Source organism: Homo sapiens, chromosome 15 (genome assembly GCF_000001405.40).
Source record: "Homo sapiens chromosome 15, GRCh38.p14 Primary Assembly".
Classification (NCBI taxonomy): Eukaryota; Metazoa; Chordata; class Mammalia; order Primates; family Hominidae; genus Homo; species Homo sapiens.
In genome coordinates this window covers 38569142-39512147 of record NC_000015.10, presented here as the reverse complement: position 1 = coordinate 39512147, position 943006 = coordinate 38569142, and the positions used below count along the sequence as shown (strand labels likewise).

At 39.9% G+C, this 943006-nt stretch overlaps 13 long non-coding RNA genes and 1 pseudogene across 31 annotated transcripts, besides 23 other annotated features; 3 read left to right on the top strand and 11 right to left on the bottom strand.

Annotated features, from left to right (window-relative positions):
* Positions 1-19552: 19552 nt before the first annotated feature.
* Positions 19553-22698, bottom strand: LOC124903469 (uncharacterized). The gene is made up of 3 exons (XR_007064595.1): positions 22566-22698; positions 22300-22426; positions 19553-19632 (listed from the first exon to the last, which is right to left on the bottom strand). It is a non-coding gene; the product is annotated as an uncharacterized LOC124903469 (long non-coding RNA).
* A 7524-nt stretch (positions 22699-30222) lies between these two features.
* On the bottom strand, positions 30223-38929 carry LOC105370783 (uncharacterized). 5 transcript variants are annotated; one of them, NR_188225.1, is made up of 5 exons: positions 38460-38929; positions 34181-34391; positions 32649-32932; positions 31768-31816; positions 30223-31180 (listed from the first exon to the last, which is right to left on the bottom strand). It is a non-coding gene; the product is annotated as an uncharacterized LOC105370783 (long non-coding RNA). The 5 variants fall into 5 exon arrangements; NR_188226.1 differs by having other exon boundaries at positions 32796-32932; NR_188224.1 differs by lacking the exon at positions 31768-31816.
* Positions 42711-43828: an enhancer, noted in NCBI's record as "amplified fragment containing the chr15:39760520-39761638 (GRCh37) CAGE-defined region". NCBI's record gives its function as "transcribed enhancer in THP-1 monocytes {active_cell/tissue: THP-1}" and the evidence as "EXISTENCE:reporter gene assay evidence [ECO:0000049][PMID:24670763]".
* Positions 64066-64135: a silencer, noted in NCBI's record as "silent region_6309". NCBI's record gives its function as "represses an Ori minimal core promoter by ATAC-STARR-seq in GM12878 lymphoblastoid cells {active_cell/tissue: GM12878}" and the evidence as "EXISTENCE:reporter gene assay evidence [ECO:0000049][PMID:35858748]".
* Positions 64386-67007, bottom strand: LOC124903468 (uncharacterized). Of its 2 annotated transcripts, none has more exons than XR_007064593.1 (2): positions 66948-67007; positions 64386-64503 (listed from the first exon to the last, which is right to left on the bottom strand). It is a non-coding gene; the product is annotated as an uncharacterized LOC124903468 (long non-coding RNA). The 2 variants fall into 2 exon arrangements; XR_007064592.1 differs by lacking the exon at positions 66948-67007 and adding an exon at positions 65218-65363.
* A 24080-nt stretch (positions 67008-91087) lies between these two features.
* On the top strand, positions 91088-647342 carry LOC105370777 (uncharacterized). 5 transcript variants are annotated; one of them, XR_007064587.1, is made up of 5 exons: positions 382930-384170; positions 402350-402447; positions 440540-440645; positions 537913-537993; positions 603888-604522. It is a non-coding gene; the product is annotated as an uncharacterized LOC105370777 (long non-coding RNA). The 5 variants fall into 5 exon arrangements; XR_007064586.1 differs by lacking the exon at positions 603888-604522 and adding an exon at positions 569864-572053; XR_007064588.1 differs by lacking the exons at positions 382930-384170; positions 402350-402447 and adding an exon at positions 91088-91604 and having other exon boundaries at positions 603888-608164.
* Positions 117886-118180: an enhancer, noted in NCBI's record as "tiled region #6993; HepG2 Activating DNase unmatched - State 8:EnhW". NCBI's record gives its function as "activates a minimal TATA promoter and a strong SV40 promoter by Sharpr-MPRA in HepG2 cells {active_cell/tissue: HepG2}" and the evidence as "EXISTENCE:reporter gene assay evidence [ECO:0000049][PMID:27701403]".
* Positions 236281-236780: an enhancer, noted in NCBI's record as "H3K4me1 hESC enhancer chr15:39567569-39568068 (GRCh37/hg19 assembly coordinates)". NCBI's record gives its function as "activates a minimal SCP1, AML or CMV promoter by ChIP-STARR-seq in primed H9 embryonic stem cells {active_cell/tissue: H9 hESC(primed)}" and the evidence as "EXISTENCE:reporter gene assay evidence [ECO:0000049][PMID:30033119]".
* Positions 236781-237282: an enhancer, noted in NCBI's record as "H3K4me1 hESC enhancer chr15:39567067-39567568 (GRCh37/hg19 assembly coordinates)". NCBI's record gives its function as "activates a minimal SCP1, AML or CMV promoter by ChIP-STARR-seq in primed H9 embryonic stem cells {active_cell/tissue: H9 hESC(primed)}" and the evidence as "EXISTENCE:reporter gene assay evidence [ECO:0000049][PMID:30033119]".
* On the bottom strand, positions 257303-261479 carry LINC02915 (long intergenic non-protein coding RNA 2915). 2 transcript variants are annotated; one of them, NR_144507.1, is made up of 2 exons: positions 261285-261479; positions 257303-260200 (listed from the first exon to the last, which is right to left on the bottom strand). It is a non-coding gene; the product is annotated as a long intergenic non-protein coding RNA 2915 (long non-coding RNA). The 2 variants fall into 2 exon arrangements; NR_144508.1 differs by having other exon boundaries at positions 257303-260089.
* Positions 281569-301238, bottom strand: LOC124903467 (uncharacterized). The gene is made up of 3 exons (XR_007064589.1): positions 297968-301238; positions 297551-297666; positions 281569-281656 (listed from the first exon to the last, which is right to left on the bottom strand). It is a non-coding gene; the product is annotated as an uncharacterized LOC124903467 (long non-coding RNA).
* Positions 282819-282988: an enhancer, noted in NCBI's record as "experimental_39382 CRE fragment used in MPRA reporter constructs". NCBI's record gives its function as "activates a minimal promoter by MPRAs in K562 erythroleukemia cells, with activity observed for the non-introgressed 15:39521446 variant allele {active_cell/tissue: K562}" and the evidence as "EXISTENCE:reporter gene assay evidence [ECO:0000049][PMID:34662402]".
* Positions 297857-299056: an enhancer, noted in NCBI's record as "P300/CBP strongly-dependent group 1 enhancer chr15:39505293-39506492 (GRCh37/hg19 assembly coordinates)". NCBI's record gives its function as "activates an origin of replication core promoter dependent on BRD2, BRD4, P300/CBP, MED14 and CDK7 cofactors, with strong dependence on P300/CBP, by STARR-seq in HCT116 cells {active_cell/tissue: HCT116}" and the evidence as "EXISTENCE:reporter gene assay evidence [ECO:0000049][PMID:35650434]".
* Positions 297857-299393: a biological region, named in NCBI's record as "P300/CBP strongly-dependent group 1 enhancer GRCh37_chr15:39505293-39506492".
* Positions 298862-299393: an enhancer, noted in NCBI's record as "H3K27ac hESC enhancer chr15:39504956-39505487 (GRCh37/hg19 assembly coordinates)". NCBI's record gives its function as "activates a minimal SCP1, AML or CMV promoter by ChIP-STARR-seq in primed H9 embryonic stem cells {active_cell/tissue: H9 hESC(primed)}" and the evidence as "EXISTENCE:reporter gene assay evidence [ECO:0000049][PMID:30033119]".
* Positions 332119-338553, bottom strand: LOC105370780 (uncharacterized). 2 transcript variants are annotated; one of them, XR_007064591.1, is made up of 3 exons: positions 338469-338553; positions 335215-335395; positions 332119-332331 (listed from the first exon to the last, which is right to left on the bottom strand). It is a non-coding gene; the product is annotated as an uncharacterized LOC105370780 (long non-coding RNA). The 2 variants fall into 2 exon arrangements; XR_007064590.1 differs by lacking the exon at positions 332119-332331 and adding an exon at positions 333561-333765.
* Positions 338873-339828: an enhancer, noted in NCBI's record as "NANOG-H3K27ac hESC enhancer chr15:39464521-39465476 (GRCh37/hg19 assembly coordinates)". NCBI's record gives its function as "activates a minimal SCP1, AML or CMV promoter by ChIP-STARR-seq in primed H9 embryonic stem cells {active_cell/tissue: H9 hESC(primed)}" and the evidence as "EXISTENCE:reporter gene assay evidence [ECO:0000049][PMID:30033119]".
* Positions 338873-340784: a biological region, named in NCBI's record as "NANOG-H3K27ac hESC enhancers GRCh37_chr15:39463565-39464520 and GRCh37_chr15:39464521-39465476".
* Positions 339806-340100: a silencer, noted in NCBI's record as "tiled region #8206; HepG2 Repressive DNase unmatched - State 8:EnhW". NCBI's record gives its function as "represses a minimal TATA promoter and a strong SV40 promoter by Sharpr-MPRA in HepG2 cells {active_cell/tissue: HepG2}" and the evidence as "EXISTENCE:reporter gene assay evidence [ECO:0000049][PMID:27701403]".
* Positions 339829-340784: an enhancer, noted in NCBI's record as "NANOG-H3K27ac hESC enhancer chr15:39463565-39464520 (GRCh37/hg19 assembly coordinates)". NCBI's record gives its function as "activates a minimal SCP1, AML or CMV promoter by ChIP-STARR-seq in primed H9 embryonic stem cells {active_cell/tissue: H9 hESC(primed)}" and the evidence as "EXISTENCE:reporter gene assay evidence [ECO:0000049][PMID:30033119]".
* On the bottom strand, positions 341983-344546 carry LOC124900600 (uncharacterized). The gene is made up of 3 exons (XR_932142.3): positions 344316-344546; positions 343306-343412; positions 341983-342641 (listed from the first exon to the last, which is right to left on the bottom strand). It is a non-coding gene; the product is annotated as an uncharacterized LOC124900600 (long non-coding RNA).
* Positions 449682-450234: an enhancer, noted in NCBI's record as "OCT4-NANOG hESC enhancer chr15:39354115-39354667 (GRCh37/hg19 assembly coordinates)". NCBI's record gives its function as "activates a minimal SCP1, AML or CMV promoter by ChIP-STARR-seq in naive and primed H9 embryonic stem cells {active_cell/tissue: H9 hESC(naive and primed)}" and the evidence as "EXISTENCE:reporter gene assay evidence [ECO:0000049][PMID:30033119]".
* On the bottom strand, positions 485627-492912 carry LOC105370781 (uncharacterized). Its single transcript, NR_188221.1, has 3 exons — positions 492824-492912; positions 487789-487935; positions 485627-487505 (listed from the first exon to the last, which is right to left on the bottom strand). It is a non-coding gene; the product is annotated as an uncharacterized LOC105370781 (long non-coding RNA).
* LOC124903603 (uncharacterized) lies at positions 496247-496337 on the bottom strand (annotated as a pseudogene).
* Positions 500621-501820: an enhancer, noted in NCBI's record as "P300/CBP strongly-dependent group 1 enhancer chr15:39302529-39303728 (GRCh37/hg19 assembly coordinates)". NCBI's record gives its function as "activates an origin of replication core promoter dependent on BRD2, BRD4, P300/CBP, MED14 and CDK7 cofactors, with strong dependence on P300/CBP, by STARR-seq in HCT116 cells {active_cell/tissue: HCT116}" and the evidence as "EXISTENCE:reporter gene assay evidence [ECO:0000049][PMID:35650434]".
* Positions 617281-618480: an enhancer, noted in NCBI's record as "CDK7 strongly-dependent group 2 enhancer chr15:39185869-39187068 (GRCh37/hg19 assembly coordinates)". NCBI's record gives its function as "activates an origin of replication core promoter dependent on BRD2, BRD4, P300/CBP, MED14 and CDK7 cofactors, with strong dependence on CDK7, by STARR-seq in HCT116 cells {active_cell/tissue: HCT116}" and the evidence as "EXISTENCE:reporter gene assay evidence [ECO:0000049][PMID:35650434]".
* Positions 693893-694042: an enhancer, noted in NCBI's record as "active region_9215". NCBI's record gives its function as "activates an Ori minimal core promoter by ATAC-STARR-seq in GM12878 lymphoblastoid cells {active_cell/tissue: GM12878}" and the evidence as "EXISTENCE:reporter gene assay evidence [ECO:0000049][PMID:35858748]".
* Positions 754864-756934, top strand: LOC102724253 (uncharacterized). 8 transcript variants are annotated; one of them, XR_932124.3, is made up of 5 exons: positions 754867-754952; positions 755202-755254; positions 755384-755485; positions 755617-755737; positions 756801-756921. It is a non-coding gene; the product is annotated as an uncharacterized LOC102724253 (long non-coding RNA). The 8 variants fall into 8 exon arrangements; XR_007064585.1 differs by lacking the exon at positions 754867-754952 and adding an exon at positions 754953-755041 and having other exon boundaries at positions 756850-756934; XR_932122.3 differs by lacking the exon at positions 754867-754952 and adding an exon at positions 754953-755041.
* A 23077-nt stretch (positions 756935-780011) lies between these two features.
* LOC105370776 (uncharacterized) lies at positions 780012-781794 on the top strand. Its single transcript, XR_932121.3, has 3 exons — positions 780012-780141; positions 780656-780963; positions 781711-781794. It is a non-coding gene; the product is annotated as an uncharacterized LOC105370776 (long non-coding RNA).
* Positions 781795-812109: 30315 nt separating this feature from the next.
* Positions 812110-815550, bottom strand: LINC02694 (long intergenic non-protein coding RNA 2694). Its single transcript, NR_160786.1, has 2 exons — positions 815409-815550; positions 812110-814010 (listed from the first exon to the last, which is right to left on the bottom strand). It is a non-coding gene; the product is annotated as a long intergenic non-protein coding RNA 2694 (long non-coding RNA).
* Positions 815391-815440: an enhancer, noted in NCBI's record as "active region_9214". NCBI's record gives its function as "activates an Ori minimal core promoter by ATAC-STARR-seq in GM12878 lymphoblastoid cells {active_cell/tissue: GM12878}" and the evidence as "EXISTENCE:reporter gene assay evidence [ECO:0000049][PMID:35858748]".
* Positions 815551-822951: 7401 nt separating the features above from the next.
* On the bottom strand, positions 822952-840253 carry LOC105370775 (uncharacterized). The gene is made up of 2 exons (XR_007064584.1): positions 840208-840253; positions 822952-823254 (listed from the first exon to the last, which is right to left on the bottom strand). It is a non-coding gene; the product is annotated as an uncharacterized LOC105370775 (long non-coding RNA).
* Positions 837679-837738: an enhancer, noted in NCBI's record as "active region_9213". NCBI's record gives its function as "activates an Ori minimal core promoter by ATAC-STARR-seq in GM12878 lymphoblastoid cells {active_cell/tissue: GM12878}" and the evidence as "EXISTENCE:reporter gene assay evidence [ECO:0000049][PMID:35858748]".
* Positions 838667-838716: an enhancer, noted in NCBI's record as "active region_9212". NCBI's record gives its function as "activates an Ori minimal core promoter by ATAC-STARR-seq in GM12878 lymphoblastoid cells {active_cell/tissue: GM12878}" and the evidence as "EXISTENCE:reporter gene assay evidence [ECO:0000049][PMID:35858748]".
* Positions 840409-840528: an enhancer, noted in NCBI's record as "active region_9211". NCBI's record gives its function as "activates an Ori minimal core promoter by ATAC-STARR-seq in GM12878 lymphoblastoid cells {active_cell/tissue: GM12878}" and the evidence as "EXISTENCE:reporter gene assay evidence [ECO:0000049][PMID:35858748]".
* Positions 841662-841731: an enhancer, noted in NCBI's record as "active region_9210". NCBI's record gives its function as "activates an Ori minimal core promoter by ATAC-STARR-seq in GM12878 lymphoblastoid cells {active_cell/tissue: GM12878}" and the evidence as "EXISTENCE:reporter gene assay evidence [ECO:0000049][PMID:35858748]".
* Positions 917629-918828: an enhancer, noted in NCBI's record as "P300/CBP strongly-dependent group 1 enhancer chr15:38885521-38886720 (GRCh37/hg19 assembly coordinates)". NCBI's record gives its function as "activates an origin of replication core promoter dependent on BRD2, BRD4, P300/CBP, MED14 and CDK7 cofactors, with strong dependence on P300/CBP, by STARR-seq in HCT116 cells {active_cell/tissue: HCT116}" and the evidence as "EXISTENCE:reporter gene assay evidence [ECO:0000049][PMID:35650434]".

Here is a 943006-nt window from a genome sequence, read left to right as displayed (position 1 = left end):
GCAGCTGGATGAATTCCAGGAGAGGAGCTGTTTTGTTCAGCTTGGTAATGACAGAAGTGTGGGGAAAGCCTGGAGTCATCCCAAGAGAAGGCTATGGGGCTGAACTGCTTAGGGACAACTCATCGAGGATGAGCTGGTGGAGGGCTGTGATTGATGGGTGCTGAGAGGCAAAGGTGCTGTTGGCCCCAGTAGGCTGAGGATGTAGGATTCAGATTCTTGTCCCTGGACCTTCCCAGTTCTGCCAGGAGCCAGCTGTTGACAGCAGGTAGAGATGCCTCTTTTGTCGAAGTTGAAGCATTTTCCTCTGCCCTGCCAGAGGCATCTGTGTGCCATGAAAGGACTGTGTCTTTTACAGGCAGGAACCTTCACGACGAGGTCACTCTTTTCTGCAGTTTCCTGAAGGATGTGCTAAGCTCCAAGAGGAAAAATAAACTGGCTGGCATATTGTTTGGGGCTTCAGGATTCAAACCTTGGGTCCCCTTCATTTTTGTGGCTTGTTCATTAAATCCTAAAGAGAACGACCTTGGAGTGAACGAACTTCCTGAAGGGACGTTCCTGACCAGCAGCAGGAATGGTCTGAACACCCACGGCCAGCTCTCCAGGGCTCTCTCAGAGCAGCCTGCTTGCAGCGCAGCCCGTGACTCACAGCCCACTGGGACTGCAGGCTGAAGCCGCTGAGAGCTGCCTGAGTCGCCTCAGTCTTGAGGCTGGTTGAACCAGGATGAAGTTGGGGAAAGTGGGAACCCTTTTCAGAAGAACCAGGCTTCATTGTTTCTGTGGTTTATTTACAGAATCCAATGGGCTCCTCATTAGCTCAAGTTTTCTTCCCCCTTTTCCTCCTTCCTTCCATCTCTTCCTCCCTCCATGCTTCCCTTCCTTTCTTTTCCCTTTCCCCATACCATCTCTCCATTTCCTCTTTCCATTTGTCCTGCTTTCTCTCCCTCCTGTCTTCCTTGTCTCCTTTCCTTCCTTAAATAGCCACCTCAGTCAGCTTCCGGCATGAGATTAAATGCTGGAGTCAATGCTTGATGGGACTTCTTCCTTTTAAGGGTACATCTTTCTAAGGTAACCATGTGAGTGTCCCCGACACGTCATCTGTCAGGCAGATCAACAGTCACCTCCTGACACAGAAAGGCCTTGGGCTTCAAAGATTCCAATGAGGAAATTATAGGCAATTTAAATGTGGGTGTCAAACTGGAAACTTTTCTTTTGAGGGATTCAAAGAAACACACTATTTATATTCATGCCCATTTTCTATTTGCGATGAGAAAGCAGGGTATAGTAAGGCCAAGTGTATCAGCAATTGAACAACAACAAAAAATCTCATTTTTCATGGAATCAAAATACAGGGTAATTTTGAACTCTCTTTGCCACTTGGCTTTGGACAAAGCAAAGTCCGGAATCGGGAAGCCCAGGTTAGGTGTCAGGTTGTCCAACTTGTTGTGTGGGCTTCTCTTCCATTCTATTATAGCTCTGTTCACCTTTCCGAGAGCCAATCAGTTCTCTTTCAACTTTTCCACTCCATCCCCCTGTGTGACCAACCATGCAGGATTTTCCATGACCCAGAGAATAGCAGTTGATGATAGAAGTGAGAGCTTATTGCCAGGAATTTTATTTGTACAGAAACCTCTAGAGAAGCCCTTCTCCATCCCCACCCTACCCCAGTATCTATCCCATTATGATTGGCCCAACATTCATATAACACAGTCCAAGAAAATGGGCGAGTCAGTCCCCCAAAGGCTTATAACTAGAAGTGAGGGAAGGTCTAGAGCTGATGTCCCTCTCCCACGCTGCCATCTGGTGTGGACTGTGGGGTGTCCATGAATGGAGCACCTGCAGAGTGTCAGGATGCCAGGACACTCACCCTGACATCACCTGGCATGCATACAGAGCTGGGCCCCCCGCAGTTGTGAGCTCATTCTCCAGGGTGGAAAGAGGTGGATTATTTGTGTGTTTTCTGTCCAAAGATGGCTGCTCTGGGCCTGACCTTCTTGGCTTAGGGGGAGGTGATGTCACCCAGCGCTTCCTGCAGCTGCTGTAGCATGAGGAGTCACCCTCCACCCCCAGACCCCAGAGAGGCGCTGCAGTTTAGAGCCAGTGCATGTGGGTTTCATGACCAAAATGTCACTGACTTGCGGCTGCAGGAAGAAAGCGGTATTCATCATAGCAAGTGAGTTGCCAGTGGTGGCCTGATGGATAGAAAACCCGAGCGACCTGAAGTGTGGCCACGTCCAGATCCCCCGCCCTCTGGGGTGTGGTTCCCGGGAGGCCAAGTCTCAGTCTCTTTTGTGTCTGCATAGATCCACTGATTTGTTCTTAGAAAAGGTTAAAAGCTCTGAATACAACCATTGTGTCAATTTTGAAGGGTTTTTGTTGTTGTTGTTTTAAAAATTATTTTCTTATGAGCAGTGACTAATCAAGGATCCTATATTCCAGGGCGTAGTTCTCCCAATTGGTTAACTATAGAATCTCAGTCTGCAGAACAGTGAATGTGTACTAAATAAACAAACAAACCCAAACAGAAATGTAATCAAATACATTTAACAAGTGCTGAAAAATGTAAAATATAGTCACGTGGCACATAACTACATTTTCATCAATGATGGGCTGTATATGCAACAGTGGTCCCATAAGATTATGATATCTTATTTTTACTGTACTTTCTCTACTTTTAAATATGTTTAGATACACAAGTGCTTACCATTGTGCTACAGTTGCCTACAGTATTCAGTACAGTAACATGCAGAGCAGGTTTGTAATCTAGGAGCGATAGGCTACACCATCTAGCCTAGTTGTGTAGTAGGCTCTATCATCTAGGTTTGTGTAAGTGCACTCTGATGTTCACATAGGACAAAATCACCTAATGACACATTTCTCAGAAGGTATCCCTGTTATTAAGTGATACCTGATTTTATGTATATATTTTGAATATTTGAACTGTAGTAATGTATATTAGAGGATCAAAATGTCCCGCTTAATTATTTTTAAAATCTAGTATTTGGCAAGCATACTTGCCCATGCCACTGTCTAGCACACCTGTTCTATCTCGTGGAATCCACTCTAGCACATTCTATCTTAGGTGAGAAGACAAAGCTACGTATGGCTTCTCCTTTTAAAGTTTTTCTTTCTCTTTTTACCTTAACTTGTTATTCATGAAACAGACAGTAATTGAACCCACTTATTCATTCACTTACATGTTTATATATTATATTTAAAAATATATGAAATGCAGGATGCGTGAAGCTGAGTGAGGCGTGGTTCTCATCTTTGAGGACCTCACAATCCAGTGGCTAGGCCGAGGTGGCCACAGGGAAGGAAGCAGCTGTAGTTACACAGCCTGAGGTCAGGAGCAAGATCTTGCCTGGAGTCACGGATGGGGGTGGTGTGAGCAAAGGGTTGCGTGTGGGTGGAAGCTAAGGGTGGGGAGGAAAGCATGTAGGGTAGGAAGAAGACTGGGCCAGAGATGGAATTCCAAGAACCAAACACACTCATGGGCTGGACAAAGGGAGAAGAGTCTGTGAAAGAGACAGGAGACGTCAGAGGGCAGTAGGAAGCTTCCCACCGTTAGATTCAGCCTGGGCTCCCTGAGCAATGTGATGATGGCATTAATTGTCTCCCTGGGCAGGGAGAAAGAGTGAGGGTCAGTGGTGTGTAGTGGTGTGTGTGTGTGTGTGTGTGTGTGTGTGTGTGAGAGAGAATGAAGGGCAATTGGGGAGAAACTTGCTCATAAATTTTAACCAATGTGTAAACTGTTCACGAATATGACTCTGGAACTTGAATGGTCTTGTGTTTAAGAGCATGAACTGTAAAACCAGACAAATCTGGCCTTTGAATACTGGTACTGCTTCACGATGACAACAACCACAAAACTTTAAAAAAAACCATTTCTTTCTGTTTTTATTAACAAGTTTAACAGACACCTTCCTTGAATGAGGGGACATAATACAAATTATGGTGACCTATATATAAAACCTGACACCAAATTTGCACTTTTGAGAAAATGTGTATATAAAAATATGCCTTAAAATCGGCACCAAAACACAGTGCAGCAATTAACCCACAACCCCAACAGGAGTGGCCGCAAAGGCAGGTCTGGTTTGTGGACTCAGGGAGCTCTTGGTCCCACAGCCTCACAGGTGAGCCCTGTGTGAGAATGGCCTTCTCTGAAGAGGAGCCAGGAGAGCTTTTTCTTTGAAGGCAGGACCTCTGCGAGTTCCAAATGTCACAAGTGTGGCATCAAACAAAAATGGTGCTGAGAAGAAAGGCAGGAGGGAGAAGAGTTGTCTTTGCCTTAACAACAATTTTTAAGAAACCATATACCAAGGCCTCATACAATGACTGGCACATGGTAAATGCTGAATTAATGCTACATTATCATAATAATGGTGAGGAGATCACATATGAGCTATTCTTGAGATGCAGACATACTTTCCCAATGACACAGGTGGTAAGCAACTTCAAGTCACAAAAGCAAGGGTAATTTTTGAGTTTTCCCTGCTGTGGAGTATTCTCTGTCTCCTACCATTATAATTCCCTTTGACTTTATCCTATGTACAAATAAACTGTGTTAATAAAACTCCTTTTCCTGGTAGCCGTTCAAAACAAACAAACAAACAAACAAAAACAGCCACCACAACATTACCAAAGAGGAAAAAAAAACCCAGAAAAACTAGAACTTTAAATATCTCTAATGTCTCTGTCCATACCATCATAGTCCTATCTTTTTGCTCATGGGTAACTGTTTTGCCGTGATTTTAACCTCACAAATGTTCAAAGTGGCTTTAGATGGTATTGATGAAATGCTATCATTTTTTGTTCTTTTCTGGTCCTGGAGGGAAGTGCAGAATGGATGGTCACTAGAGGCTAGAGTGGCTAGTAAGGCTTTTGTAATCAGAGGGGGCTCAGTTGGTGTCTTCAGCTTCCTTCTGTGGGAGGTGGCTCAATATTGGAGCCTTAGACTGGTCTGGACTCTGCCTCTCTGGATCTTCTCTTGAGCAGAGGCTGATCTCACTGCAGCAGCAACAATACATTTGCTGTCCCATCAGAGCATCTGGTCAGCCACCCAGCTGGGTTAAACACCAGTCCTCACTATTCCCTGAACATTAGGGGGTCTCAGATGAAGCTTTCCAAGTTGCTTTGGGAAACTCCTTTCTGTAGGTTTGAGGTGATGAACAAACCTACAGAAAGGAAACCTCCCATGCTTTGTCTCTTGGAGTGGGGTAGGGTGCATAGCATACCAACAGCTGTCTCCAAAACACCTCATCTCCAATAACCCCTGACCTGTTTAGTGTCTCACGACGGGTGAAGAATTATAAAAAGGTTATGCAACTGGTTTAAGAATACCTCCTTTGATCACTTGCCTTATGTTTGGCATGTTCTATCTGTTGCTTTGGTATTTCATTCAAAACTTCCAGTAACAATAATGCTAATACTCTAACTTGACTGCTCATCTCTAGCCATTGCCCTATCTCCTCTCCATCATGACTGAAATCACCAGCCTGGAATTCTCTTGCTCCCCACTTTTCTTACTGGAATCCACTCACTTGTCATTCAGATCTCAGGCCAAGTGTCCCTATCTCCATGCCCCTGTGACTCCTCCATATTACAGACTCTTGTGTCAAGAATCTTTCTTTTGAGCCCTTGTCAGTTTCATTCTTACATTTATTTATATATTCATTAATGTTTGTCTATTCCTCATCGTATCCCTGGCATATAGTGACACTCAGTGAATACTTTTGAATGAATGAATGGATGTTTGTATCACCCACTAGACTGTGGTATCTGTTGAAATCCTTCCCTCCAGACTTCAAGACAAAAATATCATTGTAGTTGTTGCTGAATAATCCTTGTAGGTCTTAATCTGCTTTCAGTGGTTTTCAATAAGATAAGAACATTCTTTCCTAGCTTCATTTCAACAAGTATTTATGGAGTATCTACTACATCCTTGGCAATGTTTTAGGTATGTTCTGTACATTATTTCATTTGTCCTCAGAGAAACTCTATGTGGTTTGCATTAATACCTGTACTTTCTAGGTGAGGATGCTGAAGCTCAGGGATGCTGAATGACTTGTCCAAGGCATCTAGGTAATAACATGTGAATTCAAATTCGAACCCAGGTGTGTCTGACACAAAATCTGTTGTCTCTTTATTATATTGTTTTTCTGATATTTAATATCCCTATAGTTAGGTATAAAATAGTGTGGCTCTGAATAAATGGAAGAGCAATCAAAGAATGAGCTATGAATATTCATGTTAGAAATACAAAAGCCAAGAGATATATAGCAGAACCTTGTATTTCATGTTGGTGTGTGCATGCTGCTCATTTGTGTTCCCAACTCAGTAGCAAACTCCAAATTTTTCTGCTCTAGGCAGCTGAAGTTTGTTATTTGCAAATATATCAGAGTTTATTTTATTTTCCACATAAGCATTATATGCTGATTCTAAAAAGGTGGCCTGCACTAGCACAATTTGGCCAGTCTATCTATAGAAACCCAGTTTTTAATACATGTATTTTTTGGGGTCTGTTTACAAACCCCATGGGGAGATAGTGAAAATTGTATACCTTCTCTCCAGTAAAAGGCACACATTGATTTTGAGTATTATTTTAGAGTTTTAATACTTTGAACTGTATAGAACCCAACTTAATTACCTGTAGTCTGTTTGGAAAGTCTCAGAATTCATCAGTTTGATACTGACTGAGCACCAAGCATAGAGCAGGGTGTAGAAATGAGCACTGAAGATGTTTATAAGAAATCAATATGCTTTATTAAAGAATCATAGAATATTAAGGTGAAGGATCCTCAGCTCACATTTCATCTAACCACTGCAAACATTAGGGAGATATTTGCATTAGGGGATCTTTAGGACTTCTATGTAGCTGTTCCCAGTCCTAAAGCTCTGTGAAAATGCGAATACCTTTTTCTACTGTGAATGCACGTATGCATACAATATCAGTTCCTTGTGAACCCTTTTTCACCTCCATGGTATTTGGTCATTGTTTGGATTAGGATGAGACTTCTGTTGCTAATAAGAGGGCTCAGTCATCTTATACAATCCAGAACTCTTCAAATTTCTCTACAATTGTAGTGATACAAGCTGCTAATCTCCTTGGTTAAATTAATGACTGTACTTTCTGGTATTTTAAAGTAAATAATTCTGAGTTGAACAGAAGGTCTGGAAAATTAGGAAACTGGCTTTTACCATGGGATGCAGATGAATCAGACCTGCTAATGTGTGAATCGTCACAGCTTTGAAGCATCTCTGGATAACATGTGACTTCTTGGATGAACTATAATTGAAACTCACAGGTATGGAACAAACATCATGGTCAGGCAAAACTGCTCCCTCCTAGGCAAGGAATTCCGTGTAGATTTCATTTTTATCTCATTTAATCCTCATGACAATCTTAAAAGTGATTGCTAGTACTTTTTGACAAATGAGGACACAGTGACTCAAGAAGTGAAATAACTTACCAAAAATCATACACCACTGAGTGGTAGAATCAGGATCCAAGCTCAAGCTTTCTGGTCTAAAATTCCTGCTACATCACTAGTTTATGCTGCCAAAATCACAGACATCCCCCTTTGGAGCTACAGGGAAAGCCAGGCTATCAGGGCCCTTTGCACAGACTCAGCTCAATCCATAGCTCTGCCATGAACTAGCTGTGTGACCATCAGCATGTTACCTAGCCTTTGTGTGCCTGTTTCTTCCTCTGTAAAATGAGGCTGGTAGCAGTACCATTTTATACGGCAGCTGTGAAGATTAATGAGTTACTATGTAGAATACTGCTTAGAATAGTACCAGGCACATGGTAAACCCCCAGGAAATATTAGCAATTATTGATTACTTGAAGTTCTCTGCCCACTTCCCTGAGCTCGCAGTCTTCTATTGCACCAGGCCTACTTTTTTGAATTGAGAGCATGAGAGACATGTTTTGTTATTTAGTACAATCAACCTCTGGGAGGACCGTGGCCTAATTAATTACAGACTATTTTTTGAAGGCCAGATTTTTATAATGCTTTTGTGGCAAGTTTTCTTTCCCACTTACATTTAATTTTGGCAATAAAAAAGCAAAATTAGCTGATTTTTCTTCATTCTTGCCTGCTGTCAATAGGTTGATGTCTGCCAGCCAGACCGAGGGGCCAACCTTTTATGTATTTATTTTTAAACTTCCATTTTGACAAACCTAGTGGCACTTTTTCAGCTGTTAATGCAGATGATCTGCCTTTATTGCAGGCCCACCAAATGGTCAGTCATCTCTTCTGGTTTCTGGACTCTGACTTCCCTGAGGACAAGAACCACTGACATTTAACTTGTCTCTGTCACACCCCTGCCTAGACAGGGCCTGGCATGTAATGGGCAGTCAAGTGACGTCTGTAGAATGAACTAATGAATGAATGAATGAATGGGCCCACAATCAGAGCGTCCCAAACCTGGCTGTTTTGGGAAGCCACACTTGCTTGCCATTTGGGTTCCTCCCCAAAGCAAGAATATTAACAATGAGAGACAAATCCATAAGCCCCTATGCTCAGGGCTTTCTCAGCTCATTGCCAGTATGTTTGAAAGAAGTCGAGTAGGCCAGCCTGGGGAATATGCCGCATTTCTCTCTAATATGGTTTGGCTCTGTGTCCCCACTCAAATCTCATCTCGAATTATAATTCCCACCTGTTGAGGGAGGGAAGTGACTGGATCATGGGGGCGGTTTCCCCTGTGCTGTTCTCGTGATAATGAAGGAGCTCTCACGAGATCTCATGGTTTTATAAGTGTCCGGCATTTCACCTGCTTGTATTACTCGCTCCTGCTGCCTTGTGAAGAAAGTGTCTTGCTTCCCCTTCGCCTTCTACCATGATTGTAAGTATCCTGAGGACTCCCCAGCCATGTGGAACTGTGAGTCAGTTAAACCTTTTTGCCTTATACATTGCCTGGTCTCGGGCAGTTCTTTATAGCAGTGTGAGAATGGACTAATACACCCTCTTATCTGTGTGGATTTTTTTTTGCCAGGTAGGCTCCAGAGCTGTCTTTCCCCACCCCTCTGTCACCTATCTGGTGTCACTGCGTGACCCAAATGGCTGGCTGAATGACAGTCTATCTTGTTAAATCATCTTGACTCATTTTTTTTCTTGAAAAATTTTGCTTGCCTTAAACATGTGCTAACTGGATTGGACTTGCAAGGGCCCTGTACTAGATAAAGCTAATGCTGTTACTATCTTATTTATATTGCCTTCTCAAGGGTGGTTATTTAGCTTAGACTTTCTCCGAGGAAGGAATAGCTAAATTGCTTCAAAGGAACATTCTTTTTCCCAAATAGGAATTCCCTGGTCATAGCTTATCTCAGCAAGAACCATATACTTGCGACGACATGAGCCAGATTCTCCTACTGTGTGATTTTACTGGAATTCCCCACAATTCTGTAGTAACTTGATGCTGACCTTAAGTTTCTTTCAGCAATGATACTGTATAGTCTCCTTTTGAGTTTGGACACTGGCAAGAGAAACTTAAGCTGGCTGAACAACACAGGATGAAAGTTTGTAAGTGGGAGGAAAGTTTCACCCAGATCTGGAAAAACTCAATGTGTTTTTAGAAAAGAGTGGCAAATGTTTCCAAAGCATTATAAATCGAGTTCACCATTTGGATGGCATTGATTTATATTAAGAATTCTACTCAATAGTAGTTTGGAATGCAAGGCAAAGAAATCTGACCTCTAGCTGTATGAAATCAAAAGAGACATACACCATCTCCAAGGTGTTCTGTCTCTGTGCAGATGAGGCTCAAAGCCACATCACCAAGCCTATTCTCACACCACCTGCCATTGCTGACTAATCGTGCAAACCAATACCTGGAGAGCCACGTGTCCTGCCTCTCAAATGCCTCAGATGTATCTGCTGCCCTCATTAGCACTGCTGTAACCCCAGGCCAGAGCTCAAAGCCTCCACCTGGTAGCATCAGGTTGTTTTCTGGCTGTGGTGTGGTTTCTGATCAGCATCAATCAGCATCACCTGGGAACTTGTCAGAAACACAGATTCTCGGCCCTACCACAAATCTAATGAATCAGAAATTCGGAGGGTAGGGCTCAGCGATCTGTGCTCCAACCAGCCCCTGCACGTGATTCTAAGGCATGCTGAGATTTGAGAATCATGGCTCTAGGCTCACTCCCTCTAACTTAGAACTCGCAATCCTGATGCCTATTAGAGTCACCTGCAGTACTTAACACACCAGACCAATTAAACTGATTAAGTCTAGGCAGGAAATTAAAAACTCCCCAGGTGATTCTACAGCCAGGGTGGATAACTAACATTAACTGATCATCATAGCTTAAATGAAAGTATCAATTACACACTCCTGTTGCTCTTTTCAGAAACCATGATGGTTTCTGGCTTTCTACTGCTCAAGTTCAAAGTGAGCTTTCTAAAGAATCCTCAAATATAGATCAGGAGAAAACCTGACTACATCTGGGGACTGCTTTGTCTCAAGAGCCCATCCCCTCAGTTCTGTTCAGGATTAGGCTCTGCTTGGCTGGAGGAAGCCAAGCATGTCAGGAGCCCTCCTTTTTCATTAGTCATCTCCTCGCCCTCTTTCCCTTTCCCAGGACCCCGGTCCTCAGGGCTGTCCACACCAATTTGTGTGAGCAGCCAAGTCCAGTGCTGATCATGAGGCCTGAGGCCAGGTCCAAGCAGCAGCAAGAGAGAATGGGGCTGGAGGACGGGTGGGATTTGAGCACAGTGTGAATGGGGAAGACTTCTTCAGCCTGACTGAATACCACCAAAGCACAGCAGAGCAGCTACACCCAGGTCAAGCATTTGCAGAGTGGTGGGTGGGAGCAGAACTCTCCATTTCATCTTTCCTGAGTTGCCAGACCTGGGCTTAAATACCTAGATATGATTCTGTGGCCCCTGTGACTGGCAGGAAGACTAGCTCCTGGGGTGGGATAAGTTATATAAAGCATGGTGTCTGTGTCTCTGCCCAAACCATGGGCCCAAAGAAGACACTCCCTGGCCACAGTGGTGGCCCAGCAGCCCGAGGCCAAAAGGAGGTGGCTGCTGCTTGAGATGGAACTTCTCACACTCCCAATCACAAAACCCAACTTCAGTAACAGGGCTTTTTCTTTTTTTCTTTTTCCTTTCTTTTTTTTTTTTAGAGGATCTTAACTTAAAGGTTCTAGTTTTGGTTTTGTTTCAAAAATAAAATCTAAGTCTAAAAAGCCATTCTGGCAGAGGTTAAACTGGTACTTTTCTAGGAATTTTGACTGTTCAAGTTGTGAGTTTCAGATTTGGTCACAATCTAAACGTTTGAACAATAATGGTGATTAAAATAATTTTAGTATTGATTGGGGAATTTTGGGATAATCTTTATAAAAATCAAAGTTACAAAAACCCTAATCCTCACCGAAATGTAATTTTACCAATGAAGACACTGGAAGTCAGGGAAGGGGAGGGATTCACCATGTTAGAAAGTGCGAAACTGGGTTTGCAGCCTCAGATTGGGGGACAGGACAGCTCTTTTCAAGACTGTCTAATGCCCCTCTGCCAGCCAGCCACCATTTGCCTTGAATGCTTGTTAGAGGAAAGGTATGAATAAGGTAATACAGTGTTAATATATAGATTAAACATTTTTAGAATTGCACTATAGCCCACAGTTTTCAACGTGTTTTTATTTCATGTATCTTATTTGTTCTTCCCCGCTAAGCCACTATATCCCTATTTTAGAAGAAAGTTCCTATCTTATAGGGAGCTCTGGAGGTGACTTGCCTGAGGCCACACTGACAGCAAAGGGCAGAGAGTAGACTCAGATCTCACACCACACTGGGTCCCTCTTCTCTCTCTGTTATATCAGACTATCCTTCCCCGTGACAAGCATTATGGAGACAATGACAAAAATTGGTCTGCTCCAAAGTCTTCCCTCCCTATGTCCACAACCCTTGCAACATAACTTTGCTGCTCTCCTGTTAAGTGGTAGAGCCTCTCTCCCCACATTGATTCCAGCTGGCCTTGGGACTTGCTTTGTCCGATAGAATGTGTTGGAAGTGAGGTTCTGGGGCTTCCGTGCTCAGACCTTAAAGAGGCCTTGCATCTTCCACTTTCCCTCTTGGATCCCAACCATCATGTACAGAAGTCCAGGCAATTCTGCTGGAGGGGGAGGCCACATGGAGAGAGAGGCTCTCCAGCTAACAGCCAGCACCATGGCCCAGGCGTGCGAGTGAGACCTTCTTAGATTCTCCAGCCCCAGCTTAGCTGCCTTGGCCAACACCATGTGCAACACAGATGAGCTGTTCCTGTTGAGCATTGCCCAAATTCCTAACCTTCAAGACGTTTATGCAATAAAATGGTTGCATTTTAAGCACGTTGGGGGTAGTTTGTTACACAGTAATTGATAACAGATACACACTGGTTTTAGTACCATGATACTGTAGAGTAACCAAGCTATATACTCTTCCTTCTAAAACTGGTCAGTTTATGTCTCTGTTTGCTAATTTTGTTCATATTATTAATATCCAAGGACCTAGGACAGACCAGATGAAAATGGAAACTGAGATACATTTAGGGAGGATGCTACTTTATTTTTGGATTATTCTCTTAACTCCATCCTAGCCCAAACCCTAGCCCTTGCCCTAAATCTAGCCATAGCCCTGACCACTACTCCTGCTGTGTCCTATCCAACCAAAGTCATTTTTCATGACTGGTTGAACTCAGGACAGACAGGCAAAAAAAACCAAACAAGATTATCTGGACGCTCATCTCTGGATGCTTTAGGGTATCTGGAATATGGGGTTGGAGGAAGGCCCAGGGTGAGGTAAGGGAGAGAGAAATGTCAGATTCACTACTTACTGTTAGCTGACTGTGTGTTCTCAGACAAGTTCATTACCACATTGAGCCCTGGATGCCTCATTTGGAAAATAAGCCAGTTGGAGTGTTCATTTTCAAGTTCATTTTAAAGTACAAGGTACAAGCTCTGGGAGATCTACCCCACCTTGTTCTAGAGCCTTGTGATTCTGAAAAGCTCCACCAAAGTTTTCAGACAAGTTCTTCCAGGCTAGTGGGGTACTATGGGTCTTGACAACTCCCTTGTGGCATCACCTTGAGAAAGGAAAGCATGTTCTAAGTTGATGAGGGACAGTTTTCAGGCAGGATTATTTGGAAAATGTTTATTCAGAAGAAATTGGAAGCTCCTCAAAAATGTAGATGGAAAAACTGCAGCCCAGCCCAGCCCAGCCTGGAGCACATCTATACATACTGAGCTGAAATATGCTCTTTCTCCCCTGCCAATCACACAGCCAAGTAGGAGGCCCCTTGTTTTCTTCCTCAAAGAGAAATTCCTGGACACAAGAACTGCTGCGTTATTTCAGAATGTCATCATTTCTCAGTTGTTTTGTCCTGGACTGTTTATCCAGTAATGGTGGGTTATTGCTGTCTCCCGTGGGGCCTGAAACAGCTTCCCGCTAAGGACCCCTGGGGCTGTTGCGAGGGACTGTCCTTGGCACATGCTGGGAAGGGAAATGAGGCCCTCAAAGGTCTTCCCTCCACAGCCCCTCTTTCTGTTTTATCCCGAGTTATGGCACACATTGTTACCTCTGCATAGGAGCTGGCAGCAGGAAAGTACCTCAAGCAATTATCCCAGCCAAACCCCTACTCACAAGCTGGGTGAGGCTGGAGCCATCAGAAAGCATCTTCTTTTAAAAAGAAGGCTTTGCAGCTTTTTGCGGGTGTTACCAAACCCAGTATGATTCTCATGCAATTATGGACATTTTTCTTTAGGTCTGATTCAAATCCACCTAGTTGCAAGGTAAGTCAGTGTCTATTGCCTCATGTTCAGGAATGATGGTGCAAAGTTGCCTCTCCTCCTCTTCCTGTGTTATCTACAGTGGCTACAAGAGACTCTTGGGTAGGAAGATGGGGGTCAGAAGTAGATTTCATTCTAGCTGATTTTATTTTTTTTATGTTTATTTTTGCCAGTGCTGTCCCATGTCTATGATCAATGTTACTTACACAGCTCTGGATTTGGGTGGGTCCTTTGAAAGAACAACTGGTGACTCAAATGGTTGTGGAGGCTTTCCCTGAGTGTACAGCTTAGCAGAGAGAGAGAGAGAGCTTCACAGATCCTGGTGTGTAGAGCAGGAGGTCACAGCTTTCTAGTAGCACTCAATGCTGTTTCCCAAACCACGTGTGCCCATCTGCAAATTTGGAAGATAAGCCCAATTCAGAGTTGAGGTAGATAGCAGTTGCACTCACGCTGCACCCCTACTGCCCACATCCTCTGGCAATATGACTCTATAGGAGATGTATGATAATGAGGCCTCTTTGCCAGTTACCAGCTTATTACTGCTCAGCTCCAAATCCACTGCTCGTGGCCTTGCTTGTCATATTGGAACATTTCTCCACTGCCAGCTGGCAGAGCATTGGAGGGACCCTGGGGGACCTTCTCCCTGGTTCTGATGTTCTGCTTTCGGCCTGCTCCCGAGGCGTGTAGTGGCCAGCAGTGCATGGACACCCACTGGTGCTTATCCCAGCTTGCCAGTGCAGGTGTGTGGTTCTCTGATCGGTAGCATCTCAGCAGGAGGGGAGGTTTCCCTCTTGTGCTTTGCTGCTCTGCTGCCTGCTGCCCCGTTCTGGCCAACAGCTTCCCTGCCATCCATGTGCTGCAGTCATGCCCTCTCCAAGGAGGTCTGAATCCCAGCCTAGGGGGCAGGGTCTCCCCTTCCAAGTTTGTTTCTTAGGTTCTTTCTCTCAGATCTGGGGTATTCTTTAGAGCTCTTTTTAAATTCCCTTTTCTTAGCTAATTTCCCATTAATAGTTCTTTGTAATCAACCTTTTCAGTTCACATTGCTGTGTGCTTTCTGTCTCCACATGGGCCCCTGACTGCTACACCCTTTTACCAAGGTCGTCTCATTTAATCCTAACAATATCCTTATGAGGTAGGTATTATCAGTAGCTTTATTTTACAGGTGAGTAAACTGAAGCTTAGGTGGCAGTCCTGAGCTGCCCATCCAAGTTCCTGACTTCAGAGAAAATGATGTGGAGACCAATATAGGTTCTTTCCCAGTTTCCCAAAGAAATTTCCAAAAATCCCTAAGCTAGTCACCTTCTTATTGGCTTCAGTTTCTTTATTTACAAAATTGGCATTTTTGTCCCCAGATAACTCCAAGGACCTTTGAGAAACCTTGGAGGAGAGCTGCAGATGGTATTTCTAAATCTGTTCATGAGACTGAGTGAAAAAAAACATTCTAAGCTGAGATACGAGGTCTTGCCAGGCTTATTGTGTCTTTCTTTGCTTTGCCCATTCCCGAGGGGTCTGAGCCTTCTGACTCTTCTCTGATGACCACCACATGTACCCAAATAGACATCCATGCCTTTGAAAGGGACTCTGGAATAAAAGCCTCAGGCTGTAATTTTGGAATCCTGTGTTTCCTGTCTTCTCTCCATCCAGACTCAAGTGACGTTGTAGGAGCTGCCGGATTGTCCTTTAATTAGGTGAGAGTTCCCTGGCTGCACCTCTGCCAGGGCAGGGTCTGCTGGATGGAGCTATCTCCAGCCCAGCTGGGGGAGTAGTAGTGTTTAGGACACATTGATGGTGCCTTGGGGCGAGTATGTTCCATGGCTTTTGGTTGGGAGAGAGCCCAAGCAAAAGAAAACCTGAAAAAGGCAAAGAATATTGGTTAAATCCATTCTTTTGATGATAAGAGATTGATTCTTTTCTCCCAAAAGAAATGGAGCTTCTTTTGGAAGAAACAAGAACAAGAGGTTTATTTTCTCTTGAGGGAGGCATTTGGAATTTCAGCATCTATGTTTTCTGCAGAGGAAGGGAAGTCCTTGAAATACTGTAGGGCTAAAGTCATGAAAATATTTTCACCATGCAGTGTGGAATTTGAAAATGTGCCGGGTTTGTCTTCTGATTGCACCGGAAGGAGCAGGCTTTCTCTCTTGCTGTGTGGTCTCTGGCAGCTGGGCTCCTGGGTGAGAAATAGGAGGCTGGTGCCTTAGGAGCCTCTGTGTGCCACACAGAGGCTTTCAGGGTGTTGACCTGGAGCAGACAAGAGGCTCAGCCTCAAATTCTTGCCCTGTCACATACTAATTGTGTGATTCCAGGCAAGTTATTTCATGTCTTTGGGTGCTGGCTTCCTCATGTATAACACGTGGCAATAATACCTGCCTTCAAAAGTTGTGAACATTAAGAGAGGTGACAGCTCGTGGGGTGGCACTTCGTGGCTATTCCACCAGCAATAGCAAAGAGTAAATAGCTTAGCTGAGGTGTGTCTTGAAGAATGGGGTCCAGTGTAGTGATTTGCCAGCAATGTTTCCCAATTAATAAAGAATGAAGGGTGGATGACTAATGAAACCATGTTATTTTCATCAACTTGGATGGAACTGGAGGTCATTAAGTGGAATAAGCCAGGTGCAAAAAGACCAACATCACATATTCTCACTAAAAAATCTGGTCACATGGAGGTTGAGAGTGGAAAGATAGAGAACAGATACTAGGAAGGGTGGGTGTGAGGGTTGGGGGAGGATGAAGAAAAGTGAGTTAAAGGGTGCAAACATACAGCTAGATAGAAGGAACAAATTAGATGTTTAATAACAGAGTAGGGTGACTACTATAGTTAAACAAAAATGTGTTGTACTTGGGAGATGGACACCCTAAATACCCTGACTTGATCACTGCACATTATAAACATGTAACAAAATTTCACATGTATCCCATACATTTGTATCAAAAAACTCTCAAAGAATAAAAATTCTAAAAATTAAAAAAAGACATGAAATGTTAGATTTAGCCATCAGCATGAAATGAAAAGCACAAACTTTATTCATATCACATTCAGTTCATATTCTGGCCCTACCGCTCATAATTCCTTATTAGATAGTAGCTACTATTTCTCCAAAACAAAACAAAACAAAACTTTTTACCACTATAGAAACACTAATTGTAAGAGATAGGCCAGATAATACTTAGATTTTCCGCTGCTCCGTCTACTGGGTACTATGTTGAGTGCTTGTTCATTTAACAAATGCATAAATATCTGTTAAACCTTCGCTACATTAATGTCTTACATAATTATTTTAATAATGATACTTTGCCTTTTTTAAAAAAAGTGCCTTTGAATCCTTACTATATGCCAAGCACTGTGTTAAAATTTTACCCTAATTACTTTTATTGTCTAATAACAATAACTACCCTTTATTGAGGGCCTATAGTCTTCTGGGAGTAGTGTCTGATTTACAAATACTGGTTTAGACCTCCAAAGGTATACTTAATGGTAGCTGTTTATTCAACATAGATATGTGTGGCCACTATGTCAAACTGTTTTCATACATTATAGTGGCATTGGACCACACCCACCAAGCACTTTCCTCTGTTTTCCAGTATCATCTGGTCACACTGAAAGACTTTCCAATGCTTGGAGTGCACCATGCTCTTCTAACCTCAGAGACTTTGCACTTGCACTTCCATCTACCCATGTGTTTGCTTGGCTGCTTCCTTCACACCATGAAGACCTCAGCCCAAGCGTCACTTTTCTAGTAAGCTCTCCTCTGACCACATCGACTCAAGTAACTACCAACCCCACCACCAAGTCAATTCTCTTTCCTGTCACCCTGCATTTAAATGTTATTTTTAGCCTGGTTTTTTAAAAGCAGATTTAATTTACAAAAAGCAAAGATTTTCACAGAATTTATCTGCAGTCCTGTTCCCAACATGTAAAGCTGAGAATATTCTGAAAAAAGGTTTCTGCAAAAATGTGACAAGCTCCAATCAATTTCCAGGGAATACCTTAAAAGAATGTAGTTATAATTCACTTTCTGTTGGAGTTAAGGTGGCGTCAAACAAATATAATTGAATGGTTTTTTTAGAACACTAACTGGACAGCCCAAGACTGGGCTCTTTCCCAGATTTTGCCCATCGGTGTCGTTGGCAATTGATTGTCCTAGTGCCTCAGCTTCTTCATCTGCACAATGTGAAGGTTGGGTTGATTGATCACCACGGGCCCTTCCAGAACAATCTTCTAAATATGCATATAGCCACCATTTATTAAGGTTTGATTATGTGCCAGATGCTTTGTTAAGTGCTGTCCGTATATTATCTGATTTAATTCTCACAGTGCTTCTAAGAGGTAGCTGGTTTTAACCTCATTTTATAGATTAAAAAAGTGACACTCAGAGGAAATGGACCTTGCCCACCAAGGTCAGTCACACAATTAATAGGACTAAAGAACTGATGGATTTAAGCCCGTATCTGGCTCAAGTAGTAAGCTCTTACTGTGTTGGAACATTGCCTATCTCTGAGTTTCTGGGAGTTGAAGGTTTATCTTCTAAGTAGGAGGTTAAGTTAGTGTCAGAAGAGAGAGAGCTCTCTAAGTAGAAATCATGGAATTATTTATAGCTTTTATGAGAACTAGAAGCTGAGGCAAAGCAATCAAGCTGAAACTTATGTCTATTCCTCCAAAATCCCATAAGGCATTTCTTGTGAATTTGGGTCACACTGTCTCTGAAATTCAAATTTAGTATTTTCATAGCAACTTTGCAAAGTTCACATTAATTAGCTAATTAAGCTCTGCACTACTGTCACGAAATCTTCACTTTCAAATCCTTTTTCTGGCCGTATTTGCAGTGTTTTTTTTCTTGGTCTTTTTCAAATAGACTACACACCTCCCTATAAAATAAACTATGTAATGTTCAGCTCTGTGTATTGGGGAGGTAGAGCCCACATGTTTACAGGTTATATGGATTCAGTGATGTATAATGTAGACATAGTTCAAATGTTTTTTGAGTGCTAATCTCTAAAATTAGATCAACACACACGCACACAGATGCACACACACATATTTCAGCTTTGTTCCTCAATTTCTAAAGACTTTATTGATTGGCCTAGTCTAGTATATTCCAGAAAAAAGTTTTTTTTATTTTTTGAGGACAAGAAATAGGTCTTTGATTCTACGTCTGTGCACTTAAACTACTCCTATGTATAGAGGAATGATTAGTTTGTATTTGTTGACTTTGCAATTGAAAGGATCTCAGAATTCACTTCAATGAATTTGGCCCAAACTTGCCTGAATATAAGAATACAAACATCTTCTCAGGGCCCAAGTCAGAACTTTGGACTCAATCTACAGAGGAGGAGCTTGACAATCTATACTTTTTAACGCAGCAAGTTATTTCTATCATTGTGTAGATTTGGGAAACATCTCCATGCGTACAAAGGGGTAGAAGTTTCTTCTACAGCATCATAAGTTATGTTTTTTGGTTTTAGCTCTCAGGTTTGAAGACACAGAGACACACTCATTTTTGTCCATGGAAAGGTGGATTTATTATAAGGACATAAAGCATTCTTTGGGGAATCCAAGAGTAGGCAGTGGAGCACAGCCTGGCCCCATGGACTAGAACAGAGGGTCTGTGGTCTTTCGTTCATGACGTCCCTGCTTTTCCCTGTCCACCAAGTTCATATTCCTCTATCTACTGGTCAGGCTTCCCATGCCTTCAGCTTGTCCATAGTCCATAATAGCCCTCCGGCCCCGAGTCACCTCGCCCTCAGTTCCTTCTCCAGAGCCCACCGATTCAGAATTTCCATTGCCTGATTCAGTATTTCTGAGTGATCACTCATCAGCTCAGCCTTCTGAGCCAGATCACCAGAAACATCATTACTGGCAACCTGTGGATACATTTAGAAACAATAGTGCAGACATGACTGGGGAAAGAGCATAATAATTTTACTATTTAATTATAAGGATATTGGAACTATATCTCCAGGTTGTAGTTAACATTTGTTAAGCCCCAAGATTAACATTTTGGACTGTTGGTGAGGTGTTTGAAACTGTGTTTGCACTATGGCTTACTCAACAGTGGACAAACATGTTAGTTGTAACAGTAGAGGTATACAAATGACTAAACAGCAGCAATAAAATTTTTTTTTAAAGAGAAAACTTTGAATGACAACAAGGTGTTGCATAGTCAGAGTTCCCAGAATTTTCCATTCTATTTTGACTTTCGCTTAGAGAGTTTAAGTGGCCCTTCCAGGATGCACTTGGCAGCTTTGGGAAAGGATTAGAAACAGAGGCGATGGTCAAGGCGGGACCTGCTTTTTGTAATCTTCTGCTTCAGTTAGGGTGGATCATGTGGTTTTTCAGTTCCTAGAGACCACATTAGCAGTTAGGAACCAAGCCAGTTTATCTTTTTTGGTCCCTATTTTTGAATCTAGGTGAGCAGCTGACTCAAGGAAGAACAGAGTGTGACCTGACTCCATTTAAATTACGCAGCTTTTATTATGGGACTTGAACACACAGGATATGGCTTTCCCTGACTCTCTCATTGAGCGAAAGTTTAGATCAAAATAAAATTCCCTCTGTCTGATTTCAGATTAACTGTTGTTCTGGGAAATGTCACAGAAGCAGAGGCAATGTTATTTCACTAAAAATAGTTGTGTCAGAAACTAAGAGTCATATCAAAAACTTCTAGAGGTTTTAGGTCCAAAAGCCCACATGATGTCTGGTGACAAGTTTATTTGAGGCCCGCATGATAAAAATTTAGAGGTAGAAACAAATGGCTCTATAATCTAGTTCACATGTGAATTGCCCTTTGCTTTTCCACCCCGTTCTTTTTGCCTGTCATCCTCTTGGCTGTAGGCAGGAAAGGCTGACGAGAAGGCTCAACAGAGTCTGATTTTCTTCTAGTTGAAAATGTTGATGGATGTTGAAGTTCAAGCCTGCTATACTGGGTTTTTGGATTACTGAGGTTGAGTTTTAAATTATACAGGTCTGTTTTTATGTGTGAGCGTAATATCCACTGTGGCATATTTGTGAAGCTCGCTCGTTGCTTTATTATTGTCAGGGCTACACAACAAGCACAGAGCCAAGCTGTGTGTCTCTATTTAGAGCGTATGTGTCCACAGGGCAAAAGCGATCATACACAAAACAAAAGAGTATAACTAAGCACTGGACTAAGGACCATGGATATTTAAAGAAGGAAAATTCCGTAATGGGTGAATTTTAAAAATAATTTTGTTTTATAAAGCTTCCTGGGGGAGGCGGGTGATGACGCTATAAAGGAGTTTAACATTCTATTGTTTCTTTTCTATTACTTATTTTTGGAAATCCATTTCCAACCAGATTAGAAAATGTTTTAAATTTACATGCATATTTACATAAATATTCATTCAATTTACATACTTTACATTAAATTTAAATACATTACTTTAATTGCTTTTGCTTGTTAAGAAATGTTTTTCTTTTTTTAAAAGAAACTTTTTCTCTACCAAGGTTTTCAAAATATAAAGCATGAGGAAAGGATCAAAGTTTTTCTTGGGAGATGGGCTAATTGTTGCAGCACTAGATATAAGACTCTTGAGGGCAAGAAATGGGCCTGTCGTGCTCTCTGTTGTGTCCTGGTGTCCAGCATAGTGTATCTTGTCCATTGGATGCTTGCTGAATACTTGACTGAATGAATCATGTTCCTGGACAATGATTTGGTGAGGTGGAGGACAGTTTGAACAAAGGCATTGAGATGGTAACAGCCTGATTGGAATAGACTAGGATGATAGGGATTGGTTGAAATACCATTGTATAGCCAGAGAAAGGTTAGGCCATAGAGGGTTTTGAAAGGGTGTATGTTTGACAAGACAGAGAAAAGGGAGATCGATCAAGTTTCATAAACAGGAAAATAATGATGAATGCTTTTAGAAAAACATATCTTGCAAAGTTAGGAAAACATATCTTGCAAAATTAGTTGGAAGGGACAAAGATGCCAGTTTCTTCTTTTGTGAGTTAGTGAGGCATAGATCTAAGTTGAAATAGACCTAAAAATCGCTGATGGGACAGATGCTAAGACTTGGTGACAGGATAGAAATAAAAGGCTGAAGGAGAAGTAGGAGTAAAAAGTAGGAGACTAAAAGAGTGGAGCTGGTATGGCAGGGAAGGGAGCCACTTGGAAGGAAGCCCATTTGGATGGGTGGAAGTCTGACAAAGGAAGGTACCTGGCTTAGTTCATGCTTGAAGCAATGGGAAGACATCCACCTATAGGTGTTTGGATTTATGCAAATCCTCTTGGGAGAGGTGAGAGGTCATTGTCAGGTTTATAGATCCAAGGAAGCATTAACAAGGTGATGCCAGATCAAGTCATGTAAGGGTGGAGAAAGATGCACAGAAGGCAGGAATCCTTGGGGCCAAAATGAGGGCAGTAGTTGGTCACCTGGATGAACTTTACCTAATGAATCCCCTAAGATTAGAAGGCATTTCTTATTCATCTTTGCACTCCCAGCAGGAAGTACCATGACTATTTTACAGTAGGAATATTCAGGAAAATAATGTAATTTCTGCCTACCAACCTGAGGAACTCGAGGACAAATGTCTGCAGTTCTCCTTGGGATTGTGATATTAGAGCAGCGGACACAATTTTCCTTTTAGCTACCTTGATGTTTAATTTGACCTCTTTTTCCCTCTATGCCACTTTTTCTTGTTATATAAAAAAGAAAAAGCACGGTGTCAGCACATCTCTGATGTGTAGTGTGTTCTGGGTGTAAAAGAACAACTCAAACCCCAGCATTCTTTTTTCTTAAACAATAAAAAGAAACAAACTCAACAGCGAACTTACGTATTTGTGGTATGCTTGGTATTATGTGGGCCTCAGTCCTGTCCTAGACAGTGTATAATCAAAGTGACAATAGGTTCCATAAAAGCCAGCTCCGACTCTGTTCCACAGGCAGCATCATTCTCTCTGTGAGTTAGCATCCTTCTTCCATCATGGACAACAGTATTTCTTTAAACAAATCAGCCTTCTAATTCGTGGTTTTTAGGAGTGGTGATTTCATATATGCAGGTATAAGTAACAATAGCCAAAGACTCTACAATAGCATTCTCCAATAGACTAGATTACAGTGACCTTCAAAAATCAAGAGATAGTTTTAAACATTTTGGAATTTCTATAAACACTTACTTTATGAACTCTCTATACATCCTGTCAAATAGATGTTGGCAATGGCTTTGTTTGTGGAATTCCTAAAGTCTAGGAGCTGCCAGATATTTCCTTTGCTTTTTCCTTCTTCCTTCTTCCTTACTAGGCTTTGAGGGGAGCCTGTGAGTGTGTGTTTTGTACAACAGCCATCTCGGGTGGATGTGAAGTTTTAAATGGCCCCTTTCTTTGCAGGTAGGTTGGCAGACAGAATACTGCTGGCAAAATGGATGATTTCAGATTTAGCCTAGGGCAGAAAAGCCCACTTTGAATTGCTTATTCATTCTTCCTTCAAGGGCTAGTGTCTTAACACTCTACTCAGCACCCAGTGAGTTGGGAAGATTTTATTTGCTGCTTCCAGAAGAGACTTTTTTGTGAAAAGTAAAAATGAAGAAGTTTGTTTATTCTTTCTCTTTTATCTTCTACTTTTTTTTTTCTTTGACAGAGCATAATTCAGAGCTCAAAGCCCTTTGACTTTCTCAGGCTTGGCCTCTCTCCATAGGGCCTGCTCGTCCTATCTGTCTCTGTATTTATATTACTGTGGACACCCTGGCTTCTTTCTCCAAAACAACATGTGATGCTTTTAGTTTGGACTTGGCTGCTGGCTCCTGGAGGACTCAAAGACTTAGAGGCTGTATTAAGAGATGTGTTAGGGTGCTGAAAGGGAACTTCTCTCTCTTTTCTCCTTTATCCATGGCCAAATGAGCAAGATGAGTATCACTGGAGGACCTACATGATTACATGATGCATAGTTGTAGTATCCCTAAATTGGGGCCTGGTTACAGAATTTGTAGTACCTGATGAGTTGGATGCATCTGGGAAACCAAGCTGTCTTTACAAATTCCAGTTCGAAGAATAAACTCTGTGTGTGTGTGTGTGTGTGTGTGTGTGTGTGTGTGGTGGGGGGTGGGTGGGGATAGTAGAAGCTTCCTTCAGGTTGTTGTTCATTCATTCATCCACTGTAAGTTTACTGACTACCCACAATTGGCCTGCCAGTCGGGATTCAGAATTGACGCATGATTCCATTTGTAATATTGCACAGTAGGCAAGGGGTTAAGTAAAGACCTTAGAACTTGGAGTCAGAAGGCCAGGGTTTGAGTCTTGGCTCTGTCATCTGTTGAGCTGGGAAAATCAGAATAAGTGCAATAGGCAGAGTCACAGAGGAAGGACTGGTTAATTTGGCCTGGGATGGTCAGGGAAAGCATTAGAGGGGTGAGAACATTTTAGCTAGTTCTCAAAGAATGATTGGGAGTTTGTCAGGTGAGTGAGGTGAGATAGGGGATGTGATGTATTCTAGATAAATTGAATAGTAACAAAAATCATATATAATGAAAATGTACAACATCTTCAGGGGGTAGTGAGTTACCTGGGAAGGCCAGAGCTCCAGTGTATGGGAAAACTGTTCAGGATATTGTTGAAATCAGGTTGTGAAGGCCCTTGAATACTTTTTGAAGGGGTTTGGACTTCAATCTGCTGCCAGAGGTGCTCCAACTTCAGTTTTTAATCAGATGGGTCAAAAAGTCAGATTCATATTTTACATGCTGCTGGCAGCAGCTCTGAGATGACTTGGAGGGAGTGGGCCCAGAAGGGAGAGAGGAAGACAGAGGATTTTTTCCTAGTGCAGGTGTGAGATGAGACACTATTGTTTTTCCTGTCTATTTTAATAAAGAGTCATTCATACTTCTGCTGCAGGGCAAGTTTAGTGAGCATGCATGGACAGGTAGGAGTAAGAGACTGTCCTAGATGGTAGGTGACAACTGGCTGGTTATCTGGCTGTGTCATGGGTACCTGAGAAGTTCCAGGGGAGCAGGCTGGAGAGGCACCCCTGGGGGTTTCTGGTACAAGGTTTCAAAGGCCTCAGTGATGAGGGCCCAGACATCTTTCTAAGGCCGGGATGCCGGCCCCTTGGGGGAGTCCCTTGATCCAGATAGCATGACAGAGCACTCAGTTTTCTGTGTGTGTGGGCCTTTGAACCTCTTCAAAGTCAAGAGGATTTTCTCTCTGCCACAGACAGAATATTAGTCCTCATTTATGTGCTTTTGTCATTAGAATACACGAAGTATCTATTCTTGTAAAAACCTCAGTTGCACTTGGCTGGAAGCCACTGTTGTTACATTTGTTGGACACAGCTGGTACTCTATCAAGCCTGAAGAATAAAACTAGTGATAATCATGATTCCAATCAGAGTTAATTGATGGAGAAATAATATTATTCTATGTAACATTAAAGGAAAAGACCACTGGTCTGGCCATGTGATATGGTAGTGAAGTGGGTATTTGTTGTAGGGTTATGTAGAGGTTGAATGGTGTCACTAGGGAGAGTGAAAGGTCTCTTGTGGTAACTAGATGGGAAAAGGAACAAAGCCAATATGAACCCCCACAAATTTATGACTTTGTATTTACATGAGAACAAAAAAGACTAAGTAGAAGGAATACGGGGCCAACTGGAAATGCTCCTGTCCTACAGTTGTTATTGACTTGAGTGAGTCACCCAAGCTTTTGTGCTTGAGATATCACATCTGCCATTTAAGGGGAATAGTTTCTATTACTTCTCTACTGAAAAAAATACATGAAGTGTCATTCCAATGCTTTCAGTGGTAAGGATTAGAAATACTATCAAAAATAGGCATCCATGCCAATCCAGCCAGTGAGAGAGCACTGTTAACTTCTGTAAGTAAGAATAGTCTTGATCTGTGAAGTGGGATTAGTACTTACCTTTCTGGATTGTCATGAAGGTAAAGTGTGATGAGATTCGCAAAGTGACCAGCACACCTGGCATCTATCTATATCTGTAGCAGTATATCTAATGTGTGTGTGTACACACACAAGTATAATAGTTGGATGCTTTTATTCCCACTCCAATTACATGCTTTCTTCAGTGAGCCCAGTTCCAATTCATATGCGGGTACTTGCTGTTTTCATACCCACATGTTAACACTGACATTGACCTGTTCTCTTTGAATTGCAAGAACTGGAACCAGGTAGGAATGTCATGGGCTGAGTAGAAAGCTATACGAGTTACAATGGAAATTACTTTGAGCTTACACGTCCTATAATCCCAGATTAACCATATCTTCCAATTTGGAGAGTAATTCCAATATAAATCACTGTTATGGAGTGCTAGGTTGTGGATTACTACCCTTTTGGAATTAAACCTAAAGGCAGGAATTCTTTAGGTTATCTCTGGAAACTAACTTCCCATTATAAGGCCTAGACTCTCTACTCAGGGCTTGCCAGTCAATGGTTCCCCTTGCCTACAGGTTAAAGTCCAAAGTCCTTGGCATGACATATAAGGCTATACATGGCAAGATCCCAGCTTTCCTGCCACCCTCAGCTATCATTAATTTTATCTTCACATCCAGTACTGCAGCCATATCAGACCACTTACAATTTCTCAAACGTCTTAGGTAATTTTAATCTCTGCAGATGCTTGGAATGTTCTCCCACCCTCTACTGGCCTTACCTTCCTACCCAATCTACCTCATATGTTACCACATCAGAGCATGAGTCCACCTCATCTGAATGGTAACTCTCTCTCTTATGCCTCCAGTATAGCTTGTACATACGTCCTTCATAGCAGTTACCTCACTGATTTTAATCATTTGCATATTTATTTTTCTCTGAGTTATGAGCTCTTGGAGGACAGAGACCATATCTGTAGAAATTGGCTTCATATCACCTGATTATTCTTTTAGAATTAAGTGTCATGAAATAAAAGCTTTCTTTGTATCTTACTGTATTGCCCACCCCTTTCCTATTTTCTTGGCACCAGAAAACTCAGAACAAAATTTAACTGTAGCGTACAGGAATTGATGATACATATCTTGACATTGCAGTCTTTCTAGACCTTTTTTGTCTCAATTTTATATTATCTATGAATATTTCCAACTTTTATTGTATATATTCAGGTAGTCATCTTCAAGTCATTTGAAGAGTGACTTGTAGATTACACTAAAAATGTCATCTGATCTTTCAAGTTTCCTTGAACCTTTTCAAGGTACGGAGCATCTGGCACTCTGCCCTGGTTTCTTTGTGATTTTGATTTGCATTTCCCTGATAGCTATTGATATTGACATTTTTCACGTGCTTATTGGTTGGCCATTCATATGTCTTCTTTGGAGAAATTTCTATTTAAATCATTTGCTCATGGAAAAAAATGGGCTGTTTGTCTTTATTGAGTTGTAAGAGTTCTGTATATATTTTGGGTGTAAGTATCTTACTAAATATGCAATTTTCAAAATTTTTCTCTCAGTCTGTAGGGTTATCTTTTTACTTTCTTAAAAATATCCCTTGAAGCAGAAAAGTTTTTGATTTTGATGAAGTCCAACCTAGCCATCTTTTATCACCTGTGCTTTAGGTGTCTAATTTGAAGAGTCATTCCCTAATCCGAGATCATGAAGATTGAATTTTGTAGTTGTTTTGAAAAGAGTTTTGTAATTTAGCTCTTACATTTAGATCTATAATACACTTTGAGTTAATTTGTGTCTATTGTGAAGTCAGGGTGCAAATTCATTCTTTTGCATGTGATATTCAGTTGTCCAGCACTATTTGTTAAAGATTATTCTTTGCCCACTGAATTGTCTTGCCTATTTACTGAAAATCGATTGAACATAAATGTGAGGATTTACTGGACTCTTAATTCTATTCTGTTGATTAATATGTTTATCCCTATACCAGTACCACACCATTATGATTACTGTCGCTTTGTAGTATGTTCTGGAATTGGGAAGTGTGAATCCATCAACTTTGTTATTCTTTTTCAAGATTGTTATAGTGATTCTGGATCCCTTGCATTTTTATATACATGTTAGGGTCACCTTGTGAATTTCTGTAAAAACACCAGAAGAGTTTTGTTAAGAATTGCATTAAGTTTGTACATTAATATGGGAAGTATTGCCATCTTAACGATATTAAATCCTCCAATTCATAAGCATGGTGTATCTTTCCATTTATTTTAATCTTCAGTATCACTCAACAGTGTTTTGTAGTTTTTAGCATATACATTTTATACTTAAATTGTTAAATCTATTCCTAAAAATTTTATTCCTTTTGATGTTATTTATAAATAGAATTTTCTTAATTTTATTTTGGTTTTTCATTGTTAATATATAGAAATGCAATCGATTTTTCTATACTGATCTTGTATCCAGCAAACTTGCTGAACCCATTTATTAGTTCTAATAGCTTTTTTTTTTGTTTTTTGTCGATACCTTGGGATTTTCTACATAGGAGATTTTCACATCTGAGAGTGAAAGAAGACCATTTGATTCTTTACAATTTAGTATGATGTTAGCTGTAAGTTTCTGGTAGTTTGAGGAAGTTAATTTTTGTTCCTGGTTTAAGCGTTTTCTTCTTTTTTTGTTTAATCATGAGTGTTGGAGTTTATCCATTATTTTATGCATCTATTGAAGTAATTGTGATTTTTTTCTTTATTGTTGTGGCATATTATATAAATTGATTTTCAGATGTTAAACCAATCTTGAATTCTTGGAAGAAATCTTTCTTAGTTGTGGTACAATTTTTTATTTGTTTCAGGATTCATCTTGGAGTTTTGCATCTATATTCATAAAGGATAGGGATGCATAAAGGTGTGCAGTTCTCTTTTTCTCATGCCTTTGTCTGGCATTGGTATCAGGGTAATAGTGAACTCATAGAATGAGTTCCCCTTTCTTCTATTTTCTAAAAGAGTTTATAAACAATTGGTATTAATTCTTCTTTAAATATTTGGGAGAATTTACCAGTGGAAGCCATCTAGGCCTGAATCTTTCTTTGTGGGAAGTTTTTATTTACTAATTCAATCTTTTTACCTGTTATAGGTCTATTTAGATTTTCTATTTCTTGAGTTAGTTTCAATAATTTGTGTCTTTCTAGGGATTTGTCCATATCATATAGTTTATTTAATTTGTTAGCAATAGAGGTTTTTTTTTTTTACGTTTTATCCCCCTTGAATTCTTTTTATCTGTAAAGTTAGTAGTCAAGTTTCTTCTTTCTTGCCTGATGTGAGTAATTTGAGTCCTCCTTCTTTTTTGCTAAAGTTTCGCTAAAGATTTGTCAATTTTGTTCAAGAACCAACTGTTGCTTTATGTATTTTATTTTTTATTTCATTTATTTCTACTGAAATTTTATTATTTTCTCCTTTTTGCTTGCTTTCAGTTTCATTTGTTCTTTTATAGTTTCATAAATTGAAAGGTTAGATTATTAGAGATATTTTTTAAAGAAATAAGCATTTATTGCTATAAATTTAGCTCTAATGCTGCTTTAACTTCCTCCCATGGTTTTTTTTGTATGCTGTATTTTTATTTTCATTCATCTCAAGTATCTTCTAATTTTCCTTGTGATATTTTTTTCCCTTGACCTATTGGTTATTTATGAACGTGTTGCTTAATTTCCACATATTTGTGTATTCCCCACATTTCTTTTAGTTATTGATTTCTAAATCTGTGGGCATAGAGCCTAATTTACATGATTTCAGTCTTTTATTATCTATTGTGGCTTATTTTATGGCCTAGCACATCATATATTTCTGTGGAATGTTCCGTATGCACTTCAGAAGAATGTATTTTCTGCTGTTGTTGGGTGGAGTTTTCTATAGATGTGTGTTGATTCTACTTGGTTTACAATGTTTTTCAAGTCTCTGTATCCCAGTTGGTTTTCTGCCCAGTTTTTCTCTTTATTGTTGGAAGTGAGGTATTCCAGTCCTCAACTATTATTGTTGAATTGTCTATCTTTCCCTTCAATTTTGTCAGTTGTTGCTTTACGTATTTTGGGATTTTGTTATTAGGTACATACATACTTGTTATTCTTGTTACATCTTCCTTATTGAATAAATTGTCATCACTTAAAATGTCCCTCTTCATCTCTAATAAGTTTTTGTCTTACAGACTATTTTATCTAGTATTAGTATAGCTGCCCCAACTCTGTATGATTGCTGTTTTCATGGTATATCTTTTTCTATCCTTTTACTTTTCTTTTAAAATAATTTTAAAAATTAATTTACATACACTAAAATGCAGAGATTTTAAGTGCTCAGTTCAATGACTGTTGACAATTATACACAGCTATGTATCCACCCCCAAACAAGATATAAACCATATATAATATTTCATACAGTTTTCTCATGCCCCTTTCCAGTCAATCCCCATCTCCTTCCTGTAACAGGCAAGTGCTTTCTGATCATAATGATCTTTTTAAAATCATAGTATATTCATTTGTCTGTTCTAGGTTTTATGGTAATGAAACCAAACAGGAGGTATTCTTTTGTGTCTGGCTGCTTTCTTTCCATATTATGTTTTTAAGATTCATTTATATTGTTGCATTTACTTTTTATTGCTGAGTAATAGCAAATGAATATAACCTAGTGCAGTCCAAGGTCAGCCCTCTTCAGAAGGACTCTGCAAAGGTTCACTCCACTTTCCAGATGATAAAATTGAGAAACCTTCAGGAGCATTAATTCTTTTGTTACTGCCTCTGAATTAACATGTGAGAGAAGCTCTCAGAGCTTGGAGGAGGATGACTACATGATGAGTTTGGAGCCAAACCCTCTGCTCCTTACCTCACGTATCTTCCTAGTCATATACCTAATATCTGGTTTAGTGTAAAAAATGAAGAATTAAGAGGCAGAAAATACACTACCCTGTTCTACTTCCATCACTAGTTCAACATATGTCATCCACTTTCTGGATTTTTTTCTCCTTTGAGTAATGAAGAGCTTGATTTGGTCATCTCTAGGATGCCTTTCATCTCTGATATACTATTTAGTTGTTGGTCAATGACATCTAAGTATGAATTCGTTTATGAAACACAAAAGCAATTTTAACTATGCTTCTCTGCAATGGTAACCATTCTCCCAAGAGAAAGGCAACAAAAAGTGAAGTGATTCAGGAATCCTAATTTTGCCCACCCCACAGTTACACACAGCACTTGGCCTCACTTATTAAGGAAAACAGAAAACAAAAAACAAAAAGTCTCCCCATTAGCAGGGCAGGAAGGATACAGTCCCTTAGGAAACCAAGAAACCAAATGACCTGACAAATGAATTAAGATTGTCAATGTCTGCTGCACCTTTTAGGTTTGGAAGTTACAAAGTAAAGAGTTTAGACTAAACTAGAAGAGGATCAAATTTAAGGATACATGTATGTAAAAGTAGCATGGAAAGCACCAGATATGACTGGCTGTGATACAAGTTCTGGTCTGCACTTCCACGTACAAGATGTCCATGCTTGCCTTGATCTCTTATTCCCTTTTGAGCCATAGTTTCATCTGTGCAAAAAGAGAAGGGTTGCAGGATTTTGTACATTTTGCAATTCCTATATCCACCTTGTAACCACTATGCAATTTTTATTAACAGAAACATAGAATTGTTTAATAAGTATAAGGTCTATTTAAAATTTTGTAAGTACTTCCTCTATTTTTCTTATTTTTTAGAGTTATTATGTTAATGGAAGTAAAATACTGTATTCAAACAACTTAAATAATTAACTTGCCCAAATCTCTACCTCTAGAAATAAGGGAATAGGGTAATTCAGATGAACTAAGAAAACAAAGCAAAGCAAACCAAAGGAAAAAAATGAGAAGAAAAGCAAGGATGTCTTGAGGGGCATATTGGCTTAGGTTTTGAGGATGACAGTAGTTAGAATTGGCCAAATAACTGTGCATTAATCAATAGTATATATGTTACGCCAATAGTTTGGAAGCATACATTGCTCTCAAATTACATACTGATTCAGGTTCTGTTGTTCAGTAGCATTTTCATCAAATATCTTATACATGGTCTCTCTTTGAACAAACACTTCAACAAATATTTTTCATTTCTATCAAGCAAACAATGGCTTTTGGATTTCTATTACCTTTGAAAATATTTGGAAATGATTTATTCTTTCTTGGATAAAGTATAGACTGAAAAAGAAAAGAGAGGATTTGAACAAGGTGATGTGTAAGGTAGACCCTCTTTCAGTTCTAACATTTGGCTTTTATGATCATAATGTGCAAACCTGCCAGAATCTGCAAGGCGAACAAAGAGGTGCAGTGACCAATCCAAGAGCAGCCTCTAGAAAAGCAGCTGCAATGTCCAACAACACAGACCCAGTTGAAACCATCATGGGTGATTCATGCAATTGACTACGTAATAGGATGGCAAAGTGGTCATGACACATTGCTAACTGAAAAAGCAGACCACAAAACATCACAGTGTGGCCTAATTTTAACAATGTACATGCATGTGTTACATGCACACATGCATGCACACACACACAATTCTGAAATAATAGACACCAAAATCTCATGATGTCCAAATGGGGTGTTAGCAGCATATCTTCATTTTTTATGTATATATATATTAACATTAAATGTGCATATCTTAAGTGATAAGAAAAATAAAGATTATTTTTTAATACGAGAAGAAGCAGCAAGGAAAAGTTTTGGGTTAATGGCTTTAGTGTTCACATGGGCTTGAGTACCAAATTGGAACTGAGAGGTAAGAAAAGGTTTTAATATATTCAAAGTGCTTAGAGAGTGGAAGGGGTGTGGGAATGGACTGCCCGTGTGTGCCATCTGTTTTAAATAGCAGGCCTCGGCAAGAACCTGAGAGAAGGGCTTCTTCCCTCCAGCCTGGTGCAGAAATGGTCTCTGAGCTAAGGGCCATTGATTAAAGGGGATTCCAGGGCTCTTCATCTCCCTGCCTACTGGGCAATACTACACTGGCTCCATCATGGGGATCTCACTGTCTTACCAAGAAGGAAGAGCATTGCTTGAATGGAAGCATGTCCCAGACACTTTATCACTGGTGAAGAGCCGAGCTCATTGTCTAAACTTGGCTCCTCATTTTAAAAAGTAAAAAAACGAGTTATCAAAATGATTAGTTATTCTTGAGTCTCACAGCTAGTTAATGGCAGAGCTGAGATTAGAATCCAGGTCTCCTTATTCTCTGGGCAGTGACTTTCTTCCACATCCATCTTTCTTCCTTACTTTCACATCTGGTGCCTTACAGATCCTCAGCACAGCCAAGAACTATACCTGGGAGTGGAAACCAAAACTGAAAGTTAAGGCTGTGTTTTAGAAAGCTCCTAAGAACAAATATTTATATGACTATGTATAGTAGCAGAAATGATAAAAAATACACAGTGAACTTTCTCATTATAGAGTCTTATTATAAGTTTTTTTTTTTTTTAAACTCTTAATGGTTCCCTTACATAGACCATCGTGAGTAAACAGCCATCAACACACGGGGAGAGTTTGCTTGATAAGAATTCTTGTGAAAAATGGCCATTATCCCAACATCTGTTAGCCTTGCAAATAAGCTAGTAAACATTAATGTTTTCCTGGGCTATAGATATAGACCAAGTGGTATTGTCCTGATCATGAGAGAAAATGGCCCCATTGTACTCTGCACTGTAAGACCATATCCAGAATCATGTCCCCAGCCATAGGCATCACATAAGACAGATACTGAGAACTTAGCCTCCAGAGGGTGCAAACCAAGAGGCTAATGCATCACATATCTGTAGTCTCTACACTGAACAGTGGGAGTTTGGTGGGAATGCAGTGCGTGAGTTCAGGTAGTGGAAGCAAGAAGAGTAGAAAGGAAAAGAGAAGGCAGGATGATGGCAAATGGATGAAACTTTCAGAGAGGGAGATTTGACTCAACCTAAGGAGGGCGTTCCTGTTAACTGGTGGTGCTCAGCCATCTATCATAGAAGGACTTGGAAAGACTTAGATGACTTTGGTCAAAGATACTGAAGAGCGACTTCTGGTACTGGGAGGTGAGGACTTGAACTACATCACCTTTACTCTCCCTGCCAACCATGAGAGATTATAACTCTTAACTGAGGTTGTGGGCTGAGAAGGGATTTCTAAGACAAGGTCAGAAACACTGGACCTTAGGGCCAGGAGAAAGGAAAACACTGCAGTTTGGGTTAATGAGAATGGTGGGAGAACACCAAGAGGAAAGGGTCTCGACTTCTCAGTGACCTGGTTGCTTTGTGTGGATTTCTTCTCTTGTTCCTTGTTAACAAGTTAATTCCTGCATGCCTAGGTTATTTACCTTTTCACAAAAGAGGGAAAATACAATGCAGTCCAACAAACGAAGCACAATCTGAAAATATAACAGCTTATTGTAGCTGCCTGATAAACCACTATTTTGCCTGCTATATATATATATTCCACCTTTTAAACTCTAGGAGGATTTTTGATCAGTGCCTGGCTATTCTGTAATCCGTTATCAAGTACGTAATACATAACTGAGAAGACTTGGTCAATACAAACCCATTAGGATAGAAGTGGGAGGAGTAGATGGATTTGCAGGGGAGGGTTTTGCAGCATCCTCAAACTTCTCTCGGAGCTGGTAGGCTCCAAAGAGATTGAGACTTCGAGGACAGTTGGCCATTCTCAAATTAAACATAGTACCCACATTCATGTGTGGAAATGTTCAATATTTCTTAGGCTTTGAACTTGATAACGTAGTGGACTATCAGCCCTAGAGAATAGGGAAGAAAAGGAAGGTGTATCAAATCCTTATCAGATGTAAATTCCAACTTGTATATAAAAAATTGCCCCATTGGTTGAGTGGAAAAGTGAGTAGAAATATGATTTCCAAACCCTATTGCTGTTGGAATTCTCTAGGGTTGATTTAATCAGGAATATCTCTGTCCTCAGGGAGCTATGTCAGTTCTCAGTTTAGATGACTGTTATGCAAACATGTTTACCATCCTGAAGACAACCATACAGTTATCACAAAACTCAGTGAAACAGATATTTAAATCACATGGCAGAAATGGTGCTAGTGAAACAAAAATGTCTGCTCAGGAAAAAAAAAAAATCAACCCCCAAAGTTATCGGTAACAGAATAAGAGGACTCAGGGCTCAGGAAACCATGGGTACAGAGGCTTTGGATCTTTTAATATTGCCTGGGCCTCTGGATTTGACTGGGGTTTAAATAAAGCATGTAATGGGAAGAAGACAAAAATCATATGATGCAATAGAGCTAGTGGCATGTCTACAAGTCCTACTAGTTTATTTTTGGTGAACTGGTAGAAGTTTAGAATCTATTTATGGGACTTAGTTATTACCCAGGAGAAATGGACATTTTTGCAGCAGGAACAACATAAATATCTATGGGTTTAGTAAGTCACAAATTTTCTTGCTGAAGGCTGGTTTTAGAGCTTCCCCGCTGGGACCTCTGTCCAGGCTAGTTAACCATTACAGGGAAATATACAACTTCCTGAGGTCCCTAAAGGTCCCTTTTGTCACTCTCTTACCCTAACCACCAGTATTTTGGGATAGGAAAGGGAGTTATGATGATAATGATAATTATTGATGATTGCAATAATAAGAATAGCTTTCATTTTGAGGGCTTACTATGTGTCAAGGACTGTTTAAAAAATTTGTAAAATTAAGAGCACTCAGCAGTTATTTTTGAGTTCATATTTTATGATCGTGGAAGCTACTGGTGGCTCATCTTTCCATTACAAGCTTTAATCAGTTTGTTATTTTCACACATGTTGCTGACAGCTTCATAAGTTTCCATGTATAAGCCCAAGCAAGACTCCACTATTTGTTCTACCTGAACATTTCCTTGCCCGTTTATGCAGCGAATACCCTTTCAAGAAACAAGACCTGGCCAGTTTCTTCAAGGTCTTGGTCCCAGCGTACACTGCTCAGGAATTAAGGCCCCCAGGCAATGCCAGCCTCCTAAAGAGGAGAGGCAGAGGGTCTTTGCATTGCTTCAAAGGAAGCCCGTAGACATTGCTGGAGACCAGGCTGTCTTAGATGTAGGTGTGTGTTGTGGGTGGGAAAGGGGGGATAGAGCTTTTCTAGCACAGCTAGCTCTTTGTCGCCTGTTAAGTGGCTCCTCTGCACCCCAACGAGTAAATCGGAAAGGCCACAAAGGGTGCCAGCAAAAACAGAAGCCAGGTTTTCTCTTTGATTTTAGAAAGTGGGAAAATTCTGGAATCCACCGTGATGGCAAGGCATAATGGTTAACAACATGAGCTTCTGCTTGAGATCCAGTTGAATGTCTAAACTTTCTGATTTTCAAGTTCTTCATAATAGGAGGAAGATGCCTTCTGCTTCATGGATTTGTTGTGTCGATTAAAGGAGATTAAATGCACTGTTCACAGCTTTGACTATTACACAGCGAACTCCTCAATTCCTTTAGATCTCTGCTAGTATTTCTTCCTCAGAAGGGCTTTCCCTGCCTATTCTTCATAAAATAGACTCTCCCTGTCTGCCCATAACTTCCTAGCACCTTACTCTGCTGTTTTAGTTTTCTTTACAGTATATATCATTACCCAAAACATATATCTCTGTGTGCTTTTTTTTTCTTTCTGTTTTCTTCCCCAGTAGAATATAAACTTTCATAAGAACTAGGTTGTTTCAGCCTTGTTTGCTGCTCTATGTATAGCTCCTTGGGGACTGCTGGCATGTAGTAGAAGCTCAATAAATGAGTTGAATGAGTAAATGGATGAATGAAATGAATGAACGTAAAATGCTTTGCCCATGATGAATACCTGATGGATTAAAATTTATGTTATCAGTTATATGTAAATGGGGCACTTAGTGGAAAGTGAGTATCTCTGAGATTGTCTTTCTCTCTAGAAGAACTATCTCATTCTACTCCTAGTTGAGCCAGGCAGAATGTGCAAGGCTCAAGGACTAGTGGTCAATGCAGCAGCATCTGGAGAACTTTTTCAGGCCACTGGAAGTGTAGGATCCAGCCAACGGGATCTGGAGGAAATTCCTCAACTCTCACCACATATAGAAATCAAGCAGTGCTTGTAGGTCACAGGGGGATACTATGAATGGATGCCCATTGCATTTAGGAGATCACCATGGCTAAGACATTAGCCTGCTTCCAGGTATGTGTTATCTGCTCCCATTTTTCCTCCTGCTATGGGAGTAGGCCTTTCACTTGATGTTTCCTTTCTGGTCTAGACTTGTATAGTGGACACTCTCTCTATTTATATATACATATATATAAAATATATATATACACACACACATATACACAAACACACATATACACAAACACACACATATAAACATACATATAAAAATACATAAACACACACATATATATACTATATACACACACACACACATATATATGTATATCACAGATGCAATTAATCAACTTGAACTCCTCTACAGTGCTCTCTGGCTTCCATACTTATGATAATCTTAAGAAACCTTCAGGAGTACTAATTTATATCTAGGGAATAATCTGAGCCTCTTCCTCTTTGCCCCAGCAGACACAGTTCAACCATTCTGCCTTGTTAGGGTCCTCCAAAGCAGATATCAAGATACTAGTAAGTATTCCAGGAATTTATTAGGGGAAATGCCTATGTGAAATGACACAGCAAGGGAGGTGGAGAAGGCCGGGCTAGCAGTCAGATCACAGTGTTAGCCTGACCCTGAGTGAAGGGGAGACTGAGAGAAGACTGGGTGGAAACTTAGAATGCTAGACTGCCGCTCAGTGGAAGGAAGCTCCAGCAAAGCCACTGGGGAGTCCGTGTGCCAGAGTCAGCTAAAGAAGGAGCCCAGCTTCTCAGAGGAGGGGGTCCCCTCACAATACCACATCATTGGCCAGCAGCAGCCTTGGAAAGTGAGGTCAAGGTACAAACACAGCAACAGACTTAAAATACAGCAGTTGGGACCCTGGATTAATTCTACCTTCTATAGGAGGAAGTCTATGTGGCTTATTTTCATGGCTACCACACTCCATGAAGCTAGAAGATGCCATAAACATCCCTGAAGCTGGTTGCTTTACAATGCAATACCAGGCTGCCAAGTGGGAGAGCTGGTGTCAAGCCTCTTACTCAGGAAAATGCAAATTAAATGGGTTAACCCTTCATGGCAATGGAGGGAGGGGTAGCAGAGCACCTTTTCTCAGCAGCCCCCTAGCCACAGTAGTTCTTCCCTATTTCCTGACCCAAGAATGCAGCTTTCAAAAGTTGGCCTGTGTTGCATTTGGTTCCCCTATATCTCCCTTCTCTAGGGAGCAAACTTGTGTCCAGTAGGGCTGGGTCAGTACCAGTCCTGACAGTTTTGGCCTCAGAGAATCAGAACCACTTACTACTCATTCTCAGAGGTCCGTCTTGGTGTACAGGCCTGCCCTCTAGTCCAATCTCTTTCTACCTATGATATTATGGTTGTTATTGTTGTTGTTTTTAAAGAAGCCAGTAGTTCCTTCTTGGGCCTTGACTGGGGTCACCTAAATCTACCCTGATGACTTTCCATTAAACACTTGCCGTCCCTTTCCTCTTAGAAGGCCACTGGGACCTTTATAAAAGTTTCCTTACCTCTCCTAGCACCTTAAAAGTCATGCATCAGTAATTTACCTCTGGGAGAAAGTTCTGAACACATGCCTCACTACATCTTACTCTCCTCACTAGCTGAGAATGGAGCAGTTGAAATAAGAGCTCAGACAAATATTTTCCATAATCTGTAGAGAGTAATCAATACTTAGAAGGAACGTCACTTGGCAACAGTGTGAACATTCCATTTTCTAAAGCATTCTTGTATGTTCAACTTCACAGGCTCATACCTTTTTAATATTTCTTAATCACTGGTTAATGTGAATTCTCAGAACTGAGAGGTTCTTCTTGTGTAGCTGATTTCCGCTGAGTTCCTTCTTTTTTCTAATTTTGGTATGATGGCACTGTGTCTAATGAAGCAAGTCAAATAAACGGCAGATTCTGTTCCCCGAAGCCCTCTTCATCCTGGAACATTAACTGTCTAATTTGTTCATGGGAAGACCCAGCTGTTAGCAGGCAGCCTGCGGGCCCCAAAGCAAATGAGGAGAAGCCTTCCTGTGAACTTCAGAACACATGCTGGGGTGGGGGCTGTGGGGAGACATTTTGTTTATCACTCATTTAAAGTATGTTGCTCCCAAATAAATGGCTGTAAATGGAGATGAAGGGATAAGACTTGTGACTAATTTCTCTGGGGAGCCTAAGTATCTCCACTCCTGACCCCAGTGTGCTGCCTCCCCCATCTTCCCATTGTAAGACTCACAGCAGCTTTATGACAAGGTGGGTGTTTATGATCCAGTTCAGGATGGGGACTAACCCAGTCCTCCCTGGTGGAGGCATTCTTTCCATGACGGGGCTGACGCTCTGCCAATAGGATCCCAGTGAGCTCAGGGAACAGTGTCAGGTTGATTCAGCTGAGGAAGTCACGGCCTTGATTTAGCCTTAAAAGGCTGAGGTTCCGGTGGAAGCGAGTCTGTCTCAGCGTGAAAGCCCAAGGCTCTGAGCATTCCCAGATGACATCTGTGATTTTTCCAACACACATTTGGCCTCCTTGGTTCCTTGCAGTGCTTTGGTTGTGCAATCACCACTTGGCAGGTTCTTCGTCCAGTGAAATCTGTACATTTTCAGCTCTGACATCTCAAAAATAATCATTGGAGCATTTTTTTTATCAGAGTGGTTTATCGTAAAACAACCACTCCCACCGACATTTCTTGTAACCAGTGCTAGGAGAGTGACGACTTAGAAGGCCTTTTGAGGAAGGAGTAGTGGAAGAAGGGCTGGTTTCGGAATTGAACACACCAGGGTTCCAATTCTAGCTTCCTTTTATTACATGTTGCCGGACCTTAGGCCTTCAGGGGCTCAGTTTCATCTTCTATAAAGTAGAGAAAATAGTATATACCTTGCAATGTAGTTGTGAGGATTAGATATCAAATCTATCATTAGATTAGTTCATCAGATGGACTCAGTACACTTTGTATGAATATATGAGTGGGATGTGTGTGTGTTGTGTAGTGTTGGTCCTAGGTTAGAGGTGAGAGTGGTTATAAGTTTAGTGTATATAGAGGGAATATCAGCTCTCTTTTTAGCCCTCAATAAATCACAAACATGCACATACACACTGCACGTGTGCACACATTCTTGAAAACCTCAGCTTTTTTCTTTTTGATGTTGAGATAGCTAAAGATTCCTTTCTTTAGATTTTTTTTTATTTGTAGTCATGGATACATAATTGTTGTACATATTTATGGGGTACATGTGATATTTTGATATAAGCATACAACATGTAATGATCAAATCAAGGTAATTGGGATATCTCTCACATCAAACATTTATCATTCCTTTGTGTTGGAAACATTCTAATTCTTTCAGTTATTTTGAAATACACAGTAAATTATTGTTAACTATGGTCATCCTAATGTGCTTTACTTTGATAAATAATTTGCTTCTGAGGTTGGTCCAAGACCACATGCCTGTAAGCTAGTCCTCAAACCTCCATGCTTGCACGCTGCCTGGGAATGTCTGAACTGGATTCTCTGATGATATCCATAGGGACAGGCCTAAATCTTTTCCTTTTCAGCCATCAGCTGGCAGCATGCACAGTTAAGAGACATTGCTTCTTGTTCTCACTAATGTCTAAGATCTGAAGACAGAAATAATTCTGAATCTTAGTTTTAGAGGTCTGGGAGAGAAATACTTTTTCTCCAACTCTTGGAATATTTCCCTATTACTATAGTATTCATGTTGTTTCTGAATAGAGTTTATGACAGACCTTCTTTGGTATAGTGAGAAAATATGTTGTTGTTTTCCTTAAAAAGATCTATGACAAAATATTGGTCATCAGCTTTTTAGTAGTAAAAGGCTTGATGTCTGATAATCATAAAACGGAACCCAAGCAATATATTGAAAACAAAAACAAATCCCACCTGGCAGAAACTTTGTAAATTTGCCTTGTAACTTCTTTTAGCTATTGATGTGTTGAGCTTCTAGCACTGGGGAAGATATGAAAGATTCTTTTTTTTTAAGACAGGATCTTGCTCTGCCACTCAGGCTGGAAGGCAGTGTCATGATCATAGCTTACTGAAGCCTCAACCTCCTGGATTCAAGGGGTCCTCCTGTCTTGGCCTCTCAAAGCTAAGACTATAGGTGTGCACTGCCATGCCTGCCTAATTAATTTTTTTTCTGGTCAAGATGGGGTCTTGCTATGTTGCCTAGGCTTGTCTTGCACTCCTGGCCTCAAGCAATCATTCTATCTCAGCCTCTCGAAGTGCTGGGGTTACAGTTTTGAGCCATTGTCCTTGGCTATATATGAAGGGTTTAGAATGTGTTTATTTAGGGGAAGGTCAGCACTTCATTTCTGAAAGATTAATCTGGTGGCAATGTAGAGAACGGTTGGAGGGCCTTAAGTCTGGACACTGGGAAGAGATTTGGAGTTCATTGCCATAAATCAGTGGAGATGATGGTGGTCTCACTTTGCAAGGCGAATAGAAAGAAGTGATGGATCAAAAATATTATTTAGCAGATAGAATCAGTAGGACCTGGTAATTTATTGGCTAGATAGACTGAAGAACAGAAAGAAGACATGGATGGCGTCAATTTTTCTAATTTGAGCAACCAGTTATATGGTGGTGCCATTTACTGAGGAGCATAGAAGGACAGGGGGTACAAGGAGAGGAGCAGGCTTAGGGGAAAGAGTAAATTCACTCTGGACATGCTGAGCCTGAGATGTCTGTGAAACCAAGTGGAGATGTTGACTACATGGTTGGATATTCAGATTTGAAACTGCAGAAATACCGCCTGTAAATAGAGATTTGGAAGTTGTCAACATAGAGTTGGTAATTTACGTGATGTGATTCACCCACCAAGAGGTGAATAAGAAGTGGAACAAGATCTCTGAGGAATGCAGCACCTCAAAGCTGGGCAAGGGGAGAGAAACAGCTGGAGGAGACAGAAGGAGCAACCAGAGAAGGAGGGGAAGAATGGGGAGATGTGGAGTGCTGGATAACGGAGAAGACAGGGTTTCAAGGATGTGTGTAATGCAGGATAGAGATCCAGTAAGATACTGACTGAAGTCTCCTGTGGACTCTACATAAAGGGACCATGTGCATCCTGGCAATGGTGCTTTAGGTGAAGTAGTAGTGATAGAGGTCAGATGCCAGTGGGCTGATGAGTGAGTGGGAGGTGGACCAGTAGATGAGCATGTGAGGGTAAAAAGATAGGGCAGGAGCTAGAAGGCCACATGGGAGAGCAGATTTAGTTATTTCCTTCTTTTCCTTAATCTACTTATTTTCTAAGTTTAGGAGAAGCCAGAGGTATCCTCTTACCTCAACCTCTTGGGTCACTAGGATTGCAGGTGTGAGCCATCATGTTAGGTTTGACTTGTTCTTAAAAATATATTTTATTATTTGGAAGCCATTGAAATATAATTGACTTTTATACTCTTTTTTTTCATGGCTGAATTCATGTTTATTTCCTGGAAACCCTTCAGGATGAAGGGTTAATTCATTACCATGTTTCGCTACATTTAATGTTCCCTACCCCAGCCATATTCAACAGTGTGGTACTTGGAGAAAAGAAAAGGGGCTATCTCTGGGGAAACAATTTGGTTTCCATGTAAGTAGCCCCTGTGGAGAAGATGAAAACCAAGGAAATGTACTACTCCGAGGAGCCCAAACCTCATTTCAGTAGTATTTGATAGCATGTTGTTTAAAGATGAATTTAGAAATGGTTTCTTTGTAGGATCAACATTACTGAGGAAGTGGGAGCTAAGGAGGGACCTCATGTAAGTCCAAAATGTCTAGCATGGTGTGTTCTAATTCTATATTGACTAATTTTAGTATGCCCATGGAAATAAATCAAGTAACTCTGTAGTAACCCCCAGGTTTTAAGTGTTAGCATGGCTTGAAGTCTTAATATCTGTATGGGCTCTATAGGAAAGAACTTAGAGCCATTTCTATTACAATGTGAGCTAATTTTTTTACAGTGAAGTAAATAAAAGCAATGCACGTTTTCTTATTTCTCAATACTCAAGTACATTAACCTGGCGACAGTGTGACATCTGGAGAAGGTATCAGGGAGGACTGAAGGTCTGAGAAGTCTTCTTTGTGACTTGAACAGGTCTTGTGTTGAGCATTATACTTGAATATTCTCCCTTTGTCTTCATCCAGGCCCCATATTTCCTCAAGGCTCTTCACAGCTTTAATAAAATGGTGGTGAGAAGAAGCCTTAGTTTTTTTATAGGTAAGCCCTTCCAAACTGGTGGTTCCTCAGAAGAAAATCTTCATATTTGGAAAGCAAGAACTTTTCCTTGGTGGACAACTCTTTTTGTTGTTTTAAGTTCCAGATTGTTTATCTGGTCACAGAGTTATTTAGTTTCCTTTTCTTCTGTGGTATGCTTATGGTTGATTTTGTAATATTCTCAGTCTTGATCATTGAGGGCCACATTCACATTTAAAAAAGAAATGAGGTCATTTTACAGCTCTTCTAGTCTTGCCCTCTAGGAATTACATTAATCCATTTCTCAAGCATACGTTGAGAAAGAAGACATGGCGTCTCATTAGCTCCTCTACTGCACACAACTCCAGTGCCTTTGGGAGCCTTGGACTAAATGTGGTGAAGACCAGTGCTCCTGTGAACGTGATCAACTAAAAAATTCTTCCTGATGGAATGGAGATTGGGGTTTTGCACAGGAAGGGACTGCTCTCATTTTATGTATAATTCAACCTGCAATATCTCATGAACTGTCTCCTGGCGGCCATTCAGCATTAGGGCTTTCTGTAGAAGAAAACAGGGTCAGCACAAACATCTCCCAATTCATTGAGCTAGAAACCTTGGAAATATGAACTTATGGGACGTCTTTTAGGTTTCTCAGAGAAGGGGCCCAGAGGCTGGGGTACAAGGCAAGGTCTGAGTCACAGAGGAACTGTGGGACCAGGCAGCAATCCAGTTACAGGAAATCCATAATTCAAGGCAAAAACGGAACTTGCAACAAGATCAACTTGTGCTGCACTGATGAACTCTTGAACTTCTCTTCTTTCCTTTGGAACATGTTTAAGGCAGGTTTGACTCTACCAGTGGGGATTATGCGGCCCAATGGTGAAGGTCGGGAGATAAGTAAATCCATATATACCTGTAATTGAAAGGTTCTTAATCTTCTTTGTGCTGTGGACTCTCTGATGTTGGAGAGGTCTATAGTGGCCTACTTAGAAAGATTTTTAAAAACATTAAAATAATGTACATAGCATTACAAATAATAATTTTATTGAAATATAGTTGTTGAAATTAAAAAATGTAATATGTAATATAAGTACCTCTTCATTAATGCATGAAATAGCAAGATCTTTCAGTGGATCTTGTAACTATTCTAATTTCAAAATAATGATACAGAAACATGATATCTGGAAATTTCTGTGGCAACTGTAATGTAATGTGAAAATACCTATAATTTTTATTGGTGATAAAGTCACAAGGACTACTAATACTACTAAGGTGCACGCCTACGCTCATCATGGAAAGAGAAATGCTAAATTTCAGGTAGACATTAGTGGGGAAAAAAGTGTAATAGATATTATTATTTTGAGACAGAGTCTCACTTTGTTGCCTAGGCTGGAGTGCAGTGGTGTGATCTTGGCTAACTGCAACCTCCGCCTTCTAGCTTCAAGCGATTCTCCTGCCTCAGCCTCCTAGGTTCAAGTGATTTTCCTGCCTCTGTCTCCCAAGTAGCTGGGACTACAGGTACACACCACCACCCCTGGCTAATTTTTGTATTTTTAGTAGAGATGGGGTTTCACCATGTAGGCCAAGCTGGTGTCAAATTCCTGACCTCAGGTGATCTGCGCACCTCGGCCTCCCAAAGTGCTGGGATTACAGGCGTGAGCCATCGCACCTGGCCTAGATATTTTTTTTCATCCGGGTTTGTAGCCCTCCTCAGTTCCATCCATGGATCCCATGAGGTCTGGCACTCTATGTTAGAAATCCCTGCTCTAGTTTAGGCCTCTGGTTTGCTCCCTGATTGGGATGGCCAGCTGGCCTGCTGACTTGTGCCATGTGCATTTCTTAGGGACCAGGCTGGGGAGGGGGCTGTTGTGGGTCACATCCCCCAGCAGGGGGGCTCTGGGAGCAGGAACAGGAGGGTAGAGTTAGGAGTAAAGGTGGCTTTCTAAACCAAATGTCTGTCCTGACCCCTGTTTTGGTGCTGGAAATGCCATTGTTTGTCATTCAATCCTTCGGGTTATGAGGATCTTAGCTTTAGAGTCACCATTTGAACTCAGCGCTTCTGTGTAGGCCAGGCACTTTAGTCTTTCCAAAGAAGGTAGGAAAGAGCAGATGGGAAGCGAGGACCTGGGACCAGGACACACAGAGGCCCAGGCCCAGGCCCAGGGAAGGAGGCAAGAGAATCAGATGAGGGAGGAAAAGCAGCTGAATTTAGAATTTTGCCTGAGCAGCATCTTTTTCTGCTATGAAATAAACAACTTGAATAAGCCTAGGATTCGTAATATTTCTGGAATCATTTTCTAGCTTCATTTCCCCAGGATTAATGATTTGAGATTCTCCTCAGAGGACCTGTTTCTTCTTTCATTCGAGACTTATTTCTGCTGCTTCCCTAACAAAGCCCAATTTAAAATTCGGGCTTTACTCTGAAGACAGATTCTGGAGCAGAGAGAGCGAGTCTCCTGTGGCCCTAAAATTGAGCCAGGCCTAGAGGTGGCTCTGAAAGCTGCAGTCGCAGAGACATGGCCCATCCAGAGCATGACTGGGCCTGACCCTTCCAGCTGCCGCCTCAGAGCGTCTGTGAGGATGGAGGCCTGAGCAGTGGCCCAAGGTCAGGGCTTCTGAATGCAGTTGCAGAGATATGTGTGGGGCCACGGCCTCTTGGCCTGTGACGCAGGCTGTCTCATCCAATGGGTTGGGATGTATGTGTGCTGAAAATGTTTGACAGTTTCATGCCAAATGGCCACATTTCCCATTTGGTTTCCTAATCTGGGGAGGGATTTCTTTAGTTTATGGTTTAATTTTAACAAGACATTTGGAAAAGATTAAAAATTAGAAACTAAGCCCCTTGTCATTGGCAGTTAAGTGAAGATGATCTCTTCCCTTGAGAATGCTGGCTGCAGGGACACAATGCTGAGGGTTTGAGCTCCTCTGTTTGAAGGAACCCTGAGGGACAGAGTAGTTGAGCCTGATATTATTTGGCAAATAATTTCTCTAAACTCTGTTCACTGAAAACACGGGCAGGCATCAAAGAGGTGGGAAAAATAGCTCCAGCCTGCAGCATCTTTGGCCCATGGGGAGACAAAATTTGCACATGTCAGCCACAGGAAAGAGCAAGGCGAGGCTGTTTAACATTTACAAACAAGGATTTTTTTTTTTGTTTTTACTTGAGGCTCACATGACCTGAGTTGATTGGGATTTTGAAGAGAAAGAGATGAGTGGGAGGAGAAAGAGTTGGAGTAGGCCCTCCAAGCCACAGCTAGAAAGGAAGCGTGGGTGTAGCCAATGAGAGGAGGCCCAAACAAACTAGTTCACTGCCCTCTTAGAGCTACAGACCACAGGAGTCAGAGGGAAAAGCTTCTAGACCCTCCAAATCCAACCCTTCACCCTCCAGGAGAAAACCGAAGATCAGATAGGTGCAGTGCAGTCCCCAAGGTCACAGGCATAGAATTGGGTCTCCTGAACCAGTGCTAATTTCTATGGCAACATGGTTTTGCTGCTGTGTATATTGGGGTAATTGTGGGAAATAAGGTTAGATGGTGTGGTGATTTTTTAAAAAATCATGTCCACAAATTCTTCAATACTGCTCCTTTCAACAGGTGGAGCTTAGTTCCTCTCCCTTTAAATCAGGGCTGACATAATGACTTGCTTCCAGTGAATAAGATGGAAGTGAAGATATGATTCAGACACTAGGTCGTAAAAAGGCATTGTGTCTTTGGTCCCATTTGCTTTCTGTCTCTCTCTTGTTCTCTCTCCGCCTGTCTCTCTCTGCCTGTCTGTCTCCGCCTGTCTCTCTCTCTGTCTCATCACTTGCTCTAGAGAGGTGAGCTCCAGCTATCATGTTGTGAGGATACTCAAACAGCATATAAAGGGGGCCATGAGGGAAGGGATAGAGACCCCTTGCCAATAGCTGTTTGAATGAGTCATTTTGGAAGCAGATCCTCCAGCCTCAGTCAAGCTTTCAGATGACTGCAGCCCTGGCTGACCTCTTGATTGCAACCTCTTGACAGAGAACCAGAACCATCCAGCTAAGCTGCTCCCAGATTCCTGAATCTCAGAAAAACTGTGGGAGAAAATAAACGTTTATTTTTTATGCTGCCAGGTTTTGGGGATAATTTGTTATACAGCAATAGATGTCTGGTACAGATGGTGAAAGGGAAGGAAGGTAAGGTAGAAGCCTAAAAGCCAGCCTGCCCGGTTTAGATTTGATCTATAGGGAGACACTGGTTTTGAGTAAGACATTTGAGGAAGGTTAAGCAATTAGCAAGGTTACAAGTAGTTGGAAAGGAAAAAAATTGCACTGAAGAACTGTGTTTGAATCTCCTAGCGATGTTTTTTGAATCTGCATTGAATAGATAGCTTGGATGGTTGTTTAGTTCTTCACTTTTCCTTGTCAAGAAAGGCAGCAAAGAAGAGCCTATTGCTTAGGGAGAGGCAGTTTAGAGTACTGGATATGAAGATGAGCTCTTGCGGGCAGGGAGCTTGGGTCCTAATCCTGGCCCCCTTACTCTGTTTTGTCATCTTTAAAAGGGGGAAAATAAGAAATAGTGCCTAATTCATAGTTTTTAAAAAATGAAAATTAAAGGTTTGATTATTATAAAGCACCTAAGCAGAGTGCCTATACATTATAAGCACTGTCTGTGTTTATTAGACAGACTTTACACAACTTCTAGTTTAACTTTTCAAATTGACAAGTAAAAGTTGTGTGTTTATGGTGTACAACATGTTTTGATCTATGTACACATGGTAGAATGGCTAAATCAAGCTATTTTACATATGCCTCACCTTACATACTTACCCTTTTTCGTGGTGAGAGTACTGAAAATCTAAGCAATTTTCAAGTATACATGAAGTTGTTTACTGTTGTCAACGTTGATGTACAACAGATCTCTTGAACTTTCTACTGTCTAACAAAAATTTGGTATCTGTTGGCCAGCATCTTCTTAATTCCTCAAAACCCAGCCTGTGGTAACCACAACTTTTCTCTCCTTTTCTGTGAGTTTGACTTTTCTTTTTTTTTTTTTTTTAAGATTCCGCATTTAGGTGAGATCATGTGATATTTGTCTTTCTGTGCTTGACTTATTTCACTTAATGTTCTGCAGGTGAATCTATGATACGACAGGATTTCCTTCCTTTTTAAGGCTGAATAGTATTCCAGTGTGTATCTATTGCACATTTTCTTTATCCGTTCATCTGCTGATGGGCACTTGGGTTGATTCCATGTCTTGGCTATTGTGAATAGTGCTGCAGTGAACATGGAAGTATAGATACCTCTGACATACTAATTTCATTTCCTTTAGAAATACATTCAGTGGTGGGACTGTTAGAATTTCTGAAGTCTTAAGTTCTACAGCTTTAGTCTTCTAAGAAACTGCAAGAATCGATATTATGTGCTGACTTGTGCCTGCATCACATTCACTTGTTGAAGTCCAAAAAGTCTTAATCTCCAGTACCTCAGAATGTCACTCTATTTGGAGATGAGGGCTGGGAGAGGTAATTGGAGTAAAATGGGGTCATATGAGTAGGCCCTTATTCAACATGACTGATGTTCTTGTAGGAAGAGGAAATTAGGACACAGAGACACACAGAAGGGAGACAGTGTGTAGATACTGGAGGAAGATGGCATCTACAAGCCAAGGAGAGAGGCCTCAGACAAAACAAACTATAATACCTTCCTCTCGGACTTCTAGCCTCCGGAATTGTGAGAAAATGAATTTCTATTGTTTAAGCCACCTAGGCTGTGGTAATTTGTTAGGACAGTCTTAGCATACTGGTACAAGTATCTCCCTGGCCTCACTAGTAAGCAGTCCTCAGGTCCCTTTCCTCCCCATGAAAGAGCAAAATATTCACAGAAATGACTGCCTGCTTATTAGAGCCAGGGCTCCTTCTGGGTAGTAGTAGTGGTCTGTGGATGAATGTAACTTTTTCTTTGGTATATTATTTCTTCATTTTTTTTCTGATGAGAGAGTCCAGAGTTTCTTCAGGATTCTCAGAGGGGTTAATGACTTTTCCAAAAGTTTGGAGCTGCTGTTTTAGACTGTGTCTTATCATTCTAGGCCTTTCAACCTTGGCTCCAGCTGCACATAGAATATACCTTGGCACTAGGGACCATCCCTGCAGCTGAAATAGTCAGTTTGTGCATTTCCTGTATGTGGGGCTTTCCTCATGATCTGGAAAATATATGAAATCCAGGAGAACCAAGTGAAGGCATTCACTCAGCTGTAAGTTTAGACATGGCATTAGGTATAGGGAAATATAAGGATATATAAGGTAATATTCCTAACTTCATATTTTTAGAAAGTTTCAAACCTAGACATTTTCTTTCATGACTCATGGTGGGTCATGGCTCTTTTTGGCTGAGGCTAGACAGACAGCACTCATATTCCTGACCCTCTGATCTGCTATGAGCTTGCCAAGCCTACAGCCTTCCTGTGGGTCTGTGGAGCCCCACCCCTTCCACAGGAGTATCTTTGGATAAGCAGCTTCATGACTGTGCCTCTTCTCAGGGAAAGGCTAGAAGACAAAAGAGAAAAAAATTTCTGACAATACCAAAAAGTGGTGAGGATGTGGAGCATCCGGAACTCTCACGTATTGCTGGTAGAAATGCAAAATTATGCAGCCACTGTGAAAAAACAGTTTGGTGGTTTCTTATAAAATTAAATATACACCAACTATATGACCCATCAATCTCACTCTTAAGTGCTTGTCCAAAAGAAATAAAAATGGATTTACATTAAACTTGTATGCAAATGTCTACAGAAGCTTTTTTTATAATCACCCCCAGATGCAAAACCACCCAAATGTTCTATAACTTGAGAATGGATAAAGAAACTGTGGTACGTTCATACAGTAGCATACTACTCTGCAATAAAAAAGATGAACTAGTCATATGCAAAACAGCTTGGATGAATCTCTACTGCTTTGTGTCACATGAAAGCAGCCAGACTCAAACTTCATACTGTATAATTCCATGTACATGACATTCTAGAGCAGGCAAAATTGTAGAAACAGCGAACTGGTGGTTGGCAGGGCTTGAGAGTGAGGGGAGGGTTTGACTACAAGAGGGAATCATGAGGGAGCTTTCTAGGGGTGAAGGAAATGTTCTGTATCCTGGTGGTGGTGGTGGCTACCTGTCTCTAGGCATTTGCCAAAACACACAGCTGTACAGTAAAAAGAGCTAATTTTACTGTGTGTATATTTTAAAAATAAATTCTAAGGAAATCAAACAGGAAAGAAAAAAGTGGAGCAGAGTTTATTTCAGAGCCAAGACAAGGAGCTCAAGGTCACTAGGGATGTTCCACTGGCTACTGCATTTTCCACTGGCCTCAGCCCAACCCGTGGGAAGGCAGTGAGAAGAACAAGGTTCTCTTCAGGGTTAAGGAGCCCAAAGTTTTGACTCATGAAACTAGGAATAGGGATAAGTCTTGGGAAAGAGCTGTTGTGTTGAAGTTGACAAATTAGTCTTCAGAATGAAGTTGGGGACAAGCATTTTGGTGTTGCCTCTTTGAGAGAGAATTATGCAGACCAGGCTTCTTGGTATTTTGCCAAGAGATCTGAACAGCTGCTGGATGACTTCTGAAGCTTGGACTCTTCATGTCTTTCTTCTCTGCTAGCAATTCAGTAAGTAAAGGCTGTATCCGTCAAGGGAAGCCAACTCTTTGGAGCAACCAGGCTTTATAGCATCAGTCTTTATGTGTTTATGTAAGAGTTGATGAATTCTGCTTTTATCCTAAACATCAGGCAGGCAGGAAACATGGTGGAGAGAACAAAAGATTTAGCTTATCTGGATTACGATAGGCTGTGTAACCTTAATGGAGTCACTTACCTTCTCTATGCCTTCATTTCCTCCTCAGGGACATAGTTTTTGTGAGAATCAGAGATGAGGTAGAATGAACTGAGAATGAACGCATTCCTCTCCCCGACACCATGCAAACATCTGAGATGGCAGGGGAGTCATCCTCAGCCAGGGTGCATCGGGAACACATTGAGAGCAAAGCCACACTCAGAAGAGGAATAGCCTTTCCTTATATAGAGCCAACACAGGGGTGAGTGGTGTCTCCAGAAAATACAATGCCCACCATAGCGCAGTGGCATGCTTCTTAAGGTAACTAGTGTGAGATCACTGTAGCTCTTTCCAATGGAGTGTTGGACGGGAAAGAGATCCCCTGTTATCCCTTTATTCTTGGAGCTGGGTCTGCTCATTTGACCAAGCTTAAGGACTAGAGTCTGGAAATCCCTGTCTTGTATGGAGGGCTGGAGGCTCTCTGGGTACAGATGTAGGAATGAGGGAGTGAACTAGTGGTGATTTATGAGAGGAAGAGACAGGGTGTGTGTGTGTGTGCGCGCGTGCGTGCGTGTGTGTGTGTGTGTGAGAGAGAGAGAGCCTTTGTGGGGCAGAGTGTTTTTAACCTCCGCATCTGTCTTCAAGCTCTTTCCTTTGTGTGGTATAAGGGAACTAACAAGCTAGGAAAAAGGACACCTTCTGTTCCTTTTACAATGACTTGCTCAGCATAGTGGTATGAGTGATCCTTCATCTCCATTTGCACGCTTCCATCGCAGTTCCATGGTGTGCTGGGTCTGAGGAAGATTAATTAGGCGGAAGTATCTAATGACAGTGACCCGAACATTTATGTGCTCATCATGATCATCCTAGTAAAGGTTTACTGAACACTTACTACGTGCCAGGGCCTGTTTTAAGCTCTTTAATCATTTAAATTTGTATTTAATCCTCACATGAACCCCAGGTTGGTGCTTTTTAGAGATGGACAAAGGGGCTAAGTGACTTGGCTTTTGTCACATGGTGAAACCTAGGCCATTTGGACCTACAGCCCATGCTTGGATCACCATCCTATACACAGTGCACCCTCAGCCATCCCTTCCCCCACATGAGAAGCCACAAAATTCTCAGACAGGTGTTCATAGGTTATCAAGGGACCTCCTTTGGCTTTGAGGCCAATGAGATGGATGTAGCAATAACTTATGGCTTAGAAGCGTGCCCCACACATCGTCAGTGCTGTTAGGATCAGTATGGCCATTGTAGTCATCATTAGCTGTGTGCTTCAGAGGGGCAATGATGTGGCCTTTACTCCCTGTATTATTTTTGGGTTCTCTCCATGGCTACAGCAGAACAAATTGCATTTTGGTTAGTTTATGACAATAAAGATGAACTTTTCATTAAAATGAATTGAACAAAATGAGATCTTGTTTGATATTGGCAATTAGTGCTACGGACTGAAGGTTTACGTCCCTCCCCACACAAATTCATATGTTGAAGCCCTAATCCCCAGTGTGATGGTATTTGGAGATGGGGCCTTTAGGAGATGATTAGGTTGTGACAGCAGAGCCCTCATGAATGGGATTAGTAATCTTATAAAAGAGATCTTAGATCCCTCAGTCCTTTGGTCATGTGAGGACACAGTGAGCAGATGTCCCTATATGAATCAGAAAGTGAGTCCTTACTAGACACCTAATCTGCCAGTGTCTTGACCTTGGACCTCCCAGCTTTCAGACTGTAAGAAATAAATTTCTGTTGTTTATAAGCCATCCTGTCTGTGTTATTCTGTTATGACAACCTGAACAGACTAAAACAGATGATGTAATAATTCCACACTCAACTGTAATAATTAGTAATAGAATAAAATATCTAGGAATACAGCTAACCGGGGAGGTGAAAGATCTCTACAACAAGAATTATAAAACACTGCTCAAAGAAATCAGATGACAAAAACAAATGGAAAAACGTTCCATGCTCATGGATAGGAAGAATCAATATTGTTAAAATGGCCATACGGCTCTAAGCAGTTTATAGATTCAATACTCTTCCTATATCAAACTACCAGTGACATTCTTTACAGAATTACAAAAAACTATTTTAAAATTTGTATGGAACCAAAGGGACCTTGAATAGGCAACGCAGTCCTAAGCAAAAAGAACAATACTGGAAGCATCATGTTAAGGAAGTTTATACTATAATAAAAGACTATAGTAACCAAAACAGCATGGTACTTGTACAAAAACAGACACATGGATCAATGGAACAGGATTGAGATCCCAGAAATAATGCTGCACACCTGCAACTATTTGATCTTCTACAAAGTTGACAAAAACAAGCAACAGGGAAATAACACCCTATTCAATAAATGGTGCTGGGATAACTGGCTAGCCATGTGCAGAAGATTGAAACTGGACCATATACAAAAATCAACTGAATATGGATTAAAGGTTTAGATGTTAAACGTAAAAGTATAAAAATCCTGGAAGATAACCTAGGAAATACCATTCTGGATATAGGACCTGGCAAAAATTTCATAACAAGCCAAAAACAATTGCAGTAAAAACAAAAATGGTTAGATGCGACCTAATTAAACGAAAGAGTTTCTGCAGAGTGAAAGAACTATCAATAGAGTAAACAGACAACCTACAGAATGGGAGGTGTAATATCCAGAAGTATATAAGGAACTTAAGCCAAAAACAACCCCATTAAAAAGTGGGCAAAGGACATGAACAGATGCTTTTCAAAAGAAGACATACACATGGACAACAAGCACATGATAAAATGCTCAATATCACTAATCATTAGAGAAATTCAAAGCAAAACCACAAACAGGTACCATCTCACACTAGTTAGGTTCCCTATTATTAAAAAGTCAAAAAATAAAAGATGCTGGTGAGGTTGTGGGGAAAAAAAAACACTTATACACTGCTGGTGGAAATGTAAACTAGTTCAGCCACTGTGGAAAGCAGTTTGGTAATTTCTCAAAGAACTCAAAGCAGAACTACCACTGGGCCCAGCAATTCCATTATTGGGTATATACCCAAAGGAATAGAAATCATTCTACCATAAAGCCACATACATGTGTATGTTCATCACAGCACTATTCACAACAGCAAAAATGTGGAATCAATCTTGCTGCCCGTCAACAGTAGACTGAATAAAGAAAATGTGGCGCATACATACTGTGGAACACTATGCAGCCATAAAAAGGAATGAGAACATGTCCTTTGAACAAATGTGGATGGAGCTAGAGGCCTTAATCCTAAGCAAACTGACACTGGAACAGAAAACCAAATATCACGTGTTTTCACTTATAAGTGAGACCTAAACATTGAGTACACAAGGACACAAAGAAGGGAACAGCAGACACCAGGTCATACTTAAGGGTGCAGGAAGAATGAATAAACTACTTGTCATGTGCTATGCTGATTACCTGGGTGGCAAAATAATCTGTACACCAAACCCCTGTGACTTACAATTTACCTGTATAACAGACCTGAACACGTACCCCTGAACCTAAAAGTTAAAAAAAAGAAATTGTGGTGTATATATACATACACACAATACATACAATGAAATATTATTCAGCCTTAAAAAAATAAGGAGATTCTGTCATTTGGAACAACATGGGTGAACCTGGAGGACATTATGCCAAGTGAAATCGGCCCGAAACAGATATAAAAATACTGTGTGACTGCACTTACAAGTGCAGAGATCCAAAAAAAGCTGAATGTGTAGAAATAGAGTAGAATAGTGGTTACCATGGGCAGCAGGGAGGAGCGGATGGAGGGAGATGTAGGTTAAAGCGTATGAAGCTGCAGTTATGTAGGATAAAGAAGTCTAGAGAGCTAAAGTACAGCACGAGGGCTATAGTTAGTGTTGTGTTGTGCACTAAAAATTTGCTAAGAGAATAGATTTTAGGTATCTTATCACAAAAATAACTATGTGAGACAATAGACATGTTAATTCATTTCACAATAGTAATGATTTCACCATGTAGTTGTATATCAAAACATGTTGTAAAAAAAAATTCTGAGGTGCCTTGGGGACCCCCCATTCATAGAAAGACATCAGTTTGTTTCCTAAGGCACACTGAACATTACATTTCTTATATCTTATAAAGAAAAGATTCTTGGTGACTTTCCTTCTACTCACACACCCGCTTTGTGCCTGGTGTGTGCAGAGCAGTGAGCTTGTGGGGCACAGTCTATCCCTTCGGGAAGATGCTAGAGGCAAACTGTGAAGAGTGCAGCATGGATATGAGGCAGAATGTGATCAGGCTCTGGGCAAACAGGATGAAATGTAAACTGAGTGTCCGGTGGCCAAACCAAGGCCTCCTCTTCCCAGCTGAGCCTCAAGTCCCTGCGTGGACAGCTGGTCACCGCCACTCTCATATCTTCAGAGCTGTGAGGATGGAAGTCCTTGTGGTTTCTGGGAGTCTGTTGATGCAGCCCTTGCCTCTGTAGCTTAAAGTAGAGTCCGAGTGTGAGCCAATCTTCCTGATGGGTTAATACATAGATGCAAATCCTTTTTTCTGAACTTACGGACAAGTATTATCCACCAAGAACTCTGTCTTAGGGCTGCTTTACTAAGAATATATTAAGCCATTAAGGACTACTGATTTCTAATATTCAAAACATGATTAGGTAAGAATTCTTGTTGTCATACATTTGACATATTGCAAAGTTCTCACTGGGCCTGCCAGATCAGAACTATAGTCTCTGCCAGAAAAAAACAAAAAAAAAAACCACTCCCACCATGGCCACCGCCACTGCCAACAACAAAACTCGAAAGTGCATGCTTGCTCTATTGCTGCAGAACAGTGCTTCTTCAAATAAGAAGAAACGCCTTCATATAACTTCACTTTCAAAATCTGGAGATGTAGGTCCGATTGTCTATAGACTGTATTCTTGAGATGAAACATTTGAAACTCTTCACAATACTAGTTGACTTTGCCCAGATTTAAATTCTGCCACTCTCCCATCATGTCACTCTTTGGCTTGCTGACTATATCCGCCTCTCACACTCATCATGCACACACTACCTTCTTCATGCTTTGCTGAAGCCATAATCTCCATGTGGGAGTGTCTACCTGCTCTTACATCTTCATGCATGTGCTTGAATGTGTAGACACACATCCACATGCCTCCTGACTCTGTGGAGCTTGACTGTGTGGTGACAACATGTATAAAGATGTATTGCAGCCTCTTATGGTTCTCTTGTATAGCTTTTACATCTGTGTGAACTTTTGGGTTCAGGAAAGCTGGGTTTTTCTGAGTTCCATTGTGCAATTGGACAAACGCTTACTGCTTTGTTTTCTGTAAAATGACAATAATCCCTTTCATCAGGTGAAGTTTACTAAGTATTTGTAGGGATTTGCAGATAAAAGAATTAATTTAATGAAATGAGTGTTGTGTAACTTGCCCAATGAGCCAAATACTTTCTTGCTTTTGTTTCTGATTTTTGTGTGGTGCATGTGTGTAGTTTGTGAGAGAAAGACATAATGTGGAATGTATATTGTTTCATGCTTTCCCATGAGCTCGGTCAAATGGACTTTGTATGATATTTACATTTCATTCTGTGTAGTATAGAAAACACTGTTTGGTCAGTGACACATTTCCAACAAGTGACAGCTCTGGGAGAAACATGTTTTTAGGAATGTACAAGATTGCACAGGAGAGCTATAAAGTTTGATTAGTCCATACAGTACTGTGTACTTTGCAAACAGAGTGAGACAGACGTTTGGCTCAATTTCATTTAAAAGGTATTTTCCTCAGATCTATACACTGAACCATATGACTATGTTTTTTTCATAACTCTCTTCCCCCATGTGTTATCCATTATGGATTGAGAGGACTGCAAACACCGAAGCCAGCGTGAGTCAGCAAAATTTATATGCAGATCATACGCCCACTCAGTGGGGCTTTCCCCAGTCTGTCCTGACCATCACACCCAAGATGGCCCTCCAGTATTTGGAACTAGATTCTGGTACTCTTGGATGTAAATGCTAGGCCATCAAACTGTGTCTCTTGGCTACTATTCCTTTTGGGCCTTTTACTTACAATGTCATGCTGGGAAGCATCCAATTATTGACTAGAAAAATACACTTTTTAAAAAAGTTTGAGATAAATTATCATTACTCAAGAAATATTTGTGCATCTCATATGGGCTAGGCACTGTGCAGGGTACAAAGGACATAAAGGTGAACAAGAAGAATCTTTGTTCTTCAAGATGTGTGACTAACTGATGGGTGCAGGAAAGGCTCATTGAGAAGGTGACATTTGAGTTGGGTCTTGAAGGGCGAGGAGTGTTTCACTAGTTTCAACCTTACAGGTAGAAGCTAAAGATGATCTTGCTTCATTGCAGATAGAATAAATTGATGTTCCAAAATCTAACTTGTTTGGCAGAGGGTAAAACATAAGATTTATTGGATAGTTCCAAGGCAGTCAGTGATCAAATATAATCTACTCTGTGTTACAGTTATAAGCAAATATTGATAAGACACGATGTTTTCCTATCTAAGAATTTCCCAAAAATAGGGCAATAAAGAAGTCATAAGAGGTCTCAGGGCCCATTAAAAGGCTTCCAGCAGAATATTTCACAATACAGGCAGCTCTCACTTTGCAGAGTTCTGATATGTGTGGATTTCAGTTACCACGGTTTGCTTCAATAACACCAGTCCCTAACAGCATGGTTCAAATTTCAGTTACCCTGGTATATTAACCGTGAGTGATTGCATGAAGCACAGACTATGCTGCTGCCTCTGCAGAAGAAAAATTGCTACATCAGTGACAGATGCCCTTCATAATCTGTCACCAATCTGTGTCTCCTTGTCACTAGTAATAAATTCATGTGACATTTTATAAAAATGAATGTTAGAAAATGGGAATTGACCACTAAAGATAAAAATAAAGCAAAGAACAAAATTTGATAATGATGAATGTAAAATTTGAATCAAATGTCAATGGAATTAGAAGAAATAGCTGACTGTGGAATTGGTGACCTTGCTGCTGACACTCTAGATATGCAGCCAGGGAAACTTAGTAAAGATGGACTTATGCACGTAAAGGAGGAGAGTGGCTGTGACGAAAAAGATGAAAATGTCCCAGAGGAAGTGACGCTCAAAAGAAATCACTTCATGTTAAAGGAACTCTTGGAGATATTTCACAACATTGAAAGCACAAAGGATAAAATGTTGGAAACTAACCCAAATTTAGAAAGAAGCATTACACTTTGCCAAGGCATAGAAAAGATGCTCATTCCATAATTGTACCATGAGAAAAAGAAGGCAAGCCCTGTTCAAACTACTGTGGGTAACATTTTTTTTTTTTGCAAAGAAATAAAATATTTTAATTCTAATTATTTCTAATACTTAAATAATAGTGTACTAAATAAATATAATTTTATCTTTTCATTTACATATATATAACAAACAGGAGGTGTTTTTAATGCTTTGACAACATTTTTTAAAGGCTGTGGAATAATTATAATTTTCCTCATTGATTATTCAGATCACTTTACATGGTTTCATCTTGCACAGTCATTTCTATGGTCTGTGCTGTCGTGCAAAGCAGGGACTTCCTGTATTTTGATTAAGACCAAAGACACGAAGTACCAGTAAAAGCCCATAATGGGGAAATACACGAATCTGCTTCTGTTGACAATTTCATTCGTAAAATGAAGTCTGTTTACATAGGGTGCCTTGCCTTTTTTACATTTCAGAGCTCTTGCATTTCACAGGGCAGGAGACATGTCCCTGATGCAACACCAATTTTAACAAATTGTGTATAAATTTTGCTGAATAGACTGTTTTTATTTGGCCCCCTAAAGACTTTCCCAGTTGCTGTTTGGATCTGTTACCAGTGTTCACCTTCATGAAGGGCAGCCGTATGTTCTGTCCAGGATGGGATATGCTTTTCCAGTTGTAGGTCATGTACTTGTGGAGTCACTGTTGTAAGGGACACCTGTTCTTGCCTGTTCAGGGTCCATTTCCCGATATGCTGGTAATAGTCACCCACTTTGGGATATGCATTTCTCCATGGTTTACAGTATTGGTGGGATTCTGTCCAAGTGCCTCACGCTTCCTTAGCCTTTCTGTCTGGAATTCAAATACTGAATAGAGTGACCACTGTGGCTGTTTCCCAAGCAGGTGTACCCTGCAGTGCTATCCATGGCTTTTGTTCCCTAGATCCCCAGAAATACCTTAATTTCCTTTCCTTCGGAGTCCATTCTTCAATTTTCCCCTAAATTTTCTAGTCTATCTTGTGTTCTTCCAATAGATTTCTATTTTTTTTTCCCCGACTTGGGAGGCTGAGGCAGGAGAATTGCTGGAACCCAGGAGGTGGAGATTGCAGTGAGCCGATATTGTGCCATTGCACTCCAGCCCGGGCGACAACAGCGAGACTCCATCTCAAAAACAAACAAACAAAAAAAGTAAACTGTGTTTTGTTCTTAAACTGGGCCTAGTTAAAAAGTAAAGGCAAACCTTAAAACTTTTATGTAAAATAATAAGCATGAGATATGTTTCAAAATCTTAACAACTCAAAGGTTAAGAAAATATCTGAGACATCTGGCTCAGTTCAAGAGATTTCATCCTCTCCTCTTTCTCCAAATGGAGAGTTTTGCTGGGGCAATAACCCCAAACTCGCAAAAATGTAACTATATCTAAAAAATGTGAGCATACTGGAGATTCGGTCTTTTGTTCACTCAAGGTCCAAGTGACATTAGAAAGAAATATCTTGCCACAGATTTTACTTACTTATTAAATTATTTGTTAAACACTTGTATGGCAGGCACTGTTCAAAGCACTTGGGAAAATTCAGTCAAGAAACCAGGCAAAAATCCCTGCTCTGTGTTAGCTCCCATTATAGTGAGTGAAAACCTAAATGGAAATTTTCTTGGTCATCATTAATTAATTTGATCTAGAAACTATTGGGTATAGACCAAGTAAAATATAGATAAGATACAGGTCAAGTAAAATTTTATTTGAGATTTTGATTTCTACATCCAATAGAAACCAAACCCAAACAAATAGCTTTCAGAAGTGTCAAATTCTTTTCACATTTCTGGCTTTTCCACTGATTTTTCTCTTTTATCAATCATGGCCAAAATTGGAAGACAATCATGTCTAGCCTGGGTGAATTTAGAATCTCACTAAGAGATTCTACAGTGTCTGGTGCCTAGGGCTTGGCAAAAGACCCTTCACACTTTGTTGCTCAATCAACATTGGATGATGGACATTTCTGACCTGAAGATGGATTTCTCAATAGTAGATACTAGTAATCCTGCCCTGGGAGGAGAAAAGGGATTTTTCCTGCTCTTCCTTCCCCCGTTTATGGAATAAAAGGAAAATGACTATGGAAATTAATAACCGGAAGACATTTTACTGGCTCAGTTTCAAGATATTAAAAAAGGGATGGGTTCTTTGGCGTTCAGTATTAATTCTAACATCTCTGACTGCATTTGGACAGTTAGCTCGTGCTGTTAAGAGACAGTTGAATGTAAACAACTTAGTTTTTCTGAAGCTGCCAAACTCCATTACGAATACCTAAAGGTATATATCTTGAAAACAACCCATTGCCCTGCTTGTAGAATCGTGTTACTTACACGTTGTTCAGTAGAAACTGTGAAATCTGATGGAAAACACTGAAGATTGGAAGCTAGTGGGCACCTAAAATTTAGTTCTGGATTTGCCAGTAATTGGCTCTTTGACGTGGGGTGTGTCCTTTATATAATCTGTGTTTTAAAAACCTCCTCTGCCAAATGAATATTTAAAAAAATCTTACTCTCCTATCAATGTTCTTGTGATGATCCCATTAAGTAATAGATAATGCTTTGAGAAAGTGCCAATAAATGTAAGGCATTATTTTGCTGTAGCTTAATGTTGTCCTATTATGATAAAAAGAACTTTTTTATGGGAAGCAATATAAATCAACAGTACAGAATTATGTGAGGGCAGGGTGCCCAGGCAAAATGGCCTTTGCTATAAATGTGTCAGAATTCAATCTGGGTGGAGTTTGCTATAGACAGACACATTCAATGAAGCCTAGTTATCTTGGAATAGATGGAACCTTCTGGGATTTTAGCTCATGTGAAGGCTGCAGAAATGAAACCATTGAGGGGCAATTTTTCAGTTCATTCAGTGGAACTTTGGAAATCTGGTTCTCACGCTATAAAGTAATCAAATCCAGTGGAGTATTTACACTATTTCTCTTTGCTTGCTTTGCAATTCTTCCATCTGAGGTTCCTTTAGGAGTTTGGCCACTGTGAAAAGGATTATCTTGTGGATCTATTTAAACTAGATGGTTAGACTGTTGTCATCTTGGGCTAACTGTCTGCTTTCTAGGCACATTACTTTTCCACTTAGTTTTTCTTATTGATTTGTAGAAGTTCTTTAGTGCCTACTGATATTTATATTTTATCTGTTTCTCTGTGCTGCAAATACCTATGTTATCCACTTGATATTTTACTTTTGTGTGTATGTATGTCTCTTTTTCCAGGAAGAAGTTTCAGTCAAATCTGCCAAGCTTGCCTTCTTTATTCCCCCAAATGATTTCAGATTTTAGTTATACTTAGGAAAGCCTATTCTTCACAAGATTATCTATGAACATTTTTTTTTCCTACTTTTACGTGGCTGTTACTGTTTTTATGTTTGTATGTTGGATTCACCTGACGTTTGTTTCTGTGTAGAATGTGAGGCAGTGTACTGAATGTAGCTCCTGCGCCTCGTGCATTCTCTCAGCCTCACCAGTCTCTGGGACCCCAGCCACTCCCCCACCTCAGCTGTCATGGCCGTGTTCATGCCGTCTTCGAGGCTCGCATTTGGAGCCTGCATCTCTGGCTTCTCATTCACCCCAAGACTAGGAAAGGAGTACAACTGGTGTCCCCAGAAGTTGTAGCCTTGGCCCGGGGACAGAACCCAGAAGCATGGAGAGTTAACCCCCATGGGTAAGAGCAGAGAGGAAGAAGTCAGAGGACAAACTCTCCCTCCTTGTGTTCTTCCGATGGGCTGATCAGAAGCACTGTTTTTTATGTAGTGGGTTTGTGGATGTCCTGCCTAGCTGTGTGACCAGCTGTGTCTCTTCATAAAGCAGTGGCCTTCTCAGTATCCATTGCCTCATGTTGGCCTTCCAAGCTTCCTTATCTCACCTCTCTTCCCTTACCCTTACTCTCCTGGAGTTGCATCTTGTAACAAATACTAGCACCTAAGCCTTGCTTCAGGTACTGTTTGTAAAATACCCAAGCTAAGAGAGAAAGTGATCCAAATCTATTTCTTTCCACATGGATAGCCATTTGTCATCAAACTATTTATTGGATAACCCGTCCTTCCTCATACATAGACCTGGTACTGTTTCTGGGTTCTATTCTCTTCCATTGATTTATTTGGCATTTTCTGAATTGTTATCAACTTTTTAATTCTTATGGATTTAGTGTTTGATGTCTGGTAGGTTCTCAATAATTCTTAAATTCACTATCAGCTTCTTTCTTTCACTCATGCCCTTGCATTCAGCTCTGTTTGTTTTTCTGTTTCAGCTTGTTCTCTTTCTCAGCACACAGTCTGCCACCTGCTCCTCTGATCTACTGCTGGCCTTTCAGCCAGCCTCATCTCTTAATTCAAAATTCGCTGTGATTTGAAAATTTATGAGAATAGCTGGTCATGTGAAAGAGATTGCTGGAAATCCCCTAATATCTATTCTCTCCTTTTTCCATGGTGAGAGAGCCTCTGACTTTTGACTGGACCTGTAATCTCCAGAATGGTGATACCATTTCCTAGACTCTCTCATATCTAGGTCTGGCCAGGGAACAAAGTTTTGTTTACTGGGACTTTAAGCAGAAATGTCACATGAAAGGTCCTGGTGAAATTCTTAAGAGACAGCATGAGATGCCCTTTGTCTCTAACCTGTTGCCAGAAGTGTAACAGCCGCCATCTTGGATCATGAAGCCAAGGCCGTGGGGGCAATTAGCTTAAAGGGACCTAGAGCTCTAGGTTTGTGAAGAAACCAGGACAGTCTTGAACCTCTTACACTGAGACATAAGTCAACTTTTGTATTATTTTAGACACTGCTATTTTTGGTTTTCTACCATTCACAGACAAATGAAATCTGAGCTACTATGTTGGAGGAAAGCAATGAAGACTGAAGGGCAGAAGGAGGGTATTGGCTGGAGCTGTGAGTTCAAATTTCCTCTCCTAGTCTTGTTTAGAAATGTAGGCACACTGAAGAAACTTTTAGGTTTGGTCTAGTATGACCCCTTGTAGACTTTGAGAAAATAATTTGATGAAACAAATGATTAGAAGGCTTAGAGAGTCATCCAAACCTCACAATAGCCCAGAAGCTTAGAAATCTACACCTCTAACCCCCACACTGAATCGAGTTATTGTTTCACAGAAGTTAAACACCATTTTTACATGGATTCTCGACAAAGGTAAGTGAAACAAAAGTACATATTTTCTGGTTATATGATTAAAATATTCTAGAGAGCTCTGTGTGTTGGGAGACTGGCTGAGAATTGCTATTAGATACTTCTGTTGTTGAAGTTACTATACATGCACACTTGGCTGTTGAAAAATAAAAAGAAGATACATTAATGAGGATTATCTTATAAAATCAGTACTTTTTTCATCTTTGTAAGTTATCATCTCAAAGATGAGCATTCTCTTCAGCCATGATGCTTGGCTCGGTAGTGGGTCAGCACATGCTGGTGTAAGCCTCCCTCTGCAAGGTTCAGGAAACCTTTTAAGACAAGTGTGAGGGGTTTTGCCTAGCGAAGGGAAAAGAGTCCTGGCTCTAGGGTCAAGGAGAGGGAGGTTTAGTTCCTTTCTTTGGAGCATATGTTTATGTGGACTCACACAAAGGCCTTGATCTCCCACACACCTGCAGATCTGGTTACGCAGAAGATTCCAGGAAACCAGAGCTAAATATTTTCCTATTTACATAATGACCATCAGAGTGAAAGTACTGGATGCAGGAGAGAAAGAAGGGCCAAAGCTCCACAGCTCTGGACTCGCTAGAGAATTCATTCAAATATCAGAATTATTCAAGTTGTGGCTGGCATAGGAAAAATGACAAGGGCCAGGAGCATGGGATACGTAAGAGTACCAATTGAAACTAAAACCACCAAAAGTAAAATCAAACAACCGAATGCTTGCTTTGGTGATTATTTCGTTCACTTTCTCTTAAAAGGCTGCTGGGCATAAGAAGGAAGAAATCAAAATAATAGGACAGGGCTTTGCAGTCATAATGTGGAGGTTGGTGGGCCTCTGGGAAAGGCCATCCTTCCCTGGTCTAGCCTTGCACCATCTCCTGCATGGAGACTCATCCATGGGATCTTTAGGTTAAGTTGTTACTCTAGAGTACTCTGTTTAAAGGTAACGATGGAAGCTGAGAGGATTATTTCATCAGTTCACTCTCACAGCGAAAGAGGAACTGGCTAGTTTAGGAGTTTAGGGCCTGTGGGAGTTGAATCTAAGACAGGTACGTTTTGAAAGGTGTTTAGGGCCAGGCCATTGCTGGGTTAAGACAGGGAGGTCAGGGCAGTGCCCCTGCCAAAGGCAGGGTGAGTAGTAAGGCACAGTTTTGTATCAAGGCAGCTTTATATTCAACTCGCCCTTGAGAAACCATATCCTAAATCCCCAGCCCTTTATTTACTAATTTACACCTTTAAAATGATGGGCTTTGGGGATAGCGAATATCTGTTCTTTTCATTTATGGTGTGCATATTCAGAGTTTTAGAAATCAGATGGGAAGCAAAGGAGCTGGAAAAGTTTATTTGTATGTTTGTGCATGGGGAGGTCCCAGTTTGATCTTAAGCAGTGTTCATTTCTTGAAGACAGGTCAGGACTCCTGGTGAGACGGAGCCTGCAAAGAATGTATTTGCATGAATGCTTGATGAGGGCTGCTAGGAGACAACTCATCCTAAGGGGAGAGGAAATCAGATGTGCTTGGTCTAGTGAAAGAGCATGCATCTTTGGCTTTCGGAGGGGAGGAGAAGGCTTTTGAATAATTTACACTGTATAGTACTTGGCTTTTTTTCTTGCCCAGCCTTTCATGGAGTACTGCCTTAGTCCCAGGAGAATGAGACAGATGGTGAAAATGGAGTCTTTCATTCAACTCTCTGTAAGCCATCCTTACACAGCAGTATTGTGTTAGTCTTCAGCTGGGCAAGGATCGTCCACAAAAGAGATGTGGATCTCACGTCTGTGTGGAACACAGTGTGGCTTTTGTGGACTGAGGACACCAGAGGATACAGCTTTGGAAACCTGAGAATTTCAATATATTGGTCCCCGCATAGGAGGTCCTCCAAGCAGGTGGCTGCAATGTTCAATAGAAACCACAGAGGAGAAAGTGGATATTCAGGAACTGTGCAGGTAGGGGCTGGGTAGGAGAGAAGTGGAAGAAAAGTAGGAGATAGCACATGGCAGAAGATCTGACTTGTTTGTGATCAGAAAAAGTGGTAATCTGCCCTCTTTATATATAAAGACACAACATCTGTCAAGCAAACATTCAAAAACTTGTAGTCCCAAAAGTAAAATGAATTATCTGGTGTACTCATCCCCCAACACACATACTCACACATTTTCATTGAGCCCCTTGCTATGACAGCACCCATCTGTAAGAAGGTTACAGAGATTGGGCATGAGATCTTTTGAGACAGTTGCATCTTGTGAGCCTGGGACCCCTTGTTATTCTTGGGGAGAGGGCATCAAAGATGCTGGTGTGATGCAAAGGTCCATAGAGCCCTGAGTGTGTGCGTGTGTGTGTGTGTGTGTGTGTGTGTGTGCACGTGCATGTGTGCTAGAAAAAAGTAAGATGATTTTCTTGTTGGTTTTATTTAGATCAAGATAATTGATCATATTTTTCTACTGTAACATACTGTCATCAGTCACAGTTGCTCACCATGACAGTGATTGTCAATTGTTGCCCAGTGAAGAGTGATGGGAGAATTCCTCTTTAGGTGAGAGTGCAGCCAACTCTCTAGTGAGATGTATGTGGTCAGGAGAGTCCCTGCGATACTTCTATTAAACTTTCTGGTGTGTGTGTGTGTGTGTGTGTGTGTGTGTGTGTAATCTCTGTCATTGATAAAGTTGCTAATTGCTTTAAGTATCTGGGATCCTTCCTAAATCCGGATTTTCAGGGCGGCAAAGTCATAGAACCCATCTCCACAGTCACAGATTTCAGATAACTAGTGCTCATAATGTCTATTTGACTCCTGCCAGATGGCATGAGGTGCTAATGAGCCCAGGGTTATGGGTTCAATTCTTGTACAGGTTCATGAGATGCAACTACCTCCATAGATCTCATGCCCCACCTCTTTAACCTTCTTACAGATGGGTGGTGTCATAGCAAGGGGGCTCAATGAGAATGCGTGAGTGTGTTGTGATGTGGGTATGCCAGATGAATCATTCTATTTTTGGGACTACAAGTTTGTAAGTGTTTACTTGACAGGTGTTGTATCTTTATACATAAAGAGGTCACGTTACCAATAATAAAACCAGTGTGCAATTTATTGAGCACCTGTGTAAGTACTTCACACAGATTCTATTATTGCTCACAAAAACCATATTAGATAGGTACTAATATTATCTTCATTTTATAGATGAGGAAAGGGTAGTTTAAAGTGATTAAATAACTTGTTCCAAAATGCTCAGCTAGTCGTAGCAGAAACAGGTGTAATTGAACCCATACTTCTAAAGTGTGTTATGTTCTTAATCTTTGTGCTGTGCTACCTCATTTTTTAAAAAGAAAAATTTAATCTTTAATTTGTTATTACAGAATCTTAAGTTAATTTTTTAAAATTTTTATTTTTAATGCTACCTCATTTAAAGTAATTTTTAAAATTTTAAAATATTAAGAAAAACATCAAGTCTATAAATATGAAAATATGGACTAACAAAAGAAGAACAAGATTTAAAAAAATCTTCAGTTCTACCTTCCGCGTAAGTGTGTGTGTGTGTTCTAATGTGCTTTGGTGAGCTAGTTCATGATTCACTTTGGTTTATAGATGGATTAACCAAAGCCCAATGAGGACATGAAGGAACATCACTAAAGTCACCCTTGCAGGTGATGCCAGGACAGGATTTCTTGGTTGTTCAACTACTGAGGAAATTAGATAAGACAAATAAAATTCTGCCAGGAAGCTGAGTTTGGGGCCATTTCTACCACAGCTAAGACCAGAAAACAGCAGGAATTTGAATCACTCCCATCCCTCAGAGAGCCCCAGGGAGGCAGCATTTTTCCAATCTGCTGAAGAGTCTAAGGGACCGCAGCTTAGGGACTTTTCAGTACACGAAGAAGCTGATTACCGGCTCTCCCATCCCAGGTAATGCTACTTTTCCCTGGGTCCTGGCTTGTTGGAATCTACTTTTCTCCATCACCAATATGAATGTTTGTTCCTGGATCCTTTTTACCAGATCTTTTTCTTGTTCTCTTTTGGTAAGGACTTTGAAATTGGGAGCATTCCAAGCAGAAAGCACTCTGTACAGCTCTGTAATTCTTGAGAGAGAGTGTGAGAGAAACCAAACCTAAATGATGAAATGCACGTGCTCTGCCATTTCCCCCAGCAGCGGGCTCTGTCATAATAGAGTCTGACGCTCCCGTTGGAATGCGTGTCCGGAGCTGGAAACAGTGCCCTGTTTCCCAGTGTCCACTGGGAAAGCAGTAAACGTCCTCTCCACTGAGATGTGAAATGTCAACATAATGGGCAGATTGGGATTAAGCTGGGCTCCTGGTAGCAACGGAGCAAAATAACTTCACTAAATAAATGGAGATAAGAGGATGAAACTGGTGCCCTTTCCCTGGCTGTCACTGACGGCCTTGGGGAAAAGATCTCAAAGGTTGCTGGGTCTAACCTCTTCACCTCTTCTGAAAATTGGAATCTGGACTTCCTTAATAGGAATACTTTTGGATCAAGAGGTCTCCGAGGGCTTTTGGGGGCTGACCTGCCCAACTGTTGCCACTCCAGGCCATCAGAGAAGTATTTGTTTAGGTAGCAGCACTCGTAGGAGAGTTTCTCGGAAGGTAATCTCCAGACCACCTGGACATATGGCATTGTTTCTGTAAATGAATATTCCTGGAAGATAGAAGAAGAGTCTTGTATCAAATGAATCAGAGGGCTTGAGACCTGGGAATATGTATTTCATCAAGCTCTAGGTGATTCTTATGTCAATTAGAATTTGAAAACCATTGACATGTATTCATAACAGACACCAGATGCCAGGCGCTAAGATGTATCACGTGTATGATGTTATTTAATCATTGAAAATCATCGTATGCGCAAAGTATTCTCATTGTATAAATGAGAAACTGTGTACGGCAAGTTTAACTTATTCTGGATTGCCCACTAGCAAGTGGTGAAGGTAGAATTGGCACCCAGATGTTTCTTCATGCTCATGAACATAATATTGCATCATTAAAAGCCACATTGAAGAGCAGGCAGCGATGTGGGGCAGAGTCAGAGTGAGTCTAAATATGGGGGAGTGTGAAAAATGCACAGGCATAATGAGTGTCTGCCTTTTGAAGTGGCTTTAAAAAGCAGGAGGACATTACTCAGTCAGTTTCCTTCAGTTGTATTAATTGCCCTAAATATTGTCTTGGTTGCATCCCATCCATGGCTGGCCATGTGTAGAAGAATAAGAGATAATTTCAGGCCTTGGAGAGCACCAGGGAAGGGAGTGAGGGAAACTGGAGACTCTCACTAGGGTAGGTTGGGGTAACAGAGTCTTCACTGAGTTTGACTTATCTTACACTTCCCATGTTGATGAAATACATATTCCGAGGTCTCAAGCCCTCTGATTCATTTGATACAAGACTCTTCTCGTATCTTCCAGGAACCTTTTGTACCCTATACTTTTGAGCTTTAAAGTTATTATGGACATGCTATTGTCATGGTAGTATAGTTCTAGACTCCCAGCTATGAAGATTCAAGGGATAGTTGATGTTTTATTTTTTTCCAGATCCAGGTTAGCACCAACCACGTATCCTCATGGTGGGATTATTGATTACCACTCTCAGATGAGAGTCTGATCCTAGAGGACAGAATTTGCATCTAGATCTAGGATCACCTTGAGATTACTGTCCTCCTATCTTCTCTGGCCTTGTCTACTTGTTGTCATCAATATCTTTTTGGAAAATACTTAGTTCTCAAATGTTGCACATTAAGGGGAAAATGTCAAAAGAGGTAGACCGTTTTCCCCTTCCTGCTTACTGCATTCTTCCTTCTTTCCTCTCTCCATTCTTGTCTTTCTTCTTTCTTTTTTTCCTGCCCTTCCAAAATAATGATATTAGTTATGGTTTCCCTATAGTTAATGCTATAATGTGTGGTTTAGACGAGGGGAATGATGTCAAGTTTATCAGCAATGAAATAATTTTTAGGAAAATATTTCTGACTCATCTGATAGAAATTTAAGAGCAAGTGACAAGATACCATCTTCTCAATATTGTGAAATCTTCCTTAGGTCCTGCATAGTTAGTATGAAATCAAATACTGACTAGGATAGATTTTGGTGGTCACGACTCCTTTGTCATTTGTGGGTGTAGGTTGGAGGTGCAGGATAAGTGAGGCTTCTGGATTTCTGAAAGACTTCTTTTCTAATCTCATAAGGAATCTCAAAGGTACACAGAATTCACATTCACACACACACACACACACTCTTCAGTGACCCAGGCCTTTTGGGAAAGGGAAGAAAAAAGCAGATTTAGAGATTCATATCCATCTTGCCCATTCATGCTATGAAAATGGTCTTCAATCACTTTGAGGAATCCTGTTTTGTTCCTCCCGCTGCTTTGTAAATATGTGAATTCTGCTGAGTAGGATCTGCAGGTGTCCTCATGCTAACCTTCTCTGTGTTCTTCAGCATTTGTCCTCATAAACAGGGTTCACCCTTAATAATTCCTGAAGATTATTTTGCAGTGAGAGGTGGTCAGAAACTGTCCTAGCAGGTCAGCATGTAGTTGTTGCCGGCTGGGTCTGACATACCTTAGCCACAGCCTGCTAGCATTTAGAAATTCCATCTAGCAGAGTGAAGGACACTGAGTTGGGAGTTAGGAGACCCATGCTACAGGTGGGTCATGATGCCAACCTAGGCAGGTGTGTTCTCCTCTCTGGGGCTTAACTTCCTCCATTGTTCCAATAGTCCTTTTCCCCAGAATAGTTCTATGCAGCTGCCAGAGTAGCCTAAATCACATAAACTCTTTGCTTCAGAAGCTCCCCATAACCTAAACAGTGGCTTTCAACCCTGACTGTGAGCCTAAACCAACGGTGAAGCAAATCACAACTTCTGAACATGGCTCCTGGGCACCTAAATTTGCTCAGAAAGAAATCTTTTAGATCCCTGGATGCCTGCATTCCAAAGACATTCAAATCCCTCCCCAGTCTGGCAGCAGATTCCTATGCCAGCTTCCTAGACTGCAGGGTTCCCCAGTGGGTGCCAAACTCAACAGTCCCACAGCTCTCTCTTCAAAGCCACACGTCCTCAGACCCTCCCTAAGCTCGGATGAGCCCTGCCACCCTTCTCCCCCAGGGATCCCCACTCTGGCTCCATACGCCAGCTTACGCGTTCCACAGGCAGAGTGGGGAGCCCCTTCCTGCAACCCTACAGCACTTCGTATTCATATTTTTATTTAATATTATAACTAATATTGTACTTTATGAAGCTTTTTCATTTTTATGTCTATTTCCCTTAAAAGAATGAGACTTACTTGAGAATAAAAATAGCATCATAAACAGTTTTATATGCCTTATAGCCTGCAACAGCAACACATTGTTTTAACATTCCATTTATAGGTCATCACATGTGTAAGTCCTCCCTCATTACATGTCTTTTTCATGATTTTTATGGTTACTTCATATATATTTTTCAAGATGAATATCATATTCATGTTTTAAAATTCAGCAACAGCCGCAGCAAAGAACAATTAAAAACAACAGGTGGGCGCGATGGCTCATGCCTGTAATCCCAGCACTTTGGGAGGCCAAGGCGGGTAGATCACCTAAAGTCAGAAGTTTGAGACCAGCCTGTCCAACATGGTGAAGCCCCGTCTCTACTAAAAATACAAAAATTAGCCGGGCGTGGTGGCGGGTGCCTGTAATCCCAGGTACTAGGGAGGCTGAGGCAGGAGAATCTCTTGAACCCAGGAGGCGGAGGTTGCAGTGAGCTGAGATAGCACCATTGCATTCCAGCCTGGGCGACAAGAGCAAAACTCCATCTGAAAAAACCAAAATAAAACTAAAATAACAACAAAAACAACAGCTTGGTGGGGTTTGGATGGACTTGTGTAAAATTTATGGATCAGTTTATTAATGGCATGCTTTCGGTATTAAGTTTTTTCATCTTGAGTATTGAGTGTTTATGCATGGGTTCAATTCTCCTTTTATTTCCTTCAGTAATTTACAGTTTCTTTTTTAATAAAAAATAGGTATCTTACATTTCTTGTTGAGTTTATTCTTAGCTAGCTTCTCTTTATTACTTTTTAAATGGATTTTTCTGTTTTATTTTTAAATTTGTTATTGCAAGTATGTTGAGGAGGTATTTTTATTTTCTAACTGGCCTCTGTCAGGAAATCTTATTCATTCTAATGGTCTTTTAGTTGATTCTCATAAATTTTCCAAATGAATAATCCAATGTTTTGCTGAGAATGTTACTTTTATCTTCTTCTTTCCAATAGTAATACCTCACTTGACAATTTTTCTTGTCTACCAATATGTAATAGAGCTTCTGTAACAATGTATTGTAATAGTTGTGGTAGCAGGCATCGTTGTTTAATGTGACTTTGATGGGAGTGCCTCAACTATTCTAGCTTGTTGGCTTTCAATAGACAAACTCTTTATCATTTTAAGGAATGTCTTTTTCCAACTTCACTACAATTTTTTTTTTTTTTTTTTTTTTTTTTTTTTAAAGACAGAGTCTCACTCCATCACCCAGGCTGGAGTGCAGAGGCGTGATCTTGGCTCACTGCAACCTCCGCCTCCCGGGTTCAGGCAGTTCTCCTGCCTCAGCCTCCTGGGCAGCTGGGATTACAGGTGTATGCCACCACACCCAGAATTTTTTTTTGTATTTTTAGTAGAGACAGGGTTTTTCTCATGTTGGCCAGGCTGGTCTCGAACTCCTGACCTCAAGTGATCTGCCCACCTTGGCCTCCCAAAGTGCTGGGATTACAGGTGTGAGCCACCATGCCCAGGTTAACTTTTTAAAATGGAGAAATGAACGTTATGTTTTGTCAAATGTCCTTTAGGCATTTTTTGAGCTGGTCATCTGTTTTCCTTTGACCTACTAATAAATTATACAAATAGAATTCCTAACACTGAATGACCGTGTATCCTTGGAATAAAACTTAACCATTTTGAATGATTCTTTTAATATTTAGGTTGATCACATTGAAAGACATATTTATGATCTTTACATATTATACATTATATTAATGGTGTGTATAGTATGTGCCCTGTGTGTCCATGTTTGTGGTGTGATGTGTATGTGTGTTGACTTAGTCAAGTTTTGAATATCAGGCTTGTACTAACATTTTAAAATTAATGAAAACCTTGCCATCTTTCTGAATTCTCTGAAATAATCTCAAAAGCTTAGGAATTACATAGCATCTATGCCTGGTAATTATTTATTGTATTATTTTAAACTTTTTTCCCTCCAATTTCACTTAGCATATTAATGTTTCTATCTCAGTCAGTCATTTTGTCCATTTAAATGTTCTAGAAAATTTTCTAATACTTTAAAATGCATAGAATTATATGCATTATTGCCTTGTAATTTTTTTATAGTTATATATCTCTTTTCTCTTTCTCAAAGTTATTAATATTTTTCTTCTATTTTCTGCTCAGCTTATTATTTTCAGTTCTTTCTAGTTCAATGTTTAAGGTATGTATAAAACCACAATTTTTTTCTAAATAAACTTTGGTCGCAGACTATGCATTTTGATATATAGTTTTGTAAATGTCCCTTTTTTTCCCCTCTAAAAACTCTTAAACTGCAAATTTGATTTCCTCTTTGACTCAAGAGTTATTCAGGGAAGTGTTTTTATCAGCTTCTTTCTAACACAGACCATTTTCCTGCAGTAACATGAAAGGCACTGCACGCGCATTTTCATAGCGGGGGATGTTGAGGGAAGTCTAGACTCAGACAGTACTGATATGGGCTGCGTGGGTGAGGTGGTGGATAAGCAGTCTGGGATTCCTCAGAGAAGGATGCAAAACAGAGGGCAAAGGACACTGAAAGCAAACTTGAGACAATTAAAACTCCAAGATTTCATCAAGGGCTGGCCTTGGTTTTGGCTACTCCACAGGTGCTGGGTGACGGGTGCGGTTCTCCCCCTGGACCATCTCTCTGGGCTTAGCAGCTTGGAGTGCTGCGTGGGGTGTTGAGATTCACGCAGTCACATCCCTCCTTCTCAGAATGTGTAGCACCCACTCAGGAAGCCAGCATGACAGGGCCAGGTGCATTTGCCACCTGGGCAGAGGAGACCTTAACTGCACCTTCCTTCTTTCCCCACTTGAGGGATCTCCTCACAGGAAATATGAAAAGGGTCTCCCTGTCAGTGGCAAAATGTGGAAAAGCTGGATAACAAATTTCTTTCTCTCCCGTACTTGGATTGTACCAGCAGCACCTGTGCCTGCTGCTACACAGGATGGTGCAACTCCCTTTGGCAAAGATGGATTTCATTTTTGGGTCCTGTTTTTTCTTTTTTTTTCTTTTCTCTTTTTGGTAAGGCTGAAAAATTGACTATGTGCAGTTTGACAAGTAAAGCTTCAAAATGACAAGCAGTGGCTTGGAGGAAGCCTGAAATAAATGGAATGTGGGGTCAGCCTGTACCTTTTTCTTTGCCACAGGTGTCTGAATTCATTTTTCCTTTCTTTTTTGTTTCATCTGGCACAGGTTTGGTGGATCCTGGGTGTGGGGGGAGCAGGTCTGCCCACCTCTTTCCTGTTGTTTTTGATTTGCCGATTGGGTAGAGCTGTCCGAGCTTTGGCTGAGGCAGCACTGTGCTCTCACCCCATGTGAATGGCTTTGGAAGTGAGCTTCCTGGTTATTCTGCCTTGTGCTGGCACTTCTGTGTCGCAGACGCCAAGCAGGACATCACATGATGGCTGGCAGCCCACACCAGACACAGTCTGAATTTTAGTAGGAAGGTCATGCCCTTTGATCTGGAACCAGACTAGGGACTATATGAATCTTGAAACAAACAAACAAACAAACGAACAAACAAAAAACTCAAAACTGTATGGGGTAATGTTGGTCCCAGGAGAAGTTTGGGGAAGTCTATTACCAGGCTCATCCACCTCTTTTTTGGATATTTTCTCCAAATATGATGGTGCCTTCATTTTCCCTTTACAGAATTTGTTATTTTTTCTCCCAGTTCACGTCTTTTCTCAAGAAATGATATGTTAGACTCATTCATCCTGAGGCAATATTTCTCCATTGTAGTAGAGGATGCTAGTCGTCTCCTGGTACCAGTCCTTCAAGCACCAGGATGCTTGAATTTTTTCTGGGGCCACGGCTTCCTACAATAAAAGACGACATTTGTCAGCCTCTTCTGCAGCTCCTCATGCCCAATTGCCCAAGTGACTCAGTTCTGGTCTGTGCTGCCTCTTCCCTGCCCCACCCCTCCTGTCCCTCTGAACTGAGTGCAGACATGCTGGGGCCTTCTTGGGCCATGTGAAAGGACAACAAACTGAAGATGCCAGAACAATAAGATGGAAGGGGCCTGGGTCTTGACACGGAGAGGCTTCCATATCAGCCCTGTTTATGCTTAGTCTCTGGGGTTTGGGATCTGTTCTCGCCGTTCATCTTGATCCTGATGAGTGTCCATGAGATGTGACATATGAGTGGTGCAGCAGCTCCTGTTCTGCCAAAGGGAATCAGTGAAGGCAGTTGTCTAGCTTCACTCTACTGCTTCAGACACTTTGTCACCTCATCACACCTGTGTCCAGCGACCCCTTTTACAGTTTACATTGATAGACTTTCCATGTAAGTTTTCTACTTCTGAGCTCCCTCCAAGTCTTACCTAACATAGCATACGTTAGCAGGAGAAAGCTCACTCTCCTTTCTGAGCAAACATTTTGAGAAATATAGCTGTCCTTTAAAACTGTGTTCTGTATGCTTTTACACTGTTGGTGGGAGTGTAAATTAGTTCAACCATTGTGGAAGACAGTGTGGCGATTCCTCAAGGATCTAGAACCAGAAATACCATTTGACTCGCAGTACCAGAAATACCATTTGACCCAGCAATTTCATTACTGGGTATATACCCAAAGGACTATAAATCATTCTGCTATAAAGACACATGCACACATATGTTTACTGCAGCACTATTTACAATAGCAAATACTTAGAACCAACCCAAATGCTCAACAATAGACTGGATAAAGAAAATGTGGCACATATACACCATGGAATACTATGCAGCCATAAAAAAGGATGAGAACATGTCCTTTGCAGCGACGTGGATGAAGCTAGAAACCATCATTCTCAGCAAACTAACACAGGAACAGAAAACCAGACACCACATGTTCTCACTCATAAGTGGGAATTGAACAATGAGAACACATGGACAGAGGGAGGGGAACATCACACATTGGGGCCTGTCAGGGGGTGGGAGGCAAGGAGAGGGTGAGCATTAGGACAAATACCTAAAGCATACGGGGCTTAGAACCTAGATGACGGGTTGATAGATGCAGCAAACCACCATGGCACACATATACCTATGTAACAAAACTGCACGTTCTGCACATATATCCCGAACTTAAAGAAAAACTGTGTTCTGTGTGTTGATTTTAGAATTGGCAATAAACTCTTTTCCTTGAGTATGAAGATGAAGTGTTCTCTCTTGTTTCTATAAAGAGAAGTTGTAATTTTGGATACTTTCCTGGCATGAGATATATTAGGTAGAGATAAACAGTTAGAGACCACTTGTTTGAAAATAAGCGTGTGAAATAATTTAGGGCAGGGGTTGGGAAACTAAATAGCCAGCTAGTCAATGCGTTAGGCCTTGTGTGGGCAGTATAGTCTCTGTTGCAAACACTCAGCTCTGCCATTGTAGAGTGAAAGCCATCATAGACTATATTCTAGTGAAACTTTGCTTACAAAAACAGGTAGCAGACTGGATTTGGCCTGTGGACTGTAGTTTGCTGACCCCTGATTTAGGGCCCTTTTAAATTATTCACTTTTTAAGGAAGTTGTATACAAGGTCATTTAAAGGGTTTTAAAAAAAAATTCTGCTTGTCTTGAGTCAGAAATATTTTGACAATTGCATTAATAATAATCTTATTTAAAATATGTGAGCATTTTGTTTGGCTCTTTGCTTGGACAGCAACTATCTTACTATTTGCAAATTAGAAGAGCTGTCTCTGACAGCCCATCTCCTCACACTGACTGCATGATATAAACACTCGTTGATAAACCAGCAAGGGAAAGGCAGAAACTTGGGTCAGGAGTCTAGGCTCCTAGGTGTTTTGGAAATATTTTGGAGGAAAGTAGATTGACTCAAGACAACAAACCTGAATTTTCAGATCTGGATTCTTTTATCTTTAATATTACTTCCAAGAGTCAACCAGAAGATACTGGGGATGGAAAAGGGTTCAGTGATTTCTGTGTGTCTTCTTTGCTTTCAGAGTTAAAATTTTAGTATACGCCTTCCAAAGTGGGAAATCAAGGATTATGTCTTGGCCCTTTTCCCCACAAGGGAAGAACCAGAGATGATTGGGAATTTTTGTGCTTTCTTTTATATGTAGGAAATCCTGACAGGAAAGAGGCACACCCATGAAGAATTTAGCAAAACGGAGAACCATGTCATATACTGGAGGATTTATGTACGTGCTTCTAAGGTACTTTTGTAGTAAAGTGTCCCTGTGGTTTTGGAATAAGGAATGAGATGTTTGTTTTCCTCTTGGCAACTTGTGCCCATGCTTTGATTTTAATTCCTTTAAATTCAAGAAGTCTTCACTGAGTACTCTCTATGTGCTCATGCCATATAGGCTGGAGAGGAAAAAGAATGGGAAATCCAGGAGCTTCCTTAGAGAAAGGAGGCTCCCGTTTTTGTTTTGAAATCTTGTTTGCATAGATCAGCATCCCAATGCAGGACAACCCTGGTGGTTTCCTCTGCTGTTATTTATCAGTAGCTAAAAAGAACATACGCAACTGTGGTCCCTCATTCCATCCAAAATGGTTAAGACTTTTCCAGGTGTCCTCTTTCTTTCAGATGTGACCTGGAAGCACATGATTTTTTTTTTAAAAAATTAATTTTATCACAGGTGCCCTCAGAAAAGCATCTCTGTGGTAGTCAAAGGGATCCAGGCTCACTTCATCAAACTCCTGTTTCAGGCCCAGGGAAAACAAAGGGTGTGGACACAAGATAACCCCTCTGCAAACAGGGTGCCCTTTGAAAGTTAACAGCAAATATTCGAGGTGCTTTCCTTCCCGCCTTTCCTCTCTTAAGCCATATATGGTAGAGGGACCCAAAGGAATAGCCTTACTGCTTTAATAAAAGGAATTCTTTGATGTGGGAGACTGAACTGGGCTGTTTGCAGTCCGTGGTGGGAGGGAGTCAAGGAAAGGGGAATTAGAGTTCATGGAGGAAGCTGTAGTCTTAGGTCAAGCTGAAATATGACCTTTGGAGCTTGCCAAGTCCATGAGGGAACATAAGTTGCCTTTGGACAGCTTCTCAACGGCCCCTCTGTGGCTCTGAGTCCCAGGCCCTGGTAAGACGATGCTCTCTGATCTGATCTTGGGGGTCAGCCCACTCAGCAGGGACCCGCCCTATCGACACGGGAGGCTAACCAGTGGCATCTTTTCAGCAGAGTCACAAGACTCTTACTTCAAAACTCTAGCTACCTACCTCTGATAATTGGCTTTTTTGTTAACCAATAAAGAGGAATAATTTTTTTTAATGTTTCTGTTCCTACAGAATTAACTAGGGCAAGGTAAATGATCTTTTACTACTTCATTTGGAAGCTTCCAGTCCTTCCCGAGCTCTGTCAAAATATTTCAAAATGTGTCTTGCTGATCCCAAATCTCTGAAAATGACCACTGCTTTCTCTGACCCAAACTCTTGTTTGTTTAACCCTCTTAAAAGTTGGAAGTGTTGCCAAGCCATAGTTTTTGTTTGACTTTGTTTTTTATTCTCCCAGAGACACGAGCAACATCAATTTTAAAAGGGACCATGTTTATGGTTATTGTCTAGTTGGTTTGCCTTACTAGTTCTCAGGCACTGACCTAAGACTGTTGTGTTTGGGTTCCCAACACTACCAAGAATGTTGACATTTTAAAGTCCCTCTCAACTCTCTCTCTTGCTTTCATTCTCCCTCTCATACCCGCACAGGCATACGCACTCAATGCTAAAGGAAAAAAGACTTTACTTAAAATATGCACAGAAAAGAGATTTATTTTTATTTTGTCTTTGTGTCACTAGCATATTTTTAGGGCAATGTTTTCTTTTGGAATTTCAAATTAGTTTCTGGAGCCTCGAAGTTTGTGGTGACATGTTGGTGGCCAGTCAGAATGCCTCGGAGAAATTTTGAATCAACAACCATCATGCTCTTCCAATTTGGTTCTTTTCCAGGTCTCTTGAGTTTGGAAGCCAGGTTAGAAGTCTTCTGAGCCCTGGTATTATTTTCTCAGGAAATTTCATGGGAGAAAACAAAGACCTTGAAATCAGAAAGTCTTAGGCTAAAATCTTCCCTTACATTCTAGCTGTGTGAACTTAAAAACCTTATTTGATTTCTCTAAATCTCAGTCTCTTCATGTGCAAAACACCCTGCTTCTGATCCTTCTGAAGATTAAATGCATTCATATCTACAAAACGGCTACACCAGTGTCTGATGAAAGTGCACAAGTGATGTTTCCTGCTCTTCCCCAACTTCCTCCATGCCTGTCTATTGGCTTCTCTGCTTGTGTGGGATGCAGAACAAAGGCAAGCTAGCCTATTGCTCTATAGCAGCTCCCCTGAGGAAGGGAAGTTGAGACTCAGCATCTGAGGCTGCATGTCCAACTGAGGGAGGGCAGAGAGAGTGCCTGCTGGATGTACTGAAGGCAGGGAAGGCACACTCACGTTTGCTGTGACCTCTTATGCACCAGGCTCTTTAGGCCTTTCATCTGTACATTCATTCATCCTAGGAATCAGTTGGGAGACTGAGCTGTTGGAGAAACTGAGCATGTGGTCTGGTTTAGCTGGGTGGTGCCTGGCTGCTAGACACAGAACAAGAGTGAAGGACAGTACCTACTCCTGATAATGGGGTGATGCCTACAGAATGGACATTGAAGGTCAGCTATGTAAGAGCCACCTGTTCTCTTTTGACCTTACTTAGTTGTAGGGTGTGAGAAACGATACTACACACAACGTCCTCCAGAGGCAAGAGGCCAGGTTTTAGGAACTTTGCCAGTTCCCTTTGTACATTCAACGTGATCATACTTGAGGACAGACTCTTTGGGTGTTTTCCACAGTGCTGAACACATTGTTGGCACAAAAAAGATGAGTTGTGTTGAATAATGGAAAGACTAATCCCTCTTCCTAATGCTGCAATGCTGACAGCTCCTCTTACCATAGACTATTAACAGGGTGGCATGCTTTCTTTTCATCTTCATTCTCAGTCTTTCAGAGCACAGTGTTGTAGCTACCAAGTCATTGGCCGCTGTGTTGAGTGGCCGATGACCTGCTAGCTTAATTCACAAGAAGCCAGTTTTCAGAGGTAGGTGCACTTATGTTTGCTCAAAAAGGCAGCAATGGTACTCTGAGAGAACTTTATTCATTGTATCTGGTCCCTATTTGCCCAATTTTATGGATTTTCTTTAAAATTCCTTCCATAATTCTTGACCTTTGGACTATAACTTCAAATGATTATAGACACTGGCCTGTGCTGTCTCACCTTTCTTTTTATATATGAAAATGAACAGTACAAAGCACAGACCCAGGTCTTAAAATAAATAAGCTCATTCAAAAGAAATCAAGCTACAATTAAGTGAAGACATATTACAAATTTAAGAACATCACCATCGCACTAGCAGCACATTAAGGCCACCAGTGCTCAAGGATCTTGGCTATCCCATTGCTTTGACATTGATGTATAGGCTAAGAATGTTGACTAAATTAACAGACTTTTTAAAAAGTATCTTTTAATGTAGGATGCTATTAATACTTCCACTGAGCTTGTAAAAGATCCCTGGGGTGCTGATCCTGAGAATCTATTAATGGAAGTGCACACATGAAATGACTTGCTTCCTTTATGTAGATGCTTACTCAAGAAGATGTTGGACACTGGGGACGTTTTGTGACCAGGAAAATACAGTCATCTGAAAAGACTGGCAGAGAATACTGCCTGGAGGGGGATGTGCTCCTTGTCTGACTCCTTTGAAGATCAAAAAGATAGAGGGAGGATTGGGAGAGGGCTGAGCAGGAGAGAGCAGGAAGGAGACACACTGAGCTGGTACACATCATGGGATGAAGGCCAGGAGAAACCAGGCTGCAATAAGTTAGGAGTCTACAGAGAGGGAGATATGAGAGCCATTTTGTGAAACTTTCCCCTAAGAATGGAATCATGCTTTGTGAGGTAAACTAATGGGGGGATAACATAGGTTTAATGGGGGACCTTTCAAGGACCTCTTGACTTGGTGCACCTATTCATCTCATCAGTGATTATTCTGTGCCCAAGACACCATAGTGTCCTGGATTTACAAAAGATAGGCATGAGACTGTCTCTGCTTTTGTAGAATCAACAATACCTCTGAAGGACCAAACCTATGCAGAGACATGCTCAATTTCATTTATCTAGTGATGGAACTTCATGGAAAGATGGCTAATGCAACATAACATACACTACATGAAGGATGAATCAGACTTCCAAAACTATAGTCTAATTCACTCCTTGAAAATATTCTTTTTCTTTCTTTTTTTTTTTTTTTTCCTGTGGCCCAGGCTGGAGTGCAGTGGTGCAATCATACTTTTGTAGTAAAGTGTCCCTGTGGTTTTGGAATGAGAAATGAGACGTTTATTTTCCTCAACTCACTGCAGCCTCAACCTCCTGGGCTCAAGCTATCCTCAGGCATGTACCACCATGTCTGGATAATTTTCTTTTTCTTTTTCTTTTTTGTAGAAGTGGGGGTCTCACTATGTTGCCCAGGCTAGTGTTGAACCCCTGGTCTCAAATGTTCCTCATGCCTTGGCCTCCCAAAGTGCTGGAATTACAGGCATGAGCCACTGTGCCTGGCCAAAATATTTTTCTTAAACAATGAGTTCTTTTTCATATTACCATGAATTTAAAATTTCTCTGAAATGACCAAAGACCACTTTTTGTTTTCAAAAGATATACAGTACATCCAGGGAGCTGGCTTCCAAGTTTCTTTTTTCTTTGCTGTTAAAGGCAACAATGGAATAAGACTTCAGAAGGTCTCTGTGCTCAGGATGGTGAATGATGTAGGAAATAGCTCCGTACTAGGGACTCTGGGGCAACCAAAACATTGGTACATTGCTTGTCTAGCCTAAACCAGTGGGAACTATTCTCTGGATGCTTTTCCCCTTACGTTTTCCCCTTTATTGCCCTCATGGACAAACTCATACATTGATTTATTCAACATATATTTTGACCTCCACCTATGTGTTAGGCACAGTATCAGGCACTGGGCACCCCATTACATACAGGTCCAAGCAGTCCCTGCCCTCAAGGAGGTTAATATCTAGCCAGAGAGACAACATTATTAGTTTAATAATAATTATACACGTTTTTGTTGTGTAATATTACTGCTTAAAGATTACAATTAGCTCAATTATAAGATAATTTACAAAATGCCCAACGACTAATGAATATGGGTAGTCATTGTCCAAATAGCTGTGCACACATCATCATTTAATTATAGTACTGAAGACAGCTGCACTGGCAAAGTGCAGGGTGTGATGAGAGTGGGTAATGGGGCAACCTGCCCTAGCCGCAGGGGCTGGGGAAAGCTTTCCTGAGGAAGTGGCTGTTAGCAAAAGACTGGGAGAGGGAATAAAAGTTGGCCCGGGAAGAGGAAGTAGAGAGGAAGGACAGAAAATGGTCCAGGCAGAGGCAACAGGACAAGAAAAGGCCCTGGGGCCTTTGAAACCCAGTTCCACTCTTGATCTGCAAACCTTTTTAGGGATACTACAAACTAGTCCCCTTACACTTTTCAAACAAAGAGAGTTCACAGTGCTTTCAGTTGCCCACTTTTATATGCTATCAACAAATTCCTAGCTCCCCCCATTTTCTCCATTTCCTCTGTCCTCAGTCTTCCCCCCACAGTGTTCAGTTACACAAAAGGGCCTACGTGTTTACCAGCCTCTTTCATGACCCTGATCAACAAGCTTTGGTGGAAGACATCTGCGTCTAGACAAAAGATTGGTTAGTCTTTGTGAAAGTAAATGTTCCACGTCTGACTCAACCTGACCAAGAGCCAAGAAAAGGATGATAAGGCTGATGGAAAAGATTTTCTTAATGAATGGCAGTAAAAAACAGCCCAAAGGTGAAGGCAAGAAACAGCCTTGGTGTTTCCTGGGGCTCCTGGCCCCAGACAGGCTCTTGAAAGCACTCAAGGATAAGAGGTAGGAAGGTTATTTCATTTCCTCTCTGCCTCTTTCTATTTTAACACTTTCCTCCCTCTCACGCTAATCTCTATTCCCCACACCTCATGCTCAAAACAGTCACCCTTTAGGTTTTGGGGGGTAAGTATTACCCCTTTCAAGTGGGTTAAAATGTCTGGAATGGAGATTATTAAAGCTAACTTTCCTGGTTATACCTTTTTTTTTTTTTTTTTTAAACTCTTTCAACTTCAGTATCTTGGAAAGTTGAGCCTATCATATCACCAGGAGGATTGAGAGTTTAAACAACAATTACAAATTACGTGGAAAGTTGGAAAAAGAAGAGAGTTCCCTCTATTCTTCCCTGGCATCTCTGGGTGGCTGTTGTCCATGCTGGAGGAGTTGTCACCTTATGTGCCCTTGAGGGACCTCCCCTCAGGAATCAGCAGTGGGATAACCTTGCAGGTGTTTTTTGTTTTTTCCCAGAAATAAGAGACGTAAGCAAGGTTTAAATTCATAGCCAAGTAACATAATTTGCTGTCAAATTTAATGAGAAAAATTTAAAAATTAAAGCCACATCTAATTTTTAAAATACATGATTATGTACTGAGCTCTTTCAACACAGAATCTTACATAGGTCTTCTTTCCTTTTACAATGATCCTTGTAAGGTAAGTCACACAACTGTTTATTTTACAGAAAGGAATCTGAGGCTCAAAGAAATTAAGTCTCTGGCTCAAGATCATAACTAGTAAGTGGCAGAACCGGGATTTGACAGGTGTTTTGATTTTAGGTCCAATGATCTCTTTGTTACACTCACTTCCTCACCTGTGGGCTGTGAGGGACTTTGTTGCTTAAATAAGCTAGGGCTCCAAGAACCCAAGCTTCTAGGATAAATAATAACCCAACCAATGCAGGGTGTCCACTATGATTCACCGTGGCGTCCTTACGTATTTTGGAAGACAGCAGTATTTGAAGGATAAGATTTTTTTTTTTCCTCTAGGATCCTCTAGGAAGGCAACTCAGGTCCTATAAAGAAGCTGCTGATTTTCACCCAGTGGCTGGGAATTTGATGGGTCCCCCTAAGATCTGCAAAGGGATGAAACTGGAACTTATTCTCCAGTTCTATGTCTAGGGTGGGTGGAGATCGATATTTTGGGAGAAAAATGGGAGCATAATGTAGAGGAGAGCCCCTGAAGGTTTGGGTTCCTTGTGCTGAGACCTAACATCCTACAACATCTCCTTTGCAACTGGGAGTGCTTTGGAATGTTTAAAAACACGTGCTTGAGTTGAGCAGTGGAGGCTCAGAGGACACTCTTGCATGAGGTGGAAAGGCTCAAAGTCCTGGCCTTCCTTCTCCTTGTCTCTTGACCTTGCTTCAGGGGGAGAGATGGTGAAGTGGAATGATAATGGATCTTGGGCATCAGACCCAGGTTCAAATTTGTGTTCTACTATTTTTAGGCTGTGTAGTCTGGACTTCAGTTTTCCTATTTGTCAAGTGAAGCTTAATAGTACCTCCTAAGAGGATTTCCCTGGGGATTGCATGAGCGAATAAGGGTTCCACATACTCTATGTCAGAGCCAGTGCTCAAACGTTGGTCCTCACATCCTGCACAGAGGACCTCTTCATATGTGATTATTTGTTTTATTTTACTGTCATTTATTATTTGTTTATCGTGTGCTCCCCCATTAGAATGTAAGCCCTAGAAGGAGTTATATAATATTGTTTGTTGAATAAATGATATTACTTTGAATACATAATACTCTAAGAAGTTCCAGGCACTGTAACAGTTCCAGCAACAGTTCCAGGCACTGTTCCAGTGCCCAGAACATGGTAGATTTGAATAAATAATATTACTGCAATACATGCATATGTCAATGTTAAAGTGGAGAGATAGAAGCACTCAGGAAGCATAAAGAAAATTCAGCCTCTTAAAATCTGGGACACCTTGAAACCATGAGTGGCTCAGAAAGAGCCAGCAGTCTCTGGCTATTGCTGGCTTTGCTGGGCTGCCCCCCTAGAGGCGTGAGGTTAGGATATTGTGTAACGACAAATGACACAGAGGGGACTGTCTGTTCTGGCTTCTTATCTAGAAGCCCTGCACCTCTATAACCCCAGGGCTGTTCTTGGAGCTGTGGCTCAGAGAGTCAGGCTGACAGCACAAGGACAGGGAAAAAGGTCCTATTCTGACATTCAGAGGATCTGTCTTTTCTCTCCTGGGTCTCCAGGACCCTATCCTTCTGAGCTAGATGCACCTACGTTTTGAAAATGAAGATGGGTAGCTGTGCTGAAGCTCTTGTCAGCATGCAATTGAGATACTCTTTGGCCAAAGCAGAAATTGGTTGGAATTCTGGCATCCTTGGCTTAGAAAAGAGCCTGAGCAGGTAGATTTTTCTGCTTGTGTTAGCTTATGAGAAAGCCCAGAGTCTCTGCATGAGCTTCTAAAATGCCTAATACTTCTTACACAATTCAAGTTGGACGGCAAGTGTCAGTGATGCAGCACCTTCAGACAGCATTTCCCAGAAAGTATGCTACAGATACCATGTCTTTGTCAAAGGCGGCGGCACGTGTGCAGCTGTGATGACAAATGCAGCGGGTGTTGCTAGTTGCGGAAACACAGCTAGGGGTTTGGTTAACCACAGGAAAGCTGGGGTGAGGGGCAGTCCCTCCGTTCTTGTATTCTCTCCCTAGATGATTCAGGGTGGTCCCTAGTTCAGCCTCAGACACGAGACCCAGATCACTGCAGGCTGTCTGTTGCCAAGCGACGGGAACCATTTGGCACCAGCCGTAGAGAGCAACCAGAATGGGCAGAGCAGAGACTTAGAGCCCAGAGGACTGGAAGACGCTGCCACAGCCGCACGCACTCTAGCCTGATGCTACAGGTCTGTCACTGATGATACTAAAAGTTACGCGGTTGACAGATGCTATTTACAGCCAGAACTGAACAAACTCAAACACAATTCTATGTCGAACAGTCAGGGAAAATAAAGTTAAAACACCAGCAATTCCCATGCCATATCATTTATACATATCTTTGTGTTTGGAATTCACTTCTGAAATTCACTTCCTCTTGTGGGCTGGCTGGTGTAAGACATAAAAGTGAGCTCTGGGTCACTTTGGTCTTTTTTGATTCAATTTGAGCACCTTCCACCCCATGATTGTCCTAGGCATTGGAGAGAAGGTCTGTGCCCCTCTATCAGATGGTGAGTTCCCTGAGGACAAGAGCCTTATGAATTCATTGGCGATGTCTCCCCAGTCCATCCCATCCCACACACACAGTGCCTAGTGCACCACTTTGGGCATTTTGGCACTTGGTAAATATTTGCTGAACGGAAGAAAGAAACTCTTTTTTTCACTTCTCTTCTGCTGTCACTGCTAGGCATTACATGTCTTTTTTTTTTTTTTTTAAATTTAAGTTTTAGGGTTCATGTGCACATTGTGCAGGTTAGTTACATATGTATACATGTGCCATGCCGGTGCGCTGCACCCACCAACTCGTCATCTAGCATTAGGTATATCTCCCAATGCTATCCCTCCCCCCTCCCACCACCCCACCACAGTCCCCAGAGTGTGATATTCCCCTTCCTGTGTCCATGTGATCTCATTGTTCAATTCCCACCTATGAGTGAGAATATGCGGTGTTTGGTTTTTTGTTCTTGCGATAGTTTACTGAGAATGATGATTTCCAATTTCATCCATGTCCCTACAAAGGACATGAACTCATCATTTTTTATGGCTGCATAGTATTCCATGGTGTATATGTGCCACATTTTCTTAATCCAGTCTATCATTGTTGGACATTTGGGTTGGTTCCAAGTCTTTGCTATTGTGAATAATGCCGCAATAAACATATGTGTGCATGTGTCTTTATAGCAGCATGACTTATAGTCATTTGGGTATATACCCAGTAATGGGATGGCTGGGTCAAATGGTATTTCTAGTTCAAGATCCCTGAGGAATCACCACACTGACTTCCACAATGGTTGAACGAGTTTACAGTCCCACCAACAGTGTAAAAGTGTTCCTATTTCTCCACATCCTCTCCAGCACCTGTTGTTTCCTGACTTTTTAATGATTGCCATTCTAACTGGTGTGAGATGGTATCTCACTGTGGTTTTGATTTGCGTTTCTCTGATGGCTAGTGATGATGAGCATTTTTTCATGTGTTTTTTGGGTGCATAAATGTCTTCTTTTGAGAAGTGTCTGTTCATGTCCTTTGCCCACTTTTTGATGGGGTTGTTTGTTTTTTTCTTGTAAATTTGTTTGAGTTCATTGTCGATTCTGGATATTAGCCCTTTGTCAGATGAGTAGGTTGTGAAAATTTTCTCCCATTTTGTAGGTTGCCTGTTCACTCTGATGGTAGTTTCTTTTGCTGTGCAGAAGCTCTTTAGTTTAATTAGATCCCATTTGTCAATTTTGTCTTTTGTTGCCATTGCTTTTGGTGTTTTGGACATGAAGTCCTTGCCCATGCCTATGTCCTGAATGGTAATGCCTAGGTTTTCTTCTAAGGTTTTTATGGTTTTAGGTCTAACGTTTAAATCTTTAATCCATCTTGAATTGATTTTTGTATAAGGTGTAAGGAAGGGATCCAGTTTCAGCTTTCTACATATGGCTAGCCAGTTTTCCCAGCACCATTTATTACATAGGGAATCCTTTCCCCATTGCTTGTTTTTCTCAGGTTTGTCAAAGATCAGATAGTTGTAGGTATGTGGCGTTATTTCTGAGGGCTCTGTTCTGTTCCATTGATCTATATCTCTGTTTTGGTACCAGTACCATGCTGTTTTGGTTACTGTAGCCTTGTAGTATAGTTTGAAGTCAGGTAGCGTGATGCCTCCAGCTTTGTTCTTTTGGCTTAGGATTGACTTGGCGATGCAGGCTCTTTTTTGGTTCCATATGAACTTTAAAGTAGTTTTTTCCAATTCTGTGAAGAAAGTCATTGGTAGCTTGATGGGGATGGCATTGAATCTGTAAATTACCTTGGGCAGTATGGCCATTTTCACGATATTGATTCTTCCTACCCATGAGCATGGAATGTTCTTCCATTTGTTTGTATCCTCTTTTATTTCCTTGAGCAGTGGTTTGTAGTTCTCCTTGAAGAGGTCCTTCACATCCCTTGTAAGTTGGATTCCTAGGTATTTTATTCTCTTTGAAGCAATTGTGAATGGGAGTTCACTCATGATTTGGCTCTCTGTTTGTCTGTTGTTGGTGTATAAGAATGCTTGTGATTTTTATACATTGATTTTGTATCCTGAGACTTTGCTGAAGTTGCTTATCAGCTTAAGGAGATTTTGGGCTGAGACAATGGGGTTTTCTAGATATACAATCATGTCGTCTGCAAACAGGGACAATTTGACTTCCTCTTTTCGTAATTGAATACCCTTTATTTCCTTCTCCTGCCTAATTGCCCTGGCCAGAACTTCCAACACTCTGTTGAATAGGAGTGGTGAGAGAGGGCATCCCTGTCTTGTGCCAGTTTTCAAAGGGAATGCTTCCAGTTTTTGCCCATTCAGTATGATATTGGCTGTGGGTTTGTCATAGATAGCTCTTATTATTTTGAAATACGTCCCATCAATACCTAATTTATTGAGAGTTTTTAGCATGAAGGGTTGTTGAATTTTGTCAGAGGCTTTTTCTGCATCTATTGAGATAATCATGTGGTTTTTGTCTTTGGCTCTGTTTATATGCTGGATTACATTTATTGATTTGCGTATATTGAACCAGCCTTGCATCCCAGGGATGAAGCCCACTTGATCATGGTGGATAAGCTTTTTGATGTGCTGCTGGATTCGGTTTGCCAGTATTTTATTGAGGATTTTTGCATCAATGTTCATCAAGGATACTGGTCTAAAATTCTCTTTTTTGGTTGTGTCTCTGCCCAGCTTTGGTATCAGAATGATGCTGGCCTCATAAAATGAGTTAGGGAGGATTCCCTCTTTTTCTATTGATTGGAATAGTTTCAGAAGGAATGGTACCAGTTCCTCCTTGTACCTCTGGTAGAATTCGGCTGTGAATCCATCTGGTCCTGGACTCTTTTTGGTTGGTAAACTATTGATTATTGCCACAATTTCAGCTCCTGTTATTGGTCTATTCAGAGATTCAACTTCTTCCTGGTTTAGTCGTGGGAGAGTGTATGTGTCTAGGAATGTATCCATTTCTTCTAGATTTTCTAGTTTATTTGCGTAGAGGTGTTTGTAGTATTCTCTGATGGTAGTTTGTATTTCTGTGGCATCGGTGGTGATAGCCCCTTTATCATTTTTTATTGTGTCTATTTGATTCTTTTTTTTTCTTTATTAGTCTTGCTAGCAGTCTATCAAGTGTGTTGATCCTTTCAAAAAACCAGCTCCTGGATTCATTGATTTTTTGAAGGGTTTTTTGTGTCTCTATTTCCTTCAGTTCTGCTCTGATTTTAGTTATTTCTTGCCTTCTGCTAGCTTTTGAATGTGTTTGCTCTTGCTTTTCTAGTTCTTTTAATTGTGATGTTAGGGTGTCAATTTTGGATCTTTCCTGCTTTCTCTTGTGGGCATTTAGTGCTATAAATTTCCCTCTACACACTGCTTTGAATGCATCCCAGAGATTCTGGTATGTTGTGTCTTTGTTCTCATTGGTTTCAAAGAACATCTTTATTTCTGCCTTCATTTCGTTATGTACCCAGTAGTCATTCAGGAGCAGGTTGTTCAGTTTCCATGTAGTTGAGCGGCTTTGAGTGAGATTCTTAATCCTGAGTTCTAGTTTGATTGCACTGTGGTCTGAGAGATAGTTTGTTATAATTTCTGTTCTTTTACATTTGCTGAGGAGAGCTTTACTTCCAACTATGTGGTCAATTTTGGAATAGGTGTGGTGTGGTGCTGAAAAAAATGTATATTCTGTTGATTTGGGGTGGAGAGTTCTGTAGATGTCTATTAGGTCCACTTGGTGCAGAGCTGAGTTCAATTCCTGGGTATCCTTGTTGACTTTCTGTCTGGTTGATCTGTCTAATGTTGACAGTGGGGTGTTAAAGTCTCCCATTATTAATGTGTGGGAGTCTAAGTCTCTTTGTAGGTCACTCAGGACTTGCTTTATGAATCTTGGTGCTCCTGTATTGGGTGCATATATATTTAGGATAGTTAGCTCTTCTTGTTGAATTGATCCCTTTACCATTATGCAATGGCCTTCTTTGTCTCTTTTGATCTTTGTTGGTTTAAAGTCTGTTTTATCAGAGACTAGGATTGCAACCCCTGCCTTTTTTGTTTTCCATTTGCTTGGTAGATCTTCCTCCATCCTTTTATTTTGAGCCTATGTGTGTCTCTGCACATGAGATGGGTTTCCTGAATACAGCACACTGATGGGTCTTGACTCTTTATCCAATTTGCCAGTCTGTGTCTTTTAATTGGAGCATTTAGTCCATTTACATTTAAAGTTAATATTGTTATGTGTGAATTTGATCCTGTCATTATGATGTTAGCTGGTGATTTTGCTCGTTAGTTGATGCAGTTTCTTCCTAGTCTCGATGGTCTTTACATTTTGGCATGATTTTGCAGCGGCTGGTACTGGTTGTTCCTTTCCATGTTTAGTGCTTCCTTCAGGAGCTCTTTTAGGGCAGGCCTGGTGGTGACAAAATCTCTCAGCATTTGCTTGTCTGTAAAGTATTTTATTTCTCCTTCACTTATGCAGCTTAGTTTGGCTGGATATGAAATTCTGGGTTGAAAATTCTTTTCTTTAAGAATGTTGAATATTGGCCCCCACTCTCTTCTGGCTTGTAGGGTTTCTGCCGAGAGATCCGCTGTTAGTCTGATGGGCTTCCCTTTGAGGGTAACCCGACCTTTCTCTCTGGCTGCCCTTAACATTTTTTCCTTCATTTCAACTTTGGTGAATCTGACAATTATGTGTCTTGGAGTTGCTCTTCTCGAGGAGTATCTTTGTGGCGTTCTCTGTATTTCCTGAATCTGAACGTTGGCCTGCCTTGCTAGATTGGGGAAGTTCTACTGGATAATATCCTGCAGAGTGTTTTCCAACTTGGTTCCATTCTCCGCATCACTTTCAGGTACACCAATCAGACGTAGATTTGGTCTTTTCACATAGTCCCATATTTCTTGGAGGCTTTGCTCATTTCTTTTTATTCTTTTTTCTCTAAACTTCCCTTCTCACTTCATTTCATTCATTTCATCTTCCATTGCTGATACCCTTTCTTCCAGTTGATCGCATTGGCTCCTGAGGCTTCTGCATTCTTCCCGTAGTTCTCGAGCCTTGGTTTTCAGCTCCATCAGCTCCTTTAAGCACTTCTCTGTATTGGTTATTCTAGTTATACATTCTTCTAAATTTTTTTCAAAGTTTTCAACTTCTTTGCCTTTGGTTTGAATGTCCTCCCATAGCTCAGAGTAATTTGATTGTGTGAAGCCTTCTTCTCTCAGCTCATCAAAGTCATTCTCCATCCAGCTTTGTTCTGTTGCTGGTGAGGAACTGCGTTCCTTTGGAGGAGGAGAGGCACTCTGCGTTTTAGAGTTTCCAGTTTTTCTGCTCTGTTTTTTCCCCATCTTTGTGGTTTTATCTACTTTTGGTCTTTGATGATGGTGATGTACAGATGGGTTTTTGGTGTGGATGTCCTTTCTGTTTGTTAGTTTTCCTTCTAACAGACGGGACCCTCAGCTGCAGGTCTGTTGGAATACCCTGCCGTGTGAGGTGTCAGTGTGCCCCTGCTGGGGGGTGCCTCCCAGTTAGGCTGCTCGGGGGTCAGGGGTCAGGGACCCACTTGAGGAGGCAGTCTGCTGGTTCTCACATCTCCAGCTGCGTGCTAGGAGAACCACTGCTCTCTTCAAAGCTGTCAGACAGTGACATTTAAGTCTGCAGAGGTTACTCCTGTCTTTTTGTTTGTCTGTGCCCTGCCCCCAGAGGTGGAGCCTACAGAGGCAGGCAGGCCTCCTTGAGCTGTGGTGGGCTCCACCCAGTTGGAGCTTCCCGGCTGCTTTGTTTACCTAAGCAAGCCTGGGCAATGGCGGGCGCCCCTCCCCCAGCCTCGCTGTCGCCTTGCAGTTTGATCTCAGACTGCTGTGCTAGCAATCAGCGAGACTCCGTGGGCGTAGGACCCTCCGAGCCAGGTGCGGGATATAGTCTGGTGGTGCGCCGTTTTTTAAGTCGGTCTGAAAAGCGCAATATTCGGGTGGGAGTGACCCGATTTTCCAGGTGCGTCCGTCACCCCTTTCTTTGACTCGGAAAGGGAACTCCCTGACCCCTTGCGCTTCCCAGGTGAGGCAATGCCTCGCCCTGCTTCGGCTCGCACACAGTGCACACACCCACTGGCCTGCATCCACTGTCTGGCACTCCCTAGTGAGATGAACCCGGTACCTCAGATGGAAATGCAGAAATCACCCGTCTTCTGCGTCGCTCACGCTGGGAGCTGTAGACCGGAGCTGTTCCTATTCGGCCATCTTGGGTCTGGATTCGGCATTACATGTCTTAACGGGTAATTTTTTCTTCCCTTCTCCTGCTGTGTGTTGCCATAGTGCACTGAGCTGGCTTTTTGTCCAGGAAGCCCCTGAGTTTGGTATTAGAAAGTGATTTCCAAAGAAGAATTATTTGACTCTAGTCATGGAGAGAGATGAAAATAAGGACAGAGGGGCCCAGGGACTCTGTGATGTGGTCCTTAAAGCAGCCATTCCCACCACGTCTCCTGTCAGGGTCCATCAGCAGCTGTGGCAGGCCCATCAGTGGCAGGAATGGAAACAGCAGGACTGGGATTAGGACACCCAGGCCCTGGCAGGGGCCCTGCCACTGATGTTGGGCAGGTCCCATCATATCTTTGGGGTTCAATGTATTCATCTCTAAAAGGAAGGCTTGGGGTTGATGATCATGATGGTGTTTTTTAGCTGAGCTATTGAGTATGCCATCTCCCCACTCAATTCTCCACCTCCCCTCATATGAGTGTCTCCCTACACCTTTTGGCATGATGATTTCCTGTGAATAGCTGTGGTGACTTTTAGAATCGTCTAGCAAATGACTTTATTCTTTTCTGCTTGTATCTCATGGAGAAGGGCTAAGTTTATGAATGTAGGCCTAGTGTTGGGAGAGGATCTGTGGAGGAGGAACGGGGACTTGTACAGCATGATTTGCCCTTGCTGTCACCTAGCAAAAGAATTTTTGGAATTCTCAGGGCTGTCCCCTTTCAGCTGTAGAATTTGTATATGCAGCATCTGATTGGGCCTGTCGTGCCTGCATGAATCAGACTAACCTACCACAGCAAGGTAGGAACAGCAAGGCAGAGACTTTGAATCCACATGCCTGTTTTCTTTTGTTAAGCTTGGAGAAAAAAGTCTAATGGGATTTAAAATGACACAACCCATTTCTTACCTTATAGAAAAATCAACTCAAGATGGATTAAGGACTTAAACCTAAGACTTGAAACTATAAAAATTCTAGAAGATAACATTGGAAAAACCCTTCTAGACATTGACTTAGATAAGTATTTCATGACCAAGAACCCAAAAGCAAATGCAATAAAAACAAAGATAAATAACTAGGACCTAACTGAACTAAGAGCTTTTGTGCAGCAAAAAGAACAGTCAGCAGAGTAAACAGACAACCTACAGAGTGGGAGAAAATCTTCACAATCTATACATCTGACAAAGGACTAATATTCAGAATCCACAACAAACACAAATCAGTGAAAAAATCCTATCAAAAAGTGGGCTAAGGACATAAATAGACAATTCTCAAAAGAAGATATACAAACGTCCAATAAACATGCAAAAAATGCTCAACATCACTAATGATCAGGGAAATGCAAATCAAAACCACAATGTGATATCACTTTGCTCCTGCAAGAATGGCCATAATCAAAAAATTGAAAAACAGTAGATGTTGGCGTGGGTGTGGTGATAAGGGAACACTTCTACACTGCTGGTGGGAATGTAAACTAGTACAGCCACTGTGGAAAATGGTGTGGAGATTCCTTAAAGAATGAAAAGTAGAACTACCATTTGATCCAGCAATCCCGTTACTGGGTATCTACCCAGAGGAAAAGAAGTCATTATTCAAAAAAGATAACTTGCACACACATGTTTATAGCAGCGCAGTTCACGATTGCAAAATCGTGGAACCATCCAAATACCCATCAATCAATGAGTAAAGAAACTGTGGTGTGTATATATATATATATATATGATGGTATACTACATAGCCATAAAAAGGAATGAATCAACAGCATTTGCAGTGACCTGGATGAGACTGGAGACTATTATTCTAAGTGAAGTAACTCAGGAATGGAAAACCAAACATCGTATGTTCTCACTGATATATGGGAGCTAAGCTATGAGGACGCAAGGGCATAGGAATGATACAATGGACTTTGGGGATTTGGGGAAAGGGATAGGAGGGGGCAAGGGATAAAAGACTTCAACTAGGGTGCTGTGTATACTGCTCAGGTGATGGGTCCACCAAAATATTGCAAATCACCACTAAAGAACTTATGTAACCAAATATCACCTGTACCCCAATAACTTATGGAAAAATAAAAAGTATAAATAAAATAAAAAATAAAATAAATGCACACCCCAACCCCATGCCAAAAAGAAAGAAAGAATAAAAGATACAATCCTATAGACTTAGATTCTCTAGAATTCCGTGTGTGATCATGGTTCATAGCCTTCTGATATGTCCGTTTTAGTCCACCTGTGGTTGAGATTTCTCTAGGCGCGGACCCATCCACCGCATGTACCCCTCCTTCATGTCTGCTCTGCTTGCCTTCATCGGTCAGATGGAAACACAGGTGAGAGTGAAGACCCAGGGACAGGCAGCTTTGCTTCTCCCTGGTCCTCCCTCAATTCACCTGGGAGAGAAGTAAAGAAAATTTCTTCCCTCCAACACTTTTGTTATGAATAGTTTATACAAAACCTGCAAGGCAATTGGCTGCTATCTAGTTCTTTAATCTGCCTATTTAGACTACTAAGGACCATTGCCAAGAAGCGCCCATGATCTGAAATGTTTGAAATGTTTCAATGCCAATGCACAATAGCTCCTCAGAGAACATGTGGTCACGTGCGGATGGTTGGATCAGGTCCCCATGTGCAGAAAGGCTGAGTGCACATCCCACTGCTCCAACAGCATTCTGGCTCTCCACAAGATGGAAAATACATTGTTGCTGAATTGCCAAAGATAGGATGAGTGTGCAGTAGGGGTTCTGTCCAAAGTGGGGGTCATTCCGGGAAAACTCTGCTTTCCGAATTAAGTATTACAAAGCTTGGCATTTGATTCAACACTTCTCTTTGTTCTATTGTAACACCTGGCAGAGATATAGTGAATGATCATCTTTTTTGGAGTTTATTAATTCCATAAGCCTCTGTTTATAAATGGTTGCTTTAAATAAAGAGCAAATAGATAAAAGTGAGAGCTGACAGATGGAGCATCAATCCTTTGATGTCATCCTTGGATCAAACAGGCAAGTCCTCGTGAGTAACTTTCCAAATTAGCCCAGCCAGGCTTGGTGGAGCAGGGCATTTGGGCCTTTAGGAAGGATAGCTAGGCCTGTTTTGCAGGCCCACACCAAAGCCCAGTTCATACCCACTCTCTGGGGACCTGTTGAAAATACAGATTTAGCAACCTCTTGGACATAGTGTTGGAGGCTGTTTTAGACTCTTCTGGAAGTCAAGGTAGGTTTCTTGGTGGCTTATGAAATACTAACCTTTCACAGAGTTGAGAAGTTATACAAATTCATCAGATACACACACACACATACACACACATACAATCTAGAAGTTATATCTAGGTTGGCAGAGAAAACTTGCTGTGTCATCTTTGAGGTGTGGTCTGCCTAAACATCTGGAGGTTTTTATCTCTTGCAAAGAATTCTCTTCAGGTCTTTGGAAAAGCCATCTGCTCATTTGTCTTGAGCCTTGTCTTCCCATCTAGATGATAGCCTTCTTGAGGAACAGTGATCTTAGTCTACATTCTCCAATGAAGCAAGCATAGTGCTTTGCAAAGGTGCTAGGTGATATAACTGAGGCACAATAAACCTGCTGTTTCTTAGTATCCCCGATCAGTCCATGCAGATGCACCAAACAGATAACTCGGACATGTCTTTGACACTGTGTCAGCTGGATTCCCTGGGAAGAAAATGCTGAGATGGAGCTAGAGGTTTATGGAGTGGAGGGATAATGCCTATGAAAGGGGAAGAACACAGGATTGAGCAGGGGATGTCTTCAGAGACCCATGCGAATATCATACCTGTGGAAGGAAAAGGGGGAGGAAGTAGGACTAAGAATCGGGAGTCTCAAACTATAATGCAGATCTGACAAAGTCTAGGGAAACCCAAAAGGGGGCTCCAGAGAAAACGATTACAGGAGTCCTGCCTTAGGTAGAAAGGAATGGGCGCTAATATCCCTGCTGTGTGCGGTCATTGGCTAACAGCTGCCTGGGGAAAGTGTAGCTTGAGCACAAAAGCTGAAGCAAATCCTGAAGGTGCTAATGGCTGGAGCTTATCAGCTAACTGCACTTCCTGCAGCCAAATAGCAAGCTCTTTCTTGAAGGGACATCTGGTAGCATGCCTCCATGGACACACAGGCATCCTCCTGTATTTCCCCATCTTGCTCCATCATACCCATTCATATGAAATCCATGATTTGAAGTCATTTTAGCTCCCAAACATTTTTCAGGTTGGCTTATTTCTTCATATCTTAGACGCTAGACCAAGTTACTGTCCTTTCTGTCCTGGACCCATGACCAACGTGATAAGCATGTGACCAGTGCAGTCATACAGGGACCCTTACTCCAAAGGACCCTCAACTTGGGATTTTATGCTCTGCATGAGCTGTCTTGCACTGCTTAATGCCAATTTTATCTCTGAACTTACATTTTGTAAGAGGAGAGTGATGGGACCATGTGCCTTGGCTCATACACTGTTCCATCTCCTGCTGCCTCTCTGCTTCCCTTGAGGGTTCTTGGCTACCCACTCCCTGGTTCCTGGTGCCCCAGGCTACATCTGGTCTCCTCTTGCCCACCTCGATGGCTGCTGCCGCCTCCTGCCTCTAACAGGTACCTGGCCACAGGTGTGAGGAGGGTTGGGGTTGGGTGTGGGTTCTTGGGACTGAAAATGGTGATGACCATCCCTGCCAGGGACTGGCAATGCCATGGCACATTTAGCACATGACTCAGCAGGGGTGTGCTTCTTGCACATCCCAGATTTACTTCCTAATGTGGAGGTTACAATTCTTTGTGAGTTCCCCTCTCCTGTGGGTTGGGGTGGCAGGCCCATGGGAAGGGCAGACACCTGGCTCAACTTCCCCACTTCCAGCTGGGGCAGGGAATTTCAAGCTGGTGGCTGACCCTGGAGCAGTTGGGCTTTGTCACAGGGTGGTACTCCCTCCTGAGTGCCAGTGAGAATCTGCACTCACCCCAGGAGTATCCCTGTGCCCAAGAGAGCGTAATACTCAGTAGCAATTTAAAAACCACAGGACCCATTAGCACAGGAGAAAGGAATAAACTTAATGTTTTCCTACCTTTAAACGCACTTTTATCCTTCTTTGTGAGCAAGGGTCCTTTCATTTTGCTTTGCACTGGTCTTTACATGTTATGCAGCTGGTCCTGCCTCTGGTAACTTCTAGCTGCCTCTTGACATCCGCCCTTCCCTCCCTCCAATCTGCTGTCCACATTGCAATGTTCCAAACCTAAATCTGATCAGGATACAGCCTCGCCCCAGGTGAGGTTGCTGCATAGCTCCCCATCACTCTTAGGGTGGAGTTGCCTAAGTCCTGTAGCACAGGCTGACCATGCTCCAGCCTCACGACATGTGTGGCAGTTCCCCCACATGCAGAGAGCTCCTGCCCTGGCATGCTCTCTCCCAGGAGGCACACTGGGGTCTCCAGGAGCACCCCTGAGCCTGGGGCTTGGGGATGAGTGGCCCACCTTTCTTGTCCCTCAGTGAGACAACTCTGAAGTATGTTTTACATGGGATCTCAGAAGTCCTAGCGGGACTGAGGCCCAGTTGCTCAGGTGGAAATCCACTGTTGCTGTCCTCCTGTCTTTTCTCACTTTCCTCCTCCCTCACTGAGCTCTCTGAAATCATCTGCTAATTAAACTATACTTGAACCCAGTCCTTGTCTCAGAGTCTGTGTCTAGGGAACCCAACTCAATCTGGCCCCACCTGCCCTCATCCTGCACTCCCTCTCGAGGTCCCTCTGTGTTTGTTGACTGTGCCACACTCCTGCCTGCCGTGGCCTCTGCAGGTGCTGCTCATTCTTTCTGAGATGTTTCCCATCTTCTGTGCCTCTGAATTCTGCATTAATCATTAATTCCTAACCACTCCAAGCCTTTCCTAACTTCAAAGTTATAGCTAGGTTCTTCGATTACATATTTTCAGAGCCTCTGTTTCTTGTGCATCAAGAAACAGTTTGTACATTTAGGGTCATTATGAGAATTTGATTAACATCTACCTTGTCCAGTAGCTGTCAGCTTCCTGAGAGGAAAGACCACATGCCTTATTGCTTTCCACTTTCTCTCCAAAGCCATCACAAAGCCTGAGTCTTTACTGGTGCCCAATAAATAATTACTAGAAGCTTGATGAATTCAAAGACATTTAAAAACTGTCACAGAAGCCGCTCGCAGCATACAAAACCTCTGAGTCATTTAAGCTGTGTGACATGGGGCAAGTTCCTTAAATTTTCCAAGCCTCAATTTCCTAATGTGAACACGGAATAATAATCATACCTGTGTTTTAGGGCTCTCTTAAGAATTAAATGAGATAATGCATGTAACGGGCTTAGCAAGGTGAGTGCTAATTAAAATGCTGTTTGTTTCTCTATGTATGCAATTTGTGAAAATATTAGGAATTATATGGAAGGATGACTATAAAGCAGAAAACAACACCTATGATAAAAGATAAAAATGAAGGAATCAGTGTGTCTGGCAAAAAAGATGAGGGAGTATGAATTGCTATACAAAAATATATAGACTTATTCCCCAGAATTGGGGCTCTTCTCCATCTTCACTGAATACGGGCTACAAGAAAATTTTGACAAACTGCAGCACATTAGATAAAAATTAGCTGTAAAGTTGAATTTCCACTAGGGCCCCAAGTTTACTGTTGTCTCCCAGTCAATTCTCTCTATTCTTAAATATTGTCATTATAATTTGGTTATGTTTAGCCTGCACTTTGTGTTGCAACAGGTTTGTGATGTGTCACTAGAAGCTGAAGTCAGTGTTTCAGGGCAGTATATTAGTTTCTACTCAGGCACAACTAGCAACACATCCTGTCTTTGCGTGTTTTCTGTTTCATGTGCTCTCCAGATGAGCAATTAACATTTAAATGCTCATTTTGGTGTTCTTTTTAAAAATGAGGAACTGTCAGACATTGAAACATACTTGTGACATGATTCTTAGAAGTAATTGAAAATTGAGATGGGTGAACTGTTGCCTAGGACTTGAATTTCTACAGGCCAAGCCTTATTTGTGTATTTACTTAATATGTAATATATGTATTTTTGTATTTACATATTTACTTAATATTTCTATTATACTCTATGTGTATTCATTTAAATATTTAGACATATAAGCATTGTTCATTAAGCACCTTCTAGGAAGAAGTGATACATGATTCAGAGAAGAGCTAAAGATGTTTCCAGTTCCAGGGAACTTTGATAGGAGAGTTGTGAGTTTACATCACAGATAAATCCTCATTTGATCAACAAGTATTCGTTAGCACTTGCTATATTCCACTCTTCGAAGGTACTGGCCATATAACCTTGAACAAACAAGAGTTTTACTTTCTTAGAGCCTGTAGTACGTAATTCCAGATAATGGTGATAAATGTCATAAGAGAGGACTAGCAAAGCACTCAGTAAATTTAGAAAGCAAGGAGCACATCCATCCAGGAAGCTTTCAAGGAGAAGATGGGCCTTAAAGTAAAGGCAGGGGTCTGCCAGCTAAAGAAAGGGTCTAAGGCTTCCAGGTAGAAGAGGGGCAAGGATGATGTCCAAGGGTTTGAACTCATAAACAATGTCTAGGTATAGGGGATTGCAAATCATCTATTAAAGAGTCAATCGAAAAAACAAAACAAAACAAAACTACACAACCACAAAGGAGTGGAGCGAAGCCTGCAGAACAGGATTCCTTAGCCTCAGCAGTACTGAGACTGGTCAATTCTTTGTGGCAGGGGGCTGTCTCATGCATTGTAGGATATTTAGCAGCATCTCTGCTCTTTATTTATTAGATACTGCCAATACCACTAGCATACCTGGAGTCATGACAAAAATGTACCCTGGATGCAGGCACAATGCACCTCCCCTTCCTCTTAGGGACCACCACAATAGAGTGGGCCCAGACTGTGAGGATCCTTAACTATCACAGTGAGGAGTACTGATTATAACTGGATGTAAAGGGTCCACCAATATCAGCTGAAGGATTATACTGTTAGCTTTGTGCATCAGATTGGAGTTTGAAGATATTGAAAGGGCGAGGGGAGATATTTGATGGAGAACTATTAATAAGAGATTAACCAGGTAGTGAGAGAAAGGACAAAAAGAAATAAGATGGTAGAAATTATATTATTAATCTGCCTTTGCCACTTGTTTCCAGGTCTTTTGCATCTCTTGTTAGGTTGTTTTATTCTTCTGATTGTTGAAGTGCTCAAAGCCTAAACTTGCTCTTTGAGGGGCGTTATAAAACTTCAGATCATTTATTTGTCATAGATGAAATAGGTTCCTCAAAAGATAGTTCTCTCTGGGGGAAGTGAAGGATGTGAGAAAACTTGTAATAATCTGGGTTGACTTTGGATTGTGGAAAGTTGAAATGCAAGAGACTTAGCTCCTTTCAGTGCTCCCTCGAGATAGTTTCATGCTGGCAAGAACTGAAATGATATACTCAAAGATTAGAGAAATAGCTAAGCCTTCAGCAAGTTTATAGAGGAAAGAACACATTCATCCAGGAAATTTTCAAGGAAAAGATTTGATATTTATGCAATTTTATAGACAACTTGGGAAGGGCAACTTAATGAAGCCCACATTTATCAGTAGTATGTGGGGTGTGTGTGTGAGAGAGAGAATGAGAGAAAGTGTGAGTTTGTGTGTGTGATTCCTTCCTCCTACCTTACCATCAGTGCTTGAGCTTACTCTGCATGCCTCTTGAGGATTCTCACTCTTAGTGTGGTCATAGACAGGAAATGGAAACCTGGTGGTTTCCAAGCCCATCGCTTTTGCTGATACACTGTGGGATGTTGGGCAAACCATTTCACCTCCCTGTGCCTCTGCTTTAGGTCATTGAGAATGAGGAAGCAAGATTCCATCAAACATTTAACTTTCAAAATCAGCTGTGGTCCAAGAGGTTGAGTGTCCTGGCTAATTGGCTTCCTCTTAGTTAATCTCCCATTTCTATGTTATGATCAAACTTTGATTGTGGTAGAGTCAATGGCTGCTCTGTGTCTGTGGTTTTAACGCAAGTCTGATCTTGAGTCTGGGTATGTGCATAGGTCTAAATCTTAGCCTGTAATAAGCCCTCTCCAAATCCTTCCTGAGGCTCTGGGCTAAATATGTCCTGGAAGTGAGAAGCAAGGTACAAGATGCCAGGGCAAAAAGAAAACACCACCTGAATAATCTAGTAGGTAGAGCCAGCTTTTAAAGATAAGTTTGCCTCCCTGCTCAGACAATTGATCTCTGCACTCAAAAGCAAATAAGTCTGTCTTACCCATTGTTTTCTTTTTTTGTTTTAACTCGAAATATGTCAGTGAAGTACTTCCTAGGTCTGGGAAACTGGGCAGTTGCAGAAAACAAAGTTCCCCTTGCCAGGGAGGTTACATTCAAGTGTAACCTGGGAGGAGACAGAAAATAGAGAAATACGTTTTTTCAAGGGGTTAAAAATGATAAAAAATAAGATAGAGGAGTCAGGATGATAGTGAGATTTTAATCTTTTAGGTAGGGTGGCCAAGGGGAGCATTTCTGAAAAGGTGGTATTTAAGCAGCCATCTGAATGCAGTGCGGAAAGGAATGCCACAGCCGTTTTTTGGGGGAGCACCCCAGGCACAGGGGAGCAGCAAGTTAAAGGTCGTGAGGAGAAGTGAGCCTGGAGTGTCAGAGCACAGAAAGCCTTTGCTTGAGGTTTAAACTGTCCAGGAATAGGCTGAGGAAGACCCGGTGGTGCTGGGATACAAGAAGAGGCGTTCAATTATTCTGTTGTATCTTTCCGGTTTTATCACTTCCAACTCAGAAGTGTGCGACAATACTATTTGCCCTATAGTTTACTAGAAAAAGCTAGATTGTACTTCTGGATAAATCAACCATCTTGAAAGGAGAAATCTGCAGGGAAGAACTTGAATGAGGTAGCTTTGCACCTACTGGAATGGGAGCCAATACAAATGGATTGTGCGATTGGGGTCGGAGCACTGGGGCCTAAAAGATACTTGAGAATCGTAGTTACTATCTATGATAGCTCCAGGGCACTGTGAGGCTTTGGAGTGTCCTCTTAACCTAGGGACTCCAGAGAAGGTTAGCAATAATTAACACATGGCTCCAAATCCATGATATTTCATTTCCTTCCAGATGGGGTACTGTGTTTTCATTTATTGCCATTCCTCATTGCAGAGAGCACAGCAATAGGAAAATCATGTGCACGTAGTCAATATTTATTGAACATGTTGTAACTGAGTCATAGACCTAGGAATCTGGTGATACTGGGAAAATCTTGGAGGAGCTTCAGGTCCTGGCCCCTGCTGATGAAAGTATAAGTTTCTTCAAGACCAATATGGAAAACATCTTCTAAGCTCATATCAGGATGGACTTAGCAGTCATAAACCAATCACTTGCCATAAACCAGTCAGAGATATTATTCTGAAGAAAATTTGTTGCTAGAGTTGTTGTAGTCACAGGATTCTAGTGTCATATTAACAATGACTTTTTGATGACCATATCCATAAGACATCCATATACTTGCCAAAATTGAGAAACACATTAGAGAACATAGCTTGTGCCATTTGCGTAGGCTGTGAGATCTCACTAAAGTATTCTAGATAACATTCATTGGAGTTGAGTATCTCTATTTCACATTTACCTATCTTTTTTGGAAAAATCTCAAGGAGATTCCACAAAGTCACTTGCAGATGTTTAAGGAAATACTGGCTCTTCTTTATTTCCCTTAATTCCTCTTGCTATCATCATTGTTGTTATGATTCCTGCTACTATTATTTAGAGTTTTTATTGCTTGTAGTGACCTTTTCTGTATTTTCCTTCCAGATATGTTACTGAATATCCTACGCCATGGGATAGGTTAGTAGATTTCTAGTTTTGTTTCGAAGGAGAATTAATGATTCAAGTTTTATTTATAGGGATAATAGTCCATAGATACTTGATGATACTGTTATCCCACTGTCTTGCAAAAGTAACGATGCATTTATTTGCTATTGTTTGAAATATCTTACTTGCTTTGTGATTTGGGGCATATTTCTTAGCATCTTTAAACCTCATTTTCATCATATGTAAAATGAGGGAAAATTAATAGTAACCATGTTAAAGGTTGTTCTTAAAATTACCTGAGATTTTATGTATATTTATCATTTTATCTATCTGTCTATCTACTTATCCATCCATCCACCCACCCACCCATCCATCCATCCACCCACCCATCCATCCAACCACCCATCCATCCACCCACCCATCCATCCACCCACCCATCCATCCAACCACCCAGCTACCCACCCACCCACCCACCCATCCACCCATCCACCCACCCACCCACTCATCCACCCATCCACCTACCCATCCACCCATCCACCTACCCATCCACCTACCCACCTACCCATCCACCCATCCACCTACCCATCCATCCATCCATCCATCCATCCATCCATCCATCCATCCATCCATCCATCTTACCAAGCCCTGTGTCTGGCAGAAGTTGGGTTCAGTAAGAAAGAACTGGAATCATTAGCTATGATAATAAACAGAGCTGGGAAAAAATAGAAGGTAACTTTAAGATACAGCATGACTACATTAATAAGCTCACTACTTCGTATAAATTCAAAGAGCTCCTAGGTAGACTAAGTTCTTCAGAAATAGGACTCATTTCCATTTGTTTGGACCAGTGTAGATTCAGTGATTTAAACATTTTTTTCCTTCTAAACAGTCCTCACATCTGATATCCCAGTTACATATTTGTCCTTTTTTAGCATTATCATCCAAGGTATTTAATTTTTAAAAACTATACATAAGAAAAGATGATCTCTACAACCATGATTAGATGATCACTTGGATAATCTAAGGGCTGCCCAACTATGAGACTTTATAAGTCTCAACCCTTATGTAGTACCATTAGTTGGTATATTCAATCATAGCAATTATTATACCCATTTTATAGAAAAGCACACTGAGATGTAAAGAGGTAAAGTAATACCTCACAGTGCAAGTTTGAATATTTCTTAAGTGATATTCATACTGAAGTTTACCTGATAACAACATCATTTTCTTAAATACAATACTGCCCATGCCAGTGGAAATTATAAAACCCTCAAAAACTCTCAAACAGTTCAAAATAGCAATATAATCTTAAGTCACAAAATGATAGGGATTTAGAATAACATAACATATTTCATATAATACCTGGAGATAAGGATGTGGCGTTGCATAGAGGTAGACAAACCAAATAATATCAAGATTTTTCAATAATGTTGTCTTTTATTACTTTAGGAACAAATTGACAACCACAAATTACAGGCTAAGAAGAATAAGCAGTTCATTTTAGCATTGTCATTTAATAAAACTAACAATTTTGTCACATTAAAATATACGTTACTTCTGTTGTATTTGGCCATACATTGATGGGTGTATGGTTATATTTAGTATTGCAATGGTTACATTTAGTATTACTTTTATAGAAAAAAAATAGAACTTTTTTCCCCCATTGTTTAGTCCACTGGTACTAATAACTTGTCTCATCATGAATAATTTTCCCTGATGCTGCGTTCTTTTTCTTTGTTATCATCAACATGTATATGATCACACTCAGATTCTAGATCTTACTCCCAGTAAGGTTCTCTTGTCCTTGATCTTGGCTTTCTTTTCCTTGAGCAGGCCTGGGGCTTTTTGTACCCCATGCTAATGCTTCAAGCTGCCTGGTCTTCTACTGAGTTGGAGCATGCCCAATATTGTGATGCAGGCATAATTTCAAATATTCTTTCAGGTTTTTTTTAGATTATGGGTCAGCCCATGGATCTCGTGCAGAAAACTAGAGTCACCATATCAGATTGGTTTAGTCCTAGAGAACTAGATGATCAGGAACCTTAGAAGCTGAGCTTCCCTAAGGAATAATGTTGTAAGGAAAGCCCGTTACCCTTTTTGAGGGAATTGGGTTGCCCTATACTGGGATAGTGGCCTCAGGAAGGGTAAAGGGCTCAGTCAGAGGGAGCCCTGCACCCTGAGTCTGGCCATGCAGGAGCAGGAAGATAGAAACAGGCCAGGCAACTCCTTGTTCCTTTCACGTAAGCATTCTGTCACTTCTTGTTGCACTCCAACCCCTAGACCACAGGGCACTGGAAAAGTTTGTATAGGTAGTTTTGGTTTAAAACCAGTTTTAGGCGTAGTGCGGTGTTAAGGATATGAAGACCTCTCTGCCTCTCACTGAACTCTCCTGCCAGAAATCTCCCCATCTGTTTTCTATTGTCTGAAATTCCTTAAACATATGTCTTAAATTGCACAAGATTAAAGACTTAAACATGCAAATATGGTAAATGATGAGTCTTTTGTTGAATTTGGGAAGGAGACTGGAAAGAGAACTTTGGAGATATAGAAACAAATGCCTGACCTTTGCAATGTTCTTTGGGCTAGTACTACCTATTTTTATCTTGCTGAGAACCTCTGTGTAGCAACCAGGTTTTTTTTGTAGAATGTTTCTTCACTTTCTGAACCTCCAATGACAAGTCATCACCATCTATCATGATGCTCTTTTCCAACAGTGATTTCTGTTGTCATCAGTGAATATATCTGACACATTGTATTATTCATATGTTCTTTCTAAAGGTCCAGTTAGATGACTTGTATTATCTCTGATAGGTGACAATGGAACTTAAAGCACCAGCCAAGTAAATCTGGTGAGGGGGCAATTGGGGTATCATCTAGGAAGCTGAGACAAAAATGAGGGAAAAGAGGGACACTGTCTTACGTTATATGAATTAGCTGCATGTTTTGGGTTGAACTTAGCATTTTATTTATTTGAGCGTTAATACACTTAAAAATACCCATTTCAGTGCCTGTTATATTCTAGAAATTGTACTTGGTGCTAGATTTACAACAGAACAAGAAAGATGTGGTTCCTCTTTGCATAGAGCCATGGTCTAGTGGCTAGAAGTGTAGCCACAAGAGACCACGAGATCATCTAGTACAAACCACCTCATTTTACGTATTAGAAAATGGAAGCACTGAGATGGGAAGGAAATCGCCCTTTGTTACAGCTGATGAGTAGCAGAGCCAGAATTCTAACTTGGCTCTTAGGACTCACAGCCCAATTACCTGGTTAAATTAACAAAGTGAATTAATGCAGGTCTGCAGACATTACGGCTACAACCCCCTCAACAGTCTCCTGTCTGTGGCCTAAAAGTCTCTGCCCTTCCCCTAGCCTCACAGATACCAGATAGGGACATAAATATCAAGGTGAATTTTAGCTGTGATGTTAAATTAGATCATATTCCTGTGTGATGAAGAAGCAGAGTGATGGAGCATTGTTCCCTTTGGGTGAAAGTCGTCTTCTCCCTCTACCCCTCAGTGCATTTCTGGGCCTGCCTGGGCAGAGAATTTTGGCCAACTACTGGATTTTTGTTAAAAATGATAATTAAAGAGGGAGCAGGAAGGGAGTACGTTCCAATATGATCCAGAAGAGTCAGCACTTGCTCTGGATAATAAATTCTTTATGCTTCAGGTTATTACTTAACCTGTGTTTCAGGTTCCCTTCTGGAATCAATAAAGGGACATTCTCAATCTGTGGATTTAATGACTGACTTCTTGCTTATAGAGCTAATACGTTAGAACCACAGGAAGGTAGGTGGTGGTCTGGAATCATCCACAGTGTGTACGCTCCTGCTCTTTGTAGGACTCTTGCAGGCAACTTTTAACCTTCTTTCAAGATTGTCTTTAATAGAGATCCATATTTCTGGAATTTTCTAGAAAATAAGAGTTTTAAGAATGTAGTGGGAGTTTTTAGACTGGTTTTATATGACATTGGACATGCATTTTAATATGGAATGCTGGGGTTGTTCCTGTAGGCCTCCCAAAGTCACAAAAAGAAGCATCCTTCCTCAAGGCTCCCGACACATTTCATTGATGGTCTTAGCCTGTGTGTGGTGCCCACCCTATGGTGAACCCAGGGCTCCTGCAATGACTCGACTGCAGCTGCCATTCTCTTCCTTTCTCTCCCATTCAAGGAAGCATATGACCATGTTTCCCAAACTTGTTTTACCTGGAACCTTTTATTTTTTTTCAGGGATTCCCTATTAATAATTCGTGGCACTATTCTGTAGAATAAAACTTGGGAAACAGTGACATATAGACAGGAAAATGAGTGAATGCAATGATGTTGCAGGGCTAATCTCACCACAGTTCAATTTATTAAAGCAAAATGTGTAATTCCTCAAATTCTGTACTTTAATTTGTATTGATAATCCAGCGCTGGAGTTAACATAGATTTCAGGAGTGAACAGAATGCTGGTTCTATTCCCTTGGTTCTGGCTTGAGAAGGGGCTGAAGAAAATGGTGAGCCCACTCAACTGAGGGTAGTGTCTACTTCTGCCCCAGAGAATTTGTCCCAGGGAGGATGCAGCTCAGAACAGCAGGTTTTTCTTAAGTGTGTACTTTCATTGATGCCTCATTTCTGGTCAGCGTGAGGGGAAAAGCGGCAAAAAGATAGTCACTCAAGTTAGTCATGTTGGGAAACTTATCTGTTTTAGGCAGTGGTTCCTCTCAGCAAGGGGTGGAAGATATGTGGTCCAGCCTCAGGCTAAAGCCGTTTCCCAGTACTATCACTAATACTAGTCCTGTGCTATTTCCAGCTCCAGCTCGTCATTTGTCTATTGGCTTGCGAAACTACCATCTAAGAGGGCAAAAGCATTTCTACTGCCTTGGGCCATTTCCTTCTGACATTCTTTACTGATGACCTCTGAAGCAGCTATGATCACTTCTTGGCATGTCAGACCATCATCTATTGGCTCTTTGTCTCACCAGAAACAGGCCAGCCCCAGCTGGTCCAAGCAATATGAGTGTGGGTTAACTTCAGGGATACAGGGTCCTGGGCTGGTTCCCAGCTGGTCTGCATTTAACAAAGCAAAATTGGGAGTTGTGATGATCTGGAGGTGTTCTGAAGGGGTGAACTGGTGGAATTACAAATTACTTAGTTCATTCCCTGCCCTCTAGTAGAAATGAATCTAAACTAATCCAGACTGGTAAGAAGGATAGACACAGTATTAAAGGCCTATTGCAAAGAAGATGCTATAGCTACTTTCCTTCATTTTGGTGACCCCAAACTTTGATGTTTCTTGGTGATGGAAGAACCATGACTGTCCCTCTTCCATAGAATTTTCCTTAGGGTCCACTGAATTCATGTACACATGCACACGCACACACACACACTCACACAGTTTACTATTACCATTAGGGACTGTGGTGCATGTGGCTGTGTGCTGAGGGAAGAAAAAAAATGCATAATAGCCTGCCTCCAAAAAAATGTATCAGATATAAAACATATGCAAAGACACATATGATAAGAACCATGTGAGTATGGACCATGAGTTAGATTTATGAGTGTGGGGTATTGTGAAGGAGGTGCATCTGCAGCTGAGAATCACAATACAACAACAACAACAACTACTACTACTACTTTTTAACATTTATTAAACAGTTGCTAAATTCCTGGTATGGTTTTAAATACCTTGACACACTCTTCTAAGTGCTTCATATATGTGTTTAATCATCACATTCCTCGAAGGAAGACAGAGGAGGAAATTGAAGCATTTAAGTAACTTGCCCAAGGTCACACAGCTGCCTAAGGGTGGAACTAGATTTAAATCCAAAGCAGTCAGGTTGCACAGCCTTGCTCCTGTCTCCCAAGTATGCTGTCAATAATCGAGGAATTTCAATATGCACAGAGAAGAGCAAAGGCTTTCCTGCTGAGAACAGACTGGTCAGTAAAGGAGTAGGGGTAGTAACGTTTTAGATGGGAGCAGCCTGGCTTGTGGGTGCTTAGTGTAGTGATTGGCACAATGCCTGGAATGGAGTAAGTGCTTGTTTGTTGAATTATAGGAATTTGAGTTATTGACTGAATGGCTAGAGAGAGATAATGTTAGAGAAGTAGGCTGTTATCAAATTGTGTAGGGTTTTGAATTTCAGCTTAAGTGGTTTAAACTTAGTACTGTGGATGATATCTTCTCTACAATGCTGGATTTCTGAAGAGGCCAACACACTAGTCTATAAATGTGCTATTCTATACATTCTTCTTTGCATTTTCTCTTTTTCAGTGCTTTGTATACAATTGCTAGAAAAAAATGGAAACCATGCTAATCGAGCCTATTACCAAATGCTTGCTAAATTTTGCTATTTAACTATAGAAGTTATATGTTAGCTTTAACTTGACAAGTCAGTCTTTGCTTGTGATGCCCATAGCCCCTTCTAAATATATGCTAATGGACAAGTCTTTAGGTAACCCAGTTATATATGGTGTGACCCTACTCTCTCTGGCTTCTGTGGGCATCATGACATGACAATGCACTTGCTTTTTAAATATCAAGAATATGGAAGCATTAGCAGTGGATGTAGAAACTGGAAGATTATGCTGAAGAGAATAGTCAAAGAGGACACAAAGAACTACATGTATAGTGAAATTATGAGGGAGTAGAGGTAATACATAGGGAGAAATTATTTTATGTATCTTGAGCCCAGACGTTTTGATTTCAAATTCAGTTCTGGATGCTTCCTGAAATTTTCTATAAAGTTAAAAGTCCTCCCACCCCTTTTCAATATTCATTCTCCTTGACTTTTCTGCTGCATTTTACATAATTGCTTGTTCACTTTTTTTGGAAACCCTTTCTACTGAAATGCGATATTCTCCTGGGTCTTCCCCCTTCCGCTACTGCCCCTATTCTCTTCTTAAGCACCTTTCCTTCTATGCTCAAGCCTTTGATGAAACACATTTCTTTTCTGACTTTCCCTCTGCATAATGTTATCCATGGCCAGGCTTTAAACCCTCATCACTTTTCATATGTGCCCCAAAGTATGCAGACAACAGAGACATCTTTTCCAAGCTATCATGGGAGGGCTCCCATTTCTAGTTCTTTGCACAGTGCTTCCAACTGGATAACACTAAATCAAGAACGTTCCATGTAGTTCCGTGGATGCCCCCTTGGTTCAAGACTTTATTACCTTTTACCTGGCATCTTTATTCCCAAAGGATTTTATATGCTGCTGCCAGATGAATCCTTAAATCACAGCTGTGATTCTGTCACTGAAGATTTTGGGTCCTAAATCTTCAGTGACTCCTGATCTACCAGAAAAAATTTACATTCCTTAACATCATACTTCAGTGCATCTTCAATATGGTTCCACCAGACGATGCCAGAATATCTATGTGTTGATGCTTTTGCAAGTAGAATCCTTCCTATTCCTCCTGTAGCTTTTGAAATTCTATTGGTTTTCTCCAAATTTCCAGAGTGCTGCCTCTTTGATAAAGCATCAGCCATTCTAAGTGGAATTGATATATCTTTTTTCCAAATGTCATGAGGTTATTATTATTTTTTGTTGTTGTTTGTAATTCAGTTAAGGCAATATTATAAGCTTATTGAATATTTATTTTACTTTCCCTGTGATAGCACTAATTTGAATTTGGCTGTTATACAGTTGTCAAAGCTCCCTATGTATGGCCTGCTTGCTCTCAAACCCTGGCCTTTCCCTGCTCTGTTCTGTATCACAGGGGCCGACCTTAGGGCTAAGCTGCCCAGACTTTTGTGTCAACTGGTTTCGCACCGGGTGGTAACAATGGCAGGTGCTAGCATGAGAAACCAGGGTCTTCTCCCACTCCCTTCTGGCTTTTGGAAGCTGTGTCAATGGAGCTGTATCTCTTTTGAGACTCCACCTTGCAGCTGACAGTTCCAGCCTCTAATGGTGGTCCCTGCCCTTGGGTTCTGGGAGCACAGTCTCCTGTTTTCCTGCCTAGGGATGACAGTGGCACCTGCTCTTGTTTATTTCTGGGCTCCTTGTTCTTGCAACACATGTATAATCAATTCCCATATATTAAATTTCTTTTATTTTGAAATACAAATGGTTTCTGCTTTTCTAGGATAGGTGATGATGAATGCACTCCCCTTCTAATTTTCACACCAGATGCTGTCTTATTCTTACACATGTGCCATGGTGCCTGGTTCTGTGATTTGCATACTGTAGGTGCCAAAAAATATTCAATAAATTCATAAGTGGAGGAATATTGCTGTTTAAAAATAGCTGTTAATTTTTAGAGAAATTACTCAGAAAAACTTAGGAGGCACTAACTATATTAGTTGCCAAGGAGCAATACCAAAAAAACAAAAAATTGAAGACAACATCCCTGTCATCGAATATTTAAAAGGCTACTGGAAGATTTAAAAAGGACATTCAATTTTGCAATAGAAAATTTAGTGGACTGGAAAATATCTACTTAAAATATTTCTTTGTCATGTTTTCTTTTCCTGAGCATTGAGGAATGCTTGTGAAGTTACGGGGCTTGAATTGTTCTTAAAATTAGCTATCCAGTGTCTTTTTCTAATCCCAAATATCGGTATTCTCCACTTTGGCCCTAGGAGATTAGGAGGGTGTTAAAATGGTTACTGTGTTACATATTACATTGATTTTGAGTGTTTTATTTCTTGAGGTCCTTGAACCAACAAGAACTCATGTGTTCTCTGAGTCACTGTCATCGCCACTGCTCTGTAGGTTTCCCACTCCCAAGAGCTGCGATAACAGGGATGACTATACAGCAATGTGTGGGTTGCAGCTGGAGTAACAAGCCAGCACTTTCAGACCCATCCTCATGGCAAAGGAAGGTGGATTTGTGCTTTAAGTTATTAATGGAATTCCCTACTCTGCCTTTGGACTGACTCATGGCCTTGAACCTTCTCTCCCCGTTTTAATTTCCTCACTCTTAAGAAAGTACACGAGTGATGGAAAGAATTCTGTTAGAAAATGACTTGATAGAATACAGAATGAGCTCCGAGGGAGGGAGAATTTAACCACTGCCATAGATAGGTGCTGCCACACAAAGTTGTTGTGAGAAGTAATTAGTCTGGCGGATCTGGGGAAGAATGTTGATTTGTTGAATCAACAATTATTTATTGGGTACCTACTACATTACCAGTGACAAAGACTTTCCCTTGACCAAAACTTTAGTCAGGCTCCTCTGAGTCCTCTGATTGACCTTGAACTTCCCCCTGTGTCCTTATAGAATCCCATTTGAGCAACAATCCTCCTAAGTCAGGTTAGAAAAAATTCTCCACCCTTGGAATTCCTTGATATCTTATCACCCTGGCCTGCCTTCGGCCATAATCCTATCAAGTTGATTTAGCCAGAAAACCTTTATCCTTGATATTTCCTGTTAGTAATTTTCTATCCACTGCCCCCTGCCCACCTGCTCCTTGGTGATAAAACCTGTCATGTATTTGTTGGAGTCAGAGTTGAGCCAGCCTCTCTCCCCCACTGCAAGACCCCACTGTGGTGGTTTCTATACCTGTAGCCATGTCCCCTGCCCCTTGAATAAAGTTTGCATTACCATCTTTAACAAGTGTTAAATGTGTGGTAGGCCATTGATTGGACTGAGCTCCTGTACCAGGCTCCAAGAGACCAACCAAAATGGAGTCACTCAAGCTAAGGTTCCCTGTCACCGAACTGAAACCTAAGCTGTTTACTTGTAAGATCTGACCTTTGGAGAAATCAGGAGAGATTATAACCAAAACCCTAAGCAGGAAAGTTTTCTGAAAAAATAAGAGATTCACAGCAACCAATCAAAAGAAGCCCAGTCCACCTAAGCCAGCATGTAAAGCAGTCTCCACTGCTTTAACCCGTAAAGGAAAGTAACCTGTAGTAAAATAAAGGAAAGTAACCTGAGGTAACCTGATGTTAACCAATCCAGTTTTTGCATTAGGCTGTTGCCTTGTTCCCGCTCAAGCTACCTTACAAAAACTGACTGTTCTGCCATCTCCAATGGAGCTCCTGTCTATTTTGTAGACTGGATGCTGCCTGGTTCATGAATCACTAGTAAAAGCCAATTAGATCTTTAAAACTCAATTTGTTGAAATTGTGTTCTTTGACACAAGTGTCATGAGTAATTTTTTAATTTAACACCAGTACTGTGGTTGGTAGTAAGAATTCAAAAGAAGTTGCCAACAAGCTTCTGCTTTTATCATAAGAAAATATACTATTCCTGTTTTCCTATTGTTAATCTTTGAAGAAAAAAGATCAGAATGACCTTTTCTGTTTGTTCAGATTCTTGGAGTTGAAAGCAATGGGGAAAAGCACACATTTGGTCTATTGGAGTTAGTATCTCTTACTGCTTTGCATGCAGATGTGGTTATTCATGTAACAATGCATAGTGTCTAAAGTCTCCTTAAAATGTCTGCCTGCATTGACAGGGAACACAGACATTTAAAAATAAGTTAGTTTCCACTTGGGAGGAGGGTCCTGAGGGAGTGAAGTCAGAACCTCTAGCCTGGAAGGCTGGCCTGGTAACAATTTGTTCATTGCTGAGTGTGTCGGAAATCAGCTGGGACTTTAGTTTTAGTAGAACTTTTTTCTTTTTTCTCCCAAAGGAGAATGTGTCCATGACTATTCACCTTAAAGGCATACGGTTTTGATATTAGATATTTCAGAGAGTTTGCTATTCCCCACTGCAGAGAAACCTGAGCTGCCCTGATCATGAGAATAGTAGGCTTAGCTCAGCAGCCTGGGACCTCACGCCTTGCTTGGAGTCTCTGCTTTTTCCCAGGCAAATTTGGGAAGGGTATGATTCCCTATCTAGCACAAGGTACAGCTTGCATGTGCTCATGTAGAACTGTTCGATTAGAGGTTACTGGATCTTCACAGCAAACATAGCTCAAGGGAGGAGGCTGAGGGTCTCCAAGCACCTGGGCATGGCTTAGCTTTTCCTCTGCCAGATCACTCATTTATTTAAGGAACATCTCTTGAGTACCTATCATATGCCAGGCCATTGCTGCTGTTAAAAACAAATAAATGACAGGTGTTAGACTCAAAGAATTGTGGCTGTAAATATATACAGCTTTTAAATTCCAATCAGGTAATTTTATAATTTTTAACATGAGCTAGAAGATGATGGATTTTAAAACCACCTCTAAGAATACTCTTCATATGGTAAGGTCAACCTCATGGGGAGGTAACCCCATAATGGGGAGAGGATGGATGTCACTGATAAAAGATCCTATTCCCAAAAGTGACTCCCTTAGATTTCTCAAGTTCTCAGTATTTTTTCAATTTCTGTTTTGGGTAACAAAGATTTTAAATCTGCAGATACCTTTGAATGACCAATTCATGAAGCTTATTACAATGGCAGTTCAAGTTTAACTTGAAACTATTATAAGTTAAGTTTAATTTAACTATTAAAATGTCAGTTCATCAGTTTAACTTCCTCTTAATGCTCTAGAATTTTCCTTTCTGAGCCTGGAGAAGTTTTCTTTTTCTTCTTCCTGCCTTGTGGCTCTCCTTCTCCTAGGTGCCTACTTTCTGCTAGGCAAGGGAACAAAAAACTCTAGGCAGGGGTGGGAGCTCCCTGAATTTAAAGTGGAGGAGGAGAGAATTGAGATAGTACCCTGTGTGGATTTGGTCACAGTGTGGTGAGAATTGTGACCATCTGCTAGCAGTGAGTTAGCTGCTTAGTCAGGTGTTAAGACCAGGTTGGGGTGAAGGGGTTAGCAACATCAAGGGCCCAACTGTGGTTGCAGAAAATGGAATTTGTGGTTGAGTCAGTACAATCTGATCATTTCTGGTGCAAACAGATAGCTGGCTAATGCTTGTGTATGTGTGTGTCCAGGTTTCCGAGCACGCGCTTATTTGTGTGTGTGTGTGTGTGTGTGTGTGTGACAGAGATAGCTAGCTAGCTAGAGAACAGAAAAGGTGTAAGATGCCTGGCCATTACTTATCCAGCTGTGGGAGCCTCAAATAATGGAATGACTCAAATAATGGAACTTTCAAGTTAGAAAAGAGAGGAGGTTGTTGACTTGCCCGGCTGGTTAGAGGTGCTTTTGGAGCAGTTGTGACTTTATGGTGCCCTGAAAATACTGCTTGAAGCCCTCTGAGAGCTGGGGATACCTGAATGTTTTCTAGATTGAAAATGATGAGGATCATGTTGGACCATCTCAAAACCCTTGGGCCTAACCTAATGTAGGCCTTGAAGAGCTTGTCTGAGTCCAGTACGTTGGAGTCATACCAGCAGAGCTATGGTCGCCATATTGCAGGCCAATTGCATGGCACACCCCAGACTAAGGCTTGTACTTACATGATTTCATTGAATCCTGTCAATAAGCTCATGAAGTAAGTATTATTAACCTTGGTTTATGGGTGAAGAAGCTGAGGCTCAGAGTGATGAGATAACTGCTTAAGATCTAAAATCAGAGGGTTTTGATGTCTCTATTCTTCATTGACTTGTGATTTTGCTTTTGTGGCTAGATTTATGATAATGATTCCCTATTCTGTCCCATGAGAAAAGGTCACAGGGCCTCCAGGTCTCCGAGCTGAACACTCCAATATGACGCAAACCAACGGCCTGAACTTCCACATTGCTGGCTCTCCTTGCGTGTTAGCTTGCTATCGCTGGTTCTGTGACGCAATGTCCATCTTCTTACTCTGCTCATAACTTGGGTGATATCAAGGCAGGGGAGTGAAACATCTGCCCTTCAAAGACCACAAAGGAAGCTATCATGTTCTTGATGACAGCACAAGTGGCAGTGGAGAAAGTGAGGAGCTGCCCCAGCCTGTGGAATCACAATGTTAAGTATCAGAGGTTAAGAATACATTTCATTGCTTTTGGTATAGAAGTTGTTGGTTTTGTCAATTTTGGCTTCCCAGCTGACTTTTTATTCTATGTAAAGAATTTGTCTTTTGTACAGAGCTTGCATGCATTTTCAATTGCTGAATTTGCACACTTAGTTGATAACACTGAAAATGATCCATCTATGTAAAACAGCAAAAGTCAACCCATGTTCACATTCACAGCTGAAATTATACCTCTTCTCAAATTATGCCTATTGTCCCATCATTCATACACAATTATGTGCTACTCTTTATTCTGGTATGACAGATTTTATTTATCTTTGGGTTGCACCTCTTGAAAATTGTTTTTAATGTAACAATAGCTGCATTAGCAACAGTAACAATAAACTCTCTCTGGTTCCATTCTTTCACCCCTGTGTCCATCATCAATTCTTCCACCCCAATCTTGGAACTCACTCTCTACAAACACTCCTCTGGAGCCTCTCTTCTTCAGTCTTCCAGCATTGCTCCCTCCTAGGTTTTCTTATGATATTTTACATTGGGATAAATGAAATATTGATAGTTCTCCCCTTCCAATTGCACTTTAAGCTCTGTATTAATTAGGGGCCTGCCACAAATAGAATTCACTCACATGGTTGAACAGAAGAAATTTTAATGAAGGCTATACAGCATGCTTTAGTGCAGGTTTAAAGGAAGTTGAGGTAGACACTAGCAAAGTGAGCAGCTATTGGCACATGTGGGTCTGGAGGAGCAAGTGGGGAAAATGGTGTTACTGAATCACAGAGAGGTCTGGAGCCACAGAAAATGGGCTGCTGGGCAGAAGCTGTACCTGTGGAAAGAGGCTGTGATCATCATAGCCAGCCTCAGAGATGGAGGGCACTTGGGCTGCTGGAGAAGGGATGAGAATGGATCTGACCCGTGGGAACAGCAAGTGGAGAAGAACCAGGACAATATATCATTCATCTTTGAATCCCCAGTGTCTAGCATGGTGCCCAGCACTGAGTAGAAGGTTAGCAAATGCTTTTAAAACTGAACAGAACTGAAAGAGATCTCAGAGCTCAACAGGCTTAGCTCCCATATTTTATAGAGGAGAGCACTGGAATTAAGAGATATCAAGATGACTTACTGAAGGCCATGCTAGCAGCTAGTGGCTAAAGGAACATGGAGGAGTCTCTGGATTCCACATCCAGGGCTCCCTCTATGCCACCTGCTATGCCGTGGCCAGTGCTGGTCTCGATTATTTTCCTCATCTCATGCCTCTGCTCCTCATATATTCATCTCAGGCTTCTTCATTCTGTGGTCCTTCTTCTCACTCTCACACCTGGAACAGCTTTCCTTTCCTTCCTGTTCTCAATCACACACATTACTGAGCACCAGATCTGAGTGTATCAGGTAATGCACTCATTCCTAGACTCAGAACTGAGGAAGACCGTGCCAGCTGCCACATTCTGTTCCCATCTGTTCCTTTGTACCAGCCCTTCCCTGTGCTTGGAATGGATTTAATCTCTTTGACCCCCTGGTCAACTTCTGTCCACCACTCAAGGCTCGACTGTTGGTCCCCGCCTTCTGAGAAGTAGCCTTGACACCCTCCACCCTCTTCCCTGGCTTTGAACTCATTGCAAGCTATTCTGTATGCAAGTCTTGCTCCTTTACTTAAAGATGAGCTCTCAAACTCTAGCTTGATTTCTCTCACATAGTGAGTGACCGAATAGAAGCTGAATGAATGGGTCCATATAGGAGCTGCATTTGAGACCATTTCCTTCCTCTTTCTCCTTCCATTGTTACACTCTCAGAAGATCAACACATTCCATTTTTAGTGGCGTCTCTGCTGATTGTGGAGCACCTATGACAAAAGCTACTGTATTCCCCATTTGACAGGTGTAGACACTGCGCTGCAGAGTAAACCAGCTTGCCCAAGGTCTCGTGGCCCAGGGGTTTGTGCTGAAATTTGACTGTAAGACTGCCTGACTCTGAACATATTAACCATGCTGCATTGTTTCATATGCTTGATGTTTATAAGAATATATTATTTTATTACTTTAACATTGAAATAATTAAAATGATATATGAAGAGCCTTTTCTTCTCCAACTCACACTCATCTCTTCTGCTGTAAATGTAGGCAGCTGCCTTTCACTGCATTTTTTTTATGGCACCTAGATGCTTACCAAGCCCCTTGCTAAATTACTTTCAAACATTAAAGGAAATACCATGTTTTATATTTTCTTAAATTACATTTGGTACCTATATGTACACAGCAGATTTTATGATCTTGTGATATTGGCAAGAGATTGAAATCTCTGTTTTTGAAAGACAGCCAGATTGAGCTTGGTGCAATTAAGCAATCCACCCAAGGTCTCACAGTGAATAGTGGCATAATTTTGACTACAACTATGAGAAAAAATTGGAAGTAAACACAATTTGTTTCTTGATCTCCTTATCTCAGTATCAGACCTTTCCAGGTTTCAAGTAAACATTGAATGAAGCTGTGAGGTGTGGTCCCTCCTAGGACAAAATGCATTTTTTATGGGTATTTTTAAGACTGAAAAAACATTAAAACTCAAAAGTGTTAAACCACAATGGTGGAAACAGAACGACAGGTAATTCCATCAGTAATTTGGGCAGCAACCAGCTGCTAGTGTTGTGGAGTGATAACATAGGCTTTCCTAATAATAAGATCCAAGTTTCTCCAATTATCTGATTTCTTAGTAACCTCCGAGGGGATGATGATGATCCCAGTTTCCACTCTTGATTCTCTCTTCCTGCCTCTGTCTGGATGTACACAGGTGCTGAGGGGTGACCTCCAAAGTAAACTCAGGACTGCATATGGTCTAACCCAAGAGACCTAGCTTGACTTGGGCTTGGAGGAGACATGAAGCACAGTCCTGCAGGAGCAAACTGCAGTGTGGACAAAGTTTACTTCAATAGTTTGATCCTGACTGTGACTCATATTTTATGTGGAAGACAAACCCAGAGATAAGGTATTTGATAAGAACTTGCTTTGATATATTCCGAAACTGTAGTTGGTTATATAATTCCAGGAAAAGCAAAGGGACTCTTCAGGTTTTCTGATGTGTGTATCCTTAGATTGAGAGAGAGAGAGCAAGAGAGAAAAGTCAAGTCATTTTTGATCAGTACTCCTCTGGTCCTTTGAGGTATTATATTGCCATTTTGGTGGGTCTCTGACAGCTGTGTCAGACACCAAGTCAGCTGGTGCTATGCTAGGATGATGCATCTGTGAAAACTCACAGAGGGGGTTCCCAACCATACCTCTGGAGCCGTGGACACTCAGGATTGGTTGCTGTGTGGGGAGGACAAGGGAGTCTGACGTGGCTGGAGCAGGAAAGGGTTTATATGCAGGTGTGAGCTATCACTGACTTGCTGGCCTGTTTGTTCTCTGTGGCATGTGCATTTTGTCTTTCTTTCCCTTAATATTTTAAGTGATTTCTTGTGTATATTCTGTCCCTGAAACTGCCACAACACTAAGCTTATTTTTCCATATCTCACCTGTACTTCACATTACTAGGTATTAGAAAATAATAAAAATACAGGCACTGGTGTTTATTTACTCAGCTTGGTTACTGCCTTAATGCTTTTCGGGGCTTGTCCTTTATTTATTTGCATTTCCCTCCTGTCATTTTTTATGTCGTTGTTTTAGCATCTAGCAAACTATCCTGCACACTTGTAGGATATATACTAAGAAGAAAATGGTAAATATGCTCTTAATTGCTGTTTTCATATTTAAGTGCTATCCCTCCATCATTGCACTACAATGGTGTATCTGCAGACTATGGCTATGGTTATCACTAGTTACATGGACAGAGCAGAGATTTGTGGGCTAGAAGCCAATTTCCAACAATGTCCACACCTTCTCTGGGACTCCAGATTCCTGGAGTACAGACAGCAACTTTTGCTTCATTATATACAGCTTAAACCTCTCAGAGTGCTGTTTTATTTTGGTTTGGTTTTGATTTGGGAGGTTAGAGGAAGAGTCTAACTAAGATTATTATATTTTCTCAACCAACACGGTAAAATGCACTTTTTAAAAGTCAAAGACACATACTACTTTGTAAAAAGTGGGTTTCAATATTTGAAGTCATGAACTAAACTTTTAGGCATAAATGCAGGACTTTTTCATAGGCCTTGTTCAATTCTCAGATTATAATACAACATTTATTGAATGGCTCTTTTTATGCAAGGCAAGCAATTTATTTCTTATTATTTGATATCATTTCCTGAGGAGATGAGTTCTGTGCTTATAACCCAGATTGGGGGTTATCTTGCAGATGAGGTGCTGCAGATGCATGTAACCCAGATTGTAGGTTATCTCACAGACGAGATGTGAGTCATCTTGCAGATGAGATGCTGTGACACTAGGCAGGCATCTGATAGCAGACGGGAGTATCTACTCAGTGTAATGGGTCATTCTGTGCCTGGGAGTGAAAATTTGACATGTAGGGATAAGCTGTCAGTCCAGCAGGAAACCTGTTTTGAATTCTCTCTAGATTTTTAGAATTTTAAAATACGTTTTTCAGAGAAAGGTTAACCATGTTTATCCATTCTTATTTGCTCAACAAGTATTGACTGAACAATTTAATGTACAAAACAGGAATAGAGCAATGAATAAGATGGTCATTTTCTCCTGCTCTCATTGTTTACGTTCTAGTAGGAAAAACAGACATTCACAGAGATCTGAATACTTAATTATTGCATTCTAATTGCAATTGTCTTGAAGGTGAAACACTGAGTCGTATGAGAAAATATAATAGGAGACAGTGTATTCACAGAATTTCACAATTCTGAAAAAGTGACATTTAGACAGAAATAATGGTGAATGAAAAGAAATGAGCTAAGATGGTGGGGTGGGGATGGGGAGGAAGATTGTGATTCAGGCAAGGACATGACATGTGATAAGGTCCTGATGCATGCAGGTTTTAGGTTAAGGACCTAAAAGAAGGATAAAGTAGAGCTTAGTGGGTGCAAGGGAGAGTGGAATGAGATGAGGCTGATGAGGGCAGCTAGTCATGCGTTTTAACTTTTTTATTAGAACATCAGGAAACCAAAGACGTTTTTGAGCAGTGGCACAACACAATCAGATCTGTGTTTCAAGAAGAGGGGCTGGCTGCTGGTGGAAAGTGGGTTGAAAGGTGGTAAAGAATGAAGGGATAGCAGGAATGAAGCTACTTCAACAGTCTAAGCTAGAGATGAGGTGGTAGTTTCTTTGTGATTTAATGCTTTAAATGCCTACTGTATTTGGGGTGTTGGATCAGCACTAATTAGTACTAGCTAAGCTGTACATTTCCTGGCAGTTTCTCAGTGTTAAAGTGAGGGCACCCAGTCCTCCACACCAACTATGTATGTCTCAACTGGGTTTGTATTTAAGGATGGTATGTGTAATGCTATCTGTTTCCTTAGGGCTTAGAACCCTGTAAAATTGAAGGCAGCAGCTTCTATGAGCTCTGGCTTTTGTAAAAGGCAGTGAAAATTTGATTATTTAACAACCTTCTGGCTGCACCCATTCTTGCTCTTGTTATTTATTTATTTATTTTTGACAGTTAGCGTGCCATGCTTTGGAAATGCCATATCTGTTGTGCAATATCTGGGTGACTAATTGAGGCAGGGTTTCCCACACTAGGGGAAACACTCTCAGCTCATGGGGAACGTGCCAGCGTAAGGATCAAATGCATCCCAATCCTGTAGGTCAGGTGCCCTGTCTTCCTGATTGTGTGCCAGATGCTGCTGCTAATGATATGAGCTTCACAGTTCTGCTCCCAGAAGCTGCTGCTGAAGCGTCTGACTTGCGGCTCTCTAGATACGGAGGCCATCTCATAATGGGAAAGTCTTTTCACTTGGTCATTTATTACATTGCACCAGGTTTTCGCACCTTTTGGTAGTCTATAAGAAATGTTAAATAGTGGAAACTTTGGAGACAGACATATCTTGATTGTACTATGTGGAGCTCTGTAGCCTTGGGCATATTATTTAACCTCTGTGAACCTGATTTTCCTCACCTGTGAAAAGGAGATAATTATAACACTGGCCTTTTGAGATTCCCAAGGGAACTAAATGTGATGGTGTATATAAAGTGCCCTGCACACAATGTGGCTACCACACTGTAGGCATCTGATAACTATAAGTTTCCTTCCCTATATTAACCATGTAATAACTAGCTTGTCTGATGTCACACAAGGGGTCCAGAGTCTTTCTGCAGTATTGGGATAATCACCACATCTCCATATTTTGTAGCTGATTTGGTTGTTTCACTTGTCTATGCTGTTTCTCTTTTCTGAGGGCACAGATAACTAAATTTTCAGTAGAAGGATGAGGCAGGTAAGACTATAAGCTCTGAGTATACCTGACTATAACTTGTAGACAATTAGCAACATAATATATGCAGTCTGGTATTTGGTCTCGGACAAATGCATGAGATGATATGGTGTTGTTCTCAAATAGTTAAGAGAATGGATCCTTCATCTATGAATTTACTGAAACCTCATTTGAACCATTGATGATCACCTACTACATCTTTGGGTTAATAGGTCCATGAATGTCTTAACTACATTCAAAGAAGTGCTTTTCCATTGTGTTTCAACTTATCCTTTTGCTAACCTTAAATGGTGCTTCTCTGTTCTATTGTTTTTTTGAGTTGAGCAATAAATTGTTTTCACCTTAAACCCTTGTTTTCAGTTTAGGCAGCTGAGCCATAGTGAAAAAGCACTGGACCTGGGTTCAGAACATTGGTGCAGAGTCTCATTTCTGCCTCCTGCTTTTTGGATAGATGCCATTTCTTTGAGCCTCGGTTTTCTCATATGTGAAATGGTGATAATTCCACTCTGACCCCTTTCTGTTAGCTGTGAGGATCAAAGGGTATCATTGAAACTTTCATAACCTGTAAAGCACCATACAAAGGTTCTCCTCCAGTTCTACTGAATTAGAGTCTCTGGTGATGGGACCCAGACACCATTACTAAAAAAAAATTTAACAAAGTGATTCTTATGTGGAATAAAGTTTAAAATCCACTGCCCTATAAAAATACAGGATGACATCCCCATTGACAAATTACAGACATTATTTGTCTTAGATGGACTCAAATCATTTTGGTGATTTGATGAATCTGGTGTTCACTCCTGAATCTGGCTGTTCACTCGTTACCCCTTCAGTGATTACTTTCAGGCCTGCCATTGTCCTCGCCTGTATTATCTTTCCACAACCTGGTTCTCCAGCCACATCAGACTACCTGTAGTTGCCATTCACCGAAAGTCCCATTCACTTCCCTGCCTTTGTGATTCTGCTGAGTAATTTCTCGGGAGAATATTCTTACTGTAGTGCAGGGACCTGGCCTTCTTATAGCACTGATAGAGACATAGACATAGGCACATAGGAAGTGATCTTACGACCATTCAATTTATCTTCTGCTTTATAGAGGGAAACCTTGAGACCCAAAGAATGTCAGTGATTTTCCTGAGGTTACTCAGTTAACGGTAGAGTCAGTATTAGAATCCAGGTCTCCTGACTCTCAAGCCAGTGCTCTTTATACTATACATCCTTCTAAAAATACTAATTGAAGCCCGGCACGGTGGCTCACGCCTGTAATCCCAGCACTTTGGGAGGCCGAGGTAGGTGGATCACTTGAGGACAGGAGTTGGAGACCAGCTTGGCCAACATGGTGAAACCCCATCTCTACTAAAAATACGAAAATTAGCTGGGTGGGTGGTGCTCGCCTGTAATCCCAGCTACTTGGAGGCTGAGGCAGGAGAATTGCTTGAACCTGGGAGGTAGAGGTTGCAGTGAGCCGAGATCGGGCCACCACTCCAGCCCAGGTGACATAGCAAGACTCCGTCTCAAAAACATAAATAAAAAATAAAAATACTAATTGAGCACCTATTATACACTGGGCACTGTCGTGTAGTTGTGCTAATAAATAAATATGCAGGCAGTCTTATGTATCCCATGCAAAATTTAAGCAAGTGCTTGTAATTTAGCACTTGTAATTTTTAAAACGATCTTTTCTAGTATACTTAAACACATACTTAATCTTCAGATATTTTCAGGACAGTATACTTTCTCCTCTAGTGTGTCCTTCTACCACCCACAGCCCATGTGCATCTTCCTTGTACTCCACATCTTACCTGAGCTGCCTGAAGTCAGGGCTTCCCTCCAGAGATTGCGTTCACCCTCTTCCTCCAGTCTCAGAGCATGAGCAGGCTGCTTCGGGCCTATTTCCTTCATCTCAGTGCTCACGTTTGGCTGCCTCACTGTGGCTCCCTTTGGTCGCCACAGATAGTCTTTAGATGGATCCTTTAACTTCACATCTGATGTCCTGACATCTGTTCCTCAGGACCGTCATTTACCTGGGGTTTGTACTTGGTGTTTTACTTTGGGAGATATTTTTAAGTTGTGATCTGATACAAAGATTTTGTTAGAATTTACAAAGTATGTGCTTGGGCCAACATACCCAATCTAATCTTCAAAGTGTCCCTATTTACAGCTACAGAGCCATGCAGCAATCTGATTCTCAGCTAGCTCAAATTGCACCCAAAAACTCCTACTGAACATATAAAGTGTGCAGAGGGATAAGTGCAGAAAACTGCGATTCTCTTCTCTTCCTCTTTATTAAATTTGATTTAAGAGCAGAAATGCAGGGATTGGAAATGCTGATTACTAGAGAGTTCTTCCTGAAAATAAAAAGAGTGGCCCAAACTTCTCTATTTCACAACCCAGTATCTGAAGGACTACATGAAGCAAGATGAGCAAAGCTCATTGTCCTTTCAACATTTCCTCTGTTTCTCTGCATTTCTAAGGCCCCTTTATTTCCAGCCTATCAGCAACATCAGATTAGAATACAAACAATAGTGACGGATCAGTACTCTATGTCATAAGATCAAATATTAACTAAAGTCTATAGCAGCAAAGAAAAGTTAGCAAATCTATGATCTTCCTTGTTTCTAATGCCAGAGCCTATCATGTGTTGTTGAAAATAAAGTTCACTTTATGAAAATCACTAGAAATTGTAAGGAAATTATTATGTGTGAAATCTTTCAAGATCTGTATTTCCTTCTAGGGAATCAGAATTAGGCAAATATCGAATATTGATATAAACAAAGGATATACTATCTTAGGCTATTATTTACTTTTCCTTCTTGAAAGAACCATGCATTTAGTAGACATATATATTTTTGCTGTGGACATTAGTTACTGCTTGGTCTTTAGCTACTTCTTTCTTATGTGGCTAAAGACCTCGCCATCTCCCCTGCCTTTTAAGTCCAAAAAGCACGTATTGAGTATCTACAACATGCCAAGCGTGATTCTAGGTGCTGGGGATACCACAATGAACAAATGTGTTCCTGCTAGTGCAAGAGACAAAGACTGTACCTTTAAAAAGGTTTAATGAAATTGAAAAACTTTTGAAAGAAATGATGGAGAATAGAGGGAGTAAATGAAGTGAAAAGGAATTATGACCACACATTCTGCATTTATTAAAATATACTTTGTATACATATATACCATCAAATTAGAAAAAAACTAGATGAAATATATACACATAAATCTTTTTTTTTCTTTTTTTTCTTATACTTTAAGTTTTAGAGTACATGTGCACAACGTGCAGGTTCGTTACATATGTATACATGTGCCATGCTGGAGTGCTGCACCCATTAACTCGTCATTTAGCATTAGGTATATCTCCTAATGCTATCCCTCCCCCCTCCCTCCACCTCACAGCAGGCCCCGGTGTGTGATGTTCCCCTTCCTGTGTCCATGTGTTCTCATTGTTCAATTCCCACCTATGAGTGAGAACATGCAGTGTTTGGTTTTTTGTCCTTGCGATAGTTTGCTGAGAATGATGGTTTCCAGCTTCATCCATGTCCCTACAAAAGGACATGAACTCATCATTTTTTATGGCTGCATAGTATTCCATGGTGTGTATGTGCCACATTTTCTTAATCCAGTCTATCATTGTTGGACATTGGGTTGGTTCCAAGTCTTTGCTATTGTGAGTAGTGCCGCAGTAAACATATGTGTGCATGTGTCTTTATAGCAGCATGTATATATACACATAAATCTTTATAAAACTATACTAAAACTGACTAAACAGAGAAAAAGTCTGAATAATACTGTATTTTTTTTTTTTTTGAGATGGAGTCTTGCTCTCTCGCCCAGGCTGGAGTGCAGTGGTGTGATCTCGGCTCACTGCAAGCTCCGCCTCCTGGGTTCAAGCCATTCTCCTGCCTCAGCCTCCTGAGTAGCTGGAACTACAGGTGCTCGCCACCACGCCTGGCTAATTTTTTGTATTTTTAGTAGAGACAGGGTTTCACCATGTTAGCCAGGATGGTCTGGGTTTCCTGACCTCGTGATCCGCCCGCCTCGGCCTCCCAAAGTGCTGGAATTACAGGTGTGAGCCACTGCACCCAGCAATACTGTAACTTTTAAAGGAATTGAACTAATTACTTAAAGTCTTCCTACAATGAAAACATCATCGCCACTAGTCTTAGAGGTGAGCTCTACCAATCATTTAAGGAACAGGTAATTTCAAACTTTCAGGTAATAAAAAAGAGGAAATACTTCCACCTTATTTCATGATGTGGGTAAAAATTTGGTGTCAAAACCAGATTAGGACAGACAAAAAAAGGAAATTACATAGCAGTTTTGCTTATGAACAAATATAAAAGTGCTAAATGAAAATGTTAGCAAAATGAATCCACAGTATATTAACAAAATATAATAAATTATGATCAAGTTGGATATTTTCCAAAATGCAAGGGTGAGTTAATGTTAGAAAATATATTAATGTCATTCACTATCTTAAAGTGAACAAAAGTATGATTATCTTGATAAATACAGGAAAAGTACCTATAAAGTCGAACAACCATTCATGATAAAGATTTGTAGCTACCTAAGAATGCAAATTTCCTGAACCTGTTTGAGAGCAGCTAAAAAAGACCTTCAGCAAATATGATACTTAATGGCAAAGTGTTAAAAAATATTCTGTTTAGGATACAGAATAAGACAAAAATGTCAGGTATCACTGTCTTTATGCAAATTCTAAAGCAAGAAAAAATAAAAGGTATAAGGATTAGGAAAAAAGAACAAAAAGCCATTATTTGTGAATGATATAAATTTTTGCATAAAAATGAATAGAATCTACACAGTTTATGGTTGTATTTCAGGCATATTAAGGTCCTTGGATTCTCAAATGTACCCTGGTTGATGGAAAGGTTAAGGGTTAATATATGTTGAACCTTAACAGTCATCAGGTTCAGTGCTAGATTGCTTATTTAAAATAGTAATAACAATTGTTATTGCAGCTACCATTTATAGAACTCCAACTTCCCTGCTGAGAACTAGATACATTTTTACAGTGAATATCTCTAATCCTCACACATACTTCAAAGTACTATTCAAGGTACCATTATCCTTCTTTCACAGATGAGAAAACAGATTCAGAGAAGTAAGGTAACTTACGAAAGTTCACACAGCAAGAAAGTGGCTGAACTGGGATTTCAAAGAGGGACCGTTGGTCTCTGAGCCCATGTGCCTTACAGTACAGTTTTCCTAAGGTACAGAGCTCATGTTCTGCTGATGTCCTAGCTGCTCAATAAATATCTATGGACTGTTTCACCTGGAGGCAAGGTCAAACACCTGTCTCACAAAAGGATCAGGACTTCTTAAACATTAGAAGTCAGGGCCATTACAGCAGTTATTACTTTTCTTGTTCTACTGCTTTTCCTCCTGGGGCCAGAAGGGACTTTCTAGGGCGTTTATACTGCTCAGGCACTAGAAAGAAATGGAGCCATCTGCATTAGTTTGCTAGGGCTGCCACTACTAAATGCCACAGACTGAGTGGTTTAAACAACAGGAACTGATTTTCTCGCAGTTCTGGGGACTGGCAGTTCAAGATGAAGGTGTGGGCAGGCTTGGCTCTCCTGAGGACTCTCTCCTTGGCTTGCGGATTGCTGCCTTCTCGCCGTGTCTTCACAGGGTCATCCCTCTGTGTGTGCGCCTGTGTCCTAGTCCCTTCTTCTTATAAGGACACCAGTCATCGCTGATTAGGGACCACCTTAAGGCACCATTTTAACTCAACTACCTCCTTAGAGGCCCTGTCTCTAAATACAGTCACATTCTGAGGTACTGGGGTTTAAGACTTAAAAATGTGAATATTGGGAGAAACGATTCAGCTCATAACACCATCTCAGGAGAACAACAGGGTAGGTTTGCAGTCTCAGAGAGGTCGGGCACTTCAGAGTGTGTGTGGAGATGAGTCTGCACCCACAGCTGTCTGTGGACAGAGAACAGCAGCAGGCAGCGCTACCGGGCTCCACGAGCAGTTAACGTAGGGTGGTTACCACAAAGCTGCAGACTTCGAAGACCAGTCTTATGGGACTTCTTGTTGAAAAGGCAAATGCAAAGTCTGCTCTCCAGTGAGAAGCACAGGAGAAACCAACAGGATATCCCCTCATCCCCATTTTCCCTTCTTCTTTCAGGAACCTGCCAAGGCTTGCTGAGTGGGAGCTGTAAAACACCTACCCAGCTGGCCCTGCATTAGTCAATTCTGATAGGACAATAGAAACTTAGAAGCGGTCTCAAATTCCCAGATGGATTTGTACAATAATAAAACTTTGACATTTCATGAGAGTATTTTTAAGCCTGTGTTTTGGCATTGCAGGGGCCACAGAGAACAGAACATGGGACAAAAACCTGCATAATCGAGCTGTACTTATCTCTCCTACTGCCCTCCCCAATTCTTAGCCCCTCCCCATATTCCTTTCAGAAGAGAAACAGAGCTTTCTTTTTGGAAAATAAATCTAGAGGCAGCCTTGAATCCAATCCAAGGGCAATTTCCCAAAGAGCCAAGCCACCATTTAGTTCCTTCCCAACCCTTCAATTGAGTGAAAATGTTGCAAGCCACCTTTACCTGATACATTGAGACTGCAGGTCTCCAGGTTACTGCTGTGGTCATCACTTGAATTGCTATTGACTTTACATCTGGAATTGATGAACTTGTATATAGTTGCATTTTTTTAAACTGCCTTAGCATTGTACTCACAAAAAGGTTCACAAAGTGTGGGGGAATTGGGGCTGAGTAATAGAGTAAGGTCAGAATAATATCATTTTCGTATTATTTTCTAACCTCCCATCTCTGGAATACACCCACTTTTGTCATAATTCATTGTGTCTTTTGACTCAGGGCTAGATTCAGAATACAGCACGCCCCTGAATGTCACAATGATACTTAAAGCGTCACAATGATACTTAAATCATCACAATGATATTAGAAGGGAAATGGTTACACTTTCATTTGATGGAGAGGGCATGAAGGGCAGTTAACGTTTATCAAATATTTGCTGTATGCTTGGCACTATGCTACTAATTTTAAATTATTTTATATAAAATAACATGGTGTTGGCAACATGTATCACTAAGACATACCACCAACCCTGGTTCAAGGCTTGGAGCAAGTCACGTGAAATGCAGGGTCCATGATCCACTTACATTTTCATGTCTCCCCTTTTCCCACCTTACCCACTACAATGGACTGAATGTTAGTGTTGCCCCCCAAAAAATCCACATTTTGGAATTTTAATTCCAAATGTGAGGATATTAGGAAGTGGGGTCTCTTGGGAGGTAATTAGGTCATGAAGGTGAAACCCTCATGAATGGGATTAGTGCCTTGATGAAAGAGACTCCAGAGAGCTTTCTCACCCTCTTTCTACCATGTAAGGATACAAGAGAAGTCAACAGTCTGCAACCCAGGAGAGGACCCTCCAGAACATGATCATGCTGGCACCCTGATCTAGGATGTTTCATCTCTAGAACTGTGAAAAATACATTTCTTTTGTTGATAAGGCACACAGTCGATGGTGTTTTGTTAGAATAGCCTGAGCTAAGATACCCATGTTTCTCAAAGTTTTGCCTTTTGGTTGCAGAATATAATACCAAAAACTGTTATCTGCCTATTTAGTTCTGATTTACTGTTCACAATGAGGAAGCCGCTTGCTTAACCTGTTTTGTTCCCTCTAACACGAGCCTCTTGACCCCCCTTCTCCCCTTCCCCACTCACTCAGTCTTTCTTTACTGGGGATATCATGAGGATTGCGTGAACACTTTATTGACAGAACTTTAGTTCCTTGGAATTAAAGTTCTTTCAATATATAAGGAATAATAATTGTGTCTGTGAAATTTGTTCACTCAGAAATAACCTCTGAAAAGTCATTGGTTGGTATCTTTCTGTCTCTGCCAAACAGGTTACTTCTCCATGCCTCAGTTTTCCATATCTATAAACTGGGAATAATGATACTTATGACATAGGGTTAGAGAAGATTAAGAGAGGTCTCATATGTGAAGCAGTTAGAACAGTGCCTTGTGCATTTTAAGTGCTACATGTGAGTTTGATATAACATATTTTTACTGCTGCTGCCAGATGTGAGACATGCAATTTAATATCACATTGTTTGCCACAATACACAGTACCAGTGTAAATGTGTTATCTTGAATTAAAGCTTTGCAAGTAAAGATCAGATATTTTATTAGAAAAAATTTAACTCAGTGGGGACCTTTTTAGGACCACAGGCATGGTGGTCATACCTCAGTCACTCTTGAAAATAGTTCTTAAAATAGACACTCTTTATTATTTTTTTCTTTCCAATTTTTATTTTAGGTTCAAGGGGTACAGGTACAGATTTGTTACATGGATAAATTGTTCATTGTGGGAGTTTGGCGTACAGATTATTTCATCACCTAGGTAATCAGCATAATACCCGCTGGGTAGTTTTACAATCCTCACCCTCCTGCCACCCTCCACCCTCAAACAGGGCCCAGTGTCTATTGTTCTCTTTGTGTCCATGTATACTCAATGGGTAGCTCCCACTTCTAAGTGAGAATATGTGGTATTTGGTTTTCTGTTCCTGCATTAATTCGCTTAGGATAATGGCCTCCAGCGGCATCCATGTTGCTACAAAGGACATGATCTCATTTTTTATAGCTGCCTAGTATTCCATGGTGTATATGTACCACATTTTCTTGATCCAATCTACTGTTGGTGGGCATTTAGATTAATTCTATGACTTTTCTATTGTGAATAGTGCCAGGACAAACGTATGCATGCATGTGTCTTTGTGGTGGAACCATTTATATTCCTTCAGGTATATACCCAGTGATGGGGTTGCTAGGTCAAATGGTAGTTCTTGAAGTTGTTTGAGAAGTCTTCAGATGGTTTTCCACAGCAGCTGAACTAATTTACATTCCCACTAGCAGTGTGTATGTGTTCCCTTTTCTCTGCAACCTCACCGGCCTCTGTTATTTTTTGACTTTTGAGTAATAGCCATTCTGACTGATGTGAGATGGTATTTCATTGTGGTTTTGATTTGCATTTCCCTAATGATTACTGATGTTCAGCATTTCTTCATATGCTTGTCAGCTGTGTGTATGTCTTTTTTTGAGAAGTATGTTCATGTCCTTTGCCCCTTCTTTTTAAATGGGGTTTTTTTTTTTGCTTGTTGATTTGAGTTTCTTACAAATGCCAGATATTAGTCCTTTGTCAGAGGCATAGTTTGTAAATATATTCTCCCATTCTGTAGGTTGTCTGTTTACTCTGTTGATAGTTGCTTTTGCTGTGCAGAAGCTCTTTAGTTTAATTAGGTCCCACTAGTCAATTTTTGTTGCAATTGCTTTTGGAGTCTTTGTCATGAAGTCTTCGCCTGGGACAATGTCCAGAATGGTATTTCCCAGATTTTATTCTAGGATCTTTATAGTTTTAGGTTTTACATTTGAGCCTTTAATTCATCTTGTGTTGATTTTTGTATATGGTGAAAGGAAGGGGTACAGTTTCAGTCTTTTGCATATGTCTAGTCAGTTATTCCAGGAGCATTTATTGAATGGAGAGTCCTTTTCCCTTTGCTTGTTTCTGTCAGCTTTGTCAAAAATCAGATAGTTATAGTGCATAGCATAATTCCTGTGTTCTCTATTCTGTTCCATTGGTCTATGTGTCTGTTTTTGTACCAGTACCATGCTGTTTTAGTTACTGTAGCCTTGTAGTACAGTTTGGAGTCAGGTAATACTATGCCTCCAGCTTTGTTCTTTTTGCTTAGGATTGCTTTGGCTAGTTGGGCTCCTTTTTGCTTCCAAATAAATTTTATGTATTTTTTTCCCAATTCTGTAAAAAATTTTATTATTAGTTTGATGAGAATGGTATTGAATCTGTAAATAGCTTTGGGCAGTATGGCCATTTTTTACAATACTGATTCTTCCTATCCATGAGCATGGAGTATTTTCCCATTTGTTTGTGTCATCTCTGATTTCTCTTAGCAGTGTTTTATAATTCTCATTGTAGAGATCTTTCACCTGCCTAATTAGCTGTATTCTTAGATATTTTATTCTTTTTGTGGCTATTGTGAATAGGATCACATTCTTTTTTTTTTTTTTTTGAGATGGAGTCTTGCTCTGTTGCCCAGGCCGGATTGCAGTGGCACGATCTTGGCTCACTGCAAGCTCCGCCTCCTGGGTTCATGCCATTCTCCTGCCTCTGCCTCCTGAGTAGCTGGGACTACAGGCCCCCACCACCATGCCCGGCTAATTTTTTGTATTTTTAGTAGAGACGGGGTTTCACCGTGTTAGCCAGGATGGTCTCCATCTCCTGACCTCGTGATCCGCCCGCCTCGGCTTCCCAAAGTGCTGGGATTACAGGCGTGAGCCACCATGCCCAGCTGATCACATTCTTGATTTGGCCCTCAGCTTGGACCTTATTGGTGTATAGAAATGCTACTGATTTTTGTACATTGATTCTGTATCTTGAAACTTTGCTGCAGTTGTTTATCAGATCTTGGAACATTTGGGCAGACACGGGGGTTTTCTAGGTATAATGTTATATCATCTGTGAAGAGAGATAGTTTTCCTATTTGGATGCCTTTTATTTCTTTCTCTTGCCTGATTGCTCTGGCTAGGTCTTCCAGTACTATGTTGAATAAGAGTGGTGAGAGTGGACGTCCTTGTTTTTTTCTGGTTTTTAAGGGGAATGCTTCCAGGTTTTGTCCATTCAGTGTGATGTTGGCTGTGGGTTTGCCATAGACTGCTGTTATTATTTTGAGGTATGTACTTTTGATGCCTAGTTTGTTGAGGGTTTTTAAACATGAAAGGATGTTCAATTTTATCAGAAGCCTGTTCTGCATCTGTTGAGATGATCATGTGGTTTTTGTTTTTAGTTCTCTTAAGTGATGAATCATGTTTATTGATTTGTGTTGTTGAATCAATCTTGCATCTCAGAAATAAAGCCTGTTTGATCGTGGTGGATTAGCTTTTTGATGTGCTGCTGGATTCCGGTTGCTAGTATTTTGTTGAGGATTTTTGCATCTATGTTCATCAGAGATACTGGTCTGAAGTTTTCTTTATTGTGTCTTCGCCAGGTTTTGGCATCAGAATGATGATAACCTTTAAAAGGTGTTGTGAATTTGAAAACCACCTCTACTGATAGGCCTTCCTTGTCCACTCTCTCTAACGAAGCCAGCCAGTATCACTCTACCAAATCCTTCCATTTCATTATCTATGTAGTACTTTTCACAATCCTGTATTTTTCTTGTTTGTTACTATCTGGATCCACTTTTGGAATGCAGTCTACCTTGTTTTCTGCTGTGTCCACAGGGCCTCAAACAGTGATGAACACAGAGTAAGTTTTAATGGTTAGTTGTTACATGAATGTGTTTATAGAAAGGCAGACAAATGATAGTAACCCCACTAACAGCTGACTGGTTTGGATTAGATTGTGATATTTGAAAGAATCAAAGCTCTTGCTGATGGTGGCAGACATTTCAAGTTTTTCCCATGAATTCACAATGATATAAGACTGAACTTATTTCTGACTGCCATTGTAATGCACAGTGTATTATCAGCTCACTAAAATATGCTTTCATTTTCTTGTAATTAATATTGAGTAGGGCAGTAGCACCAGAAACAGTGCAAAGCACTGCAGAAGCGGGAGTAAACTGGTAAAAGGGCTAACATTTATGGAGCACTTATTATATGTCATGAATACTTGTGTAAATTTTTCTGCTTGGATATTACCCAATTTATTGATCTATTCTTCTTTTGATGAACATTTCCTGTTTATACTGATTAACATTTTAACTCATGTCTCCTCGTGCACACATGCAATCATTTCTCTTAGGGTATTGGTTCTTAATTTGTGGTCCTTGAACAAGAGCTTAACCTCCATTAGATTACTGAGTCAGAATCTCTGTGGATTGGACCCAGGATCTGGGTTTTAATAAGCTCTCCAGGTGATCATGATGCACATTAGAACCACCTGGAGAGCTTTTAACAAAACCTAGGGTTTGAGCCCTACCCAAGAACAATTACGTCATGATCTTGCAGGATGGGGCGCTGTGATTCTGTGGTGTTGCCAGAGTTGAGAGCTATGGCTATCAGTTACATAAGTAAAAGTTGGATTTTCAGGTCCTAGGGGATGGGGTTGTTAAATTTTACTAAGTGAATTCAAATTGCTTTTACCAAATGGTTGTTCTGATTTATGCTCCCACCAGCTCTTGATGAGTATTCTTGTTGGTCCACGTCTTTACCAAAACTTGTATTGACTTTTTAATTATCGGTGTTTTGATAGGTGTGAGATGGTAAAATTTTAATTTGTGTTTGTTTGATTAGTAATGAGATTGAGCATCTTTTTGTATGTTTAAAGGCCACCAATAATTTTTTATTCTGTGAAATGCCTGTTCATGGTCTTCTGCTATTTTTTCCTACTAAATTGTCTTCTTATTGATTTGTGGTAATTCTTTATTTGTCCTGGATACTAATTCTTTGTTCATTATGTACAGTGGAACTTTTCTATATTTTGGCTTTTTATTTTCAAGAGGAGGTACTTTTATTAACAGAAATTGTAAATTTTAAGTAACTGAATGGTTTTTTTGTCCTATTAGTGTTTGTGGCTTTCTTTCTTTTTTTTTTTTTTTTTGGTATCCTGTTTGAGAAGTCTTTCCATATCCAAAGTTCAAAAGAGATTCTTCTACACTTTCTTCTAAAAGTCAGACTTTTACCTTACACATTTAAGTACTTAATCCATTAGTGGTCTGAAGTAGGTCTCTGTTTTCGCTTATTTTTCTTATGGATTAACAACTATTAACTAATTGTTTACTAATTAACCTATCTTTTCCTTACCAAACTACCATGCCGACTTTGTTTACGTATTTGTTTTAGATAAATGCATGGGTCTGTTTCTAAACTATCTATTCTATTGGTCAATTTGTTTACCCAAGAGCTAGTACTTCATTATTTTACTTATTATAAATTATGGATTATAATCAGCCCTGACCCATGGTAGAGCAAATGCAACTACTTAGTTTTTCTCCAAGAACATCTTGCATTTCTTTTCTTTTTCTTTTTTCAGAGACTGGGTCTTGCTCTGTCACCTAGGCTGGGGTATAGTGGTATGATCATAGCTTACTGCAGCCTTGACTTTCTGGGCTCAAGTAATCCTCCTGTCTCAACCTCCCAAATAGCTGAGATTACAGGCATGCACCACCACATCTGGTTAATTTTTTAAATTTTTTGTGAAAACGAGGTTTTGCTTTGTTGAACAGGCTGGTCTTGAACTGGCCTCAAGTGATCCTCCCACCTCAGCCTCCCAAAATGGTGGGATTACAGGTATGAACCACCATGCCCAGTCACATCTTGCACTTCAGTGGCTTAACAATTAGCTTGTCAGGTACCATGAAAAGTATTGCTAGAATTCTGATGAAAAAATGCATTGAATCTTTAGTTCAATTTGTGAATGTAGATCAACTCTAATAATGTTGAACCTCCTATTTAATGAGGATAGTATGGCTCTGTTTAGGAGTTCTTTAATGTCTTTTCATACAGTCTTACATTTTTCTACATACAGTCCTTCCAAAATTTCTGTTGGATTTGTCTGAATTTCTTATATTTTTGTCGTTAGTATAAATAGTATCTTTACTTTTTAGCTGCAATTTCTAACTGCTGGCATCTGTATATGAAAATGAAATCGATTTCTGAATTAATCTTATGTGTGGCAACTAATATAAATTCTTTTATTAATTCCAATAATATTTTATAGATTATTTTGAATTTTCGATGCAAACAATTACATCATCTGTAAATAATTGTTTTCTTTCTAACCCTTATACTGTGTGTGTGTGTGTGTGTGTGTGTGTGTGTGCATGTTTTGCTTTACTACTTACTGGGACATTAAGTTGCATAAAAGTAGCATAAATGTAGTAATAGTGAACCTTTGCCTTGTTCCTGATTTTAAAGGCACTGATGTTTTCAACATTTTATCATTGAGAAATATATTTGTGGCAGGGTTTTTTGTTATTTTTTCTTCTGTTGTTCTCTGTTTTTAGCTAGTCTTGAGCAGTTTAAGAAAGTTCCCTGCCATTCCTAGTTAGCTAAGAAATTTATCTTCTGTGGTTGAATTTCATCAGTTATTACTTCTGCTTGTTTTGAGATAATTATTCAGGGTTTCTCCCCACCTTTAGTCCATTAATAGGTTGAATTACCTTAATACAATTTCTAATGTTGACTTAACTTTGCATTCTTAGAATACACCCCCACCTGGTCATGATTCATTTTCTCTTTTTACATTGAGCAATCAGTTTTTCTAATGTTTTTGTTGAGGATATTTTTACTTTATTTTCACCGGTCAGATCACCATGTAATTTTTCTTTCTTGTACTGTTCTGTGTCATGTTGGTATTAAGGCTTTACTCACCTCACAAAATATTTTAGGAGAGTAGACCATTTGCTACTCTCTGAAAAGCTGGTATAAGATGGTGCCTCATGCCTGTAATCCCAGCACTTTGGGAGGCCGAGGTGGGCGGATCATGAGGTCAGGAGATCAAGACCATCCTGGCTGGCACGGTGAAACCCCATCTCCACTAAAAATACAAAAAATTAGCCGGGCATGGTGGTGGGCACCTCTAGTCCCAGCTACTCAGGAGGCTGAGGCAGGAGAATGGCATGAACCCAGGAGGCGGAGCTTGCAGTGAGCCGAGATTGCGCCACTGCACTCTGCCTGGGCGACACAGCGAGACCCAGTCTCAAAAAAAAAAAAAAAAAAAAAAAAAGGAAATTATCTGCTTCTTAAGGTTTGCTAGGATTCTCCTCTAAAATAATGTGTCTTGATACTTTATTTTTGTAAAGATTTTGCTTTTGCTCATTTTACTGAAATATCACATATACCCAGAAAAGTTTAGCATTCAGTGAATTATTATAAATTGAGCACACCCCTTTAACTAGCACCCAGATCGAGAATCCAAACACTGCCAGCACCAGAGAATTGGGCTGCCATACCCTCTTACAGTCCTCCCTCAATCATAGTTTGAAGTAACCTGAGTTTTAACACCAGGTATTTTTAGTTTCGCCTGTTTTTAAACTTTACATTAATGAAATTATATAGTTTGCATAAGTCAAGATGTTTTGAGAACTCACAAATTTCTTTAATGCCTATGGAGCTATTCTGACTTTTTCTTCTTTATCTTCTCTTTGATAATGTATATTTTTGCTCACTAAGTTTTCAAATTTGTGTGTGTACAGCTGTTCAAAGTATTTTTTTAATCAATGCAGTATCAGTGGTTAAGTTTCCATTTTATTTCTTCCATTTATTTTAAAAGATCAGTTTTGTTAAAAGTTTGTCTATTTTTATTAGTCTTTTAAAAAGCCAGCTTTTGACTTTCTTTGCTGTATAGTTTCTATTACGTTAAATTCTGTTCGATATATTTTTCTCTCTACTTTCTTTAGGTTTATTCTATTGCCATTTTTGTCTCATTAATTTTAACTGTATTTTCTGCATAAAGATAATTCTAAAATGAGGTTTTCTAAGTACCATTTTAGCTGCATCCAAAGGGTTAAGGAGTAATTTTATTATAATTTAGTTCTGTGTTTCCCCTCCACCATTCTCATCTCATTAATTTTAACTGTGTCTTCTTTTTTACATATTTAAAGATACTTTTAAAATGAGCTTTTCTATATATCATTTTATCTGCATCCAAAGGGTTTTATTAAGGAGTATTTTTATTATAATTTAGTTTTATGCTTCCCCTCCCCCAAATTTCGTTATATGTTCTTTGACATATGATGTGTTAAGACTTTTTTTTTCCAAAATAGAATTATCTTTTGGATTTCTAATTTTATCATGAATATATGCAGGCTGTATAATACTGAAACTGCAAAATTTGGGGACTTGCTTTGAGACCTAGAATGTATTTAATTTTTTTTAAAATGGTTTATGTCTACGTATGTAGCATGTCTGTTTTCCGATTGTTGATTGCGGTGTCCTAAATACTATATTCACTAGATTTATCTTTTCAGTTGTGTCAGTTAATCTCTATCCTTACTGTAATCGTGAGAATGGGTTGGTTACGCAGCAGTAACAAACTCACAATTAAGTTTATTTTTGGCTCATGTTCCATATTATCTTTATTGAGGAACCAGCCTGACAGAGGATCCCATTCTTTGCTCTCAGCAGGGAAAAGACTTCTGCAATCTCACCCCAGTCACTAAATGCTTTTGTCTGGAAGCAGCACATATACTTTCTGCTCATATTTCACTGGCCAAAGCAAGTCATATAGCCACAAAAGCCCCATCTAACTTCAAGAGGGAGAAAAGTATTTTCCCGCCATGTACTATGAAGGAGTAATTTTTGTGAATAACACAAGTGACTGCCACGCTTTCTGATTTATTGGGTTCACTATGTCTATTGACTACTGAGAAAAGGGGTTTAAATCTCCATATCATGATGATAGAATCATGATATTCTTATATATTATTACATTTTTTCTTCATATAGTGTAAAACTATATTATTGAGTTGCTATAAGTTAAAATTCTACAACTTTCAGGGAGAATTGTATAGTGATCATCTTTGCTTTTCAAAATGTTCTTGCTTTAAATCCCATTTTGTTTGTTATTAATAGATACCTTTGCCATTTGGTGAGCTTCATAGCTGCCTGGCATATAGCTCCCGTCTTTCTGTTTTCAATGTTTTTATATCCTTTTGTTTTAAGTGTATATCTTGTTAAAAAGTAATTAAAAAAACTATTCTTGGATTGTTTTATTGTCCTAAAAATCTCTACCCTTCAAGAGAAAGTGTATTTCATGTACATTGACGGGTTTTGCTGGTATGTTTAGAATTTTTCTACCACCTAATTTTGTTTTCTATTCATCTAGCCATTCCTTCTTTTTTTCTTAATTCTATTCTCCCTCCCTCTTCCATCTTTCCCCCATTTTCCTGTTTGTTTTCTTTTCTTTTTCTCCTCCTTCCCTTCCTCCTTTCCTTTCTGACTACCTGTCTTCTTTGCTTTGTTTTGGATTGATTGAGATCTTTTTGTTTTTTTAAAATGTATTACGTTTTCTCCATTAGTTTGGGAGTACATAGTATTTTAATCTTTTAGTGTTTACTGTATTTATTTTAGCATGCATATATGCTAACAAAGTATGAATTTAACAATCTTGTAACCGTACTCTTGACTAATAAAAGGATCTCAATACCTTGATAGTCAAAGTTTGAGTCATTAACCAGCAGCCTGGATATATCTGGGAAGTTTATAGAGATAGACAATTTCCACCCTAGACCTACTGACTAAGAATCTACATTTTATCAAGATCCCCTAGTAACTTGTATGCATATTAGAATATGAGAATCTCTGCTTTAGAATATATTAACTCCAACTGTAGTCCTTCTAATTTAGATGCTTTTGGTGTCTAGACTTTATCTGGATCATTTTTCACTCTCAAATTAGACTTTATTATTTCCATTTTATGCAGTTAACATTTGTTTACCACAAGTTTGCCATTTTATTTGCTCAGTATTCCTTTTTGTCACATTAGATCTTCCTTCTCAGAGCCTTCCCTCCTTTCTAAGGCACATCTTTTAGTAATTCCTTTCATAAGTTGCTATTGGTATTGAACTCAGTTTCTGTTTATTGAAAATGTCTTTATTTTCTATTGTTTTAACAGTATCTCTTACTGGATAACATTTCAAGGCCAATAGTTATTTTTTATTTTTTTCTCAGCATTTTTAATATATTTTTATTTTCATTGGACTTTCTTTGTTGTTGTTGAGAAGTCAGCTGACAGTCTAATTGTACTTCCTTGGTAATTAATCTCTCTCTCCCACTTCCTGCCCTCTTTCTCTTTGCCTTCTTTGAAAACCTTTATATATACACATACATACATACATACATATACACACACACATATATACTTATATACACACACACACACATATATACATATATACACACACACAGATATACACACACACACGTGCACACACACAGACACACAATTTTCCAGATCTGATGAAAGATACCCATTCCAAGGTTTAAAAAACCTAATAAATTGTAAAGCTGAATATATATATATATCTGTTAGGTTTCCTGAACCTAAGCATAGGTATCTTTAATTGATTCTCGAAAGTTTCTAGTCATTGGTATGGTTTAGATCTGTGTCCCTACTCAAGTCCCATGTTCAACGGTAATCCCCAATGATGGAGGTGAGGCCTAGTGGGAGGTGATTGGATCATGAAGGTGGTTTCTAATAGTTTAGCACCATCCCCCTAGTGCTGTTCTCATGATAGAGTTCTCATGAGATCTGGTTGTTTAAAATTGTGTAGCACCTTCCCCGCTTCCTTTCCTGCTTTGGCCATGAAAGATGTGCCTACCTTCCACCATGATTGAGAGTTTCCTGAGGCCTCCCCAGGAGCTGAGCAGATGCCAGCATTATGCTTCCTAACAGCCTGCAGAACTGTGAGCCAATTAAACCTCTTTTCTTTATAAATTACCCAGTCTCAGGTATTTCTTTATAGCAGTGCAAGAATGGACTAATACAGATAATTGGTACTGAGGAGTGGGACATTTCTATAAAGATACTTGAAAATGTGGAAGCAATTTTGGAACTGGGTAATGGGCAGAGGTTAAAAGAGTATGGAGGGCTCAGAAGAAGACAGGAAGATGAGGGAAAATTTGGAGCTTCCTAAAGACTTGTTAAATTGTTGTGGCCAAATTGCTGATAGTGATATGGACAATGAAGTCTAGGCTGAGGAGGTCTCAAATGGAAATGAGGAACTTACTGGGAACTGGGGCAAAGCTCACTTTTATTATGTGCTAGCAAAGAGGTTGGCTGCTTTGTGCCCCGTTCTAGGAATCTGTGGAATTTTGAACTTGAGAGTGATTTAGTGTATCTGGCAGAATACATTTCTAAGCAGCAAAGCACTCAAGATATGGCCTGGCTGCTTCTAACATCCTACAATTTATATGTATGAGCAAAGAAATGATCTGAAATTGAAACGTATATTTAAAAGAGAAGTAGAGCCTAAAAGTTTGGGAAATTTGCAGTCTAGTCATGTGATAGAATAGAAAAACCATTTTCTGGGAATGAATTCAAGCTGGCTGTGGAAATTTGCGTAAGTAAAGAGGAGCCAAATCTTAATAGCCAAGACAATGGGGAAAAGGCCTCCAAACCACTTTAGAAATTTTCACAGCAGCCCCTCCCATCACAGGCCTAGAGACCCAGGAGGAAAGAATCGTTTCATGGGCCAGGGCCAGGGAGCTGCTGCCCCGCACAACCTCAGGACACTGTTGCCTGCATCCAAGCCACTCCAACTCCAATTGTGGCTCAAAGAGGCCCAGATACAGTTTGGGCCACTGCTTCAGAGAATGCAAGCCATAAGCTTTGGTGACTTTCACGTGGTGTTAAGCTTGTGGGTGTTGCGGGAAGTCAGGGACCCTGAATGGAAGGACTGGCTGAAGGCATGACAGAAGAACATGGATTGTGAAGATTTCATGGACATTTATTAGTTCCCCAAATTAATACTTTTATAATTTCTTATGCCTGTCTTTACTGCAATCTCTAAACATAAACTGTAAAGATTTCATGGACACTTATCACTTCCCCAGTCAATGCCCTTGTGATTTCCTATGCCTGTCTTTACTTTAATCTCTTAATCCTGTCATCTCATAAGCTGAGGAGGACGTGTGTCACCTCAGGGCCCTGTGATGATTGCGTTAACTGCATAAATTGTAGAGCATGTGTGTTTGAACAATATGAAATCTGGGCACCTTGAAAAAAGAACAGGATAACAGCAATGTTCAGGGAACAAGAGAGATAACCTTAAACTCTGACTGCTGGTGAGCCGGGCAGAACAGAGCCATATTTCTCTTCTTTCAAAAGCAAATGGGAGAAATATTGCTGAATTCTTTTTCTCAGCAAGGAACATCCCTGAGAAAGAGAACACGCCCCTGAGGGTAGGCCTCTAAAATGGCCCCCTTGGGTGTGGCCATCTTCTATGGTCGAAACTGGAGGGATGAAATAAGTCCCACTTTCCCATAGCGCTCCCAGGCTTATTAGGATGAGGAAATTCCTGCCTAATAAATTTTGGTCAGACCGGTTGCTCTCAAACCCTGTCTCCTGATAAGATGTTATCAATGACAATGTGTGCCTGAAACTTCATTAGCAATTTTAATTTCGCCCCGGTCCTGTGGTCCTGTGATCTCGCCCTGCCTCCATTTGCCTTGTGATATTCTATTACCTTGTGAAGCACATGATATCTGTGATCCACACCCTATTCATACACTCCCTCCCCTTTTGAAAATCACTAATAAAAACTTGCTGGTTTCACGGCTCGGGGGGCATCAAGGAACCTACCGACATGTGATGTCTCCCCTGGATGCCCAGCTTTAAAATTTCCCTCCTTTGTACTCTGTCCCTTTATTTCTCAAACTGGCTGACACTTAGGGAAAATAGAAAAGAACCTATGTGAAATATCGGGGGTGAATTTTGCCCAATACCTGGCTGAATTTCCCCTGATATGTGGGTGCACAGAGTGTAAGAGTTGAGGCTTGATAGCCTCTGCCTAGATTTCAGAGGATGTATGGAAAAGCCTGGATGTCCAGGCAGAACCCTGCTGCAGGGGCAGAGCCTTCATGGAGAACCTCTATAGGGCAGTGTGGAATGGAAATGTAGGGTTGGAGCCACCACACAGAGTCCCCACAGGGGCACTGCCTAGTGGAGCTGTGGGAAGATGGCCAACATTCTCCAGGTTCCGGAATGGTAGATCCACCAACAGCTTGTACCATGTGTCTGGAAAAGCTGCAGGCACTCAAAGCCAGCCTGTGAAAGCAGCTGTGGGTGCTGTGCCCTGCAAAGCTTCAGGGGCAGAGCTGCCCAAGGCTTCAGGAACCCACCCCTTGTACCAGTATGCCCTGGATGTGAGACATGAAATCAAAGGAGATCATTTTGGAACTTTAAGATTTAATGACTGCCCTGCTGGGTTTCTGACTTGTGTGGGACGTGTAACCCCTTTCTTTTGGCTGATATCTCCCTCTTGGAATGGGAGTATTTACCCAATGTCTATACCCCCACTGTATCTTGGAAGTAAATAACTTTTTTTTTTTTTATTTTACAGGCTCATAGGCAGAAGGGACTAGCCTTGTCTCAGATGAGACTTTGGGCTTTGGTCTTTTGAGCTAATACTGGAATAAGACTTTGGGGGACTGTTGGGAAGGCATGATTGTATTTTGCCATGTGAGAAGGACATGAGACTTGGAAAAGGGAAGGGGTAAAATGATACGATTTGGATCTGTCTTCCCACTCAAATCTCATGTTTAATTGTAATCCCCAGTGTTGGAGATGGGGCATGGTGGGAGGTGACTGGATCATGAAGGTGGTTTCTAATGGTTTAGCACCATTCCCCTAGTGCTGTTCTCATGGTAGAGTTCTGACAAAATTTGATTGTTTAAAAGCGTGTAGCACCTTCCCTGTCCCACTCTCCTGCTCCAGCCATGTAAGACGTGCCTGCTTCCCCCTTTGCCTTCTGCCATGATTGAAAGTTTCCTGAGGCCTTCCCAGGAGGTGAGCAGCTGCCAGCATCATGCTTCTAATAGCCTGTGGAACTGTGAGCCAATTAAACCTCTTTTCTTTATAAATTACCCAGTCTCAGGTATTTTTAGACCAGTGTGTGAACAGACTAATACAGTCATTATATCTTTGAATATTGTCTTTCCCCCATTGTTTCTCTTCTCTCCTTCTAAAATTCTCATTATGTGATTGTTGACTCTTCTACTTTAGTTGCCATGTCTCTTACTTGTATATCTTCCATCTCTTTGTGTGTAGCTTAGTTCTGGGTTATAGCTCATATTTGTCTTTCAGTTTACCAATTCTCTCTTCGCCCATCTCTTCTGAATAGAGCCTGTAGCCCCACTCAAATGTGCAGGTACTCTCAAAGAATATGTCAGCCCTAGCCTTGACTTATTCTATAATCTCAATTTCATGTCACTTTGGGGCAATATTTTCCCGTTATTTTATGTCCCAGTTAACCATGACTTTGAGAAATGTTTATTATATTTTATCCAGTATTTTTATATTCTATACTAAAATAGATTTTTCTACAAATCTTTTTCACCGTCTTTTTATAAATGAAAATTTAAATTTTGCTTGTCACTTATTCTATTATACTTAGTATATTAATTTGTATTTTGAGACAGGGTCTCACTCTGTTACCCAGGCTGGAGTGCAGTGGCATGATCACAATTCACTGCAGCCTTGACCTCCTGGGCTCAGGTGATTCACCCACTTCAGCTTCCCAAGTAGCTGGGACTACAGGTGCATGCCAGCATGTCTGGTTAATTTTTTGTATTTTTTTATAGAGACTGGGTTTTGCCATATTGTCCAGGCTGGTCTTGAGCTCCTGGGCTCAAATGATCCACCTGCCTTGGCCTCCCAAAGTGCTGGGATTATAGGCAGCAGCCACCATGCCCAGCCTATTAATTATTTTTATACTGTGATTTATTATTTTTGTTCAGTTTTATCTCCTTGTTGGCAAATTCCTATCTGATTCATTTTGAGGTTTCCAAGTTAATTTACTTAAACAATATTTGTTAAATGAATGATGGAAAGAGTTGATTGAATCTTGTTATATTATCTAAGACTTCATTGTGGGGAAGTATGCAAAAAGGTAGTCCCATAAATTTAACCATTAAGGACTCAAGCACACAGCCAGTATGGTAGGAGGAAATGCCGGTTCAAGTCCTAACTTTTTCATCTCCTGTTGGATATCTTCCTAGATTGCAGAAAATTAGAAAAACAAGATATTTTCTCTAGGTGCTTCCAGAATTGTGCAAAAATTGTTTTCCATGAATTTTTTGTCTTGAATTCTTTTTAAAGGACTATTAAAATTATGTTCAAGTTCCAGACCACAAAAATGCAACTGCAAATAAATAATGTGATCAAAGAAGACACTGAAGGATAGATGGCAAAACAGTCTTAGAAAATTATCCTCTCTCTTCTACCACTCTTATCACATAGCAGCTGTTGGTCATATAAATTTTAGTTGAATATGGGCTTTCCAATTTTTCCACATTTAATCAATTAAAGAGTAAAAACTAGACATCTACATAATATTTGAGCCAAATACGAAAATTTATTATAGTCAAGAAAGGACAACTTACTAACATTATCCAAAGATGACTAAGCCTCTCAGAAGACTAGGTGCATTTCTCTCCTCATTCCATGATTTAGAGGCTTAGATAAGTCTTAGTTCAAAGTGAGTGTCCACCCTCAATCTCCAAAGACTGCCACACTTGAAGGTCATTTCCATGCATGAAGAAACAATTTTCAAGGCTACAGTTATGGCAAAAATAAAAATTATATACATTCCTTAAGATTGGGAAGGGTTTTTACCCAGTTGAAGGATCAATCCTTGATGTAAGTGGAACACAAGGTGAAGCATTCATTAAGACTGAAAAGACATCAAAATAACATTGATGAGTCTGATAATAACGATATTTATGTTTCTACGTATTTCCTTCTGGCTAATTAGAATAGATTTTAGGAAGCTTTACAAAGTGAAGTTCAGCACTCCACTGACAATATTGAATCTTTGATCTCTCCTTCTATTCAATTTCTGCAGTATCTGACAATACTGGCGAAGACCAGCTCATCAAAGATGCTCGCTTTTTTCCTGGTTTCTATGTTGGTAAACTCCCCTGGATCTCCCCCAGTCTTTCTGTTTGCATCTTCCACCTCCCCACCCCTCTCTACACCCCACTCCCAGCCTTTAAATTTTGGGATAATAGGAAATTTTGAAGTTGGCCATGAATCATTTCATTGTGTATCACACTTGAATTAATTCCACATTTTTACCTCTATATATTATCTCTTTTATTTCTCTAGGTCCATGTTTCTAATAGTCTACTTAATACTTCTGGCGGGACATCCCCCAGATAACCTTAGTTCACTGCACAAAACAGAAACCATAATTTTCTCATTTCATACCTATTTGCCCAATCTAGAAATCTTAGCTTTCTTGATGTCTCACCTAATGTTCCTTACCATTCACATATAATTATGAACAAAATCTACTTAAATATGCAACCAACAGTTGTATTTCTCTGTTTTGCTTATGGTATTTCTTCCTTTTGATACCTTAATAAAAATCTAGCTCATTGTTCAAGAGTTAACCCCAAAACTGATAGTTCTTAATATCCCTCAATGGAATTAATCACTTCTTATTTTTAGTTTTCCTGTTTTTTTTTTTTAAACATATCCCTCTTATTAAGTAAAATATAATTGACACCCTTTACATATGCAAGCACATATAAATCCTTTTGGATAAATTGTAAGATTAAAGCCTGTCTTTTATTTGTTTGTGGTATGTAGTATTAGGCTTTCAATAAATATTTTTTAGGATGAAAAAGGTATGCATGGAGTTTTTTTTCTGTTTCAACCTCAACTAGAAAAATCTATCTCTAGTGAAAAAATAGAAGACAGCTCTCAATGGGAATTACTAAATGACTCTTGCTTTTAAAAATTCCTTTATTTTCTATGGGCTCTAAAGTTAAATAGAAAAAGCAAGTTTAATATGTATCAGCTTTTAAACAGTGATGAAGCAAAGCAGGTAGAAACCAAAATACCACCCGCCCCCTCCCCGCCCACACACTCTTAGTTTGGCCAATGCAAGACAGACCAGTATCAATTTCAGTTCAATGTAACATCTGCTTAGCATTTGTTATATACAAAGGCAGAAAGTACAGATGAGACACTTTTTGAAAGAGTTCTTCTTTTTGTACTCTTTTTGCTTTACCATTTTTTTTTTCTTTAACTCAGAATGACTCTTGTCCGTAACCAAGCAAATTTTAACGTTATATTATTGGCTACTGACAAGATTTTCATTGATAATGTTATTGGCTACTTGCAATGTAGTTGCATTTTCACAAAGACAAGCTTGAAGGTGCCATTGAAGCAGAACGTATAAGGACAGAAATCATATGGATAGTTCTGATAACCTTAGGAATGTTTCAAGATAATATAGAGTGATAAAGATTCATTTATTATTCATAAAGGTATCCCAAATATCAAACTTAATTGAACTTGAATACTTTTTAAGTAAGTTGTTCAAAAGAAGTAATCCACAAACTTTCTTTAATGATTCCTAAAGCATGGGCACAGTAATCATAAAGTTCTCATAAATTCTCAGAAAATTTTCATAAAATTCTAAGTTGTATGCAAAATCAGAAACAAAAATAATCCTTTTAAATTTACTGTTTGTATTTGCTACCTACTTTCAGGATCTAGTAACATAACACACTTTTATTGCCTCTGTGAACCACAATGCACATGCCGTACTGTCTACCGCCAACAGGAAAAAACTACTTCTTGACACATGCAATTTAACAATAATTGCAGGGACCATTCATGTCTGAGTCCTAGAACTGGAATTTCCTGCATTATGGATATTTCATGTTGGAAATGTTGCTGGTTTGGCAGAGTAAAAAATAGATGGCTTTGGCTCTGTTGGGAAATAACACCCTGAACTGGATCACTGTGACATTCTAGAGGTTTAACCTATAAATTTGGTTAGCTGGAGGATGAGAATCTTTGTTAGATATCTGTAGATGTGCTATAAAAGAGTTACAAATTGGCTGTACATTTTAAAATCCTTTTTAGGAAAAAATGAGGAAAAAGCATCTAAGCTGTTAATTTATGTAACAATTTATCTTACATGATGGTGGTATCAGTAGTTGTCCAAGAAGAGACAGCTATGTCACAGGTTATGCCCATCAATAACCAAATAATTCAGTCAAATGCTTGTGATACGATGGGCCTGTGCTAGGGATGAGAACACAGTGTCCAGTAAGACAAAGGGTAGTGCTCCAAGAGATGATACACCAGTGAGTTTAGCCTCAGCAAATCTTTCAGTAGTCATCAAGTTAGATATTGCTTGTGAAGGTGGGTTGTATTCTAAGTTAAAAGATAATTGAGCTCCTAAACTTGCATAATAGTGTGGCAACTTCTACTTGGGCAGATATTTAGAACTAGGGTGATCATATAAGTTATCACCGAAACTGGGGTAGTTTTGGATAGAAAGGAGGGGCTGCTCCTAATTATTCTGGGGCAGGAGGCATAAACCAGGGAAGTACCAACCTATATATGGTCACCCTATCTAAAACCAGAGATGTTTGTTTAATAATGTACACTACTCAATTTGAAACTTTCAACAGGTGGAGAAACAGCAATTTATCTGCTTTCCTTAGTGACTGGCCAACAGAAGTGACATTTAATAGAAGTATGATATTCATTCTTCCAGGTGTCTCAAGTTCATCATTTCCTGATGATCAGGAAAGATCAGAAATCCACATCAATGAATCACATTAGCTGTCTTCTTAGATGATACTTTCCTGCTTGGAGCCTGTATTAAATGTCAGTATGAGAGAGAGCTGTGCAACCATGTGACTTTGCCTCTCTGTTTGTGATAAAAATATTGTTGAAGATTTTTCCCATTGTGTCATTTAATGGCACTTAAAAGAGTCCACATGATTTCTCCTAGGATGTTTGTTCTCTTTTCAAGAATAAATGAGCTTCTTTCTGTCAGATAGTGATTTAGATAGGCTTCCCGTTTGTCCTTTAATGTCTGGCTCCCAGTGTTCAGTCATAAGAATCCATCGCTGAGGTGAAGCATTCATATTTTGCTAATTTTTGTGTTTGGCTCTATTTCTTTTTTTATGTGTCATTGTGTTTCTTCTGAATTAGTTACATTCCTGAAACTTGACCTTTAGTGTTTAATGTTGCTTCATCATCAAATAAAGTTTGAACTTTTGACCTGGTACTCATGGTCCCACGTGTCTGATCCCAAACTCCTGGTCATTCTTATTTGCTGCTACTGCTCCTCATGTGCCCTTTCTCCAACTGAACTATTTGCTCTCCCCAGTACATGCCTCCTATTTTCTTGCCTTCATGCCGATGTTCGTGCTGTTCCCACTATTTGGGGACCTGAGGAAAATTGAAAAGTGTATTAACAGCTATAGCGGGATATGGAGCAGAAAGTTTATAGGGGAAGAATAAGATTGTCCATCAGAACGTTTGGAACCCATTGGAAGAGAAAATGTGAAACACCCTGAGCCCTTCTTTACTGCACGTGCTCTGGCATGATGCCATTATCCTTTCCATATGGGAAGACTTGTCCTTGAAAGTTCACCTTTTGAATGTGCAGAGACTCATTTTTGTTCTTATTTGTCTGGGGTGTGGGAGAAAGGGGGCGGCACGGAGATGGTGTTGAGAGGGCAGGAGTCACACAGATCATGTGTTGGGCACAGGCGTGCTAAAGCCATCTGTTTCTCTTTGGATAGTCATCCAAAACCTTTTAGGCATTTGCCACCCCACACCCCACCTCCCAAAGCCAAAAGCTTGCGCATATGCCCCAAGGAATAGGATCCCAGGAATTTACCTCATGTTTATAATCCTATAATCTTCTTGGGTGGGGAGGAGAGAATGGGAAGCCATTGGAGTTATTCCTGAATATGACCAGGCATTTGGGGTCTGAATGTTTTTGAGAAGTCATGAGAGAAAAATGTGAAAAGAAAATACGTATGGGGCAATATTCACAAACTCTGATTTTTTCCATGACCCCTTCTTTATTTATTTCCTCCTTTTTTGTTTTTCTTGTGCATTTTGTAGGATAGAGTCTTGGCTCTATTTCAAGCACATTGCAGAGGAATGGTGGAAAGGGATTGCGGTTAGCTAGGTTATCCTGAAAAACAACAAAGAAATTGAATACTCAACTTGGCAGTGGCCCAGACGTCTTCCAGTGGATAGTGGTCTGCTATAAGCACAAAAGACCCACGCACAGGGGCTTGAAAATGTGGTTAGGCCTATTTACTTTTCAGCACAGAAGGAAATTAGAAACAGAGGTCTGGATTGCCACTGAGAGGCAATTTTGAGTTAATTAATGAAGCGAGGGAATCCAATGGCAGTAACAGAGTCAGTTTTCCACTTTGGGCCTGGAAGCAGGACCTCAAGTGATTCTAGTAATCTGAATCTTGTGTGGCTGCCCAGGGAGCTGTCTGCCATTTCAACACACCTGGCTGCAACATTGTAGAATGCAGACCTCCTTACCTGTTTTTGTATTGTGCTGTCACTAGTGGTTAGAAAATATTTTGCGAAGGTAGCTGTACAGTGACAATGGCACTGAGAAATATTTACATGTTAATTATGATGACAGCAGTTAGGGTAATGGTTAAATGTTAGAGAAAAGTCATAAAGACCAAGACTGTGAAATAAGATGACAATATTGATACTGACAGATAAATCTTAAAATAATCTTTCTGCTAGTTGGCAAGTTCACTATAGATAGAGGTCGTGTCTTGCCCAGCTTTGAGCCAACAGTGCCTAGCACACTGAAAGCGTCAATAAATGAATGAAACTCTTCTCATTTGTCTCCTGGCCCTTGAATTGTCCTCTTACAGATGTGAATCTAGTGGTTAAACTATCTTTTTTTTTTTGAGACGGAGTCTCACTCTGTCATCCAGGCTGGAGTGTAGTGGTGCTATCTTGGCTCACTGCAACCTCTGCCTCCCGGATTCAAGTGATTCTCCTGCCTCAGCCTCCCTAATAGCTGGGATTCCAGGTGTCTGCCACCACAACTGGCTAATTTTTTTTTTTTTATTTAGTGGAGACGGAGTTTTACTATGTTGGCCAGGCTGGTCTCAAACCCCTGACCTCGTGATCTGCCCGCCTCATCCTCCAAAGTGCTGGGATTACAGGCATGAGCCATCATGCCCGGCCTGGTTAAAATATCTTTAAAATGTCTTTGAGAGAATATTTTATAGCCAACTCAGTAACTTCTACTCCCGATGCTTATATTCTTAAAGCATTCATTTTGCATTTTAACCTACATCCTACCTGCCGTTATTCAAAACTTTTGTTTTGTTCCGTCCTTCATGAAACTAAATGTCTCCATCTTCCATATAAAGTGGTCTCCTAAGTTAAGTAAATGGTCCAAGTGAGCCACTGCTGTCCTCAAACAGTGAGAGGACCCAGCATACATGAGTCACAAAGCCACATGAATGACAGACACACACATACACACACACACGCATAATGTGTTCTAGAGAAGCAACAATGAAAAACATGTACATGACTATGTGGATGTTTCCTTGGCTAGTATGTTTTTCTGTTGATGCTTTGCTTCTAAATAATATTGAGCTCCTAATCTTGCATAATAGTGTAGCAACTTTTTAACTTTTAGGGGTTAGTTTTTAATTTTCTTGTACCTTTTTAATTTGAAAAATGTCAAACTTAAAAGAGGAAATTCCTATATACTCTTCCTCCCCCCAGGTTATCACCATTTCATTTGATTTTGTTCTCTTTCTCTGCATGTGTTTTTCAATCTTTTTTTTTCATTATTGTTCCCTCAAGGAGGCATTTTAGACCTTTTTTTCCCTAATTACCCCATGGAAGTTTAAGACCACAGACATATCGTGTATCTGTTTGTGTAGTGTGGCCTTTTGGGGAGCCACAAACCATTGTATCTAAGAAATTTCTATCCCCTAAGAGCCGATGTTTACCCTCTAATTTGTCTGTATCACTTGAGAGTAAGTTGGAGACATAGTGTACTTTCCCCTAAATATTTCAGTATTTATTTTCTAAGAACAAGGGCTGCTTCTTACATAACCAAAATACAAATATCAGAATCAAGAAATTGAACATGGGCATAGTATTGACATAGTATTATTATTTAACCCACAGTCCATATTCAAATTCTGTCAATTGTCCCAATAATGCTCTTTATAGCTACTTTTTCTCAGCCAGGTTTCAATCCAGGATACATAGGGCAGTTAGTTGTTGTGTCTCTTTAGTCTCTTTTATTGTAGAATATTTCCTCAGTCTTTCTTGATCTTGACATTTTAAAAGAGTACAGAGTATTCTGTAGAATGCTTCTCAATTTGGTTTTGTCTAGCATTTTGTCTGGATTAGATTCAGGTTATACATTTTTGGTGAAAATGCCATTAAAATGATGTTATGTCTTTCTTGGCACATCGGGACACACATGATGTCAGTGTGTCCCATTACTGGTGATGTTGACTTTGATCATGTGCTTTAGGTGGTGTCTGCCAGTTTTCTCCACTGCAAAGTTACTATCTTCCCCTGGTAATTAATAAGTAATTTGTGGGGGAAATACTTGGATGCTGTGTAAATATCCTGTTTCTCATAAAACGTTATCTGCTGGGTTTAGCATCTATGAATGATCTTTCAACCCTGCCATCCTTCTATAGTTTTTAGGTGGAATTCTGCTGTAGGAAAGAACTTTCTCTTTGCCCTGCTTATCTACTGGACTCCTGAATTCTAATTTTATTCATTAATTCATGATCTGGAACAGAAACCTATAGTAGTGAACAGAGGCTAAAGGCAATTAGCTCATAAGAAACACACAGAACATATCCACACACACATACTAAATGTGTATACACACACAGGACATATATATACACATATACTAAGCGTATACACACACACACACACACACACACACACACACACACACAGAGACACAAAAATATTGGAGACAGCTTCTAAGACCATTTGCTGATGAAGGCATTGCTTATTCCACAAAAGGCAGAACACGTGTGATGGACTTCTCAGAGAAAGCCGAAATCAGTATTCACAGCTTCTAACAGTAAATTGAACATGAAAAAACTCCACTAACTACTGATCATTGGACCTGATTGCTTGTGGTTCTGGGAGAGAGAAGAGACATCTGCACAGGAATTGGAGCCAGGCCCTGCCGCATGCAGCCATCAGCCTCAATGTGACACTATGAGCTTTGGCTGGGAATAAGACACTACATCTTGGCTTGGGGACACAAACCTGGAGTACTACCAGAGTAAGGCAACCAACCCAAAAGCTACTTGACAGGGAGAGGAGTCTACCAAAAAGAAACAAAACAAACAAATTCCCTCCCAAACAAGGTAAGCTTTCAAGAAAAATTACAAAGCACACAAGAATATTTTCTGGCATGAGGATAGTCAACAGACCCAAGAATCTGTGGAGTCCATGCATGAAGAACCAGACATAATGGTGCAATATTAAATGTTAAAATAAGGATTCTTGAATCATCAAATAAGTAAAAGAGGGAAGGGGAACAAAGAATTCTTAAGAATAGATAGGGATTAAAATATAGAAACCTTGGAAGTGAAAAGTGTAGTCATTGAAATAGAAATTGCAAGTGATAAGGTGAACTGTAGACTAGACATCTGGGCCAGTCTAGGGTGAGGCAAGGAAGGTATCCAGGGTGCAAAATGTAAGAAGGCACTCACTGTCGCTGCCAACCCTGAACTAGCGCATGCCCAAGAGTGAGTGACTTCTTACATTGTACACTCTGAGTACCTTGCTTGTCTTACCCTTGTCCCATCGCTGGTTGACACAGTGGAAGGGAAAATTATGAACTGAAGATAAAACTAAAGGAATGACTGGGATAGCAGATAAAGAGGTTTAAAAATGAAAAGAGCAGCTGAGAGATCTGGAAGAAAGCTCCAAATTATATTTTTTAAATCCCAGAGAAGAGAAAAATAAAGAGTAAAAAAAATATTGAGAGGTAACCTGAAAGTTTCTACAAGTAAAAATGTTAACCCTTTGATTGAAGAATTTCATCCTTATAAATGAAACTTTAAATGATTTATGATTCATTGCTGAAATATGAAGGGCCCAAATTCCTAATGATCCCCTGACCCTGGCCAGTTTAATTGGGTTGAGTAAATTCTATTTAACCTCAGGGCATTGGCTCATTAGAGAGAATTATGTATGGTACAAAGATTATATTCTCAGTTCTACTTGTCTGGTTGGTAAACAGTCTGTGACTGGTTTCTAGTACTCAGCCACTTCCTAGCAGCAGTGGCTCTATGGTGACTCGACTGTATCATCACTCACTGAGGGGAGGTAAAAGCCTTTTGTTGGCAGCTGTAGTTCGGAGTTAGGCTAGATGCGTGTTTGAAACCACCCACCTACAGGTCTTTCCTCCTTGCTACTGTGTGTGAAATGTTTTCAGCTCCCTGTGCCTCTGCTCTGGTAATAGGCCTCCACTGGCAAGGGAAATGTGTTTTGCTTATCAGACTGCAACACTAACAGCACAAATCATTCAGTAGAAAGTATGCTTTAGTCCTTGAAGCTGTTTGGTTTTCTTTGCTCCTTATCACAACTAACTATGTAGCTACAGGCAGGAAGCCTGACCATTTGGGCCAAGTCAGTGCACACTTAGCCAAAGAGATGGGTCATTGCTTATTTCTGGGCTCTCTTTAGTCCTCAGGCCAATTTGGGACTAGAAATGGATGCAAAGTTTACCTCCCCATTTTTATGGGCTTTTTATCACATGGGTGGTAAACAAAGGCTCGCTTCATGAAGAACTTTAGGGCAGGTGGAAATCCTTAGGTATAGGGGAGGGAAAATTTTGAAAGAACAATTTGAGTAACCCTTGTGAGGCTTCTTGTTTACTTCAAGATAATTAAAATGTCCTGGTTGAAGGAGAAAAATATGCTTTGAGAATTACTCATTTGGTGTTTTTGAATTAAGGGTTTGGCATCTCTTTCCACGAGTGAGTAATTTCTTTTGCCGTGAGTGTCTGTGTACAGATAACACACCAAAATAATACAGAGCCTGCAGCTGAAACGTACCTGGGAAGAAGTGCAGAGCGTCACATGTGAATTGTGGCTCAGCAGATGCTAAGTCAGAAATCTCACTGGAAGGTTTAGGACCTGAATTAAGACACTGAAGGATTGGATCAGGGTGTGTGTGTGTGTTTGCATAAGAGAAAGAGAAACAGTAAAAGGAACAGAGACTGAGAAACCGAGAGATAGGGAGGCCAAAAAAACAAGAGACAGGAATAAAAACAGATTACCCTTGAGAGTTCAGTTAAAAATTAGAAGACTGGACTAGGTGAGAGAAAAATTGCCTGGTCATCATCAAAGTACGAATATAAACCTAAAATAAAGATCATCCATGTGTCAGCTGTACTACAAATGTAGAAATTATACAAAGGGCTGTCCCCTGTTCTAAGCAAGTGGAATGGGGCGTGGAGAGAAGTAAGGTTTGTTGTGGTTGTGTAATACAGTAGCACAGGATTACAGGGAAATGACTTTTTCTAGTGAGATCCTGAGACCTTACTTATGAAGTCTCAGGTACCCATTTTGTGCGGCTTCACTGAGTATCATCTTGATGGAATGGTGTGGTCTGGAGAGCCTCAAAATTATTTAAATGTTGGCCTTCCTAACTTATCCCATCTCAAATAGAAAATGGATATATGCCAACTACACAATATATTCATTTGGACTCAATACAATAATCAGGATATTAGGATAAAGCTTTTACATTTCAAAAGTTGCTTTCACTTATGGTATCCTGTTACATTTTTAAAACAAGTCTGTGCTGGGGAGGTATTAACCTTTCTCAGACAAAGAAACTGAAGCACAGAGATGTAAAGTTACTTTTCTAAAGCCACAGAGCTAGAAAATGGCCAAGCAGGACTTGAATCTAAGTTCACTATTCTGCTGTGCCATGCCTCTGATTGCCTGCCATGTGAAATGCTATTTGTGGTTTTGCATTTTGTTCAATTTTCCATTACAACTATGTTAACAAAAGAATGTTAGCGTCCAGGTTTATAGAAAATTACCATATCCAAATTCTCTGCTAGAAGTTGAGGGAGATTCCTAATTAATTTTTCTTCTGCTACACTTGTGGCTGGGGGGCAAAGAGTATGCATTTGGGAGGAATTTTCTCAGTGTTCTAGGCTGAACGAGTAAATTCTAAGGTTTGGTGACCTTACATGTTGAAAATCATTGCTAGATCAATTATTTAAATTTAGTAGGTTTTAGGGGGCATCTTCTGAGATCCATTTAAGACAGTTTCTTGTCAGTTTTGTGAGAATTCATTTGACTTTCTGTTAAACTTCTTCCAACCGTGACAGAGTGGCCAGTTCCTGGCTAAGCAGAGTGGTCAGACTGGGTTTAGCTCATCTCTGGGTTATTGGTATAGTTGGAGGGAACACGGCTCAGAACAGAATGTGAGAAGAGAGCTCCACATGGTTCCACTTCGAGACGGTTTATTTGGGGATTAGAATGAGCCTCATTCCATGTTACCCTCCCTAGTTCCATAATCTCAAAGTCCATTTGAAACTCAGAAATAGACTCAGAAACAGATATTTTTGAGGATTAGAAGAGGCTTAATGGAGACATAATCATCTTCAATTTGGCCTAGATCACACATGTTAAAGATGGAAATAATAGATGAAAGAATGATTGGGTGATTAAAAACCAATGTTGGCCTATTGTGTGGCATTACAAACGAAATTCCCCCAAATACTTATTCCATGGGCTATGGTTTCATATCGATGGATACTGATGATGAATACAATTGGACAATTATTTTTCTTTTTGATCCAATAGCTGATTTTGGATAAATGGCTCTCACAGAAACAGGTAAGAAGCAATCTTTTTTCAAATTTCCTGTGTTTAAAGCTTTGGCAGAGTCGTCACTAACCCTGACATTCAAGTCCCCTAAAATCATTTTGCTTGCTATGGGGTACTTTTTAGAAGACAAGATTTCAGAAGGCTGACAAATTGGTTCCATATATCTGAGGAGTCTGCATTCATATTTTTAAGAGGGTTGTATGAATGTTAAGGCATCTCAGAGTTGTCCTGCCAGAAAGCTGGCAAGGTCGGGGGAGTAAGTTGATGCTTTTCAATTCAGTTAACAGTAATTCAGTATCAGTTATGTGTCTGGATCTCTGTTAGGTGATTTGACATTTCATTTTCTCATTTCTTGTTGGTATTTTGAATGATATCACTGCTTCCATTTCATAGAGTAAGAATGTATTAGGCCGTTCTTGTGTTGCTATAAAGAAAAACCTGAGACTGGGTAATTTATACAGAAAAGAGGTTTAATTAGTTCACAGTTCTGTAGGCTGTACAAGCATGGCACCAACATTGCTAGACTTTTGGGGAGGCCTCAGGGAACTTTTACTTGTGGCAAAAGGCAAAGCAGGAACAGGCATATCACATGGTGAAAGCAGGAGCAAGAGAGAGAGAGTTGGTGGGGAGGTGCCGTATACTTTTAAACAAGCAGATCTTCTGAGAACTCCCTCACTAATGTGAAGACGGCAGCAAGTCATGAGGGATCCACCCCCATGATTCAAGTACCTCCCACCAGGCCCCACATCTAGCACTGGGAATTACATTTCAACATGAGATTTGGGTGGGGACAAATAAACTATATCAAAGAACAAAGAGGCTCAGCGATGCGTCCTTCCTGGCATAGCTTATAAGTGGCAGAGGCAGGATTCAAATCCAGCCTTCGGACATGAAGCCATCTATACTCTCTGTTACACCCCTGTGGGCACACAAGTCAGGGGACTCTACAAGGTTTCAGGCCAAATGAGCTCTAAGTCACTAGAGAAACCTTATTTCTTCCAAAATTATTTTTCTAGGCTGAAGAATAAGCATCTTTAGAATTTCTGCATCATGGCATTCTTTTTCTATAAAACAGACTTCTGATGCAAGGCCTGGGAAACAGGTTTACAGGTCTTTACCTTTATAATCAGGGGAATTCAAGTCACTGCCAAGTATGATCTAAAATGCTCCCCAAGGGATGCTTGTAGAGAAAAAATAGAACCATTTGTTTATTTAATTTATCCAAGCAGAAAATGAAATTGGGAAGCATTTTACAAAGCAGTTTTAGGGTATAGGAAGACTTTGTATGTGATTCAAATAGCCAAATAAGGTGGGGGGAAAAAGAGTTAACTCTGGGAGGGGAAGTCTAAGAAACCAAAAAAGCAGTCATCATATGCTCCCTGGTTCAGCAATGGACTATGTTTACATGGTCATAATAATGATGATAAAACTCTATTAGGAAGATGTGTGTAGAAATGAAGGTGGGGAGGTGACATGTGGGTCCCTGAAGTGGCTGCTTTAATCCAAAGGACTTGGACTGTGAGTATGGTTTTTGGGTAAAATCTCACCCTCAAAGAGTCAACAGCCTAGTCTCTACCTGGCTCAGGAGAATTATTCTCCTTTATTTTTTAATACTCTTCAAGGCCATTTAATTCTTAGAAAAGGTTCTATAATTTTTAACTTACGCTCTGAAGCTAGAAAAATGCCTCTAATTTCCCTACAACTTCCATTTTCAAAAACTAACCAGAGATATTACTATAAAGTTTGTCATTTGTTTATAAAATAATACTAGATCTTTAATTATTAAAATGGGTACAAAGTCCAATTTTACAAATATGCTGGTTCTGATGAACTTTTCTGATGGAAATTTGAACCATGAAGTAGCCAGGACAGTGACGGGAGACATGGCCTCTGCACAGGCAGGTCACTTCCTCTTTCCTGGACTAATTTACTCATTGGAGGAGCAGAGGAGCTGAACTGAAAAACTTTACAGATCTTTCCAGCATCACAATTTACGGTGGTGGAAATGGAGACCCCCCTCCATGTTTCTGCAGGCCCAGTTCCCTGAGTGCCCGCTTAGTACACTTCTGTGGGGAGTACACTCTGGTCCTGGCAGCTCCCAGCCAGCAGGACAGGGATTCCTCCGAGGGCCTGTGAGGAGGAGGTATCCCATGAAAGTGGAGCTGGGTTCCTACCGCAGATGTGAAGGATGCTTGTTGTCCTAGCAGGCCAGCCTCTGGGGCAGCACTTTTCTGGAGAACAGTCTTCCTTGTTATCAGGAAAAAGAGGCTAATGATATCCTTATGTGTTCATACTTGGCTTCCACCTGGATAAGTGAGTGATCCAGCTTGCTGAGAGTGTTTACAGTCCACAGAGACAAAAGAGTTTTTGGAGCCTGAGGTGAACACAAAATGGCAAAAGGCAAAGGTTTTCAGAATTCCATGGTCAAATCTGGGGCTAACAGATGCAGCCAGGAATGCTTCCACCTACCAAGCTGAGGATCTCACGGTTTCTCAGCTCAATTCTTTCGACTGCTTGCATCCCAGCAAAGGCTCAAAGAAGCAATGTGGTCTATTGGTATCGAGGACTCTGGTGCTGTGCTGGCCCCAAGGCCCCCGAGCCTGCCATCATTTGAACTCTTTGGCTAATTTTGTTACTGCTTTCAAACTGTTTAACCCGAGGAGAGGGCTCCCTCTGGCGCTGTCTCCTGAGGCCTTGGAGAGCTGTGTCCCTCTCAGTTGTGGTGTTGATTTTCTACAAGTGATTGAGAGCTGGTGTTTTGGTTTGCAGGGTCATCCCTCAGCGGTAGGAGAAGACAGGTGAGAGCCGGGGAGGCCACTCCTACCTGCGGTTCTAGAACCAACCATCCTGACGAAGGACTCTATTTAACTTGCTTCTTATCTTTCACATCCACCATTTTCCTCTCCTTATCCTTCCCGTGCGAACTTCATTAAAACAGGACGACTTCCTGTCCCCAAATGCCCTCAGCATTTCCCACGTTAGAACCTTTGCTCAGGTAGCCTCTGTGCCTGGAATGCCTGGAATTTCGTCCTCTGATTTCAAAGTCTCTGATTCCCTCCAAATTTTAACTCTTTTTTTGTTTTGTTTTGAGACAGAGTCTTGCTCTGTCACCCAGGCTGGAGTGCAGTGGCGCGATCTTGGTTCAGTGCAACCTCTGCCTCCTGGGTTCAAGCGATTCTCCTGATTCAGTCTCCCAAGTAGCTCCAAATTACAGGCATGTGCCACCATGCCCAGCTAATTTTTGTATTTTTATTAGAGAGGGGTTTCACCATGCTGGCTAGGCTGGTCTCGAACTCCTTACCTCAGGTGATCTGCCCACCTTGGCCTCCCAAAGTGCTGGGATTACAGATGTGAGCCATTAACTCTTCATGGAGGTTTAGTGCTTCAGGCTATTGGAGCTTGTGTCAGGCAGCTGGCCTGATGTCTTGTGCCTCTCTGCTTGGGCCCTATGTTGGCTTCTAGCAGTCCCTCAAAAGAACCACATTAATTCCTACCTTTTGTGACAGGTCCTTTATTTTATACATGCCATTCTCCCTGCCTGAATGCCCTACCCTCACCATCCCCACCACACCCCTTTTGCCTGGGAAATGATGGCTTGTCCTTCACTTCTTAGTGTCAAGGTCACTTTCTCAGGGAAGTCTCCTCTGAAGCCCCATCCTCCAGCTCTGTGCTTTCATAGGACCCTGTACTTCCCTTCATTGCATTTATTAGTATTTTAATGAATTACTTAATTTTGTGCCTGTCTGCTTGATGACTATGTCCCAGACTAGATTAAGCTTCATAAAGACAGTAGTATATTTTTCATGGTCTTCCCTGAATTCTCAGTTCCCAGTGTTTAACGTGTAGTAGATGGTCAGTAATTTCTCCCTCAATTAATGGATGTTAAATTGTGTATCTCCTATTTGAGTCTGAGTTCCTTCACAGCAGGTGATGGCTTCTGCTGCCGGGGCCAGGTCTAGGGGCTCCGGCTGGGCTTGGGATATATATATGTATATGTTGTATTGTGATAATAAACATAACATAACATTTACCACTTAACCATTTTTTAAGTGTACAACTTAGTGGCATTAAGTCCAACCATGTTGTGCAGTCATCATCAGACCTGGATTCTGATAGCCAGACCTGTAAGAATCTGTATGGGAGAATAAGACCTATAAGACTCTGTATGGGAGAAGCTGGAGGCAAAGGGGAATCAGAGTGCAAAGTCAAAAGAGAGCTTTCGGAATTAAGGAAGAAGTGAACAATGCAAAACATTAAGTCGGCAAGATGGGCAGTGCATAAGAAAATCTAGATCTTGGGGCAGGCACCATGGTTCACGCCTATAATCCTAGGACCTTGGGAGGCCAAGGCTAGTGGATCATTTGAGGTCAGGAGTTCGAGACCAGCCTGGGCAGCATGGCGAAAATCCTGTCTCTACTAAAAATATAAAAATTGGCTGGGTGTGGTCATGCATGCCTGTAATCCCAGCTGCTCAGGAGGCTGGGGTGGGAGGAGGATCACCTGAGCCTGGGAGGCAAAGGTTGCAATGAGCCAAGATCACACCACTGAGCTCCAGCCTGGGTGACAGAACCACTGTCTTTAAAAAAAAAAAAAAGCTCTAGAACTCTACAGAAGTGGCTTGAAGTAAGGTCAGAGAGGCAAAGAAAGTGGGTTCTAGAGGGAGTTTATCCCCAGAGGGACAAACGTGGTGATGGGAAACCTTCTGTGGGCTTGTAACTGAGTTCGTGGGTGGATGTGCTGGGATGCCAGGGCTGCTGCGACACCAGAGGCCACTTCTTCTTCACCTCTCTATACTTAGAATCTCTTGCAGAGTTTGGTGCTTGAGACGGCATGTAACAAAATGTTTTAATTAAACTTATGCTTTATGGCAATTGCAAAGGATGTTTGGGATGTGGCTCCGGCCTCCTTAACCCACAGGTGAAGGGTATCTGAAATGATCAGTTGCCTCTAGCCTGTTGCATCCCTGAAAAGCTGTTCCAGCTTCTTAGCTTTCAGATGGTAATAATGCTGAGGGGATTGAAGAACCGTTGTTGACAAAATACAGGTTTGCCAAGTTCACAATTTTTACCCAAGAAGCAGGTTGGCTGGGGAATTAGGAAGCAAATGAATGCTAACCTCTGGTGTAGCAGAGTCTGTGAGCCTCCTTGCCCTTTTCCCCTCCTGCCCTGCTGAACTTGGGGGTTGTGGGGTGGTGCTGGACGAAGGACCTCTTTGTAGCCTCTGACAGGTTTTATTTTCTGCCCTTTGGCTCCCTTTGCATCGTTGACAGACTTGCATTCAGTTGCCAAAACCTTAGGAGGGAGAGAGCACGTCCTTGCTCTGACACTGTGGAAAGGGAGGGGGCAATGAACGCTTCTCTGAGAAGGCAGGAAGAGGGATGGCTGTCATTCTGCAACTGCCCTCTTTAGCTGGAAAACCTGCTGCAGCTGAGTGCAGAGTCAAGGCCCTCTGGAAGGGAGGGAAAAGGCAGGCATTTCAGGCAATAGGACAGTGGGGATAAGTTAGTGAAGATGGGAATTAGCATAGAGTGAATAAATAAGCCTGAGGAATACAGAGGGAGCAGGTGGTGAAGAAATGGGCAGTATGGGTAAATAGACAATCTGTGGCCACACGAGAACTAAGCAGAGATGTAGAGGTTTGATGCAACAAGTTACAGGGAGATATTGAACATTTTCAAGCATTAAATAAATTTTCTTGGAAGCTATTGTATTTCATATCCTGATATAGGCTCTGGGATATGATGGTAGGAGAGATTAATGTGGGCCTTCCCTTAAAGAGCATAGAGTTTAGAGACGGGGGCAGGTAAGCACCAGGGAATTACAATGCAGTGCCTACATGAAAATGTACCTTAAAATTAATGTAAAGAAATGAATGAATTAGAAGGTGTAGAAATCAGAATCATGGAGGCCTGATATGAAGCTTTTGCAATAATTGGATACATGTTATGAAGACCTTGAGTGTATAGTGGTGGGAATAAGCAGAAATGAACAGAAAGAAGGTACATTTCTAAGAGGGGACAGTATCTGAAATGAAGTTTTGTCTAACTTTGCATTCAGTGTAATATTTGAATGAATGAATGCTGAACTTTCTGACTCTGGGTTATTTTAAGAAGGTGGCAAAAGTATAGCTACATGATTTTGAAGTTGGGTGACAGAATGGAGATACCGGTAACAGAACAAAGAAGCTGGGGAGAGAGGAAGAGGGGTAGGAAAAAAGGAATATGCTGTGGTCTGAATGTGTCTGCCAAAATTCATATGCTGACACTTAACTGTCCACGTGATAATATTGAGGTAGAGCCTTTAGGAGGTGATTAACTTATGGGGGCAGAATCCTCACAGATGGGAATAGGACCTTATAAAAGAGGTCGAAGGGAGCACTCTTCTGCCCTTCCACCTCTTCTGCCATATGAGGACACCTAGATTGTACGATCTATGAGGGATGGGCCTTCGCTGGACACTGAATCTGCTGGACCTTGATCTTGGAATTCCCAGCCTCCAAAACTATGAGAAATTTCTGTTGTTTATAAATTACCAAGTTTAAGGCAGTTTGTTATAGCAGCAGACATAGACTAAGACAGAAGGGAAAGGAAGGTGTTGCATTTGGCTTAAGAAGACATGTTGAGTTTAAAATGATGGTGGAACATCCCAGAGGAAGTGTCTAGTTTGTAGTTAGAGAATAAAGCAAGCAAGCAAAGAAATAAACAAGTCTTGGAAAGGAGTGTAGGACATTGCTTGTTAGAACAGGCTGTGAGATATTCATTTGGAGTAATTAGTCGGGTAATAATAATGGAATACATCAGACTGAGTTCCATGAGAAAGAAAAATAAAACTATAAAAAAGAGCACAGAATTAAGGATCATGACTTAGAAATTACTCACACTTTTCTCCCAATGATTGGGTTCTGGATTTGGCCTTGCTGCTGGACTTCTTGGTCCCATATGTCTAGGGTGAGGTCTTCTCCTGGCTGCTCACCAAGTTCATCCTCACCTCCTACATCTTTCAATGTTGCTTACTCTATGCTGGGGATTCAGCCTCTACCCAGGTTAACACCCAAGTAGCTGAACCTCAGCTAGTGTTTTCTAGGCTTTTCTTCCCAACAGCTAGACCCTAGCCCAGGGTCACTTAGCTATAACTAGGATCCTAATTTAAATTAGATTAAAATCGTCTCCCCACAAATTCTCAGACTGTGCCAATTCCAGACACCTGTATTTCACCACGGCCTAGATATTTCTTCTGTCGTTCTTTTCACATCAGACCATATGGACTGGACACAAATGCTGGGACCCTGATCTGCCTGCCTAGTTGCACCCTGTCCCTTGCCCCATTGATGTTCATGTCCACATTTCAGACCTGCCCTGGTTTTTTCTCACCTCTTTTCCCACTGGCCCCAGTTAAACTGCTGTCTTACCTCCAAGGTAGAGGGCAAAATAGAGAATACGCGATCCTTGGCATGACCTTCCTCTGGTCCTAGAGAAATGAGTCCCCACTAGGATTCTGTGAATCTGTCTGGATTATTTTATTGTCTTCTTTTTTTTAAATTTGGTAGTCATCTCAGTAGCTTTGAGAAGAACCATCTTTTTATGATGTTCCCACACAGCCTGGAAACCTTTGCAAAATGTTGTGGCCTTTTTGACTCTCAATTATCATCTGAAAATTCCTCAGTGCTTGTCACAAATGAGATGACAATCTAATTAGGAAGCTTGATTCTTCCAAAGACGTCAGCTTTCCAGAAGAGAAACAACTGAAATCATCATGGAAACTAAAAACCATTATGTTTTAGATTTTCTGAAAAATAAGGTGTAATGTAATTTTTTAAATTAGTTGTGAATTTTTCTGAATGTTGCAGCCATTATCCATCAGGGAAGTAACCTAAAATTGTGATAGGAAATCTCATTTGTCAATTTTGCTTATAGAAAATAGTTTTTGAATTACGTGTTTATGAATCAAAATTCAAAATGAATAAAAGGGTATAAAATAAAATGTAAGTCTTATCACGTCCCATCCCCCAGTTTCCTAGTTCCCCGCCCCACCATTGTTACCACTTGTATAATTCTTTCAGAGATGGTCCTAATGTGCACGCACACACACAAAAACACAAACACATGTATCATCTTTTTTTTTTTCCTTTAAATAGTGTATTATGCAATATTCTGTTTTTTTTTTTTTTTTTTACTTTCCAGTATCTTAGGGGCTATCATTAGTAAGTTTACACAGTGCTGCTTTATTATTTTCAAAGCTATAATAGCATTCTGTTATTTGAATATATATAATTTATTTAACCGATTAATAAATAAGTGTATGTGTTAATGTATTGAAGAGCATTTATATCATTTACAATCCAGGCTATTAAAATAATATCGTAATTAATATTTTTATACTTACTAAGATGACCAAGGGAAAGTGAAAATAGTGTACCTATGCAAGTTTTATTATAGGATAAATTCCTCAAAGTGTAATGTTTGTTTACAGAAATGAGGACATTTTAAATTTTCAGGGATACTATTGTTACCCATTTATACTCCATCAATTCCTACTGATGTATGAAATCTGTCTCTTTGCACCACTGGACAAAGTTACAACACAAAGAAGCTTAACAACAAAGTTTCTATATGAAACTTTATCTTAGTAGAATAAGCATTAATATTGCGAAATAGCAGAATATTTCCATTAAAAAAAATGTTAGACATTTGGCCTAAGGCCATACAGCCCTTCCCAGGTAACTGTAGGGGACCCTTGTGGATACCAAAATTCATGGATTCTCATGTCCCTCACATAAAATGGCCATAGTGTTTGCATGTAACCTATATACATCCTTCTGTATATTTTAAATCATCTCTAGATTACTTATAATACCTAATACAATGTAAATGCAATGTAAATAGTTAAACCATAATATATTTTTAATTTGTATTATTTTATTTTTGCATTGTTATTTTTTAAAATTCATTTTCAATTTTTTTTTTTTTGAGATGGAGTTTCGCTCTTCGTATCCTGGCTGGAGTGCAATGGCACGATCTCGGCTCATTGCAACCTCTGCCTCCCGGGTTAAAGTGATTCTCCCGCCTGAGCCTCCCGAGTAGCTGGGATCATAGGTGTGCACCACCCTGCCTGGCTACTGCTGTATTTTTAGTAGAGATGGGTTTTTGCTGTGTTAGCTAGGCTGATCTGGAACTCCTGACCTCAGGTGATCCGTCTGCCTTCGCCTCCCAAAGTGCTGGGACTACAGGCATGAGCCACCACACCCAGCCATTTTCAAATATTTTTAATCCATGGCTGAATCCACAAATGCCAAACCTGCAAATATGAAGGGCCAACTCTAATTAGCTGCAGGCATGAAAAATGGAATAAATAGCTCTCTATAGTTTGATTTGAGGGGCTCAGAAGACATTGGTATTTTTTCCTTAATATCTTATTGGTGTTTTCTACCAATATTGTCTAATAAATATTTGATGATTTTCAATTAATAAAATCCACTTAACCTATTTTATGTCATATTTTCCTCACAAGAGTCCTTGGAAATAAACAGGGCCTTGTATTTCAACTCTTTTTGTCCAGATCAAGCACTTGAGCATTAAATGTTTATTTATTTGTTGAAGGTCAGCAGACCAAAGATTCAGGAATTCTTTCTTCTGTGTCTGTGCTCCATACCCTTTCCCTTTTGTGTTTGGAATTAGACTTGCCTGAAGCATGCAAAAGGAAAGAAAATATTATTTCCTAGTTATTTTCTTCTTCTTTCCCCTAAATTGTGACTTTAAAAGTTTATATTTTAAGGTATACTTTTCTTTTTTATTTTTGAGAAAGAGTCTCCCTCTGTCACCCAGGCTGGAATGTAATGGCGTGATTTTGGCTCACTGCAACCTCCGCCTCCCGGGTTCAAGCAATTCTCTTGCCTCAGCTTCCAGAGTAGCTGGGATTACAGATGCTCGCCACCACTCCCAGCTAATTTGTGTATTTTAATACAGATGGGGTTTCACCATGTTGGCCAGGCTGGTTTTGAACTCCTGACCTCAGGTGTTCCACCTGCCCCAGCCTCCCAAAGTACTGGGATTACCGTCATGAGCCACTGTGCCCGGCTTAAGGTATACTTTTCTTAATGCGCAAAGTGTGCTAAAAGTTTGAAAGTAAATGCAAATTTTATGAATTGAATAAAAAAGCTATCAGAGTTGCTCATTTTTCTAAACAAAGACTCTAGTAAATCTTTTTGGAAAGAAATATTTTCCAAAGAAAAAGAAAACTCCTATTTTACTTGTAATGAAAATCTGAATTATAATATGTATGTCACTTGAAATGTTTTTTCTTTGTGCATTTTTCTAATGTTCCCAAAATAGTCCTTAGAAAAAAAAGGGGACTTATTAAACATTATTGTCTGACTCCCTAGATTATTTTATGGTTAATTATTCTCTATTCTTTTGCTCTTACATATAATTAACTTTTGGGACTATGTAGTGCATTAAGAAAAATCCGTCTTTTAATTTAACATAATGATTAGATATCATCATATTGAAAGGCCAGAAAAACTCCACCATTTGCCACATAAGAGGGATTCATTAATTACTAAGTTTTGTTGACTAGCAGAAGACTAATCCAGTATCATTTGTGGTGCTATCTTTTTGTTTTTTTCGGAATAGATGCAGATTTTACCATTTGTTCATGACATGTTGATATTCTTTGTGTACCACGTCATGCAGTAAATATGAATAGCAGTATGAAAACAGCACATTTATGTGTTTAAAAAGTAAGTTTTGGTTTTCTCCAAATTACTTTATCCTTTGGTGTTATGAAACATACTGACACTAGAATTCTTTCTAACAAGAATTTCCTCCTTAATGGGGAGAAAGGATAATGGCAATTGAAAACAAATGTTGCTTAGGCATTTTACAACATTGTAGAATTTCCACTTAGGGGCACATTGGATTCTTGACCAATTCGGCTCAAGAGTTAGGGATTCTTTGTTTTGAGAACAAAGACATTACGAGAGATTTACGTGAGAGGCTCTTTGTTATGGCCTAAGCATCTGCTGAATTGTCACAATCCACTTGGCTAAATCACTGTTTTATGTGAGTTCAGTACTTTTCTGTTATTAAAAAAAAGGCAATGAAAGCACTGAAATTTAGGAAAAGATTTAACCAAAGCCTCTGGGAGAAGGGGAAAAAAATGGAGAGCACAAGGTGATTTAGAAAAGAGTGTCAGCTCTAGAGAGTTGAGCCCTCTCATTGTTACCTTTGACAATAGACTTTACCATGTTTCCTCATGAAACAAAACAAAACAGTTCTTTTTGTTACCTGATGCCCCTGGTATCATCCTGTTCCTTCAACAACAAACTCGAGGAGATTTCATTTGCATACTCAGTGTGGGTACCTTCTGGCTACTCTCTAGCTATTCATCAAACTTTGTGTTTTAGAGCAGGGGTTGGCACACTTCCTGTAAATGACTGGATAGCAAATATTTTTGTTTTGTGAGCCATATGGTCCCTGTTGCAACTCTTCAATTTTGAAAGCAGCAGACATTGAACTCCGAAAGAGATGATTTGTAAACAAATGAACGAGTCAATGCATATTTACTTACACAATTAGTGAGTGAGCTGGATTTGGCCTACAGGGTATGGTTTGCCAACTTTTGTGTTAGAGGATGGGTAACTTTCCATTTATTCATTGTTGATTTATTCATTAACTTAAGTGTTTATTGGGTACTTACTAATTGCCAAGTACTGTAAATAACTGTATTCTAAACTTCACTTTGCTTTAACAGAAGAGAACCAGCAAAGCAAACTTATCAAGCAAATTAACAATGGCAACACTATCTGAAATAATTAATTTTCATAAAAACGGAGTGTAAAAAATGGAGTATTAGCCTGCATTTTTATTGAAATGAGTTCTTTGGGTAAAAACATAAAATAATTCTCTATATAGTCAGAATACCATCAGTCTGTATTGAAGGTCTGCTTGAATACACTAGAGCAGGGTTAGATATTTTGTGCATATCTCACATAACTCAAGGGTAGGTATACTGGTCAATGGAGTTAATAGGTATGAAAATGCAAGGACATTTTGCAATAAAATACAGTGTTATATTTTAAGTCTATTCACACGTTACTATTAAGGACAAAGCATGCACGCACATACAATCACAGATTAAATAACATGCATGTGATGCTTATAATGCAAAGCTGGTGGATGTATTACTAAATTAAGTTTTTGCAAGTGTTCCAGGTCCGTGAAGTTGGTTTTATCTCAGCCACCTTATCCTCTCATAGATCAATGTATTTCCTCTGAAAAGTAAGGTGTGTATGAGAAAAGAAAAGGAAGGAACATCTCCATTTCTGTCTAAAATGGAGAGGGTTGAATCACAGTCTTTCCATAGTAAAAAAGGCAAAACTCTTGTCAACCTTTTTCATAAAAATGGATTATTAAAATGGATTACAGCAAACCTTGATACAAAAATTTTACAAATATGCTAAAAAAAGTCACAGGCTAACTTCTCTTATTCATAAAAATACCAAATAAAGTATTAGCAAAATGAATCCATGACATTTGAAAATGATTTTGTATCATGAACAACTTGAGTTTATCTTAGGAGTGCAAGGTTGGTTTGACATTTAAAAATTGATGTAATTTATTACATAAGCATGTATTACAAAGGAAAAGAACCATATGATCCTATTAGTGGATGCAGAAAATATTTGATAAAATTCAATACCCATTGAAATGGCTAAAACTTAAAAAAAAAAAAGTCTTAGCTTTTAAAAAATCTATGGGAAACATTAATTCTGGTTAATTGTGAAATAATAAAAGATATTCTACCTGAAATTGGGAATGAAATAATGACATAAATTGTCACTACATCGATTTAACATTGTACTAGAAGTCACCAGTGCAATAAGGCAAGAAAAATAAATGTAAACTATAAAGACTGAAAAGGGAAAGATAAACTGTTCCTATATGTGTATGCAGAGAATTTAAAGAATCTGTAGATAAACTATTAAAATGTCGAAGTGATTTTAACAAGGTCACTGAATACAAGGTGAATATACAACAGTTAGTGTCTATGTATCTACAACAAACAACTAGAATTTGAAACATAAAGTAATTAATACCATGCCAAAAACAGTAAATACCTAGGGACAAATGGAATAAAAGAAATGCAAAACCTCTAACCAGAATATTTAGAAGCTTACAGAGAAATGAGAGACCTAAGTGTGTGAGAGGAAATAATTTGTTCATGAATTGAAAGACTCAATCACTTATGTATTTCCCCAGTTATATATACCTTCTTTGAAGGTGAGAGGAAAAATAAGTTTTTTTTTAAAAGAGAAAAGGAAAGATGTTACATGCTTTATCTGTGCAATTTGAATATCCCCAGTTCAACTATCATATTTATAGGATGCTTACCAAGTTTTGGGCATTTGGAATTTAGGGATGAATAGGATATGGCCCATACCCTTGAGAACCTCAAGAAGTATGTATATGTGTATAAACTCAAATAATAGAATGAGATTGGTGAGACAAAGTGAGATGGAAGATTCCCACTTTGTTATGGGGTATTCATCCTTCTTTGCAAACTTTTCTACTCATAGGCTGCTTTTCAAATTGGAATATGTGTAAAAGTTATTCTAAAATGTGTTTAATGTGCATATTCCAAGGCCTTATCCCCAGAGATTCTGATTTGGTGGATCTGGAGGCTCAGCAAAATTAGACCTCAATGGCTGCTGAACAACATTTTGGAACTACCCTTGCAGGCGGTCTTCCAAGCTGGTATTTTAGAGATAACCCTAACAAGGGTGTGGAAGATGAACTGGAAGAGTGGAGGAAAAGGGGGTACAGCGGGGAATCTCACGCAAGAAGGAACATGAGGAGATGATTGCAGAAAGTCAAGAGAGAAATGACTTTAATGGATCACTTCTCCTAGAATTCCCTGTGTCTGTGTGAGTCGGGTGGCTCCCTTTGTGGTGAGCATCCTGAGTGTGGGAAGCTCACCCTTTTGGCATTTTGTAACTTTCAGTGCCCAGCATGGTATCCTGTGATTTCTCAGCTGGTGCTTATGAGTGAGTGAGAGATCTGGCCTACCCATGCAACCTTTTTGGGGCATGTGCATTTTGTTTCTGGGATGCTTCAGCTCCTCCTCATTTCTCTTTTGCCATCTTGGGTTCATTGATACCCCTTTCCATGCAACGATACCCTCAGGTGTCCCTGGCCCTTGCCAAGCTAAGTCTGGTTTGTCCTGGCCTATTGTGCCCTGGTAAGACGTCTTCTCTTCTCTTCTCTCCCACTCTCACTCTCACTTATGTATCCTCAGTATCTAGCTCCATGCCTGGCTCATAGGTGTTCAAGGAAGAGACAAAGAATTCATGATTAAAAATACGAATGAGTAAATGAATATGAGGGCAGGCAGGTGGGCAGGCCTTTGGGCATGTAGACTTTCCTCCTAGGAAACCAGCAAAAAGTCTGCTCTGAAGGCAGTGAGTGAGAGGATTAATTCTAGCAGCAAGGCTACCAGTGCCCCCAGCCCAACTGAGCTAAAATTACTCCCTCCTGCCAGCCAGTTAGATCCAAAACCAGAGAGGGGAGGGCATTCACTCCAGACTGCTCCCTGAACAGACACACGCGCCTGACTTTTGGAAATGACAATTGTCTATGAGGCAGGACATAATTTATGGAGATTTGTTGGGTTGGATGTTAGATATTTCCTAGGATTTTGGAGTCCAACATTTGTTCTTCGGATTTAAAGGAAAAATAATGACGTTATAATTCAGAACAAAGCTCTGCCTCTGGGAGAAAAATATATGCAAAAGATCCCTCGGTAAGTGCTGGAGAAGGCAGGGGCCGGCACGCTGACTCTTGGCAAAGCCAGCTTGGCCCCCATGCCGGGATGAGCAGCCAGGGAGACCTGTGCAGGATCTCAGACCCCAGCTCACACAGGAGAGGCTGAATATCCCTGGGCTCCTCTCTGCATTCTCTGTGGCAAATTCAGAAAAGGGATTAAGTAAGAGTTTTATCCTCTTCTTCCTGCTCCGCAATTTAGCCACTGATACGGTAAAACGATCATTTGAAATGAAAGCCCCTTAATGAATATTTAGCTTTCTCTGTTTTGCCACAGATTATTTTAACATTCCTTGGAGCCTCCACCTCCCTCCTTATTTTACGAACTTTCACATTTTAATGTCAAAACAACTCTAAGAAGTAGAAACAGCTTGCCCATACAGCCTGGCTCTGGGAAGCTAACGTATTTTGCAGTCACACTCCTGTGGTTTGGTGATTAGGGTCAGTTTTAATGCGTTGTGTCTTGCATCCACATGGGGTTTAATTTTCCATTTCAGAGCATGTCACCAGTTTCATATAGATTTAATGTTACTGAGCTTTCATATTACTTTGATTTTCTTTCTCGAGTAATTTGTCCTCTCTTGGTTCCTACTCGTAATCCTGTTTTTTTTAAATTATTTTATTTTATTTTTTTAAATTTTTTACCTACGTGAGCCTTAATTTCTCCATCTGTGGAATGTAGACAACATTGCCATTTTCCTAATTCGCTTTGAGGATTAAGCTAAATTGATGTATTTAAAGCACTTAACACAATACTTGGCACACATAAGCTACTCACCAACATTGGCTCTCAATTTTGTCCATTTCTACCTAATAGAGGCACTGAGCCAAATACCAACTAACTATAAATTTTTCATGGAGAAAAATATTATACCAAGTTTTATGGTGTGTCCTCAAAGCTCATGCCATGTTGTAATATACTTGTTTGCAAAAATGTGTGTGTGTGTGTGTATGTGTCTCTCTCTCTTTTTCATCAGACTGTCTTCCTTCTGGGCAAGATAGCATCTTACTAAGTCCCGAAGGCCCAGCAGGTATATAGAACCAGCACCATGTTCACATATAACAATTACTGTCTTACAAGCAGAAGTGCAGGAATCAGAAAGGCCTGGGCTTTAATCCTGGGCTGTGGATTCCTTGGCTAGTTAATTCTCTGAATGTTGATGTCCTTATCTGTAAACTGGAGATAGTAATGCCTGCCTTTCTAAGTTGTTCTGAATATTAAAGAGGCAATCAATGGGAATGTTTAGTTAGGCACTGGCTCTTAGGGTATGTGCTAAATAAATTATAGTTTATTAAGAAATAAGTCGATAGCATATAATTGTTTTTAAAACCACTATGCACTTTCCTCTCCACTTCATAACCACTTAATTTTCATTGATATGAGAACCTGTCAGAGTCCTGCCTAATGAAAGGGAATCCTTTCTTCCCTGAGTAACATGCTGCACATACAGGACCTCAGGGGTCCTTGGTGCTGACCAGTGAAGTGTCTGCCTCTAGCCTCTTCCTCCATGATGGGTCCTTCTCCATGTAGCAGTCAGTATGGCCTTTGTAAAATGTTGATCTGATGATGCCACCTCACTGCTTTAAATCTTGGAGTGACTGTCCATTCTTTTGAGACGAACAGAACTCCTCAAGGCTCCACATTGGCCCTCTACACCTTCCTTCTTCCTCTGAAGTTACTTTCTTTCTCTTGTCTCCTCTCTAGCCACACTTTTCTTCTTTCAGTTCTTGCTGACACAAGACATGTCTTTTTCCTTCTGTTCAGAGTGCTGTTATTCCCTCAGTGACTTGTTAACTCCCAGTCATCCTCAGCCTTGCTTAGCCTAACCTTGCTTCTTGGGAAGCCTGTCCTGAGCCATCTAATATGGTCAAATCTAATATCACATTCTCTCCTTGCAATGAATGCCTTTCTTTGTAATATTCTCTACAGCCACGGTTTTATATTTGGTAATCTTTATCCCCACTGAGACCTTACAAAAGCTCGTGTGATTATTCGATTAATATATATATCCTGTACTGTACTGTGGGGTCCAGGAGGTAAAGGACCTCCTTCCGTTTTGTGCATTATTGTACCAAAGACTCCTATTCAGTTGGTTTACACTGGTCTGGCCCTGCCAGTTACTAAACTTCTGACACAATTCCATGTGAGTAGGCAAATAACTGACTCCTATATACCCTGAGTGCCCCTTCTGCCACCCCAGCAGCCCACCTGAAAACTGTGCCCACCCCCTCCCCTCACACAATTCAAGAACAAAAGGTGCAATGCATGGCACAGCAGGGCTCTTCGAAATGACTGGCGCTGGTGCCATGCCCATGTCTTGCCGTTCTGAACTATTTTGAACATCACATGGCAAGTGTTTGATAATGTCACCTGATAAACATTTATTAGATGAAGAGGTTGAGAGGATGCTCACTGAAAGGAAACTCAGACGTGGCTTCAGACTGAGGCTCAGCTTGCCCTGCAGCCGTGGCCTGGGCTGCAGCCTTGATCCTTTATTCCCAAGTGCCCAGAGAGTTTCTTCACCAGAGGCCTTTCTTCTGACTGAGTGCACCATTCCTATGATGGTTGGGGTTTGAGGCCTGGGATCCAAACTAGAAAATGTGGCAATTGGAGAAAAACAACCCCCAAACAAGTTCATATTCTGTCCTCTGAACATTTGCTCCATGATGGATGGGTTGACAGAAGTAAGGAGAAATATGGTTGGCAAGAGTTCACAGAAGGATTTATTGTGTCTTCTATTTCCGCCTCAGGCCAGTCTTTTTCTTTTCCTGTGTAAAATAATTAAATGTTGAGACAAGAAATAAGTATTTTTTTCTTGTTTCGCGAAACAGGGTAAACTTAGAGCCCTTGCTACCCAGGGGGTATGGAAGACGGGAAGATGAAGGATGGTGCTGGGCCCATGTTGGGAAGGTGTCCTAATTGTGATGGCAGGGAAGGAATTTGATTGCTTCTCAAGGAATCTCTATTTCACAATTCCGAGAGGCAAAGTCCCTTTGGCTAAGCCCTGCTGGCCTGCCATGGCATTTGGAAATTGTGCAGTGGTAAGACACGTGTTAAGGTCAGTGAGGGCCCCCAGCTCTCAGGGCTTTGATTATGATTCACCAGCATGGGGTGAAGCAGATGGAAGACATAGGTCAAAATTAAACAATAGCACCTGTGCAAAGCAGTATGCCACCAGGTTAAACCTTACCAGAATGTTATTGATTCCTTCATTATTTTAAGCGGGGATAAAAACGTGAATGGCATACAATGTTTTCCCTTATTTTGGCTTTGAAGAGAAGATAAAAATGTGCAGAAATAACAGTAATATGCAGTAGAATAGAAAAGTGCTCAGGGAATTTAGAAAAAGATTATTTTCTACAGGGGCATACACTTTCATGGGGAAGATATAATTTGGGGTTTGAAGGGCATGTAGAACTTGAATATAAGAAGATAAAGAAGAAACCATTTGTCATAAGTGTTTAGCAGAGAATGGTCTAATCAGAGCTGTGACAGTGGTGTGCTGGGTGAGTTCAGGACGAGAGGTGAGGGAAATTGGGCCAAGGGGGTACAATTATATTGGTTGGGGCCATGGCAACTGAAGGCCTGGAAAGGTGGTGGTCAGCAAGAGAATTGTCTGTTCACAGCCTCTGGAACGTGAGTAGACTTGGAAGGCAGGCCGCGGAGAAGGGGCAGCGGAGGTGGGGATAACAGAGCCATTAGCATAGACCTGATATATCAAATAAAAAAGGATAGGTAAAGAGGGAACATCGGGTTTAGTTTAGTTTTTCTGAGCTTAAGAAGCCAACAGGATGGAGGATACAGATATGAGATGGACAGTTAGAAAGATTAGAGCTGAAGGTGAAGGTCACAACCAAGCTATAGATTTGGGGGTGAAATTTATGAAAGTGAAGGGAAGCCACAGGCCATGATGAGACTGTCTGCAGACAGACTTTAGAGAGAAACTGGGCAGTGAAGGGAGTACTGACAGCAATTCAAAGGAAACAGGCATAGTGATCTGGGAATTCCCTGGGTGCCAGCAGCTACTGACTTTGCATCCAGTGATGCAGTTGAGGTGAGTAGAGAGAGGGAGGCCTGTGGAAAAGGGTGAACACTGACTTTTAGAATCTGCCAGTCAGTGTCTAGGCAATGTCTAGTCCCAATTTGCTGAGGACTTTCCTGATTTTAGCATGGAAAGTCCCCATCTCAGGCAAACTGGTACAGTGGATTACCCTATATATCTCATATCTTCCTGCCTTTAACTTATTGCATACATAACTTTTTTTTGCTTTTTACCAGAGGATCAACTCTTTCCCGTTGAGGCATCTGTGCATGGGAAGAGCACTGTCGTCTGCAGGTTGCTCAGCAACCCTGCTGTGTGTCCAAAACACAGGGTTTTACTTGGATCAGACTGGCCAACTTTGCCCCCTAATGGGCCATGTTTATACTTAAAAGTAGCACAGTGAGCTCCAGTTTTGATGAAAAATGGACAAACCATTTTGGTCCGGAAGTTTGAAGCTATTAGCTCGATGAGGACGGGCTCTATCACTATTGGATGTTCTTCATTTGCTGTGCATGTTACCTTGGAATATGGGCTTTGGTCATGCGTGAGGACAAAAGAGACAGAGAAACATCAAGGAATGCCTAGTTTGATATATTATTCAAGGATTCATCTTGAAACTGGAAACAAGTGTCCTTGAGTCTAAGCAGACGTATGTAAACCAAGGCCCCAAATAAGTGAATGCAAATACACTATTGACTCCCCTCCATGGGCAGTGGCTCTTGGGAAAACTCATGTCAAATTATCCACCACGTTACACACTAGATATTTATGAAATATTCAGCTCTGAACTTGGCTGTGCAGGAGAGTCAAAAGAAAAAGGCATTATAGTTCTTATTTTAGGGGCATCAAAATTCAGTCATGAAATAAGAGGCAAATACACCTGAAAAAAACCTGAAAAAGCTTCACATTGTGAGGCATAAAAGTAGGTATTCTAGAAATTCAGAAGAGGGGATATGGGTGTGGGCAGGAGAAACCGAAGAGGGCTTCATGGAGGAGGGGGTGCTTCTGTGGGGGATTGAAGACTAGAGAGGAGACAGTGTCTTCACAGAATCACAGCCATTAGTGAAGGCTGAAAACTCAAGTCTGTTTCTCTGGGAGCCCAGTATCATCTCCATTACTTTACTCTTGCTTCTGTCACCAAAGGCTGTATTTAAAACATGGTAGGTGAGCAAGAGAACAGACGTTTCACCTTCTTTCCTCTCCCATAGTCACTTCTTGATTGCTGATGGCAACTCTAGTCGGTTTCTTGCTCAATTTCCAAATTCTCAATCCCCTCACAAGTTTCTGGGTCATTTCACTGGTGTCCTGAGTTATGGTATTATATTCAAGTTTACGGGCTAGGCGCAGTGGCTCACACCTGTAATCCTAGCAGTTTGGGAGGCTGAGGCAGGCGGATTGCCTGAGCTCAACAGTTCGAGACCAGCCAGGGCAACACAGTGAAACCCTGTCTCTACTAAAATACAAAAAAACTTACCCGGGCCTGGTGGTGTGCACCTGTAGTCCCAGCTACTCGGGAGCCTGAGGCAGGAGAATTGGTTGAACCTGGGAGGCATAGGTTGCAGTGAGCCGAGATCATGCCACTGTACTCCAGCCTGGGTGACAGAGCAAGACTCTGTCTCAAAACAAAAAAAAAAGATTATAAGGGCTGTCAGTGTTTATCTTTTCTTTTTACTCTTCTCATATGCTTGCCAAAGCAGAGGAGCTGAAATAATTTCTCTAAGAATTGTTAAATTTTCTGCTACAGTCAAATAAGATGTGATAGGCTTTACTCTTCATCCTGTCAGTGTGTGGTAATTTTATCAAATTCTACCAACAAAAAGCATGGGGTTCTGTTTGACCTGTTTGGCTAATGTTTCTAGGTGCCTTAACATTTAGGAAGGACCTCCTCAGGCTCCTCTTCTTGGACCTGGGTTGGACTCCTTAGGATTTTGGATTTAATAGCCTGAAGTGTAAAGGCCAAGAGCTCCAAGTGACTCACTCTGATTTCCTTATTGGGGGCCAGTTTGCAGCACTTTCCCGGTAAAGCAAACCTCTAAAGCATGTAGCAATTGCTGTGTACTTAACTTTTTGCAGAAAAGGGAAATGCAATTGGACGTGTAGCTTCTTGGAGGGAGGTTTTGGAAACAGAATGAATATATAAAGATGCCAGCAGGAGCCAGCTCGGGGGTAGATGAGGATGGCAGGTGGCGGCGAGGTGGGAGTGGTGAGGGGCCATGAGGAAGAGTGGTGGGAATGAGGCGGCAGCACCTCCATCCCAAGGAACTTTGCACATAGTGATGAAACAGTCTACCAGTGATGATATAGTCTACTGTTCTATGTCTTGTACTGAACTTGCAGTTGAACAGATGGTACAGTTCCTCCCTGTAGGCTGATGTCCCAACTTTTGTGTTAGTCTAGTGTGGCTGACGTGGGGAAATATTAAAAGTAAAGAACTGTGAGGAGTCTTGACTCCAGGGACCGCTCAAAAGCCACCCTGACCAATATCCCTGTTTCTGACATTGCAAATTCTGTCCTATTCATCCTCAGTGTCTGACACATAATGAATGTTTGTTGATCAAATAAGTGACCATGTGGGACTCACTGAAGAGCTGTTTTGTGAGAGAAAGGGAATACATAACAAGCTTTCCCTTGTCTTGGCAGGTCTTATGACAAATCTCAAACATAAAATTCAGGCTGGGCATGGTGGCTCATGCCTGTAATCCCAGCACTTTGGGAGGCTGAGGTGGATGGATCACCTGAGGTCAGGAGTTCGAGACCAGCTTGGCAAACATGGTGAAACCCTGTCTCTACTAAAAATACAAAAAATTAGCTGGACATAGTGGTGGGTGCCTGTAATCCCAGCTACTTGGGAGGCTGAGGCAGGAGAATCGCTTGAACCCAGGAGGCGGAGGTTGCAGTGAGCTGAGATCGCACCACTGCACTCCAGTCCGGGTGACCAAAAAAAAAGTCTCAAAAAAAAAAAAAATTCAATCTTGCATCCATTTTAGTGGCTCATCATTACCTTCCCCATCATCCCCTTCCCAGTCTCCAGAGTTAGGCATGCTTACTTAGTTAGGCAAGTGAGGATAACTTGCAATATCTCAAAATGTGACAAGTGGGTCTTTGATCTAAATATTTTCTTGAGCTAGAAGGCTATGGGCAGAGAGGATGGAACCCTGATTTCTCCATTGCTGCTTGCCACTGGGGAAAAGCGTTAGGAGTTCAGTGCCCTTTGTGTTCACTGCAGGAGTCGTCCTGCTGCCACATTATATTCCTGTCTAGAATTGCAGAGAAGAGACGTCAGGACTTGAAAAATTGCATATGCTGACATGTTCAGGGTTATGTTATCACTCTGTGGAAAGCCTTTCCACTGCTCTTAAAGTTCGTAAAAAATGATGTTTTCATCACCTCAGAGGGACTAAGCCAAACATTTGGTAAGTTTCTGCCTCAGTCTGTTTGTGGACTGTTATGGATGAAAGATGCCTACTTCAAAACCTCATCACTGCTGGGCCTGAGTGGTGAGGTGTTTTTCAGTTTCAGTATATACACACACACACACACACACACCCCAACACATACACATATATAGACACAGACACACATAGACACATACAGATACACACACAAAGGCATACAGACACACACACACACACACACACACACACACACACACAGAGACAGACAAACACATAGACACATATTGATAAATATACAGGTGGTGGAAATGGGGAGAATAATCTCTGACAGAGATATAGAAATTTTGTTGAAAGGTCTCCTGTTGCAGAAATAACTCGTACAAATAAATAAATATCAAACAAATCTGAACAGTTGGGGAGATACAGGCTTGATCAAAGTTCGTTCTGACCTAGCCAAGCAGACCTTCCACTGGATTCTGGCTAGATTTAACTCATATGCAAAATGACATGGGCTGGATATGTGTGTGCACCCTGGCTCATGTCATGAGCCTCTATTTCTGCAACAAAACCTAAATCAGGGAGAATGGAAAGCTCTGGGTCTAAGTTTAGTTACTCGGCTCAATCTGTACATGAATAACACTGAATTTATGTCCAAATTTTGCCAGAGAGAGTCAGTGCTTTTTAGCAAATGCCAAACTAAATAAGCTGTTGATTTAGAGTTTTTCAAGGTATCCCCCTAACCTCCTACCCTTTAGAAAGGCCTTCCTTAACATTTTTTCAAAGGGACCTGATCCTATTGGCCTGCAATTACCACATAGGTGACCCTTTGACATGCTATATTACCCTTAAACAAATTTATTTACTTCTAATAGAACAAAACTAAAATACATCCAGTGCCTGAGGGCATCTACGTAGGAGATAATCATAGCAATGAGAATGAATCTCTCCCTTCAGTCTCCTTGGACTGTAAAGGAAATGGCTCAGAACGATGCCTCTGAAGGTTGCCAGACCAAAAGGATGAACCTTGTCCATTGTTAAAAGCCTCCCGGTCTGGATGTCTGTTTATATTTTTCGTATGTGAACTTGTGACCCAATAATAAACTACCTGGCTCTCAAACCCATTTCCTACCCTAAACTTTTCAGCTGGGCCAGCCGTGGGCAGGTGTGCTTCTGCCAGTTGCCTACCCCTGCTGCTGATTCTAGCTGTGAGCATTTGTTCCACAGCGCAGCCAGCACCCTTTAAATTCCGTTTGAGCACCTTGTGACTGGCTGCTGTGTGAGGAACAAGACAAAAATCCTCCCAGCTGCCTCCAGCAGGGCTGGTTCTGACCCATGTTTCTCCTCTGGGCGTGAGAAGGATGCTTTGTGTGTTCATTTGAGCAGGCACAGTGGCTTTTCTATGTGAGGGTAAGCTGATCATGGGTTCTGGTTGGCTCTGTGCCATTCTGCCTTACCCAGAAACCCATGAAGGACCCTAACACCTGAGGGTTACATACATGCCTCAAATTAATTTTCTTTCCTTTTCTTCCAGTTCACTTTCAGGCCAGGCTGTGCAACCCTCAAGTGTGCACATCTGCTCTGGGGTCAGGCTCTTGGTGTTTTCTCCTGGTGGACTCCCAGACTCCTGAGGATTTCTCAGGCTGCTTCCCTGCCTGGAACAATCTTCCTAGCTGCTCTTCTGGCCAGATCCCTCTTTCCTTCAGGTCTTAGTGTTTTTCTAAAAGCCTTTAAGCTACCAGCATGGTTTGTAATTTTCTACACACACACCATACTCATTTTCTGCAAAACACTTATCACAATTAGTGAAGATATATGTGTACTTATTTACTATCTTTCTCCCAAAATAGAGAGTAAGCTCTATGAGAGTAAATACCACATCTTTATTATTACTTTACATCTAACACTTACATTGCTGTAGATTGCCAATAAATAGACCTTGATTGAATCAATGAGTGAAACTACTGTCAGATCCTGAAAATGACCAGGACTCTGCATTAGTTTTCCCAGAAAAGGTCAGAAAACAGCAACTTTGCCTCTCTTCCTTTTGGAAAACTAGGAGAGTCAAAAGGAGAGTTTTAGCATGACAGGGAATAGAAAGATACATCCAGCAAGACTTTCATTATTGTCCAAGAAAAATATCAGGAGGCTAAGCTAACATCTTTGTGCTGAGCCCAGACATGCCTGGTCCTACCAGCTACCTTGCCAGCATTTCCCGATCTGCCTGGTCTGGCAGCCCATGTCAGAGCCTCTGTCTCCCTGTATGGTTAACTATTAGAGTTCCCGTAGAATTGTTGGCACATCATTTATCCCGTGGCATCTTCTCAACAAGGATTAATCATCCCTGTGAGACTTGTTTATGTACTTGATTGATTTGGGTAATTCCTGGTGCCTTCTGAAGGGGCAAGCCCTTTGCATAGAGCTTATGGAGGGCCAGGATATCTGCTACCTAAGTTGCTCTCAGTAAAGTCAATTCAGTTCCTTTCAATTCCATTCTACCCAATCAAACTTTGCTTAACTACAATGTAGATAAGTAGTGGTTAATGAAACCATTCGCTAAGCCACTTAAGGAATTTCCTCCAATAGGTGGCATTGGTGTTTTCTGGTCTCTTTGGGAACCTCTAAGTGTTGCTGCACAGGTCTCTAGATCTTTGGAGGTTTTCGATGGGGTTGGGGAGGAGTGATGCTGGAATGGCTTATTCACCCACAGCTTCCAGAGTGACCATTTCAGGCAGGACACCGCTCAGGCAAGGTTACCTTTGCCAATGACCTCTTAAATCTTTTTTAGTAGTCCTTTTTGTCACCATTTATCTTTCATGTGTTGTCTCCCGTCCTCATGTTTTTCTTTCTCTCTCTGCTGTGTTGGTAAGCATGTACACTGACACACTCAGGGGTATCAGTTTCTACCTGGGCTCTGGATCTAGACAGTTGGTAGGATCTGATTCTAGTCAGGGGTGTTACTTCAGTACCTTTTGCAGTATTCTCTTGATTATCATTTCAAGTGATTCCTTTGGTTATAAACTTGCTGTAATGGCCTTAACTGAGCACCTACTATGGGCCAAGTACTCTGAGCCCTGCTTTCAAAATAATTCATAATTCATTACAGAAAACAGATGCTTGAGTAAACATAAAGCGACATCTCACGTTGCATACGTGTGTGAGTGTGTATCAGTGTTCTACAGGGATTGCTGTCATACCCTGATAATGACCAAGTCCCTGAATTCTTGCTATGTTTCTGATTGGTAAGAATTTATATATTTACATCAGGCGTTGCAAATTCAAATGTCTATGTGATTCAGGCAGAAAATATACATGAAATAAACTGTGGGACTATGATATATTTGAGAGAGCACACCTACTCTAAGGAGGCTAGAGGCTATGCAATATTTTCTGATTAATGCTATTCAAGAATGAGGAACCAATGTTGCCTACTCTTTTGATTATTCAAGAGAACATAAAAATTCGCATTGCTCATTTGACTTTTTCCAATGTTTAAATCATGCTATTGGCCAAAAAACATCCAACCTACTTTTGAATGCAGCTCGCAGCCACCAATTCATAAAACTGGTTTGCACCAGGAATGCAGACTTTTTGATGAATATCTTAGCTGAACTGAAATTGTTGGGCCTAATTTTAGGGGCTTTTAGCTACTGTGTTATCAGTTTATCTCCTGTGGTGCTGATGGCCTTAGCTACCACGGATCGCTGTGTACTCTCTGATGATCCATTATCCTCTGGAAGATTCACCTTATTTGTTGCTGTGCATGTGGTGAGAACTTCACACGATGCCTGCAAAAATCACTCGGAGTTCTGTCGCTTTGAACGCTGCTGGGTTGCCCTGGTTTCTGTTTCCTCTTTCATCCTCTCTGCCTTTATGTGAATTCTGCCTTCCCTAAATTCTGTTCTTTAGAATCTCCTTTTCTTTTTCACATCTCTTCTGTTCTCCTGACCCTCTGGTAGAGACTAGTTTAGTTTTTCATGAAAACTGTTTATTCTTCTTCCTAGGCATGTAACTGGATGAGACCCCCCAGCCTTCTCCTTGCAGCTAGGGAAGGCCATATGGCTTACCGGTGGAGTTTGCCTGGACTAACATCAACTCCCTCCTACATGCAGGCTTCCCAGCCCTGTAGTTCCTTACTCAGTAGCTTGATGCAGATAATCACTGCGATGTTAAAAGCCAAAACAAAATTAGCTGGGCATGGTGGTCTGTGCCTGTAGTCCCAGCTACTTGGGAGGCTGAGGTGGTAGGATCGTCTGAGGCTGGGAGGCGGAAGTTGCAGTGCTTCGTGAATGTACCACTGCATTCCAGTCTTGGTGACAAAGCGAGACCCTGTCTCAGATAACAAGAAGCAGCATGAGACCCTCACTAGATACAGCTGTCCAATCTTAGACATTTTAGCCAGCAGAACTGTGAGCCAAACAAACCTTTTTTTTTTAAATAAATTACTCAGCCTCAGATATTCTGTTGTAGCAACACAAAATGGACTAATACAGGGTATGTTAATGGACTATTAGATGTCTGCTAGACTGTAAGCCACATAAAATCAGAGAGAGAGTTTTCTAATTGTCTTTTCAAAGCTGTGTTCCAAGAACCAAGCATAGAAGCAAACACACCATAGGTGTTCAGAAAATGCTTCTGGAATAAATGAATGAAATAATTTCTTCATAGAACTTTGTTACGGACTTAGCCATTATACATCCATCATATACCTCAGTCTTCATAGCATAACAAATGAAGAAATGGAAGCTCACAGAGAGGAAGTGACTATCCAAGGCCAAATATCTAGTTAATCCCAGGACACAGATCAGCAAGCACAGAGTTTCAGTCTGTTGCCTTTTTTTCATCCCATCTTCCATCCACAGTAACCATATTTACATCCACAGATGCTAAGGAAAGAAAAGCAAGATTTTGTGCCTTTGCTTCTAACCTATTAATCTCGACTAGAATGAGTTGCATATTAATACAGTTTACATGTGAAATAAGTTCTGAATGGGCCATATGCTTTGCTGGGGATTCATGGGAAACCTGTTTTGGAAATCAAATGGCAGGAGAGACATGTAACTGTCATTTGATCTGTACCTTATGAAGTTAAGAAAGTCATCCTGCAAGAAGCAAACTTGAACTGGTTTTTTTTAGAATGGGATATATTTCGTTTGGAGAATAGGGTCTTGGAATACGATACTGGGTATAGCGAAGCTCACAGTCAGCAAAGGGTACAGTGTGTTACTGGGTGGTCATAGCCAGACTGAGGCACAGGTTGAGTAAAGCTGAAAGGGCTTTCGGGAGCTTGGGAACAACAGGGCAGGTGGATAAGCAAACCCAGAGATTATTTTTGATAGTTGGTGCTTATATTTCTTTTATTTGAATTAAAATATGATGCAGGTAAATATAAACTCCATTTTTAAAATGTTTCTGTAGAACAGCTTCCCACACACACACAGGTTTATCCCAGCCCAGTCAACGACAAACTCTTTTCCACACAGACCTTTCAAAACTCAGCGCCGTGATGGAATGACTGAAAAGGACTCTTCTGGGTGGCCATTGCTGTTTGTTTCTGGTTTTATAAATCTATGATTCTGTGCTATATGTCTTTTCACTGTCTTTCACAAGTAGGCATATCCCAAGAAGTCCTGGTTGTCACATTAACCGTCACGGTGGCATTCACTGTGCCTGGCATAGAACCTGTCTGGATGGGCAGGTTTAGGTGATGGAAGAAACACTCATACTATCCTTGAGTGAGGTTTGGATGAGTTGAGGTTTCATGGAATAAAAACTTTGCCAACTTCTTCTCCAAGAAAATAACATCAATCTAAGAATTCAATTGGAGGAGGGCAATTTATTTTTCAAAAGTTGCTTTGTGCTTGCAAGTTATTCTTTTGAAGATGGAGTGACTCTATTTTTGATAAGCAATGCTGGAGAATGAACGAATACAAGGAATAGGGATTCTGGGTCCTCAGAAAAGAAGGCTATATCTTCTCTACTCTTCTCACTTTCAAAGTCTTGTGGGCCAAGATTAGGTTGACCTCAACCAACTGGCACTGTAGCCCTATTGGAGGAATGCACAAGCCCTGTGTCACTTGTCACTGCTTGTCCTAAGTCAAGAGTCATGCTCCCAGGAAGCCGGAGTGCAGTCCGGCCTCCAGAAAGGCCTTCCCAAGACAGCACAGGTGAGGATGCCTGGGACTGGTGCCATCTGAGCTATCACACAGGCTTGCTTTAGTTCTAAGACTAACTCAAATGCTGAGTACAGCCCTGGACCCTGAGAGTCTGAGGGACTGAGTTAAGGGGACCGTATGCAGTCCCTTTCCTAGGAGGAACTACTCTTATAGTTTACCCTAAGAATAATAGGTGAAATAAATGCATAAAAAGGTAGCTTGCCAGATCCTCAAAACATGTAGGATTTTCCAAGGAGGAGCACTTGAAAAGAAGATATAGTTGAACTTTGGGAGAGAAGTATGAAAAGAGAAGCAGGTCTTTGCAATGCTGTGGAAATGTTTCCAGCAGCCAGAGTTGCTCTGTGCTTATGGGCATCATGTTATGTGTTCACAAGGGAAGTTACCTTTCCTGTGAATGTTGGTCTTGACTTGTCCTTTTGGACGAAGGGGTGGGTTCTGGAGGGGAGCAGAGGATGGAAGTAGAAGATCTTACCATATTTTAAAGGGAATTTTTAATATTTGATTTTAAACAAAATGCATAGAAAGTTAACCAACTGCACAGATGAAAAGGGGAAATCCCTATGTCCAAGTTTTGTCACTGTGGTATTGAGCAAAGTCAAATTTCTGCAATTTCAAGGGGGTATGTACAAAGCTCTTCTCTCTATGTATGGGACAAAAGCTGCTTCTGCCTAAACCGTTTTGAGTTGCTTCATAATTTTCACATATACCCCTCTCTCCCCATCAGATACAAGCTGCAGCACCACATGGTTGGGCAATGACCTTTTCACACTTTCGAGTCACGTTGGACATTTTGCAATTACAAATTTAATAGATAACATGTGCGTCAAAATCAGCTTTGAGCCTTCCTGTTTGACGGAGTTTTTGGACAAAGAGCTGTTCTTCTGAACTCGTAACATGCAAAGTATGCAGGTAGCATGTAAAGTTATTTTCACCTTATTTATTTTCAAAGACTGTATTTTTTTAAAAGAATCAAGTTAAAAAAATACATTCTGTCACTCTTACCTCATGCCAAAGCACTGCAGACTTTACAGTGTAATCTGCATTTGGGCACAGACAAAGCTTGAGAGGTTGAGCTCAAAGGGAAAAAAAGGTTTGTGAGAGTTATGAGCAGATGGAGGGAGGGCTTTATTTTTAATTAGGAGCTCATTTAGAATGGAAATCTGTATGTAATCTGAACTACTGTGTGTACGGTGGTGGACATTAACTGGGAGAACAATGAGAACTTCTGTTGAAGCTTTATCTGAACTGCAGCTCTGTTTTCCATACCTCAGTTGTCCAGGTAACGATATTGTCAAATCCAGTGACTTGATCATAAGGAGACTCTCAGATGGGGCATAGGAAAAACGTACACAATGCCTGATGATGGGGAAGTGAGGAGAGAGAGCCTGTGAGAAGGAATGAATCGCTGTTGCAAGCTGAGATGCTTTTCTTCCCCCTTTATTAGACACTTCTTTCCAAGTCTGGAGTAAGTTTCTAGAATTCTCTTTGTCTTTTCCCTCTGCGCTTTCCTAGTTCTTTGTCATCTTAACAGCTTTTGGAGGAACCAGTCAAATATTTAAACTGAGACATGGTTCTTCTTCCTTTCCCTTCCACAGGAACAAGTTGCATCTGGTAGCCATGTCATAAACCAGTGTAAACACATCTCCTTTTCTGTCTTAAAATTCACATAACTTTCTTGACCTACTTTACATACAATAACATTAGAGCCAAAAATGTACTTTGCCTCATCAGATAGGGGCTTTGCTTGCCTGGTCCTACCTCTTTTCTGTCTATCAGTATCTCTTGGCAGAGGTACTTCCATTACAACCCAGTGTCCTGGGGCTGGAGATAAAAACACCCAACATGTAGCAGTAATGGATGAGCTAAGTCTGACAGAGAGATTAGCTCATCAATTTGGGGGTTTGGGTGACGATGGTAAAAATATAGCTGTGCTTTCCTCAATCTCATTCTCTTGTGAGCACTTCTCTTCTCCTGAAACACTTGAGTTCTTTCTAAATAATGTGGCACGTGAGAAGAGAGCATGATACGACACCATTTGAGAGAAATCCATCAAGGTACAGGCAGACCTTGAGAAGAGTTCAAAAAGTATAATTTCTGGGTAGTGATTGTAAGTTTTTAAATAAATTTTTTTTTTTTCCAAAAGAGCTTCAAAGGAGATGGCAATATTTTTAACTGAATTTGATCTAATTCTTTCTTGAAGCTTACAGAAGAAATTCAGTGTGGAGTCCAGGAAAAGAGAGGTTTGCCCCTCTGTTGGGGAACGAGGTACATAGGACATAGGATGGCAGCCTTTGATGGAGCTTAAGAATGGCACCAATGAGATGCAAAGGGGAACGGGAGAGGCATGGAAATGTCAAAGAGAAAACCAAGACTATACATGCTTTTAAAAATTACTTATGGGCCGGGCGTGGTGGCTCACGCCTGTAATCCCAGCAATTTAGGGAGGCCATGGCAGGTAGATGACCTGAGGTCAGGAGTTCGAGACCAGCCTGGCCAACATGGTGAAACCTCATCTGTACTAAAAATACAAAAAAAAAAAAAAAATTAGCTGGGCATGGTGGTGGGTGTCTGTAATCCCGGCTATTTGGGAGGCTGAGGCAGGAGAATTACTTGAACCCGGGAGGCCAAGGTTGCATTGAGCCGAGATTGCACCACTGCACTCCAGCCTGGGGGACAAGAGCAAGACTCTGTCTCAACAAAACAAAACAAAACAAAAAAAAGTTTTTTAAAAAGCATTTTTTTCCCATTATAAAAATGTAATATAAAAAACATTTTTTGTATTATTGTCCATGGATTGGGGCCAATTAACTTATGATAGGTAGAATTAAGTGTAGTAAAGAAAGCGCCAGTGGAAAAAAAGAACCCTTGGGAAGGAGGGGAAGACTGAAAATACATTCATCCATTAATAAATCCTTCTGCTTATGAAATTTTAAAAAAAATTCACACATTATTACTCTCTTTGCACAACTCAGACATAGTTATTATTCCTTGTGGTATGTAAGAAAGGTGGGTCTGAAAAAGGTATTCCAGATGTGAAATTCAGATTGTGTTGGCTGATAATTCAGCTGAAGGCATTTACTCTCTGTAGTTTTCCAAGCCGTTCTCCTGGAAGGACACACCTGAGGGTGGGCAGATGCCAAGTGTGAGGTGAGAGGAATATGGAAACCCAGGCTGGTTCGTCGAGAGAAAAACAGTCTCCTTTAGAGTTCTGTTTGAGCATATTCATAAGGGCAGTCCTGCCCACCTTGGAGGAAATCTTGGGAAGATAAAGTGAGGAGTGAATACTGGGCATTTTTACATGGCAGTACACCCTCAGGGGCAAAGCAGATATGTCTTGTGGGATTTGGGATTATAACATCAGATATACTCAAATATCAAACAGAATTTCATGGATCAATGTCCCATTTGTGTGCATTAACAAAACAATTAAACATTATAAATAGTGAAGGCAGAAGCTAATATTTTCATGTATGAATTGGTCAGTCTACAATGTTTATTAATATAGTCATGTTTGGAGGCTGAGAAGCCAGTAGATTAGGGAATAATTTAGATTTCAGTTTTGAATACAACTTTTTGCTTTATTGTAATTAAGTCTTTCAAGGCTTCTATAAGTGTTTCCTTCATAATCTGGACACTTATTTGTATTGCCTGTTGCATTTATTATAATTACTAGTAACTGTTCACCTTAGTAAGATCTTGTGTTAGTCGAGAGAGATAGAAGAATGAAATCAACAATGAGATCCTTACCTACAGGCCAGACCCAGGTCAGCACCTGGACATCTTGTGATCAGTAAACTAAACCAAGTTTGGGACTGAAGGCTTTAGTTGGCTTTAAGAATAATTATGATATTAACTTGAGTATTTATTATGTGATAGGTGCTTAGTATATTACATGTACTATCTCTTTTAATCCTCCAAAGCCACGCCGGAGGCAGAAACATCATTCCTCCCATTTCACATACAGGAAAACTGAGTCCTAAAAGGCTTTAGCAACTTGTATGATGTTACACTGCTGGCAAGTGCAGGGTTGGGATTAGCATCCTGCTCTGTCTGATTTTAAAGTGTGAACTGGATTCCAGGGGGTGAAATCACTGTACTTCTAATTTTATGAAGATTGATGTAGAAGGCACCATCTGCCCGTAAAACACCTTTAGATAAATCCTCTAAGCACAGATTTTAGTTCTCTGCTAAAGTTCAGTTACTTTAGGTTATGGAATATTAATTACTGACATAGCTCTTCTTTTCCCTGTTCTTCTTGAGCAAAATCCAAAGGCAAGTGAGAGCCAAATAAAATCTAGGCACCAGAATGAGCCCCAGTTGAGTGCTACCCCTTTCTTTCTCCTGAGAATGTGCCCCAGCTTAATTTATTTCTACAAATATTAATTAAAAAATAAATACACCATCCAGTACTATGTTTAGTGCTGTTAAAGAAAATAAAATCAAAATACACTTGAGATAATTAGGTCAATATAAGAGACCACATTTATGTCAAAATAAATGATATAATTTATTAATATATTAAACATTTTTATAATTAATAATATATTAATATGAATATATTAATATAATTTGTGTCAAAATAAATGATATGATTCAGTGCTCTGCTGCCTACACAATTATTCTGTTGAAATATCATTTCCTTGATTTCTGGATGATTTGAGATATTTTTTCAAATATCTGATTTGAATATTCACTTTTACCACCACTGGACCAATAGCCACAGGGAACTAGCTGAACCATGCTTTGATCCTCTTATGTGGTGCTCAGTCATTATGAGCCCACTAAAGAACATCTCATCGGTCAAAATAAAGTTCATTCTGAAAAAGCAGAGACCCTTAGGAGAGACATCAAGGGTATTTTCTTTTCTTTCTGGAATGGTCAATATCTGAGTATACTCAGGTTGTACACATATCACTGTGATCAAAATAGGCTCCTCAAAGTAGCAAATATCAATTCCCTGCTACACATACAGGCAGTATGGAGTAGCCACTTTGCATATTCATAAGAAATATGCAGTTAATCTGTGGGTAGAAAGTGGGTGATCATTCTCCATTTCAGCGGATTATATCCCTCTCCAAAGACCAGGTCTGGCTGTAATAAGTTTTTATTACATTTTATAATTAAATATTTTTATATATATAATATTTTATAATTCAGGTAGTTGGTTCACTTTTAAAATCTTGTAGATGATTTCATCTTTCCCCCTCCACATGCCCCTTTGCTTGTAATTCAAGATTCCTTAAATAAGTTCTTCTATCAAATGTCCATTTGACATTTACAAAAATGTCTTCCTCCCAGGGCAAAGACAGGTACCCTTCTCATATCTTCTAAAACACTAAACAAGAGGAGAAATGGGAACACATCCCAGTGAGAGAAACATGGCAACTAGCTGGATTAGTGTTTTCCACATGGAAGGGCTTTGGGTCAGAGCTATGTAGCTATGAGGGCATATCCTTAAACTCTGCAGTGTGGCGGAGGGAGTGGGGGGCTTTGGGATCCTGTAGGAACCCCCTGGAGCTATATTAGGAGTGAATGAATCAGTAGGAACCCTGTTTCCAGTGTTAGAGATCCTGACTTGTCAGAAATTCTGTCACTGTGCAGGCACATTCCAAGGCATCTGTCTATGCCTGAGCCCTCAGTGGGCCGTTCCCTAAGTTCTTGTAACAAAAGCCAAAAATAAGCTGGGGAAGTATATCACAAACTATGTGAAAAATGCTCCAGATAATTTGCATTTTTAGATCTCTCATTCAAATGGAACCATATCTCTATGTTGACTTTGGACCCTAGATGAATTCCTGTGCTTCAGGGTTTGAGTATCTTTGGCATGATCTTTAGAGGGATAGATCATTAGAGGTTGTCGTAGCAATGAGGGGTTCTGCATTTGTTTACATTTTGTAGTCTTGTCAAAGCAGAGGACAAAAGTGTCTATATTTTGTATCTTATATCTTTTGTTTTTTTTTAGTGATCTGACATAATGTACATTCAAGAATGTTCTCCTTAGGCCGGGCGCCGTGGCTCACGCCTGTAATCCCAGCACTTTGGGAGGCCGAGGCGGGCGGATCACGAGGTCAGGAGATCGAGACCATCCTGGCTAACATGGTGAAACCCCGTCTCTACTAAAAATACAAAAAAATTAGCCAAAAATTAGCCGGGCGTGGTGGCAGGCGCCTGTGGTCCCAGCTACTGGGGAGGCTGAGGCAGGAGAATGGCGTGAACCTGGGAGGCGGAGCTTGCAGTAAGCAGAGATCTTGCCACTGCACTCCAGCCTGGGTGAAAGAGCGAGACTCTGTCTTAAAAAAAAAAAAAAAAAAAAATGTTCTCCTAGGGCTAGAGTTTAGTTGCAGCCATAATTGTTCATACTCAAAGTGACTGGGAAGAACTTCTCCTTACCCCGACTGTAGACCAATTGACCAGCAATAACTGGTGCTTCTCGCTGAAGAGTAAGATTCCACGAGGCACGAGTTGGCAATACCCAGATTGATTTTGGCTTTTCATTGTTTTGACATTGATTTTATTGACATATACTTAATAACTGATTTTGTTGAACCAATACATAAAGGTCCACAATTGTGGATCCCACTGGTATTTCTTCCCAAAACAATTATAGAAAATCAAATAAAAGGAACATTAGGTTCATTGCATTTAGGAAAAAAAAAATGGCCCAGCCTCTGTGCTGGGGTTGAGGATATAAAGATAAGTAGGTTGTGGCCCCACTTGCATAAAGATCATTATCCATGTGAGGAGGGATAGAGGGTTGAGACATATAAATAAACAATCTTATGATGAAGGAATAAGCCGCAAAGAAGTGTGGTTAACCAAAATGGATGTTGATTATGCTGCAATGAGGGAAACTATGGGAAGTCCAAAAAGTGACACAGAGGTTGAATTTTAAATATAACAAAGGCCCTGACAGATGTATAATGTGATGAAGACCATTCCAAGCAGAGGGAAAAACCAAGAACAAAGCTACATGTGACATTCCTAGAATCTTCAGAGGTGTACGAACATTGAGACATAGCCGAGAACATAAAATGTGTTGGGAACTAGATGGAGACAAGACTGAAAAAGTCAGGGAGGGTGAGATTTTCTATGCCTGTACTTAGAATTTTGAACTTCATTTTCTAGGCAGAGGGTGGTCATCACAGGGTTTTAAGTGGGAAAATTTTGTGACTACTGTTGTGCTTTCTATGGCTGACTTGCTATTACTGACATTTGTCTTAGACCAGTTAGTGTTACTATAACACAATACCTAAGGCTGGGTAATTTATAATGAAAAGAAGTTTATTTGGCTCATGATTCTGGTGGCTGCAAAGTCCAAGATTGGGCAGCTGCATCTGGTGAGGAATTCATGCTGCTTCCATTCACCATGGAAAGTGGAATGAGAGCAGGCATCTGCAAAAAGATCACATGCCAAGAAAGAAAAACCAAGGAAACCAGGCTCTTTTTAACAGTCTACAATTGTGGGAACAAGTCCACTCCCCCAAGAGAAAGAACTCCCTCACCCCCATGGGAAGGCAGTAGTCTTTTCATGAGGATCCACCTCTGTGGCCCAAACCTCTTCCATTAGGCCCCACCCCCTAACACTGCCACCTTGGTGATCAACTTTTAACATGAGTTCTGGCAAGGAAAAACCACATCTAAAGCATGGCACCTTCAACCTTTCATGCCATCTCAAATCTGAAGGAGATATGAAAACTTTATGAACTCAGTCATCACAATAAAATTAAAAAATAGCCTTTCTCATGTGATTCCATTCTTATTTTATTTTTCTTTTTTGTTTGCTTGTTTTTTTGAGACAGGATCTCACTCTGTCACCCAGGCTGGAGTGCAGTGGCACAATCATGGCTCAATGCAGCCTCCATCTCCCAGGATCATGTGATTCTCCTGCCTTAGCCTCCAGAGTAGCTGGGATTATAGGCATACACAACTCTGCTCAGCTAATTTTTTAATTCTTTGTGAAGTTGGGGTTTTGCTGTGTTGTTCAGGCTAGTCTTAAACTCCTGGGCTCAAGGGATCCTCCTACCTCCCAAAGTGCTGGGATTACAGGAATGCACCACTGCACCCGGCTTTATTTTTCTTTTTTAAGAAATGTAAACAAATTATTTTTATTTTGATAATATTGAGGCACTAATTAAAATTAATATTGACAGTAGTCGGGTACTATTGGCAATAGGGAACCTTTTCTTTTCTCTTTTTTTGTTCCTACCAACTCTTAAGATTGAATCATAGGAAGGTGAGAGGTCACTTGATGCCAGAGGTAAATCTACCATAGGCAGATTCAGAACAGAATGCCCAAAAGGGCTCAACATTTTGCCACCCAACAAAATAAAAGCAGAAACCAACCCTGAAGCCTTTTGCTTTGTATAGCTGCTACCAGGAGACCATCCTTGTCTTTTTGTAGGAGAAGTAGCATGAAACTAGGTGTCGAGGCTGGTATCCTAATCCTATTTCTTAGGTTGACTTGTTGTGTAAGGTTGGGCAAGTCTATTAATTTTTATGAATATATAATGTCTATATTTAAAATGGATAAAATACTAGCTGACCTTACCCACATGATAGTGTTGTTTTTAAGGGGCCAGAAAGATAATGTTATTTTTGGAAGTATAAGTTTTTCTGTAAATACAAATTATGTATGATGGTGATTGTCAGGGTCAAATGTCACTGACTGAGTCCTCCATCTGGTTTAATGGTCTATTCCCTTCACTGGCCTAGATAGCACATGTAAGTCTCTAGGATTAATCTTTTTCTTAAATGTAGAGCAACCCAGTTTTGATAATCCACTCTTGTGTGTGTTATCCATTATATTATTTTAAGGTTGATTATAAACATTTCTAGATTTTACCAATATCTTTCTTCTCTACTTGTGGACACATGGAGTACTTCACTTCTGAATCCCCTTGCATCTTCCCCCATTATTAAATCAAATATTCTTCTAAGGATGTAGAAAAGTCTGTGAGGAAAGTAGTGAGCCCAAGAGCCCTAGAGAAGACCATGCATTGGTAAGAGGTTAGAAGGGATTATGTATTAGTGTGTCTATAGCTTCAGAGGGTAGTCCATAACCACCACTTCTGGGGTCTCAAATGCAGGAGGAGAAGGCCGTCCATCAGCTCCTTGCATTTGGACATGGGTGAACTCAAATGCCCACTGTCTCTCTTTTACTAGCTCACTCTTGCTCACCTTCATATACCATCAAGAAGCCCCTGTTGTAGTCACATTTTGCTCGGGCAACCCTTCAGTCAGTAAGCAACTATTTAAAAACTGCCTTACTTTTTAGTTTCTCTTGCTACGTGTTATTTGTATTCATTGTCTAACTTTAGCATGTTGTTTAATAATTCCTTTATATCAGAGTACATGTTTGTTGCAGTGTAGAAGGAAGATGTAATAATATTTGAAAACTGTGTATTACTGTTGGTCTGGCATATAAACATATCCACTAAGGAGCACATTACGTAATAAATAATTAGACAATTGGTGAATTGTTAGTTAGATGTTGCAAAGTGTTTTAGTGATGCTTGGGGGAAATTGGTTGGAATTTTTAGAAGGGTTGGGAACACATTGCTGTTTTATTTCCACTTAAAATAATGAAACATACAGTCCCAATATATAAATTCACTAGCAGACTTTCTAAGATAGATTAAATCTGGATAACAAAGCATTCCTGCATTCAATATGAACTTAAAAATTGTAAGCAACACAAATCTGTTGCTAGTTTTGGCTTCTCCTAGCAATATGTTTAACTCAGTTATGTCACAAGGTCTAGGAGCAGAATGAAATCCATCAAATGTATTTGTTATTTTGCTTGTCTTGTGAAGAATATTTAAACCAAGATCTGTGGTTGGGGAAAGGTAAGGAGGAGGAGGAGGGAGGAGGATGGGGAAAGGGAGTGAATTCTGGTAATCATTCTCAAAATAACTGAGGACAGAGCTGACAGTATAAAGTTTCAAGGATATTAGTGGAGAATATATACAGTGGGTCCTTTCCAAAAACTCAAACATTCAACTTTATTTTATTTTTGAGATGGAATCTCGCTCTGTCACCCAGGCTGGAGTGCGATGGTGCGGTCTTGGCTTATTGCAACCTCTGCCTTCCGGGTTCAAGCAGTTCTCCTGCCTCAGCCTCCCAAGTAGCTTGGATTATGGGTGCCCACCACCATGCCTGGCTACTCTTTGTGTTTTCAGTAGAGACAAGGTTTCACCATATTGGCCAGACTGGTCTCAAACCCCTGACCTCAGGTAATCTGCCTACCTTGGCCTGCCAACATGCTGGGATTACAGGTGTGAGCCACTGTGCCCAGCCTCAACTTGATTTTAATATGAACTTTCTTTAGGGACACACACTGGTTTGGGAAGTATGTTCCGGCATCCTCTGTTTAAGGACTTCATGGAGTTTATACTATTAATAGTCTGTATGCTTATTTTATTTTATCCTTTTCTGTGTACATTCCCCAGTCAGTTTGTGGAAAACACTTATGGGAAGACATAATGTTTCTCACATGACTAATAAGTTAATATCCTATTTTGAGTGGTTGGGATTTTGAGTTTTGCCAAGGTTTTTAGCCCACAGTTACTTCTTCTCTTTCCAGCCTTGTTTGGCTTTAAGCAGGTGGCTACTTTGACATACATATTAAATCAAGAATATCAGCTTGTCAGCTTGTTAATGAATGAGAAGTTTTGTTGAATGTGTGAAGTCAGATTTTGTCTGTCTACATTGCCTCATTGTTTTTTTGACTTTTATATTCCACGTCAGCCTCATTTCTCCTCCAGCCTTCTACATTGCCCGGTGGCATGAACTCTGGGAAGGAAGTTTGGTATTACCTCAAGCAAATATCATAAAAGGTTGAGGCAAGATTTGTGGATAGGAAGCCTGGTTATGAGAAATCAGGTTTTAAAAGGTCAGATAATTGCTCAGAGAGGAATGAAGGAGTGACCAAATCAATGGCACTTAGGAAAGTGGCCTAAGAAAGGGTCCTTTTCCACAGGGAGATGGCTACCTCTCCTCCTGTTTATTACACCATGTGGCTGATGAGTCTTTATTTCCATTTGGAAACAGAAGTCAAATTCAGAGTCACAGGTGAGATAATAGTAAAACAGTGCATTATATTTATACTTGCCTTTTATTGTCGAAGATATTGCATATTTATTATACCTTTTTGAGCTAGTTTAATGAAGTGGAAAGAGCTAAATGATCTGATAAAATCAGCTAGTGCATCTCTCACTGGAGCATCTTGAGGATCGAATGAAATGATGTTACAGTTCTTACAGTTTTTATCAAGCTGAAAACTTTGCAAGGGTCCCTTAAATTCACTGAGCTTTGATAGCTTGGGGTTAGGTAGCAACTGGACAATCTCTACCTTTCTCACTCTAATGTTTGTTATTCTTATAAACTTTGGTTGGTAAGTAGAGTTGGATTTTTTAAAAAAATTATTTCACTAAAGAGGAACTGGAGCAAAGAAATAAAGTGAGTGGCCTCACCAACTGAGGAGGAAAATCTGAACAGTCCAATACTTTCCCCACAGCTGTGCTTCCCTCATAGGTGTTAGAAGCTGATGGGGCCAGCTGTGGCCCATGAGAAAGGCCCTGTGGCCCCAGACATGGACAATCATTCACTTCATACAAATTACTTTAGAGTAGAGAACAGTAAATTGAGACCCCAGATTCACCATACGGGAGCTCTGATCTCAAAGAGAAGTTACCAAAGCTGCTTCCCTGGGTGAAATGGAAATTCCTGGAGGTCTAAGCTGCTGGTATGTATGAAGAGCTGTATGGCACATGGGCAAGAAGGAAGAATGGCTTCCCAGAGAAGGCAAGACTTACCAGTCATGCAGGAAATGGTGCTCAGAGAAATTTAAGCTTTGTATTTTGATTCAATTTTATTTTCCTTTAAAACAAGTGATTCTTATTTCAAACTATAGATTGCTTTGATAATTTGATGAAGATGAATAGGGTCATTTTAGAAAAATGCACTTCGAACCATCAACCATCATGTATTTTTGCAAATAATTTCAGTGGATAAGAAAATCCCCTAAAGACCATATGTTGGCCTCTTAAGTCTTGGTCCAGAAGTTTTATCAACCACAATAATAGTGGGACTCCATTCTCAAAAATTCTGATTCATCAGATATTAGAGAGTTAGTCCCAGGATTCCAAATTTTTAATAAGCACTCAAGAGAATTCTGGTTTAAGTGAGCTGGACCAAACACTGAGAAGCATTGTCATAGGGATCTCTGGCTCCTAGTTAAAAGGCATTGCCTCAGACTGCCTTAGAGCTCCAATGTTTCTGTATATATTTTCAAAATTAATTATTATCTTTCTCAATTTCACTCTATAAAGAAAACTCAAGTTCCCCATCAAATGAATTAGCCATTTTGGAGCAAAAATCAAAAGAAAGGAAAGAAGATTTTTGTTTTGACTGAGCCAGTTTGGCTGGCTTCCTATCCTGGCATCATCAGTTGAGTATTAAATTTCCAAGTCACTGGGTGACAGTATGCCTGGCTTCATCCCAGTATGGGCATTCATCAGCTGCATTGTACAGTAAGTACAGTAAGAACTGTCTTGTAAGAACGGGCTAGACTTAGTGAGACAATCCTGGTTTGTTCTGAAGAGCATAATCAAATGAGTGATTGCAAATGGAAATTGAGATCAGAGCCAGAAAAGGGGTCTTGAGCAGCAGATTTGTGATCAAGGCAATGCTGCCCAAAGAGGGCAAATTGAGCTCTCAGGAGGACTAACATTCAGGAAAACGTTAGGTAATGGGGCTTGAGTTGGATGAAGGCAAGCAGTTCAGGATGGAGGCTGTGATAAAGATGTTAGTCTTATCAAATACTGGCCAGTTTAAACACATTAGACTTGACTGGACAAAAAATGTTCTACATGGACATTCACTGATGAACCCTTATTACATAGAAGTCCAAGAAATAAAAGTTCATGGATGGTAAAATATGTCCATCTTATTTCTGATGATCATTTTTTGACAGTGAATTTACATAGAAATGATGAATAGCTCTATGTAGTTTTCATTGGTAATATTCTTTATTAGGGTATTATCTAGTTCAGTGGTTGGAAAACTTTACATAGACAGGGTAGAAAATTTTAGACTTTGTGACCTATCATACTGTCTCCATTATAAATTCATTTTTAATAATCCTTTAATAATGTAAAAATTCTTAGCTTTCAGGAAGTACAAAAACAAGGCAAGAACTGGATTTGGCCCTAAAGCTATGGTTTGCTGACCCTCTTATAGATTATCTCAACAGTAGAGTTATTTTCTATTTACATAGTATTTGGTGTTCTCTGATAGGAAATATAGGTCAGTGGAAGAACAGCTATATTTATTTAAGTTTCTCATGGAGGATATATCCCCTTCCTTATTTACTGAAAGGAGGGCTTAATACCATAAGCATGAGAAGTGGTGTTTTCTAAGCCTGAGTCCTCCTGTAGCCATCTAATATTAAAACCTGTAAGGAAAGAGTTGGATTTCAACTTGGTTTCTTTTGATCTATAAATTCAGGTATGATGGTGGTCTGGCCCTTTTGGGCTCTAAATTTAGCAATTAGCTTACTTTTGTTTATGTTTAACTACAATAAGCACCTTCTGGATTATCTGGATCTGGATTATCGGGATCATTATTTTATTGCCTGTGTACTAAAATGAGATTTAAGTCCAAGTAGACATTTGAACATAAGATTATTTGGGTTCCAGTAGGACTGCTTTAACTGTTTCCACATAATGAGACTAAAACAAACATAAACTTCATAATGGCCAAATGATGCCAACAGACAGTTTGGAAGGACTTTATCAGAGAAAACATTGATTGGATATTGAGTCATTGCATAACACATGGTCTATATAGTACAAAACTAGATAGATCTTGTAACATAGCTGTCAGCTCCTTATCCTCCCTGGAGCAGAAGAGGTTCAATTTTAGTCAAACAGTATGTTGGTCACATTTGATTAATGCTTTTAATTTGAATTTCAGTGATGGCACATTTAATTTGTAAATATGCATAAAGCTTGTTCAGTTATGAATATATGTGTGTGTATGCAGTTTAAGTTACCTCTAGGAGTGTTAGGAGATGGTCATAGTGGTCAACGTATAAATAAGGGCCAAGAACAAGGTGGTTGCAGTTAAGGTGGTTAAAGCAGGTCTGTGGTGATCCACAGGAGGCCATTCAGTGTCGTAGAGAGACGCCCCTTCCTAAGGCAGGTGCAGCCTGGAGCCAGGGCTCAAGGCCTTGCCAGCAGTGATTGGCTGGGTTTTAGCCTTGTTCACCCCCTCAGCTGAGCACTGTTGTTCAGGGGTATGTTCCTGTCCTAAGTAAGAGGGGGTGTGATTTAAGAGATAATATAGGGTAATAATCTTTGGGACTTAGTCAATTAAGTCTGGAGATGAAGAATTATTTCCTAACTTCCTCATTGACTGTTTTAAAACAATCCTCACTAAGCCACGTGGCTTTGGTGATGATTGTTTTAAAACAATATCTGATTTACTGAATCTTTCAGAAAAATTGAAATAACTGATATGAATTTTTCACAAGCTTTGATACAGTTAAGAAAAACAAAATGTAAGAAAAGAATATTGAAAGGGCTAAGCAACAGCAGCAATAGACTTGGGCAGGAGGTATGCGCACTACAAACTCGAGACCTGTGGACTTAGGCACTTCCTCTTTGCCATAGGTGTGCTTATTGGGGGTGTCATGGGCATGAGTCCACAGTGCCCTCTACTGCCTCCCAGTAGGTCTGTTCTAACATGCAACAGCTTGGTGGTCTCTTGTCCCCAGAATGAAGCAACTTTTTAAAAAAATTTATAATTATTTTATTTTATACTTTAAGTTCTGGGGTGCATGTGCAGAACATGCAGGTTTGTTACATAGGTATACACGAGCCATGGAGGTTTGCTGCACCCATCAACCCATCATCTACATTAGGTATTTCTCCTAATGCTGTCCCTCCGCTAGCCCCTCACCCTGGTGTGTGATGTTCCCCTCCCTGTGTCCATATGTTCTCATTGTTCAACTCCTACTTATGAGTGAGAACATGCAGTTTCTGGTTTTCTGTTCTGTTAGTTTGCTGAGGATGATGGTTCCAGCTTCATCCATGTCCCTGCAAAGGACATGAACTCATCCTTTTTTTATGGCTGCTTAGTATTCCATGATATATATGTGCCATATTTTCTTTATCCAGTCTATCATCGATGGGCATTTGGGTTGGTTCCAAGTCTTTGCTATTGTGAATAGTGCCGCAGTAAACATACATGTGCATGTGTCTTTATAGTAGAATGATTTGTAATCCTTTGGGTATATATCCAGTAATGGGATTGCTGAGTCAAATAGTATTTCTGGTTCTAGATCCTTGAAGAATCGCCACACTGTCTTCCACAATGGTTAAACTAATTTACACTCCCACCAACAGTGTAAAAGCATTCCTATTTCTCCATATCCTCTTGGCTAAAATCAAGTGTAGTATCTGTTCTTATCAGTTTAATGGAGCAACTTTTAAAGGGAGTTTCCTTCTAGGTGGACCCGTCACTATGGTGCAGAGAAGCAGGGAATGACTGGGTGGAACTGCAGGGCTGCTTCAGTGGGCAGGGAGAGTGCATCAGGGGAACCATGCAGAATGCTGGGCTACTCATCTGCCTCTCCATTTCACAGGAGAAACAGAGAGCTGTTGGTTTGATTGACTTAAATGGATTTTTATTTATTTAATTTATAGTAAGTGCCGCGTATTGCTAGGCCTTGCAAAGTCAAGGGTATCAGGAATATAAGAGGACTGAAAGCAATATTCCTCGTGCTTCCAGAGCAGATGCCTAACCGGGGAGGCAGAGCTCAAGTGTGGTACACTGAGAACGCCTAGGATGCAAACACAGGTGGATTTGTTTATTACTAAAGCGGCACAGGGAAACTTCTCAGAGTGAGAACATATTTTGTCAGTAGGAGGAGCGCCACATAAGATGAAATCAGACTGCACACATGCATGAGGGTTTTCTGTTTAACTTGGGGGTGAAGATGAACTTTCAAAGGGGCCTTAGAGGCAGGTATATTACATCCATATTTTTGAGTATGAAGAAGAAGGGGCAAGCAATACTTAGTGGAAACAAGACAAAATTCAGAGATAAGAGTGCAAGTGGAGTTCAAACATAGTAAGAAGAGAGGTTAATGGTATCTATCTCCCAGCAGGCAGAACACCACCACACTCCTGGGAAATGTTTCCCCAGGCACCGGAGTATGGAGGTGTGCTCTCCCCATTAGTAGGGGGTTCTTAGTATTGAGCCAGGCTTTTGCTTGCTTGAGGCCTGATTACTGTAATACTTGGTCTAATTCTTTTCGACTTGGGCCACAGGCTTAGGCATTGCTGAGCAGCTGCTGTGTGTTTTTGTCCTCTAGCAATGGTGAGCACTTTAGCCTTGATATACTGGAGCCTAAAAACATATGGCAACAGCTCTCAATCAATGTCCTGGAGCTCTCAATCAAGTTGATGTTTTGTTTGGTTGTGTTAAAAATGGATTTGGCCGGCACTATGGTTCACACCTGTAATCCCAGCACTTTGGGAGGCCGAGGTGGGTGGGTCATGAGGTCAGGAGATCGAGCCCAGCCTGGCCAACATGGTAAAACCCCGTCTCTACTCAAAATACAAAAATTAGCTGGGTGTGGTGGCGGGCGCCTGTAATCCCAGCTACTTGGGAGGTTGAGGCAGGAGAATCATTTGAACCTGGGAGGTGGAGGTGGTTGTAGTGAGCCGAGATTGTGACATTGCACTCCGGCCTGGGCAACAGGGCGAGACTCCATCTCAAAACAAAATAAATAAAAAAGGATTTAAGGATAGTTTTCATGGCATCCTTTCCCCATAATTGCAGATATTAAATGCAGCCTAAGAACAAGTGTTAAAACATCCTCAGAGACAGTTTAGTAGTGAAACACCCAAGTCTTTCTGACATTAATAGGCTTTAGTGGGATTAGCTTAGTAATAGTTACATAATGTGTGATTCGTGGCAATGAAAATGCTAAAAGGGCCAATTATTGCATCATAATGGACACACCTTTAACATAAAGATACATTTGTCATTTTGTGGTGTTCATCTATATTTAAATGAAGGATACGAATCATCATTGTAATGGCAACTTTAGCTGTCAGGGATCCTGTTGCAGCTCTGCCTCAGCCAGTCTGTGCACAGAGCATGGAGCACCAGGGCCATGGAGCATGTGGGCTATGGAATCGGGTTGCCTATTTTCATCTTGACTCCATCACTTGCTGGGCAACCTTGAGTAAGTGGCTTAACCATTTTCTGAGCCTCAATTTCTTCACCTATAAAGTGGGGGTCATACTAGTGTGTCCCTGTAATTATGGGGATTAATGGAGATAACATGTGAATCACACATAGCAATGTTAGGCATAAAGTAAGTGCCTAAGGAGTATCGGTTTCTTTAGTGTTGGATTTGTTGCCATCTTGAGCTCCGTGTATCCAGAATTTAAAATGGAGATCATTCTTCCCAGCAATGTTTTAAAACTTGTAGAGCTGAGTTCTTCTAGGAAGACAGAGTAAAAGGACACCATTTCAGAAGAATTATTGTATCTCAGGAACCTAGGGCCTAAGCTGGTCATGGCCTCTATTTCTGCTGTCTAACACACATTCCAGTTGTGTCCAAGTTTTCTTCCTCCACCTCCAGGAACATCCACATATTAGGAGGCCTAAATTGAATTGTCATCATTATTTTGCCAAGGCTACCACTCCAACTCAAAATTCATTAGTACCAAGGGCCTTAGTCTGAAAATCTGACATGAATCTTTTTGGTAAAAGAGAATCTTTGAGATGTTTTCTTTGATGGCCTCAGGCTGGGGCAGTAACATGTGTCTGAGTCCTCCTCAGTTCGAGGTGGGCCAAATATAAGATACTTGTGGATGTCGGCCAGACTGAAGTGAGGATTATTCTGGGTAATCCTGATCATGGGGTCACATCCCATTCCTTTCACCGTTGGAGTTTAGCAGACATCTACATTTGGGTAGAGTTTTATTCTCACTACATAGTGGACAGCTCTTCTGTCTGCCCACAGGCAGACTTTGCTGGTTCTGAATGCTTGAAAGGTTTGACTTTGCAGTCTGCTTCTGCTGAGGATTTCCTACTCCTGAGCCCTAGAACACTCAGATGTTAAGATGCCAGAAAGATGAGGAAACAATAAAGAAAACTGAGAAGCAACCAGTCAAAGGAGGAAGATAAAACCCTAGGAGAGTGTAGGATCCAGGAGGCCAAGGGAAAAAAGCGTTTTGAGAATCAGAGAGGGGTCAAGGACATCAAATGCTGCTAATGGATAAAGTAAGAATGAAGACTAAACATCATTCGTTGTTGGCAATATTGATTATATTAGTTTGGTGCATTAGTTTTATTCTCCCTTTAATTATAAAATCTCCATGGCATTAATTATTATGCTTTTTTTTTTTTTTTTTTTTGCAAACCAAGAAGCTAAGATTCAAGATATATAAACTGTCCAGATTCACAAAGATGGGGAAAAGTCGCAGAATTGAGGTCTGCACTCAGGTTTTCTGACCATGATTTTCCTTATCTCTGATACCACATATTTATACTTTGGTTTAACTTTAAATCATAGATTTCCTTTTCCTAGGAAATAACATTTTAAGACTCATTATACATTGTGTATATAAGATTTTGTTCAACTTTTAAACTTATAAGTATCAGGAATCTGATGGGGATAGTATTTTTAGAAAACTCCTACCCTGGCTGGGAATCAAGCTAGGCCTGTGCATGACCACCTTCAACATTTGGCCCTTCTAAGAATCTCTGGATATTTTGTGGAAAGTAGAATGGGAAGAGAAAAACATGAAAAGTAGAGACCTGATACGTCCTCAAGCGTAGTCCTCTCCCAGATCATGTTTAGCTAGCTTCCCCTGAAGAGACTTCTGAGCAAGTCAACATGTATCGGCCAGGGTCATTCAGCATTCTGGGCAATGGCACAGGCATTAATTCTGGGACAGATTAACTCAAAGATTATTGAAGAAACAAGACCTAGGTATAGAATCAGATTCTGTTGTTTCTATTTTGCTGTAAGAAAGCACTTGTATGTAGACTATGTCAGGATTACCTCAATTCTATCCACTGCTCACTTAGTTTAAGATTATTTTAAGTATCTTTAAAGAGTAGTGTACATGTAAAGAGTTTAGGTGAGAATCTGTGTACCTCATTAAAGTACTGGAATTTGGACACTAGTATCAAGTGGTTCTTTTGTAGCTCAATGAATGACATCATAAAAATGGAACATTCAAATGAGAATGTCCAAGGACCTGCTGACTTCACTGATGAATTCTACCAAATATTTAAAGAAGAACTCATATTTTCCAAAAAACCAAAGAGGAAGGAATACTTCCAAACTCTTTTTACAAGGCAAGCATTACCCTGATAACAAAACTAGACAAGGACACTGCAAGAAGAGAAAATTATAGTCCAGTATGCTTCAAGAACATAAATGCAAAAATCTTCAACAAAGTACCAGCAAACCAAATTCAATAGCACATTAGAAAGACCATTCACCGTGATTACATGGGATTTAACCCTAGGGTGCAAGGATGGCTCAACATATGCAAATCAATAAATGTTATACACCATATTAACAGAAGGGATAAAAACCATATGATCATCTCAATAGTTTCAGAAAAAGCATTTGACAAAATGCAACATTTTTTCCTGATTAAAAACTCTCAACAGATTCGGTATAGAAGAAATGTACCTCAACACAATGAAGCCCATATACTGCAAACCCATAGCTAACATCCAACTCAGTGGTGAAAAGTTCAGAGATTTTTCCTCTAATATCAGGTTCAAGACCAGGATGCCCACTCTCATCACTTCTATTTAACATAGTACTGGAATTTCTAGCCAGAGCAATTAGACAAAGGAAGGAAGTAAAAGGTATCCAAATTAAAAAGGAAAAAGTTCATTGTCTCTGTTTGCAGACATGATCTTATATTTAGAAAATCTAAAGATTTCAGCAAATATCTATTAGAACTAATAAGTGAATTCAGTAAAGTTGCAGAATACAAAAATCAATACACGAAAATCAGTAGCATTTCTATATACTTACAAAAAAATTACCTAAAAAGGAAATCAAGAAAATGATCCCATACGTAATAGCTATAAAAATATTTAGGATTACATTTAAAGAGGTGAAAGATTTGTACACTGAAAACTATAAAACATTGATGAAAAAAGTTGAAGACACAAATAAATAGAAAGATATTCTGTGTTCATGGATCCGAAGAATTGATATTGTCAAAACGTCCATACTACCCAAAGTGATCTACAGATTGAATGCAATCCCTATGAAATTGTGAATAACATTTTTCACATAAGTAGAAAAAAATCCTAAAATTCATATAGAACCACAAAAGACCCTGAATAGCCAAAGCAATCTTGAGCAAAAAGAACAAAGCTGTAGACATCACACTATCTGACTTCAAAATCTACTACAAAGCTATAGTAACTAAAACAGCATGGTGCTGTCATAAAAGCAGACACATAGACCAATAGAACAGAATAGAGATCCCAGAAATAAATCATGCATTCATGGTCAATTGATTTTTGACAAAGATGCCAAGAACACACAATGGGGAGAGAAGACTTTGCTAAGTTGTGCTCAGAAAACTGGATATTCACATGCAGAAGAATAAAATTAGACCCCCGTCTTACGTCAGACAAAAATCTACTCAAAATGGATTAAAAACTTAAACATAAGGCCTGAAAATGTAAAACTACTGGAAAAAAACATAGGAGGAAACCTTCATGACATTGGTCTGGGCAATTATTTTTTAGATATGAATTCAAAGCATAGGCAGCAAAAGCAAAACTAGACACATGACATTTTATCAAACGAAAAAGCTTCTGCACAGGAAAGGAAACAACAGAGTGAAGGAACAATCTACAGAATGGGAGAAAATATTTGCAAAGTATACATCTAATGAGGGGTAATATCCAAAATATATAAGGACCTCAACTCAATAGCAAGAACACAAATAACTTGATTCACAAGTGGACAAAGGACCTGAGTAGACATTTCTCGAAAGAAGACATACAAATGGCCATCAGACATATGGAAAGGTGCTCAACATCATTAATCATCAGAGAAATGCAAATTAAAAGCACAATAAGATATCATCTCAGACCTATTAGAATGGTTATTATCAAAAAGACAAAAAATAACAACTATTGGTGAGGATGTAGGGAAAAAGGAACTCTTGCACACCGTTATTGGGAATGTAAATTAGTATAGCCATAATGGAAAATAGTACAGAATTTCCTCAAAAAATTAAAAATGGGATTACCATATGATCCAGCAATCCCACAACTGGGTATATATCCAAAGGAAATGAAATAAGTATGTTGAAGAGATATCTGCATGCTCACGTTTATTGCAGCATTAGTCCCAATAGCCAAGCTGTGAAATCAACCTAAATGTCTAAATGCATCAGTGGATTAATGGATAAAGAAAATGTGGTATATATACACAAAGAAATACTATTCAGCCTGAAAAAAATAAGAATATCCTGCCATTTACATCAGTACAGATGGACGTGGAGGACATTATGTTAAGTGAAATAAGCCAGACATGGAAAGACAAATACCATATGATCTCACTTATACGTGGAATCTAAAAACTTTGAACTCATGGAAGTAGAGAGTACAGGGATGGTTACCAAGGTCTAGAGGATGGGGGCAGAGAGAAGATACTCGTGAAAGGGTGCAACATTTCACTTATGAGAATAAATTCAAGAGATCTGTTGTACAACATACACTGGAAAATTACTAAGAGAGTAGACTTTAAGTATTCTCAGCCCCTAAAAATGATAAGCATGTGAGGCAATGCATGTGATAATTAGCTTGATGTAGCCATTCCACAATGTATACATATTTCAAAATATGTTGTATACCATAAATATATTCAACTTTTATTTTTTAATTAAAAAATTTTAAAAATTGAGAATGTACTCATGGCTTTGGAACCATGTGAATAAGGTTTCTTTGTTAAGGGACTAATGAATATTTTTGTTTATGGGCCCAGATGGTTAGGTGGACTGAGGAATGCCATGAAAACGAAATACTTGAGGAGAACTGAGAGCACAAGGGAGATTGATGTGGCTGACCCATTGTTGTCCTTTGCTTTAGTCCAACCTAGAGATTTTCATTATTTATTTTTCACACTGAGAAAGACAACCTACAGTGATATTAGAGATGTAGCGATGGTGCAAAATTGCTGGAGAAAATAACCTGAAGACAACTGGAATATTACTTGCTTCTCACAGATATCAAATTCACATTTACCCACCAAGTAATTTCAGATCAGATGTCTTTTTTCTGCATTTCCTTTGCTTTTCTACAAGCCACAAAAGACAGCTGTCATCATGAGCTTCATCAAACCTGAAACAAGTCACTAAAAATTTGGCATCATTGACATCAACAGTAACTGGTAGGCTACTCAAGATGGAAAATACTTTCTTAAAATTTAACTTTATTTTGAGACATAAGGTAGTGGAATTCTTGAATTGTAAAATGCTAACAAACAGAATTTATTAAAAACCCAAGGTTAATTAAAACAACCCTAGTCATGAGCCATTTCTAAGTTTTACAGGGCTGTTTTGAATAGTTTAAAAGTAGAGACTGGTGCTAACTCAAAGTACTCGGTCCATTTGGATCCCTATGAACGTCCAAGACAACCACAAAAATGCTGAGAAGAGTCCACAGCTTTGCATTCAGAGCCTCCATGACTGTGCCCATTGTTTGTGAATGTGGGTGGAAACTAGAGCCCAAACCTCAGAGAATAAAACCTGCCTGATACAAAAAGTACCATGAGTAGATTCTGGAATGGCCGTGACCCAAACAAATTGGAGAGGATTGAGGAGACTCCAGGATACATATAAAGTTCAGGGATGGATGTTAGGTAGCTTTATTCGTTAGGGCTTGATGAATTGGCATCGTGTGGGTGGGGCAGGATGTAAAGTCTTCAGTTCAAATGAAATGAGGAATTTATCTGTGATCCTGCCATCAAGTAACTGCACATCATCTTGGCTCACTCTGAATCTCTCTGTGGTTCTGTTTCCTTACGGGTAAAATGCGGGGAAAGGGATTGTCACTGCCTCTCCCAGAATTAATGAGGTGATATTCACAAAGAGCATTGTACTCTTAGGAAAGAATGCTCTGTGGCAGGATATTATAGGGCAGTAACATCAAGCTTGTTTAAAACGTGTGCCTGCTGTTACCACGTGGGTGCTATGGCTCAGCAGTCTTGTATATCAAATATAAACCAATGCATATGGAACTGTTTAAGGATAACAGATGATGAGCTGAATAAATGAAATAGTTTATTTTATACTAAAGGTAGTTCATGCTTAAAAAATGCCTTGTGGCTGCTATTTCATCTTCAATACAGTAAAGACATACTTGAGCAATCCCATTTAGATAATCACTGGCCATTGATGGCAGAAATTAGAAATGCAGAAAAAGATTGGGTCAGTGAGTCTGTTTCCTGGGAGACAGCAGGGAGGAAGCAATTTCAGCAACGATGCTGGGATACTCATGCTGTGTGTTAAGCCACCTTCACAAACTTGCCTCCGTGACTGTGGCTGTGATACATGCCCAGACAGAACTCGGGATTGGCTACCCCTGGACTCACTCTTCACAGCTGCCTAGAATCTTTTATACCAGGACCACGTCAGAAACCTCTGGGATCCATAAGTAAATAGCAAGGCTCTGCACTCAAGAGTGGCACCTGCAGATTTTCCACTTTGCTTTTGCAAGTTATTCAGACACAGCATTTCCATTCATCAGGAAAATAAGCCAACTGCCTCCTAAAGAGCATCTTTTCCTATATTTAGGGGTTCTGGGGTCCACTTGCTGAAATCAGATAACTTCACTACCTTAACTTAAATTCTCCAGTGGATTCCCATTACACTTAGGACAAAGATCTCATCTCTTTACCACAGCTCACTTCTAACCTCTTGGACTAGCGATGCCCCTTGTTTGCCATGCTCTAGGTGTAGTTTCAGACTCAGTTCTACCCCAAGCCTTGGCTCTTGCTGGTCTTGCTGGCTAAAGTGCTCTGCCCCAAATCTCCAAGTGCTGGTAACCTCATGTGCACCTCCAATGTCACTTACTCGAGTCCTTCCCTGATCATCTGATCTAAAGTCCTCTTCCCTACCTACTCTTCATATATCATCTTATTTTATTGTGTTTTTGCACTCACACTAACTGTAATTATCTTGCATATTTTTCCTTGGTTATTATTTCCTCCTCATGAAAGTGGAGAGCTTGACTGTCTTCATACTTTTGGGGCTCTTGTGTCTGGAAGAGCACCTGGAACATAGTAGATTCTAAGTATGATTTCAGTGGATGAACTAACGGATAATAATTCACAATTTGGACTTCCAAATTCTGTCTGGGATTTTTAATACTAGTAGCTGTGACTAATTCTACATAGTGATATGTTTGCTGGGAGGAAGTCTTTCATCTAATGTGCAGTAAAAGTAGTCTAGAATTATTCCATTCTTTATGACTTAGCTTTAAGGGCAAGTGAAATTCTAGAATTGCAAAATGCTAACAAACAGAATTTATTAAAAACCCAAGGTTGATTAATACAACCCTAGCCATGAGCCATTTCTAAGTTTTACAGGGATGTTTTGAATAGTTTAAAAGTAGAGACTGGTGCTAAGTCAAAGTACCCGGTCCATTTGGATCCTTATGAATGTCCAAGACAACCACAAAAATGCTGAGAAGAGTCCACAGCTTTGCATTCAGAGCCTCCGTGACTGTGCCCATTGTTTGTGAATGTGGGTGGAAACTAGAGCCCAAACCTCAGAGAATAAAACCTGCCTGATACAGAAGGTACCATGAGTAGATTCTGGAATGGCAGTGACCCAGACAAATTCTAGAGGATTGAGAAGACTCCAGTTTACATACAAAGTTCAAGGATGGATGTTAGGTAGCTTATTCTTTAGTGCTTGATTATGTTAATCATCATCAAACAAGATGATATATGTTGGTCATCATCAAAAGCTAACAAACAAGCTTCCTTATAATTGTCATCTTATTGTGTTGAATCACTCCAAAAATAGCTCTAATACACTAATTAGTGCAGACTATGGGATCCAGAGGAACAGCTATTTTTGGAGTGATTCGACACAGAAAGATTTCTTACTAAATTACTGTTCATTTTCTAGATATATAGAGGGTGGCACAAGAATCCAGAGATTCAATCTCTGTTCTCATCCTTATTAACAGAATGTTTGAAAGAAGATCAACCTTTCTGACTTTGTAGTGTCATATATTACCTGCCTGATCTATATCTAAATGATGTTATGAGGATCAGGTGAAATATGTGGCTGAAAAGTCTCTGAAGCCTTCAAAGTGCTATTTGGATGTAAAATATCAGTTTATACATGAACATCTAGAATGATATATCTGTTGATTCCCGTATTTCTTACCAGATGATATATTTTATTCCTTGTATCTGCAGTTCCCAGTGTAGTAGGTATTTAATGCATTATTGAATGAATGAATACTATTATGATTTCTTTCTTTCTCTTGGCCAACTTCTGTCTCCTCATTGTAAGCATTATTAGCTTTGTATTTATTTTTTCACTCTCTTTTATAAACTGTTGGCTATTAAAGAGAACAATTTCATAGAGTTCATTTCAGTGTGATTTTCTTTTATTTTGGTCACTGCATATGGTCTGGACATGGGTCTTCAGCATCGCAGGGCATGGGATGAGGGTGAGAGAGAGAGCGAGAGAGAGAATGCATCTGTTCAATAAATAGAGTGAAGGGTAAGGATCACACAGACTGTGGCCCATATCCTTCTGGGGTGTGGACTTGGGCATATTTGAGACTTTTTACTATTAATACTAATCACGACCGCAGCCCACTCTAATCCATGTGCCATGACCATTGGTGAAACTCTGAAGTCAAGACCTTAGTGAATCATGTCCTAGTCTGTTGGGCAATACCTTTATTTTTGGATTTGGGTTATTTGTAGATTGCCCTTTTTTGGTATAAATGAGCAGTACTGTTTATTTCCATTTTGCAATAAAAAGCTACTGGCTATTTAGCCAGAAAGCAAATATTTTCACTCTGAATTGCTTTCTGGACATTTTTTCCAACAGTGTTTGATTTGAAGCTGTGAAACACATTACTCCCCTTCCCTCCTCCCATCCCCTGCCCCTGCCATTTCCTCTTAGGTGGATCAAAACCAGTGCTTCAGAAAATAAAGCCAGTATTCTTTGATTGCTCCTTTACCATATGAAAGCATCAGAGAGGCTGAAATAAATGCCTGTTTGGTCCCAAAACACTGCCATCCAGGAAAATCTGCCAGCCAACCAGGTGTTCCAGAATATTTTGCCTGAGGGCCAGCCTGCCCAGGAACTGGCATTGAAATATGTCTGGGCTTTGGTATTTTCTGTGCAGCTTAAAGTGCTACCTTTGGGCACATTTATTGGGATGCATAAGAAATAGTGTACAATCTGCATAGTGATAAAGTTTTGTGTGTCTTAGACATGTTCTCCAGTTGTAGAATATTTCTCTTACAGACCTTTGGATCCCTCAGTTTCTTTTTTAAAGTTAATTTTGTATTTTTCCACCTGAATGTCTTCTCCACTCTCCATTTATTTAACTAAATTTTTAAATCTTGTTTGTTTCCTTATCCACTGAAAACTTTACCCCCAAACCTTTACCCTTTACACAGTAACATACCTATCCACTCACATACACGCACACCACCACTCACCCACCAACACACCAAAACAAATTGTAAAATCTTAAACTTAAAAGTTTAATTTCATTTCCAGCTGTGATTTACTATCAGTAGCCTGGTTGTCCTTTATTTTAGTCATTTCCAGCCCTGCCTGGCTAAACTCAAGTCGCTCAACTCCTGATTGACTCATAGTCTAGGTATTTGGTAGGAAGATTTTAATCTTTCTTTTTCATGTTGGTGACATTTCCTAGTTGTGCTCTGCCATTCTTTAGGTAGCTGATAATGGGGCTTTTTTCTTTTTAATAATAGCAAATAAGAACAGTATAATTAAAAAAAGAATGAAAGAAAAATAGTAATTTCAGAAAGAACCAGTATGAACATAGCAATGAATTGCAAATTTGTAAAAATAACTTGGGTATTAATATATCAGATTCCTGAAAAGTGAGTAAATGTTTTCTTCTCATTTTTTCCCAGTGTCTTCTAAGTAGAAGATGAAGGATGCTTTGCAGGTGACTAAAATGCACTGCCTTGTTATTACAGGGAGCGGACTCAAACCTTTCAAATATTTTGAGTGGTTGGAAAGAAGAAACACAAAACAATTCTATTTTCTGAGTTTTAAAAATGTCTGAACCCCTGGAAGACCCAGCCAGACCAAATCTGCTTTTTCTCCTGGATCCATAATGTACAGTGGTAAATTAAAGGCTTCGAGAAGCTCTGTAGTAAAGAACTCTGTTTAACTTGATGTTTTACACATTCATTAGACCATGAGATTCTCTTCTTGTAGAATAAGAATCAACATCTCATAGAAAATTTCCAGAGACCACAGTTAAAGAAGGGTTCTCTGAAGCCTTTTAAAAGCAGAGAGTAGGCAGCCTGAGGTACCAACTCTGCAGTGTGATCAGCAGAGGAAGACAGAATTGGGAGAAGCAGCAGAGGTCTATGGCTTCTAACTGGAACCTAAGGATAAAAGCACAAGAGATGCTGAGTGGTGAGCTTCTGCCCACAGAGGGGACAAGATTGAGGGAGAGGAAAGGGGCTGAGATGTCCCATGTGACCCGAGCAGGCATGCAATAAGCTCATCCCTCAGTTAAGCCAGGTTTTTCCAACTTTGTTGGATATTTGAATCATAGTTGTTTTGTTCTGCCATAAAGACAATTGACTGAGTTTTGATTTCCCAATGTACATGGGGGAAAAGTAACCTTCCTGATTCATTAATTCAGTAATTACTCAGTATATCTCTGGTGAGTATTCATAATCATATTGTTGTGAATAGGTTTGAATAATCTGTCTTGTTTTCAATGGAAGTTACATCAATTAGGTTTCCTACAAATTACACCCCCCACCCTCTGCTTCCCCAACTCACACACACATATTTGTTTCCCATTCTGTGGTGACACATAATGAAAGCTTATTGAGAACCTGGTCTGTGTAAGACAGCTGCCCTGCAGATGTTCCAGAATTGTATTAAATGCTCTACACATTAATGTTGACTTACAGGAGTCTGAAGTTTTCACCCCAATCTCAAGCACTTTAACTCTTCATTCCTCTTTGATTTACTTTCAAACTGAATGATTAAGGAACAATATGGAAACCACATGTAAAATGCCCAGTGAGTTTTCTTTTTTTTTTTTTTTTATGTATAAAAACAATGGAGAAAGCCAATGTAGAAATACCGAGGCCAACCAGTGGTTTACTTTGATGCTTACCAGGGAACACTAGGGAAATTTGCCAGTACATGGATCCTGTTTGGAAGAATCAGATCAAAGGAAGAAATATACAGTGTCAGACCCTGGCACCTCCCAGGTTTGTATGTTCAAAGTGCAGTGTCTAAAGCAATTTTCATTCCTTGTCCATGTTGCATTGTGTGTCACTCTTCTCTTTTAAAAAGTCCTCAAAATGAAAAGACATATGCTCATCATGAACAAAGATGCAACAGAAATGGAATTCTCAGGTAGCCTTGGATTTACATTTTATTTGGGGATTTATTGACCTTTGGAAAGGTTGAAATCCCAGATAGTAATGTATTTCATGTCCTTCACCCTTTCTAAGAATATCCTCAATTTCGTTTCATTTTTAATTATTATTTTGTGTTAATTTGCAAGAGCCCCTGAAGAAATAATTATTCATATAATTAGAGTCTATATAAATAGAGTTTATATATAAGCAGAGTCTATAACTCAGCTCTTCTCAGAGGCAATGAAAGAAAGGTTAAAAGGAACTCTGGAGAGACTATGAAAAACGGACTGATATACAAGTGGCCTAGACTTTGTAGCTGCTGAGATGTCATAGCTCGTGGGATGATACAGGGATTTATGAAAAGCCTGTGATCTTCTGAAGTTCCAGATGGAGGTGTGGAGTGCTCTTGGTGGCAACATTTCAGAGAGGGTGCTTGACATTTGTACTTAAACCTCTAAACTTGGCAAAGAGCTTGAGTATGATTACGACAGAGAAAAAGGTCTGTACCTTCATCATCTATGGTTTTCTGCCCTTATCACAGACCCTAAACTTATAAACGAGTAGAGCCACCTCATGTCACCTTCAGTTGCCTTCTGCTTCTGCTCCTAAAAGAATCTGGGAGGAACTTCTAAGTCTGGTAAAAAGGGTGGATGGTACATAAGCTTCTCACTTTGTGTCTTATAATAACATTCCTCAGGCTTTCTAAAAGGCCAACACCTTGAAAAAGTATGTCAAATTGCTTAGTGTTTTGAATGTTTTAAATGTTGGAGGCAGCTTTGCTTGGTTCTGATGGTACATTCAGCATTTAATTGGAAACCAATTTCCCTCCTTATTTTCTTGAAGGAGATTTGGTCCTAGACAACTGTACTGCAGAACTGGGGGGACTTCCAAAAAGGAAACATACTCCCAAGATTTTGTTTCTACTCAAATACCAGAGCAAAGCTCTGACCTCATACAAATCAGTTGAGAGAAGCCCATTTCTGGCTGTGTATTTGGATCCCAGAATATTATTTCCCCTTGCATTTCATGATTCCACCCCTCCAGATTTGGAGTCATTCACTGTATGATATTTGTGGTGACATCTTAGACTTCAGTTTCCGTAATGAATGCACCTGAGTTCCAGCACTAATTTTCTCTTCCCTGGGAAAAACAAAAAAACACAAAACCATTTGTATGGCCCCCTGAGTTGTCACTTCATCAATAAGTGAGGCTCTGTGCTTTGGGATAGTTCAACAAATAGTTTTGCCACTGACCACAGATTTGGATGAAATGATCCTTTACTGCAGACAGCACAGGAGTGATCCAAATCAGGACATATGGGGAATGGTTTCTCTTGCCATGTGGCTTTTGCATAGGATCATATAACCACCAGGCCAACAGACCCACTCATTAACCCCATCAACTGCAAATAGAGTAAGTCTCAGGAAAAAATAGCTAAATTCAAACTACACAAATGGCTTCTGTTTTCTCTTGTCATTACATCCTTGGATCTTAGGCATTACATTAAAATTGATTGGGTTTGTTTTTTTTGGTCAAAAACCTCCTCAGATCTTTTCGCTTTAAAATTTTCCAAAGCCTCCTTACATGTCTATGGTTTTTGTTTAAGAATTTAGAAAACAATGAACAAAAACCTTTCTCCCCACCCAGTTCAAACTTTTCATTTTGTTAAGCTTGTAAGTGTTATTACCTTTTTCATAAGGGTTCATTTAAATTAAGCCTCAATGATTTGGAGTGAAATTAATTAATAACTAATATAAATGTATTAAAGATCATGTCTATATATAAATCTATTTGACTGTTTTGACTACATGAAACCTACTTAGTAAATTGGAACTCACTGAATAACCAGTTATTTGGGTATGTATATCTTGTTGAGTGTTTGGGTGATATCTCTCCTTTTCTGTTGGGTGAAACCTCTACTTTTCTTTTAGGTTCCACAAATAAATGAACATAGGACTGAGAGGGAAATGCAACTGAGAATAGTTACATATTTTGTTCAATTACTAAGAAACATGTCATTGTGAGACTAGTGCTGTACTCAGGTGTCATTTGCATTTTCTTTTCTTCAGAAGGCCTAACACATTACTCTGGTGGATCTTCTACTCATTAATACTCCATTCCACTTGGTGTTTGAGTCCTTTGAGATTCAATTTCATTTTGTGACAATGCTGACTTACTGGGGCAGCCGACAGTATGAGAAGAATGAATTGTGTACATAATGTTTGATTTGTACCTTCATGTATTATAATATGTCAATGTATTGACAAGTGGTAAGAAACTAGAGCCAGTGGGGAAGATTAGTGGGAAGATGTTGCCTGCTGCTGCCTGTGTAAATTCTCACACAAGTGGCCCTTGTACCTAGCAATTTTAAGTGATGTTTCATTTGTGATTGTGGAAAACTAGAAGGAGCATAGCAAAAGCTTCTTTTTCACTTGCTCTTTCCTTGGGAAGTTCTAGAAGAAAGGGACAGGAGAGCATGCTGATTTTAAAGAGGGAAAGTTTTTAGTCTTTCAGCACCTCAAGAATCAACCTGTAGTCTGTCTTCTGTACCCTAAAATGTCTTAGCACCCATGTGCTTAATGATACTGAGTTACAAAGTTAAAGTCAGGCCTGGCGTAAATGTACATTCATCCTTTCTTGGATTGTAAGACTTTTGGGGACAGGATTTGTGTTTTATTTTTTCTGAATCCTGCAGAGTGTTTAATAGTAAAATAATGAAAATAATAGTAATACTGGCAGCTAACAATTGTTGAGTATTCACTATAAACCAAGCAATATATTAGGCACTTTATATACGTTATCTTGTTTAATCTTGATTATAATTCTAGTGTTGTTATTATTAATACCTTATAGATAAAGGAATTGAGGCTTAACGTTTGCATAACCTGCCCAAGGTCATGCAGCTGGTGTAGTGGGTTGAATAGATTCCCGTAAGATATGTGCAAGTCCTAATCCTTGGTACCCGTGAATGTGACCTCATTTGGAAATAGGGTCGTTGTTGATATAATTAAGAATCTTGAGATGAGATTATCTTGGATTTAGGGTGGGCCCTAAATCCGATGATTGGTCTCCTTTTGAAAGAAAAGAAGGGAGATTTGAGACACATGCAGAGAAGAACACCATGTGAAGATGAAGACAGATTAGAACGATGCATCTACCAGAGAAGGAATGCCAAAAATTGCTGACTACCACCCCAAACTGGGAGACAGGCATTGAACAAATTATCCCTCAGAGGCTTCAGAAGCAACCAGCCCTTCTAACACCTTGATTTCAGACTTCTGGCCTCCAAAACTGTGAGAAAGTTAACTTATTGTTTTTAAGCCACTTAGTTTGTAATAATTTGGTCCAATAGCTGTAGAAAACCAGTATAGCTAGGAAGTGATGGAATGTACACTCCATTATTGGAAACATGGCCCCACTGCCTATGTTTTCAACTCTAGTCTTTATATGCTGTCAGTATTGATTAGGCTGATGTTATGTTTATAATATTTAATAAATAGTGCTGGAATTTTTTTTTTTTTTTTTTTTGAGACGGAGTCTCGCTCTTGTTGCCCAGGCTTGAGTGCAGTGGCGTGATCTCAGCTCACTGCAACCTCCGCCTCCCATGTTCAAGGGATTCTCCTGCTTCAGCCTTTTGGGTAGCTGGGATTACAGGCACATGCCACCTTGCCTGGATAATTTTTTGTATTTTTAGTAGAGACAGGGTTTCTCCATGTTGGCCAGGCTGGTCTCGAACTCCTGACCTCAGGTGGTCCACCCGCCTTGACCTCCCAAAGTGCTGGGATTACAGGCGTGAGCCACTACACCCAGCCTAGTGCTGGATTTAAGTTTTTTGAAAGAATACAGATGAATAAATTTTGATTCTTCTCATTTCTTTGGAAAAATGTTAGTGCAAGAATGCATGTAAAGTAAGAATAGCTGTATTTTTTGGTGATAGCCATTTGGAACAACTACGGGCATGCTCCCAGAAAATTACCCCTTAGTTCACATATGTAGCAGACAATTATAATCCCCAATATTTAGTATTTTAGGTTCATTGATCAGGTGTTTGCTAAAAACCTCCTAAAATGATAAGGCCATCCTGAAGCCTACTAGCCCCAGTTAGTCCATTGGTGCAGTCTCTACCCAGGAAGCTCCCCAAAATATCTCTCTAGGAGCATCCCTCCCACAGAGAGCTTATTATTACTTTTTTTTTTTTTTTTTGGTGGAGATGATTATCTTAGTTTAGAAGCCCCTCATTTTAACTGGGCCTACAGTTTAGTCTGCAGAAATACAAAGGGGTGGAGTAAGTTAATGTTGAAGTGAATGTGGAGAGCGAGGACAGAGGAAGGAATCTTAGATATTTCCCACAACTGGAAGACAAGTGTGAGAGGAGAAATCATTGCCCAGAAAATCACTAAAAGAGAAATATAACATTCTTCTTGTGGTACATGTATAACTAAAATACTTGGCACTTTTCTGTAATCAATGATTACTCTAAAAAAAGTAGATTTTTTAAAAGGTAGTTCTTATTTTCTCTTAAGAGAACCAGTCCTGACAAATTCACAGCTAAATTCCCCTGGATGTACAAAGAAGAGTTGGTACCATCCCTACCAAAACTATTCAAAAAACAAATTGAGGAGGAGGGACTCCTCCCTAACTAATTCTATAAGGCCAGCATCATCCTGATACCAAACCTGGCAGAGACGCAGCGAAAAAAGAAAACTTCAGACCAATATCATTGATGAACATTGATGTAAAAATCCTCAATGAATACTGGCAAACTGAATCCAGCAGCACATCAAAAGCTAATCCACCATGATCAAGTAGGCTTTATCCCCAAGATGCAAGTTTGGTTCAACATATGCAAATCAATAAATGTGATTGTCACATAAACAGAACTAAAGACAAAAACCTCATGATTATTTTAATAGATGCAGAAAAGGCTTTCAATAAAATTCAACATCCCTTCATGTTAAAACCTCTCAATAAACTTGGTATCGAAGGAAAATACCTCAAAATAATGAGCCATCTGTGAGAAACCCATAGCTACCATCATACTGAATGGGCGAAAGCTGGAAGCATTCCCTTGAAAACTGGCACTATACCAGGATGACCTCTCTCACCACTCCTATTCAATGTAGTATTGGAAGTCCTGACCAGAACAATCAGGCAAGAGAAAGAAAGAAATCACAACCAAATAGGAAGACAGAAAGTCAAAGTATCCATGTTTGCAGGCAACATGATTCTATATCTAGAAAACTCCATAGTCTTGGCCCAACACCAACTTCAGCAAAGTTTCAGTATACAAAATCAATGTACAAAAATCACTAGCATTCCTATATACCAAAAACAGCCAAGCTGAGAGCCAAATCAGGGATGCTATCCCATTCACAATTGCTTCAAAAAGGAAAAAAAATATCTAGGGCTACAGCTAACCAGAGAGGTGAAAGAGCTCTACAATAAAAAGGAATGCTGAGGCAGGTGGATCACTTGAGTTCAGGAGTTCGAGACCAGCCTGGCCAACATGGTGAAACCCAGTTTCTACTAAAAATGAAAAAATTAGTTGGGCATGGTGGTGGGTGCCCATAATCCCAGCTACTTGGGAGACTGAGGCAGGAGAATCGCTTGAACCCAGGAGGAGGAGGTTGCGGTGAGCCGAGATTATACCACTGCTCTCCAGCCTGGGTGACAGAGTGCGACTCTGTCTCAAAAGAAAAAAAATAATTACAAAACACTATTTAAAGAAACCAGAGATAACACAAACAAGTGGAGAAACATTCCATGCTCATGGATAGGAAGAATTGATATCATTAAAAGGGCCATTCTGCCCAAAGTAATTTATAGATTTAATGCAATTCCTATCAATCTACCAATGACATTCTTCACAAAACTAGAAAAAAACTATTTTAAAATTCACATGGAACCAAAAAAGAGCCCAAATAACCAAGGCAATCTTAATAAAAAAGAACAAACTGGAAGTATCAACTTCAGTGTTGAATCATACCCAACTTCAAACTATACTACAGGGCTACAGTAACCAAAACAGCATGATAATGGTACAAAGACAGACACATAGACCAATGAAACAGAATAGAGAGCTCAGAAATTAGGCTGCACACTGACAACTATCTGATCTTTTACTAAGCTGACAAAAACAAGCAATGGAGAAAGGACTCCCTACAATAAATGGTGCTGGGGTAACTGGCTAGCTATATGCAGAAGACTTGAGACTGGACCCCTTCCCTACACCATATACAAAAATCAACTTAAGATGGATTAAAGATTTCAGTGTAAAACCCAAAACTATAAAAACCCTGGAAGACAACATAGGCAATACCATTCTGGATATAGGAATGGGCAAAGATCTTATGACAAAGATACCAAAAGCAATTGCAACTAAAGCAAAAATTGACAAATTGGCTCTAATTAAACTTAAGAACTTCTGCACAGCAAAAGAGACTATCAACAGAGTAAACAGAAAACCTACAGAATGGGAGAACATTTTTGCAAACTATCCATCTGGCGAAGATCTATTATCTAGCATCTGTAAAGAACTTAAATTTACAAGAAAAAAACAACCAAATTAAAAAATGGGCAAAGTACATGAACAGACATTTTTTGAAAGAACAACAAGTTCTTTTGCAGCCAACAAATATATGAAAAAAAGCTCAATGTCACTGGTCATTAGAGAAATGTAAATCGAAACCACAATACTACCTCACACCAGGCAGAATGGCTATTACTAAAAAGTCAAAAAATACGAGATGCTGGTGAGGTTGTGGAGGAAAGGGAGCATTTACACATTGTTTCTGGGAAGGTAAATTAGTTCAACCACTGTGGAAAGCAGTGTGGTGATTTCTCAAAGAGCTAAAAACAGAACTATCATTTGACTCAGTAATCCCATTACTGGGTATATTCTCAAAGGAATATAAATCATTCTACCATAAAGACACTTGCATGCTTATGTTAAGTGCAGCCCTATTTACACTAGCACATATATAGCATCAACCTAAATGCTCATCAATGACAGATTGGATAAAGAAATGTGGTACATAAACATATGGAATATTATGCAGTCATAAAAAAGAATGAGATCATGTTCTTTCCAGGGACATGGATGGAGTTGGAGGCCATTATCCTTAGCAAACTAATGCAGAAACAGAAGACCAAATACTTCATGTTCTTACATGTAAGTGGGAGCTAGATGATGAGACACATGGACACAAAGAGGGGAACAACAGACACTGGGGCCTACCAGTAGGAGGAGGGAGAGAGGATCAGGAAAAGTAACTTACGGGTGCTAGGCTTAACATCTGGGTGATGAAATAATCTGTAAAACACATCCATGACACACGTTTACCTAAGTAAAAAACCTGCCCATGTACCGCTGAGCCTAAAATAAAAAAAAGAACCATTCCTGAAAGGACTTAGAACAGAGGCATGGATCATCCTCCTCAATTTACATTAGATTTGGTTTTGGTAAGAAGCATTCTTGCCTTGTGCTTTTTGTCAACACCATCCAGTGGCTTGAAACATCAGGCAGAAAAGCCACCAGTAACTAACCCTTGGAGGAAGCTGATATTTTGTCTGAGTAAAAACTGTGAAATTTCATTCTGCTAAAACCAGTGACATTTTAAGGGTGGCATTATTGAAATGGTAGGACATTTGGATAATTTTCCCACTCCAGAGCCATTTCATATCCTTTTCTGTAAAGTGTATTCCTCTTTATAACTCCGTAAGTTTGGCATTACTATTTCTATTTTTCAGATGAGAAATTGAGGTGTGGGGAGGTTAAGTACCTGCCCCAGATCATATGGCTTTCAAAGAACTCCGATCTCTGGGGATATTTCCTAATACTTCCCTAAGTAGATGAGTAGTTGGGAGCTGAGAGCCTCTGCTTCACCCCCTTGGCCATGTGAAGCTAATCTAAGACTGGTGCCATTCCTGACCACTAGCTGCAGAAATGCTTTAAGGGTTGCATGCACTGGTAGACTAAAAGCACAGGGAAGGAAAATGGATTAAATATCCATTTCATTCCAGGACAGTTATATGTGTCTAGTTACAGAAAATGCCCTGGAGCCGCCAAGGGTTAGTTTTTATTCCTCATCTCCTTGGGGAGGATAAACTAGAAATTTTTTGAAAAAAATACTGTCGACATTGTTAAATTCTAAACCTCCCTCTGCTCATACCAGCAACTTTCCAATAGCTAAATATGAGCAATTTAGGCATAGGTTCATAAGACAAAGTGAATCCACTAATATACAGTTGTCCATTTTCCCAGCTGTTAAGGTGCAGATTTCCAGGAACTAAATTAAAATTGAAGATTGCCAGAAACTATTTCCAACCAACTGTGTCTTGGTGCTTGAGTTTAGCGAGGATGTGGCTGAAGAACTGTAAGAATATTTGTTATCCTAGTAGAGGAATGCCTCTTTAGAGACATAGATGAAATACTTTATTGCTTTTAATTACCTTACTTTTTATTATTTTAATAACATTTTATTCAATAAAAAATGGAGTTATTTTAGACCTACACAAAATGATCTGGCTTTTATAACACATAAAAGCCTAAGAAAGAGAATGAAAGTTACTTGTAATTCCACCATTCAAGGGTAACTACTGGTAGAATTCTCTGGTATATCCATCTAGTTATTAGTAAGTGAATGTGTGTGTGTGTGTGTGTGTGTATGTGTGTGAGTTTGTGAAATCAAGACCATACTATTTTTAAAAATGCCTGTTTTCACTCAGCCATATATTATGAACTATGAGCCATATATTTTGATTTTTCCTACATCACTGTTATTCTATGGCATTATTTTAAGTGGTTTCATAAATTTACTCAATTTATAAATGGTTTTACATTTTTTTGAAATATAAACAACATGCTATTAATATCTACATATATAGATATAAAAGAAAATGTATCTGATTAATTTTCTTGGAGGAGCTTCTGATTAAAGTACATTTTAAAGGCTTTAGATCCATATTCTCCCCTCCTAGAAGGTAGGAACCATTTTCACTTTTTACCCATAGCAAATTAAAGCCCCATTTCCTTGCATCCCGATCAGAACTTCTTGTTTCAGTCATTGCTAATTTGGTAAGCCAAACATGGTATTTCATTATTTAAATTTATCTATTATTAGGAAGGATAATAATTCATTTGTTATTCAGTCATTTCTTCATGAGTTGTCTGTTTATTATACTGAGCATATTTTTTGTCTTTATTTTTGTCGTGTCTGTTGCTGACTTCTAAGAGCTGTATAATTAAAGAACTTAACTCTCTTTCCATCATTAGTTTCTTTTTCATTATTCTTTTTGTGAATGCATGTGAAATTTTGTGAATGCATGTGAAAATTGTTTTAAATTTTATTGATGGCACTTCTAACTTTCAGAAGTTATGCTTTTTAGGTAGTCAGATTTAATAATTTTTATAAGTTAATTTTGTCTTTAAATGGTTGCTTACTCAGAATATCCTTCCTCCAAGATCATAAAAGTGTTCATAATATTTTCTACCAGTTTTAAAAAATGTGCTATTGTTATATTTAGTTCTTGAGTATGTCTGGAATTTGATTTGGTGTACATTATGAGGGAGGAAGTTAACATTCTCCCTTGTATTTAGCCTATCACCTAAATAATATACTAGTCTTCAAATGATTTTACATAAACCTATCACAAACCATATTTTACATGCACTTGCATTAGTTTAGAACTTTATATTTTGTTCTATTGATCTGTTTATTCTTAGACTTCTACTACAGTATTTCAATTGTTGTTGTTTTATAATATGGCTTAATGACTTTAATGAATTCCCTCTGCTTGTTATTACTTTTATCACTCTTATTATTTAAAACTTTTTTCTTGGATACTTTTATAGTTCATTCTCGCAGGAAAATTTCAGAATATTTTGTTAAACATTTTTGAAAAAATATCTCATTGGTATATTATAACTGCATTTAATATATTACATGAATCTTGGGTAATCTGAGTTCTTTTCAGTATTTAGTCTTCTTATTCAGATGTACTTTTTACTTGTGAAGTAGCTTTATTCTCTGCAGACATTTTCTGAGGTTATAATCGTTATGTCTTTTTTATTAAATTTTTTTATTTCCATAGGTTATTGGGGAACAGGTAGTGTTTGGTTACATGAGTAAGTTCCTTAGTGGTGATCTGTGAGATTTCGGTGCATATCACCTGAGCAGTATACACTGCACCCAAATTGTAGTCTTTTATACCTCACCCTCTTCCCACCCTTTCCCTCGAGTCCCTAAAGCCATTGTTTCATTCTTATGCCTTTGCATCCTCATAGCTTAGCTCCCACTTATGAGTAAGAAGATACGGTGTTTGGTTTTCCATTCCTGAATTACTTCGCTTAGATGCTCTCCAATTCCATCCAGGTTGCTGTGAATGCCATTAATTCGTTCCTCTTTATGGCTGAGTAGTATTCCCTTGTGTGTGTGTGTGTGTGTGTGTGTGTATTTATATATATATGTGTATATATATGTATATATGTGTATATAGATGTATATATATGTGTATATCTGTATACGTGTATACACATATGTATATCACAGTTTCTTTATCCACTCATTGATTGATGGGCATTTGGGTTGGTTCCACATTTTTTGCATTTGCGAATTGTGCTGCTATAAACATGCATGTGCAACTAATTCTCCACAGGGTGAAGATGTAAAATGTTCTATATTTATCAATGACTTTTTTACTATAGTAAATATATTTGTTGCTCTTACTGCCAATTAATCATGGACTCATCATCCAGTAAGATAAATGTTTAAAGGGTGCTTGGGAGTGGGGGTTGCATAAAGCATTAATAAAAGAAGTAATCTGTGGCTTCACTGATCTATGTTGATCTTCACTTTAGTTTTACTATGGCTATTATATACATGGATTTATACATAATATACTATGAGTATTTTCTAAATTAATTTCTGCCACAATAATTTTTATCTTGTGGTAAACTACTGTTTAGAAAATAGGTATTAATTTCTCCTGTTACTTGGTGGAAATTATAAATACAAGATTTCTCCCTTTAATCCATCCCTTTGCCATCTGAAACCTCACATTTCTGTAGCCCCTTGTTTTCTTCTTTCCTGGCACTGAATTGCCCTCTAAAGGGATATTCAGAACATAATGTTGTGTGCCCTGTACTGTCCATAAGTCATTCTCTCCTGAATGATTTGCTTGGATGAAAGGTGCAACTGTTATGTTACCACCTGGCTTCTTAAAGGGGAAGGGACCTTTATCCTTTCAATAATTGCAAATACTTCTAACAAAATAAACAGGTAACAAAGTGAAACTTGCTTTTCATGTATTCTCTAGGATTTCAGAAAAATATAACATTAACAAAGTTTAGAGGGTAACAGATTTCTCCCTGAACAAGAATCTGTTAAAAGTAGTACTGCATTTTCATGTCTCTCTAGCAGTGTCCCGACAGATGTTTAAGCCTGTGAAGGAGGGTGGAAATGGCAGAGAAGCCACAGGAAGTATAGTGAGTCATGCCACTCCAATTGTGAGCCCTCCATAGAATCCTAAATAAATATAGTTCGGATACTTTGCACACTAATCACCTTTAGTAGTGATATGACTCTTGGATATTTTTAGAACCCTTTTTCTAGGGCATGTTGCACCTGGGCACAGTAGAGCCAGCATTACCTGGCTATATGCCTTGTCCTGTTCGGAAGACAGCCTGTGCGGGCGGCTAACAAAAGAACCTATGTCTCTTGGCCTTTTCCATGGGTCCTTGCCCAGGGCTACCTGTTACTGGTATTTGAGTAATTTTGAACAGTGCACGATATCAGGACTTTTCCTGAATGGTCTCAAAAATTGACTTATTGCCTGCCTTTCTCAGTTATTCTGGAAAATTGGGATGGATGGGAAGATTTGGAAAATACAGTCCTTGTTTTCTGCCTAGAAATAGTCCTAAAACTGTCTTACTGTTATCAAATTAGCCACCCGGTCACTTTTATCTAGAGGACAGGATCACTGAAGGTGAAGAGTTGAGCTAAAACTGTATAAAAGTTGCTGGTATTTTTTCCATAGTGCTACAGTGATTATGAGAAAAATCATGTATTTTATCTTTAGGGGAGCCCACGTGAATTTGAGCATCTCAGATTTGATTTTCTGCTCTGATACTGTATTCTAGAGTCATTCCTTGCCCTTAAGAAGATGATTTCAAGGCCAGCAACCACACAGATAAGAATAACCAGTCTCATGAATCAATTCCATTAAAGTGTTTGTTTACATTCTTTGCTTCTAGAAATACAAACCAATTAGTTGTTTGAGAAAAGTTCTGAGAAAAACGAGAATCATGGGGACATGAGGGGAGAAGGATGTGGTGACAGATTGGTCTCTGCTCCTTTTTCTACTCTGTTTGGCATAGACTATACTTTTTGAAGTTCATGATATGATAAATCACTTAAATGTTTTTTGTGTGTTTATCCTCTGCACAGTGTTTCTGCTAGTTGGATTGGAGTCTGCTTTTGTGAAGAGCTGATTGTGGGGTAAGAGTCTGCTCAACATTTGTAGGATAAGTTCACTGGAGGAGATGCAGGGTGGAGGACACTTTTCTCCATCATAGCCAGGGAACCAGAATCGAATGAACACTTTTAGCTCACTGTCCTTCTGGGCTAGTGTCTTATCTTTGCCTTTTTGAGGTGTATAGAAGAATCATTGTTTGATTTTCTGAGCTATGACCAGCTCTCAAAAACAGGGATTTATATTTTTGGTCTCTGCAATGTCCTCATTACAGCATGAAAAAAGAAAAGGTCAGGAGACATGGAAAATGTGTTTCTCTGGGAAATTCTGGATATGAAATGAGAAGTCCTAGATCAGGAGTTTTTAAATCTTCTTGAACAAAACATAACTTAGATATCAGAGGCAAAATAATATGGTTCAAGCCCAGTCCTACTTCCATCTGTCCTGTGTATGTGGAGCATTCAGAAACTTTATGAATTTCTGCTGGAGAAAAGAAATCATAGATATGAAATTAACAATGGTAAAAAGGATAGATATGTGCAAAATAGACAAAAAAATGTTACAGAACATGCAGAAGCAGGATCCATTCATTCTAATTGTAGGGAGTAAGGAAGCACTCTAGAGAGGAGGTGGTATTTCAGTAAGATTCAAAATATTTCAACAGGTTGAGAATTTGAGGAGGGGAAGTATTTCAAATGGAGGCAATGCTTAAGCCCAAAAGCATGAAAGACCTTATTGCTGAGAATATTCACTTCCCAGAGGCATTAAATACAAGTGGAATAAGTCCAGAGTTTCTTTCTCAGACCTGACCTAACAGCAAAATATGTGATCTGCATCAAGTCAGTTTCCTCTGTGCAAAATCAGATGCAGATTGCTGTCTCAGGATGACACCTCAAAGTCCTCAGACATCACAAGACATATGCAGTGACCAAAAATGAACAGAGCCCTGGGAGGGAGAAAAGGCTTCTGTCAGATTTTGTCCTATTATATAGATAGATTTTTCAGATTACTTAGAATCTTGGAGTTACTTTTTTTTTTTATTCTGAGTATCATTTGTAGAGCTTGAAAACGTTTCTTAGAACCTATTCCGTATGGAAAGAAGCATCCTTTTGTGATTATTAGTGATCCTGATTAGTGATTATTGACTACTACTCTGAATTTTCAACAGTGGGTATACTAAACTTTCAGTACTTGTTAACATTTCAGTTAAAGCAGGCTAGGCAGAGACCTAGAGAGGACAGAGTTGCTCTGGAGTATAGATGGCTTTTTAAAAGCATCTCTTGCTTTATGCTTCCATAACAGAAAAACCAGGAGACAGTTTTTACCAGAAAATGAGATATCCGCCTTATGGTATCCAGATGTCATTCTTATTTTACGTGAAGTATGTGAGCAAGATTTTTGTTTCCCTCTGTTTTGTGTGTGTGTATATTCATCATCTGGCTGTTATCTTTGTAGAGGCACAGTCTCCTTAAAGGTTTTCCAAAAATAACACAAGAATCAAGGGAAGAGGAGGAGGATTAGAAAAGTTTTCTGGGTTAACCACTCAGCTATATCAACACTTGAATACTACATTCTGGATCAGGGAGAAATACTGAAAGCGTAAGCAAAGAAGCAAAATGGCACATGGAAAATGTGTGCCCACACACTTGTGAATGCAAAGAAGTGACTACCTGCCACAGGTGATAGTCAGTGGAGGAAAAAGTCCAGCTGAAAAGCCAGTAAAAATGCCTATCTATCTACCTGTTTGGATTCCTTTCTTCACTAGAGATGAGTGGCTCCAACGAAATCCTAGGGTTCTCATGCAGTAAGGGATCTTTGGGTTAACTAAGTTCCCATATCAAGTAATGACTAGTTCTGAAAGAGTTGAATACACCAAGTACATTTGTCACAATAACAAAAGTTGTTCCTCTTTTATCTTTATTTGGTGATTCAAAAGCAATTTAGTTGGATGATATTTTGTATTGCCATGGAGTCATCATTAGGAATATTAAGACAGTTTTTAAAAATGAATGCAAATTTTTATGCAAAGGAGGTTTAGTTTTATTGCCATAAAATGTCAGAACAACTTGAATTTGGTAAATGCCTGCTTTTTATAAAATTTAAATTTTACCAGTCCATCACTGCTTAGTGTCTTAGGGAAGAAGACGTATTATCTCACCAACTCAGGGGTGAAAATATTTAAAATGTCTCTTCAATTGGTGTGCAACAAAGCTAAATAAAAAGAAGGGAAGATTTGGGTTGTTTACATCTTGATTCAGAGAACTAACCACAAAAATGCATTGGCTTTGACAAAATCTGGCATTAAATTTGTGCATCCCCTTATAGAGTACAAAATGCTGTCATTCATGTTTATGATTTTGTATATCAACTGTCTGTGCTGCATTTCATATATATATAAGTCTTGAGGAGATTAATGATGGAGCCAAAACTAAGCAGCTATTAAATGGCCGTGATGTGACTTGAAACAGTTACTCTCACTGTAGGTACCATACTTTTTCTGCTAAACCTGATGCTTTAACTTCAAGTTTTCAGCAGAGATTTGCAAATTTTAAGAGGTTATCATCATGGCATCATCATATCTCATCATCAAGCTTAGCTTACACATGGGGCAGAGGTTGTGATGATGAGGGAGTAATCATTCCATGCCACCTCCTTTCTTCTTCATTTGAGTTAAATTTATCTAGTTATTATTGGTAAAGAAGAAGAAAAATATACCTCTTGTATTCTTTCTCTCTCTCTCTCAAAGAATCTTCTTTCTTTGGTTATTTACATTATCCTTTATATCTTCCCCACTTTATCAACTCTCCCCCAAATATCTAACCACAGAAATGCCATAGCAGCTGTTTTCTGGGACAAAATGATCCTCTGCCTTTCTGTTTGGGCACCACCCTTGCATACCAGAGATAGACAGGCTGTTCTGATCTCCCTTTGCCTAAGAATCCAGTTAACCACCTTCACAGGCTTCATTCCACAGGCCACACATCAGTCCATGGCTTCAGTAATATGGAAAGATGTAGTTGTTAAATTTCAGTGCAGAAGCAGAAACCAGTATATTTTGCCCATAATGGCAGTAAATCTAACCCTCTACCACCACACACACAAAATCACTCTCAGCTGTATCAACAAACAGAGCTTTAATTTAAAATCCAAACTCTGAGATCACAGTTTCTCAACTTTAGGAAGTCTTCTCCTAAACCGAGCAATATCAGGCTAGAAGGAGCAAGGTGGGTGGGGATTCTCTCTGGATATGGAAATATATTCTCCCACAGATATGGGATTGCCCTTCAGATCCATTCTAAACAGCACCAATGATCCATGTAAAAAGATAGACATGATAGACATAATTTAGGGAGTAGAAATTCAAATCTTCCAGAGAGTCACAGGCAAGCTGAAAATAGTAGCAAGAACAGAAACAAATGATAGTTTAGGTTAACTTTGGTATTAATGTACATCAGCTGCTGTGGCTATGTAGTCATTGGCCAGTCTCAAGGAGAGGTTCAGAATCTCTGAAACTGTGGCATGGAAGTGGTGGTGATCCACTCAAGTCCCATGTCAAGAAGGAGGTACTCATTCCTACATCTGTGGGAGTGTGGCAGTGGATGGCTCCCAGTTGATTCTCCTCCAAGAACTGGCCTCGGCCATCGGTGCTGCCTTGCCCAAGGTCATGTCCCATCCCCAAGGTCTTCCCACACGAAATGGCTGTCTTGCGTGCATCAAGGCAGCACAACTCTGGGGGCCACCACAGCCCCAGGGCTTCCTGTAGGATGGCTGGGGCCCCTGCTGTGCATGCATCATAGTCCAACCTCTCTTGGCCCAATCCTAAAAGCAGTTCTTCATAAAGCTTTTACATGCAATCTCAGAGCCTCAGAGTCTGTCCCCTGGGGATCCTGATTTACCACATATTCTTTCAAAACAGTTAAAGTGTCTGTTCATATTCTGCACCCACTCATTGATGGGGTTGTTTGTTTTTTTCTTGTAAATTTGTTTGAGTTCTTTTTAGATTCTGGATATTAGCCCTTTGTCAGATGAGTAGATTGCAAAATTTTTCTCCCATTCTGTAGGTTGCCTGCTCACTCTGATGGTAATTTATTTTGCCGTGCAGAAGCTCTTTAGTTTAATTAGATCCCATTTGTCAATTTTGGCTTCTGTTGCCATTGCTTTTGGTGTTTTAGACATGAAGTCCTTGCCCATGCCTATGTCCTGAATGGTATTGCGTAGGTTTTCTTCTAGGGTTTTTGTGGTTTTAGGTCTAACATTTAAGTCCTTAATCCATCTTGAATTAATTTTTGTATAAGGTGTAAGGAAGGGATCCAGTTTCAGCTTTCTACATATGGCTAGCCAGTTTTCCCACCCCCATTTGTTAAATAGGGAATCCTTTCCCCATTTCTTGTTTTTGTCAGGTTTGTCAGAGATCAGATAGTTGTAGATGTGTGGTATTATTTCTGAAGGCTCTGTTCTGTTCCATTGGTCTGAATCTCTGTTTTGGTACCTGTACCATGCTGTTTTGGTTACTGTAGCCTTGTAGTATAGTTTGAAGTCAGGTAGCATGATACCATCTCACACCAGTTAGAATGGTGATCGTTAAAAAGTCAGGAAACAACAGGTTCTGGAGAAGATGTGGAGAAATAGGAACACTTTTGCACTGTTGGTGGGACTGTAAACTAGTTCAACCATTGTGGAGGACAGTGTGGGGATTCCTCAGAGATCTAGAACTAGAAATACCATTTGACCCAGCCATCCCATTACTGGGTATATACCCAAAGGATTGTAAATCATAGTACTATAAAGACACATGCACACGTATGTTTATTGCAGCACTATTCACAATAGCAAAGACTTGGAACCAACCCAAATGTCCAACAATAATAGACTGGATTAAGAAAACGTGGCACATATACACCATGGAATACTATGGAGCCATAAAAAATGATGAGTTCATGTCCCTTGTAGGGACATGGATGAAGCTGGAAACCATCATTCTCAGCAAACTATTGCAAGGACAAAAAAACAAACACTGCATGTTCTCACGCATAGGTGGGAATTGAACAATGAGAACACTTGGACGCAGGAAGTGGAACATCACATACCGGGGCCTGTTGTGGGGTGAGGGGGGCTGGGAGGGATAGCATTAGGAAATATACCTAATGTAAATGACGAGTTAATGGGTGCAGCACACCAACATGGCACATGTATACATATGTAACAAACCTGCACGTTGTGCACATGTACCCTAGAACTTAAAGTATAATTAAAAAAAAAAAAGTTAAAGTATGTTAGAACATGCTGGAGAAAACAACCCCTGGATATCTGCCACAGCTATTCTCCATATTCCAGGGAATAAAACAAAACCACCTCACCAAGAATCCTTAGAATGCTCCTTGCTATGAAAGAAACGAATTTTATCTCTAAACAACCCACAGAGGTGAGATGTCAATGGCTCCACCAGCTACACCAGTAGTATGTGTCATTTCCCACTTATCATTACCAGTTCCTTTAAATGAAGAACATTTTGAGCAACAGGTTTTTTAAAGGAGTTGGAGAGTATTCTCACATTAATATCTATAGAATGATAATTAGAAAAGATAAAAGGATACTTTTATCATATGGATTAAGAATGATTTTCTTATCTAAATATGACTACAAATGTGTTCACATTTTTGTTCCATCTGTCCTGATCCCTGAGTCCTTAGCACATTGGCAACAATGATTGGCTCAATTCTTTCACAAAGTTTATTTTGACTAATTGGTTAAATTTTTAATAATTCGGATATAGTTTTTTTTTTTTTTTTTTTTTTTTTTTAAACAGAGTCTCGTTCTGTCACCCGGGCTGCAGTTGCGATGGCACGATCTCAGCTCACTGCAACCTCTGCCTCCTGGGTTCAAGTGACTCTTGTGCCTCAACCTTCCAAGTAGCTGAGATTACAGGCACACGCCACCACACCTGGCTAATTTTTGTATCTTTAGTAGAGACGGGTTTTACCATGTTGGTGAGGCTGGTCTCGAACTCCTGACCTCAGGTGATCCACCCGCCTCACCCTCCCAAAGTGTTGGGATTACAGGCGTGAGCCACTGTGCCTGGGCATATTTACAGTTTTAAAATCCCTTTTAGTCACTGTGCAGCCCCCATGATCCCATGTTCTATAGCTGACTAGAGGTTTATGAACTTTTTTAAACGTAAGTTAGGATGGCTATTAGTGGGTAAACCTTCTCTTCCAAACTCTGTGGGTGCTGCTCATAAACATGATACTTGTTCCTCAAATAAATGCTCAATTTGTTAATTTGCAATTTGGGATTTTCAAATTTATGGCTTCCAAGTTCTACATCAGATACTAAAATCAGGTTATCAGATAGGCAGGTAGTTTAGCAAAGTACATATGCTTATTTTCTTAGGTTCTAGAAAATCTGGTCTAAATCTAAACCTGGTCATTCTTTTATGCTTGGAAAATCCTCCTACTTCAGGAGTTGGGGGATGACCATAGTCAAGAACTGAAAAGAATGTTCAGAGTTGGGAGCTGAGCTGAACTTGTGGTAACGAATCTATGCCTCCCTTTCTTCAGTAGCTTTGAAGGGAAGTCACAGTCAATGAAATGAAGAAAAAAAAAGGAAGAATGTGGGGTTTGAGGCGTATTTTTATTGAAGTTTATTAAATTACATTACCTAAATGTAATTATAGTAAAATGCACATTTCTCAAATTTTGATGATCCCAGTTACACAGAACATTTACACAGAACTTTACATCACCCTAGAAAATTCCCTCGCGCTTTTTCCCAGTCAGTTCCCCACTCCCTCCCAAAAAAGTTAATCTCTGTTTCGATATCCTGACAAATTAGCTTTGCCTGTTTGCCTATTCTTTTTATTTACATATTGTTAACTTTTTAATTTCTAAAATTTTTGTGGGTACATAGTATGTATTTATGAGGGGCATGAGATGTTTTGATACAGTCTTTGCCTGTTCTTGAAATTGACATAAATGGACTCTTGTGTCTGGCTTCCCCATTGCACCTCTGCCCTCAACGTATTATCTTTGAGATTCATCCAAGTTATCACATGTATCGGTAGTTAATTCATTTTTTCTGCTTTGGTTGACTCATTTTGCATTGTATAAATATACCACAATTTGTTTATCCATTTTCCTTTTAATGGACATCATGTTGCTTTTAGTTTTTGGCTATTGTGAATAAAGCTGCAAAGAACAATCTTGTACAAGTTACTTGGTGGACATATGTTTTCATTTCTTTTGGGTGAACACCAAGGAGAGGAATTGCAAGATCGTAAGTAACATTTGGCATTTTTAGGCTTTTTAATTTTAACCATTCTAGTGGGTGTATAGTGGTATCTCATTGTAGCTTTAACTTTTATTTTCCTGATTACTCACATGTTGAGCATTCTTATATCTTCTTTTGTGAAATGTCTGTCCAAATCTTTTGCCCATTTTTATTGGGTTATTTGTTTTGTTTAAAAACTACTTAATTGCAAGAATTCTTTATATTGCCCAAATACATATCGTTTGTGAAACATATGTATTTTTAGTGTTCTATTTTTTTTTTTTGAGACGGAGTCTTGCTCTGTTGCCCAGGCTGGAGTGCAGTGGTGCGATCTTGGCTCACTGCAAGCTCCGCCTCCCGGGTTCATGCCATTCTCCTGCCTCAGCCTCCTGAGTAGCTGGGACTATAGGCGCCTGCCATCACGCCCGGCTACTTTTTTTTTTTTTGTATTTTTAGTAGAGACGGGGTTTCACCGTGTTAGCCAGGATGGTCCGGATCTCCTGACCTCGTGATCCTCGCGCCTCGGCCTAGTATTCTATTTTATATCGTTCCTTGACTTTTTATTTTTACCCTTTGCTTTATTCTTCAGTAGTTGATCCTAGGGATCCATCTATCTATCTATCTATCTATCTATCTATCTATCTATCTATCTATGTATCTATCCATCCATCCATCCATCCATCTGATATGGTTTGGCTGTGTCCTTACCGAAATGTCATCTTGAATTGTAATCCCCATAATCCCTATGTGTCTAGGGAGAGATCTGGTGGGGGTTGATTGGATCATGGGGGTAGTTTCCCCATGCTGTTCTCATGATAGTGAATGAGTTCTCACGAGATCTGATGGTTTTATAAAGGGCTCTTCCTTCTTCGCTCATCACTATTCTCTCTCCTGCCGCCCTGTGAAGAAGGTCCTTGCTTCTGCTTTGCCTTCTCACATGATCGTAAGTTTCCTGAGGTCTCTCCAGCCATGTGCAACTATGAGTTAATCAAACCTCTTTCCTTCGTATATTACCCAGTCTCAGGATATTTCTTTATAGCAGTGTGAAAACAGACTAATACACTATTTATCTGTATTAATTTGTTCTCACACTGCTATAAAGAAATACCTGAGCCTGGGTAATTTATAAAGAGGTTTAATTGGCCCCCAGTTCTGCAGGGTGTATAGGAAGCAAGGCAGTGTCTGCTTCTGGGGAGGCTTCAGGGAGCTTTGACTCATGGCAGAAGGCAAAGCAGGAGCAGGTGTATTACATGGCAGGAGAAGGACCAAGGTGGGGGGTGCCACACACTTGTAAACAACCAGATCTCACGAGAACTCACTATCATAAGAACATTGCCAAGGGGTATGGTGTTAAACTATTCATGAGAAACTGCCTCCATGATCCAATCATCTCCCACCAGGCCCTACCTCCAACATTGGGGATTACAATTCAACATGAGAATTGGGTAGGGACACAGATCCAAACTATATCACTGTCTATATATCTCTTAGTATAGTATGTCTTGAACTTTATGTGTAATGTAAGAGGCTTACAACAGTATAATACCATTTGCCTTCCCAGTCTTTTTTGCTATTACTGTCGTATAATTTGCTGCTATATAGATTACAAACCCCTAATTACAAGGCTTTTATTTTAACTTTAAATCTGTTTTTTCAAAGATATTAGGAAAAAATAGTATTACGTATTTATCTACTTCTTTACCATTTCAGGTACTTTTTAAGCTTTCCTGTAGAACTAAGTTATCAAGTTTCAGACTAGTATGATTTCAGCATGAAAACCTGTTTTTTTTTTTTTTTTTTTAGCATTTCTCACAACGTAGGTCTACTGGCAAAGGATTCTTCTCAGCTTTAGTTGATATGAATATGTCTTCATTTCATCTTTGCTTTGAAGGATATTATTACTAGATATATGTTCTTTTTCTGGATATAGAGAACTCTAGGTTGACAGACCTTGTGTGTGTGTGTTTTGAAATGAGGCTGCACTGTTTTCCTGAAAATCAGCCATTTTTTTTTATTATTGTACTTCTACATATTGTTTATTTGTCTGTTTTTAGGATATTCTTTCTTTTCAGAATGTGTTGTTATGTGCTTACAATGTGTGGCCGTTATTCCCACAGACTTTTGATTTTTTTTTCCTATCACTTTCTTCTGAGACCGAGTACAGAGTCCAATGACAGCTTGCTGTTTTCTCATAGGCCTCTAGTGCTCTGCTCAGTATTTTCTTCAGTCATTTTTTTTTTTGCTTCATTTTGGATTGTTTCTTCCTGTGCTAAATTCAACATTAGGGCCTGCTCCAAGACAGTTTCTGTTGACTGATATTTTTCCTGAATATAGGTCATACCATCTTATTTCTTTGCCTATCTCATGATATTTTGTTGAAAACCAGTCATTTTAGCAAATAGATGATGTCAAAATTCTGGATTCTTACTTTCCCCCCAAAGGTTGTTGTCATTTTGTTGTTGCTGCTGCTCTTGCTGTTTTAGTAAGTTGCCTAGACTTATTCTGCAGAACTTGTTTCCCCACTGATGTCAGGCAGCTATTTTTTTCTTTTTTTTTTTTAATTCTTATTTTCATTTTACTAGCCTGGGTTCCCACGGGATTCCCCTGCATCTTGTAGTTTAGTGGTCACCCAAAGACTGGTCAGATGTTGTGCTCAAACACCTCAAGCCAGCAGAGCTTCCACCTTCTGCTGATGTGGTAACAGGAGCATGTTCCAAGTTCAGACAGTTTTCAAGTCTTCCCTGGGTTTTACTTTCAACTGGGCCCTTCTGGGTGTCCCATGAGCATGTGTGTAGCATCCCATCCCCGTCTGCCTGGGGTCTTATCTAGGCTTTCTGCAGTGCTCTCATTTCTAGGATCTCTTTGCTAAATGTCTGGCTAGTCTGCCAGCCTGAAATGCCCCCGATCTGTGAGAGCAACCTCAGACTATGAGGCATGTGTGTTACTAGCCTTATTATTTTACTGACAGTCCCACTAGACACGAGTGAGCCCTGCTAGGAGTGAAGCTGCTGGTTTTCATGACCAGCCCTGCCCTGGTAGAACTACCAAGACCCTTGAGCTGGAGAGATGATGGGAGCAGCCCCAGGCAAGAATACCATGGAGGCCCAAAGTCTATCTGTCTTTTATTTAATGGGTAAATCCTTCTCAGTTGGTTTGTTTGCTTATTTTCTTGTCTTTGCTTAGTTTTCAAAGGCCTAAAATTGTTATTTTTGACAATGTTATCCAATTTTACAGTCATTTCTTGGGGAGATTTACTGATTATCATGGTGAGAAATCTTTCTCTGACAGATATATTTTGACAAAGGAGAGGCAGAAAAAGACAAAGGCTATGATAGCATGAGAAAGCTACTAGGAACAGTTTTCCCTGTGATTTGTAAACCTGTAACTAAACCTCCAGGCTTTTGGTTCAAGGAGCTGTAAGGATTAAACATCCCCGAATACAGTTATTTTAACCAAATGACTCGACGATGAAACAGGTTTAATAATATGCATAATTATTGTGTCATGGGAATTAAATACTAGGATAAAGAATTTACAGAAAATATATCATATTTTATACATATTTATATGTATCTTTTTGTAATACACATGATATATACTACAAAAATTATAATTACTACCATATCTAGCTCAGAAAATCTTTAGATTTTTTTAAAATTATGAGAATGATTAAGGATCCTAGAAGACTATCAATATCAGCATTTTTCCTTGATGCTTCACTTAATGGAAATTGGTGCCATCCTAAATTAAATGTTAAATAGTAAGTGTTGTATTCCTTGCTCTTTGTTTCTGTCAGATATTAGGGACAGAGACAAGTTATCAGCCCCTCCATCTCTGCTCCAACTCTCTGAAACCTTTATGAGGACCTCATGTTCCCTTAACTGGAGGCAAAGCCCTTTCCTTCCAGCAGCAGCGAGGAGAGGCGGTGAACACGCAGGGTGATGGCCTCTCAACCCCCTGCCATGTGGCTGGCTCACAGCCTTCTCAGCTTGCATGTGAAAAAGGAGTTTATGGGCCACCTGATGGCCCTGGCTCTGAAGAGATGGAAGAAACAAGGGGTCTTCTAAGCGTCAGGAAGCTGATGCTGTCTGTTGAGAGGCTTCTCTGACATCACTCCCTCACCTTCTACCACCCTGCTCACCTGCCTCCAGGCTCTAGCAACTGGGCTACTTGCCGCGGGCCTCTAGGCCAGCATGGAAATCCCCACAGCAGAGGGAAATCCCAGCAGAGGCCTAGGGTCCCCAAGGATAGCATGCAGGCCTGGAGGGGCTGGGGAGAGGGGCAGGAGGGCCAGCTGCTTCCCACTGCTGCCTCAGGAAAATGAGGCAGAACTAGACTATCCTAAAGACCTTACTGATTTTCACTGAACTTCTGTTCAGCTTTTGTTGGCCCTTATCTTCTGGTCTCCTGTAAGATTTTTTTCTGGGCATCAAGGATTGGACTAACCAAGCTTCACCTTTTGTTTTTGTTACTTGTGTGTTTCGTCTCTTTTCCTCAAATATCAGGTTAGGGTGTGTGGCGGTGACATTACTTCTTCAGCTATTTATCTTTCTATAATATTTCCATAGTCCTCTCCCTATTTCTCTGCAGTTTCAGCCTTTTTTGTTTGTTGTTTGTTTTTGAGACAGGGTCTCATTCTGTCACCCAAACTGGAGTACAGTGGCACGATCATAGCTCACTGCAACCTTTGCCTCTGGAGGTTCAAGCCATTCTCCCACCTTAGCCTCCTGAGTAGCTGGGACTACAGGTGCATATCACCATGCCTGGCTAATTTTTGTATTTTTAATAGAGATGAAGTTTCACCATGTAGCCTAGGCTGGTCTTGAACCCCTGGGTTCAAGCGATCTGCCTGACTCAGCCTCCCAACGTGGTAAGATTACAGGCATGAGCCACTGCATCTGGCCTCTGCAGGTTCAGCTTTTAATATTTTGCACGAGTTCATCAGGTCAAATTTTAGTTGTGTTCCAAATAGAATACAAAACATTCTGGTAATTGACGAGTACAGTGTTTCTCAATCATAGCTGCTTATTAGAATCACTAGGTGGACGAGGCTATTTGAAAATCCTGGTACCCAGGCTGTACACTCTGGTCCAGTGAGACCAGAATCTCTGGTTGTGCAATCCAGGTAGTCTGTACTAAGAAACAGTGCTCTCATGGCAAGTAATACCTTTATGTGGCACACTAATATTTGTCTTTGCTGTTTTATCTTAAACCAACATTTACCACATCCTCAAAGGATACATTAGAATATTAATTGGCAAAGAGTATAGCCATGCAGAAACTGAATTATATCATGGTCTCCATTGCAGTCTGTAAATACTTCTGAGGTCGTGTTGGCAGAATGCCTTTCAGTGTCCTTGTATTTGCTAGCTGCTTTGGTGGCTGACAGCCTAAAAGAGACTTGCCTCAGGAGAGCAAATAAGAAAAAACAAATAAAACTGTAGATATGGATGTCGTCACATTTCAAAGACTGCTGGCCCATTATGTAAAATGCAATGACACATTATTACAAATATTTACCTTAATTTTTCCCCCCTGTAGTCTTTGTTCTCATTTAAACACTGAATGGCCATTGACTTCTTTTGAAAAAGAAAAAGAAAAATGGTAAGTCTTTCACTACCTTTCTCTTCAGACTTGACTTAGATTTCCTAGTCCCGCTGTTTGAGATGACTTGATTGCCTCTGTTTCAAGCTCTGTGGTTCATTTCTTCAGCCTCTAAGCTGTTTCAGCTTCCTTTAGGCCATGGATAGAAAGCTGGTGAAAATCGGCAAATATTTTGCATAAATAGTTGTTGGACCCCAAACCTCCACAAACCAACTTTTGAGTTTTTTTCTTTTTAAGGAGAAATGGGTAGAGAAGTGAGAACCAGTTTTATGGATCTGGTGCCTAGCAAGGTGCCTGGCAGGCAGTCTGAGAGCCCCAGATATTTGTTGAGAACCTGAAACACAGTGCTCGATGGAGTTCTCCTCTATTTCTAATCGCGGATGGTATTCGGGGGTTAGCAAGCAGAAAGAATTTCCCGGCATGAGAGAGGTAAAAGGGAAGAATGTCTCATCCAGAATTTTGGCAATTCCATTTTAGAATTTTCTTTTAATTGGAGGGGCATATTGTTTGTTTGCTTTTTAAAGAAAAGAATCACAGTTATTTTAGGATGTGTGATCCTGGAAGATATTATATTCAGATCTATTTAAAAGAAAAACATTTAACTTTTTTCCAAGACTCAGTCCCTGCTCTAAGTTTTCTCATAGTGCGTAAGTTTGTCAGGCATGTTTCTATATTCATTGGAAAGAATAAATGACAGTTGGAAATAGAAGGATTGGGGCAGCTGCAAATGACAGGCAGGCTGCACACTGGAAATGCCATGGGGTAGAATTCCTGAGACTGCAGTACAAGCAGTATTCCCTAGACCTGTGAACTTCAGTGGTCCTGAGAAGGAGACTGGACCTTCTTCATGCCAGTAATGACAGTGAAGAATCACAGTTGTCATTTCCACCTCTGCTTACAATATTCGGTTGACTAGTGTTTAAGGGTATTCAGTAATTGTATTCTCAGATCTGGTCCATGCATTGCTACCTTAGTCCACTTTAGGGGTAATAGCATAGGCATAGGAAGAACATCTACTGACCTGGTAGAAAAGATGCTCTGATAACATATGCATCGTTTATTTGGACAATAATAACATTCCAAGGAGCAAAGGTCAGACTGTGCCTTTCATCATTTTCTCAGACAGTCTTCTTTTAGCCACAGCACCTCAGCTGGGGCAACCATGAAGTACAGCTAATTTTCCAGTAGAGGACAGAACTGTGGTTTGCTATGTAGAATAATCTCAGCCTGCTATAATTAATATTATTTTTCTCCCTGTTCTTCCTGTCATTCCCATCATGATATAATAGCTCACTACTACCCAAGAGTCACAGAAAACTAGATAACTAGATGGAATTGTTTGGCCTGGTCCTCTGGATAAACATCTCTTGCCATTGTCACACTGAGGGTCCCCTCTTAGCCCAGTCACCTGGTTTCTCCATATGATTCTGGAATCTGGTTGTCTGTTGGACTCTCATAGAAGTTCCTCTGGAGGAAAGACCGTCCACTCAGTCTACAGCCAAGCCAGGATAGGATAGGTATGAAGAGTGCTGGGTTTTCAGGAAGCAGGAGAAAGATCACCAGGCTGAGGGGCTTCCCCAGGTCCTTTCTGAAAACAGATTTGCTAGATCCTCATGACAGTTCAAACTGAGTGTTTAAGGACTTGTACTCATATACTGAATATTATGTCTCTATAATCAGGGGAGTGGACAAGGTATAGAACATAATGTCAGACATAAGTCTCCCCATTCTGGGAATTTATAGCCTGCTGAAAAAATTTCCATGAAATTATTAAACACCAGTGTCTTGGAGGATGTCCCCAGTGTATTTGGAATGACCAGGAAGATGCTGTGGAGGAAGCAGGATTTGAATTGGGCCTTGAAACCTGAACAGACTGTGCCTGGGTGGAGGGACGGGAAGAACTAACTGCATAGTAGTAGACTGCAATAGCTTGGACCAAACCTGAGGTTCAGAGCTCATGCTGGGAAAGTGGACCCACTATAGTGACTTGTACACATTTGTCCAGGGAGATAACGACTGTGCCTAGAGGACTGGCAAGGCTTTGGTCTTTCACTAGAATATGTCCTCGGACCCACTGTAAACCCATTCCAGCATGTTTTGCTAAGGGCAGGATGTCCTGGAGCATGTACAGCAACAGACAGAATGACAGAACAGGACATAGGGAGCTATCTATTACCACTCATACTAACAGCATCTTGCTTGCCATTTGGCTTGACTTAATTTCTTTTGAGCTCTGTGCCTATCTGTGGGTTGGAGACAATTTGTGTTGTTGCTCCTTTGTGGAGCTTCTCCTCCCCCCGAGGAAGAAAGCATCATTTATATCCAGGACAGCTCTCCAGATTATTCTGGAGACAGCTCAAAAAACCTGTCTCCTCAGGGAGAATGCCTGACAAGGTCCTCTTCAGGGAAGGGCTTCTCAAATTTTACCATGCATAGGACACACCTGGAGGTCTTGTTAAAAAGGTCTTAACTCATTAGGACTGAGATGTCACCCAACATCCTGCCTTTCTAATAGGCCCTCTGGTGATGCTGATGGTCCAAGGATGACACTTAGTAGTGAGGCTTGCGGCACTGTACAGATGCTTATGGCAACAGGGTGGCTCAGGAAGGTTGAGCGTGGGAAGGAGCAGGATAGAGCAGAAATACTTTTCATATGAGACTATAGCCGCCCAGGCTCCCACATAGACTTTACAATGAGTCATGGGCACTATCCACCCAGACTCACACTTCCCATTAGAAAGTGCTCCCCGAGGATGTGCCTACGCTGAAGTCTCAAGAAGATCATGCCTTTCCCATAAGAAGCCCGGGGAAGAAGCTTATGACTTTCCAGCAGGGAAAGGCAGCGGCAAGCTGAATGCTCAGGTGGTTTTGCCTTTTCTCCCCATCAATGGCAAGTTGGAAGGTGGAGCTGGTGGCTTGTTCCACTCTGTTCAGCTCAGCTGGTGTTTATTGCCTATCTGCTCTGGGCCCAACACTGCTAAGTATATGGATCTCTGGTGAAGGGTGAAAAGTGGTCTCTGCTGTCCAGGGGCTTACTGTATGATTGGGACAAATAAACTGAACACTTACAAGCAATGAAAGAAAAACATGAGAGAGTAGGGATATAATTATGTGCTAAATTGAATATAATCAAGTGCCAAACCCATGACAGAAGCAGTAAGTGCTGTGAAAAGTCAGGGAGGGTTTGAATGTTGGCTTAGCTCCCTGAATCCAGAGTTACAGTTTCTAAATTGAGGGTTCTATTGTTTGACTTGCATTGGGTTTTAAAGATCTTGTGGATAGAGAATTGGGAGCTACTGGGTGGGGTGGGGAGAAAAAGCAGAGTCCAGCACAGAAACACAAGCCACTTGTTTTAGGTACTAAGAGCCCCACAGTGAATGCAAATCATACCCCCACCCACCACCCCAGACCTCCCCATCTCTCCAGTGAATGAAACATTTCTTTAAATGAAACCACCACTAGATAATGATATCAATGCTACACTGTGCTGGGTTTGACTGGACACTCTCATAGCTTGTAGGGGATTCAGCCTAAAGTGAGTTCTTTCCATAGAAGGTGAATAATAATGAGGCTTAAAGGGAAAGGCCATCTCAGGATCTCAGGGCAGATACTTTTTAGTTTGTGGATGAGACAGACAAAAGAAGAAGGGGCTGGGAAGGGCCCTCGAAGGCAGAGAGGGAATTCTTATCTTTCATTTTGTCCATGAAAGCCCTGTGGAAGAACAATGCCATTCAGCACTTATACAGCACTGTAAACTCTTTCGTAAACATCAGGCGGCAAAGTCACATGCTCCTCCTGGACAATGAATGTACATTGGTCTCCTCCTGTTTCTGAGAATGATGATGGGCACACTAGCAGGAAACACTGGTGCATCCCTTGCCCTGCCCAACTGGGAGTACAGGCTAATCTCAGCATGGCCAAATCTATCAGGCAGCTCAGCTGTCTCATGTGTGAACCAAGCACCAGTCCTCCACAGCCCCCAGCGGAAGAAACATATATGAAATTTTCTAATGTTTCCCATGGGAAATCCCTCTCCCAACTAGGATTGAAGGAAAGGGTGGCACCTCACCTCCTTCCTGCTGGTGGGATCAGGATACTCACTCTCAGCTCCCTTCAAAGAGGTCCTCATATACCCTCTTCTTTTGCACCGTGACTGAATATCCTTTTCTGGACTAGTGGCCCTGAAATCATGGGACCCCTTGTTGAACAGCTCCTTTGTGGAGTATGTTTCATGCTCATGTTGGTATCTGAGACTGATTGTGGGGTTGCCTCAGGCTAGACAGAGGCAGGAGGAGTGCTCCTGAAGCATTGGCTCACACCAGCAGCTGTTTTCCATAGATGGAAAAACGCTGATAGGAAACTGCCAAAATCCACCTGCAGGCTGTGCTTGAAAGAAATCCTTTGCATTTGCTGATCTCACTTTTTCTATCAGTAGCATGTGGAGCCCCAGCAGTCCCCAGGTGGGATTCCTGGGCCAATTTTAGCCCACACAGGCATTTTCTTTAGCTGGCCTTGTGGCTTGTAAAAATCTGAATTACTTCTTCACATTTTTAAATGACTGTAGTTCCCTGTAAAAATCTGGGTTTCTGGTTTCTCTTGAAAAACTGTGAGGGATCTGGCAACCCAGGCCATGCTCCTGCTTGGGCCAGTTGATCTGAAACAGAGGTACCCCTGCACGCTGCTTGTTCCTGCACCCATGTGCTCTCCCAGCCCAGCCTCTGTGAGCATTTGGCTCTTTGACCTTGAAGAGTCACAAGAACAGCCTGCATTTACTTCATCTTGATTTGATGGATGATGTTCCTCAGGTAGGCAAGGAGTCAAGGTAGGGTGGGGCAGGGGTAATTTGGGAAAAGTAGAATCCTGATTTTAGGATAGCTTAGAAATGATCTAAAGGCAGATAAATAATGTATGTGCTTCTCAGATCATCTGTGGAGAAGGAGCAGTTTGTTAGTTGCTTTCCAATCCATCCCAGATCTGTGCTTTTGTAAAATGCAATATGCACTAATTCCTACAAAAAAGGGATAGAAGACATATGACATAGAAGGCAGATTTTATTATTAGATTTTATAGACACAAAATTCATTTTAACAAACATGATCAGAATAAGCATAGGAAAAAGAAAATATTTAAAAACATGGTGCATTTGATGTATACAAATATAATGTAACTATAGAGGATCACTTTCGTACTAATAGCCCTTTTTCTCTCTGCAATTATAAACTAAGGAAACTATGAGTAAAATAGGAATATATCATGTTAAATACCCATAGACATACTTTTAATGAACACAATGTATATCAATATTTAAGGTTCTTTTTTTAAAATTATACTTTAAGTTCTAGGGTACATGTGCACAATGTGCAGGTTTGTTACCTATGTATACATGTGCCATGTTGGTGTGCTGTACCCATTAACTCGTCATTGGCATTAGGTATATCTCCTAATGCTATCCCTCCCCCTTCCCCTCACCCAGTGACAGGCCCCGGTGTGTCATGTTCCCCTTCCTGTGTCCAGGTGTTCTCGTTGTTCATTTCCCACCTATGAGTGAGAACATGCGGCGTTTGGTTTTTTGTCCTTGCGATAGTTTGCTGAGAATGATGGTTTCCAGCTTCATCCATGTCCCTACAAAGCACGTGAACTCATCATTTTTTATGACTGCATAGTATTCCATGGTGTATATGTGCCACATTTTCTTAATCCAGTCTATCACTGATGGACATTTGGGTTGGTTCCAAGTCTTTGCTATTGTGAATAGTGGCGCAATAAACATACGTGTGCATGTGTCTTTATAGCAGTATGATTTATAATCCTTTGGGTATATACCCAGTAATGGGATGGTTGGGTCAAATGGTATTTCTAGTTCTAGATCTTCGAGGAATCGCCACACTGTCTACCACAATGGTTGAACCAATGCAATGTATAAGCATGCTTCTCGCTTGTCGGTTGTTGTAGCATAGCTGGAGTGGCAATGACACCACTCATTTCCTGTTTCTGTTTCGTTCAGTAACATTTAGAGTAGCTTGAGTACAGTCTCACAGAGTTACCTTGATATGAAAGAGAATAAATACCAAAGTAACTTCAGTAAACTCAGGATATTCATTTTTAACTTTTTGTAGAAATGAAGCAAGTGATTCAGTATTTGCAAAACTCACCTTTGATCCTTCACCAGTAGCATATTTGAACAATTTATCCTTTAAAGTTAAAATTAACTTTACTTTTAATGAAAGAAAGGGATTTTGGATTTATGAATTTCCTATTTGTAAAATATTCTTATGATGAAAAGTTAAATTTAAAACTTTCTACAAAATTTCTAAGGTATAGGGCAATATCCTGGCAGATGTAAAATATTCTTATGATGGAAAGTTGCATTTAAAACTTTCTACAGAATTTCTAAGATATAGGGCAATATCCTGGCAGATGTAAAATATTCTTATAATGGAAAGTTAAATTTAAAACTGTTTACAAAATTTCTAAGGTATAGGGAAATATCCTGGCAGGTATATAATTTCAAGATCATCACCTACTTCATTATTATTTATTATTAACTTACGGGACTTTCAGCACTCTTTAGAAACTCTGTTTGTCCAGGCTTCTAGCTTTTTGCACTTTAATCTTATCTGCCATTGAAAACATGTCACATTCTTTATTTGCATGGAAGTATTAAGATCTTTAAAAAAGATCAACGTTACCAAAGAAATAAGCATGACAGACTGTCTAATTCATATCTTTGGAATGTTGGGGCTTGTTTCTTATCTTGTCTGGAACACAATAGGGTTGTTGAATAGTTCATATATTACTGATAAAACCTTTCTCCTTGATAACTCATATCCCAGTAGTTGTGTATAAGCAGCTTCCATATCATTACAAATAAAAAGAGTAATATCAAATTTAGTGCATTAGCTTGTAGGTAATTTACAATTGCACTAAATACACCTTTTAGTCCTGCTAACATTTTTGTTTTGTAACAAGACTTTCTTGATAAGGAAGCAATTCATTGATTTATATTGTGGTGTAGCAATTCCAGAATGCTTTTCTGCTATTGTAGCTATGCCATCTGAACATAATCCCAAAATTTAAACTCTAGGTCACATTCGTTGATTATTCCATCATGGTTCTATGTAATTTAGACCTGGTTGTGTTGTTGGAAATGAAACTTAGAAAACAAATTCTTTATGTTACTGTCATGTTCAGTTTGCACATATGTTAAAGGGATTGACATTTTAGCAATACTTATGCACCTGTCTAGTTGCCATGAAAATTACATTGTTAGCTGTATTTTTAAAAACTATTTGCTTGTTATTATTGGCCTGCATAACATTGTGCTATGGTGTCACTGGAAAATGGCAGTTGTGCTACCTTGCCTCGTGAGATTCTTTTAGTGTTTCCAATCCAGCATCTTTGATTCAGTCCTTTATTAATATTTCAACAAATGTATGTGGGTCTTTAGATTTAGCAATTCAAAGTGTTCTTTTGTAGGAAGCCCACTAAGCACATTTGTTTCTGGTGGCGTTTTAATGCAATACTCTTTATTTTCTAAATGATTCTTTTGGTTTTGAATTACTTTTATAATTTGGAGGTCAACATGCCTTAGGTTTTAATGTTTTCATTGATTCATTAGTAAATGCATCTCTTCAAATAACACACTGTTATTTTAGCACGTAAGTACCAAATATGGCTACAAAACTGCATTCAGTGCATGAAAGATCATACTTCTTAGGTACTAAGAGCCCCACAATGAATGCAAATCATACCCCCACCCACCACCCCAGACCTCCCCATCCCTCCAGTGAATGAAACATTTCTTTAAATGGAAGCACCACTAGATAATGATAACATTGCTACGCTATGCTGGGATTGACTGGACACCCTTATAGCTTGAAGGGATTCAGCCTAGAGTGAGTTCTTTGTGGGGCTTTTAGTACCTAAGTAAAACTAGTACAGCTTCATAGTTTCCATTTTTTTAGAATCTTGTCTATTGTTATCGTTTAATTAACAAGAACAATCAGTATAGGCCGGTCTTTTCTTAACAAAATAGTTTAGTGAAGCTTGTTTTCTATCTGTAAGTTGGGATTACCATTAATAATATGAATTTCAGTTCTCTAATATAGCTAATGACAATAAAAGTAGATTTCAGACAGACTTGATTAAAATTAAAATTAGTGTAAGCAAAAAGTTACATATCTCATATACATTTATACTTTTTCTGATTTTTAAACACTTTTGGGTAACAGCTGACAAAAGTATCCTTAAAAGTCACACTTCATGCAATCCTATTGTACATGACTAGTAGGCAGCTTGCATTACATGTGACTCACTAGGAAAGGGTGACAACTCACGCTGTTTCAGCGATAAGTGTGAAATTGCTATAAAAGCATCTAAACGCTTACTGTCAAATTTCATAATTATCTTGTCACAGACCCACAACAAATAGCTTGTGGATTGTCACTGGTCCATGAATGACATTTTGCATAGCACTAAAATAAATTCCTCCCCAAAGGCCCTTATGAAACCATTATAAATTATCTAATATCTCCTGAGAGATGCTGGACTGATAAACTGCTCTCTCAGACGCTAAGATTACGGATTAGATTTGGCCATGATTGTCAAAATAAAGCAAAATAATGCCATTTACACAAGAGAGCAGTTCTTTTCTCACATGAAAGGAGTCTGAATTGGAGGTGGGAAAGGTAGTCAGTGATTCTTTGCATCAGGGATCCAGGGTTCTTCTGTCTTGTTGTTTCACTGGACATGGCTTTCTTACTCAAAGAACTTCATCATCCAAAATGGCTACAGGAACTCCAGCCATCAGATCCACATTCCAGCTAGCTGGAAGGAGGCAGGTGGGTTGGTAAAGCAACTCCTCTTTTTAAGGAACTTCTTGGAAGTTGCATTCACTGTTATGCGTACGTTTCATTGGCAGAAGCTTTAGTTGCTAAGCCATACCAAATTATAAGAGATGCATTCAGTTGTCTATTTGTCTATTGTTACCATTTAGTTAACAGATGCATTCAATTTAAAATATTATAATCAACTTGCTTTTTTTTTGCATAAGAACATACTTTTTATGTGAAGGTTTCCAGTCCAGGTGCTAGACTGGAAAGTTTTCCAGACAAAAGCATGAATAACTTTGGAAAATGGCTGTTAGGAACACTCATGACCTAGGCTGAAAACCTTCAAGGGGAGACTGCCTATGCGAGGTGCCAGGGATATGGCAGTGGACAAGGCAAGGGCTGTCATCGAAGAGGTTGCAGTCTAGTAGAGGGGTCACAGGCAAACAGGGAATGGCAACATGGTAGGAAATGGGCTTTGAAGGATACTGCTGGAGTGATTTCACAGGAAAATACAAGATTTCAAATTGGAATCAGATGCAGGCCATTCTTTTGAAAGTGATATGTCCTGCGGAAGTCCTGCTGATTAGCTAAAAATATATTTGAAGACAGACAGATTGACATTATATTTGTTAACATAAAACTGCCAGTTTGTTTCCCTAAATGCAGGTCAAGCCTAGGTAGGAACACCCATGATTAGAGAAATCCCAGGTCTTAGATATCCTAGAAAGAAGGCTCTCTGTAGCAGCACATTATTAACAGGAGTTTATATCCCTCCACATAAGAAAACATAAACTAGGAAAAGGGGCTTTTTGTTCTTTAATCATAGATGAATGTGGTTTTATCAGTAGAAGTTATTCACCTATTAAAAAATGTCCACTTGTTCAGATTAATAAATTAGAATCAAGGGACTTCTAAAATGCTTGCACGTTGGTAAATATGTGAGTATAGACATAGATATGTAGATATTTTGTCAATTATATATGTATATATATACACATACATATATGTATATATACACACACACATATGTATATATATACACACACATGTGTGTGTATGTGTGTGTGTGTATATATGTATATATGTATATATACATATATATATATACTTAAATTCTAGGGTACATGTGCACAACGTTCAGGTTTGTTACATAGGTATACATGTGCCATGTTGGTTTGCTGCACCCATCAACTTGTCATTTACATTAGGTATTTGTCCTGATGCTATCCCTCCCCAAGTCCCCCAACTCCCGACAGGTCCCAGTGTGTGATGTTCCCCGCCCTGTGTCCAAGTGTTCTCATTTTTTAAATTCCCACCAATGAGTGAGAACATGAGGTGTGTGGTTTTCTGTCCTTGTGATAGTTTGCCAAGAATGATGGTTTCCAGCTTCATCTATGTCCCTGCAAAGGACACCAACTCATCCTTTTTTATGGCTGCATAGTATTCCATGGTGTATATGTGCCACATTTTCTTAATCCATTCTGTCATTGATGGGTATTTGGGTTGGTTCCATTTCTTTGCTATTGTGAATACTGCTGCAGTAAACATACGTGTGCATGTGTCTTTATAGCAGCATGATTTAAAATCCTTTAGGTATATACCCAGTAATGGGATGGCTGGGTCAAATGGTATTTCTAGTTCTGGATCCTTGAGAAATCACCACACTGTCTTCCACAATGGTTGAACTGATTTACACTCCCACCAACAGTGTAAAAGCGTTCCTATTTCTCCACATCCTCTCCAGCATCTGTGGTTTCCTGACTAATGATCGCCATTCTAACTGGCACGAGATGGTATCTCATTGTGGTTTTGATTTGCATTTCTCTGATGACAGTGATGATGAGCATTTTTTCATGTGTCTGTTGGCTGCATAAATGTCTTCTTTTGAGAAATGTCTGTCATATCCTTTGCCCACTTTTTGATGGGGTTGTAAATCTGTTTAAGTTCTTTGTAGATTCTGGATATTAGCCCTTTGTCAGATGGGTAGTTTGCAAAAATGTTCTCCCATTCTGTAGGTTGCCTGTTCATTCTGATGATAGTTTCTTTTGCCGTGCAGAAGGTCTTTAGTTTAATTAGATCCCATTTGTCAATTTTGGCTTTTGTTGCATTGCTTTTGGTGTTTTAGACATGAAGTCCTTGCCCATGCCTATGTCCTGAATGGTATTGCCTAGGTTGTCTTCTAAGGTTTTTATGGTTTTAGGTCTAACATTTAAGTCTTTAATCCATCTTGAATTAATTTTTGTATAAGGTATAAGGAAGGGATGCAGTTTCAGCTTTCTACATATGGCTAGCCAGTTTTCCCAGCATCATTTATTAAATAGGGAATCCTTTCCCTATTGCTTGTTTTTGGGAGGTTTGTCAAAGATCACATGGTTGTAGTTGTGTGGTGTTATTTCTGAGGCCTCTGTTCTGTTCCATTGGTCTATATATCTGTTTTGGTACCAGTACCATGCTGTTTGTTTTGGTTACTGTATCCTTGTAGTATAGTTTGAAGTCAGGTAACATGAAGCCTCCAGCTTTGTTATTTTTGCTTAGGATTGTCTTGGCAATGCAGGCTGTTTATTGGTTCCATATGAACTTTAAAGTAGTTTCTTCTAATTCTGTGAAGAAAGTCATTGCTAGCTTGATGGGGATGGCACTGAATCTATGAATTACCTTGGGCAGTATGGCCATTTTCACAACATTGATTCTTTCTATCCAAGAGCATGGAATGTTCTTCCATTTGTTTGTGTCCTCTTTTATTTCGTTGAGCAGTGGTTTGTAGTTCTCCTTGAAGATGTCCTTCACATCCCTTGTAACTTGGATTCCTAGGTATTTTATTCTCTTTGTAGCAGTTGTGAGTGGGAGTTCACTCATGATTTGGCTCTCTGTCTGTTATTGGTGTATAAGAATGCTTGTGATTTTTGCACATTGATTTTGTATCCTGAGACTTTGCTGAAGTTGCTTATCAGCTTAAGGAGATTTTGGACTGAGACGATGGGGTTTTCCAAATGTATAATCATGTCATTTGCAAACAGGCACAATTTGACTTCCTCTTTTCCTAACTGAATACCCTTTATTTCTTTCTCTTGCCTGATTATCCTGGCCAGAACTTCCAACACTCTGTTGAATAGGAGTGGTGAGAGAGGGTATCCTTGTCTTGTGCTGGTTTTCCATGGGAATGCTTCCAGTTTTTGCCCATTCAGTGTGATATTCGCTGTGGGTTTGTCGTAAATAGCTCTTATTATTTTGAGATACATACTGTCAATTTTTGTTTAGACTTATTTCTTTGTGGATAAGACCTTGCTGCTGCGGTCTGTGAACCAGACATTTATAATAAATCAGAAAGCAGCTACCTTCACATATATCCAATTATTGAGTTCTCTCAAAGAGGGATTTTTTTCTAGTATTTTAAAGCTTTGTTTTTCATAGATCTTATCTTGTTTTCTTTCAGAGGTTTCATTCCATTCCCCTATTGTTAAATTCTTCCAGATTGCTATTTTTGAAATCTGCCTCAGAAGAAAGCTATTATGGAGTCTCATATTTGTGGGATTTTCTAATATTTCCTTTACATAGCCTTTCTCAATAATTTTAAATCAAATTCATTAGTTTTCCTTTGGCAGTCTCAGGGCAATTGTTTTTCACATCTCTCTTGGAACTCCTATCAGGTCAGGTGTTAAAGTTCTGCAAGGGCAGCATTGGTTTCCACTCCCCAACCCACCTCTAGATTGAAACATTTTTGAGAAAATCAGTGTCTCATTTATATTCTCTCCTTTATCATCTATTGTGAACTGGATTGTGCCCTCTCCCATTCATATTTGGGACCCTAACCCCCATTGTGACTGTATATACAGACAGCAGCTTTAAGAAGGTGATTAAGGTTAAATGAGGTTATAAGAGTAGGGCTTAATATGATAGGAATGATGTCTTTATAAGAAGAGGAAGGGGCACCAGTAAACTGTCTCTCTCTCTCTCCCCTCCCCCTTCTTCTCTCCTCTCCTTCTCTCTCTCTCTCTCTCTCTCTCTGTCTCTGCATACAAAGAGAAAAGTTCATGTGAGGACACAGAGAGGAGGCAGGTGTCTGTCAGCCTCAATATAGACACCAAATTTTCCAGTACCTTGATCTTGGACTTCTAGCATCCAGAACTGTGAAAAAATAAATTTAAGTTGTTTAAGCTACCCAGTGTGTGATATTTTATAACAATAGCCTTAGCAGCTGAATACATTATTCAGCATATAATTCCTAGTCAATAGGTATTTGCTTGTCTACTATTGACTATAACTCATTTATTATGGGGAAAAATTTGGTTTATAATTATCTTACATTCTTGTCACAAAAAGCATCTCTAAGAGCCAATTTAAATGCTTTTCCCCAACTGCTTCCCATAAACACACACACACACACAGGCACGCACACATGCACACACCAGGCATTAGCCATTTTGAGTTTAAAGAATGGCCAGTAAATTTCTTTTCATAATCATGGAAATTTCCTAATTGCACCCTTTGGATAGGAGAGACATGTTTCTCAAGAATCCTGTTCCTTGGAAGATATGTCATTCTTTTATGTTTGTTTTTGATGTCTGATTCCATAACTCTTTGCTCAGTTGTTTGTCATTGGAGGGATCCCTGCACCTGTCCACACAGGAAGGTGGAACAAAGGGGAAGGGTATATTTTAAGCAGCATGGATTCATTTATTCATTCATTTAATTATTCAGAACACTTTTATAATATCTACTCTTTTCCAATCACTGTTCTGGGAGCTATAACTACAAGGCTGAAAAGACAACATGTCCCTACTTTCAAGTTTACAATCTAGTGGTGGATGAGGCAGGCAATATACATATGAACAAACAGATAAACAAGGTAGGTGTAGATAGTGATAAGTTCTCCAGAATTCTAAGGACAGCTCTCCTCCACCTTCCAGAAACTAGTAGGGCCCACCAGGTTAGGAGCCATAGATCCTGAGGGGACCCAATAGTCTGTGAGTTGCCCCCAGGATCTTATATGTGGCTGACACATACAATTTTTCAGTTTTAATATTTTATCGTCTTGGTTAAATACCTATCTCATTTAAGTGACAAGTGCCTGGGGTGCTACTTTTAGCAAGTTTGTAAAGAGGAAATGTCAACTCATTCTATGTAGAGGAGAGATCTTTTTTTATTTTGTTTTATTTTATTTTATTTTATTTTATTTTATTTTATTTTATTTTATTTTATTATACTTTAAGTTTTAGGGTACATGTGCACAATGTGCAGGTTAGTTACATATGTATACATGTGCCATACTGGTGCGCTGCACCCACCAACTCGTCATCTAGCATTAGGTATATCTCCCAATGCTATCCCTCCCCCCTCCCACCACCCCACAACAGTCCCCAGAGTGTGATGTTCCCCTTCCTGTGTCCATGTGTTCTCATTGTTCAATTCCCACCTGTGAGTGAGAATATGCAGTGTTTGGTGTTTTGTTCTTGTGATAGTTTACTGAGAATGATGATTTCCAATTTCATCCATGTCTCTACAAAGGACATGAACTCATCATTTTTTATGGCTGCATAGTATTCCATGGTGTATATGTGCCACATTTTCTTAATCCAGTTTATCATTGTTGGACATTTCGGTTGGTTCCAAATCTTTGCTATTGTGAATAGTGCCGCAATAAACATACATGTGCATGTGTCTTTATAGCAGCATGATTTATAATCCTTTGGGTATACACCCGGTAATGGGATGGCTGGGTCAAATGGTATTTCTAGTTCTAGATCCCTGAGGAATCGCCACACTGACTTCCACAATGGTTGAACTAGTTTACAGTCCCACCAACAGTGTAAAAGTGTTCCTATTTCTCCACATCCTCTCCAACACCTGTTGTTTCCTGACTTTTTAATGATCGCCATTCTAACTGGTGTGAGATGGTATCTCATTGTGGTTTTGATTTGCATTTCTCTGATGGCCAGTGATGATGAGCATTTTTTCATGTGTTTTTTGGGTGAATAAATGTCTTCTTTTGAGAAGTGTCTGTTCATGTCCTTCACACACTTTTTGATGGGGTTGTTTGTTTTTTTCTTGTAAATTTGTTTGAGTTCATTGTCGATTCTGGATATTAGCCCTTTGTCAGATGAGTAGGTTGCGAAAATTTTCTCCCATTTTGTAGGTTGCCTATTCACTGTGATGGTAGTTTCTTTTGCTGTGCAGAAGCTCTTTAGTTTAATTAGATCCCATTTGTCAATTTTGGCTTTTGTTTGCCATTGCTTTTAGTGTTTTAGACATGAAGTCCTTGCCCATGCCTATGTCCTGAATGGTAATGCCTAGGTTTTCTTCTAGGGTTTTTATGGTTTGAGGTCTAACATTTAAGTCTTTAATCCATCTTGAATTAATTTTTGTATAAAGTGTAAGGAAGGGATCCAGTTTCAGCTTTCTACATATGGCTAGCCAGTTTTCCCAGCACCATTTATTTAAATAGGGAATCCTTTCCCCATTGCTTGTTTTTCTCAGGTTTATCAAAGATCAGATATTTGTAGATATGCGGCGTTATTTCTGAGGGCTCTGTTCTGTTCCATTGATCTATATATCTGTTTTGGTACCAGTACCAGGCTGTTTTGGTTACTGTAGCCTTGTAGTATAGTTTGAAGTCAGGTAGCGTGATGCCTCCAGCTTTGTTCTTTTGGCTTAGGATTGACTTGGCGATGCAGGCTCTTTTTTGGTTCCATAAGAACTTTAAAGTAGATTTTTCCAATTCTGTGAAGAAAGTCATTGGTAGCTTGATGGGGATGGCATTGAATCTATAAATTACGTTGGGCAGTATGGCCATTTTCACGATATTGATTCTTCCTACCCATGAGCATGGAATGTTCTTCCATTTGTTTGTATCCTCTTTTATTTCCTTGAGCAGTGGTTTGTAGTTCTCCTTGAAGAGGTCCTTTACGTCCCTTGTAAGTTGGATTCCTAGGTATTTTATTCTCTTTGAAGCAATTGTGAATGGGAGTTCACTCATGATTTTGCTCTGTGTTTGTCTGTTATTGGTGTATAAGAATGCTTGTGATTGTTGTACATTTATTTTGTATCCTGAGACTTTGCTGAAGTTGCTTATCAGCTTAAGGAGATTTTGGGCTGAGACAATGGGGTTTTCTAGATATACAATCATGTCATCTGCAAATAGGGACAATTTGACTTCCTCTTTTCCTAATTGAATACCCTTTATTTCCTTCTCCTGCCTGATTGCCCGGGCCAGAACTTCCAACACTATGCTGAATAGGAGTGGTGAGAGAGGGCATCCCTGTCGTGTGCCAGTTTTCAAAGGGAATGCTTCCAGTTTTTGCCCATTCAGTATGATATTGGCTGTGGGTTTGTCATAGATAGCTCTTATTATTTTGAGATACGTCCCATCAATACCTAATTTATCGAGAGTTTTTAGCATGAAGCGTTGTTGAATTTTGTCAAAGGCCTTTTCTGCATCTATTGAGATAATCATGTGGTTTTTGTCTTTGGTTCTGTTTATATGCTGGATTACATTTATTGATTTGCATATATTGAAGCAGCCTTGCATCCCAGGGATGAAGCCCACTTGATCATGATGGATAAGCTTTTTGATGTGCTGCTGGATTGGGTTTGCCAGTATTTTATTGAGGATTTTTGCATCAATGTTCATCAAGGATACTGGTCTAAAATTCTCTTTTTTGGTTGTGTCTCTGCTAGGCTTCGGTATCAGGATCTTCGAATAAGTTTTATTTATTTAGGAAAGGAGGTGCATGTTCTTGAACAGAAAATTCTCTGGGCAGCTAGATAGATGATTACACAATTACACAGATAATCCTCATCTTAGAACATTATTATAAATTATTTTAAAAATGAAAAATTGCTACATCTGTGGAAGGTGAGATTTTGGGGTCACATGATAGAGTAATAGATAAATTCATAGGTGGAATACCAGTGCAATAATTGGAAATATAACCTCAAGGCACCTTTTTTTTTTTTGCAGTAAGGGTATATATCTCTGTGTTTGTCATTACTTGTGAAAAATAATTAAAATTTGAACTGCTTTTAATTACACTTGGTAGACTGGTTCTCTTTTTATGCAATTTTATACTTAGAGGTAATTACATGGAGGTTTTCCTTTTAGGGTTACGTATGACTTTCCACCATTCTATGCTACTCTCTAGAAAAGAGTTCTGGACACGCAGAGTATTTTAAATTCAGGGTTTGTGGAAGATTATATTCTTATACACGACGATTGAAAGACAGACATCTCCAAATTTTCTCATTAACCACAGATCAGTTATATACCAGAAAAAAATGGTATGCCTTAAAGTTCAATTTTGTCAGTATTTTTCACTGGATTCATGAAAAAGTTAGATACTAAAAATTTTTGGTAGAATGCGTGGGGACAATAGGTTAAAGACAATCTAAGATTGTGAATTTAGTAGTTACATTTGAGTTCATTGTGTGTTTAATAATTCATTTTTAATAATTAAATGCTCAATAACTCAACTTATTGAATATAATAATAAGCTCATTGGCATCATATTGCCTTACCTTTCAAGCCTCAGCCTACTAATCGATTGTTCAGGAAGCATAATGCACATTATCCTGTCCTGATTCTATTACTCAAGAACCACACACAGAGGAGGGAAAGAGGGACAGCATTGGGATAAATAGCTAATGCATGCAGGGCTTGATACCTAGGTGAGAGGTTGATAGATGCGAAGCACCGTGGCACACGTTTACCCGTGTAACAAACTTGCACATCCTGCACATGTCCCTTGGAACTTATAAAAATAAAGAATTCAACAATTATTCACGGTTTAAGAAATATGCTTTCTTCAGTATTTGGTATTTTTTCTATTTCCCCACTCTCTGCCAAAAGTACATTCAGGCACCTCAGAAGCAACCAAGTCGCATCTTTTTTCTCTCTAAATTATCAAGGCAGAGGTCTCATTTCTCTACTTCCTTTGCCTGAGTAGAAAGGGTAACTCAGTGAAAGTGCTGTGTGTGACGTGTCTGGGAAAGCTACATGGGGGAAGCAAACACACCTGTTATGGAAACATCTGTGAGTTTTCCCAAGGAGAGCAAGAAGCACTTGTGTGTCCGCAACAGATGGTGCTCCTCCCGCTAACCGCAGAGTCATGCCCATCTGTCCATCTGTCCAATATAGTACAGTTGCACCGCCTGAATTTGCTCACTTTTGATTCCCTGATCCTGTTGGAATAGCAGGCTATGGCATTCCTGTGGGAAAATGTACTGTGTACCACAGTGGTTCGAATTATGTACTGGAATTTAGTAAGTAAAACCCTGGAATAACCAACTTTCCTCATCGTATGTCCTAATGACCCCTTTGAATCTCACATACTCTTCTTGTAAAATGGTCCAAATGGCATTCCTGGAGGGGGTCCATAGATTATATAGTGTATTAGTCTGCTGAAGTTGCCTTAACAAAATACTGAGTAGCTTAAATGACATAAATCTATTTCTCATTGTTCTGGAGGCTGGAAGTCCAACATCAGGATTCCAGCATGATCAGATTCTAGGGAGGGCCCTCTTACTGGCTCCCAGATTACTTCCTTTTACTGTGTCCTTACCTGACAGAGAGAGGCAGAGAGAGAGAGAGAATCAGTCCCTTCTTTTAATAAACCCACGAGTCCTATTGGATTAGGGTCTCACCCTAATGACAATGACCTCATTTAACCTTAATTAGGTTCAATGTTCCATCTCTAAATAAAAGCCCTATCTCCAAATACAGTTACATTGTGGGGAAGTGGTTAGGGCTTCAAATATGAATTTTGGGGAGCACAATTCAGTCCATAGCATATAGATATGTGAGGATTAAGTGATTAAAAGGTCAATTTTTTTTGAATGCCTATTTAAGAAAAGTCATTTAGGGGTTTCATTTTCTTTAACACAAATCACAAGTTTAAAATGTGACTTTAACCCAAGTCACATTTTCTTTAACTCAAAACTCTTTAAAAGTTCTTGGTCAAGTATTATCATTCATTGAATGATGTTTTCCTTGGTTTGAAAACTAGTGAAGGGTGATGGGAACTTGTGGCGAGTTAGGGAGGAGAAGGGGCGCAATCTTAGCGAGGAAGAGGGAGGAGCATAATGGGAAGAACATTTGGTGCAATATTCGCTGAGTTCTAGCTCAGATTTAATCTAAGTTTTATCAGTCAAATGGAGACCTTGATAATTACTTTTTAAAAAAAAGTTTTATTGTAATTGACAAATAATTTTGTATATTTATGGGGTACAATGTGACTTTTTGATACATGTATATACACTGTGGAATGAGCAAATCAGGCTAATTAGCATATTTATTTTCTGAAACAATTATTTCGTTGCGGTAAGAACATTAAAATTCTCTTTGTTTAGCTATTTTGAAATATATAATACATTACTATTAACTATAGACACTGTGCTGTGCAATAGAACACCAGAATTATTCCTCCTAACTGAAACTTTGTATCCGTAGAGCAATGTGGACATTTTCCCTGTCTAACTCCCCACAGCCAATTCCGGGTTTATACCCAAAGATATTTAAATCAGTATTTCAAAGGGATGTTTGAGCTCCTGTGTTCATTGCAGCATTATTCACAAGAGCCAAGATAAGGAATCAACCTAAGTGTCCGTCAGCTGATGAACAGATTTTTTAAAATGTGCTGAATATACAAAATAGGATACTATTTAGCCTTAAAAAAAAAAACAGGCAATTCTGCCATTTTCAAACAGGGATGAACCTAAGGACATTATGTTAAGTAAGATAAGTCAGGCACAGAGCGACAAATACCATATGATCTCACTTATATGTGGAATCTAAAAAGGTAGAAATTGTAGAATTAGAGAGTGGAATATTGATGACTACTTCTTAATGTGTATTTGGAGTTTGAATGACTAAATATACATAAAGCGCTTATATTTGAACATATAAGATGTTACAGATATTTTTTCTGTCCCTTGCCCCATCTTTCCTAGTATAATAAAGTTATGCTACAAGTTAGTCACTTACGAATTCCAATTTGAGGATTCAGTTTGTGACTTTTGCTGGTTCTGAGAAATCAAGAAATACTGAGCCATTGCATGAACAGTGTCACTAAGTATAAGAACCTGAGAAGTTCAACTTCAACAATTCTTAAAGTCTCCCTTGAGTAGAAGGTGAATGAACTGTCATAATTGGGCAAGAAGTGAGTTTATTCTGATTGCAACAGTAGGCAGCTATTAAGAGACGAGTGTAACTCTGGATAGAAGTTTCTATGGTTTCTGCCTTCAGCCTTGTCATGTTCAACATTCTAATCAAGACCTAGATCAAAGGAGAAGTTGATGAGCTTAGTATTCAGCTGAGAGAGATGGGCTATGTTGGCTAGAAATTAAGCAATGAGCTCAATCTAGAAGATACAAGTTCTGAAGTTGGACTCTTAGAAGCAACTGAGGCTCAAGCACTTCTGTAGGCACTACATTCTGGGTAATTTAAAAAATGTGTATACTTATTCTCACATCCTTTAAGCTCAGCTGAAATCTACTCTGCAAAGTCATGCTTGAACCCTTGCTTTGAGCTAAGTGTTCTGTCAATTCCAACATATACACCTGTAATAAAACTGCTGAAATAATGTTAAAGACTCTTTAAAGCCAGGATCTTTACCATATTAATTTTCGTACTCCCAATGTCTAGCGTAGTGCCCAGCACATAAGGAATTTCCAATAAATTATCGGCTGTTGCTAGAATAAAAATTCAAAAGTAGGCAGTGTTGAGTTGGCAACTTAATTTTCTAAAAAGTATTAATTGCCTGCCTATATGGACAATAGAAACAACAACAACAAGAATATCCTGCCAATAAATCAGGCTTTTTGGCTGGTGCCTTGTAGTGCCTTGTAAATATTAGTAAGCATGTTTCCTATTCTAAAGTAGGTTTAAAAAAAAAAAAACTTAAATTCAGTAACTTCGTTTCACCTTCTTGAAGAACCTGCATTTCCTTTACATTTATAACCATTAGAGTGAGGCATGTTAAATAATTCAAATGAGAAATCCTAGTTTCCACCTTTATGTATCTCTCGGGTTTTCCTTTGTTCACCCAGTCTCCTGCAAAAATCATCAAATGTTCAAATTTATAGTTTGTGACTTGGTCACCCTGAACCTCTTGGTGACCCGGAATGAACATGAGATGCTGTTATTTAGCACTTGGAGCTCAGTTAGATATTAGTTTTCCTATAGTGAAATACTCTGATGCCAGTGAGGAAGGAAATCAGAAACAGGAATCAGACGATTCTGGCCAATCCTCCCAATACGAGGAGAGTGTCACTGACGGAAATGGGTCTGGATACTGGGTTTCTCTCTCCTAAATCCTTTGATGCCAGTTATTAAAATGGGTTACTTCTTACAGCCATGACATTGAACACTTCAATGAAATGATGCAAGATTTGGACTCCAAAATGTCCCCTCTCTCCCCTGTCAGCAGCATGAGCCTGAGCACGGCAAGAGTCAGCCAATATAGTGCACACACGCTTTGTTGAACTCATGTTCTTCCACCCAGGAGACTGAGGTTTCTGTGCAAAGAGTAATGTCAATCCGCTGGAAATCACTGGGTTGTCTGTTTCTTTGTTTATGACTTCTCCATATAGTTGGTTCTGCTCCAACTTATTTGAAAGGGACATCTGTTGGATGATTTGATGTGATGTCTGTTCCCTGAAAGTCATTTCTGACAGGGCGATGTAAAGGAACCTGAGAGGGAGCTCCGTCATGTGATGAGTGGCTCTTAAGTGCAGGAACAGATTTGAGAGGATTATCCAAGACAGTAACTTCAAGATCAAACTAGGCCATGGAGTTAGCCATAAGGCTCTGCAAATTCTTTGCGGCTCAGCCCTCTGGGGTCTCCTGCCACCGTGCTTGCCAGTAATGAATTTCACTTCCATGTGGGATCTTTCAGGTCTTCTTGACACACTGAAGCCATATGTGTTTCAGCCACTTCAGACATCATCCTGCTCTTTAACTTGAAGAACAGTCTAAGTCAGTGAGGTTTGCCATGGCATCAAATCTCCTTTTAAACCCACACCGCTTGAATAATAACTATGATTCTGGATAGTTGACTCATGAATATTTCCTGCGAAGGAACAATGAGGGTATTCTGAGGAAATTAAATCCATACAAGTAATTCCCAAACTTTATTCATGTTTGAATACTTTCTAACTTCAAATGTTTTTACCAGACTGGTAACACATAGCAAAATCAACTGATAAGATTGTCCTTTTTTCTTTCTTCCTCTTCCTCTACCTAACACTTCTCTAGTGTGGTACTAACTGGAGAAGGCACAAAGAGTAAGTAGATAGAAAGGGAAATGAAAAGTCAAAGAGCCCTACACTTTTTTTTCCCCCCTCTCTCCTGGTAGTCCTACTTCAAAGGCAGTGTAGCTTTCTCAGAAAGGCCAACCCACACTCAGAGGGTGAAGTTGGAAAACCCCAGCAACCCTATGATACACAATAAACCCATGTAAGGAGGTGGTCCCTTACAAACAGTTGGCTATGAATATCTTCTTTCAAATAGTCTGACACTCGTGGCATAATTATTTTTGTAAGAGTCCTCAGGAAAGTCTGTTTTGAAATACTGCATAGCTTAAGACTACAATAGTACCTTGCATAGTTCAATGTAAACATATCCAGGTGGCTTGTGAAGAAGAGAGGAAGCCAGAGGTGATGCTTCTCTATAGGAAAATGACACTGCAGCCAGCCCCCCGAATCCTGAGAAGACCCTAAATACACCACTCCCCCTCCCCGACAACTACCCAAGTGATATCCTGTGAGTGACTGGATTCTAATCTATCGAATAGTTTCTGTACATGAAAAAAAAATCAATTTTGGAATAAGAGTTGCCAGCAGAAAGATTTCCATTTATTAGGCACCTACCAGGTGCCTGATTCTATTGGGTACATTAAAGATATTCTTTCATTTAGTTCTCACCTGGAAACTCTCAAGGCTTGTTCACATTTTACTGATGAGAGAAATAAGGCACAAGAAGATTAAACAAACAATCCAGGCCAACTCAAGTGGAGGGATGTGTGGTTGAGTTCAGGTCTGCCTGTAAATCGCTTGAGGCCAGAAACTTTTCTCTATTTTGTTCACTGATGTGTCCCAAGTGCCCAGAAGAATGCCTGGCAAATTGTAGCTGCTTAGTAAATATTGAATGATTACCTTAATGAGAGAATCCAGCACGTGTACTCCTAAGTATTATTCTCTACAGTTTCTCCTCAGTCTCCTCACTCCAGTCTGTTACCTGCCCCTTTCTCCCATCCCATTTCAAAGGGAAATGGAGCCCAGAGCTGCAGTGGATGCTGTAGAAAGTTATATCTCTGTGTACATCCTGCTGAAGGAATGGAGCGATTGTCAGGGAGCTGTGTCATTGAGTCTGAGGCCTTACTTCCTTGCTCTCCCCCTTCTATTTCCTGCTTCCTCCCACAAAGATTTTCTGAGTCCTTGCTGTGTGCTGAGCACTGGAGACTCACTATGAACAAAGTTGGTATGGTCCCTGTCCTTATGCAAATTATTGAATAAATTATAGGTACGGTGAGTGTTTTGACAGAGAGGTAAGAATGTTATAGAAACATATAACAAGAGGACTCAGACCTATTCTTTGAGGTCAGGAAAGACATCTTTGCAAATTTTAACTTTAAGACAAGATATTAAGGATAATTAAGAGTTCCTAATGTATACCTTGGGTTTCCTGGATGTCTCTGCCTAAGACACTTTTAGGGAGGAGTTAAGACTGTTTTCCTATAATACTAAGAAGTCATTTGCCTTTTCATTCTTATTGCATTACAAGTGTACAATGGAGTTTTACAGAAGCTGCATAACATAGATTTCACAACAGATTGAATGCAGAAGCAGACATGAGAATCCATTTATCCTTTAGTAAGCCAGATATTGGTAAGATTTGCAAAAAATGCATAACAGCACTACTAGTCTCACTCATGTATTTTTGGTTTTGGAAAACGTGGCTATGTTTTCATAAAATGTTATTTATGTTAAGGTATAATCAGTTTACTATGTTGTTTTAAAATGAATTAAATATTTAAAAAAGAATTGGTTCTAATTTGCAACATGATATAATGATATAATCTACCTTTTTTAAAATGAAAAGGTCTTTGGGGTTCTTCAGAAGATTTGAGAGCACAAAGGGGCCGAGCCCCAAAAGTTTGCGAATGGCTGAGCTAAGAGAAGAGGAGGAGGGAGTGTTCCACAGTGAATAAACAGCCTGTGTAAAAGCCCTTCCCTGGTATACGACTTGTAGTTTTGAGGATATTAAAGAAGTCCAATGTGGTTGGAACATAGAAAGTGATGGAGAGAGAATATAATATGCAGAACAATGGGTAAGCAGTGCCATATTTGAGAGCAATGACTTAATCTTAGGTCAGTGGGAAGTCACTGAAGGGTTTTAAGCAGGTTGGAATTGATGAGATACATGTTGAGAGAGGAAGGAAAAGGAAAGAAGAAAGGAAAAGAATGGGGGGACACAGAGAAGGGAGGTCAGGAGGCTTTTGGGGAAAACTTAGTAAGCTATGAGGGAGGGACAGTAGGGCTGGATAGAAGAGGATAGATGTAAATAATATTATGGAGAATCTAGAGGACTTGGGTTTGATTGTCAGTAGAGAGTGACTTGTTTTGTAAAAGAAGGAATGAATTTTCTCATGGTTTTTTAGTCATACCACTTGATTTTAAATTCTAGCGCTAATTCTGTGACTGTGAGCAAATTATTTAAACTCCATAAGCTACAATTTTCTCATCTGTAAAAAAAACAGGAACAAGAGCCACAATTTCATATGGTTGTTGAAGTTATTTTAAAATGCACACATATCTAATATAACTGGATTATCGTAATTATTTATTTGTTTCCCTTACCTTCTCTTTAACTCTCTTTCTTACCATTTTAAGATGGAGGGGGGAAGTTGGCAGTGTTCTTCAGGAAACATAAATTCTTGGGAAGGGAGTTTGGACACCATATGCAAAATCTCCTCCTGTGATTCCTCTACACACTGGAGGTGTGCTTTCCTCAAGCACTTGAAGCAAATGTGTTCTCTAGTCTCTTCTCTCTCTCTCTTTTTTTCCCTGAAGACTACTCTGTCATTTAAGTTCAGTTATTTTTGTCTTACCTGCTCACTTTGGACTTGAAACTTTGTCCCGTTCTTCTTGTTCCATAGTCTGATTCCTACTATTTTTTTCCTTCACCTTTCTCTTCCCAAAGTCTTAGGCTAGCCTTCTCTATTTCTCAGCTTTGTCATGCCCTTGACTTTGCAAGATTCTCTTTCCTGGCAACCACCATCTACAGACAAAATATTAATAACTTTGGAGGAGTTAGGACAGAGGCATTAAAATTATTGTAAATAAAGCCAGATAGTCCTTTTGACTGGGTCCTGAACTACCTTCTGTTATTCCTACAAGTATCTTTTGAAAGGCTGTTCTCAAATGCGTTGACTTGAGAATTTAGAGAAATATTCTTTCGGGCTGAAGGGAAAAGAGACAGAGAACTACAAGGTCACAGGACCATGACAATATGTTGCCTTTTGCCAAGTGGCCCTTATTAAACAGCCTAGGAGGTGAGTGGAGGAGAGCATGGGTCTGGCAGTCTGCCCTGGGACAAGGAGCTTTGTCTGCACGCAGGTTCCCAGCTCACAGACGGTCCATATTTGAATAGAGCCCATTGTTTACCACTTGGGTGGAAAACAGAGGAAATAGGCAATGAGTCAGGCACCCACTTGTTTCAAAAGGAATTTTTAAAAGAGTTTCAGGGAAATCTAAGAGAAAAATAGAAGTTTGAAGGAAGATGAAGGAGACAAGGACAAACTGAGGGCTGCTGGATGCTAATGACATGCTTTTCTTTGCTGATAGCCTATCATTCTGGGTCTGTGGGTTCCAACCCTGAACCTGAATCCAACAGGAAAGGTACTTCTGGAGAAGAGCTTCCACTCTGGGGAGGCATTCTGACTAAGATCTAATCTGAAGTAGTTTGGAGTAAATTGATCTGCCTCTTTTCTCCATTTAAAGGACATTTGCTAAAAATGCCTTCTTCTTCAAAGGGCCCGCAGAACAGAGAGAGGGGATTACAGTGTGTATAATTTTTGAAATATGGTAACTGATCAGCAAATGGCATAAACTTAGATCTTATACAGGTCCTGTTTTCTGTGACATGATTTCCTGATCTGCAGATGCCCTGACTGACATTCCGCTTTCCTATGGCTCAATGCTTGGTGTAGAAATGGTCTTTCCATTTTGTCATCTCATTTGGGAAAAAATGCATGATAGTGGAATGAATGCCACAGAAAGGAAGGAAATGAGTTGGTGTCTATGGCAAAGACTCAACTATGTTCTGCTGAAAGCTCTGGTTTGCAGTCCAAACTTGATATATTATCTATTTTTTTTAATTTTCAGAAACCTTATTTTTTTCCCCAAATTTGGAAAGAAAGGAATAAAATTCAGATATTACAGAAAAAAATCTCAAGGAAGCAAGTAAAAACAACCTGTAATCTGATCCCCAGAGATAACCAACATAGTATAATGCTGTATATCTTTTAATATATAAAATAGTAAAATATGTGTATATATGTATATATAATTAATGGAATATTTTATACATTCTTGTTAGTAACCTAAATTTTTCATCTATAATCTGTATCACAATTTTTATGTTATGATATATCTTATTCTTCCTCAACATAATTTTGGAGGCTGTTAAAACATTATTAAATCGTTCTCTAGTTTTAGACACTTAGATTAGTTTCACGGTTTTACTATTAAAATCCTTCCTACTAAAGTTTCCTAACAAATGTTCATTCATTATTCAGCAAGTATTTCTTGAGCACCTACTATGTTCTAGATATGAAATTAGGCAGTTTGTTGGGGGCAAAATGGTAAGACACAGATAGTCTCCTCTTTCAAGGGGTTTACTGAAAAGGAATAAATCTTGCCTAAATAATCGTGACTATTTAGGAGATGAATTTCCTTTTCCTATGGGTTTCATGTCCCTTTATATTCTCTATAAGTCTGGTTCATAAAGCTAACTTTTGTGGCTGGTTTGTTAAAGATTTTGTTAACTTATAAGCTAAATATGTAAGTTAGACAGCACTGACAATATTATCACAGTGATTATGATTGATATAATTTTATAAAAATAGGAAGTGCACAGAGAAATAGCTGAAATTGGACTCCATTATAATCAGAAAATCAGCTTAATAATATTGGGCTCAGAAATTCTAGTCTGCACAGTATAACTGAAGTTGTGCTTTGACAGCAGCGACTCAGATGGTGGTCACAACCTTACTTTATTGGGACAATGAAATATTTTAGTGGAGTCATTGGCATCTCACTCTGCTTCTGAAATCAGGGCCACCTCTATTATTACTTTCCCAGTAGAGATGACTGGTTTGCTCATTTGGTCAGCATACACTTTCCTCTGAAGTCAAGACTGTGGGATTGATTCCATTTGGTTCAGTGATTCTCTGACTACTTCAGGACCACTTCAGCTTGCATTTCTCAATTCTAAACATCCCTGGTAGAAAATCATATCCTTGTTATAGACAAAAAGATGAAGAATGCAGAAATATTTGATCAAAAGTGCCAGAGTCATGGTTGTAAAAGGCGTAATTTTAAGATGACTTCCAAGGCCCCTGAACTTGATATTATGCCCATATTAGGGTGAAAGGGAAATTGTCCAGGTAGGCAAAACTAATCATGCTTTTAAAAGCAGAGATTTTTCTCTGGCTGGCAGCAGACGAGGGAGTCAGAGAGATTTGAAGCATAAGAATAATTCAAACTACCATTGCTGGCTTGAAGATGGAGAACCCACATGGAAAGGGTAAGAAGAAAATGAATTCTGCCAACAACCAATGAGCTTGGAAGAAGTCCCCAAGACTCAGATGGGAATGGCAGCTGGCTGATATCTTGAGTGTGAGACTCTGAGTGAAGAATTAGCTAAGCTTACCTGGAATTGTGTGCAATAATAAGTGGCTATCGTTTCAAGTTTGCCTTGTTTGCATAATTTGTTATTCAACAGCAGAAATATAATACAGCGGTCAGAACAAACCAGATTTTATGCCTTACTGATACCAAGTTTGCAACCTCTTTACCTACCGTCAACCAAGGGCACATTTCTTGACAAATTTAAATAGGTAAGAATGAATTTTATGAATCTCTAAACCACCACATAATAGAAGAACATGGTATCATCAAAGGTATAAAGCCCATAATATATGCACATTTATCGATATTAATGAAAAGCTTCTTATAATTTATAAAAAACAAACTCATGGTAGTTTAACAAATGACATAATAGAAATACATGCAGGCTGCTGTTAGGGTATAGAGGAGGCTCACCTAACCCTACCTGGGTGGAGCAGGAAGAGTTTTTCCTAGAGGAAATGGTGATTGTCAAAGGAATGTAGGAGGCGACAACTTATGTTTACAGACCCTGTTCATGTGTGTAAAAAAATTGGGGGAGATAGAAGTCTACTATGATGAACCAAGAGGAGGGGTAGGAGGTGGATAAGGCAACTTGGGATTTCATTTCCTTTCCTACTCCAAGTCTTAGAGTGATCATCTCAGAGGAATGCTCTTATCAAGACCCTCACTTAAAAGCTTGCCCTGGTAGTAGAAGGTACTTCAATGACAGGCTAAAGGCAGCTTTTCACTACTCATCTAAAGTTGGAAAGGCTTTACATGTGAGTTAAGTTTAATGGAAGGTATCCCTACTGTGGGGGTATCTAAACCACAGGCATCTGAGAAAACCTTAGGTGAGGGCTGAATGCAAATAACGACAGTGCTGAGAATTTACAACCTAGAAAGGCTGAAAATATTGCAGTAATTATTATTACTGCTGCTTCTTAAATTCCTCATTTACAAAATCAAAGTAGGACCAATTCCTGTCTAATTAAGCCAACGTGGTGACAAAGAAAAAAGTTATTCTGAATGTTTTTATTTCTTTAACATTATCTCATTTCTTTGAACTATATTCACTGAATATGTTTTAATTTGATGACTCAAGTCAGTTGAAAATGAATAGAAACCATGTGTATTATTACATGCATGGTTGGGGACCAAGAAGAGCCATCAATGCTGCATCACCAGATGAACTGGCTTACCTCACTGGCTCATGTGTGAAAGTAAACATAGTTCCACAGGACTTTCATACTTTCTGTCAATCTGGCCATATAAATTGACAACCAGAGCTTAGCAAGTTCCTCAGAGATTAGGCAGATCCAATCAAGTTTGTAGGTGAAAGGGTCAAAATGAAGGTTAGAAGATAATTCCTCTGGTATCCTCATGTATTTTGAGAAAGAAAAGGGTCTAGTAAATTACAAAGATCCTCTTGTAGAAAGAACATTATATGAAAATGTACAAATGGAGTCATTTCTTGGGGGAGGTGTCTTGGTGTCCTGGGAGGCTACCTCACTTCTAAAGTCCTTAGATGTCTTCTGTGCTTGCAGTGAGTTCACCTGTTGAAACAGGTGGAACAGGTGGATGACTGTGGGGAAAGCCAAGGTGTCTTTTGGAGGATCCCACTTCTATTAACTTCATGATTGATACCTAGGAGTTATGGGAGAGACAGAGGATTTGTACTAATGCCAAACAAAAGACCAGTGCATTCACGTGGGCATGAAGGGAGGCAAATATAATCGAGCTACATGTCACTCACTCTCATTGTGCCATCACCCTACAAGTGATTGAGAAAGTAACCCCTCCCACAGTCAGATGGCCCTGTCCATCAGGAATCATATTAATGGCTGGTGCCAACCCAAATGTTTGCCTTTATCTTGTGCCACCATTGACTATTTTTCAGAAATCAGGATGTTGTTTCCCACTCTGAGATGTCTGGTTGAGCGGGTTTCGGTGTGATCAAGGAAATATGGCTGCCCTCACTCTAACTATTCCAGCTGCCTTGGCAGCCTCCTGGCACATCCCGAATGAGGTCATATATTTAGTAAGGCAATGTCTTACCTGAGAGATCTGAGACAAATAGAGACGTTTCTATATCTGACATTCAGAAAAGCTATAGGGATGAAGCTTTAGGGTATAATGGAATATAGAGAGGATTTCAAGGGAAACAGACCTGGGGTTACTGACTGTGTAATCTTGAGAAAGCTACTTTATTTCTCTGATTTGTCAATTCCTCTAATTTATCAACAAAATTGCCATGCATATTGCTTGGCATAATGCATGACAGAGTATTAGCTCAAATAAATGTCAGTTCTTTTCCCTTCCTTCTTCATCCAGCTTTGGGGAAATTTGACATTTGGTATAAGTGTTCAAAAGAATTACAAAATTCCTGTGTCCTTTGAGACAAGAAACTTTGCATAATTCTTTCACCCTTAGATCAGAATCCTCATCTCCTGCCTTTTCCTTTCGGAGCTAGCAGTCACAGGAATGACAACTGGCAAGGGGGTGCTGCTTAAGCCTAAGACAGTGAGATGGATAGCTTAACCAGTATGTCAGAATGGAAGCTTCAAGTTATTCATCTTGAAAATCTGCATACTGTCTGAAATCAAGTGACTATTGTTTAAACCATTTTTGGAATTTTTCACTTCAGAGCTTTTACATAAACCTTTGGAAAAAACTTCTGTGGGCCAGGGTTCTAGGTATGATACTCCCTCTCTGATCTGTCCACCAAATAATATTTAGATAAATACAGCTCTACTTTCAAATAGTACGCCACCTGTTGTGGATCAAATGTTTGTGTACCCCCAAATTTATATGGCAAAATCCTAACGCCCAAGGTGATGGCATCAGGAGGTAGGGACTCTTGGCAGGAAAGTGACGAAGCCATGAAGATAGAGCCCTCATGATTGGAATTAGTGCTCTTATAAAAGAGACCCCAGAGAGCTCCTTCACCTTTCCGCCAAGTGTGGACACAGTTAGAAGACAGCCATCTATGAAAGAGGAAATAGGCCTTCACTGGACATGGAGTCTGCCTGTGCCTTGATCTTGGACTTTCTAGCCTCCATAACTGTGAGAAATAAATGTTTGTTGTTGAAGCCACCCAGTTTATTGTATTTTTGTTATAACAGCCCAAGTAGTCTAAGACACCATGTAACTGCCTACAGCAAGAGGAAAGGATACATGATTTTGGAGCCCAAGTACAAATAAAGTACACACATAGAAATTCATCTCCAAGAAGAAAAATGAAAAATGCATGTCTATGTGTGAAAGCTTCAACTGAGCTTTTGTGTATTGTCCTTCAAAAGGACTTATCAGCATTTTTGTTTGTTGGCTGTGTTTTGCTTTTTTCTTCTATATTATGTAATTTCTATAAAGAAGCCAAGACGTTCCCTCATTGGTTTCCTGAACAATGTAATCAAGGACCCCCATGGTGCCCCTGGTCTTGAGGATCCCATGGAGGATCAGGGAATGTGGTGGTGTTCTCCCTGTTAGCTTCTTCTGACTAGCAAAGGCATTTTTCAGATGGAGGGAAGGGCCTTTCCAAGTCTGATCTCAGACCTGGCTGTGTCCAGATTGTGTCACAGGCTGTGTCCAGATTGTGGTTTTGGGCACTTGTAATTACCAGCTTGGTTTTGGCTGGAGAAAGAAAAATTCCTATCATGAATACACCCAATTACCTCATGATTCAAAGATGGAGGCAGACATGCACAATCAACTTCATTCTTACCTGATTCACCTGCCTCTACTCAGGAACTGGAAACATTTCATTGCAGCTCTTTCATTCTTTCAGGAAGTTTATTTTTTCTTGCATATTTATAGGTGTTTAATGGAACTTCCATGAGGCTGTTTAACTTTGTTCGTGATCATCTAATGTTGTCACCATGTCTTAGGAAAATTTCTAGGCTCAAAAGTCTACCAATTTATGTGGTGTTCCAAATGCACAGCTACATTTGACCATTAGGAAGCCAATGGTTTTCCTAAAAGAGTTTGCAAAATTCTGCAGTGTTATAGATATTCTTGCTTTAAAAAACTTGTGACTTTGTCCTTGCGATAGTTTGCTGAGAATGATGATTTCCAGTTTCATCCATGTCTCTACAAAGGACATGAACTCATCATTTTTTATGGCTGCATAGTATACTGCATGTTCTCACTCATAGGTGGGAATTGAACAATGAGAACACATGGACACAGGAAGGGGTACATCACATTCCGGAGACTGTTGTGGGGTGGGGGGAGGGGGAGGGATAGCAATAGGAGATACACCTAATGCTAAATGATGAGTTAATGGGTGCAGTACACCAACATGGCACATGTATACATATGTAACAAACCTGCACATTGTGCACATGTACCCTAAAACTTAAAGTATAATAATAATAAAATAAAATAAAAAACAAAAAACAAACAAAAAACTTGTGACAACTTCTAAGCTAATAATAACAATGTTAACAATAACCATAACAACATCAACAATAAATGCTGCCTCTTGATGAGCCCTTATGTATTTTTAAGTACTATGCTAATGATTAACACGAATTACTTAATTTAATCCTTAACAAAGGCCTAGTGAGGTAAGTAATTTATTTTCTCCATTTTTCAGGTGAAGAAACTGAGGCTAAGAAAGACTTATTGACATATTCAAGGTCAGAGAACAGATAAATGGTAAAGATATATTTTTATAGGAAGGAGAATACTCCTATTATTCAGCTCTATAAAGGAAAATTCTGACACATGCTACAACATGGATGAATGTTGAAGACATTATGCTAAGTGAAATAAGACAGACATAAAGGACAAATACTGTATGATTCTACATATGTGAGGTACATAGGGTAGTCCAGTTTTATAGGAACAGAAAGTAGAATAAATGTTGGCAGGGGCTGGGAGCAGAGGGAAATGTGAAGTTATTGTTTAGTAGGCACAGGGTTTCAATTTAGAAAGATGAAAAGTTCTGGACATAGATAGTGGTGATGTTTATACAACAATGTAAATGTACTTAATTCTTCTGGACTGCATACTTTTAAGTGGCAAAAATGTAATTGTAATGTTATGCAATTCTATCACAATAAAAAATTACTAGAAAAAGATGAAAAAATTTTAAACAGTGAATACTGACCAATTAGTGTGCCTTCAAATGAAGGATTCATTGTATATTTTAACTGAAATCAATAAACTCTAAGTGTGTAAATGATGAATAAAAATAGACTACCTTGTAGGAGAAGAATCCTTCTCTCTTTTCAGTGGAAGCATTGTTTGACTGCTTTCCTCAGGGCTTTGGTCCTGTTCTCCTTGGGTCTGACAGGAGAGAGACAAAAACAAGCATGGTGTCTTATGTCTTCACTATTAGTTTTGCTTCCTCATCATCTCCTTTCAGCAAAACCATCTGAAGGTCCACTATCCATTGACTTCCATGGGGTGACGGTGTTACAAGCTTTTAACTTTCACTGGTCTGAAGAAGGTGGAGTTTTATTTTTTCTCTTGTTTCTATCGATCCCTCCTCCAGCACCCATAGAATTGGCCCCAGTCTAGGTGCCAACATGGCACTTGGTTTGGTTTTCATTGGCCCTCTATTCAGTCCCCACCACCTCACCTCCCTCTCACTCCCTTGGAGAGCATCTCACAGCCTTGGGATCTGACAGTTGGCATGTCGTTAAGGACAACAGCAACAACAAAATGACCTAAACTCTTCTCTGGGGGTCCACACAACATAGGTTGTAGCCTTAGTCTTCTACATTTAAAACAATGTAGTTAGCTCTTGCCTTTAACAAACCTAATTAAAGGTAATGTTTGAATGGGAAAAGCTGAAATTGAGATGTTTTGGCTTTACCAATAGCTAGACAAAGCTTGTGCCAAGGCATTCTAACAGATCTGGTTTTGTTAGGTTGTGGCTCTCATGCTAGATCACGGCAAACCCTTTCCTAAATAAATGGAAATCTAGACTACTGGGCCACACTTCATGTCCTGCTTCTACCCAGTGCAATTTTTAAAGACTGTAATGAATATGTGCACATTTTAAATTTATTTTTATATACATATTTGCCCATTTTGAGTCAGAATGAATTTGGGAAATTTTAATCTCCGAGACTAGGCAATGTTATTCATTTACTTAGGTAAAACAATTATTCAGTTCCTTGGAAAACATAACAGTTGCAATATTATTTTGCTCTAAGTCTGTTACTACAATCTGTATATGGTGAATGTGCTTTACTGAGAAACATTTGGGGAAATTGTGGCACAGGTGATTCTATCTCATCAGAACTCAACATTGTTAGTGGCTTTATCAACCATGAAAAACCGATGACTAATGTAGTAATAGTACATGTGGCTTTTTAAGGAATGTAGATGCATTGAGGAAGTGATTTATTCATGTGTATATTATAAATAAGCAGATAACCACATAAAACCTGTTGTAAAAATGTCAGTAAGGATAAGTACAGGAAAAAAAAACCACCCATATTAGATTCTTTTTTTTTTTTTAAATAAAGGACAAACATAGTCCACTGTGGAAGACTGCAGTTTATCTCACAGTGGCCATCTCATCTAGACATTCTTTGGCCTAGGCATGAATGTGTTAGGCTTTCAGTTCTGTGTTCATGAAGACATTTTTGACCACTCCAATAATATATCTAGAGATGTGTCTCTTTCTCTCACAAGTTTAATGAAAAACAACCTGTGTACTATCTGTGCTTGTTAGAATGGAGTTGTTACTACAACCTTTCCTCCCATGTGAAGGATTACAGGATTATCTATCTTGCTTACTCTTGCTCTGCCTCTTGTATTCCATGTCTAACATTCCTGTTTCAGATCTACCTTCTCATGCTTGGCTTTGCCTTTATTCCCCAGTCACATCTTCTTCAAGTTCAATGGTAGAAAAATAATGGAAGAACCAGTTATTAAGTACATTCCTAGAAGATCTCTGGAAGACCCTACCAAGAGATCTTGGGAATGGAAGGCAGATATATGTACAGGGATTAGGTCTGTGTAGTTTAGTGCAAAAGGCATGGCTCTCTTACAAGCTCAATCACCTTATCTTCTCCAAGACGTTTATTTTTAATCTACTTAATTGAGGGGGATAAGACTTCCTTGGAGGGTGTTTCTGTTAATTAAATAGACTGAAGTATGTACAATTGATTAGCATGGTATACACATATATTAGATGCTCAATAGCTTGTTTCTCATCCCCTGTGGCAAGATCTTTTCATGAGAAAAGAAACTTTATACTGATTGAAAGCTCTAAACTGCTCCCAGAATATCCCAGAACTCTTGATATGACAAGAATGTTCTTTCTATTCAGGAACAGAAAGTTTTGGGCCAAAGGTAGAGGATGTCTATTTAGACATAGCTCAGCAGGTGGAAAAGAGGAGATGATGCTCAGGCATGAGCACCCGCAGGCTGCATTCTTCTCTGTAGCTTCAATCCAAGGAGGCAGAGTTACAGTGAGAGGAAAGCTTCAAGAAAATTTGATGTTTTCTTCTTTATCAAATGTCTCATCTTGCAAGGGTTTCATTTTTCACTGCATATTTCGAAGAGCCTGGGTTTCCTGATGCCATTTGGAGTCTTGGCTTTTAAGACCTTTCTCAGTCTTAATCTCAGAGGAACTTTCTTATCCTGCAATCAAGAAAAATGAAAAGAATTGGAGTCCGTTTTACATTTACGAGGGTGTTGACATTTGACGAGACGAAGAATCCAGATGTCATGGGCCTCAGTGGGGCTGCTTTCTCTGGCTCAGCCTTGGTGGGCAGTATAACCAGGGGATGCAGCTCCGGATCTCTCTGCCCTGTGCATAGGAGAGGGGAGAATGCCATTAAGAAGCAGACTGGAATGACATATTGCTTCTGCTGCTCTACTGACTTTCCCCCCATACCTATTTGGTTAGTTGTTTGCCATAATGACTTGGAAAATGATGCCAGTTTTAAGACAACTTCTTTTCATGGCATAAGAACTTATTAATCAAAAATTTACAAAATACACAATAAAATTAGTATTTCTAATTTTATTTTATTAGTATAACTATTATTTTTATTTTTAATTTATTAATAAAAATAATTATTTTATTAGTATAACTAATAAAATAAAATTAGTTAAGAAAGACACACTCAACACAGTAGTTTCTAATCAGAGAATATCACATGGAACAAATTTGAATTGCATACCACATAACCAAATGTTCTATGTTGCCTGTGTACACTAAGTGAGAAAGATGAAGAGGTAAACTCTTTTAAGATATTTTGATCTGTTGTTTACATGTACTGTTTCCACACATTTTGAAGTACTTTTGTATTTTTCTAATACTATAACTATTTTGAAGGCATTTTGGATACAACATGACTAAAAGCCCTTGCAAACATTGAAAAACTAGAGAAGAAAATGATACAGGAGAAAAAATATGCCTTCCACAAAAATGACTTTTCCTTCACCATCAAGTCTCTCTATCTCTCTCATTCTTTCTCTTCTTGCTCTCTCTGTATGTGTGTGTTATTTGGTGAGCATAATAAACCTACATGCTATTACATTTTATTCACAAACTTCTTTTATTTACTTCTAAATAATTGTTTATTAGTTATATAAATCTTCAAACATTCTTCAGTTGATCTATTTTTCTATCTGTGATACTTATTTGGAAATATTATGTTGAGATGGACCATATTATTTTTTCTGTCAAATAGAAGATTTTATTTAATGAATTTTTAATTAGTTACCAAGTTTTCAGTAATGAATTAAAGGTTTTAAGCAAGGAATAGAGGAATAGGTGTATTTATTACAGAACCCTGTCTGATTATCCTTTCTATGCTCAATATTATATTCCCAACTGTGCTTTTGGTTTAATAAGTGCTATAAATTCACTGATTAAATGAATGATTCTCAGTTTATATGAAGAAGAAAAGAAGTATAAGGTCAGATGTTTTCTGACCTAGACAGATAGTAAGCCGGGAAGTTGGATGGGACTTCGTACTAGTCTGTTTTCAAACTGCTATGAAGAACTGCCTGAGACTGGGTAATTTATAAAGGAAAGAGGTTTAATTGATTCACAGTTCAGCATGACTGGGGAGGCCTCAGGAAACTTACAGTCATGGAAGAGCCCCTTATAAAACCATCAGATCTTGTGAGAACTCAATCACTATCACAAGAACAGCATGGGGGAAACTGCCCCCATAATCCAACTGTCTCTACCTGGTCTCTCCCTTGACATGTAGGGATTATAGGGAATATAATTCAAGATGAGATTTGGGTGGGGACACAAAGCCTAACCATATCAGACTTCAAGAAGTTACAGAATTCATGTTTCTACATTCATTCAGGAATTAAAGTATATAACATAAAAACTATAATTTACTGAGTTGTGATTTAGGCTTTGTTCTAGGCACTTTATAGATGCATTTGAATTCACAAGAGTTCTGTAATATGTATATTATTTTGTTGATTTGGGGAAACTGAAGCTCAGAAATCTTACTCATTCATTTGTTTAATTTGTCTCTCCCTTTCCTCTACCACACTACAAAATAATTTAAACCAATGTTCAAAAAGAATGACTTCCCCAAGGTCACCCAACTAAAAGTGCTGAGTCAGTTTTCAATCAAGGTCTTTAGAACTCCAAACTCTATTTATACCCACCCCTCTCACTGATGTGTTACAGAGTTGAGGGGAATACTCTCCCAGTTCTTTAGGACTCTGAAAATTCTACTAGTACTTCAATGCAGTTTCTTATCAGCCAGGGAACAAATGGTAACTCAATGGCAGGATGACAGGCCTCCTGGGGTCCTATTGGGATAGTGCAGTCTCCCTTAACCCTGTAAGGAGCCTGAGGGATATGTAGAGCCCTGGAAATGGCTGAGTTGAGCTTTTCTGTCCTTGATATTCTTAAAAATGTTGGAGGCACTTCCTGAGCTAAATTAGACATTCCAGGAAAGCTAAGCCAACCTAAAGCTCAAAAACAATTTTTAAATAACTCTCTCCTCATGTGTGTCTCATTTTATTAAGGCAGCTAGAAAGACCCTTTTTTGTTAACTGTATTGGGACTATGAAGTAGATTAAAGCAGAGTCCATTTGTGGGGAGGAAGTAGTTCCTGAGTGCTGGCCTATTCTTGGGGGAGATACTACCACACCAGGTAAACCTCATGTGCAAGGGGCCTAGCCAATAATGACTTTGAGGGAGTGGCTTTGTGTCATTGCTGGAGAGCATTAGGAAGTGTCCTGGTCTGGGGTAAATTAGAAGTCATGCGTTCCATCTAGGGATGATGGGCTGCTACTTCCTTTTGTTGGATCTCCTGATTTTTTTTCAAAGTCATAAATCTAGATGTTTAAAATAAACATTTTAAATGTTTGTATTAGTCCATTCTCACACTGCTATAAAGAACTACCTGAGACTGGGTACTTTATGAAAAAAAGAGGTTTAATTGACTCACAGTTCCACAGGCTGTACAGGAAGCATGGCTGGGGAGTCCTCAGGAAACTTTTAGACATGGCAGAAGGCGAAGGGGAAGCAAGCACCTTCTTCACATAGTGGAGTGGCAGAGAGAGAGGGTAAAGGAAGTACTACACACTTTCAAGCAACCAAATTTCGTAAGAACTCACTCACTATCATGAGAACAGCAAGGGGGAAATCTGCTCCCATGATCTAGTCACCTCCCACAAGGCCCCTTCCTCAACGTTGGGAACTACAACTGGACATGAGATTTGGGTGGGGTCACAGAGCCAAACCATATCAATGTTGGATCTATTTTTTAAGAACTATATTGATCAAGACAGGCTTGGGCTGAATTGGGCTCTGAAGCGTAAAGAAACTTGTCAAATACATGATAAGTATCTCTTAGTCATCTTTGTAAAAGACAGTTCACTTTTACAAAGTGAACTGACCTGACTCTGTGTCTCAGAATGATTCAGTCCTTACACTGACCAGGAATGGATTAAAAAAAAAAAAAAAAAGAAGTTTCACTTTGAATTGTTTAGGAAAGCTAGAATGCATGTGTGAAAAGGCTGGATTTCAAGGGATGGAGTAGAAACCCAGCTTTTCCTTCCATAATCAAATTGCATAATGTCGTTAAATCATGTCTGCTTTAAGTTCTAAAATGTTCTCCTGTCTGTTGGGCAGAAAGGCCACAGAAGCAAATCCTCTTTTTCTTATTGTCCTTGAAGGACCTGGGGGGTTCTTTCTGCAGAGGAAGAGCATTGAGAATATTTAAAAAGAGCTTCCCAAGCAGCCCTCCTAATTGTCCAAGATCTTAGGATATAACAAGATATACATTTAAATATGTGTTTCAGCATTTTTTACATGTCCTGAAAGCCCTAAGGAATTCACAGTTATCAGACAACCTGACCACCATCAAAATACAATATTTAAACACCAGCAAAATATCTCTTATCCTAGGACTTGTAAGAGGCTCATATTAATGGTATGGATTCCAGTCATCAGAATCAAAGTTTTCTCCAAAGGTAGAATGCACATGCTGATTTAATGGTTCATTAATTTCTCTGCTATCATTGATGGAGGTTTTAGGCTGCCATTATTTATCAGTGATGCTGGGGACCACTGGTACAGCTCATATAAAAGTCATCTTTGAATTCAGTTTGCTTCACATAGTATAATTTCTCTCCATCCAATTGTCTTCTTAATTGCATTTCCACAAGCTGAATGGTAACATTAGTACTCATATTCTTAGCATATCAGTTGTGGGGTATGAGTCTCAGTCTACAGGATCAGGTGTGCAAAAGAATAACACACGTACTTATTTTCTAAAAATCAACCTAATTTCACATCTGATTCTTTTTGTCTGGCTAAATTGATGGGAATCTGGTAGTAGATTGAATCCTCTTTACCTCAGTCATGTTTGGTGTCACCTCTGTCAAAAGTAATAAAACCCAGGCACTAGTTGAAGCGGTAAGGACAGATTTTAATCAGTAATAACTATTAAAATAAGGAAGAGCGCCCAGTGTGAACTAAGCTCAACTTTGATTCTTGTAGAGGTGATTGGGTTTTTTTTTTTTTAGCTTCTAATTATTTTAATTTTTAATTTTTGTGGGTACACAGGTGTATATATTTATGGGATACATAAGCTATTTCGATATAGGAATACAATGCATAATAATCACATCAGGGTAAGTAAGGGTCTCCATCACCTTAAGCATTTATTCTTTCTTTGTGTTACAAACAATACTCTTTTAGTTTTTTTTATTTTTTATTTTTATTATGCTTTAAGTTATGGGGTACATGTGCAGAATGTGCAGGTTTGTTACATAGGTATACATGTGCCATGGTGGTTTGCTGCACGTATCAACCCATCATCTACATTAGGTATTTCTCCTAATGCTATCCCTCCCCTTGCCTCCCACCCCCTGACAGGCCCCAGTGTGTGATGTTCCGCTCCCTGTGCCCATATGTTCTCATTGTTCACCTCCACTTACGAGTGAGAACATGCGGTATTTGGTTTTCTGTTCCTGTGTTAGTTTGCTGAGAACAATGGTTTCCAGCTTCATCCATGTCCCTGCAAAGGACCTGAACTCATTCTTTTTTATGGCTGCATAGTATTCCATGGTGTGTATGTGCCACATTTTCTTTATCCAGTCTAACATTGATGGGCATTGGGGTGGTTCCAAGTCTTTGCTATTGTGAACAGTGCTGCAATAAACATACATGTGCATGTGTCTTTATAGTAGGATGATTTATAATCCTTTGGGTATATACCCAGTAATGGGATTGGGTGTGGTGTTCTTAAGGGGAGAATGAGAAAGTAGGACACGGGAACAGTGGGGACTTGAGTAGAATCAGGGAAGTGGAAATTCTCAAAAAGCAGGAAGGCAAATCTGTCAATGCTATTAGGTCATTTGGCTTTCTTAACTGGCACTTAGGGAAATTAGGCTCCTAACCTCCTACAGGGACTGGGAGATGGGGAGACAACACCAGCACATCTTCAGGTGTTGGAGAAGCAGTCAGTTCTTTTGGCAGCCTTGAGCTTTCCCAGGCAGGAATTTAAAGAAGGTAGAGCTGTCATTCTAGGGACATGAGCTTGAGTTGTTAGAAACTATGCTAGCCAGTGTCAGTGTGTGTGTGTGTGTGTGTGTGTGTGTGTGTGTGTGTGTGTGCGCGCACCAGGGGCTGTGGACAAAATCATTTATATGGAGAGTAGTTTTTGTAGTTTCTGTAGTTTTTATAGGCTGAAGTTGAGGTCTAGTGGAGAAGAGGGCTCAGAGGGGCCTGACTAGAGTTTGGTAAAGGAGAGAGTCTTTGTCACCACTCTGACGGATGGCATGCCAATGCTGCAGAATCGCCCATGGCCAAGCATCAGGCATCAGGGTGCTGGTTATGCTCTGTGCACTCTCCCGGCTACTCTGTTCTGTGGTCCCCATCAACATCACGTTTCAGGCCTGGGGATCTCCACTGCTCCTGCCACTCTCAACACACAGGAATGTTCTTGAAGGCAGGAACTCTCAGTGGCCATTGACTCATCCCCCAGAGACAGCTGGGGATCAATTCTGGGAATATGCCACACCAAGAAGAGGCCTGAGTCCTGCAACCCTGCCTCTGGCAGGAGATTCCTCTCTGTTAGTTGAAGGGCAAAACTCCTCTCTCTCATCTGCTTTTTTCAAACCTCCATGCTATTTTCTCCAAACTCTCTCTTCCTTAATGATCTTAGGCTTTTGAAGATATAATTCAGGAAGTTTTGCAGGCTACTTTTATTTCTGCTCAGTCACATCTCTCCCTGAGGCACTGAAACACAAAGCCTGCTGTTAGACTGATTAAGGGGGAAGGGGAAATTCAGAGAGAAAAATAAAAACTAATATCTTAGAATATTTTCCACTCACACGTACTTGTTGGCACAGAAAGATGAGAACCTAGATTTAGAAGTTCACCCTGCATAAACGGTAGCATATAAGAGGGGCTCAGTTTTGCATCACTGATAATTTGCTTAAGTGAATGTTGTAGGAAGCCCACTGGTCAGGGTTATAAGGTGGGTGTTCTGGTTTCTCTCTTGCCCACTGTCCCCTTACTGCCAGACCTTACCTGTAATCTCTCTTCCAACAATCACATTTTTAAACTTACAGCAGTAACTAATCCTCATGATACTAAATGTACAAGAAGGTACAAGTAGCATATATATTATTAGATTGATTGGCACCTAAGCAATGCTTTTAGGCTTTTATAGACAGAACTCAGGAAGTTCTGAGGCTACTTTTATTTCTGCCCAGTGCCATCTCTCACTGATTGTCACATATCTAAGGAGCTGTTTACCTGATGCCCAATACTGTCCTGCATGGTCATCTCAATCTCAGAAAAAGTCTGCCAAACCAGTTACTCATGTCAAAGGCTACCCTTTTCCAATTGAATTTTTGGCTGTTATTGCACAGTACAAATATTTCATTCTCCGACATAAATGGGACATCACCTTGCCTCTGGCAATTGTCATTTGCCCCCATAACTTCTCTCCCTTTTCTTCTGGAACCAATTTCCAGGATGACAATAATTTTCTTCTTTTAGAAGTATAATTTTTTAAAGCAAGACTGACCTACAATGTCTGTTAATATACTGACCTACTTTTTTTTTTCTTTTTTACAAAGTGGCCTGGCCAGTGCCTTGGAAAAAGATAATTAAGCAGGCATGGTGGCTCAGGCCTATAATCTCAGTGCTTTGGGAGGGCAAAGCAGGAAGATCACTTGAGGCCAGGAGTTTGAGATCAGCCTGCACAAGTTATCAAGGCTCCATCTCTACAGAATTTTTTTAAAAAACTAGTCTGGCATGGTGGCACACACCTGTAGTCCCAGCTACTCAGGAGGCTGAGACGGGATGATGTCTTGAGTCTAGAAGTTTGAGGCTGCAGTGAGCTGTGATTGTGCCACTGGACTCCACCCTGGGTATTGGAACAAAACCTTGTTTCTGTTAATAATAAAATTTAAAAACATATACCTAATCAATACAGTTTCCATTTTTAATGGAAACATTAAAATCCATCTTATAGGTAAAAAGACTTAAGCCCAAAGAAGTGCTTTGAAACACCATTTGAATATGCATTTGGAGGTCTGTTGGCAGGTCTCTCCCAATGTCTCCTCCCAGCATGGTTTCCTCCCTCTCTTTGTTATGTAACAAGAACAGTCTAAAATGTCTTCCATTGCAGTCAACATTTCATTCATTTTACATGCTTTTCCCTTTTTCTCACTTGGCACTTGGCTGTATTGCTTTCCCGAAGCTGTTGATCATGTAGAAGGTGAATGTGTTCCATGGGCCTATTCCTGTCTTTTCCCTCTGAGTTGCATGTGCTCAGTTGCATCTGATGTGATTTGTCATACGTGGATGGATGTCAGTGTCCCATGCTGCCTTCCTTCTCTCCTTTTCCTTCCCTCGTGGTTCCCTTGCCAGGAACAATGTATGTGTTTTGTGGAGTCTGTCTTACCCAAGGCCAGATGCCCTTGGCTGAACTCCAGGATGCATCCTGATCCTGTTTACAGGCGAGGAAGGACCAAGTCTGGGGCCCTGGAGAGATTGTGGGAGCATGAGAGTTAATCATCGCAGGCACATGTCACATCAAAACAAGCACATCCTTAGCCGGCTTCCTCTGGAGTTTGATGTCATGATCAGTGTGTTGTTTCCTGATGCTGAAGCCACGACAGATCTATATTATGCTGGTTTCCATCTTCTGAATTAAAATTGCCTCCTGCAAGGAAACAATGAATACTGAGAAGGCTGAACACGTTACTGGCCACATGTTCTTTCTCATCTCTGCATACTTCTAAAATGGAAACGGACCAATTTTTCTCCAGTGCTATTCTGTCTCCTGAACTACCTCTTTGTAAACATTTCCTAAGGGCTTTCATTTAATCAGGAGCCTATTTCCCAGGGATTTCAAGTGTGTACCTGACCTGGGTTTGTGAGCAAGGGAACCCAAACAGGATCAAAAATATTTTTTAAAAATGAATACATAAGAGCTTGGATTTGAGAGCCGCACTTTCTTTAAAACATAAATGATGATAAATGTGTTTTCATTTTATTTGAGAATTGGCTTTTCTCAAACTTAATAACAGTAAAATGGCTTTAGAATGAGAGAAAAATAGATACAGGGCTGAATCCTTCAGGTTTCAATCCTTCATTTATTCATTTATCATCTAATCAGAGAATATTGCTTGAATATTTGCTATGCGCCAGTCATTGTGCTAGATGCTGGGGAGGGTCAGTGCTGCCAAGCAATATATAGGCAACATAATTTGTTTAATTTGGCATTTCACAGCTCTTCACTGAGATTTTTAAAAAATACTTTAATAAAACGTAATAAACAGCTGTTGGGAAAAATAAAGATAGAAAATTATATGAAGTAAAAAGTAAAAGTGTCTCCTCCCCAATTTCCCTAGATTTAGATTTACTGGTAATTTGAATAACATTTTTTGTCTCCATATACTTTCTATATATTTACAATATTCCAGAATTTTTTTACACAAATGGATTAATATTATACAAAATTGCCTGGAAACATTTTTATTTACCAATGTTTTATGGGCTGTTTGTACTACCGGAGTGTGATTTTCTTTATTATTTTTAATGCTAGGAAATATGCCATTGGGTGAATGTACTGAAATTTATTAAACCTGTCCCCTATTGGAGACAACGTAGGTTTATTTTAACCCTGTTGCTGCTGTTCTTTTCTTTTTTTTTTGGTTTCTTTCAACTTGCAAACAATACCACAGTGAACTTCCTTGCACACTTATCTTTATATACATTCCTAAAATTGTGGAATTGTTGGGTCACACATGTTTTTTAAAGTTTGACAAAAACTGTCCTCCAAAAATTTGCATTGATATTATTGGTGTATGAAAATTCTTATTTTTCTGTAGGCTCTCCAATATAATTTTATATTGCTAATTAACAATTTGATATTTGCCAACTAATATGCAGTTTTAAAATCTTTGCCATTGTCTTAGTCCATTTCGCTACTATAATAGAGTATCTGAGATTGAGGAATTTATAAATAAAAGAAATTTATTTCTTGCAATTCTGGAGGCTAGGAAGTCCAAGATCTATGTACCAGCAGGTTTGGTGTCTGGTGAAGGCCCATCCCTCACAGATGGTGCTGTCCATATATCCTGGGATGGCAGAAGGGACTGGAGGGCAAAAGGGCTAGGTCATTTTTACCTCCCTGTACCTCTTTAGTTCATCTCCCTGAAAGCTATTCCATTTAAACATCATTGACACATCATTCTAAGAAAATAAGCACTTATCTCTATTTCTTGATTTATTCATTTTTAATATCCATTCTAGTTACAGAAGAGTAAGAATTTAAATCATTTATGTGCCCTTTTCCTCCCCACATTCCCATTGTTAATTTTTTAAAAATTAATTTATTAATTTAATCAAGTAATTCAATATTTTGTTAACTTTTATTTCTTAAGCTATTTATATTAGATACTATCTTTTAATTCCCAATATGTAGGAAGAAGTAATTAACACCCCTCTAAATTCATCAATCTAGCAACACTTTTATTCTCTCAAAGTCCTTTTTGTACCTAAGGGTTCTGTGCTTTCCCTTACATGGATCTTGAAAATTGAAAGCCAATAAATAGAAGTTGTAATGTTTTAATTTCAAACTATTGTTCAAAATGAGCTAATTAAACCTGCAGATTTGGGAATGTAATACCATGTTGTAAACCTATGCCACACAAATGAGAATGTTACAAGCCTCAACTTTTAAAAATTCTCTTTTTGTTCATTTTACTTGTGTAACCTTGAAGTGCAGCTTCTTTTTTTCTTCCTCCTAGAGTTTCTAATTGCCTTTCTTTTGTCTGATTAACTAATAGCTTATAATTATATTTTTCTTACCACCTTCTCCACTGTTCTCTTCCTGAAATTTATCAACGGAGAATTGTGGTATATTCAGGTTTTCTACATCTTCTATAGTCTTTCTTGATAAATTAAAATTTTTTTTTTTTTTTTTTTTTTTTTTTTTTTTTTTTTTTTGAGACGGAGTCTCGCTCTGTCGCCCAGGCCGGACTGCGGACTGCAGTGGCGCAATCTCGGCTCACTGCAAGCTCCGCTTCCCGGGTTCACGCCATTCTCCTGCCTCAGCCTCCCGAGTAGCTGGGACTACAGGCGCCCGCCACCGCGCCCGGCTAATTTTTTGTATTTTTAGTAGAGACGGGGTTTCACCTTGTTAGCCAGGATGGTCTCGATCTCCTGACCTCATGATCCACCCGCCTCGGCCTCCCAAAGTGCTGGGATTACAGGCGTGAGCCACCGCGCCCGGCCGATAAATTAAATTTTAAAAATTATTTCACCCGTATCTTCAATTTATGTGAGTAGAGTAATTCCTTATATATCCTCTGTGTCTTTGATTATGCTGTCTTTCACAATTTTACTTTTGTGTAATTATTTGATTTTTTTCTTGAGCAAACTCGTATTTATTATTCATGTCCTGAATTTATTTTTCCACTCTCCTTGTTCCTATTTTCTCATTCCTTAATTTCTGGTTTTGTCTTTATTGTCTCTTTCATTTTTCTTGAGATCTTACTGTTGTTACGTTTCTAACTTCTGGAGTTAATATGAAGTTTTCTACATATAATTAGTATCTGTGATATTGTGATATAATAAGAAATATATATTTGGTCTCTGCCCCTACTATCTGGCACAGTATTCTTAAAACTCTTATAATTTCCTGAGTGATAGGGGTGCTAGGTGCATCTTTGGTTCTAATATTTGATCTTTGACCCTGGTTCCTGACATAGAGCTCCTAATCCCTTGGAATTTCCTGGGTGATAGGAGTGTCTCTTGTTTCAGTGAGGCAATTTTTGGTGGTCTTTGGGGTGAGAGCTGGTCACCAGAAAGACCAAGCCATGACCAGAAGTTTCACCCCCACCCACCATCCTCCATGAAGGGGAGAGAGGCTGGAGGTTGAATTAATAATTGATCATGCCTACGTAATGAAGCTGCCACAGAAATCTCTGAACTACAGGGTTTGGCAAACTCCCAGGTTGCTGAACACAAGGAGGTGCTGGGCAAATGGTGTGTCCTGGAGCAGGCATGGAAGCTCCATGCCCCTTCCCCCATACCTTGCCCTGTGTATCTCTTCCATCTGACTGTTCATCTGTATCCTTTGCAATATCCTTTATAATAAAAGTAGAAATGTTTTTCCTTGAGTTCTGGTGAGCCACCCTAGCAAATTATAAAACCCAAGGAGTGGGTCGTGGGAACCCTGAATTATAGTTGGCTGGCCAGAAGCACAGGTCACAACCTGGGGCTGGCTGTTGGCCTCTGAGGTGGGAGCAGTTTTGTGAGACTTGTGGGACTGAGCCCACAAATCTGAGCCCACTTGTGGGACTGTGAGACTTGTGAGTCTGTTCTCATGCTGCTGATAAAGCCATACCTGAGACTGGGTAATTTATAAGTGAAAGAGGTTTCACTGACTCACAGTTCAGCATGGCTGGGGAAGCCTCAGGAAGGTTACAGTCATTGCAGAAGGGGAAGCAAACATGTCCTTCCTTACATGGAGGCAGCAAGGAGAAGTGCTGAGCAAAAGGGGAGAAAGCCCCTTATAAAACAGTCAGATCTCAGGAGAACTCACTCACTATCATGAGAACAGCAGCATGGGGGTAAACTATTTATTCCTATTTTCTCATTCCTACCCAGTGCCTCCCATGACACTTGGGGATTATGGGAACTACATTCAAGATGAGATTTGGGTGGGGACACAGCCAAACCATATCACCTGTGGAATCTAATGCCAGGTAAATAGCATCGGAGTTGAGTTAAATTGTAGGACACCCAGCTGGAGTCCAGCTGGAGAGTTGCTTGGTGTGTGGGGAAACTCCCTGCTCTCCTAGTATGACACCTGTTGTTAGAAGTGTTCTATGTTGAAAGGTGTGCTTTCTGATATTGGAAACGTGAGTGTGAGAGTGGGAAAAACAGTTTGGTTTTTCCTATCTCTTGGCAGTATCCAAGATTGATCTCCAGACCTATGAGAAAAAACAAAAATACCTAGGGAATCCTATGTAGCATGATAAATAGTTTATTTTTATAACATCAGTTTTTAAGTTTTTTGTTTTTTTTTTTTTTGAGACAGGATCTCACTCTGTCACCTGGGCTGAAATGCAGTGGCACCATCATAGTTCTCCATAACCTCGAATTCCTAGGCTCAAGCAATTCTCCCACATCAGCCTCCTGAATAGCTGAGACTGCAGGTGCATGCCACCATTCCCAGCTGATTTTTAATTTTTTCTTGTAGAGACAGGATCTCACTAAGTTGCCCAGGCTGGTTCAGCAGGAAACATTAATCATTTATGGGTACAACAAATACCAATGTCTTTTGCACCCCAAACACCTTTCGCATTGGAACAGGAGGGATATTGAGAGGATCACATTTGGGAACTCTCCCTCTGCAACATGCTGTCTTATACGCTAAGCCTGCCTTTCTCCTGCTCTCACCCTTCTGATTTGCTTCCTGTGATTTGAAAGTGGATTATTATAATTGTTTATTATTTTTCTTCATGAGAGCAACCCCAAAATATTATTTTGGAAATTATTCATGGCTTTGGATTAAGCCTTAATCTCTTATCAACTCTATCAATTAGGATTCTATCAAGAAACGTACAGGATAGTAAAAATAGGCAATACAAAGAGAATTTGATAAAGGGAGTTATTTACAAAGGTATGGGTAGCATGTCAAAAAATGACAAAGAATAGTTCAGAAGGTTAAGCAAATGGTAGTACTGCTACTATCTCCAGGCCGCAAGGGGTGAGGCAAGGCAAAGGTTACTAGGACCTGAGGCAGAGAGTACTGTGTGGAGAGGGCCAGCTGACAGGAATTGTGTTCTCAGATTCGAGGGATCAGCCAGCCAGGCTTGGCCCTGCAGGGAAGGAACCAGTGGAATAAATACTCTAATTTACTCTCCTCTTCAGACTTCTGTCACTACTTCCCATGGTCTGACACTGATGAAAAGCAAGAGGGCAATAGTGCTGTTGACATAACCTATGATTACATTTTATTATTTTTTGGGATGGAGTCTCGCCTTTTTGCCCAGGCTGGAGTTCAATGGTGCAATCTCGACTCACTGCAACCTCCACCTCCCGGGTTCAAACAATTCTCCTGCCTCAGCCTCTCAAGTAGCTGGGATTACAGGCACCTGCCACCATGCCCAGCTAATTTTTGTATTTTTAATAGAGATGGGGTTTCACCATGTTGGCCAGGCTGGTCTCGAACTCCTGACCTCATGATCTGCCCGCCTCGCCCTCCCAAAGTGATGAATAAAATCTTATGGGGCAGAGAACAAGTTGGAGAAAGAAAGGGCAAATGACAGATACTCAATACACTCACCTTGCCAGGGACCACTCATTTTAATCCTGCTCAGTTTCCAAAATTCATCCACTCAACTTGTCTGCAATAACCTTGTGGAGTTCTCTTACCATTTAAATTCTAATAATTACCTTCATTGTAAAAAAAATTTTGGTGACAAGTTCAATTTTTTTAATAGGTATACAGCTATTCAGATTTTCTATTTCTTCTTTTGTCTGCTTGGTTAAGTTGTTTTCAAGGAACTTATCGGTTTCATCTAAGTCATCCAACTTATTCCACAGGGTTGTTTATAACATCTATTTATTATACTTTTTATTATGTGCAGGATCTGCAGTGATACATTCTCTTTCATTTCTGATATTGGAAAGGCATGCTTTTTTCTTTCACCTTGATCAGTCTTGCTAGATGTTTGTCAATTTGATTAATAGCATTGAAGAACCAACTGTTGGTTTTAGTATTATTATTATTATTATATTTTAAGTTTTAGGGTACATGTGCACAATGTGCAGGTTAGTTACATATGTATACATGTGCCATGCTGGTGTGCTGCACCCATTAACTTGTCATTTAGCATTAGGTATATCTCCTAATGCTATCCCTCCCCACTCCCCACACCCCACAACAGTCCCCAGAGTGTGATGTTCCCCTTCCTGTGTCCATGTGTTCTCATTGTTCAATTCCCATCTATGAGTCAGAACGTGTGGTGTTTGGTTTTTTGTCCTTGCGATAGTTTACTGAGAATGATGATTTCCAATTTCATCCATGTCTCTACAAAGGACATGAACTCATCATTTTTTATGACTGCATAGTATTCCATGGTGTATATGTGCCACATTTTCTTAATCCAGTCTATCATTGTTAGACATTTGGGTTGGTTCTAAGTCTCTGCTATTGTGAATAGTGCCACAATAAACATACGTGTGCATGTGTCTTTATAGCAGCATGATTTATAGTCCTTTGGGTATATACCCGGTAATGGGATGGCTGGGTCAAATGGTATTTCTAGTTCTAGATCCCTGAGGAATCGCCACACTGACTTCCACAATGGTTGAACTAGTTTACAGTCCCACCAACAGTGTAAAAGTGTTCCTATTTCTCCACATCCTCTCCAGCACCTGTTGTTTCCTGACTTTTTAATGATTGCCATTCTAACTGGTGTGAGATGGTATCTCATTGTGGTTTTGATTTGCACTTCTCTGACGGCCAGTGATGATGAGCATTTTTTCATGTGTCTTTTGGCTGCATAAATGTCTTCTTTTGAGAAGTGTCTGTTCATATCCTTCGCCCACTTTTTGATGGGGTTGTTTGTTTTTTTCTTGTAAATTTGTTTGAGTTCATTGTCGATTCTGGATAGTAGACCTTTGTCAGATGAGCAGGTTGCGAAAATTTTCTCCCATTTTGTAGGTTGCCTGTTCACTCTGATGGTAGTTTCTTTTGCTGTGCAGAAGCTCTTTAGTTTAATTAGATCCCATTTGTCAATTTTGGCTTTTGTTGCCATTGCTTTTGGTGTTTTAGACATGAAGTCCTTGCCCATGCCTATGTCCTGAATGGTAATGTCTAGGTTTTCTTCTAGGGTATTTATGGTTCGAGGTCTAACGTTTAAGTCTTTAATCCATCTTGAATTAATTTTTGTATAAGGTGTAAAGAAGGGATCCAGTTTCAGCTTTCTACATATGGCTAGCCAGTTTTCCCAGCACCATTTATTAAATAGGGAATCCTTTCCCCATTGCTTGTTTTTCTCAGGTTTGTCAAAGATCAGATAGTTGTAGATATGCGGCATTATTTCTGAGGGCTCTGTTCTGTTCCATTGATCTATATCTCTGTTTTGGTACCAGTACCATGCTGTTTTGGTTACTGTAGCCTTGTAGTATAGTTTGAAGTCAGGCAGCGTGATGCCTCCAGCTTTGTTCTTTTGGCTTAGGATTGACTTGGCGATGCGAGCTCTTTTTTGGTTCCATATGAACTTTAAAGTAGTTTTTCCAAATCTGTGAAGAAAGTCATTGGTAGCTTGATGGGGATGGCATTGAATGTATAAATTACCTTGGGCAGTATGGCCATTTTCACGATATTGATTCTTCCTCATGAGCATGGAATGTTCTTCCATTTGTTTGTATCCTCTTTTATTTCCTTGAGCAGTGGTTTGTAGTTCTCCTTGAAGAGGTCCTTCATGTCCCTTGTAAGTTGGATTCCTAAGTATTTTATTCTCTTTGAAGCAATTGTGAATGGGAGTTCACTCATGATTTGGCTCTCTGTTTGTCTGTTATTGTTGCATAAGAATGCTTGTGATTTTTGCACATTGATTTTGTATCCTGAGACTTTTCTGAAGTTGCTTATCAGCTTAAGGAGATTTTGGGCTGAGACAATGGGGTTTTCTAGATATACAATCATGTCGTCTGCAAACAGGGACAATTTGACTTCCTCTTTTCCCAATTGAATACCCTTTATTTCCTTCTCCTGCCGGATTGCCCTGGCCAGAATTTCCAACACTATGTTGAATAGGAGTGGTGAGAGAGGGCATCCTTGTCGTGTGCCAGTTTTCAAAGGGAATGCTTCCAGTTTTTGCCCATTCAGTATGATATTGGCTGTGGGTTTGTCATAGATAGCTCTTATTATTTTGAGATACGTCCCATCAATACCTAATTTATCGAGAGTTTTTAGCATGAAGGGTTGTTGAATTTTGTCAAAGACCTTTTCTGCATCTATTGAGATAATCATATGGTTTTTGTCTTTTGGTTCTGTTTATATGCTGGATTAGATTTATTGATTTGCGTATATTGAACCAGCCTTGCATCCCAGGGATGAAGCCCACTTGTTCATGGTGGATAAGCTTTTTGATGTGCTGCTGGATTGGGTTTGCCAGTATTTTATTGAGGATTTTTGCATCAATGTTCATCAAGGATATTGGTCTAAAATTCTTTTTTGGTTGTGTCTCTGCCTGGCTTTGGTATCAGGATGATGCTGGCCTCATAAAATGAGTTAGGGAGGATTCCCTCTTTTTCTGTCGATTGGAATGGTTTCTGAAGGAATGGTACCAATTCCTCTTTGTACCTCTGGTAGAATTCGGCTGTGAATCCATCTGGTCCTGGACTCTTTTGGTTGGTAAGCTATTGATTATTGCCACAATTTCAGATCCTGTTATTGGTCTATTCAGAGATTCAACTTCTTCCTGGTTTAGTCTTGGGAGGGTGTATGTGTCTAGGAATTTATCCATTTCTTCTAGATTTTCTAGTTTATTTGCGTAGAGGTGTTTGTAGTATTCTCTGATGGTAGTTTGTATTTCTGTGGGATCGGTGGTGACATCCCCTTTATCATTTTTTGTTGCGTCTATTTGATTCTTGTCTCTTTTTTTCTTTATTAGTCTTGCTAGCAGTCTATCAATTTTGTTGATCCTTTCAAAAAACCAGCTCCTGGATTCATTAATTTTTGAAGGGTTTTTTGTGTCTGTATTTCCCTCAGTTCTGCTCTGATTTTAGTTATTTCTTGCCTTCTGCTAGCTTTTGAATGTGTTTGCTCTTGCTTTTCTAGTTCTTTTAATTGTGATGTTAGGGTGTCAATTTTGGATCTTTCCTGCTTTCTCTTGTGGGCATTTAGTGCTATAAATTTCCCGCTACACACTGCTTTGAATGTGTCCCAGAGATTCTGGTATGTTGTGTCTTTGTTCTCGTTGGTTTCAAAGAACATCTTTATTTCTGCCTTCATTTTGTTATGTACCCAGTAGTCATTCAGGAGCAGGTTGTTCAGTTTCCATGTAGTTGAGCGGTTTTGAGTGAATTTCTTAATCCTGAGTTCTAGTTTGATTGCACTGTGGTCTGAGAGACAGTTTGTTATAATTTCTGTTCTTTTACATTTGCTGAGGAGAGCTTTACTTCCAACTGTGTGGTCAGTTTTGGAATAGGTTGGTTTTATTGATTTTCTCTATCATTTGTTTTCTATTTCATCAATATCTTTACTATTTCCTTTTTTCTACTTAATGTGCTCTGCTTTATCTAGCTTCTAAATGTGGGAACTTAGATCATTACTTAAAAACCTTTCTTATTTTCTAATATAAACATTTAAAAGCTGTAAATTTCCCTCTAACCGTTGGCTGCATAACACACATTTTTATGTATTGTATTTTCACTGCCTTTTAGTTTGAAATATTTTCTAATTTGTCTTGTGATTTCTTTTTTGGCTTATGGGTTAGCTAGAAATGTATTGTTTGATTTCCAAATCTTTGGGGATTCAGTAGGAATCTAATTTATATTGATTTCTGATTTGATTTTCAAGATTTCAATTATTTGAAATTTATTGAACATTATATTTTAATGGGGCAGCATTTTTTATCTTGGTAAATGTTACATATATTCTTGAGAAGACTATTCTTCTCTGTTAAGTGTGATATTCTATACACATCAATTAGATAAAGGAGATTGATAGTATTGTTAACAACTTCTATATCTTTACTGATTTTTTTGTCAACTTGTCCTATAAATCATTAATGGGTGTCCTATAAATCAATAAGTGGGGGGTGAAAATGTCTAAATATAATTGTGGGTTTATCTAATTATTCCTTTAGTTGTGTTTGTTTTTACATTATTTCTTTTGAAGCTCTTTTATTAGGTACATGAACAATTAAGATTGTTGTTTTCTTGATTGACTCCATTATCATTATGTTTCCCTCTTCTTTATTGCAATACTAAGTACTGTAGCTACACTATCATTCTTATACTTATTGTTTGCATGTTATAACCTTCCTTCATCCTGCTACGTTCAAGCTATCTGTATCTTTATGTATGAAACTAAGCAGTTGTAGAGAGCCTATGTTGAGTCTCATTTTTTAAATCCAATCTAACAATCTCTACCTTTTAACTGAAGTGTGCTTCATTTTCATTTTATATGATTATTGACATGGTTGTGTTTAAGTCTAACAGCTTGCTATTTTTTTTATATTTTTCTCATGTTTTTGTTGTTCTGTTCTTCCTTTCATTTTTAGGGAGACTTTTAGGGCCTAACGAAATAGGTATTTTAGTATCCCATCCTATCTCCTCTGTTGACTTTTTAGCTAAAACTTCTTGCATTTGTTTATTTAGTGATTACACTAGGGTTTAAAATATGCATGCTTAACTTATTCCTTTCTACTTAGAGATACTGTTGTAATACTTCAAATAAACATGAGAAAGTTATATATAATTTAACTTTAGGATTGAAAGTTAATTTCATCCTTTAGTTAATGTTATCATGTATTTGCTTTTAAGTACATTGTAACTCTCCAATTAAAATGTTTCTTTTTTTTTGCTTTAAGGAATCAATTTTCTTTCAAAATAATCAAGAGAAAGAAGTATTTCATATTTATAATTTCTGGGTTTTTTTAACCTTTTTGTAAATTTGGATTTTTTAAAAAAAATTGTTTAAAATAATTTTTGTGGGTACATATTAGGTATATATATTTTTAGGGTACATGAGATACTTTGATAGAGATAAGCAATAAGTAATAATAGCATTGTGGAAAATGGGGTATCCATCCCCTCAAGCATTTATCCTTTGTGTTACAAACAATACAATTATACTCTTTTAGTTATTTTAAGATGGATGATTAAATTATTACTGACTGTAGTCACCCTGTTGTGCTATCAAATACTAGATCTTATTCATTCTTTCTAACCATATATTTTTTGGTACTGATTAACTATCTCCACTCCTCCCTCTTCCCCCAGCTACCCTTCCCAGCCTCTGGTAACCATCCTTCTACTGTCTATCTGCATGAGTTCAATTGTTTTGAGTTTTAGCAACCACAAATAAGTGAGAACATGTGAAGTTTGTCTTTCTGTGCTTGACTTATTTCACTTAACATAATGATCTCCAGTTCCATCCATATTATTGCAAATGACTGGATCTCATTCTTTATGGCTGAATAGTACTCCATTGTGTATATGTACCACATTTTCTTTATCCAGTCATCTGTTGGTGGACATTGAGATTGCTTGCAAATTTTGGCTATTCTGAACAGTGCTGCAACAAACTTGGGGGTGCAGATATCTCTTTGATATACCAATTTCCTTTCTTTTGGTTATATACCTAGCAGTGGGATTGCTGAATCATATTGGTAGCCCTATTTTTAGTTTTTTGAGGAAGCCCTAATCTGTTCTGTATAGTGGTTGTACTAATTTACATTCTCACCAACAGTGTGCAAGGGTTCTGTTTTCTCCATAACCTCGCTAGCATTTATTGCCTGTCTTTTGAATAAAAACCGTTTTAGTTGGGCTGAGATTGTGTGTCTTTGTAGTTTTTATTTGCTTTTCTCTGATAATCATCAGTGATGCCAAGCACCTTTTTATATCCCTGTTTGCCATTCGTGTGTCTTCTTTTGAGAAATGTCTATTCAAATCTTTTGCCCATGTTTAATTTGGATTATTAGATTTTTTCCTGTAAAGTTGTTGGAGCTCTTTATATATTCTCATTATTAATCTGTTGTCAGATGGGTAATTTGCAAATATTTTCTTCCATTCTGTGGGTTGTCTCTTCACTTTGTTGATTGTTTCCTTCACTGTGCACAAGCTTTTTAACTTGATATGATCCCACTTGTCCATTTTTGCTTTGGTTGCTTGTGCTTGTGGGATATTACTCAAGACATTTTTGCCCAGACCAACATTCTGGAAGGTATCCCTGACTTTTTCTTGTAGTAGTTTCGTAGTCTGAGGTCTTAGATTTAAGTCTTTAATCCATTTTGATTTGACTTTTGTATATAGTGAGAGATAGCCATCAAGTTTCATTCCTCTGAATTTGGATATCCAGTTTTCCCAGGATCATTTGTTGAAGAAGCCATCATTTCTCCAATGTATGTTGCTGGCACTTCTGTTGAAAATGAGTTCTGCATTACATTGTAGGTATATAGATTTGTTTCTGGGTTCTCTATTCTGTTCCTTTGGTCTGTATGTCTGTTCTTATGCCAGTACCATGCTTTGGTTAGTATAGCTCTGTAGTATAATTTGAAGTCAGGTAATGTGATTCTTCCAGTTTTGTTCTTTTTTCCCTCCGGATAGTTTTGGCGATCCTCATTTTTTTGTGGTTTCATATAAATTTCAAGATTGTTTTTTCTATTTCTGTGAAGAATGTCATGGGTATTTTGATAGGGAATGCATTGCATCTGTAGATTGCTTTGGGTAGTATGGACATTTTAACAACATTGATTCTTCCAATCCATGAACATGGAATATCTTTCCATTTTTTGGTATCCCCCTCAATTTCTTTCATCAGTGCTTCATGTTTTCAGTGTATAGACCTTTTACTTCCTTGGCTATGTTAATTCCTAGACATTTAGTTTTATTTATAGCTATTATAAATGAGATTATGTTTTTGAGTTGTTTTTCACATTGTTAACTGTTGGCATATAGAAATGCTGCTGATTTTCGTATGTTGATTTTATATCTGCAACTTTACTGAATTTGTTTCTCAGTTCTAATAGTTTTCTGGGGGAGTCTAAGTTTTTCCATATGTAAGATCGTGTCATCTGCAAACAAGGATAATTTGACTTCTTCCTTTCCAAAGTGGATGCCCTTTATACGTTTCTCTTGTCTGATTGCTCTAGCTAGGACTTCCAGAACTCTGTTGAATAGGATTGGTGAGATACTGCATCCTTATCTCATGCTGGTTTTCAAGGGGAATGCTTCCAGCTTTTGCCCATTCAGTATGATGTTGGACACGGGTTTTTCATAGATGGCTCTTATTATCTTGAAGTATGTCTCTACAATGCCTAGTTTGCTGAGAGTTTTCAACATGAAGTGATGTTGAATTTTATCAAGTCTTTTCTGTACTCATTGAGGTGATCATGTGGCTTTTGTTTTTAGTTCTGTTTAAGTAATGAGTCACATTTGTTGATTTGCATATATTGAATCAACCTTGCATCCCAGGGAGAAATCCTGTTTGGTTGTGGTGGATGAGCTTTTTGATGTGCTGCTGGATTCAGTTTGCTAGTATGTTACGAAGGATTTTTGCATCTATGTTCGTCAAGAATATTGGCCTGAATTTTCCTTTATTTTGCTGTGTCTAAACTGATTAATTAAAAATAAATGGATTAATAGCAGTGTTTTAAGACAAAACTGTAACCTATATGACTAAAATTTTATGTTTACTTAGTATTTCTCTTACATGTAGTTTAGATTTTTCATTTCTTAATAACGGAATTGCATGATTTTTCCCAAAAATCAGTTTTCATTTTGATTGATATCTATATTGTATATTTACTTTATTTACTTTGTATTATTTATGTCTTAAGGAACAGCAAATTTCTTAAAACTTAGATTATAAACTTCTGTGACCTCTTCTCCTTTTGTTCATTTCTTTACAGCACCATTTCTTTACAGCAAATATCTATGTAGTAAGGGAAGTGTGATAGTGCAGGACATCAACATTTTGGTGCTAAATTAAGATTGTCTGGATTTGGATCTCACTTCTGGCGCTCAACAACTGTGAAATCTTGATCAATTTTTCTATTTTCTTTAAGCCTCATCCATAAAATAAGGATAATCATTATGCTATCTCCTAGTAGATGTTTTAAAAGATGGTTTTAATCCATACAAAAGCACTCGACTTAATGTCTGGTATGTAGAATGTGTTAATAATATCCAGTCCTTAAAATACAATATTGATTTATTATGTAAAAAATGAAACATGAAGAGGCAGCATAGGAGAATGGAAAAGAGACAGAAAGTATCTGTTTTGCTTCTAACTCTGCCTCTTATTATTTGTGTGATCTCAGCTAAACCCTTTAAACTTTCCAGTATGCACTATCTTGTAAAATGAGCAGAAAAGGTCATCCTTGCCTGCTTCACAGTTTTGTGCAAGAATCAATCAGGCTAGCATTTTATAGCTTATATAACAATAATAAAAACAAAACTTTATGCAAAAAGGGAAATACAAACAATTTCATGAGACAGTGGGGCTGGGCATGGTGGCTCATGCCTGTAATCCCAGTACTTTGGGAGGCCAAGGCGGGTGGATCACCTGAGGTCGAAAGTTCGAGACCAGCCTGACCAACATAAAGAAACCCTGTCTCTACTAAAAATACAAAATTAGCCGGTCGTGGTGGCGCATACCTGTAATCCCAGCTACTCGGGAGGCTGAGGCAGGAGAATCGCTTGAACCCAGGAGGCAGAGATTGTGGTGAGCTGAGATTGCGCCATTGCACTCCAGCCTGGGAAACAAGAGGGAAACTCCATCTCAAAAATAATGATGATAATAATAAGACAATGATTTGATAAATTAAATGGGTCAATCCTAATATTTCTCTACCAGAATCACTCTACTATAAAAAAAAAAAAACATAAAAAAAAATAAAAAGTTTATTTCCTCAGCTTTGTCCTGGGATGATTCCCTTGTGAGCTGCCAGTTTCTTCTAGGTGAACCACTGCTTTGTGAGGAAAGATATGCTTAGTCTTATCTGAAATTTAATGAAGATTTACATATTTCATTAGAAAAATTATAAAAAAAGAATAAGTTGCACATTTCAAATATGGATACAACATGTATGCTTCATATGCACGTGGCACACGTGTGAGCATAAATGTGTGTTTCTGTTTAATGAAGAACATACTTGAAGAAGCAAACTGTAGTTATAAAGCCCAAATTGTGGAAATTTAAAGTAAGGGCTGGACTCCGATGACATTCTTAATTGCTCAAAAAGCTCTTTCGGGATATTGCCAGATGTTATGACCTCTTGCCAAAAGCATCTTGAGTTTTCCAGACATGTGTATATGATGTAGATATTTTATCCCATTTTCTAGGAAGAAGCGTTCTTGGGATAATAGTTCCAGAGGGAGGACTGGGGCACCTCTCAGTACCTGCTCTGCTGTGTGGAATCCAGTCAGGTGGTAGAACCCATACTAGTAATTTGAAGAAGGAAATTTAATATAAAGAGTTCTCAACTAGGTAAACAGTTGAGTTCAAAAAGGAATATAGAGATTTCTGTGGTTTAGTTGGGGTAGCAGCTATAGAAAGTAATCACTATCCTTAGGGTTTAGGGAAAAATAAACAAGGGAGGCAGAAAGGGTGGGTGAAATTTTAAAAGGGTAAACAGACTGCTGTTTTTAGCAGAGGAGTTTTTCTGTATGGCAATTGCTGTGAAATATGACATTCCTGAGGCCATTTTATGTCTGGGAGTTTCTGGAATACCACCTGAAATTACTACTTTAGGAGGAAAGAAGATATTTTCCCTCAAAATGTTTTGTTTTTTTTTTCTAAATCTAAGCAATGAAAACAATTGACAGAACCACAAACTGTGTGCCACAGAGTTTCACTTACCACATAATGAATTCATGGATTCCCCACTCCCCAATATTCACTGACTTGAATGTAGAAAGTTCTAGGCTTTGTCCTCTGGGAGATATAATGATGTGAATTCCTTTAACTTGGTATCTCTGAGGGGAAAGAAAAATACTTAAAAGTCACTGTAATACAAAGTAGAATGTGGTTAAGAGTTACATAAAGATAGTAGATACATGCAGAAGAAAAGTTATAATAAGAATTTCTATTTGTCTATGGGCTTTACCGTCTTCGTGGCACTTTTCGTACGGTTCATCTCATTGGGGTTATCAAAATAACTATGAATAGGCTAGATATTATTATCCCTATTTTACACATGAGGAATGCGAGGTTTAAAAGTGACCTCCTCCCAAATCTCACAAGTAATAATTGGCAGAGTAGGGATTTAAGCCATACCTCTTGAAACCCAATCACTTGGTCTTCCTAAAGCAACTCAATACTCTCAGAAAAGTGTTAAACTACTTATCATGAGTAGGACTCCATTTTGATATTGGAAGACGCAATCCATTTTCTCATTCAGAGGCCCCACACTTCAAAAGTTAAATGGGGTAGAGGAACATGTTAACTAATAGAGAACCTGCACAGAAAAGCAAGTAAAGTCCCCATCGAGGTGAAACAGTAGGAAACTTTTTGAACGGCTGAAAATGATCCCTGCAGAAGAAGTGAATAAAACTCTCAGGCTGAGGTGGGCACAGCTGGATCTCCCTTGCTAACTGCATGATTTCTGGCCTCCTTCCTAGAAACTCCCTGACATGTTTCTGGAAGCTCAGTCACAAAGTCAGGGGAAGGTTATCTGAGACAGAGCCGTTCTGATGTACTTGAAAAGATCTTCTCTTCCCCAGCCAATAGCCTGTCTCACAGCGGGCGTCACAAGTGCTGAGTCACTTGCTGAGCGAATAGCTCAAAGACAAGCTCCCATTGATCAGGCTGCCCAGAACAAAACCATTCCGGTCCCTCAAGAATTTAAGCCACTTGTAAGCTGCATTCTTTACATTCAGCTCATAACATAGCTCTGCATAGGTCCCCTTGCTCCACATAACACTTTAAATTTCTGGTCATGGGCATACACGACCTTCCGCATTCTTTTCCCTTGAATAGATGCTTTTACTCTGAAGAGTTTAAGCATGTTCTTATCTAGTTCATAGTGTTACCTGCATGCAGCCAAGTCTTGCTCCTTTTAGGGAGTGGTGTTTTTTCACCTTGAACAGTTAGCCTTTTCTTTTAGTGGCGCATCTCCCCAGAGCACAAGAAGAGCCCTCAAGGAGAGGGGCTTCGGGAAATCCATGGCTGTGCATTACCTCTTTTTTGTTCATCTCTCTCTCCTTCATCACATCTCACAGGTCATTTGTCCTGTTGGACCAAAACATCGCCATGGTAAGGAACCTTTCAGCCAGGGACATGTTGGCTAAAGACAGTTGTAAGTAACTGTTACTGGCCCATGTTTTATTTCAAAGCTGTTTGGGTCGGACTTATTTCACCCATCTCAAAAAGTTATTCCTTCTAATCCCATTAATGAATATGCTAGAGTAGAAGGCAAAATTCAGAGCAGGCAACAAAATGTAATGTAGTGGGCACAAATTAAATACTTATTCAACTGGGTTTAGATTCAATTAAGTTATCAATTTTGAAATAGAGATTTTCCACTAATATGGAAAATATTTTCAATTATAAATTCTTAATGAAGATATTCACTTTAACATTTCTTTTTTTTTTTTTTTTTGAGGCAGAGTCTCGCTCTGTTGCCCAGGCTGGAGTGCAGTGGTGCAATCTCGGCTCACTGCAATCTCCACCTCCCGGACTCAAGCGATTTCTCCTGCCTCAGCCTCCCAAGTAGCTGGGACTACAGGCACGCATCACCACACCTGGCTAATTTTTGTACTTTTAGTAGAGATGGGGTTTTGCCATGTTGCCCAGGCTGGTCTTGAATGCCTGAGGTCAAGTGATCCCCCTGCTTTGGCCTCCCTAAGTGCTGGGATTACAGGCATGAGCTACTGCGCCCAGACACTTTAACATTTTTTTAAATTGCATCATAGGGCTTAGAGATCTTTGCATATAGTAGATAATTACTATGTACCCATTATACATGAATGAATGGATGAACTAATGATGAATGTAAATTCCCACACTTGAATCTGAATAAACTTATAGACATAGGATAGAGAAATGCCTTGATAGGAGCATTTCTTTTATTTACTGTATTCTTAAAATACAATTTATATTTTAACTGAATACATTAAAAGTGCAGATATATTAGGTCAATACTTACAATACACAAATTCTTACTGTGTGTCTTACAATATGTAAAACATTGTAATAGGTTCTGTGGGGACCTCAAAGATTAAACAGACACTGAAATTACTGTAAAGGGACTTAGATACAAATCGCATAATGAAAAGGGAAGATGATCAATGATTTAAGGGGTCTGTGAAGCATCTCCTGCAGGAATTGGACATCTCTTCTGATCTCCCAAAGCTTTGGGATTCCTGTACCCATCACAGGCAATAGCGGCAAAGCAGTTCATTTCTTCCCTCTCCAATCACAGAAACGTCTGTTGTTAAGTAAGCTGTCATTCTCCTCAAAAAAAAACAACAACAACAACAAAAAAAACAAAACAAAACCAAAAAACCTCTTCCGCTGTGTCTATGAGAGAACTCACACTGCCCGGCCGTCTTCCTGAAAAGTTGTTCTTATTGCCTCATTAAATGATATGATATCCCCTTTTCTGTGTAAAGTTATTTGTCCTCTCAAGAGATGTATTTGTCTACTGTCTCCCAGTCCAGGATAATGAATTTATTTTGCACTTTCAGCTTCAATGCAGTGTAAGCAGATTAGGGTCCATCCTCACACCTAAACAGTATGATGTAAAGCAGAGCTTTCTGTTTTCTCTTCCACCACATATCACATGCTTTGTTAGCTCTTTGTCAATGTGATTAGGAAACCACACCGCTAATCTAGTGGGAGTGCAGGTGTTTTTTTTTGATGCAATGCCAATTGATTGATGGCTAAATATTACTAAATATCCCTGGGAAAACATTACCTCATACGAGGAACAAAGTTATAACCATTGCTGTATTTAACACACAAATTCCACAAGAAACCTCTTTGTTCTTCCTGACAGCTCTTGACTAATTTCATTTTCATTTTTTCAGAATAAAAACTGCATATCAGTGTTGGTTATGTTGGCTCACCACCTCCATGATATGGAAACATTCAGAACATTTATTTAAGAAAATAGGTTGTGTATTTTCACACTACCTACACACTATGGAACAGATATCTAAAACTGGTGCTGTCAGAATTCAAAAACTATGGCTGGTAGACCTGGTTGCTCAGTGTAATATGAGTAGGCACATGTATTAATTGTTCCCTAGAACAATTGTTAATGGAGTCTACAATTTATGTCACCTTATTCCTGCAATGGTTTTTAAATAAAAGGAATGAGCAGCAAGAGTATAAATATACTTGCATATTGTTTGCCAGAAAAGCTTTCATCCTTAGGTGATCTCCCATCTAGAGTCATTCTCAATGTCAGTGTTATTCTGCTTTCTCTTCTTTGATCCTTTTGTCTTTTCCTAATTGAGTCTTGTATGTCAGAAATATCCAGCAATCTGGGATATCAGAAAAAAAATTTTTAGACTACTATGACCCTTGGACCAAATTTTGAAAAAAAAAATTATTGTCATGTTAATCCCAAATATGCCAAAGCCTTCTCTTATATTTAAAGGGACCTTCCAACTTTCTATTAGATATTTTTCACTTTGAGTTTTTATTTTCTATTGCTATTATGTTAAAAAAAAAAGTCAAAGAATCAGTTTCTTTCCATAGGAAGTTATTCATATATTGTTTCAAATCCTGTTATGTGGTTTTTCGCAGCTAACATGATTTTTCATTGCTAGAGGTCAGAGGAATATACGCTAAAAATTATTACTTTGATTTAAAGTGACTCTAGAAAAATGGTCAATGGTTTATGGTGTTTCCCTGTGTGTGGAATGATGATAGGCCTGGGAATTGTATGAGAGAAGTTCAGGTAGGGGAATTGAGAGACTGAAAAGATGGAAGTTGCTAGAGGGACGGGGAGGGAGGTGAACTTCACTTTTATAATGGGGTGGAGCTGTCTATGTGCTGAATACAGTAATGCTATTACAATTCATGATTAGCATCTCCTGAGAAACTGGTTTGGATGGTCCTCTACACCCAACTGAACTGCAGAATTACAGATGCAGGAGCATATTTTCTATAAATTGTAGCCCAAGGTCTACTTAAGTGAACTTTGACATTCAATTCAAATTGGTTTTTTAGACTGACACCTCTGTCTCAAAGAGTACAATTCTGGTCTTGACACCTTCCATGTATATGTATACGTATACGTATATGTATATGTATATGTATGTGTATAGTGTGTGTCAAATCTTTGAATGCAGGGCCAAGAAGTTAGGTGAGTTTTTCTTACCAGGATTTTCTTCAAAGGCTTAAAAAATTATCAAACCCATAAATATGACTGAGCTGCCACATTTGTAGGAGAAATCATATAACCATGACTCAGTAACTTCAACTTTGATATTTATGATGCTCAGCCATGAAATCTCTTTGCCTCCTGATTCCTATGACATATGTTCTCTACTTCAACTATCATGAGCCGCATCTAAGAGCTCCTCATTTTATTGAGGCTCTAGACTCATTTAAGATCTGATAATAAGCTTCTTAACTATTTCATAGTCTCCCATTCCTAATGTAACTGTGTTTTCTGACCTCAAAATATATTGAGCACCTACTCTACACCAGGCCCTCTTCTAAGTACTGCGAGCATAGTGATGGACTTAGAACTAGTGTCCCTTTTATGACAGAGCTCAGAGTCCAGTGGGAGGAGCAGACAAGTCAGTATTTTATCTATAGTGTTACTTATATATAACCCACACACATATATGAAAATATATATGTGTATATATAAAGATGTATATAAGGATATATATGTATATATACACATATTTTTATATATGTGTGTTATTATATCCTTATATATACACACACACACACACACACACATATAAGGATATAAAGATAACACACATATATAAAAATATGTGTACTTATATGTGTATGTATATATCCTTTTATACATCCATATATACATATCCTATGTACATTTTTATATATATATGGATATATATCATATATGTGTGTGTATGTACATACGCACATATATTCACATACACATACATACATACATATATACATATCCCCCCTGGGTTTCCCTCTGTATATATTCTTAAGAGTTTCTGTAGGGAGGCCCAGGTAGTCAGAAGGAAACATATGAAGGGCTTGGTGGGGTGGTAAGAAAAGCAAGGCTCCCTAGAGGAGGCAATAACTAAGTCCCAGTCCAAGAGCAGGAGAAGTCCAATGTCCCAGCTCAAGCAGTCAGGCAGAGAGAACAAATTCTCCCTTCCTCCACTTTTTTGTTCTATCCAGACCCTCAAGGATTGAATTATTCCCAACCACATTGGGAGGACAATCTGCTTAACTCAGTCTACTGATTCAAAAGCTAAGACCTAGATGAGGAAGAGAAAGAATCACAGGTAGGGGGTTGGCAAGAAGTTGTTCTACGCAGAGGATTTTTCATTTCCTGATCCAGAGTCTGATACTTCACCAATCACCATGCACTCACAAGGCCCTGCAGTTTGCACTACAGGAATCTCATGGCACTGTAACAGAATAAAAATTGTAAATTCTGACACTCACAGGCTAGTGGGAAATCTTGCTTATCTGTTTCAACTACTGCTAAGATAGAGTTCAGAGACACGGTGGGATCTATTTGGAAAGTGATCCAGCTTGCAATATTAATTACAGACACTATTGTCTTAGTAGAGCCCTTCCTCTTCTGGGAGAATACTAATCACAGTGATGCTAACTCACACTTATTATTTATTGCTAAGGCTTTATATATGTATTTTTTTCTTTTAGCTTCAGAACAGGTCTGGATAGTAGATTTTATTGTTGTTACTATTTTACAAGTGAGAAAATCTGAAGCTTATGGAAGTTAAGTCAATAGCTAATAAATGGCTAATAAATACAAGAATTAATATTTACAACCAGTCACCCCACTGGCCTGCACTCTTACCTACTAGATTCTGCAGTAAGGAGTGGTTGGGTACATTTTATCACTTGAAGAGCTAAATAAAGATTTTTCACGTTCAAGGAGAATACATACTCAGGCTTCAGTGACCAACCCAAGTATTATCTTTTTAAATACCTTCCCTGCTGTGTCGAGTGAGAATTATTTTGTTTATCTTCTTAACATGGGGTGTGGCACACACTAAGGTAGAGTATTAGCTGAATGGGAAGTGAATAAATGTATTTCTATCACACTTAATATTAATTTATATCATAGTTGATCTTACATTGAATTATGAATATGGTAATGTTTATACATTTATTTGTATGTTAGACTATGAATTTCTTGAGGAAAAAGATCAATTTTAATCCTATTTTATGCCATCATCCTGCACAAATCTTGGCAGGTACATATTCAGTAAATGTATACTAAACAAGTGAGTGACTTGGAGAATAAATGAGTCAATGAATGGATGAATGAGAGGAAAGGATCTTAGAGATGAGTGCTAGCATGGTCAGAAATCCAAACAGTGTCAGTGTGTACACTAAACATCTCTGAGCACTTATCTCATTTTCTTGCATATAATAGCTCTGAGAGAGGCCTGTAGGACTTTTCAAAGATCCTTGTGATTCTTTTCAGGTTTTTTCGGGCTACATGACTAGTTCTGGCAGTAAATGAAGTGGAATACGCCACTTTCGGCTTAGGTAAAGAGGAGGCACTGGGCAGGGACATGCTGGCCTTTTGAATCTGAAGAGGCGAGCCCTACCACTGGGCCGGTGATGGGAGTGGCAGCCCAGATTACCTCTGAGTAGCCTTCACATCATTCTTCTCTTTTTTAAGGAATAGTACATATTTGCAGCCTTAAGTTTTTCTCTTGTATTTTACTATAAGCATTTAGGAAGAACCAAGCCACTCCTTCAACACTTTGCTTGGAAATCTCCTCACCTAAATATCCAATTTAATCACTCCAAGTTATATCTTCCACAAAACACTAAAACACAAATATAATTCAGTGAAGTTCTTTGCCACTTTATAATGAGAATTGCCTTTTCTCCATTATCCAGTCAAATGTTCCTTCTTTTCACCACAGACCTCATCAGAATTGTACCTGATGTCCATATTTCTACCAACATTCTGTACAATATTAATGTATTCTCTAAGAAAACAAAATCTTTCTCCTCTTTTCTTTGAGTCCTCACCAGAATCACATTTAACAACTCCTTCATAGCAATATTGGTTTTTCTAGCATGCGTCTCAAAAAAACTCTCCCAGCCTCTACCCCTTACCTAGTTCCGAAGCCTCTACTATATTTTCAGTATTTGTTATAGCAGCACTCTATTTCTTGGTACTAACTTCTGTAGTCAGAGTTCTCCAGAGAAACAGAACCAATAGGATGTGTGTGTGTATAATTCCTTATAATAAATTATATTATATAAATTAAAGTGTACACAATTTATTATAAGGAATTAATTTACATGTTTATGGAGGCTGAGATCCCAAGATTGGCTGTCTATAAAGATGGTGGCTCAGGAAAGCCAAGGGTGTGATTTCAGCCCAATTCCGAAGGCCTGACAACAAGATTGCTGATGGCCTAAGTCCCATTCCAAGAGCAAGAGAAGTCCAGTGTCCCAGCTCAAGCAGTCAGGCAGAGAGAACAAATTCTCTCTTCCTCTACTTTTTTTGTTCTATTCAGACCCTCGAGGATTGAATTATTCCCAACCACACTGGGAGGGCAAACTACTTTACTCAGTCTGATTCAAATGCTATTCTCACCTGAAACATCCTCACGGAACATCCAGAAATAATGTTTAGCTGAATATGTGGACACTCTGTGGTCCAGTCAAGTTGAAACGTCATATTAATAATCACAGACTAATGTAAGTATTCAATTACTGTTGAATGAAAGAATAGGTAACACCATTACCCATGGCATTAAGACTGACCTCACTGACATATGGATCATGGCACCAAATTTTGTTTCATACTCTATAGTTCAGAGTTGTGTGGCCTTTTGAAAACAATTATGTTGAAGCCCTAGTGTGTTAGGCAGTGTCTAGAAGTGTAAAGGTTCTTCTGCTTAGTCCTCTGACCTGAGTAACTGCAAAACATGCAAGTTGTACTATCTCCTGGTTAAACTATAAGAAGGTTATAAAAATAAAGCAAAGCAAAATCTCCCCGGGGGTTAAGTGTGGGTTGCATGTTAACACTGGCACATTAATTGTTTATGCCTTGCAAAGAGCTGTAGCAAACAATCTTGCCTAAAGTTTAGCCAGTCTGCAAACTGAGTGTTTGGCTCACACAATTACCTGTGGATCTGTGCCAGTTGTCATCAGCATGAAGTCATTCATTTGTTCATCATATATTTAGTGAGCACTTACTCAGGACTACTAAAATGGCTAACAAGCAAGATTAATTACAATTTTTGTTCATCCTCCTTCATCTTTGAACTTATAGGCCAATTTTAATTCAAAGCAGTGAAACTTATGCAAGGTCTACAGGCAAGGGATAACTCTTATAGCTGACTTGGCCTAATTGTGGTATTTCTCTTGCTTCTGTTTATGTTCATAAACAGTGGTTTGAAGGCACTTGGAATCTTAGTTTTCTTATCAGAGATCTGATTTATTTGGAGAGTTGGACCTCAGTTTTTATGAAAAGCTCAACGGCATTGGTTGTTTTTTAGGCATTAAGTAAAATCACCCTGAAGGTATCCCACTAACCCTCTAGCTGGCTGAAGTGTGTTAATTTGAGTACGTAATTCATTCTGATGGAATAAATTTGTTGCAACTTGTTGAATGCTTATTCTTTAGCAATAAAGGACTTACGCACATCCTCAGTGATTTCTGATGAAGTCTTTATGTTTCTTGGCTACAATTATTGCTATTTTCAAGTACTATTTTTAAAAAGATGTGTGTGGCAGGGAGGTGCTTATCAATTATTATATTTCCCTTTGATTTTAAGGTGTTGGGACCTGGTGGTGCCTTTGACTAAATCATATAATATGACCCCACAGGGCTCTAAGGCTGTGGAAGGAGCTGCCCTCCAGCTCAGGGGTCCCCACTAAAGAGGTTAGGCAGTCAGGAAAAAAAGGAAGAGGTATGTTTATTGCCTGTGTTGGGTAATCTGATGCCTTGGGGTGAAATGAATAGAAGTCAGACAACCTTTCTATAAGTTCCTTTGGATGGGAGCTGGCAGAATCTAGAACTGGCAGCTTTTCATCATGGAATATCCATTAACCTTGTTTATCTCTGGAAAAACACTGCTGTATTTCCACAGTCTGCTGCTGGTCAAAGAATGATACAAGAAATCATCTTTGAGTTCAAGGGAAAGGATGAGCTTTTTAGCCCTTGTGAAAATACAGTCTTGGGGTGCTGATTTTTCCTCTTTATTCTGAGATAGCAAGTGGCATGCAACAGAATATGATCGGAATACAGATACCTGATTCAGAAATGCCCTCCTTAGATTCTGGTAGCTACAAACCAGAGACCTCCTATGGCCAGACCCTAGCTTCTTCTGGTGTCTGCAGTTGATATTTGTACTTTGGAAGCTAAAGCTGAATGTAGGATTCAAATTCTTACTCTGACTTCCAGGTTTTTTTTTTTTTTCCCCTTGACATAATGTCCCAGAACAGTGCTGCTGGACTGCAAGACTTCTAGTTCTTTCTCTGTGGTTCACCCTACATCTATGTGTGACATTTCTATATACTCAGAACTATAAAGCATTCTCATTTGTCTTCAGAGCAAACAATAGGTGTTTTATGTGAATGTTTATTAATGAAAGAATCTGTATAAGAGTTTAAAAAGGGAGAGTTTGATTAAACTTGTGAAACTTGTTATTCACAGAAACAGGTATTAAACGTGAAAGTAGGCTACAGTATGAGGTTTTAAGTCACCAGGTGTAGCAATTTTCAAATAAGAGAGGAAATCATTTTCTTGGAGGATTAACTGCTATTTCATCTTGAGACAATTGAGGTGGTTGAAGGAGGATGCTGTTGAATCTGATGCAGAAATTAATAATTCTCTAATTTAAATGTAATTAATTTATAAATATGTCCTTTTAGAAAATACATTGAAAGAGCTTAATTTCAAAATATTTTAAAATGAATTATAGAATATGGACTTGGACAAATAATGTGCTAGTTATATACTTTGTCCCCTAGTCTCTAATCAGCACAGATTGAGTCAGTTTTAAATAGCAATTCTTAAAACAAAATTCGAGGAAGAAGATGCCACAGAATTCTGTGGTATGTTGCTTAACAACAATTATATCAGGAAACTCTTACTCATACCTAAACACAAGCCCAGTATTCTATATTTTAAATGTGTTTTTCTCCAATAAATGGTCAAAAAATCATGTTTATGTATAATGTAATTAAATATAACATACAGTTGTGTATGTTGCCACACACATAGGCTTGATTGTATTAAAATGCAACATTAGAAGAATAGCATTCTTTATAGTCGCATATTTTTGCTTGACTGGTCACATTTGATGAATAAAGGGTATTTCAATCTTCGAAATAAGTTTATGTTCTTATGCTGTTGGCTGTCTTATTAAATGTCCATGAAAGGCAAGCTTAAGGATATGTAAATCTAGCTTTGAATATATATGTAGCATTTTCAGTGGGCCATTGTACTGATTATTTTCACACATTACATCACTTAATTTCTATAATATTCATGTGATACAAGAATTGCCAATGCCATTTTATAGGCATATTCCATACAGAACTTCGATGCCCACCTTAAAGTCCAGCTAGCTGAAGATTTTTATGCCAAGAAATGCAAACACAAAAACAAAAGGTCTTAAAGAGTGATAAAGACTCTTGTGTGACCTAGACAGACAATTCTGTCTTCATGATTGGTTCATTTTAAAAGAAAATGAAGCAAGAAATCTGAACAAATAAAAATAAAATCTTCTCTATATGGGAGATCATTGGACTGGAATGAGAGTCAAGAAATATAATAGTACATCAACTCTGTGACCAGCTCTATGTGTTGTATGGAGCCACAGTTTTTTTCTCTATCTATAAACTCAATATAATGGCCATAATTAATGTATGTTAGATGCTTTGACCATGACCTACAGTCATAAATACATTTTATATTGCAACTCATTAAAATACACACACGCACGCACACACTCTCTCTTTCTCTCTCTTTCTCCCCCTTTCCCCAAAAGTTTTACCAAACACTCCTTCCTTACTATGTCTGATGCATTCTGGTATTTTCTACTTTGTTCTATTTCACCTTTAAAAATCATGTTTGTGACCCACTAAAATGATTTTACAACCCACTGAGGGATCTCTTCTTGAACTTTAAAAAATGCTTTTAGCTCTTAAAAACAAATCATAGTATATTAATCTTGTATTTTATTATCACTCAAAAAACAAACCCATCCATGCCAATCCTCACTCCAAGAAACCACCAATGGAAATAACTGCTCTATTTATATATGTTCAAAAAACTAGAGATAAAATTTAACTGATGTTTTCTATGTTTGAAAAATGATCTATATATTTCAGGGAAAAAATAGTGAAACTCTGAGCTATTGAGTAATACAAAAGGAACAAAAGTCAACATTATTCATTGAGCAAATATGCTTATTAAGGTATCTGAAGCATCATAACAGGAGGTGGCTATAAAGGGTGTGGAACACAGTGTTTTATAGTACAGGACTTAAACATTCGTCATTATTAATGGCAATAAAAGAATTGATAGACTCTTTCACTACATCTTTTATTTAAAAAAAGGAAGTAATCATTCATTCCCTATATACTTGCACAACATTTGTAAGAAGAAAACTTTATATTTCTAATAATATGAAAATAGACATTCCAAGAATTAAAGCCAGTTTCTTCAAGAATGTACTCTTGTTTCCCAAGTAACTTTTATACTCTTTAATATGTGTTTGTGTCACTAAGAAATCTGAGTTTATCATTGAATACTGGATCAGTTACCCATTCCACAGTGTTTGTTGAGCTCCTTCTGTCTGCCCAAAACTGGGGATACAAGATAAATAGTACTGATGAAATTTCTGCTTTCACTAAGCTTACATTTCTATGAAAACTCAGTGAATCTTCACATCTTTTCAGTAAGATAAGTTGCTTTGGCATTTTTTTAATTCCAATTTTTATTTTAGATGCAGGGATACCTGTGCAGGTCTGTTACATGGGTATGCTGCACCCAGGTAATGAGCTTGGTGCCTAATAGGTAGTTTTTCAACCTCCCCCTCCCTCCCTTCTCTAGTAGTCCACAGTATCTATTACCCCATGTTTATGTCCATGTGTGCTGAGTGTTTAGCACCCACTCTTCATTTTAATACACACATATAGACTAAGAAATATTAACAAAACCATGTACAATTTAATGCATATTGAATAAGCCTCAGAACTTGGAGCAATCACTTAAGATGAAGGAATTGCATGTGGGCAAATCTGAATATTTGGTGTATTACAGTTAAAAATGTGATTTACTTTGGATAAAAGTGGCTCAGCACTGAGGAATGATGAAGAATGAAACTGGTGAAGTGTTAAAGACTGGAGTGATATCTGATAGATAAGTGGTGTAAGGGACAGTAGAATAGCGGGTATTCCTATGGCAGATAAACAATAGACAGCCACTCTAAGAATGGGGCTTAAAACTTGGGTTTCCATGGAGGGAGTTCATGAGTTTGGAAAGAAACATATATTTCACTAACCTCTAACTGAAATTTGCCGTTTTCTTCATTTATGAATGTCGGCAACACATCGCATCTGAATTATTTCCTATGACTTTGTTACAAATACAGATCATAGATCTTTCCATATTCTGTTATGGTGGCTAGAGATATCTTGAAATATCATTTGTGCTATCAGCATATTTAAATTATGGTGCTTATAGGTTAAGTACTAAATCATGTTAATGTAATAATAGGGATTCATATAAATTATATGAATTGTATATTTGCACGCCCCCACGAAAAAAGCTCTATATTTCTATATTGATTTCCCTGCAGATTTTTTTAAATTATAGCGTTCACAACTACAGAACTAATTATGTTTTATATCCTCTTTGAAGCTACACTAATTCCTACCTTAATTATCATCACCTGCTGAGGGTAAATTTTGTTTTAAAACATTTTTGAGAACTGTATTTCAGTGTGATTATTTTACTTGTAATCTTGTGTATTTTATGTTACATATTTAAAGATATTATTTCTGAAAGGGGTCCTCAGGATCTGCCAGACTTTCACAGGGGTTCCTGTCTCAAAAAGGGTTAAGCTCTTCTGCTGTAAGCAAAAGATGACAAACTCAAATGCCTACAGCACAGGCCTCAAGAACTGACTGAAGAAAGAGACCCACTAGAAGGCCAGTATAACAATCTAGAGAAAAAAAATTAGGGGGAATTTCGTGGGGTCCCAATAAATAACAGCCCCATTTTTCACTTAAATTTGGATCCAACTGAAAAAAGAAAAGACAAATAATAAGTCAGCTAGAGTTCAAAGTATCACCATTTCAATGAACACACCTGATATTAGAGAATGTGGCTTATTTCTTGGCTGTCACAACTCTAGGGGCCCTAGGTGAGAGAGGTAAGAGGACTGTAAAGTAAAGATGCCTCCTGGAGTCCTGGAGCTTTAACCCATTCAGCAATAGCATGCTGCAGCCTGCTTCATCTCCACCACTACAGACACTGATTCCTGCTGGACTTAAAGCAACTTACCCAGCAGGGCTGGTTTGGGCAGGCTTCCTCCTGCTGAGATGAGATTTTTCTGCAGGAGGCTTTGAAATGGGTCAGAACAATGCAGTAATTAAATGGACTCCAAGGCCAAAAATATTCTTTCTATTCTGTTTCCCTTGCTCAGTGCTGTCCTGCTACAACTGTTCAATATAATCTATTGGAAGTAACTGTCCAATATAACCTACTGGAAGTTATGAAATAAAATTAAGTGAAAATGCAGAGAGAAACTCCACGAATAAAATGCCAAGAAAGCGAGGATGCCCCAAATTTGAATATAGTTCCTCCCTCTGTGAAATTCTCTCAGAAGAATTAAAATCGATACATTAGTCCCTTCGCAAGTTTAAGTCTAATGTTAACAAAACCCAAGTGAATTAAAGTCTGAATCAAACTCTACTGCTTTGGTGAATTAAAAGCCCAACCCAACGTGACTAATTATATACTGACTTCCCATTAAGGGTTGGGGTGAGGGGTCTCCACAGTGTTAGCAGAGTGAGGGGTCCTGCCAGGGCTTGCAGCTGGGGCTCGCTCTTCTTGAGGCTGGTGTGGTTCCTGCAGGACTGCAGAAAATATATGCTGGGTTTCTGATGACTTTACTGATGAAAAGTTTCAAGCAGTTATTATTTTCACTGGTGGGCCACACCTACCATATTGAGAAAAGAAGCCAAACCTCATCCTCTAAAGCAATTATCCCAGAAAAAATTACATTCTCAGAATGTGGGGCTTAGTATATTGTCAAAAACTATGGCCCCAGATGCAATGTCAACATGAAGGGGAGGCTGAATGAGTCCTGGAATGGTAGATGGAAGAACCTCCTCCCAAACATATCCACATCCTAATCCCATGGACCCTGTCATACGTTACTTTGACTTTTCAGACATCATTAAGGATTTGAGATGGGCAGATTATCCTGGATTATCTAGAAAGGCTCCATATAATCACAAGGGTCCTTATAAGAGGAAGACAAGAGGGTCAGAGTTAGAGAGATTTACAGCTGCTACGCTACTTCCTTAAGGATGAATCAAGGAATACAGGTGGCCTCTAGAAGCTGGAAAAATCAAGGAGATGGATTTTCTCCTAGATGCTTCAGAAGGCCTGCAGCCCTGTCAACATCTTGATTTTAGCCTAGTAGATCCCACTTGGGACTTCTGACCTCCAGAAGTGTAAGATAATAAATTTGTGCTGTTTTAGGTCACTAAGTTCCTGGCAATTTGATACAGCAGCAAAAGAAAACTAATAATACAGTTGATTGAGAGCTTGTATTCTGGGGCAAATCCAGCCTGTATTCAGATCCCTGCTCAGCCACTAACTAAATATGTGGCCTTGCTGCCTACTAGCATAGGCTGAGGTCCCTGAATCACTAGCATGTGTGTGATAAGACAAGTGGCTTGTACTGTTTAGGGGAAAGACTTCACCATGAGATTCCCTGCATCCACTTAAGGCAGGCCTTTTCTAAGTCTCGTGCAATTGGTGTCTGCTGATGACATTCCTGCACATGTGACTTGGCTGAGCCCCAGGCTTTCTGAGTCCCCCAGCCACTACTTTGTCAAAGCTGAATTGTCCTGGTATTTTCCCTGAGTGTTACGTCTTTGTTGAGGGCAATGGAATCTTGCTTTAGGCTGTCACAATCTATAAAACAAACAACTACATATAAAAAACAGTCCATATAAAGCTACCACTGGACAAGCTGTAATTATCTGTCGGGGTTGAAATATTATGTCCTAAAGCCTAAGGCCCCTTTTCCAAGTCATAGAATTTTTAAAAAGCCAAGTGTGAAATTATAAAAAGCAACCTTATGAGCTAATAAAAGCCTCCGCAATCCACTAAGGTCAAAACATCTCTCTCATGCACACAAAAAAATCCAAAGCCCAGAACCGCTCAAGATCATTTAATGTTTGTTTTATTTTTCCCACTTCAGCCATTTGTTATGTTTCTCAGTGTTTCCAACCAATCCACCAAATGTTAGACTATTCTAAGGAAAGTCCTTTTTTTGTGGCCAAATTCAAACACAACTGAGAAATAAGACAAAGGAATAAGGCAATCATACACCAAAACATCATCTTTATTACCGATAAAGCTGAAGTTACAGGATGTGGCTTATATATGCTGTCAAGGGGTGAATGAACGGGACTCTGGTGAGAGGCCAGAAGTACAGTGATAATGTATGATCCTCCACATGGAAAGAGAGCAGCAGTTGCTAAAGCTTTCACCCATGACGGGGATAAAAGCCTGCCTTAGTCTGCTGTGGTAAAGAAGACTCAACTCAGGCAAGAAGTTACATACCCTGTTCAGGTGGATTAGGTGCAATGGTTTTGACTGACACACAGGCCACTTCAAATGGCTCAAGCACCCATCCCATGGACTTCCAGTCCTTCTGAAATCATCGTGTGAGATGAGTAAAAATGTTCCAGTGTAGTGGAAAGAAAGCTTTGTGATACCAGTCAGGTGATGATTATTTTTTTACTGTGGTGTGAGCAAGCAATGAATGCAAGAAGCAGCCCTTTAGGTATTGTTATGTAATTAACATGACTAATAAAGACATAAATCACAACTACCTGGAAGATCCTGTTGGAGGTGACACTGGATTAGCTATAGTATTTGCAGAACCCTCATGAACTATAAAAATAAAATAGCATAAAACTTATTCCTAAAGCTCATTTATAAGGTGAATTTTTGGCTTTTGTTCTTATTTGGGAAGAGACTTGCCTATTTTTACACAGAATTTGATTTTCTAGTTCACATTCATTTCATTGTGCAGTGAAGATATTAGCTGAAGTGTGAAGGTCAGTTTACGTGCAAATGCCTTAGCGTGGAAGTTTGTGGCAAGCTATGCAGGTGATGAGATTGTCAGTCCCCAAAGAGCCTGGAACAGGTTAGGATGGAGCTGCTAAGAGTGTGTTTACAGCTGACATGCTTCCTCTGGTAAATCTGGATCATGCTCACTCCAGAAAAGCACACTCCTCTGCTTTATAGGTTGTGCTTCTCAAGACTTCTGGGGTTATTTTCATTGTCAGCTATAGCTTGAAAGCTTAGTTATGACTTGCTGATCTGATGCCCTAGCCTATTTGTGTTCTCTGGTGATGTCTCAGAATAATTCATGCTGTTGGGCTTCCTGCATCTGAAACTCCTTGGTACATATGGGCTTGGCAATGGACAGAGCTCAGGTGTAACTGAAACCCCAGAAAGCTGCTTTTTTGCTGACATAAATCAAGGATGTTGATTTCGAAGAAAAAATTTGGATAGCTTAAAAGAAGTCCATCACCATCATTGAAAAGCCTAGACAACCTGTGTGTTCAACTGATACTCAGCCAGGAGCTGTCTCTCCAGGAATCCAAAAGAATTAAAAGGAAGCATTGTGCTATTTAGAATTATATTCAAAAAGCGTGAAGCCGCTACTTTAGATCTATAGAACCTTTAAAATTGTTGCAATATTTTAGGTTATATCTTTGTGTTCTTTCAAATGGGTGTAATATTTTAGATTTTATTATTACATTATTTGAAATGGTTGCCTTATTTTAGGTTTTTTTTTTTTTTTTTTTTTTTTTTTTCCCTGAGACGGAGTCTCGCTCTGTCGCCCAGGCTGGAGTACAGTGGTGCGATCTCGGCTCACTGCAAGCTCTGCCTCCCAGGTTCACGCCATTCTCCTGCCTCAGCCTCCCAAGTAGCTGGGACTATAGGCACCCGCCACCATGTCCGGCTAATTTTTTGTATTTTTTTTTAGTAGAGACGGGGTTTCACCGTGTTAGCTAGGATGGTCTCCATCTGCTGACCTCGCGATCCACCCGCCTCGGCCTCCCAAAGCGCTGGGATTACAGGCGTGAGCCACCGTGCCCAGCCCCTATTTTAGGTTTTATCTGTTTATTCACTTCCATTTTTTTCCCCAGGGAGGATTGCTGGTGATGCAGATTCCTTGTGAAAATTACTGATTTCACTATAGTAATAGTGAAATAGTAATCCTTTCACTATAGGAAAGGATGAGTTTTGATGATCATTTCCTGTGCTTGGGGTACTACTTCTTTATTTATTCTTGGGAATTTTTTTTGTATAGTATCCTCAGAATCCAATAGAACTAGCATTTTAAACAGCAGTGCAAATGTAACAGCAAGTGCTGAAACCAACCAGGTTGAAATTCCACAGCTTCTTCATCTCACCAATGACAATTTGATTTTACTTCAAAGTGGCCATGGCTCTTGCGGTAACATACTACTTCGAAGGCTGGTTTTGTGTACCATGATCTCCAACTGCTTCAAATGAGCACCTATTGCTGTCACCCCACCCAGATGTACCTTAGTGTGCTGGAAACCTGTGCTCATTTCTTAGATATGGAGGTGTTTGTGGACTGAATCATTCTGACTAGTTACTCTCCATCTGGTGCTTTGTCTATTTCGTTTCCTCTTTTGGTTCAGTCTGGAACAAGGCCAAGAAACCAAAGTTCTTCTCTGGAAAGGACTTTCTCTGCCATGGCAGGGAGGAATGGGTATGTCTTCATATAGTGCCTGGGGGCAGCAGGATATCCTGGCAGGGTGTGTGGCTGTCCCTTCCAGGGAAATAGCTATGGGTTTGTTCTCTACACCCAGAGTTGGAGAATGGCTAATCACACAAAAATTTGAAATAGTTACTAAAGAGAGAGACATTACTTTGGGTGGCTCATAAGAAGTTGCCGTTATTATTCGAGAATAGTGTCTTGGACTGACTCATCATGGCTTTAGAGCTTGGGTTAAAGTGTCTGCCCAGCACAGTGCTACCCTAAGCATAGTGCTTAGTGTTGCTCCCTTAGAAATTCTTCCCTCAAAGCATCCTGGGGGTCAGCTCAGCCTCAAGTCACTTTGGGACCTCAGGGACAGATTTTGGGGGGTGGTAAGAAATGGCAACCAGGTTGGGTGTAGGATGACCCCTGAGAAAAGCAGTCAGAAGTCCAGAATATTATATCCCAAAGCACTGGAAATCAGGCTGACTTCACTGTTTTTGTTCCTGGACTATGGTCAGGTAAGTAGGGATTGGTGGAAAGGGTTCTTGCAGCAAGAATACTGAAAATTAAATGAATTATGGCTTTGTGGATCTATATAGATAGAACTCCAATTGGAGATCCAGGTGAGGGGTCTGCCATAAACCAAGGTATCTGACAAACAGGCAAGGCCCTAGGCGAGACTCTGGACTCAGCAGGGAAAACCAGAGCCTGAAGCAGGTACACCAGGCTGAAATCAAACCGACAAGGAGAACACAATAGGGCAGTAAAGGAAAGCTTGACTCAGTTTGTGCATGGGTTCCCATGCCTCATCCCTGGGACTAGGTAGAGTAGGGCTCCTCAAACTCAGCGCTGTGAACAGCTGGGGCTGGACAGTACTCTGTTGGTGGGGGGTTACCCTCTGCATTGTAGGGTATTTAATGACATTCCTCACCTTTACCCACTAGGTGCTATTAATTAATATTCCCTCAGCTGTGACAACCATAGATGTCTCCAGACATTGACAAATATCTCTGGGTGGAAAAAGTTGCCCTAATTGGAAACCATTAGTTGACAGCAAAAGACTAATTCCTGTCAGCACTGACTGGTGGGACCACTTTCTTGATCAGAATTGGTTCAGGAATAGGCACAGTTGAATCTGTCAATTAAGGCTCTCTGGATCTGCAGACAAGCAGGGCTAGTACTTGACAGAAACTGTCCAAAGACCTTTAGCACTAAAATGAGAAAAACCATTAAGTGTTGGAGAGGAGAAGGCTATCATTGTGTTTGGAGTTAAGAAGAGGGTGGAGAAGGAAGATGAAGATGTCAGGGTGAAGTTAGGTCTATAAGTCTGAGCCAAGTTGAGAGCTTATGGTAGAGGCCACGCCTGCTCCATTGGGCTTGTCTAGACCAAGACCTATTATTCAGAACCCCCAGTCCTTGCCATTTGGTGCACTTTGGTATCCAAATCCTACATTTTGATAGAGCACTGAGCAAAGGCCTAGGTGGATCTTTGATGATGAAGTCCGTGCTTGTCACTCCAACTTGATGATCCACTCTCTTCCATATGGCTGTCTGGTTCATTATGAGAAGGCTTACAGGAGGCTACAATGGCAACTTTCCAGCAATATGAATGCTTTGAAGGCTCAGATGAACTCTGTTAAGAGAAGAATGCCCAGCAAGGTCCAGGATAATGTTTATGCTGAATCTTGTCCAAGTTTCTCTTCCTGGGAAAGATATTAGCTGACTCTGGAGCTAAGTCTAAGTTGAGGCCAGTGAGACCTGTCCTGTAGCTTCATCCCCATAACAATGGTTGATACTGGCTTTATTCATGGCTTCCTATCTACTGTTTCCAGAGATGATCTTTCACAGTCTTCAATAAGCCTTCAACTCTCAGGAATTTTACCATTTCTAAATTCAGGATTTCTGCTATTTCCTGTGGTTATATTGGCCCTATAAACAGCACATCTTTCTTTTCAGTGAAGAAATTAAATGTCACATAGTCTGCTCTGAGAAAAGAGCCAAGTTCAGGGCAGAGACTACCTTCCTGGGTACCCCCCAAGAAGGAGTCTTGATCACTTCTCTAAACATGCCCTGGATGTTCCCAGAGCTCATGAAAACGCTGCTCTCCAGTGGTGCTAGCAGCTCTGATGAAGGCTAAGTCCAAGCTCTGAATTCAGGAGAGCAGAGCTGCCTCCTGCTCCCACCACCGTGGTTCTCAGGCAGTAATGGTGAGCATGGCATTTAAGCACAGTATGTGGCAGATGGCAGGAATTTAATGCATAATTTTGTTTGTAAATTGAAAATGAAGTAGTGTTCCTTATAAGACTTCAGGGTATTGGGAGCTTTAGGTAATTGCAAATGAATTTCATGGGGCTTTGCATGGGGTTAAGTTTCTTTCTACCTTCTAAGAAGATCCATAGCAGCACAAGCTGACTTTTCTTAACTGAGATCAGGAAGTCATCAACTAACAAACAGGGCGGCGGCATTTAGCCTCTGCTGTGTACTATCTTTATGTTTGTTTGTTTGATCCCTAGGATACAGTACTATTTAGTTAGAGGAAAACATTTTTTCTACTTGAATATGTTTTTATCAGGTTTCTGATCCATTAGGCATTCTCTTCTTACTGATAAACATTTGCAGGCAGATTGTAAAACTACATTTGGAGGGGCAATGGGGGTAGAAATTTGCTTAAATTTTGTGCATTCCTTATTTTTGTACTCTCAAAATTTCCTACACTCTAGATTTACTTAGAGTTTATTTTATATATTTACATGCCTATATTTTCTTTAAGTAATTTTTTTGTATTGGTTTGAAGAGTGTGTATGAAAGGGAGGGGGAGAGATAAAGACACACAGAGAGGGTTTTGCTTTCAGTGCCTCAAAAGGCTTAACTTGGTTATTCAGGAATGATCTCAATTTTGTTTTGCACATATTTCACTCTGAATTTTATCCAGAAATTTAAGGTTACAATAACTCTTCTGTGGTTAAAAGCTGTTTTAATTCTAGGAATCTCAGTCTGAATATACTTTAAGGAAAGAAAAAGTCTAATATATTTGGTACTGAACACTTAGGTCCTAATTTTCTGTTCTGCCCTTATGCATTATGCAATATTTTCAGTGGGTTGGCGTTCTGCTTGGTGACCTTTGAAACATGCAGGCACCATCTTGAAATGAGGACCAACAGAAGTTCTGTCTTTCCTGTTTACTGTGCTCGCTTTCCAGGACTTCTTCCTGACAGTGTGTCTCAAACCCTGAAGGTTGACAATGAACACTCATAGAAAAAAAGATAGAAATTTGTTTGTGGAAGTGGGTATCTGAAGGGTTGCGGTTGATAAATTATTGCAAAATGGTGAGGAGATTATCTGAAATCGATCAAAAGTTATAACGATGGTTGTGGATGGGTGTGGCCCATCACACACATGGTGAACTACACTAGCTGGTAGGCGTCTCAGGTTTGTGAATGTGTGGATTTTGTGGATCCCACATAGCTCAATTCAGCTGAGTGCAGTTTCCTGGGTTCATCTAATACTTTTTGCAGATAAAATTGCAGAGAGTAAACTTGGCATTTACATTATGCTCAAATTGTTTCCTGATATTTCACTTACACTGAAACGAATGCAGTTTCAAAATAAGAATTTATAGCTAAACCAAGCGTATAACTATGATGATCACAGCTAACATATCTTGAGCCCTTGTTATGTGCCAGGCACAATTCCAAGCTTTTGACATGTATTAATTAACTCATTAAGTCCCGTTAGCAACTCTTGAAGTAGGTACTATTGTAACCCTTATTTGTAGATGAGTACACTGAGCCACAGAGGGGTGAAACAACTTGTCCAGGTTCATAGAACTACATGGGCAAGACTCCAGCTCCTGTTTTATTCACTCTGCTCTTCCTCCCTCTCTATTGAAAGGAAAGTAACTACTTTTGGATGCTAAACCTCAACTTTACAGAGTAGCAAAAACTATCAGATGTTCTTGGCCTATCATTTGCCACCTGATATTAATAGGAAAATGTCTTAACTCCTTCCAGCCAGCAGAACACTCACTGAATATGACTTAAGGGGATTGATGATGGAGGAACTGTCTAAGCTATGTCAGAAGAATCCAATGTGTTAACTCACTTTTTGCTTTAGTCTCCTTTCTTTCCAGGGCAAGATTTTCACTATGTGCTAATGGAAAGCAGTGGGCAGGGGAAGGGCAAATAAATGACTACACAAAGGTACATACCTGTACTTGGCCAGGGTGGATCTATATTTGGTAAGATTAAGCCCTATTGTATTTTCATGTCTAACAGTTACAGAATTGAAACTTGTCCCTCAGGACAGGAATTTGCTATCTACATTCCAACATTCCTTGTCTTCTGAGCAAAACCACTGCATTGATGTCATCTAATCCTCTTGTTTTTATATTTTCCCTCTTAGCTTGGTACTGTCTCCTTTCTTCTCTGGCCATTCTACCACACTATAATGGAAGGTTTTTGTTTTGTTTTGCTTCATTTTGTCTCCCCCACTCCTTTTAATTTGTCTTTGCTGGTGAGGGTAGTGGTAGTAGGCAGGAGTACGTTGGGAAGAGCAGAGAAACAAAACCACTCTAGGCTTTGAGAAAATTAAAAATTTGAGGTCCATTCTCATTTATTCTTCTTATTAAAAATATATCTTTGTTTGCAACTGTTACATAAGTCTCAAATTACTTAAAAATTGAAAGTCTCAAAAATTTCCTTTTGATTGTATAAAGGTTATTTAAAAAAATAATAAATATTCTCACATACAACCAGAAATGATAACAATTACCCCAAGCAGTGGTTCTCAACTCTGCTTGTAGGTTAGAATCAATACTTGGGGATGGTTTTTAAGTTATTTAAGAAACAATATCAACAACCCCCTCCTTTGTTCCTGTGCCCTGACAAAGAACAAGAAACTATGGTAAGTTGACCAGGGCAAGGACTTCTGCCTCTATTACTATACAAGGACTGCACTGGATAGCATGTTCATTCATTCATTCATTCCTCATTATTTACTGAGGACTTAACAAGTGCCAAGCATGGGGAGGAATGATGTGATGATTATGTATGCTCTGGAGTGAGAAGACACTGAGATCTGAAGGATGTGCAGGAATTAGCAGGGTGAAGGCAGGAGCATCATGAGAGAAGGTTGTGGGAAGAGTAATCTGGGCAAATGGTAGAACTCTGTGGTGGGAAGGAGAAGACCTCAGAGGAAGTTTTCAGAAGGAATGTGTGGCTGGGGAGGGTTGTGACTGGCCAGGACTGCTCTTTGAGACCTTTCTGTCTAGTCTCCGGTCTGCACTCACTGGCAGCCTGGGGAAGGACCAACAGAATATTCTACCACCGCTCTCCCCCAGTGCCTCTCTGAACAGTCAACTGCGATAGCTGCTCTGTCTTCACTGAATTCACCTAGGCCTTTCTCTCCGCTGTCCTGTCCATATGAGGTTTCCTCTGTGGTCACTTACTGTGTAGCAGCATCTATTCCTTAACTATTTAAGAAACCTTGGCCAGTTTGAGGCAGGGACGATATAAAAAGTCAAGGGAGGCTCTGGGGATTTGGGTTCTGGTCTTGGCTCTGATACTAAGTAGCTCCGGTGTCACGAGTAAGTCCTTTCTTTTGGGGGACCCCAATTTACTCACCTATAGGATGAGAGAGTAGGCTGAAGGGTCTCTGAGGCTCCTCCGAACTGAAAGCTTACCTTCTAGAGAAGCTCTTCAAGCCAAAAGTCTTTACCTTGAGATACCAGACTTGCTAGTTAATTTAGTTAAATTACACTTTTAAAATAATCATTGCTAGGACATAAGACTAGTTGAGAAATATATATTTTAATGCATATTTTAATTCAGCCAAGCTTGGGATGTCCGATTTCTATAGAATAGCATAAATATGGATGTTATATTCCAGTGGCCCTAATTGTGGTTAACTTTCGTAGATCCAGATGCTGCATATACCACAATTGAATAATAAAATGTCCTCAGACACACAGTACAAATATATGAAATATTTATTTGTGTTAATATGATGAGCCCTGAGATGAGTCATTCAAAATGGTGGTAATCTAATTATATTAAGAAATAATTTACTTACCTAAAATGAAAAAAAAATCCTAAAAATACCTAATGTTGGTATTTCTCAGGTTCTATTATTGGCCATGTCAATTGGAGCAACCATTTGGAAAGTCATTTGGCAACATCTCCCAAAGCTGAATATACATGAAGCCTAGGAGCCAGGAATTCCACTTCCAGGATATGCCCAATAGAAATGAATACATATGTTCACCAAAAGGCGTGTCCTAGAATGTTTATAATTGTGAACAGACCAAAGCTAGAAACTATCCAAGTGTCCATCAACAATGGAGTGGGAAATAAAATGTCTCTTCGTACAATGGAATCTACATAGCAATGAGAACAAAGAACTTACAAAAGTACACAGCAACATGGATGAAATTCACAAGCATAATTCCGAACAAAAAATGCCATGTACCAAAAAGCTTATAGCATATGACTCCATTTATGTACAGTAGAAAAACAGGCAAAACAGCTAGCCTGTTAGAAGTCAGAATGGTGGTTACCCTTTGAGGGGCTGTTCCTAGATGGGGACTCATGGGGTAATGTTCATTCCATGTCTTGAACTGTGCACTGATTACACTGGTGTGTTTAGCTTGTGAAATGTATCCACCTATACACTTATGTGGTTTTCTGTATGTACATTATATTTCAATAACATTTTAAGAAAGTGTTTTGCCACTTATTAGTTCATTTGACCCACACAACAGTTCTAGGAGATAAGAAGGCCAGGTAACTTTTCTTCAGATTTATAGAAAGAAAACAGACTCAAAGTTTGGTCCAAGGTCTCAGTGCTAATTGGTGGTGGAATCAGGTTAGGTATGTCAACCTCCTGGGCCAAGAAAGATAGTCTCTGTTGGAGCACCTTGCACAGTGCTTGATGCATAGTAGGTGCTCAATAAATTTCATCTGAAGCTGGATCATAGAATGGTGGCCTTCTAATCCCACAAGGCTGTTATCCTGCTGTGGGAGTAACCATCTTCTCTGGTGGTCTAATGTCCCTTATAGAATGTGCGTATTCTCTCCTAAGAGAAGAGTGGAGATGAGGCCTGAGTCAAATATCCTAAGAAGCTGCCAAAATACCTGTGGAGAATTGCATAACCTTGTCCCTCTAGGGCTTAGAAAAGAATGAGTCAGACAGTCAGTTCTCAGACACGGTGCCCAGGAAAACAGGAAGAAGGTTCACTTAGGCAGAAATCCATGTATGTGACCTTGGATACATCACTGAACTTCTTCAGGGGCAACAATTTGAAAGACACATTTGAGACACTCTGCCTAGGATGACGTGATCCTTCTGTAGCTGATCTTCTGAGACCCGTGAATTTTATGTACTATTTTCTAATTATATTCTCATTATTTTCAAGGGCATCAGACTGCATTTCAAACTTGACAATTCCTTTGCTATAATTTCAGCTCAAATTTTGACTAATTTATACTTTAAATACAAATATGCCCCATTTTCTGCTTGTCATCATAGTTCAGAAAGAAGTTATACCGACCATGTTATATAAAGTAATGAGGGGTCCTATTCAGCTTGTTAACCATGTTTCTTAAAAAAAAAAAGTACAATAGAACTTTCTTTGTCAATATAAAATTCGAGTTATTTATGATGTGGCTAAAGATATGATAAGAAGTCTCAGGAATGGAATCTGTTATTGCTTGGAAAATAAAATCTCAAGACCTTCTTTGGAAAAAAATGGAGAGTGATAAAATGCTTTCATTTAGGGCTTGGCTGTGATGTCAAGGTCAGCCAATGAGCTTAGAGGGAATCTGAGAAAAATAAAGAGAAAAATAGAAACAGATGTCTGGAAAATCTTCTTGAATATTGCTGGTGAAATTGTATGGTTAGAAGACAAAATTTCAGTGTTACATCCATCATCCTAAAAAGGTTATAATGAAAGCCATTTAAATTGGTGTTCAAAAACCTTGTGAGAACTTTGGTTGACTGTATTCCACCATGAAGTGCGTTTTGATCTGAAGTCTTGGTTAGGGTATTCCTCCAATAGGTCAGCTGCCATGGGCCTCCTATTAAGTCAAAGTCTCTATTTCAAATTAGCATAAGAGAGAACGCTGATGAAAAGGGGAATAAGAATAAAGCTAAATAATTGTTTTGGCTTCTGATTGATCAGCATCTATGTTCTCAGAAGCAAGTTTCTTTTTGCCTCTAGTTGCTGCTGATGGTAGGAAACAGAAAAATACCTGTCTTAAAAAGTTGCCGAAGATGGTCAGTTGAAAGGGTTGAAGAGCCTAACAGAGGAAATAGATCACCAATAATGGAGCTAAAAAGGAATGAAAGTAGACAGCTTAGAGATAGGACCCTTGGAGACACTCAGATGGAAGGGTTGTCAAAAGGCTAAGCATAAAAGACCAGGAAGAGCTATAATTCTAATTAAGGTTCAGGATGGTTTAAAAAGGAAAATAATCAAGATTGGTAAGAAGAGTTTAAACTTATAGTAGTGATAATGATTTGACAGTTTGTTCTAGAATGTCTATCTATTTTACTGATTAGTTTTCAAGAGTGCTGTAATTCATACTAAGAAAAGTAGAGAAAGCTGATTATTTCTAACTCAGTACTACAAAGGTTTGACTTAATTCTGTTAAATTCCTGGCTTACTGCTAATTGTATGACCTTGGATAAATTACTTCACCCCTCCAAGCCTCACTGTCTTCATCTGTAAAATGGAGAAATAGTAGCACCTACTTCATGACATCACTTTGAGGCCTCCATGGTGGATATGAATTGCTTATTCCAGAGCTTAGATTATATTAAAAGAATACTACATGGTTTTTGTTGATGGTGGTAATGATGATGTCCTTGAATATCTTTAAATTGAGGTGCTCATCTCTACCTTGTCTTTCAAAAGATTCGAAGTGTCTTAAGTCCCAAATAATAAATAAAATTTTATTTCTTTTTATTTCTTGTTTATATCTCACCTCCCCTAAAAGCAAGACTAAAACAAAATATTTATAAGGTTATTTCAAAAATAAAAAGGGGCTAGACACAGTGGCTCATGCCTATAATTCTAGTGCTCTGGGAGACTGAGGCAGGAGGACCACTTGAGGCCAGGGGTTTGAGACCAGTCTGGGCAACAGAGCAAGACACCACCTCTACAAAAAAAAAAAATACAATAAAAAAAAAAGAAAAAGAGAGAATTTATAAGAGAAAGATTAAGTCAGAATAAAAGAAAAAATACAAAGATGTGAACTAGAGAGAGAGTCTGTTTCAATCAAAATCTTAGAATGGATGGTTCATTCAAAATAGGGTAATGTAAGAAACATTTATTTTGAAGACTATTTACAAAAGTGGGATTGTAGGAGACCTTTAAGAGATATTACTTCTAGGCCTGAGGAGGGTGGGGTCTGGAACCCTGAAGAGAGAGTCCTGTAGAGCACACTGCCTTGAGAGGACCACAGGTCTCTGTTGAGACGCACAACTAGCCGGAGGTGACCTCACGGGGAAGGACTGGGGAAACACATTCTCTGAATTCACTCTCTTTCCTCTTTCTCATCTCCTGCTGCATCTTCCCATTTGCCCAAAGAGAACTGGAAGCCAAAGGGAGTGCGAGCCATTGATATTATTTACACAGACCCATCTGTCTCCAGGAGCAGAGGAAGAACGGGGAAGGGGAGGCAGTGGATCCAGAGGAGCAAACAGAACATGTCGAGCAGAGGGTACCAGAAAGTTGATAAATCAACGCTGAAATCTCAACCAGAATCCAAAGCACAACGGGGAATAGGATCATATACAAAAATAGCGTCATCAAATAATAAAACACCATGCCATTTCCACTGGAGCTTTTCTAGAGAATTCCACTTTTAAATGACATTCTGTAAAATTGTCCAAGTTGCTAAACATATAAAATTGTTGGATATCAATTTACATCAATTAAATTTGGGATGCATCTAGGAAAAATAATACTTTTGGCTTTAGAAATTGGTCCAATCTATTCTTTCTGAAAATGAATAGATAAAGATTTACAAAGGCAAATTTTACATTGTGACAATAAAATATCTTCTTTTTCATTAAGATTATTTTTAACCTACTATCATGACTGTTAAGTAGATAGCTCATAAAAAGGGTTCAGATCATTAAGGTAGGTTTAAAAGAAAGAGGACCAAAACATGCTGACTTATTCCATCCAGAATTGTTCGCTGATACATTGGGAGAATATCCCCGAGGGTTGAGTTTCATGGGGGTGAAGTGTAAGTATTGGGAATCAACATTCTCAACTGAGCACACACAGCTTGGCCCATCAATGGTTCTTTCTCACAGAGATGGAATCTAAGAGAAGGTGAGAAAAAGCTCCAAGTCAGCTTAAACTGATCTGGACAGATCGTTCCCTCTAGGTGAAAAGTCTGCCAGAGGAATCAGTGGTTGGAAGCAATATTCTCCTGTTTTGATATTTTGAAAGCCAGATCTCCCCAAAGATACAGCAAATAGAGCAGAGATTTGCATAACTCTCTTTGGTAAAATCTCTACTTTGTGTAAATACAATATTGGATGGATGGGGCAAATCCAATACTAGTTGGTTGTTAGTACCACTAAAAAACAACTTATGTTGTTAAACTTTATAAACACTTTCAGAGAATTACATAAACCTCAGAACAACATTGTGAGGCACTTTCCTCTTTCGAGGATGGAAATGTAAAACTCAAGAAGATTGAGAACGTTCTCCAGATCACCAACTGCTAGGATTAGTGTGAGAATGATGACTGGAGGGGGTGATAATCAACAGTCTTCTAAACATCTTTGTTACATGAACAAATGATACAGGTGAGAACACAGTCCTTTGCTTGTTTAGCTCCTGAGAATGCACATGAATTTAGAGGATGAACAGGGTGGGATTCCCATGCAAATCACTTCCATCTCTATGGATGTAGATGAGGATGGGGAGAGGCAGTGCCAGTGGCAGAGCAGCAGCAGGACTTCCTGGTGGCCCAGGCACCCAGTGGCTGTCAAAGCATGCCAACCTGCAGGAGCCAGACAAGCGTGGGTGGTTTGAGGTAAGTCCATGTCTCACGGATTGCCTGGGAGGCTTGGAAGCCTAACCACCCACGATGACAGGCCCTGACAGCCACAAGCAGGCATCACTAATCTGGGTCCCACTGCTCCATGCTCACTGTGTCAAAGGCTGCAGGTCAGTTGACAGCCTGGCAACCCTAAATTTGGAGTGCATCTAGGAAAAATAGTAATATTGTTTTCAGAAGTTGGCCCAATCTATTTTTTCTGAAAATGAACAAATAATAAAATGATCTATAAAGGCAACTCTCACATTGTGACAGTAAAATTCTATTGTCAATTTTATTGCTGTTACTCAGAGTGAGTCCTCTGTGTGAGGCGTCATCAGCAGGAATAACCAGGGTCATTGCTTGCCCTTTTTGGATTTTTTGTGCTAGAATCCTCTTGGGCTATTGTCAGTATGTGTCCTCCTCACCTCAGGGAAGTGAGACCTGAGTAATCACCCTTTTCACAACCCTTCTCAGAATTTTACAGAACAACTGGACTCAGTTAAGAAGCTCACAGCATCAGCATGCCTGGCAAGGAAGACCCTTTATTTCCCTTGTTAACAGGCCTGTGGTGGGCACTCAAACAACCAGATTGTCTCTCGGGAATCTCTTTGCCTTGTGAAACCTAGAAAATGTCTAGGGAATCTCTTTGCCTTGTGAAACCTAGAAAATGTCTTCAATGACAGGTGTTTTTGGAGGGGAGTTAAAGAAATAGCTTCTTCTCAATTAATGCAAAACACTGCCTCTCATTCCACCATGCAGCTCCACACATTGCTTCATGACTTTTCATCAGGCTTATGTAGCCCCAGAAGGGTACACTTTGGCAATAGGACATTGCCCTCTTCATTGTGCTTGGCAAAGCCCACTTGAGAAACGAAAGCTCCACAGAACCCCTCAAATTCATATGCTGGGCCACCCTAACTCTAATGTGAATGAGAATGGCCATAATGTGATAAAAACTTGTAAGTACCCAGCTTATTCCTCCTGAAGACCCTGAACACATTTCACACTGAGAAATATACTCTGGGCTCGATGTAAGCCATGGACAGGAAGCACTGCCATCAGCCAAGAGTAAGATTCCAGGAACTTCACCTGAAACCACTGCCAGATGAAAGCCACCTTGATTCTGTGACCATTGGAGACTTGGTTTCCTTAGTTGAATAAACACAGAATGTGGAGCTGGTAGATTCGGGATTAAAGCCCTCCACTGCCATTTAAGACGAATAGGGTTTTAGGTAGTCTTCTTAATTTCCCGAAGCTTCACTTTCTCATCTACAAAACCTGGAGATACCAATGCCTGTCTTATAGGGTTTCCAAAGCGATTAAATGTGCGCTCACAGAGAGAGGATGGGGACAAATAGCTCCCAAGGCATTCTTAACTGTGGAATCAAGATGGCCTCTTGGATCCTTGTAGCATCTCTCTAGGTGCCCAGTGGCTTTCACCTCCATGACTTCCTTGAGTCTCACACTAATCCCATGAAGGGGTTAAGAGCAGCTCTGGAACACTGTTGTGTAAGAAGAAAAAGGCACAATACTGAGAAGTTTAATGACTTTTTCCTAACATCATAACAGGTGGAACCAGGACTGATTGTTCTGCCCAAAACATTATCCAGGAAACTCTGCCAAATCATATTTTGTAAACAGTCTTACAATATCTGAACAGCAGATATTCAGGTGAGACACAAGGAAGAAGAGCTGTTCTACCCTGAAACTAGCCACAAATGAGAAGTTCTAGAATCTTCTCTGACGCTGAAGGATTTAGAAATGCCAATCATGAAAATGGCATTTCTGTTGAAAAAGTAATGATTCTTTAGCCACACCATTAACCTATTTAAAATGATGCAATCAATTTTGCTGTTAGTCATCTGCTGTGAATTATTGAGAAATAATGGCATTATGAAATATTATGAAGCCATTAAAAACAATGAGGCAGATCTATATGTGCTGAGATCAAAGGGTATCTATCAGATATTGTTTACTGAGAAATGCAGAGCAATATGTATAGTGTAATTGCATTTTTGTAAAAATAATATATACAACTTATATGGCATACCTGCTATAAGAGATCAGTAAGATTATATATCAAACTGTCAACTGGATTTGTCTCTGAGAATGTATTTGGAATGGGGATCAGGTAAAGGAATTTCAATTTTTTAAAACATTTTTTCCATTTAAAATTTTACAGTGAAGTGTATCCATCTTTTTAAACTGCAGAATATCAAAAGTCAGGAAAACAAAAAATCACATATAGTATATATAATAGATATTTATTAAATAAGAACTTAGTGAGTTTCATAATTCTGTTACAAAATATTACTATTATACTTCACATTTAATTTGGCTTTATAATATATATATTTTTAATATGCATTATGTCATTTGGGTTTTATATAACCCTCTTGAGTTGGGCAGACAGCATCTTACAAAATGGGATTTTGAGGCTCTGAGAGGTTACATCATTTTTCCAAGGTTATACATAAGTGATACTTGGACAATCTTCTTGTTACTTGACTTTTATTCTTTTACCTGAGATTTTTTGGGGCCCCTCTATGTGCTAGGCCCACTGTTCTCCCCACTACACCATATGCACTGCAATTTGCAAATAAAGATTTGAAAATACACAAGCACCATATAACTCAAAGCCTGAAAATGATAAATACAAACCTCTAACTAATGGATAACTCTTAGATGCAAATTTTATTTTGGTTACTCTCCCTATGTGCTTTTCTAATATAAGCTATAGCAGGTTTTATTTACTCAACCAAAGTTTCAGCTTGCTTTTCTGAAGAAAAGATTTGCTAGTTTCAACTTTAGCTTTTTTTCCTCTCTACCATTCACTTAAAGAGGCCATTACATGGTTTTTAGTTCATCTCTCACTTTAAAAGATAATCAAATGTCTGCACAGTCCTTTGTTTCTTTCTTCCATAGCAGATCATTTTTCCTTCATTTTTGTACGGGGAAAGGATTAGGCAGAAAAGATGTGCCAATCATCCCAAAAGACTGGAGAAGCTTATAAACTCATCCCCAAAGGGAAATTCTTTTGCCATCATGTCTCAATTAACTTAATTTCTGTGGTCTGACTTTGCAAATAGAAACTTGAGTCCATCGATGTGCTCAAAGTTAAACACCAAACAACTGCAAGCTTTAACTGTAGGGTGTTGGCTGGCTATGCTCACACAGAGGAGAACTGCAAGGAGAACTCTGTCCATAGTTATCCATTAATAAAGGCAATGCAGACAAATATGATTCATGAGGCTCCTGCTACAGAGGGATGGGTGGGCAGGAAATAAAGTCTTCTAAGGCAATGGAGTCAAGGAGGTCTGGGTTCTGGGGATAGCATTTGTTTACACACTTATTCTTTTATCCTATTTATGTAGGTGCTGCCTGTGATACAGGTATAAAAATGATTAACAAGTAGGGTTATTGCCTTCCTGGAACAATATTTTGGTGTGAAGATGGGACAACAAACCGATTTTTAAAAAATTAATTACAGATTGTAATAAATGCTAAGCAGAAAATAAGCATAATGCTATGATGGTTAATATCAATGGTGGGGGAAGGCAGGAACCTATTTAGATAGGGAGGTCAGAAAAACCTGAGAGGCAGCATCATAAACTCCTGTCATACATCATTCTAATCCCTGCTGCAAAGCAGACACAGCCCCTCCCCTCCCCTCTGCCAGATTTTAATACAGCTCTCTTGAAAAGGCTGGGAGTAAAATGCCAAATGGAATAATTCCTCCAATGTCATGTAATCAAGTCTTGCAATGTGTTAGCTAATTTTGTGCTGTAGCATTGTCATAAAATGTTTTCTGTGGCTGAAGAACGCCTATTTTCTTCTTTATTTTTACTCTTCTCCTCCCTTCTCAACTATTGCCATTTTAATTCTGACCTCCCACACAGCAATGAGTTGAGTTTTCTCTGCAGTGACCATTGTGCAGTTGTAAGAATTTGGAGAGCAGCAGGAGCCTGCTGGGGCTGTGACTTTGTCTGGTGGCCTTGTTCTCAGAGAGAGAGAGAGGAAAAAAAATGGGCTTAAGAGGAAGGATATAGATTATGAACAAAGGAAGCCTTCATGGCTGCAAATAAATAATGAGGACACAGGATCAATGGCAGCATAGAGCTCCTTTCCTAAATATTTAAGACAGTGAATTCTCTGGAATTGTTTTGGTACAGTCTTACCTTGAGGCACAGGACAACCCCCAGCAGACTTAGGGTGTCCCTTCATGTCCTAGGACACTATAACACAGAGTCTTTTTAAAAATTTTTCCCTTGACTTATTGTGTTCAAATGCTCTCCATTAGATAAAACCAGCAATGCAATGCCAAAAAAAAAAAGCATATATTTGGAATTCCTTCAGATGATCTGTTCTTGGACATACTGTTTAATTGCATGAGCTTTTCCAGATGTGAAACTCTGGGAAATAACACTCTATGGGAAATAACAAAGAATTTGTGAATTAAGTAAGTTATCCTGCTTTTATGCATTTTTTCCTGTGTGATTATATATTGTAAACAGAATGTTGAGGTTAATCATATGAATTTGTCAGAAAATGCACTCTCAGAATTGTTTTGCTTAATAAAAGTCAAAATTTCTTAAAAAGAAACCAGCTGTTTTACATTTATACCAAGATCAGGGTTAAATATTTAAGATCTTTGTATTGAGTCATTCCAAATGAGGTAACCAGTTCTCTTAAGACTAAATAGCATATCTCAAAGGCTATAATACATAGGAAAGAGTTTAATGTAAATTATACAATTAACATTTACAAAATAATTTCAACTGCTGTCTCTTTTTTTTTTTTTTTAGAGACCTGCCTGGTTTTAGCAAACATTCTGCTTTAGACAAATTACAGTCATTTACTTTCTTAATCTTTTTGGCTTGATGTAATGCTAATACTGTGAAATTCAGATTTGAAATATCTACATCTCCCTGGCCTGATGACAACCCTTATAGTCCATTTAGATGAAAGTAGCATTTGGAGTGCTTTTGGTGTGAATTACCCATACAACCACTCTCAGCTGCTGGTCCCCATGCCACGTAGGAGTCTCTCCTCCTTCACCAAAGGCATTTCCTTCCCTTGGATTGTGTCTGGAAAGCTTACCTAGCCACAGGGGGCAATAGTGTCTCCAGCAATTCCTCAGAGAACACCCAACTTTGGGACAAAGTCTTAGACTTTTATCATTTAGGGAGACAGTGATTTTATTCTACATAATTCTCAAGGCAATGGAATAGATGATCAGCTTGGAGAGTGATGCTTCATGACATCCCTTTTCCTTCACACTGGCTTCTAAGAACTAGCAGAAAGCTGGAGAAAACATTTTGCCTACGAAGGTTTGACCAGGGGCACTATTTAGCCAGGGCTGTGATCACAGTTCTGAAAATTTATATTTACTGGGCATAGGGAGCCGAGTCCTGGAAAAGATCAGAGATTAGGAAGTAAGATGATGGCATCAGTGTAGAGACTCAAGGCGTCAAACATCCTCAGAGTCTTTTACAGGTTCTCTAGTGTGTTTGCCTGGAGACCTTTATCTGGATATTCTTCTCCTGTCTGTTGAAATAAGGGATAGAAAAGGGGAAGCAATGCCCTTGGTAAAATAAATGCTAGTTTGATGTGTAGATAAGATGTCTGCAGTCTGGAGAGCTTGAGATTGAGGTGGAAGAACCATATTTGAGCTACCACATGGAAAAAACATACCCATGTGCCTGTATTCATATATTTTCATAAAGTCTCCTGGTTTCCTACCCCAGGGAAGAAAGATAAGCATGTTGGCATATGGATTAGTTTGGGAAGAATACAAATGTTTATGAGCCATGTTTTTACATTAAGTAAAAGTTTACTTAATCCTGTGAAAAATAAATATTCTTATAATTTAGATTATTAACTCAATGGATGGGAGAACTTGAATGAGAATTTAGACACTGCTTCTTACTTACTAAAATATTAACAGTTGGGCAGCTTTGAAAAGAAGTAGAATAGAGGCAGCTTTCTCATTTTTTTTTCCTTTGTGGCTGGAAGAGGTGCAGGCAGCCGAAGCTCATTACTGTAGTGGCTTCTTTTCTTGCTCTTTTGGTTGATTCCTGGCCTCTCCTACTAGGGAGAACTTGCAATCAAACTATATACTTTGCCTCTCAGGGGCTCAGTTTCTTCCTCCAAAAAATTATTGAAAATCCCTTCCATCTGTAACATCTAGTGCTTTTATGGCTTAAAAGAAAAACATCACTGTCATAATTGCCATCATTAGGATAAGCTGCCTCAATCGACATTTATTTAGTGCTTCTTTGGACCCAAATAGGGCCCACCTGACAAGCTTGGCCAGGAGGGGATTAACTGAGGGGAAGCCAGAGAGGAGAGACTGCCAAAGACCTGACATGCCTGAAGTCAGAAGATGGACTCTGATGGCAAAGCAACCTGACCTCGGCAAGGCTTGTCAGGCTGCCTGGAAGGCAAGCCCACTCCCATCCTCCTGTGCCTACCCAACCCACAACTTGTCTTGATTTTGGTATTGAGATAATTAAGGAAAAAAATTAGATACGTAGCTATACATAAAGACTTTGATCTACCTATTTACCAATGAGGTAATGGTCATTGTTTTTTATATCATGAGAAGGCCTACAATGACCAGCGAAATGTATAAATGAGGTGGGGGGAAGTAAAAATCTTTTAATTTTGGAAATGAAGAGAGACAGCTCTGAAAGAGAAAGAGACAATGGTTAGCATTCCTAGTTTCTCCGCTGATGCCCGTTAGACCTGCTTCCTGACTTCTGCCAGGACTTGGCTCCTGCCACCAGGCAAATGTGTTCCAGGAGGCATCTAGCATCTTGCAGACACATCCATGTATCTGAAACCTGTGGCAAATGAGGAAGTGAAGGAGATGCAATGAAAGAGGTCAATAAGGCCCTGATTATGGGATCTATGCCAGGCTAGCCAGCAGGCCCCCTCCCCTTTATTTGTAGGTTTGGGGCTTTATGATCAGATGTGTCTTAGGAAGATCACACTGACTCTGATGGTGCTGGTTTGACTGAATCATTTGACTTTCTAGGACATACCTAGCACAGTAAACAGAGCGTTGCAGCTACACTGAGAAATAGGTGAAAGAAAGTGCTCAAGAATCTAACGTTAATTCCTCATGGCAGCACATCTACAAGCTCAAACATAAAGACAAGTACGATGACTCTGAAAACATAAGAATGAGTAGCAAGTGCCACTCTCTACACCAAGGCTGCATACTTATGCTTTACCATTGATTATCTACTGATATGGGACCAATGCATGGTTTTTATGCCCTTAACCATTGAAATAGAAAAATACTCTTTCTTTCCCTGCTTCGTGACCAAGGATGAATCAGATCACCTTGTTACACTCATTCAATGGGCATAACTCAGAGAAACCCTCCCAGTGTGGGAAACTGAGAGTCAAGTCCTTGTTCTGACACGAATTGGAGAAACCACAAAAATTGGCATGGCTTGTGCCTGCCCAGTTGGCATAACTGCTCTCAAATGGCCTTTGACACGCTCTGCTCCTGCCTCTGCTTGTTGGTGAGTTAAAAAATGCTCTGGATGAGTCAGCTGACTTTCTACTATAGCTTTCAGCATGGGCCGGGCAATTCTCTTGAAAAGCCTAAATCTGACTTCTATACATGTCAGTTTGAAAGGGCATAGGTGTATACTTCCCTGCTCTGGAAGGATAAACACATGTTACGAAGTGAATCACTAGAGAAAATACCATGTTGACAATAGTGTTGTTGCTGGAATTATTACTTCTCCAATTGATGTGGGAATACCTGTATTCCCCCATTACTCTCCTGTTCAGCTCTGGTCTTCTGAAAAGCTGGTTATCAAAATGACACTTGGCACAGCTTTCCAAAATTGCTCACTCATTGTGATTAACTGCCATTGATTGCTGAGAGAGTCACTAAATGGATCATTTGATGACAACAACCATAGATGTGGGGTAAATGACTTCTTTCTTGTCTAGCAATAGGCAGCCTTTGCAATGGCCCAAAGTGATGAGTAACAAAAATGCTTTTTTTAAAAAAAAAAAAATTGACGTCATCATTTTCTTTAGTGACAGCACATTGCTCTTAAAGTAACAAAAATATGTGAAGGTAAACTTTTTTGAACATAGTCAAATTATAAATTGGGTTAGACTGTGGACTGAGCCCCATTATTTCATTTTAATCTAGGGATTAATTCCTATTTCAATGGTACTCAAAGTGTCATCCACAGATCCCTGGATGTACCAATATCTTTCTAAGTGGTTCATGAGGTCCAAGCTCCTTTCATAATAATACTCACATATTACTTGCGCTTTTGATCCATTGATATCTCCACCAACTGCACCAAAGCAATGGTGGGTAAGACTGCTGGTGCCTGAGCGGAAATCAAGGCAGTGGCACAAACCATACTAGCAGTCATTGTCGTCTTCACTGCCACATGCTTGCAGTAAAATATCAGATGGCTTTTACTTAAAGATGACCTGATGAAGCAGGAAAAAAAATGATAAATTTTGTTAAATTTTGACCTTTGAGAACGCCTGTTTTACTATTCTGTGTGACAAAATGGGAAGTGACACATAAACATACACTTGTGCTGTAGGTTCAAGTATCACGGTTGTCTAAAAAAAAGTGTGTACTTATTTGAGTTCCAAGTCAAACTAGATATTTTTTCCATGGAACACCATTTTCATTAAAAGAATGACAAATGATAGCTATTCTGACTTGGGTCTTTCAAGGATATTTTCTTAAAATTAACAAAGTCAGCCTGTCACTTCAACAGAATGGAATTTGTTGCCAATGACAGAATTTAAACTTTCAAGTAAAATTATGTTTTAGAACTTACATCTGTCACCAATAGCTTGACAGCTTTGCAGTATTTAAATTTGTTCTGGTAAGGTTAGTGGCAATAATAATGACTGTGGTTTTTTGATATGGTATAATGAAATTTGTCAAAATGTTGGCGACATGCAAAAAAGAGTGAACAAGCGTTTTCCAAATGATCAATTTATGGTGTTACACAATCCTGTAGGGGTAAAATCTCTGTTCAAAGTGTAAAACAGACCAATGAGTTTTAGTGTAACGGAGTGTGAAAGCTTCACTGACATGGTTTCATATTCCATATTGCAACTAATACTCAAGAACTACTGCTTGTCAGATTGCAGTGTCATGATTATCTGAGAAAGGCATTAAAACCTTCCTCCCTTTTCCAACCAAAAAAGCAGATCATAACAGATTAAATACAGAAACTGATATGAGAATCTAGTTATCTTCTAATTAGATTTTTTTGTTTTAGAAAATATAACTATCTTCACAAAATATATTAGCTCTGTTGACATATAATGGGTTTATTATTTTTAAATAAATAATATTTTTAAAATTTAAGCCTTAGTTTTTGGTATGATAAAAAGCCACAGACATAACCCACATACACAAAAGTTCTTTGAAGTCCTCAGTAATCTTTTAGCATGTACAGGGCCCTGAGACCAAAACATTTGAGAAGAGCCGTTTTATTTTAAGAACTATGTCGTACCAAATCTTACGACAGCTATTATCATCAACCTAATAGGAAACACTTGTATTGAACTGAAATTAGAGGCATTCTATTGATTGATCATGTTATATGCAACTAATTTTTTTCAGCTGGTCACTTGACATCTGTTCACTAGAATATAAATAGCAATTATTTGGGGGACAATTATTGGAGGCAGGGAATAAAAAATCTGATAGTTAAGATTGCACTTATTAGAAACAGGTATTTCAACATTATTTTAGGCATTTTGAAATGTAAACCTCCTTTAATTCTATAATCAATGACCAAAACTTTGCTGTGGAAGTAGATATATTTGTTAACTTGGTATTTAAAATTTTAAATAACAAACATACGTCTTTGCCTCAACTCTCATTCTGCATTTCTGATTATGACTTTCCTCTGCTCAGGCATACAGATTATCTCCATAAACACAAAGAAAAGTGCATCTCAACACCTTATCACACATTCAAAGTCCTGTGCAATTAGTCCCAACCCTCACTAGCCTTATATGCTGCTTTCCTTCTCCCTCTCATCCATCTCCACTCACTCTGTACAACAGCCATGCTAAACTTTCTCCAAATACACCCTTTCCTTGCATATCTGGGGACTTTTGAATCCCCTATTTCTATTCTTGAAATGCTTTTACTCCTCTTCTCCATGCAACAAACTCAATCAGGCCTCAAAATCAATGATAAATTTAACCTCCAATAAGAAGCTATATTTTCATTCATTAATTCCCTCAACAAATGGGATTTGCTAGGCAATGGTTAGACATGGTCCTTGCTTTCATGTGTTATATAAATAATAAACGATAAGTGGCACAATTGTGATGAATGTTTGTGTAGAAAAGTTTCAGGATGCTTTGAGAATCTGGAATAAGAAGATTTTCCAGGGTCAGGGAAGGCTCACCTGAAGAAGTAACACTTGATCTGACCACCAACTAACAATAGGGATAAACAGGAAAAGAGGGGAGGAAAGTGCCCTAGGTGGGACAAGGCTTTGTAGCAAGAGGGAGCATGTGTAGAATAGGGGCAGTAGGAAGAGCACTGTGTCTGGTGTGCAGTGAGTGAGAGCACAGGACATTTGAATTTAGAGTAGAAACCAAAGCAGGCAAGACCATGTGAGCATGTTAATGAGTTTGTCTTTAACCTGAGACTTACGAAACCATTAAACTGAAAGGTTAATGGATTCTCAGATTTGCATTTTGAAAAGATAACTGTGGTTGTTGTAGGAGAACAGAGTAGAGAGAGGTCAGATACAAGGCAGGGAGATCTGTGATGAGGTTATTGTAATAGTCTAACTGCACAGAAGTGGTTGTTTGGATTAGGAAGTAGAAGGAAAGAGGTGGATTTAAGTGACTTCAGGCAGTGAAATTGAAAGGATGGTGCGTGATGGATTGGCTATGTGGCGTAAGGGAGAGACAGGTGTCAGGGATGATACCTGGGATTCTAGCTTGTGCAACTGAATGCATGAAGTGTCATCCATTGAGCCAGGCAGGCCCTAGAAGAAAGGCTTAGGAGAGAGCTCCTGACTTCCCCAAGAAGTAGTGACCACTGTGGCCCTAGTGTCATACCATTATTACGCACTTTTCTTTGTGTATGGACATTTGCCAATGTTGAATTTGGGGTTGTTGGTATTGTCTGCCCTGCAATGGAAGAATCCCCTATTATGTGAGCCTTTATAGGAGACAGAACACAACTTCCCAGTACAGAAAACAGAATGGATGAGATGCAATTTCTGTTCAACCCTGACATAAAGGTCTCAGACAGGTGAACTGGGGTTTGGCAATTATTTGCTTCCATATTAGATTTCGAATTTGGAGCAAGTAGAGAAAAACTGAATTGATAATTGATTTCACTATAGCAGTGTTCAGTAGTGACCATAGAGGTGACTGACTAGCTGAGATGGCAGTGGTGTCTACCATAGGCCGTGGCAGTGGTGCCAGGGACAGCATTCTAATCAGGCTGTTTCTGCAGCGTAAACTTTGCTATTAATCCTGCTGCTTATCCTCCCTTAATGCCTACCCATTTTCTGAATCTGCTTCCATGACCTTCTGATTGAGGATAAATTGATGATGATGATGATCATGATGATGATGATGGTGGTGGTGGTGGTAGTGGTGATGGTGATGATGGTTAACAGAATGCTTCATATGAGTCAGGCCCTGCTCCAGTTAGTTCACATATATTCAATGCATTAATCCTTCTGCCCTCATCTGACGAATGAAAATCTGAAGCCCAGAGTGGTTGAATAATTGGTTTATAGGTCCTACAGCGAGTAACAGATAAAGACAGAATGGAGACCTCAAAGCCTGGCTCCAGAACCAGCCTTCTGATTAAGAATGGATTCTGTGGCTTGTAACCAAGAACCCTGGCTGGTACATTTGGTTCTGTGGTCTGTTTTCCCCTGGGAGCCCAGAATATGTTAGGGGTAAATATTGGGTATCATTTTGCCTCACACAATACACTTGTAGTTGACATTCCGAGTACTCAGGGTAGCAGCGGGAATGGTTCTCCCATGATTCATCTCCCCTCCTTCCCTGCAGGCACACATAGCCCTGCTACTTGCCTCTGCTCAACTGCTGCACGGGGTGGGATCGCGGCACCGCACTCTGGTAAACGCTTTCTCCGCTCCATGGTACTGTTAACCCAGGGTTGCAGGTGCCAAAGCAGGAATGAAAGCTCCCATTGTACAACACCCATGCAAGGGATCCATGTAGAGGTTTCTGTGGGGACAAGGGAATGCTGAAAGCCAGCTGACAACACAACAAGACAGAGTGAAACTGTGTAGTTTCGATTCCCCGGGAGTGGGGGAGTCCGTTTGTTCAGAGCAGCTGCAGCAGCTCAGAAACATGTAGTGTCCACATTCCATGTGCAGAACTCTCTGTGCACAGAGCCAGTAAAGCAGCAGCCCCTAAAGGTGATGCTGCCCTTCCCTGGGGACTTCCTGTTGCCCTTGAAGCCTTTCAGTGCTGAGTTTGAAAAAGGTCAACAAGGCTGAATTTGGGATGAGGGCCCTGACCGAGAAGCTCCTCAGAGGACAAAGGGACCGGGAGTCAGGGGTCTGGGGTTACTCTGTGGCTTCCAGGCTACTGATGTGGGACATCACATGGCACAGTCTCTCTGGAGCTTCCTTACCAGAGAGTCGGTGTGTAACTGCAAAGTTTCCCTGACATTCTTGGATAACTTGTGACCTAAAAGCCATTCAAACGGGGTTGGAAAGACAGATTGTTCCTGCCCTAACATCTTTGAGGATTGCAAGGTTCTCTAACTTGAGCCCAGAGACAAAAAGCAGTTCGGAACCGTCCTTGAAACTTTACTTCCTTTCCTAAGACTAAGACAGGATTTGAGAGAGCACAAATGCATCAGGGAATGCAGGCTTCCATTCCCATTCACCACCACCCTCACTCCTGTTCTTGAAGGAGGTGGCAGTCCTTACCATTCTAATGTATGTGGTGCTCTCTGCTGGCAGCTAAAATCTTTTTGTTCCCTGAAACAGGATGCCTCTGTAATCCTGAGTCACCAAACCACAGGGAGCAGCTGAGAGAGGATTTGGCTAACAGCCAGTGTCTGGGCCCTCCCACTCCCTAGAAGACCTCCTTCACCTGTTGTATGATCAACTACCCTTCCTATCAAAATGCAATTGCAATTAAAACCCCTACTTCTCCTCTTCCCTCTCTCAGTAGCTCTCTACTTGGGGTTGTCATACCCTCCCGACTGGGCCAAAGCTGCAGCTCTTCTTCTACGGGCAGGGCGCCTATCAGGAAAATGGGTCTTATGTTTCTCTCTTTTGTTTTGTTTTCATTTTGTTTTGTTTCTCCAAATGGTAGAGCCAAGGGCAACAGTGCCATGAGGCAGGGGTAGGGTCAAGGAATGCTTTGATGGAAAGGGGAGGGGGGCAGGTATAATGCCTCTCCTTCACAGCTTGCATCAGCAAACACCCCCACTTCATATATGTGTTAAAGCCAGGTGAAAACAGTATGTTTTCTATGAAAATGCAACTCTAAGACAGATCCCCCGGCCCCACTTTCTTGTCAGATCATTGCTAGTACCCAACTTCCTGATACAGAAATTCTTGGTGCTGCCACAGCCACATGGATCAGAGACCAAAACCAGCTTCAAAAGGTCACAATCTATACCATCACTCATTTTTCATGACTGATTTTGTTAATTCCTACCTATCGCAGGTTGCCCTCAGAATGGCTATTCTCCGTCAATGTCCATCACAATAATAAGAAATAATAAAAAAAGTAGCAGGAAACCATAGTTATCCTTCTTCAAGCCAAGAAGACACACATCAGAAATGCTGATAGTGGGTTATCAGAAGAAAATATATTTGCGGACTTATTTTTTAATTAAAATGTGAGAAAAGCAAGGTGCATAATTGTATTTGTAAAAAAAATGGCTGGGGGAGAGGTAAAGGAGTATGTGTAGGTGTGTGTGTGTATATATGTATATATCTTACATATGAGTAAACTATCTGGAAGGACTCACAAAATTAATAATGGCTAATATTTATTGGCACTTATTTTGTGACAGGTACCATTCTAAGCATTTTACAAATATTAATTCACTTAATTCTCATAAAAACTCCATGTGGGAGGTATTTTATTATCCCCATTTTTCAGGCCGGAGAACCAAGGCACAGAAAAATTAGGTATTCTGCCTGAAGTTACATGTCTGGGGAGCGCAGAGCCAGAATTAGACTTGAACAAGCTGTTGGCTGCCTCTAGGAAGGAGAACTGGTTGGCTCAAGAACAGGAGTGAGGAGAGAGACTTTTCCTTTTATATCTCTTTGTACCTTTTGAATTTTGAACCACAAATTTGTAATATATAGTCAGTGCATACATGAATATATATTTAAATTAATAAAATAACTTAGAAATATAAAATTAAAAATTAATATTAAAAAGCAAGGAAAACATACATGTTTTTTCTCTACCAAGTATGCTATCTAGAGAGTCGGTAGTAGTGCAGTGGTTAATGACTCAGAGGCAGACTGCTTGAGTTCAAATCCTGCCTCTGCCAATAAACTTGGACAAATTTATATTCTCTCTGTGCCTGTGTGGGTTATTTTAAGGATTAAATAAGTTAATAGGTGTAAAGTGCTTAAAAGAGTATTTGGCACATACTAGTGGCTAGATATATATTTGCTTTCATCATCTAAATTTAAAAACCAAAACTCATTCAACAGTCAATAAATATTGAGTGTTTATTGTATGCCAGACATCGTTTTAGGCTCTAGATATAAAGCAGTGAATAAAACCGAAAAAAAATTAAAGATCCTTGCCTTTATGGAGCTATTAAGTCCTCAGAGACTGAGAGAGAACATTACTTGGGGCAAGAAAATAAAACAGGCATCATAAGGTAGGAGAATAAGTGATTGAAAAAGAACATAAGATGTATAGTATCCATTCACATCAGCAAAGTCTCATGGCATGTCACATCTTCGGCAAAAAATGGGATTCATAGATTACATAGTATAGAATCCTTCATTATTCTCAGAATTTATATAAACCCCTCAACCTAGATAAAAGTAACAATAATTTCTCATATTATTTATTTACAAGTCCTTTCTACTTCGAAAGGGGATTTACAATGGAGCATAACCAGAAAATTCGTCTTGAAAAGAAAAAGATAACTCATATATGTGTACTTTGGAACTAGAAGAGACTCTAGAAAAATTGTAGTCGTAACTTAAATAGCCTTGTGGAAAGTAAATCTTTTCAGACTGGTTTCATTTCTGTGTGACTCGATGGTCAAGAAAGCATTGTGATGTTAATGTATCTCAGAATCATGTCGGGGGAATGTGTTAAGAGAAACAGCCTGGCTGATCTAACAGAGACACACATTCATTCATTTCACAGCCAATATTCCATTGGGCATGGTTTCTAAGTTTTGGAAAATAAGAATAAACTTTAAAGAGAGGTTGGAAAAATCAAGAACTAAAGTTAGGGCCTGTGGACAATGATATCCTGTGGTGGAGCGATCGAAAGCCTGGGCATGGCATGGCTTCTTGCTCCCTGCAAGGGTACACTTTTCACCTAATCCCAAAAGTCTTTCCTAGGCTTGTTTCTCTCTCAAATAATTAGCTTCTCCAAACACCCAGCAAGGACCATTGTAACTACTCGGTGCTTTCTCTGCTCTTATTTGCATCCACGTGGTATCCTCTCTGAGAAGTACTCTGGCTGAGCTCATCTGCATGGCAAGACAAAGTAGAACATAATGAGGCTATACATGATAGGTGCATACTAATTTCTGATGTTACTTTAAGAATATTTCAAAATAGCATTTTGCTTCCATTTTTGTTACGGGAAAATTCATTTTTGTTGTTGTTACGAGTGAATCCAATTTTTCTACATTAATAGGTAAGATACTCTCTGTCCTTATAAGTTCCACAAGGGCGAGAATGTTTGACTATTTTCTTCATTGTTATGTCCCCAGCACTTAGAGCAGTGCCTAAATGGACACACCAGATGTTCAATAAATACTTTTTCCTAAATGAAGAAAATAGACATAGAACCCACAAAGTAAATGATGCTAAATTCTAAAAAGAGTTGAGGAACTGAGACCCAAAGAGTTTATTGGATATACCTCAGGCCACAAACTAGAATGCATCCCAGGTCTGTGTGACTCTGAATTCTACCCTCTCTTTGTAATGCCAAACAAAATTATACTAATACCCTCCAGCTTCACCTTAGATCTAGAGGAACAGAAAGCCTACATGGGCTGTGGTGCTGTACTTAGGTTTAGTTTGTTTGTGCTGTCTTTTCACAGAATTGAGAGATTTTTAAAAATAGAGATCCCTATATTCCACAATGCATACGTCTAGCTCTCCTCTTTTCCCATGCATGCCACTCACCTCCATGCAGATAAAATACAGGTGCCATGGAAGATGAACAGCATCTGCTCACCAAAGCAACACAACAGGTGTTTCTAGGAGTCCCTGGACTATATCAATACTGCTAACTAAACACATAGGAAAAGAAACAATGAAAACTCTGTGAAAGCAAGGGTTTCTGTCTGTTTTGATCACTGAAAAATACCAATCACATACTATATCATCTAAAAAAATAGAGCTGAAATACTAAGGAAAATTTAAAACCAAGAAAATTATACACCTTGGTTTTAACTCACTGCCATAGCTGAAATAGCCAGTTTGAATATTCATTGATTTCATTTTCCATACTTTGAAATGATTTGCCATGTATTGGTGGACATCAGAGAAAGGGTAATGAAAACAAGTCATGGAAAGGTATAAGATATCCCTTTATGCTGTTCTGATAAGTAATTTTGAAGCATCCACACATTTTGTTATGTTCTATTTTGATATATTAAATATTATAACATGACCAGTAGGAATTTTGCTTGATTTATAACTAATATTTTCTTAAGTGCTTTTAGTTTTGTTGCTTCTGTATCCAAAGTTTGTTTCAATCCTGCTGCATGAGTTTTATTCCTGAGGGCCACTTTCTGAAAGCAGAATATCTAATTCGGGAACTCAATCCCATGGAGGTTAACTGTCCTACAAACTCAGGACACTAAGGGGAACCTCAAACGGAAAGTGCTTATGCCAGAGGTGGGAATTCATGAGATATAGCAAACATTTATAAATACTTAAATAGAAATCACTGCCATGTCCAGCCTTAAGCCTCTGCTTAATCAAAATTCTATCACATAGCAGTGGGTTGCTTTTTCTAGCTGTGATAACCAGAACAATTTTCCCATGCTACCAAGTTAAAGAGAAGAGAGCTTAAAAATACATATATAGGTCAGGTAATGTAACCAAGAGGTAGCCCCTGGTAGGGGAAAGGAAGTGTTGTGGACTTCGGTCTGATCTGGAATCCATGTGATTCCAACAAAGGCTTTTACCTCTTTCCTGGAAATAAGTGTGATTGTTGGAAAAGAGGAAGAACAGACTGAGCCCCATCAGCAGAACAACAGAGCTCTCACTCCTTGCTTAGTTTCTTCAAGGATCAAGACCAGTTTTACCATGTGATAAATGAATGCAGACCTTCCTACTGAGGTAATAAAGAGGTCATTACTTCATAAAGTATGATGATTTACAAAGTGTGGTAATGTCCTAACAAAACCTAAGCAATGTTTCACTCTGATTAGAGTGCTTTGAATGTGAATAAAGGACATGTGAAGACTGATACATGATTTAATCAGTTACAAAGACCACAATTCGTATGTTAAATTCATGTCTTTTAATTTGATGTCTACAATTATTTGTTCATAAGACCACAGGTGATTTACCGAAAAGAGCTATGCTTGTTGAAAACTACTTTGCTTAGAAATATGCCCTGTGCTCCCATTTCAAATATTGCATCAGTGGAAAAGAAAGAAAACATTTCATTGAAAATTCCCTTGTGTTTTCTGCTCCACTGATACCATGATTTATTTTCTTCACGAAGAACAAGGAGTCACCAAAATTTCAAAAATATTTTCCATGATACCAGGGCTAATTTTTCCAAGGCTTTTATCTTGAATAAGCCAAGCAACTTCCAAATGCATTTTTATGTCATTTGGGAGTATTTTTCTCTGTTTTTCATTACTACATCTTTTCAGTTTTTGCCAACCCGATTGTGAAATGATAAAAGAAAAATCTAGCTACTGCGAAATCAATTAATGACTGCCACTATTAGTCAAGCAGGTAGGATTTGGATTAGTTTAGGTTATAGAATGCCTTCTCGTATTGTGTTAATCATGTGTAAACAAGGCACTCGTATTTAGAACAAACATTCAAGTCTATTTGTTATAAACTTTTGAGAATTCTAACTCTATCTGATTCTTCTTCCCCCATTCTCCTCCCACTGTCTGGAGGTGACTGATAATATTGTCTACAAACCGTTTTCAAGATCTTTAAATAATAAAATTGTAATATACTGCTTTTCTGTTTGAGCAGAAATGCTTCTGTGATTAACGATGTTTTGGTAGTAGGGAAAAATAACAGCCCTGTAACTAGTTCTGTCTTATGTAATCTATCTGAGGTTATATAGTCAGAGAGTTTTAGATAATACACAATATTTAAATGATATCTTCTCCCTAATTTGTACTGATCAAGAGGAAAGTTGTATCCAATTCCATGTTTGCTTGAAGAATGCACCTATGTAGAGGTACAGAGCAATTTTTCATATGTCTAACTTCCTGCTTGGGGTCAATGGTAGATTTATTTTTAGCTCAAATGACTTGGAAGTTATATGTAAAAAAAGTGTTATCATTTCATATACACATCAGCTCATTGATACCTGTGCACATATGAGTTAGGAACAATTTGTATTTTGACTTGATTTGCTTTGCCTTTCTATATGCTAAATAAATGAAAGAAGAAAGAGATAAACTGTGGCCCTAAGTGTATGTAAACTTCAACTCATTCCAAATTAGAAAAATTTTATTCAGTTATTTTCTCAAAAGTCTTATGACAAAGCAAATGGCCCTAGACAGTTCTGCTGATGATGGGAAGACAGCAAAGAGAAGAAAACAGATATGAAAGAATTTTTCACATCACTCAGGAAAGGTTATCTTTCCTATTCCTCAACTCTCTCAATATCCTTCTAGTAGTGGCACCCAAAATAACAAGATGATAAGCCAGGCCCAGCAATGAGCCCAGGGAGTTCTTAGGAATTAAGACCTCTTGGGCAATGGACTCCAATAGGAAGAGTCAGAGACAGTCCCATTGGACTGAAGGCTGCCTCTTCCTATCAGCTCTGAATGCTACTCACATCATGGTCACTACCACCCTCCTTTGAGAAAATATTTTGTTAATTTTCAAATTGTTTTGCTGACTACTAAAGGAATACCCCAAAAGGTTAAAAAGGATGTGAATGGATAATTAAGTAATTAACAAGAAAAGAAATCCAAGTGGCTACAGAATTTTTGAAAAGCCACTGAAGTCTAGTTTTAAACTGACAAGAACAGATCCTAGCCCAAAGGCTGAGAAGCAATTAGGATCTGGGTTTAAAATGGCCAGATAACATTAGACATTTTTCTCATCTCCCAGAAATCACCCAAATGCAACAGAGGTACAAGACCCAGACACACAAACTCCAGTTTTGATTAAACTAACAGACTTTTGAAACTCAGAACCACAAAATAGAAGGAAAGGCTGCCCAAAGTTATAATAGGCAACAGGGAAGTGGGAAAGATATGGAACATGCGTGTAGCTGCAGATCTCAGAGAAAGCAGAGCCCAATTCTCCTTCCAGTGGCACAGCCTGAGGAGAACAACTTGCTTGACACAGTGGGAAAGCAGTGTATGAGTTGGTTCACTGTGCCTCCCTGGATTATTATTTTTTTTGGTAGGCAATCTAAAAAATATGACAGTGTGACAAAACAGGGATTTATAAAGAAAAGCCATTTTGGAGGAAGCAGTTTGTGAGACCGTAAGAGAAGGAGAATGTACTGCATTATGAGTAATTCTGCAGGGCAGTTCTCAGTTCACTGAGAGAACTAATGGCTAAAAATATTCACTCATACACACATCACATGTCATTAAAAAATTTTTTTTGTATGCAATAGAGCCACAGCCACATGCCTATATAAATCTGAATTAAATAGCCCACTAAGAATTTACCTCATTTGTATGTGAGTAATCATCAAAAGGAAACTATCACATGACATCAGAATTTCTCAGAAGTGGGAATGGGGTGAGAAAGAAATAAGAAAAAACAGACACTTCACCAAAGAAGATATGTAGATAGAAAATAGCATATAAAAAGATGCTCAACACCATGTGCTATTAGGTAATTGCAGCATGAAAAAACAATGAAGGATTATCGTACACAGAATGGCCAAAATTCAAAACGCTTACAACACCAACTGCTGGTGAAGATGTGGAGGACTGGAAACCTCATTCACTGCTAGTAGACATGCAAAATGCCACAGACACTGTGGAAGACAGTTGGACAGTTTACTACAAAACTAAACAATGTTACCATATGATCCAGGAATTGCAATTATTGATATTTACCTAAACGAGTTGAAAGTTTATGTTCATAAGAAAATTTGTTCGCAGGAGTTCATAGCAGTTTTATTCATTATTGCTAAAACTTGAAAGCAACCAAGATATTCTTCAGTAGGTGAATGGATAAATAAACTGTTGTATATCCAGGCAATGAAATACTATTCAGCACTAAAAAGACGTAAGGAGTGACATCAGTAAGATGGTGGGCTATGAAGCTACAGGCTCTCTCTTCCCCACAGAGAAACTGAGTTAACAAAAATATATGAACCAGAATACCGCTGTGAGAACTACAGAGACCGGTTAAGATGCTACAACACCCAGCCATTGTAAAAGCAAGACAGGATTCCAGTGAAAAAAACAGAAAAATCTTCAGCATTTGTGCCCCTTCCCCTATGCAGCATAGTAGAGAGCTACTAGGAGAAAACTTTCCATATCAGGATCCCTCCCTCAGGACACATGTAAAAGGTGGATCATACATCCAACTTTCTGGCTCATCTGGGGGCTGCTTGAGGGACTAGTTTCTGTCTTGCCTAATCCAGAGCATTGATGATGGGATCAGTGCCAGGGTTTGAAAGCAGATGAAAAGAGATGAGCCCATATTAAAGCTGCAGTTCCACAGTTATCAGAAGGAGCAAAAGGTCAGAAAAGGTTTGAGAAGTCCTGGAACCTCCAGCAGGGCCAAATGGGTGAAGGTCTTCCCCTTTACAAAGCCAGCATACAAAAAATATCAGTGGTGGTTGTTTTTCCAAATGCCTAAATCCCAGCAAAAGAAATAATAAGGTATAATGGACAGATGTTTGTGTTTCCTCCAAAAGTTGTATGTTAAAATTGAATCCTCAATGTGATGGTATTTAGAGATGGGGTCATTGAGGGGTAACTAGGTCATAAAGGTGAAGCCATCATGAGTAGGATACCCTTATAAGAAGAAGCCAGAGAACTAATTCGCCTTCTGCTGGTCATCTGAGGTTATATGGCTGTCTGCAACTTAGAAGAAGGACCTTGCCAGAGTCTGATCATGCTGTCACCATGATATTGAACTTCCAGCCTCCAGAACTGTGAGAAATATGTTTATGTTCTTGATAAGTAACCCAGTTTATGATATTTTGTTATAGCAGCCTGAAATAAAACACAAGGCATATAAAGAAGCAAAAAACACATGGCCCACTCAATGGAACAAAATAAAATTCAAGAAACCAACCTCAAAAAACGTATAAATCTATCACCTGCCTGATAAAGAATTTAAAATAACTATCATAAAAAATACTCAGTGGGCTAAAAGAGAACACAGTCAGAAAACTAAGCAAAGTCGGGAAAACAATGCCTGAACAAAATAAGAGCATCAACAGAGACAGAAATTATAAAGAACCAAATAGAAATTCTGTAACCGGAAAATACAATAACTAAACTAGAAATTTTACTGGAATGGCTCAACAGCAGACTTGATAAGGCAGATGAAAAAATCAGCAAACATGAAAAGAGGTCATTTGAAATCATTGAGTCAGAGGAGCAAACAGAAAAAAGAATGGAGAAAAGTGAAGATCGCTTAAGCGACTGTTGAGACACTATTAAGGGTATCAACATACACATTATGGGAAACTCTGAAGGAGTAGAGAGAAAGAGGAAGAGAGCCTATTTAAACAAATAATGTTTGAAAACTTTCCATATCTGAGGAAAGAAATGGACATACAGACTCATGAAGCTTAAAAACTACAGCTAGGATAAATCCAAAGAGAACCACACTGAGAAACATTATAAGCAAACTATGCAAAGTCAAAGACAAAGAGAAAATCTTGTTTTTGAAAAGCAGAAAGAGAAAAGTGATTCATCTCATGTAAAGGGATTTCCATTTGCTTATCAGTGGATTCCTCAGCAGAAACTTTGTAGAATGGAAGAGAATGGGGTGATATATTCAAAGTATAGAAAGAAAAAAAAACCTGTCAACCAAGGGTATTATATCTAGCAAAACTATCTTTTAAAATGTAAAAAACTAATACTTTCTCAGGTAAAATGTGAGAGTTCTTTACTACTAGACCTGCTCTACAGAAAATGCTAAATAGAATCCTTCAAGTTCAAATGAAAGAATAGTAGATATCTACATGAAGCCATACAAAAATACAAGGTTCTCTGGCAAAGGTAAATACATGGAAAAATATAGAAACCTGTACTATTGTAATTTTTGGTACACAGAACTTAACAAAATACAAAAAACCCTATAAATCCATGTTGATGGGTCTATTATATTTAGAGATGTAATTTGTGACATCAGTGACATAAAATGGGAGATTAGAACTGTAAAGAAGTAGAGTTTTAATATGTGATTGAAGTTATTAGTTTTAAATAGAATGCTGTAACTTTAAGATATTTTATATATTTTCAATGGTAGTCACAAAGAAAATATCCATAGAGTATACATAAATAGAAATAGAAAGGGAATCAAAGGATATCACTAAAAAAATCAACAAAACATGAAGGAAGGAAGGAAGAGAAAAAGATGGACAAGAAAGCTACAAGATAAAACAATAAACAAAATGGCAATAAATAATCCTTATGGGTACTTTAAATGTAAATGGATGAAATTTCCCAATCAAAAGACATAGGTTGGTTGAATGAATTTGTTTTTTAAAAAGGATCCAACTATGTACTGTCAAAAAGAGACCCACTTTAGATCTGAGGACACACATGGGTTGAAAGTATAAGAATGGAAAAAGATGTTCTATGTAAATGATAACCAAAAGAGAGCAGGAGTGGCTACACTAACCCAGACAAAACAGACTTTAAATCAAAACCTGGTGCAAGAGACAAATAAGGTCATTATATAATGATTAAAAAGGTCAATTTACCAAGAAAATACAATAGTTATAAATATTTATGCACCAAATCTCAAAGCTCTAAAATATATGAATGAAACTTTGACACAATTGAAGGGAGAAATGGACTGAAGCACAATAATACTAAGAGATTTCAGTACTCCACTTTCAATAGTGGCTACAACAACCCCAGTGAGGATTAATAAGGAAATAAAGGACTTGAAAAAGTCTACAGACTAACTAAACCTAACAACATATACAGAATAGTCCACCCAACAGCAGAAGAATATACATTTTTCTCAAATGAACATGGAACATTCCATCAAGCTATGAAAAGACATGGAAGAATCTTAAATGCATATTAGTAAATAAAATAAGCCAATCTGAAAAGTCTATATACTATATAATTTCAACTATATGACATTCTAAATAAGGAAAACTATAGAGACAGTAAAAATATTAATGGTTGCCAGTGGTTAGGTGGGAGGGATGAATAGGCAAAGCACAGAGAAATTTTAGGACACTGAAACTATTCCATATAATACTATAATATGATACAGAACACAGCACACATGCCATTATGCTTGTCGAAACCCACAGAATGTACAACACCCAAGAGTGAACTCATGAAATGTATAATACCAAGAATGTAAATTATGGACTTTGGGTGATAATGATGTGCCAGTGTAGGTACATCAGTTGTAAAAAATGCACCATGCTGATGTGAAATGTTGATAGTGGGGGAGGCCATGTGTATGTGGGGGCAGGGAAATATGGGAACTCTGTACTTTTTGCTCAATTTCTCTGTGAATCTAAAACTGCTCTAAAAATTAAAGTCTATAAAAACTGATGTATTCCTATATAACAACATAAAAAGATGTCCAAGGAATTTTGGTTAATATAAAATAAATTGTAGAGCAATATGCTCAGTATTATGTTTTTATAAAATTATTGTATAAATGTATATATATGTGTATATCATGTATATATGTATATATATATACACATAAATAGTTTGGAAATATAAACTGTATTTTTCTTGCTAGTAAGCAGAGATCAGGAGAATGAGTGGGGAGATGTCTTTTATTTCATACATTTCTATGCTGTTTCAAGTTTACAGAATATTTATCACTATTGCAATTATAAATGCATATCTGGTAAAATTGAGTAACATGCTCAATATAAGCAACTGGAAAACACAGAAAAGTATAAGTAAAAATTATTCTTCTCTTCCACCCTGAAATAACCACTTTAACTACTCTGGCATATTTCTTCCCAATGTTTTGTCTAATATATCCATTTGTGTGTATTTGTGTGCATGTAAATATATTGAGGACATGCTGTACATAAAATTGTATTCATGCTTTTTCACTTAATGCTGTGAATATATCCTCAAAGATATTACTTAATACTATTTCATCTTGTTAATGTACATTAATTTAATCATTCCAATACAATTAGGCAGTTAAGGTGTTTTGTGTATTTTCTATTATAACTATTTCTTTAGGATAAATTTCTAGTAGAGGAATACTGGAACAAATAATTTGATCACTTTTAAGGCTGTTTTATTTTGCCAAGTTGCTTCCCAGAAAAATTGTGTCAATTTATACTTTATGAGCATTGCATGAAAATTTCCATCTCCACATATTCCTTAACAAAGTCTTAAACATTTCTAAAGAGTCTGACTATCACATCTGGTAATCACAGCAGCAAATGGAAAATGGAGGAGAAAAGAGGAGGCAGCACTTCTTCAGTGAAGGAGAGTGTGGCTTCAGCCCTTTTAGAATTAAAATCAACTCTATTCTTGCTCACAGATTCTCATGTCTTTCACCTTAAGATAGTAACTCCAATGTTCCTCCTGACCACCAGCATAATCTTGATGATGTGTCTAAAATCAGAGAATATTCAGGAACAGTATGTGCCATGCTAGAGTTTTGAGGTTTTGTTTCAGTGTTGTTTGGAACATTTTAACTTGCCTGTCACCTGGTTTTATTTGGATTTATGTTAATGCTAATATTCCTGGTTGCATTTACTTTTCCATAAAGAATGAAATAAATTTAAAAGATTGTCAAATAGCAATTATCTTATGACCAACTGAATACTTACGAATGAAGAAAAGTAACATTAGTTAATATGAAATAAAATAAATGGTACAAGAGACAGAATGTGTTGGAACACTAGGTACAGCAAGCTAACTTTTAAGCTGGTTTAGGGTTATATATCTCACTTCTCTGGTATACCAAAAGACCAGGGAACCATTTGCTATAGAGAAATAAAAGAGCTTTTCAGCATCAATCCAACAGAAAGTCAGGCTACATTGTTCAGAGAGGCCACAAGAGTTTCATGCTAGATAAAAATCTGAGTTTACCCCCAGCCCCCAAAGCTTGGAATAAATCATTGAAATTCTCACCCATTAAATGTAGACATGAAAACACCAGTGGGCATCTGTCTGCTCATCACCATGGAGATGTTAAGATTCACATCTCTTTATAGGCAAGCAGGGCATTTCATCAAGAGCTTGACCATGGCTTCACCCTTCTTCTAATCTCAATAATATTTCATGGCTGAACTCCAGGAGCTTATAATTTTTGTTTGTGTATTTTTTCTCTTTATTCCACTTTTGGAAATTAGGCTTTTACATACACAAGAGCAGACATGATCATTCAGATCATTCAGACATTATTTGTATCCTTTTATATATATATAAATTTTTTTTTTTTTTTTTTTTTTTTGAGACGGAGTCTTCGCTCTGTCGCCCAGGCTGGAGTGCAGGGGCGCGATCTCGGCTCACTGCAAGCTCCTCCTCCCAGGTTCATGCCATTCTCCTGCCTCAGCCTCCTGAGTAGCTGGGACTACAGGTGCCCGCCACCATGCCCGGCTAATTTTTTTATTTTTAATTTTTTTAGTAGAGACGGGATTTCACTGTGTTAGCCAGGATGGTCTCGATCTGCTGACCTCGTGATCTGCCCGCCTCGGCCTCCCAAAGTGATGGGATTACAGGCGTGAGCCACCACGCCCAGCCTCCCTTTTATATTTTTTGCATGTAAATTTGTGGTGTGCAGCACAGGGCAGATTGTATGTGGGAAAATGAAAGATGTGTTGATAACGTCAAATGCCGAGATTATCTTGGTCTTCACTTAAAAAGCAATTCTTCATTATGCTTATTTTAAATGAATATAAAATGTTGTCTGTTCCCTGCCAATTTATAATTTATTGCAGGCAAATACCAGAATCCATTTCCTATGTCATTTTACCAAAGCGCCCTTGTACTAAATTTGTTTCCTTTTGGTTACTGAAAGCCATCATATAAGAATGCTCACTTACTCCCTCATTAGAGAAACACTTTAGTTAACAATTCTGCAGGCACTACTATGTTGTGGGCATAAAAGGGGTAGCAAATACAGTTTAAAGTCTAGGTCTATGGCTGGTGTCTTTGTGTATCGGTTTCTTTGTAAATAAGAAGGTGGATGCCATCTACAGTGACTCTGCTGACTCGATGGATAGATGATGGCGGTGTTGTACCCTTGTGTCTCTGTTTCCTCATTGTTATGCAAAGACTCTGGGTGAACAGCATTATTTGAGACAGATTGGAATTAACAGGCAGAAGAGCCAGTGGCTGCATGGGTCTCTGTTCTCTTGGCTTCCTGCAAAAAAGAAATGCTTAGGCTGGAACACATCTAATTACACTGAGGATCTGGGTTCCAGAAAACACTCTTTTCTGTGGCTCTCCCTTTTTTATAGAGTAAGCCTGAGAGCAGCCTGGAACGGAGTGAATAAGCATTTTGGGCTTAAGTTCCTGGAAGTCTGAGCTCAGGTGCCAGCTGTTTAAAGGGGAGTTCTGGGAAAGACACCCCCCCACTAACTAGAGATCTGTGAGAAGCTGAGTTTGGACATAGCCTCCTTGCTGGCTGGGGAGTCTAGGGCACCTGTTATCTGTTTTCAATACATTGCTAATTACCCACTGGGGTCATTCATCAGAGAATCCTGTTTGTCTTCATGTCCACTTCTGAATTGGAATATTGTTGCTAGCAGCTATCTTCTTGTTAACCTATTCATTGGCATAATGACATACAACAAGTAAATGTGATTGATTTTTAAAAATTGGACTCAACTATGATTGAAGTAGAATTCTGGGTCATTTTCATCACCAGAAATCATCACCAACAGCTAGTTATATCTTTATTTACTAAAATGTAATTATCGAGGGGAATGTGTTTCCATTTCAGTTTTGATGACTTATTTTTGGTTTTTAGCTGTGGGACAGTTTTTTTTTTTTTTTTTGCTTTATAATGCAGACTTTTAAAGATCCTACTTTTATAAACATTGAGAAAGATGAAAGATAATTTCACTGAGAAGAAGCAAATCTGTTCTGCTAACTATGGTAAATTTCTTTAGATGTTTTAGAATGGAATCATCCCATTTCAGCTGCACCAAGGTCTTCATTAAAGAGGAATGTTTAGGCTGAAACTTTTAGCTTTTATTAAGTTGGCAGCATGTCTTTGAGTATTTTTCAGACTATCTCATCTCTTTTTTCCCTTATAATCAGGTGAATTCTATCTAGGAGATAATGCATAAAATTATGAGAGAGTGAATATTAATCCAAAGTCTAAATTAAGGGTGGCCTTCCTGAAGTCTCTATGCAAAACTTATCTAATCATAAAACCCCCACAGAGAAAGATTATATAATTCATCTTGTTCAGTTGGATTTAGCAACTATTGGCCTATTGAATAACAATGGCCCTTTGGGGAGTGAGGCTGAGCCAGGAAGGCTCCAGCTATGGCCTAATAACCCCGATGCTGGGTCTCAGGCACCAGCTGACCTCTGAGAAACAGACTTTGGCATTTAGCTTTTAGTCTCAGCTCCAGGGTCAGCTCACATTGGCCAGTCTTTTCAGGGCAGTCTCTGTAATTGACTGGGCTTGTCCCAATTTTTTTCTTATTTGGGGAATTTCCCTTTTTCCCTTCATGTCCTAATAGGGAAGCCTCCCTTTATCCTTATTCAACCTTCACTGACTTTCTTCAGACAGCTTAGCTAAACTTCCTTATCTTTTCTGGTTGAAATATCCTCTCTCTGGGTGATGATTTATGTGCACACAGAGCTGATAAATGGCTCTTCAGTTTGATGTTTATATAAGTATCCCTTTACTGAAATTTTTGAGAGTCATCAATAGGTCTGATTCCTTGGACAGTGATCCATTGAGTCTAGACTAGAGCAACACTAGAGCTTGTAAGGATTCAGCTGATGTCCAAAAGAGAACGTTCCCAGGGGCAAAGAACATACCATATGCTCTCGCAAGCACCTGAGGGTCCTATATGATCTCTGCATAGAGAAGGATCTCCTTGGAACTTGAATGTAGCGTGAGAGATCATGGTCTGGAAAGGCAGGGAGGACCAAATGAAGGAATTGTCGTTTTTTGGTATTTCACTAGCTGCCAATATTTTCATTTTAATTTTTGGTCTGATTTTTCATCTGATGACTTCCAGGCCTGACCCCTGCCCTCTCAGCTGCACTGAGCTCAGATTACTCACTGCATTTGACTTTATTTGTAGAATGTGCTTCAGTCTCAAGGTCCCTGGAGTCCTATGAGCTGGCCACAGAACTACAGAAAGTAAATGAAAGACAAAATTATAAGGAAACAAGCCTTAGACATGCCTCTTGTCCCACCCTGAGAAGGACTTACTTCACCTCTAGTCATTGATCACATGTGGGAAAGAGTAAAGAGGCAATCATAAAAATTCACATATCCTTCCTAGTGCTGACAAGGGTCTTGATACTTCTCTGAAAACTGCTTCCTTGAAAGAGTGGACTGGCCTCTTTCCCTGCTGATATTGTCTTTTCTTAAGGGTTTGGGAGAAATTCATGGCAAAATGACCTTGGGAATTCAAACATTGTGTTTAAGAGATGACCGAGAGAGCTATGGAAATGAGACATTAATGTTCTAAACTCGAGAGAGCCAATGGGTTGTAGTTTTGTTGAACGCTTTGGCTTGTGTCTCCCCAAAAGGGTAATTAAAACTCATCTCAATGATCTGTAACCTCAGGCAGTCTTCATTGCTTTCTATTTATTAAAAAGTCGAAGGTCACACACCTGAGTTCCTGGCCTCTCTGAGCTTGAACATTCCAGCCAAGGACATTGATTTATCCAATCTGGTAGAGAGGACATCTCAACAAGCCTTTTCAAATCATAATGGCAGGGAAAGCAATAAAAATTCAGACAATTTTGATGATCCAGACCCCATATTATCCTAGACAGGATGTGTTTTCTTTGACGGTTACCCTCTCTCTTCTATCTGAGTCTTTCGGGAATCTTCCTTTTCTTTTTCTTACCTAGGGAAGGTTTACATGTGAAAATTCCCCATCTAATATAAATTAAAATACAGGTCATTTTTCTAGGATAAGGTTACTTACACAAGGTTTCAAGAGCTTTATGAGTTTAAATATTAACCCTTTGCTATTTCTTAAAACAAGAATGGAAGCCTTACTAAAGCAAGAGCTGCCCATTCTGTTTTTTTTTTTTTTTGAGACGGAGCCTTTCTCTATCATGCAGGTTGGAGTGCAGTGGCATGATCTCGGCTCCCTGCAACCTCTGCCTCCTGGATTCAAGTGATTCTCCTGCTTCAGCCTCCCGAGTAGCTGGGACTACAGGCATGTGCCACCAAGCCTGGCTACTTTTTTTGTATTTTTAGTAGAGACGGGGTTTCACTGTGTTAGCCAGGATGGTCTTGATCTCCTGACCTTGTGATCCACCCGCCTCGGCCTCCCAAAGTGCTGGGATTATAAGCGTGAGCCACCGCACCCGGCTGCTGCCCATTCTTTTCACAGACCACAGCAGCATATGTTACCCTACACTCCAAAAAAGGCATGGAAAGATGCTGCCCTGAATCCTTTTGGGAATAAAGGAGGGTATGAGTTAATAAAATATTTCCAACAATCATCAGTCCATCCCAGGAAAGGAATGTTGTTTATGTGCATAATTTCTTTCCTAATTATACTCCTTTTAGGAAGAACTTTTTGGCTGGAATTAGTTACAGAGATATAGTTGCTTTGTCAGTGTGGACATTTACTTGAAGTGCACCCCTCATGACACACGAGGGAATGTAACAGTGCAAAATAAAATTGTTTCAACAAAGGATCTGAGAAAAGTTGGGAAAGAGTAGCTTGGGTCAGGAAAGGAGGAAGGTAGGTGGCACTATGGAAGTTGACCCTGTCAAGAAGAGAATGGTCAGAAATCAGGAAGGGAACTTGTCTTCTAAAGAATAGGTGGCTAAAAGAAAGTAACAGTGACCTGAGGTGAAACCAAGTGGGTAACCATTGTAAACTTGTGAGTGCTGGACTCTGACAGCACCCTGGGGTGTGGCTGTACCTTGTATGTGGCCCACAGTTTGTGCCCTCCAGTAGAGGGGCCCTGGAGTGAGAAACAGCCCTCAGAGTGCCTGGAACCCTGAAGACTCCTTATAGAGGAGACTCACTAAACAGGATGAACAGATAGTCAATCCCAAAGGCAATCCAGAGAAGGAAATCTTGCTTATTCCTTGTTTGGTGGCAATAGAACTGACTAGAAGCTAAGAGATCAAGTTCCAACCTCTGCCACTAGAGACAAAGTCCAGACTTTGTTTTGCCAGTAACTACAGGTGAGAGCTGTGATTTCCTCAGTCTGACATGGCTATTCTTTCTAACCAGTGCTAGCTTCTCCAAACAAGCTTCACCCCAGAAGTGGTAAAAATAAGAATTTATATTGTCATTGTCATTTCTCTAATTTTAAGGGCTTAAAAATTAACTCTTTGTGATTAAGCCTGTATACGCTTCCATTTCCATTTAGAAAACATGCTCTGGATTTCTTAATTTTGTAGACATGGGGATTAGGAGGGTTTAATAATGTCACATTCCAAGATGATAATATGTTGCTAAACTTCTGGGTGCTCTAAGTTTATTCCTTGTAACAGGTTTGGCAGGAACAAAACAATTACAGAATATGTGTGCCTTTGCTGGTCCAGGTGCCAAGAGGAGCAAAGGGCTGAAGTAGTGAGTCATTTAGTGACAGCCTTGTCTAGTCCCAAACAAGCCACTTATCCTGCTCTCTTCTCCACTTTCTGTATCCATGACAACGGGAGACTAGTGCTTGGATCTCCTATACTATTTCTAGAGGTTGTGAATAATAAAAAGAGTAGCAAGGCCAGGAGCAGTGGCTCACGCCTGTAATCCCAACACTTTGGGGGCCAAGATGGGAGGATCACTTGAGCTCATGAGTTTGAGATCAGCTTGGGCAACATAGTGAGATCTCTGTCTCTACAAAGAAATTAAAAACTTGACTGGGCATGGTAGCATGTGCTTATAGTCCCACCTACCAAAAAGGCTGATGGTGGGAGGATCACTTGAGCCAATGTGGTTGAAGCTGCAGTGAGTTGTGACTGTGCCACTGCACTCCAGCCTGGATGACAAAACAAGATCCTGTTCCAAAAAAAAAAAAAAAAAAAAAAATAGCAAAGAAGCATTCATCTTGAATTGTACATAGTCTATCAAGTGGCCTTAGTCTTTCTTGGGGATATTTGTTTTGACACATAAATTAGAAGAGTTGTCTCTGATCTTTTGAATTGTCCACATACAGTGTGATTAAGTATTTCTTTAGTGAGAGCTAGGTAAATATTATGGACTTACAAAATGAGAAAACATGTAATCTTGGCTGCAGTTGTGGATGATAAATAAATATTGTTTTAGCTAGCATTTGCAAAATGATTCACAATTTATAAAGCCCTTGTATATCCTTGTTACATTATACTTTCAGGTTTCCAGAAGAGTGCTCGTTTTCATTTAATGCAATGTTCTTAGGGGAAGTTTGAGAAAACATCTATTGCCACTAAATGATATCCAACCACCCTTCCCTTTCCTTATTTTTCTCCTTCAATAGTCATTGTGTCCAGAAAAGAACTAGATTTTTACATCACTCAGGAGAGACTCTATTAGCTGCAATATAGTAAACCCACATATATGATTGGTTATTAACAACAAGGGCTTATTCCTTACTGATGCTTTATGACCATCACGGGTCAACTGGAGGCCCTTCCCCATGTCCTAATCCTCAGGTGCACAGGCTCACGGAGGCTCCATGGTGTCAGGCATTGTCAGTTACTCTGGAAGTGTCTGGGAATGTGGCACCCGCTCTCCAAGGCCTCCACCCGGATGTGACACATATCGCTTCAGTCATGTTGTACCTCTGCTTGTCTTAGATGTCCCTTAGCCACATATAACTGCAAGGATTTGGAAATAGCAATCTTACGTGCCAGAAAGAAAAGGAACTGAAAATATCGGTGAACAATACTAATGATTACCAGAATTTTATTTACAGTAGGCCTGAACTTTGGCAAAATTGTGAAGAAAGAAAATTTTATTTTGAGTGTCCCAATTCTCATTATCATTTTCCTGTGTTCCGTACTCCTTCCTTTGGCCTCTTCAGTCAACCAGGGCTCTTTTCTTTCACCATCAGAACTGGTTTGATATTTTTGCTAATTTGTCTAATTCTGAGGTCAATGTTATAGCTTCCGATACTATTTATATTTTTAGCTTCATTTCCGATGATGGAATAATAAGCTTTTCCTCCAATAATGGTTGGGGGGCAGTTTCTTTTTCTGTGGAGTAGTTGGGGATTGAGAGGTCAGAGCTAAGGGAGAGATCTCTTGAATTCACACCCTGCAGATGGGAGCACACAGGCAGCAGGCTCTGTCAGAGAGCTACAGCCAGCTGTGAGATGACAGTCTCTTTTCTCAATGAGCTTAAATCATAGTAGTGAAGGAAACGCAAAGACACACCTATATGTTAAACGATTCCCCCAGCGCCCCCCACAAAAAAATAAGGCATTTCTTAGTGTGTAATTGAATAATGGTCCCCCAAAGACATCTGCATGGTAATTCCCAGGATCTGTGAATATGTTATTTTACATGACAAAAGAAACTTTGCAAGTGTGATTAAATAAGGATGTTGAGATGTGAAGATTATCCTAGATTATTCATCCCAAAGAAATCACAAAGCTCTCCATAAGAGGGAGGCAGGAGGGTCAGAGCTAGAGAAGAGTCAGCAACCAAAGTAGAAGTTAGGATGATGTGACCAAGAGTCCAGAATGTGAGTGGCTTCTAGAAAGTGAAAAAGACAAGGGACAGAGTTTCCCATAGAGCCTCCAGAGAGAACAAATTCTTATTTTAGTTTCGTAAGACTCATTTCACACTTCTGACTTCCACAACTGTAAGATAATCAATTTGTGTTGTTTTTAAGCCACGAAGTTTGTGGTGATTTGTTATAGCAGAAATAGGAAACTAATATATAGAGACTGTTTTAAAAAATGGTTCAGAGTGTAAGCTTCAAGGTCAGACAGAGATGAGTTTGAATTCTGGGTGAGCCAGTCCCTCACTATGAGTGTTGGCTCAATATATACAACCTCTCTACTCCTCAGATTCCTCACTGGTAAAAGCAGGGCAATGTTAACAGCCACTTATAAAGGTTGTTGTGAGATTAAATCAAATATTTTTTGTTTGGCCCACAGTACAGCCTCAGAGCATGTTACATACAAATGTAAACTCACAAGCATTACTGCCTGGGATGCCGCAACATGTACAATTATAACAATAACGCTTTATACATGCATAGAAATTTCCATCTTCCAGAGCATTTGACTTATGCAGATTTTATGTAATCCTTAGTTAAATTTCATGAGAGAAATCAGAACTAGTGAAGGGGCAACAGGAAAGGAGTCAGGCTGGTTGGAGACAGGCATGACTGGCATGGCTAGTGCAGACAGCTTCTTGGAGCTCAAGTGACACCTGAGCAGAGATTGATGGAAGATATTATTTTCAGTTCAAAAATATCAACTGAATACAAAATGTGTATTTTGTGTATATCATTTGGCCCACACTGTGTCAGGCCCTGGAATGAAGGTTGTAGGTATTATCAAACAGAAGCAAAGTGTATGAATCAAGAGAATGGCCTTTGCTTGGTTGACATAGTGTCCCGCCCATCGCTCAATGCACATCACTTCTAGCAGCTAATGCCTTGAACCTTTAGAACGTTGTCTCCTGTAGGATAATGGTTTTGCAATTTCAGTGAAAACTATCGTTGTGTTCTCTGAAATTTAAATACGTTGTGGCTATGGGAATTAAGGACAGCTCACATGAAACTAAGAGGTGTGGAGTTTGAAAATTTACACTCATGGTTAATTGTGTGACTTTGCTATGAGAAAGACCAGGGTTCAAGCTCTAGCTACTGTTTTAATGTTATTAACCTAAGTTCCCTCTGTGTGAAGTAGGACCAAAATGGTACCTACTCTCTATATCTTTTTTACAGTTATAGTAAGCACTCTAAGTTTTACTCATTATAATAATTATTCTAATCCAGAACTTTAAAAAAGATATCAGTTGATTAAAGTAACTAAAATAGCAAATACTAAGGTAACATTTCCTGAGAGCAACTTATAAGGAGAGAGTTTTCTATTCCCTTGTCCTGTTTTGAAAAACGTTCTCCAAACACATTTTCTCTCTCATATATTTCTCTAATATATATATTTGTTTCTTTATTTGGGGAAAAAGTCAAGAAAGCAAAAGACCTACCCTTTCATTTCAGAGATAAAATTTTAGGAAATCAACAAAGTCAAAGGGTCTTGAACAATTTGTTGTTGCTATGCTTTGTTTTAATTGGCTTTTATTAGAAATAACCTTAAAATCTCTTTTCTGAAACTACTCCACCACCTTTTTTTATTTCTGATTTTTCAGTCTCCAGATTGGAAGTACTTTATATCTATCTCCTAATTGGGACTCCAAAACTTCCCACTCCTGGCTCCCAAACACTTGCTAAACTTTTAATTGCTAAAAAATCCCTCTTCAAATGTGAGGACATCTGTGGGCATGGATTTATTTGGCTTTCTTCTCTCCCACTTTTGCTGCATTTTATGTAAACATTTTCAAGCTGCCTCACACAGATTCCTGTATGGTTCCCCCTAGCAACTTGTTTTGAGCCTGAACACTTTCCATTTATGACTGCTCCATGTTCCCTACCCCTTGGCCAATTTAGACCCAATGCCCTAGTGTTCTTTCCAATCAGTGAGCTGGGTGACAGCTGACAGGAGGTGAGTAACAGATGGGCAGTTCACCTCAAACCATACTTTGGTTTGCAACACTGAGAGTGATGATCTTGCAAAAGAAAAAGATAAGAAAGAGAGCATTTGTGGGGTCCTTCTTATTTCTCATTTTCCTGGACCTTCTTCTGGGCAATGACAATACTTCCAGGAGGCCGAGGCAGCTGACACAGTGACTTCTCTATATGCTGTTTCATAAGCTGAGTTTTCTCTGCCTGCTTCTTTTCTTCCCCACCCCCACCCCAGCTTTATTGATGTATAATTGACAAAAACGTCACATATTTAGGGAGTACAATGTGATTATTTGGTATACGTATACCTTGTAAAATGATGACCACATCATTAACACATTCATCACCTCATATGATTAGGTTTTTTGTGGTGAGAAAAAAATAAGGTCTACTCTCTTAGCAAATTTCAAGTGTGCGGTAGAGTCTTACGAACTATAGTCACCATGCTGCACATTAGATCCCCAGATCTTATTCATCTTATAATTGAAAGTTTGTACTTTTGGACCAACATTCCTGCTTTTCCCCCAACCTTTAGCCCCTGGCAACGACTGTTCTACTCTCCGCTTCTGGATTCAACTTTTTTAGATTCCACCTATCAATGAGATTATTCAGTATTTGTCTTTCTATGCGTGGCTTATTTCACTTAGCCTGATGTCCTCAAGGTTTATCCATGTTGTCACAAATAGCAGGATTTCTTTCTTTTTAAGGCTGAAGAGTATTCTACTGTATATACCACATTTCCTTTATTCACTGATCAAAGGACACTTAGGTTGTTTCCATATCTTGGCTATCGCGAATAATGCAGCAGTAAACATGGGAATGCTAACATCTCTTTGAGATCTTGATTTTAATTCTTTTGGATATATATCCAGAAGTGGGGTTGCTGGATCAAATCGTAGTTCTATTTTTAATTTTTTGAGGAAGTTTCATACTGTTTTCATGTCTATAAGGCTTTTTTCTAACAGAAAAGCAGAGACCAGACACTGTTCACTGCTCTGCCAGGCTCTTTTTGAGTGTAAATATGCACATCTATGTGTTTGTGTCCATGTGATTGAAAAAGGGTTAAAAAACAAGAATCAAAACCCGAATGGACATGGGGCAAAGCTTGGTTTTGGGATGTACAAAGGGGTCAGAGATGCCTCATTTTCTGCTTTCAAGGCTTCATAGTTTTGCCTCTGAAGAGTCTCCGCCACAAAGCGTTTCACATGGAGTTTTGGAGAGAGTGCCATATCTTAATGCCTATACTGAGGCTGTGTTCCACACCTCTGTAAAGCACTCCTCGTCAACCCTGTGTGGTTGGAACTCACACTCAGTCTAACCCTCCTGGCAGGCAAAATGTTTGAGAAGACTCACTTTAGAATTGCTCATGGGAAAATATGAAAGTAGTCAATGGTTTTATGATAAAAATTAGCTACATTTCAGTGGGTCATATTATATTTTTAATTAGCTAAAGTCCAAAATAAATATCAGCTCAAGAAAAATATAAGTAATTATCTCATTTAGGCCATATATTTCTTTTATAGTTTAGAAAACTATAAAGGGTTCCCACATTTCAAAAATAAAACCGCTTGGGCTGTGAGTTCATTGCTAACTGTAGAGTCAATTGTTGAGTTGATTCTTGGGGAAATAGTATGAGCAGAGACAAACTTGGCTAATATATCTTGTAGAAAATATGTGGCTTGAGGTTTATTCACAAATTAGGTAGGGTGAGAAACTATGTGGCATTCCTGTTGCTTCTCCTTGCTCTTCACCCACAGAGGCCCTACTAACCAAGCCCCAAACATTGTGTGAGCATCCGTCTCAACAGTGTTCCAGGGGCCCAGCGAGGTCCCTGTGTTTCAATGTAAGTCTGGGCTGTTCAGCTAAAGGGTTAAGGTCATTGTCTCCACAGCAGCGACTAGAAGTTTGTTCTAAAGTGAGCCTTTCTCAGGCCATTCTGTGCCTCCCATTTCCAAAAACTAGAGCCCAGTGGCTCTGGGGCTCTATTTTGATTTCTCACATTTCTCTAATTTATCTTGATTGGGAGGGGAGAATTTGGCATCATTGAAAATAGAAAAAATATATAATGTGTTCATGTTCAAGCTTTAAATTGGGCATCATATCTCTCAGAAGGTCCATTGAGAATTTTCAAATTTGGCTAAGTGTCTCTTAAAATATTCTTCCACTGTATCACTCAGCACAGTACATTGGAATAAATGGTCAGCCTGTGTGTCTATCACACCTAGGCTGTATGGCCTTTGAAGGCAGGCAGAGTTGTACTATTAATGAGGCCTAAACTTGAGCCTGAGCTGTGCTTTCCTTAGAAATCAGGCCTCCCTAGAGAGGAATGGCATAAGCTCTTCAGCTCTCTGTTTGCTTCAGTGACCAAGAATTCCCTCAGGAGAGAACTTGCTCTATGAGAAGAGGAAACTAAGATACACCAATTTCATGACAAGAACTGTGGATAATCCTGAACACTGTAATGGTACCACCAGACTTTCAGCCCCTCTAGGCTTTTGCTTAGAATAACATTTGGCTTAAAAAATAAGAGCACTCTAAAACGAAAAAGGGTTGTTTTGCTGAAATCTCTTAAGGATATTGAGAGTTCCAGGTTTTGGTAATATGAGTGTGAGAATCTGCAGGTGCCTTCCCCAACACTGAGCACTGGCAGCCTCTGTCGAGGCCTTAGGCACAGATGGAGATAGAGAGCTCTAGCTCCTTGGCTTGGATCTGGAGAGAAGGAGAAGAGACATCGCATGGCAGCCCAGATGCTCAGTGCACAAAGCACATGCTAGGCACTCTTTAGGACTCCTAGAACAGTCTGGGAGGAGTTCGAGAGGGGTTTGGAGTGCCCACAAAACTGTTAGGGGTCAGCACCATGGAAATACTAGTGTATAACTATTGTTTCTCTGTTTTTATCCCTTAGCTAGGATGAAATGGCTTGGAAGACATATATACATGTGTGTGTGTATGTGTGTGTGGTTATATATTATATAATTAAATATGTAATATCTTATTCATCTAATATATTACATATGTGTGGGTGTGAATTTTTGGTGTCAAGGATAGCATCTTGTACATAGAAATTTAGAGTTTTAATGAATTAATTATTGGCAATAGGCATCATTATGCAAAGAATTTTTTAGTAATTTCCATTTTGAATAAACCCAAATTATTTTAGATCCAGAATAATTTCTTTTAGGCTCTAGGCAAAGAGGCCTGGGATTGGTTTGTATGAAGACGAATTATATACACATTGGGAAGAAGTTTTGGGAGTCAAGACAGCATGATGACTCCACCAGAAATCCTATTTTCAGAAAGTATATTAAGACATTTTATAAGCCTTTATTGGTCATAAACAACAAATTCCTTGTGCACAATGTTGGCAAACAAAATCATTGTTTTCTGTAAGCTATCTCTTTTAATACACACAAATTTCTGTTCTTGGAACAATATCAAGTTATTTTTTAAGGATAAACTGCAGTAGAATGAGTTCTCTCACTTTCTTAAAGAGTTTGAGTTCTGAGGCTTTAAATATACATATATGTATATATATATATATCTGATTGACTAAAAAGAACAGAGGAAGAGTCTTCATTATTATAAGACAAATGATAGAATTTTATGATGGACTGTGGCTTCTCAGATCTGGCCAACTCTGAGATTCTGCTAAAGTTTACTAAGTGAAAGGTCAGATGATTCATATCTTCTCCCAAAAGAAAGCATTCATTGCAAGGTACTGTCATTAAAGGAGTTATTTAATAATAACTCCTCAAATTGAAATAATGCTTTATACTTTCAAATTTCTTTCGCATACTTAATCTCAATTTGTATGGATAAAATTACTCTTGCCATCTTGGCCCTCATCCATCTTGGCTGGGGTTCATTGGTTTTCCATGGACAGACACTTCAGATTTGAATAATGTTTTCTAAGATTCAATTACATTTACCTAATTGGTTTAAGCACACAAGTTATAAATGCTATACCTTGTATACTCATATTTATCATTATGCAGCAGGTTCTTAATTAGTCTATAGAAGTTTGCTGAATGAGGGCTATCTCACCAGCTATAGTCAAATTGAGTGACATTATTATATTTTATTTTTCTCCCCTAAATTCAAATACACTCTGTACCTATAAAGGTCAATAAATTGCGTAGAATTTTTATACTGTCAGTTTTAGGCATGGGAAAAGCAGTGTAGAGTAGATCCACAGTCAGATTCCCCTAATACTTTTTGACGTTTGCCATTGAAGATTGTAGTTTCTCTAAGGTTAAGATGTTAAAAAGAATAAGCTCCTCCAAATGAGGAAATACGCTCAATTATTGTGAGTTTTGCTGAAATACAAGTGAAAATTTCAGCTGGCACTGTCTTTACACAATCATTCTGAAAATGAATCTGTTTGATTGCTATCTTTCAGTTATCAGTTTAGATTTTTTTTCAATTATCTTTCAATTTAATCTCCACTGATTCCTAGAGAGACTAAGATGACAAGGGAATTAGAATCATCTAGTCTAGAACCATCTGGTCTGAGGGTCATAATGTGACTCATTAAAGAGGCCCAGGATGATATATTAAAACCCACTAAGATAGTAATAAATTATTTTCTAAATCATGCCTGTAATATTGTTGTGTATATCTTCCTAAGGACAGTTCAAATTCCTACATGCAAGAGGTAGAAGTGTCTAATGGGATGTTAAATCTATTCATTCAAAGATACCTCCGGGTATGCAGAAAAATCCAGTTTAAAGCTTAGCCAAGATTCTTTCCTTTTCCACGCAAAGAAAAGATTTGAAAGATTTGTAAGCAAACACTTTATTTCTGGGACAAAGCTTGACTATAAGAAAAAAAATTCAGTTTTCTTCCCAGCAAGAAATGCCTTTTAAATGGAAAATATGATCAAATCATCTTTCATTTTTAGTCTTCACTGGCTTCCTGTTCCCTGCAAGATAAAACTGAAACTCCTTTGTATATCATGTAAGATCCTTTATGATCTGTGACATACATTGTACCAGGCCCATCATGGATAGTTCACATGTCATTCCTCACTAAATTCTTACAAAATTATGTCAATTTCCCCAGTTTAGAGCTGAAAAAAACAGATACTCAGAAAAGTTGCCTGAAGCCACATAGCAGTTAGGTGGGCATAGCTAGAATATTTGATACCAAATATTGTCTAACCATGCTGTGCTAGCCTCCCAACTTCCTTGCAGAAATTGCGTTTAAAATGCCCGGAAAAGTCACACACATCCCGACACGCACACACCTGCGTGCGCACACACACACACACTACACACATCCCCACAGGGAAAGCGACACAGGGAGAGAGAGTTCTTTTCCAATCCAAATGGAAATCTGAAGGAAGAAATAGCTTGAGAATATGATGGTGAAGATAGTGAAGATGGGTTAACTCACTGATTTTGGTTGTTTCATTCTGATGCCCCAGAGCATGAGAATCTCTAGAGAAAAATGTAAATCCCTAGAGGAAATTTTATTTCTTTTTAGCTCACAACATGTGCTGTGATTAATGATCATTCCTCTTAGAGCAGCAGGTGCCATTAAAAAAAAATTCACAAACTCTGGGCAGCAATAACCTAGAGGAATGTGCTACTGACCCCAGAAAAGAGCTGACATCTAGGCCTGTGCCGTCCAATACAGTAGCCACATAACATTGAGCACTAGTAATGTGGTTGTTTTGAACTGAGATGTGCTTTAGCGTAAAAGAGACTCTGGATTTCAAAGGCTTAGTATGAAAAGGTAAAAATTTCTCATTAATAATATATTGATTACATGTAGAAATGGTAATATTTTGAATGCACTGGGTTAAATATAATATGTTATTAAAATTAATTTCACCTATTCACTTTTTAAATGTTACTACTATGAAATTTAAGACTGCATATGTGGCTTACTTTGCATTTGTTCTGGACAGCTCTAGTCAAGTTTAGGCAGAAGTGGGTCCTTTGCCGATTTCCTCCCCAGGAGGCCTCAACTTGAAAAAAAAAATGTGGAAAAGAGGAGCATTTTCTAAAAATGCAGAACAAATCTGCATTTGTTTTTCAATCCGAGGCCTACTGGGGACAGAATCTCTCCAACGTATGTGGCCCAGGAACACAGAAGATCACAGCTGCCAAAGAACTGGCTATGGCCTCCAAGAGCTGTGATTTCCTAAGGAGGGCGAGCTGTGCATCCTAGAGGAGTTTTGATCACATTTTTCTATTTCTGTGTGTTCAAATCACATCAATATCCATAAGCACAAGAATATAGAAAGCAGCAACAAATGCTCCGAAGCCTTAAGTAACAGTCTCCTGACCTAGATCCCAGATGAGGTAGGATCACTCATCTGGATGAGAATAGAAATCCATAAAACTAGTTAGCTATGTCATTGGTAGTCTGCCTTCTGTACACTTCAAATTTCCAGTACTCATATCATACTTGAGAGCTTAGTTTCTATATTTACCTGTCTGACATAAAACATACAGATGTAACCACTACAAAAAATGGCTCAAATATGATAGAAGTTAATATTTCACTCAAGTGAAATAAAAAACAAGAGTTTTCAATTGATGGAAGGCTCTTTTTCAGATAGTGACTTGAGACCTTGGCTCTTTCTATCTATCTTGTGACCTGTCCCACTTTAGCCATGACCTCCAAGGTCACGGTGTTCATCTTTGTCACACTGGAGGGGAATGTGCTTGACGGTCACAATTCTATTAATTGGAATTCAGTTGTAGCCTACCTGTGGGCCTTCAAAGAAAAGGACCATTTTGGCGGACACAAAGCAGTCTCTTACATAGTCTGCTCTTCTCGTTCACCATACACCAACTCTTCCCATACATAAAACACACTCATTCTTGTCCCAAGGGAGACAACACAAAGCTCTGTCCTGCTGCTGCATCCAGTTCAAAGTCCATTCTTGCATTGCTATAAAGAAATACCTGAAACTGGGTAACTTATAATAAAAAGAGATCTAACTGGCTCACAATTGCACAGGCTGTACAGGAAGTATAGTAGCTTCTGCTTCTGGGAAGGCCTCAGGAAACTGACAATCATGGTGGAAAGTGAAGGGGGAGTAGATACATCTTACATGGCTGGCAGAGCAGGAGGAAGGAGGGGGAGAACTCACTGTCACCACAACAGTACCAAGAGGTCTGGTGTTAAACCATGAGAAATCTCCCCCATGATTTAGTCACCTCCCACCAGGTCCCATCTTCAATGCTGAGAATTACAATTACATGAGAGTTGGGTGGGAACACAGATCCAAACCATATCACTTCTGAATCATGGAGATTTCATTTGTTTGTTTGTTTGTAGACAAGGTCTCACTCTTTTGCCCAACCTGGAGTGCAGTGGTACCATCATAGCTCACTGCATCCTTGAATTCCTGGGTTCCGGAAACTCTCCTGCCTCAGCTTCCCAAGTAGCTAGGACACAGGTACATGCCATCATGCCAGCTAACTTTTTATTTGTAGAGATGGGGGGGGTCTTGCTTTGTCTCCCAGGTTGGTCTTGAACTCCTGGGCTCAGATGCTCTTCCCACCTCAGCCTCCCAAAGAGCTGGGATTACAGGTGTGGGCCACCCCACCCAGTCCGCAGAGTTATTTTTGATACAAGAACAATGGTTTTCATTGGTAGATTTAAGTGTATAACAATTTGAGTCAATTATTTGACATCATATGGGCAAATTGTAAGTTTCTACCGATTGAGTTGGAGTTTTGCTAATGATAGCTTCAATGTGGTGTTTGTATCTTTACCACAGGAACTTAGACATTAATCCACCCTTTCCTTCATATTACCATCTCAGTGCCACTCCGCACATCCCAATTCCAACCGCTGGGTCATGGCAACCTCTAGAAGTCAGGACTAAGCATAGAATAAAACCTTGTCTCAAAGTCTTTTGTTTTCGTTTATTTGTTTTTTAAAGCAGTGCTTTGCCCTTTGGGAAGTATGTATGCGAAAGGCAGGGCAAAAACCAGCAATCCTTGCTTAAGAAGTAGGGGTATTTGCTCTGCCTCTGGTTTCCAGTGTCTGTTCTTCAGAGGCCTGGGCAGCTTCTCCTGAAGCTGAACACCATCTCCTAATGCCAACACCCAGAGCTTCTCTTTTCTCACCATAGCCAGCCCATAACATGTGAATGAGAGCAAGAGTATCCCAAATGAAAACAAATATATTCAAATCACTGCTTCAGGAGTGCACCCGAATCCTCTACTTTCTCTATACAGAGCTGGTTAAATATTACACTCTTTGAACTTCATCTGCAAAATAATGATCATCTCCTTCACATGTTTGCAGTAAAAAGTAAACAGTAAATATCTGAAAATGTAGAGCCCAGTGCCTAACTGGTAATAAGTAATCAATTCATGATCATTTCTAACTTTTCTTACTTCAGCTTCTTTTCAATTCCAATACCCCTGTGCACCCCCCGCTCTGCCCACCCACCCACACCTTGTCTGTGGCTTTCAGTGTCCTGATTGCCAGGTCAGGCTGCTGACCTTAGACAGGCTTTCCCACTCTCTCCTGCTGCGCCAGCACTTCTCAGCCCCAGCTGGAGAGGTTTTAGAACCATCTTTCCCCTCAGTGTTCTGCCAGCTTGCCCCACGACTGCCTAGTTCCATCTAGCCCCAGCCCATTTTTGTTTTATGCTTGTGGCTATTGGTAGCAAAAAATCAGTGGCTACACTAGCTGGAGACTGTCAAGGCCAGCTCGAGGAACCAAGAGCAGACTGGGATCTGGAGAGTACATGTGAGTGTGTATGTGTGATGTGTGATGTGTGTGTGTGTGTGTGTGTGTATGTGTGAAAGAGAAGTTGGGTGAGAGTGAAGGTGTGCAAGCAAATGTGACTAAAAGTATTATACAATGTGTTAGTAAGAAGTTTGAATGTAGTAATACATAAGGCAGAGGATGAACAGGTGTGAATGATACAGAAGAAGGGACATAAAGAGAAGCCAGTGGGATATGTCATCGAATTAAGTTGAAAAAAGGAGAAAAATGTTTGTAGGAATGTAGTGGGGAAGGAAAAAATAGTATTAAAATATATGGAGTTATATGTGAAAACACGTATGTGTGTGTGTATGTATATATGTGTAAATTTTATAAAATTAAGTCATGAAAAATAGATTGCTTGTTCCGAAGCTTAGTAAGTTAGGGGTCAATTCAGGAAAAATCCGTACTGTTATATATGCAACTCTCCTTTTCTAGGGGATAAATGTAGCCCCAGTTAAACAATCTATATATAGAAAAGACCAGCACCCTTAAGAGAGGAAGGCTTGATTCATGAGTAACGATGGCCAGTGTCCATTCCAGGAAAGCCAGCATCTGCTCTTAACCACAATCCCTTAAGGCTGGATGCCATAGCCATATATGGAGTGCTATAGGGAAAGGAAGGGAGTCTCTTTCTGGAGTCCCCACAGATGCTGTAAGTGGCATCCAGCCTATCTTCAAGTCAGCTCAAATTCAGAGGAAAGGGGTTCTGTTTTGATAGGGACCAACTAGACCCAACAGAAGGAAACAGACACATGAGCACAGGCCAACTTGCTGAAGGAACATTGCTTGGTTTCCTTTTTCTGTAGAAAGGAGCCAGTGTTCTGTGGTGTGCTGCCTTCTGTGTCTCAGAAGGTATGTTGTTTTCTGATCCTAACTCTGTTATCATCCTGTTTGCACTTGGTGACTCACAACAGATGCTCTGGCTTTCCCACAGCTGTGCTCTTATCACTGCAGGGCGAGCAGAGCAGCAGTCACATCTGCGTGGTCCTGACCTTACCCTCCTGGGGCTGCTCCTATGCCAGCCATTCCCAGTTTAGAGGGGCTGTAATAGCGTTTCCATGGTACTGAAGACAATTCACAGGAAAATAGTTTATTTGAATAGCAAATGCTTTGACCAGGTTCTGGACTGTGGAAAGCCCCTAGTACAGTGACAACATTAACCACACAAACAACAAGTATTAGTACTATTACTATTACATTATTATTACTATACAGGGAAATGAACCAACACCACCATGAATCAAACATTTTCCTGGAATTTTAGCATCTGATTTGGAAACATATTTCTTATTAGTTGACAAAAGACAAAAGGAAACTTCAGTAATATCTCTATAGCCTTATAAAAAATGAATGCAGAAATATGTTTGAATGTCCTGCTATCCAATTTTCCTCATGGTATGCAACAACGCCACTGTGGCAAATATTAGAGGAGAGAAAGCAGAAAGTAGCTCCAAGGCAAATTCCAGCCAAGGGCCATTTTATCATATCTTTTTCTCTGTGTCACTTTGGGTTTTGGGAAATCTTTTTTTTTTTTTTTTGATTTTTTTTTTTAATTATACTTTAAGTTTTAGGGTACAAGTTGTATATCCAAAAGAGATTTTGAAGGGTTAACAGTGTCATTGATTAATCACCCTTAATGTTCAGTTGTCTCACAATCCCAAGGCATTATGAAACCTCTTGTAAGTAAATAAATTGTCATTTTATTTTAATGGTTTTGAGACAATTGTAGACTCACAAGCTATTGTAAGAAATAATATAAAGAATTTCCACATTCCCTTTACCTAGTTTGCCCCAACTCGCAAAAGTTCTGTGCAAAACCACAATTAAATATCAACCAGGATATTGGCATTGACACAACCCATTGATCTTATCTAGATATTCAGACTTCCCTAGCTTACCTATACTCATACTCATTTGTATATTTACTCCTATGTAATTCTATCACATGCATAGGTTTGTGTCTCTATCACTTGAGTCAAGATACAGGACAGTTCCTTTACCAGAAGGATCTCTTTTACATTGCTCAAATCAAAAGAACATTTCTCATTGAGTGGTACAAGGGAATACCTGTAATTGAGGAATTAAAAAAGAGTGAGGAAAAAACTCACACCTTGACCTTGTAAATCAGTGATTATTATGCTTAGGTAGAACATTTAATCAAACAGTTCTTTTTCTTCACCTTTAATTCACTTAGCAATCATTTTGGAGGGAGTGTGCTAGACATTAAAAAAAATTATTAACACACATGGTTCTGGCCAGGCATGGTGGTTCATGCATATAATCCAGCACTTTGGGAGGCCAAGGTGGAAAGATCCCTTGAGTCTCAGAATTTGAGACCAGCCTTGGCAACATAGTGAGGCCCCCATCTCTACAGAAAATAAAAAAAAATTAGCTGGGCATGATGACACACACCTGTAGTCCCAGTTACTTGGGAAGCTGAGGTGGGAAGGACTGCTTGAGCACAGGAGTTTGAGGCTGCAGTGAGCCACGATTGCACTACTGCACTTCAGCCTGGGCAACAGAGTGAGACCTTGTCTTAAAAGTAAATAAGTAAAGACACGTGGTCCTTCAAAGAGAGAGGTATAAACAACCAATGGTATTTTGATAAATACTTTAATGGAAGAATGTACAAAGAACCAGGAGAAACAATATTCATTTGACTAACATTTGTAGTCAACTAACACCAGTAGAAACAATAGTCAGTCAACTAACATTTGTAAAAAGTTGGGACAGATTTATCCTAGCACATTGCTTTTCTGGCAGGGACGATGTTCCTTTCGCTCTCTACACAATTCTTATCAAATCTCAATGGAGACCAAACACACACAGAGGAATGTAAAAAGCTGGAAAAAGGTCACGAATATACCCCCAAACCTCTTTGGATTGAAATGATTTTCAAAGGGTGAAGACTATGAAATTGTTCAGCAAGGACCCCACTAATAAGTCTGTCACACTTAGGGAATTTTTGCATTTTTATCTCCAGCACTTTCATAAACCTATCAAATTAGTCAGAACACACATGGTTAGATACCATTGAATTAAAAGAATGAATGCTGCTTTTGCCTTGTCTTGAGGAAGTTTTCAATGTTTACGCTAAAAATTAGTGAAACCCAAATTATCTGGTATATATCTGAAAAATCTGACGTTCATGTTCCAGAGATAACAGTGTTTATGTGTGTTTGTTTCTTCCTTCAAAACTGTACTAATAACATCTATTTGTGGGAGAGGGGGCTTCTTAGCTGTATAGAAGTAACATAAACATGGTGCTGTACAGACTAAGTGGAGAGTTGGGATATTCAAATCAACCAGTTAAACAACAGTAAATGCAGTAAGTCATGAAGAGAGAGAGAAATGTGCATGGCTTATGATATGGGTGAATGAAGGTAGGACTTGAATCCAGCCCAGGTGTTGGATAGTGAGAGAGCAGGGAGGAAGTATGTCCCTTGAGAGATAAATTACATAAGCAGGTTAGAAAATGAGAATTATATTCAAGAACAGTGAGAGTCCAGGTCAGTTGAGAGTGTGGAACTCAAATCAGGAATCATGAGATTGGTGGGCTCTAGGATCTGATGGCTCAGATTCAAAACCCAGATATACCACTTACTGGATGTATAAATTGGGGAATGAATTAACCTCTCTCTGCCTCAATGTTGTCACTTATAAATTGGGGATAATTGTACGTGTCTCATGGGATTATAGTGAGAATTAAAGACGATAACTTGTGAAAACCACTTCTCAGAGTGCCTTACATAGAATTGCTTATTGTATTATGACTACTATTCTATATTAATTATGAAATAATATTTTGTTAAGCCTTAAATGCTATCTTAAAAACAGACAAAAACAACTGAAGATTTTAACTTGTAGGCAATAGTATGATCATTTTTAAATAGAGCAGTATGTAGGGAGATGTAAAAAGGTCTTTCCATAGAGACTGCATTAAAAGAGGGTGAGAATTGAGACAGGGAAAAGCTTTAGGAAGAAGGAAAATCATCACAGCGTGAGAAAAGGGAAAACTGGTTTGGAATAGAAGGGAGAGACCTTAAAGGAAAACTGTGTGGAATTAGGGATTACTGGATACTACAGATGAGAGGAAAGAAACGTCTTTCTTTTTTTTTCAAATTCTGGAAAAGATTGTATCATGAATTATATGAAAAAGGGAGTTGGTTTTGGTATAGAATGAGGAAAAGGATAATGAGTTTATTGTGAGTAGTTGAAAGTGAGAGTAGAATATTCTATATCAGTTGGGGTTCAATCAGAGGCATAGAACTGGTAGGAGCTCTCTCTCTCAATATATCACATCTATATATCTTAACACTTACATATGTATGTATACATATGTATATTTTATATTTTGTTTACATTATATAAACTTACATATGGATTTACTTGTTATGTAAGATTAGCTCACACAATTGTGAGGTCTGGCTAGGTAAGCCTGAATTCCACAGAGCAGGCATCAGGAAGAGATTATCATAAGCAGGCAGGCCCCATGAGCTTCAGCTGATGCTTGAAGTCCACAAAAAGAAGGGAAGGTCCAGGGGAAGGGGGAGCATGCTGGCCTGTTGGTGTGTCTGATTTTCACGGAAGGCCTAGTCCCTCTCTAAATGGCTTCTGCTTAATTAAGTGAGGCACCCAAGGATAATCTCTCTTTTGGTGAACTCAAAATCAACTGATTTGGGGCTTTATTTACATCTCCTCTTACTGGAGAATTCAAACGGTAGTTTGATTGAGTCACTGGTAGAATGTGCATGTCTTCATCACTGCCTCCCTCCTGCACCCTAACTCTCAAAAGAGAATGTTTCTTGTAGCCTAACTCTAACTAGAAACACACTAGAAAGGAAAGTCGGGGAAATGTGGTTCAGCCTAGCCAAGCTGACACATCCCAAAGCCATCACACATTCCAGTGGTGATGACATATATGTTATGAGAAAAATAGACTGAAAATGAGTAAAAGATACACATGGCCGGGCGCAGTGGCTCATGCCTGTAATCTCAGCACTTTGGGAGGCTGAGGTGGGCGGATCACCTGAGGTCGGGAGTGCGAGACCAGCCTGACCAACATGGAGAAACATGGTTTCTACTAAAAATACAAAATTAGCTAGGCGTGGTGGCACGTGCCTGTAATCCCAGCTACTCAAGAGGCTGAGGGAGGAGAATCGCTTGAACCCAGGAGGTGGAGGTAGCAGTGAGCCCAGATGGGCCACTGAACTCCAGCCTGGGCAATAAGAGCGAGACTCCATTTCAAAAAAAAAAAAAAAAAAAAAAAGATGCAGGCAGATGATAAGGATTTGAGTTAATAACAGAGAGCTGACAGGTAGATTAGGAAGCAGGAATTATTCATCAGGAAAAAGAAAGAAGTAAGAGTAAACCTTGTGCAGTACCCACAGTGAGGCTACATCAGGAGGAACATGAGCAGTAAAGGAGCAGTGAAGCCAGCATGGTAGGAGAGAGCCACTAAAGGTTAGGAATGCAGAAGGCAAGAGCGCGTATACTGTCAGTTACTCTCCTGCTTAGAACACCTAATGAATCCATGTCGCCCGTCAAATATCAACAGTATACACTGAAACTGGTATTCGAGGCCCCTCATGCAGTGACCCCACCTAGTTTTCTATCTTCGCCCTCAGCCACTCTTCCATACTCATGACCCCTCTGCTCTAACCTTACTGGACTTCTATCTACTTTCCAGCCACAACTTTGATGCTTGACATCTTCTCTTGGAAAGCCCTTCCTCCTTACCTAGCAATCACCTATTTATTATATGTTGTCTAGTTCAAATACTGCCTTCTGTCTTTTGCCTTCTCCAATCCTCATCCTCCATACTGTTCAGAAATTAGAATTTCGTGTCTTCTTCTGCTAAACTACTTAAGCTATAAACATTAAATTACCTGACTCCTTCACTCAGTTTTAAATTTCTGAAGGATACAACTATATGATATTTGCATTTGATCCCTAGCCTGTAGCATGATGCCTGGAAAATAGTAGTTTTTTTTCAAATGAATGAAATAAAATAATGATTGAATGAGTAAATCCATTAAATATTGAATAGAGGCCCTTTGGAAACTATGTTCTCCCCTCCCCCTTGTTATATAACTCAGAGACTTGAGGAATTGTATTCTTGGCTGCCTATGAGAAAGCAAGTCATCATTTATTCATTCGCCATTGATTCATTTTTTTTAAATGTAAGCTTATCTTTTTGAGAAACATATAGGAAAGGTATTTGAGGGAAGGTTTGACTTCACATTGTCCCTCAGTTAACCTTAACAGTCACCTTAACCATCAAGAAAGACTACTTGTTAGATGTAAACAAAACCCTAAGCTGCTTTTCAAGTTCCCATAGTAGGTGGCTGAATCTAAATGTGAGGAAGGTGTGGACCATATTCAGGTAGGGGAGTTCAGGTGATCTGAAAGCACAGGCCACAGAACTACTCATGAGGTCTTGATGCCTCTAGTTTTTGAAGCAGATCAAAAGGACATGTATAGCAAGCTCCGGAAATGTCCAGAAACAATTCTGATTTTATAACCTCCTTTCATCTTTATGACTAAAATTAGCAAGTAGGACCAAGGTTTATGCTGATGACCTCAGCATAAATCCTCAAAGTTTGCCACAATCAGAAGAAAACATTTCTAGGTTGACAATTGTCCTGTGTTCCTTGTCCCTTCCTGTGGCACTTTCTTGTGCCCAGTCATAGTTTGTTCTAACTGCTGCTAATTCCTCATAATTCTATAAAGTTTTCTTCAGCAGTAGATTGTTAGACCCTGGTCATCATGCCCCTATGCTGTCATTGTCCAAATACTGTCAAAATTGCAAAGGAGAGACAAGAGATGCCCTGTGGATCATCCAAGTGCCAAATATATCTCCCCTGACTCCACTGTGATAGAGCATCACCATCTCCTCCTTGTGATCAAGTTCATTTACCCTACTAGGGTGGTGATTCCTTTTTTGCCTGCTGGTCCCTTGGCCAAGGAACCTGAGTGACTGGGTGAGAACCATACCTTAAGGTTTCACAAAACTCTTGCTGTGTCTGTCCCCTGGTAGAAATGTTCCTCCTCTGGGAAACAAGATCCCCAACATTGATCCAGCTTCACAGGTGATACTGAACTTTATTCTTAGCAAGGTTCACACAAATATATAACAATAATTAGGTCAGGCTATTTTTAAATTGAAAGTATAATGAAACCAGAAATGACAATCTCAACAAAGAAAATTCTAGAATCTAGGTAGTGGGGCATAGGTGATTTGAGAAGAAGAACCCAGAGATGTGGGTTCAAATCCTAGCCCTGTGGCCTGCTATCAGTGTGAGGGTGGACAAGTTACTAAACCTTAGCTTAGTCTACTCATCATTCAGAGTCAGTACTTTCTACTTGACGAGATTTTTGTGAGAACTAAATTAGAGGGTTGCACGGAAGAACCTATACTAAGTAGACTTCAATTCAACAATGCCAGGCCCTTCCACTTTGCTTTCTAAGATTATGCAGGGGGTTCTCAGCAGGAAGATGATGTGCTTGCCATTCTACTTCATCTATGCTTCCCAACCCCCTCTTGCTTCTCACTTAATCACAATCCAGAATGACCTCTGGAAAAGATAACCTAGGAAACCACAAAACAAATATAGAAGTGTTTAAATTTTCTCAGCAACAAAAATAGCCGGGGTGACTGGTCTTTCTCAAGACTCCTTGATGCATGACTAAGAGAATTTTGAAATGTCTTTTAAGTTTTCCTACTAGGGATACTGGTATTTCCCCACCATCCCATTTCTGTTATCCAAAGAGTTGTGCCATTTCTCAGAGAAGTTTTCAAACCTTCTTTATGCAGCTATGTTTGGAAATGAACTAATCTTTTTAGAGTGCTGAAACATGATATGTATGAGTTTTAGAGTCCCTTGATGACAGTGAATATGTAAATGTATGGATACATGCATCATATAAGGGATTATATACTGGAAGCAAGAATGAAGGTGAGAGTGAGAAAGCGAGAGAGCAAGAGAGCTAGAGAGAGAGAGAGAGGTGGTGAAGAGTTTTCTATGATGATACATGGTTTAAGCTGGAGGTGGGGGTGAAGTTGCCTAGTGGTTAAAGCTTTGGCCTTGAGTTTATATCCCAGCTCTGCTCCTCACTCTCTGTATGTCCTTGGCACACCTCTGAAACTTTCTAGGCCTTGTCTCATCTGTAAAATGGAAATAATATTACTAACTACTGGCTTCATAGAGTCATGGAGATGTGGTAGATGCGATTATGAATATTAAATGCTTTGTATTGCGCCAAGTATAAAGTAAGCACTCATTATAGAATTTATTGTTATCTGTTCATGGGACTTTCTTTTGTCTTCCAAAAAAGCCATCCCAATACTAAACTTAATTCTTGCAAAGGAAAGGACCGCCCCATTTGAAGTTTCTCACTGTTGGCACATTTGCTGGATAAAGCTTATTTCACTCAACATCCATTTCTACCATTTATTTTACCTATTTGTATCTGGAAGACTAAAAATGACATTTCACAGACTAATGTGCAACGAGGTTCTGGATGTGATATAGTTTTACCAATGAAATGGGCATTCTACCAATGTAGGGACCGCCTAAGGGAGCTGGGTCTCCTGCTGCTATAGGGGCTAGTGGGCAAGGTCAGGAGAGGGAGAACATTTTTGGAGGTGGAAATCCACATTCCAGAGCCAGGTGGCCAACCCGTGGGTGTCACACAGTTGGGGCAGTGGCCAGAGTGGAAGCAGCATAGCAGCTCTTTCCAGTCTCAGCCCTGTAACTATGGTGATGCTACCTTGAAGAAAGTGACTTCTCCTCCTCCAGCCCTTCCAAAGATTGTGCAAGCACCATTGTGTGAAATCTCTCTTCTTACATATCTGGAGCTATTTCCAGTTATGTTACCTGAACTCTGAGTGACGTAGCACCTATCTGAGCTCTTTCTGTGCCCTTTACCTTGTTGCTGTGGTAGCTGATGAGACTTTGGATAAAATGGCCCGTGTCCTATCTATTGACTGCTAGGTGTAGGCATATGATGGGCATTGTCATAAAAAACAAAAAAGAAAAGAAAAGAAACAAGTAAAAACAAAACCCCAAGCACCCAAATCCAATCCTTTCCTTCACAACACTTTGCAGAAATAAGGCGTCAGACTTATTAAAGACTTTTGTGCTTTTACTGAACCACTTGAATTCTTCATTAGCCTGTGGGGACCGTTAAAAAATTTGAGTCAGCAATAGGCCACTCCTAATGAATGTGATTCATCCAAGTTTGGAGTGAGAGTGCGTACTACTAGTGACAGGGTCATTGTCAGCATGTTTTAGATTGTCCTACTCTTTTGTTTGGGAAAACCTGTATACTTGGATATGTGGACTCACCACATACTGTTTACTCATCTGCTATTTTATACATTTATTCAGTAATTCAGTAGCTATTTGCTGAATGCCTGCTAATACAAATAGTTCTGTCTAGGTACGAGGGACACAGCAGTGGACAGAACAGGAAAAATGGAAAAATCCTTGTTTACATGGATGTTACTTTATAATGGGGGAAGAAAGACAAAAGACTCTTTAATCAAGCAATTAATAAGAGAATGTGAGGTAGTGGTAAAGGCTATGCAGAAAAACAAAATAGGTAGGCACAGAGTATACTTTTGTTAGAATAAACAAAGGAGACCCCTCCGATAAAGGTGGAAGCTAGCCAAAGACCTGAATAAAGAGAGGTGGCAAACCATTTGTGTATTGGAGGAAGCACACTCCAGGCAGAGAGAATGGCAGCACCCATGCCCTGAGCTGGGAGACTGCTTGACAAGGGTGGGTCAGCCAGAAGGCCAGAGAGTGGAGTGAGGAAGGAGAAGAGCAGCTGGAGAGGAGGCGGGTGCTTGTGAGTCCTGGGAGGGACCTTTGATTTTAAGAGTGATGGGAAACCATGATGTGGAGTGACATTACCTAACTTACATTTGAGGATCATCCTGGCTGCTGAGTGGAGTAAAGGTTTTGTATTCAATGGGAAATAGACTTTGTGAGAGAGATTTGAGTGCAGGTGGTTGTGGAGTATGTTTGGGAACAGATTGTGTAAGGAGTGAAGGAGGCAGGAATGGGCAGAGGAAGAATTCAAACTGTGATTGAGTTGATGTCTCAACTGGAGGCAAAGGTGGGGGCGGGTGGTCAGGCCTTTGTAACCCCTCATCAAACAATCATTAGACATTGGCTGCCCCTGGAAAGGAGGTGCAAGCTTGAGTGAGGCAGCTCCCTTTTATGAAGGTGGATTCCTGAGAAGGGACTAAGTTGTGAGCCATCAGGAAGTGACACTTCCAGCAACTGGGGGAATGAGTGGCTCAAACCTTAAGGGGCATTTGGGTATCAACAACAATCAACCCCCGTGCCATCTGCATCCAGCTGCTTCCTGTTTCTTCATCCCATCTGGCAGTAGCTGCTCTAGGATTCTTACTAGTCTGTTTTTCCAGGGGAAAAAACTGGTCTCTTGACTATAACTAAAACTTACCTTCTTTACTACCCATTCTAGCTTCTCTGCATTTGGCTCACTCCTCTGCTGGCCCAGTAGCTTATGTAATGGAGAGACTCAGACACTCACTCCTAAGGGGTCCGAGCTCTGGTCACCATGCCCTTCTGGTTGCCCATGTGCTGTCAAATGGGTCAGAGGATAACCAAGAGATTCCCTGTGGATCACTGGGTGCCAAATGTGTTCTTCCCTGACTCCACTGTGATAGAGCAGTCCTGCCTCCTAACAAACAGGCTCATTTACTTCGACTATGGCAGTGATTCCCTTCCTTGTCTGTTGCTTTCTTGGCTAAGAAGCTCAAGGTGACTGGGTGGTTGTTGAACTATAAGGTTTAATAAAACTCATATGTTCCTTGGTGGACGTGTTCCTTCTCTGGGAAACACAGACCCACAAAACCTAGAGTGGTGGTGATGGGAAGCACAGATTACCCAAGTGGGTCACTGGGAGTGAAGGTAAGCAGAGTTACCCTTATTTCTGCTATGCAGTTCCCATATCCATGTATTCTTCCTTTTTGATAATACAGCATCATGCGATGGTCATTGATTTAGGGTACGTACTTCATCGGCAAGCTGGTACCAGAGTTGCACCTTCACAAGGACAGTCCACAGCACTGCCAGGTCAGAAGTCTCTGGGTACTGTAGCATGTGGTAGCTCCAGTGGATCCCATGGTCACTGCTGAACCTCTGATGCTGTAAAGTGGATTCTGCAGTTACGTATATTGCAATACATATCTGCAATTATATGATAGTATATTATGTTGGCTCTCATGTTGTTGGATCACACTCTCTCTAAGCCTTTGAATAACAGTGCTGGCTGAGGCCCTGCAGGGAGGAAAGGCAAAGCTAGTAGCTGGAATATGAGTTAAGTCCAATTAAGCAAAGCAAACCTCTTCCAGGATGAAAGTGATCCAGTGTAGTTAATTCACCAGCATGTGGGTGATTCATCTCACTTAGGGTGCTACCAAACTGGGGACTCCAGTTTGGTCTTTATGGCTGGAATATTAAAAACTTAGTGGCTCTGGAGTTCGAGACCAGCCTGGCCAACATGGCAAAACCTGGTCTCTACTAAAAATACAAAATTAGCCAGGTGTGGTGGCGCACACCTATAGTCTCAGCCAGTCAGGAGGCTGAGACGAGAGAATTGCTTGAGCCCAGGAGGCGGAGGTTGCCGAGATCACACCACTGCACTCCAGTCTGGGCAACAGAGCAAGACTCCATCTAAAAAAAAACGAAACAAACAACCAAACAAAAAACAACTTAGTGGCAGTAATAACCAAATGAGCTTTGGTAAGTGAAATCTCATACTGATGGGCCCAAGCATAGGCTCCACTCTTGTGACCATGGCTATTCTGTTAATACACCTGTTGTACCAGCTGTAGGGTGGACAGTGACAGAATGGCTGATGTCTTCCGGTCAGTACTTCTGCTGAAGTCATATGGAATGTGTACTTTAGTTCTAAAGGGAGACATTGCGGTAGTGCAGAACAGCATCAACTACACCAGATAAGGGATCATAATGGTTTCATGGATTGCATAGTGAGTATGAGAAAAGGGAGGAGGCAAGGATGACTCCTAGGTTTTCCACCTAATTATCATGGTGAATAGTGGAGCCACTCATTAGGTGGAAAGACTGGGGAAGTGTAATTTTGGAAATGGGTGAAAGGGTAAATGGATGGAATTTCAAGAATTTGGTTTAGTGTACATTCAGTTTAGTACACATTTAGTACACAAACATCTTGTGGTCATTTTGCCACTTTTCTGAAGGAGGTAGCATCTTAAAGATCAGTGTCCTAATGGGCGTTTCTTTTCTCCCAGGCTGGAAGAATTGAGACTGGTTGATTTTATTTTAAGCCTTTGTATAGCTCTTTGTGAAGATAACTTAGTACAAATGCTAAACAAGAGAGCATCACCCATTTGTTTGGCCTTTTCAAAATTTACATCCATCTAACTTGATCCAAACAAGCAACTTCTCTTTACCAGGAACCCCATAACTTGCTCACTTGGCACGCAAGGATCTCCTGTAGCCCACAACTGAGTTATTGCCACCACAGAAGGAGGAAGGGGAGGCTTGTTTTTCACTGTAGTGAGTTGGCCTGCTGCATGATTTCAGAGGCTGGGATTCAGCACACAAAGGTTACCTACTGTATTTAACCAGTGAGTGACTCATCAGGACAAGAATGTGGGTAAAGGGCCTCTCAAATGGTGACATTCTGCAGTTCTGCTCTTGTCTCTACAGCTATAGGCTGCAGTTGAAAGAAGAAAGGTGGCTCTTAGTGGACTAAAATAGGGGGCTGCATCACATATATACTCTGTTCATCCAGGCAGTGGCACATGACTTTGTAGGAGTGAAATGCACATTTTCCCAATCTAATTGTTTTCCAGAATCATTCTCTGTGTGGGAAATAAACCTCATCCTCCTGGCCTTAGAATTCTTAACATACTATTTGCTCTCCTAGGAGTTTTGGTACTTCGCCAAACTAATTGCTTATCTCAATGACTAAGGACAATTTAACAATAAAATTTCCTGGACTCTAATGCAGGAATTGCTGACTCATGAGGCCTGGAGAAAAACCCCAGAAACATATACTTTTGAAGGTAAACTTGTTTTTTTAAAGTATAACACACAGAAAAGTTCACAGAATTACATGTGTAAGTTCGAGTAATTGTCATGAAATGTGCATTCTCATTTAACGCTTTTTGTTTCCTATTTTGTAACTATATGTCTATTTCAAGGTCATGTTTTCTTTAGAATCCATATTTTTAAAGATCTCTATGATTCTGCTGCATTAGAGGTTTAAGAAAATCCAGTTTGGAGTATTTGAAATCTGTTAAACAATGTTATATACCAGAAGAAGTATCTCAGGTCTGAGTTAATAATAGTGAGGTTTGGTCCAATGTCAACAATGTCTTTCCTAAAGCACTAAGTGAAAGGGAGGGGAATTAAAAACCAAGGTCTGATATCATGGTCTGTTGAGGACGGATGGGGTAGGTGTAGAGTAAATGAAGAGTAAGTAACGTTGGATTGCTATGTCAAGAACAAAAACTGAGGAAACAGAGCCAAGCAGCTTTCCAGTTTTGGGTTCACAAGCTAAAAGGGGATAGAGCAGAATTTCAGAAAGAGAAGAGACTTGGGCCTTATGGCCTAGGCTATATCTGGGAGTGTCCTCCCTTGACAAGGGTCATCAGGATTAACCCCTCTGCACCCTCCTTGCCTGCTTTGAGAAAGGGAATTTACTCCACTGCTAGTCTATCTGCATTCTTACCATATTTTGGAAAGTTATTCTATTGTTCTATTACAGAGAAATCTTTGGCTAGAATTCAGTGGGATAGGCAGTAAAACATGTTCTTGCTTGGGAATGAAAAAAGACCAACAACAAAACTAGTTTTCCATCCCAGCTTGACCACTTATATTTTTCAATAAATTCCTAATTTTATCCTTTTAAACATAGGTACTGTTACCTTTGGTGCTGCTAAGACCCAAGCTCTGGAGTCAGACTAATAGGGTTCAAATTCTTGCCTGTGATTTTGGGCAAATTGCTTAATATGTTCCTTCATCTGTTAATTAGAAAAAATAATAGGGCCAGGCGTGGTGGCTCATGCCTGTAATCCCAGCACTTTGGGAGGTCGAGGCGGGCGGATCACCTGAGGTCAGGAGTTCGAGACTAGCCTGGCCAACATGGCGAAACCGCGTCTCTACTAAAAATACAAAAATTAGCTAGGCGTGGTGGCAGGCGCCTGTAATCCCAGCTACATGGGAGGCTGAGGCAGGAGAATCACTTGAACCGGGAGGTGGAGGTTGCAGTGAGCCGAGATTGCACCATTGCACTCTAGCCTGGGAAACAAGAGTGAAACTCCGTCGAAATAAATAAATAAATAAATAAATAAATAAATAAATAAAAATAATATCTATTTATTAGGATTGCCATGTGGATGTAGAATTGTTTGAAGCTCCTGGCACGTAGGAAACACTCAATAAATCCTAGCTACTATGGTGCTATACTCCTCACCTTAATAACATCTGCAATGTATTTTGAGTTCCTTTTAAGTAAAAATTATATAAATATATGATTAAAATATTATATTTCAAGGCAACATAAGTCATAAAATCAGAATTTCTTAAATATTGCCCACATCCATTTTTGGAATAATTTAACCTTCACCACTTATTCACTGCGGGAGAGAACTACGAATATTATCCAGTGACTATTACCCAAGACTTACAGGTCTGAAAGAATGTTGCCAGAACCTAACAGACATTATTATCAGGGAAAGTCATTCCTAACTACAAATGACAATGTGATGCTCCATATTAGCATTAAAGAACAGTAGTTGCATCCTTGTTCTTCTTCAGGTAATGAATGAGCCATCTCCACATTTTGGTAAAGTAGGTTATTCACCTGCAGGAAACTGTAAGACTAAATTCTGATTCCGCAAAGACCAGGAAGACCCACCACACAAAACCACAACTGCTCCCCCTGATGGCTGGTGCCTAGAATTTCACGCATGCATCTTAGAAAATCCCATCAGGCTAAAACAACTTTCCTATGAACATCAATAATGTGTCAGTCCATGGACACAGGAAGGGGAACATCACACACCGGGGACTGTTGTGGGGTAGGGGGAGAGGGGAGGGATAGCATCAGGAGATATACCTAATGCTAAATGACGCGTTAATGGGTGCAGCACACCAACATGGCACATGTATACATATGTAACAAACTTGCACATTGTGCACATGCACCCTAAAACTTAAAGTATAATAATAATAAAATTTAAAAAAAGAATACCATAAAAATAGATTTGAAAAAAAAATAATGTTTCAGCCATTAACACTCTCCTATATTTTATAGAGAAGCCTTAGAATAAAGGCATCTCAAAATGAAAGTTGAAGGGAAACTATAAAGCTGGAAAATACATTCAGGATGGGAGACACAGTGAAGGTCAGCTTTGCTGATTTCATAGTTCTGTGTGAATCCAGCACTGGTTACCTGTATACATTGACAATAATCATATGCTTACCCTAATATCTAGAATGGAGAAAAGACTATTTAGGGGGCTGGGAAACCCACTGTTTGTCAAACTAAAGAATGTTTGATTATCTTTCATGACTCCTCATACCATCTGGTGAGTAATAATGAGCTCATTCTACTTCATTGATTCCAACATTTGATATTTAAAAGTGGTAATAAAGACCTTCATTACCTCTAGCTAACTTGGATCTGACTATGAACTGTTTACAAAATTCCAGTTTTCAAAGGGAAATTCTTTTAGGAGAATGCTAGGCAAATGGTGGCCCACGTTGAGGGAGTAAATTGACTCTGTAGTCAGCGAAGTGATTATTTTTGTAATGGAGCCCACAGCAAAACCCTTTGCAGCACTCAGAAGTCATCAACAGAGCTTGTTCTTGGCAAACCAGAGCATTCTCTGCTTCAGAGAATTACTTTCTAATTACTAAAAACATGATACGGGAGGAACACATGTTGGCTCCAACCAAGTGTATAAGTGGTGGAAAAGTTCAGTGTAACTGTTCAGCGAAACTGTGAAGAAGTAGAGTCTATGGGACTGTTGCTGGGAACATAGGAGTGGATGGGAGCCAGGTTTTTCTTCTCTTTGTGGGATTTGGGAGTTAGGTTATATGTCCTGTCTTTGGAAATTAAGAACTGTTGATATTCAAGGATAATCAAGGAAAAGCACTTCCAGGAATGGGAAGGTACATAGGCTAATTGTATCAGTACAGCCTGTTGCCCTGTGGACTTTGGCTGCCGCGGCCATATGATCTAACTAAGATGTTAAAATAGCAGATGAACATTTGCTAGATGAAGTAAGTTTGTCCTGATGGCTAGTTCCACTCTTCACTCTCCTGATTGAAAAAAATGTTGGCTTTCCTTCACTGCGGTGTTCACTAGATAGAAACTAAAACCGGCTCTGTGAAGTGAGTGGGAGGGTGAGGAAGGAAAAACAGTCCAACTAAAGCAGCTGAAGTAGGAAAGGGTCATGTGAGGAAGTGGAAGAGGTGAATGCCCTGGAAAAGATGGATGGAGGCATTTTTCTCAGCCATTTCGTGGTTGGATTGGGAGACACTGAATTTGGAAAAGCAGTCAGACAGAAGCGTTCCGGATAGCCAAGCTGTTGGCGTACCACCGAGTGCCAATTCTCAGGGTGTTACCCAGTCATTCTTGGGGTTTGTTTAAACATGGCAAGAGTTCCTGGGAAAAACCTGAGGCCACATTACTTAGCCATTTGAACTGCGAGTCCAAAGTAATTTTTTAGCAATTACAGTAGCATATGTATTTGCAGAGCAAAGACGAGTCACCAAGTCAGAGGATGTCTGTTGTTCACAGTGTCAATATGAAACATCAGCATGCTCCTGTCTTAGTTATGGGAATTGAGCCCTGGTCCATGCTCCAGCTCTGCCATCTCCAAGGTAGTATCACAAAGCTAAATTGTGCCCCTGGACTTCTTCCTGGATGTAATCTAGGACTTGCCCTGGGGATGAAGGCAGAGTTATCCTTATTCCCACTTCTACTTCTGCCATTCCACTTTCTGTGATTACTTCGATGTTTCTCTCCCTACCTCTCCCCAGCTCATTTTATTCAGCTCATTTCCTTTTGACAAGTAACCATTCACTGACTAGCGAGTACCTGATTCAAGGAATACAAGATGACCTATAGTAACTTATACTCTGTTAAATCTAGATGATGTGACTGTAGAATGAAACTAAACATCAGGTACCTCTCAAGCACCATCTTCAGCAAATCTCAAGTTTCTTGACTGCCCACATGGATCTCTTTTTTAGACTTCATTATTTTTGTTCCTGTCTCTGCCACTCAATAGCTGTATGACATTGGTAAAGTTACCTAACTTCCCTTTGCCTCACTTTCTTCATCTTAAGATTATTATGAGGATTTAATGTAGTGTATGTAAGATCCTGTTACACAGTAAGTGTTCAATAAACATTATCTACTATTATGTTATCCTCTTTTTTTCACTGCCCATTAAGAAGACTTTTTTTTTTTTTTTTTTTTTTTTTTTTTGACGGAGTCTCGCACTGTCGCCCAGGCTGGAGTGCACTGGTGTGATCTCGGCTCACTGCAAGCTCCACCTCCCGGGTTCATGCCATTCTCCTACCTCAGCCTCCTGAGTAGCTGGGACTACAGGCACCCGCCACCACGCCCAGCTAATTTTTTTTTTTGTATTTTTAGTAGATACGGGGTTTCACCGTCTTAGCCAGGATAGTCTCGATCTCCTGACCTTGTGATCCACCTGCCTCGGCCTCCCAAAGTGCCGGGATTACAGGCGTGAGCCACCGCGCCCGGCCAAGAAGACACTGTTTTATATTAAATGTCTTTCTTAGTGCCTTTCGTTTTATTTACTACATGCACTTTATTATATATTGCTTTTTTCTTTATTGTTACGGATGTGGTATCTTAAAACAGCAGCCAGATTTCATCAGTTTGGGGGAAAAGGACCACATCTTTTATTCTCTCCATATCCTACACACTACCTAACAGTGCTAGACATACAAAGGGTGCTTCAAAAATACTTGTTAATTGAATAAAGTATGAGTAAAAAGAAAGACTCTCTCTGAGTTATAACTCCATTGAAATTTCCTCAGCAGAATGGCCCCCATACTTCATAGCTGCCTCTATGTCTTTACATAACAATCTCGGTTCTTTCTTTCTTAAATCATTTTCCTCCAACCTCTGAGCTTCTTTGCCCATTAGATGGGACCAGGATCAAGTAATATGCTGTACAACATTTGATACCATTTGGTGGCTTCCTGAGTAGTGGTCTGTTTAAAGCCATAAGCATACCTTCCTAATCTTGTAGAGCTTTCCTTTAATAGGCTAATCTTAATCAGACTATCTATGTAGCCACCCTTTATCTTTCCAACCATATATTCCCACATGCTACTGCCCCAGCTCACACACTTTGGGAGGCTCTAATCATAAGAATATACGTGTAAACTTCACACAGAACTTACCTGGGGCTGTAAAAGTGTTACAGGCAGATAGAGAATGGGCCTGAGAGTTTAAGAAATTTCACCAGAAACACAGAGCAAATAAGAGGTAGGCCTAGAACTCCCCCAGGTCCTGAAACTCTAAGTTTTCTTTCTCCCATGGTAGGCTGTTTCTTACGAAATTGAAAAACTGAGATTGTAGTAAGTAGGATGAAGTCGGGATGATGTGTATATAAAATGAAACTAAGCTCCAGGTACACATCTCTTACAAAGAGCCCCACCTGGAATACAATTTCTCTGCAAACTTTACCACCCTCGAAAAAAATTGTTTGGGAGCCTCATAAAGTACCTCCTCAGACAGTATGTTAGAAAGTATGATTTCTGAAATGGGAGTGAGAGGATGAAGTATTTGCCTTCTCTGGGGTCTGGACGCAAGAGAATTATTCCTGAGAGGGAGATTCTTTCCTCATTAGTGGCAGCATGATGTATATGGCTGACCCATTACCCGCTCTCATAGGGTATAGCTGGGCATCTCTGTTTTAGCAAAGAGAATAATTCCTTTGCCATGAATGTCCATGGCTGAAGCACACAGAAAGAAGAGTAGATCTGATCAAAGAGCACATCCATGTTCACGGGTAGAACCATGGGCCCAGAGTGGGATGCTATACTGTACACAGTGAATGTGCTTCCTGCCTCCCTGTCTCCATCTGCACAATTGCCTAGCTCTGTGCTGTTTCTATGACTGTGGAGTCAGGTTGTCACTGCCACCCTCACCCTACTAAATGTCAAGATGCCCCATGTGTGAGGCAAGCTGGTGGATAGACACTGCTACTGCACGCTGACCAAGCTGCTTTTCTGGGCTTTGGCTTCCTTGGCTTTTTCCTGCAGAACTTAAAGATGCTCCCTGGAAGTGCCCGGTATCTTTGAAGCAGACTGAGGTCCCTTGAAGGTGGAATAGACTTTTCTCTCTTCTGCCTCCTAGGCAGACTGTTCTCAGAAAGTCTCTCTGCTAGAGCTGTTTAAATTCAAGCAATCAGTGATGCTTGTTACCAAGCAGTGACCAGCTTGCATAAGGACATCCTCATTGTTGCTCCTCTTTCCTCTGTGCTACACTCTCCATTTCCCCCTGCTCCTTAATAACGGGATAGCACATGAGATTTTGCTTTAGGTTTTGTAGCTAGGAATGTCAGCTAAGATAAGCATAGAGGCAGGAGAAAAGTTGAGATTCTGAAATAAAACTATTCAACCTCATTCATTACAACCCAGTCTGGCTTCTACATCTACCACATCACCAATAATCTATTTTTGTAGTTGCTTTTTTTTTTCAATTTTATTTTAGCTTCAGGGGGTACATGTGCAGGTTTGTTACCTGGGTACAGTGCAGGATGCTGAGGTTCGGGGTACAAATGAACACAGTATGGAGCGTAGCAGCCAACAGTTCGTTTTTCAACATTTGCCCTCCCCCTTCCACCTCTAGTAGTCCCTTGTGTCTACTGTTGCCATCTTTCTGTCCTTGAGTACCCAGTGTTTAACTCCCACTTACAAGTGAGAACATGTGGTGATTGGTTTTCTGTTCCTGTGTTAATTTGCTTAGGATAATGGCTCCAGCTGCATCCATGTTGCTGCAAAGGGCATGATTTCATTATTTTTTATGGCTGCATATGCATAATATTCTATGGGGATGTATATCCCACATTTTCTTTATCCGGTCTAGCACTGATGGACACCTAGGTTAATTCCATGTCTTTGCTATGCTGAATAGTGCTGTGATGAACATGCAAGTGCATGTGTCTTATTGGCAGAACAATTTGTTTTTCGTGTGTGTATATATCCAGTAATGAGATTGCTAGGTTGAATGAGATTTCCGTTTTTAAGTTCTTTTAGAAATCTCCAAACTGCTTTCCACAGTGGCTGAACTAATTTACATTCCCACCAACAGTGTTCCCTTTCTCCACAGCATCACCAATATCTGTTGTTTTTTGACTTTTTGATAATAGCTATTCTGCCTGGTGTGAGATAGTATCTCATTGTGGTTTTGATTTGCATTGCTCTAACGATTAGTGATGTGGAGCATTTTTTTCACATGTTTGTTGGCAGGTTATATGTCTTCTTTTGAGAAATGTCTGTTAATGTTCTTTGCCCACTTTTTAGTGGGGTTGTTTTTCTCTTGTAAATTTGTTTAAGTTCCTTATAGATTCTGGATATTAGATCTTTGTCAGATGCGTAGTTTGTAAATATTTTCTCACATTCCATAGGTTGTCTGTTTACTCCGTTAATAGTTTCTTTTGCTATGCCGAAGCTCTTTAGTTTAATTAGGTCTCATTTGTCAATTTTTGTTTTTGTTGCAGTTGCATTTCCAGACTTAGCCATAAATTCTATTCCAGGGCAAGTTTCCAGAATGGTGTTTATTGGGCGTTCTTCTAGGATTCTTATAGTTTGATGTCTTATATTTAAATCTTTAATTCATCTTGACTTAATTTTTGTATATGATGAAAGGTAGGGATCCAGTTTCATTCTTCTGCACATGGCTAGCCAGCTATCTCAGCACCATTTATTGAATATGAACTCCTTTCCCCACTGCTTATTTTTGTCAACCTTGTCAAAGCTTAGATGGCTATAGGTGTGAGGCTTTATTTCTGGGTTCTCTATTCTGTTACATTGGTTTATGTGTCTGTTGTTGTATCAATACCGTGCTGTTTTGGTTACTCTAGCCTTATTCTATTGTTTAAGATTGCATAATGTATTTGCTTAGGATTGCTTTGGCTATTTGGGCTCTTTTTTGTTCTGTATGAATTTTAAAATAGTTTTTTCCAATTCCATGAAAAATGACATTGGTAGTTTGATAGGAATAGCATTGAATCTGTAGATTGCAGTATGGCAGTAGTGGCAGATTGCAGTAGTGGCTGTATGGCCACTATAACTATATTGATTCTTCAAATCGATGAGTATAGAATGTTTTTCCATTTGTTTGTATCATCTATCATTTCTTTTAGCAGTGTTTTGTAGTCCTCCTTGTAGACATCTTTCACCTCCATGATAAGATGTATTCCTAGGTATTTTGTTCTTGTTGCTGTTGTTGCTATTGTAACTGAAATTGCATTCTTAATTTGGCTCTCAGCTTGAATGTTATTGGTGTATAGAAATGTTACTGACTTTTGTATACTGATTTTGAATACCGAAACTTTACTGAAATTATTTATCTGTTCTAAGGACTTTTTGGCAGAGTATTTAGAGTTTTCTGGTTATAGAATAATATTGTCCGTGAAGAAAGATAGTTTGACTTCTCCTTTTCCTATGTGGACGTCTTTTATTTCTTTCTCTTGCCTGATTGCTCTGGCTAGGCTAGGACATTCAAGTACTATGCTGAATAGAAGTGGTGAGAGTGGGCATCCTTGTCTTATTCCAGTTCTCATAGAGAATGAGTCTAGCTTTTGCCTGTTCAGTATGATGTTGACTGTGTGTTTCTCATAGATGACTCTTATTATTTTGAGGTATGTTTCTTTGATACCTAGATTCTTGAGGGTTTTAACAAGAAGGATGTTGGATTTTATCAAAATATTTTTCTACATCTACTGAGATTATTATATAGTTTTCAAAAATTCTATTTATGTGGTTAATCACATTTATTGATTTTTCTATGTTGAACTAAACTTGTATCCCAGGAATAAAGCCTACTTGATCCTGGCGAATTAACTTTTTGATGTGCTGTGGGATTCAGTTTACTAGTGTTTTCTTCTGGATTTTTGTGTGTATGTTCATCAGGGATATTGGCCTGTAGTTTTCTTTTTTTGTTCTGTCTTTGCCAGGTTTTATTGTGAGGGCGATGCTGACTTCATAAAATGAGTCAGGGAAAAACCTCTCCTCCTGATTTTTTTGGAATCCTTTCAGCAGTGTTTGTACCAGCTCTTCTTTGTATGTCTGTTAGAATTTGGCTGTGAATTCACCGGATCTGGGCCTTTTATGGTTAGTAGCCTTTTTATTACTCATTTAATTTTGGAATTTGATATTGCCCTGTTCAGTGTTTCAGTTTCTTCCTGATTCAATCTTGGGAGATTTTTTCCAGGAATTTATCCATTTCCTCTACAGTTTCTAGTTTGTGTGCACAGAGGTGTTCAAAATAGTCTCTGAGGATCCTTTGTATTTCTGTAGGATCAGTTGTACTGTCATGCTTGTCATTTCTGATTGTGCTTATTTGGATCTTCTGTCTTTTTTGTTAATCTAGCTAACAGTCTGTTGATCATTTTTATCCTTGCAAAGAACAAATTTTTGGTTTTGTGGAATCTTTGTATAAATCTTTGGGTCTCAATTTCATTCAGTTCTGCTCAATTTTAGTTCTTTTCTTCTGCTAGCTTTGGAGTTAGTTTGTTCTTGTTTTTCTAGTTCCTCTTGGTGGGTGTTAGATCGTTAATTTTGAGATCTAACTTTTTGAAGTAGGCATTTTATGCTATAAACTTTCCCCTTAACACTGCCTTTGCTGCATCCCGTAGATTTTGATATGTTGTGTCTCTGTTTTCACTTATTCAAATATTTTTTGAAATTTCTGCCTTGAATTCTTTGTTTACCCCAGAGTCATTCAGGAGCAAGTTGTTTAATTTCCATGTAATTGTGTGGGCTTAAAAGATCTTCTTGGTATTGAATTCTATTTTTATTCCACTGTGGTTCAAAAGTATGTTTTCAAATTTTTTGAATTTATTGAGACTTTATGGCTGAGCATGTGGTCAATCCTGGAGTATATTCTGTGTGCAGATGAGAAGAATGTATATTCTGTAGTTGATAGGTGGAGTATTCCGTAGATGTCTATTGGGTTTAATTGATCAGGTGTCGAGTTTAAATGCAGAATTCCTTTGTTAGTTTTCTGCCTTGATGATCTGTCTAATGCTTTCAGTGGGGTGCTGAAGTTCCCCACTATTATTGTGTGACTGTCTAAGTCTTTTCACAGGTATAGAAGTACTTGTTTTATGAATCTCAATGCTCCAATGTTGGGTGCATATATATTTAGGATAGTTATGTCTTCTTGTTGATTTGAACCCTTTATCACTATGTAAGGTCCTTCTTTATCCTTTTTTTTAATGTTGTTGTTTTAAAGTCTCTTTTATCTAAGAATAGTGACCCCCTGCTCTCTTGTCTTTTCCATTTATATAGTAGATCTTTCTCCAACCCTTTACATTAAGCCTATAAGTGTTGTTGCATGTGAGATGGCTCTCTTGAAGACAGTAGATGGATAAGTTTTCTTTCTTTATCTAACTTGCCACTTTATGCCTTTTAAGTGGGGCATTTATACCATTTACATTCAAAGTTTATATTGATATGTGATGTTTTGATCCATCTTGAGGTTGTTAGCTGGTTACTTTGTAGTTTCTATTGCGCAGTTGCTTTATAGGGCCTGTGGGCTATGTGCTTACATATGTCTTTGAGGTAGCAGGTATTGCTCTTTTGTTTCCATGGTTGGAACTCCCTTAAGGATGTCTTGTAAGGCTGGTCTAATGGTAACAAATTCCTTTAATGCATGCTTGTCTGGAAAAGATTTTATTTCTTTTTTGCTTTTGAAGCTTGGTTTGGAGAGAGATGGAAATCTTGGCTAGAATTTGTTCTCTTTAAGAGTACTGAAAATAGGCCTTAAATCTCTCCTGGATTATAAGCTTTCTGCTGGGAAGTTTGCTGTTAGCCTGATGGGGTTCCCATTTTGTGTGATCCGCCCTTTTTCTCTTGCTGCCTTCAAGATTGTTTTCTTCAGTTTTGACCTTGGACAATCTGGTGACTATATACCTTGGTGATGTTCATTTTATATAGTATAAGTGTTCTCCGGATTTTTTGTATTTGAATTTCTACCTCTCTAGAAAGATTAGGGAAGTTTTCTTGAATTATTCCCTTGAATATGTTTTCAAAGTTGTTTACTTTTTCTGCTTCTCTCTTGAAAATGCCAATAATTCATAGGTTTTGTCACTTTACATAATCCTGTATTTCTCAAAGACTTGATCATTTTTTAAAATTCTTTTCTTTTTATCTTTGTCTGACTGGTTTAGTTCAAAAGACAGGTCTTCAAATTCCGAAATTCTTTCTTCTGCTTGGTCCAGTCTATTGATAAAGCTTTCAATTGTATTTTGAAATTCCTTAAGTGAGTTCTTCAATTGCAGACACTCTGACTGATTTCTTTTTAAGATGTTTATCTCTTCTTTCATTTCTTGGACTGCTTTATAAGTTTCCTTGTGTTTATTTTCAACCTTGTCTCGGATCTTGTTTAGCTTCCTTCTAATCTATGCTTTGAATTCTTATTCTGTCATTTCTGAGTTTTTGCTTTGATTGGGGACCATTGCAGGGGAGCTCGTGCAATCTTTTGGTCATGTCACTACATTCAGATTTCTCATTGTGCCAGAATTCTTGCACTCATTTCTTTTTATCTGGAGACTCTGGCATTTTTAATTTTTGTAATTATGTTCATGTGAGTGGGTATTTTTCTTTTTCTTTATTTCTTTCCATATAATGTTATTATTTTCTGTTTCCCTTTTCACCTCTCCCTAGGGGATATGATTATAGAGAATGCTGGATAGGGTCTTTTGGGTTGTTTCTATAGCCCTATGCATTTCTTTCAGCAGGTTTTATATTGGGCAGTGCAGTTTGACCCACAAGCCCATAGATGACATTTATTAGTAAGAGCTGGCTGCAGCCAATGTGGCTGGGTATGTACTTGATTATTCCTTACTGGCAGAAGTTCTCTGTTGCCTCAGGCAATGGGCTGATTCATGGAATACACAGTCATCTGAGCTCCCTGCTTAGCCACCAGAGTGCAGGGCCCACTAAGTGTAGGACCAGACCAGGCAGGGTTGCCTACAGATCCCTCAATGGCAGGCACAAGCACCAGCACTGAGGGAGAATCCAGTGGGCAGCCATGAAGCACCTAGAGATGTGCCTACACATGGAGCTGGGAAACCTCCTTGGCCCCAAGTTCTCTGCACCCCTGGGTGGGGAATGGCCTAAACTTCTAATCCAGGAGGGTGGGTGCTCCAGTTACCTGGAGATCTGCCTAAGCATGAAGCAGAGAGGGTCCCCCAACACCAAGATCTTTGCACAGGAGGAGTGGGGTGACTCAGACTGCTGAACCAGGAAAGCAGTTGCTCTGAGTGACAGGACATCTGCCTGAGCATGGAGTGGAGAGGGCCCCCCGCCTCCCCAGCCCATGCATCAGGATCTCTGCACAGGAATGGTAGGATAACTCAGACGGTTGAACCAAGTGAACAGTTCCTCTGAATGCCTGAAGATCTGCCTGGGTGGGAGGCAGAGAGGGCTCTTCTGCACCAAGCTATCTGCACAGGAGGGGTATGGTGACTCAGGCAAGCTGGTGCTCTGAATGCCTTGAAATCTGTTTGGGCATGCAGTAAAGAGAGACTCACCACACAAGGTCTCTGCACAAGAGAGGTAGGGCTATTCAGGTTGGTAGACTATACAAGTAGGTGCTCTGAATGCCTGGAGACCTGCCTAGACAAGTGTCAGAGAGGACCCCTGCACCCCATACTACAATCTATGTCCAGGAAGGGTTGGGTGGCTCAGGCTGCTGGACCAGGCAAATGGGTGCTCCAGATACCTGCATTTTTGCCTGCATGTGAAGCAGGGAGAGACCCACTGCACCATAATCTATTTTGAGGAAGGGTGGAGCAGCTCAAGCTGCTGAACTAGGAAAATGGGTGCTCCAAATGTCTGGAGATCTGCTTGGTCATGGAGCAGAGATAGCCTTGCTACACCACAATCTATGTACTTAAATGGTGGGGTGACTCAGGCTGTTGAAGCAGGTGAATGAGTACTCTGAATGCCTGCAGATCTGCTAGGTGTGGAGCAGAGAGAACCTGACTGCGCCACAATCTATGTCCAGGAAAGGTGGGGTAGCTCAGGCTGCTGGTCCAGGCAAGCAGGTGCTCTGAATACCTGCTATTTTCTCTGGGGATGGAGAAGAGAGGACACCACTTTGTACCCCAATCTCAGGAAAGCAGGGTACGTACACCAGCAGTGGCACATGCAGATCAGTTCCTGCTTGCCAAGCTGGACTTTGCTGCAAGTGTTGCCACCCAGGAGAAACTGCAGCTGTAGTATCTCTACTCCTGCCCCAGGCTTGGGATGGGGGATAGCATATTTCCAGGGTCTACTTCCGAGGCATTTCCCACAGTTGTAGCTGTGGATGTCCCATACCCTGCTCCAGAGCAGGTGCTTCAATTTCTGGCCTGAAACTACAATGCTTGCATAGCCAGACTGCCAGGACACCAAGGAATGGCTGACTTTGTATGCACCTGGATTAAAAATGGCATCCTGCTTTGAATCTTGGGTCTTGAAAAATATCTGCAGCTTTTCCTGGTGTCTTTTCCTCACAAAGTCTTCAAGCCTCTCCCAAGTTAGCTGCAGGGCTTGGTAGGAGACAGTGGAAAGGTGAGCCTGAGTTGTTCCTATTCCTGATTGGAAGGTGATTCACAGAGGGAGGCTCTCTGCCTCTCTTGTGTACTGGGGTTTCACTTACTTTTATCAGCTGACGCTGTCATGTGGGCTGTTTGCTGGCATTCTCCTTTCCAGGACCTGCGGTGTCCTTCCCAATTCCAGTGGACTCCCATTTTCCTTCTTGAATTAAAGCTCACAGAGTTTATCTTTTTGTACTATCTTGCTATTTCCAAGTGGCTGAGTCACGCTGAAAGCCTCTAATATGCCATCTTGGGGGAAAAAAACCCTTACTGTCACAAAATCTTCATCTTCTTTGATGTTTGAACAAATGACATGAGCTGTCTAACATAAACAGGGACCTCTTGATCCTTTTAAAGCCATCCTACCCACTGGCTTCTAAGACACCAAATCCTCTGCTTTCTTCCTTTCCCTCTGACCCTTCCTTCTCAGGCTTCTTCTCTGTCTCTTTCACCTCTGTTCTCTAAATGTCAGAGTAGCCTGGGGCTTAATCCTTCTACATGCTCTTCCTATGTGAATTCATCCACCAGTGTGGCTTTAAATAAATAACTTCTCCATGTTGATACTCCTGAATCTTTTCCTTTACTTTTTTCTTTGTGTTATAACCTCCTTGCCATCCCCACTTGCATATCCTAAAACAAATACATCTAAAACAGAGCACTTATTCTTCCCCAAACTGCTCACTTGATGTTCTTTCCCCATTTCAATAAGTCGTACCTTTATTGACCCAGTTGCTCTTGAAGAAGCCCAGTAGTCATCATTTTGACCCCTCACACAAGCCATTAATAGATCATATCATTTCTGCTCTGAAATAGATTTTTGAATCTGCCATTTTCACTGCCACTATCTCAGTCCAAGCCACCATCATGTCTCATGTAGATTTCTGCAATAACCAGCTAACTGGAGACCTTGTATCTATTTGCCCTGTGTCCAGTAATTTCTCCATTCAACCATCAGAGAGATTCTTAAAAATATATATATCAAACTGTGATGCATTCCAGTAAAACCCTTCAGTGGTTTACCATTGCATTTAGAATAGAAATTTAGAATCCTTAACATGGCCTACATGACCTGCATGATCTGACCCTCACTCATTTCTCCAACTTCATACTGTTCTAACATTTTCTTTCACTGCACTAGCCTTAAGGACTTGCTGTCTGTTTCTCAAACATCTAAGCTATTTTTGATTCAGGGCCTTCAGATGTATTGTTCCCTGCTACCTGGAATAGCCTTCCTTTAGACTTTCCCTATGGAAGTACTAATTATCCTACAAGTTTCAGCTGAAATGTCATTTCCCCAGAGAAATATTCCTTAACTCTTGTGTTAGTCCATTTTCACACGCTATAAAGAACTTCTCTGAGACTGGGTAATTTGTGAAGGAAAGAGGTTTAATTGACTCACAGTTCCACATGGCTGGGGAAGCTTCAGGAAACATACAATCATGGCAGAAGGCGAAGGGGAAGCCGACACCTTCTTTACAAGGCAGCAGGATGGAGATGAGAAACTGCCACTTATAAAACCATCAAATCTCGTTAGAACTCACTCACTGTCACGAAAACAGCATGGGGGAAACTGCTCTCATAATCTAATCACCTCCCACCAGGTCCCTCCCCCAATACATGGGGGCTACAATTCTGATAACAATTTGAGATGAGATTGGGGTGGGGACACAGTCCAGCCAATTAACCCCTAAATAAATTAGATTGCTATTTGTGCATATTTTATGTATGTTTAATACCTACATATCTTCCTAACTACTAATTTTGAAACATTTTGAGAATAAGTACTGGAGGACTGTAGGTCACACTCCTCACTATATATTATATTTCACAGATAACATAGTACTTGGCACATAATGGGTAATGGTTTGGCTCTGTGTCCCCACCCAAAACTTACCTCAAATTGTAATCCCCAGATGTTGAGGGAGGGACCTGGTGCAATGTCACTGGATCATGGAGGCAATTTCTCCCATGCTGTTCTTATGATAGTGAGAGAATTCTCATGAGATCAGATCGTTTAAAAGTGTTTGGCAGTTCCCCCGTCATGGGCTCTCTCTATCCTGCCACCTGGTAAGATGTGCCTTGCTTTCCCTACAACTTCTGCGTGATTGTAAGTTTCCTGATGCCTCCCCAGCCATGTGGAACTGTGAGTAAATTAAACCTCTTTTGTTGATACATATATATACATATTTTTTTTTTTTTGAGACAGAGTCTCACACTATCACCTGGGCTGGAGAGTGCAATGGCACAATCTTGGCTCACTTCAACCTCCACCTCCCAGGTTCATGCCATTCTCCTGCTTCAGCCTCCTGAGCAGCTGGGATTACAGGTGCATACCACCACACCCCGCTAATTTTTTGTATTTTTAGTAGAGACGGGATTTCACTATGTTGGCCAGACAGGTCTCAAACTCCTGACCTTGTGATCCGCCCGCACTGGCCTCCCAAAGAGCTGGGATTACAGGCATGGGCCACCAAGTTTGGCCGGGTAATATCTTTATAGCAGTGTGAGAATGGGCTGATAGAGTGGGCACTCAGTGCATCTAAATGGATTGATTGACTAAGATTTGGAAGCTGTAGGGCCTCTACAGAAGACTGACTGATTAAAATTACAGAAGACAATTATGAATTCCTCTATTCTTTTCTTCATTTTCAGTTCTAATATTGTCAGTTGCCAGGTGTTCTATCTTCACAGTCTGTTTGGACTATAACAGTAAATCTTATGAAATTCTTCAGACATAGAATCATAGGTAGATGGAGCCTTCTTGAGTACCTAGTCAAATTATTATCTGATATGTACATTTCATCTTCAAAATACTCAGCATGTAACTACCCTTTCTCTGCTTGAAAACTGTACCTGCAGGGACATGGAATGCTTTATTTTCTTTGACAGTTGATTGCATCTTTGGACATCTCTAATTGTTATAATGTTGTTTTTAAGTATTCATATCAAGTCAAAATTGATCTTCAGTTCACCTGGAACTTCTATCCATTGATTTAATCATGCTCTGCAGAGTCACAGCAAATAACTTTTTAGCTATAGTTGTCCTGACTCCATCAAAACTTCTGGTCTCCAAAAAATTAATTGCCAATTTCTTCAACTATTTCTGAAATATTAATTTTTGGATCAATCTCAGAATTCTATACTTGGTTTCCTTGTTACAAAACAGTTTTCCAAGGCACTAAAACTTGTGTGACTCAAAACTGACCACAATAGTGGAGCCTTATGACAGGAATAGAAAAAATCCTGCACCAAGTCACTTTTTTTCATGGTACCATTTATTTAATTGGTAGCATGTGTGGGCATGTGAAGTGGGCACAGTGAGCCTGGTGGGCAAAATTGCCTTCTGGATCTTTGGTTTGGATTCGGGATGGGATGTTGAATGTTTGTAGTCTGTAATTTAAGTTATTCCTACAAGGATATTATATGTTAATTTGACCCTTAAAAAGTAGTAATCACCTCAGTTCCATCTCAAGAGCTTATGGTCTTAGAAATCAGAGCAGGCAGCTGATATAAAGTGGAAAGAGATTAGGGCATGTGCTGTTTAAATGATCCATTGTAAGACAGTCTTGGTGGTAGGAAGAGCATTTTTTTTCTTTTGTGGTAAGAGGATAAGAAATGATGTGCTTTATGTGCTGAAGGAAGGGGAGGTATGAGTAATTCTTTCCTATGCTTGGGGATGGTGGTGGTGGACATGCAGACAATAGACACAGAATGCCTTGATCTTGAAATCACTGCTTGACATGGAATAGTTAGATACCAGCCAGTCAAGAAAATTCTCCATTTTACCAAATTTAGAGATTTGATCTTGAGCCCTAAGCCCAGGAGAAGATGTATATAAAGGTAGCAGACATGAAGGGACCTTCACTCTCAGCGTGAGGTGCTTCCTTGATGAGGAGGCAGCAGGTCTGGTTTTTATTTAACTGCCTCCTGCTATCATAGCATATTAGAAATAAAATTACATTGACATCCAATGTAGAGGAAACATACCTCCTCATCAATGAGACTTGTCAGTCTGAGGTTTTGCATTTGAACCAAGGTCTTTAGCAGTTACCACATAGGTTGCAACTGGCAGAAGAAGGTAGGGACCCTCTGACTAAATCTGATGGCATATGTAACCACAAATATGGAGAAGAGATGTATTAAAAATCTCCAACCTATAGTTTATTTTCTGACAATCTGATAAGAAACATCTCCTAAATTTTCCGGAATAAGTGAAAATTCCGTGATTCCCATGGTAGTCTTAGGATCATTGCCAATAGTGTAGAAGTGTGGCCTGGTTTGACAAAGTAATCATCTCTCTTCCCAATACTCCTAGTACTGAGATGGAGACCTCACTCTGGCCTTCAGTCATCTATTCCACCTTTTTTCTCTGTTAGAAAAATCTTCATGGAGTGGCAAAAGTTGTTTACCTGAAGCTCACAAGATGTATCCAGAAAATATCACCAGGGATCAGATCAAGCCTGACCCCCATTTTGTAAGTCAACCTGTCAACTACTTGAACATGTTCTTCGTGTTGCATAGGTAATGTAGTGGTGAGGTATTTGGATTTGGAGCCAGAAGAGTGCATGTAAACACGGGGAACACTCCCTACAACATAGTAAATACACAATAAGAATAAACTGTTATTTTTATTCATATTCCTAATTTCCTCAACTTTTCTTTACAATATGATATGCAACTTTGAGCATACAGACCTTACTTTTCTATATATTCAAAGTACAAATCTTGTCCTCATAGTGAAATTAGGTGTCAGTATTCTTAGAGATAGGGTGGACTGAGACACTCAATCATCACCTACCCAGAACTTCTGACAGTTATGCTAGGGCTATGGAGAGAATTCTGGAGATGAGTCTCAAGTCTCCAAACACTATAGATATGAGGCTTTTATTATCTGGCTCCCATTTGCAGCCTGCCATTGGTGACAGGTCTATTGTAATATGCCCAGACAATTGAAATCTTTAGTAAAGTTATTAAACTCATGAAAGGTTAGATAAGGTGGATTTTTGGTAAAAACCAGAGAAGAGTCTAATCTTCGTGCCTGAAATGATGCATACAAAGATGTTCATGCATGGAGCAGAAAGAAGCATGAGGAACGAGCCAATGCCTAGAGATCAGGGGAAGAGCTGTGGGCAGTTGCAGTTTGGTTCAAGTTAAATAAGATCTCCAAGGTGCAAGCATACCTCAACTAACATTCCTACCTTCAGTTCAGTTTATGCCCTGATTGAATGAACTTTGTCCTAGCTCTTCCTTATTCTCTCATATCAATGTAAGAACTGTGACATGTTCATCCACTATAGTAACTAAGGTCTACTCTTCACCTGCTTGTTCTGGGCCAGTCACTCTCAGGATTTCCTTCTCTTTCTTTTTTCTGTCTCTCTTAAGTACTTCTGCGCTTTACCTCTCTTTCCCAAAGAGAATTACATCTGAGGAATTTGCAGTGAAAAATTACTTCATGAAAAATGAATGTAAGTCTCTTATGGCAGTTCTACAGAATGCTGAGTTAAACAGAAAAGACTTCGGAGTTCGCTTCACTGAAGGGCTTCCCTGTGCCATTCAGTCTATTTTGTTCAAACATTCTCAAAGACCAGGAGCTCATGACTTTGGCTGGTTCCGTCATTCTACCACTGGGCAACTCTGGTTGCTGAAAAGATGTTTCTTAACATCAGCAGAAATCAGCTTCCCTGTATTTCTTATTGTTGGGACTAATTCATCTACTTGGAGCTACACAGAAATACCCTGTTTCTACTCCCACATAACAGAAAATATGTAAAGATAGTTTTAACATAGCATGCCCCACTTCCTGTCAACTCTTCTGCTCCCTTTCCACCTCCTGCCCCTGCATACACACACACACACACACACACACACACACACATATGCACAGGCATACTTGACCAATTATTCTTTTCTTCAGGCAAAAACCAGCCAGTTATTTCATATATTCTTCATATGACTCAATGAACCATTGATATGTCACCATTCTGGTTACTCAATCCAAAAATGGTTGAGCCAGCCTCATTCCTACAGCCAATTTAGCAAAGAGGGTTAAGAGTGAGAGAGGAAAGTTGGGGGGGACTCATATTTATGGAACACTTACCAGATTCTTCAGATATCTGGTTCAGTTCAAGTTTTAGTGGGCCCCTCCACCTTTGGCCTGGTTGACAGAAATCAGTCACGCCTAGATACATAAAACCTTTCCTGCTTGATCCTGACTTGCTATTAGTTGATAACTCATGGCTCCTCCTGCTGTGATTTTGCTTCTCACTTTAACTTTTCAAGACTTACCGTCATTCTTCTTCTGCAAGACAGTTGGATTAAGTTCCATTCTTCCAGCAGATAACATGAGGGCTGAATGTAAGAATTTTCTTCTTTAGCATTAAAGCCACAGAATGGAATTCATATCCTGAGCATTGAGTTGGCAAAGAGCTGCTGAATCCACCATGAGGAAATATTGGCAGGGAGGGGTAAACAGGAGAATATAGATAAAGAAGGAAAAATTTATCTGTACTGGCCCCATACTCGTCTTGGGGATAGGCATCAGTAAAATATAGTCTCTGCCCTCATATAGAAATCTAGTTCAGAAATGTTAGGCCACTGATCCTCATGTAATCCTTCCATAAGAAAAGCAATATGGTATCATGAAAAGTGCTAAACTGGAAAGTAGAAAACTGTGAACAAAATCTCTAATAAGTTGTCTCACTCTTCTTGGCCTCCTCCTGTTCCTCATATACAGACAAGGAAGATGGCACAAATTGAAAGCTCTGTAAGGACATTGGAATACTAAGGATTGGTGATTCTAAGGTTTTTAACACATAGGGATTGTAAGATAATAAGGTAAATTGGAAGAAAAGCTCCAGGACTGAAATAGTTAATTCGTGACTTCACATTAAAAAGCATTCATTGAATATTTAACATTAAGTAGATATTAGCTGTTAATCTTTAGCCGGGCTGGTTTCAATATTTGACATTTAAATTAAATAATCATACCACATTTAATAATAAAGTCACTGTATGTTAAACAAATACTACTTAGTTATTGAAACCATATGTTAGTCTAACCACATTGTGAGGGATTCGCATGTTTTCAATAACCATCTGATCTTATTTCACGTAGAGCACAATGCACGTACTATACCATGAAAAGCAGAGAGGCTATTTATGTCAGCCCTGAATGATTTTAAAATAATTGTATTAAGTTTTACTTTCCTACTGATCCCCCTAGCTAATAACCTATCTACCCATTGTTCAGGTGCTGTCAGTGAAGTTTACTTGTCTTCCTGAGTTCTTATTGTATTCCTGTGTTCTTATTGTATTGTACCTGCATTGCCCAAGTGAGTACCACTAATGCCAATCAACCCTTCCCTTTGTTCATATGGTGCCAATCCACTTTGTTGAGATGATTGGCAGGAACACAAACATTTCTATTTTTAATGTTTCTCTCGGATCATAAAAGACAGACATTGCCTTAAACAGAGTGTTTCCATTTCTATTCTTCTCTCATTTAAACAAATTCACAGTTACCAAATAGGAGAATGTGAATGAGTTCTTATTGGGTCATCGTACTCCATTTTCTCAAGTACTGGTAATTTGTGTTTTTGTTATGAGTGTATTGACAATGTCTTTGCAGCCCTAGTTTATACCAATGATGTACTAGTTGTGCCTAAAGCATCTGAGGTAAAGGAAAGAAAAGAAAGTGGTGGGGAAGGGTCAGAAGAACAACACACCTCTCTTAAGATATTTCGGTGTGTTTCCCAGCCTGCTTTTGAGGTAGATCTTTTTGGGGAAGGCTGCATGTTTGCTAGAGTCAACTACCTTGTTGAAGTCCTATACAAAGTCATATAATTTAATGAATGACTTGGAAAAGACTCCCTATTCAATATTTGGTGTTGGGATAACTGGCTAGCCATACACAAAAGATTGCAGCTAGACCTCTTCCTTACACCATGCACAAAAATCAAGGTGGATTAAAGACTTAAATGTAAGACTCAATCCTACAAAAACCCTGGAAGACAACCTAGGCAGTACCATCCTGGACATAGGAACAGGCAAGGTTTCATGACAAAAACACCAAAAGCAATCACGACAAAAGCAAAAGTCGACAAGTGGGATCTAATTAAACTTAAGAGCTTCTGCACAGCAAAAGAAACTATCAACAGAGTAAACAGACAACCTATAAAATGGAAGAAAATATTTGCAAACTATGCATCTGACAAAGGTCTAATATCCAGAATCTATAAGGAACTTAAACAAATTTAAAAGAGAAAAACAACCCCATTAAAAAGCGGGCAAAAAACATGAACAGACACTTCTCAAAAGAAGATATACAATCCAGCCAATAAGCCTATTTAATAAACATCAATATCACTAATCATTAGAGAAATGCAAATCGAAACCACAGTGAGATACTATCTCACACCAGTCGGAATGGTTATTAAAAAGTCAAAAAATAACAGATGCTGGCAAGGTTGAGGAGAAAAGGAACACTTGTACACTGCTGGTGGGAGTGTCAATTACTTCAACCTTTGTAGTATGGCAATTCCTCAAAAAGCTAAAAGCAGAATTACCATTCAACCCAGCAATCCCATTAATCCCAGGTGGATATAAATCACTCTACGATAAAGATACATGCATGCGAATGTTCATTGCGGCACTATTCACAATAGCAAATGTGTGGAATCAACCTAAATGCCCATCAGTGACAGATTGGATGAAGAAAATGTGGTACATATGTACCATGGAATTCTATGCTGCCATAAAAAATGAGATCATGTTTTTTGCAGGAACATGGATGGAGCTGGAGGCCATTATCCTTAGCAAACTGACACAGGAACAGAAAGCCAAATAATGCATGTTCTCACTTATAAATGGGAGCTAAATAATAAGAACTCAAAAATGCAAACAAGGGAACAATAGACACTGGGGTCTACTTGAGGGTGGAAGGTGGGAGAAGGGAGAGGAGCAGAAAAAAAATAACTATTGGGTACTAGGTGTAGTACCTGGGTGATGAAATAATATGCACAACAAACCCTCATGGCATGTGTTTAGTTATGCAACAAACCTTCACATATACCCCCAAGCCTAAAATAGAAGTTAAAAAAATAAAGTTAAAAAATTTCTAGGAAATATATGAGATCAAGGGATGAATATGCATTTTATGTTGTATTTCACATTAGAAATGACAAGCACTGGAAAAAAAAATCAGTGGAATGGAGCTTTAGAGACTAGTCCACATCTGCATTTTGTTTGTTTGTTTGAGATGGAGTCTTGCTCTGTCACCCAGGCTGGAGTGCAGTGGCACGATCTTGTCTCACTGCAACCTCCACCTCCTGGGTTCAAGCGAGTCTCCTGCCTCAGCCTCCTGAATAGCTGGGACTACAGGCATGTGCCACCATGCCTAACTAATTTTTGTATTTTTTTAGTAGAGATGGGGTTTTGCACTGTTGGCCAGGCTGGTTTCAAACTCTTCACCTCAGGTGATCCACCCACCTTGGCCTCCCAAAGTGCTGGGATTACAGGTGTGAGCCACTGCCCCCGGCCCACATCTGCATTTTAAAGATGATCAGCTATCTAGAACATTTAAAGATTTGCCCCAAGTCACACAGCTAGTTAGTGGTGGAGTTTGCAGTCAAATCCAGGACACATAATTCATTCCTTCCAATACATTACAGGGCTGTCAAATTCTGCTTGTCTTTTCAAATCAGATTCCTATCCTTAATTTTTCCTTTTCTTAAGTCAGCAGAATGGAAGTAGTTGTAGTCCTGGTCGTCTCATCCTGCTCCCACATGGCTGTGAACACTCTTTTTTTTTGTCTTACACAGTTGTCATCTATTCTATCCCTTCCTTGAGTTCAGCCATCTGATCATGAGAACTTAGAGAGACAGGGAGGTCAGCACTGACCAAGTATTGTTTCCTGCTGTTACCTTACTTAATCTCCTTTTTATTTTAGGAGGTAAAGGAAGGAAGAGAAATGGATGGGAATGGGTCAGAGGAACAACACACACTTTTAGGAGAAAGGAGATTAAGTAATATCTGCTTCCTGTATTCCATTGTGGCCTGAATTTCTCATAATGTGGGCCCACTCATTGATTCTCTGAAGATGCAACACATGAGTTATCCTGGGACCTAAGATAATTCCTAAACTTAGGCCGAATCTATAAAATCAATGGATAAGTCCTTCTAGAACAGTTACAGCTGCAAATTTAGACCAAACTAGTCAGTAACAGTGTCAACTTGGTGACATGATTGAAATGACTGGCACCATTAGGATTCTATGAATGGGGCTTCTGGGCAGAACAAGCTAAAGTCAGAATTTGTATTGTAGCACTGCACCTGATTCCTTAAACTAATTTATATGACAGCATAATGGATGCCAGGACCTAATAGAACTTTCTCAGAGAGAATGGTTTTGATTGGGGGAAAACCAAACCAAACCGAAGAAACTACAAGATGATCCGGGGAATCTGAACTCTGACTAGATGTTTAATGACACTAAGGAACTATTGTTAAATGTTAAGTTTGTGGTAGGCTGAATAATGCCTCCTCCTCTCAAGGATGCCCATGTCCTAGTCTTTGGTACCTATAAATGTATTACCTTATATGGGCAGAAGGAATTTGGCAGATATAATTGAGTTAAGGATTACTCTGGCTTATCCAGGTAGGTCCTACATGTAATTGCAAGGTGTATTAGTCCATTTTCACACTGACATATAAAACTACGTGAGACTGGGTAATTTATAAAGAAAAGAAGTTTAATTGACTCACAGTTCCACATGGCTAAGGAGGCCTCTGGAAACTTACAATCATGGTGGAAGTCAAAGGGGAAGCAAAGTGTATTAGTCTGTTCTCACACTGCTATAAAGAAATACCCAAGACTGGGTAATTTATAAAGCAAAGAAGTTTAATGGACTCACAGTTCCACAGGGCTGGGAAGGCCTCAGTAAGCTTACAGTCATGGCGGAAGGGGAAACAGGCACCTTCACAAGGTGGCAGGAGAGAGAAGAGTGAAGAGCAAAGGGGAAAGAACCCCTTATAAAACCATCAGTTCTCATGAGAACTCACTCGCTATCACGAGAACAGTATGGGGGAACCATCCTCATGATCCAGTCACCTCCCACTGGGTTCCTCCCTTTACATGTGGCAATTATGGGGATTCCAATTTAAGATGAGATTTGGGTGGGGACACAGAGCCAAACCATATCACAAGGCATGTCTTACATGGTGGCAGGAGAGAGAGAGAGCGTGTGAGCGCAAAGGGGGAGGTGCCGCTCACTTTTAAACAACCAGATTTCATGAGAACTCCGTCACTATCATGAGAACAGCAAGTGGGAAGTCTACTCCCATGATTCAGTCACCTCCCATCAGACCCCTCCTCCCACAGGTGGGGATTGCAGTTCAAGATGAGGTTTGGGTGGGTACACAGAGCCAACCCATATTACAAGGGTTCTTAGAAAAGGGAGCCAACAAGGTCAATGAATAAAAGACCATACAGCCACAGAAGCAGAGGCTGAGTGATATAGCCAGCATCCAAGGAATGCCATTTGCAGGAAGAGGCAAGGAATTTATTCTTCCCTGTGAAGCCTTGAAAAGGAACCAGACCAGATAAGATCTTGATCCTTAAGACTCATTTCCAACTTCTGACCTCCTGAACTATAAAATGATACATTTTTGTTGCTTTACGCTAGTAAGTTTTTGGTAATTTGTTACAGGAACAATAGAGAAGTAATAAAATGCAAGAAGTCTATTATTCTGTTTTAACAGTTCTTGTCTTTTACAAGTTCATAGTATAATATTTATATGTGAATAAAACCATGTCTTAGATTTGCTACAAAATAATCCAGTGTATATGGAGAAAAGAGTGTGTGTGGTGGGGAATATTGATGAAACAAGATTGCAGATGTTGATAATTTTGAAGGTGGATAATGGGTACATGTTTAAATTTCTTTGCTCTTGTTTATATTTGAATATTTCTAAATTTAAAATTTAAAAAGGTTAGGGGCATAATGACAAGTTTTTCCTACTTAACAAATCTTCCTAGAGCTGACTTGCCTGAGACGGTCATTTTGCCTTCCTTTATTCTTTCTCTTTCCCCCATCCTCAATATTCTTAGCAAATAATGAAGGAGGAGTTCTGGTAAGATTTCTAGTGACCTGGCAGACCTGGTTGGCAGGCAGGGTATGTAATTGCTGCAGGAGAATCGGTTCTATTTGGATACAACATCAGACTGGATTTCAACAGTGCTGGGGAATCCTTCATACCACTGGTCCCATTTTTATACAAAACTGAAAGAGAAAAGGTAGAGAATACCACTGCTTCTGTTATTCATGGTGAATTTATTTAATTTGGCATTTTTATAATCACATGACATACACTAGGACAAAAAATAGTTCCATTTTCTTGGTTTCTCCCTGATAAGAATTTTGAGCACATTATCAGAGAAATGTGTCTATTCTTCAACTCTTTACATAGACAATTTTAATACAGTGGTTCTCAGTAGAGCTATGTATCAGAATTAACTATAGATTTTTGAATTTTAGCATAATTTCCAAGGCTATATCCTAGACAAAAATCAGAAGCCCCAGAACAACAGGGAAACACTTTTTAAGTAAAGAAGTGGAATGATTAGATTTTGTTTTAGAAAGTCAATTTTGATAGCTGTGTGAAAGATAAGCTATAATGGTGAGACACAAAAGAGAATCCAGTTAGGGGAGTATTTTAGTAATGCAAGTGAGATATGATGTGCAGATGAAATAAGGAAATGTTATTGGAGATGGAAAAGAGAAGGTGGATTTGAAAGAGAAACAATATGTTTTGGTAACTTAAATGATGAGAGGAAATAAGTAGTGGGAGATACATATATAATGTATGTATAGGTGTGTGCACATACACACACACACATATATATACATATATAAAATGTGTATATAGACACATATATAAAATGTGTATATAGACACATATATAAAATGTGTATAGACATATATAAAATGTGTATATAGATACATATATAAAATGTGTATATAGACACATATATAAAATGTGTATATAGACACATAAAATGTGTATATAGGCACATACATAAAATGTGTATATAGACACATATATACCTACATATTTCTATATATACACATATATACATATATAATGGTGTATGTATGTATGCATATATGTATATATAACTATATACATGTTATATATACATATATATGTATGTATATATAACTATATACATGTTATATATACATACATATATATGTATATATACCAGGATAATTCTTGGTCTTGTTGTGATAACCAGTAGAAACACAGAGATGGCTTTTCCCCACTGTCCCACCATCTTCATCCTTCCAACTATAAGGAAGAAAATTCCTTCTAAAACATGCTCTTGCCTCTTTTTCCAGAAGGTAGGGAGTGGGACAAGATTTCCATGGTCTTATGCAATTTGTAAAGAAGAAAGAAACAACTGGAGAGGTTCCTGGGAAGAAACACAAAGTGTGGAAATGTGCCTCCACCAGGTCGCAGGATCCCTCATTCTTCTTAATTTCCTCCTAGTGGTGATTCCAAACGCACATCACTCTCTTCATGACCATTTCTCCTTTGCTCACTATCAATGGCACCTTCCCAGTCATTCTGGTCTCTGGCTAACCTGGAAGATTGCCAGCAGCTGTGCATTTTCAGGACCAAGACTTTGTCCTTGGTTCCTACCACTGAGAAACATATCCCCATGAGGAAAACCAACTGTCTGAGTCTTTTCTTTTTCCTATATAAATCACTATTCTGTGCATAAAAAAATTAGAGTGAAAACATGTATATTTTATTCCTATATAAGTCATAGCTAAAGAATGTCTCTAAACAGAGAGTTACTATTCACAGCCTAGTAACTCCCTCTCTAAACAGGGAGTTACTATTCACAGAACTCTAATTAACTGGAGTTCTGTATATTCTTTTACTGTCAAATGTAATATCTGAGTTTTCCTTAGTTTACTACAGCCAGGACATCCCGTCAGGAAGAAATGCTGTGCTTGAAATTCATGAGTACATGTGTGCTGGATGAATATTCTAGCAGAAGCCTACCATTTGTCAGCATTTTCATAAAAAAGAAGCTCTCATGACAATATATGATGATACTTAAGCTAATAATTGCCTATTCTTCCTAATGATGAGGGGACTTGGATAGATTATTTTAGTAAAATTTGGTCTTAACATAGGTTTCTTCATCTAGGGAGTTATCCCAAGCTGTAGTAATACCACAGTTACCACTCCCCTTGCCAAAATTTGATGGGAATGCCCTCAAGGTGGGAGAGACTCACCAGAGCTGGATGGACACCTTGGGAGTGAGTGAAGGACAGGGAAATACTGCATAGCAATGTCTTGGACCATTCTTTTTGATAGAGGAAAAGAACACAGTGGAACATTTTGTTATCATTAGCTGTCAGGCTGTGGCTATTCCACGGTTACTAGTCAGAAGGCAAGATGGCCAGCTTTGTTAAATATAGCAACAAGTTCTTTCCACATGTGTTAGGAGAGGGAAAGTGGAGTAGGTAACAACATTTGTCAGACCACTTCGTTGTCAGCTTCTCTGATGTGATAAAAATTGTCTAAATCCTTCCTGGCTTGCCTTTTCCCCACTTTGAAGGAAAAATATTTTAAAGACAGGATTTCTTAGGATTCTTTGCACAATGGGAGAGACTTTAGAGAACGCCATAATGCCAAGTTGTGTTTAAATCTCCAGCAGCCCTCAAGTTCTTCACAAAGAGCCCCAGAAACCTCCTCACTAGAATGGCTTTGTTGTGAAGACTGGCCTGATTCACTCTGTTTGTCACTAAAGGCTTTGTGCACTGGTGCTTCCGGACAATTATAGAACAAATTTTACAGTGAGACCCCTCTCTAGCACTTTATGATGTTGGTAATCATAAAAACAAGCCATTCTTTGCCTTTACTTTGCTGACCCATTACTAGACAGTTTTCTCTTATAATATCAATGACGTTGCCGCTCTTGAGGAATAACCCATTTTTTCCCATTGTAGTCCTCAAAATACCATGAGTATAACACCAAGATTAGTGTAATTAATGAACTATCCGAGCACCATTGATTGAATAGGAAATCCTTTCCCCATTGTGTTGTGTCTTTACTTCTTTCCTATTACTAAATCTTTTGATTTATTCATTGGGAGAAGGTTCCTGTCCATTTTCTGGCATAAAAATATGAATGAATTCTCAAGTTTAAGCAAAATTCAAGAATATAGAAATATCTGCAGTCTGGTCTCATCTTGGGCTAATTTTGAAAGTTTGACAAAATTACAGTAATTAATTGTGACTTGTGACTGTTGTCACAAGTACCTTTGTAGTAGGTGATTGCTGTTACCCATTCTTGTACCTAACAGCTAATACTGTTTTGACTTCTACTGATATCATCAAATAACAGAATATAAAAATGTTACAGCCTCTACTTGTTGATGATTATAATCCAATTCAGTTGTTTTGTAAAGAGTCTGAGTAGGCAAAGCAATCCTAAGCAAAAAGAACAATGATGGAGGCATCACATTACCTGACCTCAAACTAACTATAAGATTACATTAACCAAAATAGCATGGTACTGGCAAACAAACAAACAAACACACAAAAAACAGACACATAGACGAATGGAACAGAATAGAGAACCCAGCAATAAAGTTGCACACCTATAGCCGCTAATCTTGGACAAAGTCAACAAAAACAAACAATGGGGAAAGGATTTCCTATTCAGTAAATGGTGCTGGGATAGCTGGCTAGCCATGTGCAGAAGAATGAAACTGGATCCCTACTTTTCCTCATATACAAAAATTAAATAAAGATTGATTAAATATTTAAATGTAAGACCTCCATCTATGAGAATCCTAGAAGAAAACCTAGGAAACACCATTCTGGATATTGGCCTTGGGAAAGAATTTATAAGTAAGTCCTAAAAAGCAATCGCAACAAAAACAAAAATTGACAAATTTGGACCTAATTAAATTAAAGAGCCTCTGCATAGCAAAATAAACTGTCTACAGAGTAAACAGACAACCTACAGTATGGGAGAAAATATTTGCAAAGAATGCATCCAACAAAGATTGAATATTCAGAATCTACAAGGACCTTGAACAATTGAAAAAGCAAAATCAAATAACCTTACTAAAAATATGCAAAAGACATGAACAGACACTTCTCAAAAGAAGATATACAAGCCACCAACAAACATATGAAAGAATGCTCAATATCACTAATCATTCTACCAAAAAGACACATGCACTTGTATGTTCATCACAGCACTAATTCACCATAGCAAAGACATGGAATCAACCTAGATTCCCAGCAGTGCTGGACTGGATAAGAAAATATGGCACATATACACCATGGAATACTATACAGCCATTAAAATAATGCAGTCATGTCCTTTGCAGCAACATGGATGCACCTGGAGGCCATTATCCTAAGTGAATTAATGCAGGAACAGAAAACTAAATGCTGCATATTCTCACTTATATGTGGGAGTTAAACACTGGGTACTCATGGACACAAAGATGGCAACAATAGACACTGGATACTAGGAGGGGAGGGCGGGAGAGAGTCAGGCAAGGGTTGAAAAACTGTTGGATACCATGCTCAATACCTGGGTGGTGGGACCATTCATATCCCAAACCTCAGTATCATGTAATATAGCTGGGTAACAAACCTGTACATGTTCTCCCTGAATCTAAAACAAACATTTTTTTTCAGTTGTTTGGTGTTGTTTCTTTACTTCTTTCCTATTACTAAATCCTTTGATTTATTCATTGGGAGAAGATTCCTGTCCATTGTCTGGCATAAAAATATGAATGAGTTCTTAAGTTCAAGCAAAATTCAAGAATATAGAAATATCTGGAGTCTGGTCTCATCTTGGGCTAATTTTGAAGGTTTGACAAAATTACAGCACTTATTGTATAGTAATACTGAATTTCAATCAGCTGTTGCTGTTCAAAGACTAACATCATTGCAGCCAATTTTAGAAAAAATTTAGTCCATATTTTTGCTAGTTGCACTCACACCTAATATTACATCTAATGACACATCTTTTAACCTCCATAATGTTAATTATTGTCAAAGTTATTTCACTGATTACAATGTGTCAGGCACAGTGCCAAGAAACTGATATTTATTATCTTCCTTAATCATCACTATTACCCTAACAAGTAGGTTCTATTATTATTTTCATCTTACAGATGAAAAAGACTTAGCAAAGTTAAGCAATTTTACCAAGTTTACATCATTAGACTCAACTGTGCTTGATGCTGAACCCTATGCTTGCTACACTAATGTTTTACTGCTTAATTGTGCAACTAAAAAGTCATTGTCTCACTAGGGTGAACCACAGCAGCCCTGACTGCTTAGGAGTGCTAAAGTGTCTCATTGCTAACCATTCTTAACAGAACTCAGTGTGTTTAAGCGTAAGATGATTGGTACACAGAGCAGAAGGCACGTTGCAGTAAAGGGCCCTGACTTTCAGAATCAACCTGCCTACATCCCATCCCTTCTATTGTTAAACATAACTTCGTTATCAAACCCATGACTGCTCCCTTCCTCTAAAGGAGCTGGAGTTGTGAAGGCAGCCTATAGTTTTGGAAGAACAGACTAGACTTATGCCGTGGCTTATGTCATTACTTGAAGTGAGTACCAAGTAGCCACTAGGTTCTTTCTAACCCAATATCATCTATTTCTATTTCAGATTCATCTGAACTGAACAACAGCTGAGTGCCCAGAAATTTGCTGGGCGTTGTAGGCTACATTTTCACATTTAGTGCTCATGATTACTCTATCCCTACCTTAAAGAAGAAAAAATTGAACCTTAGTAGTAAAATGACTTGCCCAGATCAGAACAAGTGGATAGCTAAGACAAATTATGAATTTCAAGTCTAGTACGTGTCTGTTTCCTACACTGCTTCCTAGGACATAGGTAAATCCCTCTGAAACCTAATATGAACACTGCATATTCTCATTGTTTTGAAGTTTATTGACCTCTTTCTGGGTATTTGACATTTTGCTAATTTTCTTGGCTGTTTTTTTTTTAAACGTAAGAAAAAAATTCTTTTCCAGTACTTCCACAGAGTAGTATTTTTAGAACTTTCAGTGTCCTGGGTCCTTAAAAGTTGAAGAAACCCTTAGCAGTTTTACAGTGGTCACATGTTGAGAACAGGAATCCCATCTACCATTTGCCCTCATGGTACTGACTGGGCCATAGACCCAAAGTTCAGGGCATTAGGGTCTTCATTACTGCTTTCTATTGGCTGTCCTGTAAAATTGGGCTAAGCTGCTGGTCTGCCTCATGCTTTGCATATTTGCGAGTCAGTAGGATTTGTTTTCTGTTAAACCGCTCAATCACAGGGAGGGATAGGGGGTAGCAAATTCACCTTCTATTTACTGGTTTGACCAGTTTAAAGTGAATAGGAGCCCAGAGAGATTTCTCACTTTCCACATCCCGCTGTCAAAGTAAGCAGTGGATCAGGGGCGTGTTTGGAAATGGCAGCTGTCTGGTGCCTCCAGGGCAGCTGAGTGGGAACAGTGAAAGAAAATCTGGCATGGAGAGACCCACGAGTGTCCCATTTCATCCTGAATCCGGGTTGGTCTGTTCAAGGTCGCGCACAAAAGCTGAACCAGTGACCCACAATTTGATTCCTTCAGTTTGGATATTCAGATTTGAAAAGACTTTGCATTCTCTGCTCTCTGCTTCTCCCTAAACCTCCCCAGGCCTCTCTACTCTCATTCATTCACACAACACCCCATTCTTTGAGCTGTAAGAATAGCTTCAGTTTCAGGAGCCTCAGGGTGCCCAGGTGAATGCATCTTCTTTGGGGATTATTGTTCCTTTTCTGATTAACATCTCCAGACAGTTAAAACCATTTTGTATCACCAGAAATATCTTTAATCATTCTCAGCTTTATTCTTAAATGGCTGCTGTAGAGTTTACTTTTTTTTAAGCAATGATATTAATGAGATGACTAAGCTGGGCAAGGGAGAACTTTCTGGAAAGAAGCACAATAAAAATATTTTCTCCTTTATAGAGGTGTTGCCGGCTCAAAGAACACAGGCGAGGGAAAAGAAAAGCAGTAACAAACTGTAAACAAAGGAAAATCCACTCTGAGCTCGCCTTACCCTACATAGCTGCAAAAGGCAGTGCTGAAAACTCACAGTATACACAAACACTAACTCTGATCCATGGTTTGTCTGATTTATATTATATTCCACTCCTCCAAGCCAGCATGATCTTTCAACCTTAGTCCTGACTGATAATCATTTTACCTGTGTATTTCTTTTGCTTTTTAAGTTACTTTTTAAATCTGGTATTATATGTAACATTCTGTTAATTATTTTATGTTCCTTTTAGAATAAGGTTGAAAGGCAAATAAAATATATACTATATGTATGTATATAAATTATAAATTATACATTTACATAAATATAAAATAGATGAACAAATTAATAGTATGGTATTTTTAACTGCCAGTAGTGGCCTTTTTATTTCTAGGTTATATTAATGCAGTTGTTTTCTGCCTGCCTATAATTCAGAACACTTAGGGAGATTTCAAATGTACAGTTCTGCAGCCCAGACCTACTAAATCAGAATTTAGATAGTTAGTATCCACAGGGGAAGAAATGCCAGGTGACTCTTTATTAGCAGTGGTTAGAGAAGAATCATTGCTTCCTGCTCTTTTATTCACTCATCATTTAGTTATCCATTCAATTGCATATGAATTCATGCATTCAAGGATATAGAGACCAAGTAAACACTTTTCTTCTTCTTGAAGAGCTCATTACTTTATGACTCTGATGAGTCTTCAGAAGATATAGCAGAAGTAATGCCAGCTGATCCTGTAAGAAAAATTCCTAGCCTCATACACTTAAAGGAATTCTGTTATAGTTAATGAACATGGTAAGAAATACCCCATGACTAAAGTCCTGAGACTTCATTCATAACATGAGCAATTCACTTGAATTAGTTCCATATTTCTTATTGAGGAAATATTAATAATTCCCATTAAATAAACAGATGGTAAATATAAAAAAAATTTAGACTATAATCTTGTCTCCTAAGTGTTTATCTTAGTCTAGGAGATATTCTATTTGTATTACTATCAGTACATACACTTTCATGAGAAAATCAAATTTCTCCCACTTAAAAGAAATTGAACCATTGATCTTCATCACATTCGTAGTTTTACAATTTGTTGGGGGTCACAAGTATGAGTGGCAGCAACTCAGATGAGGAAACACGTGAACATCTGAACTATACAGACCCATTGTCAGAAATGAAGGGGAGTGATAGCTACAATGCAAGAAATGAGATCATTGAAACTGTTTGATGTGGACTTTACTAATTGTTCCCCTGGAATGCTTCTTCATAATCAGTGCAAATTCTTACCTTCATTGATGGGGGGGGGAAGAAATTCATATAAAGGAAGAGAGTCCAGAGGAGCTATTTTTAATTGCCTGACATATGTTGTGCTCTTTTATGATATTTTTCATTTTAAAACCCATCTTAAACACCCTGGCAAACTATCCAGTACGTGCTGTTGCATAAATGCTGTAGAGTCCGATGGCTAAGTCCCTGATCCTGGGAGTCCACCAGTGCAGGGTTCAACTTGCTGCATCCCTTATTATTGAGGGACCCCATTACTAAGTTCTCTCCAAGCCTCAATTTCCCTATTTGTCAAATTCGCATAATAATAAGTACCTGCCTCTGTGGTTGTTGTAAGGATTAAATGTAAAGCAGTTAGCACTCTGCCTGGCACATCGTGACTGCTCAATTCATTTTATCTACAATATTATTGTTATTGTTGTCATTGTTGTTTTATTAATACATGTGGCTTGACCAAGATAATATGGTGGCAAACCAATAATTTGTGTATATTTGGATACTTCATGAATTTCTCTGCAACCACCTTTTCCACACCTATTGTATATCACGTGAACAGTTATGATTCTGTATTGATGTCAATGGGGGGCCATCTGGAGTGGCTGCTGCCATTGTGCTGGCTGCAACAGGGAGGCACTGGCTGCAACAGAGAGGCACAGCTGGGCTACATGCCCTGCCCCTTCTAAGTTGGGGTGGCAGTTCCCCAGGTGCCACTCCAGCTGCCCAAGCCATGGCTGCAGACCCCAGCATCCCTGTGGTCTCTGGGCCAGGAGTAGGCAGGAGCCCCACCCTCCTGGGTACAGCTATAGCCACCCAAACCACTGCTGCAGACAGGGACCTCCTGCTCCCCAGGGTAGGCAGCAGCCCTCTCCCCACCACCGCTGCACAGCTGCAGCACCTAAACCATGGCTGCAGATTCAGGCATCTCTGCACTCTTAGGGGCTTGGGAAGGCACCCCCTGCCCTTGCAGGCTCGGAAGTGCCTGCTCCCACTGCCTGGCTTCTCCCTGCTGTCAGCAACTGCTCTGATCTCAGAGCAAAGTCAAGGCTGAGCCTGGGCACTGTCACAGCCTGGCTGGGTGTGCACATCCTCAAGGCAGTGCTGACATGTCAGCCTCCTGCCGCCTTGGCCCCCTCCAGACTTTGGGCACTGAGGAGCATGGGAGGAAAGCCAAGGGGGCCTGAGGGCAGCTTGGCAGTGGCCTGCAGGCACCCCTTTGCACCTACAGCTTGGGGGCCATGAAGGGCAGCAGGAGGCAGACAGGTTCCTGGGCAGAAGTGGGCGGGTTCCCAGTGAGAACCCGGCTTCAGGCCAGGGAGGGTCTGAAGGCTGGAGGCTGGGCTGCCAGTCATGCAGACTGGAGTGGGAACTTGTGGTGCCTTTTCTGGGCCTGCTCATCGCCACCCATGGACCAATCAGCATGCTCTTCCTCCCCTCTTAGGCCCACAAAAGCCCGTAAAATCCAGGCTCAGCCAGAGCTGAGATGACCTCGGGAGGACCAGCTGCAGAGAGGAGGCACCCACTCTAGGGCCTCCTCTCTGCTGAGTGCTGCACAGAAGATGGGATTACCAGCTGCAGAGAGGAGCTACCCTCTCTGCTAGGAGTTGAACACTCATTGGGACACCTTAGTGGTGGAAAGGAGCTGCCCCCTATGGAAGACTGAGCTTTTCTATGGCTCAATAAAGCTCCTTTTCGTCTGGCTCACCCTTCACTTGTGTGTGCACCTCATTCTTCCTGATCACAGGACAAGAACTCAGGACCCACCAAATGGTGAGGCTAAAAGATCTGTAACACAAACAGGGTTGAGACATGCCGCTTGCTCACCACGTTGTGGGTGAAGAGAAGGAGAGAAGAGCTGTGGCCCTTTGGGGAGCCCAGACCTGGGAGCTCCCCAAGCCAGGGTTATGACTTCCTCTTTAGGGTCCTGTGGTTCCTGGTGTCCCAAACTTCCAGGGACCATCAAATTCCCTGGTGCCAGCTGTGGAAGCTGCTTGTGGTGTGCTTAGTCCAGCTGCAGCCTCACAGAGAGCCAGCTACCATGCCAGCACCTGGAGCTGCCTTCCCGGAGGCAGCAGCTGGCGTGTCTGACTGTGCGGTGGCCAGACCCTACAATCATTCACACCCACCCCCCCCACCCCCCACTGCTCCACACCTGACTTGCAGTCTCCCTTGGAGGCGTGGGATCCAGGCCAGTAGTGTGAGCTGAACATAGGCTGCCAGGTCGAGTGGGTGGAACAAACCCAGTGGGCCCAAGCAAAACTTGGGCAAAGGCACCACTAGCCACAGGTTTCTGGCCAGAAAAGCGACACCCCAAAGATCCCATAACAGCATTATGTATGCTATTTGATCCATTTTAAAAGGCTTTTCAAGGAGACCCTTGAGGTTGTCCACACGATACTTATTAAGCACGCAGCAGTGTACAAACCACAGAAAACATGGCATCTGTCACGCAAACTACCTGAGAAGACATGTCTACTCAGCAACCGGAACCAGGGTAATAGTCTTAGGTTGCCATCCAAGGAGATAATGAGAAAATGTCTTAAGATGTAGATATATTTTGTTTTATCTTTATTCTTTGATAATCTTCATTCCTTGCCTCCATTACCTTTTTTTTTTTTTGAGACAGAGTCTTGCCCTGTCAGGCAGGCTGGAGTGGAGTGGCACAATCTCGGCTCACTGCAAACTCCATCTCCTGGGTTCAAGCAATTCTCCTGCCTCAGCCTCCTGAGTAGCTTGGATTACAGGCATGTGCAACCATGCATGGCTAATTTTTGTAACTTTAGTACAGAGAGGGTTTCACCATGTTGCCCAGTTTAGTCTCGAACTCTTGGCCTCAAGCAATCCATCTGCCTCAGCCTCCCAAAGTGCTGGGATTGCAGGCATGAGCCACCGTGCCCAGCCACCTCCATGACCTTTTGTGAAGCCAATTGACATTGCAAATGACAGCATCTAATTTTTGTATTTTCTCCCATACAAAGTCAATATATAGTTTTTTTTCACCACTGATTTTTTGCCTGAGACAGCTAGGAGAATGATTCTTTTCTTTTCTGTAACAGCATTCCAATTCTGCAGAAATAACTGCTCTACCCTTAAAGATTTACATGCCACTTTTCCAACAGAGCTCTGGCTATCAACTCATTGTCTTGGTTGTGTGGTGGTGATTGGGGAACAAAGATTCATCAATAACTAGATTTCAAGGATGAGATAGGGTGGGTTAAATCAAGACATTAACAACCAGGAGATATTGTAAACTGGAACCAGTATCTGCTTGTACATATAGTAATCCTATTGAAGTAACTTTTGTGAAAAACAGCAACTCTCCCCTAGTTTAAATAACAGATGATAGATGATTGAAGGAGGAGGAGGAGGAGGAGGAGGAGGGAGAAATAAGAAAAAATGAAAAGAAAACTTACATATTTTTGAGGTAGAGAGTTTGCCAAATTCTAAAATTTAGACTAAAACCCCCAACAACTGAATGACTAACAGATAACCTTCCTAAAACATCAGCCTATCCCGGTGAGCTGTCCTCAGATAATCTGAGATCTCATTGGCTCAGGAGATTAACTTCCAATTTAGTCCTTCAAGAATGCCTGATAATTCAATGAAAGGAGTTACTTCTGTATTACATTTTAATACAGTACGATAACTCAAAACAAGTTAAATATGTTAGTATAGTCCCCAGAAATCTCAGGGACTATATCTATGGCACGTATACTGTCATATAAGAGTATTTTCCAGAAAAAGTCCATGGATTTCATGGGTCCACATATCAAAGGCATGGCTGTCAAAGTAGCAGGAGAATTTTCTAACTCCCAGAAAATATTAAGGTCTCTGCCATTTTTGTAAAGCTACATTCTATCAATTGCATTGTTTTAAACAATGACCATACTAATATATTTAATTATCTCGTTTTAGTTATTGTACTGTATTAAAATTTAATACAGAAATAAGACCTTTCATTGAATTATACATCTATTATAAGAGATCAAAATATGCTACCCAGAAATATACCACTTTGCCATATTGATTGTTGATATTTGCTATCTCAAAATATTGATTACTTTGAGTGAAAGACTCTTGAAAACAGCAGATTCAAGGTCACCCTAACCTTCCTTATTTTTCCTGAAAGCAGGAACTAAAAGCCCCATGTGAAAAGTTCCCTCCCTGTGCCAGGAGGAAGAAAGACATTCTTATCACCAGAGATGGGGAATCAAGATCAAGAGGAATCTGTAGAAACAAATCAAACTAACCTTTATGTTTTTAGTCCCTTTTCCACAATTAACTTCTCTCCCCAAACTCTTTTGTTATTTCATATTTTCACCATTTACTACTCTTTGTCTAACCTAGCATATAATCGTTCAACCCTAACTGCTGTCTTTGGGTTTTCATTTCTTTTGTAAAGGCTCCTATGTACATGTAAAAATTCCTAGATACAATTTGTATGCTTTTCTCCTGTTAATCTGTCTAATGTCAGTTTAATTCTTAGGCCCAGCTGGAGGTCCTAAGGGGATAGAGGAGAAATTTTACCTCCCGTGCACCACCATAAATCCCACTTTTAGGTATTGCCTTTCTCAATCCCATTCCTGATTCAAACCGTATTTTTGACACAGCATGAAGTTGCTCCCAAGTGCTGGCTTGCCTTTCAGTGTAGAACTTTCCCTGTGTCCTGCACTTCTCATCCCATCATTGTCAAAGGATCTGTGGTCAGCCGACTCTTTTCTATTCTTTACCACTTTGGTTTTCTAAGGACCACCTTTTTTTTCTTTCTCTCTCTCTTCAGTTTTCTTCCTTATTGCACTCATCTCCTCCTCCCAACCTCACAACTCTGCTCCCTCCTGCTTTTGTGCTAGAGCTGTGTGTCTTTCAAAGACAACAGTTATTAGCAATTGGGTGATCTTTTTCTTTCTTTGTGATCAGTACCAGTATAATGACCAACAACATCATCTCATTTTGTTTCTAATATTTGGCTCATGAACTATTTTCAGCATAAGGGCTGATCAATGGCTTTAAATAATAATAATTTTTTACAACCTTCAGTATTTGGATGTTGGAATTTACCAAAAATTAGTATTATATGTAACCAAGAGAAACTATTAAATAATAATAAGAAAAATTTCCAAATTAACTGTAATACTATGGACCATGCTACCTGGCTTTCATATTACAAATAATATTTTTCTCTTTTGGGCTTCCTAATGCCAAATCTAAGGCTTTTCTTTCCTCATTACTTTATCTCTGTCTCTCACACACACATACTCCAATGCAGAGACCTACTTGAAGAATGATAGATTGAGGAGAAAAAATAACGACTGGAAACTATCTAGTTATGAAGCAAGAGAGGGACTAAGCAGGTGCATTACTCAGTTATGAATTATTTGGCAAAATATCTCTGAGAGAGATCACAATTCATTCTAAAATGTTTGCATAACTGCAGGCTGCTACATTACCTAAACTCACTATTTGCCATCATCTGCTTTCCCATGAATTTATTTTCTGTGCAATTTGTTTTGACAGAGTCTTACTGTTTAGAAATTCATTTTCTTTATTTTCATGGTTCTCTGAAGACTTCCATGATAATGATTGGTTCTATAATTAAGATATTATATACATAAATGTCTATGGAATGGGTGTGATGGGTTTAAAAACACTTTTTAATATCCAGCTTGCCTTGAAAGCAATTCTCTAGATGGATTTTTAAAAATATTCCAAGATATTTAAAGTACTTTGAAAGGCCACTGGGAGGAGAGACAAATAGAAAGAACTTATAAGTAATAAGTACATGCTTAGTAAAAATAAAACACCAGTTGGTAGAGTAAGTGCTGGATAGAGATTCATCTATTTAGCATTGTCTCTGCTTATGTAAAATGATCATCAATTGTAGTATACAGTTGGTCAAGAATCTTTACAATGGCTTACAATAAATATCTAAGCCACTTTAGAAACACAGGACTGGAGAAGAATATCATAACTAAGAGAAAAGCTCTGAAGTAAGAAATTTTTGATCATCTAAATATTAAAATATGACCCTACTGGTTATGTAATATCAGTTTTTTACTGCACACAGCTATATTTATGAGATAAAGTCTCTATTTAGATAAGTTTGGCCAAATAGATTAGACTTCAACAATCACAGTTTTGGGGAAACAGTAAAATAAATATTTCCAAATAACTTCTGTGTATTTTTCACTTGTCAGATTCTTTGTTGTATAATCAATGTTTTCCAAATCTAGCATCAGTGTAACCTGGGGAGATCTTAAAAATACAGATTCCCCATATGAGCCCTAACTCTACTGACTCTGAACCTTCAGGTGGGACCTGGACATATCTATTTTAATCTGTCTCCAGAGAGAATTCTTATGGAATGATCCAAATGCCAGTCCAAAGAGTTTAGGAATTAATGAGTGGACCCTGAAGAACATGTGCTCAAATGCTATCAAGAAAAATCAGATTGGCTTCTCTGTCCATACATGTATCCCCACCAACATAGGCACGTGCATGCACACACACACACACACACACACACACACACACGCACACATCATGCAAAATAAATAAATACATGTGATGGTTATGTATGCCTGAGAAGAGGGGAATTGAGCTAGAATACCCACGTTTGATCTGCTCCAATTACAGAAATAGCTGCACATAAATAGTCTGCCCTAAATGTGACTGACCTGCCAAGGCTCAGTTTACCTTTGCAGTTGAAGTCCTCAAAGGGCACTGTGCTTTGGCAAGTTTGCTTTGCATTTAGAGTCCCTGGACTTTGGGCAATATTAGGGTCCTTCTGTTCCAGGGATATTTCCAGGGCGTGGCTCTTCTCACAGCATTTCGACCTCCTTGTGTTGCTTACCTCCTAGCTCCTTTTTTTTTAGCACCATTCCAGAATCCTGGACTGAGAAACATGTGCTCTACTCAGGAACACATATGCTCTACTCAGGCTACCCATTTGTTCATAGCCTCACTGGGAAGCAATCTCTATGAATTCCACTTTAGCATGAACGTGAGGAAGAGCACGAGTGTGTGTTTTCAGTCTTTTCCAAATTACTTGGTTCCTTTTCCCGAGGAAGATTTAAGAAACAGACAGACTATGCAGTTCATGACTTCAATTTGACATTTTGATTTGGTGTAAACAGGAGAGAAAGGTGAACAAGAGAGTAACAAGCTGCAGTTAGCTTGGAGATCCTCCCCTCTTTGGTTTTCACTGGTCAAGCACCTTGTCTAATAGCTGGGGCTATCAGCCTCTGTGTTGCCTTTCCCTTCCAAACAGATAATATTCCAAACTTCACTGAGTTTTTGTCTCCAAGGCCTTTGTTCACTCTACTGAGGAAAAGGGTTAGAACAAATATCACTAATAATAAAATTTAGTTCCAAATCAATTCTGCTTTTCCTTAGATGCAAACATTTTAGTGGCAGCTTAATATAGTCCAACTTATTGAGAAAGAGATGCAATGAAGGACAGGCAATGAGGCATGTTTTCCAGGAAAAGGGCTGCTCCAGGTCACCCAGGCTGCTGTCTACAGATCAATGGACAGGCAGGAGGCAGGCAGTCTCTAGCCAGGGGATCGGCCTTGTGGAGGCAAGCCCATGAAGGCCTGCTCACAGTTGTCCTGCTGGCCATTAGAGGGAAACAGAGGCTCATTTGGCCCAGTTGAAAGTCAACTTGTAGATGGATCTCTGAAGTCTAATCGTATCACTTTGAATAGATCTGATATCTGCTTCCATCTCTGATTTCTAATTTTAGACATGTGGGAACATATTTAATTGGCAATATGTCACTTTCAGGACTCTTAAGTGCAAACGTAGCTGCTTTTGCATTCAATATTTATATGTTCTACCTGCAGACTTGCACCCTAATTTCTAGATGCTGGGGAAGGAACAGCCATTATGCTATAATTTATCAGGGGACTGGAGCTAAGTCACATGCCCTAGATTTTTCTCATGTCTTCTTATAAATGTAAACTGAGAGGGTCTCTGTTCTTCACAGTGGCTTAGCTAACATAGAAACAAAAGGTAAGTCTGTGCTACATGTGGATTGCTCTAAATCAGAAGCTGTTTCTAAATGTTCCTAAACTTTCATCTGAAAAAAGAAAATATTTAGTTGTTCATACGAGCTGTCTGTTGCTTATAAGTGGAAAGAAACCCACACCCCTGCTCTTCTAAATTTACTTTTAAAAATTTGTTCTGTCCTATTAGTATGTGTGCGTAGACATGGTATTACTGCATTTCAAAGTGTGCGTTCTGTGTATAAACTTGAATTTACACCGTGGGTGTTTATCTTTCCTGGTAAGCTGTGCAAAGAACTTCCCCATTTCTCAATCCACCAGTGTTTGAGTAATTCAGCCCTCCTTTCCGTTGGGTTTGTTAACAATCTATAGGTCAGATTCTATTCACCTCTCTGACGATCTCATGTGAAAGCACACATAACACTTTCTCTTCTCTGACCCACATCCTGGAAGTGGGCCACCCTCATCAGCTACTGGCATGTCCTCTCGCAGGATTCAGAATGCACTGGGCCCAGCCACGGATAAGCATTTAATTGCAGACTAACCATCTGTTTAATATAAACTACATCTGCCAGCAGCCTCTTGGCAGTCTGAGGAATGAATTTTCTAAAGGATAATGAGAATTGCGCATCAAATGGCAGCCGGGAAACGCTCTTCTTAAAGCTTTCCCACTTTGACACCCTCAGGTCTAGGCCAAGGCCATGCTAGGAAAATAACATCAGTGTTACTCGACTTCGTAATTCAAAGAGAGTTAAATATTCCCCAGAAACTTAAATCAAGCTGGTGTGGATTATTCAGGCATTTTTTTTTTCATACTAACTCAGGCTTTGAAGACAGTAAGCTAAACAAATGACCTAAGGGACAAGAGCCGACCAAATGTGGGAGTGATTTCCCCAGCAATAGTCTGATCATAATCTCATAGTCTGGAATCAGCATCATATTGCAAAAGGTTATCATATTGCAAAATACCTAGTTCTAGATCATAAGGTTGTTAAGGTCGAAAAAAATAGTAAACTGTAGGACAATGGGGGTTGACCATCCTTATTTCTTTTTTTAATTAATTTTAAAATTAATTAATTTTTTGGAGACAGAATCTCACTCTGTCACCCAGTCTGGAGTGCAGCGGCGTTATGTTGGCTCACTGCAACCTCCACCTTTTGGGTTCAAGCGAGTCTCCTGCCTCAGCCTCCCGAGTAGCTGGGATTACAGGCATGTGCCACCATGCCTGGCTATTTTTTGTATTTTTAGTAGAGACAGGGTCTTGCCCTGTTAGCCAGGCTGGTCTCGAAGTTCTGACCTCAGGTGATCCGCCCACCTCAGCCTCCCAAAGTGCTGGGATTACAGGTGTGAGCCACCATGCCTCGCTTACCATCCTTATTTCTTAATGGCATTTGGCAAATTGAGTCTTACCTGTTCTTAAAATCTTTTAGTGGGAGCTGCTGAGCCACAGTCCTGGTGGAGGTTCCAACCCAGGCCACCGTGTTTAGTACTATTCAGCCTCAGAATACAATGAGATCTAACTGGACCAGGGGTGAGTGTTGATGCTGGCAGCCCCAGGCTGGCCAGCATCTTTTGATCTGGTTGGTGTAGAAGATGAGCGGCCCTAATCAGCTGCTGCCGAAATTAGGAATCATTCTGCTTCTTTTATTCTAAGGTGCACATTTCCCTTGTGGTAATTATATACCTGAAATCAACATGTCACACAAGCTACATAGGCATTTAGTGTGACTGTATTATTCTCCCCCTACTAGGTCTTATTAAAACGATGGTACATTAGATCATCAATGACATATTTGAATGACAGTGGGAACTGAAGCCTACAGAGTAGGAGAAGTTCCTTGGGATAGTCAAGACCACCATGGAGAACAAGCCAAAAAATGAGCGAGAAGTTATGAGTAAACAGAGGAAGCCAGTCAGTGCTCAAAGGAGGATGAATATGCAGAGAGACATTGGGCACAGTGGCCTGAGAGGAAACAGAGGGGATAACATCAGGTCTCCAGAATCTTCTCAACAGCCTTGGCCTTGAGGTTCCTCAACAAGAATATGAAGAAGGGAAACTTAACTAAGTCTCTCTTACTTCTTAGCAAGATTCTGAGACTTAACATTCTCAAAAGACTTTTGGGATATTTGAGAATTCTAAGTTTCTATGCCTAGCCAAGCCTCTCATTATCCAAAGTAATTCAAAGCTGGTGGTTCTCAGAGTAGTCTGATTGATAATAAGAGCATAAAGTTGAGGTTCACACCTAGATTCAGTCCCAGCAAAAAACAGAAACCCAACATGAGAGAACAGTTTCCACCAGTGTGGTTGGCCAGTGCTGGCTAGGGTGGAAGATGGGCTTTTAGGTGATGTTAATATGTATGATGACAGAATCTTTTGGCCCAGAGTGAGCGGTTTGATAATTCCCTTCCTGTGATGAAACACTGTGGCTAACTCAGTGAGGTAATTCAAGTTGAATCGTACATTGATATTCACAAGTTTCTTTAGACAATGGCTTAAATTGTCTTTTGCTAATTACTATATTGCAGCATCATGTTTATTGCTTTAAAACATTTACCAAGAGGTGTTTTTATCTTATTTTTCTACTTGGATATTGTCTCTCATTAAAATATCTGTCTCATTCACCAATATATTTTAAGCATTAAGTGACACATAGTAATACTTAATATATATTTGTTAGGGAAATAATAGGAAAGATAAATGTAACTAGTTTATTGAACATGTTAGGCTTGGTAGGGAACAAACAGAAGTTAATTTTATGAATTAATATGTAAATTTTCTTGAACATAGTAAACAATGTGTTGACTAACCAAATAATAACTACTATTATTTCTCATTGCTGACGGCAACTACCCTCTCAACTTTCTTGTCTTCCTCACCAGATAAAACCTTGGACAAGTTCCTTGGATTTTCTGGTTACTCTTGTGTTGGCAAATGTCCAAGGCTGACTCTCATTGAATGTTTTTGTGGATTTTATAGAGACCCTGCCTCATCACTGGGGCTTTCTTGCCTGAAGTCCCGTTTAGTTAAGCAATGCCTCCTCTAAAGTATGCTTATAACCTGTTCTTCATTACTGGTTCCTGACCATGTCCTCCTCTATTGGGGTCACTTCAGCATGCAGGCAAGCTTCTTGGGCTCACTCTTAATATGACCCAGTTTGGCTCCCTTTTTTGGAATCCACATCTGGTACATGGAGAATATCAAAATAGGAGGGCAGGCTATTCCCATGACAGCCACTTCTATTACCATGCCAGAATAGCCACAGCCCCAGCCTCTCACTTTTAGATTCCCCCAAGTTGGAATTGGATGCAGGTACTATGTTCTCAAACTCCAAGGGGTGCATGTCAAGATCTACACCTGTTTCACTTCAAGCTTCTCTTCAGTTGACTTGAGATGAGGGATAACCCCTTTCTTCATCCTCCAGGAGAGACTTGACATCATAGAAGCTGTCCATGACATTCTTCTCCACTGATCTCTTCAACCTCTCTCATGTAGTTAAGAGGTGGGTGAGGGGCTAATGTTGACAGAACTGATATTAGAATCTTTCAGCTTGCTCTGCATAGGTATCCTAGCACCACACTCTAAGACCAGGGAGGTGGAGGGTGGTACCTGGCACTTTTTTTTTTTTTTTGTCATTATTGGCCTTCGTATCATCCAAAAAGCTCTGAAACCAAGAATTCTATTTTAACATCCTATTACCAGAATATAGGTAAAAATGACAACTCCGATAAAGTCTTATTACAAAGTTAGACTAATCCTAATTAATAAGGGATTATCAAATAACTTATTTGATAAATTCTAAACTGTTCTCTATTCCAAACCCCAACCCTAGGAGTGGCCATGATTTAAGAGGGTGGAAATCTAAGGTATAGAATTAGGATTTCTTTGCAAGTGAAATTCATAAAAGTCAATCAAATTTAAAGGATGAGATTTGCTCTCCTGTTTTGTAAATCATGAATGATGGAGATCTGAAAACTCAAATTGAAATGGTATGAATAAAGGCTGCTATAACTTATTGATGGTGGCCATTTGGATTATGTCATTCTTCACTTGGGCCACTCACCAATAATTACTCTAAAAGTTTGACTACCTAAGTACCTTTTTCTATTGAAAGAGAGGGAGAGAGGGAAAGAGAAAGAGAAGATAGTAAAAAAAGAGAGAAAGAGAGAGATAATGCTAACTTGGTAGTACTTTCTCCTTATAAATTAATAAATTGAAAATGTGGCTTTTAATACTCATGTGTCTCCCTAGGTTTAACAACACGAATTAAACTTGAGTATAAGATGGATTAACCCTGGCTTAGCCTAAAGAATATCAGCCAGGTGTGGTGGCTCATGCCTGTAATCCTAGCACTTTGGGAGGCCGAGGCAGGTGGATCACCTGAGGTCAGAAGTTCGAGACCAGCCTGACTAGCATGGTGAAACCCCGTCTCTACTAAAAATACAAAATTAGCCGGGTGTGGTGGCACATGCCTGTAATCCCAGCTACTTGGGAGACTGAGGCAGGAGAATCGCTTGAATCCGGGACACAGAGGTTGCAGTGAGCCAAGATTGTGCCATTGCGCTCCAGCCTGGGTGACAAGAGCAAAACTGTGAAACACACACATACACACCATATATATATATATATATATATATATATATATATATATATATATATATATATATATATGAGTTTTGTGGTATGTCTGATTAGGATGTGGGGTTGTTGGCTCTGAATTGGGTTTTGATTTATTTCGGCTAAAGTATCTACAAGAAATTCTGTGCACAGACATGGGAGGCAAGGGAGAGCTCTAAAATGGGTTTGGACTTATTTTGGCTAAAGTATCCACAAGAAATTCTGTGCACAGACATGGGAGGCAAGGGAGAGAAAACAGGGGGAAAGGGCTATTCTGGTACCACATAGTGCCCTGTGACCAGTTTTTGGGCACCCATCGAGAGCAATGGCCGAATGGAATACAGGCCTCTGCTATTGCTTTGAGCAGTGGGAAAAGCTCCCAAGGAGTGGCAGCATTCTTTGGAGGGTGTGGAGATGGTGGGGTCCGGAGGGCTCACTGGATGCACCCATTGCTCAGGTGAGTTGGGACAGCATGAGCCAAGGCCCTGTGGGAGTAGCATGGGCAGGGCCTGCTTGAACACACCTGAGACATGTGTGGGGAGCTCTGAAGTACCTGGAGGAGACTCCTCAAGTGGCCAAGGTCCTCCTGTTATACGTGGTCCTCCTGATATACATGGTCTTCCTGATATAAGTGAAGGCAGCAAGCCTACAGTCTTTGAGTAATAACACCAATGTAAATGTGTTTGTGCTCACAGGCTGGGGGCATTCAGGTTGTGTGAAACTCTGGACCCGCAATATAGAGGACCAGACCCTAACGTGGTGTCTATCTACTACTTGGCGAGCCCTTGCTTAAAAAATGTGTTGCCAGCTGGGCGCAGTGGCTCATGCCTGTAATCCCAGCACTTTGGGAGGCCGAGGCAGGCAGATCACGAGGTCAGGAGTTCGAGACCAGCCTGGCCTACATGGTGAAACTGCGTCTCTACTAAAAATATAAAAATTAGCCAGATGTGGTGGCGGATGCCTGTAATCCCAGCTACTCAGGAGGCTGAGGCAGGAGAACTGCTTGAACCCAGGAGGCGGAGGTTACAGTGAGCCCAGATCACACCACTGCACTCCAGCCTGGGTGACAGAGCAAGACTCCATCTTGGGGGAAAAAAAAAAATCTATTGCCCTCACTCTGATCTCAGCAAGGTCAAATTTGAAGAAAAATCAATTATCTGTTTTTTTTTTTAAAGAAAACCTATTTTGCATTCTTGAAAATCCTAGCTAAGGTCTCAATTGATCATTAATATTTGTTCTTGAATAGAAGTTTCAAAAGACAGAAGAGTCCTCAGATCACTAAAGCTATAAATGGCAGTGAAAGGGCAGCATCTCCACACTTTCCCTCAGAGGCTAACATATAAGAAATTCCCATATATGGGAGCCAGGAAGAAGGAGGAAGTTTGGGCAAACATCCAGGGCTGTCTGTGGAATAAGTAAGATGGGCTTTAGTAAATTCCCAGCACAGAGGTGCTGACGGCCACCTGACTGAGTCATGCACTGGTGCATCATCGAAGATAAACTGTTACAAAATGAATCAAAATTCTTAAGCCACTGAGGTAAAAGAGCAGTTTCTGAGCTAATACTCTGTCTAGGCAAGCTTTTAGTTTTTTCTTGGATGGATTCCACCCTCATCTGCCTGCTTTAGGTGGCAGACTACACAACTGTCGGCAGAGACTGGCACATTGAAGGGAGATCCTGGAAGGAGTCCCTGTGCTGGGGGAAGAGTTTCCCTCTCCCAGCTTGACTGGGAGGAATGGCAAATCCTTGCAACAGAGAAACGCCTTGCTGCCTGCTTTCCTCTGACAGCCTGCTTCCTGACCTAGGGGTTGGGCCCGCGGATGGCATGGGCATTGGCTAATCATCAATCTAATTGCAGAGTCCTGCCCCCAACAGGCTTGTTAAACTCTTCTGCTGCCAGGCTTTCCAAAGACACTTTTAAAAAATATATACAACGGCTTTTTTGAAGTATAATTCACATACCATAAAATTCACTCATTGGCAATTCATTGTTTTTTACTGTATTCACAAAGTTGTACGGCCATTACCCCAGTCAATTTTGGAACATTCTATCACCCCAAAAAGAAACCCCATGCCTGTTAAGCAGTCACTCCCATTTCTTTGAAATACCTTCAGCCCCTGACAACCATTAATCTACTTTCTGTCCTTATGGATTTGCCTATTCTGGATATTTTATCCAATGGAATCTTGCAATATGTGGCCTTTTGTGACTTGCTTCTTTCACCAGCATAATGCTTTCAAGGTTTATCCATGTTGTAGCACGTGTGGGTATTTTCATTCTTTGTTATGACTGAATAATTTCATTGTCTGAATATGGCACATTTTATCTCTTCATCAGTTGACAAGACATTGGGATTGTTTCCACTTTTTGGATATTATGAACAATGTGGCTGTGAGCGTTTGTGTCTACATTTTTATGTAGACGCATGCTTTCTTTTCTCTTGGCTATATACCTAGGAGTGGAATTGTTAGGTGATATGGTAACTTTGTGTTTCATCTTTTGAAGAATTGCCAGATGATTTTCCAAAGCAGCTGCACCACTTTATATTTCTACCAGCAGTGAATGAGAGTTAGATTTTTTCACATCATCACTAACATTTGTTACTAGCTGGCTTTCAGCTTATAGTCATTCTACCAGGTGTGAAGTGGTATCTTACTGTGGTTTTTGTTTGCATTTCCCTAATGGCTAATGATGTTAGGCATCCTCTTTTGTACTTATTGGTTATTTGTACATTAGAAAACTGTCCATACAGAACCTTCCAAAGATGCTCTTAAATCCATGAAAATGCTTCTGAGGGAGCTGGACCTTAGGCTTGGCCATGATAGGGAAGCGTCACGCAACAGATGCCAGGCGCAGGATCCAAAATTTATTTCTCATGGTTATGAAAGCTGGGGAGTTCAAGATCAAGGCCTATGGCAAGGCTGAAATGAGATGAGCAGAAGAATGTCCTGGGCTAGACTCCAGAGCCTGGGGAGTAATTTCTGGAATGCTGCAGTGGTCAGTTTTAGGTGTCACCTTGGCTAGGCTATAATCCCCACACTATGATCTGAATGTTTATGGGCCCCTCAAATTCACATGTTAAAATCTTCACCCCCAAGGTGATGGTATTAGGAGTGGGAACTTTGGGAGGTAACTAGGTCATGAGGGCTTTGACTAGGTCATAAGAGATTAGTGCCCTTATAAAAGAATCCCCAGAGACACCCTTCACCCCTTCCATCATGTGAGGTTGTATTGGAAAGATGGCCATCTAGGAAAGGGACCCTTACCAGACACCGAATCTGCCAGGGCCTTGATTTTGAACTTCCCAGCTTGTAGAACTGTGAAAAATAAATTTCTGTGACTTGTGACCTACCCAGCTTGTAGTATTTTGTTATAGCAGCCCGAATGGACTAAGATACCCCCGTGATTCAATCAAACACTAACTGAGGTGTGACTGTGAAGATATTTTGTACATGTGATTCACTTGAAAAATCATTTCAGAGAGAAGTAAAGGTTATCCTAAAGAACCTGGTGAGCCTGATCCCATCAGCTGGAAGACCTTGACACAGAGCCGAGGTTTCTCGGCGGAGGAACTCCTGCCTGTGTACTGAAGCTTCGGCTTCTGTTCAAGAGTTTCAGCTGCTGTTCGGACTGCCTGCCCTGTGGAATTAGCCAATTACATCAACGGGGAAGCCCCTTCCTTGCTTTATATTTATGTGAGAGATATATATGTACATACAGATGTTCTACTGGTTACTGAGGAGTTTCTGAGACATCTAAAAGGACTTATTTTCCTGGCATAGGAAGATGTAGGAAGCATGAGTGATGAAAAAGTACTCTCTGTAAGCAGGCCTAATCCTATAAAAGTATTGTGAAATTGGTTATACCTCCCTTTGATGTCCTCACCTCTCAGACCGCAGGTCCTCCTCTACCATCTCTACCTGCCTCTACCCTCCGGCCCTTTCTAGCAGCAATGGTTCTCAACCGGGGGCAGTTTTGCCACCCTGGAGACATCTGGCATTTCCTGGAGACATTTCTGGTTGCCCTGACTAGGTGAGGTGCCATTAGCATCTAGTGGGTAGAGGCCAGGGGTTCTGCTAAACATCCTACATGCACAAGACTGTCCCTACAACAAAATGTCAGTAACGCTGAGGTTGAGAAACCTTGCTGCACAGGTTTACCTGAATGTCTCCTGGCTCCTACTTTACCTAGGAATAGCTAAAAGAAACATCTCTAATGCCTCTAAGGGGTATCACCACTTTTTAAAAGACTGCAGAGGTCAGAAAGACTTCAAGTTTCCAAAAATTGAAACTATAAAATGGAGTTTCAGATCTTCTCAAGGGAGGTTATTTACTTAGAACGAAGTTTATCTATTGTTTAAAGGGGTAGACCAGGTGGTAGATCTGCATAGCTAGAAACTCATTCCCAGGAAGGCTGTTATACAAAGACACCTGTAATAGCTAAATCCCTTCCTGAGGAATGAATCTCTTGTTATTAAACATTAAAAGTGGTCTGCTTTATCTTCATTTATTCATGATAGAATATTAATGTAGCAAGGAATTGCAGAGGTTGTTAAATACATCTGCCAATTTATTTGAATGTAATATAATGTATACTATAAAATAACACAGGACCTGTGTTATTCCTTTTCGGTTGTCCCTGAGCCTCAGTTCCAGAGCTGGAACACTCACTGCCTTCTGAAACAACTTGCCCACTGCCCCACTAAAAACAACTCTGGTTGCTAGAAATTCTTAATATTGAAATGAAATCTTCTTTGACTATGAAATCTTTAACTGTGTTAAACTCATAACTCCTAACTTGAAATTATGACTTCTGAAGGTGGAATGATCAATTTATGCACATTGATTCACAAAGCGTTACGCGACTCCACAAAATGTTAAGGGTTAAGAATTTGCTCATGATCACTCTACTATTGGAGAAGTGTTTTTGGAACAGTTTTTTTTTTTTTTTTTAGATGAGGTTACTGAAGAAAGCAGGGTGTGGTGGTGGAGGATGTTGAAACTACAATGTCTTTGGGAAGCAGTCGGGGAAGGCACAAAGGCTGGGTGGCTTCTGGCAGGTTCCTAATGAGACTTTCCTTAATCTTTTCATATCTTCAAAATCTTGTTCCAGATATCTTGGCTTTGGCAAAGTGTGGTTTGCTCTTAAATTTTCAGCTCTCCTGGCTTTGAAAGGAAGCATTTTTTGTCGGGGAAGGAGATGTTTCTGATCCCCTTACACTTACATCATCAAAGCGTGTTTTTACTCTGCCTATTTGATGTCTGAGAGGCCTCATTAGGAGCTCACTTTATTAGCCCTGTTAAAAGAATTTCTTTCCTGTAGAAACAGGAAGTTACATTTTGTAGCGTGTAACCCCCTAAAGTCTCTAAAGGATCTAGACAAATTTGTAGTTCTAGTCTCAAAGGCTCCAAATCCAGACAAAATTCTTCCCTAATGTACTCCCCAGTGCTCTTAAGAAATCAGTTCACACCTGGGGGCCGGCATCTTGGCATGCCCACTTTATAGGCTCTGCCTTTCATGAGATCTGGAGAGTGATTCCGTTTGTGGTATTTATAATCTGTGCTGTTGGTAACCTTGATTTCTCTGTCACCTTTTAAAGGGCTCTAAAAAAAGATTGCATTTTAATAGGTCATTGGACCAACTCAATAACTTCCTGGCAGGTCTGGCTCCTTCTTCAGAAAGGAGAAATGTTGGGAAACCACAGACGTTGAAATCTTCATGCCTTTCCATTTATAAAATGGGAAAGATGGGGACTAGCCAACTTTTCAGAACCTAGGATCAAAGTGGTCAGCAATGCTAGGGATTCTTTTTCTTCCATTCATTTAGACCTGGTTCCCAGATACCTCATGTTCCCCTAGGTACCTAACAGGAACTGGGTCACCTTGACACCATGAGTATCCTCCTATATCCATCTATCTATCTATCTATCTATCTATCTATCTATTTATCTATCTATCTATCATCTAGCTACCTATCTATTTATTTTGAGATGGAGTCTCGCTCTGCCGCCCAGGCTGGAGTGCAGTGGTGCGATCTCAGTTCACTGCAACCTCCGCATCCCAGGTTCAAGCGATTCTCCCGCCTCAGCCTCCTGAGTAGCTGGGATTACAGGTGCACATCACCATGCCCAGCTAATTTTTGTATTTTTAGTAGAGACGGGGTTTCACCATGTTGGTCATGCTGGTCTCAAACTCATGACCTTGTGATCTACCCACCTCAGCCTCCCAAAGTGCTGGGATTGCAGGCATGAGCCACCGTGCCCAGCCCCTCCTGTATCTTTATCCACCTTCTGTGTGTGTGTTTTTTTTTTTCCTCCCTTAGGATCGCTCTTGTGGGGGTTTCCTCATTGTATCCGTAGCTCCACTCTCTAGCACATCATAGCTGGTAGCTGAATCACACAAATGCATATTTATGTGTGTATCTATATCTTTATGTACATTCACCAAACCTTCGGGTTACCACTCAAGATGAAAAAAATAAACTCCACCAGAATACACTTCAATATTTAAAAAGAAAATAACTAAAGCAGTTTATCTTCCCACCTTAACTCACCCAATAGCCCACATGTTTGCTTCACTTCCTGGCAGAGCATAAACTTGTCCTACAGTGCAATCTTTTGTTCTGAGTGGGTCAAAAATTCTTTCCACAGATAAACTTTCCGAATATTATTATGTCCCTTCCAGGGCATGATCATTTTATGAATAAACTGTGTAATGCTTTTGTTAGCTTCAACCAACAAAAATGGTTTTACCTATATTAGGTGATAATATAATCAGTTCCTGTTTTTCAACTCTTTTCCCAATTTTTCTTTCTTAGATTTATTTCTGTCTCCCACTACAAAAAGCTCCCAAAAGTAAAAATATGATTTTTGCTCCCCCTGCCAAAGCTTACAAATTTATAGGGACATTATGTGTCAATTTATGCCAAAAAGGAAAAAATAAAACATTAATATATCTGAGGCTCTCCTTCATATCTTCACTATACTAACATCTCTGTTTGTCCAATGGATACACATCCTTTTATGATGTTATAAAGCAATGAGGAGATGTCATTGTAGAAGATACTTATTGGTCTGTAGATAGTTGTTTGTATAAATCATCTTAGCAATCATTTATTAAATGGTCCTTATGTTTCCAGAGAAGAAAAATAAACAGAAACCAAAGCTTTATATATTGAGAATGCATTAATATATGGAGTTGATTTTCTGTGCTCCCTTTTCTAAAAGTTTCTGTTTCTTTGCTCCATGTAATGAGTTCAGACTTTTAATTAAAATGGTAGCAATCACCAAGTATTTGTAGTCTCATCAGCCATGATTGATCCTACACTAATATGGAGTCTCCTCCACCCACTCCCAGTGGTTAAAAAAAATCAGAAATCAAGCTATTTCCAACAATCTGGGCTTTGCTAGATAGTGAAGTTTCTCTCACATGATACAGTGGAAAAGAAATTTTCTGCATGAAAACAAAAGACCCTAATTCAGCACAAATGTTATTGTAAGTTCTGCTTTTTTATTTTATGGAGATTTAAACAATTTGATTATTTTTATTAAAATGAAGGAAAATGTCAAAATCTCCTCTCCATAAAAGCCCTAATAGTGTGACCACTAAAAGCCCTAATGCTTCTTCAGCATTTGATTTTCTAACTTAGGTTTGAGAGATGTTTAAGACCATTTTCTTTGTTTGTAAAATAGGAATAATAATTTATGCACTAGAATGACCTAGGTGGTTTGATCACTGGGCATCCCAGATTATACTAAAATGTGTGGTGCAGCTAATCAGTACTATGGAAGAATGAGCAGGGGCTGACATAGTAGTAGCCAAGAGGTTTCAAGGAGGGGGAGGTACCTGCGTATCACTGAAGAATGGTAAGATGTGACACCTACATGTTAGGGAGAAACATTCTGAAACCATAAAATAACAATCACCCATAGATGTAGAAGTGTTGAACGTACAACAGATTCCTTCACTAGGGGCAAAATTATTGTTTTGGTGAGAAACATTTTATATCTGAGAGAAACATTTTAAATTTGGTGAGAAACATTTAATATCTGGGAAGCTGAAATTAACTCTGCCTCTACTGGTTTCCTTGGAACATATCAAATATTTCTCCCCAAATTCCATCAGATCAAAGACTACATCAGATATTTCCTTTGAGGCCTGCTGAATTGATTGTTTTGTGTTTCTTTGTTTGTTTGTTTTTGTTTTTTGATATGGAGTCTTGCTCTCTTGCCAGGCTGGCATGCAGTATCTCGGCTCACTGTAAACTCCACCTCCTGGGTTTAAGTGATTGTGCTGCCTTAGCCTCCTGAGTAGCTGGGATTACAGGCATCCGCCACCACACCCAGCTAATTTTTGTATTTTTAGTAGAGACGGGTTTTCACCGTGTTGGCCAGGCTGGTCTCAATCTCTTGACCTCGTGATCCTCCTGCCTCGGCCTCCCACAGTGCTGGGATGACAGGCGTGAGCCACCACACCCAGCCTGAATTGATTTTTAATGGATTCTTATTGGAAAATCAAAGACAAAGATGACTTACAAAGTTGACTCATGGACAAGGCAAAATCCTTGTAGATTCTATTGTTTATAATAAATATGAGAACTACTGAATTCTTATATAGATAATCTGTATGTTATCTTAAAAAAAAAATAGAAGGCCTAGCTGTTTCCCAGGAAGAAAAAAGATTGAAAGAGAAATGAAGAAAAAGGACATTTTTGCTTCACCCCTTAGTCTGCATTCACTCACCTTGTTGAAAGTTATGTCGTCTGATATTCCTTGGCCCATTCATGGAAATCCTTATAAAGTTTGTTCGTTGGGAACAGAACTTAAGAGAAGTGGCAGGATTGAAATAAGTTGCTATTTCTCTTCTCATGTAGTCATCTGATTCTACCATGTATGAAATGCAAATTTTATGATAAGTACTTTCATCTTTGTTTATGTCTTACATCCTTAGAGCCTTGCTAGGACTTTATTCAGCAAAAAGGGCTTTGTATTAGATGAGACTAAGTATGATTAAATTGTATTGTTACTTGAGAGGAATCTGAAACAATTTCATATTTTTCACAATGCGCATCTTTCAAGGGCATGCAATAGGCCATCCATAAGAGCCCTTTCGACATGCTTGCTCCCCAGTGCAGCTTTTTTTAATGGGAGAAGCAACAGCAAACACCTAGATGTATTGTCAGTTTTATCCAAAGGAATTAAAATTTTGCTCCATTTGATGCTTAATATAGAATATAAAGTATGAAATTGGATGCTCAAACCTGCAGTACTGCTATTCTGAGACCCGAATTAAACCACAAGAGGAAATTCTCAAGTCCTTTTCCCAACCCAAGTCCCTTTCCCAACTGATGCTAATTGGTTTTCATTTTCCATGGTTCATAGAGGAAGCAATTTAATAGGCTAAGGGGTAACTTAAATGTCCCATGGAAATCCATGTTGCATTTGAACCCATGAGCTAAGATTCTGGCTCTTCTGAACATTGCCTCACTGGAAAGATTGTTGTTGTTGTTGTTTTTAATTTTCTTTTCTTATTTTACCTTTTTCAGACATCTTCTGTAACCAGAAGCACTCCAAGAACAACACTTTCATTCATGGACTTAACAACTACATTAGATCATACCAGCCTGTCACTTCAAAGTCACCAGTGTCAAGGTAAAGAAACTATCTGCCAGTTGCAGTTGAAATCCATCAGCTTATGGAATTCTAATGCCAAATTCACTCTATTTATTTTGTCTAGAATATCACAAGCTACTTATTTAAGTCCTACTGTTTCTTCAAAGCCCACATCAAGTCTCACCTTCTCCCAGTCTTTATTCCAGCCCAGCAACCTTTGATGTTTCTCTTAAACTTATTATTTTATTATACTATATTATTACACTGACACATAGACTACTGTATATTTGTTAAATATTTTAATATATGTTCCTTATTTCTCATTATTTCTAAAATATTCATTGACTGTAAATTGATCACTATCTCTATCTCATGGACCTCATAGTCTGGTGAGACTTGCAGGTCAGAAATGACCAATGCAAGGAAGGGAGGTAAGGGCTTGTGTAGGGAGCTGTGGTAACCCAGGAGAGGGGCATTCACAATGGAATGGGGAAGTGAAGCCTTCTGGGAGACATCAAGAGTCTGGAAGAAACAGGAGGGAGCCAAATAAACATGGGAAGGAGGAAGGGCATTTCAAAAGCTAGAACAGAACTAACAGGGGCCTGGAGATGTTTGAAAGTCCAGTGCACATTCAGAGAATGGAAGGCTGTTTGATATGACCACAGTCCAATTAGAAGATGGGGAAATAGTGGGACATGAAGATGGCCAAGCCATTCTAAGTGGTTTGAACCTTTGGGTAATTGAGAGCCCTTGAAGGATTCTAAGCAGGGAAATATTCTATCATAGTTAGATTTTAGAAATACGGTGACAATTGCAGCGTTATGGGATGGTTTAGAGAGCGGTTAGATTGATGGAAAACCACGCCAAGCAGGTAAGACAAAGTTGCTAAGGACCTGATCTAGGAAGATGGTGGATTCAGGGCAGTTTCAAATAATAAAACAAACAGGGCTTGCTAAGACATTGGCAATAAGCAGGAAGTGGGGGATAGGGGTTCTCGGATGACTCAGGTTTTTGACTTTTGTAATTTGTCATTGGATCAAAAGTGATGCATGAAAATATATAGGAAATAAAGGATGAGGGGTAGAAGGAAAAGTAAAGGAGAATAATAAAGAATAGAAAGGGAGTTTAAAAATGAGTTTTAAGTATGTATTTTTGACATCAGTTGTTGATATCTAATAAGACATTAAAAGTCACTCTAAAGAGAGAGGTCTGATTGTAGCTTTATGTGTGTGAACTGAGAAGTGGAGTTTAAAACTATGAGATTGGATAAGATTACCAAGGGAATGTACAGTGAGAAAATCCAAGGACAGAATTCTGAGGAGTGCCATCATTTAAGCTGTGGGTAGAGGAAAAGGAATGGCAGAAGAAAGTGAGGGGTGGCTAGAAAGGTAGGTGGGAAGTTGGATGAAAGCAGGGTCCCAAAATCCAGAGGAAGGAGACTCCAACCAGATGATTGTGTTAGTTTCCCAGGGCTGCCGTAAGTTATCACAGACTTAAAAACCACAGAAATTTATTCTTTAAGAATTCTGGAGACTTGAAGTTCAAAATCAAGTTATGGGCGGGGTCAGCCTCCCTCTACAGGCTCTAGGAAAGACTCCTTCCTTGTCTTTTCCTAGCTTTGCTGGTGGCCTCCGGGAACCCTTGGTGCTTCTTACAGCTGCATCTCTACAATCTTTGTCTCTGTTTTCACATGGCCTTATTCTGTGCATGGGCTCTACTTTTTTTTTTTTTTTTTTTTTTTTTTTTTACAAAGATAGCAGTCTTTGGTCTTAGGATCTACCTTAATTCCAGTAGGATCTCATCTTCATCCTTAATTGATTATCTCTACAAATACCTTATTTCCAAATAAGGTCACATTCTGAGTTTCCAGGTGGATATGAATCTTGTGGGGACGCTATTCAACCCTCTTTGAGAGTTAAGGATTATATCTTATGTCCTTCATAGACCTGTAAGATCTTTCAGCCTCATCAGAAACCATGACATTTCTCTGGGAATTTCTTAGACCTATCAAAGAGAAAATGAATTTATTGAGGGGGGGCAGGGGCTCTAAAGGAGACAGCAGAGTCAAAGCGTATCCTTTACCAGTTTTATTCCCTAGGACACATTCAGATGCTCCCCCTTTCTGTACTCCATGGGATATGCATTGAACAGTTGTCCTAATATGTTGCTAAGACCTCCCACACTAATGGAAGTAGGCCCAAGAAGGCAAATCAGACGTTGGCCCTTGCAGACTGATTTAGCAAGACAGAGTCAAGAGAATTGTATGGTTTTTGACTTGGGGCCCTAGTGTTCAGATTCCCAAATGATTTCTTCTGAGATTTGGTATCTAGATTATCCTTTTAAAGTAAGTTGCTTTGTGGTTTGCCTTCTGATTATTACATCTGTATATCTATCACTGATTCAGCCAAAACACAGAAGTTATTTCCCAGTAATATTAAAGTAAGGTCGAATGTATAACTGCCTATACAATCAAAGATGAACTGGTCTCTGAACTGGTAACTCATAAAAGACAAATTCCGCAGTACATAGGTAAACATGCACATCCAATCCCAAGTCAAAAAGTGAAGACTTTAAAACTGCCTATATTCTTCAGTTAGGTACCAGGTCAGGATTTGGTTTGTAACACATATTAGAAGAAAAGAGAATGAAGAAACTGAACAGTTACATTTTAGCAGAAAGAGCAGAAAAGTGACAGATTTTGCCACTTAGAAAATATTCAGACTGAGAATCTTTCTTTACCAGCTCGTTTGCCACTATCCAATTAAAATCCAACACCAAATAGCAGTAGAATAGATCCTAAACCATGATTAAAATCAAGCCATGCTTTCTATGCATCTGCTCTTCATTAGGTGGGCAAAGAGCAATGGTGACCAAAGTATGTGGGCAAACATGAATTTCATGGCTATTGCTCATGTCTGGGCTGGACCTTAAAGACAGCATTGACTCGATGGTACTGTTACAAAGTTTTTCATGATGTTTCATCTAAAGGGAGTTTACCTGACAAAGGATCATCATCAATATTGTCACTTAACCTCTCCATCCCACCCTTCTCTTGAAAAAAAGTTGCATTGATGTTGTTTATTATAAATAGAGTGGAAAAGCCCATTATAGACCAAACAAAAATGAATTTAGCTATTAAATTCCCAGAGGGAATCATTACATGTCAGTTTCAAAGGCAACACAGCTTTAGCAAATGTAGACTGCACTATATGAACAAAATTATGACACGTATTTAACTACACTATTTAGAACAGAGATTTCAAAGTTTGGCAAGTAATCTCCCCCTCCCCATACTCAGACACTGCTGACAGCACTTTTCCTAACGAGCATGACATAGGCTCATAATACTTAGGGTAGCAGCCACAGAAAGTCAGAGCTGACATGTTAAATGTGCCATTCCTACTATAGGAACTTAGGTAAGATTGACCCTATTCATGGGGAGAACAGAGTGTTTACAATAGTGTTGTCAGTACTAGGGAAGACACCATGATCCAAACCTTCATTTCCCTTACCTGCCACCGGAATGAAATTCGGTAACCAGGGACGCAGTGTTTTAGATACAGCAGTGCCATTGGATGCTGTTATCCATTATCTTCCTAGCAAATTTGACTTGTCACAGCACTGCTGGTTGAGAACACATAGAGACCCAAGGGATGAGTTACCCAGGGTAATGAAGTTCAGATAATTCTGAAAGGAAAGAAATCCAAAGATAGGCACTGTTTGTGCAGGGCAGAAACAGCCAGGGTGCCGTGCAGTGTGGTTCCATGTACAAGACAAGAGCCTGAGACAAGAAGGACCCATGAGAAGAAGGTGGAATGTTATGCCTTCCAGTGAAACAAATCTTCAGTCAAACCTGCTGTTGAGCTTTTAGTTGATGACAAGTCAGTTTATATGAAAATGAGTTGTTTGCCTAATTGTGTGGGCAACATGTTAGCATAACCTGACAGTGTCTCTGAACCTCTGAGGGATCTGCTTAGTGCAAACCAGCAGTTCACACACAGCTAATAATATTTAAAATATAATATCTGGTACCAGCTGCCATCTGTCAGTTAAACTTCAGAACACACATACCATAGGGATGAAGATAAGAAAGGAATGATTGTGACTCTGGATCAAAATGCTCCCAGTTCCTGAAGGTGCATGATTTAACTGTGAATGCCAACTGAGATCCTAACATCCTATACAACCAAAGATGAACTAGTCTCTGAACTGGTAACTCATAAAAGACAAATCCCACAGTACATAGGTAAACATGCAGATCCAATCCAGTTATGTACTATATCAGGATTTGGTTTGTTAAATGTCATGCTATAGAATTGTCTCTTTTATGGAATCATTCATATATAATGAATAAAGGAGTTAGTTTTTAAATCAATCATGGAATACCATGACATGGTAGTTCCCACTTATGATTCAGAAACACCCAACCATTTGAAAAGATGTTCCAGGAGATTTGCCTTTTTAATAATGGCACCACTTTCGATTTTTATATCAATAAATAATATAATTATTTTGGCATTTTTTAATATTGTAGCTTAGGAGGTCTGACTGTGTATTGTGTATGGGCAATAGTCAATAGTGATCAGGAAAGAGAGCTTTATAACTCATTCACAGCTCAAACTGTTTATTGCTTTTCTCAGCCTATTAGCCCTCGATGGTTTTAAACGTTATGACTGTTAGTCATAAAGCATGAGTAAATACAGGAAAGCAAGTGGAATTATGATGTTCAAATATAGTTAATGAATAAAGTGGAAAAATGCTAACTATGAACATCTATACACATTTCTATTCACCAAGGTTGTAGTTTTTATTTCTCTGCCAAAAAGAAATCCTTATATAGCACATCTGGAATTTCAAAATAAAATGCTGGATAAAAAACAATTACAGCAATAATGAAAAACATTGATTTCTTATTAGCAATAAAGACTATCTGTTCCTGTACCAATTAGTTACTAAGAATTACCTACCAATGTCATCTTGAAATCTTGAAAGGCCTTTATCTTAACATTTGAAAGGAAAATTATATGTATGTAAGTATGTATGTATGTGTGTGTGTTTATGTGTTCTCTTAACATTTGAAAGGAAGATTGTATGAGTACGTACATATATAAACACACGTATCTATCTATCTGTCTATCTATATATCAATTGGATTTTCAAAGTGTAAAATGCAAACAATTTAAAGAAGAAACACGAAATTATTTCCCCCAATTTTGATCTTTTAACACATTGTTAAATTTCAATATATATTTACATGTACTTTCACCCTAAATTCAAATAAACTATTATATGTCATTTGTAAAAAATATAATCTCAAATCACATTTTATATTACAAAATGTATTTAAAGAATATGTATTACTCGTTAATTTAAAAATCTACATATTATCTCTATCACTAAGCAGTTATTAAAATGAGATTTATAATACAACAGTTTGCTAACTATAAAAATAAAATGTTTACTTAAAATTACATCACGTACCACACAAAAATAACAAACTAATTTTTTAGATTCTTTAGATTATTTTCATTATTATATGTTAGTAGTAGAGGAATTTCCAACTCAGATCATTTGGAAACACCATCACAGATTATGTATATAGAGAAAAAAATAAAATATTTCATGGAGTAATAGTTGCCCTAAATGACAATGAAAACATTTTCTATTAACACCAATTCACTCGAGGAGCATTTACTGATTCTATTAGGGTGCACTAAAATATTTGAAGAAGAATAAATAATACATGATCAACCATTCAACATTCACAAAACATCTATTTTTGTGATAATCATTCTGTTGGGCTCTGAAGGTATAATATTGAAAAAGGTGGACAACATGCTCACTTTCATTAGATGTATAATTCAGCAAGAGAGACAAATCAACAAAAAATTAAAAATTGTGAAGAAAGCTATGAAAGAAACTAAATTCATAATAATATAAATATAGTTTCTTAATGTTCTGCATTAGGACTGACCTTCGACATACCATGGAAGGTTTAACTATACTTATGGATAGCACACTGGTAGTTCTGATTTGGGCAATATAAATGGTAAAGGTACAGATAATGAAGGTTGTAAAATGAAAGAGAGAGGAGAGGTGAGACGAAATGAAGACAGCTAATTTTTCATTCAACAAAATCATGGTTCAGAGACATTTGTAGCTACACTGCCCAATGCAGCTACTATTAGCCACATGTGGCTACTTAAATTTAAATTAATTAAAATTAAGTACAATTTCAAATTCTATTTTTCCTAAGTCACACTAGCCAGATTCCAAGTGCTAAATATTCACCTGGAGGTAGGAGCTACCATATTGAAAAGAGGGGATACGCACATTTCCATTATTACAGAGAGTTCTACTGGACAGTGCTGGCCTACAGTGAACAGATAAAGCAGCAAGGATTGAAGAATGCCGTTTGGTGGAAGTGGGATTAGTGATGTAACTGGAATGACAGAAGAGGAGACAGGAAGGTGGCTCAACCATCAGTCAAGGCAAAATGTCAATAGAGAAATGATAATGCTCAGTTGAATTATGTTTTTATAAAGCACTATATTTAGAGTCATTGAAATAACCACCATAAGCATTAAAGATAGAAATTGTTTCTGTAGAGAAGTCTTTAGGGGAGAGGTGCAGTGGGGCTAGGGAATACTGCCTTTCATTGTATATCTCTCATTACCGTTTCATTTTTAATCATCTGCATATATCACTGCATTTAAATACATTTTTGAATTTTTGTAAAAAAATTTAAAAATATTTGAGAAAATAAATTGACTTAAGTAGGCAGACTATTTCTGGGGATTTTGTAGTAGTTCATGGGAGAAATAATGGTTTTTCTCTACAGTCAGTAGACAGCCAAATGATCAGTTCAAACAAAGTAGGTGGGAGGACAGTAATGAAAGGGGAGAAAGAATAGGAACAGGATTTTTATGGAGCAAAGGGCTTTGATGTAGCCACAGGTTGATAAATAAATTAAATTCAAGGTATTGTCCTACTTGTGTCTAACAATGATTTGAGGAAAAGATGTGTGGTCTTTCTCAGGGCCTTAATTTCAGCCCAAGGAATAGAAAGCTGTTCAGGGGAAGTCCTCGTCTGACCCATACCCTACCCCTGGTGCACACACTTACCCAGCTAAGGAGTAGGACATGACAGACACAGCTGGAGAGTGTGCAACCTCACCAGAGAGTTCTTAGAAAGGACAAGTTAAACAGTCCCATTTGTATGCTAGAGGAATAAACAGTGATGTTCCTATGCAGTGTTCCAGTTTCTTCAAAGACATGCAATTAGGAACAAGCAGTAAATATTACATTATCATGTTAAGTTCCATTTGGCAGGCTCCAGAGATAATAGGGTCCCCCAGAGTACAGGTACGAATGGAACTCAATGTCCTAGAGAAAAATATTAAATGCACAAGTTATCAGATCACTTTTATGGCCAGCTTCATACTTACTGCTCTACTTGTTTCCTACTGGCTGTGTTTCCCTTTCCTGCTTATTCTTTGTAATTTCCTCAAAACAATATTTAGATAGGTGAGGAAGGTAGCGTGTAGCCTTTAAGGAAGGCAGGGGAATAAAGCAATTAATGAAATGCTAGATTTTTTTTTTCAGAAAAATTAAACATTATGAACTCGTAGCCAAATTTTCTACAGTAAATTAGAAACATAATGCATCTCCTCCACTCGAAACACACAATAATAATATATAAATAGCCAACAAAAACAATATAAATAAACTGAGAAACAAGAGAGGACTCTGGGGACCAGAAACAGAACTGAAACCTAAAATCCATGTGTAAGGCTGAAGTCTCAGATGTGCTGGGCTCTGAGTCTGCAGTGAGTGATGATAGTAGGACCTTAGCTCCTGCAGGATACACAAGATTAAAACTGCTTCATGCAGGTCAGGGAAACACTACCCTTGAAGGTGCTTGAAGTCATTCTGTACTCAGAAGATGGAAGTAATACTAGACCAGCATGAGTCTGCAGCTTTGAGCAAGCTACAGGCCTATCATTGCTGGAAGACAAGAGCAGAGCGTAACAAACCAGACAGTGATTAGTAAATGGGACACCGAATCCCACTGCTTAGTGACTGGATCTGTGATATCATCATAATCCACACAATGGAGATGGTCTCACAACGGCCCCAAAATGCCATTATGGCAAACCCACATAATGAGTGGAAATAACTGCACAATCTCTAACCAGGGATAGTAATATCCTCAATACTAACTTATTGTCTTTATCTAGTCTAGAGTTTAACTAGAAGGCAGAAAGTAAAAAGACACATACAAAATGTCCTCCCCAAATTACACAAACAGCAAAATTCCAAAATACATTAAAACATCTAATGTTAAGAAAAACAAACAAATGTAACCATAAGAATATTTCATTTCGGGTGAAATTAATTTTGTGTAGCAGTTTGACAAAGACTTTAACACACAGAGTACTCTGAGAATTAGGTGAAAGAAATATTTTAAGATGATCAAAAGTTTATGAATCAAACAGAGAAATTTAAGAAGAAGAGATGAATATAGGAAGATCTAATTAGAAATCGGGATGAAATAGTATGAAATAGTATATAGTTATTGACTTAAAAGTACTTGATAAGTTGGTTAAACTCTACGTTGCATACATAAGAGTAAGTTATATTGAAGACATCACTAACAGTGAAGATGAGGAAACAAAAAGATGAAGAATAGGAAGAAGGAATAAAGAGGAAACAAGGGTGGATGAAGAGGCTACAGCATACATCTAATAGGAATTCCAGAAGAAAATAATAAAATAAACGGAGGGAAGTAACACCCAAAGAGATAGTAGCTTCAATTTTTCTATAATTAAAGAGAATTAAAAAATGTTAACCTTCATAGCAAAAGTACACGTTAAGTACCAATATCAATAAAAATAAATCCACATCAAGGTACATTCTTGTGAAACTATAGGAAAGCAGTGGCAGGGAGAATTCTTTAAAAGTTGCCAGACAGGAAAAGACAGATTACTAATAAAGGGATAACCTTCACACATGAGACAGGTTTTTTACTGGCAATGATAGATGCCAAAATACAGTAAGATAATAGCTCCAAAGTGCAGAAGAAAAATAACTGGCAATGTAGAATTGTATATACAAATGAACTATCATTAAAGAGCAAAGGCTAAATAATGGCATAAAATAAAAACATACTATGTATACAAATGCTGGGTCCATCCTGCAGACTCTGGTCGAGTGATGGATGAAAGGAGTACGCAGACACAGGTATTTTACCTGACAGTGTGGCTAGGGGACTGCACCACTTAGCACCACTGATGAGAGTGCAGCCACAATAAGCCTGAGCCGTTATTTATTTATTTAGTACAGATTTAATGACAAAGGCTTGGAGCAAACACAATTTGTGGGCAATTAACATTGTCGACCCCCTGAGTAGACAGCAGTCCTGCATGCGAATGATCAAAGGTTGGTTTCCGGAGACATAACTAAATCAATTTATTTAGATAAGTTTCTTTACATTCCCTTGTTATCTACCCTTTGCCCTTAAGAGAATTTAACTGCCTTCAGCTAAATTCTCTTTCCAAGCTTTTGCAAAACCTCCCAGCCTTCCAAGAAGGTTTTTGTCTTTCCCTATAATTTTTCCCACCACCCTGACCAATCTCCTACATACAAACACAATAACTTACCATCCATAGCCCTCACTAAAAGTACTATTAAAAGATAAAGTTAAGCCAGAAGGAATGTGAAACCAGGGAAACCACATGATAAAAAACAATAGGCAGAAATTGATAAAACAAGTAATTCTAATTAACACACTGTTGCTAAAAAGTAAATTTTTGTAATATGAAGAGAAAAGCTAAAATGTGTTGCTGCAGGGAGGGACATTTAGTTTTAAATATGTAGTTTTAGTATGTAAAGCTCTCTATTGTGATTAGTAGAAAAAGACAAAGGCTGATTAATTGTAGGCCTTGTTGCACAAATTTATATTGAAGCAAATCTGTTTAAATATTTAAAAGTAACTACTAAAATAATGGAAAACAATTTCATTGCATTGAAAACAATTTCAAATTGCACTGAGAAAATGCTGCTACTTTTCACCTGTTGGTTTGGAGGCAATGGAATTTTTATCTATTATTTTAGCGATTGGAAATATACACAATGTAAATAAGTGAACAACATGCAAAATGGAGACAAAAGAGGCAAATAAAAAAGGCATCTAAAAGTGTAATATGATGGGATAAATAATTGCAAATATATTAAAAATCCAATAAATAAAAGTGGGTAAATCTCAATATTATAAGAAAATAAAAGATCAGATTGAATTTCCAGCTACATTCTGTTTACAAAACAACATAGAAAGAGCAAAATAAATACATAAATTAAAAAAACATGGTCTCATGAACAGCCCACAGTGAGTGTTTCATCAGTGGCAGCACTTCTTTCAATGGTGATTCAGGAACCTAAGCTTTTTTTTATCTTGAGTCTCCTTCATCTTCAATACATTACTCCCAATTTCATTTTGCTTTGGTTCACCAAGTGAGTAGGAAAGAAAGAATGGATAATTGGGCATTAGAATATTTTTGTGTGTGGACCTGGAAGTCTCATGCATTACTGTCAGTCACATTCCATTGGCTAGAACTCACTTAAGAGCCCTAAGTCAATGACATTAGAAAGGAAGCTATTAAGAAAGGTAGCCTACTGGATGCCTAGCAAATAGAGGAAAGGGAAACACTCTGTTTTTCTATTCTCAATATTTCACATCTGACACCCAAGTGTCTGGGTTTTTCTCTCCCATTAAGCAATTCCTCAATTCTCTGTCATACCAACTGGGTGTCCTACAATCTAATTCAATTCATTCTAACGCTGTCCACCTGGAGTTAGCATCAGCTCCATCACAAGTTAGAAAGCTCAGTCCCACACAGCTGCCCACCGCTTCAGATGCCAGTTGTAAGTCCTAGGTTGTAACCTGTATTTTTGACCAACTGGCTATAAATCAGGGCTTCCTACAACCCCCTCCTTGGGTTTGGTAATTTGCTAGATTGTCTCACAAAAGTTAGGGAAGTTACTTTACTTGCATTTACCTTTCTAAGGCTTCCTTTCTAATGTTTTATTATAAAAGATAAAACTCAAGAACAGCCAGATGGAAGAGATGCCTAGGGCAAAGTATTGGCAAGGGGGTTACATGCCCTCTCTGGGGTGCCACACTTCCAGCAACCTGGAACCCCTTCCATTAGGGTTTTTACTGTAGGCTTCATGACATAGGAATGATTTGTTAAATCATTGGCCAATGGTGATTAACTCGGCCTCCAGTTTCTCTCTTCCCTGGAGGTCCGGGGGTGGGGCTGAAAGTTGCAGCCCTCTGATCGCATGGGTGATGTTACACTGGCAACCAGCCCCTCATCCTTAGGAGCTTTCTAAAAGTTACTTCACTAATATAAACTCAGATGTGGTTGAAAGGAACTTGTTATGAGTAACAAAAGATGCTCCTGTCACCGTTATAGCTCCAAAGCTATTTCAGGAGCTGAAGAGTTTGTTATGATTATTGTGGGAATGGTTGACTAAGCCAAAAATTGGTAAAAGAGGTAGGGCATAAGCATTGGGAACTGGTAGTTAGAAAACTGCTATATGATGCTGATAAATGGCAACCTGTGTTACAGAGTGGAAAATATTTAATGAAAGTATTGTTTGCTATTAACATAATGAACTTCAAGGTTTTAAGGCAGAATATTGCAGTGGTAAGCTGACTGCTGCCAGCTGCCTTTAACGAGATATTAGAAGAGAGCTGAAAATTAATTGGCTGAGGTGCAAACTGAATTTATGAAGGATTGAGTGACTCAAAAAAGCACTTGAAATGTTGGAATGGGAAACAATTTTCAAGTCAATGGTGTGACCATTATGACATAGACTCAAGGAAAAGACCAAACCCAGGACACTATCAGTAAGACATGGCCTCAAGGTAAAGGACATACTAAGATTTTGGCTACTAAAATCCCTTGTGATGACTTCTGAAAAAAGTTCTGCTCTGCCAAAGTGTTCCTAGAAAGATTAAGGGTATGTCCCACAGAAGCTTGATATGCCCAAACTCTCTGTAATTAGGTCTCAAGAGAAGGTGCAAGTCTAAATAGTATTGTGGATGTAGCTTTTAGCCCATGGGATTGAAGAGAATAAAACAAAATAGTATGAGATATTTATCCTGACAAAAGTGTCATCCTTCAGCCTGAGTAAAAGGAGACTAATAGTAACTAAGATGAAAAAAAAAAAAGTACTCCTAGACCTCAACTTTCTGCAGGCAGGAAGTAGACTGATAAAACTGCTAAGTTGCTAAGAATGAAATATACTCAATGCCTTCTTCAGAAGTGATTTAAAAAGATGGAAAAAAAAGAGAGGGCACAACCAAGCACCACAGGGAAAATATGGGCTGGAGAGCCATTCCAGTTTCAAACTAGAACCTAGTGAAGATATATTCCCTAGCCTCAAAAAAAAAAAAAAAAAAAAAAAAAAGTACTTGGCCATATTTGTTCAGTAGTATTCAAAATCGCTATAAGCCAGTGGCTGCTATGTGTTATTTTCTTTTTGTGAATGGGAGAGTTCATTGCAGTTATTCTTCCCATGTTTCATCATTGCTGGGTGTGTGGGAGGCAGATAACTTGTCTTTTTAGTTCTGGAGTTGCATCCAGACCCAACATCGATAATTAGGTTCTTGCTTTAGAGCCTAATGCTTTGAATGAGTCTTTTGCGGGTATAATAGAAAGGGATTGAGTGAACTTTGTATAAAATGTTATTGTAACTAAGAGCATAGCCTGTGGTAAATTTCATTATTGGTCCCAATATTTCACCCCTCCCTGCAACCACACCCATTGCTAATAGGACACTGCAGTTCTTCCTACTAGAGGCAGCACATATTTCCCTATTCCACTGATTCTGAGCTCGTCCATGTGTCCTGTTTTGGCCATTAGAATGTCAGCAGATGTCACATAATCAAGACTTGAAGTGTTCTAATGAGTTTGGACTTGCTCGCTTTCATTTATGCCTTTGTCCTGGGTAGCCTACTGCTGCCAGAATTATGGCAAATGTGTGAAGCCAACTTCACACAAAGTCTGTATCCAAACTCAGCTGAGCACAGCCAACATCAGCCAAGCTCTAGTCAAACCAAAGGTGTTTAAAATATAAATAATTCTTTTTCGTTACAACTCACTGATGTTGTGGATTGTCTTAAGCAATATTACTGTGACAATACTTCATTAAAAGACTTTATTTTTTCCTACACAGAAAAATTAATGCTAGACAGTTTATTTTTATTTCAACAGTTTTTGGGGAACAGGTGGTTTTTAGTTCCATGGATAAGTTCTTTAGTGGTGATTTCTGAGATGTTGGTGCACCTGTCACCCAAGCAGTATACACTATAACCAATGTGTAGTCTTTTATTCCTCACCCCTCTCCCACCCTTCCCCCTGAGTACCCGAAGTCCATTGTATCATTCTTAGGCCTTTGCATCCTCATAGCTTAGCTCCCACTTGCAAGTAAAAACATAAAATATTTGGTTTTCCATCCCTGAGTTACTTTCCTTAGAAAAATGGTCTCCAACTCCATCTAGATTGCTGCAGATGCCATTATTTCATTCCCTTTTATGCTGAGTAGTATTCAATGGTGTATAGATACCACATTTTCTTTATCCACTCATTGGTTGATGGGCATTCAGGTTGGTTCCATAGTTTTGCAATTGTGAAATGTGCTGCTATAAACATGCGTGTGCAAGTGTTTTTTTCATATAATGACTTCTTTCCCTTAGGTAGATACTCAGTAGTGGGATTGCTGGATCCAATGGTAGTTCTACTTTTAGTTGTTTAAGGAACTCCATACTGTTTTCCATAATGGCTGTACTAGTTTACATTCCCACCAGCGCATAAAAGTGTTCCCTTTTCATCACATCCATGCCAACATCTATTACTTTTTAATTTTTAAATTATGACCATTCTTGCAGGAGTAAGGTGGTATCTCATTGTGGTTTTAATTTGCATTTCCCTGATAATTACTGATGTTGGGCACATTTTCATATGTTTGTTGGCCATTTGTATATCTTCTTTTGAGAATTGTCTATTCATGTCCTTTGCCCACTTTTTGATGGGGTTGTTTTTTTTTTCTTGCTGATTTGAGTTTCTGGTAGATTCTGGATATTAGTCCTTCGTCAGGTTCATAATTTGTTAATATTTTCTCCCACTCTGTGGTTTGTCTGTTTACTCTGCTGATTATTTCTGTTGCTCTGCAGAAGGTAGACAGTTTAAAGATGTAAATATGGAACAAAAATTTTTAATATATATGAATAAAAATAGAGAAAAACATTTTTAAGAATTTCTGAAATAAACCAAAAGCACAAAGCATAAAAATGATTAATTTTCCTACATTTAACTTTAACACTTTAACAAAAGACATCGAATATTAAGATAAATTATGAAGGCCAGATTGAAATATTTACTTATATTTACCAAAATATTATGCAGAATATATAGAACTAACACAATAAGAAAAAGAGAGCTAGACAACTAGAAACTAAGGCTAAACAAACTATAGCTAAACAAACTAGAAAAATTGTTGAAGGATATGAACAGGCCATTTACCAAAGAAAAAACTCAAATGACCGATAATCACATGGAAAAATAAAAAAAATCTCACTAGTAATCAAGGAAATATGAAATAAAATGATGAGATAGTATGATATTTTAGACTTTCAGAATGGCAAAATTTTTAAAAAGACAATACTAAATCTTGATGAGAACATGGTTAATTATGGTGGGATTTTTAAATGGGCACAACCGCTTTGGAGAATATTTGGCATTGTATAGTGAGAACTAAATCCAACCTGATTCCCTCTTTTCTGTCCTTGTGTCAGACAAGTCTGAGATAAGACATACTTTTCTGCCTCTTTGTGAAACAATACTTAGCTACTTGCTCTGGGAAATATTTGCTCCTGGAAGATAAAGTTGTGAGGCTACAAAAATAGCTTACTTATCAAGACTAGTAGCTTGCTCATCAAGGCTTGCTTCAAGAGCCTCACCTCACTGTGCCCACCAATCCAAAGCTTTTATGTCATAAAGGCTACTTAATTCCCTGACATAGAAATTCTATCTTAAAATCACCTAACCCAGGTCATAAAACTCTATAAATAGCTTCTTCTTAATTCACTGTCTTGAGGCACTATTAAGACTTGGCCATGAGAACGTTCTTTCTTATTGCAATGGGCCTAGTAAACTGAGATTTGTTTATCAACAGTAGTTTTTGTTTTTGTCTTCGCTTTGGGGGTAGTGTTTTTGTTTTCTTTTCTGGGGATATTTGGGGAAGCAATAGAAGTAAAGGAGAAGATCCATACACTATTTGATTCAGGAATTCATCTTTGAGTATGAAACCTAAAGCAATATAACTCAAACAATCAGTTTAGACTCATTAGTGAAATGGGAAATTAGTTTGATGAGTCACAACCTACATCTTATTTTTAGAATAAGATAGAATGAACAAGAATGAAATGAAAACAGTAAATGAATAGAAAATAGTAAAAATAGCAAAACAGTAAGAAGTTGTTTTATAAATGTTTGGTTTCAGTATATGTCTAAGTGTGTGTATGTGCATGAGTACACATGTATATTAAGCCACTGCGTTAAAAACTTTTACATATGTACACAAGAAAACCTGTATATATTCAATGCAGAAGATCTATAATAATAAACAACTAGAAAAACCCCAATGTTCGTCAAACAGAATAGATAATACATATTTATGCAGTGAATACTATAGAGCAGCTAAAATGAATAAACTGCAGTTATGTAAAGAAAAAATAGATGAATCTCAAAAACATACGGCATGAAAAAGGAAATTATACAATGATACATATACATATTTATAAATAAGGAAAACTACACTAAATATTTGTTGGGAATTCTATAAGCTAGAACAATATGATGCAAACATATGGAAGCTACAATAACACACAAAATCAGGGCAGTAGTTTTCTCTGCAGAAGGTGGAAATGAGAATGAGAAAGCAAGGGACAAGTTGGAGCAGTGAGAGGAGGGAGAAAAGGAAGAAGGGGAAAGATCAAGGAGGGACAAACAGGGGCTTCAAGTGTCTTGGTATTTTGATTTCCTTAAAAAATCTGAGGCAATAATGGCAAGATGTTAAAACATAATGAAACATAAGGTGGGAATAGCAAACACAATAACTGTTGTCTATAGCCTAGGCACTGTTCCAAGCCCTTTACACATTTCATTTGCAAAGTTATTCATTAAATATTTTCCCTTTACTTTTCTGTACATTTGAACCACTTCACAATTTAAAAAATAAAAGCAGGGGCAAAATGATAACATATTAAATGTAAATGGTGGATATATCGACGTTCGTTGTAATTTTCTGTATGGCTAAAATCTTTCATTACAAAGACACATTTAAAGAAATCAGTTGTTATGACAGGACTGGTAATTAATTCTTAATCTGTGACCTTAAAATATAGGCAATGCATAAAAGTGTTTATGACGGTCTAGGCACGGATCTCTAGTATTCTCTTTCTTAGCAGAGTTCCATTAAAATATTTGCTGTTGTTTTGTAAAGGATCTGACTGGTCATCCATAGAGATTACAGGGTGTGGCTCTTTTCTGTAGAAGCACAGAAAGTTGCATCAATGCCATACTGGTCTTAGCCCTGTGCCATCTAGGATTAATTAAGTGTCTCCATTTTCCCCCCCTTCTCCTCCAAATAACTGAAAGGCATATTCAGAAATGATGACAGAAAAGGGCCAAAGTTCCCACACCCTGCTTGAGAAAAAGGCTGGATCTGAAGAAAACAGAAATCAATAACATCACACTGGGTGGGCTGTGGGAAAGAAAAGAATGATCTAGTGTGAAGCTTCATTTGAACAGCCTTTTTTGTGGCCTTTATGTCTGGAATTTCTTCACCAATCTAAGGCTGAGATCTCAACTGGTTTTATTATGAGATGAAAACAGTCAACATCAAAATCGTTCATAAACTTCAGATGAGTTATAACTCAATCACCAGCTCTCTGAGTGGGATGTGCAGCTTCTCTTTGAGTTGGTTGTTTGTGTTGGCTTTCCAGGTGGCTTGGCTCCGCCAAAGATGATCCTCCAGTTGGACCATTATTTCACAGCATTGACCAGTTGTTTGATAAAACTGGCTGAACTAACCTCTTGTTTTGATATCACATAAATACCGCCCAGCTCCCTTCCCAGCTCTGTGCCTTCTCTCCTGGAAGAACTTGGCTACCAGCCCAGTTTTAGATACAAAACTGAAGATACGGATCCAACTCTTTCAGATTCAAATCAACACCACATCCTTCTGTGTCTTTCTCTTAAATGAGTAAGAATTTTCTTTAAAACAAATGAAAATAATAAGTTTTTGGACATAGTTTTGAAGCGTATACTTGAAAGTATAATGTAGAACTGAAGTCAATATAAATCGGAAATATCATCAACATATATTGTTAATGATAAAAGTAACAATACTCATAGTTATACAAAAGAGCATCGTACTGGTTATGGTATGCCATATCTTCTTCCAAACATTTTACAAATACAAACTCATCCTTCCAACAACTCTATGAAATCGGTGATTATTACTCTCATTTTATAGCTGAGGATATTGAGGCTCAAATAAATTAAATAATTTGCCCAGGATCATAAAGTCAGTGATAGATCTTAGTGGAAACTTAGAAATTGTATGGTTCAACTCCTCCTCTTAAACATGAGGGAGCTGGCAGTACTAACAGGCTGCATTGTTAATATGAGGAAGTCCACTTGCTTCCAGGGATATTACACTTTTCTCTTGGGAGAGAAAGAAGGATACTTGCCTAGCTCCCCAACCCAGTTATATCAACACTGGGTTCACACCCTTGCCTCCCAGTAAGAACATTTAGGACCAGAGAGGCTGAATAACTTGCTCATGGTCAGGCACTTAGTAAATAGCAGGGCTAAGACATAACAGCTCAAGTCTCTAGAGTATTGACCTGGTTCTCTTGACTGTGAATTTAGCTTTCTCTATCAATTCTTTTTTTCTCAGAATGATTTTAATTTGCTTTATTCTCCATATTTTAAAATTTTTATTAGAAATGGGTTTGTCTTCCCATTCAGCCTCTAGGGTAAATTCTTTTCAGAACTCCAATTCAAATAAGGTTTCATTGATCATTTCACCATAAAGAACTCATCAAAACAAACCTCTAATTTGATTGGGGGTTGGAGATTTCTCACCGATTTGGGAGTCTTCTTGCTTTTTTGTTTAGTTTTGGGCAACATTCATTAGTTGCCTTTCCCCAGACCTTGTAATGAATGGCATACTGAAACCTGGGTGATGCAAGCCCTTTGACCTTTCCTATGGGTGTATGACAACATATCCCTTGACTCCTCTTATTCATTTGTCCCCTTTACAACAGACCTTGGCTTGAAAAGGTAGCTGGAAAAGATCCAGAGATTGTCCCTTTAAGAATTTGTATTGTGCTGATAAATATTAAACAACAGAAAACAGATACCAAAACTACTCAAGACACTCTCCACACTGTCCCCTCCCCTCAAGAATTTACTTGAAAATTGCAACAACAAAAAATCAGCTAACTTCTCCCCTCCCTCCAACTAATATTTGGGCACAACAGTGGTCACATCTTATCCTAAGGTGTTTCTTTTTAAGAGATCTTTTCTAAAAAGTCCACATGTTTAGGAAAATTGATATACCAAACTAGACAGAAAATAGAAGAACCAAGACATTTGATCATGAGAACAGGTTTACTCAGAGTCAGCCAAATATCAAAGGAATACAACCTGGCATTACTTGAATTTTTTCAACCCAATGTTAATGTAAACATAAAAGTTGGGGCATTGTCCAAAATGTAATGATGCTAGTATTTCTCTAATAGCATAAATATGTACTGAATGGCACTTTGGGAAAAATCTTCTGGCTCTTCTGGAAAGTTCAAAGTTTCCTAAGTAATGAGAGAGGTGAATATAGCATCTATTCAATTTCCCTTTCACTTATTCCTCTCTCCTTTGGCATGGCCTAGAGTCCATCTGTCTGCACCATCTGCCTTGCCTTTAATTGCCAGAATTGATTTGTCTGATATGAATGCATAACTAGTAACAGGGGACTTGAAAAAGCATTGCTTTAATTGAATTCTTTACTAATAATATTATTAGGGTAGTCTGAAGAATGTATTCTGCTGAAAAAGCCATCTTGGAAAGTTGAATTTGTTGACCCTAGAAATAAGGTAGTGATTAGTAGAAAATATTTTATTGGATACCTATAATTTTCCATGATTTTTAAAGACCTTTGTGCTAGTAAAGCACAAAACCGCCACTGGCATCTCATTCAGAAAGCACACAGATCTTCAAAAAGGGTATCTGTCTAAAAGCGATGTCACTGCGAGACAAGAGAAAAAAAGTGGTCAAAAGAAAGCACTGTGCAGTGACTATGCAATTTAAATCCCAACTCCTTCAAGCAGTAGGGCATCTTGGAGCAATGTTGCTCAACTCTGGCTACACAGAATCATCAAGAGATGTTTTCAAAATACTATTGGTGACCATATGATCCTTTTCAGGTGCAGTTGCATTCATTTTGTTAGTATTTTGTTGAGGATTTTTGCATCTATATTAATCAGGGATATTAGCAGGTAGTTTTCTTTTCTTGTAGTCTTTGTCTGGCTTTGGTGTAAGGATAATGCTGGCCTCATATAATGAGTTTGGAAGTATTCCCTTCTCATTTTCAGTTTTTTGGAAGTGTTTTAGAAGGATTGGCATTAATTCTTGAAATGCTTGGTAGAATTTACTTGTGAGGCGATCTGGTACTGGGCTTTTCTTTGTTGAGAGGTATTGAATTCCTCATTCAATCTCCATACTAGTTATAGGCCTGTTCAGGCTTTCTAATTATTTATTATTTAGTTTTGGCAGTTTGTATGTTTCCAGGACTTTTTCCATTTCTTTTAGGTTATCTAGTTTTTAGTATGTAATTGTTCATAGAAATTTCATATAATCCTTTTTATTTCTGTGGCATCACTTGTAATATCTCATTCATCTATAATTCTGAGCCTTCTTTTTTTCCCTTAATTTAACTAAGGCCTTGTAAATTGTTTATCTTTTCAAAAAACCAACTCTTAATTTTGTTGATATTTTTCTGTTTTCTATTCCATTTATTTCTGCTCTAATCTTTATTGCCTTCCTTCTGCTAACTTTGAGCTTATTTGTTCTTCATTTTCTGGTTCCTAGAGGTATAAAGTTTGGTTGCTTATTTGAGATCCCTCTTCCTTTTAATGTGTGATTTATCACTGTGAACCATCTTAGTGCTGTTTCTGATGGATATCATAAATTTTATGCTGTATTTTCATTTGTCTTAAGATATTTTCTAATTTCCTCTTTTATTTCTTCTTGACTCAATGCTTGTTCAAGGGTGTATGTTTAATTTTCATTTTTTGTGAAGTTTCCAGTTTTCCTTTTGCTATTGATTTCTAGTTTCATTCTATTACAATCAGAAGAAATATTTTATATGATTGCAGTCTACTTAAATGTGCTGGGACTTGTTTTATATCTAACACGTGATGTATTCTGAGGTAAAATCCATGGGCACTTGAGAAAAATGTGTATTCTGCTATTGTTGGGTCGAATGTTTTGTACACATATGTTAGAGCCATTTGATCTGTAGTGTTGTTCAAGCCTTCTGTTAACTTACTAATATGCTGTTTGGATGTTCTATTCAGTATTAAAAGTGTTATTATTATTACCATTACTGTATTGCCGTCTATTTCTCCCTTCAGATTTGTCAATGTTTGTTTTATATATTTAAGTGCTCTGATGTTGGGTGCGTATGGATTTATAATTGTTAAATCTTCCTAGAAAATTGACCCTTTTGTTATTATATGGTATCATTATTTCTCTCTTGTGATGGTTTTTACTTATGGAGTATTTTATCTGATAAGTATAGTCATCCGTGCTCTCATTTGGTTGCTATCTGCATGAAATAGCTTTTTTCATTCCTTTATTTTCAGCTTATGTGTGTCCTTAAATCTAAAGTGAGTTTCGTGAGTTTCTTGTAGGCAGCATATAGTTAGGTCATTAAAAAAATTCATGTAGTTCCTTCATATATTTTATTGAGAAATTTAATCAATTTATATTTAAAGTAATTATTGATAGAGAAGGATTTACTATTGCCATTTCTTAGTTGTTTCATGGTAGTCCTGTAATTCCTTTGCCTTTTTCCTCTTGTGCTGTCTTCCTTTGGGTTTTGAAAGTTTTTTGTGTGTATTGATATGCTTTGATTCCTATCAGCTTTTCTTTTACATAAATTCAATAGGGTTTTTATGGTTACCTCGGGGCTTACATAAGATATCTTATAACAATCTATTTTAAGTTGGTAACAACTTAAGCTCAATCACATACAAAAACTCAACATGAACTCTCCCCTCCTGATTTTACATAACGTAAAATTATGTAAACATAAATTGTTTACATAATTTATGTTTACGACAAAAAATTGTTGTCATGATTTACATGGTTCAAATTGTATATCTTTAAACATATTTTTAAAGTTGTTTTTAATACTTTTGTCTTTTAAATTTTACATTTGAATTAAAAATAATACCTACCACCATTATAGCAATGCAGTATTCTGGATTTGCTTACATATTTACCAACATGTTTCATTTTTATGCTATTATGTTACTGTTTAGCTTCCTTTTGTTTCAACTTGAAGAATTCCCTTTAGTATTTATTGTAAGCCATGTCTAATGGTGATAAACTTTCTCAGTTTTTGTTTGTCTAGTAAAGTTTATCTCTCCTTCATTTCTGAAGGCTAGCCTTGCTGGGTATAACATTCTTGGTTGTCAGGGGTTTTTTTGTTTGTTTGTTTCTTTCTTTCAACATTTGTCTCATTCCTTTCTGTCTTGTTAGGCTTCAGGTTCCCTTATACATGATTAATTGCTTTCTCTTGCTGCTTTTAAAATTCTCTCTTTGCCTTTGACTTTTGACAATTTGTTTAATGTCTCTCAGTATAAATTTTGGTGTGCTATTTCAGCTTCTTGGATAGATATCTGCTTTTTTATCCAGATGTGGGGACTTTTTAGCTATTATTTCTGTGAATAAACTATTTCTTTCTCACTCTCTTCTCCTTCTAAAACTTCCATAATGTATATATTATTCTGCTTGATGGTGTCCCACCAATCCCCTAAGCTTTTTTCACTTTTTTCATTCTTTTTGATTCTCTGACTAAATTACTTTCAATGACTGGCCTTCACATTTGCTGATCTTTTATTCTGCTTGATCTAGTATTCTGTTGAATCCCTCTAGTAAATTTTTTTCAGTCCAATTATTGTGTTTTTTAGCTCCCTAATTTCTCTTCAATATTTTTTTTGAAAAATATTCTCTATCTTTATTGAAATTCTCAGTTTGTTCATGCATTGTTCTGTTTACTGCTGTAAGTATCTTTATAACAGCTAGTTTGAATTAACTGTCAGGTAAATCATATAATTCCATTTTGTTAAGGTCAGTTCTGAAGATTTATCTTGTTCCTTTATTTAGAACATCTTTTCTTCACTTTCCTTAACTCTTTGTGGTGTTATCTGTGCATTAGTCAAAGTAGATGCCTATTCTTAACTTGAATTTCCATCAAGCCAGACCCAAGACAAGAACTTGGTTACAGGTAGTATACTTTAAAATATCATTTCAGGAAACACAACTAAGGAAATGTGGATATTGAGAAACAGAAATGTGAAAACCATGTAGGAGTATTAATAAACTGCAATAAATGAGTCTCATCCCACTTGGGGTCTCTTTGAAGAGGTATGTAGAATGTGTCCTAAATTGTCCAATCAAGGGACTGAAAAAAATGATATATTCATCCACAAATTGTATCCCTTATTGACTTGGGACTGCCTATGGGAACAGTAAATACCCAACACTTCTAGTGCCTCTATCACCTTAAGGTAAGCAAATGTGGACAATGCTTGAGAAAGCCCACAGGACAAAGTAGGTGTCTGAGGTGTAAAGCCGTCATATTGCTTAACACTGTTACAGCATCTGTGGGTAAACTCAAAGATAGATGGAAAGTTATGTTGCAGACTATCTTGATAGTCATTTGCTTTGGTCATTTTGCCCATCATGCAGCCAAAGCCAAAAGCTTTAGAAAATCATTTCCATTAAGCAATGACTTAGGAACTTCAGCATTATGAAAATCTTTTTTTCTGTTCTTTAGAACCTGTAATATTTCTAAATGTCACTTTTAAATCAGTTGGACTCTGCATCTCTCTATTTTTCTATTATTGTTCCAACTGAGAGTAATAACTATAGGAAGAAGACAACGATTTTTATTATTATTATACTTTAAGTTTTAGGGTACATGTGCACAATGTGCAGGTTAGTTACATATGTATACATGTGCCATGCTGGTGTGCTGCACCCATTAACTCGTAGAAGACAACTATTGCACTAATAAATCTGTTTGAAGACAATATGGCAAAGGAATAGCTTCTTGCTTTCTTTTTAAATTAATATTATAATCAAGTTGTTATGTAGTCTAGTTTAAAATATAGAAATAAAAGAGAACCATTCTAAAATATTAAAAATGCTAATGAAATCATCTCTATTTCAAAAATTAAAAAGAATCAGAAAAATAGGACAGCTCTTCAGAATGTGATAAAATTATTTAATCTAAAAAGAAGTATAGCATTTTATTATAAGAGAATTTGTTTTTTACAGGAAAAAATATGTGACAATAAAACATAAAAATTATACATAATCTTACTACCCATTGGTGTCATTTTTGCTTTGATGTGTCCTTACATGTTTTTTGTACTTTTTTCTATGTAACTTATTCCTATTACTATTAATATTACTATTAATTGGCGATAGCTTTTGTAGATTTCTTAGCTCTCAAACTTATTCCATAAATTTCCTCCTGCATCCTTTTTCTCTTTTACAAATTTTGCTGATTTCCTATTGTCATGTTTGTGTTTTATTATTTATTTTTAAAGTTTTTCAAAAACAGGGGCTATTATCTCTTTGATAAACTATTGAAATTATGGGCTTTTTTGTTTGTTTTGCTTTGTTTTGTTTTGTTTTTATTGTTGAGACAGAGTCTTACTCTGTTACGCAGGCTGGAGTGCAGTGGTGCAATCTCTGCTCATTGCAACCTCTGTTTTCCGGGTTCAAGCGATTCTCATGTCTCAGCCTCCCGAGTAGCTGGGACTACAAGCATGTGCCACCATGCTCAGCTAATTTTTGTATTTTTTTGTGGAGATGGAGTTTTGCCATGCTGCCCAAGCTGATCTTGAACTCCTGGCCTCAAGCGATCCTTCCACCTTGGCCTCCTAAAGTGCAGAGATGACAGGCATGAGCCACCGTGTCCCACCTGAAATTATGTTTTAAGTTTGAGATTGAATTCTGCTTATGGTGTTATTGCATAGATTTTTATGTCATCATATCTACATTTTATGTAATCAAATCTGTCAGTCATTTCTTTACATTTTCTGTCTTTGGCTTCAAGTTTATAAAGATGCTGACTCCTAGATTATATAAATAATTGATAAATCTTTTTGGTGCGCTTAAATATCCAGATTTTACTTTTAAATATAAAATCCAAATAGAAATTGTTTAACCAGTTATAGTGTAACAGAAAAGTAATTTTGATTTTCTGAACTCATGTGATTTTTTTAACTCCGAATTCACCCACCTCGCTTTAAAATGGCATATGCATTATAGCATTTTTTCTTTATATTTAATTATATCTTTTGATGCTTCAAGTCCTTTCAAGTTATTTTTATTTTGTATTATTTTATTTTATTTTTCCATAGGTTATTGGGGTACAGGTGGTATTTGATTACATGAGTAAGTTCTTAAGTGGAGATTTGTAAGATCCTGGTGCACCCATCACCCAAGCAGTATATGCTGCACCATATTTGTTGCCTTTTATCCCTCATCCGCACCCCCCGACTCTTCTCCCCAAGTCCCCAAAGTCCATTGTATCATTCTTATGCCTTTGCATCCTCATAGCTTAGCTCCCACATATCAGTGAGAACGTACAATGTTTGGATTTCCATTCCTGAGTTACTTCACTTAGAATAATAGTCTCCAGTCTCATCCAGATCATTGCAAATGCTGTTAATTCATTCCTTTTTATGACTGTGTACTATTCCATTGTGTATATATATATATATATATATATATATATATATGTACATACCACAGTTTCTTTATCCACTCATTGATTGATGGGCATTTGGGTTGGTTCCACGATTTTTGCAATTGTGACTTGTGCTGCTATAAACATGTGTGTGCAAGTATCTTTTTTGAATAATGACTTCTTTTCCTTTGGGTAGATACACAGTAGTAGGATTGATAGATCAAACAGTAGTTCTACTTTTAGTTCTTTAAGGAATCTCCACACTGTTTTCCATAGCAGCTGTACTAGTTTACATTCCCACCAGCAGTGTAGAAGTATTCACTGCCACATCCATGCCAACATCTACTGTTTTTGATTTTTTTTATTAAGGCCATTCTTGCAGGAGTAAGTTGGTATTGCACTGTGGTTTTGATTTGCATTTCCCTGATAATTAGTGATGTTTAGCATTTTTTTCATATGTTTGTTGGCCATTTGTATATCTTCTTTTGAGAATTGTCTATTCATGTCCTTAGCCCACTTTTTGATGGGATTTTTTTTTTCTTTTTTACTGCTTTGTTTGAATTCATTATAGATTCTGGATATTAGTCCTCTGTCAGATGTATAGATTGTGAAGATTTTCTCTCACTTTGTAGGTTGTCTGTTTACTCTGCTGACTGTTCCTTTTGCCATGCAAAAGCTCTTTAGTTTAATTAGGTCCCAGCTATTTATCTTTGTTTTTATTGCATTTGCTTTTGAGTTTTCGGTTATGAAATCCTTGCCTAAGCCAACAATTAGAAGGGTTTTTCTAATGTTATCTTCTATAATTTTTATAGTTTTGGGTCTTAGATTGAAGTCCTTAATCCATCTTGAGTTGATTTTTGTATAAGCGAGAGATGAGGATCCGGTTTCATTCTCCTGCATGTGGCTAGCCAATTATCCCAGCACCATTTGTTGAAAGGGTGTCCTTTCCCTATTTTGTTTATCTTTGCTTCGTTGAAGACCAGTTGGCTGTAAGTATCAACTTATTTTTATTTCTCTTCACAGTAATCTATTGTGTAACTTTATAATATTTGTTAATATTTGGTGGTAGAAAGTTCTCTTCATTAGTCTCCTTTATTCCAGATTTTACAGATTATTCTTCTGTGTATATTCTAGCTGAATTTAGTAATCAATTACTGAAATTCAAATAAAATGCTAGAAGTTTTGGTTTGAATCTTGTTAACATTGGAGATTATTTTATAATATTTTTGTTAACAAGGCTTTCCAGTCAGAAACACAGTATGTCCTTTAATTTATTCAAATTTTCTTTTATAAATCCTGGAAACACTTTTATATGAGTATTATGCATTTAAGGTTATGATGGATAGTTTAAAATTTTGATTGCTAATTTGAATAGCTGTTTTCCATTGTAATTTATAAGCTTTGGAAAATAGTAAAGCTATTGATTTTTGTACATTTGTAACTAAATTTTATAGGTCTCTTTTTTCAGACAGATATGTATCTTTTTGTCATATTTCCTTTAATTTTTTCCTTTTAAATCAGAAATATATGTTAAATTTTATCAAATGACCTTTTAGCATCTGTCTAGAATCTGTGCTATCAAATCCTGTAGTCAGTAGACACCTGTAGCTACTGAGCACTTGCAAATAGCTGGTCTGAATTGATGTATGCTGTAAGTTTAAAATAAACACTGATTTCAAAGACTTAGTTCCAAAAAAAAATGTAAAGGGCATTTTCCACTAAGTCAACAAGATTCTACTTATTTCTCTTGTTCTGAATTATTTAATTATGAATCCACAGCTTTTTCTTTTTGCTTACTCTCTTCCAAAAATCAATGTATAATGACTTTCTATAGTCACTAGATTGTCACCTAGAATGGACAAAGCTCATAGATTAGAGCTATAAGGGGCCTGATGCAATATAACTATATTACAGTGATTTGAATTAAGGATTAACACTATATTTTAAAAGCAATTGTGTAGTTGGCTTTTAAGCATATGTAAAAAAAGGACTAGGGAGGTATTTTTGTTTGGGGCATTCTAGTCACAAATATATAGCTACCATCGATAAGCTTGGGTAGTTTACTCCCTAAATCCGGTTCAGCCTCTATGAGATTAGACTGTCCAGACCCTATATATCATAGTTACACAAGCTGACCCCATGGTATGGAAGGTCTGGAGGACATCTCAGCAGGACAGCCATAGAGGCCAGGATATCACCTTACTTGTGCTGCAACCTTCTGGGTCTTCCTAGAGAAGATGCTGCCCTGCTTTAGGTGAAGCAGCTTTCAGAGGAAATACCATCAACTGGTTCATTCCCAAGAGACTCCAGAAGCCTAAGAGGGGGGCACATATACTGGCTTATATTTTTTATCACCTGTCTGTGATCTTATAGATCTCAGCATAAAATTCTACTTAAGTAGAGGAAGCACATAATGCGTTCTCCTCTAGAACTAGAAAATCTTTTTTCAGAATAATATGCCAGACTAGTCATTGATGCCTTTCTTTAATGCACCTCAGAAATGCAGTCCTGTTAGAAGGGCCAATAGACATATATTGTACAAACAGGGAAGTGGAAAAGGAAGCCTTGATGGCAGACATCATTGTAAAGTTGGCTAGGGCCCCTCTCTCTTCTCTAGGGTCCTGGAAAGCAATGTGTAAACATACAAGAGTGCATGTGTTGCATATTTGGGAATATTTATAAATAGCTGAGAAAACAGCATCAGAAAGAAACTCTAGAAAGGCTTCAGAAGTACAGGCATTCTGGTATCTTCCCATGAAACAGAAATTTCCTCATGCTAATGGAGCCATCACCTAGCTCTATGCTTCTCTATCGTGGCTCCACATTAGCATCACCTGGAGAGTTTCTAAAAGAGACTTATGCCCAGATCCTACCCTTACCCACACCGAATAACTCAGAATCTCTGAAGGTGGGTGTGGGCACTGATATTTTTGACAGTTTCCCAGGTAACTAGTACATGGCTGGACTTAAAAGCTGCTCCAACTGATGGAACCAGGATATAAAACATAAAAAAAGAGAACAATGAAAAAAATATGATAAAAGGAAATTTTTGTTTGTTTGCTGTTTTCTTGAGACAGAGTTTCACTCTTGTTGCCCAGGCTGTAGTGCAATGGCCCCATCTCAGCCCACCACAACCTCCGCCTCCTGGGTTCAAGCAATTATTCTGCCTCAGCCTCCTGAGTAGCTGGGATTACAGGCATGCACCACCATGCCCGACTAATTTTTGTATTTTTAGTAGAGACGGGGTTTCTCCATGTTGGTCAGGCTGGTCTCGAACTCTTGACCTCAGGTGATATGCCTACCTCAGCCTCCCAAAGTGCTGGGACTATAGGTGTTAGCCACCGCACCCAGCCGATAAAAGGAAATGTTTAGTAGGCTAGTTGCCATGTAAAGTACTTCCTTGCTTTGCCTTTTTTCCTCTTTTCTTGCATGTCCCTGCTAAAACACCATTTCCCTGTGTGTATCTTTTCCCAGAGCAGGCATTCTGTTGGTCTCTCCTGCATTCTTCCTCCTGGTAACAGGATAAGTCAGTTCTCTGTCTTTCAGCTGGATGCTTTCATTCACTTTCAAGGAGTCAAAGGGAAACTGTAGGCTTGTGAAGCTGCATGGTCCTCTCCTTGCTGACCTCAGACATAGGAATCATGGAACGAGTTAGAGTAGCCACTTTGAGGGAAGGGATGAGGTTTCCCCTGTTTTTTTTTAAGGTTGGCAAGCTTCCAGACCAGGTTTATGAACCCTTCTCTTTGTTAATAATAAACATCTAGCTAATAGATATCTATACAGTAGCAGAGTTTGGCATGAGTCTCACTTTTCTTTTAAGAGGTAACCTTGCTAAACTCACATTTCTTTGGCAGCTACTATAAAGAACAAAAGAGTTGTGTATGGCCAGATCGGCTAGGTCAGGCCACAAGGCCAGACTTATGTCTGCACCTTTTGAGGTACAGTAATGTACCTTTTGAAACTGTTTCTGTGTTGCATTTTTTCTCCTTGATTGGGTCTACCTATAATGAATGAGATCCAATTTTGCCTGCAGTTGTGAGAGAACGCGATTTCTCCTAGTCAACTCTTTCTTATGGGAAGAATAAATTATTTAAGGAATTCGAGATTACTCACCCCTCCAGCCTTTTCCCTCTGACCCTTTCATCTGTGTCACCTCAAAAATACTTGTAAATAAACAGCTGGGATGGGATGTTTTTGTTGAAAAGTTATAACTGACAAGAAATTTCCAAATCCTGCTAACTCAGCACTGTACTTTATTGAAGCTGCTTCTATTCTTTCTGTTGGTTGATTCCGCACCTTGACTTGAATTTACTTTGAACTCCACTATGGGCTCAAGTTTATTGAAAGTTTGTGATATTCAAAGCATGAGAAAACTTTAGCTATGATGGTGGCACTTGCTTCCCTCCCCAAGTTGTTTTTTTTTTTGTTTTTTGTTTTTTGTTTCCTACCACAGCATCACATCTAGGAATTTGTGACCCACTAATCCTATTCTGGGTGAATTTTAGAAAACCAAGCACAATATATCTGGATTCTCATCATTCAGGAAGTACCCTGGACTTCAAATGAAACTTCTAAGAGTATGTCAACAAAGTAGTTATTGTAATGGAACAGAATGAAAGAAGTAAACTTTTCTTTTCTCCAGTTCTTAAAAATCAAAAGCAGAAACATGTTAAATGTGCCTTGTGATGTGCTGTGAGTACTTACTGACTGCTTGCTTCTGTTTCTGCTCATGATCTTTCCCTGGTTAAAAGAGGCCTGCACATGTTATATGTCATCACCCAGAGAGGCAAGCATACTGGGCAGGGAACCTAAAGATGATCTTCTGTTGGTTATCTGAAGCATTGGGGTCCTATGTGATCTTTTTGCCACTACATGGATCTAAAGAGAGAGGTTGGCCTGGCTCTTCTCACTATCTCATTCTCAGGTGAGCATAGGGCAACCTACCCATGAGGAAGAGGAATAAGGTACAGAATGCCTGGTGCAGCGCGAAGAGTGACAGTCTGGCTGGTCTTACCTGTGCATAGAGGAAGTAAACATCTGTGCTGTAGGATTGCAGGAGTATTGCGGCTCCCCACATAAATGACTACTGAAACCAACCATCAGAGCTTTACTTCTGTTGCTTAAGATTATGACTACAGGTGCTCCTTGACTTACAGTGGGGTTATGTCCTGATAAAACCATTACGATATTTTCAATTTATAAATCTATCCAGAGGTAACCCCATTGTTAAGTTGAGAAGGCTAGTGAATGGGTATGGCTTTTGCACTATGATTAACCTGAAAAGTCCAAGTCGAGCCATCAAAAGTTAGGGACTGTCTGTACTATGTAAATATCTCTGAGACAGGAAGAAAAGTAGGGGGTGGAGGGAACTAACATGTGAGTGTTTACTTTGTGCCAGCACCTGTTCTAAGCCTGTTAGAATTTGTACTTGCTACTCCTTTAATTCTCACCACTCTTTAGGGAGATACTATCCCGCCTTCTAGAATGAAGATATTGAGTCTTGAAAATACTCAGTAAATGGTGGACTAAGGATTTTGAACTCCAAATTTTCTGACTCTGGATGGAGTCCATGATATTTAGGAGAAATACACATAAAGCTGTTATCAGTTATTTATAGTTTTGTATTGATTTGGAGAGGAATTAGCAGCACTTCTGACTTGAAGAGTGTCAGAAGTAGGTTGTTATCTGATAAAAGAAATACCTAAAGCAGCTGAAAACAACTCTTGGCTCCCTTTTAGTCTTGCCCCAGAGCCTGGTAGGGCTTTCTACCCTGGGGGGCTTTTACTTCCTTTACTTTCTGCTGCCTGATCCAAGTGGGTTTGTTCTAAGGGGAAAAGCTCATTATATGAAAATAGCAACATCAAGCAAGAGGCTCTCTTTCCTAGTATGCTCCTGAGTAACCTCCGCGATATATAAGCACTTAGTAAATTAGGCATGAATTTGTGATAGAATAAACAGCCTACAGCCTGCCACTGTGTAATGAGGATTTGGCAGTTGAACCCACTAAATATTTTTAGATGAAGAGACCAGAAAGGTGTCAGAAGAGGCGTAGAAGGTGCCTCATGCATTTACATATGTGTCACTCTTTGGGTATGTTTTGAAGTTTGGAATAACAGATGTGGTTGACCTCTTCAGTGGAGCAAACCCTGGACGTGGAAGGAGAAGACTAGTGTGAGAGGCCCAGCCCTGCAACCCATTAGTGCCACCACTTTCAAGGAGTGGCTAGAAAAGAGAACAGATGCAAATCTGGGTGCCATCACATACAAGAGCTGTAATCCCTGGGAAATTTTACCTAATCTCTTAGTTTCCCCATCTCTCATTCTCATAGGATAATTAGATTTTAAGGAGAGAATGAATGCAAATGTTTGATCACAGTTCCTAAAACATCTCAAGTACTCAGAATTGGCAGCCTGAGCCTCCATTTCCCTCCTGTGTAATATTAATTATAACAATTGGAATATACAGCTGAAAAATACCATACGTGGTAAGGTAAATTTTATAATTTTTTCCAATTCTAATTTCCTATGAAACCACAGCCTTGCTTACAATTCTATCTAAACCGGGCTCTTGAGAGATACTGAAGGCCATTCCTACAAGACTAGAGGTGAAAGCAAATTGGGCCTGGGGTGGCAGACCACTGGTCCCTTTACTCAAATCTAGCATAGCTTCAGACAACTGACTTTATAATTCCAGACCAGCCTGGGGTGTCTATTTTCCATGAATAAAAATACCAGTGCATGATTTTTCTTGAAACTCTATCAACTAGTTGGGCCTTGGAATTCATCATGAACCACAGGAGGGAGAAGCTCAATGTAATGAGCAAGCTTTATAGTGATCTGTTCTCCTCATTTGGCCCCTGTATCTACTTTGCAATTAAGGAAAATAACTGCTCTGGCAGCATATTTGGATCAAAATCCATTTAATGAAGATAGTGAAGAGGCCAGTGTCGAAGAGGCCAGTGTTGAACAGCCAGGATTTAGGATGGGGCTGGCTCTGTATCCTGTATCCTAAGGATACAGGAACAGAGACTAGAAACAGCCCATGATTAGGATGCCCATGAGCCACTGGGTCTGCCCCAAAAGGTCCTGCAAACCATTTCAAAACACAAGTGCAAATGAGAATTCTTAATACTAAATAAAAGCAACCAAACTCTTCACCATCTCTGAGTACTGGTGGGAAAATTCAAGTCTGAAGGATACAATTGTACCCTTACATGTGATGGGTGCAGCTCTGAGAATTTGATGCTCTAGATCATCTACATTTGACAATAGAATGGACCAGCTAAAATGGCAAAGAAGAAGCTTGGCGAGCAGTTTAATCAGCTCTCATCTCTCCCCAGTGCAGAGGTGGGGAGACACAAGATGGTTATGCAAAGAAAATGGCTATCCTGAAGGCTTACGCAATTTTTGTTTTTTATTTTTGTTTTTTGAGATAGGGTCTTGCTATATCACCCAAGCTGCTTCAAACTCCTGGTCTCAAGCAATCTGCTTCAGTCTCCTGAGCAGCTGGGACTACAGGTGCATGCTACCAGGCTCCACTCTAACAGCTTGTTGAATAACTGAGCCTCATCCTCATTGCATGGGGTATGAAGTTCAAGTGAATTACCCATTTCACAGGGCTCAGTATGGCAGAACATGCTAGGTGTTTTCCTGCACATTATTTCATTCTCACTAGCACCTGAAGTAGGCAGTAGGGGAAGCAGGGAGGACATTGTTTATCTGAAATCAATGAGTTCACCACTGTGGCTAAAACAAAGGTAGGAAAATAATTGTTTAAAGAGAGTGCTTTGGAGAAGATTAAAAACAATGCCAGATTAAGAATTTGTGCCTTTTCTGAATGAGAATGCTTTGAAAAATTTTAGGATGTGAGAGTGGTTTTAAAGAGAGTGGTTCAGAGAAGATTAAAAATGATGCCAAATTAAGAATTTGTTCTTTATCTGAATGAGAAGTCTTTGACAAATTTTAGGTTGTGAACTGGAATGAAGAAAGGAGAGATATCTGACTCTGGCATATAAAGTGATTTAGAATGGGGAGGAGGTTGAGGTTACGAAGACTACCTAGGAAACAGTGTTGATAATCTAGCCATGTGGGCTGACAGTGGCTCTTTGGGTGGAAAAGAAAAGAAAGGGACATGGCATACTGAATGAGCAGGGGTGGGGCTTTCCTGAGTTCTTTTATTTAGGTGAGAGACAGCAGATTCTGACAGATAAGACCAGCTTCCTCCCTCTATAGAAGAACCTGCAACAAAGACCATGCATTTCATATTCACCTGAGGAAGGCAGACAGCTGGCCAAGCTAAGCGCATCTCCTTTGAAACAGGGCAGAATTTCATATCATGATTACTAGACACAGCCCTGAAGAGGCCAGTGGTTCTGCTAACACTGGCTGCTCTCAAGGTAACAAACACTGCCAGCCAGGACTACCTCATCCTGATGGGTGATTCCTAGAGAAGACGATGAAAAATCTCCTATTCCTGATAGTACCATAACTCCTACCCCTACAAAGGTCTAGTTTCCCAACATGCTACCTCCTTTGCTTCCAGACTTCTGGAGAGAAACTTCTTCTTTCCATTTTACCACTTCCAGAAACCCCAGTCTCAGAGAGACAACAACAGCTGGACTGTCACCAGGGCTCAGATAATTCATAGCACTGACAACAGGCAAATGAGTTAATAATCATGTTAGGCTGATAAGCAACTTCAGCAAAGTCTCAGGATACAAAATCAATGTACGAAAATCACAAGCATTCTTATACACCAATAACAGACAAACAGAGAGCCAAATCATGAGTGAACTCCCATTCACAATTGCTTCAAAGAGAATAAAATACTTAGGAATCCAACTTACAAGGGACATGAAGGACCTCTTCAAGGAGAACTACAAACCACTGCTCAATGAAACAAAAGAGGATACAAACAAATGGAATAATATTCCATGCTCATGGGTAGGAAGAATCAATATCATGAAAATGGCCATACTGCCCAAGGTAATTTATAGATTCAATGCCATCCCCATCAAGCTACCAATGACTTTCTTCACAGAATTGGAAAAAACTACTTTAAAGTTCATATGGAACCAAAAAAGAGCCCGCATCGCCAAGTCAATCCTAAGCCAAAAGAACAAAGCTGGAGGCATCATGCTACCTGACTTCAAACTATACTACAAGGCTACAGTAACCAAAACAGCATGGTACTGGTACCAAAACAGAGATATAGATCAATGGAACAGAACAGAGCCCTCAGAAATAATGCCGCATATCTACCACTATCTGATCTTTGACAAACCTGAGAAAAACAAGCAATGGGGAAAGGATTCCCTATTTAATAAATGGTTCTGGGAAAACTGGCTAGCCATATGTAGAAAGCTGCAACTAGATCCCTTCCTTACACCTTATACGAAAATTAATTCAAGATGGATTAAAGACTTAAATGTTAGACTTAAAACCATAAAAACCCTAGAAGAAAACCTAGGCGTTACCATTCAGGACATAGGCATGGGCAAGGACTTCATGTCTAAAACACCAAAAGCAATGGCAACAAAAGCCAAAATTGACAAATGGGATCTAATTAAACTAAAGAGCTTCTGCACAGCAAAAGAAACTACCATCAGAGTGAACAGGCAACCTACAAAATGGGAGAAAATTTTCGCAACCTACTCATCTGACAAAGGGCTAATATCCAGAATCTACAATGAACTCAAACAAATTTACAAGAAAAAAACAACCCCATCAAAAAGTGTGTGAAGGACATGAACAGACACTTCTCAAAAGAAGACATTTATGCAGCCAACAAACACATGAGAAAATGCTCACCATCACTGGCCATTAGAGAAATGCAAATCAAAACCACAATGAGATACCACCTCACACCAGTTAGAATGTCAATCATTAAAAAGTCAGGAAACAACAGGTGCTGGAGAGGATGTGGAGAAATAGGAACACTTTTACACTGTTGGTGGGACTGTAAACTAGTTCACCCATTGTGGAAGTCAGTGTGGCGATTCCTCAGGGATCTAGAACTAGAAATACCATTTGACCCAGCAATCCCATTACTGGGTATATACCCAAAGGACTATAAATCATGCTGCTATAAAGACACAGGCACACGTATGTTTACTGCGGCACTACTCACAATAGCAAAGACTTGGAACCAACCCAAATGTCCAACAATGATAGACTGGATTAAGAAAATGTGGCACATATACACCATGGAATACTATGCAGTCATAAAAAAGGATGAGTTCATGTCCTTTGTAGGGACGCGGATGAAATTGGAAATCATCATTCTCAGTAAACTATTGCAAGGACAAAAAACCAAATACCGCATGTTCTCACTCATAGATGGGAATTGAACAATGAGAACACATGGACACAGGAAGGGGAACATCACACTCTGGGTACTGTTGTGGGGTGGGTGGAAGGGGGAGGGGGGAGGGATAGCATAGGAGATATACCTAATGCTAAATGACGAGTTAATGGGTGCAGCACACAGCATGGCACATGTATACATATGTAACTAACCTGCACATTGTGCACATGTACCCTAAAACTTAAAGTATAATAATAATAATAAAATAAATAAATAAATAAAAATAAACATAAGGGAAAAAAACAAACAACAACATATTACAACAACAACAACAAAAATCATGTTAGGTTTCTATGATTAGTGACAGTGTATAAAGATCTTTCAATGTCAAAGTAGTTTGTGGAACAGAGCAGATTTTCAAATAAACATTTTTTTTTTCATATCACTTTCTCACATTTAAAAGTAAAGTATGCCCTTGTAGTGAAGACATCCATTAATGAAATAAAAGCAGTAATGAGAAGAAAAAGAAAGCGCTTAGTATAATTCCTGCTTCATGGTAGAAAAAAGGGTACCCATTGTTTTCATGATTTAGGATGACTTAATGCAATCCAAGAGAAGAGGTCCAATTTCTGTTAGACAAGAGGACTAGAGCTTGTGAGAGAATTTGAGGTTGAAATGATGATTTGAAAGTCACTTGCATAGGAGGGTTAGTAGAAATTTCAATGAAGATTTCCATACTTGTGTGAAATTTGGATATTTGCTAAGAAAGCAGAGGACTCAATCCCACCTCTTTAGGATATGAAGGAAGTGAAGTAAGTAGATACAGGCCAGGAGCCGTAGGGAGAAAATAAAGACAAAGGCCTCGATGATGGGGAAGGAGAGTCTTGAGAGGCCACAGAGGAGAGCAGTTCTAAGAGGCCTCTACCTACCATTAATCATGTCTTTTAATGGCGGGCACTGGGAGCTATGGCCTGGCATGTGCAGTTAATGAATCCAGAGGTTCCAGCCCACAAGATTTCTGCCATTGCTTAATCTTGTGTTTCCTGGGCCCTAGATCTGAAACCATAAAATGTGCAGTATTTATTTAGCATTAGACCAGGTTCTGAGGATGCTTTTTCTGGAACTGTTTTGTGACCACAGAATTGAAAAAGGTTTTGAGATGAAATGCTAGCCCTGTACCCACGTTGGCCTGTCATTCTTTCCATTTAAAGCCACTGGTAATATGGCTGCAAGATGTATTTTGCCCATTTTTTAAAAGCCATTTTCTACTTTCTGCTTTCCAACCACCAAAGTATTTGGGAGTGTCATAATTGTTTTTCTCTTTGGAACTTCAGAAAAGATTGTTTTTTATGATAGAAATAGCATTTCTTTAATTTTTTTCTTTGTTTAATCGCCAGTGACTGCCATACCAAACCACGGACTTGGCTCATTATATTTCCAATTCTAGCTTTTGCTCTCTGGCAAATGAGTGTCACAGGACTGCCCAAAATATTTCTGAGGAGGTTTATCTCAGAGGATAGTCAGATGAAAGACTAAGAAAATGAAAATGGACTTAAATGCATTGATTCAAGTAAAGCATTTAGAATAGGCTCTGGCACATAGCAAGCATATATAAGTACTGGTTATTATCACTGTGGCATTCTAAGATAATGTAGCATAAGAGACTGGAGTAGAACAAGACCATTGTCCTTATGAAGAATAAGTGTTCCATAAGAATTCAAAACAAATGATCAGAATTTAGAAGACTTCCATGAAGCTGTTAAAAAGTGACCATGGGTGATAGGCTAAGCATGTAAAGAGATCAACCAGTTGGCAGTTGGATAAGTTACCTACAAAATGTATTATGGAATGGGAGGTGGAGGAATATAAAGTTATTAAAACCTGGCTGTAGAATCCACGTACTTTGGACATGGTTTAACAGTAACTGAAATATAGAGGTGACTGGAATTAGCACAGAAAGTAAGTATTGAGATCCTGAAAAAGGCATGGTGTTCAGGCATTTGGAAGTTGTCAACAATGTGGAAAGAGATAAATGAGTTTCTAAGCAGGTTTCTATATCTTTCCTTTTACTTAATTACTTCCAAGTTGTCCAAGTTCTCTTGCATTAGGGCAGTGTGATCAGAGCACTTATGAATAAACAATCTCATTTCTGCAGATCAGTTAGTAAATATTTAAACACCTATTTGTGTAAACATTTGCTCTGAGACATGTGAAAATCACTACAATAGATGATTTGGGTAACAAACATAAACTTCTATATTATTCAGATTATTGCCAAAGATATAAGGAATGCATTGTAGGATATTAAAGGAGGGAGAGGGGATCCTCCCCACAAATTTACATGCTAACAATGTGCAATCTAACCAGTGACATCATATGTCTAAGACTCTTTGAAGAGAATTGGGAGAACCAGACAAATGTTTAGTAAAGATTAAGGGAATAGGGGAAGAATATATGAGATGTTTTCGAGTTAGTGAAATTTCCTGAAGGCTCACTGTAGAATAGGGCATTACTGTAGAATAGGGCATTACTAAGACACACATGTGCATGCACACACACACACACAGACACACACACATTAGTGATGAGAAAATATATACAGCCACCGGCCAATCTAGCCCACTTCCTACCAGGGACTCCAGAAGCCTCAAGAACCCATTCCCAGGCTGAAATTCCGCAAAAGAAACAGCCAGTTCTGGTGGAGGAATGATCATAGCCCAACTCTTTGAAACAACCCATACCCCATCATTCCTACCAGCCATCAGAAAGGATAGTGATGATTTTATTTTAAAGGAGGGTTACAGACATATTTTCAGACCAGCTAACTTAGAGGTGAGAATACCCAAATGACCTTTGGGACAGGACAAAGAAAGAACTGTTTAATGAAGAAGAATATTCGTGTCAGGAATTTGGAAGATGAGGTTGCAAAAATAGGTCAGAACCTAATAATAGAGAACCTTTAAAGCTTAGAAAGGAAAGCTCAAAGTTTCTCTTGTTGGCATGGGAAGGGAGTAAAAGATTTATGAGCTAGAGAAGGGATCAAACATTAAAAGGTATATGTTTTATATATACTTTTCAAGGAGAAAGGTACTACTTTTCTGGTTGGTAATGATGGGATAGACTGCAGTGGAAGGAAGACTTAAGACAAGAAGCAGAGAAAACAGGTTGTTGTGACTGCCATGAATCATGCACAAGGGCTGGTTATACCATAAGGCTAGAAATAAGAGATCTTCTTAAACTAAAATTGCATGAGTGTTTTAAAAAATTACTTTTACTTTTCATTAGGAACAAGACTCAATCATACATAATAGTAGAGAATATAATAGAATAACCTCCCAAATACCTAATACCCTAATTATCAATATTTTGTCCATCTTGTTTCATTTATCTCCCTCCCCCACCACTGTTTTTACATATGTTTAATTTTTTATTTTGAAATAATTTCATGCTGAAAAGAGTTGCAAAACTAATGCCAAAAATGTCCAGACACCCTTCAACCAGATTCCTCACGTTAACATTTTGCCACACTTGTTTTGTTCTTCAGATTATTTCTCTGTGTGTCTCTCATTTTATTGCTCAAATTGTCCCAGATTTGGCCAGTGAGAGCCCCTGCAAATTGGCTCCTATATTCTTCTGACATTTCCCTGTCATCCTTTCAGTTCTTCCTGATTTCTGACACAATACATTTTTCCAGGCTCATGTTATACCTTCCATGCCACAACCCTGGAATCAAACATTTCTCCAAGGACCTCTGGTTCTTTTTGAGGAATTATGTATAGAAACAAAAATATGGGCATTAAGTATACTGATTTTTGCTGCTAGGCTATCTTAATAAACATATCTAGAAAAAAATATAGATACCATGTAGTTGTATCAATAACTATATGTATATCTATTTCTGTATATAAAATCAAGAGTTCATACTGAGACCTTCAAGTCCAATCCAATACCATAGGATTTATTCTAGCCTTACTCCTTTCCTAATTTTAATCTCCTTTTCTAACAGTGAAAAAGCTGACTGTTATTATCCACAATATAGCTAAAATCACACTTTTAATGAATTATCTATAGTATTCACTGGTAACTTTCTCTCTTTGACCTGGCTACACTTGCTTTCAGTAGAGAAGAGGAAGAAAAATGCCCACAGTGAACAACAGTTGACATATATATTCCCCACATTTTCCAATACAAAGGCAAACATAGAGTGAAATGTTTCCAGGGCAGTTAAGGACTAGTAACCTCACATGTGTCCTTAGATGGGAGTTTATTTTCTCAGACTAAGTCTGGGCTTGACATTCCAGCTGCTTGCCCTTCCACTGCAGAGGGATATGAAGAAGTCTGCACCAGCCGCTAATGGAGAAAGCAGCTGCCTCCGGAGAGAGGATGAGCCACCCTTTCCAGTCCCCCGCCTCCCCAAACTTCTCCCCATCACTGCAAACACAGCGTGCACAACCACACACAAATGAAGGGAAAAGGACCCCTGTTTGTTGCTAGGAAATCCTATTGGAAGTGAGAAAAGTCTCCCTGTAAGCAAATTCTTTTTTAGCCATTTTTTCTTTTAAATGGCGATTTGCATGAACAATAATTCGAGCCTGATGATTTTATTTGTGAGTGGTTGCCCACGTGGATTTGTGCAGTTTCCTGAGAAGGTGGGTGAGTGATCACATTATTTTAGGAAGTTTGTTTGCAGAGTCTTAATTCATTGGTTAAACACATGGTTACTGAGAACACTTTGTGTGTCAGCTACTGTGTTGACACATGAAATATAGATATGGAACAGAGCCTCAAGAGCACATGGTATAGTCACCAGGAACAGAAGTAGGACCTCTTTTCCCTAGGGGATAGACCATTTCTGATGGCTTTAAAGCAACCACCTGATATGGTATGATGTAGGTAATGCTTAGCAGCTTTCTCTAATTCTTAAGTATCTCCCTGGCACTTCTCATGATGTCTCAAGTTAGTACTTTTTGTGATTCCTTCCTAAAAGCTTTGTGAATTTCTTATAGCATTTCGTATTAGTATAAACACTTTGGCAGGATATTTGTCTTAAATCATGATGACAGATGACATATTATTGATATTATTTAGCAGTAAACTTAGGGCAAGGTCTTATGAGTAGAAACTCATAAGAAGGAAGGCAAGTCAATTGGAAGTTGAGGGCAGGGGATCCTAGCTAACACCATCAGCAATTTCTTAATCTTCTGTCTATAAAAACTGGTCAGCTGAGAACAACAGCTGATACCTCTTACAATATATAACCCAAAATATGTGTTTTGTCATTCCATCCAAAAAGGAATATAAGGAATGTCATCAGCTGCTGTGAAGCAAGAACAGATCCGAAACTTAGATGCAGGTCCTCTCCCCCACATAATTTAAAAGTGATTGCTTTTCATATATTTTTCCCCAAAAAGTGTACAATGAACCTATATCACCCTGCTTTCATAATAAGGTTAGGAGGGAGCACTCCAAAGGGAAGACCTAATACCACAGCATGTGTTGGTTAGGATTCTTGATGGCGGTGACATAAACACAGCTCAGCCAGCTTAAGGAAGATCAACTGAAAAGAAATATAGCCACAGCTCTGATGGGAGATAATGCTTCGTGGTTCTCTCAGGTTTCTGAATTTTTTGTGAGTAGAGGCAATGACTAACTTTTTAAAAGGATGTTTGTATAGTGAACAGTCACTCGAACAGAGAAAGGCTTATAACGGACAGGGTTACTGCCCATTATAAAAATCTGGATTTCCTAAAATCAGGATTCCTCCTCAGTAATGCAACTCACTGTGAGTACAAGTGTCTCTCGGTCCTCTATACATCACCATGTGGGAAATGGGACTGGAGGCACTGGCACCCTGGCTACTGCTATTGTTGTGAGTAATAACATCCTTTGTCTCTGAACCAAGTTTCATGTCTTCAACTAGTATCCATGAAACTGTGGCAAGTTCACTTGTTAGTTTGCAAGCAAAGTAAAATCTCAGACCCTTCCCAGAACTTGTCAACTCAAAGGATCAAAGTAGATACTAACTACCAGAACCAGGGTCTCAAATTCATTTCCTTAAGGACTCTCTCTCACCATCCCTTATCCATTTCTGTCTATTCCTGTTTGGCTTTAGTCTGTAGACGGAAAAGAGAAATGGCTTTTGTCAGTCCCAGATTTATAGTCTCTCAGCTCAGCAGCTGTCTGTGTATTGTTCCCAGAGAAGAACTCTGATTGACTTAATTTGGAGCATGGCCCCCAGGATCTATCTTTATTTGACAGGTATACCCATGACATATTCACTAAGAGTATATTTTTGGAACATGCTCTTGAACATAAAAATTCTTGGGAATATAGCTTCTAAAAATATGAACAACTTAATGAAGAAGATATTAATGTCAATTACTTATATTCAAAACTTTACACTCATATGCCCTTCAATTTTACCTCTCTCTCTCCCCCTCATTATTCAGCTACAGCAGAGAGTTGGGAAAGAGAAATAAAGCATTCCTAAAATGGCAGTGAAGAAGGTAAAATAAAACTAACTATAAAAGTTAGAAGAAAAGTAAATTCTGTTTACTTTTGAAATGGTCATTTGGAAAGTGGATCATTCTGCAAGTTGGTTCCGGACAAACTCATATAGAACCCTCCTTTCCACTCCTGCTCTGACCCCTGCTAATATTAACTCCTCTTCCTTCACTCCCTTATTACTACACGTGTCTATTTCCCCAATAAGCTCTTGAGAGAACAGAGATTTCTCCTTATGTTTCACACAAAGTATTTTCTACAAATAAAACTTTTTTAATGTCCACAAAAAAGACTCTTACCAGGCTCTTCTTGTAAGTAAAAGGTCTTATAAAGCAGTGGTCCCAAAACTTTTTGGCACCAGAGACCAGTTTTGCAGAAGACAATTTTTCCACACACCAGGGCAGCCAGGGATGGTTTCAGGATGATTCAAGCACATTAATTGTACACTTTATTTCTATTATTATTACATTGTAATATATAATGATGAAATAATTATACAACTCACCATAATGTAGGATCAGTGGGAGCCCTGAGCTTGGTTTCCTGCAACTAGATGGTCCCATCTAGGGGTGATGATCGTGACAGATCCCTCGCACGCACAGTTCACAACAGGGTTTATGCTCCTATAAGACTCTAATGCTACCACTGACCTGACAAGAGGCAGAGCTCAGGCAGTAAGGTGAGTGATGTGGGGTGGCTGTAAATACAGATGAAGGTTCGCTGACATGCCTGCCCTGTTGCTCCCTGCTGCTGTGCAGCCCGGTTCCTAACAGGCCACAGACCGGTAGGGCCTGGGGGTTAGAGACATCCATCATAAAGGAACACAGGAAGACGAAAGATCCCCCAAATGCTGATTTATATTGTTCTCAACAATTCTTTCCCTCTAGTTTGAAAGAAAGAATTGCCTAAGTTCCAAAGACTTGAGCAGACTTTATTTTCTTGCTCATTAATTCTCAGTTTTAAGAAACTGTTAAAAAATAGAGCTCAATCAAACTAATTAGAATAAAATTTCCTGTTAAATTATGTGAAGATCATTGAGGTCATATTAAAATAAGCTCTGTAACTTCTATTTGAAAACACCTTTCTTTGCTCATGTACCTTCTTCTGCCAATTTTTCCCCAAATTGCTTAAATACTGAAATTTTTAATGAGTCTTTGTTTAATTTTGATATTAAATGGATGGTTATAGCTTGGTGTTTTTTTTTTTGTCTGACTCTTCATACTTATTGCTGCCTTTTACCTTGGTAAAGAGGCAAGAGAGGCCAAGGCCTTGAAATGAGGACTCTGGACAAAGACAACGGAGCCAGTTTGGCTTTTGCAGGGTCAGTGAGTCATGGTACAGTCACAGATCCCCACGGGCTCAAGCCCATTGGCAGGCCAGCTGAGCCTCAGCTTCTGTAGCAGGTAGGCCAGCCAACTGGATGACAGTGGATTAATATTACTAGTCTTGGTCTGTTTTCCTTTAGTGCAGTGCTTTGAGTATATATATATTTCTTAAATCTGTTTTCAAATGACGATGTAGCTGATGGTGATTTTACAAACCGTTATCATACTTACTAGAACGGCCTTAGGCAACGTCTTTCACTTAAAGCATCTCCTGACTACTTTGAACCCCCGAATTTCCCTGTAAATTAAATACTGAAATAATTCTAATTATGTGACCTTTTTCTAGGAGATCTATATCAGCCACATTTTAAAAAATAACATGGGACAATTATGGATTACATTAGGTCAGACCTATAACATGGGACAATTATGAATTACATTAAGTCAGACCTATAGATGTAAGTTTCTGGAGCGCTTGGAATTGATTCCAAGGACAACTCCTATAATCGACCCAACCATCTTTTCCTACAATGGATAGTCTAGTATGTGATGTGGTGCAGGGAAATCCCAAGAGATAACTTCTGCATCTGCAACACAGACATCTGAAATGCTTCCATAGATGACATACTTATCCATGGAAGTATATTGTTCTTATTGACAGAGAAAATAAAATTCTGTTTGGGCTGCAAGGCTTTTTTTAATCACCTCAGTAAACAATAGCCAAGAAATCAGTGTGTCTCATCTTCATAGATTTACATTTAAGAGCTTTATTGATTTTGTATGATGTTAAAATTCTGAAGGCCTGAACAAAAGAGATATCTTATTTTTTTTACCAGTGTAACTAGCCACTTAGAATATTTTGATGGTAGTACAAACCAAATGCTTTGTTCTGGAATAAATAAATAGCTTTCTGAGAGTTCCAAATTTTGGCTAATTCTTGATCAAAGCAAGCACAGTCTTTTCATTGACAGTGGAATAGACATGTGTTAGCAAATATTAAGTACATCAATTATCATAGTTTGCCATTCTTAGACATAGCCAGATTTATAAAATATTCTAAAAATAAGCCTCACAGAATTTTTAAGAAGCAAATAACAACAACAAAAATAACTGGTTGGGGAAAAATATGTAGTAAAGAGAAGAAACTTAAAGAAAAAGAGGAGGAACAATTCAGTACTCATGATGAACTATGAGAGACAGTTTTCAAATGCTCATTCAGTTAAGTCAATATAAATTCAATAATTTTTGCAAACTAAGAAATCTTAACTAAAGGTAATTAGTAAAGGATGAGCCTAACCTAATAATAATCAAGTTTTGAGGAATGGACACGAAAGAGAAAACTAGCATATTATATTACTCCTTTTTAAGATTGCATATAGAGTTCATGTATTCTTCACCGTCAAGATTAATCTGGACATCTGATGAATAGTCTCAGTAAGTGTTGTTTAATAATACAGAGGCAAGAAAAATATCTTTTGGCCAGATAATATGAGACTCAATTTTCTTAAATACTACTTAATAAACCATCAGAAGAAGCTAGGTGGGTTGGAATGAACCTTTGTTTTCCTGTATAAATTTGAGCTAAACTTTGATAAGATATTGATATTTTTATAGGCTTAATATTTGTGACTTTTAAAAAGTAGAGGTTGTTTCTTCCCTAGTGTGGATTATGACATAGACAAATAAAGAGGAAATTAGTGAAGAATTCTTATCTGATTGTGTAGACTTGTTCCATGTAATGCATAATTACAGTTCATCACAATTGATATACATAAGTCAAATTTTATTTTTGCTCTTTCTTAAACTTGTTTTCATTATACTGTCTTTTCTTCTTCTAAAATCCACTTTTCTAGATGTGTGTCCTCATTCCTATACCCCCAAAGCATTTAGTTAGCCAGTCATTATACCTTTACATTGGGAGCACTCATTAAGGGAGGAGGTGAGGCCTCTGAATGACTGAAGAATCCATAGTATTTCCTTCCAAAGTAAAATCTCTTTGCTCCTTTATTGGACTTAAGATTCTGTTGCCAATAAGCATCTGTAATAGGGAATTGCTGAAGCTCAATGGGTAGAATGACCCATGCGTGTCAAAGCAAAAATGCTGAGCTCAGATGTGGCAGGCAGATAGTGTCAAATCCAGCAGGCCACTGGATAACCCTTTCCTTAGTGGCCTATGAAGGGAAGCCAATTTCCCTTCTGCTTTCTGCCCACAGACATGCCATTCTGTCATCTTCCCTCATCTACTTTATAGAATACAGCTGCCCATCAGATAGCACTGCCCTGCTAAGCCAACCCAGTCTTCCCCAGTGGAAATTTTAGAGCTAGTGATCTTATTTTCTAATGAAAAGTAAGACCTTAAACTCTGAGTCAAATACAGGCCCTGGGTATGTTTTTCTGGGGCAGCATCTTCTGGGCGCATGTGTATGTACCTCTCACACCTGCACAGCGTTGCCTTTCCCAGTTCTAAGAAGAGGAAGCCAAACTCCACATGAACACTGGGCTGAGAAACAAGGCAGGGAGAACAGACAAGCCCTGGTGAGGTGTCTGTAACGCCAGGGCACACATGGTACCCTGGGCTGTCCAAGGGAGGTGTGACACTGTTTACCAGGGAGAGTGGCTGTGCAGCCTGGCTCCCTACGCCCTGTCTGGCCTATGAAATTTGATCGAAATCACAGAAGGCAAAAACATATTACTTTGACCACAATTCACATTCCGTAGGAGGAGACAGGATTAGAACATTTCTATTCTTGCCCAATGCTGCTAAATTTAAAGTCAATTTAACTGTTCACTGCAGTCTTCCTTCAAAAGACCAAAAGCAAGCCTCATTTTCTGGTGGCAAAATGCTCTGGAACATCATCATGAGCTGTGTTGTTGCGCAAAGGAAGATGGCAGGTCACAAAAAACAGTCTTAAGCTCACAGCCAAGGCTGCTGCTAAATACCACCACTTATGCCTTTATTCTTACTCTCATCCATTTATGTCTGAGTGTATGTATTTAGACAATAATTTCCTAAGCTTGCATTATACTAGAATATGAAGGTGAATGAGGCACAGTCCCAGCCCTTGAAAGGCAAACAGACAGTCTAATAAAGACGGGCACACACATAAACAAATAGAGAAAATTCTCCATCAAATTAAATCTGGGGTGCTGATGGCTCCCCTCTCCTTTTCACTTCTGCATCCTTCCTCAGCTACTCTCTCGAGTCTTTCATTTCCTGTTTACTCAAGGACCCTGCTTATCATTTGAAAGGCAACTCAAAAGTAACTCTAGCCTTCCTCTTTCAGGAAGCCCGTGTGGATTTACCAGGTGAGACCCAGGAAATATTTTACAGTTGACTTCACAATTACTTTCTTCTTATTCAGCCTTCCTCTCTAGGCTTGAATCTCCACTCTCCTCCCCTTTACAATTTTTTAAACCAACCTTATTCTGTGACAAATAATTTTTTTAGGTTATATTTAACTTCTTGAAGATATCAGCATCTTGACTAGTTTTCAACCTTCTCGTGCCATTCGGGATTTTCAAGGACTTCTATAGGCTATCAAGCTTCTGCGGACTCATTTACATTGACTTCATCAGATCTCTGTGACAGGCGTCAACTAGAAAAGCTCTTCTTCCTCCATTCAGCCTGAGATCAAAGATCCCTGGAGGGAAACATGGGCAGAATTGTGGTAGTTAAAGTCTTTGTTTGGAATTAACTTTTATTTCTGCTCGCCCACCAGGCCGAGGGTACTAAATCCTAAGGGTTATTTTCCTACCTCTACTTGAAATAATATTACACAGTATTATTTTATATAGGTGAAAAGGCCAGTCTCTAGGTCTAAGGAATGGCTCTGAGCTTACTGTTCCACCTGTACCTGTATGATCAGCGCCGTCAAATGAAGGAACTCAGGAGCCCTCTTCACCACCTCCTTCCTCCAGCCTTACCTTAGGGGACTGCTTGAAGACTAGCGAGCATTCCCTTTCCGTGACATCACGTGCCTCCACCCCTCAACTCCAGTGGCTGGAACAGGAGGCTAAGCATCTCTTGGGCAGCTAGTATTTAAAGCTCTTTGCTCATTTCTATATGTGTGTCTTCTCCCCAGAGAAAAAGATGGCAAATCATCATGGAAGAGGGATGAGAGATTGAAGAACTAGAGTTAAAATTGGGGTTTGGAGAGGGTTACAGCTTAAGGAAACTTGAGAAACGACCTCTTAGAATAGAATCCTAGGATTGACTAAAAAGCATTTGCCCAGAAAAAAAAAAAAAACCTAAGGGAAAGAATTTAAGTTACTTGGAGTTTTCAGCAAAGAATTTGACAATTCTAAACTGTGGTGATCTGTACCCAGGAAGGAACAAGTCCCTGGCCTGGTCTCCTGCATCCCGAGGCACCTGAAACAGGAGACTGAGATCCCAGCATATTGAAATTACATTAACTGAAACGTTATTTTCTTTCCATGGAAAAATTATAGCAAGGAGATTAGGGTATGATTAAGTGCATTTCAAAGGAAAATAAACATGTATTGCAATAAATAACCATAAAGTAGATTTAATGATACTCTAAAAGCACTTTCATAAATTGGAAAAACAGTGAAACTTCTTTTTCACCATGCCTGTATTTTCACAGAGCATTATATCAATGATTAGAAATCTTCACCACTAATTCAGGGGCTGTATTGATTCATGGCATGGCGCTCAGCTGACCACCTCACATTTCTGTGAGTCCAGGTCTTTCTCTGCAAAATGAGATACTTCTTTTCTACTTTCTCAGAAAGCATATTCTGAAAAAGTAACACAATAAAGGGTTTTATCTCTTAGAAAACATGATGCTCACAGATACACAACCTTTATTTTTATACACAACCTTTTTAGCCAACAATTCTAAGTATACCCTCATTGTAACTCCCTGACGCAACATGCACACAGGCACATACACACACAGAGCAAGAAGTTGCAACAGATCCAAATAAAGTTACAGAGAACAAAAATATTGGAATGGGAGACCAGACTCAATATCGCTTCCATAGAACACAGAATATTTTAAACAATAGCACACTTCATTAAGTCAAGATAAACACAGGAGTTTCAAAATTTAGAGCAGGCAGCCACCAATATATTACCCCTCCACTCTGTGGAGCCATCATACTGTCCGTGAGCCATCTCAAAATATATCAGCTTCCTTGGCAACATTCCCCACACCAAATATGATCTCTCCTTTGCAATGCCCTTTCCATGGGTCTAATATACTGCACCATTATCACCTAGTGTTTATTTATAAGCAGCCAGTCATCACTTCTGGCTGGAATGTCAAAAGCTCTGTCTGGAGAGCTTTTGAAAAATATCATTCCTACCATCCACCCTCAGAAATTCTAGTTTAATTGACCCTAGATGGGACAGAAGAAATCTGAGTTTACAAGGCTCACCAGGTGATTCTAATGCGCTTGGGATCAAACACTGTGGTTGAACAAGAGAGAAGCTTTCACTTATCCAAGTGGAGAGAGTGAAAAAAAATGTATTGATGCCCCAAATAAGTACCTTACTTAAGGAATCACTCTTATGCAAGACAGGCACAGCTGTGTCCCTGATGGCCCAATGTGTCACTCCTCATGTTACAAGTGAAATTCTGCATTTAATTCTGTGCTTTTGGGCAGGCTGACCATATCATTTATCCCTCAAACTAGGACACTTTTGAGAGTGAATTGCTTAGGTAGAACCAGCCAAACTGGGGCACCCTAATTATAATAATGAGCCACCCTAATTACGGGAGATCTTTCTAATTGGGAAACATTTACAGACTTTTGGGATACAACTTATTGCCCTAGAACAAATTAGTTTTCTCATTTGTAGAATGGGAAGAATACTTATCTTACAAATTGGATAGATTTTTAAATGGAGACATTTATATGAAATACCTTTGTGAACTTTGAAGTGCTATATGTATATAAACTTTATATAATACTATTTGAGCAAAACAGTTTCCATCAGAGAGATGGCATGACTAGAAAGTGTTAGTGTAGGACAATTGACAATTATTATTCAGGACCCTCTTTTCTCCTTCAATCCCACTGCAAATTTGGAAGTCAAGTGAGCCAAAAGAAGAAATCCACAGATCCCTGTCAAAGGCACCCATTGTCCTGTCATAGGAGGTGTTACACCTCTAACATGTTAGGTGCCTTTTGCCAAATATTCTGGCACATATTTCTTAGAACATCGAAGAGAATTTACAACTGCAGGATGATAGTTGCAAAAGTCTTCAGTAACCATTACCAAACCTACTATGCTTTACAGATTAAAAGACAATGTAATTTAGAGAAGGAAGGGCCTTCAGAGATGCTCACCACTGCTAGCTTTATTTCCTTGGTTGTTTCTTAACCTTTCTCATTCTCAGTTTCCTTATGCAAAAATGGAGAAAATGATGATCTCTTATCCTAAGGTTGTTTGAGGATTGAAGTGGAAATATTAGTATCTAGCACATGGAAGGCACATAATAAATGACAGCTGTTGCCACTATTATCATCACTATCAGTTCTTGATCTGTTCAGTAACCCATGAAGCAAACAGTGCAGAAATAGCTCTAACAAAAAGCAGAAGAGCAGCAGAGGAAGAGGAGAAAGAAAAGGATAGTCATTTTCATTTTGCAAATGTGGATGGATACTGAGGCTTGGGTTTGTTATTACAAGTGACATGTCCTGTTGTATCCAGAGAGCATGCTTTACACAAGCCTGGCTGAAGGATCTCATTTGTCGTGGAGCTGCACATTGATGGCATAGCACAGCAGGTGTCACACAGAGCCACAGACCCATTTATGGTAACCATCACCTTCCTCTTTCCTGTGGCCCTGTCCTTTGAGGTTATTTTCTTAACCTCCCTGACCATGCACATTTTACATCCACATCATGCCATCCTTAGTATTTAACTACGAGGTGGAATGTATCCCAACACATTTAGATAATTTATTTTTAGTGCTAAAATGTTTTTATAACCTAGCCCAGATTAGATGGAACCTTTTCCTCTTTTCCAGTGCAAGACAAGCGATTGAAAGAAGTGGATGTGTTATTGCGGGCACAATGGAGCCACTGAACTGCAGTGCAAAAATGCAGTAAGGGATACAGATAGAAGAAGGAGAATGTCAGGAAAAGACAGCAGAGGTTCCATAGCTAAGGTCAGAAGGGACAAGGAAAGAGTGCTCCTTCTCTGCCCTATCCCAGAGAGATGAGGCAGGTAAAAGGAGGGCCATTGAGTTGGAGCTTTATGCAATCTAGGGTTCTTTGCTTTGGGAGTGGATGTATGCCTTGCAAAGAGGAGATATTCCTGCCTCTACTTCTGGGGAGGAGCTGGGTGAATGGATGTTGTTGCTAACACCCCATCTGCCTGGTTCATGGGTTTCTACATCTAAGTCTTAAAAGATTGGTGGGTTTAGCAACCAAAAGTTTGTTATCAAGGGCTTGAGAAGAACAAATCACTAGGTCCTTGTAAAGAATCTTTCATTCTTAACTAAACTTGAAATCCCAAATCTCAAAATAAATATGAAACTAGGCTTCCTATGTAGCAAAGTGCCCTATAATTTTCAGCTCACTAGACTCTATAAATTCTAGCTTTTGAATTCACAGGCGACATTCGGATGGGTAAATGAGTTCACTTGTCCTGAGATCTGGCTGCAAGATTTGGTACCTGATATGAACCTAAATCTGAGGATAGTGTTGGGAGAAACCTTCCTGACCCCAGTCTTCATTTCTCTTTTGCCTATTATTTTACTTGCATATGGTTATTTAAAAGCAGCACATATTGTGGAATGTGAATCTCAGCATTTCTGATGGAGTATTCCTTAGATAAAGAAATAGGGAAGGCAAAGCCAGTTAAACAGTCAGCTTGGCGGACTCCAGCAAAAGAGCTATTAACAAAATATTGAGATCTGTGGAAAGATAAAGTCCATAGAGTTGAAGCACTGACCTCTACACATTCATAATCAAAACATGAAGGTAGCAGAGTCTAGGATTTGTTTAATACTCTCCTATCCTCTTCTCTCCCTTTCTCTTATTTCCTTCCCCTTTCCTGCCCCCTTCACACCACAGACACACACACAAGACCTGGATGATAGCTTAATGGCAATTCCATACCCACTTTTAATCTACCCAAATTACCAGGTTCTCCCTGCCATATGCCAAGGTGCCAGTGAGCTTTCTGGTGCCACCCAGCAATTCAGAGTGGTTACGATGGTAAGATGAGAGCTGTGCCTCTGCTACAGTTGGCCTCACAAACTCCCCTTGCTTATGGCTTCTTAACTTTGCAATAATAAGCCCCTTGGAGAAAAATAAAAAGCCAAGGAATGAAGAAGGGATCCCAGACTAAATGTGAAAAGAAGAAAATAAAACACCCATTTTCAAATCAGAAGACAGGAAAAAACAGGGGCAGGAACTGGTTGTTAAAGGTATTGTTTTTATAGGACTCGTGGCAACTAGAAATTCACTTTATGTATAAAAGACAAGGACATGCATTGATTGGAAACTGCATAAAAATTACAGCTGGCATTTCTGTTTTCTTGTTTTAATTTTTAATTACAAATTCATTCTTGTCTTCGTAATATTTTCTGTGATTTGGTCATTTTCTATTTTGACTAGTGAAAGATTCTCCTACAATCTCAGAGTATGAATTGGCTGAATTGTACAAGTGGAATAGAGGAAAAACTCCCCTTCACTCACCCTTTTATATTTAGCCCTTTCTTTTACATGGCCCTAAGAGAGCTTCCCAAATCCTGTCATTATCAAGTATAAGACCCTTCGCAATTTCAAGGGTAGCCAATGTCCCACCACACTTTCAGACCCCATCTCAGTTTCTTCCTTGGTGTTCCGCTCATTTAACTTCCTTTGTTTCCATCTCCTGTTCTTTCCCTTGGCAAATGTTGATGTGCTAGGAATATAGCAGTGAAGACACAGAACAAAAATCTCAGCCCTTATTTAAATAGAAGAGATAGGCAATACTTACATTTTGTTTCATGGTGATAGGTTAAGGAAAAAATGAAACAAAAAGCTGAATGATTGTTGTGTTTGCCTGGGTAGATCGAGTTGTTAAGGACTTCCTCCTTGAGTAAAGCAAGCCCTATCACTACTGGTGGTCAGAGGGCAAGTGATGTCAGGATGCTTATTCTATTATTATGTCTCAACTGACACACAAACAACTTCCAAACAGCTGCTTGACACCAGGTCAAGGAACAGTGATCTTATTTAATATGCTTTGTGTTCACGGTGGCAGGCATTGTGACGGAAGTAAAAAAGTAACAGAAATAAAAGACAACTTTGTTTTTATTTTGAAATTCCGAATAGATTCCACTTTCTTGAGGGTAGAAATCAGCAGTATGAATCATTATATGCTTTGAAAACTTGACAGAAACCATGCTGTAGAAAAACTGTGCCACAAGTAGGACATCAGAGAAGGCTCCATCTAGTAGCTCGCTTATGATCTATGATCTGAGCTTTAAAACACATGACATGGGTGTCTGGAAAAGGACATTGGAGGTGAGGGGAACAACAGGGCTCTGTAGTCCCGGATTCCTCAACAGAGTTTTAAAATAATCTATGAGCCAATGCATTTGGAGCTCCAAGATAATTTCCAACCTTGTCTCCAACTCTCTCTGCCACTTTCACCCACCATACATTGTCTCCTTTCTTCATGCCTAATTATGAGTTCAGTACTCAGGATCATGTTCTTTTCAATGTTTTTTTCCTAAGAACGTCATGAGCACCAGGCTCTTCATAGGCTACTGAAATGAGGAAAGCTCTGACCCTCCACTCAAGAAGTTGCTACGCTGGTAAGTGAGCTAACAACTATCCAATGATGGTATATAATGCTCACTCTTTCACAAAATCTGCTCTCCTTTGTTTTATTTTCCCAGAAGAAGCTGCATTTCCAGTCTCCTTTGTAGGTATAGATAGCTTCAGTTCTGGCCAATGAGGCATATTCCAGAACTCTTCCCTAAAATTCATCTTTAGTTGATTTCTGCTTCTGGTACAAAACCAGCCTACTTAGCACAAATAACTAGAAACTTAGGCAAAATACATAAAACAAATCTTTCAGACATTGAGAGAACAGGCAGAGTGGGACTGTGATCACTGAGAAAAGGAAAACAGAGGTGAAGCCTACTATTGCCCTTGCTTTCTGCCTATAGACAATTTCTGGAAGATGGCAAAGGGAGGAAGATCCCAAGAAATGCAAAAGAAATGTTGCTAAGCTGAAAAGACAAATATTGAACTTGTGGGAGGATGAGACAGCCAGAATTTGCAGGGCAAATTATTGGAGAGTAACAATTTCTGTAGAGAAATATGCATAAAGGCCCCCTTAACTATGCATGGATACAACAAAACTCCACAAAGCTGCACAAATAGTAACTGCTCAGGAAAAATACTCCGGGAACTGTAACCTGCACAACTCCTAGAGTTTAAGCAAGGTTAAGAGATACTCAAATCCCTTCCAGCCAGAGCTGAGAAACCCCACTGAGCCTCAAGGAAGTCGGTAAAGAACCTAGAGAATCATGTGTTGGTAGTTTCGCTTAATTAGCCCTAGAGTTAGGGCTACTTTGGACAACCCTAACAAAGCTTAAAAATAAGTTTTGAATACATTAATATGATTTGCAAGTAACTTAATTGCCTAACAAGACAAACTTAAGCCCTCCTTAGAGAAAAATAATAATTAACACCCATTATTATAACATTCATAATATATTTAATAAAAATTCACTAGACAAGCAAAGAAACACTATATTACCTCAAAACAGAAGAAAATAAGCAGAATCAGAAGTGACAGAGATAATGGAATTATAAGAGAATAATTTTAAATCAACTATTATAAATGTAATCAATATTTCCTAAAGGACAAGATAGTGATAATCATAATAAATGAATAAGAATACTTCCAGAGATAAAAATACAATATCTGAAATAAAATTTTTCTGAATACGGTTAATAGTAAATTGATACTGCAGAAGGAAACATCAGTAAAAATGAAGACACAGCAATAGAAACTAAATTGAAGCACAGGAAGGAAAAGAAGAAAAAAATAAAGAGACTCAGTGACCTGTGGGACAATATCAAACAACCAACACATGCAAGATTGTTTTCTGAAAGGAGTTGAAAAAAAAGGTACATAAAATTTTTTTGAGTAAATGCTGGGGTCTGACCTGCAGACCCAGGCTGCACGGTGGATGAATAACATACTCAGACACCGATATAAAGTGAAAGAGTGGCTAGGGAACCAGGCCACTCACAGAAAGAGTTGTAGCAGCCATATAACCTGACTAGCTGGCCCTGTGGGCATTTATTCAGCACAGATTTAATAACAAAGGCTTTGAGTCAACACACTTGTGGATAATTAATTAATGTGGTTGCCTTCCCCAGAGAGAGCAGTCCTACAAATGATTGGTCTTCGGACCACAGGAGTCAACAAGCTCTTTAGATAAACTCCCTTACATTCCTTTATACCTACTCTAAGCTATCAGCTCACGGGAAGAGGATAAGGCTGTTTTCAGCCATAACTCTCTTCCAAGGCTTTTACAAAACCTTCCTGCCTTCCAAGAAGGTTTGCTTCTCTTTCCTATAATTTCCTCTTACAATTTTTCCCACCGCCATGACTGAACTCCTACATCTCTCCCTTTTGTTTTTAGCATCAGGTTTTGTTGGAGAGTACAGATGTGTGCAGCAGCAGGTCTGTCAGGCATGGTGGTCACTGCTCGTATTCTGGCTTTGCATCCTAGAATTGGTAAATAACATAAGACAAACATGAGTATAATTTGCAACTTTCTTTTCCAATCAAGGAGTGACTTGTAGTGTTACTTGGCAATTTAGTTTGATGTGTGCTGTGACTAAGGAACCCCATTGAGGGTATGTTAATCCCTCTCCGTTAAGCAGTTGTGTTGTTAGAAGCTGGGAAGGGGGTGTTTGTCAAAGTAACAGGGCAGAAGAAACGCGGATTTAAGAGATAAGTCCAAAAGAGTGTAGCAGGTACCAGTTGTAAGCAGAACGAGAGAATAAAAAAGGAATAAATTATTTGGAGCGAATGGTGTGTTTAAAGCAGGATTTGCTTAGCCTTCTGAGTTGTCTTCTTCAGCATTCTGTCTGGGTCCTGTGTCATCCACAGAAGCCGCATTGTCTGGGGCTGCGGGTCCTATAGGGTCATTTTCTTCATTTCTGGTACTGGGTTGGGTCCTAGCCATACCATAATATGGTTTGATGCATTGTGCTGGAATCCAAAGAGGACCTGAGGGGGTATGAACAAAAGCATATCCTCTTCTCCATGTTAGCAAATCATTTGGACCACACCATTCATTAGTGTTTACACCTTTCCATAAAACTGCAGGTTTTATGTCTTGAGAGGTTTTAGCAAAGTGCTTTTGTGACAGCTGATTGAAATTTATCATCTAAATTTAAAAGATTAAGCAGTGCTCTACACATTCGGAGAAACTTCTCTAGAAACAAACTATAGAAATGATCCCTGAAAGTATAGTCTTTGGGTAAGTTGAAATTGTTATAGTTAAGTTTCTCCAATTTTGGTGGAAAAATTGATGCAATTGGGTGGCTTGGTCAAGCAGTGATGTCATAACCCAAAGGTCTGCTTGATCATTGCCGTAAGCCAAGGGGCCAGGCAGTGAGCTGTGGGCTCAAATATGTGTGATAAAAATAGGATGTGTACATTGATCTAGCAATTGCTGACGTCAGAGGAAAAGAGCACGTGGGGCTGGCTCCAGAGTGGACTTAATTAGTGCGGTCTCAAGGTTCTGCAATAAATAAACAGAGTAAGGCCGGGCTTGGTGGCTCACGCCTGTAAGGCCAGCACTTTGGGAGGCAGAGGTGGGTGGATCACGAGGTCAGGAGTTCAAGACCAGCCTGGCCAAGATGGTGAAACTCCATCTCTACTAAAAATACAAAACTAGCAGGGTGCGGTGGCAGGTGCCTGTAATCCCAGCTACTCAGGAGGCTGAGGCAGGAGAATCCTTGAACCTGGGTAGCAGAGGTTGCAGTGAGCAGAGATCACGCCACTGCACTCCAGCCTGGGCAATAGAGTGAGACTCTGTCTCAAAATAAATAAATAAAAAAACAAACAAACAAATGGAGTAAGCAGAGTCACTAACAATATTGATGGGCTGAGCAGAAAAAGTCTCCAAAGCCAGTATTAAGGCTCCAACCTCTGCTCTTTGATTGCTAGTAAACCCAGAACAAGTGAGGGAATTACATGGTCTCCACCAGACTACCACTTTTCCATGTTTACCTGAGCATCAGTAAACAGTGTTAAAGCATTAGGTATGGGGGAGGGAACTACTTTTGTAGGCATAATTACAGGAGTACGAGATAAGAACTGAAGCAGTTTGTCAGTAGGGAGGGTATGTTCTAAATGGCCTGTGTCATCAGTGAGTGGTATCTGAAGATCTAAAGAGAGGGGCAATACTGCTTCAAATTGCCTTTGACTCAAAGGAATTCTTATGACATCAGGGTCATAACCTAGCAACTGATTACATCATCTGCAGCCTGAATAGATGACTTTACTAAGTAGCTGGATATAGGGAGAGAGTGTTTTAGTCCCAGTATGTGAGCAAGAAACCCATTCTAAAAAGTGCAGTCCTGGGCTCATCTGTCCTATTAACCCTGCAGGGGAATGTTTAGTGGGGAAAATAAACAACTGGACAGAATATTGAGTGTCCATGCAATCCATTTGCCTTTGGGAAATAGCTTGCTCTATGTCTTCAATTTCCCTTTTTGCTGCAGTGGTCAAATACCTGGGAGAATCCAGGGCTATATTGCCCTTTAAGATAGAAAACAGGTTTTGCAACTTCTTGCAACTTATCAGTAGATATGCCCAAGATGGGGCAAAGCCAGTTAATATCACCCAATAATTTTTGATAATCATTTAAGGTGCATAAGTTGCTAGTATTTAATTTAACCTTTTGAGTTCTTACTGACTGGGAAGTTAGTATGTACCCAAGTTATTTCCAAAGAGAAGACATCTGTACTTTTTCAGATGCTGTGATTAAACCTCTTAGGTATGTATTCTTTACGACAGAGGTATATAAGTTTACAAGTACTGTCACCTTTGGGGCTGCTAATAAAATATCATCCATAAAATGAATAATCTTGCAGTCAGGAAATTCTTTTCCACTGGGGAGCAAAGCTTGCTTTACATAATACTGACACATGGTAGGACTGTTTAGCATCCCCCGAGGAAGCACTTTCCAATTAAATCAGCAAGGTGGCCTCTCATTATTGATAGCTGGTATCGTAAAGGCAAATTTTTTTCTGTCCTGTTCTGCTGTGGGAATAGTATAAAAACAGTCTTTTAAGTCAATAACGATTATAGGCCATCTCGAGGAATCGCCGCCGCGGATAGAAGGCCCTGTTGAAGGGGCCCCATAGGTTGCAAATTAGCATGAATAGCACGTAAGTCATGCAAAACTCTCCATTTACCAGACTTTTTGGGAATGACACAAATGAGCTAATTCCAAGGGCTGTTTGATGGTTCTATATGGCCGGCTTTTAATTGCTCCTCAACTAATTCATGGGCTCTTTAATTTCTCTCCCTTCAGAGGTTACTGTTTTACTTAAATTGGACTTGAAGAGAGTCACCTTAGGGGTAAGGGAGAAATAACAGTGGCCATTATTAGAAAAGGGTTTTTCAAATTCTTAAATTTTACTTAAATTTTAGCAGAGAATTATAATCTGGGACGTCACTTGTATACAAGGAACACATGAAATTTTGCTGTGGGCCACCTGCAGAGCACAGCGGTGTGGGTCCCAGGGTGGCAGCTGCATTGTGCTCGCTTAGGCGCGACTTTCTGTCTGCGCCATTCTCTCCCACTGCCGCCAGGTGGCTGCTGCCGGCCGGCCAGACCCTGTGGGCCCAGGCACTGTGAGCTTCCCTGCCCCTGAGCCTTTTCTTCCGCCCATAGCCCACTTGGCTGCGTGGCTCCGGCCTCTAATGCCTTTTTAAAAATCTTCTTATAAGCATCAAAAGAAATGGGTTTATATACCTGATTGCCTGTTGATCTTGCATTACCAGGCAGGCTAAGAGCTCCCCTTCTAATGCCGCTTGCCTAAGACAGGGTCCCATAGCTGTAGTGTATCCCTTGTCTTTTATCCAATTTATTGGAGGAGGGGGCTCAGGCAAAACCTCCATTTCTTCTTTGTTATTTTTGCCTGGAAACAATGGGGCTGAGGGAGATGGAGGCGGGAAGGTAGGTGACGGTTCTTCCTCCTTCCCCTTTTTAGGCTCTTGGGTGTATAACGGGACCTGGGCCGCCCTAACTAAAGTCCATAGCGTTAGAGATGATACTGGGACCCATTGCCCTTGTGCATGATGTTGTTTAAGATGTCTCCCCACTTGTTCCCAGAGCTCTACATCTAGCGTACCTTCTTCTGGGAACCATGGGTTATGGAATACAACAGTTTGCATTAGGTCCCTTAATTGAGCCCGTGAAACCGAGGCTCCACTAGCTTTAAGCAGTAGTTTCAATACTTCTATATACTGTTTAATGACAACATGTTTACCAATTAAATTTTAATTTCTGATTTTGAATAGTATGGAGGAATATTTATTTCTATAGATTTATCTTTATCTTGCTGACTTCCTAAACCCAATTATTAGTTCTAGAAGCTATTTCTATAGATTCCAAAGTATTTTCTACAGAAATAATCATGATGTCTGCAAATTACGATCATTTTGTTTATTAGTTTTCAATTTATTTGCATTTTAAGTCTTCTTTTTTGCCTTGTTATGCTGGCCAGAGCTGCCAATACAATAGTGAACGAAAGTGGTGAGAATAAACACCCTTGACTGTTTCCTGATCATATAGGGAAAGTATTCAGTCTTACACCATTAAGTGTAATGCTAGCTCTAGATTTTCTACAGATGCCCTTTATTAAGTTGAGGACATTTCCTTCTCTCTCTAGTTTGGTAAGAATTTTATTCAAAAAGAGCATTACATTTTGTCAAATTATTTGAAAATATATATTGAGATTAATTTATGTTTTCCCCTTATTTTGTCTATTAGTATGAGCTGTGGTTGGGGATAATTGACTGCAAAAGAACCAAAAGAGCTTTTCTGGATTCACGAGAATTTTCTGGGTCTTGATTATTGGTGGTATTTGTAATCGAATTGTGAATTTACAATGTATGCATTTTCTTGTGTGTTATACTTTTACATAGTTTATTTTAAAAATACATCTGGATTGCATTCTTGTCACCTTATTTTGTTATATCTTCCCCCATTCTGCTGCCTAACATTTGTGCATAGTGATCAGAGCTCTAGCTGCCATCTTACACCTTATCATCTGATATGAGGATGAGAGCCATGGATGCAAGGAATTCTAATCTCTGAGAGCTCTGAGAAACTAAGCTGCCGTATCTAGTCCTGCCCTGACTACTTCTAGATTTTTACCTGAGAGAAAAATAAACCTCAGAAATGTTAACCTATTGTTACTTTTTGGCAACCCTAATTTTAAATACTGAAATAACTGAGTGCAACATGGTACCATAAACATTTGATGCAGAGGAAGTACCAGGAACATTTAATAACGTTCATGATGAGTTATAACTAGTTGGGTTTCAGTAAAAATGCTGTTGGCAGGTGGTGGGGGGTGGGGGGCGGGGGAAGAGAGAGAGAAAGATTTGAAGTGGACCTTAGAAGTGAATATAATTTTAGTAGACAAATGTTGGGGAAACCAGCCCCACACCACCCAGTGGGTACCCCGAGTCCAGCAGAGACAGAGGAGTTAGGAAGAGACAGAATAAGCATTTAAAAGGTGGGTCCAGGGGACCGGAGTGTTGGAGTCCTGGTCATGGCCCAGAGCTCTTGGGCTCCACCCAATTTATTGGTTTACAAGCTCTTTGTTCTTAGGGCAGATGGAAGGGTGAGGAAGGGATGAAGAAAAGGATTAATCAGTGAAGGAGAACTCATGAGTCATTTGATAAGATGTATAGCAGTGGCGGTGTCTGTGAATTTCCTTGAGCAAAGGCGTGTGTCTAAACTACTTAAGATCTTTAACTTACCAGGACTGAAACTGGTGGGAGGATGTTTCAGGAGGAGCCAAGATGTTTGATTATACTCCACTGCTTCAAAGGAGTGTTATCTCCCTGAACAACCTGTGGAATGCTGCTGAGTGGTTATGCTCTCAGGGCATAAAGACGTGAAGGCAATAAGGAGACTTTTCTCCTTGGAGGCTGCCCATGGCTTCCCATGGGTGTCTCACACAGGGGAGACCAACTCATCTGGCACCCCAGAAACTCTCTTTCCTACAACAAATGTGGTAGAAAAGCATTCCAGGAAAAAGACTGTCATTAAAATAGGTGCACAGATGATGAGAGGTAGAAGCATTCAGGTGATGTAGGGGACATGTAGGAAAATAAAAGGACAAAGGGCTAAGTAGTTATGCTGGAGTGCTCTGGAGAACCTGACTGGAGAGCTGGGATTCATTAAGCTGTAAGAAGTCAAGAAAGGTTTCTGGGCAGTGAAGTAATAGGTAAAATTAACCCATGGCAGCCCAGAGAGAAGAAGCAGAATAAATACAGGGAAAGCAGAAAGTATGCTTAAGAAGCAAAACATTCAGTTTAGCTAAAACCTGGGATGTGTTGAGAGGAGTTGGGTATGGAATAGAATAACAACTTTGAATTATTGGCTTGGTATGAACTTATGTCTTTAAAAAGCATAAGTAATTATTTCTGACTTAAAATCAATTTGCCTATAGAATGACATAGCAGTTATATATTAGAATTAGTAAGGCAGTATGGATGAAAATACAAGATTTAAGGCTATTAACATAGTACAGACAAGAGAAAATAAGAATCAGGATCAAAAAATAAGGTAGGAAAGTTTGTGTAGTAATGAAATCAGGAAATGGAGAATGATCACATGTGAGGGACCCTGGGTAAGAGATGAGTCAAGGCTGGCTTTGAGGGTGCAAGTCTGAGATAGTCACTCAACCAAGAATGATGCAACAGAGGTAGTGACTTTCAGGATATAATTCCTCCATTTAACCCTGGGTTGTGACACTCTTCTCTAGAGAAACTAAATTATTCTGCCTATGCTGATACATGGAAAGAAGGGGAGAAGTGTAAAATGCAGAAAATACTATGATAAACATGGGAGACACAGGGTAATTGGAGTTTGAAAAGGAGAACGGATTTAAAAATAGGGCAATGTTTGAAGAGATAATCACTAATAATTTTCCAAGCAATGAAAGATACCAAGCAACAAATTTAGGTAGCTTTACAAATATCAAGCAGGTAAAAATTATATAAAGGAAACATTACATAAGTATATAATACAAAATAAGAGCATTCAAAACAGAACAATTTAAGTCTGACAGCCAACTTACTAATAGAAAAGATGGGAGTCAGTAAGCAATGGGAGAATTTCTTCAAAGTGTTGAAAGAAAATAATCACCAGCGTAGAATACACTTCTATCCCCATTGAATACATGCTTTAAAAAGGAAGGCAATATAACCTTGCTGGACAAATGAAACCTGAGATAATCTATCATTAGTGAAATAGGCCTAAAGGAAATAATAAAGGGTCTTCTTCAGGCAAAAAGAAAGGATGCCAGATGGAAGAATAATAATGAAGTAATTAATGAAGAAGAATATACACAACAAAAATATGAGCCAATGCTTTTCCCACTGTGCAACTTTCCCTCTCTGTACTTTACTAGTCCATATAATCAGCTCCACTGGTAACAGCATGCACATTGATTATCTCCGCTTGCTCTATGATGTGTCAACCTTGGTGAACCCTTACTCTAAATAGGTATGTTTTCCAGACTGTTAGGAATATATCTTTTAAAATACTGAGATATTTTAATTGTAACCATTTGAAACTGACACTTCCAAACATACAGTATACATTTATATTTTTCATAAAAACACATGGCAATTGTTTATTTTGGCATTATTTTATAAGATAAGGATGGGCCCATGGATGGGTATAGTGTGATTTTTCTCCCACATTAAGTAAACTAACACTTTCGTTTATTGAGTCACCTGTCACTTTAGTCAATAAGCCTACCTGTAATAGCTTCTCAATCTATAATTTGATATTTCTAACCTGCTGTGGAATCAGAAAACAAGTGATCAGGCTTATTATCTGCTTGTTTATCAAACCTGCAAATACTAGATGCAAGATGAATTTTTTGGAGGGAGAAAAATGGCAAGCTATTTCCAAATTATTTTTTTTATAAATTAGGTTTAATCTCGATAACTAAACTTTTAATATCTATTATTCATGAATATGTATACAAAAATTATCAGTGAAACAGCCACTAAAATTAGAAAACACATTAGTAAAGAGAATTCAACATTATATTAAGAAAATAATACATTACGACCAAGTAGGATTTATTCTAAGAATCCAATGATAATTGAGTGTTATGAAATTCTTTAATTCAGCATATTAATAGATACAAAGAGGAGAAATATGTAATAATTTCCACAGATATTGACAAAGTGGCTGAAAGAATTCTCTAATCATGCTAAGTAAGCATTAACATGATTAGAGTATTCTTTCGACCACTTTTGTCAACATTTGTGGAAAAGGAAGCAATAAGAAATTCTTCCTTAACATGATTAGTCCTCAACTCAGCATCTCACTTACTTAATGGGGAAATACTGGAAACTTTCCACTAAAATCAGAAACAAGACAAGGATGACCACTATCCACTACTATTCAACATAATAAGAGAGGTACTTACCAATGTGATTTGGCAAAAGACGACAGAGAAATAAACAAAATTACCTCTATTTTCAGATCATATGATAGAGTATGTGTACAATTCAAGAAAATGATAAAAACTCAAGAAAAATAGTAAAGTAACAGAAAATGTAACCAACATAAAAAATCACACTTACAAACAATAACCAGTTGGGAGGTAAAATGGAAGGCAACCCCCTACTTACAACATCAATAAAAACAGAAAGTACTTAGGAAAGACAAACCTTTCTGAGGAAACCATGAAAACACACACCTGTGAAGGATGCAAGTAGACTTGAACAAATTTTTCTTTTTAATACTTTTAAATTTATTTTAAAATCTTTAGATATTTAAATAATATTTAAAACATTTAAGTATAATTACTAATTAAATATTAACATTTATATATAATTTAGTAGTTTGAAATTCACTACAACACTTCTACACTTAAAATAATGTCACTGGCACATGAAAGACAGACCAAATAGAACAAAATTAAAAGTCCCTAAATAGTCCCAGGAACACGTAGAAATTTAGCATAATGCTATAAGTTATACGTAATGAGTTTCTCTGAATTTCTAAAATGATTCTAAAACAATTTTATTTGCATAAAAAGATTGAACAAAAGAATGAGTTCTTACTGTGGGAAAAGAAAGTTAAAAATATAGAATCACAGTAGAAAAGGAAAAGTTCGTCAGTGTTTGATTGGATTATAGAAAATATAGACACATAGATGTAGATAAATTAGATATAGCGGTAGATGTAGTTATTTCCCAGCTCTGTCAACTGCAAGGGACTAAAGGTAGTGATATCCGTTAGAAAGAAGCATAGCTAGTATTTAGGTCCTGACATCTAAACACTATTTCATTTTTTTCTAAAAGGAACTAATGATTCTTGGAGAAATGCTAATTCTAGGATTAGAGCAAGAAAAGCTGGCAGTATTTTTGAACACAAAGTTTTGGTGTTGTGGCAAAAATTAAAGGAGTGCTCAAAATCTGATGGGGCTATGTCAAAATGACACAGGAATCAGCTTAAAGGAGCTTTTCACTGACCAAATTTAGATAATTTTGAGCAGAAAATTGAAATCTTTCAGTAATATAACATATTGAAAAAAAGGTGAATTCATAAGTTGATACTTATCCAATAAATAAGAACAAATGTACAAATGAATGAGTGGATATAAGAAATGGGAAAGAAAACCCTTATTTATAGAACAGTGCCAACTAATCATGTGTAAGCTAGAATATGAAAATCTTCATTTTCCAATTATTGTAGTCATAATCGATTATGTAAAGAATCATCAATGGATGCTAAAATCATTGGTTAAAAGATTGTCAAGAAACAGGATATCCACTCAGTCTCAGATTATCAGTTATCAATTACATAGCAGGAAATATAAGGAAGAAATTTTTTTAAATTTTTATTTTTAGTTCCAGGGCATATGTGCAGGATGTGCAGGTTTGTTACATAGGTAAATGTATGCCATGATGGTTTGCTGCACCTATCAACCCATCACCTAGGTATTATGCTCAGCATGCATTAGCTATTTTTCCTAATGTTCTCCCTCCCTGACCCCACCCCACCCCCTGACAGGTCCCAGTGTGTATTGCTCCTCTCCCTGTGTCCTCATTGTTCAGCTCCTACTTATAAGTGAGAACATGTGGTGTTTGGTTTCCTGTTCCTGCATTCATTTGCTGAGGATAATGGCTTCCAGCTGCATCAATGTCCCTGCAAAGGACATATCTCATTCCTTTTTATGGCTGCATAGTATTCCATGGCATATATCTACCACATTTTCTTTATCTAGTCTATTGCTGATGGGCATTTGGGTTGATTCCATGTCTGTGCTATTGTGAATAGTGCTGCAAGGAACATACATGTTCATGTATCTTTGGAACAGAATGATTTACATTTCTTTGGGTACACATCCAGTATGGGATTGCTGGGTCAAATGGTATTTCTGGTTTTAGATCATTGAGGAATCACCACAGTGTCCTCCACAATAGCTGAAATAATGTACATTCCCATCAACAGTGTAAAAGTGTTCCTACTTCTCCGCAAACTTGCCAGCATCTGGTGTTTCTTGACTTTTTAATACTGGCCATTGTGACTGGTATGAGATGGCATCTCATTGTGGTTTTGATTTGTATTTCTCTAATGATCAGTGATGTTGAGCTTTTCTTCATGTTTGCTGGCCGCATAAATGTCTTCTTTTGAGAAGTGTCTGTTCATGTCATTTGCCCACTTTTTAATGTTTTTTTTTCTTGTAAATTTGAGTTCCTTGAAGATTCTGGATATTAGACCTTTGTTGGATGGATAGATTGTAAAAATTTTCTCCCACTCTGTAGGTTGCCTGTTCACTCTGATCAGTTTTTTTTTTCTGTGCAGAAGCTCTTTAGTTTAATTAGACCTCATTTCTCAATTTTTGCTTTTGTTGCAATTGCTTTTGGCAATTTCATCATGAAATCTTTGCCTGTGCCAATGTCCTGAATAGTATTGCCTAGATTTTCTTCTAGGGTTTTTATAGGTTTGGGTTTTACATTTCAGCCTTTAATCCACCTTGAGTTAATTTTTGTATAAAGTGTGAGGAAGGGGTCCAGTTTCAATTTTCTGCAAATGAATAGCCAGTTCTCCCAGCACCATTTATTAAATAGGGAATTCTTTCCCCATTGCTTTTCTCTGGTTTGTCAAAGATCAGATGGTTGTAGACAGGCAATCTTATTTCTGAGTTCTGTATTCTGTTCCATTGGTCTGTGTATGTTTTTGTACCAGTACCATGCTGTTTTGGTTATTGTAGCCTTATAACAAAAAGTCTGGTAGTGTGATGCCTCCAGCTTTGTCTTTTTGCTTAAGATTGTCTTGGTTACATGGGCTTTTTTTGGTTCCATATGAGTTTTAAAACATTGGTTTTTTTCGGCCGGGTGCGGTGGCTCACGCCTGTAATCCCAGCACTTTGGGAGGCCGAGGCGGGCGGATCATGAGGTCAGGAGATCGAGACCATCCCGGCTAAAATGGTGAAACCCCGTCTCTACTAAAAATACAAAAAAAAAAAAAAAAAAAAATTAGCCGGGCGTAGTGGCGGGCGCCTGTAGTCCCAGCTACTTGGGAGGCTGAGGCAGGAGAATGGCGTGAACCCGGGAGGCGGAGCTTGCAGTGAGCCGAGATCCCGCCACTGCACCACTCCAGCCTGGGCGACAGAGCGAGACTCCGTCTCAAAAAAAAAAAAAACATTGGTTTTTTTCTAATTCTGTGAAGAATGCCAATGGTAGTTTAGTGGTAATAGCACTGAATCTATAAATTACTTTGGGCAATATGGCTATTTTCATATTAATTATTCCTATTTATGAGCATGGAATATTTTTCATTTGTTTGTGTCCTCTCTGGTTTCCTTGAGCAGTGGTTTGTAGTTTTCCTTGAAGAGGTCAGGTTGATCACTTCCCTTGTTAGCTGTGTTCCTAGGTATTTTATTCTCTTTGTAGCAATTGTAAATGGGATTTCATTCATGATTTGGCTCTCTGCTTGCCTCTTGTTGGTGTATAGGAATGCTTGTTACTTCTGCACATTGATTTTGTATCCTGAGACTTTGCTGAAATTGCTTATCAGTTTAAGAAGCTATTGTGCTGAGACAGAGGGGTTTTCTAGATATAGGATCATGTCATCTGCAAACAAAAACAATTTGACTTTTTCCCTTCCTATTTGAATACCGTTTATTTCTTTCTCTTGCCTGATTGCCCTGGCCAGAACTCCCACTGCTATGTTGAATAGGAGTCATGAGAGGGCATCCTTGTCTTGTGCCAGTTTTCAAGGAGAATGCTTCCAGCTTTTTCCCATTCAATATGATATTGGCTGTGGGTTTGTCATAAATGGCTAGTATTTTAGGTATGTTCCTTCAATACCTAGTTTATTGAGAGTTTTTAACATGAAGGAATGCTGAATTTTACTGAAGGCCTTTTACGTTTATTGATTTGCATATGTTGAACTAGCCTTGCATCCCTGGAATGAAGCCAACTTAACTATGGTCAATAAGCTTTTTGATGTGCTGCTGGATTCAGTTTGCCAGTATTGAGAATTTTTGCATTGATGTTCATCAGTGATATGGGCCTGAAGTTTTCTTTTTTTGTTGTATCTCTGCCAGGTTTTGGTATCAGGATGATGCTGGCCTCATAGAATGAGTTAGGGAGGAGTCCCTCCTTTTCAAGTGTTTGTAATAGTTTCAGTAGAAATGGTATCAGCCTCTCTTTGTATTTCTGGTAGAGTTCAGCTGTAAATCCATCAGGTCCTGGTCTTTTTTTGGTTGGTAGGCTATTTGTTACTGCCACAATTTCAGAACTTGTTATTGGTCTATTTAGGGATTCAGCTTCTTCCTGGTTCAGTCTTGGGAGGGTGGATGTGTCCAGGAATTTGTCCATTTTTACTAGACTTTCTAATTTATTTGCATAGAGCTGTTTATAGTATTCTCTGATTATTGTATTTCTGTGAGGTCAGTGGTGATATCCCCTTTATCATTTTTTAAATTATCTATTTGATTCTTCTCTATTTTCTTCTTTATTAGTCTAGCTAGTGGTCTATTTTATTTTTTCATTGATTCATTGATTTTTTTGAAGGGTTTTTCCTGTCTCTATCTCCTTCAGTTCCACTCTGATCTTGGTTATTTCTTGTCTTCTGCTAGCTTTGGGGTTTGTTTGCTATTGGTTCTCTAGTTCTTTTAGTCGTGATGCTCTGTGTGTCAATTTGAGATCTTGTTTTTTGATGTGGACATTTAGTGGTATAAATTTTCGTCTTAACACTGCTTTAGCTGTGTCCAAGGCATTCTGGTACATTGTCTCTTTGTTTTCACAGGTTTCAAATAACTAGATTTCTGCCTTGATTTCATTATTTAACCAGGAGTCATTTAGGAGCAGGTTGTTCAATCTCCATGTAATTGTATGGTTTTGAGTCCTAATTTGATTGTGCTGTGGTCTGAGAGACTGTTATTATTTCAGTTATTTCGCATTTGTTGAGGAGTGATTTATTTCCAATTATATAATCAATTTTAAAGTACCTTGTGGTGCCAAGAAAAATGTATATTCGATTATTTTGGGGTGGAAAGATCTGCAGATATCTATTAGGTCCACTTGATCCAGAGCTGAGTTCAAGTCCTGAATATCTTTGTTATATTTTCTGTCTCGATGATCTGTCTCATATTGACAGTGGGGTGTTAAAGTCTCCCAGTATTATCGTGTGGGAGTCTAAGTCTTTTGTAGGTCTCTAAGGACTTGTTTTATGAATCTGGGTGCTCCTGTCTTGGGTGCATATATATTAAGTATAGTTAGCTCTTCTTGTTGAATTGACCCTTTTACCAATATATAATGCCTTTGTCTTTTTTGATCTTTGTTGCTTTTAAGTCTATTTTGTTGCTTTTAAGTCCATTTTGTAAGAAACTAAAATTGCAACTCCTGCTTTTTTCTGTTTTTCATTTGCTTGCTAAATTTTCCTCAATCCTTTTATTTTGAGTCTATGTGTGTCTTTGCATGTGAGATGGGTCTCTTGAATACAGCACACTGATGGACTTTGACTCTTTATCCAGTTTGCCACTCTATGTCTTTTAATTGGGGCATTTAGTTCATTTACATCTAAGGTTAACATTGTTATGTGTAAATTTGATCTTGACATCGTGATGCTAGTTGGTTATTTTGCAGACTTGTTTATGTATTTGCCCCATAGTGTCACTGGTCTGTATATTTCAGTGTGTTTTTTGTAGTGGCTGGTAACAGTTTTTCTTTTCCATATTCAGTGCTGCCTTCAGGAGCTCTTGCAAGGCAGGTCTGGTGGTGATGAATTCCCTCAGCATTTGCTTGTCTGAAAAAAAAATTTCCCTTTCACTTATGAAATTTACTTTGGCCAGATATGAAATTCTAGGTTGGAAATTCTTTTTTTTTTGTATTTATATCACATTTATTTTTATTTTTGAAATTTCACATTTCATGTCATTTTCATTTTTTTTTATTATTTTTTATTTTATTATTATTATACTTTAAGTTTTAGGGTACATGTGCACAATGTGCAGGTTAGTTACATATGTATACATGTGCCATGCTGGTGTGCTGCACCCATTAACTCGTCATTTAGCATTAGGTATATCTCCTAATGCTATCCCTCCCCCCTCCCCCCTCCCCCCACCCCACAACAGTCCCCAGAGTGTGATGTTCCCCTTCCTGTGTCCATGTGTTCTCATTGTTCAATTCCCACCTATGAGTGAGAATATGCAGTGTTTGGTTTTTTGTCCTTGCGATAGTTTACTGAGAATGATGATTTCCAGTTTCATCCATGTCCCTGCAAAGGACATGAACTCATCATTTTTTATGGCTGCATTGTATTCCATGGTGTTCCTTGATGAACATTGATGCAAAAATCCTCAATAAAATACTGGCAAACTGAATCCAGCAGCACACCAAAAAGCTTATCCACCATGGTCAAGTGGGCTTCATCCCTGGGATACAAGGCTGGTTCAATATATGCAAATCAATAAATGTAATCCAGCATATAAACAGAACCAAAGACAAAAACCACATGATTATCTCAGTAGATGCAGAAAAGGCCTTTGACAAAATTCAACGCTTTATGCTAAAAACTCTCAATAAATTAGGTATTGATGGGACGTATCTCAAAATAATAAGAGCTATCTATGACAAACCCACAGCCAATATCATACTGAATGGGCAAAAACTGGAAGCATTCCCTTTGAAAACTGGCACAAGACAGGGATGCCCTCTCTCACCACTCCTATTCAACATAGTGTTGGAAGTTCTGGCCAGGGCAATTAGGCAGGAGAAGGAAATAAAGGGTATTCAATTAGGAAAAGAGGAAGTCAAATTGTCCCTGTTTGCAGATGACATGATTGTATATCTAGAAAACCCCATTGTCTCAGCCCAAAATCTCCTTAAGCTGATAAGCATCTTCAGGAAATTCTTTAAGACTGTTGAAAATTGTCCCCAATCTCTTCTGGCTTGTAAAGTTTCTGCTGAGAAATCTGTTGTTTTTCTGATGGGCTTTCCTTTTTAGGTGACCTGGCCTTTTTCTCTGGCTGCCCCACACATTTTTTTTCCTTCATTTTGACTTTGGAGAATCTGACAATTATGTGTCTTGGAGTTGATCTTCTCATGGAGTATCTTACTGGGGTTCTCTGGATTTCTTGAATTTGAATGTTGGCCTGTCTTGCTAGGTTGGGGAAGTTCTCCTGGATGATATCCTGAAGTGTATTTTCCAACTTGATTCTGTTCTCCTCATCTTTTTCAGGTACCTCTGTCAGTCTTAGGTTCAGTCTTGTAACATAATCCCATAGTTCTTGAAGGTTTTGTTTGTTCCTTTTCATTCCTTTTTCTCTAATCTTGTCTGCCTGTCTTATTTCAGCAAGATTGTCTTCAAGCTCTGATATCCTTTCTTCTGCTTGGTCTATTTGGCTATTGATACCTGTGTTTGCATTATGAAATTCTCATGTTGTGTTTTTCAGCTCCTTTAGATCATTTATTTTCCTCTCTACACTGATAATTCTGGTTAATAGCTCCTGTAATGTTTTATCATGGTTCTTAGCTTCTTTGTAGTGAGTTAGAACATAATCCTTTAGTTCAGCAAAGTTTGTTATTTCCCATCTTCTGAAGCCTACTTCTGTCAATTCATCCATCTCAGCCCAGTTCTGTGCCCTTGCTAGAGATGTGCTGTGACGTTTTAGAGGAGAGGAGGCACTCTGGCTTTTTGAGTTTTCAGCATTTTTGTGTTTTTGCATTGATTCTTCCTCACCTTCATGGGTTTATCTACCTTTGATCTTTGAGGCTGCTGACTTTTGGATGGGGTTTTTGTGGTTTCTTTTTTGTGGATATTGTTGCTTTCTGTTTTTCTTTTAGTAGTCAGGTCCCTCTTCTGTAGGGCTGCTGTGGTTTGCTTGGGGTCCACTCCAGCCCTTATTCACCCTGGTCTCTCGTTCCTGAAGATATCACCAGTGGAGGCTGCAGACCAGCAAAGATGGCAGCCTGCCCCTTCCTCTGGGAGCTCTGTCCCAGAGGGGTACTGGCCTGATGCCAGCCGGAATGCTCCTGTATGAGGTGTCTGGAGACTCCTGTTGGGAGGTCTCAGTCAGGGGGAGCAGGGTCAGAGACCTGCTTAAATAAGTAGTCTGTCTGCCCCTTGGGAGGGCAGGTGTGCTGTGCTGGGGGGAGTCCCCCTTGTCTGGGCTGCCCTGACTCTCCAGAGGAGCAGGCAGAAAAGACTAAGATCACTGATCCAGGATACTGCAGCCACCCCTCCTCCTAGGATTTCCTCTGGTGGTTATCAGTGTTCTGTCCATAAACTCCTGGCTGGAGATGATGGTGAGATTCCCACAGGGAGGCCCCGCCCACCGAGGAGGACTGGATCCGGGTCCTGCCCCATCTAAGGGAAAGTGGCGACTGGAGCCGCAGTGATGGTGGCCGCCTATTCCCTGGGGAACTCCGTCTTCTTAGGCAGTTTGTAGTCCACTGTGCTGACAGACAGTGATGCCAAGCCAGTGGGTTTTAGCTTGTGGAGTTCCATAGGAGCGATGCTACCTGTCTCCCTGGCTTCAGCCCCCTCCCCACGAGAGTGGATGGATCTCTTGCCTCATGGGAGTTCCCAGAGCTGGAGTATGTAAATACTCCTGTGTCAGTGCCTGCTCAAAATGGCCACCCACAGGAACAGCCCACCGGAGCAGCTGCCATGATTCTTCACAGCCTTGTGCTTTGGACCCAAGGCTCTGGTAGTGTAGGCTCAGGAGGGGCCTCCTAATCCACAGGTTGCAAGGATCCCTGGGAAAGCCCTGGTTTTCAGGGAGGGGAAGCACAATCCCTCACCGTCTCCCTTGGCTGGGGGAGGGAGTTGCCTTTGCTGCATGCAGCCCCCAGGTGGGGTCTTGCTCTACTCTGTTTTTGCTTGCTCTCTGTGGGTCACGCCAACCACCTAGTCAGTTCCTATAAAAAGAACTTTGGTACTTCAATTGAAGATGCAGAGTTCACTCAGTTTTGTCCTTCTTTGTGGGAGCTGCAGAGTGGAGCTGCCTCTATTCAGCCATCTTAGTTCCACCCCAAGAAGACATTTCAAGTCTACCAACTTACCAAATGTTTTAACTTAATATTATTAGTAAAGGGACAATTAATATCATTTGCCTTATTTTAGAAATGACTGAGACTACCTCATCATCTATGTAACATTTCCTCCGAATGTATTTATTCTAAATCTAGTCATGAGGAAACCATATAAATTCAAAATGTGGGATATTCTGATAAACAACTGGCCTGGACTCTTTGAAGCAAGAGAGATTGATCCATGTGAAAAGTGTATGGTTGTCTATTGAACTATTCTTGAAACTTTGCTCCTAGTGAGGGAACATAACACAGAATAAATTGTCAAAAGAAAACGCATCAATGGGCTCTGAGTAGAATGCCTAAAGTACAGTCATGTAAATCATATGCATGTTTCAGGTATGCTTAAACCCACATCACCCCCATTTTTAGGAGTTCTTACTTTCTGATTTTCACTTGGGTTTCACATAGGAAATGTGTTGGACTGCTAAGCGAGAGTCTCTAATATAAGTAATAAAAATAGCCATGAAGAAAAATACAAGCATATATAAAATAACTGTATCATTAGTTGCATAGCAAAACAAGATTGTGAAGTGTCCTTTATAATCTTGTATTATTACAAAATATAAATTGTAAAGAATATTCTCCTTGTTGTGGCCATCCAGCATCTTATGCACAACATTGCTATTAATGGAGAAATTCCCACCTTGTATATTCCTTTTGTCCAAGAAGAGCCAGACTCTCTCCCCTAGATTACCTTCTAGGTGCATCACAAGGGATGTAGTAAATTGAGTTCTGCCAATCAGATACATTCATGAAAGTCTTTTGTAATTGATTCATGTGAAAAGAGAGTATGCAGAGTCTGTCTTTCAGTAAGCAAGGCAGAAGAGGTACCAGCCTTTTGATGCAAAGAATGAAAAACTTTGTGTCTTGTAGTCACCAGCATCTTCACTGCAATCTGGAAGGTCTGGGCTGCAGCAGGCCTTGATGTGTGGCTTGGGTACCATTCCTAGTTGTATAGCCCCTACTTTGGTTCTCTGGCTCTCTAAGAAAACTGGTGAGCATCCTAATTTCCTTTGGCAAAGTTCTTTTCTGTTTAAACTAACTAGAGTAAATTTTGGTTTTGCTAATGAGAACCCTGTCAGGTATGACACTAACTGACTTCTTGATTTACCATTATCCATGGAATCTTAGGATAGTCTGTTAGAAAAGTACTACTCCATTGGACACCCTTCTACCATTTTTACATCTGCATATTCAGTTTTACACCCAAATAATTATATGTTATGAGCAGTGATGACAGAATGTGTTATTAAACATAAAAACATGAGAACTATTATAATGTTTACAAGGTCATAACTTCATTTTTAAAGATGGGCCAACCTGGTGGTTTTTGGATTATGAAAACACTTCCAAATACCTTTCAGTGATCTTTTAGTTTGTCAAAATCTCCATCACATCTGGTGACTTTGAGATATTTAATCCATATGTTTCTAATTTACATTGAGTCAACTCATTCCAGTAAATCTCCAGGATGATAAAAGAGTGCTCAAGAAGGTAAAGAATCTGTTAATGAATTTTTTTGCTGGTCGTATATTCTTGAGCACTTCCAGTCTGGGAGAGTTGGAAATAAGTTCAGAACTTGGCTCAATTATTTGTCTTTATCTCAATATGAATTTCATTTGAAACTGAATCATGGCACTATACCCTATGCTACTTGTTTCCTTGGTAGTCTACCCATTCTTCATTTTGTGCGTAGCTGAAATACAATCTGGATGCCCTCATGAGTTGGATTCATTTTTCCTGGTTTAAAGTTTACATGACTGGAAAATGTCAGTGATTTAGGTCCACACTGATAGAGTACAAAATAATTTTTTTCCACCCCATCAACTCCATTTGCTTTGGATTTAAGCTGAGGGACACAGTTATTGATGAGGCCATAGCAAAAAGAGTGTTAAGATTTTTGTAGTTCTTGGCTAAACACTCCAGCTCCCTGCTACCAACTATCACCAACCAATCTGTCCCAATTAAACTCCATTGAATTAAGCTTCTTAATCCAATAGGCAAATTCACAACTCACTGGCAGTATTTTATTTCTGTTGCATAAAATTCAGCGTCCACATTAGTGTATGTCTATCCCAGGAGGCTGTGTGCCCTCTCCCCAATAGTTTCTATTCTTGGAAGAGATGTTAGAATGACTGGGGATGAGATCATAACTTGGGGCACAAGTTAACCTTAAAATTTTTTTAGGAACTTTATTCATTATCAACAAAAATGTATTGAACCCTAGATGTATTGAACCCTAGCGTGCTGAGGGGACTGGGCTAGCTACTGTAGAGGATGTCATATACCATTCTCCCCTTCTTCAGTATGCTCCAACCATATTTACAGTCTTTCAGTTCCATATCTCTGCAAGGTATTTCTTGCCTCAAATCCACATACACGCTGTTCACTCTGCCTGTGTGCACGTCCCCTCCTTGTTTATTCCCACAAATAGACATTTGTTATTCCCAGCTGACTCTTCCTTATCCTTAAGGCCTCAGATTAAATGTACCTTCTTCAGAGAGGTGGTCTCTCATCACCAAATATAAGTTCTTCTTCCTGGCACCCACTGCCTTTATTGTACATCATAATCTGTGATTATTCATTTAATTGTTTTCTTGTTTAATTTCTCTCTCCCACAAAACTATAAGCTTCACAAGGGCAAGGACCAAGTCTGTTCTGTTAACCACTGTGCAACCAGGGTTTCTAGTGCAGGGTCTGGCATGTGGCTGACACTCCACATAAACCCATTGAGAGGTAGTTTCCTGTTCTCATTTTAATCTGATGGAAAATGTGTTTAATTAAACATGTAAATAGGTTAGTAGACAGTATGTTTATGTCCAAGAGACGAATTCAATAAATAAATACACAGCTATCATTCCCTAACAGTAGTTTCTTCTGCAAATTAGTCTAAACAGAGATTTCCTGGCATTCTCTTCAGACATTGCTGTGAACTTGGGCCAAATAATAAAGGTCATAAAACTTTCTCCCACTCAATTCATTTGTGCTTATATTATGTTCGCTCCAAAGCTGGAGGAACGGAAGTGGCTTTTCATCATTGGGAAATGAAAAAATGCAATGAGTAACCCATTGTTTTGATACCATTTTATATTAATCATCTGAATGCTTCATTTCTCTCATCCTTGCTGTTAACTATTCTTACCAGAAGTTAATAAGCTTCCAACATTTCTGTACATGAGCTAAGAGAGAAGAAAAAAAAAAGACTAGGCATGATTTCAAATTATTCCAGTCATCTGTCCTGTTTGGGTGACCTGCATTCCTTCAGTCTACCAGTAAAATGCTAGGCATGCCTGACTGAGTGAAAATGGAAGACAAGCCTTCAAATTCCATGTTACTGAAGTGTTGAAACCAGTTTTAATGAAACATGGGAAAACAATAGCCAACAAGGGGAAGTCTGGAATTTCATAGAATTAGAGACTTGAATTTCATAGAATTAGAGACTTCATGTCTTCCCTGTTGATTCCTTGAAGTCATCTCCTAATGAAGGAACCCTTTCTCCAATGACCTTTAATTAGTATTGTTTCTGTCCCAACCTTTCTGCTCTGCTGCCTTCCATATGATGGGAATTGGGAAAGTTGAGCAGCCACCTGGGGTGCTATGAAAGATCAAGCACATTGGAGGCCCTTCAGATATCCATAGCACAGTAGACATTGGAAACACAATGAGGAAAGGGCACATAGATGTCCCATAACCCATTCACCAGAACACAGTATGGATAAGAGACAGGAGAAGGGACAGGGATATCTGTTTCTGTCTTCACTGTCAACAAAGCTTCAGAATTGGCCCTCCATCTAAATAGTCTTTCATTTTTCACACCATAGTCAACCTCTCTCATGACCTAAAATGTCCCTGCCCCATGCAATACAATCTATTTAGAGAACCCAATGCCCTAGTAGGTGCTGGGCCTTCTATTTCCCACTACAATCACAAAAAGAACAGCAGTGGCTTTTGCCCTTGGGAAGCTCGTTGTCTTGGAACTGGGGGTGAAAATGGGGATTGCTAAGGGGACCTGGAAATACGGCAATGTATTAAGTTCCATAATGAAAGTATATCAATATACTGTGATAATACAGAGGAGAAGAGATTCCACGTGGAGTTTTGGGAATAGTGGGAAACCTTCTAGAATGTAAGTTCCCCAAAGCCAGTCACGGGCCAACCTTGTAAGCCTTTTTTTTTTTTTTTTCTGGATATCAGTCTCAGGCCTGCTACATTAACTTCTTTCTGCACACCTGTTCATTTATTTGTGTATACATGTAGTCATATAATTAGAAGAATAGCCATTGAATTTGTATTATAGTTTCAATTTATGTTAAAGAATACTGGATCTTCCCTATAATATATAAAACAAATTTAATACCTATTTTTAGTGGTATGCTGGAGCTATTCTGTAACTGCATGTTAGAGCCAATTATTAAATCTCCAGGAATTTTGTGAGCTACTCACTTGCAATCACCTATAACAGGAATATTCACACCAAAGAAATTGGCAAGTTCTGCAGATCAGGACTTCCCCGTCTCCATGAAGAGCTGGTTATTAAACATTGAACAGCATACCTTTGCTGTTGAAAGGAAAGAGTGAGAAAGTAAAAAGAATAAACTTTCACACCTAATAAATAAAATCCCTATTCAGATTTATTTATTCATTCATTTAAATTTATTTAATAAATGTGAAATACAGAAGAAGTTCTGCAGCTAAATTCACTGACTATATGGAGCTTACAATCTAGTAGGAGAGCCAGATGATACACACAAACATAGTGGAGCAAAATATTCTCATCTTAGTCTGTCATTTCCTTCACTACCATAGAAGACTCAGAAGGAAGAGTAGTGTTTTTTCTTCTCCTACTCTGAGAAGCTTTATCTGCATTTGGGCTGTGCAATCTTTAATAAATACAGTGATGCAAGCTTTCCTGAAGCCGATCCCCCACCTCCAACAAATAAATGAATAGGCTTTTGTTTGGCAAGTAAAGGACAAATGACAGAGGCTGCTACTGAGAGTAGAGAGGGAGTACTGGCCTTCCCAGAGGAAAAAGTGCTGGTGTGTGTGTTTGATCTGGGAGAGCTGTGTACTTTAGGGGTTTAGGGGAGTGGATAGGAAGGGGGCCATCAGCTATAGCGTGACAGGATTGGTACCTTCTTCCTATTCCTATGGTGTACATATGAAATGCTTTGAGGGGTGACAGGGGTTCCAAAGGAATGGCACATGGAAGCCCGGAGGGCATCACCAGGAGGAGCAGTTTTCAGAGCACAACTAAAGATGCTCAGACAGCAAGAGGCAGTAACATTGACAGGGCTCTTACAGTGTTCTGGACACTGTTGTAATCCTTGTGCATGCTTTAACACTGTTAATCCACACAACAGCCCTGTGAGAGGGGTATTGTTTTATGCAAGAGGAAACTGAGGCACAGAGAAGCTGGGGAATTTTCCCACGCAGCTAGAAAGTGTCGATTTCATGCTTGGTTCATTTGGCCACAGAAGCTGTCCTCTTAACCAGTATATTATGTGACCTCATCAAATGAACATACCCACTCTAAATAGACCACAGGGTTTAGACAAAGACCATTTACATAGCAATCATCTTGTTTGGAGGGCTAAGAACTCTTTCTCTATTTTCAGAGCAGTACTTAAGCCCCTAAATTTCAAGGCAGCTCTGGAAACGAAGGGCCAAGCTGTGAACTGTGACTGAGATTGGATTTCTTGCTTCTCTGGCAAATGGGGGCCTTAAATCAAATAGAACAAGTTCTCTGCTTCTCTGCCATAAAGGAGGCCCCAGTCCAGAGGGCTCTGAGATAGGTAAATAAGCAAATCCAATCTCATCTAAAGGTGCTGCCAAAGGCGTCCCCTAGGGACCTCTCACTTGTCTGACACCACCTTTGAGAGAGGTTTCTGCTCTCTAAAAGTCTGTAGTTAGAAAGCAAAGGTTCCAGCTGCTGATGGAGTGCTCAGCCTCTCCAGCCCCACATCTATGACAACATTTGGCTCGCCAGCCAGCCCTGCCCTCCTGCTCAGTTCTTTCTGTTCCACGGACCTGGGAAGGACTTTTCTCGGTTGGTGAGCATGTCTTCATCAGAAAGTCTTCGCAACTCTGACAAGATAAAAGGCATGAACCAAAGAAGAACATGATAGGGAGAGCAATTCAAGTAACATGCAGAGAGGTCCCAGGCAGGCAGAAACACAGGGAAAGGGATGGGTATCCTCAGTGGTAAAACTGGCAGCCATGGCCAAGGTTCATGTCCTTTCCTCTCTTACTGTTTGATTATTAGAGTTTTGCTCTTTCTCAAATGACACTCATGGCTCAGGCCAGCCCACCAACACACTAGTGCTCAGTGAAGCTTCAAGGAAGGCTATTGGGTGCTGAGTTCTTTCATCAGTCTCTAGGCTTTCACTCTCAGTAGTAATTGACTTCTCAAGTTCTATCTGCCTTCAAAGACGAGAAAAAAAGCACTAACTCAGCCCGGTCCCTTTCCCATTTTTCATAAGACACTGAAAGAACCACCATAATTTTTTATATACATAGATTAGATTTACTTTAAAATGGGCATGACTTATCATGGTGAGTGTTTCACAAGTATGTTGGAAACGTATTTAAGGCAGGGAAACTTAAGCCTTTCCACAGTTACTTACATGCCCTGTGAAAAGACAAAGTGTAAATGCCTCAGCTGTCAGCTTAGCGTGATATAAATATATTTTGAGTTATTGTGAAATTGACCTCTCTCTCTGAAGGACGCTTGGGAGTTTTGCCCTTTGGAATCTCATTGGTCCCCCTGAGTTTCTTTTTTGTCTTGCTTACTGCCTGTGAGCCTGCTGTAGGCCTTCAGTAGAAAAGGATGCTTTTGAGTCTATGTGCTCATGCAGTATGTCATTTTGAAGAAAGTCAGCTGCAGTCATAACTGCATTCGCTAAATTGATAAATTCTTTGTGTGAGCTTTGTTCCTTTCCATACAATTCTTTCAGAGGCTCTCTCACCTGTCAGAGATTCTGGAGAGAAAGCTATGAATTCAAGAAATCTGTTTAAAAATATGTCCATTAAGAAAACTCCTCTTTGAAAGCTGAGTCTTCTAAAAACTCTTACTATCGCTTGCTAAAATTAGTTTAATGCAAATACATTGTATAATTGAGTTTAATAGTGAGACTAAGTAGAGAATATTTGCCTAAAATGGCCAAAAATGGCTAGGAGAAGTTTATTCCTATATTACCTATTCTTTGCCTCCTTTTTTGCTTTTTTTCCTCATCTTTTGGCCAAATAAATAAAGTACTGGAGAACCATCCATTCAAGTCCGCTTTGCCAGAATATTTTTCTGGAATTTTCCCTTCCATTCCACAATCCTACTAAGAAAAATTTCATATTAGTGAGCAAATATTTCCCTCCTAAACTGAAATTCTGTTATTTTAGTTCCCACTTGCCAAAGGCAGCGTGATTTGAACATTCCTCTTCACTTAATATCAATCCCCATCAGATAATCATTAAATGAACAGAGGCTGCAGGTTAGAAGGAATGCTAACAATGCAGATAAAGTCCTCATAACTGGCAGCTATGAATTAATTCAGCCAGATCACAGCCCAAGAGGGAGACTGTCAAAAGGAGCAGAGGGGGCTGGGAGAGTTGGCTTTAGTGCCTATAACTTACAGCACCTTCCCCTAGGCCAAGCAGCCTGGCATTTCATATCTAAAGTCATCACAGGAATGAGATGAATTCCATTGTCCTATCTGGCGACTGCTCACCATGGCAAGTCAACCCTCTGTGACTGTTAGAAAGGGAAACAGTCATGTATTTTCACCCACAGGAATGAATTAAAGTGACTGACTGTGAGGGAGCAACTGACCCAACTAGGGGACATTAGGCAAAAGGTCAGTTGACCTCTGGAGCCATTCCATTTCTGGTTTAAGGCCTTGAGAGAATACATGAACAGAGCCTTGGGGAACCAGAGTTCTAATCTTACCCCCTGCTCCTCCTTTCATCTCTCTGAATAGCCTGCTTGTTGATTGGAACTTACCTTCACCATCAGCAAGAACTGACTATTTTGAATTTCTGAGCTCCATGGCCAAGCTCCGCTCGCTTTGGGTTGCTTTGTGTCCTCAACTAACCATTTCAGGCAGGGAAATGTTAGTGTATTCCTGAGTTTCACCAGTAGATGGAAGCATTTTTGACCGTGTGACACTTTTGGCTTCCTAGTCCTAGGAAAAAAAACAATCTTGGATTTCTAGGAAGAGCTGCGAAGCTGAGGCACCAGACCCTTTGTCTGACACAGTGCCTTTTCTGTGTATAAAATACCTTTCCATATTTAAAAAGTGTGAATATTTTGAGAAGAATCAGAAAAGAAGAAATTAGGAAATGGTCAGAGTTTACTTTCAATAGCAACAACTACCTATGTCTCTTAAATCTCTCACACTATTAATTAAGCAATGTAAAATGAAGATCATGATTTATAACAACTTCTAGTTTAGAACAGATATAGTTCTATAGTTCTCCTTAAAGCCCAAAGTATCTTATAAACAAAACACTCCATCCTTAACCAAAGGCCAATGGGAGGAAATAGTTTGACATATGTACTCTGCTCAGCTGGCTGCTGGATTCTAGAGCAAATAATCTTATCATTGAGACCTTATTATAAAATTTCCTTGACCTATGTGTCCTAAGGTTGGTAGGTTTTATTTAGAAACCATAGAATATACTTAACAGAAATGTCAAGGAGATTGTAGGTTATTGCTAATCATTGGCAGTAATTTAAATATAGAGCAATTATGTGTCTTGACATAGTTGATAACTAGATTTTGAAACTGAAATATATTCACTTTCTCACTCTGTACCTCCTAAAGCTGAAACCCAAGGCATGTTCAAATAAAGCTTTGAATAACTTTTCTGCCACTGAAAGAAATTACATCTATAGCCTACGGTTTGAATCATATCAGAAGGAAGACTTGCAGCCCTTGGTGGTATTATATGTCTTATACTAGGGCATTCTTCAGCAAAAGCTCCAGTATTCTGTGATAGCTAGGGGTATCCCAGGGGCACTTTAGGGTATCTGCATATGGATCAACCTAGAAACTTTGCTGATATACTCTTCTAAATATGTTCTCTTCAGAGTAGAGGGGCTAGATAGATAGGTCATCTACATATATATAGTTTCTATATTAACATATAGATATGTGTGTATATATATATGTGTGTATGTGTGTTCATAAAAACACCGAGAATGAAAGGCCACATAACCACACAAGAGAGAATGCATCAAGCCAATGTGGATTTACTCATTTAATTCTGTAATCCTAGAGCTAGCCCTAGCTAGTGCTGACCTTGAAATAGAGAGTATTATGACAAATAAGAGAAGGTACAGTATAGTATTTCCATCCCACCACTTATTTTCTTCTCCAGATACTACTGACATAAGTCCTTTATTTCAGAGACAAGTTTCTTAAAGGAGTTGTCCGTCTCTATTTCTATTTCCTCACTTCCTACTCTTTCTTCAACCTACAGAAATCTAATATTTCCCCTTAACACCCTGACATTTCTTACACAAAGGTGATCAGTGACTTAGACATCCTTAATCTAATGGAAACTGCATTGATTATTTTGACTGCCTAGCAGCATTGAACATTATTCCTTCTTTGTCAAAACAATCTATTCAATTGCTTCTATAGCACACTCTCCTCTGGCATGAGCTTCCTCCATGCCATTTCCCCAGAACTACACTGTTGGCCTTCTACTCTTCTCACTTTATAGTCTCTCCCCAGCCCATTTTGTCCACTTACTACCTATATACTGATTTTTAATCTATGCCTATACCTCAAACTCAGATATGTCTCCTATACATAGACAGGTACTTAAGAATACATACTACAGTGTTTTTCAAACTGCAGATCCCAACCCATTAGTGAATTTGAAAGCCATTTTGTGAGTAGAGATAAGCATTTAAAAGTGAAATATGGTAGGGAATAGCATAGCATAGCATAGCATAGCATAGCATAGCATAGCATAGCATAGCATAGCATAGCATAGCATAGCATAGCATAGCATAGGAAATATCCAGTGACTCACATGTAGGTAGAATTATGAAACTTTTTTTTATTTGTGTGGAAGTATGGGATTGTGATGTTTTTTACTCTGGATCATGGTCAAAAACATTGAAAAGACACTGGTCCACAACTTCAAGATACTATAAATTAGGTAGCTCATAAACAACAGGATTTTTGTTCTCCCAATTTTGGAGGCTAGAAAGTCTAAGATAAAGGCACTGGCAGATTTGTTGTCTAGAGAGGGCTTGATCTCTGGTTCATAGATGGTGCCTTTGAGCTGTGTCCTCACATGACGGAAGGGTCAAACAAGCTTCCTTAGGCCTCTTTTATAGGGCAGTAATCCTATTGATGAGGGCTCTGCCATCATGATCTGATAACTCTCCAAAGACCCTACCTTTTAATACCATCACCTTGAGTGATAAGATTTTACTATATGAACTTCAGGGGAAACATTCTGACCACAGCACAGGGTAACATAAAAGTTGAGCTGAATTCACAGACGGTACACCTTACCAGACTGCTGAGGGATTTGGACAACACAATGTTTTAAGACAGCAACCAATCTATCCGTAGATTTCACCGTCTGAGAAATGCCAAATAAAGTATTGACCATTTGGACTATTCGGCTGACCTAGAATGGTTTTTCTTAAGTTCAGAGAAACCAGTTACCTAAATTCTGATCTTATGTAGCAGCCATGAGAGTTTCTACAGAAAAGATTTCCAAGGATTTGAGAAAATGATAATGATGCTATGAACCATTATTTTGGTAGCGCCTTGAAATTCATCTTTACTTCTCCTCAAGGGCTACTTTTCCGGGCTAAGGCTTACATAAATAAAGCAACATTTATCCGTGCATATACAATACACACCACCCTACTTTCTAATGTAAGATTTTACAGGCAGTTAATGGACTGAGACTTGATTTTATTTCTAGTAAGTGTATGAGTATGAGTGAAAATCCTGACTCAGACTCCAAACTAAGCTGATCTATTCAGTTTTTGCTGCTCCTCCCCAACAATAGAGCCAGATTCTAATTTATGCAATAGTAAGCATGTTCTTATTAGGAGGAAAATGAAGAAAGTCTTGCTAACAATTATCAGCAGTAATATCTAATTGAATCCATATATGGATTCATTTTCTGATCCAACCAGAGGAGTTACAAGTTTGCCTATGAGGCAATGAAACATTTTAGTTATTCCTGAGAATACCAGGGTCTAACCAGCTAAACTCAGTGAAAGCAAATCAGGCTTTTCGTTTGTGGTTGCCTACCATAAATTTTGATTCAGCCTTGAAGGGTTAGTGTTATTTCTGAAGTTACGTTGACCTTACTTACCTAAACCACAAAGTAAATAAAAGGATGTCTAATGAATACATAGTCTTTCAGAGGGTTTCTCGTTGAAGGCTGCAGTTCTCAATTTCTATTGATCATAATTTCTATACATTTATGGAATGGAGAAAGTCTGCAGCTCTTCTCTTGAGGTTATTCAAGGCAATTGATTCATATAGAAATACCCATCTTCTTTGCCATACAGCCAGCTCTTCCTGAGACACTTTTAGTGGAAGAGATGGGAGCTTAGCCATTACTAGGGTTGGAGACGCCACTCTTTTCTCTCTTGGTGTGACCCTTGTTCCAGGACCTTTTCTATCTGTAGGACAAACAGAAATGCTCTGTGAACAGTAAGTGAAGCTGGAGCTACAAAAGCATGAAGCCCTTGGAGGGAGGCATCGGGGGCTCAGGACATCTGCAGAAAAAGTTAAAAATGAGTCAATATGTGAAAAATTTGGATGTGTTCTAAAGCCTTCTGAAGACATCAAAAGCCAAACATCGTAAGAAAAGGAATAAACAAAATAAAAACTGCCATTTTTACAGCCTTCCCAGGATCACCACTGATTCTATTTAACCTGAAAATATTTAGCTGGGTTAATGTTATTCGTAATATAAAAACCAGAAAGACATATTTTAGCCAAAATAAATATAGAAGTAAAACAGAAACTTTGAGGAAAGAAACCTTTGATAACGAATATTTTAGAATTACTGTATGTCAAGTCATTTAACAATGTCTTTGCCTGGCAGTACGTCCAGGGATCCCCTGGACTGTCAGATGTGAGTCTCATCTGAGTATAGCTTGGTGTCTGCATCACAGCCTGAAGGCTTAGAGCAGGATACCTAATTTACCCAGAGCAATGGAAGTGCAATTATGTTAAAGAGTTATACACGTGTTGAGACAGATCCACTTTTTGAAACTAAAAGACTTCCAAAGATTTTGGAAAGGCATTTTCAGGTGCTAGAACTTTCAAAAATAATAGCATCGGTTGAACTTTTGATAACTCTCTCAAAACTTCCCAACGTGTCCCGCTTTTCTCCCCATGCCAAATAGTGTACAATTTAAGTTTATATTAAAAGACTCTCTAAAAGAATTACATTTAATAATCTAGAGCTGCACAGCCCAATATGGTAGCCATTGGCCATGTGTGGCTGTTTAAAGTAATTAAAATTAATAAAGTTAAAGATGATGTTCCCCAATCATACTGGCCACATTTAAAGTGCTCTGTGGCTGCATGTGCCTACTAGCTACCATATTGCACAGCACAGGTATAAAACATTTCCAACACTGCATAAAGTTTTGTTGGACAGCACTGATCTTAACTTTTCTTAGTGTATACTGCAGGTCACTAGCTTTAGGCTCCTAAAGGAGAAATGTACAGGGAGTTCTGAGTTAAGCATGTCTCTTCTCTTGTGTGTGTGTGTGTGTTGGTGCTTTTCTTATGCTAGTAAGAACTGTCAATCTTCAAGAGGAAGCTCTGGGATATAGGGGATTCCCAAATCAGTTTAGATATCAAACTCTTCTTTGTGGAGTAACTTCCAAGACAGTGTTCCACGGAACAAACTATAGAAAATGTGTGTCTGTGGAGTAAGCAGCTTGACATTATGAAATGTGCCTTACCACATCTGTCTCCCCTTCTGTGTCCAGAATAATGCTTCACACATAGTGGGTTGCACTGTTGGTTTAACTGAGGCAAGGGATATAGCCAAGTCAAAGACAAGTGGTAAACAGATACAGAGTGATAACCATTTAGTTTTGGTACTCCTACACCAATTGCCTCTGTACTGCCGCTACCACATAGATAAAACCACCAATCTTCGGCTGGGCACCGTGGCTGACACCTGGAATCCCAACACTTTGGGAGGCTAAGGCGGGTAGATCAAGAGGTCAGAAGTTCGAGACCAGCCTGCCCAACATGGCGAAACCCAGTCTCTACTAAAAATACAAAAAATTAGCTGGGCGTGGTGGCAGGCACCTTTAATCCCAGCTGCTCAGGAGGCTGAGGCAGGAGAATCACTTGAATCCGGGAGGAGGAGGTTGCAATGAGCTGAGATTGCGCTGCTGCACTCCAGCCTGGGTGACAAGAGTGAAACTCCATCTCAAAAATAAATAAAAATAAAAATAAAACTGCCACTCTTCTATACCCAAGTACAAATACATTTTTAATTTCTACATTTAGATTCACTTCTTTGATGTACACCTTTCCATTTTTTTGAGAAAGCAGAACACATCCTAACAGATATATTGTTCTGAATTATTATTTAGTTTGCTAAATTTTCATTTGAATTTGTTTAAAACTCCAGTTTCTCTCAGTACACTGGAAAGAAAAATCTACAGGCTACAAAAGCCCTCTATTTTCCTAGTATTGCAGTTTGAACATGTTCTAATTGGAAATTGATGCTTTAAAAACAACTTAAATTTTCTTTTTAATGATCTCTCTTACCAGAAGCTGGCTGGAAGTTCTGGGAGGCAAGAGAATATTCCAGGCAAGCCACAGATCCTTCTTTTGAAAATCTCTTTAATGTATTATAGCTTAATTTGCTTTTTTTTTTTTTTTTTTTCTGAGACGGAGTCTTGCTCTGTCGCCCAGGCTGGAGTGCAGTGGTGCGATCTCGGCTCACTGCAAGCTCCACCTCCCAGGTTCATGCCATTCTCCTGCCTCAGCCTCCTGAGTAGCTGGGACTACAGGTGCCCACCACCACACCTGGCTAATTTTTTCTGTTTGTTTTTAGTAAAGATGGGGTTTCACTGTGTTAGCCAGGATGGTGTCGATCTCCTGACATTGTGATCCACCTGCCTCGGCCTCCCAAAGCACTGGGATTACAGGCTTAAGCCACCATGCCTGGCCAGCTTAATTTACTTTTATCTGAACCCTCCTTTAAAAATCTCAGCACCTTGATTGTCCTCTCTCTGAAATAAGATATCCTTACTCACGATAAATATTCCGAGACCCTAGCAGACTATAGAAAAATGAAGGTGGGAGGAAATTGCTTTGACCTCCACAGAGGCCAGGTGCTAAGCAAACTCCCCATGGCCTTCCGGCTCCTGAGTCTTTGCTCTCTTTTTTTCTCAGATATCTCACTCTTCTACATCCAAAGACCCATCTTCTCCTGGAGACTTTATTTCCCTTCTTCTGAATGCCTATAATGGTCACTATTGCACCTCCTGCTCGGTTTGGCCCGGGGTTTTCCTTCTCTCAATTGGCTGAGAGAAGGAAACATGTTATGTTTTGTTTCCCAGATGTGCTGGCTGGCTCTTTACAACAGAGATCACAATTTATGTTTCTTGAGCACTTAGGACAGGTTGTACAAGCACCAGGTGTTCAGTAAATAACAGTAAAAATATGATGTTGCAAATACATATTTTAGGTGCATGCCAAGTAGTGAAAATACTACTACACACACGTTAGCATATGCATGGATACACGCACCCTCACCCACTGCTTAAAGTAGATTAGTTACTCATAACAGTGAAATTTCCTTTACATGAAGTGGTCTAACTTTAAAGTTGTTATAAGACATATAATAGGGAAGAGCTTGGCAAATTACAGAATAGCAAATATATATATATACACATACATATATATATTTATAAATTTAATCTACATAGATAACAAATCACTTTAAGATCTTTAGAAATATCTAGTCACATAACAGCCATTGTGATAAGGCAGAAGTTAGATGAACTAGAATTTATTTACCTCTCTTTTTTGATAGTATTTTTATTGCGATATACTAAATTTATTAAAGTTTGAATAAACTCAAAATTCACCATTTTAAGGTATCCATTCAGTAGTCTTTAGTGTATTTGCCATGTTGTGCAACCACTACCACTATCTATTTCCAGAAATGTTCTATCTTCCTCCACAAGAAACTCCAAACCTGCTAAAATTAGCTTCAATATGCCCCCTTCTAGCATGCCCTGGATCAGCAGCCTAGCCACTTCACCCGTCTTATGTGTAGACTGTGGGGCACTGATGCCCTCCCCACTCTACTCCCAGGCATGTCTCCAGGCATTCAGAGCACTTGCTGCCTGAATTAGCCACCTGAGCTGCCCCACCCTTCCTGTGCACAGATTGTGGTGCAGCAAGGCCCTCTCCGCTCCCTGTCCAGGCAGATCTCCAGGCACTTGTAGCACCTGGTTAGGAGTTTAGGCCTCCCTTCCTCCCCATGCAGAGAACTTGGGGTTGAGGAGGTTTCCCAGGTCCATACCTAGGCAAACCTCTAGGCACTTGGTGGCCACCCACTGGATTCTCCGTCAGCACTGGCACTTGTGCCTACCATTGGGAAGATTCCTAGGAGGGCCTGCACATCTTGGTTCCCCGCCCCCCGCCCCCATCCAGGGCTGAACAGGGAGCTTAGACCACTGTGCACTTCACAGATCAGCCCATTGCCTGAGCCAACAGAGAGCTTCTCCCAGTAAAAAAGGATCAAGTATATGCCCTTCCACGTTGGCTGTAGCCAGCTCTAACCCATAAGAGCCACCTATTGGCCTGGAGGTTGAACAACATAACATAATAGGAAATCTGTCACAAGCACACAGCACTAGGGAACAAGATACACCTCCTGTGACCACAGCCACCTTAACCCCACGGGATGTAGTGAGTCTGCTCACATGCCCAGTACATCACTACTGAAACCAGCACTTGGATAAGCCATCCTACAGAGGCTATAACCGGTGAACTTTTCTTTTGCCACTAAAAACACCCAGCACTGGAGATCTAACCCTCAGCATAGTCTGTTCCTAAGGGAGAGGGGAGTGTAGCCTGCCAAAGCCCCCCTTGTGCCCAAGGAAATGCAAGTACAGCACCAGCTGCTGAAGGCGGCACCACCATAACCCAGAAACGGATATGAAGAGGCTGTCATCTCTCACCCTCTGGCCTCCTTACTCTGTGCACTCTTGCAGGCTCAACAGTGGCTCTTATCAGAGCACAGGGAGTGTGGGGTGAAAGAAAATGCTTCTTAGGCTTATACAGTGGTTCCAACCCCATTGAAGGTGAAGAATGTATGCTGGGGAAGGGTGCTTTTCATGCTTCTCCATTCCCTTTGCCCTGCCCTTATTGGCTGGCTCTTACTCTTAACTGCCACCTAATGGACTGCAGTTTCAATTCAATAAAAAGACTTAACGATTTTAAATAAATACGCATCCAACATTGGAGAATCCAGATTTACTAAAAAAATTACTTCTAAACTTAAAAAAAGACTCTGGTAGCCACACAATAATAATTACTAAACAAAATTACATCACTGCCACAAGTGACCACGGAGAAAGCCACTACATGAACTTGTCCACAACCAAGGAACCCATACATACAGAGCCTTGGCACCCTGAAAGCATCCAGAAACAAACCCAATAGACCTTACACAAGATATACCACAGTCATACCCCCAAAGGAAAAAAGAATTAAAAAAATTAAAAAGCCCCATACAAACATTAGCATTTTTTTAAAAGGAAGAATCAGCTCTCTCAAATGAGATTTCTTCTCATTTGCACAAGAACTCTGGAAATACAAAAAGCTAGAGTATTTTGTCACCTCCAAAGGATCTCACTAGCTCCCAAGCAATAATGGACTCTAACCAGAATGTAATGTCTGAAATGACATGTATAGAATTCATAATATTGATGGCAAAGAAACTCAATGAGATCCAAGCAAAAGTTGAAATCTCACACAAAACAAAATGATCCAAGATTTGAAAGACAACATAGATATGTTAAAAATAAGATAAAAGGCCTAACAAAACTTCTAGAATTGAAAAATTCACTACAGGAGTGTCAAAATACAGCTGTAGCCTTAACAACAGACTAGACCAGGCAGAATAAAGAATTTCAAAGCTTGAAGACTGATTCTTCAAACCTGCCCAGTCAGGCAAAAATAAGAAAAAAAGAATTAAAGCAAAATCAATAAAGCCTTTGAGAAATATCAAGTTATATAAAGCCACCAAATATATGATGTATTGGCATTCCTGAGAGAGAAGAACAGAAAGTAAGCAACTTGGAAAACATATTTGAGGTTATAATTCAGCAAAACCTCCGCAATCTTGCTAGAAAAGTTAGCATGTAGATACAAGAAGTCCAGAGAACTCCTGTGAGATACTATACAAGATGACAATCTTCCAGGTACATGGTCATCAGACTATTCAAAGTCAACACAAAACAAAAAATTGTAAAGGCAGCTAGAGAAAAGGGTCATATTACCTAAAAAGAAGAAACCCATCAGACTAACAGTGGACTTTTCAGCAGAAATCTTATAAACCAGAAGACATGGAGGGCTTAGTTTTAGCATTCTTAAAGAAAAGAAATGCCACTCAAGAATTTCATATCCTGTCAAACTAAGCTTCATAAACAAAGAAGAAATAAAGTTCCAGATAAGCAATCAGCAAGGGTATTTGTCACAACCAGACCAGCCCCACAAGAGATGCTTAAGTGATCTCTAAACATAGAAATGAAAGAATAATTGCTACCACAAAAGCACACATAAGCACATACCTACAGACCCTACAGAGCAACTACACAACCAAGACTACAAAGCAACCAGTTAACACTATGACAGGGATAAAACCTCACATGTCAAAATTAACATTGAATGTAAACAGCCTAAATGCCCCCCTTAAAAGACACAGCGTGATAAATTGGATTTAAAAAAACAAAACCCATACTTCTGCTATCTGCAAGAGACCCATCTCACATATAAAAACACCCATAAGGTCAAAAGAAGGGAAGGTAGAGAAAGATCCATCAAGCAAATGGAAAACCAAAAAGAGCAGGATTCACTATTCTTGTATCAGATAAAATAGACTTTAAACCAACAACAGTAAAAAAGGACAAAGAAGGACATTACATGGTGATAAAAATTTCAGTTCAACAAAAAGACTTAACTGTTTTAAATAAATATGCATCCAACATTGGAGCATCCAGATTTATTAAAAAGTTACTTCTAAACTTAAGACTCTGGTAGCCACACAATAATAATGGGAGACATCCACACAACACTGACAGCATTAAACACATCATCGAGGCAGAAAACTAACAAACTCTGGACTCTAATACTTGACCAATCGAACCTAATAGACATCTACCGAATACTACATTCAAAAACTAGAATATACATTCTTCTCGTCTGCACATGAAACATACTCAAACGTTGACCATATCCTTGGCCATACAGCAAGTCTGAGTAAAGTCAAACAAATCAAAATTACACCAAGCATCTCCTCAGACCACAATGGAATAAAAATAGAAATAAATACCAAGAGGAACTCAAAACCACATAAATATATGAATATTAAACAACTTATTCCTGAATGACTTTTGAGTAAACAATAAAATTAAGGCAGAAATCAAAAAGTTCTTTGAAACAAATGAAAATATAGACACAACATACCAAAACCTCTGGGATATGGGAAAAGCAGTGTTAAGAGGAAAGTTTATAGCACTAAACACCTACATCAATAAGATAGAAATATCTTAAATTAACAATTCAATTTCACACCTGAAGAATCTAGACCAAAAAAAAAAAAAAAAACCGAAAGCTAGCAGAAGAAAATAACTAAAATCAGAGCAGAACTTTATGAAATTGAGACCCCCAAAAACACAAACAGAATCATTAAAATGAAAAGTTTATTCTTTGAAAGGACAAGATATATAGACCACTAGGCTCAATTAACAACAACAACAACAAAAAAAATCCAAATAAGCACAAAGTTAACAAAGGTGACATCCAACCAATCTCACAAATATAGAAAAGATCCTCAGAGACTGCTGTGAGCATTTCTATGCCATAAAACATGAAATCTAGAGAAAATGAATAAATTCCTGCAAACACACCGACTCCCAAGATTGAACCAGGAAGGAAGAAAAATCCTGCACAGGACAATAAGGAGTAAAAAAATTGAAACAGTAATTTTTTTTAAAAAACCCACTAATCAAAAAGGAAAAAAGCCCTTGAAGAGATGGGTCAGCCAAATTCTACAAAAAGAGCTGGTACCAATCCTACTGGAACTATTCCAAAAAATCTAGGAGGAGAGACTTTTCCCCAACTCATTCTATGAAACCAGTGTCATCTTGTTACGAAAATTCTGGCAAAGACACAACCGAAAATGAAAACTATAAGCCAGTATCCCTGATGAACAAAGATGCAAAAATCCCCAACAAAATACTAGCGGAAAGAATCTAGCAGCACATCAAAAAGATAATTCACTATGATCAAGTAGGCTTTATTCCTGGGATGCAAGGATGGTTAAATATATGCCAATCAATTAATGTGATACACCCCATAAACAGAATTTAAAAAGCAAAAATTATGTGATCATCTCAATAGATACAGAAAAAGCATTCAGTAAAATACAACATCCCTTCATGATAAAAATCCTTGACAAACTAGGCATTCAAGGAATATATCTCAAAATAATAAGAGCCATCTATGTCAAGCCTACAGCCAATATCATATGTAATGAGCACAAGCTGGAAGTATTTCCCCTATGAACTGGAACATGATAAAGATGTCCACTCTCACCATTCCTATTCACTATAGTACTAGAAATCCTAGCCAGAGCAATCAGGCAAGAGAAATAAATAAAAGGCATCCAAATAAAAAAATAAGTCAGATTATCTCTCTTCACTGATAATATGATCCTATACCTCAAAAACCCTAAAGATTCCTCCAAAAGACTGCTAGAGCTAGTTAATAACTTCAGCAAAGTCTCAGGATACAAAATAAATGTATAAAAATCAGTAGCATTTCTATATATCAGTAACATTCTAGCTGACAGCCAAATCGAGAATGCAATCCCATTTACAATGTCCACAAAAATAAAATACCTAGTAATACATCTAATAAAGAAGATGAAGGATCTCCACAAGGAGTACTACAAAAGAATGCTTAAAGAATGTATAGATAACACAAATAAATGGAAAATCATTCCATGCTCATGGCTTAATAGAATCCATATTGTTAAAATGGCCATATTGCCCAAAGTGATCTACAGTTTCAACACACTTTCTATCAAATTGTGAACATCACTTTTTCACAGAATTAGAAAAACCTATTCTAAAATTCACATGGAACCAAAAAAGAGCACAAATGGCCAAGGCCAACCCTAGACAAAAACAACAAAGCTTCAGACCTTTCTCACATTACAGGTCTTCAAACTATACTATGAGGCTACAGTAACAAAAGCAGCATGGTACTGGTTCAAAAATAGACACATAGACCAATGAAACAGAATAGAAACCCCCAAAATAATGCTGCATACCTACAAACAACTCATCTTCAACAAAGTTGACAAAAATAAACAATGGGGAAAGGACACCCTATTTAATGAATGGTGCTGGGAAAACTGGCTAGCCATATGCAGAAGAATGAGAATGGCCCCCTACTTCTCATCATATACACAAATTAATTCAATATGGATTAAAAACTTAAATGTATGGTGTCAAACTATTAAAATTATAGAAGAAAGTCTAGGAAATACTCTTCTAGACATTGTCTTAGGCAAAGAATGTATGATGAAGATCCCAAAAGCAAATGCAACAAATGAAAAGTAGACAAATGAGATTTAATTAAACTAAAGAGCTCCCACAAAGCAAAAGAAACTCTCAACGAGTAAACAGACATCCTAAAGAATGGGAGAAAATATTTGCAAACTCTGCATCCAACAAATAACCCAGAATCTATAAGGAACTTAAAAAAATCAACCAGAAAAAAAAACAAACAATCCCATTAAAAAGTAGGCAAAGGACATGAACAGAGACTTCCCAAAAGAAGACATACAAGCCACTAACAAATACATGAAAAAGTGCTCAATATCACTAATCATCAGAGAAATGCAAATTAAAACTCAACTGAGGTACTATCTCAAGCCACTCAGAATGGTGATTAGTGAAAAGTTAAAAATAATAGATATTGGCAAGGTTGTAGAGAAAAGGGAACGCTTATATACTGTTTATGGGAATGTAAATTAGTTCAGCCACTGTGGAAAGCAGTTTGGAGAGCTCCTAAAGAACTAAAAGTAGAACTACTATTTGACCCAGCAGTTCCATTACTGAGTATATTTACCCAAAGGAAAATAAATCATTCTTCCAAAAAGATAATATGCACTCCTATGTTCATTGCAGCACTATTTACAATAGCAAAGATGTGAAATCAACCTAGGTGCCCATCAATGATGGATTGGATAAAGAAAATGTGGTATACATAAACACCATGGAATACTACATGGCCACGAAAAGAACAAAACCAAGCCCTTTACAGCAACATGGGTGTGGCTGGAGGCAGTTATGCTATGTGAACTAATGCAGACACAGAAAAGCAAATATCACATGCTCTCACTTAAAAGTGGAAGCTAAATCTTGGATTCACACAGACATAAAGATGGGAACAATAGACAATGAGGACTTTGAAAGGAGGGAGAGGGAAGGCAAAGGCTGAAAAAGTTTCTATTGGGCACTATGTTCACTACCTGGATGATGAGGTTAATAGAAGCCTAAACCTTAGCACCACGCAATATATCCTTTAACAAATCTGTACATGTTCTCCCAAATCTAAAATATAAATGGAAATTTTTAAAAGTATGAAGATGCTGCTAGTTTTGAAGTAAATATTAAATAAATGAGCTTGATCCTAGTAAATCCCATCTAGTTCATGAGCAAGGTGACTAGGCTGCTTGGTAATACAGTTGAGCCATGGTTTGGTACGGACCTTTTTTGCTCAAATAGCTTTTACACATGTCATTAAGAGTTTCATGTTAGAGCCTCAGGTCCTATTTACATCTGATTTTCCCCCCAAGACATAAGTGAGAATTAAATCCACAAAGTGTATTCCTAGTCCAGCAACAAAATGCTCTTTTAAAATCTGAGAGAAATTCTTATCTCTATAGAAAATTAATTTTTTTCCCTGCAGAAAACCTAAACAAGCAAGATTGCCTCTAGGTTTTATTTTGCTGCTTCTTCATTAGAAGCTGTGAGAAGCTGTCTCCCAAGAAACAGACCTGCTGCATAATAACCTATGAATACACAGATTTTAATATAAAAATGAAATGATCTACAATTGAGTTAAAACCACCAAGTTTTAAAATACAAGCCTAATCATAATTGTGATACAAAATAACTGGTCGAGCTTTGAAAATTATATTCAAAAATAAAAGCAATCGTTACTATTAAAAAACATACACAAATAATGCTTAACTTATATAGAACTGAAAGTTCAAGAAGTTTATACCAAATAATGAATGTAATAAAGTTCACTTGAATTATAAGAGACAGTTCTGAAAAATTACGAAACAATTTGAAATTACTACTTGAAATGACTACTTCAGAATTTAAGAAACTTATAGGTTCGTTTTTATTTTGACTTTTATTTGATGACTATATTTTAAAATTAGGTCAGTAATAGCTTAAAACCAGATTTTTTTTTATTATACTTTAAGTTTTAGGGTACATGTGCACATTGTGCAGGTTAGTTACATATGTAAACCAGATTTTAATTAGGTATATTTTTGTGTTTTACTATTTCAGTTATTGCTTAAGAATTCTGGTTGCCTGCGTCAACTGCCATGTCTTTAAATTATGATTTTTTAAATGTTTTATTTAGTTTATTTATTAGAAACATATGAATTCAGTAATCTATTTAGGACATAAATTAACAAACGGATCAAAAGCACTTACATATAGTAAACTTCCTCACTTTAAATTATTTTAACAGCCTGGGCATGGTGGCTCACACCTGTAATCCCAGCACTTTGGGAGACTGAGGCAGGCGGATCACCTGAGGACAGGAGTTCAAGACCAGCCTGGCCAACATGACAAAACCCTGTCTCTAAAAATACGAAAAAATTAGCCAGGCATGGTGGCAGGCGCCTGTAATCCCAGCTACTTGGGAGGCTGAGGCATGAAAATCACGTGAACTTGGGAGGCAGAGGTTGCAGTGAACCGAGATTGTGCCACTGCACTCCAGCCTGGGGGGTGGAGTGAGACTCTGTCTCAAAAAAAAAAAAATTATTTTAACAATCCAACAATTTCATTCTTCAATATATGTACCCCCCCAAAAATGCATACATGTGTATTAAAAATTGTGTTAAGAATGAGCATGACATCCTTAATATTAACTCTAAATTGAAATGACCCAAATGTTCCTCAAAAATAAAACTGACCAATAAATTGTGGCATATTAATATGATGAAATACTCCACACAATGAAAAAGCTAAAGTTACAAGCACAAACATGGATGAATCTTATACATGCTTTTGAGCAAAAGCCTGGTAACATAATACATGTTGCATACTTCCATTTATATAAAGTTCCAATTACAGTAAGCATTAGGAGTCACCATAGAGCTGTTTAGGGAGTAGTTAATAAGTAATGGTTGGGAAGAGAGACAGAGTAGGATCCTGAGCGGGAGGGATTATTTCATGATCCGCGTGGTCATTACATAGATTTATTCATTTTGCATTAATTACTGAATGATTTGGATACTTTTCTGTATGCATATTGTGCTTTAATTAAACAGTTTTTAAAATTAGAAAAGAAAAAAAAAGAAATCCTGGGGTCACTGCTCCCATCCTGTCTTTCTTAGATTCCTCTGCCTCTTGAGTCACTAGAGCTATTTGACTAAGGGGTGGGCAAAATAAATACCAGTCTATCATTTGGCATAGAATCTTTGGGGGAACATAGTTCCGTGATGTGTAATAAGGTTTGTGTGGGATAGGTGAGTAGAGTTGCTCCTTAATTTACCATGGCAGAGAGAGGGAATCAAGGACAGAGAGGTGGTGGCTGGTATAAGAGACCTGGAAGAAAGAGTCCCTCCTTGAAGGTGGGCATGGCGATGAAACTGCCCATAGCCAAGTGTGTATTTCGCCACTAAGTAAGGCTAATGGCCAATTTGGGATGAGGAGATAAAAATGATCTATAAAGTGCCCCTAGGATGAAAACATATGGCCTATTTCCAAGCTTAAAAAAATAAATTTTTCGCCGGGCGCGGTGGCTCACGCCTGTAATCCCAGCACTTTGGGAGGCCGAGGCGGGCGGATCACGAGGTCAGGAGATCGAGACCATCCCGGCTAAAACGGTGAAACCCCGTCTCTACTAAAAAATACAAAAAATTAGCCGGGCGTAGTGGCGGGCGCCTGTGGTCCCAGCTACTTGGGAGGCTGAGGCAGGAGAATGGCGTGAACCCGGGAGGCGGAGCTTGCAGTGAGCCGAGATCCCGCCACTGCACTCCAGCCCGGGCGACAGAGCGAGACTCCGTCTCAAAAAAAAAAAAAAAAAAAAAAAAAAAAAAAAAAAAAAAAAATAATAATAATAATAATAATAATAAATTTTTCTTATAGGCCCATATAAATGATTTAGCAATGTTTTTCAGCCTACAGATATAAAATCATTTTAATAATCACAATCAGCCTCATTTTTATCCCATGGATTGGGATAATATAGAATAGTGCATTCCCAAGTAGCAAGGATAAGTATTGTTTTGTCAAACTGTCTTAGTTGTGCATCTGTGTGTGTGTGTGACACATGGACGTGTGCACAGAGACACAGAGAGTCGGACAATAATATAAAATGCATTTCTTACTCAAGTTACTCTCAGAAATGTTTGAAAGCCACGCCTCTATGGAAATCTTCAGTTATTTTTTGTTTTGTTAGCCATGGCATTTGTAAACATTTCTGAAAATTTTCCTGGCTTACGTGTAAATACCCTATTTGTTTCTAAAGTAGAGGCGAATTTCCATTTTGATCATTCTTTTGCAGCCAAAAGTTGTATAAGAGGCATTGTGATATGTTTTATGTGAAAGGCAAGATGCGGTGTGCTATGACATGTTGGAAAGAAAGATTTCTAAAATTGCTAAATGTTTTTTGAAAGAAAACAGAACTATCAATCTTTTCTACCCCCAGGAACATTTCAAATTGGCTTAAAGCATTGTTTTGGAGGTGTGAATAATGAAGCCAAGGACATTAGCAACATCATGAAAGCAGGTATGACCCAAAACATTCCAATGTTTTGTCTAGAAAACTCCAATCTGCCCTTTTCGTTCATACATTTCCAAATAAAATAAGTGGCCTCCCAGCAGAAGTCTTAACATACATGTCTCTGAGCAAAGGGAAAATGTATAGGTCTCTTTTTGATGGCATGAAAAGGCCAGTAAAACCCATGGAACATTCATGAGCATTGCTAAGTTTTCTGTTGTAATAAATGTCCATTTTCTGGAAACTCAATGAAGGAGAATCCAGTTGACCTCTGATAACACAAGTCCTTTCCAGTCTTAGTTATCACACCAATTCACGTTGGACACAAATCTATATAAGCCATTAAGTCTTCACAGTGGCTGAATAACCACATAAATGGACATTTCTCCAATGAGGGCTCCAGTTGCATTTGCTCTGTGGCCAGTATTTCCAGGCTTTGATTCTTATCTCAAGTACTTCATTCAAGGCATTATTTTCCTCAAAGCCCTATGTTACTTCTTTTTTTTTCCCCCATCCTCACTCATAGAAATAGAAATGATCTTCGTTCTTGACTTCTCACATATATTCCAAACTTCCAAATGCTCATGGGAGACCTTAAATTTGACATCTGGTTGTCCCACCAATTTCAACATTTCCATCACCCAAACTCTTCATGTTTCTCAAGCTTTCAGTCAAGATCCTTCACAAGTACCCCCATTTTATATAGGGCTACCATTATTTCTTCAGGCAAGACATCCAAACATCACTTCAAAACTCTTCACTCACAATTTCCAATCTTGCAAGAGGATTTGTTATTTCTTTCCTTGAAATGTCCTTGAGATTTGCCCTTTTTATGTATTTATACTGAAACCACCATATTCATGGTTGTCATCAGCTTATGCCTGGATTACTGCTATATCCTTCTTATTCCTGGTTTAGCTGATGAGGAAATTATGGGCAGGAGGATAACTTAAAACTTGATTAAGAATGTGCTGTGTCAGACACTATGCTAGTCACAGAATATACACCGCAAATAAATAAGACCCAACACCTGACATCAAGTCACTCAGAATCTCTTGGCTGCTACTGCTAAACTTATACCAGGCATTCTTAAACGTTACTGTCATCGTGTCACTCTCCTCTTTCAGAACTTGGAATGCTTCACATATTTGCTTCATTAAGTACAAATGCTTTTGTCTGATTTTTGTAGTTTTTGCTATTTGGAAAGCCTGCATCTGTCCTACCTTGTTCGCCTTTATTCCCTCACATGGCTCATTTTATTCATCAAGCATAAAATGCTACTTGCCACTACATGTTCCATACAGTTCCTTTCCTTGACTCCTGATCACCCTTCCTGGAGGCCTTCCTTTCTCCTTCTCCCACACAAACCTTATCTGTCCTTCAGGGCCCATTTGCCAGCTTCTCTTTTCCATAAAGCCTTCTGAAATTTTTGCAAACCAATTCTTCCCGTCCCAATGCCTATTGTTGGAGATAATTCTACCTTAGAATTGAGGGACAATTCTATAGTTAGGGGACAGTTCTACCTTAGAGCACTGAGTGTGCTATTAATTTTACCATGTGTTTAAGGATGTTCCTATACACAGAAATAAACTTTTTGATCTTCTCTTAAATACTGGATGTGGGCCCCATACCACCTAGTACTGTGCCAAATCAATAGTGGATTTGGCCTTCACGAGGCATGCTTTTCTGTCTCATCACTCTATTACGTCTCCTTATTCATCAAGTGTTCAGTGACTGACCACCTGTGTCTGGCCAAGGGTTAGACATTTGGGGTTAAACATATTGTATTAGTCTGCTCTCATGCTGCTGTGAAGAAATACCCAAGATTGGATAATTTATAAAGGAAAGAGGTTTAATACACTCACAGTTCTGCATGGCTTGGGAGGCCTCAGGAAACTTATAATCATGGTGACAGAGGAAGCAAACATGTCTGATATGATTTGGCTCTGTACCCACCCAGATCTCATCTTGAACTGTAGTTCCCATAATCCCCATGGGAGGGACCTGGTGGGAGGTAATTGAATCATGAGGGCAGGTTTTTCCCATCCTGTTCTTGTGATAGTGAATAAGTCTCACAAAATCTGATGGTTCTATAAAGGGCAGTTCGGTGCCCTTGCACATGCTCTCTTGCTTGCCACCATGTAAGACATGCCTTTGCTATTCCTTCCTCTTCTGCCATGATTGTAAGGCCTCCCCCCAGCTATGGGGAAATGTGATTCCATTACATCTCCTTTTCTTTATAAATTACCCAATCTGGGCTATGTCTTTATTAGCAGTGTGAGAACAGATTAATACAACATCCTTCTTCACAAGGCAGCAGGAGAGAGAATGAGTGCCCAGCGAAGGGGCAAGCCCCTTATAAAACCATTAGATCTCATGAGAACTCACTATCACAGGAGCAGCATGAGGGTAACCACTTCCATGATTTAATCACCTCCCACCTGGTCCCTCCCAGGACACATGGGGATTATGAAAACTACAATTCAAGATGAGATTTGGGTGGGGACAAAGCCAAGCCATATCACTTATGCAATCAAATAAATATTGATAACAGAAATAAATACATAGTACAGCAGAAGCCCAGGGGAGGAGAGCCTAACTCTGTCTTCAAGAGTAAAGGGGATCCTCCTAAAAAGGATGTTCTTTCCTGCCCGGAATAGCTTTCCTTTCTAGTTTAACTAGCAATTTCTCTCAATCCCTGAGGCTTAGTTCAAAGTTTACCCTTTCTCTGCAGTTTTTCTGTCAACAACAACAAAAAAATAGTGGTCTTAAAATTATACATAAAGAAGTAAAAGAAAGACCCAGAAAAGTGTGATGACTTGCCCAAATGATGTATGCATTTTATTCATGTTCTCCATGAATATTTTTCTTTTTGATATTTGTTTGGAGTAATTATGCTTATAAATTACTTTTTTTAGATTTTGTGGTAACTACATATAAAGGGCAATCTTGATGCCAGGTGTGTTAGAGTTATTTGCAGAAATTATTTGGACTCTGTGACCCTCCTTGTCTTTCTTTTTTCTATTTCTGTACTTAATTTCTTGAAGGCTCTAAATGGACATAAAAGAGTCTATATAGGATGCTAGAACAAGCCCCAAACTGTATGGCTAATCTAGTGAGTATGTTTTGAAAAGGTCTCGATTTCCTTCCCTAGATCACAGGGAAGAAGTGTTTGATCTAACCCACCTAACTCTCATTTCCAACCAGTTGTGAAAACATGCCTCTCAAGATTTCAGACTGCTGGAATAGAGAGGAGTAAATAATCAGCGGAAAGTGGTTAAACATAGATCAGGGTTTAGATTTATAAAACCTCAGCAAGCTGGTCTGACGACTCCTCCATGGAACTCCAACCAGAGCTGCTCTTGTCGGTCATGGACATCTCTTAACTTTGATTAACCATTTTAGTGTCAGAGCTCTTTATTTTTTCAATATTTCTAATAATGTAACTGTACTATATTGCCATTTTTTAAAGTGTAAAAATTTACTATGTCCATTCAAATTAATTCAGTAATTTTTTTTTTTACTAATTCCTATGCCTCAGACATTGCAAAATGTCACTGAGGGAAAAGGACTCAGCATTAAATATCAGCTTACAAAATCACTGGGAAATTTCCATTAATACAAATGAATGTACATAAGTTTATTTCTTCTTTTAAATTATTGTCATATAATACCTGTGTGGGAGACAGTATGAAAAATGAAAAACACAAACTGTCTTACACTATTGGCAGGAATAAAAATGGCACTCTCAGAGTCTTTTGTTACTAGCTATCAAAATATCAAATATTTCTTCTTTTGATCTATCAACTCCACTACCATAAATGTAGTCTACTGGTATATTTTTATTGCAGCATTGTCTATCTATTAATGGAGATGTTTAGATAAAATACAGCAAAGGCATTCTATGATATATAATGCAACTATTTTCTGAAAATGAGACAGATCCATATATACTGATATGGAAATGTTTCTAAAATGTATTATTTTTTAAAAATTGGAGCAAACTTTTGGGATATCATTTATATTTTTAAAAATTCTTTGTAAGAACTTCCATTTTGAACCATAAACATAAAAGTAATGGGTCAGACTTTGTCTCAAATAACTAAAAAAGTAAACAAAATATTTTTAAGCAACTCTGTCTAGAATTTGACAATAGACAAGAGAGAGTTGTCTCTGATCTTTGAGAAAAGGGAAACACACGAATGAGCTTCAAATTTGCCACAGTTTTCTACTTCAAAAAACCTTACCAACTATGGTGCAGTAAAGCACAGACCAAACAGACAGCAGCAATCTCTCTAAGTGAAAGAGGGATCAAAATTCAGGGCTTCTAGGGAAGGTGGAATTTGAAGGGCACAGTACAGGAGAGAAGGAAGCTATACATGATATATCCCCTTGAATATTAAGCTGTGCATGTAAAGTGTGAAACCCTGAAAAAAAATCTGGGATAACAGCTACTGAAGGATTGTGAGCTGGAAGGAGATTCTGGAGATTATACAATGCTGAAATATGGTGGAGTTCCAACCAGTTAAGTGTAGAGACCTTTCTAAATACTCTGAGCATTTAGTTAAGACCTCAAAAACTACATACCATAGAAAAGTGCTACTGTATCCCAGTATAAAGGTAATCTTAGAGTAGCCTCAGCAAAACTCCAAACCAAGCTTTGCTTGGATTAAGCTGATTCTCCAATAAATCAACTACTTTCTAAAACCAAAGCACTGTTCAAAAGAAAAAAAAAAAGCAAACTGTCTTCAAGAAAAAAATATCTTCCTTGGTCAAAGAGTTCTATTTTTAGTTCTTTGACATACCTCCATTCTGTTTTACCAAAGACGTTGAACTACTTCAAATTCTCACCAACAGTTTATAAGCATTCCCTTTTCTCCACATCCATGCCAACACTGTGGTTTTTTGACTTTTTAGTAATAGCCATTCTGACAGGTGTAAGATGATATCTCAGTGTAGTTTTAATTTGTATTTATCTGATGATTAGTGATGTTGTATGTTTTAAGAAATATCTGTTCATGTCCTTTGCCCACTTTTTAATTTTTTTTTTTTTTTTTTACTTGTTGAGTTGTTTGAGTTCCTTGTAGATTCTGGATATTAGTTTTTTGATGAAGGTATAATTTGCAAATATTTTTCCCATTCTGCAGGTTGTCTGTTTTTTTTTTTTTATTATTTATTTTGCGGTGCAGAAGCTTTTTAATTTAATTAAGTCCTATTTGTCTATTTTTTATTTTGTTACATTTGCTTTTGGGATTTTCATCATAAATGCTTCGCCTAGGCCAATGTTCAGGTTTCCTTTTAGATTTTTACAGTTTCAGGTCTTACATTTAGGTCTTTAATCCATCTTGAGTTAATTTTTATATACAGTGAGAGATAGGGGTCCAGTTTTATTCTTCTGCATATGGCTAGCCAGTTTCCCTAGCACCATTTACTGAATAAGATATCTTATCTTCATTGTTTATTTTTGTTAATTTTATCAAAAACCCTTCCACCCAGCAATTCTGCTGTTGGGTATCCACCCAAGGGAAAGGAAATCATTACATGAAAAGACACCTGCGCTCACATGTTTATCACAGAACTATAGCTATCAAAATATCACAATAGCAAAGTCATGGAACCAACCTAAGTATCCACAAATGGTTGATTGGATAAAGAAAATGTAGTATATATACACTATGGAATACTATGCAACCATAAGGAATGAAATCATGTGTTGTGCAGCAACATAGATGGAGTTGGAGGCCATTATCCTAAGTGAAGTAACTCAGAAGCAGAAAATCAAATATCACCTATTCTCACATACAGGTGGGAGCTGAATAATGGGTACACATGGGCATGAGGATGTAAATAATAGGCACTGGGGATTTCAAAAGGGTGAAAGGGGCTTGGGGGTTGAAGAATTAGCTATTGGGTACAATGTACAATATTTTGTTGATGGGTACACTAGAAGACCAATCCCCACCATTATGCAATATGCCCATGTAACCATGTGACAAACCTGCACATGTACCAACTGAATCTAAAAGTTAAAATTACTTCAAAACATTAAAGACAAAATAAAAATAATAAAATCCTTAATATCCAACATATGCTAAAATAAAATGTTAGGCATGTAAAAATGAAGGAAATATGATTTATAATGAAGAAAAAATAGTAAATGGAAACAGGCCAAATGATAATACAGATGTAAAATTTAGGAGAAAATGACTTAAAAGGAAAAGAAAAGGAAAATATGGATCTAATGAGAGTCTAGGTGGAAATCTCAAAAGAGAGGAGAAAAGGTTATACCAAAAAAAAACAAAAAATCTAGGGTGGAAACATACAATATCTGAAATGAAAAGTACATTAAATACACTAAAAAAAGATTGAACACTCCAAAAGAAAGTAAAGCCTTTGAAAATTGTTTAATATACAATATGCAAAATAAAATATACAGAGGGAAGGAAGACTGAAAAAAATAATAGAGACACAGTGACTGTGAGACAATATTGAGCATTCTAACATATGTGCAATTGGAGTCCAAGATGGAAAGGAGTGACAGATCAAAACAAAGAAAACAAAAGTTTGAAAAATAATGGCTAAAATGCTAGAGAAAATTTTAAGAGCAGCCAGGGAAATATAGAACACATACAGAACAATAAGAATAAGCACTGTCTCCTCATCAGAAACAATGTAAGCTGGAAGAAAACGGAAAGGCATCTTTTACGTTCTAGGAGTAAAAACAACTTTTCAACCAAGAATTTCATAGGTTAGAATTTTATAGCCTGAAAAAAATGAAGGTAAAATAAAAATATTTTTAGATAAATAACTGAAAACATTCATAATTAGCTGATATGGTTTGGCTGTGTCCCCACCCCAATTCCATCTTGAATTCCCACCTGTTGTGGGAGGGACCCAGTAGGAGTTAATTGAATCATGGAGGTAGGTCTTTCTTGTGCTCTTCTTTCGATAATGAGTAAGCCTCATGAGATCTGATGGTTATTATAAGGGGGAGTTTTCCTGCACAAGCTCTTTATGCCTACCACCATCCACATAAGATGTGACTTGCTCCTCCTTGCCTTCTGCCATGATTGTGAGGCTTCCCCAGCCATGTGGAAACTGAGTTCTCCATTAAACCTCTTTCTTTTGTAAATTGCCCAGTCTCAAGTATGTCTTTATCAGCAGCTTGAGAACAGACTAATACAGTAAATTGGTATCAGGAGTGGGTTGCTACTGAAAAGATACCCAAAAATGTGGAAGCGACTTTGGAACTGTGTAAAGGCAGAGATTGGAACAGTTTGGAGGGCTCAGAAGAAGACAGGAAAATGTGGGAAAGTTTGGAACTCCCTAGAGACTTGTTGAATGGCTTTGACCAAAATGCTGATAATAATATGAACAATGAAACCCAGGCTGAGGTGGTCTCAGATGGAGATGAGAAACTGAGAAGCCTCGTCTCTACTAAAACTACAAAAATTAGCTGGGCATGGTGGCACATGCCTGTTGTCCCAGCTACTTGAGAAGCCCAGGCAGGAGAATCGCTTGAACCCAGGAGGCGGAGGCTGCAGTGAGCTGAGATCTCGCCATTGCACTCCAGCCTGGGCAACAGAGCAAGGCTCTGTCTCCAAAAAAAAAAAAAAAAAAAAAAAAAGCAAGACCCAAACATATTAAAAAAGAGACATTTGAAAATAAAAAAGTGGAAAGATATTTAGAATGTATATGAAAAGAGAAACATCAGAGAGATCATAAAGATATTTTTAAAACAAGGGATTATGAACTGTTTGTGACAATAATCAACCCTATACAAACTCTTTCAGAAAATAGTAGAGGAGGAAATACTTCTGCACTCATTTTATGAGGTCAGTATTACCCTAATATCAAATCCAGAGAAAACATAGGAAAACTATAGAAAAATATTCTTCATGCAAAAATCATAAAAATTCTTAATTAGATATTAGGAAACTAAATTCAGTAGTATATAAAAATCATAATGCATCATGACCAAATGAGGTTTACCTGGAATGCAGTATTGGTTTACTGTTTGAAAATCAATCAATGTAAACTACTATGCTAACAAAGGCCAAAAGAAACCACCATATGGTTATTTTAATAAATGCAGAACAATAATTTAATGAAATTCAACACTCATTCATGGTAAAAATCCTCAGCAAACTAGAAATAAAAGGAACTTCTTCAACCTGTTCCAGGTTAAGGAAGTTCAATCATCTATGAAAAATCTCCAGCACAGCACAGAAGATGTTTAGGACAGTGAAACTGTCCTGTATGATACTGTAATGGTGGATACATGACTTAGACATTTGTCAAAATCATGACAACTGTACACATGTACAAAGAGTGAACTCTCATATAAATTTTGGACTTTAGTTAATAAGAATGTGCTATGGTCCGAATGTTTGTCTCTCACCCAAAATTCGTAAGTTGAAATCTAATCCCCCATGAGATGGTACTAGGAGGAGGGGCCTTTGGAAGGGGATTAGGTTCTGAAGGTGGAGTCCTCGTGAATGGCATTAGTGCCCTTACAAAAGAGGCCTGAGAGGTCTTGTTTGACCCTTCCACCATGTGAGGACACAGCAAGAGGAAACTATGATATGAACAAAAAATGGGCCCTCACCAGACACCGAATCTGCTGACACCTTGATCTTGGACTTCCCAGACTTCAGCAATGTGAGAAAGAATTTTTTTCTTCGTTTAAAAGCTATCCAGCCTGTAGTATTATCTTACAGCAACCTGAATGGACCAAGACAATAATTGTTTCTCAATTTTAACAAATATTCCACACTATTGCAAGATATTAATCAAAGAAGAAATTGGGAGTGGGGAAAGGGAGCATATAGGAAACCTCTGTACTTGATGTTCAATTTTTCTGTAAACCTAAGATTGCTCAAAAAATTAAGTCTATTAATTTTTTAAAACCTATGGAAAATATCACATTAAATAGTACTTTCCGCCTAAAATGGGAAACAACACAAGCATATCCATTGTCACCACTTCTATTCCACATTGTGGTAGAGGTTCTGGCCAGCACAACCAGGCTAAATAACTAAGTACATAGTATGAAGATTGGGAAGTAAGAAAGAATATTATCTTCATTTGTAGATGATATAATGATTACACACACACACACACACACAAAAATCCTAAGGAAACTACAACAAAATTCCTAAACCCATTAAGTGATTTTAGCATGGTCACAAGAAGCAAGGTTAATATATAAAAATATATTGTATTTCAACAAGTGAGCAGTGAACAGTTGAAAAAAAATAAAATAGTAACAATAGCATCTACAATAGAATCAGTAAGTACACAATACTCAGGCATAAATTTAACAATAAGTGTGCAAAAGCTGTAGAGTGGGAAGTATCCAGCAGGCTTTTTAAAAGAAATTTTGACAGGCTGATTCTCAATATATACAGAATTTCAAAAGGCATTATAATAACAAAACAATCTTCAAAAAGAACAAAACTGGAGCATTGATACTACCTGATTTTAAGATTTACGGTAAAGTTACAGGGATCATGACAATGTGATATTAACTTAAGAATAAATGTACAAATCAATGGAATAAAATCAAAAGTCTAGAAGCAGAATGACAAGCATATGGTCACAATGTTTTTTAAATGGTACCAAAGCAAATTAAAGCAAAAGGAAAGTATTTTGAAAGCGTCATGCTGGCACAACTGGATATCCATATTTTTTAAATGAACCTTGACCACTATCTCATACCACATTTAAAACTTAATTTGAGATGAATCATAAACATAATTATAAAAGCTAAAACTTCTGAAAGAACACAGAGGAGACTATCCTCGCAATGTTTTGAGGAGGCAAAGATTTTTAGGCAGGATACAAAAAGCTCTTACTAGAAAAGAAAAAAAGATAAATTGTACTACACTTCCTTAAAATTAAAAACGTCTGTTTAAAAAAGACAATATTAAGAAAATGAAAAGGGAAGCCAGAGACTATGGGAAAATATTAATAATACCTATATCTGAAAAAATGATTTGTATCCAGAAAACATAAAGAACTCCTGTAACTTAATAATGAAAAGATAAACAGCCTGATTAAAAAGTTGGCAAAATATTTAAACAAGCACTTCTCAAAAGAATGTACAATTGCCTCTATCCACATAAAAAGACGACCCAAATCATTAATCATAACGAAAATGCAAATTAAAACTAAAATGATATATTACTTCATACACAGGAGGTCTATATGTTGAAGATGTGTAGCAGCTGGATTTCTCAGACACTGCAGGAGTGTAAAGTGGCTCAGGTATTTTAGAAAGCTGGTATCTATCTATCCTATGACCCAGGGATTTCACTTCAAGGAGAAATAGAGACACAAGTCCACAAAAATACTTTTATATGAACGTTCACATTCATGTTATTCATAATAATTTAACTGGAAACAATTCAAATATCCATCAAGAAGAAAACAAACAAATGTTGGTATACTTATACTACGGAATAGTGAAAACAAATAAGTCACTGATGCATGCAAATAAAATGAGTGCATTTCAAGAACATTTTGCTAAGTAGGTGACGCCAAACATAAGACACTGTATGATTCCACTTACATTAAATCCTGCAACAGGTAAGGATTTGGTATGAGAAAGCAGAAGAGTCTCATGGCCTGCGACGTGAGGTCGGAGCAGGGATTGACTGGGAAGGGGCATGAACGAACTTTCTGGAGTGGAAATATTCCATAACTTGATTCATTTTGGGGGGGCATACAGATGCTTGTATTTATCATGACTCTTTAAATTTTGGTATGCAGATTTCACTACATGTAAATTAGATCTCAAACAAAGGGAAAATGTTTTACACACACACACACAGCCTAAAGAAAGAAGAATGAGAAAGATATTTTGTTCTTTTAATTTTCTTAATCCATCCCAAGAAACTGTAAGAGTGTCTGGCACATAATAGGTACTCAGTACTTACTCAGCTCAGTGAATGAAGTGACATGCATGAAAAATTTTGAATGAACAAGAAAGTATAAATAGTAGTTACCTTTGAAGGTCAGCCAAGTAAAAGACAAGAGGATGTTTACTTACAACTTTACGTCTTTCTTCATAGTCCTCAGTACATACTACCTCCATACACGGGTGTGCACACGCACACAAACACACAAACTTTCAGAACATTATCATGTTATATTTATGTATGTTTTTTTAAAATCTAAATTTTGGTAAAAATTAAATATAAGTGTCTGGCACCTAATAGAGCCTAATGTATTTTGTTGAACAAATGAATAAATAGATAAACGATTATTTTCCACACAATTTTAGGTGGTTGAGTTTTTTAATGATGTTAAGCCATCTTTACATAATTTGTGCTTGTCAAAAGGTGAACTAAAAATTTCATAGTACCCGCTAGCAATGAAATTAGCTATCACTCACAAAGAGCATCATGGAGATTAAGTGTTGCTAATCTTCCCAACAACTTTGCAAGGCTAGTGTTAGTATCTCTACCTTACAAATGATAAAAGCTGAAAGCAGGGAGGCTAAAATGGTTTGTCAAGACTCGTGAGGTAGAGATGGGCAAATTCAGCATTTATTGCTACATCTGACTCCTAAACTTACGCTTTTTATAATGCTTTCCTTTGCCTTTCCTGTATTAAAAGCTAATAAAGAAGAAAGTAAAATAAAAAGTCACGTTTGAAAAAGGCAAATTAAGTTTAGAATAAAACAGTCAGACAACTGGCTTTTGGATAAAGATAGTCACCAGAAAGAAGAGTTGCTAAATGCCAGATACAAAATCCGACGAGGGGTAGGCCATCTAGACTGTTACCTGAAGCGCTGATATGGAGGCATTAGAATATCTGTAGAATCCATCAGAAATGGGAGGCTTGCTGAGTAAGATTTTCTTAAGTGACTTTTTATGTAATGACAAATACAAATTGTCCAAGTTCAGCTGAAGCGGACAGTGCTTCCGATGGAAATGTAAAGAGTCCTCATCCACAAGGACATGCCTCTGCTGAATAATTTTGCAACACACACATGCAATTGCAGTCAGCCAAAAGACAGCAGTAGCTGGCAGCTGAAACTCAGAGACCAAAAAATTGAGCAGCACAATGCTGTTCATGGAACTGAGGAATTTCTTTCATTATCTAAATCTTTAATAAGCTTGCCAAGAAGTTGTCTGGTTTGGATAATCACAAAAGAACAGAGGACAGAATAAGAGCTATAGGAAAGCAGGAAATGTTTGTCTCCTATTTTTTTTTTCAGACTTTTATCTTTTGGGTAGCAAAGTGAATTAATACATAAATCTATTTCTATATATGTTTTTACTAATATAAAATCAGAGTATCCCTACATCTTTAAGTAAATGTTAAATAAATATTTTAAAATTCATTTTGAAATGATACCAAATTATTAGTCTGGAGGCACCCACGTGTCTAGGTCCAGCCTTGGCTGTGTTTAGTCTTTCTTTTTATTTCTTTTGTCATGGAATCATGGCACGCACATGCAAAAGCAAAGACCTCCCCTAAGATTAGGAGTCTCTGAGGGAAAACTGCAGTCTTAAAACACATTTTTTAAAAAAATATATCAGAAACAATTTTGAGTGGTATGCAATTGAACCCTAAGATGAGTGTGGAATGTAAATGTGTTTTTGAAATTCAGACATGACAGTGGGCAATGGCCAAAAGCAAAGAGTTCACATTTGATGTAAGCCTTTTGCTCTACTTGAAAGTAGAATTTGGGACTGAGAATTAAATACCACACACAGGTATAATTCCACTAAAAAACTATGATATCCTATTCTATTTCTTCTTCTTAGCCACTCCTTACCATCTCAACCATTTCCGTAACTTGATGCCTCTCAGTATCACACACACACACATACACACACACATTACATGTACACAAGTCCTCATCCTAAAGGAAGATTTTAAGGAAAAGTGTGTGGCTGATTATAGTAGCTACTTATACAACAGAATTAATTCAGTAATTTGCAAGAGCTTCTCACAGATAATTGTCCTTACTGAAAAACAGAATTGCAAAAATAGTCCCAATGAAGACAAATTTTATATCCCTTGGATTCTTCCACTAGCATAACTTCCCTTCAAACATCAACACAGGTGATGGTTACCAAAAAGTTCCCATTCAGCTTAGGACAAAATAATAATGCTGTGCATTTGGCACCAGTTTGAAATGGAAGATGCTAACAGCTCTCTTTTGAAAGAGACTTCTGTAAGCAACAAGAACTTGGCCTGCTTCTAATTCTTCGACATCATTTGTAGTATTAAAGGTAAAAATACCAGCATCACTCATTAGCTAAGAGGTAATGTTTTCTGTTGTTTCTTCAGCACTGAATTAGATGTTCACATGACTTTGTGTTTCTCTCTTTGGTCACCAATGGAGAAGTTTTCTTTGGAAACATTAGCATATAGAGAGGAACCCCTTCGTGGCAAAGAGAAAATAAATTGGAGGGTATTATTTTTGAAGTATTTTTGTATTGTAATAGGTTATTTTTGCAAAAGATTATAGGGATAAACCACTCTCTTACTTTTAAAATAATAAATCACATTAAAAATCTGCTTTAACTCAAATTGAAAATACGTAAGTACAGAAATATTATCCTACTTTTTCATAATGGATCAGAAATCACTTCCAACCCTAAAGTTACTTCAAGCAATATGGAGGAGAGAAAATAAGTAGAAATAATTCCTGATCTTCTTTCCATAATTAAGAAGAAAGTGAAATCACATTCTAATACACGTGCCAATCATGCAAATGTTTTCTATAGATCTTCACTGGTGAAAGGAAGCATTGAGAACTGTAGAAAATAATTCTACTGGTATTTTACAACATATAAACAGTGATATGAAAATACATACTTGCTATTTTATACCTACTCTGACTTCTATATGGCTCTGTTCTTGTAGGCATTCTAATTTTTATGATGATTACGAATGAGATAAGTAAATGATTCACAGGAAAGATATAAGAAAAAATGTATCACAAGGAAATGAATTAAAATATGATTTTTGATTCAGAGTAAAACTACAAATAAATTTCAATCTTCTTTTAAAGAAAAACTTCAAATCAGCATCAGTTATATAGCTACTTAGAAGAAACAAAATTTCAGGAAAAAAATATAGTGTGTTTTGTAAGCTTAAAAAAGAATAAATTAAAATGTTGGAGAAGGTCTGGTGAATTAGTTAAAGGAATCAGGCCTCCTAATCTGTATTGATATTCTAATATAAAGGAAAAAAATAGTGAGAATACAATAACTGTTAGGAGATACCTTCATACCTCATACTGTGAAGAAAATGCATGGCCTTAAAAACTTAGAGAAAAGCAGGAAAAAGAAAAATATAGAAAGTATACATACAAATCAATTTTACAGCAATGTTTTGTTTCTTGTTAGTACATGAAAAATCATTGGAGATTGTCAGTTACCCTACTAACAATGAGAACAAGCCAGATAAGCTACAAAATCATACTTTTAAAAAAAATTCATCAGAAAGCCAAGGACGCAAATAAATCTAAATGAACTAAATTCCATAAGTGACAAGCTCTTCCTAGGAGAGAAGGAACATGACTGTTTTTCATCCCTAGTGGAGCTGCCAGAGAAGAAATAACCAATATAACTTACTGGTTGTACACACCAGTAGGAAGACATTAGCCAAACTTTTTGAGAACTCATAATGGCAAGTGAGGGCTGGTATGGCAGATTAGAATCACAAGGAGCCCCAAGAAATGATTTCCACACTCATCTGCTGAGTGTTTCCCATGGACCTTCACTGAGTGCATGGAAATCATACACTGAAGGCTGGAGATGAGACAGGAGAGCAGAGGGAAATTCTGAGGTACTCCAGGTTGGAAGATTAAAGAGGTCTGTCACAAACTATTTGACATGATTCCTGTCAAGATACTGTCAAGATACAGTAATCTATAACCTTTCTCCTTAATCTAGGCAGGCTCTGTGGCTTATTTGGCCAATAGAGTAGGACAGAAGCAATCTAGAGCCAGTTTCTGATCTCAGACATTAGGAAATAAGCATTTTGGTAATTCTTGTTTTTTTTGTATTTTCATATAATTATACAATCAGTTTGTCTGTTTAGAGGTCTCTCACATCTTTGTTGAATTGTTTTCTATTTATTGCTCTTTGATGCTATGGTAAATGGCATTTTTAAAATTTAATTTCTAACTGATGGTTACTAATAGTGAGAATATAATTGATTTTTGTACATTGAATTATATCCAACAATTCTGTTAGATCCATTATAAATGTTTCTCTGTATATTATTTTTAAATTTCTAAAAGTCTGGCATCTGTGAAACATGACAGTTATCTAATTTTATATATTTATTTTTTAATATTATTGCTCTGGATAGAATCTGTAGCATGATGTTGAATGACAGTAGTGATAAATAAGCAACTTTGTTTCTGATCACAGTAAAAAAATGTCTTAAAACCTTACAATTATATATATTGTTTAATATAGGTTTTCTGTAGATAACCTGTCTCAGATTAAGGATGTTCCCTTCGATTCCTAGTTTGCTAATAGCGTTTTATCATAAATGGATGTTGAATTTTATCAAACACTTTTCCTGTATTTATTGAAAGAAGGTAGAAAATTATATATATATATGATATATATTGTATATATGTATTACATAATATATATACTGAAAGAATTCATATGAGATTGGTATTTTATATTCCATAAAATTTGGTAGAAATCATTGATGAATATAGAATTTTGTCAGAAAGCTTTTAGTTAGGATTTTTAAATTACTTTAATTAATAAAAATCTACTCACATTTCTTTTTGTGTCAATTTTGAAAATTTGTGATTTTCTAGGAAGTTATCAATTTCACTTACATTTTTATATTTATTCGAAAAAATGTCTTATTTAACATCTGTAGAATTATTGCAGTAAATAATTCTACATGATGGTAAATGTATTAATAACAAACAGCATATAATGTATCCATTTATGTATGTATAAGTTTATTATAAATTATACTGATATAAAGCATCTATAACATGTAATTTACAAATAAGAATGAAATAGACTACGTAATAATCTTTATTGTAAATCTTTATTGCAAATTTAACATTTGATCTCACTGAATTTTTTTTATTTTTGCCATTTTTTTTTTTTCTTTTTTGAGACAGAGTTTCACTCTTGTTGCCCAGGCTGGAGTGCAATGGCACGATCTTGGCTCACTGCACCCTCTGCCTCCTGGGTTCAAGCGATTCTCCTGCCTCAGCCTCCTGAGTACCTGGGATTACAGGCATCTGCCACCATGCCAGCCTAATTTTTTTTTTTTGTATTTTTAGTAGAGACGGGGTTTCACCATGTTGGCCAGGCTGGTCGTGAACTCCTGACCTCAGGTGATCCACCTGCCTTGGCCTCCCAAAGTGCTGGGATTACAGGCATGAGCTACCGCGACCTGCCCATTATTTTTGCCAAATTATTTTATCTATAGCCAATCCATAGTTGCACAGCAACCTTATTTTGACAATGGAGGTGCATCCTAATGTGCTATATTGCTTCCAAAAAAAAAAGTTTTATTAAATCGAATACATTATGTATTATTAAATAATTTCTCACTTTTTCATTAAAATTTTAAAATGAATCATTAATGAATTTAACGAATCATTAATGAATGTTCATTCATTAAACTGAATCTTCTTTCAGCCTCACTATTATGCATTATAATAGTGGATAATGCATATATATATAGAGAGAGAGAGAGAGAGAGTAGGAACTTCACTTGTCCTTCATGACATGAAAAACTTTTTTGCTGAATTGGATATTAATTTTCAAATATTTGAAGACTATTTCTTCAAATTTGTGTGCTATTAACAATGTAAATGGCTAGACTTGACACACTTAAGATTACTATGCATTAACATTTTATATATTTTTCATAATCTAGACAGTCAAGTAAACAATAAATCAAGCCCAGATTTTGAGGCATTTGCTGACTTCCATAGTGTAAATACTCCCACTGTGGCCAGTTTCGAGGTACCAATATGACATTATTAAACACGGAATTGGTAAGAGATGTGTGGTAGCACTCCATTGTATAGTATTTCCACCATACAGATGCAATCGGTGTGAATACCCACAAGAACATAGATACTACAAACTGTGGTAATTAGAAAGTAGCTTTGTTCTTATTTAATTGAAAGTGTATACAGTTTAATTTTAATAATGACTGTGTTTAAAAATTGGCTTGCAAATTCCTGAAAACTTAGCAATCAGCTCTCATGAAGCAGCATAAGCCTGCTACAGCATATCACCACATTATTGTAATGTCTCCTTTTTCGTTCCTGATGTTGGTAATTAACATGCATGCTCCCTTTTCATTTTTTTAAATCAATTTCACCATGAGTTTATTAGTTTCACAAGGCTTTGTAAGATAAATATTTTTCCTTTGTTGATGGTCTCTATTGTATGTAGTTCATTAATTTCTGTTCACCTTTATTTCCTTTCCTCTGCATTTACCTTGTTTTTAATTTGCTGTTCTTTAAGTTCTAGAGATGAAGGCTTAGGTCACTAAAATTTAGCATTTTCTTTTATAATATTTGTATTAAAGCCTATAAATTACCTTCTAAGAGTGTGTTAGTTGTATTTCACTTGAAAAAGCTACTTTTTCAAGGTTTTATAACGTCTTTAATGTTTAAAACTTTATTCGGGGCATACTTTACATATAATAAACTGTACATTTTAACAAGTACAATGTGATACATTTTGACATACACCTGTGAAACTATCACAGTCATGTACAAGGTTTTTGTGGACCATTGCTCTTGAGTAATTTCCTAGGAATGAAATAACCAGGTCATATGACAACTGTATGCTTAACTTTTTAAGAAACTGCCAAACTCTTTGCCAACATAGTTTTACTATTTTATGATCTAACCGGTAATTTATTTGGTTCTCAGTCTCATCAAAATTTCGTATGGTCAGTCTTTAATTTTAGCAATTTCAATAGCTATTTAATAGCATTTTATTTAGACTTAATTTGCATTTTCCGATATTTTATTCTTTTTTATTGCTGAGTAGCATTCTATCATATGGATATGCCACTGTTCATTTATCCATCACCCACTGAAGGACATTTGATTTGTGTCCAGTTTAAAGCAATTACGTATAATTTTCTATAACTGCTATAAACATTTACTTACAATTTTTGTGAACCTAAGTTTTTATTTTTCTTGGATAAATACCTAGGAGTGCAATTAAAGGGTCGTATGGTAAATGTACATTTAACATTATAATAAATTACCAAACTATTTTCAGAGTGGCTGTATTCCACTTGCCTATGTAGCATACTACGTTTATAGTAGGTTTCTTACAGGCAACATATGGTTGTGTCTTTTTTTTTTTTTTCACTCCAACGTAACAGTTGCTGCCTTTCCATAGGGGTGTTTAAACCATTTGCATTTAATGTGATTATTGAGAAATTTGGATTTAATTTACCATGTTGCTGTCTGTTTTCTGTCTTCTTTTGGATTAATTGAATAGTTTTATATTCTCTTTCCATTGTTGGCTTTGGCTACAACTTTTATTTTGGCCATTGCTTTAGGGGTTATAGTACACATCTTTAACTTATCAGAGTCTACATTATACAATTTCACGCATAATATAAGAACCTACAACACTATATGTTTCACACAGTGCATAAGGGTGCACCAGGTTAATTTCTGTGCCATAGGATTTCCCGCAGTGTTGTTCAATGGCTATGTCAGTACAATTTTACTCTTTTTTAAAAATTATTTGTTGTAGAGACAGGGTCTTGCTATCTTGCCCGGGCTGGTCTCAAACTCCTGACCTCAAGGGATCCTCTCTCCTTGGCTACTCAAAGTGCTGGGATTGCAGGTGTGAGCTATCATGCCTTGCCTAATTTCACTCTTAAATTATGTTTGTTTGAGTTTAATCTATAATACAAATTTTGATTATGTTTAACATTATTTTCCCTAATACCAGTTTGAAGTCTACTTAAGTTAGACAGCCCTACCATAAAGCAATTGGTATCAAGTTTCTCCTGAACTAGGTATGGTTTTGAGAAAACATGAGAACTCTAAAAAGTAAATGATAAAAAAGGTAACTAGCTGATATCAGGTTAAAATTTAAGTTATAATATTTTACAAGTAATAAAACAAGATTTTCTCTTTTCCAATGTAGAAGGGTAAGGAAGCCTTTACTATGTAATCTCAGAGAGTTTATAAAAAGAGTTTATAGTTTTCTATAAAATGTATGTATATATTTTTATAACTTTATTAGTCGGAAAGTATTTTAAAAATAAGAATCTTAGCTACACTGCCAAGAACAATGGCAAATAGATTAAACAGATATTTATTGAATGGCTATTCTATGCTAGGCATTGCTTGGCTCTTGGGTACATTCTTTAAAAAATTTTATTTTCCTTAATTATTCAAAACCAACAAACTATTTCAAAACAGCAGACTGTTTTATGCTCTTAATTTTGGATGGTTTAATTTCACATTCTACATATATTTAAAACTTTTAAAATAATGTATTCAATTCAATGACAGATATTTTTCTTTTATTTTTGGTTGATGTATAATCATTTTGTATATTTAAGGGACAGAGTGTGATATTTTGCTACACGTATACAATGTGTAATGATTAAATCAAAGTAGTTAGCGTATTCGTCATCTCAAACGTATTATTTCTTTATTATTGTGAATATTCAAAATCCTCTATTCTAGCTTTTTGAAAATATACAATAAATAATGGTTAACCATATTTATCATGCAGTGCTATAGAACACTAGAATTTATTTCTCTCATCTAGCCGTAATTTGTATCCATTTACCAACCTCTCCCTATCCGGTCCTCCCTCCTATCCTTCCCAGCCTCCAGTAACCACAATCCTACTGTCTACTTCTATGAGCTCCACTTTTTAAAGTTTCTACATATGAGTAAGAACATATGGTATTTCTCTTTGTATGCCTGACTTATTTCACTAAACATAATGTCCTTCAGGCTCGAGTGATAGACTTTTCTCTATCATCCTAACTGTTCAGCATCAAGTTTTTAAAAATTGATGGATTTTGACAGAATTCCTGACTTCCAGCCAATTTTAATGCTACATAGATATTACAAGAACATAAATATATGAATAATAAAATGTAAAAACTTTTTATTTGGAATCTGTAAGCCAAACTTACAAAGTTACCTACTGTAATTGAACCTGAGATAGAACCCCATTTATAAATACTACCATGTGTATAATTGTTCAGTTTTAATAAGGTGAGTGGAGTTTTTCTGCTTCATTTCAAATTAAACCCAAAGTATTTATTTTGTCTACTGAATATATTTTATTTGTATGTTCAAATATTTCATTTCTTTTTATTGCTGAGTAGCGTTCTATCGTATGGATATACCACTGTTCATTTATTCATCACCTACTGAAGGACATTTGATTTATCATTAAATATAATACTGAGTTTCCTCTCTATATTGAACTAGGTACAGTTTTGAGAAACGTTCCAGAAATGCCTATTTCTGAAAGGGAAATATTGTGAGACAAAATAAAATTTTTAGGCAAGTGTAGTAAATGCCATGTAGTAAAGTTTCCATCAAAATATTTTCATGGGTACTGAAGGAAATATTATGAGCCAGTTCTTAAGCATATTTTTGGGGAAGTGCTTAAAAGGTCTGAGAATGCTAAGGATGCTCCAGAAAGTACAAGTCTATTTTTCTATGTTTTAGGTACAAACCAACTGTCAAAATTACCTTGACTTTTAAGAGTTGAGAAAAACACATTTTAATAATCCTTAAAGCAAGTCATTTCTTGCAAAATTATTATTGCTTTTAAAAAGTTGATCTTTTTTTTTTTTTTTTTTTTGAGACAGGGTCTTGCTTTGTCACCCAGGCTGAAGTGCACTGGTGTGATCATAGCTCACTGTAACCTTGAACTCCTGGGCTTAAACAGTCCTTCCACCTCAGCCTCCCAAGTAGCTCCCATGTACCACCATGTCTGGCTATTTTTTTTTTTTTTTTTTTTTGGAGAGACAGACATGGTATTTACTAACACTTGCCTAAAATTCTTATTTTGTCTCATAATAGATCCCTTTCAGAAATAGGCATTTCTGGAGAATTATAGAGAGAAAACTTAGTATTATATTTAATGACAAATCAAATGTCCTTCAGTGGGTGATGAATAAATGAACAGTAGTATATCCGTATGATAGAATGCTACTCAGAAATAAAAAGAAACAAAATATTGGAAAATGAAATTAAATATATTGAGTAGGCAAAATAAATACTTTGGGCATACTACATTGCCCAGGCTGGTCTTGAACTCCTAGGCTCAAGCAATCTCCTGCCTCAGCTTCCCAAAGTGCAGGGATTACAGGCATGAGTCACCACGCCCAGCCAAAAAGTTGATTTTAATTAATTTTTTTCTTTTTTTTTGAGATGGAGTCTCACTCTGTCACCCGGGCTAGAGTGCAGTGGTGACATCTTGGCTCACTGCAACCTTTGCCTCCCGGGTTCAAGCGATTCTCATGCCTCAGCCTCCTGAGTAGCTGGGATTACAGGCATGTGCTCCATGCCTGGCTAATTTTTTTTTTTTTAATTTTTTAGTAGAGATGGGGTTTCACCATGTAGGCCAGGCTGGTCTCGAACTCCTGAGCTCAGGTGATCCACCCGCTCAGCCTCCCAAAGCGCTGGGAGTACAGGTGTGAGCCACCACGACTGGCCAAAAGTTGATATTTTTAACATAGAACTTTGTTAGTCACACTAGAGGACTGTTCTAAAGGGTTTTGATAACAGAGTTTGGTAAGTGAACCCTCAAAAATTGTACCCGGATTTGTTTTAAAGGAAACATAATTAACCAAAGAAGTTAGACTGTAGCTGGGAAGTTCTACAACTTACATATCTAAAACAGGTTGAAAACAAATGGGAAGGTGTAAAACATTCTCGCCAAAGGGTTAAGATCAATCGTAAATATCACACCAGACCAAAGAATAATGGAATCATGTATTGTCTGCAGACATGCATCTCTGTGCAGTAAGAGTTTGATCCTAAGGTTATTAGTGAGTTAAGATTTAGCCCCTGAAATGGACTCCAGGTAAGGCAGTTCATGATTGTTCATTTAACATGCCAAATCAGTGACTAAACTACACAATAATTTGATTGATAAGTGCTGTTACTAAGACGAGTGTCAAAGGTAGGCTTAGTTCAAGGTACGCCAAGTTAAGACTGAGTCTCTCATCACAGGATTATGAAACGTAAGGCCAGACCCTGCTTAGTGAGCTGGTCTACTGTACCTTTCAGAGGTAGATTACCTTTTCCAAGCTGTCAGAATCCATTTCCAAATACCATCTGCTGGGAGGCCAAAGGAAGTAGAAAAATCAGTCCCTTGCTCTTAAAGTGATTAAAATCTAAGAGACAGAAGCTATACAATAAGACCTATTATCCTTCGTGGTTGGTAAGCTGTAGACAATCAAATACTGCTGTCAGGGGTCCACGTATGTTTAAAGAATTAGAAATAAAAACAGTTTTAACTCTACATGTCGTAATATATAGTCATAAAATATGTTTGTAATGATTCAAAAAGTACGTTAGTATTTTACAGTGCCTCAAAGTCACCATTGCAACCAATTGTCCTCATATTTACTGATCAGTTCAGACCTGCTAAGGGACCTTTATAAGCTCAGTAGAGACCAAGCCCCTGTAAAAAAGGAGCAGACTCTATGAAGGGAATTTCTCCACCTGGATTTTCCCTAATCCACCCTCAGGCAGAAGCCCCTGTCTTTGGTGGTCCCCAGTTACGACTCCCTTATACTCTGATCTGTTTTCTATGCGTTTATGTCCTGGGACCCCAGAATGAAATCATTTGTTGGGAAAGTTTTGTTATTTTCCCAGTCTTGGTCTGTTGCAGACGCAGTCTTAAGTTCTCCCTTTGTTGTATACCTAAAGCCCACAGCAAGTCTTTGTTCATTTCTTTGCTGATTCCTGAGAAATGGAGGTTATTATCCTAGGAGTAGATATCATATGCTACTACTGCCATTTCCAGGCTTTAACGAAGGAGGGCCTTCCTGTGGCTCTAGGGTAAAAGACAGACTTATAAACATGAGAAGGAGCTGGGGAGCACTGGGTAACCCAAACAAAACCAGCAAGCCCATCCCCCAGCCAGGGCCTTCCCCCCTTGTATGTGTATGGCAGTTTGAGCCTTGTACTTGAAAGGGGCCCAGGGTGCAGAATGACCATAACCAGCATCACTGTTGAGAAAGGTTTGCTGCATATTCCAAATATGCTACTAATATAGAGTTGTCATCGTATCCAGAAGGTGAAATAATCATCTGGAATTTCAGAGAAAATCCATTGAAAAACGCAGAGTATGAGTATGAACAAATCACAAAAGAATATGCAAAGGCTAAGACGTAGTTTCTTGAAAAAGTATACTTCGACAGCAATAAAAATACCTAATAAAGCAAATTATAATTTTCTTCCTATAGCAGTAAATAATTTTTAAAAATAATCCTTTCTTGCAATGATATGAGAAATAAGAATTGCTAGTATAAATGTGAATTGGTAAACTATTTCTAAAAACCAAATATGTGATTTTTGTCAAGAGCATTAAAATGTTTTTAATTTATGATGCAATAAATCTATTAAGGAGATCCATGCTGGTGAAGTAATCAGAGATAGTGACAAATATTTATACAAAAAAGTCCTTTTCTGCATTATTATAGAGAAAAAGAAATAGCCTAAAGGAAAATGAGTATTAATAAAAAGAAATGTTACTCAGCCATGTACACATTAAAAAAAAACAGAGACATGAGGAAATGTTCATAATCTAATATTTGGTTTAAAAAAAGCGTGTGTGTGTGTGTGTGTGTATGTGTGTATGTAACAGAAAGAATACACACACACACACCCCCTACACATTCTTTGTGTGTAGCATACTAGCATAGCATTACTATTTCTCATTTTAAAGGTTGTCAGTTACCTGCACAGTGAAATAGCACATGGGTAAAATTTAATTTTAAATAAAATTATGGCATGTTTATATAATGCATTTTGTGAATCTTTGTAACATGTTTTCATCAAATATTTTCATAAAGTCAATACTCAATTACCTTATACTTTTTTCTAGGGCCTAATGTGAGGTTAGTTGTATGTAATTGCCACTCTTTTGAAACACCAGGGGAGAGACAGAAAAAAAAGGAGAAACAATACTGGATTGTTAGTTTTATTAGTCTGTGATGCTGCTCTGCCCAATGGCAATCTCATTGTTGCACTGCTCCCTAACCTCTCTAGGATTAAGAGTCTGGGGAATAACTGCTTCCTTTTTGTCAAAATAAAAATGTGAAAACTTACTTTGTAAACTGAACAAAAAAACTTAAATGAGATAATAAAGAGTAACCTCAGAACATATCAATCTAAATATGGAAAGATAATAAGGTGAAAAATGAGAGAATGTATGCATCCATTGCCTGGAAAAAAATGAACATCAAAATAACTACTATTCCCAGAGGTCAGACAACTTAATGCCTTTGAGGTTATATGGTCTGGGCTCTATTCCCAGCTCTGTGACTTACCAACTGTGTTGTTTGGGACAAACTGCTTTATGCTTTTTTTATTTTTTTATTTTTTTGAGACGGAGTCTTGCTCTGTCTCCCAGGCTGGAGTGCAGTGGCGTGACCTCGGCTTACTGCAAACTACACCTCGTGGGTTCAAGTGATTCTCCTGCCTCAGCCTCCCGAGTAGCTGGGACTACAGGTGCCCGCCACCATGCCCAGCTAGGTTTTGTATTAGTAGAGACAGGATTTCACCGTGTTAGCCAGGATGGTCTTGATCTCCTCGCCTCGTGATCTGCCCACCTTGGCCTCCCAAAGTACTGGGATTACAGGCGTGAGCCACCGTGCCTGGCCTGCTTTATGCTTTTTAAGCTTATTTTTATTTTGTAGGATTCTGCTTAGCTCTGGAGGCTTTGGTAGTATTCAATCAGATTATATATACTGTATAAAGCATTTACTTTCCCAGCAAATCAGAACAATTAGAGGAAAGGGGGAAGGGTGTTGATGCTGATAGTAGAAATGGTGGTGGTGTCTGTGATCATTAAGGTGAATGATTTATATTCAGACATGTAAAATGACTTCTCCCCTCCTTTATGTCTCATCTATGGCACACCATTTAATTATCAGTTTGTCTTAAACAGCAAAAATTGACCAGAGAACAGGATTATAGTGAAGACATAATCAAGGTATAAAATGTTTTATGGGAAAATATTATTTCATCTTAGAGAAAAATACAAGTATTATTTTAGAAACTGAAATTTATAAATCTTCACCTGTCATTAATAAAGTGGCATTGTATATCAAGAGTGTTAATATCATATTTAAAAATTAAAAATGTAGCTGAATTTAAATAATTTAACTTGGTTACATTAGTGGAGTCTAATTGATGGAGTCTAATATTAATAGGGAGAGGCAAGGTAAGGAGAGAAGAGGTTAGGAAACACTCCAAAAGTTGTTATGTCTTTCTGGGTTATGGAGGAGATAGCTTCTTTCATTTTTCACATTTCTTTTTGTTGTATTTGATATTTTCAATAATATATTTATGACTATGCATTGCTATGGCAATCAGAAAAAAATTAAAATTATCTCATGTTTTAGTATGTTTCCACATAAGGTATGTTTCTATAGGCCTCAGAAGGTAGCTTCCGGATGAACCGAATATACTTTAGCAGTCACCAGACACATGAACTCAGCCCCCTTCACCAACCCTGATCCCAAACCATCACTTTCAAATCCTCTCTGCACCATAATTTTCCTTGTAAGGAAGGAAACCAGGGGCATTAAGTGAGTTGTTGGGCTGCATTGTGAGTGGAATTGCACCCCCTCCTCCTTCCTCCCCTCCCCGCAAAATGCCCACATCTCACCTACTGGAACCCATGAATATGACCTTATTTGGAAAAGGGATCTTTGCAGATGTGATTAAGTTAAAGATCTTAAGATGAGATCATCCTGGATTACCTGGCCCACCTAAATTCAATAGCCAGTATCTTTATATATTGTCTTTATAAGCCACAAAAGAGAAGCCACAGGGGAGGAAAAGAAAGTCACGTGAAGGGGGAACAGAGGTCAGAGTGATTAGGCGCAATCCAAGGAATTCCAAGAGCCACCAGAAGCTGGAAGATGCAAGGAAGGATTTTCTCCTGGAGTCTTTGGAGGAAGAGCAATTTTGCCCACACCTTATTTTTAGACTTCTGGCCTCTAGAACTGCACTGTGACAGAAACCATTTTGTTTGAAGCCACTCAATTTGCGGTGTTTTTTTACAGCAGCCCCAGAAAACTCACACAGGCAATGGGGAAATTAACCCCCTATGAAATAACTTCTCTAAGTCAGCACCAAGTGAGCCCACTGCACCCTTTCCTTTGTAGAGCTACTGTCTCCTCAGAGCTCCTGCTTTCCAGGGCAGACTGCAAATCAGCACCTCCTTTTTCCATATACTTCTTCCCTTGTTTCCTGATCTTGGAAACAGTGGTTCTCAACCTGAGGTCACGGATGCCTAGGGACAGAATGCTATGGCAGCCATGTGTCTCTAGACTCCTCTAGGCACTCTTCCATCTCCAGTGTATGAGTTAGAGTTTTAGCAATATTTGTAGATGAAGTTAGTGAAATAAAATGCTTATTTCAAATGGTTCTCAAGTTTGGGTGGATATGTATGTTCTCAAGAGATGTTAAACAAGTGTTATCTTAAGGGAAATGGGGTACCCAAAACTTTTTGACAAATAAAAGAGGTCTTTACGTTTAAAAGATTGAGGCCACTGCTTTAAAATGAACAGTAACATCATTTATCCAGTGTAGAAAGAACCATTCTCTCTTCTGAACCAACTAGCAACTACTGCACATTGGTATTCAAATTTGCCATTAATTCTAGCATTGAAGGATGTGTGGATAAATGAATGACTTTCAAAACCCTGTGATTACTTGAAGAGACTGTCATTTGTGTATTAGGTCCCAGAGAATACAAAAATCAATGTGCAATTGAATGGATTAAACATTTTAAAAAATTGATCAATTAAGGAGACAATAGTATCTCTGGATGTATCTTGGATCACTTTTTAGCTTTGGGAATCTTGGGTAAGCTACCTAATCCCATTCAGCTTTGGCTTCCTAAACTGTAAAGTGAGCTCTTCCATGGAGCTGTAGAGAAGACTAAGTCAGAGTGTGAAGTGAATGGCCCATGAGGGGGCCCAATGCACAAGAGATACGGTAACTTCAGCCTGTCCCTTTGCTCTCTATATGGGGTGCATCCATGAGTTAGTGAGTTTGCAATCACTAGAGTAACTCTAGGGAGAAATACTAACTCTCCCAGCCCAGACATGAGTTATTTGGTTCTTTTTGGTACTCTACAACAGGCAATTTACCTGAAAGTTTGTTGTTTTCTTATTGGTTTTTAGGAGAATGCCCACAATCACATTAAAGTTATTGGCTCATATATGATTAAAAAGAAATCTCTGACTTTCTGTAAACAGACCTTTTGTTTCTCTAGTACTTGAAAAGCAATTACTATATCGTTTTATAAATAAACCTATGTGCTCAAATTTACACAAGCATCTTGGTTTCAGAGGTAAAATAAATGACTAAATATAAAGCCAATGGGAAGATGGGGTGGAGTGAGGCATTTTCTAATGCAATCTGTTGAACCTAAGGGTGGGTTATATGCTTATGGTCTTTATTCAGTGAGACAAACCTGGTCTGTTTATTAGGTTTATTTAAGTAATTAGTTGTAAAATGCAGTTGGAATTTTTTAAGCCTATGGTAGTTATTCTTTATGGGTCTGGGCCCTGAACAAAAATATTTCTTTAAATTTTTTATTTGAAAATTGCTTTCTTCAGGTGAGCTCTGGCAAACACTGTAAAAATGTATAAATCTGGAACACTAGGAAGTATAGAAAAGGGAAGGAAATTACCTCACCTTGGCAGGAGGCACAATGTTACTTTCTTTAAATAAAATGCATCCTCTGTCCTGAATCACCCAACACAGCCCAAACGAGCATTTCATTGTATTCTGTCACTTAGCCCTGCCAGCCAGAGAAGGGAGCTGACACTGTGTACCTGAGGGCACAAAGAGCCTATGTGTCCCCACTCCGGTTTTCACATTCCTTAGAGGGCTTGAGGGGAGAGCTGCTTTGTTATTTTTCTCAAGTCCTGTCACAAATGGTCTTTGACAGAGATGCCCAGAAGGCCTGAGCTAGTACCGCTGGGGCTGGTGGGCACCAGAGGTACCCCACGCCCATGACGCAGGAGGTGGAAAGGGGCTCTTTCTGAAGGCACCAGTGATTGTCCCTGGCTCTGGCAAAGAAAAGTCATTTGTCAGGGGAAAAGCAAACATCCATGACTGAATGGAAAGGAAGTTATGACAGAAAGAAGGACCAGGCTTAGGAGAATACAAGGACAGGTCATAGATGTCTCTTGCCACCTCTGGCAAAGGGCTACAACAGTTTCCATAACTTTCCAGTCAGTCAGCCAGGTGGTAGATTTTGTAATGAGAGAACATTTTCCCCAAGCCTTTTTCCATGCATTTTCTCTATGATTCCAAAAAAGCCTGTGTCTCAGTGAGTACAGTGGTAAGGAATGTCATCCCTACATTAGTGCCACACTTGGTATATGCAGCACATCTTATCAAAGATTCCAATGATGATAATTCTGTACCCTTGCATTTCTACACATCATGACTACCACAATTCATTGTGGCATTTTGATAGTTAAGAATTAAGCTATTAAATATAAACTGTAAATATATGCCACAATCGGGCACCTGTAATCCTAGCTACTCAGGAGGCTGAGGCACAAGAATCGCTTGAACCCAGGAGGTGGAGTTTGCTGTGAGCTGAGATCATGCCACTGCACTCCAGCCTGGGCGACAGAGTGAGACTTTGTCTCGAAAAAAAAAATTATATATATGTGTGTGTGTGTGTGTGTGTGCCACAATTATTAGAGACCAGGTTTAGCATGACTGTTTTTTAATACAGCAAGTGACCCTGATGTCTCTTGAACTCCCCGTTTTAGCCCTAGAAGATTGTTAAGAGAAGCCAAATGTATTGCAGCCTTTGATAATGTGATTCAAAAAGCATCTATTTCACCAGTTATTCTCATATCAGCCTCCATAGCCACCAGTCTTTGCTCATCTCAGTGTCACTGGCACATGGCAAGGACAACTAAAGGTCACATGCATCCAGGCTAAGGCACACTTCAGAGAAACACAGGCAATTCTCTCCCTTATGAGGAAATGTGTATCATTTGTGTGAGTCTCTTCATAGGAATGAAGATCTCAAGGTGGTAAAATATGTATTTCCTTATTGATATTGAAGACTTCAGGGTCTTAAGAAATATTTCAAGGAAGGAGTTGTGATTAGAAAAGTTTCTAATGAGAGTCCCTGTGAATTTGACAAAAGGAAGTGATATTTGACAGTAAAGGTGATTAATGGAGCTGTGGAACAGAGGCCAATGAAATTCATTTCTTCCCTTTCCTCTGGAGAGTTAGTAATGAGGCCAGTGACTTTCTCCAGCTCTCAAACTGAAATTTTACTCTGTCAATCATTGACTTCTCTCCTAGTAAAAACAAAATAGAATACAGCTATTCAAATTCTTGTTACAAATATTCCATCAGCTCTTACAAGGGATTCAGAGCTGGATAATATATACCCCCCCTATATAATAGCAGAGTCATGAGAGCAGAACTAGTTAGTCTACAAACAGACCTTCTCTCACTTATTTTAAAAATCTGCTTTATAACACTTACCTTAGTGAAATTTGATACGAGGTAAAGAAAACAGAGATTATGTGTGAATTCATGTGAATGAATTATGAAACAGTAGTTGGAATGTTTAAGTGAAATTCTGAGTTAGTAATGATGAGGAGGGAAGTATAGAAATGAAAACAACAACAGATCTTTAAACAAATATCTAAGATGGAAAAGTATGAGGATCATTTGATCCAGAGCATCCAATATATACGGAGTAAAGTATAAAAGCATGAAATATAAGTAGATTGGAGCATATTGTAGATGATCTTGCATGTCTAAGGGTGAGTCAATTGTCTACTCAGTAGGCAATAGGAAATTATGAAAAGTTTTAAAAATAAAATGCCCTTTTGGAGTTTTACCACGTTGGCAGCCATGGTTTGGATTGGGGGAGGAAAGGCAATAGTCAGACATCCAATTTGAGGATTTTGGAAATAATCTAAGTGAGATATGATTAGGACTTAAATTAAGATGGCCACAATGGTAATAAAAAGGTAGGGACATGTGTGAGTGATTGTAGAATAATTGTCTCCTCTAATCTATGTCTTCCTTCACCCCTCTATATCTAAACATAACTGTAGTCTAAAGATAGAGAAGCCAAGGGATCCGTTGATGGGTCTTTAAAAATAAATATGAAAAGAGAGACGTGGAGGAAGCTAATTTCAATAGAAAATGCATAAGACGTTAATAAACATGTTAACCACTCAGATCCAGCTTGTCTTGAGCAATTGTGTATAACGTTTCCTTTGTAGACAATTTTGTTTAAGTAAAAAGTTGAGTCCATTTAAAGAAAAATCTTTAATAAATTAAAGAATATGGCAAAAACATCAAGTTGCTTAACAAATGACTGAAGTTTGAACAACACTGATTAGATGAACAGGATTGACTTTGCTAATGCCCTAAAATTATGTTGAGTTTTCCTGCACTGACTTGTGCAACGACCCACCTGACATCATTTGCCCGCATCTTCATATCTAACATGAGGCTGTCCAGGTATAGGAGGGTCTGTTACCCATTGCTTAAAAGAAAAACAAAACAGCAAACCAAAAAACCTGAAATGGTAGAGTAGCCAACACCAGCACTGTAGAATTCAAATAAGCATGAATTATATTTTTTGCTTTCATTATTCATGATTAAATTGTGTCACCCTAACAAAATCATCATCTCCCTAAGGCTAAGATAGCTGGAAACTATTGTGGATAAAGCATGGGTTCAGAATTGAGTCCTGGCTTCAAATCCGGGTTCTGTCACTGAGCATCTGTGTGAACTCCAGCAAATCTTCTGGCCACTTTGAGCCCTAAGGAGGATCATAATGCTGGCTCCATGGGGTAGCCTCCCTTAGAGGTTGACAGGGACCATATCTGGTCCTGTCTCCCAGCACTCGTGGGAGGCATGGCTCCTGCTTGCTCTCCAGCCCCATCTCCTCTGCCGGGCTGCTTTCTTACTGTGATCTCACTGTGATCCTTCCTCCCTGCTCTTCTCCCTGTCCCTCAAGGTCCCCTTTTCATCCCACCTTGGGACCTTGGTATTTGGTTCTCTTCTGCCTGGAATTCTCTTATTTCAGGTATCTTGCTTCCTCACATCAAATAATCTTCAGCTTAAACATAATCTCTCCAGGGGTGATTTGCCAGATGCCTTATCAAAAACCATTGCCATCACCACCAACAACCCTGTTTATCTCCTCTCCCATTTAAATTTTATTTATCATTTCCCAATTGCCATCTGAAATTGCATCAGGATTGCTATCAGAAATTGCCTTGCATTTGCTTTCTCGTTGTCTGTTCTCCCATAGAAGGGAAGGATTTTTTTCTCTCTAGTTCAGCACTCTATCATCAACACCTGGAACAGCATCTGATGCCTATTGGGTACTTGGTAAATACTTACTAAATATCATTATTATTAATAAATGAATAAAATGAAATAATTCTACAGAAATTTTGAAAAACCAATGTAGAATTTACTGAGTACTTACTAAGTACTAAGTGGAGAGAGATTCAAAGCCAATGTAAAAAAATAGTTTGCCCTAGGTGGGTCGTATAAGCATAAAAAATTCCCATTTGCTATTTTTCTTCCTTGTTTCCTGATTGGAAGTTATTAGTAGATCACTGTAGACTGTAATTACAGGGGAGAGCACAGAAGACATTAAGCAGATAGAGAAGCCTGGGAGGGCTTCAGCAAGAAGAAAGTGGAAAGGCACTGGAGGCTGGGCCCCAAGCTGGCAGTCAGTGTGTCTAAGGCACTGTTCAAGGTCCTCATGACAGATCCCATCAGAGCCACATGTGCCACATCTCTGCTCACTGCCCGATGCTAGCACAACCCCAGGTGAGAGGATGGGACGTAAGTCTTTTGTGCCTTCTGTTTTCCTCATGTCTCTAGTCGGGCTCTTTGGGAGAATGCATGTGAGCATGTGTGTTTCTTTTCCTTGGCTCCCAAGTCAAATCAGTCCACTCCTGGTACTTGGCAACCCAGCACGCTTCCTCCCACTAACGACAAGCCTGTCTGCAAAACAGAACAACATCTTTGAGATGGGGTGTTTATCTGGGCAGCACACAGCCTCTGCAGCCCACAGGGGCCCCTCCTTCAAAGGCATTGCTGAACAGGGCTCACCTGATGAAAGCCTGAACTGTGCATGCTTGACTTGATTTACGGGCAATGGCCAGCTCATTAGGCACACTGGCCTGAGGAAGCCAGCCAGCTGTGGGGACAAATGTTTTCGGAGCTCTGTGGTGCCCACAGGGCTGCTTGTAGCTGGGGGACAAGAGTACAGTGGGGACAGTGATAAGGAACTCTGGAATCCAAGCCTGGCTCAGGGAGCCTTAACTACCCACGAGATTGATATCTAGGGTGCAAAGGCTATAAAAATTAGATTAACTTAGCTCAGCTGTGCTCACTGAAGGATTAGGTTGCAGCTGGTGCTGAAACATTAGCAATCAGACCTCAGAGATGGGGAAAAGTGTCACGTTGGAAGGAAGGGAGTAAGATGAATCACCTCTCAGCATGCCTGCTCCCCAGGAAAATGATAGCTTATAAAGGTAGTCTTGCATTACAGATAATCCTATAGAACACCAGTAAGAAAGCAAGTTATGTGTTCCTTGAGATATGGCATTAGAAATTGGGATCACATCTTCTAATTCTGGGAAAGTCACCTGGGACAAACCGCTTTAAAAACATTCCCAACTTCCTCCATGAAATAAGACCAAACACTAAAAAATATTTCAGATAACCTGAAAAACAAGTCAACTCTGAATTCTAGTATTTTAAGATATTAGTTCCAATAATCCCAATTGTCCATTGATGATTTTTCTGTGGCCCTGGACCTTGGTCTCCCAAGTTCATCTCCTTAGAAAATATCTTCACCTGGAAGATTTTCTACAAAAATTCCTCACATTCCCAGTTTGCTGCTTAGGTGGAAAGTCTAGTAGACTTCACATTCCACATCACATACAGTACAAGAAGGACAACACGTTTCTCACCAGAAGCCCATTGCTTCATGTTAATTTTGAAAGGAACAGCTCTTAAGCATACTCTTCAGTAAACTGTCAACTCTTTTCACCTCTTTTGATAAAGCTTCTTTTAAAAGTTACCATTTACTGAACACTTACTATGTGCCAGGCACTGTGCTAATGCTTTATGTAACAAGGGGAATCATTATCCAAATTTATATGTGTTGTTCAAGAGTAATTATTAGTAAAGCTACTTACTTTCACAAAAGCATCTAGGTTTGGATTATAAATGCTTATGCTCAGCATATATATAATTAATTCACAGATTAGATGTACGCGTGTGTTATTATTAACTAGGTGCTCAACCAGTGGTGATATTGTGAACAACAATAAAGGTTCTGACTATAAAACTGAACATGGAATATAGAAGAAGCAAAGCCTAGATCAATAAAAGCCCACTTCTTACAATGTTTCTTATTCAGAATGTGAATGCCATTTGAGAGGTTAGGTTAAAGCTGACACAAAAGAGATCACTGGCTTTTTAAACTGAGAACTGTAGAGGGTTTACCTCAAGGAAGGCAGTTTGCTGGGGAGTGACACCTTGCATGATCGAATAAGGACTCACAGAAAATTGATGTCCGAGTTATCAGCCCTCACCCTGTCATGGACCAGTCCCATGATCCAAGGGAAATCATTTCATTTTTCTTTCAAGGTGCATATGTTGTTCTGTTTATTTTTTGCACAAGGAAACACTGGAAGTTTAACAAGGAACTGAAAGAAAAAGGTTATCTATGGAGTATTTTGGAATGAAGTGGAGGGGAAAGGGAATTATGTGAGATTTAGAAATCAATATATGCCTATTTTTTTATTTTTGTTTACTTTATGTATATCTTATTTATTTCAATAGGTCTTTGGGGAACAGGTGGTGTTTGGTTACATTTGTAAGTCTTGAGTGGTGATTTCTGAGATTTTGGTGCACCCATCACCGGAGAAGTGTACACTGTACCCAATGTGTAGTCTTTTATTCCTCAAACCCCTCCCACTTTTTCCCCAAGTCCCCAAAGTCCATTGGATCATTCTTATGCCTTTCCTCCTCATAGCTTAGCTACCACTTATGAATGAGTACATACAATGTTTGGTTTTCCATTCCTGAGTTACTTCACTTAAAATAATGGTGTCCAAGGTGTCCAATTCCATCCAGGTTGCTGTGAATGCCATCATTCTTTACTTTTTATGGATGAGTAGTATTCTATGGGATGTGTGTGTGTATATATATATATATACCATGTTTTCTCTATCCACTTGTTGATTGATGGGCATTTGGGCTAGTTCCATATTTTTGCAATTGCGAATTGTGCTGCTATAAATGTGTGTGCAAGTATCTTTTTCATATAATGACTTCTTCTCCTCTGGATAGATACCCAGGAGTGGGACTGCTGGATCAAATGGTAGACCTACTTTTAGTTCTTTAAGGAATCTCCATGCTGTTTTCCATAGTGGTTGTACTAGTTTACATTCCCACCAATAGTCCAGGTGTGGTGGCTCATGTCTGTAATCCCTACACTTTGGGAGTCCCAGACAGGTGGATCATTTGAGGCCAGGAGTTCAAGACCAGCCTGGCCAACATGGTGAAGCCCTGTCTGTACTAAAAATACAAAAAAAAAAAATTAGATGGGCATGGTGGTGCATGCCTGTAATCCCAGCTACTCGGGAGGCTAAGGCACGAGAATCGCTTGAAGCCAGGAGGTGGAGGTTGCAGTGAGCCAAGATTGCACCACTGCACTCCAGCCTGGGTGATGGAATGAGACTCTAACTTTCCCACCAACAGTGTAAAAGTGTTCCTTTTTCCCCACTTCCATGCCAACATTCGTTATTTTTTGATTTTTTGATTATGGCTATTCTTTCAGGAGTAAGGGGGTATCACATCATAGGTTTGATTTGCATTTCCCTGGTAATTAGTGATGTTGAGCATTTTTTCATATGTTTGTTGGCCATTTATATATCTTCCTTTGAGAATTGTCTATTTATGTCCTTAGCCCACTTTTGGATGGGATTGTTTGATATTTTTTCTTGCTGATTTGAGTTCCTTGTAGATTCTGGATATTAGTTCTTTGTCTGATGTATAGATTGTGAAGATTTTCTCCCAATCTGTGGGTTGTCTGTTTACTCTACTGATTATTTCTTTTGCTGTGCAGAAGCTTTTTAGTTTAATTAAGTTCCATCTATTTATCTTTGTTTTTGTTGCATTTGCTTTTGGGTTCTTGGTCATGAAGGCTTTGCCTAAGCCAATATCCACAAGAAGTTTTACATTGTTTTCTTCTAGAATTTTTATGGTTTCAGGTCTTAGATTTAAGTCTTTGATCCATCCTGAGTTGATTTTTATATAAGGTGAGAGATGAGGATCCAGTTTCATTCCTCTACATGTGGCTTGCCAATTATCCCAAAACCATTTGTTGAATAGGGTGTCCTTCCCCCACTTTATGTCTTTGTCTGCTTTGTCAAAGATCGGTTGACTATAAGTATTTGGTTTTATTTCTGGGTTCCCTATTCTGCTCCATTGGTCTATATGCCTATTTTTATACCAGTACCATGCTGTTTTGGTGACTATGGCCTTAGTTTGAAGTCAGGCAATGCGATGCATCCAGATTTGTTCTTTTTGCTTAGTCTTGATTTGGCTATGCAGGCTCTTTTTTGGCTCCATATGAATTTTAGAATTGTTTTTTCTAGTTCTGTGAAGAATGATGGTGACATTTTGATGCACAATGCATTGAATTTGTAGGTTTCTTTTGACCATATGGTCATTTTCACAATATTGATTCTACCCAAGCATGAGCATGGGATGTGTTTTCACTTGTTTTTGTCATCCATGATTTCTTTCAGCAGTGTTTTGTAGTTTTCCTTGTAGAGGTCTTTCACCTCCTTGGTTAGGTATATATATATATTTTGCAGCTATTGTAAAAGGGGTTGAGTTATTGATTTGATTCTCAGCTTGGTCACTGTTGGTGTATAGCAGAGTTAGTGATTTGTGTACATTACATTTGTATGCTGAAACTTTGTTGAATTCATTTATCACCTGTAGGAGCAAGGAGTCTTTAGGGTTTTCTAGGTATACGATCATGCCATCAGCAAACAGCGACAGTTGGACTTCCTCTTTACTGATTTGGCTGCTCTTTATTTATTTCTCTTTTCTGATTGCTCTGGCTAGAACTTCCAGTACCATGGTGAATAGAAGTGGTGAAAGCGGGTATCCTTGTCTTATTCTAGTTCTCAGGGGGAATGCTTTCAACTTTTCCCTGTTCATTATAATGTTGGCCATGGGTTTGTCACAGATGACTTTTATTACCTTAAGGTATATCCCTTCTGTGCTGATTTTGCTGAGGGTTTTAGTCACACGGGATGCTAGATTTTGTCAAACGCTTTTTTCTGCGTCTATTGAGATGATCATGTGATTTTTGTTTATAATTCTGTTTATATGGTGTATCACATTTATTGACTTGCATATGTTAAACCATTCCTACATCCCTGGTATAAAACCCACTTGATCATGGTGGATTATCTTTTGATAATGCTGTTGGAGTCAGTTAGCTAGTATTTTGTTGAGGATGTTTGCATCCATGTTCATCAGGGATATTTGTGTGTAGTTTTCTTTTTTTGTTATGTCCTTTCCTGGTTTTCTTTCAGAACATTCCTCATTTGTAAAACATAAGCATCAAATTAGATAATCTACAGAAAATTTCACTGAAAATTATAAAACCTTAAACTTATGAATAAAGTCTACATCTCAGAAAGGTTGTGATATTTCCCAACTCACACATCTACTAAGTAGTAAAGGAGAAAACCAACACTCATGCCTCGCAGTCTCTACCTCAGTGCCTCTGTCACACACTCCGTATTCTTGTAAGGACTGGTAAAAAAGTGCAGGTCCTTGATAGAATGAAAAGTAAAATCAAGGAATAGCCACAAACCACTATTTAAACAGAGCCACAAAATCAAACATTTACAAATGGCAAAATTAACATTCTTGGATTAAGTTCAAAGGCAAGCAAAATGGTGTGCAACCAGAACTGCTTCAACATAGAAATTCATGGGGTGATGGTCCCAGGGTCACACTGCCTCTCAGAGAACAGGACTCTCATTTAAATAACCCTAAATTCAACCAGCACAGAAATGTAAGAAGACTTAACTTCTGCAAAAAGACCACTCATAACAGCAAGAGGAAGCCGTTGTTAACTTCTAAGAAAACTGCACCAGTACAGTGGTAATGCAGAAATAAGACTCTGGGACAGGAGTTTTAAATCAAAATACCTGCAAGGGTGAGAAATTGCATAAATGAATGAAGTAGGCTGGGGATAAAAGTGCAGAGCATTGAGACTGTGGCAAATACAAAAGCAGATGCTGTATCATTACTCAGCTTCAGTCCACTGGGGCCATGTCCAAATGCATGACCAATGGGGTCTGAACTAACAGTTTTTCAAGAAAAGACAAAAGATTTTATGCAAATTCTCTTTTTAATGCTTACAAGAAAGTTAAAACTCTGTTCAGGCCAAACAAAATGTATGTCTCTGGGCATCATTATGTAACCTTTGTTTATGAAAGTGGAGAGAAAACAGAAGCAGAGAGCATGTATTGGAGACCAAGGCTTGGAGATGGGTGGAAGAGAAATAAGAATGAAAAACTCCAGGAAGTGTAGTAGAGTCAAAGTCGAAGTTGGTTTCCCCAAGCCATCCATGTCCACTGTGACAATATAGAAGCTAACTCACTTTTAGCTTTAATTAGTCACCTTGCAATTAAGGAATATGGCTAGTAAGCAAGGCTAGTCGGGAGGCCAAGAGATGGCAATGGACAAGGCAAGAGGATAAACAAAAATGTTTTCTACACCTCAGCATGGCAGTGCATGTATCTTTTTAGGAGAGCCTCACACTGAGTACAGAGAAGCAAATGGAACCTACTCAAGATTGACTAACAAGTCACTGACCAGAGCTAAATATTGCTATTACGACTTGGTTAAAGCACTCAAGAGACAAGACCAATATTGAATGCTTTCATTCACAGGACCATGTAAATATTTTTCACATGACCTGAGTCAAATAGTATACTATAATTACATTTCCCTTTTTGCTCATTTTTCCCTTTTAGGGTTAATCACTGTCTCTATTTTAATAGTTTTTTAAATTGACTTACTACTAATTTATCCCCAACATCTCTCACAATTCTAAAATTCCTCTTTCTCTAGAATGGTGATTCTTTAGGTTTGCCAAGCAGCTATGATCCTAGAAGTTCACTTCACTAGTAGCTTCTTTTGCTTCTACTCTTAAATTAAATGTCTGTCTTTTTTGCTTTCATGCCACGTATTGGTAAAGAATATCTTCTTCCTAAGAAAAGATACAGGGTGATCTATTTTTGGATTGTTCATATTGGAAATGTATTCAATTTTCTTATACTTGATTAATAGCAGGGCTATGTATGGAAACAATTTTCCCTCAAGATTTTGAAAGCATTACTTCACTGTCTCTTAGTTTTTGGTGCTGCTTAGAGAATTCTGTGCCATTCTGAATCTTACCCTTTGAATATGGTGTACTTTATTTCTCTGGATGCACATATATATTATCTTTACGCCAGTGTTCTAAAGTTTTTGATTCATAAAGTTTTGTCCAAATTATAAAGTTTTGTCCAGTTTTGAAGATTAGCAAAAATAACAAGTCAGATTCGTCACTTGTTTCACTATGAATTCAAAAAAAGAAAAACAAAAAAAAAGACTTACAAAACAAAGAATCTCATGATAGCAAGGTTCCCTGATGCTTCCTGAGTCTGTTGTGAAAGCTAATCTAGAATATAGTGTTCTCAACAAACTGCACAGATGAAGGCAAGTCTAATGGAACTCTGGAGCACAGGTTCACTGCCTTCTCTACAATTCAGGCTAATTGTTAGATCCAGGGAGCCCCCTATTCCTGTATTAAGAAATCTATTCTGTGCCACAGTTACATCTACTGTTAGCATATTTCTTTTTTTTTTTTTTTAAGTTCAGGGATTCAGTGCAGGTTTGTTCCACAGGTAAACTTGTGTGATGACAGTTTGTTGTACAGATTATTTCATCACCCAAGTATTAAGCCCACTACTTATTAGCTATTTTTCCTGATTCTCTCCATCCTCCCACCCACCACCATCCAATAGGCCCCAGTGTGTGTTGTTCTCCTCTATGTGTCCATGTGTTCTCATAATTTAGCTCCCACTTATAAGTGAGAACATGTATTTGGTTTTCTGTTCCTGCATTAGGTTGCTAAGGATAATGGCCTCCAGCTCCATACATGTCCCTGCAAAAAACATGATCTCGTGCTTTTTTATGGCTGCATGATATTCTACGGTGTATATGTAGCACATTTCCCTCATCCAATCTACCATTGATGGGTATTTATGTTGATCCCATATCTTTGCTTTTGTTAATAGTGCTGCAATGAACATACATGTGTTAGCATATTTCTTACTGTGTCATCAGTCCTGTGCATATTTTCTCTTTTTAAAATTTCTTCTTCTTAACATTAAGCAGGGCCTTTCAATCTGAGGACTTTTGTCCTTTGGTTCTAGTAATTTTATTATTTATCTGAGACTTCCATCTTTTCTCTTTGTGAAACTCCTATTAGATGACAGATCATTCTCAACACAAGGAAATGATAAATGTTTGAGGTGATGCATGTCTTAATTACCCTGATTTTATCATTACACATTATATACATGTGTCAAAATATCACATGTATCCCCATAAATATGTATAATCATGTATCAATTTACATATGATTTTCCTCTTATTTTCTAATCTTTGGTTTTGGATTATAGTTTTTATTTATCTTCAAATCTTCTGTTGAATTATTCATTTCTATTACCAATTATTCATTTTCAGAAGCTCTTTCCTATTCAATGAATATGTACACATACACACACAAGGTATATGATAGGACATATAATAGCACATATTACACAATATAATTTTATATTTGATTAACATCTGTAAAATATAACGCAATGTTATATAACATACAACACACCTCCTTTTATTGTGCTTTTCATTATTGTGTGTCACAGATTTCACACTTTTTGCAAATTGAAGATTTGTGGCAACCCTGTAGGAAGGAAGTCTATTGGCACCATTTTTCCAACAGCGTGTGCTCACTTCATGTCTCTGTGTTACATTTGGGAAATTCTTAAAGTATCTCCAGGTTTTCCAAAACCATTATGTCTCTCATGGTGATCTGTGATCTGTGATATCTGGTATTATTATTGTAATCATTTGGGAGCACCAGAAATTGTGTCTATATAAAATGAAAAGCTTAATTGATAAATGTTGTATGTGTTCTAACTACTTCATCGACCAGCCATTCCCCCATGTTTCTTTCTCTCCTTAGGATTGCCTATTCCCAGAAAAACAATAATATTGAAATTAGGCCAAATAATAGCCCTACAGTGGCCTCTAAGTGTTCAAGTAAAAAGAAGAGTCATAAGTCTCTCACTTTAAATCAAAAGTTAAAAATGATTAAGCTTAGAAAGCAAGGCATGACAAAAGCCAAGACAGGCTGAAAGCTAGGTTTTATGTATCAAACAGCCAAGTTTTGAAGGCCAAGGAAGAGTCTTGAGGGAAGTAAAAAGCGCTACTCCAGTGAACACACGAATTGTAAGAAAGTGAAAGAGGCTTATTGCTGATACAGAGAAAGATTTAGTTGTCTGGATAGAAAATTAAACCAGTGACAACATTCTCTTGAGCCAAAGGCTAATTCAGAGTAAGGCCCTAACTTTATTCAATTCTACGAAGGTTGAGAGAGGTGAGGAAGATGCAGAAGAAACATCTAAATCTAACAGAGGTTGGCTCATGTGGTTTAAGGAAGGAAGCTATCTTCATAACATAAAAATGCAAAGTGAAGGCAGGAAGAAAACCACAATGGCCAACTAAATGCAGCCAGGAAGAATTTCTCCCAGTGAGAGATCAGATGATCAGGAAGACTGGCACACTCCAAGCAGATCTTCAGAAGAAAGGTATTGAGACAGGATGGAGGGAAGATGTAGACCCTGGGCTGAGGTGCGGAGGAACCTGGGAAAACTGCACAGCATTTCTGAGCACCAGGACTTGTTCCTGGCACTGAATAGTTCCCAGGAATGGATGAGTTACATACAGTATTCCAGTTTCACCACAAACTCCAGAATCCTAGCTGCAGGAGACCCAAGGACCTCCATACACATTTGAACTGGCAGGGAGAGCTGGTTGGAGAGTTATCAAGGACAGGACTCCAGCTCATGTGGAACCCAGAGGGTTTGGCATGGGTATGACTATAGTGGAGAATGGCCAGGGATGCCCATACTCCAAGGCTTGCCATGCTCCTCTGGATAGATTTTGGCCATTGCTGCCTGTTGAAGCTGGACAGACAAGGTGATTTTGTCCATGGGTTGGGGCCTGTCTGATCTGAACAACCCCACCATCTGCTGGTTTCTCCCAGTGTCCCTTCCTGGCTGCACCTACCAGCAGCCCAGTCACAGATGCCCAATCAGGGCACTTAGTGGCAGTTGCTGCCATAGCTTCTTCACTGGAAGACCCCATCTAACATCAGAGAGCTTCTACAGATGGGCTGCCACCAGTGTGCACCCATCCTCAGCCTCCCCTCACTGTTTTGCTGGTGCACACAGCCTCTTTCCACCACTTTGCCAGCACGTGTGTGCTCATGGACTTCACTGCCCAACTACCGCTGGTGCATGCACACATATGTGAGCACGCACCCTGCTCCCACTGCCCCAGTGAAGCACTTTTGCTGGTACCCTTTACTGGAGACTGGAGTGCTGGTCCTAGCAGATCGGAAAAATCTCAGCTCCTCCAGCACAGCAGGAGCTTAACCACGAGGGTAGCCAGAGAACAAAGCAGTGGGCCTGGTCCCAGTCCCCCAGAGTTAGAGCATGCAGCCTGGGAGTGCTAAGCTGAGTCTTGGCTCCCTGAAATCATCCAGAAAGGAAGCCAGTCAACTGAACTCAGCTTATGCCATAGTCAAACCCTCGAGGGATCAAAGAATATAAAAGCAAAAAGCCCTATCCAAAGGATAGCAACTTCAAAGATTAAATCAACATTAGCCCACACAGACGAGAAAGAATCGACTGTGCAAGAGCTCCAGCAACTCAAAAAGCCAGAGTGTCTTCTTACCTCCAAATGACTATACTAGCTTCCCGGCAATGCTTTTAGCCAGAATGAGATGGCTGAAATGACAGACAAAGAATTGAGAAAATGGATGGCAAGGAAGATCATCAAGATGCAGGAGAAAGTTGAAACCTAATCCAAGGAATGTAAGGAATCCAGTGAAGTGATACAAGAGCTGAAAGACCAAGTAGACATTTTAAGAAAGAACCAGGCTGGGCTCCGTGGCTTACACCTGTAATCTCAGCACTTTGGGAGGCCGAGGCAGGCGAACTTGAGGTCAGGAGATCGAGACCATCCTGGCCAATGTGGTGAAACCCCGTCTCTACTAAAAATATAAAAAATAGCTGGGTGTGGTGGTGCATGCCTGTAATCTCAGCTACTTGGGAGGCTGATGCATGAGAATCGCTTGAACCCTGGAGGCAGAGGTGAGCCGAGATTGCGCCACTGCACTCCAGCCTGGCAACATTGTGAGACTCTGTCAAAGAAAGAAAGAAAGGTAAGAAAGAAAAGAAATGAAGAAAGAAAGAACCAAATTGATCTAAAAGACCTGAAAAACTACAAAAATTACATACTACAATCCAAAGTATTGACAGCAGAATAGACAAAGCTGAGGAAAGAATCTCAGAACTCAAAGACCAGTTCTTCAAATCAACTCAGACAAAAATAAAGAAAAATGAACAAAACCTCCAAGAAATATGAGATTGTATAAGGAGACCAAACCTATGACTCACTGACATCTCTGAAAGAGAAAGAGAACAAGCAACTGGAAAACATATTTCAGAATACTGTCCACAAAAATTTCCCCAACCTTGCTAGAGAAATCAACATTCAAACTCAAAAAATTCAGAGAACCCTTGCGAGATACTACGCAAGATGGCCATCCTCAACACACACAATCATCAGATTCTCCAAGGTTAAGGTAAAAGAAAAAAGATTAAAGGCAGCTAGAGAGAAGAAGCAGGTCACATACAAAGAGAACCCCATCAGTTTAACAGTGGATCTTTCAGCAGAAACCCTACAAACCAGAAGAAATGCAGGCCTATATTCAACAACCTTAAACAAAAGAAATTATACCAAGAATTTCATATCAAGTCAAACTAAGGTTGTAAGGCAGAGAAATGAAATCCTTTTCAGATAAGCAAATGCTAAGGGAATTGGTTAACACCAGATCTACCTTTAAGAGTTCCTTAAAGGAGTGCTAAACATGGAAATGGGACACTGTTACCCAGCCACCACAAAAACACACTTGAGTACATAGACCATTGACCCTAAGAAACTGCTACACAATCAAGTCTACATAAGAACCAACTAACAATATGATGATGGGATCAAATTGGCACATATCAATATTAACCATGAATGTAAATGAGCTAAACACCATCACTTAAAAGGCACAGAATGGTAAGTGGGATAACGAAGCAAGATCCAAATGCATGCTGTCTTTAAGAGACCCTTCTCACATGCAATGACACTCATAGGATCAAAGTAAAGAGATGGAGAAAAATCTATCAGGCGAACCGAAACAAAAAAAGAGCAGTGGTTGGTTGCTATTCTTATTTCAGACAAAACAGACTTTAAACCAACAATGATAGAAAAGTACAAAGAAGGGAATTGCATAAAGGGTTCACTTCAATAATAAGTCCTAACTATCTTGATATATATGCAGCCAATACTGGAGCACCCAGATTCATAAAATAAGTTCTTGGAGACCCACCGAGAGACTTAGATAACAATACAATAATAGTGGGAGACTTCAACACCCCACTGCCAGTATTAGATCACTGAGGCAGAAAACTAACAAACATTTTCAGGACCAAAGCTTGACCCTTGATGAAATGGCTCTAACAGACATTTAAAGAACACTTCACCCAGAAATAACAGGATATACATTCTTCTCATGTGTACATGGCACATACTCTAAAAATCAACCACATGCTTGGCCATAAAGCAATTCTCAACAAATTAAAAACAAAACAAAATCGTACCAATCACACCTTCAGACCACAGCACAATAAAAATACATATCAGTATCAAGAAGATCTCTCAGAACCATAGAAGTCCATGGAAAGTAAGCAATCTGCTCCTGAATGACTTTGGGGTAAATAGTGACACCGAGGCAGAAATCAAGAAATTATTTGAAATTACTAAAAACAAAGATATAGCATACCAGCATCTACGGAACACAGCTAAAGCAATGTTAAGAAGGTTTACAGCACTAAAAGACCAAATCAAAAAGTTAGAAAGATATCAAATTAACAATATAACATCACACCTGGAGGAACTACAAAAATAAGAGCAAACCAACCTCAAAGCTATCTGAAGAAAAGAAATAACCAAAATTAGAGCAGAACTGAATGAAATGGAGACAGATAATATAATATAAAAGATCAATGAAACCAAAAGTTTCTTCTTTAAAGAATAAGTAAGATTGATATACTGGTAGCTGACTAATAGAGAAGATCCAAATAAACAAAATCAGAAGTGACAAAGAGAACATTACCACTGACCCCACAGAAATACAAGAAACCCTCAGAGACTATCAAACACCTCTATGAACACAAACTAGAAAACGTAGAAAAAAATGAGTAAATTCCTGGAAACATACAACCTCTTAAGATTGAACCAGGAAGAAATTGAAACCATGACCAGACCAATAATGAGTTCTGAAATTGAATCAGTAATAAATAAATGAAAAATCTAGCAACCAGAAAAAGCCCTGGACCAGATACATTCACAGCGGAATTCTACCAGATATATAAAGAAGAGCTGGTACTAATGCTACTGAAAGTATTCCAAATAATTGAGGAGGGAAGACTCCTCCTTAACTCATTCTATGATGCCAGTATAATTCTGATACCAAAACATGGCAGAGACATAACCCAAAAACTTCAGGCCCATATTGCTGATGAAAATAGATGCAAAAATCCTCAACAAAATACTTACCAACCAAATTCAGCAGCATATCACAAAACTAAAAAACTAATCTACCATGATCAAGTAGGCTTTATTACATGGATGCAAGTTTGATTCAACATATACAAGCCAATAAATGTGATTCATTATATAAATAGAACTAAAAGTAAAAATCACATGATCATCTCAACAGCTGCAGAAAATAGTTTTAATAAGATTCAACGTTCTTCATGTTAAAAACCCTCAATAAACTAGGCATCAAAGGAACATATCTCAAAATAAAAAGAGTCATCTATCAAAAAGCCACAGCAAAGATCATACTAAATGGGCAAAAACTGAAAGCACTGGACTTGACCCAGAACAAGACAAATATGCCCAGCATCACCATTCCTATCCAACATAACACTGGAAGTCCTAGCCAGAGCAAAGAGGCAAAAGAAAGAAAGAAAAGGCATCCAAATAAGAAGAGAAAAAATCAAACTCCTAATTTCACAAAAGATATGATTCTATACTGAGAAAACCCCTAGTCACTGCCCAAAGACCCCTAGATCTGATACACAACATCAGCAACATTTCAGGACACAAAATCAATGTACAAAAATCAGTAGCATTTCTAGACACCAACAACATCCAAGCTGAGAGCCAGATCAAGAACACAGTTCCATTCCCAATAGCCACAAAAGAATAAAATACCTAGGAATACAGCTAACAAGGAAGGTGAAAGATCTTTACAATGAGAATTACAAAATACTGCTCAAAGAAATCAGAGGTGACACAAACAAATGGAAAAACATTTCAGTCATGGACAGGGAGAATCAATATTGTTAAAATAGCCATACTTCCCAGAGCAATTTACAGATTCAATGCTATTCCTATCAAACTACCAATGACATTTTTCACAGAATTTTTTAAAAACTATTTTAAAATGTATATGGAACCAAAAAAGAGCCTGAATAGCCGAAACAATTCTAAGCAAAAAGAGCAGAGCTGGAAGCATCATTACCCAACTTCAAACCATGCTACAAGGCTACAGTAACCAAAACAGCATGGTACTGATACAAAAACACAGACCAATGGAACAGATTAGAGAACCCATAAATAAAGTGCACACCTACAGATATTTGATCTTTGACAAAGTTGACAAAAAAGCAATGGGGAAAGGACACCCTATTCAATAAAAGGTGCTGGAATAACTGGCTAGACATATGTTTGAAAATTGAAAACTGGACACCTCATTCTACTATGCACAAAAATCAACTGAAGATGAATTAAAGACTTACATGTAAAAACTGAAACTATAAAACCCTCGAAGAAAACCTAGGAAATACCATTCTGGACATAAGCCCTGACAAAAATTTCATGACAAAGGCTCCAAAAGCAAATACAACAAAAATAAAAATTGACAAATGGGATCTAACTAAACTAAAGGGCTTCTTCAAAGCAACAGAGTAAAGAGACAACCTACAGAATGGTAGAAAATATTTGCAAACTATGCCTTCAACAAAGCCCTAACACCCAGAATCTGTAAGGAACATAAATTAGCAAGAAAAAAGCAAACAATTCCATTAAAAATAGGCAAAGGGGCTGGGTGTGGTGGCTCATGCCTGTAATCCTAGCACTTTGGGAGGCCGAGGCAGGCAGATTACCTGAGGTTGGGAATTCAAGACCAGCCTTACCAATATGGAGACACCCCATCTCTACTATAAAAACAAAAATTAGCTGGGCGTGGTGGTGCATGCCTATAGTCCCAGATCCTCGGGAGGCTGAGGCAGGAGAATCGCTGGAACCCAGGAGGCAGAGGTTGTGGTGAGCCAAGATCACGCCATTGTACTCCTTCAGCCTGGGCAACAAGAGTGAAACTCCGTCTCAAAAAAAAAAAAAAAAAAAAAAGGAAAAAGGCAAAGGACATAAGTAGACATTTCTCAAAAGACATACACATAGCCAACAAACAGATGAAACAATTCTCAACATTACTAAACATTAGAGGAATGCAAATCAAAACCACAATGAAATACCGTCTCACACCAGTAAGAATGGCTATTATTAAAAATTCAAAAAATAACAGAAACTGAGGCTGGGCACGGTGGCTTACGCCTGTAATCCCAGCACTTTGGGAGGCCGAGGCGGGCAGATCACGAGGTCAGGAGATCGAGACCATCCTGGCTAACATGGTGAAACCCTGTCTCTCCTGAAGATACAAAAACTTAGCCAGGCGTGGTGGCAGGTGCCTGTAGTCCCAGCTACTTGGGAGGCTGAGGCAGGAGAAAGGCATGAACCCAGGAGGCGGAGCTTGCAGTGAGCCGAGATCGTGCCACTGCACTCCAGCCTGGGCGACAGAGCAAGACTGCATCTCAAAAACAAACAAACAAACAAACAAAAAACAGAAACTGGCAAGGTTGCAAAGAAAAAGAAATGCTTACACATTGCTGCTGGGAATGTAAATTAGTTCAGTCACTATGGACGACACGGCCATAAAAAAGAATGACATCATGTCCTTCGCAGCAACATGGATAGAACTGGAGGCCATTGTCCTAAGCAAATTAATGAAGTAACAGAAAACCAAATACCACATATTCTCTCTTATAAGTGGGAGCTAAACATTGAGTACACATGGACACAAAGAAGGCAATAATGGACACTGGGGCCTACTTGAGGGTGGAGAATGGCAGGAGAGTGAGGATCAATAACCTACCTGTTGGGTAGGCGCATTACTTGGGTGACAAAATGATTTGCACACCAAACTCCCACAACATGCAATTTACCATGTAACTAACCTGCACATGTACCCCCTGAACCTAAAATGTGGGAAATGTGCAAGGTGAAGTAGCAAGTACTGATGTAGAAGGTGCAGCAAGTTAGCCAGATCTAGCTAGAAAATTAAAAGGTGACTACACTAAGTAACAAAATTTTAATGTAGATAAAACAGCCTTATTTTGGAAGAAGATTTCATAGCTAGGATTTCATAGCTAGAGAGAAATCAATGCCAAGCTTCAAAGCTTCAAAGGACAGATTGACTCTCCTGTTAGGTGACTTTCAGCTGAAGTCAATGCTCATTTGCCATTCTGAAAATCCTAGGACCCTTAAGATATATGTCAAACCTACTCTGTCTGTGCTCTATGGATAGAACATCTGCTTACAGTAGGATTTACTGAATATTTTAAGCTCACTGTTGGGACTGTTCCTTTCAAAATATTATTGCCCATTAACAATGCACCTGGTTACCCAAGAGCTCTGATGGAAATATTCAAGAAGATTAACACTGTTTTCATGACTGCTAACACAACATCCATTCTGCAGCCCATGAATCAAGGAGTAGTTTGGACTTTCAAGTTTTATTATTTAAGAAATACATTTCATACCGTCACAGATAGTGATTCATCTGATGGATCTGGGCAAAGTAAATTGAAAACCTTCTGGAAGGGCTTCATCATTCTCGATGTTATTATGAACACTCGAGATCCATCAGAGGAGGTCAAAATATCAACATTAACAGGAGTTTGGAGGAAGCTGATTCCAACACTCAGATGACTTTGAGAGACTCACGACTTCAGTGGAGGAAGTAACTGCAGACGTCGTGGAAATAGCAAGACAACTATAATTACAAGTGAAGCCTGAAGATATGACTGAATTGCCATGATCTCATGATAAAACTTAAACAGATGAGGAGTTGCTTCTTATGGATGAGCAAAGAAAGTGGTTTCTTGAGATAGAATATACTCCTGGTGAAGATGCTGTGAACATTATTGAAATGATAACAAAGGATTTAGAATATTCCATTAACATAATTGATAAAGCAGTGGCAAGGATTGAGGAAATTGGCTCTGATTTTGAAAGAAGTTCTACTATGGATGGTACACTATCAAACAGTATTGTATGCTACAGAGAAATGGTTCATGAAAGAAAGAGTCAATCAATGTGGCAAACATTATTGTCTTACTTTAAGAAATTACCACAGACACCCCAACCTTCAGCAGTCACCGCTCTGATCAGTCAGCAGTTCTCAACATCAAAGCAAGACACTTGACCAGCAAAAAGATTGCAGCTTGCTGAAGGCTCAAATGATTGTTAGCAATTTTTAGCAATAGACTACTGTATAGTGTAACCATAACCTTTATATGCACTGGGAAACCAAAAACTTCATGTGATTCCTTTAATTGCAGTATTTGCTTTATTGCAGTGGTCTGAAACCAAACCCACAATGTCTCCAAGGTATGCCTCTGTTTTATTATATATAATTCCTTGTATGTGTGTGGGGGGGGACGATATACAGAGGATCCTAAGACCACAAAATGTTTAGATAAATACATGAAAAAAAAATAGACCCATAGGATTGATGCACAGTAAGAAATAGGCTGACAGTGGATGTAACTATGGCACAGAATAGATTTCTGAATATGGTAATAGGAGGCTCCCTAGATTCTTTGCATATACATATATATAAACAGACAAGGTATACCATATAAGGTATGATATACAGTGTAATATATCAAGTAGTAATATTGTACATGTATTATAAATTATATTAAATATGTAAGAAAGACTAATATGTAAAAATATATAAATACATATTAAATAATTTAGATAGCTATGGGTTGGTAGGTGGGTGGGTGGGTGGATAGATAGATAATGCCAAGTAGAAATATCTAGTCTGGGTCCGTATTTATCTCTGGATTCTTCTTGTGCATCAGAAAGCATCATCTTTTCATCCACTTACTCCATTTCATGTATTTTCACCCAGTAGCTATTTTCACTGGGTCCAGTTAGAAGAAGGAAAAGATAAACTTATTCATTGGATTTTCCCCTCGTATTTGGGGTCTTGGAATTCTAAGGTTGTTGTTTTTATTTGTTTCTGCTTCTAGCCATAAGGGCTTCACTCTGCTAATAGCACTCTGCTCCCCATGAGAATTTTCTTGTTGCTTTTTGTTGCTGTTGTTGTTAGCCAGCAGTGTTTTAGTTATGGAAGTAGATTACATGAAAACTGCAAAAAAAATTTGTGGACACTTTGTTTTGAATTGTGTCTTTAGGTTTGGTTTGGGGAGGATTAGGGTGAGATGTTTCCATCAGGAAGCCTGAATCCACTACCTTAATCGACAAGCCCATGGTGCAAGTGCAACTAATCACTGTCTAATTCTTAACTTTTGCAAGATTTAGAAAAGATATTTATGATTGGGTTTTATTAAAATAGGTATCATATGAGTAAAGGTAGTTGATCTTTTTATTTGAGCTTATTTTTCATTTTATCAGGAAGAGTGCATGTGTTAGACCTTGGAGAGGAGATCTAAGATCTACACCTTGATATTAATAGTATTAGGTAATTTAGCAAACTTATTTTAATGGATTAAATGTTTATATGTATCACATATAGATGTGCACAAAATAGAAATATTAAATCTTAATTGTTTTTATTGAAAAAGATATAAACTATTAATACAGTAGAAAAGAAAACCTTTAATTGCTAAACAAATGTTTCATTCTTAAACTAGCCATATCACTTCTGTTCAGTTAAGTATATACTGTGAAGCTATATTTTTATTTAAACTGTCCATTAATTTAATATGCTCTTGCTTTTTTTTTTTTTTTTTAAAAAAAAAGAGTTGGTTAGTCAGAAGCTGTGAGTCTACATAAATAAGGAAGAATAAGAAAGTTGTAAATTGCTTGTAACAGGCAGACTAAATTTTTTTAAAATGCTGCACCTTTAGAAGTGACCAGAAGTTCTTTCTGAATGACTCCATTGATTTCTGGTGTTTTCATTGGCTTTTAAATGCTGGCTTCCATTCTTTCAAAATGATGAGGACAAATAGGACAAGAAATATTATACTGAGTAGGTAATTATATAAATTAGAGTATTTGCTTATCTAGATTGAATCAAGCAGTCTTTTGCCCTAAAATGGTGTTTTCAAAATTGCAAAACAAATATAAGCTTAAAAAAATACCTTTTTGTTTTTTTAGAAAGTTTCGCAGAATATGGAGTTGCAGAGATGGAAGTATATATAGCTAGGTTATCAATCTGATGCTTAAATTCCTTGGTGCCAGTTATGGAAATAATTCTACAAATTCCTGGTAAAATTTGTATTTTTCAGCTAACATATACTTGGAGACATTCACAGAAGATATATGTACAAGTCTATATTACCTTGGGTAAATACCCTTCTAAAACAATTTTGTTTATCTGTGTTTTCTGATTTATAGTGATGGCTTGATTTAAATCTATGGGTGTCAGGACTGCTTTCTCTGGCTTTTGGGCTCCAGCCCATATTGCATCTCTACCAAGACACTCCAAAGTATCTACTGTGTTACTCTCTAGGGGTGGAAAACAAAGAAACCAAAATAAAACATTACTTTACATCTAGGTGAATTTCTTCAAACCATTTCTAATTGGCTTTCCAGAGGAAATCCTACTGAATTAATTTACATATTTAGCTGCTACTTTAAAATAACATTTCTCTGGAAGTAGGTGAACAACACTTTCCAATACCAATAGCTAGAGACCAAGCGTACACACACACACACATTTTGAGAGAATGAGAGAAGGGGAGAAAAAAATTGTTTCTTTCAGCTAGTGCACTGAGCAAGTCTTGCACCATTCTTAAGAGAATGAACTCACACTGTGAGCAACTCACAATTAACCCTCTCCAAATTGATGAGGACTCGGGAGAAACACACTATGTATATGGTGCACTTTAATATACTTTTGGCCTTAGTCTGCTCTGGGGTACTTTCCTTGCGCAATTAATTGTATTCTCCTATACAACTATGGCAAAAATGAACAAATTCAGATAGCTCTTCAGAGTCCATGTTAAGTGTGATCTCTATCATGACATGATGAGATAGATATAATTTCTGTAAGACAAAGATGTAAGACAAAGACTATATTTCCCAAGTTAAATCATATATAATTAGTTCAAAATGTCATATGTAAATTCCCTTTGCAATTATTATATTCAGAAAGGCATCATATAAAGCAAATTCAAATATATTTTATAGTATTATACAATCACGGCCATATAAAAAGAAGTTAACTTAAAGGAACACTATTTTTTTTGAGAAAGGGTCTCATTCTGTCATCCAGGCTGGAGACAGTGGCACAATCACAGCTCACTGCAGCCTTGATCTCCTGGGCTCAAACCATCCTCCCAGCTAAGGATAGAATGTAACCCCTGGTAACCACTATTCTACTCTCTGAATATATGAATTAGGTATTTCCAGTGATAACCTATGCACCCTTTTGACGTAAAAGGCTTTGTTTTCATCTAGGTAATGTGTCAGATGTATAAAATTGTTGGTGTTTATCTATCTTTTAGACAGACGGGCTGCAAAGGCAGTTTCCTTGACATCAAACTATCAAGGAAGCACATATATACCACTGGGTTCTTGAATTCCTGCTTTGTGTCACAGGATGCCAAGAGCCCCCCAGACCAAAGTAATCTTATTAAAAATGTCCAAGGAGAAGCAATTCCATATAGGCGGCAGGTTTCCTCAGACAGGCACACCTCTGTCTCCCTTGCCCCACCCCTGCACCCCATCATGAGGTGTGAGCAGTTAGGGTGGTCGGGGATTATGAATAGCCATTGGAGAAAGTATTAATTTTTATTTATGTACTAACCAAATGTACTCTCTTAAAGAAGGGATATGCATAGCCTAGCAGGCATGATTTTATTACTACCCTTATTTTCCCTGAACAGCCCTGTAAATAGCCAAAGGGCCATGGTGACGAAGGAGAGGAGGTATGGGTACTGGTAACATCAGGAACTAATTTAGTTTAGGCCACAGTCTCAACCCTTGCAGGCCTAAGCATTCCTCTGTAGTAGAAAGTTCTGTGACATGTTAGGGATAAGCCTAGTGTCCAGCTGAACCACTCAGGGAAGTATAATCTAGGGCTGGGTTCAAGTGGGAGCTCTACATCCTGGGAGTCAAACTCAGGCTTGGCGAATCACTGAGTCAGAAACTGGTGCTTGAAGACTCGGAAGTAATTCAGACAGTGGCGACCCCACATGCTTCCAGGTATATGGTCAACTCCTAGAGTCAGACACCAGGGAAGGGTGGAACAGTCCCCCAGAAGGTGCCTCCCTTTTGCCTCTCTTGATTATCCCCACTCCCACCTTCATCAGATAAGCGTTATTAAGGCTATTGAAAAGGATTGTGCAATGATCATAGGAGGAGGTTTTTGTTTTGTTTTTAATTTAAGTATTGCAGAAAGTGTGCTCTCTTGACAAGATTTAACACCTGCGTAATTGGTCCTCATAGACCAGGGATGGATAAAGTGCCTAGATAAAGTGTCACCACAGCTGCTTTGTACTGTACACGGCATTCCTGAAAAAAGGGATGCACAGATACTGTATTGTGATTGTAACCCCAGAGGCCTTATTCTACACTATTTTCTCCCCCAAATTATAGCTGTAATCTGGGGTACATATTTGAGAGTTCAATTTCTGGTTTTCCTACCCAACAATCTATGACAGATAAATACAAGATCCCAAGCTGGTACCCCTGCCCTGCCACCCTCTGAGTTGTTTCCTTAGTAACTGGAATGGGTTTGTTGTGATCTGGCCACAGCAATGACCTTAGACAAAAATCATGCAGTCTGTACAGTGTTTCTCCCTTGCCTTGGTGGTCCACCCTCCTTTCCCGATGCCCTGCAAGGCATAATTGTGCTATCCTTTGGCCCACGTGGGTCTTTCTGTTACCTGTCACCAAGTCACACTCAAAGCAACATCCTTAATTTGGACTTGCAAAGTTTCCTTCTCTACTCAAATTTTATTTGTGCAATTTTTACTTCCTTTGGGGTCTTCTTCAAAGTCAAGAAGATTGAAGCTCCATGTACGAATTAAACCTCTGACTTTGGACTTGTTATGACAATTTTCTAACCTACTAAGCAAAGAGGCCATATTTAAGTCCAACACAAACACTTTGTCCTCACATGCTCCAGCCCCCATTGCAGGAGGAGAAAATTGTGCTGGTGTGTTTAAAGGCTGAAAGTAAAGGAAGGAAACCTTAAGCCAAGTAAATTGAAAATAAATATTATTTTTCTCTAAGGCTGCACCAACGTGAAAAATCTCCTTTCAAGAAACAACCTTTGCTATTAGCTCTCGATGTGCCAAAAAGTCAGTGATGGTAGCTCCTAAAGAAATTAAGTTGATACTTTTTCTCAGACTGTAAACTCAGCATTATTTAGAATCTCTTCTAAACTTCCAGCATTCTAGGGTTCAAAAATATTTAAGTTTCCAACTGAAAAATAGAGGATTTATTTTGAAAATCTTTTTGGCAGCTTTGTCTGCCTACATAAAAGTTTTAGAAATCTTAATTGGATAATTAAAATATTTTATAAAGTTTCCTAGAAACACACCTAAATGCCTAAATGGCATTTAAAAATGATCAGAATGGTGATTATGGCCATTGGATCCAGAAATACACAATGTCAAAATGCTATAAACAACTAGGCTTGGCTGGGTGCGGTGGCTCACATCTGTAATCCCAGCACTTTGGGAGGGTGAGGTGGGCAGATCACAAGGTCAGGAGTTCGAGACCAGCCTGGCCAATGTAGTGAAACCCTGTCTGTACTAAAAATACAAAAAAAAAATTACCTGATCATGGTGGTGGGCCCCTATAGTTCCAGCTACTTGGGAGGCTGAGGCTGGAGAATCACTTGAACCCGGGAGGTGGAGGTTGCACTGAGCCGAGATCGCGCCACTGCAGTCCAGCCTGGGTGACAGAGCAAGACTCCGTCAAAAAAAAAACAAAAAAAACAAAAAACAACAACAACAACAACAACAACAAAAAAAAAACAAAACGGCTTTGCCTTTCCTGGGTGAGCAAAAGTGATGTACAAAAAGGAAATATGTGAACCAAAAAACATAAGTCGCCTAAGATTGATGTGATCCTTGACTTTTTAAAGTACCTGGGAGGAGAAAAGTGGAGAAATCAAATGAAGGCTGGCAACTGAGTATTTCCCACAAATGGGTGTCTTTTTTCTTTATTTAGTCAGCCTTCTTTCCTCACTACCATTTATTTTTGTTATCAATTAAGGTTGGGTACTAAGTTTCCAGTGTATTCATTTTGAGTATCAAATAAGAGAAACAACTTTGGCTGGTGGTCTCTCCAGATATATTTTATCAGCTTGAGAAGCAGTTCTAGAATATGTATTGCAGCAACCTCATTCTCTGACCCAAGCTTTGTGTGTTTTCAGACCATCTGTAGTGTACATGATGACATTCTCTGCCTCAATGTTGGTTATCTCTTTGGCAGATTGAAGTAGAAATGCTTAAGTTTTGTGACCTCAAAACACTGGAAACCTGTGATTTTCCTCTTTTTCAGACATACTAATACATTTCTCCATACATCACACTTGTTTCAGTTCTTTATTCTTGCACTTGATCTAAAAAGTCAACAATTAGTTAACTTTGGAAGTTCTTTGAGATTGAAGATGATAAGCCAGGTACTCAGTTCCTTGTTTGGGAAAATGGTAGTTTATAACTATGTTTCTGTTTAATTATAACTCCTTTCCTGATTATAAAAGTGATACCATCCTGTTGTTGAACATATAAAAGGAAAAAAAATCCCACCACTCAAAGATAACTGCAGGCCATCTAAGGTGTGTGTGTGCATGTGGGTGTGTGTGCATGTGAAGGCAGGCTGAAAATATGATTTTGTACTCCATATTGTACTAAATTATAAACACCTACTCACAGTACTAAAAGTAGTCTGTATAAATGATACTTAGAGGCCACATAATATTCCATTGTATGTTTATCCTATTAGATTGAGCCATATGGAATTGCCAGTATTTAATCTTTTAAACAACAAAAAATGTCAGTTTGATGTGGTTCAACTTAGTAAAATTTAAATTTTGTTCCCCAGTTATTGAACATCATGTCTAGCTTTGTCAAAATGTTTTTAAAAAGTTACCTAGGAACGTTCATGAACATATCTGTATTAGTTCACTTATTTAACCATTTCTTCAGAATAATTTCCAGGAAAAGAAATAATTGATTTGAAAGATAGAAAAATATGGAGGCTCTTCCACCTATTTTGAAATTGCTTGCAAAAGGGTTGTAGCAATTTATATTCTTCTTGACTATGTACCCTACTCTATCAATTTTACTCTACCCTCACAGAAATTGAGGATTATAGTATTTTTATCTCTGCTAATCGTGTAAATATTATATGCCATATTTCTTAACATGTCTATAATTAGCACATTTCATATTTGCTTCAATTTTTCCAATTTTGTTCAAGATGATAAAAACTCAATTCAAAAATATATGAAACTTCTTGAGAGGTAGGGCCCAAAACCTAAAATGGAATTGGGTTTAACATCATGATACTGAATTACTCTTATTACCCCAGATCCATGATAACAGACTGTCTTTAGTAAAACATAGGAAACTACAGAGATGCTTGCAATTGAATTGCCACTATTTTTGACTTATATGAAAAGGATGTCAACTTTCCTATTGTAATTAAGTCATTTGCATGCAAAATATATGCCTGGATTCCCCGTATTTCTTCGGTAGAGGAGATTTTTTGTTTTGTTTCAACCTCTTAAAGGATCAGTAATTTTTCTATCCTTAAAAGTTATTATAACAGTCAAATAAATGACATGCGCAGTTCAATTATAAAATGCTAAAAACTTGGGAGGTAGGACAAAGCAACTGTGTACAACAGTACCTGGAAATCTCACTGTCTTTTTCACTGCAAATCAACTTAGTTTTGTGGCTGTAAGTCAGGAATGGCACACCTTTATGCACAGAAAATTATGATATGTTGCATTGAATAGAAAGTAGGCCGGGTGCGGTGGCTCACGCCTGTAATCTCAGCACTTTGGGAGACCGAGGCGGGTGGATCACAAGGTCAGGAGATCGAGACCATCCTGGCTAACATGGTGAAACCCCGTCTCTACTAAAAATACAAAAAATTAGCCGGGCGTGGTGGCGGGCGCCTGTAGTCCCAGCTACTCAGGAGGCTGAGGCAGGAGAATGGCGTGAACCTGGGAGGCGGAGCTTGCAGTGATCTGAGATCGCCCACTGCACTCCAGCCTGGGCGACAGAGCAAGAGTCCGTCTCAAAAGAAAGACAGACAGACAGATAGACAGACAGAAAGAAAGAAAGAAAGAAAGAAAGAAAGAAAGAAAGAGGCCCTATTGTAATAAATACAGATTCAACTAATTCAGTTACTATGCACAAGATAATGAAATTTCCAGAATATTACAAATTTTAATGGTGCAGATTATTAAAACTGGGGTCATCTTGGAAATTACAAGATATATATAGCCATATAATAATACCATCATGTCACATTTCTGTACAGCAATGAAAGAAAATTTTTTAAAAAAATCTTGTCAATGTCTGTGTAAGCATGACCACATCATTGCCCTTCTTACCCTGCATCCAGCATTTCAATTAAGATTATCATGGTATGCCCAAGCGTATACTCTGTGTTTTTTCCTAGACATTTCTAATCCAGAAATTTCTGCTTCCACTGCTTCCACATCAGATAGGCCTGAAATTAGACTCTGTGAGGGATGAAGGCATCGATTACTAGGGTAGATGCAGTGGCTGCCCCCTCTCTCCAGGTACCTTTGGAACGGCTCTACCTTCACCACATGCATAAAGGAATTCTGACTACCGCTGAGCTCATGCTGAATATCCAGAAGCATGATGTGAGCCCACCACAGCCTGACTGCCAGGCTCTTATGTGAGCAGGGATGAAAATAAACAGCAGCACTCTCAAGTCTGCTAAGATATCTTTATTAGTGTCTCTTATGTAAAACATTTCCGTCTAAGATTTACACATGCCCAGTGATCCTTATATATATTGATAAGGGAAATTCACAGATTTTCTATGAGAATATTTTCTGTTTCCCTCTCAATGTTAACATTCAAAACACAAGGTAAACATGTTTAGGAATATATTGATGACCTTTTAATGGACAGTAAAACACACAAACCCATACATAGGTTTGCTGAATTCAAAATAACCTGAGCCACTTGAGTACCATTTTCAATATCCTGTTCGATTTATTACTTGGATGCCTTCCTTGTAGTTCACACCCTGCCCCAGTTCATTAATAGTACTTGAAAATCCAAAATGCAGACATTTTAAACTCCGGATTCCAGCAAAAATTACTTTAGATGTCCATTGCTGAAGATTTCAATTACATCTTAAAGCTAATCTGAACATCAGGCAAATGACAGCTTCACCAAGTATTCAAGTGATATAGCATTAAAATTGTCATTCTGGTATTGCTACCTTACAAAGACTTAGATTATTAGGACATCTGATTTTCTGGAGCCATCAAAGTGCTAGGATCATCAGTTTCTGTTTATAATGTTACCAAAACACCAGGGGTTCAGTCTAGGTCCTGCTGCTCACTGCACTGAAAGTCAGTCTCTGAGACTTGATTATTGCTAAGGCAAAAGGCTTTAATCGGGTGCTGCAGCTGAGGAAATGGATGATCAGAATCAAACCCATCTCCCTGGCCAAGTAAAATTAGGGGTCTATATAGCAAGAAAGAAATGTAACAATGCCTAAGAAAGCAGAAATGAGGGAGAGGTAAGAAAGGAATCCTGATGAATGAGCGATCTAGCATCTGATTGATTGTCTGGAGGGGCAATCTGGTGAGTTTTAGTTCTTTAATACTTGTTTTGAGAGGCCTGAATGTGTTTCCTGAAGAAGGAACTCAGATACAGCAAATGTAAGTTTCCATCAGGAGGGCAATTTCTGTTTATCAAAAAACTATCTATGGGACTATTGGGTAGATTTGAATACTACATATTTATACAAATAAGAATTCTCAACATTAGCATTACTTAAATCAAAATTAAGAAATATGTTGCAGACAGGACCAGAACTAAAACTACATCTTTTTCAATTAAACCACTGTGGTTGTGTTGCAGCAAAATACTATATGGTCATTTTTAATTAATGTTGCTTATTTTACTATTATTAATTTTTTATTTTGTTTGTATTAAATCCAAATTTCTTTGTATAGTTACATAAATTTTTTTAATATAAGGGATCTATTGCAATATTTATTTTGAATATGCTTACGTAACAATGTAATAAAAATAATTTGTGTCAAGGGAATACTCAGGTCTAGCAGAATTCATTTTCTTTAGAGTAAAGTGTATTACATTTAAGAAACACTGTATTAAATGAAAGCAAATATCTTACTTGGATATCTTCAGTCTAAGTGTAGCACCTTATGTATTGTGGTTTTATTGTCCATTCTCCACCTGAAATCACATTTTTCAGCTTTTTCCAGGCTTCCTACTTTTCATATTAGTGTTCTCAATTTTGGCTATACATTGTAATCACTTAAGTAATTATTAAAAGTTTATGATGCCTAGATCCCACCCCCAAGAGATTCTGATTTAATTGGTCTCGGAAGCCTGGGTGTCAGGATTTGGGAACAATTCCCTGGGAGGTTCTAATGTGCAGCTGAGGTTGAGAATTACTGCATTGCTCTGAAAGACTAGAAATACAGCATCTTTAAAGCTCATCCAGAAAACCCAAAAGGGCCCCTGTAGCCCATCCACACCACCAGAAGTATTGCCTTATAGAGCAGACATTTTTATAAAAGGCATCATCTCAGACTATATTCACCAGCTTGGAGCCACATGCTCCACAGTGACTTCTCTGCTCAGTGGTGTATATCACTGGTAATTAAGCAGAGAGGAAGCTGGAGTCACAAACGTGATATAGACAAAATTCTGAGAGAGTTATTTCAAAGATAAAGAAGGAATCAGTATTATATGAGAAAATTTCAATAATATTGAAATAATAAATCTATAGGAATCAATAATGAAATTTGGAAAATACAGAATCCCACTCAGACCTTAAAGATGCTGTTCAATCATCAAAGAAGAATATAAACATTATGTATTGCAATTTTTTTTGTATTACTCTCTGTTAAGAACATTGTTGCCTGGGCGCAGTGGCTCACACCTGTAATCCCAGCACTTTGGGAGGCCAAGGCGGGTGGATCACCTGAGGGCAGGAGTTTGAGACCAGCCTGGCCAACACAGTGAAACCCCATCTCTACTAAAAATACAAAAATCAGATGGGCATGGTATCGCACACCTGTAATCCCAGCTACTACTCAGGAGGCTGAGGTGGGATAATCGCCTGAACCCAGGAGGCGGAGGTTGCAGTAAACCAAGATCACACCACTGTACTCCAGCCTGGGTGACCGAGCAGAGAGAGACTCTGTCCCCCTACATGCCCCCCCAAAAAATAAAAAATAAATAATTGTTGAAGGCAATTTTAAAAAAAAGAATCTGTACTGAAGAATTATAAGCAGAATATAAAATCAAGTAATTGCTCTAGAGCATGAAAACATTATTTAAAAATCAAAGTGAATAGAAGAGGAAGATCTAGAGATCCTAGCTTAGAGATTTATTCTGACAGCTTGAAATGGTAGATAGTATATGATGCTGAATCAATCAATGTGATGGATATAAACTTTTCAGAATTGAATTTAAATAATGGCCTTTTATCTTTTTCTGTTTTAAGAAGACTTAAATTTACTAGGATGAAAGAATTAGAGAAAAGAGATAAAATTTAGTGTTAGAAGGTGGAAAACACAAGGTAAACGGAAGACCTTAAAACTAAATCATAAACCGGAAGAGCAAGCCAATTCACATGGCAAAACCTAGAAAAAGTTCAGAAATTGATGGAATCAGTTACCTTTGTAAGTGAATTCAAATGACTGCCTAAAATTATATATGAGAAGCATTAAAATTTGAATGCCACTTTCACTTAAGATCTAGAAAACTGCAGGTGAGTTTCATCTCATTCTAACAACACGAAAAAGCCAGATAATCTATAAAATCCGAAATTATCTTCAACCTATTATAGGGCTCACTTTGCAAGGCAACAAGTGACCTAAATTCTAAGTCATGAGTATCCCCTGTAAGAAGAAATGGAAAAGCTGGACTCTTTTACCTATGGAGATGAATGCCATACAAGTTAGAATAAAGAGACAGAAATTTTAATAAAACCTTTAAAGGGCAAATGTAATAAAACCTTAAAAGGCAAACGTACTCTATCGTGACAGTTTAGAATTAATGAGAGGACTAATAAAAGGAATATCTGCACTCACTACCTTTTTTTCCCATGGGCCTCCATTGGGTGCTCATAAGAAAGACTAGGAATGGGGCAGAATACCTGAAAGCCAGGCTTGGTGGCCAAACAACACTTCAGAACTTCTCTTTCACGAAAAACAAAAGACATAATCTACATAAATCTCTAAGAAAAAAAGGTGTGTAGGTGTTGGACCAAGATTTCATCATTCCTTTCTTAGTACTTGATAGAACAGTAGAAAAAAAAAATCAGTTCCTAGCTAACATGGTGAAACCCCATCTCTACTAAAAATACAAAAAAAATTAGCTGGGCGCGGGGGTGGGCGCCTGTAGTCCCAGCTACTTGGGAGGCTGAGGCAGGAGAATGGCATGAACCTGGGAGGCGGAGCTTGCACTGAGCCGAGATTGCGCCACTGCACTCCAGCCTGGGTGACAGAACAAGACTCCATCTAAAAAAAAAAAAAAATCAGTAAGGATTATAGAAGACTTGAACAACACTGCCAACCAGTTTGACCTGACTGACCTTTGCAGAACACTCAACAATGCAGAAAATACATTCTTTTCAGGAGTGCTAGGATCATTCACCAAAATAGACCATATGGTCTAGTGTAAACAATGTAATTTAAACAAAATAGGCCATGGAGACTAATTTAACCAATCATAAACTAGTTTCAAAGGATACAAAGAATACAAAATATTTTTCTGGCATGATGGATGCGTAATAGATATTTGGAATAACTTAATAGATCTTTGGAAAATTCCTAACACTTGGAAATTATACAACATGCTTTGAAATAACAGGTCAAATAAAAAACCATAAGAAAAAATAGTAAATAATTTCTAATTTCTGATTGAAAATGAAAAAAGAGCCTTCCATTTCCAAAATGACAGAATAAAAGCAAGCTGGTGTTACTCTTCCCCCACAGAAGAACAAAAACAAATATACAGCACTGAGATTATAACCAGCAATATCCCAAACTCACATATGAGAATGAGATAGTTCCTAAAGTCACAGAGAAGTAAAACAACTCCAAGTAGATAGTAAGAGAATCAGACTTCCATATCCACGATGCCCTTCCTTGCAATCAGCCCAGCGCCAAGTGCAAGGAAAATTTCCAGAGTCCTCACCATCTGAGTTTACTAGCAGGAGACCTGTCCCTGTATCAACCCATGGGAAGCATCAGAAATGTCTGAAGGGAGAAATATCCCTGAGGACAGCCAGAGACAAAGCAGGAAGACTACCATCCCCTGTTCAGGAAATTCTGATCTGTAACTCATCCAAAGGAGATGCCAAATCACAGTGGCTGTTCAGCAGCAGTATGGTGTAGGAGATTTGTTCCATAGGTCTCTGGGTACAAACCCCTAGCCAGCGATCTCATACTACCAGGATATTCCCTTTGAGACCTCCCATATTCAGGATGGACAGTACTCTGATAATTTATTAGAACCAAAGAAAATCTTGGCTTAGGGTGTCAGCTACTGTCTAAAAGGAGGAAGCAATCTAGTTGAAAAATTAAAAAGAAAGAAAATCAACAGGCAAATTACAAAGAACCTCTATGCAAACATATCCAGTAAAAGGCAAAATAAGCCAGACAAAATAGTCTGAAATAAATACTCCTTCAATGCAAGTACATAGACCTACATCCACAGGAAACAGTAGCAAACAGGGAAACATGACCCCCTCAAATGGATAAAGCAAGGAACCACTGACTAATCCTAATGAGATGACAATATGTAAACCCTCAACCAAAAATTCAAAATAGCAGTTTTAAGGAAACTCAACAATCTTTAAGATAACAGAAAAAAGCAATTCAGAAATTTCTCAGAGAAATTTAACAAAGATACTGAAATAATTTTTTAAAAATCAAATAGAATCTTGGAACTGAAAAACACATTTGCCAAACTGAAGAATTCTTAGAGGCCCTCAGCAGAATGGATCAAGCAGAGGAAAGTATCAGTGAGCTCAAAGATAAGCTATAAAAAATACACTGTCAGAGGAAAAAGAAGAAAAAGAGAATAAAAATAAATGAAGATCACCTAGAAAATATAGATAATTACCTCAAAAGACCAAATCCAAGAATTATTGGTATTCAAGAGGGAGTTTAGGAAGAGCAAGGAGTAGAAAGAAATAATAACAGAAATAATAAAAAATAAGAGAAATAATAACAAAATTTTACAAAACTTGAAAAGAGATAAAAATCCAGGTACAGGAAGGTCAGAGAATACCAAAGAGATTCAACCCAAATAAGACTAACCTGAAGCATACAATAATCAACCTCTCAACCGTCAAGGACAACAAGAGGATTCTAAAAGCAGCAAGAAAAAAGAAACAACATTTTAAAGAGCTCAAATTCATCTGGCAACAGACTTCTCAGAGGAAATCATACAGGCCAGAAAGGAGTGGGATAACATTTTTTAAATGGTAAAAGAAAAATATTGCTATCCAAGAATATTGTATCTAGCAAAGTTATCCTTCAAGTATGAAGGCATGATAAAATCCTTCCAGACAAACCGAAGCTGAGAGAATTCACCACCACCAGACCCATCTTACTAGAAATGCTAAGAATTCTTTAATCTGAGAAGAAGAACAACCAATGTGCAAAAAGAAAACATTTAAATGCAAAAAATCCACTGGGAAAATTAAGCATGTGGACAAACAGACTACTCTAATATTATAATTGTGATGTTCAATCCACTCATAACTCTAGTATGAAGTGCAAAAGACAAGTCTATTGAAGACAATAATACTTACAGAAACCTGTTAAGAGAAGGTAATATAAAAATACATAAATTGTGAAAACAAAGCCAAAATGAGGGGGCAAGGAGATGGAATTAAAGAGTAGAAATCTGAAAAATGTTTTGTTTATTTCTGTTCTTTTCTTTGTGATCAAAGGTAAGTTTTCATCCCTTTAAAGCAACTTGTTGCATCTATAGAATGTTTTTTGTAAGCCTCATGGTGAGACCACAATGAAATGACCTATAAAGGATTCGCTAAAAATAAAAGGGAACAGATTAAAACATTCTACTAGAGAAAATCACCTAGCCACAAAGGAAGACAGTAGGAAAGGAACAGAGGAGTTCAATAAACAACCGGAAAACAAGCAACACAATGGTAGTAATAAGCCCTTACTTATCAATAACAATGAATGTAAATGAACTCAATTATCCAATTAAAAGGCATGGAGTTGCTGAATGGATAAAGAAACAAGACCCAATTATATGCTATCTACCAGAAAGCCACTTCACCTCCAGAGACACAGACTGAAAGTGAAGGGGTTTCCATGGAGCTGGAAACCAAAAAAGAGCAGGAATAACTATACTTATATCAAGAAATGGACTACAAATTAAATACTAAAAGACAAAGAAGATCACTATATAATGATAAATGCTTCAATTTAGCAAGAATATGTAACAGTTCATAAATATCTATGCACCCAACACTAGAGATCCCAGGTATATAAAGCAAATATTAATAGATCTAACAAGAGAGATAAACTTCAATACAATAATAGATTTCAACACCCCACTCTCAGTATGGATAGACCATCCAGACAGAAAATCAACAAAGAAACATCAGCGTTAAACAACACACTAGACCATAGATACGACATTTATAGAACATTTAATCCACCTGCTGCAGAATATGCATTCTTTTCATCAGCACATATAAAATTCTCCAGAACAGACAATATATTGAGCCACACAAGTCTCAGCAAATTCAAAAAAATAGAAATCATATCAAGTATCTTTTCTGAACACAATAGAATAAAACTAGAAATTAATAACAAGGAAAACCTCAGAAAATACACAAGTATGTAGAAATTAAACAACATGCTCCTGAATGACCATTAGGTCACTGAAGAAGTTAGGAACAAAACTTTAGAATTTTTAAAAACAAATTAAAATGGAAACACAACATACCAGAATCTATGGGCTACAACATGCACAGTACTAAAAGAGATGTTTGTAACAATAAATATCTATGTCAAAAAAGTAGAAAGCCTTCAAATAAACAACTTAAGTGATGCACCTCAAGGAATTCAAAAAGCAAGAATGAATCAAACCCAAAATTAGCTGAAGGAAATAAAAATCTGAACAAAAATAAATAAAATTGAAACTAAAAAACAACATAGATGATCAATAAAATGAAAAGTACTGAAACTAAAAAAGTAATTAATGTAATTTTTATATCAACAGCCTGAAAAAAAGGATATGATCTCCTTAGATGCAGAAAAAGCAAAATTCAACACCCATCTATAATATAAGAAAAACAGAAACAAACGAAAAATTCTCTCAGCAAACTAGAAGAAAGAAAATTGCTCAATCTGATAAAGGACAGCTTCAAAAATCTGTAGCTAATATCAGACATAATGGTGAAACACTAAATTCTTTCATCCTAACAGCAATAAAAAAGCAAGAATGTCTGTACTTATGACATGTATTTGACATTGTGCTATATGTACTGGCCACTGCAACAACACAGATTAAAAATAAATAAAAGGCATACAAATTGCAAAGGAAAAAATTAAACTTTTCTTTATTCATAGACTTCATTGTCCACCTGGTGAGTCCCCAAAGAGCTAACAAAAGGCACTGGACCTTGAATATGACAAGACCACAGAGTAAGTAAAAGGTCAAATATAAAATCAAAAGTACTTCTATATTCTAGGAAAAAACAATTGTAGTGACATGATCCAATTGAGATTAAAAAAAAAAATTCTGGTTAACTGTGAATCATGGCAGGTGATGGCATACTCAGAAGAAGGCCATTTAGGAAAGTTCAGTATTCCAGCAGGTGGTAATGATCAGTTGGCCTGGAGTGATGATGGAGGTGGAGAGTTGATTGATTCCAGAAATGTTTAAGAAGTAAAATCAATGGGATCAGCAATGGATTATTCATGGGAGAAAAGAGAGGTGTTAAGGATCACCATTTTGCCTGGCTTTTGTAAATGGGTGAAAGATGATGCAGTTCACCGACGAAAAAATTCTACAAACAACAACAAAAAGAAACAGATTGGAAACAAAGGTCATATGTTTAGTTTCAGATACAATCAGCCCAAGGTACCTTTGAAACTCTAAGAGAAATCAGATATGCCACTCAGAAGACTTGGCTTAAAGTCATCTGCACCTACTTAAAAACTAGTTGGGGAGTGTTTTACTTCCAATTATGTGGTCAATTTTCATGAGGGGCTTAAAACCTAGATGATGGATTGATAGGTGCAGCAAACCACCATGGCACATGTATACCTATGCAACAAACCTGCACATTCCGCACATGTATCCCGGAACTTAAGTAAATTTGTTTTAAAAAATGAAACAATATTAAAAAAACTAGTTGGGGTTCAAATCACCTAGGTAGAAGTATAGAATAGAAAGAGAATAAAACCTGGGATTAACCTTCCAAGAAAGCAGCACTTAAAGGCTGCGTAAGAAGGATAAAACTGGGGAAGAGGAAAAAAGAATAGTCAGCAAGATAGGGAACAAAGACATTATTTGTCTTAGATGCTAAGAGAAGAACGAATCATCAAAAACTACTTATTCTGAAAAACAGCTTCCAAAAATTATGTGATGTGATGAATTAAGATTTAATTCAAAAATAGGAGCAATTATAGTGAGGAATAAAGTTGGTTAAGCAAAGAGGGATGAATACGTGAAAGTAATTTTTTAAATCAGAGATAAAATCATGCAGGTTGTGCTTTTTTCAAAAGAATTTTAGATTCTGTTTAACGCCTTTACTTGCCCTAAATTCTACTTTGTCTGAAAATAATTTTATTAATGCTACTTTATTTTCTCCCAATTATCATCAACTTCCAATTTTTAAATCTTCTCTTCAGGTCTTTCTTTCGTAGTCTCTTTTGTTGCTATAGTTGTAACTGTAGAAAATGTTTTGAATAAGCCAAGGAATGGTTTAGAGGGGAAATAAAAGCCCTTGTTTTGATAATTAGATAAATATAGAAGACATTAAACCAAATGTTTGCAGTGATCATTTCTGGGTGTTTAAATTTCATATGGATTTTATACCCATCTGTATTAACTAAATACTTTAAGATAAATGTGTATTACTTTTTATATTTTAAAATATGTCATAAAGTATTAATTTTTTTTAAGGAGACACCATTTTCCACCTATTTTTCTTATTCATTGGTTTACCCTTTTTGAGTTGTCTGTTACAGCGTTTTTCTCTTTTTCTACTGGGTTGTTCTTTTTCAAACTTTTCTAAAGCACTCTATATATTAGGCTTGATATCTCTATATATTGTGTTTATTACCTCTTTTCTGTTACACATATTTATGTTTTCTCCCAGTTTATCATTTTAACTTTATTCATATCAGTGGCCATATAAAAGTTTTAATTTGTATGGAGAAAAATCTGTCAATTTTTTCCTATGTGTCTTGTTGGTACATATCAACTATTTTAATAGTGAAAATAAGGGTAATAAATTCGTAGCATTATATATTTGCATAAATTGTGACACAACTATGAGCATAAAGCAAACAAAAATTATTTAGCAACATTTAAAATGTTTACAATTTCTCATTAAGAAATATAGTAACTGCAAACATTGTGATTCAGTCTTTTTACTATATAAACACACAGGAAATGAGGACTGAAAATGGATAGTTATCTTTGTGCAGTTTAATTATAGAAGATATATTCTGTATGCTTTTTTATATTTTTCAGCTTTGTTTCCTGCAATGTACAGAAAAAAAATGGCTTTTATAGGAAAAAAAATCTTCAAAAGTCATTTTAAAAATAAAAGGACATATATGAAAATGATCATAATGATATACAAGATTAAGTCACTGAGTGGATAAGTGGGGATTAAGGGAAAGAGGCTATTTAGGATGCTTCTAAAATTTTGAATCTGGACACCTAAAAGTATGTCCTTGACAATTAAAGGGTATGGGAGGAGATCAAAATGAGGAAAAATTGAAGAGTCCTGCCTTACAAATGTTGAGTTTCTGCTGACAGTGCATTGTCCACGTATGAGTCATTTGAAAATGTAGAACTGGAATTCAAGATGAGAGATACAGATGTAAAAGTCATAGGAAAATTAGTGAAACATGAGCATTTTCAGAATAGGTAATTCCAAAAGGAGATCTATCAAGAGAAGGAATTTGAGGCCAAATCCTTAAAAAACAGTAATGTTCAAGGGAAACAAAGAGCATCTTCTATGGTCTGAATGCATCCCCACAAAATTCATATATTAAAAGTTATTTGCCAATGTGATGATATTAAGATGTAGGGCCTTTGGGAGGTGATTAGGTCATGAGGGTGGAACCCTTGTGAATGGATTAGTGCCCCTATAAAAGGATTCAAGGGAACTAAGGCTAGGCCCTTCTCCCTTTCTGGCCCTTCTGCCATGTGAGGACATAGCATTAGTCCCTGCTGAAGGATGTAGCAACACAATGCCATTTTGGAAGCAAAGTCTGGGCCCTCACCAGACTCAACCTGCCAGCATCTTTATTTTGGACTTTCCAGCCTCCAGAACCATGAGAAATAAATTTATGTTATTTATAAATTACCCAGTTTCTGGTATTTTGTGATAGCAGCACAAACAGACTAAGACAGTACCTGACAAAGGGCATAGAGCAGGAGACACCAGAGCTGATGAAAGAGAAACTGAATGGCACAGACCTGAATTACCCATCTTGTGGATGATGAAGGTAAGAAGAAGGTCTCAAGGAGGAAATAGTGAGCACATAAACATGCTGCTGTGGTTAAGAATATTTAATTTCTGCTTTCATACTTCTAAGTAGGAATCCCTATGGCAAAGTGCCCCATCATCTTTCACCCTAACCCTAAAAGTCCCCAACATAGCCTTTTTATCCTCCTCCTACCTTCAAAACCTACAACCAAGATATATATATATTTTCCAAATTAAGAATAACAGAGGAGTGCTTGGGGGTGGAAATCAGGGAGTTAATTAGGTGGTGCTGGGGCAACAAAATTCTATGTTTAGAGAGGGGAAAGAGCAACATTTGCTCTTGTCTCCTGGCACCTCAATACGAAGAGCTGGATTTCTCAACAACCTTGGCCAGATTCTATGAAGAAATGAAATAATAAGGAAGAGAAAAGCGCCTAAGTAACGGCAGAAAATGACCGAGTTGCCCCTTACTTAGGAAAGTATGGAAGATAAGAAGTTCTGTTCTTTGAAGACCCAGGTCAGGGTAAAGACATCTGAAAGTCCTTTCATGAGTCCTTAGTGGAAGAGAAGAGAATCACTTCCCCCTTGCCAAGAGCATTCCTCAACAGGAATACCAGGCATTGCTGAGCAGCTCTGAATGGAGTACCAAGCCCCATGCCACTCCAAGGGCTGGGTCTGAGTGACTGGTAGTAAATGCCGTGACGTCAAGGACAAGCAAGGGAATGCTTCTCTTGTCGACACAGATGGCTGGATGTCTTGTTTTTCATGTTGTTTTTTTGTTGTTGTCATTTTCTCACCCATTACAGATGAAGAGGAAGGACGAGGACTTTTTCTTTTTTAGGAAGTTAGGGAAGGATCAAGCTCTCTGAAGGAGAAAAAGATAGAGTCAAAAAATTTGAAACTTTTAAAAAAATATTAGCTACAGAACTAAAGAAAGAAGAACATAGATCCAGAACTGAAAACAAATTTTAATGTTTTACAAATGATATTTATGAAGGAAAAATTGTTTTACAAATAAATATGTACCTGTGCCAAGATGACATAACAGACCATTGTCTGATTGGATATGTTATTAATTTTTCTGAAGACAGAGCAAAGGAGTCAAAGATCAACCCCTTTGATACCACTTAAGCTAAACTGAAGGTAAAGCAAAAAAAAAAAAAAAAAAAAAAAAAACTCAGGATAATAATTGGAGAAACAGCTTCCTTAGGAAAGAAGAGCTCATACATTTTTCTCTTAAATCCAAAATGAAAAACCAATATTAAAAATGGACAGAAATTTGATTTGTTTAAAACCAGAGTTGCTCTTGGAAACAAGTAACAAGGACAGTTTGTTCATTGCAGTAGACCTAATAAATTCAAGGAACCAAATGTGTAATTGGAAGTTTGTTATCATTTGGAAAGATCTTTCTTTTTAAAAGCACAGGCGCCCACCAGCAGTAGGTTGGTGTCAAGCAAATAGCCAAGCCAAATAGCGGTGACTTACTCTTTGGCTTGCAGGTAATTGGGGCCATGAAACCATTTTTCAGAGAAGTCCAAACCCCGTGAGGAATGCCTGGGAGGAGGGAATAGAGCAGGGGAGGTTGGAAGGGAGGTGGTGGGGGTCACAATGAACCGGGAAAGAACACCAGTACACGTATTGGGATTAGGGACAGAGAAGTTTTACAACTTTTGAATCTAAAAAAGACAAGTATTTCTTAAGCAGACATTGATACGGGAGATGATTTACAATAATAATAATAATAATAGATATTTATTAAGTGGTTGGTATGTACCAGATAGCATGCTAAGCACTTTAAATGTCATATTTAGTTCTCAAAACAACTCAATTTTATCGATGTAAGTTCTGATTCTCAGTAAGATCAAGTAATATGCCCACATCATGTAACTAGACACAGAGCCAACAACTAAACCCACATCTGCCTGACTTCAATATCACGCTTATTAAACCCCCGCCTCTTCCCTACCACATGCTAAATGAAATGGAAAGGGCCGGGCGCGGTGGCTCAAGCCTGTAATCCCAGCACTTTGGGAGGCCAAGGCGGATGGATCACGTGGTCAGGAGATCGAGACCATCCTGGCTAACACGGTGAAACCCCGTCTCTACTAAATATACAAAAAATTAGCCGGGCGTAGTAGCGGGCGCCTGTAGTCCCAGCTACTTGGGAGGCTGAGGCAGGAGAATGGCGTGAACCCGGGAGGCGGAGCTTGCAGTGAGCCGAGATCGCGCCACTGCCCTCCAGTCTGGGCGACAGAGCGAGACTCCGTCTCAAAAAAGAAATGGAAAGGTTTGTCTCAATTTTATTTTCGGTTTCTGAGATATAGCGAGAGCTGCCTCCTTATCCCTTTTCCTTGTGGAATTCACCAAGAATAGGAGGATTCAGTAAAAAGAGCCAAGGCAAGCTCCTGTGGCTAGGGAAGAGGCAGTCTGAGTTTCTCCTTCTTTTGAGTCGTGCTTATGTTATTGGTGTTTCTCATAGTGGATATTTAAAGCAAAAACAGGTAGGTGTATTTCAGGATGTATAGTTTCAATCAACACTCTTAAAGCAGGCAAAGGAAGAGATTATAAATCAAGCAGACCTGCAGATGGTCCCGTGGTAAGAAGCTTCAGGGCCATCTGCTAATGCTCAACGAATCTCCGTGTCTCACCACCCTCCTGACCACCAAACACATCGCAATGCTCCTGTGGTAGTTCAATTTCTCCTTTGATGGCTGCAGAGAGAAGTTGAAAAAAATATCCCACAAAAGTCTTTCTTCTTCTTTCTCTGTCCCTTCAACTCCAAGAGGAGACTGAAATCAAGGAAGAAATCCTTGCAGTAGAAATCAACATAGTACCACATGCAGAGAGTTCCTGTGTCTATGAAAAGTGGAAAGATCAACCTACACACTTGTCCCCCCGCCCACGTCCTGGATATGGACTGTAGGCCCTGCTGCAGCTCCTGTCCAGCAGCCCCCTCCACCTGGTACTCTCCACCAGGGCTCCAGTAACTCCTCCCTCTGTTTGCCCCTTGGAGGTGGCAGTGAAAATGCTCCCCACCCTGAAGGCTCCCCATGGCTTCCCTGCACTCTGCCCACAACTTTGACGATAATTTCTTAATTAAACTCTTATGTTATTCATTTTTACGGTGCTGTTTCTTGACAATATCCTAAGAGATTCCATCTTATATAACATTAAAAATTGAAAAGCTACATACCCAGAGGAAATGAAATCAGTACCCTGTAGAGATATCTATACTCCCACATTCACTGTAGCATTATTCACAGTAGCCAAGATATACAAACAACCTAAGTGTCCATTGAGGGATGAATGGATAAAGAAATTGTGGTACATATATATAATGGAATACTATTCAGCCTTTTAAAAGAAGGAAATCTGCCATTTGTGACACGGATCAATCTGGAAGTCATTATGCTAAGTGAAACAAGCCAGTCACAGAAACAAAAATCGTGTATGATTTCACTGTGAAATCTAAAACAGACATCGAATACATAGAAAAAGCCAATAGCAGTGGCTCGCACGTGTAATTCCAGCTACTCAAGAGAATGAGGCAGGAGGATCACTTGAGGTCAGGCATTGGAGACCAGCCTGGGCAACATAGAAAACCCTGTATCTTTAAACAAATGAAAAAAAAAAAAAAATCAGTGGGGCGGGGTGGCGCATACACCTGTAGTCCCCACTGCTTGGGAGCTTAGGCATTCAAGGCTACAGGGAGCTAGGATGATCGTGCCATCGCACTTCAGCCTGGGCAACAAAGCAAGACCCTATCTCTTGGAGAAAAAAAAAGTATAGAAACAGAACTAGAACAGGGAGGGAGATTAAGTCTAGAGAGCTCATGTACAGCATGAGGACTGTAGTTCATAATAAACCGGATGAATTATACAACTGAGGAGGGGGTGAGAATGTTGTTAGAATAAAAAAGGCAAGGAAAGACAATATCAGCATGTGTACAACCTACAAAGTCGGGAATTTCCACGCCAACTTATATACAGTCATCCCTCAGCATCTGCAGCCAATTGTTCCAGGCAAACCCCCCACCTTTGCCCCGCCTCCAAAACCAAAATCAATGGATACTGAAGTCTCCAGTTTAAAATGGTATAGTATTTGCATATAACCTAGGCGTATCTTTCTGCACACATTAAATCATTTCTAGATTACTTATAATACCTAATACAATATAAATGCTATGTAAATAGCTGTCACCCTGTATTGGTGTATTTGTATTATATTTATTGTGCTATTTTTATTGTTATTTTTTTTTCAAGTATTTTCAAGCTACAGTTGCTTAAATCCAGAGATGTGAAACCTGCAAATACAGAAGGCTGACTGTATTGTGTAGTATATCGGAAATCAGCTAAGAAAGTAGCTTTTAGGTGATCCCACCTCAAAAAGTAACAATGGAAGATGATGGATAGGATAATTTGCTTGACTGTAGTAAACATTTCACTGTGTATATCACAACATGATGTTGGACACCTTCAATATATACAATGAAATAAGAAATTTGATACCAGGGAAGTACTGTAGAGATCCTTCCTCACCTTCATTGAAACCCCCTTCATGCTCTGTCCTTTCTCCCTCAGATTCCACATGCTGCACACTTCATATGCACATCGTTATTTCCCGCTGTCACCTCTGTGGCTCTTTATTCATATGATGAAGCCCTGCCTCTCCATCCTCCACCCGCTTCTACCCCTCCATGCCACCTCCACCTTTCACTCCCAGGACTGCCTGTGTCATCACCTGCATGGATTCTTTTCACTTCTCTGCCAGCTTCAAGGTGCTGCCTTGTAAGGTATTTTATTCTGCCAGCACCTCCAAAGGATATAATTTGTCTCCTTGCTGCACCACCAAATCATGATGATCCCACTCTTAAAGGTCCAAATAGGCCAGGTGCAGTGGCTCATGCCTGTAATCCCAACACTTTGGGAGGCCGAGGTGGGCAGATCATGAGGTCAGGAGTTCGAGACCAGCCTGGCCAACATGGTGAAACCCCCGTCTCTACTAAAAATACAAAAGAAAAAAAAATTAGCTGGGCTTGCTGGCAGGCACCTGTAATCCCAGCTACTTGGGAGGCTGAGGCAGGAGAATCGTTTGAACCTGGGAGGGGAGGTGGAGGTTGCAGTGAGCCAAGATTGCTCCACTGCACTCCAGCCTAGGCAACAGGGCAAGACTCCATCTAAAAAAAAAAAAAAAAAAAAAAAAAAGTCCAAATAACATTCTACTTCACTTGCAAAGCCTGCATTACAGAATCAAAAGCTGTAAAGCAGATTCTTTCACACTACTAACCTCAACACAACCAAATTGTCTTCGCTAGCTCTTCATGTGTGTTCCAAATTTGTACTCTGAATATATATTCAAGAGTCCATTTGCTTATTACCTATAGACACAGTTACTTGTTCTTGGGATAGCTGTGCCTTCTTTGCAAGGCACATTGTCATTGACAATGGGCACTCATTATTTGTTTCTGGGACTGCTAGTTAGAGCAAAGGGAAATGCATAGGCCTGCCTTCTCTCTCATCTCATTCTGTTATTAAAAGCGAGTCCTTAAGAGTTTGTCTCACTGGGTTCAATTTTCAACACACAGGCTATTCAAATGCTCATTCTACATTGAAATCAGCATGGAATGTGTAATAACAGGAAAGAGAAATATACAGACTCTCTGTGCTTGGCATGGCAATGTGTCACGTGGCTTGAAAAGGTATGTCTGGGAGTATCATATGGCTGTTACTCAGCCTGGACACAGAAGAGCTTTGTATGGCATCCCTCACTGTCCAGCCCCAAATAACAGATATTCAGCTGAGCTGGCTCACATTGACTGTGAGAAGTTTCAATCTAGTTAATGAAATATTTTTTCAACTGCAAAATATTCATTTTTGTCCAAAAGAAAAAAATTCAATCACTTATTTTTACTCCCAATCCAAGATCATGTTTCAATCTTTTGATTCAGAGGACCCAGGATTACACCTTAAATATAATAACTCATCTTCTTAATTTTCAAAGCATGATTGCTTGGAGTGCTCTCTTTTAAATATATTCTTATGTGATAATTAATTCCCATTAATTAAATGCTTGTAAATGCTACAACAACCCTATGAAGGAGGTACTATTTTTCAAATGTCAAAAAATGAGGCTTAGGATGTTGAAGAAACTTGCCCACATTCACAAAGTTAATATTTGGGGATCTTGAATTCAAATGCAAGGCTATCTAATTTCAGATACTGACAGTTTGGCTGTGTGTCCCCACCCAAATCTCACCTTGAATTGTAATAATCCCCACATGTCAAGGGTGGGACCATGTGGAGATAATTGAATCCTAGGGCCAGTTTCCCCCATGATGTTCTGGAGACAGTGAGTTCTCACAAGATCTGATGGTTTTATAAGGGTCTTCATTCTCTTGGCACTCATTCTCTCTCCTGCTGCGCCGCAAAGAGGTGCCTTCTGCCATGATTTTAAGTTTCCTGAGGCCTCCCCAGCCATGCAGAACTGAGTCAATTACACCTCTTTTCTTTATAAATTACCCAGCCTCAGGTATTTCTTCATAGCAGCATGAGAATGGACTAATACAGGTACCAAGTTTTTTTTACCACCATACTACTAGCCTGTTAGAATAGACCAGTGTTGACTGTCTTCAGTGAAAGACAAAACCGAGATGATTTATTCTAGAAGTGTTCTTATGACTTATTTTTCTAAGTCACCAAGAAAGCTGTACCACATAGCAATGGGATGGATTCATGAGCCAAGGACAGTATTCATATCATTTCAAGAGAAGGATAAGCAGAAAATCCTTGGAATAGCTTAGGAACCTAGGAGCCAGAAATAGCAAATCTCTTCTTGCTGCTTCATATCAGAGGTGATAGAAAACTGCACTGCCTCTTGGATCATGTACCCCCAGAAGACTGTCAATAAGAATTTTCCATGATAAAGTCAATTTCTGACAATCGCAGATTTTTCACCAAATCTCTGATTTGTCAAGCATTATTGAAGAGCTCTTTCAAGTTAAACTGATTTGGGGGAAGGGAGATGTCATTAAAATCAGTGGGATTAGCCACTTGGAAAATAGCAAAGGCTGGGAGGCTGCTACAAAAGAAGCTGGCAACACATGTGATTCTTTGGATCACTGGCCAGTCCTCATGGGTTTTCTCTTCAAAAGACACAGCCATAGCCATGAGAAAAAGAACCCAAACACAACACTCACAACAAAATTAAAGTTGTCCTAAAACTTGGCTTCCTTACTACTGGGACATAGGATCCAGATCTTATCCCATCCCACATCACTCAAAAAAGGATATTTTTTTCCCACAGTTTTACAACTTGTGAGGTTCTTTTTTCTAAAGATGTAAGAGAAATAAATTGAGAGGCTCTGCAGTTAACTTCCTGTTTTTCACAAATGCAGCTATGTATTTCTCTAAAAAGTCAACTGGAGCCATTTCACTATGAACTTTATCACTTGGGGAAAGAGCCAAAACAGCTATCAGGTCTTATATCTTCATCCGAGCTATTTATGTCTAGAAGCCAGTTATTTTAAGTGACATCAAATAAACAATTTAACCATGATAAACACTTGGGACACTCAGCTGCTGTCCCTCTCTTCTCATTAGTATGTGTAATCATATGCATGCATTGTATATAAATGACAACGATCCTTCAGAGTCAAAAAGACCTTGCCCACGGTGTTGTCCGCATGGAACTGTGACTGGATGCTTCAAAGCAGTGCTCTCTTCTCTAGGCATATGTGAGTATCCCGAACTGATGTGGCCACACTGGGGCCTTTTGAGATTCTGGCTGCCTACCACATTGCTCTAGAGTGGCTGATATTCCTTAATACCCCACAGTTTAGTCTTTAGGCCATTAATTAAGCTTCAGTTTTGTAGAGCTTGTCTACATATATATGTAGCTATGCTCTATGATGCCCCTACTGTATCCACTAACACATCTTTTAGCCTCTCAATACCTATCATGGTAACAGTCCCAAGAAAAAGTGGCTCAAACTTAGACTTTGGGTGGAATAATTCCTGCTATTGCTGATTGAAACAGGAATCATGGCATAAACCAAAGTAATCCTATCTAGGCCTATATATGCTATAAATGTATTAGAAAGGCCCCCAACTCAAAACTGGCTCAAATGCTGGCATACCAGCATGTTTCATATCAAATAGGCAAAAACCAAATCACATCCCTTGTTTGGAGAAGTATAAATACTTCAAGTCAGTGGATCACTTCAAGTCAGGCTGTTGTTGCAAACAAAGCAGAGGTACTCTGTTGAGTCTTATTTGTGAATCCTTGAGAACCAGAAGGATTGCTTCTGAAGCATTTCCATAATACCACACATTGCTGAGCTTCCGTGCAGCAATTGCCTGTGGTGAAGCAGACTTACACACATCTCTTTAAAGAGGCTAAGACATCATCTATTATTTCAGTCTCAAAAAAGATTGAGAGGCTTTCAATCTCAAATAAAAAGTAAATATTTTAATTCCATTTTAAAGATGGAGAAACAGGCTCAAAAAGCTTAAGTGGCTTGCCCAAAGCCCAAGAGGGAGTAAATGGAAGAGGCTCTATGTGCAGGGGGCAGTGTCATGTTCTTCAAAGCCATGATGCTGTCGGAGTCTCAAAGGCTAACCCTACATAAAAAGGAACAAAGAGGATGAGCAGGAGGGAATTGTTACCACTCAGGTTCCCCTCCTGGCCCAGTGCTGTTACACTGGCACCTCCTCCAGGACTGCAACTGTTGAATCCATCCTGGAATGGTTTATTTGCCCATCTTTAATCCATCTAAGCCCAGTTCTTTTAGATTTCCAAGTAATAATCCACTAACTGATGAAGACGTCCAGATTGCTGTGATGGAGCAGGGAGGCCTCCTTCCCTCTTGGGGCCATCATACTCCTCTAGGGCCCTGTCCAAAGCTCTGTCTTTGGACTTTTACTCTAATATTAAAGAATCAGTCATGGCAGAGAGGAAGGCAGTGTGATTGCAGGCTGATGGTGCTGATAATATTTTGGGATCAGTGAGGCCTTATGACATGCTTGGAGAGTATCCTGTATGACTACCTACTTGTGGTTAGCTTTGGTTGTTGAACATACGAACACACTATCATCATCCCCAGACATGTTTTTAATAATAAATAGTGAGGCATTCTCGCCAACATTTAAGGTTTGGGGGAAAAAAAAAAAAGCTCTAGAGAAAAATACTTTGAAAGGATGTTTTTGTAGGGCAGCCGCCTTTGCTGGTTGCTGTCAGCAGGGATGGCTATTAGCAGGACATCTAAGAAGCTGGAACAGAGAGTTATCCTGGGATTTGTCCCCTGCCTCTGGGAGGAAGAAGGTGATTAATGCACCCTGCAAGTAATAAAAGATCAGCTGAGAAACAATCCTGGGGCTTTGATAGACTCTACCAGCACCCCATAAATGAGACTAATAAAAAAATATCCATCGAAGAGGCTGGCACATGCAGGTCTCTCAATAAATGGGAGCTCTTATTGTTTCTTATACATTGATGAAAATAGCAGAAGAATCTCAGATGGTGATTTACTCATGGGAGCACTTGGCAGATTTCCACTGAATACCATACATTAGATAAAAACCCAGAAAGAAACCCTAGATAAACATTGGAGAGCCAAGAAAATAAAAGCAATTATCTAAAATGTGATTCCTGCCTCCAGTCACGCTAAGACTGTGTCTATTTTTACAGCATTGATCATAATCTGAAATTATCTTTGTTCACTGTGGTATCTCCAGAATCTAGAACAGTGCCTGCCTGGCATACAGTATGTGCCCCATAAATGTGCATTGAGTAAATACACAGATACATACTTACAGTGTTGAATGAATATATATCAAGTCAATCAATAACTATTTAGAAGCTCAATAAAGCTACATTTAGGCTATGTGACCTTGGACAGTCACTTGATGTCTCTTTGATTCATTTCTTCATCTATAAAGTAATTATAATACCAATCTCACCAGGTTGTTATGAAGATTAAATAGTTTAATACACATGAAAACAATGTATAAACCATTGGTACAAGGCAAGTATTAAGACTATTACAATAGAAATAAACAGAGTGAGATAATGGGATTATTATATACTTAAGACCTGAGCTTTACAGAACTGATCCCAATGGGAAGCAGGTCCTCATTTTGAGTCCCACTTTTTCTAAATGATTATTTAATAAGCATGCTTCTCCCTGATCTCAGAATGTGTATATATCTTTCCCACTGCCTATCTTGGCACTGTGCACATGTAACAATGTTAACGTCTTCTGCCTAACTCTTACTCATCCCTGAAGACCCAATTCAGGGGCTGCTTCCTCCCAGAATTTCCTGATGTTCTGCCTGAATTCTCCCAACTCCCACACTGTGACTAAGTTGGATCTTTCTCATCTGTAATCAGAAAACTGTTTTGCCTGTTTCTTTGCTTAATCATCAGGACTGGACCATGAACTCTTTGAGAATTGTGGCTTTCCTCTGATTATCATCTGAACCTAGAACAGTGTCTGATACAAAGAATTCAGTAAGTGTGGAATAAATTAATTATGAATGAATGAGAATTGGAAAGGCCTAAGTTTCCATGGGTCAGCATAGCAGAAAATTCCCTAAGGCAAGTTAATGGTTAATCTTCCAAATGTATTCTAAGTACTGACTCACAGACCTTCAGGAATGTGTGTCCTTGAAGGGGTTAGAAAAATGTCAAGTTGGGCATGGCTGTTTATCTATTAAATGATATTTCCCCCTTTTATTTTCCTTATATGTCTCCTCTAGCAATAAACAGGGTCTCTCTTCTTACCATGGCATGAATACAGCATAAACCACAAACTCCACACATTCCTTTTACTGAGGCAACTGTACATGTTTTCCACAACTGAAGCAAAAGAAAAAGAAGTTAGATGCAAGACGTAGAAGTCATCAGCAATTTCTTAAGGTCTCAAAGATTATTAAAGGAATTGACATTTGCAAAATCACTTTGAACTCTGGCATTCAGCAGCTTTTTGAATGTTCCATACAATGAAAAGTTCCATTCCCATAAAGTCAGAAATACCTTTCTGGGCTCATTTCACATCAGAATGCAATAAGGTTCATAAATGTCTCTGTGAAGTTTGAGTGTAATAAAGTTCAGCTATAAAACATTTAATATGCAACAGGCTTCTACACCAGCTGAAGCACTGACTCTGTTTAATGGGGCTCCCTTTACAGCATACTTCACCAGCAACAAGAAGAAACATTTTTAAAAATCTATAAATACCTGCAATACAACCATCAAAGTCTTTTTTATTCTTATTACAGATCAGGCTGAGGCAAACTGACATGCCTGATCACTCCACCCAAAGTATGTTCATAGAAAGCTCTTGTAACTCTGTCCCAAAGAACATTTAAAATCTACTTTGGATGTCTTTCAGCAGTTGATATTCTCCAGCAACTTCAGCAGCAGCCTCTCCTACAAAATGAGGGTTTTATTTTCCTTTGAGAACCAAAGAAGCAGGTTCCTTCCACCTGTCCAGAGTTGTTTGTGTATCTCCTCTTCAGCCCAGTCCAGGTCCCAGCACTGAGCCATTGGCCCCTAGATAGAGCAGTCATATTAACGGAGTTCAGTGAGTCCGTTCAGTTTGCAGTTTGGGTCTATAGTCCCAGGGTGTCTCTTTTCTAGAAATGACCACATCAGTCAACTAGGAGATCCCTCTTTCATTTCATACTTCTCCAAGGCTGACAGGAATGCATCTACAATGATTTAAAAGAAAACTACAAAGTTCACTTTCTCACTGTATTCATGTTTCTATGGAAATGTCTTCATCACATATAGCCTTTCCTGACTACGCTGATTAAAATCACTCCCCAATTAGACTATATCCCCTTATCCTGTCTTATTTTTTATTCCTTTTATAATCCCTCACTTGTTGTTTGTCTCTCCTCACTAGGATGTAAGCCCCGTGGAAGCTGGGACTTTATTTCACTCACTCATTGCTATGTTCTCAGGAATTACATTATTTCTTCTTCTTAAATTCCAAGTAACACGTGCAGGATGTGCAGGTTTGTTACATGGGTAAACGTGTGCTGTGGTGATTTGCTGTACCTATCAACCCATCACGTAGGTGTTAAGCCCAGCATGCATTAGCTATTTTTGCTGATGCTCTCCCTCCCCCTGCCCCCCACCCCCAACAGGCCCAGTGTATGTTGTTCCTCTCCCTGTGTCTATGTGTTCACAGTGTTCAGCTTCCACTTATAAGCGAGAACACATGGTGATTGGTTTTCTGTCCTGTGTTAATGTTCTGGAAGCCATTATCCTCAGCAAACTAACATGTCCAGCTCCATCCATGTCCCTGCAAAGGACATGATCTTTTTCCTTTTTATGGCTGCATAGTATTTCACAGTGAGAATGTACCACATTTTCTTTTTACAGTCTGTCATTGATGGGAATTTGGGTTGATTCCGTGTTTGCTATTGTGACTAGAGCTGCAATGAACATATGCATGTCACGCATGTATCTTTATAATAGAATGATTTCTATTCCTTTGGGTACCTACCCAGTATTGGGATTGCTGGGTCAAATGGTATTTCTGGTTCTAGGTCTTTGAGGAATCACCACACTGTCTTCCACAATGGTTGAACTAATTCACATTCCCACCAACAGCGTAAAAGCATTCCTATTTCTTCGCAGCCTCGCCAGCATCTGTTGTTTCTCGACTTTTTAATAATCACCATTCTGACTCGCATGAGATGTTATCTTATTGTGGTTTTGATTTGCATTTCTTTAATGATCAGTGATGTTGAGTTTTTTTTTATATGTTTGTTGGCCACCTAAATGTCTTCTATTGAGAAGTGTCTGTTCATGTCCTTTGCCCACATTTTAATGTGGTTGTTTGCTTTTTTATCTTGTAAATTTAAGTTCCTTGTAGATTCTGGATATTAGATCTTTGTCAGATGAATAGATTGCAAAAATTTTCTCCATTCTGTAGGTTGTTCGTTTGCTCTGATAGTTTCTTTTGCTGTGCAGAAGCTCTTTAGTTTAATTAGATCCCATTTGTCAATTTTTGCTTTTTTGCAATTGCTTTTGACATTTTTGTCATGAAATCTTTGCCCCTGGCTATGTCTTGAATAGTATTACCTAGATTTTCTTCTGGGGGGTGGTGGTTAGAGTTTGGGGTTTAACATTTAAGTCTTTAATCCATCTCGAGTTAATTTTTGTATAATTTTTGTATATGGTGTAAGGAAGGGATCAATTTTCAATTTTCTGCATATGGCTAGCCAGTTCTACCAGCACCATTTATTAAATAGGGAATCCTTTCCCCATTACTTGTTTTTGTCAGGTTTCTCAAAGATCACAGATGGTTGTACATGTGTGGTCTTATTTCTGAGTCCTCTATTCTGTTCCATTGGTCTATGTGTCTGTTTTTGTACCAATACCATGTTGTTTGGATTACTGTAGCCTTATAGTATAGTTTGAAGTTAGGTAGAATGATGCCTCCAGCTTTGTTCTTTTTGCTTAGGATTGTCTTGGCTATTGGGGATCTTTTTTGAATCCATATGAATTTTAAAATAGTTTTTGGAATTAGAATTATTTCTAACACCTGGTTGATACTCAAGAAATGCCTGTTGAAATTGGGCATTGTGGCTTATGCCTGTAATCCCAGCACTCTGTGAGGCTGAGGTGCGTGGATCACTTGAGGTCAAGGAGTTCAAGACCAGCCTTGCCAACACGGTGAAACCCCATCTCTACTAAAAATACAAAAATTAGCCAGGTGTGGTGGTGGGTGGCTGTAAGGAGGCTGAGGCAGGAGAATCGCTTGAACCCAGGAGGTAGAGGTTGCAGTGAGCCGAGATTTCTCCACTGCACTCCAGCCTGGGCAACAGGGTGAGACCCTGACTGAAAAAAAAAAAGGAATGCCTGTTAACTTTAGTATGGATGAAAGAATGAATGAATAAATGAATGAATGACAAAGGCAGGAAGTTGTGGACAAATTGTATAAAGGAAAACTACGGAAGCCCAAATTGTAGTTAGCCCATATCCAAACACCATGTACAGTCACATGCCTCCCTGTTTCTATTCATGTTGTCCCCTCTGCCTGTGATGTCCCAGCTCCCTGCAAAGGTACCTGTCCTTTAACACAGTGCCAATATCACCTACTCTCTGAAGCTGCCACAACCCTCACAAGGCAGACAATCATGCCCCCTCTATGTTACAAGTGCATTGTAAACTTATCTCTATAAAATCCTTTTAACAAGGTACCCCCACCGCATATGCACACACACATATACACACACCCCTGCTGCCTCCTATATAAGACAGCATGTTTTCTAAAGACACAGCCTGGTATACAACAGTGTCACACAACATATACTGGTTGGGCACTGACTGTTTAAGGCACTTAGGATACGTCAGTGAGCAAAATACACAAAGATCCCTAACTTCATTGAAATTATACTCTAATAAATGTGAACTAAATATTTGTTTCAAAAATGGATTTTCCTTTATGATAGCTGGCTCAGCCTTCTCATCCATGAACTCAGCATTTTACTTTCTACATCAAATTGCTTGCAAAGGAGAGATATTTACTGAGGAGACAAGGGGAAAGATAAGTCTTTCTTTTTTAAGGGTTTCACCATTGAGCGCCATTTCAAAGGTTAGATTTAGAAACTCAGCTTTTAGATAGCAAAAAGAAAAAAAAAAAAGAAAGAGAAGGAAGTGAGGAAATCAATGTTTTCCTTAGGAATAGGGTGAGGTCAGCAGCATAAAAAACACCCATGACAGCAGGACCACAATAGGAAGTCAAGGCAGAGGGCCTTGACCCACTGCTCATTCCAGTTCCATCCCTGCAGCTATGAGAACCAAGCACTATGACTGGTCCCACAGCACCCATGGAAATCAACCTGAGATTACACCTTGTGTATACGAAGCTTGGGAGCATTACTTGCAAGTGACGGTAACTAGTGGTTAAACCCATGATCAATACATATACATTCTGGTGTGATGGTTTTGTTTTGTTTTTTTTTTAAATATAAAGAAGGCACTGAAGGAGGGGTTCTTTGGACTGAAATATTTGAAGGCCAAAGAAACTCAAAATTATTCAAGATGTTAGAAAATCTAGGCTTTCCTACATGGCCTCTACATATAAAGGCTTGCTCTTTTCATCACTGACATCTCCCTGCCCTATCAATAAATTGTCAATATTCTCTAAATCTCAAATCAGAACAGGTCATGCGTCAAACAGAGGTGGACCTACGGTACAGAGAGTCTGCAGGTTTGAAATAAGAACTATCCCATGAGATATAGATTAGGTGCACTATAGCAATAGAAAAGTGCCCCAATCTTAATAACAGGCTTCTGCTGGGGAATACAGGAAACAAAATTAATGCTTTACCTAGCGTCTATTTCCACATCCATTAAAAAGGTAATGCATTAGTTTTCAAATATTCAAACTGACATAGGCTAAAGAAAATAATAGAATTTTAGGACCAGCAAGGTCTGTAAATCCTCTCATCCTCCCTTCCACCTAGTGCCTGCACCTTTCCTGAAACAACCCTTTTGTGTTAATACCCAGCTTCTTTTGAACATCTTCAGGGTAGATTACTCGTTGTGCATTTGTCATAAAACTTCCTTACACATCCCCCAAAGATATTTAATAGCTGATATTTATATATCTGCAAGGACATATATTGATCTGGGGAAAAAAAGAACTTTTAAAATTCTGATTTCCAAATGTTTCTTCAAAAGAGAAACATTCAGTGAGACTAAAGGGCGGGGGCTGCCCAAATGGGATCCAGACACCCCAGCACAATGCTCTCTTCTGTGTCTCATAATCACAAGAGGAATTAACTAGGGGTTAATTCAATCTATGTAATGTTCTCAGAGGAGGAAAGAAATAACTTTCCCCCTATTTTTCAAGCTATTTACCTTCATGTCCCTTGGAACCTTTTAAATAACATTACTTGAAAATCCAGTCTGTAAGCTGCCTTTGGCTCCAAAAATCATTAAAGAATTTATAAGCTGTTTTCTCTCCTATCCCTGGAGCTGCTGCCAGGGGAAGCAAAATCCAGACATTTGCAACTCAACACCAGTGAGTGCCTGGTTAATCTGATCAATGAGGAGGCAGCAGTTGCAGTCACCTTTGACACAGGGCATCTGACAGGCGGTGACACTCTATTCTTAATAGTGCTACCACAAGGCACTCGCCTGGCCCCCATCCAGCATGGTGGAGCTCTGGGTTTTAGGGGGTGAAGACTTCCAGGCCAGGTACCAGTCCAGACAAGGCCGACCTCTCCTGTCTGCCAGGGCCTCTCTGGAAAGCCCAGAAGGACAGACTGTCTTGGGAGGCTTCTGATATTTCCTGCTGGTGACGTCCAAGCGATGATGGCAATGGCATGCAATGTTCACCTGAGGCCCTTGGGGTAGTATATAACCCTGTCAGGGCAGTCCAAACAAATGTCCCAATTTAATCATCTAGTGCTAATGGTGGCATTTGGGATCTCATAAATCATAATAAAAAAGTTTTCTGCCTGAGCTCCTCAGAGAGTTTCCAACAACAGAGCTTTAGCCAGGCCTGTGCAAAGCCAAAGAATTCTCTTTAGTCACCTGCTTGTGATGGCAAACCTGAGGAAGCCTGTGTCCTGGGAAATATTCAGCAGTGCAGGGACCACAGCAGTGGAGGCAGTCCTTGTCTACTTGGGAGAGTCAGCCTTTGCCTCACCTTCCCAACTCTCAGTCAGGGAAGGATTTCTCAAGTAGGTTGTGGAAGGGAGATGGCAACAGTGGTCTTTTAGATTTTCTCATTCCATTTATATTTTTCAATTTTTAGATTCCCTCTTCACCTAAAACTTATCTTAGAATTCTTGTGAGAGCAAGGGGTTCTTAGAAATTTGGATATCAAAATAGAATAGGGCTCTCTCCTCTTTTATCTGACAAAAAAAAAAAGCATATGTATTAAAGTGTGTGTAGACCACATAAACACACACACTAAATTTATTGGTCTAAACAATATATAGCACTCAATTTATAATGGATACTCAATGAAAGTTAGTTATCATCATAAAAATAAATAAAATAAATGGATTGGGCTGAACCAACTCTCCTAGTTTTCACCAGTCTGATATCACTTTTGCCTAATTTATATTTTTTATGAGGAGGAAATGATGGGTCTCCTTAGCTGTAAGAATGACAATCTAGGCAGTTAAGATTGTTTAACCTATTTATTTTATTTAGTAGAATGAAAAAAGTGGTTAAGATGGCCCACTCAGCCAGAAGTGGTGGCTCACGCCACCCCGTCTCTACAAAAAAATACAAAAATTAGTCGGGCATGGTGGCGCATGCCTGTAGTCCCAACTACTCAGGAGGCTGAGGCAGGAGAATCGCTCGAACCTGGGAGGCAGAGGTTGCAGTGAGCCAAGACTGCACCACCGTACTCCAGCCTGAAAGAGCAAGACTCTGTTTTAAAAAAAAAAAAAAAAAAAAAAAAAAAATGACCCACTCAGTTATTTCACTGACACATAGTGAAGAGCTTGACTGGGGCTGGGCATATTTCAAAGAAAAGTATATGAATATCTTTAAAGGACTAACACCCCATTCTTTCAGAAGAGCGTTGAGACACATTGTCAGTGTCATGATATGAATGGCCCACACCATCCAGACCATCAAGTCCCCCAACCTTGGTCATCTACAGTGACAGGTTATTCTTTACTTGCTTCATACATATTGGTCTTAACTTGCCTAAGAAATAGCGCTAGTTCACTAAGAGCAGGAGTCAAGTCTTGTGCTGCTTCTCTATCCCCAGTAGCAAAGTATGACAGTGAAGTGTCTCAGTGACATCCACCAGAAGACGTATCAGGACTCAGTAAAGGAAAATCCCCCTCTATGAAGAGCATGTAGCTCCCCGGGATAGATTAAATTCACTCCTAGCTAGAGGCCTGGGTTGAGGTGTAGACTCAGATGCTAGGGCTAAAAGCGAAATGGAGACAGGAAGTAATGATACAGCAGCTTGAACAGTGAGCTTACTGGAATTCTTTCATTTCTACGTTTATCTCAATAAGTGTCTTTATCCTCAGCAAAGGCTGCCTGCCATGTGTCATCAAAACTCAATTCCTTTTCCTCCTAGACATGCAAGTAAACTAAATTCCCTAGCCTCCCTTGCAGTTATAAGTGGCCATGTGATGAAATATTTAACCAATGCAAGGTTAGCAGAAGCAATGTGTACCATTAACAGACCCCACTGATAAAACCCTCCCACAGGCAACTCCCTCTTCTCTCCCCAGGCATCAAGTGAATAGAGAAGATTCTATGGATGTAGAAGAGGTCCCTGGGTTTCCGAATTGCCACTGGATTGCCTCTATCAAATACACAAGAGTTTCATGAGTGAGAAATAACCTTCTGTTGCTTTAAATCTTGGGTTGTGCAATACATCAGTGAGCCTACCATGACTAATACATTCTATGGATGCAGATTTCTCTTCTCTGGCCATTGACATGAGTGTGCTTTCTGGATGCAGGTTGGTGTATATTGCTATCATTTTCTGCCTTCTCATGTTTGATCTGGCTCTTAACCAGTTATTTTTGGTAAACACTTTATACAACAACCTCCTTTCTTCTAGAGATTTCCAGTTTCCTTGAAATGAACTTTAGTTATGAGTAACATTAAAAATGTCTCTGTGTTCTGCACATGGGCACAGGGAAGGGAACAACACACACTGGGGCCTCTCAGGGGGTGTAGTGGGGTGGGAAGAGGGAGAACATTAGAAAAAGTAGCTAATGCATGCTGGGCTTAATACCTAATGGGTTGATAGGTGCAGCAAACCACCACGGCACACATTTACCTAGGTAACAAACCTTCACATCCTGCACATGTACCCCAGAACTTAAAATTTAAATTTAAAAAAAACTCTATGTTCTGTAAGCTTTCTCTTATAGAACACAGAGCTATTTTAAACTTAACCACTCCCTCCCCACTTAAAACTATTAGTGGGGAGGGAGTGGTTAGGAGTGGAAATAAGAGAAAGGGGTTGTAGACAAAGCCATAGAGAAGAGTCATATTCAAGAAAAACTTTTCTTATCTCCGAATAGAAGTCACTGATTAACTGCTCTTCTTGCTGAAACAAACTGTGAACCAGAAGCTAAGACTCACCTTAATACTTAGGAAAAATAATTTGGCCTTCCCTTCTGTTTTGAACACAGGAAGGAATGGCCACGTATCTTTGACTTTGAAGACAACTAGAATTTCACGTATTATTCCGGGAGCAAAATCAACCCCTCTGTGAGAAAGAGAAAGGTGGAAACAGAGCATTTGGGCTTGGGAAGAGAGTAGTTGCTATGCAGAGCTCATTGTTTACTGAGCATCTCTATAACATATGCCTTATGGGAGGTAGGAGATGAGTGAAAACAAAAATAGACTAGGTTAGACACAGAGTTTTTATAATAATTACTAAGAAGTGCCAGTAAAATTTACTGTTGATCCAGTTTACTGTAAGCTTCGTGTCCTTAACACCATCATAAATGATGAACAGATTAACAGAATGTAAACAAATTCTTCTCAGAAAACTTTTTTTTTCTTTTTTTTTAAGTCACAGGGGACCCAAGATTCTTGGACAGAATTCTCGCCGGGAGCCAACTCAGCCTGATCTGCTGGCATCTCTCAAGTATCAGAAGTCAACAAAATGGTTTGCCTTGAAGACTTGGCCAGAGCAGCAGCCAAAGTTCATAAGGCTTTCGTAGAGAGATTGTTTGTCTAAGAAAACAAAATTCTAAGGGCTCCCATTGTGCAGCTGGGGTGGCAAAATGCAAACTAATATAAGGAAAAAAAATGCTTTTCATTTCCATGGAAGAAATGACCCATCCTATTGTTGATATTTCCTTTTCTGTGCTAACTTATTCCATTAATTAGGCTCTCGTTTTATGAGATAATTTCACTGCATGCGTATCTTCTTTTGGTTATTACACAAGGACTGTTTTCTATGGTTCATATCTAAGTCCAACCCTGGAAAAATCTTTTTTTTTGAGACAGCCTTTTTTGTTTTGTTTTGAGACAATACTCCCTCTGTTGCCCAGGCTGGAATGCAGTGGTGAGATCATAGCTCACTGCAACTTCTGCCTCCTAGGCTCAAAAAATCCTCCCACCTCAGCCTCCCAAGTAGCTGGGATTGCAGGCATATGCCATCACACCCGGCTAATTTTTGGATTTTTAGTAAAGTTTTGCCATGTTGGCCAGGCTGATCTTGAACTCCTGCCCTCAAGTGATCTGCCCACCTTGACCTCCCAAAGTGCTGGGATTACAGGTGTGAGCTACTGTGCTCAGCTCAGCCATGGAACAATCTTGATGTATAATTTATCTGCAGGTATCTCCATCTCTATTTGCCACTCTTAGTAAATGTTTTAGTTTGACAGTAAACGAGTTGAGACATTAATGATTGAGAGAGCACCTAAGCAGCTCGAAGTGCTGGGAGTCTCTCCTAAAGAATTAGATGCACACAGCATTTTTCCCTTACAGACACTTCACTGAGCAGTCATGTTGGACTTGGGTGGCGTCTGCTATTAGACACACTATTCACCAATAAAACCCTGAAAATTGCATTGCACAGGACTGATAAAAATAAGATGACTTAAGAAACGTATTTATGGTATATATACACAGAAAAAGAATGAAAGTTTGAGGGGGTATTGCCTCTGGGAGGAAGAGTTATGAGTAGTTTGTATTTCCTTTTTTGTTAATCTGTATTTCATTTTTTAGGCAATGCAAATATATTATTTAGACAACAAAATACTTATTAGAAAGAAAAGACATGGTGGGTTTTTTCCCCTTTATTCTTTGCTTTTCTAAGAGGAAACTTTGACTGCAATTGCTTGTGAGTGATACCTGTGTTCTGGTAGCTTAGGAAGACACAATGTGGTTAGGGAAGGATAAGAACAGATGGCTTTAATAAATGTACTCAAGGCTAATGTACCCTTCATAGTCTCAGGCTTCAGATCAGATCTCTTATCTATGCTGGCACCAGGATGTGGTTTTGAGTTCTCTGCTTTTTCTACAGCTTTAGGGAAATCTGCATGCAGGCACATCTAATTGTCCAAACCAAAAATCACATCCAGGATGTGAGGCAGCCTGGGAGAGGTCATTTTGAGTTCTGTAGTCTCCGAAGTATAAAAACACATAAACATGTATACATACACACATTAACACCCACACACTTTTGAAGGAAGATGGAATGGAAGACAAGCACCACAGTGAAACTTTAGAAGAATTTCCCTTACATTCAGGAAAAAAAGATAGAGGGTCCATTTTCATCACTCTTATTGCCATTGTCTAGAAGATAAGCCGTAATAAGATAAAATAAAAAGTGTATAGAACACTTGGAAAAAAATATAAAAGATTGGTCCCATTCTCCGATGGCATGATATTCAAATGAAGAACCAACTATAAACAGGTTGTTATGAGCTGAATGTTAATGTGACCCCAAAATTCATATGCTGAAATCTTAACCCCAAAGGTGATAGTGTTAGATGGTGAGGCTTTTAGGAGTTGACACAGTGTAATGCCTCTTCTATGAAGAAGTGGGCCTTTGTCAGTTACCAAATCTGCAGAGGCCTTGATCTTGAACTTCCCAGCCTCCAGAGCTTGGAGGAATGAATGTTTATTGTTTGTAAACCACCCAGTTTATGGTATTTTATTAGAGCTGCTCAAAGGGTCTAAGACACAAGTATAAGTCATAAGTAAATGCATCAAATTTGCTGAATATAAATCAACATATAAAAAATCAACAGCATGCTTGGATCCCTGGTATGAATCACATCTGGTCATGGCAAATAATCTAAAAAAAAATAATAAAATAATCAATTTAAAAAATTTAAAAAGCAACAGTATTTACTATTCATTGCCAATGACCAATTAGAAAATGGCATAAACATGACATCTGTGATAAGACAAATACTCTAAGGTAACTAGAACTACAAGTAATAAAAGATGTGTACAGTTTACAGAGACGATTGTAGAAAGCCAAAAAAAATTAAAAGTGAAAACCTAAATGGGAAGAAGCATCATGTATATTGGGTCATAGTAGATATCATAATATAAATTATAAAATACAGAACAAAATGATATAAAATACTAAATTTCAAAATGTGTTGGATATAGCTAAAGCAGCACTAAAGAGGAATTTATAGGTTTAAATACACGTATTGGGGGAGGAAAGAGATAAAGTTTGATATGGCGGTAAGCATCCACTTAGGGAAAAGTACAAAAAGAAAATAATAGTAGAAAGTAATAAAATAGAAAATATAAAAGAGGTTTTTTAAAAAATACTTACAAAATGGACAGTCTTTATGGGGATTGAACAAGAACAAAGAAAGAAGGCACTGATAACCAATGTCAAGGATATGGAAGTGGATATGTGGATATAACTAAAATGCTGCAGTTATTCGAGATAAGAGTATTATAAGTAACTGTAAGATAACACATTTAAAAACTTGGTCGAAATGGTCAAATTTGTAGAAAAGTATATCTCAACAAAACTGATTCAAGAAAAATAACCCATTAAAAAATAAATCAGCAGTTACCTTTTATTTATTTATTTTTGACAAGAAAATATCAAATGGTTTTACTGGCAAGATCTGCCAAATATTCAAGAAACAAGTAATTTCAATTTTGGACAGAATTTTCCAGAGAAGAGAAAATGGGAAGAGGGTTGTTCCTCATTTTATGAAGCTAGTATACACATCAGTGCCAACATTTGACAAGGGAAGTTTGAAAAAGGAAAATCACCGACTAATCTCTCCCATGAGCAGAGACTTAAAAAATTCTAAACAAAATATTTGCCAACCAAATCCGAATATAGAAAGGATTGTACACCATGATCAAGTTGAGCTCATCCTAGGAATGTTTCCTTTATGGTAACATTCGGGAAAGCAAAATACATGGGTGCACATGCAAGAGGTAGGAGATTGAGACTGGGAGTCTGTAGAACTTCTGATTTCATCCATTTTTTGCAAGTGAATTAGATTTTCTTTAAAAAGGTTATTGGGTGAAGGCGCAGATAGAGGAGCAGGTCTTGGAGATTTAAGGGGAAAGGAAGTATGATACAGTCTTCTAGAAGACTGGAAGAGTAAATGGAATATAGCGTGATTGCATTGGGGCTCCTCTGAGCTTTATGGGCATGAATTTAAAGATTATTTGAGGCCCTGGTTTGTGCAGTAAGAAAAATTTTGTTTAGGGATTAGGAAGGAAGAAATAAAACTAAAAATCTCCCATTATTCACAGATGACATGATGATTCTTATAGAAAACCCAAAAGATATTACTACATCAATATAGAAAACTCAATTACATTTCTTTATTTTTCTTTTTCTTTTCTTTTTTTTTTTTTTTTGCTTTAAGTTCTAGGATACATGTGCAGAACGTGCGGGTTTGTTACATAGGTATACATGTGCCACGGTGGTTTCCTGCACCTATCAACCCGTCATCTAGGTTTTAAGCCCAGAATGCATTAGGTATTTGTCCTAAAACTCTCCCTCCCCTTCCCCTACTCCCCCCAACAGGCCCTGGTATGTGATGTTACCCTCCCTGTGTCCCTGTGTTCTCAATGTTCAACTCCTACTTATGAGTGAGAACATGCGGTGTTTGGTTTTCTGTTTCTGTGTTAGTTTGCTGAGGATGATGGTTTCCAGCTTCAGCCATGTCGCTGCAAAGGACATTAACTCATTCGTTTTTCTGGCTGCATAGTATTCCATGGTGTGTAGGCGCCACGTTTTCTTTATCCAGTCTGTCATTGATGGGCATTTGGGTTGGTTCCAAGTCTTTGCTATTGCAAATAGTGCTGCAATAAACATATGTGTGCATGTGTCTTTATAGAATGATTTATAATGCTTTGGGTATATACCCAGTAATGGGATTGCTGGGTCAAATGGTATTTCTGGTTCTAGATCCTTGAGGAATCACCACACTTTCTTCCATAATGGTTGAACGAATTTACACTCCCACCAACCATGTAAAAGCATTCCTATTTCTCCATGTCCTCACCAGCATCTGTTGTTTCCAGACTTTTAAATGATCATCATTCTTACTGGCATGATATGGTATCTCATTGTGATTTTGATTTGCATTCCTCTAATGGCCAGTGATGAGTTTTTCTTATGTTTTCTGGCCGCATAAATGTCTTCTTTTGAGAAGTGTCTGTTCATATCATTCACCCACTTTTTAATGGTTTTTTTCTTGTAAATTTAAGTTCCTTGTAGATTCTGGATATTAGACCTTTGTCAGATGGATAGATCGCAAAAATTTTCTCCAATTCTGTAGGTTGCGTGTTCACTCTGATGATAGTTTCTTTTGCTGCGCAGAAGCTCTTCAGTTTAATTAGATCCCATGTGCCAATTTTGGCATTTTTTGAAAATGCTTTTGGTGTTTTAGTCATGAAGTCTTTGCCCATGCCTATGTCCTGAATGGTATTGCCTAGGTTTTCTTCTAGGGTTTTTATGGTTTTAGGTTTTATGTTTAAGTGTAAGGAGGGATACATTTAAGCCAAAAAGGACAGTCTACATCTCTGCTTATTGTCCCAAGGCAGCAGAAATACAATTCATAGATCCCAACACTTAGCCTTCCCCACCCTAGTCACACAGCATCCCTCAGCCTGCCAAGGGAATTGGTTCTGCAGACACGAGGGATTTGCCCGGGGATAAAGACCCCTTCTGGTTCAGACATCAGGAGATACAAATGCAATACACCACAGCTGACACAACTGGACATCTTCAGTGTTGCAGTCTCACCCTATCTCTCTGCTTGCCAGCTCCAGCTCATCGGGCCAGTTATGAGAAGGAAAACATATTTTCTAAAAGCTTTCTTAAGTGTTCACATGGCCAGCTGCCCTTGTTTGTTCTCCTGAGTACTGAGGTCACTGGAAGCCACAAAACCCAGCTGGGACCACTTCAATGAGTTATGCTCCAGGGAAAATTATGGTGTGAAAAGGTAAAAGGAAATTTTGGAAACTGGTGGAATCTTCATGGAAGTGTCACCCTGGGCTAATACCAAGGATCTGACATAGACAAAAGTATGAATTACTCTGCAGGCTCAGCGCCAAGGGCAAGGTCGTAAGAGCCTGAGATGGTCTTAACAAATTAAGTGAGGCAGGCAAAGTTCAGTTGCTTACTGTGAGCTGGACCCTTCTACATTATTATTTTTATCATGGAGTCCAATGTCCCCATGTTGATCCTAACAAGCCAAGTCCCACATTGCATCATCCCACATGGGCCGGCCTTCTCTGGGCAAAACTTCAAGATGTGAAACTCCTTTTTTCTCCTCTCAAAATGTGCCAGTCCTGAGTCTCCTGTATTGGGTTCATTAATGTTAACATACTTTTTCTGGTCTGCTACAATGATCCAGGCACTGCACTATAGTCCAAAGGCACAAAACAATAAATTAGACTTGCCCCTTGTTCTCAGGACTGAAAATGGTTCCATTCACCAAAAAAACAGGTGAAAGTTTACCCAGCACCTAAACCTGTACTAATGTATTAATTAATGCATCACAGTTTATTTATTCTACACTTATTTTACTTGCCCCTGTAATATACCACTAGATGCTTCAGTATGGGAGATATTGAACTCTAAAGTTCTAAGGGTGCTGTGGTGGAGATATGGACATATCTCAAAATTAGCAGGAAATTTAAATAGCGATTTTAAGAGAAAGTAAGATCTGGTTATGAGAAAGGATGAAGCTACTCTGGGTGAGAGAAAACTGAGAACTATGCCCTAGGAATATCCAACATTTAAAGTGTAAACAAAGAAAGTAAAGACAGAGATGACAACTGAGAAAGAGTGGTAGTCACAGGAGACTCAAGTGAGTGTAGCTGGAAGATGTCATCAGAACCCTAGTTAATAACATGTGGTCTACCATTGCTACAATACAATGCCCTCCAGCCATCTCAGGCAGGTGGGCCTTTACTTTCCTCAAATTACATTCACAGATGAACAACCCATGCTCTATGAAGGAGTCGGGCCTGCATACTATCCTTCCCAATGAGGGAGATGTGACAGTTCAGGATTCAGGAAAGGACCAAATGGACTCACCAGGCAAGTGTGCTTTAGGATGGAGGGCAGGGTTGGCTCTGTGCCAGGAGTGTAGATTTCATCTGTTGGCTGCAAATGTGTGCCAGTTCCCAATGGAATGCTACTGTTCTCTGACCTGCCCTCAACTCATAACACAAGTCACAATTCACTGGAGTTTCACAGTACGTTTCTGTGGATGTTTGGAATCAGAAATGCAGACTCACAGAATAGCTGTATAGGATTTAAAGAGAATCGGCAGAGTTCAGGCTGCTCATTTTACAGAGGAGGAGGCTGAGTCTGAAGACTTACTAATTTGGCCAGGGTTGCATGGCAGTTTAGCAGAGTAGTTAAACAAATGGGCTTGAAACTCAAAGAGTCCCTGAGAATCTTAAATTGTGTGCCTTAGGCAAGTCTGCTAAAACTGCTATGTCTCAGTTAACTCCTCTTAAAACTGAGTAAGAATAACATATATATATATATATCATATATTATGATACATGATATATACATAATTCATGTATTATATCATGATACATGATATATATGTATTATTCATGTATATGATACATGATACATATATCATGTAACCTATGATATATATCATATATGAAGATTATATATATATCTCAGAGGTTATTTGTAAGAGATGAGATAGTGAATTCAAAGCACTTAGCATGACAGCTAGCATATGGTGACACAGCTATCATGCAAAGCCAAGTCTTCTGACTCGTACTTTAGTGCTCTTTCCTCTGAACCATGATCCCTCCTTTAAATAGAGAAGTTAAAAATGAACTTACAGAGACATTCTATGTGTACCAACCCAACACTATAGCACTTGATTTATGCATTCATTTTTATAACAACTATCATTTGAGCATCTATGTACCAGGGTGCTGATGTAACCATGCTGAGTGCTGAGGTACTCATGCTGAATCAGATGTGATCTCTTCCCACTAAGGAGAGAGAAGATTGTGCCTATGGTAGCCAGGAATGAGGTGCACTTGCAAGGAGTAGGGAGGAGTGGGGAGAGTCTAGAGGCAAGGAGATGAGATAGAAAGTTCTTGCCCTAATTTAGGCAAGAGGCAGCAGGGTCCTGAATTACCTTGGAGAAAATGGAAATTAGGGGAAAGGACAAAGAAATGAGGTAGGAACATGAGACTTACCCTTGACACATGATTATTATGTTTATGAAATATTTGTTTTTGTGTTTCTGACAAGCAATTTGCCTCCAGAATTGCCAAATGAGTCTGGTTGTTACTCCAGACTCAAGGTAACATCTGCTTATTGCTAGTGCATAGACCAGGGCAGGTGATGGGCTTTAGGCCTCTTATCTAGCGTCTTACACAAAATTGCAAGTAGACCCAGAATTACTAGTGCCAGGGCTGCAGAAATAGGAACTGTTTAGCCAGGTCTATGACCATCTGTTTTCCCTCCTGCCAAATGCATCGAGGGCATGATAGATCTGGCTTAGATGGTAACAAAGTGAGAGCAGAGTTGAGCAAATAGACAAATGTTTATCTTTTGCAGGAATGTGCACTTGGCTCTGGGGATTGTAGCTGTCCATCAGCATCCACACTGGATGAAACTGCTGAAGGAAGGGGCTCCGAAAACACCCACTTTCCTCAGCCTCTGCGGCCTTAACTCCATGTGCCAGCAGGTCAGGCTAACAGGCTGTGGTGCTAAAGGCATCAGGCAGACATATCTACTGGCCCATTAAGATTCTGTACCTAAACACTACCCACCCCGCCCACCCTGCCCCAGTGATGGCCCTGCCTTTCCTGCCAGGCCTGCTCTCCTCCCCAAGAAAGGGAAAATGGTTAGCAACTTTCAGAAACTAAAACAAACACAAAAGTTTGCCAACATTAAACTCTGCTTCACAGCTAAATGGACCATAAACTTTCAGCACCTTGAACAAAACTTCAATTCAATCCCTTCTACAGGTGCTGTGGGCACAAAGACTGCACAGTGTATTTTTGCCCTGGGAAAGAGTCTCAAATTATTATTTTTGTAAAAAAAAAAAAAAAAAGAAAAGAAAAAGTTGCCTGGAAAAAAGTTTCATTTTGTGCTTAGAAAAACAAGCCAAGAGGCAACGCACACCCCCTTTCTCTCCATTCTCACTTCCCTGCACTCTCACGAGAAGATTCCAGCCCACCTTGAAACCCAGCATGGATACTAGAGAAGACATCTTTTTCTCCAGTTTTCAAATAAGCCTCCAGGATGAGGCACACGCAGACCTTTCCTGCTAGCCTGTAATTCACCACCTTCTAAAAGGACCAGGTCATGATACAAATGAAAGCAATGAAAAGCACAGGCCTGCATGCCCAAGGTCTGAGTCTTGCTCCCTGTCATCTTCGGTGTGACCTTAGCGTGTCACTTGACCTCTCAGGTCTCACATTTAGCATCCAGACAACTCAGGACTTAAGTTCTCTTACAGCTCTAAAATTCTGTATGGGAATGACATCAATAAAGTAATATAATTTTTTGTTCAAACCAGCAAAGATGTGCAAATACAAGGGGTAGTGAATAGCAATTATGCCTGGCATCCAGCAGAACTGTGCTGGGAACCAAGACCTGTGGTTCTGAGGGCTGTCCAGAGAGCGCCACGGCCATTCGCGTGCTAAACCTTTGCAACCTGAGCCCAGTAACAGGAACACAGAACATTCTCCAGGAGTCTGGGGCCTTGCCTCCATTCTCCAGCTGCTCCTCTCCCATTGTTTTCCCTCTCTACACGACTGCCCTTTCTTGGGCTCCCCATGCTCTAAGTTAAGTTGGCAGCATGGCAGAGATTGAGAGCACAGATTCTGGTCTCAGACTGCATGGGCTCAAATTACAGCTTCATAATTTACCACATGATCTTGGGCAAGTTACTTAAACTCAAAGATAGACTTTTCAAACATTTTTTCACTGCAATCCACAGTAAGAAATATATTTAACATAAATAATACTCTACGTGTGTGCACACACACACACATACTCACATAAATTAAAAGATTAATAAAAAATAATTATTTTTGATATTTTGTGAGCACCATTTGATTGGTCCTATTCTATGTAAATTTCTATAAATGCTAGTCATAATCCAGCAAATTGATTTCATGGTCTACTAATGGTTTCAGACCCACAATTTGAAAAACCCTGTTCTAAGCTTTAGTTTTCTCATCTGTAAAATGAAGATAATATAAATAATATCCTCTCTGTGGAGTTGTTATGAAGATGACTAAAATGTTCATATAAAAGCGTTTGGCCACAGTGCAGGGTGGCTCACGCCTGTAATCCCAGCACTTCGGGAAGTCAAGGCAGGCAGATCACATGAGGCCAGTAGCTCAAGACCAGCCTAGTCAACATGTTGAAACCCTGTCTCTACAAAAAGTACAAAAATTAGCCCAGCATGGTGGTGCACACCTGTAGTCCCAGCTACTCAGGAGGCTGAGGCAGGAGAATCACTTGAACCCGGGAGGTGGAGGTTGCAGTGAGCCAAGATGGCACCACTGCATTCCATCCTGGGCAACAGAGTGAGACTCTGTGTCAAAAACAAACAAACAAACAAACAAAAGGTTTAGCTTGGAAGGTAATAAGTGCTCAGTGAATATTAGTGTTATTATTACTCAAGGAAGGGCATCAGTGTGAAATAAATCTTATACTTCAAGTCCAAAAGGGAAGCTCCCAGTAATCATGCCCTTCATGAACCTGTACATGAATCAAATGGCTTTTCCCATTGGGCATGCATGCCATGCCATCAAGCAAGTCAGAATTTAAGCTTCTGTGCAGGTCAGTGAAGACATGGTGCTTGCCACTGCAGCAGCAGCCATCTTGCACACATGAGGTGCCACACCTGAGGAAGGAAGAACAAAGCAATGGAAAGACCAGTGTTTTGGTATTACTGAGTTGCTGAACCAATCCTGGAACTGGATCTCAGGCTTTTTATTTAAATCAATAAAATCTCCTGATGTTTAAAAGGCAATTTTATGCAAACCAGCTCATTACCTCCTACAGTGTCCCTTCCCTCACCAACAGGAAGTGGCTCCACATTTCAATTGCCTTTTTGCCCTTGAGAATCAGCATTCCCTAAACCACCACTATTAAATTTGGGACTCTGAAACCACAGAAATACCCTACAGTAGGAAATCCCCCTTGGGTGCCTAGACTCTCTATCACCTTTGCAAAGCTTTTAAGTAAAAAAGGAAAACCTCAGGCTTCCCACTTAGCCATGGAAAGTGGTACCACCTTCAGAGGAAAGATGGGGGATTCAGGAGCACCACCTCCAATTTTAGGAGGTGCCCCTGATTTCCTCAAATACTGACAGGTAATTTAACCTAAACAATGGAGAGGAGCCCTGCTTCAAGATGCAGTGCTAGGCTCACCCTGACCAGCACTTGGTAGATAAGAAAGAGAAAACAACTTACAAATTCTTCAGTGATGCTTGGCTCAGTACTTAGCTCGCTGGCTGGCTGACTTTGCAACTACTTCTAGTTAAGGGTTCCAAAGGACTGGAAGGTAAATAACCAGCAAGGTGTCGTAACACTGAGACAGAGTGAAATATTATTTCCACCCTCTCGTGACCTCGGTGGCCATTTTCCAGCTCTAGGGCCAGTCTGCACATGACGATGAGTGGTATCTGATGGCTGGTCCTGGCATGAAGTGTGAGGGAATGCCAGTTTAGGACTTGAACCTTCCATCTCCCACTGATTCCAGTCAGAGTAATCCAAACCTAGTCTGTCTTTTCTTTCCCTTATGCTGCAAACTTTCCCCTGTTTTAGTCAAAATACACCAGCTTAGTAATTCTGGCTGCCACAGACTGAATTTTGAGCCTCACCAGTTTCCAAATAATTAAGACAGAGAAAGTGAGTTAAATAAAATATGGCCAGATTAAATAAACAATTCGGTACTTTAGGAGAAGAATTCAGGCTGGGTCTAAGATAGGCGCCTAGCGCAGGGCTCTGCAGCAGACATAAGGAAGTCTTAAGTTGGTTTTCAATAGGTGTACCTAAGGGTGCATTTGATAACAACAACAAAAAGAGAGATGGAAGCAAATATTTAACAAGCACCTATTATCTATCAGGCACTACATATACATTCTCTCATTTTCTTCTTACAAAGTACACGTATCCTAGCAATTATTTCCATTTTAAAAAACTGAAAATGAAAAATTACTTGCTCAAGATCATAAAGCAAGTAAACATTAGAATTAGGATTTAACCCTAGGCCCTTCTTGTGCAGGAGTCATGCTCTTTCAAGCACACTGTGCTGTCCCCCGGGAAGAGTGAGGGTTATCAGGAAAAGCAGTGGAATGGCAGAAAAGAAGAAGGGGAAGGATTTTAAAACAGGGAAAAGAAAGGACAGAAATACATAAAAATAAGAAATGGGAACAGGAAGGACTGCAAAGATTAAGGAAGAACGGTTGGTGAGTACCTTGGCTATTTAGTGGAATTTGGTGATTCAGAACTGGGAATGGACAGTAAGCCCCTTCAAATACCCTGGGGAAGCCAAGATTGTCATGGAGCTGTTCTTTTCTCTATCTCAAGTACAAATGTCTCAAAGAACTCTAAAAGCTACTTAAAGCAAGAGCAAGGAACTCAAACTAAGTTCTTATTGAGTGGTGGCCAAAAAACAAGCTGGACGAGTTTCCAGATGATACTGCCGGGATGATTCTTTTAGCTGACAGTTACCAAAAAGGAAGGCTTTCAGGACATGTCAATAGCAGATCTTACGCCTTCTCTGACCTCGGCCTTCCTCAGAGTCTTTTAGCTGTAATGAGCAAATATTAGCATAAGAGACAGGGACCAAATATTTGTTTAGTGTCTGTGTTGATTATTAAGCTGTTGCCTGTAAACTCCACACTCACCCTTCATTCTCAGCTTTGTGTTGCTGGGGCTGGGCCTCTGTAATCACATTTCAGCTTTGCCAGAGGGATTTCTCTTAGGCTGCCAGTAGTGGGGCACTAGAGGGAGTCTGGAGGCAGTGGGGAAGAAGGGATTTGTTCCTTCTGTTTTTTTGCTGGTCCTGTCAGTATCATCCCAGCAGCCCTTAGCTCCAGTTTGCAGTTATTTTCCTCACTACAAGAACACACTCCCTCAGTGATAGCGTCTGTCAACCAGAACCTCCTCCCCAGATATTGAGTCCCTGTTTTGAGGGTCCCTGCTCTGAGTCTCCAACGCACCTGCCTCCACCAGGCAGCACCCCTCCCTCCTGGTCCAGTTTCCAGCTCTGCAGGGCCCTCCTCCAAGCTTCCAGATCCCAGGCACCTGACGCATCCCTTTTGTTCTCTCAGCCCTAGGGGTAGCGATTGCTTCCTGCAGTTGCTAGCTCCGTGACCCTCCAGTGGTCCTCCTCCTCACTTTCAGTGCTTCAATTCCTTATATTAAGTATTCTTTATTAGGAAAACTGATGGGTGTCTGTTTTCTGGACTGGCCTTTACCTGATTTGTTATCACTTCTGTCTACGTCCAGGACAATATTGAGCAATATTCTGAGGCTATACTGTGTTAAAAGGAAACTTCAGACAAATTAAATTTAACAGAGTTTAACTGAGCAAGAAAAAAAAATTCATAAATTGGGCAGCCTCCAGAATCACAACAGATTCAGAGAGAGTCCAGGGATGCCTTATGGTCAGAACAAATTTATAGACAACAAAAGGGAAGTGACGTGCAGAAATCAGAAGTGAGGTACAGAAACAGCTGGACTGATTACAGCTCAACATTTGCCTTTTTTGAACAAATCTGAACACTCAGCAGTGTATGAGTGGTTGACGTATGGCTGCTGTGATTGGCCAGACCTCAGCTATTGTTACAGGCACATACTCTTAAGTCAGGTTTTCAATCCTATCTGACTATAAAGTTAGGTTACAGTTTGTCCTCATGGACTCAAATTTAGAAGTATGGCGTCCTTCTCAGGCCATATTTAGTTCAGTTTAACAAGTGCATATGGCTTCTGACAAAGGTGTGGCCCCTTTAGGACTCCAAAGACGCTGTCACTTACATGGTATTCAGGGAGGACACAGAGGATCTGTGAGCAGCCTGCAGCCAAGCTTTGAGATCATATTGAGATTTTTTTGTAATATATGAGGAGTGTTCTGGCTCCTTTTATTACTTTCTTCATAGCAAAAATTGGGGGTCCAAGTTGTCGTTAAATTGAAACTCTCTCACTTACCCTGAAAAAGATTTGACTGTGAGCATAACATTGTTACTTCATTCAAGACATGGAAGCAAAAGGGTTAATTAGTGCTGCTCACAAAATAGTTCTACTTTTTCTTCTTCCAATTATATGATTGGATAACCCTTCCCTCCCTTGAAGTCAGGGTTGCCATGTGGCTTACTTTGGTCAATAGAATATGATTGAGAGCAATACTGTGGTACATCCATACAGTGGAATATTATCCAGTGATAAAAAAAAAAAAAAAAAGGAAAGAAAGAAAGCCACAAAAAGACATGGAAGAGAGCCAAGCGCAGCGGCTCATGCATGTAATCCCAGCACTTTGCGAGGCTGAAGTGAGTGGATCACTTGAGCTCAGGAGTTCAAGACCAGCCTGAGCAACATGGCAAAACCCCATCTCTAAAAAAAAATACAAAAAAATTTTAGCTCAGTGTGACTCTGTGTGCCTGTAGTCCCAGCTACTGGGGAGGCTAAGGTGGAAGGATCACTTGAGCTCAGGAGGTCAAGGCTGCACAAAGCTGCAATGAGCAGAAATCATGCTTGGGCAACAGAGAGAGACCCTGTCTCAAAATATGTTAATGAGAGAGAACTCTGGGCAAGGGGGTGGAGGGGCAGAGGAGGAGTGTGGGGAAGGGGAAGGAGTGCATACCTGGAAACTCTACTTTCTGCATAATTTTTCTATAAACCTGAAATTGCTCTAAAAAGTAAAGTCTATTTAAAAATAATAAATAAGAAAGAAATATGAATATCACTTGTGTCACTTTTGTGTCAAAGCATTAACGGCCAGCACATGATTTGCCTTGCCACTCCCTTCCTCTTGGTCTGTAGTCCAATGCTCTACCTCTGAGCTATACCCCTTCCTTGCCACTCCCTTCCTAAAGATAAGCCTCCCTCATTGGATTAGAATTCTCCGGAGAGACAGAGACAATAAGATATATATAGAGAGAGATGGAGAGATAGAGATAGGAATTATCACAGGATTATGGAGGCTGAGAAGTCCCGCAATAAGCCATCTATAAGCTAGAGAACCAGGGAAGCCAGTAATATGAGTCAGTCTAAGCCTTAAGGCTTCAAAACCAGAGATGTCAATAGCATAACTTTCACCACAAGACTGAAGGTCACAAGGCTGAATGCCTGAGAAACTGGGGGGTCACTAATCCAAGCCCCAGATTCGAAAGGCTGGATAGAGAACCTGGGGTTCTGATGTCCAAGGGCAGGAGAATAAGGGTGTCCCAGCTCCAGAAGGGAGTGAGCAAATTCACCTTTCCTCTGGCTTTTTGTTCTAGTAGGACCTGAGCCATATGGACGATGCCTGTCCACATTGGGTGAGGCCACATCTTCCTCACTCAGTCCACTGATTCAAATGCCAATCTCTTTTGGAAACACCCTTATAGACATGCCCAGAAGTAATGCTTTATCAGCTATCTGGGTACCACTTAATCTGGTCAAGTTGACACCTAAAATTAATTATCATCACAACTCATTCTGGTTCTGTTAGTGAGAATAATCAAGAATGCATCCCTAGCTCGTCACTTCCAATGAGCCAGTCTTCAGTGGACATGCACCCTGAGTGGAAAAAAAGTAAAAACTGTTTCTATTGTTGTTTTAAACAACTTAGATTCAGAGATTATTTGTTATTGCAGGATAACCTAGCTTATCCTGACTAATACAGAGAGAGGAAGTCCTCCTTTAATCTCCAACAGAAATATTAAACAGCAATCAATCACACAATATTGGTTAAAAAAACAAAGATAATAATCATTGTTATTATTTTCATTATTTCTGGAAATAAATTTAAAACTATTGAAAAAACTTACTTTTAAAATTCTCAACATCACTAATCATCCAGGAAATGCAAATCAAAACCACAATGAGATGTCATCTCACCTCAGTTAAAGTGGCTATTATCAAAAAGACAGAACATAGCAGTTGCTGATGAGGATACAGAGAAGGGGAAGTTCTCCTACACTGTTCATGGGAATGTAGATTAGTATGGAAGTCCATCAGAAAACTAAAAATAGAACTACCATATGATCCAGCAATCCTACTGCTAGGGATGTAACCAAAAGAAAGGCAATCAGCATATAAAAGAGATATCTGCACCTCTTTGTTTATTGCAGCACTATTCACAATAGCCAGATTATAGAATCAACATATGTGCCCATCAACAGATGAATGGACAAAGAAAATGTGGTATATATTCACAATGGAATATTCATTCATAAAAAAATTAAAATCCCATCATTTGAAGCAACATGGATGTAACTGGAGGATATGATGTTAAATGAAATAAGCCATGCACAGAAAGACAAATATCACATGTTCTCACTCATATGTGGGAGCTAAAAAGGCTAAACTTATGGAGGTGGGGAGTAGAATGGTGATTACCAGAGGTTGGGAAGTGTTGAAGTCAGAGAGGAAGAGAACTTGGTTAATGGGTACAAAAATACAGTTAGAAAGAAGGAATAAGTTCTAGTGTTCACAGTAGAACAAACATAATTAATAAGAATTTATAGTATATTTCAAAATAGCTGCAAGAAAAGCATTATAATGTTCCCAACACGAAGAAATGGTAACCGTTTCAGGTGATGGCTATCCCAACTACCCTAATTTTATAATTATACATTATAGGTATGTATCAAAAGATCCCATGTACTCCACAAATATGTACAACTATTATGTATCAATAAAGACAGAAAAAACATTATATATAATTACATAATACAGACATAATGAATATGAATCAACTCTTAGTATATATGAGGAAGAAGTGCTTGAAAAATTTCTGTAATTTTAATCATTAAAAACCTAGTCTCCAGAATTAAATTTTATTCACTTAATCAAGTCTTGTTTCAGGAGAGAGAGACAGATATAAAGAAAGGGTATAGCTACTTGAACAAGGGAGGCAGCATCCAAATGACAGCCTGCATGTTGTTTATTCACACAGAGTAACTGCTGGCCAAAATAATATCTCCCGATGTTCATTTAGTGTTGACAGAAATGGTGAGAATATTCAATACTATCAACTTTCAGCCACTGAATGTGCTTATTTTGAGAGCACTGTTCAAAGAAGTGGATTCTAGCTATAAACACTGCTTTTCCCCCCACTTAAATAGTCTATTGAAGAGGAAAATACCCATACACATTAGTAAAATGAGAAATGAGATAAAAATATTGTTTCCTTACTCTAATGCCGACGAAGAATAATGGTATGATTTAAGGGACCTAAGTAAATAGCATATCCCAGTAATATAATCAGTATTGTGAGCCACCTAACTCTCTCATTCAAAGCCAAGGTGTGGAGATTCTTAAGATCAAAGATAAGTGGTCGGAATTTCTTAAGAGGGCCGACCATGTGGGCAAGGGCTTTGTTGTTCAGACTTCGACCCTTCCCCAGAGCCTGAAGATTTTCTTTAGAAAACAAAGTCAATGCCACGACTGGACCTTTCAACACCACACCCAAATGCTGCAACAGATGATATCACTTTCCAGGGTAAACACAAGCAGTGTATTCTGAGGCCACTGGCCCGACTTCCCAGGTTGACTCATCCTGCCTTCCAGCCTTGAAGGGCAATATCCTTACCAACATGTGATCTGAAGGAGCTCTGAACCCTCCAGTGAGACATCAGCCCATCAGACTCACAGAGAACAGCAGGAAGGCCAAAGACTCAAGATTTATCTATCCTTGAAGTGAGCAAAATTCCTTGGTAAAAGATTATAAAATAAAACAATTGTTTTTCTGATAAAATTTAATTTTTTTCAATGTTTTACTATGTTTATATTTTTAAGTCACTTAAAATTGGTAGTTTATTGATGAACTAAATATCTATTAAGTTATTCAGTGATGCTGATTACAACAGGCCTCCGTTATACGAAGGGAAAACATCCCAGACCCCCCAGTGAATGCCTGAAACTGGATTCTACTGAACCCTGAGATGGTACTAAGTGACTAACGGGTGAATAGCGTGTACAGCATGGATACACTAGACAAAGGGAGGATTCGCATCCCGGGCTGGTCAGCAAGAGGTTTCATCACCCCACTCAAAATGGTGAGCAATTTAATACTAATAAATTGATTATTTCCGGAACCTTTCGTTTAATATTTCCCAACTGCAGCTAACCGTGGGTATCTAAAACCACAGAAAGCAAAACCACAAATAAGGGAAGACTACTTGTATTGGGAAGGTGCTGAGGTAGCTCAGTACTGGTGGCTGCCCGGGTAAAAGAATGTGACATGCAATACTCTTCAATCAAATAGGAATGTGTGGTTGCCATGGTGCCACCACATGGAGGATTGTCTCCCATCTGGGGACCTGGGTTTGCAAATGCTCAGTAAGAGTAAGACTTCCTGTTATTCCTTACAATGGATAAACTTGGACTGGGTCTTCAGAGTGGATGTTTCTCTCTCACCCGAGCAAACACAGACGAGCTCTCTGTTGCCGTGTGAGCCCCTAAAAGCCTTCCTAATAACAAACTGAAGTCAGCTAAGTTCAGGTAGCTAAAATGGTGCATTTGTTATAAAAGCCGTGGCCACAGAATGCAAACTCTTAGAGCCACCCAGCCCAGCTATTTCCTTCAGAATCCAACACTGAGCCAAGCGGTTTTTATTTTATCTTCTCAAACTAGGTAGCACTCCCTCATAGCAGACTCCTGGATAACCTGCAGGTAGCTGGGTGCACCCCTACTTTTGTGGGTGGTTTCCAGACCAGATTTAAAACCAATTACCAGGTGTTATGTAACTGAGGGCACCAGAAAGAGCCTGGCATGAGTGGGGAGGGAGGCATTGAGGAAAAGAGTCACAAGCAAAAGAGGAGAAAACCATGAGAGAAAACAAACAGGAGCCACAGCCAGTGCCAAACTGAAGGAAGGACTGTTTTCCAACAGGATTTACAGACACGAAAAGAAAAAGGAGACGGTTTCTTCACTCCTGTACTTGGTCAGCAAGCATTTCTTAGAGCATGTCATAGATGTAAGATAATTAAATAAATATCTCTGCCTCTAGTGTTTCACAGTCTGGTGGCAGATGGAGGTGTGGCAGTAGTGAGAAGGTCCCATTTTTCTGAAACCCTTTGCTTTTTTGAGACTGATAATTACTCTCTAGTGTAGATGCTGTAGGGATGTGAAAAACATCACACTGATTTGCACCTGGAGGCATCAGGAAGGCTGTAGGTAAGGTAAGCCTTCAAGGATGAATTGATGTGCATCAGACAGAAAAGGGACCAGATTTGGAAAGTCACAGGGGTCTGTGGGAACCTGTGCCGTGTGGGCCCGTAGGGGTGTATACCGTGGGAGCCCACTGGAGAGGGGCAGGATAGAGCCTGAGAAATAAGCAGGGACTCGAGCACATCAGACTGCAAACACCATGCCGGGGACAAACCAGTGTGAGCTGAGAAGCAACATGAGATCTGGGATACAGAACACTCCTTCTGACTGGCCCTGTGGACAGGCACCCTTTAGGGAGCCACTTCATGGGTCTAGATCAAAAAATAAATGAAATGTTTAAATGATGAGGGCCTGAACCAAGGTAGTGGTTATAGGGTTGGACATAAGGAGACAGGTCAGGCGATATTAATAAGTTAAAGTTGGTCACACCTTACTGGCTGATTGAATGTGGGAGTGAGGGAAAAGGGAGAGTCCTGTGTGGTTCATTTCAGCCTTGAACGGTGAGTGGGGGTGCCATTCACTGGGATGGAGAACATAGGGAAATTGTGTTTGGGGAGACTGATCATGAGCTGAGCGTATCAGGGTTGAGGTGCTGTTGGCACCTTCAGGAAGAGATTTCAAGGTCTGGACTAGGGATTTCGATCTGAAAGACATTTGAATCTAAGGCCCTACAAGCAGATGAAATAGAGCAGAATGCCCAGGAAGCAGTAGAAAGCATGCAGAACTTCAGATATTTGAATACTAGTGGACAATGCTTTTCTCAGTCATTGAAAGAAACTCGATCAGTGTCTCAGAGACAGTTTAGACAAAATGGCCAAGGGGTTAAACAAAGAATTCTACACTGAGTTTTTGGATTCTGTCTTTCTGGCTCTGAGCATAAGGAACAGGTCAATGGTCAGTATGCATCTTGAAATCACATATACCCAAAATTAGATCATCAGGTACATTTTTGAAACAATAGTGTCGTTCACTTAGCCCCCTTGCTGTTGCAGGAATGCCTCTGGGCCAGATTCCCTTTGCCATGTGACTTCTCTCTTCTGGCCATTTGCTGTGGCAGGCATCTCATGGCTCCAGAAGCCTCTACCTTCTCTGTCTTCCAAATCCCCTATGTAAGAGAATTGATTCCTTTTCAGGCAGGACCGTATGAACCTGAATCCAGAGAAACGGCTCATCAGTCTCCAATCCTCTGATTTTCTAAACCAGGACTACATTATATTAAAACCAGAAAAAGCAATACCTCTTTTCACAGAATGGACTTTCTGGTGGAAATGGGAGGAACCAAAAGAAGGCTGACTTCTTCATTTTGACACCCTGCCCTGACTGCAGAACGTGATTTCCCTAAAAGACTGAATGTTAACCTCAAAGCCTGGTCAACCAACATGCAGGAGAAATCTTGACCAAGGCTCTGAGCATGCTGTGGTCCCAGTGGTGAGGGTGTGATATGCACTGTCTGTTCCTGGAGTCACAGTGCTCATCTTGTGGTAAAGACCTCTTGGAAGAATGTCTTCAAAGGCACATCTCCAGCTGGGAGTCCTTGTTTCCTGATTTTTTTTTTTAAGTTTATGTTATATGAACAAATGAGACTGCTTTCCCGGCAGGAGTAGCCCTCAGACGCCCACTGTGAGCCTACTTTCTGGAAGAAGCCAACTCAGACAGACCACAGTGTGTGCACAGCATACGTGGCTGCTGGCTGTGGATGAGAAAGTATTCCTGATCTGTCAGAATAATGATTTCAGCGTGTTCTCAGCAGGTCCTCAGTGTGATCCCATGAGGATACCCTCAACCCCTTGCATGACATGTTGTACTTGGAGTCCTTCCCCATTTCAATTTCAGCATCAGTGGGAGGGAAATAGCAAAACAGCATTCCTTCATGTAGATAACCAGTAGGCAGCAGGCTACTCCTGGTTCGTAACATAACTCCACCAGTGTATTCTGGCAGCCGGGCTTACTTAAGGGAGAGCACAGACATTCCCTGCTCAAAAACAAAACTGCTAAACGTGACTCCGGTAGCCTCCATGCTCTCTGCAAGAATAAAATCCTTGAAGAAAAATTGTGATAAGAAGTCTGTCTTTGGAGTCAGCCTGAGCACAATCTTGCATCTCCAGTTACCACCTGGGTGGCTTTATTCACTTAAGAAATACCTGTAGGATACATACTACATGGCAGGCATGCTTCTCAGATGTTAGCTCATCTTGCTAAGCCTCCAGTATCTTCATCTAAACAGTGAGGATAACAGTATGTACCTCCTAGGGCCATCTGAGGAAAAAGTGAGATAGTGTGTATAAAGCTCATAGCACAGGGCTCATAGAGAGGATTTGCAGTTAGTGTTGGCTGTGGCAGGTATTATTCCCTTTACCCCAGCCTATGCCATCCTTGCCACCCCATCAGGAGCTCCTGATGATGCCAGCACCTCTTGCCGAGCCCTCATCTGGGGCAGCGTACACCTTTAACTTTTTATTCCTCTTGGCTTTGATATTCATTGACCTGGAGCTACCCACACCAGGGGGCAGCATAAATAATGGCAGAAGTCACAGTCTCTGCCCTGGCTTCACACCTCCTCTTGGTATCAGCTGTTCACCATGCTCTTCCTACTGACTCTCTGTAGGACCAGCACCAACACCATGTCTTAATCTGATATACATACACACACACACACACACACACACACACACGAGACACTATAAACAGTATATATGCAAAACTATATATATTACTATGTATCTAATAAATGAAACTAAAATATATAATCTGATATTATAGTCTGGTGAATCTTACATATTTATGTATAATTATAAATTGTATATATATATCAGATCATACAGTATAAAATATATGCCATGCACTATATATGTAAACATAGACATAAAATCTATTTATATTCTTTCCTGACCCAAAGCTGAATAGATTTCTCAGGGATGGGAAGAAGAAAGTGACAGCTTTTTTTGTGATATAAAAACTGATACATTATTTTTTAAGAGAGCAAAACATGTACAAAAATTTAAAAAATGAAACTGAATAATGCATTTTCAAACACAAAAATGTAAAAATATGTCACAAAACAAAGTTAAAAATAAGCCTATAAAAAGCATTAACCATACATCATTTTAATATTGACTGATAATGAATTAATCGTAATCATTTTGGCTGGGCGTGGTGGCACATGCCTGTAATCCCAGCAGAAAGTGATAGCTTTGACATAGCTATATTAATACAAAGGCTTTAGCAGACTTTGGCTCTGCCCAGGAAATCTTTCCCAAATAGTTTCCAGTTCAACTGGGGTTGTATTATACTGTGGAAACAAGAATAGCTGATGGTTTTGAAAACAGCTACTACATTTCCTGATCTACTTCAAATTGTCCCACCCACTGGTCGTGGTACTGAAGTGTGTCTGGATACGAAGGTAGCAATGATGCCTGTGAACCAAAGGGTGGGCCACACTTCACACTAGTCCAGACCAGCCTTCTTCCAAATTTCACCTATCTCCAGAATGGGGCTACTTAACTTCTACTTCAGAGTGCAGGTCTCCCCAAATGCCTGGATGAAATCTTGACCCTAATGAGAAAACTTCAGAGCTCTGGTTCAGAGGTTCTGATGTGAATATCAAATCACATTTACTGTCAATTTTATTCTTTCTATTCACTAGGCAAATATTGATAGCACTCTTGCTATGCACCAGGTGATGTTCTTAGCACTGGATTTTTTACCATAGTTCTAGTTACCTGATCCAAGTATCTGGGACTTATTTCACCAAGACTGAATTCTGCCTTAATATTCTAGCCAAACTCCAGCTCCTTCAAGACTTCTCAATCTTCCCTTTTCATGATGAACCACAGTCCCTGGCTGGGACTCAAGTTGCATCTTTCAGCCCTCTACCACCATCACCAGCTGCACTACAGTGTCCAGTATTTTCCTGTGTGCCCGTGGTCCCCATTCCAAGCTTCCTCCCATGTGCAGGGACACAGGTTACCCATTGCTGGACTGCTCCACATTTAATTACCTAGACAGAGAGCTTGCACATAGAAAGTGTTCTATAAATGTTATTTATTCCATCTAAACTTCCCACTAGCAAAGTAACCACAAAGACAGGAACTTGCCTTAGTTGTTCAGATGTGGCCCTATCATGAGATCTATGGTTAGCCCATAGTAGCCAATGAAAAAGAATGGCTTTTGAGTGAATGAATCACTGAAGATTCATTCTAGCCTTTATTTCAAGAAGATGTGGGAATGTAATCCTTTGCTGTTCAGCAAAAATGCTAAACTAGAACCAGGAACTACAGACTTGGAGTGCCTCTTTTTATTTAAGAGACTCTTGGGAGACACCACCTTATGTACCCCCACAAGCTAGATGTTCTTCCTATTCCAAATAAACTACAAGGATGAATACTGTACCATCTTACTCAAAGCCAAAACAGCCCTGGAAATATGTTTTCCAGTCTAGTTAATCAGAAAAAGGAAGGGTGTACATAGTCATGTGGAGTGTTTCAAGCAGATAATTACTCTTCTATGCATTTTCTCAATGCCAACGTGTACCAAAATGACAGTTATTTCCTTTGCCCAGAAACTCCAGTTCTGAAATATTTCACATAACAGAGCATTCCTCCCCATCTCATCTCTCCCTACCAACTGTCTGAAGTTCTTTGACAATGAGATCTTAGCTGGAGCCTTGCAATGGAAGAGTGCTTGTTCACTGATATATCAATTTGGTTACTTTGAAGACATTTAAATAGAAATTTTGATGTACCAGATATTTCTCTACAGAATTAAGAGAAAGTTGAGAAAAGTTTCAATATGATAGGGAATAATGGAGTAGACTGGTTTTTATAGATAAGCCTAATCCTTCTTCATCCATATGTAATTCCCAGTTCATTACCTTCCCAGGCTCATCAACCTGCGTTCTACCAGTAAATGCATGCACTGAGGAGCTTAACTATCTGTCTGCCTTGGGTATGAATTGGCCACAGATACACGGGAATACGTATGATGTAAAGACAATGCTGAATTACCATGATATTCATATAGCAGACATGTTCACAGGTATTAGTAAGAAGGTAATAAAAAATAGAAGATAGTTTATTATGTTCCAAGAAGGGTGCTAGATAATTTATATATAATAGTCTTATCTCACTTACATTTTAATCATATAAAGGTGGCATTCCTATTTTAGAAATTAGAAATTGAAAAGGGCTCAGAAAAAAAAGTTCCCTGTTTAATATCCCACAGGATTTGAGCTTTAGGATCTTTGCTTTGAAGAAAGGAAATTTGTGATACTAGTAGATTAATTTCTACTTCCACTGTACCCATAAAGGCATGATAGCAAGAGTGAATTGTGCTTTAATTTTTTGTCTTTATGTCTACTCCATAACCAGGTTTATCCCCTTTCCTGCTTTATTTTTCTTCATAGCACTGAGTCAGTTGGGGTTAAACCAGAGAACCAGAACCAATAAAGGATGACATGAAGTTTGCTGCAAGAGATTGGCTTAGGCAATTGTGGCAGCTGCATAAATAAGTCCAAAATCCATAGGTCAGGCCAACCATAAGGGCAGGCTGGAACTCCTGGGCATGGGCTGAATCTGTTGTCTTACACATGAATTTCTCCTCTAAGAGGAGCCTCAGTCCTGCTTTTAAGGCCTTTCAAGCTGACTGAATCAGACTCACTCAGATTCTCCAGGATAATCTCTCTTAAAATCAAGTGATCATGGACTTAAATTACATCTATAAAATACCTTCACAGCAACATCTAGATTTGTGTTGGATTGGATAATTAAAGGCTATAGTCTGTTCAAATTGACACATCAGAAAGACCACCATAACCTGATATATCTTACTCATTTATATTTATTGTTTATCATTTCTCTTCCCACACTAGAATGTAAGCTCTATGAGAAAATCAACTTTTTGGGTTTTGTTTACTGCTGTATTCCTCAGCAGCTAGAACACCATCTGGCATGTGGTAAGCAGCTGATAACTGTGAAATGAATAAAGAATTGAATAAATGAACAGCTTTCTTGCCAGGAAGGGCCTCCCCTCTCCATATTGGGTCAAACACCCAGCACAATTCCCAGAACAGAACAGGTAGTCAGAATTGTTTTCAATTAATTAAAACCAGCTGGTGACCCACATGCTTTCTATAGAATTCCACATCTCAGGAATGGCTGGTGTGGTGGAGACAATGGGCATAGAGGGCCAGTTTTACTCACCTGATATTACCAAGGTGAAGAGGAAAGGCTGTGGGCACCATCAACACCCCTGCTGGGGATTGTGGGAACTTGGGATAGGAAGAGATGCAAACACCATTGGCAGTTGTTTGGAGTGATTTCAGGAACAGTTCAATATAGCATTGGCTGAAAGGAAGTGGGAAAGATCACAGAGTGTGTGCCGCTTCTGCTTCTGTTTCTGGGTGACTGCATAACAGGAAAGTAACTGTCTTGCACAATCAACCCAGATGATCCAGAAACAACGGGAAAAATGTTCATGAGCCCCTGAGGTGAAGCAAGCTTCATTTTCTATGACCCCTGAAGGAAATGGGCATCTGATATAATTGGGTTCTTTCTTTTGGAGGCCCAAGGCTGTGAGACTCCTTTTCCTAACCGCGGTGGGGTATTTTGATTTACAGCTGGGATGATAATTACATGTACCATTCTTTTAACATGGAACATGGTTCCTCCTTTTTACCCTTAAAGAAGTAAAAGTTTTCCTACCAAATCTGTCATTACCAAGTGGTATTTTCTTCTTCCCAATACATGCTTCTTCCCAAGGCCTACCAGTCTGCCAACTCAGCAGACGTATGGAAATGTGGGTGTGGGTGTGCACCCACTCACACACACATACTTATAGGTAATTATAGAAAAGTAACAAGAATAGAGATGAAAACAAGAACAATCAAGGGATAAAATGCTTATTCAATGCATAATGTTTGCTCTGGACTATAAGGAAATTACACTCGGAAAACTGAAATATATGTAGACATGAGGCTATAAATTTGGGGCTCAAAGGGAAAAGCAGGTATAAGATGGGGTCAGTGGACTAAAGAATCAGTGAACAGAAATATATGACCTTTGAGTCAGCCTATAAATTTCCCTCCTCATAAAACTCAATGAAGGAAGTAGAACCAGAGCCAGAACTTCAGGAGGAGATATGGTTAGCACCTAACACAGTAGCCACCAAATAAAAGCATGCTGAAGACGAAGTCACAGAAACACTTGTTAAAACAGATAGAGATAGTCTTCCAAAGGCTAGCACATTCAGATTGAATGGTTTCTAAATGCAGACCAGATGATATTTTTCAAGAAATGTAGGTTTCTCGGCTTAATATCTGAGCTCCCACCATCCGTTAATTCCATAATTCTTTCTCAGACTTCTCTACTGACTGGTATTAGGTTGGTGCAAAAATAATTTTGCCATTAAAAGTGATGGCAAAAACCGCAATTACTTTTACACCCATCTAGTATTTGCAGCAGGCAGAAGCTAAGGATGCTCACCTTGCCCCATCCCTCCCCCAAATGAGTCATGATCATCCAAGATTGCACTCCAAAATCTGGGAAACACTTTAATGAGGCACTGAACTGATTAATAAGGAGTGTTTAGATTTTTCCCATAGATATTTACAACAGAATACTAACTAGGCTGCACCTTGAGACTCAAGGACCAATAGAGGCTGGTTTCTGGACATATCCCAGGAATAGAGTAGCTCTTAAAACTAATGATTCAATTAACTTAAATATGAATTGAGCATAAGGCTATAACTGAAAAATCTGTATTAGTAGAGGATGGCAGCAATATTAATATTTTTTAGAAATCATTCACTTTGGACTTTGCCATGTTTCACAGAGTGTTTGTAGATAATGAAACTCTACACGTCAAAGCAGATTGTGCAGCCAAGCAGCTCTGAAGGGACTTGAATATTTAGGGTAGATTTTATTTATTTACCTATTTCCTACCTTGTTGCTAAAATGATTTAAGAAGTTTCTAAAGATGCATGTAGTGAAATAAGATGAATTTAAAACAACCAAGAAAATAAGAGAAAGGGAAGATAAGGTTAGGCAAATAAGATGGAGCCAGGGATGAGGTTAATATCCAAAAACGAATTCCCTGGACACTGGATGACGTAAGAGGGTAAGAAAGATCTCTTGCTTCTTCCCTTCCACACTCCACTACCTTCTAATTTCTCCATTTAGTTTCCTAAATGCTGTGAATGGATGTCATCATCTCTAAGCTAACCAATTCTCTAAGAGCCATCTCTAAGCTAACCAATTCTCTCATTTCTTTCTTGGGGGAAGGGATAGAAATTAAGTGTTAGCTAAAGGTGAGTGTGGAAGGTAAGGGGGTGGTCTCATACTTCCTCCCTCTCCAGATTGCTCCCACTATGTAGACTCCTTCTTGTAAGCGTTAAGAGGCGAAGTAGATTAATAAGGATGAGTCTATTACAACGCCCAGTCTTCAGCAAAGACAAGACAGAAAACCAGAAATCCATGTGTAGGTAAGGAAAAGTTAGTGATGCTAACACTCAAGGTTTTCAGGGTCTACATAGTAACATTTGTTGATTTCCCTCTTGAGTTCAGGCCAAATGCGAGATGAATACAGGAATCAGTACGATGAAAGCTAAAATAATGAGCTTTATGTCTAGGGTAGCTGAATTTGAGAATGCAGCTTGACCTACAACCAAAATGTAGCTCCAGTGAATCTCCCATAAACAAAATCTACACTTCAAAGCCCAGGTCTCCCCACTGCAAAGGCTCAGTACACCTGGGTGAGCTCCAAATGCATGAGCAGAGCAGTGGTTTCCTGACAACAGGTGGCTCCAGAGAGGACCAAGGAGAAGTGGAGCCACACGTGGTCAGAGCCTTTTCTGTATCTCACCAATCAGATGAGTCTCTCCTCCCAGGGAGGCAGGTGGGAGGGGCTTAATGAATGAGAGCAAGGGAAGAAAGAGCCCACAGTTTTATCTCCCATACTTCTCTATCTTCCATGGGATGGGACATAAGAATTATCTCTGAAGGGCCACCAACTAACACTACCATCTTCAGCTGCATCAAACTTATAACACTGGCCTGCATAGCAAGAGATGGGAAACAAAACTGTACAACGGTTGATTCATTTCTAAAATCTACATCCAAAGCTGCAGGTAACATGCATCTGTGTGGGAACCTAAACAGGTATGTGGGGCAAGACTACTGTTTTCTTCTGTCCCTAAAGGCCTAAGAGTCATGAGAATTTGGCAAATAGCATATTAACATAAGATTCTGTTGTGGTGTCTCTTCCTGGTACAGTCACACCAGGCTGAATGGTATACTGGGTCATCTCTCCACATAAAACCCTTCAATGCCCTTTCTTGTTTTCACCTTCAGGCCCTAACCTTTTAGAATATCCTACAAAGCCTCATCCTGTGGTCTAGTACCTGCCTACAGGAGTAGCTCATCCCTTATGGCTCCCTCCCTCACCCTCACCTTCTTCACTCAGTATCTGTGAAGCACCAGCACTGTCACATGGGCATTTTCTTCCACATGAAAGACCCTGGTCCTCCCTCTTCTCCTGGTTAACTTCAACCATCCTTCAAGTCTCCATTTCCTCCAGGAAGCATCTCCACAGAATTGGTTAGGAACACCTCCCCATGGGGTTCCCCTGTACCACCTTCTGCATTACACCAATTGTCAGTTTGCTTGTCAACGTATCTTACTGAAATTTATACTTCATAATGTCAGGGACCATGACCACCATTTTATTATTTATTCCCAACACACAGCACAGTGTTTGTCATGTTGAGGGTGCAGAAAATGTACTGATTACATAGTGAGTGAGGGACACCATCCCCCAACCTTAGAACCCACCCCCAACCCTCACCCCAGCCTCCTTTCCCTCCTGTCAAGGGATTCAGATTCAAAGTAATGAGAAATATAAATTCCATGATCTGGCTTCTTAATTAAATGTTTTTATTGTTGTTACTACGACTGGATAAAGTCTACAAGGACCAGAGAACTTGGAAATCAGCAATGTCCCCTTCTTTCCTGCCAACCTAAAGAAGGTTACAGCTCTCTTCTCCCAAAAGTACACCCTCCCACGTGGCTTATTAGCTCATATAGAACTCAGAAGCCAACGAGATTGTCTTTGTTCAATTGCACAGCCCTTGCTCTGTTTAAGCCCGCTTTAGCCTCGCTCTCGCCGGGCAGACTACAGCCCTTTCCCCATCAAGAATGACTTTGATTGAAGGTTGGGTGCAGCTATCAAAACTCACACTCTTAAAATATTTCAAATCCAAACATTTCTACTCGCAACCTTCTGAGATGTCCCTTGGACCAACCTGTTTGTACTTATTCCATCTACTACAGTGACCAGGGTGGTGCTCTGGAGAAGGTGACCATTCTGGTCTTTTCCCAGGCAATACCGGCTATCTCAAAAAGTTCTCTTATCTCTATAATGGGGTTCTTAAAATGCGCTCATAGATTGGGTTTTAGGTGATCTGCAAACCATTTAAATGCACGTGCAAAATTTCATGCAAACTTGCATTTGTCTGCGAAAGGGTTTGTAGCATTTACCAGGTTTTCAGAGTAGCCCAGTATCTCAGGATCCTACAGATTTAACTGGACGGTCTTTTACAGAATTTTCCAAGTGATCCCACCAATGACTTTCTGTTTTCTAAACATTTGTTCATTGAGGCCATTTCATGGGCTTGGAGAATCCTTTCTTACACACTGGGCTCTTCGTCTAAGCTCAGAGTGCTCCCATCTTGGGGTCCCTCTCAAGGCAGGAAGCCATGAGGGGAGATGGCAAGGAAGTAGAAGACCAGGCATTGTAGCATTCAATGCATCAAGACTTCACAGAAAGAGACCACTAGTAGAAGTTTAGGTACCACGTTCTACTGTGGATTCTGCCTATAAATATGTATGTCACCATGTGTAAGTTACTTATATTCTCTTTTCTTCAATTTCTTCAATATCTGTTGAAAAGAGAAAAGGAAGGGAAACAACAACACCTCCACTGTGGACTAGATAAACCCTAAAGTCTCTCCAAGCTCTAAAATATCTATAATCACATGAAATCAGACCATATGGGTAATTGATGTGTAAATGATGCTATGGGTAATTGGCTGCACAGGTACAAGCTGTGCTGTATTTTATGTTCTAGAAGTGCCTGACCATGTTGTATGTCAAACAGGTAACATAAGACTATTTTGATGTGTTCTTTTTCTTTATTCCATGTAATTTTCATCTGTGTTTGAGACACCAGCTATGGCAGTAAGATCTCAAAAGCATAACAGAATGAATCAATCAATTTTCAGCTTTTAAGTCTCAAAACAGACTGAAATCCTTAGTAAAGAACACAGACTGAATAGATTTACATAGAAGGCATAATAATATAGAGCTTGTTTTCTTGCTCTAGACTTGATAAGACTTCTCAGAGTAGTGGAGGAAAAAAAGAGATGAAGAGGTAGTGCTCGGGCACAAGCGTGTCCCTTGGGAAAGGGGCCTGCATACTGCTACTGTCCCCCAGGGCTACACTGGTTTGAAAGCCAAATGTAGAAAAGACTTGTGTTAGTTTCCTGTGTACATCCTTGGAGTGTGAACATGGTGCTAGACCTCCTTGTACCAGTGGAGTGATGGTACAGTAGGGGCACAGGGAATCTAGGAAAAGAGGGTCTGGAACAGTTCATGCTTCCCATTGCCCAAGAGCATCACAGGGAGCACCTTCTCTCAGATTTCTTTTTGGATTAGCATCTGCTGTAATCTCTTTATGCTGATGGAGAGGTGGGATTCTCTTCAGTAGCAAACAAAATTCTTATTCTGATGTGAGCATGAGATATATTTAGAAAGGTGACTGTCAAAATCCCCTCTGAGCCCTTTCACATTTGACAATTAAGATATGCATCCTTTCAACACAGTAAGTTATATTTAATTAATAACATAAATTACAATGGTTATCTTCAGATATATTGACTTGTCTACACAAAAATAACTGGTAGATAATTCCTTTAGAAAATATAAAATGCTTCCATTTCAACATATATCAAGCTCTTAATAACATGCAAATGCCATAGCAACACCCTAGCAGTTAATGACATGACTCCTTTGCCATGGAAACACATCTGGGCTCAATAGAAAGGTGCCGGCTGTGATGCCAAACACGTCTCTGAGCTCTCTGAACTGACAGGACCAGCCCTGAGTTTGGATTTATCTATGCACTTGCACAATGTGCCACTTTGTACGGTTCTGCCTGTGGCCACAGACCACAGACTGCTCCCACAACGCCTTTCCTTGAGGGCATCACAAGGAAAACAAGCTGGTATATTAAAACCACACTGACACTCATTATTCTAACACCAGGAAAAGAAATATTAATCCAGTGAAATCAGGTTTTGAAAATACCCAAGGTACAAAAGCTGGGATTTCACAGTGGGGAAAACAAATAGGACATTTGCAGATCCACATTATACCCCATGCAGAAAAGTTTTAAAATGACAAACACAGGACTTGACAGATCATGGTCCACACACAAAATGTGTGGTTGGCCTCTTGCACCACCTCAAAACATTTTCTTGCCAAGCAAAGAAACATAGGTGGAAAATGTTTCTCCGCCACCAGAATGCACCATTTATATCTTACAGCGTCATTGACTCAGGAATGAAAAACATTTTTGACTCTATAGTTCTGATGTTTCAGGTGAATAAACTGAAGCATACAAACTTGGTAACAGTCTTTCTTACCCTTCATTTTTTTCTAGAAATTTGACTTTTTTCTCATTAAGTATCATGTAGTAACTTTGGCTCTGTGAAATTTTGAAAGGCAATGTAATTTCCTTCGGATATTCATCTCCGCCCACCTCTTATTATGTCAAGATAGTTAATGTCTCTGGGAAATATTAATGTGGCTTCAATAATAATGTTTTTGAAAGCACTTTCAAAAATAAGGATTATGATTCTATCCCAGAAAAGATCACCTTCTCTTCCCAGTTGGCTACTTTCAGCTTGAGGAGTGTAAAAGAAAAATAATCAAGAGATACAAGTGTGGGCATCCCTCTAAACAGGCAGAACCAGGCAGAGGAGAGGCCACCTCCAGGGGGAGGCTGTGAGCTGACTTGGGTGCAGTTTCGGCATCCTGGGCTGGTGTTTGTGCTAAGAGAACCAGCAAGTTAGCAACAGCTTCACTGGGGCCCAGAAACAGCTGAGACAGAGCTGAGACTTCAGGCTGGAGATGCCCCAGGTCAAACTCCTGAGTACCATTCTGTAGGTTGCATGTTCACCCTGATGGTAGTTTCTTTTGCTGTGCAGAAGCTCTTTAGTTTGATTAGATCCCAGTTGTCAATTTTGGCTTTTGTTGCCATTGTTTTTGGTGTTTTAGACATGAAATCCTTGCCCATGCCTATGTCCTGAATGGTATTGCCTAGGTTTTCTTCCAGGGATTTTATGGTTTTAGGCCTAACATTTAAGTCTTTAATCCATCTTGAATTAATCTTTGTATAAGGTGTAAGGAAGGGATCCAGTTTTGGCTTTCTACATATGGCTAGCCAGCTTTCCACCACCATTTATTAAATAGGGAATCCTTTCCCCATTGCTTGTTTTTGTCAGGTTTGTCAAAGATCAGATAGTTGTAGATATGTGGCATTATTTCTGAGGGCTCTGTTCTGTTCCATTGATCTATATCTCTGTTTTGGTACCAGTACCATGATGTTTTGGTTACTGTAGCCTTGTAGTATAGTTTGAAGTCAGGTAGCGTGATGCCTCCAGTTTTGTTCTTTTGGCTTAGGGATGACTTGGCAATGAGGGCTCTCTTTTGGTTCCATATGAACTTTAAAGTAGTTTTTTCCAATTCTGTGAAGAAAGTCATTGGTAGCTTGATGGGGATGGCATTGAATCTGTAAATTACCTTGGGCAGTATGGCCATTTTCACGAGATTGATTCTTCCTACCCATGAGCATGGAATGTTCTTCCATTTCTTTGTATCCTCTTTTATTTCGTTGAGCAGTGGTTTGTAATTCTCCTTGAAGAGGTCCTTCACATCCCTTGTAAGTTGGATTCCTAGGTATTTTATTCTCTTTGAAGCAATTGTGAATGGGAGTTCACTCATGATTTGGCTCTCTGTTTGTCTGTTATTAGTGTATAAGAATGCTTGTGATTTTTGCACATTGATTTTGTATCCTGAGACTCTGCTGAAGTTGCTTATCAGGTTAAGGAGATTTTGGGCTGAGACGATGGGGTTTTCTAGATATACAATCATGTCATCTGCAAACAGGGACAATTTGACTTCCTCTTTTCCTAATTGAATACCCTTTATTTCCTTCTCCTGCTTGATTGCCCTGGCCAGAACTTCCAACACTATGTTGAATAGGAGTGGTGATTTTTGCAATCTACTCATCTGACAAAGGGCTAATATCCAGAATCTACAATGAACTCAAACAAATTTACAAGAAAAAAACAACCCAATCAACAAGTGGGCTAAGGATATGAAAAGACCCTTCTCAAAAGAAGACATTGATGCAGCCAACAAACACATGAAAAAATGCTCATCATCACTGGCCATCAGAGAAATGCAAATCAAAACCACAATGAGATACCATTTCACACCAGTTAGAATGGCGATCATTAAAAAGTCAGGGAACAACAGGTGCTGGAGAGGATGTGGAGAAATAGGAACACTTTTACACTGTTGGTGGGACTGTAAACTCATTCAACCATTGTGGAAGTCAGTGTGGCGATTCCTCAGGGATCTAGAACTAGAAATACCATTTGACCCAGCCATCCCATTACTGGGTATATACCCAAAGGATTATAAATCATGCTGCTATAAAGACACATGCACACATATGTTTATTGCAGCACTATTCACAATAGCAAAGACTTGGAACCAACCCAAATGTCCAACAATGATAGACTGGATTAAGAAAATGTGGCACATATACACCATGGAATACTATGGAGCCATAAAAAGGATGAGTTCATGTCCTTTGTAGGAACATGGGTGAAGCTGGAAACCATCATTCTCAGCAAACTATCGCAAGGACAAAAACCAAACACCACATGTTCTCACTCATAGGTGGGAAATGAACAATGAGAACACATGGACAAAGGAAGGGGAACATCACCCACCAGGGCCTGTTGTGGGGTGCGGGGAGAGGGGAGGGATAGCATTAGGAGATATACCTAATGTAAATGATGAGTTAATGGGTGCAGCACACCAACATGGCACATGTATACATACGTAACAAACCTGCACATTGTGCACATGTACCCTAAAACTTAAATTAAAAAAAAAAAGTTCAAAAAAAAACAAACAAACTCCTGAGTACAGTTTTTGTGCTGAGCTCTCAAAGAGATTACAGAATGAACAAATCAAGATTCTTCTATAAGACTGAAGTGCTGGTTACCAACTTTCCTGGTTAACATTCAGCAAAAGCATTTTCTCTCTAAGTCCTGGAACTAGGATCAGGATATTTTCTTTTGTAAAATTCACTTGTTACTTTCAGACCAAAGTTGTGTTTTACATAAATCATGCGATCTTGGCACTCCTGATTGCTTGGTTGAAAAAATATTTCTGAATAAAAAATATTTTAAATTTGCCATTTTAAAATAATTGTCTTCTTTGTACCCAAATGTTGTTTTCTACTATTTGTGATTCTGGAAATATTTGATCCAGGTCCATCACGGTGGCACATATGCAACTGTTTGTCAGTGGCTTCTGCCCTCGGGTCTACAAGAAACATCCCCCCATGTTGAACAGTTTTTCCAAAACGGTTTCCTTAAAACTAACTTAGAAGTCATTCTTACAAAACACATATGACACATATGAAATGTGACCACTTCTCACTACCTCTGTCAATACTGCCTGAAGTCAAGCCACCAACATCTCATAACCTCCTGATTTCCCTGTCTTTCTTCCTCGTCAGGGCTGCTGGGACAATTTATCTTATTTATTTATTTATGAGAAGGAGTCTTGCTCTGTTGCCCAGGCTGGAATGCGGTGGCGTGATCTCGGCTCACTGCAATCCTCTGCCTCCCGGGTTCAAGCGATTCTCCTGCCTCAGCCTCCTCAGTAGCTGGGATTACAGACATGCACCACCATGCTCAGCTAATGTTTGTGTTTTCAGTAGAGATGGGGTTTCATCATGTTGGCCAGACTGGTCGCAAACACCTGACCTCAGATGTTCCGCCCGCCTTGGCCTCCCAAAGCACTGGGATTACAGGTGTGAGCCACCGTGCCAGGCCAGTCAATTCCTTTAAAACATTGGTCAGATCATTTTCCCTGCCATTCCCCATCTATCCATCTCACTTAAAATAAAGCTCAAAGCCTTTGCCATAACCTGTGCCACGCTGCATGGACGTTTGACCAGTGCAGTCACTCAAGGCCATGTGCCAGAAGAGTCCTGTGCTTGGTACTTAATGCTTTACAATTGATAACTTCAAATTCTTAATAATTTATCTCTTAATTTGAGCTTTGTAAGTGAAATACAGTGGAACCATGGAGCATACACTCAGGGCTTGGAGCCTCAGCTCATGGGCAATCCTGCCTCCCTCCTCTTCTCTTCCTTCCCAGGATGGGTTTTGGCTGCCTGCTCTCTACTCCCTGGCGTCCCGGGCCCTACCTGGCCTCCCCTTCTCTCTCTCTGACACATGGCAGCTGATGACTTGCACCCAGAATGGACCTGGACTGGCCAGGCAACCACAACACTTTGACAGGCAATTGCGGGGTAGGTCGGGGTAGGTAGCAGGGCAAGTCCCTTATTCCCCCTAATCCAGGTAACTAGCATATCCCAGCACAGCAGTTGCAATTCCGTGGGTGCCACCCATAACATTGGGTGGGGAGGGTCCATGGGAAGGGGAGATAGACTTCCTCTCCCTGCAGCCACGTAGGGCAGGTTGGTGGCCCAGTGGCTGGCAGGAGGAGGAACCCTGCTTAGTCCATGAAGCCAGGGGATTTTGCATACACTAAGTAGCAAAGCAGGGACTCCAGGTGCCCATGGGGGTCTGTACTCCTCCATGAATATTCCCAAACTCAAGGGAGTAAGATATAAACAGCAAATAAAATTACAACAAGGGAGAGACTGTAAAAAAAAAAAAAAAAAAAAAAAAAAAGCTTTCTATTTTAGTAACCTTTAAAGCCATTTTTTTATTGCTTTTTGAACAAGGGGCCTCACATTTTCATTTTGCACTGAGACTCCTAAACAATGTAGCCAGCGTTGCCTGTGCATGGCCAGCTCCTGCCTGTCTCTCCAACTCCTTCCCCTCCACTACCTCCCTTCCCTCCACTGCCTCCCTCCTGCACTCCTCTCAATCAACCTGGAGTTCCTGTAGGTCAGAACACGCTCACCAAGCTCAATCCTGCCTCTTGGCCTTTACCTTGCTATTTCCCCTGCCAGGAACACTTTTTCCCCAGGTCTCTCCATGGTCATTCTCTCATTTTTTATTTTATTTTTCTCAAATGTCACCTCCAGATCCTGATTTCAAATGATCACTACCTTTCCTGTTCGTGCCATGAAAATGCCACCATATGCTAATCACCCATTATCTCCTGACTCAGGCTTGATTTTCTTCCAAATATTTAAAGCTAGTCAACATATATAGATACATGCTCTCTTTTGTATGATTGGTCTTACTCACTGGAATGCATATTCCATGAAGTTAAGGAATTTTGCTTTTGGTTTATCTCTTTATCCCCAGTGTCTAGAATAGTGCCAAGCACATAAAAGGCTGTTAATAATATGTGTTGAATAAGTGCATAAACTCATCTGTGTCTGTCACTCTGTATTCCTCTTGCTCATGGTTTCCTTTTGGAGGAGGAAAAAAATCCATCTCCTAAGGGGAGATCCTCCCCACACTGAAGCCTGTTATCCATTCAGTTATTCATCAAGAAAGTACTTACTGGATATCTAGTATGTACCATTATTTGTTGTGCCTATTTCAAGTGAGGTGCTATGTTAGACCCCCATGAGGACTCCTAAGACCATCCTCATTTTTCTTTCTTCACAATTATTTAGAGCATTCCATTAATTTTCTAATGCTTCCTTTCCATTACTCACCTGTGAGCAAAACACCATTGTAGGTTCAGTATACACTCACCATAGCACTTAAGAATAGAGCAAAGAGTGACATTATTCAATTTGGGGATGTTGGCTTTTGATTTTCAATTATAACAACAAATTGTTTTATGGTATCGTCCTGTCCTCTGATGCCAACTCTGAGTGATCACAAAAATGCTCCACATGTTCTTCAGGGAGGAAGTTCCCTGTTCTATATATATATATATATATATTTTTTTTTTGGCTTCAAATGGCTGCCCAGTAGCCTAATTTTCCCTTTGGCATTCTTCTGGCAGGTGTTACCCATTCATGGTAGATGGTCTCCCTTGAAAGGAGAGGAAACTAAGGCCCAAACTCCCTCTGAACCCCCCTGTGACATCTATGCTCTTCCATCCCACTCTTTATCTTCTTGACATCAACTGGCGTGGGCACAGCTTGGTGCTTGTCATGAAATTAGCGATACACCAGCAGCCTATGTGACCACTCTTCCAGACTTCGGTGACTTTTTTTTTTTTTTTTTTTTTTTTTTTGAGACAGAGTCTCACTCTGTCGCCCAGGCTGGAGTGCAGTGGCATGATCTTGGCTCACTGCAAGCTCCGCCTCCCAGGTTCACGCCATTCTCCTGCCTCAGCCTCCCGAGTAGCTGGGACTACAGGCGCCCGCCACCATGCCCGGCTAATTTTTTGTACTTTTAGTAGAGACGGGGTTTCACCATGTTAGCCAGGATGGTCTCGATCTCCTGACCTCGTGATCCACCTGCCTCGGCCTCCCAAAGTGCTGGAATTACAGGCGTGAGCGACCACGCCCAGCCTGGTGATTCTTTTAAATACGTTATGACCCTTCCCTCACCCCACTGGCACCACATGAACCAGTGACCCCAAGTTTGGAAGCACCAGTTCCACTGGATGCCCCCCATTGTTTATGGCTTCCCAGACAAATTCTTAGGCCCTGTGAACTTGTTTTCATACGAGACAAATGAATTCAATTTAGCAGGAAACATCTTATGTCTCAGGGGAGATCTCCAAGTATGAACTACCTTCTGCCAGGGCTGGGCTAATTCTTTTTAAATTAGGCCACTTAAGGATTCTTGCAGTTATTAAAAGTCAAAATAAGTAAAGAAAGATAAACCACCAGTCCCATGGGGAAATCAGAAGAAAGCAGAGTATCCTCAATTTTCCTCTGCTGCTGGGCTATATAGATATCTCACAATGGAATGGACTTGGGGTTTGGACAACTAGTAAGGTAAAAAAGAATATCATAAATAAATCAATTAAAAATAAAATAAATTCATAGCAAGAAAAAGCAGACAAATCCATATGCAAAAGTAGCCGCCCAAAAGAATACCCTCCAATATGCACTATTTGCAGTTTGACTCACCAAATGATTATTACTTAATATTCAAAATAATATAGTGGAATCTAAATCTGTCCTTTGAGCAATCTTTGAGCAATTGCAACCTGCCTTATTGAGGTCTGGGGAAGGCCCTCTCCCAAAGAGAGCCATTGAGGTGGAAATCACCCTTACAGGCAATCCTATCTGACCCACAGTCTTTGATCATCACAGAGGGGGCTCCTCTTTTCCAGGGCAGATAGCTGCATGATAATGCTCATAGTATTTTGCTGTGATTCCCAGACCCCAAGTTTGATTTGGCCTAGTAAGAATAAAGCTGCCGCCGGGTACAGTGGCTCACGCCTGTAATCCCAGCACTTTGGGAGGCCGAGGTGGGCGGATCACGAGGTCAGGAGATCAAGACCATCCTGGCTAACACAGAGAAACCCCGTCTCTATTAAAAAATACAAAAAATTAGCCAGGCGTAGTGGTGGGCGCCTGTAGTCCCAGCTACTCAGGAGGCTGAGGCAGGAGAATGGTGTGAACCCAGTAGGCGGAGCTTGCAGTGAGCCAAGGTCGCGCCACTGCACTCCAGCCTGGGCAATAAGAGTGAGTCTCCGTCTCAAAAAAAAAAAAAAAAAAAAAAAAAAAAATCTGCCACCAGTATACACTGAATCCTTCTTGAAAACCTGGGACAATTATATAAGTCAGCTTGGAAATCCAGTACTTTGTACTCTTACACACACTGACGATGGCTTTTTCTTGCTTTTTTCCACCCCTAATTTTAATTGTTTATTGATTCCAATAATTATTTTCTAGGCAACATTTCACTTTCTAAATGGCTGGCTACAGGAAGGTCTTTTGCTGTTGAAATGTTTGGAACAAGAGACTGGTTCTTTGAGGTAATTGTGTATGCATATTTTATGAAAGCTGTTATCAGCTACTCATCCACGACTGTGAAACAGTCTTCCTTCTTTTTATAGAGCTGAAAAAAGATGAGAATAGATGGTTTTCTGTTGCAGCTAGGGTGAGTGTTCATGGAATTCACTTCTTCCACCCCCTGCTGATGCACTTAGTGTTTATCTTCTGTCACATACAGGACCCAAAACAGAACTTTTGTTCACAAGGAGCACGGGTAGAATTAGATGGTGAAAACACTTTTCAACTCTTTCAAAGCTATAACTTTAATAATATTGTAAATAGGCTGGGCACGATGGCTCACACCTGTAATCCCAGCACTTTGGGAAGCCAAGGTGGGAGGATTGCTTCAGCCCAGGAATATTGAGGCCAGGCTGGGCAACATGGCGAGACCCTGTCTCTACAAAAGATGAAAAATTAGCCAGGGGTGGTGGCATGTGCCTGTACTCCCAGCCACTCAGGATGCCAAGGTGGGAGAATCGCCTAAGCCTTGGAGGTTAAGGCTTCAGTGAGCCATGATTGCTTCACTGCATTCCAGCCTGAGTAACAGCGCAAGACCCTGCCTCAAAAAAACAAAAAAACAAAAAAACAAAAAAAAAAGAAAGAAAGAAAGAAAAAGAAAGAAAAGAAAAGAAAAAAAAAGACACTGATTCCTAGGTAAATTATGGAATTTATCTCAAATTAAACTTTGGTTCAGTTCAAGTCCAAATAGAATTGTTTTGCCTCCTTCCCACTAATACAATTTGAGACCCTGAAATACTCAAAGGATTGCCTTTGATGGCATCCTGAGATTTTATCTGGGGCAAAATGGTAATTTTTTCTGTTTAAGGTTGCTGATTTTGTGAAGCTTTTTAAACTGCATTTTGTTTCCCATTCGTTTTCAATTTACTTTCAGTACACTTTGGTATCTGTGGAGGTCCTAATACCTTTTGAGTGGGCATGTAATTATAGTGTAGTAGAAGGCAATAGTGGGTCACAGCTGACAGAGCAGGCTCCTGCCAAAACTAATTTTCATTGATAGGATTCCTACAACTGAATCAAACATAGGAAGCCCATATCAATCAGAGTGAACTACTGTAGAGTTCTACCCAAACCATTTTAGCTTCTCTGGGCTCCATTTTTTTTGCAGAATAGAGACATTGGCTGAGATTATCTCCTTCCTGCTGCCTCCCAGAAGGTTAATGCCAGGAGGTCCAGGATACATCTCATGATTTAATTATCAGATCCCCTTTCTTTAGAATTTCCTCTTGAGCTGCCCAAGTCTTATTATTGATTTTTGGGAGTACCTGGGACTACAGGCTTATGCCATCATGCCTGGCTAATTTTTAAATTTTTTGTAGAGATAGGGTCTCACCATGCTGCCCAGGCTGGTCTCAAACTCCTGGGCTCAAGCAGCCCTCCTACCTCAGCTTCCCAAAGTGCTGGGGTTACAGGCATGAGCCACCACGCCAGGCCTATTTTTCTGTATAAACTGAGTATGTATTTAAGATTTTTATGCATATTTTGAAAGTTTTACATTGCTGGTCAAAGTTAAAAAAGTATTCTTTTGTAGGCTGATAGTTTACTTAAAACATATTTGAGAAAGCTTTTGGTTTCTATTTCCAGTTGCTCAAACCATGTTTCGGAATTTCTAAATCATGTACATTTGCTTTTGTTCTTTTTGTTCTCACCCCTTATCAGGCAGCAGTGTTTAATAATCCATAGGCTATAGACCTCTGCAGGACTCTCTGGAATCTTAGCCACTTTGGATTTCCTTATAGCAGTGACATCATTTCTATTGCTAATTCTATGCCAATGCCCCTTTGGGGAATGCATTTATTCCTAAAATACACTGTCATAAAATTAAATGACTATATCAATTGCCAACAATATATTTTATACAAATGACATTTTGTTCCCAAAAATAAATCACTATGGGAAAGATACCTCACAAATCATGTTTTGTGAGGCTCTAAGTTTCAATTCTAACAACATCCTCACCCCTCCCCATTTACAGTAATCTGCCTTAGAGATTCGTAGCTTATCCAATTAATAAGCTTTCTCATCAAAATCTGGCATTTAACTGACATGAGCTTTCTTTACCAATTTTATCCTGTGTCTGTGTGTATACTCTGTTTGGAGGAATGTGCATTTGAATGGAGGCTGAGGCAGAGATGGAGGGGGAAGGATGTGCAGGATTATCAGTGGCATGCCTTGTGTGTGAGTGAGCCTGGATGTGCCTGCAATGGAATTTCCTCTGGTCGTTAATCATGAACATATTTATTACTTGAACCTTGTTTTTCCCCTGATGTGTGTGTTAAATCATATATTTTCCATCCTAACATAAGTAATTAAGTTTTGAGTTATTTATATATCCCTATTTTACTTCCTCATTGCAAAGGGTAAGTGAAACAGAATGAACTCACAAGTTAACACAATTGTATTAAGGCAATGCACTCAGTGGCAAAACTAAAAACTGAAACGGAAAAGCTTGCTTTCAGTGTCTCCTTCTTAGATTATTTAAAACGTAGAAAAAATCAAGCAATATACACCAATATAAGAGCCAATTCCATAAAGTATTAGTGACAATAAATCTCCTACAGACAGAAACTTTGTAAGAGGTTCAAAATAGACACAGTAAGAGTAAGTATGACTGGGCATAATGGCTCACACCTGTAATCCCAACGCTTTGGGAAGCCAAGGCGAGCAGATCACGAGGTCAGGATATCGAAACCATCCCGGCCAACGTGGTGAAACCCTATCTCTACTACAAATACAAAAATTAGCTGGGTGTGGTGGCATGTGCCTATAATCCCAGCTACTCAGGAGGCTGAGGCAGGAGAATCTCTTGAACCCGGGAGGCAGAGATTGCAGTGAGCTGAGATCATGCCACTATACTCCAGCCTGGAGACAGAGAGAGACTCCATCTCAAAAAAAAAAAAAAAAAAAAAAAAAAGATTAAGTGCATGTCCCAAATCAATCCATGACACAAAACAATGCATCCCACTACCATCCTTTTCCAAACACAAGACTATTTCTGTATTTTTTGGTTACATTGCTTCTATGCTAACATGAATTAAAAAGAGCTTGGTTTTGTTCTGCCTCACAAATTGTAATGCTGTTTGCATTTCTCACTGTGCTACAATGAAACTTTATTGCCACCCGCTAATCCCTGGAATCTCTGTATCCAGAGTGTAGAAGTAATGAAGATACAAATAACCAAACCACTAAAACCCTAGACGGCAACTCAAGAATTTGGCAGTGTTTCATTTTTAATTGCAATTATTATTTTGTTTCTTGAATCTTTATTGTGGTTCCATCGCTTTAGAGACACCCAGCTACCCTCTACAACAGTTTTCCAATGTGAAACTAATCTAGCCACTGCCAGATGGTATGGCTTATGCTTTTTTCCCTCCTGGAGAGAAGAATTTGAGATTATATGCTATTGGAAAAACATGATTGTTGTTATTCCAAAATGTGCAAGTCATGGTGTATATTCCTCCAGAAATGTTTGTACCAGTCCATGGCTTCAACCCAGAATCCCTCCTACCAGCCTGAAAGACCAAGTTGGAAAGTTATTTAGGACTTTAGAGACATATGCTCAACTTTGCATCTCATTCTCAACTTGACCTGTGGTCAGTTTTGAAATTTAACCTACTTTTTAAACATTTAGTTTAGGGACTAAGACAAAAAAGCTCAATAGGGTTAGGTAAAGTGCTTAAATAATGGGGATGATTTTTCTTGATGAGGGAAGCTATCTTCAAGGCTGCAAAGAGGGTTAGGACAAGGATGGTAGCCACAAGTTGTGTATTTTATTTGAGCATGAGCCAAAATAAACTTATTAACTGTTAGCTGAAAGCAGGCTAGAAATAAGACATTTCTTACTTTATATTTTTAAGCTTTTAATTGTATTAAAAATAAATTTCTCTTTCAATATTAAAAAAGAATAGATAGAACTAAATAGAAAATAAACAGCTATGTCAACTTAAGACAAATTAAAGGACTTTTCAAAGTTCTCTTTGTGCAGTCCTAAGAATGCTCAGTCTATTACTAGTGCAAAGAATTTCAGAAACAAGTCACCATCATGAGCTGACAGGAAAATAAATTCAGGCTCATTCTTGAAATCCAGGATTACAAGGCACTTCACTCTCAGATTGGGCCCCCCAGTTTCCATCACACCACAGCTGGGTGGCAAAAGGTCAACATACAGCCATTTTTAGGACTAAAAGATACTGAGCCCTTGAAAATTGCAGACTATTTACTGTTGTCCCACAGTAATTGTGGAAGAGTCTTGGAAGCTCTTCTGAGAAATCCAGTGTAGTAAGAATGGAGAGAGAAAACGACAATATGAATAAAGGAAATCTAAGAGGGTTACAGGAACTAAAGAAATGACAGGAGTTCCTCCTCCCTTGCAGCAGGGGCTACAAATAGCCAGCTTCTATGGTACTCATTGACAAGACCTCAGACTTTTGAACGATCATTCAGCAGCTTTGTTCTGTTCAACAGACACTGATAAATGTTCCATGCACTGCACTAGGTTCTGGGGATACAATAATGCAATACATACAGAATCTCTCCTGACATGACTTAAGCTCTGAAGGAGGCCACAGATGGGTAAACCAGTAATTTCAATAAATCATTCTTCCCCTTCTCTCTTCACCTGGATGAGTGCAGCTCAGCCCTCCAGGGGAGCTTATATGACTCCTCCATGGTAGAAAGCCTCCTCAACTTACCCAGCTGGCTCGGTGTTCACGGTTGTGTTTCACAACGCTTTTCACATTTGTCATTTAGGAACATGTTTGTGTAGGCCGGGCGTGGTGGCTCACACCTGTAATCCTAGCACTTTGGGAGGCCAAGGTGGGCTCATCACGAGGTCAGGAGATCGAGACCATCCTGGCTAACAAGGTGAAACCCCCATCTCTGGTAAAAATACAAAAAGAAAAAATAGCCAGGTGTGGTGGTGGGCACCTGTAGTCCCAGCTACTTGGGAGGCTGAGGCAGGAGAATGGCATGAACCCAAGAGGCGGAGCTTGCAGTGAGCCGAGATCATGCCACTGCACTCCAGCCTGGGTGACAGAGTGAGACTCCATCTCAAAAAAAAAAAGTTTTTGTGTAAATATTTTCTAGAATACATTTTCTGTATAAAGGAAACTATCTGGTTTTGCCAATGCAGTCTTCCAAGCACAGAAGACAATACGTAGCACGCAGGAGGTATTCAAAGTAAACTTGAAGAATCAATCAATGAGAGGTGTTAAAAGCAATGATGAAAGTATACATGGGACACAGTATGAGCACAGAGAAAGGGTACTTTCCTGTGTCCTAAAAAAGGTAACCCATCTGGATTGTGAAGGATCTGTCTATGTTACCCAGGCAAGAAAGGAGGAGACTAGCATACCCAACTGTGAAAGCGACATGTTAAATCTCTGAAGAATGAAATGGCTTGTACCATGTGAGCCATTACAAACAATGCAGCACTACTGGGACAAAAATTAGGCGGGAAGGAGTAGTATAGCATGAAGCTCAAGAATACAGAATAAGAGAAGCAGCCAAGATGGCCAAATAGGAAAAGCTCCGGTCTACAGCCCCCAGCGTGAGCAACGCAGAAGACGGGTGATTTCTGCAGTTCCATATGAGGTACCGGGTTCATGTCACTAGGAAGTGCCTGACAATGGGCGCAGGACAGTGGGTGCAGTGCACCGTGTGCGAGTCGAAGCAGGGCGGGGCATTGCCTCACTCAAGAAGCACACGGGGTCAGGGAGTTCCCTTTCCTAGTCAAAGAAAGGGGTGACAGATGGCACCTGGAAAATCGGGTCACTCCCGCCCTAAAACTGCACTTTTCCGACAGGCTTAAAAAACAGCGCACCAGGGGATTATATCCCGCACGTGGCTCGGAGGGTCCTACGCCCATGGAATCTCGCTGATTGCTAGAACAGCAGTCTGAGATCAAACTGCAAGGTGGCAGTGAGACTGGGGGAGGGGCGCCCGCCATTGCCCAGGCTTGCTTAGGTAAACAAAGCAGCCAGGAAGCTCGAACTGGGTGGAGCCCACCACAGCTCAAGGAGGCCTGCCTGCCTCTGTAGGTTCCACCTCGAGAGGCAGGGCACAGACAAACAAAAAGACAGCAGTAACCTCTGCAGACGTAAAGGTCCCTGTCTGACAGCTTTGAAGACAGCAGTGGTTCTCCCAGCACGCAGCTGGAGATCTGAGAACGGGCAGACTGCTTCCTCAAGTAGGTCCCTGACCCCTGACCCCCGAGCAGCCTAACTGGGAGGCAACCCCCAGTAGGGGCAGACTGACACCTCACACGGCCGGGTACTCCTCTGAGACAAAACTTCCAGAGGAACGATCAGACAGCAGCATTCGTGGATCACGAAAATCCACTGTTCTGCAGCCACCGCTGCTGGTACCCAGGCAAACAGGGTGTGGAGTGGACCTCTAGCAAATACCAACAGACCTGCAGCTGAGAGCCCTGTCTGTTAGAAGGAAAACTAACAAACAGAAAGGACATCCACACCAAAAACCCATCTGTACATCACCATCATCAAAGACCAAAAGTAGATAAAACCACAAAGATGGGGAAAAAACAGAGCAGAAAAACTGGAAACTCTAAAAAGCAGAGCGCCTCTCCTCCTCCAAAGGAACGCAGTTCCTCACCAGCAATGGAACAAAGCTGGATGGAGAATGACTTTGATGAGTTGAGAGAAGGCTTCAGAGGATCAAACTACTCCGAGCTACAGGAGGAAATTCAAACCAAAGGCAAAGAAGTTGAAAAGTTTGAAAAAAATTTAGACGAATGTATAACTAGAATAACCAACACAGAGAAGTACTTAAAAGAGCTGATGGAGCTGAAAGCCAAGGCTCGAGAACTACGTGAAGAATGCAGAAGCCTCAGGAGCCAATGCGATCAACTAGAAGAAAAGGTATCAGTGATGGAAGATGAAATGAATGAAATGAAGCGAGAAGGGAAGTTTAGAGAAAAAAGAATAAAAAGAAACGAACAAAGTCTCCAAGAAATATGGGACTATGTGAAAAGACAAAATCTATGTCTGACTGGTGTACCTGAAACTGACGGGGAGAATGGAACCAAGGTGGAAAACACTCTGCAGGATATTATCCAGGAGAACTTCCCCAGTCTAGCAAGGCAGGCCAACATTCAGATTCAGGAAATACACAGAACTCCACAAAGATACTCCTCGAGAAGAGCAACTCCAAGACACATAATTGTCAGATTCACCAAAGTTGAAATGAAGGAAAAAATATTAAGGGCAGCCAGAGAGAAAGGTTGGGTTACCCACAAAGGGAAGCCCATCAGACTGACAGCGGATCTCTCGGCAGAAACTCTACAAGCCAGAAGAGAGTGGGGGCCAATATTCAACATTCTTAAAGAAAAGAATTTTCAACCCAGAATTTCATATCCAGCCAAACTAAGCTTCATAAGTGAAGGAGAAATAAAATACTTTACAGACAAGCAAATGCTGAGAGATTTTGTCACCACCAGGCCTGCCCTAAAAGAGCTCCTGAAGGAAGCGCTAAACATGGAAAAGAACAATCGGTACCAGCCACTGCAAAATCATGCTAAATTGTAAAGACCATCGAGGCTAGGAAGAAACTGCATCAACTAATGAGCAAAATAACCAGCTAACATCAAAATGACAGGATCAAATTCACACATAACAATATTAACTTTAAATGGAAATGTACTAAATGCTCCAATTAAAAGACACAGACTGGCAAATTGGATAAAGAGTCAAGATCCATCAGTGTGCTGTATTCAGGAAACCCATCTCACGTGCAGAGACACACATAGGCTCAAAATAAAAGGATGGAGGAAGATCTACCAAGCAAATGGAAAACAAAAAAAGGCAGGAGTTGCAATCCTAGTCTCTGAAAAAATGGACTTTAAACCAACAAAGATCAAAAGAGACAAAGAAGGCCATTACATAATGGTAAAGGGATCAATTCAACAAGAAGAGCTAACTATCCTAAATATATATGCACCCAATACAGGAGCATCCACTTTCATAAAGTAAGTCCTGAGGGACTACAAAGAGACTTAGACTCCCACACAATAATAATGGGAGACTTTAACACCCCACTGTCAACATTAGACAGATCAACGAGACAGAAAGTTGACAAGTATACCCAGGAATTGAATTCAGCTCTCCACCAAGCGGACCTATTAGATATCTACAGAACTCTCCACCCCAAATCAACAGAATATACATTTTTTTCAGCACCACACCACACCTATTCCAAAATTGACCACATAGTTGGAAGTAAAGCTCTCCCCTCAGGAAATGTAAAAGAACAGAAATTATAACAAACTGTCTCTCAGACCACAGTGCAATCAAACTAGAACTGAGGATTAAGAAACTCACTCAAAACCACTCAACTACATGGAAACTGAACAACCTGCTCCTGAATGACTACTGGATACATAAAAAAATGAAGGCAGAAATAAAGATGTTCTTTGAAACCGACAAGAACAAAGACACAACATACCAGAATCTCTGGGACACATTCAAAGCAGTGTGTAGAGGGAAATTTATAGCACTAAATGCTGACAAGAGAAAGCAGGAAACATGCAAAATTGACACCCTAACATCACAATTAAAAGAACTAGAAAAGCAAGAGCAAACACATTCAAAAGCTAGCAGAAGGCAAGAAATAACTAAAATCAGAGCAGAACTGAAGGAAATAGAGACACAAAAAACCCTTCAAAAAATTAATGAATCCAGGAGCTCGTTTTTTTGAAAGGATCAACAAAATTGATAGACTGCTAGCAAGACTAATAAAGAAGAAAAGAGAGAAGAATCAAATAGACGCAATAAAAATGATAAAGGGGATATCACCTCCGATCCCACAGAAATACAAACTATCATCAGAGAATCCTACAAAAACCTCTATGCAAACAAACTAGAAAATCTAGAAGAAACGGATAAATTCCTCGACACATACACCCTCCCAAGACTAAACCAGGAAGAAGTTGAATCTCTGAATAGACCAATAACAGGCTCTGAAACTGTGGCAATAATCAATAGCTTACCAACCAAAAAGACTCCAGGACCAGATGGATTCACAGCCGAATTCTACCAGAGGTACAAGGAGGAATTGGTACCATTCCTTCTGAAACTATTCCAATCAATAGCAAAAGAGGGAATCCTCCCTAAATCATTTTATGAGGCCAGCATCATCCTGATACCAAAGCCAGGCAGAGACACAACCAAAAAAGATAATTTTAGACCAATATCCTTGATGAACATCAATGCAAAAATCCTCAATAAAATACTGGCAAACCGAATCCAGCAGCACATCAAAAAGCTTATCCACCATGATCAAGTGGGCTTCATCCCTGGGATGCAAGGCTGGTTCAATATAGGCAAATCAATAAATGCAATCCAGCATATAAACAGAACCAAAGACAAAAACCATATGATTATCTCAATAGATGCAGAAAAGGCCTTTGACAAAATTCGACAACCTTCATGCTAAAAACTCTCAATAAATTAGGTATTGATGGGACGTATCTCAAAATAATAAGAGCTATCTATGACAAACCCACAGCCAATATCATACTGAATGGGCAAAAACTGGAAGCACTCCCTTTGAAAACTGGCACAAGACAGGGATGCCCTCTCTCACCACTCCTATTCAACATAGTGTTGGAAGTTCTCGCCAGGGCAATTAGGCACGAGAAGGAAATAAAGGTTATTCAATTAGGAAAAGAGGAAGTCAAATTGTTCCTGTTTGCAGATGACATGATTGTATATCTAGAAAACCCCATTGTCTCAGCCCAAAATCTCCTTAAGCTGATAAGCAACTTCAGCAAAGTCTCAGGATACAAAATCAATGTACAAAAATCACAAGCATTCTTATACACCAATAACAGACAAACAGAGAGCCAAATCATGAGTGAACTCCCATTCACAATTGCTTCAAAGAGAATACGTAGGAATGCAACTTACAAGGGACGTGAGGGACCTCTTCAAAGAAAACTACAAACCACTGCTCAATGAAATAAAAGAGGATACAAACAAATGGAAGAACATTCCATGCTCATGGGTAGGAAGAATGAATACTGTGAAAATGGCCATACTGCCCAAGGTAATTTATAGATTCAATGCCATCCCCATCAAGCTACCAATGACTTTCTTCACAGAATTCAAAAAAACTACTTTAAAGTTCATATGGAACCAAAAAAGAGCCTGCATCGCCAAGTCAATCCTAAGCCAAAAGAACAAAGCTGGAGGCATCACACTACCTGACTTCAAACTATACTACAAGGCTACAGTAACCAAAACAGCATGGTACTGGTACCAAAACAGAGATATAGACCAATGGAACAGAACAGAGCCCTCAGAAATAATGCCGCATATCTACAACTATCTGATCTTTGACAAACCTGAGAAAAACAAGCAATGGGGAAAGGATTCCCTATTTAATAAATGGTGCTGGGAAAACTGGCTAGCCATATGTAGAAAGCTGAAACTGGATCCCTTCTTTACACCTTATACAAAAATTAATTCAAGATGGACTAAAGACTTAAATGTTAGACCTAAAACCATAAAAACCCTAGAAGAAAACCTAGGCATTACCATTCAGGACATAGGCATGGGCAAGGACTTCATGTCCAAAACACCAAAAGCAATGGCAACAAAAGCCAAAATTGACAAATGGGATCTAATTAAACTAAAGAGCTTCTGCACAGCAAAAGAAACTACCATCAGAGTGAACAGGCAACCTACAAAATGGGAGAAAATTTTCACAACCTACTCATCTGACAAAGGGCTAATATCCAGAATCTACAATGAATTCAAACAAATTTACAAGAAAAAAACAAACAACCCCATCAAAAAGTGGGTGAAGGACATGAGCAGGCACTTCTCAAAAGAAGACATTTATGCAGCCAAAAAACACATGAAAAAATGCTCACAATCACTGGCCATCAGAGAAATGCAAATCAAAACCTCAATGAGATACAGTCTCACACCAGTTAGAATGGCAATCATTAAAAAGTCAGGAAACAACAGGTGCTGGAGAGGATGTGGAGAAATAGGAACACTTTTACACTGTTGGTGGGACTGTAAACTAGTTCAACCATTGTGGAAGTCAGTGTGGCGATTCCTCAGGGATCTAGAACTACAAATACCATTTGACCCAGCCATCCCATTACTGGGTATATACCCAAAGGACTATAAATCATGCTGCTATAAAGACACATGCACATGTATGTTTATTGTGGCACTATTCACAATAGCAAAGACTTGGAACCAACCCAAATGTCCAACAATGATAGACTGGATTAAGAAAATGTGTCACATATATACCATGGAATACTATGCAGCCAGAAAAGAGGATGAGTTCATGTCCTTTGTAGGGACATGGATGAAATTGGAAATCATCATTCTCAGTAAACTATCGCAAGAACAAAAAACCAAACACCGCATATTCTCACTCATAGGTGGGAATTGAACAATGAGAACATATGGACACAGGAAGGGGAACATCACACTCTGGGTACTGCTGTGGGGTGGGGGGAGGGGGGAGGGATAGCATTAGGAGATATACCTAATGCTAAATGACGAGTTAATGGGTGCAGCACACCAGCATGGCACATGTATACATAACCTGTACATTATGCACATGTACCCTAAAACTTAAAGCATAATTAAAAAAAAAAGAATACAGCATATCTTTTATGTCATTCCAAACAATATTTGACTTTATCTCTGGCAATAAGCGGACTTTGAAGATTTTAAGTCAACGAGTAACATGGTTAGACTGTCAATGTACCATTCTATGGAAAATACAGGAGAATAAACACTCCTTCCATTAAGTATTGAAGACATATGACTGAAGGCCATACCCCTATCACTTCTCCCTAACACAGGCCCTAAAACAATCAAAATGGAGGCTCACAGTGCAGAAGCTTGCGGTACCCTCAGAGACAACATGAGCTAAGCATATCTCACATGCCCAGCTCTTATGGGGTTACAAGCCAAGCAAAACACTCTAGTTAAAGAAACAAAACATCTATGGAACAACCAGGGAACAAAACTACACATAAGTAATATGATGTAAACTGGGCACTTTGGGAGGCCGAGGTGGGCGGATCACGAGGTCAGGGGATCGAGACCATCCTGGCTAACACAGTGAAACCCCGTCTCTACTAAAAATACAAAAAAGTAGCCGGGCATGGTGGCAGGTGCCTGTAGTCCTAACTACTTGGGAGGCTGAGGCAGGAGAATGGCATGAACCTGGGAGGCAGAACTTGCAATGAGCCGAGATAGCGCCACTGCACTTCAGCCTAGGGGACGGAGTGAGACTCCATCCCCACCCCCCAAAAAAAAAAACTGGGAAAAAAAATAAACAGCTCATGACAAAGTGGGTGCTCTGTGGTCACCCTACAGAGACATGTAGGGTGAGTGGGGACAGGCTCTTTTTGGACCAGATGGATTCACAGCCAAATTCTACCAGAGGTACAAAAAGGAGCTGGTACCGTTCCTTCTGCAACTGTTCTATTCCAAGCAATAGAAAAAGAGGGACTCCTCCCTAAGTGATTTTATGAGGCCATTATCATCCCGATACCAAAACCTGGCAGAGACACAACAAAAAAAGAAAATTTCAGGCCAATATCCCTGATGAACATATATTCAAAAATCCTCAATAAAATATTGACAAACCCAATCCAGCAGCACATCAAAAAGCTTATCCACCACGATCAATTCAGCTTCATCCCTGGGATGCAAGGCTGGTTCAACATACGCAAATCAATAAACGTAATCCATCACATAAACAGTAGCAATGACAAAAACCACACGATTATCTCAATAGATGCAAAAAAGGCCTTCGATAAAATTCTACAGCCCTTCACGCTAAAAACTCTCAATAAACTAGGTACTGATAGAATGTATCTCAAAATAGTAAGAGCTATTTATGACAAACCCACAGCCAATATTTGAATGGACAAAAACTGGAAGCATTCCCTCTGAAAACCAGCACAACACAAGGATGACCTCTCTCACTACTCCTATTCAACATAGTGCTGGAAGCTCTAGCCAGGGCAATCACACAAGAGAAAGAAATAAGTATTCAAATAGGAAGAGAAGAAGTCAAATTGTCTCTGTTTGCAGATGACATGATTTTACACTTAGAGAAACCCATCGTCTAAGCCCAAAATCTCCTTAAGCTGATAAGCAACTTCAGCAAAGTCTCAGGATACAAAATCAATGTGCAAAAACCACAAGCATTCCTATACACCAATAATAGACAAACAGAGAGCCAAATCATGAGTGAACTCCCATTCACAACTGCTATAGAGAGAATAAAATACCCAGGAATACAACTTACAAGGGATGTGAGGGACCTCTTCAAGGAGAACTACAAACCACTGCTCAATGAAATAAGAGGACACAAACAAATGGAAGAACAGTTCCTGCTCATGGATAAGAAGAATCCATAGCGTGAAAATGGCCATAATGCCCAAAGTAATTTATGGTTTCAGTACTATCCCCATCAAACTACCATTGACTTTCTTCACAGAATCAGAAAAAAACTACTTTAAATTTCATATGGAACCAAAAAAGAGCCCACATAGCCAAGGCAATTCTAAGCAAAAAGAAGAAAGCTGGAGGTATTATGCTACCTGATTTCAAACTATACTACAAGCCTACAGTAATCAAAACAGCATGGTACTGGTACCAAAACAGATATATAGACCAATGGAACAGAACAGAGGCCTCAGAAATACCACCACACATCTGCAACCATCTGACCTTCAACAAACCTGACAAAAACAAGCAATGGGGAAAGGATTCCCTATTTAATAAATGGTGCTGGGAAAACTGGCTAGCCGTATGAACTGAAACTGGACCCCTTCCTTGCACCTTATACAAAAATTAACTCAAGATGGATTAAAGTCTTAAATGTAAGATCTAAAACCATAAAATCCCTAGAAGAAAACCTAGGAAATACCATTCAGGACATAGGCATGGGCAAAGACTTCATGACTAAAACACCAAAAACAATGGCAACACAAACCAAAAGTGACAAATGGGATCTAATTAAACTAAAGAGCTTCTGCAAGGCAAAAGAAACTATCATCAGAGTGAATAGGCAACCTGCAGAATGGGAGAAAAATTTTGCAATCCATCCATCTGAGAAAGGGCTGATATCCAGAATCTACAAAGAACTTAAACAAATTCACAAGAAAAAAACAACCCCATCAAAAAGTAGACAAAGGATATGAACAGATACTTCTCAAAAGAAGACATTTATGCAGCCAACAAACATATGAAAAAAGCTCATCATCACTGGTGCAAATCAAAACCACAATGAGATACCATCTCATGACCGTTAGAAAGGCAATCATTAAAAAGTCAGGAAACAACAGATACTGGAGAGGATGTGGAGAAATAGTAACACTTTTACACTGTTGGTGGGACTGTAAACTAGTTCAACCATTGTGGAAGACAGTGTGCAATTCCTCAAGGATCTAGAACCACAGATACCATTTGACTCAGCAATCCCATTACTGGGTATATACCCAAAGGAATATAAATCATTCTACTATAAAGACACATACACATCATGTTTATTGTGGCACTATTCACAATAGCAAAGACTTGGAACCAACCCAAATGTCCATCAATGATAGACTGGATAAAGAAAATGTGGCACATATACCCATGGAATACTATGCAGCCATAAAAAAGGATGAGTTCATGTCCTTTGCAGGCACATGGGTGAAGCTGGAAACCATCATTCTCAGCAAACTAACACAGGAACAGAAAACCAAACACCACATGTTTTCACTCGTTAGTGGGAGTTGAACAATGACACATGGACACATGGTGGGGAACACCACACACCCGGGCCTGTCAGGGGGTAGGGAGGCTAGGAGAGGGATAGCATTAGGAGAAATACCTAATGTAGATGATGGGTTGATGGGTACAGCAAACCACCATGGCACGTGTATACCTATGTTACAAACCTGCACGTTTGGCACATGTATCCCAGAACTTAAAGTATTAAAAAAAAAAAAAAAAAAAAAAGAGGTGAGTCTTCTTCTGGTCCTTTAAGTAAGTGATGGAAGGGAAGTGGCAGAGCAGGAGGGAGGGTGCTCAGGAAGAATGACACCAAATGGAAAAAGGCTGCCTGGCTGCTTTGGATGGGCAATTATACAGAGGAACATGTGTGATGGTAGTTCTCATCAATTTACTCCGGTAAAGCTGTTGTTTAGACTTTAATACTAGCCACGTCTATTTCCTGACCACTTCAGTGCTAAAGCCATTAGGTGGGGCTGAGCAAGGTAGGTGTAGTGCCAGCTGGGCTGGGGTGGGTGATAGTTGTGGGGGCTCAGTGAAGGGTGTCAGAATCCCAGCAAAATGAGGCTCCCCCCTTTCTCCTCCACTTTCACCCCTTAGAAGGCACCTGGTCAAGGAAACTGGAATGTGATGAGCAGAGCAAGGGTCCTTCCACATAGAGGCACCTGGGGCAGGTTTCAGAGCCTGATTTTTTTAAATTTTGAAATGCACCTTTATTATTTCACAGTTAAATTCAAATTACTATTAGAATAAAATTCATTCATTCATTCGAATTATCACTTAGTAATATGCAATCTGGGAACCATTGTAGCTACTAGATGAAACTTTTTTTTTTTTTTTTTGAGACGGAGTCTCACTCTGTCACTCAGATTGGAGTGCACTGGTGCAATCTCAGCTCACTGCAACCTCTGCCTCCTGGGTTCAAACAATTCTTCTGCCTCAACCTCCCAAGTAGCTGGGACTACAGGTGCGTGCCACCACACCCAGCTAATTTTTGTATTCTTAGTAGAGACGGGGTTTCACCAATGTAAACACTACTCTTGACCTGACAGGCAGCTTTTCCTTATAATCTGGTGACACCACCCACAACCCCCAGATTGACGAGGGATTGTTTCTTATGGTGTAGAGATAGGAGTTTGAAATAGGGGTTCAAACCCCAGTTATGTCACTAGCTCTGTGACATACACAAGTTTCTTCTCTCTCTGTCTCTGGGAAGCTTCTCACTATGAAATTCTTATTTCACAGAGTTGGAATAAATGAAAGCACTTTATAATCTGCCATTATTTGAACCACTCAACCCAGACATATAGTCTGAAGTAAAAGATGGAAGCCACAGACAATAAGAGTTATATCTGTATGCAAAATGATGGCACTCTGTCAGCTAAAGACCCTGGAGAGAAGACTGAGTTCACACGTAAAGGTTCCTTTTATCTTTAACTGAAAGAGGTAGAATCCAGCACATTTGTGAAGGAGCATGTTTCCTGTTTAGAGTTGCCCTGCCCCAGAGCCACACTCTCCACCTTAGCCCTTTTTTCAGAGGGTAATGGTCAAGAATGAAGGTGCTTGTGCATTAATCCTGACACAACCATTTACTGTCTGGATGACTTAACATCTTTGGGCCTCAGTTTCCTTACCTGGAAAATGATGCTAATTATCCCTACCTCATAGAGTTGTGAGGATTAAAGAAGTTGATGTTTATCAAGTACTTAGAGCAGTCCCTTGCAAATACAAAGTGCTTAAAACACATTGGCCATTATCTTCTCACAGTCAATGTTTCTATAGGAACAAAAAATTGGCTTGTGACCTCAAGGTAATTTGCCATAACATGATACAGACTGCCCCAGCACTCACTGCCAGTGCCAGAGAAGAAGGATGGCCCCATTTGAACTTGGGAAGTGGCTATTCTGAAGAATTAGAATCTCTTGCCCAGAGCATGTGGCTGAGAGGCAGAATGTGAAGCACCTTATTTATTTCATCTGGGCTTTCTCATGTTTACAGGGAGCTGGCATTTCTCTGTCATTCAAAAGAAGGAAAAAAAAAAAAGTCAACGATTGGTCATTCTATTATCAAAGAAGATAACATTTTATCAACTTTTCTTAGATATCTCACATATTCTTCCTTCCAAAAGCACTTGAAGCTTAATTTAGTCAATGACTGGTCAAAGGGAGAAAAGTGACCATTACAATTTGTCATTCACCCAATAATTGTAATCAAAGTAATAACAGCAATAATAGTAATAGTTAACATTTATTATATACATATTGTGGACAACGTTTTATCGTAAGTACTTTACAGAGAATATCTCATCGTAAATCTTCCAAAAACCCTAGGGGATATTATCCCCATTTTACAGAAGGGAAAATAATCCCCAAGTTTCCTAATAACAGGATATCAGGGAGATTTCAATAGAAGAGTCAAGCCAACAAAAACAAATTCAGCAGACAATGGAAATTCTGTTGGGAAATAACACCCCCAGTGGCTCTATCACTCAGCACCAAGAACACCTCCAATGACTGTATGAGTTTCTAGCAACATGGTAACTTTCAGTTCTCGGAAATGTCCAAACAGAGAGCAAGTCATGTGAAAAGATACTTAAGATTGAGCCACTTTCCATTCCTTGAAAATTTAGATCTATGCTTAAAGTTTGCTTCTAGCCTGTCTATATTAGTAGGAGTTGTATTCATCAAGTTGTTTAGAAGTAGTGTTTGTTTAATCAGGGCTTTTTGATGTACAAAGCACTTTTAATTCATTATCTCATCTGATTATTTTCAATGATGGTGACAAATAGAAGTCTTTGTTGCCATTTTATACATAAAATTGAGGCTTAAAATGTCCTCAAGCCCCAGAACTGGATACCAAAACCCTGTCTTCTGCCTCATGTCCCATCTTATGCTTTCATCTTTCAATAAGATGGAGAAGCGAGATTCGTGCACAGGGTAAAATTTTGTTTCAGCACCACACACTAGATACCCAACTAGATCAAAGGATTAATAAGAGCATGTCACCAGCTGGGGATAGATGTATCAAACAGAGATCGTGGGTTAACTGGTATTCAGATTGGGCCAAACACCTTCAAACTTTACTGCAAACAGTTAACAAAATCACAGTGGAATATAGATGCTTTTTATGTTCCAGAAAACAGTCTTTGGACCACCTCAAAAGAAATTCTGTCAAAGCTGTTTTTCTTCTTTAATCCAGGTTGGCTAGTAGCCAAAGAAACAAGGTCTTCATTGCCCACTTCAGTCCTCAACATTTCAACTGAAAAGGGAAGCTTAGGCATAGTGCTTTATAAAATACCATCGGGTGATTAGGGCTTAGAGACATTTCCTGACGTCTAATGGAGATAAGGAATGAAGGCTCCAGAACCAGTTGAGGTACAATTCACTCCCCTGATAGCTAAGCAGAAAAAGAGCTAACACTGGAGTCACCCAGTTTCCCTCTGGAATGTCCCTCTGAGTTTGAGGAAATTCATGTCATCACCTTCCCACCATTCAATAGTCATGGTTATTAGTGGTATCCAAAGATATTCAGAGTCAAATTTAGGTCACATGGGGCCAAACAATGGAATTCCTGCTCTCAAGGACAGAGGAACACTCTAATTTCATTTTCACGGTCAGCATACACGCAATTTCCACCCCAGACATTTGTTGTCCAAAACACTGCCTAAACTTGAGTGCTATGATGTGAAATATATATCTGAAGTTCTGTGGCCTCTTCAGGGGACTGGGGTGTCACCCTGCTTGGCTTCTCTGATCAAAAAAGACTTTCAGCCCAGAGAACCCCTGGCTTCCAACTTGAGGACAGATCCCTAGAAAAGCCCTGGGCCCCTTTTGGATGTGGTACTGTGTAAGGTGAGAGCTTCATTGGAGTTAGAACTTAGGACTCTGAACACTTCACAGCTCAGATCATGGTTTCTTTGGATCTAGAGCAATTGGGAGAGGTGTAGAGAAGGGGCAAAGGGGACAAATTCAGCTCCTGGAAAGAACTGCCAAGATCTCAGAATAGAGATTTTTTTTTTTAATGCCTCAAGGAAAGCACAAAAAAGAAAGCATTCATCACTTCTGCAAGGAAACCTTCCCTAATTACATTGAAATAAAAATACCCTTCCTCCGGCAACCCCCTCTGCCATTCCCCTTGAGTATCATGTTATGCTGGCAATTTACAATTTCACTGCCAGAGCAAAACACTCCTGTGCAGGTTACTCTCATATATTTGGTTGACATTCAGAATCCTGATATCTCAAAAAGTGATACTGCTTCTGTGAGCCTATCCTGTTACTTATAGATCCATCATGTTCATTTTGGCTTATAAGCCCCAGTGGAGCAGAGATGATACCCATTTTGCTAGTTTAACATATACATCAACACAAATATTCTTACCCTACCTTATAATCTAAATCTCCATTATGTATTTTCTCAAGTGAGTCCAATTAGAAATTATTAGATGATACTGTGTACTTTTTCAAACCCATCAAGCTATTGCTGATCCAAAAGGGAAACAGCTCCCTTCAGCTTCTAGTGAAAAGCCCTTCTGTTAGACAAACTCCCTCTCTATAATTAGCTAACATTTCTTTCAACTTTGGCAGCAAGAACAAATAGGCCACTTCAAACATGAAGAGTTTAAGAAGGTTCCGTGGAAAATGAGCATAGGTGCACATAGCTGTTGGTAGGGATAGTTACTTCTGCACAGCACACAGAATGCTCACATTTGGTCATTTTTATCTGCTAAGAGTAGGCTGAGAACCAAGAAATAAACATGGCATCTGGCCCTGAATTGCAACTATTTTTTGCAATTTGCAATCAAAATACTTTAAAGAACACTTGCTTAAGAGATTGACTGATTCATAATAAAGCATCCGGTTCTCCCACCTGTATAACCAGAGCTGTCAGGAACACACTGCAAATGACAATCCTTTTGCTTCAACACACAATGTCAGATTCTTCCCCCATGCTCTCTTGTCTTCCCTAAAATGCCATGTATGACTGCCATGCCATAAAACCAAGTACCATAATGCCCTGATGCTGCATCCAATTTCTTAACCCCAGGGACCTCCAGGGCATCCAAGCTCATCCAGAGTTTATCAAGATCCATCAGGGAGCAGCAAGCCCCACTAGGGAAGGAGGTGGAGGTAGGGGAGTTACCATCTACTGAGAATGTATCACGCTGCAAAAGCTGGAGTTGTATTATCCCATCAAACGCTCACAAGCACTCCAGGAGTATATATTCTTCATTTTGCGTACGAAAAACTAATGATGAAAAAGTTTAACGAACATGCTAAGCCACATGTTTCAAGTTTGGATCTCAAGTTAAATGCCATGCTCTTTCCACTGCATCACAGGCTCCAATTTTGGAGCATGGGCACAGGGCATGGGAACATGAGAAATTTTAGGAGTTGATTTTTTATCTTAAAAATCAAGAATAAGTCAGCATTGATTTTAAATTTTTCTTACATATAACACTTTGGAAAGAATGTAGAAAACTTAATAAAGGATAGGAACATGGAAGATATGGAATCAGGTAAGAAATTTACTGCAATATTCCAGGAGAGAGTTGATAAGGGCTGGAAATAAGTTGTCTACCAGCTAGGATTCCTTCATTTTGAACAACATAAACAAACGAAAACATCCATTCAAACCCTCTAGCTACTTTGAAAGAGCTTTCATTGGAAGGGTTTGGTGGGCTCACATGATTGACAGAAAGCAGGACAGCCAGGCCTGTGAATGTACCACAACCAAGGAGAGAGACCCTGGTGTAGCAAGACCAGTCTGGTTGGGATGCTTCTGCCACCACCCTGCCCTCAGTGGCTTCCAACCATTCTTCTACCCTTCCACCCCTTAGTCAAGTTTCAGAGACCTGGATCAGAGCAGCTAGTTGGCCAAATTTAGGTTACATGCCAAAGATCTAGTTTGAGGAATGGGCAAGGAGGAAGGATCTTGCACTCTGGGATTCCATAGTGGAATGCATGTACTGGAATTACTTCCCAACAAGTGGACACACAATCAGTGAGAGCTATCCCCCAGTGGAAATCAGAGTACTACTCAGAAGATGGAATGGATGCTGAGCAGCCAAAAGCTGATCAATGCTCAGAAGAAGTGCTGACAGTGGATCAGAGGAAGAGAAAATGGCATTTGAAGTACCATAGGCATCAAACACTTACTGAGAGCCTACGATGTGTAAGGCAGTAGGCGAGTGTGACTGGAGACATACGGAAGTATAAAGCACTGACTTGGATTTAAAAGGCTCACACAGAAAAGAGGATCTAAACACCAGAAAATAAATGACAACATTAAGTCATATATATCATGTGCCAGATAAATGGTATGGATAACAACACCTATGAGATTCAGAGAATGGAAAGATTACCAAATCTAAAGTAATTTGGAAAGTCACCTTAGATGCAGTGGAACTTAAATTGTATTTAGGATTTAGGCCACCTAACAGAAAAAGAGAGCTCTCTATGCAGGGAGGATGATCTGAGCAGAGGCATGGAGATGCAACATCCAAAGTACATTTAGGAATCAATTGATACACAGTTGTCTAAGCAAAAGAATTCGTATGAGAAATCCTTTCTGACTGAGAGAATGATATTTAAAATCCAATAAAAGTACATTTTCCCATTTCTTCTTCTGTAGCTGACCTTGTTTAATCACTCAGGAGTTCTATTTCTCAAGACTTTAGGGAGGAAAGTAAGGAAGGTGTTGTATTTGTAGGACTGAGGGGTTGGGCTCAAATATGTCAGTGGTTGTGAGAGAAGAAAGAAAGCAGACCTGAGAGAGACCTGCATTGCGTTCCAAGTTCCGGACTCCCCTTCCTGGACCAGGGCCAGGCTGGCTTGGGCCAAACTCATCCAGGTCATTGTCAGGATGCCTGATGCCCTAATCTACCCTGACTGCCCCATTATCCTCCCTGCTCTTTCTCCTTTCCATCATTCAACAACATTGTCTCTCACCAACCTCCAGAGCCAAGCCCCAGGAAGAGGGGTGAATCTAAAACAAGGAGAGAAGCCTGGATCCTCCTGGATTCTGGCCCGCCAATGGCAGAGGTCTTTTTAGAACCAGATCTAATGGGACCACTGCTCCACTCTAGGGCTTGCTCATCTTCAGCATTCCCACTTCCCATAAGTGGTACTGCAGATGGGGTAAAAAGACAACATGCTTGGCTACAGTGAATAATCCTGCAATGAACATAGGAGTGCTCATATCTCTTCAAGTTCCTGATTTCAATTTTTTTTTTGGATAAATACCCAGAAATGGGATTGCTGGATCATGTAATTCTATTTTTAAATTTTTTTTAGAAACTTCTATATATTTTTTTACATAGCAACTGTGTCTTTTTGCATGTCCACCAACAGTGTGCAAAAGTTTCAATTTCTATATATCCAATACTTGCCAACACTTATTATCTTTTGTTTTTGTGTAATACATAATATCCATTCTAACAGATGGGAGGTGATATCTTATTGTGGTTTTATTTGCATTTCTCTAAGGATTAGTGACATTGAGCATTTTTTCATAAACCTGTTGATTATTTGTATGTCTTATTTGGAGAAATGCCTATTCAAGTCTTTAGACCACTTTTAATTGGGTTATTAGCTGTTTTTTTTCTTACTATTGTATTGTAAGAACAACCTAAATATCTATCAACAGATAAGTGGATAAAAAGTGTGGTATATACATATGATGGAACACTATTCAGCCTTAAAAAGGAAGAAAATCCTAACATATATAACAACATCGATGTAACCCCAAGGTCATTATGCTAAGTGAAACAAGCCAGCTGCAGAAAAACAAATACTTCTTTATTCTACTTCTATGAGGTATCAAAGATAGTCAAATTCATAGAATCAAAGAGTGGAATGGTAGTTTTCCAGGGCTGGAAGGAGGAACAAATGGGGAGATACTAACCAAAGGGCGTAAAGATTCAGTCAAGTAAGATGAATAAGCTCTAGGGATCTTCTACACAACATTGTACCTATAGTCAACAATGACATATCATGTGTTAAGAGGCTAGATCTCATGTTAAGTGCTCTTACCACAATGAAATAATAAAATGACAATGTAATAATTACATCTCCAGCTGCTTACTTGTAGGAATCAGTCAAGCCTTCAGAGAGTCCTGCCAGCAGTTCTAGATGCCTGCATTTCCAGACACCTACAGACATCAGGAGGTGGCCAACTGCTCATTTTTCAATTTTTCCCTTTCCCAGTTCTGGGGCATGATGCACCAAGCTCAGTACATTGCATCCATCAAACAGGGCTGCAGAGGGTCAAGATGTGCACCAACTGCAGGCATACAGGAAGCATTAACAATGGGTTTTTCCTTTAAAGAGACTCAGAAGAGTGCAGGGAGCATTTTTCCCATAAGAAAGAGACAGCTCAGGCAGCTTGCTTCCTTCTATCGTCTTATTTTTACTGTGAATCATGGTAGCATTCGTCACTTTTAAAACCTAAACCCCAATTTGCCACCAACGTGAAGGGTATTTAAGTGCTTTCCATGTTTCTAATTCTTTACAACATTCAGCAGGCTAATCTGGAGAAGCCAGAGATGTAGGTCAGGCCCTCAAGCAGCTCAGTGGAGATACAAGATCTAACTGCATGAAGTTCAACACTGAGATACCCCTGGGATAGTGTATTAATCCATTCTCACGCTGCTATAAAGTACTGCCTGAGACTGTGTAATTTATGAAGGAAAGGGGTTTAATTGACTCACAGTTCTGCACGGGTGGGGAGGCCTCAGGAAACTTACAATCATGATGAAAGGGGAAGCAAACAGGTCTTTCTTCACATGGCAGCAGGAAGAAGTAGTGCCTAGCAAAAGAGGGAGAAGCCCCTTATAAAACCATCAGATCTCATGGGAACTCACTATCACAAGAATAGCATGAGGGTAACTGCCCCCATGATTAAATTACCTCCCACCAGGTCCATCCCACAACACGTGGGGATTATGGGAACTACAATTCAAGGTGAAATTTGGGTGGGGATACACAGCCAAACTGTATCAGGTACCTAATTCCTTTCATTGACCATCTGGTTTATTATGCATGAGGAGCCACACAACACTTGGGCAAGTTGGAATGAAACCAAAATAAGGCTTGTATAATTCACCATACAATTATGACAGAATTTGATGCAGATAAAATTATAAAAATACAAAAATAAATAAATAACTACATTTCATAACAGAACATTCCAAATATCCTCTGCACCGTGATTGTACTAGATTGATTAAAAATTACACTATTCACACTGTGACTTTGTAGCTCTTCCCATTAAGAAATGAAGTCTATCACCTTACTCCTTGAATTCAGACTTGGCAATGTGACTTGGTTTGTCTAAGAGAAGTGAAGGTGTTGGTATTCCACTTCCACTTCCAAGCCTAGGCTCCAGGGGCCCAGCATGTTTCTGCTAGCACTTTTAGAACCCTGTCTCCATCATGCAAACAATCGCAGGCTAGACTGCTAGATAATGAGAGATTAGGTGCAACAACTGGGATGCTAGGCCAGCAGCCTCAAGTGACTTGGCAACTGACCACAGACACATGAGTGATCCCGGCTCACATGGGAAAGACCACCAGCCCAGATTTTGAACCTATAAAAATGTAAGCTAAATACATGGTTTTTTATGTCAGTGATTTATGGGTTGGTTTGTTATACAGTGATAGGTAACTGATACAATTCCTCTTAGGTTTTGATACCCTATTTCTTCTTGGACCTCAGGAATCAATGCTATTGTTCCATCCACAGCTACACTATCACCACTCTACACAACTGCCCCATGGTCCCTGCACATGATATTAATACATCCAGGTCACTTCTGAATCTTACAGTTAACATGTCTGAGATTTCTATTTAGTCTTGCCAATCCTTACTTTTCATCCCCGCTATCATCAGGCCTCTATTTCATTTGCTGGACATTGGAAATGTGTCCTAATTGGTCTTGCTTCTAGTTTTTTCTTGTTCTAGCCAATCTCACTCTCTATTGGTTTGGTCTGACAATGCCACTTTGTACGTCGCATCTTGTCTTTCTGTGGTCCCTCACTGTCTAGAGAATTAGGTTGAATTTAAGGTCAGGATGAAACAAAAATAAATGGTATTGAATACCCACTATGTGCCACACAAAGTTGAATAAGATACAGAAGCGTAAGTCTACTTAGATTGAAAAACGCACTCTTTAATCCAATTCCATTCCACCTCTACAGATTCCCACTCCACAACTTACCTACCTAAAACATCTGCCCCACCTCTTAAACATGAAGCTACTCTGGCATTTTTGTTCATGTGAGTTATCCCAAATCCACTGCCTAAAATGCCCTCTCTACATTTCCCAGCGTCTGTCTTCCTTCAATGCCCAATTTGAGTCCTAACTCTTCTGAAACTTTCTCCTACTGCCCCCCATCCAGGTCATCTCTCTCTTCAGTATCTCTTGCCTCAATTCTTTCATGCTTCCTTAGCTGTCAGCTGGGGCATCTGTATGGCCGGTCACTACACTAGCCTTGAGACCAGGGACCATGACTTATCCCCCTCCAGCACCCAGCACAGTGCCAGACCCACATGCCTGAGGGTGATAGTAATACTAGGTCACAAAGGACTAAAAAGCTCTTTCCCAAGACAATATAAAGTGTTGGCTCTCCTGCCTTTAAATAAAAGTCTTAATTTTATATGCTTAATTTTATGTATTTGTTTTGATTTTTAAAAAGCACAGACCCTCACCATCCCTGCCATGACTCACAAGGAGTCAGGTAAAAGAAGGGACGCTTCCTAACATGTATTAGGTTGATGCAAAAGTAATTGTGGTTTTTACCATTGATAGCTACCACTTACTGAACACTCACTAAGTGCCAGGCACCACCATGCACATTTCATTTGTATTTTCATACTTAAATTTTACAACATCCCATGTGGTACACATTATTACCTCCATTTTATAATAAAGGAAACTATTAGCACGATTGAATATTCTATCAAAAATCCCACAGCCAGCAGGGACAGAGTTAGGAGTCAGCCCTCTTCTGCCCAAGCCCAAAGCATGTGTTCTTAAGTAAGCTATCATGCCCCTGATTTCTGTGATTCTTTTGATCTTAGGACATATGAAGCTGCCTTTTATCATTATTGTACCTCCCCATCAATAGTCCTTATCTTCTAGCCTGGTTTATAGTTCCATGGAACCTAGCTAACCTAGTACTTCATGCAGCAGACAGAATTATGCCCCCACCCCAAAGATGTCCATGTCTTCATTCCCAGAACCTGTGAATATATGTTATATGGCATGCGGGAATGGAGACTGCAGATGGAACTAAGGTTGTTCATTAGCTGGCCTAGAGATGGGGAGACTATGCGGCATTATCCAATGGGCCCGTGCAATCACAGGGGTCTTTGTCACTGAAAGAGGGAGGCAGGAGGGTCAGGGAAGGAAGTGTGAAAGCAGAAGCAGAGATCAGAGTGATCCAATTGCTGGGGGGCTGGGGCCCAAAGCCATAGGGTGCGGGTGGCCTCTAGAAGCTGGAAAAGGTAAAGAAACAGATTTTCCCCTGCACCCTCCAAAAAGAATGTTTAGTTTTAGCCCAGTGAGACCCATTTCAGACTCCTGACCTCCAGAGCTATAAGGTAATAAATCTGTGTCCTTTTGAGCCACTGAGCTTGGGGTAATTTGTTATAGAAGCAACAGGGAATGATTATACCTTTCCATAGAAACAATTAGGGCCAATTTATGGTCTGATACTTTGTCAAGACTTCTCTCAGGAGTTACAGTCTGAATAATTATAAGGAATTTTTAAATTCAACCTCTATTACTGAGGCATCATAAATTGTTTCTACAATTAAACTGGAGAAAGTTTTTGAAGAGCCACTTCAAAAACGTCTAAAAAGAAAGGCAGAGAGCTGACCCCTCTCTCCTCTCCTGTGCTCATACGCTGGGTAGAAATATGCTCCATTCAAGTTCTGATTAGCTGAGATTTCCTGTGGAACTAATGTGCTCTTGCTAGTTTCTAAATGATGTTTTTCTCCTCCCAGTAAAATCAAGAACTGCCAATAAGGTGCAGGCCAGTTGCTGGGCCCGCTCTCTCTCACACATACCATATACACAAATAGGAAGATGGTCTCCGTGGCTATAATTTCCTGGCCAGCAAGTGTCTTGGGTTTCACTTCAGTGGTTAATGATGTGTCCACCCGGGCGCCTTGGCATGGGGCATTTCCAACCTTCAATTAAAGGACTATCATTTACTCTATATATTAACATCCAGAACAATAAACACAGTGGAACACAGTCATTAGAGGCAGCCATAATCCATGGCCTGCTGTGTACTGATGTCAACCCTGCTGCGTTTGACATCTGAAATAATCCCAAAGAAAGCACTGCATTTTCAAAGCCGGGACTACGTTAAGGATATCCACCCCTGGCTGCATTCCATCTTTCCACCTCCATCTTCCAATCTATCAACATCTTGGTTCAATCTCAGAGTTAAAAACCCCTTGTCTTTCACAGAAAGACATCCAGGCTAACCTTCTCTTTTGCTGGGAAGAATGCCACCAGTTTTCAGTTGACTGAACCTAGTGGGCCTTCACTGTAATAATAAAACCAATCCTGGATAAATCGTAATTCCTAATCTAAAGGATGTCAGAATGAAGTCGGATTGAAGACATACCACCGACACAAAACAAACAACCCTGAGCATGGGGTGCGCAAAGAAAGCAGAGAGATACAGAAAACCAGCAAAAGAAAAGTTGTCTCAAACTTAGCCGAAATGTGGAGCCACATGAAAAGTGCAGTAATTCTTCCTTCACCTCAGGGCTCATGTCTGTTGCATCTTTTCAACACAGCACAATTGTGATTTCTAGGGGTCCAGCTACCTAGATTTTTTGAGCTGAACTCTTTCTTCAAGGGGATGCAAAATTAAAACAATTCAAAACCTCCTCTGCCAGGGAGTGGGGGTGGCAGGAAAGGGGAATCTCGGGGTGTTTATTGTACACTGACAGGTTGAACAGGAGAGAGGTACTTGGGTCACTGAGGCGATGGAAAGATGCTGTACAGTTAGATGGGAAGCAAGAACACAAAGAAAGCCTTTTCAGCAGACCAGGGGACTGCAGGGCCCAACAACCTCTAAGACTGGGATAAAAGCAGGCTTTATTCATTCAGGAGACTGCAGCAACTGCCTACTGCCTGACTGGTAAATCTCATCCCAGCACCGTCCCTGAGAGGGGGTCTAATCTGATTGGTTGTCCCATTTAATCTGCGGCATCCCGATTGGGAGGTGCTGTTAGACTTGCCCACTTCACAGGCAGGGGCCACCTCCACGGAGCCCGTAGAGGCTGCCTGCAGCTGAGCCACCAATGCCCGGCCTGTTGGGTGGCAGCGGAGCCAGCAAATTACCAGACACAGCACAAGGAAACGCCATGCACCAGAGCAGCATTCCTCAGAAGGAGACTTGGGAACACAGCAGGCAGGCAGATGCCCTGTGTGCCTGTGTGTATATATCTTTAAAATCAAATGGAAGTGACACTACTCTTCTGAGTTACCTATGCCATTATTCCTCTTCACCAATTGTTTTTCATTTTGCCTTTTTTTCTTTGGATAAAGTTTTATGCACCATGCTTGGGTTGCAGAAGCAGATCCAAAGAAGTCTCAGCACACCACCCGATTCTCTGAGCACAGGCTCTGGGGACTTTTTGGAAATGACTGTGCCTCAATGCAGAGAGAGGGTTTTTCCAAGTTACCAAGTGCACTTTCTGTTCTTAACACCCAGGGGGGCGTGGAGAAAGTGAGAGGATCTGTGGTGGCTTCCTGGGCGTGCCCATGGAAAGTGCTTACTCTTCTTTGCACACCTCACACCTGGGTCCCTGGTCCACTCACAAACCTGGTAGATTCACTCTTTCGAACCATTCTGGCCGGCTGTACCTGTGGGCTTTCACTGTGCGTGGCCGCCCCCTGCTGGAACAGCCTGGAACTGACCGCCAGTGACACCTAGGGCCGACACCTGGCCAGCGCAGGGAGGTGTGAGAGAACAGATTGTCAAGTTCATTCCATGGCATTCATTCCAGAGGGAGCCACTAAACTGGCCTTGACACACAGGAATCTGTTTAATAATCCTGTGGAGACCTAAAGTCTACAAATCCCTATGGTAACTCCTCTGAGAGTTTAATCACCCTCTCTCAGAAATATTTTCCCTATTTGTGATCTGAACGATGTTTCTGTTTAATTTCCAACTGATCTGATTTAATCAGGGATGAAAAGCAGCTGCTGTCATTTCTCTGGGCAAAAGCCCTTTATAGGCCTGGAGAAAGATTAACGAATGTGCCTCACTTCCCAGGAAAAGTCCTAAGCTTTACTTTCCTTTAATATGACTTTATTTAGCCTATTTTTAAATGCGTTATCTCTGTGGCTCTCTTCTGAATGCTCTCATCTTCTCCACATTTCTCCTTACTTAGGGACATGATGCCCCTAGTGAGAATCTGGCTGAAGCCAAGTATGATGCTGATACTCTCATGTGTACCCCTCTAGATGACCACTTTTTTGGCAAATATTTTTTAAGCACCTACTATGCGTGAGGCACACAGGTAAGGTCCCTGTGGGTTATAGATGGACTCATGGACTTTCCAAAAAGCAGGAGAAGCTAGTCCTAGAATGCCTGCACACAGATCACTCTAATTGTGTATAAGATAGGAGGAGGCAACAGTGTAACTGGAGACCAGCAAACAGGGAGAATGCTTTCAGCCAGTGTGTATGGAAGGTTTCATGGAGATGTGGGAACTGAACTGGTCTTTGAAGGATATGTAGAATTCGGCTGGACCAGAGAAGGGGAAACAGCATTCCATGCAGAGAGGACAGCCTGAGGAAAGCTCCAGAGGCAGAGGACACAGGGCATAGATCTGATGAGCTGGAAGTGGTTGCATTTGAGTAAGTCAACAGGGACTACAGAAAACATCCACTGGGCCAGGTTGTGGAGGCCTTCCCTATAATGGGAAGGCAATAAAGAATCCAGAGGCTGCCTTCACTTCTTAGAACTCCTGTTTGATTTTATTAACTTGAAGATAGCTTGTTTTTCACCATGCTGATCCTAAATCATTCTCAGCTGTTCTTAGCGTCACTATGTCCCCATCTAGTATTGGCTCTTGATTTTGATTCGTTTGCTCCAAGTCCCTGTTTGGGTATTACTCTGTTGTTTCTCGATTTCCGAGAAATCTGTCTTGCCCTGGCTTATGCACTCCCACTTTCTTAACCCAACCTTTGGTAAGATCGGTTGCAGCTGACCAGCTCTGTCATCTCATTTCTTTCCCTGAAGCAGTGGGTCTTTGATACTCCCTCGTTCCCTTTAGGAGACTTCGAAAGGCAGGACACCTGCAAGTGACACGCTGGGCAAGTTGCCTGCCCATTGTGGCCTTAGTGTTCTCATTTCTTAAAAGAGAAGGGAGGCACCTCTTTGACCTCTACAAGCATTTCTGAAGCTTACGCTCCATAAGGCAATAACCTCAACTATTTCTGTCCACAGGCCATACCCCCAGCAGCCATTTCCATGGAATAGTTTCATCTTTCCTGGAAGAATGTGCCGATGAAATTGACTGAAAATGGACTTTGAAACAAATTGGACCTGCTGGAAAGTCAACCAGCTTTGAGGTATTTATTTCCAACTGGGATGAGAATAGAGGAAAAGATGAGAACAGGCCCAGCTTGCCTTCTTGCCAAAGGGCCTCTCCCCAGGAGATACTTTCAAAGACAAGATGATGGATTAGAAAGCACGGAAAGAAGCTACAGGTGGCACGCAGCACTCTGCTCCCTTCTTGAATCTGCCAGACGCTCCCTGTCCTTCACGTCTTTTGGTCATCAGGCTGGCCCTGCTTGATTGACTCTGCCATCAGAAGCAAGACTTTCCTTCCAGCATGGTTCTCTCTAGATCCAGGTACTTTGCAGGACCCAATTTACCCATATCCACAGGGGACATGTCTCACACATGGCTGCCTCATGCCACTTACCACCCTGACGCTCAGTCTTCTCTCTGGTAGTAATCGCCTTTACCATATGTTTGGCAGGAGTGTAAGATAAAAAGTGCTAACACCCAGCAAGTTACTAAACTGTCAGCCTCAATTTCCTGTCAGGCACTAGAATTAATAAGAGCCCATACATCATGAAGAATCTAGAGGATCCTGAAGATAACCGGAGGAGGACAGAACTAGGGCACGGAGTGCAAGGTCATGGAGAATAACTCTACTTTCTGCATACTTCTAAACTGCTTTTATTATTATTGGTATGTTTCCGTAGAGTGACTCCACATTCGTTATTTTAATTCTTATGATAGCCTTGTAAACTTACATGTTATAATCCCATTTTGTAGACGAGGAAACTAAGGTTTTGATGTTCTTTTCCCTTACGGTGAGTGAACTTGACAACTATTCTCATACATTTCTTGGACTGAAGGGCAGAAAATATGAGCTGTTGAGACAGAGTCTAATGATAGAAGATTTGAAATGTTTCCAACACAAAGAAATGGTAAATGTTCAAGGGGATGGAAACCTTAAACACCCTGATTTCACCATTACACATGTATGCATGTATCAAAATATCACACGTACCCCATAAATATGTAAAATTATTATGTAACAATAAATTTTTTTAAGAAATAACAGGGAAAACAATGTGCACTATTGTTGTCCTGGATCCTCAAAGTTTTGAAAATCTGCAGCTACTTAACAATAACAGCCTCAGGCTTCTCAGGGAGAAAAATTTCCATTTCCAGCCCCAAGACTTCACCACAAGTGTGGCTTCAGAAGATGTTGTGAACTGGGAAAGGCCAGAAACCAGAGAGTGGGAAAAAGTGATAGCAGCCATAGAATCAAGAAAGGACCCTGCAGAGGGTGACAGCTTTCATCTGAATTGGCCATTTCTACTCACTTCCAAAGAAAGGGAATAAAAAATGCACTGATGAGACCAACCTGGCTCAAACATCAAGGAAGTCTCAAAAATGCTACTAGGAAGAAGGAAAGTCTTGCAATACAAGAGAGGACCCACAGCAATGTGAAATGTGCTCTGCTGTTTTTTTTTTTTTATATACATACTGTAAGTTCTAGGGTACATGTGCACAATGTGCAGGTTTGTTACATATGTATACATGTGCCATGTTGCTTTGCTGCACCCATCAACTTGTCATTTACATTAGATATTTCTCCTAATGCTATCCCTCTCCCCCAGCCCCCCACCCCATGACAGGCCCTGGTGTGTTATGTTCCCCTTCCTGCTTCCAAGTGTTCTCATTGTTCAATTCCCACTTGTGAGTGAGAACATGCGGTGTTTGGTTTTCTGTCCTTGTGATAGTCTGCTGATAATGATGGTTTCCAGCTTCAACCATGTCCCTGCAAAGGACATGAACTCATCCTTTTTTATTGCTGCATAGTATTCCATGGTGTATATGTACCACATTTTCTTAATCCAGTCTATCATTGATGGACATTTGGGTTGGTTCCAAGTCTTTGCTATTGTGAACAGTGTTGCAATAAACATATGTGAGCATGTGTCTTTATAGTAGCATGATTTATAATCCTTTGGGTAAATACCCAGTAATGGGATGGCTGGGTCAAATGGTATTTGTAGTTCTAGATCCTTGAGGAATTGCCACACTGTCTTCCACAATGATTGAACTAATTTACACTCCCACCAACAGTGTAAAATCATTCCTATTTCTCCACATCCTCTTCAGCACCTGTTGTTTCCTGACTTTTTAATGATCACCATTTTAACCGGCATGAGATGGTATCTCATTGTGGTTTTGATTTGCATTTCTCTGCTGACCAGTAATGAGCATTTTTTCATGTGTCTGTTGGCTGCATAAATGTCTTCTTTTGAGAACTGTCTGTTCATATCCTTCACCCACTTTTTGATGGGGTTGTTTGTTTTCTTCTTGTAAATTTGTTTAAATTCTTTGTAGATTCTGGATATTACCCCTTTGTCAGATGGGTAGATTGCAAAAATTTTCTCCCATTCTGTAGGTTGCCTGTTCACTCTGATGGTAGTTTCTTTCACTGTGCAGAAGCTCTTTAGTTTAATTAGATCCCATTTGTCTATTTTGGCTTTTGTTGCCATTGCTTTTGATGTTTTAGTCATGAAGTCCTTGCTCATGCCTATGTCCTGAATGGTATTGCCTAGGTTTTCCTCTAGGGTTTTTATGGTTTTAGGTCCAACGTTTAAGTCTTTAATCCATCTTGAATTAATTTTTGTATAAGGTGTAAGGAAGGGATCCAGTTTCAGCTTTCTACATATGGCAAGCCAGTTTTCCCAGCACCATTTATTAAATAGCAAATCCTTTCCCCATTTCTTGTTTTTCTGCTGGCTTCTTTTTTTAATACTGCAGATTCTTTTCAGTATTCTATCATTTAAGCGGCTTTTACAAGTAGCTGGAGAAGATTCCAAGACCTCTTCAAGCTTTGAACTTCTCTATGTTCAACCCATAGCAGGCCAGTAAATACTTGTTAATGAGGTAACCAATGGTTCTTTGTCCCACAGTATCCTCCATGCCTAGAAAGCCCTTCTCTTACTTTGATCAGCATTATGATTATACTTAAGGCCTGGCTCAAATCCTACCTTTTCCCTAAGGCCTTCCAAACTTATCTCAATGTACAGTACTCTCCAGACACTGAACCCAATTACTTAGACTGTGCAGTTGTCACTTCTATTCTTAAATAATTAACAACACTGGCAGCACAGAATACCTTATTGCTCCTGCAAGGGAATAAACTATATTTCACAGTTCTTTTAATTACAGCTAGCATTTGTTGTGGTGCTTTAGGTTTTCAAAGAACTCTGTGTACCGCGTCTTATCTGACAGACACGATAATGCTGCAAGGCAGGCAGGCTCCTTTGGTTGCAAGTGACAGAAGCCCAACCTGATGGAGCTTATCTAGAAATGAAAACTTAGTAGAACATTGGGTTTGCTCAGAGAATCAAAGAATAATCCAAGGCAGATGTGGTGGGCTCAAAGAGGAGTATGAGGGATTTGATGCCTCTAATAGTTCAATAGTCAATTTCTTCTGTCTCTCATTTCTGCTCGAGTGTTGCCCACATTCTTTCCTGTTTTCTTTGGCTTTCTGGGGAGAGGGAGTAGAAGAGGGGAGGCGGCATTCCTTTTCCATGTCAATGTTTATAAATCCCACAGGCTCAAAATAATTGCAAGATTGGAGAAAGGAATAATTTCTCTAAATAAATGCAAGATATGCACTTGAAGAAAAAGGGGAGGACAAGAAACATGCAAACAACAACAACAACAACAACAAAAAACGAAAAACAAATCTCCACTCCAGCAGGATACACTTATTATCCTCTGAAAACGGCATTGACACTAATGCTTAAACAAGCTATAAAGCTATTCTTCAACCAAGTTTCCCAGCATTCTCTCCACGATAATTTACTATTTCAGTAACTAATATAGAGTCTTGCTCATAAGAAAATACTCAACAAAAATTAGTTAACACAAAATTGATTAAAACTTCCTCTATCCCAGGCTTCCTTTCCAAATCAGAATATTAAGACTGTAAGAGGCGGGAATTGAACAATGAGAACACATGGACACAGGAAGGGGAACATCACACACCAACGCCTGTTGTGGGGTGGGGGGAGGGGGGAGGGATAGCATTAGGAGATATACCTAATGTTAAATGACGAGTTAATGGGTGCAGCACACCAACATGGCACATGTATACATATGTAACAAACCTGCAGGTTGTACACATGTACCCTAAAACTTAAAGTATAATAATTAAAAGAAAAGAAAATGAAGCTACCTCTCAATAATTACAGTGACATATAATTTGGAAACTGTTAAAACAAGAATTATAACAACAGCAACAACAAAACCTGACAATCATCAAGTGCTCAACGTATGCAGGGGCCATTCTCACAGGTTTGCGTGTGTTAATTCAGTTGGTTACTCCCCACAGCAACTCCTTGGGGAAGGTACTATTATCCCCATTTGATAGAGGAAGAAACTGAAGCCTAAAGAGGTTAAGACCTGCCTGAGATGACACAGATGGCTGGTAGCAGGACAGGGATTCAAACTCCCAACTGTCTGAGTGGGCCTGGGCTCCTGTCCTCTTGCTACCTGTCCTATAGTAGGGATCCCCAAGGACTGACTGCAATCCTATGACCATGGCACTTAAGCCTCCCTCTCTGAATCGAACTTTCATCACATTTACTCCCTGGTCACCTTTAAATGTGGAGGAAATGGAAAGGAAATCTTTGGGAAATATAGGTGATCAATATATCAGGGATATTTCCTGCAGCTAGAAATAGATGTTCTCAAAAAAGTTATGTCTACTCATTTTTGTTCCTTTGTCCAAGCTGTTTCCTTTGCTTGAATCTCGAATCCCTTCTTAAACTTCTCTGCCTTGTCAAAATCTCACTCACTTTAAGACCCCTCTCAAGCATCTCCTTCTCTCTGTAGCTCTTCCTGGCTCACTCAAGAGATACATCACTAACTCCTATGTTCTATAGCACTAGTCATTCTCCTATAATACAAACTTGCCTTATTCATATATATTTTGATGAGATTGTGAGGACCTCCAAGGCAGGAGCTAATTCTCCTGTGCCTTATTGGTGTCTGGGTCACCAGTGTCCAGTACCAAGTTTGGTAGATAGGAGATGTTCAAGGAATGCTTGTTGAATGAGTAGATAAGTGAATGAAAGAAAGCATACTGATATCGTCTGCTTCTCTGATTGGAGGACCCACAAGTAGATTCCAAAATGACTTCCAATTCAGTCTCTTGTTACTGAGAGGGATACCAAGACTAAAGTCCTAGGAAGGAAACCAGTGGTCTTGGAGAGAGATCAAAAGAAACAGTTCCTGTACAGTCCCTGGCATTGTTATGTCTGAAATGTCAAAGAAAGAAGAAAGAAAAAATAAACATAAGTTAAGCCATGTAACTACTAAGATGCTATAATCAAATTATTTTGGTCACTGCCTCTCCGTCCTAACCATAGGAGTCCAAAAAGATGATAATCTGGATCTATGTCAAACACAGAAGAATTCTGGTGGGCGTATTTCCTCAGCTGTATGCACAAGTAACTCATTAGCTCCCTTGTGGGCATGGGCTGTGCAGTTGGTTTGACTTTTTCAGAAGTTTTCCACTCAAGCTTCTGAAGCCAGTTGCTTCCCCTACCTGCACAATGCAGCCGTACACACTCTCCACAGAGCATGCTCAATCATGAGCTTCAAATTTGCATACCCAGAAAAGGAAGAACTGTAACTCCCTCCTACAAATATTGGAAACTAATGCACTTTCTGGGAGACTAGAAATAATAGCATCAAAAAATTACAGACCTATAAGATTCTTGTAAATATGGTGCTACCCCTCATCTCACTCATCTGAGAAATCAAATGTCTTTCCAGGATTGCACAGCTAATCAGGAGTACTGGTGAGCCCATATGCACCTCAGAGAAATTTATTCTTGTGTGTGTAATAAAACTCATTTTTAGGTAAGAATGCTCCAGCATTGTTGCATCCATTAAAAATGATATTTGCAAAAGAAACTCTAAGATCCCCAGACACTCTAATATGGGTCAAATTGGATATAGTTCATCAAAGGTAGGGTAAATTTTAATTTATGATATGAAACATTTCTGGCCTTTTGGAGAGTCTGTAGAGCCAAAAATGTGCTAAAAACCAAATGGTTTAGAGATTCAAGATGTAGGATCTTGAAAACAGATTTGGAGGCTTAGAGAAGTTCCTGAAAAAAGACAGAAGGGGTGGAGGATTAATTTGAGAGATGAGCCCAGCCACTGAAAGAGAGTGTTAAGTACGGCTGTTTATCAACAATTGCTACCCAATCCTGGGTGAAGAGTATGCTTGCTTCTTGAACATCAGGCTTGGCTCTGTGACATGCTTTAGCCAAAGATACATGAGTGCAAGTGACATGTGTGGTCTCCAGACAGCAGGATATAGTTCCCCACATACTTGTTTGCCTGACTTTGGAATCATAAAGTCCTATGCTTGGTTTAGCTTCCATGAGCTAGATTCCAAGTAGCTACAATGAGTAGGCTTTTTGCCAGTCCCTGGTGGACATGTGGTATAAGCAAAAAATACAATGTGCTATTTTAAGCTTCTGAAATTTAGAGGTGGAGATATAGCATGATATAACCTATCCAGTCTAAAAGAGACTAAGAAGCCAAAGAAAAGTTGAAGTGTGTCAGTTCTGAGAAGCATGGCTTATGAATTAAACTGGGTGACAGTGGATTCCAGCTGAGCTGTGTACCTATCATGTGCCTACATGAACAACCTTCATATTCTGAATTTGCTAAGAACTTGGTAAAGTCACTGCAGTGTTTCAAGCCAAATGATGACTCCCAACAGAGAAGAAGGATCAGAAAGGACAGTGAAGTAAAGGAGGCCCCCACCCAGGCAAAGCCCCTGGACTCTAAAAGCAGAGAATAATCAAAAACCCACACATTCCCATTTATATTTTGCTCTTGGCATTCCCATCACATCTTTACTTTCATTTCACATTTAGTGGCCTGTACATCTCACATCTCATCTCCAGTGGCATCTGTTCATCTGACTATATATACATGAGAGTATATGTGTGCCTGTGTGTGCTCACGTGCATGCCCAAATATTCAGAAAATACTTTCTAGATACAGAGAATAACACTACACACTCTTCTCTACATAGATGCTTTCTTTTCTCTAAATGATGCGGCCTCCACCTAGTAGCATTAACATAGATCTAACACTCAATGGTGAATTCCTGTTAGAATTGGGGCCATGGTTACAGCTGCTACCAGTGGCCCAAACCAGAGTATTATCTCATGTTAGATGCTAATGCTAAGACATTGAAGGAAGAAGGTCAAGGCTTTAACTTATACATCACTTCAGCTTACACTCTCTTTCAAAGAGCATATGTCATTTACTATACAAGTTAAAGAGCACTGAAAATTTCTAAATTGGATGTTTTAAATATGGGTAAAAAGAGAACGAGCTGATCCATAGATTCCAGAAGACAAAGGGGAAATTCACCCGCTAATGGATCAATTCTATATATTTTTATTTCCATCATCACCTCTATGTAGGGTTCACCTGCACATGAGAATCCTAGAGAATTAGTGTTGAAAGGTGCATTGGTCTAATCTCCTCCTTTTATTGAAAAGCTGAAGCCTAGAAAGGTTAAGTGACAAGCCAGCTCCAACGGAATGGTACTGGCTGCTTTGTACATAAGACCATTTTTTGAAGCTGAATCTTGACTAGGAAGAACTTATTCCTTTCTTTCTGTCCTTTCCATCAGCTACTGGCTGCTTCATCCATAAGGAGTCCAATATTTGAAGCTGAATTTCGACCAGGAGAAACTTACTTCTTTCTTTCTGTCATTTTCATCAGCATAGCCACCATCAGCCTTTCATTATGTGCCTGTTTACTTTGTGTTTTACTAAATGCCCTTTATAGACCTTGCAGAAGCTATTTTGGTAGCTTCCTGCGCATAGAAAATGTTTTGTTTAGGCTCTACCTTATGTTCAGAGTGTCTGGGGCCTGTTGAAGTTGATTGAATTAAACAAAAACAGGGGGTCAGATAACAGAAAAGGACAGTTACAGACATGGCTTTAACTCATTCCCCACCACTCCCCTGCATGCCTCTGTCTTTCCTGCCCCACTCCTCTACAGTTAGAACTCCAAAACATCCATTGAAATAGTTCTGGCAGCAGAATTAGAGGAAGTCTATGTACCTTGGAAATGAAGCTCACACTCTAGAGAATGTGATCTCAGATATCAGAGTTTCATCCATTATTGCAGTCTTAAATCAAAGGGCCCTTGGGAAACATCTCTGCCTACCACAAATTATAATATAGCTACAAAAATCTTTTCTGTAATAAGTAATTTTCCATGAAAACAACACTTCTCAGTCTTTCAGGACATAGTTGAAACATGACTTAGATTGAAGTTGTTTTTTATATACATTTTTTAAATGGAAAGAAGACTTCAAAATTCCCTAAGCATCATGCATTTTTAATCTTGCACAGCTTGACTCCTCCATAGAAAACTCATCTTAGGAAAGGGGGCTTATTGCAACAGGCACTTTTTAAACTTTATCCTCAAGAAGGCTAAAGTTGATTTGTGAATTGTTCTCATCTTAGAAGAGTCTTTCGACAGAGAAAAGAAGCCAACCATTACCCATTTTGCCTGGAACCAAGAAAAGCTGCGCTTGAATCCAAACTGAACTGAAGAATTAAGATCAAATATTAGGAAATCTACTTTTGCACCAAGTATACACTGAAATGGATCTCCCATGGTGGAGGACATTAAAAAATATCTTCCTATACTACGTACAATTTAGAGATCTTTAATTTCAACTAGTCCAGATAGAGCACTGCCTAAAGGCAAAGGTATGTGTTAGATATATCCAAAAGTCACTACTAGTCTGCCCTGATCTGAGATAAAAATAGAGATCAAGACCCCCAAGGTAGAAAAAAAGACCTCATTTAAGTAGGATAAAAAAGACCAGTCTTTATCCAGCCAACGAGAAACAAGCTGGGAGAGGCCTGAGTGTGTCTAGACTCTGATGAAAAGGGGTCAGTAGAAGAAGACATGTTATAAATACAAGAAAGAGAGGACACAATTCATAGGACAATGACTGAGGAAGGTGACAATGACTGGAGACAGATGGGGGCATTCACCTTGGAGAGAAAGAGGAAGAACTTACCCAATGTAATAGAAAAAAAGGAGCTTGTAGTTTCCAGCAACAAGAAAATAGGCTTGTAGATTAAGGTCTGGTTTGTAGATTTAGTCACAGAAATTTCGTGGAGTTCACTTCTGATTGTTTCTCTTTCTGAAGTAGGTCATCTGTTGACCTTGGTCAGTAGAACCAGTCAGAGATTGAAGGCAAGTGGGACAGAGTGAAATGGTTGTAAAGAATAGAGGAGCAAGCTGACTGACGAAATACAACAGACCTGCCAATGGTTTTAAATCATGAGTTGACTATTAATTCATAATAATGCTAAAAAGAGCAAATTGATTTCCTCAAGCAGGGAACAGTTCTCTGGTATAAGATGGAAGATTCTATTTAGAATCCACTCAGAGTTAATTGACATTTTCATGACCGCACACATTTATCCATTTCTTCTCACCTATTCGAGAGCAGCATTTCTGTTTCATCGTCGATTATTTCCTCACTACTGGATCTTTCCCATCTGCAGACAATTATGCTTGCATTTATTGCTTTCAATTTTTTTTTTAAAAAAACTCTTTTTATTCTACTACTTTCTAGCTACTGCTCTTTTTCTTTACTTTCCTCTAAAGGCAAACATCCTCAAAAGAATTGTGTATATTCACACTCTATCGCTACCACTTTTCTTGTTCCATCATTTTTTTAATCAACTCCAGTCACCCCCACGACTCCATCTAAAGTGCTCTTATTAATTTCACTAATGACCCACTCATTGCTAAAAATAGCAGTCAGTTCTTAAATCTCATCTTTCTTACTCTCTCAGCAACACTTAACATAGTTGGTCACATGTCCATGTGCTCCTTGAAGCATTTTCTTTACTGGTTTTCCAGGGCCTCACACCATTCTCTTGGTTGTATTCCTGCCCCACTGGCCAATACTTCTCAGAGTTAGTCTTTTATCTCCCTCCTCAAATGGTGGATTTTCCTCAGGGCCCAGCCCCTAGACCTCCTTTCTTTTAATCTACACTGACTCCTCTGAAATTGTCATCCAGACTCATGTCTGTCACCATAGACTCATGTCTGTCACTATAGACTGATCAATCCCTAATTTCTATCTCTAGCCCAGACATGAATTCTAGATTCCTATATCCAGCCATCTACTTGACATCTCTATGTGGATGTCTAATAGGTATCTCAAACTAACATATCAAGGACTGAGTTCCTGACCTTTCCCCAAAAACTGTTCCACCCATGGTCTCTACATCTCAGTAAATGACAATTTCCTTTGTTTTCTAATTGCTCATCCCCAAAACCTTGGAATCATCCTTGTCTCCCCTTTTATTTTCTTGTCACACATCAAATTGGTTGGCAAAGAAACCTATAACTTCTCAGTACCCTTAATACTACCACCCTGGCCTAAGCCATGATTACCTTTGACAACATTCCTCCAACAGCCTTATTGTAGTCCTCCTTTTTTCTAACCTTGCCTTCCCACAGTCTTCATCAGCACAGCATCTAGAGGGATCCTTCTTAAATGATGATGACACTTCTCTGCTCAAAACTATTAATGGTTTCCCATGTTAGAGAAAAAAGAAAACATTTGTTCAATAGACTATGAGGCCTCACACAACCAGTTGCCTTTCCCACAACGGAATTCTAGAGCCAGTTCACACCAGCTCCCAAGAGCCAACTGTTAAATGTTCAGGAATTTTGTAAGCCAATTATTAAACATGGTCATTTAAAAAGTTAAATTACATAAACTTATAACTAAGTTATATTTAAAAGTAAGAAATACTCATAACTTATCCCTCTTTAATTATTTTAACACATTTTGCTGTTATTTAAGCTTTTGAGGTTATGTCTATCGATCATCGCTGTATGGGGGGAAATGCTATGGAATCGCGTGTGGCTGTGCATCTCCTTCCAGCTCCACATTCAATGCATCAGGATGGTAGTGTGAAATTGGCTACGGTGGGAGCATTTACACCACAGAAATTGGCAAAATGCTACTAATCAGGGCTTTTATCTCCCAGAGAAGCCAGTTGTGGAGCAGCACACCACTGTCTCCAAATTCATGCTCATACATGCACATGACTCCTCTGACCTTCTCTACTACTATTCTCCCCAGGGACACCCCAGTCCAGCCACAAAGACCTCTCCTTCCTGCTTCTCAAAAACACACCAGGAATGCTCCAGGCTCAGAGCCTTTGCATTGCTGTGGCCCCTGCCTGAGCTGCTCGTCCTCCGGAGATCTGCTATCTCATCTCAGGGCTTTAGTCCAATGTCACCTTCTCAGTGAAGCCTTCTCTGGCCAAGAACAAAAATAAAAAGTCATATGCTGAATCTTTTTCCACTTTAGTTTTCTCTTTAGCACTTATCATCAGGTAATAAAATAAATATATTTAATATTTTTTTATGTCTCCCACACTTGAATTTAAGCTCTACAAGAGCTAAAATTTTCATCGATTCTGTTCCTTATTTTCCCTTCAATCACTAGAATGGTGACTAATGCATAGTAGGGGTTCAATAAGTATTTATTTAAGCAATAAATGATTTAATTAAATAAGGTATATAGATGTATAGATATGTTGTAAGCATAAAAAACACAAACAGAAATGATAAACACCCACATTTCTATAGTTTAGTGAAGGAGAGGGAAAACAACAGAAGGAATGGAAAGTAACTATTTCTGCAATGTTTTATTTCTTTGGGGTGAAAAAAGGACCTCTAAGTGAAGAGGACACCACAGACTAAGGGAAAATATTTGCAAAACACAAATCCAAAAAAGAACTTGTATGGGTACAAAAAAAATAGAAAGAATGAATAAGACCTACTATTTGATAGCTTAACAGGGTGACTGTAGTCAATAATGGTACATTTTAAAATAACTAAAAGAAAATAATTGGATTGTTTGTAACACAAAGGATAAATTCTTGAGGGGATGGATATCCCATTCTCTATGATGTGATTATTTCACATTGCATGCCTGTATCAAAACATCTCATAACAAATCTATTTATCCCATAAATCTATGCACCTACTATATACCTACAAAATTTAAAAATTAAAAAAATTAAAGACAAACAAGAACTTGTATCAAGAATGTATAGTGAACTCAAAATTCAACAAGAAAGCAAACATTCTTTATACAATGTGTACATGTATTGAAACATAGCAATGTACCTCATAAATATGTACAATTATCATCAACTAAAAATAAAATAAAATGTTAAAATTAAAAGAAAGCAGAGTTGGGCAAGAAAGGCAAATAGAAACAGCTCCAGTCTGCAGTGCCCAGCAAGATCGATGTAGAAGGTGGGTAATTTCTGCATTTCCGACTGAAGTACCCAGTTCATCTTATTGGGACGGGTTGGACAATGGGTGCAGCCCCTGGAGGGTGAGCTGAAACAGGGTGGGGGGTTGCCTTACCCGGGAAGTGGAAGGGGTCAGGGGATTTCCCTCTCCCAGCCAAGGGAAGCCGTGAGAGACTGTAACAGGAGGATTGGTGCACTCCAGCCCAGATACTGTGCTTTTCCCATGGTATTTGCAACTGGCAGACCAGGAGATTCCCTCTGGTGCCTACACCACCAGGGCCCTGGGTTTCAAGCACAAAACTAGGTGGCCATTTGGGCAGACACTGAGCTAGCTACAGGAGTTTTTTTTCATACCCCAGTGGTACCCAGAACACCAGCGAGACAGAACTGCTCACTCCCATGGAAAGGGGGCTGAAGCCAGGGAGCCAAATCGTCTGGCTTGGCAGGTCCCACCTCCACTGAACCCAGCAAACTAAGATCCACTAGCTTGAAATTCTCACTGCTAGCACAGCAGTCTGAGATTGACCTGGGAGGCTCGAGCTTGGTGGGAGGAGGGGTTTCTGCCATTGCTGAGGCTTGAGTAGGTGGTTTTGCCCTCACAGTGTAAAGAAAGCTGCTGGGAAAGTTCAAACTGGGCAGAGTTCACTGCAGCTCAGCAAGGCTGCTGCAGCCAGACTGCCTTTCTAGATTCCTCCTCTCTGGGAAGGGTATCTCTGAAAAAAGGCAGCAGCCCCAGTCAGGGGCTTACAGATAAAACCCCCATCTCCCTGGGACAGAGCACCTGGGGAAAGGGGCAGCTGTGGGCACAGCTTCAGCAGACTTAAACGTCCCTGCCTGACAGCTCTGAAGAGAGCAACAGATCTCCCAGCACAACATTCAAGCTCTGATAAGGGACAGACTACCTCCTCAAGTGAGTCCCTGACCCCTATGTAGCCTGACTGGGAGACACCTCCCAGAAGAATCTGACAGACACCTCATACAGGAGAGCTCTGGCTGGCATCTGGTGGGTGCCCCTCTGGGATGAAGTTTCCAGAGGAAGGAAGAGGCAGCAATCTTTGCTGTTCTGCAGCCTTTGCTGGTGATACCCAGGCAAACAGGGTCTGAAGTGGACCTCCAGCAAACTCCAGCAGACCTGCAGCAGAGAGACCTGACTGTTGGAAGGAAAACTAACAAACAGAAAGGAATGGTATCAACATCAACAAAAAGGACGTCCACTCAGAGACTCCATCCGAAGGTCACTAACATCAAAGACCAAAGGTAGATAAATTCACGAAGATGGGGAGAAACCAGTGTAAAAAGGCTGAAAATTCCAAACACCCGAACACCTCTTCTCCTCCAAAGGATCACAACTCCTCAGCAGCAAGGGAACAAAACTGGATGGAGAATGAGTTTGACAAATTGACAAAAGTAGGCTTCAGAAGGTGGGTAATAACAAACTACTCCAAGCTAACGGAGCATGTTCTAACCCAATGCAAGGAAGCTAAGAACCTTGAAAAAAGGTTAGACGAATTGCTAACTAGAATAAACAGTTTAGAGAAGAGCATAAATGACCTGATGGGGCTGAAAAACACACCATGAGAACTTCGTGAAGCATACACAAGTATCAATAGCCAAATTGATCAAGTAGAAGAAAGGATATCAGAGATTGAAGATCAACTCAATGAAATAAAGTGAGAAGACAAGATTAGAGAAAAAAGAGTAAATAGAAACAAACAAAGCCTCCAAGAAATATTGGACTATGTGAAAAGACCAAATCTATGTTTGATTGGTATAACTGAAAGTGATGGGGAGAAGGGAACCAAGCTGGAAAACACTCTTCAGGATATTATCCAGAAGAACTTCCCCAACCTAACAATGCAGGCCAACATTCAACTTCAGGAAATACGGAGAACACCACAAAGATACTCCTCAAGAAGAGCAAACCCAGACACATAATTGTCAGATTCACCTAGGTTGAAATGAAGGAAAAAATATGAAGTGCAGCCAGAGAGAAAGGTCGGGTTACCCCCAAAGGGAAGCCCATCAGACTAACAGCAGATCTCTCTGCAGAAACCCTACAAGCCAGAAGAGAGAGTGGGGGCCAATATTCAACATTCTTAAAGAATTTCCAACCCAGAATTTCATATCCTGACAAACTAAGCCTCATAAGTGAAGGAGAAATACAATCCTTTACAGACAAGCAAATGCTGAGAGATTTTGTCACCACCAGGCCTGCCCTACAAGAGCTCCTGAAGAAAGCATTAAACATGGAGAGGAACAACTGGTACCAGCCTCTACAAAAACATAGCAAATTGTAAAGACCATCAACACTATGAATAAACTGCATCAACTAACGGGCAAAATAACCAGCTAGCATCATAATGGCAGAATCGAATACACACATAACAATATTAACCTTAAGTGTAAACAGACTAGATAGATACCCCAATTAAAAGATGCGGACTGACAAACTGGTAAAGAGTCAAGATCCATCAGTGTGCTGTATTCAGGAATCCCATCTCATGGGCAGAGACACACATAGGCTCAAAATAAAAGGATGGAGGAAGATCTACCAAGCAAATGGAAAACAAAAAAAGGCAGGGGTTGCAATCCTAGTCTCTGACAAAACAGACTTTAAACCAACAAAGATCAAAAGAGACAAAGAAGGGCATTATATAATGGTAAAGGGATCAATGCAACAAGAAGATTTAACTATCCTAAATATATATGCACCCAATAAAGGAGCACCCAGATTCATAAAGCAAGATCTTAGAGACCTACAAAGAGACTTAGACTCACACACAATAATAGTGGGAGACTTTAACATCCCACTGTCAGTATTAGACACATCAATGAGACAGAAAATTAACAAGGATATCCAGGACTTGAACTCAGCTCTGGACCAAGCATACCTAATACACACCTGCAGAACTCTCCACCCCAAATCAACAGAATATACACTCTTCTCAACACCACATTGCACTTATTCTAAAATTGACCACATAATTAGAAGTAAAACACTCCTCAGCAAATGCAAAAGAATGGAAATCATAACCAACAGTCTCTCAGACCACAGGACAATCAAATTAGAACTCAGGATTAAGAAACTCACTCAAAACTGCACAACTACAAGGAAACTGAACACCCTGCTCCTGAATGACTACTGGGTGAAGAACAAAATGAAGGCAGAAATAAAAATGTTCTTTGAAACCAATGAGAACAAAGACACAATATACCAGAATCTCAGGGACACATTTAAAGCAGTGTGTAGACGGAAATTTATAGCACTAAATGCCCACAAGAGAAAGCAGGAAAGATCTAAAAGTGACACCCTAACATCACAATTAAAAGAACTAGAGAAGCAAGAGCAAACACATTCAAAAGCCAGCAAAATACAGTAACTAAGATCAGAGCAGAACTGAAGGACACAGAGACATGAAAAACCCTTCAATAAATCAAAGAATCCAGGAGCTGGTTTTTTGAAAAGATCGACAAAATACATAGACTGATAGCCAGACTAATAAAGAAGAACAGAGAGAAGAATCAAATAGATGCAATAAAAAATGATAAAGAGGATATTACCACCGATCCCACAGAAATACAAACTACCATCAGAGAATACTATAAACACCTGTACGCAAATAAACTAGAAAATCTAGAAGAAATGGATAAATTCCTGGACAAATACACCCTCCCAAGACTAAAGCAGGAAGAAGTCAAGTCCCTGAATGGACCAATAATAAGTTCTGAAATTGAGGCAGTCATTAATAGCCTTCCAACCAGAAAAAGTCCAGGACCAGACAGATTCACAGCCAAATTCTACCAGAGGTACAAAGAGGAGCTGGTACCATTCCTTCTGAAACTATTCCAAACAATAGAAAAAGAGGGAATCCTCCCTAACTCATTTTATGAGGCCAGCATCATCCTGATAGCAACACATGGCAGAGACACAACAAAAAAAGAAAATTTCAGGCCAATATCCCTGATGAACATTGATGCAAAAATCCTCAATAAAATACTGACAAACCAAATCCAGCAGCACATCAAAAAGCTTATCCATCATGATCAAGTTGAATTCATCCCTGGGATGCAAGGCTGGTTCAACATTTGCAAATCAATAAACGTAATCCATCATATAAAGAGAACCAATGATAAAAACCACATGATTATCTCAATAGATACAGAAAAGCCCTTTAACAAAATTCAACAGCCCTTCATGCTAAAAACTCTCAATAAACTAGATATTGATGGAACATATCTCAAAATAATAAGAGCTATTTATAACAAACCCACAGCCAATATACTGAAGCAGCAAAAACTGGAAGGATACCCTTTCAAAACCGGCACAAGACAAGGATGCCCTCTCTCATCACTCCTATTCAACATAGTATTCGAAGTTCTGGCCAGGGCAATCGGACATGAGAAAGAAATAAAGCGTATTCAATTAGGAAAAGAGGAAGTCAAATTGTCTCTGTTTGCAGATGACATGATTGTATATTTAGAAAAACCCAATGACTCAGCCCAAAATCTCCTGAAGCTGATAAGCAACTTCAGCAAAGTCTCAGGATTCAAAATCAACGTGCAAAAATCACAAGCATTCCTATACACAAGTAACAGACAAACAGAGCCAAATCATGAAAGAACTCCCATTCACAATTGCTACAAAAAGAATAAAATACCTAGGAATATAACTTACAAGGGATGTGAAGGACCTCTTCAACGAGAACTACAAACCACCGTTCAATGAAATAAGAGAGGACACAAACAAATGGAAGAACATTCCATGCTTATGGATAAGAAGAATCAATATGGTGAAAATGGCCATATTACCCAAGGTCATTTATAGATTCAATGCCATCCCCATCAAGCTACCATTGATTTTCTTCACAGAATTGGAAAAAACTACTTTAAATTTCATATGGAACCAAAAAAGAGCCCACAAAGCCAAGACAACTGTAAGCAAAAAGAATAAAGCTGGAGGCATCATGCTACCTGACTTCAAACTATACTACAAGGCTACAGTAACCAAAACAGCATGGTACTGGTACTGAAACAGAGATATAGACCAATGGAACAGAACAGAGGCCTCAGAAATAACACTACACATCTACAACCATCTGATCTTTGACAAACCTGGCAAAAACAAGCAATGGGGAAAGGATTCCCTATCTAATAAATGGTGTTGGGAAAGCTGGCTAGCCATATGTAGAAAGCTGAAACTGGATCCCTTCCTTACACTGTATACAAAAATTAATTCAAGATGGATTAAAGTCTTGAATGTAAGACCTAAAACCATGAAAACCCTAGAAGAAAACCTAGGCAATACCATTCAGGACATAGGCATGGGCAGACTTCATGACTAAAACACCAAAAGCAATGGCAAAAAAGCCAAAATAGACAAATGGGATCTAACTAAACTGAAGAGCTTCTGCATGGCAAAAGAAAATATCAGAGGGAACAGGCAACCTACAGAATGGAGGAAAATTTTTGCTATCTATCCATCTGACAAAGGGCTAATATCCAGAATCTACAAAGAACTTAAACAAATTTACAAGAAAAAAACAACCCTGTCAAAAAGTGGGTGAATGATATGAACAGACACTTCTCTAAAGAAGACATTTATGCAGCCAACATACGTATGAAAAAAGCTCATCATCACTGGTCATTACAGAAATGCAAATCAAAACCACAATGAGACACCATCTCATGCCAGTTAGAATGGTGATCATTAAAAAGTCAGGAAACAACAGATGCTGGAGAGGATGTGGCGAAACAGGAATTCTTTTACACTGTTGGTGGGAGTGTGAGTTAGTTCAACCATTGTGGAAGACAGTGTGGTGATTCCTCAAGGATATACAACTAGAAATACCATTTGACCCAGGAATCCCATTACTGGGTATTTACCCAAAGGATTATAAATCATTCTACTATAAAGACACATGCACATGTATGTTTATTGCAGCACTGTTCACAGTAGCAAAGACTTGGAACCAACCCAAATGCCCATCAATGATAGACTGGATAAAGAAAATGTGGCACATATACACCATGGAATACTATGCAGCCTGAGAAAACGATGAGTTCATGTCCTTTGCAGGGACATGGATGAAACTAGAAACCATCATTCTCAGCAAACTAACACAAGAACAGGAAATCAAACACCACGTGTTCTCACTCATAAGTGGGAGTTGAACAATGAGAACACGTGGACATGGGGGAGGGGCATCACACATTGGGGCCTGTCAGTGGGGTGAGGGTGAGGGGCTGGGGGAGGGACAGCATTAGGAGAATTACCTAATGTAGATGAAGGGTTGATGGGTAAAGCAAACCACCATGGCACGTGTATACCTATGTGACAAACCTGCATGTTTTGCACATGTACCCCAGAACTTAAAAAAAGAAAGCGAACATCCCAGTTTAAATATATATATACACATCTATCTATCTATCTATCTATTAAAGATTTCAATGAACACTTCACCAAAGAAGATATATGTATGTCAAATAAACTCAGTGGATGTGCAACATCATTTGTTTTTAGTGAAATAAAAAGAAAAATCACAACGAGATACTTCTTATACCTATTAGAATGGTTAAAATGATTTTTTTAAACTTGACAATACTACATGCTGATGAGGAGTGGAAGCAACTAGAACTCTTGTACAATGCCATTGGGAATGCAAAATGTTACAGACATTCTGGAAATAAATTTGGCAGTTCTTACAAAGTTAAACACATACTTATGATATGACCCAGCAATCTTACTTCTAGTCATTTATGCCACAGAAATGAAAACTTATTTGTACACAAAACCTGTACACAAATATTTATAGCAACATTATTCATATTTGCCAAAAACAAATCAAATGTTCTTCAGTGAGTAAAAGGAATGGTACATCCATACAATGGAATGCATCCCTCAATAAAAAGAAATGACATATTGATAGACACAACACGCATTATACAGAGTGAAAGAAGTCAGCCTCCAAAAGTTACCTATTGTAAGATTCCATTTACATAACATTCTGGAAAAGGCAGAACTATGGGGCCAAAGAATAGAGCTGCAGTAGCCAGATGTTGAGGTAGGGGGAGGTTTGATTACAAAAGGGCAGCACGAAGGAATTTGGGGGGGGTGATGAAACTGTTTTTCTCTAGTGGTAGCTACATGAATCTACGCACATGTTAAAACTCAGTTGTGCAACAAAAAAAGTATTTTACTCTATACAAATTTAAAAAATAAAACAATGGGGATGACAACTAAAAAGACATCTGAAGCAAATAACTGCAAAATATTATCATCTTATAATTTATTTGGTAGATATATGTTTGTTAGATTATTTTCTATACTCTCCTATATTTGAAATATATTGAGTAAAAACTTTAAAATTGAAAATTAATATTAGCCTATTCTCAATCACCTGAAAAATGTGTACTTTCACTTATTATCTTTGACAAAATTGTGTTTATGACATTAGAGCCAAGACCGCCTGAGTTGTAGCATTTAACCCTCGATGTACTGATAAGCATATCTGATTCCTGATAAACTGATGTTCTAATGTCAAAATGGCAATAATTATCCCACAGCCGCCATTTTTACTCATGCTGAATTATTTTGTTAGAAAGTTAAAGCTTGCATTGACCATTCATAATTGAGACATTTTAATCAAATAAGACATTCATTTCTTATTGAGATTTATCTGACATGATTTGCTAAGTTAATTACCATAGATGAATGAGAAAAGGAGAGGTGTATATAACTCATAAATGATGCACTAAAGCCAGCTGAAGAGCCAGTGACTTCACGGCACACTGCACAAAGTTTGTTGGAAGTTAAAATAGTGGAAACTAATGGGAAAATTGACTCATCACATAAGCACATAGTAATAAAGCACAGACATGCCAAATTCATTGAGTCTGAATTAATTTGAGATTAAATTTGATTGTGTAAGTGTATAAAATTTATAAGCATAAAGAGTTTATTCCTAGGTTTATATTTGTACATACCCATTTAAGTAACTTTATCCTAAATGCAATTTATGGCAATACTAGGAATTTAGGAGAATTCTTTTCAATATTTCAGAACCACTGCCCTAAAGCAGTTTATTCTGCAAAAGCATCACTTTCACAAGAATAAAAATGCTTCATGCTTTGGAAATTCAAGCTATCTTTTTTCATCAAAATGCTATAAAGCCAAGCATATTTTCAGCCTGGGGCAGGCAGATAAGCCACTCTGGACTGCCTATTAATGGAAGAACAATTCCTTGGAAGTCCTCTTAAGGCAACAGAGCTTCCACAGAACAGCAAGCAGCCTGCCTCAGCTGCTGAGCTGGCTCTGCTTCCTCATCGTCAGGTCCCTGCCGTCCTCACCAGTACAGCACACTACTTTATTGCCTAAGGTGTATAGTCCTTGAAAGTTCTACCTAGATCCTGAACACTAAGCAGTTTTCTTACTGGCATCACTAGTACCCAATCTAAGACCAAGGATTTGACTCTGTATCATCTTTGTTAGCCCTTCTAGAAAGAAGAAAGAAAGAAAGAAAGAAAGAGAGAGAAGGAAGGAAGGAAGGAAGGAAGGAAGGAAGGAAGGAAGGAAGGAAGGAAGGAAGGAAGGAAGGAAGGAAAGAGAGAGAGAGAGAGAAAGAAAGAAAGAAGGAAAGAAGGAAGGAAGGAAGGAAGGAAGGAAAGAAAGAAAGAGAAAGAAAGAAAGAAAGAAAGAAAGAAAGAAAGAAAGAAAGAAAGAGAAAGAAAGAAAGAGAAAAGGAAGGAAGGAAGAAAGAAAGGGAGGGAGGGAGGGAGGGAAAATCAATTTGCTTTTCCAAAAATCCATCTGAAGAGAACTTTAGATAATTTGATACTGCTCCGCCCCCACCCACCTTTTATTTTCATTCTCTCAACAAATATTTACTGCCTACCCATTATGTTCTAGCTGCAGCACTGATGGTGTACCTGAAACCTTCCACCTCTCTCTTTTCTTCCTTCTGACAATGATTTACAAGCTCTCGCTGGTACCAGTTAATATTTTCTGGCTGCAGATCTCAGTTTCCCCATCCTGTGGCCTTCACTGTTGTTGCCATCATGCCTGGCCATGCCTTGTCTCCTTGTTCCATTGATCTGGATAAGCAAGAAGGACTCTCTCACTAGTAAGATTACACACACTCCTTAACTTCCAAAAAGAAGGGTCTCATTCTCAGTTCTGCTGAATGACACAAGTGTGTCAACTGTTCTATCGTTTCCTAAAGCATCTTGCTCTTTTCCCATTAGAAACAGAACAACAACACTGCTTATGATAATTTCCCTGAGTACCTAGCTAGGAAACATTTTAAGCGGCACCAAGTAATTTTGTATTCCAAAGTCTTCATACCAAATCCATACATGAACCCTTGAACTGAATCCAAGCAGGGAAACTCTGTCACCTCCATGGGACTTAGTTACCTGCCTATTTTACCATTGCTCAGAAGGTTAAGGATGTTTCATTTAAAAATCTCTGTCCCAGAACTAACCAGCACCTCCAAAAGGTCTGGTTATGTCCTTATAAGAGTCTTTCTAGGCAAATGTCCCTCAATACATTTTGCATCACTTGATAAATATTGTATCAGGCATAAAGAGAAAATCTGAGCTGTAACCAAGCTATCTAAATTTTATTTGCCCAACCTTCAAATGCAATTATTCCCTAATTCCCTTTATGCTTCCCAATCTCAAAAAGGCCTCACATTTAAACAAAATGCACAAGAACACACATTCTCTACTGAACTCTAATCAAAGTTGCCACCTGTAAAAAGTAAGTAGTAGGCAGTAGTGGGAAGTATTTGCCTAGCACCTTACTACTTCCCTTTTGAGGGTTTAATGTGCTTTTTTTTTCTCCACTTCTAGTTCATAGAGGTGGGAATCAAGGTTTTCTCTTCAATCTACTGAAAATGAATAATGTTTCTAGTAAAGGAAAAAAACATTGTCTATAGTATCTTGCAATACAGTGTGAACGTCCTATGGAATGCCACATGACAACTTTAAAATTTCTGAATAGTTTTCCAAGTTACCAAATGCTACTTTTTCAACTAAAGACTATAGTCAATTTATCCATCAGTACCTTCTCATTTTATATTCCACCCCAAAAGGGGAAAAATAGCATCTGTGTAGCTCAGGACAAGAAATCTATTACTTTAAAAACTGGGTTCACAGGTCTCCGTAGCTGACTTTTCAAACCCTCTGTCATCAGTTTGGCTGCAGTTCCAGTATATTTTGGCCTATTCTACTGGCTTCAGCTCAGCTCACACTGAGACATATGGAGGGGGCTGAATTCAATATCAGGGTACGCAATTTATGAGCACTTATGATCATGCACCACCCACATACAATTAAACCTGAGAAGAAACCATGGCTATCCTCTGCTGCAATGTGAAAATCCCTGTCCTTCCCACACCTCACTTTTTCCAGGTTACCTTTTCCAAGGCGTGAGCACTTGCAGGCTGGAGCCAGGGAACGGGAAGTCATTTTTCACAGCCTGAAGCATTCCTTTGAGTTCAGCTGTACTGTAAGCAAGATTTTTTCCCCTATAGCTCTTTCCATTCCATGTCACAGTGAATTTTCACACAAAATTACAAACAACCAGAAAACCCTGACCACACATCAGCCATTCAACAATGAGAAGGCACAAAGGTGAGTGTACCTTAAGCTGAAAAAAAGAAAAAAAACAAAACAGTATGAAGAGGAAATGCCACAGCAGAGACCTACTGGGAATGAGTTGTATCTGGAATAAATGACTTCGCTTTTCATTCCCTAATCTGTTGTTTTAGGTTTCCTTCAGTTTCCATTTTACAAAATTGGCCTTTTGACACATCACATATCTGTCAACAGGACTCCCAGTAACTACTAACAGCATGATGGATTAGGGTCGATTAACAGACATCAGGCCAATAATCTAAGAAGTGGAGAGTTAAGGTTAAAAAAGAAAAGCACGTGGGTCAGAGCAAAGGATGGAGAGAATCTAGAGGGAAGCTTAGAGGAAGGGAATCCTGGTGGGCAGAGGCTAAGGTGAGTTGAGAAGTGACTGAGACGTAGAAGGCTAAGGAGCCCAGACATCTCAACAGAATTTGCCCCAACAGAGACATTCAGAGAAGTGGAACAAGAGACGGGATTTTCTCCAGAAGAGGTCCTGGGGCAGATTCTGGAGCAGCAACAGTTAGACTGGTATCCTGATTGTTTTGGATATTTGACCTACAACTGAGAGGAGCCTAGAGACACCTGATTGAGTGTTCACAGGTCTCTCAGTGTTAGTTTGGGGTAAGACAGGCCAATATGGCAAAGACCACATACACACTTAAGGATTAAAATGCACTGAGCTAACTGTAGGGAAATGCTATGTAACTGTAAGTTGCCTATATTTTTATAATTCTTCCAGTCCTCATCTTCATTCATTTAATACTTATTCAATGAGCTTCTACCACAGCGCTCATAATACCAGAGAGAAGAGAATACAGGCAGAGCCAATACTGCTGCCTGCAAATTATACTCAGTGAGATTATAATCTCTGCAATGGCACAGTCTTTGCTTTGCTCAGTTCTGTATTTTCATAACTTAAAATGTGTCTGGCACACAGTAAGTATTCACTAAATATTTGCTCGATGGATGACTAAAGCACGCTTATAGCCTAGAAATGGACTATCGATATTACTGTCACTAAAAGACTATGGTAAATGGGCTTTGCTTACCATAATGCTAACAGAATGAACAACGTTCTAAGTTCAAAGGACTTGTCACACAGGCAAGGTGAGGATGAAATTCTCATAACCTAAAAGAGAAAGAAATTTCTATTTCCTCCTATAGTGGATGTTCTGGAAGTGACCAGAACCCAGAGAAGCTGTCTTTGGATCTGTCCTTCTCTCAACATATGCACACAGACCATGGATAAGCAGCTCTTGATATATGAGCATATGAGCTGATGGTCAGGTGGTTCCCCATCCTGAGTTGAAGAGCCTGGCCTTGACTGTTATACTTGTCAGAAGCCTGGCAAGAAAAAGATCATTCATTCAAGTGGGTGACTGAGGAAAGTTTCAAGAAAGGGCTATTAGTAAATAGAGGACAGAGTTAAGGGAAACCAACCAGGGATGGTGGTGGGGGCTTTAATAAAGTCATTGAGACCTGACAAGAATTATAGTTGTAGAAAAGAACTGCCCAACAGGGGCTACTGCTCCAGAATGAGGAAAGCCGCCAGTGCCAAACTGTGGCCCAGACAGGAGGGATCCAGGAAATGCACACTTTGGTCTTTCTCTCCTCCAGCACTCTCATCTGCCATTGCCATTGCAACCAAAAGCCACTGGGCAGGGGAGCCTGGTTAAAGTGGTTCACAGACGTCAACCTCTCAGTGCACAGAGCTGGGTAGAGAAGAACAGAAAACAGATCGAGGCCAGGTGCGGTGGCTCACGCCTGTAATTTCAAGCACTTTGGGAGGCTGAGGCAGGTGGATTCTTGAGGTCGGAAGTTCATGACCAGCCTGGCCAATATGGTGAAAACCCATCTCTACTAAAAATACAAAAATTAGCCAGGCATGGTGGCGTACATCTGTAATCCTAGTTAGTTGGGAGGCTGAGGTGGTAGAACTGCTTGAACCCGGGAGGAAGAAGTTGTAGTGAGCCAAGATCGCAGCCTGGGTGACAAGAGCAAATTGTCTCAAAACAAAAAACAAAAAAAAAAAGGAAAAAAAAGAAAAAGAAAAAAAAAAGGAAACAGATCGAAAGGGACACAGAACATATATGTAACATAATAATATTTTTGTCTCTCTGTATCTACTTTTCCCTTTTGGTTGAAAAATGTATGCCTCCAATACAGAAAATACACAGGTCCAATCAGCTGATGCATCCTCATGAGGTGTTGTCAATTCACTCATATTCCCAAATATAACACACAAACACAGGCTACACTCAGTGTTCTCCAATAACAAAACACAGGAAGAAGAGATGGGGTGGGGGCAGGCAACACAAGCACAGTTCCTCCAGCCTCTGCTTTTGTACCTGGTCACAGGCCTAAGCAGATAATCACAGTTTCCTCCTTCTACTACCCATCCCCTGTTCCCTTTCCTCTCTGCAAGCACTTTGGCTAAATAAGTCTTTGTCTGGTAGTACAACTCAAACTTTATTTACACAAAATCCAAATCCATGGTTGTCCAGTATTTACAGGGATGCTGCAATTTTTTCATAGGCCAGTATGCTAGAGAAATACAAAGAGGAGCTTCAGTGAATTCTCTGGGCTCCGGACACAGTCAGTCCTGGTTGCTCCGACTGGATAACGGCAACTCATATTCTCCATCATACACAAGCTCCATCACTCAGGCCAGTAGAGTGTCTCATCTTTGCCATTGAGTCAGCAGCATGAGAAGCCAGTCTCAATTTCCCATTTAATGGAACCATGGCATCACCTCTTAGGCATTTTCTTCCCTTGGAAACTAGAGTGTCCAAAACCACCAATTCCAAGGTTGTAGAGGCAGGAAGAAACAATTCTTTAAGTGAGTTGTGAGGTATACTGGTGAGAAGGACCTGTTTAACCTCCACATCTTGATTTTTAAACCCATGAATTCTGGCTGTCAGGAAGACAGCACCCTATTTTGACCTCTGATTTGAGAGATACCTCATTGTCTCCCTGTAATTGCAACTGATCCTACATTAGTTTATTCCATAATGATACGAATAATGGGACAATGACTTTAGTGAGTGTAAACCCATTGCCACACTTTATTTGCCATTCAGTGAATATGATGGGATTAAATGGAAAAATATGTATCCTGTGAGTCTAGAAATGGTGGTACTGGTAGAATACGGGAGCAAAAAATAAAATGTGTATTTAAAATACATAGCTATTCCTTCAGAAAAAATGGCTGCTACCTCCAGATGGCCAAAGTCCAATAATACCCTAGTAGGTTGGTCCCCCTAGAGAACAATCCTGTATCAAAGGCTCAGCATTGGTCTTTGCCGTTGACAAGTTACATATTGAGCAGTGGCAGTAGCCACATCAGTCTTAATGAGGGGAAGATCAAATTGGTGAGCCTCAATTCCTGCTGCCATAGCAATTTTGCATAAGGGGCCTCTTTAGTAAGCACCAGACTAGCTGAGAAATATTTTGACCGACAGCCACAGGATGATTTCATCTTGTCCACCTCATTATCAAGAGCCTCTCAACAATGAAACGCTCTCTGGTGGGCATTTATATGGTAAAAGAGTATTATCTGCCTATTACTAGAAATCTGTCCTCATATATTTCTCCTTGTCACCAATCTTTACATCATGCTCTTTTAAAGTCCCTCAACAATTAGATTTTTCATCACAGCTCATGCAGATGTTGATACAAACCTTAAGCATCTTCTGGTGGCCTAAGTAAATGACCAAACGTTGTGCTTAAAATTCTTCTAATTGGAATAATTTACCTTCACCATGCTCTCTCAGGGCCACCCTAATTGGGACCTTAATGCAGTGGCTATCCACATCTGCTTTGGGCCTGCATATTTTAATACCTTTACATAAGTCAGGCCCAGGCATTTTCTGCCCCAGTCGCATGATTATAAAGAACTTACATAAGGCCAGAGTGTAAATTCAGAGGAGGTAATGTATCAGGAGTAGGTGTTGAAAGAGTGAGCCACCTGCTCGCCTTACACTCAGTTTTTACATACCATTTCCACTGACAAATTGCTGTTGCACTTTCTCACCTTTATGAGTAGTGGGTCAGATGACATCCAGTTTGCTACGGGGAGCCCAGATCACATGGTCACTTGATTTTTCATAGTCCGTGTAATGAATTATTGAATGGTGACTCGAAAAAATATATGTTCCCTCCAGTGAGAACACATGCACACAGGGAGGGGAACATCACATGCCGAGGCCTGTCAGGAGGTGGAGGAGAAAGGGGAGGGAGAGCATTAGGACAAATACCTAATGCATGTGGGGCTTCAAACCTAGACGGCAGGTTGATAGGTGTAGCATACCACCATGACACATGTATACCTATGTAACAAACCTGCACATTCAGCACATGTATCCTAGAACTTAAAGTAAAAAATTATGTGTGTGTGGGTGTTTGCATGTGTGTGTTCATTCCCCCAGAAACTGTGAATGTGCTCTTATTTGGAAAAAGTATTTTTTTAAAATTTATTTATTATTATTATACTTTAAGTTTTAGGGTACATGTGCACAATGTGCAGGTTAGTTACATATGTATACATGTGCCATGTTGGTGCGCTGCACCCACTAACTCGTCATCTAGCATTAGGTATATCTCCCAATGCTATCCCTCCCCCCTCCCACCACCCCACAACAGTCTCCAGAGTGTGATGTTCCCCTTCCTGTGTCCATGTGCTCTCATTGTTCAGTTCCCACCTACGAGTGAGAATATGCGGTGTTTGGTTTTTTGTTCTTGCGATAGTTTACTGAGAATGATGATTTCCAATTTCATCCATGTCCCTACAAAGGACATGAACTCATCATTTTTTATGGCTGCATAGTATTCCATGGTGTATATGTGCCACATTTTCTTAATCCAGTCTATCATTGTTGGACATTTGGGTTGGTTCCAAGTCTTTGCTATTGTGAATAATGCTGCAATAAACATACATGTGCATGTGTCTTTATAGCAGCATGATTTACAGTCCTTTAAGTATATACCCAGTAATGGGATGGCTGGGTCAAATGGTATTTCTAGTTCTAGATCCCTGAGGAATTGCCACACTGACTTCAACAATGGGTGAACTAGTTTACAGTCCCACCAACAGTGTAAAAGTGTTCCTATTTCTCCACATCCTCTCCAGCACCTGTTGTTTCCTGACTTTTTAATGATTGCCATTCTAACTGGTGTGAGAGGGTATCTCATTGTGGTTTTGATTTGCATTTCTCTGATGGCCAGTGATTGTGAGCATTTTTTCATGTGTTTTTTGGGTGCATACATGTCTTCTTTTGAGAAGCGTCTGTTCATGTCCTTCGCACACTTTTTGATGGGGTTGTTTGTTTTTTTCTTGTAAATTTGTTTGAGTTCATTGTAGATTCTGGATATTAGCCCTTTGTCAGATGAGTAGGTTGCAAGAATTTTCACCCATTTTGTAGGTTGCCTGTTCACTCTGATGGTAGTTTCTTTTGCTGTGCAGAAGCTCTTTAGTTTAATTAGATCCCAGTTGTCAATTTTGGCTTTTGTTGCTATTGCTTTTGGTGTTTTAGACATGAAGTCCTTGCCCATGCCTATGTCCTGAATGGTAATGCCTAGGTTTTCTTCTAGGGTTTTTATGGTTTTAGGTCTAACGTTTAAGTCTTTAATCCATCTTGAATTGATTTTTGTATAAGGTGTAAGGAAGGGATCCAGTTTCAGCTTTCTACATATGGCTAGCCAGTTTTCCCAGCACCATTTATTAAATAGGGAATCCTTTCCCCATTGCTTGTTTTTCTCAGGTTTGTCAAAGATCAGATAGTTGTAGATATGCGGCATTATTTCTGAGGGCTCTGTTCTGTTCCATTGATCTATATCTCTGTTTTGGTACCAGTACCATGTTGTTTTGGTTACTGTAGCCTTGTAGTATAGTTTGAAGTCAGGTAGTGTGATGCCTCCAGCTTTGTTCTTTTGGCTTAGGATTGACTTGGCAATGCGGGCTCTTTTTTGGTTCCATATGAACTTTAAAGTAGTTTTTTCCAATTCTGTGAAGAAAGTCATTGATAGCTTGATGGGGATGGCATTGAATCTGTAAATTACCTTGGGCAGTATGGCCATTTTCACAATATTGATTCTTCCTACCCATGAGCATGGAATGTTCTTCCATTTGTTTGTATCCTCTTTTATTTCCTTGAGCAGTGGTTTGTAGTTCTCCTTGAAGAGGTCCTACACATCCCTTGCAAGCTGGATTCCTAGGTATTTTATTCTCTTTGAAGCAATTGTGAATGGGAGTTCACTCATTATTTGGCTGTTTGTCTGTTGTTGGTGTATAAGAATGCTTGTGATTTTTGTACATTGATTTTGTATCCTGAGACTTTGCTGAAGTTGTTTATCAGCTTAAGGAGATTTTGGGCTGAGACAATGGGGTTTTCTAGATATACAATCATGTCATCTGCAAACAGGGACAATTTGACTTCTTCTTTTCCTAATTGAATAACCTTTATTTCCTTCTCCTGCCTGATTGCCCTGGCCAGAACTTCCAACACTATGTTGAATAGGAGTGGTGAGAGAGGGCATCCCTGTCTTGTGCCAGTTTTCAAAGGGAATGCTTCCAGTTTTTGCCCATTCAGTATGATATTGGCTGTGGGTTTGTCATAGGTAGCTCTTATTATTTTGAAATACGTCCCATCAATACCTAATTTATTGAGAGTTTTTAGCATGAAGGTTATTGAATTTTGTCAAAGGCCTTTTCTGCATCTATTGAGATAATCATGTGGTTTTTGTCTTTGGTTCTGTTTATATGCTGGATTACATTTATTGATTTGCGTATATTGAACCAGCCTTGCATCCCAGGGATGAAGCTGACTTGATCATGGTGGATAAGCTTTTTGATGTGCTGCTGGATTCGGTTTGCCAGTATTTTATTGAGGATTTTTGCATCAATGTTCATCAAGGATATTGGCCTGAAATTATCTTTTTTGGTTGTGTCTCTGCCTGGCTTTGGTATCAGGATGATGCTGGCCTCATAAAATGAGTTAGGGAGGATTCCCTCTTTTTCTATTGATTGGAATAGTTTCAGAAGGAATGGTACCAGTTCCTCCTTGTACCTCTGGTAGAATTCGGCTGTGAATCCATCTGGTCCTGGACTCTTTTTGGTTGGTAAGCTATTGATTATTGCCACAGTTTCAGATCCTGTTATTGGTCTATTCAGAGATTCAACTTCTTCCTGGTTTAGTGTTGGGAGAGTGTATGTGTCCAGAAATTTATCCATTTCTTCTAGATTTTCTAGTTTATTTGCGTAGAGGTGTTTGTAATATTCTCTGATGGTAGTTTGTATTTCTGTGGGATTGGTGGTGATATCCCCTTTATCATTTTTATTGTGTCTATTTGATTCTTCTTTTTTTCTTTATTAGTCTTGCTAGCAGTCTATCAATTTTGTTGATCCTTTCAAAAAACCTGCTCCTGGATTCATTAATTTTTTGAAAGGTTTTTTGTGTCTCTATTTCCTTCAGTTCTGCTCTGATTTTAGTTATTTCTTGCCTTCTGCTAGCTTTTGAATGTGTTTGCTCTTGCTTTTCTAGTTCCTTTAATTGTGATGTTAGGGTGTCAGTTTTGGATCTTTCCTGCTTTCTCTTGTGGGCATTTAGTGCTATAAATTTCCCTCTACACACTGCTTTGAATGCGTCCCAGAGATTCTGGTATGTTGTGTCTTTGTTCTCATTGCTTTCAAAGAACATCTTTATTTCTGCCTTCATTTCATTATGTACCCAGTAGTCATTCAGGAGCAGGTTGTTCCGTTTCCACGTAGTTGAGCAGTTTTGAGTGAGTTTCTTAATCCTGAGTTCTAGTTTGATTGCACTGTGGTCTGAGAGATACTTTGTTATAATTTCTGTTCTTTTACATTTGCTGAGGAGAGCTTTACTTCCAAGTATCGTCAATTTTGGAATAGGTGTGGTGTGGTGCTGAAAAAAATGTATATTCTGTTGATTTGGGGTGGAGAGTTCTGTAGATGTCTATTAGGTCTGCTTGGTGCAGAGCTGAGTTCAATTCCTCTGTAACCTTGTTGACTTTCTGTCTCGTTGATCTGTCTAATGTTGACAGTGGGGTGTTAAAGTCTCCCATTATTATTGTGTGGGAGTCTAAGTCTCTTTGTAGGTCACTCAGGACTTGCTTTATGAATCTGGGTGCTCCTGTATTGGGTTCATATATATTTAGGATAGTTAGCTCTTCTTGTTGAATTGATCCCTTTACCATTATGTAATGGCCTTCTTTGTCTCTTTTGATCTTTGTTGGTTTAAAGTCTGTTTTATCAGAGACTAGGATTGCAACCCCTGCCTTTTTTTGTTTTCCATTTGCTTGGTAGATCTTCCTCCATCCTTTTGAGCCCATGTGTGTCTCTGCACGTGAGATGGGTTTCCTGAATACAGCACACTGATGGATCTTGACTCTTTATCCAATTTGCCAGTCTGTGTCTTTTAATTGGAGCATTTAGTCCATTTACATTTAAAGTTAATATTGTTATGTGTGAATTTGATCCTGTCATTATGATATTACCTGGTTATTTTGCTCGTTAGTTGATGCAGTTTCTTCCTAGTCTCGATGGTCTTTACATTTTGGCATGATTTTGCAGTGGCTGGTACCAGTTGTTCTTTTCCATGTTTAGTGCTTCCTTCAGGAGTTCTTTTAGGGCAGGCCTGGTGGTGACAAAATCTCTCAGCATTTGCTTGTCTGTAAAGTATTTTATTTCTCCTTCACTTATGAAGCTTAGTTTGGCTGGATATGAAATTCTGGGTTGAAAATTCTTTTCTTTAAGAATGTTGAATATTGGTCCCCACTCTCTTCTGGCTTGTAGAGTTTCTGCAGAGAGATCCACTGTTAGTCTGATGGGCTTCCCTTTGAGGGTAACCCGACCTTTCTCTCTGGCTGCCCTTAACATTTTTTCCTTCATTTCAACTTTGGTGAATCTGACAATTATGTGTCTTGGAGTTGCTCTTCTCGAGGAGTATCTTTGTGGAGTTCTCTGTATTTCCTGAATCTGAATGTTGGCCTGCCTTGCTAGACTGGGGAAGTTCTCCTGGATAATATCCTGCAGAGTGTTTTCCAACTTGGTTCCATTCTCCCTGTCACTTTCAGGTACACCAATCAGATGTAGATTTGGTCTTTTCACATAGTCCCATATTTCTTGGAGACTTTGTTCGTTTCTTTTTATTCTTTTTTCTCTAAACTTCCCTTCTCGCTTCATTTCATTCATTTCATCTTCCATCACTGATACCCTTTCTTCCAGTTGATCACATCAGCTCCTGAGGCTTCTGCATTCTTCATGTAGTTCTCGAGCCTTGGTTTTCAGCTCCATCAGCTCCTTTAAGCACTTCTCTGTATTGGTTATTCTAGTTATACATTCTTCTAAATTTTTTTCAAAGTTTTCAACTTCTTTGCCTTTGGTTTGAATGTCCTCCCATAGCTCAGAATAATTTGATCATCTGAAGCCTTCTTCTCTCAGCTCATCAAAGTCATTCTCCATCCAGCTTTGTTCCGTTGCTGGTGAGGAGCTGCGTTCCTTTGGAGGAGGAGAGGTGCTCTGCTTTTTAGAGTTTCCAGTTTTTCTGCTCTGTTTTTTCCCCATCTTTGTGGTTTTATCTACTTTTGGTCTTTGATGATGGTGATGTACAGATGGGTTTTTGGTGTGGATGTCCTTTCTGTTTGTTAGTTTTCCTTCTAACAGATGGGACCCTCAGCTGCAGGTCTGTTGGAGTACCCGGCTGTGTGAGGTGTCAGTCTGCCCCTGCTTGGGGGTGCCTCCCTGTTAGGCTGCTCAGGGGTCAGCGGTCAGGAACCCACTTGAGGAGGCAGTCTGCCCGTTCTCAGATCTCCAGCTGCCTGCTGGGAGAACCACTGCTCTCTTCAAAGCTATCAGACAGGGACATTTAAGTCTGCAGAGGTTACTGCTGTCTTTTTGTTTGTCTGTGCCCTGCCCCCAGAGGTGGAGCCTACAGAGGCAGGCAGGCCTCCTTGAGCTGTGGTGGGATCCACCCAGTTTGAGCTTCCTGGCTGCTTTGTTTACGTAAGCAAGCCTGGGCAATGGCGGGCACCCCTCCCCCAGCCTCGCTGCCACCTTGCAGTTTGATCTCAGACTGCTGTGCTAGCAATCAGCGAGACTCCATGGGCGTAGGACCCTCCGAGCCAGGTGGGGGATATAATCTCCTGATGCGCCATTTTTTAAGCCCATCGGAAAAGCGCAGTATGCAGGGGGGAGTGACCCGATTTTCCAGGTGCCGTCTGTCACCCCTTTCTTTGACTAGGAAAGGGAACTCCCTGACCCCTTGCACTTTCCGAGTGAGGCAATGCCTCGCCCTGCTTCAGCTCGTGCACGGTGCGCTCCACCCACTGTCCTGCGCCCACTGTCTGGCACTCACTAGTGAGATGAACCCAGTACCTCAGATGGAAATGCAGAAATCACCCATCTTCTGCGTCGCTCACGCTGGGAGCTGTAGACCGGAGCTGTTCCTATTCGGCCATCTTGGCTCCTCCGGAATCGGAAAAAGTATTTTTTCAGACAGAATTAATTCAAAGACTTTGAGAAAAGATCATCCTGGATTACTGGGTATCCCCAAAATCCAATGACAAGGGACAGAAAAGACAGAGAGGAAAGGGCGACATGAAGACTGAGGCAAAGACTGGAGTTATGTAGTCCCAGCCAAGGAATTCTTAGTACAGCAGAACCTGGAAGAGGAAAGGGAAGATCGTCTCCTAGAACCTTCAGAGGGAATGTGACCCTACTGACAGACCTTACAGATTTCCAGCCTCTAGAATTGTGAGAGAACAAACTTCTGCTATTTTAAGCCACCAAGTTTGAGATAACTTGTTACCACAACCACCAAACAACCAATATGGGCAGGGATTTAGCTTCCACTCAAGACCAGAAGCAAAGCAGATGCTGTTTAAAGGGAGAATAGTTATCTACAAAAAGGATCTTGATTATACTCCAAAACACTAGAAGCCTACACTATGATTCTCCTACTGGGGATTGCAAAAGATACACAGGATAAGGCTAATTGCCTCAGAGGTGACTGAGAGGAGCAGGACTTCTTCCCTAGACAATAAAGGATCTGGGAAATTTTGAGGTTCACACTCCTCAATCCTCTTTGTGTTTGCCCAAACATCCCCATGCCGTATCTCAGGGATCCACTTGTTTTCCACGTATGCCTTTATCTTACTACATGAGACCAAGTAGTATTGCATATTTGATGATGCACTGACTTCTTTCAGGGTGATTAATTTGCCCAGTATCATAGAGGTGTTAAGTGTCAGAGTTGAGATGTCAATCCCAGGTGGATTTGAATCCTCAGCACATGTACCTTCTATTTCACCAAGTTGCAAGTCCCTAGAGATCTATGTTACAGGGGAAAGGTGAATGGATACAGAAAATGTGTTTATCCTCAGATGATCTCCAATCATGTTTGTCTGCAGCTGTAGGAGGCAAATGTTTTTAAAGCTACCCTGGGCTAGAGATATTTACCTTGCCTGTATATAAGATAAAAAATTCTTTAAATACTTCTGAAGAACTGTTTGATTTTCTACTAACGACCTGAGTTGGGCATTCAAGGCTAATAATTTGTCCTTTTCTCTGTTCATGTTCTCTAGGATTTCATAAGTAGCCAGCCCATGGCATGGTCTATGTAATCTAAATCACCTGACAAAACAACTAATGCCACAGCCACATGATCTCCTAATGCCTTGCCCTTCACCTGCACTCCATCCCATGTAATAGCTGTTGATAGTTTGAGTAATTGTTATTCTGTCATATACTGTGTCCTCTATTTCACTCTGGCAAGGAGATTATCTGTGCCCTGTGCCTTCATCAAATATATGAGCAACATAATTGCACAATCCCATTCTGAGGATCTCTTTTCTAGAACAAAACCTGGTTTCATTTACTCGATCGGTCAAGTTCCCAGCAGCAAACAAATACTACAATCAAAAGAGATAACTAAAGACAGTTTAATAAAGGGGCATTTGCAAAAGTTTGGGCAAGATTGTGATAAACCAACAAGAAATGGTAAAGTCCCTGAGCTAGTAAGAGTGGAATGCTGTTTCCACCTCAAGGCTTGAACATACAAGGGAAGAAATATTTGCTGGGACTTGGGGAGAGCTGAGACTATAGGTGAAATCCATCCAGCAGGAGCTAGTGCTTGCGGTGTGGGAAACCAGCCACTGAAAAATAGCAGACAGGAAGGGAGCCAGGGGACTACATGTCCTGACATTTCTTCCCTCACACCTTCCAGTCTCCTGCTGATGCCTCCCAATGGACAAACCCAATCAGAAGCTGAAGGAGAAGGGAGCCAGTCAGTTTATGGAACCCAAGGAAGTCAACCTCACAAGGCAGAGCAGGGCTGAGAAGGCTGGACAATGGATCAGTGGGAAAGGGGAGGAGGGGAAAGAAAATGTCCAGCAAGGTCTTTTACTGACCAGATTTGGGAGTCAAGAACACACTCATATAGCAATAACGAATATGTCAATCCTCTGTTCTGACACAGTCATTGATTGGGGTGTGAATCAAGCATGGTGGAACCAGACTGTCTTGCCCTTTATCTCCTGATCTTTCCCTCTATGAGTCTCCAAAGAGAAGGAGGCAAACCCCATGCCACTGACTAAGGCTGAACTCACGTCTCTGTGTGCACCTTTTCCCTATTAAACAAATTTCTAGGTGCTAGGAAGGTGCATATGCTTAGGAATCAAACATACCTGGACCTGAATCTCAGCATTGGCATTTACAACCTACATGATACTTGGCAAATTAGTCACTTTGAACATTAGTTACTGAGTTTGTATAATTTGGAATAATAACACCCTAATAAAAAATGTTGCAAAAAATAAAGGAAACAATGGAAAGTTCTTAACAGGGTTTTTCACACATGGTAAACACTCTTTTAAATATTCCTTTTCCATCATTGACCTTTTTCTTGTGTTGCCGTAACCACCACTTAAAGTACATTTGTAACTCACTTTATGAAACAATGCATTCCAAGTTTCAGATAAGCAGCTTATAAAAGAATCTCTTTAACCCAACTTAGTTTTGAGAAGAGTTTGTATTTAGGTGAGACTGTCAAGGAGACTGGATCCTAAAGACTAGTTGATGATATTTTCAGAAGTGACAGGATCACTCTAACTGGTATAAGGTTAATTCTCTCTGCAAGAAATAAATACATTATTAAGAAAGCCACATAAGAAAGAGAAGTAACTCCAAACCTACACAAATACTGTAAAGACAATGCTCTGGAAGAACATACGCAAAACTATTAACCATGGTTAATCTCAGAAACCAGAGTGGGATTGGAGGCTGTGAGCAGAAAACTAGACTCACTTATTTCTCTGTACCTTTCAACGCTGTTTAAATATTTTAAAATAAACATGCATGCTCATTCTGCCTAACTTTTTACAACATTTAAATTTTGTATGGTTGAAGTGCAAGGCAAGATGTCAATGTGGTAGACTTATAGACTAAGCAAAATGACTGCTGGAAGGAAACGTAATAAACTATAAAAAAGAAATGATGATATATGGTCCAGTTCCAAGATGGCCAAGTAGGAACAGCTCTAGTCTGCAGCTCCCAGCGTGATCAATGCAGAAGATGGGTGACTTCTGCATTTCCAACTGAGGTACCTGGTTCATCTCATTAGTACTGGTTGGACAGTGGGTGCAGCCCACATAGGGCGAGCTGAAGCAGGGCGGGGCATCACCTCACTGGGAAGTACAAGGGGTAGGGGGATTTCCCTTTCCTAGCCAAGCAAAGCCGTGACAGACTGTACCTGGAAAAACTGGACACTCCCACCCAAATACTGCACTTTTTCCACAGTCTTAGCAACCGGCAGACCAGGAGATTCTCTCCCGTGCCTGGCTTGGTGGGTCCCATGCCCATGGAGCCTTGCTCACTGCTAGCACAGCAGCCTGAGATCAACCTGCGAGGCTGCAGCCTGAAGTCTGCCATTGCTGAGGCTTGAGTAGGTATACAAAGCAGCCAGGAAGCTTGAACTGGGTGGAGCCCACCACAGCTCAGCAAGGCCTAGTGCCTCTATAGACCTCTGCAGGCAGGGCATTGCTGAACAAAGCGCAGCAGAAATTTCTGCAGACTTAAATGTCCCTGTCTGACAGCTCTGAAGAGAGCAGTGGTTCTCCCAGCATGGCATTTCAGCACTGAGAATGCACAGACTGCCTCCTCAAGTGGGTCCCTGACCCCCATGTAGCCTAACTGGGAGACACCTTCCAGCAGGGGCCGACAGACACCTCATACAGGTGAGTGCCCCTCTGGGATGAAGCTTTCAGCGGAAAGGTCAGGCAGCAATATTTGCTGTTCTGCAGCCTCCACTGGTGATACCCAGGCAAACATCGTCTGGAGTGGACCTCCAGCAAACTCCAACAGACCTGCACCTGAGAGACCTGACTGTTAGAAGGAAAACTAACAAACAGAAAGGAATAACATCAACATCAACATCGATAAAAAGGACAACCACACCAAAACCCCATCTGTAGGTCACCAACATCAAAGACCAAAGGTAGATAAAACCACAAAGATGGGGAGAAACCAGAGCAGAAAAGCTGAAAATTCTAAAAACCAGAGCATCTCTTCTCCTCCAAAGGATCGCAGCTCCTCGGCAGCAACAGAACAAAGCTGGACACAGAATGACTTTGAAAAGTTGACAGAAGTAGGCTTCAGAAGGTCAGTAATAACAGACTTCTCCAAGCTAAAGGAGGATGTTCGAACCCATCGCAAGGAAGCTAAAAACCTTGAAAAACGGTTAGACAAATGGCTAACTAGAATAAACAGCATAGAGAAGACCTGAAATGACCTGATGGAGCTGAAAACCATGGCACAAGAACTTCGTGACACATGTACAAGCTTCAATAGCCGATTCGATCAAGTGAAAGAAAGGATATCAGTGATTGAAGATAAATTAATGAAATAAAACAAGAAGACAAGATTAGAGAAAAAAGAGTAAAAAGAAATGAACAAAGCCTCTGAGAAATATGGGACTATGTGAAAAGACCAAATCTACATTTGATTGGTGTACCTGAAAGTGACAGGAAGAAGGGAACAAGTTGGAAAACACTCTTCAGGATATTATCCAGGAGAACTTCCCCAACCTAGCAAGACAGGCCAACATTCACATTCAGGAAATACAGAGTACAACACAAAGATACTCCTCAAGAAGAGCAACCCCAAGACACATAATTGTCATATTCACCTAGGTTGAAATGAAGGAAAAAATGTTAAGGGCAGCCAGAGAGAAAGGTCGGGTTACCCACAAAGGGAAGCCCATCAGACTAACAGCAGATCTCTCTGCAGAACCCTACAAGCCAGAAGAGAGTGGGGGCCAATATTCAACATTCTTAAAGAATTTTCAACCCAGAATTTCATATCCAGCCAAACTAAGCTTCATAAGTGAAGGAGAAATAAAATCCTTTACAGGCAAGCAAATGCTGAGAGATTTTGTCACCACCAGGCCTGCCCTACAAGACTTCCTGAAGAAAGCACTAAACATGGAAAGGAACAACCGGTACCAGCCTCTGCAAAAACATACCAAATTGTAAAGACCATCGATGCTATGAAGAAACTGCATCAATTAATGGGCAAAATAACCAGCTAACCTCATAATGCCAGGATCAAATTCACACATAACAATATTAACCTTAAATGTAAATGGGCTAATAGCCCCAATTAAAAGACACAGACTGGCAAATTAGATAAAGAGTCAAGACCCATCAGTATGCTATATTCAGGAGACTCATCTCATGTGCAGAGACACAAATAGGCTCAAAATAAAGGGATGGAGGAAGATCTAACAAGCGAATAGAAAGCAAAAAAAAAAGCAGGGGTTGCAATCCTAGTCTCTGATAAAACAGACTTTAAACCAACAAACATCAAAAGAGACACAGAAGGCCATTACATAACGGTAAAGGGATCAACTCAACAAGAAGAGCTAACTATCCTAAATATATATGCACCCAATAAAGGAGCACCCAGATTTGTGAAGCAAGTCCTTAGAGACCTACAAAGAGACTTAGACTCCCACACAATAATAATGGGAGACTTTAACACTCCACTGTCAATATTAGACAGATCAATGAGACAGAAGGTTAACAAGGATATCCAGGACGTTAATTCACCACTGCACCAAGTAGACCTAATAGACATCTACAGAACTCTTCATCCCAAATCAATACAATATACATTCGTCTCAGCACCACACTGCACTTATTCTAAAATTGACGACATAATTGGAAGTAAAGCACTCCTCAACAAATGTAAAAGAACAGAAATCACACTGTCTCTCAGACCACAGTGCAATCAAATTAGATTTCAAGATTCAGAAATTCACTCAAAACCACAGAACTACATGGAAACTCAACAACCTGCTCCTGAATGACTACTGGGTACATAAAGAAATGAAGGTAGAAATAAATAATTTCTTTGAAACCAGTAAGAACAAAGACACATCGTACCAGAATCTCTGGAACACATTTAAAGCAGTGTATAGAGGGAAACGTATAGCACTAAATGCCCACAAGAGAAAGGAGCAAAGATCTAAAATCGACACACTAACATCACAATTGAAAGAACTAGAGAAGCAAGAGCAAACAAATTCAAAAGCTAGCGGAAGGCAAGAAATAACTAAGATCAGAGCAGAACTGAAGGAGATAGAGACACAAAAACCCTTCAAAAAATCAGTGAATCCAGGAGCTGGTTTTTTGAAAAGATGAAAAAAATTGATAGACTGCTGGCAAGACTAATAAAGAAAACAGAGAAGAATCAAATAGACACAATAAAAAATGATAAATGGGATATCACCACTGATCCCACAGAAATACAGACTACCATCAGAGAATACTATAAATACCTCCATGCAAATAAACTAGAAAATCTAGAAGAAATGGATAAATTTCTGGACACATACACCCTCCCAAGACTAAACCAGGAAGAAGTTGAATCCCTGAATAGACCAATAACAGGCTCTGAAATTGAGGCAATAATTAAGAGCCTACCAACGAAAAAAAAGTCCAGGACCAGACGGATTCACAGCCCAATTCTACTAGAGGTACAAAGAGGAGCTGATATCATTCCTTCTGAAACTATTCCAACCAACAGAAAAAGAGGGAATCCTCCCTAACTCATTTTATGAGGCCAGCATCATCCTGATACCAAAGCCTGGCAGAGGCACAACAAAACAAGAGAATTTTAGACCAGAATCCCTGATGAACATCATATGAAAATCCTCAATAAAATACTGGCAAACCGAATCCAGCAGCACATCAAAAAGCTTATCCACCATGATCAAGTGGGCTTCATCCCTGGGATGCAAGGCTGGTTCAACATATGCAAATCAATAAACATAATCCATCACATAAACAGAACCAACAACAAAAACCACATGATTATCTCAATAGAGGCAAAAAAGGCCTTTAACAAAATCCAACAGCCCTTCACCCTAAAAACTCCAAATTAGGTATTGATGGGACGTATCTCAAAATAATAAGGGCTATTTATGAAAAATCCACAGCCAATATCATACTGAAGCAGCAAAAACTGGAAGCATTCCCTTTGAAAACAGGCACAAGACAAGGATGCCCTCTCTCACCACTCCTATTCAACATAGTGTTGGAAGTTCTGGCCAGGGCAGTCAGGCAAGATAAAGAAATAAACGGTATTCAGTTAGGAAAAGAAGAAGTCATATTGTCCCTGTGTGCAGATGACATGATTGCATATTTAGAAAACCCCATTGTCTCAGCCCAAAATCTCCTTAAGCTGATAAGCAACTTCAGCAAAGTCTCAGGATACAAAATCAATATGCAAAAATCACAAGGATTCCTATACACCAATAACACACGGTCAAATCATGAGTGAACTCCCATTCACAATTGCTACAAAGTGAATAAAATACCTAGGAATACAACTTACAAGGGATGTGAAGGACCTCTTCAAGGAGAGCTACAAACAATTGCTCGACAAAATAAAAGAGGACACAAACAAAATGGAAGAACATTCCATGCTCATGGATAGGAAGAATCAATATCATGAAAATGGCCATACTACCCAAGGTAATTTATATATTGAATGCCATGCCCATCAAGCTACCAATGACTTTCTCCACAGAATTGAAAAAAACTACTTTAAAGTGCATATGGAACCAAAAAACAGCCTGCATAGCCAAGACAATCCTAAGCAAAAAGAACAAAGCTGGAGGCATCAAGCTATCTGACTTCAAACTATACTACAAGGCTACAGTAACCGAAACAGCATAGTACTGGTACCAAAACAGAGATACAGACCAATAGAACAGAACAGAGGCCTCGGAAATACCACCATACATCTACAACTGTCTGATCTTTGACAAACCTGTCAAAAACAAGAAATAGGGAAAGGATTCCCTACTTAATAAATGGTGCTGGGTAAACTGGCTAGCCACATGTAGAAAGCTGAAACTGGATCCCTTCCTTACACCATACACAAAAATTAATTCAAGATGGATTAAAGACTTAAATGTTAGACCTAAAACCATAAAAACCCTAGAAGAAAACCTAGGCAATACCATTCAGGACATAGGCACGGGCAAAGGCTTCATGACTAAAATACCAAAAGCAATGGCAACAAAAGCCAAAATAGACAAATGAGATCTAATTAAACCAATGAGCTTCGGCATGTCAAAAGAAACTATCATCAGAGTGAACAAGCAACCTACAGAATGGGAGAAAATTTTTGCAATCTACCCTTCTGACAAAGGGCTAATATCCAGAATCTACAAAGAACTTAATTTTACAAGAAAAAAAATCAAACAACCCCGTCAAAAAGTGGGCAAAGGATATGAACAGACACTTCTCAAAAGAAGACATTTATGCAGCCAACAGACACATGAAAAAAAGCTTATCACTGGTCATCAGAGAAATGCAAATCAAAACCACAATGAGATACCATCTCATGCCAGCTGGAATGGTGTTCATTAAAAAGTCAGGAAACAACAGACACTGGAGAGGATGTGGAGAAACAGAAAGTCTTTTACACTGTTGGTGGGAGTGTAAATTAGTTCAACCATTGTGGAAGACAGTGTGGTGATTCCTCAAGGATCTAGAACTAGAAATACTATTTGGCCCAGCGATCCCATTGCTGGGTATTTATCCAAAGGATTGTAAATCATGCTGCTATAAAAACACATGCACATGTATGTTTATTGCGGCACTATTCACAATAGCAAGGACTGGGAACCAACCCAAGTGTCCATCAATAATAGACTGGATTAAGAAAATGTGGCACATATATATCATGGAATACTATGCAGCCATAAAAAAGGATGAGTTCATGTCCTTTGCAGGGAAATGGATGAAGCTGGAAACCATCATTCTTAGCAAACTATCACAAGGACAGAAAACCAAACACCACATGTTTCCACTCACAGGTAGGAATTGAACAATGAAAACACTTGGATACAGGGCAGGGAACATCACACACCAGGGCTAGTTGGGGGGTGGGGGGCTGGGGGAGGGATAGCATTAAGAGAAATACTTAATGTAAATGAGGAGTTGATGGGTGCAGCAAACCAACATGGCACATATATACCTATGTAACAAACCTGCACGTTGTGCACATGTATCCTTGAACTTAAAGTATAATTTTTTAAAAAATGATATATAATAAATAAGATGATGTATGGCTCATTTATTTACCAAAGGGGAAAAGTATTTTAATGATTTAGCATATGTTATGTAAGCTAATGCTGCCAGCCGTTGTATCACACTGAGTTCCAGGAGGCTGTATCTGTTTATTCTTATTCATCTTGAACAGCTAGTCTAATAAATGTTACATGCTCGGGTAACTACTGTATGAATAATGCATGTTTTTAAGTTAAGAGACAGAGTGGTATGTTGAAAACAATTAAATCAATTGTGAGCACTTGACAAGTCTGCTGAGTCTCAGTCCTCTCATCAATAAAATGGGAGGTCTCATAATACTAGTAGTTCCCAGATTATGATTTCAGTAAGCCTATGAGTGCCTACAGTTTTGAGAACCAATATTAAGTCTCCAATTCTTCCTTATACCAAGTTAGGATTTTAAAAACCATCATCATTTGTCACTTTTTTTTAATATGTTTATTTTAACACAAAAAAGAGATAATTCACAATAAAAACAGTCCTAAGTTCTTTTCCTAAGAAAAAACAATTGACAAATTTACACTGGTGTATGCACATACACACATATAGATGCACGCAATATTGTATAATAAATTTAACAAAGATTCACAGATTTTGAATCAGAGGACTAAATGAACTCTAGATTCTCTCCATATCTAAGATTTTGTAAAATTTAATTTTTTAAATTTCCTTAACGTTTTAATTTTCCAACTAAAAAAAGTGCTTGTTAAAAAAAAATCCAAACAAGACTGATACGTATGAAGTAGAAAGTAAATGCCTACCACAACTCCCTCTCCACTCCCACTCCCCAAGTTTACCACAATTAAATTGAGGTACACACCTTCTAGGCTATTTTCCATGAAAATATAAACATACATTGGTTCATAGCTTTTTTTTTTAAATAAATAGAACTTATTCTAAACTGCCTATAAGTTTTCAAAGTAGGGAGCTAGATACGTTGTAATGGTCAACTGAATTGAATGTCATTAACATTTAGGGAAAATATTTTGGGAACTCAGTTGAGGCAAGCACCTCTTTGTCTTACACTCATTGTAGTTGGGCATGAGGCTTGAGTTTGCAATTCACTCCCATGTGCTGTGCATAAGATCCCCAGAATGGCTGCCAAAAAAGAAGATAAAAAGCTGGTAGTGTCCAGAGTCAAGAAATCAGCTAGATATTTGAAACAGAACTGAAAGGGGTCAGTCTTGTCATGCTCTGGGGAGAACCAGAAGTCCAAGGAAAGAAACCAGGGTTTTGAAATGGCGTAATGGCCCCCGCATCAGTGAGCCCAACACCTATGGCTGTGTTTGGGGGCACAGCCTTAGTGAACGAGAGCACCTTTAGTTTCTGGAAGCTCATTATCATCTACTAATTCTCTAAAAGCAGAGCTGGAAAGCACCTGGAGAGACCAAAGGACCCTCTGGGAGGCCGGAGCTACAGCTCCATAATGTCGTTACATGAGGTCTTTTCCTATGTGAAAAAAAATTGTGAAAACAAATCTGAAAGGTTTTGAACCACTGAGTCAGGAATCCAGCTTTGGTTGCAGACACTGGCCATCTTTTCATGTATTCAGGCAAATAGAAGAAAAAGTAAAAGCTATCGGCTTGAATTGGAACATAAATGATCCTTATTAACTCTCACCATTTATTCAAATTTAGCAAATGAGTCCATATTTCAACTGGGTTCAAACAACATCAAGGTATAGAGTTCATTTCTTTATTCTTTAAATACGACAAATGTTGATATTTAATGCACAATACATGAGAAAGGAAAAAAGAACCAGTCACGTGGTATGCATTTGGACAAATATATTCTGTGTGCAAGTAATTTCCTCACCTATAGAAGTAATGGCAAATACCTGGCTCGCATGACACTGTCAACATCTTACCGATGGCAGTCATTAGGAGTCACACAGAACTTTAATCTGTTGAGTCAAATATAACCTGTCCTTCTCAATCCAATGCTCTAAGCAGCCACTGTTAGGCAGAGCTGGCACCGTCTGTTAAACTTATTTGCCATACCTGGACTCTGATCTCCAAGATCCCTCCTAGATCTAGCCTACTGGTATTCTGCAAGAATAAACCACCAAGAAGAGGAAAACAATATCCTAGAGATAAAAAGTGTTTCTATCAATGTTTAATCACAGGTCATAATTAACAGAGAAAAGGACGTAATGTTGCCTTCCCTGAAGTCTTACTGTGCCTGGTCTACCTGCCTTCCTTGTTATGGTGCACGATGGAAGTCCTTTCTTGTCTTCAGCTTTGCATTACCTAATGAATTCTTTATACAGTTCAAATTCTTCTCTTCCAATCTTTTTTATAGATGATCTATGGTCTCCCTGAATCTGCTCCCAACCATCCAGAGTTTGCTAAACTTCGGGTTTGAAAGTGTGAAGCAAATGCAGCACCCACAGAAGGGGTGGTGTAGACTTCAGTAGCAACAGCATCCCAAGAATGGGGTGGGGGTCACCATATCAAAAATACCATGACCCTGGGAAAGCCCAAGTCTTCTTGTAAACTGGAATAGAAAGCAACACTTCCCTGCATGTATTCCTTGAATCTGGAAATACAGTTCTTCAGTCAGACATGTGTGGTCACTTACATGGCAAACTGTTTTAAACATTATGCAGAGTTCTTTACTAAGTGATTGTGTAAAACTTTAACACCAATTCAGATTATGAATTACTAAGAGGAGAGCTAGATTGTATGGCATTTCTTAAATTCATTTACCCATTTAACACCAGAGCCTTTGAATCTTTGTACCAAGAGGCTTTATTTATTTATTTATGTTTTTCTGAGGCAAGGTCTCTCACTCTTATTGCCCAGGCTGGAGTGCAGCAGCGCAATCACAGCTCACTGCAGCCACGACTTCCCAGGCTCAGATGATTCTCCCACCTCAGCCTCCCCAGTAGCTGGGACTCCAGGGGCACAAGCCACCAGGCCTGGCTAATTTTTTGTATTTCAAGTAGAAACCGGTTTTGCCATGTTGCCCAGGCTGGCGTTGAACTCCTGGGTTCAAGTGATCCAGCCGCCTCAGCCTCCCAAAGTACTGGGACTACAGGTGTGTGCCACTGTGCCCAGCCTATCAAGACCCATTTTATGAGACTAGGGTTCCACAGAACACACGGGGAAACAAAGCCCTGGCAGCTTCTTCGTTTTACAGATGCAGTATTAGTTTTCCCCAGTTTATTGGCAGAACTGGGACAAGAATCCAGGTAGTTCAAAAGAGAAGATTTATTCCTATTTTAATGCCAGAGCTCCTCAACACTGTACCTAAAAACTAGGCAAAAGGTTAATTCCCACACATATGTGAAAATGATTCTTCTTCTTCTTCTATGGGGCTTGCTCTATGATGTTTAGCAGTGACTTTTAATATTACCAGTGGAGGCTAGAGCTTAAAATAACCTTAGAGGGCATCTGCTCTGCCTCCCTTATTTTAGAGGTAAAGAAACTGTACCTCAGAGAGGCTATCGGACTTGGCCAAAAATCACATAATAGAGTTAGAACTAGACCTAAGTCAGCCGACACCCAGTTTCAAATATGGAACCCAATATATTGCAGTTACTAACTCCCAGACTGCACAAAATAGGAAAGGTGCTTACTGAAGTCAAAATAAACCCTTTACTATTGAAAGCTTATAAAAGTATACCTATTTTAAGTTTCATATATTTGTGTGTGTGTGTGCGTGTGTGTGTGTGTGTATGTGTATTCTAACTCCTGAAGGGGCTGACAGGCATAGGAGCTAAGGAAATGATGACTAGAGTTATAAACGGCTAAAAGATGCAAAAAAGAGTCCTCTGTAAGAGTGAAAGAAAACAACAGTCAGGGTATTCAAAAGAAACCCTAGCTTGTTGCTATCAGCAATCAGTGGTTCTCCGTTGTGGCCACATGTAAGAATCCCCTAGAGATCTTCTCAAAAATGCCCATGCTTGGGACTCACCCCAAGAGATTCTGTCTCACCAGACCTAGGGTGGGGCTTGGACTTGGGGAAGTTTTAAAAGCCTTACAGGTGATTCCACTGTGCAGCCAGGGGTGAGAACTGCACTGAACTGAATCAAGGGAATCCAAGGTAGATGATCTTCACTCCTACATCATCCAGCCTCTGGATCTATGGGCAAAATGTCCAGCCGAGAGGTTTTCCAGACGTTTGTTCATGGCTGATGCTTGCTCGCAGCCTCGCCCTAAGCATGCAGCCAGAGCCAACAATTCTCAGCTTCCTTCTGAGCTTCTAGCTACTCCGCGCTGCCTTGCTGGCCTCTGCCTCCCTTTAGCACTTGTTGTCAATCCAAAAACCTGGGGAAGGCTAAAGTGAACTCCTTCTATTTGTTTATGTGGCAGCAAACTCAGAGTCTATGCCGAAAAAATGTTCTTGGCCTTTGACAAAGCCGCCTTGGAGATGCCTCTGTCTGTTTTAAATAGGCCACAAACGAGCCCGGAAACCAGTGCCCTCTGCTGGGAGCCAATCTGCTGAATAAGCCCATATTAGCAGAAAGAGATGGGGTGACTCCAATGCAAGGATGTTTTTGTCATTTATTGTATCATTTAGCTTCAGAGGAATGCAGAACTTTTAAGGCAGGAGCTTGGATTTGACTATGGAGAACAGGTCAAATGGAGATTAATTTGTGTGATTGATATTTTCAGTTTTTGGGAATTCTTGACATACAATGATGAGGTCCTGAAGTATGAAAAGGCATCAAGGGTTTGTGACATTTATTTTTAAAGAAAAGGTCTCATTATTAGGAGGCTAATGTATTACTCACCTTTAAAAGCCTTGGAAGAGGGTTGAGGGCTGGATCTTTGGGACCTCAGAAAGGTATCCACACACAGCAACAACAAGAAAAGCATAGTCCCAGTTTTATGTATACAAAGAAGAGAAAAATAAATGTCTTTCCAAAAGCAACACAAATTCAAACCTAGATGCCTCATCTACTCTGTGATGAAAAGCAGCAGCAAGGTTGACGGTTGAAGAAATTAGCTATTGATAAAGGAAGGTAAGAGTGGCGGGCAAGGAGACTCAGAGCTACCATGGGAACAGATGGAAAGTGTAAAATTATTGTTTTTACTGAGGAAGGCTTGCTGTGTTCTGGGAGCTGTAGAAAACACAAGCTCCCTGCCATCATGAGATCTGCCATCTACATGAAGAGATAAAATAAAGGTGAGTGTTAAACAGCAAAAAGTATGTAAGTCCCAATGCCAAATACAGAAGATATTTCATAACTGAGTGAAAGATAGGCTCAGAGACTAACTTGAGGGGACTCCAGACATGGAAGAGGGTTCCTCTGGCTAAAGTAACTGGAGAAGAATCCATAAAGGTGGGGGCCAAGGAGCCAGATATTAAAGAAGAGAATGAGCATCAGGAGCTAGGGAGAGCACCTAGGGAGGGGGTGGGGAAGAGGGGCACAGCTTGCCCCCATCTGGAGGATTTAGCAAACGTGAAGAGCACATAGAAAGTTTTTGCTCTGCATTTTCCTTTTCCAAGGAGCATGGGAACATCCAGCCTATAGGAAGTTATTCAGGGAAAGACTCACCATGAAGCAAATTGGGGGAGAAAGAAGAAAGTGTAGAAAATTTACACTTATTGACCACCTCCTTAAGCTTGCCCTATGCTGGATATTTTCAATGTATACCCATGTATGACAATGTAGACAGTTTTATTTGAACCAAATCATGGTCCTTAAAATAAAAATACCAAAATCAGTAGCCCTATGTAGATGATGTTATTGCTCTCAATTTACAGAAGAGGAAACAGAGATCTAGAGAAGTTAAGCAATTTGCCTGTGGTCACAGAGCAAATAAGTAGAAAAGCTAGGAAGTTGTGGAGGTGTTGAGTGTGACCAAAGGCAAAAATGCAGACAGGCGTGGATATTCGTTAGAGATTTGCGTTCTTCCAGTGTCCTCCAGCTTTCCCCTGTGAGAGCTTTTCTTTCTTGGTCCCACAATTATAGTCACATCATAGAATTTCAGAGCTAAAGGTGTCCTTACAGAAGTGCCAGACATAGCAGCTCATACTTGTAACTCCAGCACTTTGGGAGGCCAAGACAGGCGGATGACTTGGGGCCAGAAGTTGGAGACCAGGCTGGGCAATATAGTAAAATCCCATCTCTACAAAAAATTCAAAAATTAGCAGGCATGGTGATGTGCATCTGTAGCCTCAGATACTTGGGAGGCTGAGATGGGAGAATCACTTGAGGCCATTAGCCCAAGGCTTCAGTGAGCTATGATCGTACCACTGCACTGTAGCCTGGGCAACACAGCAAGACCCCATATCTTTAAAAAATGTCCAAACCCCTCCTTTGACTTGCAAGAACACAGCTCAGAGAGATGAGCCTGTGTGTGCACAAAGGGTCATGCAGTCAGCAAAGGGCAGTGCTCAGAATCCAGCCCTCATCTGTGAGCCGTATGTATGAGCCAGCCCTGTGAGTGACCAGGTAAGAAAGAGGGGCGGTGATGTGTTGGCTTTGGACACTTATAGAAGGCATTCAGCTTCTTGTCAGTTGTCTGTATCACCCCTTGACAGAGACACAGGAGTGTCTGCCAATCTCAAATCCTAGCAAATCCCTGCTATCTTTGGCTTTTGAAAAAGCGTGGTTCAAGATGGCAGAGCACGCCATTGCTCATGTGGCTCTTCTTTACCCTGAGTCAAAGGATTCATTGAAAAACAGAGTGGGCCAGAGACTCACAGCTCTTCACCCTCACACCTATTTCAGGCCACTGGGAGAAGAGCCAAATAGATGGATCCCTGGCAATTGCAAGCATTTGTCTAAAGATTGCAAACAAAATATTGTCAAGAAATAAGGCTCGTTATAGGTATGGCATCTCAGTTTACTGAGGGCAAATTGACCATGGATAAATGGTGGCTGCATTCTTGAGTTTCCAGCTTCTAAACACAGATCTGAAGAAGTAGGTCAAAGGCCAGCTGGAGGGTCAGTGCAGAGATCCTGTCTTCATGATTGGTGTCTCTGGTCATTGAATAGTGAGTAAATAGATCAGCCCTCACCCTGGGAGAGTGGGGACACACTTTCTGTTGGAGAGAAAGCTACTGATGGTTCTTGAAGCCAAGTAGACTAGGAAATAGTGTATGGGCTACATTTCTTCAGCCCAAAGGCCAGTCACCACCAAATATTACTCCCAGGGACTTGGCCGGAAATGCCACCATAGTTGGCAATAACTACTCTAAATGGCTATCAGTTCCTTCCCAAAACACAAACACACACACACACACACACACACACACAAATGAGGAAAGGCTGTGCATGCTATATTTAAATAATTGAAGCCTTTCTTGATCCAGTCATCTCAAACTACTAAAAACTTTATAATTTCTGTTAAATTAGAATGACCATGTAGACAGTTTTATTTGAACCAAATCTTAGACTTTAAAACTGACCCCAGTGCAGTTTTTTCTTTTCCTTTGGGGACTTATTCTATCGACTTCTGAGCAGTTTTAGAAGGCTTCTGCCAGCTAAATGAAGATGGTTTCATCTACCTGCCAGCCATCTCCACTAGCAGTAAGTGCATAAACAGAATATTACGTTAAAGCCAAGAGCTTCTCCTCTCCCTTTTTCAATTTAGAAATGAGACAAGATCAGCCAAAAAAATAAACATCTACCAGTCAAATATTCTCATTTCAGCTCTGCCCCAACTTAGGGTGTCCTTATATTACATTGCAAGTATCTAATAAATTGAATAATATAGAAAAAGTCTAGATCAGGGCTCCTAACTGGGATACCGAAGTCAAGCGATGAATGGAAAACCTTTTCCTAGTCACTAACTTCTGTGACACGTTACCCACAAAATCTACAGGTATTTTCAATGAGGATGAATGTGTAGTTCAATGGCAGTGACCCATCCCCACCCCTCCTGCTGAACTACATCACTGAGGCCTGGGTGAGAGTGGCCAAAGCTAATGAGAACAATGAATATCACCTTCTTATAAAATGGAGAGGAGCTCCTTGGCCTCTGTCATTCAACTAAAAACTCACTCTCAACTTCCTCTAGAATTTTCAAAATATAATTTTTAAGTGCGGTCCAAGATCATCTGGATAACGACCTTTGTCTTTCACTTCTTACTGTCTCAGTAGATCAATTCTTCCTGAAATGTTCTGCAAATCTCAGTCTTCTTGGATTTCAGTTTTGATATCTCTTAGTGAGGAAACGTTATACATAACTACATCTTAGTACTAAGATGGAGACCATCTAATACAATATTGTATTTTACTCAAGACTGGCTTCTCAAAGCATGGTGCATGATGGTGGAATTGGTTGTTCTCAAAATCACCAAATAAATAGTACCTGAGATAATCCATTTTAGTCAAATATTTGGAGGAAAATATATCTTTGTATGAAAATAATTACAAATATATACTATGGTATAGAAGAGGAGCAAAATATCTATGAGTATCAAGACAAAAATGAAGATTACCAAGAAATTTTTATTGGCCAATTTGAAGCTATGAACCAGATCACCATGGGTAGCAGGATCACTGTTGTCTGTGGGAGATAGACCACCCAGGGAAGGGGGACATGTCTCCTCTCTTCTGCCATGTATAGTACTTTAATGGAGAAATCTGAGAAATATTGACATCATGTTTACAGTAAGGATGTTTTAGAGTAAGGAAAATGGTTGCTTCATGAAAGCCCTGGAGCCATGTTTCCTCAAGAGTGCTCCACTTACCACTAGTTATGCAGAAATGATTTTAGGAAATACATGAAATTAGCACTTCATATTTTAATGTATTTGAATATTTTTCTCTATTTATGGCAAGTTATGCACATGTTCCTCATTTTAAAATTTGTCTTTAACTTAAATGAGCTGAACAAAAAGAAAAAGATTAAATATGATGACACACAGTAAAAGATACAATAAAATCATGAAGGTGGTAAGTGAATGACTGAATTTAAACAAATACTATAGTAATTTAAATTTTTTTATTTAAATTTGTTATTTATAAAATAATTAACAATATTATAAAATATAACCTACCTTTATAATATTCCTCTACTTAATAACATTAAGAAATGCCATACTGGGTCAGCCCCATGGCCTAATTATTAGATCTAAAAAAAGCTCCAAGTAATATTTATTTCCTCATAAATTTATTGAGCATCTACTATGTACTATGGAGAGAGGCCTTATCTAGCCTTACTTAAAGAAGCTATAAGTCCAATGAGAAAGCAGACTCATGCCAAACTCATGCAATCAAGGTCATCATTTTGATGATGGTAAGACCCAAAAGGTTCTAAGAGAGACTAGATGCAGTAACAAATAAAGTGTGCTAGATTTGGGGCCAGAGAAGGCATTACAGAGTAGGTGACACTGGAGTTAAAGCTTAAAATCAATGTAAGTTTACAGAGACCAGTACATTCAAAGGCATAGCTGCCTTTCATAAAAGCAATGACACAAGTTACTGAATAAAACTTAAACATATGTAGATTATTTTAACAGTTTCTGACTTTAGTTCCAGAATGGATTATCTTATTTCTATTCTTTCCCAGTCCAAAAAATGGTCATATCTGTCATTTTTAAGGAAGAAGTTTTAGGAGAGTGGGTAGTCTCCTTTCTTGTGTATGCAGCCTCTTTGTAACATATTCAGGGCATGCCTGGTGTCTTCAGATGTACCTTTTGCTGAAAGGGACTAAAGTTTATGAGAATGAAGAGCCTTGAACAGGGCAGACCATCATCAGCACAGTCACATCCCCTCTCTTCTCACAGAATACTTCCCCTGGGTTCTTCACTCATCCAAATGCCATTCCTTTTTAAAGAGGACATCTGAGCCCTAATTTTAAAATGTTTTAAACTTATCCAATCCTGGTTCATAACTCTCTTTCCTGGAAACCTGAAGGACATTCTCGCCTAGTTATCTAGTGATTTCAAGGCAGTAAGACTCAAATTCTCTACCGAATTATAAGCCAATGAGGCTCAGGGACCAACATATAACATAGAATTTCTCACAGATTGCAATACAGTGCTGAACTTCATTTATTTTGGAGTTTGAGATGCTATAGCTCAAACAAGAAAGCTGGTCAAAAAGAAAGATGTGAATTCTAGCACTTTGGGTTAATGCAGGATGACTGCTTGAGCCCAGGAGTTCAAGACCAGCCTGATCAACAAAGTGAGATCCCATCTCTACAAAAAAAAAAAAAAAAAAAAAAAACCGAAAGAAATATTAATTTAAAAAGAGAAAAAGGATGTGAGATGTGACTCAGCAGCAAACACCTTAAAGATTTGAACTTCTATACACAGTCAACCCACATAACTCCCCCTATGTCTATTACCAAAATAAAAGGGTAGGACACCTGCTCTCTATCTCCACTGCCATTACCATCACCTAATAATATAATATGCATGTCCTTTTTTTTTTTTGAGATGGCGTCTCACTCTGTCGCCCAGGCTGGAGTGCAGTGTCACGATCTCAGCTCACTGCAAGCTCTGCCTCCTGGGTTCACGCCATTCTCCTGCCTCAGCCTCCCGAGTAGCTGGGACTATAGGCGCCTTCCACCACACCCAGCTAATTTTTTGTATTTTTAGTAGAGACGGGGTTTCATCGTGTTAGCCAGGATGGTCTCGATCTCCTGACCTTGTGATCCGCCTCCCTCGGCCTCCCAAAGTGCTGGGATTACAGGTGTGAGCCACCACGCCTGGCCTGCATGTCCTCTTAATTTCCTCTCTCCTACTGCTTAAAGTTACCTTGATGTTTTCAGACACAAACAAAATTAGCACTCAATACATCAAGGCTATAGAAAGATGTAGAAGTCAACTCTCAGAGAGCTTATCATTTATTAGTTGAGACAAGAATGTACATAACTATAATACAAGGCAGAAAATAACTCTTAAACAAGAAATCCTCCCTTGGGCAAGGCAGCAAATACTACTTACAGAATATTAATTATAAACTGACTTGATGTAATTTCCTATTGTGTGACAATGACTCATTCACCAAAACACACCTGGTCAGCATTTTGGGGGCCTGAAGCATCCTATCTGTAGTTCTGTAAGTCAATACATTGGCAAGAAGCTCTGGGGAAGAGATCACCAGACCTATTCTTGACAGGAAGGTTTTCCTTTACACGTGATCTGTGATAACTCTTTTACCCACACCAGAGAGCATCCAAGGAGTATATTCTTGGTTCTCACTAAAGATTTGGTGAATACAAAAAAGGTTAAAGGGTGGAAGACTCCTTAATGACTTCTTTAGAAACAACTTGGAATAGAATGAATTCTGGTTCCAAAGACCCTTGGGAAAATTTCCTTTGGATGAACTCCAAGAGTTAGAGAGATCAAATGGATTTGAGTACTGTCCTTACCACTTCTGGGCACTCCAAACTGCCTCCTTCTTCCCCAAATCTCTTTTGTTATTGAAGAGGCAGACACCAGAATTTCATAGATCTACATTCCTTTCCTTTTGAATATCAGAAATGGTTAATGACATGGCAACAACAGGATATCTGATGACTTAACCCCATTTGCATCACAATTCTCCCAGGATAGACCACCTTTCCAGAAATGGCCCTTAAGGAAATTCCAAATATATGTGGGCCTGTAAATCTCAGTTATTGACCTGGCATGCAACTCCATCTGCCACCTACTATAACTCAATGCCAAGCATCTCACAAATTGAAATCTCATTAAGACGTCTCCAGACGTCTTTGCTCTCCTCATATAAAAGGTGGCAGAAAACATTCTCAATTGGCAACCCTTATGCCCATCACAACCCTGGCTGCTATAACTACACACATGAATATCTTTGTAAAACTGATCCAAGGAGCAGCTAGAAATACCTTTTTGGACAGCCATCTGGGTCTGCCTTAGTGTCTTGCTCACTTGCCAGCATTTCATCATCCTTAGCTTCCCCACCCAGAACTGAGCACAGTGCCTGACACATAGTGGGTGCTCAGAAATGGAAATGACTGAGAAATAATTCTATTCTACTAATTTTTTATCTCATCTATTTTCCCAAATTCAATTTAGTTTAACCCCACTATGAAAAAGTTACCTAAGTTTATTTGGTCCAGATCAGAGATGGGACAAAGTTGAACATGATGCCCAATTGTAATCAATAGAAAAATTACAAGCAGAAGGCAATGAATGTCTCTAGAGTTGGCTGTTGTAGCATTGTATGAACCCACCTAATATACTCCATAGCTCAACAGCATTTGTGTATATACAAATAATGGATACTCATTCAATAGTTATATATACACAACTATTATTTGTATATATACAAATAATGGATACTCATTCAATAGTTATATATACACAACTATTATTTGTATATCTACAAATAGTTGAATCCTTACCTTAGGTCCTCAAAAAAACCTAAAATACCTTGGAATTAGAACTTGATTTATCTGGCTTAATATAGCCATCGACGATTTCATTACATATTTATTGCAAGGACTGTGTACCACATCTGGAAGTTGTGTGACCAAACAGGTCTAGTAGATATGAGGGATGGGAGAATTAGAGAATAGAAAGTAGTCTGCTATGCCAGTGAAGTTGGCATAATGTGTGCTCTATATTCAAATGTGAATAGAATTTCTTTAAGTGTGGTGTTTTTATTCCAACTTCTTTCTATAGCTATCTAACATAGTTATTCCTCTCTGAAGTTAAGTGAACATATGTACTTTTTAAAAAATGCAATACCAACACTTACCAGACAACTATCATATTCCTGACATCGGCCTATATGTTTAACATTCATTCACTTACATAACCTCTCAACAGGCTTTTCAAGTAAGTAATATTTTCCCTATTTTATAGACTAAGAAACTGAGGCTCAGAGATTAAGAAACTTACCAAACATCACAGAATTCACTAACAGATGAGGGATTCAAACAGTTCTCTTTGATTCCTACCCATGCCCATCACATTACCTTTTAACTGACTTTTAAAGAAAATAAAAATGGTGCTAGTTGTAGCCACCAAAAACAGGTGGAAATAACCTTCAAAGGAAAAACTGAAAACGTAAGCTTTTCTTCACAATAGAACAGTACCATTAGTAACAGCAGAATGGAGAGGCTGAAATGAATGAGTACGCTTATTTTCAAGATCAGAGAAGAAAGGCTGAGAATGAGCTGTACTCTGGAGGTATGGATGTGCAACAGACAAAGAAAGCAAGCTTACTTCCGGTATCACTTATTCCATCTTCTCTACACTTTCATAGTACCTCTGAACCCTAGACCTCTCATGTATGGTTCCTACAAGAAATCAATTTATTGTCAACAAATATATTTGATGGTAGTTACCTCTTCCAAAAAGATAAACAAAATGTACATTCTTGAGGTCCCTGATGTTATCCACCTTCCTATATTTCAAGACTAACAAGAGTCTTTTAACAACTTCTCCCAGAGATATTGCCAGAAAAACAGCTTGTTTCTGGGCCTGGCCTGGCCAACCCTTATAGGTTAGTTGTTTTCAACCCCAGAAACACATGAGAATGACCTTAAGAACTGGTTTTAAATACTCATTTCCTGGGCCTCATTCCCAGAGATTCTGATTCAGTTGGCCGGAGGTGGGTTCTGGCCACTAGCATTTTTTCATTCTCCCCAGGTTGTTTTCATGTGCAGCCAGGATTGAGAATCACTGGCTTGTGCCCTCTGCCCCACCCCTACCACAGACATACATACTCCTACCATCTAATATCCCTAACTGCTAGAAAATGCTAAAGATTGATGATGGGCCAATATACCCATCAAGATACCCCATCTTCTTGAACATTCTCCTTTTCTCCTCTTTTACTTCCCATATCTCTTTCTTTTGCTAAAATGCTTCACTCAAAAACTACACTCAAAAATTCTCATGGGCAAGTAGTTCAGACAGGCAAGAAATACCTTACTTACCTGCCCCTGCATATATTCCCACTTTTGCCTATTTTTATACTATAATACTTTGGGATAGTTAATGGGAAGATCAAACTCCCAAGAGTCTTCGAAGAAAATACCCAAATAGTTTGGAGACTTGCTTGCTTGTTCCATAGACTTAATTTCCTGCAGTGGCAATATTGTAGTTACGAACTTTCATTTAGGAAGGAATGTGACAACGTCAGATTGCCTTAGCCTCACAGAGGGGCATAATGCCAGGCTCCTGGGAGTATCCAAAAGCAGAGAAAGAGACATCACAATCATCCAAATTAAGTCACCATCCTTGTATGCGTGTGCTGTCTGATAGCCACTGTGCTGTGTGATGGGATCCGTAGAGTCTGCATGAGCTAGAGCCACCACATACAGAAAATTCAGGATCTACGTGAAAATTCCACTTATAAACATGAGAAGATCTGTAACAGCATATGACAAAACCCTAATTAATGAGGAGAGAAAGGAAGGAATTACATATAGACAAATTTTGATCCCAACACTTCAGGCTGTCTTGCTCATTGAATCATTACACTTACACAACTATTTCCATTTCAAAGATGAAGGAACTAAGGCTCAGAAAAGTTAACCTGGATCAATAAGCGCTTGGGTAGAAAACCCACATTCAAATCCTGACAGCCTTACTGGCTACAAGCCATGTGATCTTAGATAAGTTCTTTTTTTCTGAGTTTGTTTCCCCACCTGTAAAATGTAAAGGTAATAAGATCTCCTATTCAGTTGAAGTGAAAATTAAGTAAAAATATAAATCTAGTGTAATAATCAAAACTCATTAAGTAATCCCTGTCTAAAAGGTTATAGTATCTGGAATTTATGCAACATAGCATAACAAGTGTCACAGCCAAGCAATAAACTCGGGTCTGTAAAACTCCATTCCCTTTCTACAACACAAGACACTGGAGACCAAAACAATTCAAAGGAAAAAGTGATGAGGTGCACTGAGAAATTCAGGGAATACTCCAAAGCTGCAGAGGTAAGAAGTTAACTAAGCATCAAAAAAAGAATTTAGATAAGTAAGACTTTTATGTTCTTCACTTTGCGGCTGGGCTAAATCCCTGAAATATCCCATTTTGGTAACTAACATCAGAAATTATATTCAATTGCTCTTTTGATAGACAGCTACAAACTTTAGCATGATGTTAAGCAGTTATGACAAAGAGCAGAGAACAAAAATTAGGATGGTAAAATCACCAATCCCGAGTCCAAATCCCTCTGCTAAATCTATTAACACACCAGTAATTTGCTCTTCAAGCTCTGGTCACTTTGAGCCAGGCCTCGCAAAGGGCGAGGCATGGCCACGCTTCTCTCTAAGGGCAGACACAGACAGACCAGAGCCCCTGGAAACTCTTGACATCTGTGAAATCTGTGAGTGAAAGGGCACATCTTGGAGTGTGCCTGCTCTTGCAGCTACCTTCCAAGGTGCCTGAACCACTCCTCTTAATGAACTCCACATGCTGCCAGTTATTTATAGCATCACCCCAGTGTGTGTTTTGTTAAAGCCTCTAGATCATATTTCTGAGCTGTGTAAGTCAATTTCCTACAATTGGCCCATTAAATTTTGCCTCCCTTTCCTCCTCCTCCACATTCTTGGAAATCCATGGCTGACTATACAAACAAATGTACAGACTTATCAAAATATTTTGAAGCCATTATTTGCCCTCTCTGTTTTTCTTATGAATCCATAAGTGTGAATTTCTAGAGCATTGTCTTCCTGGAAACTTACATCTGACAGGGCAATTCAACAGAAGGATAATTCAGTTGAAGGAGCAGAAAAGGAAGATTCTAAGGAGACGGGCAAGGTGGTCAGCTAAGTTAGCTCATATATAAATGGAAACTAAGCCAGAAAAAAAAATGCAGCAGGAAAGCAAAACAAAACAAAACAAAACAAAAAATCTTTAGACAAAAGAACAACAGAAAAAACCGGAGCAGAGGCAAAAGAGGGTGAAGTAAATAATTAAACTAAAAAATACCCACAGAAAATGCAGAAGCTAAAAAGAAGAGAACCCACTCTCTGGTGGCATAAAACAGAAAGAAGCCAAGTCTGTGTGACATCACATCTTACCAGTCCTTACCTCCCTTCTGGTAAAATGCAGAGGAAAACTTTTATCAACATTTTATAAATGCACGTATTTCAGTAACTCTAGAAATGCATTTTCCAAAAGGAAAGAATTCCACCTCATCCCATTTTAAAAACATATTTCAATAAGCGCAAATGCTTTCTTTTTCTTTTTTTTTTTTGAAGATGTGAAATCTTGTACTGGTCGTTGGTTGTTTCTCTTTCAGTACAATCAGAAAATAGTGGAATACTGAATTATGGGAAGCTTCCATTATCTCAGGTGTCAACATTCCATAGGTTGGTGTGGGGGCAGTTTTTATGTTCTATAATACAAAGCATACTAAATGGAATAAATGGAAATTTAGAGTCACAGTTAAACATTCGACTTATGTCTTCTCTTTTAAGCATTTTAAACTACCTCTATTATATTGATTTTTAGAAGAATTGTTTTCTAAAGAAAACTGCTTCCTGATGTTGGCGCAGGTGGGCTCTCTGTGATATCTGCGGCCATGGTAGTCCATTTTTCCTACTAACTTTGTTAATGTCCTGAGAAAAACTAGAAATTTGAATAGGTAGGATATGGGGTATATGATATTAATTATGAATTATTGGAACTTACATTGTGTACAAATGGCTCACAATATCTGTCTACTGATAAAAATATAATCTCAACATTTTAAGAAATCTAAGTACATATTAGGATTACTTTCCTCAATTTCTTTGTGTTAATAGGATATAAAGAATAGGATTTCCCAGAAGAAGAGACATTTTTATCCCAGTAATCCGTAAGTTTCTGTTTTGGCTTGGTTTTGGTTTTTGCTAAGATTCACAGGCTTTACTATGTTTTAGGCACTAGTGCCTTTCTCATTTAATTCGTATTACAATCTTGAATTAGATATTATGACATTTTACAGACAATAAAATGGGGTGTAGAGAGATGTATCCAGAGCTGCACAGCTAGTGGACGTCTGAGCAGGAGCCACATGCAGAAGAGTCTGACTCCAGGGCCTCAGCGTGTAATGCCCTACACCTGCTGCATGGGTTTACATTTCCAGCTGCTTTAAAGTTAAGACTATGGATGTCTGAACAGCTCTTTTTCCTTAGAGCATAAAACTAAACTAACCTAATGTTTTTTTTTTTTTAACAGTGCTGTGTTTAGTCATTCCTCCCAATGCCAGTGATCCCTTAAATCTGGGTGTTGTCCATCATCATCCCTGCCCGTCTCCGTGCATCCACAACTGCCACATCCTGAGAGCTCAGTCCATCATGTGAGCCTCCATAAAGGCTCCTCCATGCAGCCCCCTCCCCTCCATCTTCTCCCCTGCCCTGTAGCAGCCTCTCCTGAGTCCTCCCTTAGACCATTGCAATAGCCTCTGTATTTGAAAGAAGTCTCTGAATTCAAGGGACACAAACTCCTCTCAAAGTGATCTAGGTAAAAGAGTGTGACCTAATGGACACTGGGAGGAAGGGCTACAGAACAGAAGGCTGATGCAACCTCCGGGCCTTGGGAAGAACTGGGAATAAGGCTCTCCTGCCTTCCCACCTCTTGCCTCTTCTTCTCTGCTTATCCCGTCACTTTCATTCATTCTCTCTGAGCATATGGCATACCCTACATGTCAGGAAACACCACTACCTAGGGCTCTCAGGAGTGCCAGCCCACAGCTTCTACAATAGCAAGAGATACAGTTATAGAACCAAACTTGGGTCCACTCACTCAGTACAGTAAGACCAGATGTGCACACTGAGATTTTGCAGCCACAGGAAGGAAGTTGTTTATTTGCAGGGCACCAAGCAAGGAGGAACAGGCAGCTAATTCTTATATCCTGACCTCAATGGCTTGCAAGTAAGGGTTTTGAAAGGCAGGTGTAAATTTCAGGAATGCAGAAGTTACAGGCAAAATCATAAATCAATACATGGAGGTTATACGTTAGTGTTGGCCTAAAAGGGTGGGATATTTTGAAGCGTGGGTTTACACATCTTGGGTAGATTCAATGATTTTCTTATTTTCAATTGGTTGAGGAAGAGAAGCTTTGTTTAAAAATTTGGAGTCAGCAGAAAATAATGTTAGCTCTGGCTCATGGGTGTGGCTCCCTCCAGGACCCCTGGGAAAAAATTTACAAGAATGGTGGTCAGAGTTTAGTCTTCAGGTCTCTCTTATCTGAGGTCTACGTGCCAGTGGATCCAATTGGTGGGGGTGTGGGTTTCTGAACAACAACTTGGGGACATATGTTAATATGTTATCATAAGAATTACCCCCATTTTTCTAACAGTTCATTTTTTCTCTTTTTCTTTTCTTCCTTCCTTTTCTCCACTTTCTACGTATCTCTTTAGAAATGCAATTATAGCCTTTTACCTCCTCCTCACCAGATACTCTCTACAGGGCAAGTTCATCAAACTGTGTGCTTAGAAGCTCTGGAGCAGAACTCTCACCCACCAGAAGATTGCCTCAAGAGATAAAAGATGATTTACAACCCAAAGTATGCCCACTAGAGGTTTTGGCCATTTTTACAATGTATTCCTGCCCATGAAGATGCCAACTTGACTGCCCAATACATAAAGCACCAAAGCAAGTATGCGGACCCCCCCACACCTCCTCACTTCTGCTCCTGTGTAGACCCCCATCTTTAAAAGCACTTACTTTCTCCTGCAAAAGCAAATCAGACCCTTACAGCAGGAAGGCTTTTCTTCTTCTCCTAAACTAGCTTTGGAATAAAAAGTTATTTTCTTTATACCAGACCTCACTCGTGTTAATTGGACCCTGCAAATGGCATGTGACTGAACCTGTGTTTGGTTACATTATCTTTAGTTTCTAGTGAAACCAAGCATCCCCTGATTCTAACTTCCTTGTTATTGTTTTAGGTTACTATTACCTTCTTGTTTATCAAGTTCACATTTACTTCTTAGGGCTAGCTAGGTGCCTGGAATTTCCCTTGAAAGAACTCAGGATTTTCCTTGGTTTCTATGCTTGGGGGACTACAGGGCCCTAAAAGGGGGCCCCTCCTCTGTCTCAACACCCTAATTCCCAGAATCTGTTTGGAACAAAGACTCGCAGAGAAGCATACCTCTAGATCAACCAAACGCGGTGAAGGAGCAGGGTCAGGTAAGGACATGGAAACACACGCTTGGAATTGGAGGGGTACAGTTCCCAGAACAAGCTGTTGCTTTTCCAACCTCTATGGATTTGCCCTTGCTGTTCCCTCCTTCATACCCACCTCATGATCTCTCCTCACAACCTTCACACAAGACCATCTTAAATAGCACCAGCCAGGAGTCTTATTCCATCACCTCCAAGGGGCCTCTGTTCTTTGAATCCCCCACCCCACTGCAATAGTTGTTTCCTCCCTTAGGACACTTCCTTACTTACATTAACAATAGTGTTTGCAAGTTTCCTGGCAGAATTAAACTCCTTGAGAGGAGATCTTAATCACTTGTATATTCCCCAGAAATATCAAGCAAAATTCTTGCCTACTACAGGAACGCCATAATTGTTTTCTGAATGGCTGAATGCACGAATATAATTAATGACTGAGACAAGTTTCAGGAAGTATGTTGGGTGTTAGATTCCTCATCAAGCAGTGCAGACTCTTCACAGTGTTGCTGGAAGTTTGTCCTTTGTTGGACAGAGGATGCACCATGACTTTTCTCATTGACGGGTTTAGTGACACGCCCGTATTAGTTTACCAATCTAGCCCTGAGGAAAGTATGGTTTAACAGCTCAACTTACTTATTTATTGATACCAGAGATATCCTATTGGATTCATTTAAATTATACCTGGGGGCAAATGTTACCTCTGCCTCTACATTCTTGATGCAAGCTACTTAAAGCCTAAGTTTCTTCTTCTACTGAATGGGAGTTAAGAGAAGCTCTCTTACGGAATTGCCTTTAGCCTCGAGAAATAATCACCTGGGCTAGCTTCAAGACACGGGCCCTACATAGTCTCACAATAAGGCTGCTCAAAAGGGGCCCCCACACAGGAGGTTCTGGGCTCTGCAGTCGCAGTCCTGAAACTGTTTATATCTTTGAATTTGTTTTCTGTGAGTGAAGTCCAATAGGACAATGGAGCATGCCCCAGGATCCTTAGAGCCTGGCTCACCATGGTTCTGCTTCCTACCACCTCCCAGGGCAAGTTCTTGGCCACTCACCTACCCACTGTCTGGTGTCCTGGTCTCTGTCTCATTGTCACCCACCCCCAACTAATCGGGTCCCACACGCTGGTACAGAGAGGATCAGGGTAGGCCTATGCCTGCCAGAACACGGTATGGTGACACCTTCCCAGGGCTAGCAGAACCAGAGTGTGTTTATTTAGCATCTCAGCAGAGGCAAGCTTCTCACCCACCCCATCCAGATACATAGTGGGTCCCAGCACAGGGGTCACCAGTCATATTAGTCTGTGTACACTGTTACAAAGGAATACCTGAGACTAGGTAATCTATTTTAAAAAATGGTTTACAGTTCTGCAGGCTGTACACAAAGAATAGAGCCAGCATCTGCTACTGGTGAGGGCCTTCAGAAGCTTGCAATCATGGCAGAAGGTGAAGGGGAGCTAGCCACATGGCAAGAGTGGGAGCGAGAGAGAGAAGGAGCAGGGTCTAGACTCTCTTTAAAACAACCAGATCTCATGTGAACTCATTACCACAGGAAGAACAGCAAGACATTTTTGAGAAATCTGGCCCCATAACCCAAATGCCTCCCATCAGACCCCACCTCCAACACTGGGGATCACATTTCAACATGAGATTCGTGGGGGGACAAATAACCATATCACCAGTCCACCATGGGTTGGAGAAGGGGAGATGCCTGTTTTGACCTCCCCACTGCAGACAGGACATGGCACATTGGTCCAGCAGCCAATGGACCACAACATCAAAGGAGCTGGTGAGGGTCCATACTCATCCACAGGTATCCCCATACCCAAGCGTGCCACACCAAATAACAGATAAAAACCACATTGACAGGTAGAAAGGGATCAAGGAGGAAAGTAAAAGCTATTTTAGTACCTTTAACTGCACGATTTTCCTTCTGTTTGAAAGAGGGAGACTTCACATTTTTATTTTGCACTGAGTCCTGCAAATCAGTCAACCCTGTATGTCACCTAGCACTGTGGCAAGCACCTAAAAAGAAAAAGTGCTCATTGATATTATTAATAAATGTTCACACAAAGTCTGACAATTTCACACAACAAGGCATGTACAAAATTATCTGACATCTATAATCTCATTTGAGCTTCTGAGGTAGGTATGATATGGGCATTTGTTCATTTTATAAATGAGAGAACTGACATTCAGAGGAGTCAGGAGGCCTAAAACCACGTCACTGATTAGTGGCAACACGGGGCCTGGAACCAAGGCATTCTGACTTGCAGCCTGTGTTTTCACCAGGTACCTGCCCGCCAGTAACCTGTGGGGCAGCTTAGCGGCCCTTTCATCACTTCTCTGGAGGAAGGAGGAGCCAACAGCACTGAGCCATCCTGGAAACTTTGCCGGGTGCCATGGAGCTGTGAGTGTTTGCCCCGGCCACTGCAAGAAGGAGTCCCACCCTTGCCTTGCATTTATTTTCTTTCCCTAACCTCACAAAACCATAAAAACCAAAGATGACTCCTAAGCAGCCTGCCATCCAGCTCTCTGAACCCCCAACCCCAGGCTGTGGACGGCAGGGCTACAACACTTATTTCTTTGCTCCTGTTGACTCAGGTCTGTTTACCTGGCGCCGTATTTCCAATTTCCTTGCCTCGGAACTTGTACAGCCCTCAGATTTATGCTCTAGGCAGACTGGGGATTTATGGCGTATTCATCACCCATCCCACCCCAGGACACGGCACCTCTCCCTGCAGCTGTCAAAACCACCCACTCGTACCCAGTGAGGTGTCAAGCAGTTCACTGAGGAAACCTCCTTGGAAATAATGCCCAGTTCTAGCCAAAAGGTTTTGCCCAATTGCTCAAGCCCTGGTGATAAAAATGCCAAATATTATGTGGAGTGAAAAACAGAGGTCAGACTAGCCCAGAGGGCAGGGTGGGGCAAGAATCATAGACTGGGATTAGGGGACAGAGAAGGTTTGGCAGATTCCATGCTCCTGAATTTGCCCTGATGTGCCCTGGCGTGGGAGATTCTTGGAGTAGATGGAGTCACACTTTCTGGGAACCATGTTTAAAACTGATATGCTCTTCAGATTGAACTAAATCGAGAAGCCAGTTTTCCCAAGTCTCAGGAGAATGATCTTTTTACAACTTCAATTTTTATTTGGGGAATATTAAGTGAGAGATGAGTATGGAGTCAGTGGCTAGAATTGACAGAGGCCATCATCAGTATTGGTTCTTAAACTAGAAAACATACAGAAAACATAGCTACACATATTGAACATAAGCCATTTGCCATCCTTGACCTTTGCATACATTATTTCCAATCCTCACAACAGCTCTGGGTCACATTTATTTTAGGCACATTTTAAAAATGAGGAGATTGACATTTGAGAGGTTGCATAATTCACACAGAAAGTTACACTGCCAAATTCACACAATAAGTCACACTGCCAATAGTCGAACACAGGTATCATATTCCTCCGCCAAGCAAGTTCAGTTCATGCTCTGCTTACTGAGCCTCTCGTTCTATCCCATGGGAAAGAATAACAATGGCCACCACTCCTGACATCAAGAGGACTTATCCAGGCTACTTTGCAAGAAGACAGCCAGTCTCTTCAATGGCTGTTGGTTCTGGGCACTCATCCAGAGTGCCACAGATACCTCTTTATGCATGAAGGAAGTACACGGTAAGCCTCTTTATTACTAGAGGAGAGTGGATGCAGACGTTGCTGGTTTTCCATTCACCCTTTTGTTCTGCTCCTTATTTCTTCTCTTTACTTTTAACCATTTTCCTACTTATGTTAGCATCTCTTCCAGCAACAAATAACTTAAGGCTAAAGAGAGAATTGAAATCCTGTACTTTTGTAACAATGTCTGATAGGACTTGGCCAGTAAGGAATGACAATAAAGAAAACACCGCTACTATCACCAGGAAGGAAATCGTATCCATTGAAAAAACTCAGTTTTAAAGTTATCTGAATTTTATCAATCCTTGATCTTGCCTCCCTCATCAGCTCAGACAATTTGGAGCCTTTTGATAAGTACATAGACAGTCGATAAGGTCAATCCCTATAGAAGAAGGGATTAAAAAAATAAAGCCCCATAATTTACATGGAAAATTAATATTGCTGGGTGTCATTAACTCTAGTATTCAGTACCATCATCTATAAAAGAAATCCAATTCAATAAGCATTTATTAAGAGATTACCATGTAAAACACAGGATTGTAGACATAATGGAATTATATAAAGAAATGTTTATTACTTACACAATAAATAAGATATTCCAGAGTATGAAAGGCCTACAGTTAGAGCAGATACTCACATAAGTAATGGTAACTCCGGCTTGACTACAATTGAGCAGCAGGAGAAACTCACAAGGTGTTAGACATCTAGGAGTTAGAGTACTTACCACCATCATCCTCATCACCAATGTCATTAGGATGTGATTATGGTACGTATGGAAGGGCTCTGTAAAGAACTATAAAATTCAGGGATTTTTTTTTTTTTTTTTTGAGACGGAGTCTCGCTCTGTCGCCCAGGCCGGACTCCGGACTGCAGACTGCAGTGGCGCAATCTCGGCTCACTGCAAGCTCCGCTTCCCGGGTTCACGCCATTCTCCTGCCTCAGCCTCCCGAGTAGCTGGGACTACAGGCGCCCGCCACCGCGCCCGGCTAATTTTTTTTGTATTTTTAGTAGAGACGGGGTTTCACCTTGTTAGCCAGGATGGTCTCGATCTCCTGACCTCATGATCCACCCGCCTCGGCCTCCCAAAGTGCTGGGATTACAGGCGTGAGCCACCGCGCCCGGCCCAGGGATTTTTAAATCACCACTTTTATTACCCAGCATAACAACTAAGAGTGTGGCCTCTGATCAACCTGCCCGGACTGGTTTCCCTACTTTGCAACTTCTCACTATATAATCTCAGGTAAATTGCTTAAACTCTAAGCTTCAGTTTCTCAGCTATAAAAAGGGGATAATACGATCAACCTCATATAGATGTGTGATACTTTAATAAGTCAATGTATGTAAAGGGCTTTGCACATTAATCAGCACAAGACTGTAAAAGTATCATTGGTGTTATTATTAGTAATCCATGCTTACCAGCCTCATCAGCTCAGAGGCAATGCAAAATATAAATATTATCACCAGTTGGCCCTCTGTTAGACTTTCTATAAAAGGCTTAAAATCACTCTATCCAAGTGAATAATCTCTCCACGAATATTCTTTGAGCAGCTATTCTATTCATTGGATATTCACATATTCATGGTATAATGGTGGGCTTTGCACAAAGCAAGTTATACTACTCAATTGGAACATACAACCTAAAATATACATCTATTACAGTCTTTTCAGAGTAGAATGAAAAAAATGCTTTGGAGAGCAAAGTGAATTAGAGTTTTATAATTCTGGCAGTTCAGCCAATATGAAAATTGGATGATTCAGGAAGAAAACAAATTATTTGGGTAAATCAGCAGCTCGTTCTCCACTTTGCTAGACTCTTTAAAGTGACTTGGGGTACTCAATTTGTCAGACATTTGTTACGGTCTTCAATTTCACCAGGTGAAATTTCAACATTGTTCAGCTCTCCTCTCAATTAAGCAGGCCCAGCTCAAGTATTCCCTACTCTGTTTCTCCATGGGCAAGTGTAACTTCTCACCACGTCTCACAGTATGATGCCTAGCACTGCCCACAGAACAGGCCCTTACTTGTTCAACTGGCTTAGAACAGTGGCCAGCAGGCCAGGCTTGATCTTTAGAATGAAGCTCTTGACAATATGAAGAACATAATTGTCATTTTAGAAAGATATCCTGCAGTGTGGAGAAAGATTTAAGGTGAGAAGGACTGAGTAAGGAGAGATCATGAGAAGGGATCCATAGGAGATATGACAGGGACCCAAGGTAAAATTGTAGGAAACAAATTTGAAAGATTCATAACTAACAGATGTTAACGAACCATAGATGTGGATGGTGGGGGGAGAAGAGCTCATACATAATAACAGGGTCCTCTCTTGAAATAATTTATAGGTAATGGGGTCATCAAAAAAGAACTAGAAATGTAAGAGGAGAGGCAGGCCAGAGAAGCACAATCACAAAACCATTTTCCAGATATTGAGTTTGAGGTGTCTGTACAACATTTGCATGAAAAGGTTAGTAAATACTTTCACATGTAGATCAGAAAATTAGGGGAGAAAGCCAGGCTGCAAATACAGATTCTGGAGGTAGTGGTGGTTACCTGATACCATCACATGGGGTACTCAGAATGAGCACTGCCTAGAAAAGTCAAAGCCTATGCCTTGAACGGCAACAAGTAAGGAGTGGATGAAGAAAGAACAAGGGCACTTGAGAAACAGCCTGTGGGTTATAGAAGGAAAGACAGAAGACAGAACAGTGACTGAAGCCAAGGGAGAAGGAGTTAAAGTAGCTTCTTAAACACAAACTTCACTGTTGAAGTAGCTTGTGTTTAACAAGCTTCTTTCTAGCCATAATTCCTTGGCTTAAAGATTTTCTGCAAAGGGAGTTTCTGTTAGTATCCCTCTGCAATCTGGGAAGGATGATGCCCTGATCCCTGTGTACTATGCAAGCTTGGGTGAGTTCATCAGAATAACTAGAAGTTATCAAATCAAGTACAGAGTAGAACACCAGATACTCAATTTTCCATGTGAGAAGAGCCATTGAGAAGGGGTTTATGTTTGGGATACAAACTGAAGAGGCCCAGTCTGTAGAAAGCAAATCTAAGCGATCAAGTGGCATCAGGCGAATCTCCGATGCAAAATGACTTATGTTGCTACTTTGCCCTGTGGAACATAGGTCCCGCCACTCCTTAAGTGTAGCTGTGCTTGGTGACTTCCTTCCAAAGAGTACAGTATAAAAGAGGGGTGAAAAGAATAACTTTACAGTGGAAAAAAACTTTACAAACACTACCTCCACCAGGTGACCAGGGTTAATGGACTTATCAACCAAGATAAGTCATGGAATAGATTCTGGAGGTAGTGGTGGTTACCTGATATCGTATGTGGTACTCAGAATGGACACTGTCTAGAAAGCTCAAAGCCTATGCCTCGGAAGGCAACAAGTAAGGAGTGGATGAAGAAAGAAGCACAACAAGGGCAGGTACCCTTGATATGATGTGAGGAAAATGGCACTTCACCTCTGTGGTCTTGCTCCAAAAACCCATAATCCCCATCTAATCATGAGGAAGTCATCGGACAAATCCAATTTAAAAAGTACACTACAATATGCCTGGTCAGCGCTCCTCAAAACTGTCAAGGGTCATCAAAAACAAGAAAAGTCTGAGAAACCATCACAGCAAGAGGAGCCTGAGGAGACACATGACAACTAGATGTAGTGTGGTATCCTGGATGGGACCTGGAACCCATTAGGTAAGCCTAATGGGCATTAGGTAAAAAAGGGCATTAGGTAAAAGCTGAGAATATCTGAATGGAGTATGGGCTTTAGTTAATGACATATCAATATCTTCTCATTAAAATTGTGAGACATTTATGCCATAGTAATGAAGGATCTTAACAGTAGGGGAGAGAGGCTGGATATGAGGTAGATGGAAGCTGTCTGTACTATCTTCACAACTTTTCTGCAAATCTAAACTATTCTAAAATTAAAAGCTTATTTTTGAAAAATGGCATCACAGGAATGTAATCCTATCAGAAGGGCTGAGGGACTACAGGGGAAAGTCTGTCAAGTTGACCTTTGTGTACATCACAATTTTTCAAGGAGCCAATACTGGTCAGGAAAGTCTTCACTAGGGCAAGAAAGACAAAAGTGGAGGGCCAGGTCTCACCTCTATCTTGGGAAGGAAAAAAAAGCCATACTGAATAATTTGATATATAGCCAAGGTCAAGTCTAGTATTGAAATGTGTTACCAGTGGGCATATGATGCCCAGTAACATTGAGAATAAGCAAATATTTTCCTCTAACATGTGAGTAAACTTTCTAAGAGGTTAAAGGCTTGTAGCAACTAAAAGTCTACCTCCCAATGTACAGTATGATTGACTAAATCTTCCAGTTTGATTTTTAGGACAAAACAGAATGAGACCATTCTGCCATGAGGATCAAAATCAGCTCAGACACTTATCTCCCATCCCTCTTTGTTTTCACCCTGAGAATAGGGCTGTCAAAACTTGGTGGCTTTAATCGCATTGTTAAAATCTGCATCATCTTTTTTCCTGAAACTGCCTCCAGCTGGCATTTGGCTGGCTCCCTGAGAAAGACAACTGGACACCTCATGCAAAAGTTAAAGCAACAACCTCAGAAACAATTCTGCTAGGAGTTGCTGAACCAGGGCTCCATCTTTTTTCTTTGCTGTTGTCCAATAATAGACTCAAGAAGAGGTTTATATATTCCAGATAGGTTTGTAAATACCCCAAGATCATAGAATGTTAGGTCTGGTAGGGATCTAACAGATTACAAATATGATTCAACTCCACATACTACAGAAAGAAAATTGAAATCCAGAAAGTCACACAGCTAAATGTAATCAGGATGGAAATTAGAACCCTGTTTCCTGGCTTCCAGAAGACAAAGAGGTTGACTCTAAGAATAGATTTGTTCCTCAGAACCCTCAAGCTAATTACCAGGGAGCAATTTCACTATGTCAAGGTCCCTGCAAAGAGTTTTTCTGATGATGGCCTACTGTAGATGTGTTCCTGTGACACCTACACACTCATGACAGAAGCAGTACAATGTTTGGATTAGGGGATCTACTTGGAAAACCAAATTCCAGTCCCTGACTTCTGGAGTCTCCCAGTGACTCTGAGTGACATTCTAGCCACTTAGTCATCTCCCCCTGGCTCCTCAGTTCAGCAGAGCAACTTCTACCATTAATTCTTCGAGCACTGTGAAAAACTAAGGGAGATGAGGGGGTAGTGCAGAGAAAAGTGTGGGTCATTTAACCTGGATGAAAGCCATACGGTCTCAAATCCCCACACTAACCCACGTGCCAGTGTTATAGGTGGCATGTGACATAAATTAGTCACCGATTTCCATCAGTCACACCTCTGCCCAGTCCCCACTTGACTCCAGTTGATCCATAAGTTGTTATTATCTCTGGGATTTCAAGATTTTTAACTATACCAAGAAGTCTTCCGAGGCAACAAGTATGCTTTCTAGCTCCCCTTTGAAATAATCTCAAAATGCATTAATGATCTGGCCAAAACTTTGTTTTGCTGTCATACTTTCTTTTTCTGTAAATATACAAGCATGTGTCCTAATTAAGTTCTTATGTGGATTGTGTTAAGTCTGTGGGTTTTGGTGACTGCAAAAGTTCTCTGTGGTTTTATCCTTTTATTTCAGGAAATACTTTTCTAAGCTATCCTCTCATGGTTTATATTCCTGTGTTCAGGAAGCTCATGTTGTTTCCAATGGCTGTTGCTCATTTTCCTCTCAGCTGGAAGAAGATGGGTTGAGCATCCACTCATGAGATATGAAAAAGGGAGACATCTATTCCATGCAGAAACAACTATGAAAGAACAGAACACCATCAACATGGTATCTGTTATCAAGTTCCCAATGGATTGTCTGTCATCACTGATAGTTGAAGGCTATCAACTGTCTCATCTGGGAACACATAAATATCACGGCTTTCAACTATTGGCTATGCAGTCTCTAAAGATTAGCCAGGGTTTGGGGGCAGGTTTTATTTAAAAGCCTCTACCTTTCAATCTATTTTTGCTTATTGCTAAACTATAAGTTCACATATACTGATTACCAATTTGGAGTTGCTAAACTAAGACCACAACAGCAGGGATAAAGTTACATTCACTATTTTATTCTAGTACCTCACCCAGTCTCCTATGAAGGAGACATACCCAAAAAAGGACAGGGCAGTATTTCATCAAAGAATGAATTATTGAATATTTACCACCAGGCAAACTTAAGCTCTTCCAAACTCATTCCTTCATTTCTGTTTCTCCCTGACCTTGGCACCTCTTAATGCTTTTTAAGTTTCAGTTGCCAAGGGCTAGAGGAAATCCATTTTTGTCAAGTCTAAGCCTCTTAAGTCTCTACTTATTCATATCTGTGATCAACAATCGATGGAAGCTGTAGCTTTCACCAATTTTGGCTGCACTGCTAGGGCTGATGTCAGCCTTGCTTCTTTCACGTCTTTATGTTTGGTGGCCGGGGTATATGCAACATTGATGAGCTCATGGACATGCTGAGCCTTCAGGCCATTAAAATGATAGTGCAAATAATAGTGTAGTAAGACAGTAAGACACTAGAAGGGGGAAGAAATCATTATTATGGGAATAATAGAAATAAAGCGTGTCAGCCAGATGCAGTGGCTCATGCCTGTAATCCCAGCACTTTAGGAGGCTGAGGCGGGTGGATCACCTGAGGTCAGAAGTTTGAGACCAGCCTGGCCAATATGGTGAAACCCCATCTCTACTAAAAATACAAAAATTAGCCAAGCATGGTGGCACACACTTGTAATCCCAGCTACTGGGGGGGCTGAGGCAGGAGAATTGCTTGAACCCAGGAGGCGGAGGGTGCAGTGAGTCAAGATCATGCCACTGCACTCCAGCCTGGGTGACAGAGCCAGACTGTCTCAAAAAAAAAAAAAAAAAAAAAAAAAAAGAAAAGAAAAGAAAAAAGAAAAAGGAAAGGGTGTTTAATTCTGCTCAGGGCATGCAAGTCCCAGTGAGCGATGAGGGTCTTTCATAAAGAACCCTAACCATATCTCCACGAAGCTAATTTACTGTAAAGCGAATGGGCAGGGAAATTTCTACTCAAATTGGAGTTGAGAAATGGAGAATCAAAATATTAGCTTATAAATCAATCTTCCTTTCTTTATCTCCCAAAACACAGCTCCTTAAGTAAGCTGAGATTTGGTAGCAGAAGAGCGAGCATTCTGCTCTCTGCCTTATTTCTCCTGGGTTACTAGTAGGATGACCAACCTTTGTGGTTTGCCCAGGACTGTCCTGGTTTTACCACTAAAAGTGCCACTTTCCAGAATCCCCATAGTCCTATGCAAATCTAAAAAGTTGGTCACTCTAAGAGAAAAAGAGTATGTATAACTTTTAGCAACACAATCCTCACCAGCAAGAAAAGATAGAATCATTGCAGTTGGATTCAGCACACCCTAATGTCCATAGTTAATTCAGAAACACGTAAACCAGCAGGTCACAGAAGGCAATGAACGTGAACATGAGTGGAGAAGGGAGCTGGGGAGAAGGGCACAGCATCTCGCTGTTCAAGATCTTCTCATTTAGACTTCCTCCTTGTGAGAGAGGGAGGGGCCAGATATAACTTTTCCTTCTTCTGCATTCTATAAATGGGGAAATGTAAAAAAAGAGACAGTGCAGCTTGCTTGGCTTTCACAGCAGAGCCCACATGAAACACAGTTCTCCTGAATCCTAAATCATGATGCCTCCTAATGAGCACCATGATGTGGCATGGACTTCTAGTGCTTAGAACAACCCTACCTGGCCTGATTTAAGAATGAAGTGAGGCTAAATATCTTACCTCTGTCCCCTTAGCCATTAGTCTGGGGAAGTAGCATTTGACAATGAGGGGAGCACATGCACCCCCATCCCTGTGTACCTAAAACAGGCTCTCACTCGAGTTTGAAGTCGTACATTGACACACGTACCAGCTGGCTACTTCCTGTCCTCAGCCCAAGGCCTTCCAGCCATGGGTTGTGTTACAGGAGCAGAGGCCTCTGGAAATGGACCGCCTGGGTAGATAGACGCCTACCTTGGTGCCGTGTGCAAGTTTATCCTGTTCCGCACCCACCTCGAGTCAGAACCCTAGATGCACCAGAGCCACAGAGCCAGAACCTAGTGTTCCTTCACCCCTGCAAGCCAGAGATGGCTTTCCCATGGGGCACCACACTGGGGTCCAAGCTGCAGACCACACCAGTCAAGCTGTGTGGAGCGAGTGAGCTGCTTGGATGGTTTTCCTCAGAACTGCCTGCTGGCCCATCAGCTATTTTGCCTCAATTTTCTACTGGCACATTATCCTCCCTTTATCCATATTTTCAAGAAAATTATGCTGCAGAGGGCATAGTGTACTTCCACAGAGGTTAAGCGGAGGTTTTCTACCTCTGGAATTCACTTCCAGGAGAAGGTGGAAGCTTCTAGCACTCAGGGCCCAGCAAAAACGTGTGTGCACAAGGCCTGGAAACTTCTAGAGGGCTTCTAGGGGAAGAGGAAGCAGAGAGTCCATGGCTGGTCAGGAATGGGAGAGGGGCTTCCTTGCGAGAGAAGGCTGTACTCAATGCATGAATTAAACGTTGTTTAGAGCTTCCTTGTTATTAAAGCCACAGAACCTTGTACTAAGAACTGAACTGAGAAAATCAGAAATTAGAACTCAAAGAATTGAACAATGCATATCCTTCTCTTCAGGAGTTTTGTGTCTAACACTGGGGAAAATCAAGGAATCCTCACAGAAATAATTTGAGAGTGATGACAAGATGAGCAGTCACGTAGATTCACTCTGAAGGTTGTAATGTCAAACAACACGGAACAAAAATAATGAATTGGACCCACCTCAGACACAGGCTGCCTGGCTCCGTGGGCTCCCAGGGAACTTGATCCAAAGTAGGAAATACTGTGGGTCTGTCTGAATATCCATGGCTCTGTCAGATCCTCCAGGTTGCAAGCTACTTTTCCCAAGCTACTTTTAGACATTTGTAACTAAGAGGCTAGGGTTCTCTGGTAGCCTGCCCCTGACCCAGAAGAGAAGGTTTTCTGGGAGAAAAACCTGGTTTGCCAGTCCTTCCTCACACAGGCAAATTGAAATAAGGCCATTTTACTTCACACACAATCCATAGACATGTGCCTCCCTCATTTGCTCTACACTGTGTATGCACATGTCTGCCAGGCCCTATGCTGTACTAGGGATGTGGAGGTGGAAAGACTCCATTCCTGCTTTTCATGGCATTAGCTATCAAATCTTCTGACCCAGGGCTTCTCTGGTCCAAGGCCATAAGACCTTACAACTTACTAGGCTGGAGGAAAAGTGAGGTTGAGAAAAGAGGGTGCCCAAGCAACAGACAGTATGGTCAGCTCTAGACCCTCTCTAGCCCTCTATCCCACCAAGGTCTTCAAAGCTGCTGCAAAGCTCAGCCTTCTTACTATTGATAATATGAATATGCAACATCCCAGTAGGTCAAAGGCTCAGTTGTAATATGTATATAAAGGCCCCGAATTCCATCCCTTGTCCTGTCCTTTGGTTCCTGAGGAAAGATTTTTCAATAGATATTGCAACCTAGTTTAACAAAGAAAATCTGAGCCAGCATCTTCTGGTACAGACAAGCAGTTTGTATTTGGTAATGCTTATAAATCATGATGCTGATAGTTGCTACCTCTATAACATTAGCTAAAGGTGACATCTATATAATATGTATAACTTATCTGATCAACTGGGACTATAAACTGTGACAGAACTATCACCACCCACCCCTGAAGACCACTGGAAATGAGTTCTCAATCTGCAGGTAAACTCCGTGATGCCCGTGTGTCTGTGATCTGCCAGGGAGCTGTTGGGGTGCCAGCCCTCGTGCCACATGTTCTCGTGTGATGGCTTGCTTCCATCAGAGCCTCATCTATCCTAGTTTTTGAATCGGTTCTACCAGAAGAGAGCCAGGTCTCCTTTTATTTTCCATGGTCTTCCCAAGCACAGTGCCCCAGGAAGAGTATACTTATAACAGGTGCTTAATATGCATTGAATGAATGAAAAAATGAACAAACAAAAGAATGAGTGATTGGTCAAATGAGCTTCCCCCTGGCTTTTTAGTTACAGATATATGAGGGCTGATCCAGGAAAACCCTAGGCAGCAGAGACTTCGGTAGGCTCTGTTTATCACAGAACGTGTGGCTTGGCGAATGTAGTTGATCAGAAAAGAAAACGCCCAAATATGTGCTACTGAGAAGTATAGATGAAATTTTTGTTTTTTTTTAAAATAAAAATCAGCCTAGCCAGGGAAGCTGGGGAGCCCCCAGCTTGTGAGATGAAGCCACAAAATAACTGCAAGAATAGCAGATGGGGTGGATTTAGTTCCACAAAAGCCCCAATCCAACCCACCAACCTCCTTACAGTACACACCATACCCGATGCTGTTTATTGTTTTCTGCCCCAGGCACTGGCCAGCTCCATCTGGGGACATGAAAAACAAACCATTGCCTTGGTTGTTTCAATATCCAGTGAGTCCAACAAAAAGAGAAACCTCAAACCCTCACCAGCTGAAACCGAGAAAGGAATTCCTGTGCCTGAGCCCATGGGGGGACAGGAGCCTCTGCTGTAAACCCCATGCTTCCACTGCAGCCTGGGTGGCCTCGGCCAGGGCCTTTGCCGCTCCAGCCTCTGCTTATTAGCCTGGAAAAAGGGAAGTGAGATTTGCCATGCAGACCCTCTCCAAGCGAAGTGGTGTGATTTAATGAACCCTTGGAAAAGTAATCGCTTCTCACACCTGCAAGTGGTCCTTTGGGGTTCATCTTATGCCTCAGGACTCCCCACATTTCTTCTACTAGCAAATAAACTCCATTGGAGCCTCCCTTTTGTGGGTCTTAGGGACTGTTCCATCAGAAAAGGAATTCCTCTTCTGCTTTTCTGATAGAACTAAGGATGGGACCTCTGCTGAATCATTGCCCTCCCCAGTACCTAGGAAATAGAAGGTTTCTCCAAAAGTACACTTCATTCATGTCAATCATGGATAAACTTCGGCCAACACCACCACATAAGGTAGGAAAGAGGAAGCATTTTAACCTGAGCTCCTGGCCACTGCTTCCCAACAAGTGCTTTGGTTCACATTGATAAGCCTTGAAGTTCTAGATTCCTTTCTTTCCACTTTGCCCATGTTAGACACATGGTGGCCAAATAGCCAAAGGGTCTCTAATTTTACAAACGTGCTCTGAGAGTTGGATTTTATGATTGTTATTTTAACCAAATCTAAGACTAGAGAAGTCTGATTAAGTAAATGATGCAGAATCTTCTGTTTTGTAGGGTTTTTAGTAACATGAGTATTTATGTGGGAAGTAAAAAGAAATCAAGATAAAATCTGTACGTATGGTATAACCTTAATGATATTTGTAAAAGAAATGAAAGCATTAATACATTATGATGAAATTATGATTCATTCTTTTCTGTGTACTTTTTTGCATTTTTAAGTTTTCCATAGTGAGCAAGCATGACTTTATTTTAAAAATATATTATATAGACCGGGTGCAGTGGCTCACCTCTGTAATCCCAGCACTTTGGGAGGACGAGGCTGGCAGATCACAAGGTCAGGAGATCAAGACCTCCAGGCTAACACAGTGAAACCCCATCTCTACAAAAAATACAAAAAAATTAGCCGGGCGTGGTGGCGGGTGCCTGTAGTCCCAGCAACTCAGGAGGCTGAGGCAGAAGAATGGCGTGAACCCTGGAGGCGGGGCTTGCAGTGAGCTAAGATGGCACCACTGCACTCCAGCCTGGGTGACGGAGTGAGACTCATCCCCCTGATGATTAAAAGCAGCTAGGAGATGCTGCAGACAGGTCATCACTGTACCTAGAATAAAGCAGTCACAAGAAGGCTGGTAAACTCCCGCTAAGTGGGGAGCTGTGCACTGGCTTCAACTTCCAGTGCCTCTCCATTAAGAAAGTGTAGCATTTCTCTCTTATTCATGATCAAACTTCTTCAAAGTACTGGCAATGAACTTTGTGTACATTTCTTTACCTCCTATTCACTTTTTCAATTGTTTAAAACTTATTTAACTGTGCGATAAATTTAAACAATAAAATATCTAGCTACCTACCATCCAGAGTGAGCAAATTTTACTATTTTGTTATCATTTGCTTCAGATAATTTTTAAAGAAATAAGACATTACTGTTGAATCCTTGAATTCCCAATCTATTTTTCTCCCTCTTTTCCCAGAAATAACTTCCTTCCTGAGGCTGGTATGGCATCTTTCCTGTCCATGTTTTATACTTTCACAGCATATGTATATATCCACTTGCAATAAGTAGCATCTTGTACATTTTTCAATTTACATAAGTAGTATCAGGCTACAGATATTCTTCATCCTGATATCTTTTACTCAATTCTTTCCTAGTAATTGCTTAAGATTAATAGAACTAGAGTTTATTATTTCACATTAACTGTTATGCTATATTCAAGTATGATTATACAAATATTTAATCATTGGTCTATTGAGTGATCCTTAATTGGCTTCCCTAATTTCTCTATTATCTATTTTGTAGGTTTGCTATTGCCATTGTGAAACTCTGTGGATTTGCAAATTGCTATTTTGAATGGAATATATATATATAGCAATTTGAATATATATGTGTATATGTATGTACTATTATAGTTTATTAATTGACACCCATAAATATGTAGGAATGATACTAACTTCTCAGTGCTTATACCTTAAAAGTTCCCTTGGATTTTGTATATAAATGATTATATCTTCAAACAATGAAATTGGTTCTTCCATAACCAATCTTTATACCTCTTATTTCTTTTTCTCATCTTACTGCACTATCTTGAACTTTAGTACAGTTTTTTTGTTTTTGTTTGTTTTGAGACGGAAGCTCGCTCTGCCGCCCATGCTGGAGTGCAGTGGCACAATCTCGGCTCACTGAACTTATGGTTTCAAGCGATTCTCCCGTCTCAGCCTCCCGAGTAGCTGGGACTACCAGCGTGTACCACCACATCCAGCTAATTTTTATATTTTTGATAAAGACAGGGTTTCACCGTGTTGGCCAGGCTGGTCTTCAATTCCCAACCTCAGATAATCCACCTGCCTTGGCCTCCCAAAGTGTGGGATTACAAGCATGAGCCACTGCACCCGGCTAGTAAAGTTTTAAATAGAAGCACTGGTAACAAGAAATTTTGTTACATTCCTAACTTTAAAGAGAATGTGTCTATCATTCAGTCATTAAATATGATCTTTGCTGGAGGTTTTTGGTTACTGATTCAATTTTTTTTAAAGCTATAGGTTAAGATATATAGGTTTCTTCAGCTTGTCTATGTCTTGAGTCGAGATTAATAAGTTATATTTTACTATAAAATTGTACATACTGTCTACATTTTCAAATTATTGACATAAAAGACAATATTGTTTTTAATCTACATGCTATCTATAGTATATTCATTTTTTCATTTTATGTTGTTTTTCTCAATGTTTCCGGAAGGTTGTCTATTTTGTCATTCTTTTTAAGAAACTGCTTTGGTACTTGTTTATCTCCTTTGCTGTTTTTTAGATTACTTTTCATCAATTTCTCCTCCTACCACTTCAGGAATGTTACTTGTAGTTGTTTTCTCCTAACATTTTTGAATGAAACAGTGAACTCATTATTTTTCAATTATTCTTCCTTTCTAATATGTACATTTAAAATTTTCAGTGTTCTTCAATGTACCACTTTAGCTGAATGCCACAAATATTGTTCTAAATTGTGTAATTTTTTATTATTTAGTTCTAAATATTTTATGATTTCCATTATGGCTTCTTCTATGACACATGAAACATTTGTGTGCTATTTAATTTTCAAATTTGAAAATCAGAAGAATATCATTGAGAAGGACATTGATTCTACAATATTTATCTTTTTCGTGGTCTAGTATGTGGTCAGTTTTGAAAAACAAAATTCCAACGTATGCACTATGGGTGCAAGATTCTCTTTGTTTCCATTAGATCCTTTTGTGACAGACATCTGTTCTTAAGAATGCAGCATCCCCTCTCCCCAGGTCCCTTCTGTCAGTCAGGGCTTTCTAACTATTTCTAGTCAGTGTAACATGAGTGGAAGGGTCACGTCCCTCCCAGGCTGAAGCAGTGAAAAGCCATGCGTAAATCTCCACTCCCTTTTCCCCTCCTGCCATGAATGAAGAAGGCCACTTGTCCCAGATGATGGAGCTAAAAGGTAAGAAGCCTCCATTAGCCTCAGTGGGGCCACAGCCCCAGGCTCTTTTGGACAAACTATGAGTGAGAAATAAAATCATGACTATTAAGTCATTGACATTTTGTGGTTAAGATGTTTCTGCACCATCCCCTCTCCTAACCTCATAAATATGGCTTATTAACTATGTTATTCAAGTTTTCCTTTTTCTTACCAATTTATCACTTCATATACTATTTTCTGAGAAAGGTATGTTAGAATTATTATGATTATACAGTCATGCATTGCTTAACAACAGGTTTATGCTCTGAGAAACATGTCATTTGGCAATTTTGCCACTGTGCGAACATCACGGAGTGGACTTATACAATCCTAGATGATGTTGTCTACTACACACCTAGGCTATATGGTACAACCTATTGCTCCGAGGCTAGAAAACCATATAGCACATTATTCTATAGAATGCTGTAGGCAATAATAACAATAAGTATTTGTGTATCTAAACCATATCTAAACATAGAAAAGGTACCATAAAAATATGGTATAAAAGATTAAAATGTACTCCTGTGTACAGCACTTACCATGAATGAAGCTTGTAGGACTGGAAGGTGCTCTGGGCCAGGGAGTGAGTGAGTGGTGAGTGAATGTGAAGGTCTAGGACATTACTGTCTGCCATTGTAGACTTTATCAACAGTGTACACTTTAATAAATTAGCTTTAGCTTACTGTAACTTTTACTTTATAAACTTTTAAATTTAACTAGACTCTTCTATAATCTTTAGCTTAAAACAAACACATTGTATAAAGTATTTTCTTTATGTCCTTATAAGTTTTCTATTTTTTTATTTTTTAACTTTTTAAACTTTTTATTAAAAACTAAGACACAAACAATTACATATATTAGCCTAGGTCTACATGGGGTCAGAATCATCAGTATAATTGTCTTCTACTTCCATGTCTTGTTCCCCTAAGACCTTTCAGAAGAAGGCATAGAGCTGTCATCTCCTATGATAAAAATGCCTTCTTCTGGAATACCTCCTAAAGGAAGTATTCCTGAGGATGTTTTATAGCTAACTCTTTTATATAAGTAAAAGGAATACACTCTAAAATAATGATAGAAGGTATAGTAAATACATAAACCAGTAACAGTCATTTATTATCATTATCAAGTACTACGTACTATACGTAATTGTGTCCTAGACTTTTATATGACTGTCAGTGCAATAGTTTTGTTTATACCAGCATCACCACAAAGACATAAGTAATGTGTTGTGCTGCAACATTATGACAACTACAATGTCACTAGGTAAAAGACATTTTTCAGCTTTAATCTTATAGGACCACCACATGAGAGTCAGTCGTTGACAGAAACATTGTTATATAGCACTTGACTGCATTTATCAATTTCTCTCTGTACCCTAATTTTTGTCATTCCAAGAGTAATATATGTTTGATGCATATAAGATGCAATATAAAATCTTCCTGTTTTTTGTATCATCATATAATGATACTGTATCACTAGTAATTTTTATCTTAAAAATATTCTGTAACATTAATATGACACTGATTAATTACCTGCATTTTAATATTTTTCTGCTATATCTTTTTTCATTATATACATATACACATATGTACATGCATATTCACATATATTAATATAGTTGGAATATATTTTCACCCACTCTGAAAATCTGTATTTTAATAGATGTCTTCAAGCTGTTTATATTGGTAAGAACTGATATTTTTATTTGTTTCTTGTTTAGTTTTTCATTGTATTTCATGTTTGTATGACCATATTTTTTTACTTCTTTATACTCTTTTCCCAACTTACAACGGACTAATCAAGGTTTTTCTGTCTTTTCATCTTGATTACTTTTAAGAATTGCAGACGTACACATACACACACACTCATTCTCTCTTTCTCCTGCTCAGTACTCAATGGGATTCTACTATCTGAAGATTAAGCCTTTCATAAATTTATAAAAATTCTTAGATATCTTTGATTCCCTTACCAACTACATTGAGAAATTGAGGCACTAAAGGCTCTAGACAGAAATCCAAGAATTAAACATAGTTTCATTGTACTCAACTTTCAAACAGTTGCCCAATGCATCCAGTTTTGCCCTTAGAGATTTCTAATTCTATCCCCTGCAGTCCATCCTCTCAATCGCTGTCTTTGTTTAGACCCTCAGCCTCTCTTACCTGGAATGTAGGATTCTCCTAGCAGGCCTTCCTGTCTCAAGATGCCCCAGTCAACACATTAAGCCATAAAAGATAACAATAAATTGCTGTATTAAGCCAGTGAGTTTTAGGGTGGTGCTATAGTCTGAATGTTTGTGTCCCCTCCAAAATTCTTACATTGAAACCTAATCTCCAAAGTGATGGTATTAAAAACATGAGGGCTTTGGAAGATAATTGGGTCATGAGGGCAGACCCCTCATGAATAATACTGGTATCCTTATAAAGATGCCCAAGGGAGCTTGTTTGCCCCTTCTGACACGTGAGGACACAGAAAGAAGGTGTCATGTATGAGAAACGGGTCCTCACCTCACCCAATCAGATTGGCTGGCACCTTGATCTTGGCCTTCCCAGCCTAGACAACTATTAGCAATAAATTTCAGTTATTTATAAATTACCCAGTCTAAGATACTGTTATAGCAGCCAAAGGGACTAAGGTAGTTTCTTATGCAGGAGTTGATAACCGAAATACTATCATATAATGAATACTCAATACGTAGTTGTACAACGAAAAAGGAAACTGACACTTCATAAGTTTCCATGGGGGTAACTTATATTTGAGTTTCCTGTAATTTAGAAATACAGTGTACCTCTAGGAAAAGTAGTTCATTCACAAAGTCCATCTGCTATAGATTGAATGTTTATGTCCCCTCAAAATTCATATGTTGAAACTTAATCACCAATGTGACAATATTTGGAAGTGGGGCAATTAGAACATGATTAGATCATACAGATAGAACTCTCATGAGTGGGATTAATGCCCTCATAAAAAAGACCCCAGAGAGCTCCCTCACTCCATCTACCACATGAAGACACAGTGAGAAGATGGCTGTCAGTGAGCCAGGAAGTGGGCCCTCACCAGACACCAAATCTGCCAGTGCCTTGATCTTGGACTTCCCAGCCTCCAGAACCATGAGAAACAAATTTATGTTGTGTATAAGCCACCCAGTCTATGGCATCTTTATTATAGCAGCCTGAATGGACTAAGATACCATCTGAATAAAACATCCAGCAAAGCATATTTGCTGGATAAATGAACATTTTTCAAATACTTCCTACCTGCATCACACTCCTTGAGGATGTTATTCTAGAAACCACATAAAAATCATATATATATATATACTTTCCAAGTTGGAGAAGTAAATGGACTTGACCCACCAAAGAGAATTGAACAGAAAGATGTTGTAAAGTCAAGGCCAGTTTTTATTTACCTTCACTCTTTGGGGGTCAATCTAAAGCAGAAAGGATGCTTCATGTTGGAGTTCGGATCAGCCGGATATCTCAGCCCAAGTGTCTTCTGAGAAGACCACAGAAGGGGAATGTCAGATTGGAAGTAAAATCAGATATTCTTAAATGACTCTTTCAGCTTCTCACTTTCCTAAGAATTGGGAAAATGCTCAATATTACCTTTAGTAAGAATGAGCTTGCCCACCTAAAAAAGGCAAATGGTTTCGAGAGAGGAGTTTTATCCACTGATGCCTCATCAGTAGAACACATGATTTTCACTGAGCCTTGAACAAAAGTGAGGTGGTCTGAAAGTGATGTTCTCCACATCACTGAAACACAAAGCCCGGCCTGGATTGGGGGATTGGGTGTGCTAAATATATTTTATTTTCTCAGTCAGATCCACTTTCCACCCTACCTGGAATGCACAGACTGACACGTATGAGCACAATCAAGGGGTTCCATTGATATCTGACTTCCCATTGTGTTCAGACAATGGAAGGCTCTAACGAGAGGTCAGAAGGCAGGAGGACAGTGGAATCAGGGTATTGTTCCTCTAGCTCTACTCCTGTTGGTTGCCATCATTTGGCTGCCTTTCTCTACTGAAGAGCATAGCTCCTGTTGGGCAACCCTATCCATAGTTTTTGTTGTGTGTAGGATTTAGAAACCAGTCCTTCCCTTGTCCCTTTAGACCTAGGGACTTCCCTCTTCCCTTTGATCCAGTTAGCCTCCTTATGGATTGCAGATTCCTGAGGACTGAGAATAATCTTATTATTCTTTTTCTTCCTATTTAGGTCCTCCATCCCTTGTTACTCCCCACTAAATCCTGCCTATACCTTCATTAAACTCTTCGAATAACCCATACTGAGTGTGCTGGACTCCGCTACAGATGGTTTATGCTGCAGTGCCATTCTGTCCCTACCACCCACGTCCCCATGCCAGATATATTTTCTAAATCTGTGGTGAGAAGAGACAGGAAGGGGAGATAGGGGCCATTTCCTACCACAGTTTCAGGCATGAGTCTTCCAGCATGCCCTTCTTGGAGATTACATGGGCAGCTTACCCTGGGGCAGCCAGACCTTCCATCTTAGGTAACAGACCCCAGTGTTTAGGCCGTCTGCCCGTGTGGACTCTACACCATTTCTCTCCCCTGATGTATGAGGACTGAATGAAGAGATGGCCCATCTCAACGAGGCAAACAAATAAAAAACAAGGTCACTAATTCTGAAGAAGCAGAGTGAAAAGACATCGACCTGAAACAGAGCATTAAGAAGAGTCAAGAAATGCAGCACTTCAGAATAGGTAGAAGGGAAGTGGGCTGGAAAAGTTCCTCAGCATTTTTTTTTTTAAACTGTTTCTGGGTCTTTGTGGACATAGCGTGTTTAATGGGACCAAAGAGGCTGGACAGGGTTTTCCCAGTATTTTCCCATTTCTTCCTTCTTGCTAATCCAAGAACCTTCTCTCAAGCCTGCCCTTAGCAGTGGTTTTCATGCTGAACTCCAGGGCACCCTGGGTTCCACAGAAGCACAGGGGCCTCTTTGTGGGTGAGGGAAAGGCTGAGCAGGTGGGGCTCCAGGTCAGAGGCTGCCCCTAGTCCTGTCCACTCAAATTACCTCTTTATTCATTTTCCAAGTTGGGTTCTACATTGCATTTCATTTTTTAAAGGCAAGAAGGGGGAGTCTGTTACTTTTTTAAAAAAGAAAGAAATGAAAACCATTGCTCTTCCCTCTTCCCTTTGATCCAGTCAACCTCCTTAGGGATTGCAGATTCCTAAGGACTGAGAATGATCTTATTATTCTTTTTCTTCCTATCTTAGGGCTCTCACAACATCGATATGAAGCTGAAAAGTTACCCCAAAGCTGAGCATCTTAATGTTGAAGCAATGCTGGTGATCATCGCCTGCAACTTTCCATTTTGTTACCATATTCCTGAGAGGGGGACAACCATCCTCTGAACACCAACAAGAACAGGGAGTTCTCTCTCAAGAGAGCAGCCCACCTCATTCAACAGCTCTAATAACTAAAATGCCTGCAGTTATATAGGGGTATGACTTGGTCATTTGTCTTCCAGACACGGAAGAAGTACATGGCCATGCTCCCATTATCTAAATTCAGCCACTAAAGAGTAAGTTTCTTCTCCAGTCTAACATGCATCAAAGTCTTCATTGTGCTTATATGAATTCTTATTTATCTATGTTCTTTTTAAAAAGTAAAGCCCAAACTGGAATAAGTTAGATGTGGTATGACCGAGAAAAGTAGAAGTAACCTGGATGCCACACCAGTGTTAGAAGAGCCTAAAATGTTATTATGTTATTTTTAGCAACCTCATCACACTGGGAGTTTATTTATGGTTTGTGGTAAATAAACACCAAAGTCTTCCCTTAAGCTATATTTTTCTATCTTGTTCACAGCCAAGTTTTTTTTCTAAATATAGGATTTCATATATATCCCTATTCTATTTTATTCTACAGTTTCAGTCCATCACCATAGCTTGTTGGAATCTTTAAAAACTTTTAACTCCATTATACAACATAAACAGGGTTAGGTAGCATATCTGTAACTTATGAATAAGAAAGTTAACTGATGGTGCTTTGCTTCAACTAGCATCCAGATCATGAAGTTACCAATCACTGCCATATTGTACCCATGCAACAGGTTAGTTCATGTATTGGAAAATCAGCAATATCCTCAATTTATTATTGAAGAGGAATGAATAAACAAACCTGCAATTTATACAGGAACATATTACATCCAAACATAACATCCAAATCAGGTGTCCCTTAAAGAGATAAAAGGTTAGGAACCTTTAGCCAGTGAGCTCAAATGGCCATGGAGAATGGGCAAAGACATGAGCAAAATGTGTTATTTCCAGGCCCTGGGAGCATCATAGCAGCAGATCAAACAGCAGAGAATACTGCCCTGATCCTCTGTGATCCATTGAGACTGGGAAAAAAGAAAAAACAAGACGACTGCATCAAACCTAAGGAACTAGCCCTGGGTGGGTACAGGGAGAAGCAGAGAGACTTGCCTTCAGGTAAAATGAAATGGTTTGCATAAGATGAAGATTTCCATTGATAATAACCAGAAAAATTTGATTTATTACAAAAAAGTCATATATTACAAGGCACCTGTGATGGTTAATTTTATGTGCAATTTGACCGTGCTAAAGGATACCCAGATAGCTACCAAAACGTTATTTCTGGGTGTGCCTATGAGAGTGTTTCTAGAAGAGATTAACATTTGAATCAGTAGATTGAGTGGAAAGGATTCCCCCTCACCAATGTGGGTAGAAGTTATCCAATCTGTTGAGGGACCTAATAGAACAAAAAGGTAGAGGAAGAGAGAATTCACTCTTTCTTCTTGATCTAAGGCATCCATTTTCTCCTGCTCTCACACCTGGTTCTCAGGTCTTCAGACTCACTTTGGGACCTACACCAGTGGTCACCACCCTGCTCTCTCCTCTCCCCTCTGATCTCAGACCTTCAGACTCAGACTGGGAATTACACAGTCAGCTCCTCTGCTTTTCCAGGTTGAAGTTGGCACATTGTAGGACTTCTTGGCTTCCATAATTGGGTGAGTCCATTTCCATAATAAACCTCTTTTTAGGTATCTATATTTTTCTCTAGAGACAGAATATAAACATATATCTTATATACATACATTAAAAATATATATATAATATATATAATACATATGGTATATGAAATATTTTTATATAATACATCTGTAAAATATATGTATATATGTATATAAAATATATATATGTGTGAAGATACATATATACCCACACACCTCCTATTGGTTCTGTTTCTTTGGAATACTCTAATACAGCACCAAAGAGCTGTAGAACAATGAGGACCACAAGGCTTAAATGAAAAAAAAAAAAAAAGAGGAAACTCTCTAGGTTCTGGTATTTAAGTTTTGAAATATCAATTAGATACAGAGCCACATTTACTTTCTGACCTTATTGTAGACACTAAAGATACATCAGCAAACAGAACAAAGGCCCATTTTTATAGTGCTTACATTCCAGGGCAGCGGGGGACAGACAAATATATGATATGGCAGGCAGCATAAGATATTTGTAGAAAAGAGGTAGCAGGGTAAGTGGGGGAGGGAATGATTGAGGTATGGGTTGGAAAGCGGGTAACGCAATTTTTTATGGCCAGGAAGACCCCTTTAATAAGGTGATTTTTGAGTTCCTGAAGGAAATGATAACTTCTAATGCCCTGGTAGCCCTACATTTTGGGCTTAAAGAAAGAAAAATAGGCAGATACAAATTAGACTATGTATATGAGAGATAAAAGAGGAAGAGCGGGATATGGGAAGCTTGATTAGATGTGCATCTCCAGGTGTTTTCCCTCCTTAAATGCGTTTCCTTATACATATATGACTAAAAGGACTTTATAGGGATGGTGGGGAGGAAAGACAGAGATACACAGTATCTGTGCCTCTGCAACTTAAATTAGTTCATCAGTAAATTGACTCTAACCTAAGTTCCTTTATCCTTTGATCTGACTTAAAGTAAAAAGACCTCAAAACTGGCTATGAAAATTTGCAGAATTCCAGACTTACAGGCGAAGAAAATTACATGAAAGCAACCTCCTCCACTCCCACCCTGGCTCTGGCCCAGTTCTAAGACCCACCTTGTGCAAGGCTGGCCCCATCTCCTCACCAGTCAATCCCTCAGAAACTTAGCCTCAGCCAACTGTGGCTTCAGCCACTCCATGTTTGTTTTTTCTAAGAGAGGTGTTGGGGAAAGGCAAATCACCCACTTCCAAAGCCAGAATACAGTGCTGTAGGCCACCCTCTTCTAATAACCATTTGATGACGTTCACCTAATGGCAAGAGTTTTTGCAAAGCCTTCTCTACTTATGTTTCTTCCTAGAAATAAAACAAGTGTGTAAATGCTATTGCTGTGCTCTTACAAAGCTACGATTTGTCGCCTTCCTTCTCAATTGTTGTCAATTCAATCTGTCAAGAACCTGTGCCTAAAAGGTTTGCTACCTGGTCAAGGAAATAACCCAATAGGAATAAAACCATTTTAGGGGAGTGAGTGTAAGGCCGTAGGATCCCAGTGCGAAGGCCATCCACGTGGGCTGAAATAACCAGTGGGTGCTTCATAATGGGGATAATATGGGATTTGGAGCATGAAAGGTGAAATGTGGCTGAGAGTATTTTCATCAGAAAAAAATTACATATACAGGTAGGGAAGTATTTGTGGTTTGTGCGGGGGTAAGGAGACTGACCTCCCTGGATGCCCGAGTTTTGCTTTGAAGGAAACCCAGGTAGTATGTCTGGAAACCCCACCCAAGGATCTGTATGCCTCACAGAGACCTTTCCTTGTGGAGAAAATAACTCATGTGGCCCTCTGCTCATCACTGCCAACATCATAAAGCAATCAAAGACAGAAACTAGGAGAAAACAGCTCATTTCCTTATCCTTTGCAGAAAGCACGAGTTTTCCAAGGGCAATTTTGTAAATTAAGAATTTTCCTGTGTTAAGGGGTAGGCAAGTTTCTTTAATAAACAAAAGGCCTCCAAGTTGAAGGAAATAATCACATAGTCATGCACTTAAAGAGGTCATATCCAATTCCACAGTGTTCCGTGGCATCCTTCATGGATCAGAATGGAAAAGCAGACTTCTTCTAACGGCCACAGCCGCATGTTACCTGTCTCCAATGAAAACGGCCCTAAACTGCCAAGAACTTAAGCCAAGACAGACCATAAATGGTACATTTCTCTTTCAAGGTGATGCAGTATGTACAAAGCTGTTCTGTCTGAGATTTGTGAAGCTGCTTGTGCACGAGGTGGATTGTGAATTTGACTGGCAGCCAATTGTAAGCCAGCAGTGCTGAAAACCCATTCTGTATGTCCATGCCAACATGTATGCATGGCATCATTGTGGACAAAGCTGGTAATCAAGAGCACGCTGTGTGAGGACAACTGCATATGGGATACCCAGCTCCAATACCACCTCCGTCCAAGACTTTTCCAAAGAAAGTTCTCAACATACATTATCACGAGCATGAGAGAGTGCTCTATTTGTGCAGCCTGAAGTTTTCTCTTCCCCATAGGTACAGGGAAGTCTTCTATGGTTAAATATAGTGAATTCCAAGGTTCTCGAAGCCTTAGATTCATTTTTCCTTCATGCAGTAAGAAAGAAGAGCAAACAAAAGGGACAAATCTCCAGGGGCTCTTCCGATCTAGCCCCACCCTACAAAAGAAGGGACAGTATATGCCTGTCACTGTTCCTGTGTCTCAAAAATAAAAAAATTCCCTTTTATCTCCTTCTAAACCTCTATCTCACTACTTCCCAAAGCACATCCTCCTCGGCAAACTAGTCAAATCACACTTCCCAAGATGTGCTAGAGCATTCTGGCCTCTGCACCTTTATGCCTAGCATTCTTTCTGCCCTGGAGTTTCCTTTCCTATTCTCTTTGGTAATCTAAATCAAATTTATCTCAAATGGCTCTTCCATAGAAACTTCCCCAATCACTGCAGTGTAATTGAAAGGTTCCTGTCCCTTAGCTGCCATAGCTTCATTGAGCAGCATTAAGTAGTACCTTTCAGCACCGTGTGTGACATGCCACCTTCTGCGGTCATGAATCTGAGTCAACTCCCTAACTAACCCAAAGCTTATAGAGAGCATGGATCATTTCTAGTTCATTTTTTAAACCCTAAAATCCAAATGTGTGTTTAATCTTTAGATACATACCTATTGGGTCTCCCAGTCAATGTAGATACAATTTAAGGGGCAAGTTATTTGCTGTTTGGAGGATTCATTAATGAAATAAAGTATAATGACAATAAGACTGCCCCAGACAGCAAGAAAACTAAACTTTATGCATGCAATATTTTTCTATTTCTTACAAGGTATGTTTAGTTTGTGACTCAGAGGCAGTGCACTGAACACCTGAAGCCTCAAAGGATTCTGCCAACGGCTGACATGACAGTAGATGCACACTGGGAAAGAGCAGAAGGAAACATATTCCCAGCTGGGGTGAGGGATGAGGACATCACAGGCTAATGTGGGAGTGGCTGGCCTGGACATTGATCCAGCTTCTGTCCAGTTCCAGCCTCACACCACTGAGATGTCTTTGGTCATCATGAGGAAGAGAGGAGCTACCATCTGCTTCAATCTAAACTTCTTTTCTTGCAGCCTTTGCTAATCCTCCTCTAGGTAACTCTTGCTGTTCAGTCATGCCATCTACACTGAATCTGATCCCTTCCTCATTTGGGTTTTTTTTGTTTGTTTGTTTGTTTGTTTGTTTTGAGACAGAGTCTCGCTCTGTCGCCCAGGCTGGAGTGCAGTGGCACGATCTTGACTCACTGCAAGCTCCACCTCCCAGGTTCACGCCATTCTCCTGCCTCAGCCTCCCGAGTAGCTGGGACTACAGGCACCTGCCACCACGCCCAGCTAATTTTTTGTATTTTTAGTAGAGACGGGGTTTCACCGTGTTAGCCAGGATGGTCTCAATCTCCTGACCTCGTGATCCACTCGCCTCGGCCTCCCAAAGTGCTGGGATTACAGGCGTGAGCCACTGTGCCTGGCCTGTTTGGAGGTCTTACATGGTAGCAACTTAAAATTACTTTTTATATTGAGATATAATTCACATGGCATGAAATTCTTCCTTTTCAAAAGGTAGGAGTTGGTAGCTTTTAGTATGTCCATGAAGTTGTGGGACCATTACCATTATTTCCAGAATATTTTCATCACCCCAAAAAGAAATGCCAGATCCCTAAGTAGTCATACCCTATCATCCCCTTCCCCCAATTCCTGAAAATCACTAATCTACTTTGGCTGTACTGATTTGCCTGATCTGGAAATTTCATTTAAATGAAATCATACAATATGTGGCCTTTTGTGTCATCTGCTTCTTTCACCTAGCATCATGTTCTAAGGTATGTCTACCTAGTGACATTTCCTTTTATGGATGAATGATATTCCATTGTATGAATAGACCACCTTTTGTTTATCCATTTGCCAGTTGATGGACATTCAGGTTGTGTCACTTTTTGGCTATTATGAATAATGGTGCTATGAAAATTCAGGTATAAGTTTTAGGGTACATATGTTCTAAATTCTCTTGGGTATACACTAGAAGTGGAATTGCTGGGTCATATAGAAACCAGGCAGCAAAGCCAGGAAGATTACACCCCTGCCCACCACTCTGGAGGGAGAATCTGAGCTTCTCATTTCACACAGAACCTCAAGCAAGGATATTTCACTAGCACAGAATCATCTGTGAAAACAGGTCACCAGCAGAGGGCCTCTCAGGTCATTACAAAGACTGATCATTAATAAATACGTTAACCATTCATGCATGCGTATGTTCATTGCAGCACTATTCACAATAGCAAAGACATGGAATGAACCTAAATGCCCATCAGCGGTAGACTGGATAAAGGAAATGTACGTATATACCATGGAATACTATGGAGCCATAAAAAAGCACGAGATCATGTCCTTTGCAGGAACATGGATGGAGCTGGAGGCTGTTATCTTTAGGACACTAACACAGGAACAGAAAACCAAGCACTATGTTCTCATTTATAAGTAGGAGCAAATGATGAGAACACATGGACACATAAAGGGGAACAAGACACACTGGGGCCTGCTGGAGAATCGAGGGTGGGAGGAGGGAGAGGATCAGAGAAAATAACTAGGGTTACCAGGCTTAACACCTAGGAAATGAAATATTCTGTACAACAAACCCCCGTGACGCAAGTTTACCTATATAACAAACCTGCACATGTACCTCTGAACTTAAATACATAACCAAAGAGAATAAAGCAGTTTAAAACACTAAGAGAACACCTTACATATCCATATCATAAGCTGCCTTTTGTCAGAGTGACTCATGACTCAAACCGCACCAAAGCAGCTCCTGTTCTGAACATACTAGTACACAAGGCATCAAACCATTCCTCTGCTATATTATTAAAAGCCAATTATGTATCAGGCACTGTGCTATGCAGTGGTAAAAAGTGTTACAATGTCAGTAACATTTCAGTGGGGGAAGACAATGAAGAAACAAAGATAAATTTCACAGGTAACTCTGGGTGTCTGTCTCAAACATCACAGGTGTTATGTCAAGAATTAGTCAAGATGGTGAAGACTGGCACCCAAAGTTATGTCTTTGTTGAAGAAAAAATAAACACATGTAAATCTGTCAAGGGCCATAGAGCCTTTAATCACGGGAGTAGAAACACTGAGAAGTAAATTAATTGAGGAAAAATTAAATGGCAGGTGGAGCAGCCTGCAGGTGGAGCTGAATTCAACCAGGCCCTTGTGCACCTTTCTGCCCCTCACAATCCCAGTTTCCACCCATTCTCATCTTGCTCCTGACCATACCTCGGTTCAAATAGCTGCCAGTCCCCAGAGTGAAACCATGGAGGCTTCTTAGCTCCCATACTCTTCCCAGCCAACCACCCATCCAGGAGCCCAGATAGCTTAGCTCTACTCATTCCTCTTTTGACCGGTCCTGGGTGTGGCCTCTGACAGTACAGGGGTGATTTCATGGACAATGGGCCACCTGGGACTAACCCTGTTGGATAGCTCACTTTTTGCCCCATGGAGACCCAAAGCTTTCTACCAGGTAGGCTATACTAATTGGGACCTATAGGAGCAGAACTGGGCTTTCAGCCATCAGCAGGAGTTGCCTTGACCTTGAACTTTAGACATGCCCACCCAAATAACCAGAGCTAAGAGCTGGTTATGCACACACTCACTAGCAAGCACAAAACTGAGCTTGAGGCTTTCTTTCACTATTCAGCACACTTCTCTTTATCTCTTACTTCACTTCCACATGTTGCTGTATTGTCTACCCTTATTCAGACCCCATTGGCTTACTTCTTGTTTCGGGGCCTTTGAAATTGACATCAGGTTTTGGCATCCTGGAGATTAACTTTGTCTCTTTCTCTTCCTCCTTCAGACTCAACACAACACAGCTCCAGCCCTTGGGAGCTCATTCTAGGATGGTCTAGCCCCCAGCCATGATCCAGGATGGGCTTCCCAGGTTATCACAAGAGAGTGGGGATGGGAGGCAGGAAGCTGAGAGATTCTATTCCAGTTGTCTTCCTCTGACACTTGAGTCAAGGGCCAGGCCTACCTAGGTCATGACTTCAAAGTGTGGGCCTTAAAGCCAGGCTTCCCAGAAACAGCATCTCCAGCTGCATCCTCAAGCTCCTCATCAGTAATTAGATCTAGGAGCTTTTTTGCCCCATTAGTCCAGGTGAGGTCACCCATGGGGAGATCAAATAGCTTAGGTCAACTCCAAACTCCACACAGCAGCTCTGCTGCCTCTTGCTCTTCATCACCACATCGCAGACCACCCAGGCCCCAGCCCACTCCCCACAACCCCATTCTGCATGCCAAGTCCTGAGTTGTTAACAAGCTCCTCAGGTGGTCATCATCTACTACACCCTATAGAGAACTACTGTGATTGAAGGAAGATAGATCTGAAAACAACCCCGAAGAATTACATGGTTTTCTGTTGCAATGAGAAGCTGTCCATCAGTTACATAGGCTTACATATCCTATTTCAGCTTATATTTTTTAAATGATTCCTCTTGATAATCAATTTTGAGGATACAAGAAGTTCCTGGGAATCCACACTGCTATTCTTGTACCTTAAATGATTTTGGTCAAGTTATAAGACCTTGATTTCGGGCCTAGCTTTTCAAATTGAAAAGCTGCTCAAAACAAGATAGTGAATGTTTCCCTAAACTAGGCCTGTGACAGGGGTCTTTGACTCCACTATAATAAGGAAAGGAGTGGAGGGCTCTGTTTTTCTTCACAATTCCTCAAGCTGAAGGAATCATCAACACATAGCACTTCGTGGGGTCTCATGTAGGACTTTCCAAAACAGAGCAATTTCCAGAGTGAGAAACAAGTGAGTTGTTTTGGAAAATGAGAATCTCTGGTCATCATCAGTTTGTAATTGTTAAAATTTTACAAGTGAGGTTTAAAGGAAGGTTTTTGGTAACAAATTTCTCAAATCAAAACAATGACAAAATTATTCCAAATTTGTTACTCTGTATGACATAAATAGGAAATGTTTGTTCTTTGACAGAAATTCTTTTTCATGCTCTTCTTCCAAAGAAAAGTCTGGATGCTCTTTGATACATTTTGTTTTTTAAAGAAAAGAATATGGTCTGGAAGGCTAACTCCAAAGCAGATGCCTGGTGGTTGGAATGTTACCTGTTTATCCCAACAGGCATCTCACAGTGCCAGCAAGACATGCACCTCATCCCAGCCAACCCCCTGGGATATCAGAATGCGCCGTGCAAGCATTAGGTGCAGAGAAAGATGGAGCAGGCCCCGTAATGAGGTCACTTCACACCTATGAGTAAGCCTCCTGTAAGGACCACCCATCTTCCATGCCCACTCCCTCCCTGCCCGCCCACCCACCTAAACTGTCAGAATGCAGCAACCATTTTACAGCACTTTTCTATTCTTAATGCACTTCAAAATTTTTCTGCCCAATGAATATCTGGTTTGTGGATTATTTTGCCCCAGACATATCCATTTGCATTTTTCCATGATGATTCGCATTTTGTCCCTGCCTTTCCCATTTTTCTAATTCCTTTAGGTTACTCTTTTGCTTCTGCTGGTGTTTGCCACATTTCTCCATTCAGAATCATCTGTGAATTTCATCTTCAAGCCCTTTCTCCTTCTCTAAGGTCTTTAATGAAGACAGGTCTGAGTGAGTTGCTACGACAGGCCAGCTTCCCTACCCACCCTGAGACCACCCTCCTGAACCAGCCCAGTGCCCTGAAGTCTGTTTACTTTCACCCAGAAGATTTTTCCATCCACATGATGAAACGGGCAGCCAAGATGATCTGCCTTCATTTATGCCACGCTTCAGGACACTTTGTTAACTGCCAAACTTCTGAATTCATGGATGGAACATTTGTTCCTGTCTGTTTTTACGCTGGCATTACAAACAAAAGGGTTTGCTTTTGTCACAAGGTCTGTACAGGACATTTTTGTCAATTTAATATGTGCAACATGGACATACAATCCTCCCTCTCCCCATCCTGTGGGCTACTGCATTCCCTTCTATGCCCCCAAATTGTTCAGAAGGCTCTCTCTGCTCTTTCCATTGTGGTACAGGACAAGCAATCTTCCCTTCAAGATACTCCCCAGGGAACCAAAGCCAAATCCTTCCAAAATTATTTGGAAACGGATCTGCAATGAGAATTCAGGGTCTCAGTGGCAAACAGATTTTTAAATACTATTTGAGTCTAAGAGCAATACTAGAAGGGTTCCTTTGGCTCCTGACACTATCTCTGTGGGCTTGGCCAATTGTTTAACCCACTGAGCCAATTTTCTCAGTCATGAGAAAGATTTGAACTAGACAGTATCTAAGGCCACTTCCAGCTATAGATGTATGATTCTATCTGAAGAATGGCACAGAGTACAGAAAAGAGTGTTTCCCTCCCAACAGATGTTCTCACTGCAGAGGAAATGACCATAGGGCTGAGACCTGGGGCCCTTTCAGAATTGAAGAGCTCTCTTTAACATCTCCAAGAGCTGTTTGATTCATTTTACTATAGCTTTTTTTTTAAATAGCGTTGTGAAGATAGGCTCAAAAATCAGCCCCGCCAAAAACTGTGAAGTCTACCGTCTGTCTCTGTTCTTTGTACATCAGCTTTTAAAAGGGCTTGCTCACCTTGTTCCAACACTTCTCCTCCTTGGGGTTCTATCCTATCACCTATTTTAAGCACTTCATTCAGGTGCTCGTAAGTGACACAAAATGTCATTCCCAAAGGTACTTTCATTAATCCGATGACTCAGAGAAGGACTCCTTTAAGGTAAAAGGTTATCCATTCATTCTTAAAATATTGAGCACCTACTAAATGCACATTGATAAAAACTGGGTACACAAAGTCAAAGGGACATAGTCCCCACCCTCAAAGAGTTTGCAGTTTCACAGGGGAGTCAGACAAGTGAACAGACAACTCAACATATTTACAAGAGTGGCTTGTACAAGTTCAAAATGGGATGACCACATGATTTATAGTACAAAGCAGGACATTTTTAGAGTAAACAAGTACAATATTAACCAACATGCCCAAAGAAAATGCATAAGCCAAGTCCGTCATAGGAAACCAACATATATGGTCATCCTCGCTGAAGAGAAAATCTAACTATTAGGCCTCCTTATGTCCCCACTGAGACTAGGCCACACATTACTCAGGTAAGACCTAACCCCAGAGAATTAAGATGCCTGACACAAAAGTAGCAGCAGTTTGCATTCCTTTTTCAAATGACTGGTGCTGATTTTTTGATAAACCATGTTACTTATCTGTTTCTTTCTTGCTTTCTTTACAAATAGCTCCCCAGTAGAGGTAGTCATTAGTAGAATCCTAATATAACAAAACACCAGCATTCTAGGTGTCTATGAGGGAATAACTTGCTTGGTCCCTTATGAGTCTTCTGCTCCCGGGAATCTGTTGGTTTGGTCTCACTTCTGGTATCTTCAGTGCCCTTCACTGTGAAGCACTGCCCATGGAGTTAATCCCAGGAGCCTGGATTATGGGTGTTAATTGTCCCTTTTTCTAGGTCTTCCATGGTAGCTGCAACATTACGCTGAATTCAATACCTTCTCTCATAATTGTATAAGTTTTCAGTGCAAAAAAAATTGCTTTTCTGCACCATTAGCCCCAGTCCAAGGTTTTTCTACCAGGAAGTCAGGTTCAGGAATTTAAGAAAAAAAAGAAAACCTATAGGCTAAATATATTTATTTGTAATCAGGATGCTCCCCACACTCTATTGCTAAAGATGCTGAATCTCTCACAAGAGTTTATTCCTTTGCCTTATCACTCAACATTGTATTATAAAAATTAGCATACTCTAGCACTCCCTGAACATTTCTCCCCAAAGTAACTGCAGCCTAGAGACTCGGGTGGGCCCAAGGAGGCCAAGTCATCTACCAGGCAGAGCTCTCCACACAAGGGTCAGATTCATCTTCCATCTAGAGGAATAGCCAGACCTGCAGAACAAAACAGAGCACTGTGGCCCATGACCTACGTTCCTCCGCAGTTACATCACCCAGGAAATTCACAGTGGGGGCCTCATCTTGGCTATTCGGTATCGCAAAATCACAAACATAAGACCCACATCAACATAGCGCTTAGCTGGCAGATAACGCCACAACTTAATCAAATATGTGCCTGATTAGAACTCATCCTCCACCATGAATAACTGGTAAGAAAGACTCAAACTTTAAAAAAGCCAACAAATACATGAAAACATCAAGAACATATTTCATACACATCAAATTGGAGAAAAATTAAAAGTCTTCCAACATACAAGCTGGCAAGAATGTAGGAAAACAAGATGTCATATAGTAATGATGACAGTATAAATACCTACCAGCAGTTTGGAAAGCAGTTTCACATTTTCTGGAAAAGTTGAAAATAAGTATATTCTTCTACTGAATAATTTTGCTTCCAGGTAAATTACCCTAGAGAAACACTCACACACGTGCCCAAGTAGACTTCTGCACAGTTGGTTGTTGCAATGTTATTTACAATAGCAAAATCTTGTAAGTTATCTAAATGCCATCAATAGAGAATGGATAAACTGGCATAAGTTCATGTAATGGAATACTAGGTCACTGTTAAAGTGAATAAATGAAGAATTACATAGGTGGTAATGTGGATGAATCTGAAAAATATAAAGTTGAGCAAAATAAGAAAACTTCTAGTATGTTCATTTTTATAACTCAATACTGGCCGGGCACAATGGCTCACGCCTGTAATCCCAGCACTTTTGGAGGCCGAGGCAGGCAGATCACTTGAGGTTGGGAGTCTGAGACCAGCCTGGCCAACCTGGCGAAACCCCATCTCTACTAAAAATACAAAAATTAGCTGGGAGTGGTGATGCACACCTGTAATCCCAGCTACTCGGAGGCTGAGGCAGGAGAACTGCTTGAACCTGGGAGGCGGAGGTTGCAGTGAGCAGAGATCACACCACTGCACTCTAGCCTGGGCGACAGAGGAAGACTGTCTAAAAATAAAAAATAAAAAAATAAGAAAAACTCAGTGCTATAGAGAAAACACATCCATGTCTAAGTATAAAAATTTATGTAAAAAGAATACTAAAGATAGTGGTTATTGCTAGGGAGGGAGAAAATGAATTATCTATCACATTTTTTAAGATAAAGGTCAAATATAATGAAATATTAATATCTGTTAAACCTGGATGGTAGATACATACTTATTTTTGTTTTTGTGAGCAATTAACATTTTCATAACTTAAGCAAAACTTATTTCTTAAAAAAACTATCAAATATTAACTAAACAGATAATTCTATAGGTGAATAAGTCACTAAATGATTGAGCACCCTGAATACTGAGGCCTATTGTACAAACAATAGAACACATTACAGCTTCAAGCACCATTAGCAAGTATCAAAATCTTATGCTACATTTGACATGTGGAAACTAAGACACCAAGATATTAAGTGACTTCACATAAATAGCCACAACCAGAACCCAGACCTCCTAACTTGCAGTCAGGACTCTTCTACCATGCCTCGGGTATATATCATTGCCACCTTCATTAGAAATAGATACAAAGGATTGTATACATTAGAAGTGGTATGGAGAACCAAGAGTTAGGACTGTCCCAATAAATTGAGATTCATTCCCAGAAGGTTCTCTCAATGTAAAAATAATATGCATAAACTGTCTGAGAAAACTATATAGCAGCTTATACCATAGCTTCACCCCAAACCCAGAATAACTTCTTCCAGTTGTCAATTATGGGCAAACACCATGAAAGAAAAATAGATATCCCAAGGAATCATTGACTAGAGCCCTGCTTATGACCTGGTTGGCAGAAGATTCCCCTACTCATCCTTCTGCAGTTGAGGTTTCCTCAGGACCCTAGTAGGTCAATACCACCCAATACCTCTTAAATTCTCATGCATCCTGATCCCTTGGGCAACCTCCAGATGCCCTGATGCAGATAATTCACTGGCAGAATCTGAAGAGAGTGAGCTTTCCCATTTATTTCTGTCATCTTCTCCCTATCCATCTTAGCCGTGGTTTATAAAGTATGTATTATCTGAACTGAATACATGGTTATATTCAGTTCATGGTTATAAAGTATGTATTATCTGAACTGAAGACTGGGTTTTCCAAGTCCTTTCCAGCCCCTAGGCTTTAGTGTAATTAACAATAGCTAATTTTATTGAACGCTCGATAGACATTATTCTATATACTTTTTGATTATTAACTCATTTAATCCCCACAAAACCCCTGTGAGGTAGAGAATATAATCATCATCACTTTAAAGACAAGAAATGACAAGCAGAGACAGACTTAAAAATATTTCCCAGGGTCATGCTGCTAATAAAGTGGTGAAAGAGGATTGAAACCTAGGTTATTTGGTTCCCAACCCTCAACCATCACACACTACAGCAAACTCTATTCTTTGAGTACTTACTCATTTTTGGAAAACAATTAGAAAAATGGAGACATGTTATTAGTTCATTACCTTTGATTCAGCCACTGCAGAAGTCACAATGATGGGGAGAGAGAGAGGCAAGAAAAGCAACATGGCCCCGGCTCCAGAGCCTATGCCCACAGATGCAGCATCAAAGGGACCGCCTGTCCTTCTTTATGGTGACTTTATAATTGTGAGGGGCAGGGACCTGGGTCTGTCTTGCTCACCATATTTCCTCACTACTTAATAAAGGATCAGGCACATGTTTAGTAAATATTTGTCAAGTGAATCAAAAATGACAAAATAATGTTCTATACAAGAAAGGAACATGCTAATGTGTCCGGAGTTCGTTCCTTCCAGTGGGTTCGTGGTCTTGCTGACCTCAAGAATGAAGCCTCACCTTCACAGTGTTACAGCTCTTAAAGGTGGCATGGACCCTAAGAATGAGCAGCAGCAAGATTTATTGCTAAGAGCCAGAGCCAAAGAACAACGCTTCCACAGCATGGAAGGAAACCCGAGCGGGTTGCTGCTGCTAGCTGCAGGGGCTTGCTTTTATTCCCTTATTTGTCCCCTCCCATATTCCATTTCCGTCCTGTCAGAGGGCCCTTTTTTCAATCTTCCTTGCGATTGGCTACTTTTAGACTCGTGCTGACTGGTGCGTTTTACAATCCTCTTACTAGCTACAGAGTGCTGATTGGTGCATTTTACAATCCTCTTGTAAGACAGAAAAGTTTTTCAAGTCCCCACTCAACCCAGGAAATCCAGCTGGCTTTACCTCTCACTGATACTACAGAAAATTAAGGAATGGGGTAGCCCCCCGAAGTATTTCCAGGGTCTCAAGGGTGTACTTGAGATGAGGCTGAAAGTGACCCGTTTCATCCCAAAAAAAGATCCCATGTGTCCATTCCTGAGAGTTCCTCTGATGGAACTTAAACCTAACATCGCTAGGAAAGGTCAGTTAAGTCGCTATTCAGAAAATCTACTGTTTAACCATTGTTCTGTGCCATAAGATCTTGAGGATCCTCATGAATCCCATCAGGTCTTTGCCTTTCAACATCAAAGAGAACTAAAGGCCGTGCTTGGTAGCTCATGCCTGTAATCCCAGCACTTTGGGAGGCCAAGAGGGGATGATCACCTGAGGTCAGGAGTTCGAGACCAGCCTGGCCAACATGGAGAAACCCCATCTTTACTAAAACTACAAAGTTAGTGGGGCATGGAGGTGCATGCCTGTAATCCCAGCTACTCCGGAGGCTGAGGCAGGACAATCACTTGAACGTGGGAGGCAGAGGTTGCGGTGAGCTGAGATTGCATCATTGCACTCTAGCCTGGGCAACAAGAACGAAACTGTCAAAAAACAAAAAACAAAACAAAAACACACACACACACACACACACACACACACACACACACACAAAACCAATAACCAGGAGTGGTGGTGCATGCCTGTGGTCCCAGCTACTCAGGAGACTGAGGCAGGAGAATCTGAGTCCAGGAACTTAAGGCTGCAGTGAGCCAAGATCATGCCACCACACTCCAGCCTGGGTGAGAGATTTGTTTAAAAAAAAAAAAAAAAAAGAGAGAGAACTAAAAATGGCAGTCGATGTCTATCCCATTAGTTGTGTGAGCCTGTATCAATAAATATATATTACAAAGCTGGCCTTTAGCAGAGACAAGGACAGCTGCATACATCTCTCTGCCTTGATTGAGATTTAGGTCTTCTCTGCCACATTCTAGAACTTTTATAGTTGGTGTGTTTGTGTTTTATAAAGGAATCTGTGGCTGAATAACTTCCAAAAATTTCCTATGACCCACTTCTACACAACTGTCTTTGTCTCTCACAGAAGGCATAGGTCCCTGATGCTGGTTAGTGATCTCGGCAGCCAGGTCTCTAAGGAAATTCCAGGTTACCCACAAGCATTTCAAGAGTCTTGGAAATTCTCTAATGAACTAACCCAAACATGCAGGGGCACAGTTTTAACAGGGCCAGATAGGCCCCCAGGGCATGGAGGTATTTATTTCACTGGGCCCCTGTGTTTGCAGGGGGTCTGCAACAGTAACCTCATGAAGCTTGGGGGCCCTTCTTTGGTGTCCAGCAGCTTTCTCTGAAGGAGAACTGTGTTTGCTTGGTGCCCTCCCATCCTTCCAGGCCTCCAGAAAGCCTTTTTGATTGCTGTTTCAGAGCACACTTCAGGCAGCAAAAGCCAGCAAAAAATCTCTTGGATCTTCTGGCCACAAGTCCTGTACTCCCAGTCCCCAGCCTGAATGCAGAGCTGAGAGAAGGGGGTCTGCAGGGGAGGAGAGCAGAGCTAGGAACGAGCTTCCTTTGCTGTTGGCTTCATCTCCAACCACAAGAAAATTTTCCACTGTTTCCATTATTGCTGGCAGGCACCCACACTGTAGGAAGACAGACTCTCTGTTGAGAGAGGAGCGATGGAATATGGTGAGTAAGTCAGTGAAGCACGCAGGCAGGAAAGGAGAGCAAGCAGGAAAGCAAGGAGAGAGAAGCAAAGATGGCAGAGAGAGAAGGCACTGCCCATTCGTGGGCAGGGCCAAAATGGCTGGGCAGGTCTCTGTGTTGGATGGAGTTAGATCCATATATTTAATCATGAATCATGTTGAGCCAATACACGTTGCCTTAACTAAACTATAAAAGAAATTTCCTTTTAATTTTATGTCATTCAAAGTAAGCTCAATATTCATGAGGGAGAAGGGCTGGGGGACCTCTTGGCTTCTGGATTTATTATTCCAAAAAAAACTGAGTTTTTTCCATATTTTCCATGATGCAGTTGCTACCTCCCACCGTGAAAAATAATAAAGACATGTAAATACACTGCCTCGTAGGTACCCAGATTGACTGTGGGTCATGTCCATTTTGATTTAATGATGCAACGTCACAGCTTTCTCTTCTACTTCAGAAAGCATTGGAATATTAAGGAATGAGTATTATTGGTGATGGGAATAACTTGCAATCCTCTGATTTTTCAAGAATTAACATTCACATGCATTGGTACTAAGATAACGTTAATCATAGGAAATTATTTGCAGTGCACCTCAGGAAAGATCGGGACACGCTGCCACCACTTAACGATCTGCTGAACCTGGAGATGACCTTATCAGACGTTCCTGGCAGAAATATCGTTGTCTAGACGTGGAGGACATACAGACAATTTCCCCTATTCCAACATGAACGTCCATAAAGTAATGCCATCTGGAGAGTTAAGCTTTAAAATATAATCATAACGGATCACGGCAGATATAAAAATTCCGGGACCCTTTGTGTTCCTGGAAAGAAAAATGAGAGGCAGGATAGACAAATGTCCAGGTAATAAAGGGAGGAGGAAATGCCAGGGAACCAAGCATAGCCACAGACAAGGGAAAGATAGCACACACATCCAATCACATGGGAAGGAGAAGAATGGGAAGTTGGCAGAGCAAATCAGGGCATCGCAAATAGCTCCTTCCCTCCCTGAAGGAGTGTTAAAATTTCTCCAGAGGTAGAGTCAGTCTTTCGAAGGGTGAACATCTGTGGGTCTTCTCAATGCAATCCCACCCTGGAAGACATTTCTGGAAAAGACTTTAGAACTTTGGTCATTAAGACAATTTCTCTTTGCTTTGGTATAGATTCACTTTTGGTAATTTATCTCATACCTATTAAGATCTACCTTGTGATCGTTTGCGAGTTTTCTAAAATGTTTTAACAAAATAAATCATTATCATATAATAAAGTGCTTAACAAGCCTTGAAAATGTAAATCAATGCTAATTTTAGCATTATTGCCATTTAGTAAGATTTTTCCTTAACCTGGACAACTATTTGTGCTATTTCATCAGGAGAATAGGCCGGGAGTGGTGGCATACTTTGGGAGACCGAGGTGGGAGAATCACTTGAGCCCAGGAGTTCAAGACCAACCTGAGCAAAATAGCGGGACCTGTCACTACAAAAAAACTAAAAAATTAGCAGGGCATGGTGGTGCATGCCAATAGTCCCAGCTACTAGGGAGGCAGAGGTAGGAGGATCACTGGAACCCAGGAGGTCAAAGCTGTAGTAAAACGTGATTATGCCACTGCATATCGACAAAGTGAGACCCAGTCTCTAAATAAATAATCATCCTCAGGAGACTTTGTCTTATGTCTTTTAGGCATCTCATTCATCAAAATTTCCTAATCTCCCTAAAGCCCAGTCCAAGTTTGGGTTAAAGCTCAGGTGAATAAAAGAGAGGGAGAAAGGGTTTAGCACTTAATATCACCTAGTAGAGCTAGGGAATAGCTTGAAGAATCCTGGTAAATTAAACAAAAAGTGCCAGTGCCCCTTCAGTGGGCCAGGAGAATTTTTAAAGTATCATTAGAGGCTGTCATCTTTTATCTTGGGTTGGTGGACATATTTGCACCATTGACAGCCTGTTTAATCATCTACTCTATTCACTTGTCAGAATTCTGTGGCAGGGATGAGCTCAAACAATGGATTTAAATATAAAGAAATGGAAGGATGGTTTAAAAATTCTTAGGACAGTTTGTCTAAAACACATAACCTGTTCATAAATGATAGCATCTTTCTGCAATGACTGGGGGTCCACGGCTCTTCCTTCAGCCCTCTGCAGGGCACTGTCTACTTGCTGTCTGTGAGAGGTCACTGCCAAGCATGGCACAGCCATTGCTCCAGGTGTGCCTCTCATGGAAGGCCTTATTTCCCCATCAGGACACACCAGAATGAAAGCTCTAGGAGGTTATGGTCCAAGCACATCTGGCTTGTTTACCAGTATATCCCCAGCACCTCGCACAATAGTTTATAGTTTGCATTCGATAAATATCCGCTGAATAAATGAATGGCTATTTCCAGTTGTCTATCACCAAGTCAGTTTTCAAACATTTTGATTCAAGCTTAGAATTTCACCTCCTTCCCTGCCCACCCCCCTACAATAATATTCTGCAAGAACGCAAAATTCGAAACTTGCAATGAACTATTTTCCTCTTCTCTGGGCTCTATATTGGGTCCTATCAACTTCTTCCTCAATGTATCTTCAATGATGATCTCCTTTGTCTCCCTGCCAATAGCCAAGGCCACAGTATGTACCCCATTTTGTATGTATGTATCCTTTTAATAATAGTTTCTCTATTTTCTCCTTATTCAATACGTCCAGCAAACTGGTACCGTACCTATTATACTGAGTTCTAGCAGAGCTTCTTTACTTCCTACTACAACGATTTCATGTTTGTGCTCAGATAAGCACAGAGACTGCACGGTACAAAGGAGCAAGTGATGACTGACCCTCCTGCCATTGATAGTGAGAAAGTTTCCTCCCCATCCTGAATCTCTGCTGTCTCATCTGTACAATGTGAGGCTTGGAACACTTGGTTTCCAAAGATACATCCATACTAAGATACTGCTCTTAGTGTCCTGCCAACTCCACAACATCCTCTATTAATTCACATTCCTCATCCATCCAAATTATGCACTCACTTCCATGCCATACAGGCAAGTTACCTTCTACTCAAGTCAGGCCTCTTATTCTATATCCAATAGGCTCACTTTTGCAATTAATCTTGGCTCATCCTACTTTTTTCTCCACATAATTCACCCAGCTCTGCACATTTATCCATCCAAATTCTGTGTTTCCTTCAAGATCAGGATCTAACTCAAATCTGGCTTCTATGACTCTTTCCCTAACTCACTTGTCTATAATGGGATCTACTTTATCCAAGTCATTGTAGCAAAGTGTTACATGGTCTCTCTCAAAAGAGACACTTTTAGCAAGGAAGGTCTCTGCAGGGAAAAAACAATCAACCTCCAAAGGAAGGGAGTAGTACTAGGTTCTCAATCTTTAAAATCATGTGCCTGGGCCGGGCATGGTGGCTCATGCCTCCCAGCACTTCGGTAGGCCAAGGCAGGCAGATCACTTGAGCTCAGCAGTTCAAGATGAGCCTGGGCAACATGGTGAAACCCCCTCTCTAACAAAGATATAAAAAATTAGCCGGATGTGGTAGTGTGCGCCTGTGGTCCCAGCTACTCAGGAGGCTAAGGCGGGAGGATCATTTGAGCCCAGAAGACAGAAGTTGCAGTGAGCCATGATCATACCATTGCATTCCAGCCTGGGCAACAGAGCCAGACGCCGTTTCAAAAAAAAAAAAGAAAAAAAATCAAAAAATAATTTGCCTGCCCAAGTTAAACATTAATAAAACCAATTTTTACTTATCTAATTTTAAGTTTACATATACAAGTGATATGAAGAAAAATTTATCTTCTTGGTAATTAACATGGAAGAAGTTTCCTTTGCAAGAATAGTGTGTTGCTACAGAAAATAAAGAGGATACTTTGAATGGATGAAACCCCAGAGAATATGCTCAACAGTAGATAGATCCATAAATGCCCTTTAAGGAGGGTACTTCCTATTAACCATAGAACTTTCATTTGAGCACTCAGATGAATGAAGTATTCTACTGTAATAGGATGTTGAATGAGACTTTGCTGCCTGGAATTTTTGACACTGTCCCAGGCTGAGAGCAATGAAGGAAAGGTAGCCTTACATTCCAAGGAGATGTTAAATATACATGCACATGACTTACTAAAAAACTACACTAGCCCCATGATTCTTAGCCCCCCTTGTATCTGCAGCCTATTGAAGAGCTTAGGGGCATATTTGAACACAGAAATTTGGATCTACTTCCCACTTACAGAATCACACATATGTAATCCTGTTTGGAAAAAAAAAAAGAATTAGATTGAAATTAGGTTGTCTCCAAAAAGCTACAGGCTGAATAGAATAGCACACTATTTAAGAACACATTCTTGGAACTGGATTTAAGTCATGCCTCTGCCATGTACCAGCCAGGGAATCTCACCAAAGTTACTCCATCTTTGTGAGTCTGTTTCCTCATCCTTAAAAATGCAGATAATGACCAGGTGCAGTGGCTCATGCCTGTAATCCCAACATTTTGGGAGGCTGAGAAGGGTGGGTCACCTGAGGTTGAGAGTTCGAGACCAGCCTGGCCAACATGGTGAAACTCTCTCTAATAAAAATACAAAAATTAGCGAGGCGTCATGGCATATACCTGTAGTCCCAGCTACTTGGGAGGCTGAGGCAGGAGAATTGCTTGAACCCGGGAGGTGCAGTTTGCAGTGAGCCGAGATTGTGCCACTGGACTCTAGCCTGGGTGTGACAGAATGAGACTGTCGGAAAAAAACAAAAAAAAAAAAAGAAAAGAAACCCCAACAAAAAGCAAAGCAGATAATAACAGTACCTATTTCACAAGGTTTCATGAAAATCAAAAGTGATACTTGCACCATGCTTAGCACAGAGCCTGTCCCTTAGTCAATGAATGTGAACTATTATTGTGTACCAGACATTCAGCCAGCCAGCCCCAGAAACTGGGCTCAGAAAAGCATTTGCTTCTCCATCTAGAACACAAATATTTATTCTTTATATGAAAGATCCTTTTCCTGTTTCATGGGAGATTTTGCTTCCCAAGTAAACAACAATAAATCTCAAGTACACATCTGGATTGCAGCGGCTAACAGGGAATACCAATAGAAAGCATGCATGGATGGTGAAAAACCTGTTTTCCACAGTTCCTAAAATTTTGCAGCTGGTAGAGGCTCCCCAGTGGGAGAATCACCACTGAATTTTACACCTTTCCCTGATTACGTCAATAAACAAAGGTATCTTTCCATTTCTTCATAATTGTCATGAAAAAAAAAAAGCAAAACAAAAGAGAAAAATCTTAAAAGACACAAGTCATAAAGAGTCACATAAATAAAACTGAGCCAGGAACCATGAGTTCACACAACTTTATTCTTAGGAAGGTCTCTATAAACATAAATGGCTCTGCCGTTGAGGATGACATCATTAAGTGCCTTCTCTGTTAAACACTGAGGGATACTGCTGAGCCACGCAATTTTTCCACGTTACCAATAACTTTCCATGTTACCAGTAACATACTTTGCCTGTGTTACGGCACATTCCTCTTGGTGCCTGGAGTACATAGGCTTTCTCTCTTCTAACTTTACTGATCTTGCCACAGATGGTTACTGTGACCTTGGATGTCTTAGGCCCATAATCAAACCAACTGGGTTAATTGACTTAGACACTCTTAGGAATGATGCAGGGGCCCCCACCTCTGGGATAACACCACTGTATTTCTAAAACTGCTTGTGGGAAATTTACAGGGTCATGGTGGTGTTATTTACATGCAAATAGGAAAGAAAATCCATTCCAGCAGGCCACATTCTAACTACAAACACAAGAGGTTATAAATACACAAGAGGAAAACCCAACAGTCTGTTAGCATTATCTCCGAATGCCTAGGAAAGGGAGCCAACTGCTTAGCCATCACAAAAGACTTGGGCAAAATCCTGTGACCCTCGGCATCAGATATTCTCCTTATGCTAATTTTGTAGATAGCAACTTTTGCCTAACATTTTCATGATTAAGCCAAGGACGGTATAAAATATATGCATTTCTTAGAATTCCATTTATATTGTAATCACTTCTCTGTGCTGCTCTTAGGGTGGCAGGAAGCCTCAGACTGCTCTCCAATCTTCCTCAAGGGCTTTCTCTGACCTCTTTACTAAGAGCAGAAAGTTGCCAGTAAATATTCAACAAACTACACCTCCTCCAAGGTCAAGCTCTGTGTCAAGTTCAGATCTGATGGCTTTAGAGCAATGTGCAAAGTCAGTTCATCAACCTTTATCCCTAAAGTTAAATTTTTTATTTCAAATATTTTACTTAGTTTGCAAATGTGAGTTTATTAGCCTGTATCTCATCATCTTGGGTTCTCTGAAAACCACCTGCACGGCTCAATGTGGGAGAAAAGTTGATCCACAACACCATCTCCTGGTCATTCTTGGGTGTTACACTGAGCGTCAAAAGCTGAGCACTTGCTGAGAGTGACTTTCAGGCCATTAAAGTACACCAAGCCATCGCTGGTGTCAATCAACTATACCTAAAAGTGTGCATGTGGCCTTCCTAGCAACCCCCAGGATGTTGATTTGTACCAAGTATTAGATTCCACCAGTGCGGCGTAAACCCAGGTACACTAAAAGCTAGCAAGAACATGCAGATTTCAAAGGGAAATTGAAAAAATCCTTTGTAAAAATGCAAAAATACTTCTTGAATACTAAAATAAAAGTATAAATTATGGTTATAGACTATAAAAAAAAGATGGACATAAACATTAGAACAATAAAGACTGTGGATTACCAGAGAGGGAGGGAGAGACGTGGGCTGAAAAACTACCTACTAGGGACTCTAGTCACAACCTGGGTGCAATATACTCATGCAACAAATCTGCACATGTGACTCCTGTATCTAAAAAGTTGAAAAAATATTTTAAAAAACAAAAAGGGAACGTGGAAAAGTGAAATGAGGGAGGTAGAAAAATGGCAACCAAGAAGGTTTTTTTCTAATATCACTTAATATTACGTATTTTGGGTAACAATAAATGGGGACAGCTAGGCAATCAATAAGTTGTTGCTTGCAGGAAGTTGTACTAGATATGCAAAAAGGATTTATGCCAATTCCCCAAATCTCACCTTAACAATAATGTGTCATAAGCACAGAAAATTTTCTCCCATGTAGAACCAACCAAGTGTTCCCAATCGACTTTGGGATCACTACTCGGTTCTGCCCATCAAGCTATCCTTTTTCTCCCTACATGAGCAGTGAGTAACTTGAGTGAGCACAGCCTTGAAACTGAGGTCATGTAAGAGCTTAATCCAGTATCACTAATGACGAGATCTTTACCTGTCAATCATATAGTCCCTGCAACAATTGTTTCCAAAGTTGGTTCATGCAGAATCCCTTGGGGAGCTTTTTGAAAATAGATTTCCAGGCTCTTCTAGTTCTGCCACAGAATCTCTACGGCTGGAAACCAAAAAACTTCAGGGTCGGAATTCTCCCCCAGGTGATTCTAATTGCAATCAGTCTGTGGGCTCAATTGGAAGCCACTGGAAGATCACAGCTGTACCTTATTGAAAGAGGAAAACAATCAAATCCTTGCCAGTCTCTCACTGCTTACAAGAGGTGTGGCTTCAGTTCCAGGTCATCAAAGGTAAGCATTTTTTACTACAAAAGTTTGTTTACAGTTAAAATGTTCTCTTTTGGGTACATCATTGCCAAATGAAGAAATAGCCCAATTTACATAGTCAGTCCTCCATATCCATGGGTTTCACATCTGAGGATTCAGCCAACAGCAGATCAAAAATATTCCAAAAAAAATGATTAGGAACAACAATACAATATTAAAATTAAAAAATCAATATAGTGTTAACTGTTCACATAGTATTTACATTGTATTAGGTATTATAAGTAATCTAGAGATAATTTAAAATATATGGGAGGATTGTGTAGCTAGATGAAAATATGTCATTTTCTATTAGGGACTTGTACATCCTCAAATTTTTGTAACCTTGGGGCAGGCGGTATGCTGAAACCCACCCTCTAGAATACAAAGATTGCCGTATAATCCATGATTGCTTTCTTTCCAAAACCTTTCTATATGAACTATGAAAGTCAGGATCATTTTAATGTTAACTAAACTCTGAACCCAGGAAGAAATTTGTCTTGGATAATGGGGAATGGGGTGCATACCGTTACACAAAGGAGGAACCCCTTGCAGGCTCAAGAACTCTCTGGATGACTTGGGAATGTAAATTGTGGCAGTGGGCTAGCAAGTTTCTAGTGGAGAAAGACTGGAGGCTGGAAGCTTAATTAGATGCATTTGCAGCAAATCTGGATGTGAATTAATAATGCCAAAGCTAAGACGGGACTTGAAAGCATGTTTTCTTCAGGGTGACTCATTAATCTCATTTCCAGGAAAAGGATCCCTGTATAGTCCCTTAGTCGAAATTAGTCTGTCCCCACCCTTTGTCTTTTTCTCGCTCTCACATCCCTCATCAGAGTCCACATATGACATGTTAAAGCTGACTGATGCTATCCCAACTCCCAGTGCCCCCCATGCACTGGGGAACAAGTCTGCACCCTCAACCTCCCAAGCCCTGAAACACCTAGAATTGGATTTTGTCCACAATGGAAGCTCATAAACGTTAGCTGAATTCTTGAAAGAAGTTGCCGACCTGTTTGGTTAAGGAGCAAGAATGTGTTGCTACTTGGATTAAAACAAGCACTTTGTTTTAAATAACAAAAACTACGGTCCCTAATGACAGATTATACAGAGCTAGAGAGCAGCTGTTGTCACCAGTGCCTTCAAGAATCCTTTCAGCTGTGATTCCTCAGCCGTGACTGAGGGAGGACTGTGAGCCGGGTCGGTCTTCCCAGAAATACCTTCTCACCTGGTCAGGGATTACAGGATGCACGATAGCCTCTAGATTTCCCACCATCTGCCTGAAATCTTCACCACTTCACCTTCTGACTACAACAAAAGGCAGGGATGTGCATCGGTGGCAGTTCTGTGAGGGTCCCAGAAGGAAAGAAACCGATTCTAAGATAGAAAATGGAAACCATGGCCTCCTGAAAGCTAAAATGCCCTGACAGTCCAAGCAGCTCATCTGATAGGTGATCTATTCAAACTTTGTGACTTTTACTCATGCTGGTAGGAAGGACGAGAGCAGGAGGACCACCACTACACTGACGGAATACAGAAGGGGGCATAACAGATAAAGAATTTTCATTACGAGAATTTTTAGAACCAAATATACAATGTTTTGTTTGCCTGTCAATAAGAATGTTTTCATTGTAATTTACATATGTACTGCCAGTCAATTTAACAAATCATTTTCACTGTATTCCTTTTACTCCAGAATCTCTGCTAAACTGGAAGCATTTTACTTCAGTCCCGTTAATCAATCATTAAGCACCTACTCTGAGCACCTACTAATTATCATTCATGCTGGGTACCACAGCTTAAAAAAAAAAAAAAAAAAAAAAAAAAAAAAAAAAAGCAGGTAAGCTGATTCGATTCCAAAGGGCCTTTACCTGTAACTGAGACACGGACTTATGAAATTAACAGTGAGTCAAACACACCACACAAACTTCCTGTGTGATGCAGTCAAAACAGGACAGTATAAATAGACGTTTCAGGTACTTACATTAAAAGATAATTTTAAGTCATTCATTTCAAAATAATCTCATTATAAGTTCATACTTAGGAATGCCCTATCCGACAACAAGCCTGATGGATCTAAAAATTTGATTTATGTCAGCTATAAATTAGGGAGAGGTAGCTCTGCTTGTAAAATAATTTTTTCCTTCTAAAAGAGGATTTCTCACAGCTCCTTTGGAATTGACAACTCGTGGTATGAATTGAGAGCAAGTTTTGGTGATAAGAGCACACACCCCGAGCCGGACAGCCAGGCTCAATACGAGCTCTGCTAGGTTCTCGCTGTGCGACTTTAGGCAAGTGATTCAACATCTCTGCACTTCAGGGTCCTCATTTGTAAAAAGAGGATGACAGTGCCTCCCCATAGAGGGGTTACAAAGATTAGATGAGTTCCTGTAATTAAAGACCTTGGCACCATTCCTGGCCCTCATCTGCTGTGGAAAGTGGGGCATGGCACTGCCAGGCCCAGGTGCATAGGAAACACCTGGGCAGGGAACAAATCTGGTACTAGATAGAACTCTTTTTTTCCCCCAGAGAACTCGTACAGGTTTGCCTGTCTTTCTGAAAAGCAACTAGAAGTTATTCTTTTGGGATATGGAGGAAGACATCACAAATGCCATTATTTAGCTATGTATTTTCCCCTTTTTATCTCAATTCTTAAAACAGAACGACTTTCTCTTTGACATCAAATTGATAACAGGCTCTTCCCACCCACTTCAGAGTCAATTCTAGCCAGCTAGAAAAAGGAATCCACAGCAAGGAAATCACAGTTCTGATTAGATGCCAGCTTCTTCCCATCAGGTATGAGATAATGATTGAATCAGACTGGATGGATGGATAAAGTTGCTCCTGGATTGATGCTGAATGATAGTTATATCTAATCTCTGTGCATAGAAAAGCCAAGCCAGCCAGGCAAAGTGGCTCACGCCTGTAATTCTAGCACTTTGGGAGGCCAAGGCGGGTGGATCACCTGAGGTCAGGAGTTCAAAACCAGCCTGGCCAACATGGTGAAATCCTGTCTCTACTAAAAATACAAAAATTAGCCAGGCGTGGTGGTGGCGCCTGTAATCCCAGCTACTCGGGAGGCTGAGGCAGGAGAATGGCTTGAACCTGGGAGGCAGAGGTTGCAGTAAGCTGAGATCTTGCCATTGCACTCCAGCCTGGGCGACAGAGGGAGACTCCATTAAAAAAAAAGAAAAGAAAAGCCTACTGACATTAGCAGTATTATATGGTCGAAAAATAGCCATCATAATAATTTACATTGGTCTCATTTTTATTGAAATGAGGCCATGCAAAGCCACATGTAAAGATGAATTCAGCAAAAACCCAAACCGAATGAAATACTGGTTCAGAGAATATTCTTATGTTGTGATTGTGTCATGCCTAACAGAATTTAAAAATAATGGTCTAAGTAATTCTAAGTGGTTTCACATAAATAATTGTGGATAGAGTCCAAAATAGGTATTTTCATAGATTTTTCTGAATATTAGTTCAAGTTCAATTTATTCTGGATTTTGATTTCAGTCTCTGGTGCTTGTAACTTTTATTTTATACATCTTATCCCAGTAAGTTGTCCTTGAAAAAAATAGTAAGAGCCTTGTCACCTACCCTTTAAAATGTTTTCAAATATAAAAATATAGAAAGTTGTACAGGTCATAAACATACAAGTCAATTTTCACAAACTGAATACAACTGTGTAATTAGCACCCAGGTTAAGAAACAGAACTCAGCAGCACCTCAGAACCCACTTCATGCCTCATCTCCCAAAAGCAACCTCTATCCTGACCCTTAACTACATAGTTCAGTGCATCGGTTGGCTCTTGCTGCAGAACAAACAATCACAAAACTTCAATATTTTATCATTCACTCACGGGGGTGGTTGTGTAGGCAAGTTGGTTCATCTTGGCTGGGCTCTTGCCAGGTCTGTCCCACAGGCCTTGGCCAATGGATGAAATGAGTACTCAGACACAGGTATGCAGTATAAAAGCAGCTAGGTGACTGGCTGGCTCTAACGGCCAGACAGCAGCCTGGAGAAGCTGGAGCTGCTTGCTTTTATTCAGCTCAGGCACAATGCCAAAAACCTGGAGCCAACACAACCTGTAGGTAATTAACATTTATTGTTCTCCTTCCAGAGAAAGTCAGGTGTGTGGATGATCAAAGGTCAGTTCCTGGTCAACATAAGTAAACAAGCCTGTTTAAGATAAATTCCCCTACACTCCTTTGTACTTACTCCTTGCCCTCTGCCTCAGGGTTATAGAACAGCTGCTTTCAGCTATTCTCTCCTGGGGCTCTGCAGGAGCTTCCAACCTTTCAGAAGGTTTGCATCCTTTCCCTATAATTTTTCCCACCACTGTGACTGATCCCCCACAGACTTTCTCTTGCACCTTGGGGGTTGGGGGACAGCTCGCCTCCAGCAGGCTAGCCAGGCATGGCCATGGTGATAGCAGAGAATAAGAGAACAAACAGAAATATGCAGGCATCCTCTTTATTCAAGATAGGATCTGACAGAGCCAGGATTAGAGTGAGGCTAGTAGAGTGAGGCTAGTAAATTGAGTTATGCAAGTGCAGGGTCAGCTCCTGTCTTTATCGAAATTTTGTTCACAATGGATTTTCTTGCATTAATTTTGATTTTTCAAAAACATTGCATTCAATATTATTTTTCTTGATTACTGAGGATTTTGGTGCCTCCTTAATTTTAAGGCTGGGGCAGTTGCCTTCATTGCCTCACCATAGTCCTGACCCTGCTGGGGAAATACACTCCACATCTTCAGTGAAAGGAGCTGCAGTCATATGGCAAAGGGCATGGATTTTAAGAGATGAAGAGTTAGAGCTGCTAGTACAATCAATCTACCACAATTAATTTTGGCCATTTTTTACACTGGGCGCAGTGACTGATGCCTGTAATCCCAGCACTTTGGGAGGCTGAGGCAGGAGGATCACTTGAGTGCAGGAGTTTGAGACCAGCCTGGGCTATACAGGGAGATCCCATCTGTACAAAAAGTTTTTTTTTAAATATTAGGTGGGTGTGATAGCATGCTCCTATAGTCCCAGCTACTCAGAAGGCTGAGGTAGGAAGATCCTTCAGCCTGGGAATTTGAGGCTGCAGTGAGCTGTGATTATGCCACTGTACTCCACCCTGGGTGACAGAGCAAGACCTTGTTTGGGGCCCTTTTTTTGTTTTATATAAGTGGAATTGGACAATGTGTATTCTCTTGAGTCTGGCATCTTTTTCTTAATGTAATATTTGTGAAATACATCCAGAGTGTTGTGTGTAATTGTAAATCATTCATTTTCATTGCTATACAGAATCCTGTTGTACAAAGACACCACCGGGTTGAAAGGCATTCGGATAGTCACCATTTACGGCTATGAATACCATTGTGTTGAACAATCTAGTATAAATCTCTATTAAATATATATGCATTTTTGTTGGACATGTACATAGGAATGGAATTGCTGGGTCCGAGGGTGTGTGTACATTCAGTTTTAATTGTTGCCAGTTTCCCAACAATTCGTTTAGCTTTATTAAAGTTCTTGGTATGTAGTAGTATCAGTCTTCCAGTTTTGTTCTTTTTTAAGATAGTCTGGCTATTTTTGGCTCCACATTTCTAAATAAATTTTAGAAATAGCTTCTCAATTTCCACAAAAGAAAAAACCTGCTGGGATCTTTACTGTGCTAGTTTTGAATTTGTAGACTAATTTGGGAAGAACTGACATCTTTTCAATATACCTCCATGTCATCTTAAATTTTTCTCCATGTCTCATACCTTTGTATATCTACTTTGAATAAGACAGGTAGCCAATAAATATATAAAATAGGTGGTTAATTAATGCATTACAAGGCTTTAGACTTAATGATATTTTTTCAGCCACACTACTCACCTGCTATGGTTCAAATGTCCTCACCAAAACTGTTGTTGAAATTTAATTGCCGTTGTTACAGTTTTGGGAGATGGGGCCTGTAAGAGGTGATGAGGTCCTGAGGGCTCTGCCTTTGTGAATAGACTCATGCTGTCATCACAGAAGTGAGTGAGCGATCTTGGGAGTCTGGCCCCCTTTTCCTCCCTCCCTCCCTCTCTGTCTCTGTCTCTCTTTCTCACACTCCCTCTCTTGCCCTTCTGCCTCCCTGCCATGGAATGACCCTTCCTGGAGGACAGCACCATGCTCTTGGACTTCCCAGCCTCCAAAACCATACACTAAATAAATTTCTCTTCATTATAAATTACCCACTCTGTAGTATTCTGTTACAGCAACAGGAAACCTACTAAGACAACCTCTTCCAGACACCTGAACTCATTCTTCTCTTCCATTCCCCTAGGCCTTGCACATGCTCTTCCTTAGTCAGGTAGAATTCCCTCCCTGCCCTCTCTCCCTCCTGCCTGACTAAATCTAGTCTTCCTTGACAAGTCTATTCAAATGTCACTGCTCTGCAGAGTTACCAATTCCTCTTTGTTTTCTCCCACTGCATTTCTTCACCTGATTTTAAGTTGCCATGTTGTATTAGAATGAGCTGCTCGGGTATCCACTAAACACTTGGTTGCCTACCAGAACCAGCCCAGCACTAAGTAGATTTGTGTTGGATAAATGAAAATGACCATTCCGCTTTTTGCTGGGCTGTTTGGTTTAGGTGTTTTTGTTGGGCTGTTTGTTAGTTGATTTGTTTTGTCTTTGTAGGACTTCATTTGAATTGAAATTTAGTCAAAGAAAGAAAAATTGTGTTCCAGTTTGGCAAAGGAGTACATGTCTATCTGATTTTTGCTTCATTATTTATTTTGATTTGAAAATATGTCTTTATATTAAACCTCTTTACAATATGGATTTGAAGCAGATAAATTGTTTGGTCTGATTCACATCACAGCTTCTGAGTTAGCTTAGAAGAAAACCATCAACTGATGTTTCCGGTAACCAGCAGCAAGAGAGCTCATGAAAAGGCAGGCACACCTCCAGTGACCACTAGGTGGCAGTTTCACTCTCAATATGACCAGATTGACAATGTCCATCCAAGAAGTCTGGGGCAGGTAAGTTGGAGCACAAGACCAAGCTTAACTAGGCCTGTGGGTGGAAAAATGAAGACCCAAACTCAGCCCTGAAGAAAATGGAGTTATGGAAAAAACAGCACATGGAAAATGTAAAGGAATGCCACTAGACATTATTTCACTGAAAGGTTAGCTAAGTTAACCACAGCCACAAAATCAGTAGAGAAAAGACGTGCCGGACCCGAGACAGGCCAGACAGTGTTGAAAGGCAAAGGAGTCTCCAGTCCACCCTCCATGGCTGGAGCCCAGACCCCTGGGGAAAGGCAGGATGGTTGCAGGCTGGTCATTGCTGAGCCCCTGGTAATGTGCCGAGTGACCAACTTCAGGTGTCTCTCCGCCAAGACTGCTTGGTTCTCCTCTTCTGAGTGACCCCAGAAGGAACCCCTGAGAGACACTGCTTAGTCTTTCTAGTTCCCATTCCAAAGTTGGATAAGGGACTTTTCAAGCTTAAAGTGGGAACGAGGGGCAGGGCTTATCTCCACAGGAAGCCAAGGTGGCTCCTATCATAGCAAATCAAGATACTTCATGGGTACACCCACAACAGGCCAGCCAGGGCCCCTGAGGAAATTATGTGGACTATTAACCTTAAGGAGGCTGCAGGCCAAAAGCATCAACCGACTTCTATCAGGAGTGTATTTTTTTTTTTATGATGCAGAATAGGGAATAGGGAAACTATCCTGGAATAGGGAAACTGAGGCCCAGAGCAAGCCAGGGATGAAACAATTCCATCCCCCGTGACTGAGAAGAGAGCCTTCAGGTAGGCTTGAGGAAACAAAAGCCCTGAGGAAGCTGTCTTGGCAATGTCCAGGTTATTACACTATAACATCCACTCATACGTTTGTGGTAGGGCTTCAACTTTTACACACGAATAACCTGAGTGATCGAATTACCTGTTCTCTTCTCTTTCTCTGCTACCAACCCCAGAAAGACTGCAAAGAATAGACACTTGAGTCTAAACCAAACTGCTAGGCTCAAAGAACACTGCACCAGCTATGAGGTAATAACCACCATGGGTTACAGGATCTGTGAACGGGATAAGCTCCTTTACTTCCCCCCGGCTGGAGTGTGAGTTATAAAACAGACTAACAAGGAGAGGGAGAGACAAGTTTTCAGGAAGAGCTGGTAAGAAGGCACCTGCAGCTTCTCCCCAACATCTTACACACCACACCGACATCAACCTCCTAGTTTGACATCCCTGTAACTAGGCCTTGACATCAAGGCCTAGTTTGGGTGGGGAAAGTAACCCCCAGAGGATCTGAGAGGAGAGATTGGCATGCTCTCCTCCTGGTGGACTTTCCCAAGTAGCAGCCCCCACAGACACATCTGTCACTGGGTCGCAGGAAGACAGGAAGTGGTGAACGGCGGGGCACAGTTAGGTAGGAGGGGCTGGAAGCCACTTCTGGGCTTCTCTTGGAGTCAAACTTTGTAATGCAGGAGATCCATGCATTTCCTTGGACCCAGCATTGTCTGAAGACATGAGCTGGAGCTTGTATCAACTTGCCAGCCCCAAAAGGACTCTTGGAGAAGAGAAGGGAAGCATCTTCTCCCAGATTCCAATCCCTGAGCTCTTGTTGGTGGCCCTGGGTTAGATGTTCACTTGCTCTGAGCCTCAGCTTTCCTCCCTGTAAAATGGGGATAACATTACCTAATTCATATAGTTGTTAGAATTAAATGAAATAAAATTCATCAAGTTTCTTGTACAGAATAGATGACTAATGAATGGGATGGGTCTGGAGCACCTGCCTGGGATGGAGCCACTGACTGACTATGAAGGAGCAGAGAGTTCTACGTGCTTCCTAAAAACGCCAGCTTCTAGCAACACCTATGCCAGGGGACATCAGCAAAAAAGTAAACCCAGGGGTGCCAAGAAGCACTTGAGACCAGAGTAAGGATGCCCTCCCCGTCACTGGCACACAGCTAACCATGGAAAAGGACTTCTCTATGACTGCCAGCCACCAAGGAAATTAGGGACACCAGAGGCAAGAAAATTATGTTCAGTTACAAAATACATTCCATTTTATAGCCATTTCTATTATCGGTTGCTACTATAATAAATTACCAAAACTTTAGCAGCTTAAAACACACACTATCATTTAGTTCTATGGGCCAGAAGTCCTATGGGTCTCATAGGACTAAAATCAACGTCTCGGCAGGACAGCGTTCCTTGGTGGCAGCTCTGGGGGTGCATCACTATCTTTGCTCATTCTGGTCTTGACAGTTCCGTGGGACTGTAAGACTGAGGTCCTTGCTGGTTGCTAACTGGGGCCACCCTGAACTCCTAGAAGACATTTGCTCTGTCCTTACATAGAGTCCCTACCTCTCAGAACCAGCCACAGGGCATGGAATCCTTCTCTCATGGCCCTCTCTTTGACTCCAATTCCCCTAGCTGCATTTCTGTCTCTGACTGCACCCAGGGAAGCCTGTCTGCTTTTTAGGATTAGATTAGGCCCATTCGGATAATCCAGGATAATCTCTTTATCTCAAGATCCTTAATGTTAACCACACTTGCAAAATCCTGTTTGCTATTAAGATAACATATTTACAGTTTCTAGGAATGAGAATGTAAACATCTTTGGGTTGGGGGAGTGGGCATCTTTCTGTCTATCAAACTATTCACCAGGCATTTATTTACTATCTTAATGGCCAAGTACAGTGCTATGTGCTGAATTGATGTTGGTATAAGGGGCATGGGGCAGGGGAGAAAGTCTAGGATGGGTGATGCCCCCCACTGGGATATCTGACTTAGAGCTTTGCAGTACTCCAGGGGATGCTGTTGACATAAAATACAATGTAGATTGTAACTCTCACCTCTCACTCCCTTAACCCTCTTGACTCCCCAGTCCTTGCCCCTGACTTATACAGGCTGGAGGTGTCTGAATAAGGTCATTCCAGTTCTCTGGGAGGCAGGAGCTAAGCTCACCAGGGGACTGAGATCCAGGTTCAGCCATAGCAGAAACTGAGAACCCTGCTAGATCCAGGTTCAGCCATAGCAGAAAAAAACAGAGCAAGGTGGGACTTACAGCCATCCAAACAGACGCCTGGAGACAGATGCTGCTCCTGCCCTTAGCCTTGCTTCCTGGCCTGGTTTCATGGTTCCTCCGGGGACTAGAGAGGGAAATGCCCAGGTCCTCTTGGGCCCCTTGTAGCTCCATATCAGAACAGAAAACCTGTCACTAACTGAAGTCCCTTCCGGCTGAGGTACCCCGGCCTATATTTTGCAGCTCCAGGGCTCATCAGAGCCACCAATTTGCTGATGGGTTCTCAACCACAAGGATGGTGAGTCAGCACAGTGGTTGACTCTCAGCAGAGAGGATGCAGCCTTCAGCAGAGCTCCTGGTGGGGCAGCCTCCTGATCAGCCTGTGCTGTGGTCCTGCCCCTGCATTTCTTCCAGTCCTGGACGTCCCTGGCCTGGCTGGCACCCTAGTCGCACACCCAAGAAGCAGTTCAGCTTGCTGAGCACAGTGTTTCCCAAAACTGTGGCATAAGAGGTGAAGGATAGACCAGGGAGGAAGTCTTCAGCCCAGTCTGACAAACACAGGCCAACGTTTGGCCAACAGCAACTCAGGCTCTTTGCTCTAGGCCAAACTTGAAACATTAGTGTGCTGGTAGGTGTTCTGCCTTCCCTCCCTCTGCTCTAGAATTCAGATCTGGAAGCCAGGTCCTGACAGCTGGGATCCAGATGCAGTCCCCATCACAGCATCACATTCTGGCCAACCAGGCTTCCAGTGGCAGGAGCTGCCACCAGGAATGGGCACCAGTCCTCTCTCAGTTAAAAAGCCTTTGCTTCACACCACAAAACCCAAAGTGCCAGCTGTGGTGACAACCACTGCTCCTACCACTTAAAATTTGCTGGCAAGGGAGACTTTTAGAGAATGATTCCCCCACAAATATAGCATTCCTTTTTTTAATCTTTCCTGTACCCCTCTTAGGGCTAAGTTACTGATGATAGCCCTGCGTGATACAGAGCAAGCTGGCAGCAAGGAGGAAAATTGTCAGCAGTGACAAGCTCCAGATGACAGTTATGTGGCTTGGAAGGCAAGTCTTACTCTAAAGAGATCCTGCCCCCATCCCAGCTCTGGATTACTTGGTCTGATAGGTTTTACAGGGTATGACCCCAGTTTTCTGTTTAAGGACATTGGCCTCCAGATATGACTAGGAGGGAGTTTTCCTCTAATATCTTTCCGCAAAGATCACCATGACAATGACCAGAATAATAAATATCTATAATCACATGCAATCTTTAGCTTTAGTAATAGAGTGTGACAGAGAACTCTGCTGCTGCTGCTGCTGCTGCTGCTGCTGCTGCTGATAGTGATGGCGATGATAAGGAAGACACAAGATAATCTGACCTTCCTCAGCCTCTGATGGCTGATTACAGGTAGATGTGGCTTCTGAAGCAAAGTTACATAATTCACCTCTTGTTCCTGATCCACTTTTAGCAAAACTTCCGTGGAAAGGACCTTGTACCTTCTTGAAGTATCCAACATGCTGTCATCTTTATGTTTTCCTACCAAGTTCCCACATTTCTGCCTCAGTGGGTTCTACAGTCTGAACCCCAGAAACAATTTCATAGTTCAAACATCTGGCATGCTATTACATCAAAGGGATTGCAGATTCCCAACCTGGAATGGAAGAATCCTTGACTCCCCGCACCCGCCCCCCAATTCTGCTCTACCTCAAAACTGCCTACATCATCTCAACCACCCAAGTTTTGGGAAACGGGTGAATTCCCTCTTCCTTTTCATTGAGACTAGCCCAGGTCATAGACCCAATCTCTTTACTGGGGACTTAGGCTAATAATTTCGAGTACACAAAATCAATAGCAAAAATAAAGTCCCACGTTGCAGAACATCCTCAACTGAGGAGAGAGCTCATTGGTTGAGAGTGTTTGTAGTATCATGCACTGCCCAGGAATGCAGAGAACACGTAGTTCTGTTAGCTCTTATTGATTGAGAGTGGAAGACAGCTCTTGGAATGTAGGGAAAAACTTCTACGGATGTCATGGAAATAAAGATTCATGTTTTTTAAATAATGGAATCACAATGAATCAGACCAGAGTGACATTAAACTGGATGTCCCTGTCCTTAAAGTTGAAGGTGAGATCCTTTCAGGCAAGCAGGCAATGCTGTCACTGGGAGACTCTCATGAGTTCTGGGAAGACAAGGCTCCCAGTATAGAACATCTGGTAACTTCCCAACTGTTACACTATCTTTTAGGAACCATTAACATAAGTGTCCAGTCATGTCCTGGAATTGGCCTAAGTTCCATGTGTGCTCTTAAAATGAACTTGGACCCTACTCTACTCCAGCCCACCAGCCTTCTCACTGTTCTTCCAACACCCCAAGTTTGTTTCTACCTTGGAGGCCTTACCCACTGTTGCCTCTGTCTGAAACATTCCTCCTTCAGCTTCTTTGTGGCTGAGCCCCTCTCACTGTTCAGGCCTCAGTTCAAATGTCTCCCCTCAGAGGTGCTGATGCCTGATGCCCCCTCTGAGGTAGCCCACCCACCCCAAGGGTTCACTATCCCACTTTCCCCTCTTATTTTCTTATCATTGTCTGACATGATCTTAGGTCTGGTTTGCTTATTGTCTACTGTCTTCTGTCACCCTACACAAGTGTGAGCTCCGTGGGAGCAGGGCCCTTGCCAGTCTTGTTCACTGCTGTGTTCTCAAGGTTCAGATGGTATCTGGCACATGGTGGGCAGCCAATGGAGTATGGAAACACATATTCAGTCATACATGTTTGATGGGCTGGGAATCCCCAGAGGAGGTCAAATTGGAGAGAGAAAGAGAGAAAACTGGACTCTAGGGGAAAATCCCAAGGGGACAAGGGCTCTGATGGAGAGGGCCGGACCAGGCAGCCAGGCTCGAGTCTCCGACGTACATGGCTGTGTTATGTCATTCCCTCCCCACCCAGGAAAAAAGAACACTGATGTGTAAAATAACTAGGGCCGTGCAAGCCTGTGATAGAAACTCCTTGAAGAAATCTTATTTTCAGAGAGCCTCCATGAAAACCTCTGGGAACCAAGACACTGGGTGCCAGCCCCAAGAGTAACTATTAGGGAGTCCAGGACAAGAGGCCCACAAAAGCTGCCTGGTTTTCCTCCCATTGCTGGATAGTGAGATATAAAGCCAGCTGGAGATGAAGGGGATCAAACTTTATTATATATTTACTTACTTATTTGGACATGTCAGTGTTTGTTTGTTTATTGTATATATTTAATAATGCACAACGTGATGTTTTGATATACATAGTGAAATAATTACTAGAGTCAAGCCAATTAACATATCATCATCTCACAGAGTTACCTTTTTTAGGGTGTGTGGTAAGAACACCTAAAATCTGCTCTCTAAGCGAATTTCCAGTACAGATGGTCCTTGACTTAATGATGGTTTGACTTAAGATGTTTCAGCATTATGACAATGTGGAAGAGATACACATTCAGCATGCTTCTTGACTTACAATAAGGTTATGTTAGAGAAGCATCTGTATATAATATAATATTATATCGTCCTTGTGCTGTGCATTAGATTTCAAGGCTTATTCATCCTATGTAACTGCAGTTTTGTACCCTTTGACCTACATCTCCCCCTGGTCCCTTTGGTAACTGCCAGTCTACTCTCTGTTTTGATTATTTTTAGATTCCTCATATAAAAGAGATCATATGATATTTGTTGTTCTGTGTCTGGTACATTTCACTTAACGTAATGTCCTCCAGGTTAATCCATGTTGTCACAACTGGCAGGATTTCTTCCTTTTTAAGGCTAAATAATATTCCATTGTGTGTGTCACACACACACACACACACGCACACCACATTTTCTTTATCCAGTCATCTGTCAATGGACACATTGTTTTCATATCTCAACTACTGTGAATAATGCTGCTTTAGAAGCACAGTAAGAAGTCACCCGGAACCTTCTCCCTGCCACCACCCAACCCCAAGGCCTTGTCCTAAGTCAGGAAGAGGGAAGCCTGAGAAGAGAAAAAAAAAAAAAAAAAAGGGAAAGACAAAATGGTATCTCTGTGAGCTTTGGCGATTGAGAAACAGCTAAGACTGGAATTCTCCCTGACCCATTCCTGAGTTTTCTGAGCTTGCAACCCCTGCAGGCATGCCTTGCAAGTCACATATTATAATTCCTATTTTCCAGGCAAAAGATTAAAGACTCAAAGTACAGTTGACTGGTTATAGAAATGTGCTTGTCTGACTGCTGGATTACCATCCCTCTGGACCTCCTGCCAGTATTAGAACCCTAATTTTTAAAGGCACCAGGTGGGCCATGCTCAGGGGAGGCTGAGCTGCTTGCTGCCAATGTAAGGGAATCATGATTAAACTATGCCAGTGATCTGAGCACTGGCTGCCCATTAGAACCATCCCAGTCTAGTTAAACCAGCTTATCTGGAGTAAGTCTAGGCCTCAGTAGTTTTATAAAGCTCCCCAGTGATTCAAAAGTGCAGCCAGGACGGGGATGGGCCAACCTAAACTACTCATGATAATTTCCATTCTCATTAGCATGGAGGGAGAGTGTTCTGCAGGGTTCTGGGAAAGCAAAATTCCTTTCTTTGAAACACAAACATATTGTGTTGATGAAACAGGCTGTGCTGCACCCTGAGGTGATGCCTAGAACTGTGGACACCATCTGGAGAACAAAAGCCAGCACACTAAAGTCGGCAGGGGAAAAAGAAGGGGAAAGCCCGGCTACTTAAGATATTATTGGACCGAGCTCACGCCGGTAATCCCAGCACTTTTGGAGGCTGAGGCAGGCAGATTGCCTGAGGTCAGGAACTCAAGATCAGCCTAGCCAACATGGTGAAACCCCATCTCTACTAAAAAAAAAAAAATACAAAAATTAGCCATGCATGGTAGCAGGCACCTGTAATCCCAGCTAGCCAGGAGGCTGAGGCAGGAGAATCGCTTGAACCTGGGAGGCAGAGGTTGCAGTGAGCTGAGCTGAGATCACGCCACTGCACTCCAGCCTGGGCGACAGAGCAAGACTCCATCTCAAAAAAAAAAAAGAAGAGAACAGATGAATTACCCAACCCTGAAACTGCTCTCACCCGGACTTTCTGTGTTAAGTGAGTTAATAGTTTGATGTGGCCAGTTTTTGTTGGATTTTTTATTACTTGAAGCTGAGAACATTCTATGTGATATAATCACACAGAAAGCAGCAGAGCTGAAAGTCAAGCCAAGTTCAACTCTGAGGCAGCCAATAGAAGCTAAGAGTGAGGAGAGACCAACAGATAAGTGGAGTTATTTGAATCAGATCAGCGGGTTTCTAGATGGTTTTTAACTAGTAAAGGTAGTTTGTTAAGGTTATGAAATTTTTTCTCTTCTTTTTTTCCTATTCATCAGAATCCCTACATGAAAATGAAGAACATCATCTAGTAATTAATTGCCAGGTTTAAAAATATAAAATTGGAGAAGAAGGCCAGGTTTGAAATTTGGAAGGTGGTTGAAATTAACAGCTAAATTTAAGAATCAGGATTGTCTTGGGTTTCAGTAAAACATCTAGTAAATTTATTCATTTAGTCAATAACCTCAGTGACTAATGAGTCAAACCAGTTTTTCAGTCCAGTAATTTTTCATTTAGGGCCCCCAAATTAAATGTTAGAAAGGCCTCTTTCTAACATTTAGTCATTATAAAATAATCAAATCAGTGAAAAATCAGCCACCAGAAATAAAACTGCCTCTTGGAAGGTTCTTATACTTATCTGTATCACCATATTCCAACAGGCAGCTTAAGGAAAGGGGTCTGTCTGTGCCTTTCAGTTCACAAGCAACCTTGAGAAGGCTAGAAATTTCCACAACAGTACCAAAGAACTGCCTGAAGGTGGCGCTCAAGGGCGATAGTAACAGAGTGTGTGATCTGGCAATTTCAGCATTTGCAAGAAGTCAAGCCAGTTTTTCTTTTCTTCCTGATAAAGCTAATTGCCTTGCATTAACACACAGCATAAGACTTCGCAGCACAAAAAGAATAACGGAATTATAAAAGGTATAATTTAGAGGCTTTGTCAAGAGCTGTGATGAGCATATCCTAATAGGTATAAATGTTCTGAAGTACTAATGCTCTATTAAGAGGGGTTTCTGAAGGAGGAACAATGCCTGCATTAGTGTTCGGGCTCTGGAGAGGAAAAGCTTTTTGGTCTGCAATTACTGGTCTCCTATTCTTTACTTTAGAACACATCTACTTGATGCTTGCTATTTTTTTCAGGCACACTTCCCCCCTCTTGTTTCACGTGTACATTCACATGAGTAAAATATTGCTTTTTACGCTTTGCTGGGTATTGAAGTTGCTGTCTGATGGAGAGGCTTAGAGCCTCACCTTGAAGCGGCTTCCCCTAACACTGGGTCTGTGAAGCTTCAAAGTGCAAAACATGCTCATCTAGACAATACCATAAGGCCACCGACTTTGGATTTTCTGCCCTACTTCCTGAGCCTGCATCTCCGACTATTCTTTCCTTTGAAGCTCTATAAAAGTATGCACTCTTGCCTCCCTGTAGAGTAAGCTGCTCCTAGAATAGGAACTGCTAACACTTTCTCTTTTATTGCCTTGACAGTAGCAGACCTCCTACCTCCCAATTCCATATCGCCACCGCCCCCCGAGCTCCAGTACTTTCCCACCTTGGGCTAGGACCAGCATGAACACATCTCCCAGGCACATCCCCTTGCATTTAGGAGGCCTCAGCCCCTGACCTAAGGTTGCCCTGGCTCTTGGCTTTCTCCCTTGAAGATCAGGTTAATCCTACTGAGAAGAGAGAAAGAAATTAAAGTTTATCTTACCTAAGGAGGAAATTCTTTCTGATCCCTATACCTTCAAAGACCCTCCTCTGCACTGGACTGTGAATGCTGAAAGGCAGCCAGGATTGGAGCTGATAGAAATGGATTGCCAGGTAGCATTGGTTAGTCTTATGTCTTTCGTGGCTTCTAAAGCCTCATCTCCTATTAGCAGGAAGACTTGGCCTCCATATTCTCTCCCTTCCCCAGTCTAATAGCCTGGCCTGACTTCCTACCACCTGCCCCTTGAGGTTTCTTTCACCCAGAGTTGCCTCCAGAAGGAAGTAGGCCAAAAAGGGGAAAATCCAAAGTCAGACTTGTGGGGAGGGTGTGAGCCACCAATGGGGACTGAGAATACAAAATTACTTTGGTAGAGGAGTACGTTGTCCCTCCCCAGGACAGAGCTTGTCCCCTTCATCCACATGCATGTTTTGAATTAGACAGATGAAAACACAAATCTCCAATATCTCTTTCTTTCTGAGCAGTACATGTTACCCAGACTAATCACAGGTCATTGAAGGGGTTCAGTTGAATGCAATGATCACATCTTTATTCTTCTTTGGAATAGCTCACAGTGTCCCATCCACAGGCAACTTCACAGCAAGAGGGAGGGCTGGCACAGCCTCATACCTGCTGCCAGAACACAGGGACATGTAATAGTTTTCCTTACCTTTACATTTGAAATCCTCCTGTTGGGGGTTCATTTTGCCCACTGCCCAGACAGGCTGATTTATCAAGACAGAGGAACTGCAAGAGAGAAACAGTTAACTAATTCATGCAGAGCTGGCTCAATGGGATACCAGAGTTTTATTATTACTCAAAACAGTCACCCCCAAAATTTAGAGGCTGGGGTTTTTTAAGGATAATTTGGTGGGTAGGGGGCCAAGTAGTAGGGAGAGCTGACTGGTTGGGTCTGAGATGAAATCACAGGGAGTCAAAGCTGTCCTCTTGTGCTGAGTCATTTCCTGGGTGGGGGCCACAAGACCAGGTGAGCCAGTGTGTTGATCTGAGTAGTGCCAGCTGATCCATCAAGTGCAGGGTCTGAAAACTATCTTGAGCACCAATCTGAGGTTTTACAATAGTGATGTTATCTGTAGGAGCAATTGAGAAGGTTTAGAATCTTGTGGCCTCTAGCTAGCTGCATGACTCCTACACCATAATTTCTAATCTTGTGGCTAATTTGTTAGTCCTACAAAGACATTCTGGTCCCCCCGGCAAGAAGAGGGTTCATTTCAGCAAAGGGCTGTTATCATCTTTGTTTCAAAGTTAAACTATAAACTAGGTTCCTCCCAATGTCAGCTCAGCCTATGCCCAGGAATGAACAAGGACAGCTTGGAGGTTACGTGCAAGATGGAGGCAGGCAAGTCAGATCTCTTTCACTGTCTTAATTTTCTTACTGTTATAATTTTTTGCAAAGGTGGTTTCAGTGTTTTCTCTAAAAGTCTTCCAGTCAAACCCAGGAGGTAAGTAAGGCACAGAAGACCTACAGCTTAGGGCACCCATACAACTGTGCCCACCTCCCCACAGTGGACACCCCACAGCACTAGCTGCAGTTCTCCTGATCCTCACTAGAGTAGGTCTTGACATATTTGTCCTTCCCAAATGTACTTGGAATTACCTAACATGCATTAGGCCCAGCTGTGCTTATGGTGTTGCTCAGCTCCCTCCCACCAAGCAACTGTAATGGCTGATGCCTTCTGGGTGCTTCCTGTTGAGAGGGCTTTATGCATCATCTCAAGTCATCTTCACGATACCCCCAGACAGCAGTGCTGCTAGCATTCCCATCTCACAGATGAGGACACTGCAGTGCAAAGAGGCTACACAACTTCCCAAGCAACTAAGTGCCGTGGTAAGTTATGCATAAAGCACATGGGAACACTGGTAAAAGAGTAAGTTAATAAAAAAAAAAATAGTCATAACTAACGCTTACTGAGCTCTGTGTATCAAGACCTGGGCCAAGTGCTGCGTGAACTCCCTTTCCTTAAATCCTCGTATCAGCTGGTGTGGCAATTACATCAGAAGCATTGGCAGGCTCTGCTATCAAGGAGAGTGACCACATTAAAAAAGGCACTGTCTTTTGACCTTTTGCTCTATTATCTCTCGCTCTGACTGCTAATGTTTCAAACGGAGGTTGAACAGAACCAGCTTTCCCACTGCTTCCTTGAATGTCCTCTCATTCTTCACAACCATCATGTCTGGGATAACAGGTGGGCTCCCGGTTCTTCCCCTCCCAGAACTCCAGCTGTGCCACTAGGAATTATTATTATTCCCAACTTAGAAATGAGGGAAGAGAAGCTCAGATAAGCTAAGTAACTTGAGTGAGTTCATTCAGCTTTCAAGGGAACAAGTCATGGTGGGGAAAGGGAGGTATAAACCCAATGTCTGGCTCCAGAGCAAACAAAGAAGATTAGGGCATCTCAGGCAAAGGAAACAGCTCAGACAGAAGTATGAACACATGTGTTTGATTAAGAGCTCTAGATGAATGTGTACGGTGGAGTATAGGGCACTTGGTGAGCAGCAGTTGGGTAGTAAAGGAATTTGTATGTTGTAGGGGAGGAAAAAACTTTTCCTCTCCTCTCTCACGTTCAGCCTGTGGGGTCTGCAAATTGAACTGACAAAAGACAGATGAGCAAGACAAAAAAAAAAAAAGAGTTTATTTACACCTGCAACGGAGAGATTCAGTGAGGAGTAACTCATCCCAATAGACAGAGATAAAGGGTTTATATACCAAACTTAGCTAGGGGACTGGGGAGGAGTGTCAGGGCTTCAGTGAGAAGGTATAGAAGGTTCTATCAGGCTTTTTGATGTGAATAGAATGGGCAGTCTATCTCCCTGGCAGCTGAATTCACAGGGAAGACCTCAAGGGAGGGCTACTGACAGCTGTATTTTCTGAGAGGTTCTGCTTTACAGCTTTTAGAGAAGTTCAGATAGTAATTTCTTTCTGCATCTTCTTTAGCTTAAATGTTTTGTCTTCAAAATATTATGTTGGTACAAAAGTCATTGTGGTTTTTGACATTAAAAGTAATGGCAAAAGTAATCTTGATACCAATTACAGGGGTTTTGAGTGGTTTCCCACCATGCCTGGTAAAACATGGCTCTTTATCCTTCAGCCAGAGCTTTTTAAAGCAGTGTTTTGATATGATTTGTTCTACTTATCACTAAAACCTTTGGCCAGGGTATATCAAAATAATTTAATTGATTTAGTTAATTAGCAAAACCCATAAGGAAGGATAACAGCACTATTATCCCACTTATGTGAAGAAGGAAACCAAGGCAGAGAAGTTAAATGATGTGCAAAGGATTGTGGATTATTAGTCACAAAGCAAAAACCTTGTGACCCGGTCTTCCAAATCCTGGTCCTGAACTCTGTCCAAGAAAGCTGCCAATCGGCGTACACTTGCTCCCGTACTAAAACACAGGAAGAGCTCCAAGCCCTAGTTACTCCCACCCTTGCCACATTCAGGGCCTACTTGAGCTGCATTACTTATGTGCCGTCTCTTCCACAATTTAGCCGACAAATGCCCGCCACTCTCAGTGTCTTTTGTGTTTGTAGGTGGAAATATTTATTTACAAAGCAAGAAAGAAAATTCAGAGCCCAGCTGACTTTGCCATCCTATGAGCCTCTGAACTGCCTGTTGTACTTTCCCTCTCTAGGTCAGAGCAAAAAAATAATTAAACTTCAGCAAACTGAGTGACTGCGTTTCAACAAGTTTAAAGCATCTCATTGAAGAAAATACACCTCAATCTGGTTTGAGATCCTCGGCAGACTTTGTCACCCTATCATGTTGGGTAAATCCTTTGAAGAATTCTTAGAACCTCATCACAGGAAAGGGTGGCTTAGGGGCCTCTAGCTGTTCTCTGGGCTCCTTTGAGCTCAGAGTTTTGATGTTAGGTGGGGCCAAGAAAAATTGTTTGCAGGGAGGGAGGAGGATGGAAGGAGTGGCAACCATGGGCCAGAAGAACCAGTCACATAAAACCTCGGCTAGCCAAGTATATGACTTCTGAGGACAGAGGGCCCCTTCTTCATACACTGCTATGTCCCCAGCCTCCAGCACGGCACAATAAATATATTTTAATATAGTTCAAATATATTGCTGACTAAGCAATGAAGAAAATAGGAAGAGGGGACTCAACCAGGACCCTGGAGACAGTGGCCTGGGGAGGAGTCCTGGTCCCAGGCCCCCAGCTACATGACCTTGGGCAAGCTGTAGAACTTCCCTAAGCCCATTTCTCCTCTAAAATGGTGGTCATAGGAACATCTACCTAACAGATATTGGGGCCAAGGGAAGACTTCCCCATCACCTTCTGATGTTTCGCTGGAAATTGCTGACAAAAGCTGATTAATAGGAGACAAGGCAGACACATGTATTTGATCATAGTTTTACATGACACCGGAACTTTCAGCATGAAGGCCCAAAGATACAGGGGGAACTGTCTATTTTATGCTTATGTTCAACAAAGTATGGACAGAAAGGGTCTGATCTAACACTTACTGACTGGGGAATCCCAGCACTGTCCATTTCAATTCTTCTGGGTGTCTTGTGCAGTGTTTCTTCCTACTGGGTGTGGGGCAGGACCCTCTCTAGGATGGGGGTCTGATGACCTACAGTCAAACAAGGCAGGTCAGATAATTTCTTCATGGCCAGTTTTTACACAGAAAGACAGTAGGAAAGTTAAAGTAATATTTTTAGGTTATGGCTGGCTTGGAGGAAAAGGGTTCTGGCTTCTATTACCCACTTTGAGGAAAAGGGATTCTAGTTTCTATGGTTAGCCTTGGGAGAGAATGAGAGGTCAGAGACAGGAGGGAAGGACAAAGTCAGAGAGAAACTGTTGCTTTTGAGGCCTTCATTTCGGGGTATTGTTTTCTAAGACCATACACATAGTACCCATGAGAATTGAAGGAGAAGCCTCATAAAAACACTTAGCCTGGTGTCTGTCACCTACCAAGTGCCCAATACATGTTAGTTATTATTAATTAAAAATTCAAGATTGTCCTCCCTGATCCCAAAAAGTCTGTCATTTCAGTGAACTTCCAAATTTTTTTTCTTTCTTATTCCTAGAAATGGTATTTGCAAGATGGGTGTATTTCTACATCTTTGTTCACCACCAAACAAACCAAAACCATTTCCTCAACCAGTTCATCAGTTCCTCATAAACAAAGCACAACTTCTCAGCCAAAAGTTTGTCATCAAAAGCTTGCTTTCTTCATTGTTTAACTCAGTTGTGTTTTGTTTCTTATTTTCTGGGAAATGTTGTTTTCCTTAGGTTCTCTTGCCCAGAGCCAGCAGTCAGGCACCACTGTTTCCATCTCACTAAGCACATCATAGGCATCCTGGGGAGATAATGGATTCCAGAGAGCAAGGGGCCACTTACATGGAAGAGCCCAGAGTCCCTGGGTAAAGGGTGACAGTGCAGAAACCTCACTAATGCACTCTTTCCATTACCATTCTGCAATTTTTCCTGTCTTCCACTATTACCTTCGATTAAGCTTTACTCTTTAAAACCCTTCATCTGCCCCGGGGTCATTATCTTTCATCTGACACAGCAGTCGGCAGCCAGAGATGGCCCTGGCACTTCTCGGAAATCTCAAGGTTTGGGGCCGGATAATTTTTTAGAAGCCTCCTTAACATGGTTCTTTACCTTGAATGTTTTCAGCTTTAACAAAAGCCATTTGAACACGGGTCTGGAAAAAGTGATATACTTGAAGAAAAAAAAAAAAAAGTCACTGGCTTTATTTGTGTTCTGTTCCCTGGAGGTGGGCAGGCCAGAGTGGAGGTAGACCACTGAATTGATTTGTTTTGCAACTGATTTAGCAGCTATGGGTAGATTCTTGAATTTTCTTTGGTGTGTCATTTTAACTCATTTTGTGTCCTGACAACTCTGGAAACCCGGGCTACTCCAGTAGCTCTTTCACCAGCCAAACCTGAGAAGAGAGAAACTGAGGTGGGCCAGAACTGATAGGAAAGCTGTGCTATGACCCCAAGAGAATCTCACTCTGGAGCACTTGTCTACCAAAATGTTGGAAAATCTTTTATTTTCTAACACTCTGTTTCACTTCCCCACACTCCCACTTGCATCTTCCAGAAATAATTGAAATCCTGGTCCTTAGTCTCTACATCATTTAAAAGTGTCTGCTCCTGTAATATGTGTGTGCTGCCACTGGATGGCACCAGAAGTCACAACTCTGTTGGTATACTATGTGCCAGACACCTTGCTAGGCATTAAGAATCCAGTAGTGAACAAAAAAGACAGGGTCCCAACCTCTCTCTCTGAGTCAAGCAGGAAGGCAGACCTTAAACAAAATATTATAAATATTTGAATGACAATGCTGAGAGGAAGTGTCCAGAGGCTAATCCTGGGAGCGGGCAGAGACAGCAAGGTTCACACATGTTCTATGGCCCTCCCTGCATTCTCCAGCCACCTTGCAGTTAGGCAAGGCCTTGTGACCATTGAGGCCAATGAGATGTGAGTGAAAATCATATGTGACCCCTTAGAGCCAAGGTAGAGAAAAGTGAGTATAATTTCTCTATGCTTGTCTCTTCCTTTGCTGTGGTAGCTGGTAACATGATGGGTGGCAGAGCCTCTGCTAGACTGAATCCCTGGGTAAGTATGTGGAGGACAGCCATCATAGAATCATCACTAACCCCATGCTTCTTGACCCCAATCCTCCACAGCTCATGTTGGATAGGTAGCACAAATTTTTATTGAATTAAGCCATAAAGAGTTGGGGGGTTGTTTCTGCAGGTATGTCAGTCTGCCTAAGGACTAACTTTCTAGCTGCAGAGATGGAACTAAGAGTGGAGTCTTTCTCCTCTAAGTGAGTAGGCCTTTGCATAAGCAGCACAGACAGATGAGGGATGGAGGAAACAGAAGCAAGCTGCATTGCCACCCCCTATCCTCCTGGGACCAGTGAGAAGGAGGGGACTTCCTAACCAAAGAGGCTAGGAAGGCCTACAGGGTCTTAAGCGTTTCAAGCAGCATACTGAGCACATGATAGCAGACCAAAAGGGTATGATTATTTCAGCAGACCCAGGTTCTGGCCAGGGGAGAGCAGAGCTTGATGTAGCTGATCTCAGTAGGGGTAGCTTGTAGACTTTTCCCAGGCTGCCCACAGACATGGCCGTGGGGTCTCTCTATTACAACAGCCACGAACATAATGGAAAAAAAAAATAGGTAGGTAGCTGTGTGGTTAGTGGGGGCACCAATTACCCCATAAATCAATTTGCTGTGTGTGTGGAGTGGGGGGTTGTTGGAGCTTCTTATTTTGATATAATTTCAAACAAGAGAAAAAAATGGAAGAATCATAGAAAGAACTTCCACATACCCTTCACCAAGGTTCACTAGTCCCCTTAAAAGTAATCTCTTTCATACCCAACCTAGCTATAATGCCTAACTCAAACTTCAATATTAAAGTTTCATGAGTCAGCTTTATATGTAAGATTTGCAAAACGTGATAGAATACTGATATGGTTTGGGTGTGTCCCCACCCAAATCTCAACTTGAATTGTATCTCCCAGAATTTCCACATGTTGTGGGAGGGACCTAGGGGGAGGTAATCGAATCATGGGGGCTCATCTTTCCCATGATATTCTCATGACAGTGAATAAGTCTCTCGAGATCTGATGGACTTATCAGGGTTTTCTGCTTTTGCTTCTTCCTCATTTTTCTCTTGCCGCCACCATGTAAGAAGTATAAGAAGTACCTTTCACCTCCTGCCATGACTCTGAGGCCTCCCCAGCCACATGGAACTGTAAGTCCAATTAAACCTCTTTTCCTTTCCAGTATCGGGTATGTCTTTATTAGCAGTGTGAAAACGGACTAATACAAGTACGCTTAATGTATAGTTATTTTATATTAAAAAAAAGTAACACTCATTGGAAAAATAGGCAGAGGCCATAAGTAGCCATTTGAAAAAAGAAACAGAATGGACAAAATTATGAAAAGTTCAACCCCTCTAGTAATAAATGTAAATTAAAACCTCATTTTCCACTTAGCAGACTAACAAGTGTTTATACGTATGATTATACTTGTGTTGGCGATAGTATGAGAAAATACTATCGCGCTGTTTCTGGAAATTGGTTCAACGAATGATGTAATTGGCTTGTCTGGCAACAAATATCAAAAAAAAATTTTTTTTAATGCACTTGCCTTTTAGCACAGCAATCTTAATTCTAGGAAGGTATCTGAGGGAATAGGCAAACAAATGTCCCTGACCCACCCCAAGAAGAAGTGTATCTATTGGCCGGGCGCGCTGGCTCACACCTGTAATCCCAGCACTTTGGGAGGCCGAGGCAGGTGGATCACGAGGTCAGGAGACGAGACCATCCTGGCTAACACGGTGAAACCCCATCTCTACTAAAAATACAAAAAATTAGCCAGGCGTGGTGGCGGGCGCCCGCAGTCCCAGCTACTCAGGAGACTGAGGCAGGAGAATGGCATGAACCCAGGAGGCGGAGCTTGCAGTGAGCCGAGATGGCACCACTGCACTCCAGCCTGGGTGACAGAGTGAGACTCTGTCTCAAAAAAAAAGAAGAAGAGGAAGAGGAAGAGGAAGAAGGAAGAAGGAAGAAGAAGAAAAAGAAGAAGAAGAAGAAGAAGAAGAGAATCCATCAAAACAAGAGGAAGAAGAGGAAGAAGAAGAAGAGGAAGAGGAAGAATAAGAAGAAGAAGAAGAAGAAGAAGAAGAAGAAGAAGAAGAAGAAGAAGAAGAAGAAGAAGAAGAAGAAGAAAGAAGAAGAGAATCCATCACAACATTATCCAAAAAAAAAAAACAAAAAAAAAATCAGAATGAAGGGACTTTGGTCAATTAAATGATGGTGTTTTATAGAAAGCACTAACACCACCTACATAGCACTTATAGAACGCCTGGCTCTGTTCTTAACTCCTTGCATATATTAACTCATCTAAGCCTCCCAACAGATAGGTACTACAATTACTGTCAGCATTTCACAGATGATGGAACTGAGGAACAGAGAGGTTCGCTAACCAGGTCATAAAGCTAGTCAATGCAGAGCTAATATCTGCATCTAGGCGGTCTGGTCTGAGTCAGCTCTCTTAAATTTACATTACACAACCTTTCATAGGATGTGTAAGCCTCTCTCTGCAGCTACTAAAATGACAAAATAGATTGTATTCGCTGTCATGAAAAATGTTCATAATATATGCATGAGAAAAGTCGATTATGAAACATTAAGTACAGTTTGAAACCATTATTTTAAAAGGAATTATATATACATGCATATAAGAATGTATAAAAAATGGCCAGGCACGGTGGCTCACACCTGTAATCCCACCACTTTGTGAGGCTGAGGCGGGCGGATCATGAGGTCAAGAGTTTGAGACCAGCCTGATCAACATGGTGAATCCCCATCTCTACTAAATATACAAAGATTAGCCAGGCATGGTGGTGCATGCCTGTAATCCCAGCTACTTAGGAGGCTGGAGCAGGAGAATCGCTTGAACCCAGGAGGCGGAGGTTGCAGTGAGCCAAGATCATGCCACTGCACTCCAGCCTGGGTGACAGAGTGAGACTGTGCCTCAAAAAGAAAAAAGAATGCATAAAAAAATTTCCTCAAAAGATTAACAGTGTTGGGATTGTGGGAGAAATTTACTTCCTTTACATCTCTTTATTTGCTAAGTTTTCTGCAATGATCGTATAATTCTTGTAATATAAAATTTTAAATGAATAATTCTACTACTCAATCCTGCTTTCTCCTTTGTCCTTCCACAAATGGTCTCAGGGACACTCCCTAATAAATATCCTGCAGACTGACCTTTATCTCAGAGTCTGCTTCCCAGAGAATTCAGCCTCTGAAGCATCCCAACAGTGCCAAGAGTGGTCCAAGAAAGCAGGCAATGAAATGATGCTTAGGAGCAGGCTCACTCATCACCTGGCTAGCAATGAAGACCCCATCACTGGAGGCAGAGGAGCACAGACAGCCCCTGTTCCAATGACTAAAACTTCCTCTGTGGTGAATTAGAATGGTGCATAGGGAAAAGGGAGTACAATAGCTGGTGCTATGTACTCAGTGTTAGAATAATATAGGGGAAAGAGTAATCTTAGGGAAGTGAGATAGGACGGTGTTGCTATACTCCATTGAAGCTTTACAGAAAGAATTTAGCTCAACAAAAGGCTGAGAGCAATTAATAGGCTATTGAAAGCCAGCGTTAAAGTCAGAGGGTCTTTAGGAAGGTAAAGAGGCTTTCCTCACCTGAAGAGAGAGGGCAGGAAAAGTTGAGGCCCAGGTACAGACCCATGTCTTAGTGGTGATTTTTGCCAGAACTCCAGGGAGGGCTAAAACTCTTAATCAAGGCAGGTCTGTTATGTCAAAGTTAGGAATGTGGTTGGGGAAAAATGAATCCTGACCTGTGAGGTGAAATGGAATATATGGGTTGATTTTCCCTACACTCTTGAGTTCCCAGATTCCTCTAAATCTTTTCCATCTGAAGAAGAAAGTGAACCACCTCTCTCTGTTAAGAGCTAGGACCACTCCTACTTGAAGACAATGCACAGGCCTCTATCTCCCCTCCAGGCCACTGGGCCTCTAACTGTGTCTTCTAATTAGGAATAAGTTGCAGCTTAACCCAGCTGCAGATGTGCTGGGCCCAGCAAAAGAGAAAAGGGACTACACACCAAGGAGATCCACCTAGCATGTCCACACATGGGACTGGATTCTGAGTTACTTGATCAAAGAGGCTAGAACATAATACTGAATAAGAAAAATGTCGACAAAATAAGTCAAACTCTGTAAAATATTTGAAGGGATTCATTCTGAGCCAAATACAAGTGATGAAGGTTCAAGGCATAGTCTCACGAGGTCCTGAGAACATATGCCCAAGGTGGTTGGGTTACAGCTTGATTTTATACATTTTAGGGGGACAGAGTTACAGGCAGACATTAATCGATACATGTAAGGTGTACATTGGCTCAGTCTGGAAAGATGAGACAACTCAAAGTTGGGGGTGAGGGGCTTCCAGGTCATAGGTGGATTCAAAGATTTTCTGACTGGCAGTTGGTTGCAAGAGTTATTAATCTAAAGACTTGGAATCAATAGAAAGCAGTGTCTGGGTTAAGATAAAGTGTTGTGGAGACCAAGGTTCTTATTATGTAGATGAAGCCTCTAGGAAGCAGGCTTCAGAGAGAATAGAGGGTAAATGTCTCTTGTCAGACCTAAAAAGGCACTAGATTGGTAATCTCTCCTGTATCAGGAAAAGACCTGGAAAGGGAAAGGGATTCTCTACAAAATGTAGATTTTCCCCTTAAGAGACAGCTTTGCATGGCCATTTCAAAATATGTCAAAGAAATATATTTTGGAGTAAAATATTCTGACTGCTTTCAAGGCCTGCTATCTGTCATGTGATGTTATCCTAGAGTCAAGTTGGAATTTAGTATCTTATTGCTACAAACAGTCTGTTTTGTCAGTCTTAAGATCTCTGTTTCAATCTTAATGCTGGTCAGTTGTGCCTGAACTCCAAAGGGAGAGGAGTGTCTAATGAGGCATGCCCAACTCCCCCTTTCCATCATGGCTTGAACTAGTTTTTCAGGTTTACTTGGGAATTCACTTGGCAGAGAGAAGGGATCGATTCAATCAATTGAGCGACTTATAATTTTATTTTTGGCTTATAAAAAGTTTATTGGTTTAGGAGTATGTTTCTGAAATGCAGATTTGAACATTCTGGCAAGGACCCTAAGCAATGGTATATTCTAGTCTCTAGGCTACTTCTTAGATGCATGGGAAAAGCAATGGCTCCCACTAAGGGAGGGTGAAATGCCAGAATTACTCTAGCAGCTGCTGGAAGAAGGGATTGAAAGATTCACAGAAGTGGGCATGCTGGAGTAGATCTACCACGTGAGGCCAGGATACTCACCAAATGATTACAGTGCACAGGAAAGCCATAAGCAGTACAGATGCAGGCACACCAGCATCACTAAAAAGCACAGTGATGCCTCTTCTTCGTAGGTCATCGGTAACGGTAGAAAAGGTGATCACAGAACACAGAACTAAGCTAACTGATAGCAATAGAGATGATCACAATCACCCTGCTACCCAGTGGGGGTAGGGGGAATAGAGGACAGATGATGATGTGTAGCTGTCAAAAATCAGATAGATCCAATGATCACAATGAACAGCAAAGTTGGAGCAGTCCAGAGGGCCAGGCCAAGACAGCCATGGAGAAGGTTAAGAAAACACAGCATGCCTAGGGGCAAAATAGATGGACAGTTAACAAAGAACTCTTCAATTCACCATCAAAACAAACCAAAAATGAATGATCAAGACACTGAAGGGGCTGGGCACAGTGACCCATGCCAGTAATCCCAACATTTTGGGAGGCTGAGGTGGGTGGATCACTTGAGGCCAGGAGTTAAAGATGAGCATGGGCAACACAGTAAGACCCTGTCTCTACAAAAAAAAAAAAAAAAAAAAAAAAAAAATACAAACATTAACTGGGCATGGAGGTGCACGCCTGTAGCCCCAGCTACTCGGGTGGCTGAGGCAGGAGGATTGCTTGAGCTCAGTAGGTTGAGGCTGCAGTGATCTGTGTGAGCAGCCTGGGTGAGAGAATGAGACCCTGTGAAAAGAGAGAGAGAGAGACAGAGAGAAGGAAGGAAGAAAGAAAAAAAAGAAGGAAGGAAGGAAGGGAGGGAGGAAGGAAAAAAAAAAAAAACAGAGGGCAGTTGCCCCAATAAAAAATCCATGATTTCTTGCCCAGTTATTGGAACTAACCCAGGTTTTAGACTTGGAACCCAATGATGGAAGGTGAAGCCAAGTTCCCAGAAGGAAGGACTTTGCAAAAGAGAATCTACAAATGGCCAATAAAAATATAAAAAGCTGTTAACATCAGTTGTCATCAGGAAAATACAAATTAAAACCAAGATGAGACACCATTCCCACTAAAGTTACTCATATCAAAAAGACTAGCATTACCAAATGTTGGCCAAAATATGGAACACTTGATTTAGGATCAAAACTCAAACTCATATTCATCAGGTGTGAGTCCTTGCAGAGTCAAAGTATACATCAGAAACTAATACTGCCCTCCCCAATTCCCGAAGAAGTATGCAAAGGGTTCAGGGTAGAAGCACCTGCTGCTGTGGCCTTTTTTTCGTATATTAAAAAAAAAGACTTTCATCTCTTTCTGGAAATACGTAAACTCTGAAAAAATTTTGGTGGGTAACCTTCTGGACTTTTTTTAATACTATGCAAACTGTTTAGTAGCCTATTTTTTAGACCTAATTTTAGACTACAAAAATTGAGAAGGTGGCACAGAAGGTTCTCATGCCCGTCTCACCCAGTTTCCCCTATTATTAACATCTTACATTAGAATATTAAATATATTTGTTATAATTAATGAAGTAATATTAATACATTATTATTCATGAAAGATCATGGGTTTTTTTTTTCCTTCCAATTGCCTCAGTTTTTCCCTAATGTCCTTTTTGTGTTTCAGAATTCCACCCAGGGTACATAGGACATTTAGTCCTTATGTCTGCTTAGGCTCCTCTTAACTGTGGCAGTTTCTTAGACTTACCTTGTTTTTGATGACCTTGACAGTTCTGAGGAGTACCGGTCAGGTGTATCAAAGGATGCGCCTATAATGGAATTGGTCTGTTGTTTTATTGTGGTAAGACTGGGGTTATGGGGCTCCACTGGCTTTTTTCTTTAATCAAGGATTTGGATCACTTGGGGGCTAAACTTTGAAAATGGTCCCAATTACTGACTGAAGAGAGAGTTCTTTCTGATCTCTGGAAAATGTGTCTCTTGCCGCTTTAGTGGGCTGAGCTAACGTTCAAATTCTCAGTCAAAAATAATAGAAAAGAAAGTCTTTGAAAATTTGCTTTTTAAAAAGACCTCCTCTTTGTACTGCAGAACCTATAAAGAAACCTCTATCACCATGTGCTTTTATTTAATTAACATTTGTTTAAAAAGTACTGCTTCCCTGTATTCCATGGGCATATAGGTCATCTTTCAGTTCAGCAAAGAGATTTTTCTAATCACTTTATAATCGTTGTGTTTTAATGAAATTCCGAGGAGCAATTAGTTTTTATGAAGGTAGTTGGCATTCAAATATTACTTGTGATTGAGATTTTGTTTTACTTTTCTTTCAGCACAAAAGTGGAAGTGCATGATATAGAAGAAAAATCAGTGCACGCTTAATTGGCTTTCAATAGAAAAGCAGGCAGCTGCTCTTCTTGATATATACATTTGTGGCACTTTTTTATCTTGTAAATATCTCAAGCTAAATAAATGAAAAGAAATTTTGAGGAAACAACAGTTTGCCGTATGAAAAATATGAGCTTTCTTTAAAGTACAACTTACATACAGTAAAATATACAAATTAGACATCAAATTGATGAATTTTGAGAACTGTAAACCCATGAGTCTTCTATCCCAAACTAAATAAGGAACATTTCTATCATTGCAGAAAATTCCCTTGTGCGCCTTTCCAATGAATTTACCCTTATTTCTCCCCAGAGAAATAACTTTCTGATTTTCATCACCAAGGGTTTGTTTGGCTTATTCCTGATTTCATATAAATGGAATCAGACTGTAAGCTTTTGTGTCTAGTTCTTTCAGTTACTATAAGATATTGAGACTAACCAGCCACAATAGCATCAATGCCCAGCTCAAAAGACATAGCTCCACTGGCCTCTATGCCCAGCAGGCCCATCTGTAATATTTTGTTTTTACTTTACTTTTTTTTTATTTGTGAGACAGAGTCTCTCTCTGTCAGCCAGGCTGGAGTGCAGAGGCACAATCATGGTTCACTGAAGCCCCCACCTCCCAGGCTCAAGCAATCCTCCCACCTCAGCCTCCCAAATAGCTGGTACTATAGGCACATAGCACCACACCTGGCTAATTTTTGTTGTTGTGGTTGTTTTGTAGAGACAAGTCTCACTGTTTTGCCAGGGCTGGTCTTGAATTCCTGGGCTCAAGTAATCCTCCTGCCTCGGCCTCCCAAAATGCTGGGATTACAGGCATGAGCCACCAGACCCAATCCATCTGTAATCTTCTGTTCATCCCCGATAACTTTCTTTAGCTGGGATACTGAAATGTAGGGCATCTCTAGAAGAAGGATCTGGGAGACATTTAAGACTGAGAAGCAATTGAGAGAATTCAGGCCTAGAAACAGACTTAGGAGAAGGAAGAGAGAAGAAAAAGCGGGACAAATAATGGTCATACAATATTAGGTCTGTCATCTGAAAGGGGAAATAGACTTTCCATGTACAGTTCCAGAATTAGAACTCGTGGGTGGAAATTACTGGGAGGCAGTTTTCAGCTCTATATAAAGAGGAACATCTTTCAACAACAGGTCACTGGGGTACCTTGAATGGTAGTTAAGCTTCTCATCACAGGAATTGTTCACAAAAAGGCTAATATCCATTTGTCATAGATGCTGTTAAAGGAAATCCCCCATTAGGTAGGCGAGAACATCTTCCTATGTCTTGTGGCTTTCAGTTTAGACAAAGGTAGGCTTTACCTCCACTTTATACTAGCGGGTCAGTGCTGGGTTTTTTATTTTGTATATTTTATATTGGCAAGAAGGTCATATGATTTTCACCCCATGTACCTTAGAAACAGCTGCTGCCATGAAAACTTATTAAGCCTAAGTATTCAGAACTCAGAGTGAATTCTGCATTTTCATTTTCTCTCTCTCTCTTTTTTTTTTTTTGTTTTTTTTTGAGACAGAGTCTTGCTCTGTTGCCCAGGCTGCAGTGCAATGGTGCAATCTCGGCTCACTGCAACCTCCGCCTCCCGGGTTCAAGTGATTCTCCTGTTTCAGCCTCCTGAGTAGCTGGGATTACAGGCATGCACCACCACGCCTGGCTAATTTTTGTATTTTTAGTAGAGACGGGGTTTCAAACCATGTTGGTCAGTCTGGCCTCGAACTCCTGACCTCGTGATCTGCCTGCCTTGGCCTCACAAAGTGGTGGGATTACAGCAGATCCCAAGTTGACCTCTTTGACCTACAAATCTCAATTTATTTAAAATTATTATTATTATTTTTTTGAAACAGGGTCTCACTCTGTCACTCAGGCTGGAGTGCAGTGGCATAATCTCAGCTCACCACAACCTTTGCCTCCCAGGTTCAGGCAATTCTCCTGCCTCAGCCTCCCCAATAGCTGAGATTACAGGCACCTGCCACCACATCCAGCTAACTTTTGTATTTTTAGTAGAGACGGGGTTTTGCCATGTTGGTCAGGCTGGTCTCGAACTCCTGACCTAGGTGATCCGCCCATCTTGGCCTCTTAACGTGCTGGGATAATAGGCATGAGCCACCGTGCCAAGCCCAAATCCCAGTTTTAACAAGTATCTTCATTGTCTTCATAGTTTGTCCTTTGCATTTTTCCTCCTCCACCGGCTTTTTAGCTTTAATCTATCATAAAAATGTTTCAAACAGCTATGTGATGCCTAGAACTTTCCTTCCCTTTCTCAAAGCCACCATCCCTGAGAAGCCGGTCCATGAACCTCACCCGCTTGCTTCACTCTCTGACTCCACCTCTCACAGTCTGTAAACAGCCAGGGCATGCCAGTGTGACCTCATTTACACATTGCCTTACACAAATAGCAAAATTGTTTTTAGGAATACATGTTATGTTTCATAATACCTCAAAGCAAAGAAATCTCATTTATTTTTTAATCTACATGCATTCAGCAACGTGATTTTTACGGTGAAAGCAGAAAGGGCTCCCACATTGCAGCCCCAGGTGATTCATGGAGAGAAACCACTCCCAGTGGCTGCCCCCTGGGAGGCCTGGTCAAGGCGGCTCTCCCGGTCAAGAAACATCTCATGAGGCTCTCCTTCCACCCAAATATTTACATGAGGCTCTGCCCAGCCACACCCCTTCAGGAGACCAGATGGGCATGACTGAGCTAAAAGAGCACACGGATGAGGATGCAAAAGAGCTAACGCAACCTTGACTTTTCAGAGCTGATTCTGCTTTCAGAGACCATCTAGTCAGCCCATTCACCCAGAGAGAGGAAATGGCATTCACCCAGCGCCTACCTGTTAGTAAGGGGGCAGAGCTAGGGCAGGAACTCACGTTTCCCTATTTGTGATTAACTCATCTTATACGATGAGCTAAACATGGATGAACAAACGTTATTGTATCAATGGGAACTGGTGTAACACACAAACTGCGATTGACTTGGTCAATCACTACTGTCTGACATTGACTCCCTAAACCCCAGTTTCCTCTTCTGTGAAATGGGATATTCACACCTACCTTATGGTGTTTGTAAAGACAAAGAGGGCAGAAGGCATGGAGATGGCCTGCTGCCTATTGACATTCACTATTAAAAGATTCCCTGCTCTTTTGTTGCAACTCAGCCAGCCTCTAGCATTCATTTCAGGTCTGGTGTCTCCCTAAAACATACCAAAAATTGTCTCAAACATTTGAAATATGATTAACTTTATGGGCAACATTAAAATCCTCCTCTTTAAGGTGAATATTTTTCACATTATCTTTCTGCATCGTCTGGGCTAGTCAGAGGACATTTTTGAAAGTGTTTTGTGACTCAGCTGCTGTTTGAAACATCTGGGGCTTATTTTTCACCTTTGAAGAACACAGTACCTCTCACTTCTACCTCTTGTAGAGCATCAAATACACTGGCACATTGGCTAAGGTAACACACATGCAAAAAAAAATTGAGTGAATGATGCCTGGATGGAAACTTCTCCCCAAGAATCTCTTACTTTAGTTTCCAAACATACTCACAGAGGATAAAGGCCCTGCCGGCACTGGGAGGGAACAATAGAGAGGGAGGGAGAGAGTACTCTTCCTTTGTAGGAGGTGGGGAACAATGAGACTCAGAGAGATACAGAGTAATCATGCTTTGGGTTGGGTAAATGGGCCCAGAGCATAGCCTGAGCTTCATGACATTGCCATATGTTCCCTGGCTGAGAGGTGACTCAGAGGCAGGAGTTGTGGAGGAGGTGAGGCCATCCACTATTGACCTAATCTGCCATCAGGCAAGGCCAAGTAAGTGGGCCTGCTGTTCTCCACACCCCCAGTCCCCAACAAGCATACAACACATACTCACACCCCGAAGCTGCAGCCTGTTCTCTCAGGACTTCCCCTTCAAAGCTGCCTTAGTGCTCTTCGTAACCTGATTTCACTTCTAAAAAACATGCTGTAGGGGAGGAAACACCCAGAGAAATCTGTCCCAGCTCTGTATCACCACCCCTCTCACTCCAGATGGTTCTAGTTGCGAAAGTTTGCATTCTGAGCTTTCAGATACGACTGTGCTCCACATCCCCTCCACCCATAGACCTTCGGAAATACCCCACTGTCTGATCAGGGGAACCTCCCATTTGTGTACTCATGTATTCTCAAATTAGGACTATTTACTTTGTCTTGGTATCCTGCACACATTATCACTTTTTAATTCTGACCCTAAGAAGCATGTACTGTTATCCTGGTTCAACGGAGGGAAGATGGAGACTTTAGGGAGATTACTCTCTCAGTAGGAAAACAGAATTCTAACCAGGTCTGTCTCCATAATGTTGCTCGTTCTACAATTAATTTCTCCCTAAACTGAACTCTCAAAAGGAATTTTTATTTTTTCTCTTAGGAAAATGAATCGATGCCCCAAAATTATTTTTAAAGCAATACAATGACATTCTTGGTTGCATATACAAAATCGATTGCCTTCTTTTTTTTTTTACCAATATAATCCCCACTTTGATTTTTGTTTCCTACAGCCCATGTCTCAAAGATGCTGATCCCACCCTCAGATCCAGAATGGGACAAACTAGCATATGAATATCACTTTCCTCTTGGCAGTGATTGGTTCAGAAATGGCCATGTGAGCCAATTCTGGTCAATAAGACTAGAGAATAGATTTGATAATGTCTTCTGGAAGCTTCTTTCTCAGTTTTAAGAAAGAACCACAAATAGTAGTCTCTCTCTCACTGAATGTGAATAAGAAAGAAAGCAGCCACAATGACTACTGATAGCCATCCCACCGTAAGAAGAGCCAGACTTAGGATGAAGCCAACCAGCCAACCCTGGGAATGTCACAGAAGAGAATGAGAGTAATGAGACATCACTTAATGACATCACTAAGACATTGGCTCAACCAACCCTGAGGAACACCCCCCACCTCTGGACTTCCTGCCTTGTAAGCAAAGAAATGTCATATGACGTTAACTGATTTGAATTAGGTTTTCTGTTTTTCACAGCTGAAAGCATCTTTAACTGATGCTGGGATTCACCACATTTCCTGCATCTGCAGAACTAGGCAATCATCATTCACATCTTAAATTATGGTCTGGAGGTACCACACACTCCTTAATCAACAAACAAAATGCAGATTTTGCAGGCGGTGAGTTCCGTGTGGTGCCATAAAGATGGCCACACATTCTTTGTCATTGGGAGGCCATTGAGAGTTGACATAAATTTCCCCTTCTCTTGAATCTGGGCTGGCCTTGTAGTTATTTTGACCAATAGAATGCAGTAGAAGTGACACTTAGTAATTTCCAAGGCTGACCCTTAAGAGATTTTTCAGCTTTTCTATGTGACTTGCAACACTTTCTTGAAACACAGCCACCATGCAAGACATCTACCTACCCTGTGGCCACCAGTCTGTGAAGAGCCCACACTAGCCATAATAAGAGAGACAGAAAGAGGGTCAGGGTGGAATAGCACTGAGGTACCAGATGTGGTAACACCTTTTGAAATGTAGCCAAGTGAAACCAGCAGAAGCAATATAGAACTGAATGACTGCCTAGTAGAGCCCTCTCCAAATTTATGACTCACAAATAAAATGGTGGTTGTTTTAAGCCACTAAATTGTGTGGTAGTTTGTTATATAACAATAGACAACTGGAACTGGAAGAAAACATAGAAACTTCTTTTTCAAAAGCTTCAATAGCAGTAGGAAAGCAAAAGCTTTCTGTGAACGCTTGTCTAAATACAAACTTCATTATCCAGCACACTCTCCTTCAAGTGCCTCAGTTAATCCCAGTTTTAAGGATGTGTGGCCGTGTTATAAGCTGCATATACACTGCACACGAGTGTCTATAAAGATGATGCTGCTTTATCCCATTCCTTTCTGCTTTTCCCTACCACAATTAGATCTCAGGTTCTTATCAAAGTTTTTAAAAGGCCAAACACAGTGGCTCATGCCTGTAATCCCAGCGCTTTGGGAGGCCAAGACAGGCATATCGCTTGAACTCAGGAGGTCAAGACCACCCTGGGCAATGTGGTGAAACCCATCTCTACAAAAAAATACAAAAATTAGACAGTGTGGTGCACACCTGTAGTCCCAGCTACTTAGGAGGCTGAGGTGGGAGGATGGCTTGAGCCCAGGAGGTAGAGGTTGCAGTGAGCCAAGATCACACCACTGCACTCCAATCTAGACAGCAGAATGAGACTCTGTCTCAAAAAAAAAAAAAAAAAAAAGGAAAAGAAAAGAAAAAAATGTATGTGAGAGGGTGATTGATGATCAAAGGGAGCCCACTTTCTTGGTCTCATGAACATTCTCCGTCAAAACACACACATATACAACCCCTAAGTGCCAGTTCTGATTAGACTTGGGTCTTACTATGCTTGGCTTGGCAGGATTGCACTATTGTTCAAACATTTGTCCCATAAAAAATCAGCAGAATTTGAATTAACCACTAGTTTCTTTTAAGCTGAGCTGACATTTTGAGCTACATTTATTTTAACTAGGGATTTATGACAGGAAAGGAATAGTTCTAATTAAATAAGTATTAGCCTCACTGTGAATAATGACCCCTTGGAAGTTTCCCAGTCCCCTAATAGCTAATTAACAGCTCATAACTGGGCTCTCTTTGTATCCCAAGGCAAGTGTGAAAAGGAAGACTTGACTGATTAATGAGATGGGCTCAAACCGGATTAAAAATGAAAATTGGCTTTACGGACTCCAGACCTGCAAATCTACTCTGCGTGAAAAGGAGAGATTATTTTTAAGGCATCCTGGGCGATCGCTGTGGGAAAAGGGAGCACACAGCCAAAGGCATTGATCTGTTAACGCTTTCCCTGTGACCCCTTTCACAGTGGCTGACAGAGGACCAGACAGCCAGCGGTGAGAGAGCTGGCCTCTCCATTGTCATGACGCCTATAGGCTTGGGGTGGAAAGCCAAATAGCCTTCATAAAGACTTGCTCTTCCTTTGTCATGTTTGTATTTCAGACAAATATTAAGGCAGACAGATGGCAAATTAGAAGTCAATAAATACCACTTTCCATCTCTGCCATTCCATTTTAGAATGTGTTAGAAGCCCTCCTCTTCTCCCTCAGTCAGAGGCTGGAGACTAGTTCTTCAATATTAAAGGAGATTGTGCTCAGCTTGCCTGAGGCAATCGCAAGCTGGTACCATGCCACCTCCCACATAACACTTTCTCTGGCACTTACCAGAAAGTGTTTTTGAATGGGCAGTTGTGGACTCTGGAAAAATGCTGCATGTATTTTCAGAGGCCCCTGTCTGCTGCAGATAGCTCCATCCCTTTCATGTAGCTTTTAGTTGCAGCCTCACTTGCTAAGCGCTCGGCAGGCCCCTACTTTTTTTCTCTGCTCGCGTACCCTGCCCCAAGAAACTTTAAAATACTACATAGAGCCAATATTTATTTGGCCAATAGAATTCCATTCAGTGCAAGGGAACTGCTTTCAGTCATCATGGGGAAGAGACAGGGGAGTACCCCAGATTACCATGAAATTTAAGTTCCTTCTCAGAGTAGCCAGCCCACTCCTACCCCTTTGGAACTGAGACTAGGTTCTAAGGTTGAGCCAGAGCAGGGCCACATTATAGGGGTGCTGATTTGGGGTCACCACAGAGCAGTTGTGGGTCTTTATCAAATAACTGGCCCCAAAACAGCAGATTAAATGGTGAGGGTGGAGGAAGAACAACTTCCTTTCTGAGCTTATAAGTAAGATTTATGATCTGCCATTGCCAGGAAATGGAATGTTACAACTAGATTGCCACTGAAGTTCAAAAACTTAAACCTATGTTGAATTTAACCTAATCTTTATTTGATGATTTTAAAAAGACATTTGAGACTCTAGGTGTTCTCAATTCTTCATAACAAATCTTTTGACAAAAGTGAGTAAGATCTAATTAACAGCTCAAAAGATCAGGAAGTCAAAAGATCAGAAACTTTACCAGCCTGTGTGCGCTATGCCTACCCTGCACCCTGGAAGGTTCCTAACCTTCCAATGGCTTTAGTTGCCTCTTTACCATCTGACTGAGCAAGGACAGGACCACAGCAAGGTAAAAGCATTTTCCCTCTCTCCCAAGAATATACCCTCCAATCTGTGCCCCTTGCTTTCTTCTACTGGTACCCCAAAATGGATCAGATATCAAGAACCATCAAACATTATACTACATAGCACAAAAACAAAATTAATACACTGCCCCCCACACAAATAAAAAAGTGTATAAAAAACACCTGGCCCTTATCTAATCTTTGCAAGGCTTAATGCCAAGAAAGGTGTTAACTCTCCAGGGAGGATGGAGACACACTAGATATCAGTTAATTAACACTCCCAGTAGGTGAACAGAAGTGCTCTCCTAGGCTGGAAAGAATCTCATTTTCTTCTAAAACTGTGACTTCGGACTGACACTTCAAAATTGTCAACAGTAACTTAAGGGATGAGAATGTCTCTTTAGTTATTTTAATCAGCAGCATGTACGGAGTGCACTTTGGTGCACATCTGTTTGTGGGAAGATAAAGAAATAACTACCATGTCTGTCCTGAAGAAGTTGATCAGGTTAAGTAGGACGTTAAGACTAACACAGATTACTCTGTAAAAGATACTGATAAACATGTAAAAATTAACATTACACTGTACACTGGTGTTGTGTGCATCTGGTATAAGAATGATCAAAAGTATGGACGTCTTTTAAATGTCAGCTGACATCTTCAAGGATGAGGACATTTTGAAACAGTGTATTGGAGGAAGTGGTAGAGTCAGACTAACAGCAGAGGGTGTGGAGCAAGGAAATCCTGTGCAGGGATGGCCAGAAAATCTGATGGAATCAGACAGTTAAGAGGTCTAAGGCTTCACAGAAGAAGAGATGGAGATAAAATTATAGCATTTGCAGTTACTAAAGTAATGAAGAGGAAAACAAAAATCAATAGCATTACTATCAAAAATTGGAAAGGGCATGGAGTAAAAGAAGACAGAATGATCTGAATTTTCACCTTTCACAGCAAGTAGACAATGAATGTTATTGAAAGTGAAGAAATCAAGAGACAAAACCATCAGCAAATTATTTACTGAGGTGACCACCGAAATGGCTAAAATTATAAATCATTAAAGAAAGGAAGTAGGGGAAGGGAGGACTCAAAATTGTCATTTTGAATTTTCCAGTACTGACTGATGTTTTACCACGTTTATGCATTACCTTGATAATTTTTAATGGACAGTGGCAGCCTCTGATCTTCCAAGTGCTTTCAAAATATCAGGGCATATTTTATCATATTTATGATAACCTCCAAAATATGCTAGGTATGGCTGGAAAAAACAAAACATAACTCCTCCAAAATCCAGTACTTCGTAAGAAAAAAGAAGCTTCAGGTGTTCTTTGTAAATTATTCATGCTAACCAAGTCTCAGTATAGGTTGCCTAATGACTGATAATATATTTTGATACCTTCACTCTTCTTATTTCATTTTCAAGGGCTACTGGTTGTAGCCAGATACTAAAACTGGGCACTTTCAGTTACAGAAAAATTATCAGCACTTACAGGGGACTTGGAAATACCGTTGTCCTAAAATCCTTTATTCTCATTGTTAAATCACTAAGTCTAAAGTGAATCAGAGTTTTTCATTTTCCCAAGGTCCACAAAAAGTTGATCTAATATTTGGTTTCTCATCATTGTCTTATCTTCCAATTGTATTACATTCCCAGATGACCAAATCCTAGGATGTAAGAGTCTATTTTAGGGCTCATCTGGTTCAGTTTCCTCATTGTAAAGTTGAGCAAACTAGGACTCTTAGGGCTTGGTGACTTGCCCATGGGCATGAACAAATTAATAAACCTACCAGCTGTCCTCTCTCTGGCCCTTCTTTTAAAATGTTATGATATATGGTTTAATAACAACCTTGGCCAGGACTTTTGATTCCTATAATTCTCTTCCACTGACTTTCCCCTACCCCAGTGAAATCTTAGGTAGAAACTTCTTAAGAACAGTAAAAAATTACCTTTACCACAATAAAGACGTGAGTCATGTACCAAAATTTCTCTCCCACCCATCACTTCTTAGGCGCTTAGTCTTAAAGCATCATTTTTATTCTTTGAAGGCAAAACAGCCTTTAAGGGTTGGATATTCTTAATTCAGTCAATGTGGGAAGGGGGAGGTGAAAAAGGAACTCTCTGAGGATAATCACAATGAGAACAAAAGCTTATCCAAATTATGCAATGCATTATAATTATGCTATAAAATTGCTCTTCAGCCGGGGTGTCAATGGAGAGCATTACAATTTTTAAATAGTTCTGTTCTTGATGGGAATTCTTGATCATTTGAGGTGTTCACGTGTGTGCATGCACATTTAGACAAACCATGGAGCTAAAAGCATCCAGAATTTTGCTATCCTTCCCCCACAATTAAAAAAAAATTAAGAAAAGGCAAAAGCAACAACAATAACTCTATATGTACATGTAGGCATTGTCTTTATGGTGGGATCCTTGAGAAGGAAGAACTGTGGCTCTAAAATCAGCACATCTGAAGATGTCCAGGGCTGCTGGGAGCTGTTGGTTTAGAGTGTATTTGCCCAAAGCTGTCAGTCCTCCTGCAGATGAAGCTCACTGTGCAGAACAAGCAGTTGAGTGTGTTCCAAAAGTGAATAGGAGAGAATGCTAGAAACGAAGGGATCAAAGTAGAAGAAGGTGTAAAGCATTGATGTTTTCTAAGTAGCTGTCTCTCTCAGAACAGCACTATGCTGGGCATTTTTGAAAGCACAAGAAAGCAAAGACTTTTCTTATTTATAGAATTGAGGAAACCAATGGTTTTAGCTACTGGCTCTTGGCATGCCTATAATAAGAGAGTCATGATTTACAAAGATACTATTTTTAAGAGTTGTTCTGAGTTTTAAATTCCTACTTTAAGATCTCTCATTTTTCTCTTCCTTACCTTAAACGTTAACTGAATTGGCTATTTTTTTTTTTGATGTTCATGTTTTTGTTCTTGTACATAAATGGTTCCCAACCTGGCTTCACATTAGAATCCCCTGGGAATCTGTAAAAAAGTAATGCCTTCCCCCAAGACCAATTATATAAGAATCTTTCAGTCTGAGCATCAGTATTTAGAAAAGCTCCCTAAATGTTTCCAAAGGGCACTCCTGAGTGAGAACTCCTGCTATCGACAGTATAACAAGATCATTCTGTAGAAACTTTAGTGAAAATCAGTTTTGCCTATTAATTTAGTCAAAAGTTCTGAGTATGTGAACAGGCCCCATGTGGGACATAAAACCAACTGTACCTATTTCAAGACCTGTAGATGCCAGTGGATGACTTCAGAGAGTCTGTAGAAAATTCCAGAATTTAGTCACTTCAAGTCTGGGACCCATTTTATTTATTTATTTATTTATAGAAACAGACAATGCATTCTGGATTGTCTGTGGTAAGCATTACATTTGTGCCTCACCATGTAGTTTTCCAAGAGTTTCTTTTGTCAAAATCTTTTCCCAGAGACTGACCAAAACTTCTACCCACTCACAATGGCCCTGGAACTCCTTTTGCAAAATAGGTATGTTCTAGCTGGGCCTATCTGGTAACAGATATAATGCATACTTGACCAGAGTCTAAAATTTAGAACTAGATTGGCAGTGTTTGCTATCAAGAAGAGGGACATAAGCTCATGTGCTATCAGTCACTGCCTTCAGTGACATTTCTTTCCCTACCTTGACTCTGAAAACTAAGTCCACACTGAGTGCAGGATGGCTAATGCTGAGATTAGATGAGGGCAGAGGGCCAGGAGGACAGCGTGGAGGACCAAGGTCAGCAGCATGAAATGGTAACTCATGGTGGCATTCTCTGTGTGAGTGACCATGAACACCTGAACTTTAAATGTGTGTATTAGAATCTTCCTTTGGAATTTAATTTCTTGACATATATTTTGTCTATATATACATATATATAATTTGTTGAGAATATATGCCAGGAAAAACACTCAATGGAAACTAATGCTGTCTAACTTGAAAAGTAAAGGCCGGGTGTGGTGGCTCACAGCTGTAATCCCAGCACTTTGGGAGGCTGATGTGGGTGGGTCACCTGAAGTCAGGAGTTCAAGACCAGCCTGGCCAACATGGTGAAACTCCGTCTCTACTAAAAACACAAAAAATTAGCCAAGCATAGTGGCAGGTGCCTGTAATCCCAGCTACTCCGGAGACTGAGGCAAGAGAATTGCTTGAATCCAGGAGGCAGAGGTTGCAGTGAGCCAAGATCACGCCATTGCACTCCAGTCCGGGCAACCAGAGTGAAACTCCATCTCAAAAAAAAAAAAAAAAAAAAAAAGAGAAAAAAAGAAGAGAGAGAGAGAAAGAAAAATAAACTTTTGGAAAGCCCATCAGTACGTTAGAGAATTGACAGAAAGCTAAAAGCCCTAGGCTCAGAAAACACAAGCAAGGCGTGTTATGTATGATGCCTTGCTGGCATCATCACTTCTAGACATTTGCTGTCACCATTTCTGGCCCCACTGCCACTGGACACTCACCATTACTATTTGCCCCTGGACTCTGAATTCCATCACAACTGTGAATAACCCCAACAGCGCCATCAAAAGTAGTGTGTTTGCTAAATGGAAGTTAGAATTGGGACCATCCGTGAAAACATAAACCATAGATTATAAGTTCCTTGAGCTCAAGGAACAGGCCATGTCCACCTCTCCACCATTAAAACACTGCCTTGCCTAAAATGGTGTTCTGTAAATATTTGTGAATAAACCAAAGAAAAAGAAATGAATTGACATGACATCATATGACATGGAGTGACAGCATGAAATGCAGACAACAAATGATGAGAAGCAAAACATTATCACAGAGTAATTTCTGTGCTGAAAATTTTAGACCTAACAACTTAGGAGTTTCAGACAATGGGTAATCATTTTCTTCATCCAGCCTTCAATTTCTCTATGGTAAAATAAGCATGAGAACTGCCCTGTCCCTGTCATGGGGTTGGTTGTTTCAAGACTAGAATAAGTACTTTGAAAACGGAAGTGCAATGTTTTATAGGATAGAGCTCTAAGGGTTTTAAATAAACTCCTAGTAAGAGATACCAATCAGAGACCCTAAAGCAACCCCACTCCCAACACTCGAATGTCAGAGTCCCAACTTGGAGAGAGATTGCCTGTCATAGGTAGTCTACAAGCTGGTTGCTTCCTATCTTTGTGTTGCAATGGGGATTTCTTAAGGAAGTTCTCAGCTAGACTGGTGTGAACACAATGAAAGGAGAAGAGTAAGAACTGGGCAATTTATATGCAAGAGGTTTTATTTCCCATGGTGTCTGAACAAAGTTAACTCCTTCATACATCCTACAACTCAGAGCTGAACTGAGATATTCAGCCCAAAACCTTGACTTTTACAGGCGGTCAGCAATTAGAGGTAAACAATTTGGTATATGTATTCAATATTAAAGGGCTACAAAAGTCATAAGCTTTTTGAGGACAGGGAATATTTTTCTTTTTTTTTCTTTCTTTTTTTTTTTTTTTTTTTTTTGAGCCAGCTTCTCGCTCTGTCACCCAAGCTGGAGTGCAGTGGTGCAATCTCAGTTCACTGCAACCTCGACCTCCAGGCTCAAGCAATCATCCCACATCAGGCTCCCAAGTAGCTGGGACTACAGGCATGTACCACCACACCCAGCTAATTTTTATATCTTTTTTGTAGAGACTGAGTTTCACCATGTTACCCCAGCCAAGCTGGTCTCTAACTCCTGGACTCAAGGGATTCACCCGCCTTGGCCTCCCAGAGTGCTGGGATTACAGGCATAAGCCACTGCACCCAGTCGGGAATATTTCTTATATGTGTGTATTTTTTTTCTTCCAGCACTTTAAATAAGTCCTAACATATAAGTTTTTAATAAGTGTTGCTGAATTAACATGAATAAATAAATATGTGGATATATATGGTCTGATATAGAATCATTTCCTTAACCAGAGCTGCCAATATGCAGCATGAGTGGGCACACATAAACTATTAAAAAGCGAGCTAAGAGATGGTGAATAAATAAGAAAACAAAGATTAAGAGAACTCCATCCTCAAACTATTGAAAATGCCCCTCTGGGTTACCACTGATATTCTTATGCATCGAATCACCCTCTGATCACTGGTTTAAAAAGAAATAATTTCCCTAGGCATCACACCTCGTCCTGGTGAAAAACTTAAGTACTACCTATTGCGAGGGTTATAGAGCGAAAGAATGAAAAAGATTTTCAGAAGACAGGTACTTCAGTATGACATCCTGCATTTGTATTTTACCTTTTACTTTTTCAAAGTGTGTTCACTGTACCATTTCCCAACAATCCTCAACACAAGCTGATGAAGTGGATAAGATTTTTATCTACATTGAAATACACAAACCAGCCGGGCGTGGTGGCTCATGCCTGTAATCCTAACACTTTGGGATGCTGAGGCAGGCAGATCACTTGAAGTCAGGAGTTCAAGACCAGCCTGGCTAACATGGTGAAACCCTGTCTCTACTAAAAATACAAAAATTAGCCAGGCATGGAGGCATGCACCTGTAATACCAGCTACTCGGGAGGCTGAGGCACAAGAATCACCCGAACCCAGGAGGTGGAGGTTGCAGTGAGCCGAGATCACTCCAGTCTGGGTGACAGAGCGAGACCTGTGAAAGAAAGAAAAGAAAAAAGAAGGAAGGAAGGAAGGAAGGGAGGGAGGGAGGGAGGGAGGGAGGGAGGGAAGGAGGGAGGGAAAAAGGAAGGGAGGGAGGGAGGGAGGGAGGGGAGGGGAGGGGAGGGAGGGAAGGGGAGGGGAAGGGTGAAGTGACTCATCCACAGTTACGCATCATTATGAATAGAAAGAACCAGGACAAGATGGGCCTTGTGTCACCACAGTGAAGACTCTGAACTCCTGTCAGTCATCCTGTGTGACTTTTCCTCTACCCCTAAAGGTTCAGGTGAGTTGCCCACAGTGGGCACAGCTGATCTGACAGCTCTTAGCTGGGGCTGATGCTGAGACTCTGGCTGAGAAATGTTACTTTCAAGCAGACTGAACAGAAAGTGCTATTTCTGAATTGCTATCTTAGGGAGGGGATGTCAAATGAAATGTAATTTCCGAGGTTCTGGGTTTTGTTTTGTTTTTGTCAACTCAGGCAGGAGAGATGTTCTGTACCACGGAAGGAGCAGGGAAGGAGGAAGGGAGGCTGGCAGCATGAGAATAGACCATTCCAATTAAATTCTACAAAGTGAGAACTGTGCAGAGCTGCTAGAGGTGAGTAAACTTTCTTGAAAAGAGATGCAAATTGGAAAATTTAGAGAGAAACAACAATAGATGTTGGTGTAGGGACTCTACTCAACCCATGTGGTTTGTTCACACTGACCACACGTAGGAATGCTGGCCACTCAAATAAACTTTGGACCCTAGATTCCCCTTTACTTGAACTTCATGGAAAAGGTGACATGAATAGAGGAGGGAAGAGCTAACATATATTACCAACTGATCAGCAGAGACAAACGTCACAGCCATCTCAACTGTCAAAAGGTTTATTAACAGATTTGGGAAAATAAAGAGAAGCACATACGAAACAGAACAATTCAAGCCAATGAGTAAGCAAGTGCTTTGGGCTATACACAGGACCAAAGTTCTCGATATACCGTAAAGGGAGGGGTGACGCTGGGATCTTCACCTAGATCATGTCACACAGTCATGTGTTCTGAGAGAAGAGTGGAATTTTCGCAGAGGAGAAGTTGTTAATGGCTGCACTAATTTCCCAGGAATCATGACAAACTGGTTTATTTTTCCCCAAACAGATTTTTCAATTAGTAAAAACTAAATAATACAGCTCCCCCAAAATGGACAAATGACATGAACATTTTTTTATAAATTATCCAGTGATTGAAAATAATATCAGCAACTTAAGTACAAATTAACAATAAGAAAATGGCAGGGGCTGGGCACAGTGGCTCACGCCTGTAATACCAGCACATTGGGAGGTCAAGGAAACAGGATCGCTTGAGCCCAGTTCAAGACCAGCCTGGGCAACACAATGAAACCCTGTCTCCACAAAAAATACAAAAATTAGTCAGGCATGGTTGCATGTGCCTGTGGTCCCAGCTATTAGAGAGACCAAGATGGGAGGATTGCTTGAGCCCGGGAGTTTGAGGCTGCAGTAAGCTGAGATCACCTCACTGCAGCTGCAGTGAGCCAAGATCATACCACTGCATTCTAGCCTGGGTGACAGAGTAAGATACTGTCTCAAAAAAAAAAAAAAAAAAAAAAAGGCAGGGCTGACATTTCTCCTTTCATAGTACAAGCTCTTCATCAGCTTCAATAGGAGGTAAGCAGAAGGATGACTTTTTCAGATATGACAGGGTATCAACAAAGTTTTGAAATTATTGAAAATGAAATAATATTTGAGATATAAATTTATATCTATTATTAACAATGAACCATGTCCTTAAGTGAATACTTTTCCTTGAGACCTGAGCTAGTAAAAATACTAAGACATCACAATTAGCATATTTTAAAAGACTGTTTATTTTATTTTTTATCTCACCTTTTACAATTCCTTTTAGCTGGGCACCATGGCTCAAGCCTACATAATCCCAGCACTTTGAGAGGCTGAGGCAGGAGGATTGCCTGAGGCCAGGAGTTCAAGACAGGCCTGGGCAACATAGCAAGACTCCATCTCTCAAAAAATAAAGATAAAAAATAAATTAGCCAGGTGTGGTGGTACATGCCTGTAGTCCCAGCTACTCTGGAGGCTGAAGCAGGAGGATTGCTTGAGCCCAGGAGTTTGAGGCTGCAGTGAGCTATGATCACACCACTGCATTCCAGCCTGGGCAACAGAGGGACTCTTACTCTAAAAAAAAAAAAAAAAAAATGAATAAACAAAAGTTAGTAATAAAAAAATAAAATTTATCTCATTTCTACATGGTGTTTTAAAGCAGTTGTAGGTATATATTTTAGAAAATGAATAAACACATATACTAGGAGATGTGCTGAAAAATGCTCCTCTGACAGAGGTAAGGAATCAGAAAAGCAGAGATCATTGGCTTCATAGTGAAGCAGCAGAAATTCAGAAGGCAATCAGTCAGTTGAAGTCGGTGCTAGAGTTTCATAGAATTTGGATTTGAGGTGCATAGAGATGGTGAGTCCAAGTGAAAGAAAAAGTGTCAACAAAGGCACGAAGAAAAGAACGTTAGAGACAGATATGACTACTCTGGGGCTGGCACTGGGAGGAATAAAGGTGTAATAGTTCACTTTGGGACATACTTGCCTCCTAAAAACCGGAAGTCTCCTAGGCTTTCATCATCTCCTGGTCTCACCCTCAATTTTGTCTGTCCCTAGCCTCAGCTATCGCCTCTGAGATGAGCCCCACAGACATATCTTTATATCAAGGCTGTCTTTTCCAGGTGCCAGCTGGATAGCTCCTCACATCTCCCTGACTCCTCACATTCCACAAGTTCAAAACATTTCATCAGCCTGAACCACCCCTTCACCAGTCTCCATCCTCTGACATCCTCTCCCTTTGCATTACAACCATGTAAAGGGATCTGTTGGACAAGTGTCTGTTTATTGTCCCTAAAGCTACTTTTTATACGTTTTTCATGAGGTAAAGCTATTATTATTTAACAAATATTTATTGAATATCTACCATGTGCCAGGCACTGATAAAGATATCCTGACTACATCAGTGGGGAAAACACACAATGATCCCTGATAAAGAAAAAGAAGAACATCTAAGTTTAAAATAATAAATCTACAGGTAAAATGAAATGCCAAGTCCACCAATTACCTGATCTACAAGAAAGATTTCTGTGAGACACTCGGCAACAACATCTGTTATTTTACAGGAGTAATATCCTGATGTTTGGAGTCAAACAGGTCTGGGTTCAAATCCCAGCTCAGTCACTAAGTTTAGCCTCTTAGGCAAGTTACCTGCAGCCTGCTTCCTCATCTGCAAAATAGGCCTAAAAATACAAAATTGGGGTGTTGTAGGTTTCTATGAAATAATACATGTAAGTACTTTACACATAGTTGGTGCTCAATGTTAGTTTTTCTTTAATAAATATGCTCATGTTGGTTTCACTGAGAAATGGTGCGTGTGTGTGTGTGTGTGTGTGAGACATACAAATAAATCAAGTTGAAGAGATAACGTGGCACGGGGGAGCTGAAGGACGAGGTCCTACCCAACCACTGCTGCCTCCTCTATGGAAGCTTCTCAACTTCCCGGTCAGAATTCACTTTTCCTGGGCCCAGGAATTATTTCTAGACCACAGTGATTTTTACTGCGGTGATGTCTATATCTTCATTGCTACAATTCTTGAAGGCAGTGTCTTACATTTCATGTCCCCTTCAGCACCCAATACTGTGCCAACCACAAATATTAGCCTTGTGGAATTCAGGTAGCTAATCATGTCCTAGCAAGACATTTTATAAAACTAGATGAAAGAATAATGGCATAGGTCATGTATTAGTCGCCTTGGGCCTCCATTACAAAATGCCACAGACCAGGTGGCTTAAACAACAGAACTTTATTTTTTCTCATTTCTGGAAGCTGGGAAGCCCAAAACCAAGGTGCTGTCAGAGTTGGTTTCTAGTGAGGGCTGTCTCCCTGGCTTGCAGATGGCCCGCTTCTTGCTGTATCCTCCCATGACCTTTCCTCCATGGGAACAGCAGAGAGGGAAGGCTCTCTGGTGTCTCATCCATTTCTTATAAGGATCCCAGTCCTATCGGAGTAGGGCCCCATTCTTATGACCTCATTTAACCCTAATTACTTTTTCTTTTTTTTTAGATGGAGTTTTGCTCTTGTTGCCCAGGCTGGAGTGCAATGGCGTGATCTTGACTCACTGCAACCTCTGCTTCCTGGGTTCAAGCAATTCTCCTGCCTCAGGCTCCTGAGTAGCTGGGATTACAGGCGTGCGTCATGTCTGGCTAATTTTTGTATTTTTAGTAGAGACGGGGTTTTACCCTGTTGACCAGTCCGGTCTCGAACTCCTGAACTCAGGTGATCCGTCCGCCTCAGCCTCACAAAGTGCTGGGATTACAGACGTGAGCCACTGTGCCTGGCCAACCTTAATTACTTCTTTAAAAGGCCCTGTCTTCTAATACGGCAGCATTGGGAGTTAGGGCTTCAACATATGATTTGGGGAGAGACAATTCAGTCCGTAACAGGTCCTTACCTTTATTTTCATCTGCAAAAAGAAATGTTAATTAAAGGGAGAGAGAGATTTGTTGTCCCTGATCTCGTAAAACTCACATCTATCTTCATCTATCAAGACTTGAAGACAAGGTTAGAAATGAAGAAAGAGGCAGGAAATAATGAGGAGCCCCCTCATGCAAATTGTTTCATTAGGGAAGAAAAACTAGTAATCAGGGAATTAGGAGTCTAGAGCTTAATGCCAACAAGGCCATTTACTTACTATGCACTAATCTCAGGCAATGCATCTAGCCTGTCTTCATTTTCTATTCTATAAAATGAGGTTAAGATTTCCCGCTACAAAAAAGATTCTGTGATTCAAAAATAAGGTAATATTTTCCATTTTAAATAATATGCTTTCCCCTTATTAATGTTTTCACACTCACTGTCTTTGAAAACATACTTAATCTTGGTTATTTTTACATTGTTTAATGCTTGATGTGAATTCACACCCTAAACACAATCCCTTTGTGTTTACTTTCTCTTCTTTACAATGCCCAGTATTTGAGCATAAATTGTTACTCTTGTCCCTGACCAGTTGAGAAGGTACATCTCTGATTTCTCGCCAGAGTGAGAAATAAAATATTGTAGTGTACTGCTCCCCAATGTCTTTCTCCTGTTTGAACCTCATCTACCTGAAATTTTATCTTTCTGGACCTTCCCTTCACCAGAAAAGTACAATTCCTAGGCAGCATTTCCTGAGCAAAACAGATGTGGACTGCATTCTTCAGTGAAGCTCAATGTGGCACTCCATTCTGGTCCCTGGATATAATTTAAGTTAACTTCACAACAGCCAACCAAAGTAAAAAAGGTGGGGATATACTCAGTAGTCCTGTTCACCAAGTTTTCCATCTCTCTGCCTGCCTTTTGGGCACATTGCAGGATTGCACATCCTGGTCACTCTAGGATTGGATGTGGCCATGAGACTAGTTGTAGCCAATGAGGAGAAGTGACTGGTATCACCTCTGGGGCTAGTATTGAATTGTAGGACCATCTGAGGGCACTCTTCTCCTCTGCCCTTGGCGATCAACAAAGATCAGCTAGTGACTGCTCTGATAGATTGGGTCATGGAGTGAGGACAAAGAGCAGAGAGTCTACCCATCTCCCCAAGTCCCTCTTTCTCCAGCACAGGGTGGACATATACCTTGAGAGAAAAATAAACTTTTTTGAAGGTAAAATTACAAACATTTGGAGGTTGTTTGTAACTGAGGCAAAACTTAGTCTATCCAACTGATGAAGATGACTACTATGGGCTCTAACCCTTTCCTACATTCTTATAATCTGAAAGATACAGCCCCTCCACCTTGGACAGCACAGCCCCACACACGTGGTTGTTCAAGTGCACACAACTAAATCTTTCAAGAGAAAATAGACTCTCAAGTTCAGTTAAAATACAAATATTCTCAGAACTCAGTTACCCAAATCCAAATTTGAAGTGTTCCATCATTTGAGATTCTGTAATTTGAGGGCCTTGTACTAGACCTGTGCTGTTCAACATGGTAGCCACCAGCCACCTGTGCTATGAAGTACTTGAAATGTAGCTAGTACAACCGAGGAACCAAATGTTTAATTCTACCTAATTTTAATTAGTTTAAGGTTAAAGTCAATGTAAAAGATTTTATTAATAATTCTTGATTACATGTTGAAATGGTAATATTTTGGCTATATTGAGCTAAATGAAATATATTCATAAAATTAATTGTACCTGTTTCTTCTTACTCCTTTTAATGTGGCTACTAGAAAATGTAAACTTGCATATGTGTGCCTGCCATTCTATTAATATTTCTAAATTTTAATTTTTTAATGTTTTAATTTTTTTTGAGATGGAGTTTTGCTCTTGTTGCCCAGGCTGCAGTGCAATGGCATAATCTCGGCTCACTGCAACCTCCACCTCTCGGGTTCAAGCGATTCTCCTGCCTCAGCCTCCTGCGTAGCTGGGACTACATGCATGCGCCACCATGCCCGGCTAATTTTTGTATTTTTAGTAGAGACAGGGCTTCACCATGTTGGCCAGGCTGGTCTTGAACTCCTGACCTTAGGTGATCCACCCGCTTCAGCCTCCCAAAGTGCTGAGATTACAGGCATGAGCCACCACACCTGGCCTTAATATTTCTATTGAATGATACCGGTCTAGAACCTAGTCCTCAGGGTTGTAAATCTTCATTCAAGTCCTGCTTTTCTATTTTCCAGTCCTATGTAAAACTATGTTGTCAACTCCCTTTAGTTTCTAGAGGAGTGAGTTTTCTCTTTTTTCTTTTTTTCTTCTGGAGATGGAGTCTCCCTCTATCACCCAGGCTGGAGTGCAGTGGCGTGATCTCAGCTCATTGCAACCTCCACCTCCCGAGTTCAAGTGATTCTCCTGCCTCAGCCTCTCAAGTAGCTGGGATTACAGGCGCACACTGCCATGCCCAGCTAATTTTTGTATTTTTAATAGAGACAGGCTTTCACCATGTTGGCCAGGCTGGTCTTGAACTCCTGACCTCAAGTTATCCACCTGCCTCGGCCTCCCAAAGTGCTGGGATTACAGGTGTGAACCACTGCGCCCAGGCTGAGTTTTCCCTTTCTAGCCCTAGAAATCCCTAATTCATTAAAGGTTGAAAGAAGTGTTTCCCCTGTTTCCCTAAGTCCTGACGAGCTCTCCCCTAGGGAATCCTACTGTGCCACTGTTCTCTCTGAAGCCAGCTTTCTCGGTCCTGCTGACAGGCCTTCTCCAACTTCCTTCTTGAATTGTTGTATCCTAGTTTCTTGCTTCCCTGTGTCTCTGTCTTTTTAAACCACCAAAGTGTCCTGGTTGGACATCATTTGCATTTACATGCTGACCCATTACTCTGAGACATCTCCATTATGTTTTCATTTAACAAGGAAATTACTAAAGATCTCTGTATTTATTGTAGGGGCCATAAGAAGGATGATGCATTGGGAAGAGCGCCTATCAGCTCACCACTGGGTTTTAGGAAAAGGATGCACTTGGCTTAATCTATTGCTTTTCTTGGGTGATCTCTGGGAAGATGTTTCTCCTGGCCACAGTCTCCCCTGTTAGAATGGCTGGTCGTAAAATATTTCTACCGGACAATCATGGGATTCAGTGACATCGCCGTAGGGTCTGTTCATTGATTTCCCCTGGAGCTCTTCACAATCAGAGTTTAAAAGATCTTCGATGATTCAAAGCCTGAACACTAGAAGAAGCTCTCAGGATCTTCCAGGCCCGGGGAGGAGCTAGCGTGATGAAGGCCTAGACTCCTTTCATTACCCTTCTTTGCATCAGATATTTATCTGGCCTTTGGTGCTGCCCCTCTGAATGTTAAGTAGCTGACCCAGTGTCATATTCTTAAAAGGCAAGTAAAACATCCCCCAACCGTGGCCTAGAGCCTACCAAAGGCCACTGATGGTACAGCAAGATATTTTCAAATCCTGCAAAGATCAAACAATTCTTCTACGGTTGCTCCGACAGCCGCAGAAAAACTACCCCCCACCTCCCCAAGCTAACTTCCTGACCCCAAAACCCAGAGTCTAATCACTGAGCCAATAGCTTTAAGTTTGGGGTTTTGACAGCTACGGAAAGCCAGGCTGCAGAAAGGTGGCTTCCAGACAAGGGCAGAGGAGGCTGCACGAGAGGTTCTGCAGGCTTACTTACTTTTAATCTGCTAGGTTCTTCTAATCTGCTTGCTGCTGCTTTGCATATATTTATGGTTTGAGTGCCTTCTCATTCCAACTCTTGAAGTGAATTAGTCCCAGGGATTGAAGTCAGGGAGGCTTCTCTTGCATGAACTAATCAGCAGGGCAGGACCTGAGTGTACCTTGCATGGTCTCTTTCCCAAACTGGGGGCTTCCAGAATAGAGGCTGACACAGATCAGGCTCTGAATCTGGATAGAGATTCAAACCCAAATAGACAGCACCAAGCTTCAAGCCAAATACAATTGTGAATAAAATAAATAAGTGAAAGTAATGGATGAATATTTTTATGTTGATAGGTATCACCAAGCTTATGCTCTCAGCTCAATGGCCTGGCCACACACTGCTTAAACCTCCGGGCTTGGAGACCAGAGCTGTCCCAGAATGCAGTGAGCGTGTATGTTCTACACCGCTGGCCTCGACCATTGCATATAAACACAGGTTTCACTCAAGCTGTTCTGCAAAGGAATATAGGAATGCAGGTTATTTACCAGTGAAAGAGTGTTTTAAGTGTGTTTAGAGGTGTAGACTGCGGTGGTTTTGCATATGTGAGGTAACCAATCATAGGATATGATTTTAAGGTCCAGAGCATGCTAGGGTTCTACCCACACTACTTCCCATTCATGAAATAGCTGATGCCTGAAATGCCCTGTGACCTTTACAATCATTTGGCTTAAGGGTAAGAATATTTCTAGAAGGAACAGTTCATTAAAGCTTATTAATTACCTCTAGAATAGATGATCCTATAGTATCAAATTCCTGAGAACTGTTTTGGAGGAAGAAAGAACAAAGGTTTAAGGTGCCTGAGGAGATATTTTAGAAAGAGAAATGGGTACAGTGAGTTCCCCTCACTTTTCTGCATCAGACCAGCTCTGGGTGAAGATGAGAATTGGAGAGGCAGGAAGAGAGGGGAGCAAGGGAATTGGGCAGTATGGATGACCTCGAGTTCCGCCTTCTCTTTCCTGCCCAGTTGCCCTTCACTTCAGCCTGCATGTTGCTGGAGCATAGACGCCAGACTGGGTTTGGTTATCTTTGTCACCTGGAGGGGAAGGGGGTGTGGTTTTATTTTAACACGGCTTCCTTTGCTGCTTGGGTGTTGCTCTCACAAGTGTTAACTTGCCCTGTTTGTTGGAACCGAGTAGTTGCTCCCTAAGCCCTTGTATTTCAGCAGAAAGAAGAAAAAAGCATCTCTTTGAAGGGAAGGTGGGTGAAAAAGAAAGCCACATTAAAAAGCCAGCCCGTGTTAAATTTGGGCTTGCTCCTATTTGTAAGAGGTTTAAAAATACCCTGGGCCCTTTTCTGCTTTTGCACGCTTATTTAGCAGTTTGCCCCCATTTCCAAGCAGCCCCTTGTAAAGGCGCTTCCTCTGCTCGTACACCAGCTGAGAGCTTTTGTACCTGTTCTCTGAAAGATTCAGTGGCTCTAGAAACTCCTGTTAGAAGCTTGAAGACTCTGGCCCCAGCTAGGAAAGAAGATCTGACTTCAAACATGAGAAACACTAATGAAGAATTCTTCATCCTGCTCCACCCACCCCAGCACACGCCCCAATCAAACAAACCTAAACCCACACTTCAGGGGTGTGTCCCCGCCACCCCCAGCTACTTATTCAAAGATAAGTTGACTTAATTGTTGTTGTGAGAGAATGGTGAAGTGTGCTTATTCCATGTGGGGTGGGGGTTTAAAACAGTTGAGCAAGTCAGGGAGCCATGGAGCTCTTCCTAGGAAATAAAATCCTTTGTGTGTCCTATAGGAATGAGTTTTAAAATCTGGTGCTCAAAATGGAACAACAAATGGGAGCAGACACCAGTAAAGAATGGGTTAAATATAATATGATGTAACCATAAATAGATAACTGAACAGTTGCAAAAAAAAGAATGAGGAAGCTTTTTGGGCACTGACATGGAACAATTACCAAGAGATATTAAGTCACACAAAAGCGAGGTATGGCACAATGTGGATAGCCTGCTGCTGCTGTATAAAATATCTCCCCTATACACACAGATTATCTAAAATCCACAAGACAGGATAAATTTTACACTGGCTCCCAGTGCCCTAGAAGGTTTGAGCCCCAGGTCTCCTCAAGTGTAACCTTCCCAATATTGGCCTTATTGACTTTCTTCCTCTTCCTTTCCTCATTCTCCTATCAGATTAGTTGCCTTTGGGAGGGAAACTTCATGCCTGGGGAACCAGGTCAGAAAGACATTTCATGGCCTATCTTTTTGTACTCTTTGCATTTTAAAATGTAAATGTGTTGCCTATTTAGAAAATAATAATATGGTTTAAATTAGGTGGTCAAAAGCTTAATGGAGTAGCAAGCCTAATTCTGGGGGTGCAAATCTCCCACCTGCCAATGGCAAATCTGGTTAATCCAGCCAGCAACCATCCCCTAGGCAGCCTAACAGCCTAGTGGCAGCAGGTACAACCTGCAGATTATCTTCAGAGGAATGTGGCAGCCTGTGAAGCACTCTGCTTTCTGAACCTGCACCTTTCAAATAGACTCCAGGATCATGCCAGGCTGGGTCAATTTCACCAGGCTGTCAACATCCCATAGCACAAATCTTAACATATAAATGAATTGGACTTCACAGGTTCTCAACTGACAAACTTTCTGGGAAAGGATTTTGGTCAGAAAGTTCATGAGCTTCTGGGTAATTCAAAATAAAACAAAATATACTATTGATTTTTCTAACTGTAAATTTAAGACTTGTTCAATGCAGATTACTTAAAGAAAAAAAAAATACACAAGGGCCAAGAATTCTCCTCACTGAACATGTTATTGGGGTCATCGCTTCATGGCAATGTATAGAGGTTGATATGGTTTGGCTGTGTCCCCACCCAAATCTCATCTGGAATTGAAACTTCCATAATTTCCACATGTCGTGGGAGGTGATTGAATTACGGGGACGGGTGTTTCCCATGCTATTCTCGTGACAGCGAATGAGTCTCACAAGATCTGATGGTTTTAAAAAGGGGAGTTTCCCTGAACAAGCTCTCTTCTCTTGTCTGATGCCATGTGAGATGTGCCTTTCACCTTCCACCATGATTGTGAGGCTTCCCCAGCCATGTGGAACTGTAAGTCCATTATATACCTCTTTTATAAATTGCCCAGTCTCAAATCTGTCTTTATCAGCAGCATGAAAGCAGACTAATACAGAGGTCGTCTTCTTGTTGTTTATAGCTGCATAGTATTCCACTGAGTGGACCTTCCATTGCCTTATTCAACCAATTTCCAAGCTTTTGCTATTATAAACAATGCTGCAATGTATAGTCACATATAAAAGTATTTGTGTAGTTTTACAACATATTTTTGGATAGATTCCTAGAAGTTGGATTACTGGATCAAAGGGAAAATGCATATGTAATTTTACTAGATATATCAAATTCCCATTCATGAGGCTTATGCCATTTTACATTCCCACTAGCAATGTATGGAAGCATCTATTTCACCACAGCCTCACCAACAAAATATGCTGTCAATCTTTTAGATTTTTGTCAGCCTGACAGGAGAGAATATTGTATCTCAATGAAGTTTGAAAGTGTATTCACTGAAAGTATGGTTGAGAGTCTTTTCATATATGCAGGATCCATTTTCCTTTCTTTTTCTGTGAACTCTCTGCTCATATTTCCAACCCATTTTTCATAGATGTGTTGGCTTTTTTCTTCTATATTTTTTGAAGCTCTTTACATATTATGGTTATTAACTCTTTGTGCTATAAGTTGCAAATGTTTCTTCCCAGTTTCTATAGCCTTTCAAAATACATATATTGTTAACCTCAGATGAAGAAACTAAAGGATAAAAGATTTAAGGATGCTTCCCAAGGCCATGAAATAAAAGCTACACACATTTCATTGATAACAAATTGTAGGTGCACAGTAGTTAATGACAAGAGGTCCCTCTGCAGACTCTGTCTGGATAGCAGTACATTTAGACTCAGAGCTCCAGAGTCCAGATCTACTGGATAATCTCAGGAATGTCAACTCTATGTGTGAGGCCGCTATTTCCATTTTTCTGAAAAACCAAGCAGAGCACCCTGTTTCCATTTTTATGGAGCTCATTTGTTCAATACCTTCATTTGTTCTGGAAACCCTCCATGTATATAGTGGAAGTCAGGCAAGGTCTCTCTGAGCGGGTGATATTTGAACTAAGACCTAAGACAAGCCGGCCATTGTGAAGATCTATGGAAGAGATTTCTGAGCAAGGCAAATACCAAGAGCTGAGTCCCTCAGAGAGAAAAGACATAAAATGTTCCAGAGAGGAACAACTGGAATACAAGGTGGAGCCCCGTGAATAATGGGGCACGTGATGGTAGATTAAGTTGACAGCAGAGGCTAGATTACACAGACTGTTCTAGGTTGCGTTACATGTTTTGGTTTTAACTATCTTTTTCCTCTGGCTGAGTCCAATTGTTTGTTTATTTATTTTTCCCATGAGTTAATTATTTTTACTCTGTCTTCAGCTTCTACTACAGGAAAACTAGCTCTCACTCCCACCGTGTACTCCTGTTAAAATTTGGAGAAAGCACTGTTCTTGTTCTCCCAGGACCTGGCAGCTCTTCTTCCTAGAGGAGAAAAGCAGATAACATACACAAGCACTTCATTTAGCACAGTTACACAAGAGGCAATTCATTCTCTATACAGAAAGGAAATACGTGTTCACACAGGCCGACACACGCAACCTGGGCTTTGCCCAACACAGACCAGTGATCATCCCTTGTACATTTGCAAGTTGCCTCTTACGCAAAGTTCATCCAGGTACTTTACAAGTTCCTTGTCGGGAGGAACTTTATTTATGTTTTGCACCCTTCATAAATTCTTAGGACATTGTTACATACTCAATAAACATTAGTGGCTGCTTACTTACTAAGTAGGTTTGCTTGGAGTTTAGCTATTAAGAAGCCCTATTTCAGCTGTCATGCCCATTGCAGGCAGTAGCAACAATTACAGAAGCCAAGGAAACTATTCAAAATAAATATTTCCTATGCTTTAGCACCCATTATCCCTCCTCCTTGCAACTCCCCACTGCTGGTAACAAATGAGTCTTTCCCCATCTCAGGAAAACCTGTGGAACCTGGAGAGGGCAGTGAAGAGCTAAATGAGTAATTCTGAAAGAAATTACACAACCTACCTGGAGTATAAGAGATCTACCACAGAATTTTAAATGCTGACTCTTTTTTATTGGATGCTTGTTTAATTTGAGATATTAAATATTCTGCTTGAGAAATGTGTTTTGTAATCACTTTTTATCTTTGGCTATAAATGATATTCCTCTTGTTCTTGATAATGATATCTAATTTAGTAATTTAATTTTCATTCCACCAGACAGGCGTTCCCACACACAATTGAAGTATGCATTTAGAAAGAAACCTAAGACTGAGCAGGTTGGCTCATACCTGTAATTCCAGAACTTTGGGAGGCCAAAGCAAGAGCATCACTTAAAGCCCGGATTTCAAGACCAGCCTGGGAAACATAGTGAGACCCCCGTCTCTACAAAAATATTTTAAAATTACCTAGGCATAACAGTGGTGCACACCTGTAGTCCTAGCTACTCAGGAGGCTGAGGTGGGAGGATCACTTGAGCCTGGGAGTTAGTGATTACAGTGAGCTATGATTAATCAGTGCCACTGCACTCCAGCCTGGGGAACAGAGCAAGATCCTGTCTCTAAAAAGAAAAAGAAACATAATATAGATGCCTTCCTTGGATCCAATTAATATTTACTGAGTGCTCCCTAGATGCCTGACACTTTCACAAACACTATTTTATTTAATATTCTCCCAGACTAGTTTAGTTTTTTCAGCAAACATTTATTAAGCACCTATAGGTGCCAGCATCATACCAGATGCTGGGGATACGTATCAGTCGGGATGGACTTGCTAATGTTGTGGTAACAGACAGTCCCACATCATAGTGACTTAAAACCAAGAAGGATTATTTCACACTCACACTGAACATGCAGCATGGGTTGGCTGGCAATCTGTTCTTCATCTCCATCATGCCCACTCAGAGCCCTGGGTTGACAGAGCACTCACTGCTCTACATTGCTGGTCAGCCAAGGAAATAGCCAAGGGGGTGGGAAGGTCTCAGCTTCTCCGGCCCAGGGTTGGCACAAATCACACTCATACAGAACCAGCCAGATGGCCTCAGGGGGTCAGGAGGTACAATTCTACCACATGCCCAGAAGCAGAGTTCAAAATAGTCTGCAACCAGCATCAAGGACTTAAAGGATGGAAAGTTTAAATGACGTGGTTCTTGCCTTTGGTGGAGCAATCAGTCCAGTTGGGGAGACAGACACATAATTTGAAATTTTCACATCCTCAGTGCCAACAGAAGTCTGCAAAGAGGTATGGGAGCAGAGAGGGAAAGTGGTGAATCCAGATTGGATGTATGGAGGGTAGCAAAGGCCTTGAAAGCCCAAAAAAATGATATTCACAGAGTCAGATGTAGACTCTGCTCATTCAGCTCTGTTCAGAGCGAGAGAATCTCAGCAAACGGAATTTGAGACTTTCAATCATATTGCCAAGGCCAATCCCATTATGAGATAACTGCCTCAGGGGTTATCAGAGCCTGATGCTATTGAACATGCTATTGTTTAAACAATTCCTCTTAGGCTAATTCTGGTGCTCTCTAAGCAAACATCTCCATAGGGATCCTCTTCCAATGTAATGTGAGTCTGCGAATGTACCTATCACTGAGGAATATTTAGGTCCAAAAAAAGTTTTATTTCTCACTTAACTGATGTGCTGACAAATCAAAAATTTGAGCCTGAAAGATTCAGCTCCTTTGTGGAATCACCAAGACAATGTCATGCTGTGAAACCTTATAAGAAAAAAAACAATTACAGGCTCCTTCCCTGGTCAATAGATATGCTCTCTGTATTGCACAGTGGACATGAGACCTAATTCATCTATGAATTTATTTTTTGTTCAATTTTTGAAATATGAGATATTTCAAATACACAAAAGGACCAAAATTATATAACAACATTCCATACACCAACCACCAGATTTGACCTTTTGTTGTTGTTGTTTTGTAGAGACAGGGTTTTGCTATGTGGCCCAGGCTGGTCTCAAACTCCTGGACTCAAGCAATCCTCCCACCTCGGCTTCCCAAAGTGCTGGGATTACAGTCATGAGCCACCATGCCTGGCCCAGATTTGACCTTTCATATTTTGAAATATTTTATTTTTTAGAAATAATTCAATGTCTAGTTAGTGTCCTTCTCCAACCCTTTCCCTCCTCTCTCTCCCCAGAGTTATGTCACTTCATACATATTTTTGTGTTTTTATAACATACAACTTATACTTTTATCACAAATAAACTACTGTGTTTTTAAACATTTGACATAAACATAATACATGCTCCTTTTGTAACTGGCTTTTTTCTTCTCAACATCAGCTTTTTCAAGATGTATTCGCATAATTACATGAAAATACAGGCCATGCATTTTAAATTGCTATAATACAGCATCTCTCAATCCTGACTACACATTAGAATTGCTTGGGGAACTTTAGAAAAAAACTGATTCCTGAGATCTACCCCAGGCCAATTCAATCCATGTGATCAATTTTGGTAACAGTTACATTTACCCTTAAAATGAATATATATTTCCTAATTCATGTGTACAGAATTTTATAAATATCCATCATACCTACCATGTTAATCATATTAGTCAAAATTCCTATGCCCTTACCTATTTTTTTGTCTTCTTAATTTATCAATTTCTAACTAATGTATACAATACGATTTCCTATTGTGGTTGTTGATTTGTCGATTTCTCCTTGAAGTTCTTCAGTTTGGGGTTTACATATTTTGAGACCATGTTGCTAGATACTTGCTCACTCAGGATTTTAATTTAAAGTTTTAATTGTAAAAGTTATTCCTATTTATTGCTATAAAATAATCATCTTCATGCATAATGTTTTCATTTTACAGTCTATTTTATTTGATATTTGTGTGAGTCCCGAGCTTTCCTTGTATTAGTATTTTCATAGTATCTCTTTTACCACTATTTTATTTTCAACTTTTTGTGATATTATACTTTTGTATTTTGAAACCATCATATCAAGGTTTTAAAGTCAGTTTTTTCTTTTTTTTTTTTTTTTTTTTTTTTTGACAGAGTCTGACTCTGTTGCCCAGGCTGGAGTACAGTGGTGCAATCTTGGATCTCAGTTCACTGCAACCTCCGCCTCCCAGGTTCAAGCATTTCTTGTGCCTCAGCTTCATGAGTAGCTGGGATTACAGACATGCGCCACCACTCCCAGCTAATTTTTGTATTTTTAGTAGAGACGAGATTTCACCATGTTGGCCAGGCTGGTCTCAAACTCCTGACCTCAGGTGATCTGCCCACCTCCCAAAGTGCTGGGATTACAGGTGTGAGCCGCCCCACCCAGCCTAAAGTCAGTTTTTCTTAAAAGAATCTGAGTCTCTGTATCTGAACTGGTGAATTTAGGCCATTTACATTTATAATGATTAGTGATATATTTATTTGGACCTATTTCTGTAATTCTGTTTTGGGCTTTCTATTTACTCTTTTCTTTTTCTTTTTTTCCCTTAAACTGTTGGATTTATCATATTTTCTATTTCCTCTTTTGCCTTGTTCTGGTTTTAAAGCAATATTTTCTATTTCTATATTTTGAGATTACCCTTAACATTCTTATATATGATTAATCAACAGAAATCTTAATTTAACCAATATTTCTAACTTCTTATAAATAATAGACTATTAAAACATTTTAAATTCAGTAAACTCCTATTCTACATGTAATAGTTTTCTTCTATTTTTAATTCCACCTTGAAATTACATCCCCAAAACTCATTATTTTGTTGATCCTATTATTGTTTTCATTTGTATCACTGCTTATCAATTTATTACTATTTCATATCATTTATTATACATTTTGGATTCCTGTACCATGCAGGCAAATAAATGTGGATATTAAGTCCATGTAAAGTATAGGTTGGTGGTTTCATTTTCTCAGGTCAGACTTTTTTTTCATCAAGAACCATATGGAAACACAGAGGTTTCCTTTTTGTATCTTTGGCCTTTTTTTTTTTTTTTTTTTTTGCCGGGGTGGGTTGGGGCGTTTTTTTGTTTGCTTGTTTTTTCACCCTATCATTGAGGGTACAGCCTCAGCCTCTCAAATGTCTTGGCTTTTGCAGAAACCTCAGATTTATTCCCTATATCATGCAAGTTCTAGCTCCTTATTTAACATATTGTCATCCTTAAAGCTAAGCCCCAGGTTGCAGGAACCCATAATCTTCACTCCAAGGGCAGCCACGTGTCAGATCACAAGTTTACTAATCTGGTTTTCAACTCCATCTTCTTTTCTGGGATCTAGGGATTTCCTTTTTTTCTGGCAAGCTTAGCAAATATTTCAAAAAAATTTTTACACACCTTATTTGGCTTCTCTCACAATTTGTAGCGGGAGAGTTTCAGGTTATCTTAGTCTACCCTTTTGCCAGAACTAAAGATATTCTGTGTATTTGGGGTACATGCACATATGCACAATAGCTTGTGTTATGCACGTGCAAAACATGCACATAAACTAACAACGCCCACAATTCCATAAGGTCAAATTTCTATAAGAAATTTCTTATTATATAATAACAAAATCACTCATAGTTGTTTCTCCTTCTCTGATTGAACCCTGACTAATACAAAAATTGGTACTAAGAGTGGTTTTGTTGTTTGCTTCTAAATGTGCTTGAAAATGTGTAGAAAACAAAAAAACAGCTCAGGACTAAATTCCCAGCTCAAGATCTACATAAGGGGCCTCAAATATATGACTACCCTAAAAGAAACTTTTATCTTCTTCTGCCTTAGGGCTAAGATTTTCAAAAGCCACACCCAAAGTCTAGAACAGCAGGTGGCTGACTTACAATGCAAATTGACTTCCCTTCCTCATAGAGTCTCCTATGTTAAAGTTAGGATATTAACTGGTAAAGAGGCTGAGTGTAGTGGTTCACACCTGTAATTTAGCACTTCAGGAGGCTGAGGCAGGAGAATTGCTTGAGGCCAGAAGTTCCAGAACAGCCCAGACAACACAGCAAGACCGCATCTCTACAAAAAAAGTTTAAAAAATTATTCAGATGTAGTGAAGCATGACTGTAGTCCCAGCTGCTCAGGAGGCTGACGTGGGACAATTGTTTGAGCCCAAGAGTTTGAGGCTGCAGTGAGCTATTTTACTACTGCACTCCAGCCTGGATAACACACTGAGACATTATCTCTAAAAGTATTTTTTAGGCAGGGCACAGTGGCTCACGCCTGTAATCCCAGTACTTTGGGAGGCCCAGGCGGGTGGATCACAAGGTCAGGAGATCGAGACCATCCTGGCTAACATGGTGAAACCCTGTCTCTACTAAAAATATAAAAAAAATAGCCGGGCGTGGTAGCAGGCACCTGTAGTCACAGCTACTCGGGAGGCTGAGGCAGGAGAATGGCATGAACCTGGGAGGTGGAGCTTGCAGTGAGCTGAGATCGCGCCACTGCAACCCAGCCTGGGTGACAGAGCGAGACTCCGTCTCAAAAAAAAAAAAAAACAACAACAAAAATAACCAATACTTTTTAATTGATAGAGAATGCAATCCTGAGTATTGGGATGTGAATATATGGGTAAATCCTAATGAAGCTGGTAGATTCAAACCCCTTAACTCTCTTAACTCTCCTTTGCCAATAGAGGCAGCCCTTCTTCCCCTAAGGAGATTAGTCTCCTCTTATCTGAAGAGCCTATCATTACCTCTCCTGAGATATATTGCCTTGCTGGAACTCCTGAGATATTTTGCCTTGCTTGATCTTCCTCCAGCCCTAATCCCACCACCATTCACTGCTCCTTTACTAGACCTAAATCTCAGTGGGTTTCTGTGTGAAGAAGACTCATGTGGTCAAGATACAAAGTGTGACTTAAGAGGAGGTACAATAAACAACAAATGAACTGAATTATTTTACCAGTTTTCAACAACAGAAATCTAAGTAACAACCAATTCCCAACCTTGAGCCAGTTCACAGACCCAGAACTCCTTGAATAAAGAAGAGACTGAGTCCCCTTGAGTAAGGACCATGCTACCCAGACAAAAAATACAGATACTAAATCTTCCTCTTAGCTCTCCCCAAAGGGACTTATGGCCTTTATCCAGGAAATTGTGCATTGGAGAAGGAAAAATGATCAGGCTTTTCAGTGAATACTGGACATCCACTAATTACTGTAGATCTAAAGCACCACTGTGATCCATCAATCAGCAGGATTTTATGGAAGTCAAGCAATGAATGGGATTTTGGCTCAAGTCTGTCTCACAGTAGCCCTGGTGGGTACCCTAACCACTGACAAAAGCATCACTGTATGCCACTGAGGTTTTGTGGCTGTTTGTTATGCATTATTATTGTGACAGCTGATAACTGATATAATTAAGAATATTTAGGTGAGGCTAACAACTGTTAGAATGGTTATCACCAAAAAGGCAAAAGTTAATTTGCAAGGATGTGGAGTAAAGAGAAACCTCACAAACTGTTGATAGGAATGTAAATTAACACTACTATTATGGAAAACAGTATAAAGGTTTCTCAAAAAATTAAAAATAGAACTACCATATGATCCAGCCAGCAATCCCACTACTCGGTTTATATCCCAAGGAAATAAAATCAGCGTGTCAAAGAGATATCCTCACTCCCATGCTTGTTGCAGCATTATGCCCAAGAGCCAAGATATGGAATCAACCTAGGTGTCCATCAGTGGATGAAGAGATGTTTTGAATGAGGTATAAGCTTGTCTAACCTGTGGCCCATGGGCTGCATGCAGCCAAGGATGGTTTTGAATGCAGCCCAACACAAATTCGTAAACTTTCTTAAAACATTATGATTTTTTTTTTGCAATTTGTGTTTTAGCTTATGAGCTATTGTTAGTGTTAGTGTATTTTATGTGTGGCCCAAGACAATTCTTACTCTTCCAATGTGGCTTGTGGAAGCCAAAAGATTGGATACCCTTGTAGTATATATACACACAACGGAATACTATTCAGTCATAAAGGAGAAGGAAATCCTATCATTTGCAACAACACGATGAAACTGGAAGACATTATGTCAAGTGAAATAAGTCAGGCACAGAAAGATAAATACTGCATGATCTTACTCACATGTGAAATCTAAAAAAGTTGATCTCATAGAAGTAGAGAGTAGAACGGTGGTTACAAGAGACTGAGGTGATTGGGGTGGGTTGGGGAGATTGTTGGTCAAAGGCTGTGAAATTTCAGTTAGGAAGAAAAAGTTTATGAAATCTATTATACAACATGGTAACTATAGTAAATAATACATTGTCTTCTTGAAAAACGCTAAGAAAGTGGATATAAAGTGTTCTTACCACAAAAATGATAACTACGTGAGGTAATGCTAATGTTAATTAGCTAGGTTTAGTCCTTCCACAATGTACATATACTTCATAATAATATGTTGTATACAATAAATACTTAGGATTTTATCTATCATTAAAAAAAATTAAGACTATTTAGAGGCAGTTAAATTTAAAGGATGTGATTTTTAGATGTGACATGTGGTATTTATTAGCCTTATTTACAGACTAGGAGATTAAGGAGATAAGGGAAAAACAATTTATGTGTTCAAGGTCTCAAAGGATGATACTAGACTGTGTCCAGTTGTTATTCTCTGGATAATAATCTACAAAAGTAAGATGTAACTACATTGCAGATAGGTTATCATGCCCTGTTTAACTAGAAGACATTTACAAAGTCGGTGGTACGATATTAAAAATTATGTTCTTTCTTTGCATTTTTCTATAGACTACCATTTAACCATAATATTAATAGTTGCCTATCTCTAGCTCTAGTTCTCTGTTTAGTGTCTTACAGAATGTGTTATATCTGTAATACTACTAATTCGCTTTATACCAAAGCATGCCCAAAACTGTGAGCCACCCTTTCCTTTAAGGCAAATTAGTGGGGTCCAAGCTCAGTTCTGTGTACAGAGTAACAGGCCACAGTAGGGAAATTTCTATAGCACAGAAGCACAAGAAAATCTCCTTGTCCTAACTGGACTCCCTCACTGAGCTCCCTATGTACCTACTTTCTACCATTAGTCACCCCTTGGGTTCTATTGTTAAAAGGAACTGGTAAAATTCCAATATTTCTTGAGAAGGGTGCCATAAAATACAGAGGATTTTCTCCTACGGCTGGAGGCTGGGGGGAAGGGAAAGTATGTAGAGAAGAAAGGTCAGGCCCAGTGAGGCCAATCGAAGATAAGCTAAGGCAATGGACAACCCTTTGGCTGGAGTCGGGGAGACCCATGGGGACCTTCTCAAGAGGGATCATGGAGGTTAGCAGTAGGCTTGTCTGCTTCTTCATTTGAAGGGGGCAGATGACTTCTTTCTAGGAGCCAGAGTGGGATATGATCAATGCCAAGAAGTGAAGCAGAACAAAAGTGGTAAAATGGTAAAGATCATTCATCAATTAGGTGTTAGAAGATGGGTGCTGGTCTCCAACTTGGCCACAGACGAGTTGCCTCACTTTGGGCAGGCACTTCACCTCTCTGGCCTCACTCCTCACCCTCCAAATGAGAGTCCACCAGAGGATCTTTCCTGATTTCACAACTGGTAAAATGTGCCCTGGCAATTTTTGTATTAGTACCAATTTTTGTATTAGGCCCCTGGACCTAACCAAGAAATGCAACAGAAACAAATACTTCTAAATCCCAAGTCTCAATGTCTAACTGTGATTTCCGAGTAGAAATGCTGTGTTTGCCGCTGAGAGTGACCACATCCAACAGTAATAGACCCCGGTTCCTTACCATGAGGCTAATGTGCACATGGCTTGGTGTGGTCTGAGCCATCCCCGGCACCTGCAGCCCTTGTTGACTTAACGGCACTGTTTCCAAAGAAGATTACTATAAAGCCATCTTTGCTGTGATGTTCAAGGTAACAGGTGGTTGTGGTTTCTACATGGGTCTCTATGCTCAACATCTTGCTTACTCCAACTTCTGTTCAAGTCAACCAGTCTCCTGGATGGAGCAGGCCTGAATCGTGCCACCAGTTGTAAGACCCATCACTACACACTACACTACAAATATTGTTCCTAATCTCTTCAGGATCAGGCTTCAGAGTTTATTCACCAAAGAGGCCCACAGCTAAGCCACACTCCTCTAACTTGGAGGAAACAGCTGTTATAACTGTACTTTCTAGCTGCTTTCCAGTTTTCAAAAGTCTTTGTAAATTCGTTGCAAATGCTGATTAATTCTCTCAACAGACCAGTAGGGAAATTTCTATAGGAAAAGTTTTTCCGTGTGACAAACCTGAGATACTGAGCCTATGAATTACCCTTTACTACATTACAGCTTGGCCTGAGCCTAGATCACAAGACACAAAAATGGTATAATATTCTCTCCCATGGCTCTAAGTCTCTTACATCTGAAAATCCCTGATGCATTTGCAAATCTCCCAGACTCCATCTTTACAGCCAAGAATGTATCTCCGTAATTCTGTCTGACAGATATGGACTAGCCAGTCTCATTCAATGAACATTGCATATCAACAAGTATTTATTAGGCTTCATTTAGCATACTTCTGCTTGCCAGAAACACACACATCTTTGTACCAATATGCAGGAATGATCATCACAATCAGTCTATAGCATCTCACACTCTTAGGCAATAACGTAAGACTCCTCCCAGCTAATATGTTAATGTGTAGAAAATACCAGATGGATCCCAATTTTCCTAGCCAAACTTATGACTTCAGAGTGAGGAGGAAAGTCTCTCAAACCTGTCCTGCTTGGAATACTCTTCTTAATTCAGATCAAGTGGTAGAAACTGATTAGGTTTCTCATGAAGCCTTTGGCCCTGCTCTGACCAAATTTCCCATGGGCAACCTATAAACTATGTCTGAGAGTTCCTCTAACAAAGAAACCAACAGCTAACCCATACTCCCCTAACTTTGGAGGAGTTGGCCTGAGTGAAGTCAAGGAGAGGAAGGGAAATCATCTACGTGTATGCAAAGGGAGTGTTCTCTTGAAAGCAAGATGGATCCTTGAACATTCACTTTCAGTTCAGATGTGCCCTGGCAGGCATTTGGGCATTGGCTTTGCCCAACATCCTATGAAATAACTTGTACTTCTTTCATTGATCCAGAAAGAGTAAATAATGGGGTCTGCCTGAAAATTTAATCAGGCTAGGCTTCCTGGCTTCATGAAGGTGTCAGTCTACAGTGGGAAACTTTCTCTCCCCATACATTCCTTTAGTAAAAAGGACAAGTTGTTTCAGGAGACAGTCTCAACATTAAATCAATTCTCCCCTTTCATTGTTACTGCCCATGCCCTAATTCAAGCCCGTATCACACATCTCATATGGACTTTTGCAAAGTTCCTAGAAGCCTAGACTTCTGCCTCTAGGCTTGCTCTCTTTAGTCCATTCTCAACAATGCCATGACAGTGTTCTCAAAATGAATTGTATGTGCTTCCTGCAGAAAAAAAAAAAATCCAAACTGTGTAGTTTGGTACTCAAGGCCCTTCAAAATGGAGTCTCAACTTGTATTTCCAATCTCATTGACCACATCTTTATGTGTCCTTTTCTCCTGACATATCTGAAGGGATAGCATCAATTTCTTATTGCCATATTAATTCTGTGTAACCAACACCCTGAACCCAATGGCTTGAAACAATAATTTATTCTCAGGCTCCTAGTCTACAGTTTGGCTGGAGTGGCTCTGTTAATGTGTTCCTTATGGGACCCAGGTTGAAGGAGGATCAGCTACTATCAGCTACCATCAAAAAGGTGAGCAGTAGTATGTGATACATCTCAAGGCCTAAATAGCTACTAAGAGACATATGGTCATTTTTTTCCACGTTCCATAGGCCAAAGCAAGTTACATGGCCAAGTTCAACATGGTGGGGAAAGGATATATATGGTACTTCTAGTAGGAGAAACTGCAATATCATATAGCAAAGGGCATTGATGCAGAGAAAGATAAAGAATGGGAGACAAATATCTATTGCTAAATAATAAATTATCCTTAAAAGAGCAAATATTTATCATCTCACAGATTCTATGGGTCAAGAATCCAAGAGGAGCTTAGCAGGTGGTTCAGGATCTCTCATGAAGTTGCAGCAAGCTCTCAGGCAGAGCTGCAGTCATCTGAGGCTAAAGGATGTGCTTTCCAGCTCACTCCCACGGTTGCTGGCGGACTCACTTCTCCACGTGGGCCTTTCCAAAGCCTGCCTGAGTGTCCTCACAAGTTGGCCGCCAGCTTCCCCCAGACTGAGTGATCCAAGACAGAGAAAGAGAGCCCAAGACAGAAGCCATAGAATTTTATAACTTCTTTGGGAAATGCCACACCATCACATCTTCTGTATTCTATTAGTCACACAGACCAACCCTGGTCCACTGTGGGAGGGGGCTGTACAAGGGCCTGAAAACCAGGAGGCAGGGGTCTTTGGAGCCATCTTGAAGACTGGGATCACAGCTCCCATTTTAATGTAATTTAGTTATCCTCATAAACTGCTGAAACGTTTCCACACTTCTGTATTATTGGGTCTAAACCACTTTAATCAATACAGGTAACAGTAATTGTACAAAATCCTTTGTTAAGTCAGGTTAATTTTTATACCAAAAATAGTAGCCATAAATGTTAACATCAATAGTTTTTCACCTTTTGGCTTTTTTGCATACCTGTCATCCTGTATATAAGTTTTCTTCACACCAGCACATACCCATTACCACTTATTCCCTATCCCCTAATCAACCAGGTGAATTCTCAAATATCACCTTCTCTAGTAAGTCTTTCCTGGCTACTGCACACACGTGAGGTTATCCTCCTACATGTGCTCAAAGCATTCGGTGCATACCTCAATTAAAAGTCTTTAACAAATTCTCCATGACACCACAGAGTATCTGTTTCCTTCTTCATCTTTTTAATTACACTATGAGATTTCCAGGGGCCAATATTTGGTAACAGTGACTCAATGAACATCTGAAAAAAAGGCGAGAGGGATTAAAGGAGAAATGGAGAGAACACAAGGCCAAATCCTGATAGGTTTTTAATATTGTTTCCCTACCACCTGCTGGTTAAGCTCCTCCTACCTGCCAGGCAGGTGTTGATGCTTCTATAGTCATCATCTTAGTTAATCCTCACAATAACCTGGTAAATGAAAATTATTTGGTGAGGAGTCAGTTTTCAAGCTCAGAAAATTAAGTTTCCCAGCACACGGTAAAACCAGAATTTCATCCTTGACTCTTGTATTACAAAGCCGTGATTTTCACAGCACCCCATACAGCCTCTGTGGGGAAGAGCCCCACGGTTTCCACTCTACGCAGCAGTGCATCCCCTGCTTAGTAGAACTGGTTCTCCCATTTAGGATCTTGCTATGTCAGTCTATGGAAATGGTTCGGTAGGGCATTCCTTGACTGACTGCTCTTTTTGTGCCCTGTTCAGGGCTCCAGAACCTGCACCTGGGAAAGCCTTGGAGCACTCTCTCTCATCTAAGAGGGTAAGCTGTATCTGGAGGGGTACAGAAATTACAGAGGAGCTTGAAGAAACCCACAGCCCTGCAGGCAAGCATAGCCCAGCAGCAAAGTCCAGCTCCCCACATACTCTGACACAAAGATGAAAAGGGGCTGCCGCAGGCATCTCACTCCAGATGTCCGTCACTGGAGCCAGGCAGAGAGTCCTGTGGGGTTTGACATTTAAAGGTCACAACTCCCAGGGAAGTTGTGAGGATGAAATGAATGGTCTACATCAAAGCATTCAGAGTTCTTTGAAAGAAAACTGCTGTATAAATTCATAGCATATTTTTGAAAATCATTATTTTTTTAATTTCTTTTTTTGTTCCAACCAGTTAACTTGGGTATGCATATATACATACACACACTCACACAGAAACACACAAGTCAGGCACGGTGGCTCACATCTGCAATCCCAGCTACCTGGGTGGCTGACACAGGAAGATGTCTTGAGCCCAGGAGTTTAAGACTGCAGTGAGCCATGATTGTGCCACCCGAGTCCAGTCTGGGCAAGAGAGAGAGAGACCCCCATCTCTTAAAAATAAACAAATAACAAAAACACACAAAATAGATATATTGATTTTAGATAAATTAAAACTTGAATCATGTTACAGATATGGGGGAGGCGAGTATTATAGTCTTGTCTTTTTTTCCTCCCTTTTTATTGGCCTCCCCCTTCCTACCCCCTATCTACCCTCACAGCACTAAAAACCTATTTGGTATCCTTCTATGTCTTTTTCTCCCAGCTCACATGCATACTTATACTATCCTAAGGGTAAGTCACTGCTTGTTTAACAGTAGAAATCATATTATACAAGCATTTCAGCATTCTGCATTTCTTTTTCAACAATATCTCATAGAAATGTCCCCAAGTCAAATGAGATAGTTCTAAGTTATTATTTTTAAAGTTGTACAATATGTTATGATGCGGATGGGCCCATATTTTTTTATCCATCCCTGTCTTGATAGACACTTACTTGTCTCCAGATTTCTTTAATGTTATAAACAAAGCATCAATAAGATTTATAGATAGAGCTCCACATTTTGGAGTTTTGTTTCCGAGGCCCCAGGAAAGGGATTGCTGCCTCAGATGGAATATGTATTTTGGTTTTCAGGAAGTTTTTTCAGTCTGATGGAACTAAAGTGATAGCTCATTGTTATTTTGGAATGTGCATTTCCCTGACTACTAGTGAGAGTAAGCACTTCTTCATGTATTTGTTAGCATTTTGATTTCTCCTCTAGTGAATTTCTTTTCCATATCATTTTCCTTATTTTTGTTGAATCATTTGTCTTTTTCCTTACTACTTTATAAGCGCTCTTCAAATATTATAGACAAAAATCTTGGTCTTCTACATTGGAGCCATATTTTTCCATATTTATCATTTGTTTCTTGATATTATTTATGGTCTCCTCTGACATCATTGTTATTTTTGTATATATATATATATATGCACATATTTATATATATTTTTATAGTCTCTGGTTTTCTGTCTTAGCTAAGAAAATGTCCTCTCCTCCTAAATTATTCATGAAGTTTTGTAGATTTGATTGTATGTTGTTGTATTGTTTTGCATTTATGCCTTTAATCCATCTGAAATATATTTTGTTTTTGAACATGATGTAAGACAAATTCTAATTTTATCTTTATCCACATGAAGAAAAAATTATGCCAACACCATTTCTATAAAAATCCCCTATTTTCTCATTAGATCACCTTTGTAATATATTAAATCCTCACGTAGGTTCACATTGTTTTCTACTTTCTTTATTCCATTGTGCTGGTCTATTTCTCCATTCCTATGACAACGTCATCTTTATATGATTAGAAGTTGTTTTGCTATCTGCTAAAGCAAATCCAACTCCCTCTTTCTTTTTAGTCACACTTTCCTAGCTACTTTTGGACACTTGTCCTTCTATATGATATTTAAGATGATTTTTTTTCCAATTTCAAAGAGAAAAAGCTATTGAGATTCTCTAAAATTTAATTAAATTTTCACATTAGTTTTAGAAAAAATACAATTCTAAGCCTCCATTTTCAAGAACAAATTATGTCTTTAATAAATTTTTTATAATTGTCATTGCTACTCAGAATGGAATATTTTCTCTGTGTTCATTTTAGGTGCTTATGGTAATATAGGACAAGCTAATGAATTTCTATATATTTATATTATAAATAGCCATGAAAAAGTCTTTTATTTATTCTAGTATTTTTTACTAGATACTGCTTTTCTAAGTATACAGTTGCAGATCCAGCAAAGGGGATTATTTTATCTCTTCTATTCCAAAGTTTACACAAATTGTTCTTTTTAAAAACTATTACGTTAACCAGAATCTCTAAGCAAATATTAAGAAAGAATATTCACGACAGTCAATCTCATCTAGATTTTAACTGGAATGGTTTTAGTAAGGTTGTATAATTTTGCAAAATAATTTTATCGCTGCCAAGGACCTCATTTCCCAAATACTCTTCACTTGGTGAGAGCGGTGCAGGGATTTCTCAGGTAGCAGCATGTCTAGGAAGAAAAGGTGATGAGAGGGAGGAGTGAGATACCAGGAGTGGTGGAGGACAGGGTGCAGGGTGAGATACCAGGAGTGGTGGAGGACAGGGTGCAGGGTGAGATACCAGGAGTGGTGGAGGACAGGGTGCTTCCGGGAGCACCCCACCATGAGAGCAGAGGCCGGGTTACATGAAGGCATCTGTGTGCCAGTAGGAAACTCTCTACCTGCCAGCAAGTCAACAGGTCCTCCCTTCTCCCATCTACAGAATCACTTACTTCCAATTGTCCTCTTCAGTTCATCGTGAACCCAGCTTCTAATTCCTTCTCATTCCACATCCCTGGGCATGGAAATCCCAGCCCCACCCCAGCTCTCCGCAGCCTCTTCCTTCCATCATCCTGAGGACTCCTGAATCCCACTTCTTCCTCTAAGTGAGACCCACCTGAGCATGTGTTTCACTATTTTTACATGTCTCACTATTTACTACTAACCAAAGACAAATTCCTGGCCAGACAAGGTGGCTCACACCTGTAATCCCAGCACTTTGGGAGGCTGAGATGGGCAGATCACTGGAGCTCAGGTGTTCAAGACCAGCCTGGGCAACATGGAGAAACCCTGCTCATTTTAGGTGCTTATGGTATTATAGGACAAGCTAATGAATTTGTATATATTTATCTTATAAATAGCCATGAACAAAGTCTTTTAAAAAAATACAAAAAATTAGCTGGGCTCAGTGGCATGCCTGTGGTCCCAGCTACTCAGGAGGCTGAGGTGGGAGGATCACTTGAACCTAAGGCTGCAGTGAGCCTAGGTCATGCCACTGCACTCCAGCCTGGGTGACAGAGTAAGACCCTGTCTCAAAAAAAAAAAAAAAAAAAAACAACCTGGCAACTCAGACACTGCATAGGAGAACCATTTACTTTTGTTGTGAAGAGCTATCCTGTGCATTGTAGGATGTTTAGCAGCATCCGTGGCCTCTACCCACTAGATGCCAACAGCACCTCCCTTTCCAGTTGTGAGAACCAAGAATGTCTACAAACATTGTCAAATGTCCCCTGGTGATGATGAGTTGAGCTGGGGATGGGTGGTCGTGGGTGGAAAGGAAGCAAAATCACCCTATAGGGTGCCCCAGTCTGTATACCCTGAAGCCTGATACCTAGAGTTGCCTATGTATCAAACAGCTCTTTTGCAAATCATTGCCTGTAGATTGAAGCATCTGCCCTTGTCACTTTCAATTTGGAACTTATTTGAAAATACTGCCTCTTTCCTCTCTTCAAAGAGATCTTAATACATATGGCTTGCTTCGCTTGACTGGCAGTCACCCAAGCCTCTTGTTGAAGGATGATGGCTCAGAGATCCTGAAAGTTAATTTCGTGTGTGCCACATCAGGGTCAGTTCACACCAATGTTACCTATTTTAAGTTGCAAGAGTGGGATCATTTTTATTTAGCTTGCTGGTATATCACAGCATGAAGCTACATGTACTTTGGTTCCTACTGATGATGGAGATAAAATATGTGCAGCTTTCAGAATTGCAATTTTCAAAAGGAAATTAGCTTGCCCCTGAGCAGCCTGACACTGCAGTTTGGCTGATGACATCCTAGTAAACAACCTACAAACAAACTCTTGACTTTAGAAATAAGTAGGAGCTATTTATAGGCAAGCAATAATTTTCAAGTGGGTAAGTCAAGGGGAAAAATAAGCTGAGAAAAGTCAGCAAGGAAACTCCCATTTCACTCAATACCTTGAAGTGAGGAACTGTAGGGCCATTCACCAAAATGGAAAGTTTGCGTCACTATTACTAATGGAGGAATGATGTCTTGGTGAATTTTTAACTTGTTGAAAATGCCAACCCATATTATATGAAACAGCCACAATTTAAAACATAAAACATGAAGGCATATCCTCAAGACTAAGGAAACAAAGGGATTTCAACCAGGATCTTGGAAGTATCAATCAGATAACAGGTATCCTAACAGCTGAGATGCTGCTAAAAGGCCATCTGCTGAGAATGTGAGGTTTCCCATTCTGAGACTTTTTGAGAGAGGAGTCCATGTGCATGTGAGTGTAAAGCCCCCTCTGCATTTTGAAAGGGTGTCATGTCCCTGCTGTTGTGTTCTTACAAAGGAAAATCCAAAAACTTTGAATTGTCCTTGGAGGAAGGGCAAGCCAGGATAGGACACGGGCTGCAAGCAGCTCTGATGACAAGGAGGCGACATCCTAACAGGGGCAAGCAACCAGGTGGGCTCTGCAAAGGCAAAGATGGGATCTTGAGAAAGCTGCACTGTTGGCCCTTGGCCAGGGACACAGTCTCCTTCCCAATCAGCTTTTCCGGGCTGCATCTTAGGGCTTCTGAGATTCAGGGCTTTTGTGGCTCATAAATTCACTGGAACTTAAGACAAAGCTCAAGGCAAAGAGCAACAGCTGGTTGATGGGAAAGTGTGACCCTTGGTTCCCAGGGACAGGGATAAACCTTGCTCTCTTTTAAGATGGTAATGATCTCAGCATCTAAGACCTACATGAGAGAGATATAGATACTGTTCATCGTGATCAGGGACTAGCAAACCTTTTCTGAAAAAGATCCAGGTAGTAAATATATTAGGCCTTGCAGGCCATGTGGGCTCTTCACAACTATTCAATTCTGCCAGTGGAGCACCAAGCAGCCCTCGACAATACGTAAAAGAATGGACATGACTATTTCCCAAAAAAACTTTATTTACAAAAATTGACAGTGGGCCAGATTTGGCCCATAGGCCATGGTCTGCCAACTACTGATCTTGATGAGTGACATCAAGCACAGCTAAATTTCCCCACCTAAATAGGTCAGTCATTCCAACCTGTCTGGACCTTGCCCTCGTCTTCTCTCTTAGTGCTTCTTCATAACCTCAGCCTTTCCCTGCTCCAACAAATATTTCCATTGCTGAAAATATTACCCTCTTAAAATATATCATTAACCCATCACTTCCCACCTCAAAAATCCTTAATAGTTCCCCAGTGCTTAGAGTAAAATGATCAAAATCTCTCAATATAGCATTCAAATCCCTCCCCAATCCACTAGGCCTTCCCCATGCACATCCCGAGCTCCCACCATGGTGGCAAAGACACCTCTCCCCAAATATGCCAGGCAATTACCCGCCTCCAAACTTTGTCTAGACACGTCCTCTACCTTGTGATACCATTCCCACAGTCCCTACCTGTCAGTCATTCTCATTCTTACACTGTCACTTCTAATTCACTTTCACTTGAAGCCTTTCCTTTCTGTCTATGATAAATGATTTGCTCCCCTCAATGAGCTCCCATAGAATTGAATTTATCCCTTAACACAGTACGCCTTAAGTTCCATTTGCTGCCTGAGTCATCACATGCCTCCTTGCCATTCCTTGTTTTTATATGCCACAGTATGTTCAATTCAATCATTTGATCATTCATCCATTAACAGATACGTTTTGCACACCCATTGTATGTTGTGCAGTCTCAGGCTAGTGGGGAGAGACAGCTATGCAAAAATAAATAAACAATTTGCTATATTAGAGCATTTCAGATAGAGATAAATGCCAATTAAGGAAAACAACACAAGGTAATTTGTTAGGAAGAGTGAGAGTGTGGTTAGGGGCAAAGCTATTTTTCCCAGGGGAAAGAGGGAAGGCCTCTCTGAGGAGATACTGTTGGACTGATACCAACTATTGATGCTAAATTGAATATTGAATTGTGAGATGCAAACACTTATGCAAAGCTCTGCACAGAGAAAACACTTTTAAGTGGCCCTTGAATTCATAATAAAAATATTCCATAATTTAATAAATTATAATACAGTTGTTAAAAAGGAACGAAGTAGGTATAGCTATACAGGCACATATGAAAAGATATCTAAGATATACTGTTAAGTGGAAATAAAAGCAATTTGCAAAAGTATGTAATATATATTTTCATTTTTGAAATTAAAAATATTCATATGTAGACGCATGTTAATCTATGCCCAAGAAAGTCCTGGAAGGATACACAAGTGAAAGTTAAGAATGGTAGTTTCTGGGGGTGATAATGAGAGATTTTGATACTTTTGCTTTCCATTTTACACCTTTCTGTACAGTTTGAAATTTTTGCAAGAAGCAATTTTTACAATATTTTTGGCAAAAAAAGATTTTTGCCCAAAAATCAATTTATCATAAAAAATTTCCCTTCACAAAGGCTTCTTCAGTGTTTTTCAGTCTGTAACTTATGAGTACATTTTCCCTGACATACAAAGAGAAAATTCTTCTCCATTGTCCTTACCATTATCGAAACTTGTGTGCCTCCGTACGTCTATCCCTTCAATACCCTTAACACACACACACACATACCCAGAGCTGCTATGCACCCTCACAATTCAGAGGGCATTGTTTTCCATGTTCCAGTGTCCCAAGGCATTCACTGAAACTCTGCTCTAAACAGGCTGAGGTTGCCAGATAAAATACAGGACCAACAGCTAAGTTTGTTTCCAATTAACAGTGAATAATTTTTTAATGTGTTATTTTCTCAAATATTGCATACTAAAAAAAAAATGCTCAAAATTTACTCTTTGTTCACCTGGAACTCAAATGTAACTGAGTGTCCTGTATTTTTATTTGCCAAATCTAGCAACCCTAAAGCAGCCACACGTCCTGAATGAAAGACACTAAAATCTTAAATGAAGGACATTACGTCTTCTCCATGAATCTACCAAGTTAGAGGAATGGTGCATTTTTCCAAACCCTGACTCTGCCAACGTAGTTAAACATGGTCCCATGGCTCTCCTTTCACTGTCTTCTCAAAGACATATTTACGTATGTTAGGGCTTAATTGTATGTTTTAATATACCTTCTCTTGTCCTTCCAGGAGCCTTGTCAACATCCACGCTGCTTAGATAGAACGTCCAGCAGAGAGAGACAGACAACGCCTTATCTTCACATGCCCAGAGCTAGAAGTCAGCATATCTTTTAGGCAGTGGTGCTGAGCCCTGACGCACACTAGACTCACCCGAGAAACTTTCCAAACGTACCCACCCCTAGTCTCCGCCCCAGATAAATTAATCCAGAATCTTCAGCAGTGGGAGCCAGGTGCTCTGCAGTTCCCCAGGTGATCCTACGGTACAGCCAGCATTGTGAACAATTACTTTAACACCTAGGCCATCTGTACTCTACCCTCAGGCTTAAGTCCCATAAAACGGTGCCCTTCAGACTTTATGTGCACACAGATAAGCTTGGGATGCTATCAAAATGCAGATTCTGATTCCACAAATCTGGGGCGGGGCTTGAGATTCTGCATTGATAACAAGCTCCCAGGTGATGCTGATGCTGCTGACCCTTGAGACACACTTAGAGTAACAAGACCACTAAAAAAAGAACTAAACCAAAGTCATTGCAGCTTTTTACTTTACAATTCATATAACAGGGAAAATAAATATTATAATGAGATTGATAATAAAAACTTTCTTTGGATCCACAGTCGTCCTAAGACTAGCACCATATGTGCACTCCAGTTTCAAGTGGCAACTTCTCTGGATTCATTTCCTACCCGTAGGAAGCTAAACAGAAAATAACATTAGTTCGAGTTTCAGCAGACGGATCATTTTCAGACGGGAATACTCAGAAACTTCAGGCTAAACCCCCTGCCCAAGGGTCATAAAACCCCTACAGACATGCCAGGCTTGGCTGAGGAATAACTTCTCACAACTATTTTCAGATAGGAGCAACAACATTTTAGTGGAACGGCTGGGGATGTGCTGCCTAAGGACAGGGAGGTGGGTTACATGGCCTCAGAATGGCCCTGCAGCCCTGTGGAGCCATAACTCAGCACGGCTCCCATAACAGCCTGGGCCAATTCTCCAAGCAAAATTTCCATATGTAATGGACGAGAGTTCCTGAGGTTCTAGTTTGAGCCTCTCCTCTCCCACTGACCAGCTCTGTGACCTTTAGGACACGTTATGCCGCTTAAGCCTTAGATCCCTCAGGTCCTCTGCAAAATGGGAACACCAGTGGATGTTTAGATGAGATTATATGTAAAGTATTTAGTTAGCACAGTGCCTGGCACCTTAGCAGCACTGAATCTTAGCTATTATTATAGGTCCTCCTACGTCTTTAAGTGAGATGAAAATACTAGCCTTGGTGTCACTCACAGAGAGGAGCTGAGCAGCTGCATTCAATACAGCACTGAGATCAAAAGTTCTGCTTCCCTCTGGGCTGCCTTTTCGTTTACCCTGTGTGAAGGACAGCAATTGGTGCCCAGAGAGAAATATAATAATAATCACACTGTATCTGCACACATGAAGAAAATAGATCAGGCTTGAAGGGAAAGTGCAGCAGATTTTCTCCCACTTCACGGGAAGGGAAGTTTGTCTTGTGACCAGAGCTACTTCCTTTTGAGGCCAGGGAAGAAAGAACTAAGGCCAGATTGAGTTACTCTGTGTACCCTCTATAGGAGTAAAGGCTTAGTGTGGTGCTATTAGTGAGGTCTGCAAATGGCAGGGGAGAGGAGCTAGTGAAGAAAAAGTGCCATAGGTTTTTAATATGGATGAGAAGCTGCCTGCTTTCTCCTAAGCAAATGAGGAGGGAGAGAAGTAAGGAACTCAAAACTATTTGCAGGTGGTCTCTGGGATAAAGGGATAAACAGTGGAGGTGATATTATCCTGAGCTACATTTCAGTACAAAACCTACCAGTATTAAGTCCTGCTGCTGGGAGACCATCTCTGACTTGTTTCAGCAAAGAGACAATAAAAATGTAAAAATAGCAGATAACCCTTGAAATTCCAGTGTCAGCCCCAAAGAACAGCTTCCAAAGATGAAGAGTGGGTGGACTTCCAGAGACACAGATTTAGATTTCTAACTTTAGCCTGAACTTTCTGAAGCTTCTCAGCGGTACCAGGAAAAAGATTTGGTGTGAAGGAGGCTAAGAATAGCAGCTCAAATCAGACTGTGGAATTAGATGAGTTTCAATCAGCCATGTGTCCCCCCCCAGTGTCTTTCCCTCCTCCCCAGCCTCGCTGGGACAGGGACACCCATAGAGCTGGAGAGTTGGAGCTGTAAGAGAACAATGACAACAAAAGCTGACATTTCCTTAATGATTAGGACTTGCAGGCTGTATGCTAAGCACTCAATAGATGGGTTCGTTTAATATTTCCAATATTAGGAGTAACTCCATTTTACGAATGGAAATATTTATACTTAAAAATATCAAGAAACAAATCCAAGGTCAACCAGCTGGTTAAGTGGTGGAGCTGGAAAAAGAGCAATAGGTGCTGGGAAATAGAAAAAATGGAAAGAAGTAGAAGACTAAGCACCTTGATAGGAAGAGGAGAGCTTCAAGCATTGAAAGGGCTAAATGCGGCACTACCCAAAATAGCAAAGACTTGGAACCAACCCAAATGTCCAACAATGATAGACTGGATTAAGAAAATGTGGCACATATACACCATGGAATACTATGCAGCCATAAAAAATGATGAGTTCATGTCCTTTGTAGGGACATGGATGGAGCTGGAAACCATCATTCTCAGCAAACTATCGCAAGGACAAAAAACCAAACACCGCATGTTCTCACTTATAGGTGGGAATTGAACAATGAGAACACTTGGACACAGGAAGGGGAACATCACACACCGGGGCCTGTTGGGGGGTGTGGGGAGGGGGGAGGGGTAGCATTAGGAGATATACCTAATGTAAATGACGAGTTAATGGGTGCAGCACACCAACATGGCACATGCATACATATGTAACAAAGCTGCACATTGTGCACATGTACCCTAGAACTTAAAGTATAATAATAAAAAATATATATATATATATATATATACAAAAAAAAAAAGAAAGGGCTAAATAATGGGTGGCATGGGCTGCTTTCCACCTCTATTGGAAACGAATAGAGATTTCTTAGACTACAGCAAGAAAAAAGGAATTTGGTTAGAGAGCGAAGAAAAAAGAAAAAACTCCTGGATTGCAACACTACGTGACATAACATTCATTGTTAAGAGACAATGATTAACCTGCTGAGTTAATTTTAAAAAAGGGGTGGGGGAAGGTGGTTTTGTGCTTCTCCAAGTGTGTTTCACAGAACACTAGTTCCTTAAGATATTAATAGGAATAATCAAATATACTCAGGAAATATTGTGCTAAATAGAGTTAAACAGGTTTCTTTAGTGAAGGAGCTCTAAGAGCTTTATGAGCTCAGTATGTTGTGAAACTCTAGTGGTGGAATAGAGTAGGTGGCGTTTCCCAAACTTATCTGACCAGAACCCGTTTTCAAACTAGTCTTTCCTCAAATATACTTGGGGAAGGCCTGGGGTTTTCTGAGATGATTTAAGTATGGAACTTTCTGGAAGCTAGGGACTGGCCTTGCTACTCAAAGTGAGTCCGTGCACTTCATTATCATTGTAAGCATCACTTAGGGGCTTGTAAGAAAGCTTAGGTGCTTTCTTACAAGTATCTGGCACCTTGGTGCTCCTCCATGGGGCTTCTCTACACGGAGAGCTTGGACTTCCTCGAAGCATAGCATTCTCAGAGTACTGGACTTCTTCCATGGCAGCTGGCTGCCAAGATGGAGAAAACAGATGCTGCCAGATTCTCAGCCCCACCCCAGACCTACAGAATCAGACTCTGCTTCCTAACAGTATGCCCTGATGGTTTATTATATGCAGATTAAAGCTTGAGAAGCTCAAAATTTCTTCAAGCCTCAGGATATGGTAACACACAATTCTACAGCAGCCATATCTCTAACATTAGCTGTCTGCTATATAACAAACGGCCTGAAAATTTACTGTCTTGAAACACTAATGACTTATTTTTCACAATTTTGTAGGTTGACTTGGCTTAGTTGGTGGGTTCTTCTGCCTTCACTAGGCTGAATTCATGGGCTGGACTGCCAAGGTTTCACTCTTGTATCTGGCGCCTTGGTGCTCCTCCATGGGGCTTCTCTACGAGGAGAGCTTGGACTTCCTCAAAACAGCATTCTCAGAGAACTGGACTTCTTCCATGGCAGCTGGCTGCCAAAGATGGAGAAAACAGATGCTGCCGATTCTATTAAGGCCTGGCTTGAAAGTCCTAGAACAGCACTTCTGCTGCATTCTACTTATTAGTCAAAACAAACCACAAGGCCAATTAGATTTGAGGAGAGGAAAAATGGTTTCCACCTCTCGATAGGTGAAGTACCATGCATATGCAAGGCAAGGAATTGGTAATGGCCGTCTTTGGAGACTATCTACCATACTCTCTACCCCCTCTTGAGTGATATTAGATGCTGTGCATGATCCCTTCTTAAACTCTAAGTACTTGAAAAATGCTTTAATATGTGTCCCAGACTGGCTCCTCCTCCAAGGTAAACAGGAACTTCAACCCACTTTACAAAGGAAAGGTATGTCCCATTTATGGAATGCCAGTGCCAGGGGTGTGGGGAGGGGTGTTAGGTCTCGTTATTCATCAACACCAACTAAAATCATTTATTCTAAACCTACTATGTGCCAGGAACTTGGTTCTGCATATATAGCATTATATAGTATAATGTACAATTCTAAGAGTACTTTCTCAATGATTTCCTATCCTTCTAATGGTAGGAAACAAACACTAAACTAGTAAATCATTAAGTAAACAGAATAATTTTGGAAAGCAATAAGGCTATGAAGAAAATAAAATAGTGTGATGTGATTGTGAGTGACTTTCTAAGTTGATTTAAATTAAGAGGTCAAGGAATACCCCGTGGAGGGATTGTCATTAACTGAGACTTGAAGGATGAGGAGGCAGCTGCTTGAAAAGCTGAGATCACAGTGGCAAAGAGTGCAAGTGCAAAGGCCCTGAGGCAGGGATGGGCTCTACATGCCTAAGGGGCAGAAAGAAAGTCACTGGACCTGGTGCACAGGTCTCAAGGGGCAGGGAGCCTGAGATGGGGCAGGAGGAGTGGGTGGTGGGGTCAGGCGTTCACAGGGCTCTGTAGGTGAGAGCGAGAGTATCTCATTACTTTCTGACTGCCATGGGAAACCACTGGACAGTTTAACGCAGGATGTGACACAGCTTGATTTGCACTTTTACAAAAAGACTCTGGCTGCGTGAGAAATAGATTATAGAGAGAGGGCTGGGCACAGTGGCTCACACCTGTAATCCCAGCACTTTGGGAGGCCAAGGCAGGCAGATCACTTGAGGTCAGGAGTTCCAGACCAGCCTGGCCAACATGGCGAAACCCCATTTCTACTAACAAATACAAAAATTAGCTGGGTATGGTGGCGAGCACCTGTAATCCCAGCTACTCCGGAGGCTGAGGCTTGAAAATTGCTTCAATCTGGGAGGTGGAGGTTGCAGTGAGCTCAGATCACGCCACTGCGCTCCAGCCTGGGTGACAGAGTGACACTCTGTCTTAAAAAAAAAAAAATTATGTAGAGAGAAGAGCAGAAGCAGAGAGACCAGTTAGGAGGCAAATGCAACATTCCAGGCAGGAGGAAATAGCAGCTTGCACTAAGGTGGGGCTCTGGGTGCGGACGAGCCAGGTGGAGTATCCCTGTCCTCGCCAACCTCCTACCATCAGGGAAATGCAGTCAGACGTCATCCCAGACCCTGTGGTTCCACGTGAAGAAATACATGTCTTGATTAGGACTTCACAGGGTAGAACATTGCTCCAAGTCTCTTATCTTTTTTTAGTTTTATTGGGTTTAGATGATGAGGATTAGAATAAAATTTTCCTACATATCCTTTTGTATCTGGAAATATGTGACCATGAGACACTTTATTTCCTTCCTTAATCTTCCAGGGTCCTGACCCAAAATCCAGATTGGTCTGAATTAGGTCTGGTCTGCATCTACTGCAGCAGAAGGTGAGTATAATACCACGGTGAACCCCGGCAGCAGTTTACGGCGCAGCTAGTTAATATTCACTGACTACCTTTGTTCATGTTTCAAATATTTTGGCAAGGCCATCCATCACCTCTTGCCTTCAGAGATTAAGCAGAAAGAAGCTGCTCTATGATTCCTTTCTTCCCACTTGAACCCAGAATGTCCACAGATGCTATATCTGGTGGCCACCTCAATCCCACAGGTACTCTTTAGTTGGGACAGCATGAAGTGACAAAGTTTGTATTTCTTATTTCCATGATATTACCATCTTTTTAAATCCTTTACATGTTGCTGCTTCTGATTTTGCAAGCCATGGGCATGATGTATAACATGTTCAATTTTCTGAGATCATTTCAATTTTTACATTCAATGTATCATTCTAATTGTTATACATTGATGGTTCATTCAATGTATAACAAAACAAATTTCATTTTTTATACTTCTCTAGTTTCATGTAAGCTCCAAAATCAGGGAAAAAAAACTACTTATCAAACCCTATCTCTAAATTTTGTTCAGAAACACAATCACTATAAATAATCTCTGCCTCTGAGAAAGTTTCAATAGGTGTAACTTTGTACATCATTGACTCCTTCAAAATAAAATATTTATCCACTATGTGCCAGGCCTGTGCCAAAAAACTCAGAATCTAATGCAGTTTTGAGCATGATGCTTTAATCAATTAAGAACATAACAAATGACCTTTGTTCATTATAAGCGAATTTCGTTCTACTCTGTTGGGTAGGAGTATACCAGATGGATCAGGTAAACAATGTGACAGGGAGAGAAGCCAGGAGAACAGAAGGCTCTAGCAACACATATCTCATTTCTGCCTTTATTTATTTCCCCAAAACCTTTCTTAAAGTCTGCAGCTAACAGAACAGGCAGTTTTGGAACCTTGACCCCAATGCCTATTTGTTCATGGGTTGGTAAGAGAAAAGGGACTTAGTTTCCCTAGGGGCTCATCAATAAAGAAAAAGAATGGCTTTCTCCTCCTTATTCCTCTGGGAGCTTGGAATAACAGTCATGTTCTGCCTACTAGTTGCAGAAGCTGTTACTTGTGAAGTAAGACAATAGGGTTGATAGTAAGCTGGGTTGATATGGTAAGGAGGGGGAGAGAGAGAGAGAGTGGGGAGGAGGGAGCGAAGTAAGAGGGGGGAGGAGAGAAAAAGTGGTTTAATAAAGAAAACAAGAGCAGTGATAAGAGACTGTTAGAAAGGCAATGAGGAAGTCAGAATCACAGAATCCTGAATGAGAAGTGCAAACTTACTCTTCCAATCCTCTTTTAAAACATAAAGTAGGCTGGGCATGGTGGCTCATGCCTGTAGTCCCAGCACTTTGGGGGGCTGAGGAGGGAGTATCTCTTGAGGCAATGCATTCCAGATCAGCCTGGGCAACATAGTGAGACCCTGTGTCTACAAACAATTTTTTTTTCAAATTAGCTGAGCATTGTGGCATGCACCTGTAGTCCCAGCTACTGGGGGATAGGGGTGGTGGGGAAGGGCTGAGGTGGGAGGATCACTTGAGCCTGGTGAGTTGTGATTGTGCCACTGCACTCCAGCCTGGGTAACAGAGACCTTGTCTCAAAAAAAAGAAAACAGACTGAAGTGACTGAAGCAGAGCGGCAGGGGTGAGACCGGGGGACCTGGCTCTTCTAATTCTCAGAGCCTTTTTTCCCACATTAACTTCATTTGAGGATTTTGAGAAACTCCAGTTATGTCCAACTCCTACATAGCACCTTGCACTGTGTAAATGTTGAATGGCACTCACCCAGGTAGTGGCGATGACAGCAATCATATCGGTATTAGCACAAAGCTTTCCTCAGGTCTCTGAGTAGCTTTCAATAAGGAAAAGTCAGTGACAAGGGCAACAGCCAGGGTATAGAGCCTTGCTGAGATCTGTGGTTTATTTTTAGTTTGGAACTCCTCTCAGTCTCAGTTCTTTCTCCATGGGGTTTTCTCCTTTAAAGCTGTTGTGTGGGATGCAGGTGGCTGTGGGGAGGAGAGAGAGACTTCTAAAAACAAAGGAAAGAATGGTTTTCAACCACTCAGGATAATGGCATGGGCACAAACCTAACCAGTGGCAGCTCGTTGATCCAGAGCTAGAGGGGGTGCAAGAGAAGGAAAGAGCAGAGAGAAAAAAAGCGACCCCTTATAGAACTGCCCAAAAGAGGAAAGCCTCTGGAAAATGACTGGCACAGGGAATTTTATAAGATTTTAAAGAATAAATAAATAACTCTGCTTCCTGCTCTCTCTCTCATGAGACAGTTCTGGACACAGAAGAGTGGCTTCAACATGCAAAAGGAGAAGATGCAAAAAGAAGAAAGTGGAAAACAATGCGTCAATTCCCCTCATGCCTATATGTCCAGTTTAAAGGAGATCTATCTGAGCATTCTGTTCGTTGAATGACTTATCGGGGAGGAAGGCTATTTCCATAGGATAAGAGGTCCCTCATCTCTTCCCCTCAATCCATCCTTTTCTTAAAAGCCAGGTTCCCAGCACTTTGGGAGGCCGAGGCGGGCGGATCACGAGGTCAGGAGATCGAGACCATCCCGGCTAAAACGGTGAAACCCCGTCTCTACTAAAAATACAAAAAATTAGCCGGGCGTAGTGGCGGGCGCCTGTAGTCCCAGCTACTTGGGAGGCTGAGGCAGGAGAATGGCGTGAACCCGGGAGGCGGAGCTTGCAGTGAGCCGAGATCGCGCCACTGCACTCCAGCCTGGGCGACAGAGCGAGACTCCGTCTCAAAAAAAAAAAAAAAAAAAAAAAAGCCAGGTTAACCTTCATAATGTTTCTGGGTAACTTATATTTGTTTCCAAAACTGCCCATGGTTCCCAATGCATACAGTTTTGTCAAGCCCAGTGTCACAGGCTGATACTCAGGCCCCATCTAGTATACATGCCAGCTTTGTCTCACACCATTCCCCTTTAGATACCGTCTGCTCTCCACCCTCTGCCTGAACCGTTTCCTATTTCCCAAACACATTCCATGCTTCTCCAGTTCTGTAACTTGCTCCTGCTGCCTGGAATAACAGCAGTAGGAAGAGTCTGGACACTTTGCTTTAAATCCTACCTTTATTAATTTATTAGCTGTGTGACCTATAGCAATTTTTTGAACCATTGAGTCCCATTCCCTCATCTTTAAAATTAGGGATTATAACATCTGCCTCACAGAATCATAGAGATCAAATTAGATAACACTGTAAAAGCAGCAAACATAATAGGTGCCCAATAAACGTTGGTCCCTTCTCTTTATTATCCTTCTATACTGAGTACAAATATTACCTCCTTCTTACTGTAGGCAGAAGAGCCACTCTCTCCACTGTACTGAGCAAACAGTTATGGGAGAATATTCATGGCACAGTGAGGGAGGTACCAGGTCAACCAAGTCCATCTTGGAAGCAAATGGGCTGGCAGATGACATGGTCATATGTCCTCCGACACAGAGACTTGCAGTTGTAGAGCTAGAAATCCTTACAGATTATATAACCAGGTCTCCTGTCTAATAGATCAGGAAATGGAGGCCTAGTGAGAAATCAAGACTGGACTCCTCCCTTTTGCTCTTTCCTTTTTACCATGCCTTGAATAAAGGCCAAAATTAGCTGAGCCATCCAGAGGTCCAGGAATGCCCTGTGATAAGACTGGAACTGAACTGCGAGCCAAAGAGCTTCTGCAGAAGTGTCCAGTCCATTGCCTTTTTTCCATACAGGGATGCACATTTTACCCACTCAGCACTTATTGGGCTTCTACTAAGGGTTGGTCCACACCTATAAGGAAGATATTCAAATGTCTGAGACAGCCATCATCCTGCCCTTAAGACTGACAGCCCAGCTAGAAAGGTGTCGTGTGTTGAAATAATAGCCATGCAGTATGGGAACCATGTGCACACCCCCATAGGAGCACTGAAAGATGGGGTGGTGCTCCCTGGGAGAACAGAAAAATCATCACAAAGAAGGAGAAGAATGACTTGGAACTTGAAGAATAAGCAGCTCGCTGTGTAGACAGATGTTGGGACGGGCATTCTCACTTGATAATTTATTTTTATTCTTCATACAAACAATGACAAGAGCACATGCTGGAGGTGAGGCTGCACACCTGTGTCTGCTGGCAACTTCTTTCTCATCACAATGGAAGATTCAGCTCCAGAAAAGGCAGCCAAGGACTGTCTCAGGCTGTGCCAGGGATATTTATGAGCCAATTGCCAGCTACTCATTATCTTCCCTACTTTATTTGCTTTCCATCAGTTACTTCTAAGGGTTCCCACATCACCTCCTTTATTGCTGGGATTAAGGTGAGCCTAGATAGGAGAAATCAGGAGCTCAGATATAGACAATTCAACCCAGAAAAAAAAAAAGACAAAAGCAAGTAGGAAAGCTCTTACGTTAGAAATAAGTGGGTAACCTCTCAAAAGGTGTTTTTGCACAATGGGTCAGTTGGGGTTTCCAGAAAGTAGATGCCAAGATGGAGTTGGAAGTGCAAGAGATTTATTGGAGGCAAGACCTGTGAAAGATAAAGAGAAACAAAAACAAAAAGGGGAGTGAATAGAGAAGGCCTTCAGTTTACAATAGAGGTTTGACTCCTGTGAAAAGAAAGGGGAAAGAAAGAGGAATAAGTAGAAAGTTCAGCAGCAAAGATTGCCCAGAGAGGAGAAATGACTGGCCTTTTACCGTGCTGAGCTCAGTCATTGGCTAGGGCAACCTGGGCAGGTCATGGCTTTGGTCCCTCAGGAATGGGCCACTGACAGCACACCTCACAGCTGGTTCTCTCTCTCTCTTTTGTTTTTTTTTTTTCAAGACGATGTTTCGCTCTTGTTGCCCAGGCTGGAGTGCAATGGTGTGATCTCGTCTCACTGCAATCTCCACCTCCCAGGTTCAAGCGTTCTCCTGCTTCAGCCCCCCTAGTAGCTGGTATTACAGGCATGTGCCACCATGCCCGGCTAATTTTGTATTTTTAGTAGAGACGGGGTTTCTCCATGTTGGTCAGGCTGGTCTTGAACTCCCGACCTCAGGTGATCTGCCCACCTCGGCCTCCCAAAGTGCTGGGATTACAGGCATGAGCCACCGACAGCAGGTTCTCTCTTAAAGGGAGACGAGCAGCACCTCCCCATGGCTGCTGAACACTTGTGTCATCCTACAGCAAAATAATTTAGAGGGGAATTTACTGTGCTAATAGATAGTAGAAACTTGTTGTAGGTATGCGGTGTATAAACATGGATCTTAAGATGACAGATTAAGCCGGGTGCAGTGGCTCACACCTGTAATCCCAGCACTTTGGGAGGCCAAGGTGGGCGGATCACCTGAGGTCAGGAGTTCGAGACCAGCCTGACCAACATGGAGAAACCCCGTCTCTACTAAAAATACAAAATTAGCCAGGCGTGGTGGCACATACCTGTAATCCCAGCTACTCAGGAGGCTGAGGCAGAAGAATCGCTTGAACCCAGGAGTTGGAGGTTGCAGTGAGCCAAGATCGTGCCACTGCACTCCGGCCTGGGCAACAAGAGTGATACTCCATCTCAAATAATAATAATAATAATGGATTAATTATAGACTTTAATTGCTAGTTAATTAATGGTATACCTGGCAGGAAAAATTCTATCACTAGCGCTTATGACTGGTCTGGGCTGAAGGTGTGTCTTCTAGCCTTGAGCTCTTAGCTCTCTATGAACCAAAACTCCCCACCCTCTAAGCAAGTGACTGATCACTAAATGAAAAGAATTGTAAGTCAAAGTTCTTAGCTAGATATAGAGAGAGAATGGGGTAAGGGAGAAAGAATAATCCATTAGACCTTCAACACTGTGAGTATAGGATTCCACTGGTCTTTTCCCCCTGTGAATCACTAGCTGTTCCCAGTATCTGGCACATGGAAGCCCTCAAAAAATATAAGATAAATTAATCAGATAAACAGATGAATGTCACCCACCCTCTCCAAATAAAACATTTCTCTCTAGCACTTATCCTTCCCTGTGTTTAGCTTCTCAGACATACTAATTTTGATTTTGTTTCCTATATTCTTTTTACACATCATGCTGTATCCACTGGGGTTCATTGTGGTAAAGAACAGAATCTTTTCTTTTCTTTCTTTCTTTTTTTTCTTTTTAAGACAGGGTCTCACTCTGTTGCCCAGGCTGGAATGCAGTGGCTCACTGCAACCTCCACCTCTTGGGTTCAAACGATTCTCCTGCCTCAGCTTCCCAAGGAGCTGGGATCACAGGCAGGCTCCACCACGCCCAGCTAATTTTTGTATTTTTAGTAGAGATGGGGTTTCACCATGTTGGCCAGGCTGGTCTTGAACTCCTGGCCTCAAGTGATCCACCTGCCTCAGCCTCCCAAAGTGATGAGATTACAGGCGTGAGCCACCATGCCCGGCCAAACAGAATCTTTTCTAACTAGGTAGTTAGTGATATTTTCAGGATATTAAATGGTTTACAAAATCACTTGGAAAGAAATAAACCCTAGGCTGAGTTGTTGGGAAAGACTCCCGAAGCACAGTGCAGAACTGGGCCACCAAGAGAGCTGTTGCCTCCTCTGCAACCAGAAAGTGACCTCCTCTAGAACCACAGTGCTGCTGCAGCAATAGGAGGCTGCCAAGATAAGGAATCCCCTACGGCTGCCAGCTCTGGATCTCACCAAACCTGCAATGACATAAATGAATGCCCCTACTCTGCCCCTCACTACCCATGAAAGTAATGAATAGATGCTGGAAGCTTTGGTAGTGCTGCTGCAGAAAAGCCAAACACCACCACATGCCTGTCGGCTGCAGGAGCATGGCCCCCATCACATTTCTGTCTTCTCAATCTCATGTGAGTATTCCTCATTGATCAAACCTGAATCACCTGAGAAAGCCTACCTGCCAGGGAGTTTACTAGCCTCTGTGGAATAGAAGAAAGCACTGTCAAGGGAGGGCAGAGTGAACTGAATGAGCTATTCCACCAGATTCCCCCTTGGGAGGAAACTTTGGAGAAGGTCTTATCTGCTTATATCCTATCAATTGAAAAGTAAGTATCTTCAGTCCAATCCTAAGGTTGGGTTGTACCCTCACTTGTGAAGAGATTTAAAACAATGTTTGTGAGTTTTCTATGGAGATTAACAAACAAAACAAACAAACAAACAAAACGGGAGTCATTGGTCTTTAGTTGTCTTCCGCAAGGGGACAGTATTCTAGCTCACTGAATACCTCTTTCCATGCCATGGGGTCACTGATGCCATTCTATAGGCATAACTTTTGTGAGGTCAAATAGTTAACAACCCTTGAATAGTTCATAGCAACCAAACCACAACTCCTAGGTTTGACTTTTGGTGCTCTTGTGACTTCTGTGTCTCCATGGGAATCATTATAACATGGTTCACATTAGTCAGTAAGAGATACTGATTGAGCATTCACTGCATGCCAAGCACCGCTTGCACATGTAATAGGCATGCTGAATAAGTACAATTGTGACTTACTCAGACCTGTCTCTGTCTCCCATTGTCCCTAGATAGTTTATCAGTGGGTAACCTTCCCTGCCCCTGGAGAAAAGCCCTGGCAGCTTTAGGTGCTTTTCTGCTCACTCCTGGGTAGTAGAAGAGCACTGGAGTCACTTGAAGCCACAGGACATTTGAGCTTCAGGCACAATAATTTCCAGTCCCATGTAATAATCAAGAGGCTGAACTTGACTTAGCTATGAATTCTCTCTCCTCAGGCCAGCTTCAGGCTGGAAGCCCATAGAGGGGAAGGAGCCTTGGCACTTGGCTCTTCTTGCCCCCATCACAGTCTTCCCGACTCCTTCACTGCCAGATCTAAAGGAGAAGCAGAGTGCGGGGAGGTCAGTGGGCAGGACAGCACATAACTGACTGAATGGCTTTGTGACCTCTGGGCCTGGCACATGGTTAACACCGTTGTCTCTGGGAAGGGGAACTCTTTTCTCTCATGAAACACATTTTTCCCAATTTTTTTATTGCATTAAGAAACACATAGTCCGGTTGCAGTGGCTCACGCCTGTAATCCCAGCACTTTGGGAGGCCAAGGCAAGCGGGTCATGAGGTCAGGAGATCGAGACCATCCTGGCTAACACAGTGAAACCCCGTCTCTACTAAAAATACAAAAAAATTAGCCGGGCATGGTGGCGGACACCTGTAGTCCCAGCTACTCAGGAGGCTGAGGCAGGAGAATGGCGTGGACCTGGGAGGCAGAGTTTGCAGTGAGCCGAGATCGCACCACTGCACTCCAGCCTAGGTGACAGAGCGAGAAAAAAAATGCTCACACAGCTAATTTTCTTGCCTTCATTTCTAATAAAATCTGTCTCAATTCGTCTCAAAATAAATAAATTAATTAATTAAATAAACACATAACACAAAATTTACCATCTTAACCATTGTTTAGTGTAAGGTTCACTGGTATGACATGCATTTATAATGTTGCACAATTATCACTGCCATCCATCTCCTGAAGCCTCTTCATCTTGTAAAACAGAAACTCTATACCCATTAAACGTAACTCTCTATTTCCCCCTCCTCCAGCTCCTGGTAATCACCATTCCACTGTCTCTGTGATTTGACTGATGTCCTGGAACACTTTTGTGGCTCTTCATGAGTCACCTGGTAGACCCATCTGTCCTGCAGCACCCGTTGACCTGGTGAATATATCGCTATTTTTGGTGGCTTCTTGCAACTCTTTCCTCATCGCTGGGTATTGGGCATGTATCTCTGGCCCTTTTCTATGGAGTTTCTCCCCTCCTCCCTCTCCTCTCAAGACGGGACCTGTCCTATTGGATGGGATGCAAGATGGCTCCACCTCATCTCTTGTGAGGGGCCTTCACCCAGTCCACAGGAAATGGGGAAACACTTGTGGCATCCTTGCCCTGCAAAGTCCTTGATCTGGCTAAGGGGACTGAGAGACATGAAAGAGGTCCTCGAAGCTGTTTCTTCTGTAAATCTGCAGAGGGTGTGGGGGTGGTGGGATCTGTCTCACACTCCTTTCAGTAGCTGATAACTGTCATATTGGTGCCTCAGTCAAAACAGGAGCAGGAATGGCTCCATTGTGGCCTCCTGCCGCACAGGCCCTCTAACATTCCTTCCCAGGGATTTGCACTGGCCCTCCCTTCATGCAGTAAGTTCCTCAGCTGTAGAAATTGTGCTCATGTTCCTCTCTCCCATCACTAACCAGCCCCTTCACACCTTCAAGATCCAAGCTCACCTCCCACTCCTTTGGTGAAGCTTGAAGTCTTTTTGAGTCTTCTTCAGAGCTCCCTAAGACATTTACCTACATTTTTTACTACATTTTGTGGTGGTGTTTTTTCCCAACTATTTGCCTTACCTAGTAGCCTAAAAACTCTGCAAGGACAGGGCCCATGTCTTAGTCAAGTTATACCTCTAGTTTAGCACTACACTCAGTCCATAGAAGGCAATCCATTTGTTCATCCAGCACATGTTTGTTGAGTGACTACTATTTGACAGGCACTGTAGACACCTCAGTGAACAAAACACACAAAGCCTTCACTTTCTTGGCACTGGAAGGGACAAATGCATTTACGGCACTTCACGGATTCCCCTGACAGAAGTCCTTGTCTATGCTAAGTCCTACACAGGTACAGCCCATTGAAGAGGTGAGTAAGATTCTCAACTACTTAACGTGGAGGCTATGGAACACACTGCTTCTTTTCTTAGTATCCATCACACTTCTAAACAGTTGCCACTGACACTTCTGGAGAAGTCCAACCTGTTCCATGCACATAGACTCACCCATTCAATGACACAATTTATTCCAAAGAAGGCCTGGTAGACGTCTTGAAAGTCTAATATCGGGAGCTCTGTCATGCTTCTTGAGAAAGGTGATGCTTCTCAGAAGGGTGCATCCTTCCCCATGAGTCACCTGGGTACATATCCAGCCCAGGGCTCCCAGCAGCTACACCAGATCTGCGCATGCAGAGAGGGAGAAAAAAAATGCTCACACAGCTAATTTTCTTGCCTTCATTGCTAATAAAAGTTTCTAGGTTATGAGACTACTGTTTTGTTGCACTTCTTTGTGAAGGGAGGCAAGGACAATAAAAATAAGGCAAATCATACCTGAACATTGGAGGTGGAAAATATCTGTGTCTGAATCTGTCAGTGCTAACAAATATATGCATCGAACTCATTGATAACAACAGTCTCTTCATAGAGCATGACCCAGATGTACACTTATAGGGCCTAGAAAAGAAAAAAGAACATTTCCCCTATACTTTACTCCACTAAGCAAGAAATTCTCAAGATGGAACTTCCACTAAGGCAAGATGACTCTAGAAGCTCTGCGCTTAGATAGTTGTGAAGGGCAGTGGGCATAAGAAGCTTCAGTGATAGTTGTTAACAGTGTAGGTTCCTAGACCCTAAACATTTTGATTCAGGGATCAGTCAGAGCCCAAAACATCATAGGATTTGCTTTAGCTTTTAGTATATTTGCTATGGAATTTACTCTCTAGAGAGTCAATTTGTCAAATACCTGTGCTTGATCTCAGATTAAGCAGGGTAGGGCAGACCTTCCATGGGAAAAGTTGATGGGCCATTTTCAGACTTTGGGTTGACACAGAGAAGAGCATGTCCCAGGGAAGCAAAACTATGGGAGGCTGGACCCTGAAGGAGAGGATGTCTCAGAAAAGATTAGCTCTGCATCGGATCAGCACATAGGCTGCCGGTTCCTGGGAGGAAGGGAAGCAGCAGTCCTGTGCTCAAAACGGAGTTACATAGCAAGGACACAGAGCACATTTTTCTCTTAAAATCTTTCTAGTTTCTCAGAAGGCTTCCTGAGCTAAGACTCCTCTGCCCACGGTAAGCCCTTCTTATAAAAGAGAGTGTCAGTACCACAAAACCAAGTTGTGAAACAGCTGAGCTGCCAATTTCCTGGAGGCCATCACTGAACCCAAGGCTGGGCTCAATCTGAACTGAACTGGCTTTTCCAGGTATCTTGACTCAACCAGCCCATCCAAAACTTCCCTACAAAAAAGGAGATATCACCTTAGCAAACACCATTGGTTTGTCCTCTCCTCTCATTTGGAGTTGGTGTTGTTTTATGGCACTGACAATGGAAACTAGGAGTATAAATGAGACATTCTCAGAGCTAAGTAGAGTCTATTTAGTTTTACGACCAGGGGCCAGGAGGCATGCTACTCCGCCCACCTCCCAAGAGACTGCTGCAAAAATAGGCCAGCATGATGCTGAATCTGCAAATGTAAATGCAAATTTCAGTATGACGCTCTGCCCTAGTGGTTCTCCCTTTTGGACCTGCTGCTTCTCTTTCATAGGTTTCATGTTTCATCCCCACCCCTACCTTCTAACAGATGCTATGTAGAGTTCAAATTCCCTGTGTTTACTCTGTTCTTCATCTGAGATGCTCCCCCACTTTCGTCAATCTATCGCGTATCTTCAAGATCTAGTTCTGGTTTTCAACCTTCCATCAAGGCGTGCTTGACAACTCTGAACTTCAGAAAGCCTAACTGCGTAATTGTAATCTATAGTGGTGGTTCCAAAATTCGACTACAAAACAAAACTCTGCAAAGACCTTTTAAAGTATTTAACCATTACCCTCCTCAGATTGTCCAAGTTAGAAATTTGGGCGATAAGGACCAGGAAATCTGTCTTCTGTTTTGTTGTTGTTTTTAAATGTTTTCCTAGGCCCTCATTTAAGAATCACTGGCCTAGAAAGAGGTTGTACTTGATATATACTATCATTATTGTTTTTTAATTGTTTCAAGTTTGCTACTTCTGTTTTTTCTACCAACCCACTGCCTCCCCACTCCTACACACACACACACACACACACACACACACACACACACACATACACACACAGCTACACATGTACACACTGACAAACATACCCACAGCATAGTGCAGGACTGAGTACATGGTGAAAACAAAACAAATTATTGATTCTAGATTACCATACCTGAGGATGAAAGAAGGAAACAACATGGTGGGAGTACGAATTATTTATATCTTCCTTTTGTTGTGACTGTATGAAGAACAAATCTTGCACATGACTCAAACCAACCTCTCAAGAGCTCGTCTTAAAGGGTAGAGCTGGTTTTCACTGCACTGGACGCCAGCCTGCGCATGCCCTTCAAGACTCCCTCAAGGGAAGGGAGGGTGAGGATAAAGACACAGACAATGGGCTCTTGGGAAAGGGAACTAAGTAAAGCCAGGCCTTAGGAGAACTGAAAAGCCATCAGAAATATTAATAACAATGATAATAGCTATTATTTTGTGAAGATTTACTATGTGCCAGGCACTATGCTAAGCAATTCACTGGCAGAGATACCCTTTTTAAAGATTCCTCCTTCGAAGATGAAGAAATTGAGTCCCAGAGAAGTTAGGTCATTTGTCCAAGTTCACAAATGACAGAGTCCAGAGTCTAATCCAGGCCTATCAGACCCCAGAGTTGGAGTGTTTAACTATTTTTTCCATTTCTTAAGAAACGGAAACCGATCCAAAATGGCTGCCTCACCCCTAGAGCTTTTATACAGGCTCTTATCTCTATGACTCTAGTTTAAATTCTTGAGAAAATCTGACTAGCTAATGAATTAACTGGATTTGAGTCGAGCGTTCATCCATGATCCAATCAGCCATAGCTAGAAGGATCACTCTAGAGCTCTGATTGGTATAGGCAAATTGCCTGATATAGCCATCATACCAGGGCATTGCTTACTATCCCTGAAACCAGAACACTGGAGTAGGCGATGTAAAGTTGTTACCTCCCTCACATGTAGAATCAGGCTAATAATGGTACACCCCCACAGTGCTATTTTGAGATTTAAAGGAGTCAATCTATATGAAGTGCATAGAACAGTGTGTAGTTCTCAGGAATTGCTATGAATGGCATTATTATTCAACTTATATTACCACCACTTTTGCTTTCATTTTCCAGTATGCTATGTTCTTGACTCCCAACTTAGTTTGATTGCCTTGACCCACACCTTTCAAAAGTATGTACACGAAGAACTGCCAAACTTAAACCTCTCTGCAAACACATCTTTTCCAGTGTAGCTTTGATAACACCCTGAGACAAGCAGAGGTGAATGTCTCCCAGTCTGAAAATTTCCAGGGCTATTCTACAGTGACCCAAACCAAGGCTAGCTTTTATCTTTGGGAAAGCAATTACAAAAATCAAGTCTTAAGGGAAGAAAGTCGATTTCGCAGAAGTGATAGGCAGAAATGCCCTCCAGCAAACTCTGTCCCTGAAGTCACATGTGTTACTCCATTCATTCATTTAACAAGGAAACGATGCATTAGTGACTATGAATAACAGGTAAAAAGGACTATCATACTGAGCGTGTCCAAACAACCAAAGTGAGTGATGCGTTGACATTACATTCCTAAGTAATGCCAGGACAAGAAATATGGGGAATTTAGATATTACGAGAAGGTAGTTATGAATCTCAGCACAGTTCTCCTAGAATCAACTTAAGGAATGCTTTATTACAAAATAGGCATTCAAACGTTTGTTGATTTGATAGAGTCAATAAAGTACAAAGAGAGACATCTCTGCCATGAAGCATTATCCAAACAAGAAAGGTAAGGAATTTCTCACCCTCAGTTATGCTGTATGTTATCATAACAACCACTAACTTACATCTGTGTTATTTCACATTTCTCGTTTGATATTCCCAACTATTCCCCTGCAAGCAAAGTAAGACCATGATTATCCAATTTTACAGATGATAAACTCGAGGCTCAGCACCTTCTACTGCTTGTCACTGCTAGTAAAAAGAAAGTACAACTAGAACCCAGGTCTTCTGACCCGTGTGTCCTTCCCCTGCCCCATGATGCCTCTGTGTGAGGTGTTTCTGGTATAAACTGTGGGAAGAAGCTTCCAAATAGCAAGATCAACTGGTTGAGAAATCATTGGTGTTTTTTAAAGTGTGTCCCTTAAATCACTATTGTGTCATGATAATCCAAGAAAAAGCTTGGGACCCACTGCTCACCATGCAGCCCATCTTGATTTACAATGCACATTAGTTTATTAAAGGCTCTCAGCAATCGTATCATAAAGAAACCCAAATAACTTATATTAGCTCTGTATTCCTCAAACTTATATGAGCATAAAACTCTGTAGGCATTATTTATTAATATTACACAGAGGCATATTCTTTGGAAAACATTTGAGACTGTGTTAAAAAGAATTATTAGGTGACATGAGTAAATTAACTAAAGAATTATGCCTCACTCTACCTTGCCTAATTCCCAGTTTCTTAAACCCAAACTAATTTCTAAAAGCAATACTAATTCTAAGTATAATTTCTGGACATCCAGTTAACTATTAGAAAGCATATAAGGAGAGATGAAACTTTAAAGAACTGAAGCAGGTTTTAGAAGAGCAGATTAATATAGAAATAGAGTTTCTACCTCTACCCTCCCCATGGCCTACAGGAACTCCAGGTGGCCTTCATACTTCATTCTTTCTCTCCACCTACATAGCTTTTCGTTTATCTAGGGTTATGTCAGTGGCATGAGGAGTAAGATATTTTTTTTTTCTGTTCCTCATCTGTAGCTTTCCCCACAAAGAGAACTTTCTCTAATCTTCAGGGATAAATCTTTGGCTTTCTGGAGATCAACATCTGATATAGAAAGTGGAGGCTGGGCGCGGTGGCTCATGCCTGTAATCCCAGAACTTTGGGAGGCCAAGGCGGGTGGGTCACGAGGTCACGAGTTCAAGACCAGCCTGGCCAATATGGTGAAACCCCGTCTCTACTAAAAATACAAAAATTAGCTGGGCGTGGTGGCATGGCGTGGCACACCTGTAGTCCCAGCTGCTCCAGAGGCTGAGGCAGGAGAATCACTTGAACCTGGGAGGCGGAGATTGCAGTGAACCAACATCATGCCACTGCACTCCAGCCTGGGTGACAGAGCAAGACTCCATCTCAAAAAAAAAAAAAGTGGAAAATTGGTCACCCTGTGGTTGCCAGGAACAATGACTGGCAGCATTAAAAGAGAAGGGAAAGGAAAGCATGTGCCTTAGAAAAACCTTTATCAAGGATTAATTAACCAACCAAATGAAATCCACAGCACAAACAGAGTGAGTGAGCCCTTTCTTCATCAAACTACTTTTTTACACCTTCTTATCAGTGGCTGTGGCTCCACAGCTAACTACCTCCCCAGTTTATGTTCCTTTCCCTGAAAGAATTTGACTTTTGACTCTCCTTGACTGCACACGTTTACATCCATATTAAATTCATCAGACCAAACTGCCAATTTATTGCACATGTATCCGATCATGCAGTTCAGGACATGCTATCCCAAAATATGGCACCTTGGCAATCAAGGAAGCCGCAGAAGCAGAAAGGCCACTCTCACTTTCTGCCTCCCTTCTCCCCTGAAGCCGGCCATAAAATCTAGCTGATGCTCCCTGAAGTAGGTCATAAGATTCTCATTCCAGAGGGGTCCTCCCTATACCTGGGGAAAAGGAGTGGAAGACACAGAGACTCCAAGAAGTATCAGAACAAACAGGCCTGCTGAGTTTCCCCCAGTTCGTTACCATTAGGTCACATCCCCTTTGTCTGATCACACCTCTACATGACTGTCTACTCTTCGTCAAACCTAAGCATAAAAATACGCAGCTCTCCCTGTTTCTTTGAGTCTTTATTTCTGAAGATTCCTGTGTCACATATCAAATAAATGTGCATGCTCTTCTATCATTAATCTGTCTTTTGTTACAGGAGTCTCAACCATGAATCTTGTGATGGGTGAAGAAAATATATTACTTTTTCTCCCCTACACTCACTTGGGGAAACACACGTGCTTCCTTGCTACACATGATTCCAAAGGGCTTAGGCTTCCCAGAGACTTTTCTTTTCCTCAGGTTCTCCTCTCTCAGGTTTCTTCTTTACCATCAGAGAATTTTTCCAGGAAACAATCCTGAAGGTTAAGACAATGTGACCTAGAGGGCATAGGCGAGCCTCTCCTCTGGCCCCAAGGCTGCAGATAGCCACTTCCTTAGTGGCCCAGCCTTCTCTCAAGAACAGGGAACACATTTATTCCAGGAGGGTTTCTCCAGAGCAGAGGTGAGTTAACGCCTTCCAGAGGGTCAGCTGGGCCACTCCACTGTTCCCACCTTCCCTGCCCTCATTGTCTCCATCAGTTATTTTCCTGGGAGACAGTGCACGCTGCAGTTCCTCCCAGGGAAAACAGCAGTCTGAGGACTGGGGTCCCGGAGCACAGACCACCCACTCCATTGTTTTAGTCAGAACAATGTGGCTAACACTGAGCACTGTTGAGTCACCTCTTGGGAAATCGGCATTCAGTCATCTCTTTTCTCTCTTGCTCTGAGAAAGAGCAAAATTAACTTTCTAGATGTTACCAAGTAAAGGATTCTTCCTTGAGGTTTTTAACAACCCAAGGCAGAAAAAAGCACCCTACTCAGATGATTCCCCCCTTAGCTGCTTGTAATGTTCTTTGTACCATTTTTTTTATCACTCTACTTAGGTTAAAGATGGTACTTTTCGCAAAGGTTAATAATAAAACTTCTGAATAATAAATATTGCAATTTAACAAACAAAAACAAATGTAAAACGTACAGAAGTTTTAAAATGTTTTAGTGTATATATATTATATAAATATAATTAATGTTAATAGACATTAGTAAGTTCACATAACAATGCTATGCAATAGGTATGATTATCTCCATTTTACAGATTAGAAAACAGAGGAGGAGAAAGGTAAATTCCCTATATAGCTAATATAGTGAATAGGAGAACTGGCGCTACTTTACTTTTTCCTGCCAGTCTCTTTGTCCTTGTGTCCCCGTCACTGAGAGGTATTACCCCTCTGAAAAAGGTCCTCCCTCTTGCACGCACACATGCACACACAACCACACAGTTAAAAAAAATTATTTGGACATTTGTTAAAATGGTAAGGAAGACTTTATTCAAGGCCACTGAATTGAGAGATATTACAATAGAGGAAACAGATCAGGCTCAACTCCAAATAAATGGACAAGTAGAAATTTATAGCCAAGGAGCAGGGGGAGGATATCAGTGGATGGAAAATTACTAAGAGGAGACAGCTAAAGCAGAGAGATTCTTGCTAACCCAACTTCACAGGATTCTTGCTGAGGGCAGGCCGAGGACTTACGCATCAAAGGCTGGGGATGAGGAATTTGATCAGCAGTCAGAGGTGATCAGATATCAAGGGTGAAGGGATTCTGGCTAAACTGTATTCTTACTAAAACTGGGTGTGGTATCAAGACAAGGCTGAAGTGTAATCCAGAAGAGGGCTGAGGATCTTGAGTAAAGTTTGGTCCAGGAGGGAATCTTTGTCAACACTCACACCCACGCCCACACCCATATGCCCCCCCGACACACACGCACGCACACACGCACAAACCAGGTTGCCCTCTGGCATTCTCCATAGTGTTTTTCATTTTCTAAGAAAATGAGGACTGGGTAGAGTGGCTCAGTCCTGTAATCCCAGCACATTGGAAGGCTGAGACAGGAGAATCACTGCTTGCACCCAGAAATTCGAGACCAGCCTTTGCAATACAGCAAAAGACTGCATCTCTATCAAAAACAAACCAACAAAAATTAGCTGAATGTGGTGGCATGCACTTGTAATCCCAGCTACTAAGGAGGCTGAGCTGGGAGGAATGCTTGAGCCTGGGAGTTCGAGGCTGCAGTGAGCTGTTATCAAGCCACTGCCCTCCAGCCTGGGTAAGAAAGAGAGACAGAAAAGAAAGAAAAGATTGGGGCAAGTTAATGATCGGAAAGCTGGAGTTCTAAACACTGCCTCCCTTTTTATTTTTGATCTCTGGGACAAGTGAGGATAAGCGGAGGACCATTCTTTTTTTTTTTCTTTTTTCTTCTTGGAACTCCCTGAGAAAGTCTTGGGTGCTGGGTATAGAGAAAGAATAATTTTTTCTTCAACTCCCATAGGTTATTAGTTGAAATGGACCCCTATAACAAGAAAAAAACAAACGGAAGTCTATTAACATATACATTTCCTATGTACATGGGAGATACCAAGGGGATGAGTAGCTCTCAAAGAGGTGGCTTTGAATTCCAGCTTATAGAGCATCTTCAACAAGGAATAGTAAATTTTTAGAGAAGTGACAAGACAGAGTAAAAGGACTTCAACTCTCTAGGGGCAGCAACTTGGGGGCAGGCAAATCAAAGGCAGTAAAGGCTAGTTAGCAAAGCGCAGTCATGTAGATTTGTGGGGTACCATCTCAGAACGGTTTGTAAATCGGGCAGCCCTCAGAACCAGGAGACATTCAGAAAGTTCCACTTCACAAAGTGGGCAGGCAGCATTTACAGACAGAAGACCCAAGTAAGCTACAGAAACAGCTTGATTGGTTACATCTGCAATTGACTGATGCTCTGCTACAGTGATTGGCTGAGACTGCTTTATGTTACCGAAGTGTAAACCTAAATTAGACTTTCAGGTAGTTCCTGTACTAAATTAGGTTGCGGTTCTTTACATAGAGACTCAAAGTCCAGAGCCATCCTCAGGCCAGATTTAATTTAATTTAACAGTGGTTAACCTTTGTTCTCACTGGTAGAGAGGGTAGGTGGGATACCATTTGTCTTTGGAAATCTGTGTCCTGCTTTTAGACAAATAGAGGGAGGGCAAAGAGCTTTCCTTCATCTGAGTATTTTTTAACTGTCTTCAGCTAAAACATCCTTCATCTTAGGAGGTGACCTATTCTGGTCTCCCACAAGGAGAAAGGCAAAACAGAGCAATCAATCATCTGGGGTCCCAGTTGTTGCTGCTAGGTCTCAGTGGGCCCAGCCGAGGGCAGCACTCCAGGAGAGGCAGGAGGCAGGAAAGCCAAAGCAAGCAATGCAGATTCCAGCTTCGGGCTGCCTCAGTAAAGCAAATCTGCTTCCCGCATGGGCTGTTTCAGCTTCTCATCTTTGATCGTTTCTTCATCCAGGGGAATATTTAATGCTTTTTAACTGGTTTTCAATATGTCCCTATTGTAAGAGGCCAAGTAGTGCTATGAAGTCCTTCCCGCCATGATTTCAGACAAAGCATGTTTAGCAGTCCCGCAGATTTAAGCACACAGCAGGGTTAGGAAAAACTGAAAAAATGTTGAAATGAGCAAAAAGATTAATGGATGTTCTTTCAACTGAATGCTAGACATTGTCTGGAGCAGGGCTGTCTGATTCTATAGAGGTCTGTGCTTTTCTTTGCCATCGACTATTTTGCATCTCTGTAGAGATAGACATTAACTTGTGGAGAACTAAATAGGGATGATTCCCATTTGTAAAAAAGCAAATCAATTTTATCCTGTAAAGTTACCCATTGATTTCTACCTTGTGGCACAGGCTGTTTTTGCATGGAGTAGTAAATTAATTTCAGCATTCCTGATTCTCTATAGAAATGACTAGTCTTTGGATTTTCCCTTGCACTGGTTATAAAATCCTACAGTCTTCTCAATCTTTTTTTTTTTGAGACAGTCTCACTCTGTCGCCCAGGCTGGAGTGCAGTGGCGCGATCTCGACTCACTGCAAGCTCCACCTCCTGGGTTCACTCCATTCTCCTGCCTCAGCCTCCTGAAGAGCTGGGACTACAGGCGCCCGCCACCACGCCCGGCTAATTTTTTGCATTTTTAGTAGAGACAGGGTTTCACCGTGTTAGCCAGGATGGTCTCGATCTCCTGACCTCATGATCTGCCCGCCTCAGCCTCCCAAAGTGCTGGGATTAGAGGCCTGAGCCACCGCGCCCAGCCTTGTCCTCTCAATCTTAATGAGTTAAGTAAAACATTTGACATGTGTGCATTCTATATTTGCATGTGTAGGGGAAAAGAAATATTTTTCCCCAACTTTTATTTCCCTCAGGTTTATGGCTGAGGGCCCCATAACAAAGACATTTGTTTAATACACGTTTATTTAATACAAGTTTTAGATGACACGAGAGCCTTCAGAAATGAAGACTCAAAGAAACAAGAAAACCTGTGTATTTTTATGCTGTTTGATGAAGAGTCGACAGTCATGGGAAAGTGTAAATTGGACAAAAGGAGTGTGACCTAACGATAACAGTGTGACCATTACCTAACGGTAATGGACTGGGAGGAACATAGCCAGGCCTGTTTGGTCAGATTCTTGTCTGTGTCCCTGTGTCTTCAGAGATAAGGGTGTTCTTTTCTTCCAAGTATAAGGAGGGCCCCTCTGGAATGAGGGTCTTATGAACTGCTTCAGGGAAAAAGGTTAGAGAGTGGCCTTCCTAGGTTTTATAATGTACCTCACGGGAGAAGGGCAAGGGGAAGGGGAAAGTGGCCTTTCTGCTTCTGCTGTCTTCTCAGATCCCAAGGGGCCATATTTGGGATAGTACATCCTAAACTCCATCATATGAGAGTCATGATTTTATGTTTTTTAAAAACTTATTCTCTGACAGTAGGAATTCCACAATATGGTAACTAACATTAAAATCCTCCCTCACTCCTCTGCTCTTGAGTGTGACCCAAAAATTAGAGCAGATGCCAGACCATTCTGGCTCCCAAAAAGATGCAAGTTTGCAAGTAAATAGACAAAGTGTTTCAAAGTTCCTTGTGAGGGGACTAGGATCTCATGAACCATCTTTGGTAGAGACTCCCTGGGGCACTGAGGCTGCACATGGCCTACCTGAAAAGCTCAGCCAGCAAGGTCTGTGTACGAGCCGGGCATATCTTCACATGTATGCTACACCTAAACTAGGAGAGCTTGGACAAAATCTTCCTAACGAAAGGGGTGGGGAAAACTAAAATGAAAAAAGCAAAAGAGAATTCTCACTGATATGACATAAGTTACTTGAGAATTTTGGACTCTTCAGATTGCACCTTTTCTCTGCAATATCATTAACTCACACATATCAGCATGGACCAGAACATGGCTATAATGAACAGGGGGTGGACACCGACTTTACCCGAGCATTCCATCCTATGCCTCTTCTATTACTATTTGTTTCCTTTAACCCTACTTTGTGTAAAAAAAAAAAAGAAAAACAGGGCTGGAGGCAGTGAGTAGTGAGTGGCCCATTGTCATCCAATTGCCTGACTCCACGCCTTGCTTGCCACTACCTCTGATGCCCATCTACAGACAAAAGCAGATGAGAAATAGCACCACAAAGGCAAGTACCAGTCATCCCTTAGTATCTGCAGAGGACTGGCTCCAGGACCCCCTCTCCAACACACCTCGGATACCAAAATTCAAGGATGCTCAAGTCCCTGATATAAAATGGCATGGTATTTGCATATAACCTACATACATCCTCCAGGATACTTTAAATCATCTCTAGATTACTTATAATACTTAATATATTTTAAATGCTTAATATAATTTAAATGCAAATTATTGTTATACTGTATTGTCTTATTTGCCTTATTTTTTATTGTTTTTTTTTTAATATTTTCCATTCCCAATTGGTTGAATCTGTGAATGTGGAACTCACAGATGTGGAGGTGTGACTATAGCCTGGTGTCATTAAATAAGAAACAGAAAGGAGACCCAAAGACCATCTGGTTTCCAAGCATGGTCCATAGACCACCTGCATCAGAATCACCTGTAGAGCTTGTTAAAAATGTGGACTCCTGTTGCCCACTTCTAAAGATTCTTAATTAGTTGGCGATGCTTATGTATTCCATAGTTTGTAAGTCATTATATTTTAGTCCAAATATCAAAAAGAAGGGAGCATGCTGCTCATCCTCTGTGGGCCTCACTTAAAAACTAGTCAGGGTAGAGCCAGACTGGGCTCCAGATATTCCACTGTGCAGGCCCTTCCCACCATGCTCTGCTGCCTGTCAGGCACAGTTAAGGTGGAGAAATGCAACCAGCTTGATAAAAGTGTTTTGCTTTTCACCATCTGTCTCCCATTTTCAAACCATCTGTTCCTTCTCATGAATTATTTTGGCTATTAAGGCACTAGAGGGTGATGATTAAAGCTGAATTCTGGACCCAGAATACCAGGATTTAAATTCTAACTTTGTCACTTTCTAGCCTCGAAACCCTGGGTAAGTTACATATCCTTTCTGTGCCTGAGTTTTGTAGTCTATAATAATTCTGATGGGGCTCAGGATATACCACCCCAAAATATGACTGTAGGAGACCAGAATATGCCACTCCAAAATATGCCTCTTTGGCATATTGATGATTTTGAGCTGGTTATTTTGAGAAACTGAAGACAAAGAAGTGGCTCTGAAAAGTTACCATTTTGTAAGAGAAATTTACATTTATAAAGAAAATCTCCATTTGTAAGTGTGTCTCCCTCTGCTAAATCACTAAAGATTGTTAACCAGTGGATGGAGAAGGCATGGACTTAAATCTGGATAACAAACCGTACCCTGTTTTAGGGTCCTTTCCCTGGCCATCTTGTCTTAACCAGGCTTTCCCCCACAACAAACACACACACCCTTCTTTCATAGAATGACTGTATTTAAGACTTAAATGCTTTCTTTGAGATCTACTCTAGAGATTTACCTATTTCTCTGGGTTTTCTCCCATGTATACATGAGGTATACATGTTCATAAACTTCTGTTTGTTTTTTTCTTGTTAATCTGTCTTTTGTTACAGGGAGTCCCAGTTAAGAAGAGTAGAGAGAAAATTATGTTTTCTCTCCTACATAGCTACTATTATTATTGTAAGAATTATACTTATTAAAGGAAGAGTGATGGTTTAACACAGCTTGTGAGAATTCAAATAATAGTGCACGTACTGGGTCTTAAACAGAGCCTGGTGTGTCATAAGTGCTCAGTAACTATCACCCTTATTATTATTGGCTTCTCTCCTATGATTTCCTTAAGATAGGAAGAGAGGGCTGGGCGTGGTGGCTCATGCCTGTAATCCCAGCACTTTGGGAGGCCGAGGTGAGTGGATCACCTGAGATCAGGAGTTAGAGACCAGCCTGGCCAACATAGTGAAACCCTGTCTCTACTAAAAATACAAAAATTAGCTAGGCATGGTGGCAGGCGCCTGTAATCCAGCTCAGGAGGCTGAGGCAGGAGAATCACTTGAACTCAGGAGGCGGAGGCTGCAGCGAGCCGAGATCATGCCATTGCACTGCAGCTTGGGCAACAAGAGAGAATATCTGTCAAAAACAAAAAAAGGAGAAAAGAAAAGATAGCAAGAGAGTTTAACAATTAATTGGGCAATCATGGGTATAATACTGAGGGGCAGTTGCCCCGTTACAATCTTAAGTCACTGGCCCATTACTCCCTCCCTTGGCCATTATCAGTCAAGTTCACTGCCCTTGAAGTTCTGCCCAGGTGCAGGTTTGGTGAGGACTGAGCTTGGCTGGTACAGAACTGTATGAGGCAAGTGCAAGAAAGGAAGGGAACTCAACCGTGTCTCTGTAACTATGCAGTATGTCATTCTAAAGTATTTTTCCTTTGGTTAGCTGTCAGTACAATTAAATGTGCATTTTAATACTTCTTCCCCTGATAAAAATCAGAAAGACATCTACTAAAACAGGGCATAGGCCTCTCAGGGAAGAAAAAGCTAGAACATCTTTCCTCCCATCCCCATTTTATCTTGTTCTTATATACCCCACCTCAAGCTTTCCTCCCAGACCTCCAAGTTGGTGACTTTCTTGGACTGGAACTAAATCCTGAGATCAATTCAGCACCACTTGCTGTGGCAAAGAAGAACTAGATTTCTTAAGCATTTAGTATAAATATCATCTTTTTAAAAGAGGATGACATTAAGAAGTGGTAACTACCAAACCAAAGCCTGTTATTTAAATAAAGAGCAAGTGTTACTTGTCATGAAGCTGAGTGTGTTGAAGTGTGCCCCAGCAATGAAAATCACTTTAGATAATCACTCTTCTTGCTTTTTAGAGAATTCATGAGACTCACCACGCATATCGAGGAGTTGGAAAGTCATTAAAAGTGGCTGAAGCATGGCATTTTTCAGCGCACCTTGCAGCACAGCTATTACACTGCCCTGGGGTAACACAGCTTGGTGAGCATATGAGTTTCTGAGACACTGCCTATTTATTAAACGAGTATTCATTCTATGATGCCCTGGGCACTAGAGGCCAGAGGGGATGTATAAGAAGATTTTGCTTTGGGCAGGGCACCATGGCTGATGCCTGTAATCCTAGCACTTTGGGAGGCTGAGGAGGGAAGACTGCTTGAGCTCAGGAGTTTGAGACCAGCCTGGGCAATACAGTGAGACCCTGTCTCTACCAAAAATTTAAAATTTAGACAGGTGTGGTGGTGTGCTCCTGTAGTCTCAGTTACTCTTGAGGCTGAGGTGGGAGCATAGAGGTCAAGCCTGCAGTGAGCCATGATTGCACCACTGCACTCCAGCCTGGGTGACAGACAGAGACCCGACCTCAGAAAAAAAAAAAAAAAGACTCTACTTTTTCTGGCCACTTGCTATCTGTTTAACTCTTGGAGTAAATACTGTAAATCTCTTTGAGGTTCAATTTTTCATCTGGAACACAGGGAGCAAAATAATTAACTACATTGGTTAGGATGCTTTTGTGGGGACTGTAAGTTACAGAAAAAGCATGACTCAAGAGCTTTAACACAATCATGGGACATCCCATTTTACATAACAGAAAGTGCTCAAGTATGAGCACAGGTATGCCAGGTAATTGGGGCCTGCATCTGTTCTCTAGGCTCTACCCCTCTCCCTCTGTGTTGGCTTCCTTTACAGCATGGCAATTCCAGGCAAATGTCCAAACACCGCAAGGTCCAGGGGAAGGAAGAAGGATGTCTTCCTGCATGCCTCATTTGTATCAGTGAGGAAACCTTCCCTGCTTCCCAACCAGGTACCAGACCAAGCTTCTCCTCCTACTTCATTAGCTGATACTATGTCACATGACCACCTCTGAACCAATCACTGGTAAGAGGTTACATGATTGGCTTAGACTATTCAGTACTTTCCCCTGGGCTGAGGAGAGAATCACCTTCCATGTCGACCAGGGGATAGGGAAGAAGACAAATACCTAAACGAGAGCAGGACTCTGCCAACAGGGATGGAGCAGTAGCTGGCTGGTGTGTAGGCACCCAATGCTGTCTCCTACACTGCCCACCGAACTCTTGTGATGAATAGATGAGACCATGAATGAAAATGGCCTACCACAGCGTCTGACTGTGAGGATAATAATAGCAGCTGACATTTTGGAGGATGTATAATGTGGTAGGCACTTTAGATGAGTTATCTAGTTTAATTAATACTCTGTGGGGTAGGAACCATTATCATGCTCATCTTTTTTTTTTATTTTTTTTTTATTTTACTTTAAGTTTTAGGGTACATGTACACAACGTGTAGGTTTGTTACATATGTATACATATGCCATGCTGGAGTGCTGCACCCATTAACTTGTCATTTACATTAGGTATATCTCCTAATGCTATCCCTCCCCCCTCCCCCCACCCAACAACAGGCCCCGGTGTGTGATGTTCCCCTTCCTGTGTCCATGTGTTCTCATTGTTCAATTCCCACCTATGAGTGAGAACATGCAGTGTTTGGTTTTTTGTCCTTGCGATAGTTTGCTGAGAATGATGATTTCCAGCTTCATCCATGTCCCTACAAAGGACATGAACTCATCATTTTTTATGGCTGCATAGTATTCCATGGTGTATATGTGCCACATTTTCTTAATCCAGTCTATCATTGTTGGACATTTGGGTTGGTTGCAAGTCTTTGCTATTGTGAATAGTGCCGCAATAAACATGTGTGCATGTGTCTTTATAGCAGCATGAATTATAATCCTTTAGGTATATACCCAGTAATGGGATGGCTGGGTCAAATGGTATTCCTAGTTCTAGATCCCTGAGGAATCGCCACACTGACTTCCACAATGGTTGAACTAGTTTCCCATCTCAGGTGCAGAGACACACATAGGCTCAAAATAAAGGGGTGGAGGAAGATCTACCAAGCAAATGGAAAACAAAAAAAGGCAGGGGTTGCAATCCTAGTCTCTGATAAAACAGATTTTAAACCAACAAAGATCAAAAGAGACAAAGAAGGCCATTACATAATGGTAAAGGGATCAATTCAGCAAGAAGAGCTAACTATCTTAAATATATATGCACCCAATACAGGAGCACCCAGATTCATAAAGCAAGTCCTTAGAGACCTACAAAGAGACTTAGACTCCCACACAATAATAATGGGAGACTTTAACACCCCACTGTCAACATTAGACAGATCAAGGAGATAGAAAGTTAACAAGGATAGCCAGGAATTGAACTCAGCTCTGCACCAAGTGGACCTAATAGACATTTGCATAACTCTCCATCCCAAATCAACAGAATATACATTCTTCTCAGCACCACACCGCACTTATTCCAAAACTGACCACATAGTTGGAAGTAAAGCTCTCCTCAGCAAATGTAAAAGAACAGAAATTATAACAAACTGTCTCTCAGACCACAGTGCAATCAAACTAGAACTCAGGATTAAGAAACTCACTCAAAACCGTTCAACTACATGGAAACTGAACAACCTGCTCCTGAATGACTACTGGGTACATAATGAAATGAAGGCAGAAATAAAGACGTTCTTTGAAACCAACGAGAACAAAGACACAACATACCAGAATCTCTGGGACATATCATGCTCATCTTATAGATGAGGACACTGAAGCACAGATGGGTTAAGCAACTTGACCAAGGCAGAGTCTACATTCAAACTCAGACCATCTGACTTCAAAGTCTGATTCCCAGGTACTCATTCTGTCAGATTTACTACACTGATGTTAGTCAAATGCATCACCTCATCCCTTCCCTAATTTCAAGAAATGTATGGGTTTTAGGTTCAATGGGATTAACACACAAGAAAAACGAGAACAATATGAGAGAGCAGCTAGTGACACTCTCAATGGCATCACAGAGGAGGGAAAAGATCAATGCACTGAGCATAGGGAAAGACAACACAGGGGACATCAGGAAGGCCACCGACAGGGCCTGGGCTTGGGGCAGGTGTGAGTGTAGGGAGGCAATGAAGGGTACCCCAGACTGGTGTGGCAGCTTGTAGTTTCCAGGAATAAAAAGCTACTTTTATATGATCTGGGCAAAGGGAAGCAGTTTTGGTATCCACTAGTTAGAGAAGTGACAAAGCATTGCAGAGGTCCAGCCACATTCAGTTTTAGGAGAGAGACTGTGAAGGCTGCTTCACTCATGAAACCATGGGCTCTTGTGCTGCATTGCAATGGACTTCATGAGTCATACAACTTTGTGCAAGGGAAGCCCAATTCCATCAGTAAACTCTTAATGATCCTAATAGCCTTATACCTACTGCCCGTTCGTTCGGTCTGTAGTGTTATGAACTGCAAAAAGAAGTTTAATCTTGGTGGACAAGGCCTAGAATCCCCCTCCCACTCCCAAATCATGTCAAAACCTCCTTCTGCAGATTTGGATTGGATGAAGTTTGGTGCTAGAGTTCGAACTCAAGGTACCAACGCACATATCCTCATTTCTCACATCTCCTTAGCTCCCTAAAGATTATATTCCCAGGCCTGCTCTATGGGTGCCCACATCTTCCAAATGACTCTGGAGATGTGGACCTAAACTTCACATTCTTGTGAAAAGTGTCCTGGGTTTCCCAGTCAAAGACTTTAGAATACTGGACACTAGATGGTATTTCCTGAGGAATATGACTTGAGGAAGGAAGAGGGTTTCTCTTTACATCTTACACCATTTCCTATAGCACCAACTTTCATGCCAAGAAAGGACCTCCAAGGACATGCTCTGGGCAGGGTTTGGGGTCATATTTTTTTCCTACATTGATGTGTCTGAATCAAACTAATGTCCCTATCCTATTTAAAGACTTGTCTGTTGACAGGTTTTGGTTCTTGTTCAGCATCATTTACTTAAAGTTACTTCCCAGATTTCTTTGCTTTCTAACATTTAGGCATTAGGTACCTTTCTACGTTAATAAAACAGAACTAAGTTGGGAAAGGATGTTCTTTGGAGTCAGAGATGGATTCCAAATCACAGCATTGTCAATCACTGCTGGGTGCCTGTGGACCCAGGACTGAACTTCTGAGGCAAAGTTCTTGTGTGCCAGACAGCACAAGGCTCCCATCTTAACAGGGTTAAAAAAATAAGTATAAGGAAGGCATCTAGATCATTGTCTGGCACATAATTTATGTTTTAAGTGTTAGTTTCTCATTCGTCCGCCCCCCATCCTTTTCTCTTTAGAGAAAGCAGGGAAATATTCAAAATTGTAAAAGCAAAAGAGCGTTTTGTAGTTGTCATGATGCCTGATGATGCCACTAAGTTACTGTGTGACCTGGGGTGAGTCCTTTACCTTGTCTTGTTTCCATTTTCTCATCTACAAAAAGAAGAGCTTTCATATTCTCAAAACTACCCATATATTTTAAATTACATTTTTTAATTACATAATGTCTACATTCCCCAAGTTCTGAGTCATAAAAATTCCCGAAATTCATCGCCATGTCCAGGCTCCTGGGTCATCTCCCACCACTGGGTGTGGTCCAGTTTCTTCCGTTTCAAGTTTACCCACTGGAGCCCTCCTGCTTTTGATGTGTTGTCAAATGGCTGCTATCTAAGATTAACAAGTACTTACTGACCACTTAGGAAGGGGCAGTGGCAGGGATCCAGTGATAGGGATCTCCAAAGGACCCAGTGGCCAGACCTGTCTAGACGGCCAGCAGTTCAGTAAAAGTGACTGATAGCAAACACAGGTGGAAAAGAATGTAAGGTCACCTTGCCCTGTGATTTGCAAACTATGTGCCTCTGAGACCTGGATGTCCCTTAGAGCCCCTGGCAGCAGAAAGGGAGGGAAGGCAGAAGAAAACGGGCCCAGCCCCACTCCACCAGAGTGTGTTCACCTCTGATCCATTTATTTCCTGGGTTTCTGCAGAAGTTTCTGCTAGAAGAGTCTACTGACAAAAAGGGGAAAAAAAAGTCTTGAAAGCTACCCACTTTAATCTTACCCTTTCATTTTACATATAAGGAAACTGTCCTTTACACTTCAAAAGCCTCAGAATAATTCCTGTCCTCTTTAGATCCAACAATTCCACTTTCAGGTAAGTTAGTCCTAAGAAAATAATTATGGATTTGTGAATGTTTCAAGAATGTTCATCACACAATGCTTTACAGTAGAGAAAAAAATAATGGAAGCACCAGCAAGAAAGAGGAGTAGTTGAATAAATCTTTTTTTTTTTTTTTTTTTTTTTTTTGAGATGGAGTCTCACTCTATCGCCCAGGCTGGAGTGCAATGGCGCGATCTTGGCTCACTGCAAGCTCTGCCTCCCAGGTTCACGCCATTCTCCTGCCTCAGCCTCCCAAGTAGCTGGGACTACAGGCGCCCGCCACCTTTCCCGGCTAATTTTTTTGTATTTTTAGTAGAGACGGGGCTTCACTGGGTTAGCCAGGATGGTCTCAATCTGACCTCGTGATCCACCCGCCTGAATAAATCTTACATCCCCAAACATGGAAAACTGGGAGGTCTCCTATATTACAGATGAAAAGTACTTGTATGGAAAAAATGTTCATAATATATTGCTAAGTGGAACACAGGAACACAGACACATGCAGGTGTATTTGTTTTGCCTCTAACATCTCCATCTGTGTCATAGAACAGTCTCTAAAGGGACATCATTGTGTCCTGGCAGTCTGGCAGTCTCTAAAGGGACATCACTGTGCTGATAATGGTCTGCCATTGCCCTATGGCATCACCCATTCTTTCTCTCCTGCATGACCTCTTCACTGCCACAGCAAGACATCCATGCTACGCTGCCACGTCTGGATGCCCCAGTGCTTCCATTCCTAGTACATCAGAATTCTGCTGGGGTTTTGACAAAAACAGATAACTGTGAGCCACATTTTTTCTTGATCTTAAAACAGCCATGCTCATACTCAGAGCTGCACAGTCTTTCTTAAATGGTTCCATCCATTTCTGGCCATCAACCCCTATCCAGCAGGTGTCAAGTCCAGTTTGTCACCAAGAATTGGAATAGACACCCCGGAACCTTTCATTCTGCTTTCTGCTTCCACTTTCTCTGCCTTCTGTAACAGTAGAAGGTTCATTGCCTGATGCATGTGGCAAGTCAATATGCCGAGACACTAGGTCACAGCAGAGAAAGAGATTTAATCTTAGGGTCACCAAATAAGGATGTTGACAAAAAGAGTCAAACTCTGTAAAATATATGAAGAGATTTATTCTGAGCCAAATATGGGTGACCAATGGCCGGTGACACAGCCCTCAGAAGATCCTGAGAACATGTGTCCAGTGTAGTCAGACTACAACTTGGCTTTATACATTTTAGGGAGACATAAGACGTCAATCAATACATGTAAGATGTACGTTGGTTTGGCCCGGAAAGGCAGGACAACCAGAAGTTGGGGGGCAACTTCCAAGTCAGAGGTGGATTCAAAGATTTTCTAATTGGCATTTGGTTGAAAGTGTTAAGTTATTGTCTAAATACCTAGAATCAATAGAAGGGAATGTCCAGGTTAAGATAAGGGGTTGTGGAGACCATGGTTCCCATTATTCAGAGGAAACCTCCAGGTAGCAGACTGCAGAGAGAATAGATCGTCAATGTTTCTTATCAGACTTAAAGTCTGCTCTATTCATCATTCCAAAAGGGAGGAGGGTAGAATGAGACATGTCCAGCTTCCCCTTCCCATCACAGCGGGAACTGGTTTTTCAGGTTAATTTCAGAACTCCAGTGGCCGAGTGGAGGGGTCCATCCAGATGGTTGGGGGGCTTCGAATTTTATTTTTAGTTTACAAGGAGATGAGAAGAAACCTCAAATCCATCTCCCTGAGGAATTCAGGGTTAGGGTTTTGGAGTGGGCCAAAGTGTGGAGATCATTGATTATTTGAAGAGTGCAGGGGGAAGTCATGGGATGGGAAGATGAAGAAGCTGTATTCTCACACTGATCTCCTTCCTCTGTGTGGTCTTCAAACTGGTTGCTGGAATTTGGGGGTCTGAAAAACATCTTCCTTCATATCATAGCGCATACACCTGCACACATGCACACACTTACGAACACATAAAAACACATGCTCATAAACAGACCCACACATGAGAACAACACACCTAAATCCCAATGGTTCTTAGATTGCACTCAAAAAGTTGTGGTCCAATCAGTCACCCCAAGCCTCACAATCTTATGATATCTAGTTAAATTTCTCAAGTTTGGGCCAATTGGTATAAAGAAGCCCAGTGCCAGGTATTTTTGTTTGTTTGTTTGTTTTTAAAGTCTGACTTATAGAATATCTTTAAGGATACAGAATTTTGTATTGGTATTCTTATTTCTCAACTTCACAGGACATACATTAATTGAAGATTCTTTTAGAATGCTACCCATCTACTTTGCTAAACTTATCTGTAATTAGTACCCAGCCCCAGCATTTTAAAAGTTATGTGAATCTTCAAAGGTAGTCTTCTTCTTAGCAGGTTAACAATTTGCTCCCACAATCATATGCTTAGGCTTAATAAACCCTTTCTTCATACATATATTTAAAAAACAGAAGCTTCATCTCATACCTCTGGAATTACTAATCTCTAAAACTACTGAGTGTGGATTAGTGACATTTTACTGTGTCACTTATCTAATTGAAGAGCATAGAGCTCAGTCAAAATTAAGCAAAGATGGACCCTGATCCCTTTCCAGGCCATACCCTTTTTGGAACTAGTTTAGGGGTGTCCTGGCTGAGGCAGCTTCAGAGAAGATGGAAGGAGAGAGGCAGTAGACCTCTGAGATCAGCCAGCCCCTCCAGAAATCCGCTATATTTATGATCAACATTCTTATGATTTTGTTTTCTTGACAAAACAAGCTATTAAATTCAGAAGATATTTGACATTTATATTCATAGTAAAAATATAAGTATATTTTCGGTTCATATTTCCAAGTCTCAGATTAAAAAACAAAGGTGAGATATCCAAGGCCAACACTGAAATTCTTAGGGATCAAGCTGGCATTTGCCTCCCTAAACCACCAGACCAGGTGCAGCACAGAACAAGGGTTGCAGTGGGGATAACTTCCAGGATATAGAAAATGTTGGTAACCTTTTTTTTTTTTTTTTTTTTTGAGACAGACTTTCACTCTTGTTGCACAAGCTGGAGTGCAATGGCATGATCTCGGCTCACTGCAACCCCCACCTCCCGGGTTCAAGAGATTCTCCTGCCTCAGCCTCCTGAGTAGCTGGGATTACAGGTGTGCACCACCACACCTGGCTAATTTTTTGTATTTTTAGTAGAAACAGGGTTTCACCATGTTAGCCAGGCTGGTCTTGAACTTATGACCTCAGGTGATCTGCCCGTCTCGGCCTCCCAAAATGCTGGGATTACAGGCGTGAGCCACCGTGCCCAGCCGGTAACCATGTTTTTTTAAAAGTACGTGGCCTTTTGCCCTTTTTAATGAAACAAAATAACTCAGCACGGAGGGATCATGCAAAAATCAAACTGTATAATGTGAATCAGTTCTGGGAAGGCCAGTCGGACTTTTCACATAATACCTGCTAGGAACCAGGAAACAGAAAAGGGATGAAGAAAGGCAAAGACAAATGCTTTACCACCTGTGATGTAATCTTTTCAAGAAAAACTAGATACTCTTTTGGTCAGAAGGCCAAGCTGGAGTTTGGAGACGTGATGCAACTCTCAATTTGTTAGTGACTCACCCTGCAGCACTTATCTCCGTGCCTTGGGGAGGACTCTTGTGAGTAATGAACAATGAACAGGAAGGGAAAGTCCTCTGTGAATTAAGAAAAATTAGGCACCTGTCTACTAAAGTATCAGGAAAAATGTAGGAAGATTTGGGATTTCTCACCCCTTGGCCCTGAAAGCCTGGAACTGTGTTGTTCCAGACAGTCAGTTATAAAGGCTCATGCTAGTATGTTTCCAGGGGTCTCTCAGGCCCCTCGCCTCCTGCAGGTACCCAGTTCATCTTTAGATGTCTTTGGGTTCCTCGGTGGTCTCAGAGAGCTAAGCCTTCCCAGCTGCACCCAGGACGGGGTTAACTTCAGTGCCAGAGTTGATAAGACCCTGCCTGGCCTCCAGATCAGTGCTGAGATCTGAGTTAAACCTCCTTAAGAAACAACTAGACCTCAACAGCTTTCAAAAGGAGTAAAAAGAAAGAAAATGAAAGAAGGAATCTGGTACACTGGCAACCATTTCCCTGAGTTCTGTTCCCTGTTGGAATGATATGACTGCTTTCTGTTAGATATGTATCTGTAACTACAGCCATACTCCTCAGGAAAGACAAGGTGAGAATAAGTGCAAACGGCAGGAAAGGGTTACTTCTTTCTTACCCTTCTGGATGGACTGATGAGTAATGAGCACTAAGTACCTTCAGATGGTGGCTGACCTGCCAATCAAAGTGCAATACTGCCTGGATTCCAGACAGAACAGTTTCATGTGCATTCTCCCTGCAAAATGAGCAACTTTGGTTCAGTGAGGGGTGAAACTCTGAATACAAGGGACTGAAAGGACTTTTGTTTTAGACAATCTTTTGAAACCTTCATTTTCTGTAGCTCTCGTCCTATTCATGTCACTCAACAATGACTTACTGTTCAGAAAGAGCTGCATCTGCCAAAAACGTTGGGCCTTGAGATTGTGATTCAAAAGCCACCCCTGATTCTCAGAAACCTATCCTAGGTTTGGGATATCTGCTAAACTTTACTAAAGTTACGGCAAACAAAATATTAAGTTGTCCATCTCATACAACTCATCACTCGCTGCCTCCAAGTCAATAGGGCAAAAATACAGCTTTTAGCAGAGAAAAGAATCCTTCACTAAAGGAAGAAGTCAGGGGGGCCGGTGGGTGGAGGGCAGGGTGGACAGAGTTAAACGATTTTTCAGGAAGCTGGACCTTTCCTGCTTTAGCAGAGCTAGAAACTAGGTAAGTCATCCCGCTTGCCTGCGTTTCCTTGTATTTCATCTCTAGCCCAGTCTGTTTTACAGGCATCCTTGGATAGTTTACCATACACCCCTTCTTTTGTATACGCCTGTGTTTGTAAGGACAGGATTTCGTATGTACTCTTAGGATGGCAGAGGTGCCAGGCATCCACATTAAATGAAGATAAAATGAAAAGTGGTACTCCAATGTTCTGGAAGAATAAAAGGAAAATTCAGACACTAGTGGAATAGCAACGAATACAAGTTCGTGTCACTTGTGAGTCTTTCAAAGGGGCTGGAGACCAGGGAGAAAAGTGGCACCACTGAGCCAGAGAACTTCCTAGCATATGATTTCCCCTTTGCTGAGAGCAAGGCAAATTGAGGGATCCTTCATTTCAGTGCTCAGATCTGTAGCAGAAGCTGCAAGCAGGCTGGGTAGAACAACAAGGTAGAAAGATACTGAGAACACTGGGTGTCTGGAGTATTCCAGGACAGGATGGTGTAGGGTGGGAGCTTGAGGGACTGGGCAAAATAATCCCCAAAAGAGAAAAGACCATATCAGTCTTAATTTTCCCTAATTTAACCAGGTCTGAGCAAATGTCTGAATTTATGTCTGCATTGCAGAAAAATATTCACAGCTGTTGAAAGTAGATTTTGAGACTGGAGCACAGTTCCATTAATAGTTCAGTCATGAGAATAAAAGGTAAAATAAAAAGCTAAGAGTCTTGTTACAAAAACAAATTAATAAATAAAACTTCTGGGTTTGTAGTTAGAAAGACCTAAGGAATCATGATTGAATCACTTGATTTTATAATTCCCCATTTCTTAAAGGGAAGGCCCAAAGCCCTCAGAAAAGGAATCATGGAGAAGAGATTGTAGCAAGAACCACACTTCCGTCCCAAAACACTCGCATATATAAACACGCACACACACACAAAGTATGGTACCTGGCACGTGAGAACTGGTATCATAGGGGAACGTGGCCTCCACCAACATATTTAATAGCACATTGGCAACATTTGTACTTTCACTTTTCAAATAACTTGAAACTGAAAACTTAGGGTAAGGCCAGAAGTTTTAAGTCAGTGACTTCTCTTTCCCCAACCAATGGCTAAGTCACTTTAGGACAATTCTCACTTGAGGTGGGCCAAGGAGCAGCTTGTCACTAGACCAAAATTCTGACCCCATGACGCTCAGGTTTGTAACTTGTAGTTGATAGGACAGCTAAAAGGTTAGCACTTCCTTAGAGCATCAACAATATAGTTAGAGTTGGTTATTTACCATCTTTACCTCACCCAGCTCCTCATAATGGGTAATAACCAGCTAGCTGAACTGTTTAGGGTACAAAATCTATTATGTTATATTATGGGTAGGCAGTGTAGCAAAGTGGTGATAAGCTTGAGCTCCAGCATCACACTGACTTGAAACCTAGCTCACGGGTGTGTTCTTGGATGAGTTACTTAACCTTTCTAAGCCTTAAGTTCCTCATCTATAAAGCAAGAACAAATAACAATGGTAATTCATCACAAAGTTTGTTTGTGAGGATAAAGTGAAATGTATTCTTACTTTTTTTAATATACTTTAAGTTCTAGGGTACATGTGCACAATGTGCAGGTTTGTTTCATATGTATACATGTGCCATGTCGGTGTGCTGCACCCATTAACTCGTCATTTACATTAGGTATATCTCCTAATGCTATCACTCCCCCCTCCTCCCACCCCATAACAGGCCCCAGTGTGTGATGTTCCCCACCCTGTGTCCAAGTGTTCTCATTGTTCAATTCCCACCTATGAGTGAGAACATGCGGAGTTTTGTTTTCTGTCCTTGAGATAGTTTGCCCAGAATGATGGTTTCCAGCTTCATCCATGTCCCTACAAAGGACATGAACTCATCCTGTCTTATGGCTGCATAGTATTCCATGGTGTATATGTGCCACATTTCCTTCATCCAGTCTATCATTGATGGACATTTCGGTTGGTTCCAAGTCTTTGCTATTGTGAATAGTGCCACAATAAACATACGTGTGAATGTGTCTTTATAGCAGCATGATTTATAATCCTTTGGGTATATACCCAGTAATGGGATTGCTGGGTCAAATGGTATTTCTAGTTCTAGATCCTTGAGGAATTGCCACACTGTCTTCCACAATGGTTGAACCAGTTTACAGTCCCAAACAATAGTGTAAAAGTGTTCCTATTTCCCCACATCCTCTCCAGCACCTGTTGCTTCCTGACTTTTTAATGATCGCCATTCTAACTGGTGTGAGATGATATCTCACTGAGGTTTTAATTTGCATTTCTCTGATGGCCAATGATGAGGAGCATTTTTTCATGTGTCTGTTGGTTGCATAAATATCTTCTTTTGAGAAGTGTCTGTTCATATCCTTTGCCTACTTTTTGATGGGGTTGTTCGATTTTTTCTTGTAAATTTGTTTAAGTTCTTTGTAGATTCTGGATATTAGCCCTTGGTCAGATGGGTAGATTGTAAAAATTTTCTCCCATTCTGTAGGTTGCCTGTTCATTCTGATGGTAGTTTCTTTTACTGTGCAGAAGCTCTTTAGTTTAATTAGATCCCATTTGTCAATTTTGGCTTTTGTTGCCATTGCTTTTGGTGTTTTAGACATGAAGTCCTTGCCCATGCCTATGTCCTGAATGGTATTGCCTAGGTTTTCTTCTAGGGTTTTTATGGTTTTAGGTCTAACATTTAAGTCTTTAATCCATCTTGAATTCATTTTTGTATAAGGTGTAAGGAAGGGATCCAGTTTCAGCTTTCTACCTATGGCTAGCCAGTTTTCCCAGCACCATTTATTAAACAGGGAATCCTTTCCCCATTTCTTGTTTTTGTCAGGTTTGTGAAAGATCGGATGGTTGTAGATGTGTGGTATTATTCCTGAGGACTCTGTTCTGTTCCCTTGGTCTATATCTCTGTTTTGGTACCAGTACCATGCTGTTTTGATTACTGTAGCCTTGTAGTATAGTTTGAAGTCAGGTAGCGTGATGCCTCCAGCTTTGTTCTTTTAGCTTAGGACTGTCTTGGCAATGCAAGCAATTTTTTGGTTCCATATGAACTTTAAAGTAGTTTTTTCCAATTCTGTGAAGAAAGTCATTGGTAGCTTGATGGGGATGCCATTGAATCTATAAATTACCTTGGGCAGTATGGCCATTTTCACGACATTGATTCTTCCTATCCATGAGCATGGAATGTCCTTCCATTTGTTTGTGTCCTCTTTTATCTCATTGAGCAGTGGTTTGTAGTTCTGCTTGAAGAAGTCCTTCACATCCCTTGTAAGTTGGATTCCTAGGTATTTTATTCTCTTTGAAGCAATTGTGAATGGGAGTTCACTCATGATTTGGATCTCTGTTTGTCTGTTATTGGTGTATAGGAATGCTTGTTATTTTTCCACATTGATTTTGTATCCTGAGACTTTGCTGAAATTGCTTATCAGCTTAAGGAGATTTTGGGCTGAGACGATGGGGTTTTCTAAATATACAATCATGTTATCTGCAAACAGGGACAATTTGACTTCTTCTTTTCCTAATTGAATACCCTTTATTTCTTTTTCCTGCCTGATTGCCCTGGCCAGAACTTCCAATACTATGCTGAATAGGAGTGGTGAGAGATGGCATCCCTGTCTTGTGCCAGTTTTCAAAGGGAATGCTTCCAGTTTTTGCCCATTCAGTATGGTATTGGCTGTGGGTTTGTCATAAATAGCTCTTATTATTTTGAGATACATTCCATCAATATCCAGTTTATTGAGAGTTTTTAGCATGAAGAGCTGTTGAATTTTGTCGAAGGCCTTTTCTTCATCTATTGAGATAATCATGTGTTTTTTGTCTTTGGTTCTGTTTATATGATGGATTACATTTATTGATTTGCGTATGTTGAACCAGCCTTGCATCCCAGGGATGAAGCCAACTTCATCATGGTGGACAAGCTTTTTGATGTGCTGCTGGATTCGGTTTGCCAGTATTTTATTGAGGATTTTTGCATTGATGTTCATCAGGGATATTGGTCTAAAATTCTTATTTTTTGTGTCTCTGCCAGGCTTTGGTATCAGGATGATGCTGGCCTCATAAAATGAGTTAGTGAGGATTCCTTCTTCTTCTATTGATTGGAATAGTTTCAGAAGGAATGGTACCAGCTCCTCTTTAGAATGGTACCTCTGATAGAATTTGGCTGTGAATCCATCTGGTCCTGGACTTTTTTTGGTTGGTAGACTATTAATTATTGCCTCAATTTCAGAGCCTGTTATTAGTCTATTCAGGGATTCAACTTCTTCCTGGTTTAGTCTCGGGAGGGTGTATGTGTCCAGGAATTTATCCATTTCTTCTACATTTTCCAGTTTATTTGTATAGAGGTGTTTATAGTATTCTCTGACGGTAGTTTGTATTTCTGTGGGATCAGTGGTGATATCCCTTTTACCATTTTTTATTGTGTCTATTTGATTCTTCTCTTTTCTTCTTTATTAATCTTGTTAATGGTCTATCAATTTTATTGATCTTTTCAGACAACCAGCTCCTGGATTCATTGATTTTTTGAAGGGCTTTTTGTGTCTCTATCTCCTTCAGTTCTGCTCTGATCTTAATTATTTCTTGCCTTCTGCTAGCTTTTGAATTTGTTTGCTCTTGCTTCTCTAGTTCTTTTAATTGTGATGTTAGGGTGTCAATTTTAGATCTTTCCTCCTTTCTCTTGTGGGCATTTAGTGCTATAAATTTCCGGCTACACACTGCTTTAAATGTGTCCCATAGATTCTGGTATGTTGTGTCTTTGTTCTCATTGGTTTTAAAGAACATCTTTATTTCTGCCTTCATTTTGTTATGTACCCAGTAGTCATTCAGAAGCAGGTTGTTCAGTTTCCATGTAGTTGAACGGTTTTGAGTGAGTTTCTTAATCCTGAGTTCTAATTTGATTGCACTGTGGTCTGAGAGACAGTTTGTTATAATTTCTGTTCTTTTACATTTGCTGAGGAGTGCTTTACCTACAACTATGTGGTCAGTTTTGGCATAAGTGTGATGTGGTGCTGAGAAGAATGTATATTCTGTTGATTTGGGGTGGAGAGTTCTGTAGATGTCTATTAGGTCCACTTGGTGCAGAGCTGAGTTCAATTCCTGGCTATCCTTATTAACTTTCTATCTCGTTGATCTGTCTAATGTTGACAGTGGGGTGTTGAAGCCTCCCATTATTATTGTGTGGGAGTCTAAGTCTCTTTGTAGGTCTCTAAGAACTTGCTTTATGAATCTGGGTGCTCCTGTATTGGGTGCATATATATTTAAGATAGTTAGCTCTTCTTGCTGAATTGATCCCTTTACCATTATGTAATGGCCTTCTTTGTCTCTTTTGATCTTTGTTGGTTTAAAGTCTGTTTTATCAGAGACTAGGATTGCAACCCCTGCTTTTTTTTTTGTTTTCCATTTGTTGGTAGATCTTCCTCCATCCCTTTATTTTGAGCTTATGTGTGTCTCTGCATGTGAGATGGGTCTCCTGAATACAGCACACTGATGGGTCTCGACTCTTTATCCAATTTGCCAGTCTGTGTCTTTTAATTGGAGCATTTAGCCCATTTATATTTAAGGTTAATATTGTTATGTGTGAATTTGATCCTGTCATCATGATGTTAGTTGGTTATTTTGCTGGTTAGTTGATGCGGTTTCTTCCTAGCATTGATGGTCTTTACAATTTGGCATGTTTTTGCAGTGGCTGGTACCGGTTTTTCCTTTCCATGTTTAGTGCTTCCTTCAGGAGCTCTTGTAAAGCAGGCCTAGTGGTGACAAAATCTCTCAGCATTTGCTTGTCTGTAAAGGATTTTATTTCTCCTTCACTTATGAAGTTTAGTTTGTCTGGATATGAAATTCTGGGTTGAAAATTCTTTTCTTCAAGAATGTTGAATATTGGCCCCCACTCTCTACTGGCTTGTAGAGTTTCCGCCGAGAAATCCACTATTAGTCTGATGGGTTTCCCTTTGTGGGTAACCCGGCCTTTCTCTCTGGCTGCCCTTAACATTTTTTCCTTCATTTCAACTTTGGTGTATCTGACAATTATGTCTTGGAGTTGCTCTTCTCAAGGAGTATCTTTGTGGCATTCTCTGTATTTCCTGAATTTGAATGTTGGCCTGTCTTGCTAGGTTGGGGAAATTCTCCTGGATAATATCCTGAAGAGTGTTTTCCAACTTGATTCCCTTCCCCCTGTCACTTTCAGGTAGACCAATCAGACGTAGATTTGGTCTTTTCACATAGTCCCATATTTCTTGGAGGCTTTGTTTGTTTCTTTTTACTCTTTTTTCTCTAAACTTCTCTTCTCGCTTCATTTCATTCATTTGATCTTCAATCACTGATACCCTTTCTTCCACTTGATCGAATCGGCTACTGAAGCTTGTGCATGCGTTACATAGTTCTTGTGCCATGGTTTTCAGCTCCATCAGGTCATTTAAGGTCTTCTCTACGCTATTTATTCTATTTAGCCGTTTGTCTAATCTTTTTTCAAGGCTTTTAGCTTCTTTGTAATGGGTTCGAACATCCTCCTTTAGCTGGGAGAAGTTTGTTATTACCGATCATCTGAAGCCTTCTCTCAACTCATCAAAGTCATTCTTCTTCCAGCTTTGTTCCGTTGCTGGCGAGGAGCTGTGTTTCTTTGGAGGAGGAGAGGCGGTCTGATTTTTAGAATTTTCAGCTTTTCTGCTCTGGTTTTTCCCGATATTTGTGGTTTTATCTACCTTTGGTCTTTGATGATGGTGACGTACTGATGGGGTTTTGCTGTGGATGTCCTTTCTGTTTGTTAGTTTTCCTTCTAACAGTCAGGACCCTCAGCTGCAGGTCTGTTGGAGTTTGCTGGAGGTCCACTCCAGATCCTGTTTGCCTGGGTGTCACCAGTGGAGGTTGCAGAGCAGCAAATATTGCAGAACGGCAAATGATGCTGCCTGATCTTTCCTCTGGAAGCTTCATCTCAGAGGGGCACCTGGCTGTATGAGGTGTCAGTCAGCCCCTACTGGGAGGTGTCTCCCAGTTAGGCTACTCGGGGGTTAGGGACCCACTTGAGGAGGCAGTCTGTCCATTCTCAGATCTCATACTCCATGCTGGGAGAACCACTACTCTCTTCAAAGCTGTCAGACAGGGACGTCTAAGACTGCAGAAGTTTCTGTTTCCTTCTGTTCAGCTATGCCCTGCCCCCAGAGATGGAGTCTACAGAGGCAGGCAGGCTTCCTTGAGCTACGGTGGGATTCACCCAGTTTGAGCTTCCTGGCCACTTTGTTTACCTACTCAAGCCTCAGCAATGGCGGACATCCCTCCCCCAGACTCGCTGCCGCCTTGCATTTAGATCTCAGACTGCTGTGCCAGCAGTGAGCAAGGCTCCGTGGGCGTAGGACCCTCTGAGCCAGGTACAGGATATAATCTCCTTGTGTGCCATTTGCTAGGACCATTGGAAAAGCACAGTATTAGGGTGGGAGTGTCCCAATTTTCCAGGTACCGTCTGTCACAGCTTCCCTTGGCTAGGAAAGAGAATTCCCCGACCCCTTCCACTTCCCAGGTGAGGTGATGCCCCACCCTGCTTTGGCTCACACTCGGTGGGCTGCACCCACTGTCTGACAAGCCCCAGTGAGATGAACCCGGTACCTCAGTTGGAAATGCAGAAATCACCCGTCTTCTGTGTCACTCACGCTGGGAGCTGTAGACTGGAGCTATTCCTATTTGGCCATCTTGGAACCTCTGAAACGTATTCTTACATCTTGGCACCACACTTGACATACAGGATGTACTCAATATGTTGGTTCATATAATCTTCATAAGAAATTTAAGGGAAACAAAATACAGAGGAAAAAGTAAGAAACCTTCTGTTTGATCACGGAATCTAGCCCAGCATAACTTAACATGCAAGTTAGCCCTCTTTTGGTTTGCTTGTTTATGTGTTTTGCCTCCCACCAGTTGTGCCCAATAGTCCTCAATAGCCTGGGGCTTGCCGAGTCCTTTCTGGTTGGGCCTCTGGGTATACCAGCCCCAAGCTCAAGTCTGACCCAGAAGCAGGTACTTGCCCATTCCCTGCTACAGGACAGGGGCTTCTTAGTCACTAAGCTGACAGCTACCTGGACCATAGGTACTGCCTTTTTGGTTCCTCTAAGCTAGACCCTCTAAACTTGAATGACCTTTTGGAGCCCCTAATTTGTTTGTTTTGTTTTGTTTTTAATAGGTTTTATTTTTAGAGCAATTTTATACTTACAGCAAAATTGATTTAGCAACATCCCTGGTCTCCTAAAAAAAAAAAAAATTGAGCAGAAGCTACAAAGATTTCCCACATACCTCCTTCCTCTACACAAGCACAGCCTCCAACATTATCTATATCCCCCACCAGACTGGTGCATTTGTTTCAACTGATGAACCTGCATTTGCATATTTTTATCACCCAGAGTCCACAGATTACATTAGGGTCCACTCTTGGTGTTGTACGTTCTACAAGTCTGGATGAATGTTAATGACATGTAACCATTGTTATCATATCATACAGAATCATTTCACTGCCCTAAACATCCTGTTAGAACCCCCAGTTTTAAAGAGGATTTTGTGTTTACCTCTCCTCCCCAGACAGGCCTTCACTTCCCATCCCATTTCTCATCCTACTGCTCTCCAGGTGGTGATTATTCATATGCCTCCCTTACTGCAAGTTCAAAACGGACATGAAAGGAGTTCCTCCTCTAAATTCACCTTTTCTTCTTATTTTACACTAAGTTTTTTCAACAGGCAGAAGCCACCAACTCTGCTGGAACCAGGAAAGAGCACTTTGTCTTTCATGAAAGAGTAAGCCTAACTCCCAGGGCCAACTTATCCAGGAGGCACAGTGCCGAGGGCTCAAATTTAAAATTTCTTTTAAAATCAAAGAAAAAAGGAATATGACAATGGATACATAATAATGAATCCAGTCTGGGTTATAGTCATCCTTATGCCAACACAATCACAATATGTATTAGGAGTTTTTTTCTTTTTTTCTTTTCTTTTTTTTTTTTTTTTTTTTTTTTGAGATAGGCTCTTGCTCTGTCACCCAGGCTGAAGTGCAGTGGCTTGATTTCAGCTCACTGCAGCCTTGACTTCCCAAGATCAGATGATTCTCCCATCTTAGTCTCCTGAGTAGCTGGGACCATAGGCGTGCACCAAAAATGCCCAGCTAATTTTTTTTTTTTAATTTATTGTAGAGATGGAGTTTTGCCATGTTGCTCAGGCTGGTCTTGAACTCCTGGGCTCAAGCAGTCCTCCCACCTCAGCCTCCCAAAGTGCTGGGATTACAGGTATGAACCACTGCCTGGCCAAAATATATTGTTAAATATATTTTTATGGAAGAAGGGGTGCATGCATGTAAAAATGTGGCTCTGCCACTCCTGCTGAGTTTGGAGAGGTCATCATAGAAGGCCTGAAGCAAACTCGCCCACCTCCCACCTCTACCTGCCACCCTCACCCCCTACTCTAGCCATTTACTTCCTCTGGCTGGTACAGGGCAAAAGTCACAGTGACTTTGATTTTTAAAAAGGACTTTTTTTTAAACCACCACCAACATTGATTATATATAACTTGTTTATTTCACACATACATCATAAATCTAACCCAGATTTCTTCACACCCCCAGTCCAAACACAAACTATTGACGTCAAAGCAACTGACACTACAGTAGGATTGTACCTGCCTGGGCCAAATTAAGATCCAGCATGAGGTAGCCCTCCGCTGGAGGCAAAGCCTGACTTTTAGGGCACTTGAAAATCACACATAAGTGTGCACTGATTACATTTATTGTAATATATGGCAATGCTTTTCACTGATTATTTAAGATCGATAAAGCTGAATATGTGGCTGACTACCTAGTCAAGAGTTAAATCTCAGCCACACTTGTGAAGCCATAATGCAGACTTCTCCAGCTGCACACTTTGTTAAGAGTCAAGTATTTTCCATTTGATGCAAGATGCAGAAAAAAAATACAAAAAAAGCAGTGTTTTACAGTAAATTTCGGCTATCCTTAGGCTGTGTACTGAGAGATTATTTTGACCAAAAGTGTGAATCAGTTGCAAATTAGACAGATGCAGACCAATCTTGATCCATACTTGCAGCAAATGTAAGCTTTCAGCTTTGTTTTTCAATCAATGCATTTCTAATTTTCATGATGTTCTCCTGTGTGAGACTTGATGACTTGTGAAATACAAACTCTATATTCACAGAGAACATGGTTATCCTCGGGGTTGAACTGAGACAATCTCACTTCCCAATTCCAAAGCCAGAGAGCACAAAAGAGATGAACATAGAAGATAAATTATTTTATCCCATGTTATACTTCCATGGGAAGTATGGGGAGACGGCTTTCTCCCTATGAGAGTTTCACTCCTTATTCTCATGACAAAGAATCAAGCTGAAAAAAATATGCTTAAGCCCTGTGTGGGATGAGGAAGATTGTGCTTTGGCAGAGAGGTAGTGGGAAAACTGAAAATCAAGAAGCAAAATGCTTGTAATCTGTGTATGAAGTGGACTACTTTAGGACACCTTAAATATGGGTAAAGTATGACCCCTTTTGAGGGAGAAAAAAAATTTTGCAGCCTTTAAGGATGCATCTGCAGATGATCGCAGTTTGAGAAACACCCACCCACATTGATTTGCAATGATTTTCTCCACTGCTCACATGCAAGTTTATCTATTAATACTCAGGAGTTTTCATTTCAATACTACGCTTATCACAGTAATTTTAAAAATGCATATTAAATTAAACAGTTTTGTACTCAGAAAACCACATCCTTTGGCTGGTCCTGGCAATTTGAATCTTTCTATGAACGCTTTTTTCCAGCTTTTACCCTTGTATCTTCGTAGGTGTTAAATTATTAAGTAGCGTTAATGCAGTAAGGTGCTGGGTATACAATAGGAGTCTTAAAAATAGTGGTTGCATTACGAAACTGGTTTTAGCATTTAAATTATTGCTCTTCGGATTGCAATGCCAGGCTTTTGAAAGAGGCCCAGTGCTGAATTTTAATTAACTCAGCCTTCTTCTCAGCAGCCTTCATCTCAAGCACCCAAAGGCAAACTTGGCAGTGGTGTTAATTTAATCACATCCAAAGTGGAGCGAGGGATTTAAGTAACTCACGGGGGACTCTTCAAGGTGTGAAACCTCTCGGACTCTGTGAAGGCAAAAAGATTAAGTCAGACTTGAAACTTTACTTACACCTTGGCAGGTGGGGAGGAGACAGAATCAGAGAATAAGCTCCTGAGTGTTGTAGTTCAGCAAAGCGTTCTACTCTTCCTTACCTCTGCATATTCCTCTTCTCTAAAACACCTCCTCCTCTTTTGCCTCACTTGTGTTCAGCTCACTATTTATCTCACTCTACTTGTTAGCCTAGGCCTCATTTCCTCTGAGAGGTTAGCACTTCATCAGCCAAGATATTGGGTAGGTGCCCCTTGGATGTCATGGTGTAGCACTTATTAGGTAACCGAAACATTCACTGTTGTAGGCCCACAGCCTGGCACAGAAGAAGCACTCAAAACCCTAATGTGTCTTCAGTGCCTCTGCATGCAAGCTGTAGGTCATGGCATATAATCATCGCAAAGTTCTATTAGGTAGGTGTTGTTTGTACCCAATTTTACAAACAGGCTTAGAAAAGTTATTGACTGCTTAGAGTCACATTACTAAGAAGCATTAGGGCTGAGAGTTCAACTCAATCTAACTCCAAAGGTCACACATTTAACCACCATGCCATTCTGCCACCCAAACATTTGCAAAAAAAAAGATATTGTTTGATGAAGTTGAACAAAGTAGATTCACCAGCAAATTACCTTTGCTCCTGCAACTTACCTTTGCTGGCCTCACTCTCTGTTTTTGTAAACCTATTCAGGCCATAATCAGAAAGCAATAAGTTCTATGCCAGAATGAGTCAAAATAGCATTTATTTATTGAATAGGTACATGCAAATAATACAAAATAAAAGTTTCAAAAGGAGGGACAATGAAAAGTAAGAGTCCCCTGACTCAGAGCCACTGAGTTCCCTTTTCCAGAAGTAATCATCAAGATCTGTTGTTATCATGGGAGATAGACAGAGATCTGTATTTTGTAAACTGTGATCCCAACCCAGTAATGGATGGATTTAGTGGGTTCTGACCAGCGTATTTTTTAAAGTCATAATAGAAAAAGAAACAAATGTGAAGGATGAGAATGAAGCACATGTAGTAAGGGTAAATGTTGTTCGTGTATCTTGTGTTTCAGTTTTACACGTAGCATAAATGTACACCTGATGGTAACAGAGTATAAAATGGCTCCCTTACTGTGAAGCAATGTTTGAAGTAGTTTGAAAGCCACAGACCTGCCAGACCCTTACAGCTTAACATTATGGAGGTCACCTGTACCAAGAACCTTCCATCCCTGCTGCTCATTAGCCTGAGTGACCCCATTAAAACAGAAGTCAGATTCCATCCCTCCTCTGCGCAAACCCTTTCAAGAACTCTCCTCTTACCAGGAGTAAAAGCCATGAGACAACATGTATTTCAATTTGTTTGTTGTGTTAGCATCCTTAAAAAAACACCAACATGAAATTTGATCATATTTAGAGAGACTATTTAGGCCAATCTGACTGAAAATGTGGGTTTTGTGATCCATATAAAAGACTTTGGGGGGCTCTGGAAAGGGCCTTTGAAGAGACAGGCAGCACCCTTCACAGCAGCTGAAAACAAAATGGATTATTATATTTAGGGCCTAATTTGTGATGATGTGGTTTAAAATACAATTTGCATGACATTTATAAAATTTCCTTTGAAGAATCCTGGGGGTGCCTCAGGGAGACGGAGCACTCTCCAGAGCAGCAGACCTGTGGGACAGACAGAACCCCAGAGGGATGCACTGCCCATTCCAGAATATGCCCAGGACCAAGCACGAAGCAGAAGTCTAACCACCAGCCCCGTCCAAAAGGGCACAGGGGCACAAGGAGCCACTTCTCATGTGGGCAGTTCCTCACAGGCTTGGACTAAGGTGAGCAGCAGTGGGGATTTATCATATTTAATCTACTGCTGAATGGGACAGCCAAAAACATTGAGGCCAACTCTCCCCATCAGAAGCAGGAGCAGCACTCATCAGGACAGTAGAGGATGGTACCATATCCCCTCCCTCCTTTTCCCTCTCCCTGTCTCTTCACTCTCTGGAGCTGTGTGCTCCTTATCGCAGTGGTTTTGTCCTCACAGGTCCATGTGGAGGCTTCAACTAGGGCATCTCATGGTGGCCCCAAGAGATTAGGGGTAGCAGCTCCTGGAAATCAGGGTGTGAAACCATGGCATATTTATTTATTTGTTGACTTGGCTACTGTCCTCTAGACATGTGAGCTCATGTGAACAAGGATCCTGCCTGTATGGTTCTCTACCAGATTCTCAAGGCATCCAGGAAATATATCTTAAATGGATGAATCAGTGCTAGGCAATGGACCGGAGACCACGGTAGTCAATAGGTTCTCCAAGCACAACCAATCATGAAGCAGATGCAGATAGGTGGGTGTGCACCCCTCTGCACCTGGAGGCAGCCCTGCATATGCCTTCTAGGGTGAGCCACTGGTTCCGATGTGTGTGGTGTAGCTCCCTTTGTGTGTGCTTACCTGGTGAAAATAGATGGGCAGCAGAAGGAAGCACACAAGCAAAAGTACTGGGGCTACAAAGGGTGCAGTGAACATCAATTTCTATAAGTGACCAAGGTGCACTCTAAGAGGTCAGGTGCTTGGGAGGGCATGGCTGGAGAGGTAAGATCCAGTCATGCAGGTACATGATGTTAAAAAGTTTGCACTTTATTCTGTAGGCAATTGGAGACTCCTAGGCAGTTTAGAAGCAAAAGAATTATGTGACCATGTACATGAAAGAAGCAACATGAAAGAAGAATCAGAGAAAAGGAGGTTATGTAATTAGGGACGCCAGTTACAAAGCTATTACACATGTCCAGGTAAGAGATGATGGGGGCTTAGACCAGCATGTGGCTTTAAAGATGGAGAGGAAGCCCTTGGGAACAATGAAAGGAGGTGGTGGTTGAAAATGTGGGTCTAAATGCTAGGTGACAAAGGTGGATATTCGGACAGAAGAGTCATATAGGTCCTGCTGAGGCCATGGGAGAAAATTAAAACACCTACTTTGAGTAACGGATCATTTAGAAAATCTGAAGAAAGCTAACAACCCTTCCCCCAGAAAAAACATACACAAAAATTTAGATATAGTTTCAGAAGCTTCACATATAGTATAGTCCCTTCTCCCCAGTTAATCTCCTCATGGACATTAATTAAGAGTCCATGATTGAGAGAAGGAAGAATAACAAAGAAAGCATCCAGAGGAAGGGCCTCACCCAAGGGGTGAGAAGAGGAAGACTCCCCAACCAGACACCTAGGAAAAATAGAAGAGAGGGTAAATGAGGGTACAAGATAACACACTTGGGTGGCTGGCAAGATGGCCAAATAGGAACAGCTCTGGTCTGCAGCTCCCAGCGAGATCAACACAGAAGGCACATGATTTCCGCATTTCCAACTGAGGAAACTGGCTCATCTCATTGGGACTGGTTAGACAGTGGGTGCAGCCCACGGAGGGCGAGCCAAAGCAGGGTGGGGCATCACCTCACCAGGGAAGTGCAAGGGGCCAGGGAACGCCCTCCCTAGCCAAGGGAAGCTGTGAGGGATTGTGCCATGAGGAATGGTACACTCTGGCCCAGATACTACACTTTTCCCACAGTCTTTGCAACTCGCAGACCAGGAGATTCCCTCAGGTGCCTATGCCACCAGGGCCCTGGGTTTCAAGCACAAAACTGGGCAGCCATTTGGGCAGACACTGAGCTAGCTGCAGGAGTTTTTTTTTTCATACCCCAGTGGCACATGGAATGCCAGTGAGACAGAACCATTCACTCCCCTGGAAAGGCGTCTAAAGCCAGGGAGCCAAGTGGTCTAGCTCAGCGTATCCCACCCCCACAGAGCCCAGCAAGCTAAGATCCACTGGCTTGAAATTCTCGCTGCCAGCCCAGCAGTCTGAAGTCAACCTGGCACACTCAAGCTTGGTGCGGGGAGGAGCATCTGCCATCACTGAGACTTGAGTAGGCCGTTTTCCCCTCACAGTGTAAATGAAGCCGCTAGGAAGTTCGAACTGGGCAGAACCCACTGCAGCTCCACAAAGCCTCTGTAGCCAGACTGCCTCTCTAGATTCCTCCTCTCTGGGCAGGGCATCTCTGAAAGAAAGGCAGCAGCCCCAGTCAGGGGCTTATAGATAAAACTCCCATCTCCCTGGAACAGAGCACCTGGGGGAAGGGGTGGCTGTGGGCCTCCTCCTGGCTCTGAAGAGAGCAGTGGATCTCTAGCACAGTGTTTGAGCTCTGCTAAGGGACAGACTGCCTCCTCAAGTGGGTCCCTGACCCCTATGCCTCTTGACTGGGCGACACCTTCCCGCAGGGGTCGACAAACACCTCATACAGAAGAGCTATGGCTGGCATCTGGCAGGTGCCCCTCTGGGACAAAGCTTCCAGAGAAAGGAACAGCCAGCAATCTTTGTTGTTCTGCAGCCTCTGCTGGTGATACGCAGGCAAACAGGGTCTGGAGCGGACCTCTAGCAAACTCCAGCAGACCTGCAGCAGAGGGGCCTGACTGTTGGAAGGAAAACTAACAAAGAGAAAGGAATAACATCAACATGAACAAAAAGGATGTCCACACCAAAACCCCATCCAACAGTCACCAGCATCAAAGACCAAAGGTAGATAAATCCATGAAGATTAGGCAAACCAGCACAAAAAGGCTGAAAATTCCAAAAACCAGAATGCCTCTTCTCCTCCAAAAGATCACAACTCCTCACCAGCAAGGGAACAAAACTGGATAGAGAATGAGTTTGACGAATTGACAGAAGTAGGTTTCAGAAGGTGGGAAATAACAAACTACTCCAAGATAAAGGGGCATGTTCTAACCCAATGCAAGGAAGCTAAGAACCTTGAAAAAAGGTTAGATGAATTGCTAACTAGAATAAACAGTGTAGAGAAGAATGTAAATGACCTGATGGAGCTGAAAAACACAACACGAGAACTTCGCGAAGCATACACAAGTATCAATAGCTGAATCAATCAAGTGGAAGAAAGGATATCAGAGACTGAAGATCAACTTAATGAAATAAAGCATGAAGACAAGATTAGAGAAAAAAGAATGAAAAGGAATGAACAAAGCCTCCAAGAAATATGGGACTATGTGAAAAGACCAAACCTACATTTGATTGGTGTACCTGAAAGTGACGGGGAGAATGGAACCAACTTGGAAAACACTCTTCAGGATATTATCCAGGAGAACTTCCCCAACCTAGCAAGACAGGCCAACATTCACATTCAGGAAATATAGAAAATGCCACAAAGATACTCCCTGAGAAGAGCAACCCCAAGACACATAATCATCAGATTCACCAAGGTTGAAATGAAGGAAAAAATGTTAAGGGCAGCCAGAGAGAAAGGTCGGGTTACCCTCAAAGGGAAGCCCATCAGACTAACAGTGGATCTCTCTGCAGAAACTCTACAAGCCAGAAGAGAGTGGGGGCCAATATTCAACATTCTTAAAGAAAAGAATTTTCAACGCAGAATCTCATATCCACACAAACTAAGCTTCATAAGTGAAGGAGAAATAAAATCCTTTACAGACAAGCAAATGCTGAGAGATTTTGTCACCACCAGGCCTGACTTACAAGAGCTCCTGGAAAGGAAAAACCAGTACCAGCCACTGCAAAAATATACCAAATTGTAAAGACCATCGACACTATGAAGAAACTGCATAAACTAATGGGCAAAATAACCAGCTAGCATCATAATGGCAGGATCAAATTCACAATAACAATATTAACCTTACATGTAAACGGGCTAAATGCCCCAATTAAAAGATACACACTGGCAAACTGGATAAAGAGTCAAGACTCATTGGTGTGCTGTATTCAGGAGACCCATCTCACATGCAAAGACACACATAGACTCAAAATAAAGGGATGGAGGAATATTTACAAAGCAAATGGAAAGCATAAAAAAGCAGGGCTTGCAATCCTAGTCTCTGATAAAACAGACTTGCAACCAACAAAGATCAAAAAAGACAAAGAAAGACATTACATAATGGTAAAGGGATCAATGCAACAAGAAGATCTAAATCGTAAATACATATGCACCAAATACAGGAGCACCCAGATTCATAAAGCAAGTTCTTAGAGACCTACAAAGAGACTTAGATTCCCACACAATAATACTGGGAGACTTTAACACCCCACTGTCAATATTAGACCGATCAACGAGACAGAAAATGAACAAGGGTATTCAGGACTTGAACTCAGCTCTGGACCAAGCAGACCTAATAGACATCTACAGAACTCTCCACCCCAAATCAACAGAATATACATTCTTCTCAGCACCACATCACACTTATTCTAAAATTGACCACATAATTAGAAGTAAAACACTCCTCACCAAATGCAAAATAATGGAAATCATAACAAACGGTCTCTTGGACCACAGTGCAATCAAATTAGAACTCAGGATTAAGAAAGTCACTCAAAACCGCACAACTACATGGAAACTGAACAACTTGCTCCTGAATGACTACTGGGTAAATAAAAAAATGAAGGCAGAAATAAATAAGTTCTTCGAAACCAATAAGAACAAAGACATAACATACCAGAATGTCTGGGACACAGCTAAAGCAATGTTAAGAGGAAAATTTATAGCACTAAATGCCCACATCAGAAAGGAGGAAAGATCTAATATTGACACCATAACATCACAATTAAAAGAACTAGAAAAGCAAGAGTAAACAAATTAAAAAGCTAGCTGAAGACAAGTCACAACAAAGATCAGAGGAGAACTGAAGGAGATACAGACACACACAAAAAAAACCTTCAAAAAATCAATGAATCCAGGAGGTAGTTTTTTGAAAAGATTAACAAAATAGATAGCCCACTAGCCAGACTAATAAAGAAGAAAAAGAGAAGAATCAAACAGACACAATAAAAATGATAAAGGGGATATCACCACTGATACCACAGAAATACAAACTACCATCAGAGAATACTATAAATACTTCTATGCAAACAAACTAGAAGAAATGGATAAATTCCTGGACACATACACCCTCCCAAGACTAAACCAGGAAGAAGTCAAATCCCTGAATAGACCAATAACAAGTTCTGAAATTGAGGCAGTAATTAATAAGCTACCAATCAAAACAAAAGCCCAGGACCAGTTGGATTCACAGCCAAATTCTACCAGAGGTACAAAGAGGAGCTGGTACCATTCCTTCTGAAACTATTTCAAACAATAGAAAAAGAGGGAATCCTCCCTATCTCATTTTATAAGGCCAGTGTCATCCTGATACCAAAGCCTGGCAGAGACACAACAAAAAAAGAAAATTTCAGGCCAATATCCCTGATGAACATCGATATGAAAATCCTCAATAAAATACTGGCAAACTGAATCCAGCAGCACATCAAAAAGCTTATCCACCATGATCAAGTCAGCTTCATCCTAGGGATGCAAGGCTGGTTCAACATATGCAAGTCAATAAATGTAATCCATCACATAAACAGAACCAATGACAAAAACCACACGATTATCTCAACAGATGCAGAAAAGGCCTTCAATAAAATTGAACACCCCTTCATGCTAAAAACTCTCAATAAACTAGGTATTGATGGAATGTATCTCAAAATAATAAGAGCAATTTATGACAAACCCACAGCCAATATCATACTGAATGGGCAAAAGCTGGAAGCATTCCCTTTGAAAATCAGCACAAGACAAGGAGGCCCTCTCTCACCACTCCTATTCAACATAGTATTGGAAGCTCTGGCCAGGGCAATCATGCAAGAGAAAGAAATAAAGCGTATTCAAATAGGAAGAGAGGAAGTTGAATTGTCTCTGTTTGCAGATGACATAATTGTATATTTAGAAAACCCCATCATCTCAGTCCAAAATCTCCTTAAGCTAATAAGCAACTTCAGCAAAGTCTCAGCATACAAAATCAATGTTCTAAAATCACAAGCATTCCTATACACAAATAATAGACAGAGAGCCAAATCATGAGTAAACTCCCATTCACAATTGCTACTAAGAGAATAAAATACCTAGGAATACAACTTACAAGGGATATGAAGGACCTCTTCAAGGAGAACTACAAACCACTGCTCAAGGAAATAAGACAGGACACAAACAAATGGAAAAACATTCCATGCTCATGGATAGGAAGAATCAATATTGTGAAAATGGCCATACTGCCCAAAGTAATTTATAGATTCAATGCTATCCCCATCAAGCTAACATTGACTTTCTTCACAGAA